The sequence below is a fragment of the Erinaceus europaeus genome, chromosome 10, assembly GCF_950295315.1.
Source record: "Erinaceus europaeus chromosome 10, mEriEur2.1, whole genome shotgun sequence".
Lineage (NCBI taxonomy): Eukaryota > Metazoa > Chordata > Mammalia > Eulipotyphla > Erinaceidae > Erinaceus > Erinaceus europaeus.
The window spans coordinates 114,385,064-115,207,260 of NC_080171.1; the positions used below are offsets into that span (position 1 = coordinate 114,385,064).

Consider the following 822,197-nt stretch of genomic DNA (forward strand, 5'->3'; position numbering starts at 1 on the left):
CGCTACAGCCTGACTCCCCCAAAAACGTTTTAAAGAATAATTTTGGGGGCCAGGCGGTAGCATAGCAGATTAAGCATGCATGGCGCAAACCACAAGGACCGGTGTAGGGATCCCGGTTTGAGCCCCTGGCTCCCCACCTGCAAGGAGATGGGTCACTTCACAGGTGGTGAAGCAGGTGTCTTTCTCTCCCCTTCCCTGTCTTCCCCTCCTCTCTCGATTTCTCTCTGTCCTATCCAACAACAACAGCAATGACAACAATAACAACAACAAGGGCAATAAAATGGGAAAAAATGGCCTCCAGGAGCAGTGGATTCATAGTGCAGGCACCAAGCCCCAGCAATAACCCTGGAGGCAAAAAAAGAAGAAGAAGAAGAATTTTAAGGGCAGGGGAGATAGCATAATGGTTATACAAATAGACTCCCATACCTGAGGATCAAAGGTCCCAGGTTCAGTCCTCTGCACCACCATAAACCAGAGCAGAGCCAGTGTTCTGGTAAAAAAAAAAAAAAAGGAATAATTTTAAAAGCTATCTGTATAATTTTTAAAATTATAAATCTATTTATGAATTGAGAGGTACATGAGAGAGAGAAGACCAGAGCATGACTCTGTCACACATGATGCCACGGATCAAACTCCGGCACCTCAGGCTTGCAAACCCAAGCATTTATCCACTGTGCATCTCCTAAGCTGCTAACATACTAATTTTTAAATTTTATATAAATGATGTTTTAATGTCCACACGTGGGTGGACATTACAAGCAAAGGAGGAGCAATAAATAAAGTTGTGCAAACTGGGAATGGCCAGCTTTCCCAGGAGCATCCAAGTCACTTCCTGCAGTGTGAGACCATTTCAGCAGGTGAGACATGAATGCAAATGGGTCCTGTCAGACCACTGAGCCAGGGCTCTCCCCAAAGGGGGCTTAACAGCTTCTCCATTCTCCCTCCCCTTCTTATTTGACAGTTTCCAAAGGGGTGGGATTAGGTGTCCCTCCCCAGCACAGGGTGAGTAATGCCCCACGAATACAGACAGGTTGCACAGCTTGGAGAAAGAGCTGGAAAACTGACACCCTCCAGAGCTCGAAAGCCCAGCCCTTCTGGTGCTCTGTGAAAGGTTATTTCTGTCCTCCCGGCTTCAGATGCAGACACGCCATCCAGACAGCCGATAAATGCCCCCTTTGTTTTTGATGGGTTTCCATCAACGCGTGAGATGCCCAAAGGGAAGCAGGCTACGGACTGCCCTGGGTCCTGCCTGGCCATAGGCCTGCTGGGCACAGCTCTCTGCCAGCCCCACTCTGTTGGAACCAGGGACAAGACACGTGACCATTCGGGAAGCCACTGAGGCGGCAGAGTCCCAGGTAACACCCACGGGCTGGACAAGGAGTCAGTGCCAAGCAGCAGCCGGTGGGACACAACTGTGTCTGACTCACAGACTGCCTTGGACTTGTGGCAGCGGGCCTAGAGAGGTCCCAGTGGGTCAGTGTGAAGGACTTGCCTAGGCGGGGCTGGGGCTCATTCTCCCTCTGTCCCCCTCCCTTAGCCTGGAGGGAGCAGTTATGCATGGAAACATTCAGGTTCCAAAACTTTCAGTTGTTTTTGGCTAAAAGCAAAACCAGTGGTCAGCTGATTGCACAGGCTTCAGAGGCATTGAGGAGAGTTCTTGAGACCTGATGTTTTTCAGCTCAAGACACTGAGACCATGGTGTACTGCACCAAAGTAAAAGACTCTAGGGTGCGGGGAGGGGGAGAGTTTAGAGGGAAAACACTAAGCAAAACTTGGACTGGAGATGGTGTATTGCACCAAAGACTCTGGGGAGGAGGGTTCAGGTCCTGGAACAGGATGGCAGAGGAGGACCTAGTGGGGGTTGAATTGTTCTGTGGAAAACTGGGAAATGTTACGCATGTACAAACTACTGTATTTTACTGTTGACTGTAAATCATTAATCTCCCCAATAAAGGGGTAAAAGAAAAAAAAAAGCTGAGATCAGATATCAAAACAGGCAGGCAGGGGCAAGAGGACAAAGGGTGGGTTGTGCCAGCCTGCTGCCTCACCTGGCCACCCTGCAGGTGCTCACCATCCTGTGGGATCCTTGCTTTTCCCACAGAGACCTTTACTGGGATGCAGGTAGTACTGCCGATGGGTCAGACCGGATGTGTTCACTGGCCTGGCTAGGTGGATGCACGTGGGCCACAGTGACTGGCTCTGGGGCCTGAGTGCATCCCTCTTCCTTTCACGGGGCTGTGCAGGTGCAAGGCCTAGAGAGATAGATGCCTTTGCTGCACAGGCATCTCAAGCCATTATGCCAGGAGTCTCGGTTTTCTCTCAGTGGAGTACAGAGGCCAAAGGCTGGAGTGAGCCAGTGAGCTGCATGCCCCTGCAGCCCTGATGCTGAGCCAGATCTGAGGGCTACGAACAGCAGCAGCATAGAGCTACCCCCCAAATGGGATCCATGTGCCCCAAGAAGCAGGTCTACCGCTGCCCCTTCCCTCCCACAAGGCAGGGATGGTGGATGGGGGAATCAAGGCACGGGCCCAAAGTTCCACTCATGCAGACTCCTGGGACATCAGGTCTCTTCAAAGAACTCAAAACCTGGCCTCATCCTGGGGGTTCTTCCAGGAAGCTCAGGAGATCTAAGCTCAAATCTCAGTTTCCCCACCCACAGAGAGGGAACAGCACCTCCTGGTGCTGTAATGTCCAGCAAGGGTCCAGCCTGGCCAGAGCAACACTTACTGTCCTGTCTTTAGTTGCTCCGGGATAATGTCTGTTTTGGGTCATAGTCAGTGGGATCAGGACAGGAATTCAAGCCTGGAAGATGAGCATAATGTAAGAGTGAAGCATCCTGCTGGAGGGAGAAAGCCCCCCTCCACCCCCTGCCAAAACTTCTGTGTCCCATGTGCCAGGGAAAAGGCCAGGAGACACACCTGAGGGTACAGGTTCACCTGAGGCAATCTACAAGTTTCCTGGAATAGGGAGCCGGACGGTAGCGCAGTAGGTTAAGCGCACGTGGTGCAAAGCGCAAGGGCCAGGGTAAGATTCCTGGTTCAAGCCCCCGGCTCCCCACCTGCAGGGGAGTCGCTTCACAGGCGGTGAAGCAGGTTTGCAGGTGTCTGTCTTTCTCTCCCCCTCTCTGTCTTCCCCTCCTCTCTCCATTTCTCTCTGTCCTATACAATGACACCAATAATAATAACTATAACAATAAAACAACAAGGGCCACAAAAAGGAAAATAAATAAAATATATTTTTTAAAAAGTTTCCTGGAATCCACAGCCTCTGCCTTGGAGAAGAGGTCTGGTCTCAAGCAGGAGGCAGGGAATGGGAGGTTGCTGGCTGGGCTCCGTGGGGCCCCCTGGCCTACTGCCTCTGACTCAGGACAGGAGGGTTTCTTAGCCTCTGTTCCCTGAGCACCTGTGCCCAGAGCCACACTCTCAGGAGGAGGCTCCTTGTGGCCAGGGTTGGGTCAGTCCTCAGGAGAGGAAGGAGGGCACCAGACCAAGCTCATCCCCAAAGTACAGGTCCTCATCCCTCCAGGCCTCCAGGTCACCCCGACTCCCACGTTCACCTGCGGCCCGTTGGCCTCATGACCCGAGCCAGCGGTGGCTGATGTCAGAGCCAAGGATGCGGCAGCCCCATCATTAGTGGTTTCCGGAGCACAGGTTGGGCTGAGCCCGCTGGCCAGCGGATGTCTCCTCAGGGCGGAGAAAGCAGACATGGCCAGGGCAGCCCGTGGGCCATGGGGAGAGACGGTCTCAGCAGCTGGGTGCTGCAGGCGCTTCCCTGGCGAGGTACACACAGTGAGGGCGAGGGGTCACTGCAGGCAAGGAGCCTGCAATCAGGCATCAGGAAAGAGTGTCACTTATCGGTCTGGGGGCAGGACGTGGGGGTATGTGCAGTGTCCTTGGAGACTGGGAAACAAACAGAAGGTGATGGAACAAGTAGATGGGGGAGGGAGGGTGCAGGGTCCATTTTTTTTTTTCCTTTTTGTTTGTAAGACAGGGAGAGATAGAGACAGGGAGAGATAGAGACAGGGAGAGATAGAGACAGGGAGAGATAGAGACAGGGAGAGATAGAGACAGGGAGAGATAGAGACACAATGTAAAGCTTCCCCTCATAAGTGAGAACTGGGGGCTTGAATCAAGGGCTTCATGGTATCATGTGCACTCAACCCAGTGTGCCACCACCCAACCCCTTACTGATTTATTTATAATATTTATTTTATATGTATTTTATTTATATATGTATTATTTATGTATGTATTTATAGTATTTATTTATATACTACTATATGAGAGAAAGAGAGAGAGAGAGAGAGAGAGAAAACCAGAACATCATTTGGGCACACATGAAGGTGGAGGTTGAGCTCAGAACTTCATACTTGTCAGTTCAATGCTTTATCCACTGTGCCACCTCCAGGGCCACCTGATTCACTTTTTAAAATGGGCTTTGTCACACGGTGGCACAGCCGGTAGGCTATACCTGCTACGATGCAGAAGGACCTGGTTTAAACTCTCAGTTCCCACCAACAGGGAAACCTTATGAGCAGTAAAACAGTGCTGCCGTTGTCTCTAGTTCTCTCTCCCTTCCTATCACCCCTCCCCTCTTAATTTCTCTGTCTCAATTATATATATATTTCAGGATTTGGATGAAAGGAAGTATTTCAATATATATGCTCTGCTTTTTTCAAATTTATTTTTTTAAAAAAACTTTTCTCTTTTTAAATATTTATTTAATTTATTTATTCCCTTTTGTTGCCCTTGTTTTATTGTTGTAGTTATTGTTGTTGTTGTTATTGATGTCGTCATTGTTGGATAGGACAGAGAGAAATGAAGAGAGGAAGGGAAGACAGAGAGGCAGAGAGAAAGACAGACACCTGCAGATCTGCTTCACTGCCTGTGAAGGAACTCCCCTGCAGGTGGGGATCCTTACGCCAATCCATTAACGCTTTGCGCCACGTGTGCTTAACTACCTCTAGACTCCCTCAAATTTCTTTATTGGGGGATTAATGGTCTACAATCGACAATAAAAATAAAATAGTTTGTACATGCATAACATTTCCCAGTTTTTCACATAACAACTCAACCCCCACTAGGTCCTCTGCCATCATGTTCCAGGACCTGAACCTCCCACCCCCCCACCCCAGAGTCTTTGACTTTGCTGCAACACACCAGCTCCAGTCCGAGTTCTGCTTAGTGTTTCCCCTTCTGCTCTTGTTTTTTCAACTTCTCCCTATGAGTGAGATCATCTCATATTATTCTTTCTCTTTCTGACTTACTTAACATGATTCCTTCAAGTTCCACTCAAGATGAGGTGAAGAAGGTGAATTCACCATTTTTAATAGCTGAGTAAATACTCTGTTGTTTATACAGACCACAACTTTTTCAGCCACTCTTCTGCTGTTGGACACCTGGGTTGCCTCCAGGTTTTGGCTATTATAAATTGTGCTGCTATGAACACAGGTATACACAGAGTTTTTTGCATACGCTCTGCTTTTAAAGAGGAAAATCTATTAACAAAACCGTCAACACATATTTTAAAATTAGGCATGGGACAGCTGTGAACATCAGGGAAAGAAACTATAGGACTGGGGCTGGGTGGTGGCACACCTGGTTGAGCACACATGTTATAATGCACAAGGTCTCAGGTTCAAGACCCCAGTCCCTATCTACAGGGGAAAGCTTTGCGAATGTTGAAGCAGGGCTACAGGTGTTTCTCTGTCTCTCTCCCTCTCTATTCCCCCATTCCTCTCGATTTCTGGCTGCTTCTATCTAATAAATAAATAAAGACAATAAAAATATTTTTAAAATAGAAATTATAGGGCTGGGTGGTGGTGCACCTGGTTAAGGACACACGTTATAGTGTGCAAGGACCCAGGTTCAAGCTCCTGGTCCCCACCTGCAGGGGGAACGCTTCACAAGTGGTAAAGCAGGGCTGCAGGTGTCTCTCTGCCTGTCTTTCTCTCTCTCTCCCCCTTCCCTCTTGATTTCTGGCTGTCTCTATCCATTAAATAAAGATAATACAAAAAAAATTTTTTTAAAGAAATTATAGGACCATTATAAGTTTTCTTTCTCTTTTCTCTCTCTCTCTCTCTCTCTCTTTTTTTTTTTGCCTCCAGGGTTATTGAAGGGACTCGGTGCCTGCTTCACAAATCCACTGCTCCTGGAGGCCATTTTTTCCCCTTTTGTTGCCCTTGCTGTTTTATCGTTGCTGTGGTTATTACTATTGTTGTTATTGATGTTGTTATTGTTGGATAGGAAAGAGAGAAATCGAGAGAGGAGGGGAGAAAGACAGATACCTGCAGACCTGCTTTACTGCTCTTAAAGTGACCCCCCCACAGGTGGGGAGTCGGGGGCTTGAACCGGGATCCTTACACTAGTCCCTGTGCTTCGTACCATGTGCACTTAACCTGCTGCACTATCGCCCGACCCCCCTCCTTTCTCTTCTCTTCTTTCTCCTTCTTCTTTTTGTATTATCTTTATTGGATAGAGGCACAGCCAGAAATCAAGAAGAGAGGAGGAGGTAGAGAGGGAGAGAGACAGAGAGACACCTGCCAGCCGGCTTCACCACTCACAAAGCTTTCCCCCTGCAGATGGGGACTGGGGACTCAACCAGGTGCACTAGCACCTGGCCCCTCTTTCCTTTTCCTTATATTTAAGAAGTCTCGAGGTGGACATCCTATGGAGGGGCTATGCTCCAAGAAGATTCTCCATGCCCAGAGTTTCCTCCTGGTCCAAATAGCTGGAGCACCAGCTATTACATTCATGTTCTGGCCAGCAGGAAGAAGGAAGCAAGGAAGAATGGCACACTCCCTCTATTGCACATCCCCTGAGGGAGAGACTGGAAAATGCATCTATTCTAAGAAACGGTTGCTGAGCTAAAACAAAGATGTCTGTGACCAAGGGGACAGGAGAACCATATAATGGATGGTCACTACTGTCCCTGTCCCCTTTGTCCCAGTTGCTAAGGACAAGGCTTTAGTGGGCAGAGAGAGATGCCGCTAAGTGACAGCCGGGCTCAGCTCCACCTCCCTCGGGGGAGACAAGTCCAGGGTCAGTACAGACTGGAGGACCGACCCAGGAAGGAAGCCGCTTCTCACTGCTGTCTCTATGGGGCTGGCCTCTAACTCGCTCAGTTAATGGCTGAGTGACGACATTCAGAATGTGTGCAAGGCCACAACTTAGTGCTTCCCTGATTGGGGACACCAGCTAGGTTCCTGAGGTTCAAAGTCTTCAAGGGCTAATGTGCCTTAGTAGGTGGTATCTTGCTAGGGAATCACACCTTAGTGGGTATATCACATCTTGCTGGGGAATCACAAAAAGCATGCACATGCCAGCATGGGTGTCCCTGTCACTGTCCTTGACCTGCTGGTGTGACTTGGACCGTACTTTTTCTCCTGTCAAGTGGGGTGATGATGGCATGTCACCTCCCCAAAAGCCTGACTGCATTCCTTTCCCCATTCTTCTGGAAATGGGGTGTCAGCTAAGCCCTGCTTCCCCACAACCGGGCTCTGGGTATACCGAGCTGCACAAAGCCATTATAGAACTCAAAGCCTTCCCTCCCCACCACCACCCTGTAATGGTCCCTGGTGTGTGGGTGGCCGGCAGATGTGCCATCAGCTCCCAGGACATGCCCAGGTCCACTGCCAGCTTTCTCTTCCTCTCACTCATCCTCACTGTGGGCATGTGCTGGCTTGGCCAGGCTGAGGCAGACGCTGAGGCCTGCTCCTTCAACCCAGGTGCTGCCACCCTACTTCTCCAGCCTTGTTCTCTGCCCTGGGGCTCCCAGAGGGATGTTGCCTGGGCCAGCCACCTCCTCCAAATGCAGCTGCTGGGAAATGGTTGTCAGAGGCCTGGTGATGGATGCAGCTGAACCTCCCTGGTAACATGGGCCCTTCCTTGTGCTAATGCCCCAAGTCTCTCCTATGAGGATGGATGCTGCCCAAACACCCCGGTCTACAGCACTTGGGGTCATCACTAGGGGCCTGCTCCAGGTGGCTGGGTCCTTGGCTGCCCGGGATAGAGCTTCCCTCTGGATCCAGCAGCAGGAAGAAAGGCTGAGAGGGGCCCCCATCACCCTCACTTACAGGGCACTGGTCTCTCCTTTGCACAGGGCATCATTTATCCTTGCCGCATCTTCACTTAAGCAGGGCTCACATGACATGTCCGCACCGCATGGACAGGTGTTTGTATGTCTGTGCGCCTGCACGTATGATTTTTGCTGTGCACGCTTGCATACATGTGTGTGCTGGATACACAAATGGGTCTCCCACCACGTCTCTGAATCTCTCCGAGCATGGCTGGCTGGCCCTGGCCCTGCCCCAGCTCACGGTCTTCTGGGATATGACCAAATGGTCACTTTTCCAGGAATTCAAGTCTCAGGGGCAGCCTTAGGAACTGGCCTTGGGCACTCAAGCCAGTGTCTCCAGGAGAACTTAGAGTCAAAGATGTAGGGTTTGGTGGGCACTGGCAATTCAGCCAGTCCTGGGAACAGGCTGGTAAACAGGCAAATGAGGATGACACAGCAGTTGGGGAAGTTCCTCCCTGAGGAGCCGTAGCGAGGGTGGGGCTGGCTTGGAGCGTGAGATCCTGCCAAACTCTGGCCCAGTGCTCCAAGGTTCTTTGCTGTGACCCCAAGAGGGGAGGTGGAGTGCCTGCCCCAGCATCTGTTGTCCAAAAGGAGTACAGACACAGATGAATTTAAATGGCCAGCTATTCTGCCTTCACTCTCCCTGGCTTCTCCTGGGCGGAAGGAAGGAAGGACTCTGAGGCTCAGAGCCATCACATGTGAAATGGCAGTAGCAGCTCTTCACTCATGGAATGGCCACTGCAGGGACTCCCCCACCCCCACCCCTGTGTCTCTGTATTGTTGTCACAGCTGCCTGCACAGAGGCGTACATGCCTGTGCTCAGGGACTTCGGGGCTGTGGTCAGGACGAGCTCCAACTCAGTGCCCACATCCTGGACCCCAGGCCTCCAGATGGGCACAATACCAAGGAATCAGGCTGAAATGCCTCTATGAGTGGATGAGGAAAACAGTGATGTCGTCCAAGGGTGGGGGCCAAACACCACACTGCCCACAGCCTGCCCCTGTCACAGATGGTGTGGACATGCCTGAGGTCAGGGAACAAGACCAGCGTTTAGTGGAAGATCCCTTTTTCTGATAAGTCCCCAGGGTGACTTGTATTTTCCATACTTTTGGTTTCACTTAACAAATTCTCCCTTACAGCAGAGTCAAGGCACAGGGCAGAAAGAGGAGAAGGTCTTCGATTAGGAGGGCAGATGAGCCTCTGCTTTGCCCTGCCTGCAGGTGCCTGCTTGCTGCTGGGCAGACCTGGCAGGGGAGTGTCCAGTCAGTGCTCAGAGGACCGCACAACCTCCCACCAGTTCTGAGCATGAGCTCAGCTCCTGGGCTGAGGCCTCCACTGTTGGGCCAGAGGAGGGGGGTGCCCACATTCCAGAGTTGGAGAGTGGAAGCCAGGCCATCTAGTCCCTCATAGGGCTGCCCCTACCCTCCTTGTCTCTCTGCAGTCTTATTTTCTGTTCACCCCACGGACTCTGCTCTGACAACCTTATTATAAACTAACCCCCAGGACCCCCACGCCCTGCCTAGCGCAGAGCCTGGGATACATATTGCAGGTGCTGTGAGGACAGGGTGAACGAACCTCCAGCTCCAGGCTGGGGCGGACTTGGCTGACCTCATTCCTGTGTCCTGACCTTGGCCACTGCAGCCAGCAGCTTATGGAGAAGGGGACAGAGCATGCCTTGCTCTCTCTCACTGACAAGGGCACTAATGTACAGAGAAGTTAAGGCCCCTGCCTGAACCCATACAGTTCAGGGACGTCAAGGCCGGTTGCCTGGCACCATCGGCCCTGGGAAGGATCATCAGGCTCCCCAAGCAGTGGAAGGCGCGGGTAGGAGTGACTGTGGTTCTACTTATTGTACATTCTGAGGGACCGGTGGTGTTGATGGACACTAGAACGGGTCGGGGGAGGGGGACAAGTCTAGCGACGGGGTGGGTAGACCTGGGAATGGGGGTGGGGCGGGAATGTGCCTAGATGAGGGCCAGCGGATCCCAGGGGAGCAGCTGGCACCCCTGCAAGGAGCCCTGCCTGGGAATGCGGAGGCAGCTCCGTGGGGGTGGCTGGCACGCAGCGAGCCAACGCAGTGATAAAGCTCCCCGCCCCCGCCGGCTCGGGAGGGCGCCGCAGGCCTTCCTGCCCGCTTCCCCGGAAGAAAGCCCAGCCCGCCGGGGAGCTCTGCGGGCGCGCTGGGCCGCTGACTTGGTGGCACTCCCATGGAGTTTTCTCCCTCCGCAGAAAGCCACCGCGCCTGCTCGCCATCAGAAGAGGCCAGAGAGACAGGCTGGTTCTTGGCCTCAATGTAGCCATCAGACGTGCCCACCGAGAGGGCAGGAGGGGGACGGGCCAGTCCAAGAGCGCACTGCCGGGGGCCGGGGCAGCGGGGCGCAGAGGGCATCCAGCAGGCGGTGCAGCCCGAGCCGCGGCGCGGGGAGAAGGAGGGGTGTCTGAGGGCCCGCAGGCGGAGCCTGGGGCCGGGGCGGGGCCTGGGGGAGCGCGGGCACCCGAGAAGCGGTCCTGGGGCGGTGCGGGGGGCGGTGCGGGGGGCGGTGCGGGGGGCGGTGCGGGAGGAGGGCGCGCAGCCGGGGACCCAGCGGTGGAGGCGGGGGCTGCGCTCAGGCCCCGAGCGAGGCGGCCGGGGCGGCCGCACCATGGACTCGGGCACCGAGGAGTACGAGCTCAACGGCGACCTGCGCCCCGGCTTGCCCGGCTCCCCGGACGCCTCGGTAAGCCCCTTCTCCGCGCCGCTGTGCGACCTTGGCCGGTACCCCCGCGGCCCAGAGCTCCTGGGCACCTGTGTGAGCCGGCTGGCGGCGCCCGAATCCGCACTAGTTGCGGGGGATGGGGTGGGTCAGGGGTCACGATCGCTCTGCAGTAGCCGAGCAGGGGGCGCAGGGTTGGTTGGGTTCTGGGTGCAGCGATCCGCGTCCCGGCCGGGGCTGAGAGGGGTGCCCGAGCCGACCTGGGAGGGCGGAGAGGGACCCGGAGCCCTCCCACTATCAGGGACGACCGGCGCCTCCTCCCGGCCTCCGGGAGCCATGGACCTGCCGCTGCGCTGGGCCACCCCCGAACTTCCAGCCCGGCTCCGCGCCGGCTGTCCGCATGGCTGCTGCACGCCCGGGCCGGGGGTGGAGAGGTGCTCGGCTTCGGCCCCGGCCGGCGGCGGGCAGACGGTTACGTCACCCGGGTGTCCACGGCGACCGCACCTCTGATGGGAGCCCAGATGGGGAACTGGGGCGCGGGAGCCCACACCGCTCTGCACCCGCTGCTGGGGCCAGGCCTGAGCCCAAGTCCTTACTCTCCAGGTTCTCCTCCCGCTCAGACATTGTTTGTGGCTCAGTCTCGGGCACTGCTGGCTGGTGATTTGTTGACTTTGGACATTCTTTCAGTTTCTGATCCCCCCCAGGGATGGGGGCAGGGAAGCAGCCTCTCAGGTGGCGAAACAGGCGGTTGCAGAGACCCGCACGGCTAGGGTCTTGGGTGAGCGGACCGTGCAGCCGGGAGGGCACGTGGGACGAGCCCTCCGTGTGCCCTTGGCCCGGGGCACGGGTCCTGCTGGTCCTCTCCGTCCCTGGCACTGAGCCGGTCCTTTAGGAGACCCGACAGCCGCCAGTCTCACGGGACATGTGTGCAGGTTACACTTGAGCGACTCCAGGAGCCCACCCGCCCTGCCCTGTGGACACCCGAAGCAGTGGACTGTGTGTGCTTCGCGCAAATTCTCTGGGTCTTCCCTTACCGCTGCTGCTGTTACCACCAGAGCAGATAAAGAGGGAAGCAGCGACTGGAGAAATAGCTGCACTGGTGGAGCACCAGGCTTGTATGCCTGAGGTTCCTGTTTCAATCCCCAGCACCACCAGCATCAGAGTGAGCTCTGTCTACTTTCGATCCTTGTCTCTGCCTCTTGAAGCTCTTTTTCTTATGTTAATCAATAAAATAAATATTTTTTTAAAGTGAAGCAGAGAGAGAGAAAGACACCATAGCACCAAAGTTCCCTCCAAAGCTCAAACCTGGGCCACACACGTGGCAAAGCAGCACACCACTGGAGTGAGCTATCTGCCTGCCCCTTTCTAGGTCTTCCCGTCCACGTCTTTAAAAAAAAAAAGGGGGGGGGATCGGCAGCAGGTTAAGCGCAGGTGGCTCAAAGTGCAAGGACCAGAGTAAGGATCCCAGTTAGAGCCCCCGGCTCCCCCACCTGGAGGGGAGTCGCTTCACAGGCAGTGATGCAGGTCTACAGGTGTTTGTCTTTCTCTCCCCCTCTCTGTCTTCCCTTCCTCTTTCAATTTCTCTCTGTCCTATCCAACAATGACAACATCAACAATAACTACAACAATAAAACAACAAGGGCAACAAAAAAGGGAATATATAAATATTAAAAAAATGTTAAGCGCAAGGACCGGCGTAAGGATCCTGGTTCAAGCTCCCAGCTTCCCAAGTGCACAAGTTGCTACACAGGCAGTGAAGCAGGTCTCTATCTTTCTCTCCCCCTCTGTCTTCCCCTCCTCTCTCCATTTCTCTCTGTCCTATCCAACAATGATGACATCAATAACAACAATAATAATAACTACAACAATAAAAAAACAAGGGCAACAAAAGGGAAAATAAATATTTTTTTTAATGGCCCCACAGAAAGAAGTTGGGGGTATGTACTTCAGGTAACAAAAAGGTAGGTTCCAAAGGGAAGGATCCTGCTGCCTCCCCCCCCCCCCCATACTCACTTCCAACACACAGGTTGGACTGCTGTGGTACCCTCAGAACCTGCTGGAAGAGGAGCTCAGGAGTCTCTCACTACCTGGTGCAGGGGCCAGTGGGAGGGTGACAGGGGCCTCAGTGTGGAAGACCAATCCAGACAAGAGAGGCAAAGTCAAATGCTGATCTCTATGGTGACAGGAGTGAGGTGGGATCAAGAAGGCTTCCTGCAGGAGGGGGGCGTCTGAAGTGGGCACAGGAAGGCTGCAGCTGGGTGTGGCAGGGGCCCCTGCAGTGTATGAAAGATATTCCAAGCAGAGGAAACAGCAAGAGCAGAGGTCCAGAGGCTGGAACATTGAGCTCATCAGGGCTGAGTGCTGGACTTTCTAGCCTTGGGAGCTAAGGAGGGGACACTGACCAGTGCAAGGGTGGACATGATCACCTGGGCTTCCTGTGACAAGGGCTGGAGACTCTGAGAGGGTGTGGCCAGAGTCCAGGGCTGCTCTGTTCATCTTGCCTGCCAACCCAGGCCCACCAAAGCTACTCTTTCCTCTTCCTCTCCTTCCTCCTCCTCCTCCCTACCACCCCTACTCTTAGGACCTATCATGTCATCCTCGGTGAGACGGAATGGTAGCCTTTGGGAGGCGTGCTGAGGGCTGATGTGTGTGCAGACTGAAGTAGCCATTCCACACAGTGTCACTGTTACTCACATCTGCCACACAGGGCAGCTGCTGGGGTTCTCTCCCAAGGAGACCCCACACCCCGTTCATTGCCTCTCAGGACTCTCCTGTGTCCTTCCTTCCTGGGGATGAATGTACCCTCAGGCTCCCTTTGGGAATGAGAGCGGGAAGAAAGGCTTGCTGGGAAGAGAGCAGACTCCGGAGACTGTGGACCTGTCCCACTGCCAGCGGGACCCCAGCATCCCATGTGGGCTGGGCCACTGCTATGCCCCAGTGAGTTCCTGAGGTGGGACCTTGGGAGACAGTAGCCCCCTCCTTGACTTCAGTTTCCTCTTCTGTGAAGCAGGGCAGGATTACTCACTTGCAGGGGATGGCTCAGGGATGAGCTGTGTGTGTAAACTCCAAGAAGATGTGCTCGAGGGTCAGTGGGGGAAACTTCCAGATTCCTCCATGCACACACATGCCAGGGAAAGTGACTTTTATTTATTTTTTTCCCCTCATTTCTGCTTTCCCAGCAAATCCTGAAGCTGACAGTGTCTTGGTCAAGTTCTAAAATCTGACCCTAGTGTGGCCCCAGGGTCACTCCTGGTCAGGGCTGAGCCTACAAGAAATAACGTCTGCCCAGCTGGTCAACCCAGTTGACCGGGAATCCTCCCCACCCCACCCCCCAGACTTCCTGCCGGAGTGCAGACTTGGAGCAGAGACCTCTCAGGCGTTTCCTGGGCAGGCTCAAAGGGGCAGTTAGGGAACCACTCACTGTGTGAGCTCAGGCCAGTGGTGTCACGCTGAGCTGGCACGAGGCTCTTGCCCCTCACTGATGGTCATACAGGGGCTCCTAGACCTCACCAGACCCCCCCTAGAGGGATGCCACCAGCTGTCACTGCCTGAGGGAAGGGGGATCCTGAGTCTGGTATCATTTGGAAAACACACCTATTTCCGAGACATGTCTTTTTTTTTTTCCTTATTGAGAAATGTGTGTGTGTGTGTGTGTGTGTGTGTGTGTGTCTTTCTCTCTGTATATGTATACACATACACATATAGTTACCGGTCAGAGAACCAGAGTCACTTTGGCACATGTGATGTCCAAGACTGAATTTAGGACTTCATACTAGAGAGTCCAGTGCTTTATTCACTGAGCCACCTTCTGGGCTGATACTGGTTTTCATCAAGTCAATTGCAGATCATGCAGCTGCTTTGGGGGGGGGGTGTTGTGAGTCAGCGATGCTGTGGGCAGGAAGGCAACATTCTGCCTTACCCATGGTTGGTGGGGGGGGCACTGCCAGCTGTCAGCCCTTCCATCCCTCACCCAGCCCCCTGATCCAGTCCCTACCGTATGTGCTGAGGAGAAATCCAGGGCACAGAGCAGACACCTTGACATTCGGTTGGTGGCATGGCAGAGGTGGGGCTGCTGGTGGAAGCCTCCAGTCCAGTTCCCCATGGGAGCACTGTGAGCTTCCCAGACCTGTTGGGAGCCTGTCTGTGAAAATGGGTCCTGAGGACAGGTGGGAATCCCACAGGGGCTCCCTGCTGTCCACTTGTGCGCAGGATATAGGGCTTCCTGAAGAATGGGGAGCAGATGGGATTAGGGGAGTCAGTAACCAAGACCCCTGCATCTTACCCCCAGGGACTTGTGACTGAAGTCCTGACTGGCCCCTTTCCCCCCAGGGGAGTTGAGGCTAGAAGGACAGGACGCCAAGAGCACACTGTGACCCAGCCTTTGGCCAGGCACAGCTCCCACCCCTTCCCAGACAGCCCCTGTGGGAACTAGAGCATTCGGGATGCTAGAGCCACAACTGGCTCTTGGGGTTGGGGTGCAATGACCTGGGTCCAGATCTGCTTCTATCTCCACTCGCTTCTCATTGTTCAGCTGCCTGGAGGTATGTCCCAAGTCCCCTATGAAAGACTGCACTGAGGTGTTAGCCAACAGTGAGGTGTGTGTCCTCAGAGGTGGGCTGGGCCGCTGCCCGGCAGGCGTCCTGTGCAGAACCAGCTCCCTCCCTGTCTGGAGTTCTGTGCTTGTGCATGGGCCGCCTCACCCTGCTCCTGGGACCACTGTTGAGGTTTCCAGGACAAATTAACCAGGGTGTTTGCTTCCTGCCCTGCCCAGGTCACAGGCAGAAGTCCTGAGGGGTGGTGTCCAGTCTGGCCTCCGGCAAGTAGCCAGTCAAAACCCAGGGAGAGCCAGGCCTGCTGGAGGTGAGCCTGAAGCCATCCTCCAGGCTGGGGGAGGAGGGATTTCAAGCCTCCCCTCTTCAGTGCCACCTCCAGGGCTTGAGTTCAGCTCCTCTCAGGAGACCTGCAGTGTCAGGGTTGGGATAGAAAGTGTGGATCAGCCCTGCACCCCCAGCTTCACCCAGCTTCACCCCTGATTCTGCCCCCATAAAACCTCCCAGGGCCTCTCTCCAGGGTGTGTATGAGGCTGATTGCATTCTGGGCAGATCTGGGCTTTGGGGACCACAGACTGGGTTTGAATTCTGGCTTTTATTTTTATTTACTTATTTTTCCCAGAGCACTGCTCAGCTCTGGCTTGTGGTAGTGCAGGGGATTGAACTTGAGACTTTGGAGCCTCAGGCATGAGAGTCTCTTTGTGTAACCATTATGCTCTCTATCCCTGCCCTTAGGTTTGAATTCTGATCTGCCCTCCCCTCTTGCTAGCCCTGGGGTAGCCCCCAACCTCAACTTCCAAACTGGGGGGACATCCATATGGTGGGGAGGACATACACCCTCTAGTGATGGCCCGTCACCCAGGCCCTTGGAGCTGTTATTGTGTCCAGCCTGGAGAGCGCAGCTGAGACCCCACGGAGCTTCTGCTGTTCTCAGACATGCCAGAGGACAGGCTGGGCCCCAGTCCAAATTGGGAGGTTCTTGTAGGCCTCTGTGGGCTAGAGTTTTTTTTTTTTTTTTTTAATATTTTATTTATTTTATTTTTGAGAGAGATGGAGAGAGAAATATCAAAGTACTGCTCAGCTCTGGCTTATGGTGGTGCGGGAGGATTGATCCTAGGACTTCGGAGCCTCAGGCTTGAGAGCCTCTTTGCATAACCATTATGCTATCTACCCCCTCGGGCTAGAGTTTTGAACCACTCACATCCCAGCAGACGGTGCCACTGCAGAGGGCAGAGCCAGGAGCTGAGTCTGCCCTTCTTTCCTCCCTCCTGGGCAAATTCTAAATGAAATTTAAACTTAAGAAGACACACACGCTTCTCAGTCCTCTGCTTGCTGTGGTGAAATGCCTCTGAATGCAGACATAGGGAGAGCTGGTGCCCGCTGCCCGGCCTGCATCTTTCATGAGTCTAGAAACAGGATCTCTCCAGCGGCCCCAGGAGGCAGTGGTTCAGGGGGCCTGTGGAGCTGGGCCAGAAACAGGGGTACAAGTTTGTCCTGGTGGCCTGGGAAGGGATGAAACCAGGAGAAACTAGAGAAAGACCCCCAGTTTTAGTGCAATGAGCCACTTCTGAGGATCTGAAGCCCCCCCCCCCCATTTCAGTACAAAGAGCCACCTTTGCGTGCCATGGCTGCTCCCAGCTCCTGACATCCTGCCTTCCCCCACTCCTTCCTCTCCTGCCCTGGTGCTGCTAGAGGAAGTGTATCACCTCACTTTGCTGAAGGCAAAGCCATGGGCAAGCCATGGGCACTTGGAAGTGACAGGTATATCCTGGCACTTGGAAGTGACAAATATATATATATATATATCCTTCAGGTTTATTGCTGGGGCTCCAGTGCCAGCACTACAAATCCACTGCTCCTAGCAGCCATTTTTTCCCCATTTGATTGGATAGGACAGAGATAAATTGAGAAATGAGGAGGAAATGGAGAGAGAGAGAGAGAGAGAGATACCTGCAGACCTGCTTCACTGCTCATGAAATGTCTCCGCTGCAGGTGGGGAGTGGGGTCTCGAACCCAGGTCCTTCTGCATAGTACTATGTGCGCTTAACCAGGTGTGCCACGGCCTGGCCCCAATTTTTTATTTTTTAATAAAAATTAAGGAAGGGGGACCGGGCTGTAGCACACCCAGTTGAGCTCACACATCACCACGCACAGAGACCCAGGCTTGAGCACCCACACCCCACCTGCAGGGAGGATGCTTCACTAGCAGTGAAGCAGGTCTGCAGATGTGTGTCTCTCTCTCCCTGTCTCTCCCTCCCCTCTCAATTTCTGTCTGTCTTACCCAATAAAATCAAAAGAAGAAAAAAAAATGGCCGGGAGCAGTAGATTTGTAGTAGGGCTTGACACCAAGCTTCATCGATAACCCTGGTGGCAATAAAAAAAAAACAAAAACATCAAGGCAGATGCTAACTGGGGCCAGGTGTAGGTGCACCTGGTTAAGGACACACATTACAGTGCACAAGGAGGCAGGTTCAAGCCCCTGTCCCCCCACCTACACGGGGAAAGCTTCATGAGCAGTGGATCAGGACTGCAGATGCCTCTCTATCTCCTTCTCCCCTCTCAACTCCCTCTGTCTCTACCCAATAATAAATGAATAAAATTAAACAAAAAAGAAATGTATATAAAAAAAGGTAGATTCTAACACCGCAGTGTGAATGTTACGGTGTTTGTTGAGTGCCTGCTGTGTGCCCCCACACAGCTGAGTGTCCTCTGGGTGGGTGTGCAGGGACCCAGGAGCCAGCTCCTGTCACCATGTCATTTCCTGCCCTGGCTTCAGCCGTCACCCCAGCCTGGAAGGGGGGGCAGGGGTGAGCAGGGAAGGGCTCCCAGATGCCCTACCTGAGGCAGGCAGCCACGCTGGTATTTTCCAGCCCGCCGCCAGACCTCGCACTGAGGATGTATTTTACCTCTGTCTACTCTTGACTTGATCTTAGGGAGTTGTGCCAGGCTTCGTGGCTCTGGTCCTTTCCGGCACTCAGCCTGCCTGACCAACAGCCCACACTCCTGCCCACGCTGGAGTAAGGGGGGGAGGACCCAAGCCATGTGGTTGGTGAGGGGTACACCTGCCTCCCACACACTCTGGGCTGACCTCCATCCTTCTGGCAGCCGCCACGCTGGGGCAGGAACCGGCCCATCAACGTGAACCATTATGCCAACAAGAAGAGCGCAGCAGAGAGCATGCTGGACATTGCGCTACTGATGGCCAACGCCTCCCAGCTGAAGGCCGTCATCGAGCAGGGCCCCGGCTTCGCCTTCTTTGTCCCCCTGGTGGTCCTCATCTCCATCTCCCTGGTTCTGCAGATCGGCGTGGGCGTGCTGCTCATCTTCCTGGGTGCGTGCCTGGGCAGCCCTGCCCACTGTGGAGGCAGCATCTGCTAGTATTCCTTCCCTGGGCAGGACTCAGCACCCGACACGCCCACAGCATGGGGTGGGGTGGGGGGCTCTTCACACTCTGGCTCACAGTCCAGTGTCCCCCTCCCCACAATGCAGCCCCAGAGGGCCAGTCCTTGTCTCTGTCCTTCCGCTGACCCAAGCTGAGAGAAGGAAAAAGTCACAAGTACACCGAGAGCTTGGAGACCTACTGTGTGCATCTAGTCTCACAGGCACTAGATGTCCCCCCCAGCCCCTGGTGAGGGGTCAGACTAGGAATGGCAAGGGTTCTGGGCTAGCCTCCTCCTCCCCAAGCTGTGTCCATCCTCTGTGCCTCAGTTCTCTGCTGGTGAAGTGGTATAACTGCAGGGCTCTGGACCAGGTAGTCACTAGATTACTTGGCGCAGGTGCTCAGAAAGATGCCCAGCCTGTGCTGATTAATACCAGGTTCCTAAAAGCCAAGCCCTGGAACGGGGTCACACCTTCAGACTCTGAGCCCTGCCTGTAGGCACCGGGCCCTGGACACCTCCATGGGTGCAGAAAGCAGGTATGGGGCTGAGAGGAGGCACTTGGTAGACAGTCCCCCCAGGCCTGTGGTGTGGGAGCACTTCTGGAGAGACAGAACTCCCCCCGAATGCCGTGAGGTGTCAGCCAGTGCAGTGGCCTAACCACATCCACCTCCTCTTGTCCCCAGTCAAGTATGACCTCAACAACCCCGCCAAGCACGCTAAACTGGACTTTCTCAACAACCTGGCCACCGGCCTGGTCTTCATCATCGTCGTGGTCAACATCTTCATCACTGCCTTTGGCGTGCAGAAGCCCCTGGTGGACATAGCTCCCCGGCAATAGGGGTTCAGGTGAGTTGGGAGGGGCAGCCGGCAGAGTCCATCCACCTGCCTCCCCATGTCCTCTCCTGGGTCACCCACGAGCAGGCCCAGACTCAGGTCTTCACATAGAGCCTCCACGAGCACACACCTACCTGTGTCTAGACTTCAGAGGGTGGTTTCCTTGCTCCAAGAGGCTGAGTTCCTGCCCAGGACCACCGTGCTTGGGAGCTGGAGCTGCCTGGGTTGGGCAGCCTTTAGAAGATGCTCAGCCAAGAAGTCCCTTCTGGATGCCTGGAGGGAGCTCAGACACTGGCTCCCCCAGATGTCTCGGAGGTAGATGCAGGGCATGTGTGGGGCATGTCTGCACAGGGCCTGAGCCGAGTATCACCCCTTAGGCCTGTCTCAGGGCCTTCCTACAGCCCCACTGGGAGCATCTGGCCCACTCAGTGGCCACTGGCCAGAAAGACACCCCGAGCTCCTCTTTCACACCTGCTATGTTGCCCCAGACAGCCCTGAATCTCCCTGGGCACCCATTGGGTAATGCCCCTCCCTGGCTAAGAGGAAGGTGCTTCTCCTGCAGGGGCCCTGAGCATAGGCCACCCCTGGGCCTCTGACTGCTCTCTGGGGTTCTGGGCCTGGCCTTTGAATCCTGACCCAGGAAGGAAAACTACTAGCCCAGACATTTGAGTACTTATGACTCCAGGGAAGGTTGTGGACTGCTAGGGCAGAATCCCCTGCACCACCCTACCCCACCCCCGGGGCTTGGGGTCCCCCCCACAGAGGGTCCTCACGCCTCTCGTTTCCCTTCTCTGCAGATGGCTCCCAGTTGCGTCAGTCAAGCTGCGGCCACCAGATCCCATCATGGGACCCACTCCCTGAAAGAGCTGCGACTCTGGACCATACCCTGGGGAGGGGAGAGGTGCAGCAGGCCTGCTCCGGCCCCCCCCCCCCCCCCCCCCCCCCCGCATCCCTCGGACCATGGGCCACAAGGCCCAGAGGGCAACACTGGAGAGCGGGGACGGGCCTCTGCTGCCACAGACGTGCTGGCCCGAGGGTGGGCTGTCGAAGGGCACGCCAGGGCCGGTGGCAACCTCAAGACTTCTCCAGAGGGACGAGGAGGTACCCTTCCTCTGCCCAGGCAGCAGGGTCCCTGCCTTGTGTGTAGCACCCCTGGGTGCTTCCTACACTGGATCCCCGGCCCTGCCTGGCCCCTGCTATGGCTGCTGTTTCATGCCCGACACCTGGGCTTGGTGGCCAAGAAAAGGTGGCTGCCTGGCTGGCTGTGTGTCTGCCCTCCACCAGCAGGGATGGGCAGAGCCCCTGTCCTTCCTTAGGGGGCCAGGCCCCCACTTTTCTAAGCAACAATGACCAAATAAAATCAGTGCTATTCTTTCTGCAGCTCCAAGGGCCACTCCCCTCACTGGGCCTCTTTCTCTCTCTTTCCTGTAGCCTTCAGGGGGAGCTCTAGTGGTATCTCTGGGGGTCACCCTCCCCTTCCTTGGGTCTTGGATCCATGACTCCTGACTGGCACTGTCACTGCCTCCTGCAGCCTCTCTGTCACCCACTACTCTAAACCCACAGTGGCAGCCCCACCTCACAAAGGGCCAGACCATTGGAACCAATAGTAGCAGTGCTGGTATCTAGAGGCCCAGCCCTGTGGAGATCCCAACAAGCACCGGAGTAGAGTGCTGACTCCTGGCGGGACCCTGGACCCCACCCCCAGCCTCCGCTGCAGCTCCCCCAGATGTCATGCTCGTGGGCACTCGGGCTCTGTCCATGTTTGGCCTCCCCCAAGCCCTCACCGCCTGGTTGTCCTGGTATATTCCAGCACAAACTCCCAGGACCCAACCCAAGTGGATGGTGCCAGCACTGTCCCCAGGGTGGCCTGTACTGGGGGCTGGCCAGCAGCCTCAAAGGAAGCATGCCAGCTTGGTGCTGGTCTCGTGGGCACCGCCACAGATGTGGCCCACAGATGGCTTAGTTCCTCTTTCAGCCGGGACAGGATGTACACTTGGACCTGGGGTGGGGTGGGTGGGGGAGCTCCAGATGGACACCAAGACAGGATGGCCCCCATAAGGGTGCCGGGGGCACTCAGGTAGGCATGATGTGACTCCAGCCCCAGAGCGCCCCCACCCCACTTACCTCCCATCAGCCACCAGAGACAGGCCTCTGACCCCCATTCCGGGAGGCTGAGCATTTGCCGCTGCCCCCCGCGGCCAGGGTCCAGCCTGAGATCCTCCCTCTAAGTCCTTCCCATCACTGTCACGACATCCATTTTGAAGGTCTCTGCCTGTGGTGCCACAGGCCAGGCCAGTGTCAGCATCCGCACTATCCCGAGGGAGCCCTGTTGGAGCCCCCCCCCCCCAGCACCAGTGTAGCTGTTTTGAGACCAGGGTGGCACCCTGAGAAGGAAGACCCTATTCACCTGTCTCCCCAGAGGCTAAAGGGCTCTGCTTCAGCTGAAGAGGACCACTGGCCCCAGCCCACTGTGCCTCTAGTTGCTTATGGACCCTTGGTCTCACCCTCAGCCTGTGTCCCCAGCACTGCCTGGCATGCAGAAGGTGTTCAGTTAACATCTGTTGTAGACCCACTCGTTTGCCCATGTGTCCTGGTCCCTATGTGTGATCACAGCAGCCAAGACTCAACACAAGACCCAGTGAGGTGGAAAAGATGGAAACCTCCCCACCTTTCCCCAGGCAGCTGTGCCAACCCGGAGGGTTGTACTCACCATCTGCCACCCCTCACCCTGCATCCCCTGTGCAGCTGCCCTACCCAGAGCTCATCTCGGGGTGAGTGGTAAGAAGATGCAAAGGGTCAGGGGTGTAGATATATATATACATACATACATACATACATACACACATACATACATACATATATATATGCTGTAACAGAGGTTGGGGAGGTCTGTGGTGCATGAGCTGGCCTGGCCTTGAGGAAGCAGGGTGATTGTGTGAAGGAAAGGTACCGTGTAGAGGGGAAGGGGAGACAGTGTTGTGTAGATGGATGGACAGACAGACAGATGATGAGTAAGATAGCAATAAGGTAGGTGGGTTATCTCTCAACAGCCACATGGGGAGGGAGCAAGATGGATGGAGGACCGAGGGAGGAAAGAAGGGAGGGAGGGAGGAAGGAATGATGGATGATGGATGGGAGATGGATAGATGGAGGGAGGGAGGATAGGTGGATGGATAGATGGAGGATGGATGGATGGATAGATGTATGGATGGGAGTAGAATAGACAGGTCATCCCAAGACCACCTTGGACAACACCCTCCATTTCAGAAGTAGTTTTATACCAGCAGGAGACCTCCAGTGTCACTGTCCATCATGGAACCCTTGCTCAGGAACCCTTGTTTATCCTCCCAGTGTCTGAAGACACATTTCCTGCCAGCTTGACCCTGGCGTTGGCTTATTCCATGGGTTTCCTCTTCCTGGTGTTTGCCCCTTCCAGATCCTACCCACCTGACCTGAGTGGAGGGAGAACAGGACGGGGCCAAGAGGAGGTGAGGGGAGGTGGGGCACCTCTACACTAGGAGTGGCCTCGCTGTCACCTTTCCCCTCCAGACCCACCCTCGTTACATCCTACTTCAGACTCTCCTACCTGCCTTTATGAGTTGAATTCCTTTCCTTAGAACACTGTTGTCTAAAACCAGAGAGCTGAAGGTCTTCGAAGTTATCCTCGTGTGGGGCCAGGAGATAGCTCAGTGGGTAGAGCGCATATCCTGACCCGTGTGAGGCCCTGTGTTCAGTGCCGGCACCACAGGGGAGCACCGTGGATGGTAATACAGTGCTTTGGTGTCTCTCCCTCTCTCTAAAGATACAGAATATATATTTGAGTCAGGGAATCTAGTCAGAGGTACGTGGGTGTGTGAAGTTCCCCGTTCATTTCCTGGTGCTGCATTAAGAGAAAAACTTCATTTTCGGGAACTACGTGGATGTGTGTGGCGGGAGCTGCCCCAGCCCTGCTAGTGCTAACCCTTGGCGTCCTCTGTCCACCTCCAGGACAGATGAAAAGCTTCCTCCTCACAGGGATCAGGATCAGGTTTCCCCCCCAGCACAGGCCTGGCAGGCCCAGGGACCACACAGGCCACTCAGTCTCCGTAGTGTCTGCCCCACGCCCCACAGGAGTCCAGGCCATCCCATGGGGCTGCCAGGTGGGTGGGTCCTCAGAGGTCACGGGAGAGTGCTGGTCAGGCAAGAGCTAGAAAAGCAGGCTCAGGGGAGTCGGGCTGTAGCACAGTGGGTTAAGTGCAGATGGCATAAGGATTCCCGTTCGAGCCCCGGCTCCCCACCTGCAGGGGAGTCGCTTCACAGGTGGTGAAGCAGGTCTGCAGGTGTCTGTCTTTCTCTCCCCTTTTCTGTCTTCCCCTCCTCTCTCCATTTCTCTCTGTCCTATCCAACAATGACAACAACAATAATAACTACAACAATAAAACAAGGACAACAAAGGGAATAAATAAAATAAATATTAAAAAAAATTTTTTTTTTTAAAAAAAAGCAGGCTCAGCTCCAGCAGTGTCAGCACAGCAGGTCCCAGTGCCTGGCTTCTGAGGATCCCACATTGAGCAACAGTGGCAGTTCCCTCTCCAGCCCCCCCCCCACACACACACGCCCCATCGCAGCAAGGCCACTGTTTCCATCCTTACTGAGTCCAAAGTTCAGAGGGTTCACCTCCTCCCCTTCACTCCCCACCCTCGCCAGACGCATCGCCCCCACTGGATGAGCCTGCCAGAGAGGAGGACAGGAGGATTTGCCCGGGGTGAGGCAACCCAGAAATAGGCTCCTCTTCCCTGCCCTGGGTGATGGCAGGGCCACACGCTGGATGGGTCATGTCACATACAGCCACAAGGGTCTGCTGCCTTCAGGACCACTCCCACCCGTGAGTCTGGAGGCCAGAATGGGCAGAAGGACAAGTTCCCTTGTCTTAGCAGCCAGCCAAGAAGATTGCTCCTACCTGGGGCAGTGCAGCAGATTCTGGGGCAGCAGGCTGAGGGACTCAGAACAGAGGGCAGCCAGCCTTCCAGCCAGACAGACCCTCAGGGAGAAAGGGGGGTGGACAGGGCACATCACCTCGACCCACAACTGGGCAGCAGGGCCTCTGTGAGGATGCAGCAACGGGAGTCTCTGCTCAGCCCACCCAGCTCAGGATGGCACCTTCATTCCACCACTGAGACCAGAACCTGTGCTTGCCCCACCCATGGGGCCGGTCTCATTAGAAACATGCTTTAGGGAACCAGTGGGTTAAGCACACATGGCGTGAAGATCAAGGATCCTGGTTCAAGCCCCCAGCTACCCACCTGCAGAGGGGTTGATTCACTGGCAGTGAAGCAGGTCTGCAGGTGTCTGTCTTTCTCTCCTCCTTTGTCTTCCCCTCCTCTCTCCATTTCTCTCTCTCTCCTATTCAACAGCAGCAGCAGCAATAACAACAGCAACAAGGGCAACAAAAATGGCAGGAAAAGTGGCCTCCAGGAGCAGGGGATTCATAGGGCAGGCACCGAGCCCCGGCGATAACCCTGGGGGCAGAAGAAAAGAAAGAAAGAAAGAAAGGGAGGGAGGAAGGAAGGAAGGAAGGTGCTTTAGCTGAGTCTCACAGCACCATAATGATTTATTACTTGTTTTTATTGGCTAGAGATGGAGAGAAATTGAGAGAGGAGGATAGAGGAGAGACAGACACCTGCACACCTGCTTCACCATTTATGAGGCTTTTCCACTGTAAATGGGGGTCAGGGGTTTTGAACCCGGGTCCTTGTACACTGTAGTGTGTGCACTTTACCAAGTGCACCTCCACCTGGCCCCGCATCATCATCATTTCATGAGAGCACTTTAGCTGAGCAGCCTGTCAGAACTACTGACAGGGATGGCTCCCAGAGCTAGCTCACCACTGGGCAAACCGAGGCTCAGAATTTGGGGTTACGTGGGGCTGCTGCAAAAGCTCCTCCTTGTACCCACAGGTCCAGTGAACACCTGGTGGGGACCAGACCACTACATCCCATAGGAGAGTCCCCTGCCACTAGCTTGTCTCCCACCCAGCCTGAAATCTGACAGGGGCCCCTCCCGGGACCCAAGGGTGGCACTCTGCAGCCAGCCTGCCCGGAGCCTCCGGAAACCTGTCAAAAACGCAGACTCATGATTATAGGGTTGACAAATATGCTTGTTTCCCCAAAAAGAGGCTAGAGGAGGGCCCGAGACGGGTGGGGAGGGAACTGAAAAGGGACCCATGAGGGTGTGCACATGTGTGGGTGCTTAGTGCACGTGTCTGTGGGTGTGTGAAGTACATGTGATGTGTGTGCACATGTGTCCAGGTGTGGAGTTCCCTGGGCACCCTGTGTCTTAGCCTTGGCCCTCAGCCACTCCCTGTAGCAAAGTGTGGCCACCCTCAGAGAGGATGCCAGGTGTAGGGGGCACTCAGGATGAGAAGGCACCCGGGGCTCAGCACTGGGGATTTAACTTTGTTCACAGAACCCCAAAGGCTGACCCCAGACCCTACAGGATGTGTATTCACAAGGGACAGTTTTGCCACGGCCCCTTAAGGCCTGAGGCTGGCAGCTGCGATGGATGGGCAGACACCCCATGTCCCCCAGGACAGGCCAGGGAGCCCAGCTATGCAGATCAGGGGTGCATGCACTCAACCTCCAGGCTGCAGGTGAAAGGTGAGAGGAGCTGGTACAAGGTTTCCCATTTCAGAAAGCTCTCAGGGTCTTTTCTTTTTTTCTTTTTTTTTTTTTGCCTCCAGCCTGCACGACAAATCCACTGCTCCTGGAGACCATTTTTCCCCTTTTATTGTCCTGGTTTTTTATCATTATTGTTGTTGTTGTCATTGGATAGGACAGAGAAATCGAGAGAGGAAGGGAGACAGAGAGGGGGAGAGAAAGATAGACACCTGCAGACCTGTGAAGTGACTCCCCTGCAGGTGGGGAGCCAGGGGCTCGAACTGGGATCCTTATGCCACCGGTACTTGCGCTTTGCGCTATGTGTGCTTAACCCACTGCACTACTGCCCAACTCCCTTGGAGTCTCTTTATACAGTTCTGTTCTGAGAGTCTGACCGCTCTGTGCCTGGGATCAGGGATAAGAGTATAGTTGTGTCTCCCCAAAGAGTGGGAGGGGCTCCACTCTCCCAGGACCATGGCCAATGAAGTGAGGGTTGGGAGTGACAGCAGGACAAGGGCAAGGCTGAGGGTGGTGGGCAAGGGCGCCCTCAGTCACATGCCAGGTCCCCCTTTTCTGGCGGGGGACCTCCCTCCTCCCCTCTCAGCTTCACTTTCCTCATCAAGAAAGCAGGGACGCTGCCCCATACCTGCTGGACTGGCTGTATGGGTCAGAGTTCACGCAGGTATGTGTGCGGAAGTGACGGGTGCCCAGCTAACTATCATAAATAATAGGAAACAAACTTGCAAGCTGACCCCCTGCCTCTCCCTCCCTACCAGGGCCAGGTCAGAGAGGCAGAGGGGCGACAGGCAGGAAAGGTGTGGGAACTGATAGGGCCATCAGTCAGTGGCTCCAGGTGAGAGGTCTGGACAGAAGCAGCAGGAAGCGTCAGGAGGGAGGGAAGGGGACATGTGGCAAGGGAACCAACAGGACAGTAAGGTGGGGGGCAGAAAAGTGGGGAGCATCTAGGAAAGTGAGGTGGGGGATGGCTGAGGGGAGTGAGGGAGGACAGTGAAGTAGGGGACATACAGAATACAGTAAGGCCAGGGGACATCTGGGGCACAGTAGGAATGTCTGGGAGAAGCTTGAGGGATACTGGGGACAGGTAGCCATGTAGACAGGCACAGGGCTGGGGGGGGGGGCATCCAGGATGGTGACCTGCTTAGGAACTAGGTCCTGAACTGGGTACCCAGAGCTCTCAAGGTCAGCCCGCTGGAGGTACCATTACAGCTGGAGTCAGAAACATCTAGAAACACACAACCTGAGATAATAACGGATAAACATTTAATATTGCCGAGCACCTTCGTTAAGTCGAGGGTGACGTGCTTATATTATAGAAATCATAAATAGTATAAAACAAGCGTTTAGAAAAGAGGCAGCCCAGAAGAGGCAGGTGGGGTTCTTCGTTGTGCGCAGGGGGAGGAAGAGGGCCCATCAGAACCCCCCCAGGTCATCTGTGAGGAAGGCTAGCAGTAAGTGGCTGACATGCCGGTCCAAGATGACTGGGGAGAAGCCCAGGACGCGTCGGGCCCCTGGCAGCACCTTGGGGTCTGGAAGACAGGGGAGGCTCAGGATCTGCCAGCACAGCACCACTCCACATTCTGTGACACGGAGTCCTTCCCCGTCACTCCTCGGCGCCGGTTTCCCCACCCCATAGGTTCTGTACTAGTACAGGATGGGGGTGGCATGGTGGTCCCCCTGGACTGCAAGGAGAGAAGTCTCCACCTGTCCATGAGGGCTGTGACTGGGGGACTGTAGGTGGGGGGCACTCAGAAGCCTTGGGTGGGGTTTTCTATCCCCTAAGGCCTTCCTCCCATGAGAGGCCACCATCCTCTGGTCTCTGGGGTAGCTGACAGGCCTGGTACACTTGGGCTTCTCTCCCCCATACTCCCTCCACACCCTGCGCAGGTGAGAAGCCAAGGCTCGGGCAGGTCCATGGGGTGTGGGCACAGGGCAGGCAGGGGAGGGGAGGCACGCACCTGGAGGGCAGCAGTAGAGGAGCAGGGCTAGCCCTGTGGCCAGGCCCAGGCAGGCCAGGAAGGCCACAGGTCCTGGGGAGAAATGGGACAGGAGGGTCAGTGAGGGGCGCTCCCCAAGAACATCTCGGGGCTTCTGCCCATGGGAAGTCAGGAATGGAGCCCCACCTGGATAGGGGAAACCCCCAGGTCAGGCCCTGAGAAGGGTTCGGGGTGGGGACGAGGGAGGCGGTTACCCCTGTCACTGAGCTCGCGGCTTGCAGCAGCCCAGTCTAGCTCTGTGTTCTCTGAGTCCTCTGGAAACGAAATCACAGGGAAGGTTAGTCATGGCTGAAGGTGGTTACCTCGCCTGCAGGACACCCAAGCACTGCTGAGCCCTGTCTGTCAAGCCCCCACTTCAGTCCCAGCTGGGCTGAACCAGCCTGTGTGGGCACCAAGCCCACAGGACACATTTGGGGGAATTAAGAGAGGGGAACCGTGTGACAGGAGTTCAGATCTCTGTCCGCTTCCTGGAACCTAAAGGACATGGGAGGTGGGGCACTGCCCCCTACAGGCACAAAGCAGAAAGTGCAGCACCAATGCCCTCAATGCCTGTAGCAATGGTGATGCCAATGTGTTCCTGTGGCTGGGCAGGGTGCTACCCCCAGACTCGGCCTCCAAGACACAAAACAGGAGGTTCCTCACACCCAACAAGATTTCAGGGCCCTGCCCGATGAGCTGACAGGACTGTTGGACTGAAAGTTCAGGCCCCAGCCCTGACAGTCTGGGTCCCTGCTGAGTGGTTGGGGTGAGCTACTCTGCCCTTTGGGACCTCCATTCTCATGTTCAAGGACAGATGTACCTCTTGGGGACTGGGGTGCAGAGACCACCTGCTGAAGCTGTTCTAAAGGAACACCCACACTGAGGGCAAGGTGTGCGGGTCTCTGCTCCCACAGGGCACTGGGCACCTCAGAACACAGTCTGGTAGGTTTACTCAGGCAGGTACTAGATGCTACCTTTGTGCAAAGCTGGCACAAGACAGAGGGTTAGAGAGAGGCATAGAAACTATATAGAGTCAAAAGCAGTCATTTGTGGGACAGAGAGAGGGTCAGGGAGACAGAGAGACAATGGAAACATCTGTGTGCCTGAGCTCATCTTCTCTCTGGAAAGAGTATGTGGCCAGGGTGGTCACAGGGGAGGGCTGAGCAGGGAGACACTGAGGCCAGGGCCTTACAGGGAGCAGGCACTCACCCAGGGCATGCCGGCTGGGCAGGCAGCAGTGTAGGGGCTGGGCGTGCATGTACAGGGCCCGGTAGAACTCCTGGCAGTGGCCCTCTCCACTCCGCTGCAGGTGGCCTAGGAGATCACAGAGCCGCACACGCAGCGACACCTTTGGGTTCCGGAACTGGGGGAGGGGCAAAGGAAGGTCAGGCCAAGGGGGCTGCAGGGCAGGGAGGGACCCCACTTCCTCAGCAGGTGTGACATCAATACCCATGGAACCCCCTGTGGAAGGTAGAAGCATGGCCCCAAAAGTCTTATACTCCTTGCAGAGGCTAGTACAGGCCTCCAAGAGAGAGGGCAGGGGTGTCAGAAGAAGTAGTATAATAGTTACATAAACAACTTTCATGCCTGGAGCACCAGAGGTCCCAGGTTCAATCCCCCTGCACCACCTTAAGTCAGAGATGAGAAGTGCTCTGGAAAATAAATAAATAACATGACCCCAGAGTCGGCCCTTACAACTTGCTGTGTGACTTTGGTAACTTGCTCCCCACCTCCTCAAGGGTCCATGTCTTCACTTGTAAAAGAGGAAAATAAACACAGTATATAGGGTCCTTCCAGGGCAGTCAGTGAGGTGATGTCCTAGTGGTAACTTCTTACATGACATATATTTGATGGGTAAGTCAAGGGCTAAGCGGGAAAGAATGGGCTCCTTAGGTGTGCTCATGGAGAGATGTGTGCCTCTGAAGGTCGGGACAAGAGCACTTCCCACTGGCCGGCAGGACCAGGGGCCTGTGGCCTGCTGCTGCCATCTGGTGGCAGTGTGTCATGGCACATGTCATGAGAGCACATTGACCAGAAACTGCAAATTATATGCGGCTGACTGGTTGGCGGCTATTGGTGAAGAGAGGACTGTGCAGAGACATGGGTGGGGGGTTTCCTAGTCTTCTCTATAAATGTCTGACATTTCGAAACTGTTTACAGTGATGTAGCAAAGATATTTACTGAGGCCAGGTGGCGGTGTACCTGGTTGAGCGCACATGTTACAAGTTACAATGCACAAGGACCTGGGTTTGAGACCCCTGCTCCCCACCTGCAGGGGGAAAGACTTAGCAGGAGTGGAGAAGCAGGGCTGCAGGTGTCTCTCTCCCTCTCCCTCCCCTCTCAAATTGGGTCTCTATTCAATAATAAATAAATATTAAAAAGTATCTTTAGAAAGATTCACAACTTTTAAATTCACTGTCCTGCTTTTAAACCTTGAGATATCTGAGTCAGGGTCAGGCCTTGTAGGCTCATTCTGCTTGTGGAAGCCACCCTTGATGCCCCCAAGAGGTGCCTCATCCCTCCCCGGCCCATTCAAGCAGATAGCCTGTGTCAGCAGGAGCACAGGTCTCTCAGGAGAAGGGTGTGCCATTGCCCAGCTGGCAGGTGGCCTTGTGCCCCAAAGGTCAGGCCCAGTGGGAGACCCAGGGGAGCAAATGCTATAGGTAAGGTGTACCCACTGTTCCTGACCCTCACGTCCCCATATCCTGGAGGATGGGTTGGATTATATCCAAAACATCTGTCCAGATTGAACCTCTGAAGAGGCAGAGTGGAAAGCAGGCTGGGGCCTGGTTAGTGTCCCAGCAACTCCCTGCCACCCCCTTGGTCACACCCCAGGTTTGTCTCCTAGCCTTGCTTCCTGTAACCCTCCCAACAAGCCCCCTGGCTTATCAGCAGACAGGCTTAGTGAGCAGACGCTCCGGACCTGAGGACACAAGTGTGTCCTCTTCTTTCCCTCCTGAGACGGCCTGCCTCTCACCAGGCCTACTTTCCAGCCCTGAGGGGAGGAGCAGGGAGCAGCTCTCAGGGTCCCTGGGCACCTTTTCTGCCTCCTCATTGCTGAGGATCTGGGGGTAGTAGCGGTTCAGCTGCAGGATAATCTTGTCCACTTGCTGCTCACTCAGGCGGCCAGGACCCGTCAGGAAAGGTGTGTCTTGGACCAGGCGGTCACAGTAGGTCTGACCTGAAAGAGCAGAGAACACAGAAAGTACAAGTCAGCCCCGGGTGAACAGAGAGGAGGGGACCTCATGTACCTGTAAGCAGCCTCAGATGGGTCCTGGCAGCAAAGCCCTGAGCCTACTGGCACGAGCCTAGAACATGGCCCAGACTCCCAATCCTGCTCCCCCCCACACGCACACACACCTGTGTCCCACTGACCCTTCATCAGAAAATAGGGTGGGTAGGTGTGGCGAGAACCCCTAGGACATACAAGCTTTGGTCTCTGCACCCTCTTATGTATGCCCAAGAGAGTATCACAGAAGATAAGCTTGGGGAGTTGACATCATCCAACCCCCCAGGACTCCCCCAAAATAGCCAGGTTCTGTGGAGAAGGCCCCATCCTACAGTCCTGACATCCCACTGTCACAGAAAAGGAAAAGCATCCTTGGACCTAGCCTGCAGCACCGGCAGGGGCAGGAACACATGTCAGCACGGCCTGGGAGGCTCCTGCTGGAAGCTGACCAGCCCGCCTGCTCCCCTAGGCTGATGACCATTTTTCTACTATCTGTCATTCCAGAATGACTACCAGAGACTCACACAGTGCCTTTCCCAAAAGTGTTCCTGAGAATGACAGGTCCCTAGTGGGTGGGGGTTGTATTGTTACATGGAAAACTGGGGAATGGTATGCACATACAAACTATTGTATTTACTGTTGAATGTAAAACATTAATTCCCCAATAAAGAAATTTTAAAAAATAAATAATTAAAAAATAAAAAAGAGTGACAGGCCCTTAAAAACCAGGGGTGTGTGTTCCGGGAGGTGGCGCAGTGATGAAGCACTGGATTCTCAAGCATGAGGTCCCGAGTTCGATCCCCGGCAGCACATGTGCCAGAGTGATGTCTGGTTCTTTCTCTCTCCCTCTGTCTTTCTCATAAATAAATAAAATATTAAAAAAAAAAAAAACCAGGGGTAAACAAAGACAGGCAGGGCCTTATGACTACTGATGTAAGAATCCGCAGCAAGGGATTACAAACCAAATCAACAGTATATAAAAGAATACAAGGCAAAATGGGGTGCATCGCTCTGAAATGTTAATGGGTTCGTACATGAAATTTCATCAATGGGACACACATTAGTAGAATTAAAGGTGAAAACCACATAATCATCTCAAGTACTGCAGAAAAAAAATTAACAAAATCCAACATACCTTCTCAGTTAAAGATACTCAGTAAGGGAGTCAGATGATAGTGCAGTGGGTTAAGCGCTGGTGGCACAAAGTGCAAGGACCGGCGTAAGGATAGCGGTTCGAGCCCCCGGCTCCCCACCTGCAGGGGAGTCGCTTCACAGGTGGTGAAGCAGGTCTGCAGGTGTCTGTCTTTCTCTCCTCCTCTCTGTCTTCCCCTCCTCTCTCCATTTCTCTCTGTCCTATCCAACAACAATGACATCAATAACAACTACAACAATAAAACAACACGGGCAACAAAAGGAAATAAATAAATATTAAATTAAAAAAATACTCAGTAAATTAGAAATTAAAAAAAATCTTAACACAACACCTATCATATATGAAAGAGCCCCAGAACACATTATACTCAGTGGGAAAAGACTGAAGATGCCTCCCCTAAGATAAAAAAACAAGTGGAGGAAGCCTACTTTCACCATTTTCATTCAACATTGTACTAGAAGTTCTAGTTGGAACATTTGAAAGGTGGAGTGGGGATAGGAGAAATAAAGACATCCTAGCCAGGTGGTGGTACACCTGGTTGAGTGCATATATTGCAATGTGCAAGGACCCAGGTTCAAGCCCCCAGTCCCCACCTGCAGGGGGAAACTTCACAGGCGGTGAAGCAGGGCTGCAGGTGTCTCTGTCTCTCTCCCTCCCTATCTTCCCCTCCCCTCAATTTCTCTCTGTCTCTATCCAATAATAAATAAATGAAGGTTTAAATTATTTTTTTTAAAAAAAGGGGGTCGGGCAGTAGCACATCAGGTTAAGCGCACATGGCACAAAGCGCAAGGACCGGCGTAAGGATCCCGGTTCGAGCCCCTGGTTCCCCACCTGCAGGGGAGTCGCTTCACAGGTGGTGAAGCAGGTCTGCAGGTGTCTTTTTTCCTCTCTTGCTCTCTGTCTTCCCCTCCTCTCTCCATTTCTCTCTGTCCTATCCAACAACGACGACATCAACAACAATAACTGCAACAATATAAAAGGGCAGCAAAAGGGAAAATAAATAAATAAATGGGGTAGATGGTGGCGCACCTAGTTGAGCACGTGCTACAGTGTGCAAGGGCCTAGGTTCAAGCACCCAGCCCCCACCTGCAGGGGGGAAAGCTTCATGAGTGGTGAAGCAGGGCTGCAGGTATGTCTCTCTCTCTCCTCCTCCCCTCTCAATTTCTGTCTCTATCCAATAATAAATAAAATAAAATAATTGAAAAAAGAGCTCATGGAGTGTCCCCCACACCATCCTCCCATCAGCTCTGCGATGCAGGAAGGTCCACTACCCCATTTCCAGATGGGGAAACTGAGGCACAGGCAGTCAATAAGTTCTAGATGGAGGTCAGGATTCAGTATGCCTTGACATCTAGACTTTCCTCCCTCTAGGTAACATGTTGATTCACTATAAAGTCAGCTGCATCCAACTTGCTTCCAGTTAAACCCATAAGGGCAGGCCTGAGGCTGTTCCATGCAGAGCTGCCTCCAGGGGGCTAGTAAGCTGTGGGCACTGGCTACAGAGCCCTAGAATGGATGAGCAGAGGTCACAGGCCCGCAGGCAAGGGCAGGAGCTGTTGCTGGATGAAAGCCAGCAGCCTGCAGCCGGTTCTTCACCCTGCAGGCTACCAGCCGGGCAGGGCCTCCCTGCAGGAGAGCTGTGAGTCACCGGCAAGGCCCTGGTATTGAGGATCCTCTGTGCCTGGCACTTCCTGTGGTTGTTGTGCACACAAACCACACCCAGACAGTCCCCGAGAGGCACGAAAATGCACAGAAAGGAAACAGCTTCCATCTTAGGGTGTGGTAAACAGTCTCAGATGGTTTTTATAGGATAAAGAGAAACTTAGCAGGCCTTTGCCAGTCCCACCGCTAAGTGCTCCCACACCCCACCCTCTTGCCCAGTTGGTGCTAAGGCAACAGACACCCCCCCAGATGATAACTTCTGCTAGAATTTTATTCTTCTCAGTCCAGACCCCAGCTCTTGTCCTAGGAGTCAAGGTCCAACAAAGCTAGTTTCCCCTGCGGGGGCATCCTCCTGGAAGAGAGCCCCTGTCTCTAAGGCCTCTACCTGGCTACTCCCTAGCCAAGAGGCCTCCCTGGGATCCACCAGCCTCCATCTCACTGCAGTTCAGATTCCAGAATCGAAGTTCCCAGAACTCCCTCTTGGACCAAAGCCCAAGTGAATATCCTCACTCTTCAGCACACAAGGCAGGCACTGTTCTGCAGTAAGAGGAACAGCTGCGGGAATGCTTGGTTGGTACAGTCCCCAGGCAGTCACTGGCCTCAGCTTTCACCAGCCTGTCCTAGAGGTCCCAGCATAAGGTAGGACTCTACCCAGTGCAGGGGGAGGGGGGCACAGAGAGCCAAGACCACCACCTGTCCATCTGACCTTCCCACACTTATGCTCTCATGACCTCAACTACCCCTCCCTAAAATAAAGGGCAATGATCCCTGGTGGCCTCCGGAGAAGAGATGGCAGAGTGGAGAGGCACCCAGGGGTCTGGGCAGACACAATATCTAATCTCAGCTCTGCCACTGTCCACCCAAGCCCTCCATGGCTTGGCATCTACCCAATCTGTGCCTCTTGCCTCCTAATCCACACAGGGATGATGTTTCACATGTCCTCACAGTGACCCTGCACAGAAATGTCTGACATGGAGGCAGGTGCAAACTATGTACTCAGAAATGACAACCGCAAACAAGAAGTCCAGAAGGACAAGGGAGTAGGTGGCAATTAGAACAGAGAATGTGCTGGAAGTCACCACATTCCAGCCCCTGTAATCCTCTGTGTGCAGAACCCAGGATGGAACTCCTGTGAGCAATGGAGACTTCTGGAGCCTCCCCTGGTCCCCTGGGCCACCTATAAGTGACTTTTGTCCCAGCAGAGAGAAGAGTCTGAGTCTGAGAAATAGGTGTGACTTCTAAGGGTCCTATTCCTCCCTGTGTTGCCACAGGGTCAGTCTTCCATCCATCACCCTTGGGGGTTTCAGGAGGATACACACAGAAGAGGGCAACCCTGTCTACTGCGGGCAAGAGGCCAGTGACTCCCCAGTTCAGAGAGGCCCTGGAGGAATGGCTGACCTGCAGACCCCCGTCTGAGGCTGCCTGGTATGGAGCACAGTGCCCGGGGTGGGGGGGCGTCCAGCCTGTCCAATTGCCCTGGCTTGTTGCTGGGCAAAAACTGCAGGTGGGAAGAGACAGATCACACCACCACCCACGTCCCAGGAACTCACTGCCTTCCAGTGTCATTCTCAGATGACTGTGAGAATAGCTTTACAGTACTTGGGCGGCGGAGTATTCCTGGGCGCCCTATTACTTTCCTCTCCCATTCTGTCAGACCTCACCCCCCACCCACAGGTGCACATCCCAGCCAAATCCCCAGATTTGGTTCAGAGTCCAGCCCTACTAGAATCTCCTAGTGCCCCGCCCCTTAGAGTTTTCCCAGGTCAGGACCTCCCTCCAGACCCTTCCAGTGCACGGGACCCACCCCTGCAGATCTCTCCAGGGCCTGGGTGGCAGAGGAAGTGACCACAGATCAGGGCCATCTGGTCTCCACCTGAAGGAGCGGTCAGTGGGGCAGCACGCAGGGTAGTCGGGCCTTGGGGACCACTGGGGCTATGCACTGGTCCCGGGATCGTGGGGAACACCCGGACCCTCCCGCGCTCACCTGTCATGTCCACGGCCCCGCACGTGACCGGCCAGCCCTGGCCTGTCTGCACCGAGGTCTGCCAGTCCCCCGGGTCCCGATGACCCCAGCCCGCAGTCACTTGGTCCTCCTAGGACAGCCCTTCCCGTAGACCACGCCCTTCCCGTTAGGCCCGCCCCTGGCGTCGGCTACGTCATAGAGGGTGTAAGCCACGCCCACACCGGTTCCAGCTCTTCCAACTAGACTCCGTCCCCGGCGACGTCACCGCGAGGGTACGAATCCCACCCACGTTGGGCCACGCCTTTGCACCTAGGCCCCGCCCCAGATTAGATGACGTCACCGAGCACCTATAAATACCACCCACAGGGGCCCGCCCTTCCTGCCGGCCCCGCCCCCGGCGTCGCGACTTTTGTTTTGGGTTCCCTAGACCTGCGCTCGCCGCCCGGGGCGTCCTCTCTAAAGCTCCACATCCCGCTCCTGCAGGAGCCCCGCCTCACTGAGGCCCGTTTAGGCCTACGCCGGCGGAATCGCTTCACCTCCACCCTGACCCCACCCTCTCCCGGCTGCGGCTCCGGCTCCGCCCTGCGACCGGCGCCCCCTGGCGGCGCCCCGCCTCTGCCCCGCGTGGCGCCGGCCCGCCCTCCCGCGTTAGGCCGCACCCTGGCCCCGAGGCTCTAACCGCCTCTCTGCCCGGCCCCTGCGGCCCCGCCAAGCCCTCCCGAGTTGTGGGTCGCGGCCTCCGCAGCTCTCAGCATCATCACCCGAGGCTTCGCCCGACCCCGGCTCCAAGCAGCCCGGTGGCCCCAGCTTGGGGTAGCTGAGCTCCGCTGGGCATTGCCGCCGCTCACCCCATCGCACCCCACACTCTGAGGCTCTGGGAGATGAAGTGACTTTAGGACCCTGATCAGATCGCGGGGAGCACTGAGCCAGACCCGGGGCAGAAAGCTGGTGGTGCACCTGGTTGAGTGCACGTGTTACAATGTGGAAGGACCTGGGTTCGAGCCCCCGGTCCCCACATACAGGGGGAAAGCTTTGCGAGTGGTGACGCAGTGCTGCAGGTGTCTTATCTCTCTCCGTCTCCATATCCCCCTTCTTGGTTCCTGGCTGTCTCTATCAAAGACTATAAAAGGGTAGGGGTGGGGGCGGTCGGTGGTACACCTGGTTAAGCGCTTACATTACAGTGCGCAAGGACCCAGGTTCAAGCCCCTGGTCCCCACCTGCAGGGGGAAAGCTTCTGGAGTGGTGAAGCAGGTCTGCAGGTCTGTCTCTCCCCCGCCCCTCTCAATTTTTCTGTCGCTATCAATAATTAATTAAGTAAATAAAGGCTGGTGGGCATCACGTAGCCCAGAAGGAGCAGTGCTGGCTCACTGATGCTGCCTCCAGTCCAGAGGAAAAGTCATACTTGCACTAGGGAACCCCAGCCTAGCAGATGAGGGAGGTCATTTGCCCGGCCGAAGCCTTAGTTTTCCAGTCTGTAAGGTGGGTGACCCAAAGCCACACGTGTCTCTCGCCAGCCTGACCTCCCCAGCTCTGGTGTCCACTCTGGTATGCCCCCACCAAAATGTATGAAATGCGAGTTGTGACAGAAAGGAGCAGAGCCTTCAGAGTGATTTGAACTGAGTTTGGGTTTTGCCCATTTCCTTCTCTGCCTGTTGCCACCGTTTCCCCATCCATTTGCTCTATTTTGAGATGCTCCCTGTGTCAAGCTGTGTTCACTTCTCAGACAGCACAGGGATGCTTCCCCTCCCAGGGTCTATGCACCCTCCATATCTGTCTTGCTTACCCCCCTCCATTCCAAATGAAGCTAGGACCCCCTTTCCAGGATGGACGGTATCCCAGAGCATGACTTACAGGTGAGCTGGAGGTTTCCTGTGAGGTCTGGCCAGGACCTGTCCCAGGCTGAGGAACCCCATGGGCAGGGCCCCCAGATCAGGAGGGCTGCATGATCCATTCTGACCTCTCACGTACATGTGAGCCAAAGCAAGTCCAGGCAGACTGTGAGCATGGGTTCCCCCCACCCCAGGGAGCCTTGCACAGCGCCCCTGGGGACCTCCAGGAGAGGATCACTCGTGCTTCAGTGTAGTGACGCCTGAACCCCTAGGTTCTTTTTTTAAAATTTTTTATATTTATTTTCCCTTTTGTTGCCCTTGTTTTTCATTGTTGTTGTGGTTATTGTTGTTGATGTCATCGTTCTTAGATAGGACAGAGAGAAATAGAGGAGGGGCAGGGAGAGAGAAAGACAGACACCTGCAGACCTGCTTCACCGCCTGTGAAGCGACTCCCCTACAGGCCAGTGTCAAGCAGAGGGAACAGCAACAGCATTCAGTCACCTGAGTGAGCTTGGGGTTTCAAGAAACAAACGGGCTAGGTGGTGGTGCACCTGGTTGAGTGCACAGGTTCGAGCCCTCAGTCCCCAGCTGCAGGGGAAAGCTCTGCAAACGGTGAAGCAGTGTTACAGGTGTGTCTCGCTCTCTCCCTACCACCCCTTTCCTCTCTATTTCTAGTTGTCGCTATCCAGTCAAGATGATAATAATAAACAGCTCTTTATGTGGCCCAGAAGGCTGTCCAGTGGTAAGAGCTAAATTTGTATGGGACCGTGAGTTTGTCCCACAGCACTAAATAAACCAGAGTGATGTTCTGGTTCTCCCTCTCCCTCTCATGAATAAACTTTAAAGATGAAAATGAAGAAGCATGGAATACAATGCTGTGAATAAGTATTGGACTCTCGAGCACGAGGTTCTGAGTTTGATTCCCCAGCACTGCATGTGACAGGGTGATGTTCTAGTTCCCTCCAGTCCAACAAGACCCTGGCCACTACACAGATGTGTGGGGTCCCCTCAGCACTCCCCCAGATGGTGCCTCCACCCTGCAGGGTACAGGTTCTCTGGCTGACTATATAGTCCTTCCCCTGTACCCCTGCAGCCACCCGCCCCGTGAGGGCCACCCCCACTCCTATAACTCTAAGTCACAGGAACCAGTGTGGAAGCAGGCCCCTTACCCCAATCCTCCTGGCCTCTGCACTTGTAGTCCAAGGTCAAGGACCTGGGAACAAACACCCCATTCTCCTTGCAGGCTCCACCAAGCTTCTTGCCCCCACCACTTCTGCCTCCCACCACTTCATCCCTCAATGTTGGGGGTGTTAAAACGGGGGAATTCAGAGTCTTTTTCCACTGCTGATCCTTTGCTGGAGCTACTGGAGCCTTGAAAGGAGCCTAGAAGTTGCCTGCAGCTACGATGCGGCCCTATACAGGGTCAGTATAGCTGGAGACCTCTCACTGGGGAGGGCGCCTGCCTCGCCATCAACACAGCCCAGACTGGAGCCCCAGCAACACATGGGAGGTTCCCCAACACTGCTGGGGGCTCCTCTGCTAGGTGTCCCTCCTCTCATAGAGCAGCCCAGAGTAATGAAATGGCACATGTGTAAGGCCCCAGTTCTGCAGTAAAATAAAAAGAGGTCTACCCTTGGGAGTTGGGCAATAGTGCAGCGGGTTAAGCACAGAAGGCGCGAAGCGCAAGGAACGGTAAGGATCCCGGTTCAAGCCCCCGGCTCCTCACCTACAGGGGAGTTGCTTCACAGTTGGTGGAGCAGGTCTGCAGGTGTCTTTCTCTCCCCACCTCTGTCTTCCCCTCCTCTCTCCATTTCTCTCTGTCCTATCCAATGACGACATCATTAACAAAACAACAAAAAAAAAAAGAAAAGGAAAAAAAAAAGAAGTTACCCTCACCTTTCCCCACCCTCCCACCCCTTAGCTGGACCCTCAGAGTACAAGGGCACTGACTTGTAATTCTGGAAAAATTGGGAGTCTGCAGAGTTAACCAGAGACCCACAGTGAGACTCGGGCTTGGGCAGCGGCATCTCCTCAGGAGCACGCCGGGAAAGACACTGCGTGTGAGCACCACTCTCCAGCGGAACAGCACCCAGAAAAACAATGACGGTGGGGGCTGGGCAGTGGCGCACCAGGATAACTGCACATAGTACGATGCACAAGGACCCACATAAGAATCCGGGTTCAAGCCCCCAGCTCCCCACCTGCAGGGAGGTCACCTCACAAGTGGTGAAGCTGGTCTGCAGGTGTTTATCTTTCCCTCCTTCTCTATCTTCCCCCCCCCTCTCAATTTCTCCGCGTCTTGTAAAAAAAAAAATCAACACCATGACAGCATCAGGGTGATAGCCAAATATGGAACTACCAAGTGTACTTTTTAAAAAATATATTTATTTTTATTGGGTAGAGATAGAAATTGTGAGGGGAGGGGAGATAGAGACAGAGGTACCTGCAGCCCTTCTTCACCCCTCCTGAATCTTTCCCCCTGCAGGTGGGGACCAGGGGCTTGAACCTGGGTCCTTGTGCCCTGTGATGCGAGCACTTAACCAGCCATGCCGCCGCATGGCCCCTCCAGGCGTCCATCTCTGAAGGCCTCTCTCGGAGTCCCAGGATACACAGACTGCTCTGTGGAACTGGATTTAGGTTTAGGACTTGTGTGTTTTTTTTTTTTTTTGCTTGTTTTTATTATTTTTAATTTGATAGGATACAAAGTTGAGAAGTTAAGGGGAGATAGAGAGGAAGAGAGAAGGGACCAGGCAGCAGCACACCTGGCTTAAGGGTTAAGGTTAAGGGCACACGTTACAGTGCTCAAGGACCCAGGTTCAAGCCCCTGGTCCCCACCTGCAGGAGGAAAGGTTCATGAGTGGTGAAGCAGGGCTGCAGGTGTCTCTCTGTCTCTCTCCCTCTCTATCTCCCCCTTCCTTTTCAATTTCTCTCTGTCTCTACCTAATAATAAATAAAAATATATTTTTTTAAATGAGAGAAAGAGGGAGTCAGGCAGTGGGTTAAGCACAGGTGGCACAAAGTGCAGGGACCAGAGTAAGGATCCTGGTTCGAGCCCCTGGCTCCCACCTGCAGGAGAGTCACTTCACAAGTGGTGAAGCAGGTCTGCAGGTGTCTATCTCTCTCTCTCCCTCTGTCTTCCCCTCCTCTCTCCATTTCTCTCTGTCCTATCCAACAATGACAACATCAACAACAACAACAATAATAATAACTATAACAATAAAACAAGGGCAACAAAAGAGAATAAATAAATATTTTTAAGAGAGAGAGAGGAAGAGAGAGATACCTGCAGCACTGCTTCACCACTTGTGAAACTTCCTTCTTGTAAGTGGGACTGGGGGCTTGAAACCTGAGTCCTTACAAGGATAGCATGTGTTCTCAACCAAGTGCACCACCTCTTGAGCCCAGAACTTGTTTGTAAATGACAGAAGAACAGGACAAATATGGTTTCAGGGGGTAGCTTCTTGTTTCCTCACAACTACTGGTTGCTGTCTGGCTCCTCTCCTCAAGCTCCCACCCAATCTGGCTGTGAGGTCTCCCCGCGGGAAGCTGGGAAATTCAAGGGGCAGAACTCCACCACTTCCCTTAAGAACCCACACCGCAAGTCAAGGGGGGCAGAAGGCCAGATTCTAACTGGCCCAAGAAGGATGGGGAGCTTCACCAAGGAAAGGACACTGAGGGGCCCAGAGGCAGCCCTGAGCCATCGGGCAGGTAGATATGTGTGTATGGCTGTGACCCCAAGGACATAGCAAACAGAGCAAACAAGGTCTGTGAAGTAGCTCATCTGTACACTGTGCTACTTTGCCATGTGTACGACCCAGGTTCAAGCCTGGCTCCCACCGCACTGAAGGACGCTTCGGCGCTGTGATCTCTTTCCTTCTCTCTCCTTCTGTGCCTCTCTGTCTTGAAAGAAAAAAAAAAAGCAACAAATGAATTCTCATCGTGTCAAAAGGGACCTTAGAGACAGCTTACCTGGTAGAGTGCATGCCTGATCATGCATGTGCTCTAGACCCAGATTCCAGCCTAGCACACTACAGGCGACTCTGGTTTCTCCCTTTCAAAAAAAAAAAGGAGCAGAGCCTGTGAAGCCACTCACTTGGACAGTGTTTTGCAAGGTGCACGACCAGGTTTCCTTGGTTGTACAGCACTGGAGGGGGTGGCACGTCCCCTCTCATCACCTCAGGGCTGACAGAACAGCTCACTAGGCTAGTGCGCTTGCTTTGTCCTGGGCACAACCCAGGTCTGAGCCCAACCCCTACTGCACTGAACAAAGCTTCAGTGCTGTGGCATCTTTCTTTCAGTCTCTGTTTTTTTTTTTTTTTTTTTTTGGGGGGGTTGGCTTGGAGCAATGAAATCCCAGTGACGACCAAAGGGGGGAGAAAAACTAAAAAAGACTCAGAGGGATAAAGCCCTGGTTATTCGCCGCCACCTTTCCCCCTGAAAAAGCAGAACACATGGATGGTAATCTCTCAGTGTAATCTGAAAGATTGGCTAGGCATGACTGTACCACCAGCTGTCAAACCAGCACTCACCCCAGAAGCAGAGCCCCCGCTGCTTCCTGGTGGAATAGGATGCAGAAGGACTCTCACCATAGGGCAGAGGCCCAGCCCATTAGAGGTGGCCGGGGACCCGGCATGATCTGGGCTAATGGGACGTGTGTAAGCCTGCCAGCCACCAGCTGACCATACCACCTCAGAGGGGCGGTGGAGGCTGTCAGGAGACCAGCAGTCCAGGTGGTCAGAGGCAACTTGCAGCAGCACTGGGGCCTGATGTTCTGCGGGAAAGGGGGAGGGACTGGAAACAAAGACAGTGACTTTTACTCTGTATTGTTTCAGCAGTAGAAAGAACTACTTCACACCTCTCACCAGCAACTCTACAGAGACAGAAGCCAGCCACAGCCAAGCCCCCATCACAGGCAGCACCCCCTGTAAAAGAAACCTCTGCAGTGGCTGGGCAGATCTGTTCTCCTGCTCCATTACACAAGACTAAACTGGCTTAAAAATGTCTTTCTGGGAACCAGGCAGAGGGAGACTGCGGCTGAGTCTGTGAACCATAGTGGCTGAGGGAGCTGAGCTATAAAAGCTTCTGCCGCTGGGCGCTCCTAGGACAGGACCCCGCCTGAGGCCCCCAGCTTGGCTTCCTAAGCCAGAAGCCGACTCTATTGAACAATCAGCCAGACACTGGATGAAACGTCCGCTGTCAACTCGTAAGATGGCCCGGCCTTTCGGGTGTGAAGGGGATGCTGGGGGCTCAGCCTTGATCACCCCAGGAGGTAGGCTGTGTGCTGTCTGGGCCTTCCCGCGGTGGGCCTGTGGGCAGGCACAAACTGCCCTAGGTTCGCCGAGTGGGTGCAGTGGGAGCTGGTGGGGTTGCTGGGGCACAGAGCACTGGGCCCTGGCACCCAGGGGGCCTTGTTCGTGCTGTGGGCCACACCAGGCACTTCTCTGGTCCCATCACCAAGGTCACTGCAGAGAGAGGAGATGTGAGCTGGGGAAAAGAGTCTGTTTACTATCAGCTGTGTCCCAAGCAGAGAAGAGCCAGTGGAGCTCCAGGAACATCAAGGCTTGGGGGTACCTCCACTTCTGCTGAGTCTTCTTCTAGTGATACAACTATCTGCTGTCCCCTCAGTTCATCTGCAGCTCCCCAGGACCCCAGACAGCCCATCTCCCAGGCCCACCCAGCCACCCTTCTTGTCCCCATCTGCCTGGCCATCCCACCCACCCACTCACCTGGCCTTCCCCCTGTCCACCTGGCCGTAGCTACCCACACTAGTCTTACTTTCTACCTGCTTGCTTCTGCAAGGCTGCTCCTTCCCCCACTCTACCCCAAGACAGGAGTCCCTCAGTTTTTTTTTTCACTTTTAGGCACCATCTCCTCCAGGAAGCCTTCTGAAATTATTGCTTATACCCACATCTAATTCTCACAAGAGCTCTATGATGTATGAAGAAGTTCACTGAGGGGGCCGGGAGGTGGTGCACATATGGTGCACATCTGGTTAAGTGCACATATTACCAAGCGCAAAAACCTGGGTTTCAGCCCTGATTCCCCATCTGCAGGGGATCCACTTCACGACTGGTGAAACAGATCTGCAGGTCTCTCTCTCTCTCTCTCTTCTCTTTGTCCTATCTAAAAAAAAAAAAAGAAGAAGAAGGGGAGGAGAGTAGATAGCATAATGGTTATGTAAACAGACTCTCATGCCTGAGGCTCCAACATCCCCCCACCATAAGCCAGAACTGAACAGTGTTCTGGTAAATAAGAAGAAGGAGGAGGGGGAGGAGGGGGAGGAGAAGAAGGAGAGTAAGAAGGAGAAGAAGAAGGAGAAGGAGGAGAAGAAGAAGAAGGAGGAGAAGAAGGAAAAGGAGGAGGAGGAGAAGGAGAAATGGCCACTAGGAGTGGTAGATTTGTAGTGCCAGCACCAAGCTCCAGTGACAACCCTGGTGGCAATAAAATAAATAAAGAAGTTCAGTGAGTAAGTGAATGAAGCATTTAGTGAAGAAAACTTAGTTTAGTGGCAAATTCATGGATTTCAGAGCTAGCCAGCCTGAGTTCAAACCCAATGTCGTCCTTAATAAGAGTGTGTGTGCGTGTGCGTGCGCACACGCGCGTGTGCATGTATGTGCGTGTGTGTATGTGTCTTTTCCTCATAAGCCAGGAGGCCTGTCAGGAGGGTCACAGGAAGCAGAGAGTACAATCCTCCCTTCCCTTCCCCAGTCTAACGGGATGTTGGTGGGCAGGCCAATCTGCCCCCACACCATGCACTAGAGTCCGAAAGCCTCACCCCTCCAGTAAGGCACTTATAGCAGGCACAGAAGCTTTTTTTTTTTTGTGGTTGAGGGATACAATGTCCCAAGTACCTTGGGGAGAAAAGAGTTGCTAGAAGCACAACATATAACCAGGGGGACCCGGGTGCCCACTGCTGAAAGAGCAGAGGCAGGAAATGTGCATCCAAGCGACAGAGGGAGATTGGTGGCAAGACCCGGGATCCTTGTGCCAGTCCTTGCACTTTGTGCCATGTGCACTTAACCAGCTTCACTACCACCCCCCCATAACCCACCCTCTACCTAGGGAAAAATAATGTCTCCTGGGAGCAGTGGAATCATGCAGGGGCAGGACAGGAGACCACAGCCTTGTTTCCCCTCCTTCTGAGTCCTGGTGAAACTCCCCCAAATAAACTTCAGAATATCAAATAGCTCCCTGTGATCAGTATTAAAGAACGCCAAAATGAGGGAGGACTTTTGGAGGCAGAGCTATGAGCAGCAGCAGATCGCTTTCTCTCCTCTCCTCTCCTCTCCTCTCCTCTCCTCTCCTCTCCTCTCCTCTCCTCTCCTCTCCTCTCCTCTCCCTGATCAACTAGGAATACCAAAGGAGACCACCAGGGACCAAAACAAGACAGGACTAGAATGATCACAGGAACCCACTAAATCACCCGGTGAGTACAAACACGTGTGGCTGGTGACAAAGAGGAGAGAGGAGCATAAGGAGAGATTAAGTGACTGCTAACAGTCCAGCAGTTAATCAATTGAGACACCACCTCCAGTCTGCTCCACCAACAAGGGGACAGCTGAAGGGAGGAGAGGACTCTCCAGAGACTCACCAAGTGCAACTCTGAATCTCCATTGCTACTGCCCTCAGAATCTGGAGCAGCAACAGGGAGGGACACCAGGGGACAGAGATCTAACCGGGAAACTCAGGAGAAGACCTATACCTCGGTGGCATAGCTGAGGGGCTGTGAAAGTCTCTTTGCATAACGACAGGATTATCTCTGCCACATCCTGCTTTATCTCTTGGTCAGGAGTCAGTGATTAAGCTAAGAAGTCTATTGATAGTTTAAAAGCCCTCAGCCCATAGCCTACAGGGAAGGAAAAAAAAAAAAAAAAAGAGGCTTTTAAACCACTGAGCTCCAACTCAGGGATTAAAATACTATTGAAACAACTGTTAACTTCCACCACTGTGAACCCTTTAATTAACTTACTTAGACACAAGTCAATCCAGGCAATAGTCATCAATAATTTGAAAAGTACTGATAAAGGGAACTCATAACATAATATATAAAATGGTTAAAACAACAAGAAAAAATATTGGAGACTCGAACCAGGACAAGAGTCCAGCTAAAAGTCCTCCAGAGGGTGAAGCACAAAATAACAAGTTCAACATCCAAATATTAGCTAAGGAAATAATAACAGGAGTGAGTAAAGAATTTGAAAAAATTGTAATCAGAAATACAGGAACAACAAATGAGACTATGGAAGAAAATACTAATTATCTCATGGTTATTAGAGAGCTGAAAGCTGAAATCGCTGAGCTAAGAAGGCAACTAGCTGAACAAGCTAAAACAGTATCAGAGCAGGGCAACAAAATAGATGAACTCCAGAAAACAGTAGAGGGCAGAGAGAATAGGATCAATTAGGCTGAAGACAGAATTAGCAAGACTGAGGATGAATTAGAGACAACTAAAAAAGAAGTAAGAGATCTCAAAAAGAGATTAAGAGATGCTGAAAACAACAACAGAGTCCTATGGGATGACTTCAAAAGAAACAATATACACATTATTGGCATACCAGAGGAAGAAAGAGAAGGAGAGGAAGAAAGCATTTTCCAGGCCATAATAGCTGAAAACTTCCCTAGTCTAGACAACATCAAAGACATAAAGATTCAAGAAGCCCAGAGGGTTCCAAACAGAATTAACCCAGACCTAAAGACACCAAGACATATCATACTTAGAATGGAAAGGAATAAGGATAAAGAAAGGATCCTCAAGTCTGCAAGAGAAAACCAAAGAGTCACCTACAAAGGAAAACCCAAAAGATTAGCAGCAGACTTCTCCATACAAACACTACAGGCCAGAAGAGAATGGCAAGATATCTATTGAGTGCTCAAGGAGAAAGGCTTTCAGCCAAGAATACTATATCCTGCTAGACTGTCATTCAGACTAGATGGAGGCATCAAAACCTTCTCAGACAAGCAACAGCTGAAGGAATCAACTATCACCAAGCCTGCCCTGAAAGAAGTTCTGAAAGGTCTCCTATAAACAGTCAGACCACCACAAATAGGACATATATCAAAACACTCTAAAACTCTATAAGAATGGCGTTAAAATATCTTCAATCTTTGATATCAATAAATGTCAATGGCCTGAATTCACCTATTAAAAGACACAGAGTAGGAAGATGGATCAGAAAACACAACCCAACAATATGTTGTCTACAGGAAACCCACCTAACTCAACAAGACAAACACAGCCTCAAAGTGAAAGGATGGAAAACTATCATACAAGCCAATGGCCCACAAAAAAGAGCAGGAACAGCTATGCTCATATCTGACATGATAGACTTTAAAGTAGATAAGATTAAAAAAGATAGGAATGGACACTACTTAATGCTCAGAGGATCAGTCAATCAAGAGGACTTAACAATTATTAACATCTATGCACCCAATGAGAAGCCATCTAAATACATCAAACGTCTACTGAAAGAGCTACAGCAATATATTAACAGCAACACAGTCATAGTAGGGGACTTCAACACCCCACTCTCTCAACTTGACAGATCATCCAGGAAGAAAATCAATAAAGACATAAGGGAGCTAAATGAAGAGATAGATAAACTGGAACTATTGGACATTTTCAGAGTCACTCATCCCAAGAAACTGGAATACACATTTTACTCAAATCCACGAGTCATTCTCAAGGACAGACCATATATTAGGCCACAAAGACAGCATCAGCCAATTCAAGAGCATTGAAATCATCCCAAGCATCTTCTCAGACCACAGTGGAATTAAACTAACACTTAACAATCAACAAAAGATTAGTAACAATCCCAAAATGTGGAAGCTCAACAGTACACTTCCTAACAACTTCTGGGTCAAAGAGGAAATCAAGGAAGAAATCAAAATGTTTCGAGACTTCAATGAAAATGAAGACGCAAGCTATCAAAACATTTGGGACACAGCTAAAGCAGTCCTAAGAGAGAAGTTCATAGCTATACAAGCACACATTAGGAAACAAGAAAAAGCACAAATAAACAGCCTGATTGCACATCTTAAAGACCTAGAAGAAGAACAACAAAGGAACCCTAAAGCAACCAGAAGGTCAGAAATCACTAAAGTTAGGGCAGAAATCAATAACATTGAGAATAAAGAACACCAAAATGAAGAGGAACAAACAAAGAAAAGCTTCTCCTCCTCCTCCTCCTCCCTGGTAGAGGGGACTGCAAATGAATTAAAATCACTATCTTGTAACAACGCAGGTGCAGGCAGTGAATGATTCTGGCAGGATCACAGGGATGGACCTTCTTTCAGGTCATGACCCCTCCTCAGTTTCCTCTTCATCTGCCATGGGGGCTGCTCTGCCCAAGACCCCGATCTGCAGGCACACGAGGGGAAAGGTGACCTTGTCATGCTCTGACCAGCCCTGCCCCCCGCCCCCGGGCACACTACAGTATAGCAGTCTCTAGTCAAAACCTCCAGTCAAAGGTAAGCAGCACTGGGATACAGGTGCGCACGCAAAGCTGGTAGTCACCTGGGAAATGTTTCTATCTGCAGCCCCAAATCAGTCAAGGGTAGATGCCTCAAAATGGGGGAAAAAATGTCAGAGAGAATATCATGGACTGTTTCTGGAGAACATGTGTGTGTTGGGGGGGGTTGGGAGATGGCTGACCTGGTGGAGCGTCCATGTGCGAGGGCCTGGGTTTCAGGGCACCCCGCAAAAGGGGAAGCTTCATGGTATGTCTCCTCTCTCTCTTTTCTTTTTTTCTTATAATTTTTTAAAAAAAACATTTATTCCCTTTAGTTGCCCTTGTTGTTTTACTGTTGTAGTTATAGTTGTTAATGATGTCGTTGTTGTTGGATAGGACAGAAAGAAATGGAGAGAGGAGGGGAAGACAGAGGGGGGAGAGAAAGACAGACACCTGCAGACCTGCTTCACTGCCTGTGAAGCCACTCCCCTGCAGGTGGGGAACCGGGGGCTCGAACCGTGATCCTTACGCTAGTCCTTGCGCTTTGTGCCATGTGTGCTTAGTCCACTGCGCTACCACCCAACTCCCTTTCTTATAATTTTTATATTTTATTTATTAATGAGAAAGGTGGAGAGAAAGAGAGAACTAGACATCACTCCGGTACATGTGCTGCCAGGGATTGAACTCAGGACCTCATGCTTGAAAGTCCACTGATTTATCCACTGCACCACCTCCCAGACCACAGAAACTACTTTTTTGCCCCATTTTGTTGTCATTGTTGTTTTTGTTGGATAGGACAAAGAGAAATCCAGAGAAGAGGGAAAGACAGGGAGGGGGAGAGAAAGACACCTGCAGACCTGCTTCACCACTGCTGTGGAGCGATGCCCCTGCAGATGGAGAGCCAGGGACTTGAACTGGGATCCGTGTGCCAGTCCTTGCACTTTGTGCTATGTGTGCTTAACCAGCTATGCTACTACCTGTCCCCTCTTCTCTATACCCCACCCTCTACCTAGGGAAAAATAATGTCTCCTGGGAGCAGTGGAATCATGCATGTGTGGTTCCCTCTGAAAAAAACGTGTGTGTGTGTTTTCAGAGAGATAAGTACAGTAACCTGAGATAACACAATGGATAAAGCACTGGACTCTCAAGAATAAGGTCCCAAGTTTGATCCCCAGCAGAGTGATGATCTTGCTCTCTTTCTTCCTTTCATAAATAAATATATCCTTAAAAAATTACGAGGGGGAGTCGGGCGGTAGCGGAGCGGGTTAAGCACAGGTGGCGCAAAGCGCAAGGACTGGCTTAAGGATCCTGGTTCAAGCCCCCGGCTCCCCACCTGCAGGGGAGTCGCTTCACATGTGGTGAAGCAGGTCTGCAGGTGTCTGTCTTTCTCTCCCCCTCTCTGTCTTCCCCTCCTCTCTCCATTTCTCTCTGTCCTATCCAGCAACGACGACAACAATAAAAACTACAACAATAAAACAACGAGGGCAACAAAAGAGAATAAATAAATAAATAAAAATGACGAGGGGTCAGGTGTTGGCACACCTGGTTAAGGGCACACATTACAGTTCACAAGGACTAGGGTTCAAGTCCCTGGTCCCCACCTGCAGAGGGAAAGTTTTACAAGTGGTGAAACAGGGCTGCAGATGTCTCTCTGTCTCTCTCCCTCTCCCCTCTCAATTTCTCTCTGCCTCTATCCAATAATAAATAAATAAAGATGAGTAGAGATGAACAGGGAGAGAAAGGGCCATACACATACATGCGTGCACGTCGCGCGCGCGCACACACACACACACACACACACACACACACACACACGGAGAGAGGGGGGGGGGCGCAAATCCGGCACATACCCAGAAGCCCTGAGGGTTCTGAAGCTTCAACTTCTCTTCAGGTTTGATTCCAGATACAGACACAGTGGGTACCTCTGAGTACTGGGTACACCTCTGAGTACTAGGTACACCTCTGAGTACTAGGTGCACCTCTGAGTACTGGGTGCACCTCTGAGTACTAGGTACACCTCTGAGTACTGGGTGCACCTCTGAGTACTGGGTGCACCTCTGAGTACTGGGTGCACCTCTGAGTACTAGGTGCACCTCTGAGTACTGGGTGAGCCTCTGAGTACTGGGTGAGCCTCTGAGTACTGGGTGAGCCTCTGAGTACTGGGTGCGCCTCTGAATAGTGGGTGAGCCTCTGAGTACTGGGTGCACCTCTGAGTACTGGGTGCGCCTCTGAGTACTGGGTGAGCCTCTGAGTACTGGGTGAGCCTCTGAGTACTGGGTGCGCCTCTGAGTACTAGGTGCACTGTCATGTGGGTGCAGAAGGACTGAGCTCTGGCCTGGTGAGTACGGCACACAGTACTGGAGCTGTGGAGGCAGAATTCTGGTCCACACACCCGGCGTCCTGACTGAGCCAGGACCCCCTTCACCCCGCACCCCAGGCCCATACCTGGTGAAGCTGTGGTTATCATGTGCCTGGCTGGGTCGGCTGCCGGACTCTCCACGGCTGCTGTTGTGCAGGCCCTTGAGGCCCAGGTAGGCGGCCTGCACTGTCTCTAGGTCCTCCCCTCGCAACTGAAGCCACAGCTGGGTGGCCCTGGAGAGAGATGGGGGTGGGGAGGGACATCATGCGCTTCTGTGTCCAGGACTATGCCTGACCTTTGCTCTGGCCCCGCAGGGCCCACAGTAAGCACTGGGGCATGGTGGTCACGGCATCATGACTGTGAGTCCTCAGCTCTGCTGCTCAGGATGATTGGCAAACAGCAGTGTGGCTGCGTGCCTGTGAATTGTCACAAAGACACGACAGAGAGTTCTAGACATGGGCCAGGCCCATGGCTGCAAAGCTTTGGGAATATAAGTGATGCCTATGAACTATACACTTAAGTGACTAAAATGCTAAGTTTCTTTGTTATAACTATTTTATAATTAAAATTTTTGAATGTTTTGGGGCTGGGCAGTGGCATGCCCAGTTAAGCACACACATTACCATGCTCAAGGACCCTGGTTCAAACCCTTGTCCCCACCTGCACAGGGGAAACTCCACAAGGCGTGAGGAAGTGCTAAAGGTATCACCCCCATCTCATCCCATCCCCTCTCAATTTCTCTCTGTCCTACTTCCTACCTAAAAGGTTTTTTTTTTCCTTACTTTCTTTATTGGGGGATTAATGTTTTACATTCGACAGTAAATAGTTCGACAATAGTTTGTACATGCATAACATTTCTGTTTTCCACATAATACAAACCCCACTTGGTCATCTGACAAGAGGTTTTTTTAAATATGTTTTTAACTAGTAACTTAATAATAGTTTACAAGTCATGACCACAGAATGTGAGCTCAGATCTACAGGGATGCAGAAGTCACATAAGCTCCTAAGCTGAATATGGGCCCCAGATCAGATCAAATCTATGGGGTTTACAGTCAACAATATTTATACCCCTTTCCCATATTAGGGAGCTACTCTCTTCCCTGATCCAGCTTTCTGGTCCTTTTCCCAGCCATGACATCATTTCCCCAGACAATAACTTGGATCCACCAGCATATCAGATTTCAGGATCATGGAAAAAAAGAAAAAAAAAAACTAGTATAGCCACAGGCCCTTTGGAATATAACTAAAATATGCCACTAGCCATCAACAAAATGGAGGATACCCCCTCCCCTCCGCAACTCTTCATCTGCACTATTCCAGCCTTTAGGTCCATGATTGGTCAACAATTTCTTTGGCTTTGTATGTTAACTCTCTTTTCAGCCACCAGGTTCCAGATGCTAGCATGATGCCAACCAGACTTCCCTGGACAGACAACCCCACCATTATGTCCTGGAGCTCCACTTCCCCAGAGCCCTGCCCACTAGGGAAAGAGAGAGGCAGGCTGGGAGTATGGATCCACCTGTCAACGCCCATGTTCAGTGGGGAAACAGTTACAGAAGCCAGACCTTCTACCTTCTGTACCCCACAATGACCTTGGGTCCATACTCCCAGAGGGATAAAGAATAGGAAAGCTATCAGGGAAGGAGATGGGATACAGAGTTCTTCTGGTGGGAACTGTGTGGAGTTGTACCCCTCTTATCCTATGATTTTGTCAGTGTTTCCTTTTTATAAAAAAAATAGTTTACAAGTCTGTAAGATTATAAGGATACACTTCTACACCAACCACCAAAGTTCCGTGCTCCCTCCTGTTAATTTTTTTTTAACTAAAGAGTTACTTATTTAGGAATGAGAGAGAGAGAGAGAGAGAGAGAACCAGAGCATAACTGTAGCATATTTAATGCCAGAGACTGAACCTAGGACCTCATGCTTGCAAGTTCAACACTCTAGCAACTGCACCCACCACCTCCCAGGATAAGAGATGTATTTGTTTATTTTCTATCTGAGCACTTCTCAGATCTGGCTTACAGTGGTTCAGGGGGGCTGAACCTGGGACTTCGGAGCCTCAGGCATGGCAGATTCTTTGCACAGCCATTATGCTATCTCTCCTTGCTAAAATATTTTTCCTTTATTAGGGGGATTAATTTTTTATAGTCAACAGTAAAACACTGTAGCTGGTCCATGTGCAACATGTCTCACTTTTCCACATAACATTCTAACCCCCCACCTAGGTCCTCCTCCACCGCCATGTCCCAGGACCTCAACACTCCTCCACCCCCACCCCCAGAGTCCTTTACTTTTGTGCAAAACACCAAAGCTAAAACATTTTTTTGTTTTTAATTTTTTATTAATATTTATTTATTTATTTATTTCCTTCTGTTGCCCTTGTTGTTTTATTGTTGTAGTTGTTATTGTGGTTGTTACTGTTGTCGTCATTGTTGGACAGGACAGAGAGAAATGGAGAGAGAAGGGGTAGACAGAGAAGGCAAGAGAAAGACAGACACCTGCAGACCTGCTTCACAGCCTGTGAAGCGACTCCTCTGCAGGTGGGGAGCCAGGGACTCAAACCGGGATCCTTATGCTGGTCTTTGCGTTTTGCACCACCTGCGCTTAACCCACTGTGCCACTGCCCGACTCCCTAAAACATTTTTTAATTACAGTATAAAGATTCTGTCTGTGGGCTGAAGTTAACCAGAGGTCTATCGGCCCTACACCCCAGCCACGCAGAGCACAAGCCACCATTTCCACAGACAGGATATCACAACGCCTGTGACTGCCTCAGCAACGACCGTGAGAGCAGGAACCTGGGTACCAGCATCGGGATGCTGACCCCATGCAGTCAGGGCTCCAGGTAGCAGAGCTGCCTCCCAGGAGGGCCTGCAACAGCAAGGACAGCATACCTGTCAGCATGCTGTCGCTCACTCCTCTTCACGCACTTCATCAGGCAGCAGGTGAGGAAGGCCACGGACATGAGCAGGATGATGGCGCTGCTGACGATGGAGGCGATCACAGCCACTTTGAAGCCAAACATGTCTTGCGGTGGTACGGCTGTGAGGAGACAGAACAGTCCTGGGCTAGTCCGCCCAGACCCAACAGCTCCCAGGGAGCTTTGCCCAGTGGTGGTGCACCTAGTTAAGCGCACACATTACTGTGCACAAACAAGGATGCAGGTTCAAGGCCCTGGTCCCCATCTGCAGGGGGAAACCTTAATGAGTAGGGAAGCAGAGTTGCAGGTGTCTCTCTGTCTCTCTCCCTCTCTGTCTCTCCTTCCCTTCTCAATTTCTCTCTCTGTCCAATAATAAATAAATAAAATTTTAAAAAGCTACACAATATCCTATCAAGGGCTGTCATAAATGAATCAAGGACATGCATAATGAAAAAATGAAAGGATGAACACGTCAACTCACTTAGATGCCACTCACACAGCCCAGGCAACATCTTGGAGGTAACAGGCTAAGTCAGTGGTAGAGCCAGTAACTCTCAGATCAGCATCCTAAACACAAGCCCAGCCACGACTAGCACCCATCCTGCCTTCTCTGTGACACCCACACCACCCACAGGAAGGGATCCGGTACCCCTCCGCCCCCCAGGGGCAGCTCACACTTGCACGTGGGTGTCCCTGAAGACCACTCCGCGGTGCTCCCTTTCCAGGAGCAGGTGAGGAGGCCGGACCCCAGCATCTGGTGACCCGCAGGGCAGTGGAACACGATGACCGTGCCCACAGAAGCGCCGTCACCACGAATGACTTGGATGGAACCCCGCGGAGGTGGCTGCATTTGGGCACATGTGCCTAGGGAGGGGGAGAGGTAAGATGGCTTGAGGCCCCAGCCTGCTGCCCAACAGTCAGGAGGCGCTCTGGAGAAGGTCACAGGGCCACCCTGGGAGTGGTGTTCACGTGACCAGTGACGTGGGGACAAAGACCCAGCTGATGTCCACTTCAGTGAACTCTAGATGTTCTGGAGACCGGTGCTGAAACGAAAACCGTGCATCAGGAGACGATGAAAGGAGCCGCACAATAACCATGTCGGCGTGGCTCCCGGGGCAAAGCCAGAGCAAAGAGGGAAAATGGGGACAGAGTGGACCGCCAACTGAAAAGCAAATATTCTAACTGAAAAGCCAACAGTCAGGGAGCACAGCGGGCTAAGCGCAGGTGGCACAAAGCACAAGGACCGGCGTAAGGATCCCGGTTCGAACCCCGGCTCCCCACCTGCAGGGGAGTCGCTTCACAGGTGGTGAAGCAGGTCCGCAGGTGTCTGTCTTTTTCTCCTCCTCTCTGTCTTCCCCTCCCTCTCTCCATTTCTCTCTGTCCTATCCAACAACAACAATAATAACTACAACAATAAAACAACAAGGGCAACAAAAGGGAAAAAATAAATAAAATAAATATTAAAAAAATTAAAAAAAAAAACCAACAGTCAGATGAGAAGAATTAGGGAAAGATACTTGGGAAACAGAACAAAGGCTAGGCAGACTTAATTTCCAAAGATCTGATGTCTCAATGAAAACTGAATATCCCAGTAAATAGAATGAACTAACATGTCAAGAGGCAAGTCACAAAGCCGTACAAATGGCCAACAGACATGGGCAAAAGCTAACTCTCACTGGGCAGACAGAAAAAGAAAGAAAGAAAGAAAGAAAGAAAACAACAACTTCCACACTGAGGGCTGATTCCCACCCCACCTTTTCAAATGGGAGGGGAGTAAAAGATAGCAGGTTTTACAGGTTCACAGATTCAGCAAGGACGCAAGCGCGGTTCCCCTTGTACTTTGTAGGCAAGGAGCTCCGTCCAGTATATTAAGAGCCTTATGTGTGCAGTTGAGCAACTAGTCAAAGGAAATGATTATGAATTGTTGCTGGGATCTCTGTACCAGGTTGTTTGCTTTGAGCTGTTCAGCATAGGTGGACATCTTCTATGCAGTGGAGCGGGGTACACCCTCGCACACGTGTACGTGCAGACATGCACACAGACACACGTGCAAAGTTCTCTGGGACATCTGTCACTCAACACAGCACACCGAGGAAGAAGTGTACAGCAGCTATATTCACAGCAGTGAGTCCTGTCACGTGGGTGTCCCTGTTGGCATCCCTGTCGCCTCTGATGGTACACAGGCCCTACTAGCTGTGATGATGGCAAGGAAGGCAGGCTGCAGACCAGTCATTCCACTGTGCCCCAGACATGCCTTCACCTGTCCTCTGCCAGGACCGTCCTCTGCCTGTGGCCCATTCAGTCCACCTGCCCCAGATCATTTCCGTGCTTCCCAAACTGTTCACTTAACATACTGTTCGGTTTAACTTTGCTGGTGGTCGGTCCCCAGATTCTTCATCCAGAATGTGGAACATACCTGAACTCTTCCCAATCGATGGCCAATTGTCCAGCAACCCCTGCGGAATCGACTTTCAAAATCTACTCCCAGGGCATCTGTGGTGGCTGGGGAGTGAATGTCCTTCAAATGGCGCAGGCAGATTCCATTTGGGAGTGGGGAACACAGGCCACAGGGATAGGCATACACATAGGGATAGGGCCTGTCACTCAGCATGAGCTGCCATTCAGGATGGCTGAACCTGAATCCTAATTTAATGGCAAAATAAGGGTCGAGTAGGTATCTGTAACATACATGTAACCAAGTGTCTCCTGTGTGTACAGCTCATAGACTAACACAATCCCAGTAGACAAGAATGGGAAAATCAAAAAAGACAGCTCAAAAACCAGGAGACAGGTAGGGAACACAGCATAATGTTCTGCAAAAGACTTGAATGACTGAAGCTCCAAGATTGCAGGTTCAATCCCCAGCACCACCATAAACCAGAACTGAATAGTGATCTCGGAAAATAAAAACAAACAAACAAAAAGAAACCAAACCAGGGGGAAGGGCAATTAGGAAAGAGATTAAAGGCATCCAGTTGGGGGGGGGGGAAGAGAAGTATGATCTTGTATCTAGAAACCCCCAGGAAACCTGCTAAAAAAAAATCTATGAGAATACATGAGTCCAACAGGAACTGCAGGTATACGGTCAAAAGCAAAACCCACTGTGTCTCAGGAGCTATGAGCAAACTGAAAGTGAAAGTGAGAAAGCAAATTCTGCACACATGCAAGAGGTTTTGGGGTCGATTCCCCAGCACAAGCAACAGTCAGGGTCAAGTGACCAGACCAAACAAAACGAAAACTCCAATTCCATTTACAATGATATCATGGCGAATAAGATGCTCGGATCTAACTTGAATATAAGTGGTGCGAAACTTAGACTCTGAAACCTGTAAAACAGACTGAAAGAAATGAAAGAAGTCCTAAGTCAGTGGAAAAGATGACTTGAGTGGACTGGGGGCTGACACTGCTCAGAAGCAGAAGCAGAAGCAGAAGCAGAAGCAGAAGCAGTACTTGGATTCTGCTCAGACTTGAAACATCAGCCAGAACCTTTGCAGAATCTGACAAGCTGACCCCCAAATGCATATGGAAATGCAGAGGAGCCTGAAGAGCCCTGACAAAAATGATCTCGAAAAGAAGAAGAAGAAGAAGAAGAAGCTTGAAGGAGTCACACTTCCCTGTTTCAAAACTTAGCACCAAGTCATGGTGATCCAAACCGAGTGGGGCCAGCTTTAGAAAGACAAATCTAAAGGCAATGGGATTGGATTGAATCCAGAGTTCAGAAAAAAACTATTTACGCTCAATTTATTTTTGACAAGGGTGCCAGTACAATTCAATGAGAAAATGATGGTTTTTCAACCATTGGTTCCATTGGTTCAATCTTCACTTTAGATACAAGAACCAACTAACAATAAATCAAAGATCTAACTTAAAAGAGCTAAAGCTATCGGACTCTTTAGAGAAAAATATAGAAGACGTAAATCTTCCTGACCTTGGGTTTAGCAATGGTTTCTGGGCCAGGACACCAAAAAGACAAACAACAGAAGGAAAAGTAAGGAAACTACACCTCATCAAAATTAAAAACACTTGTGCTTCAAAGGATTCAATCAAGAAAGTCAAAAGACAACCCACAGAGTGGGAGAAAACACTTGCAAATCATGTCTGCTAAAGGACTCATATCTAGAGTGTACGAATTATTCACTGAGTGGTACAGACAACAACCCACTTCACACAGACCTTTTTTCTCAGCACCACAGGCTTCTGGGAAAGGCACACCTGGCCCACAGGAAGGTGTACCCTCAGTCACCAGGCTGGCGGGGCTCCAGGTACACTAGGTGTGCAGAGACAGGAGCCCTCACGGTGCAAGTGGGAAAGACAGGGAGGCTGCTTTGGGGCTCATTCCATAGTTGACACATAACTGCCACAAGACACAGCAACTCTACTTGCAGTCACACCGGGAAAAGGGAAACACAGGTCCATGCTAACGCCTGTCCGTGAATGTCCACAGCAGCATTATTCCTAACTGCCAAAAAGTAGAAACATCCCAAATGCCCTTTAGCTGAGTGGTGGGTAAGTCAACATGGCCCATCCCTCCGGTGGGATGGAATATGCTGCAAAGGGATCCGTCCAGCTCAAAAAGCAAGATTCTGAATACAAGTACAAGAGACCATCTATTGCACAGTTCAGTTTGCATGAACTATCCGTAAGAGGCAAATCTACAGAGGCAGAAAATAGATGAGTGGCTGCCAGGGGCTGACGGAAGGAGCAAAATTGAGAGCTAACAGCTAGAGGATGTGGAGCTTGTTTGGGGGCTGATAAAGATGTCCTAGAATGTCTGTGACAGTGGTGGCACCACTCAGAATGTACTGTACTACAAGTCACTAAGTTGTACATTTTAAACGTACACCTGTAACGAGGGAATCACACCTCAATAAAGCTGTTTTAAAAATTCAGGGGAAACACACCCAAAGAAACCTGACTTTTAAAAATTGCAAGTCTTGGAGCTAAGAGTCTTGGTTGAGTGCACATGTTACCATGCTCGAGGTTCAAGCCCCACGTCCCCACCTGCAGGGAGTAAGCTTTATGAACAGTGAAGTAGTGATATAGCTCTCTCTCTCTCCCTCCCTCCCTCTCTCACCTTTAACTTCTTTCTGTCCTGTCAAATACAGAAAAAATAAAGTGGGGCCAGGTGGTGGTGCACCTGGTTGAGCGCACACATTACAATGCGCAAGGACCCAGGTTCGAGCCCTCGGTCCCCAGCTGCAGGGGGAAATCTTTGCAAATGGTGAAGCAGGGGTGCAGGTGTCTCTCTTTCTCTCTCCCTCTCTATCTCCCCCTACCCTCTCAATTTCTGACTGTCTCTATCCAATAAATAAAGATAACAAAACAAAAAAAACCCTTGGGAGTGTTATATAACTAGAATCATAAAAAAAATTTAGTTTCTTGGGGCCAGGTGGTGGTGCAGCTGGTTGAGTGCACATGTTACAGTGCACAAGGACCCAGATTCAAGCCTGTGGTCCCCACCTGCTGAGGGAAAGCTTTGCAAGTGGTGAAGCAGGGCTGCAGGTATCTCTCTGTCTCTTTCAGTCTCTATCACCCCCTTCCCCTAGCCAATAAATAAACAAAGATAATAAAAAGTAAAATGTTTTAGTCTCTTGTGCCTGATTTATTTCACTATCATGTCTTCATGGCTTTTAGGTATAGCATGTGCTTGGCATTCCTTTTCAAAGCTGAGTAATAGTCTACTTTTTATGTATTTAACATTTTATCCTTTCAAGCAGTGAAAGATACTGGGACTGCTTATACAATTTGGCTGCTGTAAATAAGGTTGCTATAAACATTAAAAAAAAAAAAAAAAACTGGATGTCTTTGGCCACTGAGATTGCTGAAGATGAAAAAGCTTGCCCCAGCAGGTTGGCAAGGGTGTGGGGGGAGAGGATAGCACTTCTGGGGGTGTGAAAAATAGGGTAGGGGGCCACAGGAAGTTACCAGACTGGGCTGAACCAATTGGCAGTTACCAATGGGCTGAACTGGAGCCCTGGGAGGCAGAGAGGTGGGTGCTGCACCCATCCATCCTCAGACATCCTGCATAACCCTTCCCTAAAGTCCTGGCCTGGGCCAGCAGCACTCAGCGGCACCACAACTGTCAGCCATGACCCCAGAGCGTGAGCTCTTCCCCAACCACCACAGCTGTCAGCCCTGACCCTAGAGCCCGAGCTCTTCCCCAACCACCACAGCTATCAGCCATGACCCTAGAGCCTGAGCTCTTCCCCAACCACCACAGCTACCAGCTCTGACCCTAGAGCCCGAGTTCTTCCCCAACCACCACAGCTGCCAGCCATGACCCAAGAGCACGAGCTCTTCCCCAACCACCACAGCTGCCAGCCATGACCCAAGAGCACGAGCTCTTCCCCAACCACCACAGATGCCAGCCATGACCCTAGAACCCGATCTTCCCCAACCACCACAGCTGTCAGCCATGACCCTAGAGCCCGAGCTCTTCCCCAACCACCACAGCTGTCAGCCCTGACCCTAGAGCCCGAGCTCTTCCCCAACCAACACAGCTGTCAGCCATGACCCTAGAGCACGAGCTCTTCCCCAACCACCACAGATGCCAGCCATGTCCCTAGAGACCGAGATCTTCCCCAACCACCACAGCTGTCAGCCATGACCCTAGAGCCCGAGCTCTTCCCCAACCACCACAGCTGCCAGCCATGACCCTAGAGCCCGAGCTGTTCCCCAACCACCACAGCTGCCAGCCATGACCCTAGAGCCCGAGCTCTTCCCCAACCACCACAGCTGCCAGCCATGACCCTAGAGCCCGAGCTCTTCCCCAACCACCACAGCTGTCAGCCATGACCCTAGAGCCTGAGCTCTTCCTCAACCACCACAGCTGCAGCTCAGACCCTAGAACTTGAGCTCTTCCCCAACCACCACAGCTGTCAGCCCTGACCCTAGAGCCTGAGCTCTTCCCCAACCACCACAGCTGCAGCTCTGACCCTAGAGCCCGAGCTCTTCCCCAACCACCACAGCTGTCAGCCCTGACCCTAGAGCCCGAGCTCTTCCCCAACCACCACAGCTGTCAGCCCTGACCCTAGAGCCCGAGCTCTTCCCCAACCACCACAGCTGTCAGCCCTGACCCTAGAGCCCGAGCTCTTCCCCAACCACCACAGCTGTCAGCCATGACCCTAGAGCCCGAGCTCTTCCCCAACCACCACAGCTGCCAGCTCTGACCCTAGAGCCCGAGCTCTTCCCCAACCACCACAGATGCCAGCCATGACCCTAGAGCACAAGCTCTTCCCCAACCACCACGGCTGTCAGCTCTGACCCTAGAGCCCGAGCTCTTCCCCAACCACCACGGCTGCCAGCTCTGACCCTAGAGCCCGAGCTCTTCCCCAACCACCACGGCTGCAGGCTCTGACCCTAGACCTGAGCTCTTCCCCAACCACCACAGCTGTCAGCCATGACCCCAGAGCCTGAGCTCTTCCCCAAAGACCACAGCTGCCAGCTCTGACCCTAGAGCCTGAGCTCTTCCCCAACCATCACAGCTGCCAGCTCTGACCCTAGAGCCTGAGTTCTTCCCCAACCACCACAGCTGTCAGCCATGACCATAGAGCCCGAGCTCTTCCCCAACCACCACAGCTGTCAGCCATGACCCTAGAGCCTGAGCTCTTCCCCAACCACCACAGCTGTCAGCCCTGACCCTAGAGCCCTAGCTCTTCCCCAACCACCACAGCTGCCAGCTCTGACCCTAGAGCCCGAGCTCTTCCCCAACCACCACAGCTGCCAGCTCTGACCCTAGAGCCCGAGCTCTTCCCCAACCACCACAGCTGTCAGCCCTGACCCTAGAGCCTGAGCTCTTCCTCAACCACCACAGCTGCAGCTCAGACCCTAGAACTTGAGCTCTTCCCCAACCACCACAGCTGTCAGCCCTGACCCTAGAGCCTGAGCTCTTCCCCAACCACCACAGCTGCAGCTCTGACCCTAGAGCCCGAGCTCTTCCCCAACCACCACAGCTGTCAACTCTGACCCTAGAGCCCGAGCTCTTCCCCAACCACCACAGCTGTCAGCCCTGACCCTAGAGCCCGAGTTCTTCCCCAACTACCACAGCTGTCAGCCCTGACCCTAGAGCCCGAGCTCTTCCCCAACCACCACAGCTGTCAGCCATGACCCTAGAGCCCGAGCTCTTCCCCAACCACCACTGCTGCCAGCCATGACCCTAGAGCCCGAGCTCTTCCCCAACCACCACAGCTGTCAGCCATGACCCTAGAGCCCGAGCTCTTCCCCAACCACCACAGCTGCCAGCTCTGACCCTAGAGCCCGAGCTCTTCCCCAACCACCACAGCTGTCAGCCATGACCCCAGAGCCCGAGCTCTTCCCCAACCACCACGGCTGCCAGCTCTGACCCTAGAGCCCGAGCTCTTCCCCAACCACCACAGCTGTCAGCCATGACCCTAGAGCCCGAGCTCTTCCCCAACCACCACAGCTGTCAGCCATGACCCTAGAGCCTGAGCTCTTCCCCAACCACCACAGCTGTCAGCCCTGACCCTAGAGCCCTAGCTCTTCCCCAACCACCACAGCTGCCAGCTCTGACCCTAGAGCCCGAGCTCTTCCCCAACCACCACAGCTGCCAGCTCTGACCCTAGAGCCCGAGCTCTTCCCCAACCACCACAGCTGTCAGCCATGACCCTAGAGCCTGAGCTCTTCCTCAACCACCACAGCTGCAGCTCAGACCCTAGAACTTGAGCTCTTCCCCAACCACCACAGCTGTCAGCCCTGACTCTAGAGCCTGAGCTCTTCCCCAACCACCACAGCTGCAGCTCTGACCCTAGAGCCCGAGCTCTTCCCCAACCACCACAGCTGTCAGCCCTGACCCTAGAGCCCGAGCTCTTCCCCAACCACCACAGCTGTCAGCCATGACCCTAGAGCCCGAGCTCTTCCCCAACCACCACAGCTGCCAGCTCTGACCCTAGAGCCCGAGCTCTTCCCCAACCACCACAGATGCCAGCCATGACCCTAGAGCCCGAGCTCTTCCCCAACCACCACGGCTGTCAGCCCTGACCCTAGAGCCCGAGCTCTTCCCCAACCACCACGGCTGCCAGCTCTGACCCTAGAGCCCGAGCTCTTCCCCAACCACCACTGCTGCCAGCCATGACCCTAGAGCCCGAGCTCTTCCCCAACCACCACAGCTGTCAGCCATGACCCTAGAGCCCGAGCTCTTCCCCAACCACCACAGCTGCCAGCTCTGACCCTAGAGCCCGAGCTCTTCCCCAACCACCACAGCTGTCAGCCATGACCCTAGAGCCTGAGCTCTTCCTCAACCACCACAGCTGCAGCTCAGACCCTAGAACTTGAGTTCTTCCCCAACCACCACAGCTGTCAGCCCTGACCCTAGAGCCTGAGCTCTTCCCCAACCACCACAGCTGCAGCTCTGACCCTAGAGCCCGAGCTCTTCCCCAACCACCACAGCTGTCAGCCATGACCCTAGAGCCTGAGCTCTTCCCCAACCACCACAGCTGTCAGCTCTGACCCTAGAGCCCGAGCTCTTCCCCAACCACCACAGCTGTCAGCCCTGACCCTAGAGCCCGAGCTCTTCCCCAACCACCACAGCTGTCAGCCATGACCCTAGAGCCCGAGCTCTTCCCCAACCACCACAGCTGCCAGCTCTGACCCTAGAGCCCGAGCTCTTCCCCAACCACCACAGATGCCAGCCATGACCCTAGAGCCTGAGCTCTTCCCCAACCACCATAGCTGCAGCTCTGACCCTAGAGCCCGAGCTCTTCCCCAACCACCACAGCTGTCAGCTCGGACCCTAGAGCCCGAGCTCTTCCCCAACCACCACAGCTGTCAGCCATGACCCTAGAGCCCGAGCTCTTCCCCAACCACCACAGCTGCCAGCTCTGACCCTAGAGCCCGAGCTCTTCCCCAACCACCACAGCTGTCAGCCCTGACCCTAGAGCCCGAGCTCTTCCCCAACCACCACAGCTGTCAGCTCTGACCCTAGAGCCCTCTTCCCCAACCACCACAGCTGTCAGCCCTGACCCTAGAGCCCGAGCTCTTCCCCAACCACCACAGCTGTCAGCTCTGACCCTAGAGCCCGAGCTCTTCCCCAACCACCACAGCTGCCAGCCATGACCCTAGAGCCTGAGCTCTTCCCCAACCACCATAGCTGCAGCTCTGACCCTAGAGCCCGAGCTCTTCCCCAACCACCACAGCTGCCAGCTCGGACCCTAGAGCCCGAGCTCTTCCCCAACCACCACAGCTGTCAGCCATGACCCTAGAGCCTGAGCTCTTCCCCAACCACTTGACAGTCTCTAGAGGCACTAATATAGGAATGAATGGATGGGCACGAGTTGTGCCAGCCCCCAGTACCTCTCCCATAGAAAATGTCTTTCAGGAGGTAGCACACTGTGTTGGGCGCATGTGCGCAGCTCAAGGACCAGCGCAGGGATCCTGGTTTGAGCCCTGGCTCCCCACCTGCAGAGGGTTTACTTCACAAGTGGTGAAGGAGGACTACAGGAATCTATCTTTCTCTCCCCCTTTTTGACTTCCCCTCCTCTATCAATTTCTCTCTCTCCTATCCAACAACAATAACAAGAAAATGGAAAACATGGCTTCCAGGAACAGTGGATTCATGGTGTAGGCACCAAGCCCCAGCAATAACCTTGGAGACAAAAAAAAAAAAGGAAAGAAAAAGAGAATGTCTTTTCTCTTCCAGGAGCCATGAACATGGCCACTGTTGTCCTTCCAGCCAGGGAGGTGAATGAAGCTTCTGGAACTGGGTAGACCTAACAGGGCCAGCCACAAGGCAACCACGTGGTCCTGGGCCATCAGGCAGCTAGCACTTCCCAGTGCTCAATTTAGAGCTCTGACTTCTCCATTCTCCCTTGGCTAATGCACCTTCTTTCTCCCCAGTGTGGCTGCCAGGAAGGGGAGGCCCAAGGGGAGGTCAGCAGGGCAGTTGAGGGGGCAGGGGTGGTGGCTGTCTATCCAGCATATTCCAAATGCAACAGGAGCAGATGGAGGAACAGAGCTTGCCTTTAAAGAAACCCTGAGGGGTTGAGGAAATACATAACAGTGATACAAAAAGACTTCCATGCCTTGGGCTCAGATGTGCTAGGTTCATTCAGTTGCCAGCACTACCATAATCCAGAGCTGAGCGGTGCTCTGGCAAAAACAGTAACAAACAAAATAATAATAATAATAGTAATAAAGACACCCTCAGGACCTCCCCAGAACACAGGTGCCTGGAGGGTACACAGGCAGAAGAGGTCTGAGATAGAGGTTGCTAGGTGTCCAGGGCAGCTGGGTGCAGTGGCTGTGAACTCCTTCCACTCTGTGGTACATCTGAAAACATGGAAAATGTTGGGAGCGGGAGTCGGGCGGTAGCACAGTGGGCTAAGCGCAGGTGGCACAAAGCACTAGGACTGGGGCAAGGATCCAGGTTCGAGCCCCTGGCTCCCCACCTGCAGGGGAGTCGCTTCACAGTGGTAAAGCAGGTCTGCAGGTGTCTGTCTTTCTCTCCTCCTCTCTCCATTTCTCTCTGTCCTATCCAACAACGACATCAATAACAACAACAATAATTAACTACAACAATAAAACAACAAGGGCAACAAATGGGAATAAATACATAAATTTTTTTTTTTTTTTAATGTTGGGAGAAAGCCCAGAGTGTCACTTCTGAATGTTCGCTGAGCTTGCCATCATATCGACCACTCCAAGTCCCCTTTCAGAGCCCTGCCAGCACTGCTCACCTCTGCCAAGCCCACGTCACCCCCCTTGGATGGCCCTGAAATGGAATACAAATGACAGCGGGGGCCACTGACCCAGGCAGCAAGTCAATGCCACAGCCTCGTGGTTTCGGGACCCAGTCCCTTCTCAGGTCTAAGTCCCTCCAACTGTAAATGCTGTAGCAGGCGGGGTGAAGGGGACCCATGAGGATGTGCAGCCCAGAAAGGAAGCCCCACAGTGACCATCCCCTAGCAGGTGGGCCCAGAAAGAGCACCGAGCGGGTGTGCACGGAGGCAGGGAGAGGACCACCGTCCACAACCACATCCTGTGCTGCTGCGGGCTGCTCTGCGGTGAGGGGCCCAGCCTGTGTCACACTGCAGGTGGCTCCCCAGCTTCTGCTTCACACATGTCAAAGGACAGAACTAACTGCCCCAGAGTATCCAGAGGCTGTCCTGCCTCTAGGAGCCTCAGAAACAAAGAGGGGGGAAATGGAGGGTGGGGGGCGCTACATACTGCTCTGCAGCGTCTCCCCTCCCCCCATGCCTAGCAAAAGGGTGGCCTTTCTCGGAGGTCACTCAGGGCCCTGTGAAGACCTAGTCAGTATAGCTGAGGGTGAGCAGCGGGGAGGCAGTTCTGGGGTCTCAGCCCCTTACTGAAGACAGTCTCCCTCCTGAAACACAGTGTGAAGTGTCAATGATCTTTTCAAACTGAAAACGAAAGGTCTGAGGCAGCGACTGTGGTGAGGAGGGAGGGGGACGGGCCCGCAGTAAGCATCTGCTTCTGGTACCTCCGCCCACCTGGAGGCCAGGGGCTAACCCCACCAAGATTAAAGTGTGTGTGTGTGGGGGGGTAGATCCAGTTGACTATTGGCTGCAACCCTCCCCATCACCAGGTCTGACCCTGGGGACCACTTCTTACCAAAAGTCCAGACCCTACCCTGACCCTGTTAGAACTTCCATTTGTGAAGCCAGGTGGGCATTCTCAGGGAATAGGAGTGGACCGGCCCACGGAAACTGGGGAGTAGCACCGAGGAGCAGGACGCTTGGGGTCACCTCTACCTGGCCGCACATATAGGCCCAGGACACCTCCCTGTCACCCCCAATTCACAGGCCAGAAATATCTCCACCAGGTGGGAGTGGAGAGATAGCATAGTGGTTATGCAAAAAGACTTTCATGCCTGAGGCACCAAAAGTCCCAGGTTCAGTCCCCCCCCTACCCCACCCCCAACCATAAGCCAGAGCTGACAGTGTGGCCTGTCCACCCCACTTCCTCCCCCATTCACAAGGCCCAAGTGACTTGACCTGCCACCCCTTCCCTGGGCTCCAATGGGGTCTGCTGCACACTTTCCCTGGGCCAGCAAACATCTCTCTGGGCTTAGCCAGCTTTCTAGACAAGGAAACCAAGGTCCACTATCACATGGCCCTGAAGACACTAATTGCATCCCCAAATCTCCCATAGTGCTGGGCAGCCAGGCTGGGTAACATGGTTTTCAGGTTACCCATGAGCCTCTCCTTCTCAGCCCCACAGAGATGTTCCCAGGAGTCACCAAGGTATGGTGAACAGGCCAGTGGGCCTGAGACACAGCCCTAGCCTCACAATGCAAGTCTTTGCTCAGGCCCCTTCCTATCCAGTCTAAAGACCCCCAGGCCCCCCCCAGCCCCCCCCCAAGTCCCCTGTTATACCTCACTGAGTTCCACACACCTTGCTGAGTCCCTGAACCCAGTCTGGAGACCCCTAGTCACCCTTTCTGGCTCTCTAAACTTGGTGCCTAGGAAGTCAAGCTTGGAGTGGCCTCCTCTGATGGAAGCCTGGCTAACCCTGGGTGCCCCTCTTGGGCTGGTCCCCTGCAGTGGGCACATCTCCCCCAGCTACTCTCTCATCCTGGCCCCACCCGCCGGCCACTCAACACCAATCACTGAATGTCCCCTTACCCCTTCTCTAGGGGGAGTTCCACACCCCTCAACCTTTGACACATTTTCCCCTGCACCCTTTATGCCCCCTTCTTTTTCAGTATTTTCACGTTTTAAATGGGGGAAGGGAGAATACCAGAAAGTAACAAAGGGAATGAATGTGATGCAAACAAGATACAAACCAGAAACTCTGCAGGGCCCCCAGGACAGTGGAGAGAGCAGATGAAGGCAGACACACCTTCTGGTGTCCCTGAGACAACACCCCCGTCTCGCCTCCAGTCACTGGCATGCTCTCTGGCCCATCTCCCACGCGGAGGGTGCACAGTGTGAGCCTGGTGGGCCCCTCCTCCAGCCTTGCCTCCCCCAGCTGGACCAGCCTGTGGTGAGAACGATCCTGGTTTGTTAATGTTTTATCTGGAACCTTGGACCACACGCCTGTCCTCCCTCTTGGCATTCTCTTAGAGCCCACAGGGTCCCCAAACCCTGACCTCACCACAGGGACCAGGTAAATCAGTTACCGTTGACAATGGCCTCCTGAGGATAAGAGGTTCGCAAGGGAGAAATGAGCAGCAGGGAAGGGGGTGCGGTGGGTCACTGGGCAAGACCCACCTTGGACTTTGTGTCTAGCTGGGGTGCCCGCAGTAGGGGAGTCACTTCCTTGCTGAGTCTGTCTACTAGAATTTGAAAGGGGAAGGAGTCCTCAGGAAGAATTGATGGGAGAGTTTGAAACACACACACACACACACACACACACGCACACGCACACGCACGCGCGCGCACGCTCTACTGAGCAAGAAGCCCATGAGTCATATCATTTGGTCTGGCCCTGCCAAGGCAGCTGCAGACAGGACCCAACATTCCATTAGTGCTCATTTTTAAGCTGATGGTTTTGTATGGCCCACGAATAATGTTGTATATATTCAAATAATACTCGACAGAAAAAAAAAAAAGGGTTCCCCACCCTAGTGTAGGGGTTTGGATCACTGAAGGCCTGATCCTTAGTTAAAGTCCAGACTGGGTCCCCTAGGCCTCCTGGCCTCAGGTCAGTTCACATAATGGAATATACTTTCTCCAGAACAGTACCAGGCCAAGCCCAGCAGGAAGAGTGTGCTCCAAATCTCTCAGAGGAGACCCAGGAGGAGATTAGGAGGAACCTGGGGCCAGTGGGGTGGGGTGGGGAGATGCCCACAGAGCTTGCCTCCCCATGCGGAGCTAGTTGTTCCTGGCATTGCTCTTCTGGGCTCTTCTTCTACGGTTCCTCCAGGGACAGGAGTGGAAGGTTACCTCTAGCCAGTCTTTGAGTCCCTCCCCAATAGTCTGAGCAGACCCCCTGGAGGTGCAGGCAATAGGAGGGTCTCCAGAATGCCAGGTATCCAGCCCCTCCTGGTCAGCTATTCCACAAATACCTAAGGTTTTGCAGAGCAGAGCTGGGAAAGGAGGGGGAGAACCTGGGACCTCAAGACAGTCCCCTCTCACTGGACCAGTTGTGGGAAGAACAGAGTAGCATCTTACAGACTGTGCAGAGGGGTGTACACTACTTAGCTAAGCTTTTGAGAGCATCATATTGTCTCCAAAAGATCCCATATCCACCCCTTTACTTCACAGTACCATGAATGGGGGGGTGCCCATTCCACAACCCAAGAGGCAGGTCATAGGGCAGGGGGTGGTAGACTCCAAAGGGGTGGCTTGGAGTTTGCCCACCAAACACTGGCAAGGCTTGGTGAGAGGCCCTGGTCCCCTCCCAGAACAATTTGGCCTGATCACAGTAATGAAGGCAAGTATATGGCACCAATCACTTAGTACACAGGGAAACTGAGGCACAGAGAGACTCTCCCCAGGTCTGAGGGGCGTCTCAATCCCCAAATCTTGGGAAGGACTCAGGGCTGTGACCTCTCAGGACTTAGATCTGGGAGAATGTGAAGTAGTAGGGCCAGGCTAAGGTCAGCCAACAGGCAGGGAGAGGGACTTTCCATACACACACACACACACACACACACACCCTCCACAACCACAGTCCTCAGCAACCTCCCTGGCCTTGACTGATCCACAGCTATTTATCCCAGCAATGCCCACAGCCCGGGACACAAACTTGCCTTCTCAAAACTGGGACTAGGCACTCCAGGCCAAATGGCTGCACCTCAGCCTGCCCCCAGGGCATCAAACACTATAAGCCCACCCTTCCTTAGGCTTCAACTCCAACAGGAGCTCCCAGCCTCTGCTCTGCTCAATGACAACACCCCAGCCCTCAGTTTCCTCATCTGTGGGAGGGTAGCAGGCGTTGCTGTTTCCATCGAGGCTGGCTGCACCCAGGTGACAAGGGTCAGCTGTCCCTCCAGGACCCACTTGCACAAAAGTGAAGTTCTTGCTCCAGTATCTGCCAACCATACAGGTGTGCCAGCCAGGTCCTTCCCAAGGAAGGCATCTGTGTCCACAAAAAGCCAGTCTCGGAAGTGTCTGGGGCACAGGGGTCAGGGTTTGGTTGTGCTTCCGTTTTTGTTTTTTTTTTTTTAAGGTTTCTCTCCTTATTATGTTTATTTATTGGATACACACAGCCAGAAATAGAGAGGGAAGGGGGAGACAGAGAAGAAGAGAGAAAGATATCACCATTTGCAAAGCTTTCCCCCTTGCAGGTGGGGACTGGGGCTCAAACTCAGGTCCTTGCACACTGTTAACATGTGCACTCCACCAGGTGCTTCCTCACCAGGCCCCATATTCACCAGACAAAGTAGGCGTTAGAACTCAGAGGCTTCCCTAAAGCCCAGCCAGCGAACCAAGAGAGCATCTTAAAATTAAAGATAACAGTGACCCTCCCGTGCTTCTGGAGCCCCGGAAACAGTCGCTCTCCCTCACGCCCCACCCCAGGCTTGGTTTCCCCATTTGTGAAGTGGGGCTGGGGGGGCTGGCCAAGGGACGCGAGACACCTCCCTGCGAGTTCCGACTTCCAGACATCTGCCATCTGCCCATTTCCTCCCGTGGGCCGCGCAGACTTCCCCCCCTGGGCAGTACAGGGCGCCGCCTTCTGACTTGGGATCTCCTCCCTCTGCCTCCCCTGCCCCTGCCCCTGCCCCTGCCCCTGCCCCTGCCCCTGCCCCTGCCCCTGCCCCTGCCTGAGGATCTCCTCCCTCTCCCTCTCCCTCTCCCCCTCCCCGCCCCTCTCCCTCTCCTCTCTCCTCTCTCCTCTCTCCTCTCTCCTCTCTCCCCCTCCCCGCCCCTCTCCCTCTCCCTCTCCCTCTCCCTCTCCCTCTCCCTCTCCCTCTCCCTCTCCCTCTCCCTCTCCTCTCTCCTCTTCCCTCTCCCCGCCCCTCTCCTCTCTCCTCTCTCCCTCTCCCCCTCCCCCTCCCTCGCCTCTGGCTTTGGGGCGCCGCTGGACTAAGACCACCGAGCTGTGCGGGATGTCCCGGCTGTGCACGCTCGTTTCCCCTTCAACCCCCCTCCCCCGGCCAGGCTTGCACCCCGCCTCCCGCGCGCCCGGCTGCCTGCACCGCGCACCTCTCCGCCCGCAGTGCGCCCCCAGCCCTCGGCTTCCCTGTCTGTGAAATGGGCGCAGAGCCCCCTCGCGGGCCGCGCCCCGAGCCCTCACCTGTGCTATTCGCGGGGGGCGGCGTGGTGGTCCCCGCGTGGCCCCGGGCCCGCGCCCGGCCGCGGAGGGTCGCGGACACCCTGCGCATCCTGGGCGCTCCGCGGAGCTCAGCCGGCTCTGCCCCGACGGGACCCACGGGGGCGGGGCAGCAGCGGACACGCCCTCCCAGGCCTGGGGCGGGCCGGCCCCGGGGGACGCTCACCCCGCCGGGCGCAGCCCGCGGAGCAGGAAGTCTCGCTCCCCTGCCTCTGAGGTCCGCCGGCACCCCCACCCCGCCCCTGCGACCGACCGACAGACCGCGGGAGCCTCCCCGAAGCAGGTGTTCGCAGGGGGCGGCGCAGGTGGGTCAGGTCTTTAGAGGTGGATGTCAATCTTGCAGGTGCTCATTGAGAGACAGGAACTGGGCTCAGAATCCTGGGGTTAGGGGCAGGGGTAGCTAGAGACTGGTTATGCAAAGAGACTCTCATGCCTGAGGCCCAAAGTCCCCAAGGCTCAGTCCCCTGCACCACCATAAACCAGAGCTGAGCAGTGCTCTGGTAATTAAAAGAGAGAGAGAGAGAGAATCCTGGGGTTAGGTCCAGGGTCCATTTGGACACATGCAGGGGACCTTCCCCCTCCTTCCCCCTCTGATCCCCCCCAGCCCAGGTGCAGAACCTGCCAGACGACCTAGAAGGTGTCTCAGACCGCAGCTAGTGGATCTGGGCGACTTCTGAGGAGCTGATACAACCCACCCCTGCGAGACTTGGTGTCACAACCGACAGAACAGCAGATACACGAGTCCTGAAGCCACAATACCTTTTTAAATATGTGCTTTATATTTATTTTTTTTATAAAGACAGAAATTGAGAAGGAAAGGGGAGATAGGGAGAGAGAAAGACACCTTCAGTATTGTTTCACCACTCGTGAAGCTTCCCCCCGAGGTGGGAACTAGGGACTTGAACCCCAGTCCTTGCACATGGTAACCAAGTATGCCACTGCCCAGCACCCAGAAAATTTTCTGATATTAAGGAGCAGGCAGAAATATAGTGTGACTGAAACCATGGTCCCAAAGGGACAGGGCTAGCTGACACAGACTTAGAGAAACAAGGTGACCTATATTTGATAAATTGTATTAGGAAAGGGATAATTCTTTAAAATATATTTTTTAAATTAATTTGGAATAGAGACAAAGAGAAATTGATATGGAAGCAGGGGCATAGAGAGGGATAAAAAACAGACACCTGCAGCTCTGCTTCACTGTTTGTGAAACTTCCCCTACTGCAGATGAAGACTGAGGGCTTGAACCTGGATCCTTGAGCATTGTAGCATGTGCTCTCTACCAGGTGTGCCACAAGCCAGCTCCTAATCATTCTCTCTTAGAGAATTATTTATGAGAAAAAGAGAGGGAGAGAGAACCAGAGCATGTGACTGGTACATGCCATGCTGAGGACAGATTTCAGGATCTTTGCCTGAAGGTCCAACTCTTTTTTTCAAGATAATTATTCCAAGCACTCTGGCTTTTTGCAGGAAATAATTGATATGTTAAACACTGAATTTGCAAAGAAAGGGCAAGGAGGAGAAACACACACACCCATTTGTTTCTCATTGCCTTTTGCCTGTAAGGAAGGCAAGAGTTTAAAACTTCTTACTAAGGGGGAGTCTGGCGGTAGTGCAGCAGGTTAAGCACACCTGGCGCGAAGCCTTAAGGATCCGGGTTTGAGCCCCCGGCTCTCCACCTGCAGGGGAGTCGCTTCACAAGCAGTGAAGCAGGTCTGCAGGTGTCTATCTTTCTCTCCCCCTCTCTGTCTTCCCCTCCTCTCTCCATTTCTCTCTGTCCTATACAGCAATGATATCAATAACAACAAAAAGAATAACTACAACAATAAACAACAAGGGCAACAAAAAGGGAATAAATAAATAAATATGTTTTTAAAAAATACAATAGTTTGTACATGTGTAACATTTCTCAGTTTTCCACATAACAATTCAAACCCCACTAGGTCCCCTGTGTCTTCCAGGACCTGAACCCAGAGTCTTTTACTTTGACACCAACTCCTGTCCAAGTTCTGTTTTGTGTTTTCCCTTATGTTATTATTTTTCAACTTCTGTCTGTGAGTGAGATCATCCCATACTCTTCCTTATCTTCCTGGACGATTTCACTTAGCATGATTCGTTCAAGCTCCAATCAAGATGAGGTGAAGAAGGCGAATTCATTATTTTTAACAACTTAGTTATATATATCAGCGTGTTCAGCAATTCATCTGTTGTTGGACACCTGGGTTGCTTCCAGGTTTTGACTATTACAAATTGTGCTGCTACGAACATAGGTGTATGCAGATGTTTTTGGATGGGTGTGTTTGGTTCTTTGGGATATATCCTCAGGAGAGCAATTGCAGGGTTATAGGATTCTAGCCTTCTGAGAGTTCTCCAGACTGCTCTCCACAGGGACTGAACCAACTGGCATTCCCTCCAGCAGTGCAGGAGGGTTCCTTTGCCCCCACAACCTTTGCAGCATTTGATGCTGTTACCCATTCTGATGCACGACATTCTCGCAGGAATGAAGTGGTATCTCATTATTGTCTTTATTTGTATTTCTCTGACAAGCAATCTTGTTTATCCTGAAACCCACTTCCTGTTTTTGGAGAAATAGACAAGGTAGACATTTCCACACACACACCATATATATATACAAGTAGCCTCAGAAATGAAGGAACAGGAACTAGATATGAGCATTATTTCTGCCTCCAAGCAATCCAGACTTTGGTATAAATAAAATAAAATCTTCCCCTTCTCTCAAATGTCTATACAACAATGTTTGGTTTTCTAATGTACCAGGAAGCAGGCCTATATTCAGCTTCATGGCTACCACCAAGAGGTCTGGGAACAATCCACAAGAACAGAGGTGACTCAGAAGGGTCTAGCAGGTGACAGGAAAAAGTGGGTGTCATCATGGGCCACAGAGTAGGCTTCCAGCAATGATGCCTCTCTCTCCACCTCTGTTTTCTTTTCTTTCCTTTCTTTCTTTCTTTCTTTCTTTCTTTCTTTCTTTCTTTCTTTCTTTCTTTCTAGAGTACCTACCTCTCAGCTTTGGCTTATGGCGGTGTGAGGGATTGAACCTGGGGCTTGAGAGCCTCAGGCATGAAAGTCTCTTTGCATAACCATTATACCCCCACCCTCCACCTCTGTTTTCTGACTTGCCAGAGTTCAATGTGATGGGTGGGGCCCCATTTTTCTGGGCCAGGTTTGGCTTCACCCTGTAATTTCTCATTTCCATTTCAAACTGTGAGCCACATCAAGAAGTCAAGTGAGTCAACTGGGTCCCCCTCCAGATCATACTTGGGGATCCAAGACCCTGGAACTCCATGACAATTTGGTCCTAAGACACTGTGGTCAACTCCCCATGACTGAACCCCTGTACACACGGAAGGGTCAAGAGTACCTAGCTGTGGGTACATGGATAGACTGGCAGAAGGAGTCTGGGACAGGGCGAACTGAGTTGCCAGAGGGAGCCCTATGACTGTAGACAGCCCACCTCACTTAGGCCCAGGCTTGGGAATCCCGGAAAACTGAAATTGAACCTGACCTCTTACAGCAGGATGCACGGGGCTGCTGTGAATAGAAACTATAGACTAATTCCTCTAGGTTGCAGAACTGCATGAATTTCTAGTCTCGGAAGCCAAGGGACCAAGGTCAGTTGCCATCTCTGAGATCAAAGCTGCCTTTCCCAGAGCCTACTTCCCTCTAAAGTGTGACAAAGGTCAGGGGAGATAGCATAATGGTACACAAAAGACTTTCATCCCTAGGGCTCTAAAATCCCCAGCACCACCAGAAACCAGAATTGAGTAATATTCTAGTTCTCTCTCTCTCTCTCTCTCTCTCTCTCTTCCTCTCTCTTTCTGATGCAATGACCCTAGATACAGCCTAGGGGCCTGGGCTCTCTCCCCACAATCATGCTTCCTGCAGAGCCACTGCCAGCACCACAGTGCCCTTCTGCAGCATCCGTTTTCCCAGGCTCACTGTGTGGGTACCCTGAGGCTATTCACTTGTTTTTGTAGAAAGGAAGCAGGGTGGGACAGCATGGGTGGCTAGGGATGAGGGAGGCAAGGAGAACCCGGTACAGGTACCTGAGGATCCAAGCCCCATACATAACCTACTCCCAGTCTTGCTTTGCAACTGATAGTACACAGTGTGTTCAAAGGGGCATTCGCTGAGTGACTGAACTCAGCGGAAGGATTCAGGGGAGTGGGGAGGGATCTCTGTATTTTGCTCTAAGAGAGGCAAACGTACATCCACTGCTAGGGATTTGGGGAAGATGGTGACCTGGGGGCTCCTCTTTCTGCAGGCTTAGCAGAGGAGTTGTCTGAAGTAGTAGAGGGAACCTTCTCAGTAACCCAGTCCTGGTGCCCGGGGGTCAGTGCTTAAGCCTAGTTAGGGGGTGGTTATCAGTACATTTCCCTCAAATAGGCTAAGAACCACAGGGAATGATTATGCCAAGTAACTTTCATGTCTGAGGCTCTGAAGTCACAGGTTCAATATCCTTCTTGTAAACCAGAACTGAAAAGTGCCCTGGTAAAGAAAAAGAAAAAGAAAAAAAAAGATAATAACCATAGACATTATTTTTAATTTAAAGATGGGAGAGTGGGGACACCGAACTCTGGTGGTGGTGTGGTGGGGAGCTAGCTATACATTGTAATCTTATAATATGGTTATGAACTATTAAAAACAAATAAAAATTATTTTAAAAAAATGATGTATTGGGGGCTGAGCAGTGGAGCACTGGGTTAAATGCACATAGTATGAAGCACAAGGACCCTTGCAAAAATCCCTCCCATTTCAAGTCTCTGGCTCCTCATTTGCAGGGGGGTCGCCTCACAAGTCATGAAGCAGGTCTGCAGGTCTGCAGGTGTCTTTATCTCTCCCTCTCTATCTTCCCCTCCTCCTCTCTCAATTTCTCTCTGTCTTATATATATACAAAAAGATGTATTTGTTTATTAATAAGAAAGATAGGAGGAGAGAGAGAGAAGAACCAGACATCACTCTGGTACATGTGATGCCAAGGATTGAACTCAGGACTTCATGCTTGAGAGTCCAGTGCCTTATCTACTGCACCACCTCCCAAACCACTATTTCTTTCTTTTATGAGCCAGAGAGTGAGACTAGAGCACTGCCCCAGCATATGCACTACCTAGGGCCCCTTCTACCCAAGGCATTTTATCCTTGGAGCCAACACCCTGGTCATAGAAATGCTCCTTATTTTCCTTAAATAGTCTGGAGTTTACTTTTCAATCAATAGAGTAAATGTTTATAAGAGACTGTCATCTTGAAAAAAATCTCTCATAAAATGGAGCAAATTCAGGAATTTTCATGGGCTATTATGAGTTAGAAGAGCAAAATAGCTCACTTGGATAGTCTGCTGCTTTTCCATGTTGTGTGACCTAGGTTTGAACCTGGTCCCCATCACGGTGATGGAAGCTTCAGCACTGTTAACTCTTTCACTCTGTCTCAGCCCCCCCACCAAAACCCCTCTCTCTTTTTTGCCTTTAGGGTTTTCACTGGGGCTCAGAGCCACTATGAATCCATGGCTCCTGGCAACCATTTTCCCCCATTTTGTTGGGCAGGACAGAGAGAAATTGGGGGGCTGGGAGATAGAGAAGGGAAGAGAAAGATAGACGCCTGCAGACCTGCTTCATTGCTTTGAAGCATCCCCTCTGCAGGTGGGGAGCCAAGGGCTTGAACCCAGATCCTTGCTCCAACCCTTGTGCTTAGTACTATATGCACTTATCCAGATGCACAACCACCAAGCCCTCCTCTCTCTCTCTCTCCCCTTTCTCTCACTCTCTCAGACTGTGTGTGTGTGTCTAAAATAAAAAAAACAAACATAGGGGGTCTGGAAGTAGCGCACGTGTTGCAAAGCACAAGGACCTGCGTAAGGATCCCAGTTCGAGCCACCGGCTCCCCGCGTGCAGGGGAGTCGCTTCACAAGCAGTGAAGCAGGTTTGCAGGTGTCTCTTTCTCTACCCCCTCTGTCTCCCCTCCTCTTTCGATTTCTCTCTGTCCTATCCAACAACAACAACATCAATGGCAAAAATAACAATAAGGACAACAACAAGGGCAACAAAATGGGAAAAAATGGCTTCTAGGAGCAGTGGATTCATAGTGCAGGCACCGAGCCCCAGCAATAACCCTGGAGGAAAAAGAAACATCAAAAGAGAAGGAAAGAGAAGGAAGGAAGGAAGGAAGGAAGGAAGGAAGGAAGGAAGGAAGGAAGGAAGGAAGGAAAAAAAAAGTTAAGTCATTAGGGTAACTTCCTGGATGTAGCCTCTTCATTTCTATTACCCTTATTAGATTAAAACATACCTATCTATCTACCTATCTATCCATCTATCCACCTATCCATCTATCCATCTATCTATGTACATTTTTACTGCTCCAATGAGCTGGGCATGTGGGGAGCAAAGAATTTTCTCACAAGCGTTCCCTGCCTGTTCAGTGGGCATTTTCCACGGCCTCCACCAGGCTGCTTCTCCCTTGCCCAAGAGGCCAGGTGAGCCCTGATCAGTCTCTGATGGTTCAGTCCCCTCAAGGACTATCCTTCTTGTCCCCTGACTGTGCAGTGACACTTGCCATGGCTTTTAGGAAGGACGCAGCTCAGTCTAGTGTTGAGTCACTGCCTGACTGCGTGCTGCCTCAAACATATACAGTAAGACACGTAGGAGATGGTGAGAACGCCATGGACTGCTGTTGCTCAGCACAGACTCAGCCTCCTGCCGGCCTGTGTGCTGCAAAGCATGGCCTTCATAGTGCTGTGTCCCCACTTCTCACAGCTGAGCGGGATGGTTCCGTGTTTCACAAGTGAGGAAACAGAGTTGGAGAAGGGATGTATCATTTGAGGTCCCGTGCCTGCTGGAACTGGCTTCATGGTGTAGCCTCAGGACTGACTTGTAGTGATCAGGTCTGGGAGGTCCCCACTGGAAAGCCAGCCCGCTAGCCAAGCTGTAGTAAGAAGCCCATGGGCAGGTCAAGGACAACTCAGAGGCTTAAAGCCCCTGAGCCAGCTAAGCTTCTTTGCTGCCCCACACCTGCCCTGAGTCACTGGACAAGTACCAGAGCTGCTCCCAGGCTCCCTGCCCCCCACCCCCACCTGCACTCACCAGCTTCCTGGATGCAGCATCAACCCCTAGGCACCCTTTGTTTACAGGAGCCTCTTCCTTGGGAGATTAGCTGCTCCTCACTTGGTTGGCCTGGGGTAGGCAACCTCTCTCTGGGTCCAGTCTCTCCCTCCTCCTCTAAGTGACACCCATAGAACTCAGTGTCCTTGAGAGTCGGGCGGTAGCGCAGCGGGTTAAGCACACGTGGTGCAAAGCACAGGGACTGGCATAAGGATCCCAGTTTAAGGCCCCGGCTCCCCACCTGCAGGGGAGTCACTTCACAGGCGGTGAAGCAGGTCTGTAGGTGTCTATCTTTCTCTTCCCCTCTCTGTCTTCCCCTCCTCTCTCCATTTCTCTCTGTCTGATCCAACAACATCAATAAGAGCAATAAAAACAACAGGGGCAACAAAAGGGAATATATATGAACTCAATGTCCTCAACCTGAGAAGCGCTTGAGCACTTGAGACCCAGGGTGGGGCTTGGCTCTGGCTTGAGTCTGCTCAAGAATGATCTAACACAAGTCCAAGTGAAGAGAGATCTGGCCTAGGAGGCAATGGGAGCCAGAGGCAAGGAGGGAGGGAGGGCTGAGTACAGGGGGACTGGCCTGAGTATAGGGAATGTGCTCCTAGCACCCTGCTGGTGCTGGCAGCCCTGGGCCTTCTGGTCCCAGAAGCAGGAGGTCGTGCTCAGCACCGTGGGACCTTATCCAAAGACAGTGCTGGACCATGTGCACATCCTGGACCCATCACCACAACCAGGCAAAGGTGCTCAGCTGGGACAGGGTTTCAAGTCCTGGTCACTGAAGACACGGCTTCAAACAGCCGCAGCCCTTTCCTCTGCTCAGAATCTACTCTCTCAATGGGTGGAAGCATGAACTTTGTGGGCAAAAAATGCTGCAAGATCCCGCACTATGAGAGTGGGCCAGAAGGAAGTCTCTATTTATTTATTGATTTTTATTTTTTTATTATCTTTATTTGATAGAGACAGCCAGAAATCAAGAGGATAGAGTGGAAGAGAGACAGAGAGACAATGTGATCACCTATTAACTTCACAGGAGACCCACCAGATTTTTTTTTTTTTTAACATTATGCCAGCAAAGCCCTGCCAGTGGGACAGAGAGGCACAGAAAGAAAGGCACAGAAAGGCACAGAGATGGAAGAGACATGACCTGGAGGGAAACCTGGAAGCAGAGGACAGAGGTGGGGTCCTAGTCACTACCACCACAAGCCTTGAGGAAAAACTACTGAACTGCAAAGACTGTCATCAGACCTTGAAATGTTACACAGTTAGCATTTTAAGTCTGGTTTTCCATGGCACGGCCATTTTCTGTAGCAGACACCTGCAGCCCTGCTCCACTACTCGCAAAACTTTCCCCCTGCAGGTAGGGACCAGGGGCTCAAACCTAGGTCCTTGCACATTGTAACATGTGTGCTCAACCAGGCTTGCCACTGCCCGGCCCCTCAGCCCCGAAGCAGTTCTGCAGCATTTTTTTGAGAATCCCTCCTACAACAGCAGCCCCAGGCAGTGACGGCTTCTTCTCCTCCTCTTCCTCTTCTTCTCCTCATCCTTATCTCTTTTTTTTTTTTGCCTCCAGGGTTATTGCTGGGGCTCAGTGCCTGCACTAGGAATCCACTGCTCTGAGGACATTTTTCCCCCTTTTGTTGCAGCCTTGTCACGGTTATTATTGTTATTGTTGATGTTGTTCATTGTTGGACAGAGAGAAATGGAGAGGAGGGGAAGACAGAGAGGGGGAGAGAAAGACAGACACCTGCAGACCTGCTCTACTGCCTGTGAAGCGACTCCCCTGCAGGTGGGGAGCCGGGAGCTTGAACCGGGATCCTTATGCTGGTCCTTGCGCTTGGCACCACGTGCGCTTAACCCGCTGTGCTACCACCTGACCCCCCTCCTTCTTCTTTTAATAAACTACTTTCAGTGTTTTAATTGCCTGCACTATAAGATTCCTCTTTTTTTGTTTTTTTGTTAATTTATTTATTAATGAGAAAGCTAGGAGAGAGGGAAAGAACCAGCCAACACTCTGGCACACGTGCTGCTGGGGACTGAGCTCAAGACCATATGCTTGAGAATTTAGTGTTTCACGGTGCCAACTCAAGGACCACAATCAGCCTTTTCTTTTTTTAATCTTTATTTACTTATTGGACAGAGACATCCAGAAATTGAGAGGAAGAGAGAGAGAGAGAGGGAGACAAGAGAGACACCTGCAGTCCTGCTCCAACACTTATGAAGTTTTCCCCCTGCAGGTGAGGACTGAGGGCTTGAACCCGCATCCTTGTGCACTGCAACATGTGCACTCAAACCAGGTGGTAGCTACAGGCTTCTTTGGGGGAGCTCCTAGGGACCTTCCACCCCACCTGTCGAACAAACAAAACAAAAAAAAACCCAAGTTTGAGGCAGTAAGAGGGAGTTCAAACAGGCAGGGCAAGGCCAGCAGGGTGGGGCCAGCTGGGCTCCCTCAGAGCACTCTGCCCAGCAGCCTAGGCAGGGACATTGCTGAGTCTCCTTGCGCAGTGGCAGGACCAGGGGCCCTTGCAGCTGGAAAGGAGATGTCCATACCCAGTGGCCATGTAACTTAACCTCTGAAAGAATTAAGAGAGTCGGGCGGTAGCACAGCAGGTTATGCACACATGGCGTGAAGCGCAAGGACCAGTGTACGGATCCCAGTTCGAGTCCCCAGCTCCCCACCTGCGGGGCAGTTGCTTCATAGGTGGTGAAGCAGGTCTGCAGGTGTCTGTCTTTCTCTCCCCCTCTCTGTCTTCCCCTCCTCTCTCCATTTCTCTCTGTCCTAACGACGACAATAATAACTACAACAATAAAAAACGAGGGCAACAAAGGGAAAATAAATTTTTAAAAAAGAATTAAGTAACCTTAATCTGGTGTGAAAAGAGGAGGGTTGCTGGGTGTGTGTGTAGGGGGAGTGGGGGGTGGGTAGCACCACTGCAAGGTATAATCCCTCATCCTGGGGGAGCTGCGGCCCAGGTGGGAGGCAGATATACTGTGCTAGGTGCATAGGTGTGGCTCATTCATAAGCTCAGCAAACCCTCTCCCCCATCCTACAGCCCCTACCTCAGTAGAAGCCCCTGTACCATGCTGTGTGGATGTTAAAGGCTGAGGGTCTTGAGGGGGCTGGACACCCCTCAGTCGCTGCTACCCAAAGCCCTCCACTCCCTCGTGAGGCCCTTAGAGCTCTGGTTCAAACAGCCTCTACCCCCAGTGACCCTAGGTGTGCCCAGCACTCCCAACTCCACCTCTGGGCCTGACTGCCTTTGCTACAGCAGCACAAAGGGTCCAGAAATACAATGGGCACTCTCTTAGGGTAGGCTTCAGTCCCAGGCCTGACGCCCAGGTGGTGGTGGGATTGTGTTTTGCAGATCAGGACTGGGGCCCAGGCCCCTACAGCTGGTTGCAGCAAACCATGTTCCTCCAGCATCCTAGCCCCCCAGCCCTCCCATGCTCCAGTGCGGGTGGGAGACCAAGACCCAGGCCGTGCGTTTATTTACACAGACAAGCACCACACCCCCAGAGGAGACAGCACACGTGTTAGTCCAGAAGATGCAGGTGGGCCCTGTGGAGCTCTGCAGCAAGTTCATCGGGAACCCTGAGTCCCAGGCTCAGCTGCCTCATCCCCCAGCGACAGTCCAGAGAGCCCAAGGGCCTTGAGGCAGTCAGGAGAGGAGGCTGGGCCGGCCTCTGTTCAGCTCTCAGGGTACAGAAGGTGGGCTCTTTCATTCCAGCAACCTGGGGCCACTGGCACTGCCCACATGGCTCCTGTCTTTCCAGGCTAGTGCCTGTGCACACCCCACAGTGTGTGGGGTAATTGGCAGTCGCCCCACACCTGCCTGGGCCATATAGGTCTGCAGACAGAGTTGGCCTTTTCTCCAGATATGCTGGGCGACCTTGAGAAGGTGGTTGCCCTCTCTGTGCCTTCATCTCCTCTGTGAAGCAGAAGGACTCTCTCTCTCCAGGGCCAAGTGTCCGGTGGCACGTGGGTGCCTTCACAGCACATGGGCTCTGATGCCACCTCCCAGGAGAACATGGACTCCCAAATACAGAAGCATCAAGGAGATGTGACCCAGACAGTTCACGGGGCAGCCAGAACCTGGGGCTGAGGGTCCGCCGGGCTGGCCGGGATGCGTTCCCCTCTGGCAGCAGTGCTCAGGGCCTCCATCCACTGCTGCTGCAGCTCTGCAGAGGAGACACTCAAGTACCAGCGCTGACGGGCCTGCTGCAGCCTCCACGTGTGCCCGGCATCCAGCTTCTCTGCAGGGTCAGGCAGACTCACCCTGCAGCCTGGGAGGCAGATGGTGTGGGGCGGCTGGCTGCCCTGCACAAAGGAGGGGATGTCAGTGCTCTGGACCTTGGAGTCCTGGCATTGCCCTCACCAGTGGGAAGCTGATACCAAGGAGCTGGGGAAACAGAGCCCCAGCATCACAGGAGGGGTCCTCCATGCCAGGTAAGTCCCATGGTGTGGCCTGGGCTCCGGGCTCTCAGGTGAGCTCCCCAGCAGGACCCCCGGGGCGGTGACATACCTGGCTGTCTCCCTGTGTGCGCAGTACCAGCTCCAGGGGCTCTGAGGTGGGGATGCTGGCCCACACCTCATTCCAGGTCACGCCATCCTCTGACACCCGCAGGGGACCGCAGAGCAGGCTGGGCTGGGAGTCTGCCACAGTGAGCTTCTGGGGACACAGAGGACAGGTCTCATGAGACAGAGCCAGGAGTCAGCGTGCGGCTTCAGGGCAGAGGTGGGGGAAGCAGACAGACATGGTAGGGGGGAGCTGGGTCAGCCTGACCTCAGCCTGTGTGACTGTGTGTGTGTGTGTGTGTGTGTGTGAGAGAGAGAGAGAGAGAGAGAGAGAGAGAGAGAGAAGAGAGACAGATGGTACAATGGTACGGGTGACATCTGGATCTCAGACTTCTGTTCTCCAGGAGTGTAAAAGAATATTCTTGGGGCAGGGGTAGATAGCACAGTAGTTCTGCAATTAGACTCTCATGTCTGAGGCACCGAAGTCCCAGGTTCAGTCACCTGCACCACCATAAGCCAGAGCTGAACAGTGTTCTGGTAAAATAAAATAAAATAAAATAAAAATAAAAATAAAATAACATACAATTCTTGTAGTGCCAGGCAGTGGCACACCTGGTTGAGTGCACACATTACAATGCTCAGGGACCCTGGTTCAAGCCCCAGGTCCCCACCAACAGGGGGGAAAGCTTCACAAGTGGTGAAGCAGGGCTGCAGGTGTCTCTCTATCTCTCTCCCTCTCTTTTATCAATTGCTCTCTGTCTCTATGCAATAACAAATAAATAAAAAATATATTTTAAAGACTTATTTCTTGCGGCTTAGATCATCACCCGGTCTGTGACATGATGTACACACTCTGAGCTAATACACCCTCTACAATATTGTAATTCACCACACACATACCTGGTCATTTGGGACCTAAGTGCATTCCTTCACCTAGTTCTGGCTCACAGCTTCCTAAACTTCCAGACTTCCCTGCTTAGAGATAAAGGTGTCCCTTATGTTAACAAGGTGGCTTGGGGAAACATCTCTGAAGATGGGGCTGGTTGCGAGGGGAACCAGCCACTGGTTACAGGGTTGGAAGTTCCAGTCCCCTCAGCCTCATGCCCCTACCACACAGCCCTGGACGAAAAGGAAAAGGTCCGGTGATGGAATCAATAGCCAATCATCAGTTAAACAACCACAAGGGATTCGACTTCCGGAGGCAGAGCTACGAGCAGCTGATGGCTTTCTCTCCTCTCCTCTCCTCTCCTCTCCTCTCCTCTCCTCTCCTCTCCTCTCCTCTCCTCTCCTCTCCTCTCCTCTCCTCTCCTCTCCTCTCCTCTCCTCTCCCGGATCAAATAGGAATACCAAAGGAGACCACCCGGACCGAAACAAGACAGGACTAGAATGACCACAGGAACCCAGTAAATCACCCGTGAGTACAAACAAGCGTGGCTGGTGACAGAGAGGAGAGAGGGGCCTAAGGAGAGATTAAGTGACTGCTAACAGTTCAACAGTTTATCAGTGGAGACACCACCTCCAGTGTGCTCCACAACAAGGGGACAGCTGAAGGGAGGAAAGGACTCCCCAGAGACTCACCAAGTGCAACTCTGAGTCTCCATTGCTACTACCCTCAGATTCTGGAGCAGCAACAGGGAGGGACACCAGGGGACAGAGATCTAACCAGGAAACTCAGGAGAAGACCTATACCTCGGTGGCATAGCTGAGGGGCTGTGAAAGTCTCTTTGCATAACCACTGGATTATCTCTGCCACACCCTGCTTTATCTCTTGGTCAGGAGTCAGTGACTAAGCTAAGAAGCCTATTGATAGTTTAAAAGCCCTCAGGCTCCCATAGCCTACAGGGAAGAAAAAAAAAAGAGGCTTTTACACCACTGAGCTCTAACTCAGGGATTGAAAAAACTGTTATCTTCCACCACGGTAAACCCTTTAATTAAATTATTTAGACACAAGTCAATCCAGGCAACAGTGATCAATAATTTGAAAAGTACTGATAAAGGGAACTCATAACATAATATATAAAATGGTTAAAACAACAAGAAAAAATATTGGAGACTCGAACCAGGACAAGAGTCCAGCTAAAAGTCCTCCAGAGGGTGAAGCACAAAACAATGAGTTCAACATCCAAACATTAGCTAAGGAAATAATAACAGGAGTGAGTAAAGAATTTGAAAAAATTGTAATCAGAAATGCAGGAACAACAAATGAGAATATGGAAGAAAATTCTAATTATCTCATGGTTATTAGAGAGCTGAAAGCTGAAATCGCTGAGCTAAGAAGGCAACTAGCTGAACAAGCTAAAACAGTATCAGAGCAGGGCAACAAAATAGATGAACTCCAGAAAGCAGTAGAGGGCAGAGAGAATAGAATCTATGAGGCTGAAGACAGAATTAGCAAGATTGAGGATGAATTAGAGACAACTAAAAAAGAAGTAAGAGATCTCAAAAAGAGATTAAGAGATGCTGAAAACAACAACAGAGTCCTATGGGATGACTTCAAAAGAAACAATATACGCATTATTGGCTTACCAGAGGAAGAAAGAGAAGGAGAGGAAGAAAGCATTCTCCAGGCCATAATAGCTGAAAATTTCTCCAGTCTAGACAACACCAAACACATAAAAATTCAAGAAGCCCAGAGGGTCCCAAACAGAATTAACCCAGACCTAAAGACACCAAGACATGTCATACTTAGAATGGAAAGGAATAAGGATAAAGAAAGGATCCTCAAGGCTGCAAGAGAAAAACAAAGAGTCACCTACAAAGGAAAACCCAAAAGATTAGCAGCAGACTTCTCCATACAAACACTACAGGCCAGAAGAGAATGGCAAGATATCTGTCGAGTGCTCAATGAGAAAGGCTTTCAGCCAAGAATACTATATCCTGCTAGATTGTCATTCAGACTAGATGGAAGCATCAAAACCTTCTCAGACAAGCAACAGTTGAAGGAAGCAACCATCACCAAGCCTGCCCTGAAAGAAGTTCTGAAAGGTCTCCTATAAACAACCAGACCACCACAAATAGGACATATATCAAAACACTCTAAAACTCTTCAAGAATGGCGTTAAAATATCTTCAATATTTGATATCATTAAATGTCAATGGCCTGAATTCACCTATTAAAAGACACAGAGTAGGAAGATGGATCAGAAAACACAACCCAACAATATGCTGTCTACAGGAAACCCACCTAACTCAACAAGACAAACACAGACTTAAAGTGAAAGGATGGAAAACTATCATACAAGCTAATGGCCCACAAAAAAGGGCAGGAACAGCTATTCTCATATCTGACATGATAGACTTTAAAATAGATAAGATTAAAAAAGATAGGAATGGACACTACTTAATGCTTAGAGGATCAGTCAATCAAGAGGACTTAACAATTATTAATATCTATGCACCCAATGAGAAGCCATCTAAATACATCAAACGTCTACTGAAAGAGCTACAGCAATATATTAACAGTAACACAATCATAGTAGGGGACTTCAACACCCAACTCTCTCAACTTGACAGATCATCCAGGAAGAAAATCAGTAAAGACATAAGGAAGCTAAATGAAGAGATAGATAAACTAGAACTATTGGACATTTTCAGAGTCATTCATCCCAAGAAACTGAAATACACATTTTACTCAAATCCACATGGATCATTCTCAAGGATAGACCATATGTTAGGCCACAAAGACAGCATCAGCCAAGAGCACTGAAATCATCCCAAGTATCTTCTCAGACCACAGTGGAATTAAACTAACACTTAACAATCAACAAAAGATTAGTAACAGTCCCAAAATGTGTAAGCTCAACAGTACACTTCTTAACAACTTCTGGGTCAAAGAGGAAATCAAGGAAGAAATCAAAATGTTTCGAGAGTTCAATGAAAATGAAGACACAAGCTATCAAAATATTTGGGACACAGCTAAAGCAGTCCTAAGAGGGAAGTTCATAGCTATACAAGCACACATTAGGAAACAAGATAAGGCACAAATAAACAGCCTGATTGCACATCTTAAAGACCTAGAAGAAGAACAACAAAGGAATCCTAAAGCAACCAGAAGGACAGAAATCACTAAAGTTAGGGCAGAAATCAATAACATTGAGAATAGGAAAACCATACAAAAGATCAATGAAAGTAAATGTTGGTTCTTCGAAAGAGTAAACAAAATCGACAAACCTTTAGCCAGACTCACAAAACAAAAAAGGGAGAAGACCCAAATAAATCGGATAGTAAATGAAAGAGGAGATATCACAACAGACACTGCAGAAATTCAACATATCATGCGAGGCTTCTATGAACAACTATATGCCACCAAGCTAGAGAACCTGGAAGAAATGAATGATTACCTAGATACCTACCAACTTCCAAAACTAAGTAAAGAGGAAGTGGATAACATGAACAGGCCCATCACAGCTAATGAAATTGAAACAGTTATCAAAAATCTCCCCAAAAATAAAAGTCCTGGACAAGATGGTTTTACAAATGAATTCTACAAAACTTTCAAAGAAGAACTAATACCTCTACTTTTAAAAGTCTTCCAGAAGATTGAAGACACTGGAATACTCCCTGCCAGCTTCTATGAAGCCAACATCACCCTGATACCAAAAGCAGACAGGGACACAACCAAAAAAGAAAACTACAGACCAATATCTCTGATGAACATAGATGCGAAAATATTGAACAAAATTCTAGCCAACCGGATACAGCAGTATATCAAAAAGATTGTTCATCATGACCAAGTGGGGTTTATCCCAGGCATGCAAGGTTGGTTTAATATATGTAAATCAATCAATGTGATCCACCACATCAACAAAAGCAAGACCAAAAACCACATGGTCATATCAATAGATGCAGAGAAAGCCTTTGACAAAATACAACATCCCTTTATGATCAAAACACTACAAAAAATGGGAATAGATGGAAAATTCCTCAAGATAGTGGAATCTATATATAGCAAACCTACAGCCAACATCATACTCAATGGTGAAAAACTGGAAGCATTTCCCCTCAGATCAGGTACTAGACAGGGATGCCCACTATCACCATTACTATTCAACATAGTGTTGGAAGTTCTTGCCATAGCAATCAGGCAGGAGCAAGGAATTAAAGGCATACAGATTGGAAGAGAAGAAGTCAAACTCTCCTTATTTGCAGATGACATGATAGTATACATGGAAAAACCTAAGGAATCCAGCAAGAAGTTTTTGGAAATCATCAGGCAATAAAGTAAGGTGTCAGGCTATAAAATTAACATTCAAAAGTCAGTGGCATTCCTCTATGCAAACACTAAGTTAGAAGAAATTGAAATCCAGAAATCAGTTCCTTTTTCTATAGCAACAAAAACAATAAAATATCTAGGAGTAAACCTAACCAAAGAAGTGAAAGACTTGTATACTGAAAATTATGAGTCACTACTCAAAGAAATTGAAAAGACACAAAGAAGTGGAAAGATATTCCATGTTCATGGGTTGGAAGAATTAACATCATCAAAATGAATATATTACCCAGAGCCATCTACAAATTTAATGCTATCCCCATCAAGATCCCAAGCACATTTTTTAGGAGAATAGAAAAAATGCTACAAATGTTTATCTGGAACCAGAAAAGACCTAGAATTGCCAAAACAATCTTGAGAAAAAAGAACAGAACTGGAGGCATCACACTCCCAGATCTCAAACTGTATTATAGGGCCATTGTCATCAAAACTGCTTGGTACTGGAACATGAACAGACACACTGACCAGTGGAATAGAATTGAGAGCCCAGAAATGAGGCCCCACAGGTATGGACATCTAATCTTTGACAAAGGGGCCCAGACTATTACATGGGGAAAGCAGAGTCTCTTCAACAAATGGTGTTGGAAACAATGGGTTGAAACATGCAGAAGAATGAAACTGAATCACTGTATTTCACCGAATACAAAAGCAAATTCCAAGTGGATCAAGGACTTGGATGTTAGACCACAAACTATCAAATACTTAGAGGAAAATATTGGCAGAACTCTTTTCTGCATAAATTTTAAAGACATTTTCAATGAAACGAATCCAATTACAAAGAAGACTAAGGCAAGTATAAACCTATGGGACTACATCAAATTAAAAAGCTTCTTCACAGCAAAAGAAACCACTACCCAAACCAAGAGACCCCTCACAGAATGGGAGAAGATCTTTACATGCCATACATCAGATAAGAGTTTAATAACCAACATATATAAAGAGCTTGCCAGACTCAACAACAAGACAACAAATAACCCCATCCAAAAATGGGGGGAGGACTTGGACAGACTATTCACTACAGAAGAGATCCAAAAGGCTGAGAAACACATGAAAAATGCTCCAAGTCTCTGATTGTCAGAGAAATGCAAATAAAGACAACAACGAGATATCACTTCACTCCTGTGAGAATGTCATACATCAGAAAAGGTAACAGCAGCAAATGCTGGAGAGGGTGTGGGGTCAAAGGAACCCTCCTGCACTGCTGGTGGGAAAGTCAATTGGTCCAACCTCTGTGGAAAACAGTCTGGAAAACTCTCAGAAGGCTAGAAATGGACCTACCCTATGACCCTGCAATTCCTCTCCTGGGGATATATCCTAAGTAACCCAACACATCCATCCAAAAAGATCTGTGTACACATATGTTCTTGGCATCACAATTTGTAATAGCCAAAACCTGGAAGCAACCCAGGTGTCCAACAACAGAGGAGTGGCTGAGCAAGTTGTGGTCTATATACACAATAGAATACTACTCAGCTGTAAAAAATGATGACTTCACCATTTTCAGCCGATCTTGGATGGACCTTGAAAAAATCATGTTGAGTGAAATAAGTCAGAAACAGAAGGATGAATATGGGATGATCTCACTCTCAGGCCAAAGTTGAAAAACAAGATTAGAAAAGAAAACACAATTAGAACCTGAACTGGAGTTGGCGTATTGCACCAAAGTAAAAGACTCTGGGGTGGGTGAGTGGGTGGGGAGAATACAGGTCCATGAAAGATGATGAATGACATAGTGGGGGTCGTATTGTTAAATGGGAATCTGGGAAATGTTATGCATGTACAAACTATTGTATTTACTGTTGAATGTAAAGCATTAATTCCCCAATAAAGAAATAATTAAAAAAATAAAACACTAATCCCCTAATAAAGAAATTTTTAAAAATAAAAATAAATAAATAAATAAATAAAATAGCAAAAAAAAAAACAACATTATTTCCAAAAAAAAAACCACAACTACGTTTTGGACCCTCCACAGATACCCAGGGATGTGGGGTCAGTAAGGACTTTTAAATGTATTTTATTTATTCATTCATTTATTGGATAGAGACAGAAGAATTGAGAGGGAAAGGGTAGAGAGAGAGAGAAAGAAAGATGCCTGCAGTACTTTTTCACCACTAGTAAAGCTTCCCTTCTGCAGGTGGGGACTACAGGCTTGAACCTTGAATCCTTGTGCATTGTTACATGCATGCCCAACTGAGTACGCCACTACGTGGCCCTGGGTCAGAGAGTTTCTGGGCAAGTGAACACTTGAAGATTTGAGAGCAGGGCCTTGGAGAGAGCATGGAAGCTTCATGGCCCTTCTCTGTGACTTTCTCTGTGTATCTGACTCATTGACTTATACGCCTTTATAATCAACCACTAATTTAATGTGTAAAGTGTTTCCCTGAGTACTGTAAGCTCTCTAGCAAGTAAAACCCAAGGAGGAGGCAGTGGGATTCTCCCTCCACTCCACAGCTGGAAGGTAAGAAGCTCAGGTGACAGGCTGGCCCATGGGCGCCGTCTGCATGGAGAGAAGTCTTGGGAGGCTGAGCTTCCAGCCTGTGGAATCTGATGCTGTCTCTGCTTCATAATGTCAGAACCCAGTTGAATTTTCCAACACCTTGATGTTGTCTGAGCGTCAGTGTGGACAAGCCTCCACACACAGCCACACCGGAATTAGGTTCAAACTCTATGCAGCCTCGGGCTCGTAGGTATGATAGGTCCCCAAGTCCTTGGCCTCGTCCAGATCCCAAGAAGCCTGATATACACAGGTGCTATTTAGTTTTGATTTCCAGCTGATCCCAGTGCTGTGGACCCCACTAAACCCGCCCGCCTCCCCAACCTGTCATCCTGATCTCAGGGAAGCCCATAACCCTGGGAGCAAAGTCTGTGGAGGCTGCCCTGGGTGGTGGCTTATGTCTGGCCAGCGTGCAGGACTCGGGCCACCTACCTCCAGGTTCTGCTTAGACCCGGCAGGTTCCTCGGGGCTGGGGCTCCCAGGGGTTCCCGGCTGGCTGAGGAAGCATTCTCTGCAGAAGCGGCTCTGCCTGCCTTGTTCGGTCTTGAACTCAGAGCATTTGCCACAGATGACCTGTGAGACAGAGGGCGCCTGTGACTCCACTCAGGGACAGAAGGCTGTTCAGGGAGAGGCTGAGCCGCCACAGGCAGGAGGCGCCGGCACAGTGTCAAGGGACAGCACTTCTTTGTGGTCAGAGGGTAGAGAGACCAAGACTGGTCCCCCTGGGCACCCAGGCCTTGCCACTTAATCTAGAGGGTCCAGGATCCAGGGTTCAGGGGTTCAAAGGCCAGGAGGGAGTCAGAGAGGAGACACCAAGCACAGAGAAGGTGCTGAGCACACCAGCCAGCAGGGAGACGCAGACAGAGCACTGAGTGCACTTCACACCCATCAGATGCTATGACTGAAACAGGAAGCGAGTGTCGGTGAGAACGCAGACAGGTTGAGTCCCTGTGCAGTGGAGGCATGAGTGTAAAACAGTGTAGCTGCTGTGGAAAATGGACAGCAAGTCCTCAAAAAAAAAAAAAAAAAGAGAGAGAGAGAGAGAGAGAGAAGAGCCCAATGATTCAGTAATTTCTATTTACCTTCTTTGATGGTAGCAAATAGAATCTGCCCCCCCTCCATGATTTAATAAATCCGGCAATTTCTGAGAATATGCCCCAACGAACTGAAAGCAGGGACTCAACAGAGTCCTTGCAGGCCCACGTTCATAGCAGTAATATTTTGAACAGCCAAAAGTGAAAGCCACCCAAACGTCCACTGATGAATGAATGGGTGAGCAAAGTGTGGTGCATCAATACCAGGGAGCAGTGGCCCGGAAGGTGGCACAGTGGATAAAACACTGGACTCCCAAGCAGGAGGTCTCAAGTTCAATTCCCAGCAGCACATGTCTGGTTCTTTTTCTCTCTCCTCCTATCTTTCTCATGAATAAACAAATAACATCTTTAAAAAATATATACAAAGGAATATAGTTCAGGTGAGTGGGTATTCGATGAACAGAGAGACGGGCAGCTGGACGGGTAATGAGATATGTGGGTAGGAATTGTCTCTGTGACACGTGCAGGTGTCTTACTACCTTGGACTCCACTCCACCTCCTGCAGACCGCTCCGTTCCCTCTACCCCTGACTTCACTGCAACTGTGTGCCCTGGAAAAGCAGCTCCAAGGTAACTCTGCACTCACTTGCTAAAGCAGATTCGTCTTCTTTCTTTTCTTTTCTTTTCCTTTCTTTCCTTTCTTTCTTTCTTTTTTTTTAATTTTTTTTTTTTTTTACTTGGTAAGAGAGAGAACCAGAGCATTACTCCAGGACATGCAATGTTGAGACCTGTACCCAAGAGTCCAAAGCTTTATCCACTGGGCCAACAGTTTTCTATTATTTATTTTGAATTTGGGACCTGACACATCATGACTTCACCACTCCTGGGCCAGTGCTCTGTAGTACAGTTTGCTTCCTCCAGAGTCAGCACCTCCCATGCTGCCAGGGCTTGAACCTGGGCTGCACATATGGAAGAGCATGGATCTGACCCACTGAGCTATCTCTCAGCATTTTTTAAATTTTATTTTCCCTTGTTGTAGTTGCCCTTGTTGTAGTTATTGTTGCCCTTGTTGTAGTTATTGTTGATATTGATGTCATCGTTGTTGGGCAGGACAGAGAGAAATGGAGAGAGGAGGGGAAGACAGAGCAGGGGAGAGAAAGACAGACACCTGCAGCCCACCTGTGAAGCGACTTCCCAGATTCTTAAGCCTGGTCCTTGCACTTTGAGCCACCTTGCGCTTAACCTGCTGCGCTACCACCCGACTCCCTCAACTTGACTTTTATATATATATATATATTTGTTCCCTTTTATTGCCCTTGTTTCTTATTGTTATAATTATTATTGTTGTTATTGATGTTGTTGTTGTCGGATAGGGCAGAGAGAAATGGAGAGAGGAGGGGAAGACAGAGAGGGGGAGAGAAAGACACACCTGCAGACCTGCTTCACCACTTGTGAAGCGACTCCCCTGCAGGTGGGGAGCCGGGGGCTCAAACCAAGATCCTTATGCCGGTCCTTGCATTTTGTACCACCTGCGCTCAATCCACTGTGCTACCACCCAACTCCCTCAACCTGACTTTTTAATAACAGAGGCCAGAGCATCTGTCCAGTGAAGGGGCTTGAACCTGGGCAGGGGGTAGATAACATAGTGGTTATGGAAACAGACTCTCATTCCTGAAGCTCCAAAGTCCCAGGTTCAAGCTTCAGCACCACCAAGAGCCAGATCTGAGCTGTGCTCTGGTAAAAAAACAAAAACAAATAAAGTAAATAATATTGCACCAAAGGACTCTGGTGGTGGGAGGAAGGGTTCAGGTCCTGGAACATGATGGCAGAGGACCATCGTTATGTGGAAAACTGGGAAACGTTATGCAAACTATTATATTTACTATCGGCTGTGAAACATTAATCCCCCAATAAAGAAATTAAAAAATAAATGAATAAATAAAATTAAAAATGTAAAAAGGGCTTGAACCCTGGGCCTCCAGAGTCCCTGCTAGGGGAGGGAGGGGAGAGAGCTGGCAGGCATCACTGGGCCTCCTAAAGCCTCTAAGTCCGTCCCAGCTACAAACACTCCAAGCCTGACCCAGCCTCTCTGGCTAGGGTATTTTTAAAAAAAAATTATTATAATCTTTATTTGTTTACTGGATAGAGATAGCCAGAAATTGAGAGAGAAGGGATGATAGAGAGGATGTGAGTCAGAGAGACATCTACAGCCCTGCTTCACCACTTGTGAAGCTTTCCCCCTGCAGGTGGGGACCAGGGGCTTAAACCTGGGTCCTCGTGCACTGTAACATGTGCGCTCAACCAGATGCACCACCACCTGGCCCCTCTCTCTTTTTTTTTTCCTACCATATCCAGAGTTTCACAGTTCTGAATTTTTTTCCAGGTAGAATTAGAGAGGCAGAGAGAAAGAGAGGGAGAGGGAGGATGTATAGCGTTGAAATTTCCTTCAGTGCAGTGGTGGATGGGATTGAATGTAGGCCACATTCATGGCAAAGCAGCATGCCATCCAAGTGAGATATTTTGCCAGTTCCATAGATTTGTTCTTTATTTTTCTTTATTTTTTATTTTTATTGTCACCAGGGTTGTCTCTGGGGCTCAGTACATATACTGTGAGTCCACCATTCCCAGCAGTCATTTTTTTTCCTTTCTTCTTCCTTTTTTTTTTTTCTTTTTTTCTTTTTTATTAGATAGGTCAGAGAGAAATTGAGAAGAGGAAGATAGAGAAAAAGAGAGAGAGAGAAAGAGAGAGAAAGGGAGAAGGAAAGGGAGAGGGAAAGGGAGAGGCTGAGAGAGATAGTCGGGCTGGGAAGATAGCATAATGGTTATGCAAAGAACTTACTTGCCTGAGGCTCTGAAGCCCCAGGTTCAAACCCCAGCCTCACTGTAAATCAGAGCTGAGCCGTGTTCTGGTCTCTCCTCCTCCCTCTATGTCTCTGTCATTGAAATAAATGACGTATTTAGAAACGAGAGTCCAGCAGACCTGCTTTACTCTCTGTGTAGCTTTTCCCCCCCACAGGTGGAGAGTGGGGGTCTCAAACCTGGGTCCTTGTGCATTATTGGTACATGTACATTTAACCGGGTGCACCACTGCCCAGCACCAAATTTGTTCTTATTAAGTGAATATCAAAACACTGGAACCAGCAGCAGGCCTTTCCTCTCATAATCATCCTTCCTTCTTATATTCAGCTCAATGAGCCGTTTGTCCTAAGGAGAAGGGCTCTGGGACTGGGGAGAGGTAAAGAAGGGTGCATGCATCTGGGGTGCTGTCAGAGTACTCCAGTAGCACATCCACCACGGCCGTCATGTCTGGTCTTTGTCATCGGGGTCTAGAAGTCCCCCCGTGCCAGGCTGGCCCATGGTCTGCAGAGACAGCCGCTCGGTACCAGTCTCCCTCCCCCACTCACCGCCCCACAAGGCTTGCAGCGGTGCCTCCTCTTGGTGATGGAATTGAAGGTCTCGCCGCACCCCTTGCAGCACTGCTTCTCCTTGTCACGCCGCATCTTAGAGGACACCCTCCTGGGCTCGAGCTGTGGAAGGCAAAGTCTGCAGTCACTGCCCAAGCACGCGTGGAGGGGCGGTGGCATGAGACGCAGGCAAGAGCCAGCAGGGCATAGGAAGAAAGACAGGAGGACCAGCCAGGACGCCTCTCAGCTCCTGCTATTGTCCAGTCAGGTTCTAGTTAGGCCTAGAATTCCATTCTGGAATGACTGCGCCCTACTCAGTCTACCTGATACAAAGGTCCTCACTGGGGGATGAGGGCTCCGATCCCAAGGGACAGGGTTATAGCTGCCCCTCGTGGCTTTATTGCTTGCACGGCACCTAGTCTGCCTGGCTCTCAGGCAGCTCTTGGCCTACCCTCACATGGTGAGAAAACTCCTGGGCCAGGAACAGGGTTGGGTTTCTAGTCCTACCACCCTGACTTTCCCCAATGGTGAGTTCTTTCAGCAGGACAAGAGAGACCATCTGAAGTCACTTGTTGACAGATGTTAAAACAGCCTTAGGACAAGTCACAGGGACAACTGTAAAGTGCTCTTGAATTCAAACCAGCTGTCTCCTCTTAGTTTTCTCTAAAGATCTGCAAGAATCCCTTAGAGCAGGGATAGGTGAAAGAATGGGTGAGGGAGGAAGAACAGGCTTTTCATTGCACTCTATCATGTTACTTTTAAAAAAGTAAATGTTTAGTCCTTCCGAAGCCAAACACATCTTAACATTAAATATACATTTTTTAATTTGATGCTGTTCAAGCTAAGGGGCAGGCTATGAAGTCTCCCATGGAAAGAGGCCTCAGGCAAAGTGCAGGGAGATGATTCAAAGGTGCTGAGATGATTGTTGAAGTCAAGCAAGTTGTAAAACAGCACACAGCAACTTCCAGTATTAGCAGCAAAAGGGACATTTGCAAGCTAGGGAAAGGGCTGGAAGGACAACTCTGGGTGTTTTGTCTGGCTACTCAACGTGCAAGCTAACTCCTTATCTGACTTTTAAACAAAGATTTATTTATTTATGAGAAAGACACAGAGCCAGAGCATCACTCTGGATCGTGCAGTCCTGAGGACTGAAGTTCATCCTTCAACGCTTTATCCACTTGCGTCATTTTCTGGGCAGTATTGTCTGACTATTTTATCTGAATTTCTCAGTTGTTCTCTGAGAACATTTTGTAAGAGAGGAAGGAAAAGCAACAATCTGGAAACATCCAATAAGCAAATCAGAGGCTCAGTGAATAAATAGCTCTGCATACCCCAGCCTCCTTGCTGCCTGATGGCTCCTTGGGGCCTGCTTCTTTTCCACACAGTAGACTCAGTTCAACACTAGTGTCAGGCCAGAAATAGTTCACCCGGATAGTCTGCCTGCTTTGCCATCCATTCGACCCATGCTCAAGTTCAGTGCCCACAGCACTGGAGGACGTTTTGGTGCTATAGTGGTTTTCCTCTCTGTGTGTCCGTCTCCTCTCTTTCTATCTGAGAAAGTCAGCCTACAGTGACCAAAAACCATATAACCAAATAAAAACCAACCCACCAAACCAACTGTCACCTCTGCTTGTATGTCAAAACATCCACATCCAAAACTGGAACAAGCAGTCAGTGAAATAACTAACAGGGAGAGTTTGCAAGCCTGAGACTCCTGGTTTGATCCCTGGCATCACATGTACCGGATTAGTACTCTAGCTTTTTTCTCTGTGACTCATATGAAACAGAGAGAGACAGACAGAGAGAGAGAGAGAGAGACTTTCTTTTTTTATTAATTTTTATTACCTTTATTTATTTGACAGAGACAGTCAGAAATCAGGAAGGAAGGGGGAAATAGACAGGGAGAGAGACAGAGACACCTACAGACCTGCTTTACCACTTGCAAAGCTTTCTCCCTGCAGGTGGGGACCAGGGGCTCAAACCCGGGTCCTTGTACATTGTAGCATGTGCACTCAACCAGGTGCACCACCACCCAGCCATCCCTCCACACACATACGTTTTCATGTGCAATAAAAAATATATATATGAATGACTAGAACAAAGGCAAAAACTATTCAACAAATTATGCAAGTTTAAGGCAAAAAAAGGGGGACATCTGGGGCTGACTGATGGGGTATTTGTGCATTAGATGCTTTTCTAAATTATGTCCCCCCAAAATGAATGTGTTAAAGTCCTAACCCCAGAATTTCAGAATGTAACCATATTTGGAGATAGCAGCTCTAGATGATTAAGGGAAATGAGGTCGTTTGGATATCCCCAATCCCAGGTCACTGGTGTCCTTATAGGAAGAGTACATGAGAACACATGCACACATACTTGAGTGATGACCATGCAGGGACACAGAAGGAAGACAGACATTAAGGAGAGAGGCCTCTGGAGGAAGCAGCCGTGCTCACACCTTGACCTTAGACTTTTAGTCTCCAGGACTGGGAAAGAGCAAATTCCTGAGAACTCTCAGAAGGCTAGAAATGGACCTCCTACCCTATGATCTTGCAATTCCTCTCCTGGGGATATATCCTAAGGAACTTAACACATCCATCCAAAAAGATCTGTGTACACATATGTTCTTGGCAGCACAATTTGTAATAGCCAAAACCTGGAAGCAACCCAGGTGTCCAACAACAGATGAGTGGCTGAGCAAGTTGTGGTCTATATACACAATGGAATACTACTCAGCTATAAAAAAACAGTGACTTCACTGTTTTCAGCTGATCTTGGATGGACCTTGAAAAATTCATGTTAAGTGAAATAAGTCAGAAACAGAAGGATGAATATGGGATGATCTCACTCTCAGGCAGAAGTTGAAAAACAAGATCAGAAGATCAGAAGAGAAAACACAAGTAGAACCTGAACTGGAATTGGCATATTGCACCAAAGTAAAAGACTCTGGGGTGGGAGGGTGGGTGGGGGAGAATACAGGTCCAAGAAGGATGACAGAGGGCCTAGTGTGTTGTTAAAATTTCGTAGGCTCTTGCCGGCTGGGATAGCTTCACAGCGGGTAACAGAGACGCGGAGACAACAGCTGGGCAGGGAAGCTGTATTTCTTTATTCAGGAACAACGATTCATAAACTAAGACAAACTAATCACCAAACAGAACTCTGCTGTCTCTTTGCGGCGGCGCAAGCACTCTTTCTTTTTCTCTGGAACTCAGGAACCCTCTCCCTTACTCTCGAACTCAGGAACTCAGGAACTCAGGAACTCTCGTACTCGGGAACCCTCTGCAACTCTAGCACTCTCGAACTCAGGAACCCTCTCCCAGGGTTCTTTGGGGCGGGGCCAAGCAGGCCCGCGAAATTAACAGGACTCATCCAATTCTCTTGGCAGGGGAGGGCTAGAACAAACCAATGTAAAGCATACGACAATTCCCCCTTTTCTTTTTAACTAAATGACTATAGTATCAAGGGTGTGGGGTGAACAGAAACATATATAACAAAAACCAGCATGTTGCCAAGGGAAGGCCTGAGGGGGCCATATCTGAAAAAAAAACATTTCTTGCCTCTGGGGGGGCTACTTGCCTCGACGGGCAATTGCATGGGGGCGGGGAACGGCCTAGAGTCCCATAGGCAGCTGGCTGCAACTTACTTACTATGAAACAAAACTTGTTATTAGCATATCTACTGTACGATCCAACGTTTCTAAGAGAGAAGGAATTTGAGACTTTTACATATCAACAACGTCTTTTAACCTTTTGTTACACCCATTCAAGATGGAGACACACCCTAGGTGTGGGCCGGAGAGGAAACCTCAGGCATGAGAATAATTAGCATAGCCATTGTGCGATCTACCATTTCTAATAGAGAAGGTAGTGTTTTACATATCAACAAGTCTATTTAACCTTTTGTTTAGACCAACTTAGTTAAAATATATTGATTGTTAACTAATTTTTACCTCAGACTTTAAATGTAAGTTAATTTTTATCTTTATGAGAATTACGTTGAAAACCTTTTTCATTTAACTTTGACTAGTAAGAATTTAGCCTTAAAGCTACTGTTTACCAAACTTTAAACATACACATAAACATGGTCATTAATACACAAGGAGAGAAACCTTTGTTACGAAGACATGTCATTTTAAACATGAATTTAAATCTGTACTGTCTTAGTTGTTGGGGGGGGGGGTTCACCATCCGGAGGTGGCTTCCCGTGCAGCTCCACTTCTAGGAATTGCAGGTTGCGATCTCTGCACAAATCTCTGCGTACTCCAGCTTGTCTGCCTTCAGACCGGACCAGCAGCTGGAGATCTCGTGTGCCCAGTTTCGGCAGGGAGCCCGGGGTTCCGGGAGGCCCGGGATGGTTCCAGAATTCATAGAAAGAGGGCAGGCAGGCCATCTTTGTAGAAGGCGTGGGCCTAGGTGCCCAGGGGTGGCGGCCATGATAGGCCGCCGCGGCCCTGCCCCATGCCCCTGCCATGTCTGCTGCCCTGCTCGCAGTGGCCGAGCAGCGTGGAGGGATCATGCGTCCAGTGCCCTGCGCCACGCGGTGGAGAGCCAGCTCCTGTGGGCTGGCCTCGGGCTCTTGCGTGTTGGCCTCGGGCTCTAGCATGGAGGCATCGGGCTCTTGCGTGTTGGCATAGGGCTCCAGCATGTTGGCATTGGGCTCTTGGGGCTTTTGTGTGCTGGCGTAGGCCTCCTGCGGGCTGCGGGGCTGCGGGCGTGGTGCGCGGGGTTGTCTGGGCGCAGCCGGCTGGCTGGCTGTTTAACCAGGTGGAAACAGCAGCTCCTCGCCTCGCCTCCCGCCCGCTGGCTCTTCCCGCTGGCTGTTCTGAGTTCGCCCGAGCGAGTGGAAACCACAGAGTGGTCCAGAGATAAATGTTCCAGAGACAGCAAAACAGTCTCGTGAAGAAAGAGCAGAGGCCTTTGGAGATCTCTTCACAAGCAGAAGAGAAGGCCATAGTGCATAGGTAGCCAAATTGTCTTTACTTATCTGAGAGATGCGCAGGTCAGGTTCACGTGGGCGCCATTTGTTGTTAAAATTTTCGGAGGCTCTGGCCGGGCTGGCTTGCTTCACGGGCGGGTAACAGAGACGCAGAGACAACGGCTGGGCAGGGAAGCTGTATTTCTTTATTCAGGAACAACGATTCATAAACTAAGACAAACTAATCACCAAACAGAACTCTGCTGTCTCTTTGCGGCAGCGCAAGCACTCTTTCTTTTACTCTGGAACTCAGGAACCCAGGAACTCTGTCTCTCTGGCACTCTCTCTTACTCTGTAACCCTGAAACTCTCGAACTCTGGCACTCAGGAACTCTGTCACTCTGGAACTCTCTGACTCAGGAACCCTCTCTCGGGGTTCCTTGGGGCGGGGCCAAGCAGGCCGGCGAAATTAATTGGACTGATCCAATTCTCTTGGCGGGGGGAGGGCTAGAACAAACCAATGTAAAGCATACGACACTAGTGGGAGTTGTATTTTTAAAAATCTTTAAAAATTTATTATTTATTCCCTTTTGTTGCCCTTGTTTTATTGTTGTAGTTATGAAGGATGTCGTTGTTGTTGTATAAGATAGAGAGAAATGGAGAGATGAGGGGAAGACAGAGAGGGGGAAAGAAAGATAGACACCTGCAGACCTGCTTCAGCGCTTGTGAAGTGACTCCCCTGCAGGTGGGGAGCTGGGGGGTTGAACAGGGATCCTTATGCTGGTCCTTGAGCTTTGTACCACCTGTGCTTAACGCACTGTGCTACCGCCCGACTCCCTGGGGGTTGTATTGTTATATGGAAAACTGGGAAATGGTATGCATGTACAAACTATTGTATTTACTGTTTAATGTAAAACATTAATTCCCCAATAAATAAATTTAAATAAATAAATAAGCAACAACTGTCAAACAAAAAAAGAGTAAATTCCTGCCTCTTGAGTCCTCAACAAGAGATATGTGCTACGGCAGCTTGAGGTGACTCGTGCAGAATCCCCAGTGCAAACTTTGGCAAGTGCCATCCAGGTATGTGACCTCTCCCTTGCTCCCACCCTGTGCTGCCAGCTGAGAGCACTGGCTACCTGGCGTGAGGAGCTCAGGGCAGGCTGGCTCCTCCAAGGGTGGCCCCAGGCTCCCTGAATGGTAGGGTAGCATAGCCTTGAGCCTTCTTGATTCATCTCACATGACAGTCAGGACCAAGGACCCTACCACAGGGAATGAGTGTTATAGACATGAGAAAAGACAAACACACGCGAGAAAGGTGGCAGTGAGCCTAAGTGTGTGGCCAACAACATAGCCTGGAGAGTGGCAACTGCTGAGTTGAGTCCCACATTCAGAAGAGTGAGATGTGGCCCAACACCAGTCCCGAGGTGTAAGGATGCAGCCCCAGGGTGGCCCGTCTTGCTGTGGCCCTGCCCTGGGTCACACTGGTTCCTAAGCAAGAGGTCCAGTGAGACTAGTAGACAGGCAGTAACCAGATACAGCAATGTGTCCAGGGACAGGTCTTTCTGATGGCAATACTCCTCCTCAGATGAGGTCATCAGGCAAGTTGATGAGAGGAAGGGCCCAGAGCCTCTGTTTGGATGTCAGGAAGTCAGAAAGATCTGTGTCAAGGTACATAACTGTGGTTTCTGCAGCAGTGGCCAAGTAACAACACCCGAAGCTCTGAAACACGCCAGCTGGACTCAGCAGATGGCCTCTTCCAGGGCCTCAGGGCCTCTCTCATCAGGCCTTGCTACTCAGTAGTTTTGATCACATAGAAGGGATACAGAGGGGAGTATGGATCGACCTGTCAATACCCATGTTCAGCGGGGAAGCAATTACAGAAGCCAAACCTCCCACCTTCTGCATCCCACAAGGACCTTGGGTCCATACTCTCAGAGGGATAAAGAATAGGAAAGCTATCAGGGGAGGGGATGGGATACAGAGTTCTAGTGGTGGGAATTGTGTGAAGTCTCTTATCCTATGGTTTAGTCAATGTTTCCTTTTTATAAATAAAAAAAAGAAGAAGGGAGACAGAGGAACATCTCAGTAAGATGGGGGTCAAACAGTGGCTTTGGGAGCTAGCCCCCAAGAATGGAACCACATGGTTGTCCTAGGTACAGAATGAAAACCCAAACCCAGGTATAAGGCCTGCCTGGTGGAGGCCCAGCCTCCCTGGCCCTCTCTGAAGCCCCAAGGTGGGTAGGATGTGGTGGAGGGGTGGGCAGCCCCAACTCTCTACCCATCAAAGGCTGACTGGGCAGGGAGGGGCTCCACCGTGTGTGTGTGTGTGTGTGTGTGTGTGTGTGTGTGTGTGTGTGTGTGTGTATGTGTGTGCTGGAAGGATGTGTCCTCAATGTGAGTCACAGTGTCCAGGAGACCTTCCTCACTCAGATATTTTTGTACTTCTGTGATGAGTTATATGACTTCTACAGAACAGAAGAGGCCCCCTTGCAAAACTTCCTGCCCTGGGCTCAGCTGGTCTTAGGAAAGAGGGGTTTGTAGGAACTTTCTGAGAAAAGTCTGAGGAAGCTCCAAAAATCAGACCATAACATCACAGCATTTGTTTTTTCTCTGCTAAGGTGCCAAGAATAGCTTTGTGTCTGATACTGCAGCTAAGAGCATGCAGAGTTAGTACTCTGGGTGCCCTCCACAAATGGGCACAAGCACAGCTCAGGTCACCCTCCATGGCCGGAGCAGAGCACACCCAGCTACCTTGAGTACCATCAGGCCAAGGAGACCCACCAGACCATGTGCACAGGACCAAGCTACATGTCTGTTGCTATTCATCATGGGACCCACTCCCACTCCCACTCAGGGTAGGTCAGGGGACAGAGAGAAGGATTCCTGAACCCAGACTGGAATCTCAAACATCTGGAGAACTGGAGGCACTACAGAGTCCACAAAGGCTGAGCCACAGGGTGGGAGGAGTTAGATGAGGTAGCTGGTGCACTGATCAAGAGAGGGTGGTCTTTGTCACCTGCCGGCTACAGTCAGCTGCAACCCACACCATGGAGGCTCCTGGTTCCCTTGTTCCCCATTCAAGGAGTCAGGTGACTGATGAGGAGGGCATGAATGTGGGCAGCCGGTACTCAACCACGCCTCTCTTGCAGTCTGCTGACCCAGGGAGGGAGGGAGGGTCAAGGTGTATGTGTTGGGGGGTAAGGCTGGGAGGGGGTTACCCTAGGTCTCACATTAGGACACACTGCACAGGTTGAAACATTTCAAAGCTTGGCTTTTGTGTCTATCAATTACAGCTAGAATGTTCTCTAGTGGAATTTACTGGCTGTCTACCTGCAGTAACCTCATGCCTCCTACTCTTCTTGCCTGGCCTCCTTGACCACTGCCTGGGTGGGGTGGGGCGGGGGAACCAGCCCCACTCATGAGGTTCCTTGAGCTCGGAGAATGCCCAGGAACATTTGAGGATAGATAGATAGATATGCAGAAATACAGACAGACAAACAGGAACACACACATACACAATTTACATTGTTGTCAGTACTCATGATATCAGTGCTTAGTGCTAGTGCTTAGATGTTACCTACATGCTGGACACACACAGCCCTCATCCCCCAAACAGCAGACAAGGAGAGTGAGATGCCTGCATGGCTCTCGGGCCTTTGCCTGGCAGGGTAGAAGTGGACACTCCTGCCTGGTTCCCAGCTGGATGCCCGGATATACTACACCAGGCTGGAGGGAGGATCACAGAGTTGGGAGGGAACCTCAGGCACCACCACTTGCCTGGGCCTCTGTGAAACCCTCCCTCCATCTCCTTGGCCCCACGGATGATCAGACATCTCCACAAAGAAGCCTTCCGTGAAGCATCCCTGCAGGTGTGGCTGGCAAGTCCCAGTCTCTCACGTGTCCTTGCTCATGAGGCTGACACCCTGCCCACGGGGCTGAGGCTCCCAATGCTCAGGCACTGGTGGAATGAAAGCTTCATCCAGGCATTTTCCATTCAAAGGAAAAAGCACAAATTTGCAGTAACAGCAGAGCTGCAGAACCTCCACCAACTGAGGAAACAACTCCAGGGCCCGTGGACTCTGACAGCCCTCCTTCAGCCAAGACCCAGGTCATCACTGTGGGGACCTATGTCACACAGGGCAGGAGCTGACCCCTGGATGTTACCTGCAAGTAAGCTCTCAGGTAAGGGTGGAACAGTGGCACACACATTTAAGTGCACATAGCACCATGCCTAAGGACCAGGGTTCAAGCCCCCATTCCCCACCTGCAGGGGAAACAATTCATGAGTGGTGAAGCAGGCCTGCATGTGTCTTTCTTTGCCCCTCATCTCTCAATATCTCTTGTTGGTATGCATGAGATCCCTTCTGTTTCATTTGGTTTAAATCCCCCCTGCTTAATACTATTCTATTTACATAACCACTTCATTCTATTTACATAACCACTGTTAACAAGTTCCACCCTCCCTCCAGGGCATTTGTGGTTCAGTGATAGGATTCTCACCTAATCTGCCCCCTCTTTGTCACACTCTGATTTTCACCAGTCACTTTTCTCTCCACCCTCTCTATGTCACATCCTGTTTCCACCCTACTTGGCAAGTATATATAAAGACAGCATTGTGAGTTTTAGAGTACCTTGAGTTTAGCTTAGCTCGTCTTAGATTGTGCTGCGTCCTGCATGAATAAAGAGATACTGCGTACAACCCAGCCATGAGTCCTTGGTCGTCTGTTACCCGCCCGTGAAGCCAGCCCAGCGAAAACAACATAGCCCGTCGAAAACAACAATCTCTCTGTCTTGTCAAATAAAAATAGAAAAGACAAAAAGGGGGGAAATGGCCACCTGGTGGATTAGTAGTGCAGGGACCGAGCCCTAGTGATAACCCTGGTGGGAAAAAAAAAAAAAAAAGTAAGCCTCAGGTGGCCTGTGTGATGTCACCCTCCCCTCTGTCACTAGAATGAGCCAGAAATCACTCACCCCTGCCGCACCTACTCCAGCATCGGCTGCCACCACAGGCTCCTCAGAGCTGGTGCTCACCACCTGAAAACACAGGGAAAGAGCTGTGAGCAGAGCTCATGGCTACCAGCTGATGCTCCTAGCTCCATGGGAGGCCCTGAAGCCACTGGATTAACAGCAAGCATGGTCATCTCCAGTCAAAGCAGGCCATAGCCCTTGGAAAGCACCAGAAAGTGAGTAGATGTGAGTAGACAGACTGGAAATGCTAAATGGATAAGGAGGTGGCCTAGGCTGCAGACCAATGAGGCCACAAGGAAGGGTTCAGGTCAGGCCTGGCGTCTGGGCCAGGGGACTGCTGGGCCAGGCTGGGCAGGGTGTTATTGGGCTTTGGAGCCTCTGAAAAGAGCCTCAGGATGAGGAAATCCTTTGTGTCAGGGCTCACAGAAGGCAGCTGTGGTCCAGGGGAAACCCTGAGAGATCACTGTAGCCCATTCTCTGGTCCTGCTGTGGTACGGAATGTCTCAGCTTTTAGGCAACCCCCTTCCCTCCAGACCTGTGGAGACTTCCAAGGGGACAAAGAAGTTGTCTCAGGTACAGAGTAACACAGCTCTGCTCCTGCAAGCCTGTCCTTCCTCCTGTCCTTCCTGAGCCTGACTGACCTTACGGTGCAGTGAATGCCATGCAGGTCAGCTTAGGGGTGGACAGTGAGTGCAGGGCGCCCACCTGCCAGCCCCTGGTCAGGCCTGGGACACCTGGATGGCCCAGCTCCCTCAGTGAACCTGGGGGCAAGCAGGACTCCCTCCCATGAGCCCAAGGCCCTCGCACTCACGGGCAGGTCTGGAGAGAGCGAGGGGTCCTCGTCCTGGCCCAGGGACCCTCCAAAGGCCTTGAAGGTCTGGCTATTCTGCTTGTGCTTCTCGATAGTGGCCTCGATGACCTGCAATGGACCATGGAAGGGAGGCTCAGGGCTCTCAGCTGTGGGGCATGAACACTCTGTCCCTGAGGAAGGCTCATAGTGGCCTCACACAGGATGCCACACCCCATGCCCATAGTCCCCAACACCCCACGCTGAGGACAACTCCCTCCCTCTTCTCCAGGCCCTTTCTATGCATTTTTTTAAACTAGGGCTCCAGAAAAGGAGGCTCACGGCATCCCAAGGTGCTGTAAAAGTTGTCACCCCATCACTTCAAGACAGACAGGTGATTCTGCACCCCAGAATGACCCTGTGTCCATGCTCCCAGAGGGATGAAGAATAGAAAAGCTATCAGGGGAGGGGATGGGATACGGAGTTCTGGTGATGGGAATTGTGTGGAGTCGTACCCCTCTTATCCTATGTTTTTTGTCAGTGTTTCCTTTTTATAAATAAAAATTATATATATATATGACATACAGGTGGATGGATAGTCTGGGGATCAGATGGTCACCCACTCCTGCACCAATATGAAGCGGCCAGAATGGTCAATAGTTTTGTCATTTGGTCACTTCAGAACTTCAGGAGACTCAGGCCAGCAGGTGGTTCTGCAGGTGGAACCTGTGTCTTCCATGTGTGGTGCCCTGAATTTGATCCCTGGTATTGCACGAGAGCACCAAAGAGAAAACAAGAAAAAGTGGGGGTAGAAGTCCATAAACGGTAGAGCAGTGCTTTGCTGTCTCTTTTTCTTACTTTCTAGAAACATAACAATGAAGAAAAGCTTGGCCAGAGAGGTGGCTTGGGGGTATGAGGCCCTGTAGTCCATCCCTGACACAATGTAAAAAATACTTCAAGAGCTTCACCTGAATCCAATCTTTCTTCTCCTCTTCTGTCCTATAAAAGCAAACATAGCATCGCATTACTCCAGTCCCAGATACTGAGCGACACAGCCTTCAGTCTCTGCTTCCCTAAATCACAGTGGGTCTCCATACGCATCTCTCATGCCACCAGCATGTGTGATGGGATGGCCCACCAGTCAGGGCAGGGGTCTGGCACTGCCTGATGAGTCAGTATGACAACAGCCACCAGCACTTAGGGCAGATGTGCTGCCCATGGCCAGCTTTCTGCTTCAGGAGGCCATCTTTGATATAACAACACAAGGTGGTGGCACAGTTGGTTAAGTGTTCACTTAACAGTGCGCAAGGACCCAGGTTCATGCCCCTGGTCCCCACCTTCAGGGGAAAAGATTCATGAGCGGTGAAACAGGGCTGCTCTCTGTCTCTCTCCCTCTCTATCGCCCTCTCCCCTCTCAATTTCTCTGTCTCTATCTAGTAATAAAGATTTAAAAAAATAAAAAAGATATGTACAAACATTCATGAAAGAGAATGTCTTTAACAATTTTTTGATTCTCTCTCTTTTTAAAATATTTATTTATTTATTCCCTTTTGTTGCCCTTGTTGTTTTATTGTTGTAGTTATTGTTGTTGTTGTTATTGATGTCGTCGTCACTGGATAGGACAAAGAGAAATGGAGAGAGGAGGGGAAGACAGAGATGGTGAGAGAAAGATAGACACCTGCAGACCTGCTTCACCACCTGTGAAATGACTCCCCTGCAGCTGTGGAGCCAGGGGCTCAAACCGGGATCCTTACACCGGTCCTTGCGCTTTGTACCACCTGCACTTAACCCGCTGCAATACCACCCGACTCCCAATTCTCTCTTTTAAAAATATCTCTATTTATTGGATAGAGACAGCCAGAAACCAAGAGGAAGAGGGTGGTAGAGAGGGAGAGAGACAACACTCGTGAAGCTTTCCCCATGTAGGTGAGGACTGGGGGCTTAAACCCAGGTCCTTGAGAATTGAAATATGTGCACTCAACCAGGTGAGCCACCACCCAGCCCTGACATTCAGGAAAGAGAGTCAAGAGATGGCTCAAAGGGCACAACGCTAGGAGCATGGAGCAGGAGGGCAGAGACTTAATTTCATTAGCTTGCCCTCAATACTTTAACATTTCAAACCACACCTGAGTGAATGCACAAATAACCCATCACAGCCTATCCAGCTTGTGAAAAGACTCCATCTGCTGGAATTACAGATGGTCAAACAGCAGCAGAAAGCAAGGTGGAGGGTGACGGGAGTACCGAGTCTGCAGTTCCAGGGACCGCTTCTTGCCGACGATGACAAACGTGTGGGCTGCACTGCGCTTGACTGTGTCCTGCACCTAACACACCATGGGCAAGAACAGAACAAAAGCGTCTGTCACTTGGCAGCCCCTGGATTTGGAGGTCTTTCCTGTTGTTGGGAGAGGTGACTCAGTGGGATGTCTCATCCCGTGCTTGGGACCAGGAAGCCAGCCCCCAGCACTACACAGCTGAGCCTCTCCCCCCAGCCTCAAAGTGCCCGGAGACTAGCCCACCACCTGAGGTGCAGGAGTCTCCAAGGGAGTACAAAGCCTCCTTCCCCCTCGGCCCTTGGCTGGAATCCCCCTGGAGTGGAAATGCCTTCTGTGCGGATGATAAGGACATACAAGGACACATAGAGTCAGGTCACTTTCTCACAGAATCCTGCCCTACACACTGCATAGGGTCAGAGAGCACCGAGCAGGTGTGGGGGCTCCTGGGTCCCCAGGCCAGCACTTTCAGGGGCTTTCCAGGTAACAGACACAAGTAGTTTCTTACAGAGAAACACTAAAGAGGGACTTCTTCACCAGCCCACTTTTTTTTTAGTGTGGGAATTAATTCAAGGCCCTGTAATAGCACAATACTGTTAAGCAGCAGTCTCTCTGCCCAAATGTCTTCTCCTTTTCTCTCTTTCTCTCTCTCTTTTTTTTTTTGAGAACCAGACCATCACCCTGGCTCATGTAATTCCGCGATCAAATTCAGGCCTCATGCCACAGGCCAAATTTCTATTCTTTATTTATAAGAGAGAGGGAGGGAGAAACAGACACACAGAGAGGAGAGATACCACAGTACCTCTCCATCAACCTTCACGGTGCTCCCAGGTGTCACTGGGTTTGAACCCAGGACTTTGTGCACGGTAAGGCACATAGTCTACTAGGTGAGCTATATATGCTGGCCCTCATACTTGCTTTGAGCAGTGCTTCAATTTGAATTTTGGGAATTCCAAGGTAAGGAGGTGTTTGTTGTTGTTGTTGTTATCACTAAGACCAAATTTTACCTTTTTTCCTTTTTCAATTTTTTTATCTTTTTATTTATTTGACAGAAATTTAGGGGAGTGGGGAGATAGAGTGGGAAAGATACACAGACCCCTGCAGCCTTGCTTCACCACTTGTGAAGCTTTCCCCCTGTAGGTGGGGACCAGGGGCTTGAACCTGGGTCCTTGTGCACTGTAACACGTGCACTCAACCAAGTGAACCAGCACCCGTCCCCTCCTCCCATTATACTTTTTAGATTGAATTAGGTACTATTTTGTGGGGCATGAGGTAGTTTACCTAGTAAAATCTACATTTCATGCTGAACCCAGGATTGACAGAGGAATTCACAAGCAGTGGAGAAGTGCTATGGTATTCCCTCTCTCCATCTCTGTAACTCTCCCTCTCTGTTTCTCCCTGAGATGAAAATAAGAAGGAGGAGGAGGAGGAGGAGGAGGAGAAGGGAAGGAGACAATCTACCAGGAACAGTGAAGTTGTGCAGGCACAAACCTTAGGGAAACCCAGGTGGCAAAAAACAAAGAAACAAAATAAAATCTTGATTTCACTAATGCTTTGGAGAGTCTTGTTAATTCAAAGTACCCCCCTCTAGAGGAGAAGGGACAGATTCCAGGTGCCCAGGTCACAGAAGGGGCTCCAAGAAAGGAACTGTGAGACCAGTGGGTCCCCCAGCCACAGACGGTGCAGGTGAGAGGACAACCATGGCATCAGGGTGCAGGCAGGCAGGTCAGTTTCATCTGACTTCGTCTCTCAGTCTGTGCAAAGGCCCTTCCACCTCACAGGCAACAGAGTTGGACCAATGTCTGCCACTGAGCTTCTTCCTGCAGCACCTAGCTGGTGGGCCAGCCAGAAGGCAGGGGATCTTGTCCTCCCAGCTCAGCACACCAGGCCCAGGTGCCCTCAGATGTTGGGTCAATGCCTGGTCAAGACAGAGGCCACCGGGGCCAAGCAGAGGCACACCCGGTTAAGCACCCATACTACCATGCACAAGGGCCCAGGGTTCGACAGCCCACTTCTCACCTGCAGGGGAGAATGCTTCATGAATGGAGAAGCTGATCTGTGGGGGTGTGTATGTCTCTCTCTCTCCCTCTCTCTCTCCCTTCCCCTCTCCATTTCTCTCCTGTCAAATATGAAGCAGAAAAGGGGAAGGGGGATACAGAAAAACTGGCCACAAGGAGCATTGGATTCGTAGTGTAGACACTACTAGTGTAAACAATAACGTTGGAAGCAAAAAAAAAAAAAGACAGAAGCCACCGTTCATGAGATGGGGGTGGCGGTGGGGGCCAGGTGGTACGGTGTGAGCTCCACAGGCCCGAGCAGGTATCTCCACCGCGCTCCCACCACCCTGGCAGCAGGCCTGGGAAGAGAGGCTCGCACCTACCTGGAGCCCGGAGATGTCCATCTTCTCGCGGACGCTGAACTTCTGGCCCATGAGCCTCAGTTTGGGCACACAGTAAAGGATCATGCTATTGAACTGCGGTGGACAAGCACAGGGTGAGGGCAAACGGGGTGCCAGGCGGGCGACCCCACTGAGAAGGCGTCCAGGGACAGTGCACCCAGAGAGGAGGTGCCCCGGGTAAGAGGTGGGGGGCATGGCTCTAAGGGTGGGCGTGGCTAGGAAGGTCTGGTTGGGCGGGGCTCCGGGCTGGGCAGGGCTGGGACTAGCCCCTCTGGAGCGGGGCGGGGAGGCTGGGCAGGGCGGGGCAGTCCCATTGCGGGGGGCTCACTAGAAACAGGTGACGGTCCTGGGCCGTGCCGTTCTTGGCCGACAGCTTCAAGATGTGGCCCTCCTTGATCAACTCGTTGGCAGGATTGACGATGTCCTCCTCCCCACCCAACCGTTCGTACACCTCCAAAAGTTTGTGCATTTTCTCCTGCAAAAGACACGGGGCTCGGGCAGCTGCAGGGCCGTAGGGACCAGAGGTCTGTGGGACCACTGAGGGACCTTGCCCTGACATTGTGGCCTCGTGCCATGCTGTGGCAATGATCCCGACACTCCAGGTGGGTACTGGTACTGAAGGATGAATAGAAGGCCACTGTGAAGACAATGAATAATAACAGTGGCCGGAGGCCGGGAGGTGGCCACCTGGTTGAGTGCCCATGTTACAATGTACAATAATAGCCTGGGTTCGAGCCCTCACTCCCCACCCACAAGGGTAAAGCTTTGCAAGTGGTGAGGCAGGGCTGTAGTTCTCTCTCTCTCTCTCTATCTATCTCTATCTCTCCCTACTTTCTCAATTTCCGGCTATCTCTATTCAACAATAAAGATAATTTTTTAAAAATTTAAATATTTATTTTCCCTTTGTTGCCCTTGTTTTTTTGTTTTTGTTGTTGTTGTTGTAGTTACTCTTGTTGTTGTTATTGGTGTCATTGTTGGATAGGACAGAGAGAAATGGAGAGAGGAGAGGAAGGCAGAGAGGGGGAGAGAAAGACAGACACCTGCAGACCTGCTTCACCGCTTGTGAAGCGACTCCCCTGCAGGTGGGGAGCCGGGGGCTCAAACCAGGATCCTTATGCGGATCCTTGTGCTTCGCTCCACGCGCGCTTAACCCGCTGCACTACTCCCAACAATAAAGATAATTAAAAGTTATTTAAAATAATAACAGCGGTGACACCCTTAACTAGTGCTCCATACATACCACAGGAACTAACTCACTTAGCTCCAGCACCCACCTGGTGAAGTGTCACAAAGAGGACAAATGAACTGCCGGAGGTCTCTCGCTAGAGAACTGAGCTGCAGCACACGGCTGTAGTTTTCGAGTAGCCTTGCCTGGAGTGCTGCACACTGCACACCATATGACCCAGCGCCACTCTGAGATGAGGCCTCAGACAACGTGCACATCACTTCCCCTGAGCTCATGACAGGCTGAGTGACTCTGGCCAAATCACTAACTTGAGAAGGTGTGCGGCTGGGGGCTCCATCTCTGAGCTGAAGTTCTGCACTGTCACTGTGTTCACTGGGGCTGGGAGAATGTAGCAGAAAAAGAGCTGAGCCCTTGGGACCTTTCAGTAGTGGCACTGTGGGAGCTGGGCCTGCCACAGGGTAGCAGTCACTGCCCTAGAGAGACAGGCTGGTTTACCAGGACTCTTCTCTCTGACATGAGGGCAGGTAGAAGATGTGAGTACAGGGAGTCGGGCGGTAGCACAGCAGGTTAAGCACAGGTGGCACAAAGCGCCAGGACCGGTGTGGCATAAGGATCCCGGTTCAAGCCCCCAGCTTCCCACCTGCAGGGGAGTCGCTTCACAGGCAGTGAAGCAGGTCTGCAGGTGTCTGTCTTTCTCTCCCCCTCTCTGTCTTCCCCTCCTCTCTCTATTTCTCTCTGTCCTATCCAACAATGAAGACATCAACAACAACAATAATAACTACAACAATAAAACAAGGGCAACAAAAGGGAATAAATAAATAAATAAAATTTTTAAAAAAGAAGATGTGAGTACAGTGGGAAATGGGTAGCTGGCATGGACAGAAGGGGGAGCAGGCAGGGGAGGGAGTGTGTACTAGGGCACAGGTGAGCCCCTGACCTATATCAAGGGGCAGAGTAAGTGGTCAATAGTGGGGAACTGGGTGTATAGCTGAGCTCTACTGGGGAGAGCTGGGGTGGGGTGCACACCTGGTGTCTGCCAGGAAGCTGAGTGTGCCTGGATACATAGCAGGCTGAGGCTGTTCTGAATAGGGACTGAGAAAACTACCGCCCACAGAGTTCCAAGAGTACCCGGTCAAAGACCGGGTAGACTGAGGCAGGGAGGCTAGGGAATGTGGGGGACAGAGGCCCAGGTTGAGGAGAGATAGGACCAGTGGCTCCCAGATGATGGCGCTCCTGCCCTCTTAATATGGCCACAAAGAAGACTCCTGGCGGGGGCGCTTCTGGCACACACACCCCACCTTTGGGCCCATTCATGCTGTGGCATGTTGTTAGAACCACAGACCTGCTTGGACAAAGTTTGAGAATGAATGAATGAATGAATGAATGAATGAATGGATGAATGGATGGATGGATGATGGTGACCCTAAGAACTAACACTGTGTCAGATTCTATTCTGAGACATGCAGAGGGACACATTTAATCCTTTTTTCAATTTTAAATATTTTTATTATCTATATTTATTTGATAGAGACTGCCAGAAATTGAGAGGAGTGGGGGAGAGAGAGAGAGAGAGAGAGAGGGAGAGACACCCGCAGCCCTGCTTCACCACCTGTGAAGCTTAACCTTGGCAGGTGGGGACCAGAGGTTTGAACCTGGGTCCTTGCACATTGTAACACGTGCGCTCAACCAGGTGCGCCACCTCGTGGCCCCACATTTATTCCTCTCATCGGTCCAATGAGGCAAGTTCCAGACGGGGAACTTGAGGTACAGCATGGTACCTAACTTACCAGCCGTCCTCTGTGAGTAAGGAGAAGACCTGTCTAGTGTTCCCTGGGGCAGGGGTGGGGGGCAGGTGGCCTCCTTTTCCCTCCCTTGGGAGGAGCCCAGGAACCCCCTCACTCACCATTTTGCAGATGGCGGTGTTGGAGTGGTTAGCAGCTGTGGAGATGAGCTCCAGGGACCCTGCGGGAGAGGGCGAAGTGTCAGACTGCAGGCACCTTCTCACTCTGCATGGGCCCTAGTCACAGTAGGTGATCAGGGGTGCAGCCCAGTAGGTCAATTCACTAGGGGGTCTCCTCTGACCCACGCCCTGGGTGTAAGCTCTGCACTCACTGGCTGACTTCCCCAGAACCAGCATTCATCTCTAACATTGGAAGGGGGCCAGGGGATGCTCCTCTGTCCTCAGAGACTTTCAGCCACTTCTAGGGAGACTCAGGACTCTCTCCCCTACTCTGTCTCTTTCCTTATCTCTGTCTCTCTCCCATTTCCATCTCTCTCTGTGTGTCTGTCTTTCTGTCTCTTTGTCTCTCTGGTCATCTCCACAGTTTCTCTGCTCCATGTTAATGTGTTTAAATAGACAGAAGAGAAGCAAAGAGAGAGAAAGGCAGAAACCATAGCACAGAAACTTCCTTCAGTCGGGTGGGGTCGCTCACATGGTAAAGCAACACACCATCCCAGACCTATTTCGCTACCCTGTGTATCTCTCTTCTCCGAGGGCTTCAGGCACCTGCCCCTGGTCTTACTTCCCAGGCCAAGGCACAATATCCAGCCCACTCACTCTCTGCATCTTTCCGGTCAGGGGCGTCAGCTGGAAGCCTCTTCAGATAGTCCTTGAGCAGCAGCTCGTAGCGGGGCACCCTCTGCACGGGCTCCAGCATGTGGTGTTGCAAGGTCAGGTTTCCACACACTTCCTGCTTCTGTGGAGATGACAAACAGCTGGGGCTCCTGCTGACCCCACACACCCCAGCCCCACCCCTGCTTCTGTGGGTAGGGCCCAGACACAGATCCCAGGCCCTACCCCAGGCTCTGTGAGGAACAGTTAGCTGGGTTACACACAGACACACACAGCCCCACGCAGCCCCGCACCTGGAGTCCGGCCCAAGCACCTGCACCTCGCTGACTACAAACCATATTTCACAGAATGGGAAAATGATGTTTGGAGAGACTGAGCAAAGGACATTCAACAACAGTCCAGCCTGTGCCTGCTAGATGCAGGGAAATCATCAATGTCACAGATACAGACGGGACTCCTGGAGGGAGGGGTTACTGAGGGGTGACCCTGAATCTGGGCCTATGTCCAAAGCTTGGTTTAGAGGACTCAGTGCCCATTAAATATCCAGGGTAAGTGGAAAAATGCATGTGGGTACATGGAGCATGTCTGTGCACATGTGTAATACATGCTGTTGTGTGTTGTGTACTGTACTCGTGTGTTATGTTCCCAAGGGCACGTACATACGTGCACATCTGTTCTGCATTGTACATTTGTGTGTGTTTTATGTACACATGCAAAAATGTGTGTGTGCTAGGCAGGGGTAGATAGCATAATGGTTATGCAAAGAAACTCTCATGCTTGAGGCTCCAAAGTCCCAGATTCAATCCCCTGCACCACCATAAGACAGAGCTGAGCAGTGCTCTGATAAAAATAAATAAATATTAAAATAGATAAATAAACAAACAAAAATGTGTGAGTATGAGCACATGTGCACTCAGGATCATAGGGCTATTTAGACAAGTGACTTCATAGATATAAAACTGGATTCCTATCCCATACCACCATCCTTCTGAAAGCTATTCTAGGATAGCACTTTTGATGTGTAAATGCCATACATAGCAAGAGGGGTGGGCAGTGGTGCACCAGGTTAAGTACACATAGTACAAAGTGCAAGGACCCACATAAGGATCTCGGTTTGAGCCCCCGGCTCCCCACCTACAGGTGGGCCGCTTCACAGGCAGTGAAGCAGGTCTGCAGGTGTCTTTCTTTCCCCCTCTCTGTCTTCCCCTCCTCTCTTGATTTCTCTGTCCTAGCTAATAAAACAGAAAAAATGGCCACAGACATCGAGCCCCAGTGATAACCCTGGAGGGAAAAAAATAAAATAAAGTAAAAACCATAGAAATGGAGAACCATACAAAAGAAAAAAAAAACCATAGAAATGGAAAAAAATCAAGGCCGGGTGGTGGCGCACCTGGTTGAGCGCACATGATACAATGCACAAGGACCCAGGTTCGAGCCCCCGGTCCCCATCTGCATGGGAAAAGCTTTGCAAGTGGTGAAGCAGGGCTGCAGGTGTCTCTCTGTCTCTCCCTCTCTATCACCCCCTTCCCACTTGATTTCTGGCGGTCTCTATCCAGTAAATAAAATAAAGATAATAAAAAAATTTTTTAAAAAGAAATGGAAAAAAATAATAATTTCTACAACCTTGGGGATCAAGCTGCATTTTTAAGATTTATGGGGCCAGTGGTGGTACACCTGGCTAAATGCACACACTACAGTACACAAGGGCCCGGGTTCAAGCCCCTGGTCCCCACCTATAAGTGGAAAGCTTCATGAATGGTGTCTCTCTGTTTCTCTCCCTCTCTATCTCCCTCTCCCCTCTCAGTTTCTGTCTCTGTCCAACAATAAATAAACAAATAAATAAATTTTAAAAGATTTATTTATTTACTAACATAAGAGAGAACCAAAACATCATTCTAGTACATGTGATGTTGGGGTTTGAAATCAGACCCCATGCTTTCAAGAAAAATATTCTAGCCACTGCACCCATTCTCAGGTCGAAAGATGCCCTTTTTGTGTGCTGGGGATACAGCCCAGGCAGGGTCTTGCGCATGTACAAATCTGCTGAGCTGTCTCCTCAGACTAAATTTTATATTATATTTGTAGAGAGAGGGTGGAGAAGCCGGGTGGTGGCACACCTGGTTGAGCGCACAGGTTACAGTGTGCAAGGACCCAGGTTCAAGCCCCAGCCCCCACCTGCAGGGGGAAGCTGCACAAGTGGTGAAGCAGGGCTGCAGGTGTTTCTCTGTCTCTCTCCCTCTCGATTAACCCCTCCCCTCTCAATATCTGGCTCTATCAAATGTAGATAATAAAAATTTAATTAAATATTTTTTTAAAAAAATAGAGAGAGGGTAGAAAGAGAAGGTGAGGCAGCGTCAACAACAGAACACTGCTCTGATTTCTTTTTTTAAAAAATATTTATTTATTTATTCCTTTTTGTTGCCTTTGTTTCACTATTGTAGTTATTATTGTTGTTATTGATGTCATTGTTGGATAGGACAGAGAGAAACGGAGAGAGGAGGGGAAGACAGAAAGGGGGAGAGAAAGACAGACACCTGCAGACCTGCTTCACCGCCTGTGAAGCAGCTCTCCTGCAGGTGGGGAGCCGGGGACTCAAACTGGGATCCTTTGCCAGTCCTTGCACTATGCACCACATGAGCTTAACCCACTGCGCTACCGCCCAACTCCCACTGCTCTGCTTTCTATGGAGCCGCTCTTGTTTTGTCTTCCCAGGACCTCACCTCTGGCAGGCAGGGCTTCTACCTACTGAGTCACCTCCCAGAACACTTCAAGTGCACTTGTAAGCAGTGAAGATTTTTTTAATTTATGTTTTTTTTAAAAAGGACTTCATTCTTTTTAATTTTTAAATATTTATTGACATTTAATTCCCTTTTTGTTGCCCTTGTTGTTTCATTGTTGTAGTTATTATTGATGTTATTGATGTTGTTTTTGTTGGATGGGACAGAGAGAAATGGAGAGAGGAGGGGAAGACAGAGAGGGGGAGAGAAAGACAGACACCTGCAGACTTGCTTCACCACCTGCGAAGCGACTACCCTGCAGGTGGGGAGCTGGGGGCTCGAATCAGTATCCTTATGCCGGTCCTTGCACTTTGCGCCACCTGTGCTTAACCCTCTGTACTACCAGCCAACTCCCTATTTATTTACTTATGAGAAAGATAGGTAGAGAGAGAGAAAGAGCCAGACATCTCTCTGGCACATGTGCAGCCAAGAATTGAACTGGGGACCTCATGCTTGAGAATCCAATACTTTATTCACTGCTCTACCTCCCGGACCATTTTCATTCATTTTTTCATTTTTAAAAGATTATTTGTTGTTTTTTTTTTTTTTATGAGAGAACCAGAGCATCACTCTGGCACATGCAATGCCAAGGACTGAACTCAGGACATTGAACTTGCAAGTCCAGCAGCCGTCAAACCTTCTGGGTTATTCATAGTCGGTGGGAGGTGGTTAGGTGGGGGCACACTAGGTTAAGTGCTACATGTTACCGTGAGAAAGGACCTAGGTTAGAGCCTCTGCTCCCCATCTGCAGGGGGAGGCTTCATGAGCAGTAAAGCTGGTCTGCAGGTCTCTTTCTCGCTCACTCACCCTCTCTCTCTCCCCCTCTATACCTCCCTCTCCTCTTTCATTTTCTCTCTGTCCTATCTAATGATAATAATAATAATAATAATAATAGAATGGAAGGTGGGGGGAGGAAAAAATGACTGCCAGGAGCAGTAGATTTGTAGTGCTGTCATGAAAGAAAGAAAGGAAGGAAGGAAGGAAGGAAGGAAGGAAGGAAGGAAGGAAGGAAAAAAGGAAGAAAGGAGTTAGTTAGTTGGTGGAATCATGAAGGAGTCATGTTAAGTGAGATAAGCCAGGAAGAAAAAGATGAGTATGGGATGATCCCGCTCATAGACAGAAGTTGAGAAATAAGAACAGAGGGGGAAACCCTGGACTGGAGTTGGTCTATTGCACCAAAGCAAAGGACTCTGGGGTAGGGGGTAGTTTTCAGGTCCTGGAACATGATGGCCGAGGTTAGAGTGTTATGTGGAAAACTGAGAAATGTTACATATGGGGAGTCGGGCTGTAGCGCAGCGGGTTAAGCGCAGGTGGCGCAAAGCACAAGGACCGGCATAAGGATCCCGGTTCGAACCCCAGCTCCCCACCTGCAGGGGAGTCGCTTCACAGGCGGTGAAGCAGGTCTGCAGGTGTCTTTCTCTCCTCCTCTCTGTCTTCTCCTCTCTCTCCATTTCTCTCTGTCCTATCCAACAACGACAACAACAATAATGACTACAACAATAAAACAACAAGGGCAACAAAATGGAATAAATAAATAAAAGAAATATTTTAAAAAAAAGAAATGTTACATATGCACCAACTGCTGTAGTTGACTGTCGACTGTCAATCACTAATCCCCCCAATAAAGGAAAACAAGAGTTGGCTGGTATTAGCAGTGTCTGAGGGGTGCAGTGGCTAGAGTGCTGAGCTTGCTGGCAGGAGATCTTCAGTTTGATCCCTGGCATCAAATATGCCAGAGTGATGCTCTGGTTCTCTCTCTCTCTCTCTCTGCCTCTCTCTCTCATTAGTAAATAAATAAACAAATAAGCAAGCCTTTTTTTAACTGGTGGCAGTTGGGAAGGTGGCTCAGCAATATTCTAAGCATGAGGCCCCAGGTTCAGTGCTCAGCACTGCACATGCTGGAGCAGTCCCTGCTTTCCTTTCTCATAAACCTTTGAAGATAAGTGATGAACGTGACCACTTGAAAAACGAAAGTTTGGAGGCCAGGCAGTGGCACACTTGGTTAAGTGTGCACACTACAGTGCGCAAGGATGCAGGTTCAAGCCCCTGGTCCCCACCTGCAGGAAGAAAGCTTCACAAGTGGTGAAGCAGGGCTGCAGGTGTCTCTGTGCCTCTCTCCCTCTCCATCTTCCCCTCTTAATTTCTCTCTGTCTCTATACAATAATAAATAAATAAAACATTAAAAAAAGAAAAGAAAAATGAAAATTTTGTGGAGGATGTCATTTAAACCAGGAGATTGACAAGAAAAGATAATTTGTAGCATGAATGACAGATTAAAAAAAAAACATATAAATCAATAAGAAAAAGACCTGGGCAGGGGTAGATAGCATAATGGTTATGCAAAAGAAACTCTCATGCCTGAGGCTCCAAAGTCCCAGGTTCAATCCCCTGCACCACCCTAAGCCAGAGCTGAGCAGTGCTCTGGTTAAAAAAGAAAGAAAGAAAAGGACCCATACACTAAAAATACAAGTCGGCTGCCTGTAGAAAGAGAAAACATCAAAGCAGCATTTTTCTAGATGTGTGAGCTAGTGATTAGAGGCACAGTGGAATGAGAAGTGGCAATTGAATCCTACCAAATGTATTTGTGATGTTATGAATCCTACAGACTCTTTAATACACTTTCCCTTCCCCTTAAATGAGAGTGACAGCTTGTACCTAGGGATTATTTTAAGGACCTGAGCATCAAAAGAGCATCTGGACACATCCCATAATTTTAATGATTTTCTCCATTTTATTTTATTTTATTTTATTTTATTTTATTTTATACCAGAGCACTGCTCAGCTCTGTCTTCTGGTGGTGCTGGGGTTTGAACCTGGGACCTTTGGTGCCTCAGGCATGAAAGGCATATTGCATAACCATTAAGCTATCTCCACAGCCTGATTTTCTCCATTTTCATAACATGTATTGTGTTTGGAATTAGAAAAAAATGATGGTGTTCAGAGAGATGACTGGTGGAACACAGGATTTGAATGTTTAACATCCCAGGGTCAGGCCACTCTCGATCTTTTGAAATAAATGAAGGCGTTTTATTCATTCATCTTACCAGAACACTGACCAACTCTGGTTCATGGTGGTGCCTGGGATTGAACCTGGGACTTTGGAGCCTCAGGCATGAGAATCTGTTGGCAGAACCGTTATGCTATCTACCCCACCCAACAAAATCTTTTTTTTTTTTTGAAGCAAGTTATGTTCCAGAGGAATCTAGTCTCAGCCCCTGAAGCCATTAAGGCCTTACCTGGATGCCGTGGACAATGTCCTTGAACACAGGTGAGCGCTCAGTCCAGGTGCTCACCAGCTCCACAGCCCTGTCGAAGTTCTTCATGTACTCGCCGTACATCTTGAGGAATGGGGCCAGCTTCTGCAGGATGTCCCCCAGTCGCGGGTTCGTATCCCTAAGGAGAGGGATGGGGTCATGGAAAACGGTCTGGACCACAGTTGTGGTTGGATCGAGACTGTTCTAGGAGCTGTAAGGCAGGCCCAACTCCCAGTTCTGTGTGATTCTGGGCAAACCAATCATCTCCGAACCAGTTTCCTCCCCTTAGTCACATGAGTTGGAAATTCCTGTGCCCATTGGAGGTGAGAGAGAGGTCCAGTGAAAGCAGACACACAACTGTAGCTCAGACCAGGAGTTAGTTACAGCCCCTTGCTGTAATGATGAATCACCACAATCCCAAGAGAGTCAAGAAAGCCTTTTCTCTCCTTTGACTTGCTCAAAGATTGGCAAGAATGGGAAAGCATACACCACCACTCTGACTGTAGTTGCGACAGAGGTTTGAAAGTTTTGAGTAGCATAAAACATATAACAGTCTCTGACCTTAGAGCTTTGGGGGATTTTTCTTAATAAAGGTGGAGGGAGTCGGGCAGTAGCGAAGCGGGTTAAACGCATGTGGCACAAAGTGCAAGGGCCAGTGTAAGGATCCTGGTTCGAGCCCCCAGCAGCCCCACCCGCAGGGGAGTCGCTTCACAGGTGGTGAAGCAGGTCTGCAGGTGTCTGTCTTTCTCTCCCCTTCTCTGTCTTCCCGTCCTCTCTACATTTCTCTCTGTCCTAACAATGATGACGTCAATAACAACAATAATAACTACAACAATAAAACAAGGGCAACAAAAGGGTATAAATAAATAAATATTTTAAAAAGTGGAAAAGAAGGAGCAAAGATGTGTGCAAAAAGACAGCTACAGTAGTATGACTGTGAAGGTCCCTGCACTGCACTCAAAGCCCTCAGTCCTGTGAAGGCGGCAGGTGGGTGCTGGACTCCCACACAAGATGACACAAGGGGCCATGCCATGCCACATGCACACACTCAATCTCCCTTGGGCTCTGAGGCTTCAGTAAACTATGCCTAGCAGGTGTGAGTTGTGTCACCACTCATCTGAGTGTTAATTCAATGGTCTTGGGGATTTTAGCAGAACCTGCTTTGCAGGTGAGGCATTTCTTTCTAGAAATTTGGAAATTGAGGAGCCAGGAGGTGGCTCACCTGGTTAAGCACACACATCACAGTGCACAAGGACCCAGGTTCAAGCCCCTGGTCCCCACCTATAGGGGGAAAGCTTCATAAGTGGTGAAGCACGGCTGCAGGTATCTCTCTGTCTCTTTCCCTCTCTATCTCCCCCTCCTCTCTCGATTTCTGGCTATCTCTATCCAATAATAATAATAATAATTGTAAATTGCACCACCCCTTTGTGGAGCCACACAGGGGAGGGACCCCCATCCTTCGTGACGTCCTTTGACGACATGACCTCTGTGGCTTCCCTGGCCCAGCTGCAGCTTGCAGTTTGCGAGGTCCCCACAAAACCGAGCTCTCAGTGTTCCTGATGCCACAGGAGAAAGCTGGCTCACGTCAGGCCACTGAAGAGGGGCAGGGAGCAGAGCCCCCCGAGGAGAGGAGGAAGGTAGACATCTCACTGTGACCATTTACTATTTGCACTTGCCCCTGAGCCACTCCTCTGCTAAGAATGAACAGAAGTGGTAGAGGGACAAAAGACACCCCAGAGAGGCAGCAGGAGGACCCAAGGCCACTGTTGAGTGAGGAGTCTCAATCTTCAAAGCAAAGGTGAAGCATCCTAGGAGGTAGCACATATAATAAAACATTGGACACTCAAGCACAAGGTCCAGAGTTCAATCCCCAGCATTGCATGTGCCAGTGATACTCTGGTAGTCTCTCTCTCTCTCTCTCTCTCGTCCTCCCCCTCTCACTCTTATTGATAAATAAATCTTTTTTTCTTTTCTTTTCTTTTTTTTTTTTTTGGATTCCAGGGTTATCACTAGGGCTCAGTGCTGGCACTATGAATCCACCACTCCAGGGGGCCATGTTTTCCATTTTATTGGACCGGACAGAGAGAAATGGAGAGAGAGGAGGGAGAGATAGAAAGGGAGAGAGAAAGATAGATACCTGCAGGCCTGCTTCACTACTTGTGAAGCTTCCCCCTTGCAGGTGGGGAGTCTAGGGTTTGAACCCAGATCCTTGTGCAGGTCCTTGAGCTTAGTACTATATGCATTTAACCAGGTGCACCATCACCTGGCCCCTTTGATAAACAAGTCTTTAAAAAATACATGAAAAATAAAACAAAGATGGAGCATTTCCTAAGAAGAAAAATAAAGTAATACTATGGCATTTCTGATGTTTGAAGATAACATATTTCACGAAGTCCCACAAAGTGCTCATTAAAGTCCCTTTGAATTTTAGATGAAGAAGCTAAGGCCTGGAGATTTGGGGTCTGGGTTTACCCAGAACAGGGCCAGGTACCATGAGACTGGGTCCCCCAGGCCTTGCCTGGCTCATAAATACACAAGAAACCAGATTGCTAGGCTATTTTTCAGACACAAATCAACAGAACTGTTGGGACAGAATCATATGACTCTCAACCACCAATAGGGCTAGAGCCAATCGCACACGCCCTCGTTCCCCACCCCTTCCTCCCCTCCCCCTCCCAACTTCCCACATCCATGAGCAGCACTCACCACTGTTCTGTGATGCGTGTCTGCAGCTCAGGCAGGAGGAAGTGCCCGTGGAAGCGGTAGATGGAGGAGATGTTCGAGAAGATGCCCATGGTGACCTCTTGAGGGATCCCTGCTTCCGTCAGCCTGGTGCAGAAAACCTGGGCATAGGAGCCCACAGTCACTGGGTGCGGGCTGCTGTGGGTGCTTTCCACAGAGCTCCTGCAGTGGTGTGAGAGCTCTCTAGAGGCTCTGTCACTTCCTGTTTTCTTCACTTCCTCAAATTGATTCAAACAACCTTTTTAAATATTTATTTATTCCTTTTTGTTGCCCTTGTTTTATTGTTGTTGTTATTGATGTCATTGTTGGATAGGACAGAGAGAAATGGAGAGAAGAGGGGAAGACAGAGAGGGGGAGAGAAAGACAGACACCTGCAGACCTGCTTCACCGCCTGTGAAGCGACGCCCCTGCAGGTGGGGAGCCGGGGGCTCGAACCGGGATCCTTATGTCTGTCCGTCCTTAGGCTTTGCACTGCCTGCGCTTAACCCACTGAGCTACAGCCCGACTCCCCTGTCAAACAATCTTACCGTCATTTTTTAAATTTTTTCATAGTTTCTTTTCCTGCATTTGGTATCAGGGAATGAATCCAAGGCCTTGTTCATGTGCATTACAATGGCCCAATGTTTCCTTGTTGACATATTCTTTTATTTTAACTTTTTTAAAATTATGTTTATTTATTTATTAGCTAGAGACAGCCAGAAATCAAGAGGGAAGGGAATTACAGAGAGGGAGCGAGACAGAAAAACACCTGCAACACTGCTTTACCACTTTCAAAGCTTTCGCCCTGCAGGTGGGGACTGGGGGCTTGAACCTGTGTCCTTGCATACTGTAACATGTGACTGAAGCAGGTGCACCACCATTTAGCCACTTTGTTGATATTTTTGAGAGCGAGGAGGAGAGACACACAACAAAAGCAGGTTTCAACCACCCTACCACCCACAGGGTTCAATTTGTCTCTGTTACTCTCATAAGATGCAGGAGATCAAACTCAGGGTCTCATGAATGCCATACATACACTCTACCCACAAAACCATCTTTCAGGACCCTTGTGGACTTAAAATAAGTTTAAAATGGGTAAAGAATGAGGGTGGGATAGGAACAGTCCCCTGTGGATGAGGACAGGTAATTTCCTCCATCTACTTCTTTTGGGGAAATGGAAAATACTGATTTCCTTTCTGTGTCTGTGAGCTATGAACAGAAGCAGCTCTTGTAAACATGGATTCTCACTGGAGCCTCCTCTCCTAATGAACCCTTGCTCATAAACCCCATGTACTAAATGAACAGGGACTTGTCCTGCTGGGTGTTTATGCAGAAACAGGCCCAGAGGCCATTTAATTGCAGGAAAAAAAAAAGTCCTCAAAGTGATCAGACAAAACTTTGGCCCAGAACCACAAACTCTGAAAGCCAGAAGTGTAAGATTCTATGGAAGACTTAATCTTGCCCGCATCTTAATATTTAAGTCACGTGTGTCCTTAACCAGGTGTATCATTGCCTGACCCTGATAGTTAAGACATTGGCACCCTAACCAAAAACCTAGTCAACGCTAAGAGATAGGGAGCTTGCCTCTGAAACTATGATGTGGGTAGCAGTGGGACCTGGGCCAGGCCGGTACCTGATCTAACAAATGCAGCCTCTTCACATAGGTTTCCTCCGTGTGCAAAAGCTCCTGGGCAATGTTGAAGAGCTTCTGGGGCTCCGAGCACTGTGGAGAAAAGAAAAGATGTGAGTGTCAGACAGATGCGACAAGCTGGCTGTGCATCAGAGATGACCAGGGTCTCCTAGGGGCAGAAGAGGATCTGTGACATAGGGCTTGGATTCTTCTCTCTAATATTTATTTATTGAATAGAGACAGAGAAATCAGGAAGGGGTAGATAGCATAATAGCTATGCAGAGAAACTCTCATGCCTAAGGCCGTGAAGTCCCAAGTTCAATCCCCCTCACCACCATAAGCCAGAGCTGATCAGTGCTCTGGTTGAGATAGATAGATAGAGATAGACAGATAGATAGGAATCAAGAGGGAAGGAGAGACAGAAAGAGAGAGAGACAGAGAAATACCTGCCACGTGCAGCACTACTTTACCACTCATGAAGCTTCTCCACTACAGGTGGGGACCTGGGGCTTGAACCCAGGTCCTTGTGAATGAGGGATCAGCTCTCATAGATGGAATTGCCTAGGAGGTTTCTAGGATAGGCACAACAGTTCCTACTGATCCAAAAAGCTTCTGAGACTTTGACTGTGAAGCAGCTACAGAGGTATTTAGTATTCCCTTTAGGGTCCCATCCCCCATGCACATTTCACAGCTCAGTGGAAGGACTCTCATCGGGGGACTCCTCCAGCAGGATGGGAACAGAAGGGTAAGCTGTGCATCCAGTGTTCCAGCTTATCTGGGAATGGCCTGAGGGATTGGCTTTGGTCTCGTAACTTGGAACGCTGACCAGGAACAGAGTTTGAAAACCACTGCACACAGAGACCAGGAGGATATTAAAGCTGATGTTCTCCTGGGAAAAGAGAACTTAATGGACTCCACTAAACTGACCCACATATGCATAATGGAAATTCCAGAAAGAGAAGAAAAAGAAAAGAATAGGTTGCTTATTTGAGGAATTAATGGCTAAACACTTGCAAAATCCAAGAAAAGAATAGAAGTTAAATAGGAGCCGAGCAGTGGCACGACCAGTAAAGCGCACCAGTCAGCGTGCTCAAGAACCTGGTCCCCATCTACAGGCGGGAAGCCTCACTAGTGGCCCAGCAGGCTTCAGGTATCTCTCTCTTTCTCTCCCTCCTCTCTCACCCTATTTCTCTCTATTTCTATCATACAAAGGAGGAGGAAGAGGAGAAAGAGGAAGAGGAGAAAAGTGTCTGTTGGGAGTTGTGAATTCATCATGCATGCACTGAACACCACCAATAGCCCTGGTGGTACTAATAATCATAGTAATAACAACTGGATAAATAAAATAAAAGAAGCTAGATAAATTCCAACTAGGATAAATCCAGAAAGAACCACAGTAAGACTCACTATAAAAAAAAAATAGAAAGGAGAATGCAATTATGCATTTAAAGTGCTGAAATTAAAAAAAAAAAAAAGGTAAACCAAAAGTATTGTATCTAGCAAAGCATTTCTTCATAGCTGTAGAAATTAAGTCTCCATTGCATAAAAGTAAAAAGACACTGGGTTGGAGGGAGCAGTGTTCAGGCCCTGGAACATGATGAAAGAGGAGGACTTAGAGGAAGTTGAATTGTTATGTGGAAAACTGAGAAATGTTACACATGTACAAACTATTATATTTTACTGTTGACTGCAAACCGTTAATTCCCCTAATAAGGAAAAAAATAACAGTTGGGATACAGTGGTGGGAACTGTGTAGAACTATACTCCTGTTATCTTACAGTCTTGATAATCATTATTAAATCACTCATAAAAATAAGTAAATAAGATTGCTTTCTCTCCTCTCCTCTCCTCTCCTCTCCTCTCCTCTCCTCTCCTCTCGCAGATCAACTAGGAATACCAAAGGAGACCACCCGGGACCGAAACAAGACAGGACTAGAATGACCACAGGAACCCAGTAAATCACCGAATCTGGAGCAGCGACAGGGAGGGACGCTGGGGGACAGAGATCTAAGCGGGAAAACTCAGGAGAAGACCTATACCTCAGTGGCATAGCTGAGGGGCTGTGAAAGTCTCTTTGCATAACCACTGGATTATCTCTGCCACACCCTGCTTTATCTCTTGGTCAGGAGTCAGTGATTAAGCTAAGAAACCTATTGATAGTTTAAAAGCCCTCAGGCTCCCATAGCCTACAGGGAAGGAAAAAAAAAAGAAAGAGGCTTTTAAACCAATGAGCTCCAACTCAGGGATTGAAACAACGTTAACTTCCACCACTGTGAACCCTTTAATTAACTTACTTAGACACAAGTCAATCCAGGCAATAGTGATCAATAATTTGAAAAGTACTGATAAAGGGAACTCATAACATAATATATAAAATGGTTAAAACAACAAGAAAAAATATTGGAGACTCGAACCAGGACAAGAGTCCAGCTAAAAGTCCTCCAGAGGGTGAAGCACAAAATAACGAGTTCAACATCCAAACATTAGCTAAGGAAATAATAACAGGAGTGAGTAAAGAATTTGAAAAAATTGTAATCAGAAATGCAGGAACAACAAATGAGAATATGGAAGAAAATACTAATTATCTCATGGGTATTAGAGAGCTGAAAGCTGAAATCAATGAGCTAAGAATGCAACTAGCTGAACAAGCTAAAACAGTATCAGAGCGGGGCAACAAAATAGATGAACTCCAGAAAACAGTAGAGGGCAGAGAGAATAGAATCAATAAGGCAAAGACAGAATTAGCAAGATTTAGGATGAATTAGAGACAACTAAAAAGGAAGTAAGAGATCTCAAAAAGAGATTAATAGATGCTGAAAACAACAACAGAGTCCTATGGGATGACTTCAAAAGAAACAATATACGCATTATTGGCATACCAGAGGAAGAAAGAGAAGGAGAGGAAGAAAGCATTCTCCAGGCCATAGTAGCTGAAAATTTCTCTAGTCTAGACAACATCAAAGACATAAAGATTCAAGAAGCCCAGAGGGTCCCTAACAGAATTAAGCCAGACCTAAAGACACCAAGACATATCATACTTAGAATGGAAAGGAATAAGGATAAAGAAAGGATCCTGAATGCTGCAAGAGAAAATCAAAGAGTCACCTACAAAGGAAAACCCTTAAGATTAGCAACAGACTTCTCCATACAAACACTACAGGCCAGAAGAGAATGGCAAGATATCTATCAAGTGCTCAATGAGAAAGGCTTTCAGCTAAGAATACTATATCCTACTAGACTGTCATTCAGACTAGATGGAAGCATCAAAACCTTCTCAGACAAGCAACAGCTGAAGGAAGCAACCATCACCAAGCCCGCCCTGAAAGAAGTTCTGAAAGGTCTTCTATAAACAATCAGACCACCACAAATAGGACATATATCAAAACACTCTAAAACTCTACAAGAATGGCGTTAAAATATCTTCAATCTTTGATATCAATAAATGTCAACGGCCTGAATTCACCTATTAAAAGACACAGAGTAGGAAGATGGATCAGAAAACACAACCTAACAATATGCTGTCTACAGGAAACCCACCTAACTCAACAAGACAAACACAGACTTAAAGTGAAAGGATGGAAAACTATCATACAATCCAATGGCCCAAAAAAAAGGGCAGGAACAGCTATGCTCATATCTGACACGATAGACTTTAAAATAGATAAGATTTTAAAAGATAGGAATGGACACTACTTAATGCTCAGAGGATCAGTCAATCAAGAGGACTTAACAATTATTAACATCTATGCACCCAATGAGAAGCCATCTAAATACATCAAACTTCTACTGAAAGAGCTACAGCAATATATTAACAGTAACACAATCATAGTAGGGGACTTCAACACCCCACTCTCTCAACTTGAAAGATCATCCAGGCAGAAAATCAATAAAGACATAAGGGAGCTAAATGAAGAGATAGATAAACTAGAACTATTGGACATTTTCAGAGTCATTCATCCCAAGAAACTGGAATACACATTTTACTCAAATCCACATGGGTCATTCTCAAGGATAGACCATATGTTAGGCCACAAAGACAGCATCAGCCAATTCAAGAGCATTGAAATCATCCCAAGCATCTTCTCAGACCACAGTGGAATTAAAGTAACACTTAACAATCAACAAAAGATTGATAACAGTGCCAAAATGTGGAAGCTCAACAGTACACTTCCTAACAACTTCTGAGTCAAAGAGGAAATCAAGGAAGAAATCAAAATGTTTCGAGAGTTCAATGAAAATGAAGACACAAGCTATCAAAACATTTGGGACACAGCTAAAGCAGTCCTAAGAGGGAAGTTCATAGCTATACAAGCACACATTAGGAAACAAGAAAAGGCACAAATAAACAGCCTGATTGCACATCTTAAAGACCTAGAAGAAGAACAACAAAGGAACCCTAAAGCAACCAGAAGGACAGAAATCACTAAAGTTAGGGCAGAAATCAATAACATTGAGAATAGGAAAACCATACAAAAGATCAACGAAAGTAAATGTTGGTTCTTCAAAAGAGTAAACAAAATCGACAAACCTTTAGCCAGACTCACAAAACAAAAAAGGGAGAAGACCCAAATAAATCGGATAGTAAATGAAAGAGGAGATATCACAACAGACACTGCAGAAATTCAACATATCATGCGAGGCTTCTATGAACAACTATATGCCACCAAGCTAGAGAACCTGGAAGAAATGGACGATTTCCTAGATACCTACCAACTTCCAAAACTAAGTAAAGAGGAAGTGGATAACTTGAACAGGCCCATCACAGCTAATTAAATTGAAACAGTTATCAAAAATCTCCCCCAAAATAAAAGTCCTGGACCAGATGGCTTTACAAATGAATTCTGCAAAACCTTCAAAGAAGAACTAATACCTCTACTTTTAAAAGTCTTCCAGAAGATTAAAGACACTGGAATACTCCCTGCCAGTTTCTATGAAGCCAACATCACCCTGATACCAAAAGCAGACAGGGACACAACCAAAAAAGAAAACTACAGACCAATATCTCTGATGAACATAGATGCGAAAATATTGAACAAAATTCTAGCCAACCGGATACAGCAGTATATCAAAAAGATTGTTCATCATGACCAAGTGGGGTTTATCCCAGGCATGCAAGGTTGGTTTAATATACGTAAGTCAATCAATGTGATCCACTACATCAACAAAAGCAAGACCAAAAACCACATGGTCATATCAATAGATGCAGAGAAAGCCTTTGACAAAATACAACATCCCTTTATGATCAAAACACTACAAAAAATGGGAATAGATGGAAAATTCCTGAAGATAGTGGAGCCTATATATAGCAAACCTACAGCCAACATCATACTCAATGGTGAAAAACTGGAAGCATTTCCACTCAGATCAGGTACTAGACAGGGCTGCCCACTATCACCATTCCTATTCAACATAGTGTTGGAAGTTCTTGCCATAGCAATCAGGCAGGAGCAAGGAATTAAAGGCATACAGATTGGAAGAGAAGAAGTCAAACTCTCCTTATTTGCAGATGACATGACAGTATATATGGAAAAACCTAAGGAATCCAGCAAGAAGCTTTTGGAAATCATCAGGCAATACAGTAAGGTGTCAGGCTACAAAATTAACATTCAAAAGTCAGTGGCATTCCTCTATGCAAACACTAAGTTAGAAAAAATTGAAATCCAGAAATCAGTTCCTTTTACTATAGCAACAAAAACAATAAAATATCTAGGAGTAAACCTAACCAAAGAAGTGAAAGACTTGTATACTGAAAATTATGAGTCACTACTCAAAGAAATTGAAAAAGACACAAAGAAGTAGAAAGATATTCCATGTTCATGGGTTGGAAGAATTAACATCATCAAAATGAATATATTACCCAGAACCATCTACAAATTTAATGCTATCCCTATCAAGATCCCAAGCACATTTTTTAGAAGAATAGAACAAATGCTACAAATGTTTATCTGGAACCAGAAAAGACCTAGAATTGCCAAAACAATCTTTTGAAAAAAGAACAGAACTGGAGGCATCACACTCCCAGATCTCAAACTGTATTATAGGGCCATTGTCATCAAAACTGCTTGGTACTGGAACATGAACAGACACACTGACCAGTGGAATAGAATTGAGAGCCCAGAAATGAGGCCCCATATCTATGGACATCTAATCTTTGACAAAGGGGCCCAGACTATTACATGGGGAAAGCAGAGTCTCTTCAACAAATGGTGTTGGAAACAGTGGGTTGAAACATGCAGAAGAATGAAACTGAATCACTGTATTTCACTGAATACAAAAGTAAATTCCAAGTGGATCAAGGACTTGGATGTTAGACCACAAACTATCAGATACTTAGAGGAAAATATTGGCAGAACTCTTTTCCGCATAAATTTCAAAGACATTTTCAATGAAACGAATCCAATTACAAAGAAGACTAAGGCAAGTATAAACCTATGGGACTACATCAAATTAAAAAGCTTCTTCACAGCAAAAGAAACCACTACCCAAACCAAGAGACCCCTCACAGAATGGGAGAAGATCTTTACATGTCATACATCAGATAAGAGTTTAATAACCAACATATATAAAGAGCTTGCCAGACTCAACAACAAGACAACAAATAACCCCATCCAAAAATGGGGGGAGGACTTGGACAGAATATTCACCACAGAAGAGATCCAAAAGGCTGAGAAACACATGAAAAAATGCTCCAAGTCTCTGATTGTCAGAGAAATGCAAATCAAGACAACAATGAGATACCACTTCACTCCTGTGAGAATGTCATACATCAGAAAAGGTAACAGCAGCAAATGCTGGAGAGGGTGTGGGGTCAAAGGAACCCTCCTGCACTGCTGGTGGGAATGTCAATTGGTCCAACCTCTGTGGAAAACAGTCTGGAGAACTCTCAGAAGGCTAGAAATGGACCTACCCTATGACCCTGCAATTCCTCTCCTGGGGATATATTCTAAGGAACCCATCACAGCCATCCAAAAAGATCTGTGTACACATATGTTCTTGGCAGCACAATTTGTAATAGCCAAAACCTGGAAGCAACCCAGGTGTCCAACAACAGATGAGTGACTGAGCAAGTTGTGGTATATATACACAATGGAATACTACTCAGCTGTAAAAAATGGTGACTTCACCATTTTCAGCCAATCTTGGATGGACCTTGAAAAAATCATGTTGAGTGAAATAAGTCAGAAACAGAAGGATGAATATGGGATGATCTCATTCTCAGGCCAAAGTTGAAAAACAAGATCAGAAAAGAAAACACAAGTAGAATCTGAAATGGAATTGGCATATTGTACCAAAGTAAAAGACTCTGGGGTGGGTGGGTGGGGAGAATACAGGTCCATGAAGGATGATAAATGACATAGTGGGGGTTGTATTGTTAAATGGGAAACTGGGGAATGTCATGCATGTACAAACTATTGTATTTACTATTGAATGTAAAACATTAATTCCCCAATATAGAAATAAATTTAAAAAAATAATAAGAAAATAAAAGAAATTAAGACTCCTACAATTAAAAAGAAATAATTCTTTACCACTAGACTTTCCCCCTTAATTCTAAATGCCTAAAAATGCTAAAGAAAGTCATTCAGAAATGGTGGACAGCACATGAAGCTATACAAAAACATGGTTCTCTAGCAATAGTAAATGCTGGAACAAATATGGTGACCTATGCTATGGTTTATAGGGACTTTTTGTATATCTGTATATTGTGACTTTCTGTATATGTAATTGAAATGGCAGAAACATTTTTAAATATAAAGCAGAATTTTTTTATATTAGTGATTTACAAAATAACAAGTACAATTCTACACCATTCCCACAACCAGAGTTCTGTGTCCCCATTCTCTCCACTGGAAACTGAAGTGCTTCTCCAAAAGCCATATGTATATCACATCTCTCTTTTTTTTATTATTTTTTTAACCAGAGCACTGCTCAGCTCTGACTAATGGTGGTGTGGGGGACTGAACCTGGGACTTTGGACCCTCAGGCATGAAAATCTGTTAGCATAACCATTATGCTATCTCACCCAACTATAAATCTTTTTTCTTTTTTGTCTCCAGTGTTCCCGCTGGAAGGTGGTGGGATACTATGAATACTCTGCTCCTGATGGCCTTTTTTTTGTTTGTTTTTCATTTTATTGACTAGGACAGAGAGAAATTGAGAGGGGAGGAGACTAAGAGGGAGAGAGAAAGACACCTGCAGACCTGCTTCACAGCTTGTGAAGTGTCCCTGCAGCAAGTGCGGTGCAGGGGCTAGAACCCAGATCCTGGTGCAGGTCCTCGAGCATAGTACTATGCACACCCAGGCCCTAAACTATAAATCTTAGCTGATAGGTATCCGACATACAAATCTACGTACATGATAGCATAGAGGGTGAAAAATAAAGGAGGAAAGTTCATGTGTGAATCAAGCAGGCTGTTAAGAGTTCAAAATAGGCCACTATAATTCTAAAGAATTTCATATAGTTGCAATGGTAACCTTGCTTATAAACTTTGCACAAAAAGGAATGAGATCGAAATCAAAGAACATCATTAGAAAAAGCAATGAGACAGGACCAGCAAAACAGTTCCTTTGCATAGTGCATTGCTTTGCCATATAAGCCACCCAGCTTCAAGTCTGGCCCTCACCACATTGAAGGAAGCTTTAGCGTTGTGGCTTCTTCCCCTTCCCCTAGTTCCTCTCCCCACACCCAACCCACCCCTCACCCCACCTTAAAAATAATAAAGGGTAAGAAGCAAGAAAGAAAAAACCCAGAAGGACATAAAGAATACAATGAAGGGAGTCGGGGGGGTGGATAGCACAGCGGGCTAAGCGCACGTGACACAAAGCACAAGGACCGGCCTAAGGATCCCGGTTCAAGCCCCCAGCTCCCCCACCTGCAGGGCAGTCGCTTCACAGGCGGTAAAGCAGGTCTGGAGGTGTCTGCTCCTGTCTATCTTTCTCTCCCCCTCTCTGTCTTCCCTTCCTCACTCAATTTCTCTCTGTCCTGTCCAATAACAACAGTAACAACAGAAACAACAACAACAAAATGGGGGAAAAAAACTAAGTAAATATAAACATAGCACACTTTAAAACAAAAGTCAAAGAAACTAGGAAATACCTTGAGAGAAAGAGAAATGAAAACAAACTCGGACTGTAGCAAAGCAGGCAAAAAATGGAAGATGTAAATTAAAAGGGAAGAAAAGATCTCAAATCAACAACCTAGCTTTATACCTCAAGAAACTAGCTAAAAAAGCAAACTGAACCCTAAGCAGTCAGAGGGAAGGAAGTCAAAAAGATTAGAGCAGAGATAAATCGACAAGAGAATAGAAATCGACAAGAGAGTAGAAAAACAACGGAAAAAAATAAGCAAAACTAGGGTTGGTTTCTGATAAAATCAACAAGATTGACAAAAAAAAAAAAGGGCCTTTTTTTTTTTTTTTAACACCAGAGCACTGCCCAGCTCTGGCTTATGGTGATGCGGGGGATTGAACCTGGGACTTCAGCGCCTCAGGCATGAGAAAAGTGCCTTTTTATTCCTTAGCAAGACTAAGAAAAATAACAGAAATGACTAAAACAGGAAATGAAAGAGGGGGTGTTACAACTAATACAACATAAACAAAAAGAATCATCATAGGCTACTATGAATAACTGCACATCAACCAATTGAATAGCCTGGGAGAAATGGATAAATTCCTAGACATTTAACCTACCAAGAATCATTATAAAACAAGAACCAAAAATAAAAACCATGAAGACCAGAAGTCTGAAAAGAACAATAATGAGTAAGGAGGTTGACTAGACAATTGAAAAACAATTCTCTAAAAAAAAAAAAAAAAATCAAGACTAGGTGATATTGTTAGAAACTGATATTGGTGGCTGGTCGTAGCCATGGGATCTCCAGCTACCTGTGAGAGTAACCTGGAGAGACTCTGAGAGCACAGGGCAGCCTAATCCCTGTCGCTACCACTCAACTTTGCTATATTTCAGAAGCGAGCCTTTGATGCCTTTCTCTTGGGTTGTCACCAGTTTAGAATGCCTGTAAGAAATTTTGACTTATTCAGCAGGTTTCCTGGCAGTGTCAATACTGAAGCTTGTGTCAGAGACCAGTTGCTGGAGTTCTGCTTTTTAGTAAGATCTGTTACCAGGAAAGCTGTCCTCATCTGCTCCTAGGATGTGATCGGTGTTACAGAGAAGGAGAATCAAGAGGAACCGCACTGAGACGAGGGCAGGTGTGGCAGGGGCTACAATGGCCAGAGTCTGGAGGTTTGAAGATGGATGCCAAGCATCCCATCATTCTCTGGTGTTGATAAAAGTAAAATATTTTTAAAGGTTTTTTTTTTAAAAAAGAAAATTGATATTGGGGAGTGACCAGTGGTTGTCCACCTGTTGCAATGCAAAAGGACCGGACTTAAGCAACCCCCTCACAGGGGCAAGTTTCATGGGTGGTGAAGCAGTGCTGCTGGTGTCTCTCTGTCTCTCTTCCTATCTTTCTCTCCACTCCTGATATCTGGCTGTCTCTATCAAATAAATAAAGAAAAGAAAAATTAAAAAAAAAAAGAAAATTAATATTGGGGCCAGGTGGTGGCACACCTGGTTAAGTGAACACATTACAGTGCACAAGGACCCGGGTTCAAGCCCCTCGTCCTCACCTGCAGGGGAAAACTTCACAAATGGGGAAGCAGGGCTACAGATGTCTGTCTCTTTCTCTCTCTAACCCCTCCCCCTCCTCTCAATTTCTCTCTGTCTCTACACAGTAATAAAGAAAGGAAGAAAAAAAGAAAGAAAGAAAGAAAGAAAGAAAGAAAGAAAGAAAGAAACTTTTAAAATTAATATCAGTCTTTCTCAATGCTTTCCAAAACTGAAGAGGAGAAAACAGCTCCTAGTTCATTTCCTGAAGCAACATTACCCTGATACCAAAGTCAAACCAAAACACTGCCATAAATGGAAACAATAGCCAGTATCTCTGGTCAGTGCTGGTATAATAATCCTCAACAAAACACAAATAAGTTGAACCTAACAGCCTGTTGTGATAATTATGATCACATAAATGCAAAAACTGCTTAAAATCTGAAAGTCAGTGTAATACACCACATTAAGAAAGTGTAGGAAAAAATAGTATATGGTAGAGTGGGGGATAGATAGCATAATGGTTATGCAAAAGAAACTCTCATGCCTGAGGCTCCAGGTTCAATTCCCCTGCACCACTATAAACCAGAGTTGAGCAGTGCTCTGGTAAAATAAATAAATAAATGGCATATGGTCATCTCAACTGATGCAGGAAAAGCATTTGCCAAAGTTCAGCTGGCATCCTTACAATGTAAAAATAAAATTTAAAAAATAATAAATTAAATTTTAAAAGTCAGCAAACTAGAAACAGAAATGTTCCTCAGAATTGTTATCACCTTCACATGTCACCATCCCCCCCATTCTGCCTGGGTATGGGGAAATCCTGCAGGGAACCTGGCCCAGTACCCATTCTGCTGATGGCCAGGCTATTCTCACAACACACACTGTTAGAGAAAGACGAATTTGTTCTGCTCTCATGCGTGACAGAAGTGTCAGCATCTTTATTGGAACTTGGACCTTCTACATCAGAACTCTGGTCCTGGGCCCACTGCAGAGTCCTGCTGGCAGGGGTGGGGTGGACAAGTCTAGGATCTATACCTGGTCCTATCACCAGGAGACTGAGGCAGCCTGCTAGTCCTCCTGGATCATACCAGGAGGCTCACAGGTGGGGGACTGCAGGAGCCATGCCATTTTTTCTCTGTATTTTATGGGCTTTGTCTTCTTTTTTTTTCTCATTACTTTTTTATTTATAAAGTGGAAATATTAACAAGACCATAGGATAAGAGGGGTATGGTTCCACACAATTCCCACCACCCGAACTCCCTATCCCACCCCTACACCCCCTGACAGCTTTCCGATTCTTTATCCCTCTGGGAGTATGGACCCGGGATCATTGCGGGGTGCAGAAGGTGGAAGGTCTGGCTTCTGTAATTGCTTCCCTGCTGAACATGGGAGTTGGCAGGTCGATCCATACTCCCAGTCTGCCTCTCTCTTTCCCTAGTGGGGCGGGGCTCTGGGGAGGCAGGGCTCCAGGACACATTGGTGGGGTCTGCTTCTTTTATGTTTTGACACTTGGGCCTTGGCCTGTGGAAACCACCCCTCCCAGGCCTTGCCAGTTCCTAGAAAGAGTGAAGGATTGGCTTATAAGAGCATTGTTTAGACACACGCAACTAACGCAGGCTCCACACCCTCACCTCCTCACACTAGGACCACCAGCATCCCACCCTGCCCAGTCCTCAGGGTCAAATGCCATACCTCCAGGAACAGCCCCTGATCTCAGAGCCCAGGAGTCACCCATGCTAGCTGTTTCCAAGCCTGCTCATCCTGCCTTGCCAGCCTATTCTTCCCATAGAATCCATACACAAAAAAGTCTCATGCATATCTCCCTCTCCATCCACATCCTGACCCACCCCTAAGCGCCTGGAGCACCCCTAAGTGCCAATCCCCCTTGGCCTGTCCCTTCTTTTGGAATCTGTGAGCCACACACTACCTTCTCAAGTGCAGACACCTCCTGACCCACTACTGGTCTCCCCCTCTCCAAATAAAACCCAAAGGTGGGAGCCGAGAGGTAGCACAGTGGGTTAAGTGCACATGGCATGAAGTGCAAGGACTGGCATACTGATCCTGGTTCGAGCCCCGGGCTCCCCACCTGCAGGGGGATCGCTTCACAAGCAATGAAGCAGGTGTCTATCTTTCTCTCACCCTCTCTGTCTTGCCTCCTCTCTCGATTTATCTCTGTCCTATCCAACAACAATGACAGCAATAACATCAACAGTAAACAACAACGATGATAAACAACAAGGGCAACAAAAGGGGGAAAAATTGCCTCCAGGAACAGTGGATTCATGGTGCAGGCACTGAGTCCCAGCAATAACTCTGGAGGCAAAAAAAAAAAAAAAAAAAAAAAAAAAAAAAAAACCCACAAAGGTAATGCAGCCCCAGTCTGACTCAAGAGGTTTGCTCAAAACAGCTTCTGCATCAGGGGCCTTGCACATTCCAGGCTCATGTCCTGGAGTGGTCAGAAGCTCAGACAACAGTATCTGTGTAGGAGCATCAGGCCTGAGGCTGACCAAATGCCACTTGCTTTTCTTTTGAAACTATTCACTTGCCAGACCATCTTTTCCCGATCCCGCACCCCCTCCACATACAGGAGTGTCTACATCAGAAGCCACCTGCTTTCCATCCAAGTTTCTTTTCAATTTTAATCAATAGGACAGAGAGAAATTGAGAGGGGTGGGAGAGACAGAGAGGGAGAGAGAAAGATAGTCACCTGCAGACCTGCTTTGCCGCTTATGAAGCATGCTCCCTTCAGGTGGGGAGACAGGGGCTCAAACCAGGGTCCTTGTGCTTAGTACTATGTGCGCTTGACTGGGTACACCACTGCCAGGCCCCTTTCCTTCCAGTTTTCCATGAGTCTCAGCACAGGGTCCAGAATTCAAAGGAGGAACATGATTCACCACACTTGGCACTTCCATCAGCCTAGCCTCCCTCCCAGCTCAGTCACACCCATGGGGTGACCCAGGAGTTTCCCTGTTCATAAAACAGGGTGATGCTCACACAACTTTCCTCCTGGGTTGGCAAGGTGGATATCAGGCTCTGCAGAGGGTGCTGTTGGCACTGTTACCTCTGGGACCCACTCATGGCCACCTTGGCACGGTGCCCAGTAGGACTGGGCCATGAGGCTGCTGTGAGGTCACCAGTGAGATATGGCCACTGCCTGCTGGCCTTACCCAGCAGGCCATGCTCCAAGTCAGGTGTCTGAGCACGCACCTCACCACAGGTGCCAGGCACAGGCAAGGCCACCACAGCCATACCCTACTCCCACCACTCACAGCCCTAGCACCCCTGGGTGGGAGGGACGCCTACCTTGGGCTGGTCCACTTCAGCCCTTGGGGGGCTGCTGTCAGTGTCAGGCTCCTCACTGCTGCCCTCGCCCCCGTCACTGTCAGGGTGCAGCCCCAGGGTGCTGGGACCAGGGCCTGTCTCACTGGCCTCCTCACAGGGGAAGGGCTCGCCAGCCACACTGCAGGATGGGCTGTCAATGCCGCTGTCCCGGTTAGGGAGCTTAGTGCTTAGTCCCTCAGGAGCATCTTTGTCCTGGAGGTTGTCCTCTGTGCTGGGCCCACTGCCATGGCTTCCAGGGGCAGAGTCACCGTGGTGAGCTCCAGGCCCAATGGGGAGAGCTTGGAGTTTGCCCGGGTCAGCACTGGATGGCTCCAGGGAGGCTCTGCGAGGCCCAGAGTCCATCCCCACCAGGGCAGCAACAGGGCCTGGCGAGGTCGAGAGATCCCCACCTGGCTCCATCTTCCAAGTACACCACTCTTCCTGGATAGAGGGGGGCACTTCCTGTTTGGGAGAAATGAGCACAGTCAACACCCAGAGTGATCCCCTGGCACAGCTCCTACCCCTATACCCCAAAGCAATCTCTGTTGCAGCCCACTCCAGGGACAGGCCCCTGAGAAACTCATCAGAGAGGAGGGGACCTAGGGCTGTCTGTGACAGGGAGTACCCTACTGTTAGCTTCAGCTGGGTTCTGCCTGGTCTGGCCATTGATTTATTCGTTTATTTAGCCACCAAGGTTACTGATGGGGCTCAGTGATGCACAATGATGCCACCAATTCCTGGCAGCCTGCTTTCCATTCCTTCTCTCATCCCCTCTCCCTTTATTTCTTTCTTTTCTTTTTTCTGCTTTTTTGTTTGTTTGTTTGTTTGTTTTGTCTCCAGGGTTATCACTGTAGGAGGGCTTGTTGCCTGCACTCCTAATCCAGCACTCTTGGAAGCCTTTTTTTCTATTTTATATATATACTGGATAGGACAGAGAAATTGAGAAGCGAGGGGAGGGAATTAAAGGGGAGAGGGAGATATAGAGGGAGAGACAAAGATAGACACTGGCAGACGTGCTTCACTGCTTGTGAAACAACCCCCCTGCAGGTGGGGAGCCGGGGGCTGGAACCAGGATCCTTGAGCAGTTTCTTGTGCTTCAGACTATGTGCACTTAACCAGGTGCGCTACTGTCCAGCCCCCTTCCTTTCTTCTTTCACTCTTTTTTTCCTCCTTCCTCTCTTTTCTTCTTTCTTTTTCTTTCTTTCTTTCTTCCTTCCTTATTTTCTCTCTTTTATTCCCCTTCATTTCATAGGACAGAGAGAAATAGAGAGGTGGGGAGACAGAGAGAGGGAGAGACTTGCAGCACTGTTCCACCACTCAAGAAGTTTCCCCTACAGATGGAGACCTGGGATTTGTGCCCCAGCTCCTTCAAGAGGTGCTATGTGCACTCTACCCTGTGTTCCACTGCCTGGTCACCTAAAACATGTTATTTTTAAAAAATCATGGACTGGGGAGATACCTAAATGGTTGTCAAAAAGACTTTTACGCCTGAGGCACTAAAGGTTCCAGATTCATCCCCAGCACCACCATAAGCCAGTGCTCTGGTAAAAAATAAAGAAAAAAAAATAATAAAGCCAATTTCTTCTACAAAGATGAAAGTAAAACAATAAAAAATAAGGGAGGGAGAGGTGAAGAAAGGGAGGAAAAGGAAGAAGGGGGATCCTGTAGGGTGACAAGACTTGCTACTCACTGATTTAAAAATGTGCTGGGAGTCGGGCGGCAGCACAGCGGGTTAAACGCACGTGGTGCAAAGCGCAAGGACTGGCGTAAGGATCCAGGGTCAAGCCCCTGGCTCCCCACCTGCAGGGGAGTCGCTTCACAGGCAGTGAAGCAGGTCTGCAGGTGTCTGTCTTTCTCTCCCCGTCTCTGTCCTCCCCTCCGCTCTCCATTTCTCTCTGTCCTATCCAACAACAATGACATCAATAACAACAACAATAATAACTACAACAACAATAAAAAAAGACAACAAAAGGGAATAAAAAAAATGACAGGTGCTGGGGGAGTGCAGTGGCACAGCCAATAGAGCAAATGTTCCAGTGCACAAGGACCCAGGCTCCAGCTCCTGGTCCCCACCTGCAGGGGGGAAGCTTCACCAGCAGTGAAGTAGGGCTGTAGGGTGTGTGTCTCTCTCCCTGTCTCCCTTCCCCTCTCAATTTCTCTGTCTCTATCCAAATTAAACAAATATTTGAAATAATAAGTGTAAAATAATAGCAGTAGTGTGTGGGAACAGTGGATGCTATCTGTGAGATGCTTTTCTATTCTACAATGCAGCTCTGAGGGGAGGTAGGACCCCCCACACCCCAACCCCCATCTAGAACATCTTTCCACACCCCAGACCTCCAGATAACCATCAATGGTCCCTTTTTCCTGACAGCCCAGTACCTGAGGTGGCAGGCGCTTGGTTCCTGCTGCTGAGCCCCAGGATCCGTGAAGGGTGTCTCTGAAAATTTCTTTCAGGTCCAGCAGGTTTGAAATAAGGTCGGGAGATTCTGAAAACACAGAAAGAAGACTGATTCCTCACCTCTTCTCTGGTCAGTAGAGTGCTGGGCAGCAGAAGCTGGAGAGGAAGGTCTACATGCTGCGGGCAGAGAGAGAATCAGCTCCTGGAATCCCAGTACTGGGAAGCCCCCAGTGTCACCCTGCAGCAGAACCCCAGGCAGGGGCAACATGGAGCCTGGATGGGAAGTCAGGCTGGGACAAAGCCTGTGCCAGGGCAGAGGTGCCCTGGGTGCGCGGAGCTCTTCACTGTAGGCACAGCAAGCAACTGATACACACGCTGCCCCCATCCCACTTTCTTCTCAGATGCCCCACCCCGTCCTAACATATACTTTCAACCCTTTCCCCAGTGGAGATGCCCATCACACCACACGCATACCCAGATGCCCAGCACTGAACCTTGGCCTCTCACAGCCCTGGGCAGAATACAGTGGGAGGGGAAAGCCTGTGTCTCCTTCCCTGAACTGTGGGCACCTGCCCACCCAGCATGGGTCTCCCACCTCCACTTCCTCACGCAGCCTTCCTTCTTGGGGCCATATGGGACCCAGTGAGGGTATGCTTCTCAAGGGCCACAGCCACATTCCTCAGAAGCTTAAGGGGGGAGAAATACTAAGATTTCTAAACAGAAAATATGTGCTTTGCGACATTCTTCTCACAGCATAGGAGATAAATTCAAGTTGCCAGCTACCAGACGTGCTGCAAGTCCATCATAAGGACTTGTGCTTCTGGTCATGACAGATTAAGGAGGGGCCTGGTAGTGATGCACCTAGTAAGAGTGAACAGGTTATCATGAGTGAGGACCCAGGTTTAAGCACCCAGCTCCCACCTGTAGTGGGGAAGGCATCATGAGTGATAGAATAGTGCTGCAGGTATCTCTCCCTCTCTGTGTCTCTCTCCTTTTATTTCTTTTTTTTAATGTTTATTTATTTATTTATTCCCTTTTGCTGTTTTATTGTTGTAGTTATTATTGATGTCATTGTTATTGGATAGGACAGAGAGAAATGGGGAGGAGGGGAAGACAAAGAGGGGGAGAGACAGAGAGACACTTGCAGACCTGCTTCACTGTCTGTGAAGTGACTCCCTTGCAGGTGGGGAGCCAGGGGCTTGAACTGGGATCCTTAGGCTGGTCCTTGCGCTTTGCGTCACGTGCGCTTTACCCGCTGTCCTACCGCCCAACTCCCTCTCCTTTTATTTCTTAACCTCTATAAAAAGGTTGGCAGCAGGCAGGGGTAGATAGCATAATGTTTATACAAAGAGGCTCTCATGCCTGAGGCTCTAAAGTCCCATGTTCAATCCCCTGCACCACCAAAAGCTAGAATTGAGCAGTGCTCTGTTAAAAAAGAAGAAGGAGGGAGTTGAGCTGTAGCACAGCGGGTTAAGCGCAGGTGGCGCAAAACACAAGGACCAGCATAAGGATCCCGGTTCGAACCCCGGCTCCCCACCTGCAGGGGAGTCGCTTCACAGGCGGTGAAGCAGGTCTGCAGGTGTCTATCTTTCTCTCCCCTCTCTGTCTTCCCCTCCTCTCTCCATTTCTCTCTGTCCTATCCAACAACAATAATAACTACAACAATAAAACAACAAGGGCAACAAAAGGGAATAAATAAATAAAATAAATATTTTTTTAAAAAAAGAAGAAGGAGGAGAAGGAGAAAGAAAAGTAAGGAAACTGGATTATGCTGGTACCTGAAACAACCAAAGAATGGACCAGCAACTCAAAAGACACTCTTCTCTGGGCAGAAAAGAGTTTGTGTGAAAGGAGATGCTACCAGCCCTGTAAAGCCCAGGCTGAGTTAGAAGACAGAGCTGAAAGCTGGGAAAGACAAGAGGAGAACCTTGCATAGAAAAGGCAGGGAAGCAAAGAGGCCCTGGGGAAGGCTCAGCACAGACTTGCAGAGAAACTGCAGACTGCCAGTGGCAGGTAAGGGGAACATCCTTGGCAACAGGGAAAGATGCCTGGTCCCACTAGCCAGACAGCAAACCCCAACGTCCACAAGCAAAGGACTCTCAGAAGGGTCTCAGTAGTGGGGCAGTAGTGAACCCCACAATGAGTTCTGTTTGCGTCTGGCTTAACAAATAATGATAAATCTTAATAGCTCTTTGTGTGTGCATGCGTGTGCGTGTGTGTGCATGTGCGTGTGCATGTGTGTGTGTGTGCATGTGTGTGTGTGTTACCAGACCACTGCTCAGCTCTGGTTTATGGTGGTGCTGGGAATTGAACCTAGGACCTTTAGCACCTCAGGCATGAGAGGCTTTTTGCATAAGCATTAGGTTATCTCCCCAGTCCTGTGATGAGTCTACTTTTTTCAGCTTTTTATTTTATTATTTTTTTATTTATTAAATATACAGAGGGGAAATTGAGAAGGGAGGGGGGAGATAAAGAGGGAGAGAGACAGAGAGACACCTGCAATCCTGCTTCACCACTTGTTAAGCTTTCCCTCTGCAGGTGGGGACCAGGGGCTTGAACCCGGGGCCTTGCACACTATAATGTGTGCACTTAACCAGGTATGCCACTGCCTGGTCCCCCAATGATAAATCTTAGTAGGATGTCAACTGTTTACAGGCAACTTAACTGCCTCCTTGAGGAAAACCTAACGACAATTCTAGAAATACAAGTGTATCTGGCACCAGCAGCAGGAAATTCAATATTCAGCAACCAACCCAAGGGCCCAAGGCACACAGAGGGCAGGAATGAACAAATCTATAGTGAAGAGGAAGGGTGGCCAATAGGCCCTATGATCAAACCAGAACTTGGTGCGACACTGTGCCCTAATCTTCCCATTAAAGTTGAAGTGGTCTCTCTAGAGTTAAGGAAATCGAGCCAAAGATTTATGGTTTGGACAAACTGACAACCTCTTCCAGGAGATATTCCTTCCTAGGAACATTCTTCTATTATTATCTATTCTTTTGACTCTGGTTAGGTTAAGATAGAATCTTACAAACACCTTGTGCTGATAAGGACCCAAGATTCAGGACAGAATAGAACTGGTCAATGGAGATTCCACATTGAATATTACCTTGTCTTTAGATAGAAGGTTTCCCTGACAATCAGCCATTCCCTTTACCCTTAGCACCTTATAGTTCTATTTTTTCCAAAACTGGCCCTACAGTCTATTCAGATCAAACTTGTTTCCCAACTTGCAAGTTGTTTCTCCTTTGGACAGTGATAAACACAGAGATCAGCAGACAAGGTGACGAGGGTAGCACCCTGCTTTCATGCCTCTGGGATTAGCATGTTAGGCTCCAAGGTCAGTAAGGATGTGGAAACAAAAAAAAGAGAGAGAGAGAGAGAGAGAGAGAGAGAGATGCATGTCCGGCTTAGAAAGGTGAAAGCCACTAAGTGAAAGATCAAGACACACAAAAAGGAAAAACAGAGTGAATTCGGGGAGGCAATAGAAGATATTCAAAGAGGCAGAGGGAGGGAGAGAGAGAGAGAAAGAGAAAGTACATGTACAGTAGAGATGTAGGAATGCTTCAAGCAGCATAGTATTTGTGTGACCAGTCTGTCTATGCCTATGGCATAGCCTGTGGCTATAACTATGCCTATGCCTATGCCTATATCTAATGCCTATGGCTATAACTATAACTATAAATAAACTATAACTATGCCTATCTCAAGTCCCCCAAAACCAAGCAGACCAGAAAATACTTGAGGAAATAACGACCAAAGTTTTCTCCAGATCTGATGAAAACTACAAATCCACAAGTCAAGAAACTCCACAAGTGAAATGAAAGATGAAATGTATGCATTTAGACATGTTTTTACACAGAAAGCTCCAGGATTTGTTAGCGAGTTCCACTACCAAGTCTTTAAGGAGAAAGTGATACCAACTCTACACAAAACACTGAGGGAAGACAAAGAGAACACTTCCCCACAACACGGATGGATCTAGAAATGACTAAACCAAGTGAAAGGACACTCAGGAGAAGGACCCGTTCATTTTTCTACTTAGATAACATTCTAGGAATTCACACTAACCTAGCACTAACCAGAAGGCAGTGTGAGCTGCCTGGAAGGGGTTGGTGAGGGATAGTGTCAGGCACTGCAACAGACGGGGAGAGAGGTGACCTCTGAGTCAAGTCATTGTGATGCTAGTTATATTCTCAAGGCTTTTGTGCAAAGGCAGCTGAGCCAGTTGAAAGAAGTTCGTTCACTTTCTAGCATCACATTTGCAAATGCAAAATGTTCTGGTTTGAATTTCCTGCATTGAGGTCTTGACCCCTAGCCTTATTTGTGTGGCCTTATTTGGAGAGAGGTGGTCACGTGAAAGGAGGAGGGGCACTGCAGCCCTTAACTTACCCAATTATAATTATAGCTCTGGCGTCCCTATAAGGAGGGGTTACTCCATCCAAGATGAGGTGAATGAGACTCTATCAGTTTTAATAGCTGAGTACTATTCTGAGTGTCACTACTAAGCATTTAAGGAGAAAGTGATAGCAATTCTACACAAAACACTAAGGGAAGACAAAGAGAACACTTCCCAACAACACGGATAGATATAGAAATGACTAGGCCAAGTGAAAGGACACTAGGAGAAGAACCCATTCATTTTGTGTATATATGCCACAACTTTCTTAGCCACTCATCTATTTTGGCTATTACAAATTGTGCTACTAGGAATGTAGGTGTACACAGATCTTTTTGGATGGGTGTGTTGTGTTCCTTAGGATATAACCCCAGGAGAGGAATTGCAAGGTCATAGGGTAGGTCCATTTCTAGCTTTCTGAGAGTTCCTTCCACAGAAAGACTGCTTTCCTCAGAGGTTGGACCCATTTATATTCCCACGAGCAGTGCAGGAGGGTTCCTTTGCCCCCACAACCTCTCCAGCACTTGTTGTTGTTATTCTATCTGATGTGTGACATTCTCACAGGAGTGGAATGGTATCTCATTGTCTTTATTTGCATTTCTCTGACAACCAATGACTTGGGGCATTTTTTCATAAGTCTTTTGGCACTTTGACTCTCTTCTTTGGTGAATATTCTGTCCATAACCTCTCCCCACTTTTGGATGGGTTTTTTTTTTTTTAATTTATTTCTTTATTGGGGAATTAATGTTTTACATTCAACAGTAAATACAGTAGTTTGTACATGCAGAACATTCCCCAGTTTCCCATTTAACAATACAACCCCCACTATGTCATTTATCATCCTTCATGGACCTGTATTCTCCCCACCCACCCACCCCAGAGTCTTTTACTTGGGTGCAATATGCCAATTCCATTTCAGATTTTACTTGTGTTTTCTTTTCTGATCTTGTTTTTCAACTTCTGCCTCAGAGTGAGATCATCCCATATTCATCCTTCTGTTTCTGACTTATTTCACTCAACATGATTTTTTCAAGGTCCATCCAAGATCGGGTGAAAACGGTGAAGTCACCATTTTTTACAGCTGAGTAGTATTCCATTGTGTATATAGACCACAACTTGCTCAGCCACTCATCTGTTGTTGGACACCTGGGTTGCTTCCAGGTTTTGGCTATTACAAATTGTGATGCCAAGAACATATGTGTACACAGATCTTTTTGGATGGATGTGTTGGGTTACTTAGGATATATCCCCAGGAGAGGAATTGCAGGGTTATAGGGTAGGTCCATTTCTAGCCTTCTGAGAGTTCTCCAGACTGTTTTCCACAGAGGTTGGACCAATTGACATTCCCACCAGCAGTGCAGGAGGGTTCCTTTGACCCCACACCCTCTCCAGCATTTGCTGCTGTTACCTTTTCTGATGTATGACATTCTCACAGGAGTGAAGTGATATCTCATTGTTGTCTTGATTTGCATTTCTCTGACAATCAGAGACTTGGAGCATTTTTTCATGTGTTTCTCAGCCTTTTGGATCTCTTCTGTGGTGAATAGTCTGTCCAAGTCCTCCCCCCATTTTTGGATGGGGTTATTTGTTGTCTTGTTGTTGAGTCTGGCAAGCTCTTTATATATGTTGGTTATTAAACTCTTATCTGATGTATGGCATGTAAAGATCTTCTCCCATTCTGTGAGGGGTCTCTTGGTTTGGGTAGTGGTTTCTTTTGCTGTGAAGAAGCTTTTTAATTTGATGTAGTCCCATAGGTTTATACTTGCCCTAGTCTTCTTTGTAATTGGATTCGTTTCATTGAAAATGTCTTTAAAATTTATGCAGAAAAGAGTTCTGCCAATATTTTCCTCTAAGTTTTTGATAGTTTGTGGTCTAACATCCAAGTCCTTGATCCACTTGGAATTTACTTTTGTATTCGGTGAAATACAGTGATTCAGTTTCATTCTTGGGCATGTTTCAACCCATTGTTTCCAACACCACTTGTTGAAGAGACTCTGCTTTCCCCATGTAATAGTCTGGGCCCCTTTGTCAAAGATTAGGCGTCCATAGATATGGGGCCTCATTTCTGGGCTCTCAATTCTATTCCACTGGTCAGTGTGTCTGTTCATGTTCCAGTACCAAGCAGTTTTGATGACAATGGCCCTACAATACACTTTGAGATCTGGGAGTGTGATGCCTCCAGTTCTGTTCTTTTTTCAAAAATTGTTTTGGCAATTCTAGGTCTTTTCTGGTTCCAGATAAACATTTGTAGCATTTTTTCTATTTTCCAAAAAAATGTGCTTGGGATCTTGATAGAGATAGCATTAAATTTATAGATGGCTCTGGGTAATATATTCATTTTGATGATGTTAATTCTTCCAACCCATGAACATGGAATGTCTTTCTACTTCTTTGTGTCTTTTTCAATTTCTTTGAGTAGTGACTCATAATTTTCAGTATACAAGTCTTTCACTTCTTTGGTTAGGTTTACTCCTAGATATTTTATTGTTTTTGTTGCTATAGTAAAAGGAATTGATTTCTGGATTTCAATTTCTTCTAACTTAGTGTTTGCATAGAGGAATGCCACTGACTTTTGAATGTTAATTTTGTAGCCTGACACCTTACTGTATTGCCTGATGATTTCCAAAAGCTTCTTGCTGGATTCCTTAGGTTTTTCCATATATACTATCATGTCATCTGCAAATAAGGAGAGTTTGACTTCTTCTCTTCCAATCTGTATGCCTTTAATTCCTTGCTCCTGCCTGATTGCTATGGCAAGAACTTCCAACACTATGTTGAATAGTAATGGTGATAGTGGGCAGCCCTGTCTAGTACCTGATCTGAGTGGAAATGCTTCCAGTTTTTCACCATTGAGTATGATGTTGGCTGTAGGTTTGCTATATATAGACTCACTATCTTCAGGAATTTTCCATCTATTCCCTTTTTTTGTAGTGTTTTGATCATAAAGGGATGTTGGATTTTGTCAAAGGCTTTCTCTGCATCTATTGATATGACCATGTGGTTTTTGGTCTTGCTTTTTTTGATGTGGTGGATCACACTGATTGATTTACATATATTAAACCAACCTTGCATGCCTGGGATAAACCCCACTTGATCATGATGAACAATCTTTTTGATATACTGCTGTATCCGGTTGGCTAGAATTTTGTTCAATATTTTCGCATCTATGTTCATCAGAGATATTGGTCTGTAGTTTTCTTTTTTGGTTGTGTCCCTGTCTGCTTTTGGTATCAGGGTGATGTTGGCTTCATAGAAGCTGGCAGGGAGTATTCCAGTGTCTTTAATCTTCTGGAAGACTTTTATAAGTAGAGGTATTAGTTCTTCTTTGAAGGTTTTGTAGAATTCATTTGCAAAGCTATCTTGTCCAGGACTTTTATTTTTGGGGAGATTTTTGATAACTGTTTCAATTTAATTAGCTGTGATGGGCCTGTTCAAGTTATCCACTTCCTCTTTACTTAGTTTTGGAAGTTGGTAGGTATCTAGGAAATCGTCCATTTCTTCCAGGTTCTCTAGCTTGGTGGCATATAGTTGTTCATAGAAGCCTCGCATGATATGTTGAATTTCTGCAGTGTCTGTTGTGATATCTCCTCTTTCATTTACTATCCGATTTATTTGGGTCTTCTCCCTTTTTTGTTTTGTGAGTCTGGCTAAAGGTTTGTCGATTTTGTTTACTCTTTTGAAGAACCAACATTTACTTTCGTTGATCTTTTGTATGGTTTTCCTATTCTCAATGTTATTGATTTCTGCCCTAACTTTAGTGATTTCTGTCCTTCTGGTTGCTTTAGGGTTCCTTTGTTGTTCTTCTTCTAGGTCTTTAAGATGTGCAATCAGGCTGTTTATTTGTGCCTTTTCTTGTTTCCTAATGTGTGCTTGTATAGCTATGAACTTCCCTCTTAGGACTGCTTTAGCTGTGTCCCAAATGTTTTGATAGCTTGCGTCTTCATTTTCATTGAACTCTCGAAACATTTTGATTTCTTCCTTGATTTCCTCTTTGACTCAGAAGTTGTTAGGAAGTGTACTGTTGAGCTTCCACATTTTGGCACTGTTATCAATCTTTTGTTGATTGTTAAGTGTTACTTTAATTCCACTGTGGTCTGAGAAGATGCTTGGGATGATTTCAATGCTCTTGAATTGGCTGATGCTGTCTTTGTGGCCTAACATATGGTCTATCCTTGAGAATGACCCATGTGGATTTGAGTAAAATGTGTATTCCAGTTTCTTGGGATGAATGACTCTGAAAATGTCCAATAGTTCTAGTTTATCTATCTCTTCATTTAGCTCCCTTATGTCTTTATTGATTTTCTGCCTGGATGATCTTTCAAGTTGAGAGAGTGGGGTGTTGAAGTCCCCTACTATGATTGTGTTACTGTTAATATATTGCTGTAGCTCTTTCAGTAGAAGTTTGATGTATTTAGATGGCTTCTCATTGGGTGCATAGATGTTAATAATTGTTAAGTCCTCTTGATTGACTGATCCTCTGAGCATTAAGTAGTGTCCATTCCTATCTTTTTTAATCGTATCTATTTTAAAGTCTATCATGTCAGATATGAGAATAGCTGCTCCTACCCTTTTTTGTGGGCCATTGTCTTGATAGTTTTCCATCCTTTCACTTTAAGTCTGTGTTTGTCTTGTTGAGTTAGGTGGGTTTCCTGTAGACAGCATATTGTTAGGTTGTGTTTTCTGATCCATTCCTACTCTGTGTCTTTTAATAGGTGAATTCAGGCCATTGACATTTATTGATATCAAAGATTGAAGATATATCAACGCCATTCTTGTAGAGTTTTAGAGTGTTTTGATATATGTCCTATTTGTGGTGGTCTGGTTGTTTATAGAAGACCTTTCAGAACTTCTTTCAGGGCAGGCTTGGTGATGGTTGATTCCTTCAACTGTTGCTTGTCTGAGAAGGTTTTGATGCCTCCATCTAGTCTGAATGACAGTCTAGCAGTATATAGTATTCTTGGCTGAAAGCCTTTCTCATTGAGCACTCGACAGATATCTTGCCATTCTCTTCTGGCCTGTAGTATTTGTATGGAGAAGTCTGCTGCTAATCTTATGGGTTTTCCTTTGTAGGTGACTCTTTGGTTTTCTCTTGCAGCATTCAGGATCCTTTCTTTATCCTTATTCCTTTCCATTCTAAGTATGATATGTCTTGGTGTCTTTAGGTCTGGGTTAATTCTGTTTGAGACCCTCTGGGCTTCTTGAATCTTTATGTCTTTGATGTTGTCTAGACTAGAGAAGTTTTCAGCTACTACGGCCTGGAAAATGCTTTCTTCCTCTCCTTCTCTTTCTTCCTCTGGTATGCCAATAATGCGTATATTGTTTCTTTTGAAGTCATCCCATAGGACTCTGTTGTTGTTTTCAGCATCTCTTAATCTCTTTTTGAGATCTCTTACTTCCTTTTTAGTTGTCTCTAATTCATCCTCTATCTTGCTAATTCTGTCTTTGCCTCATTGATTCTATTCTCTCTGCCCTCTACTGTTTTCTGGAGTTCATCTATTTTGTTGCCCTGCTCTGATACTGTTTTAGCTTGTTCAGCTAGTTGCATTCTTAGCTCAGTGATTTCAGCTTTCAGCTCTCTAATAACCATGAGATAATTAGTATTTTCTTCCATATTCTCATTTGTTGTTCCTGCATTTCTGATTACAATTTTTTCAAATTCTTTACTCACTCCTGTTATTATTTCCTTAGTTAATGTTTGGATGTTGAACTCGTTATTCTGTGCTTCACCCTCTGGAGGACTTTTAGCTGGACTCTTGTCCTGGTTCGATTCTCCAATATTTTTTCTTGTTGTTTTAACCATTTTATATATTATGTTATGAGTTCCCTTTATCAGTACTTTTCAAATTATTGATCACTATTGCCTGGATTGACTTGTGTCTAAGTAAGTTAATTAAAGGGTTCACAGTGGTGGAAGTTAACAGTTATTTCAATCCCTGAGTTGGAGCTCAGTGGTTTAAAAGCCTCTTTCTTTTTTTTTTTTTTTTCCTTCCCTGTAGGCTATGGGAGCCTGAGGGTTTTTAAACTATCAATAGGCTTCTTAGCTTAATCACTGACTCCTGACCAAGAGATAAAGCAGGGTGTGGCAGAGATAATCCAGTGGTTATGCAAAGAGACTTTCACAGCCCCTCAGCTATGCCACCGAGGTATAGGTCTTCTGAGTTTCCTAGTTAGATCTCTGTCCCCTGGTGTCCCTTCCTGTCGCTGCTCCAGATTCTGAGGGCAGTAGCAATGGAGACTCAGAGTTGCACTTGGGGAGTCTCTGGGGAGTCCTCTCCTCCCTTAAGCTGTCCCCTTGTTGGTGGAGCAAACTGGAGGTGGTGTCTCAATTGAGAAACTGCTGAACTGTTAGCAGTCACTTAATCTCTCCTTAGGCCCCTCTCTCCTCTCTGTCACCAGCCACACGTGTTTGTACTTACCGGTGATTTAGTGGGTTTCTGTGGTCATTCTAGTCCTGTCTTGTTTCAGTCCCGGGTGGTTTCCTTTGGTATTCCTAGTTGATCCAGGAGAGGAGAGGAGAGAAAGCGATCTGCTGCTCGTAGCTCCGCCTCCAGAAGTCGAATCCCTGGGGTTGTTTGTTTTTGTTGTTGCTGCTGCTGTTGCTGAGCTTGGTGAGCTCTTTGTATAGTTAGTTATTAACCTTTTGTCCAATGTATGGCATAAAAAGATCTCACATTTCATAAGGAGTCTCTCTATTTGAGTAGTGTTTTTTGTTGTTATTGTTGTTGTTGTTGTGCTGAAGCTTTTCAATTTGATGTAATCCCATTGTTTTTTATTTGTTTGTTTGCTTGTTTGTTTTCATTTTCCTTGCACATGGACTTGAGTCATTGAAGCCACCTTTAAAACATAGGCTGAAGAGTTCTGCCAATGATTTCCTCTAAATATTTGATGGTTTCTGGTTTAATATCCAATTCCTTGACCAATCATTGTTAAGTGAGATAAACCAGAAAGAGAAGCAAAATGTGGGATGATCTCACTCATGGGCAGAACTTAAGAAATAAGAACAGGAAAAGGAAACAGAAAAACTTGGACTACTTTGGTGTATCGCACCAAGATAAAGGACTCTGAGGAAGGAGGACAGGGGAAGGGGTGAGATGGGGATAGAGGGGCTTCAGGTCATCGGACATGATGACAAAAAAGGACTTAATCTGGGGGTGAGAGTGTTTTGCAGAAACTTATCATGGTGAGATGGGAAATTGTACCTATGTGCCAACAACTGTACTGTAAACTGTTAACCTCCCAATTTAAACAGAAAAGTAAAATTAAAAAGAAGGGGTCACTTGGACAACAGAGACCCATGCAGGGAGAAAGCTGTGTGAAGGTGAAGTAGAGGGAGAGGCCTAAAACACTCCCTTATGGCCCCAGAAAGAACCAGTGCTGACATACACTGTGATCTCAGATTTCAGCCTCTAGAAATGGTGAAATTAGTCCTATTACTTCAGTTGCTCCACTGTGGGGTTTTTGTTGTAGTGGTCTGAGCAAACTGTTCCAGCTATAGTGGTCAAGCCACTAGCTCCTCCCCCACCCCAGTTCAGAGCTCAGCTTCTGTCAGGGAGGGTCCCACACTGCAGCTCTGTAGGCTCATAGACAGGACATTCACACACAGACACGTGCACACCACCACCTCCACATGTGTCTATGGAAACATGCCCCAGAGACATTCTTGAACGCATGCCTTGTGTGCACAGATACCTGTGTGCTGGCATGTACACGCGTGATCACACACCATGTGCAGGCATCATGCTGAACGCTGTGCACTCACTTGCTCTGCCACCAGTGTCCTGAGCACCTCTAGGCTGATCCTGACCGTATTGCCTGGAGGAAATCAGCACTGGGAGCTGGGTATCGCCCAAACCTGCTGCTCTGAGCCCCCTGGGCTTATGCCCCAGTTTCTTCTGACATAGTCAGGACTGACACTTGCCACCATCATGTACTGAGTCTCCATTGTTAGGGCTCCACATTGGGTATCTTCAGTTTTCCCTTTAGAATCCCTGAGATGCCTGAGCTGAGTGCGGTGCAGGTGAGTCCACTTCAGGTGAACCAATGTCTCAGGTGAACTGTGCCCAGATGAGCAGATTCCAGGTGAGCTGTGTCTGCTGAAAGATTAGTCCAGGGCCAGAGATCCCCGAGACCTGAAGCTGCCACCATCCGGCAGCAAATGTCCCAGCACTGGAATAGAGGAGGTTCAGAGACTACAGAAGTTTGGAGAAATCCAATGTGCTTCACTCCTGGGTATCATGGTCTGGTCACATGACTCTCTTGAAGCAGCCAACAAATAGGGCAACATAGACACAGGGACCCCCAGCCCAGGAGCTCCCTGCACCACTTAGTGACTGCCCAAGATAGGCAGGAATGGTCCCACAGGTAGTCTGCCTGCAGCCCACCTCCACCTGCCACACCTGATGACCCTCAGGAGCAGCCCCTCCTGAAGCTACTATGTCATCATCTCCCTTTCTGTCTGGCCCTGACACTCTGGAGTCCCTGAGCAGGCAGGAACCATTACTGCCTTGCCACTGCTGTGGGCCAGTGACCGTGGCACACATGACTCCAGCTGACACCCAGGAACTGCTCTCAGACAGGTGAGCCTCGAAGAAGTCTTTGAAAATGACCCAGAGAAACCAGCAATGTGAAGCGCCCAGCTGCCCTGCCAGCCAGAATCATGGTCAGGACAAGCTGAACATGGAGGAGACAGCTGAATGCCACACCTTCCCTGTTTTCTCAGACACTCTCACAGTAGCTCTCACCTGCAGTTGTAGGTGAAAACAGAGAGGGGAAGAGGAAGACAGACACCTGCAGAACTGCTTCACCGCTTGTGAAGTGACAACACCCCTGCGGGTGGGGAGCTGGGGGCTCCTTGCTCAGGTCTTTGCTTCATACTATGTGCACTTAACCTGGTGCGCCACCGGCCAACCCCCAGCCTCGCTCCTGACATATAATGGTGACCGAGTGAGCAAAGAAGGTGCCTGGCCACAGGCTGTCATGAATCCTGGCACAGGGGATAGATATTGTGGCCATCAGAGGCCCTTCATGGACCTCAGCTCCATGGTCTCTGTGTCCCACATGGGCTGTTCACAGTGAATTCACTGACTCATTTCCATCTCCCAGGACTGAGAACCACGAATGTCAAACAAGGTGAAACTGGCAGGGACAATGGGGAACCCACTGCAGTGCTCATTACCCGGATGTGGTTGGGGCTTGAGGGGTGGAGCCTGAAGGGTGATCATCTCTGCCCATCTACTGTCACCCCAGATCTTTATGACTTTTTTTTTCCACAGAGCACTGCTTCCTGGCTTACTGTGGTGCAGGGAATTGAACCAGGGACCTTGGAGCATCAGGCAAGGAAGTTTTTTTCCATAACTGTTATGCTACTTCCCCTGCATCTTGCCCCTTTGTTTGTGGTGGACATAAACCCTGAGAAGTGTGGGAGTGTCCCGGAAGATCATCAGACTAAACTATCACCCCTAAACTGTCTACTTTGACTATAGGGTTTTTTTGTTTTGTTTTGTTTTGGCTTGTTTTTTGCCTCCACTGAGGTTCATTGCTAGCACTACAGATGCACTGCTCCTTATGGTCATTTTATTGGATAGAACAGAGAGAAATTAAGAAGAGAGGGGGAGATAGAGAGGCAGGGAGAGAGAGCAAAAGATAGACACACCTGCAGACCTGCTTCACCGCTCGTGAAGCCAACCTGCTGCAGATGGGAAGTAGTGCTTGAACCAGGTACTTGTGTGGGTCCTTGCACCTAACACTATGTGTGCTTAACCGGATGCACCAGAGCCCGGCCCCCTTGACCATAAATTTGAGAGGACTCCTAACCAGTCTGTGCCAAAACTATCCCCCAGGAGATAGGGATAACCTTCTGGGGGCTGTGGCATGTCAGTTGAGGGATTTCCCTGAAAATCATTGTCTCTGTTCTGCAGACACTGCCCACTTGGTGGGCAAGGTCATCCTGAGCTGAGCAGGAGATGCACGCAAGACCTGTGTATCCCAACTTCCAACCTGGGTTGATCATTTGCCCTGTCTTCTGGAGAAAGCTGCCCACTCTGGTGACACCAAGAAAGTAGTGAAAGTGCATCAAAGGATGCCTCTAGGGAGTCATGAGTCCACCACGCACCAAGCTATCTCCTCCCTGGCCATTAACAGAGATGCCCACACTTCCATTTTGGTGTTGGGTGGTACTGCCCCCAACCAGTACTATGTCAGGCTCTTTTCCTGGGTGACAGTGAGTGTGACTACAGTAATGCCAAGTCCTTGTCTATTCCCTCGCAAGTTGTATGAACCGCTGGGACTCTCTATCACAAGGCCCTGTATCATTTTTTTAATAGCATATACTCCTGGATTTTTGTTGTAGCCATTATTGTTTTTATCAGAGCATTGCTCAGCTCTGGTTTATGGTGGAGTAGGGAACTGAACCTGAGACCTTGAGCCTCAGGCATGAAAGTCTTTTTGCAAAGCCATTATGCTGACCACCAGCCCCACATGCTGGAGAGGAAGAGGGGAGTGCTCAGACGCTGATTCTTGAAAAATCTTTTATGTATAAGATTTATGGGGTGCAGGGGGGATGGGATGGAACACAGACTTTTGATGGTGGGAATGGTGTTTATATCTACTCCTATTAATTTGTAGTTATATAAATCACTAATTAATATGAGAGGGGAAAAATTGATTGGGTGTCTCAAAGTTTTTAAAATACAGTCTGAGTCTTTTTAATACATAGGCTGAGTCTTTGATATGTTGACTCTCTTAAAAGCTTAGACCAGGGGAGTTGGGCTGTAGCGCAGCGGGTTAAGCGCAGGTGGCGCAAAGCACAAGGACCGGCGTAAGGATCCCGGTTCGAACCCCGGCTCCCCACCTGCAGGGGAGTCGCTTCACCGGCGGTGAAGCAGGTCTGCAGGTGTCTATCTTTCTCTCCTCCTCTCTGTCTTCCCCTCCTCTCTCCATTTCTCTCTGTCCTATCCAACAACAACGACAACAACAATAATAACTACAACAATAAAACAACAAGGGCAACAAAAGGGAATAAATAAATTAAACAAAATATTTAAAAATAAATAAATAAAAAAAGCTTAGACCAGGGAGAACAGAAGCAACTGGTGGCACAGCTATATACAAATAATGTCAAAGGACATTATGGTGATGTTGTGTACGATACAGCAAATCCTAACAAAGGGATATTTCAAAGTTAACCCAACTGCCAAATAATTTGATTACAGCAATAACTATCTATTGCCTTCTTAAACCCTAAGACAGCAGGAACCTCCCGCTTCCTCTATAGAGCCTATATTTCCCCCAGTCCTGAAATCTCTAGGGTGGGGCTCACTTTCCTGCATGCTTCTCTCAATTCATACCAAATGATATTCCATCCACCGATCCCAACCTAATCAACACAAGGAGTACCACCTCAGCATGTTTCACTTCAGAGTGTGTCCAGAGACGTCAGGCATGGAAAGTAAACCCTTCACCCTCATTACTCGGGTGAGACCTTTCCTTTCATGGTATTCTCTAATTCCATTCCAGGATGTTCACTTCCTAACAAAGTCCCAAAACCTAGATATAGACCAGGTCCCGTAAGATAGAGCATATGTTCACATGTATCCATAAATTAGGGCAAAATATATACCTGAAAGCAAAAATACACAATAGTCCGTAGTGAGTCAGTATAAAGTTCCTAATGAAATAGTGTCTACTTAGACTTAGATACCCTACTCACCTACTTCCTATTACAGTTCTCTCACTCACTCCAAAGCTACCCTTATCAAAGCAAGGACTGCAAAAGCTGAATAAGGGCAAGAGACTGGCATACTTTAACGATGACTCTTTAGTCACTATCAGGCCACCCCATCAGCTGGGGCCCTATTCGGGGAGTCCTGAGATTCCCAGACAGACTTGATGGGCCCAGACCTCGAATAAATCCCTCTCTCCATTGTTACCAGTCATCTCTATCAGGAACAATACAACAGACCCCTTTGTGGGCCCCCACAGGACCTTGCCCTCAATTTGGATCAATAGTGGTAGAGAATGTTCCCTTCTCCAAAAAGAGGATTGACAACATACTCTATGCTACACCTGAGGAAGATGGGTCCTGACATTGGGGCAGCTTGGAATGTTCCTACTCATGACCACAGAATGTGAGCTCAGATCTAAAGGGATGCAGAGGTCACAAAGGCTCCTTAGCTGAATATCGACCCCAGACCACATCAAATCGATGGGGTTTACAGTCAACAATATTTATACCCCTTTCCCATATTAAGGAGCTACTCTCTGCCCTGATCCAGCTTTCTGGTCCTTTTTCCAGCCATGACATCATCTCCCCAGACATAAGCTGGATCCACCGGCATATCAGATTTCAGGATCATGGGAAAAAAAAAAACTAGTATAGCCACAGGCCCTTTGGAATATAACTAAACTATGCCAGCTAGCTATCTACAAAATGGAGGACCCCCAACACTTCATCTGCACTATTCCAGCCTTTAGGTCCATGATTGGTCAACAATTTGTTTAGCTTTATATGTTAATTCTCTTTTCGGCCACCAGGTTCCAGATGCTAGCATGATGCTGACCAGAATTCCCTGGACAGACAACCCCACCAATGTGTCCTGGAGTTGCACTTCCCCAGAGCCCTTCCCGACTAGGGAAAAAGAGAGGCAGGCTGGGTGTATGGATTGACCTGTCAACGCCCATGTTCAGCGGGGAAGCAATTACAGAAGCCAGACCTTCCACCTTCTGCATCCCACAATGACCTTGGGTCCATTCTCCCAAGAATAGGAAAGCTATCAGGGGAGGGGATGGGATACAGAGTTCTGGTGGTGGGAACTGTGTGGAGTTGTACCCCTCTTATGCTATGGTTTAGTCAATGTTTCCTTTTTATAAATGAAAAAAATAATTTTTAAAAGATATATATATATATTCATTTATTTTTTCATAAAATAAAAAATATCAACAAGACCATAGGATAAGAGTGGTACAGTTCTACACAGTTCCCACCACCAGAGCTCCGTATCCCACCCCCTCCCTTGAAAGTTTTCCTATTCTTTATCCCTCTGGGAGTATGGACCCAGGATCATTTACTATATTCTTGCCTTTAGGTTCCTGATTATTAAAGAATTTGTTCCGCTTTAAATCTTAATTGTTTTTCAGCCACTAAGTTGCAGATGCTACTATGATACCAACTGGACTCCCTTGGGCAGACGACCTCACCAATGTACCCTGGAACCCCACCTCTCCAGAGCCCTGCCCCACTAGGGAAAGATAAGAACAAGCTGGGAGTGTGGAAGCAATTATAGCAGCCAGACCTTCCACCATCCGATGCTGATTCTAACCTTGAATCTGGAGATTTCCTCCTTGAGTTTCTTCCAAGACCTCCTGAAAGGAAAGCGGCTTAGAAGCCCTGCCTTGTCAGCCACCATCACAAAGGGCACTGTACCCAGAGATACATTACACATGTCTTTTACTACAATTGTTTTTCTTCCAGCGTTATTGGTAGGGCTCAGTATATATGTGATTACTCCACCATTCCCAGAGACCAATTATTTTCTTTATTATTATTTTTTCTTATAAAGACAGAGAAAAACAGAAAGGAAGAATGGGTGAGAGACAGGCACAGAGAGAGACACAGTGGTGGTACACCTAGTTGAGCACTCACATTACAGTGAGCAAGGACACAGGTTCAAGCCCCTGGTCCTCACTTGCAGGGGGAAAGCTTCACAAGTGATGAAGCAAGGTTGCAGGTATTTCTCTGTCTCCCTTTCTATCTCCTCTGCCCTCTCAATTTCTCTCTATCTCTATCTAATAATTAATTAATTAATTAATTAATTAATAAAATTTAAAGACAGAGAAAGAGAGAAAACTTCAGCATTGCTTCGACACTTGTGAAGCTTCCTCCCTGCAGGTGGGGACCAGGGACTTGAACCTGGGTCCTCAAATATGGTGGTAACATGTATGCTCTCACTACCGGGTGAACCACCACCCAGCCCCACCACAATATATGTGTGTGTGTGTTTAATGAATACATTTTAGAAATGTTCTCTTCAAATGTCTGTGATTTAGCACTGAGGTGACAATTCACAAGAACTGAAATCTTCCTCTTGCCTACACCACAGGTGCCTCACCTCTCACCCCCACTCCCACCCCCCACCCCCTGCCCTCAGCATACACACCCAGAGCTTCTGGCCCCACAAGTGCCGCTCTGGCAAGGCTCCCCTGGAGACTGTGCCAACTGCAAGCCTCTCACCTTTGTAATATTCCCATGCCACCTACTAACTACCTGCCCTTCAGGAGACAGGCCAGAGTGCTCAGATAGGGCCGGGGGCATAGCACAGATTGGGGGATGGGGGTTGGGGGGTGGGGGGGTGACACAACTGAGGGAAGGAGGAAGGCAGCACACATATCTAGCTCACAGGAGGCCCAGAGCCAGGAGCTGTGACAAGAGCTAAAGGGCTCCCCCCCGGGGCTGCCTGTGCCCGGGAAATGCCCTCACATTGCGCTTGATCTTTTCACTTACATATTACTTAATAGTTTTCTTTCACTTCCTATTTGTGCTTTCTATTTTTAAAGTTTCTCTACTTATTCCTGTTGTCTCTTTTGTGTCTATTTTATTTCACTTTCACCTAGGTATGCAAATGTAAACATTCATCTCTCCCCATTGCCATGTGTGGAAAGACACTAACAGTAAAGCGACAGTCTTTGGAGTAAAAACATGGGGGCTGGGTGATGGAGCACCTGGTAGAGCTCACATGTTACACTGCACAAGGACCCAGGTTTGAGTCCCCGGTCCCCACCTGCAGGAGGAGAACTTTGGAAGTGGTGAAAAGGTGATGCAGGTGTCTCTCTGTCTCTCTTCCTCTCTATCTCCTCCTCCTCTCTCAATAAAAATAATAATAAAGGGACTTGGGCAGTAGTGTAGTGGGTTAATCTCACATGGCACAAAATGCAAGGACTGGCATAAGAATCCCAGTTCAAGCCCCCGGCTCCCACCTGCAGGGGAGTCACTTCACAAGCGGTGAAGCAGGTCTGCAGGTGTCTTTGTCTATCCCTCTCTGTCTTCCCCTCCTCTCTCCATTTCTCTCTGTCCTATCCAACAACAATGATATCAGGAACTACAACAATAAGACAACAAGGGCAACAAAAGGAAATGAATAAAGCATCAAAAAAAGAGGAAATAATAATAAAAACATTTAAAACACAATCCCAGGCAGGCAGGTAGGAGGGGGTGGGCACTCCAAAATTCCTGGAGCTTTGTTGTAAATTTGAAAATGTTCACAGTAGTTCTGGGGAAACCAGCTTATCCCTGGAGTACCCTGAACCAGGCCTATGTTTACAACAGGGAGGGCGTCTCCTCACACATTCTTTTTTTTTTCCTTCCTTTTTTTTTTTAATGCAGTACTGCATTAAAAAATTAATTGTGATATTTCTCACAGAATATTACCAAGCAGTTTCCCCAGTCCATTTTTTAAATTCCCTATACTTAGAGAAAAAGAGAAATGGGGGGAGACACAAAAGCACTATTCTACCCCCCCCTGAAGTTACCCCAGTTATCCGCCATGGGGATAGAACCCAGGACCTTAGGGACAAGTGGTGGCACACTCAGTCAGACACACAAGTCCAAAGAGACCCTCCCAGAGTCTCCAGCTGGCACACAGGAGGAAGAACTGGCATGGTTGCTGCGTAAGTGAAAGGATGTATTTAATTTCTGTAGCCAGGGTTACAGGGTTATTGCTGGGGCTCTGTGCCTGCACACCCTCCACTGCTCCCAGTGTACTTTCTTAGGCACAATGTGAGAAACAGCCAGACATAGAGAGGGAGAGGAAAAGGAGCCAGGTAGCGGTGCATCTGGCTCAACATACACATTACAGTGCGCAAGGACCCAGGTTCAAGCCCCTGGTCCCCACTTGCAGGGGGAGAGCTTCACAAGTGGTAGAGTAGGGCTGCAGGTGTCTCTCTGTCTCTTTCTCTCTCTATCACCCCCTCCCTTCTCAGATAAATAAAATTAATCTGCAAAGAGAGGGAGAGAAAGACAGAAAGAACAGGGAGTGGTCCAGGAGGTGGTGCAGTGGATAAACCACTGGACTCTCAAGCATGAGGTCCTGAGTTCAGTCATGTACCAGAGTGATGGTTAGTACTTTCTCTCTCTCCTACTGTATTTCTCATTAATAAATAAATAAAATCTTAAAAAGGAAAGAGCAGGGGAGACACCACATCACTGATCCACGCCTCATGAAGTTTCCCCTTTTGCATGGAGCTTTTTTTTTTTGCATGTCAGGAGCTCAAACCCAAGTCCTTGTACATGGTCAAGTGTGCACTCTACCGGTTAAGTTATCTCTCAGCCCTGAAAAAATGGATTTGCATCAAGATCTCAAGCAACATTTACTTCCCCCAGTAATACTGTTACATAATCATATAGAAAATAAGCTTTTTTTCAATGAAACGAATCCAATTACAAAGAAGACTAAGGCAAGCATAAACCTATGGGACTACATCAAATTAAAAAGCTTCTTCACAGCAAAAGAAACCACTACCCAAACCAAGAGACCCCTCACAGAATGGGAGAAGATCTTTACATGTCATACATCAGATAAGAGTTTAATAACCAACATATATAAAGAGCTTGCCAGACTTAACAACAAGACAACAAATAACCCCATCCAAAAATGGGGGGAGGACTTGGACAGAATATTCACCACAGAAGAGATCCAAAAGGCTGAGAAACACATGAAAAATGCTCCAAGTCTCTGATTGTCAGAGAAATGCAAATCAAGACAACAATGAGATACCACTTCACTCCTGTGAGAATGTCATACATCAGAAAAGGTAACAGCAGCAAATGCTGGAGAGGGTGTGGGGTCAAAGGAACCCTCCTGCACTGCTGGTGGGAATGTCAATTGGTCCAACCTCTGTGGAGAACAGTCTGGAGAACTCTCAGAAGGCTAGAAATGGACCTACCCTATGATCCTGCAATTCCTCTCCTGGGGATATATCCTAAGGAACCCATCACAGCCATCCAAAAAGATCTGTGTACACATATGTTCTTGGCAGCACAATTTGTAATAGCCAAATCCTGGAAGCAACCCAGGTGTCCAACAACAGATGAGTGGCTGAGCAAGTTGTGGTATATATACACAATGGAATACTACTCAGCTGTAAAAAATGGTGACTTCACCGTTTTCAGCCGATCTTGGATGGACCTTGAAAAAATCATGTTGAGTGAAATAAGTCAGAAACAGAAGGATGAATATGGGATGATCTCACTCTCAGGCCAAAGTTGAAAAGCAAGATTAGAAAAGAAAACACAAGTAGAACCTGAAATGGAATTGGCGTATTACAACAAAGTAAAAGACTCTGGGGTGGGTGGGTGGGTGGGGAGAATACAGGTCCATGAAAGATGATGAATGACATAGTGGGGGTTGTATTGTTAAATGGGAATCTGGGGAATGTTATGCATGTACAAACTATTGTATTTACTGTTGAATGTAAAACATTAATTCCCCAATAAAGAAATAAATTATTAAAAAAAAAAAAGAAAATAAGCTTTACAGAAACAGAAGGCTGAATATGGGATGATCTCACTCTCAGGCAGAAGTTGACAAACAAGATCAGAAAAGAAAACACAAGTAGAACCTGAAATGGAATTGGCATATTGCACCAAAGTAAAAGACTCTGGGGTGGGTGGGTAGGTGGGGAGAATACAGGTCCAAGAAGGATGACAGAGGACCTAGTGGGGCTTGTATTGTTATATGGAAAACTGGGAAATGTTATGCATGTACAAACTATTGTATTTACTGTTGAATGTAAAACATTAATTCCCCAATAAAGAAATTTAAAAAAGAAAAGAAAAGAAAATATGCTTTAGTGAATGCAAACTTTGAAACTATCAAATGAGACTAAGGAAATCAAGCCTTGCCTCCCACTGTCACTATGGGACTCAGCTGCCCCATCCTGTCTGGTCCAGCTGACTGTGGTCTCATCAGGTTGCCCAAAGAAAGGGGGCTCAGAGGGCATACCCACTTTCCCATAAGCCACACCTACAAGGCCTCTGTGTCCTAGGCCCAGAAAAGCCCCCAGAGTTGACTTAGAAGGTTGATCACCACTCAGCTTACAGAGGACCTAAGTGGTCAGTTAGCACCGCCACACAAGGGCTCAGACAAGAGAACATCCCAGAGAGAGAGGAAGGTGGCCTCATACAGAGGGAACATATGCCATGGGTGAGCCAGAGCAGGGGGCAGCGGGGCCCAGGGGTTGGACCCAGTGCGGGTCTCACAGAGCTGTGGCAACCAGGACCGAAGGCAGGTGAGGGTTGTCCCATTCAGATCCAGCTTCCACATCTGTCCCATGACTACTCTGAGACTCGGAGTAGTACCCCTTGACACAGAGCCTCAATTTCGAAATCTGCCAGTAAAGTCCCCAGAGCCTCCAAGGCAGGTGGAGAGGATTCTGCAAAGCAGATGACCCAGCACTAAGATCAGTAACACCTCCAAGGCCACTGCTCTGAGTCAGTGACTAGTCATGGGCTCTCAAATGGCGTAAGTAGTCAAACCACACTTATGGGGCCTTGCTCAAAACCCCATCTCTGCTCTTAGGCTGATAATCAGCAGAGACCAGGTGTGTGTTCCCTGTCACACTCAGCTCAAGAGGTGCTGGCCTTCGTGCAGAGATAGGCGTCAGCCCGAAAGAGCGGAACCAGGGCCTCTTGGCCTCCTGCAATAGCCCAGCTGGGAACAAACCACTTCCTCCACTCCTTGCACCACCCCATAAGGTCACTGACTCTGTGAGATGCAGACCAAGTAGGTTTGCACTGGGGCTCAGCAGGTAGGTCTGTGAGTTTCTGCTTGTGCCCTGCAAGGATGGCCAAACAGTCTTTACAGACAACAGGAAGTTAGGTCCAAGCCCAGGGCATCTGAGGAGGTCCCAGTAGGCTGGCCCTCCTCCCTAGTGGTGCTGGGCAGACAGGCCTGTCTATCAAAGCTTGACTATAAATCACATAGGAGCCTCCAGAGTCATGCTGTGTGGGAGGCCTAGCCCCTCGGGGCTGTGTCTGGCTCTGCCCACCCCTCCCCAGCCCAGGCACATGAAAGCTCTGAACCGGGTCAGCTCAGACCCCCTCCAGGCTGTTTCATCTTTGCAGAGTCTAGACCAGCTCCAGACAACACCCACTACCTCTCAGCAGGATCGACCAGGGCTCTCCGCTTCCCACCCCACACCCACTAGAACTGATTTACAGACTGTGTAGAGAGTCACCACCACCGGCAGGCAAAGGATAAGCAAAGCCACCACACAGCATCCTGTCTGGAAGATCTCCATCCCCTCCAAAGGCCCTAATGCGTGTCCCTCCCTCCAAAAGGTATCCCTTCCAGAACCAGTGTGGGTGGCCAGGCCCCCAGCAGCCCTCCACTCACCCACCTTCGCTTCCTCCGCTTCCTCTACACCGAGCTTCAGGCAGCAGCAAGACAGCTTCCTTTTGCTGGTTTTCGCAATGTGGGTCATCAGACAGAGAAACGCATTTGCATTTCCGTGTTGTCACACCCCAGCCCACTGGTTGTCCTGCTCCCTCATTTGCAGAGTGACGGGAGTGACAGCAAAAGCACAACCAAACCAACTGAAATGCTGGCCAGGTGGCTTAAAGTTTAGCAGGAGAGGCTCAGTGCCCCTTAAGTATTTCCAGCCATCTGCTCCCCTTCAGTGGGCTTTGCTAAGCAGATCTAGAAGCATGTGGCTGGATCCTCAGAGAGGGGGCCCAGCAAGTTCCCATGGGACTTAGTAGTGGGGCCAACCCCAGACTACACGGACAGTACCCCCTCCCCCCCCATACACACACACACACACTGAGTCTCTGGCAGGCTCAATTCCTCTTGCACAAAATAGAGAGAATATAGAACAAGCAAGCAATAGGCGTTTTTTGTGAGAATGAAGAGTACAGACACAGTGTGGTGAACCATCAAGGCTTCACTGACAGCACTGATCCAGGACACTGGGCTCAACAAGAGGTCATAAAAGGGTCAAGCAAGCATCACAGTGCCAGATGTGAAGCTGCAGATGATGGTGTGTGTGTGTGTGGGTGTGTGTGGGTGTGTGTGTGTGTGCGCGCACGCGCAGGGGGATGCAGGCATGTGTGCTGTGTGCCACACAGCAGAGACACTGCAGTGAATCCTTGAAAGGAAGGATGCGTCACCAGTGAATATAGGGAGGAAGACAAGGCTGGGGAGACAGTATAATGGCTATACAAATAACTATCATGCCTGAGGCTCTGAGTTCTCAGGTTCAATTCCCAGGATCACTAAAAGCCAGAGCTGAGGAGTGCTCTGTTTAAAAAAAAAAAAATAGAGAGAAGCCAAAATACAAAGGTGGCTGGTAACATCCATGCTGTGCCAGGCCATTTGAGGAACAAAAGATAGCAATAGCAGTAAGCAGGTCCCCTGGGGGGAGTTCTGGAAGGAGACAGGCCACTTGCTGAAGAGGAAGTAGACTTAGAAATTCTCTGGGTCACGAAGTACTGGGGCTGATCTTGGCAGGTTAAAGGGCAGGAAAATCCTGACGTAGGTGGGGTCAGAGCACACCACATCATGTAAGCGTGTACCTCTTAGTGGTTTGAGCCTTTAAATGGCACTTTTTTTGTTTGTTTAGGCTGAGGAAATAACTCAGTGTGTTAGAGGATTTGTATGTCTGAGTTGCCCGTTCAGCCCCCAGCACCACTGTAAGCCAGAGACAAGCAGACCTCTCTTTCATCCAAATGAAATCAAATCACATTCTTTCCTAAAAGTAGAAACATAGCATAAGACACATTTCCAAAGGTAAAGAACAAACACCTCATCACAGACCCCTGTAAGCGTCAACCCGGCTTTGACCTAGCACGTTGTGATTGGGCCCTCCTCAATCGCTATCGAACAGGCCATGGCCGGTGCGCCGCTATGTTCCATCGCTGGGGAGCCAGAGACGACCCGAACTGCCCCTGCGGCTCCAGACAGACTATGACCCACATAGTCAACGACTGCCACCTCTCCAGATTCAAAGGAGGTCTCGAAACCTTACATCAGGCTCAACCTGATGCTGTTGACTGGCTACGGAAGAAGGGCAAACGCTAGAAGAAGTCATAGCATTTGTCTTTAAAATCTGCTATGTCTCATAATTCCCTCTCACGTAGTACCTAACTCACAGATTCACTCCATTTTGTATATGTTGCTTTTCTTTACACTCTTGAAGTCTGCTCCCGACTGCCACCTCTCCAGATTCAAAGGAGGTCTCGAAACTTTACATCAGGCTCAACCTGACGCTGTTGACTGGCTATGGAAGAAGGGCAAACACTAGAAGAAGAAGAAGAAGAAAGGTTTAAATGAAACAAAGAAAGAAGTATCGTGGTGGTGGTGGGGGAGACAGCATAATGGTTATGCAAACAGACTCTCATGCCTGAGGCTCCAAAATCAGATTCAATCCCCCCCCACCGCCATAAACCAGAGCTGAGCAGTGCTCTGGTGCTAAAAAAAAAAAAAAAAAAAAGAAGAAGAAAAGGAAAGAAAAGAAAGAAAAGAAAGGAAGGAAGGAAGGAAGGAAGGAAGGAAGGAAGGAAGAAAGAAGAAAGAAGTGTCCTCCATCCCCTCAGGTCTCTGCTATGTTTTCTCCTAGGATGACCACACTCTGGGCAGCACAAGGTCACCCACCCAGACCCTCTGCCTTCCTCACCTGATAAGACATCTGATGAGTGAAGGTAAAAGCAGGTAGAAGGGGGCAGGGGGCAGATCCCAATCCCAACATGACCCTTGCCCCTGACCCCACGGTAACCCTATCCCTGACCGTGACCTTGACCAAGACCTCACCCTGACTCCAGTCCAATATTGACTCCAACCTCACACCTGACCTCCATCCCCCAACTTGACCCTAAATTCAACCCTGACCCTAAATCTGACTCAGCTAGCAGACCCTGCACATACACCCCAAGGTTCTCAAGCCTGCTCCCCTAAATTACCTCAAAAAGGAACTTGAAAAGGAAGTATCTTTGAGAATTTTTTACAGTGCTCATTCAAACTGGCCTCCTGGTGGTACACAGAACTTCTGAGTCCTAATTTACTGAGTCCTAATTCAGATCCCCACTGTCAGGCCAATGAGTGACTCTGGAAGCATAAGTTACTCACAGGTGAAGTCAAGTCTAAAAACAAAACTCCAGGGGCTAGGCAGTGGCACATATGGTTAAGCACACACTTTACTACATGCAAGGGAACAGGTTTGAGCTTCTGGCCCCCACCTGCAGGAAGTAAAGCTTCATAAGCGGTGAGGCAGGTCTGAAGGTGTCTATCTTTCTCTCTCCCTGTCCATCTCCCCCTCCTCTCTCAGTTTTTCTCAGTCCTATCAGATAAAAAAGGAAAAATGGCCTCCAGGAGCAGTGGATTCATAGAGCTGGCACAGAGCCCCAAAATAATCTTGGTGGTAAAAAACTAAATTAAATTAATTAATTAATTAATTAATTTAAAAAACTCCAGTAGAAATACCACTTGGCCAAGGATACTAGTCTTAGCAAATATACACATATAACACCTGATAAATCAGAATTTTAAATGAACAATAAGAATTTGGGGGGGTGTAGAAAAATAACTTTTATTCTGGAAGTTCAGACCTTGTTATTTCCATCAAGTATTGTTGGTATAATCATTAATGACAAATTGCTAATGGTGAAAGAGAAGTAAGCTGAGTGACAGCTCTACCTATGGAAATTATTTTTTTAAGTACAAGAATATTCCATGCAACATTTTGGGCTTGTTTATGTTAAAAACAAACAAACAAAAACCTGGGTGGTGGTGCACCCAAGGGCCTGTGAAAGGATTCTATTCAATAAAATGTGGGGAAAAATGGCTGCTAGGAGCAGTGGATTCATAGTGCCAGCACTGAGCCCCAGCAATAACCCTGGAGACAAAAAAACTATGCAGCACTGTTCAGAAATTTGAACTTACTAGACATCTTGTGCTTTTATTATGTCACTAGCCCAGGATTAGCTGGTCACACAGGCTCAAGAGTCAGATCAAGGACATCACTTCTGATGGAAGGTAGACAGGTAGACAGCATAATGGTTATGCAAACAGACTCTCATGCCAGAGGCTCCACAGTCCCAGGTTCACTCCTCTGCACCACCATAAGCCAGAGCTGAACAGTGCTCTGGGAAAGAAAAAAAGGAAGGAAGGGAGGGAGGAAGGAAGGGAGGGAGGGAGAAAGAGAGAGAGAGAGAGAAAGAGAGAGAGAGGGAAAGAGAGAAAGAGGGAGAGAAAGAGAGAAAGAAGGAAGAAAGAAAGAAAGAAAGAAAGAAAGAAAGAAAGAAAGAAAGAAAGAAAGAAAGAGGAGAGTCAGGCAGTAGTGCAGCAGGTTAAGCACACAAGGAGTAAGGATCCCAGTTCGAGCCCCCGGCTCCCCACCTGCAGGGGAGTCACTTCACAGGTGGTGAAACAGGTCTGCAGGTGTCTGTCTTTCTCTCCCCCTCTCTGTCTTCCCTTCCTCTCTCCATTTCTCTCTGTCCTCTCCAACAACAATGGCATTAATAACAACAATGACAATAATAATAACAAGGGCAACAAAAATGGGGGGGAAATAGCCTCCAGGAGCAGTGGATTCGAAGTGCTGGCACTGAGTCCTAGCAATAACCCTGGAGGCAAAAGAAAGAAAGGGGGGAAAAAAGAAAGAAAAGAAAGAAAGAAAGAAGAAAGAAAGAAAGAAAAGAAAGAAAGAAAGAGAGAGAAAGAAAGAAATTCTCAAAGACATCACCTCAAGATGTACCTGTTTGAGATGAAGTATGTAGGTGGCCTGAGCCAGTCACCCCGACGCTGACCAGCCCCACCCACCCCTGGCCAGTTGAGGGTGGCTGTGTGCTGCCCTATCAGCTCCATTTCTCTCTGGTCCAGACTGTCACCTTTTTTTTCTGCTCTACTGGCTAAAATCAAAGTGACAGACACGCAGGTCCCCTCTGCACACCCATGTCAAGAAGTCTCTCAGTGCTTCCGCCTGAACAGTGTGTCCCTTTCTGTGCACTCAGACTCAAGCCCGGCCCCCGCCACACTGAAAGAATCTGATGCTGCGGTCTCTTTACTCTCTGCCTCTGTGCTCCTCCCTCTGTCTAAAAAGGAAAAAAGGAGATCATTGACCTCGAGCAGCACCAGTATTTTGAGTGTCCGTTTGGGGAACCTGTCTATACTCACAGATGGGAGCTCTCAGGGGCAGGGCACCCAGACTGACAACAGGTAGTGAGGGGAGGGCCGTGTGCACTGCCAAGCCCTTCACTAAATGGCACAACAATGCAGATTACAGCCCCTGACACCTGTCAACTCCTTTTGCCACAATCCAAGAATTTTTTAATTAAAAAATACTAAAGAGCATAGAATGGTGCTCTTGGGGGCTGGGTGACAGCACAATGGTTATATGTAAATATCTTTCATGCCTGAAGCTCTGAGGTCTAAGGTTCAATTCCCTGCACCATTGTAAGCCAGAGTTGAGCAGTGCTCTGGTCTATCTCTCATTAAAATGATAAAATAAAATGTTTTTAAAGATAACACTCTCATGCCTGAGACTCTAAAGTCCAGATTCAATCCTAGCACCTCTATAAACCAGAGATGAGCAAACCTCTGGTTAAAGAAAAAGGGGAGGGGGGCGGGCAGTAGCACAGCAGGCTAAGCACAAGTAGCGCCAAACGCAAGGACTGGTGTTAAGGATTCAGGTTGGAGCCCCCAGCTCCCCACCTGTAGGGGAATCGATTCACAGGCGGTGAAGCAGGTCTGCAGGTGTCTATCTCTCTGTCTTCCCCTCCTCTCTCCATTTCTCTCTGTCCTATCCAACAACGATGACAACAAAAATAACTACAATAAAATAACAAGGACAACAAAATGGAATATATAAAATAAATAAATATTTAAAAATTATTTTTAAAAAGGGGGTCAGGTGGTTGCACACCTAGTTGATCGTCCCCACCTGCAGGGGGAAAGCTTTGCCAGTGATGAAGCAGTGCTGCAGGCGTCTCTGTCTTTCTCCCACTCTTATCACCCCTTTCACTCTCAACTTCTGGCTGTCTCTATCCAATAAATAAAAACAATAAAATTTAAAATGATTTTTAAATATGAATTTATTTATTCCCTTTTATTTATTTACTCCCACTTTGCACCACTTGCGCTTAACCCACTGTGCTACCACCCAACTCCCAATAAAATAATTTTCTAAAAGTAAATATGAGGGAGTCGGGCGGTAGTGCAGCGGGTTAAGCGGACATGGCGCAGAGTGCAAGGACCGGTTTAATGATCCCAGCTCGAGCCCCCGGCTCCCTACCTGCAGGCAGGTCGCTTCACGAGCAGTGAAGCAGGTCTGCAGGTGTCTATCGTTCTCTCCCCCTCTCTGTCTTCCCCTCTTCTTTCAGTTTCTCTCTGTCCTATCCAACAACAACGACATCGATAAGAGCAATAATAATAACTACAACAACAATAAAACAACAAGGGCAACAAAAGGGAAAATAAATAAATAAATATTAAGAAAGATATTTTTTAAATCTTTATTTAAAAAAAGCAAATATGAGGGAGCTGGGCCGTAGCACATGGCACAAAGCGCAAGAACCTGAGTAAGGATCCCAGTTTGAGCCCCCGGCTCCCCACCTGCAGGGGGGTCGCTTCACAAGCGGTGAAGCAGGTCTGCAGGTGTCTGTCTCTCTCTCTCTCTCCCCTTCTCTGTCTTGCCCTCCTCTCTCAATTTCTCTCTGTCCTATCCAACAACTACGGCAGCAATAACAATAATAACAACAACAAAGGCAACAAAAATGGAATAAAAATGGTCTCCAGGAGTAGGGGATTTGTAGTGCAGGCACCAAGCATTCAAATAAACTAAAAGAGAGAGAAAGAGACCAAACTCTTCAGGACCAGGACAGAGTTTGTTTGTTGGCTTGTTTGTCATCACGGGTGGTTGACTACTCCCAGTCAATTTCTTCGGATCAAGAAACAGAGACAGACACTGGAACTTTCCCCAGTGCAACAAGAACTGGGCTCCAACCTGGATCAAGAAGGCAAAGAATTCTTAGAACTGCCACAAAAAAAGAAGAAGCACGATTCACTGAAGAAGACGTCAGCAAAATGGAGTTCATCAACACTTGGAATGTCTGTGAAAGGCCCTGCTAGGAAGACGTGACCACAAGTCACACATGGGGGAAAAATATTTCCAAATCATATTCAATAAGGATGTATTTATTAAATATGTCAAGGACCCTCCAAACCCAACACTAAAATAAAAAACAAACAAATGTGTTGGAAAATGAGCAGAAGACATGACAGACACTTCACCAGAAGACACACATATGGCACACAGCACACACAATATGTTTAACATCCTTAGCCACGAAGGAAACACCAGTTAGACTCACAGTGAGCTGTCATCACGTCTATCAGAATTGTCTAAGGCAAAAAATCAGCAAGGCACCAAACACTATCTGAACTCGGTCACTCAAACACTGCTCGAAGGAGTATAAAATGGCACGTTTTGGAACGTCTGGGAACGTTTGAAGAGTCTTTTCGAAAGAAATACAAAATCGGGAGTCGGGCAGTAGCACAGCAGGTTAAGCGCACGTGGCACAAAGCACAAGGACCGGTAAGGATCCCAGTTCAAGACCCTGGCTCCCCACCTGCAAGGGAGTCGCTTCACAGGCAGTGAAGCAGGTCTGCAGGTGTCTCTCTATCTCCCCCTTCTCTCTCAATTTCTCTCTGTCTCTATCCCATAGCAAATAAATAAAGTTAAAAAATTAAAACAAAAAACTTTAAAAAAAAAAAAAGGAATACAAAATTACCACAGGGTGGGGTAGTTGCAACCCAGGGATTTCCAGAGAAGGGGAGACTTATGTTCCCATGAACCCTGCATATTAATGTGAGGAAATTTTATATTCTATGAACAGCCTGGATGCCAAGGGGGAGATGACTGGACATTGACACCTCCATACCAGTAGACACTGCCCAGCAGTGAAGATGGATGTCCCCCGAGGCACATGACAGCCTGGATAGGTCTTTCAAGATCAATACTGAGTGAGAAAGCAAGTTCTAAAAGGGCCCTGTCAGGGCGGAGGGTAGATAGCATAATGGTTATGCAAACAGACTCTTATGCCTGAGGCTCCAAAGTCCCAGGTTCAATCCCCACATCACTATAAGCCAGAGCTGAAGAGTGCTTTGGTTGAAAAAAAAAAATTACCTGTCTGCAGAAAAATAATAGTAAAACAAAATTTTAAAAAGTAATATTGAAAAAAAATTAAAAAATAAAAGGGCCCTGTGCTGTATGATCCCAATTGTAGAGGGGTCTTTTTTTTAATGTTTTGTATTATCTTTATTAATTTGCTGTATAGAGACAGCCAGAAATCAAGAGGGAAGGGGGAAATAGAGAGAGGGAGAGAGACCTGCAACACTGCTTCATCATTAGCAAAGCTTTTCCTCTTCAGGTGGGGCCTGAGGGCTTGAAGCTGGGTCCTTTTACATTGCAACATGTGTGCTCAACCAGTTGTGCCACCACCCAGCCCTGATTCTTTTTTTAATTATATTTTTATTTATTTATTATTGGATAGAGACAGAGAGAAACCGGGAGTGGGGGAGGAGAGAAAGAGGGAAAGAGAGAGACATCTGTAGCCCTGCTTCATCATTCATGAAACTTTTCCCCTGCAGGTGAAGACCAGGGGGCTTGAACCTGGGTCTTTGCACTGTAACGTGTGTGCTTAACCATGTTCATCACCGCCTGGCCCCATGCACTTGTAGAGGATTTTTGAAATGGTAAACTTATAAAAATAGTCAGTGAGAAAGGAGCTAGGGATATGTAAGGCTCTAAATGAATCCTTGTAGAGGAGGAGGTGTGTGTTTGTGTCAGTGTCTTCCTGAATATAGCCCAGTGTGTCAATCCTGCAAGGTGTTACTACTGCCAGTGGCTGGGGGGGGGGGGCAGCGGGAATCAGGGCTGGAATCAGGCAGCTGGAAACAGCGGCACACATTGCTGTGCTGGAGGATTCCAGTTCAAGCCTCTGTTTTCCCTTCTGCAGAAGGGAAGCGTCACAAGTGGTGAAACAGTGCTGCAGGAGTCTCTCTTTCTCGCTCCCTCTCTATTTCTCTGTTTCTATCAAAGAAAAAGGAAGCAGAAAGGAAAAAAGATGGCCACTGGTAGCAATGGAGTCATTCATTGTACAGGCACTGAGCCCCACGATAACCTTGTTGGCGAAAACTAATTAATTAACTAGGGTGCTTGGGATTTCTGCATTATTTCTTGCCTTTCTTTTTTTTTAATATTTATTTATTTATTCCCTTTTGTTGCCCTTGTTGTTTTATTGTTGTGGTTATTGTTGTTGTTATTGATGTCGTCATTGTTGGATAGGGCAGAGAGAAATGGAGAGAGGAGGGGAAGACAGAGAGGGGGAGAGAAAGACAGACACCTGCAGACCTGCTTCACCGCCTGTGAAGCGACTCCCCTACAGGTGGGGAGCCGGGGGGCCTCAAACCGGGATCCTCATGCCAGTCCTTGTGCTTTGCGCCATGTTCGCTTAACCTGTTGCGCTACCGCCCGACTCCCATATCTGCGTTATTTCTTGTAACTGCATTTGATTTTACAATTCTTTTTTTTCCCCTTTGAGACTTTGCTTGGGCTTTATACCTATGCAGTTCTACTGTTCTCATCAGAATCAGTCTCTCTCTCTTGATAGAGGATGAAAGAGGAGAGAGAAGAGAGACATCATATTACTACTGCAGTAGTTATAAAGCTTTCCCTTTGCATGGCTATGTAGTGGCCAGGGGCTCCAACCTGGGCCCTCACATAGGAAGTGTGCTTTCTACCAGGTGAGCTACATCCAGGCCACCTCTGTGACTCTGGAAATAAAGAGTTCCATTTACAACAGTGACTGTGGCTGAGAAGATAACTCAGTATTAGAGTGCTGGACTTGCATGCCTGAGGCCCGGAGACAGCAGGTTCAATCCCTGACAGCACCATATGCCAGAGCTGAGTGGTGATCTCTCTGTATCTTTTTCTCTCCTTTTATTTTTTTCTTTCTTTCTTCTCACTTTTTATAGTGACTTCATAGTGTTTTACAAAATTAAAAAATTTCAAAGGTATAACTTTATACCCACACATAGTGTGTGTGAGTTCTTTCTTTCTTTCTTTCTTTCTTTCCTTTCTTTCTTTCTTTTTTTTACCTTTATTTATTGGATAGAGACATCCAGCAATTGAGAGGATAGGAGGAGATAGAGAAGAAAAGACAGGGAGACTCCTATAGACCTGCTTCACCACTCACAAAGCTTTCCACCTGCAGGTGAAGTCTGGGGGCTCAAACCTAAGCAAGTCCTTGCGCATTGTAATGTGCTTAATCAAGTGCACCACCACCAGCTCCCCCTCTCTCCCTCTCTCTCTCTCCTCAAAATAAATGAATCTAATGATGGCGGGGAATAGCACGGCTAGTAGAGTATGGGACTGTTTGACCCAGGCACTACATGTACCAGAATAGCATTCTTCCCTCTCCTTCTCCCTCTTCCCTCTCCCTCTCCCTCTCCCTCTCCCTCTCCCTCTCCCTCTCTCTCTCTCTTTCTCATATGAAACTCACTCAGCCTCATATGGAATAAAGTTAGCCATAAAAAAGTAAAATGTTAGGGTGGAGGTAGCATAATAATGGCTATGCAAACATACTTTCTTGCCTGAGGCTCCAAAGTCCCAGGTTCAATCCCCAGCACCACTACAAATCAGAGCAGAGTGCTATGGTAAAGAAGGAAAAAAAAAAAAAAAAGCATGTGTTAAAGGTAAGTAAAATGTTTAGGGAGTCGGGCGGTGGTAGAGCAGCGGGTTAAGCGCAGGCGGCGCAAAGCGCAAGGACTGGCATAAGGATCCCGGTTTAAGCCCCTGGCTCCCCACCTGCAGGGGAGTGGCTTTATAGGAGGTGACGCAGGTCTGCAGGTGTCTGTCTTTCTCTCCCCCTCTCTGTCTTCCCCTCCTCTCTCAATTTTTTTCTGTCCTATCCAACAATAATGACATCAATAACAACAACAATTACTACAACAATAAAACAACAAGGGCAACAAAAGGAAATAAATAAATAAATATTTTTTTAAAAAGTAAAATGTTTAAATAAAAATTATGGCTGGGGGTCAGGCGGTAGCGCAGCGGGTTAAACGCAGGTGGTGCAAAGCCCAAGGACCTGCGTAAGGATCCCGGTTTGAGCCCCCGGCTCCCCACCTCCAGGGGAGTCGCTTCACAGGCAGTGAACCAGGTCTGCAGGTGTCTATCTTTCCCCCTCTGTTTCCCCCTCCTCTCTCCATTTCTCTCTGTCTTATCCAACAACGATGACATCAATGGCAACAATGGCAATAATGACAACAAGGGCAACAAGAACAAAAAAAAATGAGGGGACCTCCAGGAACAGTGTAAGGAGGCACGGATCCCCAGCAAAAACCCTACAGGCAAAAAAAAAAATGGCTGATGAAATCCTTTGGAGGGTGAGCGGTAGATATCATAATAGTTATGCAAAGAGATTCTCCTGCCTGAGGCTCCCAAGTCTCATGTTCAATCCCCCCGCACCACCATACCAATAAGTGCTCTGGACAAAAAGAAAGAGTGCAAGAGAGAGAAGAAAAGAAAGAAAGAAAGAAAGAAAGAAAGAAAGAAAGAAAGGAAGGAAGGAAGGAAGGAAGGAAGGAAGGAAGGAAGGAAGAAAGAAAGAAAGAAAGAAAGAAAGAAAGAAAGAAAGGAAGAAAGAGAGAGAGAAAGAAAGAAATCCTGGGGCCAGGTTGTTGCACACCTGGTTGAGCGCACATGTACAGTACATAAGGACCAGGGTTCAAGCCTCTGGTCCCCACCTGCAGGGGGAAAGCTTTGCAAGTGGTGAAGCAACAGTCCAGGTGTCTCTCTGTTTCTCTCCATCACTTCCTCCCCCTCTTCTTCTTGATTTCTGGCTGTCCAATGAGCAAATAAAGATAACAAAAAATTAAAATAAAGAAAACTTTAAAAATAAAGAAAAAAAAGGAAGGAAGGAAGGAAGGAAGGAAGGAAGGAAGGAAGGAAGAAATCCTTTGGCTCTCTAGTCACTCAGAAAATCCTAACTTCTTCTTCTAGCGTTTGCCCTTCTTCCGTAGCCAGTCAACAGCGTCAAGTTGAGCCTGATGTCAAGTTTCGAGACCTCCTTTGAATCTGGAGAGGTGGCAGTCTTGACTATGTGGGTCATAGTCTGTCTGGAGCCGCAGGGGCAGTTCGGGTCGTCTCTGGCTCCCCAGCGAATCTTTAGTAGAACCCAAAATGGAAATAACCTTCTGAGCCCTGGCACCTGAATCCCCCTTGGCCCTGAATCGCTTCCTGTCACCAGTATACTCTGCTCTGTGACACAGGCATCCCACCACCTTAGCTCCTGTTCTGGGTATAGTTACCAGTCCTCACTCATCACCCAGCTCAGGGGCTGCAGGACAGATCACTCGGGCCTGGTGTCACAGTTCCAACCAGACTGTGAGTCCCACAAGAATGATATGGGCCCCGTTCAGAGACAGGCTCCATTCCTGCTTCCACAACAGGAAGCTACCCTTCAGAAGGTGATGTAATTGCCACGGTCATGCCACTTGGTACCAGCAAAGGACACAGCCAGGCCTACAGGGCGGGTCCCAAGAGCTGAAGGCAAAGTGGAAAGTGTGTGGAGTGAGAGTCCCATTAGCAGAGAGGAAGCCAAAGGTCGGAGCTGCTGGACGGAGCCTTCTTCATTCAGCCAGTGGATCACCACTGCTGAGCAGCCTCCAGAAAGAGAAAAAGCGCCGGTCACCTCAGGGGGAGGGGACTCTAATAGCTCTCCTTCACTGCCCCCCCCACACACACACTCATCAGAGTCCCAGCTGATTACAGTGGCAAACAGTCTCTGGAGCTGAAGCACTTCCAGCCCCAGGGACCAAAGCTCAAGCTATCATTCATTCTCTCCACAGCAGGACAGAGCCACCAAAAAAGCCAAGCTAGGAAAAGGGTCCAAGCTAGGACTTGGACAGGGGGTACCCTTCTGGCTTTCAGGCCTCACGCAAACCTCACTGACTGGTGGCCCTAGAAATAGACAAGGTAGGGGATCAGGTGGTGGAGCACTGGGTTAAGCTCACATAGTGCAAAGCAAGGACCCACTCAAGGATCCCGGTTTGAGCCCACGACTCCCCACCTGCAGGGGGTCACTTCACAAGAGGTGAAGCAGGTCCACAGGTCTCTCTCTCTCCCTGTCTCTCTCCCCTCTCAATTTCTCTCTGGCCTATTCTATAAAATGGAAAAAATGGCCTTCAGGAGCAGTGGTTTCATAATGCTAGCACTGAGCCCCAGCAATAATCCTGGAGGAAAAAACAAAAGAAAGAAAGAAAGAGAGAGAGAGAGAGAAAGGAAGGAAGAAAGAAAGAAAGGAAGGGAGGAAGACAGAGAGAGACAAGGCTAGGGGCCAGGCAGTAGTGCACCTGGTTAAGTACACACATTACAGTGCATAAGGACCAAGGTTCAAGCCCCTGGTCCCCACCTGCACCTGCAAGGGGAAAGCTTCACAAGTGGTGAAGCAGGGCTGTAGATGTCTGTCTCTTTTACTCTCTCCCCTTCCAATTTCTGTCTCTATGCAATAATAAAAATAAATAAATAAAATATTTAAAAAATAAATAGACGGGGCTGGGTGGTGGTGTACCTGTTTGAGCATACATGTTACAATGCACAAGGACCCAGGTTTGAGTCCCCGGTCCTCACCTGCAGGGAAAACTTTATGAGCGGTGAAGCAGTGTTGCAGGTGTCTCTCTGTCTCTCTTCCTCTCTATCCCCCCCTTCCCTCTCAATTTCTGACTGTCTCTATCCAATAAATAAATAAAAAGAGCATGTGGCACAAAGGATAAGGACCGGTGTAAGGATCCCGGTTCGAGCCCCCGGCTCCCCACCTGCAGGGGAATCATTTCACAGGCGGTGAAACAGGTCTGCAAGTGTCTGTCTTTCTCTCCCCTCTCTTTCTTCCCCTCCTCTCTCCATTTCGCTCTGTCCTATCCAACAACAGCATCAACAACAACAATAATAATAACCACAATAATAAAGCAAGGCAACAAACAGGAATAAATAAATATTTAAAAAAATGAAAAGATAACAAAAAATTTTTAAAAGAAGAAATAGACAAGAATAATTAAGGAAAGGAAAGAGGAAGAAATTCAGGGTGAGCAAAAGAGTTTCCTTGGCTAGACACTGCTTTATTATGTGCCAGGCGCAGGTTCAAACCTGGCCCCACTGCACTGAAGAAAGGCTCAGTGCAGGGGGTCAGGCGGTAGAGCAGCGGGTTAAACGCATGCGGCACCAAGTGCAAGGACCAGTGTAAGGATCCCAGTTCAAGCCCCCAGTTCCCCACCTGCAGGGAAGTCACTTCACAAGCGGTGAAGCAGGTCTGCAGGTGTCTATCTTTCTCTTCCCCTCCCTGTCTTCCCCTCCTTTCTCCATTTCTCTCTGTCCTATTCAACAATGACAACAACAATAATAACTGCAACAGCAATAAAAAACAATGGCAACAAAAGTGAAAATAAATAAACAAATATTTTGATTTAAAAAAAGTTCAATGCTATGGTCTCTCTCTGCCTTTGTGTCTTTATCTAAAATAAAAAATAAATAGAATTTAAGAAGTGATAAGACAGTAAATTTACTTTCTCTGTGTTTAAGCTCCCAGGAAACCTCATCTTCCCTTTGGTAATTCTCAGTGATACAGAATTTTTTAAAAGATTTTATCTACTTGGGTGTTGGGTGGTAGCACAGCGGGTTAAGCGCACGTGGCACAAAGCACGAGGACCAGCTTAAGGATCCCGGTTCGAGCCCCTGGCTTCCCACCTGCAGAGGGGTCGCTTCACAAGCGGTGAAGCAGGTCCGTAGGTGTCTATCTTTCTCTCCCCCTCTCTGTCTTCCCCTCCTTTCTCAATTTCTCTGTCCCACAACAACAGCAACAATAATAAACAACAACAAAATGGCCTCCAGAAATAGTGGTTTCACAGTGCAGGCACCAGACCCTAGCAATAACCCTGGAGGCAAAAAAGAAAAGTTGCCTTGTTGCTCAGTTGAGGTTCCAGATCACTGGTAGAGGGTTGTTGTATTCACATAGGCTTACATATAGAAACTTAATTTCTTTTAAATTTTTTATATTTATTTCCCCTTTTGTTGCCCTTTTTTATTATTATCGAACAGGCCATGGCCGGTGCGCCGCTATGTTCCACCGCTGGGGAGCCAGAGAGGACCTGAACTGCCCCTGCGGCTACAGACAGACTATGACCCACATAGTCAACAACAGCCACCTCTCCAGATTCAAAGGAGGTCTCGAAACTTGACATCAGGCTCAACCTGACGCTGTTGACTGGCTACGGAAGAAGGGCAAACGCTAGAAGAAGAAGATTATTGTTGTAGTTATTATTGTTGTTGTTATTTATGTCGTCGTTGTTGGATAGGACAGAAAGGAATGGAGAGAGGAGGGGAAGACAGAGAGGGGGAGAGAAAGACAGACACCTGCAGACCTGCTTCACCGCCCGTGAAGCAACTCCCCTGGAGGTGGGGGGCCAGGAGCTCAAAGCGGGATCCTTATGCTGGTCCTTGCACTTCACACCACATGCACTTAACCCACTGCGCTATCTCTCGACTCCCGACTCCCGAAACTTGATTCCTTTCCTTCCTTCAAGTCAATTGATTGAGGGATGTCATGACTTGGGAGATGGTTGTGTCAACTACTAGATGGCTTAGCTTATGTGTGAAATGTAAAGAAGTGAAACACATGGACTTGAAAAAAAAAAAAGCTAGCCAAACTGCAAACTGTCTCTAAAAATTTATGAAAACAACAAAAATGATTATTGGGGGGCAGAAATTTGATGATGACTGTGGAACTATACCCCTGTAATTTGATGATCTTACAAACCAATATTAAATCAATAATAAAGTTTTAAAAACTACTTGGTGAGTGCCCTGTTTTGCCAGGTTTGAGCCTGGCCCCCACTGCATTAAAGGAAGGTTTGGGGAGTCAGGTTGTAGCGCAGCGGGTTAAGTGCAAGTGGCGCAAAGCCCAAAGACTGGCGTGAGGATCCCGATTTGAGCCCCCGGCTCCCCATCTGCAGGGGAGTCGATTCACAAGCTTTGCAGGTGTCATTCTCTCTCACTCTCTGTCTTCCCCTCCTCTCTCCATTTCTCTCTGTCCTATCCAACAACGACAGCATCAACAACAACAACAATAATAACTACAATAAAACAACAAGGGCAACAAAAGTGAATAAATAAATATTTTTAAAAATACTTTTTTAAAAAAGGAAGGTTTGGTGCTGTGGTCTCTTTTACTCTGAGAACGTGGGACCTCTGGTATCTCTGGCATGGGAGATTTTTTTTTTAAATATTTTATTTATTTATTAATGAGAGGGATAGGAGGAGAGAGAGAAAGAACCAGACACCACTCTAGTACATGTGCTGCCGGGGATTGAACGAGGGACCTCATAGCTTGAGAGTCCAACGTTTTATCCACTGTGCCACCTCTGGGACCACCATGGAAGAGTTTTTTGTATAACCATTATGCTATCTCCCCAACCTTAAAAAAAAATGTAAAGACAGTTGTGTCACCTGGATTCAGTTTCTTATCTCTCTGGAATAGGTGTCTGCCTCATTCTCCCACCAGCTGTTGAGGTCTTCCTCCACCATCCTGCATGGGTCCCCGACTCCCTCTGCAGTCCCTCCCTTCTTTAGAGTCCTTTGTTCTGCTGCAAGTTTTAAACCACAGTTCGTCTGAATTTTACCCTGTGTTTTCCTTTCTTTTATTCTTTTAATTTTTTTATAAAGGAATTCTTTTTATTTTATTTTTATTTTTTTCCTCCAGGGTTATTGCTGGGCTCGGTGCCTGCACCATGAATCCACTGCTCCTGGAGGCCATTTTTTCCCCCTTTTGTTGCCCTTGTTGTAGCCTCGTTGTGGTTATTATTATTGCCATTGTTGATGTCATTCATTGTTGGATAGGACAGAGAGAAATGGAGAGAGGAGGGGAAGACAGAGAAGGGGAGAGAAAGACAGACACCTGCAGACCTGCTTCACCGTCTGTGAAGCGACTCCCCTGCAGGTGGGGACCCGGGGGCTCGAACCGGGATCCTTACGCCGGTCCCTGCGCTTTGTGCCACATGCGCTTAACCCACTGCGCCACCGCCTGACCCCCTTTTCTTTGTTTCTTAAGTTCCACAGAACCTTGTGTTTTTTACTTAGCTGCCAAACTGTCTCTGGAGGAAAATTGTGAAACCAAAAAGGAGAATGATTTTGCTTTGCTTTCTGAAAGCACACTTTCACATGAAGTTCTCTAGATCACCTCAGACTGAAATTTCACTTTGCTCAAAGATGGGAAACATTTCCTACATGTGGGCCCTACTTGACCCTCACTGTTACTATTGAACAAACAGCTGGAAGGTTAGATGTGGTCAGGACCCAGAGCTGCTGAGGTGACACCCAGTCAGGTGACCATGGGAGTCCCATCTTCCCCACACCAGGTTGTGTGTCCTTCTGGGGAAATGTTTGTGGAAGTTAGAATGTTGTGTGGCAGCCGATCTTGGATGGACCTTGAAAAAATCATGTTGAGTGAAATAAGTCAGAAACAGAAGGATGAATATGGGATGATCTCACTTTCAGGCCGAAGTTGAAAAACAAGATTAGAAAAGAAAACACAAGTCGAACCTGAAATGGAATTGGAGTATTGCACCAAAGTAAAAGACTCTGGGGTGGGTGGGTGGGTGGGGAGAATACAGGTCCATGAAAGATGATGAATGGCATAGTGGGGGTTGTATTGTTAAATGGGAATCTGGGGAATGTTCTGCATGTACAAACTATTGTATTTACTGTTGAATGTAAAACATTAATTCCCCAATAAAGAAATAAATTATAAAAAAAAAAAAAAGAATGTTGTGTGGCTGAGTAAGCATACTTTGTTTTTCTCCTTACTTAAAAAAAAAAAGTACTTTAAAAAATACTCAACAGCTTAGTCATCTTAGCCAAAAGGAGTCTTTGGCTTTGTCCTGGAGGAGCAGTTGTGGCTTCAAATCCTCAGATGAAATGACTTTCTGGGATCTTTCCAACAGGCAGGGTAATTACAGAGGTGCTGGCTCCTGGCCTGAAATAGAAGCAGCCTCTCATCTTTAACAAGAGCACTGGTGTGCTGTGCTGAATTCAGCAAAGTGCTGTGTTGGAGCCTTTGTTTCTCTAACCCAATGAGAATAAATAGTGCTGCGTAAATAGGGGAAAACCCATGAAGAAGTAAGGTAAAAGGGGGAGGAGGCAGCCACACCCACCAGCAGGCCCTTGTTTGCATGGATAGCTGTGTCCACTGGGTGGCCATGGCTCCAAAGAGAGGCTTGACCCAAGTGTGTGGTCCCTCCCTGAGCCCAGGGACACAGCCGAGCCTGACCCACAGCAGCTACAGCTGCTTAGACCCACCTTTCCTGCTGGACTCCTGAGTCTCTACTCCTGATTAGCTAAAGGCCAGGCAAAACTTGGCAGTGTGCTTACTTAGGTCATTCCCCCCACCCCAAGGCTGGTGGAAGGATTTGTTGCATGTGGAGAAAGTGACAAGGAGAGACAGAGTCAGAGCTGCAAAGGGCCTGAAACACATACCCAACATCAGCTCTGCCAAGGACTGCTTGGCTTTACCTGGAATATGTTTGTCCTTATAATACTCTGCACATCATCTTCTGCACGATGGAGAACACATGGGGTGGGGAGGGGCAGGCAGTAGCGCACTGGGTTAAGTGCACATAATACAAGTGCAAGGGTCCTGGCTCGAGCCCCCAGCTCCCTAACTGCAGGAAGTCATTTCACAGGCAGTGAAGCAGGTCTGCAGGTGTCTACCTTTCTCTCTCCCTCTCTGTCTCCCCTCCTCTCTCAATTTCTCTCTGTCCTATCTAATAAAATGGGAAAAAATGGCCTCCAGGAGTAGTGGTTTCCTAGTGCTGGCACCAAGTCCCAGTGATAACCCTGGAGGCAGAGAGAGAGAGAGAGAGAGAGAGAGAGAACACAGAGGAATGGACAGGCAGGTAGGCAGAGGGGTGGAGAGGCCTGAACCTCTGGATGCTGCACCTGAGCAGGCAATGGGCAACATTCTTACAAGACAGACTCGGACCCAAGAAAAGTAGGCCTGCAAACAGTCAAATTAGTCGTTTATTCTTTTTTTTTACTAGAACACTGTTCAGTTCTGGCTTATGGTGGTGCGGGGGACTGAACCTGGGATGTTGAATCATCAGGCATGAGAGTCTGTTTGTATAACCATTACTCTATCTACCCTCTGCCCTTATTCTTTTTATTTTGTATAGAGACAGAGAGAAATTGAGAGGGAAGGGGAAGATAGGGAGAGGCAGAAAGACACCTGCAGTCCTGCTTTACTACTCATGAAGTTTCCTTTCTGCAGTTAGGAATCATGGGATTGGACCTGGGTCCTTGTGCACTGTAATAGGTGCACTCAACCAGGTGGGCCAACATCTGGCCCTGAGTTAGTTATTTCTTTTTTTTTATTTCTTTATTGGGGAATTAATGTTTTACATTAACAGTAAATACAATAGTTTGTACATGCATAACATTCCCCAGTTTCCCATATAACAATACAACCCCCATTAGGTCCTCTGTCATCCTTCTTGGACTTGTATTCTCCCCACCCACCCACCCCCCACCCAGAGTCTTTTACTTTGGTGCGATAGGGTTAGTTATTTCTTAAGCAGAACAGTTTATTTTACAGACAAAATAAATAAATTTGAATTTTTTTTTTTTAATCAGAAAGATCACAAAAAGTGGCTCAATAAATAAAGCAGTCAAGACTCTCAAGCATGCGGTCTTATATTTCAGCCCCAACACCACACTGTCATTCTCTTTCTCATTAGTGAATAATAAATCACTTTTGAAAGATTATGAAGGAAAGCAGAAGACAGATGTCCCTTTGTCACTGAGACGGCACCTGCAGGGTGCAGGGGCTGAGGGTCTCTGTAGCAGCATTAAGGCTAGCTTCCTGACTTCCTGCAGCCCCCTGCACTTGGACAAAAGGACAGGTGGACACAGGCCAGGACAGCTATACACAGAGACCCCCACCAGGCATCTGGGAAAAGAAGGCAGCAGCCACTCTTCCCTAGACAGGTTAACCAGATGACCCAGCCTCCACTGCAGCTGTAGGCAGATGTTACCACACATAAACAACATATAATCCTGCAGATACAGAGGTTTCAAAGGCTAAGACAAGGAGTGATCACCCTACATCCACATGAGAAGACCACTTATTTCAAGGTGCTGCAAGTTTGGCAGTAGATAAAGTCAATCAAAATGTCCAAATTCTTCAAACAATTCAGTTTGGATAGTCTGAGATATGAAAACATTTACCCAGAGCAATCAGGCTAAGAATAACTAGACATGGGAGTTGGGTGGTAGCACAGCGGGTTAAGCGCATGTGGCCCACGCGAAGCACAAGGACCAGCGTAATCCTGATTCGAGCCCCTGGCTCCCCACCTGCAGGGGAATCGCTTCACAGGTGGTGAAGCAGGTCTGCATGTATCTATCTTTCTCTCCCCCTCTCTGTCTTCCCCTCCCCTCTCCATTTCTCTCTGTCCCATCTAACATTGATGACATCAATAACAACAACAATAAAAAAAACAATGGCAACAAAAGGGAAAACAAATAAATATTAAAAAAAAACCTTAAAAAAGAACTAGACATGAGGTGTCATTTAATAAGTCTTCTTTATCAATTCAAGTATGAATCGTAGTAATTTTTGTAGAGACACAAGTCCAAAAGTCAGTAAGAGGGGCTGGGCTATGGCACACCTGGTTAGGTACACATGTTACAATGTGCAAGGGCCCGGGTTCAAGCCTCCGGTCCCCACCTGCAGGGGGAAAGTTTTGCAAGTGGTGAAGTAGTATTGCAGGTGTCTCACTCTCTCCTTCACTCCTGCCCAATTCCACTGCTCTTGGCGAACTATTATTTTAAGTAGAGAGAGAAGGAGAGACACCACAGTGTTGCTCCACCATTCTTTTTTTTCTTTGCCTCCAGGGTTATCGCTGAGGCTCAGTGCCTGCACTACAAATCCACTGCTCCTAGAGGCTATTTTTCTCCCTTTGTTGTCCTTATTTTTTGTTTGTTTTTTATTGTTATTGTGGTTATTATTGTTGTTGTTATTGCTTTCATTGTTTTGGATAAGACAGAGAGAAAAATGGAGAAAGAAGGGGAAGACAGAGAGGGGGAGAGAAATATAGACACATGCAGACCTGCCTCACTGCTTGTGAAGCGACTCCCCTACAGGTGGGGAGCCGGGGACTCAAACTAGGTTCCTTACACCAGTCCTTGCCCTTTGTGCCATGTGTGCTTAACCTGCTGTGCTACCACCCAACCCCCTGCTCCGCCAGGCGGTTTGCTCTGCAAACCTCCTGTTTACATGGTATTCTTTTGTGGTGCTGGGGTTTAAACCTGAGTCCTCTCACATACCGAAGTGTGCATATGTCTGAGTGAGCCATCTCCCAGCCCCTTACACACATAGTACTAAGCAAAAGACAGTAAAGTAAGGGAGTTGGGCAGTAGCGCAGCGGGTTAAGTGCATGTGGCGCAAAGCCCAAGGACCAGTCAGGATCCCGGTTCAAGCCCCCGGCTCCCCACCTGCAGGGGAGCCGCTTCACAGGTGGTGAAGCAGGTGTCTCTCTGTCTCTCTTCCTCTCTATCTCCCCCTTCTCTCTCAATTTCTGTCTCTATCAAATAACAAATAAATAAAGTTAAAAAATAAAAAAATAAATAAACTTTAAAAAAAAGATAGTAAAGTGATGAGTGGAGGGTGGGAGGAATAGGAAGAGCACATAGGACTTTTTAAAAATGTTTTATTTATTAATTAATGGGAAAGATAGGAGAGAGAGAAAGAACCAGACATCACTCTGGTGCATGTGCTGCCGGGTATTGAACTCACAACCTCATGCTTGAGAGTCCAATACTTTATCCATTGTGCCACCTCATGGACCAAGAGCAAAGAGAATAATCAGGGCAGTGAAACCACTCTTAAAGAGACTACGGTGGTGGATACAGGACATTATACAGTTGACCAAACCCACAGGAGGGAGCCCACTGAGCGCGAGCTGAATGCAGACTACGGACTCCTCGAAGAGGTTACCGTATTTCAGTTCAGCCCTGAGACAGATGGACCCTCTCGTGGGGATGTTCTGAGGGGGGATTGTGCAGGGCAGGGTGGGATGTATATGAGAAATCTCTGTACCTTCTCAGTTTTCCTGAAAACCTCAAACTGCTTTTAAAAATGAGTCCCATTATCATAATAACCTCAGGTGAATAGGAGTTTGTTTTTTTAATCATGTGTTCTAGCCTCTTAACACACATTTCAAAAGAAATGTGAAGAGTGATGCGAGGGCAGGGAAATCTGAAGGGGAGGAAAGAGGCCCTTGCTAGCACCTAGACACTGGCTCTGTATGGCTCCCAATAAACTCGATCTAAAAACCAGGCACCAAACCCTATTCGGAGTCAGCCAAGGTCATTCGTCTAGACTCCCCGGCACAGACGGCGCATGTGTAGACCCGGCGGGTGAAGCTGCTCTTCAGACCACATCAGGCGCACCCCGATCTCCCTACCACCACCACCCTTGGCATGCAAGTGGCCTGGGACAAGGGGAGCCCCCTTTCCAGACACCAGTCTACTCACCTCTCAGAGCTGAAAATCAAGACCCAGGAGTGTCCCCACCCAGGACTGCTTCCTAGAGGAGATCCCCGCGGAGCCGCAAGAACAGGACGCCAGGCCTCCTTGTGGTCAGTGCCGGCTGATGGCGGAGCCAGGCTGGTGGGGTGGGTGCTGCCTCCCGCCCAGCCTCTGAGACCCGTGGCACCACGGCAGCCTGTTCTTGTGTCTGGCAGCTGCAGGGAGACAGCCCTGACAAAGCCACTCGCTCAGCCAGCAGGGGGGTGGGGGGCTGCTGAGGGGCGCAGCCTGGGATGCAGACTGTTGCCATGGCAACGGGAAGGGGGGCTGCTGGGCTAACACAGGGGTCCCTGCAGCCAGGCCATAGGGGTGTTGTTTACCGTCTGGGACTCCTCTGCCAACCACACTCCCTCTTGCAGAGTTTTCAGAAGGTCCTGAGGTAGCAAAGTGCCTGGAATCCTCCAGGGACACGCTGCGAAGCACTCGTGAAACATGCATTAGCTTAAAGAGAGCTTTGTTTGGAGAGACAGAGAGAGAGTGTGGTGGGGACTATGTGACAGAGTATGTGCATGTGATAGTGAGAATGTGGTAGGAGCTGTGAACGTGCTCGATAATGGTAAAGTGACATCTGTGTGTCATGTGTTGGATGGTGTATGTGATAGTGTGGTGTGAGTTGTGTGTGTGTGCCATGATGTGTATGTGTGATTATCTCTGTGTCGGTGTGCGTGTGACATTATATGTTTCCTGTGTGAGATGCTGTGTGTGACATGTATGTTCCCCGTGTGAACGGTGTGTGTTGCTGCAGATGCGAGTGTAACTGTGTTGGTGTGTGTGTAAGTGAGAGAGAGGGGAGTGTATAGATCACACCTTGTTTCTCACACTCTCCTGCACTTCTCTATTACAGGCATGTTATCTGAACCTCTCCCCCCCAGGTGTCTATTCCCCAGGTCCCTTGCCAGACTTGGCATCCTTTTAGCCAGCTAATCCTCTGCACACACACATCAGGAAAATACTAGAAGCAGTAGATTTTCAGTCAAGGGAGCAGAGGGCAGAGAAGTTGTTTGAAGTTGTCCCTTAGCGTCTACGGTCAGACCACTGTGGACATGCCCGATCTCACCTGGAGTTGTCTGAAGCCAGACGACTGGACTGTCACATGCAGGTTGCTGTGGGTCTTTGTGGCACAGGCTGGGAAGGCAGGAAGCAGGCAGTTCTGAGGCCAGCCCCAGTTAGCACCCACCCTGAGGTCTGTGTCTCTCTTCCTGTGGCTCCCCAGCTGCAGATCTGAGTGTCTGCTACCTGCCTGTCCATTTGCCCACAAGCCTGTGGTATCAATCAGTGTGCCTGCAGCTTATCAAGGAAATGTCCACGGGACATACAAGCACCTGTGTGACTTCCATTTAGTAGGTGGTGTGTCCTCAGATGTGCCCAGCACACCCCCAGACGTCCAGTCTTACTCCATGTGTACTTTTCTTTTTTAATATTTACTTATTTATTTTCCTTTTTGTTGCCTGTTACCCTTGTTTTATTGTTGTTGTAGTTATCATTGTTGTTGTTATTGATGTTGTTGTTGGATAGGACAGAGAGAAATGGAGAGAGGAGGGGAAGACAGAGAGGGGGAGAGAAAGATAGACACCTGCAGACCTGCTTCACCACCTGTGAAGCAACTCCCCTGAAGGTGGGGAGCTGGGGGCTTGAACTGGGATCCTTACTCCCCTCCTTGCACTTGGCACCATGTGCACTTAAGCCACTGCACTACCGTCCGACACCCCCATGCATACTTTTCAAAAAGGACATGCAAATATATTACTTGTGAAGTAAAAATGAATGTGATAACTGCCCAGGAGGTGGGGCAGTGTATAAAGTGTTAGACCTTTAGACATGAGTTTGATCCCCAACATCCCATGTGCCAAAGTAATGCCTGGTTCATTCTATCTAGCTAGCTAACTAACTATCTAGCTAACTAGCTAGCTATCTCTAGCTCTCTTTCTTTCACCAGTAAATAAATTAACTGAACTTGATGGTGACAATAATAATCAAATGAAGAAAACCCACTGTGAGGGGGGAAAGACACCCTAACTACAGGAGGCCTGGGCTCTAATTGGAATCTTGTCATACATCCCTTCCACTGCACTCCAGTGCAGACCCAACTCATGGCCACTGCTGGGCTAGCATCTGCTAGGACTAGTCCACTCCCTACCCCAGTAAGAGTTAATCCACTCAGAGTCTACCATATATCACTCCCCCATCCACAACACACTGCAAACCTCCCCTGGTAATAAACGTTCTCCTAAAGCCTGGCGAGCCTTCAGCACTGCTCCCACAGGCTAAACTGGTAGGGGGGGCATGCAGGGTGTCTCTACTGATGTTCCTTGTCTCCTCCTACAGTCCAACAGAAGTGGCAAGGGGTGGACATCAGCAACCGACCATTTCTTCTCCTGTGGACACCTTCCCCCTAGTACTGAGCCAACCCTGACACTATCACAGCACTGAGAACAAAGACACATTTGACATGCTTAGATAGAGGGAGAAATTACTTGAAAGCCAGGCCAAGTAATTTGCTGCCCAGAGCATGGAGGCCATCTGTCAGGCTGGACCCCTCTTATAGATTTCTGGTGTGTTCTCCAGTGTCATGTCACAAAGAATAAGCAGGTAACCTGTCTCACAATGCCATGGCGCTTGTCTTGAAGCGCCAGTCTGACAGGCCCATTACGAGAGCCAGGGACAGGTGTTCTGTGCCCACACAGTGCTAAGTGCACTGTGAGCTATCTCTCTACTCCCAATATGTCCTCACTATGCAATTTTTTTATTAATGATTTAATAATGGTTAACAAGATTGTAGAATAAGAGGGGTACAATTCCACACAGTTCCCACCACCAGAGTTCCCTGTCCTATCCCCTCCATTGGAAGTTGCCTTATTCTTTCTTTTATTTATTTCTTTATTGGGGAATTAATGTTTTACATTTGGAAGTTTCCTTATTCTTTATCCCTCTGGGAGTATGAGCCAAATTCTTTATGGGGTGCAGAAGGTGGGAGGTCTGGCTTCTGGAATTGCTTCTCTGCAGGACATGGGTGTTGGCAGGTGGATCCACACCCCCAGCCTGTTTCTATCTTTCCCTAATGGGGTAGATCTCTGGAGAGGTGAGGTTCCAAGACACTTAGTTGAGGTCATCTGCCCAGGGAAGTCAGGATGGCATCATGTTATCATCTACAACTTGCTAACTGTGCAATTTTTTAAAGTATTTATTTACTTAGTTACTAACACCAGAAAGAGAGAGGAGAGAGAACCAAAGCATCATGTGATGCCAGGGATTGAACTCAAGACCCCATACTCCACAGTCCAGTGTTTTATTCACTGTGCCGCCTCTGGGGTCACCCTCACTGTGTACTATTAAATAGTTCTTACTTATAGTGAACACATAGTCTTTGGTAATTCACAGTCCGAGTCCCAGTGTGTCCGAACAGGGTAAGCTGGCATTTCAGAGGGTGCATGCCATCTTCTGAATGCTTGAGGGTGTGTTGTTTTGGGCATTCAGAGTGCTAAGAGATTTTGAAACTTGGCATAATGCCACTGCTCTTCCTCCTCGGGGTCAGATCCACTCAACGGGCTAGCGAGAGTAGGTAGGAGACTGAATCCTCCATGATAGGAAATTCTGGCGGGTGCTTCTGTAAAATGTCAAATGTCGGGAGTTGGGCTGTAGCGCAGCGGGTTAAGCGCAGGTGGCGCAAAGCACAAGGACCGGCATAATGATCCCGGTTCGAACCCCGGCTCCCCACCTGCAGGGGAGTCGCTTCACAGGCGGTGAAGCAGGTCTGCAGGTGTCTATCTTTCTCTCCTCCTCTCTGTCTTCCCCTCCTCTCTCCATTTCTCTCTGTCCTATCCAACAACGACAACAACAATAATAACTACAACAATAAAACAACAAGGGCAACAAAAGGGAATAAATAAACTAAATAAATTTTTTTAAAAAATGTCAAATGTCAAGGCAAATGCTGTAAAGAAAGAGTCTGTCTGGCTTCCTAAGACTGACACTCCTGTATTTCCTGCCCCTACAGATACAGGGAAATGTCCTCTTGGTATGGCAGCTACTTGGGGTTTGTTTACCGGCTTATTGTTTGTTTGTTTTTACCAGAGTCCTGCTCAGGTGTGGTTATTAGTGGTTTCTGGTTGAACTTGGGATATTTGGCTTGCAAGACCTGTGTGTTACTGCTAAGATGCTTCCTGCTTCCTAGCTGCGTTTTTGTTTGGTTTGTTTTGTTTTGTCTTGTCTTGCTTTGTTTGTTTTTTTGCATCTCAGTTTAGGAAATATTTTTCTTTTCTTTTTCTCATTTTCTTGTTTTGTCATCAAGACTTCTTCCACCAGTCTAGACTGACTTTTTCAGATATAGAGACAGAGCTAGACTGGCAGAGAGAGAGAGAAAGAGAGAGAGAGAGAGAGAGAAAACACAGCACTGAACCTTCTTTCAGTGAAGTGGGAGCTGGGCTTAAACCACAGTCACACACACAGCAAAGCAGCGCACCATTCATTTATTTTTAAATATTTTAAATATTTATTTATTCCCTTTTGTTGCCCTTGTTGTTTTTTATTATTGTAGCTATTATTGTTGTTGTTATTGATGTTGTCGTTGCTGGAGAGGAGAGAAATGGAGAGAGGAGGGGAAGACAGAAAGGGGGAGAGAAAGACACCTGCAGACCTGCTTCACCGGCTGTGAAGCGACTCCCCTGCAGGTGGGGAGCTGAGGGCTCGAACTGGGGTCCTTATACCAGTCCTTGCGCTTTGCACCACCTGCGCTTAACCCACTGCGCTACTGCCTGACTCCCTTTTATTATTTTTTTTTATGAGAGATTCAGAAAGAAACACAGGGGCCCAGAGGTCACCAGGTTAAATGCACATGGTATGAAGCACAAGGGCCTGTGCAAGGATTTCAGTTTAAGTCCCCGGCTCCCCATCTGCGGGGGGGGGGGGGGTCACTTAGCAAGTGGTGAAGCAGGTCTGCAGGTGTCTATCTTTCTCTCCTCCTCTCTATCTTCCCCTCCCTCTCAATTTCTCTCTGTCCTATCCAAAAAAGAAAAAAAAAAAAGATTCAGAAAGAAAGACCACAGCAGTGCTCAGCTCTGGTTAATGATGGTGTTGGGCACTGAACCTGGGGCCTCAGAACCTCAGGCATGAAAGTCTTTATTATGTTATCTCCCCAGCTCTTGGTTGAATATTTTTTAATACAGCAGTATTTCCAGTTAAGTTATTCATGTTATTTCCTACACGCCTCAGGAAAAATCACTATCCTCAAATCTCCATTAAAGGTATTTTCTTTGCTGATATTTTTTAGCAAAGTCACTAGAGTTCAGACCCCTGGAATTGGGTTCCTGGTGACACTAGATTGGGCTGCTTGCCAGACCCTTGGGATATTCTTTTTTTTTTTTTTTTTTTTTTTTCCCAGAGCACTGCTCAGCTCTGGCTTATGGTGGTATGGGTGTGGGGGATTGAACCTGGGACCTGGGACCTAGGGTCTGGGAACCTCAGGCATGAGAGTCAGTTTGTATAGCCATTATGCTACCTCCTCCCACCCTCAGTCTTCATTTTGAAGTGTGATGTCCCCTCCCTCAGTGCTTCAGGATCTGAAGGAGTCCTTCTTTCTCTGAGAGAGATTTGAGTTTGGGTTAAAATTGCTGGACTTGGATGATTCAGCAAAAATACTCACAGGAAGTGTCTGAAGTATGTGGGTGCTCAGAAAAGCAGAAGAAATTCCCTTCTTTTGTGGCTTTTGTTTATTCCACATTATCCATCACAACAGCCTGAAGGGAAAAACAATTAAAGAACATTCGCACATAGGCCCATGTGCCTGTCCCTCTTGGTTTGAAGACATTTTTAAAAATATTTATTTATTTATTCCCTTTTGTTGCCCTTCCTTTTTATTGTTGTAGTTACTATTGTTGTTGTTAATGATGCTGTCTTTGTTGGACAGAACAGAGAGAAATGGAGAGAGGAGGGGAAGACAGAGAGGGGGAAAGAAAGACAGACACCTGCAGACCTGCTTCACTGCCTGTGAAGCGACTCCCCTGGAGGTGGGGAGCCGGGGGCTTGAACCGGCATCCTTAGGCCAGTCCTTGTGCTTTGCGCCAGGTGTGCTTAACCTGCTGCACTACCGCCTGACTCCCTGAAGACGTTTTTTTACAAAGTCTCAGGGGTGGGGAGATAGCTTAATGGTTATACAACGAGATTCTCATACCTGAGTTTCTAAAAAGTCCCAGGTTCAGTCCCCAGCACTATCATAAACCAGAGCTGAGCAATGCTGGTAATAAATAAACAAATAAATAAATATTAAAAAATTAATTAGGGGGGGCAGGAGTAGATAGCATAATGGAATGCAAAGAGACTCTCATGCCTGAGTTTCTAAAAAAAAAAAAAAAAATTCCAGATTCAATCCCCAGCACCACAAGCCAGAGCTGAGCAGTGCTCCAGTAAAAATAAATTAATTAAAATAAAATAAAAATCTGCCTTTTTCCTCTGGTGTTTCTGTGTTGCTTTAATGCCTACACTACACTTGTGCATATTTCGGTGCAAGAGTATGCTTCACTGAGATGATGCCGTTTTTCCCCAGACCACAAGCCTGGGCCTTTATCTGTGGATTTTCCAGGCCAGCAGTGGAGGCTGTCTCAAGACACGCATGACCTCCCAGGCACTGCCTCCTGTGAGTGAGCGACTCTGGATGTGGAGCCTATCTTGCCTTCTACAGAGTCCAAGTTCAAGCCCCAGCACTATAAGGATAGCTCTGGTATCTCTGTTTCTCTCTCTCTCTCATCTCTTTGTTTCTATGAATGAAAAATTCTGGTCTGCGGGTAGTTAAACTGTGCATATGTGAGATCCCAGTTTGGCAAAATAAATATATACATAGATAATGAATAATTCATTGGGTGAGTGTCAGGCCCTCACACAGATATCATTTTCCCCCCCAGGGAAAATTCCTTTCACAGAGAGAGCAGAGGCTCAGAGGAGGGGTAGCCCAGCCAAGTAACCCACAACCCTATCCCTGTGTGGCCACCCCACACACACACAAAATGCTGTGAACAGCAGGTCTGAGTCTGTCTGTCTGTCTCAGCAAGAGTGCTGCAAGTCCTATGTGCTGCCATTGTGATCTCTCCCTAGCCCCAAGGAAGTTTGTAAATTCTTTTTTTTTTTTTTTGGAAGTTTGTAAATTCTAAATGGACCCCTCAGCACCTTCTACCCCCAGCTCCTCCCATCCACAGGACTCCCCCTCACCCCTGCCAGCAACAACCCCCTCTCAGCTCAGTTCAGGCCAGGGCTCCGGGTGCTGCATGCAGGCCTCCCCTACCCTTATCATCACTTCTGCTATTGAAACACACAGTGTATGTGGCTGGGCTGGAGGCTAAGGTGGTGACACATTTCCTCCAGGAACTTCAGTGATGGTAAATGCCCCTGCAGCCACGTCAGTTTTCTGGGAACACGGTGATTAAAACCAGGACACTCTTCCCTTAGAAATAGGCAGGCTCCAGCTAGGCCTTGGACACATCCTCCACTCAGCCAAGAACACTGCAGACCCAGCTGGCTGAATAGCTGCACCCCCATATGGGCGGTGCAGGCATTGGAGTCTAGCTCCTCAGGAAGGGGCCTGGGGGCTGCCCACAACACCTGACCTACTGCTGTGGCCCTGTAGCTACACCGACAGCCCCTGCAACCCTCCTGTTGGTGATGGAGTTGGTATGTAGACAAATACCATGGAAGGATGAAAAATTGTACCTGTGTGACATCAACTGTCTTGTAAATCACCATTCCCCTAACAACACATAAAATCAGTAATGAAATACAAGAGGGAAATACTCCAGTTTTCTTTAAGCCACAGTATTCTCTTTTATCATTTTTATTTAAAAATCCATAGGGGTTGTGAGACCAAATTTATATCATATCTTTTTGTCTCTGTCTCTATCTCTGTCTCTTTTTTGTCTGAAAACATCAAAAAAAGGAAAAGTGAAGACCCTGTAACAGCAACAACAGCAAAAAAAAAAAAAAAAAGAGAGAGAGAGAAAGAAAGAAGGGAAGACAAGGGAGGGAGGAAGAAAAAGAAAGAAAGAGAGGGAGAGAGAAAGAAGAGGGTAGATAACATAATGGTTATGCAAATGGAATCTCATGTCATGTCTGAGGCTCCATAGTCCCAGGTTCAATCCCCCACACCACCATAAGCCACAGCTGAACAGTACTCTGGTAAAAAAAAAAAAAAAAGACAGCAGGTTAAGTGAACGTGGTGCACAGTTCGAGGACCAGCATAAGGATCGTGGTTCGAACCCCCAGCCACCCACATGCAGGGAAGTCGCTTCACAAATGGTGAAGCAGGTCTACAGGTGTCTATCTTTCTCTCCCCATCTCTGTCTTCCCCTCCTCTCTCCATTTCTCTTTGTCCTATCTAACAACAACAACATCAATAACAACAACAATAATAACTACAACAGCCCCCACACCTATGGACATTTAATCTTTGACAAAGGTGTCCAGACTATTAAATGGGGAAAGCAGAGTCTCTTCAACAAATGGTGTTGGAAAAAATGGGTTGAAACATGCAGAAGAATGAAACTGAACCACTGTATTTCACCAAACACAAAAGTAAATTCCAAGTGGATCAAGGACTTGGATGTTAGACCACAAACTATCAGATACTTAGAAGAAAATATTGGCAGAACTCTTTTCCGAATAAATTTTAAAGACATCTTCAATGAAATGAATCCAATTACAAAGAAGACTAAGACAAGCATAAACCTATGGGCCTATATTAAATTTAAAATGTCTACACAGCTAAAGAAACTACTACCCAAACCAAGAGGCCCCTCACAGAATGGGAGAAGATCTTTACATGCCATACATCAGACAAGAGGCCAATAACCAGAATATATAAACAACTTGCAAATCTCAACAAGACAATAAATAACTCCATCCAAAAATGGGGGGAGGACTTGGACAGAATATTCACCACAGAAGAGATCCAAAAGGCTGAGAAACACATGAAAAAATGCTCCAAGTCTCTGATTGTCACAGAAATGCAAATAAAGACAACAATGAGATATCACTTCACTCCTGTGAGAATGTCAGACATCAGAAAAGGTAACAGCAGCAAATGCTGGAGAGGGTGTGGGGTCAAAGGAACCCTCCTGCACTGCTGGTGGGAATGTCAATTGGTCCAACCTCTGTGAAGAACAGTCTGGAGAACTCTCAGAAGGCTAGAAATGGACCTACCCTATGATCCTGCAATTCCTCTCCTGGGGATATATCCTAAGGAACCGAACACACCCATCCAAAAAGATCTGTGTACACATATGTTCTTGGAAGCACAATTTGTAATAGCCAAAACTTGGAAGCAACCCAGGTGTCCAACAACAGATGAGTGGCTGAGCAAGTTATGGTCTATATACACAGTGGAATACTACTCAGCCATAAAAAATGGTGACTTCACCGTTTTCAGCCGATCTTGAATGGACCTTGAAAAATTCATGTTAATTGGACCCCATAACGATCCTGGGTCCATGCTCCCAGAGGGATAAAGAATAGGAAAGCTTTCAAGGGAGGGGATGGGATATGAAACTCTGGTAGTGGGAATTATAAGGAATTGTACCCCTCTTATCCTATGGCCTTGTCAGTATTTTTAATTTTTTATCTTATAATTTTTTTATATTTATTTCCCCTTTTGTTGCCCTTGTTGTTTTTTATTGTTGTTGTAGTTATTATTGTTGTTGTTGTTGTTATAGATGTCGTCATTATTGGATAGGACAGAGAGAAATGGAGAGAAGAGGGGAAGACAGAGAGGAGGAGAGAAAGACAGACACCTGCAGACCTGCTTCATTGACTGTGAAAAGACTCCCCTGCAGGTGGGGTGCCGGGGGCTGAACCAGGATTTTTAAGCCAGTCCTTGCGCTTGGCACCACATGCGCTTAACCTACTACATTACCGCCTGACTCCTTAAATAAATGTTTTTTAATTAAAAAAAAATAACATGGATAAGGACCCAGGTTTAAACCAGTGGTCCCTACCTGCAGGGGCAAATCTTCACAAGTGATGGAGCAGTGATGCAGGTCTTTCTCTGTCTGCCTGTCTCTCTCTGTGTCTCTCTCACCCTCTACCTTAACTTGGTTAAGCATACACATTCCCCTGCGCACAGACCCAGGTTCAAGCCCCCAGTCCCCGTTTGCAGGGGGTAAATTCACAGGTAGTGAAGCAGGGCTGGAGGTATCTCTCTCCCTCTCTCTCTCCCCTTCCGCTCTCAATTTCTCTGTCTTGTCAAATTAAATAAATAAATGTGGGGTTTTTTTATTAAAAAAAATTCATGTTAAGTGAAATAAATCAGAAACAGAAGGCTGAGTATGGGATGATCTCACTCTCAGGCAGCAGCTGAAAAACAAGATCAGAAAAGAAAACACAAGTAGAACCTGAACTGGAATTGGCGTATCGCATCAAAGTAAAAGACTCTGGGGTGGGTGGGTGGGGAGAATACAGGTCCAAGAAGGATTCAGAGGACCTAGTGGGGGTTGTATTGTTATATGGAAAACTGGGGAATGTTATGCACGTACAAACTGTTGTATTTACTGTTGAATGTAAAACATTAATTCCGTAATAAAGAAATAAAAATAAATAAATAAATAACTACAACAACAATTAAAAAAAACAAGGGCAACAAAAGGGGAGAAAGTAAATATTAAAAAATTAAAAAAGAGAGAAAGTACAAGTTTTAGAAACTTCTCAGCAGAGAAGCTCATCCAACTTTATCCCTAAATGGGAAGTGTTGGAAGGGAGGGCCAGGCAGTGGCGCAACTTGTCAAGCAGTTACATTACAGTGTACAAGGACCCAAGTTCAAACCCCTGGTCCCCACCTGTAGGGCTACAGTTGTCTGTCTCTCTCCCTATCTTTCCCTTCTCTTTTAATTTCTCCCTATCTGTACCCAATAATAAATAAATAAATATTTTTTAAAAAATTTTTAAAAGAGGGGGCCAGATGGTGGTGCACCCGGTAAAGCACACACATTGCAGTGCGTGTGCAGGGACCTGAGTTCAAGCCCCTGGTTCCCACCTGCGGGGGGAAAGCTTCAGGAGTGGTGAAGTTGAGCTACAAGAGTCTCACTATCTCTTTCCCTCACCATCTCCCCCTCCCTTCTCAATTTCTCTCTGTCTCTATCCAATAATAAATAAATAAATAATTTTTTAAAAATTTGAAAAAGAAAATATTGGTGTAAAAGACTCTGGGGTGGGTGGGGGGAGGGTTCAGGTCCTGGAACAGGATGGCAGAGGACCTAGTGGGGGCTGTATTGTTATGTGGAAAACTGAGAAATGTTATGCCCTACATACCACCAAATGTTATGCCATACAACCGTAAACCAGAGCTGAGCAGAACTCTGGTTAAGTAAAATAAATAAAAATAAAATGTATCTTGTCAGGGCTTTAAAATATTTCTTCCCTTCTTCTCTCTAAGGGGGACAACAGCTCCCTGATCTTGATGTGGGCTGGGCTTTATGATTCACTGCTAACCAAAGGCCTTGATGTGATGTGGCTCCTGAGGTTAGGTTACAGAAAGAGCTTTCCCTCCCCACTCCACCCCCAGGGGAGGCTCTCTCTCAGGTCACTCACTCTGGAGAGACTTATTTCTCCTGTGTGGCTGCCACCACACAGTGGGTTTTGCAGCAGCTCTGAGGAGAGTTCTAGAGGAGGGGGTGTTGAGTCCCCAGCTGACAGACCTCATAAGGTTGAAAGTGTTATTCATGATAATGAAGGTTCAATGTAGACAAAAATGGCCTTCCATGGGAAGGAGATGCCCTTTAGGACTTTCACAGCTAGAGAGACCAGGGAGAGAGCATGATGTTTATGCAAATGGCCATTAAGATCACTCATGTCCCAAATTCAATCCCCAGCACAACCATAAACAAGAGCTGAATGGTACTCAGGTTTAAAAAAAATAATAATAGGGGCAGGAGTAGATAGCATAATGGTTATGCAAAAAGACTCTCATGCCTGGGCCTCCAAAGTCCCAGTGCTCTGGTAAAAAATAATAATAATAATAATAATAAGTGGATGGAGGTAGATAGCATAGTGGTTATGCAAAGAGAATCTCATTTATGAGGCTTCAAAGTCCCAGGTTCAATCCCTACCACCAGCATAAAGCAGAGCTGAGCAGTGCACTGGTAAAAAAAAAAAAAAAAGAGAGAGAGAGAGAGAGAGAGAGAGAGTCTGGTAATAGGAGGCTACTGCAGAGAAACACTGTTCCAGTGCTCCAGCTTCTACTCTGTCAATAAAATGATAATCTTGGGCAGAGGGTTGATAGCATAATGGTTCTGCAAACAGACTCATTCCTGAGGCTCCAAAGTCCCAGGTACAATCCCCCGCACCACCATAAACCAGAGCTGAACAGTGCTCTGGTTAAAAAGTAAATAAATAAATAAATAAAATGATAATATTTTTTGTCCATAGATACACAACCTGTATGGACTCCAGATGACTTTTAAAAAATTTTGTTTCCATAGATGACTATTAACATGCCCAATTATGTTTGGATTTATTTTTCATTTTTTAAAATACTATATTTGTTTTATTTGTTTGTTTGTTTTTTACCAGAGCACTGCTCAGCTCTGGCTTACGGTGAGGTGAGGGATTGAACCTGGGACTTCGGAGCCTCGGGCTTGAGAGTCCCTTTGCATAACCATTATGCTATTTACTCCCCCTATATTTATTTTAATGAGAGGAAAATACAGAAATACAGAGCTACAGAGAGAAAGACCAGAGTACTGCTCAGCTCTGGCTGAAGGTGTGCTGGGAATCAAACCTGTGACCTCAGAGCTTCAGGCATGAAAGTCTTTTTTCCATAACCATTATGCTGATTTTCCAGCCTCCCTTTGCTTGGATTTATAACACCAGGTAGAGAGGGGGAGAGATTTCACCAAGTGGAGAGCACACTCCACCCTGCTCAAGGACCCAGGTTCAAGCCCACAGCCTCTACAGCAAGGCAGGTGTCTATCTTTCTCTCCCCCCTCTGTCTTCCCCTCCTCTCTCCATTTCAGAATAACTCTGGGGGTCCAGATTGTGGTGCACTGGATTGAGTCCCCTTTACTATGTGCAAGCACCAGGGTTAGAGCCCTACCCCCCACTCACCTGTAGAGTTCCAGAAGTTTCAAAAGTAGTAAAGCAGTTCTGCAGGTGACTCTCTATATCTCTTCCTCTCTATCTCCCTTCTCAATTTCTCTCTGTCCTATCTAATAATATAGAAAGAAAGAAAGAAAGAAAGGGAGGGAGGGAGGGAGGAAAGCGATATGGCCACTGCAACAAGCCCTAACAATAACTCTGGTGGGAATTAAAAAAAAAAAAAAAAAAAGAAAAAAAAGAAGGGAAAGAAGTGTTACACCCAATGAGTGCACACGTGACAATTCTCTGTGCCAGACTATTTGCATCAGGCTAGATACCCCCCAGAAGCCTCTCCATTCCTGGAAGGTGGGTAAAGAAGCAAGGGGATGTCACAACCACTAAGCAACAGTTGCCGTCGCCCTTAACTTCGCCTGGTCTGGTGAGTACAGTCCACTCTGTCCTGACGTCAGGAATTCTGGCATAAAGATTAAAATGATAATTACTTCCTTATTTAGGGGTTGTCCCTGCTTCCAGCACCTGCTAATGTATTCTTGGTCCAGGGACCACGATGCAGGTAGGAAAAAAGATGAAGCAGTCTGGGGGTAAAACTGTACCCAGTGGGGGGTCGGGTAGTGGTGCACTTGGTTGAACACATGTATTACGATGTTCAAGGACCCAGGTTTGAGTCCCCGGTCCCCACCTGCAGGGGGAAAGCTTTATGAATGGTGAAAGCAGGGCTGCAGATATCTCTCTGTCTCTCTCCTGCTCTATCACCTCCTTCCCTCTTGATTTCTGGCTGTCTCTATCCATTAAAGATTTAAAAAAGAAAATTAAAAAAACTATACCCAATAAGTCACCAACCCCAGCTGCTCTTCAGGTTCTAAAACCAGTGGTAGAAGCCTGCCTGCTTGCACTCCCCAGTAACATAGTCCTGTGCAGATCATTTCTATTTTATTTTAAAACTTTCTTCTCTATTCACACTGCCTTCCTTAGTAAAGTGCCTCTGATATCACCCAACACATTACTGGTAGTTCATGTTTTAAGGTGATTTGATACCTCTAGTCACAAGTTGCAGTTGCAACTTCTTCTTCTAGCGTTTGCCCTTCTTCCGTAGCCAGTCAACAGCGTCAGGTTGAGCCTGATGTAAAGTTTCGAGACCTCCTTTGAATCTGGAGAGGTGGCAGTCGTTGACTATGTGGGTCATAGTCTGTCTGTAGCCGCAGGGGCAGTTCGGGCCGTCTCTGGCTCTCCAGCGATGGAACATAGCGGCGCACCGGCCATGGCCTGTTCGATAGCGATTGAGGAGGGCCCAATCATAACGTGCTAGGTCAAAGCCGGGTTGACGCTTGCAGGGGTTGCAACTAATGTCCAATTACAAGCCAGTAATCATGTCCCAAACTATATATTGCACTGTCACAGCTGAGGGTTTTCTGATACAAAATTCCAGTATGCACCACCAGGTGGCACTCGTGGGCTTCTGCTTTTAGCTCCTGGGGGATTCCAAGAGTGAGCCAACAACCCTATCCAACAACCACGACATTAATAATAACTACAACAGTAAAAAAAGAGAAAAAAACCCAAAAAACAAGGGCAACAAAAGGTAAAATAAATAAATAAATATTAAAATTAAAAATAATAATAATATTTAGATATGTCTATGTTGCTGGGAAAATTTCCTTCACTACCCCCTTTTTCAGCCCCCAAGTCCTTGTAAACATTTCTAATTCAGTGGTCCGGGAGGTGACGCAGTGATAAAGCTTTGGACTCTGAAGCATGAGGTTCTGAGTTCGATCCCCAGCAGCACATGTGCCAGAGTAATGTCTGGTTCTTTCTCTTTCCTCCTATCTTTCTCCTAAATAAATAAAATCTTTTTTTTCTTCTTTTTTCTTTTTTTATTTCTTTATTGGGGAAGTAATGTTTTACATTCAACAGTAAATGCAATAGTTTGTACATGCATAACATTCCCCAGATTCCCATTTAACAATACAACCCTCACTATGTCATTCATCATCTTTCATGGACCTGTATTCTCCCTAAATAAATAAAATCTTAAAAAAAAAAAAAAAAAACACTAGCCAACACATTAGCTATTAGGATGTAATAAAAAAAAAACATTTCTAATTCTCTTTGCATTTCTAAGACTCTTAGAAACTGATGACATTGATTCATACGAGACAATCCCATCACACCATATTTCCTTGTGTCATAGTTTCTCAGTTTTGTCCTCCTACATCTTGGTGACCAGAAGTCTTGTAAGTACCTGTTATTTGTTGTTCCAGCATGACCACCCCCTTGGGAGCACCCCTGAAGCTAGTGACCAAGCTCAGTTCAGCTGAAATGCAAACTTGGCCCCCACTCAGCAATCTCCTTTAATTTTAGCTCATCAGACAAAAGCCAAGGGGCTGTATATATCACAGCAGAATGATCCAGGGCCTCAGATAAGCAGAACTATTCACAGTGAAGAGGCCCAGGCAAAAAAGAAACACTCTTATCAGACAGAATCTTCAAGTGTTTAGAGTTTAGGCCCCAAGTCGGTCAAGGGTCATACCTCTCTCTCTTTCTGGAATGCACAGGGCTCAAGTAAACCAAGTCCTCCTGTGAGCTCTTTGGTGCACAGCCTTGCGCACTTCATGAAGTTTCCTACTGGGTATTCTATTTTTTTTTTTTAGTCATACTTATAAATGGAATGTTAGATTTACTAGGTATGTCACTATGTCGGTGCTCAGATTAATGTCATGTCACATTCTTTTCTTAAATTCTACTACTGATTCCTAATTTGGTTTTCATTAATTTCCTTTTATTTATTTATTCTTTATTTATTTGTTTACTGGCTAGAGACAGCCAAAAGTTGAGAGGAAGAGGGAGGTAGGGAGAGAGACACCTGCAGCCCTGCATCACCACTTGCAAAGATTTCCCCTTGCAGGTGGGGACTGGGGTTCGAACCTGGAACCTTGTATATTGCAACGTGTGCGCTCAACCAGGTGCACCACCACTCAGTCCTGTTTTCATTAATTTTCTAGGTTCACATTCCTCTTACCGACAAATGGTGGTAGTTCTGGGTTTTCTATTTGCTATTGCTATCAACTGTACAGTCAAGTAGGTATTCCTCTTAATTTTTTGTTATAGATTTTAAAAAATCTTTTATTAATTAAAATTAATTTATTTATCATTTATGATTAAATTAATTAATCATTTATTAATGACGAAGATAGAAGGAGAGAAAGAACCAGACATCACTCTGGTACCTTGTGCTGCCAGGGATCAAACTCAGAACCTCATACTTGAGAGTCTAGTGCTTTAGTCACTGCACCACCTCCCGGACCACGTTACAGATTTTTATTAGATTATTCCACATTCCTTGTTATTCTATCAGCTTTTGAGACGTCAAGTTGTGCTTTCATCCATCAGAAGCACAGGAAAGGGCAGGGGTAGATAGCATAATAGTTATGTAAAGAGACTCTCATGCCTGAGGCTCCGAAGTCCCAGGTTCAGCCCCCCCCCCCAACACCACCACCAAAAAGACAGAGCTGACCAGTGTTCTGGTAAACACACACACACACACAGGAAAGTGTTAAGAGCCATAGAATTCATAAGTGAATTCATGAGTGTTTACTACCTCTGTAGTACAGTTGGAACTGTTCTCTTACTGTTTCCAAGATCAGTCATAGTCTGTGTATTAATGTAAAATGAATGAAAATAAACTTGAGGGTGATTGCCTTGAAAATCAGGTTGGGGTTAGGGTTATGTAAGACTGTGTTGTGCCTCCTTCCTTAAAGTCTAGGCTCATCCCTCTCCAAAGAACCAAATTATAGCCTCAGGTGGCCTCGTTTTGATTAGTTTTGCATATGGTTCCAACTTCATTGTTCTGTGTGTGGATTTCCTACTATTGTCCCAGAAACACTGAAAATCAACTCATTGGGCAGGGGAGATAGCATAATGGTTATGCAAACAGACTCTCATGCCTGAGGCTCCATAGTCTCAGGTTCAATTCCCCAAACCACCATAAAACAGAACTGAGTAGTGCTCTGGTTAAAAAAAAAAAAAAAAAATGTTGGTAGTGGGGGTAGCAGGCATAATGGTTATGACAAGAGATTTTCGTGCCTGAGGCTCCCGGGTCCCAGATTCAATCCCCTACACCACCATGAGCCAGAGCTGAGCAGTGCTCTGGTAAAATAAACAAATAACTAAATAAAACAATAGATTGATTTGGAAGCTATGACAGAGCTTCGAAGAGCATAAGGAGTTGTGTGGAAGGGCACTGCAGACTGTCTTGACTATTCGATGACTGTTTAGTTGGATACTCATTTCCGGAGCTGTCCTGGTTCAAGCAAGAAATTCCTGCCACAGGACACCTGCACCTGAGGGAGGTCCTGGCAGGGAACAGTGGTGTTCACACATCGGTGAGGAGTCATATTGGGGAAGACACCCAAGCCAGCAACTGTAACGCTGAATGCCCACGGCAATATTCATTCATAGACAAGTCTCAAGCACGTGGCTACTTATTATCGCACTGGTATATTTGTAACCACCAGAAACTACCCGGCATCAGTGAGTGAAAGAAAAGCATACAAAGTTAGGTAGTTATACAAAAGACTCTCATGCCATGGCTCCAAAGACCCAGGCTCAATCCCTAGCACTTCCATAAACCAGAGCTGAACAATGTTCTGGTAAAATTAATTAATTAATTCTATTAAAATCATTTATGTTGGCAGTTGGGTGGTAGCGCAGCAGGTTAAAGCGCATGTGGCGCAAAGCGCAAGGACCAGCGTGAGGATCCTGGTTCAAGTCCCCGGCTCCCCACCTACAGGGGAGTCGCTTCACAAGCTGTGAAGCAGGTCTGCAGGTGTCTGTCTTTCTCTCCCCTTCTCTGTCTTCCCCTCCTCTCTCCACTTCTCTCTGTCCTATCCAACAACGACGACATCAACAACAATAATAACTACAACAATAAAAACAACAAGGGCAACAAAAAGGAAATAAATAAATATTTTTTTAAAATCATTTATGTTAATTTCTAAAAGAATGACATGTATATGTACCATGATGTATAGTATAGAGCTATAAAAATGTGTTCATAAGCAGCACACTATAACTTTAAAACATTTTGTTTTAAACATTTTTTATTATGTTTATTTATTGGATAGAGACAGAGAGAAATTGAGAGGGTAGGGGGAGATAAGAGAGACAGAGAGACACCTGCAGCCCTGCTTCACCACTCGCAAAGCTTCCCCCCTGTAGGCAGGGACTGGGTGCTTGAACCCAGGTCATTGCACATTGTAACATGTGCGCTCACGCAGGTATACCACCACCCAGACCCCACTATAACTTTTTATAGAGAGAAATGTATATCTCCTTGTGGCGGTGACTCGTTTTTTTTTTCTATTTATTTATTTATTCCCCTTTGTTGCCCTTGTTGTTTTATTGTTGTTGTTATTGATGTCGTCGTTGTAGGATAGGACAGAGAGAAATGGAGAGAGGAAGGGAAGACAGAGAGGGGGAGAGAAAGACAGACACCTGCAGACCTGCTTCACCACCTGAAAGCGACTCCCCTGCAGGTGGGGAGCCGGGGGCTCGAACCGGGATTCTTGGGTCCTTGCGCTTTGCGTCACGTGCGCTTAACCCGCTGCGCTACCGCCCGACTCCCTCGTTTTTCTTTGGTCATATAATGAGTGACTTTTCAGTCACTGATGAGCCCAAATCCCCACTGCCTACTAATCTCACAGCTGCTATATCCTTCCTAGCATTTCAGCCTCTTAGCAGCCTCACACATATCACACTTGGTCATGCAATACCATTACTTCTCCTTGTGCTTGATTTACCTCCGTGACATTTGTTCATCATGGCCCCTTAACTATACAAAATCTGCTGCTAGCGCTGCCAGTCAGAGGTCATCTCAAACGACTGACCTGGAAACAGTAATTAAGGACCACAAAAGTGGAACATCAGTCACGGCTGTCGTTCATTAATCAGGCATAGCCCTTGCAACCATAGCAACGGACTTGAAGAACAAGAACACTGTGACAGAAATTGTTAAAGGTCCTGCTTCATTGAAAGCAAGACTAACAGAAATTTAAGAAGAGCTTGTATCAGACACAGAGAAACTTCAGGTGATCTGGATTAAAGATAGACACAGAAGCCCGGCCCTCTCAGTACTGTAATAATCATGACCAATGCAGAAACAAAATTTTTTTTTTTGCAATGTTGAAAGAAAAGACTAAGATGTGGGCGGAGGGTAGATAGCATAATGGTTATGCAAACAGACTCTCATGCCTGAGACTCCAAAGTCCCAGGTTCAATCCCCTGCACCACCATAAGCCAGAGCTGAGGAGTGCTCTGGTAAAAAAAAAAAAAAAAAAAAGGAGTCGGGCTGTAGTGCAGCGGGCTAAGCGCAGGTGGCGCAAAGCAAAAGGACCGGCATAAGGATCCCGGTTCGAACCCCGGCTCCCCAACTGCAGGGGAGTCGCTTCACAGGCGGTGAAGCAGGTCTGCAGGTGTCTATCTTTCTCTCCTCCTCTCTGTCTTCCCCTCCCTCTCTCCATTTCTCTCTGTCCTATCCAGCAACGACGACAACAATAATAACTACAACAATAAAACAACAAGGGCAACAAAAGGGAATAAATAAATAAAATAAATATTTAAAAAATTAAAAAAAAAAGACTAAGATGTAAAATTTACTGCTAGCTAGCTCTGGGTGGCTTCAACAATTCAACAATAGTTATTCATCATATAATGTGAACATGAGTAGTGATTCAAGCTGTTTATATAAAGGTAACTGAAAAAAAATCTTTGGAAACTTTAAATAAAGTGATTGTAGAAAAAAGTTACTTGCCAGAGCTTATCTTCAATATGGATGAAATCTCTATTATAGAAATGGATGCTGGGTGGGGGAGACAGCACAATGGTTATGCAAACAGACTCTAATGCCTGCGGCTCCAAGGTCCCAGGTTTAATCCCACACACCACCATAAACTAGAGCTGATCAATGCTCTGGTAAATAACAACAATAATAATATAAATGTTTGCCTGGAGGATTTGCATCCACAAGGAGGCCTTGTAAATGCCGTTTCATGGCTTTCTTTAAAGATTTGTTTTTAAAAAAATATATTTATTTATTCCCTTTTGTTGCCATTGTTTTATTGTTGTAGTTATTATTGATGTCATCATTGTTGGATAGGACAGAGAGAAATGGAGGGGGGGAGGCAGAGAAGGGGAGCGAAAGATAGACACCTGCAGACCTGCTTTACCAATTGTGAATTTACTCTGGTCCTTGCGCTTTGCGCCACGTGCACTTAACCCGCTGCGCTACCCACCAATTCCCCCTCAGAGATTTATTTACTGGGGCTCGAGAGATAATATGCTTATGCAAGAAAAGACTTTCATGCCTGAGGCACCAAAGGCCCAGGTTTAAGTCCCAGCACCACCATAAACCAGAGCTGAGTATTTATTTCTGCTTCCAGGGTTAACGCTGGGGCTTGGTGCCATACTACAAACCAACTGCTCCTGGTGGCCACTGTTTTCCATTTTTTTAAAATATATATTTTATTGATTTATTATTGGACAGAGACAGCCAGAAATTGAGAGGGGAAGAGGAGATAGAGAGGGAGACAGAAAGACACCTGCAGCCCTGCTTCACCACTCCTGAAGCCTCCTCCCAGCCCGTAGGTGGGGACCAGGGGCTTGAACTCGGGTCCTTGCGCACTGTAATGTGTGTGCCTAGCCAGGTGTGCCACTGCCTGGCCCCATGTTTTCCATTTTTTAAAAAAAGTGGATAGGACAGAGAGAAATTGAGAGAGGAGGGAGAGATAGAGAGGGGTAGAGAAAGACAGACACCTGCAGACCTGCTTCTCCACTTGTAAAGCATCCACCCTGCAGGTGGGGAGCTGAGGGCTCAAACCCAGATCCTTTTGTAGGTCTTTACGCTTAGTACTATGTACGCTTAACTGGGTGTGCCTCCACCCGGCCCCTGCTGAGCTTGGGTTTAAAAAAGAAAAGACTTATCTATTAATAAAAAAAAGCAAGAGACAGAACAAGAGCATCACCGTGGCAATTCAGTTCCATGGATCAAACTTTTTTTTTTAATTCTCTTTATTTACTGGATAGAGACAGCCAAAAATCAAGAGGGAAGAAAGTGAGAGGCAAAGAGACACCTACAACACTGCTTTACCACTAGCAAAGCTTTCCCTCCACAGGTGGGGACTAGGGGCTTGAACCCGGGGTCCTTGTGCACTGTAACATGTGCTCTCAAATAGATGCACCAACACCAGGCCCCAGGATCAAACTTTTTGTTGTTGTTGTTGTATTTATGTATTTATCTGTTTATTTATTTTTCCCTTTTGTTGCCCTTGCTTTTTTATTGTTGTTGTAGTTATTATTATTGTTGTTATTGATATCATTATTGTTGGATAGGACAGAGAGAAATAGAGGAGGGGAAGACAGAGGGGGGAGAGAAAGATAGACACCTGCAGACCTGCTTCACCACCTGTGAAGTGACCCCCCTACAAATGGGGAGCCAGGGGCTCGAACTAGGCTCCTTACATCCTTACGCTGGTCCTTGCACTTCGTGCCACATGCGCTTAACCCACTGCGCTACCGCCCAACTCCAGGGATCGAACTTCTAACCTCATGCATGCAAGTCTGACTATATATATGTTTTAACCAGAACACTGCTGGGCTCTGCTGTGATATCAGCCTCAGGCACTAAAGTCATTTTACATAACCATTACACAATCTCCCCAGCCTATTCAAGAACTAAAAAAAAAAAAAAAAATTATTTGTTCATTTTATTAGAGTGGAAATAAGAGAGTGAGCTCAGATCAATTCATTCTAGCCTATGCGATGCCAGTAATCAAGCCTAAGACTCCACACATGTAAGCCCAGTGCTCTAACCATTGACTCACCTCCCCAGCTGCTCACATTTCTCTAGTTCAAAAGTTACTCCAAAATACGTAAAATAGTGGGGTACTGGCATAAAGATAACCACACAGACCACTGGAATAGAACAGAGATACCAGGTGTGGAAGTAACAGCCATAGATCTGCCTCATTGATTTACAACATGGAGACCGAGACCGTTTACTAGGAAAAGGGCAGACTTTTCTTTTTAAATTTTTATTTATAAAAAGGAAACACTGACAGAAACCATAGGATAAGAGGAGTACGTCTCCACACAATTCCCGCCCCCAGAACTATGTATCCCATCCCCTCCCTGATAGCTTATTCTTTATCCCTCTGGGAGTATGGAGCCAGGGTCATTGTGGGGTGCAGAAGGTGGGAGGCCTGGCTTCTGTAATTACTTCTCCACTGAACATGGGCGTTGACAGATGGATCCATATGCCCAGCCTGCCTCTTTCTTTCCCTGGGGAAGCAGGGCTCCAGGACACATTGGTGGGGTCGTCTGCCCTGGGAAGTCTGGCTGGCATCATGTTAGTTTTTGGAACCTGGTGGCTGAAAAAAACAGTTAACATATAAAGCCAAACAAATTCTTGACTAAGGACAGACTTTTCACCAAATGGTGCTTGGAAAGCTGGATATAAAAATGCACAGGAAAGGAGTTGGTCCATAGCACAGCGGGTTAAGCGCATCTGGCGCAAAGCACAAGGACTGGTGAAAGGATCCCAGTTCGAGCCCCTGGCTCCCCACCTGCATGGAAGTCGCTTCATAGGTGATGAAGCAGGTCTGCAGGTGGGGAGCACCTCTCTCCCACTCTCTGTCTTCCCCTTCTCTCTCCATTTCTCTTTGTTCTATCTAACAACAACAACATCAATAAAAAAATAAAATAAATGAAAAATGCACAGGAACCCATCCAAAAAGATCTGTGTACACATATGTTCTTGGCAGCAGAATTTGTGATAGCCAAAACCTGGAAGCAACCCAGGTGTCCAACAACAGATGAGTGGCTGAGCAAGTTGTGGTATATATACACAATGGAATACTACTCAGCTGTAAAAATGGTGACTTCACTGTTTTCAGCTGATCTTGGATGGACCTTGAAAAGTTCATGTTAAGTGAATAAGTCAGAAACAGAAGGATGAGTATGAGATGATCTCCTCTCAGGCAGAAGTTGAAAAACAAGATCAGAAAAGAAAACAAGTCGAACCTGAACTGGAATTGGCGTATCGCACCAAAGTAAAAGACTCTGGGGTGGGTGGGGAGAATACAGACCCAAGAAGGATGACAGAGGACCTAGTGGGGGTTGTATTGTTATATGGAAAACTGGGAAATGTTATGCATGTACAAACTATTATATTTACTGTTGAATGTAAAATATTAATTCCCCAATAAAGAAATTTTTAAAAAATGCACAGGAATGAAGTTAGATACTTATTCCTGTACAAAAGTTAGCTCAAAAGTTCATTTCTTTTGTTTATTTTTTTAATATTTATTCCCTTTTGTTGCCTTTGTTGTTTTACTGTTGTAGTTATTCTTGTTGTGTAGATGTCATCATTGTTGGATAGGACAGAGAGAAATGGAGAGAGGAGGAGAAGACAGAGAGGGGGAGAGAAAGATAGACACCTGCACACCTGCTTCACCACCTGTGAAGCGACTCCCCTGCAGGTGGAGAGCTGGGGGCCAGAACCACGATCCTTACTCAGTCCTTAGCGTTGCGCCACCTGCGCAAAACCCCCTGCGCTACCGCTCGAATCCCCAAAAGTTACTTTCTTAGGTTCAAAGATCTAAACATTAAGAGCCAAACAGTGGGGCCAGGTGGTGGCACACCTGGTTGAGCGCACATGTTACAATGCGCAAAGATCCAGGTTCAAGCCCTGGGTCCCCACCAGTAGGGGGAAAGCTTTGCTAGTGGTGAAGCAGGGCTGCAAGTGTCTATCTCTCTCCCTCCCTATCGACTTTTGGCTGTCTCTATTCAATAAATAAATAAAGGAAATAAATTAAATTTAAAAAAAAATAGCCGGGGGAGTTGGGCGGTAGCGCAGCGGGTTAAGAGCATGTGGCGCGAAGCGCAAGGACCCGCATAAGAATTCCGGTTTGAGCCCCCGGTTCCCCACCTGCAGGGGCGTCGCTTCACAGGCGGTGAAGCAAGTCTGCAGGTGTCTGTCTTTCTCTTCCCCTCTCTGTCTTCCCCTCCTCTCTCCGTTTCTCTCTGTCCTATCTAACAACGACGACAACAATAATAACTACAACAATAAAAACAAGGGCAACAAAAGGGGAAAAAAAAAAAAAGAGCCAAAACAGTAAAACTTCATGGTCCCGTTACTCTACTCCTACACACTGAAGAAAACTGACAGCTGGGACTAGTACAAGGTATTCATAGACACGCTATTCATCATGGCCAAAAGGTAGAAACAATGTTCATCAGTGCATGGAAAGAAAAGCAAAATGTGGTCTATTCATAAAATGGAGTCTTCAGTCCTAAAATGAAATGGAATTTGGACATACGCTGTAACACGGGGGAAGCTTAAAAATCATGTCGAGGGAGCCGGGGTTAGCGCAGTGGGTTAAGTGCACGTGGCACAAAGCACAAGGACGGGTGTGCCCCCCACCTGCAGGGGAGTCGCTTCACAGGCGGTGAAGCAGGTCTGCAGGTGTCTGTCTTTCTCTCTCCCTCTGTCTTCCCCTCCTCTCTCCATTTCTCTCTGTCCTATCCAACAACGACAACATCAGTAATAACTACAACAATAAAAAAAAAAATCATGTTGAGATGTGACGCTGTATCCACACTTGTGCTCTCTGAGCTTGCCGCGGCCCCACACGGGATGTGCAGGACTGGCAAGTCTTACTCAGAACTGCGCTGAGACTCAGCTCTTCCTGTTCTGCTTCCTTGCAGAGACCTCAGGCCTTGATCCTCAGCCAACATCTCTCATCCCAAACTATCTCAGCACTTGCCTCCCGCTTGCAAAAAACTCAACTGCTAACACGTATCCCATGTGGATCTGCTCAGCTGGAAGAATGCTGCTGCTGCTGCTGCTACTTTGCTGGTTTTCCAACCTGATGCAAACTGCTCCTCCGTATGACACATGTGTATACACACATGACCAGACAAGCCTTCCATCCCACTCTGAATCTATCCTTTGTCTTCACCCGTGACATACCCCAGGCCATGCTCACCCATGATTCTGTTTGTCTCTCCGTGATGCACCCCACCCCCTTGTTCAGCAAACAGCTGTGCATCATGCAGGACCCAGCCCAGTGCCACGCAGCCCTGACATCTGAGACCTTCAGACACCATCACTCACTAATGCAAGAAAGCTGAGTCAGGTACACCTGGGGAGATGGTGGCCCAACCAGATGTGGGTTTGCTGCTTAGCCTGCAACTAGAAGGCCAGTGGCAGAGAGGACACTGCTTCTAAGAAGAGGAGTGGCTTGCAGGGAACTCTTGAGGGTGTCGGTGGCCACGCCCAGGCCACACTTGAACATCCAGCACCTACAATTTTGATGCGAGGAGCTGGGATGACAACCTTTGCTGAGGAGGCAGAATGAGGTTTCTGGGAGGACGTCACTTCCCTTTTTCCGAAGGCTAAACATGGTCACCCTTGGCAGGGAGACTTCGACTTCAGGGGCTCCCTGTTACTCCTCCACCAAGTCTGTGTGTTCTGCTGGTGTGGAGAGATAGCCTAATGGTTATGCAAAAAGCCTCGTGCCTGAGACACCAAAGATGTCTGCTTGGTCAGTGCACAAGGACTTGGGTTCAAGCTCCTGGAGCCCACCCGCAGGGGGGAAGCTTCATGAGCACTGAAGCAGTGATGCAGGTGTCCTGTACTGCCCCTTCCTGCACAATGTCTCTGTCTTTCTGCAAAATAAATTAATTAATAATACTTTTAAAAAGTAATTTCAGGGCAGGGGTAAATAGCATAATAGTTATGCAAAGTGACTCTCATGCCTGAGGCTCCAAAGTTCCAGGTTCAATTTCCCGCACTGCTATAAGCCAGAGTGGAGCAGTGCTCTAGTAAAAAAAAAAAAAAAAAAAAAAAAGTAATTTCTACTTTCGTGTATAATATCCTGGCTTTCTCTTGTAAAAGAAACATTAAACTCGCACAAGAAATCAGGCAGCTAGGAAATGGTACAAAAGATAAAGCATTGGGCTCTCAAGCATGAGGTTCTGAGTTCAATCACCAACATATGCCAGAGTGATGCTCTCATGCTCTCGTTCTCTCTCCTCCTCCTCTCTTGTATCATTATTTAAAAAATAAAAATAAAAGAGGACACCTTGGAGAAATGGCTGGGGCACAGAGTACAAGACAACAACTTGTGTTAGAAAATTACTAAGGTGGTCCAGGAGGCAGCACAGTGGATAAAGCACTGGACTCTCAAAACATCGGGTCCCTAGTTCAATCCCTGGCAGCACATGTACCAGAGTGATGTCTGGTTCTTTCTCTCTTCCTATCTTTCCCATGAATAAAATAAAATCTTTTTAAAAAGAGAAAAAATGACTAAGTGTGGGAGATAGTGCAATGGATAAGGCATGGGACTCTCAAGCAGGAGGTCATGAGTTCAATCCAGTGGCACATATACCAGAGTGATGACTGGTTCTTTCTCTCTCTCTCCTATATTTCTATCTTTCTCATTATTATTATTTTTATCTTTATTTACTGGAAAGAGACAGCCAGAAATCTAGAGGGAGAGTAGTGTTAGAGAGGGTGAGACACCTGCAGCCCTGCTTCACCACTAGTAAAGTTTCCCCCTGCAGGTGGGGACTGGGGACTCGAACCCAGCTCCTTGAGCACTGTAAATGCATGTGCTCAACCAGGTGTGCTACCAACAGGCCTCCTTTTTCTCATTAATTAATACTAAAACCTTTAAAATTCTTTTTTAAAAAATGACTAAATGCTCAATATTAGGAGCAACCCAAAGGCTAAATCTGTCACCATGTGATCATCCGAAGTGAACATGGAACCCTAATGTAGTGAATATATAAATGTGGTGAACATGGAACCCTAATGTAGTAAAAAAATAAATGTGGTGAACATGGAACCCTAATGTAGTAAAAAAAATAAATGTGGTGAACACGGAACCCTAATGTAGTGAATATATAAATGTGGTGAACACGGAACCCTAATGTAGTGAATATATAAATGTGGTGAACACGGAACCCTAATGTAGTGAATATATAAATGTGGTGAACACGGAACCCTAATGTAGTGAATATATAAATGTGGTGAACACGGAACCCTAATGTAGTGAATATATAAATGTGGTGAACACATAACCCTAATGTAGTGAATATATAAATGTGGTGAACACGGAACCCTAATGTAGTGAATATATAAATGTGGTGAACACATAACCCTAATGTAGTGAATATATAAATGTGGTGAACACATAACCCTAATGTAGTGAATATATAAATGTGGTGAACACATAACCCTAATGTAGTGAATATATAAATGTGAACACGGAACCCTAATGTAGTGAATATATAAATGTGGTGAACACATAACCCTAATATAGTGAATATATAAATGTAGTGAACATGAACTTGTAAATCAAGTGTAACTTCAGGAACCACAGTGCTCCTGCATAGTGTGATAAGACAGAAATATTCGTGATTAGATAAGACATCAACCCGAACCTGGCCTAAGGAGATGTAACTCTGAAACCAGAGGGAAGCTAAGTATAAATAGAAACTCAGAAACCAGCTAAAGCAAGCAATTTCCACCGTTACAGAATGGCGCGCTGTCAGTGTGGCTGAGCTTAAGGCACCCGCGGCTGCCTCAGTAACTTAGCAGCCTAGCTGCCAGAGCCCCTCGCTTATCTGGCTGCCCCAGCAGAACGAAAGGACCTCCTCCCCGCAACACAGCCGGTGGTGACCACCGCAGAGCCCTGCCTGTGTACAGATATTAAGCAAAGAGGGGGCTGTCGGGCTGGCTGTGTGTTGTATGAATTGTGTGATCTTTCTATGGCATCTAAAATAAGTAAAAAAGGTTGTTTTACCCCGACACGCTCTTGAGTCCTTTGCTCAAACTCCTTGCTCACGACATCATCTAAGTAAATGAGCAGATTAATGGATTGCAAGCCATTTTGTAAATGGATCTCTAGTGCTAAGGGATTAAAGCTAACAAGTGCACGGCGACTGGGGAGATGGCTCTGCTGGTCGAGCAATGGCGTTGCGTGCCTGAGTTAGGCTTTCCCCACCCCAGGCCCCATATGAGATTTACTAGAAAGAGGGAGAGAACCAAAGCAACACGCAGGCACGGGGGATGCCAGAGTTGAACTCGGGGCCTCACACTTGAGATTCCAAGGCTTCATCCACTGTGCCACCTCCCGGGCCCCCAATATGTAAAATTTTAAGAAATCTAACAAGGACAAACCCAGTAAGTGGAGAATGGTGAGAAATAACAATTAAAATCAGCGGGTTAAAAGGCTGAGGAGTGATAGGGTGGGTGTAGATAGATAATGGTTATGCGAAGAGGCTCTTAAGGGTAGGGTGATAGCATAGTAGCCATGCCAACAGACTCTCATGCCTGAGGCTTCCAGGTCCCGGGGCTTTGGTAATAATGATAAGTTAAAATAGAAAGTGCTCAACAAGGAGTGATGGGACATTTGTACAGTCTGAGTGTCTTCTTGCGGAAGAGGAATTACAGCAGCGACCCGAGGGATGCACAACCTCACTGTGCACGCGTCTCCAGATGCACCCTCTGGGAAGCTGCAGCCATAAGGAGAAAGGGGAGATCTCTCCAGATTGGAGGCCGGGGAGACAAGACCGCTGCGGGATGTGGCCCGGACCGATCGCGGGCCCGCAGGAGGGGATGAACTGGGGGTGTCAGGAGGCGAACCCGAGTCCCGGGCGCAGTCTGCATGGCGCAGGCACGTCCCACTCGGAAGGCACCCTCATACTTGGTGCCATGGGGCCCTCAGACAAGAATCAGGCTGCGGTTTGTACTGATCTGAGACACGAGGACAAGAGGGTCCTAAAAACTTGCCTCCCACGACCCTCTCCCAACGTACACATTCGGCAGCGGATAGCAGCCGGTGCGCGGCCGGAAAAGGACCGTGCTTCCGGTTCTGAGGTGTTGGCGCGGACCAATCAGAGACTCGCGAGGTCGTGCGGAGCGCCACAGGCCGTGGAGTGGGCGCTCAGGAGGGACTACAGCTCCCACAATTCCTCGGGCGGTGCAAGTCGACTCGGTGACGTCATAGGTCCGTCTCCTCCGGGCTCCGGCCTATAACCGTCCGGGTGGCAGCGCGGAGCTCGACGGGTGTTGTAGTCGTGAGGGCTGGACTGCGGCCCACAAACCCTCGCGCGGACTCTGCGGCGGCGCGGCCCGGGCGCCGTCGGGCTGGGCGGCGGCGTATGAGCCCGGTCTGAGCTGGAACCTAAGCCCGGCTGCAGCCACCATGTCGGCGCCTTCGGAGGAAGAAGAGTACGCGCGGCTGGTGATGGAGGCGCAGCCCGAGTGGCTGCGCGCAGAGGTGAAGCGGCTGTCGCATGAGCTGGCCGAGACCACGCGTGAGAAGATCCAGGCGGCCGAGTATGGGCTGGCGGTGCTGGAGGAGAAGCACCAGCTCAAGCTGCAGTTCGAGGAGCTGGAAGTGGACTACGAGGCCATCCGCAGCGAGATGGAGCAGCTCAAGGAGGTGAGGGGCGCGGTGCCCGGACCCTGCACCCGCACGAGTGGTCCCAGGCGCGCAGGGGCAGCCTGCCAGGTGGGCCGGGGGTGCTGGAGTCCGCGGGCCCATGGGGGTGGCAGGTGGGCGGTGTCACCTACCTGCTGCCCGGGGAAGCCGGCCTCAGGCAGAGGGAGCGATGCCCTCCGCGGTGCTCGGCACCGGTGATGGTGGGAGGGAGTGTCCAGTGCTGGACGGATGCAGGGGACCGACTGGGAGAAGCCAGCCCTGAGCCAGCGTCGCCAATCTGCTAAAAAGCCATCTTCCTCGGAGGGACCCCACCGCCTTCAGTGTCCTCGAGGCCGGGAAATGGCCGGCAGGGATGGTTCCTCCCTCGCCATCCCCGTGATCGCTTCTGGATGCGGTGCTCCACTCGCCCACTTCCTGTCCTGGCCACCCTCCCAGGCGGTGACAGGTCGGGGGGGGGGGTGTCTGTCATTGCGAGGTCCTATTGTCTCCTGTGCGATGGTCCTCCCGGATCGGATGGAGGGTGTCAGGCTGCCTGAGAGCCCGGGGAGGGCTTCCCTCTTCCCCCCACCCTCTTCCCCACCCCCTTTTTCCAGGGCCCTGCTGGCAGGTGTGAGGAGGGAGAAGTTACTTCTCAGGGAAGAACCCCAGTCTGAACCCAAGCCCTGCCTCTGGCTGATGATGAGCTGGTAGGCAGGGACCTTGACTCTTCCCTCTGCCAAGTGGGAGTCCAGGGCTGCCCACCCTGAAAGGGTTGGCATGATGGTCGCACATCTGGAAGGGCCTTGGTAATGCCAGCCACTGATGAGCCAGACTCTTCCTTGTTCACGAGGGCTTTTATCCCTGTTTTGGGATACCACACCACCCACCTTTCGGCATCTCTGCTCCCAGCTGGCTTAAGGCAGGTGCCTGAGGGCCTCCATGCCTCAGTATCTCCTTCTGCTAGCGGGCAGGAGAGAATGAATTCATCCAAGAAGGTTAAACTCATGCCTGGTAGGTCAGGTGCACCATGAATTCCAGTAAGCGGCCGACTGGACATCAGCCAGGTGACAGCTACGAGAGAGTTAGATATGGCGGGCGGGGATAGATAGCCTCATGCCTGAGGCTCCAAAAGTCCCAGGTTCAGTCCCCCACAGCACATAAGCCAGAGCTGACCAGTGCTCTGGTTACAAAGAGGGAGAGGGAGAGAGTGTGTGTGTGTTAGATGAGGCCCTTCTGCAAGGACCCCTTCCCCCCCATCTTGGTGTGTGGGGCTAGGGGTGCATCTGAGCACCCTTAGCTGTCTGGTGTCATGGAGTGGGACTCCTTTCAGAGCTCACAGCCGGCTCTCTTCTCCTGGAGTGTGTTGTGAGCCCTGGCAGTGTGCACAGCTCCCTTCTGTTTTCACAAGACTGCTTTCTCTTTCACTGTCAGAAAGAACTGACATCATTGACAGGATTGGTCCCCCCATAGGGACCTTTCAGTTGATGACCTTTGGCATCAAAGACACATTTGATCAAGTGCAAGAATCTTGGGTATGCGGTGTGTCTGGAGGGTGAATCCTGGGGGACACAGGAGAAGGGCAAGGTCTGTCAGTCTCCCCAGGTGTTCCATGATGCTACTGCCTGCTTGGTTTGATGTCAGCTCTGGCACACACACACACACACACACACACACACACACACACTCTGGCTTCTTAGCCTTGGACACATGGCACCACCATCCTGAACTTCATTTTCCCCGTTGTGGGTAGGATGCAGAAGCTGGCATGTCTGCCTCTCCGAGGTGGTGTCAGAAAGCTTGCTCTGGTTTTCTCACCCATGTCTGTACGGACTCAGGCCAGCCTATTTATCACTTCAAAGTGGTGACTTTAATTTCTTTCTTTTTTTTTTTGTGACTTTAATTTTTAAAGGTAAGATTTAAGAAGGCATTATTCATTGCCCCCCCTTTTTTTCCTCCTGCAGATATTCATATAAATGACCCTATTTCTTTGAACTAAAATGAGTTCAGTTGGGTGGGAGTAGATAGCATAATGGTCATACAGACTCTCATGCCTGAGACTCGCAGGTCCTAGGTTCAATCCCCTGCACCACCATAAGCCAGAGCTAAGCAGTGCTCTGGTAAAAATAATAATAGTAATAATAAAATAAAATTAATTCAGTTATTAACAAATTACACTATAAATGAGAGTATCTATATCCTTACCTGGCATTGTAGATGATTCTGTTTTTGAGGGTGGAAAGTTGGAGGGCCTGTCCCATGTGAGTGGGTTCATGCCATGAGCTGAAGAAAGTTCTGTGTTAGGACAGTGTACAGTGGTTCTGCCTTCTCACCGTGTGTGTGTGTGTGTGTGTGTGTGTGTGTGTGTCTGTGTCTGCCTGTCCTTATCTGTTTTGCTGACACTCTGGTATGTGTGGTACTCACAGGCCCAGTTACCTGATAGAGCCTGGCTTAATAGAGAATCTCTTTTTCTAAGTCCATGCTGTGTCCTTCCCCTTCCTAGCTTGGTGGGGAAGAGAACTGAATAGACTTCGACCAGCCACATGGTGTTTCGAGGCATCTCTGCTCTCACCTTTAGCTTCCAGGGACAGGTGGGCCAGGATGGAAGCTCCTTGAGAGGCTGTAGGGTGGATGTGGAGTGGGGAGTGGGCCAGCTCCTCATGGGGCGCGAGCGCTTCCACACTACGATCATCATCTCTGGCATTATGCTATCCACTGCAGAATACTGTGCCCCAGTATGGTTCCATAGCCCCCATGTCCACTTGGTCGATTCCAAATTATATTCCTCCATGAGGATCATTTCTGGAACCATCCGTTCCACCCCGGTTCCATGGCTGCCAGTTCTTAGCAACATCGCCCCGCCAGATATTCGTCGGGATGCGGCATCATCTAAGTTCATTTCCTGCGTCTACGCTCGACCGGACCTGCCAATATACGCAGATATCTTCGCCCACCCTGTCCAACGCTTGACGTCTCGTCACCCAATCTGGTCCCCTACGCCTACACTGAACTTCTCTGTTCCAGACTCTTGGAAACAGAGTCGGCAGTCAGCTGAGGTAAAGAACAAACACCTCATCACAGACCCCTGCGAGCGTCAACCTGGCTTTGACCTAGCACGTTATGATTGGGCCCTCCTCAATCGCTATCGAACAGGCCATGGCCTGTGTGCCGATATGTTCCATCGCTGGGGAGCCAGAGACGACCCGAACTGCCCCTGTGGCTCCAGACAGACTAGGACCCACATAGTCAGCGACTGCCACCTCTCCAGATTCAAAGGAGGTCTCGAAACTTTACATCAGGCTCAACCTGACGCTGTTGACTGGCTACGGAAGAAGGGCAAACGCTAGAAGAAGAAAGGGAGTGGGTCCTGGGACTTGGGAACCCTGGCTGCCTCGGTGCCACCTTGGGGGTTTGTTGCTGGTGTGCCTGCTTCCCGGGGAAGCAGCAGGGGTTTGGTGAGCTGTTGCATGCCATGGGGTGGGCATAGTGCCTTCTCTGCCCTCACCTCCCCACCTCTCCTTGTGTTGTTTCAGCCCCACCCATCCTTCAAGGCTTGGCTGCTTCTCTGCAGACCTACCTACACCCTGATCCCAAGGTGCTGCCCCTCCCATTGGCCAAGCTTGGAGGCCACATGAAGGGCTTAGGCAGGGCTGGTGCCAGCAGTCACTCCATCCCCTGCACTCCCTCTACCCGTCTTGCAATCTCCTCCCCCAGAGCTTGGGGTGGCTGAGGTACGGATGGTATGAATGTCTTAGGAAGCTGTGGCTCAGATGGAGGGGGAGAGTGTCCTTGGACCCAGGCCTCATAAAGTCACTGTGCGCAGTCATGGCTGTGATTCGCTCTGGTCTCACAATGCAGGGCTGAGCGCCCAGCACACACACACACACCTGCATAACCTCTCCTGCCCCACCCCAACCCTGGGGCACCACTCCCTTCACTGGGGTCACTGGACAGCTGCAGAAGCTGTACACAGAGGCATGGAGGAGAAGTTTGCTCAACTGTGGACTCAGCATGGTTTTGAAAGGACAGGTGCCCACCGAGGGTGGCATGGCGGAGCCTCTCTGAAGCCAGCCTCCTCAGGCTCCACAGTTCTGTCAAAAAGACTGGGAATTGTCTTGCCCCTGAAGCCTAGAACTTGGCTCAGCCAGCCTTTGGGAGCCGGTGCGCACAAAGAGGCCTGATTTGGGCTGCAGTGAATCCTGGAGGCACTGGGATAGCCTTTCCCCCGAGTCCACTAGTGGGGAGGGCCAGCTGCAGGCATCCACAGGCAGAGGCCGAGTCCCCCACTGCCCTGAGCTGCTGTGCACTCCCTCCCCACCTACAGATCCTGCCCCAGTCTTCGGGGGCTTGTCCCCATCTACACCTGAGACCCCTCTCCTGACACTGTTTCCTCCAGTAGGCTCTGAGGAGGGTGGGGGGCTGTGCACTTTGACACTGCCTGGTGGGATCCTGGCTGTGGGGTCCTGACACGGGTCTGGCACCTGTTGGGGGCAGCCCAGCCCCAGTGCCGGGAGCCCACAGCTCTGGGGACACTGCTGTTCAGGACTGAGGAAGGGTAGGACCCTGCTTGGGCCCTCTGGAGCAAGGTGCCTTGGCGCAGGCCCCTTTCTTCCTGGGTCTTGGATGAGAGGCTACAGAGCAGGCACCTGGGAGAGAGCTGTGGCCTGGGTCCACATGGCCCCTTTTCTTTGAGGGAGAGGCCAGATTTTCCTCGTCAGGTTGGACAGCCAGCCTGCCATCAGACCCGCTTCCCCAAGCCTGTGCGCTGGGGAAAGAGCTGCTGAATTTCTTGAGGTAGAGGAAGGGAGGGAGGATATGGTGGGTGGTGGGCAGGTGCTGGCGAGGACCCTGCTGGAACTGATGGACACAAGCCTCCTGTGTCCTGGTCTCAGGTCGTGACCGTGCGCCCTTAAATCATCCCCCAGAGCCAGAGCCAGAGACTGCCGTCTGGCTACCATGCAGACTGAGACCTGGGATGTGCACTGAGGTGGTGCTGCATGGGAGGCCCAAGTCCACCGGGCGTTGGTTGTCAGATTGTGCATGTGGCCTGTGGTGACCAGAAGAGAACACTGAGCCCTGGAGGTGGGTATGCCAGCCAGACCACCTTCTGCCTGCCTGGGGCGAGAGTACCTGCATCCTCCCGGGTACCTTGTGTTGTCCGATTTACAGTGGCTGGTGTGCTATGGGAGAAAGGTGTGCACTGGTTTTTTTGTTTGTTTTGATTTTCTTTTCTGAAGCAGTCACTTGTGCAGTGATTTGTGTGTGTGTTTATTATTTTTAAAAAATTTTTATATTTATTTATTCCCTTTTTGTTTCCCTTGTTGCATTGTTGTTATTGATGTTGTTGTTGGATAGGACAGAGAGAAATGGAGAGAGGAGGAGAGAAAGACAGACATCTGTCGACCTGCTTCACCACCTGTGAAGTGACTCCCCTGCAGGTGGGGAGCCGGGGGCTCAAACTGGGATCCTTACGCCGGTCCTTGCACTTGGCGCCACCTGTGTTTAACCTACTGTGCTACCGCCCGACTCTCAATTTTTTTTAAATTTATTTATTTATTGGACAGAGACAGCCAGAAATTGAGAGGGAAGGGGTTGATAGAGAGCAAGAGAGACAGAGAGACACCTACAGCCCTGCTTCACCACTTGTGAAGCTTCCCCCCTGCAGGTGGGGCCCGGGGCCTTGAACCTGGGTCTTTGCGCATTGTAACATGAGCACTCAACCAGGTGCACCGCCACCTGGCTCTCTATTATATTTTATTTTAATGAGAGAATGATGCAATGAGAAAGGCACACAGAAAGACCAGAACACTGCTCAGTTCTGGCTTAATGGTGATGCTTGGGATTGAACCTGGGATCTCAGAGCTTCAAGCATGAGAGACTTATTTTTCAATTTTTTTTTTTTTTTTTTACCAGAGTACTGCTCAGCTCTGTCTTATGGTGGTGCAGGGGATTGAACCTGGGACTTTGGAGCCTCAGGCATGAGAGTCTCTTTGTATAACCATTATATTTGTTTATTTATCAGAGCACTGCTCAGCTCTGGTTCATGGTGGTAGGGTAGATTGAACCTGGGACTTTGGAGCCTCAGGCATGAGAATCTCTTTGCATAACTATTGTGTTCTCCCCCCCCCCCCATGCCTTTGATGTTTGTTTTTCAGGTGGGAATATATTGCTTTGTTCCAGGGAAATGAGCATTTATTGTGGGTTGACTTTTTCAGATAGAGAGTGAGAGTCAGAGGGTGAAACACAGCAGAACTTCCCCATGTCCTATGATGTTCTCATGTGGTCCTGGGGCTTGAACTGACCCCACATCTCAAAGCAGGTGCTCTTCCAGGTAAACTGTCTCGCTGACCCTCCAGGTCAACTTCTCACTGAAATAAGAGAAAGGCAGAGAGAGAGGTAGAGACACCTCAGCCCTGGAGCTGCCCCAGGCCCCATTGCACCTCCATGTGATGCAGAGGCTCAAACTTGGCCTGCACTCACTACAAGGCATGCACCCTAGCTAACTGAGCTCTCTCCAGCCCTTTGAATTTTTTTTTTTTTTTTAGGATTTTTTATTTTAAGGAGAGATACAGTAAGAAAGACTAGAGGATTCCTCAGCACTAACTTATGGTGGAGCTAAGGATTGAACCTGGGACCTTATAGCCTCAGGCATGAAAGTCTTTTGTGTAACCATTATGCTAGCTCCTTAGCCCTAAATATCTCATTTATTTTGTGAGAAAGATGAGAAACCTATCCATTGTATGTGTTTTCCTTCTTTCATTTTGTGAGTGTCTCCTTACTTGCCACGGCAGTAAAATATTCTAGGTTTCATCTTGCAAGTTTCCTGCCTCAGTCCCGGGCTCAGCTGTTTCTGCAGGAACCCTGATCTCTTGATTATAGAGTTAAAGGTTAGACACCAAGGTCAGGCAGGGTGCTGGGTGTTTGCTGCTTCTGCAGTGCCACTGTTGCTGGTTTTTCTCAGCTGACAGAGCCAGGAGATGCCTGCCTGTCTGCTAACTCACATGCACACACATCTCTACACATTTTGACAGCCACCTGTATACATGTCTAGCTCAACATGGGTTTGTGCTGACTGTTGTGAACCATCACTTCACAGATGGATCCATCACCTCGTCTTTTCTTTTCTTTTTCTTTTCTTTTCTTTTCTTTTCTCTTCTTTTCTTTTCTTTTCTTTTCTTTTCTTTTCTTTTCTTCTTTTTTACCAGAGCACTGCCAAGCTCTGGCTCATCATTGTGAAAGGGATTGAACCTGGGACTTAGGAGCCTCAGGCATGAGAGTCTGCAATAACCATCATGCCATCTACTCATGCCCTCCCCTTGCTTTTCTTTTTCTTTTTTTTTTTAAATTATTTATTTTAACCATAGCATTGCTCATCTCTAGCATGTAGTGGTGTGGGGTATTGAACTTGAGACTTGTGAAGCCTCAGGCATGACAGTCTCTTTGCATAACCATTATGCTATCTAGCCCCTTTAAAATTTTTTTTAAAAATATTTATTCCCTTTTGTTGCCCTTTTTTTTTTTTACTGTTATAGTTATCGTTGTTATTGATGTCATTGTTGTTGGATAGGACAGAGAGAAGTGGAGAGAGGAGGGGAAGACAGGGGGAGAGAAAGACAGACACTTGCAGACCTGCTTCACCACCTGTGAAGCGACCCCCCTGCAGGTGGGGAGCTGGGGACTCGAACCGGGATCCTTACGTTGGTCCTTGCACTTTGCGCCACATGCACTTCATCAGTTGCACTACTGCCTGACTCCCCTCCCCTTGCTTTTCTATAAACCTCCGCCCGTAACAGGACCCAGCACATGGTTAATTATGATGAACAGCGCCAGGACTTGAGCTGGGAAACGCCCTTAGCAACTAAATTGCAGCGCCGGTTTTCTGCCTTTGGTGCTTTTTCCAGAGTTACATCAGCACCTTCTCTCTCATGCCCTTTAGTGACATCATTTTATCTATTAATGGTGTAAGTGGATTGTTTTTACCTCATTCTGTTTTTTTTTTTTTTTTAATGTTTATTATTTTTTGGTTTTTTTACCAGAGCACTGTTCAACTCTGGCTTATGGTGGTGTGGGGGATTGAACTTGGGACTTTGGAGTCTCAAAGACTGTGGAGTCTCAAATGAGAGTCTGTTTGCATAACCACTGTGCTGTCTACCCTTGCCCTGTTTATTTATTGGATAGAGACAAGAGAAATTGAGAGGGAAGGAAGAGCTAGGGAGAGAGACAGCAGCAGCATTGCTTCACCAGTTGCGAAGCTTTTCCTCGGCAGGTGGGGACCGGGGGCTCGTACCCAGGTCCTTGTACATTGTACATGTGCACTCAATCAGGTATGCTGTCACCGACCTCTTTACCACATTTTGTATTCCATCCTGGGATCCAGGCCTCCTGAGTGATTTTTTTTTTTTCAATTTGCACACATAAAGGTTTACTTTTTGTGCTGTAAGGTTACCTGAGCTTTGATAGATGATAGATGACACCTGAGCTTTGATAGGTACTATTACAGTATCTTACAGAATTGTTTCACTGACTTAAAAACTTTTTTTTTAAAGATTTTATTTATTTATTAATGAGAAAGATAGGAGGAAAGAGAAAGAACCAGACATTACTCTGGCACATGTGCTGCTGGGGATCGAACTCAGGACCTCATGGTTGAGAATCCAAAGCTTTATCACTGCGCCACTTCCCAGACCACATCACTGACTTAAAAACTTTGCCCATGTTTTTTCTTCTCATACTACCAGCCCTGCCACATGAATCTCCAATGACTTCCAGTCTTTTAATGTCTCTTCTTTTAAAAACATTATTTTTTAAAAAATATTTTTATTCTGGGAGTATGGATCGACCAGTCAACGCCCATGTTCAGCGGGGAAACAATTACAGAAGTCAGACCTTCCACCTTCTGCATCCCACAATGACCTTGGGAAAAGCTATCAGGGGAGGGGACGGGATACGGAGATCTGGTGATGGGAATTGTGTGGAGTTGTACCCCTCTTATCCTATGGTTTTGTTAATGTCTCCTTTTTTAAATAAATAAAAAATTTTTAAATTTATTAATGAGAGAGATAGGAGGAAAGAGAGAGATAGAACCCAATATCACTCTGGTACATGTGCTGCCAGGGATTGAACTCGGGACCTCATGCTTAAGAATCCAGTGCTTTATCCATTGTGCCACCTCCCAGACCACTAAAAACATTTATTATTGCATAGAGACAGAAATTGAGAGGGCTGGGGGGAAATTGAGAGGGAGAGAGAGACACCTGCAATCCTGCTTCATCACTTGTGAGGCTTTCCCCCCCTGTGTGGGGGGAGAGGACCAGGGGCTTGAACCTGGGTTCTTGTGCACTGTAAATGTGAACACTTAACTAGGTGCGCCACCGCCTGGCCCTTCTAATTTTGCCTTTTCCAGAAGGTTACATCTTTGGAATTACATAGTCCATGAGGAATGATACTACATTGCATGGGTGTACCACAGTTTGTATATTCATTCAAACTGGGAATTTTTGCTGCCTCTTGTTTCTGATTATTTCTTCTACTTAATAAATAAAAATAAATCTTTAAGATTTATCTATCAGTGAGAGAGAGGGAGAGAAAGAGAGAGAAACAGAACGTTCGATGCCAGGGATCGATCTCGGGACCTCATCCCTGGAGAGTCCGACACTTAATCCGCTGTGCCTGACCCGCTTGTTTCTAACTCATTCCAGCCAGCTTGGCTAGATACTCTGGAACACCGCTGCCAGTCTCAGGGTAAGAGCCTGTTTAGTTTTGTGAGACACTTAAAGCAGCTGTGCATTTCTCTGTGCCTACCAGCAGTAGGTGAGGAGATTCCTGTTGCTCTGCATCCTTGCCAACCCCAGGTGCCACCTGCCTTTGGGTCTCAGCCATTCTGTGAGGCGTGTGGCAGCATCTCACTGTGATTTGCATTTCCCTGATGACATGGCGATGCCGAGCATCTTCTCACACCTTTGTTTGCCGTCTCCGGTGTTTCTGTGGTGGAGCCTGGGCACCTCCCTGTTTCCAGGAGCCGGGTGGGGCAGTGACACCCAGACAGGGGGCATCCCAGGTACAGGCCAGCAGGTCAGGTCCTGTGCTGCTTTTCCTTCTGTTGCCAACGGCTTCTGACTTGGCACAATGCCACTGCTTCGTGTCGGGACCGGGGAGTGGCCAGCTGGTAGATAGCTGCAGGGGGCTTCCAGGACTGAGGAGCGGTGCTCCCTTGTGCCTGCATGTGTGTTGGAGCACGGAACAGAGACACTTCCGGCGAGCTCAGGTGCCCTTGTTTCATGGGCAGAGCAGTGTCCTTGGTCCCTGAGGCTTGGGCACCAAGGATGACCCGCATGGGGCACTCAGCCCCCTAAGCACTCTCCTTCCCATTCTCACCCGGTGGTAGCTGTTGGCAGGCCCGCTGTACCCTTGCCTCGTACGTGAGCACGTGTCTCGGGGGCCTTATGGGGCCATGGTTTGAGCTCATCTGCCGCATGCTGGCTGCGAGGCTTGCTGGGCATCCATTCCTAACATGTGGCTGGGGGTGTGAGACGTGCCAAGCATAGAGACGGGCAAGCAGCAGACTTTCCACTGCCACGCTGCCCGAGGCGCCAGCTGGTATAGTCCCAGCCTCTCCTGTCCAAGCCTCCTCCCTGGCCCAGGACAGATGGAGCTGGATGACCGTCCAAGTCCAGGCTGCTGCATGAAGTTTGTGTCAGGCAGCCGGCTGCTGTGGAGGAAGAGGGTCTGTCTCCAGACCCAAGGCTGCCTGTGTGTCCCTGAGTGGAGAAGCTGGGGTCCGTGGGGACTGCCGCCAGCCCAGGCTCAGCTGGCCAGGAGCCTGTTTACTGACACTGGGGCAATTAGGGTGTAATCTGCTCTCAATGGCACCCAATTCTGGCTAAATCCCTTCTGCCCGGGAGTGGAATCGCAGTTTTCTAAAAGCAGCTTAGCATCTGGATGCGTCCCAGGGCAGCTGCTGTGGGACAGACATTAGTGAATGGGATGGATGTGGGGGACGAAGGGGAGCGGCAACCAGTAAAGCCCTACCGCGCTCCCGTGCAGATGCCACCCTCGAGTCTGGTTCTCCTGGGTCCCTCAGCCCGTATGCAGGTGCTCCAAGGAGAAACGAGGCCAAAATCCACCTCGTGGAAAGGGCAGACAAGTGAAGATAGGTGGCACACGTGCGCCCCTCCGAGCCTTTGGGGGGTGTGGGGGCAGCAAGGGGCACATTGGTCTGATGGGTGAGTGACGTCTGACAGGCGGGGTTTGTACCAATGTCACCATTGTCTCAGGCTTGCTTTCCATTCATTCCCAGAAAGTTCTGATTCCTAGGAGACCCACCTGTCGGGAGTCCCCATCCTTTCTTGTAAGGGGCCTGTGCAAACCTTCCTAGGCTCCTACCAGGTGAGACTTGTGGCTACTTGGGTCCAGCACCCAAGCTGAGAACCAGAAGGAAAGTGATTTCCAGAGTGAGGATTCCTGTGGCGCTGTGGTGAGCCCTGGCTGGCTCAGCTGTGGGGTGGAAGTGATATTTGTATTTTGTGTGGTTGTTGGAAGAACAGAAGCTCCCTCAGGAGACCCAAGGAAGAGCGAGGTGTCTGGGAAGTGATCCTGCCCCAGGTCACTGGAGAATGTACTTTTCCAGGATGACCACACTGTCCCTGGCAATAGGACACCGTGCATGATTCTGTCTTATGCTCAGTCCACTCACTGAACCTGCTGTCCTTGCCCACCCACTTCTGGTGTGTGCCCTTCAGTCCTCTGTGGTGTCCCCATGTTCCCCAGTATCAGTCTGGCTGCAGATGTTTACTGAGCACCTGTCTCTTGCCAAGTATGGGTTCACCAGCTTTAACCCTGCAAACACCGCTGAGCAGCCCCTTGCCAGGCCCCACCCTACACGAGAAGCTGCTTTCTTCCCTCCATCACCACTTTGACTCACATCTTGCGTCGGGGTGGAGGGGTGAGGGGGTTAGAGCTTAAAGCTTCTATGAAATGAAACACTGCAACTCTGGCCCAGAGATGGTGTTGGACTGAGGGCAGTCAGCAGGGAAGCTGAAAGGCTCTGCAGAAGTCTCCCGCCCTCAGCCTTCTCTCCTGCCTGTGTTGTCTCCAGGGAAGCTACTCTGAGAGATTCCCCCTTGATTCCTGGTGATCCCTTGCCTCTGAGATGTGGCCCAGAACTCTCTCCAGCCTTGCAGAAAGTGCTGTTCTCATGTGGGAGCTCAGACACCCCCATGATGAGGTGCCATCCCTCCCCAGAGGCTCCTGCTGGCCTGGCTGGTTTTGCCCCTGGAGGGCTTTGCCCCAGCCGCACCTGTGGGATTTGGTCTGTTCACTTGGAGGCTGAGCTAAGCCTCTCTTCCAACGGCATCTGCGATGTTCAGGGCATACTCTGTTCTCAAGGGATGGTGCTTTGGGAGTGATTCTGGCTGTTGCCCAGATGATTCCATCTTGTAAGTTACTGTTATCATAAAAGTGGGTCATAATTGACCAATAATGAGACAGTTGTTTGCTGTCTGGGACTCCCTTGGGGCAAGGAAGTGGCAGCCTTCCCCACCAAGGGGCCTGTCCTGAGCTCTCTGCAGGGATCAGGTAGGGTCTGCTGTAGATTCTTGGTGGTCAAACTGCCCCTGGGCCTGCCTGCTCTTGTGTACATGATTAGGATTTGTTCTTGGGTCGGGAGGTGGCATAGTGGGTTAAGTGCACATAGTACGAAGCTCAAGGACCCATGTAAGGATCCCCGTTCAAGCCCCAGGCTCCCCACCTGCAGGGGGGTCACTTTACAAGCAGTGAAGCAGGTCTGCAGGTGTCTCTTTTCCTCTCTTCCCCTCCCCTCTCAGTTTCTTTCTGTCCTATCTAATAAAATGAAAGAAAAAAAAAGAAAAAATCTTTAGGGTTAAGTACACATAGTAGGATCTGTTCTAGAATAAAGGACTAGCCTTTATTCTAGATCCTGGGTGGTAGGTTTGTGCCTTGGCACGTCTCTGGCTGCTCTGAGGGTGTCAGAATGGCGCCCGAAGCAGCCTGTGTGTGTCGTGGGGGCTGAGTGAGCAGCACCTCGCATGGATATTTGTCAGGGTCACCTGTGTCCTCTCAGGCGCATGGCCACGTGAACGCCCATACACAAGGCTGCCGTCCTGCTCGCACTGCCAGGTGGCATGTCCCCTTATTCAGGGTGACCACGCTGTCCTTCGTAGGAAGGCCAGACCCGCCACACCCCTGGCCCTGTCTTACAGTAATGGACTACATTCTCACTCTTGTGCTGCCAGCAATGGGCTCAGGGCTCTGCTCACAGTCCGGGGGTCGCTGGGGAGGGTGGATGTGCCAGGGGTCAAAGGAGTAGAGCGGGGTGAGTAGGGTGTGTGCGGAAGGGAAGCTCTCTCCATAGGCTGTGACCAGCCGCAGTCAGAGTGAGGATTGGCAGGCACCGGGATGGAATTTGAGGTCTGCGGCCCTGAGTTCAGGAAGTAGACCTGCAGGTGTGCTACACGTGGGAACAGACCTTTCTGGCTCCGAGTAAGTGCAAGGCAGGCAGTGGGGCTGCAGATTCTTGCCCTCTGCAGCTTCATTTCTGCCTTTCCTCAGGACCCATCGGGAGCCTACGCAGAGGTGCTCCCTGGGCTCCGTTTCTCCCGTGTCAATGAATATGCCCCCATCCCTGAAACTGAGTGCACAGGCTGTGTTGTTGCCAGTCCTCCAGACTCATCACTTCCTCCCTGGATCCCAGTAGAGCTAGGAGGCCAGGGGCCGCCCTGACTCTAGTTGCGGCCTTCACTCTGGTTGTGGCTCCACCCCTCACCTCCCTCTCCTCTGACTTATCCTAGTCCCTGCAGAGAGCTTCAGAGCAGCCTTAATATAGTTCTCTGTGGAAGCAAGGCTCTAAGTGAGCCTGCAGTCTGTTTCTGCCCCTGTATCCCCACCAGACCGTGTCTCCTGCTGGCAGGCTCCTGCTAAAGTGCATTTATGGGAAATTGATCTGCAGTCTTGTCTCTGACACCGTCCATATCATTCTTGCCAAGCAGCTGAGTCCCCTAGAGTCCAGCTAGGCCTGGCTCCTTTGGTTTGGGTCGCAGTACTCTTTACACTGCCCTTGCTGTAGTAAAACTCAGTCATTGTAAGTGCATGTGCCCCCTCTGTTTAATTAACTATTTATTTTTAAGATTTATTGTATTGATTACATATGAGATTTCACATGAGACAGAGAGGAAAGGAAGAAGCCAGAGTTCACTCTGGTGCATGCCTTGCTGGTGATTGAACCAGGAACCTCAAACATGATGAGCTCAGTGCCATACCAGCTGAACCATTTCTCCAGTCACTGGAACAGTGTAACTTACTGTGGGGGCTTGGGGAGCTCTAAATGACCTTTTCAGAAGTGTTTCTCTGTATTTTAGAAATAATCACCTACAAAAGCAATTGGAGTAATTTTTCCCTTTCTTGTGTTTCTCTTTTGTGTGTTTCCTTGAAATGAAGGAAGGACTCTGGTTCACATTTGCTTACCTGGGTGTAGAGTTGCTGGCCCATTAAGGTGGGGGTGGGGGTGGGGAGACGTTAATGTCCCAGGATGAAATGGTGAAAACACCTTGGTACAGAGCCATGGTCTCATCTTCCTTATTGGTGTGTGTCACACACACAGCCACCATCTGAGCACACACTCCATGCCTGCTCATCCTGAGAAAAGGATTGATCCTGAGAAAAGCATTAAAATCAGTATATTTATTTATTTGAATTTTTTGCCTCCAGGGTTATTACTAGGGCTGGGTGCCTGCACTATGAATCCACTGCTCCTGGAGTCTATTTTTTCCCCCTTTGTTGCCCTTGTTGTTTATCATTATTGCTGTTATTATTGTTGGATAGGACAGAGAGAAATTGAGAGAAGACAGAGAGAGGGAGAGAAATATAGACACCTGCAGACCTGCTTCACTGCGTGTGAAGCGACCCTCATGCAGGTGAGGAGCCGGGGGCTCGAACTAGGATCCTTAAGCCAGTCCTTGCGCTTCATACCATGTGTGCTTAACCTGCTGCGCTACTTCCCGGCCCCAGATCAGTAGTTTCAGTAGGATTGAAGTGGCAGCCCTGCTGTTGTGTTCCTGGAGAGTGAGCCTTTTATCCCAAGGTGAAATGGAGACCTTGAAATGTGGGGAGCACAGTCAGCATGGGTGTCCACAGCCCTCTGAAGAGAAGATTTGTGGGGCTCACTGCCCCTTTTGTGGCCGGGTCCTGTCTCGTACTCTGGTGACCAGGGCTATGTTCCAGCCAATGCAGGGCCCAGGACTTTGGGAAAGGAGGCTCAGGGGGTGGGGGCATGCGCAAGTGGGGACTAGTGAGTGGGGGTGCAGAACCCTTTGTTCAGACATGTGTGCTTGGCTCAGACCACCCACCAGCTTGGACAAATTCATTGCCAGGGTGAAAAAGTAATAAGAGTTTTATTACTGTTGCATCACCTCCTCTTGTGACTTTCACATTGTTACTTTGTTCATTTTCTGTGTGCCTTTTTTTTTTCCCTTTTGTCAGTGTGAGGAATGACACTAAAAATACACATTGACAAAAAGAAATAGAAATGTCTCGTATCAAAACGACGGCACCACTGCCAGAGTCTTGATTTTTTTTTTACCCTGTTTCCTGCTATTTTGCTTTCTGACACAGACATTATTTAAGACAGCAGGGCTCCGTTTTCAGGTTTGAGTGTCTGCTGATTTTTTAAGATAGCTTTCATATTTTTTGGGAACACTTTGGATTTACAAAAAAAAAAAAAACCTGTGAAGTGTCTTATTTTGTTCCTTCATGGTGAACACACGGTCTGTGGAACTCGCCTTCCTTTCTTGTGACAGTGATGTCACTCTGTCCCATTGTTAGCCACTTCCTTAGGGGGAAAAAAAACCCTCTTTTAAGGAGGTCTGCCCTTACTCCTGCTCTCATCGTCTCTGTTTATGCTGAGTCTGGCCTACTGTCTATGTTGAGTTCCTTTTCTCTGCTTTTCTCTTTGCCAAGTTAATTAATGTTTACTTGCAGGACTGTCACTATACTTGGTGTGATGCTCTTTGGTTTACTTGATAGGGTAAATCAACATTTATTTATTTATCAGGTAAAGACAGAGAAATTGAGAGGGAAAGGGAGGTACTAAGGGGGAGAGACACCCACAGCACTGCTTCACCACCTATGAAGCTTTCCCCCTGCAGGTGGGGGCCAGGGACTTGGACCTTGTGTTCTGTAATGTGTGTGCTGAACCAGGTGCACCACCACCTGGCGCCTGTTTATTTATTTATTTATTTGAGGGCAGACAGGCTAGAATGCTGTTATGCCAGTTTCCATGATGCTGGCGCTTGAACCTAGCATGCTCTTCACACACCTAAGACATGAACTGTACTGCTGAGCCACCTCCCCAGCCCCTTGGTCAACCTCTGGTAGACTGGTTTAACACTGTCTCCTAATGGAACTGGCGAGCCCGGTCTCTGCTTCATGAACCCAAGCACCATCTTGAGCTTGTTAAACCCTTGTGGAAATAGGACTGTGGGACTGATGGACTGGCACGATGTTGACCACATGCAGACACTCAGGCCCTGGCTGTCTTCTCATCAGTCCTCAGAGATACCAGATCCACTTTGCCTTGAGCCAGTGGGGAAGCCCTGTGACTCTCCTGTACAGTTTGGGTGAATTCATTGACCAGTATATATTGGGCACAGCCTGAGGCCAGAGGCCTTGGCTTTGAGCTGCTATTTCTTCTTCCCCAACAATTCTCTCTCCTCCCTCCAGTAGTGGAGCAGACACTGAAAGTTGCAGGTTACTAAGAACTTTGCTCCGAGATAGAGCTGGCCCAGAGAAGCAGAGACATAAGCGGCCAGCACATGACGGCCTTGGCAAGGCGGCCAGAAGGAATCCTATCCCTTGAGTACCAGCTGCCAGTGACCAGCTTTGTCCTAGTGGATTCCTGGCACAGACTGGCACCAGGACAGGGGTCTGAATGGGAAGAGATCATAGCTGCCCCAGGGTCTCCTCATTTTCAGAGGATAAATCAAATCCATAGTCAAGACCAGTGGTGAGGCAAGAGTGAGTTTGTCCATTTTCTTTTTTTTTCTTTTTAAAAATTTCTTTATTGGGGAATTAATGTTTTACATTCAACAGTAAATACAATACATGCGTAACATTCCCCAGTTTCCCATATAACACTACAACCCCCACTAGGTCCTCTGTCATCCTTCTTGGACCTGTCTTCTCCCCACCCACCCACCCCAGAGTCTTTTACTTTGGTGCGATACGCCAATTCCATTTTGTTCATTTTCTAACATGTGCGCTCAACCAGGTGTGCCACCACCCAGCCCTAGCCCATTTTGTGGTATCCCAGGATGTCAGACTTTGGGGTCTCGACTGGTGGGCTAGCCTGTATAGGCCCTGGAGGTGGGTCCTGGGGACCAGATAGTGTCTATAGGACTTAGCCATTCACCGAGGCCAGGCACCAGTGCATGTTAAGAAGCACTGTTGGTAAAAGTCGAGGGGCACTGGGAGCAGAGTAGACACAGCCACCAGTTTCCTGGCTCCTGGCCTGTAGCCCACCAGTGCCTTGGCAAGGATCCCAACAGAGGGGCCAGGACAGCAGCTGGCAGACTTGGTATTCCTGGCATGTCCAGGCACCAGTGCTCTGGAAAGAACTAACTACACTAGTTCAAGCTGTCTTTTTAATTTTTTTCCCTTTTGTTGTCCTTGTTTATCATTGTTGTTATTATTGTTGTTGTTACTGATGCCGTCATTGTTGGATAGGACAGAGAGAAATGGAGAGAGGAGGGAAAGACAGAGAGGGGGAGTGAAAGATAGACACCTGCAGACTTGCTTCACTGCCTGCGAAGGGAGCCCCTTCAGGTGAGGAGCCAGGGGCTTGAACCGGGATCCTTATACTGGCCCTTGTGCTTCGCACCACATGTGCTTAACCCAATGTGCCACCACCTGGCTCCCAAGTACAGGCTGTCTTTTAGGGAGTGGTGGGACCCATGGGGTGGGTGAGACTTGGGCCAGCCCAGGAATTCCAGTAACAAGTGCTGAGAATCTCAAATCCCCGCTTCCGAATGGAAGTTGCCTCCTGTAAGGACACCTTATCTCACTGGAATGCTGAGGCCAGCTCTCCTGGATTGCAAGTGTTCTCCAGAGGCTAAACTGGTCTGCAGACAACAATTTCCCAGAGCAGCCCTGGCTCTCCCTGCCGCTTCTGCCCTGCTGGTGCAAGGTCTCTAGGGAACCAGAGCTGAGGGAGGGTGCAGGCACACATTGCATGGGGCCCACACTAAGCTCTGGATGGTGGAGGAGGTAGTGATTCTCACCCTGGAAGCCTTGGCTCTCGCCATTAACAGATTTGATATGACTTCCTTAGCCAGTGGGCCCAGGTCCCAGTCAGCTGTCTAGGCGCCAGTGGACATTCCATAGCTTAGCCAGAAGGGCTGTGGACCTACTGTTTTCCCACCCGGTGGGTCCCACTCTCTGCATGGCTGAGGCACAAGCCATGTCCAGAGACCTTGGTATAAGGGCTCACTCCCAGCAGGACCCAGTCCTGCTTCTCTGCTTGTGCCACACCATTCCTCACCTGGAAGAAACATGGTAAGATGTTAGTCTGACTGGGCCTTGGCAGACCGTTGCCTGGGGGCCACATCTGCCCTCAGCCTATCTTGTAAAGAAATGCTGTACTCACGCTTCAACTCAGCTTGCACCCCACCATAACAGAGCCAAGAGTCACTGTGACAGGAGTCATAGCTTGTGTGCTGGTTAATTGTATGAATGACTTGACTGGGCTCAGGTAGGAGGCGTCATTCCTGGGTGTGCCCGTGAGGGTGTTCTGACAGAGATTAGGTTTGGTTCAGTGGATGCCTTGACAGTGTAGGCATCACCCAGCCCCTCAGGCAGAATGGAACAAAAGGCAGAGGAAGGACCACTTCTCCTTCCGCTTGAGCCAGGATGTGCTCCTAGGCCTTTGAATTCTGGGACCAAGACGAGTGGGCTGGTTCTCAGGTGTTCAGACCCAGACTGAATTCCACCACAGACTTTTCTGGGCCCCCCTGACCAGCTGAGTCAGTGTTTCGTAAACGCCCTCACCTGTGCCTGACATGTCTCTCCTTGGCTCTGTTTCTCTGGGAACCCTGGCTGGTAGAGATTTTAGTACTCAGAGCGGAGAGCTGCTTGCAAGTCTCTTCCTCTTTGTGTCTTTTCCCCTCTGTCTGGTCCTTGTCACTGTCCTGGGAACCTCATCTAGAGGGGCCTTTGTGGCTACCTGGGCTCTTTCTTCAGGGATGGGGCAAGTTCTGAGGCTGGCCTCTTAGGGGACCTGAGGGCCCTGTACCCTACGCTGGTAGATTAGGGGAGGTGGAGATAGCCTTTAACTTGGGAAGTCTGTGGTTCTCCTGGGTTACTGGTCCCTGTGTGGCTCTGGGACTCAGTAGCTTTCTCTCAGCACTCCACGAATTTGAGGTGGTAACCCCAGCCTCATCTGGCTGAACACACTCTCCTATTTGACACAGTTTTACCTGCAGAATCAGACTGGAGCCAGATGTGACTGGGGGGACTGTGACATGCCGATCCCTGGCCTCGGGGCACTTAAGCTGTCAACAGAAGCCCAGTGGCTATAATTGTTATCTCTGCTTCTGTGTCTGGATTTTAGCCTCTATGGGAACTAGGTCGGGTAGTACTGTTTGAGACAGCTGTCGCGTGCTTCGGTTTCTGGACCTCCTGTGACAGATAAGCCCTGTCAGGGTGCTCACATGGTTTGTTGCATGCTGGTCCCTCATCTCCATCTCTCATGGGGGCTCTGGACCGGCATCATCACTGCCTCAGCTCCCAGATCCTGCTCCTGCCACTACTCAAGCCCTCTGCTCCCTACAAGCACTCCAGCCCAAGCACTCCTCTCTTAGTTGCCAGTTCCTGCTGCTCCATCACCTGTGCCCGCACTTCTCCCGCACTGCACTTGGCTTTGAAACACTACCCCTGGAACACCTGCAGTTGCCCTCCTGGCTGGGAGCTTGCCCCACCCACCTCTCCCTGCTGTGTCCGAGCCCTGGCCCAGGTGTCTGTGGGGTGTCCACAAAGACACAAACCAACTTGAAAAAACCAGTTGTGACCTCACTCTGGGGGCTCACTGCGTCTGGGCAGCTTTGTAGTGGGCAGAGTGTGGGCCAGAAGCAAGGGGCAAGGCAGCGTTAGTCACTGGAAGCCAGGGCAGTTCCTGGGGAAACATTGTGAAGCCAGAGCCACCTCCACACAGCCGGGGCTTTCTTTGATCCAGGAGCATGTTGGCTTCTTCTCCAGAGCAGTGGGGAGGTCTGTGGGCAGGCCTGGGTGGGGACCCACGCTGGATTCCCAGTGGCATGGCATGCTGGTCAGGGCAGCTGCACAGACAGGACTCCCCAGCTGGATGGCGTACGACTGCTCCTCACCCCAGAACTGGGGGTGTGCGAGAGGCATTCAGACGGTGGGCTCAGTGATGCGGCACCAGCCCCTCTCTCCATTTTGTTGGGCCACATCTTCCAGGTGGAAACATTTAAGGTGTTTAGCTTTTCTTCATGCCTCCTTCCTTCCCCGCCCCTCCCTCCCTTCCTTCCCTTTTTCAGTAGAAGTCCCTTCAGCACAGTCGAGACAGCTCAAATCTGGGTCATGGCAAAGCAGGTGCCCTACCCACGGGAGCTGCTTTGCCAGCTCCAGTGAGGTGCATATATCTGAAATAGCTAGGCAGGGCTGGGGACGTGGCTCGGCTGGTAGAGTGTCGACTCCCCAGCACTGCATGAGCCAGATTGGTGCTCGGGCTTGTCTCTCTTTCTCACCTTCTCACGTGAAGCTCTTTGTCTCACACGTAATAAATGAATCTTTTCTAGAGACAGCTAAAGTACCTGGTGATGCCCCTTGCACAGGCATTTACACTCACGAGATAAGCATCATCTGTCCTGCACCGACATGTAGCCTCTCCCTTCTGGCTGTCTCTGTCCCCAGGTGACCGCACTATTCTACACAAGTACAGTCCTTTGGTGCGGGCTTTGGGAGAGAAGTCTGGCTTCCCACTGAGCCTAGTTTTGATAGGAATCCAGCTTAACATGGCTCAGTAGTTGCTGAGTAGATTTCTGTTTATTGACTGGGGTGGGGAAGGGAATAAGAAGATGATAGAAGGGGTGAGGTAGGGGCGAACACCAGCCAGACACTGGCACATGCACATCCCAACACTTGACCCAAAAAACTAGTCTTTCATCATGAATCGTCTTTGTGTTTTCATCAAAAATCAGTTGACCATGACCTGGGAGGTGGCTCCGTAGAAAGACACTCAGCTCTCAAGCACGAGGTCTGAGTCCTACCCCTGGTACTTCATCCGCCATGATGCTCTGGCTCTTTCTCTCATAAATAAATAAACAAATAGATAAATACATTTAATACATAAACATCACAGTTGAGGAAGAAAATAATCGACCACATGTGAAGCTGTTTATTTCTCGACTCTTCTGTATCACTGGTGAGTATGTGCATTCTCTACCATTGTTGATCCAAGTTGAGGGCAAGGCCCTATGGAGGCCCACAAAGGGGTCTATTTTGTTGTTCCTGATAGAAATGACCGGTAGCAGTGGAGAAAGGGATTTATTCGAGGTCTGGGCCCATCAAGTCTGTTTGGGAATCTCAGGACTCCCCGATTAGGGACCCAGCTGATGGGGTGGCCTGATAGTGACTAAAGAGTCATCGTTAAAGTATGCCAGTCTCTTTCCCTTTTTCAGCTTTTGAAGTCCTTGCTTTGATGAGGTTAGCTTTGGAGTGAGTGAAAGAACTGTAATAGGAAGTAGGTGAGGAGGGTATCTTAAAACTTAAGTAGACGCTATTTCATTATGAACTTGATACTGACTCACTACAGACTATTGTGTACTTTTGCTTTCAGATATATATTTTGCCCTAATTTATGGATACATGTGAACATATGCTCTATCTTACAGGACTTTGTTAGGAAGTGAACCTCCTGGAATGGAATTAGAGAATACCATGAAAGGAAAGGTCTCACCCGAGTAATGAGGGTGAAGGGTTGGAATTCCATGAGAACACAACTTTTCTATTTGTCCACATAGTTACCAGATCTGGTGCTTTTCAGTCCTCATGTAAATCTAGATTTCTATCAGGATTGTTTTTCTTCTAGAAGAATTTATTTAACATTTTGTGATGCAAGCTTGCTGGTGATGAAATCTTTCGGCTGTTGTGTGTCTGCAGTCTTTATTTCACCTTTGCTTATAAGCAGAGCACTGCTTAATAGTTATTTTTTTGTCCCTGTGTTCAGCTTTCTACAGAGAAAGACCTGTCATCACCATTATGCTTGACTCTGTCAGCAGAGTGTCTTTTTCCTATGGTTGATCTTGGTATTTTCTCTGCATCCTTGGCTTTGAACAATGGGTGGCATGCCTTGGTGTCATTTTTTTTTTCATAGTTAGTGTGCGCAGAAGTTAGCAAGCTGCCAGTATTTGTGGGTTTCCATCAAACGTGGAGGTTTTCCAGTCAATATTTCTTTGGCACTTTTGTTTGTTTTGTTTTTGTCTTTTGTCTGTTTATCTTTTCTCCACATCCTCCCACTTGAGATGTAGACGGCTCCTTGAAGCTGTCCCACAGCTTGCTGATGTTGTCTGATGTTTTAGTCTTTTCTTCTCTGTTTCATCTTGGGCAGCTTATTGCTATTTTGTCTTTACTCATCTTTCCTTCTCTGTTGATCCTACCCAGCTTGCCTCTCACATCACACGTTAGAATTCTAGCCTTTATATCTTCCAGATCGACGCTCTTGAGCCATGTAGATCAGTCCTGCACTGTCTTGTGGACCTGTCATCACACCCACCTGTCCATTTAAGTTTGCCTTGTCCTTGTGACCCTTCTTTTGTCCCTCTAAGTGGTGAGACGCCATTGTTCAGTCCTTGGAGATGGTGATTTGATACTACGTGTGTGCGCGTGCGCGCATGTCCTTGATGCTCAAATGTTAAGTTACTTGTGAAGAGTTTGATGCCTTCAGGTTTTGCCCATAAACTTTGTTAGAATTACCTAGTTCCACCTGCCACCTGCGAAAATGGTGCAGTTGTCCCTCTGTCTCTCCACTGCCCCTTTTCCGACGTCACTGGTCTCGTAGGCTAGCACGACTGTCCTGTTCATAGGTTGCTGGCAGTCTGGCCTTTCTCTGTGCAAGGCTCCACTATCTTTTGTGGTACTTAACTAAACCATGCCTCTCCTCACTTGGTGCTGTCTCTTAAAAGTCATTGCATATTGTGGTCCGGGAGGTGGCGCAGTGGCTAAGGCTCTAGACTCTCAAGCATGAGGTCCTAAGTTCCGTCCCCGGCAGCACATGTACCAGAGTGATATGTGGTTCTTTCTCTCTCTCTCATCTTTCTCATTAATAAATAAATAAATAAAATCTTTTTTAAAAGTCATTGTTTTGTAACAATCTCCTAGTTATGTTCCGTTTTTCACCAGTTAGGGAGTCCTTATGATGATCTTGATTACCTCTCCATTTCTGTTTTTGAAAAGCACTTGTGGTCTCCAGACTGGGAACTGGACAGAAGTGAAGATTCAGGCTAAGACCAGCAGGCCTGGACTGGTGTGCGTGTGCGTGTGCGTGTCACAGCGTTTAGCTCCCCTGTGATGGTGATGCAATGCCTTTTGAGCTTTCTGGTGCCAATTGTAGGTTGGGGAGCACTCCTGCCACCGTCAGTCACTCCCTTCTATTCCTTAGGAAACTTGGCAGGTTCCATCATGTCCAGGGTGTTCAGCTGAACTGGGTGGCCACCAGGGCAGGGCAGATCCTTTGCACGTGGGGATTTGTATATTGGCTTTTCCCTGAAACCAGAATGAAGACAGTTGACAGCAACAGAAATCACTGAGCTGAGCTGACTTGGCTTGAAAAGGCCTGCCATCCAAAGAGGACTGGGGGTGAGTGTCTGGTATTTTCACCTCCACTTCCAGGACCCTGGGCAGTCGGGGAGAACGCCTCAGCCTCAGCCTAACTCCATTAGCCAGGCCTGTCAGCAGAAATGAGTTACCTTGCAGATTTTGAGGGACTGGGGGGGGATTTTTTTTTTTTTCTTTTTTAATGTTAAGTCATTGAGTGAACCCAGGACCTTTCACTAGATAATAGGGTTATAATTCCATACAGTTCCCACCACCAGAGTTCTATGTCCCATCCCCTTATTGGAAACTGCAGTAGTTCTTCCAAGGTCACTGATATGGGCTGATTCTATAACTATCTATATTAGAGTGTGTATGTGTATGTCTATATCTATATCTATATATCTGTATATGTAGATATATATATCCTCCTCCCATTTTTTTCAGTGGTCTGCCTTCACATCCTTTCTAGTTCACCCCTACACCTATTACTATATCCAAGTGTCTTTCCTTTTTCCCCTCTTCTCTCTCAGATAAGAGAAACAGTGCCTGGCTTTCTCTGGTGTTGTCCATATTCGCTGCCCTTTCATTGATGATATGAAAACAAGGTTCCTGCTGACAGACACGCTGGCTTATAAACTCTGGTTTACTTCCCCTATCCTTCACCCTTCTGACAGTATGGATCGACAGTTTTTAGCAGTTACGGCTTCTGTAATTGTCTCTCCTCTGGATATGGGCATTGGCAGTTCAATCTGTACCCCCACCCTGTTGCTGTTCCTGTCTTTCGCTAGTGAGGCAGGGCTCTGGAGAGGTGAGGTTCCAGGAAGCATTGGTGAGGTCATCTACCCAGGGAGGTTAGGATAGAGTCATAGTAGCATCTGCAAGTTGATGGCTGAAATGCAGTAAGATAGAAAGCAGGACAAAATATTTAATAAATTGGAACTATAAAATAGAAATAAAGTAGCTGAAAGTAGGGACCTTAGGGTGGAAGGAAGCTAAGAAGCCTTTTTTTTGGGGGGAGGGATGAGCAGGCAGTGTCGCACCTGGTTAAGTACACATCTCAGGTTCAAGCCCCTGCAGGGGTAAAGCTTTATGAGCGGTGAAGCAGTGCTGCAGGTGTCTCTCAGTCTCTTTTCCTCTCAATATCTCCCACTCCCCTCTCAATTTCTTTGTCCATATCTAGTAATAAAAATAAACAGATAGGGAGTCGGGTGGTAGTGCAGAGGGCTAGGTGCACACTGTTCGAGCCCTGGCTCCCCACCTGCAGGGGGGTCGCTTCACAGGTAGTGAAGCAGGTCTGCAGGTGTCTGTCTTCCTCTCCCCCTCTCTGTCTTCCCCTCTTCTCTCCATTTCTCTCTGTCCTATCTAACTATGACATCAAAAACAACATTAATAGGAGTGGGGGAGATAGCATAATGGTTATGCTAACAGACTCTCATGCCTGAGGTTCCAAAGTCTCAGGTTCAATTCCCCACACCACAGTAAGCCAGTGCTGAGCAGTGCTCTGGTGTTTTTCTCTCTCTCTCTGCATATCTATCAAAATAAATAAATAAATAAATAAATAAATAAATAAGATATTTAGTGGTCTGGGAAGTGGCACAGTGGATAAAGCGTTGGACTCTGAAGCATGAGGTTCTGATTTCAGTCTCCGGCAACACATGTACCAGAGTGATGTCTGGTTCTTTCTCCTCCTATCCCTCTCATTAATAAATAAAATCTTAAAAAAAAACATTAATAACTACAACAACAATAGAAAAACGAGGGCAACAAAAGGGAAATTAAATAAGTAAATATAAAAAAATGAGAGTGAAAGTCATTATCTCATTTAATAAAATAAAAATAGACACATAAAGAGAAAAGAAAAAAACACCAAAAGTCTATTTTATGACTGTTCCTAGGAATCTATGTCTTAGTAATCTTTGCTTGAGCTTGATGTCTAACATGGGGGCAGACTAGCAATATTGTCTAGGAGGAGGGTGTCAGAGATGGGAATAGAACTAGGAAGCAGGATCAGGGCAGGGAGTTGCTTGCAAACTTGAAGAAAACATATAAATACAATTAAGTTTACCACAGTGAGCTAACGCAGGACACATACCTATTCACATTTAACACAAGAGCCTGCAGAATCCCTATCAGACTGAGCTCCCCAGTTTTCTGTTCTTTATAGTGGGGGGCCGGGGGGGAGGAAGAGAGAGGAGGGAAGGAGAAAGGCGAGAGCCGTCACAGCAGTATGCCATCAGGTGAGACCCCCAGTGCTGCCCCTGAGGCTCCCAGGTGGTGCCAGGGCTCAAACCCAGGACCTCATGCACAGCAAGATGTGTGTTCTAGTGAGTGAATTATCTTCTGCCTCACACTTTAGTTTTTATATTAGAAAACACTCCTGCTTAGTAATATCTTGTACATTACTGCACATTTCCTAATCGTTTCCTTGGATGCGACCTCTTTGACATCGTATTAAGTAGTGAAGGGTGGAAAGTTCTATTTCTCACAAGAAATAAAGGGATTCGGGGTGGGGATAGATAGCATAATGGCTATGCAAAGAGACTCCATGCCTGAGGCTCAAAGTCCCAGGTTAATCCCATGCACCACTATTAGCCAGAGCTGAGCAGTGCTCTGGGAAAAAAAAAAGGAGGGAGGGGGAGAGAGAGAGAGAGAGAGAGAGAGAGAGAGAGAGAGGGAGGGCGGGAGGGGGAGAGAGAGAGATCTTTGTGTTGTTTCCCCTTCAGAATTCAGGAGTCTAAGAGAGTCGGGCTGTAGCACAGCAGGTTAAGCGCAGGTGGTGCAAAGTGCAAGGACCGGCATAAGGACCCCGGTTCGAGCCCCCGGCTCCCCACCTGCAGGGGTGTCGTTTCACAGGCGGTGAAGCAGGTCTGCAGGTGTCTTATCTTTCTCTCCCCCTCTCTGTCTTCCCCTCCTCTCTCCATTTCTCTCTGTCCTATCCAACAATGACATCAATAACAACAGCAATAATAACTACAACAATAAAACAACAACAACAACAAAAGGGAAAATAAATAAGAATTTGGGAGTCTTGTGAAGGGATAGGGTCCCCCAACCTCCAGAGTCTGAATGGGAATGGCACCACCACAGGCCCTAGGTCCTTTCCTGTTTTAGAGGCAGGGTAAGGGAAGGCAAAGGTACTTCCTAGGAGATACATAGGGGCCTAGCATGCACTGGGTGGGCTGACGCAGAGGCAAAGCCCTTTTCTGGCTACGTGTCTCTGAGTTGTGGGCCCCTAGTGCCCCCACAGCCCGGAGCCAGGGTGGTATCAGCTCCCTTCTGCCTGGTATTTTCACTTCTGCTTGTGGAGCCCTGGGCAAGTAGGTAGAGTCACCCAACTTGGGCACACCTGATGGTGGCCTGTCTGGGCTGATTCACAGCGCCCCTTGGCACCCTACACTGGGTCAGAGACCTGGCACCCAGCCTCCTTGGGCACAAGGCTCTCGCATATAGGTGGATTAGCCTGGCCACCTATTTCCACATGTGCAGGAGGGGAAGGGTTCCGTGTGGCCTGCTCCTGGGGCTTAGTTCCTGTCAGCTGCGCCAGGGCGTATGGGGGGACTTTCCTTCCTACCTTCAGAGCAGGGTTCCTGACTGCAGAGAGGGACTGTGCTACGGTGTGGTAAGTGGGGCATTCTGCCCCTCACTCTGCCAGGGGACGGGGACATCGCTTCACTTCAGTGCCTTTTCAGCTCCCTTTGCCCTGCAGCTCCATGAGTATTCAGCTCCGGGACTGGTATTTGAGTCCAGGCCAGTGCCAGGCATCCTCTCACAAGTGCATCTCCTCCCTCCCACCAGGCATTCGGACAGGCACATACAAACCACAAGAAGGTGGCTGCGGACGGTGAGAGCCGGGAGGAGAGTCTGATTCAAGAGTCAGCGTCCAAGGAGCAGTACTATGTGAGGAAGGTGCTGGAGCTGCAGACGGAACTGAAGCAGTTGCGCAACGTGCTCACCAACACGCAGTCTGAGAACGAGCGCTTGACCTCGGTGGCTCAGGAGCTGAAGGAGGTAACTGACAGGCGTGTTGGGCGGCCGGCGCTGCCCAGGTCCTGGTGGAGGGCTCCAAAAGCAGGCCTGGAGCGGGGAGGCAGTGGGACTGCAGCAGACGGGGCATTTGGTATGGCCCTATGGCCATGTGCGTGCACGTCCTAGCCATTGTCTTAGGGTCCCTGTGGTCTGAGTCCCCCAGGTTACATCAGGAAGGGCAAGGGGCCTTGTTCCAGGCCACTGGGGAAATCCACCATCTGCAGTGACACTGACTGAATGAGCAGATGGTTCTGAGCAGTGTGGTCAGGGTTCTCCAGTGCTGATAAGGAACTCTTGGGGGGGGGGGGACCCGGGGGGGGGGACCCAAGGGCGGCAGCAGCAGGGACAGTCCCGCCCTGCCCCGCCCCCACCCCTGCTGTGGGTCAGCAGAGCAGGAGCTGGGCTTGGAGTCAGGGGGGTGAGCAGCCTCTGAGACTTGGAGCCAGAGTGCATGATCTCATTTCCTCCCACGGGATCACTCCGGTTGCGGCAGTGTGTCTGACCTTGCCAGAAGAGACTGTCTCAGCTGCTGCCCAAGCCCTCTTTTCCGGAGAAGCCAGTGCAGGCACCGTGCCAGTCCACTGTGCCCTCCCCCAGCCCCCTCCCAGGAGTCAGGGACTGTTGGGGACTTGCTGACTTCTGGCTTTTGGTTGGCAGGAAATGAGCTCAGTTAGAGAAGAGCTAGCCTGGTGGGGCCAGGGCTCCTGCTCTTCCTGTGCTTCCTGCAGGGGCTTCAGGAGGAAACCTACCCTCCCCCGCACACACCCCAACCTCCCATGCCACCTAGAGGCTTTGGGTGGGTGTCAGAGCCATCTGGATTACTGATTAGGGTGGGTGCTATCCTGGTCAGCGTCTCTGCTGCCCCGTCTCCAGGCCTCATGCCCACCCACTCCAGTCCTGTGGGCTCCATCCCAGCTGAGAAGCCTGAGCTGTAAGGACGCACCTTTTCCTTAAGGAAGATGTTTGACTCTTGGTTCTGGTGCTGCCACCCTTTGTGCTCGGTGATTGACGCCCCTTACTCAATCCCCTTGTCCTTCCCTTGTGGTCACTGGCAAGGCAGTGTAGAGAGCCTCTCCCACCCCCCTCTTGCCCTCCTTCCCTCTCTCTCCCTCCCTCTCCCACTGTCTCTCTCTCTCTCCCCCTCCCTCCCTCTTTCTGCCTCCCTCCCTCCCCCTCCCTCCTCCCTCCCTCCTTCGCTCTCCTCCTCTCTGGGTGCACCCTGTGACTTCCATTTATGGCAGACTTGTCCAGCATGAAGCACCGTTCCAGTTGCCGCACAGCTCATCTTGGTGACCCTTCTGGCCCCAGGCTCACAGGTGGAGAAACCAAGAGGCAGCGGTCTGGCTGTGCACCCAAGATCACCCAGCTGTGCAATTCTGGGGTTCTGATCTCTGCACAGTGTAGGTGGGCTTGGCCAGCTTCTGTCCTGAGGTTGGGCTCTACTTTTGATATGGAATAGCAGAATTCCAGAGAACCAGCAGCTGCAGGCAGAAACAGTGTTGTTTCATCCGGGGCTGGGCATGGATTTGCCCTGGGAAGGTGTGGAGTTGCCCTGGAGCAGCTTGAGTTGGAACCCCACTAAACGGTCTTCCTGCCCTGGTTGGACCCTGTGTGGCCCAGGAGTGAGTGACAAAGATACCCTAACAGGAGCCCTCCCCAAACAGCAACATTCTGACTTCCTGTGATGGTGGTATCTAGACCACAAGAGCCCCGCTGGAAGGAAGTTGGGAGTTACCCAGAAGTAACTCTGGGTAGTGTGGGGTGACTTACCTGGTGCACACATTACCATGTGCAAAGGCCTGGGTTCAAGCCCTTGGCCACCACTTAGGAGCTCCTGCCGTTGGGTCATGGGGGGAGGGAGGATAGTGGGAGGGTTTCATGAGTGGCGCTACAGTGTTTCTCTCGTCTTCAGTCTTCCTGTTTCTTTTTATTATATATATATATATATATATATATATATTTATTTTCCCTTTTGTTGCCTTTGTTGTTTTTCATTGTTGTAGTTATTATTGTTATTGTTAGATAGAACAGAGAGAAATGGAGAGAGATGGGAAAGACGGGGAGAGAAAGACAGACACCTGCAGACCTGCTTCACAGGCGGTGAAGCTACTCCCCTGCAGGTGGGGAGCCAGGGGCTCGAACTGGGATCCTTAGGCTGGTCCTTTGCGCCACCTGCACTTATTCTGCTGCGCCACCGCCCGACTCCCAGTCTTCTTGTTTCTTTCTCTCCCTCTCTCTCTTGCTCTCTTCATATGTAGAGGAAGGAAGACAAGCCTGGGGTGGTGGCACCAGGCACCAGGCAGGCTCTGCAGCCTGGAGTGGATGAGCTGGGACCAGCAGGAAGCCAGAAGCTGAAGAGAAGGGGGGGGGGGGGGGGCTGTGTCACAGGAGGAGGCCAGAGGGGGCAGGGGTGGCCTAGGTGCATGGGGGAGGTGGCAGGGATGTGTGGGGATGAGGTTGGGGTGGAGCCCTGAAGGGAGGAAGGGACCAGACTTCCTTCTGGGGTGGTGGTGCTGGTGGTACTGGGGCTGGACCTGACGTGCCAGGAATGGGAGGATCCTTGTGAAGGATCCTTGTGTGGACACCCGCTGCCTGTCACAGAGTGAGCTCACCCCACCCTTGGCTTCTTAAACTGCACGGGGAAAACTCTTACCTGCCCAGGCTTACTGGGGATTTTCGAGATGCTTAGGAAAAGGTGCCTGGACTCGGCCCAGCAGCTGCAGCATGGGCACTGCCAGGCTTCCTAGGAGTCAATTTCCAGCTCGTTGTGCTCATGGAATTGTGACTAAGTGTGACCGTGACCGTGACTGTGGCGAGGGTGATGGAATGCTGGAAGAGAAGCTCCTTGTAAGCTGTGCCTGGGGGCCCGACCTCTTCTGCTGCCCGCTGTCATTGAGCGGGCTCACTTGAGGGAATACCTACCCACCCTGGCCAGTCAGAGCCTCAGAAGATGGGCCTATGCCAGGTGTGGGGCAGAAGCCTGTCATTTCAAGGGCCAAGTGTTAGGTCAGCAGAGGGCGCCCTCACCTGCCACCAGGTGTCTCCTGGAGCTTGTGATGGGGTGTATACTGACAGCACTGTGTTCTGAGCCTGGGATGGACGGAGCAAAGCGGGACCCCATGCCCCGAGAAGCTCAAGTCCCTGATGCAAACCTGCTCCCAGGCTTGACTTGAGAGGGTAGAGAGTTGCCCCAGCTGCAGGGATGACTTTCCATGGCCTTTGAGGGTTCTTCTGAGGCACAGACCTGTGGGGAACTGGGGAGACTGAGACCCTGTGTGTGGTGAGGGTGTTTGCGCACAAGAGAAGAGTGTGTGGTGGAGAGTGTGTGTTTTTCTAGAAAGAGCCTTATTGCAAGTAATTATAGTATGAGGGGTTTTCCCCTTTATTGAAGCATTACTGGCTCACATGGCTGGGGTGTGGGTCTTCAGACAGCTTGGGAAGAGTTAGTGTTGTAGCTCGTGGCCTCTGTCAGAGGAGAACTCACTCCTTTGCGTCTTTCCTAAGGCCTTCAGCTACCTAGATGTGGCTCACCCACATGGAGAGCATCTGCCCTACAGAGTTGATTGTATAACTGCTAATCTAGCAGTTGAGGGAGTGACCCAGTGGTGGAGTGAGGGGTTGGGGCAGATAGTGTAATGGTTGTGCAGAGAGACTCTCAGGGGCTGGGTGGTGGCACACCTGGTTGAGAACACATGTTACAATGCATAAGAATCCAGGTCCCACCTACAGGGAGAAAGCTTTGCGAGTGGTGAAGCAGTGCTGCGCATGTCTCTCTGTCTCTCTCCCTTTCTATTTCCCCTTTCCCTTTCAATTTCTGACTATCTACCCAATAAATAAGTAAAATTAAAAAAAAAAAAGGGGGTCGGGTGGTAGTGCAGCGGGTTAAGTGCACATGGCGCGGAAGCACAAGGACCGGTGTAAGGATCCCAGTTCGAGCCCCCGGCTCCCTACCTGCAGGGGAGTCGCTTCACAGGCAGTGAAGCAGGTCTGCAGGTGTCTATCTTTCTCTCCCCCTCTCTGTCTTCCCCTCCTCTCTCCATTTCTCTCTGTCCTGTCCAACAACAATGACATCAGTAACAACAACAATAACTACAACAACAATAAAACAACAAGGGCAATAAAAGAGAGGGAAAAAAAAAGACTCTCATACCTGAGGCTCCAAAGTCCCAGGTTCAGTCCCTTGCACCACCATAAGCCAGAGCTGAGCAGTGCTCTAATAATAATAATAATAATAATAAGTGTTAATCTGCCCTGGGCACCATCTAGACTAATGTTTGATAAAAATACCTGGGTGTCGAGATCTAGCTAAGGTAACATTGCAATTAACAATTGTGGTTGTCTCATGTTTTTTTCCTGGGTTGGGTTACAGCAGATATGCCAGAGTTGATATTGGATGCAGAACTGTTAGGGGTTCCCAGCTGCCTCTGGATTAGTGGAGGCAAGTGGTTCTGTTTCTTCACATTGCCACTACATATTTTCTCTCTCTCTCTCTCTCTCTCTTTTTGCCTAACAGGGGCTTTGATTTCTTGGTGGCCTTTCTTCTTCCCATCAGTAATTTGGCATGCTGTAATCTCTTGATGCCTCTCTGGTCACTTCTGGGAGGCTGGCCCAGACTCTTGGTTGGTGAGCTCAGGCGTGAAACTTGTCAGGAGGGCTTGCTATAAAGGATAGTTTTGTTGTTGCCTACTTTCCCCTCCCTTCCCCTCCCTTCCCCTCCCTTCCCCTCCCTTCCCCTCTCCTCTCCTCCCCTCCCCTCCCCTCCCCTCCCCTCCCCTTCCCTTCCCTTTCTGTCAGTTAATTTTGCCAGTCAACATTCAGTGTCTATGTGTACCCGCATGGTATCTTGGATTCTTGTCTTCTTACACACTGCCCCAAGGATGGGATGAGAGAAACCACAGCACGAGGAGAGAGAGTGCGCTGTGAGAGAGCAGAGCTGGCTGTCGGGCTAGAAGGTGACATGCCTCTTGCTGGGGGTCTGAGAGGGTAATGTGGCTTGGAGGTGGAAGACCTTTGAGGATGTGCAGGGAGACCAGTTGAAGTGGGGACAGGGGACCTGGGAGAGGTTGTTTGTCTAAGGGACAGCTGAGTTCCTAGGGACACAGGCCCTGCCTCGGCAGTGTGAGTTGTCACACGGGTGGGGTGGAGTGGGGGGAGAAACGGCACTGCATACTGGGGCAGAGGTCAGCTAAAGGCAAGGGCCCTGGGAGTCGGGCGGTAGCACAGCGGGTTGAGCTCAGGTGGCTCAAAGCGCTAGGACCGGCGCAAGTATCCCGGTTCAAGCCCCCAGCTCCCCAGCTGCAGGTAAGTCACTTCACAGGCGGTGAAGCAGGTCTGCAGGAGTGTATCTTTCTCTCCCCCTCTCTGTCTTCCCCTCCTCTCTCCATTTCTCTCTGTCCTATCTAACAATGATGGCATCAATAACAGCAATAATAACTACAACAATAAAACAACAAGGGCAACAAAAGGGAATAAATAAATATTAAAAAAAAAAAAAAGGCAAGGGCCCCGTTCACACACACAACAGGGCGGCAGCAGGCGGACAGCTGCCCACAGTCTTCGCTGCTTGGTGCAGGTCTGCACTCTCTCCCACATGACTGCTGAATCCTCAAGGCAGCTAAGGCAGAATTAATTTTTGTGACGGTGTTACTGAGTTAATTCTGTTCAGAAAACACAGATGTCTCTTTTTAGTATTTATTTATTATTGGATAGAGACTAAGAAATTGAGAGAGGAGTAAGAGATGGAGAGAGAAAGAGTCAGAGACACCTGCAGCCCTGCTTCACCACTCATGAAGCTTCCCCCCTACAGGTGAGGACCAGGGGCTTGAACCTGGGTCCTCGCACACGATAATTTGTGCGTTTAACCAGGTGCGCTACCTCCTGGCCCCAATATAGATGTCTCTATTGGGATAGAGAGCTTACCACTCATTCACCAAGAGTGTATAATCTCATGGTTTTTGGTGTATTCACAAGACGTGTGCACCATCCTAAATCAACTCATTGCTAACACACACACACACACACACAACAAACAAAAAAAACCCAACTCTATTAGCAATCACTCTCTGTCCCCCGGGCAACCAACCCTCTAATGTCTGTCTCTGCATTTGCCTGTTGTATATGTTTTGTGTAAGTAGTTCACAATGCATGCCTGACCTCTTGCCTCTGATTTTCTCCTTTGGTCCTTGTTCTTAAGGCTCGTTTGTGTTACAGCGTGTGTCGGCATGTCAGCCCTCGTGCGGGCTGAATGGCGCCCTTTGTGTGAATGCCCGGAGTATTATTCATCCACTCAGCCAGGTGGTGGACGCGTGGGCTGTGTCCACCTTTCACGATTGTAAAGAGTGCTGTCTGACCACTGGCGTAGACGTGTTTTCATGTCTCTGTGACGTGCATTGAGGAGAGACATGCCGAGTCAGCTTGTGCTGAACTGCCCACAGCACTGCGTACCTCATCCTACCAGCAAGAAAGGAGGGAAGAACAACTTTTTGTTTTGTTTTCTTGTTGCCAAGGATTCGCCACTGCGATCGCTCCATTCAATGTACTTATATCTGTAACTTCTTTTTTTAAAGGACTCGAACCCGGGTCCTTGCACATTGTAACGTGCACTCAACCAGGTGCACCACCACCAATGGCCCCTATCTGTAACTTCTTTATCTAATCACCTGTCATTGGCCATTTAGGTCCCTCTGTATTTTGGCTGTTGTAAATAGTGCAACTGTGAACGGAGGATTATTTGTAGCCTTTCAAATCTGTGCTTCCATATCATATCCTAGGAGTGGTATAGCTGATTGATAAAATGTTTACATTTTGGGCATAATGGTTATGCAAAGATTTTTATGCCTGAGGCCCCAGAATCTCAGGTTTAAATCCCCACCACCACCACAAGCTGAACAGTGCTTTGGCAAAAAGAAATAGTTAATGAGTTAATTAAAAATAAAGTGTTTACATTCTTATTTGCTTAAAGACTCCCTATACTGTTATGCTGTCTCCCCCACCTCCTGGGTCCCCGCCTTCATTCCAGGTGCCATGGCACCCGCACCCCTGAACCCAGTGATGTGAGCACTGTGGCCGCTCTGGCTGCATTTAGGTGGCCCTGGCTGGCCCTGGCTGCTCACCCTCGCTCCCCTCACACTGCAGATCAACCAGAATGTGGAGATCCAGCGTGGCCGCCTGCGGGATGATATCAAGGAGTATAAGTTCCGGGAGGCCCGCCTGCTGCAGGACTACTCAGAGCTGGAGGAGGAGAACATCAGCTTGCAGAAGCAGGTGTCTGTGCTCAGGCAGAACCAGGTGAGTGTCTGGGGGAGACCAGCTCGTGGGTGTTTAGCTTTGGCCTGAACTCTCACTCCTCTCACTTGCTTAGTGGTCCTCTTGCTCAGCAGCATTCCTAGCTTCCTGCTCTGGACCAGGAGTGGAGAGGCAGGGCATGACCCCTCTCAAACCACAGAAGCAACACCTCTTGCTGTGGCCTGGCCTGGCCAAGGTGTCTCAGCTCTTACTAAAAAATAATAAAGTACAGAAGGTAATGAGGAGGGGGTAGCAGAAAACCCAAGGCCTTGTGTCCAACCACGTCCCATCTCACTGCGGACAGGTCCCTGGCATGGCCTGTGGGACTCAGCTGTTCACACACCCGTTCCTCCCTCCCTCCTTCCCTCCATCTAGGCTTGCCAGCTGCCCATTCCTTTGTTCCTGTGTGGTCCTGGGCCTGTGACTTTCAGGGGAGAAATAGCACAGAGAGTGAGAGCAAGTGTGCTGGGGTGGCTGCGGGCAGGAGGCGGGCTTAAGGAGCCATGTGTGAGCTGTCACCGTTGCTCTTGAGTAAACCTGAGAATTGGAAGATGGGAGAGGCCACCCCACCTATGACAAAACACTCAGATGACCCTCAGCACTCAGGATCTGGCCTGTCACCTACCTTTAGGGCTATAGCTCTGTAGTGTAGGACTGGGGAAGCCTTTTTCCCAGGGAAAAATTCCAAATTTTAGGGAGGCTGGTGTTTAAATTCTGTATAGAGGATGGTAGAGCACATGAGTTACATGTGAGGGCCTAATATCAATCCCTGGCATCATACGAGAACAATAACGACTAAGCAAGTAGAACTCCATGGATGGTAGAGCAGAAGCCCCCTCTCTAATTCATTAAATAAAAAAAAATCCTACATAGAGAAGCTCGGTGTGATATGTGTGTGTGTCATTTGTTTGCAGACATCAGCAGGGAGGGATTCCTCTGCTCCAGAATTCAGGCCCAGCAGACCCCTAGTGCTGTGCTCATCAGAAATCAGTGTCCTCAGGGGAGGGAAACTGAGGCCCGGGAGATTTTCCCTCCAGGTTCCGGTATAACAAGGTGGAGTCCCGCCTATCTCCGAGCTTCTTCTGGAACTGGGGACACACAGACCCACTCAGTCCTACTTCCGAGTACTTTGCTTCGTATTTCTTGCACATATGTGTAGAACAACAGAATCTGTTTTTCCCAAACTCTGAACCCCCATACCAATGGTTGGTTTTCTCCCTGCTCTTTTCTGCCACCTGCAAATACGGTTCAGCAGGTGTGATTTGATTGCTTGTACTCTCACTCCACTCAACCACCTCGGTCTGAGCTCTGCAAACCGCCGTAGCGTGGCCTTACTTCAGTGGGGAGTTTAGATCCTTTGTCTTGAGACAATTACTGGGAATATAGTGGGAAATCTCGAAATATTTTATCAGCTACTAATGTTAAATAAATAGTTTTGTAGGCGTTTAGATCAGTATATACTTAAGTTAATGAGCTTGCAGCACGGATGTGTTTATCCTGATTCCCATAGCGTTGCTGGCTCTGAGGAAGTCTCGGGCTTCTGTGCTGCTCACATCAAGTGTGATCTTGTCCTTTCCCAGCCCTGGGTGAGCACCATCTGTGTCTGTGCCTCTTGCTGGGACTCTGCCCAGCACCCAGACTTAGCAGTGTTGGTCTCCCCTCAGGTGGAGTTTGAGGGCCTTAAGCATGAAATCAAGCGTCTAGAGGAAGAGACTGAATACCTCAACAGCCAGCTGGAGGATGCCATCCGCCTCAAGGAGATCTCAGAGCGGCAACTGGAAGAGGCCCTGGAGACGCTGAAGACGGAGCGGGAGCAGAAGAACAGCCTGCGTAAGGAGCTGTCGCACTACATGAGCATCAACGATTCCCTGTACACCAGCCATCTGCACGTCTCCCTGGACGGCCTTAAGCTCAGTGACGACGCCGAGGCCCTGGCCAACGGCTTTGAGCACGGCGGGCTGGCCAAGTTGCCGCTGGACACCAAGACGTCCACGCCCACCAAGGACAGCCTGGCACCACCCCCCAGCCTTGTGTCTGACCTCCTAAGCGAGCTGAACATTTCTGAGATCCAGAAGCTGAAGCAGCAGCTGATGCAGGTGAGCCAGCCCGCCCTCCTAGCTCTCATGACCCCATGCGCCACCATACTGGCCGCCACGCTGGTGCTCGGTGACATGTCCCCACACCTTACAAATTAAGTTGGTTCAAGGTGCTCTACTGCCACCTTATGTGGAACTACGGTGTCACAGATGAAGGTGCCGGGGGAAGGGATTTCTAGTCAGGGCACAGAAGTCGGGGTGAGGCAGAGGTTTTGTTTCTCCACGGTGCCATGCACACCAGGTCCTGTAGCTGGATCATGTCGGAGTTTTCTACCCGGAATTGAACAAAAACCCATGGTTTGTACTGTGACACCTCTGTTGCTGTGTATTTTTTAATTCATTTGTATTTATTTTTTAATATTTATTTATTCCCTTTTGTTGCCGTTGTTGTTTTATTGTTATAGCTATTATTGTTGTTATTGATGTCATTGTTGGATAGGACAGAGAGAAATGGAGAGAGGAGGGAAAGACAGAGAGGAGGAGAGAAAGACAGACACCTGCAGACCTGCTTCACCGCCTGTGAAGTGACTCCCCTGCAGGTGGGGTGCCGGGGGTTCGAACCAGGATCCTTATGCCAGTCCTTGCGCTTTGCACCACGTGCACTTAACCCGCTGTGCTACCACCCGACTCCCCTGCTGTGTATTTCTGAGGAGTGAGTCACCCTCTTCCCAAGCCCCTGGGCAGGGAACGTTACCCACCACACGATACCCCACCTGGCATGTAGTGCGTATCACCGGCAGTGGCACTGATGGACCTTCTCTGTGCCTTTGCAGATGGAAAGGGAGAAGGTGGGTCTCTTGGCCACACTACAGGACACGCAGAAGCAGTTGGAGCAGACGCGGGGGACCTTGTCAGAGCAACATGAGGAGGTCAGCCGCCTCACGGAGAACCTGAGTGCGCTGCGGCGCCTGCAGGCCGGCAAGGAGCGTCGCACGGCCCTGGACAGTGAGAAGGAGCGCGACAGCCATGAGGACGGCGACTACTACGAGGTGGACATCAACGGACCCGAGATCCTTGCCTGTAAGTACCGCGTGGCCCTGGCAGAGGCCGGCGAGCTCCGGGAGCAGCTGAAGACCTTGCGGAGTGAGCACGAGGCCAGCGAGGCCCAGCGTGCAGAGGAGAAGAGCCGGCACGAGGCCGAGAGCCAGGCACTGGCCGAGAAGGTCTCCCTGCTGGAGAAGGCCGGCCGCCAGGACCGAGAGCTGCTGACCCGGCTGCAGGCGGAGTTGAAGAAGGTGAGCGACGTGGCCGGTGAGACACAGGGAAGCCTGAGCGTGGCTCAGGAGGAGCTGGCGGCCTTCAGCGAGGAGCTGGCTAGCCTGTACCACCACGTGTGCATGTGCAACAACGAGACGCCGACCCGCGTTGCGCTGGACTACTACCGGGAGGGCCCCGAGGCCCGTGGGCGCCGCTCACCTGCTGTGCCCAAGGGCCCGCCGGTTGTGGAGGGTGGGCCTGGGGACGGCAGCCCCACGCCCAGCTCTTCACTGCCCTCCCCTCTGAGTGATCCGCGCCGGGAGCCCATGAACATCTACAACCTGATCGCCATCATCCGGGACCAGATCAGGCACCTGCAAACAGCCGTAGACCGCACCACGGAGCTGTCGCGGCAGCGCCTGGCCTCGCAGGAGCTGGGCCCGGCCACAGACAAAGACCGGGAGGCGCTCATGGAAGAGATCCTCAAGCTCAAGTCCCTGCTCAGCACCAAGAGGGAACAGATCACCACGCTGCGCACAGTGCTCAAGGCAAACAAGCAGGTCTGCCTCACACGTCTGTGCCCACTCCCCTGTCCTGTCCCCCTCCTGTGGACCCAGTGGGCAGGTGGCTGCTTGCTGTCTATAACCAGCTCACGGAGGCTGCTGTTGCAGGAAAGACACAAGAGCTTGACCCTTGGCCCGTAGGGACGGGGGCGCCAAAGGTTCCCAGGGCAGGTGGGAGCTGGAATGTGAGGGTTCCCTACTGAGGTAGGGGTGTGGGCGTGTGTGTGTCTCCCCATCCGTCCGTGTTCCTTGACTTGTAGCACTCGCTGAAGTGCTTGCCCTGCGTGTCCCTTTCTCCAGACAGCTGAGGTGGCCCTCGCCAACCTGAAGAGCAAGTATGAGAATGAGAAGGCCATGGTCACGGAGACCATGATGAAACTGCGCAACGAGCTCAAGGCCCTCAAGGAGGATGCGGCCACCTTCTCCTCGCTGCGCGCCATGTTCGCCACCAGGTACCGTGGTGTGTGAAGGCTCTTGGGGTGCTGGAACAGCCCCCAGTCTGTGGGTACCCAGCTGAACTGTACCTTAGTTTCCCTGTGGTCCCAGCACTGTCCCCGCCACTGCTCAGAGCCTGGGAGTTTCCGTTTCTGCTCTTTGTGGTAACCTAAAGGTCCTATTTTGTCAGATATGCATAGCTAGCCTGTGTGAGGAAGCGGGGGCCAGAGGCTGGGCCCCATTGGTTGGGTATGGAGGCCTGGACATCAAGGGAGGCGGACACGTGGGGGACCAGGCCGTTTTACTGACCCAAAGTTCAGTTATAGGAACTGAACTTGGGGCCAATCACTGACAGCTGGCCCCCCACCTTCTGAACTTGCTGCAGTTCTGTTTGTTGATTCAGAATGGTGGTCCGGGAGGTGGCACAGTGAATAAAATACTGGGTTTCCATGCATAAAGTCATGAGTTCAGACCCTGGCAGCACATGTGCCAGATGTGCTGGTTCTCTCTCTCTCCCTTCTTTAGAATAAGTAAATAATTTTTTATATTTATTTTCCCTTTTGTTGCCCTTCCTTTTCATTGTTGTGGTTATTATTGTTGTTATTGATGTTGTCATTGTTGGATAGGACAGAGAAGTGGAAAGAGGAGGGGAAGACAGAGAGGGGGAGAGAAAGACAGACACCTGCAGACCTGCTTCACCACCTGTGAAGCGACTCCCCTGCAGGTGGGAGCCGGGGGTTCGAACCAGGATCCTTATGCTGGTCCTTTCGCTTTGCACCATGTGCGCTTAACCCTCTGTGCTGTCACCACCTCCCATAATTTTTTTTAAAAAAACCAATTCAGAAAGAACCTATTTAAGTCCAATGCCATCCCCCCCCCCCCCCCACCAGAGCCAGCCATTGGGAATTAGAGGGCAGGACTGGAGGTTCACTCCCCCTTGGCAAGGTCTGTCAGGTGCTGTGGGAGCTGGTGGACATGCTCTCCAGGCTAGCAGACACATTTGGAGGGTGGTGGTGCCATCTACTGGCTTGTGTTGGAAGAACCGCCGACCTAGAGCTTTTCTAGGTGTGACTTCTCATGTTGTGAGTGAAGAGGCTAAGGCTCCTGGTGCAACGGGCTCAGGACCAAGCTCTGGGCCTGGTTCTCTGTACTGAGGTGCAGGGCCTCCCCATTCTCGACATGGAAGTGGGGGGCATGAAAAATAAGAAAAAAATCTAGGCTTCCACTGGAAGTGCCTGCAGCACATGGTATGTAAATCTGCTTCCTAAAAGTGTTTCATTTAAAAACCAGGTTTTTCAGGTAGACTAGATACCACAAGCCTGCTGTCACGGACAGATCAGAGCAGGCATTTCTCTCCCTGGCCGCACGTCCTGGCGGGTGGGCAGCACATGTCATAGCTACACAGATACTACGTGGGCCTATTTGTGGTTTTCACAGCCCTTCTCCCCCCAGGTGCACCTACCGTGCGTCCTGCTGAGTCCTGCCCTTGGGTTTGCTCCCATACTCTGAGTCTATGACCTCAGTGATGTGCGTCTAGCCCCCGGGGAGCCTCGAAATGCAGCTTGTGCTTCACTGAGTGTGGCTGGCTTTGGAGAGCCTCTCCCAGGGAGAACCAGACTGCCAGAAAGCATGGCCTTTCCTGTCCAGCCAGATGAGCAGGGCTGCCCTTGAGGCCTACACCCCTACTGGGACCTCTGGGCCGCTGCTCACACACCCTCCTCCTTCCTCCTAGTCCTTCAGCCTGCTCTTACTCCTTGCCCCCAGGTGTGACGAGTACATCACACAGTTGGATGAGATGCAGCGGCAGCTTGCAGCAGCTGAGGACGAGAAAAAGACGCTCAACTCGCTGCTGCGCATGGCCATCCAGCAGAAGCTGGCTCTGACCCAGCGTCTGGAGCTGCTTGAACTGGACCACGAGCAGACGCGTCGCGGCCGCACCAAGGCCAACCCCAAGACCAAGCCCAGCGCCCCGAGCGTAAGTCACACCTGCGCCTCTGCCAGCGACAGGGCTGAGAACGCTGGGCTTGCTTCCCAGGTGTTCTGCAGCGAGAAGTATAACATTTACTGTGATTAGGGCTGAGCTGCAGCTAGCGTGCTACACATCACCTGTGTTTCTCTCAACTAACCCAGCAGCAGCGGGACCGCGTGCTAGGCTGGTCTTAACCTTGACTAACGCAGAGGGAAGGATCTCGCTGAGACGGTGCTGTTCCACTTGGACATGCGAGCTTTGTGTCTGCTTCTCACCCCTGTGACATCCTTCACAGCAGTTGCTCTCCTAGACAGGGCGAAGGAGGTGTCAGAGCCGTCCTTGCCACAAACACGGCTTCTTAGGCTGGGTGCCACGGGCTCCCACAGGAGTTAGGCCCCGAGGTGAACCTGCATGTCCCCGCATGTGTCTCTCCAGTCAGGTTGCCCCGTGCCCAGAATACGACTTCAGACGTTTCAGCCTAAATCCAGCTCAGGTGCTCCGCCCAGGCAGTTTACAGAGATAATTATTATAATTTGGGCAGCATGTCACTGCAAATCATATTCAGGACACGAAAGTACAGAATTTCTCACCCAGACTTGGGGGGGGGGGGCTATGAGCCACTTATTTGTGCCCACCGGGGGCACACGCATAGTGGGAGCTGGTCATGCTCAAGATCAGAACTGGCAGCTGTGGCTTCCCTCCCTGGGTTCTGCACGCTTGTCTGGTAGCCTGTAGGGTGACCACTAGCAGGCCCAAGGCCTTTTTTTTTTTTTTTTTTTTTTTTTAAACCAGAGCATTGTTCAGTTCTGGCTTGTGGTGGTGTGGGGGATTGAACCTGGGACTTTGGAGTCTCAGGCATGAGAGTCTCTTTACATAACCATTATGCTATCTACTCTCCATCCTTTTTTTTTTTTTTTAATGAGAAAAACTTTCCAAGTGCCTGACCAGACTTCTACCCTTACATGAACCCATCCTTTTGCATTTAGGGTATCCCTCACCTCCCAGAAAGATTTCTTTCTTTTTAAAAAGATTTTATTTATTTATTAGAAAGATAGGAGGAGAGAAAGAACCAGACATCACTCTGGTACCTGTGCTGCTGGGGCTTGAACTTAGGACCTCACACTTGAGAGTCAAGCGCTTTATCCACTGTGCCACAACCCGGACCATGCCAGAAAGATTTCTTTGCCTTCTGCCTATTACCAGGTCTTCCTCCCAGGGAGTTTAGACCCCGAGGCTCAGGAAATCTAAAGCTTGAACCTGAACTGGCAATGGCTGGGCTGAAATAAAGGACCCCACCCTGTAGCCGGGACCCAGCAACACTGGGCACTGGGCCCTGGCACTGGTTCCAGGATCCACAGGAGGAGAAGTACCATTCTGGTACTTCATTCTGGTACTGCAGTTTTAGTCAGTGAAAGACGAGAAAGGCAGGTTGGGACTCGCCTGTTTCCAGGAACTGTTTCCACACCACCACCTGGAAATCAGGCCCTCTGAGTTCACATTCTTGGAAGCAGGAGTTCTCAGTATTTCTTCTCCACCTCACCTGTTGCCCCTCCTAAAGAAACGCCTGGCCTCTTCTGCCCCCTGCCCCCATGTGCCACCCTTCCTTTTGATTCTCAAGCATGTCTTGGTCCCTATCAGACTGCAGGCACTACACAGACCCTCGGGTTTGGGAAACCACCAAAGTCAAGAGATTCAGATAAGGTGAGCCTCCCCCCTGCCCCTTCCAGGACTGCTTTGTGGACAGATGCTGGGTCTTCCCTCCCACCTTAGAAGGGCTGGGTGTTCCCTCTGCGAGCAGGATTCCAGAGGCTGCCCACTGGCCCTGCATGCCCTCTGTCCACTTTGCCATCCCAGCTCATGGCTTTCCTCTGTACTTGTAAGGGTCTTCACAGGGCGCTTGTGCTGCTCATCCCTAACATGTGCAGGTCTCTCTCTTTCTCCTTGCTGACTAACGCGCCAGGCCCTTCCTGCTCAGTGGGGCGTCTGCTGTCCATTGTGTGGCCCATTCTAACGCTGTCTTGTTTTCCCCCATTTTCAGCTGTAGAGTAGCTGCCAGGAGGACTCGGCCGCCGGCCCTGTCACACTGCAGTCCTTCCCCCCTCCCGTGGGCCCACGCAGAGGAAGGAAGGGCAGCCTTAAAAAATCCACTTAGAAACATTTATGGATATGCCACTGCAATTCTTTTCAAAATAGCATTCCCGAATTTTTAATGGGAGAGGAAAAAAAAAAAGCTTTAATGTTGAAAAACTGTGAGCTGCTCTTGGAAAGGCCCTTGTACAAGCGCTGAGGAACCTGCTTCACAGCAACCACAGGCTCGCTTAGGAAGCCCTAGAGACACACACCCTGGGTCTTCCTGTCACAGATACTCCCCTTATCCAATCAACCTGGGCACTTTTGATACTTTGACATTGCTTCCTTAAACCCTCACATTGGGATGGTCTCAGATGCTGTGGTCTCTCTTGTGGTCCTATAGTCGCGCCCCCACCCCCTTCCCCTCAGATCCCAACGTGTTGGTCTGACGTCAGCACGTGGCACGGGTGCGTCCTACATGTGCGTAGCTCCAGACTCCTTAGAAGGCTTTGACCTGCGAGGCGCTTGCTGACGTGTCCACGCTGTGGTTCGGCAGCCTTTTCGATGATTGTGTGGCACTGTGTTTGAAATTATGTTCGAAATTACAGATCTTAAATGCCATGTTCATTAAGAAATCCAGGGTATTCCAATTCTGGGGTTTTTCATATTGTATTATTATTATTCTTAGGAATAGTTCAATGTAACAAGAAGAAAACTTGACCTTTGCTCTGGTTAAACAGTAATAGGCACTTGAAAAGAAAAGGATAAATTATCACGATGAGTAGCATTACCTACAAATCCCAGAATCTTCTGGGTTTTAGGACATTGTGAAGCACGACTGATTGACTGATTAACAGAATTTTATACAACTGTACCAGTGAAATTCCAAATTGGAATTATTTTGTTATTCTGGTTGTTGTGCCAACTTACGGTACACTTAGAAAAATTCCGCAGCCGTTGATTTTTAGGGTGTTCTATTTCAGCACCTTTTTGTTAGTAATCATTGCCAGTAGTGCCTTCATCAGTTAAGGGAGGTGTCCCAGCCTAGTTAATACTCTCATGTGGACAGTGAAGAACTAGTTGGGAATGCTGAAGGCCATCGTGGACCAAGAGGTGCACGCACACACACACACACACACACACACACACACACACACACACACACACACACACACACACACCTTCACACTGGAACTGGGCATCTTCGTTGAGGGAAAGAAAACAGCAATTGTACAAAATTCTGTTAGTCAGTGATTCTTTACTGTGCAGATCCTTACAAATTCAGGGGCTGAGAAAAACGAAAGTGAACATACGCCTTAGGTGTACTTTGGGAACCAAATGGGCTTTCCGGAACAAGCTAAGCAAGCTGTGTGAAAAACACGCCACGTTTGTGAAGAGCTGAGCAGCGCAGGGGCCGGTGCTGTCGGCCTCATCCGCAGGGTGAGGGCTAGCCATAGTATTCTTTGCAAATGTGAGAAAGAGACATTATATATTCTCTTGCTTGGTGTTAACTAATCACTGTTACTTTCAGGAAACAGAATTCACTGAAGCTCCTTTCTTAGCACATTGGGTCCGTATTCTGTTCTGATCTGCTAAGTGAGGTTGTGTGAATAGCCAAATTGGTACTCGTAGAGGGGGAAAAAAAACTAAACATGTCCTCCGTCCTCCAAAATAAGGGACAAATTTTAATAATTTAAGTAGCAAGAATAAAAGAATTCTGTTTCCTGGAATCAGCTTTTCCTACTCCTAATTGTAGGGACTCTTTTTTTTTTTTAAACCTGCTCTTACAGTGTTGATTCATAAGAAATAATGTTACATTTATGATAACTTCATCTGTATGGGGTATTTATTTGCAATGAAGTCTTGTACTGTATTTTTTTTTTTCCTGTGCATTACCTTAGTGTCAGAATGTTGTCTTTATTTTAAGGTCATATGCATGTTCTGCCAAGGAACCTTTACACAGACCCAGATAAACAAAAATGCCTCCAGATTCAGAGCACAAAAGGCAAAATACAGACAAGTAATAGGAAGGAGGAATCAGTTACAATTTGGGACACAGACAGACGATCTGAACATCCCCATGGCTGGCACACATAGGAACAGTGGGCCTGGGTAAAGGGGTCACGTTGGTAGGGTCAATAAATAAAGAATAATAAAAGACAGAACTTGTCCTTATTCTTTGTGGCTGTCCTGACTCTGGTGTCATGTGTCTGTCCTGTCCACCCCCAGCCCGTGACACTGTTAAAGCACCAGTAATGGCGGTAACCCCGGTGGCAGGCGCGAGGTGCATCCCGGGCCCACCGTCTGGGGCTGGGGGTGGCGGGAGGGGAGTCCCATGCTATGCCAGGTGTCATGGGCACCCAGCAGTGTGGTGGGTAACCAGGGCACATTGCCGTCATGCTGTTCTGCCCAGGAATCAGAGACACTCTGACATAAGTTCCACCGCTGTCCACACTCTTGCCTGGCGAACCCCAGAATGAATAGGTAGCAAGAGTTGTTTGTTACAACACAGAGCCACAGTCCCTTGTGCTAAAGCGTACTAGCTTGTTGGGGACAGACCCTGACTGAGGGGCCAGTAATGACTAAGGCGCCCTGCCTGCCTCCACCTTCTAACAGCCTGACAACCCACTCTCTTCCCCCCTTGCTCTGTTGTGTCAGTTTATACAAGTACAGACATGGAGGCATTTCCTGGGTACTTGAACTTGTGACTTTCCATTTCAGGGGCCGAATGACAGCTTCTGAGTGTGTGGAGGTCCCTGGAGCCTGTAGGAGGAAGCATTCAGTGCTGAAAGGCCTCCCACCCAGCCTCCTCATCCCTACCACTGCCTCCATTTTCTTGCAGGGTATATTTACCCAAGCTGGAGAAAGTAGCACCAGTTTGGAGATAGACCTTTAGTTAAATCACCCCTTCTCGGTAGCTGGCTTAGCCTTTCCTCAGTTTTCCCCATGTAAGTTGGAGATGATAATTGTTCGCTAGAAGGTTTTGTTTTCTTTTGTTGTTTGTTTTTTATTTTATTTTTATTATTATTATTTTTTAACGAGAGCACTGCTGAGCTCTGATATATGGTGGTATGGGGGATTGAACCTGGGACTTTAGAGTCTTCATCAGTATTGCATACCATTATGCTGCCTCACCTGCCCTCCTCAGGGATTTGGAAGCTCCAGGCCCTAGGTGTCCAGCATGCAGCGGGTGTGCAACCTTACTAATATACTTCTTGATGCCACTGTCATCGTCACCAAGGTCTGGTGAAGTCAACTTTTTATCAGAATGCCTGTATTCCGGCAAGATGCACACGTCCTGATGTACAGGCCAGACTTTGACGCAGTGAAAGCCTTTCTGACTGGCAGCCACAAAACTCCTGGAGCCTCTAAGGACTGCTTCTTGGCACACACATTAGTGGGACTGCCAGTCTGGCAAGGCACTGGGATGCTTCCTGTCCAGGTTGCTTCTCATTAGAACATTCAGGCGGTAGCGCAGTGGGTTAAGTGCACGTGGCGCAAAGTGCAAGGGCCAGCTTAAGGATCCCGGTTTGAGTCCCCGCCTCCCCACCTGCAGGGGAGTTGCTTCACAGGCGGTGACTCAGGTCTGTAGGTGTCTGTCTTTCTCTCTCCCTCTCTGTCTTCTCCATTTCTCTCCATTTCTCTCTGTCCTTTCTAACAACGGTGACATCAATGACAACAACAATAACTACAACAACAATGAAAAACAAGGGCAACAAAAGGGAAAATAAATATTTTTTAAAAAAGAACAGCTGCCAATATTCTGACATCACCCAGCATGGATTCTGTCGGGGATGGGCCTCTGTGTGTGTTCAGCTGTGTCCACATACACAGAGCGCTAGAAGGGCCAGATGTATTGCCATTCTGTTTTTATTATTATCTTTATTTATTTATTGGATAGAGACAGCCAGAGATCAAGAGGGAAGGGGTGACAGAGGAGGAGAGAAACACCTGCAGCCCTGCTTCACCAGTTGCAAAGCTTCCCCCCTGCAGGTAGGGGCAGGGGGGGAGGGGCCTCAAACCCGGGTCCTTGTGCATCATTCAACCAGGTGTGCCACCACCCGGTCCTTCTGATTTGTGAGTAAGCACTCCGGCACTTGTGAGTTTACTTTGTTCATCCATGAGCATCTGGGTCCCTGGGATGCAGGACTCCACCCCCCAACACACACACACACACACACACACACACACACACACACACACACAGTGTAGTACTCAGCTAAAGAGTGTGAACAACAGCCAGAGAGGGAACTCAGCAGGTGAAGTGCAAACCTTGCGCCTGTGGGTTGCCCCACCTGCTAGTAGTGAAGCAGTGCTGCAGGTGTGTCTCTCTCCCTCTCAGCTTCTTCCTATCTCCAATAAATTAATAAGTATATAGTTATTTACTTTTGTCTCCAAGGTTATCGCTGGAGCTCAGTGTCTGCATTACAAACCCACTGTTCCTGGCGGCCATTTTTTCCATTTTAACTGTTAGGAGAGAAATTGAAAGAGGATGGGAAAATAGAAAGGCAGACACCTGCAAACCTCATTTGCCACTCATGAAGGTTCCCCCTGCAGGTGGGGTGCAGGGGCTTGAATCTGAATCCTTGCACTTAGTACTGTGGGCGCTTAGCTGGGTGCACCACCACCCAGACCCCTAACTAGTTTAAAAAAAAACTAAAGTCTGGGTTCGAGCTCCCAGTCTCCACCTGCAGGGGGAAGGCTTTGCGAGTTGTGAAGCAGGGCTGCAGGAGTCTCTCTGTCTCTCTCCCTCTCTATCACCCTCTATCTATCTCCCTCTTGATTTCTGGCTGTCTCTATCCAATAAATACAACAACAGGATTGTGGTCCAGGAGATGGCACAGTGGATAAGGCACTGTACTCAAGCGTGAGGTCCTGAGTTCAATTCCTGGTGATACATGTACCAGAGTGATGTCTGCTTCTTGCTCTTCTATCATTTCTCACGAATCAATAAATTTAAAAAAAAAAAAAAAAGGGAGTCGGGCGGTAGCGCAGCGGGTTAAGTGCACGTGGCGCAAAGCGCAAGGACCGGCTCAAGGATCCCGGTTTGAGCCCCCGGCTCCCCACCTGCAGGGGAGTCGCTTCATAGGCGGTGAAGCAGGTCTGCAGGTGTCTGTCTTTCTCTCCCCCTCTGTCTTCCCTCCTCTCTCCATTTCTCCCTGTCCTATCCAACAACGATGACAACAATAATAATTACAACAACAATTTAAAAAAAAGCAAGGGCAACAAAAGGGAAAATAAATAAATAAAATATTTTTAAAAAAATAGAGAGCCAGGAGGCACAACGGGTTAAGCGCACATGGCGCCAAGCACACGGACCGGCATTAGGAGCCTGGTTCAGCCCCTGGCTCCCACCTGCAGGGGAGTCACTTCACAGGTGGTGAAGCAGGTTTGCAAGTGTCTATCTTTCCTCTTGTCTTCCCCACCTCTCTCCATTTCTTCTATCCAACAACAGCAATAACAACAACAATGATGATAAATGAGCAACAAAAGGAAAAAATAAAAATTTTTTTAAATCATACAACCCCCTGAGACTGAACCAGGAGGAAATAGTTTGAAGAGGCTACTCAGTAATCACCTGTCTCCCAAGAACCACAGCTCAGGATGGCGCTGCGGGTTAAGTGCACATGGCACGAAGTGTAATGGTCCCAGTTGCAGCCCCTGGCTCCCAACCTGCAGGGGGGTCGCTTCACAAGCGCTGAAGCAGGTCTGCAGGTGTCTATCTTTCTCTCCCCCTCTGTCTTCCCCTCCTCTCACGATTTCTCTCTGTCCTATCCAACAAGGACAGCAATAACAACAACAACAATGATAAACAAGGGCAACAAAAGGGAAAAATAGCCTCCAGGAGCACTGGATTGGTAGTGCAGGCACCAAGCCCCAGCAATAAGCCTGGAGGCAAAAAAAAAAACTTTCTCAGGGCCATGCAGTGGCACACCTGGTTAAGCACACACAGTCAAATGCACAAGGACTCAGGTTCAGGCTCCTGGTCCCCAGCTGCTGAGGAAGTTCCACGAGTGGTGAAGCAGGGATGCAGGTGTCTCTGTCTCACTATCTACGAAGCCCCTCTCAATTGGCGGTAGTGCAGTGGGTTAAGTGCGCGTGGTGCCATCCTATCTAACAACGACATCAATAACAATAACTACAACAATAAAAGACAACAGGGGAACAAAGGGAAAATAAATATTAAAATTTAAATAAATAGAAATTTTAAAAAAGAACTTTCGGGAGTCGGGTGATAGCGCAATGGGTTAAGCGCACATGGTGCCAAGCACAAGGACCAGCTCAAGGAGCCGGGTTTGAGCCTGCAGGGGAGTCACTTCACAGGTGGTGAAGCAGGTCTGCAGGTGTTTGTCTTTCTCTCCCCCTCTGTCTTCCCCTCCTTTCTCCATTTCTTTCTGTCCTATCTAACAATGACGACATCAGTAACAACAACAATAACTACAAGAAGGGCAACAAAAAGGGAAAATAAATATTTTTTAAAAATTAAAATAAATTGAACTAGATTTTAATGCCATTCATTTTGCATAACCATTATGCTGTTTCCCCAACTTTCATTAATCTTTCTAGACCATGGAACCCACTGTTCAGCTGTCTCTGTAAAGTTGGTATCTTTTTTTAAAAAAGATGCTTCATTATTGGATAGAGACAGAGAGAAACTGAGAGGGTAGGGGGAGATAGAGAGACACCTGCAGTTCCTCTGCTTTGCCATTTGTGAAACTTTCCTCTTGCAGGTGGAGAACAGGGGTTTGAACCCAGGTCCTTGAGCACTGTAGTGTGTGTGTGTGTTTATCCAAGTGCGCCACTGCCTGGCCCCCTAAATTTGTTATCTCAGCACCGTAAGGTGTTTACTTGTAGACAAAGTTGTCTTTTCCCTGATGGACTGTACCTTGTGTTGTGCAGATCACAGCTGATAGTGATGCGCTCATGGATGGTTAGGTCTCATCACCATCACCTTTTTCCTTTTTTTAAATTTTTTAATCTTTATTTATTTTGAATGACAGAAATTGTGAGGGAAGGGGGAAATAGAGCAGGAGAGGGACAGAAGCTTCACCAATTGTTGAAGCTTTCCCCCTGCAGGTGGGGACCAGGGGCTTGAACCCGGATCCTTGCACACTGTAATGTGTGCGCTTAACCAGGTGTTTAAGGTGGGCCCTTAAAACTTTTTTTAAAAATTTAATTCTAGCCTTTTCCTTAGGAGTGTAAAACATTGAGAAGGTCGTAGGGCAAGTCCATTTCAAGTCTTCTCACAGTTCTCCAGACTGCTTTCTGGCAATGCAGATTGGGTTGGACCAATCACTTTATTGGGGGAACGTTGATTTACAGGATTGTTGTTGTCACAGGGGTACAGCTCCACATCGCCCCAAGATAGGTTTTCAGGAAAGTGACCTATATGAGGCATATAGTTCCCTTCTGTTTAGTCTTGTATTAGACATCATATCACCATCTTTCCATATGTACACAAAGCAATAAATCTGACTTATTTAAAAATAAGCAGGGGAATGCATTCATTTATTGTAATTTTATTTATTATTGAATACAGACAGAAATTGAGAGGAGAGTGGGCGATAGAGGAGACAGACACCTGCAGTCCTACTTCACCACTCATGCAACGTTCCCTGTGCAGGTGGGGACCCGGGATTTGAACCTGGGTCCTTGTGCACTGTAATGTGCCCTTAACTAGGTACACCGTCTGACCCCATTTATTATAATTATTTACTTTTGCTCTTTTGTTGCCCTTGTTTATCATTATTATTGTTGTTGTTATTGCTGTCGTAGTCGTTAGATAGGACAGAGAGAAATAGAGGGGGAGACAGAGGGGGAGAGAAAGACAGACACCTGCAGACCTGCTTCACCGCTTGTGAAGCGACTCCCCTGCAGGTGGGGAGCCGGGGGCTCGAACCAGGATCCTTATGCCGGTCCTTGTGCTTTGTGCCACGTGCGCTTAACCCACTGCGCCACCGCCCAGCTCCCTATTATAATTTTTAAAACAGAAATACATTCTCTGAGTATCCAGAATGATGGATTGTTGTAAAGTCATGATGCATTTTTGCAACAGATGACACTAGTTCATTAGCTATTCACACCTGTGATTGTTATGTCACCTGACAGATGACAATTCTAGCTTCATTCTTACAAAAATCTGATTTGGCTGAGTTTTGGAGATTTTTACAAGTTCAAGATGGAAGACTAAACTGTGCATGTTTTGCCGTATGTTGTTTTACTTCCAAAAAAGGAACAACACTTGTCATGCTTGTGAAAAGTTCCCTGCCGTTTACAGTGACAATGTTCTACAAGAACGTCAGTGCTCGTGATGGTTTACAAAATTCCGTGCTGGGGATTTTGAGCTCAGGGACATTCTTCCATTAGGGAGGCCCACTGAGGTACTGATGACAAAGTAAATGCATTGATCAAGTCAGACGCATGCCGCATGACACAAGGGGGGGGGCGCAGGAACATTGAACACCCATCATTCCGGTGTTCACGGCCAGCTCAAGAAGCAGGGTTACATAAGCAAGCTTGCTGTTTGTGTTCCTCATGAACTCGAAGACCATTTGACTGAGAATATAAACATCTGTAAGATGTTCATTAAACATGAGGGGAATGATCTTGTTTTTTTGTTTTTTCTTTTTGAAGTGATTGGTCATTGCTGGGGAGAAGTGGATTGTTCACAACAACGTGGTATGCAAACAGTCTCAAACATCAAAAGCAGATGTTAACCAGAGAAAGGTTATGCCCTCATTGTGGTGGGATGTTAATGGTATCATGTTTTCCTGCAGGCGTATTATCATTCTCTCCCCCTCTCTGTCTTCCCTTCCTCTCTCAATTTCTCTCTGTTCTATCCAAAAATAATAGCAGCAGCAACAACAGCAGCAGCAACAACTATGAAAAAAAAAAGGCCTCCAGGAGCAGTGGATTCGTAGTGTAGGCACCGAGCCCCAGAGATAATCCTGGAAGCAAAATGATGTCTCAGGCTCCTCACCTGCAGGGGACTCGATTCACAAGCAGTGAAGCAGGTCTGCAGGCGGTATCATGTTTTCCTACCAAGGAGCCAATAGTCAGGTCAGATGTGTGCTGTCAGCAGTTGTGTTCCATCATGACAACACACACAACTTTGATCACTGGTCAGAAATTCTCGAAGCAGGGCCAAGTAGTGGGTCATCCATGTTAACAAGGCACAAGGACCCCAAGTTCAAGCCCCCATTCCCCACCTGTAGAGGGAAAAGCTTCCTGAGTAGAGGCATCTCTCTTTCTCTGTCTTTATCTCCCCTTTCCCTTTCAGTTTCTGTCTCTATCCAATAAATAATACATTTCTAAAGATCAGTGGAGCTTGGATGGGATATGCTGTTACATCTCATCCTGCTTGCTTGACCTTGTGTCATCAGACTTCTACTTGTTTCAGTCTCTTCAAAACCCCTTGTGTGGCATAACGTTCAGTTCAGATGAGGCTGTAAATCAGCACCTTGTTGAGTTTTTCACTGATGATGAAGACAGGCTCTGCTATGAACAAGGAATTATGATGCTCACTGAAAGACGGCAAAAGGCTATAGAACAAAACGGGCAATATATCACTGATCTTTATTTATTTATTTTAAAGATTTTATTTATTTATTCATGAGAAAGATAGGAGAGAGAGAGAGAGAAAGAACCAGACATCACTTTGGTACATGTGCTGCCGGGGATTGGACTCAGGACTTCATGCTTGAGAGTCTGATGCTTTATCCACTGCGCTACCTCCTGGACCACTATTTATTTATTTTTTAAAGTGGTGGATTCTTTTTTTTTTTTTTAAAGATTTTTTTTTTATTTATGAGAAAGATAGGAGGAGAGAGAAAGAACCAGACATCACTCTGGCACATGTGCTGCTGGGGATCATACTTGAGAGTCCAAAGCTTTATCACTGCACCACCTCCCAGACCACAGATCTTTGCTTTATATTTTTAGTTCTTGCCTCCAAGGTTATTGTTGGGGCTCAGTGTCTGCACACTATGAATCCACTGCTCCTAGAGGCCATTTTTCCCATTGTTTATTTGTTGTTGTTGTTATTGTTGCCATTGCTGTTGTTGGACAGAGAGAAATCAAGAGAGGAGGGAAGACAGAGGGGGAGAAAAAGGTAGACACCTGCAGACTTGCTTCACTGCTTGTGAAGCGAACCCCCTGCAGGTGGGGAGCCGGGGGCTCAAACCAGGATCCTTACGCCAGTCTTTGCGCTTCATGCCATGTGCACCTAACCTGCTGTGCTACCACCGGGGCCCCTGGTCTTTGTTCTTTATATACATTTTATTTAAGGACTCTCCAGACAGTTTTCCAAAGGGGCTGCACCAGTTTGCATTCCCACCAGTCCCTTTTTCTCCACAACCTCCCTGCATCATCATTTCTTGTTTTGTTGTTGTAGGCCATTCTCACAGGTCTGAGGTAGAATTTCAGTGTAGCTTGAGTTTTCATTTTTCTTTAATTACCTTTATTTATTTATTTGATAGAGATAGTCAGGAATTGAGAGGGAAGGGGGGGACAGAGAGGGAGAGGGACAGAGAGACACCTGCAGCACTGCTTCACCACTTGTGAAGCTTTCCCTCTGCAGGTGGGGATCAGGGGCTTGAACCTGGGTCCTTGTTCATTATAACAGGTGCGCTCAACCAGGTACCCCACGACCTGGCCCCAAATTTCCATTTGTCTAATGGTAAGTGGAGTATTTGTTCCTGTCTGTGAGCCATGTGTATCTTATCTATTCAGTCTTTTTGCCCACTTTTTAATTGGGTTATTTTTTTTTCTTTCGTTGAGCCATATGATTTCTTTATAGAGGTTTGATAACAATCACTTGTGTGATATGCAAAAACCTCCCAAGTACTGGTTTGCCTTTCCACCCATCTCAGGGGATTAAGTTACAGTGAGCCAAGCTGGCCCTCATAAGACCACACTAGAATCTTAAACAATTATTTATTTACTTTATATTTTGCCTCCAGGGTTATCACTGGGGCTTGGAGCTGGCACTTTACAAACCCCTGGCAGCCATTTTTTTCCATTTTATTGGACAGGACTGAGAGAAATTGAGGAGGCCAGGTGGTGGCACACCTGGTGAGCACACATGTTGCAATGTGTAGGGACCCAGGTTCGGGCCTTCGTTCCTCACCTGCAAGGGAAAAGCTTTGCGAGTCATGAAGCAGTGTTGTAGGTGTCTCTCTGTCTCTCTCCCTTCCCCAACATCCCCTTCCCTATCAATTTCTGGCTGTCTATTCAATAAATAAATAAAGATAATAAAAATTAATATATATATTTAAAAAAGAAATTGAGAGAGGATGGGGAGATAGAGAGGGAGGGAGAAAGACAGACCTGCTTCACCACTTGAGAAGCTTACCCCTGGCAGGTGGAGAATGGTGGCTCGAACCCAGGCACTTGTGCTCTGTACTATGTGCACTTAACCAGGTGCACCATTGCCCAGCCCCCAATAACCATTTGTTGTTCAGAGGCTATAAGTCACTCCACATATATTTTGGGCTTATTTCTTTTTGTGATTGATTTCTAACTTCATACCCTCACAGTCAGAAAAGATACTTGATTTCAATATTGACATATTTATTAAAGCTGTGTGTCCCAACACATTGGTCAATCCTCCAAATTGAGAATATGCATTCATATCTTTTAGGATGAAATGTTCTATATATATCTGTTAAGTTCGTCTGTGACTTCATGTAAGGCCTCTATTTTCTTTTTTTTTGTTTTTAAGATTTTATTTATTTATTAAGGAGCAAGATAGGAGGAGAGAAAGAACCAGACATCATTCTGGTACATGTGCCGCTGGGGACTAAACTCGGGCCCTCATACTTGAGAGTGCAATGCTTTATCCATCGTGCCACTTCCCAGATCATAGGCCTCTATTTTTTTTTTTAAGATATTTTAGATGTTAAAGATTTTTTTTTAATTTTTAAATCTTTATTTAGTTATTCCCTTTTGTCAACCTTACTGTTTTATTGTAGTTATTATTGTTGTTATTGGTGTCGTCGTTCCTGGATAGGATAGAGAGAAATGATGAGAGAAGGGGAAGACAGAGAAGGGGAGAAAAAGATAGACACCTGCAGACCTGCTTCACCGCCTGTGAAGCGACTCCCCTGCAGGTGGGGAGCCAGGGGCTCAAACCGGCATCCTTATGCCAGTCCTTGTGCTTTGTGCCATGTGTGCTTAACTCGCTGCGCTACTGCCCGACTCCCAGATGTTAAAGATTTTTTTTAAAAAGGTTTTTATTTATTCACTACCATAATCCAGAGCTGATCAGTGCTCTAGTAAAAATAATAATAATAATAATAATAATAAGAGATGGGGATAGGCACACAGTGTATATGTGAGAGAGTGTATCACTGGTACAGATGATGTCAGACAGCAAACTCAGGATCCCATGCTTTGAGGTCCAACACTCTTACCATTTCTCCAACTCCTGGGCCAGTTTGCAATTTTCAAAAAAAAAAAAAAAATCATTATTATTGGATAGTGACACAGAGAAATTGAAAGGGGGTTATAGAAAGAGAGAGACACAGAGACACACCTGCAGTCCTATTCACCACTTGTGAAGCTTTCCCCCTGCAAGGCGGGGACCAGGGGCTTGAACCTGCATCCTTGCACACTGTAATGTGTTCGATTAACTAGGTGTGCCACCACCTGGCCCCCATTTTTTTTTTAAACACAAAAAGAAGGTACTGATGAGCAGAGTTGGGCAGTCGTTGACTACGTGGGTCATACTCTGTCTGTAGCCGCAGGGGCAGTTTAATGACTGCCACCTCTCCAGATTCAAAGGAGGTCTCGAAACTTGACATCAGGCTCAACCTGACGCTGTTGACTGGCTACGGAAGAAGGGCAAACGCTAGAAGAAGAAGAAGAAGAAGAAGAAGAAGAAGAAGAAGAAGAAGAAGAAGAAGAAGAAGAAGAAGAAGCAGAGTTGGGGATCTAGCTGGAAAAGCAGAAACCGTCTGGTAAAATCCTCATGCAAGAGTTGCCGCTAGTGATGGCTTTGACATCTGCTTCAGCACCACTGGCTACCTTGAAGCTGTAGTGGTCTGTCCCAGTGCTCCCAATTATTCATTTGGACTCCAGGTTACAAGTGAAAGAAATTCTACTTAATTTGTTTCAGCAAGAGATGGAATTTGCTGGCTCTGAAACTGGAAAGTAACTAAGTAACACTCAACACTTGGACTTACTAACCATCTCTACCTTGCCATTTCTCAGTTGTCTCCCTTGTTTGTCATCATCTAAAGTTCCTAGATCATCAGTGAAAGCATTTGCTAACCCCTGGACTTTTTTTTTTTTGGCCTCCAGCGTTATCACTGGGGCTTGATGGCTGCACTACGAATGCACTGCTCCTGGCGGCCATCTTCCTTCCATTGTTGCTGCTCCTGGATAGGACAGAGAGAAATTGAGAGGGGAGGGGAAGACAGAGAAAAAGAATGGAAAGAGAAAGGCACCTGCAGACCTGCTTCAGCGCATGTGGGGAGCTGGGGCTTGAACCTGGATCCCTGCACCGGTCCTTGTGCTTCGAACTATGTGCACTTAACCTGGTGTGCTACTGCCCAGCCCCCTCCCTACGGACTTTTTAAATCACCCAGCAGAAAGTGATTCTCCTCTCCATTACTTCAGTGGAAGGGGAGGAGCTGAGTTACACTGAATGAATCTAGATTACCTTTCTGTATCTCCTGAACCAATCACTGGCATTATGTAATTACAACTGAATTAATTTCTCAACGCCCAGGTTTAGGTCAGAAGCCCAGCTTTGGGACTAAAAGATTAGTTAATATAAGTCAAATCAGAGCTGAATAGAGAACAAATCCTCCTCATCTGATTTATTTATTTTACCACAACACTGATCAGCTCTGGATTATGACAGTGCAAGGGATTGAACATGGGACCTTGGAACCTCAGGCACAAGAGTCACTTTGCATAACCATAATGCAACTTTCCCTGCCTGGGAACAGGTGCTTCTAATAAAAACTGTGGCATTATTGAGTGAAGAGGCATAACTCCAGGGAGTGAAAAAACAACTGGCATGCCTCACTGCACCCTATCCCTGATACTTGGCTCATTTCTTCTCTCTCTCTCTTTTTTTTCTCCCAAATAAGTGTTGGGGTGAATGTAAGCAATGAATATCCACTGAGAAGCCTCCCCAGTCCTTCATTTATTTATTTGTTACAAATCTGGCTTTTACACATACACACACACACACACACACACTATGGAAGCATTCTCCAGTGCCTTTCACATGGTGTTCCTGGGCCTCTATGCATACTAAAGCACCCTCCTAGGTGAGGCTCTTCCGGGCTCCTACAAGAGCCTACACGACAATGTTTTCCGTATCACAGAATCACCAGGGTGATTCAAGTAAACAACAGAAGGTGCTCATGGCCACCTGGTAGAGCATACATGCTACAATGCTCAAGGACCCAGGTTGGATGGCGCTCCTGGTCTCTAGCTGCAAGGGGAAAGCTTCACGAGCTGTTAAGCAATACTGCTTGTGCTTTCTTTCTCTTCCTTCTATTATTTTTTTTAAAAATTTTTATTGGATAGAGACAGCCATATATCGAGAGGGAAAGGGGTGACAGAGAGGCACCTGCAGCCCTGCTTCACCACTGGTGAAGCCCCCCCCCCCCCAGGCTCGAGCCTTGTGCGCCGCCACCCGGGCCCCTCTTCCTCTGTCCCCTTTCCCTCTTGATTTCCTCTTTCTAATAAATATTTTTTAAAAGAACAGAAATTGAGAAGAAGGGGGGGGGGAGAGAACAAGGGAAGGGAGAGTGACCTGCAGCTCCACGAATGAAGCTTCCCACCTGCTGCCGGGGACTGAAGGAGGCTTGAACCCGGGTCCTCGCGCAGGGTAACGTCCTGGTGCACTGTAACATGGGCTCAACCAGGTGCGCCTCCGCCTGGCCCTCCAGCGGTGCTTTCCATCTTTTCAGCGCGTGTGCTCTATTCCACTTTACAGGAAATAGGTTCAGAATCAAATGCAAGCGCTCTTACTGGGATCTCACGACTGTGCAATTCCGATCCTGAGAAGCCCCCTTTCCCGGAACAGTTCGGACTGGCCCGCTCGCCAGCAACCTCCCTTTCACCCACACCTCTCCCCTGCCCCGGGAGCCTGTCCAGTGCCCCCGGCAACCAGCAGCCCCCGCACAAGCAGGGCCCGCGCCGAGCAGCTTCCGGCCCCTCCCGCTCACCTCGCACAATGCAACGAGACCGGAAGCCTCTCTTCCGGTGAGGAATCTGCGCTCCGGAAGTGAGTCATCCTGCCAGAATCCAAGATGGCCGTAAGCGCATCCCTCGCTATTGTCAGCGGGCCCGGAGTCCCCCCTCCGCGCTAACCCGGAAGTTGCCCGCTTCTGCCATGGCTGCCACAGGGGGCGTGGCTTCCGGCGGTCAGCACTTGAGAATCGCTGCGGCCGGGTCGAACGGAGGTGGTGGGTGACAGGCGCTCCTCCCCCGACGGCTGGTGTCCAGGCGGGAAGGGCGGCCACCAGCTCGCTGTCCCGCGGGGAGCCAGAGTCGTACGGGGGATGGACGAGGCGAAGATGGACGAGAATGAATGGAGGTATCACGGCGAAGGCAACAAGAGCTTGGTGGTGGCCCACGCACAGGTGAGCGGCGGACGGTCGGTGCGGTCCCCGGTCCTCTGCCGGTCATTGGTTCCGCGTCCTTTACATTCCCCCCACCCCCACCCCGTGGGCGACTTGGGGTCCCGCACATACTTTCCCCCCGGTGTTGGTTCCGCACGCGATCAGCATCCTCTGCCCCCCCCCCCCCCCCAGTCCCTCCGCCGCATCCCCTCCGCCCGGTCGGTGCCGCGTGTTGCCTTGCAGAGAGCTGGCAGAGGGGCCAGGCGCCTCCGGGGGCGCGGGCGCGTGGGGAGCTCCGTGCCTGGGATGCTCACAGCCGCCCAGGACCAAGTTCCACCTTGGGAAGGTTCCCGGAATCGCCCTGGCCGCCGCCGCCGCTGTTCTAACGCGACACCGCGCACAGGTTCTTTTGAGACTTGTTAAAAGGATTTCATTTTTCTGAATTCAAGGAAGGTGAGAGTTTCATCAGAGACTTCAGTGAAGAGTCCCACTAAAGACGGCCTGAATCCAGGAAGAGAACATTCTGGATGTGTGTGAGGGCCGAGGTCTCTGTGAGGTCTGATATAACCAGGCAGGAGAGAGAAAGAGAGAGAGAGACAGAGAGAGAGAGAGAGAGAGTGTGTGTGTGTGTGTGTGTGTGTTGGGGGGGCGGGGGAAGCCCGCAGAGGCGATAGGTCTCTCTGATGGGTCCTGAGCAAGGGAGTTGGAGTCACACACAGCTGCCCCACTGCCTGTCTGAGGCTCCTTTCAACATTTTGTGAAGTGGAGCTAGTAACAGAACCCCTTTTGTGGGGAGTTGCTGGAAAGATGAGATGAGCAGAAGCTGGATAAGTTGTGCCTAACAAGCACTACTGTCACTTTTCTGGCACACATGAAGAAAGGCAATTCAGAGGTTTAGAGCCAAATAGCCCCCCCCCCCAAAAAAAAAAAAAAGACCTATATGGCAGTCCAGGTTGGACCTGCATGACCTTGGTGGAGGCCTGTTATGCTGTTCCTGTGCTGTGTGCTTTGGGCCAGCTGTAGAATAAATTTCCATCCATCGGGTAGCCCCTATTTTCTGCCTTTGCACTTTGTGACCCATTAGTAGAGCCAGGAAACTGAAGAACTGATCAAGATCTTGAGATGAATTATTAATGGGCAAGGCATAACCTGAAGCTGCCCTTCCCTTGTGCAGTCTACTGGGTCCCCTTGTGTTTCAAGGTTGGGCAAGGCATCAATAACTGGCATGAGTCCCTTTTGTTGTTGGGTTATTTGGGTGGATCCTTCCCAAAGCAAGTATCAATATTTGTCTTCCAATTCTCAAGTAAGATAAGAATGGATGTTGTATCCACATTTTATATAAGACTAGGTCTTATAGCGCAGGCCATGTATTATTTATATTTATTTAGATAAAGAGAGATTGAGAAGGGAGGAGTGGTAGAGAGGGAGAAACACCTGCAACTCTGCTTCCCCTCTTGTGAAGCTTTCCTCCTGCAGGTGGAGACCAGGGGCTTGAACCTGGGTCTTTGTGCACTGGAATGTGTGCATATAACCAACCAGGTGCTCCGCCACCTGGCCCTGGCCATGTACTATTTCAAAGGTAGGTTCAGATGAAGGAGCACATCCTGGACTAGAGTAAAAAGGGTATTTAGGTTGGAAAATCATAGAGTCCAGGCACCTGACTGCTTTCTTCACTATCCCTGAAGCATCTTTCTGCCTCCAGGATAACACCACCACCCTCTAGCCCCCTGCACACATAGTTTGTGTGTGTTTTTTCCTTTTAAAACTTGACCAGATTCCCTGGACCTGTGTTCATTCTTTATTTTAAATTTGCTGTGCTGGGTGGGGGAGATAGCATAATAGTAATGCACAGGACTTTCATACCTGAAGTCTGAGGTCTCAAAATTCAGTCCCTAGCACATATCATAAGTTGGAGCTGAGCAGTGCTCTGGTGGAAGTCCATCAATAGAAATAAGTTTGCTGGGAGTCGGGTGGTAGCACAGCAGGTTAAAGCACACGTGGCACAAAGCACAAGGACCAGTATAAGGATCCCGGTTTGAGCCCCCGGCTCCCCACCTGCAAGTGAGTCACTTCACAAGCAGTGAAGCAGGTCTGTCTTTCTCTCCTCCTCTCTGTCTTTGCCTCCTCTCTCCATTTCTCTCTGTCCTTTCCAACAACGACGACATCAGCAACAACAATAATAGCTACAACAATAAAAAACAAGGGCAACAAAAGGGAATAAATAAATATTAAGAAAAAAATTTAAAAAATAATAAGTTTGCTGTACTAAATTCACTCCTGCTTGGTTATTGTTGGATCATTCAAATTGAAAATTGTCATTGCCCTCATCTTCTAAGAGAATGTTCCTACCTTATGAAATGGTTGAGCAAACAAGGCTAGCGTGCCCTCGGTTGTACAGAAGCCTTCTCGTGAGCCTGGGCAACTAGGGAGGGGTAGAATTCCTGGCTGGTGACTTCCAGACCCCACCGTAGAAGAAGAGAAGGTGTGTCTGGTGGGACAGTGAGGTGGATGAGGAGAATAGTAGTTGCTGCCTACTCGGGATCGTGCGTATGCATAACCTCTGCCCAAGAGCTGGGCCTGTTGTTCAAGCCACCTCTTCCTTTCAAGGGAGAGAGTGCTGTTCTAGGTTTTGGGTAAGGCATCATTTACTCGCAGAATTGAAAGTTTGTGCTCCCTCTCTCCGGGAGACAGAAGATGTTTTTTTCTGGCCAGCCAGCCCCAAGGTCTAGCATCTGCACTGACAGAACACTTGATTATAAGGAGACAGAGAAAAAAGAGAGAGAGAGAGAGAGAGAGACACTTGTAGGAACTGGGCTAGGAAATGGCAGAGCAAAGGCGTATAGGGGGGCCTGGCCTGAGGTACATGCAGGGCTGGGTAGTCAGAGGATGCTGTGAGACCTGTGTGCGGAACTGTTGTTGACAGGCCACTGTCATGTTCCTCAGGGCCTGTCTCCACAGAGGATGAGGGGCACTCAGCCTGGTCCCCAGCATGTCTGTGGTCTGTACTTACTGCAACCAGTCATGTTATCAGTTGTTTCAGCGCCCGCATCGTGCTGCTGCTGAACTGACTTTTATTTTATTTATTTATTTATTTATTTATTTATTTATTGCCTCCAGGGTTATCACTAGGGCTTGGTGCCTACATTACAAATTCACTGCTCCTGGAGGCCATCCCCTGCCCTCCCCCCCATTTTTATTGGATAGGACAGAGAGAAATTGAGTGGGGAGGGAAGACAGAGAGGGAGAGAGAAAGATAGACACCTGCAGACCTGCTTCACCGCCTGTGAAGTGACTCCCCTACAGGTGGGGAGCCGGGGGCTCGAACGAGTATCCTGGTGCTTTGTACTGTGTGTGCTTAACCCAGTATACCCCTGCCTGGCTCCCCCTGAACTGAGTTTTTCTCCCATATGGTTCCTTTCTTTCGTTTCCTTGGTGACTCAGGTTTGGGTCCCGTCCTCTGAAGGTCACTCAGTCTGGCTTGTCATTTGATCCTTAAGTGCCTTTCCTGGTGGGGGTGACTGGAGCCCGATGGCCTTTCCTGGGAACTGAGCTGCTCTCCCATGGGTGCAGGCACACACTTAACTGGCTGGTTTTTATTTGTTTCCTCTGTGGGATACATAGAGATGAGATTGCTAGCTGGGGAAACTAGATCACCACCACTCTGACACACGCAGAACTGGAGTCTCAGGTGTGTAAGTCCCACATCACCAGTTCAACAATTCCCTAAGTTGTGTTCCCAGTCCTTTTACTTCTCTAAATTGTCGCAGACATTTTTCTTCTTGACAGAGGTGAAGTGAAAAGCTTGCCAGTGACATGTTTGTCAAAAGCAAGGAGGAAGCTGCTCATTCTAATCTTTCAGGTTTGGTTTTGTTTTTCTACCTGGATTACAGTTGGGGCTTGGTGCCTGTGGGACTTCAGTATTTTATTTTTTTTCTTTGAGAGAAAGAGAGAAAGGGGAGGAGAGGCACCTGCAACACTGTTTCACCACTTTTGAAACTTCTTTGCTACAGACTAGGGACCTGGAGTCTTGAAGCTGGGTTCTTGCCCTTGGCTACTTGTGGACTCTACCAGGGAAGCCACCGCCTGAACTTTCAGGTTTTATAGCCCAAGATTCTGGCTTCTTTCTGTCATGTAGTAATGCCCTGGGGGCCCCTGAGGGGCCTGGGTCCTGAGGGACGAGGTTCAAGCAGTTATGCACAGTCTGCTTCTCTTTGCATCTTGTGTTGTAGGGTTTCTGATTTGTTGGTCATACTTTTTAATGGAGATGTTGGAAGCAAATAGTTCTGGTTCTGGGTTTTTTTGCTTGTTTGTTTGTTTGTTTACTATGGCATGTTTCCAAGTTCTGACTACTCGCTTCTCTAATTTTCTCTTTTAAATTTTTTCTTTCTCCTTAACTTAGTTGAGTCTTACCTTTTTGTTCTTTTTTTTTTCTTTTTAATATTTATTTATTTATTCCCTTTTGTTGCCCTTGTTGTTTTATTGTTGTAGTTGTTGTTGATCTCGTTGTTGTTGTCTAGGACAGAGAGAAATGGAGAGAGGAGGGGAAGACAAAGAAGGGGAGAGAAAGACAGACACCTGCAGTCCTGTTTCACCGCTTGTGAAGCGACTCCCCTGCAGGTGGGGAGCCGGGGGCTCAAACCAGGATCCTTACACTGGTCCTTGTGCTTAGCGCCACCTGCGTTTAACCCGCTGTGCTACCGCCTGACTCCCGAGTCTTACCTTTTTGTTCTTTTTAGTATTGGGGGCTAGCTTTCTCCCTCAGGTAGAGGAGGAAGAGAGATGCACCATGCCCCAGCTTGTGACTTCTTTCTATTTTTTCCTGCAGTTGAGTGACAGTGTACAGCAAGCTAGGATTTGTTATTTGGACTGTATTACTTATGGGGGTTTTCTGCCCCGTGACTGGGCCAGGAGAATTGATTTCTTCTTTCCTAGCACCAGGAATCTCTAAGGTGGCATAACTACTTGGCATTCATCATTCCTTCTTCCTTGTGATTCGAGCTCAGTCAGAACAGAAGTGGCCCTGTTTAATCTTGTCTCCTGAGAGATACATGCCAGGAAGTGTCTCTGCCTGCTGCAGAGGGCTGATACCATAGGTCACCTGTCTCGTGTTTGTCTGGACACCTGCTAGGGCTGTAAGTGGCCCGAGAGGTGACCTGGACGGCCTGGATGTCTCTGCAGCCCTTGGCGTGCTGTTTCTCAACCTGTGTACGAGCCTCTCTCCGCTGCCCGCCCTGTGCCACCACATGGAAGACACCTGCATGGAGGAAGCATCATGAGAGGTGGAGCAGTGATGTGCTATCTGTTCTTCTTGTCTCTATCAGTTCTTCTCTGTCTCTCATCCTTCATCTTAAAAACAAAACAAAACAAAACTCTCATGCCTGAGGCTCTAAAGTCCCAGGTTCAATTCCCCCACACCACTATAAACCAGAGCTGAGCAGTGATCTGGTTAAAAAAAACAGAAAACGTGTAGACATCTGATTTCACACATTCCTCGCTACTGTTTAGTGTCTCGTTTGCATGGCACCAGGGAATGAGCTCAGGACCTCACACAGACCTGAGAGCCGACCTGGCCCAGTCTTCTGTTCATTTTTATTTCTTTTAAGATTGATTTAAATTTATTTAAGAAATATTTTATTTACTAACAACATAGGGAGTGAAGGAGGATACCAGAGCTTCACTCTGGTGCATGGAATACTGGGGATTGAACTCAGGACCTCATGCTTCCACGTTCAGTACTTTACTCACTACACCACCTCCCAACCCCCCCCCCCCAACCGGCCTTTTTTTTTATTATTATTTAATTTATTAAGAGAGGGAGAGGACCAGAGCACCACTCTGGCATATGCGATGCTAGGGATCAAACTCAGGACGTCATGCTTCAGAGTCCAGTACTTTATCTACTGCACTACTTCCTGGGCCACCTTTATTCTTTTTGAAAGAGAAGAAGAGAGCTAGTTAGAGAGAGAGGAGCAATACCATGGTCTGCTATCTACAGAGCCCTTCCAGTGCCAACCATGGTGCTTCCGGCTGGTGCTGGGGTTCAAAACCAAGTCCTTGCATGGCGGAAGGCATGCATTCTACCCTGGCCCCCATTCTTATCACTCTTCCTACTGCTACTGCAAGTTTCTCTGTCTACTAACAAGAAAGAGCACAAACCAGAGCATCAAGCATCACTCTGGCATGTGTGGTGATAGAACTGAGGACCTCATCCCTGCAGACCCTGTGTTGTACCATTCAGCAACCTCCCTACCCTCACACAGGATTGTTTTACAAGGAAAGACTTTATTGTCTTTACAGTTGGTTGAGACTTGGTCTTGCAGGTCAAGCGTTTTTCTTGGAACTCTGATGAGACTTCTCTGCGGCTGCCTTAGCCCCACTTAGCGTGGGCAACTTGCATACTAATTGTGTCTTTCTGCTCACGTGGGCTTTGGTGGTTGCTTTCTCAGCCCTGTGGGTGTTGCTGGGCCCCCTGGCACAATGATCAGTGGGCACTCGAGGTCCAGAGCAGGTCAGCTGAGTGCTCCTGCTTGTGGAGACTGGCCTCGAGGCTGACCTTGTCGTTCTTGTGGGGCAGGTGAGCTAGTTTCTGGAAAGTGGGTCAGTTGACAAAGCCGCTGTCTTGAAGCAGACACATGTTGACACTCTGAGCAGAGCAGCGGAGTCCAGGCAAAAAGGGATATGCTTTTTGTGGGAGTAAGTTTCTGGAAAGTTCTTTCAAAGTAAGGTTTCTACATATCCTTTTTTCCCCTTCTATTTTGAGGGAATTGTAGTTTTATAAAAAATAATCCTTGTGGGTACCTGTGTCCCTCTGGACTTGGGAAGAGATGACTCTGTTGTTGACTGTGTTTGCCTCATGTCTGGACTTGAAGCTGAAGGAGATGACGTCTGACCAAGTCTCCCCTGCCCTGCCCTCCCTCCCTTTCTGTGCCCTGCCCTCCCTTCTCCTCCCCTTCCTTCCTTCCAGTATTTCTTTTTTGACTAAGATGGTGCCAGGGATTAAGCCTGGGACATCGGAGCCTCAAATATGAAAGTCTTTTTGCACAATTACTATGTTATCTCCCCTGGGCTGTTATTATTTTTTAAATTATTTATTAGTGATTTAACAGTGATTTACAAACTTCTAAGCTAACGGGTTTAATTCCACACAGTTCCCACCACCAGAGTTGTGTCCATCCCCTCCAGAAGAAACTTCAGTAGTTCTCCCAAGGTCACGGGTATGGGCTGACTCTGTACCTACCTACCTACTTACCTATTTGTTGCCCATTTTTTCTGCAGTCTTGCCTTCCTTTGTAAGTCACACCTACGCCTATTACTACTTTCAAGTCTCTTTCTTTTTCCCTCTTAATCCTTTTTCCTTTAATGCTTTCTCAGATTAGTGAAATAGTGCCTGACTCCCTCTGGCGTTTTCCAGATTTGCCTCCCTTTCAGTGATGGTATAAAAACAAAGATTCCTGAGGACTGGGCAGTATTGAAGCAGGCTAAGCACACATGGTGCAAAGTGCAAGGACCGGCGTAAGGATCCCAGTTCAGGATCCCAGTTCGAGCCCCCGGCTCCCCACCTGCAGGGGAGTCGCTTTACAAGCAGTGAAGCAGGTCTGCAGGTGTCTGTCTTTCTCTCCTCCTCTCTGTCTTCCCCTCCTCTCTCCGTTTCTCTCTTGTTCTATCTTAAAAAGCAAAAACAACAACAACAACAACAAAACAAAGATTCCCGACCTGCCAGCGCCCATGTCCAGCAGAGAAGCAACTACAGAGGCCAGACCTCCCACCTTCTGCATTCCATAATGATCCTGGGTCCATACTTCCACAAGGATAAAGAATAGGAAAGCTTCCAGTGGAGGGGTTGGGATACAAAACTCTGGTGGTGGGAATTGTACCTCTCTTATCCTACAGTCTTGTCAGTCATTATTAAATCAATAAAAATGAAATAACAAAAAACAGTGATTTCTGGTGACAGATGGTTTATAAAGGTCCTGGTGGAATTGAAGATCAGAGCCCTCTGGTCATCTTCCCCTGTCTTACCCCCCCCCCCCCCGGGAGTATGGGCCAGAGTTCTTTTTGGGGTACAGAAGGCAGAAGGTCTGGCTTCTATAATTTCCTTCTCCACTGGACCTGGACGTTGGCAGGGCCATCCACACCCCCAGCCTGCTTCTGTCTTTCCCTAATGGGACAGGGCTCTAGGGATGTGAGGTTCCAGGACACATTGGTGAGGTCATCTGCCCAGGGAAGTCAGGATGGAATCATAGTAGCACCTTCAACTTGGTGGTTGAAAGATAGTAAGCAGGACAAAATATTTAATAAATCGGAACCAAAGAGTAAGAATAGAGCAGATGACAGTAGGGACCCAAGGATGGAAAAAAGTTAGTGTGTCTATTTGAGGTATGTTCCTAGAGGCCTGTGACTTTAGTAATTTTTTTTTTCGATTGATTTATTTTTTTTTAAATTTTATTTCTTTATTGGGGAATTAATGTTTTATATTCAGCAGTAAATACAATAGTTTGTACATGCATAACATTCCCCAGTTTTCCATTTAACAATACAACCCCCACTATGTCATTTATCATCCTTCATGGACCTGTATTCTCCCTACCCACCCACCTACCCCAGAGTCTTTTACTTTGGTGCAATATGCCAATTACATTTCAGGTTCTACTTGTGTTTTCGTTTCTGATCTTGTTTTTCAACTTCTGCCTGAGAGTGAGATCATCCCATATTCATCCTTCTGTTTCTGAATTATTTCACATAACAGGAATTTTTCAAGGTCCATCCAAGATCGGCAGAAAACGGTGAAGTCACCATTTTTTACAGCTGAGTAGTATTCCATTGTGTGTATAGACCACAACTTGCTCAGCCACTCATCTGTTGTTGGACACCTGGGTTGCTTCCAGGTTTTGGCTATTACAATACAAATTGTGCTGCCAAGAACATATGTGTACACAGATCTTTTTGGATGGATGTGTTGGGTTCCTTAGGATATAACCCCAGGAGAGGAATTGCAGGGTCATAGGGTAGGTCCATTTCTAGCCTTCGGAGAGTTCTCCAGACTGTTCTCCACAGAGGTTGGACCAATTGACATTCCCACCAGCAGTGCAGGAGGGTTCCTTTGACCCTACACCCTCTCCAATTTTTTCTTTTTTAAAACATTTTTTAAAAAATGTTTTATACTTATTATTGGATAGAGACAGAGAGAAATTGAGAGGGGAGGGAGAGAGAGAGAGACACATCTGCAGCCCTCATGAAGCTTTCCCCCTGCAGGTTGGGACCAGAGGCTTGAACCTGGGTCTTTGTGCAATGTAATGTGAGCACTTGACCAGATGTGCCACCGCCCGCCCCGCCCCCTTTTTAAAAGGAATTCTTTAATTCTTTCTCATTTTTATTTTTCTTAGTGATAGATTTTTTGTTTTTAACCAGAGCACTGCTCACCTCTGGCTTATGGCGGTGCAGGGGATTGAACCTGGGACTTTCGAGCCTCAGGCATGAGAATCTCTTTGCGTAACCATTACGCTATGTACCCCCACCCAAAATTTTTTCTTGAGCCTGAGCTAATGTGAAGATGGAGTAGAAATACTGTCTGGGAGGACAGTTGGACCTTTACTTATTAATTTTTACTAAGGCACTGCTCAACTCTGGCTTATTTCAGGCATGAAAATCTTTTTGCACAATCACTATGATATCTCCACTGGATCCTCACTCATTAATTTTTATGAGAGCTCTGCTCAACTCTGGCTTATGCTGGTGTTAGGGATTGAACCTAGGACATCAAGCCTCAGGCATGAAATCCTTTTATGTAAACAGCTATTCTATTTCTCTGGAACTTACTTCCTTCATGCCTACATGATTCCACCTCTCCAGAAGGACTGGTTTTTACTTTTTTAGACATAGGGTCAAAGGGAGGGAGGGATGGAGGGAGAGAGAGATGGGAAAGGCTGTTGCGTTGTCTGTGAGGCTCCCCTTTGCTCCCCTTTGCGTGGTGCTTCTTATAGTGGCTGGGGGCTCGGTCTGTGTCCTCGTGCACATGGCGATGTGCGCACTCACTCGTTGAGCCGTCTCCCAGCCCTCCGTCCCTGCAGGTCACCCCCATACTTCTTGATTTCAACACTGGAGTGATTAAGGGCTAAATGTATTATCCCACTGTTATAGTGAACAGGCTAGAACTGTTTGATTTACACAGTATCCTCACTTTGGTAAGACACTCATTGTATATTTTGTTAAACTGATAAATGATACAGCATTGTGAGATGATTTTTCTCCCCAGTATTAAAAGATTTTGAGTTGGAATCTCATTGTTTTTAAAATAATTAATTTTTTGTTAGCAATTTAATATTAGCTTGCAAAATTATGAGATAACAGAGGTATAATTCCACACCATTCCCACCACCAGAGTTCTGTGTCCCCATCCCCCACCCCCTCCATTGGAAACTAGTTCTCCCAAGGTCACAGATACTGGCTGATTATAACTAACTGTTCCTGTCTCTCCATCTCTCTCTGTCGTATATTTATACATGTGTGTACAGACACACGCGCATATACACATGTACATACTCTTCTTCCTTGTTTCTTCCTTCCTGCCCTCTTTTATTTCTTTGTTTAAAATATTTATTCCCTTTTGTTGCTGTTGTTGTTGTCGTTGTTGGATAGGACAGAGAGAAACGGAGAGAGGAGGGGAAGACAGAGAGGGGGAGAGAAAGACAGACACCTGCAGACCTGCTTCACCGCCTGGGAAGCGACTCCCCTGCAGGTGGGGAGCGGGGGCTCGAACTGGGATCCTGACGCCGGTCCCTGCGCTTTGCGCCACCTGCGCTTAACCCGCTGCACTACCACCTGAGTCCCTCTTTCTTTCTTTCCTTCTCCCTTTCTTTTTTCCTTCCTTCCTTCCTTCCTTCCTTCCTTCCTTCCTTCCTTCCTTCCTTCCTTCCTGTAGCTGGTTTATGGTGATGTGGGGGATTGAATTTGGGACTTTGGAGCCTCAGGCTTGAGAGTCTCTTTGTATAACCATTATGCTATCTACCCCTGCCCATTCTTTCTTTCTTTTTTAATATTTTATTTATTTTATTTTTGAGAAAGATGCAGAGAGAGAGAGAGAAAGACACAGAAACACCAGAGCACTGCTCAGCTCTGGCTTATGGTGGTGTGAGGGATTGAACCTGGGACTTCGGAGCCCCGGGCTTGAGAGTCTCTTTGCATGACCATTATGCTATCTACCCCCGCCTTGCCCCTTTTTCCCCCATGTTCCTGCCTTCACTTCCTTTCTAAGTTATACCCACACCTATACTACTTCTGCGTGCCCTTCCTTTTTCTTCTCTCAAACAAGAGAAACAATGCCTGGCTTCCTCTGGCTTTTTCCAGATTCTCTTCCCTTTTCTTTCAATGATGATATAAAAATAAGATTCCTGGTGAGAAACTGCTCAGGAACTGGTGGAGTTGGAGTTTAGAGCCCTCTGGTCATCTTCCCCTAACATTTACCTCCTCTGGGACAGTGGACCAAAATTCTTTATGGGGTGCACAAGGTGGGAGTAATTGCTTCTCTGCTAGACATGGGCATTGACAGGTTGATCCACACCCCCCAGCCTGATTCTGTCTTTCCCTAGTGGGGCAGGGCTCTGGGGAGGTGGGGTTCCAGGACACATTGGTGGGGTTGTCTGCCTAAGCCATTATATAACCATTATGCTATCTCCCCTGCCTTATTGTCAGACCTGTAGATAGTCTCCAATTTATTTGGGATTGCACATAAAACTTACATATAGCAGCTAAAATCTATAGTTATTTTCTTCAGTCTAATGCTCTCCCAACTGAACTATTTCAGCAATGCTATGTAGTTATTTTCTTAAGGGGAATGCCTGGGAATGAACTGAACAGGTAGAGGGCACAGATTTCCTGGTGGCTTCTCAGTCTGAGAAATCCTTAGGCACGTCAGAAGTGCTGGCCACTCTTCCCTGCTCCATAGCCGGCCACTCAACCATCTTTGTCCCAGACTTCGGGTGCTAATCAGATTTTGTTTTGTTTCTCTTAGCGTTGTGTGGTGCTGCGCTTCCTGAAGTTTCCTCCAAATAGGAAGAAGGTAAGACTGGGAGTTTTACCCCTCCAGACATAAAAATCTTGAACGGCTCATTACCACTACAATCGGAAAAGCAGTGTCACCGGTTCACACCACATATACGTGTTGTATCTGAGAATGGAAAGATGCACACGTGTGGGAAATGCCCCAGTTGCCTTACGAACAGGGTCAGCTTCTGCAGGTCCTGCGGGATTTTTCAGCACCCCTTTACCAGGCAGTTTTACACCAGAACAGCCGTGCAGGACCTTGTTGCTAGCTGCCATCTGTAAATTAATGAGCGGAGTCTCCACCCGTTATTCTTAGCCTGTTGTCTCCGTTTTACTGATGCTATTTCATGCATTTATTTAGTTGTAAGCACAACAATGACTTATTATAAATGCATTCCCTTAAAAAAAAAAAAGAAAAGAAAAACTTTGAAAACTTCGGGAGAAGTATTAAGCTCATGGTAGAAATTTAAATATGATAGAAACACCCACTGTAGCTAGTGGTGTGTCCATCAGGAGTGCTGAGCCGGGAGCTGCTCAGAGCCCTGTCTGTGGTATGCTTATGGCCAGCTCTCAGATTTGCCATGGGGATTTTTTTAAGCTCTACTGCCTCAGTTTCCCTGCCTGGCATTACATCTATGAGAATGAAGTTTATGCTGCTGTAGTAGATAATGTTTACAAGTCCCTACAGGCCGCTCGGACAGAGCACTGGCTTTTCACTGCCTGCCTTGTCCACATGAAGTCTCGTGGACACTCAGAAAGCTTCGCTGTTGTGTTGCATACCTGCTGCCCTCAAGGTGTTCCTCTACATTGCAGTGGCCTGAGATGAATTCTGAGTAGCCCTTCCTCTTTGTGGCTTCTGGGGGGAGGAGGCTCAGATAGTGCAGCTCTTACCTTCAAAAGGAGAAAAGGGCTAGTTGGGCGGGTTAAGCGCAGGTGGCGCAAAGCGCAAGGACTAGTGTAAGGATCCCAGTTCGAGCCCTGGCTCCCCACCTGCAGGGGAGTCGCTTCACAAGTGGTGAAGCAGGTCTGCAGGTGTCTCTCTTTCTCTCCCCCTCTGTCTTCCCCTCCTCTCTCCATTTCTCTCTGTCCTATCCAACAATGATGACAACAATAATAACTACAAAAACAATGAAAAACAACAAGGGCAACAAAGGAATAAATAAATAAAATAAATATTAAAAAAAATTTTTTTAAAGGAGAAAAGGCAGGGGAAGGGGTAAAAAAAGGAGAAAAGGCAGAGCCAGCCGCACCCTGCACCACTGCTAGTAGGTGGGTTGGAAACTGGGTACAGGATCTGGGTGTAGGAGAGATGAGTCACCCTCATGTCTGAGTTAGGGAGAGATAGCGGGGGGGGGGGGGGGGGGGGGCAGCCACCGTCTGACTGGGGATGCCAGCACTCAGGGTTAGTGGCCTAGAATGAGAGGAGGGGATTAGGCCTGCCATGAGCTCTGAGGACAGGAGAATATGGCTTATGAAGGAGAACTGGTGGAGGTTTCTGCCTTCAGCACTGAGTTGATTTGCCAGTCCATGGTGGTTCTGTTTCTGCTCTGCTTCTACAGGAGGTGGGAACCTTAGAGGCAGCTCCGTTTTCTCTGCTCCCCACACCCCACTCCATCTGCAGAGCCCAAGCTGAGGAAGGCCCAGCTTGCTTCCCACAGGGTGGTATCTGCCAGAGTAGCAGTTTGCCTTACTTGTTACATAAATGGCGCACGGTCATACCAGCTGCACTGTTAGCCAGGAACTGCACGATGGCACTGTCAACCAGAAGAGTTTTTTGACAGCTCTGTGACCAGCTGTTTGAGTCACTGGTTTTATCTGAGCGTTTCTGCCACTGTCACATGGTCCGGCACTTCCAGCTGTCTGGTGAGGACACCCCCCCCTTCCTTTGGAGTCCCTGCCGTGGGTCATACTGTGCAAGTGCCTTTTTGCGTCACCAGAAGCCCACAGCTAGTCTGCTCTTTAAGAGTCTCTGACTAGGAGAAGTAATCCATTCCCCAGCCTGAGCCCAAAAAGTAAAAGCTAAGTAAAGATCTAGTGATTTTGGGATATGAAAGTTTTTTGAGGTGGAATTCCTCAGGGAGTACACACAAGTAGAGTTTTCCTGTGCTGGGCAGGAGCAAATGTGGTTCTCATACTGGTGATTTCAAAACCACACAGGGGCCCGGGTAATGCAGAGACAGGCCTGGGGATAAACGCTCTGAAGGTCTGATTCAACGGCGTGGTTCACCTCCCCGAGTCCAAGGTTACTGGCTTCTTCTGTGCCTATAGAGTGGCCACCTTCCATGTGATGGCGTATGTTGGCAGGCCTGTGCCCTTGGAGGCCCTGTCTCTCAGGCTTCATGTGGTTCTCTTTTACAGACTTCAGAAGAAACATTTCAGCATCTACAGAGCATAGTGGACTTTAGCAAAAATGTCATGAAGGAGTTTCTGGGGGAGAACTATGTTCATTGTGGGGTAAGTGATTTTTATGTATATGATCTAATCACGGATGTGTTCTTTATTAGTAACTCTGACTTCTCAGTTTTTCTTGGAAATTGATGCTTAATGGCAACTCCTAGTTCCCGAACTCCCAAGTGCTTCCCCTTTGCTTACTCTGTGGGGGAGCAGACAGATCAGATCATCCATCACATCTTTCAGATCTCCAGCCGAGAAGCGTGAGTGTAGGAGAGACTGAGTGAAACCCCCACCTGGTGGAGCCACCCATCTCCACCACTCTGACTCATGGAGCCACCCGGCTTGGTGAGGGCCTTCCAGCGAGGTCCAGGAAGACCACTGAGGGAAGTGAGGGAGAACCTGGGCCCCCCGCTAGTAGTTGTGCCCTGTGGTGGTGGGAGAGCCCAGCCATGGCCCAGGTGGAATGATGACCTGTGCCTGCCTGACAGGTGATCTGTATTTCAGGCTCTTTCTGTCTCAGGGAGCTTAGAGGAGTGTCCCTCACAGGTGAGGTCAGTTGTTTGGACGGGCTGTGAGTGGGAAGCCACAGGGTCTTAGACTCTGGTGCCTTTCCAAGCAGGTGGCATATAACCCTGGGTAGATGATGCCTTCTGTGTCTTGGCTTTGATCTCTGCTGCTTTCTACGGCTGCAGCTTTATTGCTTAATTCAGAGCCCTGAATGGACTAGCAGCTTTGACATTGTGGATGAGGACACTGCCTTTAGTTTGCAGATCTCACACCTTGTGCTCTTTCTGAGAAAAAATGCTTTTAAGGAGGTTGAGCAGATCTTTCTTCGATGATTAAGGATTGCCTGGCTAAGTAGAGCATAAGTGGCTTTGACAGCCATCAGCCCTCCAGGAGGGTCCTTTGATAGCCTAGGATGTATGGGGTGGGGTCCCTTGGAGAAGTGAACCATCTCCCAGGATGACCCAGTTGGCAGGTCAACAGTACTCTGAGGCTGGAGATTATCCTGAGATAGGAGCCTACCTGAGTCAAGATCACATTTCTGCGGCTTTTTTCATGGGTCATTTCTAGGAAGTGTGGGACTACAAGCCCACCATGAGGACTGGCACCACATTCACTTGGTTTCTGGCTGCCCAGATGAACTGGGAAAGCACAAAGCCCACCAACTCTAAGAACCCCCACATCTCCGAGCTGCCTGTGTTGGGTGCTGCTTAGTCTCAGCCTGGCCAGTGTTTGAGCAGATCTGGGTACTGGCATAAAAAGGGTCATATCCCATCCATTGGCAGTGTTCCTCCTCTTCGTGAAGATGCCTGCCACAGTGAGATGCTGCCACTTGGTACTAGCCTAGTGACAGTAGAGACTCAGCGAATGTCTAGCAGGGCCCACATGAGCCATTTTCAGGCACAAGCAGAGTAAAGATGTTTTCTTCTCTGATCACTGACATGGTTTAGAATAAAGTGGGGACCCTTGAGTGTTCCCTCTACTATGTCCTGCGACATGACCTCACCAGCTCCGTGGTGAGAAGCAGCAGACACACCCCTTAGCCCTACCCAGTTGGGCTGGGACGGGTCTGGACCCGTCCCGTGGTAGCCAGAGGTTGAGGAAGGGAATAGAAGCTGCTCTCCTTGTTCCTCCAGGTGTTTGGGTGTCAAGGCAGTTGAGGCATGAAGTTTAGGAGTCCTGCCCCTCTTGTGGGGCCTACCATGCAGAAGTTGGGTGCCCTTGGGGTGATTTCAGTCTCACTTGGAACTTGGAAGGCTGTGGTAGTCTTCTGAAGATGGTGGATGTGTTACTCACCTGCTAGATCTCTTTATTTTATTTTTTTTAAGATTTTATTTATTTATTTTATACTTAAAAAAATTTATTTATTCCCTTTTGTTGCCCTTGTTGTTTTTCTTTATTGTTGTAGTCATTGATATCGTGGTTGTTGGATAGAACAGAGAGAAATGGAGAGAGGAGAGGAAGACAGAGGGGGACAGAAAGATAGACACCTACAGACCTGCTTCACCATTTGTGAAGTGACGCCCCTGCAGGTGGGGAGCCGGGGGCTCAAACCGGGATCCTTACACCGGTCCTTGTGCTTTGCACCACGTGCGCTTAACCCGCTGCGCTACTGTCCGACTCCCAGATTTTATTTATTTATTAGAGAGATAGGAGGAGAGAGAGAAAGAACCAGACATCACTCTGGTACCTGTGCTGCCGGGGATTGAACTCAGGACCTCATACTTGAGAGTCTAATGCTTTATCCACTGTGCCACCTCCTGGACCACTGCTAGATCCCTTGAAACTGGCAGTCTTCCTTCCCTTCAGCCATACTGTCTATCCCTTTGAAGGCAGATTCCTATCATCGGGGAAGCTGTTGGGGCCAAATCTCTGTGCTCCCGTCTCAGCTCCAAGTCACAAGTCTGTGGGAAGAATCTGTGGTCTCAGCTGTGGCTCTTACTAAGTTGTCAGTTTATATAGGCGCCGACGGCTGTCCTCCCAGGGTTCTGTGGAGCCGTGTCAGTCAGGGAGATGGCAGGTTTCATGCGAGCCATGAGTTGGAATGAAGGGCTAGTGGATGTACACGACACCAAGAAGGATCCTTCCTATAAACATTTTATTTTATTTTCATTTAGAACTTAAATTGTTGACGTTGTTGGCAAGTATGAGCTAAGCCAGGCTGTTCTTGGGGTCACAGGACTAGTACTTGATCCCCTACGCTTTGAATTTTTTTGTTAATTTCTTTATTGGGGAATCAATGTGTTTTTTTTTTTTTACAATATATATTTTAAATTTCTTTATTGGGGAATTAATGTTTTACATTTGACAGTAAATACAGTAGTTTGTACATGCATAACCTTCCCCAGTTTCTCATATAACAATACAACCCCCAGTAGGTCCTCTGTCATCCTTCTTGGACCTGTATTCTCCCCCCTCCCCCCCCCAGAGTCTTTTACTTTGGTGCAGTATGCCAATTCCAGTTCAGGTTCTACTTGTGTTTGCTCTTCTGATCTCGTTTTTCAATCACTTTTAACTTTAAGATATCTTTATTTTATTTCAGTGAAGGAGAGATACAGAGGGAAAGAGAGACAGAGGGGCCAGAGCACTGCTCAACTCTGGATTATAGTGGTGCTGGGATTGAACCTAGAACCTTAGAATCCGAGGCATGAAAGTTTTTTTGCATAACCATTAGGCCATCTCCCCAGACCCCTTTTGCTCGTCTCCATTTTTCTCTCTGGCATCAGTGATTCCTGCTGTGTCCATCACTTTGTACTGGGGCCAGAACTGTGTATGAACCCAGAACCTGTTGTTGCTGTGACTGCCTGACATTGTCCTTGTATACGGGAGTAAGGCTCTTCTTTGAGATAAGATCTTGATTCAGTTCCTTATTTTTCCTTGCAAAGATCTGTAATCTCTCATCAGAACACTTCAAACTATTGGTTTCTTTAAAGTGAAGTGAGAGCTAGGGATTCCCTTCCCTTCCCTTCCCTTCCCTTCCCTTCCCTTCCCTTCCCTTCCCTTCCCTTCCCTTCCCTTCCCTTTCCTTTTTTCTTTCTTTCTTCCCTCCCTCCCTCCCTCCTTTCTTTCTTTCTTTCTTTCTTTCTTTCTTTCTTTCTTTCTTTCTTTCTTTCTTTCTTTCCTTCGTGCCTGGCTATAGTTGGTGCCATGGATGGAACCTGAACTACCTCTCACATGGCAAGTTCTGTGAGCTCCCACTTCACTATCTCCCTGGACCTAGAACTTTCATGAGATGATCCAAGTTTTGAATTTCTTTCTTTCTTAATTTTTATTTATAAAAAGGAAGCACTGAGGGGTACAACTCCACACAGTTCCCACCACCAGAACTCCATATCCCATCCCCTCCCCTGATAGCTTTCCTGTTCTTTATCCCTCAGGGAGCATGGACCCAGGGTCACTGTGGGATGCAGAATGTGGAAGGTCTGGCTTCTCTAATTGCTCTCCCTTTGAACATGGGTGTTGACAGGTCGATCCATACTCCCAGCCTGCCTCTCTCTTTCCCTAGTGGGTCAGGGCTCTGGGGAAGCAGGGCTCTAGGAGACATTGTTAGGGTCTTCTGCCCCTAATGAAGTCCGGTTGGCTCATGTTAGCATCTGGAACCTGGTGGCTAAAAAAAGAGTTAACATATAAAGCCAAACAAATCGTTGACTAATCATGAACCTAAAGGATGGATATGTCAGATGATAAGTTGGGGGGGGGGGGTCTCTGTTTTGTAAATACAGAACAGTAGTTAGGCCTATTTTGGTTATATTCCAAAGGGCCCATGACTATACTAGTTGTTTTTTTTTGTTTGTTTGTTTGTTTTCCTGAGTCTGACATCTGATATGCATGTGGACCCTAGTTATTGTCTGGGGAGATGATGTCATGGCTGGAAAAAGGACCAGAAAGCTGGATTAGGGAGGAAAGTAGCTCCCTAATACAGGAAAGGTGTATAAATATTGTTGACTGTAAACCCCATCAATTTGATTTGATCTGGGGCCCATATTCAGCTTAGGAACCTATGTGACCTCTGCATCCCTGTAGATCTGAGCTCACATTCTGTGGTCATGACTAGGAACGTTCCAACTGCCTCAGTTTCAGGATCTGTCTTCCTCAGGTGGAACACAGAGTATGTTGTCCAGCCTCCCTTTTGAATTTCTACACTTCTCACTATTTCCATTACTTCATTCAGACCTAATAACTTTTTTAGTAGTTCACCATTTGTAAGTATAGGTAAATGACAAAGTCATGGGTTGAGGTAGCACAGAAAACTGGGAAGCAGTCGATTGGCTCGAGGCAAACAGTTGAAGCATGTCTGTGGGGTAGGTGGCCACCAAGCAGCCTGTGAGGTTGGGGCTGGTGGGGAGGGTTGGGACAGGGCAGCCCCGTTGGCTCAACAGTCTCTTCTCAGCAAGCTTTTCCTATTCCCTCAGGACTACTTCAGAAGTCAGAGTCCTCCCACCCTGGAAACAAAGGGAAGACAATGACCAGTTTTACTTAAAAACTTGTATTTGGAGGAAAATCCCAAATGAAAAAAGATGTGGGCAAAGTAGAGAGAATAAGTTCCTTTTGTTCTTCTCCAAAGTGTAGTACGTACTGACTAGCTGAGCTCCGTGGCAGTTGGGCAGTTGGCCGCAGGACTTTTCCTTGCAGATTCAAAGTGAATCAGGTCCCTGACCTCCCATTGCATCTCTGATGGCTGTGTGACCCAGAGGTGGTCTGAGGAGAAGCTTGGTGAAGATGTTTACACAGATGCTCATTGCCCTGGGCTACTCCAATGTCCAGACTTTGAAGAGGACAGTGGGAGTGGGTTAGTGCAGCTATGAACAATAGCCATAGTGACACGGACCCCAGTTACTGCCATGGTGACACCACTTCCTCATTGTGCTTAGAGATGTTAGTGTTAGGCCGGGGAGATTGCATCAAGCTCTAGGGTCCATTCTCACCACCACCGTAAGCCACAGCTGAACAGTGTTCTGGTTTAAAAAAGAAAAGAAAGAAAGATTCCTGTCTACTTGTTTATTTTCAATATATTTATTTATTTGTTTATTCATTTCCTTTTGTTGCCCTTGTTTTATTGTTATTGTTGTTGTTGTTATTGATGTCATTGTTGTTGGGTAGGACAGAGAGAAATGGAGAGAGGAGGGGAAGACAGAGAAGAGGAGAGAAAGACAGACACCTGCAGACCTGCTTCACTGCTTGTGAAGTGACTCCCCTGCAGGTGGGGAGCCGGGGGCTCAAACTGGGATCCTTACGCTGGTCCTTGCACTTTATGCCATGTGCGCTTAATCCACCGCACTACCGCCCGACTCCCTATTTTCAAAATATTTTAAAAACTTTTATTTGATAGGACAGAGAGAAATTGAGAGGGAAAAGATGTGGAGAGGGAAAGAGAGAGACAGAGAGACACCTGCAACACTGCTTCACCTTCATGAAGACGACTTCTGCAGGTGAGGACTGGGGTCTTGCACCCAGGTCTTTGTGCGTGGTAGGTAACACATGCACTTAACCAGGTGCATGCACTACTGTCCAGCCCTCTCATGTCTGTTTAATGATAGTTTGTCCTCAAAATAATAGAGTGCTTTATTCCTAAAGTACTGAGTATTTTACTTACTGCGAATTAGTGTGTTAAAATATAGACACAACAAGTTTCTGCGCCTGTTTTCTGGTTTTCATTGTGCAGTTCTCTGATGTTAAGTACATTCACTTTGTTGTGAAATCAACACTGAGAATTTCATATTTCTTCTTACAGGAAGTTGTTCAGCTACCTTTAGATTTTGTGAAACAGCTTTGTTTAAAAATACAGCCTGAACGACCAGGTAAGAGTCTGATTTCTAACTCCCATTCCTATCCCAGCACCAGCTAGTCTTTTCCTGTCACCTCCCATCCCTTCTCTGTCACCTTCTAGTACTTCCCTGTACTTTTTTCCTCACCTAGTGCTTTCCTGTAACTCCCCTGTTCTTCCTCATCACCTCTTGTTCCTTTTCTGTATTCGCCCATCACTTAATGATAAAAACTACTCAAACCCTTTTCCCACACAGTCACCTAGCAAGGGTGTAGTGTCCACATTGTTGAGGTTGTCTAGGACATCCTTCTTCCAAAAGCAGGCCGTGGCATGTCCCATGGCGAATAGACTGTTTCTGCCCTGGAGCCTCCAGTGGCAGGGGTCGTGGGCGCAGGGCTCCAGTGTGTAGGCTGAAGAGGGGGAGGAGGTGCAGCCCACCTTCTAGCCAGTTCGTTGGCTTCATTTTCTCATCTAGACAGAGACGGACTGATGAGCCTGCTGTAGAATCATCTACCATACAGCTGCCAAGCCACCAGTCTCACCATCTTATTCTATAACTGGCACGTGAATTATTCTCCACAGTGGTAACAGATCACCATGGTAATAGTGATTTTTTTTTTGTTGTTACATTATCATTTATTTTGTTACTTTACAAAATAATTTAGAGCACCTCTGTCAAAGGTACTCTATTTTTTTCCATTTATTTTTATTAGTGATTTACAAAATTACAAAATAACAGGGATATAATTCCACACTGTTCCCACCACCAGAGTAATGTGTCCCCATTTCCTCCACTGGAAATTGCAGTATTTCTCCCAGAGTCACAGATGGGGTTGAGTACTATTTCTCTTTTTTTTTTTTGGCGATCAGGGATATTGCTGGGGCTCAGTGCCTGCACTATGAATTCACTGCTCCTGGAGGCCATTTTTCCATTTTATTGGCTAGGACAGAAAGATATTTAAGAGGGGAGGGAAAGATAGAGAGGGAGAGAGAAAGACACCTGCGGATCTGCCTTACCACTTGTGAAGCAACCCTCCCTGCAGGTGGGGAACCAGGGGCTTGAACTGGGATTCTTACTCGGGGTCCTTGTGCTTCATACTATGTGTGCTTAACCCAGTGCGTCACCACTGGCCCCCTGGACTACTATTTCTATATCTATCTATCGTTATATATTCCCCCATTTTTTTCTGTGGTTCTGCCTTCTCTTTCATTTGAGTCACAGCTGCACCTATTACTACTTCCGAATGTCTTTCCTTTTTTCTTCTTCTCTCTCTGGTTGGGTTTCAGAGCCCTCTAGTCATCATTCCCTATCATTTCTCCCCCTCTGGATCAAATTCTTCTTGGGGTGCAGGTGGTGTGAGGTCTGGCTTCTGTAGTTGCTTTTCTCTGGACATGGACATTGATAGTTCAATATCTATACCTCCAGCCTGTTTCTATTTTTCCCTAGTGGGTACTAGTAATTCTTTTTTTTTTTTTTTAACTTTTTTTTTTTTTTTAATCTTTATTTGTTAGAGACAGCCAGAAATTGAGAGGGAAGGAGGTAATAGAGAGGGAGAGAGACAGAGAGACACCTGCAGCCCTGCTTCACCACTTGTGAAGGTTTCCCCCTGCAGGTGGGGACTGGGGGCTCGAATCTGGGTCCTCGCACACTGTAATGTGGGCTCAACTAGATGCGCCACCACCTGGCCCTGGGTACTAGTAATTCTAATCAGCCTAGTATTGAGAGAAAGCCATTGGGCCTTCTCAAAGGTGGCTAACGAATGTGACATTGCTGTCCGAGGGAGCCAGGAAAGAGGAAGTGGGCACTGCTGCACGCCTTTGAGCTCTAGTGAGGGCACCAAACATTTCCCAAGATCACCCTCATTTCTGACAGTAGTGACAGGTTTGGAACTGCCCAAGATCCCACAGCAATCTCTATCCCCCTCATGGTTATGACTTTCCAGTGCTGAGACAGGGGTTCAGCCATCTGAGAAAAGAAAAGTCCAGGAGACCTGGAGTCAGTTGCTGTCATGTGACTCAGGGCCCAGGTTAAGCATGCATACTCCATAGGCAGGACTGAGGCAAGACAGCAAGGTCAGAGGTAACCTCCTGAGAGCTAGAAACTTAAGGCCAGACCTTAAGTTTCTCAGTTTGCTGGGCAAAGCTGACCCTTCCCCCGTGCCCTTAGTCTAACATTCAGCTCTTTTCTTGCTTGTCTCTAGAGTCACGCTGTGACAAGGACCTGGACACCCTCAGTGGTTACGCCCTGTGCCTTCCCAATTTAGCCAGACTCCAGACCTACCACTTTGCAGAACACCGGCCAATTCTGTGTGTGGAGATCAAGGTGAACTTTGTCCGGGGAGATGATGTGGGAAAGGGAAAGGCAAGCCTGGCATGAGTCTAAATTATTTCCTGACACACCTTTCAGAGCTTCAGGTGCTTCTCGCACCAGCCTGGGGCTTGTACTCCCTCCCTCCCCTGACCGCCATCCGCACCCCAGCCACTCACACCTGCTCTGGCTCTGGCTCCTCCTGCCCAGACCCTGTATTTAGCCCATTCCTGAGCCCTGCACACCTGACAGGAACAGGCACTTGGCCCTTGGCCACCAGAAGGAAGCGTGTCCCCTCCTTGTTTACCCACCGGATATGGTCTGTCTTGTGGCCCCTGTTCTTCTTTCTGGGTGCTGCTCCCTTGGCCTCTTGGTGATGTGGACCCTTGATTTGCATTCTCCCTCTAGACTGGGTGACCCAGGACCCAGTTCCCCAGCTTCGGTCCTGCTTCAGAGAGAGCTCCGCAGCAGCACAGAGGCTTAGGTGACCCAAAGGCTCTGGTTTGTGGAGTCCACAAGTCCCACAGGGCCAACAAAAGACGTTGCAGTCTGGTGGAGGGCCAGGCTGCTGTGCTACTTACTGCTCTGCTGCTAAACGTCCATGAATGCCCGAGCCTCCCTCACGGAGCGTCCTGGACACGTTAGGCCCGTTGGTGGCGATGTGTGAGTCTCACCTGTGGCCCTGAGCACACACATACTTGTATTCTCCTAGTGCACTGGCATCCCACTTTCCCAAGCAGACTGTGTCCCAGTTCACATACATTGAACAGTGTGGTCTTGCCCCGATGCTTAATACATGCTTGGTATATTGTACCTGCCCAGAAGCATAGCTTTTAAAAGGCAGTGGAGTTGGGTCAGTGAAATAGTTTATCTGGGAGCGTGCCTGCTTTGCCACATACTCAACCCAGGTTCCAGCCCCATTATATTACTTGGCAGCACTTCAGCACTGGGAAACTTAGGCTTTAGTGTCTCTCCTCCTCTCTCTTTTTCTTTTTTCTTTTTTAATTTTTATTTATTTTCTTTTTGTTGTCCTTTTTTATTGTTGTAGATATTATTGTTGTTATTGATGTCATCGTTGTTGGATAGGACAGAGAGAAATGGAGGGAGGAAGGGAAGACAGAGAGGGGGAGAGAAAGATAGACACCTGCAGACCTGCTTCACCGCTTGTGAAACAACTCCCCTGCAGGTGGGGAGCCGGGGGCTGGAACCCGGATCCTGTGCTTTGCACTGTGTGTGCTTAACCCGCTGTGCTACCACCCGACTCCTCTCTCTCTTTTTCTTTTTCCACCTGAAAGTTAGCCTGGAGCTGTGAAGGTCAGTGACAATAAATAAATAAATAAGGGGGCCAGGTTTTAGCACACCTGGTTGAGCAAACACATTACATGTGCAAGGACCCACATTCAAGCCCCTGGTCCCCACCTGCAGGGGAAAGCTTCAAGAGTGGTGAAGCAGGGCTGCAGGTCTCTCTCTCTCTCTCTCCCCTTTTCCCCTCTCAATTTCTCTCTGTCTCTATCCAATAATAAATAAAGATGGGAGGGTAGTAAGCAGCAAACAAGCAGTAGAGTTCCAGGACATTCCTGGACCTCACACTCATCCAAAGGGCACCTTCCTGTTCATGTATCTGGTCATAGGAAATGAGGTTCTACTTCTGCTTCTGCTTCTCAGAGCAGGGAGAGTAAGGCAGATCTTTACTTCTTGGGGCCTGTCCTATCTCACTCTTCAACAAAATACTGTTACATTTTCTCCTTTTTTTTTTTTTTTAATGCAATGTGATAGAATGAATCCAGGCTCTCACACTTCCTCCTAACCCAGTTGTTGCTCTATATTCTTGAGAGAGAGGGAGAAACATCAAAGTATCGCCCCACTTTACCCTGGTACTCTCACGTGGTATCAGGGCTCAGATCTAGTGCTTGATGCATGCATGGTAAGGCATGTCCCCTACCTGCTGAGCTACTTCCTGAGACCTTCTGTGTTGTCCTTTGCTAAGCAAGCAGTTAAAGCACCACTGTTTTCTCCAACAAGAGTTCTGACCTTGGACTATAACTGCAAAGTATTTTTTTAATGTAACTTGATTTTATTTTCTTTTTCTTTATTTTTTTTTAGAATTTTTTTTTTTTTTTTTGCCTCCAAGGTTATTGCTGGGGCTCAGTGCCTGCACCGTGAATCCACTGCTCCTGGAGGCCATTTTCCCCCATTTTTGTTGTCCTTGTTGCTATTGCTGCTGTTGTTGGATAGGACAGAGAGAAATCGAGAGAGAAGGGGAAGATAGAGAGGGGAGAGAAAGATAGACACCTGCAGACCTGCTTCACCATTAATATTTATTTTTTGGGTAGAGACAGAAGCAGAAAGGAAAGGGGTATAGACACCTATAGAGAGCACTACCTTACCACTTGTGAAGCTTCCCCTTCAGATGGGAACTGGGGGCTTGAACACAGGTCCTTTCTGCCACATATGTTCTCTACCAAGTGCTCCACTTGTCAGCCCCTGCAAAGGAGTGTTTTTATGATGCGATGAGAGAAGCACCTCTCTGTGATTGGCTTGTTGTGGATATTTCCTGCATGTGAACTGTCTTCTTTCACTGAGGGCTGAAATTTAGGGCTCTCATGACAGAAAAGAATAAAGAACAGCTTTGGGCAAAGTTTATTTCTAGCTCTTACTGACTTCACTGGAAGTGCACGCCATTAATTTGTTGTTGGTTATGTGTCTACATATAAGTATACAACTTCCCCCCTAAGCATTTTTCCTTCGTTATTTGTTTTATTTTGCAGCCGAAATGTGGGTTCATCCCTTTCTCCAGTGATGTCACGCATGAAATGAAGCACAAGGTGTGTCGATATTGTATGCACCAGCACCTCAAGGTAAGGACTGCTGTCCCAGGTCCCCTCTGTGTAGAGCCAAGTGGTGGGTCGTTGGCCTGAGGTGAGAATCACAGTTTTCTCAGAAAAGTAAAAAGGAAATGTAGACATTTACTACTTTTTTTTTTCAAAAGTCATTGACCTTTTTGCTTTAAATGGAGACATACTTCACAAACCTAAGAGTTTTCCTTTAAAAGTGGATTCTGTGGGTTGGAGGTAGAGCTCACTAGACAGGGCACCTGTCTTGCCATGCACATGGCTTATGTTCAAGTCAAGAACTTTTTTTTTTTTTAAGATTTTAAAAAATTTATTCCTTTTTTGTTGCCCTTGTTTTATTGTTGTAGTTATTATTGTTGTTATTGTTGTTGGATAGGACAGAGAGAACTGGAGAGAGAAGGGGAAGACAGAGAGAGGGAGAGAAAGACAGACACCTGCAGACCTGCTTCACCGCCTGTGAAGCGACTCCCCTGCAGGTGGGAAGCCGGGGGATTGAACCGAGATCCTTCCACCGGTCCTTGCCCGTCGCACCATGTGTGTTTAACCTGCTGCGCTACCGCCCGACTCCCAAGTCCAAGAACTTCTAACATGAGATTTTCTATGGCTGTCTTTTTTTTTTTCTTTTTAATGCCACTGTAGACTTGCATAATTCCCAGCAGACTTTTTTTTTTTTTTCCTTTCAATTTCAGATTGAGGTAGGAAAGGAGAGAGAGAGAGAGACCCCACAGCACCACTTCACTGCTCATGGAGCTTTCTCTTAGTGTCATGCATGGTGTCTTGTGTGGTGCCAGGGACTCAAACCTGGGTCCTTCTACTTGGTAAGGGATATGTTCTTCCAGGTGAGCTATCTCCTGCCTGCCTGGCTATCTTCTTAGCTATTATTATTAATGAGAGAGAGAGAGAACACCAGACATCACTCTAGTACATGTGCTGTTGAGGATGGAACTTGGGACCTGAGAGTTCAGTGCTTTATCCACTGCACCACCTCCCAGACCACAGCTGTCTTCTTTTATTGAGACCATTTCTGAAGTTTATCTACTTTACAGCAGATATTACCACTTTATCCTTTTTTATGACTGAATCATATTCCATTGCAAAGGAATGTTTTGTTTCTTCATCTGTGGTAGACATGTGGGCTGTTTCCATCTTTTTTTTTTAATTTTTTGTAATATTTATTCACTTATTTATTTTCCTTTTTGTTGCCCTTGTTGTTGTAGCCTTGTTGTGGTTATTATTGTAATTGTTGATGTCGCTTGCTGTTGGATAGGACCGAGAGAAACGGAGAGAGGAGGGGAAGACAGAGGGGGAGAGAAAGACAGACACCTGCAGACCTGCTTTACTGCCTGTGAAGTGACTCCCCTGCAGGTGGGGAGCTGGGGTCTCGAACCAGGATCCTTACGCCCGTCCTTGCGCTCAGCTCCACATGCGCTTTACCCGCCTCACTACCGCCCGACTCCCTGTTTCCATCTTTTGACCGTTGTGGCTAATGCAGCTGTGAGCACGCGCGTGTGCATGCTCTTAGTGTCTGCTTTCAGTTCTCCAGGGCAGATTCTCAGGATTGAAACTGCTGGATCTTATGGGCGTTCTCTTTTACTTTTTGAGGAAGTGTCAAACTGTTCTCACAGCAGTTGCATCATTTTGTATTCCCATCAGCAGTAGGTGAGGGTTATAATTTCTTTTTGTCGACACTTTTTACTGTCTTACATTGTGGTTCTAACCATCCCAATGGATGTGAAGTGGTTTGCATCTGTATTTCCTTAGTTGTTAGCTTTTTTTCTTTTCTTTTTTCTTTTCTCTTTTTTCCTTTTTTAAAATTTATTTTGTTTTACCTTTTGTTGCCCTTGTTTGTTTTTAATTGTTATTGTTGTTGTTGTTATTGTTATTGATGTCGTTGTTAGACAGGACAGAGAGAAATGGAGAGAGAGATGGAGAAGACAGAGAGGGGGAGAGAAAGACAGACACCTGCAGACCTGCTTCATCGCTTGTGAGGCGACTCCCCTGCAGGTGGGGAGCCGGGGCCTCGAACCAGGATCCTTACACTGGTCCTTGCGCTTCGTGCCACGTGTGCTTAAACCACTGCCTCACTGCCCAGCTCCTGAGTAATTTTTATTTTATTTATTTATTAAATGTTTTATTTGTTTATTGGATAGAGACAGCCAGAAATCGAGAGGAGAGGGAGAGAGACAGAGAGACACCTACAGCCCTACTTTACTACCCGCAGAGCTTTCCCCTTGCAGGTGGGGGATTTGAACCTGGGTCCTTGCACATTGTGATGTAACATGTACACTTAACCAGGTGTGCCACACCCAGCCCCTTATTTTTGGTTCCAGAGCACTGCTTAGCTCTGGTTTATGGTGGTACGGGAGATTGAACCTGGAACTTCAAGCCTCAGGCATGAGAGTCTTCTTGCCTAACTCTTATGCTATCTGCCCCTGCCCCCTTTAAGTAAATTTTAGGCAGTTGATTTACCCTTTTTTTTTCTCTAGAAAGTCTGATGTTTGAACTTCCTTAACAGCAACCTGCTAATCCCCTTTCCCCCTGTGTGTGAACCATAGTCTCTGCCTCTGTATGAAAAGTCCTTTGTAGTGATTGTTGGAGGTCATTCAAAGTGACAGAGGATTGAGGAGCTACGGCTTCATGCCTGAGGCTGACTCCTCCCTTCTTTTCTTTGTGGTATTAGAGTTTAGATTCTTAGGGGAAAAAGGTATGTGAGCTATACTCTTTAGAAGTTTTCATCGCCACTGTTTATTGTCAACATATATCATGCTGCTTTTTTTTTTTTTTTGCCTCCGGGGTTATTGCTGGGGCTCAGTGCCAGCACTATAAACCCACTGCTCCTGGTGGCTACTTTTTCCTTTTTTATTGGATAGGACAGAGAGAAATTGAGAGGGAAGGGGAAGACAGAGAGGAAAAGAGAAAGATAAGACTCCTGCAGACCTGCTTCACTGCTTGTGATGGGGAGCTGGGGGCTCAAACCTGGATCCTTGCACTGCCGGTCTAGCTTCGTGGGCGTGAGACAGACGACCAGGGACTCGTGGCTGAGCTGTACGCAGTATCTCTTTATTCATGTGGGACGCAGCACAATCCAAGCTAAGCTAAACTAACTATAATCACAATCCTGTCCTTATATATATACTCGCCAAGTAGGGTGTAAACAGGATGTGACGTAGAGAGGGTGGAGCTAAAAGAGACCGGTGCAAATCAGGGTGTGACGAGGGGGCGGAGCAAAAAGACATCGTGAACCAGTGGGGATTAAACCAATGTCCTGCAGGCATGTGGGTGCTTAGTTCACAGTGGTTATGTAAATAGAACACAGTGTTAAGCAGGGGGGATTAAACCAATGAAACAGAAGGGGTCTTAGAAGCAGACCAACATTGCACTTTGTACTATGTGCGCTTAACTGGGTGTTCTGCTGCCTGGCTCCCACTTGAATAAATCTTTAAGTTTCTTTTAGCTCTTCCCTTTTGTCTTTTGAATGAATCTTGGTGAGGTTTAGTTCTGTGTGCTCCTGTTCAGTGACTGTATCGTTACGCATTCTTCCTTTCACTTGACATACATCGTGGCTGAGAAGAGTAGATGTGCTGTGAGAAATTTAGTTGTTTCCAGGTCTCGGTCTCTCAGACCAGAGTGAACATCCGTGACCTGTGACCCTTCTCAAGACTTGCCAAGTCAGATGACCCCAACACTTCAGATATTGGTGGAAACAAGTAAATTGTCTTTCAAAAGGCTTCTCACCAGCCAACATGAAATGACTGTCAGCCACTCCCTCCCCCTAAGAGGATATTTTACTTTTAAAGATTTATTTATCTGATTTCCAAAATGTGGCCATACCAGTTTTCTTTTCTTTTTCTTTTTTCTTTTTTTTTTTTTTTGTATTTATTCCCTTTTGTTGCTTTATTGTTGTGGTTATTATTGTTGTCATCTTTGTTGGATAGGACAGAGAGAAATGGAGAGAGGAGGGGAAGACAGAGGGGGAGAGAAAGACAGACACCTGCAGACCTGCTTCACAGCCTGTGAAGTGACTCCCCTGCAGGTGGGGAGCCGGGGGCTCAAACTGGGGTCCTTACACTGCCATTCCTTGTGCTTTGCACCATGTGCGCTTAACCCACTGCGCTACCGCCGGACTCCCTACCAGTTCTCAAAGGTATTTTCCACCAGCTTCCCTGCTCACTGGGTGATTGGATTGCTGGCAGGCATGGTGAGTGGTGCCATTGGTGGGAACTTGATTCCAGAGGCAATAGTCACCTTCCTCATTTCAGTCCCCCAGGCTGCTCTGCCTGTTAACGGGTGCTTCCTCCATCTGGCCACTGACACCTTTGATGGTTTCTTACAGGTGGCGAATGGGAAGTGGAAGCAGATCAGTAAATACTGTCCCCTTGACCTCTACTCAGGGTAAGAAACGCCTTCCTCCTGCTTCCATGGTAGTGGTGGATGGGGCTGTTCCGTGTGAAGAGGGATTGTTCTATGGTTTGGGGGTTTTCCATAGGTTGTGCTGAGGGGAGCATTATATAAGGTGGGGTGTTTCTCGAGCTTGGGTGGGGAGCTGCTTGGCTGTGGTAGGCCAGGAATCTGGGCAGGGGTAGGGCACTTTCTTTGGCTTGCTTTGCCTGGACATATTCCTGACTTTACCTATGGCATGACAGGCTGGGCAGAGTTGCTGTGAGGAAAGGTCCATCAGCAAGGTCAGGGTAGGGACAGGGAGGCCTGTGTGGAGAGGAGTAGCTTCCAGAGGCCGGGGCAGTGGAGAAGGCCTGTGAGGCAGACTTGGTGAGGTGTATCCCACTGTTCCCCGTGTGTCTCCTGAGTCCATCCCAGAGGCATGTTTGGGAGTGACTGTGAACTCTTGCTCTCATCTGGAGGTTACAGCAGAAGCTGAAGGAGAGTGGGAGAGGCCCCTCAGCCCTCATGCTAAATCTGGGCTTCCAACACTTGGAGGTCCCCATGTCGTTTGTTGGCCCTGAGGTCAGGCCCATACCTGTACTTCCCGGCCCTGGAGACTTGGTGCACGACCTGCTTGTTGCGTACTTGGTTCCACTAGAGGAGAACAGTCTGTGAGGCCATGTCTGTCACCTGCCAGGGTGGCCTATGGGGCTTAGATACCTGAGGAGACCAGGAAGCCCTCTTCACCCTCATGTCCGTGAAGTTCACAGTGCCAAGGGAGTGTTTATAATGAGGGCACCACAAACTTGGACTTATACTCTAACTCAAGAGCCTGACTAGCCTGGAGTAGGGCTTGCAGGTACAGAGAGAATGTTCTAGGCTTCTTAACTGACTGTGTAGAGGCTTGTGGTAGCCAGAGCACTGTTCCTTAACCCATGAGGTGTAGAGACCCCCTGGACATGTCACCTGAGCCTCATGTTGCTGACTGTAAACACTTCCTTCCTCCCCTCCCCCTTTCCCTTCCTTTCTCTTTTAATTTTTTTAAATGTTTATTTATTTATCCCCTTTTGTTGCCCTTGTTTTTATTGTTGTCGTTATTACTGTTGTTATTGATGTCATCGTTGTTGGATAAGACAAAGAGAAATGAAGAGGGGGGGAGACAGAGGGGAGAGAAAGACAGACACCTGCAGACCTGCTTCAACGTTTGCGAAACGACTTTCCTGTTTTGCGCTCTTGTGCTTTGCGCTCTCTTAATTTTTAAGAGTTACATCTTTATGAGAAAAGAAAGGAGAGAGAACCTTCGCCTCACCCTGGCACTTGCATGCTGGGGACCAACTCAGGACAGCACGCTTAGGAATCCAGAGCTTTATCCACTGTACCACCTCCCAGACCACAGACTAGACCGTGGTGTGGCTGGGGAGGTGGCTTGGCGGGTAGAATGAACAAGTGTTAGGCATACGGCTCGAGCTTTAATCCCCAGCACCACATATGCTGGAGTGTTGTTTTGATCTTTCTCATAAAAATAGATTTTTAGAGAAAGTAAAAAGACTGCTTGTAATTGTATCAATAATACCTTTCCCTTTTAGAAATAAACAAAGAATGCACTTTGCCTTGAAAAGCTTGTTACAGGAGGCACAGAACAACTTAAAGATTTTTAAGGTAAGAGTTGACCTCTTTTGTTTGACATTTGGGGGCTGGGGCCATTGGCTGTCTTTGGACTGAGCTAGGTGAACTCAGGGTTCTCTAGACCCACTCATGCGACAGGGCCTCTTGAGTAGTGGGGTCTCCTTGTAGGGTCTTTGCGAGTCCATTACTTTCAGCTGGGTTTCCTCCAGCCTACATGTCGGTGGTCTCAGCATTTGTGTCTTGGGCCAGGACTCTAGTCTTTGGTTTTTGAAAACTTTTCTTCCTTTTCACCTTTCAAAGAGATTTGCCTCCCAGTGTATAATAGTGTGGCAAGGTACCCGGGGGTTTCCTCACAGGAACACCATGTACAGGGGGACCCAGGTGGGGCATATGTCAGATCTCAGGTCCTTTTGCCCAGCTGGCAGGGCTGGAGGTGTTTTCCTCCCAGCCTATTGGGGACCATGCCGCCTCATCTCTACTCTCCTGCAGAACGGTGAACTGATCTACGGCTGCAAGGACTCCCGCAGCCCCGCAGCTGATTGGAGTGAGCTGGCACACCACCTAAAGCCCTTCTTCTTCCCGTCTAATGGCCTGGCCAGTGGGCCACACTGCACAAGGGCTGTGATCCGAGAGCTGGTGCGAGTCATCACACGAGTGCTGCTGAGTGGCTCTGACAAGGACCGGTTGGGCACCCTGCGGCCTGGCCCGGAGCTGCAGGGTCCTCGTGTCTGCGAGGCCAGTCCTTTTGGCCGGAGCCTGCGTCACCAAGGTAGGCCCAAGTGAAGGTGTGGAGGGGGAGCAGAGTCAGCAACGTCGCCTGCGTGGGTGCTGCCCAGGCTCACATAACTCATCGGAACCACCCGGACCCTGTAGGAACCCCCAAAGCCAAGCCTTACTGCCTTTCACTCCTGGGTGGGGAGACTTTTCTCTTCTCTTTAGGTCTGTCATTTGTAGGACATTTGGGTGAAGGAAGCTTCCTTCCTTAACTCCCATCCCACCTAGTTGTGTCCTCTGGTTTGTTGAGTACTTTCCTTTGCATCATTCTGTCCCATCAGTGTTACTGTTCTACAGGATTTCTTGGTCGTCTCTGTCTCTGGTGCTGGAGAAGGGTGGAGACCCCAAGGGCAAGCCCTTCAGGGCTGACATGGCCCAGTGGGCAGTGGCATGCCGACAGGTGTGAATGTCCACCCGTGCCCCCTGTTTCTAAGAGGCCGAGTTCCAGCTGAGTCTCACCCGGCATCTGACTGTGAGGCTCCACCCTGTAGCCAGCTTAGAGGTTGGGTCAGGACCTCCTTGTGGGCGCCTGTGCTGTCTGTCAGCAGGCTCCATGGCTCACTTAGCTCTGCGGCGTGCGGAGGCACAGCAGGGAGGGTTTTTTAGGGGGCTGACTCAGAAGATGCGGGTTATTCAGTTTTTGTGCTCAGGACCCCTGAGAGCTTAGACCCCAGAGGACGGCTACTGGGGTGTGACTTCAGCTGTTCCTGCACAGGCTCTGAGGTGCTGCTCTTCTGTCACAACTGTTCAGGCACGAAAGTCACCCCTTGGGAGTCGGGCGGTAGCGCAGCGGGTTAAGCGCATGTGGCGCAAAGCCCAAGGACCAGCATAAGGATCCCGGTTCAAGCCGCTGGGGCCCCACCTGCAGGGGAGTCGCTTCACAGGCGGTGAAGCAGGTCTGCAGGTGTCTGTCTTACTCTCCCCCTCTCTGTCTTCCCCATCTCTCTCCATTTCTCTCTGTCCTATCCAACAGTCACAACATCAATAACAATAAAAGACAACAAGGACAACAAAAAAGGAAAATAAATAAATATACAAAAAAAAATTAAAAACAACAACAACAAGAAGGCAAATCACCCCTTGCCCTGTACACTGGGTTTTACGAGCCCAAGTGATGGCTGATCATTTCAGAACATTTTGATGAAATTGTGTCTATGTTTTGGGCACATCACTGTTTTTAAGTAGAAAGGCTAGAATGACATATAAAATAAATGTCTTCCCTGGGACACGCTGTCGACACTGGGGACTTGCTTTCCACTCTCTCTGGATATGCAGGCAAGGTATGGTCTTAACACAAAAGTGCTGTTTTGTAATTTGATTATTTTTTTCTTACCTAATTAGGTTGATTTTTGTATATGAGCAAGTGTACACTGAGATCTTTTATTGGCTGGTCCACTGTATGAATAGCCTGTGGTTTTAACAAACCCCTTCCAGGGGCTGGAGAGACAGCACAATGGTTGTGCAATTGCCTGAAGCACCAAAGGTCCCAGGTTTAATCCCCGTCATCACCATAAGCCACAGCCGAGCAGTGCTCTGGTGGGAGTGACGTCAAACAGACAGACAAACCAACGAAATTCCTTCCAGCTGACCCTGTGTGCCTTCACTCTGCCTTGAGTGCTGAGCACCTCCTACCAGAGGTGTTTGGCCGTGGCTGAGGCAGCAAGGGCTCAGGTTCATCCTCCTTGCCTTGTGTTTGTGTTTGTTAACGGGACATGGCTTCTTCCTTCCTCATAGCATGGAAGGTGGCTAGATGCCGATCCCCCCTTCCTCCCAGCCCACAAGCCATTGAGGGGTTGAACCTGGGGCCTCTGAGCTTCAGGCATGAAGCCTTTTGCATAACCATTGTGCTGTCTCTCCAGCCTACTCCTAGATCGGGAATGTCTGTTTCTCATTTTATCATTATTTTTTTTTTTGGCTAGGCCACAATATGGCCATTTAAAATCTTGTGTCTGTTATACTTAAAGGTTTGTCTCTATATAAATTTAGGTCTGGGACTGGTGGGAGGAAATGGACGCTGTCTGCGAGGGAGGGGAAGCACAAAGTGAGAGCAGGCTGCCTGCCCTTGCTTCTGTGACCAGCCGCCGCATGTGCTTGTGGGGCAGGGGATGGCCAGCCGCCGCATGTGCTTGTGGGGCAGGGGATGGCCAGCTCGCAGGCCACGACAGTAAACCTCTTCCTTCCCTGATGTTCTTGGTAGGAAAAGCCCCCCTGGAGCACTCGGGGTTACCAAAGGGCTGTCTTCTGTACAGAACTCTCCAGGTGCAGATGTTGGACCTGCTGGACATCGAAGGCCTCTACCCTCTGTACAGGCGGGTGGAGCGGTACCTGGAGGAGTTCCCTGAGGAGAGGTGAGGGCCGAGCCCACTGTGCTCTGCCCACTCACACACTGAGCACAGGCCCCCGGGAAGCTCTGAAGGGGAGACGAGCACGGGAACATAGGTCACCCTACCAGGAAGCTTGCTCAGGCCTCCTGGCATCTTACCCCATTCTCTCTCCTCTCTCGCCCCTGCCACAAGGCCTAGCTGTAATTTAGTACCTATTTGGGGGGTTTGTGGCCATGTGTCTTTTTTTTTTGAGGGGGTGGGGAATTGGATAGAGAGAATACTGTTTCAGAATCTTTGGAGTTACATTGTTTTGTCTTTGTTGCTCTCATGTGATTCTAGGAATTTAACACAGGGCCTCTTGAGCGCAAGGTGGTCTTTCTCTTGCTGAGCCACCTCTCCGGGCTCCCCTTTTTTAAAATTTAATTTAATTTATTAATTTTTTTCCCTCCAGGGTTATTGCTGGGCTCGGTGCCTGAACCATGAATCCACCGCTCCTGGAGGCTATTTTTTCCCCCTTTTTGTTGCCCTTGTTGTTGTAGCCTCGTTGTGGTTATTATTATTACCATTGTTGATGTTGTTCGTTGTTGGATAGGACAGAGAGAAATGGAGAGAGGAGGGGAAGACAGAGAGGGGGAGAGAAAGACAGACACCTGCAGACCTGCTTCACCACCTGTGAAGCGACTCCCCTTGGGGAGCCAGTGGCTCGAACCAGGATCCTTACACCAGTCCCTGTGCTTTGTGCCACACTGCGCCACTGCCCGATCCCCATCTCCACTTTTTTTTTTAGTGGTTTTTAAAGTTTTTTTTAATAAAGCTTTTAAATTTTTAAATTTTTTTTATTATCTTTATTTATTTATTGCATAGAGACAGCCAGAAATCGAGAGGGAAGGGGGAGATAGAGAGGGAGAGAGACAGAGAGACACCTGCAGTCCTGCTTCACCATTGGCAAAGCTTCTCCTTTGCAGGTGGGGACCAAGGGCTCGAACCCGGGTCTTTGCACACTGTAATGTGTGAGCTCAACTAGGTGCGCCACCACCTACCTGGCCCTTTTAATGTTTTTTTAAGCCAGAAAGCATTTGTGACTGTGATGGTTCCCAGACCCAGTAGTTAAGGGTTGTGTCGGGGCCAGTCCTGCAGAGGGCAGTGCTGCTCCACAGAGCAGCGAGCCTGTTTCATCAGACCTGAGTTCTAAGTGTCGGCCAAGGGCTTGGTTATTGGGGTCCACGCCAAGGGTGTATGTGCAGAGGCCCAAACTACCTCTACCTCTGCTGCCCTTTGACTAAGTGTCTCTGATACTGAGCTTTGGAGTTGCTGAGTTGTCTTGAAACTGCTTCAGAAGGAACCTTAGCATTTTGATAGAACATTAGGTGTTCCTCAGGCGAGGCATGCGGCTGTTCAATCACTCGAATTTCAAAAACTCCAGGCAACACTGTCATTCTGCTTTTACGTATGTTTGTGTTTTTCTCCTTCAGAAAAGCACTGCAAATTGATGGACCTTATGATGAAGCATTTTACCAGAAGCTGCTCGATCTTTCCACTGAAGACGATGGGACGGTGGCCTTCGCACTGAAGAAGGTATGCAGGCCCTTTGGGAAACCTGACGTGTAGGAGCTGGGTGGCAGCGTGCCCGGCTGAGGGCCCACGTTATCGTGTGCAGGGACCAGGTTTCAAGCCCCTGGTCCCACCTGCAGAGGGAAGACTCTGCACACAGTAAAGCAGTGCCACAGCTGCCTCTCTGCCTCTCTACCTCCTCCTCCTCTCTGTCTTCTCTGCCAAATAAAAGACAAAGCAGGAAGAGAAAGAAGACATGAAATGTATTCCTTAGCCTCTTTTTTTTTTATTTTTATATTTATTTATTTATTTTCCCTTTTGTTGCCCTTGTTTTTTTTTTTTTATTGTTGTTGTAGTTATTATTGTTGTTATTGATGTTGTTGTTGTTGGATAGGACAGAGAGAAATGGAGAGAGGAGGAGAGAAAGATAGACACCTGCAGACCTGCTTCACCGCCTGTGAAGTGAACCCCCTGCAGGTGGGGAGCCCGGGGCTTGAACCGGGATCCTTCCACCGGTCCTTGCACTTTGCTTAACCGCTGCGCTATCACCCTACTCCCTCCTTAGACTCTTAACAGTCATGTGGGGTTTCCCCCTAAAATGGTTTCCCGCTACCTTCTGATGGTTGAGGCAGAACATTGGAGACTGAAAAAGGGTCCCAGCATGTGTGAGGCTCTGTCCTGAGCCTTAGCACCACTGAGGAACATCAGGCCACCTAGGGAGGGTCCGTCAGTGTGGAGCTGTGCTGTGGTGTCTCTCTTTTCTTCTTTTGTGAAGTAAAACAAATGGATAAGTCTGTCTGGGAGTGGTAGATCGTGTATGAATGGAACCCTGGCATCACAAAACAACCCCAAATTCCCCCCAGATTGATGGGCCAAGCGATACTACATGACTTCAGTTATTAGTATTTTTCCTTACTTCCATCAGGCTTCCTTGACAAGGCCCCGACCTCCCCTCACTGTGCTGGGGTCTTTCTCTGCTGTCTTAGAACGGGGATTGTGGGCTGGGGGCAATGGTGTACCTAGTTGAGCACACACGTTACAGTGCACAAGGGCCCAGGTTCAAGCCCCTGGCTCCCCACTTGTAGGGGGCAAGCTTCATGTGCAGTGAAGCAGTACTGCAGATCTCCCCCCACCCCCTTCTACTTCTCCCTCAGTTTCTGTGTCTATCCAAAACAAGTAAAGGGGAAAAAATGGTGGTGGGGGGGCAGGGTGTATGGGCAGCTTCTTTGCCTTCAGAATTCAGGCCGAGCAAGGTGCAGCCTGGGAGAGTTTATCCAGCACAAGGCCTGCTCCTGTTTCTGTCGTTCTCTGAAATCAGGGAGTTCAGGACCTCTGTGAACATGCATAGGAAAAAATTACATCTTTATTTTCCCTAATCTCACACTGAAATTTAGCAATTCTTTCCATTATACATGCAATAGTACCCATTCTAATTGGTCAGCAGGGACCCCGACTTTGCCAGTAAGTGAAATTGCAGACGTGTCATTATAGCGTTACAGTCATACTGCCAGAGGTTTTCTGTGTTGCATAGAGCGCTATGCAACACGTGAGATTAAAAAGGTTTTAGTATTTGCCATGATCACCCTATGTATTTTATTTTATGTGCTTAAAGCATTATTTTGAGTGGTATGCATGGGCTTTATCGGACCATCAGAGACTTTGCTAGATGCCGACATAGCTACGTTTCCCTGTTCTACTGGGAGTGCAGTGGCAAAAGGCTAGAATACAACAGTGCCCTCTCCACATGAACACGGGCTCACCTGCGCTGGGCCTGATGGTGTTTAGTTCCCACTTGTGGAGAGTCCACTCCACTGTCTGACTGCTTCCCCTTCATCAGCTACTGCCTGCCTGCCTCCCTCCTCCCTTCTCTCTCCCTTCTTTATTACTTTTTAATTTGATAGAACAGAGCAAAATTGAGAGGGGGAGAGAAAATGAGATGCCTGCAACACCGCTTCACTGATTATGAAGCTTCCCTCTACAGGTTGAAGGTCAGGGTCTTTGCACATGGTAGCATATGCAATCAGCCGGCTGCATCACCGCCCAGCGGTCCAGCCGCTGGGTCTTCAAGGAGGAGAGCAGAGGAAATCCCTTCCAAAGCTGAGGGCTGTGGGGGAACTCACTGAGGCACTGGGGCAGAACTGTTAGTAGGTGGGGAATCCAGAAGTGGAGCCCCTGTCGGAATCAAATGATGACTGCTGCCTTGTGCTGTCTGCATTGAACGCGGGTGTCTGTGTCTCTGAAACTCCTTCTAAATAAGCGTGAGTTAACTTTTAATTTTATTTTTAATTTCCTATGTCAACCAATTATTGTTGTAAGAGACTTAAAACAACAACCCCACCACCAATGTGCCTTGGAGCTCCACTTCCCCAGAGCCCTTCCCCACTAGGGAAAGAGAGAGGCATGCTGGGACCATGGATCGGCCAGTCAACACCCATGTTCAGCGGGGAAACAATTACAGAAGCCAGACCTTCCACCTTCTGCAACCCACAATGACCCTGGGTCCATGCTCCCAGAGGGATAAAGAATAGGAAAGCTATCAGGGGAGGGGATGGGATACGGAGATCTGGTGGTAGTAATTGTGCGAAGCTGTACCCCTCTTATCCTATGGTTTTGTCAATGTTTCCTTTTTATAAATAAAAAATTAAAAAAAAAAAAGAGAGAGACTTAACAATCATATCACAGCTATCAGGGTAGCTAAAGTAAGAACCTTGGGACAACACTGAGCATTGGTGCTCATCCGCAGTCGTGGGCTGGTACATGGCGCTGGCCCCTCTGGAAGACTTTGAGCTCCATATATATAATTTTTTAGATATTTATTTATTTTTTTATTCCCTTTTGTTGCCCTTGTAGTTTTATTGTTGTTGGATAGGACAGAGAGAAATGGAGAGAGGAGGAGAGAAAGACACCTGCAGACCTGCTTCACCGCCTGTGAAGCGACTCCCTTGCAGGTGGGGAGCCGGGGGCTCGAACTGGGATCCTTAACCAGTCCTTGTGCTTTGCGCCACCTGCACTTAACCCGTTGCGCTACCGCCCAACTCCCGAGTTTGAGCTTCTTACCAAGCTAAACACAACTACTCTTGTTTACTTGTCACAGGGTAACAAGGTGGGAAGGTTTATGTTCTTCCAGATCCTGCAGGCAGTAAACTCTGCTGGGAACCAGCAGTGCTGTTTTCAAGAGCTGAGAACTGGCTGCAGCCCACATGTCTGTCAGTGCCCTACAGTAGGTGGCACAGACTGAATCTGCTGAGAATGAACGCCAGGAGGTCACAGTAATCCGAGTCTGTTTCTGCGGCACTCTTGGGATGACAAAGACGAGTGATTGCCGTAGTTGTAGAGGAAGGGGGGTGGGTGCGGTCGAGCAGGTCCATGCAAGGGATTCCTTTTGCCTTCATTTAAGGGATTGGCGTGGGGATTAAAGCTCTGTGCCGGCTGCCACTGGGTGCACACCCTCATCGAGTGTGCTCAGGCGCACATGAGCGGCAGGCAGACACTAGGCACACGGGAGCAGGTGTAAACCTGGGAGATTGGAACAGGAATATGATTTTTTTAACCTTTTTTTTTCTTTTAATATTTATTTATTCCCTTTTGTTGCCCTTGTAGTTACTATTGTTGCTATTGATGTCGTTGTTGGATAGGACAGAGAGAAATGGAGAGAATAGGGAAGACAGAGAGAGGGGGAGAAAGACAGACACCTGCAGACCTGCTTCACCACCTGTGAAGCGACTCCCCTGCAGGTGGGGAGCTGAGGGCTCAAACCGGGATCCTTACGCTGGTCCTTGCGCTCGGTGCCACCTGCGCTTAACCCGCCCGACTCCCAAGATTTTTTTTTGTCTTTTTGCTTGCTTGTTTTTATTTTTTAGATAGAGAGAAAGAGATCACAGCACCAAAGCTACCATCAGTGTGGTGTGGGCTGGCTTCAAACCCGTGTCTTGTGCATGGCAGAGGAGCACATGTAAGTGAGCTGTTTGGTCAGAACAGAATTGGAGTAAGATTTTAGAATGTAAGGATGTCACTGTCCTGGCTGTAGTGTTCCGCCACACTCCGTGCTGCCTAACATCCCCCCCCCCCCCCCTGCGCTGTCTGGAATATACCTTTGGTGCTGGTTCTCCGAGGCTGCGCTGTACAGCCTAGCTCTGTAAGGAGGCTTAACCTCTAAATTATACACTGACTTTAGCACACATGACAAGATCGATGTCATTTGCACAAAGTGGTCAGATCACCTAACTGCGTTTGTTTTTAAAGAATATATCCTCATCATTAAATGACACATAATTAAATCGTTTTAAAAATGTTCCCATTGGGTGTTTGGGACCCATGCATCACTTTCTGAGTGTGAATCTGTAATCATCTCGGAGCAAGTAACGGAGTGAAAAAGATCCAAGCAGTGGGCAGACTGTAATGAGACAGTGTTCCTGTTCTGCTGCGAGGGTCGCCTCTCACCTTCCGTTAGTTGGGATCCAAAGAGGGTGGTTATGAACTTGAAGCTGGGCGGCAGGTAAAGAGCGTTTCTGAACGGGCAGCTGATTCAAGGTTTTTCTTGTTAATTGAGCCTGCCCCTCTGTTGAACAAAGAAAAGAGAGAACATTGTCTTTATCTCAAAGTCCTAGAAACTGTAGCCTGTGTCTCTCCCATAGCCTGCCAGCAGACGATCTCTAGAAGAGGTCGGGCAGAGAGCGTCTTCAGCCTTATGTACTATGCGGTGTCTTTCCACCTCTAGAATTCAGCAACCGCAGTAGAGAGAGACGTGAGCACCCCGTGCTCCAGGGACACTTGCTGGCAAAGTAGATGGTGGAGGGGCAGCAAAATAGCTCACCTGGATAGTGCGCTGCGTCATCATGTGCACACCCCACGTTCAAGCCCGGCTCCCACACTGGAGGAGGTGTCTGTGCCATGCTTTTTCTCTCTCTCTTTTTTATTTTATTTTATTTTATTTTTTAAATATTTTTTTAATGAGAAAGATAGGAGGAGAGAAAGAACCAGACATCACTCTGGCCCAAGTGCTGCTAGGGACTGAACTCAGGACCTCATGCTTGAGAGTCCAATGCTTTATCCACTGCACCACCTCCCGGACTACTTTATTTTATTTATGTATTTATTTATTTATTGGATAGACAGCCAGAAACTGAGGAGGAAGGGAGTGATAGAGACAGACAGAGAGACACCTGCAGCCCTGCTTCACCACTTGTGAAGCTTTCCCCCTGCAAGTGGGGACTGGGAGCTCGAGCCTGGGTCCTTGCACTTTGTAATGTGTGATCAACCAGGTGTGCCACCACCCAGCCCCCTGGTTTCCCTTCCTCCCTCCCTCCTTCTCTCCCTCCTTTCTTCTCCCTCTCTTTCTGTCTCTCTCTCTCTCTCTTTCTCTCTGTCCCCTTCCCCCCTCTCCCCCACTCCTTCCCTTCCCCCTCTCTGTATCTTCCTCTCTCTGTCTCTCTGTCTGAAAATGTCATTTCAGAGCAATGAAACCCTGGTGATGACCAAGAAAAATAAGGCAGTGGGGCTGCATTTGGTGCCTGTCCCATAGTTTGATGAACTCTGCTGAGTTTTGCTTGTTGGTTTTCATATTCTGCACGTGCAGTAGTGGTGCCAGGATATCAGAGCAGTACTCCTCCCTCTCTGACTGTCTCTCTCTCAAACAAAGTGGGCAAAAAACTAGCGTTGGGATTAATTGGAATTGTATGTGTGCAAGGCCTCAAAGCTGCTAAAAAAAATCAATGTTCACATTTTTGAATTTTTTTATCTTTATTTATTTATTGGATAGAGGCAGCCAGAAATTGAGCGGGAAGGGGGTGATAGAGAGGGAGAGAGACAGAGAGACACCTGCAGCCCTGCTTCACCTCTTGCAAAGCTTTCTCCCTGCAGGTGGGGACCGGGGGTTCGAACTCATGTCCTTGCTCATTGTAATGTGTGCGCTTAACCAGGTGCGCTACCGCCCAGCCCCCATTTTTGTATTTCAGTCCTTATATGCATAAGCATACCTGTAGGATGCGCTCTTCTAACTAAAATCACTAGGCTTTTCTCTGATAGACTCGCAGATCTCCTCCCCCAAACGAATTTCTTCTGTGTGTATTCCTTTGCCACACTTGAGGACCTTGTTTCTCTTGTGTTTTCAGAAAGTAGTAACCACTAGTATTTATAACTTTCTTGGTTTTTGTCTTAGTAACAGATCGTATTATGAAATATAGTGCACACAGAAAAGCGTGCAGAACAAAATCCCCACAGCCCATTAGTCATGAAGCAAATCCTCCAGATATCAAAAGCTGGCAGCTAACCAGAAGCCTTCTTGGCTCTCTGACCACTCAGAGTTAACTCTTGTATTCACTCGTGTCCCTGGACTTTGGTTTCTCTTCCTTTTGACCTTTGTATATGAAATCTCGCAGATAGCTCTCATGAAGTTTTTTCTTGGCTTTATATAGTGCTCATGAGACTTAAGTTCTTGGCTGTATCTCCCAGATTTTCACTGTTTTATAGCAACCCATGGCATGAACACACTGTACTTTATCCATCCCACTGTTGATGCCTATTGGGACTGTTTGTGGCTCTTTACTATTCTGGATCAAACTGCTCTTAGCATGCTTACACAGATCTCTTGCTGCCTGTGTGCATGGATTTCTCGAAGGTATGCTCTTTAAGAGTGGAATTTCCGAGCTGTGGTCTGAACGTGTTTGATTATAGTCGGCACCGTAGACAGGCGGCCTGTTTCCATTCCCTGCACCAGGCTCTCCACCAGCCGCGTCTCTACACTGGGCCCTGGAGCTCTGTAGTGGTTGCTTCTTGTGGTAATGATGAAACTGTGTGTGTGTGTGTGTGTGTGTGTGTGTGTGTGTGTGTGTATATTCCCTTTTTGTTGCCCTTGTTTTTATTGTTGTAGTTATTTTTGTTGTTGTTATTGATGTCGTTGTTGGATAGGACAGAGAGAAATGGAGAGAGGCTGGAGAGAAAGACAGACACCTGCAGACCTGCTTCAGTGCTCGTGAAGCGACCCCCCACACACACACAGGTGGGGAGCCAGGGGGCTCAAACCGGGATCCTTATGCCCGGTCCTTGTGCTTTGTACCACGTGCGTTTAATAACCGCTGCGCTACCGCCTGACTCCCGAAACTACATATCTTTTCAAGTTTGCCGGCCATTTCCATTGCCTTTTCTGTGTCGTGCTTCGTGTCTTTGATTTGAAGGAGCTGTTAATGCCTTTAGGGTGGGAGACTTTTGTCAGGTGTAAGTACTATAGATAATCTTACCTATTGGGTAGCTTCCCCTCTCACTTTTTTTTTTGTGTGTGTGTGAAGGAGGGGCCTCACATGTGTGACTTTTTCCCTTCAGATAGTGTCAGAGAGACAGAGAAGGAGAGACACCACACACTAGAGCTTCCCCCAGTACTGTGGCACTCCCACATGGTACCAGGGCTTAAGCCTGGGCCACACATAGGGCAAAGCAGATGTCCTAACTGGTGAACTGTCTCTTTAGCCTCTCGTTTTAAAATTTGATTTATTGTTTTTTTTATTTGGTGTAGAGGAATGAATTGAGGACTTTGTGCACTGTGCTGCTAAGCTGCCCCCTAGTTTTTGTTTTTGTCTTTTTGCCATTGAGGTTTTGTTGGGGATTTGTGCCTGCACAGCTCCACCGCTCCTGACAGATATTTCTTCCTCCAGATAGAGGGTGAGAGACAGGAAGAGAGGAGGAGGAGGAGGAGGGGCAGCTGTCCCACAGCACTGCTTCAGGGCTTGTGAGGCTTAATCTTGGTGTGGTGCTCCTTCCTGGTGGTGGCTGGGGGCTTGGGCCTGGTCCCTTGAGTCTGGCGAAGTGTTCGCTCTACCAGGCAAGTTCTCTCCTGGCCTGTACTCCATTTCGATTCACTGCTTTTTTGGGAGGGGGGGGTCACTTCTCTAGTAGCTTTGAAGCGCCCCGTTGCCCCTGTTGCTTTTGTGTGGTGCCAGGAATCAAACCCAGGGCCTGAGGTGTGGTGAGACATGTGCTGTGCACTCTGCCTTCCCTCCTAGGCCCTTTTTTAGTTTCAGAATAGAGTCCTTTTCAGATGAGGAGCTATAATTTTATTATTTTTAATAACTTTTTTTTTTTTGGTAATAGATAGACACCCAGAGATAGACAACAGAGCACTGCTCAGCTCTGGTTTATGGTGGTGCTGGGGATAGAACCTGGAACCTGGAACCCCAGAACCTCAAGGAAGAGAGGTTTTTACATGACCGCTATGCTGTTTCCCCAGCACAGGAAGCTATAATTTTAGTGAAGGTTAATTTATGTCCTTTTCCTTTTATTTTTATCAAAGAGGGAGAGACAGTGATTGAGTACAAACCACACTTCCAGCATTTCTGATGTCCCGCTCATCACTGTCTCTCTTGTCACACAGCACCAGATCAAATCCCAGGCGCTAGGCATACAGGGCACACAGCTCACACTCTGCCCCGCACTGTGCGTCTCTCTCCAGTCAACGTCAGCGGTCAGGTCGGCCCCAATTACGTGTCTCGTGTTACTGGCCCTTTAACTTTATGTCCGCTGTGATACCTGTTTACACCAGTTTGGCCATCATGAGTGAAAAATATTTTCACTATTCACATTTCCTTGACTAGTAAGACTTATTAAATACGAAGGCAAGTGCTAAGCTGGAATTTCAGCAACCTTTCCATGATGTTAAGAGAAGCTTTACAGTTTGGTCAGTTTATTTGACCCATACTGTTTTTCTTTTGTTTTGTTATGTCTTTTAAGATTTTGTTTATTTATTAATGAGAAAGATAGAGGGAGAGGACCAGACATCACTCTGGTACTTGGGGATTGAACTCAGGACCTCATGCTTGAGAGTCCAGTGCCTTAGCCACTGCACCACCTCCCAGACCACCTGTTTTTCCATTTAATTTTATAATTACTTATCTTTTTTAAATATTTACTTATTTGTTCCCTTTGTTGTTTTTTTATTGTAGTTCTTGTTGTTATTGATGTCGTCATTGTTGGATAGGACAGAGAAATGGAGAGAGGAGGGGAAAATGGGGAGAGAAAGATAGGCACCTGTAGACCTGCTTCTCCGCTTGTGAAGCTACTCCCCTGCAGGTGGGGAGCCAGGGCTCGAACCGGGATCCTTACACTGGTCCCTGTGCTTTGTGCCACCTGCGCTTAACCTGCTGCACTACCGCCCGACTCCCATAATATTTATAAATCTATATAGCATATAGTATAGTCGTCGTCTTCTTTTTTAAAATATTTATTCCCTTTTCTTGCCCTTGTTTTATTGTTACTGTAGTTGTTGTTGTTGGATAGGACAGAGAAAAATGGAGAGAGGAGGGTAAGACAGAGGGGGAGAGAAACATAGATACCTGCAGACCTTGTGAAGCGACTCCCCTGCAGGTGGGGAGCCAGGGGCTCGAACCAGGATCCTTCCGCCAGTCCTTGCTCTTTGCACCACCTGTGCTTAACCCGCTGTGCTACCTCCTGACTCCCCCTAGTCTTTTTTTTTTTTTTTTAACATTTTGTTTATTTAGTCATGAGAAAGATTGATAGGAAAGAAAGAAATAGGCATCACTCTGGTGCATGTGCTGCTGGGGATTGAACTCAGGACCTCATGCTTAAGAGTCCAGTGCTTTATCCATTGTATCATCTCAGAGACCACCCAGACCTGTTTTTTTTTTTTTTTTAATCTTTATTGGTTTATTGCATAGAGACAGCCATAAATTGAGGGGGGCTGATAGAGAGGGAGAGAGAGACAGAGACACACCTGAAGCCCTGCTTTATCACTCATGAAGTTTCCTCTTGCAGGTGGGGACCAGGGGCTCGAACCCAGGCCCTTGCACTTTCTTTTCTTTTATTATTATTATTTATTTATAAAAAGGAAACACTGACAAAACCATAGGATAAGAAGGTTACAACTCCACACAATTCCCACCACCAGAACTTCATATCCCCTCCTCTCCCGATAGCTTTCCTATTCTTTATCCCTCTGGGAGTATGGACCCAAGATCATTGTGGGGTGCAGAAGGTGGAAGGTCTGGCTTCTGTAATTGCTTCCCCGCTGAACATGGGTGTTGACAGGTCGATCCATACTCCCAGCCTGCCTCTCTCTTTCCCTAGTGGGGAAGGGCTCTGGGGAATCGGAGCTCCAGGACACATTGGTGGGGTTGTCTGCCCAGGGAAGTCTGGTTGGCATCATGCTAGCATCTGAAACCTGGTGGCTGAAAAGAGAGTTCACCTAAAAAGCCAGACAGGTTGTTGACTAATCATGATCCAAGTTGAGAGCATTAATCCTTGGGGGATTAATGTTTTACATTCTATAGTAAATACAATAGTTTGTACATGCATAACATTTCTCAGTTTTCCACATAACAATACAACCCCCAATAGGTCCTCTGACAAAAGTTTGGTTTTTTTAATGTTTTTACTAGTAACTTAATAATAGTTTACAAGTCATGACCACAGAATGTGAGCTCAGATCTACAGGGATGCAGAGGTCACATAGGCTCCTAAGCTGAATATGGGTCCCAGATCACATCAGATTGATGGGGTTTACATAGTCAACAATATTTATACACCTTTCCCATATTTGGGAGCTACTCTCTTCCTTGCACTTTCTAACATGTGTGCCACCACCCAGCCCCCAGAGCATGTTTTTAAAATATCTTTAAAGGATTTATTTTAAAAAATGTTTATATTATCTTTATTTATTGGATAGAGACAGCTAGAAATCGAGAGGAAAGAAGTGATAGGGAGAGAGACAGAGAGACACTTGCAGCCCTGGTCACCACTTGTAAGCTTTCCCCCTGCAGGTGGGTACTGGAGACTCGAACCCAGGACTTTAGGTATTATAACATGTGCACTCAACCAGTTGCACCACCACTCAGCCCCACATTTTTAAAAGATTTATTTCAAAACACAACACACCGACACACACACACACACACACACACTGTGTTATGTGAAAAGCAGTTCCCAATTTCTTAGTTAAATGAGCCTGGGGTTGGCTTTGTGCTCTCCCCACTCCTCCCTGCTCAGCCCTGCTTGTGGGATGCACAGCTGGGTGAACTCTCAGGTTGGTTCCAGAGGTGGCCTGGCCTTGGTGGGAGGATTGTCTGACCGGGAGACAGGAGGTGATCTGGGGCCCCAAACTCAAGGATAGGGCATATTCCTTACCGTGTGGATCACCCAGGTTGGAGCCCCGACACGACATGGGAGGTGCCATGGCACTGCAGGAAATTCCAGTGCTGTGGTTTCTCCCCTTGTTTGGCTCTGTCTGAGAGAAAAGGGGGCCTGGTGCAGTGTTGTTTTATATATATATTTACTTATTCCCTTTTATTGTCCCTTGTTGTTTTATTATTGTAGTTATTATTGTTGTCGTCATTGTTAGGAGAGAAATGGAGAGAGGAGGGGAAGACAGAGGGGGAGAGAAAGTCACCTGACTACTCACAAGCATAAACTGCTTGTGATAGACCTGACTCCCAGTGCAGTGTTATTTTTATATAATGTATTTATTTTTTTGCCTCCAGGGTTATTGCTGGGCTTCAGTGTCTTCACTATGAATCCACTGCTCCTGGAGGCCTTTTTTTTTTTTTTGCCTTTGTTGTTTTTATTGTTATTATTGCCATTGTTATTGTTGCTAGATGGGAATAGGACAGAGAAATTGAGAGAGGAGGGGAAGACGGAGAGAGAAAGAGAGGCACCTGCAGACCTGCTTCACCACTTGTGAATCAACTCCCCTGCAGCTGGGGTGCCAGGGGCTTGAACTGGGATCCTTACGCCGGTCCTTGTGCTTTGTGTCATGTGCGCCTAACCCACTGCACTACCACCTGGCCCCCAGTTATATATTTTTTTAAACTGAGAGCTATTCATACTAAAACCTTGAAATGATATATGAAACTTCAGAGAAAGAGGGCAAGAATGATGCCCCAAGTTCTACTCAGAGGTGAATGCATTTTTTTTTTTTCCTGCTGTGACAACACGTGACTATGAACTGGCCACCGTGGTGAATGTTGTTTGGGTCAGTACACTCCAATCTAATGCCTGTAGTGTGGTGTTGACAGCACATGGTTAGAACCAAGGCGCCAGGGTCTGAGTCGAGCCCTGCTGTTGGCTGAGTCGCACAGAGTATGCAGGTGCTTCTCTGTCTCCTTGTCTGTGAAGTGACACTGCACAGAGATAGCCTGGCCACCGTCTGTCTGTAGCATCCTGCAGTGGTAGCTACCTGATATCCCAGCATGCAGTCTGATATGAAGGATGCCTGTGGCTCTTGAGCACAGCCTCACCCAATCTCTGTGTGCCTCTGTCCTGAGGTTGGGGTGGTGTTTACTCAGCACTGCCTGTCTGAGCACACTGGTAAAGAAGACTCCTCTGTCCTGTAGGAACACGGGCCCCACACAGAATGCCTGCAGTAAGAAGGGAGGGAGAAAGCAGGGTTGCGTAACTTGGACTTGGGCTTCCTTTATACTTCCCGGGCTGGGGGGGACAGGCATGCATTGTGGCGGCATGGTAACTGGAGCTGCCCTTTCCTTCCCCACAGGTTCAGCAGTACCGGGTCGCCATGACTGCAAAGGACTGTTCCATCATGATTGCACTGTCCCCGTGTCTGCAGGACGCAAGGTAAGGTGCCTGTTGCTGTGTCACGTGGCCTTGGCCTAACAGAATTGTGTGGAGTGATGAGAGCATTGGTTTCTCCGTTATTTAGAGACTCCCCTAGCAGTTTATGCTTGTGAGTAGAGTCCAAGACTTGGTTAGTGTCATGGGGTTTGCTCTAGCAACTTGTAATCGAGTCAGAAAGATATGTGTGGAGGGTTGGGGAAGGTAGCATAATGATTATGTAAAAAGGCTTTCATGCCTGAGGCTGCAGGATCCCAGGTTCAGTCTCCACCATAAGCCAGAGCTGAGTAGTGCTTGTGGATGGATGGATGGATGCATGGATGCATGGTTGGATGGTCGGATGGGGAAGAGATGGAGAAAGAGGAAGAAAAAGGAAGAGGAGACACTTGTGGAGAGTAATTTAAAAGGTTCAGCTAGTGAAGATATCCTAAGAATGGATGCAGTTTGAACACTGTGGTGTGATTGCTTTATTCAAAGAAGTCCCCAGGTTCTGTCAAAGCTCCAAGGTCTGAGCAGCTGTAGCCCCCAGGGGTACCTGCTTCCTGTGCTTTGTGCCAGGTCAGGCTGCCGTGCTATCTTTATCAAGGCATCTTGACTTGTCATTCATAGCTGCGAATGTCCCTTCCGTCCTGTGTCCTGTCCGCAGTGTCTATGCTTCTTCCTTATCCACTTCCCACGCTCTCTTTCTCTTGGGAATTCAGGATAAACGTGACAATCTCCCCACAGTAACTAGACATTCTTTTCAGCGCTGATCCCCCACACCCAATATTTGTGAAATGTTCTTTGACTTCCTTATAACGTTCTGGGTTAAGATGACCTAGTGAGCTGCCAGTCACCCTTTGTTGTGATGCTTTTAAAATAAAAAGTCTCAGGAGTCTTGCTCCCTAGCAAGTACAGAGTTGTCCACTTTCAGAAAGGGTCAGAACTGAATACAAAATAAGGGCTCGTTCTGTTGAGTTGAAAAGTCCTGTTGTCTCCTAAGAAAATGCCCATAGGACCCAGCTGAGACCTCTGTTTGCCGAGGTTAAGCTGACGTTAGATGAGAGAACCACAGGATGGCTTTGTCCACTGTATGTAGTGAGTCTGCCATTGGGAGAGAGATGTCTGAATGTGTGCTTTGGTGGACACCTCCGAAAATGTCGGTTCAGGGGCTGGGTGGTGGTGCATGTGTTAACAGTGCACAAGGACCCAGGTTCAATCCCCCGGCCCCCACCTGCAGGGGAAAAGCTACATACTTGAGTGTTGAAGCAGTGCGGCAGGTGTCTGTCTACTCCTTCCCTCTCGGTCTCTCGCTGTATCTAATAAATAAAAAATAGGTATATTTAAAATGTTGGCTCCGAGGTGGATATGGGGGCCAGAGAAATAGTCCACAGGACTCACAGGCGAGAGAGATCACAGGTTAGATACTCGGCACCACCGGTAGCTACAGCTGCACAATGCTTTGGTTCAAAAAAGAGATGAGGGGACCCGACAGGCAGGCGCACCACTCACTCCTCCAGCCGGAGTGAGTGGACGCAAACCATGGGGTCAGCCGAGACGCCAAGGGCGCCTGACATGTTGGGAGGCAAGTGAGGAAACGTGTCCAGGAGGTTCTAAACCACACGGGCACCTCAGACTTGGGGGTGGGAGCACACGGAGCATATCCACAGTGTTACATCATCTTCCTCAGCAGAAACAAAGGGTGCTGCACGTCTTCATTCTGAACAATTAGAGAAAGACCGCTAGTAGCTTCCACGGCACAGAAGGAGCGAGGGACAGAACCAGCCTGGGCAGGGCTCAATCTTCTGGGTTCAGACGGCGCGCTCCGTGTCTCCCCTGGCGCTCAGTAACACATGCACCCAGCTGGGTGCACCACTGCCTCTCCCCCCGCCCCCAGTTGCGTAACATCTTCATCCTGAGTACTTTCCCTGGGTGTTAGGAGCAAGAAATATAAAGATAAACATGAATTTATTTAAGGAAAGGAATGAGAAAATGGATTAGGGACAAAGGATTGACCATGGAAAGCGTTTCATAAACATTTACTTAAGATTATTTTAATCTTAGACATGAAGTGTTTTAAAGTGTGCATATCCAAGTTTGTATCTGAGCCTTAGATTTGGGGGAAGTTAATCAGATAAGAGGTCTAGACTCCAGTCATCAGTTTGAAGAGGATGAGAGCCCTTAAACAGAATTGTGACCCGCACCTGGTATGGTCTGAAGAACCATAGGCCCGCTGTGGTCAGACACTGTGGTGGAGCCCGGGGCCTCTGCTTAGGGGCCTCAGACAGAGCTGCCTGGCCTTATTTTGGAAAAATAATAATAAATGTTTGGGAAAGGACTGAAAGCCTGACTCCCGGGTCCTCTGAGGAAGGCCCCACCATCTGTGTCTGAGTCCCCGGGAGCCTGCGGAGCAATCTCAGCCTGGGGAGGAGGTTTCATTTGTCAGGAGCCAGTATGATTGCTGTCCCAGGCTCCCAGGGAGTTTGTGGTCAGCACAAGGTCAAATTCCCCCCCGAACCCCCAGCAGCAGCAGCAGTCCTGTGCAGTGTTCCCAGCAGCCTCTTCATGCGATGGATTCCTCTCTTTATACATGCTATCTTTCCGGCTGCTGGTTCTGGTGAGAGATTGAGATGGCCTTTAAACTGTGTGGTCCCTCTCCGAGCCAGAGATCTTAGTGGACCCAGCTCAGCAGCATAGGGGTTGGGGTTCCGACCAAGAAAGTAATTAGTAACCTATTTGCTGCTCCTTAGAGATTTGCTAAGACCCCAGCAACAGAGCCAGAGACTCACTTTTCTTACAAACGGTGTTTCAGAGTAGGGATTACTAGTCTTACTCACAGGAATCAGAACAGCACTGTGTGCACCAGCCTTTTATCACCCAGGCAGGAGAACTTGCAACTGTCATTTTGTTTTCAGTGTTGTCTAAATCTCGAAGAATAGGAAGCATGGGGAAAATCAGGACTCCCAAGTACTTCCCTTGGGCTATCCCAGTTCACACAGTGGATTTCACTAGGTACTGAATGCTCTGAAGGTTACGTGGGGCACAACAATCTTTGAATTCAGTTATGGGGGCCGGGTGGTGGCACACCAGGTTAAGCGCACATACTACGAAGCTCAAGGACCCACACAAGCATCCTGGTTTGAGCCCCTGGATCCCCACCTGCGGGAGGTAGGGGTGGGGGTTCACAAGTGGCAAAGCTGGCCTGCAGGTGTCTGTCTCTCTCCTTCCCTTGTCAATTCCTACCCAATAGAAATGAAAAGGAGAGAAAAAAAAAAAAAAAAGGCTGCTAAGAACACTGGATTTGTAGTGCAGGCACCAACCCCCAGCAATAACCTTAGAGGCAAAAAAATAAAAAATAAAAAAAAGAATTCACAGTTATCCTAAGAGTTTCAAAGTGCAAGTAATTGTTCATATTTTGTCATAAGCACATAGTTCTGCTTATGTTTAGGAAAAAAAACACTACAGATAAGATTTAAGAATCGAACATGAAACTAGATCTCTTTCCAAAGGTGAAAAGCACCAAGAAGCACAAGCTGCTCCCGGATATGGGGAAAGATACATAGCGAGTCTGTTCTTAGGAGCCAGGCAGTAGCGCAGCGGGTTAAGCGCACATTGCTTGAGGTGCTGGGACCGGCCTAAGGATCCCGGTTCGAGCCCCGGCTTCCCACCTTCTGGGAGTTTCTTCACAGGCGGTGAAGCAGGTCTGCAGGTGTCTGTCTTTCTCTCCCCCTCTCTGTCTTCTCCTCCTCTCTCCATTTCTCTCTGTCCTATCCAACAACAATAAGAACTACAATGATAAACAAGGGCAACAAAAGGGGAAAGAAAATAAATAAAGCAAAAAAGTCTGTTCGCGACACCTCATCCACTTGGCTGCTGGATGGCCAGATTCACTTTCTATTTCTTATTAGATTTTGTAATACTTGGCTCACGATAGAGTGATTGTTTTTTTCCTGCTTTCATTTATACCGCTGGGCTACGGGGAATGTCAGCTACATGCCCGACATGATTGCTTTTCCATCTTCTGAACCTTAACTCTGTCTGGCCTGGGGTGGTGGCTCGGGTCACAGCACTAGCCCCCGCACACTGAAAAACGCGCAGGCGCGTAGTAGGTGCTCTCTGAGTTGGGAGGGGAGGTTTGGGGAGGTTGATCCATTCTGAAGCCACCTTATCTCCTTGCAGCCCTGATCAGAGGCCCATCGTCCCTTCATCAAGATCCCGGTTTGCCTTCTCTGTGTCTGTCTTGGACCTCGATCTCAAGCCCTACGAGAGCATTCCTCACCAGTACACCCTGGACGGCAAGATAGTCAGCTACTACTCAAAGGCTGCACGCGCCAAAGATGCCGCCGTCATGTCGACACGGTTCAAGGAGAGCGAAGACTGCACATTAGTTCTCCACAAGGTCTAACTTCCTTCCGACTGTCTTTGAAACTTGAACATAGAACGTGAAGGTGGAGTGACAGAGCTCTCTCTTCTGTTGCGCTGGGTGACTTTTGTCTGTGAGTGATTTGCTTTTTTAACCCCGCCTGAGGTGGGACTGCCTCGGGGAGACAGAGTGGAAGAGCACTAAAAAGTAAATAAATAAATAAATCGGCAAAGCATCTCGGATGAGCTCAGGAGCTGTGACCCAGGAAGCGGTTCACTAAAACTGGGTTTTCCACAAAGCTCCAGCGAAACACGCAGGAGAGCTCTTCCTCCCCAGACAGTGCTCACGCCGACTCCTCTAATGCAAAAGCCTTACTCTAAGACCCAAGGTTTGGATCTCTCACCACCAGACTCCTAACATAGAAAACTTGAAGTACCACACATAACTTACAGTTTCAACTTGGGAGAAAACACAGATACTACTGGAACCTTCCCAGCTGAGTTACTCGGTCCCTTTCCAATAGAAACCCAACTTCAGCACAGCTGTAGGCGGCCCCCTGCCACAAAGTGGGTTGAGCTGTTGTGAGTCCAGAATGTGAACTCTGGGACCCGCTGCAGACGCCATGCTCGCAGCCATGCACTGGGCAGCAGGGAGACAGGACTCGGGTCAGGGTGGACACCATTCACTTGGACGATTTCTTTTTTCTTCCTCTTCTTTTCTTCTTCTTTTTTTTTCCTTTTTTTCTACCCAGTGATTTCATCTTTAACTTTAGGGGAGGCAAGTGTTTTTTCCCATCTGAAATTGCTGCTGTGATCTGGAAGCAGAACTGCGGCCATGCCTGGGGTGGGTGTCACGGGGTGGCTTTGCTCCTGGTAGCTCTGACCCTGACATTTGTGGGTTTTGGGGGTAGCTGGGGAACCTCACAGTCAGTTCTGTCAGAGCCAGCGTGGACTTCTCCCCCTTCCTCGTACTGTTCCTCAGTTCTCCTGAGGCGTGTGGTGTTTGGGCCTTATGTGGTGCTGTGCCACCCCTCACCCCCACCCCCAGGGCTGTCAAGGCCCCACTTCTGAAGATGAGCAACTCCTGGCTGGCACCAAGAGGGTCTTAATTGGGGTCACTGAGTGTGCCCAGCTGCTATGAAAACTGTTGAGAATCTTGGCTTCAGTTTTTTTTTATCCTATGGTAGATTGTATAGATTATTTATATCATCATTTTTGAGGGACTAATGAAGGCTTATTGTAACATATTATAATACTAATGAAACCATGGAATTGTATGAAAATGAGACTATTTTGCTGACTGTAAATTTTTGTGGGAAATTTTGTGATAACTTGAGAATTACACTTGTTTGAATCAGGGTAGCTCTCCTAGAATTTATTCTTCTATCCTGTCTTAAGGTTACTTCTTTCTTCAACACTCAGGTGCAAAGTGGCACTCAGCTGACACACACCTCTCTCTGTGTGAATCCTGTGTTGGGTCTTGGAGGCTTTGGAGATCACACCCGCAGGGGTGGCAGCAGGTGGCTCTCGCGGGCAAGTTGCAGGCCCCACAGTGCCAGCCGGGGGTGGGTGTCGCTGCTTGGGTCCCGCATCTTTGTGAGGAAGTGGGGTGGGTGAGCTGCCCTGGCTGGACCGTCCTTTTGTGGCAGAGAAAGTGAATAAGCCTACCTTGCTGCCCACCTGCATGTGACCCTCTTCCCTCCACCCCCGTGGTCCCTCTTCTGTGGCATGTATTGATTGGACTCATGTCTTTCTAACACTTAAGTGGGTGCCAGCAGTCAGCGCAGCTCTTATGCCTCTGGGGGACTTAAATGAGAAATGTTTCTTTGGAGGGACAGGCGGTGGCACAGCCAGTTAAGTGCACGTAGTACTAAGCACATGGATCTGGATTTGGCCCCCAGCCCTCCAACTGCAGGGGGCGACACTTGACAAGCAGGTACACAGCTGTCTTTCTCCCTGTCTCCCTGTCTGTTTCTCTCTCTCCTATCCAATAAAATGGAGGTGGGGGGGAGGGTCTATTTCTTTGTGGATGGCGTGGCCTTCAGACAGTGGATGCAGGAATGCGGAGGCCGCACATGTAAGGGACAATGCCATCTCTGCTGTCTTAACTTTTTAAAAACCTAAACACACCACATTTGTTTTGTAGAGGCCCAAGGGGAGAGAACGCTTCAGACACTGCTTTCCAGACTGGAAGGCCTGGAGGGCGGTGCTGCTCCCTGATCTGAGGAATGTCCCAGAAATGAGGCTCTTGACAGACCTCCTCCAAGAGTCCCCAGGTGGCGGAGAGGCCTGCTGCTGCTTCTGCCCTCAGTGTAGTGTGAGTTGTGGGGGCAGTGCACACCCGCTCTCGCACACATTTTCACATGTTAAACAACAACAACACTATGTGTCACCTATTTAGCATTTTGTATTTAAATAGCTTTATTTATTTTTCATGTCAAGACAGGTGTATATAATGTGCCATAGTGGCAAAGACAACAGAAGATATGATTTCTAAGTGGAAAATAACATGTTTCTATTCAATAAAATCACATGCTTCTGGGTGCCGGCTCTCCTTCCTAGTTTTCCTTGGGACAGAGGCATGTTACCAGGCTTTCTAGAGTGGCTTCAATGCCCAGCACACTGAGAAGGGTTCGGAAACTGAGAGGAGCAGTTTGTATGACTCTGTTCTTGTCCAGCTCCAGGGCTATAAAGAAAATAGATTTGGTTAACACACGCGCACACACACGCACACACACACGCACACACACGCACACACACACGCGCGCGCACACACACACGCACGCACACGCGCACGCATGCGCTCTACAGTGACTTTTTTTCTTTTAAAGATTTTTACTTATTCATGAGAAAGGAGGAGAGAAAAAGAACCAGACATATTCTGGTACATGTGCTGCCAGGGACTGGACTCATTTATCCACTGCTCCACCTCCCAGGCCACTCCAGTGATATCTTTGCACAGTGTGTGCTTCTCGCTCACTGCTCACTGCTGAGCAGACAGGGTCTAGCTCTCTGCTGCAGGCTAGAGGTCAGCTAGGACCAAGGTCATGACCAAATCCTCACATGTACTTTCTGAATAACCACTGATTATCATAATCATAAAAACAGACATAAAATGTATGTCAAGGGGGCCAGGCGGTGGCGCATTGGGTTAAGCGCCCATAGTACGAAGCACAAGGACTGGTGCCAAGATCCCGGTTTGAGCCCCCGCTCTCCACCTGCAAAAGGAGTCACTTCACAAGTGGTGAAGCATGTCTGCAGGTGTCTTTCTTTCTATCTCCCCCCCCCCCACTTTCTCTCTGTCCTATCCAAAAAAAAAAGTCTATCAATGAGGAGGCAAGTGGTGGCACCCAGTAGAACACATGTATTAGGGTGCGCAAGGACCCAGCTTCAAATTCCCAGTCCCTACCTACAGAGGGTGAAACTTCATGAGTGCTGGGGCATGTGTCTCTTTCCCCTACAATCAGTCTCTCTGTATATATCCAAAAAAAAAAAGGAAAAACAGCGACCACATTGGATTCATCATGCAGGCACTGAGCCCCACTGATACCCTTGGTGGCAGGAAGAAAGAAAAGAAAGAGCCAGGGGGTCGGGCGGTGGCGCAGCGGGTTAAGCGCATGTGGTGCAAAGCGCAAGGGCCGGAGTAAGGATCCCGGTTCGAGCCCCCAGCTCCCCACCTGCAGGGGAGTCGCTTCACAGGCGGTGAAGCAGGTCTGCAGGTGTCTGTCTTTCTCTCCCCCTCTGTCTTCCCCTCCTCTCTCCATTTCTCTCTGTCCTATCCAACAACAAATAGCATCAACAACAGCAATAATAATAACCACAACGAGGCTACAACAACAAGGGCAACAAAAGGGGGAAAAATGGCCTCCAGGAGCGGTGGCTTCATGGTGCAGGCACCGAGCCCAGCAATGACCCTGGAGGAGAAAAGAAAAAAAAAAAAAAAAAGGAAAGAGCAGGCATCATTTGTGCCACCTGCGCTTAACCCGCTGAGCTACAGCCTGACTTTATTTTTTTACCTTTTGTTGCCCTTGTTTTTGTTATTGTTGGATAGGTCAGTGAGAAGACGAAAGAGGAGAGGAAGACAGTGGGAGAGAAAGACAGACAACTGCAGACCTGCTTTACCGCTTGTGAAGCGACCCCCCTGCAGGTGGGAAGCCGCAGGCTCAAACGGGATCCTTAACGCCAGTCCTGTGCTTCGCTAAGCCCGCTGCACTACCACCTGGTCCCCTAAACTTTTTTTTTTTAAGATTTGTTTAATTTTGTTTATTATTGAATAGAGACAAAGAGAAATTGAAAAGGGAGGGTTAGATAGGAAGAAAGAGAGAGAGAGACACTTGCAATCCTACTTCACCACTTGTGAAGCTTCCCTCTGCAGGTGGGGACCAGAGGTTTGAACCTGGGCCCTTGTGCACTGTAAGTTGTGTGCTCTACCAAGTGTGCCACTGCCCAGCCCCAGCTTGGAACTCTTCTAAGCAGGGTTGTCACCCCCTTCCAATAATAATTCTGGAAATGTCTGCTTCTAATTTTTTTCTTTTTTGCCTCCAGGGTTATCGCTGGGGCTCAGTCTTTGCGCACTGTAGTGTGTGCACTTAACCAGGTATGGCACCACCTGGCCCCCTGTCTTTATCAGAGCAATAAAAGTCTAGAAAGAAAGAAAATGGAGAAAAACTCAGCTCCCCGGTGTAAGGATCCCGGTTTGAGCCCTGGCTCCCCACTTGCAGGGAGGTCGCTTCACAAGCTCTCTCTTCCCCTCCTCTCTCCATTTCTCTCTGTCCTATCCAACAATAATGACATCAATAACAACAATAATGACTACAACAACAATAAAAAAACAAGGTCAAAAAAAGGGAAAATAATTTTTTTTCCCTCCAGGGTTATTGCTGGGCTCGGTGCCTGTACCATGAATCCACCGCTCCTGGAGGCCATTTTTTCCCCCTTTTGTTGCCCTTGTTGTAGCCTCGTGGTTATTATTGCCATTGTTGATGTTGTTCATTGTTGGATAGGACAGAGGAGAGAGAAGGGGAAGACAGAGAGGGGGAGAGAAAGATAGACACCTGCAGACCTGCTTCACCGCTTGTGAAGCGACTCCCCTGCAGGTGGGGAGCCGGGGACTCAAACTGGGATCCTTAAGCCAGTCCTTGCGCTTTGCGCCATGTGTGCTTAACCCACTGCGCCACTGCCTGACCCCCGAAAATAAATAATTTTTTTAAAAATTCAGCTTTCAAGTGCAGTAGAATTATATATATACATGGCCCTGGTGTCCCTCTCTCTGTCTCACACACATACACACAAAGAGATTAAAACATTGGAAACACTGCCATGTAAGGCCTCTGGGACACACGGGCTCTCCAGAATATCCATGGGGGCCCTTACCTTGCTTCGGCACTTTGGGGAGAAGATCCAGCTTTGGCAATACCTTCCCTTCCGCATCTATTTGTATTCTCCAGACAATGACTAATTCATACCTGGAAGGTGTGAGATACATGGCTAAGAGCTTTTTGTAACCTGGATGAAAATAAACTGCAACACTGCATCAGTCTGTGGAGAAATAGAACACACACACACACACACACACACACACACACATACACACACACTGCTATTTTACTTCCTGAGTATCGTCCTGTTGATGACATCAGGTAGTACAGTGGTTCCACTTGCGGACGCTACAGTCTGGTACAGACACGTGGGAAGTGGACCACAGAAAGGTCTTGCCTGAGAGTCGGGCAGTAGCGCAGTGGGTTAAGCGCATGTGGCGCAAAGTACAAGGATCCCAGTTAGGATCCCAGTTCGAGACCCAGGCTCCCCACCTGCAGTGGAGTTGCTTCACAGTTGAAGCAGGTCTGCAAGTGTCTCTCTGTCTCTCTTCCTCTCTATCTCCCCCTTCTCTCTGTCTCTATCCAGTAACAAATTATAAATAAATAAAAAAGGTCTTGCCTTGGGCTCGCTGTTGGGAAATGCTGGGCTGCCGGAAAAGCATGAAGCATTTCTGCACAGCAAAACAAACAGAAAATTGTGACATTTTCAACAATTCCAAATCAATTCAAAAATTGGGATTCCACAGACAAGTCAGTCCTCAGGTGTTTTACTTTAGAAGCATTTTCTACAATTTGTAATTTTTTCCTCCCCCCCCCCCATGAAGTGTGTTAATGATTTTCAGTACAGTTGTTGACACATGGGTAAAATGTCTCATCTCACGACAGGAGTCTGCAAAACACCCTCAGCCTACATCCTTTCCCGCCATCATGTGCCTTTTTCTTTTTGTTTTTAAGATTTTTATTTATGAAAAAGAGAGGAGACAGAGAAAAAGAACCAGACATCACTCTGGCACATGTGCTACCGGGGATCAAACTCGGGACCTTCTGCTTGAGAGTCCAAAGCTTTACCACTGTGCCACCTCCCAGACCACAATCATGTACCATTTTTAAGAGGACGTGACTGTTCAGGGAGTTGGCCCCCCTGGTGCTTGCACTCACCATGGCAGGCTGGCACTCTGGACCGTCATGCTGCTGGAGGAGGCCCCCTCGGAGAGACGCACGACTTCTGGGTACTTCTCCTGTGGGGAGAAGACACAGAGGAATGTGTGGGGTCGAGCGATGCAGAGAAACCATCCCATGTGCCTGGGAAGTGAGAGACGTTTCTGAGGTGACTTTTATACCCCCCTGTGTGGGACTATGTGAAAGCACTCCATGTAAGCAAGCGCCAGTACCCCTGGAAGTCCTGAAGTTTTCCTTCTGGAAGAGAACCAGAACACCCCTCTGCTTGGGAATATGAGGTGCTGGGGGATCAAAACTGGCTTTGGGCTTCCAGGTCTTGTGCCCCCTGAGCCCCTCCCTCAGCCTCATGGAAGCCCTTAAGTTTCACACATGCCACTTGCTACCTGGCCACAGTCCCCAGTCCTGTGCTCACTGGTGCTGCTGTTAAATCTTTCCGGTGCCACATGACCTCCAGAGAGCCAGGCTGACTTTCCCAGTGTGAACATGTTAAGGAACAAGTTTAGGACCGCTGGCTTGTCCACAGAACCCCTTGGCACTTGGTTGTCCTGTCAAGCCTTTCACGGTGGGGGCCGTGTCCAGACACCACCAGAGCGGTGCTCCTTCATGCCCAACCTGGCACTAGCCACCTGAATATCCATCCCTGTGGGGTAGACCCCCCGCCTCCCCACACCATGTCTGACTATTCTGGGTTAAGGGATTTTGCTCAAAGTCATTTTCCCAGTGAGATCATGGACTATCTGGGAGTGAAAAGTAGTCTCTCTAAAAAGAGAAGTAAGATTTCACAAAGTTCTAGGCCTGGGTTTTTTTGTTTTGTTTTTGTTTTTTTGCCTCCAGGGTTATCCCTGGGGCTCGGTGCCTACACTATAAATCCACTGCTCCTGGCGGCCATTTCCCCCATTTTACTGGCTAGGGCACAGAGAGACTGAGAGGGAGGGAAGACAGGAAAAGGGAAAGAGAGACTGCAGGTGGGGAATGGGGGCTCGAACCTGGATCCTCGCGTATAGTAAGTACTCCGCGTACTTAACAGGGTGCACCACCACCCTGTGCACTGCTTCTAATATCTGTAGCAGGTCCCTGAAACCTACCTGAACTGGCACCTTAATTTAGGGTGAACTTTTAGGTCATTAGGACAACAGTGAACCTCTCTAGAAGTCTGAACAGGATGTTCACAATGGACGTAATACCAAGCTGCCGGGCTAGCTTCGCTGGCAGGAGACAGACGCCCAGGAACTCATGGCTGAGCTGGGAACGCAGTTCAATCTTTATTGATGAGCAGGAATGCAATCAGTCTAATCTCTCTTCACTAGAAAATCCTGTCCTTTATATCTCCTGAGGCGGAAGTGTCAGATCAGAAGAGGAAATACGTAGGATGGGAGGTGGGGAGAAGGGAAAAGCGCAGGTATCAAGCTTGCATCTAACCAGTGGGAATTAAACCAATGCCCTGTAGGCAGGGTGGGTCTCAGGTAAAGCAGTGATTATGTAAATAGACCACAGTGTTAAGCAATGCAATAGAAGGGGTCTTAGAAGCAGAGTTAGAAGCAGACCAACACCAAGCAGTCCCATCGTCCCAGCTTCAAATTTTCTGTCAATTATTGATAGTATGAGAACTTCCTAGACAACAAGTTGTCATGGCGAGAGTTCCTGTTCCCACAGTCAGCTTTGGAAAGACGTTTCCCCTGTCATCCCCTGTCACCTGGTACACAGGTGGATGCCCAGGACTGATACTGAAGTCAGACAGCATCTCCCCAACCTGGCACACCCCAAAGCCAGACCAGCTTGGGGGCTCAGGAGCCTGATGGCAGGGCCACAGGGAGCAGCAGCTTCTGAAGTGACGCCTCGCAGCAACTCAGAGCAGCCCCAGAAGACCAAGCTTTTCTGAGACCAAACCAACTCCCTCAGATGGAGTTTTGTGAGGACAATGACACATCATAGCTTTGAAAGGACCAACCCAAGTATCTATGCTTTAGTTGCCAGTTTTTGAGGCCTGTGCTTTTGTCCCAAGAGTAGAAGATGCCGACGGAGCAAGAACACATCTGAACAGGCTGTTCTGACCAAATGCTGGGGTGGGCCTGGTTAAAGTTTTTACAGATGATGTTTTCATGGGAAAATGTATACCTAAGTGTTTCAAATGGAAAGTGTTGGTTGATCTTTAAGCCTCAAGCTCTTCTAAATGAGTAACAACTGTATGAGGAATGTAAAGGTTGAGCTGCTGTGGCTTGGGCCCCGTCCAGCGAGGGGCCTGAGGGCCGCAGAAACTGGCTGCAGGCTCAGCCCTGTAGGCCTCAAGAGTCTCTCCAAGCTGTTTCATGCATAAAAGAAAGGCGTAGCTATCTGGCTCAGGCAAAAATTAGTAGTCATGGGCCCTTTGGAATATACCTAAAATAGACTTCCTAGCTTCTTCCAACATGAGGACCCCCAAATCTCATCTGCTCTATTCTTACCTTAGGTTCCTGATTACTAAACAATTTGTTCTGCTTTCTATCTTAATGCTTTTCAGCCACCAAGTTGCAGAAGCTACCATGACGCCAACTTGACTTCCCTGGGCAGACGACCTCACCAATGTGTCCTGGAATCTTACCTCTCCAGAGCCCTGCCCCACTAGGGAAAGAGACAGGCTGGGGGTGTGGATCCACCTGTGGATACCCATGTCCAGTGGAGAAGCTGCCAGACCTCCCACTTTTTGCACCCCATAAAGATCTTTGGTCCATACTCCCAGAGGGATAAAGATTAGGGAAGCTTCCAGTGGAGGGGATGGGATGTGGAACTCTGGTGGGAATTGTATGGAATTGTATCCCTCTTATCCTATGGTCTTGTCATCATTAGTAAATCACTAATAAAAAATAAAAAGAGGGAGACAGGCGGTAGAGCAGCAGGGTAAGTGCAGGTGGCGCAAAGCGTTAATGGACTGGCATAAGGATCCGAGTTCAAGCCCCTGGATCCCCACCTGCAGGGGAGTCGCTTCACAAGTGGTGGAGCAGGTCTGCAGGTGTCTATCTTTCTCTCCCCCTCTCTGTCTTCCCCTCCTCTCTCCATTTCTCTCTGTCCTATCCAACAACGATGACATCGATAACAACAACAATAAAACAACAAGGGCAACAAAAGGGAATAAATTAATTAATTTTAAAAATAAATAAGAAGGGTGTAGAATCGATACCTGTAGTTATGTGGCTGAGACTCCAAAGAGACAGCATACAGAGCGGAACAGAGACGTGAGCACCAGCAGAAACAGAGTGAATCTCAGGGACAGGAGTCTATGGTGTCATTGAGGGAAAGGACAGAAAAGTTGTAAAAAGTGATCAACTGTAAATGTAAAGTTAGCTGCTCAAGTTGCCCAAAGTTCAGTTAGGATTAAGATCATATTTCAATAGCTATGAGAAGTCTCTCTCTCTCTCTCTGAAAAATTGTCAGCCTGATTCTAGAGCAGTGCAGATTAGAAACACTCTGCCACCAATAACACTAAGGCTTGGGGAAAAGTCTGGGGCATGGTCCTTGTGCTGTCTTGAAGTGACTGTGTCTGCACCCTGAGTGCCCTGGCTTATACAGCGGCAAGGGGGGGCTGCTGTTCTCATGGGAAGCCAGGATGAGCCCTGCGATGGGTATGCTTAGCACACACTGGTCCACCTTCCCCAGGAAGCTTGTCCTGATGGGTGTGTATTCGGCTGTTGGCCTTATACCTGCCGTCTGCATTCAAATTCTTTGGTTCCCCCCCCCATAAAAAAATGGTGTCTATTTGGAAGTTGGTGATTTGATTATAGAGCCCCAGTTGTACACCCTCAAATCCACTTTGTTGTTGGAATCACTGAGATTCTGGTCCAAGAGAATAGAATTTAAAAAAATATATTTTTATATTTATTTATTTATTTATTCCCTTTTGTTGTTTAGTTGTTGTAGTTATTATTGTTGTTTGTAGTTATTATTGTTGTTATTGATGTCATCGTTGTTGGATAGGACAGAGAGAAATGGAGAGAGGAGGGGAAGACAGAGAAGGGGAGAGAAAAACAGACACCTGCATCCCTGCTTCACCACGACTCCCCTGAAGGTGGGGAGCCAGGAGCTCGAACTGGGATCCGTAAGCCGGTCCTTGTGCTTCGTGCCACCTGCTCTTAACCCACTACGCTATCGCCCGACTCCCTGAGAACAGAATTTTTAACGAGACTTTAGAGAAAACCTGGGTGCTAGGTGGTGGCGCACCTGATTAAACGCACATGTTACAGTTCACAAGAATCCGGGTTTAAGCCCCTGGTCCCCATCTGCAGGGGGGAAAGCTTCATGAGAGGTGAAGCAGGGCTGCAGATTTCTCTCTATCTCTATCTCCCCCTTCCCTCTCAATTTCTCTCTGTCTCTATCAAATAAAGATAATGAAAAAAAATTTTTTTAAATACAGAAAACCAGTCTTGTGCTATTTATCTGTCACTTCAGCCCAGTGCTAAGAGGGAAGACTAAATCACAACCCACCCACCTCCAACTTACATTAATGAGAAACTTTGAATCCTGAATTTAAATATGCTCTTTAGGGCCATAAGTATGTTAATTCTTTTTTTTTTTTTTCCAGAGCACTGCTCAGCTCTGGTTTACAGTGGTGCAGGGGACTGAACCTGGGACTTTGGAGCCTCAGGCATGAGAATCACTTTGCATAACCATTATGCTATGTACCCCCATTATATCATTATTATGATTTAACCAGCTAGATGCCATTTCTGTACAGACATGTGGAGCCTTGTCTCAGCAGAGCAGTTCACAGGAGGTGACTCAGCACCCAGCCTTTGCATTACCTCATGGGATGTTTACTGAACCACAGTCGTCTAGAGTACACACCATTCCACTTGGAAGGACAGCCTTTCACCCTCTGTGCAATCCAGAGAGTTAAAAGTAGGGAACCTTTCATCCAGCCTGTTCCTTGGGGTGTGTGTGTGTGTGTGTGTGTGTGTGTGTGTGTGTGTGTGTGTGTGTGTGTTAAAATGTAAGTTGTATGACAGCACTTTGCTGACCTGAAAAGCTTCCCTTCCCTCTGTGCTAATTAGGCTATTTCCTCATGAGGCCTCATGGGTGGTGGACTTTCTGCTCTCTGCTGCATAGTCTGAAGCCCCTGCTCTGACCATGGGACCGAGTCCTCAGCCCATGAAGCTCACGGCTTCCTGCCCTTTCTGCAGAGTGGGGGGCAGCACTGTGTGTGTGTGTGTGTGTGGGGGGGGAATTGATGGTCAAAGCCATGGGAGGATGACTGCAGCCAGATGTAGGAAAAAGGGGGTGAAGAGTGTCCCTCACAGAGTAACAGGAAAGGGGACCAGAATTCGGATTCCTCCCTCCAGAAAGTGCTGGGGTTGCTGAGGTCCCTGAGTCAGGAGCCCAGGTCACAGTTTCCAAACAGGGTGGCTCCTTGGGGAAAGACTGGTCCTCAGTGAGTGCATTAGTGCTCCATGAGTCAACACTGACAGACTACAAGTAAGGGAGAGGGAAAGCTCTGGTGGAAAGCCAGAGAGAGAGTCCTGGGGGCTGGGCAGTGGTGTTAACTGCACATAGTATTAAGTACAAGGATCCAGGTTCGAGCCCCCCCTCCCATTTGCAGCAGGGACAGGACACTTCACAAGCAGTGAAGCAGGTCTGCAGGTCTCTCTCTCTCTCTTCCACTCTGACTCCTCTCTCAATGCCTCTCTGTCTTATCCAATAAAATGAAATATAAAGAAGCCTGGTGCTGGCACACCTGGTTGAGTGCACGTTGCAATGCACAAGGACCCAGGTTCAAGCCCCCAGTCCCGACCTGCAGGGGGAAAGCTTCACAAGTGGTGAAGCAGGACTGCAGGTGTCTCTCTGTCTCTCTCCCTCTCTATCGACCCCTTCCCTCTCAATTTCTGGCCGTCTCTATCCAATAAACAAATAAAGAAAAAATATATATATATAGCTGCCAGGAACAGTGGATTCATGGTGCCTACACAGAGCCCCAGTGATAACCCTGGGGGCAAAAAAAAATAAAGAAATGGGGGGGGAGGGAGGTAAAGGAGGGAGGGAGGGAGGGAGGGAGGGAGAGAGAGAGGAGAGAAAGGAAGGAGAAAAAAAGGGGGGAATCCTGTTCCAGGTTCAATCCCCGCATCACCATAAGCCAGAGCCGAGCAGCGCTTTGGTAAAGAAAAGAAAAGAAAAAGGGGGCCAGGCAGTGAAGCACCTGGTAGAGCGCACACATTACGGTGTGCAAGGACCTGGGTTCAAGCCCCTGATGCCCACCTGCAGGTGGGAAGCTTCATAAAGGGTGAAGCAGGGCTTCCGGTCTGTCTCTCTCCCTATTTCTTCCTCTTCCCTCTCAACTTCTCTGTGTCTCTATCCAATAATAAATAAATAGATAAATACATACATACATTTAATAATGGTAAAATAGCGCAACGGTGGCTGTGGCCAGGCCATCTGACTTCTGACCCATGGATGACTTAGGAGGTAGACAGGTGTCCTTATGTTGCTTAGTGAAACAACTGATCAGGAAACTTCTGTTCTGATTTCACAGTGGCTCACGGACTCGATAAAGTCACGAAGACATGGCAGCACTGACCACAGCATACAATCCCCTGGACAGAGGGCCAGCCTGGGCTGATGTCTGGTTGCCCAATACCAAACATCTCCACTGCCCTGATGGTCCACAGGTTACAACACAGAAGTATGTGTCTGGGGTAGGCACCATTTTTTAGAAAGCTCGACCTGAATAAACAAGTGACACATGTCTGAATGGTCGCTGAGGAACAGGACAGCACAGAGCAAACGGGTTAGCAGTGGTGGCTGCTACCCAGTCCTGTGTCTGCAAGCCTCCCAAGCTAGAATTGCTTTTACATTTGCAAATGGAAAAAAAAAAATCAAGGGGCTGGGTGGCCGCACACATTGCCGGCAAGGGGAAGCTTTATGAGTGGTGGTGAAACAGTGTTGTAGGTCTTTCTCTTTCCGTTCCCTACTCCCCCGTTTCTCCTTGTCTCTATCAGGAAAAGAGAGAGAGAGAGAGATGAGAGAGAGAGAGAGACACCTGCAGCCCTTCTTCACCACTCATGAAGCTTTTCCCCTGCAGGTAGGGACCAAGGGTTTGAACGCGCGTCCTTGGGCACTGTAATGTGTGCACTTAACCAGGTGTGCCACCACCTGGCCCCCTTTTTCAGTTTTTTTTTTTAATTTTTTAAAATATTTATTTATTCCCTTTTATTGCCCTTGTTGTTTTATTGTCATAGTTATTATTGTTGTTGTCGTTGTTGGATAGGACAGAGAGAAATGGAGAGAGGAGGGGAAGACAGAGAGGAGGAGAGAAAGACAGACACCTGCAGACCTGCTTCACCACCTGTGAAGCGACTCCCCTGCACGTGGGGAGCCGGGGTTCGAACCGGGATCCTTATGCCGGTCCTTGTGCTTTGCGCCACCTGCACTTAACCCGCTGCGCTACCGCCCGACTCCCCCTTTTTCAGTTTTTTAAGGTTAAGCAGTGACTGTAAATGCACAGAGCAAATGTAAGAATTCTCTTAGCTCAGGTACAAAGAATATAAAACCCACATTGTTTTCCCTGATCTTTCTGGATTTGAAAACTTCTTTTTTCTTTCTTCCCTTTTTCCTTCCTTCCTTCCTTTTTGTTATCTTTGGCTTCAATCTTTTTCATTAAAATTTGTTATTATTATCTTTGTTATTGGATAGAGACAGAGAGAAAATGAGAGGGATGGGGGAGCTAGAAAGGGAGACAGACACCTGCAGCACTGCTTCACCACTCACAAAGCTTTCCTCCTGCAGGTGGGGACTGGGGGCTGGAACCCTGGTCCTTGTGCGTTGTAACATGTGTGCTCAACCAGGTGCGCCAATGCCCGGCCCCTCTGCTAGCTTTTCTTTCTCTCTTTCTTTTTATGTTTATTTAATTATTTTTCCTTTTTGTTGCCCTTGTTTTTTATTGTTGTTGTTATTGCTGTTGTTGTTGTTGGATAGGACAGAGAGAAATGGAGAGAGGAAGGGAAGACAGAGAGGGGGAGAGAAAGATAGACACCTGCAGACCTGCTTCACCATCTGTGAAGCGACCCCCCCAGCAGGTAGGGCCTCAGGGGCTTGAACCAGGATCCTTACGCTGGTCCTTGGGCTTTGCGCCACGTGCGTTTAACCCGCTGCACTACTGCCCGACTCCCCAGGCAGCTTTTCTTAATGCAGCTATCCTGGAAATACCATCCGGGGGGAGTGGCTGCTTTGACTTCTCTTGGACCATGACTGATAGATAGGTGACATCTTTTAATAAGTATTTTTTGTTTGTTTTTTTCCCCTGAAGGCCTCATCTTCTACACAATATTGTTTGATTCCTTTTTTTGTGTGTGCGCTCTGAATAATGTTCTCAGTACGTTCTCAACATGTTGGCATTTCAATGTGTGGAAAGGCCAACAATTATCTGAAAATGTGGAGGCTGGACTGCTGACTGACTCCCTCTTGGCTCATATGAATGTTCAGTTGCTTTAATGCTTCTCCATCCAGAAAATATGGCCGACATGATTGTGTTCAACTACATTTAATCACCTTTGGAAAAGATGGCTCCAAACTGCAGCTAAGAAAAAATATAATCACTGTGCACAGGAGATAGTGTAATGGTTATGCAAACAACTTTCATGCCTGAGGCACCTGAGGTCCTAGGTTCGATACAGAGCTGAGCAACGCTTTGCTCTGGTTTAAAAAAAACAGAAAAAAAAAAAAAGAAAGAAAAAGGGAAGAAATATTACAGTTATTTAAATAAATTATTTTTGAGCGAGAAAAAGTGAGACCAGAGCACTATATTTAGTGCCAGGGATGGAACCTGGGACCTCACATATGCAAGGCTTGACCTACTCTCCTGGCCAGGAAATATTGGTTCCCTGAAAATTTCAGCTGTAAGGACATTTGTTTGAATGTCTGTGATAACATTCATAAACTCCTCTTATTAAGAATATCTCATGGGGACAGGTGGTGGCACGCTGGGTTAAGTACACATAGTATGAAGCACAAGGACCTGCTCAAGGATCCCAGGTCGAGCCCCTAGCTCCCCATCATCAGAGGGGGGTCACCTCATGGGCGGTGAAGCAGGTCTGCAGGTGTCTGTCTTTCTCTCCCCCTCTCTGTCTTCTCCTCCTCTCTCCATTTCTCTCTGTCCTATCCAATAAAATGGGAAAAATGGCCAGCAGGAGCAGTGGATTCATAGTGCAGGCATTAAGCCCCAGCAATAACCCTGGAAGGGGAAAAAAAAAAAAAAAAGTCTGGTGGCCCAGGAGGTGGCACAGTGGATAAAGCACTGGATTCTCAACCATGAGATCCTGAGTTCAATCCCCAGCTGCACATGTATCAGAGTGATGTCTGGTTCTTTCTCTCTCTGCCTATCTTTCTCATAAATAAATAAATTACGGGAGTCGGGCGGTAGTGCAGTGGGTTAAGCACATGAAGCATGAAACACAAGGACCGGAATAAGAATCTCGGTTCGAGTCCCCAGCTCCCCACTTGCAGGGGAATCACTTCACAGGCGGTGAAGCATGTCTGCAGGTGTCTGTCTTTCTCTCCCCCTCTCTGTCTTCCCCTCCTCTCTCCATTTCTCTCTTTCCTATCTAACAACAATGACATCAATAACAACAACAATAATAACCACAACAATAAAAACAACAAGGGCAACAAAAGGGAAAATAAATAAATATAAAATAAAAAATAAATAAATTACTTTAAAAAAATCTGAAGACACATAGCAATTTCAAGAACCCTAAGGCTGACAAAAGAAATGGAAAAAGGTTTTTTTTTTTTTTTTTTTTTTTTGTGAACAGGGAGAGGTCATGTTGAAGGGCCGGAGCAGTTGGGCTCCAGGACCCTGAAGGCTTACACAGCCGTGATCTAATGTGGACTGTTAACATGAGGGAATGGAAACACAGGTGTGGGCCAAGACAGTCAAGCTGTCTGCTTTTCTTCGTTTCGGTTTTTTTAAAGACAAAGCAGCCAAAAGACAGACTCCAGTTCCCTAAAAGTCATGCATCAGCCTTGGACAAACACTAATTGCAATTTGTGTTTGAAATCAAGTAGTGGTAAACATAGCCTAGGTATGTCTGGAAGACACAAGATTTATTCTGTTCATGTGTTATACATGCTGAACACTACCCAGATGTATTCCACTTTCTCTTACAAAGCAGGAAAACACACAGACAAGAAATCAAAATCTAAGATCAGAAAAAAAAACAAAAAAAGATGGTCAATTTGTTTGGCTTTGTATGTTAACTCTCCAGATGCCGGCATGATGCTGACCAGACTTCGCTAGACAGACAACCCCAACAATGTGTCCTGGAGCTCTGCTTCCCCAGAGCCCTGCCCCACTAGGGAAAGAGAGAGGCAGGCTGGGAGTATGGATCTCCCTGTTAACACCCATATTCAGTGGGGAAGCAATTACAGAAGCCAGACCTTCTACTTTCTGCATCCCACAGTGACCCTGGGTCCATACTCCCAGAGGGATAGGGAGTAGGAAAGCTATCAGGGAAGGGGATGGGATGCGGAGTTCTAGTGGTGGGAACTGTGTGGAGTTGTACCCCTCTTATCCTATGGTTTTGTCAATGCTTCCTTTTTATAATTAAAAAAAGAAAAGAAAAGAACAGAAGGAAGGAAGGAAGAAGTTCTTAGAACAAGCCGTCATCATTAACAATGTGCCTTGTGTTGCAGCCGTCGCCTGTGTTTGAGACTGGCCTTAGACCCAGGTTCTCACCTGAGCCCCCCGTGCACTGGGGGAAGCTTCAGTGCTGTGATAGTTTTCCCTCTCTCCTTTCGTCTCTGTCTCTGTCTGAAAAAGTCGGTTAGGAGTAGTGAAGTCCCAGCCACAGTGACAACAGCAATAAGATGCTGACTTGTGGAGACATGGTCAGGTACAATCAGCTAATGAGCTGCTCAAACATGTTATTCCTGGAATGAAAAACGATCAGTCAGGGGCTGGGTGGTGGTGCACCTGGTCGAGGGCTCGAGTAACAGCACACAGGGGCCCAGGTTCAAGCCCCTGGTGCCCACTGATGGAGGGAAGTTTCATGAGTGATGAAGCAGGCCTGCGAGTGTCCCTCTCTATCTGCCTTTTTCTTTTTTGATTTCTCTTTGTCTCTACCTAGTTAATAAAATAAGAAATTAGAGAAGAAAAAAAATCTGAAAATAAAAATGTAGAAAGATAGGAGTAGGTGGCCTGAGATAGGGTCATCTTAGCTTGTCATATCTGTGCCTTATTTCCTCTTTCTTTTTAGCGAGGAATAGCATGCATCCACTTCTTCTAAGCGTACAATTAGCTAGCATATACATTCTCACTGTAACAAGAAAATGCTTAGAGTTGAACTGCCCTTTGGCAAATCTAAATCTAGTCTCCATCCTTCTCCCCCTAGTCAGTGTCCTGTATCCCATCTTAAAGACCCCTACAGAGCACAAAAAATAGATGGATTCGGGGGTGGAGTGGTGGTGCACCTGGTTAAGTGCACACAGCAAAATGCATAAGGATCTGGGTTTGAGCCCCCAGCCCCCACTTGCAATGGCAAAGCTTCACAAGTGTGTTACAGGTGTCTCTCTATCCCACTCCAGTCTAAATTTCTCTGTCCCATCCAATTTTTAAAAAGGAAGAAAATGGATAGGTTGTGGAACCGTATATGTTTCTATTGGAATGCAGAGTGGCACAGTCCCCTGGCAGCTTCTTTCTTCCTGCCTTCCTTCCTTCCTTCCTTCCTTCCTTTTTTTTTTTTTTTTAATCTTTATTTATTGGATAGAGACAACCAGAAATCAAGAGGGAAAGGGTGATAGAGAGGAAGAGAGACACTTGCATCCCTGTTTCACCACTCGTAAAGCTTTCCCCCTGCAGGTGGGGACCGGGGGCTCAAACCCGGGTCTTTGAGCATTGTAATACACGCGCTCAACCAGGTGCACCACCACCTCCCCTCCCCCCCGGCAGTTTCTTATATAGTTAAACAAACAACATATGATCCGGTAGTTTCACTCCCATGTATTTACCCAAGTAAAGTAAAACCTCTGTTCATGCAGGAGTGTTCACTTGTTATTGAAGTATTAATATAAATCACCCAGACCTGGAAACCACACCATGGGTCCAGCAGCTGACACACACACACACACACACACACACACACACAGACGCACGCGCACGCGCACGCGCACACACACACACACAGACACACACACAGACACACACACACACCACACCATGGGTCCAGCAGCTGACACACACACACACACACACGGCAGTGCCAATGCCTTCTGGGCATCGAAGGCACCTAAGACCTGCGTCCTAGGACACCCTGGAAACAGGGAGTCTCTCTGGGGTCAGATGGAATGAGTAGTTTCCAGGGAAGAAGGGTTGTTTACAGAAGCCTGAGTATTGGTTGAGATGCTGGGTCAGTTTAATATCATGACTGTGGCAGTGGACACGTGATGGGTGGCCTACATTTGTCAAAACAACTGCATGGGAATTATACCTTAATCAAAATATTTCAATGTGAAATTTTTCTTTTTCTTTTTTGCCTCCAGGATTATTGCTGAGGCTTGGTGTTGGCACTATGAATCCACCACTCCTGATAGCCTTTTTTTTTTTTTTCCATTTTACTGAATAGGACAGAAAGAAATTGAAAGGGGTGGGGGAGATAAAGAGGGAGAGAGAAAGAGAGACACCTGTAGATCTGCTTCACCACTTGTGAAGCGACTCCCCCTGCAGGTGGAGGAATCAAGCGCACGAATGGGGATCCTTGCGCTTAGTACTACATGGGTTGCATTGGATCGACCTTCTCGTGGTGCATCCCGTGAGTACCCATTCATTGGGGAAACTGACGATCCTTCCTAGCCGACTGAATCCACATGGATCCCAGTCACTTTCAAAGCCAGCAACAAGCAGCTCCTGACAGCTTTGCTGTTGACTGGCTACGGAAGAAGGGCAAACACTAGAAGAAGAAGTACTACATGCACTTAACTGGGTGCACCATTGCCCAGCCCCCAGTGTGAGCGAATTATACCACACTCATCCTGCTTTTTCTTTTGTTTTATTCTTCTGTCAATATTTTTGTACATTTACCTGAAGTTGTTGCATTCTTTGTCTACTGGATTGCATCATCTCTGAGTGAAATTCCTCAAAGGGGGGCTGTGAGAAGTAGGAGAAGGAGACGGGGAATGTGGGCCCAGAACAGCAGGTGCCCACCCTCTGCCAGCAGTTCTAGCAGGTCACCACAGAGCACAGGACACCCCTACCAAACCTGAGCTCCTGATGTTGGGGCTGGCAGCACACACCACAAGAGGGTGAGAGAGCTTTCTTACAAGTAGAACTGTGAAGAGCTTTAGATGAGCATCTTGCTATGACTTCCACTCCAGGTGGGGATGGGAGGTGGGGGGTGGGTGTGGCTAGGGCTTGTGTGTTTGAACTTGCCAGTGCTAAATAGGGAGCACGTGGGTTTTCCTGCTGGCTTGCCCAGATGTGGAGACAGAGGGAGGAGAGTGAAGTTTGTAAGTTCTCATCAGAGTGACTGAGCAAGTTGTGGTATATATATATAATGGAATACTACTCAGCTATAAAAAATGGTGACTTCACTGTTTTCAGCTGATCTTAGATGGACCTTGACAAATTCATGTTAAGTGAAATAAGTCAGAAACAGAAGGATGAGTATGGGAATATCTCACTCTCAGGCAGAAGTTGAGAAACAGGATTAGAAGAGAAAACACAAGTAGAACCTGAAATGGAATTGGCGTATCGCACCAAAGTAAAAGACTCTGGGGTGGGTGGATGGGGAGAGTACAGGTCCAAAAAGGATAACAAAGGACCTAGTGGGGGTTGTATTGTTATATGGAAAACTGAGAAATATTATGCATGTACAAACTATTGTACTTACTGTCAAATGGAAAACATTAATTTCCCAATAAAGAAATTAAAAAAAAATTCTTATCAGGGAGTCAGGTGGTAGCGCAGAGGGTTAAGCTCATGTGGCACAAAGCACAAGGACCAGTGTAAAGATCCCGGTTTGATGCCCAGTCTCCCCACCTGCAGGGGAGTCCCTTCACAGGCGGTGAAGCAGGTCTGCAGGTGTCTTTCTCCTCCTCTCTGTCTTCCCTTCCTCTCTCCATATCTCTCTGTCCTATCTAACAGTGATGATATCATCAACAACAATAATAACTACAACAACAATAAAAAAACAAGGGCAACAAAAGGGAAAATAAATAAACAAATAAATAAATAAATAAAATGTTCTCATCAGTACTACGCAGCTATTAAGAACAGTGAACCCACTTTCTCCGACCCATCTTGGATGGAGCTAGAAGGAATTATGTTAAGTGAGCTAAGTCAGAAAGACAAAGATGAGTATGGGATGATCCCACTCAGAAACAGAAGTTGACAAAGAAGAACAGAAAGGGAAACTCAAAGCAGGATTTGACTGAGTTTGGAGTAGGGCACCAAGTAAAAAGCTCTGGGTGGAGGGTGAGGGTGGATGTTTGGCTTCACTGAGGGTCGGGGGAAGGGGGGAGGATGGGATGGGACACAGTCTTTTGGTGGTGGGAATGGTGTTTATGTATACTCCTATTAACTTGTAGTCATATAAATCACTATTTAATTAATATGAGAGGGGAAAAATTGATGAATGTCTCAAACTTTCTAGTGCACATAGGCTGAGTCTTTGAAATGTTGACTCTCCTAAAAGCTTAGACCAGGGAGAACAGAAGCAACTGACTGCATCACTTTATAAGACACAGCTCTATATAAATAGCATTAATGGACATAAATTACGGTGAGGTCTTGCATGATACAGCAAATCCTAACAAATGGATTTTCAGAGTCAACCAAATTTCCAAATAATTTGGTTATAAAAATAACTCTTGCCTTCTTAAACCCCAAGACAGCAGGAACCTTCCCCATTCTCTATAAAAACCATATTTCTCCCAGTCCTGGAACCTCTGGGGTGGGGCTCATTTTCCTGCATGCTTCTCTCAGTTCATACCAAATGATACTGCATCTGTGGATCCCAACCTAATCAACACAATGAATACCACCTCAGCAAGCTTCACTTCAGACTGTGTCTAGAGACATCAGGTGTGGAATGTCAACCCTTGAGCCTCATTATTCGGATGAGACCTTTCCTTTCATAGGATTCTCTAATTCCAATTCAGGTGGCTCAATTCCTAAAAAAAAGTCCCCAAACCTACATATAGACCAGGTCCCCATGAGACAGAACACATGTTCACACATATCCATAAATTAGGGCAAATTATATGCCTGAAAGCAAAAGTACACAATAGTCTCCAGTGAGTCAGTATATGCAGCGAGCAAGTAGAAAGGCCTAAAAAGACACCATAAAGTTCCTAATGAAATAGTGTCTACTTAGACTTAGAAACCCTCCTCACCTACTTCCTATTACACTTCCCTCAATCACTCCAAAGCCAACCTTATCAAAGTAAGGACTGCAAACGCTGAATAAGGACAAGAGAACTGGCATACTTTAATGATGACTCTTTAGTCACTATCAGGCCACCCCCTCAGCTGGCACATGATGACAGAGGACCTAGTGGGGGTTGTATTGTTATGTGGAAAACTGAGAAATGTTATGCATGTACAAACTTTTGTATTTACTATTGACTGTAAAACATTAATCCCCCAATAAAAAGAAAAAAAAGGATTGTATACTGAGACCAGGCAGTGGCACACCTGGTTAGGTGCAAAACTATGGTGTGCAGGGGTCAGGCAGTAGTGCCGCAGGTTAAGTGCACATGGTGTAAGGATCCGGTCTGAGCCCCCAGCTCCCCACCTGCAGGGGAGTCGCTTCACAGGTGGTGATGCAGGCCTGCAGGTGTCTGCTTTCTCTCCCTCCCATGTTCCCCTTCTCTCTCCATTTTTCTCTGTTCTACCCAACAACAATGACATCAATGACAAGAATAATAATAACCAGGACAACGATTAAAAAAAAAAAAGGGTAACAAAAGGGGAAAATTAGCCTCCAGGAGCAGTGGATTCATAGTGCAGGCACCGAGCCCCAGTGATAACGCTGGAAGAAAAAAAAAAATCTATGGTGTTCAAATACCCAGGTTCTAGCCCCTGGTCCTCATGTGGAGCAGGAAGCTTCATGAGTGGTGAAGGAGGGCTGCAGGTATCTCTCTCCCTCTCTCTCTCCTCCTCCCCTCTCAATTTCTCTCCGTCTCTATCTAATAATAAGTAAATAATGATAATAAAAAAGGACTATGTACTATCCCTGGTTTCTTGATTCTTTAAATATCACATCCTCCTAAGAGACAACAGTTTCCATGTCACTATTGGCGAAAACTCAAGTGATTCCATAGAGCCTAGAAGAATGGCTAATTTTCTCCCATGTGGTATCCAGGGTCCTCGGTGAAGCTGTCCCCACATGCATCTATGCTGTGCTTCTGATATTTCTGTTGGGTGGCTCAACCTCACATACCTGCATAAGCACTTGTCGTGGTGCTCAAGTATCCCTTGGGTGTGTCTTGTGAGCATCGATAGTGTGAGAAAGATGGAATCAAGTTTGATCAGAGAGCTGTACATACTTGTGCCTGCAACTAAATGCTCCAAAGAACTTCATTACATGTCATTAGGTAGCTGAGTGTCTGACTAGCTGTAGACTGGATAAACATTTGTTACGTTTAGAAATGGACACAATGTGCAGATGAAAAAGTCAGGAGTGGTCAGGGAGGTGGCGCAGTGGATAAAGCATTGGATTCTTAACCATGAGGTCCCGAGTTCGATACCTGGCAGCACATGTACCAGAGTGATGTCTGGTTCTTTCTCCCCTCCTATCTCTCTCATGAATAAATAAATAAATTCTTTACAAAAGAAAAAAGAAAAGAAAAAGTCAGAGGAAGTGGAAGGAAGTTAAGAGAAATGGGAAAGCCTGGGAGGATGAGAAACAAAGGTTTGAATAAACAAGTAAGAATAGGGAGGTTTTAATACAGATGTTTTAATATAAAATCCACTTGGCTCAAGACAGAAGAAACTACTGCAATTCCTGGCACACCAATCAGTGCCTGTTGAATAAACAATACTGACTAGAACGAACAGAGGAACCACAAAAGAAAGGAAACGTGCACCTTCGCTGTGCCAAAAGCATGTGAAACACATCTACAGTCAAGATCTTCATCTGATTTTCATCTCAAGCAAACATTAACTTGAGCAAAGTAGACACACACCAGGAGTCCCCAACAGGGGTCATTTGGAAATTAACTGTGCCCAGCTGCACATGATGGGAGTCATGAAATGGGCCAGGCTCAGCCCAGGGGTAGCAGTGGAATGAATGGTAAGGCAGTCCCCTATCTCCCCCAGGAAACCAGTGGAAGAAATTATTTGATTCAGCCTCTGACTCTTGCTTGTACTGGGCTTTTGAAGGTTAAGAAGCTGAACTAAGGAAAACTATGAAATTGTAGGAAACTTGGCCCCTGGGGAGGGTTCCACCATGGCTAATCTTAAGTTCCAAGAACGTCAATAAAGACATCTTCAGCAAGAAAGCATTTAAAGCTCACTTGTGCTGTTCTGCATTACAGGTGCCAAATGGCATACATACCACTTGTTACAAACAGATGATGGCAGGGCCCCTCCTTCTAGCCTGTTGGTGATTTCAGGGTGAAAATATTGTTTTTTTATTAAAACTTGCTTGAAATCAGTCAGTTTAAAAGCAAAACAACTCTTACCTACAGAGGACTTTGCTCTTTGTTATAGCTAATAGGTTTTTAAAAAATATTTATTTACTCCTTTTTGTTGTCCTTGTTGTTGTTATTGATGTCATCGTCGTTGGACAGGACAGAGAGAAATGTAGAGAGGAGGGGAAGACAGGGAGAGAGAAAGACAGACACCTGCAGACCTGCTTCACCGCCTGTGAAGCGACTCCCCTGCAGGTGGGGAGCTAGATGCTCAAACTGGGATCCTTACGACGGTCCTTGCACTTTGTGCCACCTGCACTTAACCCGCTACCACCCAGCTCCCATAGCTAATAGTTTAAAACCATCCTTCAAACAGGGGAGAAGAGCTCTCAGTAATTTAAGTCTCTCTATTTTTTTGTAAAATTCTTTAAAAATTTTTTTTATTTATTTTTCCCTTTTGTTGCTCTTGTTGTCTTTTTATTGTTGTTGTAGTTATTGTTGTTATTGATGTAGTCATTGTTGGATAGGACAGAGAGAAATGGAGAGGAGGGGAAGACAGAGAGGGGGAGAGAAAGATAGACACCTGCAGACCTGCTTCACCGCCTGTGAAGCGACTCCCCTGTAGGTGGGGAGCTGGGAGCTTGAACCGGGATTCTTTTGCTGGTCCTTACACTTTGTGCCATGTGCACTTAACCCTAAGCGCTACCACCCGACTCCCTTTAAGTCTATATTTTAAGATGCCAAGAATGGAATAAAGTAACTGTAGTCTTTGAACCTTATATATAAAAGGACAGTTCTCATGACATTGAGCTAAAAAAAAAAATATATATATATATATATACATATGTGTGTCTCTGTGTGTGTGTGTGTATATATATATATATTTTTTTTTTTTTTTTTTTACCAGAGCACTACTCAACTCTAGCATATGGTGGTGCAGGGAATTGAACCTGGGACTTTGGAGCCTCAAGAATAACCAACCATCTCTTTGCATAACCATCACACTATCTACACCCACCCAAACCTATGTAAGGTTTCTATAATCACTTATAAATATTATTGTAAATGAATCAAAGTAGGTGGAAATAAATCAACACATACTGACAGATAAGCACAAAGCTCCCCCACCCCCAGGGTAGTTGCTGGGGCTTGGTGCCAGCACTATGAATTCACTGCTCCCGATAGTCCCTCCCCCCCCCCCATTTTATTGGATAGGACAGACAGAAATTGAGAGAGGATGGATAGAGAGGGAGAGAGAAAGAAAGACACCTGCAGACCTGCTTCGCCACTTGTGAAGCTTCCCTCTTGCAGGTGGGGAACCAGTGGCTGGAACCCAGATTCTTGCACAGGTCCTTAGGCTTAGCACTATGTGCACTTGACCAGGTGTGCCACCGCCCAGCCCTGGCACCAAGTTTTCACTGAGCTGTACAAGAGAGCCTCCCCCAACAACACAGAGTTGTTCTCCTTAGGAAGCCAAGAGAAATACATGCTGATTGATGGGAGTCCTATTAAACGGTAGCCTTTGTTACAGGAGCTCTTACATGAGTAGTCACATGGAAGTTCTTTTGCTAGATGTGTTTAATTTCTCCACTGCCCTGGGCCACCAAAACCGAGCAGACATCTGAGCTTGACCCCAGAGATGATAACTGACAGGACAGATGCATGATCTAAGCTGACCCAGTCAGGGTCTCTGGAGAAATGGCAACTGACCACTAGTATGACGTGTTGCTCCACTATGCAGACTCAGGCATTCTGAGACTAGGCCTTTGGCCATGTGCCTTCAGCTCCCTGGAATTCACTCTACAGAGCTGAAACCAACTGATCAAGGAGAAGGACTTCACTTACAGAAAATGATAGGAACTAGATAGACAACTCAAGACCTCGGGGGTGGGGGGGGGCAAAAAACCAACATGGCAAGAAATGCTAAGGGAGGGAAACCCCACTCCTCTCCCTGAGACTCTAACACTCTGGGTTTTCCTGAGTCTGCAGGATTCTTCCTTTAAGTCCCCCATGTGTCTGGGTTTTTTTGAAGTGGATTTGTATTCATTGTGCTTCACTAAAACACAGTCACTTCATTTCCACCAGCGACAACAAGGAAAAAGAGATGGGTCTGGGGATATTTTTAAAGAAACGCTAGTATCTTGTGAGTGTAAACATCAAATCAGAGCAGATTCAAGGTCCAAATGATGTCTTCATTGTCTTGGGCTAATATCAAGTCCTGAAATTGTTTTCTTGTTAAAGTGTGTGTGTGTGTGTGTGTGTGTGTGTGTGAGAGAGAGAGAGAGAGAGAGATATGCCAGAGTATCATTCCAGCACAGGGGCTCCAGAGTTCAAATCCTCCATTTTATCAGCTCATCCATGTCCCTGGCTGCAAGTTTTTCTTTTAATCTATTTTTTCCAGCTTTATATATTCATTTTTCTCATGGAGATGGCTTAGTGATACTTGTATGTAGCCACAGGTGGAAGTCCCACTGCACCTGACTTTTATAAATGTCTTAATGTTCTTCCTCTGTTTTTTTTAAAATTTTTTTTATTTATAAAAAGGAAACATTGACAAAAACCAAAGGAAAAGAGGGGACAACGTCACACAATTCCCACCACCAGACCTCTGTATCCCATCCTTGGCTTTAAAATTATTTGCTTGCCACCCCCACTAGTTAGGAAGTCAAATACTCTGTTTCCGTTGGTCCAATAAGTATTTTTATTGTGTGTGTACTCATCAAAGTCTGAACTAATCTGTCTCACAAAACTCAACAAGAATAAGCAACCCTATTAAAAATAGGTAGAGGGTATGAACAAAATATTCACCTCTGAAGATGTCCAGATGCCCAACAGACATGAGAAAATGCTCAACGTCAATGATTATTAGAAAAACGTAAAGAAAGGCGGAGGGCAGGTAGCATAATGGTTATGCAAAGACTCTCATGCCTGAGGCTCCAAAGTCCCAGGTTCAATCCCCTGCACCACTATAAGCCAGAGCTGAACAGTGCTCTGGTGAAAAAGAAAACAAAAGAAGGAAGGAAGGAAGGAAGGAAGGAAGGAAGGAAGGAAGGAAGGAAGGGAGGAAAGAAGGCTCTAGCCCCCCGGCTCCCCACCTGCAGGGGAGTATCCAATAAAAATTGGATAGGACAGAAAATGGAAAAAAAAATGGCCTCAAGGAGTAGTGGATTAATAGCAGCAGCACCAGCAATAAGCCTGGAAGCAAAAAAGAAAAGAAGAAGGTTGTGGACTTTCACTGCCGCTGTTTCCACCCCTTGCCCCTAGTCCTCATAGCACCCTGGTGTCTGCGAGTCGCAGCACCCAAGCTCTTCCCACTGGCAGAGAAAGGCAGCACAGAGGGGTCACTGGTTTGCAGACACTTACCGATCTCAACGGCAGGATGACATGGAGGATTTTAGTATTCTCTTACCTTCTATAGCAAGTTCTTTTTTATTTTAATTTTTTATATTTATTTATTTATTTTTTCACTTTCCCTTTTGTTGCCCTTGTTTTTCATTGTTGTTGTAGTTATTATGGTTATTGATGTCGTTGTTGTTGGATAGGACAGAGAGAAATGGAGAGGGGAGGGGAAGACAGAGAGGGGGAGAGAAAGATAGACACCTGCAGACCTGCTTCACTACTGGTGAAGCGACCCCCCCTGCAGGTGGGGAGCCGGGGGCTCAAACCGGCAACCTTAAGCCAGTCCTTGCGCTTTGCACCACGTGCACTTAAGCCACTGCGCTACTGCCAGACTCCCATATAGCAAATTCTGAATCAGTAATTCTATTGTTCTTTAGGAAGGGAGGAAGTGTTGTTCATTTTAAGATCATAATTTCATTTGGGGAAAAAGAGAAAATTATAAAAAAAAAAAAAAGTAGAGCAGCACTGGGGCCTGGTGGTGGCACACCTGGTAGAGTGTACACATTACTATGAGCTAGAAGCAGGGCTCATGCCCCCACTCTCTACCTGTGGGGGTGGGAAGAAGCTTCATGAGTGATGAAATAGTGCTGCAGGTGTCTCTCTTCTCTGTCTCTCCCTCTCTATCTTAATACTCTATCAAAAGAAGAAAATAAAGATAAAAAAATACCAGTTCTTAAAGAAAAAGAAGAAAACGTTTTTTTTTAAAATATTTTATTTATTTATGAGAAAGATAGAGGGAGAGAGAAAGAACCAGACATCACTCTGGCACATGTGCTGCCGGGGATCGAACTCGGGACCTCATGCTTGAAAGTCCAAAGATTTACCACTGCGCCACCTCCCGGACCACAAGAAAACGTTTTTTTTAAATAGTGTTTTTTTTTTTTTTTTGCCTCCAGGGTTCTTGCTGGGGCTTGGTGCCTGCATCATGAATCCACTGTTCCTAGAGGCTATTTTTTCCCCTTTTGTTGACCTTGGTTTTTTTTAAATCATTGTTCTGGTTATTATTATTGTTGTTATTGATGTCATTGTTGTTGGATAGGACAGAGAGAAATGGAGAGAGGAAGGGAAGACAGAGGGGGGAGAGAAAGATAGACACCTGCAGACTGGCTTCACCGCCTGTGAAGCGACCCCCCTGCAGGTGGGGAGCTGAGGACTCAAACCGGGATCCTTGCGCTGGTCCTTGCGCTTTGCGCCACATGCGCTTAACCTGCTGTGCTACTGTCTGACCCCTGCTTTTTTTTTTTTAAGATTTCATTTATCTTTTTTTTTTTTTTTTTACCAGAGTACTGATCAGGTCTGGCTGATGGTGGTGTGGCGATTGATCATGGGACTTCAGAGCCTCAGGCCTGAGAGCCTGTTTGCATAATCATTATGCTATGTATCTCCATAAAAGAAAACATTTTTTCAGCCAATATTCATTCTCACATACAAAAAGCTAATAATATTCTTCCTGCACAGATTTCATAAATCCTTGAGAACAATTTGAAAAACCCATCCAAATATCTAGAAGAATGTAAATTAAACATCTCTTTAAAGATGGAGAGGCATATATTGTAAACAAAGTCAATATTAATTCTTCCTGCTCCTGGACTCTGCAAGATTCTAATGGAAACAGAAAAGATGACATCACCCATAAGAAATGGGGAAAGAACGAGGCTGCAGACAAACACACTGTGTTTTGATTTATGAAACCCCAAGCACACTTCACTCCATGCCCCATGAGTGATGGGCTGTACCGGCTGCCAAAGGCTTTTTCACTGGATACCTTAGTGAATACTGTGGTTGCTCTGGTTTGCTGCCATCTCCTACAGACAGTGTATCAGTGGGAAAGAATCCCCACTTCCCGGCAAATGTGGAAACAGCATTTGTGTAACTTCACAGACCTCAGCTAAGCCTGCGTTTCAGGGTCTGAAAGCAGGGAAGTTGTTACAGGAGAAAGATGAGATCTGGATGCTGAAGTTCCCAAAGCAAGGCCATCTTGCAAGAAAATGAACTGAGTCCCAGAATGCAAGGGAAACACCTGAGGAGAGACAGTGTTCTTGTAAAGATAGGAACTGAGTCCCAGGGGAGAACATGACTCAGCCATCCTCAGGGAGGCAAGAGGCAGAGCTGAGATCCAGCCCAGTTTCTTTGGAGTCTGTCACTGCTCTGTTCTCCAAGCTCTTGGGCAATCTGCTTTTCCTCTGAAGACATCTATTTGAACCCTGGGCTTTGTGGGATGTGAAGCTGTAATGGTGAGGAGTTGGTTCTGCTGATGTGGCTGTAGAGGACAGCTGTAACATTTATCATAGTCTGCTGAGAACGGAACACAGCAGAGACCAGAGGGCAGTGATCCCAGCATGATTGCTGGAACAAAGATATCAGAACAACTTGGAGTCGCTGTCAGCTCTCCCCTCTCAGCAAGTTGGGCAAATGATTTTACTGTGTCCCATTTAGCTTCGTGATGCGTCAGGTTTTTAATTTTTTTTTCTTTGTAAATTGGAGAATGAGAAGAAGGAGTTACTGAGATCACAAATGTGTGACCTAGGAGCTGATGCAGTGGGTAAGATGTTGGACTCTTAAGCAAGAGATCCCAAATTTGATCCCTGGCATTGCATGTGCCAGAGTGACGCTCTGGTTGTCACTCTCTCTGTCTCTCTCTCTCTACCTCCCTCTCCTCCCAGTAATAAATAAATGAATCTTTTTATTATTTATTTATTTATTATTGGATAGAGGCAGAGAGAAATTGAGAGAAGAGGAGGAAATGGGGAAAGAGACAGAGAGACACCTGCAGCCCTGCTTCAACACTTGTGAAGCGTTCTCCCTGCAGGTGGGGAGCAGGGGCTTGAACCTGGGTTCCTCGCACACTGTAATGTGCGCGCTTAACCAAGTGCACCACTACCCGGCCCCTGAATAATAGAGAGAGAGAGAGAGAGGTCATAAGTACACTATTGCATAACAGGGAAGCAAACTCAGAGTCCACATAGCAGGGAGCCTTACTGCCCTAGTGCTGCTCCTCCCTCCCTCTCCCTCTCCCTCTCCCGACCTACCTTTCCTTCTCACTTTCTGTCTCCTTCCCCTTCCTTCTTTTCTTTCTTTCTTTCTCACCTGATATAAATAGAGTGTAGAAGCACCTATTTCTGCCAACAGATACACTGAAAACGTTGACTTCTAGGGCTGTGTTGTCATGATGAAAACTGGGAAATATCACGCATGTACAAACTATTGTATTTACTGGTGAATGCGACACATTAATCCCCCAGCAAAGAAATTAAAAAAAAAAAAAAGAAAGAAAATGTTGACTTGTAGGTTATTTTGTACAGGAAATAGCTCAACTGGTAGAGCTCTGGACAATCAGCTCTGAGGCCCTCGATCCAGTCCCTGGCACTGGATGTATTGCAGTGGTGCTCTGGATAGTCTCTCTCTCTTTTTCTCTCTCTCTCTCATATGCAATAAATATTAAAAATAAAGTGCAGATGGCCCCTACAGGCACATGAAGAAATGCTCCATTCCATTCATCGTTAGAGAAATGCAAATTAAAACTACACTGAGATTCCATCTCTCGCCTGCGAGAATGGCTCCCATTAACAAGACAAGGCAATGACAAGTGTTCATAAGGATGTGGAGAAAAAGGGACTCGGCTACACTGCCGGTGGGAATGCAAAGCCAGTGTCTGGAGTCCTTGAACAAACGCACATGACCCAGCAATGCACTCTCGGGCATTTGTCCAGTGGACACGCAAACACCAGTTAGAGGAGACATGCGCGTCCCTGTGCTCAGAGCCGCACTCTTCACAGCAGCCAAAGAGCGGAAGCAGCCTAGATGCCCATCAGCAGATGACTGGCTGAAGAAGTGATGGGATAGATATCCCACGGAATACTGCTATGCAATCAAAAATGACGATGCTGTGTCCTTGGGGACAAAATGGATGGAACTGGAGGTGATTATGCTTAGTGAAATAAGAGAAGAAAGACAAATACCAGATGGTTTCACTCACGTGGAATCTAGAGATTTGGTTAATGTGAATTTGCCAAAACAAAAAACAAAACAACCAAATACAACAGAAGCAAGCAAACTGTAAGACTTATAAGAACTATGGTGGGGAGAATGGGAGGACTTTGGGAGGTGGGAGAATGGGGACACTGAACTTTGGTGGCAGATGTGGTGTGTACATTGTAATCTTACAGTCTTGTAACAAACTGCTAATAACAACAAATCAATTAAAACGTAAAGTGCAGGGAGTCGGGCAGTAACGCAGCAGGTTAAGCGCACATGGTGCAAAGTGCAAGGACTGGCATAAGGATGCCGGTTTGAGCCCTTGGCTCCCCACCTGCAGGGGAGTCACTTCACAGGCAGTGAAGCAGGTCTGCAGGTGTCTGTCTTTCCCACTCTCTTTCTTCCCCTCCTCTCTCCATTTCTCTCTGTCCTATCCAACAGTGATGACAACAATAATAACTACAACAATAAAACAAGAAGAGCAACGTAAAGAGAATAAATAAAATATTTTTAAAAGATTGATAAAAAATAAAGTGCAGAAAAACATGAATTACATGTTTTTAGAATTTTCAGCTTAGAATATACATTCTATTTTGTTCATTTAACACGAGCTTATGATATTAAGACTATGGGACTGGGGCCAGACAGTGACACACCCAGTAGAGTGTACTTGTTGCAATGAGCCAGCTTTAAGCCCTGTGAGGTGTGGGGGAAGCTTGGTGAGCAGTGAAGTAGTGTTGCAGGCTCCTTATCTCTCTTTCTCTAGCTTCCCTTCCCTTTCAGTTTCTCTGTATTTATCCAAAATAAACAATTAAGTAAATAAAATATATTTTTAAAATATAGGAACACGGTTTCACACATGTAAATGTGTCTATGACTCACAATGACCATCACCATAGTTCCGGTGACATTACACCAAAGCAAACCTTTTACCTACTCCATATTTCTTCCCTGTTAACTCCAGTAGCCACCATAGTTTTAGGAATTTAAGAATCAGTTGGGGGGTCAGGCTGTAGCGCAGTGGATTAAGCGTACACGGTGCGAAACTCGAGGACCGGTGTAAGGATCCCAGTTCAAGCCCCCGGGCTCCCCACCTGCAGGGGGGTCACTTCACAAGTGGTGAAGCAGGTCTGCAGGCTTTCTCTCCCCCTCTCTGTCTTCTCCTCGCTCTCCATTTCCCTCTGTCCTATCCAACAAGGATGACAGCAATGACAGCAATAATAATAACCACGGCAATGATAAAAACAAGGGCAACAAAAATAAAAATAAATAAATAAATAAAATATTTTTAAAAAGGAAGAGAAGGCAGGACCATAGGGGGAAAATGTACAAAAATTAGATGATAGATAGATAGATGTAAAAAAAAAATAGAAGAAAAGAATCAGTTGGATACTTAAATTTCGAATCCCACTTTCGTTACTGGTAGTCTACACGTGGATGAAACTATCTGGTAGTTGTCTTTCACTTCCTTAACATTTTGCCCCTAAAAGACACAATGTCATCTTTTTGAAGGTAGAATAATATTCCACTGATTATGTCTCCCACAGATTCTTTATCCAGTCATCTGTCAATGGGCATTTAAGTTGATTCCACATTTTAATTGTTGTGATAGTGAATTCATACTGTTGGGACAAAAAAAGAAAGAAAATAGAGAAAAGAAAAAAGACTTGTTGCAGTTTTTTAAATTAAATTAAATTTAATCTTATTATTATTATTTTTTTGCCTCCAGGGTTATCACTGGGACTCGTTGCCTGCACTAAGAATCTACTGCTCCTCGAAGTTATTTTTTCCGTTTTGTTGCCCTTGTTGTTTATTGTTGTTGTTATTGCTGTCACTGTTGTTGGAGAGGACAGAGAGAAATCAAGAGAGGAGGGGAAGACAGGGGGAGAGAAAGACAGATACCTGCAGACCTGCTTCACCGCTTGTGAAGCGACCCCCTTACATGTGGGGAGCCGGGGGCTCGAACCGGGATCCTTACTCCGGTCCTGGTGCTTTGTGCCATGTGCGCTTAACCCGCTGTGCTAACCGCTTGTGGCAGTTTTTAAGAGTGGAGACTCAGAGTTAGCTCACTGGGAAGGGTAAGTGACTTGCCATGTACTCAGTCCATATTCGAACCCCCGTGCACCCCTGGGAGGCGTTATGATACCAGAGGAAACTGGTGCTCTTGGTGTTTCCCCGCCTCTGTGTGTCTCAGTGAGAAAGGGGTGAAATGGTGTAGGCAAGAGGTTCTGCAAAATAAATAAATAAAATAATTCCCTGTAACCAGAGTTCTTCTGAACTCTTGTCAGTACACTCTAAGTGTTAAAACAGGCTGGTCTGGATAAGCAAAACCATATCCTGGCTCTAGGAACTTGATATAAACTCCCATCTCCCTCCTAGGCCAAGCATCAACAAACAGCCACACAAAGTAGAGAGGAAACTAAATGTCAAACTCCTTCCAACCAATCAGACGAGCGTTAGGTGAATCTTGTACTTGTTTCTTTCCATGAATTAGCTACAATAGGAAATACAAAAGGAACAAGTTTGGGGGTAGATGTACATCTTGTTCTTCTAGATGTGCTGAGACAGTGTCTCGGACAGCCAAGGCAGGCTTGCCAGAGGAGGGCTGGCAATTTGCGCAGAGAGCTCATGAGACTCTTCAGAACTGTGTGAGAGCTGTGTGGTTAACTGGGGTGCTCATTCCAGTTTGCTTAATGAGTGAGTAAGAGACAGGGACGACCAACCAGGCTGGGTACATCTATGATGAGGGTTGGGAGCGGAGCAGTAAAGGATAATGAGAAAGAAAAGAGAACCACAGAGAAAAGAGAGCAGACTGTGAGTCCCAAGAATGGGACAATCAAAACAAAGAGGAGACTTTCCGGATGGTTTGTGGACAGGTTCACCACAACCTAAGGACTGCTCTGAATTGTACACAGAGGAATAAATGGGAGATGAACACCTAGGGCATTTCTTTTCTTCTTTTAAAATATTCTTTTATTATCTTTATTTATTTATTGGCTAGAGACAGCCAGCAATTGACAGGGAGGGGGAGACAGAGAGGGAGAGAGACAGAGAGAGACACTTGCAACACTGCTTCACCACCTGCAAAGCTTTCCCCCTGCAGGTGGGAACCGGGGGCTCAAACCCACGTCCTCATGCATTGTAACATGTGCACTTAACCAGATTCGCCACCACCTGGCCCCGCCATTCGGTTTATATATCTCAAACCAGATTATTCCAGAATTCTTACCTTAATTACAGTTTCACTCCTGGGAGAACTTCCCTTTCGCAGGTGAAAAACACATTTAGAGACATGGCATCATATTACAGGACATAATTTTTGGAGACTGACTGAATCACAGTAAGACACCACAAAGAAAAAATACTACCGGGGGTCGGGCAGTAGTGCAGCGGGTTAAGCGCACATGGCACAAAGACTGGCATAAGGGTCCCGGTTGAGTCCCCGGCTCCCTACCTGCAGGGGAGTCACTTCACAGGCGGTGAAGCAGGTCTGCAGGTGTCTATCTTTCTCTCCCCCTCTCTGTCTTCACCTCCTCTCTCCATCTCTCTCTGTCCTATCCGACAGCAACAACAACATCATCAACAACAACAACAATAACTACCACGATAAAACAACAAGGACAACAAAAGGGAATAAAAATATAAATATTAAAAAAAATTCTCTGGACCAATCTGCATTCATTCCCAATGCTGCCAACCTACCTCCCATTCTCCTCACCCCAACAACCACTCACCTGCTTTTTACCACCTCTGTGGGCTTGCTTGTTGCGAACTTTTCATGTAGATAAGAGTATTATTTAGCAATAAAATTGACTGGAGACCTGACATGCTACCAGGCAGATGAATCTGGAAAACATTTTATTGCTGAATAATATTCCGTTACACAGATGCCATTTTCTTTTTTTTTCTTATTTTATTTATTTATTCCCTTTTGTTGCCCTTGTTGTTTTATTGTTGTAGTTATTATTGTTGTTGTTGTTGTTGGATAGGACAGAGAGAAATGGAGAGAGGAGGGGAAGACAGAGAGGAGGAGAGAAAGATAGACACCTGCAGACCTGCTTCACCGCCTGTGAAGCGACTCTCCTGCAGGTGGGGAGCCGGGGTTCAAATCGGGATCCTTATGCTGGTCCTTGTGCTTTGTGCCACCTGCACTTAACCCGCTGCGCTACAGCCCGACTCCCGACATTTTCTTTTATTTACCCTTTTTCGTGCCAAGACTGCCATGGGGCTTCTGTGTCTGCGTGATTCTTCCACTACTAGGAGCGGACTGCCCCCGCCAAACCCACTTCAATCACAGACAGGAACGGAAGGGGAGGGGCCGGAAGGTGGCGCACCTGGTTAAGCACACACACACTACAGTTGGCAAAGAAACAGGTTCAAGGCCCTGGTCCTCACTTGCAGGGCGAAAACTTCACGAATGGTGAAGCAGGGCTGCAGGTGTCTCTCTGTATCTATCCAATAATAAACAAACAAATAAACAAACAAATAGAAAAGAAACAGAAGGGGAAGGATAAAAGAGGAGAGATACAGAGAGAGGTGAGACAACACAGTCCTGACCCATGACGTGTGCATGATGCTCCCATGTGGTGCTGGAGGCTAGAACTGGGTACTCACACAAGCACAACGTGTGAGCTACCGGGCTCAGTATCTGGGCCCAGATGGATAGCATCTGGGATGGATGCGGGCTGTTTCCACAATTCAGCTGTTATGAATAATAGCTATGAAATATGAAAATACATCATGACTGCAGTGGATTTATTCAACTAATGCCTGATTGGTCTAGGGATTAAATCCAAACATTATGTCATTCAAACATCTTAATTTTTTTTTTCCTCCAGGGTTATTGCTGGGCTCGGTGCCTGCATCATGAATCCACCGCTCCTGGAAGCCATTTTTTCCCCCTTTTGTTGTCCTTGTTGTTGTGGCCTCGTTGTGGTTATTATTATTGCCATGATGCTGTTCGTTGTTGGATAGGACAGAGAGAAATGGAGAGAGGAGGGGAAGACAGAGAGGGAGAGAGAAAGACAGACACCTGCAGACCTGCTTCACCGCCTGTGAAGCGACTCCCCTGCAGGTGGGGAGCCGGGGCTCGAACCGGGATCCTTATGCCGGTCCTTGCGCTTTGCACCACATGCGCTTAACCCACTGCGCCACCACCCGACCCCCTTAAACATCTTAAATTTAAAGAAGAGAGAGAAGGGGCCAGGCGGTGGGGCACCTGGTTAAGTGCACACATTACAGTGCTCAAGGAGGACAAGAACGATGACAGAGGACCTAGTGGGGGTTGTATTGTTATGTGGAAAACTGAAAAATGGTATGCTTGTACGAACTATTGTATTTACTGTTGACTGTAAAACATTGATTCCCCAATAAAGAAATTAAGAACAAAATGTCTAGCAAATAGTCACCAAAGAGATGGGGAAAGGAGGGTGTGGTCAACCAGGGCCAAGTGGATAGATATATGGAGAAGGGTAGAACTGAACTTTTAATGGTAGAGTATGAACATGCGGTGATTTTCAGTGATGCGTATAGGAAACTCAAACTTACATAACGCTATAATTCAGTGTTACTTAAATAAAAAAAGAAAAGAGTGATGGCTGATGGAATTTGTTGGTGGATGACACAGAGCTGTGGTATTCTCTGTGGGAAGGTTTGGAACAAATTCAGTCCTGAAGCTGTGGGCAACTTAGATTTTCGATGGTTCCTTCTAACGATTTTAATCAAATGTGCTTTTCTAGGAATCGTCCACACCATCCAAATTTGCTGACACAGAGTTGTTCATAATATACTCTTATTTTCTTTTCAGTGTCTTCAGAATCTGCAGTGACAGCAATTTTTCTCGTTCTCAAATACTGCTAACTCAAGCCTTCTCTCATGAGTGATTTTTGTTAGTGCTGTGTCTGTTTTGTTTTTGGAGTTGGTGCTTTATATGCTCCTAGGCCCTTTTCCATTTAGATAGAAAGACAGCTGAGAGGAGACCATCACAAGACATACGCATGGGAAGGCACCTGGCTGACCCAGTGAGATATAACTCTAGTCCTGATTTTACTGGGTTTGTCTTAAAGCAGCACTGGGTAGTGGTGCATCTGGTTGAGCAATACACAAGGACCCAAGTTTAAGCTACACATCCCCCACACATGCCACCACCTGGCTCAAGTCTCTCTCTCTTTTTTTTTTTCCTCCAGAGTTATTGCTGGGGCTTGGTGCCTACACCAGGAATCCACTGCTCCTGGAGGTCATTTTTTCCTTTTTGTTACCTTGGTTGTTTTACCATTGTTGTGGTTATTATTATCGTTGTTAACTGATGTCATTGTTGTTGGATAGGACAGAGAGAAATGGAGAGAGGAGGGGAAGACAGAGAGGAGGAGAGAAAGGCAGACACCTGCAGACCTGCTTCACCGCCTGTGAAGAGACTCCTCTGCAGGTGGGGAGCCGGGGGCTCGAACCGTCATCATTCCGGTCCTTGCACTTTGCGCCACACGCGCTTTACCCGCTGCACTATCGCCTGACCCCCTTTTTTTTTTCAATTTTTAAAAAAATATTTATTTACTTATTCCCTTTTGTTGCCCTTGTTTTATTGGTGTAGTTATTATTGTTGTTGGATAGGACAGAGAGAAATGGAGAGAGGAGGGGAAGACAGAGAGGAGGAAAGAAAGACAGACACCTGCAGACCTGCTTCATTGCCTGTGAAGCGACTCCCCTGCAGGTGGGGAGCCCGGGACTCGAACCGGGAGCCTTACACCAGTCCTTGCGCTTTGCGCCACGTGCACGGAACTCACTGCGCTACCGCCAGACTTTTCAGTATTTCTTTTTTAATTTATGTTGTTTGATAGAATAGATAGAAACTGAGAGGAAAGGGAAGATAGACAGGGAGAGAGGAAGAAAGACACCTGCAGCCTGTTTCACCACTCATGAAGCTTCCCCCCTGCAAGTCAGGACTGGCTTGAGCCTAAGTCCTTGCACATGGTAACGTGTGCACTCAACTAGGTGTGCCACTGCCTGACTCCTGGTCATTAGCATTTCTAGCAAGCCACCGCCTGGCAAAAGGCTGTTCACCATTTCCTTAGTCCTGAGTCCAGTCTTTTGCTTTGACCTCACTGATAATTTTATTTTAAATATTACTACTACTTTTTTTTTGGTTGTCACCAGGGCTTGACTACCAGTTGACTTTTTTTCTGATAGAAAGACAGAGACAGAGATACAGAGAAAAAGATACCACAGCATCGAAACTTCCTCGGCACAGTGGGGCTTGAACCTGAGCTCTGCTCATGACAAAACAAGCACACTATCCAAGTGAGTTTATCTTATCACCCTGGTGATTTTTTAGTTTTAAAGACTCATTTATTTGTTTTTTCTTAAAATTTCTTTTTTTTTCTTTATTGGGGAATTAATGTTTTACATTCAACAGTATTAAAATTTCTTTATTGGGGAATTAATGTTTTCCATTTGACAGTAAGTACAATAGTTTGTACATGCATAACATTTCCCAGTTTTCCATATCACAATACAACCCCCATTAGGTCCTCTGTCATCCTTTTTGGGCCTGTATCCCCCCCCCCCCAAGTCTTTCACTTTGGTGCAATACGCCAATTCCAGTTCAGGTTCTACTTGTGTTTTCTCTTCTGAAAAGATTTATTTATTTGTTAATAAGAGGGAGAAAGAGATAGATAGTAGATAGGACGAACCAGAGCACCACAGTAGCACACAGGATGCTGTGGGTTGAACTCAGGACCTCAGACTTGAGATTCCAAGGCTTTTATCACTGCACCAGCTCCTGGGCCCCATTGGTAAAAATGTTTTTTTTTTATTTTATTTATTTATTTTCCCTTTTGTTGCCCTTGTTGTCTTTTTTATTGTTGTTATTGATATCATTGTTGTTGGATAGGACAGAGAGAAATGGAGAGAGGAGGGGAAGACAGAGGGGGAGAGAAAGACAGACACCTGCAGACCTGCTTCACCACCTGTGAAGAGACTCCCCTGAAGGTGGGGAGCCGGGGGCTCGAACTGGGATCCTTACGCTGGTCCTTGAGCTTTGCACCACATGCGCTTACCCCACTGCGCTACCGCCCGACTCCCTAAAGATGTTTTTAAACAACAGAACTCTTCTAGTTGTTTTTGATGGGAAGAAAGGTAGAGTCACACAATTAGCCAGTACTGAACATAAAAAACCCGAAAGCTTTAAATTATGTACTTAAAAAATCATGCCTTCTATTGTTTTTTTTAATATTTAATTTATTTATTCCCTTTTGTTGCCCTTGTTGTTTTATTGTTGTAGTTATTATTGTTGTTGTCGTTGTTGGATGGGACAGAGAGAAATGGAGAGAGGAGGGGGAGACAGAGAGGAGGAGAGAAAGACAGACACCTGCAGACCTGCTTCACCGCCTGTGAAGCGACTCCCCTGCAGGTGGGGAGCCGGGGTTAGAACTGGGATCCTTCTGCCGGTCCTTGTGCTTTGCGCCACCTGCGCTTAACCCGCTGCACTACAGCCTGACTCCCGCCTTCTATTGTTTATTGAGAATATGAACATTGGACCAGGGAGACAGAACAACTTGCCAGTCTGAGGCTTCAGAGGCCCCCGGTACCACCTTAAGCCACAGCTAGCGTGCACTGGTCCTCTCTCTTATGACGAACAAATCTTAAGGAGTGTGGAAATCAGGACCTGCCTCATTCAGTAGAATAAACACTTGACTATGTGCAAGGACCCAGGTTTGAGCCCTAAGCCGCCACATGGGAAAAGCAGCAGAGGTTAAGGGTGAGGCTGGGCTGCAGTCTCCCCTTCTCTCCTCCTGCCTCTTTCTATCTCTCTCTCCATCCACCTGCTATCTAGAGGTAAGAAAAAAATAGTAGCTGGGGGAGGTGAAGTTGTGTAGGAACCAAGTCTCAGCGATACCCCTGATTACAAAAAAAAAAAAATCATTAAAAAATGGCAGAGGGCTGGCAAAATAGCTCACGTGCGTAGTGTGCTGATTTGCTGGTGTAAAACCCAGTTGTGAGCCCAGCCCCCACTGCACTGAAGGAAGCTGTGGCGTCGTGCTTTCACTCTTTCCTTGTCTTGTTTTCTCTGTCTTTATGTTGTTGGTTTTTTTCTTTTTTCTCTACCAGAGTTACTGCCGGGACTCGGTACCTACATGATGAACCCACTCGCCTTGGTGTCCTTTTTCCCCCTTCTTTTCTTTATTTGACAGGACAGAGAGAAACTGAGAGGGGAGAGAGAGACAGACAGAGAGACAACAGTAGTCCTTGCTCCACTGCTCATGAAGCTCCCTCTCCCAACCCCTGCTGCCTCTCTCTGCAGGTGGGGAGCTTGAACCTGAGTCCTTGCTCAGGAAAGGTGTGTACCTCATTAGCTGCCCAGGACCCATATTTCTATCTAAAAAGAAGAAGGGGGCTGGGTGGTGGCGCTCCTCATTGAGCACACAGATTACAGTGAGCAAGGACCCAGGTTCGAGCCCCCAGTCCCCACCTATAGGGGGAAAGCTTTGCAAGTGGTGAAGCAGGGCTGAAGGTGTCTCTCTGTCTCTCTCCCTCTCTATCACTCCCTTCCTTCTTGATTTCTGGCTGTCCCTATCCAATAACTAAATAAAGATAAGAAAAAGAGAATGAAAAAGAAAAAAGCATTTGATGTTTCTGGTGAGACTATATCTAATATTACCAGAGACTTTGTAGAAAGCAGTCTGGAAACAGGTATCAAGACTCAAAAAGCACATGCTGTTTGTGGGAGAGGAAGTAACGCCTAGGCCCAGCATCAGGGAAAAACCTGACAGCTGTCACTGCAGCATGCCTGCCTGCTAGTTCTCCACTCAGTGTAAATTCTCTCTCTCTTTCGAGAGTAATTTCAATAAAATGAAGGCTACAACTATACACCTTCTGTGAGTTAGCTGGAAAGGCAGTGGCTATGGCATGAGAAAGAGACATAGGCAAGATAATTCTCCCGTTTCTGAGGTTTAACTTTCTCGGGCCGCTATTCCCACTGCCCCCAACCTATCTTATGGAAAGTCACTATAGCCTTAACAGGAAGGTTATACAGGCTCCTGTGCTGAATATGGGCCCCAGGTCAGATGGGTGGGGTTTATAGTTGACAATATTTATATAACTTTCCCATGTTTGGGAGTTACTCTCTTCCCTGATCTAGCTTTCTAGTCCTATTTCCAACTCTGACACCATCTCCCCAGACAATACATTTAGCTCACCTGCATGTTAGTTGTCTGGCTCAGGCAAAAATTAATAAAGTCATGGACCCCTTGGAATAAATATACCTAAAATAGACCAACTAGCTTTTTCCAAAACAGAGACCCCAAATCTCATCTGTTATATTCTTGCCTTTAGGTTCCTGACTATTAAACAATTTGTTCTGCTTTCTCTCTTTTTTTATAATTTTTTTTACATTTATTTATTTTCCCTTTTGTTGCCCTTGTTGTCTTTTCATTGTTGTTGTAGTTATTATTGTTGTTGTTACTGATGTCTTCATTGTTAGATAGGACAGAGAGAAATGGAGAGAGGAGGGGGAGACAGAGGGGGGGAGAGAAAGACAGACACCTGCAGACCTGCTTCACTGCCTGTGAAGTGACTCGCCTGCAGGTGGGGAGCCGGGGGCTCAAACCGGGATCCTTACGCCGGTCCTTGCACTTTGCACCACATGCACTTAACCCGCTGGGCTACTGCCCGACTCCCTGCTTAATGCTTCTCAGCCACCAAGTTGCAGAAGCTACCATGACTCCAACCTGACTTCCCCGGGCAGACAACCTCACAGATGTGTCCTAGAACCCCACCTCTCCAGAGCCCTGCCCCACTAGGGAAAGATAGAAACAGGCTGGGGGTATGGCTCAACCTGCCAATACCCATGTCCAGCAGGGAAACAATTACAGAAGCCAGACCTCCCACCTTCTGCTCCTCATAATGACCCTGGGTCCATGTTCCCAGAGAGATAAAGAATAGGGAAGTGGCAGGGATGGGATGTGGAACTCTGGAGGTGGGAATTATGTGCAATTGTATCCCTCTTATCCAATGGACTTGTTGGTCATTATTAAACCAATAATAATTTTTAAAAAATAATAGTGGAACTTCCAATGGAGGGGATGTAATATGGAACTCGGTGGTGGGAACTATATAAAATTTTACCTCTCTTATTCTATGACCTTGTTAATCATTATTAAATCAGCAATAAAAATGTTAAAAAAAAAAAAAGAAAAAGAAAAAAGAATGCACTGGTACTGTATCCCACAGAGGTGAGTGTGTGGAAAGAGTGGCCTTCCTTAAACACCAGTTGGAGGTGGGACCTGCCCTGGTGGCTTGTGTGGCCTGGGTACTGAGGGGCCTGCTCACACTGTTTGGTGGCCAATACAGAAGTTATAGGGCAGTTGTCAGAGCCAAGTTTCAGGACATATTTGTGGCAGCATCATAAAGGAGAGAAGTCCAATACTGGCATTTTCCATGTACTGCTGTGGTTACAATGGTTTCTGCAGAAGGGCTCATGTAACAGTCCATTAAACCACAAGATTTTAAGGCAAAGGCCTCAGGAACTGTCATCTGGCTTCCTGTAGCCTTGTCAGTCTTGGCAGGCTACTGCTGCTACTTTAAGTTACTTCTTTTTCATGATGGCTTTTCTCTTTAAAAGTCCACTTTTTTTTTTTTCCTGATCTGATTATAAAGAGCTCAAAATTTACAAAAATACAGGATCCCATAGCAAATTTACCCTGGTAATTTTATCACCCAGAGATGAAATATCAACCAATATCAACAATTTGTGGGAGCAATTTGGGGGTAGATAGCATAATGGTCATGAAAAGAGACTCTCATGCCTGAGACTCCAAAGTCCCTGGTTCAGTCTCCGCACCACCACAAGCTGGAGCTGAGCAGTGCTCTGGTTTAAAAACAAACAGACAAATGAAAAATGGTGGCCTGCTCCTGCCAATTTGTTCTCTAGTAAGATGTAAATTTATATACACTAAGTAAGGTAAGAATACATGTATTATTTGGAAATTTTTTTCTTTCTTGAGAGATTGTGAATGACTTTGCATACTGTATGACAGCCCGTTGTCCACTATCAATACACAAGAGTGTTCAGCCGGGAGTCGGGCTGTAGTGCAGCGGGCTAAGCGCAGGTGGCGCAAAGCACAAGGACCGGCATAAGGATCCCGGTTCGAACCCCGGCTCCCCACCTACAGGGGAGTCGCTTCACAGGCGGTGAAGCAGGTCTGCAGGTGTCTGTCTTTCTCTCCCCCTCTCTGTCTTCCCCTCCCTCTCTACATTTCTCTCTGTCCTATCCAACAACAACAACAATAATAACTACAACAATAAAACAACAAGGGCAACAAAAGGGAATAAGTAAATAAAATAAATATTAAAAAAAATTTTTTTAAAAAAAGAGTGTTCAGCCCTTTCCTGAACACTTTGTTTGCATGGTTATGGTATTGAAATATCAATATTTTTATACAGAAAGATGTGTTTGCAGGATAGATTCCTAGGAGTAAAATGAACTGTGTCCAAAACTGCACCCTGTAACTCCCCCAGAAGACACACACCACACACACACACACACACACACACACACACTCTCACTCACACACACACACTCACACACACTCACACACACACACACACTCACACATACTCACACACACACAACACACACACTCACACACACACACACACACAAACACTCACACACACTCACACACACACACAACACACACACACACACCATTTTACAGGAGCAGTTTAAATTCCCAGTGAGACTGAAGGGAAGGCACCCAGATTTCCCACACATTTCCTGCCTCCATGTGTGTAGACTACGCCACTATCAGCAACCCCACCAGATGGTACGTTAGTTATAAACCATGGCCCTACAGTCATCTCACCCGAAGTCCATAATCTGAGTTAGGGTTCACTGTGTATTTTATGGGTTTGGACAAATGTGTTATGACATGTGTCTATCATTATGTTGGCAGAATACAGAGTATTTTTATCTGCTCGACTTTTACCACCAAGTTCCTGATTATTAAACAATATGTTCTGCTTTATATCTTAATGCTTTTTAGCCACCAAGTTGCAGGTGCTTCCAGGATGCCAACCTGACTTCCCTGGACAGACGACCTCACCAATGTGTCCTAGAACCCCCACCTTCCCAGAGTCCCACTCCACTAGGGAAAGATAGGAACAGACTGGAGGTATGGATTCACCTGTCATGTCCAGTGGAGAAGCAATTACAGAAGCCAGACCTCCCACCTTCTGCACCCCATAAAGATTTTTGGTCTATACTCACAGATAGATAAAGAATAGGTGGGGGTGGGGCAGGTGGTAATGTACCAGGTTAAGCACACATAGTGTGAAGTGCAAGGACCAGCATAAGGATCTCAGTTCGAGCCCAGGCTCCCCACTTGCGGGGGGAGGGGTCGCTTCATGAGCAGTGAAGCAGGTCTGCAGGTATCTTTCTCTCTCTCAGTCTTCCCCTCCTCTCTCAATTTCTCTCTGTTCTATCCAGCAACAACAACAATAGCAATGAGAACAATGGACAAAAGATGTCCTCCAGGAGCAGTGGAGTCGTGGTAACAGTAAGTATCAGCGACAACCCTGGAGGCCCAAAGGAATAGGGAAAGTTCCAGTGGAGGAAGGGGATATGGAACTCTTATGGTGGGAACTGAACCCCTCATGCCACAATCTTGTCAATCATTATTAAATCACTAATAAAAATTATTTTAAAAGAAAGAGTATTTTCATTGTCCTGAAATCCTCTGTGCTTCTTCTATTCATTCCTCTTTCAACAATCCTTGGTAACCACTGTTTTTTTATTATTATCTCCAGTTCTGTCATTTCTAGAAGAGTATGTAGTTGGAACTATAGTGGGCATTATTTTTTTTAGATTGACATTTTTCACTTAGCTGCAGTCATTTAAGTTGCTTCTATTTCTTTCTTTCTTTCTTTTTTTTTTGACACCTGCAGACCTGCTTCACCGCCTGTGAAGCGACTCACCTGGAGGTGGGGAGCCGGGGACTCGAACCGGAATCCTTACGCCGGTCCTTGCGTTTAAATCGCTGCTCTACGGCCCGACTCCCGCTTCTATTTCATTTTAAACAGCTTGGTAACATTTTTTTTTTAGCAAATTAATATTCTATTGTCTGGATACATCACAGTTTTTCCACTCACCTACTGGTTGCTCTCAAATGTGGGCTATTAATCTTATTTTACAAGAGCACTGCTCAGCTCTGCCTTATGGAGGTATTGGGGACTGAACTTGGGACCTCTGGTGTCTCAGACATGGAAGTCTTTTACATAACTATTATGCTCTCATCCTTTCCTCAAATTTGGGCAATTATCAACTGCCTAATAAATAAAGCTGCTATAAATACTTACATGCAGATCCTTATGCAGGCATAGGTTTGTTTTTCCATTTTTTATTTGTGGTTAATAGTGAGTTACAATATTTTAAGGTTACAATGTGTGGTTCCACACCACTCTCACTACCAAAATTCTGTGCCCTCACCTTCCCACTTCTCAAAGAAAACAAACCACCACCACAGTTCTCTTAGAAATAATTTGTTTGCTTCTGCTTGGGTTTTTTTGTTTGTTTGTTTGTTTTTTCTCTCGCCAAGTTCATGTATAGACACAGGTGTTTTTTTTTTTAATATTTAGTTATTTATTCCCTTTTGTTGCCCTTGTTGTTTTTATTGTTGTAGTTGTTGTTGGATAGGACAGAGAGGAATGGAGAGAGGAGGGGAAGACAGAGATGGGGAGAGAAAGATAGACACCTACAGACCTGCTTCACCGCCTGTGAAGCGACTCCCCTGCAGGTGGGGAGCCGGGGGCTCAAACAGGGATCCTTACGCGGGTCCTGGCGCTTTGTACCACCTGCGCTTAACCTGCTGTGCTACCGCCTGACTCCCTAGACACAGGTTTTTTAAAAATGAGAGAGATGGGGGTCAGGCGGTAGCGCAGCGGGTTAAGCGCACGTGGCGCAAAGCACAAGGACCGGAGTAAGGATCCCAGTTCGAGGCCCCGGCTCCCCACCTACAGGGGAGTCACTTCACAGGCAGTGAAGCAGGTCTGCAGGTGTCTGTCTTTCTCTCCCCCTCTCTGTCTTCCCCCTCCTCTCTCCATTTCTCTCTGTTCTATCCAACAACGACGACATCAATAACAACCATAATAACTACAACAACAATGCAAAAACAACAAGGGCAACAAAAGGGAAAATAAATAAATAAAATATATACAAAATGAGAGATACAGAAAGACACAGAGAAATCACAGCACGAGTCAGCTCTGGCTTATGGTGGTGCTGGGGGGATTGAGCCCGAGACCTTAGAACCTCAGGCATCAAAGTCTTTTGCAGAACCATTATGCCATCTCTGAAGCCTACGCATAAGTTCATTTGGCTGTATCAAGCTTAGTTTACATGGTAAGAATATGTTTAATTTTGTAAGAAAAAAAATCACCAAACTGGGTGGGAGAGTTAGCATAGTGGTTATGCAAAGAGACTCATGCCTGAGGTTCCAAAATTCCAGGTTCAATCCCATGTGCCACCATAAACCAGAGCTGGTAAAAACAAAACAAACAAACAAAAACAACCACTAAACTATCTTGCAAAGTGGTTATGCCATCCTGCATTCCCACCAGCAATGAGTTCCTGCTACCACTCATTTTTGCCGGCACTTGGTATTGTCAGTATTTTGAATGTCTGCTATTCTGATAGGTTACACGTGTATTAGCATTTCATTGTTGCTTTAATCTCCAAAGGCCTTTTCTGATTTTCTGTAATTCTCTGATTACATGTCAGTATATTTGGGTGGTGAGGTGACAGCTGTCTATCACTATAGAATTGCTCCAAATGTTCAGTAATCCTGAACTTTTTTTTTTTTTTGCTGCCCTTGTTTTACCGTTGTTGTTATTGTTGTTGTTGGATAGGACAGAGAGAAATGGGTGGGGGGAGATGGAGAGGGAGAGGGGAGAGAAAGATACATGTCTGCAGACCTGCTTCACTGTTCGTGAAGGAACCCCTCTGCAGGTAGGGAACTGGGGGCTTGAACTGGGATCCTTAAGTCAGTCCTTGCGCTTTGCGCCATGTGCGCTTGACCCCCTGCTGCGCTCAACCGAGTCCCCCGAATATTGTCATGAGTAAGAGCACAGGGTTAAAAAGTTTGTGTCTGTAGTTGGGCTGTACTAGTAACTAGTTGATGTGAAGTGCGCCACCACCCACTCAAGGCCGAGTTGATGAGAACATGGGTTCAGTTGGGGGCAAATGCCTCTCATTTAGACTAAGTCAGAGGTGGGGGGTAAGGAGGAGTAGATTAGGAAGATTTGGGCCATCTGCTCTGGCACCCTGGAATACAGTTTCTCAATGAACCCCACCAATGCCAGGGTCTGTAATTTCTTTTAATTTACTTAACTTTTTGTTGCCACCAGGGTCTCACAACTGAAAATTTCAGGTTAAAAAAAAAAAAAGGGAATCGGGCTGTAGCGCAGCGGCTTAAGCACACGTGGCACAAAGCACAAGGACCAGCAGAAGGATCCTGGTTGGAGCCCCACCTCCCAACCTGCAGGGGAGTCGCTTCACAAGCAGTGAAGCAGGTCTGCAGGTGTCTATCTTTCTCTCCCCCCTCTCTGTCTTCCCCTCCTCTCTCCATTTCTCTCTGTCCTATCCAACAACAATGACATCAATAACAACAACAATGAAAAAACAAGGGCAACAAAAGGGAAAATAAATAAATAAATAAATAAATAATGATAGAGAAATAGAAGGAGAGAAAGATAGCAAAGCACCAAAGCTTCCCCCACTGTGGTGAGGTGAGACTTCAACCTGGGTTATGCACATGACAGCAGTCACACTAATCAGGTGAGCTGTCTTGCCTACCTAGTTTTGGGATTTCTTCCCTTCCCTTCCCTTCCCTTCCCTTCCCTTCCCTTCCCTTCCCTTCCCTTCCCTTCCCTTCCCTTCCCTTCCCTCCCTTTCCCTCCCTTTCCCTTCCCTCCCTTTCCCTTTCCCTCCCTCCCTCTCTCTCTCTCTCTCTCTCTCTCTTTCTTCCTCTCTTGACTCCAGGGTTATCCCTGGGGCTTGGTGCCTGCACTACAAATCCACTGTTCCTGGCATCTATCTTTTTTCATTCTTGTTTTTGTTGCTGTTATTGTTGGAAAGGACAGAGAGAATTTAGAGGGGAGAGGAAGACGGGGTGGGGAAAAGAAAGATAGACACCTGCAGACCTGCTCCACTACTTGTGAAGTGACCCCACTGCAGGTGGGGAGCTGGGGGCTTGAACCGGCATCCTTAAGCCAGCCAGTCCTTGAGTTTCACGCCATGTGCGTTTAACCCGCGGAGGGCTCGAACTGGGATGCTTGAGCTGGTCCTTGTGCTTCGCACTATGTGCGTTTAGCTACCACTTGACCCCTGGGTCTGTGATTTTTTTTAAATATTTTATTTATTTATTTATTTATTAATGAGAAAGATCGGAGGAAAAAGAAAGAACCAGACATCACTCTGGCACATGTGCTGCCGGGGATCAAACTCAGGACCTCATGCTTGAGAGTCTAAACCCTTATCACTGCGCCACCTCCCAGGCCACGGGGTGTGTGATTTCTAACTCTGGAACACTCAAAAGTCATCCTCTTCCATGTGTGTTTGTGATGGGGTGGCTTGCCAGTCAGTTTCCAGTCTTTAAAATATTCCTCCTATTCTTTTCTCCTAGTAGCTCTAAGTATTGTGCAGTGCACTGTTACGTTTTTAAAAACAGAATTTTTGTCATTTTTAGGAATTTGGGTGGTCCATGTGCTTATTAGTCCCTCATCTTGAGTTAATTTCTCTGCATCTTTTTTTCTTTATTTATTTATTCTCTTTTGTTGCCCTTGTTGTCTCTGCATCTTTTTAAGATTTTGGGACAACAAAAACACGGCTCTTATCTGCCAAATAATTTGTACAAATGAGGCAGAAGAGTAAGAAAGTAGGGGTTGGATAGAGTACACACGTTACCATGTGAAAGGACACCGGTTCAGGTCTTTGATCCCCATGTGCAGGGAAGAAGCTTCACAGGTTGTGAAGCAGTGCTGCTGGTACCTTTCCTTCTGTCTCACCCGCTATTGAAACTAAAAAAAAATTAAAGGGCCAGAGAAATAGATCACTTGTATAGGCTGTTTGCCATGTGTATGACCAGGTTTGAGGCCAGCTCACGCCACATTAAAGGAAGCTTTGGTGCTAGGGTCTCTGTCTCTATTAAAAAAATAGTAATAAGGGAGTCGGGCGGTAGCGCAGCGGGTTAAGCGCAGGTGGCGCTAAGCACAAGGACCCGCATAAGGATCCTGGTTCGAACCCCGGCTCCCCACCTGCAGGGGTGTCGCTTCACAAGCGGTGAAACAGGTCTTGCAGGTGTCTATCTTTCTCTCCCTCTCTCTGTCTTCCCCCTCCCCTCTCCCTTTCTCTCTGTCCTATCCAACAACAATGACAACAATAATAACTACAACAATAAAACAACAAGGGCAACAAAAGGGAATAAATAAATAAAAATAAAAATATAAAAAAATAGTAATAAGTATAAAATAGGTATTATATAATTACCTAATCCATTACAGACACTAAGTTAGAAACCTTATAAATGTTATTCACTGTATTTTCAAAACAACTGGGAAGGCAGGCACAAAGTTTTATGCAAGATGCTTTAGTCATAAACGGAGAGCATTGATCCAAGGTCCTCAGGAACAGCACTGTGGACTGAACCCTGAGCATCTGCACATGAAGCAACTGAGGCAAAGCAGACAGCTGGCTGGCAGAGTAACGGTCAGTAGAAGCCTCACATCGTCCTCCTATTGTTTTGTTGCTGCTCTGCTCTGCTCTACGGCTAGAAGTTATATAATAAGCTAGTGGTACTGACATGGAACAGCTTTCTGTTTTTCAGCAGTTCATGTGAGCTCGAGGGTGGGCAGAGAGAAGATGAGAGAGTTAAATACCAAGAATCTAATCTGGGGGATTCCAGTCCTTCAGCTTGTCACCAGTACATCTCTGTCACCTGACAAAATCCAGGTGATATTATTCAGGTAGCAGGAATGCTGAATGTGTCCCACCCCCTACCCCCCCCCCCAAAAAAAAAAACAAGTCTATGAAAACTACAGATTCCCTAATTGAGTTTTGTTTTGTGCTTTGAACTCTGCCTCCTCAGCCTACAGGCTCATGTTTTTTCCTTTCTGCTACTTTTAACTTTCCTGGGATTTAGAGAAAAATATTTCCCTTGGTAAGCATTTCCCTGGTTACTCTTTTGGCTGATATTTTTTCTGTACAAAGAACTAAAAGGCGCTTATCCCCCAAGGGAAGCAGTTTTTCAGATTTTACTAAGAAGTCAGTTAACATTGTCAACATTCCCGTCTGCTTTCGTTTTAAAGAAAGCTCTGGGCTTTGTTTCATTTTCAGCTGGAGACTTATATGACACCAAGCAAATCCTACTTAGTTTAGATTTCCAGGTAAAAAAGTTTAAAATTTTAAGTTTCTACTAAAGCATGTGGATTGGTTTTTAGTATTTGGGTGTTTTATGTTGCAAATATGTTTAGCACTTAAAGAAATTAGCTCTTACTAATAGACTTTAAAAGTTTAAAGCATGCATTATTATGTTCATCACTTGTTTTTTTCAGGATGGCTACTTCCCAAACATTTCAAATTTTATGGACTTGGGGTTAAAGATATGTTTATATGTTTAAATAGAATTATACAAACAACAGAAACATAGATTGGTTTGAGAATTTCATTCTTTCTCTATTACTAAGTCCTAAAAGAACTAACAGACATCTCATGGCTTTGTATAGAAGTTTAGCTTCTAAATTTAATATTTTTAAGTTTACTTAAGACATTTGATAAAAAGTTATAAGTGGGGAAAAACAATCTAATTAAGATTAACAGATGATAGTTGATGTTGGGATAGACACATCAGGGTTGAAAGAAAAAATTATTTGACAAAGATAATATTGACTGTTACTAGATTTCACCCTGGGAACATACTCACTCAGTGTAACAATGTTATTAAAATAAATGCTAAATGCAATGTACAATGCTATCAATCACCAGAAATAAAGAACTAAACATCAATTATATATATGAGAATTGTGAGGCCATTTTATAAACAGTAGACATTTCAATGTGACTATTTTAGATTCTGATTTCAGCAAGCTCTGTAAACTTATTTATGCACATATCTATCAGATTTCTACAGCAATGAAATTAAGTCAATTTGGGTGGGTGGGGGAAAGAAAGACTAAAAAGGTACTGGGAAAGGACACTGCATCCCATGATTCTCACAGAACCAGGGCAGCAGGGTGCCTGAGAAGCTCCTGGGAGTGTATCTCCAGGCTTCATCCCCATGGCTAGCCTTCTGCATGGAAGGTCTTCATAGATGACCGTCAGAACACAAACGTGCCACCGTACATGTCCTGTGTCCTGTGCAAAATACAGCAGTTGTGCTCTCCAGGGGAGCCCAACTCCGTGACTATTCAACAAGCTCTATTTTCATCCTGTCTCACAGTCCATTTTTAAATTGATTTAATAATGATCGACAGGACCATAGGATAAGAGGGGCACCATTCCTACCACCAGAGTTCCATATCCCGTCCCCTCCATTAGAAGCATTCCTATTTTTATTACCCCTCTGGGAGCATAGACCCAGGATCACTATGGGATGCAGGAGGTAGAAGGTCCTCACAGTCCATTTTTTGGTAAGCTTTCCCTGTCACGATAGCTATTCCTTTCTAACATACTAACTTGTGCCTTGAACTGGATTCTTGTAAATTTCAGTTGCCAATTAGTCAAGTGATTTTGCTTCCTCTTGATATCTTGCATGCTAGTTTTCCTGAAACTAAAGTTGATGACAGAACGTTGTTCTAGGGAGTCAGGCTGTAGCACAGCGGGTTAAGCGCAGGTGGTGCAAAGCACAAGGATGGGCTGATGATCCCGGTTTGAGCCCCCGGCTCCCCACCTGCAGGGGAGTCGCTTCACAGGTGGTGAAGCAGGTCTGCAGGTGTCTGTCTTTCTCTCCCCCTCTCTCCATTTCTCTCTGTCCTATCCAACAACAATGACATCAATAACAACAACAATAAAACAAGGTCAACAAAAGGGAATAAATAAATAAAATAAAAAATAAGTTAAAAATTTTTTTAAAAATCATAAAAAATAAATTAAAAAAAGAAAGTTGTTCTAACAGTAAGTCATTTTGTCGACCTAAACTAAAGGTTTTGAGATGAATGAAGGCAGCAATTAATGTTTGCGACCACTGAGCAGCAGTCTGCATGTTCAGGTTAGGTACATGAAGACCCCTAGGGGTCTTTGTTAAGCTGAGGTGCTAAGATGGAGTGGGGGCAAATCCGAACAGGTTCCCAGGCGGAATATGTCCTACAACACCAACCTGATTCTAGGAGGATGATTCTGGTGAACGAAGCCATAAAAAGAACTGATATTCAGGGGGCAAATTAAGCAGAGGGCAGACTCTTCTCTCATCAAATCACTAGAGATAACGGAAGATACATAACAAAACAATTGCTGTGGGAAACTAGGAGAGAACTCCTAGTGAGGCAAAAAGTGAGGAGTCCTCCCAGGATGGAAAGAGATGAGAATTAATTTAACACATCTGGGAGTCAATGTTTTGCATAGGTCTAAAGGAAACTGAGAAAAACGAGGGCTAGTGTGGAAGAGAAAGATGCTGTTTGATTAAAAGGTCCTGAGGAGGATAAAACAAAAGCACACACCGTTGTATACATCACAGTAAACTCGTCATTGTTAAAACATGAATTAAGGGGAGTCCGGCGGTAGCACAGCGGGTTAAGCGCAGGTGGCAAAGCACAACGACTGGCTCAAGGATCCCCACCTGCAGGGGAGTCTCTTCACAGGTGGTGAAGCAGGTCTGCAGGTGTCTATCTTTCTCTGCCCCTCTCTGTCTTCCCCTCCTCTCTCCATTTCTCTCTGTCCTATCCAACAACGACGACATCAACAACAACAATAACTACAACAATAACAATAATAAATGATAATAATAAATAACAATAAAAAATGAATTAATGAATTAACCTGTCAACACCCATGTTTAGCGGGGAAGCAATTACAGAAGCCAGACCTTCCACCTTCTGCATCCCACAATGACCCTGGGTCCATACTCCCAGAGGGATAAAAATAGGAAAGCTGTCAGGGGAGGGGATGGGATACGGAGTTCTGGTGGTGGGAATTGTGCGAAGCTGTACCCTTCTTATCCTATGGTTTTGTCAATGTTTCCTTTTCATAAATAAAATTTTTTTTTTAATGAATTAAAACTGATCGCAGAATGCAGCGCGGCTCCTTACCCTCCAGCAGCCTGATGGCCGTCGGCCTCCACAAGGGCCACAAAGGGCCACAGGGTGACCAAGAACGTGAACCAGCCGAGGCACAGCCGCTGCCGCGGGCGCCTCACCAAACACACCAAGTTCATGCGGGCCCATGTCCACCGAGCTGCTCAAGGTCTCCAAGGACAAGCGGGCGCTGAGCAACGTGCTGGCCGCCAAGCGGAAGACCGAGGCCAAGAAGGACTGAGTGCCCCTCTCCCCATCCCCGCATGAAACACGCTTCCCGAGGGGGGGGGGGGAAGGATTAAAACTCTGAATAAATGACTTGCTAAAAAGAATTTTAAAAAGTCTTACAAATGGATAAAAAAAAAAAAAAAAAAGCAGATTCAAGTCCAATAGGAATAAGCCCACATAGCTATGGACATCTAATTTTTGATAAGAGGGCACAAAAGGTTAAATGGAGAAAGGAGAATCTCTCAATAAATGGTGTAGGGGAAACTGGGTCGAAACATACAGAAGAATGAAATTGAACCATTTCATCTCACCACACACAAAAGTAAACTTCAAATGGATCAAGGATTTGGATGTTAAACCAGAAACCATCAAATATTTAGAAGTAAATATCAGCAGAACTCTTTTCAATCTAAGCTTTCAAGGAATCTTCAGTGACTCAAGTTCATTCACAAGGAAAACCAAACCAATGGGGTTACATCAAATTGGAAAGCTTCTACACAGAAAAAAAAAAAAAAAGCACAACAAAACAACCAAACAAACCAAACAAAAACCACCAAATAGATAGATTTCTTACAGAATGGGAGAAGATCTTTTTATGTTCTACATTGGATAAAAGATTAATAACCAAAATATACACAGAACTCACCAAACTCAGCAACAAAAAGAAACACCCCCATCCAAAAGTGGGGAGAGATACAGAAGAAACAGAACCACTACAGTTTACCACACACAAAGTAAACTCTGAATGGATCAAGGACTTCGATGTTAGGCCAGAAATTATCAAATACTTAGAGGAAAATATAAAGTTTTATAGGCATCTTCAAAAACTCAAGTCCAATTGCAAGGGAAAAGAAAACAAAAATAAACCAATGGGACTACATCAAATTGAAAAGCTTCTGCACAGCAAAAGAAACCACCACTCAAACCAAGAGACACTTTACAGAATGGGAGACTGCATGTGCCATCAGACAAAAAGCTATATAACAAAAATATATAAAGAGTTCACCAAACTCAGCAGCAACAACAACAAAATCCCAAATTACCACATCCATAAGTGGAGAGAGGATATGAACAGAATATTCACCAAAGAAGTGATTCAAAAGGCCAACAAACACATGAAAAAAATGTTCCAAGCCATTGATTGTTAAGAGAAATGCAAATAAAGGCAACAGTGAGATATAATTTCATTCCTGTGAGAATGTCATACACCAGAAAGAATAGTAACAACAAATGCTGAAGAGGTTGTGGGGCAAAGGAACCCTCCTACTTGTGGGAATGTAAATTGGTCCAACCTTCAGGGAGAGCAGTCTGGAGAATGCTCAGAAGGCTAGAAATGGACCTACCCTATAGCCCTGCAATTCCTCTCCTGGGGATATAACCTAAAGAATCAAACATACTTAACCAAAAAGATCTACATATACCTATGTTCATAGCAGTTCAAGTTGTAATAGCTAAAGTCTGTAAGCAGCTTTAGTGTCCAACGATGGAATACTACTTAGTTATTAAGTGATAAATTCTTCTTCACCTCATTTTGAATGAAGCTTGAAGGAATCATGTTAAGTGAGATAAGGTAGAAAGAGAAGGATGAATATGGGATGATACCAGTCTAGACAGGACTTGAGAAATAAGAACAGAAAGGGGGGGGAGCGCAAAGCAGAACTTGGACTGGGTTTGGTGTTCTGCACCAAAGTAAAGGACTCGGGGGGGGTGGCTTCAGGTCCTGGTGCATGGTGGTGGAAGAGGACCTACATGGGGGTGAGTCTTGTAGAAAATTGATCTTAACATCAAAGCCATATTTTAAGACTTAAGACCATGGGCATGTGAAATGAAAATAAGAGTAAATAAATGGAGTATACCAAACTAAAAAGGTTTTATTTTAGTTATTTATTTTTTGCCTCAGGGTTATCCCTGGGGCTCAGTGCCTACACTACAAATCCACTGCTCCTGTAGCTAATTTTTATCAAATTTTTTTGATAGGACAGAGAAAAACTGGGGGGGAGGGGAAAGAGACATCTGTAGACCTGTTTCACCACTTGTGAAGTGACCCCCCTGAGGTGGGAAACCAAGAGCTTGAACTGGGATCCTTGTGCTTTGTGCTGTGTATGCTTAACCCAGTGCACTACCACCCAGTCCCCCTAAAAAGCTTTTATACATCAAAAACAAACTACTCAAGGATAACCAGGCAACTCAGTATCTGGGAGAAGATATTTATTTACACATCCCATATCAAACAAGTCATTGATATCAAATATCTGTAATAAAGAATGGTACAGCTCAACAAAGGGAAGAAACACAATAAAAAGGTGGACTAAAGAACTAAACTGGCAGTTTCTAAAGAAGAGGTACACATGGCCCATAAACATAAGAAGAAATGCTCCACCTCACTTGTAACCAGAGAAATATAAATGGAAAACTACACTGACATTCTATCTCATAGATGCGGGAATGGCCTACATCAACACAGCAAGAAGTGAGAGGTATTGGCCTGGCTGTGGAGAAAGGGGGGCTGACTGCTACACTGCTGGTGGGAATACAGACTGGTACAGCCCACAGATCTCTTGGGATGGAGACATATATAGTGGGTGGGGTGAAAGAGAGTTGGGGGCCCGTTATCCTATGGTGGAGGGCCGACACCTATTTTGGGGAGGTATAAAGTTGTTCTCCTAAGAAGTCTTCAATACTGCTTCAACTGAGACATAAAAAAACTCATTTTTTAGAAGTCTTTAGGCTGTACAAAAACAAGCAGCAAGCCCAATTTGCCATCTGGTTCTAATTTCCTGACCTTTTATGTAACCTTACAGACTACTCCCCAAGGCCTTCCACTACATGACTTCACCTCTGCCCAGGGAAGGTCAGTAGTCTGCACAACACAGCAGAGTAGCTCAGACTCTCATCGGATGCTCAGGCAGAGAGATGGGACAGAGTCTTGAACGCAGGAAGCAGTGTTTATTATTATGTGGACTTGTGTCCACAAAAGACTGGGCCCTGAGCAGAATGGAACTTGGCTTTTTACACAACTATCACCATTCTCATAGCAACAAGCTTAACATGTTACAGCACTAGCCAGCTCTCTCCAAACACAGAGTGAGAGTTTAAAACTATAGTGTGTGGGAGTCGGGCGGTAGCGCAGCAGGCACAAGGACCGACATAAGGATCCCGGTTCGAGCCCCCGGCTCCCTACCTGCGGGGGGGGGGGGGGTCGCTTCACAGGCAGTGAAGTAGGCCTGCAGGTGTCTGTCTTTCTCTCCCCCTCTCTGTCTTCCCCTCCTCTCTCCATTTCTCTCTGTCCTATCCAACAATGATGACATTGATAACAACAGTAATAACTACAACAATAGAACAAGGGCAACAAAAGGGAATAAATAAATATTTAAAAAACTATAGTGTGTATACGTAAAGTATACCTGGAAAATCATGACCAAAATCAAGAAAAGAAATATACCCATCACCCTCACACGTTTTCTGAAGACCCCTACTCATCTTTTCAAACTGCCTGACGACTGACCCTGCCTGGAAGCAAACACTCATGTGCTTTCACTCTAGATTTCACTGCACTTCCTATAATTTTATATAAAAGGAATAATGTGTGCACCCTTTTTTCAGTAATATTTTTTTTTATTCAGCACAACTATTTTCAGATTCATACATTTTAAAAACTTTTAAAATTTTATTTTTGAGAGAAATGCAGAGAGAGAGAAAGAAACACTAAAGCACTGTTCAGCTATGGCTTATGGTGGTACGGGGGGTTGAACCTAGAACTTTTGGAGCCTCGGGCATGAGGGTCTGTTTGTATAACCATTATGCTATCTCCCCCACCCAGATTCATACATTTTTACTGCTAAGTAAATTCTATTATATGGATATATTACTATTTATCTGCCTATTAATACAACGAACATATGGTCTGTTTCCACTTTTGATCTGGTAAAAAAGGGAGCTGCGGGGGTCAGGTGGTGGTACACACATCACCATGTGTAAGGGCCCAGGTTCAAGCGGCCCGTCCCCATGTGTAGGGGGCAAGCTTCACAGATAGTGAAGCAGTGCTACAGGTGTCTCTCTTTCTCTCTCCCTATTTCCCTCTTTCTCTCTCCCTATTTCCCTCTTTCCTCTCAATTTCTGTTTCTTTCAAAAAAATAAATAAAATATTAAAAAGAAGACTATTCATATCTAAAAAGAGAAAGAGAGGAAGGAAGGAAGGAAGGAAGGAAGGAAGAAAAAGAAAGAAAGTTGCTATGAACTGGAATTACAAGGGTTTAAGAGCCCTGTGCCAGGATCTGGAGACATACGTATCTTTCTTCTTCTTTTATTATTACTTATTTTTATTGCCACCAGGGTTATGCCAGGGCTTGGTGCTTGCATGACAAATCCACCGCTCCCAGTGGCCTTTTTCTTTTTTCTTTTTTTCTTCCTATTTTATTTGCTAGGACAGATAGAAATTGAGAGGGGAGAGAAAAATAGAAAGGGAGAGAGAAAGACACCTGGACGCCTGCTTCACCAATCATGAAGCCTCCCTCACTTCAGGTGGGGAAGCGGGGGACTCGAACCCAGGTCCTTGTTCCTGATAACGTGTCTGTTCAATTGGGTGAATCACCAACTGGCCCTCCCCTTGACATAAACATCTTTTCAAGTACAGTGGGGTGAGAGCTAAAAAACTAATATATAGTGGCCCAGGAGGTAGTGTAGTAGATAAAGCATTGGGCTCTCAAGCATGAGGTCCTGAGTTCAATCCCTGGCAGCACATGTACCAGAGTGATGTCTAGTTCTTTCTCTCTCTCTCCTTTTATCTTCATGAAAAAACACATAAAATCTTTTTAAAAATTAATATATGATATATACTATAATATAAAACCATATATATATATATACACATACATACATACACACACACATATATAATTTTAAAGTGTGTTTTCAACCATTTGGTTAAATGCCAAGGAGCATTTTTTTCCTGGATCACATGGTCAAAGTATGTTTAGTTTTGTAAGAAGCAGCTGAACTGCCTTCCCACATGAATGTGCCAGTTGTCATTCTTTTGAGCCATGAGTGAGCATCCCTGCTGGTCTGTATCCTCACCAGCATGTGGTGGTGTCAGTGTTTTGGATTTCGGTTACCTTAATAAATATGTAGTGGTATTTTGTTTTCATATGCAATCCGCTATTTTAAAATGATGCAAAAAATAATTTGAATTTGGAACATATGTTGATTTGTTCATTTATTTTTCAGTTCTGTCAGTTTTTGTGTTGTGTACTTTGAAGTTGTATTTAGAGCTTTAGGATGCTTATACTTTTGTGATGAATAGATTCCCTTTATCATTTTGTAATGACTTTCTTTATCCCTGGGAATAATCTTCATCTTATCTTCTGTATCTTTTTTAAAAATTTATCTTTATTTACTTATTGGATAGAGATAGCCAGAAATTGAGAGGGAAGGGGGAGATAGAAAGGGAGAGACAGAGACACACCTGCAGCCCTGCTTCACCATTTGCAAAGCTTTCCTCTTACAGGTGAGGACTAGGGGCTTGAACCTGTGTTCTTGCACACTGTGACATGTGCATTCAACCAGGTTGATGCCACCTACACCCCCATCTTTTTAAAGTTATTATTAGCAATTTGATAATGATTGACAAGGTTGTGGGATAAGAGGGGTACAATTCCCACCACCAGGGTTGATATCCCATTCCCTCTGTGGGAAGGTTCCCTATTCTTTTTTATTTATTTTTATTTATTTATTTATTTTCCTCCAGGGTTATTGCTGGGCTCGGTGCCTGCACCATGAATCCACCGCTCCTGGAGGCCATTTTTTCCCCCTTTTGTTGCCCTTGTTGTTGTAGCCTCATTGTGGTTATTATTATTGCCATTGTTGATGTTGTTCATTGTTGGATAGGACAGAGAGAAATGGAGAGAGGAGGGGAAGACAGAGAGGGGGAGAGAAAGATAGACACCTGCAGACCTGCTCCACCGCCTGTGAAGCGACTCCCCTGCAGGTGGGGAGGCGGAGGCTCGAACCGGGATCCTTACGCCGGTCCATGCGCTTAACCCACTGTGCCACCACCCGACCCCCAGGTTCCCTATTCTTTATCCTTCTGGGAGCATGGGATCTTTATGGGATGATCTTCTGTATCTTCTCACAGAATGTGTCTTTCACTTACTACAGTTTATATTGGGGGATTAAAGCCCCATGTTACATGTATTCTCATATCAAGTTGGTTCAGGTGGGAGGAAGGTCAGTTGGAAGCAGAATTTGTATGTCATGAGTTTGTCACAGAAATGGTATCATAACTGAAGAGTTGTTTAGGAAATGACCATAAATAATCAAGAAATTTTTTTAAAAAACCGGAGCACTGCTCAGCTCCGATTTATGGTGGTGTGCGACTATGGAGCCTCAGACATGAAAGTCTGTTTGCATAACCCTTATGCTATCTATCCCTGCCCTCAAGTAACTTTTTTTTTTCTTACTCCAGAAGTAACTCTGGCACTTACAGAGTCAGTATGTGGCAATCCAGGAATTCTGAGTCCCACAAAGAGAGCATACAGCTTTGGCCTCCAATTGATACCCCTATGGCAGAATGTCAAACATAGGAGGCTAGTGACAGGTCCTCCTCAGGAAAGGACCAGGTGTGGTCACCCTATGTTTGCTGCAACCACCATAGGTTTCCATTAAAAAGATCACAGGATGTGGCTTGACACTGACCACCCCACTCTAAACACTTGGGTGGAAGGCACTGTGGTTTGAAAAAGGCATGCTCTACCCAGTATAAGGCTCTCCACTCAGAGCTCAGGGATTTCCCACCGCTTCACTGCAGGTTCTGAAACAGATTTGTAAGAATATTTTATTTCATACGAAACAGATTGACTCAAATACCCAGTGGGTTTCTTGGCTCTACAGACCTCCATAAAATAGCTGGATTGAGAGGGGTGGGGTGGGAGAGGATAGCGTAATGGTTATGCAAAAAGACGCATGCCTGAGGCTCAATCTCCCCTCACTACCATAAACCAGAGCTGAGTAGTGCTCTGGTCAAAATAAATAAGCAAACACATACAAGCTGGACTGGAAGAGTCTGTGGCCACTTGTTGGTTCTTTGGTCCCTCAAAGCCTTCCCTCTGCAGTTTGGAATTTTAATCTCTGTATGCAACATCACCTTGGCCCTTTTATTCCCATACATCACCAGCCAGGGGACGTTTTCTGAAATAAAGCATGGTTTTGTTCTGGCCCACAGAGGCAATCAAAGTCAGCTTATAAGGAGTGAACTAATCTGCCACTTTAATCAGTGCTCCTGAGTCCTTGGGGCTCGCCAGGGTTTCTGATTCTCTTCTAGATGCCCTGATGGTGTCAAGAGGGCTCTTCATCTCAGAGAGCACTGACAGGAAGTGAAGCTGAGTGAAGAGTTGCCAGGCTAAGTGTTCGGAAGGCAGAGGAAGCTGTCCACACCTTGCCTTTTTGTTGCTGTTGTTTTTTAATTTTTAATTAATTTAATTTCCCCTTGGTACCCTTGTTGTTTTATTGTTGTTGTAGTTATTGTTGTTGTCGTTGTTGGATAGGACAGAAAGAAATGGAGAGAGGAGGGGAAGACAGAGGGGGCAGAGAAAGACAGACACCTGCAGACCTGTTCCACCGCCTGTGAAGAGACTCCCCTGCAGGTGGGGAGCGGGGGACTTGAACTGGGATCCTTACACTGGTCCTTGCACTTTTCACCATGTGCGCTTAACCCTCTGCACTACCGCCCGACTCCCCACATCTTGCCTTGTACATACCTTCAAACCAGAGAGTGGTCAGGGGAACTCTTCAACCAGCCACTAAGTTTACCATGTGATGGGTCTCTTTTCCTTTTTATTTATTTTATTTTTTAAATTTTGGTTGTTTTTATATTCCTTTAAAATTATTTTCCCTAGTATTCATTTATTTATTGGATAGAGACAGCCAGAAATCAATAGGGAAGGGGGGATAGAGATGAAAAGAAACAGAGAGACACGTGCAGCACTGTTTCACCATTTGTGAAGCTTTCCCTCTGCAGGTGGGGTGGGGGCTTGAACCCAGTGTAACATGTGCGCTCAACCAGGAGTGCCACCACCCAGTCCCTCGGGTCTCCTTTCCTGTCTTTGCTACATGTGACTTCACAGGACCTGACCACAACACTACAAGCACAGTTAGTTTGTCATCATTATGAGTATCTAAGTATTTACTTCTCAAATATGTTGTTCAATTTTACCCTAGACAAGGCCCTAGACCAGCTGGTTATGAATTATGAATTATTCTTGGTCCTTGTAAGTGATACTAACTAGTTTGCTAATAGTTTGCATTGTACAATCCTGGGTCCTCTATTAGACTATATATAGTCTATATATATATTAATATATGTATATATTATAAAAGAGCCATAGAAGAAGGGCTGGGCAAACTGATAGCGGGTGACATTCGTCAGAGAATGACTTTGCAGAGAGGTGGAAAGAAATCTCCTGTATAACATCCAAAATGTTATGACAGTTTCCAGACAGAGGCTGGCATTGTACAACTGGGACCCATGCTCAACCCCTTACCCATAGCTGTATAAATAGCTTTACTGTCACACGGTCACACCCTTTTGTGTCCATGCTTCCACACCTGCTTTTCTGTGGTAGCAAGAAGTAAGGACAGAAAATGCATGGTCAACAAAGACTAATAAATTCACGGCCTGTTCTTTAAAGAAATCTTCTCCTGTCTGAGCTAGAGATGATGATATTAAAAGCCCTCTGATTCTGACAAAAACATTTCTAAATTCTGACTGGTAGTACTCATCTAGCCTATACATTGTGTTATTTCTCAAGCATGGCACCGAGCCACATAGGTTACAAGCCATTTTCCAGAGCTAAGTTTTTAGTTACTACTAACTGCAAGCTCTGCTTCCCTTTCATTCTAGGAACTAGATGGTGAGAAACAACCATGAAGTTGGCAGGTTTACTTTGTTTTTATATGCTTATCATTTTTCAAATTGGCTTTGGGCAAAATGAAGAAACTCCTCAGAAGCAAAAGAGGAAGATGCATTATAGAAAACTGAAGAAAAAATCCTCGCCTAACCACAGGCTGAGCAAACAGCCTGAACTTCCGCAGGCTATGATGGCCCTTCCCATGATTCACTTGGACGACAGCTCAGAGGAAAAAATGGAATCCCTCTTAAGTTTTCCTGGCTCAGAAACAAGCTATAATGTGTTACCAGGTAAGAAAACAGTACAAGACAGAGAACCTCCATGAAGATGATAATAAAAAAAAATCAAATAATTATATTATACTCAAGACATTTATTTATTTATTTATTTATTTATTACCAGAGCACTACTCAGCTCTGGCTTATGGTGGTTCAGAGGATTGAACCTGGGACTTTGGACCCTCAGGCATGAGCTTCTCTTTGTATAAGCATTATGTTATCTCTATTTATTTATTTTGGATAGAGACAAAAACTGAGCGGAAATGGGAATTAATAGAGGGATGGGGAAGAGAGAGAGAGAGGAGAGGGAGAGAGAGAGAGAGAGAGACAGACTTACAGCTCTGCTTCACCATTCGTGAAGTCTCCCCACTCCAGGAGGGCCTCAGGGGTTTTTACCCATGTGCCTGAGTATGGTAACATGTGCACTCAACCAGGTGAGCCACCTCTTGGCCTCATTATTGTATTTATAAAGGCTAAAAAATTGAGAAATTCTATCAAAGATTTCAATATTGCACTTTTAAAAGCAGATATTGAATGGTTTACATTTTTCCAGGTTTTGAAGGAAAAAGAAAAGTCTAGGTATTGCTGTTATACTAAATTTTCATTAAAACATTGAGAAAATACTGCCACACAATATTCTGTGGCAATACTTTATACATTGTCAAGAAAAACAAATGCTTCTAAATTCTATTTCCATGAAGCTAACAGAAACAACATATAATTACCATGAAAAAGAGACAACTTAGATCACATTTACAGCAGGATCAGAATCCAGAGGCTGGGAAATTAGATACTGTAATAATAGTGTTCCCATAACTGCTAGAGAATGATGAAGTGAATTGACCCACTTAAGAAGCAAGACTCAAGTAGTAATAGAAAAATAAAAATGTCAAAATGTATTATGCATAGTGTGATCTAAAAATCCCTTTAAAACTATTCACAATCAAGTGGTACTATGCATGCAAAAGTATACAAGACATACTTCAATTGTCTAAAAATGCTTTCTTATAGTAGTGCTTTTTTTTTTTTTTGCCTCCGGGCTATTGCTGGGGCTCAGTGCCAGCACTATGAATCTACTGCTCCTGGAGGCTATATTTCCCCTTTTGTTGCCCTTGTTGTTTATCATTGTTGTTGTTATTATTGTTGTTGCTGTCGTCGTTGTTGGATAGGACAGAGAGAAATTGAGAGAGGAGGGGAAGACAGAGAGGGGGAGAGAAAGATAAACACCTGCAGATCTGCTTCACCACCTCTAAAGTGACTCCCCTACAGGTGGGGAGCCGGTCTCGAACAGGGATTCTTACGCCGGTCCTTGCACTTCACACCATGTGCACTTAACCCGCTGTGCTACCGCTCGGCCCCCAGTGGTGCTTTTTATTGTGGTAAAATAGGCATAAAATGATCTCAGTCATTTTATAGTGTACAGTTCAGTGCCATTTGCAACACTCAATGTTGAACCATTACTGGTATCTAGCTCCTAAACATTTTCTCTATCCCAAAATGAAACTCCATAGAAAGCAGTCATTTGGTGGTAGCGCAGTGGGTTAAAAGCACATGGTGCAAAGCGCAAGAATAGGCACAAGGATCCCGGTTCGAGCCCCCCCCCCCCCCTGCTCCCCACCTTGAGAGGGGTCGCTTCACAAGCGTTGAAGCAGGTCTGCAGGTGTCTGTCCTTTTCTCCCCTTCTCTGTCTTCCCCTCCTCTCTCCATTTCTCTCTGTTCTAACAACAACAATGATTAATAACAAGGGCACAAAAGGGAAAAATGGCCTCCAGGAGCAGTGGATTCCAGTGCAGGCACTGAGTGCCAGCAATAACCCTGGCAGCAAAAAAAGAAAGCTGTCATTTACCCTCGTTCCTCTCTCCCTGGCAGCTAGAAGCCACTAATCTTTCTGTCTCCATAGATTTGCTCATTCTGGATGTTTTACATAAAAGGAAACATAAACTACCTGGCTTTTTCACTCGGCATCTTCTTTTCAAAGTATATCAATCCTTCATCCCCCCTTTTATTCCTTTTCCCCATTGCCACCAGGATTATCACTAAGGCGCAGTGCCTGCACCCCAAGTCCACCACTCCCAGCGGCCATTTTTTCCTTTTCATTTATTTTTATTTTTTACTTTTTAATTTTTATTATTTTTAAAAAATATTTATTTATTCCCTTTTGTTGCCCTTGTTGTTCTATTGTTGTAGTTATTATTGTTGTCCTTGTTGTTGCTGTTGGATAGGACAGAGAGAAATGGAGAGAGGAGGGGAAGACAGAGGGGGAGAGAAAGACACCTGCAGACCTACTTCACCGCCTGTGAAGCGACTCCCCTGCAGGTGCGGACCCCGGGCTCGAACCGAACTGGGATCCTTACTCTGGTCCTTGCGCTTTGCGCCACCTGCGCTACAGCCCGACTCCCTTTTTACTTTTTTTTTTTCCTTTTTACTTTTTTATTATATAGGACAGACAGAACTTGAGAACAGAGAGGGAAATAGACACCTGTAGACCTGCTTCATAGCTCATGAAGCTTCCTCCCTGGAGATGGGGTCTGGGGGCTTGAACCTGGGTCCTTGAGTATTGGAACACGAATGTTCTACCCAGTACACCACTGCCCAGCCCCCTGCCTTTTCACTTTCTTGACAATGTCCCTTCATGCACAAAATTTTTAATTTTTATAAAGTCTTAATTATTCTTCTTACTTATGCTTTTGCAATCATATCTAAGAACCCATGGTCAAATCCAAGGTTATAGAGATGCATCCCTATACTTCTATAAATATTGAGATTTTAGCTCTTATATTCAGGTTTTGACCCGTTTTGAGTTAATTTTTACACTTGCTGGGAGGTTCAAGACAACTCATTCTTTCACATGTGGCTATTCAGCTGTCCCACCACTAATTGTTGAAGAGACAACATTTTCCCAAGAATGGTCTAAATACTCTTGTTGAAGACCGACTATTGATACTGATAACCTGGTTTACATTTCTGGACACTCAATATTCCATTGGCCTATATGTCTGTCTTATGCTAGTACCACACTTGCATAATCTTTGTAGTAAATTTTGTAGTGTTTTTGTTGCTTTTTTGCTAGAGTTGTTTTGGCTGTCTGGGGACACAAGTAACTCTGTAAATCTGAAGATCAACTTTCCCATCAATGAAAAAAACCCACTGGAATTTTTCCCCCCCTTGCTAGAGAACTGCTCAGCTCTGGCTTATGATGGTGCTGGGGACAGAACCTGGGATCTCAGAGCCTCAAACTTTTTTTTTTTTAAATAACAATTGTGCTACTTCTCTAGTCCCATTAGAATTCTGATGGAGAAATTAACTTTTAAAATCTGGGGAGAGGGAGTCAGGCTGTAGTGCAGCGGGTTAAGCGCAGGTGGCGCAAAGCACAAGGACTGGCATAAGGATCCCGGTTCGAGCCCCCGGCTCCCCACCTGCAGGGGAGTCGCTTCACAGGCGGTGAAGCAGGTCTGCAGGTGTCTATCTTTCTCTCCTCCTCTCAGTCTTCCCCTCCTCTCTCCATTTCTCTCTGTCCTATCCAACAATGACAACAACAATAATAACTAAAACAATAAAAAAGGGCAACAAAAAGGAATAAATAAATAAAATAAATATTAAAAAAAAGAAGAAAAAAATTAAAAAAAAATCTGGGGAGAAAAACCTCTCTCTCTCTCTCTCTCCATATATATATATATATATTATTCCCCCCCCAAAGGGAAAGGAATGGGTGGGTAGGTCTACTGCAATATCACATGCAAGATGGGTAGAGGCTGAACTGGGTTGGTAGACACAAGGAGAGGAAGGGACAGACATGAGTGAGTGCTCATGGGGCCAGGGGTGGAATTTGGAGACAATAGTTTATCAAATGTAGAAGAATTATCAGAAATGACAACAGAGTTAGAAAGAAAACACCTCCTCTCTATGTTCAGACTGACAGCTAATTGATACATATATTACAAGCTTGTTTGTAGAGAAATAAATATGCTAGGAACTATTGCATTATGAAGTTTAGAAAAATAACATCATGGTCTGAGAGTTTCCTTTCAATAACACAACAAGTCTAAGATAACTGACCATGGCACTGCCTCACTTCATGGAAGCATTTCACAAAGAAGCTGCCTGGCCTTTCCCTCCCCCTCAAAGAGTGAGAGGTGCCACCTCACAGAACAGGGAAGCCTGTTTGAAGGGGAAGCATGGTGTTTGTCACTGAATGGCTACAATGAAGAGTCCCCATGTATCTGTTTTGGACTCGCAGTGAACAAATAAAACCACAGATTGGGGTGGGGGGGTTATTTGAGTAACTTGGATTATCTCAACAGAGAGGTGATGGAAATGCAATTTACGGTCAAGTTATTGGGAAGACCCAAGCGAAGGACTGAGAGAACAGAGAGAGTGCCGGGGTTATAGCTATATGACGTTTCTGCCCATGAACATGGAGAGAAAGCAAAGCCGTTCTTTCTCCGTCAGGTGAACTTTAATGTGCTCACTTCCCACTCAGTTTCTGACACATGGGAGTTTCTGAGACATGGGAAACGTGCTGTTCTTCTCTTTCAGGGAAAAAGGGTCACTGTGTGGTCAATGGCATGGTCATGTATAACCGAGCTGTCTGGTCTCCTGAGCCCTGCATTACCTGCCTCTGCTCCAATGGACGCGTGCTCTGTGATGAGACCACATGCCCTCCTCAGACCTGCCTCCAGACCGTCACACCTGAAGGAGAATGCTGCCCTGTCTGCTCTGATACTGGTATGCATATTTAGCCTGCCAAAAAACAACATACAGGGTGCATTTGAACTTGAATTTATTTTTGTCACTACCTTTATGATAAACTAGTCATCGGTGAATTTAAATACTAGCACAATGATGACAAACATAGAAATCCTTTTGAAAAGTATGGTAGGGGTCGGAAGTAAAACGCAGTGCCTTTGTTCAGGCTCTCAGAGTGAATATAACTGGTTCGGGTCACTTAACCAGTTCTAGAGATGCAGTAATGAGGACGACATAGCTTGTCTTAGTGTGAAGAGCTCTGCTGAAGTACCCGCATGTACCATCTCCCTTAATCCAGTACAATGTGGGTACAATTATCAAATGAAGACAAGGAACTCAGGGTGAACAAAGGGAAGTGTGCTTGCACGTGGAGGAAACAGTCATACTCTCAGTTTTTCTAGTCACCACTGTTCAGTGAGTTGAAAAGAAGGGAGCATGGGCAAAGTAGTTGGCTTCCTCAGAGCACCCACCCTACAGACACAAAGGTTACCACTAGGTTCCGTTGACTTCTCACTGATCCTATACCATGAGGCTCACACCCGATAGAGTAGGGGCCCTCAAGAGGGAGGCACAGTTCTTCTCCTAGAACAGACTAGCCTTATGAAGATAGAGAAATACGTGCCTTATGGAAATAGAGGGGCACATGATAAACACACGGAGGGAGGAGTAGAAACGGTTTCTATATCATCATGCACAAAGAATGACCATAGGCTAGGTGTTGACAAAAGCATCCTTCCAGGGAGAACTTCCAAATATTTAAGAGCTGTATTTTGGTTCATTATACTAATTACTTCATTTAGGTAATATGCCTTTAAAGAAAAGCACTTGAAAATAGAAGTGTTTAATAAAACTGACTCCTTAGGGAAGAAACACCAGATGTATAAAGGCAAGATTCAGTGGTTCTCAGACATTTTCCAAATGACTTGGAAAAGTATTGAAATATTGTAGTTATTTTGGAAAAATAAACTTGGATATACAGGAAGGATTTTAAATGTTTCAATATGATAACTTTAGTTTCCTTTTGTTAATTTTTTCCTACTCCTTTATATGTTCTGCTGGAGATGGAAAAACCTTCATAATACATTCTTAGTTGAAATCTAAAGTAATTCCTTCAGACAATTTTTAAAAAATATTTATTTATTTATTTATTCCCTTTTGTTGCCCTTGTTGTTTTATTGTTGTAGTTATTATTGTTGTTGTTGATGATGTGGTCATTGTTGGATAGGACAGAGAGAAATGGAGAGAGGAAGGGGAGACAGAGGGGGAGAGAAAGACAGACACCTGCAGACCTGCTTCACTGCCTGGGAAGCGACTCCCCTGCAGGTGGGGAGCTGGGGGCTCAGACCAGGATCCTTATGCCGGTCCTTGTGCTTTGTGCCACCTGCACTTAACCTGATGTGCTACCGCCCGACTCCCTCCTTCAGACAATTTTATTTTCTGAGTTCTTTTGTGGTTATGTATTGTAGCAAATAAAAGTAGGGAGGTGATTAAATATATTGGTAGATTTTGATGAGAGAAGTATCTGGGCACTAGGAGTCTCCTCTTTCAGACTCTTTATTCAGGGATGAGCCTGTCCAGTCTTTGCTATGTCTTTCCCACTTTTTGCCCAACATAAGTAACAGCTAAATACAAATGCAGATTAACTTCCTACTATTAGTGTTCTGCTCCCATCATCGTGAAATCATAGAATCAACGCCTGCACAAAATGTCTAGGTTACAACAACACTGTCTAAATCCAGGTGTCTTCAATAAGTCTTCATGCAGTGAACGTGGCTTAAATAGAGTCTGGGTGGGAAAGGGGAGCTTTCTGTTAATCTGAATTTCAGAATGTTTTTAAGCCAATGGCGACGAAAGCAAGTATGAGAAAAATGGTAACAAATTAATGAACAAATTCAGTATCACCACCCTGGACAAGTAAAATGTGCTTTGTGCTTTTATGTCTTAAACTCTAAAATTTCCTATATTACCGATAACCTCAGTTAACTGAACAGTACCTACCAGACAGACGCCATATCTGACCACTCTGCCGTCTCACAACAGGGCTGCTTACTGTTTTGCATTATGCAGCCATATCACCCACCCACCACCACCACCTTTTAATATTATTCCCTCTTCATTTACCAGGTGGCACGATACTTTAGTAAAAATAAACATTTAGGCCTACATGTGCAAAACAAAATAAAACAAAATGTAACAATTGAAAAAACAAATTAAAACTACTCAAGTAAGATTTCCAAGATGCATTTCATGTATAAACTGCACATCCTTATTTGGAGGGAATAATATTTACTCTTAACTTCGTTTTCATTATGGTTTTTCCTTTTATTAATATCATAACTTGCTCCTCTGCTATCTCCTTGCGTGGTCTGTAGCCTCCTATTCAGTCCTCACTGACATAGCAGCAAATGATAGAACAGAATTTTCTGGTGATTCTTCAGAACAAAGAGAACCGATTCATTTACTTCATAAGCAGACGTCACCTTCTGGGGTGGAAAGGAAGCAAGCAGTGAGAAGAAAGAAACTTCACTTGAAGGAGAATAAAGAACTTAAAGAAGATGAAGACAGGGAGGCAAAGAAAAAGCCCGCTATACCTGGAGATTGGGGGAGACAGTCCAGTGAGGGGCACAGCAGAGAATGTGGTAATGGAAACCCAGCCAGGGAGGAGGAGGAGGACAAGGAGAGCAAGGAGCCCACCAGAGGAGATGTCTTCCAGATGCCCTGCCACCTCGCCATCCCTGCGCCTCCCAGAGGCTCACCACCTCTGCCCAGCCGGTGTGCTCTGTCCTACAGGACTATCAGCTGCATCAGTGCTGACTTCACAGAGATACCACCACTAACAGCCCCAGACATAACAAGTCTGGAACTCATTGGTAAGAGATGTTGACATCTGCTTCCTTCTGTGTTTTATGGGATGGTAAGGAGTGAACCCAGCACCCTAAGAATATGTGATTGTGTTGAGTCTCCCCTCTGGTTCAATTTTGTTTTTTTCTTAATCCTCTATTAGTTGAGAGGGTGGGGCTGGGGAGGAACAGACTCACAGAGAAAAATGATACAGGGAGTCGGGCAGTGGCTTAGCGGGTTAAGCGCATGTGGCGCAAAGCACAAGGACCGGCATAAGGATCCTGGTTCGAGCCCCTGGTTCGAGCACACCTGCAGGGGAGTCGCTTCACAAGTGGTGAAGCAGGTATACAGGTGTCTGTCTTTCTCTCCCCCTCTCCGTCTTCCCCTCCTCTCTCCATTTCTCTTGTTCTGTCCAACAACAACACCAATAACCACAACAATGTTAAACAACAAGGGCAACAAAAGGGGGAAAAAAAAAACCACAAAGAGAAATGTTAGAGACGCAACACCAAAGCGCCATTTCACCACCCATGGGATTCCCATTTGATGCTGCCCACGGAGCTCCCATGTGGTGTCAGAGACAGAACCCAGAATATTGCACATGGTACGGCATGCACTTTACCTGCAAAGCTACCTCCTGACCCCTTATTCTGTGTTTTACAAGTCAATTAACCTCATTGTGAGACTGTTTTTAAATTTCATAATGTAAATGTCTACACAGAGCCTCATAAATTTACAGCCTGGAGGAACTACTATAGATCACAATCACAGAAGCAAAATATCAGATCTGTGGCTAAGCTGAGAAATTGTCTCACCAAGTTTCCTATTTAGAGAAGACAGCTTTTACTTATTTTTTTTTTTTAAGAAAAAAGGTGCTAGACCCAAGATCACATCAATATAATTAGCATCCCAATCCTGGTCCAGGAATCAAGGAAATATCAATGGGAAAATATGAAGAACTATAAAAACAAATTTCTACATAGTCTTTCAGAAACACCTTTGTTATACATTGCATAATGCTACAGAATTGCCTAGAAAGCAAACTAAAACATATGTATAGAGCATGACCAGTACTTAAGTGTGAAAATTTTGATTACATAAAAGTCGAGTCCCGGTCATGTTATTTTCCTAAACATTCATTTGCTTATATATTTTTTCTGTGTTTGTCATAACTATTGTTTTCTCTCCAGTTGATGCGCTGTTGCTATCTATGTCCACACGAACAAGCATGTGTTTGTGTGTATTCATACATATGTACATTATATGTAGAAGTACATAGGTCTAAAGCCACTGCTATGTGTCCAGGCAACTCCTTCACCTCCATTCCTGATGAAGCGTTTAATGGATTACCCAATCTGGAAAGGCTTGATCTGAGCAGAAATAACATCACCTCTTCAGGCATAAGTCCCAACGCATTCAAGGTAAGCACACATTGACTTCCGAGCAACAGCCTGTCTGAATGGCATTCCTCTACCAGCAAGGGAAGAAAGTGAAGTGTTTTGACTGGCTGTTTTCTTCTATATTAAGAGTTTCTTTTCTGACGTTATTATTGTTGTTGTTATTGCTGTCATTGTTGCTGGATAGGATAGAGAGAAATGGAGAGAGGAGGAGAAGACAGAGAGGGGGAGAGAAAGATAGATTCCTGCAGACCTGCTTCACCGCCTGTGAAGCAACCCCCCTGCAGGTGGGGAGCTGGGGGCTTGAACCGGGATCTTGAGCCAGTCCTTGAGCTTTGGGCCATGTGTGCTTAACCCGCTGCGACAACACTCAGTCCCCTGTCGGCTGTTTTTTTTATTTCTTTCCAGCTGGATGTTTTATGCCTCAACCTTAGTGTTAACAACAACAGTATCAATGACAAGAAGAATATTTGAATTGGCAGAGTGTTTTGCTCTCAAGTAGCTGAAAAACATATTGGAAAAAAAGGGGAATTTATCAGCTGAAAAACATATTGGAAAAAAAGGGGAATTTATTAACATATTTAAAATCAGAGAAAGCTTCCTTTCTTATTTTGTGCTGTAAACAGTCTGCTGAAGGATACTTTAGCAGGAGAGGGCTCAGGAAAGACAAATGGATTAAAGTAAAACTTAGTATGAGATAGGCTGACAGAGAAGAGGGGAAGAGGGAAGATAGGAAACAGCATAGAATCAGCCCTGAAAACTCAAAGTAGACTAATTTTTTTCTTTTAAAATATTTTTTGAGCGAGACAGAAAGGAAGAAAAAAGCAAAGAAAAGAAAAGGCCAGATAACTGCTCAGTGATGGCTTATACTAGAGATGAGGGTTGAATTTGGAACCTTGCAGTCTCAGGCATGGAAATCTTTTACATAACCCTTATGCTACGTCCCCAGCCCCAATTTTCTTTCCTTCCTCCTTCCTTCCTTCCTTCCTTTCTTTCTCTCTTTTTTCCCTTCAAAAAACGGAAAGAAGGTCAAGGAATTTCAGAGAAACAAAGACAGAAGCAAGAAAGGAGGGTTCTATGTGTAAATCACTCATTATAGGTGTAAGCACAATAAGATGCCTTAAGTAACACATACTACATTCCACTAGGTTAAATGACCTCATTCTGCTCATTCTTTGGACAAACTTCTGGCCTCCTCTTCTATACTCAGGTCCTGGTTCCCGCCTGAATTCTAGGATAGCACTGAGCTCCAGGCACCTGGTAGACATCCTCAGTACCGCCACACGTCCAGTCTCCCATTCATGGTAGCATCATCCCCCAAACAGCTAGGACTCCTGACTTTCCAGTAGTTGATTAAAAATTAAGATAGAGGTGAGAGTAGATAGCATAATGGTTATGCAAAGAGACTCTCATGCCTGAGGCTCCAAGATCTCAAGGTTCAATCCCCATACCATAAAACTAGAGCTGAGTGGTGCTCTAGTTAAAAAAAAGTGAAGATAGTTTGAGAAATCAGCTCTTCCTCTTGTTTGGGGTTCTCTAACCAGCTCCCACACTGCTGAGTGGAATGCACATATGGCTTCATGAGAGCATCCCTACCATTGATCTTGCAGGCTAGTTTGGCCTAAAATATACAACTACAAACGTGGAAATAAATGCCCTTTTCGAGTCAAAACAGTTTGGTGAGTCGGGCGGTAGCGCAGCAGATTAAGCACATGCGACGCGAAGTGCAAGGACTGGCAAAAAGATCCCAATTCGAGCCCCCCGGCTCCCCACCTGCAGGGAAGTCGCTTCACAGGCGGAGAAGCAGGTCTGCAGGTGTCTGTCTTTCTCTTCCCCCTCTCTGTCTCCCCTCCTCTCTCTATTCTCTCTGTCCTATCTAACAACGACATCAATAATAACTACAACAACAATAAAAAACAAGGGTAAAAAAAGGGAAAATAAATAAATATTTTTAAAAAGTTTGGGGATGATATAAGACTAGACAGTGAGTATTTGTAACATTTAGTTTTGAAGTTCTAGAAATAGAACTATTTTGTGATTCTTTCTACTTAGTGGGTACAGAAAACTGAAGTTAGCAAACACATCAAAAGTACTCACTTTGCTGTACTAATTGTTAATATCTGTGACAGTTCAGATTACTGGATAAATTAGTTAAGTTTGTATCTGTTGCTGAGAAGGCGAAAATCTAAGATCTAGCAAAATAGGACTGATTCAGAGGTTGTAAGGAACTTTCCTCCTGCTTGCTAAGAAACACAGTAGAAATATGGGTGAATTTGCAAGTCCCTGGCCACCACACAGAAGCACCTGCACAAGGGAGCTTCACCAGCAGTGGAGCAGAGCTGTGGTGCTTTGCCTCCTTTCTTGCTGTCTCTCACTCTGCATTTTTTTTTATTTCCTTTTGTTGCCCTTGTTGTTTTATTGTTGTAGTTATTATTGTTGTTGTTATTGATGTCATCATTGTTGGATAGGACAGAGAGAAATGGAGAGAGGAGGGGAAGATAGAGAGGGGGAGAGAAAGACACCTGCAGACCTGCTTCACCGCCTGTGAAGTGACTCCCCTGCAGGTGGGGAGCCGGGGGCTCGAACTAGGATCCTTACACCAGTCCCTGCGCTTTGCACCATGTGCGCTTAACCCACTGCGCTACTGCCCGACTCCCCACTCTGCATCTTAAAGAGTCTGTAAGGAGTGACAGAATCATGCTGGCACACAGCCCCAACAATAAACCTCGGGATATATAAAACAAATAAACAAAAGAGAAAAGGAGGTAGGTGAGTAGCTCATATATAGCCCATTGGTGAGGGCTGAACTATTTCAGGCCCGGTGGCTCTATGGTGCCTGGGAAAACACAGGCACTGTGTCGGGAGTGCAAGGCAGAGTGGTGAAGAAAAGAAAGAAAGAAAAGAAATACAAGTGAGTTATATTCAAAGCTACCAATTGTGGGTTAATGAGAATACGTTGGAAAAGTGTTACTAGTAAGACCCACATCTACATGGCAGGAAGAATCTGGGGATTACTATGTAAGCTTGAGAAAGGAAGGCAGGCCTATGGCAGTAATCAGGTAAGACAATAATTCTGAAATTTGTTTTTCAAGCACCTGAAGAAGTTAATACACCTGAATATGGATGAAAACAATTTGGCAGAAGTTCCCTCAGGATTACCATCTACATTAGAGGAACTTAAAATTAATGACAACAGCCTTCAGACTCTGGGTGAAGACAGCTTATTAGGTATTTATCATTTGATTATACAGTGTGTATTCTGATGAACTTTCTTTTTCTGTAGTTGTATGAAAATATTATGTGTAGTTTTTGCCAAATGAGTATTTAGTAGAAGCTTTTGAGGTCACTTTACCTTGAAAGCTAACATACCTTATTTGAATGTTTCTCTGATAAAAAAAAATTTTTTTTTTCTCATTGCCTTTAGGGTTATCGTTGGGGCTCAGTGCTGGCAGTACTAATTCACCACTCCCAGTGGCCATCTTTCCTTTTTTTTTTTTAAATTATTTATTTATTTATTTTCCCTTTTGTTGCCCTTGTCTTTTTATTGTTGTTGTAGTGATTATTGTTGTTGTTATTGATGTCGTTGTTGGATAGGACAGAGAGAATGGAGAGAGGAGGGGAAGACAGAGAGGGGGAGAGAAAGACAGACACCTGCAGACCTGCTTCACCACCTGTGAAGCGACTCCCCTGCAGGTGGGGAGCCTGGGGCTTGAACCGGGATCCTTACGCCAGTCCTTGCGCTTTGCGCCATATGCGCTTAACCCGCTGCACTACTGCCTGACTCCCCCCCCCCCCTTTTCCCCCTAAGATAGGACAGAGAGAAACAGAGAGGATGGGGTGATAGAGAGTGGGCGAGAGGGCAGGGTAGATGCAAAGAGACTCTCATACCTGAGGCTCCAAAGTCCCAGTTTCAATCCCCTGCCAGAGCTGAGCAGTGCTCTGCTAAAATGAGAGAGAGAGAAAGAGACGGAGACACCTGCTTCACTGCTTATGAAGCAGACTCCCTGCTTCAGGGTTCTATTATATAAGTAACTTGATATACAGGGATCACTGCTACTATGTGAAACGTGATGAAACTGCATGTGAAACTGTATGAAATCTTATCTCAATGACTTAGGGTCTTTTTTCTTTGAAATATTTATTTATTTATTTATTCCCTTTTGTTGCCCTTGTTGTTTTTTTATTGTTGTGGTTATTATTGTTGTTGTTATTGATGTCGTCATTGTTGGATAGGACAGAGAGAAATGAAGGGAAAGACAGAGAGGGGGGAGAGAAAGACAGACACCTGCAGACCTGCTTCACCACTTGTGAAGCGACTCCCCTGCAGGTGGGGAGCCGGGGGCTCGAACTGGGATCCTTATGCTGGTCCTTGCACTTCATGCCACGTGTGCTTAACCGTCTGCGCTACCGTCCAGTTCCCAAAGGTATCCTTTCTTAACTATAAAGTGTCTGTAAAAATCAACATATTTTCACTTGCTGCTTTGAAAATTCTCTGTTGTTGATCTTTGCCATTTTAATTATCATGTATTTGGGTGTACTGCATTTTAGGTTTGCTCTGTTTGGAGCTCTTAAAAGAATTTCCTGGATCTAATTCTTTCCTTAGTTTGAAAAATTCCTATATATATATATTCTTTTTTCTTTTTCTTTTCTTTTTTTTTTTACCAGAGCACTGCTCAGCTCTGGTTTATGGTGGTAGTGGTGGGGGAGATTGAACCTGGGACTTTGAAGCCTCAGGCATGAGATTCTTGAGATTCCTTTGATGCAAATGTTATTCCTCTTTATAGTGCTCTAATTATCTTCATTTTGTTTGTTTCTTTGTTTATTTAGTGGTCTTTTCTTCCCTGTCCTCCAGTTCACCACTTTTATTTCTGCTGGTGTGTTCTTTCTGACTTCTGTTATGCCTTTTCTCATACTTTCTCTTTGTTGGTTGAAATTTTCTTCCAGGCAAAGTTCCTTTATTTCTCTATTTCAGTAAGTCTCCTTAGAGTTATAAATTTGACAACCTCTTTAGGAAGTTTACATAACTCTGTCAGTATTTTTTTTTCTAGTTGCAGCCTTGGTTCAACAACATGGGTGTAATTTCTTCTGTCTTCTCATTCTGTTTGATACTCCATAGGAGTTGGATTTATTTGTTGTGTTTTTCCCCCCCCTGGAATTGGGACCGAATGCATGTATAATATGAGTTCACTGCTCCCAGGTTGAAAAATATTCACTCATCCAGACAGAAAACACCAGAGCACTCCTTGGTGCTGTGGTACTCTTCCTGTGGTACTGGGGACTCAAATCTGAACCATGTGCATGGTAATGTGTATTCTCTGCCCAGAAACCCGTTTTTCTGACCCTTGAGCTTATATTTGAACCTAGGCCTTTTTTGAACCAAAAGTTCAAGGTTGCAGGTGCTCTGTGACCCATAAATTGATGTGGGCTGAGGTTCAGGTTTGATTTGCAGCTGGGGGCAAGACAGTTTGGGTGCTGTGGGAACTGCATGCAGTTCTGTAGGTCTGGGACATCAAGTCACTACAGTGATGAACAACAGATGCATAGAGACAGACAATGGAGGGCACAAGGAGCTAATTGAGAGGTCTACATCCCACTAGGAAAGGAAGGAAGGTAAGACATCCGGAGAAAACTGGGCATGCTTAGGAACATTTCCTGTCTTCACTGCTGAAGGAAACAAACCCAGACTCACGACTGCTCAGGCTCGTCCAGCAAAGGCATTACATTGCTGCTCACCTGCAAGGCCCCTGAGGTGACATCCTCAAGTGTGCTTCTGCACACGCACATGCACACGCACACGGACATGCACACGCACACACATGCACACGCACATGTACACGCCTGCCTTCTGTGCATCACCCCCTTCTGTGCATCGTGCGTTGCTTCTCACTCACTGGCGTGGCTAAGTGATGACTAACAGTCTGACTTTACTTTCCACTTGTCACTGGAAACTTCTATAGACTCAACAATATACTGGGTAAACATGCTGGGTACATGAGTTCCCTGTTCAGAGGCTGAGAGTTTGCCAGGCAGAGTGTTCCTCCTAGAGTCCTAGAAAAGAAACTTCTCCTTGCATGACGCTCCCATCTGTCCATAGTTAGGATGTTATTGAATACCATCTGTCTTGGCAAAAAGCCTCCCTCAGTATCTTTCCTTTTGGAGATTAAAGAGAAAGGAGGAGGCTGAGGAGATAGCATAATGGTAATGCAAAAAGATTTCATGTGGGGGCAGGGCGGTAGCGCAGCAGGTTAAGTGCACGTGGTTTAAGGATCCTGGTTCGAGCCCCCAGGTCCCCACCTGCAGGAGGGTTGCTTCACAGGTGGTGAAGCAGGTCTGCAGGTGTCTGTCTTTCTCTTCCCCTCTCTGTCTTCCCCTCCTCTCTCCATTTCTCTCTGTCCTATCCAACAACAATGACATCAATAACAACAACAACAACAATGCTAAAACAACAAGGGCAACAAAAGGGGAAAAATAGCCTCCAAGAGCAGTGGATTCATAGTGCAGGCACCGAGCTCCAGCAATAAGCCTGGAAGCAAAAAGAAAAAAAAAGTTCATGCCTGACACTCTGAGATCCTAGGTTCAATTCCTAGTACCACCATAGATCAGACAATGCTCTGGTCTCTCTCCACCCCTTTTCCAGCCCCACCCTCTCTCCCTGTATCCTTCTCATTAAAATAAGTAGAATATAAAAAAGAGAGAAATTAGGACATATAGCCACTTGCCATCGTTTACTGGTTTGCCTTCTTATTTCCTGTCTCTGAGCCCTTCAACCAGTACTAAGCACTATTATCATCTGTTAAGTTGTCCAGAGGGTCCTTGTCACCTAGAGGATAACAAAGGCCACATAAGACCCACCTCTGCTACCAGTCATTTTCATCAAAGGCCCCAGAACAAATCCAAAGAATTTGGACTTTGCTTGTATTGAGCTTAGTCCATTTCTCTGCATTTCTTTATATATATATATATATATATATATATATATATATATATATATATATATATATATATATATATAATTTATTCCCTTTTGTTGCCCTTGTTTTATTAGTTATTATTGATGTCATTGTTGTTGGATAGGACAGAGAGAAATGGAGAGAGGAGGGGAAGACAGAGAGGGGGAGAGAAAGACACACCTGCAGACCTGCTTCACTGCCTGTGAAGCGACTCCCCTGCAGGTGGGGGGCCGAAGGCTGAACCGAGATCCTTATGCCGGTCCTTGAGCTTTGCGCCACATGCACCTGCTGCGCTACTGCCTGACTTCCTCTTTTTTTATATTTTATTTATTTATTTTGAGATAAGTAGATAGATAGATAGATAGACAGACAGACAGACAGATAATCAACTAGAGCACTGCTCAGCTCTGGTTTATGGTCTTGCTGGGGATTAAAGCTGTGATCTCAGTGCCTCAGGCATGCAAGACTTTTGCATAACCACTGTGCTCCCTGGCCCTATGTATATATTTCTATCCTTGAGAGCCTGGCCCCATGGCATTTGCATACACTTAGACTTTTTCCCTCTGCCATCATATTGTATTTCTTCTCTTGCTGGTACTGTCTTTAGCTTTTGTTTATAGACTATGCCTTGCTTCTCTCATATGTCTAGCTCTCACTAGAGGGACTGAATTACACAGCGCAATTTGGTGCAATGCCCATGTCTTGAGTTGACTATGAAAAAATGTCCTGTTCTGTAAACGTTAGCCACTGAATAGACTCCAAAGCTCCACCCTGAATGACTGACTCAAATGCCTCTGGGCACCATCACTGCTGAGCTGTCCATTCTCCTTCTGTAAGCTTCCACTGACTTGAATCACATCACTCCTTTGGCCAGCATAAACAATTGAGGAAAAACCTGTTTGTATAAAGGCCTTTGCTGGTAGCTCATGTTGAATGTGTAGAGAACACTTGGTGATTCTTCTTTCAAATTGTTTGTTTGGCTGCTCTCTCTGCCAGGAAGTGAGTAACTGAGATGGGAATTCATACTGTGTCCCTCTGCTGCTAACTCCCTGTGCAGAGGCCGAGGGTGTGCCAGGCAGAGCACTCCTTTCTGTGTCTTGGAAAAGAAACCACTCATTGCATGACCTTCCCACCCACACCTAGCATGCGGTCATTGCACGCCAGCTGTCCAGGTGAAAGCTTCCGACAAGGTTCTATAATCTGCTACCTTTTGCCCCTTACTCCATGGTCCCTGCTTGTCAGCACTGCCTCTCCTCCCTGACCCCCATTCCTTCCCTTCTGCATCCCCACTCTCCTTCTGCCCCTCTACCTCCTCTCCTGCCTCCTGGTTCCTTACATGTGCTGTCATCACACAGCATTTCAAGGATTTAAAAAAAAAATTTTTTTTATTATTGGGGAATTAATGTTTTACACTCAACAGTAAGTACAATAGTTTGTACATGCATAACATTCCCCAGTTTCCCATATAAAGGATTTTTTTTTAAACACATTCAGTAATTAGTACTGACTGCACCAAGTATCCACACAGGGTAAGTACTTGGGAAAAAGTTCAATAAGGAGGTACAAAGAAAGAAACTAGCCCCTACCTGCAGGGGGAAAGCTTCCCCAGTGGTGAAGCAGGGCTGCAGGTGTCTCTCAGTCTCTCTCCCTATCTCCCACTCCTCTCAATTTCTGGCTATCTCTATTCAATAAATAAATAAATAAAGATAATAATTTTTTTAAATTATCTTTAAAAAAGAATAAAGAAAGTATAGGGTTGTCCCTCCCAAGACACTGAACATTTGACATGACATTTCAGAAGGTGGTAAAAAAAAATTGCCTAATTTTTCAATTATCTTAAAATCCCACTTATTATTTTCTTACAGACTTACATCAGTTGGTTACCTTAGAACTGGAAGGAAATAATCTCAGTGAAATCAATGTTAATCCTTTAGCTTTCAAACCTTTGAAGAGCCTATCCTACCTTCGTCTGGGAAGAAATAAATTTAGAATTATACCACAAGGACTTCCTGCTTCTCTTGAGGTATGATTTTTTTTTTCTTCTTCGTCTCATGTTTTATACTTCAAATACAGCCAAAACAAAAGCATTTTAAAATATTATTTTAAAGACCCTAAAACCAGTAGTTTCAAGGTTGCTTATGGACTTTACTATCATCTGACCACTGTTTTCTCTTAGAACACCAAAAGTATGAATCAAAGTCATAATTACCAGTAGAGAATATTAATAATGTGAAAATTGGTCCTGCTGAGAACTTCAGTAAAACCATAACTTGCAAAACAGCTAATACTATTCCAGACTATAACTGTGGCATTCATCCCAGTTTGTTCCATCCAGATTCCCATATGGACAACCAGACACCCTGTATGAACAGAAATTTCTGCAAAGACCTACAGAGATTCATAGCTTACCAATTCTGACTACTTCTGACCAAGAGCCTTGGCGTTAACTCCAGCCCACTATCTTGCATCCCCGCCTGCTGTCCAGGTGTGGGTTTCCCTTGCTTCAACAAGTAAAAACTTTTTTTTGACTTTTTTAAATTTTTTGCCTCCAGGGTTATTGCTGGGGCTCAGTGCCTGCACTGAGAATCCACTGCTCCTGGAGGCCATTTCCCCCCATTTTTGTTGCCCTTGTTGCTCTTGTTGTTGTTATTATTGGATAGGACAGAGAGAAATGGAGAGAGGAGGGGAAGACAGAGGGGGAAAGAAAGACAGACACCTGCAGACCTGCTTCACCGCTGGTGCAGGTGGGGAGCCAGGGGCTCTAACCAGGATCTTTATGCCAGTCTTTGCGCTTTGCACCATATGCGCTTAACCCGCTGCGCTACCGGCCGACGCCAACAAGTTAAAAACTTAACCAAAGATGGACTCTAGGTGTTCTTTGCTGCTGAGTACAACCACCCCATTTCATTAAGAATATAAGTCTGGTAGATTCAGTAGGAAGCCAGTCTTCGCCTCTGTCAGCTCTAGCTTCCCATCAGCCCCTCCCCAAACATGCAGAATCGCCCATCCAGAAGTCAGGTTAAGACTGGGTTGCCTGTCACCCTCACCACCCCTTCCTCTTTCTCCTTTCTGCACACGAAGGCACAACTCTAGACTGTGTCATAACAGCAAGGACTGAGGTCCCAATAGCTGGCTTATGTCAGAAACTGCTTGCATTCTAAAGAAACACAGACTTCCGGGATCTATTCCATACACGCTAAATCAGTTTCTTTACAGGGTGAGGGCCACGATTTGTAATTCCTTTTAAAATCAAAAATTCAAATAGAAAATGTGTGTGCGGGAGTCGGGCGGTGGCGCAGCGGGTTAAGCGCAGGTGGCGCATGCACAATGACGGGCGAGAGGATCCCGGTTCGAGCCCCCGGCTCCCCACCTGCAGGGGAGTCGTTTCACAAGCGGTGAAGCAGGTCTGCAAGGTGTCTCTCTTTCTCTTCCCTCTCGATCTCCCCCTTCTCTCTCCATTTCTCTCTGTCCTATCCTACAAAGAAGACATCAATAACAGCAACAATAATAACTACAACAATAAAACAAGGGCAAAAACAAAGGGAAAATGAATAAATAAATATAAAAAAAACTTTAAAAAAAAGAGTATCTTTCAAAAAAAAAAAAGAAAGAAAATGTGTGTGCACACACCCCTTGAAAATACAAAAGAATAATACATCCCCACCCCCACTTGACACCTGCACCCCCGGTTTCTTTGCCCAAAGGAAACTCTTTCAGAGTTTGAGGGCCCTTGTCCATGCAGGAGCATAAGTTGTGAACACTTCCAGGTGTTGCTTCACAGCCACTGTGTCAGCTTAGGGATGAACAAGCTTTGTCCTGCCCGGGGTGTTGGGCAACTTACACTTTAAAGCTCTGGGAGCAGAGAGGTGGCTCTACAGTGAGAGCACACGTGTCCCGCATGTGATGGCCCCCAAGTCTGGTTCTCGGCACTGCATGTGATGGAGTGGTGTTCTGAAGCACTTTATTTTATTATTAGTATGAATAAGGGAGGAAGGATGGAAGAGAGGGAGAAAGGGAGAGAGGGAGAAGGGAAGGAAGAAAGGCGAGAGAAGAAAGAAGGGAAGGAAAAGCAGCCCACGTGTGACTCTTCTGTACAAGCATGTGAGAGAGCCAGGGATCTAGCTCACCTATTAAGGGAAAAGCAGCGAGCAGGTGGGTTAAGCGCACGTGGCGTGAAGCATAAGGACTGGTGCAAGGATCCTGGGTGGAGTCCCCGGCTCCCCACCTGCAGGAGGGTCGCTTCACAGGTGATGAAGCAGTTCTGCAGGTGTCTGTCTTTCTCTCCCCCTCTCTGTCTTCCCCTCTCTCAATTTCTCTCTGTCCTATCCAACAACGACAACAGCAATGGCCACAATAACAAGGGCAACAAAATGGGGAAAGATGGCCTCCAGGAGCAGTGGATTCGTAGTGTAAGCACTGAGTCCTAGCATCAACCCTGGAGGCAAAAAAGGAAAGAAGGAAGGAAGGAAGGAAGGAAGGAAGGGAGGGAGGGAGGGAGGAAGGAAGGGAGGGAAGAATGAAAATGTTAGAAGTTGATTTGTCAATTGCTAACAAATAGCAAAGCAAGCAAAGTAAGGCGACAGAAAAGGGAAACCACTACAACAGGGATGGGAAGTTACACTGAAGCTACATACTGATTCTGCTTCTGAATGACAACAGCTTCTGGTCACAAATTTACACCAATGCCAACTGAATTTAACTTGAAGGCAGCTAGCTGTTGAAAACTTACAAAGAGTTCCAGCAAACATCATATGTTAAATGACTGTTCTTAAACAACTTCTAATTAAAACGATCACAATACAAAGAAGTGTAAAAAAAAAAAAAAAGTGAGGCTTGAGAGTCAGGCGGTAGTGCAGTGGGTTAAGCGCAGGTGGCGCAAAGCGTAAGGATCCCGGTTCGAGCCCCCAGCTCCCCACCTGCAGAGGAGTCGCTTCACAGGCGGTGAAGCAGGTCTGCAGGTGTCTGTCTTTCTCTCCTCCTCTCTGTCTTCCCCTCTTCTCTACATTTCTCTCTGTCCTATCCAACAATGACGACATCAATAACAACAACAATAACTACAACAACAATGAAAAACAAGGGCAACAAAAGGGAAAATAAATAACAACAATGATGACATCAATAACAACAACAATAACTACAACAACAATGAAAAACAACAAGGGCAACAAAAGGGAAAATAAATAAATATATATAAGGCTAAAATCATTCCTAGGTAGCACAGACTAGGGGGGAGCATGTTGACTGGAGCTAGAGGCCAAGGAGGGTGAGTTTCTCTCATGTGTCAGCCAGGTGGCCTAGACATGCCCTGTCATTTCTCCACTGCTAACTGAGGATGACACTTCCTGTCTTCTAGGGTTCTGAAGTCCAGATGAAATAATTAAAAATACTTTGACAAATTAATTGAAGTTCATAACCAAGACAGAAGTACATTTTACCTTACTAAATAGAAATTTTAACAATTTAAAATATGATGGTGTATTGCACCAAAGTAAAGGACTCTGGGGGGATGAGGACTAGGGGGTAGTTCAGGTGCTAGAACATGATGGCAGGGGAGGGTCTAGGTGAGGGGCTAGAGTGTTACGTGGAAAACTGAGAAATGTTACACATGGACCAACGACCATATTTTACTGTTGATTGTAAACTATTAATCCCCCCCAGTAAAGAAAAAAAATAAACCCACTAGGAAGAGCAGTGAAAGATTCTTTAGATAATATTAGTGTAAAGAATCTAGGGACCAGGTGGTGGTGCATCTGGTTGAGCGCATATGTTACAGTGCTCCAGGACCTGGGTTCAAGCCCCTGGTCCCCATCTGTAGGGGGAAAGTTTTGCAAATAGTGAAGCAGTGCTGCAGGTGTCTCTCTTTCTCTCTCACTCTCTGTCTCCCCTACCATCTCAATTTCTGGCTGTCTATTCAATCAATAAAGATAATAAAAATTTAAATAAAAGAGTCTATATTGCACTTTTAAAAAATATTTTATTTATTGATTCCCTTTTGTTGCCCTTGTTTTATTGTTGTAGTTATTATTGTTGTCATTGTTGTTGGATAGGACAGAGAGAAATGGAGAGAGGAGGGGAAGACAGAGGGAGGGAGAGAGAAAGATAGACACCTGCAGACCTGCTTCACCACTTGTGAGGTGACTCCCCTGCAGGTGGGGAGCTGGGAGCTCGAACCGGGATCCTTGCTCCGGTCCTTGTTCTTAGCGCCACCTGCGCTTAACCCTCTGCTCTATAGCCCGACTCCCTATATTGCACTTTTAATGACATGGAATTGAATATATTAACTGTCATAAAGACTAATCAGTCTTCTCTCTTAAATTATAGGAATTGTACCTGGAAAATAACCAAATTGAAGAAGTAACTGAGATATGTTTTAATCACACCAGAAAGATCAATGTCATTGTATTGCGCCATAATAAGCTTGAAGAGAACAGAATTGCTCCTCTAGCCTGGATAAAGCAAGAGTAAGTACGGGCCACAGTTGGACTTTCTTAAACTAGGTCTTCCTCTTGTAGTTGTCTACAGTACACGAAGATGAGGCTGAAAGGGAGGCACACCGTTTTGAAGGGCTTGCGACAGCTTCTGTTCAGAGTAAACCTCTTCCTCTCCCCAAAATATGACATACCAAAAGATATTTTGAGAGAGAGAGACTGGATTCACATAACTTTGATTACAGAGTAGAGTTCTAATTGTCCCATTTAATTCGTTATTACTGTGCCTGACTGGTAATTTAAACTTTTTTAAAAAAGATTTTATTAATTAATGAGAAAGATAGGAGGAGAGAGAGAACCAGATATTACTCTGGTATAAGTGCTGCTGGGATTGAACTCAGGACCTCCTGTTTGAGAGTCCAGTGCTTTATCCATTGCGCCACCTCCCATACCACGTAATTTAAACTTTATCATAGGTTTATAAGGCTAAGGAGAAACACAGACTTCAGTACACTGGGGGGGCCTTGTAAATACCCTTGTATACCCCATGTATGGGGATGTATACTGGTGAAATTTCACACGAAGTTTCCAAACAGTCCATTATATGACTGGAGTTAGGATTATCATGGTCAGTGCTACTTTGAACACAAGTAGCCAGAACTAAGCTGAGCAGCATGAGCCTAAGTGAGGTCTGGCCCTCCAGCTCTGTCAGCATCACAGAGTGAGCTGTGGTCCAGGAGGTGGCACAGTGGATAAGTCTTTGGACTCTCAAGCATCACAGAATGATCATAAAGCAAACGAGTGGATTCCCCTGTCTGTACACAGTGAAGAACGAAGCACTCCTTCCAGCCACACCCTACAGATGGAGTCACCAGATTCACTACAGATTCCTTCACCACTGCCCTCAGTCTTCCAAACCACCTCCTTCAAATAGCGTGAGAAAGACTGAAGGGAGAAGAGGAAGGGCAGAAACAGCTCACTAGAGGAGCCAGTCACCCCAGGGTGTGACTCTCAGGAAAAGGGTTGGCATGGGATCTTTGTCCAGAAGCAGACGTCTTGTGGCAAGGGAGGAGGGGGCCTGAGTGTGTTGGGGTGGGGAGAGTGCAAAATAGAGAGAGAAACAGGACTTTAGGGCAAACCAGATTCTGCAGGATGTGCTGGGGAAGGGTCTTTGTGGGGGGTGAGGGGAATCCTGAAGCAACTGAGGCAGCTCACTGAGGTCTGCTGGCTTCCGGCCAGTTAACCTTAACTAGATTCCTCAAGCTCAGCCCAAGTTTAAAGTGTGCCAGTCAGTTGGGTGTAGACAGCATAACGTGTTATGTAAAGAGACTCTCAGGCCTGAGGATCCAAAGTCCCAGGTTCAATCCCCCGCACCACCATAAGTCAGAGCTGAGCAGTGTTCTGATTATAAAAATAAAAAATAAATAAAATGTGTCTGTCATCAAATCAAATGTGGGGTGAGGATGCAAACACCTCACACTTCCTTGCTGAGACTTAAGGGGCAGTCAGTTTGAAGTCGGCTGAGACTCACTGGGCGTCTCTTATTCCACTCAAAAAAAAAAAAAATGCCCTCAGCCACTTTGGGCCTCACTAGTAATCTCTGGATGTGAGTCTTTCTCTTTGAGCTTGGGAGCCCTTCTCTCACGAAGCTAGGAGAACAGCTGAGAGGCAGCAGGGCACCCAGCCACCTGAATTCATGGTAAGGGTGGGAACTCCCGGCACTCAGTCCACGTCCTGAAGTCCTGTCTTCGCTGCAGAAACCTAGAATCCATCGACCTCTCGTACAACAAGCTCTACCACGTCCCCTCCTATCTGCCCAAGTCGCTGCTGCACCTGGTGCTCATCGGGAACCAGATCGAGCGCATCCCCGGCTATGTGTTGGCTCACATGGAGCCAGGCCTGGAATACCTGTACCTGTCGTTTAACAAGCTCACGGATGACGGGGTGGACCGGGTCTCATTCTATGGGGCTTATCATTCTCTGAGAGAATTATTTCTGGATCATAATGACTTGAAATGTATCCCACCGGGAATACGAGAGATGAAAGCGCTCCATTTTCTGAGGCTGAACAACAACAAGATCAGGTATATTTTGATGTTTTCAAGTGTGAATTGATTGTCCGTAAACGTACCTTTAGACTTTTTTCTTGCTGTCTAGGAGAGAAAGGGAGAGTGACAGCAGGCGCCAGCAGCAGCATTGCTCTGACACAGGCAGGGCTGGGGACTGAACCCAGGGCTTCATGCACGCAAGTTCCATGCCTTGTCGCCAAGCCAAATAGTTGGCCCCTACAAGTATCAACTTAAACCGTTATGATTGACCAATTTTATTATTAAATAACAATGATGCAATGCCTGAGTTTTACTTTAAGGGAAAAACGTGGTAAGAAGTTAAGAGAACTGACTGGACTCAGTGGACTGAGTGCTAGACTTGCAGATGTGAGGGCCAGGGCTCAACCCCCAGTGCCGTGTATGCCAGAAGTGTGCTCTAGTTTCTCTCTTTCCCTTCAAAAAATACATGAATAAATAAATGACAAGTAGATTAAACAACACTGACAAATATTAACAACTATTAAAAACCAGATGGTCGCAAAGCACATGGACCGGTATAAGTATCCCTGTTTGAGCCCCCTGCTCCCCACCTGCAGGGGAGTCACTTCACAGGCAGTGAAGCAGGTCTGCAGGTGTCTGTCTTTCTCTCTCCCTCTCTGTCTTCCCATCCTCCCTCGATTTTCTGTCCTATCAACAATGACGGCAATAACAACAACAATAACCAATAAGGGTAACAAAAGAGAAAAAAGAGCCTCTAGAAGCAGTGGATTCATGGTGCAAGCACAAAGCGCCAGTGATAACCCTGGAAACAAACAAACAAACAAGATGGTAAGTATATAAGGATTCATTATATTTTTAAAACTTTTCTCTTTGCAAACTGCCCAAGGAAAATATTTTAAAAATTGATACTAATAAGTTAGCACTTAGAATCTTAGAGGCAGGATTGAATGAAGCTTCAAGGCAGCAGACTGCTGTGTTTTTCCACCTCAGTAGATAATACAGAAATACAGCCTCTAATCCGTGGAGCACAACATCTAAATAAATACATACTGAAATGAAAATGTTTCTATCAAGAGTTTTCTGAAGGCAAAGTGCTGAAGAAATGGACTGTGACTCAGCTCCTCTTATCTGGGGGGGAGCAGTGCAATTTACTGTGTATGTTCCAATCTGTTCCCGAGCACTCAGAACTGCCTGGGAAACATGAATTTCTCAAGAGGCCTTTGGAACACCTAATTGGGGCAAGAGGAAGGCAGGATCCCTGAGTGTTGTGTGTCCTGTTCCCATGGCTACGCCTTAGTTCTTTTCCTATCTTTAACATTCCAGACATACTTACACTCAAAACACCAAACAAAGACAGCTTCATGAAAGTTCGGGGGTTGGAGGGGAGGGTGCCTTGTAAGATTCAGTTTCAGAATGTTTTGACAAAAAGCTGTATTGTGAGATTGTCCCACCTCTGGTGAATCAAAAATTCATTAGTGGCTTGGCATCTTCTGTTATAAACCTTCTCCTGACCACGGAAACACTGATTTCACTCACAGAGATTAGAAATTAGTGCTTGTTACTGATTTTAGGGGCAGTGGAATATTAGATTTCTCTCTCTCTCTCTCTCTCTCTCTCTCTCCCCCTGCCCCGTCTCTCCCTCTGTGTTTTGGTATCACTAAGGAATGAACTCAGGGCCTCATGTGAAGAGGAGAGAGACAACAGTGAGGGCAGAGAGAGATGCCACAGCACCACTATACTGCCCGTGGGTCTCCCTCGCTGTCATCCATAGTGCTCTTATAGGGTATTCTAGTGTGGTATAAGGGCTCGAACTCAGGGCCTCATACTTGGTAAGACAAAAGATCTACTGGGTAAGCTATTTCCAAGTTCCTATTTTTTTCACCATTCTTTCCTTGTGTGTTAGCTGGATTTTCTCTGCAGAGAACTTTCTCTTACCAAGTAGAGTCACAGTGTTATTTTGAAAGGCAAGGCAAATGCTCAGCTCTTTCCTTTAGACTACCAGAGTAAGAAAAGACTTGTAGATGTGCACTAAGCTACATTTATTTTTTGGTGGCCATTTGAAAATGCATGCACATATCAAGTCCTGCTGTACACCTGAAACTAATACAATTAATGTTACATGTACATTGAATATGAATAAAACCAGAAAAAATCTAAACATATAGATTGCACATGAATGAAAAAGACTAAAAGCATTTTAAAATGTTAACAGTAAGTAGCTGGCTCAGAGAAAACAAGAAGTGACTAAATACATTGGCTTTATTATTTTATTCTTGGCTTTCTCCCTTTCTCTTGAGAAACAATATGAACTTGTGGTATTATATATTCAGAGTGTTTCAATCAACTCCAAGTACTGTTGTTAAGCTGTCTTTGGCCAATGGCAGCCCTTGGGCAGCTCCTGTATGTTCCCTTGCTCAGGCCCCTGCTGGCATCTCTCCAGAGCCCCAGCTCCCTTAAGAGGCTGTATTCACAGCCTCTAATCCAGGCACCAGGCATTTTCTTTCAAACGTGTCATTAGTGTTTTGAGGACTGGTGGACTGCCAGGAAATATGTACTTGGCAAAGAAGAAGAATGACTTCATACTGACATCCCCAATTCAAATGTAACATTATAGACTATTCCTTTGGTTTTTAAATTGGTGTTATCTTATACTGAAAATCTAGGTTCCCAACAATACTGATATAGGCTTATTGTCTTACAATATATAAACAACAGTTTCAGAAAGACAACAAATACCATTATTACCACAGCAAGAGCACTGAATTGTTCCTAATGCTTTTGGTAGCTCTGTTTGTCTTTAAAATATATTCCAAGAAGGAGATAGGGCTGAAAGACAGGATGTTCCCCCCTGCTGTATCAACAACTTGATATACATAAGCTCTTTGTTTTGTTTTGTTTTGTTTTTAGAACTGCTGTGTTATATTTGAATTAATCCTTAGTATGCCAAATATTTGTAAGGTTTCAAGGTCAAAATATGTGTATGACAAGTCTTCTTTTTAAAGAAGTCTTGTCCCTTCTATCCTACTCCATCTTTCCCTGGTTAACTATTTTTATTGATTTCTACATTACCCATCTAGTATGTTTTTGTGAATGTAAGTAAACACAAATACACATTCATATTTCCCATCCTTATCCGATTGTTATCCACATTATGACAGAGACAACTTCATCTCTAGACTTTAAGGAGATCTCTAAAGATCTCTAGAGATATTGTTCCTATTCTTCATTTCTATATTTATTGCCACCAGGGTCCTCACTGGGACTTAGTGTCTGCACCACTTCACTGCTCCTGGTGACGTTCTTTTTTTTTTTTTTTTTTTTTTTTTTGAGAGTCAAGATCTTTTATTTCCTGAAGTGAAAAACTGGCACCATCATCAGCCTCCTGGATTTGTTTGTGCCTCGGTCTGAATGTCTGCAGACAGTGGCTAATGTGATTCCTTTCTTCCCTCTGCCTTTGGTTCTTTCCTGTCTGGTTACCAGCCTCATTTGTTTGTTTGTTTGTTTGTTTTAATTATAGCGTGTGTGTATTGTTCTGAGCTTTATTTTTGTTTTTTAAAATATTCCCTTTTATTGCCCTTTTTATTGTTGTATTTATTATTGCTGTCATCATTGTTAGATAGGACAGAGAGAAATGGAGAGAGGAAGGGAAAATAGAGAGGGGAAGAGAAAGACACCTGCAGACCTGCTTCACCACTTGTGAAGCGACCCCCTGCAGGTGGGGAGCCGGGGGCTCGAACCAGGATCCTTACACCGGTCCTTGCGCTTTGCACCACCTGCACTTAACCTGCTGTGCTACCACCTGACTCCCTTACCTGCCTGATTTTCATAGTTCAATTTGGCTTTGTCTTTCTGACCTGTGGGGATAGGATTGGCCTCTTGTGACTGTACTTACAGTGACAATTTTTTTCCTTTTTCTTTCTTTTTGATAGAGACAGAAAGAGATAGAATAAGGAGAGAGAGAGAGGACAGGAGTAGAGAGCATAATGGTTATGCAAAGAGACTCCCAAGGCTCCAAAGTCTCAGGTTCCGTGCCTTGCACTACCATAAGCCAGAATTGATCAGTGCTCTGGTAAAAAGATGAGACAGAGAGAGAGAGAGAGAGAGAGAGCCAGAGAAAAAAGGGAGACACCTGCTCATAAAGCTTCCTTCCTGTGGTCCAGGAGGTGGTACAGTGGAAAGGTATTGGACTCTCAAACATGAGGTCCTGTGTTCAATCCCTGTCAGCACATATACCAGAGAGATGTCTCGTTCTTTCTCTCTCTCTCCTCCTATTTTTCTCATGAATAAGCAAATAAAATCTTTTTTTTTTTTTAAAAAAAAAAAAAGCTTCCCTCCTGCAAATGGGGGCTGAGGGCTTGAACCCAGGTCCCTGCACATGATAACACATGTACTCTACTGGATGAACTACCACCCAGCCCCTACTCTTCATAGTGTACTTTATAAAGAAAGATGAGTATATCTTGGAAATAATTCCTTATCAACATATGAGAACTCTATTATCCCTTTAGCAATCAGTGAGCATTTCGTCTTGTGGACAAGCATTCACTCTACCCTACTGGTATTTTGTCATTTTTCCAGCCTAAATTTGAGATAGATTCCTATAAGTGAGGCTGTTAGCTAGAAAGGAAAAGATGTGTCCATATGAATTTCCTCTTGGCAGGGCTAGACCATTGTAAATTCTTTAGCAGTAATGTCTGATCCTTCACAGCCTCATTGTTAGAATATGCTGGTGAGTTTTTGGATGGTGGGCGTGGTGGGATATCCGGCGAGAACGGCATTAAAATCTAGTTCAATTTATTTATTTTAATTTTTTTTTTAAATTATTTATTTTCCCTTTTTGTTGCCCTTGTTGTTTTTATTGTTGTTGTAGTTATTATTGTTGTTATTGATGTCTTCGTTGTTAGATAGGAAGAAAGAAATGGAGAGAGGAGGGGAAGACAGAGAAGGGGAGAAAATGGTAGACATTTGCAGACCGCTGGTGAAGTGACACCCCTGCAGGTGGGGAGCCGGATGCTCGAACCAGGATCCTTACACAGGTCCTTGCACTTTGCGCCACGTGCGTGCGCTTAACCCGCTGCACTACCGCCCGACTCCCAAAATCTAGTTCAATTTACATTGCTCTTATTATGAGTAAAATTGAACACCTTTGAGTGTTTGTATGCCATTTTCATTTTTCTGTTTGTTTCACTTTTTTTTTCTGCCATCATTGTTGGATAGGATGTTTCACTTTTATTAATAGTGATTAAATAATGACCAACAAGATTGTGGGGTAACGGGTACAGCTCCACACAATTCCCACCACCAGAGTTCCATATCCCACCCCCTCCATTGGGAGCTTCCCTATTCTTTATCCCTCTGGGAGTACGGACCAAAATTCTTTATGGGGTGTAAAAGGGGGAAGTTCTGACTTCTGTAATTGCTTCTCTGCTGGACATGGGCATTGGCAGACCTCTGCCTCCCCTTCCCCTTTTGTCCCTATGTGTTTAGGAAGTCTTTGTATACTAACTTTTTATCTGCAGTGTAAGTTTCAAATATTTTCTCCTAGTTTGCCACTTGTCCTTTTGAACTTTGTATTAAAAACCCCTGTATTCCATTTAGTGATCTTTTCTTCAGTGTTTCTTGCTTTAGAATAAAAAGCAGGAATGTACCTTCCTCCTCCGGCATACGAACATGCTTCGTCCTAGTACTTCAATGACTATTTTTCAGCATATCTGGAAAATTTTCTAGCATATAATGTTCCAATATTACTTGAAGAAAAAAAAAAGATTTTTTGCAAGTGTAAACTTAATTCCTAAACCGTGAAGGCATATTATTTGAACCTTTCATGATTTGAATGCCTATTTTTCCTTAGGAATATCCTTCCAGAGCATATCTGCAGCATGGAAGAAGATGATGACTCACCCCTGGAACACCTTCATCTTGAGAACAATTATATTGAAACAAGAAAAATATCATCTTATGCATTTTCATGCATAAGATCATATTCAAGTGTCATCCTTAAACCACAAAACATCAAGTAGCTCCAAGTTTTCCTTTGTCATTTATAAATTGTACTCATATATTTGTTGTAGTTGTATTTGCCACCAGTAAAAGAGATGTACTGCTCACGTTAAATTCAATATTGTTACACTAGTCAACTCATAAGACTGTGCAGCGCTAAACTAAACTGGGAAAATGTGAAGCTGAGCATATGTTCCTTTAACAACAATTCCTTTGAATATTTCTACTAGCCAAGAACTACTAAAACTCCTTTAAAAATAATATGTGTCATGGTTTAAGAACAAGAAAATGTATGGCAAGACAAAAAAAAAACCAACAGTAGACAGAACTTATGAATTAGTGCTGTGTTTGGTAGTCTGTTGATAAAACAATAAATCATTTTCTGGGGTAGGGGTAGATAGCATAATGGTGATGTAAAGAGACTCTCATGCCTGAGGCTCCAAAGTCCCAGGTTCAACCCCCTGTACCACCACCAACCAGAGCTGAGCAGTGCTCTGGTTAAAAAAAAAAGAAAAAAAAATCATTTTCTGTAAGAACTGAAGGCTACAACTACTGACATAAATACAGTCAATCATTAGTTTCATTTCAGTGCCTTCTATTAATTACATGTGTGAGATCAAAACACTACTATAGACTTAATTTCTTAGTTTTGAGAACTGTACTATGGTTTTATAAGAGGTTGTCAATATTAAGGAAGTTGGGAGGGTATATGTGAATTCTACACTAACTTGGAAACTTTCCCATCATTTCTGTATTTTAAGACCAACCTCATTATTCTTTACTAGGATCCAAAGATTTTATGAAAAGCAATAATGTTTGCTTAAGCCATACTATAACCTTAAAATGTAAACCTAATGCATTGGATTTCTGACATATTTCTTTTGCTCCATTGGCCATAGTTAACACTGATCTTCTTTGTCCCAATTATTTCAAATATAACCTTTTATTCAGTTCTACTTAACATAAATCTATCCGCATTTACTATGTATTAGTCCCCAGAAAAACTATGTTAAGATGTTCACCACATAATGATATTTTATCTCTATCTCTCAATAATGTATAAAATATACATATGGAAACTATGTTGATGTCTTTTATTATACTAACTTTTGGGTCTTAAAAAAACAGCAGATGGGTGGGGATAGATAGCATAACGGTTATGCAGAGACTCTCACGCCTGAAGCTCCAAAAGGCCAGGTTCAGTCCTGAACCACTATAAGTCAGAGCAGATCAGTGCTCTGGTAAAAAACAAAAAACCAAACAGAAACAAATCCCAGCAGACTGGGAGCATCACTTCCCATTCTGACCATTATGGAAATGTTACTCTAGTTTTAGAAGTTTCATTTAATCTTTTAATAAGTACCACCTTCAGAACCTTTCAGCTTTATTTGACAGGTGTGTTATGAAGACCAGAGAAGGGAGTCCAGGTGGTGTGCACCTGGTTCAGCACACACATTACAGTGCTCAAGGAACCACTCAAGTCCCTGGTCCCCAGCTGCAGGGGGAAAGCTTTACGAGTGGTGAAACAGGACTGCAGGTGTCTTTCTGTGTCTTTCCTTCTCAATCTCCACCTTCCCTCTCAATTTCTGTTTCTCTATGCAATTAAAAAAAAAAAAAAGGCAGAGATTAAAAATAAATAAATAAAAGACCAGAGAAGAATGAAAAGTATCTGGGAAAGTTGGAGTGTAAGGCAGGTATTGTTATTGCTATCAACATTTCATATAAAAGTGAGAGCAGCCAGCACATTCAGCCACAGTTGACTATTTCCTGTGAAACTCAAGGTTCTACCGGTTTGGGTTGATGTTATTTCAAATTCTTCTTTCCTTTTAAAATATTTTATTATGTGATTTTAATGAGAAAGATATACAGAGAAGAAGAGAGAGAGAGACTCCAAAGAACTGCTCACCTCCATTTTATGGTGGCGCTAGGGGTTTAACCCAGGAGTTCAGAGCCTCAGGCATGAACATCTTTTTGGCAAAACTATTATGCTGTTTTCCCAGCCCCTAACTTCTACTTTCTAAGCCCTCTCTTAATATGTAATATTTTGAGATTACAATAGAAACAAACATTATAACACAATGAAGATTGTTAGAATCAAAGTTAAAGGTGTATCTCCTAATCTCTTCTGACAGCATCAGCATTATTGTCAGCCCTTGACGGTCTTTAGAAGACCAAGACATATACTGGCAAAAATATTCAAACTAAAGGACAATTAATTGTCCTTATGAAAACCTTTATTAAAATCATCAAACAAGTAAATGCAGTGAAATTTAAAGTTAACTTAGAGCCCACTAAAATCCTAGGTGTATTTCCTCCCTAACTTGAGGTCAGGCCCATAAACCTAATACCACTTTGGATATAACAAATGACACTCGATGTTTTAACAATTGGAAGAAAAGTCTAACCTTGCCAGATAAAGAAAGGATTACGAAAGCTGGATAAGAGCAAAAGAATGGCTTACTTAATTATGACAGTTTTGGTCAATCCAAGGTCACCGCATTATCTGGGGCCCTAGCCAGGGAATTCTTGGATTTCCACATAGATATGATAGGCCTTGATCTCTAGTAGATCCCTCTCTCCATCATCACTGGTCACTTCCATCAGGAGCATCATCATAAGCCATCTAGTGGGCCTCTCCAGGATTACCCTCACTATAAAGCAGCAATGAGAGGGACTGCCCCATGCTCCCAAGGGAGGCTGAGTCAACCTACTCTGCCACTGGAGAAAGACTGGTCCTGAAATGAGTGCAACCTAGAATGTTACCAGCCGAGACCATGGACTGTGAGCTCAGACTGATAGGGACTCACAAGTTGCACAGGCTCCTGTGCCAAATGTGAATATATATGGGCTCTGGGTCAGATTGATAGGGTAAATGGCTAATTGTATTCTATACTTTCTTCAAGTTTGGGAGCTACTCTCAAGCTCTATTCCAGTTTTCTAGTTCTACTCTCAACCCTGATACCATCTTCCCAGGCAATATTTTTAGTCCACCTGCATGTAAGCTATCAAACTCCAGCAAAAATTACTAAAGTCATGAGCCCCTAGGAATATACCTAAAATAGACTTCCCAAGATATAAGCCTTTCCACCCTATCCTCATCTGCTCTATTCCTACTTTTTGGTTCCTGTTTATTAAACATTTTGTCCTGCTTTATAATCTTAACGCCTTTCAGCCACCTAGTTGCAGATGCTACAACGATTCCATACTGACTTTCCTGGGCAGATGACCTCACCAGTGTGTTTCAGAAATTAACCTCTCCAGAGCCCTACCTCACTAGGAAAAGATGTGATTATACATGCATTAATATAAGTTGTATACAGCAATTTAAGCAGCAGACTACTGTGTGTCAGGGTGGAACTCAAGATGAGTCAACAAAACCAGCAAAAAGGGACAACAGTTAAGAGACTGAGCCACTGCTGCCTTCATTCCTCATCTTGACTGTTTGGCTGTGTTTTGGAGGTTGTTCTAGAAACATGCACAAAGATGTGTGTGTATGAGCTAAACAGTACACTGGTCTCTCCAAGAATAAATAAATAGGTTCATTCCTCAGCACTCCATAAGCCTGAACTGAGAAGTGCTCTGATTAGAAAGAAGGAGGAGGAGGAGGAGGAGGAGAAAAATCTTTGAGAAGAAAAGAATAAATAAACATTTTAGTTCAGGGCCAGGTGGTGGCGCAACTGGTTAAGTGCACATACTGCAGTGCACAAGGACCTTGGTTCAAGCCCTTGGTCCCCACCTGCAGAGGGAAAGCTTCATAAGTGGTGAAGCAGTGCTGTGAGTGTCTCTCTGTCTCTCTCCTTCTCTTTCTCAATTTCTCTCTGTCTCTATCCAATAATAAATAAACAAATAAAATTTAAAAATAAATTAATAAACATTTTAGTTCAGCAAGACAGCTCACCTAGATTGTATGACTACTTTGTCATATTATACAACCCAACACTGAGCCTGGCCCCCACCACACTAGAGGAGGTTTTTCAGTGGGGTGGGATCGGTTCCTTTCTCCTGTTTTTCTTTTCCTACCTGAAAAAAAGTCAAAATGGAGCAGTGAATCCCTGGTGTTCCAATGATGACCAAAACAAAACCCTATGTGAGCACATCTTTGCTCCCTGGGTGCATACTGTTTGGAAGGGGCAGTGAGTAGGAAATCAAGTAGGCAAACAAACCAGCAAGAAAGAGCAATGACATCAGTAAATAGTGGCAAATCAAGGACATACTGGATTCCTGAGTCCCTCTGCCTAGACAGAGGGTGCTCCAAGCACCTAGGATTCAAGAGAGTTCAAGCCTCACAAGCCCCAGAATGGCACGGCCATGCCTAATACCTTTGGAGCAGCACTAGTGAGACTCTATTGTGTGTGGAGGATGTTTGTTGGAAGCAGAATCTCTAGGAAGGCAGAAGGCTACAATGACTCATGGGGCTCTTTTAAAAATATTGTATTTATCTACCAACTTATTAGATAGCGACAGAGAGAAATTTGAGAAGGGAGGACACAGAGAGGGAGAGAGACAGAGGGACACCTGCAGTGCTGCTTCACTGCTCATGAAACTTCCCTCCTACTGATGGGGACCAGGGGCTTGAACCTGAGTCCTGTGTGTGATAATGTGTGCGCTCAGCCAGGTGAACCACCACCTGGCCCCAAGCTTTGTTTTCAAGTTGGTAGATATTTTTATTTCAACTGACTGTATAAATTAAAATACAAAAACATGGGGAGTTGGGCAGTAGCGCAGCAGGTTAAGCGTAGGTGACGCAAAGCACAAGGACTGGCATAAGGATCCCAGTTTGAGCCCCCAGCTCCCCACCTGCCGGGAAGTTGCTTCACAGGCGGTGAAGCAGGTCTGCAGGTGTCTTTCTCTCCTCCTCTGTCTCCTCCTCCTCTCTCCATTTCTCTCTGTCCTATCCAACAACAACATCAATAACAACAGCAATAATAACTACAACAATTAAAACAAGAACTTCTAAAAAAAATACAAAATGTGCCTAGCATCAAACTTACTCAACCTTAAAATTTCATCCTGCTTATATAAGATGGTTAATTCCACTAAGAAAACACGATAAATGTCCTTATAGTAAACATTCTTCCTAATACAGTGCTAAAAACAAACAGATGTTCTGGAATATGCTGTAATTACTAACGTACATGCACACTAAGGAAGTCCTGGCCTGGACACAGTCTGAAAATATTTGCTACATGCTGTTATAAACACACATACAAGGATTACTAGCTATGTATTTTTATTATTTTTTTATTTGCTAGAGACAGATAGAAATTGAGAGGGAAGGGGGTAATAGGAAGGGAGAGAGGCAGGTGGTAGCATAGCGGGTTAAGCGCACATAGTATGAAGCACAAGGACCCACGCAAGGATCCTGGTTTGAGCCCCCAGCTCCACACCTGCAGAGGGGTCACTTCACAAGTGATGAAGTAGGTCTGCAGGTGTTTACCTTTCTCCCTCCCCACCTTTATCTTCCCCTCCCCTCTCAATTTCTCTTTGTCCTATCCAATTAAAAAAATGGAGAAAATGGCCAGCAGGAGCAGTGGATTCATAGCCCCACTAGCTATATTTTTAAGCACTGAGATTGATTACAGATACGGATGTTTTAGAAATTTCTCCAGGTGGCCCAGGTAATAGCTCAGCTGGTAGAGTGTTACGACTTGCATGCCTGAGGCTCCTGGTTCAGTTCTTGAGGCACCAGAGTACTGCTCTAGCTTCTCTTTCATGTGCAATTCTTTTTTTTTTTAATTTTTTAAAATTTATTCTTTTTATTGCCCTTGTTTTTTTTTATTGTTGTAGTTATTATTGATGTCATTGTTGTTGGACAGGACAGAGAGAAATGGAGAGAGGAGGGGAAGACAGAGAGGAGGAGAGAAAGACAGACACCTGCAGACCTGCTTCACCGCCTGTGAAGTGACTCCCCTGCAGGTGGGGAGCCGGGGGCTCGAACCGGGATCTTTCCTCTGGTCCTTGTGCTTAGCGCCACCTGCGCTTAACCCGCTGCGCTACCGCCCGACTCCCTCATGTGCAATTCTTTTTTTTTTTATTTTTTTATTTTTTATTTTTTATTTAAGAAAGGATTAATGAACAAAAACATAAGGTAGGAGGGGTACAACTCCACACAATTCCCACCACCCAATCCCCATATCCCACCCCCTCCCATGCATGATAGCTTTCCCATTCTCTAGCCCTCTGGGAGCATGGACCCAGGGTCGTTGAGGGTTGCAGAAAGTAGAAGGTCTGGCTTCTGTAATTGCTTCCCCGCTCATGTGCAATTCTATATGCCTATCTCATAGGAAAGAAAATCTTTAGAAGAGAAATCACGATAGCCATGATTTGGTGTAACATACATGTAATCATAGTGGAAATAATGATACCAGAAATCAGGATATGATATGCCCATCTTGGTCTCCAATAATTAATTATGCAGTCATTAAGTTTTTCTGGGATTCACTTGATTTAATTATAAAATGACAAGTGGGGAGTCGGGCGGTAGCACAGTGAGTTAAGCGCACGTGGCGCGAAGCGCAAGGATCAGTGTTAAGGATTCCGGTTCGAGCCCCCGGTTCCCCACTGCAAGGGAGTCACTTCACAGGTGGTGAAGCAGGTCTGCAGGTGTCTCTCTTTCTCTCCCCCTCTCTGTCTTCCCCTCCTCTCTCCATTTCTCTCTGTCCTATCCAACAATGACAACATCAATAACAACAAATAATAACTACAACAACAATAAAAAACAACAAGGGCAACAAAAGGAAAAATAGATAAATATAAAAAACTTAAAAATAAAATTACAGGTGGTATTTTTTGTTTTATTTAAATAAATATATATTTTTAAAATATTTATTTATTTCATTTTGTTGCCCTTGTTGTTTTATTGTCGTTGTTGATGATGTTGTCGTTGTTAGATAGGACAGAGAGAAATGAACAGAGGAGGGGAACACAGAGAGGGGAAGAAAAAGAAAGACACCTGCAGACCTGCTTCACCGCCTGTGAAGCGACTCCCCTGCAGGTGGGGAGCCGGGGGCTCGAACCGGGATCCTTACGCCGGTCCTTCCACTTGGCGCCACGTTAAATATGTATTTATTTAATTTGATAGGACAAAGAGAAACTGAGAGGGGAAGGGGAATTAGAGAGACACCTGCAGCACTGCTTCACCACTCTCCTGAATGTGAAGCGTCTCCCCTGCAGGTAGGGACTGGGGCCTTGAACGTAGGTTCTTGCACATAATAACACGTGTGCCCATGTTTGTGTCACCACCTGGCCCCCAGGTGGCATTTTTATGACACAGCTCAGTGATATTTTGCATGCAGTTTTGCGGGGCTCCACAGTTTGCTGAGATGGAAGGTGTCAGGCTCCCTTCCACGCAGCCTTTCTACCATCACCAAGGTCGGTGGTACCAACAGTTGCCCTTGTTCCCACCTTTTTCGCAAAATGGAAAAGGTTCTCTTTAATTTACTTACTGAGTTTCAAAACTCACTCAGAGAATATGCAGTCACGCAGTTTCTGCTTTTCTCTAACCCTCTACATATCTCAAGTGCAAGGAGTTTAGCCTTCTTGTGCACGTTAGGGCAGGGGTTGTGGTTGGTTTGTCTGTTCGTGCTCTGTAACAACCAGGCTGCTGCTGGCCTGTGGACTGAAACACCCTGAAAGCTGAGTGTTGGTTCAGCAGGACACGATGCTGCAGGAGGAGGCAGACTGGGCTCACCACCTCTGTCAGGATGCTGGAACCAGGGCGGGCTGCAGCAGCATTCAGGAGAGACAGAGTAACACAGGCTTCTCTGCTATGTGAAAGTAGGTTTCTGTTATTTTTTGGTCTAGGAATGATCAATATATTTCTTCCATTTAACAGTAATTGTGTCCTCAGCTCCCCCTTCTGTACCCTACCCCCTACACAAATAGTCAAAATCTTAACCAAATAGAAACTTTCTACTTCCAGACAGTGGAAGAAACTGGTATGCCGGGGATGGGTGGTGGTGCACCTGGTTAAGTGCACATGTTACCATGTGCAAGGACCTGGGTTCAAGTCCCCAGTCTCCACCTGCAGGGGAAAAGCTTCATAAGGGGGTGAAGTAGTGCTACAGGTGTCTCTTTCTCTCTTCCCCTCTCAATTTCTTGCTGTCCTATTAAATAATAAATAGATCTTTAGAAGAGAGAATGAGAGAAAAAAGAAAGAAAGAGAGAAACTGGAATGTCCCAGTCTGGTCTTGACCTGTTTCTCCTGGCCGAAGTCTGAAAGATTAGAAGTAGGGGTTGTGCACCTCCAGATCTGGTGAGCACAGGATTCTTGTTGTGGCGTGGTGTGAGGAATGCAGACAATCTCTCCTTGTGCTTGAGTTGTCAAGTAGCTTGGGACATTGTTACATCATCTTGGGAGTCAGGCTCCTGAAGTCAAAGTTAGTGATGCTTTAGGCAGATTACTTTCATTGGAGGAAAAAAACCAGCCAGGGCACTCACTGTGTTTGACATCTGTCTGTGGGTGGTACCCTCTGGTTAGGATAGAGGGCTCTAGGAGTACAGTGATCACGGTGGTTCCCCAATGTGTAAGATAAAGGGTGTGGTGGTCTGGGAGGTGGCACAGTGGATAAAGTGTTGGACTCTCAAGCATGAGGTCCTGAGTTCAATCCGTGGCAGCACAGGTACCGGAGTGATGTCTGGTTCTTTCTCGCTCTCCTCCTATCCCTCTAATAAATAAATAAATAAATAAAATATATTTAAAAAAAGATAAAAGGTGTGGTTATTCCAATCACTGCTTAATAGTAGGTAGTACAAATGCTAACATTCTCTGGGAAGTTTTCATGTAGAATGTTAACTCTTATTTGTTTGTTTGTTTAATATTCAACTATAACTTTATTTATATTACTATGATTAAGTTACATGGAAAAGACAACCAAGCAGGTCCGTCCCACTTCAGGAAAAGTTTCCAATCAACACCAATTATGTGGTGACAAATAGCTAGGAATGGTGACATCTTTGGGTCAAGACTGACAAAATTAACTCTTGTTTTGAGATAACTTCAGATTTGGTGACTATGTGACAACTTTGGCCACAGATAATGAGCATACATATACGTAAAGTTTAAAACCTAAATTTTTCCAGGTGACATAATTTTTGTTATGCATAGCATGTGTGCTGTCGGTAAAATTCACAAATCTAAGTCCAGAGTGTCAGGAAGGGAGGCCAGGTGGTAGTGGTGCACCACACAGATTACAGTGCACAAGGTCCTAGGTTCAAGCCCCTGGTCCCCACCTTTAGGGGGAAAGCTTCACAAGTGGTGAAGCAGGACTGCAGGTGTCTCTCTGTCTCTTTCCTGCTCTATCTCTACCTCCCCTCTTAATCTCTCTCTGTTTTCATTCAATAATAAACAAACAAAGAAACAGTATCAGGGCCGGGTGGTGGTGCACCTGGTTGAGCACACGTTTTACAATATGCAAGGACCCAGGTTCGAGCCCCCAGTCCTCACCTCAGGGGAAAGGCTTCACAAGTGGTGAAGCAATGCTGCAGGTGTCTCTCCATCTCTCACCCTCTCTATCCCTCCCTTCCCTCTCGATTTCTGTCTCTATCCTATAAATAAATAAAGATAATTATAATAAAAAGAAACTATCAGGATGGATGTTTGTGGTAAAATATGGGAAATAATCAGCATTGGGACCACCACTGCAGGGTGCGTGCAGTGAGTCTATGCAGCACAGATGGCAGAAGAAACAGATAAAAAGAAGAGAGGGATCAGAGGAGAGAGCTGCTCTGAGTCCCAGAAATGTTGCTGAGAAGCAAGAGAGGAAACCAAGGGTGAGCATATGCTGAGGTTCCATCAGGAAGACAAAGGAGCTAGAAAGACAGGATTCAAAGACAAATGCACAGTGAGGGGCCAGTTGGAAGAAGGGGATTGGCTCCCAATCTCAGAGAGGGAGTGAGAGGCATGCCCACCAGAGCTGTGAGGTGTGAGTTCAGCAGCTCTGGAGATGCTGAGCATCCAAGACTCTTAGGAGCTCATAGGCTCCTTAGAGTCTGTGCCAAGATGACAGATGTGGTGATTATGACGGGTGACAGATGGGATTATAGCTCAGGTCTGTGATTGTTTCTTTGTACCTGAGAGCATTGCACAGTAGATGTGCCGCTTCTTTTGTTTCTCCAAAAAAGATTATGAAACTTAGACTCAGAGACAACATGTTTCTTGGATGTTAAAATGACTACTGATCCCTTAGGTTAAGTGGTTCAGTGAGTAGCCCAAAGCCGATATTAGCACCACTGCTAAGCAAAACAGAAGGAACACAGCACATTGAGGAATCCTTAGAGGAAGAGTATAAAACTGAACTCAGAAAGATTTATAGAGGGTCAGAAAATCAACAAGACATAATTTCTCTTGACATGGATGTCACCAGAAAACACGGAGTATAGATTTTCAAGTTAAGTCACGCTTTGACAAGTGGTAATACTTAGTAATCAACAGATTGCTCTGTATAATAGCAACACTGGCTATCTTTTCCAGTACCATCATTTAAACATATCATGAATTACTATGTCCACAAACGCTGACATAAAAGAAGAAAATACTCAAATTCTGCTGTTTAAGTGGAACTCTAAAGGGTTGGGTCAAACCCGCTATGGTATCTATTCCACCTCTTTCCCTTATTTAGAAATTGGTTACAAAATTTCCTCATAGGAAAAGTATTTACAGATAGACAGCAGACTGAAGTATTCATCTTGCCACAGCTCAGAGTGGATTTATAACCTTGGTCAACATAAACTTCAAAAATGTAAAAGTACCCATGGAAAACAGGCAGACATTTATGGTCAGTTCTAACCTATGCTGAATAACGACTGAGATCACAAACCTCAGAAGTCTGTGAAACACGAGTTTCCTCTCTCGTAGATCAAAAACAAGAATGAGCATCGTGGTTCTGGACTGGAATCCTTATTAGTTGTAGATGCAGCCAAGTTTACTTAGATTCCAATTTCCAGTTCCCTTGTTCATAAACTTTGGGGCGGCAGGGGCAGGGAGGGAACAGGACACTCACCCTCCCAAGACTGCTGGGAAGGTTACATGAGGTGATCAATGTCCAGGAGCACAGGAGGACATCAGATATGGCAAGGACCCATCCCTTCACCCATAGGCATCTGGAGACCAGCAGGCAGGGTTCAGTGACTTCCTCAAGGTTGCCAGATCTCTAAACATGGTAGATATTAAGTATTCAAGGATGTTGTTTCTTAGACTGTGAAATACAGTGGGGGGTGTGGAGGAGGGGGCAGGCGGAAGCGTTCTATCACACTAGGACAGGGGTCAGCAAAGGCTCTCTGTGGAGGGCTGAGTCCCCTGACACCACAGCTTCCCAAGCTCAACAGCTTTCCCACAAGCTTCCCATTCACTGCACAGAGGACAGTGAAGCCAGTGGTGCGCACAGGCACGGCACCACAGAGCCGAAGTAACAGTAGAACTCAGGCAGTCTAAAATCACTTCTCAAAGGCATAGGAGTAGCCATATGCAAAGGAGTGAGTGCTTTTAACCTGGTACATAGTTTAGTGATAATACAACAGGAAAAAAAAAAAACCAAAAAGCTGTGACCATGCTACACAGTTATTTTTTTCCACATGAAAATGAATAAAATAAGAACTTAAAGTCTAGCTTTTTTTTTCCCCTTTGCACAAAATGTGAAGAATCTGGATGCACACAAGGAAAAGCAGATTGTATTAAAAATAAAATGTGACTGCACGAAACACATATTAGTTTGGAAAAGACAAGGAATACATCATGTTATTGCAATGTCATGGTGTGTTTCTAAGTAACAGAATCTCTACGGTCAAATAAACTGACATTTAAGTATCAGTTGATACAAGCTTTTATAAGTTGGACTATATTGAATGTTTGCCTGTTTTATATTGGGAATTATATCCACAGTTACCACATTTATAGTGAAATATTTGAAAAACTAATATAACTAGTATTGTGAGACTCAGAATAAAAAAATGCATTACTGGGAGTTGTGTGGTAGTACAGCAGGTTAAGCGCACGTGGCGCAAAGCGCAAGGACCAGTGCAAGGATCCCGGCTCCAGTCCCCGGCTCCCCACCTGCCGGGAGTCTCTTCACAGGCGGTGAAGCAGTTCTGCAGTTGTCTATCTTTCTCTTCCTCTCTCTGTCTTCCCCTCCTCTCTCCATTTCTCTCTGTCCTATCCAACAACGACGACATCAATGATAACTACAACAATAAAAATCAAGGGCAACAAAAGGGAAAATAAATAAATGAATTTTTAAAAATGCATTGTAAATTATAAATCTCTTTCTGTGCAGTAGCTCTTTACTATTTGAAGAACACAGTCCTGTGAGGCTATCATAAAAACTATGGGGAGTCAGGCGGTATAGCACAGTGGGTTAAGCACACGTGGCGCAAAGCTCAAGGACCCGCATAAGTATCCTGGTTCGAACCCCTGGCTCCCCACTTGCAGGGGAGTCGCTTCACAGGTGGTGAAGCAGATCTGCCGGTGTCTCTCTTTCTCCCCCCCTCTGTCTCCCCTCCTCCATTTCTGTCCTATCCAACAACGACGACATCAACAACAACAATAATAGCCACAACAATGAAATAACAAGGGCAACAAAAGGGAATAAATAAATAAATATTTTTTAAAACTATGATAGCCTTTCTGTGTAGAAAACACATATGTACAAATATTCTGTGTGTGTGAAAAGTGCCATACAATTTTCTAAGGACAGTAGGAATTCAAGTGCCCTCTTCAAGAATTCCTACTTACAACTTGGTTACTCTTTTGGTGGATGCAAATTGCTGTAGCCCCTTTGGAAAACAGTATGGAGCGTTCTTAAATCAAAAATGGAAATATCTTATGATCCAGCAGTACTACTCACAGACGTTTATCCAAAAGACATGAAAACACTAATTCAAATAGACAAATGCATACCCATGTTCATCTTGGCATTATTCACAATAGCAAGGAGTGAAAGCAGCCCACATGCCCATTGACAGATGACCAGATTAAAAAGTTATAGAATATATACTCCATGGAATACCACTCTACAATTAATAAAGATGATTTTGTGTCCTTTGGGACAAAATGGAATAGAACTGAAAGTGATCATGTTTAAAGAAGTAAGTTATGGGGAGTCGGGTTAAGCGCACAAAGCACGAAGCGCAAGGACCGGCATAAGAATCCCGGTTCGAGTCCCTGACTCCCCACCTGTAGGGGAGTCGCTTCACAGGCGGTGAAGCAGGTCTGCAGGTGTCTGTCTTTCTCTCCCCCTTTCTGTCTTCCCCAGCTCTCTTCATTTCTCTTTGTCCTATCTAACAATGATGGCATCAATAACAACAATAATAACTACAACAACAGTAAAAAACAAGGGCAACAAAAGGGAAAATAAAAATAAATAAATAAATAGAAGTAAGTTATGGGATGAAAGACAACTAATGGATGGTTTCACGTGGGTTGAATCTTGAGGCTAGAAACTTATGAACTTGCTAAACAAACAAATAAGCAAACAACCCAGAAAAAGCAAACATACTGTAAGACTTTGTAAGAACTCTGGGGATTGGGAGGGCATGGACACAGAACTTTAATGGTGAGTACAGTGCAAAACTATACCCTGCATTGATTTACTGACTTATGTACTTAATTAATTAATTTCCTCTTTTGTTGCCTTTGTTGTTTATCACTGTTGTTGTTGTTGTTACTATTGGATAGGACAGAGAGAAATGGAGAGAGGAGGGGAAGACAGAGGAGGAGAGAAAGACGGACACCTGCAGACCTGCTTCACCGCTTGTGAAGAGATTCCCCTGCAGGTGGGGAGACAGGGCCTTGAACCGGGGTTCTTATGTAGGTCCTTGTGCTTCGAGCCATATGCGCTTAACCCATTGCGCTACTGCCCAGCACCATTTATTTATTTATTTTTTTACAGAGTTCTGCTTAGCTCTGGCTTATGGGTGGTACTGGTGACTGAACTTGGGGCTATTAGTGCCTCAGGAAATAAAGTCTTTTGCATAACTATTATGCTATTTCCCCAACCTTTATAATCTTGTAAACCGCTATTTATTTAATTTGATTTTTTCTTTTTTTGTACCAGAGCACTGCTCAGCTCTGGTTTATGGTGATGCAGGGAATTGAACCTGGGACTTTGGAGCCTCGGGCATGAGAGGCTCTTTGTGTAACTACTATGCTATCTACTCCTACCATTATAAACCGCTATTAAATCACTAGTAAAAAGGAAATTTAGGGTAGAGGAGATAACATATTGGTTATGCAAAAAGACGTTCAAGCCTGAGGCTTCAAAGTCCCAGCTTCAGTCACCACCATAAGCCAGAGCTGAGTAATGCTCTGGTCGCTATCTCTGTCTTTCCCTCTGTATCTCTTTCCCTCTCATTAAAATAAGTAAAGTTTACATGTTAATATTTAATGATAAACAAAGAGCTAAAATAATTTTAGGCAGGGGACCGGGCGGTAGCACAGTGGGTTAAGCACAAGTGACGCAAAGTATAAGGACAGGCTCAAGGATCCCGGTTCAAGCCCCTGCCTTCCCACCTGCAGGGGAGTTGCTTCACAGATGGTGAAGCAGGTCTGCAGGTGTCTATTTTTCTCTCCCCCTCTCTGTCTTCCCCTCCTTTCTCCATTTCTCTCTGTCCTATCTAACAATAATGACATCAATAACAACAACAATAATAACTACAACAATGATAAACAACAAGGGCAACAAAAGGGGAAAAATGGCCTCCAGGAGCAGCGGGTTCATAGTGCAGGAACTGAGCCTCAGCAATAACCCTGGAAACAAACAAACAAACAAAATAGGCAAAATGCTTTGTTTCCCACAAATTCATATTTATTCTACCACCTACTTAGCAGTATTTTCTCAAGGCCACCATAAAAGTGAAAGAACCAGGCCAGTGAAATAGCTCAGTTGAACAGTGTGCTGTTTTGCCAGGTGCTTGAATCCTGGTTCGAGCCTGGCCCCCGCTGCACTGAAGGAGCTTCGGTGCTGTGTTGAGCATGTAGATGGGCTATTTCACTGGCCCTCAAAAGAAAAACACACACACACACACACAAAAAGTGAAAGAACAATACAATGGTCATCTTAATACCTGTCATACAAACCAAATCATGAAACAACCTAAATGGGGGCCAAGCGGTGGTGCACCTGGTTAAGCGCACACATTACAATGCACAAGGACTCAGGTTCAAGCCCCTGGTCCCCACTTAAAGGGGAAAAGCTTCACAAATGATGAAACAGGGCTGCAGGTGTCTCTCTGTCTCTTAACTCTCAATCTCTTCCTCCTCTCTCAATTTCTCTCTCTCTATATATATATATCTATATCCAACAATAAGTTTAAAAATAGATTTTTTAAAAAAAGAAGAAACCACCTAAATGACCAACGACAGATGACTGGACAGAGAGCTTGTGGGGTATATATTCAATGGAATTCTGCAATCAACAGGATGAGACTGTATTATCCGGAACAAAAACTTGGAACTGGATGTGATCACACTAAGTGAAGTAAAGAGGTGAAGGACAACCACTGATGGTTTCACTTTTTTTTTTTTTTTGCCTCCAGGGTTATTGTTGGGGCTCGGTGCCTGCAACACAAACCCACTGCTCCTGGAGGCTATTTTTTTCTTCCCCTTTTGTTGCCCTTATTATTTTATTGTTGTTGTGGTTATTACTGCTTTCGTTGTTGTTGGATAGGACAGAGAGAAATCGAGAGAGATGGAGAAGACAGAGAGGGGGAGAGAAAGATAGACACCTGCAGACCTGCTTCACAGCTTGTGAAGCGATTCCCCCTGCAGGTGGGGAGCCGGGGGCTGGAACCGGGATCCTTAGGCTGGTTCTTGTACTTCAGACCATGTGCACTTAGCCCGCTGCTTCTCACCATGTTATTTCAGAAAACATTCAGTTTGGCGATCTTGTAAAGCAGCCCTTTAACTACACTTGTTCCCTCAGGATTAAGTTTAGTTCAAACACTCTGGGCAGGAATCTCACAAAGGTACTGTTGTGTACTTACTACCTTTTCATGCACAACTTTCATGTGGTTTGTGTGATGTTGAGCTCAGTCTCCTAGCGACAGAGGTGAGTCTCTACCAACATATGGCGGTAAAGACTGGGGTGGGGAGAGTACAGAGACAGTGAACAAGAAGCCAGCTGAAGGAGGCCGCTCCGCAGGTTTAGTGAATTGCTGGAGAGGTGTGCAGGAACTCAGGGAGAGCTGCATGAAATCTGGACTACCACAAGGGATACGCATATTCTGAACAACCCAAGACACCACACATGACCTCTGTGTTACGCATGCATACACAGTCATACACAGTCACAGCCTAGGAGTGAGTCTTCAACATGGTGTCTGCATCCTCACATCCCTCAGGACTCCCTGTCAAACCGCACACGGACATTTGTTCTGTAGCTACTTCTATGTGGCAGCAGCACAACCGACAGCCTCACCAGTTGACAGGCCTCTCCAGTCAACTCAGAAGGAAGGAGAGAGAAGGGCAGAGAGCCCAGCCACCACCTGACCAGTGCCACAGAACTCACTGCCATGTGCTCTGTTTATACACCAGGAGGTGGCTAGGAAAGGGTCTTCAAAGTTATCTATGAGCCTAGCTTAAGCAATTTATTTGTATTTTCACCATGGCTGGAATATACCCGGCCATGCAAGATATATGTGTTGGAGTTTCCTTCAAAGCAACCAATGTTCCTGCTTATAAAGTTGTCAGTATGGAGTACTTTCTTAGTTCTTGATTTTTATCTACAGGTTATTCATGTTTCCTAAAGATATGGTTCAATATAATAAAACTCACCAACATTTGAGGGTGGGGACAGAAAAACCTGATAAGGCAAAATTCAAACAATAAGAATGAAAAAAAATAATAAAATCAAACACGTAGAAGAGAGTAAGATTCCCTCCATATGAACCAAACTGAAGACTTTTTTCCCCCTTTTGTTGCCCTTGTTGTTTTTTGTTGTTGTTGTAGTTGTTGTTGTTATTGATATCATATCGTTGTTGGATAGGACAGAGAGAAATGGAGAGAGGAGGGGAAGAGAGAGAGAAGGAGAGAAAGACAGACACCTGCAGATCTGCTTCACCGTCTGTGAAGTGACTCCCCTGCAGGTGGGGAGCCGGGGGCTTGAACCGGGATCCTTATGCTGGTTCTTGTGCTTTGTGCCATGTGTGCTTAACCCACTGCGCTACCGCCCGACTCCCCAAACTGAAGACCTTTAACCTCACAGTACTCAAGACATACATACTTAAGAAAAGTTTTTAACTGTAGGGAAAAGAAGGTACATAACTGTGTCTAGAATGGCAGCTTGCAAAGGTGCAGTTTCGTTCCAGATGACGAGTCTCTACAGATTGGGTTGTAAACTGAAACGCGTCACCCCAAGACTCTGAGAAGGGGTTTGTCCCTGGCTCATCACAGTGTTTGTGGGACAGGGCGAAGAAGCCCAATATGCTCCTCCCACCATAGCACAGGACTTAATTATTTTCCCAATCTTTGATGAAAGAGCACAGCAAGATGCTGGAAGAAGATGAGCTGAGGACTTGCAACAGGGAAAAAAAGAAAAGAGTTATAAGGCACCTCAAGGAAAACAACTCCACAGGGAGGGGCTGTGGGCTCTAGCATAGACAAAGGTGGTAAAACTCTGCCTGAAAGAGCAATCGGACCCAGGTCAGGTCAGAGAGCCGCAGCATGTAAGCAGGGCAGACGATGAGAGGTGGCAACGCCATGCTGATGGTGCCCACCGCTTAGCCTGGCCAGGGGCTGTCATGTTAAAACAGGAGCCACATTTTGGCACAGTGACATTTTTCAGAGTCAAGCAGAAAATTCATAATCTTTAAATACAGCAGTACTGCTTTACAAAAACACAGACAAGTGAGTATCAAATGGTAGATTAAAAAAAAAAAGTCTGAATACTTACAGAGTCCTCCAAATAGGAATTACGGCAAGAGAAACACAATGTATCTGCAATGTGTGTTTTGTAGCAGTCACACAACATAATGTTAAGTACTAATGTGAATGAACAAACAACTGGTAAATACAACAAGGTGGGATGGATCTAAAAACAATGTAGAGGAAAGAGAGCTGGATACAAACGAGAAAACACAGACTGATTCATTTAAGTCAGTCAAGTCCGGACATGAACTCTAGTGCCTGGTAGGACATATGGCCTCCTGTGAGGAAGCTCTGGGAGTGCAGAGAATTTCAGCTTGTGAAAATCGCACTATAGCATTACGGTGTTTCTTTTTTGTTACTATACACTTCAAAAAAATCTTTTTTTAATTGTGCAGAAGGAGCAGAACTTATCCCCTGAGTTTCCCGTTTGTGTTGGTTGTTCTGATGGAAATCAGGTGTATGGATTTTAGTTCAACTTTCAAGATGTTTCAGTTTACCCACAGAACAGATACACATTTTGAACTAAGCATAACTGAACAGTAGAACATGGGTGATCTCACCACATGGCAGGTCTGCTACTCCTCAGAGTTGGAGACCCAGGCATACGGGACCATTCCATCTGAGGAGGGTCTTTCATTAGATCAAGGCTGGGTGCCCTGCACATGAGGCACAACTAACTGTCTCTCGATGACTATAGCTGCCTTGCTTCAGTAATGTGTACCATTTTTCTGGAAGGTGGGAAAATGACTAGACTCTGTGTAGCAGGAAAGAACAGACTCTACCAACCAGTGGAAATGGCTGTACAAATTTACACATCAGGAAGAACCACTGCAGCCACTTAGTACTGATGAGTTCTCCTTACTAGAGTTAAAAGAACGTCACCTTCAAGTTAAAGATGATGTCTTAGCTACAGTTGAAGTTTGTGTTCTTATGGAAGGAAGCAAGGAAGGATATGGTACACTAATAAGGACTTTCTTGTATGAGATTGGTGCCCACCTACTCCCCAGTGTCTCTTTAGACTCTGTGTGGTCACAGTTGGTATTCTCTTGAAAAAGGCTTATGAGTAATGCTACTTGGACCCTCGTGTCTATCTGTATCTTAATATAGATAATGGAACATGGTCTGCAGCTCCCTGGATAAGTCTATGACAGCACTAATGGTGCCAGTGACAATCTCAGACAAACTATTGTCCCAGCACGGGTCACTGGAAAAGAACAAAAGCATGTGGCCCAAGAGGTGGTGCAGTGGATTGAGCACTGGACTCTCAAGCATGAGGTCCTAAGTTCAATCCCTGGCAGCACACGTACCAGAGTGATGTCTGGTTCTTCTCTCTCTTCTCCTATCTTTCTCATTAACAAATAAATCTTAAAAAAAAAAAAACACAAGCACAGTTACTTTGTCAAGTGCATCTTTAGTAATATCCATATTCTTCACGAGGATTCAGAAGTGTTATTAGTCTATACAGGGTGGGATTTTTTTAAAACTTATAAATAACAAGCCTTTGTTAATTAAAGAATTTTATGATGTACTCTTTCAAGTCAGGTATTTCTTGAATGACTTTGGCTGTACTTGGAGCGGCCAGTTGCCATGCATTATTAAATTCTCTTTTTTTCTTCAGAATCTTCCAGTAGACGTCTAGAGTTTAGCTAGAAGTCTTGGCTCTGATACAAACAGTGATGGAAAACACATGAGCAGTAACAAGTTTTAATCTCGCTCCTCAGTACTAACAGGGGCTAATCTGGAAGCAGCTGCTTGTGTCACCCAGGGTGCAGCCACCCCAGGCTCTGCTGGAAGGGTTTGCTTTCAAATCCAAAATCTTATCAATTTTTCTTCTTCTGTGCTTACTACCTGAGAACATAGTCATTACAGATAAGTTGTAGATGGTGAAAACTCCTACTTGCAAAAGGACTTACTCTCTTCTGACAAGGTATGTGTATGCCTTCCCCCCCCATGTACCAGTGTACAATTGTTTTATAGTCAATACTAAGGGTACCTTAATATTAGTGATGCAAATGGTTTGTAATTTTGTAAACTCCTACTTGCAAAAGGACTTACTCTTTTCTGACAAGGTATGTGTATGCCTTCCCCCTCCATGTACCAGTGTACTATTGTTTTATAGTCAATACTAAGGGTACCTTAATATTAGTGATGCAAATGGTTTGTAATTTTCCTGTGTAATTTCTTGAAGATCAGTACTTAAAATACCCAGCAACCTGAAATTACTCTAGCTTTCATGTTTGATTATTCTCAATGTAACTGTGACTTTCTTTTTACAACTAAGGGAAAACCTGACATACTTTACCACTAATGTTAAGTTGACTGATTTTATAATTTTAAACTTATAATTATATAATTTTAAAAATATTTTGTGAACATGTTCTTTCAGGAAAATAGTATAACTTCAATAGTTATTGATAATAAAGTTTCAGCATACTGCAAATACATTAACTGAAATAGTAGGTATTTCTTTTAAAATGTGAAACTATTTCTGTCTGTGTTTTATAAGTGTGTGTGTGTCATTCAAATGTGTTTCTACTTACACATTTGAATAATTATGCTTTTCTTGACAAAATTTTTCCTTAGTTTTATGTAATGAGATGGAAATGACTGGAGGAGATGGAAATTCACATAATTCCAAGAAAGAGTATTCACCAACAATACTTTAACTAGCTCTACTCATCTGAAAGATTAACACTTTTTTTTCACCAACATTCAGTCAGAATTTAACATAAAGCTGTTCTTTGTTTCCCTTCAAATGAGATTTCTTTATTAAATCTTAAATTAAAAAATTAAAGTTTCTGACTGTCTACTTCCTGTCATCTAAGTAAGACACAGTACTATTAATTCTTAATTTATCCAGGAGTCAGAATAGGAGTCAGAAATAGTTTTAACACAGTGTAGGATGATCACAAATAACCGCCGGGGCGGGGGGATTCCCATCTCTCTGAAAAGAAAATGTTGGAAAAAAAAAAAAGAAACACGTGTGAAAACATGTTGATGTCTTCAGTTTGACATGGGTGTTTAGCAACAGAGCGTGTGGTGGGAAGGAGGGCGTGTGCAGTCTTTGTTACTGCCTAGGGCATTCAAAAAGAATCCTCAGACACTGCATCTGAAGTGGGAGACCAAAGAGATTAACCTTACAAGCACGAGTCTTAAACCATAAGGACAGTATTGAAGTGAGGAGATAGCTTTAATTTCTGAAGACAGCAGCTAGGTTGCTAGACAAAGGGAAAAGTGTAAAGGAACAGTTTCCATAGCCAAAGATAAGTTTACAAATGAATAGCTGGTGCTGACACTCCTGGGCCACTTACAAGGCTGTGCCTTATTACTCCTTAGTGTCATCTGGGCTCCTTCTGTGAGGTACTTGGAGCATGCCAGCATGTTCTAGCACATGTATATACCGAAATTATTGCTGATACTTGTGAACTAACAGGGATAAGTAAGGGACAGGTCGCCAAGTAGACCTGTAAGCATGGGATTTAAAAGCCCAGTGACTTATTTTCTTCATAGAGTCTGGGAGGAAATGCCATTTCACTTACAAACTTTTTCCACTTTCTGTCTTTGAACATTTAAGTAGAAAGAAAGACCTTATACAAATTCAGAAAGACGTTTGTTTCTTAGCTGCATTTCCAGTTTTGAGAACCGGGCTAAATCTCTGAGGAGAGGTTGTTAACTGTGAGAGGAAACCTCTGTGGAGAAGGTTGTGCAGTAGAGTGAGTGGGCAGTGCAGGGGGAGGGAGGCGGATGGTCCTGCTGCTTCTGTTGTAAAGAGAAGACTGTGAGCAAAGTCTCCAAGGTGCCTGCCTCTCTCTCTCTCTTCCTCTCTCTCTCCCTCTCCTGGCTCCACAGTGCCACGACTTATTAGTACTAGCAGTAGCACTGACATGATACTCCAAATATTAATTTGATTAAGAGAAACTTGAAATTGAAATCCAAAGTTTTCCATGAGTAGCAAATTCTGGCAGAACTGGTCTACACTGGGGAAATACTAAGTCTTCCTGAGAACAAGACAAAAATGCTTTTAAAGGTTTTAAAAATAACACTCTAAATACTGCCAAAACTAATAGTGTGTGGGGCATGTTTAAAAAAAAGTCCCAATTCAAAAACAAGACAACTAAATGTCACATCATTTTCAATGAGCAATGTTCCCCCCCAGTATATCCTTTCTGAGTAAGAGAAGAAACCCAGGAGTATTTCCTCCTGGGCACTGCAACATTTTCTTTTTCTTTCTTCTTTCTTTACTAAAGCACTGCTCAGCCCTGGCTTACGGTGATGTACAGGATTGAACCTGGGACTCTGGAGCCTCAGGCATGAGAGTCTCTTTGCATAACCATTATGCTCTCTACCCCCCCTCACACACACACACATACAACATTTTTCTACTAGTGAAAACCTGCTCTACTAGAATAGAGTGAGGCTTGGGTCTACAGTCACATCCATTTAATCATGTCAGATGAATACTGTAAAAATGGTGAAATCTGTATGGAATCAAGGTTCAGCTGACTCCTCTCTCCAAGTATCCAAGAGAAAATGCAGCAGATCAGACTGAGTTAATATGGATAACAGAAGGCGCATAGACAGAATCAATGTTCCAGGAGGCACTGTTGGTGTTGATGGAAAGGGAGGGTTTCTGTCAAGCACAGATGATGGCAGTGGTGCCCGGGTGACCGACAGAGAGATGTGTTCCCGGTAGCCTCTCACTGAGGCCTTCAGACAGGGTGATGTGCTATCTGATCCAGCTTGCTGACAACCTAGCAGCAGTTTTTCAAGGAGATGATATCTGCTTCCAAGGGGCTGCCTCTCACTCACCACGGATGGGCCAAATAGAGCAGGACAGGTCACTCTTCACACCAGTCAGCGGCCAAAAAGCTCCAGAGTGAAACAGTTACTGCCTAACCTCACAGGTCAGTCTCCTCTCACTAAAGGCAGGAATGGTCTGGGTGTACTTAGAAATCTAAGAAAGAGGGAGGGAAGAAAGGGCAGGTACTCCTCCTGACTCCACAGGTGGTCTGGTCAGCAGTCCTGTGGGAGGGGAAGCCTTCTAGGGAAGCCTTTGTCCTCCCTGCCTTCAACCCTCAGAGCTCTGCACTCTCCTCACACAGGGACCCCCACTCTCAGACTAGGGACCACTCTGCTCCTCACCATAGCTTCTCTGGGGTCAGAGGAGAGAGCTCGCAGGAGTCTGAAGTTTGTAGGCAGAGCAGAGGTAGATTCTCAGACACTGCCAGGCCACAGAAAGCTGAGGTGCATTTTTAAAAAATAGTTATTTTATTTATTTATTCCCTTTCGTTGCCCTTGTTGTTTTCTTGTTGTTATTATTCATGTCGTCATTGTTGGATAGGACAGAGAGAAATGGAGAGAGGAGGGGAAGACAGAGAGGGGGAGAGAAAGATAGACACCTGCAGATCTGCTTCACCGCCTGTGAAGCGACACCCCTACAGCTGAGATACATTCTTAAGTCCCCACACTGGATCTCTAACAGAGACCTTGTTATATATATATACTCATAAAATCTATGGCTTACCTAGGTTGGTATTTCAGACATATTATGTATTTAAACACTTTTAATTTTAATTTATTTTTAATTTTTGCTGTCACCAGGGCTTCACCTCTGAGATGACTTTTTTCAGAGATAGAGTGAGCACAGAGCTTCCTTCACAGTGGTGGGGCCAGGCTTGAACCTTGGTTGTGTACATAACAAAGCAGCACACTATTCAAGTGAACTATTTTACTAACCCTAATAGGTTTCTGTGCTTTTTAATATTTATTTATTCATTCCCTTTTGTTACCCTTGTTTTGTTGTAGTTATTATTGCTGTTAGTATTGATGTCGTCAACTGAACAGAAAGAAATGGAGAGAGGAAGGGAAGACAGAGACGGGGAGAGAAAGACAGACACCTGCAGACCTGCTTCACTGCTTGTGAAGCGACTCTCTTGCAGGTGGGGAGCCGGGGGCTCGAACCGGGAGCTTTACATCGGCCCTTGCGCTTTGTGCCACCTGCGCTTAACCCGCTGCGTTACACCCCGATTCCCTCTGTTTTTGTTTTTTTGGGTTTTTTTTGCCTCCAGGGTTATCGCTGGGGCTCGGTGCCTGCACCAGGAACCCACGGCTCCTAGAGGCCATTTTTCCCATTTTGTTGTCCTTGTTGCTGCACAGGAGAGAGAAATCGAGCGAGGAGGGAGAGAAGAATGGAGCCTTCTTCTGCAGCCCTGCTTCATGGCTTGTGAAGTGACCCCCCCTGCAGGTGGGGAGCCAGGGGCTCGAGCCGGGATCCTTGCACTTGTCCTTCGCGCCATGGGCGCTTAACCTGCCGCTCTACCATCCAGCCCCTTTGTTTTTCCAAGGTTAGTGCTGGGGCTCAGTGCCAGCACTACTAATCCACAACTCTTAGGTGGCCATTTTTTTATTAGATAGGACAGAGAAAAATTGAGAAGGGAGGGTGAGAAGTGAGGTAGAAAGACACCTGCAGACCCTTTGTGAAGCATTCCCCACCTGCAGGGGCGGGCGGCTGGAACCCGGATCCTTGTACTTAAAGGCTTTGTACTGTTAATCCGGTGCACCACTGCCCAGCCCCAATAGATTTTTTTAAGTTTAGCCTATGAACCTACACCCATATTTCTCAAAGCTAAATTTGGTCTATAGCTCAAAATTTCACCAAAACTCAACAGTTATATATTTTTTTAATTAAAATCTTCATATCCTTGAGCCATAGAGAGTGGGGCTAGGCCTCCAAACAGCCACTATTAACTGCAATAATGGAATCCAGCAACTTCCCCAGTGGGCACACTTTTGGGAGGACAATACATAGGAAACTTTTTTTTTTTTTTAATTTAAATTTTTAATTTAAGAAAGGATTAGTGAACAAAAGCATAAGGTAGGAGGGGTACAACTCCACACAATTCCCACCACCCAATCCCCATAACCCACCCTCTCCCATGATAGCCTTCCCATTCTCTAGCCCTCTGGGAGCATGGACCCAGGGTCATTGAGGGAAACTTTTACTGTACCAACCATCTAAGGCTACAGGAGTAAGAGAACAGTCAGAAGTATCTGGAGAGCCCAAAAAAGAAAACTTTGTTGGCAGACATTATGTTTTTCAAAAACAACACAGTAACCTAAAAAATATGCACTAGAGAAGGAAAAAGTATTTCTCCAACTATCATGCTTATTAGGTTTGAGTATTCTACTTCAAACTTTTAAAACGTGTACTTTTATAGATGTCTATTTCTGTTGGTCTCAGATGTAAAAGGAGGGTTACAAGCAGTGGCAGGAATTATGGTGAAGAATTTCACTTTTGGAGTTCTGAGGACTAGACATCTAGATATTCCTTTAAACTGTCAGAGCCATGGTACACACAGATGGAACTATTTGTAGTTTAGCCTTATTAACAAACTTGGGCATTTCTTTTTTTAGTGCTTCCATCACTGCACTTGATGTTCCAGTATTAGTTTTGACAACAGTCCCTCAGCCCTGTTCCTTTACCTGAGTAGCAACTTGGAGTGGTGGCTTTGGATTTTTAATTTGGAAGTGTGGGAAAGAGAGAGAGAGAGAGACTGACTAGAGAATACACTGCTCTGAGGAGTTCCCAGAGGTGCTGCACCTCACAGACTGGGCATCCTGACCCTGTACCTGGAATCTGCATGTACTTGACAGATGTTCACTGAAAAAGTTCTGCAAACTCAAACAAAACCAGAGATGGGTCTAATTACAGTGTCAGCTCTCTTGTCAAAGTCAAACTAGGTTAGGAGAGTCTGTGGCCCTAGAAGAAGAACTGCAGTGGAAAAAAACAACAAAACAGGGTGGGGGTAGATAGCATAATGGTTATGCAAAGAGACTCTCATGGCCTGAGGCTCCAGGTTCTATCCCCTGCACCACCATAAGCTAGAGCAGAGCAGTGCTCTGGCAAAAACATTAAAACAAACAAAAAACGAAAAGAAAATAGCCAAATAAATTGGTACCAGGGACACGCTTTGATTCAGCTAAGGAACAAAAGTCGAATTAGCTAAGGAATGAGAATTTTGGAGGTCAAGGCCAAGCTGGAAGCCAAGTTTTAAGGAGATGGGCTCCACAAAGAAACCCACGGTCAAGAAATGTAGTGGATGAAATGATACTAAAAGTGAATCCCCAGGGCCCAGGGCAAGAGTTCACTTGGTAGAAGGTCTGTCTTGTCATACATGGGGTCCAGGCATGAGATCCAGCACACAGGGGCCTTGGAGTTTGCTGTTGTGGTCTGTCTCTTGGTGTGTGTCTCTGTATTGCTCTGTGCATCTGAATAAAAAAGCAGCCCAAGAGGTGTATAATTGCCAATGTGTCCTAGCTTGTCAAAAAAAAGTTAGAAAGAAAGAAAAAGAGAGAAGTTGGGAGGAAGGAAGGACCAGCAAGATAGCTTACTCAGGAGAGTGATTTTATTCTTTTTGCTATCTTTTCAAATACATATATATATATATATATGCCAGTGATTTAATATTGATTTACAAAATTATAAGATAACAAGGGTATAATTCCACAGCTTTCCCACCATAAGACTTCTGTGTCCCCATTCGGAGGGTGATTTTTTTATTTCATTTTATTATTTTTTTTATTCATTTATTTTTGGATAGATACAGAGAGAAATTGAGAGGAAGGGGGGTATAGAGAGGGAGAGAGTCAGAGAGACACCTGCAGCCCTACTTTACCACTCATGAAGCTTTCCCCCTGCAGGTGGGGACCAGGGGCTTGAATCCGGGTCCTTGTGCATGTAATGTGTGCGCTTAACTAGGTGTGCCACCACCTGCACCCTCCCCTTTTTTAAGCATGAGTAGGACCCTTCTTTGAGCCCAGACCCCACTGCTGCATTAGGAGACACTTCAGTGGTGTGGTGACTTTCTCTCTTCTGCCTTTTTCATTCTATCTGAAAAAGTAGACCTGGAGCAGTAAAGCCCAGAAGCAGCTCTGGTAATGGCAAAAACAGTTTTTGCCCTCTCTCTTTTACCAGAGCAATAGTCAGCTCTGGCTTATGCTGGTGCGAGAATTGAACCTGGGACTTCGGAGCCTCAGGCATGAGAGTCTCCTTGCATAACCATTATGCTATTTGCCTTACCCCATTTTTTGTTCTCTTTATACTTCCTGTAACCTCCCTTTTGCTTAGCATAGTACAATGTGGGTTATTACAGGGAATACTTATGTATGGAGCCAACCCATCCAGCTACCCTGTGGGCAATTTAGATTTTTAAGAATTAAGTAATGTTAAAAAAGAATTACATAATGTTAATTATCTGGTTAATATCTGACAACAGTCAGAATATATAATAACCATCGTCTGGTAATTGAAGACATAGCATGTATACGTGAATATTTTATTTAGGTGAATCAATTTATCTCTGACTGCTAAGTAGATAACTTGCACAGACGCTATAGTTGATTTCTGAGTTCTGGGAAATTATAAACAGCTGGAATGAGTGAAGGATTTGTGGAGCCAGGTCTTGTTGAGGTTGGCCCAACTCTGCCTGTCTCTGAAGTCTTCTGGGCTCTGGTTCTCTCTGGTACTCAGGCCTCTGGGCAGACTAGCTGCACAGCTGGGTGGCCAAGTGAAGGAACATCTGGGTGACCTACTAGGACATAGTCCTCATCAAGAGGCATCTGTATAGAGAAAACTGCATGCCATGACAAAGGGAAGACTGGGGAAAGTCTGTTTTAGATGATTTCACAGTGCTTTTAATTTTTGAACATTTCTAAGACTATGCCCTCCACAGGTAATGGCTACAAAGTATATTTTGTAAATAAACCTGTGAAAGTATCAGCCATGTGTTGGCAGCAAATCTATGCACAGAAGGATCTTGTGAACATTTTTGTAAGAACTCCAAAAATATGTAACTAAAAACATACTCCACTCAAAAAAAAAAACTTAGAAGTCACTGAAAAGATGAGTAAGGAAGAGATCTGGACATCAGATGGTTAGAATTAAGTATTAGACAATGGAGCAGATTAGGAGAAAAAAATCCAAAAGGCACTGTGGAAAAAGTGATCAGTTCTGAGAATGAAGCTTACAAGGGAACTGGGAGAGAGTGATCATTTCAAGAAAGCTTCCAGATGTTGTGCCAAGAGGATATTAAATATTTTACTCCGAAAGTGACACAGACATTCAAGCAACAAAAGAACTTTGTGACTAAGTCAGGCACGATAACCTATTTTTGTTTTTTAAAACATTTAATAGCTTCCTAAATATAAAAGTAGTTCTTATTGGGAGTTGGGCAGTAGCACGGCGGGTTAAGCGTATGTGGGGCAAAGCACAAGGACTGGTGTAGTGATCCTGGTTCGAGCCCCCGGCTCTCCACCTGCAGGGGGGTCGCTTCATAAGCAGTGAAGCAGGTCTGCAGGTGCCTATCTTTCTCTCCCCCTCTCTGTCTTGCCCTCCTCTCTCCATTTCTCTTTGTCCTATCAAACAATGATGACATCAATAACAACAATAATAACTACAACAATAAAACAACACGGGCAACAAAAGGGAATAAATAAATAAATATTTTTTTAAAAGTAGTTCTTATTGCTCAATATAAAAATTAAATAAAAATGAAATACATGTTATTCATGGTACTACAAGCCAGGGGTTATCATCAAGTATGTGTATTTTCCCCAAGATCCAAAGTAGAATGTTTCCACTTGGTATGATTTAGTGAGTTATTTGCGGGGACCCAGGAATACTGAATTATTTTCTCATATGAACCTGTGGTCATAGTGTTCCCAGACTTCCAAAAATAATCTACCAAATCATACTAAATAGAAACATCTTACTTATAGGTAGCAGGAGAAACCTGTATATTCGTCCTGTGCTTTTTCCTTTCTTGTTTGTTTGTAAGTATACTGTGAGTGCAATTTTCACATTTGCTTTTTCATTTTAGAAACATCATATTTTAAAATACCTTTGCAAACACTTCGCAGGATCCAATGCATTTCAAGTATTTTGAGAAATATGCCTTTATCATTTCTCTTTAACAAATTAGTACTATAACTATTTTTCTGCTAATTTAAATTAATCTGTGATGAACATCTTTATGACTATTAGATTCATGACACTAGATTTCAGAAAGCAGACTGACAGGGTAAAAAGATATATATATATTTTTTCCTCCAGGGTTATTGCTGGGCTCACCATGAATCCACCGCTCCTGGAGGCCATTTTTCCCCCTTTTTGTTGCCCTAGTTGTTGCAGCCTCGTTGTGGTTATTATTATTGCCATTGTTGACGTTGCTTTGTTGTTGGATAGGACAGAGAGAAATGGAGAGAGGAGGGGAAGATAGAGAGAGAGGGGAGAGAAAGATAGACACTTGCAGACCTGCTTCACCGCCCGTGAAGCGACTCCCCTGCAGGTGGGAAGCTGGGGGCTCGAACCGGGATCCTTATGCCGGTCCCTGCGCTTTGCGCCACGTGCGCTTAACCCACTGCACCACCGCCCGACTCCCTAAAAAGATATTTTTATGGCTTCCAAGATGTATTGCTAAATTACCATTCAAAAACTTTCTGTAAGCTTAATGTCACCTAAGCAGTGGATAAGAATGTCTCTTTACTGTACTCTGATTAGCTTTAAGAAATGCATAGACACAGGAATTCTGCTGACCTAGATGCTAATTTAATCTCCAAATGTCTCCTTAGTCCTAGACAGGTGTTGGACGCAAGACAGCATGAAGGGATCTGTGCTCCTACTGTTCCTGGCTTTGTGTGCCGCCAAACCCTCCTTTCGTCCTTCGTACATGACACTCAAGAACATGATGTTGAAGGACATGGAAGATGCAGATGATGATGATGGTGATGATGATGACACTGATTCTGAAAACTCTCTTTTTCCAACGAGAGAGCCAGTGAACCCCTTTTTCCCATTCGACCTGTTTCCAACATGTCCATTTGGATGTCAGTGCTACTCAAGAGTTGTACACTGTTCTGACCTAGGTAAGCACAGAAGTCGACTGGTTTTGAAAAATAGTATCCCTTTAATGAAATCAAAAGGATAGAGAAAGTACTCACTGTAATTTCAAAATAATTTTTCATTTAGACTTTCGAAGAATTTAACAAACTCCAAAGGACTTTCAAACATTTTTCCCACTTTACCACCACCAGGATTGCTGCTGGGGCCCCGTGCAAATACTATGAATCCACTGCTCCTTGCAGCCTTATTTATTTTTTTAATTCCTATTTCATTTGATAAAACACAAAGACACTGAGAGGTGAGGTGGTGGTAGAGAGGGAGAGAGAAAGACTACTGCAGACCTACTTTAACACTCAAAAAGCATCCCCCCTATGCAGGGGGGGGGGAATCTACTATATATTGATGAACTTTTTTTTTTTTTTTTTTTTTATCAGAGCACTGCTCTGCTTTGGCTTATGGTGGTGTGAGGGATTGAACCCGGGACTTTGGAGCCTCAAGCATGAGAGTCTCTTTGCATAACCATTATGCTCTCTAACCCCACCCTGAACATTTTTAACAAATGCACATTTCTATTGTGTCAGTAATCTCCTATTCAACAAATAACATGTATACAACATGTCTGTTTATTTCTCAGGTTTGTCCTCCATCCCCAGCAACATTCCCATGGACACTCGAATGATTGACCTTCAAAACAATAAGATTAAGGAGATTAAAGAAAAGGATTTTAAAGGACTCACTTCACTTTATGTAAGAACACATATTCACATTTTCAAACATTTAAGTGGAATTAGCACCACAGCTAGAATTATTATTAAGTGTATGTAAACAAATGTCACTTTTCCTTATGTGAAAAATGGGAAAATCTTTCCTATTCAAAATTGCCCTAGCTCATGGAAAATTATAGGTTAACTCAATTATAATTCAATTCAACCAATTAGTCTGTTAGTTCAAAGTTGCTCTTTTTTTTTAAAGAATTGGAGACAGGAAGGGAAGACAGAGAGGGGGAAAGAAAGATAGACACCTGCAGACCTGCTTCACCGCTGTGCTACTGCCCGACTCCCTAGTTACAGGTTTTTTAGTTGAAAGGCTGCAGGCTCAGAATGTAAGGAAGTGAATTTATGATCTATTTAGTTTCCACAGTAAAATGAAGACAACTATGATTGATCATAAGAATTTATCATTATGCAGTGTGAGAAAGCCTATACCCAAATCTGTTGCCACAAGACACCAAAATCTCTCATAGCAAGTAGTATATTCAATACATTCAACTGACAAATGTATTACTAGCACAGCTTCATTTCTGTACTGTGTGCTTAGCCTGCTGCACCTCCACCAGGCCCTTTAGCTTGGTCTTTAAAGACCTTCCCCCAAAAAAGGGGAGGGGCCAGGCGGTAGCGCAGAGGGCTAAGCGCACATGGCACAAAAGCACAAGGATGTAAGGATCCTGGTTTGAGCTCCCCCCCATCCCCCACCGCTCCCCACCTGCAAGGGGGGTCGCTTCACAAGCGGTGAAGCAGGTCTGCAGGTGTCTGTCTTTCTCTCCCCCTGTCTTCCCCTCCTCTCTCCATTTCTCTCTGTCCTATCCAACAACAACAATAACAACAACAATGATAAACAACAAGGGCAACAAAAGGGAAAAAATAGCCTCCAGGAGCAGTGGATTTGTAGTGCAGGCACCCTAGAGGCAAAAATAATAATAATAATAATAACCCCCACAAAATACCCTATTATCTTAATTAACATACTCTTAGTTTTCCATGGTTTAAATAATTCTAATTTCTGTAAACTACATCTTGAGGCTCTAGACTTTAGCAAGTAAGATTTCTAATTTAGTTTGGTATTGGCTTGGGTCCCTCCCGTCTTCTGGCTTGGCTAAGGCTAAGCAGTATTGTCCAAGGTGGCATTTAACTGGGGTGGTAAATCAGAACTGCTCTTTCAAGCCGTATTCTGAATTCCTTTTATGCTGAAGCCTCCTCCACTGGGGAGGTTAGAGAAAACAGAGGAAAAGGCAGAGACACCATAGCACATCAGTCTCTTCTTGTCAGCATACAGACAGTTTTTTTTACAATATCTGAGAAATCTGGAGCCACACCTACCTGCCCAATATCCTCAGGTCCCAGCAGGCATGGAAAGGAAAAAATGAGTCCCACTATGCAAAGAGCTATCGACCTGTCTGCTGGATGAGCAAGGATACTCATACAAGGCACATTCGAGGCACCCTGAGGGATGCTATTTTTAGGTTCTCTTACTCAATCCTCATGCCCACACTGTCTGGCAAGGGGGTGGTGCTTGGAAGGAGATCAGATCTCCTACCTGCAGAACCATGCTCGCTCTTATTATACTATCAACAGGTGGGGTTACTGGGGACTTGACTGCTACCTTCTCTTTCTAGTGTGATAGGCTGAAGGCACGGATTTGGGAAGATTCTACATGTAACAGAATTTTCATGTTTAAGTAGAGGAGTGGGTGGGAGAATCAGTATCTTAGAATTGAGATCTCAGTTAAATACTGAAACAACAATGCAATGGAATGCACCAAGGATCCACCTCATCTAATCCACTACTCTGAGACCACAGAAGTGTCTGGAAAATGGAAAACCCAACCTTCTACTTTTTCCCCTGAGGAAGAGAGGGAAAGAGTATGTGAGAAAGGAGAGGGAGTGAAAGAAAAAGAGATACCACAGTGCTGTCCCATCACCCATGGTGGTCCCAGGTCCCATGTGGTGCTGGAACTCAGACTCAGGGCCTCATGTAGGAGCAGCTTTGTGCTCCAAATCCCTACAGCAGTTTTTAAAAGCACATTTAAACATGCATGATACAGATTTCCAAACATGTTCCTAATTATATTATCTTATGTAGCAGCCATCTTTTTAAAATATCTTATAAATTCTCTAAATCATGCCTTTAGGCTTAGTGGCTTTTACACAAAGGACAGCATAGCACTAGAGGGTATGAGATCACCACACACACACACACACACACACACACACACACACACACACACACACACACACACATTCCTAGCTCACTTCCAGTCTGTTGTTACAACCACAGCCATTATGAAGAATTGCTGTCTTACCTTTGAAAGGCTATACTTTTCTCATCTTCTGTTCTTACATATAACCACATTGTTTGCTAATGAGGAATTTGGGGCTCTAATAGCTACTTTTGGAGTTTCCATGTAAAAACCAACACTGAAAGTACAGTTTAACTGGAGACACTGCTAACCCAAGAGCTGAGGCAGTATTTGAGAACCTCCAAAAAAAAATTCTATAAAACTCTTGCCCTGGTCTGTATTATACTCCTTTCCTTTTATGAAGCTCTAACAATGGCCTGTCTTAACAAGAGAAGGAATAAGAAAACAAAAACAAACAAACAAAAAAAAACCCCAGCTCTATGTGTACTTGTTGGACCTGAGTGAGGCTTTCATTCAATTTGGAACTCCTGACAGGGAAGCCACAGGGAGAACAGAGTCGGGGCAGACGAGTTGGGGCCAGCTCTGACCCCAACGTGTGGGGTGACTGCAGGAGACTCACTTTCCTTCACTGTGTACATACCTATGTGTACATCTGGGAAAGGGGAGAAATAGCTCCCTGCTATATTTAATAATTCCATTCTCCATTTTCTAGTAGAAGCACAGAGAGAGAGGACAAACAGCAGATATTCATAAAAGAGTATATTTTACCATTGTGGTAACAAACTGTAGTTTTAATTTTTCTTGACTTAACCTTTCTTAGGTGAAAATTTTAGCAGCAGTGATAAGCCTGACAGGAGAATAACAGAAGAGGGAGAAGAAAAGGGCTTAAGGTCAACCAAGTAGCATAATAACAAAAAGAGTTTAGTCGCTAAAGTGTTGTATTTCTTCTGAAGAACAAGAAAGGGATATGAAATAATTCTAGAAACAATAGAAAGAATGTTGCAAAATGAGATGGGAATGAAATTCGTAAAAGGAACAAATCTGGAGGCCTCAGAGATGGCTCAGTGGGTGAAGTGCCTGTCTCACCGTCTGAGGTCTTGGTTCCACCCTTGGCACTATGTGGGTGTACCATGCATAGCGAGGCTTTGCTTTAGTGTCTCTCTCTTTCTCTCTCCCTCCCTTACATTCTCTTTCTCTCAAAAAACAGAATAACAACTGGGCAGGGGAGGCAGTTCAGGGTTTCCTGCACATGTGAGACCCTGGGTGGCTTCTTGGCACTGTAGGGGGAAGGCTGAATCTAGATGTGCTTCCATAGAGAAATAGATGGTATGGATTAGTTTTGACAGATAAGAATTCCTAAGGAAGGCAGCAGAGTACAGAACTCTAGTGGTGTGGTGCGGTGGGGTGTGATATGGAATGGAACTATATCCCTGTTAGCCTATAATCTTGCCAACCATTACTAAATCACTAACTAAAAAGGCTTTTTGAAAAAAGGTCTGAGGTCTAATGAAAAAAGTTCATTTAGACAGTAAACCTGCTTTGTTATGGATGGGACCCAGGTTCAAGTCTGGCTCCTACCACAATGGAGGAAGTTCCAGTGCTATTATTTCTTCCGTTTCTCTCTCTCTTTCTCTTTCTTGCCTGTCATGGCTTTCCCACTTGGGTTTCTCAGACTCTCACATCCCAACAGACCAAGGTAGCTGGTCCTCCATGGACCTAGGCATCCTCGAGAAGGTTTTGGGTAGAGAAGGAAGAGTTGCACATTCCCTACTTGGGGTCATGTCTCTTTCAGAGGTGGCTGCCATGCTGTACTGAGTAAGATACCTCAGAAGTGAGGACGGGTCGCTTCACTCCTTGAGAGTCACTCCTATCTCCCTAGTGCTTGAAATGTGCCAGAAAGCTAAGCACACTATGTAGGAGTTTATTTCTACAGACCTCTCTACTTGAAGGATACAGTAACTAATAATTGACACAGAAGAATTGAGAGTTTTCAAAGCAGACAAAATCATGAAAATATATATATTACGTGTGCATTAAGCTTCACTTAATAAACAGAAGAGAATTTAAGAAATATTAGATAAGGGGCCAGGCGGTAGGTTCAATTCCCTGGTCCCCACCCACAGGGGGCAAGCTTCACAAGTGGTGAAGTAGGACTGCTGGTGTCTCTCTATCTCTCCCTATCTTCTCGATTTCTCTGACTCTGTCCAATAATAAATAAATCAAGATTTTTTTAAAAAAGAAATATTAGATGATACCAATGGTTGCTTCCATGAAGGGTAACTGAGGAGAGGTACACCATAACTACCTAAACACCTCGCTCAGCAGTAAAAAATTTCTTTTATCTTAGACTGGGAAGGGAATTATATATGTGGTGATTCAAATGCATGGGTGACATAGTGTGCATTGATTCCATGAGTGACTAATCACTGTAGGATGTCAATAAATCAAATACACATTCAACAGCTGTGTAACTTTTTATGCTTTGTCTAGGCCTTGATTCTGAACAACAACAAGCTAACAAAGATTCACCCCAAAGCCTTTATAACCACAAAAAAGCTACGAAGACTATACTTGTCTCACAATCAACTAAGTGAAATACCACTTAATCTTCCCAAATCCTTAGCTGAACTCAGAATTCATGATAATAAAGTCAAGAAAATACAGAAGGACACATTCAAGGGAATGAATGCATTACATGTTCTAGGTAAGTTTTTGCAAGTGAAGAAGACATTCTGAAATGATAGACAATATGCACATATAGAGATGTAATGCATCACAATTAAGAATCGTAAGGTGGTAATTTACGGATCTAAATCTTTCCTTAAAGTTCAGTTGAGGAGTGTATGCTAGAGAGCATAAAGGTGTTGAAGTCTTCATTTCATAAAGAGAAGAGATTTTAAGAAATATTAGATAAGGGGCCAGGTGATGGTTTTTTTTTTCCTAGTGTAGTAGCTTTTCTAGTAATTTTTTCTAGTGTAATATTACACTGGAAAAAATTTTTTTCTAAAAATTTCATCATGCTCTTGATTGGAGGAGAAGGATAACAAGTTGTTAAGTACCTCGAAGCAAAGACAAATCTGTACTGTATCCTCATTTATGAAAGACTAATGTATCCTGAATGATGTAACTTCCTTCCAACAGAAATGAGTGCAAATCCTCTTGATAACAATGGGATTGAACCAGGAGCCTTTGAAGGGGTGACAGTGTTTCATATCAGAATTGCAGAAGCAAAACTGACCACAATCCCTAAAGGTTTGTGTTTACTTTATTTAAGACAGAGCACTCACTAAAATTAGTCATTTTTGAAATTATTTATTTATTTATTCCCTTTTGTTGCCCTTGTTATTTTATTGTTGTCATTATTGTTGTTGTTATTGATGTCTTTGTTGGATAGGACAGAGAGAAATGGAGAGAGGAGGGGAAGACAGAGAAGGGAAGAGAAAGATAAGACACCTGCAGACCTGCTTCACCACCTGTGAAGCGACTCTCTTGCGGGTGGGGTGCCAGGGGCTCGAACCGGCATCCTTACTGCAGTCCTTGCGCTTTGCGCCACCTGCGCTTAACCCGCTGCGCTACCGCCCAAATCCCCAAAATTGTCATCTTTAAAGGACATTTATGTATGTTGCAGACTGTATACATTGTTAAAACCACACTAAAATTAGACCTCCTTTTAACAATATATCTGGTCAGTGTAAGATGAAATGTAATGCTTTCTTATAGTTCTTACAGAATCCAGTTCCTGGCGTTTCATACTATGTGTGCCCCATCCCGGCCCCCGGTAGCTTCTCTTTCTGCTCTGACAATTACTTGGATTAGAATTAACTCTGGTGAATAATGTGCTTCCCTATCAGCAGTCCAGTCACTTGGGATCCACACATCAAAGCATTCACCCTTTTCTACAACACATCTGACTCAAAAGACTAACCAAACAAGCAAATGCAAAATTTTTTTAAAAGATTCAACAACATTGCACTTGTTAAACGGTGATCATTCACTTACACAACCAAAAACCCCTTTATTTAAGCTTTCAAGAAAGCAGTAAATAGAAACCAAACTTTAAAAACAAATTTAAAATATTTATTTATTTATTCTCGTTTCCCTTGTTTTATTGCTGTTATTGATGTCGTTGTTGTTGGATAGGACAGAGAGAAATGGAGAGAGGAGGGGAAGACAGAGAGGGGGAGAGAAAGACAGACACCTGCAGACCTGCTTCACCGCCTGTGAAGCGACTCCCCTGTAGGTGGGGAGCCAGGGGCTCGAACTGGGATCCTTACACCAATCCTTGTGCCCAAAATTTTTATTTACCAATTCATCTTTATACAGTAACAAACATGCTACTTGTGTTGTTAAACAGAAATTCCTTTCAAGTGCTAGAAGCTGATAGAAGCTTAAGATAGACTTAAGGGAGCAGGTGGGGGCAAGCCCCAGCGGAGACTGGGAGAAGTGGGGGGACGTAATGCAGGAGAGGGAGAGAGTGGAGAGGAAGAGGGAAAGGGAAAGGAGGAATGTCCAGGAATGGAAACAGAAGACATGAGGAGCAAAAGAGAAGAGGGGAGAAGGGGCTGGGTGGTGCATGTTACAAGTGCAAGGACCCAGGTTCAAGTCCCAGGTCCCCATTTGCAGAAGGGAAGTTTCAGCAGTGGTGAAGCATTCTCTCTCTTTCTTCACAGTTTCTGTCTCTGTCAGAGAGAGAGACAGACAGAAAGAGAGAGCGAGAAGAGGGAAAGGATGATGGGATAGGAAGGTAAAGGGGGAGCCACTGAATCTACTAAGGTCTCTAAATCTAATCACTGGATCATAGGGGCTGGGACAACATAATCAAAGACACCATGTGGAAGCACTCAGGCTACTCCGTAGAGTGTCTCCAACAGATCAATACAAGAAAAAAATCAACAGAGATGGGGGAAAGGAGGCACGTGCAATAGAAGAAGTAATTGTAAGAGCTTAAAGAAATAATTGTGTTCTGGAGTCTTTATTTTGAGGCTGACTTGAACAAATCAACTGCAAAACAATATATCTGGGACCATTAAGGAAATGAGTATTAGATGACAGCCAAGAATTTTTAATTTTGTCAGATGTGAATTGACATGGCAGTTGTAAAAAGGGGGATCTTCTGAGCTAGAGACACCCAATGACAATGTGGACATTTGCTTTTAAGTACCCCAGAAAAAAAAAGTTGATAGACAAAAAATAAACTAACAAGTAAGATCATAAATATCTGACCAACGAGGGAGGAAAAAACAGCACTAGAAAAAAGGAGAACATGGGGCCAGGTGGTGGCACACCTGGTTAGGCACACGTTATAGTGCATAAGGCCCGGGGTTCAATCCCCTGGTCCCCACCTGCAGGGGGAAAGCCTCCCAAGTGGTGAAGCAGGGCTGCCGGTGTCTCTCTGTCTCTCCATCCCTCCTTCTCTTCTTCTTAATTTCTCTGACTCTATCCAATGATAAATAAAAAATAAATATTAAAAAAAGAAAATATTAAAAAGAAAAAAGAAGATCACTGTTCAAACCTGCAAACGGCATGATGGTTCATTGTATTCCTTTCGATTTTCATGTGCATTTGAATATTTCCATAATAAAAAGGCTTGAAAAAAACCACAGTTACAGCACTCAGGGACCCATGTTCGAGCCCCCATTTCCCACCCGCAGTTTTGCAAGTGGTGAAGCAGTGCTGCAGGTGTCTCTCTGTCTCTCTCCCTCTCTATCACCTCCTTCCCTCTCAATTTCTGGCTGTCTCTATCCAATAAATAAAAATAATGCAAAAAAAAAATTTAAAAAAAAAGAAAAAACCGCAAGTCCTTAAAAATGTCCACATCTACAAAATGAAATTTTAGAAGTAAATAACTAATCTATGGGTGGGTTTCAATCTTTACTTGATCTAATATATATATATATATATATATATATATATATATATATATATATATATACATTTTTTTTAATCATTAGATCTACCATCAACTTTATTGGAGCTCCATTTAGATTATAACAAAATTTCGACGGTGGAACTTGAAGATTTTAAAAGATACAAAGATCTTCAAAGGTAAAAAGTCTTCAGTCTTTTTTAAAAAAAACAACTTTAAACTTTATTATTCCCTTTTGTTGCCCTTGTTGTAGCTATTATAGTTGTTGTTATTGTTGTCTTGGTTGTTGGATAGGACAGAGAGAAATGGAGAGAGGAGGGGAAGACAGAGAGGGGGAGAGAAAGACAGACACCTGCAGACCTGCTTCACCGCCTGTGAAGCGACTCCCCTGCAGGTGGGGAGCCGGGGGCTCGAACCGGGATCCTTACGCCGGTCCTTGCTCTTTGCGCCATGTCTGCTTAACCCGCTGCGCTACTGCCCGACTCCCAAAGTCTTCAGTCTTAATTTAGAAGTGGCAGTCTACGTGATTAAGGCATTGGTGAAGTTTCTTAGAGAATTCACAGGGAGGAAGCTAATCAGGGTTATTACTACTGCTGTTGGAGAGGATGAAAAAAAAAAAAAGAGAAGGCCATGCTCTTCTTCCAGCTAAGTGACAGGGAGAGGACACCAAGTGGAACAAAACCGAATACCCCCAAAGTGCATACAGGTTAGAAAGATCATTTTCAAGGTCACTGAAACAGCTCCCTTGCTGTCATGTGCTGCTGCTCTGCCATGCGTGAGACCCAGGTCGGATCTGCTCCCCACCACACTGACAGAAGCCTTGTTACTGCCCTTTCCCTCCCTCTCTCCTCTCTATCCAAAACAACCAAAAAATGAAGGGAAAAAAATCATTTTCTGGGGCTGGGAGACAGCTCAGCAAGTCAAGAGCATTACTGTGTGGGACTCTGGGTTTGGCTGGCACTCTGTGGGATACCACGAACTCCATGGATTCAAGGATGGTGGAGTGTTGCTTTTTAAAATTCTTATTATCTTTATTTATTTATTGGATAGAGACAGCCAGAAATCAAGAGGAAAGTGGTGGGGGGGATAGAGAGGAAGAGAGACAGAGAGACACCTGCAGCTCTGCTTCACCACTTGTGAAGTTTTCCTCCTGCAGGTGGGGACTGAGGACTCAAACCTGGGCCCTTGCGCATTGTAACGTGTGCTCAACCAGTTGCGCCACCATCAAGCCCCTTGAAGTGTTGCTTTTTTTTTTACTTTTGTTTGTTACCAGAGCACTGCTCAGCTCTGGCGGGTGGTGCCTGGGATTCAACCTAGGACCTCAGGCATGAGAGTCTCTGCATAACTCTTATGCTGTCTCCCCTACTCTAGAGTGGTGCTTTGATATGCTCCCACACCCGCCTCTGTCTCTCTCCCCCTCATTTGGGCCTGATAGGCAATGTGGCCATATTCTGCATGTGAGGAAGGCTCATTCCCCCACACCATGGGGTTTCCTTCCCTCCACCTCCTCCTCACAGCTTAAGGGAGGGCTGTACATAGTAATACAGGCTATGAAAACAAAATGCTGAATATATTTCTCTAAAAATATAGACAAATAAGAGTTATTTGTATGTCGAACTTGGTGGAAGTATTTTCACCTAACTGTATCTGAGTTTTATATCATATTTAGGCTGGGCCTAGGAAACAACAGAATCACAGACATTGAAAATGGGAGCCTGGCTAACATACCACGTGTAAGAGAGATACATTTGGAAAACAATAAACTGAAAAAAATCCCTTCAGGATTACAGGAGTTGAAATACCTCCAGGTAAAACATTCTGCTTGTGTTTTGTAGTTATTAGTATTCTTTGTTTTTATAAAACACCAAGCAAGTAGCAATGATTTTCTAGGTTACTTGAGTGTTTGCACAACAGGAGAGAATTAGGAGAATGGTTTCTACACAGATGACAGATAAACAACTCCTTTTAGGAATCACAAAGCTATCCTCAACTCTTCTACATGGACCTCAAGTTGAAGAATTTCTTCTTTAATCTATTTTACTCCATCCATTCCCCCTTGAGTTTGCCCTGAGGTGCAATGTTCTTGACTTCCAAGGAGCAAAATTACACTGATGAAAAAACAGGATCTTGAGATGATGGATAGATAAAGAAACAAAAGCTTCGACCTTCCAACTTACCTTCTTAAAAGGTTTGTCTTTCAGATAGAAGCCAACAAACAGATACATTATAAGCAGATGTTCTCAAAGAAAGGATATTTTCACGAACACATATAGAGAGTGACAGGAGACCAGACAAAATACTCTGAGCCTGGTCATGAGTCCTACACTACAATTCACACAGAGAATACTTTTCTATTTAACATGGAAGTTTAGGCCATTAAATAAGTAGTTAACATGCATAAAATAAGTACATATACTTTAGGTTAAATACATTCAAGTCAGTGTTTAATATATAGATAAATCCAGGAACAAATACTGTCAGAAAATTTATGATTTCTTTTTACGTGCATTATGTATTTTAACCCATCTTCTATCCTTCCACAGATAATTTTCCTTCATTCCAATTCAATTGCCAAAGTGGGAGTGAATGACTTCTGCCCAACGGTGCCAAAGATGAAGAAAGCATTATACAGTGCAATCAGTTTATTCAACAACCCGATGAAGTACTGGGAAGTACAGCCTGCAACATTTCGCTGTGTTTTGAGCAGGATGAGTGTGCAGCTTGGGAACTTCAGAAATTAATTAATGAGTAATATCCATTTAATATTCAACTAAAAATTGTTACATTTGGAATACTTGAACTCTATTCAAAATGGTGGTAGGACACATATACGGAAAAAAAAATCTACTTCCACACAAGTCCATTTATGGACTGACTTAGTGACAAAAAATTTCAAAAGAATTTTGCAAAAACTATTGACATACCAGGATTAATTAATTAATTACAATGCCCTTTGCATACAAATGATTTTACATAAACCTCATGCTTGAATATTCTTTCTCAGTAATCAGATTAAGACATTCAGTGTTTAACTTAAGTTTGTCATCAAGTGCATTTTAAAAAGAGCTGTACTGTAAATGGAATGCTTGACCTGATAAAGCTGTGCTCTTGCATTTGCTGTGGGAAAACAGAGATTGATGAGTTTATCTGAAGAATGCATTGCACTATTCTTGTTCTTTCACTAATAGCTCGGGGGTTACTGCAATAGTTCTCATGTTGAAGAATGGTTTGACATTTTAATCACATTCTCATGTCTTACAGCCTTCCTGTCTAAAACGAATCCCTACTAGCGGCTTCAGCAAATGTTCATTATGAACTCAACAGAGTAGTTGGTTCTCAGGCGATCGCATCTGCTTTTCTTTCCTAACTATTATTACTACCTGATCATAAAACCTCTACAAAATGTGTAGTGATGGTTGATATAAAATATGTTACTCACATTTTTATTATCACAGTTATGATAAGCTTTTCAGAGTATGTTGATTGTCAGGTTATATAACATTGTTGCCTCAATGCTAAGGAAACACGTCAAGATGTTCCTTTGGATGACTGGTTGGAAGAGCCTCGACAGTGTCCATTCTACACCAAATTGTCTCCTAAGATATGCACAGACTGGAAAACTCAGAAAAAGATCCACTGTGATTTAAAGGGCAGGGTATTAAGTAAAGCATACAGAAACTAAAAGCTCTGTATCAAACGTAAGAATACTTTATGCATTGTCATTGGGATTCAGTGTAAGTTAAACTAGAGAAGAAAAGTATATTAAAATGCTGGTTTGAAATAAAATGCTTGTGCTTTGGGTTCGTTATTCTTCTCCCATAGAGGAATATAAACTATTTTTAAAGGAAGCTCTAGCTTACATTTAACATTTTTAGGTCAGTATTAGTATCGATTTACTTATTTATTTATTCATTTATTCTTCTTCTTCTAGCGTTTGCCATTCATTTATTTATTTGTATTGCCACCAAGGTTACTCCTGGGACTCAGTGCCAGAACTACAAATCCACCAACCCAGGGGCATTTTTTTTCCTTTTTTTTTTTCTCTCCCTTTTCTATTTTTATTTGCTAAGACAGAGAGAAATTGAGAGAGGAGGGGAAGATAAAGAGGGAGATAGAAAGATAGACCCCTGCAGACCTGCTTCACCGCTCCTGAAGTTTCTCCCCTGCAGGTGGGGAGGTGGGGGCTGGAACCTGGGTGGCTGCAGCGTTTGGTATCTTGTACACTCAACTGGGTGTGTGCCACTGCCTGGCCCCTTAATATTTATTCTTTTTTAAAAATACTTATTTTCTCTTTGTTGCCCTTGTTGTTTTATTGTTGCTGTACCTATTGTTGTTGTTGTTGGATAGGACAGAGAGAAATGGAGAGAGGAGGGGAAGACAGAGGGGGGGAGAGAAAGACACCTGCAGACCTGCTTCACCGCTTCTGAAGCGACTCCCCTGCAGGTGGGGAGCCGGGGGCTTGAACCGGGATCCTTGCGCCGGTCCTTGTGCTTTGCGCCACTTGCGCTTAACCTGCTGCGCTACCGCCCGACTCCCAGTGTTTATTCTTTATAACAGTACTGAAATACACCAAAATATACTTGAGCTATGAAAGATAACCACCTTGATGTTAAACTACCTTTAAAAAAATTAAAAGGCTGGGGGAGGTAACAGAGTAGAAAATATTACAGATAAAATGAAGGGACGAAAGGTTTGTATACCAAGACTCTTTTCTAGTGAGGTCCCTCCACATTGCACCATTGACAGTTGGAATCATTCTCTGGTGGTGAGGAGAGCAGCAGAGTTAAATCTAGTTGGCTGAGAACGAACTGCTCTAAAGGATACTTACTTAATCTCATATTCTGACATATTATTGGAAGTCTAGAATAAAGCAGATTGGGACAAGGCCAAAATCTTTTCAAGTATTACTAAAATATGATTCTTTTTTCTTTTTGCTTGTTACTACCAGAGCACTGCTTAGCTTTGGCTTATGGTGGTACAGTGGATTGAAGCTGGGACTTTGAAGCTTCATACATGAGAGTCCCTCTGCATAAGCATTATGCTTGTCTACCCTATTACTAAAATAATAAAGGTTAACATTCACTAGTAAAAAAAAAAAAAAAAACCCAGAGATGCAGAGCTCTGAGTTGAAATAAATAGCCTGAAATCCACTTCTGATTACGGCTTTGGGCAACTCTCAATCTTTTTAAATCGTCTCCTCATTTATAAAAGGGTGGGGTTGATAATATGAGTCGACAAGGTTGCTATGAGGACTGAATAATATATAAAATGTGTGAAAATGCTTTGAAAATCACAGAGATTAAAAATATATGGTAACTAGGTAACTGACCAATTATTGATTAGTGAGAAAAAGTCACAAGTCTTTAAATAAAAAAAAAAAAAAGAATATGACCTGGGCGAAGTCAGGCGGTAGTGCAGCCGGTTAAGCGCAGGTGGAGCAAAGCGCAAGAACCGGAGTAAGGATCCCGGCTCCAGCCCCGGCTCCCCACCTGCATGGGAGTCGCTTCACAAGCAGTGTAGCAGGTCTGCAGGTGTCTATCTTTCTCTCCCCCTCTCTGTCTTCCCCTCCTCTCTCCATTTCTCTGTCCTATCCAACAATGACGACATAAATTAGAACAATAATAACTACAACAATAAAAAAAGAGCAACAAAAGGGAATACATATATAAATATTTAAAAATATATATGACCTGGAAGGTTGTGCAATGGATAGAACACTGGATTTGCAAGTACAAGGTCCTGAGTTCAACCCTCAGTATCACATATGACAAAGTGATGCTGTGGTTCTCTCTCTCTTAATAATTTTTTTTTTTTTTTTTGCCTCCAGAGTTATCACTGGGGCTTGGTGCCCATACCATGAATCCACTGCTTCCGGAGGCTATTTTTTTCCCCTTTTGTTGTCCTTGTTGTTTTATCGTTGTTGTGGTTATTATGATTGTTGTTATTGATGTCATTCTTGTTGGATAGGCCAGAGAGAAATGGAGAGAGGAGGGGCAGACAGAGAGGGGGAGAGAAAGATAGACACCTGCAGATCTGCTTCACCGCTTGTGAAGCGACCCCCTGGAGGTGGGGCTGCAACCAGGATTCTTGTTCGGGTCCTTGCTCTTTGCGCCATGGGCGCTTAACCCGCTGCGCTACCGCCCAACCCCCAACAATAAATAATTTTTAAAAAGTAAATAAAGTTGGGGTCCTGGTGCATAATGGTGGAAAAAGGCCTAAAGTAGGATAAGAGTGTTGTGCAGAGATGGATCACAGGGAGATGAGAGATTGTGCCCATGTGTCAACAACCATATTGTAATTCATTCGTATCCAGTCAAGAAAGAAAGGGGGAAAGTAAATAAAATAACATAATATTATAAGAACAAGCCTAAAATTAAAATATTCTAAAGCTGCAATAATTTCAACAAATAAAATGTCTTCTACAACATAAATACAATATTATGTCATCACTGCACTTATAATAAGCCCGATTCAAATGTTCATTCAAATTGTGAGAATATGGTTGTTAAAATTTATGATCAACGTAAGAAGATTAAGCCTAAGATTAGAATCAACAAAACAGATCATAACGTGAGCAGAGGAACTTAAAATAGCTAAGATATTTTTTTCTAAAAAGAAAGTACACAAAAATTGAATACTGGAAATGTTCCCTGAAATTACTACAATTAATTTCCCAGGGTTAACGCTTATGTTTTTAAACCCACAGCTATTTTGGGCTATATGTTTGCAAATAAATAAATAAAAATAAAAATCACTAACAACAACCATACACAACCAAAATGACATAAAGTTTTCTACCATATCCTGGAACCAACCATTTCACTATGGAATTTTAGTTCCTTTACTGGAAAAGAGTATTAGAAGTCAACTCTGAGTGCTGACTGCTGCTGCAATATTGGAGACGTTAATGTCCTGACCACTCTTCAAGCTCACTGGGCCCATATTCAGCTGACAAATCCAGTAAATATCAGTGTGTCACTCACTGCACATGCATACATTATCTACACATATATCTAGACGTGGCCACTTGGATGCATGTTAAGTTCAACGCTTACACCCTGCTTCATTCTAATTTTTTTTTATATTTATTCCCTTTTGTTGACCTTGTTGTTTTATTGATGTTATTGATGTCGTTGTTGGATAGGACAGAGAGAAATGGAGAGAGGAGGGAAAGAGAGAGGGGAGAGAAAGATACCTGCAGACCTGCTTCACCACTTGTGAAGCGACTCTCCTGCGGGTGGGGAGCGGGGGGCTCGAATCGGGATCTTTACGCGGGTCCTTGCGCTTTGAGCCACCTGCACTTAACCCGCTGCGCTACGGCCCAACTCCCATATATATATATATATATACATAAATTTTTTTTAATGTGTAGTGTAACTCCAAACCTCCTGCACAGTAAACTGAGCTGTCTCCTGCACCCAGCTCCGTTTTTTTCTCCTCTGCTGCACTCTGTACCATTGAAAGTTTCTCCATGTCAGGGAATTTCACTACTGAATCTCTAGCATCTAAAACTGCCTTGACAAAAACAGGTACTTTCAGCCCAGAAGGAGCACAGTGAATAGTGTTTGACTCTCCAGTTTGAGGTCCTAAGTTTTGATGCCCAGCATCACATCTGGCCTTGAAACTTTGGGTTCCCCTCCCTCCCCCACATAGTGTAATAAATAAATGCTTGGAAGGTAGAAGTCAATATTAGCTGAGTGACTACATGAACAAAAAAATCTTAATGCTTATTACCTTAATTAGGTAATGAGTTTCAGTAGCCCTTCCCTTCCCTTTTAGTCAGCACTATTCTTCAGTTTTGAGTTGTTGTACCTATTGCAATTAGATTATAATAATAGAATGCCAGTCAGAATCTTCATCAACTCAGATGGTGGCTCTTTGCAGTTGCTACAGTTATGAGCTTTGGGAGTGAAGGATTACTGCCAATTATCACTTACAGCTGATATTTTTTCTCTAAACTTTCACTTTAACTCCCATCTTTCTCCATTCCCAAGCTCTGCCAAGCTAAGTTTTCAATTTAATTATATTTTCTCAACATTGTTGATTCTGTGTTCCCGCAGTCTATACATAGGTATTTTTCATATATATTAGGAAAAAAAATTATCACTATCCTACAGCTTAAGTTACAGTTAGAGAAGGAACTACACCAAAAATAAGCTATTGATTTTAAACTGATTGTCCAAAAAAAAAAAATGAAGACACGTAAAATAATTTTAGATAAACACATAGATTTGCTCTTTTCCTCAGTGCAGAAGCCTGCTGAGGCTAAACAACAAAGACTAATAGGAACCATATGAAAAAGACCAGTAACAAGATGAGATCTTGGCCCAAGCACAGTCTGCCACGTTTTACATACCAATGTCTCAAATAATAGACTAGATTTTCATAATACTGCCAAAGCATTGCTTGAAACACTGTACATATTAAAAAAACCCGAATTAGAGCAACATAAATCATGTCAACTATTTGTAGAAAAACTAATGGAAAACACTATTTTGAAGAAAGTACCAACACCATTCTAGCAGATATATCTAAGGAAAAGATGGGGGTAAAGCTTATAGAAAATGTTGTATAATTCTTTTTTTTTTTTTTACAAAAAAGATATATATTTTTTAAAGATTTATTTTATTTATTCCCTTTTGTTTCTCTTTTTAAAAAATATTTATTTATTTTAATTTTTTTACATTTATTTATTTATTTTCCCTTTTGTTGCCCTTGTTTATCGTTGTTGTTGTTATTGCTGTTGGATAGGACAGAGAGAAATGGAGAGAGGAGGGGAAGACAGAGAGGGGGAGAGAAAGACAGACACCTGCAGACCTGCTTCACCGCCTGTTAAGCAACTCCCCTGCAGGTGGGGAGCCGGGGGCTCGAACCGGGATCCTTATGCCGATCTTTGTGCTTTGCGCCACCTGCGCTTAACCCGCTGAGCTACGCCCGACTCCTTTTGTTGCTCTTTTTTGTTGTTGTAGTTATTGTTGTTGTTGTCGTCGGTGTTAGATAGAAATGGAGAGAGGAGGGGAAGACAGAGAGGGGGAGAGGAAGACAGAGAGGGGGAGAGGAAGACAGAGAGGGGGAGAGAAAGACAGACACCTGCAGACCTGCTTCACCGCCTGTGAAGCGACTCCCCTGCAGGTGGGGAGCCGGGGGCTCGAACCCGGATCCTTATGGCGGTCCTTGTGGTCCTTGTACTTTGCACCACGTGCGCTTAACCCTCTGCGCTAGCGCCTGACTCCCACAAAAAAGATATTTTTAATCATTGTCACCAGTACCAGTCTCTTTCATTTTTAAAATGAACTAGACACAAAAACACTGGCTCTTTGTCTTCATAAAGGGAAGCGCTGATGGCAACACAAAGCTACTAGGCCTCACAGTAATTCTGAATTCCACCTTAAATCACTGAGACACTGAGCTCCTTGTTACAGTGGACTTTCATTGGAAGAATTCTTTGGCATGGGAATGAAAATAAAAACAGTAATCAGTACATGTTGTTTCATTTAGTTCTGTTTGCCTTTCCTATTAGAGGAAATTCTTACCACACCTCAAACCAAAATTAAGGGAAAAATCAAGAAGTAAAGCCACATAAATCCGACCAAAACATAACCATCTAAATTTGAATCCACAAAGTTTTGTATAATGAGAAGAAATACATAATTTTAATTGAACCCAAGTGTTTTTCAAGCAGATTATATTTGCTTAAATTGCTACAGTAATTCAAGGGACAGCCTGTCTGGACACACAGTTACTGAGGATTTTTAAGAGACACAGTTAAAGAATTTAGGAATTTCTGATTCACTCACAGGATTTGCAAATTCATCAACCCCTGAAAACCAAAGCAAACTCAACAGGTATGGTGATATAATGATTTTAATTTTTAAAGAAATTGTTCCTATTATTAAAAATCAGATATATGTGTGTATATTTAAATTGTGTAACATTAAAAATATTGTAACTATGATAAAAGCATAATTTTGGGAAGCAACGTCTTGCCAATAACTAGTGCTACATTACTTGGTTAGTCAAAACATTCTGGGAAAGCGGTCATATGGTGGTTTTAATTTTCTAGCCTTTTAATTTTCTAATAATCATTTTGAACAACAGATTGATTCTCAGGTTGCTACAATCAGGTTTTGACTGATCAAAAACAAAGGCTTTTGAATCACATTTCTGAGGACTGTTAGTGATTTTGGTTGTTGGGAAGATTCTAGTTGTAGGTATTTGTGCAAATATCACTAGAAAATTTCTCTGTCAAATCTTTAATATCAGAATATTTTGTTTTCATTTCCCTCTTTCTCAGAGAGAAAATTTGAGTGCTTTATTTAGTAAAGAAGGATCTAGTTTCTCTGACTTCAGTTAATTTATATTTAAATGTATTATGGTTAAAATAATTTTGAGACTTTTGTCTCTTCAAAATAATGTGGTAAACACTAAGTTTAAAAGTTATACCTAAAATTCTTTTTGTCAAAAAGTCTGAATTATATGCTAATTCTTGATTTCTGACATACTAGTGCCCAGAACCTCCCAAGAAAACAACTAAGCCTTTAAAGTAATAAAGTGCTAGGAGCCTTTACAATTATCTTTAGCTTTCCAGAGGAATTTCTACCTCACTTTAGCCAATACTTTTAATTAGAACTTTCTTGATCAAAATGAATGTTCTTTCTTCCTAGGAGAAATGTTAGGATATAGAAACTTCTATTTAGTTAAAAGTAGGTGACAAAGTTTACTTGGTTTTAAATGTTCTGAATTTTCATATTTGTTATTTTCCTGCTAAACCAAATAATAGGAAAGTAAAAATTACAGTGTATCTTGATGGAGAAGTATTCAACAACAACAACAACAAAAAGGAAAGGCACATTCTCCATGACTATGCTGATGTATGTCATGTGGTAACATACACGCTTAGCAACAATCAACATCAGCTACAATAGACATCACTAGTCACTGTAATCTATAGCTGATTAACTTAGCTATGCATCAATCAACTTTGAACATTTTTTTAATATTTTATTTTATTTATTTATTCCCTTTTGTTGCCCTTGTTGTTTTATTGTTGTAGTTATTATTGTTGTTGTCATCGTTGTTGGATAGGACAGAGAGAAATGGAGAGAGGAGGGGAAGACAGAGAGGAGGAGAGAAAGACAGACACCTGCAGACCTGCTTCACCGCCTGTGAAGGACTCCCCTGCAGGTGGGGAGCCGGGGTTCGAACCGGGATCCTTATGCCAGTCCTTGTGCTTTGCGCCACCTGCGCTTAACCTGCTGCGCTACAGCCTGACTCCCCTTTTTTTTTTTCCAGAGCACTAATCAGCTCTGGGTTTTGGTGGTGTGGGGACTGAACCTAAGACTTGAGAATCTCTTTGCATAACCGTTATACTATCTACCCTTTTCCAAGTCTAAGCGTTTGTACATGTCAGGCACTGTACTAGATTTTGTCAAGAAGTAGAGGTCCTGAGGTGATATGATTGACAGAGTCACTCTGTTTTGTTATGAGTTATCCTATATGGAACAAGACATAAACTATAGAACATGAAAGGCAGAAATAGTAAAAATACAATTAGCAAACAGACAAGAAGAGATTAGCTGAATGGAAAATGTGGATTCAAAGAAGACACTTTTTTTTCTAATCAAATTAATGTAACTTCATTGGAGTTATTATATATTTAAATAGTCGTGCCCAAGCTTACTATCATAATTTCTTGAGTGCTAAGCTTTAAAACTTTTATTTTACAGTGGACTGAACCTGTTTTGGGGAATTGTGAAATCATAAAAAAATAATTTTAACAGGGAAAATTATCAGGATGAAGAGGAAAAGAACTAGGAAGTCATGGCATACAGAAGGAGATGAGAGGGGCCGGGTGGTGGCGCACCTGGTTGGGTGCACATGTTACAATGGGCAAGGACCTGAGTTCGAGCCCCTGGTCCCCGCCTGCAGAGGGAAAGCTTTTCAAGTGCTAAAGCAGTGTTGCAGGTGTCTCTCTCTCTCTCTCTTTCCTCTCTCCAGCTCTATCTCCTTCTTCCCTCTTGACTTCTGGCTGCCTCTACCCAATAAATAAAGATAATTAAAAAAAAATTTTTTTTAAAGGAGATGAGAAAGCTGACTTGGCAAAAAGGGAACAAGACAAGTGTAGGCTCACGGCCCTTGGAACAGTGAGCACAAGTTCTGATTCAGCAGAGAAACTGTCTCTAGGGAAATCCTTTCTTCTTACGTGCCCAAGAAGACCAGAAGCAGATCACACAAAGAAACCTTCTATATGTAGAGGTCCTAATCGAATCACTAGGTTTCCAAGCCAGCTTAAGGTGATCCAGTTAGCTACAGAGAAAAGGTATCATCCCGTTCTCCTTCCCCTGCCCTCCCCCCAATATTCTCTCATGACTGTTCATCAACAGTTATGATTAATTCTCAGGGGCCAGGTGGCGGTGCACCTGGTTGAGAACACATGTCACAATGCACAAGGACACAGGTTCGAGCCCCTGGTCCCCGCCTGCAGGGGGAGAGCTTTGTGAGTGATGAAGCAGGGTTGCAAGTGTATCTCTTTCTCTCTCCCTTTCTACCTCCCCCTTACCCTTTTCATTTCTGGCTATCTCTATCCAATAAATAAAGATAATTTAAAAGAATTAAAAAGACTAGTTCTCAAATATGTAAGACTGATGAGTGATAATGTTACTAATACAAGGATAAAATGCAGAAGTCTAGTACATTTTATTTTATTTTTTAATTCAACTGTATAACTGTTAAAGAGTTCTATGTTGCTGACTCTGCACAAATAGTTGTTTCTCTCCTTTCACTTCTATCTTTCCAGAACACAGAAATCTTACAGAACCCCAATTCCGGGGATTTAAATAAAGTACGGAGAGTCAGGCAGTAGTGCAGCAGGTTAAGCGCATGTGGTGCGAAGCGTGAGGACCAGCATAAGGATCCTGGTTCTAGCCCCTGGCTCCCCACCTGCAGGGGAGTCATTTAACAGGCAGTGAAGCAGGTCTGTAGGTGTCTATCTTTCTCTCCCTCTCTCTGTCTTCCCCTCCTCTCTCTATTTCTTTCTGTCCTATCCAATAATGACGACATCAATAATAACAACAATAATAACTACAACAACAAGGGCAACAAAAGGGAAAATAAGGGAGTTGGGCCGTAGTGCAGTGGGTTAAGTGCAGATGACGCAAAGCACAAGGACCGATATAAGGATCCCGGTTCCAGCCGCCAGCTCCTCACCTGCAGGGGAGTCGCTTGGTGAAGCAGGTCTGCAGGTGTCTATATTTGTTTCCCCCTCTGTCTTCCCTTCCTCTCTCCATTTCTCTCTGTCCTACTAACAACGACGGCATCAGTAACAACAACAATAACCACAACAATAAAAAAACAAGGGCAACAAAAGGGAAATTAAATAAATTACAAAAAAAAAGGGAAAATAAACAAATAAACAAAAAAAGTACGACAAGGGCTTAACAGGTCATAGCTGTGGTCTGGGAGGTGATGCTGAGAAACGCACTGGAGTTGTAGGCATGAGCTTCCAAGTTGGACCCCAACACTATACGAACCAGAGTGGCAATCTGGTTCTCTCTCATAAATACGTAAATAAATATTTTTTAAAGTATATGTCACATTATAATGAATGTGATAAATAATATAAATCTAAGACACCAAATCGTATCAACTAGTAAGAAAAAAAAAATGTGTAAGATATTCTAATACCGGGGAGTCGGGCTGTAGCGCAGCGGGTTAAGCGCAGGTGGCGCAAAGCACAAAAGGACCGGCATAAGGATCCCGGTTCGAACCCCGGCTCCCCACCTGCAGGGGTGTCGCTTCACAGGTGGTGAAGCAGGTCTGCAGGTGTCTATCTTTCTCTCCTCCTCTCTGTCTTCCCCTCCTCTCTCCATTTCTCTCTGTCCTATCCAACAACGACAACAACAATAATAACTACATCAAGGGCAACAAAAGGGAATAAATAAATATTAAAAAAAAAAAGATATTCTAATACCTACTCCAGCTTTCCCAAAGTCTGGGTCAAATGAAACCTTCAAGGAGTTTCTTGTGTACTGACTATCAGGGTTAAACCTTGCCTCAACATGGGTGTGTCTGTCATAAAGCTGACAATCTTATATGTGAAATATGCTTCACCTCATGTGTCTCTTTCACCTACTAAAGTGTACGCTCTTTACAACACGGACCACAACTTCATGATTCCATTTCAGTGTCCCTACCAAGCATGGTAACTTGTCCCTAAAAATACAGTGGCTAACTGAAGTAACCCAGTCCCATTCACTAAATAACTACTACTATTTACAGTGTGGTAGTGACCATGTGAACTCAACTCACAACACCCAGTCCTGGTCAAGAGCAACATGAAGTAATTCCAGCCAGATTCAGTGGGAGTCTCCTAAGCTCTGTCAGTGTCAAACAGCACTGAGAGCTACCCCTGTGGAAGAGAACAAAGCTTCCTCACTTCCCTTTTCCATAACTTTCCCCAACCTCACTCATCTGGACTGTGATGTGAAGATCCTGGCTCAAAACCTAGTAATGAAGAAGTTACTCACTCCCAGGGTGCAAAGGCTGCATAGGCCAGGGCTCAAGCCCTAGTGCTTCTGCTCCTGATTGGTTTTAGTGGTTTTGCTTTGCTCCTTTGATGCTTTGCTTCATCCTTTTGGAGCTCAGGAAGTTCTGCTCCTCTCTTCTCTCTGAAAATCTTCTCCCGTCTTTCATTCTCTTTGAGAGCTCAAATATTCCATCAAAGACAAGTTAAAATGCCCTATCAATGAATTCCATGAACTAGAAAGAACAATGGATGTAATCTACCTAGGAAGAATTGTGAGTTTCAAAATCACAAACTGTTTAAAACCTGCGGGGGAGGGGGGGGGAGGTGTCACTTTGCAAGTGGTGAAGCAGGTCTGCAGGTATCTTTCTCTCCCCCGACTCTCTCAATTTCTGTCCTATCGAACAATAGCAGCATCAACAACACCGGGGACAAAAGATGGCCCCCAGGAGCAGTGGATTCATAGTGTAGGCACAGAGCCCCAGCAATAACCCTGGAGGCAAAAAAAAAAAAAAAAAGTTTAGAGGTTTGGGTATAAAAGGAATGGGATGCACTAAGGTGATGTCATCCACCAGGGAATGCTTGAATAGTTATAAATTTAAATGAGGGGCACAGGGTGGTGACGCACCTGGTTGAGGGCACATGTTACAATGCACAAGGACCCAAGTTCAAGCCCCTGGTTTCTCACCCACAGAAGGAAATCTTCACAAGTGGTGAAGCAGTGCTGTAGGTGTCTCTCTCCCTCTATATTTTCCCCTTTCCTCTCAATTTCTGACTATCTCTATGCAATAAGTGAATAAAGATAATAGAAAAAAATTAAATGAGGCCATGACCTTGCTTTTCTTTCTTCGTATTCAGTTACTAAAGTCAGGGTGAGAGTAGACAGAGAAGTGTAGACAGAGAAGTGTGAATAAGTTGCATTTTGCCAAGACTATGAGGGAGCAAGTGCTGTGTGTATACGCAACTTCAAGGCTTCCAGATTGACTTTTTCACTCCTTGTATTTCAGACAGAGAGACAGAGAGAGATGGAGAGACACCAGTGGGCTGACACTCCCATGTGGTGTGTAGGTGCATATCAAGGCCGTGTGCCTGGCATGGCATGAATCCTACCTAATGAGCTGTCTTCTCATCCATGATTTTCTTTATAGCCTTTTCCTAAAGAACATCCTCTTCCATCTGAATTGTTGTCCAGTTTTCAGACCATGTCCCTATACGCATCTCACAAGACCCTCAACAGCTTTGTCAGGTGAGACAAGATGAGTAGTCAGGTCATTACAATGCTTAGAGATGATGTATATTCAGGGAGTGAACAGCCCAACATAATTGGACAGACTCCTCTTCTGGCATTTAAGCCAACACTCAACCCAACTCAAGTTTCAGTACAAGTGTTTACTGTTTTCTCCCACTGAGACTCATCCTGGAAACCCACCCCACCTCTCCCTTTCCTACACGTGTCCACACCCCTGACCTTCCAGTATATCCACTCCCCCACCCTCCACTGAATGTTCACTGAATGCTTCCATGTTTCTCTGATCTTTCGTTAAATTTCTGATAGGCAGAGATATTGTCTTTGTTATCTTTATCTTCAAGAACTGATTAAAAATATTAGTGTAGGGCTCATGAGGTAGTGCAGTGGATAAAACAGTGGCTTCTCAAGTTTGATCTCTGGAATCTCTCTCTCAATATGTTACTTATGTATTTATTTACTGACTAGAGACAGAGAACTCAAGAGGGGAGGGAGAGATAAAAAGGGAGAGAAACAGAGAGAGACTTGCTGCACTGCTTGCCCACTTGTGACATATTTGCTCAATTTGGTGTCCTACCACCCAGTCTCTCTCTCTTTCTCTCTCTCCCTTGTAAATAAATTTATCTTATTTATTTATTATTGGTTAGAGACAGAGAGAAATTGAGAGAGGAGGAGATAGACAGAGAGACACCTGTAACTCTGCTTCACCACTCATGAAGCTTTCCCCCTGCAGGTAGGGAGTAAATATATCTTTAAAAAATATCAGTGTGGAGAAAGAAGCAAAGAAGAAAATAATAAGCAAAAAAATATTGGAAAATGAGCAATGAGCTGACAAAATGGCTCACTTGGATAGTACACGATTCTGCCATGTGTGAGACTTGGGTTTCAGCCCAGCCCTCACTGCAATGAGGGAAACTTCAGGGCTATAGTTTCTTGCCCATTTTCTCTCTGCCTCTGTCTCTATCTGGAAGGAAAATAAAGAAAATAAAATGAAACTTTGAAAAATGCAAGTAATCTGTGTATTTAGGATCTGAAGTAGTTATTAAAATAGAACCAGAGATGACATATGAAGATGAAGGCATGGTTCGGCTGGGACAGAAAACAATTAGAGGAAACATGATAGTTTGTTTTGTTTTGTTTTTTTTAACATTTCAAGCTCTGACATAAAAGTGTTCCAGGTTTTTCCAAAGAGCAGAAAAGAGTGTCAGCAAACAGAGGTACTACCATGAGAAATTTTTGGTTAATACTAAGAATATCATAGGTAAGAAGCTCTGTATCTAAAACTATCTCATCAGTGATAATCATCAATGAGAGAAGCAAGCAGTCAGTGATATACCCAACGTTTACAGTGAGGGAAAATAGTCTTGGGGTTGAGAGATATATTTTATACAACTATCAATCTGTACCAAAGTTATTCTAAAGTTCATTTACTTTTTTCCATGCTGAATTTCCTCTTCTCAAAAAAAGAAGAAGAAGAACAACAACAACATGGGCTTTTTAAGACCAGTATGCGTCTGTTTCTTCTTTCTTGGAGTAAGCGTATATTGCCAATATGAAAGTTATCAATGGAGTGAAGATTATGACCAAGAGTCAGATGATGTCTACCAACCAGAATTTCAGTTTCATCAAAATGTAGACTACGGAGTCCCTTATCATCAGCATATCTTAGGCTGTGCCAGTGAATGTTTCTGCCCAGCTAACTTTCCATTATCAATGTACTGTGATAATCGCCACCTCAAGGTGATCCCAAAAATTCCAGCCCACATACAGCAAGTCTACCTGCAATTCAATGAAATTGAAGCTGTAACTGCAGACTCATTCGCTAATGCAACTAATCTTAAAGAAATCAATCTGAGTCACAACAAAATTCAATCTCACAAGATTGATCATGGTGTGTTTGCAAAGTTATCAAATCTATTACAACTTGATCTACAGCATAACCATTTAGAAGAATTTCCATCTCCTCTTCCTAAATCTCTGGAAAGACTTCTTCTTGGCTACAATGAAATCTCCAGGGTGCAGAAAAATGCCATGGATGCATTACCAAACCTGACCATGCTTGACCTCTGCCATAATCATCTGGATGACTCTACACTAAAGGGAAACATTCTTCCCAAAACAGAAAAACTAATGCAACTCAATCTGTGTCACAACAGATTAGAATCAATGCCTCCTGGTTTGCCATCTTCACTAATGTATCTGTCTTTAGAAAATAATTCAATTTCTTCTATACCAGAAAATTACTTCAGGGAAATTCCAAAACTTCATGCTCTACGAATGTCACACAACAAACTACAAGACATCACGCATAATATTTTTAATGTTTCTGATCTAAAAGAGCTCAATGTTGGACACAACAGACTGAAGCAAGCATTCTACATTCCAAGAAATTTGGAACATCTATATCTAGAAAATAATGAAATTGAAAGTAGGTAAAATATTAATTTTTTAAGAGATGGAAAAATAATATTTTGACTTTTTAAAGAACAAATCATATATACTTTCTTCACTATTGTTAATGGTTGCTTCGAAGTTAGCTAAGAGAGTGGTCCGGGTGGTGGTGCAGTGGATAAAGCACTGAATTCTCAACCATGAGGTCCTGAGTTCAATCCCCGGCAGCACATGTACCAGAGTGATAACTGGTTCTTTCTTCCTATCTTTCTCATGAATAAGTAAATAAATTATTTAAGAGAGTGGCAGAAATTGACCCCCAGAGAAATGTATGCTCAGGGCTGGGTGGTGGCGCACCTGGTTGAGTGCATATGTTACAGTGCGCAAGGACCTGGGTTCAAGTCCCTGGTCCCCACCTGCAGGGGGAAAGCTGTACAAGTGGTGAGGCAGGGCTGCAGGTGTCTCTCTATCATCCCCTTCCCTCTCAATTTCTGACTCTCTATAAAAAAAAAAAATTATAGAAGGTGGAAAAAAAATTGGTGTATTGCACCAAAGTAAAAGACGGGGGCGGGGGGCAGGTTTCTGGTCCTGGAACAGGATGGCAGAGGAGGACCTAGTGAGGGTTGAATTGTTATGTGGAAAATTGGAAAATGGTATGTACAAACTATTGTACTTTACTGTCTACTGTAAACCATTAGTCTCCCAATAAAAAAGAAAAGAAAAAGAAAGAGGGAGAGGGAAAGAAGGAGGGAGGGAGGGAGGGAAGACACAGCTGGCAGAACCCAGGACTGCATGCTTATGACTCCAAAGTTGACCCCTGGAGTCACATGTATTGGAACACTGCTCTTTCAGAGGAAATAAATAACATTTTTTTTTCCTTGTCAACAGAGTCCTTGCTAGGGCTTCACACATGAAAAGCTCCATCACTCCCAGCAGACTATCATTTTGTCTTTTTTATTCTAGACAGAGAGTGAGAGAAGAGATGGAAAGAGAGTCAGAGAGAAAGAGAGCGGTAGAGAGAGAAGACAAGACATCGTAGCACCACTCCACCACCCGTGAAGCCTCCCCTGTGTAGCCACTTCCGTGTGGTGGTTGAGGGCTCAAACCCAGGTCCTTAAGGATGGTTAAATGTGCATTCCATTGGTAAGCCATCTCCCAGTCCCCTCTAGAATTTTTCCTTTCTTTAAACTTTGTTAGGGCTGGGGATACAACATAATGGTTATGCAAATAACTTTTGTGCCTGAGGTCCTTAGGTCTCAGGTTCAATCCCTAGCACCACCATAAGCCAGAGCTGAGCAGTGCTCTGATAAAATTAAGGGAGTAAATATAAAGTTAAATGAAACATTTTTTTAAAGAACTGTTAGAACCAGGAGGTGGCATACCTGGTTAAGTGCACACATTACAGTGCCAAAGGACTGAGATTCAAGCCCCTGGTCCCCACCTGCAAGAAGAAAACTTCCCAAGTAATAAAGAAGGGCTGTAGGTCTCTCTCTGTCTCCCTACCTCTGTCTCCCCCTTCCCTCTCAATTTCTGTTTCTATCCAAAAACAGATGAATTTTTTTAAAAAATGTTAATATGGGGTAGGAAGTGAATTATGTAATGATTCTGCAAAGAGGCTCTCATGTCTGAGGATCCAAAGTCCCAGGTTCAATCCCCCTCACCACCATAAGCTAAAGCTGAGCAGTGCTCTGATAAAAAAAAAAGGGGGGGGGAGGGATTGTCATCTGATAGTTATTTAAGGTGGGGTAGGTAGCATAATGGCTACACAAAGAGATTCTCATGCCTGAGATTCCAAAGTCATAGGTTCAATCCCCTGCACCGCTATAAGCCAAAACTGAGCAGTGCTTTGGGAAAGGGGGGAAAAAAAAGCTCTGGTAAAATAAAGTAAGTAAATAGCTACGTAAGAGTCAGTGAAATAATCATTTATTTTTTATTCTTTGTTTTTCAACTTTATTTTTCGGGGGATTAATGTTTTACAGTCGACAGTAAACACAATAGTTTGTACATGCATAATGTTTCTCAGTTTTCCACATAACAATACAACCCCCACTAGGTCCTCTATCATCTTTTTTGGACCTGTACTCCACCTCCTCCGCCACCCATCCCAGAGTCTTTTACTTTGATGCAATAACAATCATTTATTTATTTTAACAATCATTTATCTGTAAAGTATAAAATTCATAGTTTCCCTTTCTTCAGTTTAGTATTTGATTAATGTAAGAGTTAACCTACTTCCATTAGTAGGCATTTTAAACTAGTAAAACCATACCCTATATAATATTTTCATAATGTCCAGTATAACAGGATTATAGATAGAAAGCAGAATTAATCTTTAATTTATATTTTTCAGACATCAATGTTTCTGTGATGTGTCCATCTATTGACCCGCTCCATCACCATCACTTGACATACATCCGTGTGGATCAAAATAAGCTACAACAGCCAATAAGCTCATACATTTTCTTCTGCTTTCCTCATATACACACTATTTATTATGGTGAACAAAGAAGCACTAATGGTCAGACGATACAACTGAAAACCCAGGTTTTCAGGAGATTTCAAGACGAAAGTGACAGTGAAGATCAGGATGATCATCAGGCAGGGACAGAACAAGAAGAAACTGAAGAAGAAAGCGTGGACCCTCAGTACTATGGGAGTCAAGAATGGCAAGGAATGATATAAGTGTATACTTCTAGCTTCACAAACACTATTCAATATCAGTGTAACTAAGCATGTATACATCACAGCGGTACGTCTAGAACTATGTGTATGATGAAAGTAAATGTGTCAGGAAAGTTTCTGCATTTGATATATAGGACTAGAATCTACTCTGAATGAAACAAACTTTTAGAAATATAATTTAAGGGCTGGGGGATGGGAGGCAGGTGGTGGCACATCTGGTTGAGTGCACAGGTTACAATGCATAAGGGCCCAGGTTCAAGCCCCTGGCCACCACCACCTGTAGGGGGAAAGCTTCACAAGAGGTGAAGTTGTGCTGCAGGTGTCTCTCTGTCTTTCTCCCTCCTGGCTTGATTTCTATCTCTACCCAAATAAATAAATAAATATTTTACCTTCCACCTTCTGCACCCCCCCAAAATTTTTTATCCATACTCCCAGTGGGGGAGAAATGATAGGGGGAAGATGACCAGAGGGTTCTGAACTCCAACTCCATCAGGACTCAGAGAGAGGGGAGGAAAAAGGGAGGGACATTTGGATGTCGTGATAGGTGTATGTGTGACTTGGAAAGGAAGAGAAGATGGGACTTTAAAAAAGGGGGGGGACAAATCTATACAAACAGACAGATAGTTGTGGAGATAATAGTTACTCATGTCTGCAACCTTGGGAGAAATGCTGTCGCTTCCCATGGAGGGGCTGGGGATCCAGAACTCTGGTGGTGGGAATGGTGTGGAGTTGTACCCCTGTTATCTTATAATTTTGTAAGTCAATATTAAATCACTAGTAAAATAAATAAATAAATAAATGAGTAAAATAAAAATAAATTAAGGGCTGGGGAAACAGTATAATGGTTATGTAAATTATTCTTATTCCTGAACTCAGCAGTCCCAGGTACAGTCCCCAGCACCACAATAAGCCAGAGCTGAGTTGCATTCTGGTCTCTGCATATCTTTCTCTCTGTAGCTCTATCATTAAAAAATAAATTAACTATTGTATTTACCATTGAATGTAAAACATTAATCCCCCAGTAATGGGAAAAAATTAAAAATGAATTACTTAATAAAGGGTGGGGGAGACAGCATAATGGTTATGCAAAGAGATACTCATGCCTGAAACTCTAATGCCTCAGGTTCAACCCCCAGTCACCACCGTAAACCAGAGCTGAGCAGTGCTCTGGTAAAATAAATAAACAAATATTAGAGTGACATGTGAGAAACAAATACTAACTTTAAACATAAATTTTCTATCATGTCAAGGGGGCTGAATTATTATGTGGAAAACGGAGAAATATTACACATATACAAACTACTGTATTTTAAGTATGTCTTAAAATGAAAACGATTTGGGAGTTGGGCGGTCACGCAGCGGGTTAAGAGCATGTGGGGTTAAGCGCACGTGGCTTGAAGCACCAAGGACCGGCATAAGGATCACGGTTCCGGTTCCAGGCTCACCCACCTGCAGGGGAGTCGCTTCACAGGTGGTGAAGCAGGTCTACAGGTGTCTATCTTTCTCTCCCCCTCTCTGTCTTCCCCTCCTCTCTCCATTTCTCTCTGTCCTATCCAATAACAATAACAACAGCAAGGGCAACAAAATGGTAAAAGATGGCCTCCGGTAGCAGTGGATTCATAGTGCAGGCAATGAGCCCCAGAAATCACCTTGGAGGCAAAAAACAAACAAACAAATAAACAAGCAAAAAGACTGGAGTGGTAAAAGTTTATTTCCAAAGAAGTTTTCAAGTGGAGAGTCCTTACATTTTGTGGGTGACAGTTTACAATGAAGCCTCTAATGCCCTTTATAGATTGAGTAGGTTATTCACAATCAGCAGAAAGGAACAAACGTAACAATTCAGACTGAATATGAACATACAATTAATACTTATCAATTCATTGGTATAAAGGACATAGAGATAAAAGATGCAGAAACAGAGTACACATGCACCCACGACATCACAAGATCCCAAGTTTCTCAGTAGCTGCCAATCAAAAAGTGTTGAAGTCAACTAAGGGCCTGCGCTTTGGTGCCACAGAAAGTCCAACTCTGTCACACAAGCTTTTGTATAAAGGTAAATCTGCCTTACTGCCAATAAACCGTTTACTGAAAGATGGGGCATTGTTCAAATCAGCCCCGCCTCCAAGAAGTGTCAGCCTATGGTCTTTTTTATAAAGGTTGGGGAATGCGGGGAAAGTCAGGATCTGGGATTGAGGAAGTGATGCTAGTGTCAATGACCCCCACATCAAAGATGGACCTTCCTCCCAAAATTAAGTCCATCTGCAGGTCAGGGCCACCAGAATCGAGTGAAGATGAATTCCCACAGCTATTTCTTCATCTTACAAGTAGTTCAAGTCACTGATCCCTTCATGCCAGGGTCTGATCTGACAGTCCAATTCCAGTCTTTTGAGAGCCCTGAGTAGGTTCAATGGAACTGAGTAAGGTATATTATTTGGATGGCATATATATATAAGGCAAGTGGGTAGGCTTACAAAAAAAAGTATCAAGCATAAGAGTCTTCTACCTTCCTCCTATAAGGACTGGGGATGGCGGGGGGTGTTGGGCAGTAGCGCAATGGGTTAAGCGCACATGATGTAAAGCGCAAGGACCAGAGTAAGGATCCCGGTTTGAGCTCACCGCTCCCCACCGACAGTGGGGTCGCTTCACAGGCGGTGAAGCAGGTCTGCAGGTGTCTGTCTTTCTCTCCTCCTCTGCCTTCCCCTCTTCTCTCCATTTCTCTCTGTCCTATCCAACAACAACAACAGCAATAGCAACAACACAAGGTAAAAAAAAAAAAAAAGCCTCCAGAAGCAGCAGATTCGCGCAGAGCCCCAGCAATAACCCTGGAGGAAAGAAAAAAAAAAAAAAAAAAAGGCAAAAGTGGGAGTTAGAAGTCAGAACACCTAGGTGTGGGTGGCTTTGTTCATTTTCCCTGACTTGGGCATGTTAACCTGTTTGGGTCTCAGTTTCTTTATAGCTGCCATATTTTCTCAACCTTTGCACAACTCAGCTTTGAAGCCAGATAATTCTTTGTGGTATTGGGCTGTCCTGTACATCGTTAATAGTTAGTGGCATCTCGGCCTTCTGCCCACCAGATGACAGTAACACTCTTCTACAGAAACTGTGTGTGTGCGTGGGTGAGGGGGAGGGAGGAGCAATGCTTACTCTTGAACAGAAAACTGATTTTGGGTGCCAGTTGGTGGTGCACCTGAGTAAGCTGCACACATTATAGTGCACAAGGACCCAGGTTCAAGCCCCTGGTGCCAACCTGCAGGGGGAAAGCTTCACAAGTAGTGAAGCAGGGCTGCAGGTGTCTCTCGGTCTCTCTCCCTCTATCTCCCCCACCCCTCTCAATTTCTATCTCTATCTAATAATAAATAAATATATTTTAAAAATAAAATTGATGTCTTCTTTTATTAATATACAATGAAGCCTAAGTAGCTTTCTACTAGGATAGAAAACTATTGTAAGTTTCAGACATGTTATTGACAATTGTATAGTGGAGAAATTGGCAGGGCCCACAGTAGAGTGCACATATCACAGTGGGAAAGGCCCCAATTCAAGCCCTTGGTCCCTGCCTGCAGGCAGGGAAGCTTCACAAGCAGTGAAATGGAGCTGCAGGTGTCTCTGTATCTCCCTCTCTATCTCTCTCTTCCCTCTGAATTTCCCTTTAAATTTACTCAAAATAAGTAAATAGATAAATAAGAAATTGGCTTTGTCTGGGGAAGTTTGGGCTCTACAGTCAGCTTCTGGCAGGTAATCTATATCTTGATTTAGTGAGAAGATCATCACACCAAATCTGAGCATGGGACTAGCCATACTTAATGGTTCCAGAGTTGAGATGGACATGGCAGAAAGCTGACCACACCGTTTACGATGGAGGCTGGGATCATTAATTAGTTAACCTGTAGGGCTGAGTTCAACCACACAGACATTCAATCACTGGAACATACCTATGTAATGAAGTCCCAATACAAATTCTGAAGAGAATTCTGGTAGTGCTTTCCTTGTTGGGAATACCCTGTGAATGTGGGACACACAAAGCTGGGAGGGCATCCCTATGACAAAAAGAGAAGCCCTGTATACTGTACACTAAACCGCCCGACAAGAAATACTACAGAGGGGAGTCGGGCGGTAGCGCAGTAGGTTAAGCTCATGTGGTGTGAAGCGCAAGGACCAGCCTAAGGATCCCGGTTCGAGCCCCCGCTTCCCACCTACAGGAGAGTCACTTCACAGGCGGTGAAGCAGATCTGCAGGTGTCTATCTTTCTCTCCCCCTCTCTGTCTTCCCCGTCTCTCTCCATCTTATCGAACAACAACATCAATAATAACTACAACAATTAAAAAAAGGGCAACAAAAGGGAATAAATAAATATTTAAAAAAAAGAAATACTAAAGAGACTAATCTGAGAGGAAAATACTGAGTAATCTTACCTACACAGGAGTCCTCCTAGACCCTGAGCAATTAATCTTCTTCCTTTGTTTTATTTTTATTTTTTGGCTGTTTTCTTATGACTCTTTTCCTTGTAATAAACCATAGCTGCAAGCATAATGACTTTCAGATAGTCCCACAACCCATCTAGCAAATTATCAAATGTGAGTGCGGTTTAGGGACCCTCCAAACTTGCAAGTTGTGCCAGAAGTATCAATGGTTTGGGGACTGTACCCTCCAATAGCAACGCAGTAGTGTTCTTTAGAAATACAACGCTAAAAATTGCTACGCACGGGTGGGGGGTGGGGAGCAGGCAGTAGCGCAGCAGGTTAAGCGCACATGGTGCAAAGCATGAGGACCGGCACAAGGATCCCAGTTCGAGCCCCTGGCTCCCCACCTGCAGGGGAGTCACTTCACAGGCAGTGAAGCAGGTCTGCAGGTGTCTGCCTTTCTCTCCCCCTCTGTCTTCCCCTCCTCTCTTCATTTCTCTCTGCCCTATCCAACAATGATGACATCAATAACAACAATAAACAACAAGGGCAACAAAAGGGGGGAAAATAGCCTCCAGGAGAAGTGGATTCATAGTGCAGGCACCGAACCCCAGCAATAACCCTGGAGGCAAAAAAAAAAAAAAAAAAAAAAGCTACACACAATAACCAATGATAAATCTTCCCGCTGATCCACCCTCCCCTAATGTGTGTTCACCATTTCCTAGAACATCTCTCCACTGTCCACCTTCTCTGTAGAAGTTAGCTGCTTGATACCCTGAGCATATTTCTGGAAAGTATTATACTCACCATCTTTCCCACTGCCTGTGACCAGGAGGTCCTCGCGATGAGGAATGAATTTGCTTGTCTGAAATGAGTTGTCTACAGGTCTAGCAAAGAACTGGTACTCAAGAAACTTTTACTAGATAAAACGATATTCACTTACATTTTCAAGGAGAGATGAAATTATTCACAAAGTAAGTTTCTGTAGTACAGAGTATCAAGGTGTGTCTATCACTAAGAAAATTATAAATCTCTAAGATTCTCTAAGTCTGGACATTTAACATGTATCCAGTTTACTTCTCAACATTCACACAGCATAAAACAAATCATCATCTCCTACTTTTTTATTAGGTGTGTTCAGAAATTTAAAAAAGTTTTTGTGTTTTCTTTTTAAAATTTTTTAAAACTTTATATATATATTTTTTCCCTTTTTGTTGCCCATTGTTTTATTGTTGTAGTTATTATTGTTGTTACCGATGTTGTCATATTTAGATAGGACAGAGAGAAATCGAGAGAGGAGGGGAAGACAGAGAAAGAGAGAAAGACACCTGTAGACCTGCTTCACTGCTTATGAAGCAACTCCCCTGCAGGTGGGGAGTCGGGGCTCGAACCAGGAATCCTTACTCCGATCCTTGCGCTTCACACCACCTGCACTACCGCCGGCCCCCTTCTTTTTTCTTTTAAGAGTAACTGTATTTGCTACATATGAGAGAAAGTTTCACATGAGACAGAGACAGAAGAAGAGAGAAGTCAGATTATCACTCCCTAAAAAACTGAGATGGACTCAGAGACTTGGAAATTCAATGTCAAACTTGCCTGAGCCTTGTGGTCTAGAAAGTGTGACAATCCTGGGGCCAGACGGTGGTGCACCTGGCCAAGTGCATATTACAGTGCACAAGGACCTGGTTTCGAGCCCCCGGTCCCCACCTGTAGGGGGAGCCTCACGAGTGGTGAAGCAGGGCTGCAGATATCTCTCTGACGGTCTCCTTTTCTATCTCCCTTTCCCCTCTTGACCTCTGGCTGTCACTAGCCAATGATAAATAAAGATATTTAAAAAAGAAAGTGTGACATTCATTTGACAAGGTAAACAGTTTCATTTATTGGCTTTAATTAACCAAGGCAAACCTTTGAAACGGCATTGTACTGATAAAGAGCCCAGACTCTTGTCTGAACATAACTGCACAGTTGAGTCTGCACACTGTAGCCCACCCTGACTTCTGTAAAATCTTTTTTTTTTTCCCTCCAGGGTATTGCTGGGCTCGACGCCTGCACCATGAATCCACGGTTTCTGGAGGCCATTTTTCCCCCTTTTTGTTGCCCTTGTTGTTGTAGCCTCGTTGTGGTTATTATTATTGCCATTGTTGATGTTGTTCGTTGTTGGATAGGACAGAGAGAAATGGAGAGAGGAAGGGAAGACAGAGAGGGGGAGAGAAAGATAGACACCTGCAGACCTGCTTCACCGCCTGTGAAGCGACTCCCCTGCAGGTGGGGAGGGGGGATCCTTGAACTGGGATCCCCACGCTGGTCCCTGCACTTTGCGCCACATGCGCTTAACCCACTGCGCCACCGCCCGACCCCCTCACCCTGACTTCTGGTCACCTTTATTATGGGAGTAAAAAAATCACACCCCTGGTGACACTTTTCTCCATCATGTTCTATACTCCTCAACTTCACATGTCCATTCCTCTCTTTCATAAAGCAGTTTGATTTTACTAGAAAACAAGTAAATATGTATGTTCAATGATACCACTCAAAGGGTATAAAAAACCAGAATCTGCCATCACTTCTCTGAAGCTTATCATTCAGACTATTGTTTTCTTTCTTTCTTTTTTTTGTTTGTGTTTTTTTTTTTTTTTTTTGCCTCGAGGGTTATCACTGGGGCTCGGTGCCTGCACTAGGAATCCACTGCTCCTAGAAGATTTTTTTTTCCCTTTTGTTGCCCTTGTTTATCATTGTTGTTGGATAGGACAGGGAGAAATCTAGAGAAGAGAGGAAGACAAAGAGGGGGATAGAAAGACACTGCTTATGAAGCGACCCCCCTGCAGGAGAAGAGCCAGGGGCTCGAACCAGGATTCTTATGCTGGTCCTTGCGTTTCATGTCATGTGCATTTAACCCACTGTGCCACCGCCTGGCCCTCTATTTTTTTCTTAAAGCTTGATTCACAAGAATATCACAAACCCAGAGAATATCACAAATTCTTTAAAATAATTTAAAATTATTTGCATTAAAATAAAATATGAGCATCCAACTATTTTTATTAAAATTTTTATTATCTTTATTTATAAAATAAAGACAGCCAGAAATCGAGAGGGGAGGGGATGATAGACAGGGAGAGAGACAGAGAGACACCTACACCACTATTTCACCACTTACAAAACTTCCCCCTGCAGGTGGGAACCCAGGGCTTGAACCCAGGTCATTGCGCATTGTAACATGTGCACCTGGCCCCCATCATTCAATTCTTTAAACATGCTTTAATTTTTAAAGACACCCAAGCCAAATTTAAATAAAAAGGACAAATTATGAGATGGCAAGCTAGTTCATTTGGATACAGCACTGTTTTGCCAGGTACATGACCCAGATTTGAGCCCGGTCCCCAGGCTCAAACAAGAACCGTGTTATGATTCCTTTCCCTCTCTCTATTTGAAAGAAGTCAGCCCAGAGCAGTGAAATCCTGCAGACAGCAAATAAACAGATAAATAAGTAAATAAATTAAATAATAATAAAAATAAAAGGGCCGTCAAAACAACTCACTTGGAGTGCTGCTCTAACATGCACATGAGCTAGGGTGCATTCTGGCCTCCACTGCATTGAATCTCTACCTCTCTATCTCTCTGGAAAAAAAGGAGAAAGCAATGCTCTTTTAGTCTCTATTTTTAGTAAAATATTTATTCTATGCTCATATTTATTGAAGTTTTCGCTTAAAGAAAAAAAGAAATTTGGGAGTCAGGCGGTAGCGCAGCGGGTTAAGCGCACATGGCGCAAAGCACAAGGACCCGCATAAGGATCCCGGTCGGAGCCCCCGGCTCCCCACCTGCAGGGGAGTCGCTTCACAGGCGGTGAAGCAGGTCTGCAGTTGTCTATCTTTCTCTCCTCCTCTCTGTCTGCCCCTCCTCTCTCCATTTCTCTCTGTCCTATCCAACAACAATGACATCAATAACCATAACAATGTTAAACAACAAGGGCAACAAAATGAAAAATAAATAAATAAATATTAAAAAAAAGAAAAAAGAAAATGTACTGAGACTGCTAAAAGTATCCCCCAAAAATAATAAGTATAACTTGATCTTTGAAGATGCTCAGTTATCTAAGACATTTTATTTACTTATTATTATTTTTTAATTTTTTTATTGGATAGAGATAGGCAGAAATTTAGAGAGGAGGGGGAGAGAGAGAGAGAGAGAGACCTGCAGCCCTGCTTCACCACTTGTGAAGCTTTCCCCCTGCAGGTGTGGACCAGGGGTCTGAACCTGGGTCCTTGTGCACTATAGTGTGAGCACTTAACCAGCCTGGCTCCCCGCCCCCCACTCTTTTATTTTTTTAACTTTAAAAATTGGGGCTGGCAAAACAGCTCACCTGGATAGTGTGCCTCAGAATGACAACCCAGGCTCAAGCCAGGTTGCCACTTCACTAGAGGAAGTTTGGGTGCTGTGTTTGTTGTTCTTTTCCTCTGCCTCTGTCTCTGAGAACAACGATGACTGAAGCCCTTTAAAACTTTAACTTAATTTAAAGATAATTTTACACATTCTTCTTCATTTAGCAAAAATATCTTTTACAATCAAACACCAACTGTCACATCTAATATATTTTTTAAATTCTGTTTTCAGAAATAAGTTCTTATTATACACGTAATCAAAATAAAGAAGAGGGAGTCAGCAAGTAACTAAACTATAGGATAATTTGGGCTAAGACTAATTTTTACATTGGAAATTTCTTGGCTATATACTAATAATCGTGCTGAAATAATATTTTTACTCCTCATAAATTAAGAGCACAGGCTATGCTTTGGTTTGGTGTTTCATTTCACTCAAAAAAACCAGATGTTTCATTTCTTTAAAAACTATCAAAAGGAAGCCATAACTTTATAACTGTCACATTTATAAACTATTCATCACTAACACATCAGTGTTGATTATGCAAGGTAAAAAAAAAATAACAGGAGCTTACAGCAATTAGTAAAAGCAGGCTAAGCACAGCGTTTAAAATGACTTTCAGCCCAGTTCTCTAGTACAATGCACTATGTTTCACCCCTAGAGAAAGAATGTTGGCAAAGGACTCTGCCACATGGAAAATGCTTTTAAAGCTGCTGGGCCCTGAAATTCTATTCAGCAGTTTGAAATCAATCCACAGTTTTCCACATTCACCCTCCCACTGGGGGCTAGCACACAGGCATCAATAGCTATTGAGAAAACCACAAAAACTTCAAAACAGCTACAAAGGTAGGCTCTTTTCTCACATATTATTTTAAATATTATTTGCTAAAATGTGTCTCATCTAACAGTTTTAATACATGTAAAGGCCATTTCTAATTTTTTTTTTTAAAAAAGTTTCGGCTATCTTAAACAATTATTTCAAAAAGGTACTTCCATCTATCAATGGATAACCTGAATATTTATGCAGGTTAGAAGACTATTCTGCAATTTGCAAAATGATAATATTCGTAATTTTCAACCACTGCTTTTTTGACAAACTGGCGTGTACAATGCAGCATCAGCAACTCTGAGTAATTCTGTTTGAAGTTAGTCAAGAAAATTTTATCTGTACAGCCAGATAAGAGAATTCTTTCCTCATATCCCTCTAATTCTTGGCTTTCGATATTTATTTTTCTAGCTTTCAATACTATTTATTCATTTTTCATGGTTTAAATTTTAAATACAATGCTATCAATTTAAAATAGCAACACCAATGAAAAGTAAAAAAACTGAGCAGCGTATGACATTTTTCATACTCTGTATCAAATAAAACATAAGTGACTAATCTCCATAATATTAAAGTTTACGTTTTAAATATTTTCTTGGAGCTCCTGCTGTTACCAAAAACAAATCAAGAGTTCTCATAAAGTAGCAAAGCAGAAATATGATATTTTTAACTCACATAAGACAAGAACTTGGGTCTTCATTTTAACTATTTATACTACAGGTATCCTAAAGAGATTTTGATTGTATTCCAGTACTTTTGCTCAAGGTATCTAATTATTAAAAAACGAAAATTATCAATGTTGCTTAAACTTTTGATGGAAAAAAAAAAATCCAACACTGTCTGAAACTGCTTTTCCCAGAACTTCACCTACACATAAAGATGTTAAGAATCTAATTAAAAGTTCAGTAAGGGTTAAATACTTGTCCTCTGGCTCTTACTTCATACACCCTGCCAAACAGTTCTCTAAGCTTTTAAATATTGCTTCGATAGTCTGCATTTTTATTTCCAGGGAAAAAGAGAGTATTGTCCCACTTCTTGACTTCTAGATACCTGGATTCGTTGCTAAAAATGAAGACTTTGCAGTCAACACTCCTGCTACTGTTTATGCCTCTGGTAATGCCAGCACCACAAGTGCAGCAGGACTCACGCGTTATTTCTGACTACGGAACAGATCCTTTTGAAGAGACCTTATTTAGTCAAGATTATGAGGATACATATCTGGATGGAAGAAATATTAAGGTATACTTTATTTCTACTCTAATTTTAACTTCTTCAATAGTTACCCATGTAAATGCATGCTCCCTCCCACCCCTGAATGTGTCTGACAATAATGGGGCAGATAAAGCACATTAAATGGTTCAAGGTAAGTCACAAAAATTATACCAAAGAGTAAGCTTTTAAGATATGCATGCCTTCCAAATTAAAAATTATTAAAAATTACTATCTACAGTAACCAAATAATATCTATACTAATATAAATATAATGTAAATAAAACTCATCTTTAATCTGACCAGTCATGATACATGCTAAGCAATATGGCTCAATACCCTATATAAATTTTATCTTTGAGTAGAGCCTCAAAGATAAAATAGAAGGCATAAATATGGTTTATTAGCTTAAGGTTTACCATTTTAATAAATAGTGGCTCAGGCTGGAGAGACAGCATAATGGTTCTGCAAAAGACACTCACGCCTGAGGCTCTGCGGTCCCAGGTTCAATTCCCAGCACCACCATAAGCCAGAGCTGTTCAGTGCTCTGGTCTTTCTGCATCCATCTCTCTCTCTCTCTCTCTCTCTCTCTCTCTCTCACACACACACACACACACATACACTAAAGTAAAATAAAATAACATAAAATGGAACCGTGGCTTAAGGGAATCTATAAATGAGTACTGGTTATTTTGGCACTAACAACATTTCACAATGACTTATCTAGGTCAATTATATACAGTTCTGAAAAAAGAAAAGCAATGCAGTATGAAGCTTGCTCTTTTAAACAATTTGGACAATCAGCTGCGTGTGCCATGCAGCTATGCTTTCATTCAGCTAGCACACCAGGGATGGCTTTCACACTCTAGATGAATGGGCTCAGTAATTACTATGGTTTCCGTGGCACAGAGAAGTGAATGTTGGGTAAGGGAAAAAAAGTTAACACAGCACATAAGTATCTGTTGCCTTCCCATAAATCTTTCTTTCTTTTGGTACAAAATGAGCAAATGTTAACAGTGGAACGTCCTTTAGTGGAGTAGTTAGTATTATTTTTTGTCCAACGTTAAGACAAAAAGGAGTTATAATAATCATAGTTTCACATAAAAAGAACCCATCATAACAATGTCATTGAATCATATGGATAACTTTAGTCTATAAATCAGTTAAAAGAGCACTTTCAAAACTCCCTAATCCCTTAGGAGGAATAAATAAGATGGGTTCTGATTTCACCTTTTACACTACTTTAGAATCTCCATATAAACTCAGGAACTTTCATGTTTGTGAAGCAGAGTAGAATTCTGTATACTTTACATACAAACGCAGGAGAATGAAGGTTTAAGGCAGAATCAGAAAGAAAAATCAAGTCTGAAGTGGAACATGCTTCCAAAGGAATCCACACAATACACTTCAACTTAATGGAAAAACATACTCTCCTAGAATAGGAAAAAGATTATAGAATTCCCCCAAGGTGAAATGCCTGGAACAGTGGGTCAAATGAGCATATAAGATGTAATAAGAGGGATGCAAGAGCCAGAACTAACAGGAGGCTTGTAGGGAAAAATCTCTGGATGAGACTGAAAGTCTTCTGCAGTGCTCTCCACATGGGACTGGGACTGGGACATGAATGGTGCTATAATCCAGTTCAACGTGGCAGACTTCAATGTCAGGAATTTAGTGGAGATAAAACCCACAAAGGAGAGTTAAAAGACTACTTACAGGGGGTCGGGAGGTAATGCAGCAGGTTAAGCGCACATGGTGCAAAGCGCAAGGACCAGCACAAGGACCGGTGTAAGGATCCCGGTTCGTGTCCCGGCACGAACTGCAGGGGAATCGTTTCACAGGCGGTGAAGCAGGTCTGCAGGTATCTGTCTTTCTCTCCCCCTCTCTGTCTTCCCCTCCTCTCTCCATTTCTCTCTGTCCTATCCAACAACGAACATCAACAACAACAATAATAATAACCACAACAAGGCTACAACAAGGGCAACAACAGGGGAAAAAAGACTACTTACTACACATAAAGATTATCTAAATTGCTGTATTGCAACATAGTAAAGGACTCTGGGGTGAGGTGGGGGGGTGTTGAGGTCCTGGAACATGATGGTGGAGGAGGACCTAGATGAGGGGCTAGAGTGTTAGGTGGAACGCTGAGAAATGTTACACATTGACCAACTACTGCATTTTACTGTTGACTGTAAACCATTAATCCCCCAATAAAGAAAAAAATATATTATCTAAAGGCAGTACTTCCATTTTTAAGGTTCACTTCAAAAACACTACATTCTAAATGAGAGAACTCTCTTAGCTCCTATTTTGCATTTTAATATTGCAACGTTTACTAAGTACTAAGCTCAATCTTTGGGATATACATACATATATATATTCTTGGTCCTTTAACTCATGAAGGTTATAATCTGGGAGTCGGGCAGTAGCGCAGCGGGTTAAGCGCAGGTGGTGCAAAGCGCAGGGACCGGCGTAAGGATCCCGGTTCGACCCCCCGGCTCCCCACCTACAGGGGAGTCGCTTCACAGGTGGTGAAGCAGGTCTGCAGGTGTCTGTCTTTCTCTCCCCCTCTCTGTCTTCCCCTCCTCTCTCCATTTCTCTCTGTCCTATCCAACAACAACGACATCAATAACAACAACAATAAAAAACAAGGGCAACAAAAGGGAATAAATAAATTTTTTTTAAATGAAAAAAAAGTTATAATCTATTGTATAGACATTATTTACATTATAGTTTCATGAATGATCCGAGGAGTCAAGTATGAAAGTCCAGCAGAGCAAAAAGGAAATGAAATTGTGACTATGAGAAGACAATGTTGCCCGTGATCCCTCACAGTTTGACAATCAAAATCAAACTTCATTTCACCTGATAATAACTTCTCATTTTTCCAGCAGAAAAAAGAAACTCTGATGCTAACTGATGAGAAAAGTCTTCAGCTACAAAATGATGACATCAGTACACCACCACCCCCAAAGAGAGAAAATGATGGTATGAATACTCGCTATCAACTGATTTTTTTAAAAATCACTTTATTGGGGAGGAATAATGATTTTTAAGATGCTGCGTCCCAGTTCCTTATCTCTCATACCCTCTGCCAACTGACATCTCCCTCCGCCGCAGTACACTCAGCCCCCTTCCAACTCTACTTACCCTCCGCACATTAGAGTCTTTGAGTCTGCTAGGCAGACACTGTGTGGTCTCTCACACCCAGCACAGAGGAGGCAGCGGCACTTCTCTGGTGTCCCCGCTCCAAGGGATGACCCTCAGACAAACCCTAACTAAAAGACGCGCTGCAAAGTAAATGCCACGACAAATAAAATTTAAAAAGAAATGTTTTTTGAGAAAGTGAAAAGGAATAGGGGCCAGGTGGTGGCTCTGTCAGGACTCAGGTTCAAGCCCCCAGTCCTCACCTGCAGAAGAGAAGCTTCATGAACGGGGAAGCAATGCTCTAAGTCCCTTTCTCTCTCTCTCTTTCTCTCTCCTTTAAAAAGAAATTATTTAGTTAGTTAGTTAGTTATTGCTACCAGGGTTATAGCTAGGGCTCGGTGCCGGTACTATGCATCCAGAACTCCTGGCGACCACGTATTTTCTTTTTTTCTATTTTTACTTGATAGGACGGACAGAAGTTGAAAGGAGAGGGGAAGATAGATAGGAAGAGAGAAAAACAGACACCTGCACACACGCTTTACTGCTCATGAAGCTTCCCAGCTGCAGGTGGGGAGGAGCAGAGGCTCAAACACAGGTCCTGGTGTGGTAAAGTCTGTGCTCAGCTGGGAACACCACCGTCTCCCCCCACCACCACCCATCTCTCCTCTATTTCCCCTGCCCTCTCAATCTTTCTGTCTTTCTTCAATAAATAAATACATTTAATAAGAAAAAGGAATAATAATTTTTTAAAACCCCTGAAAACCTGGACCGCCTATGGCCAAACCACCCTGAACCTGCCTGATCTCGACTATAAGCCAGGACTAAGGCTCAAGGAGACACTGAGGCATGACAAGTAAACACAGTGTACGAAGTAGGCTGCAGTGAGATGCAACAGGGCTTAGGACTTTCTGAAATTCGAGGTAGGTTTGCTTATGTAAGTCATGGTGTCGGAACGCATTAGCTACCATCACCAACCTGAAATATGTTTTTGATGCACACAATATACACAGAGCTTATGTTTACTGTAACTATCCTTTATGACACTGTTTGGTATTCAAATGAGAAGGTGTAACAATCGATTCAGTGATTAAGTGGTCACTCTTAGAACACAGAGTAAAAGAAATTGTGACAGGGGCTGGGCAATAGCACGCCAGGTTGGGCGCACATGTTACTATGTGTGAGGATGCAGGTATAAGTCCCCAGTCCCCAACTGCAGGGCAAGGGGAGTGTCAAGAGCAGTGAAACAGAGCTGTAGGCATCTTTCTTTCTCTCTCCTTCCCTAACTTCTCCACCCCTCTCAATTTTCCTATCAAATAAATCAAAGGAGAGGAAAAAGAAAAAAAAGGAAAGAAAAAAAAAGGAAAAACTGGCCACTGGATTCCCCATGGATAAACCTGGGAGCAATAAGAGAAAGAGAAAGAGAGAAAGAGAGAGAGAGAGAGAATGTGATTACAGAATATAAATATAGCTTATTATTGAATAAAGCTTATTATTAAAATAGAAATATAGCTTATTATCAGGTATAACTTATTAGCTACTATGGCCATGGTATCTTTCCTATTGTCACCTATTAAGTCTGTAAAGCATTATTTCAAACTAGTAGTAACATTCGTGATAGCAACAATTTCTCCACTAGAAGCTTTGCCTCTTAGATTCCAAGTTTTCAAACTAGTCTACTTGTTAAAATGTATTTAACAAAAAAATCAATAAAGTGTTTCATATATATATGAAAGCAATCAAGAATTTGAGTTGTTAGTTGAAAGTGGAACGTGGGGGGGGGGAGGTGGTGACACACTGGTTAAGTGTACACACTACAGTGCACAAGGACCTGGGTTTGAGCCCCTGGTCCCCACTTGCAGAGGGAAAGCTTCACAAGTGGTGAAGCAGGGCTTCAGGTCTCTCTCTCACACTCTCAATTTCTCTCTCTATCCAATAATTAATAAATAAAAAACATTTTAAAAAAGGAAGTGGGGGGGTCGGGTGGTAACACACTGGGTTAAGCGCAAGGACTGGTGTCAAGGATCCTGGTTTGAAGCCCCAGCTCCCCACCTGCAGGGGAGTCACTTCACAAAAGGTGAAGCAGGTCTGCAGGTGTCTTTCTCTCCCCATCTGTCTTCCCCTCCTCTCTCCATTTCTCTCTGTCCTATCCAACAACGAAGACATCAATAACAACAACAATAATTACTACAACAATAAAACAACAAAGTCAACAAAAGGGGGAAAAAAGTAAATTTCAAAAAAAGAAAAAAGAAAATGGAACAAGGCAATGTTCTGCCCTTTGCTCCTGCTTTTGTTAAACTTCTGTTTATAATCTGAGCCTTTTCTTTCCCAATTTAGAAATGCCCACGTGCCTGTTATGTGTCTGTTTAAGTGGTTCTGTGTACTGTGAAGAAATCGACATTGATGCTGTCCCACCATTGCCAAAGGAGTCAGCCTACCTTTATGCACGATTCAATAAAATCAAAAAGCTGACAGCCAAAGATTTCGCAGACATACGTAAGTTAATTTTAAATAAGATAGTCGCATTAACTTGTATTAATTCATATACATACAAGTTTCGGGATATTTGTGGCTTCTCAAGTCATGGCTAGTCACTGTTGGAGTAACTAGTTTATTATTTCGTAGAAATCCACTGGTCCATTAGTGAATTTCCTTTACATTCAGATATCCTCTGTCAGCTTTGCGCAGTGGCAGTATCGTAGCCAATGAGGTTTATCCGAGGCGCGATTATTGCTAATTGAAAACTTTTCCCAGATATCCTCTGTCATCTTTCTTTACCATTGACTTTGGTATTTGCACTGACAGCTCAACTCCAATACTGTGAGATCTATTTGATGTAGCAAATCAATGGCAAGGATGTAATTGGGATGTCTCTGCAACAGTGACTTGTTACCTTCGCTGTGACAGCATGGAAACTATTTTCCTGGGGCCTGGGCAGTGGCATATCCAGTTAAGCACACATAGTACTAAGCACAAGTACTAACCTTCACAAGTGGCAAAGCAGGTCTGCAGGTTTTTCTATTTCTCTCTCCCTCCCTCTCCTCTCTCAATTCTTTTTGTTCTATCCATTAAAGTGTGTGTGTGTGTGTGGGGGGAATGGCTGCTCAGAGCAGTGGATTCATAGTGCAGGCACCAAGCCCCAGCGATAACCCTGGAGGCAAAAAAAAAAAAACCCAAAAAACCCTAGCTTCTAATTCTTCTTAAATTTGGTTGCATATTGAATACATCTGGGGAAGAATTTTAAAAATATTTATACTGAGTCCCAGTGCTTAGAGAGAGGCATAGGGTAAAATACAGTCAAACTCAAGTGACCTTACATAGAACTACTGTTAAGAACAGTGGTGTTTAACTCTTTGTGAGTTACTAAAAAATAAAAATAAATAAAAAATAAAGGATTTCTGGCTTCCTAGCAGCCCTTCCAAGAGTTTCCCAACTGTTTCCAGTGTGTAACAAGATACATACCCATGGAGCTGGAGAGACAGCATAATGGTCTATCAGATACACACCCAAATGCCCATCTTCTGCAGGACCTGTATCACTGTTGCCTTAGAAACACTGTAGATGCCTATGTTATTCAGAGCCTCTGAAGAAAAGCACACAACGAAACACACTTTTATGAGATTCCCTCAATTGGGCTTATGCAACCACTGGTAGCTCCTAACAAAATGAGGTACAGATGTCCCTTTTCGATTCCATGTTATCAAACTCATCTACTTGCTAAAATTTATTAAACTTTCGGCAATACTAAAGTATTTCACATATACAGAGTAAGCAGAATCCAAGCTGTCAGTTGAAATGGAACAAGGCAATGCTTTGCCCTTTGTTTCTGCTTTTTTAAAATTTTATTTTACTTATTTTCCCTTTTGTTGCCCTTGTTGCTTGTTGTTGTAGTTATTAATGTTGTTGTTGGATAGGACAGAGAGAAATGGAGAGAGGAGGGGAAGACAGGGGGAGAGAAAGACAGACACCCGCAGACCTGCTTCACCACCTGTGAAGTGACTCCCCTGCAGGTGGGGAGCCAGGGCTTGAACTGGGATCATTATGCCCGTCCGCCGGTCCTTGTGCTTCATGCCACGTGCACTTAACTTGCTGCAACACCACCCAACTCCCTCTGCTTTTTAAAAAAAAATTTTTTTTAATCTTTATTTGCTGGATAGAGACAGTCAGAAATTGAGAAAGATGGGGATGATAGAGAAGGAGAGAGACAGAGACACCTGCAGCACTGCTTCACCACTTGTGAAGCTTTCCCCCTGCAGATGGGGGCCAGGGGCTCGAACCTGGGTCCTTGTGCACTGTAACATGTGTGCTCAACCAGGTGTGCTACCACCTGGCTCTGTGTTTCTGCTTTCATATGAACCTATGTCCTATAAACAATTGTCCTCTACAGTCTACTTACTTACTGCCACAATTTTCACGATTTATGTTTTTTTGATGTTTCTATCTTTTGCTTCTCACTGTGCTTAGCACATTGCTGAAGCAGTGTCTAGAATTCTTAAATGCTGGAAGATGGAAAATTATGTCTGTTAAAGACTCTTCATTCAAGTATGAGCTACGGTGCTGATAACTTTGAATTTGATGTTGAGACATTAACAATATATTAAATGAAATGCACTTAAAAGGGGGCTGGGCTGTAGCACAGCAAGTTAGGCGCAAATGGCACGAAGCACAAGGACTAACATATGAATACCAGTTCAAGCCCTGGCTCCCCACCTGCAGGGGGTTGCTTCACAGGCGGTGAAGCAGGTCTACAGGTGTCTGTCTTTCTCTCCCCCTCTCTGTCTTCCCCTCCTCTCTCCATTTCTCTCTGTCTTGTCCAACAACAACATCAATGGCCACAATAATAATGACAACAATGAGCAAAATGGGAAAATTGGTCTCCAGGAGCAGTGGATTCGTGATGCAGGCACCGACCCCTAGCAATAACCCTGGAGGCAATAAATATATAAATAAATAAAATAAGAAATGAACTTAAGAAATGCATGGGGGCTGGGGAGATAGTATAATGGCTATGCAAGAAGCCTTTCATACTTGAGTTACCAAAGAAGAGCACACACTTAATTACCATGCATGAGGACCCTAGTTCAAGCACTGGCTCCTCAAAGACAAGGAAGAAAGTTCACAAGTGGTGGAGCAGTACTGCAAGTGTCTCTTTCTCTCTCCTTCTCTCTTCCCCTCCCTCCCCACCTCTTTATTTCTCTCTGTCTCTATAAAGAAGAAAGAAGGGAGTCGGGCGGTAGCGCAGCGGGTTAAGCGCACATGGCACGATGCACAAGGACCGGCGTAAGGATCCTGGTTCTAGCCTCCAGCTCCCCACCTGCAGGGGAGTCACTTCACAGGCAGTGAAGCAGGTCTGCAGGTGTCTGTCTTTCTCTCCCCCTCTCTGTCTTTCCCTGATCTCTCCTTTTCTCTCTGTCCTATCCAACAACGACAACATCAATAACCACAACAACAAGGGCAACAAAAGGGAAAATAAATAAATAAATATTTTAAAAAAGGAAGAAGAAAGAAAAGGGGAAGCAACAGAATTGTAGATGTAGAGCCCAAGAGATCACCTTAGTGGCAAAGAGTAGATCTGCATATTACACATGAAAATGGGGCCAGGTGGTGGCACACCCAGGACAGTGCTCACACCATCAAGTGCAAGGACCTGGGTTCCAGCCCCTGGTTTCCATCTGCAGTGGGGAACCCTCATAAGAAGTGAAGCACTGCTTCAGCTATCTCCCTTTCTCTCTCTCTCTCCCTCTCCCGCACTTTCTCTCTCTCTCTCTCCCTCTCCCGCACTTTCTCTCTCTCCCTCTCCCGCACTTTCTCTCTCTGTCTCTCACTTTCTATCAATTAAAAAAAAAAAACAAACTTCTAGGAATAGTAAAGTCCTCATGCAGCCACTGAGCGCCAGGGATCATACTGAGATGGGGAAGGAAGAGAGGAAAGGAGGGGGAGGGAGGGAAAGGGGAAAAAATGCACATGTGATTATGTTTGATTAGTTGAGGAAATAGGTGTCACTAGAGACTTGAAGGAATCTAGCCCTGCGTTTCCCCCAGAAACATTGGTTTCATATTTACCAATTCAGTCCCTGTTGTGACATTAAATGTATGAGTACATCAACCAATGAAAAATGATTACATTCTTTTAAACTGACATACAATGAACTTCTCTCTCAGTCTGCATTATTTTACCATATTTGGGAATATTTTTGTCTTTGTTACTGTTAACTGATAAGCTATAGAGACAGAAAGAGCACACACTCAGTTACAAGACAGCATGGTGGGGGAAATTCATCACTTATACAATTCTGTTCAATTGAATGTAATGCTTACCTTCAGTAATTTCCCCCAAAAAATCCTTCAAACTGTGTGATTATCCTAAGAATTCAAATGTAATAGAGTGGGATGGAAGGACTTGATAAAGTCTAGATTTTCTTCCAAGCCTGGTATTCTAAATCCCTTTGCAAAGACCATCAGTGTTAAGTACAGGGTAAATGCCCAGTGCTCAGTCAACAAAGTTGAGCTCTGTGTTGAAGGTTTGCTCCTAATGACTAAAAATAAAAGATACCCGCATGAGCCAATAACCAAATGCCTTTCTTCACTCTGCACAAATCTCATATTTTCTGGATATTTTTCCTCCAAGCTAACTTAAGAAGAATCGACTTTACGGGAAATCTGCTTGAAGATATAGAAGACAGCACATTTTCAAAACTTTCTATGTTAGAAGAGTTGATACTAGCTGAAAATCAACTACTGAAGCTTCCGGTTCTTCCTCCTAAGCTTACTTTACTTAATGCAAAATACAACAAAATCAAGAGTAAAGGAATCAAAGCAAATACATTCAAAGTAAGTAATCTGGGGGGAGGGGGGTAGCGCACCTCGTTGAGCACACATGTTACAATGCACAAGGACCCAGGTTCAAGCCCCCAGTCCCTACTTGCAGTGAGGATGTTTTGCGAATGGTGAAGCAGGGCTGTAGGTGTATGTCTCTCTCCCTCTCTATCATCCCATTTCTTCTCAATTCCTGGCTATCTCTATCCAATAAATAAAAATAGTAATAATAAAAGAAATTAAATCACAGTAAATCATTTGTAACAAACATATAGTTGGCTTTTATCCTGGAAAGGGAAGTATATATTCCCCAAGGTAAAGCAGTAAGACCCAGAGTTGAAATATGAAATCATTAGAATTTGTTCAGTACAATATGAAGTATGAATCAGTATGAAAGTAAAAAAAGGAAAATATTGGATCTGAACTTTTAAGGAGGACACATACCTTAGCATAAAAGTTGGATTTTTTTTTAGCATAAAAATAAAATCTTTATTTTCAGTGATTACCCACCAATAAGAGAAAGTTAGGTTCACAGTCTTAGCTCTTGACACAAAGTGAACTAGGAGGCATATTTACATCCATCAGATACAACTAATGGACCAACTTGTTAAAGTTCAGGCTATCTTGAAAGCTTGAAACGTACTGCTGTGGTGTATTCTTTAACGACAGAATGCCAGCAATAGCTGACGGTGTGTTTTCTCTGTTGCTAGAAATCAAGATGTTTAAAAACCATGTTACACGTTCCAGAAACGAGTTAAGATCCTTGAAAGTCTAAACATACTGGTTTGGGGAGTGTGTATGTCCCAGCTGTGAAGAGGGGTCAACATGGACTGAATTAATCCTTGTCTCTGGGTGGTATTTGAAAAGAGAAAAATCATAGTAGACATTAGCATCACTGCAGGACATGCTCAGCATAAGCTCCAAAACACCAGCACAAGGTGAACCCATAACTAAACCCCAGTTACTCTTCTCAAGATGTCAAAATAGTAGGTAGCTCAATACCACCAAATGAGTAACTTGTACTGTATTGCTTTAAAACTAGCCAACTAGGGAGCCGGGTGGTGGCGCACCTGGTTAAGCGCATGTTACAATGTGCAAGGACCTGGGTTCGAGCCCCCAGTCCCCACCTGCAGGTGGCTTGAACTGGGATCCTTACGCAGGTCCTTGCACTTTGCACCACGTGTGCTTTAACCTGCTGCCCGACTCCCAACAGGAAGTTTTAAGGCCAAAGTGTACATAGGATTTCATGACAGTACTGAATTGGCAACCAAATGGACCATCTATCCTTATGTTAATAACAGTAGCAGTGTTGCAGACTCATTAATGATATGATATAAGAAACAAAGACTCTGATCTATAGTTTCATGTCATTTTATTTTATTTACGAGGCAGAAAGGGGGCCAATGGGAGAGACAGGGTCAGAGAACTCCTCTAGCATATGGGATTCTGGGGATCAAAGTCTGGATCTTACATATACAAGTCCTACACCTGATCAGCAGAGCCACCTCCCCAGCTGCTCTAGAATTTTATGTCTTACAACTACTTTAATGTAGGATGTCACCACGTGGAAGCACCATGCACAGCACAAGGGAAGACATCATCAATGTCTCTCCTTGTGTCTCTCTCTAATATTTAAAAGGGGGAAAAGAGACAGGAGAGAGTCTACTGGGAACAGCTGAATCACCTAGGCAAAAAAAGCCACAGAATCAAAAAACAAATAAATGTTTCAGTTTAATAAATGAAGGCATCGTTTGTATTTTAAGCACTCATATGTTATGCTATTTCAGCCGACCTTATTTTTGTGCTTCATTTATATAATCTTTTTTTTTTAATTGACAGAAATAGTGATTTATTTTTGTGGCACTGGGACCTTGCATATGTATAAGTTGTTGCCCAGGGCTGATTGCATTTTTAAGTGCAAAGGGAGATAGACAGAGTGAAAGTGAGAATGAGACAGAGAGAGAAGCAAAGGCATCATGACATGACGGAGATTTTAAATTAACGTCTACTGTTTTAAGAGTTTTATTAAATAAGCAAATTTTCTAAATATTTGACAACTACATAATAATTATTATTTTTATTTCTTTATTGGGGAATTAATGTTTTACATTCAACAGTAAATACGATAGTTATGCACATGCATAACATTCCCCAGTTTCCCATATAACAGTACAACCCCCACTAGGTCCTCTATCATCCTTCATGACAACTATATAATTATAAAGTAGCCACATTCCTTCTCATAATTGATATTGAGAATATGTCAATATTGAAAATATTTTAATTTATTTATTTATAAAACAGAAACACTGACAAGGCCATAGGATAAGATGGGTACAACTCCACACAATTCCCACTACCAGAACTCCGTATCCCATCCCCTTCCCTGATAGCTTTACCTGTTCTTTATCCCTCTGGGAGTATGGACCCAGGGTTATTATGGGGTGCAGAAGGTGGGAGGTCTGGCTTCTGTAATTGCTACCCCACTGAACATGGGCATTGACAGGTGGGTCCATACTCCCAGCCTGCCCCTCTCTTTCCCTAGTGGGGCGGGACACTTAATTGTGTTTCACTGGGAATCAAAGCATCTCTCTGGCACACTGAATGCCGGGGATCAAACTCCAGCACTTTAGTCACTGTGCCACCTCCCAGGTCGTGCGAACACTTCTACATACAAACTTGACTGGCACACTTATAGCACACCAAGACTCTAGAAACTAAAAAATGGAGGAGTGAGAGAGCTAGCATAATGGTTATACAAAGAGTCTTTCCTGCCTGAGGCTCCAAAGTCTCAGGTTCAATCCCCCACACCACTATAAGCCAGAGCTGAGCTGTGCTCTGGTATTAAAAAAAAATTAATTTTAAAAATTATATAAAAAAAAAAAACCTTAAAAATGGGTCAGTTGGGATACAGAGTTCTGGTGGCAGGAATTGTGTGGAGTTATACCCCTTTTATCCTATGGTTTTGTCAGTTTCTCCTTTTTATTAAAAAAAAAAAGAGAGAGAGAAAGAGAAACAAAAGGGGGGGGTCAGTGTTTTTCCTTGCAATACTAGTAGCTTACAAAATGCCAAAGAAAATAAAATTCTAGGGCAGGAGTAAATAGCATAAAGGTTATGCAAACAGACTCTCCTCATGCCTGAGGCTCCAAAGTCCCAGGTTCAATCCCCTGCAACACCATAAACCAGAGCTGAGCAGTGCTCTGGCAAATAAATAAATAAAAATAAAATTCTAAAAATAGTAGACACGGATACTTAAAAGTATTAAACTGTGAGATTCTGTAGGTTAGACTCTCTTTTGAAAATCATGATGGCATCAGATACAAAAGTCTGTAGTAAGAATTTCTGGACCGGTAAGATGGCTCAGCCAGATAGCACAGTTACTTTGCCGTGCCCTCACTACATTGCAAGACACATCAGTGCGGTAGTATTTCTCTCTCTCTTTCTCTCTCTCTTTCCCTCTCCATCTCCCCCTCTCTCTGGAAAAGTTAACCAGGAGCAGTAAAGACCTGGTAACAATAAATAAATAAATAAATACATGTTTTTAATGTAGTAATTTAAGAGGACATATATAAGAAAAGGGGGAGAGGAAGGTGATCTGCTCTTACTCTGGTAGCTGATCACCTCAAAATGTAGTCTACAGAGAAGCAGCCATCTCATACCAGGACTTCCCTAGCTCTCAAAATGGAAGGAACTCATCCCAAAGGGACGAGACCATTTCTACAACTGTTGAAAACAACTAATTTATGAGAAAACTTTATAACTTCTCTTTTTTTAATTTTATTTTTATTTATTTATTTGTTGCCTCAGGGTTATTGCTGGGACTTGGTGCCTGCACTTACAAATCCACTGCTCCTGGAGGCCATTTTTTTTTTTTCTCTTTTGTTGCCCTTGGTGTTATTGCTATTTTGTTGTTGTTGGATAGGACAGAGAGAAACTGAGAGAGGAGGGGAAGATAGAGAAGGGGAGAGAAAGATAGTCACCTGCAGAACGGAAGCAGCCTCGCCCCCTGCAGATGGGGAGCTGGGGGCTCAAACCAGGATCCTTACGCGCATCCTTGAGCTTAGCGCCATGTGCAATTAACTTGCTGTGCTAACGCTTGGCCCCTACTTTATAACTTCTAAGAACTCTTAATAGAGACAACTAGAACAATCAAATACTATTACCAGAATGCTATGCTAATTACATAATGTAAGCCTATCCACAAATAAACAATTTCACAGAAAATACAAAAACATCCCCCCTTTTTTGTTCATATTTAAAAAATTCTCTTTCAACTTTAAGAGATATATTAAGGAGACAGTATAGGTCCACAGAAATTGAGCCAAGGGGGACTTTTAGAAAGTGGACTCACTTAAAAAGAAGAGAAAGCAAAAGCTGTGACTTGAAGAAAAGCAAATTGAGTTGGTAAACCTTTGAGTAACTTGACATTTTAAAGACCTACAAGAGCTGATCAGCATTTTACAAAAGGAATGTGTGAAATTTTTTTAGATTTGACAAGTTGCCATGGAAATGATAAACTCAGCTACTTTTTAGATCATTATGTAATCCAACAAGTCTTTGGGGAACAATTCTACTGGCCTAAGTATTTAGTGAACTGCTTTGGAGAAGTACCTTATTTATGAGCACACGTATCTCTTAGAATAACTCTGATGGCTAGAACTTGGTAGAAACTAAAGTGGGTAGTCATGGAGGTGCAAAAGATCATGGCAGCACAAGGGTCCAAATTCAATGTAGTGTAAGTACTGACATCTTCAACTTTCTCAGCACAAGGTAAGAGAGCACTGGGAGCATGAGGACTTAGGGTCAGAGCAGCTGACAGAAACCTGAGGATGCAGCTGAGTTCTATTGCTGTTCATAAAGGACGAAAATACACAACATGTGAGAGCCCTCAAACCTAAAATCTTTATCTAACTGCTGCCAGAATAATGGTACTGATATACGCGCTTATCAATATCTACTCTCGTGTCTGTGTGTGTGTGTGTGTGTGTGTGTGTGTGTGTGTGTGTGTGTGTCTGTTTAAATCCTATGGAGGAAATACACTGACCTCTGTAATGATGAAGCAAATTTCTTTGCCTTATAGAAGCTGAATAACCTCTCCTTCCTCTACTTGGACCATAATGCCCTGGAATCTGTGCCTCTTAATTTGCCAGAAAGTCTACGTGTAATCCACCTTCAGGTATGACTGTCTCTCCCAGAACATCTGACTTGAAGTTATCTGTGAGTTAATCTCATGATTTAGTAGGAAACTAACTTCTTCAGATATAAATTTTAGTTAGATTTCTCTGATAAAGTATTGACCAAATGCCAACCATACAGTACTATTATCCCAGTGCACTTCTCTGTCCAGACAGCCAGAAAATAACCAGCCACATGAGGCTAACTAAGGCCAGCAAGTAAGGTTTGTCTATGGTGTACATTATACAGGCATTTCTTCACTCACCTGACATGTGGATTTCAATCCAGGGGCCATTAAGACCTCTGGTTAGTATTTGTTTTTCCAAATAGCTATAAACACTTGCTTTGGAGACCTAGATGACTTTGTTGCAAATATCAACTTAAGGTAATACAAGAATGAAGAGGGAATGAAAATAAACTAGAGCTGAACTTTCAACATTACAAGAATCCCAGTATGTTCACAGAACCCATTTTGAGTTTATACTCTAGAATAGAATACTTTTTCTAGCTAGTATGATCTTACCTATAGACTCTGCTACTGAATACTACTCCAACTTACAGCAAGTAGTCTAATTTTTCAAAATAACACTGTAGGTTTTTGAAGGGGCCTCAAATTGCAAAGGTTTATTAGCATGGGCATATACATTATGTACAATAACAAAAAGTCACTTTTAAAGAAATATTCTGTGAGATTTCATTGCCTAGTATACTGTAGTTAATTTCATATTTCTGCACTATTTTTTTTTCCTTTGAATTTCCAGTTTAATGACATAACTTCAATTACGGATGATACGTTCTGCAAGGCAAATGACAGCCATTATATTCGGAACCGGATTGAAGAGATACGTTTGGAGGGCAACCCCATTGTCCTGGGAAAACATCCTAACAGTTTCATCTGCTTAAAAAGATTGCCCATAGGGTCATACTTTTAACCACTACCACTGTGGCATGTATCCTAAGTACACAGGTATATATAATCTGTCTCAACAATGTCTAAAGGAATATAGATATTTCTTTAACACTAGTTCTATTTGATTATGAAAACTGTTCTAAGCAAGTATGTTAGATACCTTTCCATATAACAAATAAAAAAGCTGAATCTGTGGTCCAGGAGGTGGCGCAGTGGATAAAGTCTTCGATTCTCAAGTGTGAGGTCCTGAGTTCAAGCCCCAGCAGCACATGTACCAGAGTGATGTCTGGTTCTTTCTCTCTCTCTCCTCCTATCTTTCTCATCAATCAATAAATAAAATCTTTAAAAGAAAAAAAAACTGAATCTATAGATTCAAAATAAATTAATGTGAACTACTTAGACTGCAAAATCCTTGTAGTTTACAGTCAACTGTCATTTAAAAAGTATGATTTTACGTAAACACCCAAATTTAAGAAGCATTATTTCCATTATGAGTGAAGGGAGAGAATAAGTAAAGGAAACTTTTTAACTTTCTTTCCTGTGGTTTATATAGTCAGGAACTCATTTAAGGCAGACATCCCCAAAACTCCGAAAAGTGAAATATTTCCAGTGAGCTCCATTTTTCCCCCTGTGATTCATACATCCTTCAATTCTGAGGTGGAAACTTTTTTCTACTAAGGCAGCTATCATTATTTTTACTTAGTCTGAGAAACAGGATATAGAATCATACCTCAGTAAAACTTTCTAAATACAGCTTACTTGGACTCTTCATTAAAAAGCCATTATGCAAAACTATTTTGCTTTGTAGTCACACAATTATGGGCTTTAGGAAAAATTTTTTATCTAAAAATTAATGCTTTTGATATACCATAAAACATGTCAGGCCCTAAAATGGTTCAAGTCACCCCATTGTATGAGTCACCCCATTTCCCACAAAACAACGATATAATTCTCTATTGTGAAGGCTTTCAAATATGATAGATACTGAAAAATAGTGTTGTTTTTTTACAGGAGAGGAATGAGAATCTCAATAAATTTGTCAACATGTAAGACTTGAAAATAAAGTGACTGCCTGTTGTTATTGTATATAACCTTTCCCTACACATTCATGTTCATTCAAACAGACCACATACATTTGTTCACTGACATAACTCAGGTTTGAGCCTGGCTTCTACTGTACTAAGGAAAGCTTTCTGTTTCTCTGTTCCTCTGTCTCTGTCTCTCTATCTGAAAACCTCAGCCTGGAGCAGTGAAGTTCCAATGACGATCAAGGCTTTTTTCGTTCTTTTTATTTTAGATGGGCAGTGGGGGTGGGGAGAGTGGGAGAAACACCATAGTACTGCTCCATCGTCTTCACGGCTTCTCCGGGGCCATGGTACCATGTGATGCCAGGGCTTAAACCTGGACCTTTACGTACAGTAAGGCATGTGCTACCTCTCAGTCTCACAAAAAAAGAGTCTAGATTCATGTACCTGACTGGATTTTTTAACAGTGGGCTTCAACTTCTAATAATGACTTTTTCTTTTAAATATCAAATCACTTATAATCTAAGAGCAGGGAGAACAGAAGCAACTGATTGCAGCACTTTATAAGACACAGCTATATGTAAATAGCATTAAAGGACGTAAGTTATGGTGAGGTCTTGTATGACGCAGCAAATCCTAACAAATGGATTTTCAGAGTCAACCAAATTTCCAAATAATTTGGTTTTAACAATAAATATTGCCTTCTTAAACCCTAAGGTAGCAGGAACCTTCCCCATTCTCTATCAAACCCATATTTTTTCCAGTCCTGGAACCTCTGGGGTGGGGCTCACTTTCTTGCACGCTTCTCTCAATTCATACTAATTGATGCTGCATCTGCTGATCTCAACCTAATCAATGCAACCAGTGCCACCTCGACATGTTTCACTTTAGACTGTGTCCAAAGATGCCAGGCATGGAATGTCAACCCTTCAGCTTCATTACTCTGGTGACGAGACCTTTCCTAGCTCATAGGACTCCTTAATTCCATTTCGGGTGATGCACTTCCTAACAAAGCCCCAGAACCTACATACAGACCAGGGCCCATGAGATAGGGCAGATGTACATGTATCCATCAACTAGGAGAAAATATATGCCTTAAAGCAAAAACGCACAATAGTTCGCAGTGACTCAATAAGTGCAGCAAGCAAATAGAAAGACCTAAAAAAGGCACCATAAAGTACCTAATCAACTAGTTTCTACTTAGGCCTAGATAGCCTCCTCACCTAACTCCTATTTCACTTCTCTCAATCACTTCAAGGCTAACTTTGTCAGACAAAGTAAGGACTACAAAAGCTGGATAAGGGCACTAGACCGGCATACTTTAATGATGACTCTTTTGGTTACTACCAAGCCACCCCATCACCTGGGGCCCTAGTCAGGGAATCCTGGGATTCCCACACAGACATGATGAGCCTAGACCTCTAACACATCCCTGTCTCCATTGTCACTGGTCATCTCCATCAGGAACAACACAGTGTACCCTTTTGGGGGCCCCTATAGGACCTTACCTACCACCTATAGGGATCAACAATGGTAGGGACAGCCCCTTCTCCAAAAGGAGGTTGGGCAACATACTCTACAAGTCGAGGAAGATCCTGAAATTAATGCAGCCTAGAACGTTCCTAGTCATGACCACAGAATGCAAGCTCAGACCTATAGTGATGCAGAGGTTACACAGGCTCCTGTGCTGAATATGGGCCCCAGAACAAATAGATGGGCTTTACAGTTAGCAATATTTATATACTTTTTCCATATTTGGGAGCTACTCTCTTCCCTGATCCAGCTTTCTAGTCCTATTCCCAACTCTGACACCATCTCCCCAGATAAGACCTTTGGTCCACCTGCATAATACCTAAAATAGGCCTACTAGCTTTTCCCAGTATTCCTAAAATAGACCTACTGTGGTCCGAGAAGTGGCACAGTGGATAAAGCACTGGATTTTCAACCATGAGATCGTGAGTTCAATCCTTGGCAGCACATGTTCCAGAGTGGTGTCTGGGTCTTTCTCTCTCCTTCTATCTTTCTCTTAAATCAACAAATAAGTTATTTTTAAAAAAATAAAATAAGATAAAATAGACCTACTAGCTTTTTCCAAAGTGGAGACCCCAAATCTCATCTGCTATATTCTTGCCTCTAGGTTCTTGATTATTTAACAATTTGTTCTGTTTTATTACTTAATAATTTTTCAGCCACCAAGATACAGATGCTACCATGATACCAACCTGACTTCCCTGGGCAGACGACCTTACCAATGTGTCCTGGTACCCCACCTCTCCAGAGCCCTACCCCACTAGGGAAAGAGAGAGGCAGGCTGGGAGTATGGAACCACCTGCCAACACCCATGTTCAGCAGAGAAGCAATTACAGAAGCCAGACCTTCCATATTCTGCACCCCATAATGACCCTGGGTCCATGCTCCCAGAGGGATAAAGAATAGGAAAGTTTTCAAGGGAGGGATATAGAGCTCCGGCAGTGGGAATTGTGTGGAACTGTACCCCTCTTATCCTATGGTCTTGTCAATATTTCCATTTTATAAATAAATTTTAAAAAATGAAAAATTAGCTCAGGAGCAGTGGACTGTGGCCTGAGTAAAACACCAATGTCAGACACACACATACATAATTGAATATTATCATATAACCCAACAAATCTACTTACATGTACTTACTTAACAGAATAAATACACTCAAGCAGATATTTGCATATTAGTATTCAGAGAAGGATTTTCACAAGAGTCAAAGGGTAGAAACGACCCAAATATCCATAAACAGATGAGTGAATAAGCAAAATGTGCTAAGTACATACAACAGAATTTTTAAATATTTATTTATTTATTCCCTTTGTTGCCCTTGTTGTTTTATCGTTGCCGTGGTTATTATTATTGTTGTTGTTATTGATGTCATTGTTGTTGCATAGGACAGAGAGAAATGGAGAGAGGAGGGGAAGACAGAGATGGAGAGAGAAAGACAGACACCTGCAGACCTGCTTCACCGCCTGTGAAGCGACTCCCCTGCAGGTGGAGAGCCAGGGGCTGGAACCAGGATCCTTATGCCGGTCCTTGTGCTTTGTTCCATTTGCGCTTAACCCACTGCGCTACTGCCCGATTCCCCATGCAACAGAAATTTACATGGTCTATATAATGGAACGAAATTCAGTCATGTGCAACAACATGGATGAAACTTGATGACATCGTGTTAAAAGAAATAAACAGGCAATGAAGATAAATTTTGTATGATTCCACTTAAATGTTCCTAGAATATGCAAATTAATACACACAGAAAATAAAATGGTGGTTCCCCAGAGCTGCTAGGAAGGAATCACAAGACAGTTTTAGTGAGGACAGAACTTCAATTTGGATCATGAAAAGTTCTGGATATGGACATGATGATGCTTGCACAACAATGTGGTTCTTTCAATTCAGTAACTTTGTCATGAGCCAAGGCCAGCTTATAGAAGTACTCTATCTTCTACCAGAAAAGCCACCCCAGGGCGTCGGGCGGTAGCCTAGCAGCAGGTTGAGTGCACATGGCTTGAAACACAAGAACCGGTGCAAGGATCCCAGTTCCAGCCCCTGCCTCCCCACCTGCAGGGGGAAGGTTACTTCACAAGCAGTGAAGCAGGTCTGCAGGTGTCTGTCTTTTTCTCCCCGCTCTCTGCCTCCCCTCCTCTCTCCATTTCTTTCTGTTCTATACAACAACAACAAAAACATCAATGGCAACAACAGCAATACAACAACAACCAGGGCAATAGAAATGGAAAAAAAAAAAAAAAAGGCCTCCAAGAGCAGTGGATTCATGGTGCAGGCAGTGAGCCCCAGCGATAGCCCTGGAGGCAAAAAAAAAAAAAAAATCCACACCAGTTATAATACTTCTACATTTGCCTTGAAAGCACCTCAAGGGAAATCAGCCTTGGAAATGGCACATTTCCCACAACTCTCTCAAAGGTATACAGCAATTGCCAGCATACTCAGCCGCCATTACTGTAGTTTACCCTTGGGCAGCAAAGTTGTTTAATTATTCTGGTTGAAGAATGCTTGAATGAAAATAATACAATAGTGAGATCTCCTCAAGGGGCTACTGGTTACTGTCATGTTCCATTCTAAAGAAATCCTACTCCTACACCCAATAGGTATTAGCTCAGTCAAATAAAATGATAATATTAATAACAATGATTTCAAAATAAAGGAGGGTTAAAACTAATAATAAAAAAACAATATTCGGGGGTCGGGCGGTGGCGCACTGGGTTAAGCGCACGTGGCGCAAAGCGCAGGGACCAGCGTGAGGATACCGGTTCGAGCCCCCGGCTCCCCACCTGCAGGGGAGTCGCTTCACAGGCGGTGAAGCAGGTCTGCAGGTGTCTGTCTTTCTCTCCCCTTCTCTGTCTTCCCCTCCTCTCTCCATTTCTCTCTGTCCTATCCAACAACGAATTGCGTCAACAAGGGCAATAATAATGGCCACAATGAAGCTACAACAAGGGCAACAAAAGGGGGAAAAAAAATGGCCTCCAGGAGCGGTGGATTCATGGTGCAGGCACCGAGCCCAGCAATAACCCTGGAGGAGGAAAAAAAAAAAAAAAAACAATATTCATAGCCTAGTGAGGCTATTAAGGGAACCAGAACTTTAAGATACAATTTCAGAAAACGTTTTCAAGTGGCTCACTGTCAATAACTTGATGTTATCCAACAAAGTAAAACCTGGGAGATTACCATGCAGCCAAATGTAATTCTAGCTAAACAAAAAAACAAAGGGGGGGGGATCTCTTGAATATATAGATATCAGACCTATGGAATAGTACAACATATAAATCAGACTTCATATTAAAACTGGAAAATATAGGAGTCCGACGGTAGCGCAGTGGGTTAATATATGCGTGGCAACAAGCACAGGGACCTGTGTAAAGATCCCAGTTCGAGCCCCCAGCTCCCCACCTGCAGGGGATTCGCTTCACAGGTAGTGAAGCAGGTCTGCAGGTGTCTGTCTTTCTCTCCCCCTCTCTGTCTTCCCCTCCTCTCTCCATTTCTCTCTGTCCTATCCAACAATGAACGACATCAACAATAACCACAACAAGGCTACAACGAAAAGGGGGGAAAATGGCCTCCAGGAGCAGTGGATTCGTGGTGCAAGCACTGAGTCCCAGAAACAACCCTGGAGGCAAAATAATAATAATAATAATAAATAAACTGGAAAATATAAAATAATTAAGAAGCTCAAACATTTTCGTTCAGAAAGAAAAGATTAAACTGCTATTCAACAAGTCTACTACGATTATATTGTTAGTGTCATTTTATTTCAAGTACAATCCATGGATCAGTGTTTCAAACTAGATTTTAAAATACTGGGAGTCGGACGGTGGTGCAGTGGGTTAAGCGCCAATGGCGCAAAGCACAAGGATCAGAGTAAGGATACCAGTTCGAGCCCTGGGCTCCCCACCTGCAGGGGAGTCGCTTCACAGGCAGTGAGGCGGGTCTGCAGGTGTCTGTCTTTCTCTCCTCCTCTCTGTCTTCCCCTCCTCTCTCCATTTCTCTCTGTCCTATCCAACAATGACGGCATCAATAACCACAACAATGTTAAACAAGGGCAACAAAAGGGAAAATAAATAAATACTTAAAATATATATATATACATATATAACGACACTTCTTTCAAGACACTTCATAATATAAATCATGATGTAATTTGTATACAAAGTATTACTACTTTATTCAGTCCAAATTATTGTAAATTCCATAAGCCAATTATAAAACTTCTATTGTCTGAAAGCTTTAAGAAACGAGCATTATGTTAATTTCCAAATTACCAACATCTTTGATTTTTTTTTTTTAATTCACTACTCTGAATTGACTTTTCAGCTAGAGAAGTGAAGACAGAAAGGCAGTGAGCACAGGGGAAGACACTACAGTACTGAATCCTCCCCTGATACTCCACGGAGCTGGGCTCACACCTGGCCCAGGCACCCTCCCAGGTAAGTTATCTTGCCAGCCCTCATTTTTGCCAGCTTCATTTCTTACACATTTAAATTGAAAGAATTTCGACTCTACCTGGAAATGTTTAAATGTGCGCTCACGGTATTCGTACCACTCCACAAAAAAGTGTAAGCTTCGAAAAAACATGAAGAGGTCTCTTCTTTCCTCTACTCTGTAGGAATAAAAGATTGCATGAACATTTTGCACCACGACACGGCCACCTGTATTCCTTGCTTCCGTTTCTTTCAAATCGAGCCAGTTTCTTTTTTTATGTGAATTCTGTGTGTATACTGAAAGCACACGCCAATGTTTCTTATTTCTTATTACTTTTTCTTTCAATTTTTCATTTATAAACAATAAGCAAATCTGTGCATGTACATAATGTGACAAATAATGCCCAGTATTTTAATATTCAAATTTTATAAATGAGAATGTGATAACTTCTTTTTTTGTTAATTTCCTTATTGGGGAATTAATGTTTTACTTTCGACAGTAAATACAATAGTTTGCACGTGCATAACATTTCTCAGTATTCCACATAATACAACCCCCACTAGGTCCTCTGCTCTGTCATCCTTTTTGGATCTGTACTCTCCCCCCCACCCACCCCAGAGTCTTTTACTTTAGTGCAATACACCAACTCCACAGAATGTGATAACTTCTTTGTAGAAAATGGAATATAGGGCGGGGGTAGATAGCATAGTGGTTCTGCAAAGAGACTCTCATGTCTGAGGCTCCAAAGTCCCAGGTTCAATCCCCCATACCACCATAAGCCAGAGCTGAGCAGTGCTCTGGGAAAAAAAAAAAAAGAAGAATATATAATAAAATGAGCAAGATAGCAAAAAGGCTGCACGATCAATAAATTTCATCAAATAAGAGTCCTTACCTGGTTTTATTTCTATATTAAAAAAACTTATTTATGATTTTATAGTGGTTGATATTATATATTCCATTTTTTTCTTTTCCATAGCACTGCTCAGCTCAGGCTTATGGTGGTGTGGGGAATCGAACCTGGGACCTTGAAGCCTCAGGCATATATATATGTATTTAAAAGGATGTGCATGTTGAGGTACTTAGAAGAGCAGAATCATAATAAATGTACTATGTTCTGAAAAGTTTCCACTGGGGAGAAAAACAGAATAATAAAAATCTGGATGAATATAATAAACTAGAAGTGTTAAGGTCTTTAAATTATGCATATGAATTGAAAGTAAAATATCCTAAAATTGTTTGATGTGGGTTCAAAGACAATGAAAGCTACAACACGAAGCTGCAGAGAAGGAAAGGATTCCAGGCGACACTTGCAGAGGTAAAGCGTTAAAGCTAAGCAGACTGTTAAAAGTTAGCCGGTGTAATTTCCAATCACTCTAGCATTCTATAAACTACACACACACACACACACACACACACACACACACACACACACACAAATAGATACAACCAAAGAGTAAGGATATAAATTAAAATGGAACACTCAGCGAGTCGGGCGGTAGCGCAGCGGGTTAAGCGCACATGGCGCAAAGCGCAAGGACCGGCATAAGGACCCTGGTTCAAGCTCCCGGCTCCCCACATGCAGCGGAGTCGCTTCACAGGCGGTGAAGCAGGTCTGCAGGTGTCTGTCTTTCTCTCCTTCTCTCTGTCTTCCCCTCCTCTCTCCATTTCTCTCTGTCCTATCCAACAACAACATCAATAACAATAATAAAAACAACAATAAAATACGGGCAACAAAAGGGAATAAATATAAAAAAATTTTACAAAATGGAACACTCAAAATATTGAGATGAGAGATAGCAGGAAATAGGAAATGAGTAACAGTAACAACAAAAAAGCAACAAATGAAACACAAACTACAAAGAAGCAAAGGAATGAATAACTCTAATTCCAGTCATATAAGCATATGGGAGGTCAAATAGTAGAATTCACTATGACATCTGTCATAAACTTTTTACTACCTGAGAGAACAAATTACTCTCCAAAAATGAATGCTCTAAAAAGCAGCTGTTACTTATCTAGAGCTTAGAAATGAAAGCAACATGATATTTTAATCTCTAGCAAGTAAAACCAAGGTATTAACTATGTAATGAAGGAGTAAGTCAAGAAAATCATCTTTAAAACTACACACACACACACACACACACACACACACACACATTCAGAGAGAGGGAGAGCAAGATTGTTTCTGCTATACAAATTTTTAAAAACAGTTTATTTGAAAGCAGAGTCAGTCCTAATTCCTTCACTGCCTTTGCATCTTCATGAAGAGCATTCTAGTGAAGGACACATATTTTTCCATTATAAATAGGCTTTGTGTGTGCTGACTCATCTGGTTTGATTGATTGATTGCAGTTAATCTGTTTTTCCCAAGTAAAGTCCAAACTTCATTTAAATGCAAAACAGATGTTATGGATTTCTTTCATAAATGTTGGCAGTGACATATTTCAATTTCAACTAGAAAGGTTGGAAAAGTAAAACTAACTCCAAGTGTCTTGTTCAAGTATAAAGTAATATATAAAGAAAATTTTTGAATACAATTTGTAGCTTTTGCTTGTAAAATAAATTTCTAGGATATTAATCAGAGCAGATGTTCAGAATACCAGAAGTTCATTACTACAATTTATTACCGAATAACTTTATTAAAATGTATCATGAAAGTAAATGCAACTGAGTATGGCTTCTCTGGTAAACAGTTGATTATTTTATTATAAATTCAAGCACACGCTTATCATATAACCCAACAACTCCATCTCTCAAACAGTTCATTATTTGTTTGTTTGATTGATTGATTTCCTCCAGGGTTATCGCTGGGGCTTAGTGCCTGCAGTACAAATCCACTGCTCCTGGAAGTCATTTTTCCCATTTCGTTGCCCTTTTGTTGCCCTTTTGTTGTTATTGTTATTTGTTGTCATTGCTGTTGTTGGATAGGACAGAGAGAAATCAAAAGAGAAGAAGACAGAGGGGGAAAGAAAGACACCTGGGGGGGGAGTGGGTCGGTGGCGCAGTGGGTTAAGCGCATGTGGCGCAAAGCGCAGGGACCCGCCTAAGGATCCCGGCTCCCCACCTGCAGGGGAGTCGCTTCACAGGCAGTGAAGCAGGTCTGCAGGTGTCTGTCTTTCTCTCCCCCTCTCTGTCTTCCCCTCCTCTCTCCATTTCTCTCTGTCCTATCCAACAACGAACAACATCAACAACGGCAATAATAATAACCACAACGAGGCTACAACAAGGGCAACAAAAAGGGGGAAAAATGGCCTCCAGGAGCGGTGGATTCATGGTGCAGGTACCGAGTCCAGCAATAACCCTGGAGGGAAAAAAAAAAAAAAGAAAGAAAGAAAAAAAGACACCTGAGAGTCGGGTGGTAGCGCAGCGGGTTAAGCGCACGTGGCGCAGAGCGTTAATGGACCGGCATAACGATCCCGGTTCGAGCCCCCGGCTCCCCACCTGCAGGGGAGTCGCTTCACAAGCGGTGAAGCAGGTCTGCAGGTGTCTGTCTTTCTCTCCTCCTCTCTGTCTTCCCCTCCTCTCTCCATTTCTCTCTGTCCTTTCCAACAACGACGACATCAAGAACAACAACAATAATAACTACAATAAAACGAGGGCAACAAAAGGGAATAAATAAATAAAATAAGTATTTTAAAAGAATGATAGACACCTGCAAACCAGCTTCACCATTCACGAAGGAAGACCCTGCAAGTGGGGAGCCAGGAGCTGGAACCAGGATCCTTGCTCTGGTCCTTGCGCTTCCTGCCATGTGTGCTTAACCCACTGTGCTACTGCCCGGATCCCTACTTATTTTTATTGCCATCAAGGTTATTGCTGGGCTGATGCTGATGCTACAAATCTACCACTCCTGGCAGTTATTTTTTCCTTTTTTTTTTCTTTCTTCCTTTCTTTCTATTATACTTGATAAATGAGAGAGAATTGAGAGAGGAAGGGGAGACAGAGGGGAAGAGAGGGGCCCTGGTGGTGAGCACACATGTTATAATGTTGAAGGACCTGTGGGGGAGGATCTTTGTAAGTAGTGAAGCAGGGCTGCAGGTGTCTCTCTTTCTCTCTCCCTCTTTATCTCCCCTTTCCCTCTCAAGTTCTGGCTGTCTCTATCCAAACTTAACAAAAAAATTAATAAATTAAAAAAAAAACAAGAAAAGAGGGAGAGAGCAGGAGAGACACTACAGACCTGCTTCACCAGTTGTGAGGGCTCCAACCTGGTTCCTTCCATATGGTAGATTGTCGTATGCTTTACATTGGCTTGTTCTAGCCCTCCCCCTCCAAGAGAATTGGATGAGTCCTGTTAATTTCGCGGGCCTGCTTGGCCCCGCCCCAAGGGACCCTGGGAGAGGGTTCCGGAGTCCGAGAGTTCCTGAGTTCCCCGAGTGACAGAGTTCCTGAGTTCCGGAGTTCGAGAGTGCGAGAGTGCGAGAGTTTCTGAGTTCGAGAGTAAGGGAGAGGGTTCCTGAGTTCCAGAGTAAGAGAGAGAGTGCTTGCGCCGCCGCAAAGAGACAGCAGAGTTCTGTTTGGTGATTAGTTTGTCTTAGTTTGTGAATCGTTGTTCCTGAATAAAGAAATACAGCTGCCCTGCCCAGCCGTTGTCTCCGCGTCTCTGTTACCCGCCGTGAAGCTAGCCGGCCCGGCAAGAGCCTCTGAAAATTTTAACAACAGTAGATAATATATGCTCTTGACTGGGTGTGTCACTGCCTGGTCCCCAACAGTTCTTTTTCTAATTCCTTTGCAGGATACTTCTATTTGGTCAGTATATTTTAGCACCCCTGGAGGTTCACTTCCGTTGCTTTACTGTATTTCATCTTTACTTTCTCCACAGGTGATGAATGTCAGGCCTGCACAAAGCTTTATCTTCTACTCCAGTATTATCTTTCCTACCCTATCCCTCTCTGTACCGTGTAATTCATATTGTGCGTTATCCAAGTACTCAAGCTTAGCATGTCCAAACTCAAGTCACAATCTCCCCTGACACTGTCTGCTTTCAACTTTTTCTCACTCAACAATTGGAATCACCATCACTGAGGAGTTATCTCCTGTTAATGACCTAGCTGGACAAGTCCATTCCACCGTGCTCCACAATATGCATTCAGTTCTCTCGTTATCTCTGCTATCATTGTTTTAGTCCTAACCAAACTTTTCTCACCTGAACTATTTTAACAAGCAGAGTACTGACCATCCTGCATCCACTATATCCTTTCAATTCATCCTCACTATAGCAGCCAAAATAATTATTTCAACATTTTCCAAATTACTTCAGTCGTTAAAAGACACGTCTGTGTGGTCCGGGAGGTGGCGCAGTGATAAGGTTTTGGACTCTCAAGCATGAGGTCCTGAGTTCGATCCCCGGCAGCACATGTGCCAGAGTGATGTCTGGTTCCTTCCCTCTCCTCCTATCTTCTTATGAATAAATAAATAAAATCTTTTAAAAAAGACACATCTGCTTCATAGAAGCCTTTCAATAAGGGTGAGGGTAAACAGTATAATAATTATGCAGAGACTCATACCTGAGGCTCCAAAGTCCCAGGTTCAATCCCCCACACCACCATAAACCAGAGCTGACCAGTGCTCTGGTAAAAAGAAAACAAAAATTCAATAGCTTCATATTGGTCATAGGACTATGTTCAAAGTTCACATAGTATAAACCTTAAAAAACTTTTTAGGGAGGCCAGTCGGTAGCGCAGTGGGTTAAGTGCACATGGCACAAAGCCTAAGGACCCGGGTAAGGATCCTGGTTCCAGCCCCCGGCTCCCCACCTGCAGGGGGTTGCTTCACAGGAGGTGAAACAGGTCTGCAGGTGTCTATCTTTCTTTCCCCGTTTTCCCCTCCTCTCTCCATTCTCTCTGTCCTATTTAACAACAACAGCAATGACAACAACAATAATAACAACGATAAACAACAAGGGCAACAAAAGGTAAAAAAATGGCCTCCAGAAGCAGTAGACTCCTGGTGCAGGCACCAAGCCCCAGCAATAACCCTGGAGGAAGAAAAAAAAACTTTTTAGGGGGCTGGGTAGTGGCATTACCTGATTGAGTGCATTTATTACCATGCCTGAGGACGTGGGTTCAAGCCCTCACTCCCCACTTTCTGGGAGGATGCTTCATTAGTGGTGAAGCAGGTCTGCAGGTGTCTATACTTCTCTCTCCCACCCCATCCCAGCCCCCCACCCTTAACATCAATTTCTCTCTGTCCTATCAAATGAAATAGAAAACAGAGCCACTGGGAGTCGTGGTTTCATAGTGCCGGCACAGAGCTCCAGTGATAACTCTGGTGGCAATCAAAAAAATTAAATAAAAAATACTATTAAAGATAATTTCATTGGAAGAAACCATGATTTACAAGACAGCTGTTGCCACAGGAGTGCATGAGTGTGGTCTCTTATTTCCCCAGGACAGATGTCTTCCTACCACTCCCACTCCCTCCCCCATCAGGCATTGGAGCCCCCAAGGCCTCCCCCATTTAGAGGCCTTGGCTCTGCTGCAATAGATCACAGCTAGTCTAATTTTCAGTTTTGCATTCCTTTTACTTAAGGCCCACCTAGGCTTTGCATATTTGTAAACTTCACTTTATATCATCCTCCCTGCCTTCCACCTCTCCAGACACTCTAACCCACTGCAGTCGCTCTGAGGGAGCAGCCATGTCCCCTCTCAGCACAGCACCTATACACAAGCTGTTCTGCCTAGGAGGTCTTGGTTAGCTTAGTCCTTAATTTTCAGATGTCAGCTCAAGTTAAAGGAATTCATTCCATATCGCTTCTCGGCCTTCTGGCTAAGATCAAGTGTAGGAATTCATTCCATGTTCCTCAAAAGTCAAATTTTTTATGCTTGTTTCAACAAAATTACGTAATTCTCCTTGCAACAACTAACATCACCATAATTTATATTTACTTCTGTGGTTACTTAATATTTCTCTTCTTTATTAGGTTATAAATTCCATGAGGATCAAGAATTATGTCTGGTTTTACTCACATTATAAGTTTAATGCCTAGTGAATAGATAACAAACAGTGAATGGATAACAAATATTTATAGAATGAAAGAACGATATAGACACTAGAAGCCTAAATATAAGCCATCATAATGGCGTCATGTTTTTAGGGATATTTAGATAGTTATTAAGAAAAAGCAAGCTATAAAAAATGACTATTTAGTTCCTAAAAGACAAATTTACAAAATATCTTACCTGGACACAAATTCACTTAATTCTGAATATTCAGTGGGCTCCATTATTATGTTAAGGTCAGTAATAACAGAAGATAGATTCTCCTTATTCTAAAATAAAAAGAGAAAAGTTTATGTAAAATTATCAATAAAAAAGACCAAAACTCTTTGAAAACACAGAATAAAATGCCACAATGATAGGACACTGTAGTCAAGAAAAGGCACTGCAAAGTATTGGTTACTAAAAGAATAAAAGAATAATATTCTTCAAATCAAAAACCAAAATGAATTATTTACTATATGTAGACATTACAACTATAAAATACTTGGAAGGAATTCAATCAACTGATTTTTTTTTTTTTGCATAACCATTATGCTATCTACCCTCTTCCCTCAACTGACTTTCAAAGCAAAACAGAAAAGCAAATAGTATTACATCTTTAAAAATCCTTGCTTACAGAAATAATAACTTTATAGTTAAGAGGAACAATACCCTGAGGAAAAATTTTACTATAAACACTTTAAACAGATATGAAAAAAACATAAGTACTGTAAACTAAAACTCAGAAGTTAAAGAGAACTTACACAAACGATTAATAAGTCAAATTTTAAAAATAAAGGAGATTTGCATGGAAAAAAATGTTCAATCTTACTACCAATATAAATTTAAACAATCAGATGACATTGTCATTTACAAAATGAACAGAGATTTAAAAAAAATATTTATTTATTTATTCCCTTTTTGTTGCCCTTGTTGTTTTATTGTTGTAGTCATTATTGTTGTTATTGATGTCGTCATTGTTAGGACAGAGAGAAATGGAGAGAGGAGGGGAAGACACAGAGAGGGAGAGAAAGATAGACACCTGCAGACCTGCTTCACCTCTTGTGAAGTGACTCTCCTGCAAGTGGGGAGCTGGGGGCTCAAACCAGGATCCTTCTTCTTCTTCTAGCGTTTGTCCTTCTTCCGTAGCCAGTCAACAGCGTCAGGTTGAGCCTGATGTCAAGTTTCGAGACCTCCTTTGAATCTGGAGAAGTGGCAGTCGTTGACTATGTGGGTCATAGTCTGTCTGGAGCCGCAGGGGCAGTTCGGGTCGTCTCTGGCTCCCCAGCGATGGAACATAGAGGCGCACCGGCCATGGCCTGTTCCATAGCGATGGAGGAGGGCCCGATCATAACGTGCTAGGTCAAAGCCGGGTTGACGCTCGCAGGGGTCTGTGATGAGGTGTTTGTTCTTTACCTCAGCTGACTGCCAGCTCTGTTTCCAAGAGTCTGGAACAGAGAAGTTCAGTGTAGGCATAGGGGACCAGATTGGGTGACGAGACGTCAAGCGTTGAACAGGGTGGGCGAAGATATCCGCGTATATTGGCAGGTCCTTGCACTTTGCACCACCTGCACTTAACCCCCTGCGCTACTGCCCGACTCCCATGAACAGAGATTTTAAAATATCCTCTCTCCATTTCTCCTATCCAACAATGTTGTCCTATCCAACAATGACAACAATCAATAACAACAACAATAAAACAACAAGGGCAACAAAAGGGGAAAAAATATTAAAATATCAGGGAGAGCCAGTGAAATAGCTTATATAGACAGCATGTTGCTTTTTCATGCGCATGACCCAGGTGACATTTCTCAGTTTTCCACATAACAATCTAAGCCCACCCCACCCCCAGGTCCTCCTCTGCCATCATGTTCCAGCACCTGAACACCCCCCAGCACACACCCCAGAGTCATTTACTTTGGTGCAATATACCATAAATACTGATTTTAAAGAAAGAAATGGAAAGAGAAAGGAGAGGCAGAAAGAGAGAAAGGGGATAAAGGAAAGACAGAGTTGTTGGAGTCTCTGTGCATATGGTGAATATCGTGTTTCCACCCATTAAGAAAAGCAAATAATCCTTTTAGTATGTGAGCCTTGATGCCAGGTCAATCCACACTAAATGAATGAGGAAAGGGACATTGGAAACAACTTTCACTCGAAGCCCTAGCATGAGGCTAGCAGCACATTCCTTTCTACAATGGCCCACTTAACTGGAATCAGCAGTTCTCATTGTTCTCTACAATTCAGGACTGTGGATGGAGACATTCAGAAAAATGTTCAAAAGAACTGTGGAAAGTTTACACTGCTAATCAGACACCCTATATCAGATTTCAATATTGTCTGTCATTTCACTTAAGGAATGGCAGTATATCAGGTACATTTCCATAAAAGCCTGTGGTACTCACTCCCCCTTTTAGATAAAGACAGGGAAGAAGGGAGGGAGACAGAAAGAGGGAGACAGACCATTGCACCAAACTTTTCTTCAATATGGTCTTTGAACCTAGATGGCACATATGGCAAGAATATTCTACTTAATTCAATAAATCCCCTATTTTAACATATTTTATTTATTTAAATTGGGTTTCACACACACCCCAAAATGTAAACATAGTCAACAATAACTATGTACAACAAACAGAAGCTACCTGACATGTGCTGCACATAAGATGAATACTTATTATGCTAATTCTGACAGTCTTGTAACTCCTCACACGCAGTGTAGTGCTAATAACATCAGACAGTAAACCAAAGGAACAGCTGTGACAACATGGTACTTGTGTATTCCCAATAAAATAAGGCAGTTGACAAAGATAAACTATTAGAATAAGATCATTTTTGCTTTTTACAGCTCATTAGTATAATCCAGGTCACATTGCATTTCAACATTATATTGCTAGGATTTTATTAAAACAGATTCTGTAAGTAAGAGAGTCTTATAATTTAGGGTACCCTAAAATTTTTAGATAGTTAAACATCTCCCTCTTGTGGAAATTTGCTTTTAAAAAAGGTTTGGGCGAGAGAAAGAGAGCGAGAGAGAGAGAGAGAGAGAGAGAGAGAGAGAGAATCTAGTCGTAGCACACATAATTTGCATACAAAAAGTCCAGGTTCCTAGATTTGGTGTACTGCACCAAAGTAAGGGACTCTGGGGGTTGGGGGGGAGTGTTCAGGTCCTGGAACATGATGGTGGAGGAGGACCTAGGTTGGGGATTAATCTTAGTTAGAAAACTAAGAAATATTACACATGTACCAACTACTGTACTTTACTATCTACTGTGTTGGTCTGCTTCTCAATTCTGCTTCTAAGACCCCTTCTGTAGCATTGCTTGTTGCTGTGGTCTATTTACATAACCATTGTTTTGCCTGCACTGCTTTAATCCCCACTGGTTCTTGCTCTTTTTCCACTCCGCTCCCTCTCCTAGTCACATCCGGTTTTCCACCGTTTAATCCCCACTGGTTCCAGTGCTTTTTCCTTCTCCCCACCCCCTGTCCTACGTACTTCCTCTTCCTGACCTGACACTTCCACCTCAGGAGATATAAAGGACAGGGCTTTCTAATGAAGAAAGATTAGATTAGATTAGATTAGATTAGATTAGATTAGATTAGCTAGATTGCACTACATTCTTCATCAATAAAGATTGAACTGCGTCCTACTCAGCCATGAGTCCCTGATCGTCTCTCTCCCGCCTGTGAAGACTGGCACTACTGTAAACTACTTCTTCTTCTAGCATTTGCCCTTCTTCCGTAGCCAGTCAACAGCGTCAGGTTGAGCCTGATGTCAAGTTTCGAGACCTCCTTTGAATCTGGAGAGGTGGCAGTCGTTGACTATGTGGGTCATAGTCTGTCTGGAGCCACAGGGGCAGTTCGGGTCGTCTCTGGGTCCCCAGCGATGGAACATAGCGGCGCACCGGCCATGGCCTGTTCCATAGCGATTGAGGAGGGCCCGATCATAACGTGCTAGGTCAAAGCCGGGTTGACGCTTGCAGGGGTCTGTGATGAGGTGTTTGCTCTTTACCTCAGCTGACTGCCAACTCTGTTTCCAAGAGTCTGGAACAGAGAAGTTCAGTGTAGGCGTAGGGGACCCGATTGGGTGATGAGACGTCAAGTGTTGGACAGGGTGGGCGAAGATATCCGCGTATATTGGCAGGTCCGGTCGAGCATAGACGTGGGAAATGAAGTTAGATGATGCCGCATCCCGACGAATATCGACGAATTCCCCCAATAAAGAAGAAGGAAAGAAAAAAAAAGGCTCCTCAGCTCAGCCACCACTGGAGAGCAGAGTGGGGGTTTCTCATTTCAAAGCGCAGAATCTCTGTTATCATATACTCCTTAATTTACCTGAATTTCCAGAATCTGAAATTCCAGCTGAAATGAAATCATCTGGCAATGTCCTGATAGTCTGTGTCTCTCTAGAACTTTCGTTAAACCTGTAAATCAGAAAAATCATCATTTGCAAATAACGGTTATTTTCAAACACCTATTTCATGCTGTGTGGCACAGAGATCCTATGTATGAAGGATTCCATGGATACCAGGCCAATTTTTCACTCTTTTTATTTCAGGTGTGGGGGGAGAGAGAGAGAGAGAGAAAGCAGGAGGCACACCACAGTACCATTCTACTACCAACTTTGGAGCTCTCCCTGGTGTGCTCCCATATGATGCCAGGACTCAGTCAAAAGTCAGTGCTTACAGTAAAGCAGCTAATCTACCAGGTGAGCTGTCTCCCAAGCCCAAAATGCCTATTATTTAATTTTTTAAAAGATTTATTTAGGGGCTGGGAGGTAGAGCAGCGGGTTAAGCGCACGTAGCATGAAGCGCAAGCACAGGCTCAAAAATCCCAGTTTGAGCCCCCGGCTCCCCACCTGTAGGGGTCACTTCACAAGCAATGAAGCAGGTCTGTGGGTGTCTGTCTTTCTTTTCTCCTCTCTGTCTTCCTCTCCCCTCTCAATTTCCCTCTGTCCTATCCGACAACAATGGAGGGAAAATAGCCACCAGGAGCAGTGAATTCATAGCGCAGGCACCGAGCCCCAGCAATAACCCTGGAAGCAAAAAAAAAAAAAAAAAAAATTAAAAAGAGGAAAGCATTGTAGTGAGGCAGTTTTCATCTCACTGTGAAACTACTCCTGACATCTATAAGTTAATGATGATGTTGTCCTTACTGTCACTTACCTGCTGCTTGACAAGTCAGCAACTTAATGACAGCAACAGTAGCTTCTTTAAAACTTAACCTCAAACAGCTTTTTTTTTTCTTTAATAAAAAGGAAACATTGACTAAGCCATAGGATAAGAGGGGCACAACTCCACACAGTTCCCACCACCAGAACTCCGTGTCCCATCCCCTCCCCTGATAGCTTTCCTATTTTAACCCTCTGGGAGTATGGACCCAGGGTCATTGTGGGATGCAGAAGGTGGAAGGTCTGGCTTCTGTAATTGCTTCCCCGCTAAACATGGGCGTTGACAGGTCTATCCATACACCCAGCCTGTCTCTCTTTTTCCCTAGTGGGGAAGGGCTCTGGGAAAGTGGAACTCCAGGACACATTGGTGGGGTTGTCTGTCCAGGGAATTCTGGTCAGCATCATGCTAGCATCTGGAACCTGGTGTTTGAAAAGAGAGTTAACGTACAAAGACAAATTGTTGACCAATCATGAACCTAAAGGCTGGAGTAGAGTTGGGGGGATCCTCCATTTTGTAGGTAGCTAGTAGGCCTATTTTAGTTATATTCAAAAGGGCCTGTGGCTATACTAGTTTTCTTTTTTTTTTTCTTTTTCTTTTTTCCCCTAGCCTGAAATCTGATATGCAGGTGGATCCAAGTTATTGTCTGGGGAGATGATGTCATGGCTGGAAAAAGGACCAGAAAGCTGAGCAGGGAACGCAAAACAGCTTTTAAAGGAGCATATTATCCAAACTGATGCTCAAAAAATACCTGACGGGACTGGGTGGTGGCGCACCTGATTGAGCACACATGTTACAATGCACAAGAACCCAGGTTCGAGCCACACTGGTCCCCACCAGTAGGGGGAAAGCTTTGCGAGTAGTGAAGCAGGGCTGTAGGTGTGTCTCTGTCTGTCTGTCTGCCTCTCTCTATCTCTCTAACATCCCCTTCCCTCTAGATTTCTGGCTTTCTCTATCCAATAAATAAATAAAGATAATTTTTTAAAATCTGACTAAAGAAGTATACTATAACCACTTTCAAACACTTAAATTTTAGAAAACTGTAGAATGTGTAAAATTATGTAGATTTTTTTATTCAACAACATGACAACTAAATGAAATTAGCCTTTAATCGCACTTACTCTCTTCTGCCATCTTGGTGCTTGCTCGTTCCTCTGTCTTCTTAGAGTAATTAATTATATTGATACCAGTAAGCCGACTTAGAAATAGAAGTTCTGATTCTAAATGTCCAACATGACTCCTCAAATCTTTTGATGTTCCCCATCCTTGAGAATCCAATCGGTATATTTCCTGAAGTGATGTTCTAAAGAGCAAATATGAGAGATGATGAATAAGGATTCCACTAAAAGTATTTGTCTAATATCCATAAATTTCTTCAAGTCATTGCCATTTTGTCCTTTTTACCCTTTTTTTTTTTTCCTTTTTTCCTCCAGGGTTATTCCTGGGCTCAGTGCTTGCACCATGAATCCACCGCTCCTGGAGGCCATTTTCCCCCCTTTTGTTGCCCTTATTGTTGTAGCCTCGTTGTGGTTATTATTATTGCCATTGTTGATGTTGTTCGTTGTTGGATAGGACAGAGAGAAATGGAGAGAGGAGGGGAAGACAGAGAGGGGAAGAGAAAGACAGACACCTGCAGACCTTCTTCACCACCTGTGAAGCGACTCCCCTGCAGGTGGGGAGCCAGGGGCTCGAACCGGGATCCTTACGCCAGTCCTTGTGCTTTGCGCCACATGTGCTTAACCCACTGTGCCACTGCCCGACCCCCTCTTCTGACCCTCTTAAAACCATGTAAGCTTTTTATCAAAACCAATCTATTAGCACTGCAACCTTTAATCTCAACATAAAAGAAACCAAACCAGATTACACTAGTAGATTTCTACACTGTAGAAGTAATTGCAAAATAAATTATGATGGGAGTACTTTATAAAATAAAATGTCCTCTTAGGTTGGAATGCTTAAAATGTTCCCATCTAAATGTCTGATATTATTAGCACAGAGACTGAGACTGCTTGGCCATACTGATGGTGGGGATATATCTGATATCCTAAAACATCTCAAATTATTTTCAAAGATGCCTTGAGATTAAACACATCACAAAGCAAGAATAGAAGTGGCTTAGCAGCAAAGTGCTAGACTTGCATTCAATTCCTGCCACCTTATAAAACGACAGAGAAGTGGGAGCGTAGCAGGTTAAGCACAGGTGGTGCAAAGCACAAGGACAAGCCTAAGAACCCCGGTTCGAGCCTCCAGTTCCCACCTGCAGGGGAGTCGCTTCACAGGCGGTGAAGCAAATCTGCAGGTGTCTATCTTTCTCTCCCCCTCTCTGTCTTCCCCTCCTCTCTCCATTTCTCTCTGTCCTATCCAACAATAATAACATCAATAACAACAACAATAACTACAACAACAATAAAAAAACAACAAGGGCAAAAAAAGGGAAAATAAATAAATAAAATACTTTTTAAAAAGTTTTAAAAAATGACAGGGAAGTGGTCTGGTCTCTCTTTAAGGAAAAAGTGTTCCTTTATATCAGAGGCTCTATCTCATGGGAGTTACCGTGGCTCCATTTGTCTCCTCACACCACAATCTATTGCCTTACTTTTTGCTTTCTCATAACTATCCCTCTTTTGTATTCCTTTTTTTTTTTCTTTGTCTTTCTCGAGTATGGATCAGCTCTGATTTTTTTTTGGGGGGGGACTGAACCTGGGACTTTGGAGCCTCAGGCATGAAAGTCTCTTTGCATAACCATTATGCTATCTATCCTCGCCCCATCTTTGTATTCCTAACATCACTACATTAGTCTATGCTTTAGTGACCAAACCTATAGGTATTCACACTGGAAATTCAAGACTGGTATTCCGATGGAAACAAAAATCCAAAAGGATATATGCACCTCTATGTTCATAGATGCATTATTTATAATAGCCAAAATATGAGAATAAGGTCAATGCCCGACAACAGATGGATGAAAGTTGTGGGATATATATATATATATATATATATATATATATATATATACACAGTGGAACACTACTCTGCAATCAACGGGATGAGATTGTATTATCTGGAACAAAATGGATAGAGTTGGAAGTGATTTGGCTTAGTGAACTAAGAGGTGAAGGGCAACTAAGTTGTGGAACATAGATGAACAAATGTGGAACACAGAAGATTAAAGAGATGAACTTTAAAAAATAAAAGAAGAGAGAGTTGGGCGGTAGCACAGCAGGTTAAGCACAGATGGCGCAAAGCGCAAGGACCAGAGTAAGGATCCTGGTTCGTGCCCCTGGGGGCTCCCCACCTACAGGGGAGTTGTTGTTTTCGCCGGGCTGGCTTCACGGGCGGGTAACAGACGACCAGGGACTCATGGTTGAGCTGTAGGCAGTATCTCTTTATTCATGCAGGACGCAGCACAATCTAAGCCGAGCTAAGCTAAACTAAAGTAAAGTACCCTAAAACTCACAATGCTGTCTTTATATATACTTGCCAAGTAGGGTGGAAACAGGATGTGACATAGAGAGGGTGGAGAGAAAAGTGACTGGTGAAAATCAGAGTGTGACAAGGAGAGGATCAGGGTGTGACAAGGAGAGGGGGTGGAGCAGGTGAGAATTCTATCACTGAACCACTAATGCCCTGGAGGGAGGGTGGTGCTTGTTAACAGTGGTTATGTAAATAGAATGAAGTGGTTATGTAAATAGAATAGTGTTAAGCAGGGGGGATTTAAACCAAATGAAACAGAAGGGGTCTCATGCATACCAACAGGGAGTCGCTTCACAGGCGGTGAAGCAGGTCTGCAGGTGTCTGTCTTTCTCTCCCCCTCTCTGTCTTCCCCTCCTCTCTCCATTTCTCTCTGTCCTATAAAACAACGATGACAACAATAATAACGACAACAATAAAAAACAATAAGGGCAACAAAATGGGATAAATAATTAAATAAAATTTTGAAAAATAAAAGAAAAAATAAAAGAAGAGAGGGAAGAGGGGAGAGGAGAAGAAAGAGGAGAGATGGGGAGGGGAGAGGAGAAGAGAAGGTACCTACACTGTCTCACGGACTTTGTTGGTCACACTGGGGGGGGGGGACACACAGAACTTTGGCAGGGGGTGTAATGATTTACATACATCATGTGTGGATATGAAAATACTCCTGAAATCTGATATCTTGTAAAAACAATGTTAAATCAGTAACGTTTAAAAAGAAATTTGTTGAGATGGTAGAATTTAAATGTCCCCGCACCTAAAATGGGACATGGAGCCAGGGAGATAGTATAATGATTATGCAGATGACTTCAAATGTTTTTGTCATCAGGGTTATTACTGGGACTGGGTACTCAAACTACAAATCTACCGTTCCTATTCACCATCCCTCTGCCTTTTTTTTTTCCCTAAACTTGATTAGATAAAGAGAAATTAGGCAAAGGAGAGATAGTGAGAGAGAAAGTGACCCCTGCAGCCCTGCCTCACTGCTTGTGAAACTTCCCCCTGCAGGGCTGGTCTGAACCAAAACCTTGCACACCAGGGGCCCGCAGATCTGTTTTCCTTTTTTATGTTTTGTATTTTTCAAAACTATTGTTTACTGTAATCAAGACAAAGAGAAACCAAGAAGGAATAGGGTAGCTAGAGGGGGAGAGAAGGAGTGGTACATGCAGCCCTGCTTCACCACTCGCGAACTTTTCCTCCTGCAGGTGGGGACTGGTGACGTGAACCTGGGTCCTCCCATATTCTAACATGTGCGCGCAATCAGGTGCGCCACCGCCCAGCCCGGCAGTTGCTTTTCAGGCCTGAGGTTCCCAGGTCCTAGGTTAAATACCCAGAACCACAACTAACCAGAGTTGAACAGTGATCTGGGGGTGGGAGGAGGGGAACAGGGGGAGTAAAAAAATCAAATAGATAAATAAAAAGCAACTTGATAGGGATGCGAGTATTTTCCAATCCACACGTATCCAGTAATCACAACGAACACTTGGAATAGCTTACCATTGTAGTTATCACCTACAACTCAACAAAGACAAATAAATAGTTTCATAAATAAATAAAATGTCCAGTGTCTGAGGTGAGGAAATAGCTCACACAGTAGCACGAGGGCCTTGCCATCCACACCGTAAGGAGCTCCAAGAATGGAGGGCCAGTGCTGCTGTGCCCTTCCTCCCCTAAGGTCTACATTCAAATCCTGGACAAGAAATCTCAAGGGAGTCCTGGAAGATCAAACGAAAGTATACTAGACAGCAACTTGAAGTCATTTGGTAAAATAAAGATATGAAAAAGGTCAATAAGGAGGGGGCTGGGTGGTAGCACAGCGGGTTAAGCGCACATGGTGCAAAGCACAAGGACCAGAGTAAGGATCCTGGTTCCAGCCCCCAGCTCCCCACCTACAAGGGGAGTCGCTTAGCAAGCAGTGAAGCAAGTCTGCAGGTGTCTATCTTTCTCTCCCCCTCTCTGTCTTCCCCTCCTCTCTCAGTTTCTCTCTTCTTCTAGCGTTTGCCCTTCTTCCGTAGCCAGTCAACAGCGTCAGGTTGAAAGCTGTCAGGAGCTGCTTGTTGCTGGCTTTGAAAGTGACTGGGATCCATGTGGATTCAGTTGGCTAGGAAGGATCGTCAGTTTCCCCAATGAATGGGTACTCACGGGATGCACCACGAGAAGGTCGATCCAATGCATCTCTGTCCTATTCAACAGCAACAACAGCTATAACAACAACAATAAGAACAAGGGCAGCAAAATGGAAAAAATGACCTCCAGGAGCAGTGGATTCATAGTGCAGGCACTGAGTCCCAGCAATAACCATGGAGGCAAAAAAAAAAAAAAAGTAAATAAGGGGCATTTATACAACCTAGTTAGAGTGTTACAATGGTTTATAACTGCTTTCTAGAAATATCTTATGACTTGAGATTAAAATTAAAAGAAAAAACCATCACTCGGAACCTAGTATTATAGTAAATCTGGTTATAACTCCAAATTTTGATTTCTTCATAATTTAAGGTATGAGTATTTTTAAAAGACGGTAACAGGAGACAGTGAAGAAGTAATGTACCTCTCATGCCTGAGATTCCAAAGTCCCAGGTTCAATCCATCACAACACCATAAGCCAGAGCTAGAGCTGAGTTAGTGCTCTGGAAAGAAAGTGCTCTGGCAAAGAAAGAAAGAAAGAAAGAAAGAAAGAAAGAAAGAAAGAAAGAAAGAAAGAAAGAAAGAAGGAAAGAAAGGAAGGAGAAAGAAAGAAAGGGAAAAGAAGGAAAAGAAAATTAAACTTAAAGAGGAAATGTACTAGATCTCAGACCCCATAAGTCACGGATTCCATCCCTGGCACCATCTGCCAGAACTGAGCTATACTCTGGTTTCTCTCTCTCATGAAAATAAACAAAATACTTTAAAGAAGTATTCATTTATGTTCAAGAGCACACAATGTATACAAATGTAATTTGAGGGCGCCAACAATAAAATAAAAGGGACATGGACAGAATAAAAACAAGTAGAGTTTTTGTATGTTATTGATCATAAGTTTGTAAAGTTCAAATTAAGATGTTTAACTTTAGGGAGTTAAATGTACTCCACATGGTAACTACAAAGAAAGTAGCTAGCTATAGGATATGCACAAAATGAAATGACAAAGGGATATAAACATTTCACTACAAAAATCAAATACTGAAGACAGCAGTGCAGGAATTGAGGATAAAAAAGATATACAGGGCCTATATCTTTTTTGAATTTTTTTTTCCTCCAGGGTTATCGCAGGGGCTCTGCACCTGCACTATGAATCCACTGCTCCTGGAAGCTATTTTTTTCCCCTTTCGTTGCCCTTGTTGTTTATCATTGCTGTTGTCATTATTGTTGTTAGTATTGTTGTTATTGTTGTTGGATAGGACAGAGAGAAATGGAGAGAGGAGGGGAAGACAGAGAGGGGAAAAGAAAGATAGACACCTGCAGACCTGCTTCACCGCCTGTGAAGCGACTCCCCTGCAGGAGGGGAGCCAGGGACTTGAACCGGGATCCTTACCCGGTCCTTGCTCTTTGTGCCACATGCGCTTAACCCGCTGCACCACCGCCCGGCGCCTGGTTTATATCTTAAACAAAAAGCGAAATGATTGAACAAAGTGTCTTATCAGAAATTATTGATATGTAAATGGTTAGAGACTACAATGGAAAATATTGGTAAAATGGACTTTAAAAATATGACTCAGCTCCCCACCTGCAGGGGAGTCACTTCAGGTGTCTATCTTTCTCTCCCCCTCTCTCTTCCCCTCCTCTCTCCATTTTTCTCTGTCCTATCCAACAACGACGACATTAATAATAACTATAACAATAAAACAACAAGGACAATAAAAGGGAATAAATAATAAATAAATAAAAATTTAAAAATATATATATGACTCAAGTAGTGCTATCTGCAATAGGTTCACTTGAGATTAAAAACTACAATAAAAGGATAGAAAAAACATTCAATGAGGCCCAGGCAGCAGCACATCTGGTTAAGCGCATACATTACAGTGTGCAAGGACCCAGGTTCAAGCCGCTGGTCCCCACCTGGAGAAGAGAAAGCTTCACAAGTGGTGAAGCAGGGCTGCAGGTGTTTCTCTGTCTCTTCCCCTCTCGACCTCTCCCTACTCTCTCAATTTCTCTCTGCCTCTGTCCAGTAATAACTAAATAAAAATATTTTAATTAAAAAAAGGAAAAGATGTGGTCCAGGAGGCTAAGGCTTTGGACTCTCAAGCATGAGGTTCCAAGTTCAATCCCCAGCAGCACATGTACCAGAGTGATGTCTGGTTCTTTCTCTCTCTCCTATCATTTCTCATGAATAAATAAATAAAATTAAAAAAAAAAGGAAAAAGATATCGTATGTCAAAGAGAGAGAGAACAGGGGTCACTATGATAATACCCAACAAAATAAACTTTAAGTAAAAAAAGAGATTAGAAGGAGTCGGCGGTAGCGCAGCGGGTTAAGCACAAGTGGTGCAAAGCACAAGGACCAGTGTAAGGATCCTGGTTTGAGCCCCCGGCTCCCCACTTGCAGGGGAGTCACCTCACAAGCGGTAAAGCAGATCTGCATGTGTCTTTCTCTCCCCTCTCTGTCTTCCCATCCTCTCTCTATTTCTCTCTGTCCTACCCAACAACAACAACAATAAAACAACAGGGCAACAAAAGAGAATTAAGTAATTAATTAAAAAGAGAGAGATTAGAAGAGGCAAAAGATATATATTAACAAAGTATCCAGTATTAAAAGATATAAAAATTACAAACATTTGCACCTAAAGACAAACCACCAAAACATATGAAGAAATTCAGAAATAATTCTGAATTAACTGAATTATGAAGTTCTGGTTCAAAGTCATGATAGGAGATCAAAAGACAGCTTACCTGAGCCCTAGGTCAGATAGATGGGGTTTGCAGTTCATGGTATTTACATACTTTCTTCATAATTGGGAGCTAACTCTCTGCCCTAATCCAGCTTTCTAGGCCTAGTCTCAACTCTGATACCATCTTCCCAGATAATAATTTTATCCCACTTGAATATAAAAAGAAGAAAAAAGTGGTAAAGCCCTGGATATGAGTGAGACACACACAAAAAATCATGAGTCAATACAAGAAGGTGACTGGCCACAAATTAATACACAAAAATTGGTGGCATACTTCTGTGTAAGGAGAGTACTTAAAGAAATTAAGAAATCAACCCCATTTACAGGAGGACTATCAAAATCAATGAGGTGTACAGGTATAAATTTAACAAAGAGGGGTGGGGGAAATAGCCTAACGGTTATGCAAACAGGCTCTCATGCCTGAGGCTCTGAGGTCCCAGGTTCAATCCCCCGACCTACCATAAACCAGAGCTGAACAGTACTCTGGTATAAATAAATAAAAAATAAACAAATAAACAGATAAATTTAACAAAGGATGTGAAAGACTTTCACACTGAAAATTAAGTCACTACCAAAGGTAGCAGAAAAAAAAAAAGCCACAAGGATATGGAAAAATATTCCATGTTCCTAGATTGGAAGAATACTTAAAATAGGAACAGTCTGTTACCTAAAGCAACAGACAGATTCAATGCAATCCCCATTTAAAAAAAGGAAAAAAAAAAAGGCTTTTTTTTTTTTTTTAAGGAAATAGATCAAATGCTCTGAGATGTGTCTAGACCACAAAAAGCCCAGAACTGTCAAATCAATTCTAAGGGAAAAAGAGCAAGAACGGAGGCATCATGTTTCCTGACTTCAAGTTGTATTATTACAGGGCTGTGATATCCAACTATGTGGAAATGGAATAAAAATAGACACATGAACTCAATAAAGTAGAGAAAGGAGTCTTTTCACTACATCTCACCATGTACAAAAATAAACTTAAAATGCATTAAAGACTTGGATATTAGACAGGAAACCACAAAATACACAGAAGAAAAACACTGGCAGAACACTCTGTGATGTCTGCTTTGGAAATGCCTCGGACACTTGAGTCCACTCACAAGAAAAACTAAAGTGAAAATGACCCAGTGGAATTACATCACACTGAAAATCTTCTGTAAAGCAAAAGGAATAATCATCAAAACTAAAAGACACCCTACTAAATAAGCCAGGATATTCACAAACCACACATCAAAGAGCTAGTAAAAAAAATCTCTACGGGCCATGCAGTGGTGCACCTGGTTAAGTGCACACACTATGGTGTGCAAGGACCGGGCCTCAGGCCCCTGGTCCCCACCTGCAGGGGGAAAGCTTCACCAGTGGTGAAGTAGAGCTGTAGGTGTCTCTCTATCTCTTTCCTTCTCTATTTCTCCCTCCCCTCTCAACTTCTGTCTCTATCCAAGAATAAAATATATAGCTAATACACACACACACACACACACACACACACACACAATTCAGTAAATTCAGCAACACGACAAAGAAATCCCATCATATGATGGGGAGATTTCAACAGACTTTTTTTTTTTTTTTTTTTTACTAAAGAAGAGACTAAGATGGCCAATAGGCATATGAGAAAAATGCTCAGTGTTATTATTATCAGAGAAATGCAAATCCAGACAGCAAAGAGCTGCCCGGTGCCAGGCAGTCTCTGCATAACAATTATGTATGAAGCCTGCTTCTCTCTCTCAATAATAAATAATTAAATAAAATATTTTAAATAAGTAAAAAAATAAAATCTTCTGCCTACTATCAACTGATTTCATTAATGTGGATTGTAGATCACTAAAAGCCAATGGATTTATAAAAAAAAAAAAATTAAAAGAGGGAGTCCAGCGGGTTAAGCGCTGGTGGCACAAAGCACAAGGACCATTGTAAGGATCCTGGTTCAAGCCCCCAGCTCCCCACCTGCAAGGGAGTCGCTTCACAGGTGGTGAAGCAGGTTTGCAGGTGTCTGTCTTTCTCTCCCCCTCTCTGTCTTCCCCTCCTCTCTCCATTTCTCTCCATCCTATCTAACAATGACAATATCAATAACAACAGTAACAACTACAACAATAAAAAAGGGCAACAAAAGGGAATAAATAGATATTTAAAACATTTAAAAAAAGAAATTAAAAGTGAGACTAAGCTTAAAACACAGAAATTTGTTTCTTAAAATTACATTAGACACAACTTTGAAATTGAGGGTGCTAGCATAATGGGCCAGGGCCCTTTTATGTTAGAGGTCTCTCATATCCTCTCTTGGTAGCAAACAAATGTTTTGTTTTGTTTTTTTAACTGGGGAAGTAATAGCTTACAAGACAGTTGTTGGCACATTGGCACAGTCTCTCTCTTAGATATCCACAGCAGGCATCAGCACAGCACTCCACCAGCAGCCCAGGTCCCTTTTCACCATCAAGCTCTGGGTTACTGATCCTATTTCCTATTTCCCCACAGTCCATGGTCCTTTGCTGCAACATATTCAGTCTAGTTCAAGCTTTACTCTGTTTCCCTTTTCTCCCCCTTGCCTCTTCTTCCTTATTCCCCCCACCACCAAATTTTTTAAAAAATATGTTGCTACCAGGGTTATCACTGAGGCTCGGTGTTAGCACTATGAACCCACCATTCCCAAAGGCTGTTTTTTTTCCCCCCCTTTTTCTTTCTTTCCTTCTATTTTATTTGATAGGACAGAAAGAAATTGAAGTGGGATGGGGAGACAGACAGACACCTGCAGACCTACTTCATTGCTTGTGAAGCATCGCCCCCTGCAGGTGGGGAGTTGGGGTTTGAACCTGAGCTCAATTAGGCATGCCACTGCCAGGCCGGGTCTCCACCTTGCTTCTTAGGTATTATCCTTATGTGAAATAATCTGATAGTCATCCTGAATTGGACAGTTCTAAAGGTGTGTTTCATAAGGTCTCTAAAGACAGTCACAAGATCAGATCCTAATTACCTCCCAGTGGTCCCCTTTCCAAGTATCATTACAGTGGACTTAACTTTTTTCATATGAATTTGGAGGGATAAAAATTTTTAGACTATATCAAAATGTACTATGAATGGCTTAATGAGTGTTTAACTCAAGAATTTATTTTTTCAAATTACATTTGAATATTCATCAGCATAGCTCATGTTAAATAAAGCCATATCATCTCACTAGATGTAAAAAAAAAAAAAAAAAAGGTGGGGGGAAGTTTCTGAGAGTCTCTTTGCATAAACGGATCTCATTCTTTCAGCACCTTGTCAAATTCGACTGGGCTGAAAAAGTGAAGACAGTCTCTGCTGGGGCTGTGTGTTGGCTCACCTGGTTGAGCTCACACATTACAGCTCACAAGGACTCAGGTATAAGCCTCACCCCTGTCCCACATCCCCACCGCTGAGGGAAAGTTTCTTGAGGGTTGAAACAAAAGCTACTGGGGTTTCTCTCTCTCCCTCTCATCTCTCAATTTCTGTCTCTATATCTAAAATTAATTCATTGGTTTCTTTTCTTTTCTTTTTCCTCCAGCGTTATTGCTGGGGCCCAAGGCCTGCACTACAAATCCACTGCTCCTGGAGGCCATTTTTCCCATTTTTGTTGCCCTTGTTATTATTATTGCTGTTGTTGTTGGATAGGACAGAGAGAAATCGAGAGAGGAGGGGAAGACAGAGGGGGGAGAGAAAGATAGATATCTGCAGACCTGCTTCACCACCTGTGAAGCGACTCCCCTGCAGGTGGGGAACTGGGGGCTCAAACCAGGATCCTTGCGGGGATCCTTGAGCTTGGTGCCACGTGTGCTTAACCTGCTGTGCTACCACCCAGCCCCCTGATTCATTGATTTTTAAAAAGACAGCTTCTGCCTTCAAGCTGCATGCAAGTTTGATACCATAAGCACATAACTAACCGTTAGAGGTCCTTTCATTCCCTCTCCTTCAATAAAACAAATTGGTTGGATTTTGAACTAATAGTCTTGTGACTGGTGTATTGCATAAAAGTAAAAGACTCTGAGGTGGGAGGGGAAGCAGGCAGGGAGCGCTCAAGACCTGGAACCTGATGACAGAGGAGGACCTAATAGGGATTGAGTCGTTATGTGGAAAACTGAGAAATGTTACACATGTACAAACTATTGTACTTTACTGCCAGCTATAAACCATTAATCCCCCCCAATAAAGAAATTTTTAAAAAATGGGCAGGGGTAGATAGCATAATGGTTATGCAAACAGACTCTCATGCCTGAGGCTCCTAAGTCCCAGGTTCAGTCCCCTATACCACCATAAATCAGAGCTGAGCAGTGGTGCTCTGGTAAAAAAAAAAATCAATAAATAAATTAATTAAACAATAAAGTCTTGTGACCCATTCCTGTTCTGACACTTCCTTTCTTTGCAACCATGGGCAAGCAATTTCACTTTTCTTTTCTTTTTCTTTCTTCTTCTTTTTTTTTTCTTAACATTTCATTTATTTATTTATTTTCCCTTTTGTTGCCCTTGTTGTTTAACATTGTTGTGATTTTTTTATGTCGTTGTTGTTGGATAGGACAGAGAGAAATGGAGAGAGGAGGGGAAGACAGAGAGAGGGAAAGAAAGACAGACACCTGCAGACCTGCTTCACCGCTTGTGAAGTGACTCCCCTGCAGACAGGGGGTGGGGGGGGCTGGAACCAGCATCCTTATGCCGGTCCTTGCGCTTTGCGCCTCGTGCGCCTAACCCGCTGCGCCACCGCCTGCCTTCTCTTCCTTTTTTTTTTTTTTTTTTTTTTTTAATCAGAACACTGTCCAGCTCTGGTTTATGTGGTGGTGCTGGGGGGACCGAACCTGCGACTACAGAACATCAGGCATGAGAGTCTATTTGCATAGCCATTATGCTATCTAGCCCGCCCACAATTTCACTTTTCTAAGATTCAGTTTCCTTAACTTTAAACAGTTACCAGAAGACTGTCATAAGTGTATGATATACATGTGTGTTGTGTGTACACATGCATATACATACTCATACACGTGTTGTCTACATACACGTGTACATGCATGCCATAGTTTATGTGATATAAATAAAGAGCTGGGCAGGAGAGGTAGCATAGTGGTTATGCAAACAGACTTTCATGCCTGAGACTCCAGGGTCTCAGGTTCAATCCCCTACTCAACGCCCCACACCACCATATGCCAAAACTGAGCAGTACTCTGTTAAAATAAATAAATAAAATAAATAGCTACCTGTGCATTCCCAGGCTAACACTGAGTAAATCAGTTACAGACCGCGGCTGTACTAGTGCTGTGGTAGGTAACACTACTCTCCAGACACTTCAGCCTATTAGTGTTAGAGGCTACAGTCTCCTTTCTCGATTCCTTCACATTCACAATTAGCTTTCAGAATGAATACAACTGCCAAAACAGCCATGTCAAGTATTTATTTTTATCAACTCACTTTGTCACCTAAATTACTTGTCAAAGGAAACGTTACATCACTTAGATGGCCCATATAGTGAACACCATGAAATCAAATAGTTATCAGATCCCAACAAATCGGTCCCAGCGAAGACTAGATTGTTAAAGATATAAGGAAGGCTCCCTCCACGTTGGTTATCGACAAGGAGGAAAGAACACAAGAGATAGCTATCCGCCCCCACCCCCAGATCAGTCCAGAAAGCGCTCCCCACCAAGCAGTCTGCGAATCCCGCGATGCTGTCACCAGCCAGCCTGCACTCCGAGGGACCAAGGGGGAGCAGTGCGGAGCCCCCCAGCCTGCACACCGAGGGGTCAAAGGGGAGCACCGCAGGGGCAGCCAGCCTGCACACCCAGGGGTCAAAGGGAGCATCACGGGTCCAGCCAATCTGCACACCCAGGGGTCAAAGGGGAGCATAGAGGGGGCTGTCAGCCTGCACACCCAGGGGTCAAAGGGGAGCATAGAAGGGGCAGCCAGCCTGCAAAACTCCGGGGCTAATGGGGAGCATCGCAGGGGCAGCCAGCCTGCGCGCCCAGGGGTCAAAGGGTAATATCACGGGTCCAGCCAGCTTGCACTCTGGGAGACCAAGGACTAACAGTTCGGGGCTAGCCATCCTGCCCGGGGATCAAAGGGGGAGCAGTACGGGTCCTGCCAGACTCCACACCCAGGCATCAGTGGGGAGGGTCGCGGGGCCCATCAGTGTGCAGTCAAAGGGGAGAAAGAAGCTCAGGGCCCCAGGGGCCACATACCGGGCTTGGGCAGTGTCTCCCACAGGCGCCGGTGTCTCCCTACAAGCCCGCCGCAGGGCCGCGATCTCGGCTTCCAGGGCGCGGAGCTCTGCCCGCCGGGAGTCCATGGAGCCGCTCAGACTCGGGACGCGGGACTTGGCGCCCAGGCTCCGCGCTTCAAACGCCGCGCGCTCCGGCGCGAACCACCCCGGGACGAGCAGGGGGAGGCGGCAGCGCGACGCGAGAACCCGCGGCCCAGACCGGCTCCCGTGCGGCGTCCAGCCCGGGCCACACCCGCTCCGCCCACCAGAGCCTGCGCACGACCGGCCCCTCGCCGCAGGGCAGAAGCGGGATCCGAGCCGCCGCCTCGCGTGCCACAGCCCACCTGCACCCGCGCTGACTTGGATCAACCCAGTTAGCACATCGCTCAAGAGGCGGTCCCGGAACCACGTGCAAGGGTGTCTCTTTATTTTTCTTCCGCTCCCTCCTTTCCGCCAACCTAGTCCAGAGAGCTGATGAACGCGGACAAGGTCCTAACCCTCTTCAGTTTGAATGAGGCGTTTGGGCTGGGGATCGCTTGCTGACCTTAACTGCTGGGTGACAGGAAACGGTATATTCCAGGGAAACCAAGAGCGCCGGGAGGACGGAGCGTGACGGCGGAACTTTGGAGAGGCTGGGTTGGAACTCCGGGAGGAAGTCCGAGAGACTACGCCGCTAGGGGCCCTGAACCGGAAGTCAGCCACCAGAGCCGAGCCAACGCTGAAGACAACGTGGTGAGCGGCGGGTCAGGGAAGCGGGAAATGTTGACACCATTTGGTTCATTTTGTGCCACCCTCGTCTTGGATCTTCTGGGAGGACAAGGGCCAAGGTGGACAGGTTGGAGCGGAGGAGGTTAGCAGGAAGCTGTAGACTTTGCCTCCCGCCCAGGGTTCTAGGACTGTTTTTGGATTTGTGGGTGATTGGGGTCTGCCGGCTCCTGGAAAAAGGACCAGGTTGAATTACGTTCTTGAGAGGCTCTAAACAAGATGAAGGATTTTCTTGGGGGATATGAACTATTAGCGCCCCTGGGAAGGTTTCGCTGATTCCCAATCCAACGGCATCCGCTGGTGTTGAGAATTACAGGTTCAGAGATTAGATCTGGGCTCTAACCCTGGTTTCACCGCTGATATTCTGAATGGCCTTGGGAAAGTGACAGCGACTCCTGCTTGATGCGGGGCCTGCAAAATAGCCGCAGTGCTGCTTTGCCCTGTGCAGGACCCAAGTTCGAGCCTGACCCGCATTACACTAAAGGAAGCTTCTGTGCTGTGGTTTCTTTCACTCTCTCTACCTTCCCTTCTCGATCACTATCGCAAAGAAAGAAAGAAAGAAAAAAAAAAGCAAGAGATGCATGCAAACTGCAACACGGGCACTTCGTAAGAAGATGACTTTACTGTGTTGACTGTAATGCCATTTGCTGTAGTTGTCCTGTCTTTTTAATCTTTTAGCATTTTGTTTTATTTCTTTTAATATTTTAATGTTTATTTTCCCTTTTGTTGCCTTTTTTTTAATTGTTGTAGTTATTGATGTCGTCGTTGGTTAGGGCAGAGAGAAATGGAGAGAGGAGGGGAAGACAGAGAGGGGGAGAGAAAGACAGACACCTGCAGACCTGCTTCACCGCCTGTGAAGCGACTCCCCTGCAGGTGGGGAGCCGGGACTCGAGCCAGGATCCTTATGCTTATGCCCGTCCTTGCGCTTTGTCGTCACGTGCACTTAACCCACTGCACTACCGCCCAACTCCCATCTTTTAGCATTTTAACCTGTTGCATCCTCTGTTGTGTACTTGAATATCACCAGAGCATTATCCAGTTCTGGTTTTATGGTTCTGGGGACTGAGCCTGGGACCTCTCCAGGACAGATCCAGTGTGATACCATTACTCTCTTCCCCCCTTCATACAGTTATTTAAAGTGAATAAATATATGTATGAATGAATGAAAGACATTTGACAACATGGAAAAGTACATGAGAAGAGGTAGCATATAATATTGTAGGTCTCTAAAGTGAAGTCACCAGTCTATGCCTGTCTTTATGTGTGTAGAGGTGCTGTTCTGGAGAGTGTTAGCAGAATCTCCAGAGGGAAAATGTAGCAGCAGTACAGGAGGAAGTGAAGCAGACACCAGGCGTGGTGCACCCCGGTTGAGCACACACATTACCATGCAAAGCACCCAGGTTCCCCACGTACCCAGTCCCCATGGGAGGAAGGCAGCTTCATGAGTGGTGAAGCAGTGTTGTAGGCCTCTCTCTTTGTTCCTCTCTAATTCCCCCTCCTCTCTGTTTCTGTCTGTTCTATCAAAATTATAAAAGAAAAAGAAAACAGAAGTGGGGCGTCGGGTGGTAGCGCAGCGGGTTAAGCGCAGGTGGCGCAAAGTGCAAGAACCAACGTTAATGATCCGGGTTCGAGTCCCTAGCTCCCAACCTGCAGGGGAGTCGCTTCACAGGCGGTGAAGCAGGTCTGCAGGTGTCTATCTTTCTCTCCCCCTCTCTGTCTTCCCCTCCTCTCTCCATTTCTCTCTGTACTATCCAGCAATGGCGACATCAACAACAATAATAATAACTACAACAATAAAAAAAAAATTTAAAGGGATAAATACAGAGCTGGGTGGTGGCGCACCGGATTAAGCGCACATGGCAGAAAGTGCATGAACCGGCATATGGGTCCCAGTTCAAGCCCCCGCTTCCCACCTGCTGGGGAGTCGCTTCACAGGCGGTGAAGCAGGTCTGCAGGTATCTATCTTTCTCTCCCCCTCTCTGTCTTCCCCTCCTCTCTCCATTTCTCTCTGTCATATCCAACAACGAAGACAGACAGCAATAATAACTACAACAATGACGATACACAAGGGCAACAAAAGGGAAAAATTAAATAAAGTTTTTAAAAAGGAATAAATAAATATTAAAAAAAACAGAAGTGAAGCACATGCCCAGGTGATGAATTTGTTGTGGAAGGTTCAGGGAAAGGAGTGGGGAGGTTTTGCTAGAATTGTTAAGAACTAATGGAAAGAAACTCCTCTCTACAGATAATTATTTTTCCCCACACTGAGTATATGCCCAAACTTCATGAAAGCCAGCAAAGAAGTAAAGCGCCTCTTTGTGGGTGGCCTTGGCCAGAACATTTCCCAAGCAGATCTGCAAAGTCAGTTCAGCAGATTTGGAGACGTTTTTGATGTGGAGATCATCACTCGAAAAGATGACCAAGGTAAGTCTGTGGTTGTTCATGGATAATTTAAGTCAGATATAGCTCAGGTGAAGTGTCACAAATTAAAGGAAGTGTGGTTCAGGAGGTGGCACCTTGGATAAAGTATTAGACTGGATATCATGAGGTCTCGAATTTAATCCCCAGCAGCACGTGTGCCAGAGTGATGTCTGGTTCTTTTATCCTTCTGTCCCTCAAATAAATAAATAAATAAATACAAATTAAAGGATTTCTAGAAATGAATGTTACCTCTAAACACTGAAAGTGTTGTTGCTTAATTTTAAGACAGTGTGTCCACTCTGTGTGCCAGAGGGGTTCTGTATCATATGAAACTTGCCCAGATATGTCGCAAAAGTTAAAAAAAAAAAAAAATTCTGAATTCCAGAACATCTGACTTCTGGAATGTGCAACTTTAAAAATTTCAGAACTAAGGGGCCAGATAGTGGTGCACCTGATTGAGTGCACACATTGCCGTGTGCAAGGACTCAGGTTTAAAATCCTGGTTCCCCACCTGCAGGGGAAAAGCTTCAAGAGTGGTGAAGCAGAGCTGCAGGTGTCCCTCTGTCTCTCTCCTTCTCTAACTCCCCCTCTTCTCTCAATGTCTCTTCTCTCTATCCAAACAAATAAAAATATTGTTTAAAAATTTTATGTTCTTTTTCTAAAACAATTTTTTTCACAACAAATGGTGGTGCTGGGATTGAACAGTCAGACTCTTAGGCATGAAAGTCTGTTTGCATAGCCACTGTTCTGTCTCCTCTGCCCAGCGTTCTTTACTGTTGGCTGTCCATAATTTAACAATGAGCTGTCTTTGTGTATATCATTCTGCATTTGCAAATATGGGTGTTGAGGGCAGGGGAGGTAACATAATGGTTATGCAAAGAGATTCGCATGCTTGAGACTCCACAAAGTCCCAGGTTCAATTCCCAGCACTAGAAGCCAGAGCTGAGCGAAGCACCAGTAAAAATAAATAATAAATCAGTAATAGGCTGTTGAGCTGGAGCCATAGCATGATGGTTGTGCAAAAAAGACTTGCATGACTGAATGCACCAAACGCCTCAAGTTTAATCCAATGCACCAAACGCCTCAAGTTTAATCCAGCATAAACCAAAGCTGAACAGTGCTATGGTACAATAATTAATAATAAGTGTTTCGTTTTGTTTTACAAAATGTGTTCTGTTAACTCTATTTTTTTTTTAATAAGCCTTGGCTTCATGCATGCACAATTTCACCACTCCCTGGTCACTTTTCTTCTTCAGATAAAGATAGAGAGGGAGGGGAGTCGGGCGGTAGTGTGGCGGGTTAAGCACAGGTGGCGCAAAGTGCAAGGACCGGCATAAGGATCCCGGTTCGAGCCCCCGGCTCCCCACCTGCAGGGGAGTCGCTTCACAAGCGGTGGAGCAGGTCTGCAGGTGTCTTTCTCTCCCCCTCTCTGTCTTCTCCTCCTCTCTCCATTTCTCTCTGTCCTGTCCAACAACGACATCAATAATAACTACAACAATAAAACAACAAGGACAACAAAAGGGAATATAAATAAATAAATAAATATTTTTTTAAAATTAAGGGAGTTGGGCTGTAGCGCAGCGGATTAAGCACATGTGCTACAAAGTACAAGGACTGGCCTAAGGATCCCGGTTCGAGCCCCGGCTCCCCACCTGCAGGGGAGTCACTTCACAGGCGGTGAAGCAGGTCTGCAGGTGTCTATCTTCTCTCCCCCTCTCTGTCTTCCCCTTCTTTCTCCATTTCTCTCTGTCCTATCCAACAACGATGACATTAATAACAACAATAATAACTACAACAATAAAACAACAAAGGCAACTAAAGGGAAAATAAATAAATGTTCAAAAAATGCAGTGGCTCGAATTGCTCCAACTTCCTCCGGTGATAAACTGATGTGAATGGAAGGAGATATATGATTGGCTTCGGGTCGTGGTTTCAGGAGATCTTTCTTTGGCAGTCTATTCCTCTATGTTTTATGAGTGTGCTCCGTTTTTAAGCATAGACTTGAATTGGATACTGTACTCTAGATGCGAGTTGTAAATGCTTCTTTTCTTCTCTTTAGGAAATCCACAGAAAGTCTTCGCATACATCAATGTCAACATAACAGAAGCAGACCTGAGAAAATGTAAGGTCCTTCATCACATGCTTTCCACACAATCTGCCAGTGCGTGTTGCTGTGTAACTGAGAAAAACTTGGAGTTTAGATCTAAGTCTCGCAGTTCCGTTAAGTTGTCTATAAGCACAGCCTTGAACTTAGATGGCACAGCTGTGCAGGTTTAGAGCTGTACTACTTAAGCTCAGCAGTCCTGGTAACATATTGCTGGTGTGGTCTCCCTGAAGTTGTATTCTTGAGTTAGGGAGCATCACAGTGTGGTTGCCCATTGGATTTGAATAGCAGAGATCCCCAGGTTGAGTCCCTAGCACCACCCTAGGCCAGAGTTGAGCAGTGCTCTGGCCACTCTCGCTTTGTCTCAAATAAAAATTTAGAGGGAAATTTAGAAAATAGATAACTATTCTCGGATACTTTGGAACAAACTGCCCCATGTGTACATACACCCACATACACACTCCTCACTCACTCACTTTACTGGATATTGTGACCAGCTCCTCTCTCCATCATGTTATTTTCTTGAGCAATTAATTATTATCATTAATTGGTGTTAGGAGAGAGCTACTTGTGTCCGAAAAATCAGCAGATACTAAAAATGGAACATACTATCAGAGAAAGAAAGACATTAGCTTATAAAGTCATATGATTTAATTTACTGTTGAGTAAAAAAAAATCGATAGGACAAGTAAGTTTTTTTTTTGTTTTTTTTTTAAATATTTATTTTATTTTATTTATTCCCTTTTGTTGCCCTTACTGTTTTATTGTTGTTGTCGTTGTTGGATAGGACAGAGAGAAATGGAGAGAGGAGGGGAAGACAGAGAGGAGGAGAGAAAGATAGACACCTGCAGACCTGCTTCACCGCCTGTGAAGCGACTCCCCTGCAGGTGGGGAGCCGGGGTTCGAACCCGGATCCTTATGCCGGTCCTTGTGCTTTGCGCCACCTGCGCTTAACCCGCTGCGCTACAGCCCGACTCCCGACAAGTAAGTTTTGACTACGAGTATATCATCTTTCTTTTAAAAAAAAAAAGATTTTTTTTTTTTTTAATTTATGAGAAAGATAGTAGGAGAAAGAGAGAGAGAGAGAAAGAACCAGACATCACTCTGGTACTTGTGCTGCCGGGGATCGAACTTAGGACCTCATGCTTGAGAGTCTAATGCTTTATCTACTGCACCACCTCCTGAGCCACCAAGTATATCATCTTTCCTGTGTGATGTGAGGCAACTGATTTAAACTTCTAAATCCCAGTTCACTTTTCTGATATATGGCAAAGAAATGGGCATCAGGACATATTAAGAACTCTGTCCTTATTATAGTACCTACCAATAGGTATTGTGGTTATTACTAAGGAAGCTGATAGCATATATTCAGAAATATTGACTATTGGAGGATAGAAGGTCAAAATGTTTGGTCACTTGTAACAAATTTGTAAAAAAGCAAATGAATTTTACTGTACAGTTTGCACACTTGCCTTGATCCTATCTTCCAGGAGATACTAGGGGCCATAAAGACCTCCATGGGTGGTCCGGGAGGTGGCACAGTAGATAAAGCATTGGACTCTCAAGCATGAGATCCTGAGTTTAATCCCCGGCAGCACATGTACCATAGTGATGTCTGGTTCTTTCTCTCCTATCTTTCTCATTTAAGAAAAGGGGGGTGGGGTGCAGCGGGTTAAGCGCTCGTGGTACAAAGCGCAAGGACCGGTGTAAGGATCCCGGTTCGAGCCCCCGGCTCCCCACCTGCAGGGGAGTCTCTTCACAGGCAGTGAAGCAGGTCTGCAGGTGTCTGTCTTTCTCTCCCTTTCTCTGTCTTCCCCTCCTCTCTCCATTTCTCTCTGTCCTATCCAACAACAAATTGTATCAACAAGGGCACAATAATAATAACCACAACGAAGCTACAACAAGGGCAACAAAAGGGGGGAAAAAATGGCCTCCAGGAGCGGTGGATTCATGGTGCAGGCACCGAGCCCAGCAATAACCCTGGAGGAAAAAAAAAAAAAAAGGACCTCCATGGTACGTGTTTAAGATGAGACTGGAAGCTGGGAGGCCTCATTTTCTTTATTCCATTTCCAGTGTCTTGGTGATAAACAAACCTGCTTTTCTTTTTTTAAATGTTTTTTTTTTTAATTTTATGTTCCCTTTTATTGCCCTTGTTTTTCCTGTTGTTGTAGTTATTATTGTTGTTGTTATTGATGTCATTGTTGTTGGATAGGACAGAGAAATATGGAGAGAGGAGGGGAAGACAGAGGGGGAGAAAAAGATAGACACCTGCAGACCTGCTTCACCTCTGTAGGTGGGGAGCCGGGGGCTCGAACTGGGATCCTTACGCCTGTCCTTGCTCTTGGTGCCATGTGCACTTAACCCACTGTGCTACTGCCGAACCCCCACAAATCTGCTTTTCTTAATACTACAGATATCATTAGGAAATGTACACATTGAAATAAATTGTGCATTGTCATACAACTTGATATCCTTTACTTTGTAGGTATGTCTGTCTTAAACAAAACAAAATGGAAAGGTGGAACATTGCAAATTCAGCTAGCAAGAGAAAGTTTTTTGCACAGGTAAGATTTACTGTACATGAATTTCAACCTTGTTACTTTATTTTGTACTATATATTTGATTAATTTGGACATATCAAAATATATCATTAATTGTAGCCAAAGCAAACATGGAGCTAAAACCCTACTAACTAGCTTTCCATGACCCCAGCCCTCATTCAAAAAGACAGTATTGGGAGTCAGTCGGTAGCGCAGCGGGTTAAAGCGCAGGTGGCGCAAAGCACAAGGACCGGCTTAAGGATCCCAGTTCGAACCCCTGGCTCCCCACCTGCAGGGGAGTCGCTTCACAGGTGGTGAAGCAGGTCTGCAGGTGTCTGTCTTTCTCTCCCCCTCTCTGTCTTCCCCTCCTCTCTCCATTTCTCTCTGTCCTATCCAACAATGATGACATCAATAACAACAATAATATCCACAACAATAAAAAAAAAAAAAAACAAGGGCAACAAAAGAGAGTAAAAAAAAAAGACAGTATTTTTACATATGTGACTTTTATCTATCTATATTTTTGCCCGGGTTTTCTCTCTCTCTCTCTCCCTCTCCCTCCCCCCCCCCCCTCTCTCTCTCTCTCTCTCTCTCTCTATATATATATATATATATATATATATATATATATATATATATGTTGTTGTTGCCCTTGTTTTTATTGTTGTTGTAGTTATTATTATTGTTGATGTCATCATTGTTGGCTAGGACAGAGAAATCGAGAGAGATGGGGAAGACAGAGAGGGAGAGAGAAAGACAGACACCTATAGACCTGCTTCACCACCTGTGAAGAGACTCCCCTGCAAGTGGGGAGCCTGCGCTTGAACTGGGATTCTCACACCGGTCCTATGTGCGCGTAACCCGCGGTGCCACTGCCCCACTCCCTGCCCAGGTTTTTCTGTGGTCCTGCCTCCTCTGCCTTTTAAAGCCACAGCTACACCTATTACTACTTCCAAATGTCTTTCCATTTTTCCTCTTCTCTCTCCGAGTCCTGATGGAATTGGGTTTCAGAGCCCCCTAGTCATCTTCCCCTAACATTTCTCCCCCACTGGGAGTGTGGACCACAATTATTTTGGGGTTGCAGATGGTAGGATTTCTGGGTTCTGTACTTAACTTCTCTACTGGACATGGGCATTACATGTCGATCCATACCCCCAGACTGTTTCTGTCTTTTCCTAGTGTGGTAGGGCTCTGGAGAGGTGAGGTTCTAGGACATTAGTGAGTTCATCCACCCATGGAATTTAGGATGGAGTCGTAGTATCATCTGCAAGTTGGTGTCTGAAAGGTACTAAATTATGAAGCAGGACAAATGTTTAATAAATAGGAACCAGAAAGTAGGAATACGTGAGATTAGGGACTTTAGATTTAAAAGAAGCTAGAAAGATTATTTTAGGTATGTTTCAGGGGCCTATGATTTTAGTGATTTTTATCTGAACAACATGGAGGTAGGCCAAAAATATTGTCTGGAAATGTAGTCAGAGTAGAGAATAGAACTAGAAAGCTGGATTAGGGCAGAGAACAGCTCCCAAACTTGAAGAGAAAAGTATATATAATTAATTGCTTACTCCATCAGCCTTACCCAAAGCCCAAGTATATTTATACATATATATTTGTAAAAATACTTTATTTTGTTGTTGTTTTTGTTGTTGTTATAGACAGAAGTTGAGAGGGAACAGGGGAGAGAGAGAGACCTGCAGAACTGCTTCACCACTTGTGAAACTTCCCACCCTGCAGGTGGACACTGAGGGGCTTGAACCCAGGTCCTTGTACACTGCAACATGTGCACTCTACCAGGTGTATCACTGCCTGGCCCCTGTACTTCATCTCTCTATATATTTGTTCATGATAGAGATGGAGGATGGGGGAGTATGAGGGAGCCCGAGACCAGAGCACTGCTCAGCTCTGGCTTATGGTGGTGCTGGCAGTTGGATGTGGGCCCTTCAGAACATATGGCATGAATGCGTGTTTTTTTTTAATTAAAATTTTTTTTATTATCTTTATTTTATTTATTGGTTGGAGACAGCCAGAAACCTAGAGGGAAGTGGGTGATAGAGAGGAAGAAAAAGAGACACCTACAGCATTGCTTCACCACTAGTACAGCTTTCCCCGTGCAGGTGGGGCTGGGGGCTCGATCCGGGGTCCTGCCGCATTGTCCCAGGTGCGCTCAGCCAGGTGCGCCACCACCCATTCCGAATACTTCCCTTTTTTAGCATTCCTTTTTTGTGATGGTGTAGATCTTCCATTCTTCTTTGTTATAACTGTTAAGTACTTCGGCAAAATGATTGTACCACTCTGCAGTTGGTCACCCCCCACTATGGACATTTGGACTCTCCACTTCATGACCGTAGATGACCTTTGAGCATGCATTCTGCGCATATGCAGTAGTTCTTCCACAGTTTATGTCAATAAGGGGAGTTGCTTTATTATAGACTTCTGTGCATTTAAGATTTAATAAATATTACTAAGTTGCCTGTGTTTACTTTGACTGGTAAAGCTAGTGTCACACAAAGATATAAAGATAATAGGGAATCCTACATGAAAGTCATGTGATTATGCAGATGACTTAAGAATAAGGCTGTGGGGAGTCAGGCAGTAGTGCAGTGGGTTAAGTGCACATAGTAGGAAGCTCAAGGACTGGCGATGGGATCCGGGTTCAAGCCCCCAGCTCCCCACCTGCAGGGGAGTCGCTTCACAGGCGGTGAAGCAGGTCTGCGGGTGTCTTTCTCTCCCCCTCTCTGTCTTCCCCTCCTCTCTCCATTTCTCTCTGTCCTATCTAACCACGATGACGTCAATAACAGCAATGATGACTACAACAATAAAAAAAAACGAGCAACAAAAGGGAAAATAAATAAATAAATAAATAAATAAATAAGAATAAGATTGTGTTAAAAGATATTAAAGTGTTTTAAGGTCCTGAAGCTAGCCTCAGGGAGAAAAGACGATATGAGTTTGGGAGTGTTGTTTCTCTCTTTTTCCCTCCCTCCCTCCTTTCTCTTCCTTTCTTTCTCTTCTTTCTTTCTGCGGATGGGAACTGGGGGCTTCAGCCTATATCCTTGCACATTGCAACATGTGTACTCATCCTGGCCTCCCCTTTTTTATTTTGTTTGCTTGCTTGGGGAGTAGGGAGAACCCGAGCATCACTCTGGGACATGTGATGCCTGGGCTTGAACTCAGAACCTCATGCTTGAGAGTCTAAAACGTATTCATCATTTCACCTCCTGGGCTTTGAGTTTGGGACCATTAAATGTATTTCAGGAGGGGAGCAGGCAGGTTAGGCACACAGTGGAAAGCGCAAGGAGCTGTGCAAGGATTCCGGTTTGAGCACCCAGCTCACCACAAATAGTGAAGCAGGTTTGCAGATGTCTGTCTTTCTCTCCCCCTCCCTCTCCCCATCTTCCCCTCCTCTCTCACTATCTCTCTGTCCTATCCAACAACAGCAGCAGCAGCAGCAGCAACAACAATGGTGGAAAATGGCCTCCAGGAGCAATAGATTTGTAGTACAGGCAACAAGCCCCAGCAATAACCCTGAAATATATATATATCAGGAATATGCATACAGCCAAATGAGCAGAGCTGCTTAAATTGTTCTAGACCACAGCAATGACACAGGGAAAAGTAACGGCTAAACTAAGTGGCAGTCAGCTTATAGGAGCCATCTCTTGAGGGTATGGTCTTTGTGAAAGGTGACAGGTACAGTTGACTTTGTTATCCTGCCCGGGGTCCTCTGAACAGGGAGGTGATGTGACTGTCATTCAGCAGCACTGGAATTGCATTCCTACTGCACAGATTCCGAGTCCTGCATAGATCAGCCACACAGTCCTGCTGCTTGGGGATACTGTGTGAGCTTACCCAAGGAAAATGTAGTGGTATGTTAAGGAAACAAACCTGAGGCAAAGAGACCAGTGATAATTGTTTGATGCTGCTATTGTCCAGGCCTGAGTGATGTGGAGGAATTTTAATGTGAAGGGTAAGAAAGCATTTTATTCATTATGAAAATAGACTTAATCAAGGCTTGACAGATTCGACTCTAAAATAGACTTCCTCATGGGAGAGGATGGATAAAATGCCAAAAAAAAAAAATGAATAAGGTAGAAGGGAAAAATTCACAGGCCCTCAGCGATGGCTATTATAAAGTTATACAGCCTTATGGTTAAAGTTAAAGCACTATTGATAGTGTCGATGGTTACTTTACCTCTTTAATTTATATTTTCTCTCTGATTTAGATTGGCCCAAGAGAGAGAAGAAGCAAAAGTCAAGAAAGAAACATCAACAGGCAACCCCTTGGCAAAGATGGGAGAGGCGGACTTCCATATGAAGGCTGTTCCAGGAACAGAAGTCCCGGGGCACAGAGTGAGTCTCCTCTTGTCAGCTGACTGTCAGGAACCCAGGACCACATGATATAGACATCACAGCTAAAGCAATCATTTTCCTCTTGCTTTTAAGATAACATAAATACTAACATAAAGCAGTACTGTATGGTCTTAAGCGTGCATTTATAACTCTTGGGTAAGCAAGAGCTATCCCTGATTTATCCCTGATTTTACAGGGAGAGAGAATTCAAAATCCAAGTGGAGCTGAGTCTCCCAAGGAATACATATGATGAGAAATACAGGAGGCCAGGTGGTAGCACAGTAGGATAAGCGCATATGGCGTGAAAGTGCAGGGACCAGCTTAAGGATCCCTGTTCGAGCCCCCGGCTCCCCACCTGTGGGGGGGGTCACTTCACAAGAGGTGAAGCAGGTCTGCAGGTGTCTGTCTCTCTCTCTCTCTCCCCCTCTGTGTCTTCCCCTCTCTCTTAGTTTCTCTCTGCCCTATTGAACAACAACAATAATAACAACAAGGGCAACAAAAATAGGGGGGAAAGTGGCCTCCAGGAGCAGTGGATTCATGGTGCAGGCACCAAGCCCCAGCGATAACCCTGAAGGGTAAAAAAAATGAAAAATACATACTGGCCCCAAAGTTTGCTTTTTTATTGACAGGTGCTTTTACATTTCATTTTGTATTGTTTACATGGAATCAATAGCTGTCCAGTTTTTTTTCTTTTTGCGCGTGCACACTTGTGTATGCATATACTTTGGGGGAGGGGCATTTTTAGGGCCTTGCACTTAAGCAGCTCCTCTGCTTCTGGGCCAACTCTTTCAGTCTTTATTTCAGAAAGAGAAAGGGAGACATACCACAGCATCGCTCCACCATCAGTAGATGGTAGATGTATAGAGCTTTCTCTGCTGCTAGGGTGCGTCCATGTGGCAGAGGGGTTCAACCCTGGGGTCTTGGTAGTGGTAAATACACACTGTACCGGATGAGCTATCTCTTAGTGCATCTCTTTTATTAAGCCACCAGGGTTTCACTGGGCCTCATGCTTGCACACGCCCACCGCTCTGGGCAGACTTCTTCATAGTTCCAGACAGAGGGTAAGAGACAAAGGAGAAGCACCATAGCAACATTCCATCACTCATGAAGATCCCTTTTTGCCTGATACTCCCATGTGGTGGCTGGGGTCTTGAAGCCTGGTCCTTGCACACGGTCAAATATATGTTCTGTTGGGTGAGTTGTCTCTTGGCCCCTGAGCTCACTTCTGTACACACATTTTGGAGACCGCAGGTTTTATTACTAAAAAAGTAAACCAAACAGTAATTGCTGCACAGCGTATGTTCAGTTTTTAAATTGTGATTATGCAATGTTACTCATCTTTTCCGTTTGTGATATTTAATGTCATGTACTCTTTTTTTTTTCTTCTTCTTCTTTTAGAATTGGGTTGTGAGTAAATTTGGAAGAGTCTTACCTGTCCTTCACCTAAAGAATCAGCATAAACATAAAATATCCTTTGCGCTTTGTCTTTCAGAGTGGTTGTTTATTGGGGTGAGTGATACTGCATTAGTTTACTTACAGATAAGCTAGAGATAGCCCTTGTTACTGCCGTGCATATCCTTCTCTTAATATGGATCAAGAAGTGTTAATGGGAGGAATCAACAGAGAAGATAAACATGCCTGAAGAAGAGAGGATGAGGAAGGGTGGGTGCATCTCATCTGCCCTTTAGCTCTGACCCTGTGTGTCAGCTACTCAGTGAAGCAGAAGCAATTCGGGTATTTTCAGAGGGAAACCAGCACGTGCAGTCAGTTAGTGTCGGAGGAGCAGCTAGCTAGTTGTTGTTTACCCAGAAAGTAGTAAGTACAAAAGATCACATGAGGTTAGAGAAGAGACTGCTGGGCCACTGCCCATGTTGCTGACCCTGCTCTCGGCCGTGTAGTGCTAAGCCAGGGAACACTCACTGTCTTCCCCTTTACCTTTAGATTTCCCACTAGATGAGGATAGTGGGGGCTTGGCATCCCTCACATAATTGGCATATATTTAGAAGTGAGCAGATGTGCAAAATGACTTTGAAAAAAGTGATAGGTTAAAACGACTTATTTGGCTTATGTGTTTGTTTGCTGGCTTGCTTTTCTCCAGAGCACTGCTCAGCTCTGGCTAATAGTGGTACAGAGGATTGAACCTGGATTCTGGACCCTTAGGTATGAAAGTCCTTTTTGTTTGTTTGTTTGTTTGTTTTGATGAATATCTTTTTTTAAATATTTTTTTTATTTGATCAAACAAAGAGAAATTGAGAGGGAGAGGAAAAACGAGAGACACCTGCAGCACTATTTCACTGCTTGTGAAGCTCCACACACACACACAGGTGGAGATGGGGCTTGAACGTAGGTCCTTGTTCATGGTAACACATGCACTTAACCAGGTACCTCACCACCCAGCCTTGGCATGAAAGTCCTTTGCATAACCATTATGCTATCTCCCTAGCCCAAACAACTCAAGATAGGAGTCTTTTTGCTTCAATATCTACATGTAACCCAGGTTCATTTTGCCAACTAATGGCAAATATTGATGATGCTTAGTATAACTCTATACATATTAATGAAGTTCAATTCTATCTTTTTATCATTTGTTTATTTTATTTATTTATTTATTTATTTATTTATTTATTTATTGGCTAGAGACATCCAGAAATCGAGAGGGAAGGGGAAGATAGACAGGGAGAGAGATGGGAGTCGGGCGGAAGCACAGCGGGTTAAATGCAGGTGGTGCATAGTGCAAGGACTGGCAAAGGATCCCAGTTCGAGCCCCCGGGTCCCCACCAGCAGAGGAGTCGCTTCACAAGCGGTGATGCAGGTGTCTATCTTTCTCTCCCCCCTCTGTCTTCCCTTCCTCTCTCCATTTCTCTCTGTCCTAACAACATCAATAATAACTACAGCAATAAAACAACAAGGGCAACAAAAGGGAATAAATAAATAAACAAGTAAATATTAAAAAGTAAGTAAATAAATAATAAAAAAAGAAAGGGAGAGAGATAGACACCTGAAGCACAGCTTCACCTCTCACAAAACTTGCCCCTGCAGGTGGGGACAAAGGGCTCAAAGCCGGGTCCTTGGGCACTGTCACGTACATGCTCACCAAGTATACCACCACCTGGCTCTCTTTTTTTTTTTTTAATTTTTTTTTCCCTTTTGTTGCCCTTGTTGTTTTTCATTGTTGTAGTTATTGTTGCCGTCGTTGTTGGATAGGACAGAGAGAAATGGAGAGAGGAGGGGAAGAGAAAGACAGACACCTGCAGACCTGCTTTACCACCTGTGAAGCGACTCCCCTGCAGATGGGCAGCCAAGGGCTCGAACTGGGATCCTTATGCCCGTCCTTGAGCTTTGCGCCACCTGCGGAGTGTAAGAGCCAAAGAGGCATAGAGTGGGCAGGAGAGACGCTTGCAGCACTGTTCTACCATTCATGAAGCCTCCTGTCTTGCAGGTGGGAACCAAGGCCTTAAACCTAGGTCCTTCAGCCTGGTAACCCTTATGCTCTGCCAGACAAGCCCACTGCCCAGCCTCTGGAAAGCTCCCTCCTAGAGCCCCTGATTTGCCTAGTGAAGTCTAATTAGCCAGGAAGCTAGGGGAAGACAAAGAAAATGGCTTGCTCGGGCCTAAACATTACTTTCTTGGCTTCACCATATTGATAGGCTTTCCTAAAAGCCTAGTCCTTTGCTTTTATTCCTTAACTTTGGAAACATCATAAAATATGATCCTTCAAAATACTGCCATAACATAAAGAAGATAGGGGAAGACTTCACAACTCCCGTCCCTATATCCAGCCTCACTTGGGAACTGGAAGGAGGGGACGATCCTATGAGCAAGAAACGGCGGGGAGAGTTCTCTGAATTTCATAGCCCTGCCAAGAAGATAATAAAAACGCAGAAGGAAGAGTCATCCACAGAACCTAATACTGTGCGGCCAAAGCCCCGTTTGATAAGGAAGAGTCCACATTTTACACAAAAGCAGGCTCCTCCGAAGTCATTCCATGGACCAGATTCTGACAGTCAGAAGCTTAAAAATGTATTTCTTCAAAATTCCAGCTTGGAGACGAATAGGAGAAAAAATAGCATGTCTGATGATGATATGGATTCCGAGGAAGAATTAAGGCTACTGATTGCAAGAGAGGAAAATTTAGACAGAACTGCACAGTCCTCAATAAATGCACCAGAAAATGATCCCTTTGAAGTTGTAAGGGATGATTTCAAATCAGATATTCACAGACTTCATTCCTGCACAGGTTCAAACATCAAAAACAATGGTTCTCGCCTTGATAGTTCTGACAGTGTGAGGAGAGATAATTGCAACTATGATTCAAGTGATACAGATGAAATTATTGCAATGAAAAAGAATGCTGGTTTGGTCAAAAACAGTCCAGAACTCTCACAGGTAGAAAAGACTGTAAACAAGAAAACTTTGAGAAATGGGAAAAACTCTGATCGCTGTGTTAAAGTACAAAGAGAAAAAAACAGTGTCCAACTAGCCATCAGTCAAGAAGTTAAGCCTCTCGGCTGTGAGCCCCCGCCTGTCTCCAGTAGCAATGAAGATGCTGATTCTCTGTCAGAATCGGCCGAGTCTGAAGTAGATGAATATAACCATATGATGAAAAATTGTCTCCGTGTGAATCTCACCTTGGCTGACTTGGAAAAGTTGGCTGGTAAGGAAGATGCTGAGGATGGTGACAAGGACACCGCTACTGTAGTCAGCAGGGCCTCCAAGAACCTAAGAAGCCAGAAGTGTATCCGTCCTGATGAAATTGTCGCTTCCCTTTTAGAAGGAGATGAGAGCACCCCTGGAAAACAGAAACCAAAAGAAAATAACTTGAAACCCAGATTCCAGGCTTTCAAGGGAATAGGCTGCCTCTACGGGAAGGAGTCAGTGAAACAATCCTGGAAAGAGAGTGTTGACACTGACAGCACCAGTAAAGATCAGACTTGCTTGAAACCAGGGGACCCCAGTAGCACATCTTTGGAAAAGGGACCCCCATGTCCTAATGACTCATCAAGAGATCAGACTCGTTCCCCACGTGCAAAGAAGGCAAATGTTCCAAACCATGTTCAGTTTCCAAAGAGACAGTCCACTGTGGAGAGCCAAGACTTGAAAGTGGTATCCCCTGCCAGTTCAGAAAATGGAACTCGAAACTCTCTTTCTAGCCCATCACCATTAAAGAAAAAGAAATCCTTAAGTCTTCGTGCAAAGACTCTCAAAACAGACTCCGATAAAGAGTGTTGTCACAAGACCACAAAGACAGCTGAGCACTGTGAAAAGAGACCTGATCTGAACTGTGGAGTCACACCCAAGCAGTTAGAGCTGATCTCCAAGAAAGACACCCAGGGGAACAAAGCTGACTCCCTGCCTTTTGCTGACAGTTCATCAGATGTTGGTGCTCAGCATAACCCTGCTGAAGATAACTTGAGGCGCTTGGCAGCCTTGGAGGCAAGGCAGAAAGCAAAAGAATTACGGAAGAAACTGGTGCATGATGCTCTGGCAAATGTGGTGAGTAGATTTTGCATTCTCTGGACTTGACAAGAATTCTGAAAGTCCATTCTTTGCCTCCCATGAAAGCTGGTTTGCCCCATTAAAGGTCAGTATTGTATTATCCTTGAGTTTTGTGTTGTGACTTAGAAACTCATATCACCATCCATCCTTAGTATCTCAAAGGAGGGAAAAGTAAGCAATTTACCAAAACCATGTTTTACTTACGTTCATATAAAGTTTTCTTCATAAATGCCATTCCCTTAGAAGATACAACTACTGGGGGGTCGGGCGGTAGCACAGCGGGTTAAGCGCAGGTGGTGCAAAGCTCAAGGACCTGCATAAGGCTCCCAGTTCGAGCCCCTGGCTCCCCACCTGCAGGGAAGTCTCTTCACAGACAGTGAAGCAGGTCTGCAGGTGTCTGTCTTTCTCTCCCCCTCTCTGTCTTCCCTTCCTCTCTCAATCTCTCTCTGTCCTATCCAGTACCAACGACATCAATAACAACAACAATAAATAACAAAGGCAACAAAAAGGGGGGAAAGCAAATTAAAAAAAAAAAAAAGATACAGCTACTATACTTAAGTGATATATCCTGAAAATCCCAGACTTTGCAGTGACTGATAGCTTGTAGTGTCTTGTTAATTTTGACTACATGAGCCTTTATTCATTTTTTTCAGCAGTTGTTAGGCACCTTTAGGCCTCACAGTCAGTGCCTGATTCAGAGGATGAGGATGGTTCTCCTGCCTCAAACCGTCACTAAGTCACAATGTGGGCAGAGGGTCATGGTTTAGCTCCTTTTCCTAGCAGCACACAGGAGATACACCAACGTGAATGTCACCAACATGAACTGAGTTCAGTGTGAAGAGGTCAGTGGAAACTATTGGAAAAGAAGGCGAAGAAAAGATGCTCGGGGAAAAGGGAGCAGTTTGTACAAAATTAAAAATTTGCAGTCAGTATGACTGAAATGTAAGATAGTAAGCAATAAGGCAAGAGAGAAAAACTAGGCAAGTTTTGAAGAGGCTGTGGAGGCTGGACTTTATTCTCAGTGCTATGAACAGACAAGAACATTTAACAAGGGAATAAAGATTAGATGGAGGGCCAGGTGGCGGTGCATCTGGTTCCGTGCACATGTTACAATGCACAAGGACCGGGGTTTAAGCCATTGGTCCCCACTTGGCAGGGGGACAGCCTCACGAGCAGTGAAGCAGTGCTGCAGATGTCTGTCTGTCTCTCTCCCCCTTCTTCCTTGCTTTCTCTCCTTCTAATGAACAGTAAATAAAATAAATATTTAAAAAAATGATTTAAAAAAAATAAGAATTAGATGTGTAAAAGTCAAGATAGAAATCAGTGAAATTACAGTTTGTAGGTCACCTATCCCACAGCCAATTTGGGGAAACTTAATGGTTTGACAATATTATGGTTTTCTTGGCTCCTCTAGGATGGTCATCCGGCAGATAAGTCAACACACATCATCTTTGGTTCAGACACTGAAAGTGAAACAGAGGAGACCGGCCCTCAGGAGAAGCAAAGTCATCTGAGAGAAGAAGTAGCAAAAGTAAGACTTGTGAGGTGTCTGTGGGTATGTCTCTCCTTATATAGGTCCATTTCTACATGCTGTGCATAATGATATCCACACAACAGCCAGACAATATAAAATCTTCCAGGGTCACGATGAGACCCAAGATTTCCTTGACCATTATACAGAGAAACTGTAGGGGCCTTGGAGATCTTTTTCCAGTGGAACCTCTCCTCCAACCATGTGCAAACTGGTATCAATATAGCAAAACCCTGTAGGCATATGGTCATGACTTTTCCAAAAACTCAACATAGTGAAGCAAATGCTGATTGCCTGAGATATTAACAAGCTTTTCTGTCTTCTCTTCATACGTGAACAGGAGTCCTCTACTAAAACATCAGGAAAACTCTTTGACAGCAGTGATGATGAGGAATCTGGGTCTGATGATGACAGTAACAGGTTTAAAACTAAACCTCAGTTTGAGGGTAAAGCAGGACAGAAGGTGAGTGAAAGACGGAAATTAATAAAGCCTGCAACATGTCCTTATTGTTTCTCTTAGTTTAAAATACGTAACTATAGACCTTGACCCACTCTCCAATGTTTATGAGTGTCTTAATGGAATTGAGACTGCCATGACACTCTGATTGGTTCAGGGGTAAATGAGGTCCTGAAAACATAAATACAGTGAGTTTCAAAATATTGAAATGTAGCTAGAGTGGCCTTATTTTGAATCAGTTTCTTGGGAGAATGGGCATCAATTGTGATCTTGTGTTTTGTGTGTGTAGCTCTTGAATCTGCAGTCTCAGTTTGGCAATGATGACAGATTTCGTATGGACTCCAGATTCCTAGAAAGTGACAGTGAAGAGGAACAGGAAGGTAAATAAATACCTTATTGTCTGCACAGTTCTAATGTCAGCTGAGGGACCCTTGAAGTCACCTACTCTCATTCCTGTGCCTAACATTTGGAGAAACCTTGCAGCCCAAGACTATGGAGCTTCTGACCTGACGCTCCTTGAGTTTGTACTTCGCAATTGATCTAGACAGTTGCACTTACTTGCAGGTAGCAGACAGGACAGGAAAGACAGACATCTGCAGACCTGCTTCACCGCCTGTGAAGCGACTCCCCTGCCTGTGGGGAGCCTGGGGCTCGAACCGGGATCCTTATGCCAGTCCTTGCTTTGTGCCACCTGCGCTTAACCCGCTGCGCTACCGCCCGACTCCCTTTTCTTTCTTTTCTTAAGTGCTTCCTAAAATTTTAAATGTTTTGTGTATTTTGAATAGACACAAAGAAATTAAATGGGACAAGGGAGATAGGGAGAGACACTTGCAACACTGCTGATGAAGTTTCCCCACTGCATGTGGGAGCCTGGCTTTAACCCAGGTCCTTGCAAACTGTAATGTGCACTTTTAACCTATTGTACCACCACTGGCTCCCTTTTTTTACTTCTTAGTGAAAGAGCACCATAGCATCATTCTGGAATGTATAATGCTGGAGATTGAATTCACAGCCTCATGGTTTAGAATCTAATTCTTTTTTTAAATTTATTTATCTATTTTTCCCTTTTGTTACCCTTGTTAGGACAGAGAGAAATGGAGAGAGGAGGGGAAGACAGAGAGGGGGAGAGAAAGACAGACACCTGCAGACCTGCTTCACCACCTGTGAAGCAACTCTCCTGCAGGTGGGGGGTTGGGGTTCGAACCGGGATCCTTATGCCGGTCACTACCACCTGACTCCCTAGAGTCTAATTCTTAATCCACTGCACCACCTCCTGAGCCTTGTAGCTGTTTGTTTTTGTTTTGTTCTTCTATTTTTTTTTTAGATTTTTTTTTATTTCCTTTTTGTTGTCATTGTTTCCATTTTTGTTGTAGTTATTTTTGTTGTTGTTGATGTCGTTGTTGGATAGGACAGAGAGAAATGGAGAGAGATGGGGAAGACATAGAGGGGGAGAGAAAGACAGACACCTGCAGACCTGCTTCACCGCTCTGTTTTGTTCTTTTATTGGAGTGTTAATAGTTTACAGTCTGGCTGTTGCCAAAGGAGAACATCAATCCTTTTCATTCTATTTTCAATGGGCTTGTCTGTTCCTGATAGTTGAAGATCATGGCATGATTTCTGTGACAATCTAAGACTCTTCCTACAATATTTATTACCAATCAAAGTCTGGCTCAACTATTTGCTGATAGACCATATTGCTAGTCAATAAAATTACCATCTTCTACTTTTTATTGATACATTTTTAATTTACATGCACTTTAAATTTCATTTTAGAATGATACATCAAAGAATCCAATCATTCTACTTTTGCTATTAGCATCTCACTCTCTTACATTTATAAATATTTACCTTAAAATTCTACAGTATTTTTAAACCAATTCTACTTCAGAAATTAAAAAAAGCAAGCCTTTGGACTTATCACCAAAAGCCAGTAAATCTAGATGTCATTCTTATCATTACAGATTGAAGTGCGCCTGCCAGTCATACAATTTCTAGGTTTGCTGTGGTATGCATTGGAGATAGAAAGGTTCACAAAATAAGGTTTAACTTTCTCTGTCAGTGTGTTTTGTACATGTTAAGGTGATTGATGAATATTTGGTTGTCAAGACTTCTCAAGTTATGTTTACTGAAAGACTGACTTACTGTCCTTTTCCGTTTAAGAGATAAATGAAAGAAAAACGGCTGAGGAAGAAGAGCTTGCTACGGAAAAACAGAAAGCCCTGAATGTTATACAGAGTGTTTTGAACATCAGCTTAAACAATTCTACAAGCAAAGGATCAGTGGCCACTAAGAAATTTAAGTATGGATTGTGTTCCATTCTTTGTCCTGTTTTCTTTTGTCACAAATGCCTTCTGAACTCAGTTTAAGAGTAGGTCATTGTAAACTTCCTGGGCAGGGGGTTAGGCCGTGTGTCCGATTCTCAGAAATATATTTGACTAGTGAGTCGCTTCATGAAACTAATACTACATTATTTCTGTATATACTTAGGTATCATAGCACCGTCAATGTCATTAGTAAAATGGTTATAGTAACTGTAAAACTATAAAGCTATGCAGAGATAACTTTATTAAGGAGAAATGTAAACATGATTCACACTGTCGGCCAGATTCCATAGTCAACCAACATGTGAACAATTTTTTGTATGGCTTTATTCAAGTATTCTAATTTTCCCCACTGAGAAAGTCTATGCAAATACCAGTAGAATGTCATTGTATCTGTAGCTGTTTTAGCATGCTTAAAATGCTTTTTCATAAAGTCCAGGGAAACGCTAACTGAGGTCATTTTAAAGATAATCCTTTTTAACCTAACATTAGTATTCTTCTTGTGTACTGTCTTTCACTCAATAGCTCAAATCACCCAGGTGCTGAATTATAATTTTCTACTAATCGGATATTAATGTCTTGATTACTCTGTTCCAACTTATCCCTCTTCTCTTTAATTTTTTTCTTTTAATATAGAGACATCGTACGTTATGATCCAACAAGGCAGGACCATGCCACTTATGAAAGAAAGAAAGATGATAAGACAAAAGAAAGGTCAGTCAAATTCCATCTTTTAGTAATGTGATCATATGAATTCCTCTCATTTCAGGTATTGGAAAAGGTGTAATAATCAATAGCTCTTGCATTATATTTAAGACTGAGGGGGCCTGGGTGATGGCGCACCTGGTTGAGTGCACATGTTATAGTGCACAAGGACCCAGGTTCGAGCCCCCGGTCCCCACCTGCAGGGGAAAAGCTTTGCAAGTGGTGAAGCAGGGCTGCAGGTGTCTCTCTCTCTCTCCCTCTCTGTCTCCCCCTTCCTCTCAACTTCTGGCTGTCTCTATCCAATAAATAAATAAAGATAATAAAAATAAAAATTAAAAAAAAAAAGACTGAGGAAGCCGTTAGAGCACAGTTACTGACATGGTAGAGAAAGTCTTATCTCTGGCAGAGGAATTTCATGCATTTAAATAATAAGTACCATGGCTCTACCTGGTACCTCCTACTTGTGTTGAGGGATGGCTAACATTGTGCTGGTTGCTGGAACCAGTCACCACAATCAGGCAGGTGTAGATAGTATCCTGGTTACGCAAAGGGAGTCTCACTCACGTCTCAGGCTATAGAGTCCCAAGTTTAATCCCCCACACCACCATAAGCCAGAGATGAGCAGTGCTCTGGGGAAAAAAAAATAACACAAACTTGGTGGTTTAAAACTGCATTCCCCCCCCCCCAGCTCCCCACCTGCAGGGAACTCGCTTCACAGGCAGTGAAGCAGGTCTGCAGGTGTCTCTCTTTTTCTCTCCCTCTCTGTCTTCCCCTCCTCTCTCCATTTCTCTCTGTCCTATCAACAACAGTAATAACTACAATTAAAGAAGGGTGTTGGTATGCTTCTAATTCTGCTTTTAAAAACCCCTTCTGTTTCATTTGGTTTAATCCCCCCTGCTTAACACTGCATTCTATTTACATAACACTGTATTCTATTTACATAACCTCTGTTAACAAGCACCACCCTCCCTCCAGGGCATTGGTGGTTCAGTGGTAGAATTCTTGCCTGCTCTACCCCCTCTCCTTGTCATACCCTGATTTTCACCAGTCACTTTTCTCTCCACCCTCTCTGCGTAGCATCCTGTTCCCACCCTACTGGACTAGTATATTTATAAGGACAAGATTGTTTGTAGTTTTTAGTTTAGCTTAGCTTGGCATAGATTGTGCTGCGTCCTGCATGAATAAAGAGATACTGCGTACAGCTCAACCATGAGTCCCTGGTCGTCTGTTACCCGCCCGTGAAGCCAGCCCGGCGAAAACAACAGAAGGGGGGGCAGCTAAAGGGAATAAATAATTATTTAAAAAACTGCATTTTTTTCATGTTGAAATCGTTTTTATTTCAAACATAAAGTTGACTTATAAACTATAAGAAGCTATTTGGGTCCTGATGGCAGACTCCCAGTGAGAAATGCTTCAGGCCCTGGTGGAACTGGGATTCAGAGCCCTTTGATCTTCTTCCTCTACCTTTTTTTTTTTTTTTCTACTAGAGCACTGGTCATTTCTGGTTTATGGTGGTGCAAGGGATTGAACCTAGGGCTTTGGAGCCCCAGGCAAGAGAGTCTCTTTGCATAACCATTATGCTATCTACCCCTCCTTTCCCCCCTATCCTTTTCCCCTTTGGGAATATGGACCAAAGTTTTTTTGGGGGGTATAGAGGGTGGGAGTTCTGTCTTTTGTAATTGCTTCTCCACTGGCTACCATACCCCTAACATGTCTCCATCTTTCCCTAGTGGGGTAGGACTCTGGACAGGTGAGATTCCAGAACACACTGGTGAGATCGTCTGCCCAGAGAAGTCAGCATAGCATCACAGTAGCATCTGCAACTTGGTGGCTAAAAGGCAGTAAGATAGAAAGCAGGACAAAATACTTAATGAACAGGAACCAAAAAGTAGAGATACAGCACATGAAAGTAGGCATTTTAGGGTGGAAAACAAACAAACTAGAAAGTCTATTTTAGGTATGTTCTAGGGGCCTGTGTCTCTAGTAATCATTGCTTGAGCTTAAGAGCTAACATAGAAGTGGACTAGAAAAGTTGTCTGGGGAGATGGTGTCAGAGTTCAGACTTCCCCTCTCACACCCTTCCCCCACCTCTCTGCTTCTGTGTGTGAAAGTCACCCCAGAATGGTGAGTCCCCAGAGATAACCACCAGCTTCTCCCTCCTCCCCACCATGTCTGCAGCCCAGTGGTGTCAGGCATCCACACATCGGCTCCTGAGTTCAGTCCTTGACTTCAAATATGTCAGACTGATGGGCTGGATCTCTAAATCCTTTCATGATAACTTTGTAAAATCCACAGACTTTTAGAACTTGAGAAGGTTTTGGCAGTCATCTGTTTTAACATTTTTCAGGTGAGGAAACTGAAGCTCAGTGTAGTTGAGTGATTTTCTCAGACAAAACTAATGCTTTCAGTGTAATTGCTGAAAAGTCACTCAGAAGAGAAGGGACAGGAGAATATGAATTATAGTTAATATTTAAAGCTACATGACATAGCTTTTTCTATTTTTAATTACTCATTATTGGATAGAGACAGAAATTGAGAGGGAGGAGGAGATAGAGAGGGTAAGGGTAAGAGACAGAAAGACACTGCAGCCCAGCTTCACCACTAGTGAGGCTTTCCCCCTGCAGGTGGGGACCAAGGGCTTGAACTAGGGTCCTTGCCCACTCTAAATGCACGCTTAACCAGGTGCGCCAGCACCTGGGTCTCATGACATAGCTTTATATGTGAAAAACTTAGGGAGCCGGGCAGTGGCTCATCGGGTTAAGTTCACACAGCAGAAAGTGCACAGACCTGCATAAGGATCCCAGTTCGAGCCCCCGGCTCCCCACCTGCAGGGGAGTCGCTTCACAGACAGTGAAGCAGGTCTACAGGTGCCTGTCTCTCACTCCCTCTCTGTCTTCCCCTCCTCTCTCCATTTCTCTCTGTCCTGTCCAACAACAACAGCAATAACAACAACAACAATGATGATAAACAACAAGGGCAACAAAAGGGGTAAAATTAAAAAAAAAAAAAAACTTAGTGCTTAAGATTCTCATTTTACAAGTTGAGTTTCATACACAACTCCTCTTTGTTATTCAGAATGTGGAATTAAAGTCATCCTGCAGTTTTCCTTGCCTGATTTCTGAAGAATTTCCCCAAACAAACTACCTGTTACTTTGTGACACATGTGTCTGTATATGTTGTGTATGTTGATTCAGTAAATCAAAACGAAAGAAGAAAAAAGAGGAAGCAGAGAAGCTACCTGAGGTATCTAAAGAAATGTATTATAACATCGCTACGGATTTAAAAGAAATATTCCAAGCTACGAAAGACAACCATGAGAAGGAAGACCTCACGCCCTGTAGTGAAGATGGCGCCGGAGAGAGTGCTGAGGCCCAGAGCCCTGGAGCTCCAGGCAGTGTGACTGAACAGCCTGGAGGGTTCACTTTCTCCTTCTTTGACTCAGAAGTTACAGATTCAGTAAAGGAAGGTACTACTTTTTTCCTTTTCCTTTTTCCTTTTAGGAAGTTTGAACCTACTTGAGTCTTGATGAAGTGTAGTGATTGAATAATTTAGTTACTTTCTTTTAATGAGACAGACAGAGAAAGATACAGAGAAAAATACCATAGTACTGGTGGTGCCGGGGATTGAACCTGGGAGTTTGGAGCCTCAGGCGTTTTAAGTCTCACTGATCTAATATGCACCTAAGAAAGGGTTGTTTTCTCCCTCCCTCTCTGTTTTCCCCTCCTCTCTCAATTTCTTTCTGTCCTATCCAACAACAGCAACAACAATGGAAAAATAGGACCTCCAGGAGCAGTGGATTCGTAGTATAGGCACTGAGCCCCAGCCGAAGGGGGGGGGGTTTCATCTCAGTAAATGAGGTTTAGTAATAAAAACAACGTGCCTGGAACAGATTTTACACAGCAGATTGTTTTTGTATTTAATGGAACAGCTCCTAACTATCTGCCATATGAAAAGGACAGAAAATAATGTTCGGGGCAGGAATAGATAGCATAATGGTTATGCAGAGACTCTCAGGCCTGAGGCTCCATAGTCCCAGGTTCAGTCCTCTACACCACCATAAGCCAGAGCTGAGTAGTGCTCTGGCAAAAAAAAGGAGTGTGTAGCATGTCTTCTATTGAGCAGAAACAGTCACATCAATGTATAATAAGTCTTTAACAGGAAGTCAGGCATAGCGCAGTGGGTTAAGCGCAGGTGTTGCAAAGCACAAGGATTGGTGTAAGGATCCTGGTTCGAGCCCCCAGCTCCCCACCTGCAGGGGAGTTGCTTCACAGGCGGTGAAGCAGGTCTGCAGGTGTCTATCCTTCTCTCCCCCCCTCTGTCTTCCCCTCCTCTCTCTATTTCTGTCCTATCCAACAATGACGATATCAATAACAACAACAATAATAACTACAACAATAAAACAAGGGCAACAAAAGGGAATAAATATTTTTTAATTAAAAAAATAAGTATCAATATATTTGTTTCCTATCACAAGATGGGGGTGGGGGAGAAAACCAGAGCATTACTTGGGACCTCATGCATACAAGTTAAGTACCCTATTCATTATGCAACCCACCAGGTCCCCCTATTCCTTTAAAAAAAAAAGTATTTGTTATTATAAGATTGTAAGAGTGTAGGTTTATACCTCCAAATATACATTCATACACAACTTACTGCTACCACCTCCAAAGGTTTGTTGTTGTTTGAATATTTATTCAATATAAGAGAATGAGTGAGTGAGTGAGTGAAAAAGAGAGAAATTCCTTATGGGTTTTTCCCCCACTATTCCCCATTTTCCCTTCACAAGTCTGATTATATAGTATAGTGGAGTCTGCCTTCTTGGATTGGTCTAGTCCCATGCCAGACAGAGTTGCCATGGTATCTAAATAGCATTGCTGTGGTCTTCACGTGATCTGTCCTTTTCCAGCTGATGCTAGTAATGGTTTGGTAGTTAGTATGACCAGTAGCAGAAAGTCAGGTGATCACTGCTTTCTGGATAAGTTTCCCACCAGCCTTTGCAGCTTAAGCCAATAATTGGAATGATTTCCTACTTACACCCTAGTATCAAACAAGGTAATTTCCCATTTCTTTTTTTCTTTTTTCTTGCCTTATTTTTTTATTATTATTATTTATAAAAAGGAAACACTGACAAAACCGTAGGATAAGAGGGGTACAACTCCACACAGTTCCCACCACCAGAACTCCGTATTCCATACCCTTCCCTGATAGCTTTCCTGTTCTTTTTTTTTTTTTTTAATTTTAGAAAGGAGACATTAACAAAACCGTAGGATAGGAGGGGTACAACTCCACACAATTCCCAATTTCCCATTTCTTATAACAGCAGCCTTTTTAACAGAAAGAAGTTCTGGAGGCTGGGCTGTGGCACATCTGGTTGAATGTACATGTTACTGTGTGCAAGGACCTAGGTTTGAGCCCTCGCTCCCTACCCTGGGGGGACGGGGCGAGCCTCATGAGCTGTGAAGCATATCTGCAGGTGTCTATCTTCTTCTGTATCTGCCCCTGCTCTCTCAACTTCTCTCTGTCCTGTCATAAAAATAGGGAGAAAAAAATAAATAAATAGGAAAAAAATGGTCACCAGGAGCAGTGGAATTGTAGTGCCACCACCAAGCTCCAGCAACAATCCTGATGGCAATGTGATGATGATGATAAAAATAGTTCTGAGAATTGGCAATAGGTGAACTGCCCTTTTGTATCTTTTTTTTAAAGATATTATTGATTCATGAGAAATATAGGAGAGAGAAAGAGCCAGACCTCTCTCCGGTACATCTGCTGCTGGAGATTGAACTCAAGACCTCATGCTTGAGAATCTAATGTTTTATCCACTGTGCCACCTCCCCGACCACTGTCCTTTTATATGTTATCAGGTCGTTACTTTCTAGCTTCACATTAATTCTATCAGGACAGGCAAAGTGTGGACTTGAACTCAAGGATGAGAAGGGGGAAGGCCTGACTCGGAAATGTACACATACAGAACTTTATTTTGTGAAGAAAAGAAAAAGATAAAACACATTGGTGACAGTGTGGGTGTGAACAGAAAAGAGTAAGAAAGCTCTGCTTTAAGCTGCATACTTATTTTTATCAAGCTTGCTTAGGGTTGGAGAAAGGGAAAATCAAACATATTTTTGGGAAACAAAATAGTAAGATAAGGACACATACACTGGGGTAGAAATGAGGAGTTTCAGTTGTTATAGTACGGGATAAATACATAGACGTTCAAAGTTACGTTGCCTGACCCCCAACATAGAGTGAAGGTGTGGTGCTTTCCTTCCTTCCTTTTATTTATTTATTTATATTTTCCCTTTTGTTGCCCTTGGGTTGTGTTTTGTTTGTTTGTTTTAAGAATTTATTTATTCATGAGAAAAATAAGAGGAGAAAAAGAACCAGCCATCACTCTGGTACATGTGCTGCCGGGGATCGAGCTCAGGACCTCATGCTTGAGAGTCTAGTGCCACTGTCCTTGTTTTTTATTGTTGTTGTAGTTATTATTGTTGTTGCTATTGATGTCATCGTTGTTGGATAGGACAGAGAGAAATGGAGAGAGATGGGGCGACAAAGAGGGGGAAAGAAAGACAGACACCCGCAGACCTGCTTCACCGCCTGTGAAGCGACTCCCCTGCAGGTGGGGAGCCGGGGGCTCCAACCGGGATCCTTACGCCGGTCCCTGCGCTTTGCGCCACATGTGCTTAACCCACGGCGCTACCACCCTACTGCCCCTTCCTTCCTTCCTTCCTTCTTTCCTTCCTTCCTCCCTGTCTCTCTCTAGCTCTCAATCTCATTTTGTTTCTCTGCCAGAAAGAATGACAGTAGTTTAGTTAAACGTTTACTGTGTTTTAGAGAGAAAAAGTACAAAGGAGTTGACTTAGCGGTTGTGTAAAGTATGTTCATTGCCTGGGGGCCGGGCAGTAGCTCACAGAGTTGAACGCGCATCTTACAAATAGCTAAAACGAGTTGCAAGGACCCGTGCAAGGGTCTGGTGCAAGCCCACAGCTCCCCACCTGTAGGGGGATGCTTCACAAGTGATGAAGCAGGTTTGCAGGTGTTCATCTTTCTTTCTCTCCTCTGTCTTCTCCTCCTCTCTCAATTTCTCTGTCCTACCCAACTTTTTAAAAAAAGATTTCCTTGCCTGAGGCTCTAAGATAGAGAAAAGTGAGTTCCAGTTATGTGCTCTGTGCCCCTACAACAATGCATTGCAAACAATATTCTGGAGTTAACTGTGCCTGAATCTAGTTACCTGAAAACCAGTTCAGTGAGCAACTCAAAGGAAGCCAAACAAGTAATAGTGAAGGGGTCTTCTCTTAGAAATTTCACCCCTGCAGGAGGTTTATTTTTCCTCTAGGAGGGAAAGTTTAAAGGGCCTGATAAACTTAGGTGGCAGGGTTTTTTGTTTTTTTTTTAATATAATTTCTTTTGGGAGTTGGGCGGTAGCGCAGCAGGTTAAGCGCATGTGGCGCAAAGCGCAAGGACTGGCTTAAGATCCCGGTTCAAACCCCCAGCTCCCCACCTGCAGGGGAGTCGCTTCACAGGCAGTGAAGCAGACCTGCAGGTGTCTATCTTTCTCTCCCCCTCTCTGTCTTCCCCTCTTCATTTCTCTGTCCTCTCAATAACTACAACAACAATGGAAAACAAGAGCAACAAAAGAGAAAATAAATAAACATTTTAAAAAACAGTAAATGCTTTTAAATATATATATATATATATAATTTCCTGTAATTTATTATGTGACCATTATCCACAGTTCCCATTTCTGCTAGCTAAACATCCTCAAGATCACAATAGCCAAAGAAAGTTATGAATCATTTCTCCCAGTGTTTGAAAATATATGAAAGTGAGTGGGGAAGATAGCATAATGGTTATGCAAACAAACTCTCACCCTGATGCTCTGAGTTCCTAGGTTCAATCCCCTACACCATCATGAGCCAGAGCTGAGCAGTGTTCTGGTAAAAAAAAAAAGAAAAGAAAAGAAAAGAAAAGAAAGAAAGAAAGAAAGAAAGAAAGAAAGAAAGAAAGAAAGAAAGAAAAAGAAAATATATGAAATCCCATAAGTTAGTCTTTCTTTTCCAACCAAGGTTATCCCTGGGCTGCTCTCCTCTATGATTCATCCACTCCCAGAGTATTCTTTTCTTCTTTTGATTTTTAGATAGAGAAACAGAGAGTGCGGGAAACCCACCGCAGAGCAGCACTGTCACTTGTAAGACCTCCCCTCCCCCAAATACCCCACTATACCACCTCCACCCTCCTTGCAGGTGCCTCCCTAGGTAGTGACTGAACATTCAAACTCAGACGTGGTGAAGTGTGCAGTCTACTATGTGAGCTATCTCCTGGGGCCAAGATACTACCTATTTCCAATTAATAATTGAGATACTAGAAATGGTGAGAGGAGGTGAAATGGTGCAATGTTAGTATGCTGAAAGCAATCCAGTGAGTACGTTTAGAAACATATCCCGACACCTTTTATTGTCATAATGTATAGAGGCCTACAGAGTTGACCCAGTGAGGCCTGGGAAGATCGCTTGGCAGGGAACCCCTCGTTTCCAGGACAGCAGTTCGGAAGAGGAAGATGTTGCTGAAGATGCTGATGACAGGATGCCCAGCCCTGAGTAAGTGATTTTTTTTTTTTTTTTTTTTTTTTGTCAATGCAGGTCTATTCTAATGTTTGTAAAACCCGAGTTAGACTTGCTTGAGAAATATTGCAGACCTTCCAAACAATTTTAAAAAGTTTCTTGATAGATAAGTATTCCGGTTTTGTGTACCTACTCAGATTAAAGACATTTTAGAAGTCTGTTTGAATACTATCAAAGAGGAGTTTCTATGCAATATTGAATGCCTACATTGGTGTTTGAAAAAAGAAAATTTTTGATATAAGACAGCATAGAGTCTAACATTGCTCAGTTATATACTAAAGCATTATCTACAATCTTTAAGAAGACAAAGATAGAGTAAGAGGGCAGAATAGGCATCAGTGGTGCCTGTTGACAGTATAAAATAATAAGTAAACAGGTGGAGGGAACATGCAGATTTCATGCTAAGAAGGGACTGTACCTTACACTTACTGGTAGTAAGAATTTCAGCCTCTGTTTGATAGAAGTCAGGAGCCATGGAGTGATGAAGGCTAGGTCAGTGATAACCCTGGTAGAGTAACAAAAATAAAGTTAAAAAGAAGTTTCTGCTAGAAGAAGAAGAACTAGTGCAAAAGCATCTAAAATGAGCCTTATATCAGTTCATTAGCAAATTCTCTAGCCTTTTGTTAAGGGGAGCATGTTTCTCCATCCCTGGGGTGAAGATAGCACCAGGTGGGATGTTATGTGCTTAGAGAAGCCAGCTTGACACTTAAGTCACTTGTCAGAAAGAGGACCCAGCAATTGACTGGCTGCCACCCAGGCGAAACACTAGCAGATTGTTCGTAAGTGAATCTTCATTATTTATTACCAAAGCTTGATCAGAAGAGTTGATTTCAAGAGAATGGGGTCATTTTAACTCACAGCAAAATGAACAAAACGTGTGTGTGTGTGTGTGTGTGTGTGTGTGTGTGTGTGTGTGTGTGTGTATTGATTTAATTTATTAGTCAAAGATTGAGAACCAGAGGAGTCGGGCAGTAGCGCAGCGGGTTAAGTGCAGGTGTCGCAAAGCGCAAGGATTGGTGTAAGGATCCTGGTTTGAGCCCCCAGCTCCCCACCTGCAGGGGTGAAATAGGTCAGCGGGTGTCTTTCTCTCCCTCTCTCTGTCTTCCCCTCCTCTCTCTATTTCTCTCTGTCCTATCCAACAATGACGACATCAATAACTACAACAATAAAGCAAGGGCAACAAAAGGGAATGGATAAATAAATAAATATTTTTTAAAAATACTGAGAATCAGAGAATCACTCTGACATACATGATGCCAGAGATCAAACCTGGGGCCTCATTCTTGAGATATTTTCATTGCAAGCATTTCTTAAATATTGAGACCTGTCTCCTTTCTCTCTTGATTCAGGGAAGAATCACTGCCTGAGAAAGAAACCACTAGATTTTTCTTCTTCTCTAAGACTGATGAAAGACTTAATGGTAAGTTGGCTTTTTTGTTAAATGGAATCCAGCAGATAAATAAATACAGTGTATCCTTTACTACTGCACATCTCATATGATAGCATACTATTATAGTGAGGCATGTCACTTCTAAAACTCAGGTCTTGGAACATGATGGCCTCTTAGAACCTAGGTGGGGAGATTAGATTGTTAGGTGGCCAAACAGCTAGATTTATTTCAAGTGTTAGGTTATTTTGGTAGGAGAGATTTATTGACATGGGAACTCTTATGTTTGACTTATGCAAAGAGATATGAGGCATATTTGGGAGGGTGATAAAGCATATTTGACATGCTTTTGTCTGTCTTCCCCACCTCTCCCCCTTGAGGTTTTTTTTTTTTTTAATCTATTTATTTTCCCTTTTGTTACCCTTGTTGGTTTTTATTGTTGTTGTAGTTATTATTGTTGTTGTCGTTGTTAGATAGGACAGAGAGAAATGGAGAGGAGGGGAAGACAGAAAGGGGGAGAGAAATATAGACACCTGCAGACCTGCTTCACCACCTGTGAAGTGTCTCCCCTGCAGGTGGGGAACCGGGGGCTCAAACTGGGATCCTTACACCAGTCCTTGCGCTTCACGCCATGTGCACTTAACCCACCGCGCTACCGCCTAACTCCCTTTTTTTTTTTTTTTTTTTTTTATCAGAGCACTGCTCAGCTTTGGTTTACATACTGCTTTTTTTTGTACAGGTGATTGAAGACTTTGGAGCCTTAGGCATGAGAGTCTCTGCATAACCATCATGCTACTTACCTCACCCTCTTTTTTTTATATATATACCTTTTTATACTTTTTTTTTATAACCTTACCCTCTTTTTTTTTTTTTTTTTTAACCAGAGCACTAATCAGCTCTGACTTATGGTCCTGTGGGGGGGATTGAACCTGGGAAATCAGAGCCTCAGGCATGAAAGTTTGTTTTAATAGCCATAATGCTACTGTGGTCCGGGAGGTGGTGCAATGGCTAAAGCATTGGACTGTCAAGTCACGAGGTCTTGAGTTAAATCCCTGGCAACAAACACATGTACCAAAGTGATGTCTGGTTCTTCTCTCTCTCCTCCTATCTTTCTCATCAACAAATAAAAAAATCTTAAAATAATAATAATAATAATAACCATTATGCTGCATTATGCTGTCTACCTCTCCCTCTTTTTTTTTCCTTAGTTGAAATTAGTATAAATTGGGGGGAAATGTTCAGAACTAGAATTGAAGACCTTGATAATGTTAAACTTTTGTCCACTGAGGAAAATTAATTTCCTGTCCCTCTTGTTTTGATTTACCTCCTAACAGCGTCTAACTTATTCTGGAGAGGAGTGGGAAATAATACTAGTAAAATATCCTGGGAGGCCAGAACTAACGAGTTACGTATGGTGAGTAATTACATCTCTATTCTGATTGTCTCCTTCAATAGATATGGCGTCGCTTCTGTGCTGATGTTCACCTGGCATAACAAGGTGGGAAAACCTAGCACATGATTTACTGCACTCTGCTGAGCATGTCCTTGTATTCAGGCCTGCGTCAGTCCAGACAGACCTCTTCCCTGTCGCCAAAGGCCTCACCTCAGGTGAAGCAGAGCATGGAGATGATCCTGGTAGCAATGCTACCAACTGTGGAGCAACTTGTATTTATCTGAAATTCTATTTTTATTTATCTCACATTCGATAAAATTTTCCCATGAGAGAGAAGCCAGAGAGCCACTCTGGCACGTGCAATACCAGAGTTCTACCCTGAGTCTCACACATTTGAGTCCTGTGCTTTACTGTTATGGGGAAAGAGGCAAGGCAGGATACCCAAGGCTGTTAGGGGAAAGCAGGTTTATTGATGCCACAGGCCCAGGGGATGTCCCATCCACCCAAATTCTGCACCCTGACCAAAGACAGGATTCTCATTTCATATACTTTACAGCTCCTCAAAATTATGGGGTTCCATACACGGCAAGTATATAGTGTGTCACACTAACTGGCACTCACACACAGCAAGGTTTCTTACTAACTTGCAAGAATATGAGGGGAAGAAACAGACAGGAGGGGAAGTAGCTGCAGAAGAGCTGTCTGGGCTTAGATGACTTCACAGAGGCAGGAACACCCCGTCTATAGTTTTTACTTTTAGCCTCTGCAACAACAGTTTTTCCAGTAACAGCCTGCCATACTACCAGATAAGCTGTCTACCCACAGTTCCTCCTTCCTTTCTTCTTTCCATTCCTCCCTCCCTTCCTTGCTTTCTCTTTTCCTTCCTTTTTCTTTCTTTTCTTTACCAGAGGACTTCCCAGCTGTGGCTTGTGATGGTGCTGGAGCTTGAATTTGAGACCTCTGGTCCCTCAGGCATGTAGTTGTGTTACATAAACCACTGTACAATTTTCAGGCTCTATTTTTAATTTTAAAAAAATTATTTTATTTTTCCAGGATTGCCGAAAGAAACATAAAGATGCCAAAAGGAGAGTGAAACCAAAATAATGTCTCTATTGCTTTTAATACTGCATGTGAACCATATGAACAGGCTTCACCTATGGACATTGGGGGACACAGAAAATAACTTTCGCTGACAAAGAATTCCAAGTGAAGGAATATTCCATTTCTTTCTGATGGTGATTCCAGACCACTTTGGTTGCTATCTTTTTTGTGTGAATTTCCTCTGTATGTTTCCCACAAAATTAATTGGGACAGTCTCAGATACTTTTTATGTATAAATCTCTTTATCATTTACCCTTCAGATGATAGATTTATGTAAAACCTTTTAAATATATGAATCAGAGAAGACTCTGGTTTTCCAAGTAGACTTTGGGTTAATTATAAACTAATTAAAATATTTATTTCTGATTTTACCAAACTCATCTCACACTCTCTTGAAGGGTTTGTTTAGAGAGTTGAGATAAGTCATTGTTGAGTCCTGTTTTTATGTCCTGGTATCCTAATTAAAATGTGGGCCAGATAAAGACAACAATAGAGTATCTTCCTGTCCTCACCCTCCAGGAATTGATGCAAGCAAGGATATCAATCTCAAAAGTCTAGTTAAACCAGACACTTCTAAAAAATACAAGTATCTAAATAAAATAAAAATACAAGCAACCTTTGGGTCTAGTAGGGAAGCTTTTTCCTCCCTTGTGGAGCGGGAACTCCACAGACGTGTCATTTCACGGTTCCCAGCCCATTTTTTAGTTCAGAAAGGAACAGAGACAGAGAGAGAAATACACCCGAGCTTCCTCTGTTGCCATGGTAAATACCACATGGGCTACAGAGAAGGAACAGCCCTCATTCACTCAGGGAGAAGGATTTATACCTCATGAAAATCAACCTGGCTAGGATTGTAGACTACGTCTATCAAAGTGGATTCTATACAGAATTGTATATGTATTGTTCCAAAGGATCATTGTTGATCCTCAATGTATATATCTGAGATAACTATATTGATTTATGTCTTGATTAAATGTAAACTCTGAAGCCTTAGGTCTCATCTGGTTTATTGACCCTGCTGGCCCCCTGTCTTGAACTGTCTAGATCATAATGGATGCTCATTATGTCTTTTTTTTTTTTTTAATAAACTGTTGAAATGTCACTGAAGGTCTGCTTGCTGGTCAATTATTTTGTTCCCTGTACAAGAATTACCCAGAGGGATACAGTACCTGTGAATAAATCATAAATAACAGTGTTGTGAGTCGGGCGATAGCGCAGCGGGTTAAGTTTGGGTGGCGCAAAGTGCAAGGACCCGTGTCAGAATCCCAGTTCGAGCCGCCTCCTCCCCACCTGCAGGTGGGTCACTTTACAAGCGGTGAAGCAGGTCTGCAGGTGTCTGCCTTTCTCTCATCTTCTCTGTCTTCCCTTCCTCTCTCCATTTCTCTATCCTATCCAACAATGACAACATCAATAACAAATCCAGATTTAAAAAAAAAAAAAAAAAGCTACTGGCTAAGCCAGCAGAGATTTTTAAAGGGGCAGTGTATTTGAATTTTACTCAGTGATTGGGGCCAGAAGTTAGTGTTAATGGTAAAGGACTCAGTTGGAGCACCCAGCCAACATGTAAAAGCACTATGCAGAAGGGAAGTGATGGTGTGGTCTCTCTCACTTTCTATCTCCCCATCTATCTGGGAAAAAGGGAAGGGGGAGTGTTGGTGCCGAGGACTTGTGCAGATGTGAAACTCCAGTGAGGCCCTAGCAAGGGGGCAAAGGGAGAAAGAGTGAAAAAGAGTAAACTTAAAGCTTATTAAAAGATAATAAATACCCTGCGGGGACTGGGCGGTTGCGCAGCAGGTTAAGCTCAAGTGACAAAGCACAAGGACGGCCTACCTGTTCTAGCCTCCAGCTTCCCACGGGGGGGGGGGGGGGGGGGGGGCGGCGGTGTCACTTTGCAAGCGGTGAAGGTCTGCAGGTGTCTTTCCTCCTCTGTCTTCCCCTCTCGATTTCTCTCTATCCTATCCAACAATTCTAGCTATGACAACAAAAACAACTACAACAACCCATCCAGGACAAAAAAATGGGAAAAATGGCCTTCAGGAGCATGCAAGCCCCGAGCCCCAGCAATAACCCTAGAGGCAAAAAAAAAGATTCAATTCCCGCACCACCATAAGCCGAAGCCATGCAGTGCTCTAGTGTTAATATATAGAGAGAGAGCAGATCAATGTAATAAGTGAATTTTTATTTTATTTACTTATTGGATAGAGACAATCAGAAATCAAGAGTAAGGGGGAGACAGAGAGAGACCTGCATCCCTGCTTCACCACTCGTGAAGCTTTCCCCCTTCAGGTGGGGACCAGGGGCTTGAACCTGGGTCCTTGCCCACTGTCAACGTGAGCTCACTCAGGTGCGCCACCCATCCGGCCCCATAAGTGAATTTTTCTCAGCAAATATTTAAAATTCTTTTTTTTCTTGCCATGCAGACTTTTTAAAAATCTTTATTTATTGGATAGTGACAGCCAGAAATCGAGAGGGTAGGGGGAGATAGGGAGAAAGACAGAGAGACACAACTGCAACACTGCTTCACCACTTGTGAAGCGTTTCCGCTGCAGATGGGGACCAGGGACTCGAACCTGGCTTGTTCTGAATTTTAACATGTGCACTCAAACAGGTGCGCCACCACCCGGCCCTTAAAACTAATCTTAAAGTTGACTGACAAGCAGGGTTTTTCCATTTTTCCCCCCCTCCTCTCTGTATTGTCTTGTCTTTCCATATGGCAGTCTGCGATCAGCAAAATACAGAAATCAGGAGGTCACGGTGAGGACAGGAATGCCGGAAGTTTCCCTGGGTGTCCTGTGCTGCACCGTCTGGGACAGTCAGGACAACGTTTTGCAAACGCCCAGACTTTCATTCACAGCTCATGTAAACACACGTATGGCTACAGAATTGTAGCACAAGCAACGTGGCTTGGCCCCTGGCGCTCCATTGCGCCCTAAAGCAGATCTGACACGTGGGCACAAGCCCCCAGCTCCCGCGAGCCACGCCTCTCCCGGCACCCGTAGCGCCTCGCCCGTCCTCCCATGACGCCCCGCGCTGGACGAGCGCATCTGCCCAATAGGCAACGGATTTGTTGGTAGGTGACGGGCCGCACGTGATGATTGGCCAATGGGGCCCGACCCCCATCTCTTCGCGCGGCGCTGTCAGTATATTGCATCACTTCCGGTCGCCGGTCCGGGCGTGGATGCGGCGCTTTCCCGGATTCCTCGCCGGCTCTGCTCGCGGGGTCCCCTCTTCGAACCCTGCCCTGGTCACGGGGCGTCCAGGTATGTCCCGTCCTGCCCACGGAGCCCTCAGCTGCGCCAGGACGGCTTTGGTTCTCCGAAGGCTCCGTGGCTCTGTGGGTAACTTGCACGCATGTGCGTTTCCAACATCCAAGCGGGGCTAAAGAACTCAGAACCGGGTCTGCACCTGCCTTGGCTCTAAAGCGGGCAGTTTGCCACCCCTTGGGCCACCCTGATAGTCACTGGGGTGACGGAAGCACGCTGGGGAGTGGTTTTGAGGATTTGATGCAACAGCTTCCTGGCGAAGTTCACAAGCTGGGAGAGAAGAAGGTAGAAGTCGAGGTTTTCTTAAAAAAAAAAAAAAAGAGGGGTCGGGCTGTAGCGCAGCGGGTTAAGCGCAGGTGGCGCAAAGCGCAAGGACCGGCATAAGGATCCCGGTTCGAACCCCGGCTCCCCACCTGCAGGGGAGTCGCTTCACAGGCGGTGAAGCAGGTCTGCAGGTGTCTGTCTTTCTCTCCCCCTCTCTGTCTTCCCCTCCTCTCTCCATTTCTCTCTGTCCTGTCCAACAACGACAACAACAATAATAACTACAACAATAAAACAACAAGGGCAACAAAAGAGAATAAGTAGTGAGGAGGAGAGAGAAAGAACCAGACATCCCTCTGATACAGGTGCTGCCAGGGATTGAGGTCGGGACCTCATGTTTGAGAGTCCAATGCTTTACCCACTGCACCACCTCCGGGACCACAGAATTCGAGGTTTTCTTTGGAGCAGACTAGGAGCCAGGCTTCTGTGAAGGAGCAAGCGCCGCTGCTGGGGGCTGAGGTTCACCGTCCCTAATGCTCACTCGCGGTGAACACAGCAGGGGCGCCGGGGCAGGACAGCCCCCTCCTGGGTTTGGAGATAGCAGAAGACTTGTCATGAGCTGCCCTGGCTTTGTCACGGTGAAGATGAGCAGAAACTTGCGGAAGGAGTGAGTTCCAAGATCTCTGCAGTAAACACAACGGAAATTGCTGTTGCTAGAGATTGCTGAATAGGAACAGGCTAAAGCCTCTTGAAGAGGGGTGGGGGAGACAGCATGATGGTGGTGCAAACAGACTCTCATGCCTGAGGCTCTGAAGTCCCAAGTTCAGTCCCCCACACCACCATAAACCAGAGCCAAGCAAGTGCATCAGAACAGGACAGAGAATCCGGTATTGATTGCTTCTCTGATCCTCTGTCGGCCCCAGCACCAACACCTCAAGTCAGTGCCCTGTGGTTACTGGATGCTGTTGTGTAAGTGCAGCTCTCCAGTGGATATAAAGGGCTACAGCAACTCTGTGATTTATGCATGGGGGCTGTTTCTCCTCCGCGGCCTCCATAGCCCGGTCACTGATACATGATTTTTCCTGGACTGATCAGTGTCATTTGATTCCATCACTATGTTGACCATAATTTTGGACTCGTACTGTGAAAGTTATGAGGCAGGTGACTGGGTGATAACTCACATGGTCGAACACACAACTTATCATGTGCAAGACCCTAGGTATTAGCCCCTGGCACTAAGGGAAACTCCACAGGTAGTGGAGCAATGCTATGCTGTCTCTGTCTCTGTCCTTCTCTCTCTCTCTCTCTCTCTCTCTCTCTCTCTCTCTTTAAAAGAATGGAAGTCAGCCCAGGAATGGTGGAATCACAGATGAGTGAGACCCCAGCACCAACAAAATAAAAGGCATGTTCTCAGAAAAGTTAGATCTGCTTTTCTTTTCTCTCTCATGTAGTTATTTACTTACTCATTAACATTTTTGTACATTTATTTATTGAGACAGAACTTGAGAGGGAAGGGGAGACGAGGGGGAAAAGAGACTCTTGTAAGATCTTTTTTTTTTTAAGGGTCCTTTCAGTTTTTTTAATCTTTATTTATTTACTCAATAGATACAGTCAAATTGAGAGGGAAGGGAAGGGGGTGATAGAGAGGGAGAGAGACACCTGCAGCCCTGCTTCACCACTTGGGAAGCTTTCCCCCTGCAGGTGGGGGCCAGGAGCTCGAACCTGGGTCCTTGTGCACTGGTAACATGTGCGCTCAACCAGGTGCACCACCACCTGGCCCCTCTCTTTTTTCTTTTTTTAAATTTAATCTATTTCTTATTGGACAGAGAAAAATTGAGAGAGGGAAGATAGAAAGGGAGAGACAGAGAGACACCAGCAGCCCTGCTTCACTGCTCCTGAAGCTTTTCCCCTGCAGTTGGGGACCAGGGGCTGGAACCTGGGTCCCTGTACACTGCAGTGTGTGCACTTAACCAGGTACGCTCCCCCCTGGCCCCAAGATCTTACTTTCTTAAAAAAAAAAAAATATATATATATATATATATATATATATATATATATATATTGACAGTTGTCACAACAGTGACCTGGGTTCAAGCCCTTGATCCCCACTTTCAGGACGAAAGCTTCACAAGTGTAAATAGGGCTGCAGGTGTCTCTCGGTCTCTCCGTCTCTATCTTCTCTTCCCTTCTCAATTTCTCTCTGTATCTAATAAATACAATTAAAAAAAAACAATTCTAATTAAATGAAACAAGACTTTGACAGCCATATATATATATATATATATATATAATTTTTTTAGGTGATCAGAATAAGATTTTTAGAGGCAGAAAGCACATTAACAGGTAGCAGAGGTCTGCAGACAGATGACAGAGTGGCTGCCAATGTATGCGGACAAGTTTTTTGGAAGGCGAGGGAGGGCATGGTGATGGTTACAACACAACCTAGTCAATACACTAAAATCATAGAATTATGTACTTGAAAGGGTGAATTTTACCTCAAAACTAGGGTGTTTTTTTAATTGTTAGTTGTCAAGGGTCCAGGGAACCCATGTCACAGCACCAGAGTTTCCTCAGTGTGGTGGGAGCCGGGGACCCGAACCTGGGCTGCACATGGCCAAGCAGATGCGCTTCCAGTGAACTCCTTTGCCGGCCCCACACTAACTTATAAGGTCCCAGGTAGTGTGGTTGATATAGCGCTCTTATTTATAAACTTCTCTTTTGGAGTTAATAGGTTGTATTACTTTTGCAGCAACAAAATGGTTCAACAAGTTCCAGAAAACATCAATTTCCCTGCTGAAGAAGAGAAAATTTTGCAGTTTTGGTCCGAATTTAATTGTTTTCAAGAATGCTTAAAGCAATCCAAAAATAGACCAAAGTAAGTGTATTTCTTCGGGGAAGGTAGAGTGCCCTTCTTAGACCAGGTTCCATGGAGCATATGTCTTGTTCATCTTTAGAATTCAGATCTGCTTCTAGTAGATCATGTAGCAAGTGCTGAGTTCTAGATTATTAGGATACATTCTATTTCCTTAAGAGGTCTCCTGATTGGAGTTCATGTCGACACATGAACTATGGCTTTCATCATGGTTATTATCCACATGCAAACAGGTGGAGAAAGCACTGGACTCTCAAGCATGAGGTTCTGCATTCAACCCCCAGAGGCACATGTCTCAGTAATGTCTGGGCCCCTCTCTCTCTTTCTCTCTTTCTCTCCCCTCCCCCCGTCCTTCTCATTAATAAATAAATAAAATCTTTAAGGGGAGGGGGCTGAGGTAGATAGCATGATAATTATGCAAAGAGACTCATGCCTGGGGCTCCCAAGTCCTAGGTTCAGTCCCTCACACTGCCATAAGCCAGAGCTGATAAGTGCCCTGGTAAATAAATAGAGAGTTGGTAGCCCAAAAGAGGTCTTTCTCATTCTGTCATCACTAACTTTTCAGGAAACAGTATCTCGAGTAAATGTTTCATCTGTTATGACTGAATTTCCTTGTTGCTGCTTTTCTACTCCCAGACTCCACTGTCATAGTACCTGTTGGTAGAAAATGTCTGGAATCTTTTGTTGTGAGTTTTTAAACGACATGACATATATTTATACAGGTGTGTGTGTGTTTGTGTGTGATTATTTATATATATGTTTTGTTTTTATAATCTCTGTTAGATTTAATTTCTATGACGGGCCTCCTTTTGCAACTGGATTGCCTCACTACGGACATATACTCGCTGGGACAATTAAAGATATCGTCACAAGATATGCTCACCAGAGTGGGTTTCATGTTGACAGACGATTTGGATGGGATTGTCATGGCTTACCTGTGGTATGTTTGAATCACCAGCCTTATGTGGCACTAATTTTTCTAAGCTTTGGTCTTCAGAAGTTTCCTTCTTTCTCTTTTCTTTCTCTTCCTTCCTTTTTTTTGAAAGTAGAACTATCACCTGTCAAAGGACATAGCAGTGGGTGCAAATGACTCTAGCATCTACTAGGCCGTGTGTTGCGGAAATGTGTCATGACTTTTCCAACAAACCAACATGTTGAGTACAGTGAATCTTGAGTCAGCTTCTTTTTACTTCTCTGGTGTAGAAGTTTCTCTGATACTATCTAGAGAAACTATCATTCTCTCTGGATTTTTCTGAGGATTTTTTTATTTTCTAGAGTTCTTTGATTGCAATTATTTCATAGGGCCAGGCTATTAACAATCTATCACAAACTTCCAGGAATATGAAATTGATAAAACACTGGGAATCAGAGGACCAGAGGATGTAGCCAAAATGGGAATTGCAGAATACAACAAGCAGTGCCGCGCAATTGTGATGAGATATTCTTCTGAGTGGAGGGTATGTTGATGGGTTCAGTCGAATGAACAAAAACTTGGGCTTTTAAGTGGGAGTTGAAATGTTTTATGGTTTTTATGAGATCTGTCCCAAAGTATGGTTCTCTGTGAGGCTATGGTATGGGAGGTGGTGCACACATCACCATGAGCAAGAAGCCACATTCAATACCCAGTCCCCACCTATAGGGAAGCTTCGCGAGCAGTGAAACCTTGCTGCAGGTCTCTCTGCTTTTACCTCCTACTTTCCCTCAATTTCCGTTTCTGTCAAAAAATAAAAGGAAAAGAAAAATGGCTGCCATGAGCTGTGGGTTCCTTGGCCACCCACTCCGCCCCAGTGATAACACTGGTTGCAAAAGAAAGAAGTTTTCTGTGGGGACTGCAAGATACCTGACAGGGTAGACGGCATACTTTACCATTTGTAAGAACTTGGGTGTGAGTGCCCAGCCACTACATTGGACCACCATGCAAGTATGAAGCCTCTGGAGTATTGGAGCAGCTCAGTTGTGTCTTTCCTTCTCCCTGTCTCTTTCTTCTGCCTCCACCCTCTGTTGGGCACCTCAGGGTTGGGGGGGACAGGGAAGGAGAGTTGTCTGCCTCAGCTGGTACCACTGCCAGGCATAAAGTACTAGTAAAGCCCTGGCAACAAAAAAGCAAGTAATTTGCTTCTAGTGCCAACCCTTTTACTTAAATTACTGAACGAGGTCCTATTTTCTGCTGTGTAGTTTGCCCTATTTTGTTTCCTATGTGGGCCAGCAGAATAGCTCACTTGGGTGGTGTGCAGCTTTGCCATGTGTGTGACCTGCTGCAAGCCGGTGCCCCACTGCATTGAAGGGAACTATGGTTCTGCCGTCTTAGTATCTCTCTCTCTCTGCTTCTCTGCCTTCTGTCTCTATCAAAAAATAAATAAAAATTTAAAAATCTCCTGTGTATCCACAAGCAAGAAATAAGTCTTCTTAAAGAGAGAAAGTAGAGACTTGTCTTTCTCTTATCTACTTTTATTTTTTTTAAGTATTTATTTATTCCCTTTTGTTGCTCTTATTGTAGTTATTGTTGTTGTCGTTGTTGGATAGGACAGAGAGAAATGGAGAGAGGGGGGAGAAAAATAAACACCTGCAGACCTGCTTCACCGCTTGTGAAGCGACTCCCCTGCAGGTGGGAAGCCAGGGGCTTAAACCAGGATCCTTACGCTAGTCTTTGTGCTTTGTGCCATGTGCGCTTAACCCGCTGCGCTACCGCCCAACTCCCTCTTTCTTTTTCCCACCCCCCACCCCCTCCCAGAATTGCTTAACTCAGGCCTATGGTGGTTCTGGGGATTGAACCTGGGACCTCGTAGCATCAAGCATGAGAGTTGTTTTGCATTACTACTGTGGTCTCTCCAGCCCAGATACTGTTTCTTATACATCTACTCATTAATTTTAACATCTATTATATTCTTGCCAGTTATGCCTATGGTGTTTGCCAGATGGTAGTTTTGTTAGACTTTCATAAAGGAATACATGTAGTAACATTATCTGATATGGGATGAATTCCAAGAAAACTGACTCTTAAACTGTACATAATAATGTTTCGTTTGCAATATAGATTTACTTGAACTTAATTGTTCTATTTTCTGAAAATTATATATTCTAGTAAAAAATAAAACACTGGTTTACAATAACATGTATCTTTATTTAATAATTAATATTCATATTTTTTAAGTCTACTGTGACCAGGCTTGGCCGATGGATTGACTTTGACAATGACTACAAAACTCTGTATCCACAATTTATGGAATCTGTCTGGTAGGTGTATTTGAAATAAATTGTATTGCTTAACAGGCTGGGGGGTATGGATCAACCTGTCGGTCAATGCCCATTGTCCAGTGGAGAAGCAATTACAGAAGCCAGACCTCCCACCTTCTGCTCCCCATAAAGGATTTGGTTCATACTCCCAGAGGGATAAAAAATAGGCAACCTTCCAATGGAGGATATGGGATATAGACCTCTGGTGGTGGGAATTGTACCCCTCTTATCCCACAGTCTTGTCAATAATTATTAAATCACTAGTTTAAAAAATTGTATTGGTTAGCTGAGAAGTGCTTTTATTTGAATTTTTATTTTATTTATTTTTCATTTATTCTTGCTTTTACCAGCCAGAGCTCTGCTCAACTCTGGTTTATGATGGTGCTGAGTTTTGAACCTTGGAGCTCAGAACCTCAGACATAACCATTAAAGTCATCTCTTTCAGGGCGAGAGAGCCATAAACTTGAGTTATGGGTACCGTCCAGTGCATGGAGTTGGCACCTAGGGCTCCAGGTTGAAGCCTCTTGATGAGATTGGTCTGAAACTCTTGCTAGGTGGGTCTTCAAACAACTCTATGACAAAGGCCTCGTTTACAGAGGTGTGAAAGTCATGCCCTTCTCGACGGCGTGCAACACTCCGCTTTCCAACTTTGAATCTCACCAAAATTATAAGGTAAAGAGATTTCTTCAGATGTTATGGTCTGTGTTCTTGTGCCTCTGATAAGTCCAACTCTGGGTTCCCTCTTATCACAGTTCTGTAAGTCATTGGTTTGGGGTGATTTCTCTTTCAAAGGGTTACTTTAATACATATGAGAGAGAGAGAGAGAGAGACTGAACTTGACACTGGAAAGATTGAGAAGCCACAGCACCACTCCAGCCCATATGGTGCCGGACATTGAGACAGTGCCCCAAGCCCTGTGCTTACAGTTGAGCCATCTAGGTAGCCATGTTTTTTTTTTCTTCTTCTTCTTCTGTCCATTGGTTTTGTTTGTTTGTTTGTTTTGTTTTGTTTTCTTTAATCTGGAGTTCATAAGCAGCACAATTTTTTCTCTAGTGAATGCTTTGCTGTGGTTGTTGTGCTAGGACAGTTGAGATCTGTCTGTTTGCAGTGCATACTGATTGACCTGATGAGCAGACAGTAGAGCAACGGGGCCAGGCTGGTACTGGTAATGTGCCAGTAGAACATGCACATTACCTTGAATAAGGACCCGGGTTCGAGCCCCACTCTCCATTTCTGGTGGGCAAGCTTTACAAGGGGCGAAGCTGTGCTGTAGGTGTCTCTCTTCCTCTCACCCTCTCTAGCTCCCCTGCCTTCTCTCAATGTCTATCGTAAAAATCTCTATCGTAAAAAGAAAAAAAGGGGAGTCGGGTGGTAGCACAGCGGGTTAAGCGCAGGTGGCGCAAAGTGCAAGGACTAGTAAGGATCCTGGTTCGAGCCCCCCGGCTCCCCACCTGCAAGGGGAGTCGCTTCATAGGCGGTGAAGCAGGTCTGCAGGTGTCTGTCTTTCTCTCCCCCTCACTGTCTTCCCCTCCTCTCTCCATTTCTCTCTGTCCTATCCAACAACGACGACATCAATAACAACAATAATAACTATAACAATAAAACAACAAGGACAACAAAAGGGAATAAATAAATATAAAGAAAAAAATTTTTTTTAAAAAAAAAAAAAGAAAAGAAAGGATGTTTTAAAAAGTGAAGGTCAATAAATATTGCAGTTGTGTAGCACAACTGCTTTGCCATGTAGACACCCAGGCTTGAGCCCAGCCTCCACCACACTGGAGGAAGCTGTACCACCTCCTAGAGCCCTGAACTTAGTATTTATTTATTTATTTATTTATTTATTCCCTTTTGTTGCCCTTGTTGTTTTATTGTACTTATTACCGATGTCATTGTTCTTGGATAGGGCAGAGAGAAATGGAGAGAAAGACAGACACCTGCAGACCAGCTTCACCGCCTGTGAAGCGACTCCCCTGCAGGTGGGGAGCCAGGGGCTCGAATCGGGATCCTTATGCCGGTCCTTGCGCTTGGCGCCACCTACGCTTAACCCGCTGTGCCACCGCCCGGCCGCCTGATTTATTCTTTAGAACCACTGCTTTTTCCCCACATTACAGATCTTGTGAAAAGAACACTTTCTTCATTTTATTTCAGGATGTTCAAGATCCTTCAGTCTTTGTAACTTTCCCTCTGGAGGAAGATGAAAATGTATCTCTGGTTGCTTGGACAACCACTCCTTGGACTCTGCCTAGTAACCTTGCCCTGTGTGTTAACCCAGAGATGCAGTATGTGAAGATTAAAGGTTAGTGTGAGCCAGGCTACTTGTGATTGGTATGGGTAAGACCGTGTTTTTTTTTTAAGATTTTATTTTTTTATTAATGAGAAAGATAGGAGAGAGAAAGAACCAGACATCACTCTGGCACATGTGCTGTCGGGGATCGAACTCAGGACCTCATGCTTGAGAGTCCAAAGCTCTGAAAGTGACACACAAATTAAAATAATGCGAAGATTTTAGAAATTAGATCTTGTAATTTTCAGATCACAGTACACGTTTACACATCATGCCCATATCAGAGAAGAACCTGAGCATCAGAGGTGACATCTTATTATGAAGAATAAAAAGCATGTAGGCCTGGTGAGCTAGCTCAGTCAGACAGTATGCTGCTGTGCTGTATGAGCGAGCCGGGTTTGAGCCTGACCTCCACCACGTTGAAGGAAGCCTCAGTAGTGTGGCCTTTTTCACTCTGTCTCTACCTTAATTATAGCGTGTGTTTTTCAGCACCACTGTAGTGTATGAAGTACTTAGCTTCATACACTGGCTATCTGGAGCTGGCTTCAGATGTCACAGGTTAAGGAATTAGTCTTTGTATCTGGAAAGCAGAATGTTTCATTCTTCTTTTTTGTTTCACTCTAAATCTGAGCACTCTGGATGCAGCTAAACGCAGGAGCTCCCTGGAGGAAAATGGTGCCCATGTTTGTCTTTAGAGTAATCCAAGGATCACTGAAGTTCACTATTTCTTTCCTCACAGATGTTGTCAGGGGCAAAGTACTCATTTTAATGGAAGCCAGATTATCAGCTCTTTATAAACTGGAGAGTGACTATGAGATCCTTGAAAGGTATTGCTAACCATTGGTTGATTTATCGGTGCATGTGTTGTGTTTCACCTTTTTTTTTTTTTTTTTTATAGGAAAAAAAGCAACTCTTGGGAGAAGTAATCCATGATTCATATATGCCCTTGTGGCAACAAAAATTCTCTAAATCCCAAAAAGAATCTCACCTCCGAACTCCAAGAGAGAGAAAGACTAGGGACCCTTCCAGCGGAGGGGAGGGTACAAAGAACTCTGGTGTTGGGAATTGTGCCCCTCTTATCCAATCCTATAAATTAACATTTCACCAGTAAACTGATAATAGAGTTGACAAATAAATAAATTATATGACAAGCATACATGTTTTAAAACTATACCTCATATGAACGTTCTATATTTCAACTTTACTGTTAAAAATAAAATAAATAAATAAATAAATTACTATGAAGAGTCTCTATTACTTAAGATTTAGTAACTAAGTACTGATGTAAGTGTTTACCTTAGCATTAATTACTAAGAAAAACAAACCAGAGTGGAACAGTGACTCACCCAGCCTTTCTCCTTTTTCTTTCCTCAGATTTCCAGGTGCCCATCTCAAAGGCAAGAAATATAGACCCCTGTTTGATTATTTTGTGAAGGTAAGATTAGACATGTCTATCAAAGCTGTTTTCACTCTGTATTTGTAACTGGAAGGAAGTTAAAGTCACTTTTTTTCTTTACATGTGCATTTACTTTATTTTTTAATTTCTTTGTTGGGGATTAATGGTTTACAGTCAACAGTAAAATACAGTAGTTTGTACATGCGTAACATTTCCACATAACAAGACAACCCCTACTAGGTCCTCCTCTGCCATCATGTTTCAGGACCCAAAACCTCCCCCCACCCCCACACAGAGTCTTTTACTTTGGTGCAATACACCAACTCCAGTCCAAGTTCTCCTTACCGTTTTCCCTTCTTCTTTTTTTTTTTTTAATTTATTCCCTTTTGTTGCCCTTGTTTTATTATTGTTACCGATGTCCTTGTTGGATAGGACAGAGAAATGGAAAGAGGAGGGGAAGACAGAGAGGGGAAGAGAAAGACACCTGCAGACCTGCTTTACCTCCTGTGAAGCGACTCCCCTGCAGGTGGGGAGCCGGGGGCTTGAACCAGAATCCTTATACCGGTCCTTGCACTTTGTGCCATGTGCACTTAACCCGTTGTGCTACCGCCCTACTCGCAGAGTTTTCCCTTCTGTTCTTGTTTTTCAACTTCTGTCTGTGAATGAGATCATCCCATATTCATCATTTTATTTCAAGCCCCTGATCCTCACCTACAGAGGGAAAGCTTCACAAGTGGTGAAGCAGGGCTGCAGGTGTGTCTCTGTCTCTTTCCCTCTCTGTCTCCCCCTCCCCTCTCAATTTCTGTCTCTATCCAAAAATAAATTTGAAAAAAAATCATGGTTAATTTTCAAGATCAGTTTTGAGTGCCAGAGCACTGAAGAGCTGTAATGTCATTGAAAATGCCATTATGTTTGAGACCAGAAGCCTTGTTTCAGGTCCTGTCTTCATCATTGTTATTTCTGTTATTTGTTCTGAGTTTATTCATCTGTGAAATACAAATAATACTTTTTGTTTAAGACATAAGACTACTAATTACTTTTTCAAAGAAATATTATGATGATATGTGAAGAATCTTTTTTTCATGTTAAGTTTTTGAGACTGTTGTCACATTCTTTTTTTTATATTCCCTTTTGTTGCCCTTTTTTTTTATTGTTGTAGTTATTATTGTCATCATTGTTGGATAGGACAGAGAGGAATGGAGAGAGAGAGGGGAGAGAAAGATAGACCCCTGCAGACCTGCTTCACCGCTTGTGAAGCAACTCCCCTGCAGGTGGGGAGCCAGGGCTCAAACCGGGATCCTTCCGCCGGTCATCGCGCTTTGCGCCACTTGCGCTTAACCCACTGCGCTACAGCCTGACTCCCCACATTCTTTTTTTTTTTAAAAATATTTGTTTACTTACTCCTTTTTGTTGCCCTTGTTTTTTGTTATAGTTACTATTGTTGTTACTGATGTCGTCGTTGGATAGGACAGAGAGAAATGGAAAGAGGAGAGGAAGACAGAGGGAGAGAAAGACAGACACCTGCAGACCTGCTTCACCACTTGTGAAGTGACTTCCCTGCAGGTGTGGAGCTGGGACTCAAATAGGAATACTTCTGCCGGTCTTTGTGGTTTTTGCACTACATGTGCTTAACCCACTGTGCTACCGCCCGACTACCCAAACACTTATTCTTAAATTACTGTTATAGTAGGGCAGTATTTCATTCTTTAAGCCTGTTCCCCTTTCCCTTTCAGTATAAAGTAAATGGTGCTTTTACTGTGGTAGTTGACAACTATGTGAAGGAGGAAGAAGGCACAGGGGTTGTACACCAGGCTCCTTACTTTGGCGCTGTGAGTACTATAAATCTTGCAAATGTGTTATGAAAGGAAATGTTCGAAACCACTGAGTCCCATACATGTACATTTGAGCGTGTGTGTGCGTGTGTGTGTGTATGTGTGTGTGCGTGTGTGTGTGTGTGTGTGTGTGATGGTCCTCACTATTGTGAGGTTGGCCTCTTTCTTGCTCACTGTCCCCAAAATAAGACCTATAAAATTCATTTCCTGAACTTAGTTCTGAAAATGATACATTAACTCCTGGGTGTTTGTGGGCATTTAACCTTCCTTTTACTAGTATTATTTTTTAAATATTTATATTCAGGTAGCATGGCAGTGGTGGAAGAGTCTAGACTCGAGCTAAACTGACTTTCCCCCTCCCCCTTTTTTGGTGCCATTGTTATTGGATAGGACAGAGAGAAATGGGGCGGGGGGGAGAGAAACACCTGCAAACCTGCTTCACCACTTGTGAAGCAACTCCCCCTGGAGGTAGGGAGCCAGGGCCTCAAACTGGGATCCTTATGCTGGTCTTTGCACTTAACCCGATGTCCTACCACACGGCTCCCTAAACTGACTTTTAATCTTAGCACTGTTACTTCTTTCTGCCTCAGCCTCCTCATATATAAAGGGGGCCTAATTACTGGTTTGTGTAATGAGACCATATAATAACAACCTAGTATAACTCTGTGCCTTCTTAGTGAGAGCCTCATGGAGATTAAAACAGCTAACATATTAAGCCCCTTAGAGTGGTCTCTGACGTAAAGCTTTGTTTACTGGATTATTGACACTGCTCAAAATATACCTCTGAAGCTTCATCGTATAATCTGGTTGAACTGTGCTCCCTCAAGCTCTGTTTACTTAGTCATAAAACCAGGTAGCACATCTGACTGAGTAGCACACTACAGTGCCCCAGGACTCACATTCAAGTCCCTGGTCCCTTCTGGCAGGGGGAAGCTTCAGGAGTGGTGAAGCAGGCGTCTCTCTCTTCTATCTTTCCTCACCCCCCCACCCCCAACTTCTCTCTGTCTGTGATAAATAGGTCTGGTTTGCCTTTTTGTTGGTTTCTTTTGTTTCCAGGTACACAAACATGCTCCTTTTTTAAATAACTGAGATTTGATTTAGTTCTGTAATAGCCATGTTCCATCTTTTCACTTAGTGGATACTCTGCTTTGTGCAGGGGTTTGTGAAATGCCCGGGAAGACTAAGCCATCAATAGACTTTGTAACTGCTATGGAACTGGAAGGCTTTGTAGTTCTCAGAGTGACCCTGTATTACTGACATTTATGAAAATACTGGAAAATCCTCTTGTAATCCTGTCGCTTCTTCTGCTCTTCCTTCTCACTTTCACTGCTTTCCCCTGCTCCTTTTCTGCAGGATGACTATCGAGTTTGTATGGACTTCAACATCATTCAGAAAGATTCTCTTCCTATCTGCCCAGTGGATGCTGCTGGCTGTTTCACTGCAGACGTGACGGACTTCGTAGGGCAATATGTCAAGGTCTGTTTGTCTGACGTAAAAAGTGTTGTTGTTGTTGTTTTTTAAGTAAGTTTTTGTTTATTTTTAAATTTTTTTTGTAATTTTATTTTCCCTTTTGTTGCATTTGTTGTCTTTATTGTCATAGTTGTTGTTGTTACTGATGTCGTCATTGTTAGATAGGACAAAGAGAAATGGAGAGAGGAGGGGAAGACAGAGAGAGGGAAAGAAAGACAGACACCTGCAGACCTTCTTCACCGCCTGTGAAGTGACTCCCATGCAGGTGGGGAGCTGGGGGGTCAAACCAGGATCCTTACACCGGTCCTTGTGCTTTGTGCCAAATGCTAAAGTTTAACCCACTGTGCTACCGCCCAACTCCCAAGTTTTTATTTTTTTATTTATTTATTTTCCCTTTTGTTCCCTTGTTTTTCATTGTTGTTGTAGTTATTGTTATTGATGTTGTCATTGTTAGATAGGACAGAGAGAAATGGAGAGAGGAGAGGAAGACAGAGAGGGGGAGAGAAAGACAGATATGCTTCACCGCCCATGAAGTGACTCCCCTGCAGGTGGGGAGCCGGGGCCTCAAACCGGGATCCTTATGCCTGTTCTTGCACTTTGCGCCACGTGTGCTTAACCCACTGCGCTACCACCCGACTCCCAAGGTGTTGCTTTCACTGTACTTTGTGTGTGAAGTTTTTTTTTTTTTTAATTTTTTTTTATATTTATTTTATTTATTCATTCCCTTTTGTTGCCCTTGTTGTTTTATTGTTGTAGTTATTGTTGTTGTTGTTGGATAGGACAGAGAGAAATGGAGAGAGGAGGGGAAGACAGAGAGGAGGAGAGAAAGATAGACACCTGCAGACCTGCTTCACCGCCTGTGAAGGGACTCCCCTGCAGGTGGGGAGCCGGGGTTCGAACCGGGATCCTTATGCTGGTCCTTGTGCTTTGCGCCACCTGCGCTTAACCCACTGCGCTACAGCCCGACTCCCGTGTGAAGTATTTTTTAGTTAAGTAACTTTCATACCTAGGATATTTTACAAGTAATTTTGTTTTGTTTTATTTTAATTTATCTCATAAAATCAGGGAAGATAGATACTATCACATTCTGACTGTTTGTATCTTTAGAGGATACATACTGTAGTTTCAAGGATACATACTGTAGTTTCAGGAAAACTCACAAAGCAGCTTTGAGATATTTAGGGTAATTAATGCTGATTGAACACAAATTTAAGTGTTATGAAATGTACTTTCAAAGGTATATTATATACTTTTAAATAATGCAGAGTGTCTTTGTTATCTGTGTTTTTATTCACAGTAAAGTAACAACATCAAATCCTAGTAATATGCTTAACTGTGTTGTGTAGGGCCATAGATAAATAGATTTTAATGTTTTAATAGGATGCTGACAAAAATATCATAAGGACTCTGAAGGAGCAAGGTCGTCTCCTCGTGGCTGCCACGTTCACTCACAGCTATCCTTTCTGCTGGAGGTAAGAGGAAATGAGGACTCTGGGCTCTGGAGCTGGCTGTGCGGCCCCGTTTGCTTTCTGTCTTTCAGAGTCACTGTTTGGAAGCTGCCTTCTTGCTTTAAGGGCAGTTTTGTGATTGTATTTGCTTTTCTCTGTTGGGCCTTGTAAGAGAAATGGAAACAAACATGGGTTTTGTGTTGGAGCCCGAGTCTGTGTAGAAGAGTCATCTCTAACATTTTCTGATACAATCAAGTCTGTCAGGTTTCAGTTACTGTAAAGATACGGGAGAGAAGGAGGCCTTCATTGGTGTCCTGTTCTGGTTTTGCATTTCTCTTTTGCTGAGTGTCTTTTGTTTTTTTTTCTTCTTCTTCTTTTTCCTTAATAGAATAGAGACAGATAAATCAATAGGGCAAGGGGATGTAAAGAGGGGGAGACAGAGACAGCGCTACTCTACTGCTTATGAAGCTTTCCCCCTGCAGGTGGGGCTTGGGGGACTTGAAGCAGGCTTCTTGTGCTCTGTATCAGGCACACCACCTTCTAGCCCCCTAAATTTGTCTCTTTTTTTTTAATATTTATTTAGTTCCCCTTTTGCCCTTGTTTTTTATTGTTGTTGTAGTTATTATAGTTGTTGTTATTGATGTTGTTGTTGTTAGATAGGACAGAAAGAAATAGAGGAGGGGAAGACGGGGGACAGAGAAAAATAGACACCTGCAGACCTGCTTCACCACTTGTAAAGAGACTCCCCTGCAGGTGGGGATCCGGGGGCTCGAACTGGGATCCTTATGCTGGTTCTTTCGCTTCACGCCACATACGCTTAACCTGCTGTGCTACCACCCGACTCCCAATTTGTCATATATATATATATGTATATGTATATATATTATTCATGAGAAAAATAGGAGGAGAGAGAAAGAACCAGATATTACTCTGGTACATATGCTGCCGGGGATTGAACACAGGACATCATGCTTGAGAGTCCAGTGCTTTATCCACTGCACCACCTCCCGGACTACCCAATTTTTTTTTTTTTTAATCTTTTATTTATTTATTTATTTTGGATAGAGACAGAAATTGAGAAAAGAGAGAAAGATAGGAAGAGAAACAAGAGATATCTGTAGCCCTGATTCACCATTCATGAAGCTTTCCCCCTGTAGGTGGTGACCAGGGGCTTAAACCTGGGTCCTTGTGCATTGTAATCTGAGCACTCCACCAGGTGTACCACCACCCAGCCCCTGAATTTCTCATTCTTTTTAGACAACTGTCACTCCAGCAGCACTGTACTTTCTGACTTCTTTGCTAGCTTTTGCCATGCTATTGCCATGCTATTATAATGTAGTAGGGTTGACCGTTTATATTTGAATCAAGTCTGTATTGTGAAGTGTGGATTTAGTACAGCTATAGCGCACAAGACATGGGTGCAAAGAGATCTGCTGTTTGATCGCCAACATCATCAGCCAGCTCTGAGTGGTACTGTGGTCCAAAACTAAGCAAAAGCAAAAAAAAAAAAAAAAAAGGCCAAGTAGGTGGTGATGACATCATTTAGAAGTTAGAACTCAAGGGAGTCGGCTGTAGCGCAGCGGGTTAAGCGCAGGTGGCGCAAAGCATAAGGACCGGCATAAGGATCCCGGTTCAAGCCCTGGCTCCCCACCTGCAGGGGAGTCGCTTCACAGGCGGTGAAGCAGGTCTGCAGGTGTCTATCTTTCTCTCCTCCTCTCTGTCTTCCCCTCCCTCTCTCCATTTCTCTCTGTCCTATCCAACAACGACAACAACAATAATAACTACAACAATAAAACAACAAGGGCAACAAAAGGGAATAAATAAATAACATAAATATTTTTTTTAAAAATTAGAACTCAGGTGGGGTAGATAGCATAATGGTTATACAAAGAGACTCTCATGCCTGAGGCTCCATAGTCCCAAGTTCAATCCCCCACACCACCATAATTCAGAACTGAACAGTGCTCTGGTAAACAAACAAAACAAAAGAAATTAGAACTCAGTCTCCACATGGGTACCCACGTATGTCAGCCTCATCGATTATGGTCTGCATCTCTGCTTCACAGGTCGGACACTCCCCTCATTTACAAGGCGGTGCCCAGCTGGTTTGTGCGCGTGGAGCATATGGTGGACCAGCTACTAAGCAACAACGACCGGTGTTACTGGTAGGAATGAGATGTGTCTTCATAAAGTCTCTGTCACATAATATGGGCTGACCCTCCCTCTAAATTGTAATGTTTTCTTAAAAACATCTTTCATTGTGTGTTATAATGACTATGCAAAGAGACTCTCATGTGACCCATCTGGCTAAGCATATGTTACCATATTCGGGGGCCCGGGTTCGAGCCCTGAGCCCCCCACTCCCCACGTGCATGAAGTGAAACAAATATTAATGAAGTCTCTTTCCCTTCTGTTGTCTCTTCCTTTATCAAGCAAATAAGGAAAAAGAGGGGGGAAAATAAGACTGAAAGGCCACCAGAAGCAGTGATCCCAGAGATAATCTTGGTTGCAAAGGAAAAAAACAAACAAACAAACAAAAGATAAAATTTAGCAGTGAGCTTATTGCTGTTCTTCTGTAGTTACTCTGTCTGTTTATTGCAGGGTTCCAGAGTTTGTACGAGAGAAACGATTTGGAAATTGGCTGAAAGATGCACGAGACTGGGCCATTTCCAGAAACAGATACTGGGGCACCCCTATTCCACTGTGGGTCAGCGATGACTTTGAGGAGGTGAGGCAGTACAGTACTTCTTTGTTTTCATTCTTCTTCTTTATTTCTTTCTTTTCTTTCTGAATCACTTTTTCTGCTGATGTGAAAGAATTATTGTTGAGTGAAAGAATATATTGTTGGGGCCAGCCTATGGCGCACTAGGTATCCACAGAGTTGCAGGATTTTTCCTTTCTTTCTGCCTCTCTGGGAGCAGCCACCTATTTTAAGTAATAGACCTCGTGACCAAAAGGGGAAAAAAAAAACCCTTTTATTTCCAGGAATCATGGCATATAACTTCTTGAAGAATTTTGTCTCTAAACCATACCCCTTAAGTGCAGTTTTAAAACTTTAGATCCTTGAGTTGCTGATGTGCTGCGACTCTGCTCCTTGCAGATGCATCATAGCGTCTTCAGCTGATTACTTTAAGATTTTGTTTATTACTTACTGGGTAGAGAGAGACAGAGAGATTGGCCAAGAACTAGGAGACATACCTGCAGCACTGTGTCAGTGCTCGTGAGAGGTGAGGACCAGGGACCTTAACGCAGGCCTTGAACATTGTAACCTGTATACTCATGCAGGTGCACCACCACCCAGCCCCTGTTCAGCTGATCTTGCAGTGATGAAAAGTGAGATCTTAATGACAGGTTTGCTAAAGGATTGCTGGCCTTTGATCTGTAAAATCTAGGTTTGTGGGTATGTAAGTAAATAAATATATGTGTGTACTGGTCTGCAGTTAAAAATCTCACGATGGAACTTTTTTTTTTTTTTTTGCCTCCGGAGTTATCTCTGGGGCTTGGTGGCTGCATTATGAATCCACTTTTCCTGGAGGCCATTTTTTTCCCTTTTTTGTTGCTGTTGTTGTTATTGTTATTGGATAAGACAGAGAGAAATGGAGAGAAAAGGGGAAGACAGAGAGAAAGAAAGATAGACACCTGTAGACCTGCTTCACCGCTTATGAAGCGACCCCTCTACAGGTGGGTTGCCTGGGGCTCAAACCGGGATCCTTACTCCAGTCCTTGCTCTTTGCACTATGCGTGCTTAACTAGCTGCCCTACCACCCACCCCCCATGATGGGAGCTTGCTATCCAGTGCTAAGAGTATTCAAACAGTCCTGAGCACAACAGCCCACAGATCTCAGTCAGTTTCTCATAAGGAGTACTTGAATCAGACTATAGGCATGAACAGGAAATGTGGAGAAAGAGGCTGTGGGTATTTGCCGGGTTGCATGTGAACCCCGGGGTTGAGCCCGCAAAGCTCCTGCTGGCCTGGATCCTGTTAGTGTCTCAGCAAAGTCTCTGCATGTGACTCTGCCATCTTGTGATTTGGTACTTTGATTCAGTCCTTGCATAGTAATTTAGCACTAACTTGGACAGTTTCAAAAGTAAAGACCCAAATTCAAGTGCCAGGAAGAGATTAAAATGCTTCAGACTAGTAATTTAGGCATTTCATGATTTTGGGGATAGTAAACCCCGAGAATTTATTTAGTGAGATGATAACTCTGAGTGTCCTGTTGGTGTGGGTGCTCCCCTCTTATACAGTGGAAACAGAGTAGTGAAATGGGAGTCCACTGCTTTACTTCTTTAAGACTTATTAGGGACCCAGGGGTCTGGTTGAGTGTACACGTAGCATGTGTAAGGACATGAATTAGAGCCTCTGCTCCCTGCCTGCTGGGCGATGCTTGACAAACAAATATGCAAGTGTCTCCCTCTCTCCTCCTCTATCTCCCTCAATTTCTCTCTCTGTCCAATCAGATAAAATAGAGAAAGGGAGGTGAACGGGGGAAAGTGGCTACCAGCAGAGGCGGATTCTTAGAGACCGCACGGAGCCCCAGCAATAACCTGGCGGCAATATAAATGATAATAAAATAGAAGGCTTACTCATTAGTGAGAGAGAGAGAGACCAGAGCCTTACTGCACATACTTCAGTGTTTGGGATTGAATTGGGACCACATGCAAGCCCTGAATGCTCCCCACTGAGTCGCCTTTGCAACTGCTCAAGGATTTCTAAAACGTAACATGAGTGCTACAAAAAGTAACTGATGTTTGACTCTAAAGCTTTGTTTTGATAGGTAGTGTGTGTTGGGTCAATGGCAGAGCTTGAAGAACTATCAGGAGTAAAGATCTCAGATCTCCACAGAGAAAGGTTGGTTTTTTTTGGAACGTTTGATTTAATTCTACCTTTCAAAAAGCATCACACTAGCTAGCACCGAGCTTATTCAGTTTAAAACATGATCTCTTTAGCAGACTATGAAGCTACATGTAACGATTCCAGGTTTAGTGAATTACTTTCTGTTGATGACTTGTGTCATATTGTGATAAAGTGTCCTCTGTCTGAGTCAGCCTACTGGTCTGTAACCCTAGTTATTGCTCTCAGAAAGCTTTGATAAGTGCTAAGACTTTGTCTCTAAATATACTATGGTAAGAGTTTATTTGTGTTTCCTACTGAGACATAAGCTATAAGTTCTGCTGGACAGAAATTGTTCTCTTGGGAGTTGGGCGGTAGCGCAGTGGGTTAAGCGCACGTGGCACAAAGCACAAGGACCAGCATAACGATCCTAGTTCGAGCCCCCAGCTCCCCACATGCAGGGAAGTTGCTTCACAGGCGGTGAAGCAGGTCTGCAGGTGTCTATCTTTCTCTGCCCCTCTCTGTCTTCCTCTCCTCTCTCCATTTCTTTCTGTCCTACCCAACAATGACGATGTCAGTAACAACAATAATAGTAACTACAACAATAAAACAAGGGCAACAAAAGGAAATAAATATATTTTTTAATTGTTCTATTATTTGCTTACTAGCATTGACCACCTGACTATCCCCTCACGCTGTGGAAAGGGATCCTTGCATCGCATCACAGAAGTATTTGACTGCTGGTTTGAGAGTGGCAGCATGCCGTATGCTCAGGTTCATTACCCATTTGAAAATAAGCGGGATTTTGAAGATGCATTTCCTGCAGACTTCATTGCTGAAGGCATTGACCAAACCAGAGGATGGTATGTCCTGTTCTTCTGAGTGTTTTATTGCTGTGATATCATTAAGATACCAATACTATGTGTCAGCTGGGTGCTGGCAGATGTGTCCCATATGTGAGGTTCTGTCTTCACGCCTTAGGAGTGTCTCCTGAGCAGAATGCTTGAGCTTGTATTATTTCACTGAATTTTTGAACACAGAAATTTGTTAAACTGAACATCTGAATGATACATAGAACACTTTTTTGTTTTTCTTTTCTGATTTTTTTTTAATTGGGGAATTAATGTTTTACATTCAACAGTAAGTACAATAGTTTGTACATGCATAACATTCCCCAGTTTCCCATATAACAATACAACCCCCACTAGGTCCTCTGAATCCTTCTTAGATCTGTATTCTCCACTCCCACCCACCCCAGAGTCTTTTACTTTGGTGCGATACGCCAATTCCATTTCAGGTTCTACTTGAGTTTTCTTTTCTGATCTTGTTTTTCAACTTCGGCCTGAGAGTGAGATCATCCCATATTCATCCTTCTGTTTCTGACTTATAGAACACTTTCTTTTTATGACCAGAGAGCTGTTCAACTTTGCCTTATGATGGTGCTGAGGACTAAACTTAGGACTTGCCTCAGGCAGATGAGAGTCCCTTTCCATCAGCAGTGTTTCTACACAAGTCTTAAGGAAATGTTGGTGTCTTAAAAGAAAACAAAAAACTCTTTGGTAATTATCACAAACTGGTAGAACTTTAACGTTGAGAATACTGTTTTTAGCTTACCAGACATAAACTACTATTTCAGGGAGGTCCTGATGACTTACTAGTAGGTTCTCTTCTGAAGATTGGTGACATCTGGCCCCTGTTAAATGCCCTTGCGGGGTCCCCATGTAGGCACATCTCCCACCCCCCCACTTCCTCAGCCTTAAGCTACCTTTCCTGACCCACATTTGGAGTAAGTAATGTGACACAGATCAGAGATGGTGTCAGTGTCAGATCATATGATAAAGTTCTAGGGAGAAAGCTAGCAGCGAAGAGTTAAGATACAAACTTTTTTATACACACACACACATATATATATATATATATATTTTTTTTTTTTCATAAGAAAGAACAAGACATCACTCTGGTACATGTGCTGACAAGGATTGAACTTGGGACTTAATGGTTGAGAATCCAGTGCTTTACCCACTGCACCATCTCCCAGACCACAGGATAAACACATTTCTAATGTTCTCATAGTCTTGTCTTCTGACTTTTAGGGAAGTGTGTTCTTTGTGTCTTGTCATGTGACTGACCCTGTGTAAAAGGCTATCCCCATTTGATTTTCAGCCTGGCATTTCTGAGAGGTCTAGATGCTACTCTGCTCGGTCTAGTGGCATCCTAGCCTGCTCCATAGAGAGTGTTCCAGTCCTGTCCTCGACTACCAGTGGTCAGTGCCTCCCCCCAGGGCCTTCCTTGCTTTGAGGCACATTCTTTTGTATTTAACAGGAAGCCCAGTAGACCTGCAGAGGGTCCTATATGGAATTTCTATTGGCACTTTCTTGGGAATTCTAATGTGTTAGCAGGATTTAGAATTGCCCCTTTAAGTGTAACTTACCTAAAATACTCAATTCAAGAGATAAATTGTATAGGTATAAAAAAAATACATGAACTTCCCCCCCCTTTCTTTATTTTGTTGATATTGTCATTGTATATTGTTGTTCCTATTGGATGGGACAGAGAGAAGTCAAGAGAGGAAGGAAAGGCAGAAGGGGGAGAAAAAGATAGACACCTGCAGACCTGCTTCACCACCTGTGAAGCCACCCCCCTGCAGGTGGAGAGATGGGGGCTCGAACTGGGATCCTTGTGCTGGTCCTTGTACTTTGTGCCATGTGCGTTTAACCCTCTGTGCTACTGCCTGGCCCCCCTTTTTCTCTTTTTATTTTTTTTAATATTTATTTATTTATTTTCCCTTTTGTTGCCCTTGTTTTTTAAAAACTGTAATTTATCTCTTCATTTTTTACCAGAGCACTGCTCGGTTCTGGCTTATGGTGGTATGGGGGATCAAACCTGAGACCTTGGAACCTCAGGATGAGAGTCTGTCTGCATAACCATTATACTATCTATCCCCCTCCCTTTTCTCTTTTTATTGTACAGTCTCTTAGTGAGTTTTTTGCTTTGTTTTCAGGTTTTACACCCTGCTTGTTTTGGCCACAGCTCTCTTTGGACAACCGCCCTTCAAAAATGTGATCGTGAATGGCCTTGTACTAGCCAGGTAGGCATTCCTTTTGTGTAATTGTCTGTCCTAGTTCTGGATCCCCAGAAAAAGGAGGGGGTTTTGTGTGTTTGTTGAAGTAAACATCTCCTGCTAGGCCAGCCACTCTTTAGCAGGGGACTAAGGGGTTTCTAGGTCTGCTCATGCTTTACATTTCCTCTGCGTTTTCACCTGGCTTTTTTTTTTTTTAATATTTATTTGTTTATTCCCCTTTGTTGCCCTTGTTGTTTCATTGTTTTTGTTATTGATGTCGTTGTTGAATAGGACAGAGAGAAATGGAGAGAGGGGGGGAAGATGGGGAGAGAAAGACAGACACCTGCAGACCTGCTTCACTGCCTGTGAAGCGACTCCCCTGTAGGTGGGGAGCCTGGGGGCTGGAACCGGGATCCTAACGGTGGTCCTTGTGCTTTGCACCACTGCCCGACTCCCTGCTTTTCCTTCTTATCCAGCTCCTTCCCTTTGTACCTCTGCACTTGAGTTGTCTGTCTTGGGAAAGGGACTGAATTAATAACGGAGTCTAATAGAGAAGAGGGAGGAGGCTTATATTCAGTGTACCTCTTGTGATAATCCTCGAGACAAGGTCACATATGTTATGAATTTTACAAAACACTTTGCTTACATGTCTTATTTTAATCTGTACACTAGTCCGTTAGTGCATATTTTCCTCTTCCTCTGTTTAATATATGAGGAAGTTATGGGTGTTGAAGATCTCTGAGACTTGTTTTAATTTAATTTAACTGGAGAGTCTTTATGTTTTCTGATTGTTGATTGAGTTATCAGTTGTCAATTTATTGGCATTTTGTTTTTATTTTTCAAGTGATGGCCAGAAAATGAGCAAACGAAAAAAGAATTATCCAGACCCTCTTTCAATCATCCATAAATACGGTGCTGATGCCCTCAGGTACAAGCGTTGTGTGTTAACTCTTAACCTCCAAAATGACTTTATAAATAATAAGGACATTTTAAAAATGGGAGATCTTCTGGAGGATGGGGCCCTGTATAGGGTTGCAGTTAGCAGCCAGGCCCCTTCGGGGCTAGTTGCTGAGTGCTTTTGCCTAATTCTTGATGGTGTTAGAATTCTTTTATGTCATTTGTTTTAATTCTTACCTCTCAAATGAGTCATTTATACTAGGGCAGATAAAAACCAGACGCTCAGCTAAAGCCGTGCTGCCCACCTGAGGTGGAATGCAGCCATTCTCCTACCCCAGTTGTCTGCTGGTCCTGCGCAGCTCTGCTGACAGTTCAGGCTCCATCTTTGTGGCGAGAGGATGAGAAGTTCTTTGAACCCTGGTGCCTGCACATGGTCTCCTGGGAGAAGAGCCTGTCTTCCTCAGTGTGCACCATTCTCGCAGGTTTTTTTCCTATTACATTTGACTTTTATTGATTTCTTGAGTAGAAGAGTGGATAGAGACACTTGTGAAGCTTTCTCCCTTTAGGTGAGGACCAGGGCCTTGAACCCAGGCCCTTGTGTTGTAGGTTAACTTAAAGGGGGGTTAGTGGGGGCTGCGGCATGTAAAAGGATTCACTACAGGAAGCTGGGGACTGGTTTAAACAATACAAGGTTTATTAGGGTGAAACAGGTAAAAAGGCAAAACTTATCAAGGGTTAAGAGTACGCTAGGTCCATAAAGTCTGAGTATAGTTACCAAAAGTTTAGTCCCATAAGATAAACAATTTTCAGCTCTGGTAAAGGTTGCTCATGGCTGTAGAGGGGTCTAAAAGTTTACCGGCTAGCAGAGTCACACGTGTTCAGTTCCCAGGAGAAGTAGCCATGGCGGACACCTGATACACCTCCACCGAGATGCTTCTGGCCAGGAGAAGAAGCAACAGCCAAAAAGAGACTGACTTCTGGCCGGCTGTACTTTTAAGTCTATTCAGTTCACCTATAATGCTTTGTACACCAGCACAGACTGGATCCACCCACAGTCCACCATGCGCCTACGTAGATCACTGCATACTCTGTCCCCAAAGCTGGCATCAGCACTGTGCCAGGGCTTCTATCCATGGTTGCCGGTATACTGCGTCACCACACCCTTGCACATTGTAACATGTACACTCAACCAGGTGTGCCACCACCTGGTTCTGGGTTCAGTGCTATAATTTGTGGGAGTTACATTTCTCCTTTCTTACTTGCTAGGTCTCACACGTAAAGTAAAAGGTTTGTTAACAGTTTTAAATTGACAAGAAGAGTACTGAATAATTGCCCATTGTGTAGAAAAAGCTGCTAGTCTTGGTTTTACCCTCAACACGTTAGGTAATATTATCTGGTTTACTGTCTGATTCCTTTCCCATGCAGTTTCTGTTTTCATTCAGGTTATATCTGATTAACTCCCCTGTGGTGCGAGCAGAAAACCTCCGCTTTAAGGAGGAGGGTGTGCGAGACGTCTTGAAGGATGTGCTGCTCCCCTGGTACAACGCCTACCGCTTCTTCATCCAGAACGTCCTGCGGCTGCAGAAGGTAAGGTGTGGGGTGGAATCCGCACGTGGTGGTGGGGTGAGGACTGGAGCACTGAGTACTGGGAAGACCACAGGTGAAGGGTCCCCTCTGTAAAGACAAGAATCCTGCCTGTGGATGGGCTACATAGAATGTACATTTGTCAGTCAGTTCTTGGTGCTGGAGATAACCACAGTGGGCAAGTCCGACTATGGTGAAACCAATGGCACTGGTGTCCAGGGGAGCCAGTGATGAGGTCAGTGATGAGGTCAGCTACTGTCAGAGTGGCTGCCTGCAAACTTGCAGTTGCTGGACTGGGCAAAAAAAAAAATCAGCTTGGCTGCTGTGCTGATCCCTGAGGTGCTGCCTAGAGCAGGAACAGCTCCAGTGACCTTCAGGGTTGAGGGAGATTTTGTAAAGCAAAAAGAAGAGATAGAATGACACCTTTAAAAAAAAATAATTCCTGATACTTGTTTTCTGCTTATAGGTAATTATCCAATTCTAGGTGGTTCTTCCTCCCTCCCTCCCTTCCTTGCTTGCTTGCTTCCTTTCTTTATCCTGAGCACTGTTCAGCTCTGGTTTAGGGTGGTGCAGAGGTTTGAACCTAGGACTTTGGAGCCTCAGGCATGAGAATCTGTTTGCATAACCACTATGCTATCTAACCACGCTGCCCATAGGTAGTTTTATTATTTTTTTTCCTCAGGTTTGAAGTTTCTAAATGGTATCTGTAGATTTTATGATTTGTTTTTGCAGGGAAAGGAGGTTGGGGAGTCTGCTTCTTTCAGATTAATTTAAAGAATTTCTCTATAATAATATATGTCCCAAGCATGACAAAGTATTTCACTGATTTTCATTTCCTAGGAGGAAGCGATTAAATTCCTCTACAATGAGAACACGGTTAAAGAAAGTGCCAACATCACAGACCGGTGGGTCCTGTCCTTCATGCAGTCACTCCTTGGGTTCTTTGAGACTGAAATGGCAGGTGTGTCTCACGTGGGCCACTCTTCATTGTCTCTTTATCTGTAACTGTTTTTCTTTGTAATTTTACTGGACATTTCATAGAAAATTCAAGAGATCTAGAGTGGTGGGCAACTGTTTCTTTTAAAGGCTTGCTTATGTTCGAGAAAGGCCAGAGCACCCTACGACTCAGCATGGGCCACACTGGGGTTGAACCGGAAACTGTGAGCTCTGTGCTCTACTGCTGAGCAGTTTCTCTCGCCACTTGCACTCTCAGGTGCAGTTCTGGTAGGGTTTGGTAGCTGGAGAAATGTACTTCTTCAACACTTTGGGAATTACCTTGGTTGGTGTTCAGTAGCCTCACATCTCTTCAGAACTCTATATGGTCAATGAAATCGTGGCTTGAGCTTCAGTGATGGACAACTGGATTTAAACTCCAGCAAATCACTGAAATGCCTGGGGTGGGCTTGGTAAAGCAGGTGGGCAGAGGGAAAGGAGAGATGACTTTGTGTATCTACCCTGGCAAGGTTAATATCCTCCCCAGCCTTGAGGCTGCTATTCCTCTGCTCAGAAGGAACGCCACTCCAGTGACTTCAAGGGGCAGTGTCATCCTGTTATGTAGCAGGTATGGCCTGGCATATACACTTCCAGCAGGGATGATTTGCCTGGAACTAGAGGTCAGGCAACAGTTGGACATACCAGCTAATTCCTGGAGGATGCTGGGCTCTAGAGTTAAGCTGCTCTGTTCAGTTCCTGCCTCCACTAACCTGTTGAGTCTGTGCCCTCAGCTTCATCATTTTAGGATTTCTCAGTAACGTGCTTGAAGAGATGGCAGCTAATGAGCTCAGGATCACCTATGTATAAATACTGTGTATGGCCTCACCTTCTAAGAGTTGATGCTGAGCACAGCGAATTTTGGCTTACTAAAAAGTGAGAAGTGTGGTGGGGGTTGATAACATAATGGTTATGCAAAGAGACTCTCATACCTGAGCCTCCGAAGTCCCAGGGTCAATCCCCTACACCACCATAAGCCAGAACAGATCTGGCAAGGATGGAAAGAATGGAGGGAGGGAGGAAAAGCATAGGGAATCCTAGAAATAACTTAGCAGACATCTTTCATTATAAATTAGACCACTAGGGAGTCGGGCAGTTGCGCAGAGGATTAAGCACAGGTGGCGCAAAGCGCAAGGACAGGCCTAAGGATCCCGGTTCGAGCCCCTGGCTCCCCACCTGCAAGAGAGCCGCTTCACAAGCGGTGAAGCAGGTCTGCAGGTGTCTATCTCTCTCTCCCCCTTCTGTCTTCCCCTCCTCTCTCCATTTCTCTCTGTCCTATCCAGCAACATCAGTAACAACAATAATAACTACTACAACAATAAGGGAATAAATAGATATTTTATAACCTTTAAAATAAATAAGGCCCCTAAACCTGAAATCACTTTTGTAAAGTCAAACCAAATATTGATATTGCCCTGGGGCTTGACTCAAATTGTGCTTATTCATTAGTTTTACTGTAATTCTTGTGTTTGTGCAACAGAGAATACTATCTCAGTTCTAAGGCCAGTGTCCTGGGTCTCATCTCCCCAGTACTCACTACCGAAACATTTCTCCAAACACTGACACGTGTTCCTCGTGAGAAAGAATTATACACTTGCTGGAGACACGTTTGCCTCTGTGAGGCCTCTGGCATCTCATTATAACTTTCTGCATGTTATCTTGGTTGGTAGAACATAGTGACAAGAAGTCAGGCTTGGGTGGCACTGCCAGGGGCCTGGACTCAGGACTTGTATCACAGGTCAGAAGCTCTACCCAGTGTTCCACCTCCTGGGACATGGTAATATTTCTTACCCGGCCTGATCAGTGGCTCTTACTTTCAGCTTACAGACTGTATACTGTAGTGCCTCGTCTGGTCAAGTTTGTGGACGTTCTAACCAACTGGTATGTCAGGATGAACCGCAGGAGGTTAAAGGTACGTGCGTACTGCCGTTGTGGAAGACAGATGGTAGGAAAGTTTAGGAGCTGAGGAAAAAAAAAACTTAAATGCTTTAGTTCTTGAAAATGCCTTTTATATTGCATATTAGTGACATTTATCTGCACTCCAAAGATAATGGCCTGTCAGTTGTGCGTGTCATTTTGTATACTTTAAAAGCACAGCTGTGTACATTGCACATTCAGGGGATATCTTCGTCTTATAAGACTAAACCAAGCAGATCTCTCAGAATCTAAACTCCAAACCCATCTGTATGCTTGTAAGCATCAGTAAGATGGTGATCACAGGATGGACATCTCCTTGCTTTTACCTGTAAGGAGCTGGTTGTTTACTGGTAGAGCTCGTCCTTAGTTTCTGTTGGGGATTTAGAATGAGTGAGCATGAGTCCTCGCTCTAAAAGAGAAAACTGCAATGGGGCACTCCTGTTTTACTACATGTACCACAGTGCTAAAGGGCCCAGGTTCAAACCCCCAGTCCCCACCTGCAGGGATGAAGTTTCACTACAAATTTGTTGCATGTGTCTCCCTCTGTCTCCCTTCCCCTCTCAATTTTTGTTCCAAATAAGTAAAAGAAAGGACGAGTGTAAATATGCTTAAATAACAGTGTACAATCTAAGTAGTGAGAGATGCCCAGAGCACAGGCCTTGTGAAGGCTCCCACTACCTGTTAGTTCTACCTTGTGTTAATCAAAACCTATAGCAAAGCAGTAATGGCACCTTGTTAAATGTGTGTGTGTGTGTGTGTGTGTGTGTGTGTGTGTGTGTGTGTGTGTGTATGCGCACATAAGTCTAGGACATGCACTAAAATGTCTAGTAGCTGTCATTAGATGACCTAGTGATGATTGCATTTCTTTATTAGTGTCTTTGTTTTTACTGCAACAAATAGGAAGAATTATTAAGTATACATTATATACTTTGTTTTAAAACAGGAAATCTTACCCAAAGGTACTCATTTTTTTTCTTTCTGCCCTTTTTTGTTATTTCTTTTTTTAATTTAAGATTTATTCATTGATAAAATGGGAGAAGAGAAAGCTAGAGGTCCACTCCAGCATATGCAGTGCCAGACTCAAGTTGGGGACTTATGTGTACCAGTTAGGCATTCTACCCACTGGCCATTTCCTGGGCCTCTTAAAACTTGTCAACAGCCCAGGAGGTGGCACAGTGGTAAGAGCATTGGGCTTAATTTTCTGTTAATGGGCCAGCAGCGTAGTCCACCTGGGAGAGTAGCCTGTCTCACCGTGCACACAACCCAGTTCAGACCCCAGTCCCCACCACAGTGGCAGAAGCTTTGGTGCTGTGGTGTCTCTCCCTCTGTCCCTACCTCTGTGTTTCTTTCTGTAATATGAAAAGGTTAGCCTGGAGCTCACTGAGGCTGGGTCTTTTTTTTTGTTCCTTGTTAGCAATAATATCTGTACTGTGTGTGAGCCCCACCGTCATTGTTCAGGCTTTCCAAGAACAATTTAATATTGTTTCTTTTACATTTCTAGGGTGAGAATGGAGCCGAAGATTGTGTGATGGCCCTGCAGACCTTGTTCAGTGTCCTGCTCTCTCTGTGCAGACTGATGGTAAGGATCTAGCCTCGTGGTCTGCTTCTTATACCCTCCTATGTAGTGGCCTCCTCTACCCCGATCTCTGTCTCTGTGTGTTCCATCTTGTTACACCTGCAGTAGATGTAGAATTTATTTTTCCAACTAACATAGAAACACAGAAATAGCACGCAAGGACTAAGAACCATTAGCTTTTCTGGAGATGTTGCTTAGTGATAGAGCGAATAATTTGGCTTATGAAGTCTCGGGTTCAGTTCTTGACTCCAAACCAAATAAAATTGGGTTCTCTTAACCACCGGCAGCATCTCTCCACTCGAGTATATCTAAGCCTGACTGCCAGTTTCCTTTGAATACCATTCTTCTTAATTGGCATTCCTCTGATTGCTTCTTGAGCTAATATGCCAAATATATCACTAATTCATTTCATATAAAACATGACACTAAACATGTCTTTTAATTGACTTTTTGAATTTTATTTAATTAATAAGACCAAGAGAAAGAGACATACCTGAAGCACTGCTTCACCATTTAGTGAAACTTCCCCCAGCAGGTGGGGGTCTAAGGGACTTGACCCAAGCGCACAACCGCCAGGCCCCTGTGTGTCTTTGCTGATGAGGGGAGGGAGGACACCAGAACCGGAGGCACTGGCATATGCAGCGCCAGGGATCAAACTCTGGATCTCAGTCTTACTGGTCAAACATTAACATTAAAAAAGTTTATTCATGTGGTCCGGGAGGTGGCGCAGTGGATAAAGCATTGGACTCTCAAGCATGTGGTCCTGAGTTCAGTCCCCGGCAGCACATGTACCAGGGTGATGCCTGGTTCTTTCTCCTACTATGTTTCTCATTAATAAATAAATAAAATATTTTTTTAAATTTTGTATTCATTATTGGAAAGAGACAGAAATTGAGAGTGGAGAGGAACATAGAGTTGGAAAGAGACACAGAGACCCTGCAGCCCTGCTTCACCACTCATGAAGCCTTCTCCCTGCAGGTGGGGACCAGGGGCTTGAACCTGGGTCCTTACACACTGTAATGTGAGCACTTAACCAGGCACCACCTGGCCCCCTAGATGGAGTTTCTCAGGTGGGGATATTTGGTCCTTTGGATGTGGGCTTTCCTGGCATGTGTCCGAATCTCGTCCTTTAATACAATGTTGCCCTGGGATACTTTCTCCCCGGACTATACTTCTGCGAAGCTCCACGGATGTCTCCCTCTCTCCAAATTCAGGCGTCTCCCTTGTCTTTCATAGAACATGCTCAGCAATCACGAGTGCCCCGTTCCGTATATTACTGTGTCGTCGTACAAAATGTGTAATTACTGGTTTGACTGAGATGAAATAATAATGAGGTGTTGTTTTCTGTCCTTATGCAGGCCCCCTATACACCCTTCCTTACTGAACTCATGTACCAGAATCTAAAGATGCTCATTGACCCTGTTTCTATCCAGGATAAAGACACACTCAGCATCCACTACCTCATGCTGCCCCATGTTCGGTAAGAGTCAGATACACATCAGCAGAGCCTTGGCACTGGGCGGGGAGCCCCTCACTCGTGTTGTGGCCCAACTTCTTGCTCCAACCCATCCAGACAACCTCCTCCTAGAGATGCTTCTTAGCCTCTGCAGAATAAGTAGTGTGCTCCATACTGAATCCCACTGTGCTGTGGCAGGTGGCACCAGGACAGGCTCTTTGTGGTCACGTCCTAAAGATGGCCACTGGCCATCAGAACCTGCCTTGCTGCCTCTTCCTTGCCGTGTACCCCAGATGTCTTGTGCCTGCACATCACCTCTCTGCCTGCCCTCTTCTCTCACGCATGCCTGTTGTTTCGGTTCTTTTAAATCTAACGCCTTCCATATGCCACCGCTACCAATCAGAGAGGAATTGATTGACAAGAAGACAGAGGATGCAGTGTCCAGAATGCAGTCTGTGATTGAGCTTGGACGTGTGATTCGTGACCGGAAAACTATTCCAATAAAGGTTTGAGATTTTTGTTTCTATTTTATGTTATATAAAATTGTTCTTAACCTATAGAGAGAACTTCTGGGGAGTCGGGCGGGAGCACAGCGGGTTAAGCGCAGGTGGTGCAAAGCGCAAGGACCAGCGTTAAGGATCCTCACCTGCAGGGGAGTCGCTTCACAGGCAGTGAAGCAGGGCTGCGGGTGTCTTTCTCTCCACCTCCCTGTCTTCTCCTCTCTCCATTTCTCTCTGTCCTATCCAAGAACGACATCAATAATAACAACAACAACAACAATAATAACTACACATTAAAACAACAAGGGCAACAAAAGGGAATAAATAAATATTTTTTTTAAATAAATAAATTGTTAAAAGAGAGAGAACTGCTAACAGCATTTTTTCCCCCTCTGATTCATTAGTGGTATGAATAGCTAGGTATTAAATGCATTTGATTAATCTTAACCTTGGAGTTCAGTTAAAATCTATTTTATTTCCCTGCAATTTAGAAGATTGGTTGCTCAGTGAACTGTCCTTTCTGTTTTCCCCCTAGTACCCTTTGAAAGAAATTGTCATTATCCACCAAGACCCAGAAGCTCTTAATGATATCAAGTCTTTGGAGAAGTATATCATTGAGGTAAGACGGATGATTTGACTGTGTGGTCCAGGAAGACTTTTTATAAAAGTATTTTTATCGTTTTATTGAGTCTTAAGTACAGTTTTGACATAGGTACGATCTCGACTCCCTGTGACAGGTGTCTGCGAACTCTCACCCCAACTTGAGTCCATTTCCACTACCATGCACTGTAGCCCAATATCCTCTCCAGAGTCTTGCTTGCAGGTTTTGGCTATCACCATTTGTTGAAGAGACTCTGCTTTCCCGATTTAATATTCTGGGCACCTTTGTCAAAGATCAGATGTCCATACATGTGGGGGATGCCACAACTTTTGTAGCCATTCATCTATCATTGGACATCTTGAGTAGCTTGCAGGTTTGGGTTATTATAGCTTGTGTTGCTTTGGACATAGGTATGCACAGGCCTCATTGGATAAGTAGGTGTTTTTGTTGGGGTAAATCCTCAGGAGAGACACTGCTGAGTCAAACTTTAGGTCCGTTTCTAGTGTCTTAAGGAGCCTCCAGCTGGTTTTCACAAAGAGTTGAACCAATCTGCATTTCTCCAGCAGTGTGGAAGGGTTCCTTTTCCCTCTCACCATCTTCAAATCTTCTTGTCCCTCTCCTTTTTTGTGATTGGATTTGATTTGATTGATTGGATAAAGACGGGGAATGAAGAGATAGAGAACAAGAGAGAGCCTGCAGCACTGCTTCACTGCTAATGAAGTTTCCTCCCCACACCAGGTCGGTTCTGGAGGCTAGCATGTGGGTCCTTGAGCATGGCAGTGATGTGCTCAAAGTCTTATTGTTGTCTTTATTTGCATTTCTCTGATAATCAGTGACTCTGAGCTTTTTTTTTTTTCTCATACTATCTCTTGGCCCTCTGGATTCTGTCTGTCTTCTCCCCATTTTTTAATGAGGCTATTTGTTTTTTTGTTGCGGGGTTGTAAGTTTCTTTATTTTTCAGCCCGGGAGTTGGCACAGTGGGTTAAGCATTGGACCCTCAGGCAGGAGGGCCATGTTACATACATACATGTTACATTGCATAGTCTTACCTGGTAGAGTGCATACCTTGCCATACATAGGGTCCTGGGATTTGGGCCTTGAATTGATATGGAAGCACCACAGGCTGTATTGGGGGCCTCAGTGGGTGGTACTGGTGTGTGTGGTGTCTCTCTTTTCTCTGTATCTTTCTCCTTTCTCCTGTCTGTCTAAATAAAAATATAAACAAAACTGCATCTGGGATTCCACTAAACAATATTATACAAGGCCCTGGACTCATTTCCCACCTCCACAGTAAAAAAAATAAGTAAGAAAGGGAGTTCATGGGAGTCGGGCAGTAGTGCAGGTTAAGCGCACGTGGCGCAGTGCTCAAGGACCAGCGTAAGGATCCCGGTTTGAGCCCCGGCTCCCCACCTGCAGGGGAGTCACTTCACAGGTGGTGAAGCAGGTCTGCAGGTGTCTGTCTTTCTCTCCCCCTCTCTGTCTTCCTCTCCTCTCTCCATTTCTCTCTGTCCTATCCAACAGCGACGACATCAACAACAATAACTACAACAACAAGGGCAACAAAAAGGAAGTAAATATTTAAAAAAAAGAAAGGGAGTTTATATGTTAGGAAACAGGCCTATTTAATCTTATGAACTGCATAAATGTAGCAATTTTTGTTCCTTAATTTATTCTTTAATTAATTAATTTATTTATTTATTACCAGAGCACTGATCAGCTCTGGCTTGTGGTGGTGGTGTTGAACCTGGGACTTTGGAGCCTCAGGCATGAGAGTCTCTTTTCATAGCCATTATGCTATCTACCCTCTGCCCAAATGTATCATATTTTGGCCATTTGTTTTGTTTCCATTTCTGAGGGTAAATAATCATGCTGTGAAAGTTCACGTACAAGAGCTTGTGGTCATACATTTTTGTTTGTTTCTTCTCATCAGGAGTTGAATGTTCGAAAAGTTACTCTGTCTACAGATAAAAACAAGTATGGCATCCGCCTGAAGGCAGAGCCTGATCACATGGTCCTTGGGAAACGTCTGAAAGGAGCCTTTAAGTCGGTGATGGCGTCCATCCAGCAGCTGAGCAGCGAGGAGCTAGAGCGCTTCCAGGAGACTGGTGGGTTTGTCTACTGCAACAGCCGTCTTTTGTTTTGGTTTTCTAAACCTTTTCATTTGTCTGGCACTGGCATTTAAGAGTTGAGTGAGGCAGACATGATCTTTACCCTCCTGATGTTATGTTGACAGTGGTCTGGACAGAAGCTGATAGGCTAACACGAGAGCAGGGAAGGACACTCAGCCCCTCTTTCACTTGAGAGCCATTCCAAGTGTCCAGACTTCTGAGAAGTTATGTAAAGTAGACATTGCAGCTCAACGTGCGTCACGGTGGATAAAGTGTTGCACAGTAAACGCTGGTGTAGATTTAACCGTCCTTGAAGCAGCATGGCATGACCTAAGCAGTGTCCCACATCCTTAGCAGCATGAGTACTGAGGAAGTGGCCTCTGAGTGCTGTGACGTTTCCATCGTAAGTCACACAGTCATGGCAGCCAAATGACTTCCTGCGCCAGTACTGTTAGATGTTTGAGTAACGGTGGCAGTTGGTTCTCTCAATAGGGAGCATTGTTGTGGAAGGCCACGAATTGCACGGAGAGGACATCCGTCTCATGTACACCTTTGATCAGGCAGCAGATGGGACTACGCAGTTTGAAGCACACTCAGATGCTCAGGTATTTTTCTCTTGCTCAGAACGTTTCCTTACCAGTAGATGAGAACATAAGAGGAGACTGTGCCCGTCCTGACAACTGCCTCAGTGTAAACTAAGCCAGTTACTCCTTTCCACTTGTCTAGTATATGCTCTTAGCTTAGTCAATTCCTGTAGAGGGCATACTGGTCCAGGTTCAAGACTCTGGCTCCACACGGGAACACCATGCATGTACAGAGAAGCTTCGTAAGCGGTGGAGTGGTACAGAGGTTTCTCTCTCCTCTGTGGTTTAAAAACAAAAGAAAGCCTTTTGTGTAGGCCTCTCATAGTGTGCCGATTCCAGAGTGAACTGAGACCTCAAACCATTGCCCAGCCCCCTCCCAGTGAGCTGTGAGCACTGAGTGAGGTCATACAGTCAGAATGGAAAATTTAAATATGTATGTAATAAAATAGGAAAAGTTCAGTAAATAAAAGCATTGTTTAAAAGGGTGGGGGGAGTCAGGCGGTAGCGCAGCTGGTTAAGCACATGTGGCACAAAGCGTAAAGACCAGTTTAAGGATCCTGGTTCGATCCCCCTGCTCCCCAGCTGCGGGGGGGCTGGGGGTCGCTTCATAAGCGATGAAGCAGGTCTGCAGGTATCTATCTTTCTCTCCCCCTCTCTATCTTCCATCCTCTCTCAGTTTCTCTCTGTTCAACAATAACGACATCAGTAACTACAATAAAACAAGGGCAACAAAAGGGAATAAATATTTAAAAGAATACAGAGGATGAGGCAGGGGTAGGTAGCATAATGCAAATTGACTTTGCCTCCTTTGCTCATTGCTCAAATAAACGCTGCACTGAGCGAGAAAGACTAGAGATCCACCCTACCACTTAGCTGTGGAGTTTTATCTTTGTTGTTTTTTGTGGCGATTGGATAGCAATTGAACCCAGATCCTCAGTTTCATATGGCATTCAGTGGGTTAAAAAAGAAAAAGATGAGGCCAGGCGGTGGCGTACCTGGTTAAGCGCATATATTACGGTGTGCAAGGATGCAGATTCAAGGCCCAGGTTCCCACCTGCAGGGGGAAAGCTTCACAAGTGGTGAAGTGAGTGAGACTGCAGGTATCTCTCTGTCTCCCCCTCCCCATTCAATTTCCCTCTGTCACTATCCAGTAATAAATTTTTTTCCTTTTTTTTTTTTTTTTGGATGCTGTGTGCATGATTCATTCCTACAGGCTCTGGTTCTCTTAGACATCACCCCTGACCAGTCAATGGTGGATGAAGGAATGGCTCGGGAAGTCATTAATCGTATCCAGAAACTTCGCAAAAAGGTTGGTTTGTCAAATTAAGAGCACGTCACTGTTTCTGGAGTGTTTTTTTTTTTTTTTTTTTCGTTTGTTTGTTTTTAATTCCCTTTTGGTTTTGGTTGTTGGGACAGGAGATGCAGGTAACGCAAACCCTGTTAGTAGATAAGTAATCACTGATAAAGGAAGGGTCCATGCAGGCTGCACCCCACAAGAAGGCTACCCCCCACTTGTTGGCCCCGCATGCAACCTTTTTTGTTTCCCAGATGCAGAACTTTCATTCATCCTGTACACCTTGTTCTCCTTAATAGTGCCCAAAGGCTTCCTCAGATTTATCTTCTGGATAAACAGCTTTTCTGACTATGTAGAAGATAGAAATGACAGTGGGAGAGTCGGGCGGTAGCGCAGTGGTTAAGCACACGTGGCACATAGCACATAGCACTAGGACCGGCAGCGTAAGGATCCGGGTTCAAGCCCCCAGCTCCCCACCTGCAGGGGAGTCAAGCGGTGAAGCAAGCAGTGTCACAAGCGGTGACACAGCGGTGTCTTTCTCTCCCCCTCTCTGTCTTCCCCTCCTCTCTCCATTTCTCTCTGTCCTATCCAACACAATAACATCAATAACAACAATGATAATAACTACAACAATAAAACAAGGACAACAAAAGGGAATAAATAATTTTTTTTTAATGTTTTTAAAAGAAAGAGGCTTGGGTGGTGGCACACCTGGTTAAGTGCATGTATTACAGTGCACTAGGACCCAGGTTCAAGCCCCCGGTCCCTACCTGCAGGGGGAAAGCTTTGCAAGTGGTGAAGCAGGGCTGCAGGTGTGTCTGTCGCGCTCCCTCTCTATCACTCCCTTCTCTCTTGATTTCTGGCTGTCTCTATCCATTTCCTGTTTGCAGGCGAACCTCCCAGGACCCTGTCTTTACAACTGGGGGGCTGTCTCTATCCAATAAATAAAGATAAAAAATGTAAACTGGGGGTTGTTATGCATGTACAAACTATTGTACTTACTATTGAATGTAAAACATTAATTCTCCAATAAAGAAGAAATTAAGAAAGGAAGAAAGAAATGACCGTGGAATCTATGAAAAGGGGTTCCCAGTTTAGGGGAGGGTATTGGATCTGGAAAAAAATGTGCAGTAATTCTTGGTCGTTTGGGGCTGGGAGCCTGGGCAGGTGCAGTTTCCCACTGCATGCCCCCAGCTGGTCAGAGTCAAGAGTCTTGAGACCTGAAGTGCAGGTCCGTGTGATTCCCTTCAGTCGCTCCTTTGTCTCGGTGAGAAGTGAGCAGGCACAGCGAGACTCGGCGTTGGATCACCAGCACGTATGGTTAGGTTTTCACATTGTGCCTCTCTGTCCTTCCAGTGCAATCTGGTTCCAACTGATGAAATAACCGTTTATTATAAAGCAAAGTCGGAAGGAAACTACCTGAATAACGTTATTGAAAATCACACAGAGTTTATATTTGCCACTATAAAGGCTCCCTTGAGACCCTACCCAGTTCCTACATCAGATAAAGTCCTTATCCAAGAAAAAATGCAGGTAAGTTCTGTTCATTTAGTATTAGCTTTTTTTTTTTTTTTTACCCGAGCACTGTTCAGCTCTGGCTTATAGTGATGGTGGTGGGGGTGTTTGAGCCTGGGGCTTTGGAACCTCAGGCGTGAGAGTCTGTTTGCATAACCATTATGCTGTCTACCCTCTGCCCTAGGATTAGCTTTTATGTTAAGTTTACGTAGCTATATCTTGATGTTATGACCCCTGGGAAAGATGGGGATAGGGCTCAGAGCTGAAGTGTTGGTGTGGGTGATAGAGTAGAAAAGAAGTTAAGAGGGAAGCCACAACTGTCGTCCTGTCCCTTCTGTTACCAGGCAGCGAGACAGCAGTGCGGGCCTGCTTTAGGTAAACCACACAGCTGAAGGCAGGACCGCTAGAGTCCTATGTGGATGGCCTGTGTGAGCCGACCTCTCTCTGGTTCTCGCACATGAATGAATAAAGACTGAGGAGATAGCATGATGGTCCTACAGAGACTTTCGTGCCTGGCATCGCCATAAACTAGAGTTGAGCATACTCTGATAAGTGAAATAGAACAATAATAATTTACGGTCTTTTAAAATGTTTTTGTTTGTTTGTTTGTTTTAAGTTATTGTTGTGAAATCTGCTGATACTAAAAGATTTAACATTGGGCGCCAGGCGGTGGCTCACCTAGTTATTAAGTGCTCACATTACAGTGCACAAGGACCTAGATTCAAGCCCCTGGTCCCCACCTGCAGGAGGAAAGCTTCCTAAGTGGTAAAACAGGGCTGCAGATATCTCTCTGTCTCTCAGTTTCTCTCTGTCTCTATCCAATAAAATAAAAATTTTAAAAAGACTTACATTGACTTCCAGTGCAGTTCTTTGCTAGGAGGGGTTATATGTCAGTTTGCAATTTCATTTTCTGTTTGTACATTTTAGATGTAAATATGAAAGATTGACACCAAATCAAAGAAAATACGACCCTTAGTTCAGAAACAGGTTTGTTTTGTTTTTTTTTACCAGAGCACACTGCTCATCTCTGACTTATGGTGGTCCAGGTTTGAACCTGGGACTTTGGAGCCTCAGGCATGAGAGTCTGTTTGCGTAAGCATTATGTTATCTATCCACACCCTGAGCAGGACATTTATAACGAAATGATATTTTTTTCTATGTCAACTAGCCATTTTTTCCATCATTTATCCCTTGTTTTATTTCTAGTTTATTTGGGAAACATAGGACATACAAGCCAGGGTCTGAAAGTGACTCTCTTTAGTGAAGCAAATTATAAGACCATTTACTCAATCACAGTATCTCCATGTCCTCAGCTAAAAGGTTCTGACCTGGAAATTACGCTCACCAGAGGAACATCTGTGCCTGGCCCTGCTTGTGCATATGTTAATCTGAACATCTGTACAAATGGCATTGAGCAAGGTAAGAATATATACAATTTAGCTTTGTTGTTGTTCCTCCTTATTAACTGTTTTATATAGATTTATGGATATCTTTAATGCTGTTGTGGAATTATTATTAAAATCAGTAAGCTTCTCTTTTAAATTGTCGTGAAAGTGAATTATTGCATGTGAGCTGGAGGAGGAGAAGCCAGAGCACCACTCAGGTTACGTGCAGTCCCAGGGCTGAACTCGTTTTTTTTTTTTTTAATATTTATTTTATTTATTCCCTTTTGTTGCCCTTGTTGTTTTATTGTTGTAGTTATTATTGTTGTTGTCGTTGTTGGATAGGACAGAGAGAAATGGAGAGAGGAGGGGAAGACAGAGAGGAGGAGAGAAAGATAGACACCTGCAGACCTGCTTCACCACCTGTGAAGCGACTCCCCTGCAGGTGGGGAGCCGGGATTCGAACCGGGGTCCTTGTGCTTTGAGCCACCTGCGCTTAACCCGCTGCGCTACAGCCTGACTCCCCAGGGCTGAACTCTTAACAGCTGGGCATTTCCCCTGTAGTTCCTGCAGGCTACAACTAAACACCTTGAACTTTGCACATAGCATCAAACATGAAAAGATGCTTACAGCTGGAAGGAAAAAGACATTCTACTTAGGAACCTCATGGTCAGCCAGCAAAGCAGTGGTCCATTTCCTGAGTTCCCCCTTTTTTTTTTTCTCTATAAATCTTTGTCTTGGAACTAAAGAGGATGCAGCTAGGAAATGTCCCAACAAAATCCTGCTTTGTCTACAAAAGATCAGGAAAGTGGCAGCCTTTAAGACACTGGAAATGTTTATTTTGTTTGTTTATTGGATAGAGACAGCCAGAAATTATGAGGGAAGGGAGTGACAGAGAGGAAGAGAGACAGAGAGACACTTGCAACACTGCTTCACCACTTGCAAAGCTTTCCCCCTGCAGGTGGGAACTGGGGGCTCAAACCTGGGTCCCTGTGCATTGTAACACGTGCGCTTAGCCAGATATGCCACTACCTAGCCCCTTGTTTTTTGTTTGTTTTTGTTTGTTTTTAAATCAGAGCACTGTTCAGCTCTGGTTTATGCTGGTGCAAGGCCTTGAACCTAGGACTTTGGAGCCTCAGGCATGATTCTCTTTGTATAATCATTGTAATTTACCCTCCAGACAGTGGAATGTTTAGATGATAATGGCTTTGCTTAAGCCAAATATAACATGGGGGGAAAAAAATGATAGTCATGGCCACACTATCACCATATACCAGCAAAAGCCAATTGGGGAGCCTAGACTTTTTCCCTTAACAAGTCAAGGAGCCTCAAGCCCCCACTGGCTTTGTGTCACAGTAAGTGGCAGCCAGGGAGTTTTCTTCACCTAGGCAACGATGGGCTCTTTTCCCCAGATCTGTCAGTGTAGATCCCCTCTGTGTGGACCCATGCTTTCAGTCTCCCCAGATAAGGCACCCCTCCACCTCCCCACCACTGTCCAGTGGGAATGTTGCCCTACCTTGCTGATCCACAAGGTATCAGTGTACACCAGATGGAAGCAGTGACTAGGCATGACTGCTGTTCAGACACGGGCAGTTGTTCAGGAGGCCTGATAAGGGGAATTTCAGGAGTCAGGCGGTAGTGCAGCAGTTAAGCATAAGCGGTACAAAGCAGGACCGGCTTAAGGATCCTGTTTGAGCCCCCAGCTCCCCACCTGCAGGGGAGTCGCTTCACAGGCGGTGAAGCAGGTCTGCAGGTGTCTTTCTCTCCTCCTCTCTGTCTTCCCCTCCTCTCTCCATTTCTCTCTGTCCTTACAACAACAATAAAAAGGGCAACAAAAAGGAAATAAATATTTTTTTTAAAAAGGGGAGAATTTCCTCCATACCTGACCCCTCCTTCAGCCCCACAGTTAGTGCAGTACAAATGGAAACCCAAAATCCCCATCTCATCAAGAGTTAGGGAAATAATGCCCCTTGCTAGTAGTATATGGTCGCATAAAGTCAGCTGAAAAGAGGGTTTAACTAAGAATCAGACTTGGAAATCTGTGGTGTCAAGTTCAGTCCCCAGCACATATGCCAGGGGTGATCTGGCTTTTTTTCTCTCATTAACAAATACATAGGGCCGGTGAAGTAACTCTCGGATAGTGCGCTGCCTTTCCAGTTGCTTAACCCAGGTTCAGCCCGACCCTTAACCGCATTGAAAGAAACTTTAGTGCTGTAGTCTCTTTCTTTCTCCTCCCCACTTCTGTCTCTTATCTAAAAACAAAGTCTCTTATCTAAAAATAAATAAGCCTTAGTACTTCAAATACTACAAAATACTGATTAAAAAACGAAAAAAGAGGCATGCTATGTTGCTAGATTGGAATCTATAAATATTCTAATCCCCCCCCCCCATTAATACACAGATTTAACTCAATCCCTGACAGACTTAAGCAGTATTTTTCTGTGGGTATAGATGAAACTATTCTAAAACTTTATGGAAAGAAAGGAAATAAAATAGCTGAAACAGTTTTGAAAAAAGTGATGTGATGAGAGAAATCAGTCTACTTAATTTCAAGACTTAACAAAGACTGCGTGGTATGAACATAGATAATTATCACAGAGAACCCAGAATTAAACTCACAAAATGTGACAATTATTTTTGAGGAGCAAGAACAAGTTGAGCTGTCTTTTCACTGTATGCTGCTAGAGTACTTAGATCATCCATATACGCCCCCCAAAAAAATCTTGAACCTGAACTTATTTTTAAAAATGGACTCAAAATAAAATTGCAGACTTACACAGAAGTAGGTAAAGTTTGTTTGTTTTAAATTCTGACAGCCTGGGAGGTGGTGCAGTGAGCCTAGAGGCCCAGGCTTATGTGTATGACGTCTTGAGTATTATAGCTGTAGTTATCAAAAAAAATTGTCAGAGCACACACAAAGAGTAATTAGAATGTGAGCAGAACCCCCCCCCTTGTTTTTTTATTCAAATTTAACTTTTTCTTTCAATGCAAAAAACAGCTAGAAGGGGCTGGGTGGTGACACATCTGGTTGAGCGCACAAGTGAAAATGTGGAAGGACCCGGCTTCAAACTCCTACCTTCAGGGAGAAAGCTTTTCGAGTGGTGAAGCAGTATTGCAGGTGTCTCTCTCTCATCCCCTTCCCTTTCAATTTCCTCCTGTCTCTATCCAACAAATACAGATGGGGGCGGGGAACAGCTATGAATACATTACTTTTTTGTGTGTCTTTTAGGTGGAGTACTACTTTTGGAAAACCCAAAAGGCGATAATCAGTTGGACCTTTTAAAGTTCAAGAGCCTTGTTACTAGCATTTTTGGTGTGAAAAACACAGAGCTGGCCGTCTTCCATGGTGCAACAGGTATGTGGGAAGTCAGGTAGCCCTTTCCTTTGACGTGAGGCAGACAGGTGAAGGTTGTGACTTGTGATCAGTTGTGCTCTGTGACCTTGACCTTTTTCCTGATTCCTTCATCAGGATCCAGCTGAGCATTGCTTGCCTGCAGTGTCTCTGCCTCCCTATGCTGTGGTATGGCTTAAAGAACATATGCTAATTAGAAAATAAGATGGCATAATGATTATTCAGATACTCTCATGCCTGAGGCTCCAAAATCCCAGGTTCGGTCCCCTGTAAGCCAGAGCTGAGCAGTGCTCTCATAAAAAAAAAAAAAAAAAGAAGAAGAAGAAGAAGAAATAAAATGAGGTTCTAGTTAGTCCTACCTTTTTACCAGTTAGCAATGTAATGGATTCTAGACTTCAAACTCTGCCCTGTTGAGTTTTACCTTTATTGAACATAGTGTCTATAACTTGCTAAAAGCAGGTTGTCAGTAAGATTATAAAGGAGGGGGCTGACGGGCAACTCAGGAGATGGATCAGCAGATTCTCAAGCATGAGTTTGGGCCCCAGCATCACATATGCCAGAGTTAAGCTCTGCTGTCCTCTCTCCCTCTCTCCCTCCTTCTCTCACTTCTTCCTTCTTCCTCTCTCATTAATAAGTAAATTGAGAGAGAGTAGAAAATAAAAAGAGAGAAAGGAAGAGGAATGGGATTGGTGAGTGAAACACTCCTAGGCATCTGTTTGGCCATGTGCTGGGCCCATTTGGGTCTCCTCTCTCCACAACACTGGGAAGCATATCTCCCGCACCTCTTTCTTAGCTCTAGGTTAAAAAAAAAAAAAAAGTGGGCCTCCAGAAGGTGGCACAGTGGATAAGGCTTTGGACTCTCAAGCATGAGGTCCTGAGTTCAATCCCCCGCAGCACATGTACCACAGTAATGTCTGGTTCTTTCTCTCTTCTGTCATTTTTCATGAATAAATAAATAAATCTTTAAAAAAAAAAAAGTATATTGTCTCCTACTGTTAGAGGTTGAATTATGGGAGTCAGGCGGTAGTGCAGCTGGTTAAGTGCACGTGGCACAAAGCACAAGGACCGGCATAAGGATCCTGGTTCAAGCCTTTGGCTCCCCAACAGCAAGGGAGTCGCCTCACAGGTGGTGAAGCAGGTCTGCAGGTGTCTGTCTCTCCCCCTCTCTGTCTTTCCCTCCTCTCTTCATTTCTCTCTGTCCTATCCAACAACGATGACATCAATAACAACAACAATAACTACAACAATTAAAAAAACAACAATGGCAACAAAAGGGAAAATAAATAAATATTTTTTAAAAAGAAGTTGAATTATGACCAAAAAGAGATGTTAAAATCCTAACCCCCTTTACCTCAAATTGTGACCTTTGAAAACAGAATCAGTGCAGATGTGATTCACAAAGATGAGGCCATACTAAAATAAGGTGAGCCACATTGCTATCCTTTTCTTTTTTATTTTTTTATTAGTGATTTAATCTTGGTTTACAAAATTAGAAGAAAACAAGGTTAGTGGTCCGGCAGGTGGCACAATAGATAAAAAACATTGGACTCTCAAGCATGAGGTCCTGAGTTCAGTCCCTGGCAGCACATGTACCAGTGATGTCTGGTTCTTTCTCTCTCTCCTTCTTTCTCATTAATAAATAAATAAAATCTTTAAAAAAAAAAAAAAAGAAAGAAAGAAAGCAGTGTTATAATTCCACACCTTTCCCACCATCAGAGTTCTGTGTCCCTATTCCCTCTACTGGAAACTGCAGTAGTTCTCCCAAGATCACAGATTAAGGTTGACTATTTTTTCAGTAACTATCTATATTTTCATTTTATTTATATTTTTTAAACTGCAAATTTGCAGATATTTTTTAAAAAAAATATTCTTTTTTGCTGCCTTTGTTTTATTGTTGTACTTATTGTTGTCCTTGGATAGAACAGAGAGAAATGGAGAGAGGAGGGGAAGACAGAGAGGAGGAGAGAAAGAGACACCTGCAGACCTGCTTCACCGCCTGTGAAGCGACTCCCCTGCAGGTGGGGAGCCGGGGGCTCAAACTGGGATCCTTACTCTGGTCCTTGCGCTTTGCGCCACCTGCGCTTAACCCGCTGTGCTACCTCCTGACTCCCACTATTCCCATATTTTTACTTTTTAACCAGAGCACTGCTCAGCTGTGTCTTATGGTGGTGTGGGGGATTGAACTTGGGAATTGACAGAGCCTCATGCATGAGAGTATGTTTGCATAACCATTATGTTATCTACCCCCGCCTATATTTGCCCTTTTTTTTTCCTATGGTTCTTCCTTCTCTTTCTAAATCATATCTACTACCTCTAAAAGCCCCTCCCTCTCCCTTTTTTTTTTTATTTATTTAAAAAAGGAGACATTAACAAAACCATAGGATAAGAGGGGTACAGCTCCACACAGTTCCTACCACCAGATCTCCGTATCCCACCTCCTCCCCTGACAGCTTTCGACTCTTTATCCCTCTGGGAGCTTGGACCCAGGATCACTATGGGATGCAGAAGGTGGAAGGTCTGGCTTCTGTAACTGCTTCCCCGCTGAACATGTGCGTTGTTGGCTGGTCGGTCCATGCTCCCATCCTGCCTCTCTTTCCCTAGTGGGGTGGGGCTCTGGGGAAGCGGGGCTCTGGGACGCACTGGAGTGCAGAAGGTGAGACGCCCGGCTTCTGTAATTGTATTGGTGCCCTTTTAAGATGACTTTGTAAAGACTGACACGAGGAGACTGTCGTGTGGTAATGGAATCAGAGATGGGAGTTATACGGCAGTTATTCCTGGGATTTTAGTGCCAGGAAGAAGAAAGGAAAGATCCCCCCATAGGTTCAGAAAGGATTCACCTACTTAGACCTTTGGACTCCTCATTTCCAGAACCGCAAGACAATACATTTCTGCTTTGTTACAGCACACACAGGAAAATAATATTCTCAAGTTGACACATATAATATTCATTTTTACTATGGTTTAGTCAATGTTTCCTTTTTATAAATAAAAAATTTGAAGTATATATATTCATTTTTAACAACCTCTGTATTGTATACATTGCCAATAAATAAAGGAAAACTGCTGATCCTCAATACTAGTCAGGAAATAACAGGAAACCGTAGTTCAAAACTGTCACATGCTACCCAACTGTAAGAAAACAAGAATTTTCCAGAGGAGGCTGTCAGCTTCAAGGATCTAATCTTGAGTTATTTGCTTTGTTTCATTTTCTTTCAAGAACTGCAAAACCAAACCAACTTGATGAGTCTTAATGGGAAAACACTTTGCGTGACCGCAGGGTCCCCTCCTCCTGTGACCGACAGCTCTGGTCCCGTCCTCTGTCAGTACCTCAACCTGCAGCTCTTGAATGCAGACCCACAAGGTATGGCCGTCTCCGGCTGTGAACGACTCAGCAGGCTGCTGTGGGCTGGGCACTAATGTCTCCTTTAATTCATCCTCTCTGACTTACTTGCATTTTTAGCTCAGTTTCAGAGTAGTGATTTAAAGTATAGACTCCCACTTGCTCGAGGGAGCCACACTCAAGCTTCCTTCTGCTATATTTATGTAGACACTCATCCATTAGGCATGGTCGGCTAGTGGATATTATTGGTTAGGTGAAAATTAGAACCAAACAAAGCTGAATTGTGTAAGCACCAAAGCTTTATAATTTTTTTTCCCTCCAGAGTTATCCTGGGGTTTGGTGCCTACGCTACGAATCCACTGCTCCTGGATGCTATTTTTTTTTTTCCTTTTGTTGCCCTTCTTTTTTGTCATTATTGTTGTTGGATAGGACAGAGAGAAATGGAGAGAGGAGGGGAAGACAGAGAGGGGGAGAGAAAGACAGACACATGCAGACCTGCTTCACCGCCTGTGATGCGACCCCCCTGCAAGTGGGGAGCTGGGCGCTCAAACCAGGATCCTTATGTTGGTCTTTGCGCTTCACACCACGGGCAGTTAACCCACTGCCTACTGCCTGGCCCCCAGCTTTATAATTTTACCTTACTTTTTTTCTTGAAAAATTGTGAAGATTTCTGTGCACACCAGTCCCTTGACCACTGTACAAAATCAGTCTTTATTTTTCCTGATTCCTTTGGATTCAGGCTCTAAATTTGACTAATTCTAGAAGTTGTTTCCCCCAGTCACAGGACTTTTAAGCTAATTTCCCCTCCCCCTTCCTTTTCCTCTGTGAAACGTTTAAGGCTCTGCAGACAGTAGCAGTCCCGCTCTACTCCTGTGTCCACTGCTGGCTTTTGCTGCTTTTAGCTCTCTACCTAGAGAGCTGTCTACAATCGCCTTGTTAGGGGCCTACTAGCGACAGTGTGATTTCTTAGGATCTAGTCTCTTGTGTTCTTTCTCTTGTAGAGTGCTTAATAGGAACAGTGGGCACTCTTCTGTTGGAAAATCCACTCGGGCAGAATGGACTCACCTACCAAGGTCTTCAGTATGAAGCGGCCAAGGTGTTTGGCCTTCGGAACAGGAACCTGAAGCTGTTTCTGAGTGAGACTCAGACAGATGGTGAGAAGAGATTATGCACATGCTAAATGTTTTGTTTTTCTTTTTGTTGAAAGAAAAACATTGGGGCACTCTGGTAGGGTGCCTGCCTTGCTATGTACACAGCCCATGTTGGAGTCCCCAGCACATCCCATGGAGTGTCGTAGCTGTGGAGGAAGCTTTGGTGCTGTGGCCTCTCTTCCTGTCTCTCTCTGTCTGTGTCTATTGTTTCCTCTTTTATTGCTTCCTCTATAAAATTGACACCATATGTTTTTAAAATGACAATTTAGGGGTCAGAGATAATACAGTGGCTATGCAAAAGGCTGTTCAGATCTGAAGTTCTGAAATCCCAGGTTTGATCACCATAAGCCAGAGCTGAACAATGCTCTGGTAAATAAAATAAAAAAAAAAAAAACAGGAAGGAAGGAAGGAGGGAACAATAATTTAAAGGATCATTATAGTTGGCTTAGGAAGTAATAAAAATCATTAGTACTTTACTTGAAATACTTGCATCAATGATCAAGGTGAATAAAACTTATTTGCTGGTCCTAAAATTGTTCTTTACTAAAAGGAAAAAAAAAAGACACATAGTGGCTACAGTATTGTCCGGAGTACAGCCTACAGAAAACTGACGATTGAGTCATTATCCCCATAGTTGATCTTCTGGTGTGACTCACCCCCTGAGTCATCTGTTAGCGTAAAGTATCAAGTGTGATCTTGAGTCACAAAAGGCCTATGACTCAGGAAACTTTTATTATACTTAATATGACAGAAGTTGAGACGAAAGAGGAGAGGCAGAAAGACAGACAGACACCTGCAGACCTGATTCATCACTCATGAAGCTCCTCTTGCGGGTGGGGGCTGGGGCTCTTTTTCCCTTTTTAATCATCCAGAGTAAACAGAAAATTAATTTTGTTAAAACTTCTTTCTATTCTAGAAATCACAGAAGAAATCCCCATGAAGACTTTGAACACAAAGACTGTGTATGTTTCTGTGTTACCAACAACGGCAGATTTGTAACATGAAGTTACCTGTGTGGTTTAATCAGGCATCTCCACCACAGACGTGAACATGTGCACATAGAGCCACAAGGAAAATACATTCTTTGAATACATGTCTGATTTTGGTCTAAACTTGAAGTCCGATTGATTCGTCAAGTGACTTGATGTGTGTTAGATATCTATGTTGTCATGTTTGGGGGATAGTTATAGTCTTACCTCAGCACTATACATTTATTTCTATGCTTGAATTCTCAAGTACAGAAGGCAGAAGTAATTTGAATGGCATATATATGTATATATATATATATTCATATTCCGTGGCCTCTCAAAGGAATGAAAGATGTTACATACTTCTACTGCTTGGATTTTCCTGGGTTATCTGATGGAATGTTTTTAAGTCAATCATAATAATTATCATAATCAAAGACCTGGTTTCACTTCTCATTCCAAAATCATACGTGTCATAGGAGCCAGGGCCTATCAAAAATTAGATGTATAAGAATCTGTTTAAGGAGGTTACATGAAGGGGAGAGGATGCAGGTATAGTTTTCAGACCACAGTTTGGTCTGCCACCTGTGAAAAGAGAAGAAGGCACAAAGGTTGGTTAGAAAAAGCCTGGACTCCTGGTCCAGGAGGTGGCGCGGTAGATAAAACATTGGTCTCTCAGGCATGAGGTCCTGAGTTCAATCCCCGGCAGCACATGTACCCCAGTGATGTCTGGTTCTTTCTCTCCTATCCTTCTCATTAATAAATTAAGAAAAAGAAAAAGCCTGGACTGCAGAAAGTCTTGGTCAAGCCCCCCTGGAGAGGGTTCCTTTAGAGAGAGTTTAGAGTTGGGCAGATGTGTTGTGAGGGAGCCAGTGGTGGCTCAGTGGGCAGAGTGTGCACACTGCAAAGTGTCGGTGATTCTGGAAGTGCTGTAGCTACAGGCTTACGAGCCAGCTACCTCCTTGTATCATGTTCTCCTAAAGGGAAGCTCTAAGTGTGCATCAGTGTCTGCTGTAAGAAATACATCGAAACCCAAACAAAATAACAAGCGGTGACAGGATGTGGGGACCTTAGAACCTTTGTGCACTGTTGGTGGAACTGTAAAAGAAAGGATTCAGTCACTGTGTAAAGTATTTGGAGGTTCTTCAGAAAGATAAATAAAATAGAATTGCTGTTCAACCCAGCAGTCTCACTTTTGAATAAATAACCGAAAGTCTTAGGAGCATGTGCATATCTAGCTAGGTTCATTACGGCCTAGAGGGGAGCAACCATCAAGGGGTGAACTGACAAAATGACAGGCACACACTGGGCTGTCAGTCATAGGAGGCTGAACTTAAGGGACATACATCTCTGCTTCAACGAACTGTAGCCATAAATGTGATGTACTTTTTTTTTTTTTATTGGGGAATTAATGTTTTGCATTCGACAGTAAATACAATAGTTTGTACATGCATAACATCCCCCAGTTTCCCATATAACAATACAACCCCCACTAGGTCTTCTGTCATCCTTCTTGGACCTGTATTCTCCCCACCCATCCACCCCCACCCCAGAGTCTTTTACTTTGGTGCAATACTGTGATGTATTCCTTAACCACAACTGAAAATAAAAATGTTTTGGGGGCCAGATAATGGCCCCAAGAAATGAAATTTAAAGCCCAGTTGCAGTAATACAGAAACACGAGAGAACAGGTTAAAAAATGGCAACAAAGTAGTGGGGCGGGAGCACATAACATAATGGTTTTGCAAAGAGACACATGCCTAAAGCTCTGAAGTCCCAGGTTCAGTCCCCCACACCACCATAAGCCAGAACTGAGCAGTGTAGTAATAAAAATGGCAACAAGTGGGCTCACCTCTCATAAATACACTAAATATACAGATGTATATCAGACAATTCTCCCTGGAAAAAGATGACTTAACCACAGGCTCAGAGATGTAGTCACAGTAACAATAATCAGGAGGGATCTCAAAAAAACATGTAGCTTTGAAAACCAATGCAGCTTGCCACCAGGAAGCCCAAGAAGCAGTAGAGAACCAAAAAAAAAAAAAAAAGTTCAGTTAAAGAGCAAATACACTGACCCAATGCAAAACTAGCACTTCAGTCAGACATGAAAGAGACCCATGGCTTCTAAAACAGCCAGAAAAAAAAAGGGAGAGGGGAGAAGAGAGAAAAAGCTAGGAATTCAAAGGTCTACTGGAACTCTTCATGGATAGTCTCCAACAGGGGCCATTTCTTTCCAGCTGTCCTGTAACTACCGTCAGCTGGGAAGTGACATTTTACTCTCCTTATGTTGATTGAGTTGATAATTCATCACATTCCTGCCCCTGTGTTGGCCTGCAGTGCACTGCTCCGGCTGAAGTTTTCAGGGAAGGTCAGGAAGGTAAGTTACTCATGCATCATATCTACTGCTGACCTTGCCAGAACCTCCCGATGGTGTCATCACACGCCCGTGTAGAGCCCCAGCTGTTGCAGCTGTCCCCAAAGGGACCCCTTCACATCATATCTGGACGTCAATACGGTGCACAGCTGCAGACGGTACACGGGACGGTACATACTGCCATATGCAATACAGTGCACAGCTGCAGACAGTACACAGGACGGTACATACCGCCATATGCAATACAGTGCACAGCTGCAGACAGTACACAGGACGGTACATACCGCCATTTGCAGGACGGGGTGGAGCATCCAGTTTGGCGCACACATCAACGTACTCAACACTTGATGGAGAAGCACATGGTGTGGTGATTTGCCCGCTCGTGAATAAAGATTAAACTGCGTTGTCTGCCCAGCCGTGTGTCCCCAAGTCTCTGTCTACCGCCCGGAAGCTAGCCCGGCCTACTAGCGCCCCGAACTCTTAACGACACCCAGGACTCAAGTTCGAGGCCCCTACACGGTACCTGTGTGTGTGTGGGGGGAGGTGACATTTCACTAGTGATGAAAGTTCTGTGGGTGTCTTATCTCCCTCTTTCTCCCATTCTCTGTACATGTTGCATTAATGTGCTCACAAATACACGACCTACAACTAATTCAGGAGAGAATGTCCTCACTCCAAGGAAAGCCCACTCCCCAGAACACTATCCTCTTGCTCATTCTGCCACTGCTGTTACTGTTGCTAGCAGCCCTGTCTCCTTTGTGGCTTATCTAGTTCTCTCTCTCTCTTTAATATTTATTTGTTTCCTTTTTTTTAGGTTTTTTTATTTTAATTTTTTTAATTGGGGAATTAATGTTTTACATTCAACAGTAAGTACAATAGTTTGTACATGCATAACCTTCCCCAGTTTCCCATATAACAAACAATACAACCCCCACTAGGTCCTCTGAACCCTTCCTGGACCTGTATTCTCTCCACCCACCCACCCCAGAGTCTTTTACTTTGGTGCGATACGCCAATTCCAGTTCAGGTTCTACTTGTGTTTTCTCTTCTGATCTTGTTTTTCAACTTCTGCCTGAGAGTGAGATCATCCCATATTCATCCTTCTGTTTCTGACTTATTTCACTCAACATGATTTTTTCAAGGTCCATCCAAGATGGGCTGAAAATGGTGAAGTCACCATTTTTTACAGCTGAGTAGTATTCCATTGTGTATCTAGACCACAACTTGCTCAGCCACTCATCTGTTGTTGGACACCTGGGCTGCTTCCAGGTTTTGGCTGTGACACATTGTGCTGCCAGGAACATACGTGCACACAGAGCTTTCTGGATGGCTGTGTTGGGCTCCTTAGGGTATATCCCCAGGAGGGGAATTGCAGGGTCATAGGGCAGGTCCATTTCTATTTGTTTCCTTTTTGTTGCTCTTGTTTTTATTATTATTGTAGTTATTATTGTTGATGCCGTCGTTGCTGGATAGGACAGAATGGAGAGGAGGAGGAGAGAAAGACACCTGCAGACCTGCTTCACCGCCTGTGAAGAGACTCCCCTGCAGGTGGGGGGAGCCGGGGGCTCAAACCCGGATCCTTCTGTGGGTCCTTGTGCTTTGCGCCACCTGCGCTTAACCCGCTGTGCTACTGGCTGATTCCCTTTTTTCTTTTTTTTAAGATTTTATTTATTCATGAGAAACGTAGGAGGAGAGAGAAAGAACCAGACATCACTCTGGTACATGTGCTGCCGAGGATTGAACTCAGGACCTCATGTTTGAGAGTCCAGTACTTTATCCACTGTGCCACCTCCCGAACAACTATCCAGTCTTTTCTTTTGAAAGTATGCAAAATAGTGTTCGCAGTACAACACCTCTCATTAGTGCCTGAATATTTTGTTTTCGGATGTTTTAAATTGTAACTTTAATGATATGGTTATTCTATATAGTGGAAGCTGTAAGAATTTTTGCTTTTTGAGAAATATCTATGCTGTCATTGTCATGTTTTATCTGTGCTGGGCTGTTTTTGATATCTTTTTTTATATTTATTTATTTTCCCTTTTGCTGCCCTTTTTATTGTTGTAGTTTTTATTGTTGTTATGGATTTTTGTCGTTGTTGGATAGGACAGAGAGAAACGGAGAGAGGAGAAGACAGAGAGGGGGAGAGAAAGATAAGACACCTGCAGACCTGCTTCACCGCCTGTGAAGTGACTCCCCTGCAGGTGGGGAGCCGGGGGCTTGAATTCTTATGCTGGTCACTTAACCTGCTGTGCTACTGCCCGACCCCCTTTATACCTTTCTTTAAGGAAAGTATATTTAAATCCTTTGGCCACTTAAATTAGATGATTTGTCTTTTATTGTGTTGAAATTTTTTGTTTGTTTTTCTTCAGAAAGACAGAAGGAGAGAGAGAGAAAGGGGTGGGGAGGGAGACAGACAATAGTGCCCCGACCAGCAGGGCGGTGAACAGGGGCTAGGAACCCAAAAAGACCTGGAATGAAAGGGACATGAGAATGAAAGGGACATGAGATACGGAAGAACGACAGCAAGACAGGTTTCTGATCAAGTTGCAAAATTTTATTGTGTTCACAGGCATTATAAGGCTTTGGGGAAGGAGAGGGAATGCTGGAGGAGGGGGAGGGGGAGCAAGCTTCAAAGCAGAATGTTCCTTGTAACAAATGGCGGAAACCAAACTGTGTGTTGACTCACTTGTGTTGACTCACTTGATTACTGATAAATGGTTTACCTGAGGGAAAATGGCCTGCCCAGGGGGGAATTAACACTTGTCTTGAGGGGTTCCATTGTCTCAAAGCTTATCATCTATCAAGCAGAGAAATGGCTCCTGGCACAATAGTACAAAACTTCCTTCGGTGCAGCTGAGCTGAGCTGGGCTGACAGAGCCCGGGTGGGGGCAAGACAGCCCACTGTCCAGGTGAGCAAGTCTCACCAGCTTCATAGTTTGCAAAAATTAATTTATCCCAAACTTTAGTCTTTCCTCTTCTTGGAGGGTAATTTTTTTAAGTTAGAGGCAGAGGGAATACAAAAGAGACCAAAGCATTTGTGTTTCCTTCAAAGTAATAATATGAATGCAGGTGGTTTGTTTGTTTTTCTAATTTTTTTTCCTGTATTGGTGGCAGGGGCAGGCTTGGTGATATCTAAATCCAGAGAATGACACCTGCAGACCTGCTTCACTGCTTGTGAAGCGACAAGGTGGGGATTCGGGGACTCGAACCAGAATCTTTCTGCCGGCTCAAACCAGGATACTTCCGCTGGTCCTTGCACTTTGCACCACCTGTGCTTAACCTGCTGCTACCGCCTGACTCCTAAGAAAACTTTTATAAAGAAGTCACAGGTGGGGGGAAATAGCATAATGGTTATGCAAACAGACTCTCATGCCTGAGGCTCCAAAGTCACAGGTTCAATCCCCCACGCCACCATAAACCAGAGCTGAGCAGTGCTCTGGTGTTTCTCTCTGTGTCTCTCTGTATCTGCATCTCTCTCAAAAATAAAATAAATAAAATCATGGTCCGGGAGGTGGCACAGTGGCAAAACTTTGGACACTCAAGTATGAGGTCCCAAGTTCGATCCCCGGCAGCACATGTGCCAGAGTGATGTCTGGTTCTTTCTCTCTCCCTCTATCTTTCTCATAAATAAATAAAATATTAAAAAAATAAAATATTTTTTTAAAAATCACAACTGTATGTGCATCATAGAGTCCACACGGGGGAGAATCCCTTTACATGTTCAGAATGTGGGAAGATCTTTACTCACAAGACAAATCTTATTATACACCAGAAAATTCACACTGGAGAGAGACCCTATGGATGTATTGAATGTGGCAAGGCCTTTAGTGATAGATCAAATCTTATTAAACACCAAAAAATTCATACTGGAGAGATACCCTTTCAGGGTAGTGACTGTGGAAAATCACTTACTTGGAAATCAAGGCTCGGGATCCATCAGAAATGTCATATTAGAGAGAGACATTCTAAATGTAATGAATGTGGAAAGCGTTCATTCAGAAGTCGACACTGAGCATGCCCCAGAGAATTCATAGAGGTGAAAAGCCAAGCCCTGTTTGCTCTGAATGTGGGAAAGCCTTCTTCCACAAGTCACATTTTACAACACAGGAGAGAATTCATACAGGTGAGAAACCTTATGGATGTGGTAACTGTGGAAAGTCTTCTATCTACGAAGAAATCACAGCTATGTGTACATCAGCAAATTCACACAGGAGAGAAACCTTACAAATGTGTTGAATGTGGAAATGTTTTCACTGACAGACCAAATCTCTTTACACACTAGAAAATTCATCCTGGAGAAGCCTTATAAATACAACGACTGTGGAAAAGCCTTCACTGGGAAGTCAGGGTTACATATACATCAGCAACCCCATCATGGAGAAAGACATTATGATTGCACTGAATGTGGAAAAGCCTTTGCAAGAAAATCAACACTAATTATGCATCAGAGAATTCATACAGGAGAGAAAGCCTGTATTTGTAGTGCATGTGGGAAGTTCTTCACCCAGAAGTCACATTTAAATAGACGTGGGAGAATTCATACAGGAGAAAAACCATATGAATGCAGGCACTGTGGGAAGGCATGCATTAAAAAGTTACAACCTGGGAGCCGGGCGGTAGCTCAGCGGGTTAAGCGCACGTGGAACAAAGCACAAGGACAGGCCTAATGAACCCGGTTCGAGCCCCCGGTTCCCCACCTGCAGGGGAGTCGCTTCACAGGCGGTGAAGCAGGTCTGCAGGTGTCTGTCTTTCTCTCCCCCTCTGTCTTCCCCTCCTCTCTCCATTTCTCTCTGTTCTATCTAACAATGACGAAATCAATAACAACAATAATAACTACAACAATAAAACAAGGGCAACAAAAGGAAATAAATAATTAAAAAAAAAAAAAAGAAATACCCGGCCATCACTTCCTATTTCACTTGCAGACCTGCTGCACCGTTTGTGAAATGACTGGCCCTACAGGTGGAGAGCCGGGGGTTCAAACCGTGATCCTTTGTGCTTCATATTGAATGTGCCTAACCCCGTGTGCTAATTAATGCCTAACCCCCGAAAATGTTGCATATTTGGAGTAGTGTCCTATATACTTCTAATCTTTACCTCTGAATCTTACTGTTTTTCAAATACTCTATTATTTTTATCATTATTTTTAGTGAGAGACTTAACTGTTCAGGTTTGTCTTATGGTGGTTCTGGGGATTGAACCTGAGACATTGGTGCCTCAGGCATAAAAGTACAGTGAACAAGAACAGTATTCTATATATTTTTTTAGTATTTTATTTTTGAGAAAGATGGAATTGGGGAAGAAACACAGAAACAACAGCACTGCTCAGCTCTGGCTTATGGTGGTGCAGGGGATTGAACCTCAGACTTTGGAGCCTCAGGCATAAGAATCTGTTTGCATAACCATTATGCTGTCTCCCCCCACGCCTAACAGCATTTTCTCACTAGTCCATCTGTATTTTCTTTTAAAGATTTTATTTATTTACTAATGAGAAAGAAAGGAGGAAAGAACCAGACATCACTCTGGTACATGTGCTGTCGGGGATCGAACCCAGAACCCCATGCTTGAGAGTCTAGTGCCTTAGCCACTGCGCCACCTCCTAGACCACTATTTTTTTTTAAACCAGAGCATTCATTGTTCATCCCCGGTTTACGGTGGTACAGGGTATTGAACATGCTACTTTGGAGTCTCAGGCATGAGAGTCTCTCTCTCTCTCTTATTTATTATTTTTAAAATTTATTCTCTTTTGTTGCCCTTATTATTATTATTGGTGTTGTTGTTGGATGGGACAAAGAGAAGTGGAGAAAGGAGCGGAAGACAGAGAAGGGGAGAGAAAGACACCCGCAGACCTGCTTCACCGATTGTGAAGCAACCCCCCTGCAGGTGGGGAGCCGGAGCTCAATCCTGGATTTTTAAAAAAATATATTTATTTTTCCTTTTTTGTTGCCCTTGTTTTTTTCATTGTTGTTGTACTTGATGTCATCGTTGTTGGATAGGACAGAGGAAACTGGAGAGAGGAGGGGAAGACAGAGAGGGGGAGAGAGAGACAGACACCTGCAGACCTGCTTCACCACCTGTGAAGCCACTCCCCTGCAGGTGGGGAGCCGGGGCTGGAATCAGGATCCTTACGCCGGTTCTTGGCACTACTGCCCGATTCTCTATCTTCTGTATTCTTACATTTTGTTTTTCATACCAGGTACTAGCAATCATGAATGTGGGTGGGGGAAGTATAAGTTATGTAAATGAATTTCAAACCCGACACAGATTCAATCTCCAGCATCACCATAAACCAGAGCTGAGCAGTGTTCTGGTAAAAACAAACAAACAGTGTCTCTGTTGGCTTACCAATTTTTGCTTTGTGTATTTTGAATCTTTGCTTTTTAACATATGTTCAATTTAGAATTATTTTACTCTTCTTAGTTAATTGAAACTTAAATACAAAATTGATTTTTAGTGGTCCAGGAGGTGGCGCAGTGGCTATAAGGCACTGGACTCTCAAGCATGAGGTCCTGAGTTCAGTCCCCAGCAGCACATGTACCAGAGTGATGTCTGGTTCTTTCTCTCTCTCCTATCTTTCTCATGAATCAATAAAATCTTTTTTAAAAATGTAATTTTTATATCTAGAGGTGCATTATGCCTTAATGGTACTGTATCAGATGTCACTACAACATTATACAAATTTCACTTTTTTAAAAAGAATTATTATTGAATAGAGGCAGAGATAAATTGGGAGGGAGGGAGAGGTAGGGAGACAGACAGACACCTGCATCACCGCCTCACCGCTTTGTGAAGCTGCCCCTGTAGGTGGGGACCAGGGCCTTACACCTGGACCCTTGTGCACTGTGGTGCCTGCACTCAACCAGATGTGCCCTTTTCACTTACTAAAAGCTAATATAAACTATTATTCAGGGAGGAGGTAGCATAATAGTTATGCAAAGGGACTCTGTGGCCTTGAAGTTCCAAAATCTCGGATTTAATCCCCCGCACCACCATAAGCCAGAGCTCTGGTAAAAGGGGGGAAAAAAAAGACACACTGAGGCCTGGGAGGTGGTGCAGTGGATAGGGCATTGGACTCTCAAGCGTGAGGTCCTGAGTTTAGTCCCCGACAGCACATGTACCAGAGTGATGTCTGGCTCTTTCTCTTTCTCCTATCTTTCTCATTAATAAATAAAATATTTTTTAAAAAGACAAGAGAGAGAGAGAGGGAGAGAGAATCTGCAGCACTGTTTCACCACTTGTGAAGCATGTCCCCTACAGGTGGGGACTGGGGGCTTGAACTCTGTAATGTGTGCACTTGACCAGGCTTGATACCACCCAGCTTCCAGAAATTGAGATAGGAAGGGAGATAGAGTGGGAGAGAGACACCTGCACACCTGCTTCACCACTAATGAAGCCCTACTATAGACTCATGCCTGAGGTCTCAGGTTCAATCCCCAGCACCACCATAAGCCAGAGCTGAGCAGTGCTCTGGTGTCTCTCTCTCTTTCTGTATCTTTCCTTCTGTACCTCTCATTAAAATAAATAATGTTTAAAAGAATTTATTTATTTATTCATGAGAAAGACAGGAGGAGAGAAAGAACCAGACATCACTCTGGTACTTGTACTGCTGGGGATCAAACTCAGGACCTTATAGTTGAAAATCCAATGCTTTATCCACTGTGCCACCTCCCGGAACACATAAACATATATTTTAATATTTTATTTATTTATTAATGAGAAACATAGGAGAGAGAAAGAACCAGGCATCACCCTGGTACATGTGCTGCCGGGGACTGAACTCAGGACCTCATGCTTGAGAGTCTGATGCTTTATCCACTGAGCCACCTCCCGGGCCACTAAATATTTTTTTAAATGACCTTTGAAAAAGCAAAACAAAAAATGTCATGACTTTTTAAAATTTCTTAATCTTTATTTACTTATTATTGGATAGAGAGAGAAATAGGGAGAGACACCTGCAGCCTTGCTTCACCACTCATGAAGCTTTCCCCCTGCAGGTGGGGATCAGGGGCTTGAACCTGGGTCCTTGTGCACTGTAATGTGAGCACTTAACCAGGTGCACCAGCACCTGGCCCGTCACAACTTCTTGACAACCCAATACTATATAGTAAAAATGAATGCTTTAAAAAAAAAAAAATCAGAACTGGCGCTGGATGGTGGCACACCTGGTTGAGTGCACCTTACAACATGCTAGGACGTGGTTTAAACACCTGGTCCCCACCTGCAGGGGGAAGCTTTGTAAGCGGTGAGGCAGTGCTGCAGGTGTCTCTCTGACTTTTCCTCTCTACCTCCCCCCTAGCCTCTCGATTTCTTGTCTCTAGGCAATAAATAAGATAAAAACAATTTAAAAAAATCATAAAAGATAGTCTGGGAGGTGGTACAAAGATAAAGCTTTGGACTCTCAAGCATGAGGTCCTGAGTTCGATCCCCAGCAGCACATGTGCCCAAGTGGTGTCTGGTTCTTTCTCTCTCCTCTTATCTTTCTCATTAATAAATAAAATCTTTTTTTGTCTGTCTTTCTCTCCCCCTCTTGTCTTCCCCTCCTCTCTCCATTTCTCTCTGTCCTATCCAACAATGACATCAATAACAACAATAATAACTACAACAATAAAACAAGGGCAACAAAAGGGAATAAATAAGTATTAAAAGAGAGAAAAATCAAAATTGTGATTGGAATATACCACAGGTAAGCCATGACAATCCCATACAGATCTTCTGTTAACATTCACTCTATCTTTGAAGACAATGTACTTTTTTTTTTAACTTTTCTCTCATTGTTTTAACATTTAATCCTTTGATATTGACTGTCAAAACAAGTGTACAATATGCCTAGATTTTCTTTTTCTTTTTTTGCCTCCAGGGTTATTGCTGGGGCTTGGTGCCTGCACCACTAATCCACTGCTCCTGGAGGCCATTTTTTTTCCTTTTGATGCCCTTGTTGTTCATTGGTGCTGTTACTATTATTGTCATTGGCACAGCAGGCTAGGCTCCGTGCCACGTGCACCTAGCCTGCTGGGCCACTGCCTGGCCCCCACCTAGATTTTTTCTTTTAATATTTATTTTATTTATTCCCTTTTGTTGCCCTTGTTGTTGTTATTGATGTCGTTGTTGTTGGATAGAACAGAGAGAAATGGGAGAGAGGAGGGGAAGACAGAGAGGGGGAGAGAAAGATAGACACCTGCAGACCTGCTTCACCACCTGTGAAGTGACCCCCCTGCAGGTGGGGAGCCGGGGGCTCGAACATGCTGCCAGTCTTTGTGCTTTGCGCCACGTGCTATATCTTTTTTTTTAAATGTACTTATCACATCTGAAATTTATGGAGTTTTTAAAAATACTCTGTAGTAGGACTGGTGATAGTGCAGAGGATTAAGCGCACAAGGCACGAAACTGGAGGACTGGCATAAGGATCCCGGTTCCAGCTCTCCTGGTTTCCCACTTGCAGGGGGGGTCACCTCACAGGTCTGCAGGTGTCTCTCTCTCCCCCTCTGTACTTAACCTGCTGCACAACCGCCCAACCGCCCCCTTATTTTTTTTTTATTTTTGAGAGAGATGCAGAGACAGAGAGAAACACTGGAGCACTGCTCAGCTCTGTCTTACGGTGGTGCGGGGGATTGAACCAAGAATTTCTGGAGCCTCCAGCACAAGAGTCTGTTTGCATAACCATTATGCTATCTCCCCGCCTTGGTCTTATGATTCTACGTTTTAATTTCTTATAGTTATTTTTGCCACCAAGTTTATCACTGGGGGTTTAGTGCTTGCCTGAGCACCACTGTTCCCGGCAGTCCTTTCTCCCGCAACAGAGATACCGGGAGAGGGTGGAAGAGAGGGCCGGTCTACTGCCCAGCTGCTCCCTTCACATGTGCTTTTACTCTGGTTGAATATGTGTAAGTGGGGTCTGAGAACACAGGGGCTTCCTGGATTAACTACACTTGATCCATCCATCCATCTAATGATGGACTTTCCTTGGATTCCTTCTACCTTTTGGCTACTGAGAGCAATGCTGCTATCCATATGGGTGTAAAAATGTTTTTCAAGTAAAAACAAGCTCTTATAAATGACTATTTCCTTCAGTAAAATGATAAAACAGAGAAATGGGTTGGAAAACTAGCTCACCTGGAAGGATGTGTACTTTGCTTTACTGTGTGACCCAGGGCTATGGTGTCGTTCCCTGTCCCTTTGTCTATTTGAAAAAAGTTGGCAAAACTCCTGACAAAAAACAGGGCAGGGACAGAGACAACTCACATCGAACACTCGCACTGCTATGTGCGCGTGCGTGCGTGCGTGTACCTCGAGTCTGGGCCCTGACACCAATGGGAGGTGCTCTGGTGACAGAGAACGCTTGGCACCCAGTGCCTCATCTTCTCTCAGCAGCTGAATGGGAAAAATGGCCTGGAGGAGCCAGGTGGTGGCCACCTGGGGAGCGCAAGCACCGGGGTTCAGCCCCCCCTCCCACCTGCAGGGGGGAAACTTCACAAGGTGGAGCAGTGCTACAGGTGTCTCTCATCTCCCTCTTTACCTTCCCCTTCCTCTCAAGTTTGGCCATCTCTATCCAATAAATAAAGATAATTTTAAAAAGTTAAAAAAAAAAGTGGGGTGGGGTAGATAGCACAATGATTATGCAAACAGACTCTCATGCCTGAGGCTCCTAAGTCCCAGGTTCAATCCCCCACACCATAAACCAGAGCTGAGCAGTGCTCTGGGTGTTTCTCTCTCAAAAGTAAAATAAAATAAAAAAAAAAAGTGGCCTGAAGCAAAGAGATCAGGTGGATCTTACCCCCAGATTAGCAAAAGAAAAACAGCAGCTGGGGGGAGTGTGACCCAATGGACAGAGACACCCACACAATGCGGCCATCTGCAGCCCGTCTATGCCATGGTGGTACTCTTGTCCTATAAATAAATGTCAGAGAAACAAACAAAATAACCTGTTTTTGAATGGCGGTTTGGAAAGAAGTTTAACAATGAAACCTTTTTTCCCAAAAATACACATACATTTTGCATTAGCATCAGGATTAACAATTTTAGTCGTTGAAAGCCACCCAAAAAGAGACCCCAAAATAGCAATAGTATATAATATGCTTAAATAAATACAAACAACATAAAAGTATCCATCGCAAATTTATTATGCATTAGGAAGCTTAACTTAAAAACCAACAGCATAGTAAAAAGATATGTTATCGCTGTTCACAGCGGAACAGGTTTCAAAATATATTTTCTTTTAAATGTATTCAGTCAGTACACAATCCTTTATTATAAAAGAAGTATATATTTTTTCTGTCAATACCTTCATTACATTTATAAATACAAATTTACACAGCACCCCATCAAAAAAATTAAAACTCCTTACAAATATCTACATATATTTCATACCTATAAAACTTGCAAAGGAGTGCTCAATGAAAGGCGGCCCGAGTGAATGGTCCACTTACTGGTGCAGCAAAATACATATAAATCTGTAAGGTTTTCTTTGTCCATAAAACATCTCAAAAAAAGTAGCAAGACACTTATTGTGAGACTGAGCTTCCTAACCCATCAAATTTTAGAAAGGAACTTGATGTACAGATCTCCAGGAAATTCAACGTCAGCCAAACAGACGAAAATACAGACCCACTGAAAGCAGGTTGAACAAAGCAGTTAAGGCAGGAGTGTGATGAATAGGAACAAGGAAAAGCAGGACAAAGAGGGAGTGGGAGGCCAAGCAGAGGACTGCACAGATGAGACTGAACTTGGATGTGAGCTCCACCGTGGTGCCGACACTCACACTCGTGGCTACTTAGGAAGGTTCACATCACTGAAACTTTATAGATGCACGTTGCCACCAAAATGCTTGATAAGTGGATTTCTTCTGTAAAATCACTTTGGATCCAGCCAAGACGCCAGGTCTGGGAGTCTGAGTTCTACCTGATTTACATTTTTAATAAAAAATTTTCTTCATCTGGTTAAGACTATCACCGATCACTGTTACTCATGTCCAGAGGTATAGATGCTGGATTTTATTCTAGCTGAGGACTGGAAGTCATGAGGAGACTGGGTAGGCTTTTGTTCGACCTGTGAACAAAGGCAAAAGACCCCTGATACTGGGTGACTCTTGGAGCAGGCTCAGTGGGCACAGTTCACATACAGAGGAAGATAGCAAGATGGGAATTTTCACTTCAAATTTTTGCCAGAGATGGCCATCTGACTGTAATTCTGCATTATCTACTGAAAAGGACATGGAAAGACTAGTCACTCTAACTCTGGAATGCTTAAAAGAACGTGATCCTGACCAGAGACAGGATTTTCTGCAATTTCAGTTCCTTCCTTATGTTTTCCCCTTCTTCTTCCTCTCTCTTTTTTTTTTAACTGGAGCCCCACTTAGGTCTGGCTTACAGTGGTAGGGGGAATTGAACCTGGGACCCCAAAGTTTCAGGTGTGAGTTATTCTGCATAACCATTATGCTATCTCCCCAGGTATCTGCTTATTTCAGCTTCAATATTGGGACTCCAGATAGCTTTGAGTTGCAAATTATTTTCAGGGAAGTAATTCAAGTCTTAACTTGTTCTTACGTGGGGGGGGGGGGGGGTTTGGAAGGAACAGGAAGAAGGGGAGGGGAGGCAGATGGATAGACGGGATCACTTTTCAAACTGGGCCCTGCAGATGCCACTAGCATTTCCCCTTCAGCACCATGAAGTACCAGCCTGGCAAAGCTTCCCACAGCTTTCTGCTCTGGCAACCGCAGAGCCTATTTCCTGCTGAGTTTATAGCTCGGTGCTCTGACTTCCAAGCTCCTCGAGAGAAGAGAGCTCCCAGATGCTGTTGTCTTGCAGTAGCGGCTCAATGTCCTCATCACTGCCCCTGTCTGGGGTGCTGGTCAGGTTGCCACTGATGCTGTTATGTTTCTGAATTCCACTGCTTTTACTGTATTCAGGGATGAATAAGGCAACCAGAAAAGAGATAAGAACTATACACGCCCCAAATAAAAATGGTGGGCCTGGGACAATGGCGGCCTAGTGGGTGTGGGAGACAAAGGAAGAATTCAGTTAGTCTTCTTGATGGCCCCCAAACCCCCACTACCAAAAAGCAAGGTGTTATTTCATAAGTAAATGTTTTGTTAAGTGTCAAGGTAAAGTCAAACAAAGCTCGCTTTTTTCAACTACTTTTCAGGAGCTTAACCAAGCCTGTAAATAACAGTCACCCGCCTCTCACTCCATTTTGTGACAGTACACCGTGTATAACCACATGGACATTACTTAGTTTTGTATGGTTAAGTGTACTGCTAGCCTCAGCCTCACCAGAGGACAGCATTCTGATCACAGTACTTGTGTAGGCAAAACCAGAGCCTGGCAGCGGGGGCAATTAACTGCTAACGTGCTGGGCTTGGAGCCTGAGTTCCTTATTTGACCCCTTAGTGCTGCATGTACCAGAGGAGTTTCTGGCTTCTCCCTCTCTCATACATCATAAATCTTAGAGCAAAACCAAAAACAGAATCTGAACAAAATTAAGATGAATCTTTTTTTTTTTCTTCCAGAGCACTGTTCAGCTCTGGTTTATGGTGGTGCAGGGGACTGAACCTGGGACTTTGGAGTCTGTTTGCAGAACCATTATGCTATCTACCCCCACCCAAGACAAATCTTTTTACATCCATTCATTTATTGAAATGTTCCCTCAATTACAGGAAGCACTACACAGAACATTTACTTACTGCCAAATAGTAATGTTATACAAATAAGATCACTCTACAAACTTAGTGTCAGAAGCTCTTGCTATAGTCAGACACAGATAGAAAACTAGACTTTCGCCAAATTACCTGCAGCGCAGCACTATTAGAATTCACTTCTGGCCCCAGCTCAGTCAGTTCAACGTGGAACATGTAGAAAATGAAGCCATACAGTGCTGGTCCTAAGCCATTACACAGTCCTCTTATTCCAGTTATGATCCCTTGAGCAACTCCTAAGTCAGAACAGAGTCAATCGATTAAGAAAGCATCTAAGAGTTGGACGTAACAGTCCTTCCTTACAAAGTATAATATATTGAATTCCTTGGACTGCGTAGAGCAGGAACTTGGCTCAGCATATTTTCATTTATTTCACAAATGTTTTCTTGTTTCACTATGTCCCTTGAATGTAACCTTCACTGTCTTAAAGAGTTAGATTTTTTTTTTTAAAACCAGAGCTCCAGTATCTGTGGTACTGAGTGTTGAACCTGGGACTTTTGGTGCCTCAGGAATGAATGTCTTTCTGCACAGCCATTATGCTGTCTCCCTAGTCCAAGAATATTGGATTTAAAAGCTTGTGGTCCTGTATCCTATGTGCTAATGATCTGGTTCTCTCTAAGAAATCTTAAAGAAAAATTCTGGTGATCAACTCCCTGCTTTAATTGCTTATTATTTTTTCCCTAGAGCACCGCTCAGCTCTGGTTTATGGTGGTGGTGGTGGGGGTTTTAACCTGAGACCTCAGAGCCTCAGATATGAGAATTTGTTTGCGTTATGCTGCCTACCCTGGCATCTACTTAACTATTTTATTTAACAAACATCTGTTAGAATATGACAGGATAATTCTTTTTTTTTTTTTTAAGCAGAGCACTACTCAGTCCTAGCTTATGTTAGTTAGTGCAGGACCTAGGGTTTCGGGGCCTCAGGCATGAGAGTCTGTTTGCATAACCATTTTGCTATCTATCTCCGCCCTAGTCTAGTTAATTCCAATGATAACACATACAGCAAAAAAACTGAAAAGGAAAACTGGGTGTTTTTTTGTTTTCTCAGACAGAGACAAAAAGAGACACCAACCACAGCACCGAGGCTCCCTCTGTAGCTAGAGTGCTCAAAAAAGGGTCGTGTGCATGGCAATGCAGGACCTCTGCCCAGCGATGGCGCCCTAGTCATGCACTGTCCCCTCCAGCCTGACAGTCTATCTTTAATTTTTAGTACTGTGATGCTGAGTTACAATTTTTAAAACAAAATTTCAAAATTTCAAAGCAGGAAGGAAATGAACCTTTCTAGCTGTCAAAGTGAACAGATATGATCAGTGAGAAGGGACCACACGACTGTTTCCCTCTTGATATAAAGAGGCTCGAGTTTTCTGTGGATCTGAGAGGAAAATGATGAGGGGAGAGTGATCTCACCTTGCTGATCTGACTCTGCATTCCGAGAGACCAGGGCACTGACTGCTGGAAAGGTGATGCTAGACATGGCAGCCACAGTCCCCGCTGCCCACATCATCCTACAATCAAAGGACAGGCCTCAGTCAGGCTGAAGACTAGAGCCAGGGGCATTGCTGCTTAGAGCACAGTTAGTGGCAAAAAAGCACAGATGCTTTGTTTTCTCAGGTTAGTTGATTTTCCTTTAAAAACATATGTGTCTTTAAATCTGGGAAGTCACACACCATACTTTCACACTGAGGAAGCTTTTCTTTACTACATTTGACCCTCTTCCTGATTTCACTATCGCCATGTAAGCTCAAGGAAGTTTAAAACAATCTCATAGATTTCACCCTTTTCCTCGCACTGCTCAAAGCCCACCATCACATTCCCTCTAGGCTGCTTGCTGCTCTTGTCGAAGTGTCATACACCGCCAGAGGAAAAGCACACTCAAAGTTCATGGCGACAAGCCTGCCTGCTTTCTTTAGGCCTTTTGTTCTTTTCACAGTGGATGGGGCTTCAAGTGTATGTCAGTGAGGCCAGAATGGTTACCAGAAAGACTTAAGGCAGGATGGCTGACAAAATACTTTAGGGGAATATGAGGCTGGGTGAATAACTTCTGAACCAGAGTATGGAGGACCAAAAACTTAAAGAACCAGAGCTAATCACAAACTACTAAGCATTTCTGGCTTCTGTAAATTACATCAATCATTTATGTATGCAAAATGAGGACAAACCTAAAGTCTGAAGTGGAGACATGAACTCTGGTATCTGATCGACACGCAGAGGGAAGCTTGGCATCTACTAGCACAGCACTTGGGACTTTTCAGTTCTCACCCCCCCCCCCCACGGTATTAATTTGATATTCCTATTCTTTGGGATCTAACAAGCTAGCAGTAATATATGCCTCAAGGCATATGTGATTTTGAGAGATTATTGCTCATCTAATTCAAATGTTTTTATTTATTTATTTATTCCTTTGTTGCTTTGTTGTAGTTATTATTGTTGTTGTCGTTGTTGGACAGGACAGAGAGAAATGTAGAGAGGAGGGGAAGACAGAGAGGAGGAGAGAAAGACAGACACCTGCAGACCTGCTTCACTGCCTGTGAAGCGACTCCCCTGCAGGTGGGGAGCCGGGGTTTGAACTGGGATCCTTATGCCGGTCCTTGTGCTTTGTGCCACCTGCGCTTAACCCACTGAGCTACAGCCCGACTCCCCAATTCAAATGTTTTTATGCTGTAAAGACTGCTACTGTTCAGTATACCTCAGCTAATGAGGGACAACAGTGGACCTTTCTACACCAGTCATTTCCCTGCAAGTGGACAAGCATGTTTGAAAATGAGACATAAAACCTTACTGTAGGGTTTGGGATGAAAAAGCACGGTCATTCAATTAAACAAAAACTTACTGAAAGTCCACTGAGGTGAAAGCCATTTTTTACAAAGAATCCTAAAACACTCATCCTTTTCCAAAGTAAGTCTGAAAGTTTTTACATGTCAAATATATGCTAGTGTAAAATAATCATTGCTTCCTAACCAACCCGAGCACCTCTGAAAGATGCATTGCTTGTTAGTTTTATGAGAATTCACAGAAGATGCTTACCAGGCCTGAGATCCAAAGCCATACCAGGCTAACTGAAACATCTGAAAGCATAAGCCAAGGAGGACAGTATTTTTATTTCCTAACGATCGCATCAAGATGCTAAGAAAGGCTGTCTGCAAAGCAAAGGAGATAATCCTGAGAAACATGTGAACACACAGATTTGATGCAAGCTCTGTAAAGAAAGTCCAGTAACAATGAACAGAGGCAGCAAAGTGGGCAAACTGCGTGATCTGAGGCCACGCCGACCCCACAGAACTGAAGGAGCTCAAAGCACAGCACTTGGACTTTGTGAGCTGGCTTCCAGGCACACCTAGGGCTCACAGCCGTCAGTGTCCTGACTAGGTCTGTTTCATACTTTCTTAGCAATTCCCAAAAGGTCATCGCAGCCAGTCACCACATAGTGATTGAAAGGGACGTGGCTCAGTCTCTTTAGAGAAACTCCAACAGAAAACCATCGGTAAATAGCCAATCTCTGCTGAGCAGGTACCGAATATGTGGGATTTTGTTGGAGTTTCACAAAACTTCAGAAATGTAAATTCAATTCAATAACATACATTGTTAATAAAAAAGCACAAACAAAACAGGAAAATGTTGAGATTGCAGCCTGGAAAATGGTGCAGTTGGGCCCTCAAACATGACGTCAGTCCTTGGCATCACATGTGCCATGGCGATGCTCTTGATTCTGTCTCTGCTCTTTTTCAGAAATTAAGTAATTAATCTTAAAAACAACAACAAATAACGATAATTTCAGAGATGACTTGAAAGATAAAGAATAAAGCAGCTGTTGGGAGTCGGGCGGTAGCGCAGCGGGTTAAGTGCACATGGCGCAAAGAGCAAGGGCCGGTGTTAAGGATCCCGGTTCGAGCCCCCGACTCCCCACCTGTAGGGGGAGTCACTTCACAGGCGGTGAAGCAGGGCTGCAGGTGTCTATCTTTCTCTTCCCCTCCTCTCTCCACTTCTCTCTGTCCTATCCAACAACAGCTATGACAACAATAACTACAACAAGCACAACAACAAGGGCAACAAAATGGGAAAAACAGCCTCCAGGAGCAGTAGATTCATAGTGCAGGCACCAAGCACCAGCAATAACCCTGGAGGCAAATAAAATAAAAAAAAGAATAAAGCAGCTCTTTGAGAACTTTTCTCCAGGAAGTATCACAGAACACAGTGAATACAGCTGACTTCACTGATGAGTTAGCTTCAGAACACATGCTCTGTCTTAGGTGGCTACAGATGGGGAAATGCCACTGGTTCACAATTCCTTATAAGGAGCCCTGAAGTTATCAGGAGCCAGAGCGATACTTATTTTCATGCCTACTTACATTTCAGTGTCAAAACATAACTGAAACAGTCTATTGGCTAATTTTCCAATTTCTAAATTAGAATATGATTTGTAGCTGTAAATTCTAATCATATATATATATATATATATATATATCCTCCAGGGTTTTGTCGGGGCTCGGTGCCTGCACCACGAATCCACTGCTCCTGGAGGCCATTTTTTCCCTTTTGTTACCCTGGTTGTTTTGCCATTGTTGTGCTAGATATATATTTTTTAACTTGTTGAACTGACTCTGGAGGGAACAAGTATTCTAAAAAGTACTGAAAGGCTGTGTTAAATTTGTCCTAAATCACAACCTCCACAATCTACTAAAAATGTAAAGGTTCTACACTGAGTTTCCAGGGCTTGATGGTGTATCAGACATGCACAAGGGAAGCGAATGCTATGTGTCCAGGGATCTCCACAGCATTCCTTTTCTTTACAGCTTCCTGCAAATCTGCATTTATTTCTCAAGTAAAAAGATTTTAAAGGAAAAGTTGAAATGCCACTCACCTGTGCCACTATAGACAAAACTCCTACCATAGCTATGAATGCTGAAATTTTAACAGATCCAAAACCTATAACCTGTAGAAATATAAAGATGATACTTTTATATTATGGGTATTATGAAAAAATGGCATAACTAGAAGCATAATGGCATAACTAGTCTTACTTTGCTACTATCAAGGCGTTCTGATAGATGGTCCTAGTTCCTTTCACTTAGCACACTGCTTTCCACGTTTGCCCATGTTGTAGCATTTGCCAGTTACTCCACTGATTTTCATTCTCAAGTAAGATTTGACCAACTGGATACAGACTGAGCCATTATCGACTGATGGATATTTGGGTTATGTCTTAATTTGTGGCTTATGTGTTACCTGGTGTAACCTCTTTGGCCGTGCACAAGGCTGTGAGTTTCAGCCCAGGCCATGCATAATAACCATGTCTGTGCTATCTGTCTGTCTCCATGGATGCTGGAGCTCCACTATGGAGTCTCTCCCTCTCTAAACTGGTTCATAGGAGGTTATTTAGTGGGGGCACTGTACATGCGCCATGCTCCGGGCTCAACTTCCCATCTCCGCAAAAACCAAACCAAACCAAAAAACCTTCCCTTCCCTACTTAAAGTAGTTTATTTTAGAAGGAATTCTGCTCTGTCAACATAAAGTCAAACAAAAGGAGGTCCCCCAGGGAAGTTAGTAAAAAGGCCATGGTAGAAAAGTCAAGCTGGAATTGCAATGGGAAGCAGCTAGGCTTCAGCAAGTCTAGAATCCTGAAACTACAGCTGGGAAAGGGACTTAAATAAGTTAGTTATACATTAAATATATCACCTATTATTTAAATACAAAGTAACAGTCTTACACAGACTGCCCTTTTGGGTAAAGGGTACTAGCGGTACCCTTTACTAAAATCACAGCCTATGTAGACAACTGGAAGTACAGATCTCCCCCTCTCTAGTGTCTTCCTCAAAACACACTTATACAGATCTTAATCTCTGGTTTTCCTCATGTTGAAAACGCACCTGCCTGAGATAGAGAAAGAAGCTTGAATACTGCCCAGCTTCAGGAAGGTAAGAGAGAAACACGGTGATGCAGATCAGTAACACTGTACAATCTTTTCCAACTTTCTTCAGCGACTAGGGATAAGCACAAAGATAATCACGTAAGCAACAAGGAGACACTTGGTATTCTGGAATATTCATTTCATTGATTTGATCTATCTCGTTGTTTTATCTAGTCAATATAAGTTGGATGGACGTGAACAGGAAATCTATCACTCTATAGAGTTCCAAGTCCTAATCTCGGAGGTATGTATTTCAAATATAGACCCTTTGTGTCCTATGAATACAATACTACCACCCCCAAAAATAAACTGAAAAAGTACTATTCCCAAATCTTTTAAGAAACTATTTTAGGGTGGAGGGTAGATAGCATACTGTTTATGCAAACAGACTCTCCGTGCCTGAGGCTCCAAAGTCTCAGGTTCAATTCCATACCACCATAAGCCAGAGCTGAACAGTGCTATGGTTAAATTTAAAAAAAAAGAAAAAAAAAAGAAAAAAAGTTATTCACAGTATGATTCTATTATTAGATGTAAACAATAGTTTTTATTGCACATTGAATCATTGAATGCACTCTATTCTTTTTTTTTTTTTTTTTAACCAGAGCACTGCTCAGCTCTGGCTTATGGCGGTATGGGGGATTGAACCTGGGACTTGAGAGCCTCAGGCATGACCATTATGCTATACCCCTGCCTGAATGCACTCTATTCTTTAAATTTTTAATGTTAATCTGCCTATAAAGTTGATAGACAAATAAATATGTCCTAGTAATGGGTTAGAGACCCCAAGATTTTCTTTTCACTTTTTATTTATTTATTTATTTATTTTTTACATGCATAACATTCCCCAGATTCCCATTTAGCAATAAAACCCCCACTATTTCATTCATCATTTTTCATGGACCTGTATTCTCCCCACCCACCCACCCACCCACCCCAGAGTCTTTTACTTTGGTGTAATACTCCAATTCCATTTCAGGTTCGACTTGTGTTTTCTTTTCTAATCTTGTTTTTCAACTTCGGCCTGAGAGTGAGATCATCCCATATTCATCCTTCTGTTTCTGACTTATTTCACTCAACATGATTTTTTCAAGGTCCATCCAAGATCGGCTGAAAACGGTGAAGTCACCATTTTTTACAGCTGAGTAGTATTCCATTGTGTATATATACCACAACTTGCTCTGAATGACTCTGAAAATGTCCAATAGTTCTAGGTTATCTATCTCTTCATTTAGCTCCCTTATGTCTTTACTGATTTTCTTCCTGGATGATCTGTCAAGTTGAGATAGTGGGGTGTTGAAGTCCCCTACTATGATTGTGTTACTGTTAATATATTGCTGTAGCTCTTTCAGTAGAAGTTTGATGTATTTAGATGGCTTCTCATTGGGTGCATAGATATTAATAACTGTTAAGTCCTCTTGATTGACTGATCCTCTGAGCATTAAGTAGTGCCCATTCCTATCTTTTTTAATCTTATGTATTTTAAAGTCTATCATGTCAGATATGAGAATAGCTGTTCCTGCCCTTTTTTGTGGGCCATTGGCTTGAATGATAGTTTTCCATCCTTTCACTTTAAGTCTGTGTTTGTCTTGTTGCGTTAGGTGAGTTTCCTGTAGACAACATATTGTTGGGTTGTGTTTTCTGATCCATCTTCCTACTCTGTGTCTTTTAATAGGTGAATTCACCCAAGATTTTCTAACTAGTAACTTTTCGAACATTACAGCGCTGTCATACATTTACTGGAATCCTTAGAATCCCCTGAAAAGTAGGAAGCTTCATGTATATGACAAGAAGGTGGGAACTTGATTAGCTCCTGGTTTCACTATAGTACTTGATTCCTTCTCTAAATTATTTCTCAGTTCCTTTTCTGTACACCACAGCACTGCTCAGCTCTGGCTTATGGTGGTGCAGGGGATTGAACCTGGGACCTTGGAGCCTCAGGCACAAGAGTCCATTTGCAGAACCGTTATGCTATCTACCCTTCTTGCTTTCTGGTGTCATTATGCAAACAAAACAAGCAGAGCTCCCAGATGACATACTGAAAGGGGTTTTAGAAGAGAAGTTCTGATGAGTCAATTTTATTATTATAGGGCGGGGGAGACAGCATAATGGTTATGCAAAGAGACTCTCGGCCTGAGACCCCAAAGTTCCAGGCTCAATCCCCCACACCACCATAAGGCAGAGCTGAACAGTGCTCTGGTAAAAACAAAAACAAAACAAAACAATAAAAAATTATTATATACATTTTCCCCGAAAGGTAAACTCCTGAGATAAAAAGGCAGGAGAGTGGCATGTCACAGTGCATAAGAACCTGGGTTTAAGCCCTCGGCCCCCTTCCCACACCTGCAGGGGAAACTTCCTGAGTGGTGAAGCAGCGCTACAGGTCTCAGTCTCTCTCTTTCCTTCCCTTTCCTCTCAATCTCTGTCTCTATTCAAAGTGGATAAAAAATTAAAAAAGCAAAATAAATACATTTTCTATTTTTTCCCTACATATACATTCTTAAAGAACAATTCAAGACAGAGACAGAAACTTTTTAGATATTTTTCTAGTTATTAGTAGGATTTTCCCCTTCTACTTATAGGAAACAAAGAATCCATTCACTCTGCAAAATACAAGTTCAAAGTCACTGGTTAGAGTATATCAATGACTTAAACTGAAAGCATTTATCCTTTCTGAATTTAAGCGAGTGAAAGATGACCATGTTAGTCAACTTTGCTTTAAAAGGATAAAAGCAACCACATAAAAAGGGGGTAGGCAGCATAATGACTGTGCAGAGACTTGTGTGTTTGATACACCAAAGTCCTAGGTTCAATTCCCTATACTACCATAGGCCAAAGCTGAGAAGATCCTCATCAGAGATGAATAGGCAAATGCTAGAAGAAGAAGAGATGAATAGGGCATTTTTTCTCCTTTTCTTTTATGATACATACCATGCTTAACAAGTATTAACTTTATACGTTTTGTTGTACAGACTACCTCAGTCACTTACTTTAACTCCAACTTTTTCTTTTTTTTTTTTTTTTCTATTTCTACCGGAGAAAGAAATCAAGAAGTGCTAGGCAGCTTAAGAGAGTAGCAATAGTCTTTCATTTGCATGGCTTCAAAAGGTATTAGGATAGTGTTTTCCTGTTTTTATTTACCGCGAAAGGGTCTGCTTGTTTCCAAGAAATCTGAGCTCCCCAGGAGAGTGGCCTGATTTTCTCTGACAAGGATTCTGGAACAGCCAGCAAGATGAAGCAGATGTCCAGAAGAGCCACCACTGTAGCCACCAGGACAACAAGGCTGTCTCCGTAGTTGGTTGAGAGGTATGCTCCAATGGCTGGGCTGCTGACCAGACTGGCTGCAAAGGTGGCTGAGACCTGTGGAAAGTACAAGCTTATTCAGGGTCATCCTGGGTACAAGCACTGGATCCCAAAGGTCTGGATCCCAAAGGTCTATGTATACCTTCATCCACTTCCTGTTTTAAGTTATGTCAAAAGGAATGTGTTATACACACATTTTTTTTTTAAAGTTTTATTTATTAATAAGAAAGGAGGAGAGAAAGAACCAGACATCACTCTGGTACATGTGCTGCCAGGGATTGAACTCAGGACCTCACGCTGGAGAGTCCGATGCTGTATCCACTGCACCACCTCCTGGACATAGACACATTTTAAGAATGAAGACCTTAAGTAATTTTAAGTATCTGTACTCAAACTTTCAACTGGTGATATACTACAAATCTATAAGAATATAATTTTATTTGAAATAAAAATGTGGGGGAGCCAGGCGGCAGTGCATTGAGGCTATCCGGCAGCCTAATTTTAGACAAGAGTGGGCATGTTCGGGGGGTATGGCTATAGACTGCAGCCTAATTTCAAGAAAAGCATTTGAAAAAAAAAGTTCCAATCTTTGTCATTTTTTGTTTAATCACTAGAGCTTTACTACTGTGTTAACTTATAGCTATATATATGGCAGCATGTGAGAAAAGGGGAGGAAGACAGACTCCTTTTTCTTTTTCAGTTGTAAAATTGTTTGGTCCACAGGAATACTCTACAAACATGGGTGAGGTGTGTGGTGTGTGTGTGTGTGTGTGCGCGCGCGTGCTGCTGGATGACAAGAGGTCACAGCTGAATACTGCAGTGTGTGTGTGTGTGTGTGTGTGTGTGTGTGTGCGTGCTGCTGAATGACAAGAGGTCACAGCTGAAAACTGCAGTGTGTGTGTGTGTGTGTGTTCGTGTGCTGCTGAATGACAAGAGGTCACAGCTGAAAACTGCAGAGTGTGTGTGTGTCTGTGTGTGCTGCTGAATGACAAGAGGTTACAGCTGAAAACTGCAGTGTGTGTGTGTGTGTGTGTGTGTGCGTGTGCTGCTGAATGACAAGAGGTCACAGCTGAAAACTGCAGAGAGTGTGTGTGCATGTGCTGCTGAATGACAAGAGGTCACAGCTGAAAACTGCAGTGTGTGTGTGTGTGTGTGTGTGTGTGTGTGTGTGTGCGTGTGCTGCTGAATGACAAGAGGTCACAGCTGAAAACTGCAGAGAGTGTGTGTGTGCTGCTGAATGACAAGAGGTCACAGCTGAAAACTGCAGTGTGTGTGTGTGTGTTCGTGTGCTGCTGAATGACAAGAGGTCACAGCTGAAAACTGCAGAGTGTGTGTGTGTCTGTGTGTGTGCTGCTGAATGAAAAGAGGTTACAGCTGAAAACTGCAGTGTGTGTGTGTGTTAGTGTGTGTGTGTGTGTGTGTTGATGAATGACAAGAGGTCACAGCTGAAAACTGCAGTGTGTGTGTGTGTGTGTTCGTGTGCTGCTGAATGACAAGAGGTCACAGCTGAAAACTGCAGAGTGTGTGTGTGTCTGTGTGTGTGCTGCTGAATGAAAAGAGGTTACAGCTGAAAACTGCAGTGTGTGTGTGTGTTAGTGTGTGTGTGTGTGTGTGTGTTGATGAATGACAAGAGGTCACAGCTGAAAACTGCAGTGTGTGTGTGCTGCTGAATGACAAGAGGTCACAGCTGAAAACTGCAGTGTGTGTGTGCTGCTGAATGACAAGAGGTCACAGCTGAAAACTGCAGAGTATGTGTGTGTGAGTGAGTGCGTGTGCTGCTGAATGACAAGAGGTCACAGCTGAAAACTGCAGAGTATGTGTGTGTGAGTGAGTGCGTGTGCTGCTGAATGACAAGAGGTCACAGCTGAAAACTGCCGTGTGTGTGTGTGTGCGTGCTGCTGAATGACAAGAGGTCACAGCTGAAAACTGCCGTGTGTGTGTGTGTGTGTGTGTGTGTGCGTGCTGCTGAATGACAAGAGGTCACAGCTGAAAACTGCAGTGTGTGTGTGTGTGTGTGTGTGTGTGCTGCTGAATGACAAGAGGTCACAGCTGAAAACTGCAGAGTGTGTGTGTGTGTGTGTGCGCGCGTGTGCTGCTGAATGAAAAGAGGTCACAGCTGAAAACTGCTGTGTTGCCCCTGGGAGACTGAGGATCCTGCAGCACTGGTCCCCTTTCAGCCGCGTTCTCTAGACACCAAAAACCACTATAGCACTGCTCTGCCAGAGGGATTCTTTAGCCGTGTTTCCATTCTTGTCTGTATGTTATTACAGTGTATGATACAGTTACGTAGTTCGTATCCTAAACAAAAAAAAAAAGAAAGAAAAAGAAATTCTGTCTTTGTTTTCTTCTGAAACACAGTAGGTACTCAGTCATGTGACATATATTCCACAGAATATTACTCTGCAATCAAAAAAGAAGATATTGGAACAAAATAGATGGGACTGGAGCTAACTGTGATTAAATAAGAAGAGATGAAAGACAACTACCAGATGTTTTCACTCACATGTGGAATCTAGAGATCTGATTTACATGAACTTGCAAAAAGAGAAAAAAATAATTACGAATCCACTGCTCCTGAAGGCCATTTTCCCCATTTTTGTTGCCCTTGTTGTCGTTGTTGTTGGGTAGGACAGAGAGAAATGGAGAGAGGAGGGGAAGACAGAGAGGGCGAGAGAAAGACAGACACCTGCAGACCTGCTTCACCACCTGTGAAGTGGCCCCTGCAGGTGGGGAGCCAGTGTATTTTTCTTACCCATCCATAAGCAGTGCTTCGTTCATGCTCCTGAGTGATGTCAGCTACATAGGCAAATATCACAGAGAATGTGACTGAGAAGACTCCAGACACGGAAATCATTGCAAAATACCACCTATGAAAAGATCATTTTAGTTACTCAGGGGAGAGTGTTTATATACTTTTATAATCAGAGTCAAGGATATTATTTGAAGATTATAAACCAAGAAACAGATTTAAAAATACATACATAAATGTTGGCCTCTCGAGCACGAGGTCTTGAATGTGACCTCCATAATACATATATGACAGAATGATGTTCTGTTTCTCCCCATCATGAACAAATAATCTTTAAAAAGTAAAAATTCGGGAGTCGGGCGGTAGTGCAACAGGTTCAGCGCACGTGGCGCAAAGCACAAGGACTAGCATAAGGATCCCGGTTTGAGCCCCCGGCTCCCCACCTGCGGGGGAGTCGCTTCACAAGCAGTGAAGCAGGTCTGCAGGTGTCTATCTTTCTCTCCCCGTCTTCCCCTCCTCTCTCGGTTTCTGTCCTATCCAACAATGACATTAATAAAAACAATAATAACTACAACAATAAAACTACAAGGACAACACAAGGGAATAAATAAATATAAAACAAAACAAAACAAAAAGGTAAAAATTCATCATTTGGTAGGGAAAAAAGGTCCATTATGGTACCTGACAATTTTAAGAATGAGACAAACCTTGGGAAAAAAATTTCTACTAGATAATCAAAGGAGTGTATTTTCACATGATTCAAAAAGGTAGATACACTAACTGCATAAAAAAACTTCCATTCTAGGGAGCCGGGTGGTGGTGCACCTGGTTGAGTGTACATCTTACTATGTGCAAGGATCCAGGTTCGAGCCCCCAGTCCCCACCTATAAGGGGAAAGCTGTACAGGCGGTGAAGCAGAGCTGCAGGCGTCTCTCTGTCTCTCTCCCTCTCTATCAGCCCCTTCCCTCTCAATTTCTGGCTGTCTCTAGCCAATAAACAAATAAAGAAAATTAAAAAAACAAACAAACAAAAATTCCATTCTAAAATATGTTCTTGACATAGGAAGAGTATTTCAGCAATAGAAATTCTGGCCAGCGGGAGTCAGGCGGTAGCGCAGTGGGTTAAGCACATGTGGCGCAAAGCGCAAGGACCAGCAAAAGGATCCCGGTTCGAGCCCCGGCTCCCCACCTGCAGGGGAGTAGCTTCGTAGGCGGTGAAGCAGGTCTACAGGTGTCTGTCTTTCTCTCCCCCTCTCTGTCTTCCCCATCTCTCTCCATTTCTCTCTGTCCTATCCAACAACAACGACATCAATAATAACTACAACAATAAAACAACAAGGACAAGAGGGGATACAGACATATATACATATATATATATGAAGAAATTGTAAAAAAAAAAAAAAGAAAAAGAAATTCTGGTCAATCTGTTCTCTGGGCTGAGAACAACAAATCACAACATCAGATGCAGATTCCAGACCATTCTTGGCGGTAAATAACAGGCATTAGTCACATGATATTCTCTCTCTATTCATCAAAACTGTAAATTAGGTTACAATTCATATTACGTATAAGTTACAGCTCAGTATAAGTTACAGGTCTATCGTGTGCATAAGTGTCTTTTTCTTCCTTCCTTCCTTCCTTTCTTTCTTTTTTAAAGATTTTATTTATTTATTAATGAGAAAGATAGGAGAGAGAGAGAGAACCAGACATCACTCTGGTACATGTGCTGCCGGGGATTGAACTCAGGACCTCATGCTTGAGAGTCTAGTGCCTTAGCCACTGCGCCACCTCCCAGACCACAGGTATCTTCTTCCTATTGTGATATAGATTATGTCCATTTTTTAAAAATTAAAAAAAAAATTTATTTTCTCTTTTGTTGCCCTTGTCTTTTTATTGTTGTTGTAGTTATTGTTGTTGTTACTGATGTCGTTGTTGTTGGATAGGACAGAGAGAAATGGAGAGAGGAGGGGAAGACAGAGAGAGGGAGAGAAAGACAGACACCTGCAGACCTGCTTCACCGCCTGTGAAGCGACTCCCCTGCAGGTGGAGAGCCGGGGGCTCCGACCGGGATCCTTACGCTGGTCCTTGTGCTTTGCACCACGTGCACTTAACCCGCTGCGCTACAGCCCGACTCCCCCCATTTTATTTCTGAAGTAACTTATCTTAGACCTAGTTCTGTAACATCTTTCTCTATTTATAAAACAGACATGATGGCAACTGCCCACACTGGCCTTCATTACTGTCAAAGAAATCCGACGAAAACACCAAGTACACTGACTGGAAATAGTTAAGAAATAAGAGATTTATTTTGTGCAGAAATAAGGTGTCGTGCTCACAAACAACCCCAAAACAGACGACTGGGATGGCAAAGGGCAGAGCCACTCACCACGGACTGATCTTCATCAGTGGAATTGGGAAGCAGGTGAAGAAGACCGTGACAAGGAGAAAGGGCTTCCTGCCCCACACATCAGACAGAGCGCCTATGAGTGGAGCACTCAGAAAAGAGAGCAAGCCCTGGGGAACAAAACAGAAGCGACGGTTAGATTCTCATCGTATCCTCTGATCACTTAAAATTCTTACTTTCTTAACATGCTGATTCATTTTACTGGCCCCAGAGTAATTTGAAAAATTCTAATACAAACTGTCATTTAAGAAAAATTTTAACAAGTATTTCCAAACATGTCAGAAAGGAAAGGAAGTAATGCAAATGAGCCTGTTTTCTGGGAGAAGCTGGGAGAGAGAAGTATCATGGAGCACACACAAAGTCCTTTCCATTGACGTGACACTAAGTTGATGGGAAACCATGTCTGATTCCCTTGTGACTGCCTCTACAACTGTGTGTCTGCACAACGTCACTGCTCCCAGAAGATGATTTTTGTCCCTTTCAATTTCAGATAGGGGAGGAGACTGGCTACTTTTTGAGCAGAACGCAAAAGACTCATGCTAGGTATAATAGGCCAGAAAACGTGGGAAGATGCGGGAGGATCTCACCAACAGGTGCAACTTCAAAAGCAACAGAGTGGGGCCAGGTGGTGGCGAACCTGGTTAAGAGCTCCTATTACAGTGTGCAAGGACCCAGGTTCAAGACCCTGGTCACTACCTGCAGGGGGAAGCTTCATGAGTGGTAAAGCAGGGCTGCTCACCTGTCTCTCGCCCTATCTTCACCCCCCCTCTCATTTTCTGTCTCTATCCAATAATAAATAAATAAAAGCAAAAACAACTACAGAGTGGAACCACTAAGTTGTAGATGCTACTGTGATGACATCCTAACTTCCCTGGGCAGAAACATTACCGATGTGTCCTAGAACCTCACCTCTCCAGAGCCCTGCCCCACTAGGGAAAGACAGAAACAGGCTGGGGGTGTGGACTGACCTGCCAAAGTCCATGTTCAGTGGAAGAGCAATTACAGAAGCCAGACCTACACCCCATAAAGAATTTTGGTCCATACTCCCAGGGGGATAAAGAATAGAGAGAAGTTTCCAGTGGAGGAGATGGGACACAGAACTCAGGTGGGAATTCTATGAATTGTACCCCTCTTGTCCTATAATCTTTTTAATCATTATTAAATAACTAATAATAATAACAATACCTACAGAGTGAAACTTAGACTAGCCATGGTCTATTACAATAAATGTAATGGCTCTAAACTTTCTCTTTTTTTATTTATGAAGAAGGTGGGGGCAGAGAGAAAGAAGCAGACATCACTCTGGTCCATGTGCTGCCAGGGATTGAACTCAGGACCTCATGCTTGAGAGTCCAATGTTTTATCCACTATGCCACTTCCCAGACCACAGGACTCTAACCTTTCTCCCTCCAATCAGTCCTCCACAAGACAACCCAGGTAAGTTGCAAATCTAAGTTCTCTGCTCTCTTAAAAAAAAAAAAAAAAAAAAAAGCCATGGTGTCAGGTGGCAAGACAGCTCACCTGAAGTGTCTGCTTTGTCATGTAAGTGTCCAGGTTTTTAAAAATTTTTACTTATTTATTTTCTCTTTTGTTGTTCTTGTTTTTTTATTGTTGTTGTAGTTATTATTGTTGTTGTTATTGATGTTGTCGTTAGACAGGACAGAAATGGAGAGAGGGGAAGACAGAGAATGGGAGAGAAAGAGAGACACCTGCAGACCTGTTTCACCACCTGTGAAGTGACTCCCCTGCAGGTGGGGAGCTGGGGGCTCAAACTGGGATCCTTACACGGGTCCTTGTGCTTCGCGCCACCTGAGCTAAACCTGCTGTGCTACTGCCTGACTCCCAAGTGTCCAGGTTTAAGACCAGCCCCCAGAGCACTGGGGGAAGCTTTGGTGATGAGGTTTCCCCCTCTCCTTACCTAAAAAAGTAGAGAGATGAAATGCTGGCAATTACAAAAACCAATAAAACAGAAATAGGGTAGGGCTGGAGAGGTAGCTCACTAGTAGGGCAGCTGCACTGCTACTCAGGTTTGAGCTCCAGCGTGACAAGGGAAGTATTCTGACAATGTAGACTTTGGTGCTGTGATGTCTCCACCTCTCTGTCATTCTCTCTCGGGGGTGAGGTGGGGGAGTGTGTGCTCAGGGCTGTGATATGGTGCATGCTAGCCCCAGGTTCCACTAAAACAAATGGACGGGGGCCAAGTGGTGGTGCACCTGGTTAAGTGTTCATATTACAATGTGCAAGGTCCCCACCTGCAGGAGGAAAGCTTCAGGAGTGGTGAAGCAGGGCTACAGGTGTCTCTCTGTCTTTTCCCCTCTCTTTCTCCCCCCTCAAATTTTCTGTTTCTATCCAATAATAAATAAAATTGCTAAAGAACAAACATCTAAATACAAAAAGGGCTGGGAGAAAGTTCAGGAGAAAGCACACAAAACTTGCATGTGTGAGGCTGCGGGCTCGATTCCCAGCATGTGTATGCAAGAAAAGAGCTCGTCTCATAAAACAAATGATCTTTATTACTATTATTTTCCTTTTTACTGTTTTGTTATAATATGGTCTTCAAAGTACAGACTTTAACCTTTTCTGCATGCATTTATGGTGAAATTACAGGTGACTGAAATTTGCTTTTAAATACTACAGATAAAATGGGGGGGGGCAGAATCGCTAAGAGTGGAAAAAATTGAACTGTCGTTGGGTACTGGTGTTATTTAAACTCAACAGTGGTAACTAAGATCTGTGCATATTAAAATGTGTTTGAGACATCTTATCTTTTGACTGTCATGAGAAAAATTACTATCATATTGTCTCCATGTAAGCTGGATCCTGACTGTAATAAAAATGAATGGTAGAGAGACAGAGAATGGGAAGGCTATCAGGGGAGGAGGTGGGATGTGGAGATCGGGTTATGGGAATTGTGCGGAACTGTACCCCTCATTCTATGGTTTTGTTAATGTCTCCTTTCTTAAATAAATTTTTAAAAAAAGGAAGGAAAAAAAAGAATGATAGAAGGCCAGAAAAATATTAATTTTACAAGATAGACGATATGTCAAGAATTAATCTAGATGCTGGGGTAATAGTCATAAGCAAAGTAGACCAAAACGTATGCCTTCAAGAAACTTGTAAACAAGATAGACACATAGTAAGATAAAGACACTAAAACACACAGCATGTCAGTTTCAATGGTGTTAACATTAGAGAAAAACAAGCAGAGAAGGGGCATTAGGGGGTGAGAATAAGGTATATTCTTCAAGATGACAGCTACTGGAAAATGCTATCTAGGTAAGCAGTTGAAGGAGTGCTTTATGGAGCAGGATCTGTCTCTACCTGGAAGGCAAATCCAAGCAGGAAAAGAAGTGCCTATGGAACCCGGGGGAAGCGCAGGCAGGGAGGCTCTGGCTGGAGATGAGCAGGGAGTGGGGAAAGAGAACAGGATGGCTTCAGGGAAGATGGGCCAAGGGTAGATTGCTTAAAAAAATTGCCAGAGGGCAATTTTTATTGCACCAAAGTAAAAGACTCTGGGGTGGGTGGGTGGGGAGAATACAGGTCCATGAAGGATGATAAATGACATAGTGGGGGTTGTATTGTTAAATGGGAAACTGGGGAATGTTATGCATGTACAAACTATTGTATTTACTGTTGAATGTAAAACATTAATTCCCCAATAAAGAAATAATTAAAAAAAAAGTTGCCAGAGGGGGTTGAGCAGCGTCGCAGTGGGTTAAGAGCCCATGGGCACATAGCACAAGGATCAGTGTAAAGATACTGGTTTGAGCCCGCAGCTCCCCACCTGTGGGGGGTGGGGGGCGGGTATCGCTTTGTAAGCAATGAAGCAGGTCTGCAGGTGTCTTTCTCTCCCCGTCTTCCCCTCCTCTCATCATTTCTCTCTGTCCTATCCAACGACAGCAATAACAACGATAACAACAAGGGCAACAAAAGGGAAAAAACGGCCTCCAGGAGCAATGAATTTGTAGTGCAGATACCGAGCCCCAGTAATAACCCTGGAGACCAAAAAAAGAAGAAAAAAGGCTGCCAGAAGGGGCTGGGAGTTAATCAGATTGAGCACAAACTTTACCATGTCAGTCAGAGGATGTGGGTTCAGGTCCCTGGTAACCACAGAGCGCCATGAAAAAGGGAACCTGCAAGAGAGAGCCATGGGGCACTCAGCTGTCCTCTGCCAACTTGCCCCCATCTCGGACTGGGGGCAGATAATTCTTTTTTACTGCCCACCTATCCCTTCTCTTGGGTGACTAGTCCTTAACCTATCCTTTTTTTTTAATTGTGAAAGTAAGTTTATTGATGGTAACAAACTTTACTCCGGATATTTAATATTACAAACTTTAGGGTCTTTGAGATAGGCAGGACCCTTGTATGTAACAGGCATAGACCCCATTATCTGAGCTCTCTTAATTGCTTTTGTGATTTTTGTTTCTTCCCACAAAGACCTGCTATGTGCCATCCACAAATGCATCCAGTGAATGGAGAAACAAACTGTGACAAAAGCTGCACATTTTTATATTCTACATCATTTCTACACAAGATACATTTAAAAAAAATATACATATTTATTTCCCTTTTTGTTGCCCTTGTTGTTGATACTGTTGTTGTTGGATAGGACAGAGAGAAATGGAGAGAGGAGGGGAAGACAGAGAGGGGGAGAGAAAGACAGACACCTGCAGACCTGCTTCACCGCCTGGGAAGCGACTCCCCTGCCGGTGGGGAGCCAGGGCTCAAACCAGGATCCTTATACCGACCGGTCCTTGCGCTTGGCGCCACCTGCGCTTAACCTGATGCTCTACCGTCCAACTCCCGATACATTTTTTAAGAGGCTCCTTATAAGGATTTTCCACTGGAATAGGCAGGTCTTCACTGCTGGTTACCTGTTGATATTGCAAACAACTTTTCCACAGTACCGCATGAGTCCCGAGACCTGCGAGGCCCACAGCAGTCTTCCCAAACTGCGTCCACTCTTTGCTCCCTAGTGCACTGCAAACAGCAGCCATAGCTGCTATCACTCCTTCTCTAACATATCTATTTCAATAAACTTGCTGTAACTTGAAGAAAAAAAAGTGACTAAATGGTGCTGTGATGTCTTTCTCCCTCTATCTGGAGACATTAAAAAAAAAGAGTCTGCCAGGAACCCAGCAGGAGCAAAGCCCCACAGGCATGGAGTCCTAGTGAAGATGTGGTGGTTAAAAGACTTTTGTTAGGCTATCTACATTTACATTTTGTCAGGCTATCTACTAAAAACTGGGTAGTGTTTTGATTATAGGCTTATTTAAAAGGTTAAAAATACAGAATTTGCTGATGAGTTAAGATTTGGGATGAGAACAGAAAGGAGTGTCAGGACTAACTCTAGGAATTTGGGCCTGTGCTAAGACAGTATGACTAAGTAACTGGAATGAGGAATAATTCTGAGTACAGATGGAGGAGAAGGCCAAGAGTTTCAGAAAAACTGACTTTAAGATCTATATTAGACAAGAAAACAGATATTAGTTCTAGGGACAAGGTTCAGGAGACATCCTAGAGCTGAAAGTCTAATTCTAGCATCAAAGGAATGGAGAGATAAAGTCAATTATTGTTAAAGGCTTGAACCAGCTATCCTTCAGAAGCCCAGGAGCAACTACTGGTCAGAGTAAAGAGTAAGCGTCAGGAAAACAGGTGCATGTTGGTGCATGGCACTCGCAAATCTGGAGTCCCAGTTTCAATCTGGCGGAGTCATATGCATAATCCGAGTAGGACACTGGTCTTGTTCTCTCAAAAACAAATCTTAAAAAAAAAAAACCTCTTTTTTTAACTTAAGACATTCTGTTGAATAGGAAAAGTGTTTACATGCCAGACCTTGTCAGACAACAATTCAGGCATCGAGTTCTTCTGCAGAGCCATTATGCTGTCTCCCCTGCCCCTTTAGTTTTTCTTTTTAATTTACATTTCTTACAAACTGGTGCTTAAATGACCACGTGCTAAATCCCTGATAATATTCCTCTTAACAAATAGGAAAAAAATCTGCTTAGTCTTTAAAAATTATCTTCTTTTACTTGGTATACATATTTCCAAATTCTCTTTGAAAATACCCAAGGAATAAAAAGCATTTATTATATTTTAAAGTGCTCAAGTTGTGAATCCAGCAAATTCCTAGGACATAATAGGGCATATTAGTATTAAGCACAAAGTAAAATTACGCACAGATTATATGACCTAAACTGACTCTATACTGTAAACTTCCTATAAAATGGGCAGGAACAAGACAATACTTCTCATTTGAAACTTTTCTGCCACTTGGATACTGGATGACTTTCCAGCTGAAAAATTCAGACTTAGGTCTCCAACACAAACTGTAATTATTTCCTTAAGTCCCACTTAAATGCTCTGTGTCCAATTACTAGGAATCCTTGGCTTTGGCTTACTGAGAACCACACACAAATTGCTCTTACCTTTACTCCTTGAATGAGACCATTCATGAGGAAAGTGTGTTGAGGAAACGTTTCATGTAAAACCTACAAAAAGCAAACAAATGTCAAGCCAAATTCAAAAGCAAATTAAAGGAAAAGACTACTGCCTGACTAGATGAGGCCTAGAATGAAACAAATTTAAACACTGAGGAAATACGAAAAATTTTTCTGAAAGTATGAAAAAGTAACAAGATAGTGAAGCTAAAATTTTTTTATTTACTTATTTTCCCTTTTGTTGCCCTTGTTTTTCATTATTGTTGTAGTTACTGATGTCATTGTCGTTGGATAGGACAGAGAGAAATGGAGAGAGGAGGGACAAATGGGGGGGGAGATAGATGGACACCTGCAGACCTGCTTCACCGCCTGTGAAGTGACTCCCCTGCAGGTGGAAAGCAAGGGGCTCGAACCGGGATCCTTATGCTGGTCCTTACGCTTTGTGCCACTTGTGCTTAACCCGCTGTGCTACCGCCCAACTCCCGTGAAACTAAAATTTAAGAGAGGCAAGAACTTAAGAAGACAGCCCAGTACTGAAAGTATCTACAAAAGAAAGTTTGCTGTGGTCCAGGAGGAGGTGTAGTGGATAAAGCAACGGATTCTCAACCACGAGGTCCTGAGTTCAATCCCCAGCAGCACATGTACCAGAGCGATGTCTGGTTCTTTCTCTCTCTTCGCCTGTCTTTAGTTCTTTAAAAAATAAAATAAAATAAAATAAGAAAAGAAAGTTTGCTACTGAAGACTTTCTCTGGAGAAACACACACCCCTCCATACTATAATTTTAAGCAGATACCACAGAGGGTTACTGGACTCCAGTTGGTACCTGCAGCCAGCTTCATGTCACCTGTGTATTTCAGGTAACCAAAAACCTTAAATCTGTGATGTACAAGCACTTCTAAGAACGATATAATTACTATAAACCTCTGAGAGAAGCCTTATGCTGAAATTTGCAGGTTTTCTTTTACAGGTTGACCCTTTGAAATCTAGAGACCCAAGGACTCTGTATTTCTCTTACCATATGGTGACAGACCCCACTCATCAGTACTTACAGCTAACATTGGAGTTGTCAATAGACCCCATGCAAAGAATTCAAGGAAGATGACAATGGCAGCATGACATACACTTGGTCGTCCAAAGCCTTGTAGCTAAAAAAGAAAAGTTATGAAAAATAGTGAGCATATATATAAGAAATCATTATGCTAAAAGATATATGCCAAAGAATATAGAAAAGATAACTTCGGGCCTATTTAAGATAAAGTTTTATTCTGTGGTACTTCTGATTCATTCATTTCCCTGAATCATGGATGATGGCAAGATCATACACTTTTTTCTTTTCCCCCCCTTAACCAGATACAGCTCACTTTTGGCTTATGGTGGTGCTGGGGACTGAACCTGGGACTTTGGTGCCTCAGGCAGGAAAGTCTTTTGTATAACTGTTATGCTGTATTCCCAACCCCGATTATACCTTTTTCTATTTTGTCCCATGGAGTTTTAGTAGAAAATAAACTGGGCATACAAGAGACCTGGGTTCTAGGACCTGACTTGTCAGTCCTGGTCTATGTTGGGGCTGGTCTGCAGGTGTTGCCTTTCTCTCCCCGTCTTCCCCTCCTCTCTCCATTTCTCTCTGTCCTATCCAAACAACGACAACAATGATAACTACAACAATAAAACAACAAGGGCACCATATACAAATTTAATGCTATCCCCATCAAGATCCCAGGCACATTTTTTAGGAGAATAGAAAAAAATGCAACAAATGTTTATCTGGAACCAGAGAAGACCTAGAATTGCCAAAACAGTCTTGAGAAAAAAGAACAGAACCGGAGGCATCACACTCCCAGATCTCAAACTGTATTATAGGGCCATTGTCATCAAAACTGCTTGGTACTGGAACATGAATAGACACACTGACCAGTGGAATAGAACTGAGAGCCCAGAAGTAAGCCCCCACACCTATGGACATCTAATCTTTGACAAAGGGGCCCAGACTATTACATGGGGAAAGCAGAGTCTCTTCAACAAATGGTGTTGGACAGAATGGGTTGAAACATGCAGAAGAATGAAACTGAACTACTGTATTTCACCAAACACAAAAGTAAATTCCACGTGGATCAAGGACTTGGATGTTAGACCATAAACTATCAGATACTTAGGGGAAAATATTGGCAGAACTCTTTTCCGCATAAATTTTAAAGACATCTTCAATGAAACAAATCCAATTACAAAGAAGACTAAGGCAAGTATAAACCTATGGGACTACATCAAATTAAAAAGCTTCTTCACAGCAAAAGAAACCACTACCCAAACCAAGAGACCCCTCACAGAATGGGAGAAGACCTTTACATGCCATACATCAGACAAGAGTTTAATAGCCAACATATATAAAGAGCTTGCCAAAATCAACAACAAGACAACAAATAACCCCATCCAAAAAATGGGGGGAGGACATGGACAGAATATTCACCACAGAAGAGATCCAAAAAGCTGAGAAACACATGAAAAAATGCTCCAAGTCTCTGATTGTCAGAGAAATGCAAATAAAGACAACAATGAGATACCACCTCACTCCTATGAGAATGTCATACATCAGAAAAGGTAACAGCAGCAAATGCTGGAGAGGGTGTGGGGTCAAAGGAACCCTCCTGCACTGCTGGTGGGAATGTCAATTGGTCCAACCTCTGTGGAGAAAAGTCTGGAGAACTCTCAGAAGGCTAGAAATGGACCTACCCTATGACCCTGCAATTCCTCTCCTGGGGATATATCCTAAGGAACCCAACACATCCATCCAAAAAGATTTGTGTACACATATGTTCTTGGCAGCACAATTTGTAATAGCCAAAACCTGGAAGCAACCCAGGTGTCCAACAACAGATGAGTGGCTGAGCAAGTTGTGGTCTATATACACAATGGAATACTACTCAGCTGTAAAAAATGGTGACTTCACTGTTTTCAGCCGATCTTGGTCGGTCCTTGAAAAATTCATGTTAAGTGAAATAAGTCAGAAACAGAAGGATGAATATGGGATGATCTCACTCTCAGGCCGAAGTTGAAAAACAAGATTAGAAAAGAAAACACAAGTCGAACCTGAAATGGAATTGGAGTATTACACCAAAGTAAAAGACTCTGGGGTGGGGGTGGGTGGGTGGGGAGAATACAGGTCCATGAAGGATGATGAATGACATAGTGGGGGTTGTATTGTTATATGGGAAACTGGGGAATGCTATGCATGTGCAAACTATTGTATTTACTGCTGAATGTAAAATATTAATTCCCCAATAGAGAAATTAAAAAAAACAAACAAACAAGGGCAACAAAAGGGAACAAATAAATAAATATAAGTCCTTTGAGTCTGTGGCAAAGCTCACCACAAGATAAGGTGCTCTGCTGCACATTGCAGTAAGTGAGAATAATACAGAAGTGCGGAACCCGCACTCTTCCCACGCTTCTCTTCTCTTTTAAACTAGAGTCCTGCCTGCTCTGGCTATCAGCGGCACCAAGGACTGAACCTGCCACTTCTCACGTTCTGTGTGCTCGCGTTGTGCTACCCTTACTATTTTCTTAAGTCTTTGAAAGACAAAAGTACAGGATGGGCAAATATCTCAACCAGCAGATCATCACACTTGCATGCTTGGGGCGTCCACTTCAACCCCCAGGACTGTACATATCAGAACGGCACTTTGGCGTCTCTCTCTCTGTTTGCTGTAACTTCCTCATATATATATATATATATATATATATATATATATATATATATATATATTAAACAAAATCAGATGTCATGAAATAAAGAGATTAAAGGGAAATGTCTAGACACTAGAACAGGTAATCTTGGGATTAGTTGTAGGTAATGACTTCTGGGGGAGTCAGTTGGTCGCGCAGCGGGTTAAGCGCATGTGGCACGAAGCACAAGGATCGACGTAAGGATCCTAGTTCAAGCCACTGACTCCTCACCTACAGGGGGTCACTTCACAAGTGGTGAAGCAGGTCTGCAAGTGTCTGTCTTTCCCCCTTCTGTCTTCCCTTCCTTTCTCCATTTCTCGCTGTCCTATCTAACAACAACATCAATAACAACAACCATAAAAAAAATAATAAGAGCAACAAAAGGGAAAATAAATAATTTTTTTTTTTAAAAAAAGAAATGATTTCTGGATGTAAAGGGGTCACAGGGAGGGCAGTGGTGCCCTCAGTTAAGCACACACACTAACTGCCATGCACAAGGACTGGGTTCATGCCCCCACTCCAAGCCTGCAGGGGGAATGCTTCACAAGTGGTGAAGCAGGTCTGTAGGTAGTTTTCTCTCTCTGTATCTAGCCCCCTCTCAATTTCTCTCTGTTCTACCAAGTAAAACAAGGAAGGGAGGAAGGAAGGAAGGAAGGAAGGAAGTGGAGAAACACTGCACACAGACTACATAATCACAAGCATGTGGCATTCATGCTTAATTCATGCTTGATGCCTGCACTTACTGCCAAATGATATTGGGAAGAGGTATTAAAATGCAAACTTGTTTAAGTGCAGGTGGCGCAAAGCACAACGACTGGCGCAAGGATCCGGGTTTGAGCCCTCGGGTTTGAACCCCCGGGCTCCCCACCTGCAGGGGAGTTGCTTCACAGGCGGTGAAGCAGGTCTGCAGGTGTCTGTCTTTCTCTCCCCCTCTGTCTTCCCCTCCTCCTCTCTCCATTTCTCTCTGTCCTACCCAACAACAACATCAATAACAGCAGTAATAACTACAACAATAAAACAGCAAGGGCAACAAAAAGAAATAAATTTTTTTAAATGCAAACTTGTATATCCTTAAACTTTGCAGTTATTAAACACAATTAAATAAGGTGTTTGAGAAAAAGGAAAAGCATTAGCCCCAAACAACAAGGAAAAAAAACATTTAATGATCCAACACATACCAAAGAACGTAAAGGTTGTAACAAAACCTCAAAAGCAGCAGTCTAGGGACTAGGGTGCTAGTTCAGCAGCAGAATGCCTGGCTCACATGTCTGACTTCCAGCACCGCACGTGAAGAGCAAAGAAAACTGCACCTACATACTAGACAGTATCTATCACCCATTACTATTCAACATAGTGTTGGAAGTTCTTGACATAGGAATCAGACAGGAGCAAGGAATTAAAGGGATACAGATTGGAAGAGAAGAAGTCAAACTCTCCTTATTTGCAGATGACATGATAGTATACATGGAAAAACCTAAGGAATTCAGCAAGAAGCTTTTGGAAATCATCAGGCAATACAGTAATGTGTCAGGCTATAAAATTAACATTCAAAAGTCAGTGGCATTCCTCTATGCAAACACTAAGTTAGAAGAAATTGAAATCCAGAAATCAGTTCCTTTTTCTATAGCAACAAAAACAATAAAATATCTAGGAGTAAACCTAACCAAAGAAGTGAAAGACTTGTATACTGAAAATTATGAGTCACTACTCAAAGAAATTGAAAAAGACACAAAGAAGTGGAAAGATATTCCATGTTCATGGGTTGGAAGAATTAACATCATCAAAATGAATATATTACCCAGAGCCATCTACAAATTTAATGCTATCCCCATCAAGATCCCAAGCACATTTTTTAGGAGAATAGAAAAAATGCTACAAATGTTTATCTGGAACCAGAAAAGACCTAGAATTGCCAAAACAATCTTGAGAAAAAAGAACAGAACCGGAGGCATCACACTCCCAGATCTCAAACTGTATTATAGGGCCATTGTCATCAAAACTGCTTGGTACTGGAACATGAACAGACACACTGACCAGTGGAATAGAATTGAGAGCCCAGAAATGAGGCCCCACACCTATGGACATCTAATCTTTGACAAAGGGGCCCAGACTATTACATGGGGAAAGCAGAGTCTCTTCAACAAATGGTGTTGGAAACAATGGGTTGAAACATGAAGAAGAATGAAACTGAATCACTGTATTTCACCAAATACAAAAGTAAATTCCAAGTGGATCAAGGACCTAGATGTTAGACCACAAACTATCAGATACTTAGAGGAAAATATTGGCAGAACTTTTTTCCGCATAAATTTTAAAGACATTTTCAATGAAACGAATCCAATTACAAGAAAGACTAAGGCAAGTATAAACCTATGGGACTACATCAAATTAAAAAGCTTTTTCACAGCAAAAGAAACCACTACCCAAACCAAGAGACCCCTCACAGAATGGGAGAAGATCTTTACATGCCATACATCAGATAAGAGTCTAATAACCAACATATATAAAGAGCTTGCCAGACTCAACAACAAGACAACAAATAACCCCATCCAAAAATGGGGGGAGGACTTGGACAGAATATTCACCACAGAAGAGATCCAAAAGGCCGAGAAACACATGAAAAAATGCCCCAAGTCTCTGATTGTCAGAGAAATGCAAATAAAGACAACAATGAGATACCACTTCACTCCTGTGAGAATGTCATACATCAGAAAAGGTAACAGCAGCAAATGCTGGGAAGGGTGTGGGGTCAAAGGAACCCTCCTGCACTGCTGGTGGGAATGTCAATTGGTCCAACCTCTGTGGAGAACAGTCTAGAGAACTCTCAGAAGGCTAGAAATGGACCTACCCTATGACCCTGCAATTCCTCTCCTGGGGATATATCCTAAGGAACCCAACACATCCATCCAAAAAGATTTGTGTACACATATGTTCTTGGCAGCACAATTTGTAATAGCCAAAACCTGGAAGCAACCCAGGTGTCCAACAACAGATGAGTGGCTGAGCAAGTTGTGGTCTATATACACAATGGAATACTACTCAGCTGTAAAAAATGGTGACTTCACCGTTTTCAGCCGATCTTGGATGGACCTTGAAAAAATCATGTTGAGTGAAATAAGTCAGAAACAGAAGGATGAATATGGGATGATCTCACTCTCAGGCAGAAGTTGAAAAACAAGATTAGAAAAGAAAACACAAGTCGAACCTGAAATGGAATTGGAGTATTACACCAAAGACTCTGGGGTGGGTGGGTGGGTGGGTGGGGAGAATACAGGTCCATGAAAGATGATGAATGACATAGTTGGGGCTGTATTGTTAAATGGGAATCTGGGGAATGTTATGCATGTACAAACTATTGTATTTACTGTTGAATGTAAAACATTAATTCCCCAATAAAGAAATAAATTATTTATATAAAAAAAAAAGAAAGAAAACTGCACCTACAGTGGAGTGAGGCTTTCTTTGCTCTCTGCCTCTCCCTGCCATTTCAAAACCAAGAGGAGGCTCAGTGGTAGTGTTTGCGTAGACTTGTGGGACCGCGCTAGGAAAAGCAGCATCACTGCTTTACCATGTGCACGACTCAGGTTCAAGCCCAGTCCCCACCACATTGAAGGAAGCTTTGGTTTTGTGGTTCTCTCTCTCTCTGCTTCTTATCTTAAGGGGTGGTGGTGGAGGGGCAGCACCAGTTTGCTGTTTATTTATTTCCTTTTGTTGCCCTTGTTTTATTGTTGTAGTTATTGTCATTGTCATGGATAGGGCAGAGAGAAATGGAGAGAGGAAGGGGAAGACAGAGAGAGAGAGAGAGACAGAGAGAGATAGATAGACACCTGCAGACCTGCTTCACTGCTTGTGAAGTGACTCCCCTGCAGGTGAGGAGCCTTGTGCTTTGTGCTGCCTGCGCTTAACCCGCTGCGCTACAGCCCGACTCCCTAGTTTGATGTTTTTTTTTTTTTTTTTTTATTGTTGTAGTTATTACTGTTGTTATTGATGACTTTGTTGTTGGGTAGGACAGAGAGAAATGGAGAGAGGAGGGGAAGACAGAGAGGAGGAGAGAAAGACAGACACCTGCAGACCTGCTTCACCGCCTGTGAAGCGACTCCCCTGCAGGTGGGGAGCCGGGGTTCGAACCGGGATCCTTATGCCGGTCCTTGTGCTTTGCGCCACCTGCGCTTAACCCGCTGTGCTACAGCCCGACTCCCTAGTTTGATGTTTTTTAACCAAAGAATTAGCGAATGGAATTGGTTGCAGCTACCCAGCTTTTGTAGCTTAGCTGTGACTAAGCCTTCTGAGACCCTTATGTAAGTCTTTCTATCCACTGGAGCCAGAAACCATCACCACTCCTGCCTGCTCTGCCCTGCCTGCTCCTCCGTTAGCGCTGGCAGAGATGACGGCTTAGTTGTCCAGTCCTGCTCCATCACCACTGCGCAGCAGCCCCAGTGAGGAGCTTAGACGCGCTCCTTCACCCTCCATGGCTTCTACTGTATTTGTCTATAGCTCCTAATGTTCAATAAGATGCCCCCACCTCCTCCTCCCTCCTTCTCTGCTTAATATGCTCTACTGTCTGCTTGAAAATTCTAACAAACTCTATGATTATAATTGTGTTTATTTTCTTGAATGGGAAGGTAAAAGTCATGAAGTACCGAATTTGTCAGTTGTGTTCAGTGATGATACCAAGTAGACGGGCAAACGCTAGAAGAAGAACCAAGTAGACCTTTTTCAATTCCACCACAGTAACAAGCACTCAGTAAAAGGAAGAAGGGTTTCTTCTGAGATCAACTTTTCTTCTATGATCTTTTAAACAGAAAACCCCGAGCATAAACGACTATCATTTTCAAGTGAAAAACTCACAAGCCTGTTTCCTTTAACATGGTCATTCAGCTACTTTCTCCTGCCCATAAAATAACTTAGAAGAAAATAAAAAAAATCTATGAATTATTCACATATATAATTTTTAGTATTAATAGCTCCTATTAATCTCTTTTATGACTCATGTTATATGCTGAGCAAAAAATATATAAATACAAATATAGGGAGTCGGGTGGTAGCATAGTGGGTTAAGCGCAGGCGGCATGAAGCACAAGGACCGACGTAAGGGTCCTGGTTCAAGCCCCTGGCTCCCCACCTGCAGGGGATTCGCTTCACAAGCAGTGAAGCAGGTCTGTAAGTATCTGTCTTTCTCTTCTCCTGTCTTCCTCTCCTCTCTTGATTTCTCTCTGTCCTATCCAACAACAATGACAGCAATAACAATAAACAAAGGCAACAAAAGGAAATAAAAAAAAATACAAATATAGAAGCAGATAAGAAATGCAATCTCAGGGCCAGGTGGTGGTGCACCTGGTTAAGCGCACACACTACAGTGTGTAAGGACGTGGGTTCAAGGCCTGGTCTCCACCTGCAGGGGGAAAGCTTCACAGTGTGGTGAAGCAAGGCTGCAGGTGTCTCTGTCTCTTTCCCTCTTTATCTCCCCCTCCTCTCTCAATTTATTTATGTCTCGACCCAATAGTAAATAAATAAATGAAATGAAATCTCCAAAAAATCTCCATACTAGAAAGGAAGATTACTACAGACTTGGTAGACATTCTTCTAGGTGTTTTCCAATGCAACTATGGAAATGTGTTTTTACCAGGATGCCACTGCTGGGTAGTCAATCTGTTTTCTCAAAAGTATAAACATTTCCCATATCTGTATCAACAGGCAGGTAAAACGCTCCACTATTTTAATTAGTTTAACACTTTACTGCCTGGATATACCACAGCTGTTTCACCAGGGCCCTTTTAAGTTACAGCCAGTATTTCATGACTATACATCATCAATACATACATATATTGCATGTATGCCTCTATGGTTTGGAAAAATAGTATATAACTTCCATGAGGTACAGTTGCTAGTTTGTTGTTTTCTTACTATACAGTAACTGTCTAGTCTCTAGGTAGCTGTTACCACCTAGAAAGCATACTATAAAAGACTAGTTTAAGTTTTGAATATTTCTTTTATTTATTTTAAAAAGGAGACATTAACAAAACTGTAGGATAGGAGGGGTATAGCTCCACACAATTCCCACCACCAGATCTCCATATCCCATCCCTTTCCCTGATAGCTTTCCTATTCTTTATCCCTCTGGGAGTATGGACCCAAAGTCACTGTGGGATGCAGAAGGTGGAAGGTCTGGCTTCTGTAACTGCTTCCCCGCTGAACATGGGTGTTGACTGGTCGGTCCATATGAATATTTCTTTTCTTTTTTTTTAAATATTTATTTATTCCCTTTTGTTGCCCTTGTTGTTTTATTGTTGTAGTTATTGTTAGAAAGACACCTGCAGATGTGCTTTACTGCTTGTGAAGTGAATCCCCTGCAGGTGGGGAGCTAAGGGCTCAAATTGGGACCTTTAGCCGGTCCTTGCACTTTGCGCCACGTGCGCTTAACCCGCTGCGCTACTGCCCAACTCCCGGCTCTGAATATTTCTTTAAGTCATTATTGTGGATTCTAATGCTAAAAGTAATGCACCTCTCATCATGCAGCATGACCTGCTTTAGGACTCACAAACATAATGCCACTGTTTTTCACCAGATTACTGGTTTCAGAGTGTTTTCTTATTTTTACTGCATTATAGCATACACACAATGTTGCAAAGTAACACCATTTTATTCACTTCAGAGTCATCCATAATGAACTACGACGTATGAACTTTACACCCTAGTACAGTATTGCTATTTTCTAACTGAAGGAATCAGTTAAATATTGAATAGAAATTGATCATCAAGTGGTCTGGGACGTGGCGCAGTGGATAAAGCAGCGGGCTCTCAAGCATGAGGTCCTCAGTTCAGTCCCCAGCAGCACATGGACCAGAGTGATGTCTGGCTCTTTCTCTCTCCTCCTATGTTTCTCATTAATAAATAAATAAAATCTTAAAAAAAAATTGATCTTTATCAAGTAGATTACAAAATTCTACAAAAATTTTCAACTCTCTTTACAGTTATATAGTCCAGTGTGTAAAGCAGCGGAGCAAACTCTAACTGCACAAAGGTAAAAAGCCAAACAAAGCACATGCCACTCAGGAGCCTTTTCCCTTCCTCTGCTGTGAGCACAGAAAACAAGACCCGAGGGAAAAGGCCACTCTGTGACACGAGGAACCGAGCTGCCAAATCAAAATGAAATGAGGACACGGAGTGACAACAGCTTAGCTCTACCTCCTTCCTCAATTTTCCTGGGTGTTTTCAGAAAGTGTATCTCATATGAGTTTATTTTTTTCATTTTTAACCTTTAAACCACACACTACACTGCCACCTAGTTCATTAAAAGTGGTGACTTATGGCCAATAAAAACATACTACACATTCTGCAGAACATGTAACAGTATTTCTGAAACAGTTTCTAGCAAAACTAAACGAGGCAGGAAAATATCCAGTTTTTTTTTTTTTAATTCTAGATTACTCTGCCTTACTGCCCATAAATGATATTTTAAAAGGTTTCTGGTCTAAGTTGGAATGAAAGTTTTCAAAAGGGAGCCATGAGCCCACTTGAGAATGAAGACAGGGAGGGAGAAAGGCCCTGTTCACACCATACAGTCTTAAAAAAAATTAATATTTTTATTATTGGATAGAGACAGAAATTGAGAGGGGGAGGGGAAATAGAGAGAGACAGAGAGACACCTGCAGCCCTGCTTCACCACTTATAAAGTTTCCCCCTGCAGGTGGGGACCAGGGGCTTGAACCCATGTCCTTATGCATACAGTCTTTAATAGGCAGTGCCCTTCTCCCTTTCAATGCATGTCACAGTAGTCACGAGAGTTTTCTCCAGAAAATACTTTGAGGATGGCCCAAAGCTGATGTGGGAGAAGAAAAAAAAAAAAAGCTTCACAAGTGGTAAAGCAGGGCTGCAGGTGTCTGTCTCTCTCCTTCTCCTCTCATCTATATACAATAAATAACAATATTTTAAAAGTATTTATTTACTTTTAATTTTTTAATAATTATTTATTTTTCCCTTTTGTTGCCCTTGTTGCTTTTTTATTGTTGTAGTTATTATTTTTGTTATTGATGTTGTTGTTGTTAGATAGGACAGAGAACTGGAAAGAGGAGGGGAAGACAGAGGGGGAGAGAAAGACACCTGCAGACCACCTGCACTTAACCCACTGCGCTACCGCCTGACTCCCTATTTTTTATTTTTGAGAGAGATGCAGAGAGAACGACAGAGAGAAACACCAGAGTACAGCTCAGCTCTGGCTTATGGTGGTGTGGGGGATTGAACCTGGGACTCTGGAGCCTCAGGCATGAGAATCTCTTTACATAACCATTATGCTATCTACCCCCACCCTAAAAAATATATTTTTTAATATTTATTTATTCCATTTTGTTGCCCTTGTTGTTTCTTTTTATTGTTGTAGTTACTATTGTCGTCGTTGCTGGATAGGACAGAGAGAAATAGAGAGAGGAGGAGAAGACAGAGAGGGGGTGAGGAGAGATCTGCTTCACCACCAGTGAAGTGACTCCCCTGCGGGTGGGGAGCCAGGGGCTCGAACCGGGATTCTTCCGCCGGTCCCTGCGCTTTGCACCATGTGTGCTTACCCCACTGCGCTACCGCCCGACTGCCCCTAAAAATATTTTTAAAAACTTATAAATAGGGATTCAGGCAGTGGGGTAAGCACACGTGGTGCAAATTGCAAGGACCCCGGTTCAAACCCTGGCTCCCCACCTGCAGGGAAGTCACTTCACAGGTGATGAGGCAGGTCTGCAGGTGTCTGTCTTTCTCTCCTCCTCTCTCCATTTCTCTCTGTCCTATCCAACAACGACGACGTCAACAACAATAGCTACAACAACAATAAAAACAAGGGCAACAAAAAGGAAATAAATAAATACTAAAAAAAAAAACTTATAGAATTTCCTGCTTATAAGGTTTGACCTGGCCTCTCAAATGCAGAGCAGAGAGGTGTTTTTTTTTTTTTTAAGGTTATTCGGTAAAAGATTAGACACACACACACATGTTGGAGAAATAACTCATCCTGTAGGGTGCCTGCTTTGCTATGCATGTGACCCAGATTAAAACCCTGGCACCACATGGGAAGGAGACAGCCCTTAGGGAAGCCCCCATGCTGTGGTGGGTCTCCCCTTAGGCTCTATCTCTGAATGGTAATAGTCACGAGGTCCCCGGGCCACAGGGGAGGGGGGGGGGGCAGAAAGCACGTGAACCCAGACACAACTGAAAGTCCACTTCAAGAACTGAGAGCCACAGACAAGCCTTCTATGTCCAGAGAGAAACAGTTTCAGCATCTGCTTTGTTCAGAGATCAAGTCATTTCATGACAACATGAATAACTTTTAAGCTGTTCTATCCACTACGGCACCCCCCAGTCAGAAGTTGGCTTTGAAATCTGTATCTGGAGCCTACAGCACCCCAGTTGTTGAGCTACTGACTTGCACACCCAAAAACCTGAGTTGTATCCCCAACTGCCAATGCCAGAGGATTCTCTGCGCCCGCCCACGAGTTAAATAAATATCTGAAAAATAAGCCCATCCACCCTTCCTCTGATAAGCAGCAGTTTTTAACTTTGGTGACCATTTTTTACAAGTCTGTTTGTTGTGTTTATGTGTATGCTCCTTATGACTGAGGCTAAAAGGTGCAGCTAGCATGCAACCAGGCTAGCCTGCTCCAGGGACCTTGTCAGACCAATGAGTCTTCATCGAAACTGCATCAAAGCCCACCTATATCTCAGAGGACGACTCCATCAACCAAAATGAAGAGGACAAACCAACAGAAAAAGGAAAGACCAACAGTATACTGCCCCAGGAAACCAAGATAACCTCAGGGCCAACTGACATCATGTGGGGCCACAGGCTTCAGTTTGGGTTGCAGTTACTGATAACTCTATGGTGTAGGAGGAAGGCATGGTTTAAAATTTGTGAATGGATGGAATGTTTAGATTCAGTGGGCAAAATCTGGACTGTGACGCCACCTGCGCTGCTATAGGCATGGGTTACATAGAGCCCCACTTGAAGGACCAATGGGTGCTGTCGGTGGTGGTGATGGATACAGTCATCTAACTACTGTACAAAGTCAGACCCTGAGGGGAGCCTCAGTGGATTATTATCTACAAGCACGGCTGGAGTTGTGGCAAACAATGACTATATGCTACTGTCGGACCTGATGAAAGCGCCTACCTCAGATCAAAAGTACCTGCCCCACCTTCTTTCTAGCAAGGGGGCTCTAATACCCAAAAGGTCTGGAGGTGTGGGTATTGCAGCACACCATGGAATTAAAAATTGTTGGAGGTCATGATGTTCCTGCTTCTATTGCTTTTGACTGTGTGTCAAGGTAAATAAAATAAAAATGTTACTATCTACACACACACACACACACACACACGCACACAAAGGAATCGAGAGCTAACACTTCCCCTAATGTCCCTGGATCCTCTTTCAATTTCTCATTGTTTTAATTTTCTAATTTTTTTAAAATAAGCAAACCATACCTAAGTCACTGTAGTCTCTCAGTTACTCCTCAGCAGTACTTCCATTTGGCATACAAAATGGGGCGAGGGTAGACAGCACAGTGGTTATGCCAAGAGGCTCTCATGCCTGAGGCTCCGAAGGCCCAGGTTCAATCCCTTGCACAATCATAAAACAGAGCTGAGCAGTGCTCTGGTTAAAAATAAATAAATAAGGGGGCCAGGTGGTGGCGCACTTGGTTAAGTGCACACACTACAGTGCACAACAACCCAGGTTCAAGCCCCTGTTCCCCCCCACCTGCAGGGGGAAAGCTTCACAAGTGGTGAAGCAGGGCTGCAGGTGTCTCTCTGTCTCTATCCAATAATAAAAATAAATAAAATAAAAAAAAATATATAATCTTGTTCTCAAAAATTATCATCAGAAGGCCAAGGAGAGAGCTCAGTGGTCTAGCACCAGGTCTGCAAGCTGAGGTCCCACTTTTGATGGCTAACACCACCATATGCAAGGGATGAGTACTGCTTAGACCACCCCCTCATCTCTCAAGAAAGGTAAACCTTAAAAAAAAAAGGTAACTTGGTAATGATCAAATGCTTAAAAAAACAGACTTTAGTGATTGATATAGTCTGATGATATCAATGTGAGATATCAAATGCCACCAGTGACACTGATCCCAGGAGGCCACACACTGGCTTCTTGAAGGTCATGAAGATTCTGAAAGAGCTCAGTTGAACTTCATTTTCTTTGAAGCAAATCTTAATTCTTATCAGATGCTCATGGGTAAATAACTCCAAAAGAACTTTATCTGTCATATGGCTAAGTATAAAGTAAATTCTGCATTTAATGCAAGTAATTTTCATAAAGCTTTCCAAGGTATGGGACATACACAATATACACAATGAGGGATAGGATAGAAAAGACAGTAAGGTGGCCCGGGAGGTGGCGCAGTGGAAAAAGCACTGGACTCTCAAGCATGGGGTCCTGAGTCTGATCCCGGCAGCACATGTACGAGAGTGACATCTGGTTCTTTCTCTCCCCTCCTATCTTTCTCATAAATAAAAAAAAGTCTTAAAAAAAAAAAAAAAGACAGGGAGTCGGGAGGTAGCGCAGCAGGTTAAGCGCACGTGGCGCAAAGCATAAGAACCAGTGTAAGGATCCCGGTTCAAGCCCTCGGCTCCCCACCTGCAGGGGAGTCACTTCACAAGTTGTGAAGCAGGTCTGCAGGTGTCTCTCTTTCCTCCTCTCTCCATTTCTCTCTGTCCTATCCAACAACGAACACAGACAACAATAATAACTACAACAATAAAACAACAAGGGCAGCAAAAAGGGAATAAATAAGTAAATAAATAGGAAAAGAGACTTTATTTATTCTTTTAAAGATATATTTATTATGGCAGGGGTAGATAGCATAATGGTTATGCAAAGAGCCTGAAGCTCCCAAGTCGCAGGTCCAATCCCCCACACCACCATAAACCAGAGCTGAGCAGTGCTCTGGTTAAAAAAAAAAAAAAAAAAAAAAAAGTGTGTGTGTGTATATATATGAAAGACAGAAAAGGAGCGAAAACCAGAGTTTCATCAGGGATTGAACTCAGTAGCTCAAACATGTGTCATCAGGGATTGAACTCAGTAGCTCAAACACGAGAGTCCAATGCTTTTATCCACTTCACCACCGCTCAGGCCACAAGACCTTATTTCCAAACACTTCCCTCTTCTAGAAGGCAATGAACTACTGGAGTAAATATGTGATTCACATCTAATACTCAGGTCAATACATACGTTCTTGCCAAAAAAAGACAGGATCAGTTGTCAATCCCTGTTGATGGGCACACTTCCCTGTGATTATTACTAGGATCTAAGACCCTGAAACCACGTACACAAGGAAATCCCAATACATGAAAATGAAAATTTTAAAAATTTATTTTACTTATTTATTCCCTTTTGTTGCCCCTTTTTTATTGTTGTAGTTATTATTGTTGTTGTTACTGATGTCGTCATTGTTGGATAGGTCAGAGAGAAATGGAGAGAGGAGGGGAAGACAGAGAGGGGGAGAGAAAGACAGACACCTGCAGACCTGCTTCACCGCCTGTGAAGTGACTCCCCTGCAGGTGGGGATGAAAATGAAATTCTAAGTCATGGGATCTGCAGAACACAACACCTGGAAACAACACCTGACAGCAACTCCAAGCAGAAAAGTTGCCTAATTTCCAATAGTGGCAGGAAATGGATATATACAAATAAAGGCACTAACTGCTTCCCCAGGCTCTGTACATTCCAAAAAGCACCAGTGTCTGAACCATGCCACTTGCCAGCCCCAGGAACACTCATTTTCAGTATTCACCCAAGCGCATCCCTACCAATTGCACGAACCCTCAGGCACGAACCCTCAGAAAAGACTGGCTAAGAATCTACTGGGGTCCTCTCTGGTCGCTTGACCACTAGTAATTGGCACTACTGGCCTAGTGGTTAGTGACTACACGCTTATTAATTCTAAGACGACCAAAGGAGGGGTTGGCAGGTTGGTCTTATTTTAGAGGACAGGTAGACTCGTAACAGTCAAAAACAAGAGGCAAAAAGTCCATTCGATGAAATTCCAGTCCTTGTGTGTCCTTCCAAAGAAAAGGCTTCACGAGGGCAGAGGGGGCCTTCAGCTTTATCCCCAGCTCCTTCTTCAATGTGAGGCGCGGAGTGGCAGAGCAACGCTTCAGGTGAGTGTGCTCAGTCCTGTGGGCGCGGAGTGGCAGAGCAACGCTTCAGGTGAGTGTGCTCAGTCCTGTGTCAGCACCTGTCTGAGCGCACACGGGTGTTGGCGGGCCGGCTCGGGAACCCAGCTCCGCTGCTCTATTCGACCTACAGCTTTCTATTATACACTGGACTGTCCTTGTGATTTGACCACGGGACCTCGCCTGGCCAAACAGAACCACTCAAGTGTCCTTGAAAAGCAAAGGGGGGGGGGGATGGTGCACCCGATTCGGTGCACCTGTTTACAGAGCACCCAGGACCTGGGTTCAAGCACCGGATCCCCACCTGCAGGGGGGAAAACTTCACAAGTGGTGAAGCTACTCTGCAGGTGTCTCTCTTCATCCAATAAATAAATATAGTAAAAAAAAAAAAAAATTGGCGTATGCACCAAAGTAAAAGACTCTGGGGTGGAGGAAAGGGGAGAAGAATACAGATCCAAGAAGGATGACAGAGGACCTAGTGGGGGTTGTATTGTTATATGAAAAACTGGGAAATGTTATGCATGTGCAAACTACTGTATTTACTGTCGAATGTAAAACATTAATTCCCCAATAAAGAAATAAAAAAAGAAAAAGAAAAAGGCAAACTCAGGGGAGCTAAAAATCCGAAGGCGACTATACCTACTTCCTGGCAGTATAATGTCCACTTTCCTTTAAGGAAACTTTCTTTTCTCTGTCCAGAGTTTCTGTTGCTTATAATGTCTCTCTCTGTCACGTTCGAAAAAGCCGAAAAGAAAAACCCAAACAGAAGGAGCTTTCGGTGACAAACCCTGTGGAGCCCAAGCCAGGCCCGCGAGGTTCCCGGGACACCCGGCGGGAGATCCGGCGACCAGGAAGCGGCGGGGCCCGGGGCGTCCACTTCCCGCTTCCCCGGGACCCAGCCGAGACACCGGCGCGAGTCACCTCTACGTTGCGGGGACGGCCAGTCGCGGCCGGTGACCCGGGCGCAGGACCCGCTTTCCAGGAAGCGGAGGTCGCGCCCGGAGCCCAGGCGACAGCCAGCACCCGTCCCCCGCCCCCCCACCCCGGGACCCCCGCCAGCCGCGCGGCCCCGCGCCCCGACCTACCCAGCCGCCCCGGACGCGGGGCTCGGGCGGACCGACGCCGCTAGTCGCCGCGCTCACCGAGCTGCCGCCCGCGGCCTGCGCGCCCGCGCGCTTCTCCGGCATGGCTCCCGGCCCGGGCTCCGCCGCCGCCGCCTGGTGCTCTGGCTTCCGCGGCGGTTGCGCGCTCATGCCGCGGGCATCCCCGCGCCCGCTCCGAGAGCCCCCGGACGACGGCGACGCCGCGGAGGCGGCGGCGGGACCCGCGTTCTCATGGACTCCGCGGCCCGCGGCGGCCTGCGGGTCAGGCGGCGGCTCCAGCAGCGACGCCGAAAGCTGGGAGGGAAGAGACGCGGGGAGCGAGACGGCGGCTGGACCGTGCGACTGCTGCGGCGTCCGAGCGGTCCGGGCACCAGCGACGCCCCGCCCCGTGCCGCGGCTCCCGCCTCGAGCTCCCGGCGCGCACCGACGCCGGCTGCAACCCGAACCTCCAAGGACTCCGCCCTCTCCGGGCCCCGCCCTCGCGTCGCGTCGCGTCGCAGGATCTGGAGGCCGCAGCGCGCCGGAAATACGTCATCTTAGAAGGTCAGGTCTGCGGATGGCGCACCTTGAAAAGCTGCTGTTGTTTTTAACTATTTATTTATTTATTCCCTTTTGTAGGCCTTGTTTTATTGTTGTAGTTATTACTGTTGTTGTCAGTGTTGGATTAGACAGAGAGAAATGGAGAGAGGAGGAGAAGACAGAGGGGGAGAGAAAGACAGACACCTGCAGACCTGCTTCACCGCCTGTGAAGCGACTTCCCTGCAGGTGGGGAGCCGGGGGCTCGAACCGGGATCCTTACGCTGGTCCCTGCGCTTTGCGCCACGTGCGCTTAACCCGCTGTGCTACCGCCTGACTCCCAAAGCTGTTGTTTTGATGCTAACAGTCGCAGGTTCCTGATACCCGGAGAAGCTAAACAGATGTGCACATTCAGACCAGAAGAGAGAATCTTCCAGTTTGGGGTCAACCTTTTTTTTTTTTAATTTATTTATAAAAAGGAAACATTGACTAAACCATAGAATAAGAGGGGTACAACTCCACACAGTCCCCACCACCAGAACTCCGCATTCCCTCCCCTCCCCTGATAGGGTTCCTGTTCCTCTTCCTCTTCCTCTTCCTGAGTCAACCTTTTAGCCTTTTGCTTTCAGAGGAAAGGCCACAGCACTGTCACTCCACTGTTACTGAAGCTTTCCTCTGTGCTGTTGATGGCATTCCCGTATAGTGCCAGGGGCTCAACCCTAGGTCCTCATGCATGGCAAACTACTTACTCTGCTGGAGAGCTATCTTCTGCCCTATAAAAGTGACTTTAAAAGATGAGTTGTGGTCGGGGAGGTGGCGCAATGGATAAAGCAGCAGACTCTTTAAGCGTGAGCTCCTGAGTTCAGTCCCCGGCAGCACATGTACCAGAGTGATGTCTGGCTTTTTTTTCTCTCCTCCTATGTTTCTCATTAATAAATAAAATCTTTAAAAAAAAAAAAAAGAAAGATGAGTTGTTTATTGGACTATGTTAACAGTCATGCTTTAGGAATTAAATAGACTACTAACCATACCTTCTAATTAATTCTGTAGTAGCTAAGATCAAAGACCTAGGATTCTATATCATGTAATTTATGGTCCTAGGCTCTATAATGGCCTAATGGTGAGTGAATAATGGCACTCACTGCAAGATGTATGTGTTATTTTGTCTTATCTAGGAGCTGTTTAAACGTATATCTGTCATTTGGATTCATAATATTAAGAACTCTTCTCAATGTTAAAGAGGTGTGCAAAAAAAAAAAGTCTTAGGGAGTTGGGCGGTAGCGCAGCGGGTTAAGCTTATGTGGCGCAAAGTGCAATGACTGGCGTAAGGATCCCGGTTTGAGCCCCCAGCTGCAGGGGAGTCGCTTCACAAGCGGTGAAGCAGGTCTGCAGGTGTCTTTCTCTCCCCTTCTCTGTCTTCCCCTCCTCTCTTCATTTCTCTTTGTCCTATTCAACAACAATGACATCAATAACAACAACAACAATAACTACAATAATAAAGCAACCAGGGAAATAAAAGGGAATAAAGAAATTTTTAAAAAGTCTTCCTAGTAGGGAATGATTTTGTTTAATAATAACAAAAATAAAATGTGTTCTTGTTGCCCAATATTCTCAAGATTTCTCAAGTTGTAACTTCCTAATGAGAATCATCAGTTTTCTAGAAGAGAATATATTTAGCTGCGCTTCTCGAACTTACTTGGACACATTTTTAATATTGAAAACTGGTTAATAGTGTATATTTATAGGACACAATTTAGGAAATACTGTTTTATCTTTAGTGCTTTTGAAGATATTCATAAAACACTAGCATTTAAAAGGATTATAAAATAATAGTATTTTTCTGAGAATTAATAGGAAGTATTTCCACTAGCAGTGGTTAGCTCTAGAATTAAAGATATTTTAAATATACATCTCTGATTTTTGTTATGACCATGCAATAGAATGCTTTTATAGGGGTGGGAGTAGATAGCATAATGGTTATGCAAAGAGACTCTCATGCCTGAGACTGCAGCCTCAGGTTCAGTCCCCTGTACCACCATAAGCCAGAACTGAGCAGTACTCTGGTTAAAAAAAAACTTTTATAACTAGAGAAAGATAACAGATACTTTTTTTCAATAAAAAATGTAATAAATGACAGGCTTCTTGTTAGTTTCTCACTGTTACATGGCAAATGACCACAAAGTGGCTGACATCAGCACAACTGTTATCTCAATGTCTATGGTATGTTTTAACAGGGTTCTCTGCTGAGGGTCATAAAAATTAATGAAGATGTTAATTGATTAATCACGTACTTCTCTGGAACTAAGTAAAGGTCTACTTTCATGTCTTGGAAGACATAAATATTTATAGATACATACAGGAAAACAACAATTCAAAATAATTACGAGCCTCTAGGATGCAATTTTCTAGTTTTTAATGTAGTTTTTCTAGTTCTTACGCTAGCTGGAATTGTTAGTTGTGGTTTATGTAAATTAGAAGTCTATTATAAAAAGCCTACAGGGGCCAAGAGAGCTCATCTAGTGTAGCGTGTGTCTTATCATATTTGTGGACCTGGGTTTGAGCCTCTGGCAGCACCTTTATAGGGGGAGACATCCTGAGTGGTGGAACAATACTGTGGTGTCTCTCCTCTCTCTGTTTCTCTCCCTCACTGTCATCTTCTTAAACTAGTTTGCTAGGAGTGGTAGGGATCATGCAGGTGCAAAGCCCTTGTAATAAGCCTGGAGGCAAAAAGCAAAGAAAAAGCCCCTGTAGGGACTCCCAGCTAGCCCACACGATAGGACATACACCTTACCATGTAAGTGGCATGGGTCTGAGCCTCAGCACCAGGTAGGAATGCCACAGCACCATGGACTTTTCCCATGCTGTGGTGGCTGACATCTCCCTCTCTCTCTCTCTCTCTCTCTCTCTCTCTCTCTCTCTCTCCCATAACACTGCTCTCAGGTCTGGCTTAATGTGGTGGGTGTGGGAGGTTGAACATGGGACTTTGGAGTGTCCAGCAGGAGAGTTTTTGTGTAACCTTTATGCTATCTCCCCCACCCTCTTTCCCTCTATCTCTATATCTAAAATAAGAAAAGAATAAAAGCTAATCTGGGAGTGATGAAATCATATACATACAAAGTCTTGGTGTTGTAAACAAGACCAAAACCAGGCCAAAACAATTTACAGTTCTTTTTTCCTTTCTTTTAAAAAAATATTTAGTATTTACTTATTCCCTTTTGTTGGCCTTGTTGTTTTTTATTGTTGTAATTATTATTGTTGTTGTTATTGATGCTGTTGTTGTTGGATAGGACAGAGAGAAATGGAGAGAGGAGGGGAAGACAGAGAGGGAGAGAGAAAGATAGAAACCTGCACACCTGCTTCACCGCTTGTGAGGCAACTCCCCTGCAGGTGGGGAGCCGGGGGCTTGAACCGTCATTCTTAATGGGGGTCCTTGCACTTTGCACCACCTGCACTTAACCCGCTGTGCTATTGCCTGACTCCCACTTATTTCCTTCCCTTCCCTTCCCTTCCCCTTCCCCTTCCCCTTCCCCTTCCCCTTCCCCTTCCCCTTCCCCCTCCTTCTCCTTCTCCTTCTCCTTCTCCTTCTCCTTCTCCTTCTCCTTCTCCTTCTCCTTCTCCTTCTCCTTCTCCTTCTCCTTCTCCTTCTCCTTCTTCTTCTTCTTCACCAGAGCACTGCTCTGCTCTGGTTTATGATGGTGGTGGAGGTGTATCTGTGTGGTGGAGGGGGACCGAACCTGGGACTTTGGAGCCTTGGCACAAAGTCTCTTTCCAGAACCATTTTGCTTTCTATTGTCACACCAGTTCTTCCTCAAGTTAAAAAAAAAGAGAGAGAGAGAGAAGGAAGTTGTAGTATGTAATAGTTGAAAACCCAACTTGATCTGGGGTTGGTTTCACAATTTATTAGTTGTGTAACCTTAAGAAAGTTATTTCAGTGGTCTGGGAGGTGGCACAGTGATAAAGCTTTGGACTCTCAAGCATGAGGTCCCAAGTTCGATCCCCAGCAGCACATGTGCCAGAGTGATGTCTGGTTCTTTCTTTCTCCTATATTTCTCATAAATAAATAAAATCTTAAAAAATTAATAAAATAAAAAAGAAAGTTATTTCAATCTCCCTAACACTTTCTTCACACTTTTTGAATATTAATAACCAGCCTGTATTATTTATTTATAGAAATAATATTTTGTAACATGTAGAAATGATCAACTAAGAACATTAATTTAAATAGTTAATATAAAACTCACAGCAGTGTAGCTCTCCAAGTGCTGACAACTATTTTCTTTATTTCTGGATATTCTCTCTCCGCTCAGTGGCTGTGGAAAAAGTTTAGTAACATTTGAAAATGTTACATACATACTTTGAAGAAGTCTGTGACTTTTTTTTTACTTCTCTAAAATGCTAGTTATACGGAGGACTTCATTGTTGAAATATTCTTGGATTTTGCTCTGTGCTGTATTGTATATGAATGGATAGACTGTATTTATTCATATGTTTAAATTTAAGTATAAAACAGTTTTTAAAAATTATTTCATTTGTTTTATTTTAAGGAGGAAAATACAGAGAGATACAGAGAGGAAGAAAGATACTAGAACATTGCTCACCTTTAGCATGGTAGTGTGAGAGATTGAACCTGTGACTTGGAGCTTCAGTCATGAAAGTCTTTTTTTTTTAAAAATATTTTATTTATTAATTAATTAGAAACATTAAGAGGAGAGATAGAAAGAACCAGACATCACTCTGGTACATGTGCTGCCAGGGATTGGACTCAAGACATCATGGTTGAGAATCCAATGCTTTGTCTACTGCGCCACCTCCCGGACCACAGAAAGTCTTTTTATTTTATTGTATAGGACAGAGAGAAATTGAGAGAGGAGGGGAAGATAGAGAGGGGGAGTGAAAGACACCTGCAGACCTGCTTCATCATTCATGAAGTGACCCCCCCTGCTAGTGGAGAGCTGTGGGGCTCGAACCAGGATCCTTGCATGGGTCTTTGCCCTTCATACTGTGAGTGCTTAACAGGGTGCACCATGACCTGGCCCTTTCTCCCTCTCTGTCTACCTCCTTCCCTCTCAATTTCTTTGTCTCTAACCAATAAACTAAAATAAAGAAAAAAGAAAAACAGAAAGTAAAAGTAACTGTATTGTGAAACCAAAGGGTACCTAAATTGAAACTGGAGTTGGGAAGCTCTATAGAAGAAGCTCTCACACATTATCACTAGCCATTATTTCCATATACTCTCCTTCATTTGTATTCCCTGACAGGAAAGAATCCAACCTTATACTTCAGAACAGGAAGTTCGCTACAAGAGAAAGTTTGTTCTCTTCAGACAACAAGTCCACCAGTGAGACTGCTGCAACCCAGTCAAAAGGAAACCATCACTGTGCATTTCTTTTTGCATTAAGATACCACTTTATTTTTTATTTAATTAAAAAAGGAGTTATTAACAAAACCGTAGGATAGGTGAGGTACAACTCCAAACAATTCCCACCACCAGATCTCTACATCCCCTCCCCTCCCCTGATAACTTCCCTATTCTTTATCCCTCTGGGAGTATGGACCCAAGGTCATTGTGGGATGCAGAAGGTGGAAGGTCTGGCTTCTGTAATTGCTTCCCCACTGAACATGGGCATTGACTGGTTGATCCATATTCCCAGTCTGCCTCTCTCTTTCCCTAGTAGGGTGGGTTTCTGGGGAAGCGGAGCTCCAGGACACATTGGTGGGGTTCTCTGTCCAGGGAAGTCTGGTTGGCATCATGGTAGCATCTGGAACCTGGTGGCTGAAAAGAGAGTTAACATACAAAGCCAAACAAATCGTTGAACTTATCGCACCAAAGTAAAAGACTCTGGGGTGGGGGTGGATGGGTGGGGAGAATACAGGTCCAAGAAGGATGACAGAAGACCTAGTGGGGGTTGTATTGTTACATGGGAAATGGGGGAATGTTATGCATGTACAAACTATTGTATTTACTGTTGAATGTAAAACATTAATTCCCCAATAAAGAAAAAAATAGTTGAATAATTATGGACCTAAAGGCTGGAATAGTGCAGATGAAGTGTTGTGGGGGTACTCACTGCAGACTGTTGTGTACTTTTGCTTTCAGGTATATATTTTGCCCTAGTTTATGGATACATGTGAACATATGCTTTATCTCAGGGGACCTGGTCTATATCTAGGTTTTGGGACTTTGTTGGGAAGTGAACCACTTGGATTAGAGAATACTATGAAAGGAAAGGTCTCACCCGATTAATGAAGCTGAAGGGTTGTCATTCCACACCTGAAGTCTCTGGTCACAGTCTGAAGTGAAGCATGTTGAGGTAGCACTTGTTGCGTTGATTAGGTTGTGATCCGCGGATGCAATATTATTTGATATGAAATGAGAGCAGCATGCAGAAAAATGCGCCCAACCCTGAGGCTCCAGGACTGGGGGAAATATAGACTCTATAATGGAAATCTGAGGTTCCTGCTGTCTTAGGGTTCAGGAGACAATGGATAGTTATTGTTATCATCACATTATTTGGTAATTGGGTTAACTTTGAAAAGTCCTTTTGTTAGTATTTGCTGTATAATACCCAACATCTTGTATATAGCTGTGCTACTGGTTGCTTCTGTTCTCCCTGGTCTAGGCTTTTGAGAGAGTTAATATATCAAAGAACTGGAAGTAATTAGGCGATATAGTAAGGTGTCAGGCTACAAAATCAATGTACAAAAATCAGTGGCATTTCTTTATGCAAACACTAAATCTGAAGAAGAAGACATCCAGAAATCACTCCCATTCACTGTTGCAGCAAAATCAATATAATACCTAGGAATAAAGCTGACTAAAGAAATGAAAGACTTGTGTACTGAAAACTATGAGTCACTATTCAAGGAAATAGAAACTGATACCAAGAAATGGAAAGACACCCCATGCTCACGGATTGGAAGAATAAATATCATCAAAATGAATATTCTCCCCAGAGCCATATACAAATTTAATATGATACCCATCAAAGTTCCACCAAGCTTCTTTAAGAGAATAGAACAAAAACTACAATCATTTATCTGGAACCAGAAAACACCTAGAAGTGCCAAAAACCATCTTGAGGAAAAGAAACAGAAATGGAGGCATCACACTTCCAGACTTCAAACTATATGATAAGGCCATCACTCTGTATTCTTCTCCAGTGCACTTCAGTTTATACCAGCTCCTCCTGAGGCAACCCTTCCATCAGAAATGCAAATTCTACAGCTTTGCTCTCAGGTTTCACATAACCTGAATTTCCTGAATTGCATTGCCTGCATCCATTCCTGAATAAACTTATTTTGTTGGAAAATACACTGCATATTCTCCTTTGAAGCTTATGGTACTTGGAAGTGAAGTAGGGCTCCACCACCAGTGTAAACCTTTCTTTCTTTTTCAACTTATAAGAAATATTTTATTTATTTTTTAATACTTTTTATTTATAAGAAGGAAACACTGACAAAAACCAGAGGATAAGAGAGGTACAACTTCACACAGTTCCCACCGCCAGAACTCCGTATCCCATCCCCTCCCCCGATAGCTTTCCTATTCTTTATCCCTCTGGGAGTATGGACCCAGGGTCATTATGGGGTGCAGAAGGTGGAAGGTCTGGCTTCTGTAATTGCTTCCCCGCTGAACATGGGCATTGACAGATGGATCCATACTCCCAGCTTGTCTCTTTCTTTCCCTGCTGGGGCGGGGCTCTGGGGAAGCAAAGCTCCAGGACATATTGGTGGGGTCGTCTGCCCAGGGAAAACCTTACTTTCTTTTCAAATTTTTAAATTAGTGATTTAATAATGACCGACAAGATTTTGGAATGAGAGGGGTACAATTCCACACAATTCCTACCACCAGAGTTCTGTGTCCCATTCCCTCCATTGGAAATTGTGTGTCCCATCCCCTTCATCCCATTCTTTATCCCTCTGGGAGTATGAACCAAAGATCTTTATGTGGTGCAGAAGGTGGGAGTTCTGGCTTCTGTAATTGTTTCTCTGCTGGACATGGGCATTGAAAGGGGGATCCACACCCTCAGCATGTTTCTATCTTTCCCTAGAGGGCAGGGCTCTGGAGAGGTGGGGTTCCAGGACACATTGGTGAGGTGTCTCCACTCTTCACCACCTTCCCCTCAACTTTCCCTTATAGACATATACTTGCCCCAAATCACATGTTCACATACCTATACAGATTTTTTAGTCTATTTTCTGGGAAACTCCTAAAAAAAAAAAAAGGCATTTGAAGGCTGGAGAAAACCATTGTCTGTAGCGTGTATATATATATATATTTTTTTTTTTGATATTTATTCCCTTTTGTTGCTCTTGTTGTTTTATTGTTGTAGTTATTATTGTTGTTATTGATGTCGTCATTGTTGGATAGGACAGAGAGAAATTGAGAGAGGAGGGGAAGATAGAGAGGGGGAGAGAAAGATAGACACCTGCAGACCTGCTTCACCTCTTGTGAAATGACCCCCCTGAAGGTGGGGAGCCAGGGGCTCGAACCAGGATCCTTGAGCCAATCCTTGCGCTTTGCGCCACCTGCGCTCAACCTGCTGTGCTACCATCCAACTCCCTGTACCATATATTTTCTTTCTTTTTAAAAATATTTATTTATTCTCTTTTGTTGCCCTTGTTTTATTGTTGTAGTTATTGTTGTTGTCATTGTTGGATAGGACAGAGAGAAATAGAGAGAGAAGGGGAAGACAGAGAGGAGGAGAGAAAGACACCTACAGAACTGCTTTGCTGCTTGTGCAGCGACTCCCCTTCAGGTGGGGAGCCAGGGGTTTGAACCCGGATCCTTATACTAGTCCTTGCGATTTTTGCCACCTGTGCTTAACCCACTGCGCTACCACCTGACTCCCCATATATTTCCTAAGACAAACCACTGAATAGGTGGTCAATCCAGGCTGGAAATAGGGATCGACCTGCCAACGCCCATATCCAGCAGAGAACCAATTACAGAAGCCAGACCTTCCACCTTCTGCATCCCATAGTGATTTGGGTCCATACTCCCAGAAGGATAAAGAATAGGAAAGCTTTCAAGCGAAGGACTGGGATACACAACTCTGGTAGTGGAAATTGAGTAGAATTGTACCCCTCTTATTCCACAATCTTGTTGGTCATTACTAATACACTAATTTAAAAAATTGAAAAGAAAGTAAGGTTTACACTGATGGTGAAATCCTACTATATTTCACTTGTTGATATTTTTATTTATTTTTAATTTTTATATTATCTTTATTTATTTATTGGCTATAGGTAGTCAGAAATCAAGAGGGAAAGGGAAGACAGAGAAGGAGAGAGAGACAGAGAGACACCTGCAGCCCTGCTTCACCACCCATGAAACTTTTCCCCATCTGGTGGGGACCAGCAGTTGGAACCTGGGTCCTTGTGATTGTAACATATGTGCTCAACCAGGCGTGCTACCACCTGGTCCCTTGATATTTTTATTTTATACATATTTTTTTTTAAAAAAAGAATAGGTGGTCAATCAAGTTACACAAAGAAATGCTGCTGTGGTTTCTACTGGGATAACTGTTATAAATACAATACAATTTCTAAAACGAAAATCACACTGGCTAAGCTTAAAGACTGTTTAAGTGTGGCAAAAAAAAGATGAGAGATGGGGTCTGGTGGTGGCACACCTGGTTGAGTGCACATGTTACAGGGCACAAGAACCCACTTTCAAGGCCCCCAGTCCCCATCTGCAGGGGGAAAGCTTTGCAAGTGGTGAAGCAGTGCAGGTGTGTCTCTCCCTCTCTACCACCCCCTTCCCTCTCAATTTCTGGCTGTCTCTATCCAATAAATAAAGATTTAAAAAAAAAGATGAGCCATGTGAAAACAGCAGTAGAACTGTTACAGAATAATACACAGAATGAAGCACAGAATGTCTCTGTGTTACAATTTCAAGTAGCATAATAAAAAACAGGACTTTCTGAAAAAAAAAAAGGAATTGAGTTCCTGAAGGATAATTTTGAGGGGTATGTAAAGCATTGAAGAAGTGATATCCTGACTTTCTGTGAATCTGATGAAATCTGTAAATACACAAATCCAAGAAAATCAACAGTCCCTCAACACTGGGAACATGCAGTAAACTACACCAAAACACCTCATAATCAAATGACTTAAATCCAGTGATAAAATTGTAAAAGCAACTCAAGGAAAAAAAACATGTTACAGAGGAGCAATGATAAGCGTGAGAATATGTTTTTTTTCAGTAGAGAGAATGCAAACTAGTTGGGCAACTTTTTTATTTTTCCCCAGAGCACAACTCAGCTCTGGCTTATGGTGGTGTGAGGGACTGAACCTGGGACTTTGGAGCCTCAAGCCTGAGAGTCTTTTAGCATAACCATTATTCTATCTACCCTCTCCCCCCATAGAGCAACATCTTTATTTGTTTATTTATATTCCACTTTTCATTTGTGGTTTATAAGAGTGTAAGATTACAGGGGCTGGGTGGTGGTGCACCTGGTTGAGCACACATCTTATAAATGTATAAGGACCCAGGTTCGAGCCCCAGGTCTCTCTACCTATCTATCTCTCCTTAATCTCTCAATTTTTGGCTATCTCTAGGCAATAAATAGAGATAATTAAAAAAAAAAAGAAAGAGTATAAGATTACAAGGTACAGCTCCACACCACACCCACCATCAAAATTCTGTGTCTCCACCCTTCTACCTCCCAGAGATAAGCACCAGAGTTCACACAGTCTCAGAAGCTGTTGCAGAGCTACATCTTTACATGTTGAAAGAAGGAAGATGAAAAAATCAGCCGAGAATTCTGCCACTTGTTCGGGTGTTCAAATTGTTCCTTCGCTGCCCATTGGGAGTTCCTCTAGGTTTTTTTCTTTTAAGAAATCTTTTTTTTTTTTAACTTTACTAGGAACCTCAAGTGAAAATGTACACTTCAATTAAAAAAATAATTGGGGTAAGGGTTTGAAAGAATTATAGTTATATATAAATTATATAACTTTAACTTTATTTATTATTTATTTATTTACTATTGGATAGAGATAGACATTGAGAGGAGAGGATAGAGAGGGAGAGAGACAGAGAGAAACCTGCAGCCCTGCTTCACCACTTGTGAAGCTTCTCCCCTGCAGCTGGGGACCAGGGCCTTGAACCCAGGTCCTTGTGCACTGTAGTGTGTGCATTTAACCAGGTGTGCCACCGCCTGGCCCCCTGAGAAATCTTTTTATTTTTTTAATTGTTACTATTGAACATTACAAGATGGTCCAGAATCATCTTGCATATTCTCAGTCCACTCCCAAAATCAACAATCTCTGCTTCAGCTTTTTTTTTTTTTTTTTTTTAAGAAGGTGAGATTTAGAAACCCAGATGTCCTTTACTGTTGAAGTGTCAGCACTTCAAGACTCTCATATACGTGTATCTATAGTTGTTTCTGGATATGATTGTTTGAGAAAAATTCACTCTTGTTGACTTTCTGTTCCTTTACAGAAAACTACTCTTACTGAATCTTTTCACTTCCTTACATGCTACCCAACACCTAGAAGATAAATGTGTCTTGCCTTCTGAAAAATTTTGTTAGGTTGTCATCCATACTAGGGCATTCAGCATTATAATAAGTGAGTAAAATTTCATGAAGAAGGCTGGAATTTTGGGTGAGGTAGGCAGACAAAAAAAGTTTACAATATGCAAATAGTGTAAAAAAAAAAAAGAGGGGCCAGGTGGTGGCGCATCTGTTTAAGCACATACATTACAGTGCTCAAGGACCCGGGTTCAAGCCCCTGGTCCCCACTGGCAGGGGGAAAGCATTATGAGTGATGAATCAGGGCTGCACGTGACTGTCACTCCTCTCTATCTCCCCCTCCCTTCTCAATTTATCTCTGTCTCGATTCAATAATAAATAAAAAATATTAAAAAAAAGACTTTAAGAATTTTTTTCCCGCTAATAAATAAAAAATATTTTAAAAAAAGACTTGAAGAACTTTTTCCCTGCAGCCTGGAAGGTGGAGCAGTGGATTTTGTGTCAGACTCTCAAACATGAGGCTCCTACTTCAGTCTCTAGTATTGCACGTGCCAGAGTGATATACTCTGCTTCTCTCTCTCTTAAATAAACAAATATCTTTTAAATATTTATTTATTTATTTATTCCCTTTTGTTGCCCTTGTTGTTTTGTTGTTGTAGTTATTGTTGTCTTCATTGTTGGATAGGACAGAGAGAAATGGAGAGAGGAGGGGAAGACAGAGAGGGGGGAGAGAAAGATATTACAGTGCAGACTTGCTTCACCGCTTGTGAAGCCTGTGAAGGCTCCTCTGCAGGTGGGGATCCGGGGGGCTCCAGCCCCGCTCCTTACCCGGGTCCTTTAGCTTTGCGCCACCTGCGCTTAACCCGCTGTGTTACCGCCTTACTCCCCAAATATATATTTTAAATATTTATTTATTCCCTTTTATTGCCCTTGTTGTTTTATTGTTGTAGTTATTATTGTCGTCGTTGTTGGATAGGACAGAGAGAAATGGTGAGAGGAGGGGAAGACAGAGAGGGGGAGAGAAAGACAGACACCTGCAGACCTGCTTCACCGCCTGTGAAGGGACTCCCCTGCAGGTGGGGAGCGGGGTCTTGAACCGATATCCTTAAACCGGTCCTTGGGCTTTGTGCCACCTGCGCTTAACCCGCTGTACTACCGTCCGACTCCCTCCCCACATACTTAAAAAATTTTTCCCTTGTTCTCTACTTCACACACTGAGTATTGGGTTACAGACATTTGATTCAATCTCTGTGCTGAAACCAGAAAAGATTGCGAATGCGGGTCAGCTTATCTTTCTCCTTGCCACCCCCTCACAGTTGCTGAAAGCTACCTTGCATTTTCTAGCCTCCTACCTCTTATCTCCTCCTACCCCACCTACATAGTAAAGCAGCCACCATGCCCTATTTATTCTACTGCTGCTTCACCAGTTGGTTTGCACTTACTCGTGTCTTCTGCTCTTCTCCATCTCTTAATGGGTTTGTGTTTTTGTCTTTGGATTCACTTCCACCTAGGCGTACACCGTGCACTCTTCAAATAAAATTGGCCTTTATAAAAAAAAAAAAATCCACCTTATTGTATTACTTGCTTGCAAAAAATTCTTCAGGTTCTTCCAGGTTCTTCGTGGCTTTTTTTTTTTTTTTTTTGCCCCTACCGTTATCGCTGGGGCTCGGTACTCCTGGAGGCCATTTTTTCCCCTTTTGTTGCCCTAGTTGTTGTTGTTATTGTTGCCGTTGTTGTTGTTGTTGGATAGGACAGAGGGAAATAGAAGGAGGGGGGAAGATAGAGAAGGGGAGAGAAAGACAGACACCTGCAGACCTGCTTCACCGCCTGTGAAGCGACTCCTCAGCAGGTGGGGAGCGAGGGGCTCTAACCGGATCCTTGGTCCTTGCGCTTTGCGCCACGTGTGCTTAACCCGCTGTGCTACCGCCTGGCCCCTAGGGTCTTCGTTTTTATGCAGGCTACAGCTCTCACTTGTATTACATTCATGCCTCAGGATCTAGATTTTTGCCTCTTAGTGAGGCTCTATTCTGCTCCCAAGTTATCTTGCTCCTCTAGGCTGTCTTTGTCTGGAACTGTCTTTTAACACAGGTATCCTCTCCACTAGGTCTTCATCACATCTATTTATTTATGTGCCTTCAGGGTTATTGCTGGACCTCAGTGTCGGCATATGAATCCACTACTTCTGGCGGCCATAATTTTTCCATTTCATTGGATAGGACAGAGAGAAATTGAGAAGGGAGGGGTAGATAGAGAGGGAGATAGAGAGAGAGAGACACCTATAGACTTACTTCCCTGTTTATAAAGTGCCCTCTTTGAAGGTGAGGGAATAGGGGCTCAGACCTGGATCTTTGTACTTAGTACTATGTGTGCTTAACTGGGTATGCCACCACCCAGCCCCTCCCCACCTTTCTGCATCACACATTCTTTCTTGGACTTTCTGGGCACTTTGTGTATATTTCTGTCAGTATAATTCTCAAAAATATTAAAGCATAATTCCCACCCAAAGAGACAGTGATCACATGTTAGTATTGTTGTTCACTTCATAAGGGTACTATTGATAGAAGTTCAAAAGAGAATTTGAAAAGCTAAGTTTGTTACAGTGAACATGAACAAAAAGAAATAAGATTACTACACAGATACAACCCTACTTAATGTTCTTTAGGACAATTAAACTGTATCATTTGGGGTTATCTTATTTTCCCACTGTAGGAAAAACAGTGATTTATTCAATAGACCAGAGGTCTCAGATTCAGTTTCAACAATGCCATAAGCTAGAGCTGAGCAATGTTTCAGCTGAAAAAAAAGGGGAAGGAAAGAAAAGAAAAAACAATTTAACAAAAAAGAAAGAGAGCCAAAGGTTGAGGAGATGATGAAATAGTAGTGCACCAAGCTTTTATGCTTAAGACTCAGTTTCCCAAGTTCAATTCCCAGTGCTTCCATAAACCTAAACTTTTCTCTCTCTAAAATAAATAAATTGTAAAAAAAAAGACTTAAATATAAGTAGTGACTAAGGCAGGATTTGAACCCAGACCCATTTTCCTCAAGAACCCTGTCTCTTCATGTATTCTTTAGGGTTTCCTAGTTGTTTCCACTCCCAATTACCTTTTGGGATTTTCTACACATTTAAACTACTTGGGTTATTAATTACTTAGTATTGTCATTTAAAATACCATGTTTCCTTTTTTAAAAAAAATTAATTAATTTATTTTCCCTTTGTTTTTGCCCTTGTTGTTTTATTGTTGTAGTCATTATTGTTGTTGTTATTGATGCTTTGTTGTTGGATAGGACAGAGAGAAATGGAGAGAGGAGGGGGAGATAGGGAGAGAGAAAGACACCTGCAGACCTTCACCGCTTGTGAAGCGACTCCCCTGCAGGTGGGGAGCTGGGGGCTTGAACCGAGACCCTTATGCCGGTCCTTGTGCTTTGCACCACCTGCGCTCAACCGCTGCACTACCGCCCGACTCCCACCATGTTTCCTTTACAAATCACTTAAGAGGGGAACTTCACATCACTATGTAAAAAATGGGAAATGATATCATTTGTCGTAAATAGAAGAAAACTCCAAGATGCATACAAGAACAAGACAAATATACAAATCTCAGGGACACCATTACTTGATTATGCATTGGAGTCCAAGACTTGCTCTTCCTATTGGCTGAAGAATAAAAGTGGTGGGGTGGGACGGTGGCACACCCAGATGAGCACATATGTTACTGTGCACGAGGGTTCAGGCCCCTGGTCCCCACTTAGAGGGGAGAAGCTTCATAAGCTGTGGAGCAGCGCTGCAGTTGTCTTTCTTTCCCCCTGTCTAGCTCCCTCTCAATTTCTCTCTGTCTTTATTCAAAATAAATAAATACATAGATATTTTTAAAAGAAAAACTCAGTTTCTTATGAGATAAATTCTACCTTTAATAGGACTGGTAGTAAATTATTTATTTATTATTATTATTATTATATTATTATTTTTTACCAGAGCACTGGTAAAACTAAGCTCTGGCTTATGGTGGTGCAGTCGCTTGGACCTGGGACTTTGGAGCCTTGGGCATGAGAAGTTGTTTGCATAACCATATGCTATCTACCTCCACCCTGGAAATACATTATTTGCATCAATAAAAATAGTTTTTCAGAGTTAGTTGTTTTGTTCCTTTAAGGAATAAAAAGCAAAAAAAAAAAAAGAAGGTTATTGCCTTAAAAAAATATTCCTCAGTAACAGCAGCAAATGCTGGAGAGGGTGTGGGGTCAAAGGAACCCTCCTACACTGCTGGTGGGAATGTCAATTGGTCCAACCTCTGTGGAGAACAGTCTGGAGAACTCTTGGAAAGCTAGAAATGGACCTACCCTATGATCCTGTAATTCCTCTCCTGGGGATATATCCTAAGGAACCCAACACTTCCATCCAAAAAGATCTGTGTACACATATGTTCTTGGCAGCAAAATTTGTAATAGCCAAAACCTGGAAGCAGCCCAGTGTCCAACAACAGATGAGTGGCTGAGCAAGTTGTGGTATATATACACAATGGAATACTACTCAGCTATAAAAAATGGTGACTTCGGGAGCCGGGCTGTAGCGCAGCGGGTTAAGCGCAGGTGGCGCTAAGCACAAGGACCCGCATAAGGATCCTGGTTAAAGCCCTGGCTCGCCACCTGCAGGGGTGTCACTTCACAAGTGGTGAAACAGGTCTGCAGGTGTCTATCTTTCTCTCCTTCTCTCTGTCTTCCCCCTCCCCTCTCCATGTCTCTCTGTCCTATCCAACAACAATGACAACAATAATAACTACAACAATAAAACAACAAGGGCAACAAAAGGGAATAAATAAATAAAAATAAATATTTAAAAAAAAATGGTGACTTCACCGTTTTCAGCCGATCTTGGATGGACCTTGAAAAATTCATGTTAAGTGAAATAAGTCAAAAACAGGAGGATGAATATGGGATGATCTCACTCTCAGGCAGAAATTGAAAAACAAGATCAGAAAAGAAAACACAAGTAGTATCTGAACTGGAATTGGCGTATTGCACCAAAGTAAAAGACTCTGGGGTGGGTGGGTGAGGATAATACAGATCCAAGAAAGATGACAGAGGACCTAGTGGGGGTTGTATTGTTATATGGAAAACTGGGAAGTGTTATGCATGTACAAACTATTGTATTTACTGTTGAATGTAAACCATTAATTCCCCAATAAAGAAATTTAAAAAAAGCAAAAAAAAAATATTCCTCACATCTAAATTCAGTTGAAGCTATAGCTTCTTTTGCTGTTGATTTACAGCATTGTGAAACTTTCTTCTTTGGTGGTGTTTCTCCCTTTAGCTTGACCAGCTGATCTTGGATAACTGATTTGACTTTTCTTTTCTTTCTTTTTTTTTAAATTTCTTAAAAATTTATTTTCCTTTTTGTTGCCCTTGTTTTATTGTTGTAGTTATTATTGTTGTTATTATTGATGTCATTGTTACATAGGACAGAGAGAAATGGAGAGAGGAGGGGAAGACAGAAAGGGGGAGAGAAAGACAGACACCTGCAGACCTGCTTCACCGCCTACGAAGCTACTCCCCTGCAGGTGGGGAGCCGGGGCTCGAACCGGGATCCTTTTGCTGGTCCTTGTGCTTTGCACCACGTGCACTTAGCCTGCTGCGCTACCGCCTGACTCCCGATTTGACTTTTCTACTCTGTTAGCTCAATACTCATCTTTCTGTCTCTATTTAAACTGTCTGTAGTTGAATGGTTGGAACACTTTTAGTGTTTGTTCCCCTCTAGACTTCCTGTGTTGTGTGTTTAGGAAGTTCAAATTAACCAACATAGTCTGAATCACTTTACGTTTTTGTTGTTATAGAGTTGGGGCCTTAGTGCGATTTCACGGCTCTGGGTCACTTTCTTCTTTTTTGATACTTTTTTGAAATTAGTGATTTAATAATGATTTACAGAATTATAAGATAATGGGTGTATAACTTCACGCCATTCCCATCACCACAGTTCTGTATCCCACCTCCTCTGCTGGAAACTGTAGTAGTTCTCCCAAGATCACAGATATGGGCTGACTTTATAACTATCTGTCTATATTTATATGTATCTATCTATCTATCTATCTAGCCTGTTTTTTTTTATTAAAGATTTTATTTCTTTATTGATGAGAAAGATAGGAAGAGAGAGAGAAAGAACCAAACATCACAGTGGTCTGGGAGGTGTTGCAGTGATAAAGCACTGGACTCTCAAGCATGAGGTCCTGAGTTTAATCCCCGGCAGCACATGTGCCAGAGTGATGTCTGGTTCTTTCTCCTCCTATCTTTCTCATAAATAAATAAAATCTAAATATCCAAAAAAAAAAAAAAAAAAAAGAGAACCAAACATCACTCTGGTACATGTGCTGCTGGGGCTTGAACTCAGGACCTCACACTTGTGAGTCAAGTGCTTTATCCACTGTGCCACCTCCCAGACCACTCTAGCCCTTTTTTTCCTACAGTCTTGCCTTTACTTCCTTTCTAAGTCACACCTCCACCTATTACTACGTCCAGGTGTCTTTCCTTTTTCTTCTTTCTCAGATAAAAGAAACAGTGCCTGGGGCCCTATTTGGGGAGGCCTGAGATTCCCAAACAGACAAGATGGGCCTAGACCTCGAATAAATCCCTCTCTCCATTGTTACCGGTCATCTCTATCAGGAACAACAAAACAGACCCCTCTGTGGGTCCCCCATAGGACCTTGCCTTCATCTTGAGTCAACAATGGTAGAGAATGTTCCATCCTCCAAAGGGAGGCTGGACAATATACTTTATGCTACACCTGAGGAAGATGGGTCCTGATATTGGGGCAGCTTGGAATGTTCCTATTAATGACCACAGAATGTGAGCTCAGATCTCCAGGGATGCAGAGGTCACATACTCTCCTAAGCTGAATATGGGCCCCAGATCACATCAAATCAATGGGGTTTACAGTTAACAATATTTATACACTTTTCCCATATTTGGGAGCTACTCTCTTCCCTGAGCCAGCTTTTGGTCCTTTTCTCAGCCATGACGTCATCTCCCCAGACAATAACTTGGACCCACCTGCATATCAGATTTCAGGCTCAGGGAAAAAAAAAAAAAAACTAGTATAGCCAAGGCCCTTTGGAATATAACTAAAATATGCCTACTAGCTATCTACAAAACGGTGACCACCCCCCACTCTTCATCTGCACTACTCCAGCCTTTAGATTCATGATTAGTCAACAACTTGTTTGGCTTTATTTTTGTTTATTTTTTTAATATTTATTTAATTTACTTATTCCCTTTAGTTGCCCTTGTTGTTTTATTGTTGTAGTTATTGTTGTTATTGATGTCATCATTGTTGGATAGGACAGAGAGAAATGGAGAGAGGAGGTAGAGAAAGATAGACACTTGCAGACCTGCTTCACCAAGCGACTCCCCTGCAGGTGGGGAACCAAGGGCTTGAACTGGGATCCTTACCCTAGTCCATTAATGCTTTGTGCCATGTGCGCTTAACCTGCTGCGCTAGCGCCCAACTCCCCTTGTTTGGCTTTATATGTTAACTCTTTTCAGCCACCAGGTTCTAGATGTTAGCATGATGCCAACCAGACTTCCCTGGACAGACAACCCCACCAATTGTGTCCTGGAGCTCTGATTCCCCAGAACCCCGCCCCACTAGAGAAAGAGAGAGGCAGGCTGGGAGTATGGATTGACCTGTCAACACCCATGTTCAGCGGGGAAGCAATTACAGAAGCCAGACCTTCCACCTTCTGCATCCCACAATGACCTTGGGTCCATACTCCCAGAGGGTTAAAGAATAGGAAAGCTATTAGGGGAGGGGATGGGATGTGGAGTTCTGGTGGTGGGAAGTGTGTGGAGTTGTACCCCTCTTATCCTATGGTTTTGTCAGTCTTTCCTTTTTATAAAAAAAAGAAAAGAAAAGAAAAGGAAAAAGAAACAGTGCCTAGCTTCCTCTGGTGTTTTCCAGATTTGCTTTCCTTTCCGTGATGGTCACAAGATTCCTGGTGACAAATGCCTCGGGTCCTGGTGGAGTGGGGATCCAGAGCTCTGGGCCACTTTTCATTCAGATAAAGAGACAGAAAGACACAATACCAGAGCTCCCTCTTTTGCCATATTATATGCTATGTGGTGCCTGGGTTTGAATCTGGGCTCTGTGTATGGCAATGTAGGCACCTTACTCACCTGCAAGGTATTTCTCTGGCTCTGGGTCACATTACTATACAACTTAAATTCTCTGGTCATGGAAGTCGGGCTGTAGCACAGCAGGTTAAGCACACGTGATGGAAAGCGCAAGGACCTGTTAAAGGATCTTGGTTCGAGCCCCTGGTTCACCTCCTGCAGGGAAGTTGATTCACAGGTGGTGAAGCAGGTCTGCAGGTGTCTATCTTTCTCTCCCTTCTCTGTCTTTGCCTCCTCTCTCCATTTCTCTCTGTCCTATCTAACAACTAAGACATCAGTAACAACAACAATAATAACTACAGCAACAATAAACAAGGGCAACAGAAGGGAAAATAAATATATATTTAAAAAATTCTCTGTTCATTTCCTTAGTTTCTGAAACTCCACTCTCATTGTTGCATTCAAAGTGGAGATGAAATTGTGGCCCTACAAGGACAGGGCGGTCTGACAGGGTGGTGCTGGTAGAGAGAGGGGGAGGAGGTCATCTGAAACTGATAATTAGGTTGAATTTAACAGTCAGTACTCTGCTAGCGATTAGTATGTTAAATTTGGGAAATTTGTGGTCTGGGAGGTGGCGCAATAGATAAAGCACTGGGCTGTCAAGCATGAGGTCTTGAGTTCAATCCCCGGCAGCACATATACCAGAGCGATGTCTGGTTCTTTCTCTCGCCTCCTATCTTTCTCATCAGTCAATAAATAAAATTAAAAAAAATAAATTTGGAAAATGTAAAGACAGCTGTTGGACCCAACCAGAGATCTCTTGCTTTCTATTTAAGACTTTTAATTGGATTAATTTCCAAATGACTTCTTTTTCTCTTACACTTAATTTGAGAAATCTCTCCTAAAATTTGCCATTTGTTCTCAAAGATTTTCATTTAGATACAAAGCCTAAAATAAGACAGGCACAGTTACACCAGACTCAGAATTCACTACTTTATAAGTTTACTACTGTTAGAGAGTCATTTATAAGTTTTCTTTTCAAAATAAATATTACACACAAATTCTGTGGGAGTGTTGGTTTGTGGATGATCAGTGGCCTTTGCAGGTTTTTAAAAAATTTTTAAAATATTTATTTATTCCCTTTTGTCACCTTTGTTGTTTTATTGTAGTTATTATTGTTATTATTGATGTCGAAGTTGCTGGATAGGATAGAGAGAAATGGAGAGAGGAGGGGAAGACAGAGAGGGGGAGAGAAAGACAGACACCTGCAGATCTGCTTCACCGCCTGTGAAGCGACTCCCCTGCAGGTCGAAGAGCAGGGGGCTCCAACAGGGATGGTTATGCCGTTCCTTGCGCTTTGTGCCACGTGCGCTTAACCCGCTGCGCTACCGCCCAACTCCCGGCCTTTGCAGTTTTATTTAATTTTTAATTTAATTTTTTTTATCAGAGCATTGATCAGCTCTGGTTTATGGGGTTTGAGGGATTGAACCTGGGACTTTAGACCCTCAGGCATGAGAGTCTCTTTGTATAACCACTATGCTATCTACCACGGCCCCTCTCTTTTCTTTTGTTTGGTACACAGCTGTGTGAATGGCAGAATTTGCTTCCTCAAATACTCTGTATTCAAGATGAAACAAGAACTCTCGAGGTAGAGAACACAGTGACCCCATAAGGTCATGACCCTAGGGGAGGAGGAGGAGGGAACTTGAAATTCCCAAATTGTTTTGAATTTAACAGTCAGTACTCTGTCAGTGATTGATAGACTAAATCTGGGAGATTTAACTAATGGAGAGAGGGGGAAGAGGAAACCTGAAATTGATAATTGGGTTTGAACTTAGCAGTCAGTACCTAGTCAACAGTTAATGTGGTATAACTGAATTTTGGATTAAAAACTGTAAAAAAGGGAGTCGGGCAGTAGTGCAGCGGGTTAAGCGCACTTTGCGCCAAGCGCAAGGACTCGTGTAGGATCCCAGTTGGATCCCCGGGCTCCCCACCTGCAGGGGAGTCGCTTCACAGGCGGTGAAGCAGGTCTGCAGGTGTCTGTCTTTCTCTCCCCCTCTCTGTCTTCCCCTCCTCTCTCCATTTCTCTCTGTCCTATCCAACAACAACGACATCAATAACAACAACAATAATAAGTACAACAATAAAAAACAACAAGGGCACCAAAAGGGAAAATAAATAAAAAAAAAATTTCAAAAAAAAAAAAAAAAAACCAGAACAAAACTGTAAAAAAGGTGAATTTGGAAATCAAAAGGACAACTGTTGGAGACTCAAAAAACCCCACCCCATTCCTGCTTAGTATGCCCTGTGGAAATGGTGAAGAAAGGGCTGGATGGTGGTGTACACAGTAGATCGCACATGCTGTAGTGCAAGGACCTAGGTTAAGGTCCTCCTTCACCACTGGCAGGGGAGAAAGCTTCACAAGCAGTGAAGCAGTGCTGCAGATGTTTTTCCAATTTCTCTCCCTCTCTCCCTCCCCCTCCCTTCTCAATTTTTGTCTCTATTTAAAATAAATAAATACAATAAAACAACAACAAAGCAGAACAAAAAATTAAGATAGGAAGGAAGAAAGAAAGAGTGAAGAATAGGGCTGGGGAGACAGCATAACGGTTCTGCAAGTGATTTTCATGGCTGAGGCTTTGAACTCTTAAGATTCAGTCCTGAACACAACCATATACCAGAGGTGAACAGTGCTCTGGTAGGAAAAAAAGGAAAAAAAAGGAGGTGGGGTAGATAGCATAATGGCTATGAAAACAAACTGCCATGCCTGAGGCTCTGAAGTCCCAGGTTCAATTCCCCCCACTCCCCCCCCACACACACACCACCACAAGCCAGAGCTGACCAGTGCTCTGGTTTAAAAAAAAAAAAAAAAGAAAAAAAATTAGTTGTGGTCTGGGAGGTGGCGCAGTGGATCAAACACTGGACTCTCAAGCATGAAGTCCTGAGTTTAATCCCTGGCAGCACATATATCAGAGTGATGTCTGGTTCTTTCTCTGTCTTCTCCTATCTTTCTCATTAGCAAATAAATAAAATATTTAAAAAAATAGTGAAGAATAGTTAAGACTGATAGAGTTCTAAGAGGAAATTCACAGAAGGTCCATCATGGTCTAGAAAACCCTGATCCCTGAGGTGGGAAGATCTGAAAGTCAGGCTTCTCCCTGTCAGCCCTGTTTGCTCCTGAATCCAGTTCCTGGTTTTCTAGCTCTTCCCCCTCCTGTATAAATACTCCATGAAAATGAAGGGGGCAGGGCTAATTCCTGTGATAACTCCTATCTCCCTTTCTGGCTTGAAGGACAATAAATAAGCAGTTTCTCCTGCATGCAAAGCTGGTGTGATAGGTTTTGTTTGCTTGTTTGTTTTTGTGGAGCAGCTGGACCTTCCTTAATCTGCTTCAGAGAGAGTCCTAGTTCTCCTTCCAGTACATGATCCCTGCTTGAACAGTCTTCCTGTCACCTTTAACATGTAGTAGGAATTGTTTTTCTATTGAATAACACACATACACACAGCTCACAATGCACGGCTTTTTGTATGTATGAAGCATTGCTGTGCATGTATTCTGTGAACATTTACTTATTTATTTTTATTTTTTAACTATTTTTAATTTATTGGATAGATGCAGCCAGAAATTAAGAGGGTAGGAGGACACAGAAGGTCAGAGAAAGAGAAACACCTATGGCCCTGCTTCACCACGAGTGAAGCTTTTCCCCTGCAGGTGGGGACTGGGGGCTCGAACCTGGGTCCTTGTGGCCTGTAACATGTGTGCTCAACCAGGTGTACCACCAACCCAGCCCCACATTTATTTATTTATTATTATTTTTTTCATTTCCCACATTTATTAATGAGATTGAAATGGAGAGAGGGAGACAGAGAAAGAGAGAGAAAGAGAAAACCAGAGCATCACTCTGACACGTGGGACCTGGGATCGACATTGAGACATCATGCACACAAGTTGGACCTGCTGCTTGTTATACAGCCACCAAGAACTGCATCCCTGACTAGACTTCCCTGGACAGACGACCCCACCAATGTGTCCTGCAGCTCCACTTACCTATAGACCCACCCTACTAGGGAAAGAGAGAGGCAGATTGAGAGTATGGATCCAGTCAACGCCCATGTTCAGTGGGGAAGCAATTACAGAAGCCAGACTTTCCACCTTCTGCAACCCACAATGACCTTGGGTCCATACTCCCCCAGAGGGTTAAAGAATAGGAAAGCTATAATGAGAGGGGATGGGATATGGAGATCCGGTGGTGGGAATTGTGTGGAGTTGTACCCCTCCTGTCCTACGGTTTTGTTAATGTCTCCTTTTTTAAATAAATAAATTAATTAAAAAAAAAAAAGAACTGCATCCATGCATTCTTCTCAGGAATATTTCCCTTTTTACTTTAGTTTAAAAAATGTTTATTTATTCCCTTTTGTTGCCCTTGTTGTTTTATTGCTGTAGTTATTATTATTGTTATTGATGTCGTTGATGGATAGGACAGAGAGAAATGGAGAGAGGAGGGGAAGACAGGGAGGGGGAGAGAAACATAGACACCTGAAGACCTGCTTCATCTTGTTGGATATGACAAAGAGAAATGGAGAGAGGAAGGGAAGACAGAGGGGGAGAGAATGACAGACACCTGCAGACCTGCTTCACCATCTGTGAAGCGACTTCCCTGCAGGTGGGGAGCCGGGGGCTTGAACTGGGATCCTTACGTGGGTGCTTGCGCTTTGCGTCACGTGCACTTAAGCCTCTGCGCTCTTTTACTTTTTTTTTTAATTTTTATTTATTTATTTACCCTTTTGTTGCTCTTGTTGTCTTCCCTTTTTACTCTAAAGTCATTTTTTTTTTTCTTATTTCCTGTGCTCTTTCTATGCTCAGAAGGAGAAGTTGTGTGGGCAATTCAGCATCTTGGTTTATTTATTTTTTTAATTCTATGTATTGATTTCCTATTGTGAATTGGACATTGTTCTAATTTTTTTTTCCTGGCTCTACTTTTTTAAAACAAATTTTCTATCTTTATTGAAATATAGTGAACATAAACATTATGTAAGTTCGGGGTGTGTAATGTTATGATTTGATACATGTACATATTGCAAAATTATTATTGCAATAGGGTTAATTGCTACTTCCATTATTTCATATAATCATCTTTCTTTCTTTCTTCCTTTCTTTCTCCTTCCTTCATTTCATTTATTTGGTGCTAATAACCTGAAGCAAATAATCAGACAGCTACTTTCAGAAAAGTAAGTTTACTGGAAAACAACAAAAAGCAATTTGGTGTATATCTCCTTATTTAAATATTTTATTTATTTATTATTGAATAAAGACAGAAATTGAGAGAACAGGGGCAAATAGAGAGGGGGAGAAACAGAGAGACACCTGCAGTCCTGTATCACCACTTGTGAAGCTTCCCCCCTGCAGGTGGGGACCAGGGGCCTGAACCTGGGTCCTTGCACACTTGTGTGCGCTTAGCCAGGTGCACCACCGCCCGGCCTCTCATATTGTTTTATGATGAAAACTTGCATATGCTTTCCTACAACAAAAGTGAGAACCATTCTTTTTTAAGAAAATATTTTATTTATTTATTTATTTATTTTCCTTTTTGTTGCCCTTGTTGTTTTTCTCATTGTTGTCGTTGTTATTGTTGTTGCCAGATAGGACAGAGAGAAATGGAGAGAAGAGGGGAAGACAGGGAGGGGGCGGGGAAAGATAGACACCTGCAGACCTGCTTCACCGCTTGTGAAGCGACCCCCCTGCAGGTGGGGAGCCGGGGGCTCAAACCGGGATCCTTACAAGTCCTCAAGTTTTGCCCCATGTGTGCTTAACCCACTGCACTACAGCCTGACCTCCAGTGAGAACCATTCTTACGTGATACTGAGAAGAGTTGTTATGAATTAAGAGTTCATTTGGAAGAAAGCGGGAGTTGGAAATATAGTGGCCTTCACTTGCTGGGAGATGGCGTTAACTCAGTGGCTGAGCTGCTTGCTCTGCAAGGAAGAGCTTCCTCTTTCCTCTGCTGGTATAGCAGGGCAGCGTCATTGCTCATAAGATATTCAAGGCATTTTCCTACTGGTTGGATGTTATAATATGTGCTGAGTATATGTGGGTGAGAAACCGCTGGCACTTATTTATTTATTTTTATTACCCACCAGAGTTATCACTGGGGCTCAGTAGCTGCACCACTCCACTGCTCTTGGTGGCTATTTTCTTTTTTCTTTTTGATAGAGAGTGAGACACAGAGAGATGGAGAGTGATAGAAATACAGAGAGAGGGAGAAAGGGAGAAGAGAAGCCTATAGCATCGCTTCACAACTTGTGAAGCCTCCTGCCCCCCCTGGGGGTGGGACTAGAGACTCGAATCCCATGTGTGTTACTTAGTGAGCCTATAAAGGTAATTTATTTATTTATTTTCATGGGGTGTGAGGTTGAAAGAGAGAGAGAGAATATTGTTCAGTTCTAACATATGACAGACAGTACTTGGGACCTCTGAGGCTTCAGACATACAAAGTCTGATGCACAACCACTTCACTATTACCCAGTTCCTGATCTCATTTAAATGAAGTTTCTGTTTATTCATTTTCACAGAAAAATTTGAAATGGCACAGAGCATTTATAACTTCCTTTTGCAACTTTTAAAAATTAAAAAAAATTATTTATTATCCCTTTTGTTGCCCTTGTCTTTTTAGTGTTGTAGTTATTATTGTTGTTATTGATGTCGTCGCTGTTAGATAGGACAGAGAGAAATGGAGAGGGGAAGGGAAGACAGAGGGGGGAGAGACAGAGAGACACCTGCAGACCTGCTTCACCACCTGTGAAGTGACTCCCCTGCAGGTGGGGAGCCGGGGGCTGGAACCGGGATCCTTACGCCGGTCCTTGCGCTTTGCACCACATGAGCTTAACCCGCTGCACTACTGCCTGACTCCTCATTTTGCAACTTGTAAATATAAAATACAGTATTGTTGTCTATAGTCAACAGCCAGTACATTAGATTCCCCAGCAGTTGGTTATTTTGTAACTGGAACTTTGTAGGCTTTGCCCATCTTTCTCTACTTACAGCCTCCCTACCCTCGAAAGTCATCTTTGTACTTCTGTAAGAGTTCATTATAGTGATTTGGGACATGATGCAGTGGATGAAGTATTGACCGAACTCTCTCTCTCTCTCTCTCTCTTTCAGAGCACTGATCAGCTCTGGCTTATGGTGGTGCAGGGGACAGAACCTGGGACTTCGGAGCCTCAGGCATGACAGTCTGTTTGCATAACCATTATGTTATCTAGCCCCGCCAGGGTATCGAATTCTGAAGTATGAGGTCTTGAGTACTATCCCTGACATCACATATGCCAGAGTGATTCTCTCTCTCTTAACCAGAGCACTGCTCAGTTCTGGCTTATGGTGGTGTGGGGACTATGGAGCGTCAGGCATAAGAGCCTCTTTGCATAGCCATTATGCTATTTACCCTTGCCCAGAGTGATTCTTTCTTACTCATAAATAAATAAACTTTAAAAAATGGTTTTCTTTGGATACTTAGCCCAGGAATATCCTTTACAGGAAATCTTGGATCCTGTGGTCTTACCTGGAGCCCAGATTCTCCAAGACCTAATGAAAGAAAATACCTTTCCTCTTTTGCTCACAGTTCCCTAGGAAAAAAAACAAAGTATTAGTATTCTAGCCTCTCCCGTCTCCCTTTTTTTTTTTTCCCCCATAGAAGATTTGTTTGCCAAACTTCTTCTGAGTGCCTGGGAAATATTCTATAAAAATTCATGAGTGCAACAAGGGCAACAAAAGGGAATAAATAAATAAAATAAATATAAAAACAAAACAAAACAAAAAAAATTCATGAGTGTTAGAAAGAGGGTGAATATCCAAGTTTAGATAGTGACCCTGGTTACTGAAGAAACAGAAAATTCCAAGTTAAATTGCTATCTGAAACGGCCTTTTCTACCTGAGTTACTAGTTCAATTCACAGAACGGGGACCAGGCAAAACTGCTGTATCAGAATCCTGGGCTTTGACAGCTGTCACACCCTTTGCATTGCTCAACTCACACAGACAAGGCTACACTTCCTTCCTGCTGTTGTAAGCAAGTCTCCTCACATCTCAGAATTTTTGTATACTCATATGTGGGATCACTAAATGTTTTTCTTGAATAATCAGCTTAGTGATTTCTTGAACTTTCTGAGGAAATAAACCTTTCTGTGTTACAGATTACAGGTGACTGACTTTCAAAATTTTAAATTGATTTATTTCGTATATGTGAGTGATTATGTAAGCAAGAGTGAAATTAGAGCACAGCTCCAGTACATGATGTAGCAGAGATGGAAAAGGGAGCCTTAGGCATGCAAGTCTAACACACACACACACCACCCCCAGGAAAGAGTTCCTTTCTGAGTACCCCTGCCTGCTAAGGAATCCCACCCAACTCAAATTTCTATACTTCTTAAGGAAAAAATTGGCAGGCAATCCTAGCAAGATAGGATTGAGTGTACAAATCTAGCTATTCTGGTGATTGGAGATGAATATATATATATATATATGTCGTACTGGGTTTTTTGGGCCTTGTCTTCATCTCAGAAGAACCACTAATTATGACTTTATAATCAAGATTTCTATATAATTTCCACTGTACTGAGATTAATGACTCCTATTATGTCTAGGCCAACTACTTACAAATTTAATAGTTGTATACATCTTTTTTTTTTTTTTAAATAAATCTTTTTCATTTTTTTTTTTTTTTTGCCTCCAGGGTTATTGCTGGGGCTTGGTGCCTGCACCATGAATCCACTGCTCCTGGAAGCTATTTTTTCCCCTTTGGTTGCCCTTATTGTTTTAGCCTTGTTGTGATTATTACTATTATTGTTGATGTCATTGTTGGATAGGACAGAGAGAAATGGAGAGGAGGGGAAGACAGAGAGGGGGAGAGAAAGACAGACACCTGCAGACCTGCTTCACCGCCTGTGAAGCGACTCCCCTGCAGGTGGGGAGCCGGGGGCTCAAACCAGGATCCTTCACCAGTGCTTGTGCTTTGCACCACATGCGCTTAACCTGCTGCACTACCACCTGACCCCCAGTTGTATACATCTTAAGTGTTGCAGTGTTTCTTAGATGTTATGCACAGCTGAGGCGAATACTAAAGTAGTTTGAAGTGTTTACAGAATCAGAACTGGAAGGTGAAGAGAGGAAAAGGAACACTCAGTATGGTAGCATTTTAATTAGGCAACAAGAGTCTGTTACACCCACGGTGTCCAAGTGTAAAGATTTGGCAGTTTATTCTGTTTTTCTTCTTTCCTAAGAGCTCTTCTGAAATCCTTGCTCAACTTGAAACAGTGTCTACTTTGACCAAATTACAAATTCTCATGACCTTCTTATACCCTGTTTTGAGAACACAGGTCAAGACATGTGGAAAATTCTCATGTTACACCTCAAAGTGGGTATTTAGGGCAATAGGTCATGTTGTGCCAGCACTGAGCACTAGGCCTGAGAGACAAGAGAACCATTGCCTGTATTTGACTCTGGTGGCTTATTAACCATGTCTGGGCTTGGGTATGTGATGGTGTGTCAGGACTCAAAAAAGATATTGGGGCAGCTAGTAAAACACCTTATTAATTATGGCAAGAAAATTAGTGGTCCAAGCTGACAATACCTCTTTATAGCTGTGGTCTAATACTTGCAGAATGTTAGTCTCCAATTATTAAGTTATAATTCCCTTATATTGACCCGATGTTACTTTTCATGTAGGAGCATAGGAATAATGCATATAGAGAATAGTGAGGGAGGAATAAACCTGGGTTCTGTCCATTAGCAAAGTGGCTGCTAATTGTTGTATGTATAGGGAAGAAAAGAAAACATTTCCCTGTGGTCCGGGAGGTGGCGGATAAAGCACTGGATAAAGCACTGGACTCTCAAGCATGAGGTCTTTAGTTCAATCCTCGGCAGCACATGTACCAGAGTGATGCCTGGTTCTTTCTCTGTCTCCTATCTTTCTCACAAATAAGTAAAATCTTTAAAAAAAAAGAAAACATTTCCTAAGTCATGTACATATATCAGGGTGTTCTTGTTGCTATTTTATTTAAGATTCATTTTATCTCAATATCCCATTCCTGTGTATGTAGTGCCTACCTGGGATCCAACCAGAAGCCTCAGGCATACAAGTCTTGTGTTTTTTTTTTTTTTCTTCCCAGCATTTCTGATAACATTTTTATTTGATCTAAATTTTCTTAAAATGTTTTTTATTTTTATTTATTAATTTTTTTCCTCCAGGCTTATTGCTGAGACCCAGTAACTGCACTATGAATCCACTGCTTCTGGAGGCCATTTTTGTTGCCCTTGTTGTTTATCATTGTTGTGATTATTATTATTGTTGTTGTTGTTATTGATGTTGTTGTTGTTGGATAGGACAGAGAGAAATGGAGAGAGGAGGGGAAGACACAGAGGGGGAGAAAAAGATAGACATCTGCAGACCTGCTTCACTGCTTGTGAAGCGACTCCCCTGCAGGTGGGGAGCCTTACGCCTGTCAGTGTGCTTTGCTCCATGTGTGCTTAACCCGCTGTGCTACCGCCTGGGTCCTGAGAGAGACTTATTCAGATCAATTCATAGAATCTGGGGTAGTCTTATTGGAGCACTTTCCTCTATTGAGGATTTTATTCCAAAGTTATATCTGTATTTCCTGCACTGTGGGGTTTATTAGGTCTCATACTATAGAAAAGACTATATGTTGGAATGAATTTGATTTAGATTTAGATTTGGAAATCACAGCACCTGCCATTTATTATAACCTTATGTCAGTTGCTCGGTTTTCATTTCTTTATTTCTTTTAAGATTTTATTTATTAATGAGAAAGATAAGGGGAGAGAGAGAGAGAACCAGACATCACTCTGGCACATGTGCTGCTGGGGACTGAACTCGGGACCTTGTGCTTGAGAGTCCAAAGCTTTATCACTGCATCACCTCCCGGACCACAATGCCCAGTTTTTCTAAAATTCTTCTCCTTCTCCTTCTCCTTCTCCTTCTCCTTCTCCTTCTCCTTCTCCTTCTCCTTCTCCTTCTCCTTCTCCTCCTCCTCCTCCTCCTCTTCCTCCTCCTTCTTCTTTTTCTTCTTCTTTGAAGATTTGGATAAAAATAAAAATGTCAAGAAAATATAGGCAACATCTATGCAACATTTATTTTTCCATTTAATACACTATCAGAAGTTGAATCTAAGTCTCAATCATTTTTATAACAACTTACTGTGGGGCTGGGTGGTGGTGCACTTGGCTAAGAGCACACATTACAGTGCATAAGGACCCAGGTTCAAGCCCCTGGTCCCCCCTTGCACAGGGAAAGCTTCACAAGTGGTGCAGGTGTCTCTCTGTTTCTTTCCCTCACTATCTCCCCCGTATCCCATCCCCTCCCCTGATAGCTTTCCTATTCTTTATCCCTCTGGGAGTACGGACCCAAGATCATTGTGGGATGCAGAAGGTTGAAGGTCTGGCTTCTGTAATTGCTTCCCTGCTGAACATGGGCATTGACAGGTCAATCCATACTCCTAGCCTGTCTCTCTCTTTCCCCAGTGGGGAAGGGCTCTGGGGAAGCGGAGCTCTAAGGCACATTGGTGGGATTGTCTGTCCAGGGAAATCTGGTCGCATCCTGCTAGCATCTGGAACCTGGTGGCTGAAAAGAGAGTTAATATAAAAAGCCAAACAAATTGTTGGACAATCATGGATTAAAAGGCTGGAATAGTGCAGATGAAGTGTTGGGGGGGAGTCCTCCATTTTGTAGATAGCTAATGGGCATATTTTAGTTATATTTCAAAGGGCCTGTAGCTATACTAGTATTGTTGTTGTTGTTGTTGTTGTTTTGCCTGAGCCTGAAATATGATATGCAGGTGGATCCTAGTTACTGTCTGGGGAGATGATGTCATGGCTGGGTTTTCTTTCTATTTTGATAAACACAAAGACAGAGAGAGAAAGAGAGAGGACTACCTGCAGCATTTCTCCACAACTCACAAAGCTGCCCCCCACACAGGTGGAGCCAGGGGCTTGAACCCTGGTCCTCTCTCATGTTGATATGTGTTTCCTACCATGTGTGTGACCACCCAGCACTGGCACTAGGCTTTTAATTTACTTTTTGTAATACTTGTGAGTGAAAAGCGAAGTTATCCACGTAATCTTAACAAGCCTTGTAATGTCGGTGATACTTCATGGTTTACTCCTCTTAAAGAATCCTGTATGGGCTTGTGTTGTTCACCGAAGAGGCAGAGACAAATCAGTAGCAACACGTACTCTTAGCGTTTAGATTATGGTCTCAGATTCCCTATCAGAGGCAGGAATCAGATCTTCCAGGAGAAAGCGTTCATTCCAGAGGTGAGGCAACAAGTGTTCAAGATGTGCCAGGGACTTCATATTGTTGCCACAGTGGTGAAGTGGAAGTCGTTTCTGAGTCAGAACTTCATGTGCAAGTGGAAACAAGGCTTTAGAAAACTGATTCAGAGAGATGCATAAGTGTTCTCGTGTGTGTGTGGGGGGATCCAAAATGTATATAGCCAGAGCTGCATCTTCTAGGTAAACTAAATATAGATATTTATTAATTTTGCTGTTGGGGTTTTGTGCCTGCTTGATTCCACTGGTATTGGCAGAGTCTTTTTTTTTTTTTTTTTTCCCCATGGTAAAGGGTGAGAGACAAAATATGTAAGTTTAAAAAAATGTACGTTTATATATACATTACAAATGCTGACTATCACTCTTTTTCAAGCACCACATTCAAAGCATACTTATACTGTCCTTGTAGAAAAGACAGCTCTTTGTGCTTTCTTAGTGCGCGAGGAAGCTACCTGAGGTGTCAGAGAACTTTGCTGGTGTCATCATTCAAGGGCTGGCCTTGTCGGGCTTCAGTCTTCCTGTCTGCAAAATGAGAATAAAGAGATGCTAAATATTTTCCAAAAGTCCTTGCAGATGACATATTTAATGATCATAAGATTCAAATGGTTCAACTCCCCCCCCCGTCCCTACCTATGGGGTGGGGGAAGTTTTGCAAGTGGTGAAGTAGTGATATAGGTATCTCTATTTTTATTAGCAATTTAATATTGATTTACAAAATCATAAGATAATACAAGTATAATTCCACAACGTACCCACCACCAGAATTCTGTGTCCCCCTCCATTGAAAACTGCAATAGTTTTCCCAAGGTCACAGATATGGACTGAATTTATAACTATTTGTCTATATTTATATCTATCTATTTGTCTGTAGATCTTGCCTGTTTTTCTTTTTTTAAAAAAAATGATCATTTATTTATTTATTTATTCCCTTTTGTTACTCATGTTGTTGCCTGTTTTTCTTATGGTCTTGCATTTACTCCCTTTCTAAGTTACACCTACACCTCTTACTACATCTGAATGTCTTTCCTTTTTCCCTCTTCTCTTTCAGATAAAAGAAACAGTGCCTGGTTTCCTCTGGTGTTTTCTAGGTTTGCTCGTTTGTTTTTAGTGAAAACAAGATTTCTGGTGACAAATGCTTAGTGTCCTGCTGGGATGAGGTGCAGAGCCCTTTGGTGTATTTCCTTATTGTTTACCCCTCTGGGAGTATGGAGCAAAAAAAAAAAAATTTTTTTTTTTGATTGTAGAAGGTGGGAGTTCTGGCTTCTGTAATTGCTTCTCTGCTGGACATAAGTGTTGGCAGGTTGATCCATAACTCCAGCCTGTATTTTTCTTTCTTTTTCTTTTATCAGAACACTGCTCAGCTCTGGCTGATGGTGGTGTGGGAGATTGAACTTGGGACTTTGGAGCCTCAAGCATGAGAGTCTGCATAACCATTATGCTATCTACCCACTATCCCCCCCCCCCCAGCCTGTTTCTATTTTCCCTAGTGGGGTAGGGCTCTGGAGAGGTGAGGTTCCATAACACATTGGTGAGGTTGTCTGCCCAGGGAAATCAGGATGGAATCACAGTAGCATCTGCAACCTGGTGGCTGAGAGGTAAAATAAAAAGCAGGATGAAATGGTTAAGAAATAGAAACTGGGGGCTGGGTGGTGGTGCACCTGGTTGAGCGCACATGTTAAAATGAGTAAGGACCCAGGTTCGAGTCCCCAGTTCCCACCTGCAGAGGAAAACTTCACAAGCAGCAAAGCTGTGCTGTAGGTGTTTCTCTGTCTCTCCTCCTCTCTATTCCCCTTCCCTCTTGATTTCTGGCTGTCCCTATCCAATAAATAAAGACAATAAAAAATAATAATAAAAGAAACAGGAACCAAAAAGTAGGAACAGAGCAGATGAGAATAGATATCTTAGGGTGTTAAGAAGCTAGGGAGCCTACTTTAAGAATGCTCCTGGGGGGCATGTCATTAGTTATTTTTGCTTGAGCTTGATAGCTAACATGCAGGTGGACTAAAAATATTGTTCCATCAGCTTCATTACTCTGCCACCAGGTTCCAGATGCTACCATAATGCCAAATGGACTTCCCCGGGCAGACGACCCCACTAATGTGTCCTGGAGCCCCGCTTCCCCAGAGCCCCGCCCCGCTACGGAAAGAGAGAGGCAGGCTGGGAGTATGGATTGAACTGCCAACGCCCATGTTCAGCGGGGAAGCAATTACAGAAGCCAGACCTTCCACCTTCTATATCCCACAATGATCCTGGGTCCATACTCCCAGAAGGATAAAGAATAGGAAAGCTATCAGAGGAGGGGATGAGATATGGAATTCTGGTGGTGGGAATTGTGTGGAGTTGTACCCCTCTTATCCTATGGTCTTGTCAGTGTTTCCATTTTATAAACAAAAAAAAACAATAAAAATATTGTCTTGGAAGATGGTTTCAGAGTTGAGAAATAGCCAGAAATAGGGAAGGGGAAGAGAGAGAGAGAGAGGAAGAGAAATAGGTACCTGCAGCTTTACCTCACAAAGCTTTCCCCTTTCAGGTGGGGACCACGGGCTTGAACTTGGGTCCTTGAGTACTGTGACATGTGTGCTCAACCAGGTGCACATCCAGTCCCCTGGGACTTTCTTCTTTTCAGAGTAAACATGATGGAAGGTGGTGGAGATGTGGTCTTGTGCCAGGATAGCTACGCTGGTGGGAGAGAGGATCCAGGGGGTCGTGGTGGCGTGGTAATACAATTCTTTTTTTTTTTTTTTTTTTAATATTTTATTTTATTTATTTATTCCTTTTTGTTGCCCTTGTTGTTTTATTGTTGTAGTTATTATTGTTGTTGTCGTCGTTGTTGGATAGGACAGAGAGAAATGGAGAGAGGAGGGGAAGACAGAGAGGAGGAGAGAAAGATAGACACCTGCAGACCTGCTTCACCGCCTGTGAAGCGACTCCCCTGCAGGTGGGGAGCCGGGGTTCGAACCGGGATCCTTATGCCGGTCCTTGTGCTTTGCGCCACCTGCGCTTAACCCGCTGCACTACAGCCCGACTCCCGGTAATACAATTCTTTATTGATGCGGGGTCCCAGAGTCAGGTGTGAGCACAAAGGGTTAGGCCACGTGGTGTCAAACCGCAATGGCCGCCTCCCGCTCTGCACACCAGCCCTTCTCCAGGTCAGGATGCGGGAGAGAAAAGAGAGGAAGAGAGAGAGAGAGAGAAAAACCAGGAACAGAAGTGGGCTTTATAGGGTAAAAACCGGAAGTGGCAAGTCGTGAACGAAAATGGCTAGGAAAGAGGGTGGAGAGAGGCAAAAGGCATGCTGGGAAGGTAGAAGCATCCTTAGCAACTGTTGCGATGGTTTTAACTGGCAGGATTAGCAAAACCTGAGGGGATAACGTGGTGGGGATCTTTCAGGCAAAACAATGATTATATAATTAGACCATAGTGTCAGTAATGCAGCATAGAGTGTGTGTGTGGGGGGGTGCTGGCTTTAAGGCCCAACAGTCTTGGAAGATGAAGTTCTTACTGCTTTTTCTGGACTCTGCCCACATACTATTTACTATCTTGACTTAGTCCCTCCTGCTTTCTGGGGGGTCTGTTTTCTAATTTTACAAAGACAGCTTAAGTCAGAAATGTATAGGGAGTCAGGCGGTAGCGCAGTGGGTTAAGCATGCACATGGCGCTAAGCGCAAAGACTGGCTTAAGGATCCCAGTTCGAGCCCCCCGTTCCCCACCTGCAGGGGAGTCACTTCACAAGTGGTGAAGCAGGTCTGCAGGTGTCCATCTTTCTCTCCTCCTCTCTGTCTTCCCCTCCTCTCTCCATTTCTCTCTGTCCTATCCAACAATGATGACATCAACAACAACAGCAATAATAACTACAACAACAATAAAAAACAACAAGGGCAACAAAAGGGAAAATAAATAAATAAATAAATATATAAAAGAACTGAATATGCACTTGCAGATACACAGAAGAACATATTGTCAGGCTCCATCAGAATGAATGAATGGACTCAGGCAGGAACAGGTACAGAAGCCTCCTACCTTGGGTAGACGCAGGAGGACACGGAGTAGATACGGCCAGGTATTCTGTAGATGGCCAGAGGCCAAGACAGGTTATTTGTAGGCTCTAGGGCGGTGCGCTTGAACTTTGCTTTGTAGGGAGCATGTGCAGTGTACCAGCAGCTCTGCTCTGGAGGCAAGTTTCCTACAGTCATCTCCTTCCAGCCACTGATAATCCTCATGGTGCCTCACGGACACCTCCAGTGCTATAAGGTAGGTCACAGTGTACTGAGCAGGTAGGCTCTGCAGGGCCTGGAGAGGAAGGAGCCAGTTTCTATTTCCTTTATTATTATTATTTATTCCCTTTTGTTGCCCTTGTTGTTCTATTGTTGTAGTTATGATTGATGTCGTTGTTGTTGGATAGGACAGAGAAAAATGGAGAGAGGGAGGGGAAGACAGAGAGGGGGACAGAAAGACAGACACCTGCAGACCTGCGTCACTGCTTGTGAAGCGACTCCCCTGCAGGTGGGGAGCCGGGGGTTCGAACCGGGATCCTTTTGCCGGTCCTTGTGCCAGTTTCTATTTCTTATATCCCATTTTTCTTATCCTTCCATTTCTTCCTTCCTCCCTCCCTTCCTTCCTTCCTTTCTTCCTTCTTTTCTCTCTCTTTTTCAGAAACACACACACACACACACACAGAGAGAGAGAGTGAGAGAGAGACAGAGAGAAAGAAGGAGAGAGGGAAAGAAACCGTAGCATAGAAACTTCCTCCATTGCTTTGGGGGCTGGGCTTGAATTTGGGTCAAAAGCAATGATGAGACGCGTGTGTTATCAAGTGAGCTATCTTGCCGAGATGTGTCACATTTTTGAATGACACAACTTTGTCCTTTTATTACTGAATTTGAACATATTCCATATATTTATAGCTAGTTATCTTTTTCTATGAATTATGAATTAATAATGTCTTTTTGATTTTTTTTCTAGAGGGTTGTGCCCTTTTAAAAAATCAATTTTCAATAACTTTTAAAAAATATTCAGTATATGAGTTCTTTTGGGATAACACAATTTTTTTCTTAGTCACCACTTTATTTTTTATTGTGATTTTTGTTTTGACTTGTTCTTTACTGGTATTTTTGTTTGATTATTTTTATGTGTGTTGTTAAGGTATCAGTTTTCAGAACGTTGGCGGTCCCCCCTCGCGCCCTCCCCCCCACCCACACGCCCCACCAGAGGGGGAGAAATGCTATGGGAAGATGATCAGAGGGTTCTGAATTCTATTAAGACCGAAAGAGAGAAGAGGAAAAAAGGAAGAACACTTGGAAATATCAATAGATGTAGGTGTGACTTAGAAAGGAAAAGAAGGGGAGTCTGGCGGTAGTGCAGCGGCTTAAGCGTACGTGGCCCGAAGCGCAAGAACGGTGTAAAGATCACAGTTTGGACTCCTCACCTTCACAGGCGGTGAAGCAGGTCTGCAGGTGTCTAGCTTTCTCTTCCCCTCGGTCTTCCCCTCCTCTCTCCATTTCTCTCTGCCCTATCCAACAACAACAACAACTACTACAATAATAAAACAACAAGGGCAACAAAAGGGAGAAGAAAAAAAAAAGAGTTTGTTAGAAAGGAAAATGTCGGACCACAAAAAAAAAAAAAAAATGGGGAAAAAGTGGTCCTGGAGATGGTGCAGTGGATAAAGCCTTGGACTCTCAACCAAGAAGTTCTGAGTTTGATCCCCAGCAGTACATGTACCAGTGTGATGTCTGGTTCTTTTTCCTCTCTCCTCCTCTTCTTTAAATAAATAAACAAACAAAATATTTAAAAAAGAAAAATAGGAAAAAGATATTTAAATATATGCAGTTCTAGAAATAATAGTCAACCCATATCTGTGACCTTGGGAGAACTACAGTAGTTTCTAGTGAAGGGAATGGGGACACAGAACTCTGGTGGTGGGAATGGTCTGGAATTATACCCCTGTTGTCTCATAATTTTGTAAATCAATATTATATCCCTAATAAAAATAAATAAAATGAAAGTAGTGGGGTGGGCAGGGGTGTTCAAGTCCTGGAACATGATGGTGGAGGAGGACCTAGGTGGGGGGGTACAGTGTTATATAGAAAAGTGAGAAATGGCAGGGAAGCAATTACAGAAGCCAGACCTCCCACCTTCTGCATCCCACAATGACCCTGGGTCCATACTCCCAGAGGGATAAAGAATAGGAAAGCTGTCAGGGGAGGGGATGGGATACGGAGTTCTGGTGGTGGGAACTGTGTGGAGTTGTACCCCTCTTATCCTATGGTTTTGTCAGTGTTTCCTCTTTATAAATAAAAATTAAAAAAAAAACTGAGAAATGTTAAATATGTCCCAACTACTGTATTTTACTGTCAACTGTAAACCATTAATCCCCCCAATAAAGAAAAAAAAAGTGGTCTGACAGGTGGCACAGTGGATAGAGCATTGGATTGTCAACCATGAGGTCCCAAGTTCAGTCCCTGGGAGCACATGTACCAGAGTGATGGTTGTTTCTCTTTCTTCCTATCTTTTTCATAAGTAAATAAATAAATCTTCCCCCCATTTTTTTAAAGGGTGAAATTTTCCACCTAGCAGATTTTCTTTCTTTAAAAAACATTTAGTTTATTATTATTTATTTTACTATTATTATTTATTAAAATTGATCATATGTCTAGAACTTCTCAAAACACAGACTGAGTCTTTTTAATACATAGGCTGGCTTTGATATGTTGACTCTCTCAAAAACCTAGACCAGGGAGAACAGAAGCAACCGGTAGCACAGCTATATACAAGATGCTGGGTATTATACCACAATCCCTAACAAAGGGACTTTTCAAAGTTAACCTAATCACCAAATAATGTGATGATAACAATAACTATTCATTGTTTTCTTGAACCCTAAGATAGCAGGAACCTCACATTTCCACTATAGAGTCTATATTTCCCCCAGTCCTGGAACCTTAGGGTGGGACCCACTTTCCTGCATGCTTGTCTCAATTCAAATAAAATAATATTGCATCCACGGATCACAACCCAATCAATGCAACGAGCGCCACCCCAGCATGCTTCACTTCAGACTGTGTCCAGAGACTTCAGGTGTGGAATGACAACCCTTCAGCTTCATCACTCGGGTGAGACCTTTCCTTTCATAGTATACTCTAATTCCATTCCAGGTGGTTCACTCCTCAATAAAGTCCCCAAACCTAGGTATAGTCCAGGTCCCCTGAGATAGAGGATAGGTTCACCCATGCCCATAAACTAGGGAAAAATATATACCTGAAAGCAGAAGTACACAAGAGCATGCAGGGAATACCCCCCAACACTTCATCTGCACTATTCCAGCCTTTAGGTCCATGATTGTTCAACAATTTGTTTGGCTTTATATGTTAACTCTCTTTTCAGCCACCAGGTTCCAGATTCCAGGATGATGCCGACCAGACTTCCCTGGACAGACAACCCCACCAATGTGTCCTAGAGCTCCGCTTCCCCAGAGACCCACCCTACTGGGGAGAGAGAGAGGCAGACTGAGAATATGGACCGACCAGTCAACACCCATGTTCAGCGGGGAAACAATTACAGAAGCCAGACTTTCCACCTTCTGCAACCCACAACGACCCTGGGTCCATTCTCCCAGAGGGATAGAGAATGGGAAAGCTATTGGGGAGGGGATGGGATATGGAGATAGGGTGATGGGAATTGTGTGGAACTGTACCCCTCCTATCCTACGGTTTTGTTAATGTCTCCTTTCTTAAATAAATAAATAAACATTTAATTTTTTTTATTGGATAGAGGCAGAGAGAAATTGAGAGAGGAGAAGATAGAGGAGAGAGATAGAGACACCAACAGCCCTGCTTTACCACTCGTTAAGCTTTCCCCCTACAGGTGGGGACCAGGGGCTTGAACCTGGGTCCTTGTGCACTATAGTGTGTGTGCTTAACCAGGTGCACCATCACATGTCCCCAATAAGTAAATTCTTAAAAAAAAAAAAAAAAGACGGGTTTGGGCAGTAGCGCAGCAGGTTAAGCGCACATGGCACAAGGTGCAAAGACTGGCATAAGGATCCCGGTTTGATTCCCAGCTCCCCACCTGCAGGGGCGTCGCTTCACAAGCAGTGAAGCAGATCTGCAGGTGTCTATCTTTCTCTCTCCCTCTTTGTCTTCCCCTCCTATCTCCATTTCTCTCTGTCCTACCCAACAACAACATCGGTAGCAACAATATGGGGAAAAATGGCCTCCAGGAGCAGTGGATTCGTAGTGCAGGCATCCAGCCCCAGCGATAACCTTGGAGGCAGAAAAAGAAAATGACAAAGTAAAAATAGCAATAACAACAAAAAAGATCATTTCTCTCCCAGTTAATCTGTAGAGTTAAACGGTGAAGTTGACATAGTCTATTAGCTGTCTGTGGGCACTGATCAACTTAAGGATGACGGTAGAAATACAATTGACTAGGAATAACTAAGACCATTTTTTTTATTATTATTTTTTATTTAAGAAAGGATTAATTAACAAAACCATAGGGTAGGAGGGGTACAACTCCACACAATTCCCACCACCCAATCTCCATATCCCACCCCCTCCCCCGATAGCTTTCCCACTCTCTATCCCTCTGGGAGCATGGACCCAGGGTCATTGTGGGTTGCAGAAGGTAGAAGGTCTGGCTTCTGTAATTGCTTCCCCGCTGAACATGGGCGTTGACTGGTCGGTCCATACTCCCAGTCTGCCTCTCTCTTTCCCTAGTAGGGTGGGTCTCTGGGGAAGCTGAGCTCCAGGACACATTGGTGGGGCTAAGACCATTTTTTAAATATAATTTATTTCTTTATTGGGGAATTAATGTTTTACATTCAACAGTAAATACAATAGTTTGTACATGTACAACATTCCCCAGATTCCCATTTAACAATACAACCCCCACTATGTCATTCATCATCCTTCATGGACCTGAACTAAGACCATTTTAAAGGAGAAAAAAAGGGGGTCGGGCGGTGGCGCAGTGGGTTAAGCGCATGTGGCGCAAATCGCAAGGACCGGCGTAAGAATCCCGGTTCGAGCCCCCGGCTCCCCACCTGCAGGGGAGTCGCTTCACAGGCGGTGAAGCAGGTCTGCAGGTGTCTATCTTTCTCTCCCCTTCTCTGTCTTCCCCTCCTCTCTCCATTTCTCTCTGTCCTATCCAACAACGAATTGCGTCAACAAGGGCAATAATAATAACCACAATGAAGCTACAACAAGGGCAACAAAAGGGGGGAAAAATGGCCTCCAGGAGCGGTGGATTCATGGTGCAGGCACCGAGCCCATCAATAACCCTGGAGGAGGAAAAAAAAAAAAAAATAAATAAAGGAGAAAAAAAATCTTTCAGGGGTTACTCTATCAAACAGGAAGTCCTAGTATAATGCTATAGTCAGTAGGTCAGTGTGTGGAATTGTGCAAGAATACCCACAAATAGAAGTAGAAACAATAGGTTTCAACTATAACCCACAAAGAAGAACATTTGTTTATGACAAAACAAGCATGACAGAGCATGGGGGAGGTGTCACTCTTTTTTTTTTTTTTTTTTTTTTTTTTTTGGTAAATGGGCCTGGGCCACTAGGAAAGGAAATTCATCTTGACTCCTTTCTCAGACCATAAATAAAAGTTGATTGCAGGTGAATTTTAATTCTAACTATGGATCCTGAAATATTATTTGAGTAGGAACCACAGAAGAGTATCTTCATGGCATTGGGGCAGGTTGATATTTCTTAGATAGACCAAAGGGTAAACTCAGCTAAGTGAGAAAAATTAATGAATTGGATGATTTCTTTTTGTCATTGCTGGTGTTTTACTGCTCTTGGATGACTTTTAGAGAGAGAGAGAGAGAGAGAGAGAGAGTGAGAGAGAGGAGTCACAAGCCTGAAGCTTCTCTCAATGCCAATGTTTTCAAACCTGGGTCACACACACAGAAAAGCAGATATCATTTTGAGTGGGCTATCTCAATGGTCGAATCGGACACTTTTTGTTGTTGGGGGGGATTAATGGCTTATTATCAACAATAAAATACAGTAACATAAATAAAATGCAGTAGTTTGTACATGTATAACATTCCTCAGTTTTTCACATAACAATTCAACTCCCTCTAGGTCCTCTGACATCATGTTCCAGGACCTGAACTCTCCCCACCTCCCCACCCCCCTACCCCAGAGTCCTTTACTTTGGTGCAATACATCAAACCCAGTCCAAATTCTGCTTTGTATTTTCTTATTTTTCAACTTCTTTTTAAAATTTGTTATTGTGATTTAATGATGATTGACAAGGTTGTGGGATAGGAGGAGTACAGTTCATCTAATTTCCATCACCAACATGCCGCATCCCATTCTCTCCACTGGAAGCTTCCCTATTCTGTATCCCTCTGGGAGTATGGACCAAAGATTTCTAAGGGGTTGGAGAAGGTGGGAAATTTGACTTCTGTAATTGCTTCTCCTCTGGACACTGGCAGGTCCATCTACACCCCCAGCCTGTCTTTACGTTTCCTTAGTGGGGTAGGGCTCTGGGGAGGTGGGGTTCCAGGACATATTGGTGAAGTCATCTGACAATTATTAAGAATTTCTCTTTATCAATAATATTTTTTCAAAATATTTATTTTATTTTATTCATGATTTAATACTGATTTACATAATTGTGAGCTAATAGGGGCATAATTCCATACAGCTGCCACCACTAGAGTTCTGTTTCTCGTTCCCTCTATTGGAAACTGCAGTAGTTCTTCCAAGGTCACAGATATGGGATTTTATAACTATATTTTATTTATTTATTAATGAGAAAGATAGGAGAGAGAGAGAGAACCAGCATCACTCTGGTACATGTGCTGCTGGGGACTGAACTCAGGACCTCATGCTTGAGCATCTAGTGCCTTAGTCACTGTGCCATCTCCCGAACCCCTTTCCTCTCTTTCTTTCTTTCTTTCTTTCTTTCTTTCTTTCTTTCTTTCTTTCTTTCTTTCTTTCTTTCATCTTTCTTTTTCCTTTCTTCCCCTCTCTTTCTTCCTTTCTTTCTTTCTTCCTGTCTCCACGGTTATTGCTGGGGTTTGGTACTTGCACTATGAATCCACTGCTCCTGGAGACTATTTCCCCCATTTTGTTGCCCTTGTTGTTGTTATTGTTACTGTTATTGTTGCCATTGCTATTGTTGTTGGATAGGACAGAGAGAAATTGAGAGAGGGGAAAGACAGAAAGGGGGAAAGAAAGACAGACACCTGCAGACCTGCTTCACCGCTTGTGAAGCGACATCCTGCAGATGGGAAGGCTGGCACTCCAACCAGGATCCTTATGCCGTTACTTACGCTTGACGCCATGTGTGCTTCTTTTTTTTTTATATTTATTTTATTTATTTATTCCCTTTTGTTGCCCTTGTTGTTTCATTGTTGTAGTTATTATTGTTGTTGTCGTTGTTAGATAGGACACAGAGAAAGGAGGGGAAGACAGAGAGGAGGAGAGAAAGCTAGACACCTGCAGACCTGCTTCACCGCCTGTGAATTGACTCCCCTGTAGGTGGGGAGCCGGGGTTCGAACCGGGATCCTTATGCCGGTCCTTGTGCTTTGCGCCACCTGCGCTTAACCTGCTGCGCTACAGCCCGACTCCCCCATGTGTGCTTCTTAACCCGCTGTGCTACCGTGTGGCCCCTTTCACCTGCCACTTTCTACATCCTGAAAAGAAGCACAGCTTTCGAAAATGTTCAAGTTGATTGGCTTGAGACAACACAGACAACTAACTGAATAACCAAGATAAGCAGGGGCAGTCCACACGACTGGAATCCTTGCAAACAAGGTGAATTGCTGTGCTATGTCACTTTCCTGTGGACAGAGAGTAGAATGCACCTGAGGAGAGCTGGCAATAAATCCAAAAGCGTTCTTTAGAGGTCACTTCCTAGATATCACAGTTCATTGTCAAGAAATGGAACAGCTGGGAGGGGTGGCTCAGTATTGGGCAGTAAGTGTTGGGAGTGTGAGCTCTCTGGCTGGATTCCTGCCCCTCTTAGATCTGACCGCTGCTGTGGGCTCTCTCTAGATCCTCTGCTAAATACATAAATGACTTTTTTTCTTTTTTCTTTAAGGAAGGATTAATTAACAAAACCATAGGGTAGAAGGGGTACAATTCCATACAATTCCCACCACCCAATCTCCATATCCCACCCCCTCCCCTGATAGCTTTTCCATTCTCTATCCCTCTGGGAGCATGGATCCAGGGTCATTGTGGGATGCAGAAGGTAGAAGGTCTGGCTTCTGTAATTGCTTCCCCGCTGAACGTGGGCGTCTCCCAGTCTGCCTCTCTCTTTCCCTAGTAGGGTGGGTCTCTGGGGAAGCTGAGCTCCAGGATACATTGGTGGGGTCTTCAGTCCAGGGAAGCCTGGCCGGCATCCTGATGACATCTGGAACCTGGTGACTGAAAAGAGAGTTAACGTACAAAGCCAAACAAATTGTTGAGCAATCATGGACTCAGAGGTTGGTATAGTGGAGAGGAAGTGTTAGGGGGAAACTCACTGCAAACTCTAGTGTACTTCTGCTTTCAGGTATATATTTTGCACTTGTTTATGGATATGTGTGAACATATGCTCTCTCTCACAGAAACTGGTGTATATCTAGGTTTGGGGACTTTGTTAGAAAGTGAACCACCTGGGATGGAATTAGAGAATGCTATGAAAGGAAAGGTCTCACCTGAGTAATAAAGCTGAAGGGTTGTCATTCCACACCTGAAGTCTCTGGACACAGTGTGAGCTGAAGCATGTTGAGGTGGCAATCATTGCGTTGGTTAGGTTGCAATTGGCTAGTGCAATATTATTTGATATGGATTGGGAGAGGCATGTGGGAAAGTGGGCCCTATCCTAAGGTTCCAGGACTGGGAAAAATATAGGCTCTATAGTGGAGATGTGAGGTTCCTGCTGTCTTAGGGTTCAAAAAGACAATCGATAGTTAATGTTATCATCACATTATTTGGTAATTGGGTTAACTTTGAAAAGTCCTTTTGTTAGGGTTTGCTGTACAGTACCCAGTATCTTGTATATAGCTGTGCTATTGGTTGCTTCTGATCTACTTGGTCTAGGCTTTTGAGAGAGTCTGCATATCAGTTACACAGCCTATATATTAAAAAGATTCAGTTTGTGTTTTGAGGAACTTTGAGACATACAACTGATTTTCCCCCTCTCATATTAATTAACTACTGATTTATATGTCTACATTTTGCTAGGAGTGTACATAAACACCGTTCCCACCACCAAAAGACTGTGACCCATCCCTCCTACCCACTCCCACCCCCCACTGGTCCAGGAAGCTGCATGTCTACCCCTCACCACAGGGCTTTTACTTTGGTGCCCTACTTACAATTTGGTCAGGTCCTGCTTTTAGTTTCCCTTTCAGATCTTCTTACTCAACTTCTGTTGATGAGTGGGATCATCCCATACTCATCTTTATCTTTCTGACTTAGCTCACTTAACATAATTCCTTCTAGCTCTGTCCAAGATGGGTCAGAGAAGGTGGGTTCATTGTTCTTGATAGCTGCATTGTCATAAATGACTTTTTAAAGAAAAGAATAAATGTGCAATGTGGAAAATGTAGAGTACCCAGAAATAGGGAAAGAGGGGCTCACAGCATTCCTGTTTGCTGTGGGTGCTAGATTCAGATGTTGTGGGCAGGGAGACAAGAAGTTCAGAGAGCAGTGGTCCTCAGCCCTCAGGCCGCCTTCTACGCTCTGGGGATGGCCTTGTACTGTGCTGCTCAGACCACACCTGAAATCTACGTACTTGTTATTATTCTTTTATTTATTATTAAAAAACATTTATTTATTCCCTTTTGTTGCCCTTGTTTTTTTATTATTGTTGCTGCTATTGATGTTGTCGTTGTTGGATAGGACAGAGAGAAATGGAGAGAAGAGGGGAAGACAGAGAGGGGGAGAGAAAGATAGACACCTGCAGACCTGCTTTACCACCTGTGAAGTGACTTCTCTGCAGGTGGGGAGTGGGGGGGGGCTCCAACCAGGATCCTTATACTCGTCCTTGCATTTTGTGCCACCTGCACTTAACCCGCTGCACTACCGCCTGGCTCCCTTTATTATTTTTAACAAGATCACTGCTTAGCTCTGGCTGATGGTGCTGCAAAGAATTGCACCTGGGACTTTGGAGCCTCAGGCATAATATGTTATTTTTTAAAAAAAACGTTTTATTACCTTTACTTATTTATTGGATAGAAACATCCAGAAATGGAGAAGAATGGGGAGATACAGAGGGAGAGAGACAGAGAGACACCTGCAGTCCTGCTTCATCACTTGCAAAGCTTTCCCTCTGCAGGTGGGGACCAGGGGCTTGAACCTGGGTCCTTGCGCATTGTAACATGTGCACTCAACCAAGTGCGCCACCACTTGTAAGTAAGTGCACTATAATGTGAGCACTTAACCGGGGGCGCCACTGCCTGGCCCTAACTTTCTGTCTCTAAATTAATCTTTACAAATTTCTTTTTTTTTAATGTGAAACATTTTTAATAGGATATCATTTTGTAATTAATAAAGTCAACAGCAATCAAATTGATAATTCGTGCTATACACCCTCCCTTCCTTTCTTTCTCTCTGCCCACTCTCTCATGTTTTATTTTTATTTACTTATTTATTTATTTTTTAATTAATTTTTTATTGGGGAATTAATGTTTTACATTCAACAGTAAATACAATAGTTTGTACATGCATAACATTCCCCAGTTTCCCATTTAACAATACAACCCCCACTATGTCATTTATCATCCTTCATGGACCTGTATTCCCCCCACCCACCCACCCCAGAACAAATTTCTAATTAGGGTTGGGGAGATAGCATAATGGTTATGCAAAGACTTTCACGCCTGTGGCTCTGAGGTCCCAGGTTCAATCCCTGACACCACAACAAGTGAGACCTGAGCAGGGATCTGGTTAAATGCATTCTTCTTCTTCTCCTTCTTCTTCTTCTTCTTCTTCTTCTTCTTCTTCTTCTTCTTCTTCTTCTTCTTCTTCTTCTTCTTCTTCTTCTTCTTCTTCTTCTTCTTCTTCTTCTTCTTCTTCTCCTTCTTCTTCTTCTTCTTCTTCTTCTTCTTCTTCTTCTTCTTCTCCTTCTTCTCCTCCTCCTCCTCCTCTCCCTCCTCCTCCTCCTCCTCCTCCTCCTCCTCCTCCTCCTCCTCCTCTCCCTCCTCCTCCTCCTCCTCCTCCTCCTCCTCCTCCTCCTCCTTCTAGCGTTTGCCCTTCTTCCGTAGCCAGTCAACAGCATCAGGTTGAGCCTGATGTAAAGTTTCGAGACCTCCTTTGAATCTGGAGAGGTGGCAGTCATTGACTATGTGGGTCATAGTCTGTCTGGAGCCGCAGGGGCAGTTCGGGTCGTCTCTGGCTCCCCAGCGATGGAACATAGCGGCGCACCGGCCATGGCCTGTTCGATAGCGATTGAGGAGGGCCCAGTCATAACGTGCTAGGTCAAAGCCGGGTTGACGCTTGCAGGGGTCTGTGATGAGGTGTTTGTCCTTTACCTCAGCTGACTGTCAGCTCTGTTTCCAAGAGACTGGAACAGAGAAGTTCAGTGTAGGCGTAGGGGGCCAGATTGGGTGACGAGACGTCAAGCGTTGGACAGGGTGGGCGAAGATATCCGCGTATATTGGCAGGTCCGGTTGTAGACGTGGGAAATGAACTTAGATGATGCCGCATCCCGACGAATATCTGGCAGGGCGATGTTGCTAAGAACTGGCAGCCATGGAACCGGGGTTGAACGGATGGTTCCAGAAATTATCCTCATGGAGGAATATAATTTGGAATCGACCAAGTGGACATGGGGGCTACGGAACCATACTGGGGCACAGTATGGTTTAAATGCATTAAAAAACAACAACAAAGCCAATTAGGGCGGAGAGGAGTTAGCATGATGGTTATGCAAAGAGACTCTGCAGATTCCTGAGCATACAGGAGCCTGGTGCTGAGGTCATGAAAGACTGGACTGAGGGAGACCTGTCCTATCTGGACTCTAGGGAATCCTTTCCTTTTTCTTTCTTTTTTATAAAAGATTTTTATTTATTTATTAATTAATGAGAAAGATAGGAAAGAAAGAACCAGACATCTCTCTGATACATGTGCTGCGGGGAATTGAACTGAGGACCTCACACTTGAGAGTTCAGTGCTTTATCCACTGCACCACCTCCTGGACCACTTTCTTTTAAATTTTATTTTTATTTATTTATCATTGCATAGAGACAGAGAGAAATTGAGAGGGAAGCAGGAGATAGAGATAGAGACAGAGAGACACCTGCAGCCCTGCTTCACCACTCATAAAGCTTCCCCCTTGCGGTGGGGACCAGGGGCTTGAACCTGGGTCCTTGCACACTGTAATGTGTGTGCTTAGCCAAGTGCACCACTGCCTGGCCTCGGGATTCATTTCTTTACCTCGGGATTCATTTCTTTACCTGAGGAAGGATGCCTCAGGAGAGAACTAAGCACACTGGGGGGAAATGCCAGTAGGGTCAAGCATGGCTGTTGATGTCTGTCTCCCAGTCTGTAGCCTGCAGGTCCTGGTCCTTGTAACCCTGGACTCTGGAGAGTCTTGGCTATGACAAAGCTTCCCGCTTGGGGCTGTAGTGCTAGTGATGGTCACCAGGGGGCAGGCAGCCTCTTCTGTTAGCACTGCGACTGAGTTTTAACTGTGGTCATTGCAGCAGGAACCATTCAGAGACTATTGTGGCTAGTCCCCTGCTTCAGAAACCACTTGAAATTCCTGTTAGTTCATCTTTGCAGTCTAGTTAGTAAAAAGGCAGGAGGGCACCACGTTTCTCTCCTCCTCCCCTTTTCTTCTTGGTGTCTGCCATGTGCCATTGATCTAGTGGGTGCAGATGTGGCTGAAAGGTCAAGTGGTCCCTGCCTTCCAGGAGCATCTGGACAGGAGATGGGGGGGAAAAGGAGAAAGCAGAAGCACGGAAAAGGGAAAGAGCCAGGGCTGTGCTGAGAATAGAGTGGAGCGTTGCGGAAGGCTAGGTAAGGAGGACAGAGACCGTAGACAATGACTATGTAGGAAATCATGGGGGGGGGGAAATCTGTTTTGAATTTTCCAGCTAGTGGAGAGCTGGACAAGAGGTCCAGAGTTCAATACCTGGGACCGCATATGCCAGAGTGGTGGTCTGGTTCTCTCATCCTCTATTTAATAAGAAATGACTAAATCTTGAAACACAATTTTCTTTCTTTTTAAAAATATTTATTTCTTTTTGTTGCCATTGTTGTAGTTATTATTGATGTCGTTGTTGGATAGGACAGAGAGCAATGGAGAGAGGAGGGGAAGACAGAGGGGGGAGAGAAAGAGAGACACCTACAGACCAGCCTCACCATCCTTCCCCAGGTCCTTGAGCTTTGCGCCACATGTGCTTAACCCGCTGTGCTATCGCGGGACTCCCAAAACACAGTTTTCATTTGTACTCAGCAGTCCCTTTGGGTGACATTCCTGAGAGCATAGCCAGTGGTTATTCATTGTTTGGTTTTGCTTGTGTCATTGAGAGAGCTATTTTACAGGAAGTTAATTCAGGCAATTTGAAACTCAGAAGGCTTGAAATACATTGCTCTGAGGCAGATGGAGCACTTTAGCAGAAAACCACTTCCACCATTACCTTTAAGACACAGTCATGGGGGAGGGGGAGGGAGAGGAGGGAGGGGGAGGGGGAGGGTGGGTGGTAACGCAGCGGGTTAAGCGCACAAGGTGCGAAGAGCAAGGAATGGAGTAAGGATCACGGGTTCGAGCCCCCAGGCTCCCCACCTGCAGTAGGGTCGCTTCGTAGGCGGTGAAGCAGGCCTGCAAGTGTCTGTGTTTCTCTTCCTCTCTGTCTTGCCCTCCTTTCTTGATTTCTCTTTGTCCTATCCAACGACAACAACAATGATAAACAACCAGGGCAACAAAAGGGAAAAAATAGCTTCCAGGAGCATTGGATTCATAGTGCAGGCACTGAGCCCTAGCTATAACCCTGGAGGCAAAAACAAAACAAAACAAAACAAAACAAAACAAAACAAACAAAAAAGTCAAAAAACAAGAAAATTTCCTCTAGGTGAAGAGAGGTCTTCATATTAAAAATACATTTAATTGAGAGTCGGGCAGTAGTGTAGCGGGTTGAGCACATGTGGTACAAAGCACAAGGATGGGCGTAAGGATCCAGATTCAAGCCCCCGGCTCCCCACCTGCATGGGCGTCGCTTCACAGGCAGTGAAGCAGGTCTGCAGGTGCCTATCTTTCTCTCCCCCTCTCTGTCTTCCCCTCCTCTCTCCATTTCTCTGTGTCCTATCCAACAACAATGGCATCAATAATAACAATAGTAACTACAACAGTAAAACAAGGGCAACAAAAGGGAATAAATGTATAAATATTAAAAAATACATTTAATTATTGTTATGAATGGGGCTATTTATAAAGCTGTAAAGAGACCTATGTGCTTTTTGTGATGTTCTGCTTGAATTTGTAGATATTTGATTTTTCCTCATTTGGATGAATTAGCTGAATTTGCAGCTTCATGGTCTTCTGAAACAGTAAATCTGAATTAATTCAGAATGACCGTCATATTTCATTATTATTTTAAGTTTGGAGATAGTTCCAACATTTAAGGAATGTTTAAAGTCAGACCATGGCAAAACAAAATATCATTCACGATAACAATATATATTTTTTTATTTTTAAAAAAATATTTATTTATTCCCTTTTGTTGCCCTTGTTTTATTGTTGTAGTTATCATTGTTGTCGTTGTTGGATAGGACAGAGAGAAATGGAGAGAGGAGGGGAAGACAGAAAAGGGGAGAGATATAGATATGTGCAGACTTGCTTCACCGCTTGTGAAGCGACTCCCTTTGCGCCATGTGTGCTTAACCTGCTGCGCTAACCCCCGACTCCCCACAATAACGATATTTTTAAGTAAATGAATGAATTGTTTTGTCTTATAGTTACCTACTATCTATTAAATTTCTGTAGCTTTAATAATTAGGCTGAATGGAGTCAGGTAATATTCAGCATAATTCAGAATATGCCCAGGGGCCAGGCGGTGGTGCACCTACCTGGTTAAGCGCACACCCTGAAGTGCACAAGGGCCAAGGTTCAAGCCCCTGATCCCCACCTGCAGGGGGGAAAGCTTAATGAGTAGTGAAGCAGGGCTGCAGGTGTCTCTCTGCCTCTCTCCCTCTCTATTTCACCCTCCCCTCTCAATTCCTCTGTTTTATCCAATAATGAAATAAATAAAAAAGAATCATTAAAGACAAAAAGTTTAGGGGAGACTGACAGTAGCACAGCAGGTTAAGGGTCCCGGTTCGAGCCCCCAGCTCCCCAGCTGCAGGGGAGTCGCTTCACAGGCAGTGAAGCAGGTCTGCAGGTGTCTATCTTTTTTTTTTTTTTTTTTTTTTTAGGATTAATTAACAAAACCATAGGGTAGGGGGGGTACAACTCCACACAATTCCCACTGCCCAATCTCCATATCTCACCCCCTCCCATGATAGTTTTCCTATTCTCTATCCCTCTGGGTGCAGGTGTCTATCTTTCTCTCCCCCTCTCTGTCTTCCCCTCCTCTCTCCATTTCTCTCTGTCCTATCCAACAATGACATCAATAACAACAACAATAATAACTACAACAACAATAAAAAAGAGCAACAAAAGGGAAAATAAATAAATAAATATAAAAAAATTAAAAAAAGACAAACAAGCAAAAAGAAAAGCACGGCCCGAAGGTGGTGCAGTGGGGTTGGATGTTGGCCTCTCAGGCAGAATATGCCCTATTATCACTTCAGTTTTACTGTTTACACTCTAAATAAACAGAAACTTCACTTTTCACCTTTATAAGCTGTCTCTACTTTCAATTAATATATTGCATTGCAAATGACACTGAGCACAACATCATTTAAGGAATTTAACACTGAGCTTATTCTCACACACAGCAAACATTTTATGAAACACTGGCAAACAGAGTCTTTAACATGCTGTGAACTGGATACTGGCAGTGGTGAAGCTGGTCGTGTATATACATTAGCAAATTCAAGGACCTAGGTTCAAGCACTCAGTCCCCACCTGCAGGGGCTGCATCACCGGTGTTGATGAGCATTCTTGCGGATTATTGTTAATTTTTATTAGTGATTTAATAATGATTAACAAAAGTGTAAGATAGCAGGGGTGCAACTCCATACAATTTCCACCACCAGAGTTCCATATCCCATCTCCTCCATTGGAAGCTTCTCTCTTGTTTACTCCTCTGGGAGTATGGAGCACTGCTCAGCTCTGGTTTATGGTGCAGGGGATTGAACATGGGACTTTGGATCCTCAGGCATGAGAGTCTCTTTGCATAGCCATTATGCTATCTACCCCTGCTCTGGAGCAAAATTCTTTCTTTATTTTTTTTTTACAGAAGGTGGGAGGTCTGGCTTCTGTAATTGCTTCTCTGCTGGACATGGACATTGGCAGGTCTATCCACACCCAGCCTGCTTCTATCTTCCCCTAGCCGGGTAGGGCTGGGGGGGGGGGGGCGGTTCAGATACACATTGGTGAGGTTGTAGAGCCTTCTTTCTCACTCTTCCCTTTTTCCTCCTTACTTCTGTTTTTTTCTGTCTGTACAAGGAAAAACTAAACTGCTAGGCGTGGTAGAGTCCTTGCGATAGCCCTGGTGGTAATAAATAAATAAATAAATAAATAAATATAAAATGCTGTGTATTTCAGTTTGGATGAGGCCATTTTTTTTTTGATAAGAGAGTAATTTGCAAAATTTGAATTTTAGTTACTTTCCTATTTATAAAACAAACCTCTAAATTCTGTATTCTTATTATAGTTGCAAACTGTAATTTTGTCAATAAAATGTAAAGTAACAAGTAAATGCCAATCTAGTCACATGCAATTTCAATCTAGCTGCCGAAATTAGCATTTTAGTGATTTTTACATTCAGTAGAAACTGTGGGGGCAGACACTGTGCGCCTACCTGGCTGAGCACACACATTACCGAGCACAAGGACCTGGGTTGGGGGCCCTGCCCCCTGCCCCCTGCCGGGGCAACGCTTCTGTGAAACAGGTCTGGACCTGTGTTCATCTTTCTCTCTCCTTCTCTCCCTCCCTCTCCTTTGTTAATTTCTCTCTGTTCCATCAGAGAGAGAGAGAGAAAAAAGAAAGAAAAGAAAAAGAAACTCTCATTTACTGCTTCTTTAAGCAGAAGATAGATACCATGGACTTAGAATGGATAACAAACAAAAAGGGAATAAGAGGATGACAGCTGATACCACTAATGTCCTAAGAAGGTATTAACACTCCAGGAAACTTGGCCAGTAGATAAAAAAAATATTATAGTATCTTTTTTAAAAATTTATTTCTTTATTGGGGAATTAATGTTTTACATTCAGCAGTAAATACAATAGTTTGTACATGCATAACATTCCCCAGTTTCCCATTTAACAATATAACCCCCACTATGTCATTTATCATCCTTCATGGACCTGTATTCTCCCCACCTACCCACCCCAGAGTCTTTTACTTTGGTGCAATATTACAGTATCTTAAGTTTGTCTTAAATAACCCAAGCTCACAAGCCTTCACTGTCATACCTTTAGGAAGAATGTCCATGATACTGGTGTTGACTACCACTGACTAGAATCCCCGGAAGCCCGGAAGCTCAGAACACCTGCAGTCATCAGTACTATATTGGTATGACTCTTACTTTGCGGTGAAAGGTGTGTGATGCAGTTATGTGACATTAAGATATCTTGCAATTTGACAAAAAAGTAGCTATACTTTGCATGTGTGTATAAGAGGAAACAGATTTTGAAGGCTGACTCCAGCTTGTTTATATATGGTTTGTGATCAGATCCTTCCAGTGATTCTCTTTTCCAGTTTGTGCAGTGACATGTTCCTAGTTACGATGCCTGCCCTCCCCCAGTGTCACTGAGAACTAAATGCCATCAAGAGATAATGTTCTTACATATAGCATTTTGCTTTCAGTTCACCCTGCACTAAGGTCAAATGGTAGAGTACAGGAAATGATTCTCTTTTCTTTTCTTTTTTAATTTAATATTTATTTATTTTCCCTTCTTGTTGCCCTTGTTTTTTTTATTATTATTGTTGTTGTAGTTACTGTTGTTATTGATGTCTTCATTGTTGGATAGGACAGAGAGAAATGGAGAGCGGAGGGGAAGACAGAGAGGGGGAGAGAAAGATAGACACCTGCAGACCTGCTTCACCAAGTGGGAAATGACACCCCTGCAGGTGGGGAACCAGGGGCAGGAACCGGAATCCTTACTCTGGTCCTGGCACTTTGCGCCACGTGCAATTAACCCACTGCACCACCACCCGACTCCCGATTCTCTTTTCTTTTCTTTCCTTCCTTCCTTTCTTTCTTTTCTTCTTTAATTTTTTTCTTTATTTATTTCTTGGATAGAAACAGCCAGAAATTGAGAGGGAACGGGGTGATAGAGAAGTAAGAGAAACAGACATCAGCAATGAAGTTCTAAGCTTGAGCCAAGAACATCAACTATAAATTGTATCTCTTTAAAAAATTTTTTTTAATTATTTATTAATGAGAGAGATAGGAGGAGAGAAAGAACCAGACACCATTTTGGTACATGTGCTGCTGGGGATTGAGCTCAGGACCTCATGGTTGCTTTATCCACTGTACCACCTCCCAGACCACATATAAACTGTATCTCTTGGGAGCAAACAAGAGTATTGTTACAGTCAGAAAGAAAGGATCTGAGTGAAGAGATTTGCATTTCTAATTCTTTGTTGTCATAAAACTCAGTTTAAGCCCTGGATTCAATTAGTGGGGTTGAATAATCATTACTTCATGCAGGACAAATAATGTGAGAAAACAACTGCAAAGTATTCAGTGAAGCTTGACAAAGTGCTTTGATATTGGAAATATGGTATCTGAAGCCAAAGTCTGGGCACTTTTTTTTTTGGAGTTTTTTCTCCAGCTTAGCTTTTGAATTGCTTTATTTCATCACATTGACAAAAAGCCGTATTTGTAAATTTATGCTACAGCAGAATGGACATCATTTCGCTTCCTTTTTTTTTTTTTTTTTTTTGTATTATCTTCATTTATTGGATAGAGACAGCCAGAAATCGGGAGGGGAGGGAGTGATAGAGAGGGAGGGAGACAGAGAGACACCTGCAACACTGCTTCACCACTTGTAAAGCTTTCCCCCTGCAGGTGGGGCTCAAACCTGGGTCCTTGCACACTGTAATATGTGCACTCAACCAGAGCACTACTTTTTTATTTTTACTTTATTTTAATGAGAGATAGAGGAAGACACAGTGAGACTAGAACGCTGCTCAGCTCTGGTTTATGGTAGTGCTGGGGACTGAATCTGAGAGCTCAGAGCCTCAGGCAGGAGAGTCTTTAGCATAATCATTATGCTGTCTCTCCAGCCCTGAAACATTACTTTCTAAAGAGGAATTCCACATTAAAAAAAAATATGTTTTAATTAATTTATTTTTAAAATGTTTATTCCCTTTTGTTGCCCTTGTTGTTTTATTGTTGTAGTTATTATTGTTATTGATGTTGTCATTGTTGGATAGGACAGAGAGAAATGGAGAGAGGAGGGGAAGACAGAGAGGGGGAGAGAAAGACAGACACCTGTAGACCTGCTTCACTGCCTGTGAAGCGACTCCCCTGCAGGTGGGGAGCCGGGGGCTCGAACTGGGATTGTTACGCAGGTGCTTGCACTTTGTGCCACCTGCACTTAACCCACTGCGCTACTGCTCAACTCCCTCCTCTTTCACATTTTTTAAATACATCTATTTATTTTCCCTTTTGTTGCCCTTGTTTTTTATTGTTGTTGTAGTTGTTGTTATTTTAAAAATAGGCTTGTTCCTGTTTCCATGGTGGCGACTCTTTTTTTTTTCTTTTTGAATTTTTAAAAATATTTATTTATTTACCCTTTTGTTGCCCTTGGTTCTTTTGTTTGTTTTTGGTTTTTTTGCTGTTGTAGTTATTGTTGTTATTACTGATGTCGTCATTGTTGGATAGGACAGAGGGAAATGGAGAGAGGAGGGGAAGACAGAGAGGGGGAGAGAAAGACAGACACCTGCAGACCTGCTTCACCACCTGTAAAGCGACTCCCCTGCAGGTGGGGAGCCAGGGGCTCGAACCAGCATCCTTACTCTGGTCCTTGCGCTTTGTGCCACATGCACTTAACCCGTTGTACTACTGCCCCTTCCCTCTCTATTTCTGTCTGTCGCTATCCAATAAATAAAGATAATAAAAATATTTATTTTATTTTATTATTTTAAAATCTATCTGTGGATAGATAAAGGAGAAAATGAAAACTTAGATTTTGGACTTTGTTCCTCATAGAAGTGCACAAGTTGTGTCAAAGAAGACGAGGACAGACTCTTCTTTAAAATTTTTTAATATGTTTTTTTCCCCCTTTTGTTGCCCTTGTTGTTTTATTGTTGTTATAGTTATTATTTATTGTTGTTATGATGTCGTCGTTGTTGGCAAGACAGAGAGAGGGAGAAAAAGATAAACACCTGCAGACCTGCTTCACCACTCGTGAAACGACCCCACTGCAGGTGGGGAGTCCGGGACTCGAACGAGGATCTTTTCTCCAGGTCCTTGTGCTTCGTGCCATGTGCGCTTTACCCGCTGAGCTACTGACCCACTCCAAGGATAGACTCTTGAGGATGTTCACATCCTGGTAGAAAGATCAACACCCACTACTAGAAATCCACAGCTACATCTCTTATCTTCCCTGTAGTAGAAAAGGCTTACTCTGTAAGGTTAGAGCACTGGTAGGAAAAAAAAAAAAAGTCCCACCACAACTGAGGGTGGGATAATGAGCATATCACCAGAGTTCCTGAACAGATCCATCTGTCCAAAAGAAACCAAAGCCTTAACTTGTGTGGTACTACTGGAAGGAAAGCTGCTGTGAAACTTGGGGTAAGGAACGTAACAGCATCGCTATGACTGTAGGGAGGGCAGGAGTTACTCAGGGCCTGGGAGAACCCCTGGACGTCAGAGTACCAACACTCAGATCAGCAGGGTCTAACACTGAGATTCAGGGGGTCGGGCGGTAGCGCAGCGGGTTAAGCGTAGTTGGCGCCAAGCTCAAGGACCAGAGTAAGGATCCCGGTAAAAACCCTCGGCTCCCCACCTGCAGGGGAGTCCCTTCACAGGTGTCTATCTTTCTTTCCTCCTCTCTGTCTTCCCCTCCTCTCTCCATTTCTCTCTGTTCTACCCAACAACAATGACATCAATAAAACAACAAGGGTAACAAAAGAGAATAAAATAATAATAATAATAAAAAGACTGAGATTCAGTCAGAAGATCAGAACGCTCACCCCTCCAACCCTCAGCACAAACTAAGTGTTGATTCAAGATTTGGTAGAATTCGTCAGTGAATTACTGAGTCTAGACTCTACAGATTTTTTCCTCCCTTTTGTTTCCCTGTTTATCGTCATTGTTATTGCTGTCGTTGTTGTTGGATAGGACAGAGAGAAATGGAGAGAGGAGGGGAAGACAGAGAGGGAGAGAGAAAGATAGATATTTACAGACCTGCTTCATCACCTGTGAAGCGACTCCCCTTCAGGTGGGAAGCTGGAGGCTTGAACCCGGATCCTTATGCAGGTCCTTGCGTTTTCTGCCATGTGCGCTTAACCTCCAGCGCCACTGCCCGGCTCCCTACAGAATTAAAAAAAAAAAAAACTAATTTAATGTATTTGTTACAAAGATACTCTATTTCTTAGTATTATTTTCATAATTGCATTGATTTGAACATTATTCTTTTATAACAATGATTAGTAATTTAGTGTCGATTTACATAATTATGAGGTAACAGGGGTATAATTCCACACTGTTCCCACCAGAGTTCTGTGTCCCCTTTCCCTCCATTGGAAACTGCAGTAGATTTCCCAAGGTTACAGATATGGGTTGACTATTATTTCTTTATATATCTACCTATTCTATCTATCTATATATCTATCTCATAAATATATTTGTCCATTTTTTCCTATGGTCCTGCCTTATCTTCCCTTCTAAGTCACACTTACACCCGTTACTACTTCTGAATGTTCTTCCCTTTTCCCTTTTCTCTCTCCAGGTCTTGATGGCTTTGGAGCTCAGAACTCTCTCGTCATTTTCCTCTAACATTTCTCCCTCTCTTTGGCCTATGAACCAAAATTCTATTTTTTTAAAATACATTTCTGCACTTTTTTTTTTTAAAATCTTTTATTATTGGATAGAAACAGAGAGAGAAATTGAGAGTGGAGGGGGAGAGAGAGAAGGAGAGAGACAGAGACATCTGCAAACCTGCTTCACCATTTACAAAGCATTTCCCTGCAGTTGGGGACCATGGGCTTAAACCAAGGGCCTTTTGTATTGTAATGCCATCAACTGGCCCCCTGGACCAAAATTCTTTATGGGGTGCAAAAAGTGAGAGTTCTGGCTTCTGGAATGGCTGGATATGGGCATTGGCAGGTTGATCTCCCAGTCTAGTTCTTTTTTCTTTTTTTGCCTCCAGGGTTATTGCTGGGGCTCAGTGCCTACTGTGGATCCACTGCTCCTGGTGGCCATTTAAAAAATTTTTTTTATTTGTTTAAAAAAGGAGACATTAACAAAACCATAGGATAAGAGGGAAAGAGAGAGGCAGGCTGGGAATATGGATCGACCAGTCAATGCCCATGTTCAGCAGGGAAGCAATTACAGAAGCCAGACCTTCCACCTTCTGCAACCCACAATGACCTTGGGTCCATACTCCCAGAGGGATAAAGAATAGGGAAGTTATCAGGGGAAGGGATGGGATATGGAGATCTGGTGATGGGAATTGCATGGAGTTGTACCCCTGGTGGTCATTTTTTACATTTTATTGGATAGGAAAGGGAGAAATTAGGAGGGGAAGGGGAGATAGGGAGAGAGAAGGACACCTGAAAGCCTGTTTTACCACCCCCCCCCCCCAACAGGTGGGGAGCTGGGGGCTTGAGCCAGGATCCTTGTGCGGGTCGTTGTGCTTCGTGCTATGTAGCTTAACCCAGTGTACCACAGCCTGGCCCCCTATACCCAGCCTATTTCTCTCTTTCTGTAGTTGGGTAGGGCTCTAGCAAGGTGAGGTTCCTGGACACCTTGGTGAGGTAATCTGCCAAGGGAAGTCAGGATGGAATCATAGTAGCATCTGCAACTTGGTGGTTGAAAGACAGTGAGATATAAATCAGGACAAAATGTTTAATAAACAGGAACAAAAAAATTGGAATAGAATAGGGATGCTAGGGGAGGAAGAAGCTAGGAAGTCTACTTTAGGTATGTTCCTAGGGGCCCATGACTTTAGTCATTTCTATTTGAGCTTGATAGCTAATATGCAGGTGGACTAAAAATATTGTCTGGGAAGATGGTGTCAGAGTTGAGAGTAGGGCTAGAAAGCTGGATTAGGGCTTCCAAGCTTGGAGGAAAAATATAAATACAATTGACTGTTTATCCCCACAGTCTGATCCAGGGCCCATACACATTCTTAGCACAGGAGCCTGTGTAACTTCCGAGTCCCTGTTTTGGACATTATTTTAAATTTGACGTACTTCATATTTCCCAGATTTTCATGGACATTGAAATGAAACGATCAAGAAGAATAATGTGGTAAAATGAGATGTCTGGGGAGTCGGGCTGTAGCTCAGCAGGTTAAGCGTAGGTGGCGCGAAGCACAAGGTCGGCATAATGATCCCGGTTCGAGCCCCCGGCTCCCCACCTGCAGGGGAGTCGCTTCACAGGCGGTGAAGCAGGTCTGCAGGTGTCTGTTTTTCTCTGCCCCTCTCTGTCTTCCCTTCCTCTCTCCATTTCTCTCTTCCCTATCTAACAACGACAACATCAATAACAATAATAACTACAACAACAACGAAAAACAACAAGGACAACAAAAAGAGAAAAAAAAAATTAAAAAAAAAGAGATGTCTGGCAATCCACACATGTGTAACTCAGAGACTCAAGTAAAAATGGGACAAGGAGACATTTATAATTGTACTTGGTGATGTTGAAACCACAGTGTAATAAAATGTTTGTGTTTATAGCAAATGTGAATAAAAAGAGTGCTAGATGATTTTATTAGAAATCTTGAGTAGGTACCTAGACATACACACTGACATCACTTTTGACCAGCAGAGACAGATTTTATGTATTTTCCAAATCTCAGAGAAAATTATTTCACACGACAGTGTTTTCGGTCTAAAATATATTACAAACACAACAAAAGAAGAAATTCTACAGATTTTTTGGATCATAGGACATGACAATACAAAGTATCATTTTCAGTGTAGCCAACAAGTAGTATCTTATCTACACGCATTTTCACACTAGATCTGCCTATAAAGATGGTGCACACAGAGAGTCACAGATGTGTTGAGGAGTAAGACTTAAGGGCCTAAATATACAAATCTGTTCTATCTATCAATATTAACTTATTGTCACATAAAAATAGTTTGCGATGTACAGTGATGATCTCATTAAGATTAACCTCTCAGAAATTGGTGGAGAACATGAAAATAATTCCAAGTATTAAGAATACAATTATATTCTGTAAATAATATGTGATAAGCTTGGGATGTGAGGGCATGGTTCAGATAAATAGAAATTTCTTGGGAGTCAGGCGGTAGTGCAGCGGGTTACACGCACGTGTCGCAAAGAGCAAGGACAGGCGGAAGGATCCCTGTTTGAGCCCCGGCTCCTCACCTGCAGGGAAGTCGCTTCACAGGCGGTGAAGCAGGTCTGCAGTTGTCTCTCTTTCTCTCCATCTCTCTGTCTTCCCCACCTCTTTCCATTTCTCTCTGTCCTATCCAATAACGACAACAACAATAATAACTACAAGGGCAACAAAAGGGAAAATAAATAAATATATTAAAAAAAGAACTTTCTAAAAAAAAAACTTTCTCATGTGATGTATTTGTCGCAAAATATCTAGTTTTTTTTTTTTTTCCAACCTCGATATCATATTATTGAGGAAATGTTGGTTTATAGGGCGGTGCTCACAGGGGTACATTTCTGCATTACCCAGCATAGGGGCCATCTCAGCCTCCACTACAGATACTAAATCCCCAGCCCCCCTGTCTCAACAGGCTTGCTTTCACCACACCGAGTTTCCAAATATGTAGAACATTTTACTCATATGTGCAATCTGGACATTTGTGATTTTTAGTTTAAATGCCACATATATTTCAATTAATGCAGGTAACTGGAAAGGGCTCATCTAACAGGACTTCTGGAACTTCCTGCGAGATTCTCCTGTCTTCCTCTTGACTTTGATGGAAGTACACTCTCACATCTCCTCCAAATATGTGCCTGTATGCCCAGCACCAAATTGTCCTCTTCACCTACTTTGCTTAAACATTAAGCTAAATATAATTGACAAAAGTATTAGTGAATTAGAAGAATTAGTAGAACTCTACACTGAATGTATTGAAGAGACAAAGTTCTAAAAAAAAGTCATTGTGCATATTGAGTGTTAGAATGAGAAAGAGTAAATATAATCTATTTCAGTACAGTATATAAAATAATGAAGTTTATAGACCAATTATGAATCAGTTTCTTTTTTTAAAAAAAGAATTTATTTATTTATTCATAAGAAAGGAGGAGAGAAAGAACCAGCCATCACTCTGGTACATGTGCTGTCGGGGATCGAACCCAGGACCTCATGCTTGAGAGTCTAGTGCCTTAGCCACTGCGCCACCCCCCGGGCCACATGAATCAGTTTCTAAGATTAAATCTAATTATAGATGCTAGAATTTGGAGATTCACTATAACAACAACAACAACAAAAAAACCTGAGTAAAGATCCTCAACAAAAGTAGTAATTAATTTAGTACAACAGAGAAAGGAAAATTAAAAAGCAGTAGTTAAAAAAGAAAAAGTATTGAATATAATGAGAAAAGAGAGAAAAGTTAGAACGGTGAGAAAAAAAAAAAATCTCCATAGCCATAATAGAAGCTAGAGTAGGAAAAGAGAAAATAGTAAAAGGACAGGCAAGTTACTATTTGAGCTGAAATTAGACAGCTAAAATATCCCAAGTAGTAAATTTTTTTCAAAAAAAAAAAAAGCACTAGTTGTATTAACAAGAGGAACTACTTATGGACATACTCATAAATAGTAAAAAAAACCACAAAAACCCTGTGTGGTATATACACACAATGAAATACTACTCAGCTGTAAAAAATGGTGACTTCACCATTTTCAGCCGATTTTGGATGGACCTTGAAAAATTCATGTTAAGTGAAATAAGTCAGAAACAGAAGGATGAATATGGGATGATCTCACTCTCAGGCCGAAGTTGAAAAACAAGATCAGAAAAGAAAACACAAGTAGAACCTGAAATAGAATTGGCGTATCGCACCCAAGTAAAAGACTCTGGGGTGGGTGGGTGGGGAGAATACAGGTCTAAAAAGGATGACAGAGGACCTGGTGGGGGTTGTACTGTTATATGGGAAACTGAGAAATGTTATGTATGTACAAACTATTGTATTTACTGTTGAATGTAAAACATTAATTCCCCAATAACGAAATTTAAAAAATCCTGAATATAAATTTGATAAATAAAATGAAAGTTAAATGAACTTGTAAACATGGAACTATCAAATCATCATGCATACTGCACTGAAGAAATGAGAGATTCCTAGATACAATATGTCTCAAAACTATTTAGTAAATGCAACTAACTATACTTTCATGTATTATTATTTTACCAGAGCACTGTTCAGCTCTATCGGTAGTGCTGGGTATTGAACCTGGGACCTCTTTCATGTAAGTCCTGTGCACTACTGCTGTGATATCTCCCAAGCCCTGTAATTTATATACTTTAAATAACATAGTCATCTAAACAAATCCGATGCTATTGGAAGAATGGTAAACCCTCAATTTTTCAGATAAACACGTTAAGACTGATGTTAAATTTTCTCTCTTTTTGCAACATATTTACTATCCTTTTATCAGAACTAATTAGCACCAGAGGAGTGACGGTGGCATAAACATTTGCCACAAGAATCTGGACACTCATGAGTGCTGGACTGTACGTCCATAACAAGGTCGAGAAGGATGACACAATGAAGTCTACACAGTACATGGCCACAAAGAAACACACCAGCAGCAGGATGGTTGTGGTGGCCTGTTTCTCAGGAGAGATTTTGGCAGAGGGGCTGATGCTGCGAAGGTGATGGGTTCGCCTCCGATGCCTACACAAGAGCATCACCGCTTGTGTGCTTGAGAGGATCATGACTCCTATAAAGGAAATATCCCTGGATAATGTCAAAGTGAAAAGTAGGCCCCTAACGATGAAATTCATGGGATAAATTGAGCAGTATTTGCTGAAGTTGAGCAGATCACTCTGGGTCATATTCGTTGCCACAGTGTAGTAGAGGAGGCTACTGCTGAGAGCCAGATTGAGAAACCATAAGATGATGAACGACAGGAGGAGGTGATGCGTGCATTTCTGTTTCAGCCTGCCCCACCAGGAAGTGCTGAGGCTGATGGTGACGGCCTGCAGTACGCTTAGGAGGCAGGTGGTGCAGATGGACAGGCCCCTTGTCACTCTGCTCATGTAGACAAATGACTTACATTTGAGATTATCCTGAAGGCTCAGTGATTCAAACAGGTCAGGTGATAAGAAGAGTGTGGACAAGAGCTTCATAATATGGACAAAGGCCAAGTGACAAATGGTCAGGTCAGTGGGTTTGCTCTTGTGATTCGGAAGTATGCAGATGTGGAAGAGGAGGAGGATGGTGTTGGCTGAAAGTCCAATACCAATTTGTAGAAATTGCCACTTTTCAAGAGTGACATAAATTGCAAATGTGACCATCATATTGTCAAAGAAGAAACATTTTATCTGAAGAAGTATAGACCTTGAGTCATTAATACTATTTATTCTATGGTCAAGATAATCATTGCATTTTGCTGTCTACTGTTTTACTTAATTGTATTAGTAACTTAACAGTGTTTTTACAAAATGATATGATTTCAGGGGTATAATTTCATACTATACTACAGATCACAATCATGCATCTCCTGATAACCACTATAATTCTCACCCTGAGAGAGTAGTTACCATATTTTTGAAGTTTATTTGCTTTTTTTTTTTAAATTTACTTATTTCCTTTTGTTGCCCTTGTTTTACTGTTGTAGTTATTGTTGTTGGATAGGGCAGAGAGAAATGGAGAGAGGAGGGGAAGACAGAGACGGGAAGAGAAAGATAAATACCTGCAGACCTGCTTCATCGCCTGTGAAGCAACTCCCCTGCAGGTGGGGAGCTGGGGGCTTGAGCCAGGATCCTTACGCTGGTCCTTGCGCTTTGCATCACCTGCACTTAACCCACTGTGCTACTGCCTGACTACCAATTTATTTGCTTTTAATGATCTATATTCCATATAGAAGTGAAACTGCCTTTCACTTCTTTATATCAGTGGCATAATCACCTCCAGTTCCTTCCATTTTGTTTCAGATGATACAATCTCATCTTTTTTATTATAGTATAGCATTTCTTGAAGTGTCTATCCCATAGCTGGCATAAGATTTAACAATTATCACATTTTGAGGATTGTAGTCCAGTAATAGTAACATATTTGGCCACTAATCATATGTATTTAATAATACAATATGTATTTAATAATACACACTTTTATTAATACAAGTGATAATTATAAGGTACATCTCCTAAGAAGATAGTGAAATAAATAAGACAACCTAGCTAAGAATTTAGTATTTTCTTCTATTGCCCAGTGGGATATCTGGTTGACCAACTCTGATTCTTTTCCCCCTCCCCCAAAATGTGATAAATAATATCTTTCTCCAAATGATGCCCTTGAGGATATTGGTGCTGGGTCTGAAAAGAGCACCATGTCTCCCCTAGGTTAACGTTATGAGATAAATTGCAAGACACTAGTCACATTTGATTTTGGATACATAACAAATAAATGATTTAGAGGGGGCCAGGTGGTGGCACATCTGGTTAAGTGTACATGTTACAGTGTGCAAGTACCCAAGTTCAAGCCCCATGCAGTGGGAAAACTTCATAAGTGGTGAAGCAGGGCTGCAGGTTTCTCTCTGTCTCTTATACTCTCTATTTCCCCCTCTCATTTCTTTCTGTCTCTATCCAATAATAAATAAGTAAATAAAAATTTTAAAAGCAAATAATTTAGTATATCTATGGGCCAAGTGTGACATGAGCATATTATATGGAAGTAGGTAGATATTGTATTGCTATGCTAAAAAGTCAATTCTTGTCTATCAAAAATTATGAATTTCTTTGCAGTCTGCATTTTTATTTGGCAAATCTGATAGGCCCACCATGGAAGAATCATGGGTTTTGGAAAACAAAGTGCTTACCAGTATAAACAAAACAGAAACAAACAAATTCATAGAAGTCATATAGCTTGGTCAAAGAGCAAAGGAGAAATGTGTTCTAACCAAAACTTGGGACATTTCTTAATCTGAATGCGCATCTCAGCACAGAGTGTGAAATGCAACAACCAGCTTAGCTGGGGCTGAGAGTGATGTCTCACATAACAGATAACGCAGATGAGTTCTTTCCTATTTTTCAGGCCTCACTTTAGCCTAGCCTCACTAGTCTAAGTCCTAGCTGATGTATTTAGTCATGTGTAATTGTGGTGGAAATGGAATAATGAAATAAACAGGGGACAGAGACAGATAATAATATCTGTGTGGACCTAGAACAGATATCAGAAGATAAGAGGAAGTATAATGAAAGGAAGAAGTCACATTTGCAGAAACCCAAATGCTATTTTTCATTAGATAATATGCTCTGTAGAAAACTGTGTTTCATAAAATCATTTCATCATCTTTGTGGTGATATATAACTTTTAGAGTTGTATTATTGAAGGGGCTGGCAGTGGTGCAACCCGTAGTGTGTACATGTTCCTGTGGCTAAGGACCCAGGTTCAAGTTTCTGGTCCCCACCTGCAGAGGGGAAGCTTCATGAGTGGTGACACAGTGCTGCAGGTGTCTCTCTTTTTCTCTTCTTCATCTCCCCATTCTCTCTCAATTTCTCTCTGTCTATATAAAAAATGAAAGAAAAAAAAGTCTCCCAGGAATTATAGGTTGGTCCTACAAGCATTGAGCCCCAGTGATAACATTGGTGGCAAAACAAAAACAAAACAAAACAAAACAAGCAGCAGCAACAAAAAGTTGCATTGTTTAGTGAATTATTCTGTTTGTACAGCAATTTTACACTGCCAGACATAGATATCATTCTCAGCTATTCTCTTATCATAAAAGGATCTCATACAAACTAAAACACAAATTTTTGAAGTTTACATTTACTAAAATTTTAGAAAGTAGTAATTTAGGAAATATTATAAGCTCAGTGTTATTTTAATTAAAACACTATGTCAACACCACTGCTTTTGTAATTCACTACATCAAGTCACATGACAAAAATTCTGAAGGTAATAATATTAAAAAAAATTCAGTTTCCTTAGGAAATATAGCATACCAAACTGAAGTTATTTTAAAGAGACCATTCAAATTTTGTAGATTATTATCTGACCCATCCATATCGAGTTATTAACTCAACAGTTTAGTAAATAACAGATTTTTCTAAGTAGCTTGTGGGAACATGACAAGAGATGTAACTAATGGAAGATAGCAAAATACTGGGGGCCAGGCGGTGGTGCACCTGGTTAAGCGCACACATTACAGTGTGCAAGCACCTGGTTTGGCTGGGAGTAGATTAGCATAATGGTTATGTGAAGAGACTGTCATGGCTGAGGCTCCAACGTCCCAGGTTCAATCCCCCTGCACCACCAGAAGACAGAACCGAGCCTGCTCTGGTAAAAAAAAGGACTTGGTTTCAAGCCCCTGATCCCTACCTGCAGGGGGAAAGCTTCATGAGTGCTGACACAGGGCTGCAAGTGTCTCTCTGTCTCTTTCCTTCTATATCCTCCTCCCCTATCAATTTTTCTCCATCTATATTCAATAATAAATAAATGAAAAGATTAAAAGATATAAAAATAAAGCAAAATACTATTTTCTAATATCTTACTATAAAGTCAAACACTTCTCATTTTTGACATTTTAGTTTTAGACAGTTTTAAAGTACTAGAAGTATACAAACTCCTTATTTATTAGATAGATAGATAGATAGATAGATAGATAGATAGATAGATAGACAGACCAGATCACTGAAGCTTTCTCCAGTGTGGTAGGTACCGGGCAAAGCAGCATAGTATCCAAGTGAGTTATACCCAAATGAGTTACATGCAAAATACTTTTAAAGTTCAAATAATTTGACTAAATAATTCTGAATGAGCTCAGATTTATCTCATTTTAAAAGATAAAATCTTATGCAAGTGCATAAAGTACTAAGTTATCTAACTTGTTAAAATGAGAAAAAGTCAATGTACAAAAGTTGGAATGGAGCCTGACATGACGAAACACAAAGATCTTTTCACAACTTTACAAATAATAGAATCAAAAGTTTAATTAACCCTCAGTCAGGTAACCTCAACAACTCACAAGATTGAAATTATGAAGAGACAGTTTTTAATAATTCACTATCTAAATCCTGATCTAAAGTCAGTAAGACTGAGTTCTTACTGCTAATAATTAGAGAAGCAGACACTTACCTGGCTGAGTCTTCAGACTGTGTCCATGTGCTTGAGAGGAGGCCACAAGAGGTAGTTATAGGAAAAGGATGTCATCAGATTATATTCCGAGAGCCAGTAATTGTCATGTCACACATAGGAGTAAGACAGCTCTAGTTTGGGGACTAGTCAGAAGGGGAGACACCACAGGGGAAACTGAAATGATCTAATTCTTGAATAACAATAATAGATGAGGAACACCTGGGTCCCAAACTTTTCTATATGGAGCTAATTTCCCCTAGGTAACCTTTGTCTGGCGAGCGAGCTATGTGCACACATTATCTGTCAACAAAGCACCCTACCCTCCCGTCAGATTTCTCAATGTATGTCTTGATCGATCTTCTTGGAAGTCTCTCCATGTGTTCTCATTGACCACAGGGTTGTAGTTATGACTTTGTTGGGAGAATGATCAAGTGTGCCCTCCTCCAGATCTATTTAAGTGAAGTGATTTTTCTTTCCTGCACACATTGCAGTACTGATCTAGGATACTTGAATGGGGAAGAGAACGCAGGTTGCATTTAATCCATAATGCCACACCTGCTTGTTACATTTATAGAAGAATGGGCACCTCTATTCAAGAAGTGATCTACGGCCAGAGGACCCTGAACACAGCCAACCTCCTCAAGAAGCACTGAGAACTGGGTCCTGCAATGTCCCTCCTGAGGTGTGTGCCCTGTTTGGCATGGATCTGTAGGATCCTCTGGTCATGAGTTCTTTCACCTCCAACTCAGTCTTTTAAAATTGCTTCTTATAGAGCAGTTTTATGCCACACAGTCAGTTTAGGAAACCTACTCCTCACACACTGGCAAATGGTTTTACTTTATTTCTAAGTCATTTTGTGGGTGATGGTGGTAATTGCTTACAGTAGTTGTTGACACATGGCTACAGTTTCTCATCTGTGATAGATGTCTGCAAAAACACATTCACCCCCAACACTGCACAACCTTAACATCAAAGATGTATTTAGAAACTCAACTCCATGGGCAGGTGAAATTAAAATAAGATTAAATAAGCAGGACTAGATCAAGCCAAGTAGCTTCTGCACATAGAAAACAAATTACAGGGAGTTGGGCAGTAGCGCAGCGGGTTAAGCACATGTGGCACCAAGTGCAAGGACCAGCATAAGGATCTTGGTTCGAGCCCCCAACTCCCCACCTGCAGGGGTGTCGCTTCACAGGCGGTGAAGCAGGTCTGCAGATGTCTGTCTTTCCCCCTCTCTGTCTTCCCCTCCTCTCTCCACTTCTCTCTGTCCTAACAATGATGACATCAACAACAACAACAACAATAACTACAACAATAAAACAAGAGCAACAAAAGGGAATAAATACATAAATAAATATATTTTAAAAAGAAAACAAACTACATAACTCAGTAATTGGGAGAAGGTATTAGCATATCCAGCTAGCACTGATATCAAACATCTATAAAGAACTCATACAGCTCAACAAGAGGAAAAAAGTAACCCAATAACAAGTGAGCAAAACAATTGAATAAACAGTATTCTAAAGAGGAGATACACATGGAATATGTAGAAATATATGAAGAAAAGCTCTGCTTCACTTATAATTGGGTAAATGCAAATTAAAACTACACTGAAATTCTACCTCACACCTGTGAGAATGGCCTACATCAACAAATAAGGGTGAGGCTGTGGAGAAAAAGGAACTCTCTTACACTGTTGGTGGGAATGCAAACTGGTGCAGCTCCTTTAGAAAAACTAGAGATCTTTCCCTAGTGGGGCAGGGCTCTGGAAAGGTGAAGTTCTGGGACACATTGGTGAGGTTGTCTGCCTAAGGAAGTCAGGAAGGAATCATGGTAGCATCTGCAACTTGGTGGCTGAGAGGTGGTAAGATACAAAACAGGACAAATTGCTTAATGAACAGGAACCAAAACATAGGAATAGAGCAGATGAGAATGGGGATTTTAGGGTGGAACAAAGCTGGGAAGTCTATTTCAGGTATGTTCTGAGGGGCCCATAACTTTTGTCATTTCTGCTTGAGCTTGATAGCTAATATGCAGGTAGACTAAACATATTGTCTGGGAAGATGGTGTCAGAGTTGAGAGTAGGGCTAGAAAGCTGGATTAGGGCAGAGAGTAACTCCCAGACTTGAAGAAAGTATATAAATACAATGAACTGTTTACCCATCAACATGACCTGGGGCCTAAGGCTGAGGGTATGGATTGATTTACCAATGCCCATGTTCAGCGGAGAAACAAATTATAGAAGCTAGACCTTCAACCTTCTGCAACCCATAAAGAATTTTGGACCGTACCCCTAGATGGGGAAAAATGTCAGGGGAAGATGACAAGAAGGCATGAATGTCTTTTTTGCATAACTCTTTTGTTTTTTTCCCTATCCCTTATTAGTATTTTTTTTAAAACTAGAGCACCACTCAGCTCTGACTTATGTTGGCACTGGGGATTGACCCTGGGACCTGAGATGTCTCAGGCACAAAAGCCTTTGCATAACTGATGGTGCTATCTCCCTGACTCACCATAACTATTTTAAATTAACTTTGTCCTTCTCTCTCTTTTTTTCACTTTCTGGGGTTAAGATTCACATGTTAGTGGTTCTCTGTATTTCCTTTGTTATTTTTCTTTTTTTTTAAAATATTTATTTTCTCTTTTGTTGCCCTTGTTTTTTATTGTAGTTATTATTATTGACGTCGTTGTTAGAACAGAGAGAAATGGAGAGAGGAGGGGAAGACAGAGAGGGGGGAGAGAAAGACAGACACCTGCAGACCTGCTTCACCGCCTGTGAAGCGACACCCCTGCAGGTGGGGAGCTGGGGGCTCGAACTGGGATCCTTATGCCGGTCCTTGTGCTTTGTACCATGTGCACGTAAGCCGCTGTGCTACCTCCCGACTCCCCCTTTTGTTATTTATTTATTTTTTAATATTTTATTTTATTTATTCCCTTTTGTTGCCCTTGTTTTATTGTTGTAGTTATTATTGTTGTTGTCGTCGTTGTTGGATAGGACAGAGAGAAATGGAGAGAGGAGGGGAAGACAGAGAGGAGGAGAAAAAGATAGACACCTGCAGACCTGCTTCACCGCCTGTGAAGCAACTTCCCTACAGGTGGGGAGCCAGGGGCTCGAACCGGGATCCTTATGCCGGTCCTTGTGCTTTGCGCCACCTGCACTTAACCCGCTGCGCTACAGCCCGACTCCCTGTTATTTTTCATACTATTTTTTTTTCCACTTCAAGAGAACTGCCTTTTCCCTAGATTACTCCTTCTAGTTAATTGAATCTTTATGTTTTAAATCTTACTAATTATGTACGTTATTTCTCTCCAGAATGTTTTGTTTTGTTTTTATTTGGATTCCTACCTCTACCGAACTTCTCATTTTGTCAACACGCTCTTTTCCTGAGTTCTTGGAATTGTCTGAGCCTTCTCATCTATCACTGAACTCCCTCAACATAATTATTTTGAATTTTTTTGTACATCTTTAATTGGTATGGGGGAAGAGTTTCAGTTTGTGGAACATTCATATATTTCTTAGATGGTGTCATGCTTCCTTGCTTACTTTACTCTCTTCAACCAAGTCAGTAAAAATGGCTCCATTTCCCTGGTGTTGAAATCCTAAACATTGTATTCTGTAATTATCTTGACTTCTGATAGAAGGTGCTGGCCAACCACTAAACAGTGAACCCTGGACTTCCTAAACTGCACCTCAATGGCCAGAAGGGAGTTGTAGGAGGGAGTTTTTTGGACCATGTGGGCCATGTGTGTGTTCAGCTCACTTGGATACCCAGTGGCCAGTGAGGGTACATACCTTTCTCCCAGGACCAGGGTCTTAGCTTTCTGGCAAGGTCCTGATGACTAAAGTATATATATGTTAACATTTTATTTATGTTTTATTATTGGATAGAGACAGAATAGAGTAGGGTGAGACAGAGAGGGAGAGAGACAGAGGGACAGAGATACACTTACCACCCGCAGCTCTGCTTCACTGTTTGTGAAGCTTTTCCCCTGCAGATGGGGACTGGGGGCTTGAACTTAGGTCCTTAAGCACTGTGGTGTTTGCTCTTAACCAGGTGTGCCACTGCCTAGCCCCTAAAGAAAATATTTTGCTGAAACTTCTCCAGGTCAGTTTTCATAAACTTTATGCAGTGAAGTTTCTGGAAAATTCCCAAGTGCTTTATTTTAAACTTTTAAAGATACCACTTATTTTAAGATTTATTTATTTCCATGTTTCAAGATTGGAGTGCAGTTCTGCTCTGGCATATGTGATGGCGAGGACTGGGCCTAGGGCCTTATGTGTGCAAGTCCTGCGCTGTCTCTGCTCAGTAACCTCTCTGGCCTTACTCTGTACCATCTTAACAAGAATTATTTTATGAACGCATTCATTGTTTAAGCGTTTTATGTCCTGAAATTGCATTGTGGCCTAGATTTTTAAAAAATATTGGGGGTCGGGCGGTGGCGCAGTGGGTTAAGCGCAGGTGGGGCAAAGCGCAAGGACCGGCGTAAGGAATCCGGTTCGAGCCCAGCAATAACCCTGGAGGGAAAAAAAAAATCTATTTATTTATTCCCTTTTGGTGCCCTTGTTGTAGTTACTATTGTTGTTATTGATGTGGTTGTTGGATAGGACAGAGAGAAATAATGGAGAGAGGAGGGGAAGACAGAGGGGGGAGAGAAAGACACCTGCAGATCTGCTTCACTGCTTGCAAAGCGACTCCCCTACAGGTGGGGAGCTGGCGGCTCGAACCTTTTTCCTTCCGCTGGTCCTTGCGCTTTACACCACATGTGCTTAAGCTTCTGTGCTACCGCCCAACTCCCTGTGGCCTAGATTTTTATAAATTAACATTTTGGTAAGTGATAGAGATTCTGAGAGAAAAAGATGATATAGCCATCAAACAATTTTGCAAAAAAAAAAAAAAAAAAGATTTCTTCCTGATGAATGAGTTAGGCTGTGTCTTTTCCCAGCTTAGCTGTTTTGGAGATAAGAGGTGAAAGGAAACATGTATATTCATATTTCAATTTGTAATTCTTTTCTTTATTATTAAGTTTTTTATATTTATTTATTTCCTTTTTGTTGCCCTTGTTATTTTTTTTATTGTTGTTGTAGCTATTGTTGTTGATGTCGTCGTTGTTGGATAGGACAGAGAGGAATAGAGGGGAAAACAGAGAGGAGGGAAAGATAGACACGTGCAGACCTGCTTCACCGCCTGTGAGGTGAACCCCCTGTACGTGGGGAGCAGGGGGCTTGAACTGGAATCCTTACTCTGGTCCTTCGCTTTGCACCATGCGCTTAACCTGCCCAACTCCTTCAATTTGTAATTGGAATACATTTTTGTCAAGATTACATTAAATGTTTTCTCCTGGAGGTCAGGAAATATCTCAGTCAGTGGAGCATGTGCCTTTCACACATGAGACCTTCACTACAAGCCCTGATACCACAGGAGAACACCACGGACAATACCAGAGGGGCTTCACGGGTGAGGGGTGGTGCTACGGCGTCTCTCCTCTCTGCATGTCTGTTTCTTTCTCTGTCCTTTTCACCCCCTTCCCCTAAGAAATAAAGAAGAAATTGGGTTCGGTTTGGGGTGGGGGGTCATTTAGCAGTGACCTCACATGTGTATGCGGTCCTGGGTTCTTTCCTAGACTTACATGAGAGCGCGCCATGGCACTGGTAGAAGTTCCCTAGATGGTGAACAGGGCAGGAGTGTCTTTCCCTCTTTCTCCCCCCATATACCCATATCTATATTTATTTCTGAAATAAAAATAATGTAAATGTTGGCCCAGGAGCAGAACTGCACATAAGCAAGGCCCTACTCAATACACACACACACACACACACACACACACGCACACACACACACGCACATGGCTTTTGGTACATAGAGTAAATGAAATTGAGAGTAGAACATGAAAAGGAGAGATTTGGGAGTCAGGTGGTAGCGCAGAGGGTTAAGCACAGGTGGAGCAAAGCGCAAGGACCAGCATAAGGATCCTGGTTCGAGCCCCGGATCCCCACCTGCAGGGGAGTCGCCCCTCTCTGTCTTCCCCTCCTCTCTCCATTTCTCTCTGTCCTATCTAACAATGACATCAATAACTAAAACAACAATAAAAAAAAAAAACAAGGGCAACAAAAGGGAATAAATAAATAAAATATTTAAAAAAGAAAAAAAAAAAGGATTCTCATCTCTTTATCTGAAACCCAGTTTCTGACCTGAAAAGGAATTCATCTCTTGTATTTTTTTAGGTTTCACAAGGGAACTTAATAAAGTACTGATTTGTTTTAAAGTTTCCTTTTTCTTTTTTTCAATCTTATTTTATTAGATACAAACAGAGAGAAATTTAGAGGGGAGAGGGATCTAGAGAGGAAGAGAGACAGACAGACACCTGCAGCCCTGCTTCACTACTCATGAAGCTTTCCTCCTGCAGGTGGGGACTAGGGGCTTGAACCTGTCCTCGCACACTGTAGTGTGCATGCACTTAACCAGGTGCACCACTGCCTGGCTCCTATTTTAAAGTTTCTAGAGATCAAATGGAGACATTATTATGGGCACTTCAAGAAGATTTTAATCAGTAGTCATGTTCCAGTTAATTTGCATTATCTTCTCTTTTTCAGGACTTCCTTCTTGCTCCCTTACTTTCTCTACCTCACTAGCCAAGGTGTCTGCCATCAGTGCTATTGCCAATCTCTCTCTTGCCATTTTCACTCTCCTTTCCTGTTTCCTGATATCTTCCTCTGTTACTAGAAACTGTCTGCAGAAGAGCAGACCAGGTTCTGGAATCATCTCTACAAAATCTGAAGGCGGGGCAGGCGCTGGCATAGGGCTGGAGTGCAGACCATCACCAAGAACACCTGGCAAGATTACCCCTGTGCAACTAGGTGCAAGTTTCTGCAAGGTTGTGACAATATCCAAAGTACTTAACACCTCTCCTGTGCTGCCACAGGCCTGGAGTCCTTGCAGCCTCTTCTGCCACCAGACCTGTTGGGGCTTATCTAAAGTTTCTTCCCAGTGATGGCATCGGACCTCATTGTCAGGATGGGACGTGATTCTAGTAACTGGTCTCTTGAATATGTAACTAGACCTCCTCAAAGGAACGGAAATACTTAAACTAGGCTTTGGCTTGGATTGGTTTCCATCATCGTAAGTCTTCCTCCGTGAAGTCTTGACCATCATACTTCTTTTTCTTTACCCTTTAAAACTAAATTGTGACATTGGATCAAAATTATGAATGAAACATGACTTCCTAGGGCAATTATCTCAGCTGTCTTGTATCTCCCACTCTTCTCCTTCTTCTCAGAAGATAGAGCTAGATATTATCAAGCAGATGTGGGTCAAAAACATTAAAGCCAAAGGTCAAAACTCTGGGTGTACCCTATGTGATTTTTCCCTTCCTACCTCATAAGGCCCTCAACTTTGAGTACATTTAAAAAAATTATTTATTGGGGATTAATGGTTTACAGTTTACAGTAAAATGCAATAGTTTGTACATGTGTAACACTTCCCAGTTTTCCACATAATAATTCAACCCCCACTAGGTCCTCCTCTGCCTTCATGTTCCAGGACTTGAACCCTTCCACCCCCCACCCCAGAGTCTTTTACTTTGGTGCAATACGTCAATTCTGAGTGCATTTTAATTCTCTTTTTGTCCTGTTCACTTTTTTTTTTTTTTTTTTTTACCTGTGCATGTCTTGATAGTCCTTCTCATGACACATCACCATCAGCCTTTTCTAACCTCCAAACCCAATGCTTCTGCTTTATACACTTGTCTAACCCACTGGCCACTTGGTTTTTATAGTTCCTTAGGGTTTAACCCAATAGTGAATTTCTCTGTTCGTGATTCACTCCCTTAATACAGACATTTCTATTGAGTCAGTGGTTATAGTTAAATAAGATGTATTGACTCACCATAAATTTTCCACTCTTGGTCCTCTAATCAGCCATTCAAACAGCAGATGACTGGTCTTTAAGACCTGAGGCGATATCAGATCACCATATCCTAACCTTGATTTTTGCCCTTCTGCTCATAGCACCTCAGACCTGGATTCTATGGGTTGTGAGTTCTGTAATTTCCTAGTTACATTAAATGATTCACTACCATTTATCACATCTACCTTATAAAGCTTTAAACCCAGAAGATCCCAAGGACTTGACGTGCCATCATTATGACTAGTTTTATGGTAACTGCTAAGCAAATAACACATAGCAGTTTCATCACTCGGGAAACATTTGTGATGTCTTAAAGTTTTACTTTTTAATAATATGTTTACCCTGCTTTTTCTTTGCCTTATTCTTTAAATTACTTAGTCTATTCAGAGAAATTGCCAACTACTAGATTAAAACTTTACTTTTTCAGGGTGGGGGTAGATAACATAATGATTATGCAAAGAGACTGTGATACCTGAGGCTCAATCCCCTACACCACCATAAGCCAGAGCTGAGCAATGCTCTGGTAAAAAAAAAATACTTTACTTGCCAAACCTGCAAATATCTCTAATACACTTTCATTGATTCCATATTTCTTTTAAAACTTTCTTTATTTATCTACTGGATAGTGATAGCCAGAAATTGAGAAGGAGATCGAGAGAGAGAGAGAGAGAGAGAGAGGCAGAGAGACCTGTAGCATTGCTTCACCACTTGTGAAGCTTTCCCCCTGAAGGTGGGGACTGGAGGCTTGAACCTGGGTCCTTGCACATTGTAACATGTGTGCTCAAGCAGGTGTGCCACCACCCGGCCCCTGATTCCACATTTCCTCCAATTTATTTTTATGCAGTACTGAGGGAAGGAACCCATAGCTTTACATGAGTGCTACTGCCTCCCTGTTCCAACTTCTTCTTTTTAAAAGGATTTTATTTGTTTATTTATTCATGAGAGGCATAGAAGGAGAGAGAGAAAGAACCTGACAATACTCTGGTACATGTGCTGCCAGGGATTGAACTCAAGACCTTATGCTTGAGAGTCCAATGTTTTAGGCACTGCGCTACCTCCCGGACCACCCAACTTCTATTCTATACTCTCAGAGACGAAGAGGCAGAGAGATAGACACAAGAGTATCAGTCTGTCATCCTTGGAACTCACTCACTTTTGTCCTTGATACTAACCTGTGATACTCTTATATGGCTCCAGAGTTCCAACCCAGGGTTTCATACATGCGAGGTATGAATACCACCTCTAAACAGTCCTTCTAATTATTTTCCAAAGAGATTTCTGGTATACTCCAGTGATGATGTAGACCTCATACCGTTTTTGTTTTCTTCTTCTTGTCTCTCTCCCCTTTTTCTTCTTAGTAACCTCATACCCTGATATTCCTGTGTGTCCTTGAATAGGCACTCTCTCCCTTTTTCTGATGAAGCCTTTATGACCTAATTGTCTTCCAGTTTTTCCCAACTACACAGAATCCCCTTATCTATTTTTTCTGCCCCTTTACCCACCACAGCTTTGTCTCTCCCTCCCCCGTAACTGAGAACCACTGAGACCTGGTGATGTGTGATCTCACCTCCCTTCAGCTCCTCAGTCCACCACACCTGCACCTGCCTTTATCATTCTATGGATGTTTCCCGTGGTGAGGTCACAATGATGCCCTTGTTACTGGACACAGTGATAATAACTTTTCCGCGTTCATCTGATTTGAACTTTATGTGGAAAAATTCTGCTTGGAATGACTGAGATCCATAAATCGTATGCTACAGCTGTGACTCTTATAAAATCTAAATAAAGACGGGTACACCTCACAAAATTCCAGTTGCAAATTAAAATTCTGCTGTAAATGGAAAGCACACATTGCATTTCTGGAACTTTGTTGTAAAAAATACTGCCTTATTATTATTTTTTATTTTATTTTAGTTATTTATTTAAAGAAGGAGCCATTAACAAAACCATAGGATAAGAGGGGTACAACTCCACACAATTCCCACCACCAGATCTCCATATCCCATCCCCTCCCCTGACAGCTTTCCTATTCTTTATCCCTCTGGGAGTATGGACCCAAGGTCATTGTGGGGTGCAGAAGGTGGAAGGTCTGGCTTCTGTACTTTTATTAGCTTTAACATTAATGCAAAGCTCAGATGGGATTATCTCATCAATGATGGGTTAGACCAACTATTAAAAACAATTCCAACTGTTGGCTTACTTTGTCTTCTCAGTATCAGTTCCCACTCAGAACAGGAGCTGTGTGCTCATCTCTGAACCCCAGCATAGAGGGAGATACTCAGCAAAGGGAAATTCATCAATAAACACATCAAATTAATCCACAATGAGATGACTAAAAAATTTTATCTGCAGGGTGTCGAGCGGTAGCGCAGCGGGTTAAGCGCACATGGCGCAAAGCGCAAGGACCGGCATAAGGACCCCGGTTTGAGCCCCTGGCTCCCCACCTGCAAGGGAGTTGCTTCACAGGCGGTTGCTTCACATGTCTATCTTTCTCTCCCCCTCTCTGTCTTCCCCTCCTCTCTCCATTTCTCTCTGTCCTATCTAACAATGACAACAACAATAATAACTACAACAATAAAACAACAAGGGCAACAAAAGGGAATAAATAAATATTTAAAAAATTACATCTGCAATGGCCACTTGGTACTTGGTGTCAGGAATAAGTAAATATGTATTCTGGAAAAGCCTGAACACTTATAACAGAACTGACCTATTTTAAGCATTTTGAGTCACTTACATGGCTGACTACAGAGATGAGGTCATATATGAATGGTGTGTCAATCAGTTCTGGGAGACAGTCCCTGGAAAAGCATGTCACTTCATAGGGGTCTTCTGTGCTTTTACTCTCAGGGCTGGAATTTCAGATCCAATTCTTTTTTTTTTTTAATGTTTAAAAATTTTTAATTTATTTTTCCCTTTTGTTGTCATTGTTTTTCATTGTTGTTGTAGTTATTATTGTTGTCATCATTGTTAGATAGGACAGAGAGAAATAGAGAGAGGAGGGGAAGACAGAGAGGGGGAGAGAAAGACAGACACCTGCAGAACTGCTTCACTGCCTGTGAAGCGACCCCCCTGCAGGTGGGAAGCTGGGGGCTCGAACCCAGATCCTTACGCTGGTACTTGAGCTTTGCGCCACATGTGCTTAAGCCGCTGTACTACCGTCTGACTCCCTAGATCCAATTCTTAGAGAAGGTTCTAATGACAAATATATAGATATTGAAAAGTCAATGTTGTTTTCTAGTCACAATTTGCTTTTGTTTCTCACTTTGGAAAAAGACTGAAATATTCCTCAAGGAATTTCAAGAACACATACTGCAGGAAAAAAAAGTACATCAAAGATTATTTTCAGCAATTGTCTCCTGAATTACCCAAGCTTTCTCTTCAAGGATTTTAAAAGACATTTGTGATTGATATCAGGACAACACTGTTAAGCAAAAAATTTCCCTTAATTTGGTTTCCCTTTGAAGAATCACATCTTGTCCCTCAGTTTCAAATTATATCACTTGAGTCCAAATTTGGTTTTCCTCTACACTGCTGGGAAGATGCCTCTGAAGTGACTGTAACTATCAGGTACAGGATATGAGGCAAAGGGCTTGATCATGTATGAATTATCTTGTCCTGGCTTTATTGTTTTTTTTTTCTCAATAACTAGTCCAGAAGATTCACTACTTTAAGGAAACCAGTGGAAAGTAGCTGTCCATGGAGATACACTGATCTCAGATTCATTGAACAAAGCAGACTGAATAGACTTGACAGTAGAAATCTTCAGAAACTTTTTAGTTTGATGGAATTCTATCTCTTTGTTTTTGTTTCCCTTCCTGTTGACGTGGACTCTCTAAATACATATCTGAAGACAGTATCATGGAGTATTTATGTCCAGCTTTCCTTCAGTGTACTTTACAGTGTTGGTTTTTACCTCAAAATATTTGATATATTTTGAGTTAACGATAGTCCTTGGTGTGAGATGGTCCATTTGATTTTTTTTTTTTTTTACAGGACTGCCCAGTTTTCTCAAAGCCTCATTTTTACCTTCTAGAGTTTTTTCTTTTCAGTTCTTATTCTCTCTCTCTCTCTCTTTCTCTCTCTATCTCTATATTATATATTTCTCTTTCTTTCTTCCTCTGCACCCTCTCTCCCTCTCTTATCTTTTTTGTAGTAAGAACTTTCTGTCATGAAGGAGTCTCAGCAAATAGTATTCAGTCTTTCTTAAAATTCCATCTTGTTGCTAGCCCTATTTCCTTCCTGTGTACTTTTCCTTTAATGTACTTTGAAAAACCGGAAGTGCTTTACAACTACAGGAAATTTCATAAGAAACGAATATACATTTTCATTATAAAGTGACTACTCATCAACTGTCTCCTCCCAGCCCTTCAGAACACTGCAAATGTTTCTTTTGTATTTATTTTATTCTTAACAGTAACTGCCAAATGGATGACAGACTTTGACATACTTAGGTCAAATTACAATTGGTGCTGATCTACCTAGGTCAGCCTGACCATGAATTTTTGCTTGTTTTTCACTCCACTGTGAAGATCCTGGAGTGTTACATCACTATCCTGGACTTTGCAATCAAGTATCATTTTACCATGAACTTGAGCAGAACTCATGGCATAAATTCTGTCACCAGGTCCAGTCAGGCAGAGGAATTTGGAACCCATCCTTGAACAAAACTTAGAGCCTACATGGGTTTATAATCTATTTTCTAAGTTCCCCAAAATATCAAAGGTAAGTTACTTTAGAGGGGGTACAAATCTGCCACTCCATCCCAAAATGTCTTTGACCAAAGATTAATTTTACTGGAGGGGCTATGAGGGACGAATAAAGATTACCTTTGAGATAAGGGTAATTATTTTAAAATTTATTTTATTAATCTTTATTTGTTGTTGGATAGAGACAAGCAGAAATCAAGAGGGGAGGGGGTAATAGAGAGGGAGAGAGACAGAGAGACATCTGTAGCCCTGCTTCACCACTCATGAAGCTTTTCCCCTGCAGGTGGGGACCAGGGGCTTAAATCCAGGTCCTAGTTCACTTAACCAGTTGCACCACCACCTGGCCTCAATAAGGCTTATTCCTAGGGAAGAAGATCTGGTCACTAGGAAGAGCAGAACTTGGGTCTATGTGCTTCTGATTTATTGTGTCCTTTTCGGGAGTCCTGCCTAATATACCCCTTTCTTCTCTACCTCACCACCAGAACCTCCTTCATTAATTAAAAAATGGTATCTAAGGCCATGCAATGAGTCACTCAGAATTTCTGGGTTACTGTTTTGTGTACTAGATAGATATATGGATTCCCCTGTCTCTTATCACTCTGCCTCATGATTGTTTGGTTATTTGTCCGACTTCTGAAGATCTCTTCCTACCAGAGACTTGACTTTGCATGACAACTTCAGGTCATGTGTTGAGGATCAAGGCATGAATGGCTTTCTGCAGTGATGATTCAGCTTGGAAATTAACCTTCCCCAGTGAGAAAGACACTTCTGACTCCTCTGCAGCCACTATAACTGGAACTCTTGTTCGGCATAAACTGATGGGGGCTGTCCATGGGGAGTCTGTCCAGGTATGTCTCAGACTCCACAGCCCTCACAGTTGCTGGAAAGCTGCTGTAACAGTGAAGGGTCATATGTCCTTAATAAAAGAAAAGAATCCCTGCTTTGATTTTTGGAGCACAGAAATTTCATTTGAAAAGAAAATATATATTATGTACCCACAGTGAATTATTTAGAAATTAAAGTTGCTCAAATCAAGCAACTTTAAGTAGCAAAACTTACAAATACTTGTCTTTGTAGAACAGGAAGTTGGCAATATCTTCAAATGAAGTCTATGGATGTTTTAAGATGGCTTATCAGAAGAAGAACAAAGTCATCACAGGATCATTTATTTTTAGTTTCTTTCTTTCTTTTTGGGGGGCCGGTTATCACTGGGGCTTGGTGCCTGCACTACAAATCCACTGCTCCTGTGGACATTTTTTCCCCATTGTTGCTGTTATTATTGTTATTGTTGTTGATGTTGTTGGATAGGACAGAGAGAAATGGAGAGATGAAGGGAAGACAGAGAGGGGGAGAGAAAGAGAGACACCTGCAGACCTGCTTCACCACTTGTGAAGTGCCCCCCCCACCCCCGCAGGTGGGAAGCTGAGGGCTCAGACGTGGATCCTTGCTCTTTGCACTATGTGCACTTAAACTGGCGTGCTACCACCCGGCCCCCTTCTTTTTAATTTCTTTTCTTTTTTTTTATAAATAAATTAAAAAAATATTCCTTTTTGTTGCCCTTGTTGTAGTTATTATTGATGTCGTTGTTGTATAGGACAGAGTAATGGAGAAAGGAGGAGAGACCTGCAGACCTGCTTCACCGGCTGTGAGGCGACTAGGGGAGCCAGGGGTTCGAACTGGGATCCTTGCGCCGGTCTTTGCACTTTGCTCCACGTGCGCTTAACCTGCTGCGCTACCACCGAACTTCCCCCTTTAAACTTCTCAATCTCTGACTCTGTGTCTTAATTATATGGTCTCAGTTTAAAACCTTCAACCACTCTTTATTTCGTTCTTTGGATTAAAGAAGTATTTGTTAGCATACCTGGAGCTTCTCTCTGGGTGCTTTCCTCCAGTATACAGAATGTTTCTCTAGTGGCGCGAGTCTGCAGCCCCAGCTACTTGGGACGGAAAAAAAAAGTGGCTCTAAACTCCGAGCTGGGAAAACTGGAGAGTGAAGGAAAGAGACTGACTTCCAAACTGATGAAATGCAGTACTGGATTTGCGTCTTTGTGTCTAGGCAAAAGGTGGCTTTGCTGTAAGAAAAAGAGGTTGGAGGATGGCTTGAGCCCAGGAGTTCTGGGATGCAGTGCGCTGTGCCAATTGGGTGTCCCCACTAAGTTCGGCATCAATACGGTGACCTCCAGGGAGCCAGGGGCCACCAGGTTGCCAAGGAGGGGAGAAGCGGCCCAGGTCGGAAACGGAACAGGTCAAAACTCCGTGCTGATCAGAATATTTCTCCACCCTCAGTGATTTATCAGATAAACTGGTGCCCATTCAGAAAAATTTGATTGGTGGTACCACCAGGTCCGTCCTGTCCCTCAACATTAGAGGATGACGGAGAGGGAGAGGAGGAGAAACAGAGACACAAGGAGAGATATTGCAGTACCACTTCACTGCTAGTGAGGCTTCCCACTGCAAGCACTCTGTGTGGTGACAGTGGGCTTGAACCCAGAAAATTGTTTTGCTACTTGGAGAAAAGAAAAAGAACAGATTCAACTTCCGGAGGCGGAGCTACAAGCAGCAGATGCTTTCTCTCCTCTCCTCTCCTCTTCTCTCCTGGATCGCCTAGGAATACCAAAGGAGACCACCCGAGATGGAAATAAGACAGGACTAGAATGACCACAGGAACCCAGTAAATCACCGAATCTGGAGCATCGACAGGGAGGGACACCAGGGGACAGAGATCTAACCAGGAAACTCAGGAGAAGACCTATACCTCGGTGGCATAGCTGAGGGGCTGTGAAAGTCTCTTTGCATAACCACTGCATTATCTCTGCCACACCCTGCTTTATCTCTTGGTCAGGAGTCAGTGATTAAGCTAAGAAGCCTATTGATAGTTTAAAAGCCCTCAGGCTCCCATAGCCTACAGGGAAGAAAAAAAAAAAGAGGCTTTTAAACCACTGAGCTCCAACTCAGGGATTGAAACAACTGTTAATTTCTACCACTGTAAACCCTTTAATTAACTTACTTAGACACAAGTCAATCCAGGCAATAGTCATCAATAATTTGAAAAGTACTGATAAAGGGAACTCATAACATAATATATAAAATGGTTAAAACAACAAGAAAAAATATTGGAGAATCAAACCAGGACAAGAGTCCAGCTAAGAGTCCTCCAGAGGGTGAAGCACAAAATAACGAGTTCAACATCCAAACATTAGCTAAGGAAATAATAACAGGAGTGAGTAAAGAATTTGAAAAAATTGTAATCAGAAATGCAGGAACAACAAATGAGAATATGGAAGAAAATACTAATTATCTCATGGTCATTAGAGAGCTGAAAGCTGAAATCGCTGAGCTAAGAATGCAACTAGCTGAACAAGCTAAAACAGTATCAGAACAGGGCAACAAAATAGATGAACTCCAGAAAACAGTAGAGGGCATAGAGAATAGAATAAATGAGGCTGAAGACAGAATTGGCAAGATTGAGGATGAATTAGAGACAACTAAAAAAGAAGTAAGAGATCTCAAAAAGAGATTAAGAGATGCTGAAAACAACAACAGAGTCCTATGGGATGACTTCAAAAGAAACAATATACGCATTATTGGCAAAGCAGAGGAAGAAAGAGAAGGAGAGGAAGAAAGCATTTTCCAGGCCATAATAGCTGAAAACTTCCCTAGTCTAGACAACATCAAAGACATAAAGATTCAAGAAGCCCAGAGGGTCCCAAACAGAATTAACCCAGACCTAAAGACACCAAGACATATCATACTTAGAATGGAAAGGAATAAGGATAAAGAAAGGATCCTGAAGGCTGCAAGAAAAAAAACAAAGAGTCACCTACAAAGGAAAACCCATAAGATTAGCAGCAGACTTCTCCATACAAACACTACAGGCCAGAAGAGAATGGCGAGATATCTATCGAGTGCTCAATGAGAAAGGCTATCAGCCAAGAATACTATATCCTGCTAGACTGTCATTCAGACTAGATGGAGGCATCAAAACCTTCTCAGACAAGCAACAGTTGAAGGAAGCAACCATCACCAAGCCTGCCCTGAAAGAAGTTCTGAAAGGTCTCCTATAAACAATCAGACCACCAGAAATAGGCCATATATCAAAACACTCTAAAACTCTACAAGAATGGCGTTAAAATATCTTCAATCTTTGATATCAATAAATGTCAATGGCCTGAATTCACCTATTAAAAGACACAGAGTAAGAAGATGGATCAGAAAACACAATCCAACAATATGCTGTCTATAGGAAACCCACCTAACTCAACAAGACAAACACAGACTTAAAGTGAAAGGATGGAAAACTATCATACAAGCCAATGGCCCACAAAAAAGGGCAGGAACAGCTATTCTCATATCTGACATGATAGACTTTAAAATAGATAAGATTAAAAAAGATAGGAATGGACACTACTTAATGCTCAGAGGATCAGTCAATCAAGAGGACTTAACAGTTATTAATATCTATGCACCCAATGAGAAGCCATCTAAATACATCAAACTTCTACTGAAAGAGCTACAGCAATATATTAACAGTAACACAATCATAGTAGGGGACTTCAACACCCCACTCTCTCAACTTGACAGATCATCCAGGCAGAAAATCAATAAAGACATAAGGGACCTAAATGAAGAGATAGATAAACTAGAACTATTGGACATTTTCAGAGTCATTTATCCCAAGAAACTGGAATACACATTTTACTCAAATCCACATGGGTCATTCTCAAGGATAGACCATATGTTAGGCCACAAAGACAGCATCAGCCAATTCAAGAGCATTGAAATCATCCCAAGCATCTTCTCAGACCACAGTGGAATTAAACTAACACTTAACAATCAACAAAAGATTAGTAACAGTCCCAAAATGTGGAAGCTCAAAAGTACACTTATTAACAACTTCTGGGTCAAAGAGGAAATCAACGAAGAAATCAAAATGTTTCGAGAGTTCAATGAAAATGAAGACACAAGCTATAAAAATATTTGGGACACAGCTAAAGCAGTCCTAAGAGGGAAGTTCATAGCTATATAAGCACACATTAGGAAACAAGAAAAAGCACAAATAAACAGCCTGATTGCACATCTTAAAGACCTAGAAGAAGAACAACAAAGGAACCCTAAAGCAACCAGAAAGAGAAATCACTAAAGTAAGGGCAGAAATCAATAACATTGAGAATAGGAAAACCATACAAAAGATCAATGAAAGTAAATGTTGGTTCTTCGAAAGAATAAACAAAACTGACAAACCTTTAGCCAGACTCACAAAACAAAAAAGCGAGAAGACCAAATAAATCAGATAGTAAATGAAAGAGGAGATATCACAACAGACACCGCAGAAATTCAACATATCATGTGAGACTTCTATGAACAACTATATGCCACCAAGCTAGAGAACCTGGAAGAAATGGACGATTTCCTAGATACCTACCAACTTCCAAAACTAAGTAAAGAGGAAGTGGATAACATGAACAGGCCCATCACAGCTAATAAAATTGAAACAGTTATCAAAAATCTACCCAAAAATAAAAGTCCTGGACCAGATGGTTTTACAAATGAATTCTACAAAACCTTCAAAGAAGAACTAATACCTCTACTTTTAAAAGTCTTCCAGAAGATTGAAGACACTGGAATACTCCCTGCCAGCTTCTATGATGCCAACATCACCCTGATACCAAAAGCAGACAGGGACACAACCAAAAAAGAAAACTACAGACCAATATCTCTGATGAACATAGATGCGAAAATATTGAACAAAATTCTAGCCAACAGGATACAGCAGTATATCAAAAAGATTGTTCATCATGAACAAGTGGGGTTTATCCCAGGCATGCAAGTTTGGTTTAATATACGTAAATCAATCAATGTGATCCACCACATCAACAAAAGCAAGACCAAAAACCACATGGTCATATCAATAGATGCAGAGAAAGCCTTTGACAAAATACAACATCCCTTTATGATCAAAACACTACAAAAAATGGGAATAGATGGAAAATTCCTGAAGATAGTGGAGTCTATATATAGCAAACCTACAACCAACATCATACTCAATGATGAAAAACTGGAAGCATTTCCACTCAGATCAGGTACTAGACAGGGCTGCCCACTATCACCATTACTATTCAACATAGTGTTGGAAGTTCTTGCCATAGCAATCAGGCAGGAGCAAGGAATTCAAGGGATACAGATTGGAAGAGAAGAAGTCAAACTCTCCTTATTTGCAGATGACATGATAGTATACATGGAAAAACCTAAGGAATCCAGCAAGAAGCTTTTGGAAATCATCAGGCAATACAGTAAGGTGTCAGGCTACAAAATTAACATTCAAAAGTCAGTGGCATTCCTCTATGCAAACACTAAGTTAGAAGAAATTGAAATCCAGAAATCTATTCCTTTTACTATAGCAACAAAAACAATAAAATATCTAGGAGTAAATCTAACCAAGGAAGTGAAAGACTTGTATACTGAAAATTATGAGTCACTACTCAAAGAAATTGAAAAAGACACAAAGAAGTGGAAAGATATTCCATGTTCATGGGTTGGAAGAATTAACATCATCAAAATGAATATATTACCCAGAGCCATTCACAAATTTAATGCTATTCCCATCAAAATCTCAAGCACATTTTTTAGGAGAATAGAAAAAATGCTACAAATGTTTATCTGGAACCAGAAAAGACCTAGAATTGCCAAAACAATCTTGAGAAAAAAGAACAGAACCGGAGGCATCACACTCCCAGATCTCAAACTGTATTATAGGGCCATTGTCATCAAAACTGCTTGGTACTGGAACATGAACAGACACACTGACCAATGGAATAGAATTGAGAGCCCAGAAGTAAGCCCCCACACATATGGACATCTAATCTTTGACAAAGGGGCCCAAACTATTTCATGGGGAAAGCAGAGTCTCTTCAGCAAATGGTGTCGGAAACAATGGGTTGAAACATGAAGAAGAATGAAACGGAATCACTGTATTTCACCAAATACAAAAGTAAATTCCAAGTGGATCAAGGACTTGGATGTTAGACCACAAACTATCAAATACTTAGAGGAAGATATTGGCAGAACTCTTTTCCGCCTACATTTTAAAGACATTTTCAATGAAACGAATCCAATAACAAAGAAGACTAAAGCAAGTATAAACCTATGGGACTACATCAAATTAAAAAGCTTCTTCACAGCAAAAGAAACCACTACCCAAACCAAAAGACCCCTCAAAGAATGGGAGATCTTTTCATGCCATACATCAGACAAGAATTTAACAACCAACATATATAAAGAGCTTGCCAAACTCAACAACAAGACAACAAATAACCCCATCCAAAAATGGGGGGAGGACTTGGACAGAATATTCACCACAGAAGAGATCCAAAAGGCCAAGAAACACATGAAAAAATGCTCCAAGTCTCTGATTGTCAGAGAAATGCAAATAAAGACAACAATGAGATACCACTTTACTCCTGAGAGAATGCCATACATCAGAAAAGGCAATAGCAGCAAATGCTGGAGAGGGTGTGGGGTCAAAGGAAACCCTCCTGCACTGCTGGTGGGAATGTCAATTGGTCCAACCTCTGTGGAGAACAGTCTGGAGAAATCTCAGAAGGCTAGAAATGGACCTACCCTATGAACCTGCAATTCCTCTCCTGGGGATATATCCTAAGGAACCCAACACATCCATCCAAAAAGATCTGTGTACACATATGTTCTTGGCAGCACAATTTGTAATAGCCAAAACCTGGAAGCAACCCAGGTGTCCAACAACAGATGAGTGGCTGAGCAAGTTGTGGTCTATATACACAATGGAATACTTCTCAGCTGTAAAAAATGGTGACTTCACCGTTTTCAGCTGATCTTGGATGGACCTTGAAAAAATCATGTTGAGTGAAATAAGTCAGAAACAGAAGGATGAATATGGGATGATCTCATTCTCAGGCAGAAGTTGAAAAACAAGATCAGAAAAGAAAACACAAGTAGAACCTGTAATGGAATTGGCATACTGCACCAAAGTAAAAGACTCTGGGGTGGGTGGGTGGGGAGAATACAGGTCCATGAAGGATGATAAATGACATAGTGGGGGTTGTATTGTTAAATGGGAAACTGGGGAATGTTATGCATGTACAAACTATTGTATTTACTGTTGAATGTAAAACATTAATTCCCCAATAAAGAAATAAATTTAAAAAAAAAGAAAGAGAAAAAAAAAAAGAAAAAGATAAAAGAAAGAAAAATTTGATTTACTTTGGTGCAAGACACCAAACTCAGTCCAAGTTCTACTTTGTGCTTCCCTTTCTGTTCTTGTTCCTCAACATCTCCCCATGAGCGAGATCATCTTAAATTCATCCTTCTCTTTCTGGCTTATCTCATCTAAAAAAGATTCATTCAAGCTCCAAAGTAAAGGATTTTTGTGCAGAGGGGTGGGGAGAGACGAGGTGGGTGGAGACTGAGATAATTTACACAGGTACCATCACATCAGTTTACTATAAGCCATTTATCCATCCAATAATAATTAAGAAAGAAATTCTGCTTTAGTATGTTTGAGAGGAATCTGAGTTTTTTTTTTTTTTTTTTTTTTTTTTTTTTTTTACAAAATCCACTATTCTGACTCATAGTTTGGAGGGAACCTTTGGGCTTCATCTGAGTGAGACAGATATGCACCAAGAGTAAAAGTGTGTGTGTTTGTGTGCGTTTCTGCACTCTGTCATGACCCTGGGTCCATATTCCCAGAGGGATAAAGAACAGGAAAGCTTCCAATGGAAAGGATAGCATATGAAACACTGGTGGTGGGAGTTGTGTGGAATTGTACCCCTTTTATCCTATGGTCTTGTCAATCATTATTAAATTAAAAAGAAAAAACAGTGTGTGTGACAGTGGGTGGGTTGGTTAAGGCAGGCAGTAGCTACCCGTGTACAGGTAAACTGAGCCACTGTGCAGCCTACAAGAGGGACTGAGAGGAAAAGTAACCAGAAGGGTGCTGTGATGCAGCTGGTTATCTCACTGGAAGGGCGATGCCGAGCTGAGTGGTGAATGGTACAGGTTGGTGTAGTTCGGAAGAAGAGAATAAGGGTTGTGGACTGTGGGAAGCAGGTAATGGGTGTGGCTCACCTGGCATGACTAGGTCTTATGAGCAAGTGGGAAAACATGAGCCAGACTGTGAATATCCACGGGCCCCAGGTCAGATCAGTGGGGTTTACAGTTGACAGTGTTTATATACTTTCCTCATATTTGGGAGCTACTCTGCCCTGATCCAGCTTTCTAGTCCTATTCTCAACTCTGACACCATCTTCCTGAACAATAGTCTTCACCCACAAGCATGTTAGCTGTTGCGCTCAGGCAAAAATTAGTGAAGTTGGTGGGCCCCGTGGAATATACCTAAAATAGCTTCTTCCAACATGAAGACCCCCCAAATCTCATCTGCTATATTCTTACTTTTAGATAATAATAATCTTCCTGATTATTAAGCAATTTGTTCTGCTTTATATCTTAATGCTTTTCAGCCACCAAGTTGCAGATGCTACCATGATGCCAACCTGACTTCCCTGGGCAGATAACCTCACCAATGTGTCTTGAAACCCCAATTCCCCAGAGCCCTATGCCACCTGGGAAAGATAGAAACAGGCTGGGGGTATGGATCAACCTGTCAATACCCATGTCCAGCAAAGAAACAATTATAGAAGCCAGACTTCCCACCTTCTGCAACCCATAAGGACCTTTGGTCCATACTCCCAGACGGATAAAGAATAGGGAAGCTTCCAATGGAGGGGATGAGATATGGAATTCTGGTGGTGGGAATTGTGTGGAATTGTAACCCTCATTCCACAGTCTTGCCAAGCCAATCATGAATAGATATGATCACATTCTAGAGTTATGTCCTAGTTCCTCCAGTCACTCTTTCCCCACCCCGCCCACACCCCATTTCTATTGGCTCTTGCCTTTTCAATCACTTTCTCCCCGACTCTCCACTGCCACCTGCTGGACTACTAGCGAGCCACATCTGACTAGAGCGCCTGGTCTCAGTGAGCAAGGTTGCTTGCTTCCATTTCCAAAGCACATATGTAGGTCTCCTCCCTTAAAAACAAAAACAAACAGACAAAAACAACTATTACAAGATAATAGAGGGTTTCGGGCGGTAGCACAGCGGATTAAGCCACATGGCGAGGACCAGAATACCGATCCCGGTTCCAGCCCCCGGCTCCCTACCTGCAGGGGAGTCAGGTCTGCAGGTGTCTGTCTTTCTCTCCCCCTCTCTGTCCTTTTCTCTCTTGATTTCTCTCTGTCCTATCCAACAACAACGACATCAACAACAACATAATAATAACTGCAACAAGGGCAACAAAAGGGGAAAAATAGCCTCCAGGAACAATGGTACAGACACCGAGTCCCAACAATTACTTTGGAGGCAGAAAAAAAGAAAGATTTTCATGCCTGAGGCTTTGATGTCTCTGGTTCAGTCCCCAACACCACCATCAGCCAGAGCTGAGCATGCACTGGTATATATATATATATATATATATATATATATATATATATATATATATATATATATGTATTAAAACATCTCTTGTTGAGTCTGAGTGAATTCCACGTGTTTTTTTTTTATTATTATCTCTGAGCCGTTGTCTCCATGCCACATTGTCTTTGAATTTATGAGTTCACACAGAGAATGAGATTATAAGGTTTCACAATATCATATCCTCAGGATACAGGGATGACACCGGTTTAATTGTCAGTTGTATGTTTCATCAAGCCCTTACTTATCTCTTTACTTAAAAAATAAAATTTTTTACAGCTTTTGAGAAGCTTTCTGAAGAACAAGAGACCACATTCATTTCTGCCACCTCTTATCCTGTAGCAAGTGGTCATAACCTTACTGTGCCAGTTATCAATCTGCACAGTGAGGTTTCAGGCAAAGCTCACGTATATTGACCCAGAATCTGTGGGAATGAGCTCTAGTCAGGGACATTAAAAAAAAAAATCATTAGTGATTTAATAATGATTAACAAGACTGTAAGATCACATGGATACAGTTTTTATTTATCTATTTTCCTTTTTGTTGTCCTTGTTGGTTTATTGTTGAAGTTATTATTGTTGTTGTTACTGATGTCACTGTTGGGTAGAGCAGAGAGAAATGGAGAGAGGAGGAGAAGACAGAGAGGGAGAGAGAAAGACAGACACCTGCAGACCTGCTTCACCTCCTGTGAAGCGACTCACCTGCAGGTGGGGAGCCGGGGCCTTAAACTGGGATCCTTCCACTGGTCCTTGCACTTTGTGCCACCTGCACTTAACCCGCTGTGCTACCACCCGATTCCCAGATTATTATTTTTTTAAAAGTCATTATTAGAAATGCATTAACAATTTAAGCCCAGAGTTAAAATTCAATCAGTTTACTAATTTGAAACCTTAAGTGTGGATGGGAGTAAATAGCATAGTAGTTGTGCAAAGAGACTCTTATACCTGAGGCTCCAAAGTCCCAGGTTCAATCCCCTTCCTACTCTCAACCCCCCACCATAAGCCAGAGCTGATTAGTGCTCTGGTAAAAAAAAAAAAAAAAAAAAAAGAAAGAAAGAAAGAAAAGAACATAAGTGCTTAGACTGAAGGAATATATATATTGTAGAGTGTGCATTTTACTTTGTTTGAGGAACCCACTCCAAGCCCTAGACTGCCATATGTGGGGAACAGGCAGAGAGGAAGCTTCAAGAGGGCTGGAGTGCTGCTGTGGTATCTCTCTTTCCTCTGTTTTATTCTTGTTCTCCCTCTCTATCAAGATAGGAAGGGGGGGGAGGTGACCCTAGGGTGTGGCAGGATTGTACAGGCACTGAACTCCAGTGATAATCGTGGTAGCAAAAATAAATAAATAAAAATAAAAAGCAAGAGTAATAAAAATAGAACTCTTTCACCCTCTCCCTTTGAGAAATCATTAAGTCCTTCGTTGGGCAAATTCTGTCCTCCCTCACTTCTATGAGTATTAATCATTCTATCGAGTGACTCCTTCCTGGAGTGGTCACCCTTGACTGTCCACTGACTTATCTGCCCTGAGAGTCTTTGTTTATCAAGAGGATAACTCCCCTTCAAAGAGAAACCTTGAAACTTCCAGCTTACAAAAGAGAATCAAATTAATTTGAGTCAGTGGGTGGAGTGGCTTAATCAGCTCTGACCAAGGATATGTGGGTGGAGGTTTTCTGAAGGGCTTTTTAAAAAATATATTTATTTATTCTCTTTTGTTGCCCTTGTTGTTTTATTGTTGTAATTATTATTGTTGTCAGAGAGAAATGGAGAGAGGAGGGGAAGACAGAGAGGGAGAGAGAAAGACAGACACCTACAGACCTGCTTCACCACCTGTGAAGCGACTCCCTGCAGGTGGGGAGCTGGGTGCTTGAACCGGGATCCTTTATCCGGTCCTTGCTCTTTGTGCCACCTGTGCATAAGCCGCTGCGCTACCTCCCGACTCCCAAAAGGACTTGTTTAAAAAGTGTCCTTACTCTTAAGAGAGACACTTTGAGGTGACAGCCCCTCTATTTCCCTGACCGCGGTCATCACCGCGGAAAACCTGGGAATGTCTCCACTCTGCAGCTACAAGGAACTGTGCTGAGAGACAGCAAGCACACTAGAGGACAGCTAGGAAGAACCTCGTCCAGGAGGGCACTGTGGCCACGGGACATTACCAATCCGGGAACCTTTGCCTCTAGACAGCTCAAAGTGGCCCAACGACACTTTGGAAAGCGGGATCATCAGAAGAACTCACCTGACAGTACACTGATTTGTCGTGAGCATGTTAAGCCTGGCCCCCACTGTGCTGAAGGAAGCTTCTTTCATTCTTTCCCTGTGTGCCTCTATGTCTCTATCTAAAAAGCAAATGAGGGAGTCGGGCGGTAGTGCAGCGGGTTAAGCGCACGTGGCGCAAAGCGCAAGGACCAGCGTAAGGATCCCGGTTCGAGCCCCCGGCTCCCCACCTGCAGGGGAGTCGCTTCACAGGCGGTGAAGCAGGTCTGCAGGTGTCTGTCTTCCCCCCCTGTCTTCCCCTCTTCTCTCCATTTCTCTCTGTCCTATCCAACAACAACATCAATAACCACAACAATCTCAAACAACAAGGGCAACAAAAGGAAAAATAAATAAACAAAAAAGCTTTTATTAAAAAAAACCAAAAAAAAAAAAAAACAAACCAAATGAACAACGAACAAGCAAGCAAACAAAAAACGTTGGAAAGCAGAAACAAAGGAAACAACATGTAAATGCAGTGTCACTTGGTAAATTGCTCTTGGAGAGAATACTAAGGCTCAGCAGCCACTTCATCGTTCTCTTCCTTCCACCTGTAGGAACAACTGAAAACAATGCGAGCAGAAGAGCAGAAGTGTTAACAGCGCAATAGATGTCTTGCCGGGTCAGCTGGTTCCAAACTCTGATGGCTCTGCAGCAGCTGTTATCCCTCCTTTGCTTACAGCAAAGCCACCTTTTGCCTAGACACGAAGACTCGAATCCAGTACTGCATTTCATCAGTTTGGAAGTCAGTCTCTTTCCTTCACTTTCCAGTTTTCCCAGCTCAGAGTTTAGAGCCACTTTTTTTTTTCAGGGCGTGGGGAGGGATTATATTTTTTAAAAAATTCATTTACTTGGGGGCCGGGTGGTAGTGCAGTGGGTTAAATGTAGTGGGTTAAGCACACGTGGTGCAAAGTACAAGGACCGGCGTAAGGATCCCAGTTCTAGCCCCCGGTGAAGCAGGTCTGCAGATGTCTATCTCTCTCTCCCTCTCTGCCTTCCCCTCCTCTCTCCATTTCTCTCTGTCCTATCTAACAATGATGACATCAATAACAACAATAACAGTAACAACAATGATAAACCAGAGCAACAACAACAAAAAAAGGAAAACATTGGCTTCCAGGAGCAGTGGATTTGTAGTGCAGGCACTGAGCCCCAGCAATAACCCTGGGGGCAAAAAAAATCATTTACTTATTTTATTTATTTTTTTATTTACATTTACATTTACAGCAAATACAGTTGTTGACACATGGGTAAAATTTCTCAATTTTCTACAAAATGCCAGCCCAGGTCCTCCTCTGTTACTCACCAGGACCTAACCCACCCTACCCCCCACCCCCCCACAGTCCTTTTCTTTGGTGCCAAATACATTAAATACAGTCCAATTCTACTTTGTGTTTCATCTTTCTTTACACCGGTCCTTGTGCTTTGTGCCATGTGTGCTTAACCCACTGTGCTACCACCAGACTCCCATTTTTTTAAATTCTTATGATGGATAATCCTCAAAAACATGTTCAGATAGACTTTCCTCCTTTTTTTTCCCTGCCTCCAGGGCTATCACTGGGGCACGGTGCTGGCACTACAAATCCACTGCTCCTGGAGGCCATTTTTTTTTTTTAATGATTGGATAGGACAAAGAGGGGAAGATAGGGGAGAGATAGACACCTGCAGACCAGCGGGCACTTGTGAAGCGACCAACCTGAGGTGGGGAGCAGAATCTGGAGCCAGGATCCTTCTTTGGGTCCTTGTGCTTCCTCCTGGGGAGCCTGGATAGGCTTCCAATGGGATGCCCACGACAAATTTTTTCAGATTTTTTTCAAGTTTATGTCTCCTTGGCCGTGAATGGGAATCAACTGAGGCTTTTTGGGTCTCAAGAGAAATCAGTACCATTACCTTTTAAAACATATTTTATAGGTGCCAGGCGGTAGTGCAACTGGTTAAGTGCTCATATTACAGTGAGCAAGGACCCAGGTTCAAGCCCACCTGCAGGGGTAAAGCTTCCTGAGTGGTGATGCAGGGCTGCAGCTGTCTCTCTGTCTCTCTCCCTCTCTGCCTCCCCCTTCTCTCTCAGTTTCTATTTAATGAATAAATGAAAATTAAACTGTTTTATTTATTTGATAGAAAGAAATCAAGAGGGAAGGGCAAGGTAGAAAGGTAGAGAGGTCTCCTACAGGATTACTTCACCACTCGTGGCACTACCCCCACCCTTGCAGATGGGAACCCTGGACTTGAACCCAGGTCCATGTGCATTGTAACTTGTGCACTCAACACGGTGCACCACCGCCCGGCCCCCGGAACTGATATCTTAAATGACTGTAAAGATTACTCTGATTTCAGGTTACCTCCCGAATAACCTTTCCATCAGAGAAATCTATCTGAGGGCAGAGCAAACATCAGGGAGCATCTGTTTTTTTTTTCACACAAACCACCATTTTCTCATCATTGGAGACCCATTTCTCTCTCCTTGACGTTCCAGCTCCCTAACCCACCCCTCAGTTTAGGATATCAAGCCCCAGTGTCTCGTTTACTCTAGAATTCATACTCATGCAAATTCCCCATATGTGTGTTATTAATTTTGCCCTCCCCCCCTTACTAATAATATAGCTAATGTTTACTTGTTTGCCTGACTAGCCAGAGACGGTCCCAGAGAGATAGTGGAATTTCTTCTCTGACCTCCTAAATAATCTATGATTCAAGCAGAAAACATAAAAAAAAATGCAATCGGTTACAAGACATATATATTTTTTTATTAATTTATTTATGAGAAAGATAGGAGGAGAGAGAGAAAGAACCAGACATCACTCTGGTACATGTGCTGCCAGGGATTGAACTCAGGACCTCAGGCATATTTAAGAGAAGCATACTTGCTGAGGAGATGAGTTTTCTCTTACTTTTGGAAAACCGCTGAAACTGTCTGTTCGCTAATAGTAAGTTGAGCCTCAGAAGAAGAGCTGGGTCCCGTCTCCCACATCGTGGAGCAGGACGGCACTGTGCGACTCTGCAGCCCAGCGCAGCCTGCCTGGTTCTCCACACAGGCCAAGCACAGTGCTAAACCAGAGCTTGGCTGCAAAAAGGCAACAGCCAAGTTGGCAAGAAAAATCTCCTTTCCGTTTTGAGCTTTTCTATAAAGTGGAGAATTTTTGCAGCCATCACAAGAAGGATGACATGTCTTTGTGAAAATGTCTGAAAGAGGGGGTCCGGCGGTGGCACAGCGGGTTAAGAGCATATGGCACGAAGCGCAACAACCAGCGTAAGGATCCGGGTTTGAGCCCCGGGCTCCCCACTTGCAGAGGAGTCGCTTCACAGGTGAAGCAGGTCTGCAGGTGTCTTTCTCTCCCCCTCTCTGTCTTCCCCTCCTCTCTCCATTTCTCTCTGTCCTACCCAACAACAATGACATCAATAACAACAGCAATAATAACCACAACAAAGATAAAACAGCAAGGGCAACAAAAGGGAGAAAAAATAGCCTACAGGAGCAGTGGATTTGTGGTACAGGTACTGAGCTCCGGCAATAACTCTGGAGGCAAAAAAGAAAAAGAAAATGTCTGAAAGGTCTCATTTAAACTAAGCTCTTTTTGTCCGTTTCTACATTCAGTAAAGTACCCGAGAGATCATTTCCAAATGTTCAACTTTTGTTTTTATGCCCAGCATTATACATCTGTTAAATAAATAGTCTCTGTGTACACTGGTAGCGTTCAGACCCTTTTTAAAGCATTTCCCCACACTGTCTTACTGTTGCGAGTAAACAATTGTAAGTCTATTTGCCTCTTACTCTCCAGCCTCCATCAGATTCTATGCACCTGGCAGATATTCCAGGCAGGAAGAGGAAAAGCTGGCTCTCTGGCTTCAGAAACCTAGGATTACCTAGGACATAGGTGTTAGAGTGTGGTATTTGCAAAATATTCCAGTACCTTTGTATAGCATTATATTTCAGAAGAGAAATATGAGACTGGAAATTCCGTTGTCCTTTCACTTTGATCTCTGGTAGAATAATGTGTATTTTTGGTAGACAGAATGACTTGTAGTCTGTCATTAGCTTGTGACAAAGCTTATTTTTTCCTACAATTAGCCACTTGTTTATAACCATTGTCTTTTTATAGCATCACTTAGTAGCAGCAATTTAAGTTTTTTTTTTTTACTGCCTTTTCCCAAAAATATTATGGTCAGACCCTTTAAAAAGCCATCAGAACTAATCAGAACTGGTTTCTGCTGTATCAAGTTGCACAGAGAAGGCATTCTGAGATCCTGGGTAGGGCGAAGATGTTTGGTGATGCCTACACAGTCACTGAATGCAGAATGGAATTTCAGTATCCCTGGCCATACCCTACAAGAACATTGATAGTCATTACTGTGCAGAGAAGATAAGGATTCTGAATGTTGGCAGCAAGCAGAAATCGTTTGAAATATAATTGATTTTTTTTTTTTTTTAGATCAGAGTATTGCTCAGCTCTAGTTTATGTTGGTGCCAGGGGTTGAATCTGTGGCTACTGATGTCTCAAGCATGGCAGATTATTATGAAAACCACTGGACTGTCTCCCCTACTCAACTAGAATTAATCTTTAATGAATTAGGCAGGCTTAATTTATCTTTTCATTACCTAGTTATTAGGATAAGACCAAAGTGGTACTTCTGTTGCTTGTGGAGGTCATTTGATGAAATAATTACTTGTCATGTTATCACAGAAGAAAACATTTTGACCTGGAAGGTACTTGGGTGCAAAATTAAAAACAGCTAGCCAAGAATGATTTTGTTCAAGACTTTCCAAGGCTCACTCACAGTCAGTAGACACATTTTTAAAATTCTGGTATAGGACCAGAGGGAATGAGTTATTTTTTCAAACACCAGGCTGCTGTTATGAAAGGAATGGGATTAATATAATCTTGCTACTCATTTTACTCAATGAGAGGAGACCACAGTCCTCTCAGAGCTTCTATGGGGGAGCAGGGGTTGATGCAGTAAGGAAGTGAATGCATCAATAATGTCCTTAAATGTTGACAGGAAGGTTATGAAATCTGGCAGAAGAAAATTATAAGGTAACAAACTTTGATTTAATTACTTGTTCTGCCATTAAAACACCAGGCATAAATCCTTTAATTCTGAATGATGGGCCCTGCAAATTTCATATATCCCTGCCAACAATCTTCTAAAAAAAAAAAAATCAAGAGATTGTAGCAAGGAACAGAGCAATCCAGCTACATAAGACCATCTGAGTAAAGACATGTGGAATGGCTAAACGTTAAAGTGATCTTGTGAAAGACATTCAGACTTTATATGAATATAATTTAGTGATGGTGGTAGAAAGAAGAGAAGCCTTAGGAAAAGCAACATCGAAATGAGCTTCAAACTCCCCTTTTTATAAGAGAGCTAGCCCTCCCCCTGTGGTTAAACCAGGTCAGGTCTCCCCATGGGACTGGATATTTCACACTGGTCACAAAAGGGAGCAGAACTCAAACATTTTAACATTGGAGAGGCGTCGACACAGACCAGCCACAGAGACAGGAAGGAGTGGAGGAACAAGTCTGCAAACTTGCCGAGAGAAGAAAGAGAGAAGGTAACATTTCATGTGTGTCACATTTTTCTTTTCTTTTCTTTTTTTCTTTTTCTTAATATTTATTTATTTATTCCCTTTGGTTGCCCTTTTTATTGTTGTAGTTATTATTATTGTTGTTGTTGTTGATGATGTCGTTCTGGGATAGGACAGAGAGAAATGGAGGGGGCGAGACAGAGGGGGAGAGAAAGACAGACACCTGCAGACCTGCTTCACTGCTCGTGAAATAACTCCCTTGCAGGTGGGGAGCCGGGGGCTCAAACTGGAATCCTTCAGCAGGTGCTTGTGCTTTGCGCCACGTGCGCTTAACCTGCTGTGCTACTTCCCGACTCCCTATGTATGATATTTTCTTTGCTACCAATGCATACATGGCTTATCTTGAGATTGTGGCTCTTGTAAATAATGTTATAGTGGCCTCTATGGAAAATAGTGGAGAGGGTCCTTAAGCACATACAATGGCAATGCCATATGATCCAGCAATGCCAATCCTATATAGTGAGGTCCCTCTCCGAGTACTTTTCAAATTACTGATCACTCTTTACTGGGTTGACTTGTGTCTAAGTAAGGTACTTAAAGGGTTCACAGTTGTGGAAATTGACAGTTGTTGCAATAGTATTGTAATCCCTGAGTTGGAGCTCAGTGGCTTAAAAGCCTCTTTTGTTCTTTTTCTTCCCTGTAGGCCATGAGAGCCTGAATGCTTTTAATCTAAAGGAGGCTTCTTAGCTTAATCATTGACTCCTGACCAAGAGATAAAGCAGGGTGGGGGAGAGATAATCCAGTGGTTGTGCAAAGAGACTCTCACAGCCCCACTGCTAGGCTACTGAGGTATAGATCTTCTCCTGAGTTTCTTCTCCTGAGTCCTCTGTCCCTTGGTGTCAGTACAGGGCCTCCCCGCTGCTGCTCCAGATACTGAGGGCTGTAGCAATGGAGACTCACAGTTGCATTTGGTGATTCTTAGGGGAGTCCTCTCCTCCCTTCAGCCATCTTTTTGTTGGTGAAACAGACTGGAGGTGGTATCTCAACTGGTAAACTGCTGGAATGTTACCAGCCATTTAATCTCTTCCTAGGTTCCTCTCTGTCCACGCACCACATGTGTTTGCACTTATTGGTGGTTTGGTGGGTTCCTGAAGTTGTTCCAGTCCTGTCTTGTTGCGGTCCCAGGTGGTCTTCTTTGGTATTCCTAGTTGACCCAGGAGAGGAGAGGAGAGAAGCACAGCTGCTGCTGCTCCATAGCCCCACCTCTGGAAACTAAAAATAGTGTATAACTATTTTTAAAGTTGCATTAACAATACAGTTTGAATAAAAAAAAAATCCTTCAGTGAACATGGAGAAACAGATATCTCCACAGATACTTGTTTTATTCCTCTTAGGTCTATACTCCAGATGAGAGCTTTATCTGAACCTTTTTGAGGAACCTTTGTGCCTCTCTCCATTGTGTTTGCACCAGCTTATATTTCCTTTAGCAAGTGCACAAGCACGAGGAAGAAAGCTCCCGGAGGAACATGGAGGAGACTGGAAGGGCAGAGCTGAAGCTGACTGAGCATCAAGTGCAGTGGATGTTAGGAACGAAAAGAGCATCTAGAGATGGTCATCAGGGAAAGCTAGAAGGTGTTGTTGTGGCCGAGAGCTGTGCTCTCCCTGAGGAGTGTAAGTGAATGTTGTCAGATGAAATATGGTGAGAGAGACTTAGTACTGGGTTCCAGGGTGGTTCATGTCTATGAAAGCTGGTGGGGGAGATAGCATAATGATCATTCAAAAGACTTTGATGCCTGAGGCACCCAAGGTCCCGGGTTCAATCTCCTTGCCTGGCCATGAACCAGAGTTGGGCAGTGCTCTGGTAAAAGAAACAAACAAAAACAAACCACATTCCTATGGGGGCTGAACCTCTCAGTGATGACAGTGACAAAGAGATGGAAGGGATTCAAGCTTGAACTGAGTGCTGAGTGTTCCAGGACATCAGAATCAAGACAAAGCTTCTGATGTTCAACCAAACTTAATCTTTAAACTCAATTTTATAGGATTTCCTGGTCACATATATTTGACTTATGTTAAATAAAAAAGGCAATTCATTAGATTAATAAAGTTGGGAAAATATCTATCAAAACAACAATGCCCATTTTGAACAACTGAACTTGTTACTAATAAAATGAAATAAAAAAAAAAGCTACATACTTTGGGGCCTGGTGGTTAGTAAGCAAAAGCCAATTGCCACAAATATCATATGTTACACTCCTTCTTTCCTGTTCTCCACATTCCTCTTGGTTGCTACTGGGAATATGATGGAGAGCCTCAGGGTGTTGATTATCTGAATAGCACAGCAGGGTCATGTGGGAAACAACATTAATGATGAATAACTAAAGCCAGTCCAGTAATGGGACACATCCTACCCTACTAAAAGAAGGGAAAAGGAAGAAGGAGGAGGAGATGCAGATGGAGGAGAAGGAGGGGGAGAAAGGGAGGAGATGGAGGAAGAGATGGAGGTGGAGGAGATGGAGGAAGAGGAGATGGAGGAGGTGATGGAAAAGGTGGAGGAGGGGGAGGAGACGGAGAGGAGGAAGAGATAGAGGAAGAGATAGAGGAGGAGGAGGAGGAGGAGGAGGAGGAGGAGGAGATGAAGAATAAGAAGAACAACAACAAAGAGAAAGAAGAAAAGGAAAAGGTGCTGGCAGAGAGAAAGGTGGTTCCTGACAGAAAATTTTACTGATGCCCAAGTTCCTGTGGCTTTATGATGAGCAATGTGATATCATTTTCTTTATGACCAAGCATTGTCTCCGTGACAATATTAAAACATGAACTTTTAATGCAACTGTGAAGTCTATCTCTATGAGTAGACATATCTTTGTCTGCATCTTATTTCCCAGAATAATACAGCAGCTTCAGAGGGGACCAAAGTCTACAAAATAGACAAAACAAAGAAGTTTGAAAAAGAAATGAATGGCAGACATGAAAAGAGGCAAAGAAAAGAAACCTCATTAGGCACAAATGATTTAGAGAGGAGAGGTTCAGTAAATAAAACATTATTTTATTAATAAAGGATGATAAAATAGAAAAGATAAACCTCTGTCCTCAGAAAGAAGTAAGGATTAGAAAGAATGGCCTTTCAAAAAAAAAAAAAAGAAAGAAAGAATGGCCTTTAATAGGCTAGTCTATAAACACACACATATACTGTGTGAGTCGGATTTTCAAATTGAATAATATAAAACAGTATTCTGAAAAATGCATTTTCCAGAAAAACTACATGAGGATATTGAGGAACATTTCATACAGTGCTTAATGGCATACATTTTAGCAGACATTCCCTGACTCACATTCCAGCATAAGGGAAAGAACACATTAGGCTACTTGTTTTTCAAAACTAAAAAAAGAAAAGGTAAAAAAAAAGTTTATTCCAAAGTTGTAGCAATAGTCAGAGTGGGAGGTTGTTTAGGAGACAGGAAGTAGACCACAGTGCAACCAACAGAGAACAAGAAGGCACCCAGCCTAGTATGAAGTGAGACCTGTTACAGGGCAAGCAGTGTGGTCTGCAGGAACAAAATTCCGAAAATATAAAATTCATTCATTCATTCATTTATTTTATTTTTTTATTACTTACTTTCCTTTTTGTTGCCATTGTTTTTGTAGTTAATGTAATTGTTGTTGGATAGGATAGAAAGGAATGGAGAGAGGAGGGGAAGACAGAGATGGAGAAAGATAAGACACCTGCAGGCCTGCTTCACTGCTTGTGAAGTCACTCCCCTGCAGGGGGTGAGGGGGAGCTCGAACCAGAATCCTTATGCTTTGCACCACGTGTGCTTAACCTGCTGCGCTATGGCCCGACCCCCTTTGTCTTACTTTTATAGAGAGGGAGAGAGAGAAACAGAACCAAAGTTTCCTTCAATGAAGAAGAGGCCCGGCTCCAACCTGGGATGTGCACATGGCAAAGTGACACACTGATCAAGTGAGATATTTAACAGGTCTTCAACAGATATCTGTCTTTTCATGCAGGTTGTCTCCCACATTAAAAAAAAATAATAAGGGAAGGCTGGGAGACATCACAGCAGTAGCATACCAGAGCTGCATAGCTGAGACCCCAGAGGTCCCAGCATTAAGGCCTGGTATTACCACATGCTGGAACTGAGCAGTGTCTTTGTTTCTCTCTTTCATAATAATAAACGAATAAATCTTAAAAAATAAAGAACTATGATCTTATGTCACAATATATAAATATCAATTTCAGGTAAACTGAAAATTAAAGTTAAGAGAGAAAAATTATAAAATCTTCAGAGGCTCATATAAGAAAGTTTTTTTTTGGGAGTCCGGCGATAGCGCAGTGGGTTAAGCGTAGGTGGTACAAAGTGCAAGGACCAGCACAAGGATCCCAGTTCGAGCCCCCCCCCCCACCTGCAGGGGAGGCCGTGAAGCAGGTCTGCAGGTGTCTGTCTTTCTCTCTCCCTCTCTGTCTTCCCCTCCTCTCTCCATTTCCCTCTGTTCTATCCAACAATGATGACAACAATAACTACAACAATAAGACAATAAGGGCAACAAAAGGGAATAAATAAATAAATATAAAAAAATAAATAAAATAAAAGACATAATAAATGCTCACCAAAAACAACATAAAGGACATAAAGATTCAAGAAGTCCAGAGAGTCTCAAACAGAAATGACCCAGACCAAAAGACACCAAGATACATCAAATTTAGAATGAAAAGAAATAAGGATAAAGAATTCTGAAGGTTGCAAGAGAAAAATTCCTATGCATATATAAACTTAATTTACTTTTTTTTTGAAGGAAGAGGAGGAGGAGAGAAAGAAGTTAACTTAAATGTCCAGTAAGTTATTGCTGTCACCACCTACAAAGTATAATAGGGAAGAGAAAGAAACAGAAGTGAGTTTGAGGAAACACATTACAATATATTTCCTTGCTTGACTTTTTTTTTTTCCCCTCTTCCATCAGTGGATTATTTTCCCTGAAGCCAGATCCTATCTTCTGGGGGTTGATCTCACCTTCTGGTTAAGGTGCAGATGCACAAGCCTCAGAAAGTCCTCTTGGGTGCCTTCCTTTGTCTGGTCTGTCTAGATGCTCCAAGAGCTCAGAACAAGTTCCTGGCTCTCAAACATACCCCACACCCCAAGCCCAGCTCTGTGCTCACAGTCTGAAGTTTTTTTCAGCATGGGGTGTTGACTTCTGCCTATACCCTTCCCCCCCAATTGCTCAGGAGAGGCTTCTGAATCAGTTTCAGAGGAGGCATGCTATCAGCATTAAGTTTCCTCATTCTAACTTCGTGAGACAGCTAATTCCACTCACTATTATGTTAGTAAATCTCTACGATTTACAGAGGTACATACCACTGGATGCTTTGGTTTCCTATTTCTGTCATGAGAAATTACCACCAGTGAATTTTCTTCCACTTCTGGAGGCAGGAAGTCCACAGTGAGTCTCACAGACCTGGTCCCAAGGTGCTGGCAGAACTGCCTTCCTAGATGTTTGCTAGGACGCTGCAGGGGAAAGTCTAGGGAGAAATGCATAGGCATTTCAGTCGTTAGATTCTGAACCATTCCAAATAATTTCCAAAGGTTGTTTAAATATTTGGTTTTAAAGTTTAAGAATCTCTCTCTGCCATGAGATGCTTGTTTAAACACATAATTCTCCCTAAACATTCTTCCTTCAGCTTCTCAGGGCAGCCTGTTCTCTAACTTATAGAGGTTGCGACATTTAAATGTTTTCCTTGAACACCCTTAGGGTTTCTTCTCAGAAATATGGTTATTAATTTTTTTCTACTGAACTTAACTCTTATTTCACAAGAAAACAAAGTACTAGTTTAAAAGCTAGTCTCTGCTGTTTGCAACCCAGCAGGGAATTGTGATCTTTCTGAAAATGGCCATCAATTATTGGTTATTTCAACTAAATAACTGCTCAAAGCTACTTTTTACTGTGAAGAAAGGAGGCAAAGTTCTTTAGTGACTCTTGACCATGAATGCCAACAGACCAGAAAAAAAAATCAGAAAGCCAATGATCCCTCCTCTAATATTTTGTCATTTTATCTTGCTATCCCTGTGGTCTTCTTCTTCTTCTCCTTCTCCTTCTCCTTCTCCTTCTCCTTCTTCTTCTTTTTCTGCTGCTGCTTTTGTATCTCTCTCTCTCTCTCTTTTTTTTTTAACCAGAGCACTGATCAGAAGACTGAACCTGGGACTACAGAGCCTCAGCCATGAGAGTCTCTTTGTATGACCATTATGCTATCCTATTTAATTTATTTATTTTAATGAGAGAGGTACAGAGAAAAAGACCAGAGCACTGCTCAGCTCTGGCTTCTGGTAGTGCTGGGAATTGAACCTGGAACCTCAGAGCCTCAGGCACGAAAGTCTTTTGCAGAACCATTATGCTGTCTCCCCAGCCTACATGTGGTATTCTAAGAGAAGACTGTTTTGTTGGATAAGATTAGAAACACAGAAAATACTGTCTTGTGCGTGAAATACTGAATGTCAAAGAGAGAAAAATTTGTTCTTTGAAGAATCTTCCTGAAGCTTTGGGAGGTAATACAGTGGCTAAGAGCACTGGACTTGCAAACATAAGGTCTGGAGTTTGATCTCTAACATTACATGTACCAGAGTGGTGTCCTGGTGTTCTCTCTTTTTCGCTTTCAGTAATTTACAAATAAACCTTCTAATAAAATAATTAAAAATATTTTTATTAGTGATTTAATATTTATTTACAAAAGTATGATGTAACAAGGGTATAATTCCACACTGTTCCTATCACCAGAGTTCTGTGTCCCCATTCCCTCCATTGGAAACTGCAATAGTTCAAGGTCACAGATGTGGACTATTATTGGGCTGGGGAGACAGCACAATTCTTATGCAAAATGCCTTTCATGCCTGAGGCACTGAAGATCCCAGCTTCATAAGCCACCACCAGAGGCCAGAGTTGAGCAGTGCTCTGATAAAACAAACAAACAAACAAATAAATAGACTTAAGAGCTCTACCCCATTAGGGAAAGACAGAAATAGGCCGGAGGTATGAATAGACCTGCCAACATCCATGTCCAGCGGAGAAGCAATTACAAAAGCCAGACCTCCCACTTTCTGCGCTCCATAAAGATCTTTGGTCCATATTCCCAGAGATAAAGAATAGGAAAGCTTCCAATGGAGGGGATGGGATATGGAACTCTGGTGGTAGGAATTGTTTGGAATTGTACCCCTCTTATCCCACAATTTTGTCGATCATTATTAAATCACTAATAAAAAAATAAAACAAAAATAGACTATTTCTAGAACTACCTCTATATATTTGCTCATTTTTCTCCCCTATGGTCCTGCCCTCTCTTCCTTTCTAAGTCACACCTAAACCTATTGCTACTTCTTTTTTTTTTTTTTTAAACAGTAGCTTTTTAAGTATTTATTTATTGGATAGAGACCACAAGAAATCAAGAGGGAAGGGGAACATTGAGAGGGAGAGAGACAGAGAAACACCTGCAGCCCTGCTTCACCACTTGCAAAGCTCTCCTCCTGCAGCTGGGGTCACGGGGCTTGTATCCGGGTCCTTGCACACTGTAACATGTGCGCTCAACCAGGTGCACTGCCACCCAGCCCTCCACCTATTGCTACTTCTGAATATCCTTCCTTTTTTCCTCTTCCCCTCAGGGACCTGATGGAATTGGAGAGCAGAGCCCTCTGGTCATCTTCCCCTAACATATTCCCCCCTCTGGAGATATGGACCAGCATTCCAAAGAAAAGAATATTTAAAAAAATATATTTATTTTATTTATTCCCTTTTGTTGCCCTTGTTTTATTGTTGTAGTTACTATTGTTGTTGTGATTTATGTCTTCGTTGTTGGATAGGACAGAGAGAAATGGAGAGAGGAGGGGAAGACAGAGAGGGGGAGAGAAAGACAGACACCTGCAGACCTGCTTCACCGCTTGTGAAGTGACTCCCCTGCAGGTGGGGAGCAGGGGCTCGAACTGGGATCCTTACGCCGTCCTTGTGCTTTGTGCCACCTGCGCTTAACTCGTTGTACTATCGACCAACTCCCGAAAAGACTCTTAATTTTTTTTTCTTTTTATTAAACTCTTCATTTATTACAGGCAAAGGTAGAATCCTTCTACCACACTGGAAAAATGTTTTCTATTAAGCAGTGGTCACAGGCATTACTTTCTCTCCGCTGTTTGAAAAGATAGAGGCATAAACCTAAGAGAACCAAAATTAACTATATATTTGCCTCCAGGCTTATTGATGGGGCTCAGTGCCTGCACTACCAATCCACTGCTCCTGACGGCCAGTTTTTCCCTTTTGTTGCTCTTGTTGTTCATCGTTGTTGTTGGATAGGACAGAGAGAAATGGAGAGAGGAGGGGAAGACAGAGAGGGAAGAGAAACATAGACACCCGCAGACCTGCTTCACCGCCAGTGAAGCGACCCCCCTGCAGGTGGGGAGCTGGAGGCTGGAAACCGGATCCTTATGCGGGTTCCTGTGCTAGCGCCATGTGTGCTTAATCCGCTGTGCTATGGTCAGCCCCCTACTGGGGGGAATCAATGGTCTAGAGTTGACAGTAAAATACAGTAGTTTGTACATATGTAACATTTCTCAGTTTTAAAACCACATAACACTGTAACTGCCACCTGGGTAGATCTTTCTCTGCCATCATGTTCCAGGACCCGAACACTCCCCGTCACCCCAGAGTCCTATGCTTTGGTATAATAAGAAAATATTATAATAATATTTTATTATAATAAAATAAGAAAAGAATCTTAATTCAATGGCTGCTGATTCTTTTATGGGATACTACACTAGTCAATTAAGCCACAAAAAAATACAAATAAAGACTTTTCCCATTGCCACATTGAGATTTATTAAAAGTGTGCCTTATTTTATTGGAGAGGTTAGTGGTTTGTAGTATGGTTGCTGACACTTGAATATAATTTCTCATCCCCCTGTGATAGGTGTCTGCAAAACATTCATCTCCAATCCAGGCCCTTTTCCACTATCAAGCACCAAGCCCCAAACAGCACCCCGCTAGCTAGCACCCTCTCTCCCCATTGTCCTCTGCTTTCATTTAGTAATAGTTGCTTTAGCTTTTGTTACTGAAAAGCAATAAGCCACTTAAAAAAAAATAGAAACAGAAAGAAATTGAAAGAGAAGGGAGAGAAAGAGAGGAAGAGAGAAAAAGAGATACTTGTAGCACTGTTTCACTACTTGTGTAGCGTCCTCCCTGCAGGTGGAGACCAGGGGCTTGAACCCACGTCCTTGTGCATGGTAATGTGGGAGTTCTACCAGGTGTGCCACTGCCCACCTCTCACAATAATTCACTTTAAGATGGAAAAGTAAAGTAATTAAAGAAGGGAAAGGATAATGGTGGAAGAAAAATTTTTTTTCATTTCTTTTAAAATTTTCTTTTAAATTACTTCTTATTTATTTATTTATTTATTTTTATTTAATCTATAAAAGTTTAATTTTATTTTGTCTTGGCAATCACAGAAACATGGTTATGTTCATTTATTATTATTTATACAGTTAGAGAATTTGGTTGAAATGAAAAGACAGCTCAACAATTTGTTTGGCTTTGTACGTTAACTCTCTTTTCAGTCACCAGGTTCCAGATGTCATCAGGATGGCGGCCAGGCTTCCCTGGACTGAAGACCCCACCAATGTGTCCTGGAGCTCAGCTTCCCCAGAGACCCACCCTACTAGGGAAAGAGAGAGGCAGACTGGGAGTATGGACCAACCAGTCAACACCCATGTTCAGCGGGGAAGCAACTACAGAAGCCAGACCTTCCACTTTCTGCAACCCACAATGACCCTGGGTCCATGCTCCCAGAGGGATAGAGAATGGGACAGCTATCAGGGGAGGGGATGGGATATGGAGATTGGGTGGTGGAATTGTGGAAATATGGAATTGTGTGGAGTTGTACCCCTTCTACCCTATGGTTTTGTTAATTTATCCTCTCTTAAATAAAAAATAAATTAAAAGAAAAAAGAAATGAAAAGATATTCAGATCTCATCCCGCAGGTGGGAACAGGGTCTGTGCACTAAGTTGGGTGATGCACCTGCCCGGCCCCTGAAAGACACCTAGGTTCTCAGGGTTTCCTTCTTAGTAGGCACCTGCTGCTCCGTATCCCAGTTAGAGTCCTGCCCTCCATGTGATAGCACTAGGATAGCAAGGCATGGACTGTACCAGTGAGTCTGTCTTGACACACCTTCAATTCATGATTCACTGTGCAACCTGCCAATAATGGATCCCAATATAGTCGAATTAACTGAAACAAGTGAAGATATCTCCTCTGTAAGCCAGCCATCTGGAATTACCTGTAAAAGCTGCAAAAACAAGTTGAGAGCTTAAATCATAGAGACTGGTAAGAGTGGGAAGAAAAACCTGGGGCCCTATTGGGGGGTCCTGAGATTCCCAAACAGACATGATGGGCCTAGACCCCGAATAAATCCCTCTCTCCATTGTTACGGGTCATCTCTGTCAAGAACAACACAACGGACCCCTTTGTGGGCCTCCATAGGACCCTGCCCTCAACTTGGATCAACAATGGTAGAGAATGTTTCATCCTCCAAAGGGAGGACAGACAATATACTCTATGCTACACCTGAGGAAGATGGGTCCTGATATTGAGGCAGCTTGGAATGTTCCTACTTATGACCACTGAGTGTGAGCTCAGATCTATAGGGATGCAGAGGTCACACAGGCTCCTGAAAATGGGCCCCAGATCACATCAAATCAATGGGGTTTACAGTCAACAATATTTATATACCTTTCCCATATTAGGGAGCTACTCTCTTCCCTGATCCAGCTTTCTGGTCCCTTTTCCAGCCATGACATCATCTCCCCAGACAATAATTAGGATCCACCTGCATATCAGATTTCAGGCTCAGGCAAAAACAAACAAACAAAACACTAGTGTAGCCACAGGCCCTTTGGAATATAACTAAAATAGGCCTACTAGCTATCTACAAAATGGAGGGCCCCCCAACTCTTCATCTGCACTATTCCAGCCTTTAGGTCCATGATTGGTCAACAATTTGTTTGGCTTTGTATGTTAACTCTATTTTCAGCCACCAGGTTCCAGATGCTAGCATGATCCCGACCAGACTTCCCTGGACAGACAGCCCCACCAATGTGTATTGGAGCTCTCCTTCCCCAGAGCCCTTACCCACTAGGGAAAGAGAGAGACAGGCTGGGAGTATGAATCCACCTGTCAACACCCACGTTCAGTGGGGAAGCAATTACAGAAGCCAGACCTTCCACCTTCTATATCCCACAATGACCTTGGGTCCATACTCCCAGAGAGTTAAAGAACAGGAAAACTATCAGGGGAGGGGATGAGATACAGAGTTCTGGTGGTGGGAATTGTGAGAAGCTGTACCATTCTTATCCTATGGTTTAGTCAATGTTTCCTTTTTATAAATAAAAATTTTTTTTAAAAAAAGGAAAAAAAAGTGGAAAGAAAAAAAACTCCACACCCAGGTAGGGTGTCCAGGTAAACTGTTTCCTGGTTTGTTTCCTTACTTACTGTCTTTGGGACTCTGAGAAGCTGTAGGAATATGTGAGCGTGGACTCAGGGCCCCGCTTCATCTCTGACGCTGTGGAAAGGGACTGTACATCCCCGGGCAGAGCCCTGAGCTCCCGCTGCCACCCAGACAGAGCCTCGGAGAGCGTATCCGCATCTAGTACTTTTATTTATTTATTGGATAGAAACATCCAGAAATCGAGAGGGAAGGGGGAGATAGGGGAGAGAGACAGACATCTGCAATCCTGCTTCACTACTCGCAAAGCTTTCCCCCTGCAGGTGGGGACCAGGGGCTCCAGCGTGGGTCTTTGTGCATTGTAACATGTGCGCTCAACCAGATGTGCCACCACCCAGCCTCCTTTTTTTTTTTTTTCCAGTTCTATGGGGGGTTAATGGTTTACAAGGCAACTATTGACACAGTGGTATTAACTTTTCATTTCTCTGTGAAAGTTCTCTACATAATACTCTTACCCAGAACCTAGATCTGAATAAAGAAAATTCTTTCAAAAATTATTTAATTTATTGATTCCCTTTTGTTGCCCTTGTTGTTTTATTGTTGTAGTTATTATTGTTTTTGCTATTGACGTCACTGTTGTTGGATAGGACCGAGAGAAATGGAGAGAGGAGGGGAAGACAGAGAGGAGAAGAGAAAGACAGACACCTGCAGACCTGCTTCACCGCTTGTGAAGCGACTCCCCTGCAGGTGGGAAGCCGTGGGCTTGAACTGGGGTCCTTACAACTGTCCTTGTGCTTTGCACCACATATGCTTAACCTCCTTCGCTACCGCCTGACTCCCATCAAAAACATTTCTAGTACTATAATTGTAGTTTTCTGGCATCTTCTTAAAGAAAAAATAATTTGTATCATTTATATGCATGTAAATGTTTTATACATGATTCTCCAGAGTGAAGGTGATGTTTCAGCATTATTCTGAGTCTGCTAAAAATTAAGCACAATATGCTTTTTTTAGAACAGACAGTATACTTGGAGAACTCTTTCCTTGAACAGATCTGAATACTCTTCACTTTTGGAAAAAGGATAACCACTCAATTGCCTCTTAGGGCTGGAAAGTCATTTTTTATTATGATTATTTTTTAATTGATTTAATTATGATTGACAGGATGGTAGGATAAGAGAGGTACAATTCACACAATTCCCACCTCCAGAGTTCTGAATCCCTTCCCCTCCACTGGAAGTTTTTCCTCTGACACCATCTCCCCAGACAATACCTTTAGCCCATCTGCATGTTAGCTGTCCAGCTCAAGCAAAAATTAATAAAGGCATGGTCCCTTGGAAAAGTCATTTTTAAGACATCAAATTTATTTGGTTATCAATGTGGCCCCAATTTCTGAGGAATACAACACTTTTCTTTTTTCTTTTTTTTTTCTTCCAGGGTTGTTGCTGGGGCTCAGTGCCTGCATCACGAATCCACTGCTCCTGGAGGCCATTTTTTTTCCATTTGTTGTTTTATTGTTGTTGTGGTTATTATTGCTATTGTTACTGATGTCGTTGTTCTTGGATAGGACAGAGAGAAATGGAGAGAGGAGGGGAAGACAGAGAGGGGGAGAGAAAGAGAGACACCTGCAGACCTGCTTCACCTTTGTGAACCCAGATTCTTACCTGGGTCTTTGTGCTTTGTGCCATGTGCACTTAACTTGCTGCGCTACCACCTGGCCCCCATACAACACTTTTCTACCACATGCAAATGACTTGTTGAGAATCAAGACACTGGAAATGGGCTCCCTATCTTCTAGGCTAGTGGCATTTTCAAATAGCCACAGAATGTTGGCTGCCCAGTATGAGCCAAAGGGCCCTGCACAGCTGAGAGCTAGAGCCAGCTGGAAAGTGCGCGTGAAAAGAATCAAATTAGCCATGACCCAGGGCTAGGAGTCAGGAGAGCTTCTAAAGGGAAGAAGAGGCCTGAATCAGAGTACCGAAGCCCAGAGAATGTGAGGGCTCAGTGTCAAAGTTCATGTGTGGCAAGAAAGGGGCACACAGGGGACTAGGAATACTGACCACATCTATGAGTACACCTAGCACTTCCCACTCAGCGATGACTCTGAATAGATTGATTGGGGTTATGGTTTTAGTATAGAATATCCCACCTTTAAAGGATTCCCCAAACCAGATGGTGTCCTCTCCTCTCCTCTCCTCTCCTCTCCTCTCCTCTCCTCTCCTCTCCTCTCCTCTCCTCTCCTCTCCTCTCCTCTCCTCTCCTCTCCTCTCCTCCCCTCCCCTCCCCTCCCCTCCCCTCCCCTCCCCTCCCCTCCCCTCCCCTCCCCTTTCCTTCCCCTTCCTCTTTTCCTTCCTTCCTTCCTTCCTTCCTTCCTTCCTTCCTTCCTTCCTTCCTCTCTTCCTCTCTTCCCTTCCCTTCCCTTCCCCCTTCCTTCCTTCCTTCCTTCCTTCCTTCCTTCCTTCCTTCCTTCCCTCTTTCCTTCTTTTTCCTGAGCTCAGCCCTGGCTTATGGTAGTTCAGGCGGTTGAACCTGAAGCTTTGGAGCCTCAGACATGAAACTTTGCATAACTGTTAGGCTATCTACCCCACCTCCCATCCAGATAGATGGCTTTCGTTATGACTCTCACGCTTATTAGCTGTAAATGTTTTCTGAATTTTGGAAAGGTTTTATTAGGGAGATAATGATTTACAAGACAGTCGCTGTCACATGGATTCCATTTCTGCACACCAACCCCGTCGGTTTAGGACTTCCTTCAGCATTGGGTCTTCAGTGCCCACTCTCACCCACATCCTTTGCCTTGCTGCAATCCACCACATCTAGTTGGAATTTCCTCCTGGATTTTGCCTTCCCTCCTTGTTTCTTAAGTGAGATTACCTGGTACTCACTCTTTTCATCTGGCTGATCTCATTTAACATAATTCCTCCAAGTTCCATCCAATATAAGGCAAAGGAGATGATTCCATCATGTTTGATAGCTGAGTTGTATTCCGTTGCATATATATACCAGACTTAAAAAAAATAATTTTCAGCAACAAATGTTGGAGAGGCTGTGGGGACAGAGGAACCATTCTGCACTGCTGGTGGGAATGTAAATTGGTCCAGCCTCTCTGGAGAGCAGTCCGGAGAATTCTCACAAGGCTACACATAGACCTTCCATATGACCCAGTAATTCCTCTCCTGGGGATACACCCCAAGGACTCCATAACGCCCAACCAAAAAGATATGTGTATATCTATGTTCATAGCAGCACAATTCATAACAGTTAAAACCTGGAAGGAACCCAGGTGCTCAACAGCAAATGATTGGCTGAGAAAGCTGCGGTACACAATGGAATACTATGCAGCTATTAAGAACAATGAGCCCACCTTATCTGACCCATCTTGGACAGAGCTAGAAGGAATTATGTTAAGTCAGCTAAGTCAGAAAGATAAAGATGAGTATGGGATGTCCCCACTCATCAACAGAAGTTGAGAAAGAAGAACAGAAAGGGAAACTGATTAAATTGATTAAATTGAGAGCAGGGCACCAATGTAAAAACCCTGTGGTGAAGGGGAGGGTGGCCACTGGGCTTCCTGGCGCGACGGGGTGGTGGGGGTGGGGAGCAGGGGAGGATGGGACACAGTCTTTTGGTGGCGGGAATCGTGTTTATGTACATTCCTATTAAAGTGTAAACATATAAACCACTATTTAATTAATATGAGAGGGAAAAAATGATCATATGTCTAGAACTTCTTAAAACAGACTGAGTCTTTTTAATACATAGGCTGAGTCTTTGATATGTGGACTCTCTCAAAAGCCTAGTCCAGGGAGAACAGAAACAACCGGTAGCACAGCTATATACAAGATGCTGGGTATTATACCCCAAACCCTAACAAAGGGACTTTCCAAAGTTAACCCAATTACCAAATAATGTGATGATAACAATAACTATCCATTGTCTTCTTGAACCCTAAGACAACAGGAACCTCACATTTCCACTATAGAGTCTATATTTCCCCCAGTCCTGGAACCTTAGGGTGGGGCCCACTTTTCTGCATGCTTCTCTCAATTCAAATAAAATAATACTGCATCCGCGGATCACAACCTAATCAACGCAACGAGTGCCACCACAACATGCTTCACTTCAGACTGTGACCAGAGACTTCAGGTGTGGAATGACAACCCTTCAGCTTCATCACTCGGGTGAGATCTTTCCTTTCATAGTATTCTCTTTCCTTTCATAGTATCCTCAATCGCTATCAAACAGGCCATGGCCGGTGCGCCGCTATGTCCCATCGCTGGGGAGCCAGAGATGACCCAAACTGCCCCTGCGGCTACAGACAGACTATGACCCACATAGTCAATGACTGCCACCTCTCCAGATTCAAAGGAGGTCTCGAAACTTTACATCAGGCTCAACCTGACGCTGTTGACTGGCTATGGAAGAAGGGCAAATGCTAGAAGAAGAAGAATAGTATTCTCTAATTCCATTCCAGGTGGTCCACTCCCCAATAAAGTCCCCAAACCTAGATATAGTCCAGGTCCCCTGAGATAGAGCATAGGTTCACATGTGCCCATAAACTAGGGGAAAAAATATATACCTGAAAGCAAAAGTACACAAGAGCATGCAGGGAATACCCCCCAACACCTCATCTGCACTATTCCAGTCTTTAGGTCCATGATTGTTCAACAATTTGTTTGGCTTTGTATGTTAACTCTCTTTTCAAGATGCTGACCAGACTTCCCTGGACAGACGACCCCATCAATGTGTCCTGGAGCTCCAGGACTACTCAGAGCCCCACCCTACTAGGGAAAGAGAGAGGCAGACTGGGAGTATGGATAGACCAGTCAACACCCATGTTCAGCAGGGAAGCAATTACAGAAGCCAGACCTTCTACCCTCTGCAACCCACAACGACCCTGGATCCATACTCCCAGAGAGTTAGAGAATGGGAAGGCTATCAGGGGAGGGGATGGGATATGGAGATTGGGTTATGGGAATTGTGCAGAACTGTACCCCTCTTATTCTGTGGTTTTGTTAATGTCTCCTTTCTTAAATAAAAAAATCATTTTATTGGAGGATTAATGGTTTACAGTACAGTTGTTGAAACATGGGGTACAATTTCTCATTTCCTTGTGATAGATGTATGCAAAAACACTGTCACCCTCAAGTAGTTACAAATATAACACTATTTAAAATCTCTTCAGGCAGTGGAGATAACTTACTGGTTCTGCAAAAGACTTTCATGCCTCAGACTCTGAAGTACCAGATTCAATCTCCTGCTCTCTGATAAACCAGAACTGAGCATACTCTGGTCTCATTCCCTCTGTATCCTTCATTAAAATTTTATATATATATTAAAGAGTCTCTTAATATGCTTGAGTTCATGTTGCCCTACTCACTTTTTTCCTCTGTTCATTTTGACCTGCACATATTTGAAATACACCATTCTTGCAAACTGCACCCCCCCAGCGCCCCACACACCCACCATGACACATCACATCACTAACTTACTCGAAAGATGTAACATAGAGTGGAAATACCTGAGCCCTGAGGTGCCTTGAGGTATCTGACATGGTTAATCCCCTCCAGCTCTTCCTCAGATCACTCCCTGTGGAGTTGCTGCTTTTCCCTTTCCACATTTTTAGTTGATCATCAGTCATTATTTCCATTTATTTAAACTCTTCTTACACTTATGCTGCCAGTTAAACTCTCAGGCCACAGTGGTGATGGCAAGATAATAAAGTCACACAAATAATAATAGTAAAATTACACACTTGGATTAGATTTCCATTGTCTCTAAAGTATCAAAAGTCTTTTTTGTTTGTTTGTTTGTTTGGTGCATCCTATGGGGTCAGAACCTCAGTGTTCTTTACAACTTTGGGATGTGGTGCTATAGCTTGTGCAAGACAAGAAGGAATGATTGGTGCTTGCTGTAAGAGCAAACTAGTGGTAACAAGACAAAATCATAGAAAATACAGCTGTGTGAGCAGGTAAAGGAAGTATGTGTTCTCTCTGTAGTGAGCAGAGCTGAGCATGGGAGGCTGGGCTCATGTAAGGTGGTGATGGTATCACAAGCCAACAGCTGGGATTCTGAAAAAGAACCCAATATAATGAAAGGATGAGTAGAGAGAATAAATTATATAAAGGTGTTTACTAGGACAAGGGTGCTTAGAAGACTCTGGACTCATGGGGTAGTGAGGGAATGGTTGATTCTGCTTGTTGTGTTGCAACCATTAGGCTAAAATGTGTCAAGAAGAGTTCAAAAGTGGCATGGAGACAGGACTTTCTCAGGTCTGTGGGTAGAGTGCTTTGGAGTTATCAGATTAATGCTATATTCACAAATTGGTAAATTCAGAAGAGGTCTTGTCTAAGGAGTTCACAAGAGAAGAGCTTTGGGTGGGAGGCAGGGAAGATTATTTCTGCTAAAGGCTGTTGGGGACATAATTCCAGGAGTTTATATTTACTCTTCTCTAGGACATGAGCTAAAGAGAGAGGATAGTGTCTGTTCTAGGCTGCAGGGCCCTTGGCCACACAGAATGACTGCAGAGATAACACTATTACTCAGTGGTCCAACTACTCATTGTTCGTGCTTGCACAAGACCGAAACTCCACATTTTTAGAGTAATAGTTGTGTGTTTTCTTAGAAAATTGTGATTACTTATTTACTCGTTTTTGTCACCAAGGTTATCTTTACACCTCAGTGAGTGCATGACACCACCATTCCCAGTAGCTGTTCCTTCTCTCTCTCATAGTTTTTTTTAAATTTAAAAAAATATTTATTTATTTATTTATTTATTTATTCCTTTTTGTTGCCCTTGTCATCGTCGTCATTGGCTAGGACAGAAAGAAATGGAGAGAGAAGGGGAAGACAGAGAGGGGGAGAGAAAGACAGACACCTGCAGACCTGCTTTACCGCCTGTGAAGCGACTCCCCTGCAAGTGGGGAGCCAGGGGGCTGGAACCTGGATCCTTACACCGGTCCTTGTGCTTTGCGCCACCTGTGCTTAACCCGGTGCGCTACCACCCGGCTCCCTCTCATAGTTTTTAATATGGAGTGAAAGGCAGAGAAATAGAGACAGAGAGAGAGGGAGAGAAAGGGGGAAAAAAGAGCGAGAAGGAGAAACACCTGCAGTACTGTCCCACAACTCGTGAAATTTCCTCCTGCAGGTGGAGACGAGAAGTTCGAACTTGAGTCTTGCACATGGTAACATATCCACTCTGCCAGGTGAGCCACCGCCTGATCCTGTGGTTATTTGAATCAAATTGCTTATTATATAGGTAAATGGCACCTATCATGATTAGGGGAGCCACATAGAATTGAGATGCCAAGCTTTAAGTACAATTGTAAAATAAGTGGAATTGACTGAATTCACAGACGATTCCAAGTTGGAATTAAAAGAGAAGACTCTCCCATCTTAACCAAGAAAGAGCACACCCTGGGATGACTACCTACTGAGCAAGGAGATCTGAACACATTAGGAGAAGAGCACATTACACAGAACAAAGGAAATTAATCATCAATTACTATTTGCTTTTGCTTTCTTTTAAGATTTTACTTATTAGAGAGACAGGAGGAGAAAAAGAATCAGACATCACTCTGGTACATGTGCTGCCAGGGATTGAACTTGGGACCTCATGCTTGAGAGTTCAGTGCTTTATCCACTGTGCCACCTCCTGGACCACAATTATTATTTATCAATGTGTAAATATCAAATAAATGATTTCAGTGTCAGAATTTGTTGTGAACCCCCCCAACAGGAGTTTGGGACAACTAACATCCGAATGACGTCAGCCTGACAAGGGGATGTATTTAAGGAGAGACCTCTCTTGATTAGATCACCTTCACCATGGACTCTCCATTTGCCGTGGCTCCGGATTGATCCTGGTCTTTTCACGTGGTGATCTTGGTAACTTAGTTTGCCGACTTTGGATTTTGCCTATTTTCCTAGCTAGACCTCTCCCCTCACATTCTCAGTGATTTTATTGAATAAACCTCTCTTTTGCTTCACCTTAAATGGAGCCGCTTATTTTGCAGCGCCTAGATATTTGCCTTTACCCGGTTCACCCAAATAAAGCTTCTAATTATTTAAACCCGTTCTCAGCACCTCACAGTCAATCCTTTATGTGCCGCAGCCTAACCCCCTTTTAAGTTTCAAGTTACAACAAGAATTGTTAAAGATATTAAAACATGGGAGTCGGGCATTACCGCAGTGGGTTAAGCGGTAGCCAATGGGTTAAGCACAGGTGGCGCCAAAGCGCAAGGACCCGTGTAAGGATCCGGGTTCGAGCCCCACCCCCCCACTCCCCACCTGCAGGGGAGTCGCTTCACAGGCGGTGAAGCAGGTCTGCAGGTGTCTTTCTTTACTCTCTCTGTCTTCCCCTTCTCTCTCCATTTCTCTCTGTCCTATCCAACAACGATGATATCAGTAACAACAACAACAACAATACAGCAAAAACAATAAGGGCAACAAAAGGGAATAAATAAATAAAATATAAAAAATATATTAAAAGCTTAAAAAAGATATTAAAACATAGCTTCATTATGCAAAATTAAATCTGGAGCTATGGAGGCCTGCTCACGTAGTGCCTTTAAATGACACTAAGATGAGTGCTGAGTTAGGGAATGACATTACCACAGTTTTTGGAAACTAAACAAAATATCCTAAGGTAATGTACTTCTAAAAACTTCTGAGATCCATGACTTTTTGTCTAATATAAAAACTAAGGTCATCAAGTTCCATTTCCCTGAATTCAAGAGATTACATGTTCTCACCACAACCAACAGTTATTTTTGTCATTGTTTCCACTAATTATATATTACATAAGTAGCTGGAAAAATGTATTTACTGTTCCATTTGGTTAGTTACACCACCATATTTAGTAAGACCTCTGATAATCTTGGAAACATTGACCTTATTTGTTGTTGGGGGAAGATGAAGTAGTGAGTAGATTAATTTCAGTCATTAATGACAGCACTTAAAAAATTTCCTTGCTTCAAGGAAGCAAGGCATATTGCACCCAAGTAAAAGACTCTGGGGTGGGTGGGTGGGAGGGAGAATACAGGTCCATGAAGGATGATGAATGACATAGTGGGGGTTGTATCGTTAAATGGGAAACTGGGGAATGTTATACATGTACAAACTATTGTATTTACTGTTGAATGTAAAACATTAATTCCCCAATAAAGAAATAAATTAAAAAAAAAAAAAAATTAAGCCTGGGGCTGGGTGGTGGTGCACCTGGTTGAGAGCACATGTTGCAATGCTCAAGGACCCAGGTTCGAGCCTCCAGTCCCCACCTGCACGGGGAAAGCTTTGCAAGTGCTGAAGCAGTGCTACAGGTGTCTCTTTCCCTCTTTGTCTCCCCTTTCCTCTCGACTTCTGGCTATCTCTATCCAATAAAGAAAGAAAGAAAAAAAATTTCCTTGCTTCTTCAATCAAAACCTCTTTAATAAATTTCTCTTTTACTTCACAGTAATAATGATTTCCTTTAACAAGCTCTGCTCAGACACTATCCATCTGGAGGCTGACACCTGATTCCACAGGTAAAGGACTCAGTTTCCCAAGACCCCACTTCAGGTACAGCCTATAATTCCATCTATCTGATCAGCAATAGATCAGACGTCCCCTGACCTAATTCTCAGACTTCAGGTGCTCACTGACAGGCCAGTGACTTTGTGATTTTGACCAACTTGTTACCAATCATAGGTTCCCAGAACACCTTCTTCAGGCTTGATTAATTTGCTAGAATGGCACATAGGACTCAGAAAAGTCATTTCTGTAGTGAATATGGTTGATTTATTACAAAGCATACTAAAAGGTACAAACCAACAGCAGATGGAATAGATGAGGACGATAAGGTATAGGCAAAAGGCTCAAAGCTTTCATGTCTTCACCAGGTATTTTAGTCACCCCCTCCCTACTTGTGTGTGTGTGTGTGTGTGTGTGTGTGTGTGTGTTTATGGAAACCTCATTTATTTGCCTCCAGTTGCTGGGGTTCGGAGCTAGCACTACAAACCCACTGTTTCTAGCAACCTTTATTTATTTTTTTCTTTTTATTCTATAGGACAGTGAGAAATTGAGAGGGGAGGGGAAGATAGAGAGAGAGAGAGAGAGAGAGAGAGAGAGAGACTTTAAGACCTGCCTCACAGCTTATGAAGTATTCCCCCAGTATGTGAGGAGCGAGGGCTCAAACCCTGATCCTTGAGCGTTTCCTTGCATGTAGTATTATGTACCCTTAACTAGGTGTGCCACCACCCAGCCCCCAAGGAAACATCATTCTTCAGACTTGGTTGCTTTAATCATAGCTCACTTGCCATCCAAACTCATTCTCCAGTCCTCTTCCCCTCTCACCTACCAACCAGTTCCATCTTCAGATATTTTCCAAAAGTCATATTCATTAACATAACAAAAGATCCTCTGATACTATCAACACTTGAAACAATTCCAAAGGTCTTTTTGGGGGTGGGTGGGAGGGTGTAGGGTGAGGGGTGAAGAATTGCCCCCATTGTCCTTTTTTAAAAAACAATCTTTAAAAAAAAACTATGTATTTTTAGTGACAGAGAGAAAGATACACATAAAGTACAACCAGAGCACTTCTCAGCTCTGGCGTTTGGTGGTGCTGGGGACTGAATCTGAGACTTTGGAGCCTCAGGCATGGAAGTCTTTTGCAGAACCTTATGCTGTCTATTCAGCTCTGTCCTTCCCACCTCTCCCTGCCCCCCCTTAAAAAATTTATTAGTGATTTAATACTAATTAACAAGATTGTAAGTGAACAGGGGTACATATTATATGAACTCAAAAATAGTGAAAGGAGAATCTCAAATTTACAACAGCATCATTTATGTCCTTAACACTTTTTAATGTGAACAACACACCTTAGTAACTCTTTCTACTTTCTGTGGACATTCCAAAGCAAACATTGGCTGGAGCTCAGCAGACCCAGATCCTAGTTGTGTAAATTGTAGACATTGGTCAGAGATTATTTCCAAAGGCACTCTTCTGGTTTTCTTGAAACAAATAGCAGTTTCTCCAAATATGAAGAGGTTTTAATATTAAATATTTGGGTTCGAATGAGTTTACATAGTTAGAAGAGGCATTACTTTTTTTTGACAAGAGAAGAGAACAGAACAGACTATACTCTTTTTAATTTATAATCTTATATGTTTTTTTCTCCTCTCCACTCCTGGGTCAACTCGGAATACCAAAGGAGATCATCTGGTACCACAACAAGGCAGGACTAGAATGACTTCAGGGACCCACCAAATCACTGGTGAGTGCAGATATGTGTGGTTTGTGGACAAAAAGGAACCTAGGGAGAAATTAAGTGGCTGGTAAACAGTCTGGCAGTTTACCAGTTGAGGCATCACCTCCTGTCTGTTTCACCAATAAAAACACTGCTGAAGGTAGGAGAGGACTCCCCTAAGACTCACCAGATGCAACTGCGAGTCTCCATTGCTACTGCCCTCAGAGGCTGGAGCAGCAGGGGAGAGGCCCTGTGCTGACACTGGGGGACAGAGAATTGACTTGGAAACTCAGGAGAAGAGCTACACCTTGGTGGCCTAGTGGTGGGAGCCTTTCCATATTGTTCTCCTGATTAGAACATGGTGAATAGTTGCCTCAGAACCTACGGACTATAAACCAGACTTGTTTAGAAACTCACAGGGACAGGCAGTACTGCCGGGCTTGGCAGAATAGCTGAATTGAGCTTGGAGCTTTGGGTCCTTGGGGTATGTTTGCATAACCACTGGATTATCTCTTCCCCACCCTGCTTTATCACCTGGTCAGGAGTGAGGGATTAAGCTAAAAAGCCTACTTATAGTTTAAAAGCCCTCAGGCCCCCATAGCCTACAGGGAAGAAAAAGAACAAAAGAGGCTTTTAAAACCACTGTGCTCCATCTCAACAATTAAAATAATATTGAAACAACTGTTAGTTTCCACAACTGTGAACCCTTTAAGTACTTTACTTAGACACAGTCAACCTAGGCAAGAGTGATGAGTAATTTGAAAAGTTCTGAGAGATGGACCTCATAACATACTATATAGAATGGTTAAACCAACAAGAAGAAATATTGGAGAAATGAACCAGGACAAGAGTCCAGCTAAAAGCCCCCCAAAGGTTAAACCACAAAATAGTGAGGTTAACATCCAAACACTAGTTAAGGAAATAATCACAGGAGTGAGTAGAGAGTTTGAAAGAATTGTCATCAGAAATGCAGAAACAACAAATGAGACTCTGGAAGAAAACACTAATTATCTCAAGGGTATTAGAGAGCTGAAAGCTGAAATAGCTGAGCTAAGAACACAACTAGCTAAAACAGTATCAGAACAGGGTAACAAAATAGATGAACTCCAGAAAAAAATATACGGGAGAGAGAATAGAATAAATGGGCTGAAGACAGAATTAGCAAGATTAAGGATGATTTAGAGACAACTAAAAAAGAAGTAAGAGATCTCAAAAAGAGATTAAGAGATACTGAAAACAACAACAGAGACCTATGGGAAGGCTTCAAAATAAATATTATGTGCATTATTGGCTTACCAGAGGAAGAAAGAGAGGGAGGGGAAGAAAGTATTCTTCAGGACATAATAGCTGAGAACTTCTCTCGTCTAGACAACATCAAAGACATAAAGATTCAAGAAGCCCAGAGAGTCCCAAACAGAATTAACCCAGACTTAAAGACACCAAGACACATCCTATTTAGAATGGAAAGGAATAAGGATAAAGAAAGGATCCTGAAGGCTGCAAGAGATAAAGAGTCACCTACAAAGGAAAACCCATAAGATTAGCAGCAGACTTCTCCACACAAACACTACAGGCCAGAAGAGAATGGCAAGATATCTATCAAGTGCTCAATGAGAAAGGCTTTCAACCAATATCCTGCTAGACTGTCATTTAGACTAGATGGAGGCATAGACAACTTCTCAGACAAGCAACAGTTGAAAGAATAAATGATCACCAAGCCTGCCCTGAAAGAAGCTCTGAAAGGTCCTCTATAAACAGTCAGACCACCATAAGTATGCCATATATTAACACTCTAACAATCTACACGAATGGCATTAAAATATTTTCAATCTTTGATATCAATAAATGTCAATGGCCTGAATTCACCTATTAAAAGGCACAGAGTAGGAAGATGGATCAGAAAACACAACTCAACAATATGCTGTCTACAGAAAACCCACCTAACTCAACAAGACAAACACAGAATCAAAGTGAAAGGGTGGAAAACTATCATACAAGCCAATGGCCCACAAAAAAGGGCAGGAACAGCTATTCTCATATCTGACATGACAGACATTAAAATAAATAAAATTTAAAAAGATAGGGATGTACACTACTTAATGCTCAGTTGATCAGTCAATTAAGAGAATTTAACAGTTATTAACATCTATGCACCCAATGAGAAACCATCTAAATAAGTCAAACTTTTACTGAAAGAGCTACAGCAATATATTAATAGCACAGTAATTGTAGGGATATTGTGGGGATGTGGTGGAGCCTGACAGGGCTTGACCTGAGAGATGAGTCCGTCCTGTTAGTCTCTCTCTCTACGGAGGGGTTGAGCAAAAGGGGGACACAGGAACCTCAAAAGGTTGCCTGCCGTATCAGATGTCCCTGCCTCACAAAACACCCTGCATTTTCCCACCTCCAGGAGCTGGCATTTCTTAAAACATTAAGCCTGCTCCACCCTGCATTCCCTGATGCTATGGGAAATCCTTTTATTATCTATATATCAATCTTCTGTTTTGTCTTACAAATGACTAAAGGTCTCCTTCCTAATTCCATGCAGGGTATTGCTAGTCCTACTAGTTGAACCCCTAGCAATAATTGCTGGGGAGGTCCATACCATTCCTGGACCCTTTTGCCTTCCTCCTCCCCTTTCCTAACCATGTATAGTATTGTCAAGCCACTTCCGTTTCTGTCTTCTCTCTTCCGTGTTCTGACATGGAGGAGCACTCTCGCATGCAAAACGGAAGGCTAACGCCAGGCATTGTTGTTTGCACCACGTGGCTTAGCCAGGTGTGCTACCACCTGACTCTGGAGCGCTCTGATGAATAAAGATTTGGATTGCCTTGCCACCACGAGCTTGGTTCCTGGATCACCTCTCTCCCTCATGTCACTAGCACGACAAGTATTAGTAGGGACTTCAACACCCCACTCTTTCAACTGGACAGATCATCCAGGTAGAAAATCAATAAAGACATGAAAGAGCTAAATAAGGAGATAAGATAAACTAGAATTATTGGACATTTTCAGAGTCATTCATACCAAGAAACTGGAATACACATTTTACTCAAGTCCACATGGGTCATTCTCAAGGATAGATTATATGTTAGGCCAAAAAGACAGCATCAGCAAATTCAAGAGCACTGAAATCATCCCAAGCATCTTCTCAGACCATGGTGGAATTAAACTAACATTTAACAATCAACAAAAGATTAGTAATAGTTCCAAAATGTGGAAGCTCTACAGTACACTACTTAACAACTACTGGGTCAAAGAGGAAATAAAGGAAGAAATAAAAATGTTTCAAGGGTCCAGTGAAAATGAAGACACAAGCTATCAAAATCTCTGGGACACAGCTAAGGCAGTACTGAAAGGGAAGTTCATAGTCAAACAAACACACATTAGGAAACAAGAAAAAGTACAAATAAACAGCCTGATTGCACATCTTAAAGACCTGGTAGTAGTAGTAGTAGTAGTAGTAGTAGTAGTAGTAGTAGTAGTAGTAGTAGTAGAAGGAGAACAAAGGAACCCTAAAGCAACCAGAAGGACAAAAATCACTAAAGTTAGGGTAGAAATAAATAACATTGAAAATAAGAAAACATACAAAAGTAAATGTTGGTTCTTCGAAAGAGTGAACAAAATCGACAAACCTTTAGCCAGACTCACAAAACAAAAAAGGGAGTAGACCCAAATAAATTGGATTGTAAATGAAATAGGAGATAGCACAACAAACACTGCAGAAATTCAACATATGCAAGGCTTCCATGAACAACTATATGCCACCATGCTAGAGAACCTGGAAGAAACGGACAATTTCTTAGATACCTATGAACTTCCAAAATTAAGTAAACAGGAACTAGATAACATGAACAGGCCCATCACAGCTAATGAAATTGAAACAGTTATCAAAAATCTTCCCAAGAATAAAAGTCCTGGACCAGATGGTTTTACAAATGAATTCTACAAAACGTTCAAAGAAGAACTAATACCTCTACTTTTAAAAGTCTTCCAGAAGATTTAAGACACTGGAATACACCCTTCCAGCTTCTATGAAACTAATATCACTCTGATACCAAAGGCAGACAGGGATGCAACCAAAAAAGAAAACTACAGACAAATATCTCTGATGAACATAGATGCTAAAATAGTGAACAAAATTCTAGCCAACCAGATACAGCAGTATATTAAAAAGATTGTTCATCATGACCAAGTGGGGTTTATCCCAGGAATGCAAGGTTGGTTTAATATATGTAAATCAATCAACGTGATCCACCACATGAATAAAAGCAAGACCAAAAACCACATGGTCATATCAATAGATGCAGAGAAAGATTTTGACAAAATACAACAACCCTTTGTGATCAAAACACTACAACAAATGGGAATAGATGGAAAATTCCTGAAGATAGTGGAGTCTATATTTAGCAAACCTACAGCCAACATCATACTCAATGGTGACAAACTAGAAGCATTTCCCCTCAGATCAGGTACTAGACAGGGCTGCCCACTATCTCCATTACTATTCAACATAGTGTTGGAAGTTCTTGCCATAGCAATCAAGCAGGAGCAAGGAATTAAAGGCTAATAACCAGAATATATAAAGAGTTTGCCAAACTCAACAACAAGGAAACAACCCCATCCAAAAATGGGGAGAGGACATGGACAGAAGTGATATTCACCACAGAAGAGATCCAAAAGGCCGAGAAATACATGAAAAATGCTCCAAGTCTCTGATTGTCAGAGAAATGCAAATAAAGACAACAGTGAGATATCATTTCACTCCTGTGAGAATGTCATACATTAGAAAAGGTAACAGCAGCAAATCCTAGAGAGGGTGTGGGGTCAAAGGAACCCTCCTACACTCTTGGTGGGAATGTAAATTGGTCCAGTCTCTGTAGAGAACAGTCTGGAGAACTCTCAGAAGACTAGAAATGGACCTACCCTATGATCCTGAAATTCCTCTCCTGGGGATATATCCTAAGGAACCAAACACACTTGTCCAAGAAGATTTGTGTATAACTATGTTCATAGCAGCACAATTTGTGATAGCCAAAACCTGGAAGCAACCCAGATGTCCAACAACAGATGAGTGGCTGAGCAAGTTGTGGTCTATATACACAATGGAATACTACTCAGCTATTAAAAAAGGTGACTTCACCATTTTCAGCTCATTTTGGATGGATCTTGAAGAAATTATGTTAAGTGAAATAAGTCAGAAACAGAAGAATGAATATGGGATGATCTCACTCTCTGGCAGAAGTTGAAAAACAAGATCAGAAGAGAAAACACAAGTAGAACCTGAATTGGAGTTGGTGTATTGCACCAAAGTAAAAGACTCTGGGGTGGGTGGGGTATTGTAGGGAGAGTACAGGTCCTGGAAAAGGATGACAGAGGACCCAGTGGGGGTTGTATTGTTATATGGAAAACTGAGAAATGTTATGCATGTACAAACTATTGTATTTACTGTCGAATGTAAAACAATCATTCCCCGATAAGGAAATTAAAAATCATAATAAAATAAATAACATAAATAATAGTTGAAAAGAAGAAAAACCTCCCTGAGCATTTTCTTTCTTTAATTTTTTTAATTGTCTTTGTTTATTCGTTAGATAGAGACAGCCAGAAATTGAGAGGAAGAGGGAGATAGGGAGAGAGATAAAGAGATACCTGCAGCACTGCTTCACCACTCATGAAACTTTCCCTCTGTAAACCAGTTGGGAACCAGGGGCTTGAGCCTGAGTCTCTGAGCTTTGTAACATACACTCAACCAGGTGCACCATCACCCAGCACCAGCATCTCTCTCTCTCTTTCTTTCTTTCTTCCATTCTTTTTTTTTTTTTTCAGAGCATTGCTCAGCTCTAGGTTATGGTGGTATGTGGAATTGAACCTGAGACTTTGAGCCTCAGTCATGAGAGTCTCTTTGCATACCCATTATGCTATCTACACCCACCTACTCAGCCTCAAAATTTTCTTTTCTTTTTTAAAAAAATTTTTTATTATCATTATTTTTATTGGCTAGAGATAGTCAAAAATTGAGAGGGAAGGCGGAGATAGAGAGGGAGAGACAGAGACACCTACAGCCCTGCTTCACCACTTGTAAGGCTTCCCTCTGCAGGTGGGGACTGGGGCCCTGAACCTGGGTCCTTGCACACTGCAACATGTGCACTTGACCAGGTGTGCCACCACTTGGCCCTGACCCAACATTTTCTATCCTTCAATAGAATCGAGTGGTTGCATTATTAAAAACTGTCACTTTCGTCTGGGATGGTATCTGATGCCTTGACTTTCTCTGAGACCTCTCTTTGGGAAGGAGAGGAAGCTGCCATGCTGTGAATGCCCCATTGGGAGGTTCATGTGGTAAGGAACTGTGAAGCCCACCAACAGCCAGGTACAGTAGCTTACGAACTGATGTTTCAACCCCAGCTGAGTCTCGAGATAACTGCAGTCTCTGGGGAGAGCTGTACAGTGATCTGAAGGGATCAGTTTATCTTGCCACAAGAGAACTAATGACGCAGGGCTGGGTGGTGGTGCATCTGGTTGAACATACACATTGCAATGCTCAAGGACCCAGGTTCAAGTCCCCAGTTTCTACTTGCAGGGGGAGAGCTTCACAAGTGGTGAAGTAGGGCTGCAGGTGTCTCTCTGTCTCTCTCCCTCTCTATAACCCCTTTTTATCTCAATTTCTGGTTATGTCTATCCAATAAGTAAATAAAGATTTTTAAAAAATTATAAAAAAAGAATTTATTTTCAAACCAGAGGATTCACATGAAAAAAAAACAACTAATGAAGCAATCTACGTTCAATTTGTATTTTATGAATGAAAGCATACTTCATTTAATGGTCACACATAACTTTGTGCTTCTTACAATTTTTACTTCTTATTAAGATATTAAGATATGTTTTCACTAAATAGTCTAACATGTTTAATGTACATGAAATTTTTCCAAAAAAATTTTTTTCTAATAAGAGGTTCTGAAACAAGAACAGAACACAAAGAGAATTTTGATGGTTTCTCTAGGGTCTGAACTAGAGTTTTCCTTTCTGGCCCTGTAATTATTTGAAATTCTGTTATTTCTATCATTTAGTAGCATCTCTGTGTTGCAGGCTTTATCCAATAAAACTTCACAGTTGTTGATCCTCCTCCAGCTCCTTTCCCCAAACCCTCTGGCTTTCCTAAATACTGAGCTGAACTCTGGTTGAATTAAAGAAAGCAAAAACTCATTGTTAGTCTTCCTATGACGCACTGCTGTTAAGTCTCCTGGTGATATTTTCTTTTAATTAAAATACAGCTTTAGAACTAAAACAATATTACTCAATTTTGAGCTACAAGTCATTGAAATAGTCTCATAGTGACTAAGAGCAGCACTTCATGATAAAATCCTGTAACTCCCAGACAGCAAGTGAGAAAGTTCAGTAGCCATGAAGACCATCATACAGATGGGCCAGAGGAAACAAAACAGAAGGAAGCAATCTCATTTACAGTTGAATCCAAAAAAGATGAAATATCTAGGAATAAATCTAACAAGGGACGTGAAAGGACCTTTTCAAGGACAGCTATAAAACACTGTTAAAGAGGATGACACAAAGAAAAGAAAGAACATGCCCTGTTCATGGATTGGGAGAATAAATATTAAAATGCCCATCTTACTGAAAGCAATCTATAGATTCAATGCAATCCCTATTAAAATCCAAACAACATATTAAGTGCTTCATGAGGCCTAACAGGAGTGCACTTAGAGGAGAGAAGAAAAGAAGAAATCTCCATACAGAAATTGCCCTCAGCTTGGAAGTGTTTGCCCTAGAGACATTCTCAATATAACCTGACTGCCCACCTCACCAGGTCATGGTTGAGGAAAAAACAAAAAAGCATCCTGACTTCATGAACTGAGCTCACTAGGGACTCAGCTCACCACAAATTCACAAACAATACTACAAAGTATCCACTAGACAAGGTTGTTGTGGAACTCTGAGAGAGACAAGTAACAATCCAGCAAACAACAAAGGAAAAACAAGGTCACCTGTAACCTCGGAAACATCAAATAGCCCTTTCTCTCAGCTAAAAGGAGCTTCTTTACAAATTACAAATTTAGTCTGCCATTCCTGTGAATGAGATGTATTTAGATGCCCAATAATAGAATTGTTCCATTTTATGAAAACACTCAATACAGAGAGTAAATCTCTGTCTGCATCCTTAGACCTTTCCCCAAATCACTCAACCAAAGTCTATTCCTACTACAGGGCTTTTCACTTTTTCCCCCTGCTGAGAATTTCTGTAGCTCCCTGTGGTGAGCATTTACCATCTCTGCACGTGTCAATAAATTCTCTTGTTCAGTTTCAAGTTTATTCTTGGTGGTCTTGGACTGAAGAGCATCAAGCCATTCTTTCAGCTCACTGATGTTTCTGTTGCTGCTCAGAGATGCTTCCTTTATCAAAGACATCAAACTGCTGAATAACATGAGTTTCAAATAGCTAATAGGAGACAAAAAAAAAAAAAATCCAAACCTTGCTCTATTCTAATCACAACAGAAATGTCATTAGTAACATAAAATATTAACAAAATTCATAAAAGTTTGAGATCTAGGCATCTTTTTGTCCCCCCACCCCCGACTATTTAAAAGCACTTGCTAGTATTTTAAAAGTTCGACCATTTTAAACTTCTTTAACCATCTTGGTCACTTTCTTCTCAGTGAATCCAATTTGCTGTAACTATTTTAAACTGTGGTAGCTTGACCTGAGCAGAATAGTCTGGGTTTGATTTGACCGGGACAAAACTGAACAGCGCTATTACCTTCCTCAGGCTGATGTGTATACCTCTGCTCAGTCACCTGAATCTTCCTTTTTATTTTATTTTATTTATTAATAAGAGTATTGGAAGAAAGAACCACAGCATTAGTCTGGAACATGAGACATCAAGGATAAAACTCAGGACCTCCTGCTTGTGAGTCCAACATTTTACCCACTGCAACACATCCCAGGCTGCACAGAAAATATTCTTTTTGCTTGTCTTATCAACAAGTTAATGTTTTATAGTACAGTTGTTCCTTCCTTTTTTTTTTTTTTTTAAACCAGAGCACTGTTTAGCTCTGGCTTCTGGTGGTGTAGGGGATTGAACCTGGGACTTCAAAGCCTCAGGCTTGAGGATCTCTTTGCATAATCATTATACTATCTACCCCCACCTTAGATTTGTTTTGTTCTAATCAGTGTTTCTCTGTGAAATTAAGGTATCTAATCCACTTCAAAACCCATGTAACACTTCCATTTCCTTTATAAGATTTTTGTCTTCTAGATATTCAAACATTAGGCATGCTTTTCTTACATAATACTTAATTTGGCTCACCTAGAGATAATTAATATAAATTGACCTGAATTTTAACCTAGTCCAGAATATATAAAGACCCCTTCTTAGGTGGTCCGGGAGGTGGCGCAATGGCTAAGGCACTAGACTCTCAAGGTCCTGAGTTCAGTCCCCGGCAGCACATGTACCAGAGTGATATCTGGTTCTTGATCTCTCTCTCTCCCCATCTTTCTAATAAATAAATAAATAAATTAATTAATTAATTAATAAAATCTTTTAAAAAAGACACCTTCTTAGTTCAGTTTATAATAGGATGAATTGGGGAATGAGAAGAGTATCATTTCTGACTGAGTCAAGAGGAGTGGAGTGGTCAAGGGCAGTTTCTGAAGGTAGAGGCTACTTGAGTTCTCTCTTTTTTTTTTTTTAAATTTTTCTTATTTAAGAAGGGATTAATTAACAAAACCATAGGGTAGAAGGGGTTCTACTTGAGTTCTTAACAATACCAGTTTGTCTACCCATGTGTATATGCTTTCTAGAACCTTTCCTGGTTCATATGACCCACTCCTGTCTCATTTTCTCTTACTCTACAACAAAGAGTTGTCTGTATGACCTAAATGTTAGTCAAGAAGTCTTAGGGGTCAAAGTTCCAGCTCAGTGTAGTGATAAACGTAAGTGAGGAAGGACATTTGTCTAAGATCCTTGCATCAGAATCAACTGAACTACTGGTAAAAATAGAAATAAAATGAAAAAAAAATATATATATATTCCTTCAGCATCACTTTGAATTTAGTCCATCAGTCTCATGACAAATATGCCTTTTGACAAGTTCACCAGGTTGCTTTGCATAGCCAAGAGTGGAAATCACTTACATAGCGATTTAGTCTTCCTGACAGCGCAATGCACAGCCTCTGGGGGTGTCCGCACATTTGCCCTGAATCCCATGCTCTGGTTACTTACTACTGCTTCTCCTGCAGACCTCCCTCCCCTCTGCCTTCATGGTTACTACTGCTTCTCCTGCAGACCTCCGTCCCCTCTGCCTTCATGGTTACTTACTACTGCTTCTCCTGCAGACCTCCGTCCCCTCGGCCTTCATGGTTACTACTGCTTCTCCTGCCGACCGACCTCCCCTCGGCCTTCTCAGGGCTGGAACCGAAATAGTCTGCAACATTTCAGTAGTAATATCATCGACTTGTTATTGCAGGTATTGTTATGTAACCACAGTTTACAGTACTTCAGAGGTACTACAGACTCAGCCCCAAGTGCCCAAGGGTCTATGGAGAGAACAGAGGATCTCAGGAGACATCTTGGAGTCTGATGCTGCCCTGCATTTCACAACTCCTCCTTTCTTCTTCTGGGAAAGAGGCAACTAGTGCCACTTTGATCTTTCTTTTTATCTTCCCAAGATCCTCTGTGAATATATATATATATGTATATATATATATAATTTTAGGAAAAGATCTGAGACCATCTAGTTAGTTTCTCAGAAGTCCTGGGTCTCTCCCATGAATACAAAGGGACTTATATTATTAGTATCTTACTAATCAGTTGCATGTTTATTTATTTACTTAAATGATTTTTTTATTTTATATTTATTTATTTTCCCTTTTGTTGCTCTTGTTTTTTTTATTGTTGTTGTAGTGATTATTGTTGTTGTTATTGATGTCATCGTTTTTACATATGTCAGAGAGAAGTGGAGAGAGGAGGGGAAGATAGAGAGGGAGAAAGAAAGACACCTGCAGACCTGAGCACCGTTTGTGAAAGGACCTCCCCCCACCCCTGAGGTGGGGAACCAGGGGGCTCAAACTGAGATCCTTATGCTGGTCCTTGTGCTTTGTGCCACCTGCATTTAACCCGCTGTGCTACCCTATTTATTTATTTTTGATTGTTCACTCAACCTCCAAGAACCCAGAGGGCACAAAATTATTTCTTTTGTCCTCTACAACTGACTTACTTCATGGGATTCTGTTACAGACAAACTTAGTCTTTTTTCTCTCTGGTTTTTAGCCTCACTGTTCAGAAGCATATTTGACCCTTAGCTGTCCTGGCTGTGACATGATGTAAAACTTAAGAATTCTGAATAATTCTTCCGTAATAATGTATTTAAGAGAACCCAAAGGGGGCTGGGCATAGTGCAGTGGGTTAAATGCACATGGTGCAAAGCACAAGAACCAGCGTAAGGATCTGGGTTCGAGCCCCCAGCTCCCCACCTGCAGGGGGGTTGCTTCATAAGCGGTGAAGCAGGTCTGCAGGTGTCTGTCTTTCTCTCCCTTCTGTTTCCTCCTCCTCTCTCGATTTCTCTCTGTCCTATCCAGCAACAACAACAACTATAACAACAACAATAACAACTATACCAAGGGCAACAACAAAGGCAACAAAATGGGAAAAGTGGCCTCTGGGAGCAGTGGATTCATAGTGCAGGCACCGAGCCCCAGAGATAACCCTGGAGGCAAAAAAAAAAAGGATAAACCATACTCCTAAAACGCTCCCCAATGAGACAACTCCCTTTAAGTCCCCCATCTGAACAACATGATGCTATTGCACATCTCCCACTCCAAGTTCCAGTGAGGGTACAAGCAATGAGCCATTATTCCTCTTCCCTCTCCTCTATGTGACAAAGTCACTCTCAGTGCTAGCAACTTACGCAGACAGAAGATAATCGTGGCTGAAAAAGGAGTTCAGACAGTGGAAACTTGCTCACGTAAATATAATTATGTTCATGAAAAATATTATAGTGGGTGGGTTCGATAACATAATAGTTATGAGTACAGACTGTTACGCCCCAGGCTCTGAAGTCCCAGGTTCAGTCCCCCACACCACCATAAGCCAGAGCTGATCAGTGCTCTGGTTGAAAAAAAAAAATTACAGTACAAAAATTACAGTATGGGACCAATTTGTCAGTGACTCCATCCTTGTATATTCATGTTCCAAACACAAGATAGTCTTATTTGTTAACCCACTTTTACTCAGATGGAAGAAAACTTATTATTTTATTTTGCTCTTTTTTTTTTTTTGCACAATAAAAGCTAAAATAAGTCATAAGCATTAGAACAGATGATTTTTTAAAAATCCCATTTCATGATACATTCCAAAAATTGTGATATGACTAATGCTGGGATCAATTCTAGTTGCTTTCAAACACTCCCATAGTTGAAATTTTTCCTAGAAAGAGGTTTGTATCAAAATATACATCTGGAATCACTATTATGTTTGCTTAACATGCTCAAAGTTTTCTTTCTTTCTTTTTTTAATGAACAGAAATGAAGAAGCACATTTTTCTTATGCTAACTTCATTGAAGGACCCTATATTTTTATTGAGAAGTCCCAGAAACATTTAGAGATTTAATTTGCTGATTCATATGTATGCAATCCTCAAATCTGTTATTGAAATAAATCACTTAAAATCAGGCTTTTGGGGGGTCGGGCGGTGGCGCAGTGGGTTAAGCGCTTGTGGCGCAAAGCGCAGGGACCGGAGTAAGGATCCCGGTTCGAACCCCGGCTCCCCACCTGCAGGGGAGTCGCTTCACAGGTGGTGAAGCAGGTCTGCAGGTGTCTATATTTCTCTCCCCTTCTCTGTCTTCCCCTCCTCTCTCCATTTCTCTCTGTCCTATCCAACAACGAATTGCGTCAACAAGGGCAATAATAATAACCACAACGAAGCTACAACAAGGGCAACAAAAGGGGGGGAAAATGGCCTCCAGGAGCGGTGGATTCATGGTGCAGGCACTGAGCCCAGCAATAACCCTGGAGGAGGAAAAAAAAAGTTACTTCTGGAGATGACGCAAAGGGACACATACTAATGAAGACCTGTTGTGGCCATCTGGGCAAAAAGTTTGTTTGAACATTTTTTTTTTTTTGGAAGACAAATCCAACACGCATGATTTTTTTTTTTTTAGCATTTTTATGATATGACTGGCTTTCAAATAGACAAACATGACAATTAGCCAGGTGTTACCTTCCAAAAGAACAAATGACTCTATTTTGAGTAAAGTAGGTCAGCTTATGAACCTGAATTATCAGCCTGACTTTTCTCTATTAACATAATCTTGGCCACCGCTCACATCCACTCAAGTCTGTTGAGAGTCATTTTGTGGGGATATTATGAAAACATTTCCATTGCCTCTTAGTCATATCTGAGTGTGTGTCGCAGAGTTGTATTTTGGTCCTCAATCTGAATAATTTTATGACTATAGAAACAAAGAGTAAATTGCATATATTTAAAGAAAATGTGGAATAGGAAGCTCAGTTTCTAGCTCTCCTGCAGAAAACCAGAGAGGGAATAATTGAGCTAGGAAGAAAGGAAGGGGAAAAATCTATTCCCATTGTATTTGAGCAAATAGAAATTAATGTGCAGGTTACAATAGGAGTAATTAGGGCAGGGGGAGATAGCATAATGGTTATGCAAAGAGACTCTCATGCCTGAGGCTCTGAAGTCCCAGTTCCAATCTCCCCCCATCCCCGCACCACCATAAGCCAGAGCTGAGCAGTGCTCTGGTGTTTCTCTCTGTGTCTTTCTCTGCATCTATCTCAAAAATAAAATAAATAAAAAATAAATAAAATACTGTTAATAAATAAATTAAATAGATAGATACTCCAGAAGGAAGTTGCTCCCCTACACCTTGATTTTAGTAAGATTGGAGGAGAATTTTTATCTTCAGTATGGTAAGATAATAAAATGGTTTTTTGTTTATTTGTTTTGATTTATACAATATATACCTATGTTTTCTTCAGTATATTTTATGGTTTCAGGTCTTATATCTGATTCTTTAATCCATTTTGAGCTAATTTTTTTTTTTTTTGGTGTCAAATAGTAATCTAGTCTCTTCCTTCTTTCATTCTTCCCTTCTTTTCCCCCTTTTCTCTTGTTTTCCTAACACCCTTGTTTAAGAGCTTTCTTTTCTGTATTCTGTAGTCTTGGGTTCTTTGGCATTTGCTAGGTGTCCACACATGTATGGAATTATTTCTGGGCTCTCTAGTCTATTACAGTGGTCTGTCTGCCTATTTTCACTTAAAAAGCCATACTGTCTTAATTACTGTCGATTTGTAGCACAGTTTGAGGTCAGGGAACACAATACTTCTGTTTTATCCCCTTTCGCTCAGAATTTGTCCTTTTGTGGTTTCCTGTACATGTTTATTTATTTATGTTATTGTATTTATTTGTGCTATTTACTTATGTTATTGTAACTGGTTATCCATTGCTCTGGGCTGATTTCTTCAGGTAGAAAGAAATAGAAAGTATCTTTTTCTCATTTCAATAATGTCTTACAATTTTCAGTGTATATACCTTTCAATTCCGTTGTTAGGCATGTGCAAAGGTGCTTTATTTTCATGGGTGCAATGGTAAATGGAATTGTTTTTTTGGATTCCCTTTCCTTCAACTCATGGTGTGCATATAGAAATGTAACAGATAAACACACACACATTTTGTATCCCACGACTTCAGTGAATTCATTAGTTACTTTGAGTAGCTTTTTTGAAATGGATTCTGTCTTTTCTTCCTTCCTTCTTTCCTTCCTTCCTCCCTCCCTCCCTCTTTCCTTCCTTCTTGCTTCCTTTCTTTTTCTCTTTCTTTCCTTCCTTCCTTCCTTCTTTCTTTCTTTCTTTCTCTCTCTTTCTCTTTTTCTCCCTTTCTTTCTTTCTTTCTTTCTTTCTTTCTTTCTTTCTTTCTTTCGTAAGGATCCCTGTTCGAGCCCCCGGCTCCCCACCTTCAGGGGAGTCGCTTCACAGGCGGTGAAGCAGGTCTGCAGGTGTCTGTCTTTCTCTCCCTCTCTCTGTCTTCCCCTCCTCTCTCCATTTCTCTCTGTCCTATCCAACAACAACAATAAACAACAAGGGCAACAAAAGGGAAAAAACAGCCTCCAGGAACAATGGACTTGTAGTGCAGGCACCAAGCCCCAGCAATAGCCCAGGCAAAAAAAGAAAAGAAAGAAAGAAAAAGAAGAAGCTTACGCTAGAAGCTGGGTGATGGCACACGTGGTTGAATGTATGTTACAATGCACAAGGACCTGGGTTCGAGCCACCGGACCCCACCTGCAGTGGGAAAGCTTTGTCTGTCTGTCTCTCTCCCCCTCTATTACCCCCTTCCTTCTTTATTTCTGGCTGTCTCTATCTAATAAAGATAATAAAAAATCATTTAAAAATCTAGAAAATAAAAAGAAGAGCTTCCTCCATGTAGGTGGGGACGAGGGGCTTGAACCCAGGCCCTAGCTCATGATAATGGATGTGTTCATCTAGCTTGCCACTGCCCCACCCTGGGTTTTATGTATCTATTATCACGCACACTGCAAGTAGCGACTGTTCTTACTCCTCTTCTGACTTCTGATTTGGGTTCTTTCTGTGTATTTCTCTTGCTATGGCTAAGACTCCCAAAATACATTTAGAAATTTTATTTATTTATTTATTGAGAGAAACATAAAGAGGAGAGAGAGAAAGAGAACGTGAGAGACTGAGACTAGAGCATTGCTCAACTCTGGTTTACAGTGGTACTGGGTAGTGAAGCTGGGACCTTAGAACTGAAAGTTCTCCCCCCACCTTTTTTTTATTATCTTTATTTATTAGATAGAGACAACCAGAAATGGAGAGTGAAGGGGGAGGTAGAGAGGGAGAGGGACAGAGAGACACCTGCAGCCCTGCTTCACCACTCACAAAACTTTCCCCCTGCAGGTAGGGACTAGGGGCTTGAAACTGGGTCCTTGCACATTGTAACATGTGGGTTCAACCAGATGTGCCACCACCTGGCTCCACCCCAGAACTGAAAGTTCTTTAAGTAACCATTATGCTATTTTCACAGCAAACACCCTCCTTCCCCCACACAGAGACATTTAATAGTAGTTGTAAGATCTAAAGAAAAAAAATTAATACTAGTGGTAAGATCTAAAGAAAAATAATTTTGTTATTCACCATTGAGTATGATGCTACCTGTGGGCTTGTTGGATGCATGGTCTTCCCTTTTATACTAAGTCATAACAGACTTTTTCTTTTTTAACATAAATGGGCACTGAATTTTATCAAATGTTTTTTTTCAGCATCTGGTGATATGATCGTGTAAGTTTTTATTTTTATTTTTATTTAAGAAAGGATTAATTAACAAAAGGGGTACAACTCCACACAATTCCCACCGCCCAATCTCCATATCCCACCCCCTCCCCTGATAGCTTTCCTATTCTCTATCCCTCTGGGAGTATGGACCCAGGGTCATTGAGGGTTGCAGAAGGTGGAAGGTCTGGCTTCTGTAATTGCTTCCCCGCTGAACATGGGCGTTGACTGGTCGGTCCATACTTTCAGTCTGCCTCTCTCTTTCCCTAGTAGGGTGGGGCTCTGGGGAAGCTGAGCTCCAGGACACATTGGTGGGGTCTTCAATCCAGGGAAGTCTGGCCGGCATCCTGATGGCATCTGGAACCTGGTGACTGAAAAGAGAGTTAACATACATAGCCAAACAAATTGTTGAGCAATCCTGGACCCAAAACTTGGAAAAGTGGAGAGGAAGTATTAGGGAGGTACTCACTGCAAACTCTAGTGTACTTCTGCTTTCTTACTTTGGTGCCATACTCCAAACTCAGTCAATTTCTGCTTTGCGTTTCTACTTCTTTTTTTTTTTTTTTACATGCATAACATTCCCCAGATTCCCATTTAACAATACAACCCCCACTATTTAATTCATCATTTTTCATGGACCTGTATTCTCCCCACCCACCCACCCACCCCAGAGTCTTTTACTTTGGTGTAATACTCCAATTCCATTTCAGGTTCGACTTGTGTTTTCTTTTCTAATCTTGTTTTTCAGCTTCGGCCTGAGAGTGAGATCATCCTGTATTCATCCTTCTGTTTCTGACTTATTTCACTCAACATGATTTTTTCAAGATCCATCCAAGATCGGCTGAAAACGGTGAAGTCACCATTTTTTTACAGCTGAGTAGTATTCCATTGTGTATATATACCACAACTTGCTCAGCCACTCATCTGTTGTTGGACACCTGGGTTGCTTCCAGGTTTTGGCTATTACAAATTGTGCTGCCAAGAACATATGTGTACACAGATCTTTTTGGATGGATGTGTTGGGTTCCTTAGGATATATCCCCAG

General features: G+C 44.8%; 16 protein-coding genes, 2 long non-coding RNA genes, 2 other non-coding genes and 2 pseudogenes across 53 annotated transcripts; 15 read left to right on the forward strand and 7 right to left on the reverse strand.

The window, feature by feature from the left end:
• Nucleotides 1-10,551: 10,551 nt before the first annotated feature.
• On the forward strand, nt 10,552-20,912 carry NINJ1 (ninjurin 1). The gene is made up of 4 exons (XM_007529176.3): nt 10,552-10,792; nt 18,424-18,649; nt 19,382-19,544; nt 20,330-20,912. The coding sequence occupies exons 1-3, from the start codon at nt 10,718-10,720 to the stop codon at nt 19,534-19,536; spliced, it is 456 nt and encodes a 151-aa protein (XP_007529238.1). The 5' UTR covers nt 10,552-10,717; the 3' UTR covers nt 19,537-19,544; nt 20,330-20,912.
• A 6,514-nt stretch (nt 20,913-27,426) lies between these two features.
• Nucleotides 27,427-36,346, reverse strand: CARD19 (caspase recruitment domain family member 19). 5 transcript variants are annotated; one of them, XM_060200565.1, is made up of 6 exons: nt 36,190-36,346; nt 31,200-31,342; nt 29,371-29,524; nt 28,377-28,436; nt 28,144-28,215; nt 27,427-27,714 (listed from the first exon to the last, which is right to left on the reverse strand). In XM_060200565.1, the coding sequence occupies exons 1-6, from the start codon at nt 36,194-36,196 to the stop codon at nt 27,599-27,601; spliced, it is 552 nt and encodes a 183-aa protein (XP_060056548.1). In that variant the 5' UTR covers nt 36,197-36,346; the 3' UTR covers nt 27,427-27,598. The 5 variants fall into 5 exon arrangements, with proteins under 5 accessions (XP_060056548.1, XP_060056551.1, XP_060056550.1 ...); XM_060200568.1 differs by having other exon boundaries at nt 28,309-28,436; XM_060200567.1 differs by lacking the exon at nt 28,377-28,436.
• Nucleotides 36,347-39,933: 3,587 nt separating this feature from the next.
• SUSD3 (sushi domain containing 3) lies at nt 39,934-71,024 on the reverse strand. Its single transcript, XM_016190850.2, has 5 exons — nt 70,891-71,024; nt 54,409-54,597; nt 53,708-53,855; nt 50,894-51,040; nt 39,934-43,459 (listed from the first exon to the last, which is right to left on the reverse strand). Exons 1-5 carry the CDS (start codon nt 70,976-70,978, stop codon nt 43,255-43,257), a joined length of 777 nt encoding a protein of 258 aa, XP_016046336.1. The 5' UTR covers nt 70,979-71,024; the 3' UTR covers nt 39,934-43,254.
• A 10,486-nt stretch (nt 71,025-81,510) lies between these two features.
• FGD3 (FYVE, RhoGEF and PH domain containing 3) lies at nt 81,511-192,349 on the reverse strand. Of its 5 annotated transcripts, none has more exons than XM_060200580.1 (18): nt 192,283-192,349; nt 140,551-140,657; nt 138,151-138,630; nt 124,243-124,332; nt 122,595-122,731; nt 119,871-120,027; nt 113,843-113,981; nt 113,189-113,247; nt 110,428-110,574; nt 110,082-110,174; nt 107,673-107,752; nt 106,397-106,427; nt 105,453-105,560; nt 104,645-104,707; nt 94,758-94,880; nt 90,753-90,893; nt 82,562-82,708; nt 81,511-82,356 (listed from the first exon to the last, which is right to left on the reverse strand). In XM_060200580.1, exons 3-18 carry the CDS (start codon nt 138,586-138,588, stop codon nt 82,114-82,116), a joined length of 2,196 nt encoding a protein of 731 aa, XP_060056563.1. In that variant the 5' UTR covers nt 138,589-138,630; nt 140,551-140,657; nt 192,283-192,349; the 3' UTR covers nt 81,511-82,113. The 5 variants fall into 5 exon arrangements, with proteins under 5 accessions (XP_060056563.1, XP_060056561.1, XP_060056562.1 ...); XM_060200578.1 differs by lacking the exon at nt 192,283-192,349 and adding an exon at nt 164,358-164,396; XM_060200579.1 differs by lacking the exon at nt 192,283-192,349 and adding an exon at nt 164,177-164,195.
• Nucleotides 134,072-134,202, forward strand: LOC132541118 (small nucleolar RNA SNORA44). The gene has a single exon (XR_009552292.1). It is a non-coding gene; the product is annotated as a small nucleolar RNA SNORA44 (small nucleolar RNA).
• A 23,453-nt stretch (nt 192,350-215,802) lies between the features above and the next one.
• Nucleotides 215,803-261,843, forward strand: BICD2 (BICD cargo adaptor 2). Of its 2 annotated transcripts, none has more exons than XM_060200569.1 (8): nt 215,803-216,214; nt 243,824-244,036; nt 251,189-251,341; nt 253,003-253,434; nt 254,208-255,191; nt 255,495-255,646; nt 257,394-257,604; nt 261,596-261,843. In XM_060200569.1, exons 1-8 carry the CDS (start codon nt 215,975-215,977, stop codon nt 261,782-261,784), a joined length of 2,574 nt encoding a protein of 857 aa, XP_060056552.1. In that variant the 5' UTR covers nt 215,803-215,974; the 3' UTR covers nt 261,785-261,843. The 2 variants fall into 2 exon arrangements, with proteins under 2 accessions (XP_060056552.1, XP_016046340.1); XM_016190854.2 differs by having other exon boundaries at nt 215,840-216,214; nt 259,637-261,732.
• A 13,116-nt stretch (nt 261,844-274,959) lies between these two features.
• IPPK (inositol-pentakisphosphate 2-kinase) lies at nt 274,960-331,218 on the forward strand. 2 transcript variants are annotated; one of them, XM_060200587.1, is made up of 13 exons: nt 274,969-275,273; nt 287,260-287,307; nt 289,650-289,745; nt 295,921-295,987; nt 298,155-298,276; nt 301,030-301,119; nt 305,447-305,505; nt 307,080-307,152; nt 307,609-307,888; nt 310,091-310,241; nt 311,690-311,792; nt 324,259-324,338; nt 328,494-331,218. In XM_060200587.1, exons 1-13 carry the CDS (start codon nt 275,193-275,195, stop codon nt 328,717-328,719), a joined length of 1,476 nt encoding a protein of 491 aa, XP_060056570.1. In that variant the 5' UTR covers nt 274,969-275,192; the 3' UTR covers nt 328,720-331,218. The 2 variants fall into 2 exon arrangements, with proteins under 2 accessions (XP_060056571.1, XP_060056570.1); XM_060200588.1 differs by lacking the exon at nt 287,260-287,307 and having other exon boundaries at nt 274,960-275,273.
• CENPP (centromere protein P) lies at nt 331,073-542,508 on the reverse strand. Its single transcript, XM_007529174.2, has 8 exons — nt 542,099-542,508; nt 528,705-528,886; nt 526,751-526,839; nt 522,617-522,705; nt 515,520-515,616; nt 335,153-335,232; nt 334,050-334,141; nt 331,073-331,362 (listed from the first exon to the last, which is right to left on the reverse strand). The coding sequence occupies exons 1-8, from the start codon at nt 542,203-542,205 to the stop codon at nt 331,235-331,237; spliced, it is 864 nt and encodes a 287-aa protein (XP_007529236.1). The 5' UTR covers nt 542,206-542,508; the 3' UTR covers nt 331,073-331,234.
• LOC132540791 (uncharacterized) lies at nt 339,722-341,879 on the forward strand. Its single transcript, XR_009551929.1, has 2 exons — nt 339,722-340,042; nt 341,667-341,879. It is a non-coding gene; the product is annotated as an uncharacterized LOC132540791 (long non-coding RNA).
• ECM2 (extracellular matrix protein 2) lies at nt 378,744-423,303 on the forward strand. Of its 6 annotated transcripts, none has more exons than XM_060200583.1 (10): nt 378,744-378,887; nt 391,527-391,823; nt 396,348-396,536; nt 398,930-399,427; nt 400,704-400,819; nt 403,888-404,023; nt 409,611-409,768; nt 414,067-414,206; nt 415,931-416,257; nt 422,073-423,303. In XM_060200583.1, exons 2-10 carry the CDS (start codon nt 391,550-391,552, stop codon nt 422,239-422,241), a joined length of 2,007 nt encoding a protein of 668 aa, XP_060056566.1. In that variant the 5' UTR covers nt 378,744-378,887; nt 391,527-391,549; the 3' UTR covers nt 422,242-423,303. The 6 variants fall into 6 exon arrangements, with proteins under 6 accessions (XP_060056566.1, XP_060056568.1, XP_060056567.1 ...); XM_060200584.1 differs by lacking the exon at nt 378,744-378,887 and adding an exon at nt 379,318-379,338; XM_016190846.2 differs by lacking the exon at nt 378,744-378,887 and adding an exon at nt 379,407-379,564.
• On the forward strand, nt 441,772-464,459 carry ASPN (asporin). 3 transcript variants are annotated; one of them, XM_060200571.1, is made up of 9 exons: nt 441,772-442,005; nt 450,855-450,908; nt 451,707-452,000; nt 452,612-452,724; nt 457,384-457,597; nt 458,035-458,145; nt 460,845-460,938; nt 462,429-462,567; nt 463,303-464,459. In XM_060200571.1, exons 3-9 carry the CDS (start codon nt 451,736-451,738, stop codon nt 463,498-463,500), a joined length of 1,134 nt encoding a protein of 377 aa, XP_060056554.1. In that variant the 5' UTR covers nt 441,772-442,005; nt 450,855-450,908; nt 451,707-451,735; the 3' UTR covers nt 463,501-464,459. The 3 variants fall into 3 exon arrangements, with proteins under 3 accessions (XP_060056554.1, XP_060056553.1, XP_060056555.1); XM_060200570.1 differs by lacking the exon at nt 450,855-450,908 and having other exon boundaries at nt 441,774-442,005; XM_060200572.1 differs by lacking the exons at nt 441,772-442,005; nt 450,855-450,908 and adding an exon at nt 444,777-444,915.
• OMD (osteomodulin) lies at nt 470,255-482,593 on the forward strand. Of its 7 annotated transcripts, XM_060200591.1 has the most exons (5): nt 470,255-470,604; nt 473,556-473,732; nt 476,429-476,526; nt 477,994-478,954; nt 481,268-482,593. In XM_060200591.1, the coding sequence occupies exons 4-5, from the start codon at nt 478,015-478,017 to the stop codon at nt 481,597-481,599; spliced, it is 1,272 nt and encodes a 423-aa protein (XP_060056574.1). In that variant the 5' UTR covers nt 470,255-470,604; nt 473,556-473,732; nt 476,429-476,526; nt 477,994-478,014; the 3' UTR covers nt 481,600-482,593. The 7 variants fall into 7 exon arrangements, with proteins under 7 accessions (XP_060056574.1, XP_060056573.1, XP_060056576.1 ...); XM_060200590.1 differs by lacking the exon at nt 473,556-473,732; XM_060200593.1 differs by lacking the exon at nt 473,556-473,732 and having other exon boundaries at nt 477,997-478,954.
• On the forward strand, nt 491,071-512,043 carry OGN (osteoglycin). Of its 5 annotated transcripts, XM_060200596.1 has the most exons (8): nt 491,071-491,222; nt 492,249-492,441; nt 495,303-495,399; nt 497,896-498,054; nt 502,186-502,388; nt 507,454-507,549; nt 508,310-508,515; nt 511,673-512,043. In XM_060200596.1, exons 2-7 carry the CDS (start codon nt 492,271-492,273, stop codon nt 508,478-508,480), a joined length of 897 nt encoding a protein of 298 aa, XP_060056579.1. In that variant the 5' UTR covers nt 491,071-491,222; nt 492,249-492,270; the 3' UTR covers nt 508,481-508,515; nt 511,673-512,043. The 5 variants fall into 5 exon arrangements, with proteins under 5 accessions (XP_060056579.1, XP_060056578.1, XP_007529235.1 ...); XM_060200595.1 differs by lacking the exon at nt 511,673-512,043 and having other exon boundaries at nt 508,310-509,549; XM_007529173.3 differs by lacking the exon at nt 511,673-512,043 and having other exon boundaries at nt 495,306-495,399; nt 508,310-509,549.
• On the forward strand, nt 498,235-498,363 carry LOC132541006 (U4 spliceosomal RNA; annotated as a pseudogene).
• A 190-nt stretch (nt 542,509-542,698) lies between the features above and the next one.
• On the forward strand, nt 542,699-578,412 carry NOL8 (nucleolar protein 8). Of its 4 annotated transcripts, none has more exons than XM_060200574.1 (17): nt 542,699-542,850; nt 545,129-545,307; nt 547,364-547,426; nt 549,894-549,972; nt 554,172-554,298; nt 555,697-555,765; nt 557,995-559,791; nt 561,209-561,325; nt 561,666-561,788; nt 562,072-562,162; nt 563,943-564,081; nt 564,740-564,817; nt 568,003-568,274; nt 573,279-573,405; nt 574,779-574,849; nt 576,151-576,230; nt 577,263-578,412. In XM_060200574.1, the coding sequence occupies exons 2-17, from the start codon at nt 545,169-545,171 to the stop codon at nt 577,311-577,313; spliced, it is 3,423 nt and encodes a 1,140-aa protein (XP_060056557.1). In that variant the 5' UTR covers nt 542,699-542,850; nt 545,129-545,168; the 3' UTR covers nt 577,314-578,412. The 4 variants fall into 4 exon arrangements, with proteins under 4 accessions (XP_060056557.1, XP_060056559.1, XP_060056558.1 ...); XM_060200576.1 differs by having other exon boundaries at nt 542,838-542,953; XM_060200575.1 differs by having other exon boundaries at nt 542,838-542,945.
• LOC132540942 (uncharacterized) lies at nt 564,935-566,119 on the forward strand. Its single transcript, XR_009552149.1, has 2 exons — nt 564,935-565,639; nt 566,074-566,119. It is a non-coding gene; the product is annotated as an uncharacterized LOC132540942 (long non-coding RNA).
• A 2,034-nt stretch (nt 578,413-580,446) lies between the features above and the next one.
• Nucleotides 580,447-628,916, forward strand: IARS1 (isoleucyl-tRNA synthetase 1). Of its 3 annotated transcripts, none has more exons than XM_016190845.2 (34): nt 580,447-580,570; nt 583,584-583,709; nt 584,490-584,646; nt 585,044-585,163; nt 586,858-586,940; nt 587,495-587,612; nt 589,089-589,236; nt 589,964-590,051; nt 590,599-590,659; nt 592,354-592,449; nt 593,806-593,928; nt 595,303-595,394; nt 597,437-597,535; nt 597,972-598,098; nt 600,146-600,219; nt 600,870-601,064; nt 603,203-603,289; nt 604,107-604,190; nt 605,602-605,746; nt 606,584-606,704; nt 608,554-608,645; nt 610,152-610,229; nt 611,585-611,706; nt 612,086-612,188; nt 612,718-612,801; nt 614,714-614,888; nt 615,384-615,496; nt 616,689-616,784; nt 618,126-618,302; nt 619,598-619,703; nt 622,896-623,021; nt 626,236-626,379; nt 627,360-627,512; nt 628,426-628,916. In XM_016190845.2, the coding sequence occupies exons 2-34, from the start codon at nt 583,591-583,593 to the stop codon at nt 628,506-628,508; spliced, it is 3,789 nt and encodes a 1,262-aa protein (XP_016046331.1). In that variant the 5' UTR covers nt 580,447-580,570; nt 583,584-583,590; the 3' UTR covers nt 628,509-628,916. The 3 variants fall into 3 exon arrangements, with proteins under 3 accessions (XP_016046331.1, XP_060056586.1, XP_060056585.1); XM_060200602.1 differs by lacking the exon at nt 580,447-580,570 and adding an exon at nt 582,221-582,236; XM_060200603.1 differs by lacking the exon at nt 627,360-627,512.
• Nucleotides 581,778-581,910, forward strand: LOC132541151 (small nucleolar RNA SNORA84). Its single transcript, XR_009552319.1, has one exon. It is a non-coding gene; the product is annotated as a small nucleolar RNA SNORA84 (small nucleolar RNA).
• A 13,031-nt stretch (nt 628,917-641,947) lies between the features above and the next one.
• Nucleotides 641,948-683,486, reverse strand: MFSD14B (major facilitator superfamily domain containing 14B). 2 transcript variants are annotated; one of them, XM_060200599.1, is made up of 12 exons: nt 683,354-683,486; nt 666,389-666,484; nt 665,328-665,390; nt 658,882-659,009; nt 656,500-656,614; nt 653,586-653,804; nt 650,407-650,520; nt 649,400-649,471; nt 647,566-647,678; nt 645,949-646,046; nt 644,635-644,777; nt 641,948-643,834 (listed from the first exon to the last, which is right to left on the reverse strand). In XM_060200599.1, exons 1-12 carry the CDS (start codon nt 683,462-683,464, stop codon nt 643,586-643,588), a joined length of 1,521 nt encoding a protein of 506 aa, XP_060056582.1. In that variant the 5' UTR covers nt 683,465-683,486; the 3' UTR covers nt 641,948-643,585. The 2 variants fall into 2 exon arrangements, with proteins under 2 accessions (XP_060056582.1, XP_060056581.1); XM_060200598.1 differs by having other exon boundaries at nt 683,297-683,464.
• LOC132540943 (potassium/sodium hyperpolarization-activated cyclic nucleotide-gated channel 4-like) lies at nt 683,463-690,659 on the forward strand. The gene is made up of 2 exons (XM_060200600.1): nt 683,463-683,857; nt 689,089-690,659. The coding sequence occupies exons 1-2, from the start codon at nt 683,463-683,465 to the stop codon at nt 689,285-689,287; spliced, it is 594 nt and encodes a 197-aa protein (XP_060056583.1). The 3' UTR covers nt 689,288-690,659.
• Nucleotides 690,660-757,796: 67,137 nt separating this feature from the next.
• On the reverse strand, nt 757,797-758,438 carry MBD3L1 (methyl-CpG binding domain protein 3 like 1). Its single transcript, XM_007529184.2, has one exon. The coding sequence runs from the start codon at nt 758,415-758,417 to the stop codon at nt 757,809-757,811; it is 609 nt and encodes a 202-aa protein (XP_007529246.2). The 5' UTR covers nt 758,418-758,438; the 3' UTR covers nt 757,797-757,808.
• A 35,195-nt stretch (nt 758,439-793,633) lies between these two features.
• LOC132541089 (small nucleolar RNA SNORA73 family) lies at nt 793,634-793,820 on the reverse strand (annotated as a pseudogene).
• Between the last annotated feature and the right edge of the window lie 28,377 nt (nt 793,821-822,197).

Bases quoted from the DNA above. Each gene is read 5' to 3' on its own strand.
- NINJ1 (XM_007529176.3), top strand. From the start codon at position 10,718: ATGGACTCGGGCACCGAGGAGTACGAGCTCAACGGCGACCTGCGCCCC. The intron at 10,793-18,423 runs GTAAGCCCCTTC...TCCTTCTGGCAG, and splicing joins CCGGCTCCCCGGACGCCTCG to CCGCCACGCTGGGGCAGGAA. The intron at 18,650-19,381 runs GTGCGTGCCTGG...TCTTGTCCCCAG, and splicing joins CGTGCTGCTCATCTTCCTGG to TCAAGTATGACCTCAACAAC.
- CARD19 (XM_016190853.2), bottom strand. The intron at 28,309-29,370 runs GTGAGTGCCTGC...TCCCCTATCCAG, and splicing joins GCCCAGCCGGCATGCCCTGG to GTGGGGCTCCATTCCTGACT. The intron at 27,715-28,143 runs GTGCGTGCCTCC...CCTGTCTTCCAG, and splicing joins CCTCTACTGCTGCCCTCCAG to ACCCCAAGGTGCTGCCAGGG.
- SUSD3 (XM_016190850.2), bottom strand. From the start codon at position 70,978: ATGCGCAGGGTGTCCGCGACCCTCCGCGGCCGGGCGCGGGCCCGGGGC. The intron at 54,598-70,890 runs GTGAGGGCTCGG...CCCCCTCCCTAG, and splicing joins GCCCCCCGCGAATAGCACAG to GCACATGTGCCCAAATGCAG. The intron at 43,460-50,893 runs GTATGGGCCTGG...CTCTCTCTGCAG, and splicing joins GATAACCACAGCTTCACCAG to TGACCTTGGTGATGGGACCA.
- FGD3 (XM_060200580.1), bottom strand. From the start codon at position 138,588: ATGGAGCCAGGTGGGGATCTCTCGACCTCGCCAGGCCCTGTTGCTGCC. The intron at 110,575-113,188 runs GTGAGTGAGGGG...TGTCTTTTGCAG, and splicing joins ACACCGCCATCTGCAAAATG to GAGAAAATGCACAAACTTTT. The intron at 90,894-94,757 runs GTGAGTGGGGGA...TCTGTCTCACAG, and splicing joins GCTGCAAGCCTTGTGGGGCG to GTCATCTGTGGCAAATGCTC.
- BICD2 (XM_060200569.1), top strand. From the start codon at position 215,975: ATGTCGGCGCCTTCGGAGGAAGAAGAGTACGCGCGGCTGGTGATGGAG. The intron at 255,192-255,494 runs GTCTGCCTCACA...CCCTTTCTCCAG, and splicing joins TGCTCAAGGCAAACAAGCAG to ACAGCTGAGGTGGCCCTCGC. The intron at 255,647-257,393 runs GTACCGTGGTGT...CCTTGCCCCCAG, and splicing joins CGCGCCATGTTCGCCACCAG to GTGTGACGAGTACATCACAC.
- IPPK (XM_060200587.1), top strand. From the start codon at position 275,193: ATGGACGAGGCGAAGATGGACGAGAATGAATGGAGGTATCACGGCGAA. The intron at 275,274-287,259 runs GTGAGCGGCGGA...TGTTTCTCTTAG, and splicing joins TGGTGGTGGCCCACGCACAG to CGTTGTGTGGTGCTGCGCTT. The intron at 311,793-324,258 runs GTATGCAGGCCC...CCTTCCCCACAG, and splicing joins TGGCCTTCGCACTGAAGAAG to GTTCAGCAGTACCGGGTCGC.
- ECM2 (XM_060200583.1), top strand. From the start codon at position 391,550: ATGAAGTTGGCAGGTTTACTTTGTTTTTATATGCTTATCATTTTTCAA. The intron at 400,820-403,887 runs GTAAGCACACAT...TTGTTTTTCAAG, and splicing joins TAAGTCCCAACGCATTCAAG to CACCTGAAGAAGTTAATACA. The intron at 414,207-415,930 runs GTAAGTACGGGC...TCTTCGCTGCAG, and splicing joins CTAGCCTGGATAAAGCAAGA to AAACCTAGAATCCATCGACC.
- ASPN (XM_060200571.1), top strand. From the start codon at position 451,736: ATGAAGGGATCTGTGCTCCTACTGTTCCTGGCTTTGTGTGCCGCCAAA. The intron at 458,146-460,844 runs GTTTGTGTTTAC...TTTAATCATTAG, and splicing joins ACTGACCACAATCCCTAAAG to ATCTACCATCAACTTTATTG. The intron at 460,939-462,428 runs GTAAAAAGTCTT...TATCATATTTAG, and splicing joins AGATACAAAGATCTTCAAAG to GCTGGGCCTAGGAAACAACA.
- OMD (XM_060200591.1), top strand. From the start codon at position 478,015: ATGGGCTTTTTAAGACCAGTATGCGTCTGTTTCTTCTTTCTTGGAGTA. The intron at 478,955-481,267 runs GTAGGTAAAATA...TATATTTTTCAG, and splicing joins AGAAAATAATGAAATTGAAA to ACATCAATGTTTCTGTGATG.
- OGN (XM_060200596.1), top strand. From the start codon at position 492,271: ATGAAGACTTTGCAGTCAACACTCCTGCTACTGTTTATGCCTCTGGTA. The intron at 498,055-502,185 runs GTAAGTTAATTT...TTTTCCTCCAAG, and splicing joins CAAAGATTTCGCAGACATAC to CTAACTTAAGAAGAATCGAC. The intron at 502,389-507,453 runs GTAAGTAATCTG...TTTGCCTTATAG, and splicing joins TCAAAGCAAATACATTCAAA to AAGCTGAATAACCTCTCCTT.
- CENPP (XM_007529174.2), bottom strand. From the start codon at position 542,205: ATGGACTCCCGGCGGGCAGAGCTCCGCGCCCTGGAAGCCGAGATCGCG. The intron at 528,887-542,098 runs GTATGTGGCCCC...TTTGCTCTTTAG, and splicing joins GGAGACACTGCCCAAGCCCG to AACATCACTTCAGGAAATAT. The intron at 526,840-528,704 runs GTAAGTGCGATT...TCTGATTTACAG, and splicing joins CACCAAGATGGCAGAAGAGA to GTTTAACGAAAGTTCTAGAG.
- NOL8 (XM_060200574.1), top strand. From the start codon at position 545,169: ATGAAAGCCAGCAAAGAAGTAAAGCGCCTCTTTGTGGGTGGCCTTGGC. The intron at 559,792-561,208 runs GTGAGTAGATTT...TGGCTCCTCTAG, and splicing joins ATGATGCTCTGGCAAATGTG to GATGGTCATCCGGCAGATAA. The intron at 562,163-563,942 runs GTAAATAAATAC...TTTCCGTTTAAG, and splicing joins CAGTGAAGAGGAACAGGAAG to AGATAAATGAAAGAAAAACG.
- IARS1 (XM_016190845.2), top strand. From the start codon at position 583,591: ATGGTTCAACAAGTTCCAGAAAACATCAATTTCCCTGCTGAAGAAGAG. The intron at 592,450-593,805 runs GTGAGTACTATA...CCTTTTCTGCAG, and splicing joins AGGCTCCTTACTTTGGCGCT to GATGACTATCGAGTTTGTAT. The intron at 619,704-622,895 runs GTAAGAATATAT...TGTGTCTTTTAG, and splicing joins TACAAATGGCATTGAGCAAG to GTGGAGTACTACTTTTGGAA.
- LOC132540943 (XM_060200600.1), top strand. From the start codon at position 683,463: ATGCCGCGGGCATCCCCGCGCCCGCTCCGAGAGCCCCCGGACGACGGC. The intron at 683,858-689,088 runs GTCAGGTCTGCG...ATTCCCTGACAG, and splicing joins GAAATACGTCATCTTAGAAG to GAAAGAATCCAACCTTATAC.
- MFSD14B (XM_060200598.1), bottom strand. From the start codon at position 683,464: ATGAGCGCGCAACCGCCGCGGAAGCCAGAGCACCAGGCGGCGGCGGCG. The intron at 650,521-653,585 runs GTAAATAAAAAC...GCTTATCCCTAG, and splicing joins AACAAGCAGACCCTTTCGCG to TCGCTGAAGAAAGTTGGAAA. The intron at 646,047-647,565 runs GTAAGCATCTTC...CTTTGATTGTAG, and splicing joins GGCTTTGGATCTCAGGCCTG to GATGATGTGGGCAGCGGGGA.
- MBD3L1 (XM_007529184.2), bottom strand. From the start codon at position 758,417: ATGATGGTCAAGACTTCACGGAGGAAGACTTACGATGATGGAAACCAA.